General features: G+C 42.2%; 6 protein-coding genes, 1 long non-coding RNA gene and 3 other non-coding genes across 19 annotated transcripts; 5 read left to right on the top strand and 5 right to left on the bottom strand.

The window, feature by feature from the left end:
* Nucleotides 1-63,258: 63,258 nt before the first annotated feature.
* On the bottom strand, nucleotides 63,259-80,557 carry GDF6 (growth differentiation factor 6). Its single transcript, NM_001001140.1, has 2 exons — nucleotides 80,134-80,557; nucleotides 63,259-64,527 (listed from the first exon to the last, which is right to left on the bottom strand). The coding sequence occupies exons 1-2, from the start codon at nucleotides 80,555-80,557 to the stop codon at nucleotides 63,539-63,541; spliced, it is 1,413 nt and encodes a 470-aa protein (NP_001001140.1). The 3' UTR covers nucleotides 63,259-63,538.
* A 67,065-nt stretch (nucleotides 80,558-147,622) lies between these two features.
* Nucleotides 147,623-152,340, bottom strand: UQCRB (ubiquinol-cytochrome c reductase binding protein). Of its 3 annotated transcripts, XM_059874279.1 has the most exons (6): nucleotides 152,309-152,340; nucleotides 151,709-151,904; nucleotides 151,043-151,235; nucleotides 149,493-149,564; nucleotides 148,489-148,655; nucleotides 147,623-147,834 (listed from the first exon to the last, which is right to left on the bottom strand). In XM_059874279.1, exons 5-6 carry the CDS (start codon nucleotides 148,648-148,650, stop codon nucleotides 147,757-147,759), a joined length of 240 nt encoding a protein of 79 aa, XP_059730262.1. In that variant the 5' UTR covers nucleotides 148,651-148,655; nucleotides 149,493-149,564; nucleotides 151,043-151,235; nucleotides 151,709-151,904; nucleotides 152,309-152,340; the 3' UTR covers nucleotides 147,623-147,756. The 3 variants fall into 3 exon arrangements, with proteins under 3 accessions (XP_059730262.1, XP_005215734.1, NP_001029969.1); XM_005215677.5 differs by lacking the exon at nucleotides 151,043-151,235; NM_001034797.2 differs by lacking the exons at nucleotides 151,043-151,235; nucleotides 151,709-151,904 and having other exon boundaries at nucleotides 152,309-152,336.
* A 4,941-nt stretch (nucleotides 152,341-157,281) lies between these two features.
* On the bottom strand, nucleotides 157,282-177,890 carry MTERF3 (mitochondrial transcription termination factor 3). Of its 5 annotated transcripts, none has more exons than XM_059893276.1 (9): nucleotides 177,817-177,890; nucleotides 176,707-176,785; nucleotides 174,463-174,811; nucleotides 172,800-172,952; nucleotides 168,151-168,340; nucleotides 163,711-163,858; nucleotides 163,259-163,330; nucleotides 161,727-161,888; nucleotides 157,282-157,546 (listed from the first exon to the last, which is right to left on the bottom strand). In XM_059893276.1, the coding sequence occupies exons 3-9, from the start codon at nucleotides 174,794-174,796 to the stop codon at nucleotides 157,352-157,354; spliced, it is 1,254 nt and encodes a 417-aa protein (XP_059749259.1). In that variant the 5' UTR covers nucleotides 174,797-174,811; nucleotides 176,707-176,785; nucleotides 177,817-177,890; the 3' UTR covers nucleotides 157,282-157,351.
* A 431-nt stretch (nucleotides 177,891-178,321) lies between these two features.
* Nucleotides 178,322-245,680, top strand: PTDSS1 (phosphatidylserine synthase 1). Its single transcript, NM_001046040.1, has 13 exons — nucleotides 178,322-178,510; nucleotides 192,372-192,463; nucleotides 203,343-203,387; nucleotides 206,063-206,187; nucleotides 213,247-213,405; nucleotides 216,964-217,115; nucleotides 219,132-219,273; nucleotides 221,761-221,873; nucleotides 224,535-224,600; nucleotides 233,096-233,195; nucleotides 241,489-241,557; nucleotides 242,549-242,618; nucleotides 244,578-245,680. Exons 1-13 carry the CDS (start codon nucleotides 178,332-178,334, stop codon nucleotides 244,685-244,687), a joined length of 1,422 nt encoding a protein of 473 aa, NP_001039505.1. The 5' UTR covers nucleotides 178,322-178,331; the 3' UTR covers nucleotides 244,688-245,680.
* Nucleotides 245,681-318,316: 72,636 nt separating this feature from the next.
* MIR2285DC (microRNA mir-2285dc) lies at nucleotides 318,317-318,377 on the top strand. The gene has a single exon (NR_162379.1). It is a non-coding gene; the product is annotated as a microRNA mir-2285dc (primary transcript).
* Nucleotides 318,378-431,095: 112,718 nt separating this feature from the next.
* On the top strand, nucleotides 431,096-552,919 carry SDC2 (syndecan 2). Of its 2 annotated transcripts, none has more exon segments than NM_001034788.2 (5): nucleotides 431,096-431,606; nucleotides 533,474-533,585; nucleotides 541,436-541,572; nucleotides 549,254-549,389; nucleotides 550,502-550,739. In NM_001034788.2, coding segments are annotated over 5 exon segments (609 nt in total). In that variant the 5' UTR covers nucleotides 431,096-431,546; the 3' UTR covers nucleotides 550,666-550,739.
* A 35,618-nt stretch (nucleotides 552,920-588,537) lies between these two features.
* CPQ (carboxypeptidase Q) lies at nucleotides 588,538-1,149,008 on the top strand. Of its 3 annotated transcripts, XM_015474539.3 has the most exons (9): nucleotides 659,277-659,480; nucleotides 720,231-720,696; nucleotides 782,724-782,931; nucleotides 854,125-854,332; nucleotides 962,179-962,290; nucleotides 1,022,967-1,023,058; nucleotides 1,062,662-1,062,863; nucleotides 1,105,040-1,105,153; nucleotides 1,148,474-1,148,560. In XM_015474539.3, exons 1-8 carry the CDS (start codon nucleotides 659,436-659,438, stop codon nucleotides 1,105,108-1,105,110), a joined length of 1,404 nt encoding a protein of 467 aa, XP_015330025.1. In that variant the 5' UTR covers nucleotides 659,277-659,435; the 3' UTR covers nucleotides 1,105,111-1,105,153; nucleotides 1,148,474-1,148,560. The 3 variants fall into 3 exon arrangements, with proteins under 3 accessions (NP_001069716.1, XP_015330025.1, XP_005215732.1); NM_001076248.1 differs by lacking the exons at nucleotides 659,277-659,480; nucleotides 1,105,040-1,105,153 and adding an exon at nucleotides 588,538-588,675 and having other exon boundaries at nucleotides 1,148,474-1,149,008; XM_005215675.3 differs by lacking the exon at nucleotides 1,105,040-1,105,153 and having other exon boundaries at nucleotides 1,148,474-1,149,008.
* LOC107133133 (uncharacterized) lies at nucleotides 784,301-800,156 on the bottom strand. The gene is made up of 3 exons (XR_001501869.3): nucleotides 799,792-800,156; nucleotides 788,064-788,145; nucleotides 784,301-787,063 (listed from the first exon to the last, which is right to left on the bottom strand). It is a non-coding gene; the product is annotated as an uncharacterized lncRNA (long non-coding RNA).
* On the top strand, nucleotides 1,105,783-1,105,854 carry TRNAC-ACA (transfer RNA cysteine (anticodon ACA)). The gene has a single exon. It is a non-coding gene; the product is annotated as a tRNA-Cys (tRNA).
* On the bottom strand, nucleotides 1,119,206-1,119,281 carry MIR584-1 (microRNA mir-584-1). The gene has a single exon (NR_031340.1). It is a non-coding gene; the product is annotated as a microRNA mir-584-1 (primary transcript).
* Nucleotides 1,149,009-1,153,433: the final 4,425 nt, after the last annotated feature.

Here is a 1,153,433-nt window from a genome sequence, read left to right as displayed (position 1 = left end):
GTTATTTCTACAGAAATCTGTTACCAGTACATTATTTTTCTATAAGTCCTCTGGTTCTACTACATAATCCAACCTGAGATACGTTAGTCAGTTTTTGTATGAAGAATTGTTATTGATAGTCTTTCCAAAATATCCGTTTGTCGCCTTTTATAAATAAAGAATGCTGGACATAATTTAGCTTTTGATACTTAGATCTAATGGTCTGAAATATTTCTTTTCACAGTCAAGAGATTTTTGATAACAATTAAAGTTAATGCAGAATTTACCGTGGGCTGAACACTATGTTAAGCCCCTCCATGTGTTATCTTAGTTCTCAAAATATCATTGCTACCTCCAGTTCACAGCTGAGAACACCAAGGCTTAGACAGGCAAAATAATTTGTCCAATATCTCAAAAATAATAAATAGAAGCACCAGAACTTAAACCTAAGTCTCCTTAACTCCAACCCCAAGCTTCTCAACCTCTACATATGAGAGGTGGAGAAGTGTGAGCTGAACTCTGGACTACATCTAACCTAGTTCAGCAAGTCATTTCTGAGTGGTACCCTTTGAGCTTTGTTTCCTCATTGCGGTTTTACTGTTCAGTTTGTTTGCTTATTTATTTTCCTGAAAGTTTCATTGTGGTTTGTGCCCTTTAAAGTTTACCTTTTACTTTGGAAAGTATTCAAGGGTTCAGAGGGGCTGGAGTTCTGATTTAACTGAGGTTTAACTGAACGGATTCAGAACACCGCTGCAAACAATAGCAAAAGCTTGCACATGGAGCGTGAGGCAGGCTGAGCCCTGAGACCAGTATCGCCAGGACAGTGGCTGCACCTTCAGGAGGAGCACAGGTCTTGCAGGAGGCAGAAAGGCAAGCCACTCACCCTAACTCCACGCTTTGATGGCTTTCGTGGGTCATCTGACTGGTCTGCTGAACGAAGGGAAGATGGTTTCCTCAAGAATCTGCCAACCTCTATTACCTACACTGGCAACCAGTGGTCTTTGAGGGTCACTGAGTATGTGAGCTGGGCCCAGCCTCTGAGATCCCACCCATCTGGCTTGAAAGGGTGGAAGACCATACATCACCCAGTCAGCCCCATCCTCCCCTCTTTGACTATGATTCTCAGTACTCAGTCACAACATGTCCTTCCCATGATGGGTCCATTGGACTTTAATTGATAAGCTTCTTCCGGCAGTTGTGGGATAAAGCACCTTATCCACATGCTTGCAATCCCCACAGACATTCTGCAAGGAAAATACTATTGTCCCCACTTTGCTGAGGAGGAAGCTGAGGCCCGAAAACCAAATAGCTTTCATTAAGTCAGCCCACAAATATGTGTTGAGTACTTAGGCCCTAGGGAAGCAGAGATAAAATGTCACCACTCTCAAGGTGTTCAAAATCGAATAGGACTTATGATCACAGAAACAGATAGTTATAATATATTGCAGGAAGCCAAAAGACAGACTCACAAGCAGGGTACTATGGGAGCAGAGGGGAAGTTCACGGGGTGGAGAGGAGACAAAGCTTCAGGAAAGGCTTCCTGGAGGAGGTGGTACGTGAGTTGAGTCTTCACATTTGCATAGGAATCTCCTAGATGAAGAGGTTGAGGGAAGGAAAAGAGATTGCGGGGAGCAAGCAGGGTTAGTAGAGGCAAAGTGCGGGCAGCAACTTGTATGTGGGAACCTGACCTCTGCAGAGTTCAGTGAAGCCAGAGCAGAAAGAGAAGGAAGACAAAGGTGGGAAATGCGGCTGGAGGCACAGACAGAGCCAGGTCTTGGTGGACTTCATATCCTGTTTACCAGGTGGGCTTCCCAGGTGGCACTAGTGTTAAAGAACCTGCCTGCCAATGCAGGAGACATAAGAGATGCAGGTTCGATCTCTGGGTTGGGAAGATCCCCTGGAAAAAGGAATGGCAACCCCTCCGGTATTTTTGCCTGGAGAATCCTATGGACAGGGTATCCTGGTGGGCTACGGTCCATGGGGTCTCAAAGAGTCAGACACGACCAAAGTAAACTTAGCATGTATGCATATCCTGTGTTAGAGACTCTTCTATTTTTCTTGTGGGATTTTAAAGAATTGTAAGCTAGCTGATGATGAGAATGCAACCTACCAGATTTAAAAAAAAAAAAAAAAGCCTTATCCTGTAGATGCTAAAGTTTCATGTAAAAATTAGAATGTGTAAACAATCTAAACAGCATTCACAAAGAAAATGTGCTGTATATCCACAAAGGAATATTTTTTAGCATTAAGGAAATTCTGAGATTTGCAACAACAAGGGTCAACCTTGAGGGCATTATGGTAAGTGAAATAAGCTAGTCACAGAAGGACAAGTACCACGTGGCCCCACTGATCCACTGATATGAAGTATCTAAAATAGTCAAACTCATAGAGGTAGAAATGAGAATAGCAATTGGCAGGGACTGGGCGAGGGCAAGACTGGGAGGTGCTGTTTCACAGGGATACAGATTCAGTTGTGCAGGATGAGTAAATTCTGGACAGCACCGTGCCTATGGTCAGCAATACTGTATCGTGCACTTACAGATCTGATAAGAGGGTGGGCGTCACATTAAATATTCTTACCAGATGAAAAAATTAGATAGAGCTTAGGAATAGATCCTTTGTACTTTCTGGCACTTTTCAATTTGCAGGGAACCTCAGAGAGACCTTGACTTGGTGTCTATTGACAGGGCAGCATGCCCCTTTTCTGATGTAATTGAAATATTATTCACTCTGGATCTTTGTGTTTGCCACAATCCAAAAGCTTACCTGAAAGGTAGTTCTAAGTCTTAGAAGCACTTCTTCTAGTCTTGCTTTCGTTTGCTACAAACTCTGCCTCTGTGCAACCCACAAGACCTTAACAGGCACCCCGACAGTACAGGAATCCCAGGAAAAGTACCTAATGTGATATCTACATGTTTCAAAGAGAAAGTCATTAGAAATAAACAGGTCAGAAAAGGCAGGGCCCCATCAACATGTTTTTCCAAATCACCTTAGCAGAACAATGGCAAAAAGTGATGTTGCTCAGTGGCCAATTGATGTCTGACTCTTTACAACCCCATGGACTGCAACACGCTAGGCTTCCCTGTCCTTCACTATCTCCCAGAGTTCACTCAAACTCATGTCCATTGAGTGAGTGATGCTATCTAACCATCTTATCCTTTGCCATCCCCTTCTCCTTTTTTTCAATCTTTCCCAGCATCACGGTCTTTTTCAGTAAGTGGGCTCTTCACATCAGGTGGCCAAAGTATTGGACCTTCAACTTCAGCATCAGTCTTTCAATGAATATTCAGGGTTGATTTCCTTTAGGATTGACTGGTTGGATCTCCTTGCTGTCTAAGGGTCTCTCAAGAAGTAGCACCACAATTCAAAAACATCAATTCCTCAGCACTCAGCGTTCTTTATGGTCCAACTCTCATATCCATACATGACTACTGGAAAAATTACAGCTTTGACTATACAGACCTTTGTCAGTGAAGTGATGTTTCTGCTTTTTAATATACTGTCTAGGTTTTTTTGGGGGGGTGGGGTGGGGGGGTGTTAGTTCTAGAAGGTCTTGTAGGTCTTCATAGAACTGTTCAATTTCAGCTTCTTCAGCGTTACCAGTCAGGGCATAGACTTGGATTACCATGATATTGAATGGTTTGCCTTGGAAACAAACAGAGATCATTCTGTCGTTTTTGAGATTGCATCCAAGTACTGCATTTTGAACTCTTTTGTTGACTATGATGGCTACTCCATTTCTTCTAAGGGATTCCTGCCCACAGTAGTAGATATAATGGTCATCTGAGTTAAATTCACCCGTTCCAGTCCATCTTAGTTCACTGATTCCTAGAATGTCAATGTTCACTCTTGCCATCTCCTGTCTGACCACTTCCAATTTGCCTTGATTCATGGACCTGACAGTCCAGGTTCCTATGCAATATTTCTCTTTACAACATCAAATCTTGCTTCTATCACCAGTCATCCCTTCATTCTTCCTGGAGTTATTTCTCTACTGATCTCTAGTAGCATATTGGGCACCTACTGACCTGGGGAGTTCATCTTTCAGTGTCCTATCTTTTTGCCTTTTCATACTGTTCATGTGGTTCTCGATGCAAGAATACTGAAGTGGTTTGCCATTCCCTTCTCCAGTGGACCACATTCTGTCAGACGTCTCCACCTTGACCCGTCCATGTTTGGTGGCCTCACACCACATGGCTTAGTTTCATTAGTTAGACAAGGCTGTCGTCCATGTGATCAGATTGGCTAGTTGTCTGTGATTGTGGTTTCAGTCTGTCTGCCTTCTGATGCCCTCTCTCAGCGCCTACCGTCTTACTTGGATTTCTCTTACCTTGGACATGGGGTCTCTCTTCATGGCCACTCCAGCAAAGTGCAGCCGCTGCTCCTTATGGGGAAACAATGGAAACAGTGGCTGACTTTATTTTTCTGGGCTCCAAAATCACCTCAGACAGTGATTGCAGCCATGAAATTAAAAGACGCTTACTCCTTGGAAGGAAAGTTATGACCAACCTAGACAGCACATTAAAAAGCAGAGACATTACTTTGCCAACAAAGGTCCGTCTAGTCAAAGCTATCATTTTTCCAGTAGTCATGTATGGATGTGAGAGTTGGACTATAAAGAAAACTCAGCACCAAAGAATTGGTGCTTTTGAACTGTGGTGTTGGAGAAGACTCTTGAGAGTCCCTTGGACTGCAAGGAGATCCAACCAGTCCATTCTAAAAGAGATAAGTCCTGGGTATTTATTGGAGAGACTAATGTTGAAGCTGAAACTCCAATGCGGAGAGCTGACTCATTTGAAAAGACCCTGATACTGGGGAAGATTGAGGGCAGGAGGAGAAGGGGACGACAGAGGATGAGATGGCTGGATGGCATCACCGACACAATGGACATGGGTTTGGGTGGACTCTGGGAGTTGGTGATGGACAGGGAGGCCTGGAGTGCTGCGGTTCATGGGGTCACAAAGAGTCGGACACGACTGAGTAACTGAACTGAACTAGGTTTGTTAAAGCATTTCTATCAAGGAGCAAGTCTTTTAATTTCATGGCTGCAGTCACCATCTGCAGTGATTTTGGAGCCCAAGAAAATAAAATCTGTCACTATTTCCATTTTTTCCCCATCTATTTGCAATGAAGTAATGGGATCAGATGCCATGATCTTAGTTTTTTAATACTGAGTTTCAAGCCAGCTTTTTCACTCTCCTCTTTCACCCTCATCAAGAGGCTCTTTAGTTCCTCTTCACTTTCAGCCAATAGAGTGATGACCCCGGGGAAAATACTTGTGGTATAAGAAAGCTGGTGTTCAATCTATCAGTGGTTTGAAATAACTCATAGTAACATCATCCAGATGCATGGCTGTCCTTTAAGAGACACAGGCACTATTTCCTGAGTATCTTGTGTGCAGAATATGCTCTGAAAGGGCAAGGTACATATGTTAGCGCTTTCGTCTTCCAGAATCCAGAACATGTCTGCAAAATGAAACAAAAACACTGAAGCAAGTGAATGAATGAGTGAATGTTCCAAAGGATATGGATGCAACAAGGATAACAACAACAACAAAAAAAAAACTGTGTGGAACCCAAAGGGATAAACTTGTGCTCTGACCCCTCTTCCAGCTTAGGAAATAGACGTCATTAAAGAGTTTTATTATTCTTATCTGTAAACCATCCCAGGGCCCACAGAAGTCAGCTGAACTAGAGAAAGTGACCTTGCCAAGCCTCAAAAGAAAAGAGCTCTATGAGCAAAGTGAGTCATAACAATCCTTTCTAATTGTGGGAACCAAACAGTGGCAGGTTGTAAAAGGAAAATGCAGGTTGTTCCCATAAACCATGGGGTGAGTTCCGGAGACAGTGTGTAACAGGGTCCCTGTCTTATCAACCACAGTACCTCTCCTCCAGGAGGTGGTAGTCTAGTTAATAAAACATTCCTCACAATGACTTTAAATCACTCAGAGAGCTACTGTCAGTCAAGAGTAGGTTAATGCCAGCTATGGGAAGGGAGGCTTCCAGGAATTAAAGGACGTTGTGGTACCTTTGACAGAGACACTGTCGCTCACCAACAGGCTGGACATCTCTGGCTGCCCATCTATTAAAAACTCACTTTGGCTTATTTTCCCAGGTGATTGGTGATGGGCTACACCAAACCATCCCTGGTCTCTATCTCTGCCTTGTGAATACTGGTTTAAACATTTTCTATTTTTTAATTGAAGTATAATTGATTTACAATATATTGGTTTCAGGTATACAGCAAAGTGATTCAATTATATATATATATATATATATATATATATATATATATATATATAAATCCTAAAAGATAATGCTGTTAAAGTGTTGCACTGAACATGCCAGCAATTTTGAAAAACTCAGCAAACTCAGCAGTGGCCACAGAACTGGAAAAGGTCAATTTTCATTCCAATCCCAAAGAAAGGCAATGGCAAAGAATGTTCGACTACCATACAATTGCACTCATTTCACATGCTAGCAAGGTAATACTCAAACTCCTTCAAGCCAGGCTTCAGCAGTATGTGAACCAAGAACTTCCAGATGTGCAAGCTGAGTTTAGGAAAGGCAGAGGAACCAGAGATCAAACTGCCAACAACCATCAGATCATAGAGAAAGCAAGGAAGTTTCAGAAAAATATCTACTTCTGCTTTATTGACTACAATAAAGCCTTTGACTGTGTGGATCACAACAAACTGTGGAAAATTCTTAGAGGCAGGAATACTAGACCACCTTGCCTGGCTCCTGAGAAAACTGTATGCAGGTCAAGAAACAACAGATAGAACTGGACATGGAACAATGGACTGGTTCAAAATTGGGAGAAGAGTATGTCAAGGTTGTATATTGTCACCCTGCTAACTTAACTTATATGCAGAGTACATCATGTAAAATGCCAGGCTGGGTGAATCACAAGTTGGAATCAAGATTTCTGGGAGAAATACCAACAACCACAGATATGTAGATGATACAACCCTAATGGCAGAAAGAAAAGAGGAACTAAAGAGCCTCTTGATGATGATGAAACAGGAGAATGAAAAAGCTGGCTTAAAACTCAACATTCAAAAGACAAAGATCATGGCATCTGGTCCCATCACTTCATGGCAAATAGATGGGGAAACAATGGAAACTGTGACAGATTTTCTTTTCTTGGGCTCCAAAATCACTGTGGGTGGTGACTATAGTCATGAAATTAAAAGATGCTTGCTCCTTGGAAGTAAAGCTGTAACAAACCTGGATAGTGTATTAAAAAGCAGAGACATCACTTTGCCAACAAAGATCCATATACTCAAAGCTATGATTTTTCCAGTAGTCATGTATGGATGTGAGAGTTGGAACAAAAAGAAGGCTGAGCACCAAATAATTGATGCTTTTGAATTTGGTGCTAGAGAAGACTCTTGAGAGTCCCTTGGACAGCAGGGAGATCAAACCAGTTAATCCTAAAGGAAATCAACTCAGAATATTCATTGGAAGGACTGATGCTGAAGCTGAAGCTCCAATACTTTGGCCACCTGATGGAAAGAGCCTCTTGATGAAGGTGAAACTCATTGGAAAAGACCCTGATGCTGGGGAAGATTGAGGACAGGAGGAGAAGGGAGTGACAGAGGATGTGATGTTTGGATGGCATCATTGACACAAAGGACATGAGTTTGAGCAAATTCTGGGAGATAGTGAAGGACAGGGAAGCCTGGCGTGCTGCAGTTCATGCAGCTGCAAAGAGACAGACATAGCAACTAAACAACAACAAGTACCTGTGTGTGCATGTATGTGTGTGTATATATATATATATATATATATTCTTTTTCAGATTCTTTTCCCTTATAGATTATTACAAAATATTAAGTAGAGTTCCCTGTGCTATATAGTAAGTCCTTGTTGCCTATCTATTTTATATATGAGTGTGTATAGGTTAATCCCAAACTTTTAATTTATCCCTCCCCCTGCCCTTTCCCCTTTGGCAACCGTAAGTTTGTTTTCTATGTCTGTGGGTCTAGTTCTCTCTTGTAAATAAGTTCATTTGCACACATTTTTTAATGGGTCTTTGACCATTGCTAGAGGCCCAGTCTAGAACCAACCACACTGGTCTTTCTTCAAATCTATCTATTCTTTTGAGAGATCAAACATAGCTGTGGCCAAAACACCACACTCCCTCAACTAGCCCCCCGAAGCTAAATTAGAGGATGAACATAGAGTCAAGCCAACAGGATCTCTCCTTGCCACGACTGTTCCCAGAACATCAGGGTTCTAGTAACTGTCAGAAGAGTAGTTCCAGAGAATCATTTCTCACTTCATTGGTGGATACACAGAGTGGTCTGTCTGTACTCACTCGTGCAACCTGGGTACAGGGCTCTTTGTTGTACCCTGCCATGAACAAGAAAGGCTGGGTTGCTTTCTAGAATGATCCATCATAGGTGTGGGCTTGGGGACTCAGCAGAAGCAGCATGCTGGGGTCCCCACTTCCCTCTGCCCATGGGATTAGGTTCTCAAAAGAGAAGTGCCACAGGCCTAGGATGCTATAATTATCTCAGCCATTTAAGGATTATGCTCCTGGGAGACTATAATTATCCAAATATTGTTGCATTCAGGGATATTTTACTTACAAGGGAGTGCCTTCATTTTTACAGGATCTTTCAAGGGGACTCAACGGGTGTGTCCTCTCTAATGTGGTTCCTAAAAGAGGCTGGAAATAAACAACTGCAACTGGCACGAGGGTGGGGCCCAACTGAATCCAACCCAACCAAGGACTTCTGGTGGGGGCAGCAGCAGCCAGCTTCCTGTGTTGCCTTAAAAAGTAGTTATCAGTCACTCTAGGCCAAAACCTGGGGACTTTATTCTTTCTTAGTCCCACCCTTCTCCTCCTTCCCACTCACCCACAAATATTTCTTCAGTCTAAAGTCCATCTATTTTGAGAAATTGTTAACATCCTGGGCATTTAAGATACGACTTCTTTCTGAGGTCTGTGCATCATATTATTCACATCATAATATCCTCCTGGCCTGAGGGTTGACCCTTTACTTCTTTCTCTAAATCCAATAAAGCGCTATTTACTATAGAAAATTGTACAGTGTACAATGGAACCAGAGGGTGGGAGAGAAAGCGGGCACTCAGTGTGGAAAGAAGCTTAATTCAATTCGACAAACTTCCTTGATTAAAAGAGCTACATCCAGTTTTTACTATGTTGTTCAATTACTCAGTCATGTCGGACTCTTGGCAACCCCATGGACTGTAACATGCCAAGCTCCTCTTTCCTCCACTATCTCGCGGAGCTTGCTCCAGTTCTTGTTTGTTGAATTTTTGCTATATGGTAAGCATTATTCCAGAGCATGATTATACTCAGCAACTAAACAAAAACTACAAGCGTTATTCCAAGCTTTGTGTCAAATTAATTCTAACAGGATCCTGTAAGGTAGGTCCTGCTAACCATCCCCATTGTGCAGAGGATTAAATCAGCAAACAGAGAGGTTGGGGGGCTTTCTCAGTATCATCCAGGTAGGTGATGGGTGGAGGACCCACACCTAGCAATCTGACTCCAGACTGACTCTTTGCCACCTCGCCATTGTGCCAGGCTCCTTCCCATGCTCCAGTGCCTATCCCATGATGGACATCTTCAGCAATGTGATGGGAGGATCAGAACAATGAAAGGACGTGGTTCCTGCTCTCCAGGGCCTTAGGAACTCTGGGGAAAGTGTAAAAATCGTTACTGCTGCAGCAGCACAGAAAGGCTGGAGGAATGGCTGTAGAGTGGGGGTGGCGTCTGATATGTGAATACCCACAGAGAGAGCACGGGTGTCGGCATTCCAGACAGAGGGCGAAAGCAACATCAGATGCCCCGAGAAGTTGGGGATAGGCTAAGATAGTGCATGCATGGGCAGCAGCTGTGAGAAGTGCCCTTAGCAGAGCCTGCTGGGGTGCGAAGAGCCAGGAGACAGCTGAGTTTGGGCAGGAAACAGTCCTCTGCAGCTTAGGATGGAGACGAAGATGAAGACGGCCTTTGATTTTAGGGTTCGTTTTGATTCACTGTGATCTAGGAGAGGATCTTAAAGGAATGCTTTACTGTTGTATACCTTCTGACCTCTTTTCTCACATGACTTCTGTCCAAGGTTCGATCTAGTCTAGTTCAATAAACAGCTGTTGAGCACCTCTTTAGGGTATTGAGTACGAACCACCCTAAAACGTAGTGGCTTGAAACAGCACTCCTCGACAGGCTCCCAGTTCTGCCATCGAGGCAGGTCTCAGTAAGATGTAAGATCAGTTATCTCTAGAGCATCAGCTGGGGCAACCCCACTGGGGCTGGGAGAGCCACTGCCAAGGTGGCCTCATGCACACAGATGGGCAAACAAGGCTTCCCGGCTGCTGGGAGCTCAGCTGGGACCCCATTTCTCTTCCGCTGGCCTCTCCATGTGACTAAGTTGGGCTTCTGACAACACAGCGATCTAGCTGTCAGACTGATTTATGGGGCCTGGCTTCCCCTAACAAGTAAACCTGGAAGCTGCCAGGCCTTCTGAAGGCTTGGTCTCAGAAGCTCCAGAATCCATTCTGTTGGTCAAAGCAGCTGGAGAGCCAACCCAGATTCTAGGAGAGGAGTCTACCCAAGGGCAGCTCCAAAAGCAGTAATTTGTCATTATACCTGTTAATGGTCAGATTCACGACTGGAGATAAAAGGGCTAAGATAGGATCCTTGCCTGGAGGGAGGGATAATTCAGGAGCTTTGCGATGAATATTCACTACTATACATAAGACAGATAACCAACAAGGACCTACTGTATAGCACAGGGAACTCTACTCAATATTCTGTGATAAACTGTATGAGAAAATAATCTAAAATACAGAATGAATATATATAGAATGTGTGTGTGCAACTGAATCACTTTGATGTACACCTGAAACGAATAAAGCATTATAAATAAATTATACTCCAATAAGTTAAATTTTTTTAAAAAAAGAAAGATATGATCCTTGCTTCAAAAAACTCTCGACCAGTATCATGGGGGGATGTATTAGATTAAAAGAGAATGAATAGGCACAACAACTGAAAATAATGCATAGACTTTAATTGGATCCTGATTTTTTTTAAATCCAGCTAAAAAGACATTTTAGGGACAGTGGAGATTTAAATATAAATTTGATATTTGATGAAATCAGAAATTATTGTTAATTTTCTTAGGCTAATAGTAGCATTGTGGTTTTGTAGGAAATTGTCCTCATTTTTGAGAAATGAATTATGAAGTATTTTCAGAATGAGATACCATGTCTGCAATTTACTTTTAAATAATTCAGAAAAAAGAAGTATCAACTGATAAAGCAAATATTGGCCAAATGTTAAGAACTGTTGAGTCTACATGGTAAAAATATGGTTGATTATTATAATATCTTTTCATGTTTTCTGAAAGGTTTTGGAATAAAAAGTTGGAGATGAAAAAAGCATGACTTAGTTCTTACTTCTCCATGGAAGCGGTTTTCCCAAGAGAAATCAACAAGAAATACATGAAAAGAAATCACAATTAAATGAGTCAGCACCCTCATTGCATACCCTCACAGGCTCCTATCAGTACTGCCTTCCTACTTGAAACACTATTCAGAACCCTCAGGGTGGTTAAAGCCTGAAGCAAGACCCTCCAGAAGGGGAAGCTGCATGAAGCATGGCTACCACCGTGCTGGCTATCCTGTGCTTCATTTCCTGGCACCTGGCACCAGAGAATGAAATGCTTGTCCTTCATTCTTTTCTTCAGCTGAAAGAAACTACTGCTGTCAAAAGAGACATTTCTTTATGACAAGAGAAAAACACACAGAGCTCATAAGAGACATACAAGCAGGGAAACAACACAGGCTATTGATCCAAACATAGCTTGTCCCCAAGCCTGATGTTTGGCCCATATGAAAACTCCATTTTGATGTCAACCATGGTAGCTCCCTTGGGATGGCTTGAGTTTGTGAACATCAAGGGATGCTGAATCCCTCTCTTTCCAACCTACAGTCCCACATCTGGGCTCTGGTTTGGGGTCTGAGGACATGCCTCTTTTCCAGACAGCGGTACACCAAATGATCACACCCAACCTGTGGGACACTATGCTTGAAGTCAAAGTTAAAAAGTAATATGATTTCAGAGGTTTTTCCAGTAGTCATGTATGGAAGTGAGAGTTGGACCGTAAAGAAGGCTGAGTGCCAAAGAATTGATGCTTTTAAACTGTGGTGTTGGAGAAGACTCTTGAGAGTCCCATTGGACTGCAAGGAGATCCAACCAGTCCATCCTAAAGGAAATCAACCCTGAATATTCATTGGAAGGACTGATGCTGGAGCTGAAGCTCCAATACTTTGGCCACCTGATGCAAAGAGCCACTCATTGGAAAAGACCCTGATGCTGGGAAAGATTGAAGGCAGGAGGAGAAGGGGACAACAGAGGACAAGATGGTTGGATGGCATCACCGACTCGATGGACATAAATTTGAGCAAGCTCTGGGAGATGGTGAAGGACAGGGAAGCCTGGCGTGCTGCAGTCCATGGGGTCGCAAAGGGTCAGACACAACTGAGTGAACAAACAACAAACTACGATTTCAAGAGCCACTGTATTCCTACTAAAATAGGATATGTATCTTTTCCGAAGATTTCTCCTTGCCACCTCTCCTCTGCCTTCATCTCCCCAATAAACACCACACTGATGCCTTTCTTTCCTCCACAACTCCCTACTTATGTTGGTTATAAGCCTGAATCCACCCTCTAAACACACACACACACACACACACACACACACACACACACGATGTTGCTGAAATTTGCTCTTCCCCTGGATTCCATGGCATTATCCTCTTTTGAATCACTTTCATTTTGCTGATTCCTTTTGCCCTATATCTTTCTCTAGCCTTTCTTCCCTCTTAAATGAGCAGTTCACCTAGGATGTGGGGGGTTTTCTACTCCATTGGTAGTTTTCAGCCTTGGCAAATGTCAGAATCCCATGTGGAGCTTTAAAAGAACTGTTCTGGAGTTACTGATTCATTGTGTCTGGGGTGGAAAGTAGCCATTCAATATTTTTAAGCTCCCAAGTGATTCTGATAAACACTTAAGATAGAAACCATTGTTCTGCTCTTTTTCTTCCCAAGAAATCTCATCAAGTACATGAATGAATAAATGATTGAATGAGGGAATGAATGGCTCCAAATAGTAAAACTAGGCTGACAACATCAGGTCAAATAAACTACCATTTTCCCCTGGATATAATTTAGCATTTTAAGAAAATATTTGGTAATTTTCTCGTGCCACAAGGCTGAGACTTTGTTCCAGCTTTAAGCAATTTACTGGTTTCCAAAAAATAGTTATTGAATGACTAGTGGAGTCTTATGATTTCTAGCCCTGACATCTCTTATAAGCTCTGACCCAACAGGTCCAACTGCCTGCTAGACTATCCACATAATTCTCAAACTCTGGATGTGTGATCATGTGCAGCTCAAAATAAATCTGTCTAGACTGAAATCATTATCTTTCATGAAAAAATTGAGCTTCTAGCATCACCATTATCTCGATGTCTCCTGAAACGTCGGCGTCACGTTTGTCTCCATGTTTATGCAAAGAATAGATCTGACCGGTTGCCAAATCCTTTCAGTCCTTTTCAGCAGCGTCTTGTACATCCTGGGAATAGAATGCCTGGGTGTGAAATATGCTCCCTTCAAATGCTGGCTGCATTAAGTTGCCTCTGTTTTGAAGAGGATATCTTGGCGTGTTCTAGACCACTGGGCCACTAGGCCTTGAATCTCCCAAGGTTTACCTCTTGTCCTCCGGAGTCCGCATATTTTATCAGTACTCTGATATAATTGACGCTTTTAGTCATTTGGTCTGATTAACATGTTGTCATCACTAGAGTAGATTAATGATATGTTCTAACACTCAAGTGGCCCAGGTTTCTTTGACCTATATGAAGACAGAGGACAGGAGGCTTACTATGTGCTGGCACAAGACTATAAATGTGTCTTGTTGTCCATTCCAAGTGAATACCAACTGTTTCTGCCCCTCCCTTCTGATATGCATGGGGGAAAAAATATGCCCCAGCTCAGTAGATCAGTGGCCGCACACCACATACCTGAGGCCAGGTCAATCTGCTTGATTTGAGCAAAGAAAGCACATCTGGAAGAACAGGAGTTTCTATTGGTTGAGGGTGTACTGTGACCTCCCACAATCATCTGATCTTTGTCAGGGTCAAACTGATTGAATTAAACATAGATATAATGAAGCCCACCGCCCTTGCATGTGTCAGACCCAGAAAAGTGACAATAATCTCTCTCAGTCCCCTGGCAATTTTGGTTGTTTTGATTTGCTATCTTGGCTAGAGGGAGTGAACAGCCAAAGTTTGGTGACCAACCAAACCTTCATTTGACTTTCTCCACTAAAAGAGCTCTTACCCCAGAAGCCAAAGAACCAATGTGCAAATTGCACCAACTACTAAATTTGTCCAGGGGGTGTTCCTGGTCCCCTTAGAGCCGTTGTGAGTCAGATCTGGGCTGGGACTCCACTTAGTACTGAGCCCCTGTGTGTCCTTACTCTAAGAGCAGGCTATAATGCTGCTTGTAATCCTCAAGAATAAAATCAGTCAGGACTTGAAATGTTTGGCAATTTCCCTTTTCTAAGTACATAGTTACAGCATCCATGACAGAGGGAAAGCTCTCTGTGGAAGATTTTCAGCTAATAAAGCAGAAAGAATGAAACATCATTTTACAGTCTCTAGTGAAAGGATGCGTGCCAGCAACAATCATCAATGGATACCAGAACAATCAATTAAATGGATGAGAGTGAAGTTCATAATGAATGGATAAGACTAAGAGCTCCCAAACCCATGGCTCAACCTTAGCACCACTAAAAAGAAATACCTACACATTAGGTGCCTGCCGACAGAAGAGAAGAGGAAGTGCCCTGCCCTTCAAACAGCCTTGCCTAAATTAAATGAACGTGAACTGAATTCATCCGAGACCTAACTACCTGTTTATAGGAAAATAAAAGAAATGAAATAATAAATTATAGGATACTAAAAGGAAGCAATCAGTCAAATTTAGAAAGTGAAACGCTCTACAGAACAAACAGTCCAGTCCCTTTAACCAATAAAGAGCATAGGGTGGGATCAGGGAGTGGGGTGAGAGTGAACCGATATGAATGAAAGAAGACGAGAGATAAAACAACAAAATGCAATGTATGGATCTTGTTTGGATCTGTATTGAATGAACCAAATGTAAAATGACATTTTGAGACAAGGAAATTTTAAAAGCAATGGTGTATCCACGCTATTTAGGGAACATTCTTAATTGTGGTAGATGTGATGGTGATATGGTGATGAAATTTTTTAAAAAAATGGCATCTTGGTAAAATGATATGGAACTAGTTTTAAAATATCCAAGCAAATTAGTGCTAGGGTGTGTTTTTTTTTTATTCATCTTCTATATTTTCCTACATCTCACTTCCTCCCTTTATCAACCAACATGGCAAAATGTAACATATGATAAAACATAGCCAGAAAAACTCCTGTAGAATATAATAGGAGGCACCAATGAACACTTCAGGAGGAATTACATTGTATTTGGATGAGATACAGAATACATGTAAGCAACAGATATCCAGCCCAAATTCGTGGTCTGGTTCAACAAGCCAAAGGTGCCCAGAAAGCAGATCAGTTCCACGGCAGTATCTGTGCACTGGCCATGAGCTCAAATACCTCCCAAGCTTTGAATGATGTTCATGTGAGCAGATCTTCCTGCCCGTCATTTAGATTTTTTTTTTAATGTGGTGGCTGTGAGCCGATTTGGGGCAGTATGACAGGTCTCCCCTGAAGAGAGTTTCATGCATGCATGTTGCAAACAAACACAGGATATTGGAACCAAAATTCCCAGAAACAGAATATTTTTGGATATCACTCAAAATATCTGAATTTCCTCCAAATGATAATGTAAAACTTTCATATGATATGCTCTACTGAAAACCAAGACCTCAAGAGTGAAACCAATGTGCAAGTATCGGGAACAGTCACTAAATAAATGTCTCTGTGCATAGCTGTATGATTAATCTAAGCTTGGTGATCCATAGATCGTCACAGATTGGGAGTCTTCCTGGGTTAAACCACTGCACAGAAAGGACCTTTTAAAGATCCAGACAACTATGGGTCATGATCACCCATTTCATATAAATCTATTTCTGTTTATACACCCATTTAATCCCAGGCATATTGCTATGCTTTAAGCATTGGCCCAGCAATAAGTACTTGTTGAGTAAATGAATGAATGTTTAGAGTGTTATATTAGCTCAGACTTTCTCAATATCTGATGATTTATAAAGAAAAACTCAAACTGGCTTGTGAGTTTAAAAGATGGAGATGGGATTTATTTCCTTGTATAATTAAAATACTTGAGGGTTGTCCTGGTTTCAGGGCCCCATGAATCAAGCAACACAAACAGTATCATCCACGTGGTTTCTCCCCATCTCCCAGGGTGGTTTTCCTCTGAGTGTCTCTATTGTCCGGCGTCCTTCGTCCGTGGTTAAGAACAGTCCAGGACTACATACTCTCCTCTACAATTGCAGCTAGAGAAAGGATTACACCAAAGTTCACTCCGATTAAGCAGACCCACAACCTGCCTTTTATCCCTTCACCTATCATGGGGACGAAGAGAATGTGGGCCTCTGGTTTACTCACCCAAGGAGTGAGTGGCATCTTAACCCTAACAGACCTGCCAGCAGAAATCCCTTTTGAAATCACCTTCAGAGTCTGTTTGCAGAATCTCGTGGAGTCCAGGGAACTGGTCCATCTCATTGACTATAGAAGCTCCAGAAATGGACACAAAGCCTGGTATAGATTAGGTGCTCAAACTTTTGAATGGATACATTAAAATTTTTTAAACTTCTTAGACTGACTTTTAATTTTGACACCATCCTTCCTGAAAAAGGATGCAGTTTTAACTAGCTTTTGTCTTTCGGCAGGAGAGTAAAGAGGAGAAAACATCCTGAATTTGAAGTTTCTAGCGCATTATAACATCTATTCTCATTCCAATTACTCTGAGCTGAGGACAGGGCATTCCTGTTATTATAGTGTGGACAATAGCCAGGGCCCCTAGAAGTTAGGCGCTAAGGTCACCTGGTTACTTAAGTGGCCCAGCCAAAATAAGTAGCTCATTCCTGCTCCATAGCACACCATCCAATTCACACATTGCTGTGATCTGTCTGTGGGACCAGCAACAAATCTCTAAAAGGGGGTTCATCTCCAAAGCAGTTGAACTCGATACAGTGATTTTCAAATATTTTGTAGCAACAGAACCTATTTTAGAAACAAAATATTAACCAGAACCCCAAATTAACATGCTGCTGCTGCTGCTACTAAATCGCTTCAATCGTGTCGGACTCTGTGTGACCCCATAGACAGCAGCCCCCAGGCTCCTCCATCTCTGGGATTCTGAAGGCAAGAATACTGGAATGGGTTGCCATTTCCTTCTCCAATGCATGCATGCATGCTAAGTCTCTTCAGTCATGTCTGACTGTGTGACTCCATGGACGGCAGCCCACCAGGCTCCTCTATCCACAGGATTCTCCAGGCAAGAATACTGGAGTGGGCTGCCATTTCCTTCTCCACCAAATTAACATACATACATACAAAAATGTAAGACCTCTCTGGTTGAAAGAGGTGGGGATACCTGGGGAGTCCTGAAGTACATTTGCTAAACCCTAAACCTACTGAGATAACAGAGTTCTGCCAAGAGAATGCACTGGTCATAGCAAACACCCTCTTCCAACAACACAAGAGAAGACTCTACACATGGACATCACCAGATGGTTGACACCTAAATCAAAATGATTATTTCTTTGCAGCCAAAAATGGAGAAGCTCTATACAGTCAGCAAAAACAAGACCAGGAACTGACTGTGGCTCAGATCATGAACTCCTTATTGCCAAATTTAGATTTAAATTGAAGAAAGTAGGGAAAACCACTAGACCATTCAGGTATGACCTAAATCAAATCCCTTATGATGATACAGTGGAAGTGAGAAATAGATTTAAGGGACTAGATCTGATAGACAGAGTGCCTGATGAACTATGAATGGAGGTTGGTGACATTGTAGAGGAGACAGGAATCAAGACCATCCCCAAGAAAAAGAAATGCAAAAAAGCAAAATGGCTGCCTGAGGAGGCCTTACAAATAGCTGTGAAAAGACAGGAAGCAAAAAGCAAAGGAGAAAAGGAAAGATATACCCATTTGAATGCAGAGTTCCAAAGAATAGCAAGGAGAGATAAGAAAGCCTTCCTCAACAATCAATGCAAAGAAATAGAGGAAAACAATAGAACGGAAAAGCCTAGAGATCTCTTCAAGAAAATCAGATACCAAGGGAACATTTCATGCAAAGATGGGCTCAATAAAGGACAGAAATGGTAGGGACCTAACAGAAGCAGAAGATATTAAGATGAGGTGGAAAGAATACACAGAAGAACTGTACAAAAAAGATCTTCATGACCCAGAAGATGTGATCACTCACCTAGAGCCAAACATCCTGGAATGTGAAGTCAAGTGGACCTTAGAAAGCATCACTACGAAAATGGCTCCTTTCTCCCTCCCTCTGTTGGAAGCCTCTGGAGATTTTTAGTTTAGGAATCTAGTCAAGCTCCTGGAGATAAATCTCACAACATTGTTGGGGCCACCTTGTGACTGGTTCCCAAAAAAAAAAAAAGAAAGCATCACTACGAACAAATCTAGTGGAGGTGATGGAATTCCAGTTGAGCTATTTCAAATCCTGAAAGATGACACTGTGAAAGTGCTGCACTCAATATCCCAGCAAAATTGGAAAACTCAGCAGTGGCCACAGGACTGGAAAAGGTCAGTTTTCATTCCAATCCCAAAGAAAGGCAATGCCAAAGAATGCTCAAACTACCGCACAATTGCACTCATCTCACATGCTAGTAAAGTAATGCTTAAAATTCTCCAAGCCAGGCTTCAGCAATACATGAACCATGAAATTCCAGATGTTCAAGCTGGTTTTAGAAAAGGCAGAGGAATCAGAGATCAAATTGCCAACATCCGCTGGGTCATCGAAAAAGCAAGAGAGTTCCAGAAAAACATCTATTTCTGCTTTATTGACTATGCCAAAGCCTTTGACTGTGTGGATCACAACAAACTGTGGAAAATTCTTCAAGAGATGGGAGTACCAGACCACCTGACCTGCCTCTTGAGAAACCTATATGCGGGTCAGGAAACAACAGTTAGAACTGGACATGGAACAACAGACTGGTTCCAAATAGGAAAAGGAGTACATCAAAGCTGTCTATTGTCACCCTGTTTATTTAACTTCTATGCAGAGTACCTCATAAGAAACGCTGGGCTGGAAGAAGCACAAGCTGAAATCAAGATTGCCAGGAGAAATATCAATCACCTCAGATATGCAGATGACACCACCCTTATGGCAGAAAGTGAAGAAGAACAAAAGAGCCTCTTGATGGAAATGAGAGAGGAGAGTGAAAATTTGGCTTAAAACTCAACATACAGAAAACTAAGATTATGGCATCCAGTTCTGTCACTTCATAGCAGATAGATGGAGAAACAGAGGAAACAGTGGCTAACTTTATTTTTCTGGGCTCCAAAATCACTGCAGACGGTGATTGCAGCCATGAAATTAAAAGATGCTTACTCCTTGGAAGGAAAGTTATGACCAACCTAGATAGCATATTCAAAAGCAGAGACATTACTTGGCCAACAAAGGTCCGTCTAGTCAAGGCTATGGTTTTTCCAGTGGTCATGTATGGATGTGAGAGTTGGACTATAAAGAAAGCTGAGTGCCGAAGAATTGATGCTTTTGAACTGTGGTGTTGGAGAAGACTCTTGAGAGTCCCTTGGACTGCAAGGAGATCCAACCAGTCCATCCTAAAGGAGATCAGTCCTGGGTGTTCATTGGAAGGATTGATGTTGGAGCTGAAACTCCAATACTTTGGCCACGTGATGCGAAGAGCTGACTCATTGAAAAAGACCCTGATGTTGGGAAAGATTGAGGGCAGGAGGAGAAGGGGACGACAGAGGATGAGATGCATGGAATCATCGACTCGATGGATATGTGTTTGGGTGGACTCCGGGAGCTGGTGATGGACAGGGAGGCCTGGTGTGCTGTGGTTCATGGTGTCGCTCAGACACGACTGAGCGACTGAACTGAACTGAAACCTACTGAACAAAATTTGATGATCCTTAAGTTTCTTTCCAGTTCCTTGTGCAAAAGAAGGAGGAAGAAGAGAGAGTATTACAATGGAAAATGTTAATGACTATTAGGAGACAATACGAATGACCATCTCCACTGGGTTTTAGATAGAGTCCCACGAATTCTAAAGGTTCTGCAAACCAATGTGTTTATCAAATCAGCCTGCAGAGCAGAATCTCTGGGGGAGCGTTTACATTGATGCCTGTGTCCCACACTGGGCACAGATCAGAATCTCCAGGGGGGTGGTGGAGCTATTGTGTGTATAGGTGTATATTTCATGTCCCAGGTGATGTTATTCTGCCTCAAAGATTGAGACTCTCGGCCCATAGGCCTGATGATCAAATCCTTGCTACCTTCTCTCTTTCTCAACCTGATTTCTCAAGACTCTCTGGGCTCTCCAGCTAAGGACATCTGCTTGCCAACCACTTCAAATGACTCGTATAATTACAGTGATGAGTGGCACTTCCCCAGTGTGTCTAACAAAATCTGATGATGCCTCTGGCTTCTAGGAGCAGAAGAGTTGGGGGTTTTTTAGGGGGGGATGGGGCTGCACCACATGGCTTGCAAGATCTTAGTTCCCCTACCTATACCCCAGCAGTGAAAGCACCAAGTCCTAATCACTGGATGGCCAGGAAATTCCCAAAAGAGTATTGAATTAAGGTTTGAAGGACAGAAGTGGGCATAAAAGGGTGGATTTTCCATACACAGAGCTCAGTTAGGATGCTGGTTGCGAGTATGCCCTAAATAACATGTGGAAGCATCAATTAACTGGAGGAAAGAAGACAGCCATAAATGTGAAAAACAATGAAGCACAATGTTTGGAAAACATTTCCAATCTTTGGAAAACATGATGCAGTGGGCCCTGAAAATCAATGAGGTTAAAAACACCTAGACTACCACAGAAAATGAATGAAGTGAAAATAGACTAGCCTCTAAATTATATTCCCTCCTGTATTTGCACCTGTTTCTAATAGCCAGTGTCTGTTTCATCCCCACCACTGCCTACACTAAACCAAAAATGCAAACTCCCCCAGTTCCTTGACCCTCAGCCAACCCCCATCATTTCTCACCAACCCAGGTCCCCAGAATCCTTACAAGTCTTAGATTAAATTCATCTCATTACTTTGAATGTGTTTAGAGTCAGTGTGTGTATTTAACTTAAATGCAGTCACCCAATAAATATATCCCATTCATTTTTACCACCAAGGACCTTGTCTGTTGAGAAGATGGGGAAAATACCAGTGAGTTAATCAGAGAATAATACAAGCCAATATACAGCTAGAGTAGACTCAGACAGATAGGTTGTCATATGAGGAGTAGTCTGGAAGGCTTCACGGAATAGGTAACCTCTGTACAAGCCTCACAGACTATCCCGTAGAACTTGAAGAGGTCACAGAGGTCACTGGGCGAGTGGTTGAAAGGAACATCACAAATATGCCAGCTTTCATTGGGAAATGCTTGGCTTCTCATGGTGCAGGAATCTATAAAAGGATGGTGATAGCTCAAGTTCCATCTGATTGTTTTTCCAAGTGAGGAAGATCGAGCCTGGTTTGTTTTTTTAACAAACCATATTTTTAGTGGAGTCCATTATGAATCTACATTTTTCAAGCTGTCTCAAAGCTTATTTTATGTTGACATATTTCAAAGCTTGCAAAATTCTTGCTCCAGCCGAGATGGGGAGTTCACAATAAAAGGAAAGTGCATAGACAAGAGCATGACTTCATAACCCATTTAAGAAGAGAGAACTTGAGAGAGAAAAGATCATTTGTGGAATCCCTCACATTATCATCCTGCTATTTTAAAACACGGCTGTTTATAGTAGGCCCTGCTTGGTGAGAATTCATTGCAGCCCAGGTGGCCACCTCCTCCTCAGTCCCCTCCTCCCAGTCTACTTCATGACAAGTCACCCACTCTGACTGTTGTTAACAGATTGGAAACCACGAAACAAAGGGAGCCTTATGATTCTTGTATCTTGGTGTCTTGTGGCCTCAGGTACCACAAGGCAAAAATGCATACCCCTAGCCTTGACACAAGACTTGCCTCTTCCCATATATTTTGGCCCCTAATACCTGTTCCTAATTGATTTGTTTGATGATCCCTTCAACAAATGTTCAGGGATGAACTGCCATATACAAAGCATGCTGCTAAGTGCCCAGGGAGGGATGAAGATGTGGCTTTTATCTCCAAAGAACCCAGGATCCTCTCTTCCCTTGGCTTTGAGGTTAGGTCCAGAGGCTGGTCCAGATCACTGCTCAGATACATTGGAGTTTCCCTTGTTAGCATGAGAAATCAAACTACATACTCTGATTTTGGAACTAAGCCCTTCTTGGGCAAAAGCCAAGTGAAAGTGTTGGCCACAGCCAAAGTTGTGCCCTTTCCTCCAGCCAGTTGTGGGACCTCCCAGAGACCCAGAGACTGCTCTGAACATCCAACTGTCTCACTGGGCTGTGAAGCCCATTTGGTCACCCCTGATTTTCACACGAAAGTAACTCAAGAGAGCTGTTCTCCGCTGCTGGTCTATTGGATGGAGTTTTAACTCAACCATCAACCCAGTCAGTTGTCAAAACTCACAGCTAGGCTTGGCAGCCTGAACAGAGCTTACCCAAACAGAGCTCTGTGGTATCCAGAGGAAAGAAAACGTTCCTCCTAAAATCTGATAAGTGACAGCCTTAATTTAATAATCAGAAACAGAGAGAGCGATAGCTCGTTTCGAGTCCTCTGCTCGGCTTCCAAATACACCTGGCTCTGATATTAACGGGAAAAGAGAGTGAGGCTGGGCCCAGTAGAAGAAACATGCCATTTTAAGGCATCAGCTAAGCAAGCCAAAATACTAGCAATAATCATATCACATAAAAGAATGTGGGCTTTTATTTTCATCTATTACTTTCTTGAGTCCAAAACTGCATACATTATTTTTAATATAATGGTAAAATGCATAAATGTCACAGAAAGACTAAAATAAGCAATCACAGCTAAGGGAATAATGGGTGATTAGTGAGGCCCTTATTCAGAGCCTTCTCTTGGGACTTTTCTGATCATTTTAGCTTGTGGCTGGCATGTTTCATGTAGTGTCCAATTTATTTGCAGGTGTTGTTTTCAAGACTGAAAAACATTTATTTTGTTTTGTTTGTGAAAGAATTGCCTCCCAAAACACACTGCTGTTCTGGGACATTTAATTGAGCTGGCATCATCCTGTTTTAAAACATCACAGTGTTAAGTAAACTTGACCTGCAGTACCAAAGTGCTCGCTCCTCCCCAGCTGTGCCATGTCACCAAAATGCATGCACACATGTGTCATACGGTGGCTTCTCCAGCTGAACAAGAATAAATCTCCCTCTAAAAAATAATTAGGACTTTCTCCCCACCTACAGAACTCTGAGACTTGCACCCTTTTTTTGGTGCAAAATCCTTGCACCAGAAGTAGAGCATTCTTACTCACTACTCCCCAGGGAAAGTATTTTCCCTGGAATTACTTACCTCAGCTGCCTGGAGTTAAGTTTCCACCGATAGAACTGGGCTCCTCTAATGTGCTGTGGGCTTGTCTTAAAAACGGAGCAAAGTCTTCGAGAATCCTAAGAATCAGGCCAGGGTTTACACACAGACACGTTCACTGCGGTTTTTCATAAAAGGAAAAGAAAACAAAATACTCCATATTGAAAGATGGGTGAGTAAATGATGGCATAATTCCTATGATGGATTATGCAACCTTTAAAATGATGCTAATGGAAAATGTAGGTGGCATGTGGACATGAGCATTATATAACAAGCTTTAAAGAAACAGAATGCAAAGTATGAGTCAAAATAGAGGGGGAAAACTGCTGCAAGTAATAAGCTAAAGTGTTGTCTCTGTCCTTGTGGTGAAATGGGGAGGTGGGAGTGGAGACTGGGATTGGAAGGTGACTGTCTTATTCTGTATTCTTTATTTTTTCCAAAGTTTCCACAATCAGAAATTACCTTCATGTTAGGTTGTTACTGTTTTTGTGTTTATTAAGGCAAAAAAAAAAAAAGAAAAAAAAAAAAACAGGATCTGACATCCCTGGAACACAACCTAATTAGCACCATGACCAACTTCTAACTTCATGTTAAGATGGTTTTGTGATCCTAGAATTGTACAGTAGCATATGCATTAGGGAGATGATCGAATTGCAGGAGAATTTAGGGACCCAAAGTATATTTTAACTTTCAGTTTAAAATACATAGGGAGTCGAGGGAGAAAGATCTAGATGGGAAACGTCACTAAGAGGAAAAAGGCATCGAAGCTCTGAAGGACACCAAAACACACTCTCATGTGAGGGCAGGACTACCGTGGCAGGTTTTGAATTCACAACTATAACACTTGTGTCTCCTGGTGGAAAAAAAACACACGAAATGCACAGGCTTCACACATACTCACCCAGGAGGAAAGACCTTTTTTTCCTTTCAGGGACCTAATGCCACGATTTCCAAATGCTGCTCCCCCTTCCTCAATACTTAAAAAGCCATCAAATAAAGCTTGACAAACTCTCACACTATAAATAACCTCTCTGCCCCTCCCTGATTTAGACAGGCAAATAGACACCACCTAGCAGAGAAAATGAGCTTTGCCAGGCCTCTTTAAGGCAATGAGAAAGCTGGGAATAAGATGGAGCAACTGAGTCCCAACGCTTGTTCCAAATACACCAAGATCCGTGAGAATTTTAATAAGCACAAAAACAATGAATGAAGACGAGTAGATAACGATTTGAAAAGAAGTGCTCTGTTCTTTAAATCTGGAGCACCTCTAGGTTGTTAGGTTACTTCTTTTTTAAGGAAAGAAAAAGAAAGAAAAACTCAGAAAAGAGCCCCTTGTGGTTACAAAAATCACATAGCTATGTTATGAGGACCAATAAAACTATTAGCTATTGGCCCAAAGCCAAGAATCCATTAATGACAGACTGGTATCTATCCAGGAATGTAAAATGTTTTACTAGATAAACACTAGAGCAGGAAACAGTCAACTTCTGTCATTATGTAAAACTTAAGTGTGATTCTGTCCTGAAGTGGGACAGCGAACAGGCCCGTTCAAAAAGAAAAAGGCAGAGGCAGCTCTCTCGCACCAGGAGGAACCAACAAAACTGAAAAATATTCTACAGAGGAACTTACAAAGCCTGCTATAGAAAGGATAACACTATTGTTAGAGAATGCCCGTAGCAGCATTTAAAAACAAAATGAAAGAAGGAACTTGTTTAGAAGGAAGTGGAGTTAGCCACCCAGGATAATGGTTAGTAATTAAACTATAATGACTGATTTTTACAGCTTTTCAAGGCTATACAAACAAAAGATTAAGGCTAATTGAAATATAAGATTAAAATAATGATTACTATTTGTTACTTGAGGCTAACTACTGCTTTCTCACACATATTTACATGTGTCTTCAGTGTTAGGAAACCTTGTGAAAAATTACCGATAGATATACAGCAAATTCCCTAAAAGGATGGAGCATCCAAGGATAACTTGAAGCAGACAAGTGCCTCCCCACTCCTAAAACACATAGGATTTTGTATGTATCTCGTGACATTTAGGATTTCTCATATGAACTTCATCTGTATTCTCGTAGACTACAGAGAAAGGACCTCGATCTGATTATGAATCAGCATTAACTTTCATCAAGATTTAACATGTTATCTAACTGAAGAATCTGTTAAGATCTATAAACGCTATACAAAATTGTGTCATTCATATATTGGAAGACATGCAAAGGTAGCACCAAACAAGTCATTTTGACTAAAACCATCACATTTAATTACAGAATACTAAGCTTGTTATTTCCTGTTAATATACTATCCCTTTTCCCTTCCCCCTGCTTCCTAACCCCCATCTCCACCCTCCACTCAGCAACACGCAGCTTGTAGAATCCGAGTTCCCCAACCAGGGGTTGGACCCATCCCCTTCCCAGTCAAAGTGTGAAGTCCTAATCACTGGACTGCCAGGGAATTACACTCTTCCCTTCTTCTGACATAAATCTGTTGTGTAGCTTCTATACCCGCTGGATGTCTTTTATGCTAGAGAAGCCAAAAATAAATGTTTTAAAGAAAATGACAAAACCCAAATTATGTTCTTGAAAGCGACTCAGTCAGTGATAAACCAGCTCAGATTTCTCTATTTATAAGAAAGGACCGTTTGCAGGATATAGTTTTTCATCCTCAGCTGTTAGATGAAAGCTCAGTCATATATGGTAGAGCTCAGGGGAAAAAGAATGTGAATTTAGGTACAGCTTCAAACCTAGGATATGAAAATAGAATCAGAACCTAGAACCAGCTACTGCTACAACTTGACAGGCAAGCACGAGCTCCATTAAAGAGCTAGGAATTTAAGGGTAGCTCTACAGAATGCCAGGGTCAAGTTAGTAAAGTTAGACCCTTGATCTTTCAAATATTGTTACCACCTGTTGATAACACAGAGGTAGAAAAATCCCTGCCTGAGGACCAGTGAGGGTTGCCATGGCAACAGCAGTCCCCCATCCCCTTCTCCAACACTGTCTGTATTTCCATTAGTAGTCCAGTTTTAATGTTGTTTTTTAAACAAAATGCAAACGAAATAGTGCAGAAAAGCACACTTTTGAAATCTACTTACCAAGAGTGCTTTCCTAGTACATCAATAATTTAGAGGCAACCACTTTGACTGGAAGAATAAATTCTGAATTCATGAAAAGTCTGAAATGATAGAATTTTAAAATAAAGTTGGCCTATTTCAAACACATGGACTACTTCTTATAATAAATAATCTGTGTAAAATTTGAGAATCTCTGCAATCTTATTGAATCACAGTGAAAATTTGATTTCTCTAGATCCTGTTGAGTTTTTTGCTGCAGCCCACTATTAAAAGAATGCACCAGCTCACAACCCCATACACCTGCATCAGAAAATGTCCTTTTAAACTTCTATAGACTCAATATTCTAAATATCAACAGCTAATTACAAATGTAGGTTTGTGACTATTGTTCAGAATAATATTCCTGAGAAAATACAATATCCATAAACTGACTTCAATTACCATATTAACCAAAAGGGGATATATTTTTACAATGTTTAACCAAAAAGATACAAAAAATTCAATAACCCTATCAAGATTTCATTATACTAAGCTAATGTTCTCAAAAGAGTTTGCTCTCCACAATCTGGTTTAGAGCATTATTTGCTTACCAAACCCCTCATTCTACAGCAAGGCTATATTTAAGCCCAGTTCAGGATGAATTATTACAAAGTCTAAATTAGGGAGCTCTAAATTAATGTGTTGTTTTTTTTTTTTAACCATTCTAGGATATCTCTACCCACAACCTGTTTTACCAAAACCTATTGCTGGTAACAATCATATCTGATTTGACCCTAAAGTTGAGAAAAACATTTTACCAAGCCCTGTAACATCAGTGTAACAATAAGTAAAGATATTCCCATAGCTTGAATCAGTAAGAATGATTTAAAAAAAATAAACTCAAGAGTGAAGGAAATTTTTTGACATGCTACAATAGTACAGAACTGACAGTAATTAGTAAAAGAGGAAAGATTAGGCTAAATCTGGAAAACCTCAGAACAAAAGTATCCAAGATTAGGAGTGGAAGCAGCTTTGCTATTTGAAAAAACAAAAAGAAATAAAATAATGGGCTGCATGTTATAGATAAAGCTTGGTAAGTCAGATACATTGAATTTTTTACATTCTCTAAACTTTGTGATCTAATTATTGGATAAAAAACAAAATGTGAACTAATTAAGCAATTATTTGTAATATGCACCAAGAAAGCACTGAAATAATATTAAATTTGAATGGATTGCAATACACAGGCTTGGTTCTTTTTATTATTATACATACTAAAATACACATGAAGTATTTACATATACAAGTGCCAGAACATAGCAACATCTTTCTTGGGTCCTGGTATTAATAGGTATATGGTGCACACACACATGGATGTGGGGTGTGTGTGTGCACATGTGCACACCAACAACCGGCAACAGTATTCCACAAAGAGATAAATGCTAAGGGTAGGAAACGTGAAGGTGGAAAAGTGATAAAGTCCTAATGACTGTCTTAAATGAAGTGAAGACCTATTAGGTCAAACCCTGCTGGGTAAATAAACTCGTCCCTGGTGTAAATTAGAAACTTTTGGAGATGCATTAACTTTTTCAGGCCCCTAAGGTACTGTTTAGTAAATTACCGTTCCAGTGAACTAAACGATACCCTGGGGGCCTGCAAGACTTAAGCATCTTCAAAAATGAAGGACTGACTCTCTTCTCACCAGTAGGATATCACACACCTGTGCACCATGCCTCACCAGCTAAGTACTACAGATACAAGAAATTCATTCATTCATTCATTCACTTACTCACTCACTGTCTACTGAGATTCAGCTCTGAGCGAGGCCATGTTCTAAGCACTAGAAACACAGCAATGAAAGGACAGACAGGAAGACAAGCTTCCACAAAGTTGACATTGGGATGAGGAAAGACAAACTTTAAACAAGACACATCAGGAAAGACAATAAAACAATGTGACGTGCTAGAAATACACAGGAGAGCCACTCTGTCCCAGGTGTTCAAAATCTTGAGAGCCAGCACCCAAATGTGGAGAAGGAAACAGAAGGGACCATCTTGAGTATTATTGTTACAGGCACCACAGGCTTCACACACAGAACCCAAAAGGAACCTCATCAAAGAACAAAAAGAAAGTCAGTGCAGCTTCAGTGAGTGTTGATAGCAAGAGGAGGGGTGCCCTCCATGGAGCAGAAACTCCTGGCTCTGTCCAGTTCACACTTAGAAAACAGCTGAGGTGGATAAGGGAAGTGGGGGAATACAATTTTTAAAAATTAGAAAAGAAGCATGTCTTTGGGATTCTTGAACAGAGCTTTCCTGGAGGAAATAATATGCTGCTGCTGCTGCTAAGTCACTTCAGTCGTGTCCGACTCTGTGCAACCCCATAGACGGCAGCCCACCAGGCTCCCCCGTCCCTGGGATTCTTCAGGCAAGAACACTGGAGTAGGTTGCCATTTCCGTCTCCAATGCATGAAAGTGAAAAGTGAAAGTGAAGTCGCTCAGTCGTGTCCAACTCTTAGTGACCCCATGGACTGTAGCCTAACAGGCTCCTCTGTCCATGGGATTTTCCAGGCAAGAGTACTGGAGTGGGGTGCCATCGCCTTCTCCAAATAATAAGCTGCAGGAGATCCTAAAGGAAAAGTTCGGTGATCCATTAACAATTTTAAAGAAATCCTGTTCTAAATGGGACAGGGTCTGTACTAGTTAGCATTCTCCAGAAAAACAGAAACACCAAGAGATATCACACACACACACACACATATATATACAGATACATATGCACACACATATATATCCACACATCTATATATATCCACACATATGTATCTATACACACATATATTTACATATATATCAGATCAGATCAGTTGCTCAGTCGTGTCCGACTCTTTGCGACCCCAGGAATCGCAGCACGCCAGGCCTCCCTATCCATCACCAACTTCCGGAGTTCACTGAAACTCACGTCCATCGAGTCAGTGATGCCATCCAGCCATCTCATCCTCTGTCGTCCCTTTCTCCTCTTGCCCCCAATCCCTCCCAGCATCAGAGTCTTTTCCAGTGAGTCAACTCTTCGCATGAGGTGGCCAAAGTACTGGAGTTTCAGCTTTAGCATCATTCCTTCCAAAGAAATCCCAGGGCTGATCTCCTTCAGAATGGACTGGTTGGATCTCCTTGCAGTCCAAGGGGCTCTCAGGAGCCTTCTCCAGCACCACAGGTCAAAAGCATCCATTCTTCGGCACTCAGCCTTCTTTACAGTCCAACTCTCACATCCATACATGACCACAGGAAAAACCATAGCTTTGACTAGACAGACCTTTGTTGGCAAAGTAATGTCTCTGCTTTTCAATATGCTATCTAGGTTGGTCATAACTTTCCTTCCAAGGAGTAAGTGTCTTTTAATTTCATGGCTGCAGTCACCATCTGTAGTGATTTTGGAGCCCAGAAAAATAAAGTCTGACACTGTTTCCACTGTTTCCCCATCTATTTCCCATGAAGTGATGGGACCGATGCCATGATCTTCGGTTTCTGAATGTTGAGCTTTAAGCCAACTTTTTCACTCTCCACTTTCACTTTCATCAAGAGGCTTTTGAGTTCCTCTTCACTTTCTGCCATAAGGGTGGTGTCATCTGCATATCTGAGGTGATTGATATTTCTCCTGGCAATCTTGATTCCAGCTTGTGTTTCTTCTATTCCAGCGTTTCTCATGATGTACTCTGCATATAAGTTAAAGAAGCAGGGTGACAATATACAGCCTTGACGTACTCCTTTTCCTATTTGGAACCAGTCAGTTGTTCCATGTCCAGTTCTAACTGTTGCTTCCTGACCTGCATATAGGTTTCTCAAGAGGCAGGTCAGGTGGTCTGGTATTCCCATCTCTTGAAGAATTTTCCACAGTTTGTTGTGATCCACAACAAAGGCTTTGGCATAGTCAATAAAGCAGAAATAGATGTTTTTCTGCAACTCTCTTGCTTTTTCCATGATCCACTGGATGTTGACAATTTGATCTCTGGTTCCTCTGCCTTTTCTAAAACAGCTTGAACATCAGGAAGTTCACGGTTCACATATTGCTGAAGCCTGGCTTGGAGAATTTTGAGCATTACTTTACTAGCGTGTGAGATGAGTGCAATTGTGCGGTAGTTTGAGCATTCTTTGGCATTGCCTTTCTTTGGGATTGGAATGAAAACTGACCTTTTCCAGTCCTGTGGCCACTGCTGAGTTTTCTAAATTTGCTAGCATATTGAGTGCAGCACTTTCACAGCATCATCTTTCAGGATTTGGAATATGTAGATAGATAGATAAATGGGAAGATGAAAAGATTATTTTAACAAACTGGCTCATGCTATGATGAAGGCTTGATGCTTTTGAACTGTGGTGTTGGAGAAGACTCTTGAGAGTCCCTTGAACTGCAAGGAGATCCAACCAGTACATTCTGAAGAAAATCAGCCTTGGGATTTATTTGGAAGGAATGATGCTAAAGCTGAAACTCCAATACTTTGGCCACCTCATGCAAAGAGTTGACTCATTGGAAAAGACTCTGATGCTGGGAGGGATTGGGGGCAGGAGGAGAAGGGGACGACAGAGGATGAGATGGCTGGATGGCATCACTGACTCGATGGACGTGAGTCTGAGTGAACTCCGGGAGTTGTTGATGGACAGGAAGGTCTGGCATGCTGTGATTCATGGGGTTGCAAAGAGTTGGACACGACTGAGCGACTGAACTGAACTGAACTGATGATGAAGGCTTGGTGGGTCCAAAATCCCCAGGGTAGGCCAGCAAGCTAGAGGTCCAGGGAAGAGTTGCAATTGAGTCCAAAGGTAATCAGCTGCCAGAGTTCCTTCTTGCTCAGGGGAAGTCAGTCTTAGTGCTATGCAGAACTTCAACTGATTGGGTAAGGCCCACCCATGTTTTGGTGGGCAATCTGCTTCGCTCAAAGTCTACTGATTTAAATGGTATTGAAGCTCCTTCAGACAACACCCTCACAGAAGCAATCAGAATAATGTTTGAAAACATATCTGTGTCCTTTTAGTCCAGCCAAATTGACACATAAAACTAACCGTTACAGGTTCACAAGAAGAAATGAACACAGATGTCTCATGTCGGGGGTATAAACCCAGCTCAGCATTTCCAGGGCTTTGAGCACCCACTTCTTGTCTTCACAGACCCCACACTGAGTGAGAAACTAAAGGTCCTGAAGTAATTCTGCCATTCCTCATGGTTAGAACTCTAAGAAGCCTAGAGCCCCAGTCCTTAGCATTCTGAGGAGAATCTGACTTCAGAGTCAGTCAGAGCTGGGCCTGAGTTCAGGCTCTGTCACAGAACAGCTGTAGGAGCATGAGCAAGTTCTACAACCTACCTGAGCCCCACATTGCTCACTTTTAGAAGGGGGCAACAATTGCAACCACTTCAGATGAGAGTTTCTTGGTGATGATAAAATGAAATACAAAATGAGATCATACAAACTGTGCCCAGTTCATAGTAAGCGGTCAATAAACACAAGTTCTAACTGTTCACTGAAGAGTCTGTTATCCAAAATCCATGAGTCCTTGTGTATGTGCATGGAGCCTTTGATTGTGTGCATGAATGTGTGTGTGCACATGCATTTATACACATAGATGACAAGGATGTGTCCACAGTAAAATTCCCCTGAGCATGTAAGGAAACTACAGTTCTCCCAGTGACTCAACATATTTCAACAATCAAAGAGAGAGGAAGAAACTTCTTTAGGGGACATACCACATGCCTCAGGGAGCAAAGTAATTTTTATCACCCTCTCCTCCTCTCTCCCACCTCTTCTTCCTCTGAATGTTCTCAAAGACCCTTTTTTTCTAAGGTTTCAGGAAATTCTAAAGGCCCAAACCTTTGTCTTTGCATACAGGAAGCTAAAGTAAAGCGGACTAAATTAATTTTCTCAGGGCTGCTGAAGGAACTGGTGGCAGAGAGTCTTCTTAACTCATCTTTAAAGAAATTGGGGGACAAAATAATATTTTCTAAATGATTTCAAAAGAGTATTTACTAAGTAATAATTCAGTCGCTGTTAAATGTCCACATGAATCGGGTGTTTTATAAGTAGCATAATAACAAATCCTAAAAATAATGTGCCTATAAAATCAACATCTCGCTGCTAAAATACCACCAATAAACACGATGGGCTAAACCCCTACTGTGACCTGAGATGTGTCTGAAGAGGGATGGAGTCTTGAGTCTCTATCGCTCACATACAGTGGTCAGTGCCTTACAATAGAGGATGTCTTTGCATGAGGAGAGCAAATGCACCATGCAAGTTATGTCACGTCAAAGTCAGACAGCTCACACTGCATGGCACAAGCCTCGCAGCCAAAAGCACCCACTTGTTGCAAGGCAAATGCTGGCTGGATTTTGTCATGATCACTTTGCTGAATGTAGAAGCTGCTCCACTTAATAGGACAGCTTTTTAAATAGACAACCCCCATGCAAAAGTGAGAGGAAGAGATGATTATGGCCAAGAACTCAGTAGTTAGCAATCGCCTGTGTGTGGTGAGCCATTGAAGAAAGTCATGGACAACCAACTTGCAACTGGGCAGAAGATAACCTGATAAGATTAAAAAGAAGAAAAATCTGTTCTGGTCCAGTCCTTAAAAAAGGAAAAAAAGATTGGGATCTAGGATCCAGTGGCCCTTTAATAGTAGTAATCCTACGGCTCACAAGCACTTTGTTACAATTGCTGGAAAGAGAGAAGCCCTGGGATGCCAACCAGAAGTAAGATTTTGGGCTCTGGTCTCGGCTAACTCACTGGGTTCTGTGTACTTCAAATATAAAGTTTAACAGAGAATATGATATCCCAGCCAATGATACGTCTTATGACATTTTCCTGTCTTTTCCTATTCATACTTGCAACAAACCCTTAAGACAATGGTAGGCTAAGGGTGGTGATGCTCACTGAGTCTTGTAGTCTCATGACTAGTAAGCAACACAACCAAATGAAGCCCTTATTTTCAATGTCAGTGCTCATTCACTAAACTGCACAGAAAATAATCTTACTCTTTGAGGGTCAGAATCTATGTGAAATAGGTGCGTGCACGTTTGTATCCTTTTATTATCATTCCAACATGTCAACAGCAGGCTATCACTGACTGTTTTGTATCTAAGACAGGTTTAAAACATTAATAATTGTGTAAATGACTTTGATAAGAACATTTTATGATTTTAAAAAATGTTCATGGAATTTTTAAATAAAAAATTTACATAATGCTATATATAATGATTCCAGTTCTGTAAGAAGCCAGATATAGGCACATGTGGTTGTATGTGTGAATAGACACACAAATTAATAGAAAGCAAGCCTGGGATGTGGATGTCAGCTAGTGAATAGAGGCTGTCTTCCAATAATGGGGTTTTAGGTGGTTTTTAGTTAGCTCTTGTACTTTTCTACACTTTTGAAATGTTCTAAAATGAACATATTTTGCTTTTTCAATCAGAGAAAAAAGAACATATTTGTAAACTAGTGGAATCTTTTCTTCAACTATAACACAGCAAAGTCATTTGATGCTAAAATAATGTTTAATTCTAACAGTGAGCTCTTGTCAATGGCTCAGGAAAGTACACATTCCTGCCAAGCATTTGGAAGGGAATTTGGCATATGCATTATGGGAATTAAAATTGTTCATACCTTCTGAGCAATAACTCACTTCTGTAACTGATTTTAAACCATTCATCCTCAATGTTTGTGCCTAGGGATACATACAGCAATAATTATAACAGCACAAAATGGGAAAAACAAAATGTTTAACAATAATTGTTAAGAAAATTGACATCCACTCAATGAAATAGTAAGCCAGCATTAAAAATAATGTTAAGACAGAAACATTTAAGATATTGGGAAAAATCAGGTGATGAAATAAATTTGTAGAATTTGGCACAGATTGTAGTCCACAAACTCAAGGGTGAAAATAGTATTTTTCTATAACAATTCAACTTCCTTTTTTACATAAATCCTTCAGAGTGGTAGAAACTTAACCTCAGAATTCCTTTCTCCTGGAAGCTCCTCAGTTTGGGCATCTATGGAGAAATCTATCCTCCAGACTGGATACGGTCCTCATTTCCAGCCAAAGTCATCTTCCAATCTTGGGTCACTCTTTTGCTTCCTGACCACAGCACAGGATTGGACGTTTCATGAGGCTGGTTTAAGCGTTCTGGCCTGGACACATCTACAGCCATTTCTTCCCTATAATTTTATCACTTCCTTACTTTTCACCTGGAAAAATGGAAACAACCTCCTCTGTTCCCGCATAAGACTATCTGTCTTGAGTTGTTGCCATTTTCCCCGGAGAACAGAGCCTGAGGCTCTTCTGAATCCTCTGAACCTCTCCTGTTTCCTTTCTCCCCAGGAGGAAGTGCGTGTGTGTGTGTGTGTGTGTGTGTGTGTGTGTGTGTGTGTGTGTGTAGAGGAGGTGAAAGGAAGGGAAAGATCCCGTACTACTCCAACATGCTCTCAAAACACCACTCTGTGATGTCTACACACCCAGGCATATGGGCATTTCAAACCCTGACGCCAGGGAGAGATTTTTTTTCCTTTGCTCCTTACTCAGTCACATATTTCTCCAGAAGCAAGGAACCCAGAATAGTCCAGCTGGTTAAAAAGTATTAATAACCTAAAATGTTATATTTATGTAATCATGAATAACTTTAAAGGAATTAAGTCTAGGGAGGAAATTCACTAGAAGTAAACACGTTAAAATATTAGTACTGGCTATTGATTCTGGAGAAGAACTTTATTTTTGTGGGTGATTTGGCTTTTTAATTTCTTCCCTTTACCAAGTTTTCCTGAAAGTCTAAGACTATGAGGGGTAAGATATGGAACAGCCAGTCATCAGGGAAAGAAGAAAACAAAAAAAAGATACACATACTACAGGAAAAAATAATATTGAGATGCTACTGAAAAAGCAATGTCTATTTTTTTGAATCTTTGTCAAAGACAGATGAGGCCAAGGTAAAACACACAATACAGAAAAGAATGCCATTGAAATGATATTGCAAGAAAAACTTACACTGCACTGACTGTCTCAAAATATATATTTCACCTCTCTTCAGTCTTTATTTTACAGATAACATCTGGTTGAAAAACACTGTTAATTCCACCTGGTGGACTTTGAGAATTTCTACAACATGAGTGTCCAAAACACTTCCAGGTATTCTGATGGTTCTGGTCATTTGAAAGGGTTTGGAGAAAATGAGGTTTTTCATCGGGTTGAGCAGAGAATGTTTAAGAAGAAGCAGATGTGAAAGTTAAATTTATAATTGTGCCAGTACTACTAGCATATCAACTGCTCAACCCCATGAAGACACCAAGATCTACGGTCCACTTTTCTTTCCTTTGGCTTTGCTTATCGTTATTGTCAGTTTTATAGCATTTGTAATGTACTGTCTAATTACACAGCGGGTCCAGATGAGCCTCAAAGAACTTTCTTCCTTTACGAATGTTTGGTCCCCGCCGCGTTAAAATTAGGTGCTCTGTTTCTGGCTCCTGGATAGGCAAGTTCCTGTGAGAAGCACTTCCTTTGCGATGGTCACTGACGAGCAACGCGACTTGAGTACATCACCTCTCTCTTCTGGGACGCGATTTTTCCTTATCTTCAAAATGCAGTGTGCTCCACTCCGGAGCTTCTCTGCAGACTGTGGGCTCCACGCATAACTTCTGCCCGCTTCTCAGGCTCCTGTCCTGGTCGCTCCTATGCTTGGGACCTACTGACATCAGGTCACCGTGGGTGCCTTTGGGGCTTCTTCTCTCTCTAGATTCACCCTGAAGGCGACTCCTCCTGACTCACCGCTTTCAACCTCTACCTTTTACAGCTTGCTGGCTTCCCAGGCAGAGTCTCCAGAGGGGAGGTCCCTTCTGAAATCCAGGCCTGAACATCCACTGAGGTTCTTGTGGTAAGAGGTGATTATTGCCTCGGACGCAACATATCCAAACGTAACACCGATTCCTCCCTGCAAAACCTGCTCCGTTTGCCCTTCACCCCGTTTCAGTTAACTCATGACTCCTCCACTCTTCCTATGGCACAGGACAAAAGTTTTGGGGTCTTTCTGGATTCATTCGTTTTTCTTACACACACGCTTTCCAACTCATCAGAAAAATCAGCTGGCTTTCCCTTCAAATTTCCCCTCAGCGTGTCCACTGCTCCCACTTGGATCCCACCGCGGTTCTGTCACTCAGGAGGATGTCCTCCTGGTCTCCTGTCGGGCCCCCTACAGCCCTTTCTCAGCACAGCGGAGAGAACGACCACACTGAAACGCCTGCCAGCCTACGGCTCTTTTCCATTCCAAGTTCTTTGGTGGCTTTGCCCTCACTCAGGATAAAGTCAGATTTTGCAGTGGCTCCCAAGGCCCAGAACCATCTGCCCCTTCTCCCCGCCTTGCTCACTTGGCTCAATGCTCCCTGAGCTCCTGTCCCTCGAACATGCCAGGCCGCCAAAAGATTTGTCCCACCTGCACCCTCTGCCTGGACCGCTCTTCGTCTAGATTCACGTGGCTCAACCCCCACCATATACAAGTCTTTGTTCAAACGTCACTGTCAGTGAGACTTAAAGATGTCAGCTTTTAAATTGCAACACCAAATCCATCCTGCACACCCCTTCCCATCACGTGGCTTTATTTTTACTTCATGACACTCGTCACCTTCTAACAAAATTATCATTTACTTATACTTTTAATTGTGGTAAAATACACATAACACAAAGTTTACCATCACAATCATTTTTTAGCGTATAGTTCAGTAGTATTAAGTACATTCACATTGTTATGCAATCAATCTCCAGAATTCTCACAAACCCCAAACTCTCTACCTCTTAAACAACTAACTCTCCACCCCAACTTCCCTCAGTCTCTAGTACCCACCATTCTACTTTCTGTCTCTGAATTTGATAACTCTAGGTACCTCATATAAGTGGAATAATACAATATCTGTCTTTTTGTGACTTAATTTTATCACTTAGCATTATGTCCCCAAGCTTTATCCATGTCCTAGTATATGTCAGAATTCCCTTTATTTTTAAGCCTGAATGATGCCTCATTGCATGTATATATCATGTATATAATACTTTGGCCACCTGATGCGAAGAACTGATTCATTTGAAAAGACCCTGATGCTGGGAAAGATTAAAGGCAGGAGGAGAAGGGGACGGCAGAGGATGAGATGGTTGGATGGCATCACCGACTCAATGGACATGAGTTTGGGTAAACTCCAGGAGCTGGTGGTGGACAGGGAGGCTTGAGGTGCTGTAGTCCATGGGCTCGCAAAGAGTCAGACACAACTGAGCGACTGAACTGAACTGAACTGATCACATTTTGCTTATTCATTCATCCATCGATGGATACTGGGGTTGCTTCCACCTTTTAGCTGCTATGAATAGTGGTGCTGGGGACATAAATATCTGAGATCCTGCTTTCAATTCTTTTGAATATATTGGGTTGGCCAATAAGTTTGTTTGGAGTTTCTTCATAAGCTGTTATAGAAAACCCCAAGTTTTTTGGCCAACCCAGTGTTACATACCCAGAAGTGGAATTTATAAATCATACGATAATTTTGTTTTTACTTTTTTGAGGAACCACAGTACTGTTTCCAAAGCACTGCACCATTTTACATTCATACCAACAAATGCACAAGGGTTCCAGTTTCTACACATTCTCACCAATATCTGTTATCTTTTTACAGAAGCGCTCTTAGTGAGTGTGAAGGAGAATCTCACCGTGGTTTTGATTTGCATTTCCTCAATGGCTAGCGCCACTGTACCTCTTTTCACGCGCTCGTTGACCATTTGTTTATCTTCTTTTCCCCATTTTTAATCTGGCTGAGTTTTTTTTTTTTTTTTTTGTCGTTGAGCTGTAGGAGTTCTTTACATATACTAGATATTAACCACTTGTCAGTTGTATGATTTGCACATTTTTTTCCTCCCATTCCATCGGTTGCCTTTTCATTCTTTTCATTGGGTCCTTTGATGCACTGCTGCTGCTAAGTCGCTTCAGTCATGTCCGACTCTGTGCGACCCCATAGACGGCAGCCCACCAGGCTTCCCCGTCCCTGGGATTCTCCAGGCAAGAACACTGGAGTGGGTTGCCATTTCCTTCTCCAATGCATGAAAGTGAAAAGTGAAAGTGAAGTCACTCAGTCACGTCTGACTCTTAGCGACCCCATGGACTGCAGCCTACAGGCTCCTCCACCCATTGGATTTTCCAGGCAAGAGTACTGGATTGGGGTGCCACTGCCTTCTCTGCCTTTGATGCACAGACATAAGTTATTTATTTATTATTTTATTTTACTTACTGTTTTTTCCTCCTGTCTCCTCTCTGGTGTATGAGCTCCACAAGGGCAAGGCCACGCCTATTCTGTCTGCAGCTGTATCCCTAATGCTGAGAACAGTGCTTAGCACTTGGTGGGATCTCAACAAATATTTGCAGAATAAGAGGACAAGGGAGTGGACAGCTCAGAGATGTGGTCCAGCCTTTCCCTAAAAACCTTCATGGGTTGAGAAAAAATCTGAAGCATAATTAATACATATCAAAAAGAAGAATGCTCTAAAACAATTACTAACAAATAGATTTCTTGAATAAAGGGCTTTTTAAAAATTCTTCTCTCATGGGAAGCTGGTTTCCCAGGCTACCTGGAAAGCAGGCCTGCCTCCTCCTGCAGAATCCATTAAAGTGACAACTCTGGATGTGTCTGAACACAAACCTGCTCCATCGTTGGCTCTCTCCGCCCCCGCCCCACCCCTTCAGACCTGACCTCTCTCCCGCTTCCTCTTCCCTTTCCTGCCCTGTGCCCTATGGCCCTCTCTCACACTGCAGGGCCCGGGCTGAGCCCCGTATCTGCTTTATGTCCAAGGTCCCAGCCTGCTCTGTCAGGGATTCCTTTGCCTCCATTGTTCCACTGAGGACCACACACAGGGGCAGGGCTCAGGTACCCTTCAGTCTAAGGAGGCCTGTGGGAATCTGGGAGAAAAGCATGAAAAGGGGCAATGATTGAACAGTACTTAGGAAGGGGTTGTTCATGTCAAGCCCGATTAATGATAATGGTAATTTAGGATCTGCTTATGCTTTTCCATTGTTAGGCTTTGCCAAGAAGTTTCCAAGTGGTATTCCAAAAGCTTCTGGGTCTGGCTCATGCTGCAGGGATACCCGCGAAGCAGGGTGACCACACCTGTCCCGTCGTGAACACCGGGCCTATCTGTGTCTTCCTTCTTATTCACCAGTATCCACCCACCCCAGGGCAGTCTTTAGAGACTGGAAACCTCAGTGATTTCCATTATAAAGACAAGCTGTTGAGATCTTCTCTTCACTCTGTCTTCTTGAGAACAAAGGACTTTAGCATGCTTTGTCATGGGAGGAAAGGTAGACCGAAGTGGTTAAGTTGAGGCTCAGATCCTGATCCAGCTGCTTTCTAAACATGGGATTTTCAGCACACCACTTAACCTCTCCAGGATTCACTCTTCTCATCAAAAAAAAAAAAAAAAAAAGTGATGATTATAAAACCTACCTTGTAATCTGTTATGAGAAATAAATGAGAGGCCACGTGTAAAATCCTAAGAAGAGTGTCTGACACCAGGCAAAGGGTTGACAAATGTTAGTTATTAGTATCGCTGCACAATTAGTGAGGCAAGGGATCTCCTTCAGAACAGGGTTTCTCAGCCTCAGCACCACTGACATTGGGGCCTGATAATTCTCTGTTGTGGGAGGTTGTGTATTGATGGATATTCAGCTGCATCCCTGATCTCTATCTACTAGAAGTTGGTAACTATCACCTCTCCTTCCCCCTTCCACCTACCCACCCAGTCTTGACAACCAAAATAAAGGACTCCAGATATTATTAAATGTGCCTGAAAAGGGAGAGTGTGACTTCCTTTGGTTGAGAACCGCTACTTTAGAATGTATATGCGTTAGTCTTTCAGTTGTGTCTGACTTGCGACCCCGTGGACTAAAGCCTGCTGAGCGCCTCTGTCCATGGGATTCTTCAGGCAAGAATACTGGAGTGGGTTACCATTTCCATCTCCAGGAGAACTTCCCAACCCAGGGATCGAACCCAGGTCTCCTGCACTGCAGGCAGATTTTTTAACCATCTGAACCACCAGTGAAGCCCCACGACTTTAGAATAAGCATCAGTAATTATATAAATGTGTGACTATCCATGGCTATGACCCACTGGGGAAAGTATGTGTGTGTGCATGCTAGTTTTCCTTAAACTGGGAATTTCAACCCCCCCGCCCCCAGAGGGGCTTTGATGAGTCACGAGGTCACAGGAAATAATCCCAGTTCACTTCTTATTCTGTCTTGGTTGGCCACTTTTAACACCTTCATCCAGCCCTAACCCCTGCCTTCCACAGGGTGGCCTGTTCCTTAGCTTCCACTTGGCTCAACTCCCTCTGCAGGAGGTGCAGTTACATGAAAGAGGGAGACGGAGGAGAGAAGGAATAAAAGGGACAGTGAGGGAGGGAGGGAAAGAGGGAGAGAAAGGAAGTTCTCTTATTTCTCTTCCTATAAGGGCACTAACCCCGTCATGAAGGCATATATACCTCCCTGCAAGATGCCTGGCACACACTAGATGCTTAAGGGAAGTTTACTGAATGGAAGCAAGAGGTGAGTCTAAGTGGTTTAGCTCAGATTCTTTTCTTTTTCCATTTTCTGTTTGGTTTTGCACCGCAGCAAAACATCATCTTTCCCAAAAGCAGCAAATTTCACACAAAATAGAATCTGAGTGGCAGAATAGGAAAACAGGAGGCAGAGAAAGTCCCCCAGGAATAAAAGAAAAAGAGAAAGTGGCAAAGAGATAACAGTGGGGTGTCCTGGGATCCCCACACCCAGCTCCTCCTGGGAATATTTTACTTTCTTCCTAGCTGTCAGTGCAGTCCCTGCCTTATATTCGATTGTGATGAGGAGATGCAATGAACAAGGGATGTAATGAGCAAGGGGACGTGAGGAAGGGCTCCTTTCTAGAGGCTGAGAGGTCAAGGCGGTTTTCTCTCCTGCCCCCAATCCTGGCTGTCCCAAGCAAAAGTAAAGTAGGGATATCACTTTGACAGCATGAGTCTCCTCCAGAGGAAAACTAGAGCTCAGAGCAGAACTCAGAGGCGAACTCAACACGGAAATAACATCAACACCCAGTCCTGAAGCTGAGTGGAGAGAATGAGAAGGGAACACAGGGAAACCAGGAAACCACCTGGAGATAGTACATGAAGGGGAAAGTCAGGATTAACCCTGAGCTTCTACTGGCTGAGAGTCAGTCATCTTGGTTCTCTTTTTCTCTTGGCCATAACCTGGGCTAGATCAGGTCCTCTGAATTGTGGGCACTTGATAGCAGACCCATGGGTGGGAGAAAGCCCCAGACAGAGATATTTTATTGAAATTTAATGGAGATCCCGTCAATTTAGTTTCCAAAGAGAAGAAAGAGACAGGTTCCCCTCCCTCAAATTCCCCCAGTATAACCAAGAAAGGCCAGGACAGAAAATGCTAATTCTGGAGGGGAAATGGGCCCATGTTGAAAGCTGGGTGAACTGAGATCCTGCTCCTTTGCTGAAGTACCCTTATTCTTTCTTGTGACATCCTGATTCTCTTGATTTTCTGAGACAGTGGTTCTTACTGCGCTCATCCTCCAGGAATTCCATGTCAGCCATCCCTTTTCCTGTACTCACAGAGAAAGCTTTCAGACAGGATTTGACACTAAGCTGCTTAGATTGGGAGATTCCCTTGAAGAGCTCCTAGATAGTGGATTTTGCTGATGGCTGCCTTGAACCCTTGGGCAAAATGTTGTAGATAGTTGTCTTGACATTGTTGGGGATCTATTCTTTGCAGTAGCTGCTGCTCTTGTTCTTCAGTTGAGCATCTGTTTATCTACTTCCTTCATAGAATTCTGCTCCCAGAAAATGATGGCAATGGGTCTCATGCTGACATCCTGCACTGGCATCGAGGGTTTTCTGGGTGAGCTTTGGTTCAGTTGGAACTCAATATTACCAGTTGGCTAGACTGGTGGTGAGGTGAAACCTAGCATAAAGAAATGAGTTGAGAAATAGGGACCACACAGACTATCTGCTATGGAAGTTAGTATTGAACTCCCCAGGGAAATAGAGACAGGCAGACCAACTCACGTGTCTTTGTTTGAGCTGCTATAACAAAAATGCCATAGATTGGGCCATGCCATGGCTTGGGCAATGAACATTTATCCCTGACAATTCTGAAGGCTGAAAAGTCCAAGATCAATGTAACTTGCTGGCCAGTTCAGTTCTGGTGAAAGCCCACTTCCTTGCTTGCAGATAGATGCCTTCTTGCTGGATCCTTACATGAAAGAGGGAGATGGAGGAGAGAAGGAATAAAAGGGACAGTGAGGGAGGGAGGGAAAGAGGGAGAGAAAGGAAGTTCTCTTATTTCTCTTCCTATAAGGGCACTAACCCCATCATGAAGGCTCCATCCTCATGACCTAATAACCTCCTGAAAGCCCCATCTCTGAATACCATCACATTAGGAATTAGGTCTTCAACATATGGATTTAAGGGAGATGGAAATATGCAGTCTATAATACTTAGGTCACATCTTGAAGTTTCAAGAGCAAATGAGAACACTCCACCAACCACCAATCAGTGGACAGAGCAGCTGGTATTTGGTCAAGGTGTCTCGGACTTTGGGTAAGGCTACCATGAGGTGGTGAGGTCCCAGTCAAGGCCTTGCAAGTGGTGGTGGTGCTACTGGTAAAGAACGTGCCTGCCAGTGCAGGAGATGTAAGAGACATGGGTTTGATCCCTGGTTCAGGAAGATTCCCCTGGAGGAGGGTATGGCAACCCACTCCAGTATTCTTGCCTGGAGAATCCCAAGGTCAGAGGAGCCTGGTGGGCTACAGTCCATAGGGTCTTAAAGAGTCAGACAAGACTGAAGCAATTTAGCGTGCGCACATGCATCGTGAGGTGGTCAGGTCCCAGCCAAGGTCTTGCAAGTGAGTGAGGTGTCCATGCCAGAGCCCTCGTCCCCCACCCAGAGTCAGTATAAAACCCCAAAGCCTGTAACAGCTCTAAATGCCCTGGATACCGTCTCATGGTGGAGTCGCTCATCCTTGCTTCCTCCTTCTATGGCCCTGGCCCACTCCAGACTAAAGACAAGGTTGTCTAATCTGGAGATCCAGTTAAAAGGACTTGAGCAAATATATTTTATAGGCGTTGGTTTTAATCATTCTAGATGGCAAGAAGAACACATCAACTACCTGAGCTTTATGGCAACACATGGAGCTCTGAACTAGCTACAGATCAGTGTTCACTGTAAGTGCTGGAGGCACATCACTGAACACCAGCCAGACCTTGGCACCACCTGATTGCCACACAGGACAGTTTGGGTAGGCTAGGCTTCCCTCAAGGGTAGAATTTATTTTTATTTTTCACTCACCTCAAAGTATGTGAAGAATGAGGCAATGGTACATTTTTTCTTCTTATCACACACTGTCAAAATGGCACATGGCCCAGGAAGCTGCAGCCACTGCATCTGAGTCCAGGGGTTCTGAAACTGCTGCAGCTTTTTACATTTATTTTCCTAACCGTTTTTTACCATTTTAAGTTAGAAGCTTCTGAAAAAGAGGATGTCTTCTCCCTTCTATTAGCTGTCACCATACTTAGAAGAGTGTTCAAGGCTGGCCAATGATTAAATAATCGCTGACTATTTAAAAGAAAAACCCTTTTGCAGACTGTCGACTTAACAGATGTCTCTCGTGCTTTTCATTTCTCAAACATGACACGTGGGTGGATTTGGCTTGAAAGAAGGAGAAATTTCAGTGGTATCAGTACAGCAATTTTTCAGGGCTCCATTATTTTCTGATGCTCACTTTTCTTGTTGTCAGAACTGAAGAAGCACCAGCTACACATACATCAAGATAAGAGCTGTGTTTCCATTAATGAAAAGGGGAGGCTTCGCTGGGAATAAAGGAGGTTTTTTTTTTCATTACAAATGGTAAAAGAGAATTTGTTTCAGGGTCTTATCTGGCTTATGATCATCTGGACAGGCTTACAGAGGGAGAAATGTTAGGGTTTCTTTTCAAGACAAAAATTGCTTTTTCATTGCATCAAATATGTGTTGCAGCTGCTTAGACACACTGTTCTGAAAAGCAAATAGAGTGAGCCTGCCATTGGACCTAGATATACAAAATAGTATCATTATTTGTTTTTTAAAAAAAGACCTGTACTTAGTGCAACCAATTGGTGAAAGTCAAGAGGACTTTCAAAATCTACATGTGATTGCCTGAACGAACAGCATCCTACAATAACCAGAGGTTAGCGCAGTTAATAAGTCAGTGTCCATTCTCATTAAGAGAAACAGAACAGGAAAACAGAGAGAACCACATTCCTCTTTTCTAATGTGGGACCAAGACTCCAAGAGAGAACAAAGTTCACCTAGACTGCCAGTGCCAAAACCAGCAGTTAACTGAGGCATCTGACAGATGCACAACTTGCATGAACTTACGGCCACGTAGACTCCTCCCTCTGGCTCCCTCTGAGCTCAAACTCATGGACTTTTATCCAGTCTGCAGACCACCCAGAACTATGATGACATCTGACTGCTGCCCTGTCTCAAGGAAGCACTTCGAGGGAGAAGACTATGCCTTTTCTACCTTCTGATTCTCAGCATAGTGTTTTGCACATGCTAACAAACTTTTACTGAGCAAATGAATGAATGAGAGAATGGGCTTCTATCAGTATTCCAGAGTGTGGTGATCATCACTGCAGGTTGTTCTCTTTGTGTTCATGAAAGAAATATCTTTGAATCCCCAGAGCAACTTCTATTCCCAGACTGATGTCCATCCATGAAATATACTATATTCCAAAGGTGCCCTCTGCATATTAAATGTCTGGTCAGGTCATCCTCTCCTTTCAATCCCTATCCATTTGATAAACTCCAGCAATCTCTTTGCTTGTGCCTCTCTCCCACTCCTACATTCAACTATCTTCCTTCTTCAGTCACCTTTTTGTGTTTCCATAACATTCCCTCTATATCCTTTTATCCATTGCAACTCTCTATTGCAAGTCAGAAAACCCAAACCAAAGGCCATCCAGAGCTAGGGCTCTCTTCAAGCTTAGGCTCAGATGATACCATGGGGCTTGGTTTCTCTCTCCATCTGCCAACACTCATTCCACCATGTTGTCCATAGACTCGGATGGGCTCTTCCCTCAAAGTTGTAATGTATCTGTAGCAACTCCAGTTTATATTCTTCAAGGTTCAAGTCCAGGGTTAAACAAAGTGTCTTCTCCCCCAGTGGCACCATAATGAATCCCAGAATGGAGCCTCCCTTGCTCTGACTGAGCCATGTCATACACATGTACCAATCACCGATCTCAGAGGGTAGAATACACCGTTAGGACTAGACTCAGTCTCGCATTGCCATGCTGGGGTTCAGTGCAGTCAACCAAACTCTAATCATGTGAGTTAAACGTTGACTAAGGGTGGTTTCTCCAAAACAAACCCCGGGGCATTCTTACCTCAAGAAGTAGGTATGGATGTCAGGTGACAAAAACAATCGACACCCACTGTCATCTTCAACTTGCTTTCTGGTTTTCTTATCTTTTCCTGTGTCATCAGCACCCACAGGATCCCACACCCTCCCTCTCTTTCTCATTCCTTCTCTATTGACATATCAATCCCTACTAAACACACATCAGTTCCATTTTTGTCCTTGGCTGCTCTCTGCCTCTTCAGCAACATTTCTTTTTCTGCCTTCCTTTCCCAATCTTCACCTGGATTTTAACTCGCCAGCATCATCTTCAAGAATTAGAATACCTGCTGGTACTAAGCTTCTTACCAGAACTGCAACAGCTGCTGGAGCTGTTTGCTTTCTCGGGTGACCACAGAATCTCCCTCATTTTTCATCAGCTTTTTCCTTCTGTTTCTATAACCCCATCAAAACCAAATATACCCAGGCTTTCCCATCCATCTTAGAAAACAAGACAAAACCACTTTCTCGCGGCCTTGGCAGCGAGCCCACCTCCACCCTTCTCCTTCCTGTTCTCTGTCTCCTCCCCCCATCACACTCTCACCCCATCTCAACCCCTCCAGGCTTAAGCTCTCTCAACCTGTCTCTGCTTTCTTTCACCAAACTCATTTCTTACATCTCTGAAGTTCTGTTTCTGGGGCTGTCTCCTTTCACCACCCTCCCCAAATTTCCTCATAGTCAAAATATTTGAGTCCTCTCTCTCCCTTATCTTCCACATGCAAACTGCCCTTGGAACGTTTCGAGTAGACCCTGCAAGAGTCCCCAGCGCCATCCCGTCCTCTGTTTCTTCTGCTATATCAAGATCTCTCTCTCAGCTCACCTGTCTCCCTCGTTCCAGTCTCTCCATCCTTCAATTTGTCCTTCCATCCAACGCACAGAACTGATTTGTGAAATACTCCCTTGCTTTAACAACTTACAGTGAGCCACAGGATGAAATGTACGTGCCTTGGCTTTGAATTCAAGGCCATTCACCCTGTGCCCCCACCTGCTGTCTAGTCCTAGAGATACTCTGAATGTCCATTGCAGCTCTCTGCAAAACTGATCCCTCCACAATGTTCTCATCCTCCCTCCTCCGCCTCTGCCTCTGGAGAAGCCCTATTCCTTCTCCAAGATTGAGCCTCTCCCCTGCAGGATTCTCTCCTCACCTTCCTGGCTGCCCTCCTCTAACATTATCACTCTGATTTATTGCTGTTTGTCATTGTCTTTAAGTGCCAGACCAGGATCACGGTGAGGGCCGCCCCTGTGCACCACTCCCTGCTGTTTCACACCTGGCGCGGTTGCTGGCACACACTAGACGTGAGGTCTTCACCACCTCTCCAGCCCCGAAGCTTCGCCTGCTCTATGTCTCCTTCATGCCCCCAAAACATGGCCTCTGTATTTCTCATCTGTTCACTGAGGCCAACCCACTCGGAGCGAGATTCCACAGAGCCCTCCACGCTTCTTCCTAGAAATTCAACCCAGCAGGTCGCTCTCAACCCAAATGGTTGCTCTCAGGCTCTGGTCTCACCCTTTCTTCACATCGAGCTCTGCTCCCTCCACCTGCACACAATTTCATTCATCTAACAAGTGTGGATTTTTTGTTCAACATTCTTTTATTCAATAAATATCAGTTGTCCCTGGGGTTCTGCTATCAAACGGAGTGACTCACCTTCATGGTCCCCACACTATGTCCCCTTGTGACAAGGAATCAAGTTAGGTGACTTTTCACTGTTCCCACTACCTGGTAGGGTTATTCGCATATGTGTGTATGCATGTGTGTGTGTGTGTGTGTGTGTGTGTGACAATCTCTCCAGAATATATTCCTCTCCCTCCATATGCATAGCTAAGTAGGTGCTTTACTCCGTGACCATAAACCCTGTATAAACCAAGGCTAGCGTGACTTTGCCATTTACCAGCCAAACCGGGACTCTAGGACAGTCAACAAAGGAGCTATTAAAAGTTTCCCCTGGCAGCAGGTATACCCTGGGACCTTGCCTGGCTAATGAGTACATCTGACCTCCCTAATATCTTTGGCTTTATTTCTTGAATTTTTCCCCACCGGGACCCACTGCTTTAAATGCCTCCCCATTATCTGAGGTTGCCAGCATCTCCTTACTCTTCACGGAAGCCTCAGTCATTCCCACTGCTTCCATCCTCAAATTCATGCTCCTCTTCCCCCGACAGTCTGCCCAATTCTTTATTCCTTCTGCTGTCAAGCAGACACTGGTGACTGATCTTTTTTTACAACTCTTCTTCCATCCCATCCTCACCTATAGGAATCACTTCCCCTTTTTCAATGGACTTTTCTCCTCCTAATTTAAAACTCAGCCTGAAGTCTTCACCTTTACCAGGAATCTTGCCATGACTGTGAAGAATCCGGGGAGAAAACATTCTCATCCAAAGCCAAACATTAACCTCCCCCATTTACTTGCATCCTATATTATTGGCAAGAAAGGAACCCAGAGAAATTAAGGAGGGGTGGAAATTAAGGCATTTATCCACATAATCTCTTTTACATTTTTATCTTATAAGTACTTTGCACAGAAGACTCGTGCCTTCTGTTTCAGACACCAGCACGTGGGTATCTTGACAATAATGATATCAAGGATGTGGAGGCTCTTCTCAAATAATTAATGCACATTTATGGACAGCTTCTTACCTTTCTAAATCAAGTTGCCCCAAATGGTACCCAGGGGCTCAGAACTATCGGAAAATATTGATAGTTTTCTGTCCTCGGGAGCATTTTTTCACAATTATTTTTTTTTTAAGTCCGAGCCTTTGGGGAGATGGGTGGCCTTTCCGACGGGTGTCTGTCTACGCCTCACCTTCAAGCGGAAGCTGCTCCCTCTTCTGGTCAACAGCGAGGGAATGTGCCGGGGAAGGACAGACCTCTCCGGTTCCCCGGAGGGCGCTGAGATGGGGTGTGAGAAAGACGGTTCATTGTACTCTGGCAAGAGGAACGGCACAGATGTGCGATAGGCTCAACTCAATTATCGCATTTGGTTTAATCAGCTTTCTGAGGCTTGCAGTCTCATCAGAGACGCAGCGATCGCCCACCATCCTTCTCAGCAACCCCAGAGAGCCGAGCACAACCCCGTCCTTCCCCCAGAAGATCCTGGAGTCTGCCAGCGCGCTGCACCGCTGGAGTTCGGGCCCACCCCGAGCTCCGCACCGGGGAGACCTGCCAAGCCCCAGAGGAAGGAGACGGCAGTTCGGGTCATCAGAAAGACTTGCCAAAAAGTGCTCAGAAAATGAACAATTAATTTCGGCTGTCAAAACAGATACTAGAGGAGCCCAGTTAGATTTCAAGCATTTTTCTCTCCACCAGCAAATCCAAGGCTTTGTCGGTGATAAGAGATGGAGCAGATTTTAGGGATGTTTGTGAGACAATATTACATAGTGGTTCAGACTGCTGTGGGCTGTGGGATCAAATTGCCTGGTGTGGATCCCAGCTTTGCTTCCCCCACCCCACCCCCTCACCCCCTGCCCTGTCTCCTCAGGCATTTAATTTAACCTCTCTGAACCTCGGTTTGCTTATCTGTAAATTGGGGATGGTGGAAGTAGACAGCAGAAAATGGGAGGAGGGGAGGATTCAAGGAAGACACTTGGCTTGGCTTCTGCATGCAGTCAATAAATGGTTGCTGTTTTGTTGTGTGCGTGTGTGTTTTTTTTAATCACTATTGGTGGTGGTGATGTTATCACACAAAAACTCCTGCTTCTCTTGGAAGTTAACGGGCTCACGTTGTTTGTTCCCTCTTCCTGAAATGATTAGTACTTTGCCCAAACTTCAGAACATTTTCTGAAAATCAGTTCCTTTGGGGAACCCTCACTGGTAAGCAGCAATTTATTGACTCAGTAAAAATGTTCCCCATGAATATAAAACCTCAAAGAAAAGAGAAGTATTTTTGTTGTCGTTCTCCCCCTGTGAGGCTGCAGCCTCGATGACACATACATAAGTAAAATGGAATTTGAAAAGCAAGAGGCAGAGTATTTTGAAAAATTAAAAGTTTCTTATAAATCCTTACAAAAATGCATCTGTGTCAACACAATAAAAGTAATATCCCAGCCTACTGGTTTTCATCTTCTAGTCCTGGGTAAGCCCTAGCTGGTTAACCCTTCCAGTGCTGTTCAAAGGATAGGAAACCCAGCTGCTACTGCTCTTTAGGGCAAGTAAGTGAGCACTCACCCTTATCTTCTGTAACATGAGCTTTCTCCTCTCATGGGGTCACAGTTTTTTCCAGATATTTGAAGAAAGCAGTATCTGATAGTACATTGTACAATAACAGTAAGCAATATTAAAAATAAATCATCTTTGTAATTGAGAAAATAGGCAATTTTTTTTTTTAATCTGGAACATAGAGAATAGATTTGTGATTGCCAAGGAGGAGGGATGTGGGAGAGGGATGGATGGCGTTTGGATTAGCAGATGCAAACTGGTATACTAGAATGGATAAACAACAAGGCCCTACTCAATAGCACAGAGAACTATATTTAGTATCCTATGATAAACCATGGCACCCCACTCCAGTACTCTTGCTTGGAAAATCCTATGGATGGAGAAGTCTGTTAGGCTGCAATCCATGGGGTTGCTAAGAGTCGGACACGACTGAGTGATTTCACTTTCACTTTTCACTTTCATGCATTGGAGAAGGAAATGGCAGCCCACTCCAGTGTTCTTGCCTGGAGAATCCCAGGGACGGGGGAGCCTGGTGGGCTGCCGTCTCTGGGGTCGCACAGAGTCAGACACGACTGAAGTGACTTAGCATAGCATAGCATGATAAGCCATAAGGAAAAAGAACATGAAAAAGAATGCATGTATGTGTGTGTGTAACTGAGTCTCGTTTCTGTACAGCGGTAACACAACATTGTAATTCAACTATATATTTCAATTTTAGAAAAAAAATGTTTAAAGCTAACCCTACATTCCTGGCTACTCTTTCTCTATTTCCAGTGGTAAGTCCCATACTCCTGGGGAGAATTTGTACTGATATTCTTCCTAAAAACCAGTATCTTCCCAATATCCATGTGCTACCTCCTTCCATGACCACAGAAACTGTTTTATTCCCAGCAATTACGTGCCCATGTAAAAGACTACATTTTCCACCCTCCTTTGTAGCCAGGTAAGATCACACAGCTAAGTTCTAGTCAGTGAGATGTAAGTCAAAGCCTTATGTGAAACTTCAGAAAGGCTCTGTAAAGGTAGCTGACACTGCTGGGATTGGGGTGCCTTCTTTTTGCATGTCTTTCCCTTTCTTGCCTACTAGAACATGGATGTGATGACTGGAACTCCAGCAGCTATCTTGAACTATGTGGCAAACTTGAGGATGGAAACCACATTTAAATGATGAAAAAAAATTCCTAATGACTAAGAAATCACTATATCAACCCCGGAATGTCAAATTCCAATTTTTTTTTTTTTCAAAATTGAGACAAACTATCTGCTTTGAGTCACTGTTACTTGGGGCTTTCTGTTCAAGTAGATGAACCTGATCCTAACTGACACATATTTTTGGCACCAGGATGAATTCTCTGCATTGACTTATCTAATGATGCTTACTGCACTGTGCTCCAGTGACTTTAGCAAGTCTTCTCTTCTACAGAGATCCTCCTATTGAGTCATCCCCAACAGTTAGAACTGGACATGGACAACAGACTGGTTCCAAATAGGAAAAGGAGTACGTCAAGGCTGTATATTGTCACCCTGCTTATTTAACTTCTATGCAGAGTACATCATGAGAAACGCTGGACTGGAAGAAACACAAGCTGGAATCAAGATTGCTGGGAGAAATATCAATCACCTCAGATATGCAGATGACACCACCTTTATGGCAGAAAGTGAAGAGGAATTAAAAAGCCTCTTGATGAAAGTGAAAATGGAGAGTGAAAAAGCTGGCTTAAAGCTCAGCATTCAGAAAACGAAGATCATGGCATCCAGTCCCACCACTTTATGGGAAATAGATGGGGAAACAGTGGAAACAGTGTCAGACTTTATTTTTCTGGGCTCCAAAATCACTACAGATGGTGACTGCAGCCATGAAATTAAAAGACGCTTACTCCTTGGAAGGAAAGTTATGACCAACCTAGATAGCATATTTAAAAGCAGAGACATTACTTTGCCAACAAAGGTTCGTCTAATCAAGGCTATGGTTTTTCCTGTGGTCATGTATGTATATGAGAGTTGGACTATGAAGAAGGCTGAGTGCCAAAGAATTGATGCTTTTGAACTGTGGTGTTGGAGAAGACTCTTGAGAGTCCCTTGGACTGCAAGGAGATCCAACCAGTCCATTCGGAAGGAGATCAGCCCTGGGATTTCTTTGGAAGGAATGATGCTAAAGCTGAAACTCCAGTACTTTGGCCACCTCATGCGAAGAGTTGACTCATTGGAAAAGACTCTGATGCTGGGAGGGATTGGGGGCAGGAGGAGAAGGGGACGACAGAGGATGAGATGGCTGGATGGCATCACTGACTCGATGGATGTGAGTCTGAGTGAACTCCGGGAGTTGGTGATGGACAGGGAGGCCTGGCGTGCTGCGATTCATGGGGTCTCAAAGAGTTGGACACAACTGAGCAACTGATCTGATCTGATCTGATCTGATGCATCTGGCATATGATAGAAGTCAAAAAAGTACTCACAACTCTTTCACAAATAAATGATTTTTCCTTAGGACCAGCTCGTTTGAACTGTCCTTTCTATCACCAGTCAAAAATGAATACAGCTTTCAAAAATATACCCCAAAGCAATAGAATAATGATGATGATAATCATTAATAATTGCTGAGTATTTTCTACATACTAGGTCATTTGTTAAACTTGAAAAAACCCTGTAAGCGAGTTAAACATAGGTGTGTGCACATTTCTATGTTATAGCTCTATGGCCCACACGTGCAGATGACACACACTATCAGGAAGCCACGCCATTTGATGCCATGGTCACTGAAAGCCCCTCCTCTTCATCCCCACAGCCACACCAACCCGAACTGGCTTCTGAACATCTCGCTGAGCATACTTTTGGGGAGAAATATTTGTTCTCTAGTCTACATTTGAGCAAAATAACATATGAAGCTACTGAGCCCTCAAGGCTTGGTTCTTGAATGAAACTCAGCTGTGAACAATCATTAAAATTCATCATTTTGCCCATTTGTAAAGGCCAACATGTTAAATAATGAATAAGGTAGAATGTTTGAGATGTGCAGCAAAAGATGCCATTTGAATGCTGATGCATTATTCACAGAACTTCACAGAAACCCTACTGGAAACATCCAAGTAGTGGAATACTGCTTTTGGTTTTGTTTTTTATTATACATGGTGTGTATACATAACTATTACACAGTTATCAGTGACACTATAATTTCTTTGAGTTACCTGGTCTCTTCATTTATCTTATTAAAGTTCTTTGGTCCAGAGGCTAAGGAGCTTTTGGTTCTTAATTATGGTTAGCCTGACTAGTTCTTACTTCTATGCGCTGACCCCTGATCAATAGCCCAGGTTAGCACTGCATTTCAATCAAGTATGGCTTGGCACCTACAACTAACTTGAGTTTTTACTTATTTCCCAGCATGGATAAATGACACTTAAAAGTGGTATTCCCATGGTATATACCATGACACTGTCTAAAACAAACTAATTTTTAGCAGTGCCTGCCAGCATTTTTTTGAGTCAGAGTGTACATTGCCGCTGGTAATGTCTGTAGAACACGATGGAACAAACAGAGAGTCTGCCCTTGGGTCGAGGTAATCTGCTAAAACTTTGGTTGCCCCAGACCTGGTATCTCAGCACAACTGTAATCCTTCCAGGCCCATTGATTGCAAAGCTCAGGGTTATAACATTATGCATGGTGATACATATGGTACATGAAACAGATAAAGATAGAGAATATATCCATATGCATATAATAATAGGCTTATTTATACATCTGTAACTATGTATGGCTAGTTACACATTCAGCATAATATGAACACCTATAGTAAGACAGCTAATGTTGAGATAGGATCCTCCACATATGCTGTTTCCCTTATCAGCACTTTCTCACAGGAGGAGGAATTCCTAATCTGATCTGTCAAAGTCAACCGTTTGCCTTCCCAGTGGACATTTTCCTTAATAAGTGCTTGCTCTTGTCTTTCAGTTTAACTGTCATTTTTTCTGCAGTTAAATAGCTAAATCAGGGTGGTGTGCATTTTCAGCTCTGGAGGAAGGAAGTAAAGGGCTTTAGTCTTCCCAGCCTTAGTCTTGTTCTCTAGTCGGGCTTTTATTGTAGAGCCTGCACTTCTCAACTGTCACTTTAGGGACACTTGGTTTCCACTGTGGTTTTAACTCTACTCTACGTGAGGAGTACTCAGGGCTAGGAAAGCTCCAGGGAATAGGAGGCATAAGTGATGGGGTTGGATCTATGCTTGTAATATCATTCCGTTCTCTGGAAGATCTTCCGACCCAGAGATCAAACTCAGATCTCCTGCATTGCAGGCAGATTCTTTATCATCTGAGCCACCAAGGAAGCCCCTCCTATCACAAGGCTGTGCTGTGCTGTGCTTAGTCACTCAGTAGTGTCCAACTCTTTGTGACCCCATGGACTGCCACCTGCCAGGCTCCTCTGTCCATGGGGATTCTCCAGGCAAGAACGCTACTTGCTGCCTAACCAAAGGATGCCCACATGCTATATAGAGTAAGGCTACATTCCCTAGTCTCCCTCAAAGCCAGCTGTTGGTAGGTTCTGGTCAATGAAAATTAAAGAGAAATGTTGTTTGGAACCTCTGGGAAGGCTGCTTAAAGGGAGCTGAACCAGCTGGGAAAGTCCTTTTTTTCCCTTCTGGCTGTTTTCTTTATCTTTTGACTTCTAGTTGGGGTGTGACTGCTGGACTCCAGCTGCCATCTTGGGCCATGAGGTAAATTTGAATATGAAAGAACTGAGCTAAAATGATGGAGCAAACAGACGGGATTCTCAGACTCTGAAGACACTGTGGAATCCTCATTAAACCCTGGACTATAATTAAACTTTTCTCTTTTTATGTGAGAACTAACTTTTCTTATTTAAGTTATTCTTAACCAAAGAGTTTTCTATTAAATAAAACTGAATAGGCCTAACTGATTCTATTATTATCATATATTTATCTCTAATTTCTTTTTCATCCTATGTTTTGGCCGTGTGTGGCATTCATGATCTTAGTTCTCTGCCAAGGGAACTCATGCACCTGCAGTGGAAATGTGGTTTCTTAATCACTGGACCACCAGGGAAGTCCCTATCTCTAATTTCTAATGGTTAAACAGACTGACACTGTAACTACCATTACCACCACCATTGTCTATACATTATATAAATAGCAGAGAGTCGAAGCTCACCACAAACCACAAAACCCACCAACATGCCAACAGGAGGAGCAAAGTTCTTGCCCTTATAACCTCTCCTTCACCCTCTTGACTTGCTAGGGAAGATACAAATTTTCCTGGCTAATTCCCTGCTAAGGAACATGGGTGGACCTAATAAGGACCCAGGAAACCTGATTACAGAGTGACCACCTGCAGCCTAGGTGACACCAAGAGATTGGAAGACACTATTGCAGCCATGAAATTAAAAGATGCTTACTCCTTGGAAGGAAAGTTATGACCAGCCTGGACAGCATATTAAAAAGCAGAGACATTACTTTGCCAACAAAGGTCCGTCTAGTCAAGGCTATGGTTTTTCCAGTGGTCATGTATGGATGTGAGAGTTGGACTATAAAGAAAGCTGAGCACCGAAGAATTGATGCTTTTGAACTGTGGTGCTGGAGAAGACTCTGAGAGTCCCTTGGACTGCAAGGAGATCCAACCAGTCCATCCTAAAGGAGATTAGTCCTGGGTGTTCATTGGAAGGACTGATGTTGAAGCTGAAACTCCAGTACTTTGGCCACCTCATGCAAAGAGTTGACTCATTGGAAAAGACTCTGATGCTGGGAGGGACTGGGGGCAGGAAGAGAAGGGGACAACAGAGGATGACATGGCTGATGGCGTCACTGACTCGATGGACGTGAGTTTGAGTGAACTCCGGGAGTTGATGATGGACAGGGAGGCCTGGCGTGCTGCAGTTCATGGGGTGGCAAAGAGTCGGATACGACTGAGCAACTGAACTGAACTGAATTTGAAACTAGATCTACCTGTACCTGCAGTCCACCTCTGGACAAATAACCCAAATTCAAAGATTTGGGATAACTTGGAGGAGTTCTAAGATACAGTGTCTGTTCAGAGCATGGTACTCTTCAACCACTCTGCTGTCCTCCTGTTCAACCCAAGACACTTTCACTGCCAGCCAGGCAACACCTACCAATGTGTTGGCTGAGACGTCACTTTCCAATTAGTATAAGCAAATGTTAGAAAACAGAAAATTGTTTTTTTAGTGAAACAATCATCTGTTTATTTGGAAAAACCATTTGTTCCCTGCAGTGGCAGAGGTTCTGTCTCACTGGAAGCTCACTCCCAAGAAGCTTTAGCAGTCAGGTTTTAGTAAAAGTTAAAATCTGGAATGAATACATACAAAATTGTTTAAGCCTAAACCAAACATTCGTATAAGGTGGATTTTGTCCATTTGTTCTGGACAGCAATTTTAAAATAAGCCACATTAAAAATTCTTTCTGATGAGAATAAACTATGAACTGAGCTCTCCACCAAGGGCCTTGAATACATTTCAATCTTCTACCACGACATGAATGCTATTGGTATCCCACAGCATTAACCACTAGTAAGGACAAAAATATAACTCGGAAGTTAATTATCTCCATGGTTTGCTCAACTTATTGAAGATTTTAGATATAAAACTGGAGATAAAGGGAAGTTTCAAGATTAAAACAGAAACCCTGAGTTTTTAAGACTGTCTCAACATAGGTAAGTATTCCTCCATGTAAATGATTGCATTAGTTTCAAAGGCAAAGAGGGTAGATATTTGGCAATCCAAGTGTCCCTTCCTTCTGACAAATTGGAGAAGATAATTTCCCTAGAAATTACAAGTGAATTCTAACAAAGTAGAAATCAAATCAAGAAATTAAAAAAAAAAAAAAAAAAAACTGGCTGGTGTAAGTCAGTTGGCAATCCCAAGTAAACCATTCAGTGCAGACAGAAGATTCCCGCTGTTGCAAACGCAACCAAACTTGGAAGCATGGACTGCCGAATCCCTGAATCAGGGAGGTATCCCAGTTGGTCATTGCCTAGGTCAAAAGTAAATAATCCTGTTAAACTAGGGATGTATCCCAGTTGGTCATTGCCTAGGTCAAAAGTAAATAATCCTGTTAAACTTGTTTTAAAATTCCCGATGCACACACTGTTGATTCCCTAGCTGTTTTGAGAAGAAAAGGCATATTAACTAGTTTTCACATTCCTACTTCTGAATAATTATCATGCTTAAGAACTCCCAGTAGAGGTAAAGGAATCATCACTGGAAAGAGGAATTTTCAAAAACAAAGTTGCCTCAAGAGGCTCTAATTTCAACTCATGTGATCATCCTCAGTTACATCTGGTGAATTCTGCCCCTAGTCACAGATGACACTAATATATAATAAGTATTTATTAAATTCTTTCTTTTTAAATCAAACACATTTTATTACTAATAAGTTTGGACTTTCTTGGAAGGGTTAGCGTTACACCCTTTGTAATTCTGAACATCTGAATGGTACAGAGAACCCATGGCTGCAAATATTGCCCTTTTCCTCATTTCTCAACTCCTGATCCTACTCTGCCTGCTTCTTCAACATTTCTGGAGGAGGGAGGATAAAGCTTTCAGAGAATTTGTGTGTTGGAAAGGAAATAAGCCATTAAAAGCAGAACTTAGGTAGAGAGAGCAGTCTGCCTTTAGGAGTCTGCAAAGTCTTGGAAAGTTCAGCTCAATTCTGGAACTTCCTTTACCTCTAGCTCTATTTGTAATTTCTCTGAGCCTCAAACAGAGCCTCCCACACTATGGGAACTTAATAAATAACCGCCGAAAGACTGAGCAGATGCAAATATACTCTGGAGTCTATCAGATTAAATCTTAGCTCTCCCCAGCAATTGCTTGAACCTCTCTAAGCCTCAGTTTTCTCATCTGTAAAGCAGAACAATCATAATTAGAGTTCCTGTAATGATTAACCAAGGAGATAATAGTAAACATAACAATAATAATATTCCTGTGAACTCCTCAAGTGCAGGAACTGTGTTCTCATTCCCACAATTTTGTATGGTGAACCACAGAATCAGGCAAGGAACAAGCATGTGCAGTTTCCATTAGATGTCATTCTCATAACTGTAAGAGTTGCAGATTTTCCAGACAGGACAAATACAGAAAAAGATTACAGAATTCTGATTACCAGAGTTTGATGATAAAGTTGGAAGAGCTGGTGGAAAAGTTATGGAAGGGCAGAAGAATTCAATAGAGTGGCAGTAATTTTAAAGCCAAAGGTGAAAACAAGAAAATGTCCTAAAGTTATTAAATAAATGTGAAATCCAGCTCATTAATGAAAAAAAGCCTCAATCTTAATGGGGAGCATGGAATTCAGTTTACTCAAATCAGAAGGAAAGATGGGTTAACAGCCTCTCTTGAACCCAGGAGAGACCAACTTGTAAAAGATGTGGCTTTGGAGTTCCTGTTGGTGGGTGACTATTAAGGAGGAGTTGGCATTCTGGCCTCTCAGAAGAATCCATCTGCTTCTTCCTCAACTGAACCTCTGGTAGATTAGAAACCACACAGTCTGTTGACATGGTCTTTTCACTTGCTTGTGAAACTATAGTAGAGGGTTAGTGGTTTTAACCCAAAGAAACTTTGGAATAAGTACAAAGATTAGTTGGAACCTAAATTAATCTAAATTAATACTTATATTAAGTTCTAAAATAATGTTTTATAATCATTGAGACAACCTATATTTATTTGATATTTTAAATGTTTGCACGTTTGAAGAAAACGTGGCTTAGTAAGGTATCTAACAGCCTTCTGATGTCGGTTTAAATGGTCACCTGGGCAATTAACTTTAGATTCCCACCCAGTGTTAAATCAAATGGTGTAAGCGGTATTGAAATACTTAGAAGAATTTAAGTATGTGGGAAGATTTTTTTTTTCCTGTTAGGGAACTGTAAAGGGCTTGAGGGGAAAATGAATATATTAAATTGACAAAAGCAATGTACGATATTTAAAAGAAGTTTATTAACTAGGTTTGTAACCAGAATTGGTTGATTAAGGGAGATTGGTCCACTCAACTTGAGTTGAGAAGACAAAAATCAAAGGCTCCCTTGAAAACGCTTGCTAAAATTACTAGATTTATAAGTAAAATTGGATTTGTAAATGTTCATTCAACATATTTATTGAGTGCATGCCATATGTTGGGCACTATTCTGTATGCTAAGAATATAGAAATAAACAAGCCCCCCAAAAAAGCTTCATGGGGCCTACATTCATTAAATTAACGATCTTTGGAAACAATTAAATTATTAACTGCTTGCTTTAATACATTGGATATTAATTTTTAAATGTTAGCTGTAAATAGTCTCTTTATTGCACAAAATGTCCCCCAATGGACACCAAAAAGTTTCACATTGCTAAGTGTCTTCATTCATCCCTTTGTCCCTAGTGCCTAGCTCAAAATTGTGTTGAGTCCTCCCATATTGACTTCACATCGCTCACAAGAGATCTGAGTTAAGCAAGATTTTTTTCCTTAAACTGCAAATGTCTCCAAGCTTAGGAAGCTTGGAGATGTTAACATCTTCATCTAATTCAATCGATTGTTTCTTCTAACATCTGAGTTGAGAAATAAATTTTCTGATAGAGGAAAGAGAAGAAAATTACTTTGGGGATGGAAATATCTGTGCAGAGAAAGGAAATCTCTGGATTGGGAGCAGAGTAGGGGGAGGGCTGGAAGTCCTGGGGCAGTTGTGAGGTTGAGGGACTTGAGTGAAGGGTACAGAACAAGTAGTGGGAAAATGCAAAGAATGTTCAACTATTTCAAAAAGAGACTCCACCCAGGAAAGACAAGGAGCTTCTCTTTTGCTTTCTCAGGTGATTGTGCCCAAAACCCATTGGTCAAAATTGCTTTGTTAAAAACTTCCGTGGGGTGGCGGGGCAGAATTTCCATCAGGGTAAATAAAGCTTTTGCAAGATGACCTGGCAACTCAAACAACATTGCTTCCAAAGGAAAATGTTTCTCAATTCTTAACAGTCCTCTTAAAACCAGTCTATTGAAACATAACCTATCTGTAAATTAATCAGTATTTTGATAACCAAAATTCACAAAAACCACACCCAAGGCAGTTCCAGAAAATTGCAGAGACGCTACAGAAGCCCAGCAATGACCTAAACCATGCATTTGCAGAAGTGAGCCCTAAGCTGAGAACTCCCAGGATTTTGCAATCCGTACCCATTTTTCAGATTCCTTATTCCAGCAGTCATAATTCACATATTCCAAAACTTCAGACAATGCTGGTGGCCCCTGGAGCAGCAGCTCCTCCTCCAATTGGTCATTCCTGACAATAGTGGCTAACAGCAAATCCCCGCTTTTCAGGACCAATTAGAGAGCAGATAGATATCTCAGGGTAGAAGTGTCTAGCGGTTAATTCTTCAGGTTCTAGAATCTGAAAGAACTAAGTTTAAATCCTAACTACCACAGCCAGGTTACTTAAACTTGCCACACCTTAGTTTCCTCATCTGCAAAATGAGGGTTATAATAAGTTTTCATGGAGTTTCTGAGGGGTTTAAATGAGATAATCCATGGACAGCATCATGCCTTACAAAGTGAACACACAGAGTTACACTTATACACAGGCTCCCTAATTTATAGCAAGGAGCATTTCATATCTTCTGCTCCCCCTATGCCATAATGTAAGCGGTAATTATGGACATCTTGGCTGGCCTAGCTAACTTACAATTTTTTTCAACATTAAAGAAACTAAGAAGCAATCCAGTTCCTATCTGGGCTTTGGAGATGTTGGAACGAGTTACAGGCTCATAAACGCTGTTCTAACAGTTGACAAGGATTTGGCTTTAATCTAGTGAATGAAAATTTTATGAAAAGAGAGTTATGGAAGAGTTGTGAGGAGAAACTGCAATGCTCTGAATGATGGATTTCAAAATCATCAACACCTTTTCAGACATTCAGTCTCATACTGGACCAAAATACCATTGACAGTAATTCCTTGAGAACATGATTTTTCTAAATAGATCCATATAAAACAGGCAGATTTATTAAGGGGAAAAATGAGTTTAATAATACAGTATTAGATTGAGTATCATCCAGGAAAAGTGTACTGTAAAAAATGTTTTGAATATTAATTGACCTCTGGTAACTTTTGTGTCGTAAATACTTGTATTATAGTGAGGTAGACAGTTTTAAAAAAACTCTCCATTAGACAGACTTAAAATTTTGTAATAATATTTAAGAAAATGATAACATTATGAAAGAATGAAATATCTGATGAATGCTTAACTTTGTACAACTCGAATATAAACTTTAAAAATATTAGAAATTATAACATTTGAGTGCATATAACGTTTTGTACATTAAGATGAATTGCATGCTGTCCATTTCCTCTTTGCACTTTCAGTCACCTTAAATAAACAAATATATACAGCCTTAACAGAACAACAGTGCATCCAAAGCAAATGTGCATTTAAATTATTTCTCCTGGCCAAGTCTTTTTTTTTTCTTTTTTACTTAGCATTTTATATTAGCATTTATTATCAGTCTCACCCTTTCTTGGATAGTTTGTAGTTCTCTGAACCAAACAAGCGACAGGTTTAGATTCAGAGAGAGCAACACCACTTAGGAAGAACAAAAAGGTCTTGTAACGGTTGGTACAAGTTCCCTTGTTTAAACCATTTCATGGTCAAAGACAAGAAGGAAGCTAACTCTTCAAAGGGCCTACTTATGGACGATGTTTGAAAATAACACTGGTGCAGACTGGGGAAAGTTCATGCTTTTGGCAACCTGAGGATGGGTATTTAACTTGCACCCGGCTCTCTCTTGCTTCCGGAAGATGAATTCCACCCTTGCCTTCTTTCTCAACACACCGTTCCCCATCTCCCACCCCAAGCTCAATGTAACACTTTGCTCTTTTCACAGTTCCTCATTACTAAGTTTTAAAAACACTGCCTAACTGGTAATTACAATCTGAAACAATTCTTTTGGGGGAGCCCTGGGCTATTGCTGGCTGGTAATCTTGCAGGAATGTCAGAGAGAGGGGAGGGAAGAGAGATTCCAAAGAAACTTCGAAGACAAGGACGTGTGCCTCCTTTCATCCCTCTCCTCCCAGCTCCTGGGCCTGACCCTCCATCCGCATCCTTGGGGAGGAAGGTGGGCAATCACCTCCCCTCCGACTTCACCCTTCCTCTTCTTGGGTCACTTTCCTATCCTCTGCATCTCTTACTTTAGTTCTAAGTTCCCCAGTTCTGCCCATTTTTTTTGTTGTTTGTTTGTTTAAATGGGAAATCACCTTCCCCTTCAAAGGGGATGTCTGAATTTTGGCAAATTCTGCCTAAAGAAATCAGTGAGAAACAGATATGGGGAAGGGCTTTTCCATAGGTTACCTCCAGCCTGGGCGAAGGCACCTCGGTGTCAGCCCGTCAGAGGCTGGTCTTGTGGTTTCTCATTATCCTTCAGGGGGTTCCATTTGGACTCATTCTTGTCATTCCATCCATACCAGCTCCCCTTTCCCCCAGAAAAAGCCAGTGAAGGCGGTGACCTGAGCCCCCTGGAGTGAGATGCAGGTTGCCACTTCTCTATACCCGAAGAGGCCGGGGCAGAGCTGGGTATACAAGCAAGCGGCAAAGGCCCGCTTGGATCCGCCTCTTGTCTTGCAAAGCTCTTCCAAAGGCAGGACCCCTTTTGACTTTGTAATATCTCTACCTTAACACTTTCTGCAGGGGCGCGGGGTGGGGGTCACAGAACAGGGCCAGAAAGACCCACCTCCTTTGCACAAGTAGAAAACAATCCGACCGAGATGTGGTAGAAGGTGAGTCTTCCTTCCACAGGTTCCCTTCTTAAACTAACTATTCATTCTTTTCCCCCCAATCCTTGGAGCAGTTGAGAAATAGGTATGCGTCTCCCCTGCCCCCCACCTCCCATGGAAATCTGTTGAAACACATGAGGAAACCCAAACCCACACTAATAACGACCGAAAAAAACAAACAAAAAAAAAAAAACTGAAGAAATCTTCCTTGGCTGGTTTTTCCAGGATGGCCCCCCCCCGGGGAAGGTGTGAAATTCCGTCTCTCCCTCTGGGCAGGCAGGTGGAAGGTTCTGGGAAGGCAGAACTCCCTGGTCTCCCACCGGCCGAAAAAAGTCCAGGCTGCGGCCCCGCTCTCCGCCTCGTCGGGGGCCAGCTCCCCTCCGCCTCTCCGCGGTCGGACCTCCCCCCGGGCCATCCCGGGCCGAGGCGGCAGGAAGGCGCCGCTACCTGCAGCCGCACGACTCCACCACCATCTCCTCGTACTGCTTGTAGACCACGTTATTGCCCGCGTCGATGTACAAGATGCTGATGGGAGTCAATTTGGTGGGCACGCAGCAGCTGGGCGGGGTGGAGCCGGGGTCCATGGAGTTCATCAGCGTCTGGATGATGGCGTGGTTGGTGGGCTCCAGGTGCGAGCGTAGCGGGAAGTCGCACACGCCCTCGCAGTGGTAGGCCTCGTACTCCAGGGGCGCGATAATCCAGTCGTCCCAGCCCAGCTCCTTGAAGTTCACGTGCAGGGGCTTCTTGCTGCAGCGCAGCCTCGACTTCTTGCCGTGCCGCTTGCCGTGGCGGCTGGCGAAGGCCGTGCGCCGCCGCCGGCGGCCAGGCGAGGGCGACCAGAGCCCAGCGTCCGGGGTGCCCGACGGCGGCGGCGGCGGCGGCGGCGGCGGCGGCCCCGACCCCTCGGCCCCAGCACCGGGGCCGACCACCTCGGTCGCCGAGCCCAGCTGCTCGCGCATCTCGGCGAACAGGGTCTTGCGCTGGGACCTGGAGAACACGACGAGCAAGGCGCGCTCCTGGGGGGTCCGCACCCTCCGGCCGAAGCCCAGACTCCGCAGGTCCGGGGGCGGCGGCTGCTGGGGCCCAGGCGCGCGCGCCTCGTCCTCCGCGGCGCCCGGCTCGCCGCCCCACGCGGCCCGAAGCTCCAAGCACAGCTGCTTCCAGGGCTGGGGGCGCAGGCCCCGCCACACGTCGAAGACTTCCCAGCCGGGCCGGGGCGCCCCCTGCGGGTCCAGGCTCCGCGCTTCCAGCAGCAGGGGCGACTGGCAGGCGAAGAGCTGCAAGCGGAGCGGGCCGGCCGGCGGCCCCCAGGGCGCAGCGGGCGCCTGGCGAAACAGCCGCAGCTCCGCGCCCACCAGCTCTTCTTTGTCTGAGAGCGTGGACACATCAAACAAATACTTCTGTCTCCGGAGAGGAGTGTGCGAGAGATCGTCTGCGAGATAAAAAAAATAATAATAATAATTACAGTCAGTTTCACTTAAGAGGGAGATCAGCCCGGAGCTCTGCGGCCGCCCCTGGGAGGGAGCTGGGCCAGGTCGGTAGGGGTCCCGGGGCGCCTGCCCGGAGGGCTGACAACCCCGGCTCCCCGCCCTGGCGGAGCGCGGCTAAAAGGAAGGAGCACCAGGGCGGCCCCCTCGTCCCCATCAGCGCGGGACACCCTGCGCGGAAGTCAGTGGAGAAGGCGGCCGCAGCGGCCTACCGGTTTTCCCACCCACTCCCAGGAGCCTGAGTAACCACTAATGCGCCCTTTGTGGCCGCAATACCTCCACACCTCCTGACTGGCTCGTTCTCATCATTCCCGTCTCAGTTCAAATGTCACCTCTTCCGAAAGGGCCATCTTTGACCACCCTGATCTAAAGCAGACTCCCTCGGTCACTATCGGGGGACCCTGGTGTATTACCTTCTCGGCACTGAGCACGATCTACAAGGACCTCGTTTGTATTCGTCTCCTCATGATCTGCCTTTCCCAGCAACAGCCATGCCCCATCTCCAGCAGCCCGTAGGAGCTAGCCCCCTGTACTGGCCAATCTTGCTCACCTCAGCGTCTACAGGCCTGTCTGACCCAGGGTACAGGCCAGTCAGTAAGTGGGGAACTTCTTGGCTGCCCTTTATAACTATCTAGAGAGTTTAAAAATGACAGCACCAGGGTGTGCTTCAGTCAACTGGATCAATATCTGAGGACGGGGCCTGGGTATTGGAGTTTTGTTGGGGTTTCTTAGCTTTGCTTTAAAAAAAAAAAAAGCTCCAAGCTTATTTGAAGGGACAGCCCAAATTGAAACCCAGGTGTCTGGTGGAACGGTGGAAGGTGCTGCCCAGCAGACAGGTTTGCTGAAACCTTTAGGCCCAGTAGGAAGTTCACAGAATGTGGAGCTGCAAGGCAATTTCTTTCTTTTTTAAATTCATTAGTCACTTAAGAAACATAAGAGCAAGAAGGGTTTCCAAAGTCTGCAAGGGTGCAAATGAATCAACACTAACACCAGGCATCTATCCATTGAGAAGATCCTGCAGCCAATGAGAAATAAATACATCAGCAAGGAGAAGAACCTAAGCAATGCATACACACACAGATTGACGTTCTCCCCTCCTCCACCTACCCAATCTGAAATCGTCTTGCTTTGCAACCAATCCTGAAGATAAAATTTTTGGTTACCACTGAGAAAAAAATGGGGGCACCTAGAGGAGGGACAATAACAAGCTTTTAAAAACTCAAGGTGAATTCCTGGGGACCCAGGCAAAACTGGACTTCTTTTTTTGACACATCTGTGCATGAAGCCAATCCCACTTCAGTGTGCAAGGCAGAAAGCTAACCAGATTTTCCTGGGCTGCCTTCTCATAAAATATTTACAACCCAGCAAATACAAAAATCCCCAAAGCCCCCAGCTTGCCCCAGAAGCTAGTAAAGTTGGGGTAGACTTCAATAGTAAAAGTGTCACCGGGTCCTGGGGTCCGGCCCTCGATGCCTGTCCAGATGTAGCCCCGGGGCACTAGATCTGGAGCCTCTGCCACACCTAGTCCCCACTCCAGGCTGACCGCTGGGCAGCCGGCCGCCTCACTCAGTCGTGCAAGTCCGGACCTGAGATGGAGCTGTGGGAAGGGTTAGAGAGGTGAAAAGGGAAAAGCCGCTTTAGGCACTTGATTTATGGAAGCCGAGACCTTCAAACCGACCAGGGTCACATTAAAATCAGTGGGAATTCAGCACACTTTCTTCTCCTTTAAAGAAACCTGTGTCTGACAACATTCAACCACCACCCAGATCTCTGGGCCTATTATTGCCTGAGGCTTCCCCTTCCTGTCTCTCAAATTTCTCTCTCCCCAAACTAAGGAGGTGATAAGAGGGACAAACCTAAGGTTCTTGCTGCACCAGCTCGATGTCTTGAGGGCTGACATATTTTTCATCCTTACTTTATCCACGAGCACAGATCGGTCCTGCAAGGTAAATACTCATATTGTTCCCATTTTACAGATGGGAAAACCAAGGCTTGGAAAAACTAATTACCCGAGTCTGAAAACTAATAAGTGGTGGTGAAAGTGAAGTCACTCAGTTGTGTCCAACTCTTTGTGACCCCATGGACTGTAGCCTACCAGGCTCCTCCCTCCATGGGATTCTCCAGGCAAGAGTACTTGAGTGGGTTGCCGTTTTCTTCTCCAGGGGATCTTTCCTTCTCCAGGGGATCTTCCCGACCCAGGGATTAAACCCGGGTCTCCCACATTCCAGACAGACACTTTAACCTCTGAGCCACCAGGGAAGCCCAATAAGTGGTGGTATTCAGACTCAAACCTAGGTCTCTTTAATTCCAGAGTTGGAGCATTTAGCCGGTAAGCCCCATGGCTCCCTGGAGAAGGAAATGGCAACCAACTCCAGTATTCTTGCCCAGAGAATCCCGTGGATGGTGGAGCCTGGTGGGCTGCTGTCCATACGGTCGCAGAGTCGGACACGACTGAAATGACTTAGCATGCATGCATGCATGCATTGGAGAAGGAAATGGCATCCCACTCCAGTATTCTTGCCTGGAGAATCCCAGGGACAGAGGAGCCTAGTGGGCTGATGTCTTTGGGGTCACACAGAGTCGGACACGACTGAAGCGACTTAGCAGCAGGAGCCCATGGCTCTCATTGCCTATCCATTAGAGTCCAGGTCCTGGAGCCAAGGCAACTGGGAGTGGCCAGGGTATAAATGATGAAGCATACAGTCCAAACTGTATTTTCAGGGCTTGGTAGGAATCAAACCTGGGATCCTTTAGGAAATCATTTCCATCTCTGCTTACATAACTTTTGAGACAATTTGTCACTGGTTGGAGAGGTATAGGGAAAGAAGAGGGAGGTGTAAAAGATGATTTATTTAGTTTTCTCTCATGCAACACAGAGAAATCAGCCTGCTTTTGTCTTCATTCCTTTTTTTAAAAGCATGGACTGCCATACAACAATGCAAATCAGCCATAATTACACTTAATCCCCTCCCTACCTGCATTGTTGTATGGCAGAAATCAACACAATATTGTAAAAAAAAAAAAAAGTTTTTTAATTTAAATTTTAAAAAGTAAAAGTGTGAACTAATAAATGCTTAGTCTACACAGCTGAGCCATGTTTTTGTAGTCCTCAAGAGGGGTCAAAACAGAGAAAACCTCTGTAAAAAGAGGTTTCCACTGGTTCTGCAGACTTGGGATTCACTTGATTTTTCTAGCAAGATCAGCCTGCTTCCCCACCCATTCCAGAGCTAGGAGAAAGAATACAAATGGGGGCTTCCACCTGTATCCTGCTGTCTTTTCTTCCCATACTGGCTCCATCCCACAGTTTGGGGGGCCTCACCTGCATGGACACATGTGCCACAGGTGCGCACTTCCCCAGCTACAGGTGCACACACTGGGCAGTTGACACACCCTTAGGAGCACAGACCCAGAGAAGAAGCTGACCAGGGCCTGGAAGTGGGCTCAGGGCCATGTGCGTGAGCATGCGGTGACTCGGGTACCAGAGTAGAGCAGTGTGAATAGCTCTCCAAGCCACTGAAACTGCAGTGGTCCCTAAAAACGCATCATCAGCTTTCCCCAGGAATCTGTCAGAAATGTATACTCTCTTGGGCCCCAGAGGTTTGAGGTGGGACCCAGAATTTGCATTTTCCTCAGTTCCCAGGTGATGCTGGTTGAGTTACCACTGTAGGAACCACACAGACATCTAGATGAGCCCACCCCCTGGGCTCTTTCAGATGCCCCACCAGGTGGGGAGGGTAAAACTCAGGGCCAGGGCAAGAGCTAAGGCAGCACTCACCAGAACCAAGTTCCTATCGCTCCCTGCTCCTCCTGCCCCCTGCCACAGACACCCCCACTTTAAAAAAAAAAAAACTCTTACAGCCACGTGTGTCCAGAACCTCTAATCCACCATCCGTGGTGGCTCTGTGAAGCTCCCCATCAGAACACATTCTCCACCTGTCTGGACCTGCTCTGGAGGCATGCATTACAGAAATAGCCCCAGAGGAGGCTTCCAGCTTGGGGAGTGCACACACCATCCACTGTGACCCTGCAGATACTTTGCCTGACGATCCTGGCATCACAAGGCCTGGCTCCTGCTGTCCTGGCCATCTGTGGGTAGAAAACCAGCCCTTCACACTCCCTCCCACAAGCCTCCTCTCCCATCATTGGAGTGCTAGTTGCTCAGTCGTGTCCTACTCTTTGCGACCCCATGGACTGTAGTCTGGCCAGGCTCCTCTGTCCATGGGATTCTCCAGGCAAGAATACCGGAGTGGGTCGCCCTTCCCTTCTCTAGAGGATCTTCTTGACCCAGGGATAGAACTCGGGTCTCCTGCATTGCAGAAAGATTCTTTACCATCTGAGCCACCAGGGACGCCCAAGAAGCAAATATCAGTGCGTAAAGAAAAAGGATACCCGAAGGCGCCTTAAGTCAGGATACCAGGAGAGCGGTAAGGCAGCCTACCCCGCCCACCCGCACTAATCGAGCTGCGGACGGCTCCCTCGCGCGCCATCCTGCAGACAGCCTCCTAAAACCCCAAACATCCTTTGGTTTGGGGCGGAAAGGGCCCGGCCCGCAATGCGTTTCCCCAGGACATCTTGCCCTATGTCCGAAACTTGAAGTCCCTCTTGAGAGTCCTGGTTGCATCGTGCGTCACTCTGCGGGGCCCGGAGGGCGCCCCGCAGCTCCAGCTCGCCCCGCAAGGCCCTTCGCGCCCAGACCCTGGGCTCCAGGACGCTGCCAATTAGTGCGTGTCCCGCTCGCGTCCTCTAAATCCGCCGTGACCTAAGCGGCCACTGGCAGGCCCCACCCGCCTCCACCGGCCGCCCACCGCTCGTCCGGCCGCGTGTCCTCCGGCGATGGGCTGCGACCCAGAAAGCTCCGATGACAGCGGGGTCTCCCACCCCTAGTCCGCTAGGTGGGGACGGAGCGGGGAGGATAATCGCCCGTCTTCACAAAGGAGACTCCGGAGGTCTTAGCTGCTCAGCCTTTCCCTCCTCCGCCCCCCACCCCACACCCCCCCACCACCACCTTCAAAAACATCCCTGAATGCTCCCGGGAGCGCTTCTGTGCCGGGCACGTGCTCAGGGTTTGGTGGCCTCGGTCCCGTGCGTGAATCCTCAGCGACAGCGTGGGAGGCCCGTTCTAACTGTTACGCACTCATTCTTTTATAGGTGACAGAGGGGGCTCCACGAGGAGTCATCCCTCGCCCAGGGTCTTGCAACTCGGAAGGGGGACACGATCTGAAGGTCTTGATTCGGACGGAAGCCCTGGGACCGGAGCCACGCCCCTCTTCCAGGGTTCTGATTGGGCAGCGGGGCAAACAGGGAGGACATGAGACCCACATCCATCACAGAGCCGCCAACACAAAGGGCGCTGGGTTCTACCAGGAATTCCTTTTTTGTTTTTTCCCTTTACTGGAAATGAGAAGACCTTGAAGCAGGGAACTCAGAGCTGGCTTGGAGCCTCTTCTTCCCAGGTCACTCAGCCCTGACGATGCCCTGAGGTTGCCCAAGTCCACAAGTTGGAAATAGAGCCAGGTGTACTGGGTGAGTGAAAAGGAGTCTTCCGTCCTTTCTCCGATGGGGTATGAAGGTCTCTGAATAATTTCTTCTCCAACTATTACCCTCTTCTGGGACAGTGATCTCCAGGTCATTTTGTCCTGAGCCCCACCTCCACCAAGATCTGAGCCTTGCAAACTGCTGACCTTGCTGAGCCGTCCCACTGATTCATGAGGCCACCCACACAATTCACCCTGTCTGGGATGCTTTTGCTCAACTCCAGCATAATCCTAACAGTGAACTCTGTTTTATGCACTCACTATGTGCGTACTAAGTCACCTCAGTCGTGTCTGACTCTTTGCTACCCTACAAACTAGCCTGCCAGGCCCCTCTGTCCATGGGATTCTCCAGGCAAGAATACTGGAGTAGGTTGCCATTCCCTTCTCCAAGGGATCTATCTTCCTGACCCAGGGATCGAACACATGTCTCATGTCTCCTGCATTGGCAGACAGGTTCTTTACTACTAGCACCATCTGAGAAGCCCACTGTGTGCTGGGCATGATCTAAATTCTAAACTTATAATAAGTCATTTAAGTTTCAAAACTATCTAAGTCATTTTCTTCAAAAAAAAAAGAAAAAATACCATTGTTATGTCATGATTCACAAAACTAAAACACAGAGGGCTCAAATGTCACTTGTCCAAGATAGAGGTAGATGTGGCAGTCTGGCTCCAGTATCGGTGCCATCACTCTGGACTTCCCAGCCGCTGAGCTGTGTGTCTGGTAGAGACCCTGAGAACTCTCCAGCTCTTTTGCGTTGCCGGTGACTGTGGGGAGGACATCCATCCCTGATCTCCAAGTGTCAATCAGTTCCTAATCAGCAGAACCGAGGGAATGCCAACAACTGGACTTTTGAAATAGAACTTAGATGGAAACAACTTTCGCTAAATGAGAACGTCATGCCAGCTCACAGTCACTGAGGGAAGGCTGGCAAATGAGATAGAGTAAGAAAGACATCCGAGGATATGTGTACCTGTTAGTTACTACTGATGACATGGAAAGAGGATAGGAATCTAGAGTCTGAGCCGTGATTGGGATCCTGAAGGGAAAGGGAAAGGGAAGTCACTCAGTTGTGTCCGACTCTTCGCAACCCCATGGACTGCAGTCCACCAGGCTCTTCCGTCCATGGGACTTTCCAGGCAAGAGTACTGGAGTGGGGTGCCATTGCCTTCTCCGATTGGGATTATGACCTGTAACTTATTGGTTGGATGATCTTGGATGGACTAAATCACATAAGCTCTCCCAGCATCATATGCCTCATCTGTAAAGCAGGAAAATGACACCACCACCCCTCCACTTTGCAGAGTCATTGTAAAGGTCAGAGTGGAGGCAACCAGAGCCGGCTGTGCATGACAGACAGAAGCACCCAACCAATGCAGCCAATATTACTATAACTACCTATGGCCAGGTAAGGGGTCCTGGGGGGAAGACGCACCTGTCCTCCTCTTGGTCTTCTTTGAGATGCAGTCCAGTTCTCTCCACAAGATTTTCAGAAGTGAGTGGAGGGGAGGTGCTGGGCAGAGGGGTCAAGAAAGAAACAAGGGCTCCCAGTGAAGGGCCAGGCCCATAAGGGTTTCAGCTTCACTCCCATCACCTTGCTCCATCTCAGTCCCTAGGCTTTATCCACTGCTCTGGGTCCCTCCCACAATGCCAAGTGAACTACCAACCTCCAGCCAGAACCTCATCAAGGACAGGGCCCTCCTCTGCAGGTAGCAGGTAGGCAGTATGCAAATCTACCTCACCCCTGAGAGCCCTAGTGGCTGGTCTCCTTGCTCCTCGCCTCCCACTCTCCCGCTGGCACGTTTGTGGGGCACAAACTGTCCACAGAGCCAATCTAGGGTACAGAAGAGGTGTTCCCTAGCTTCATCAGGCAGCTGGGAAGAGAAGGAGTTGTAGCCATGAATGACGCCTTGGGCCTCAGTGCGAGGAGGCTGTGGCATCACAGTCCCACAGACCTCCCCTGGGCCAGCACCTCCTCACCACACATTCACCCAATGAGCCTTCGCTCTGGTCTGTTGGCTTCCCCAGTGTTTTCCCCAATAGCTTGCCCTGAATTTCTCAGCTTCTTTCCACCTTTTAAAGATCAGAAAGGCCCCAGGAAAGCCTCCACAGAGGACTTTTCCACCCTCTTCCCAAAGCCCCAGCACGTCCCTGCCCCCTCTGCCTGGCTCTAGCCGGGGCCTTGGGAACCACAAAGAATGAGTCTGGTGGCCAGCCTCTATCCGGAAGAGAAACCTCAATGTTCCCACAGCAAGTTTTCACTCAGCCTGAGGCAAACCAGTGAGGTTGGGTGGGGAGAGCGAAGGGGAACCCCGATTTCCACCCGGCTGGGAACAACTTCGCTGTTCCAGGGAGCTTTCAGCAAGTTTCTGGAAGGAGACATGCCAGCCCTTTTCCTGATCTCTGGGCACTGGGCACCCCTAGCAGGAGTCCAGAGTACTTGGAAGAGACTCCTTTTGTCTCTCAGGATGAAACAGATTCATTTATAAAGCAGTTTCCACGCACATGGTGCAACTCTCCTGGCCACAGGGGCTCATGAGCCAGAGATGCAAAGCCCAGATGAAGGACACTTCATCAGGCTTCTCTCTTCACTGATATCCTATCCTGGGCTCTGGACCACATTGGCTCAGATCTTAATTTGACAGCACCGCAGTTGAAATCCAAACAGAAGCTCGGAAGCACCCACGAGTCGACCTTCTCTCGTACCTTTCCTCTGCAGCTAAGCAGCCTGTGCCCCGTTGTCCTCGGCCGCAGCATCGCCTGCAGGTCACTGCTGTCTCCTGGACCCTCGGAGCAGGGTCCACACCTGGTTGATTTGCCCAAGGTCGCCCCACCTGCTATGTCGACTTGTATAGGGTCACCTGAGAGCCCAGGGGAGTTGCATCTCAGCCCTGAAACTGCCCTTTGGGCTGAACATGATCTCGGCCTTTGGACTTGAGAGCTTGGAGATTCAAAGTAGAAGAAAAGCTTCCCATTTTACGTTGTTTCCCCTCCATGACCAGTCCTGAAGTTGCAGGTGGAAGGACTGGCTCAAACTGGCGTGTGGTTATGTGCGGGGATATGGGACGGTCAGCGCCGGGGCGGGGGACGGGATGGGGCGGGGGGGGTGGGGGGGTGGGGGGGGGCTTCCTGCTCAGGAGAAACCTCAGTGATTCGTGTTTCTTCAGGTGCTGACCCGGACACTCCTCCTGAGGCCGGCATCATGGCAACTCCGCTGCACTGTGTTCACCTCGGGCTGAGTCCCGAAATAACGCGCTAGCATAAACGAGATTCCTGGTGGCAGTTATGACCCATAGTCTAGCATCCTTCAGTTCCTCCCCGCCCCCCGCCCACCTTACTGGGCATGGGAGCGGCGGTCGGCTGAGAAGTGGGATCGCGACTGGACCAAGTTGCCCGGATGCCAGATTTATAAAACAGGCTCACGGATTCTCTTCGGGTCAGAGGTTATTTAGGGGGAGAAGGGGTATGGGTAAACCATCCCCGATTGACCCCAAAATTAATCCTCCGCGCTGCCACCGCTCCTGCTTTCCCCTCCGCTCCAGCCGTCAGACCCGCCCTCTCCTCCCCTGCACGCACGCCCACTACCGGGTCCCTAAACCCTGCCGGGTCCCCAGGCGCCCCGGCCACGGGCCGCGCAGCGCGCGCCTCCCGGCTCCCAGAGCCTGAAGCAGCTCACCCCCAGCAGACCCAACCCTGGGCCCCCAGCAGCGCTAATGGACTGTCCTGGAGGGAGGCAGCAGCCTCCCTGGAACCCATTATGCCGACGAGGACCTATTTGATCCCTGTAAACAGGAGACTGGAGAAGGACATGGCCACCCACTCCAGTATTCTTGCTTGGAGAATCCCATGGACAGAAAGCCGGTCGCAAGAGTCGGACACGACTTAGCTACTAAACCACCACCACTACAACCACCACCAAACAAGAGACACCATTTAACCGACACTGAGCTTAAAAATAAACAGCCAGGCTTTAAGGGCGCGGGGGTTGGGGTGGGGGTGATGGGAACGGGGTTGAGGGAGGTGGTATGTACCAAGCAAGGAAATGGCGCTGTGAACCCACATTCCTGCTCACCACCCCTCGCGGCCTCAACTCGGACCTCTTCCCAGGTCCAGAGAGCATCGCTTAACCAGGGGGTATTCCATACCCGCAGAGTTCTAGAACCAGAACTCTCCTCTGCACTTAAAGGCTCCCAGGGATTCTTTGTTGATTTGCTCTGGGTCGTTGGATGCAAGCAGAAGTCCTGGCAGGAAACAAAAGTTTTCTTTCCGCCCTCCTGCTACATATTTCCCCCACCTGTCTGCTCAGTTGCCTTCTCCCTGTCTGACCACGCCACCCCCAGGAAGAAGTCACCAGCTTCCCCGAGGTGTGCGGCCAGAACCCCAGAGCTCCAGCTGAGAGAAAAAAACGGGGTGCACTAGAGAGCCCATCAGTCCAACGCTCTGCATTCCCCGAGGTCACTCTGGTCAGAAGGGGGAGCTTTCATGTCTTGATTCAGTTTGCCCGGGAAGGGATTCCCAAGGCCTATCGTGGGTTGTGGCTTAGGGAATGTTTTTTTTTTTTTTCATGTGCAGAAACGACAAGGACGTTGGTGCACGTTTTTCGATCCCCTCCCCCCCAGCAACTCGCAAACTCCCAGAGCCCCAGAACCTCCCGCGCCAGGAAAAAGCACAGTGTCCTTTTCTGATTAGTCTCTCCTGCTGAGGAAGCCCGGCCCAGAATTCTGGCGATACTTGCCCTCTCGCTGTAGAAGACACTAGGCGTTGTTAGCCTCTTGCTAAAGCGGCATTTGTAAGGCGGCCCTTAAGGCCTTAGGGATGGGAGTGACAGTAACTGCCATTTAACAACGAGCCCGTGGCCAAGGGTTAGGTTTATGGCCTGAAAAATGTTTTAGTCATCCCATCCAGAAGGGCAGAACAAACTTCTGGTTTCAGGCTTCCTTCCCTTACCCCGGGGGTTAGTTCCAGGACCTGCCCGTTCACTGGACTTGACCGGGATCCTGAACCTGGAGGGCTTCGCAAACCCTGCGCGGGGCTCAGGGGGGCGCGTCCTCACCCGCACGCACTTGAACGCTCAGCAGTCCTTTCCCAAGGCTGTTCCCTCTTTCCGGGGAAATAAAGCCTAGATTGGAACCTTCTGCCGGCTTCCTCACTTGGCCGTCTGGTCTGCATTAGTGTTTTTATAAGGGACTCAAACAAATCGAATACAAGGTCACCAAATAATTAACAGTTGTGAATTCCCTCCATCCCCATTAAAATACTTCCCTGCTTATATTTCATTTTCCGTTTGCCAACGACAACAGGGTTCGGGCAAAAGCCCGGCTGCGTTGATTGCACCACTCTTTGCCCAGGTCCACCCAGAAACTCGCTGTTTTGCATAAACATACCGCGCCAGACGCACTTCAATTAGGAGGGAACGACGCCGCTCTTAGAAGTGCTTCCCGCCGCCAGACTATCCCCACAACTGTCCTGCCCTGCCCCCTGGCAATCGCGACCCAGAAGGTAAACCTAGAAGCCAGCGATCCCGGGCAAACTCTCCTGAGGTTCATTTCCAGGGTGTCAAGTTCTTCAAGGATGTTCAGATCTAGGTTTTAGTGGGTTTTTTTTTTTTTTTTGGGTTTGTTTGGTTGGTTGGTTTTTATCTGTTCCCTACTGCCTCCTTTCTGAGAGTGCTATTGTAACAACAACCAAAAAAAAAAAAAAAAAAAAAACGTAAAGAGTATTCTTATTTCAAAATTATCTAGAAACCTAACTCACAGCAGTGTTCTTAGGTTCATTTTGTTTTCTTCATCCTTAAGAGGCTTTTTTTTTTTTTTTTTTTTTTTGGTCCCTTGTTGGAATTAACAGTGGTGCTTCTCACTACCTAAATTAAAGTCCGAGTTTGGCCTCACTCTCCCTCACCCTCTATCTTACAGCCACACTGAATTCACAGTTCTCACTGTCTGCCTTTCCCAGGCTCCGGGGCTGGGGATCCAAGCCCCCTGTACTTGTGGTCTTTTAATAAGCTCTATCATGGGCTAACTGCAATGTCTGTATATCCAACCTGGTCCATCCTGATCCTATCACTGTGCCAACACACACATGCACACACTTTCCCATCTCTGTGGATCCAAAATCATCTTGAAAGCACGATTTGGAGGCATTCTTAAAGGTCAGGGCTTCCCTGGTGGCTCAGCTGGTAAAGAATCTGCCCACAATGCAGGAGACCTGGGTTCAATCCCTGGATTGGGAAGATTCCCTGGAGAAGGGCATGGCTCCCCACTCCAGTATTCTGGCCTGGAGAAGTCCGTGGACTGTATAGTCCATGGGATCGCAAAGAGTCGGACACCGCTGAGTGACTTTCACTCACATACATGCTATGTGAAAACTACCTTTAAAAATTGAAGGTCAGGGATAAAGCGGTTTGTGCCTTTTACAGGGAGATCAAAGAGGAAGCAAGGTGCATCTCAGTTTTAGACCTGTGAATTCAACATTTCACTCCAACTCCTAAGTCTTGAGAGATTACAGAGGTAGGGAGTCTGTCCATTTTTTCTACTTCTGTTTCCTGCCACCATGCTTTAGAAATTTCCTCTTGCCTTGCTCTATCCATGTAGCGCCAGAGGTAAGCCTGCAGAACTGGCTATATGCTTCAGGTCTCATTAGCTGTGTGACCTTGAACAACTTGCTTAATCTCTCTGCCTTCTTTAAAATCATCTGTAAAACAGGGATTGTAGCACTTTCTTCCTGGGGGAGGGAGGTGTTGTTAGAACTAAATGAAATAATTCATGTAACAGATGTTAGCCCAGCATTCGGTACACAGTAAATGCTCAATATGTCAACATATCCCAGTTATATCGGAGAGCAAACTGAAAGGGTGGACATATTTTTAAAAGCTTGCAATCAAGTCTCCTGGGTGGGGGGAGGGGGGCGGTGAGAGAAGGAGGGCAGGGAGTGAGGCAGTACTGAACATGCAGTCGTCACAGATCTAAAGCGCTCTGAATCCATCCACGCTGGGCAAAGTTCATCCGCACGCTCCCATTCTTGAAATGCAAGCTTTAGGTGTAACTTTTGGGGTTCCGGGGGCCCTCAGGTGAGGAAGACTATTTTTTTTTTTTGGAATACTGTATGTTAAGTAGTTCAGACCTCAACAGCGGGCTTCAGGATTCCTTACGTGGTCTTTGCTTGTGCCCCCGAGGGACCCGCTGCTTCTCAAAGCCAAGCCTGCCACACTCGACGGCGATTTAAACATCCCCGAGGCAAGGCGCCAAGTCAGCGCGGCCGGCGCGGCTCTCGGTTGGCCGCTTCTCTTTGCTCCTTGTCCTGCCATCCCCAGCTGGGGGAGGGGAGGCCCGAGGGTTTGGCGCGGTTTGAGAGTCCCCACGTGAGAGGGGCGGAAGTCCTCGCCAGGAACCCGGGATGCGCGGCTGGCGGGTCCCTTCCATCACGGGAGACTAGACACCGTTTGATGTGTTATGACATGAACCCTCAATTAGATCGCTGAGTTGAAACACTCCAATCAGGGGCCCGATGCTAAGCAAGCCCCGGAAGGTCCAGCCCGAGGTCACCGCCGGTGACACATCAAATCAAAATCAGTGAGAGGGAAAGTGAGGCTTTCCCTTTATCAAGCTGGGGCTGTGGTCCGCAAAGCACCCCCTCCCCTGCGCGCCCCCTCCTCCGCGCGCCCCCTGCAGCCGGCGGCTTCGCACTCCTTCGCCCCCGCGCGGCGTGCTACCCGCCGCACAACCTTCCGGCTCAACGAACTGCCTTTTCTTCCCGTTTTCTGGGAACCTGAGGGTTCGGGGAAGACCGCGCCTTGGACGCGGAGGGCCAGGTGGTCACGCCGCGTCTCCTCCGGCTGGGGACCGCGTTCGGGAGTGGAAGCCGAACGTCTGTATCTCGGTCCGGCTAGCCTGGAGAGCTTGGCTCAGGAACAGAGCCCCCCGCCCCCCACCCCTGCCTCCCCCAGGCTGGGCGCGCAGCCAGTCTCCTCCCTACCTCTGGCGCCCAGGGGCGCCCAGCGCGATGCCCGGGGAGAGGCAGCCGCACAAGCCAGGGTGAAGCGAGCCCGCGTCTGCGCCCGACCTGGAGTCCCCAGAGACCTCCCACACTTGCCCCGACGCCGCAGGCTTCGGTAGACGCCTCCCAGCAGCCCGCAGGGTCCCCTGGTCCTCTGCCAAACTCTTGGGGCGCAGCTTGCGAGTTAGGGGGCGTCTGTCTGGGGGAGGGGCAGAGGTTCTGGCAACTTCCCGTGCGGAGAAGAAAAGGCGCGCCCAACCGCTGGCCACCCTGGGCCTCCGGGACTTCTTTCCCTGGGGAAAGGCCTTTAGAATAATCCCCTCTGTTCTTCCTTAGTCTCTCGACTGGGGAAGTCTGGGGTAAGTCTTCGATTAGGGAGTTAGAGAGGATGAAGGATACACAGAGGATCTGGAGGCAGAGAAACAACAGAGGTAGGGCGAGGGTTGGAAGTGGGGTCAGGGCGAGCTGTGCCGGCAGCAGGGAGGCCGGGGACCCTGATGCAAAGCTGCGAAGAAGCCACTTGTATTTGCCAAGGTGGCTTTACTAGTCCTGAAATCACCATAAAATACCTGGCGTTAATTTGCCGCCCAGACCTTTCGGCAGCTCGTGAACCTCGCTGACCTCTTGCTGCAGCCGCGAACGCCTCGTGGGCTGGATCCATGCGGGTCAGGAAGGCGGCGGCAAGGAAGGGGGCTTGGGGCCTGAAGCCTGGAAAGAGCCGGGGGCTCGGGGCCTGTTCTGTAAATTTCAAGGGCGTGCCAGTCCCCAGGTCAGCCGGGTGGTCGTCTCGGTCCGAACCCCGGTGCTGGCCAGTTCCTGGGAGACCTCACTTACACTGACCTGGAAGTGGCGGGGCTGGGAAGGTATATCGAAGCCGAGGAGCTACGTCTGGGCGGGTGGCGGAGTGGACCGATGCCTCCTTCCTTTCTCCTCGCCCCCTACCTCCCCTTTGCCCTCCCTTTGCTTTATTCCCCTTCATCCCATCTCCTTCCACGTTATTGTCTCTTTAGGAGCTGAGTGCCCGGCGCCGGCGGATCCCTCCCCAATTTCTGGGACCAGGGTAGCGTGAGGTTCTCTCCAAGGCACTCGCCACGCTGCAGACCCGCGCGGGTGGCAGGGAGGGGGCGCAGGGGTTTCCGCAGACACCCACACATGCACCAGAGCCCACGGAGGGGCCCAAAGACGGGGCCCCTGGGTCGATGCGCAGAGAGAGGCGAGTTGCCTGGCTGAGAAAGGTGGGTGAGCACAGTCAGGCACCCACGTGGATTAAGAACCAACAAAACACCCAAACTGAGCCCACTTGCCTCTGCTCCCGGCTCTCCCAGCCAGTTGTTGCCGCTGCCTCTGCAGAAATGACTCGGTTGCGACCCCGAGGGCGCGGGGCTCCTATGCGACTGACCATGCCCACACCCAGCGCCAGGAGCGGTCGGGTACCAGCGGAACGGCTGGGCCAGGGCACTGCCACCCGCCGCTCGAGAACTCGCTGCTCTGGACCGCAGCATTCGCTTCTGACGGCTTTTCCCGGAGCCGATGGGAGCTCGGGGCTTCCCAGGGCTTGCTCGGGTCCCAGGGCCGCTCGGTCCGCAACGCGCAGCTCGGGGCCTTGGACCGTACACCCGGTACCATCCGGGAAACCTCGCCGCGGGTTTCATCCGTGCCCGCCGCGACTCCTCTCCAGCCCGGGTCATCTACCCGCCACCTCCCGCCTTCCACGCTTCCTCCAGCAGCCACCAGACATGCGGCCCCCACGCTGCTTTCTGCAAAAGGCGAGAGAAAGAGGGAAGGAATGGAGAAAGAAAGAAACAGACGAAAGAGAGGCAGGGAGAATTGCACACTGGAATAAAATCTGCAGCCGCGTTCGGAAACGTATTGGGCTTGAGAAAAAGCAATTTAAGAAAAGAAAAGGGGGAGGTATCCAGAGCGGAAAGGCGAATTCACAGATGCAGCCTCCTGCCAGCGCCGGAGCTGAGCCCTGGCGGCTGACCTCCAGGGAGAAAGCAGTCGGGTGTCCTCTTTGCCACTTACCTAGTCCCCTGTCTACAAAGCTAGTGATCGTATTAGCCGACTTGGAAGACTGGAAAAAGCTAGCATTGATGCCCAGCTTCTCGGCGATGGAGTAAGTCCTGTAGATTGACAGCATGTACTCGTGGGGCACCACGCGCGGGCCCCTGCCGGGAGGCTCCCGAGCTTCAGGCTGCTGTGGCGGCCGCCGCTGGGGCTCCTCCTGCGGCCTCGGCGGGGGCTCCTGGCGATCCAGGGGCTCCCGGGCCGTGGCATTCTCTCTCGGCGCCCGCGGCATCCTTCCTTCCTTGCGGCTTCGCATTCCCTTGGCGGAGCCCAGCTCGGCGGACGACGAGGAGGAAGAGATGGAAGCTTGCTGGAAACCCGGCAGATCCCACAGGAAACTGATGAGGAAGACGGCCGAGAGCAGGACCCTGGAGGTATCCATGGCGAGCGTCTCCCCGAGAGGCGGCGGCACCGGGCGAGAGGGGCGGCACGGAGCGGCTGGACAGCGGCCGGGGCCCGGCTCCTCCGGCGGACTCGGAGTGCGAGGAGCCGGGTCCCAGCCACACAAATCCCGGCCCTGCCACGCCCCCTCCCGCCCCTCGTCGGGAGGGGAGGGGAGAGGACGGAGGGAAGGGGAGGAGAGGGTGGGAGGAGAGGCTGGGTGGTGTGGGCAGGAGGTGTAGGGGAGAGGGGGCCGCTGTGGGCCGGGTGGCCGGGGAAGGGGCACGCAGCGCCCCCGCGGGACGTGCGCGGGGTTGCCGGGCGGTGCGCGCGGAGCGGGGCCCGGCGCGGCGGGCAGGAGTAGGCTCGCGAGGCCGCTCGGCGGCAAGGAAGCCAGGGTCCTCCGCAGCGCCAGAGCCCCTCCAGCTCTGTTCGAAGCTCGGTCCCGCCGCAGCACCGCGCTTCGCGGGCTCCCGGTCTTCCCCCGCCCCCACCACCAGCACCACCACCTCGGTCGCCTCCACTTGGCTGGAAACGTGCAGCCCCGGGAGGAGGCAAGCGGCGGCGGCGCCCCCCAGGGACAGCTCCGAGCAGGCGTCTCTGCAACCGACTGCGCGTCGACTCCGGGCAGTGGTACCTTCCTTTCCCGGCTCCGGCCTCCCGGGCCAGTCGATCGCTCCCCCTCAATGGCCAGCCCAGGAGCCAGGGAAGCCTCTCGCCGCGCACGCCAGGCGTAGGGCTCAGCCCAGAACAGCCCCTTTCTCTCACTGGGGTTACCGCTTTCCACAAAGACCAGGCGTCTGTTCCCGACCCTCGAGGTCACCCAAAGGCCACGAGTCTTTAGAGTCTGGATGGATGCTGAAAGCTGCAGCGCTCTCGTGCAGGCCCCAGCCTCTCTCCTCGCAGTCCCCAGCCTCTTCGGAAGCTGCGTTTAGGCGACTCTTTTCTCCTCCAGCTGTCACCCCGGTCCTCTCCCTTCTGAAGGCCTGGCCCCCGCCTCCAGTGCGTCCCCATTTTCCCCTCTCTTCTTTCCCTTCCGCCTTCCATACTTCCTCCTTCCCCAAGTTCCTTCTGCATTCCAACCCTCTTTCCCCAGCCTGCTTTTCTTCTCAAACCGCCCTCCCATCTCTCTCTGCCTTCCCTCCTCGGACCCCCCCCCCTTCCCTTTCGGTGGACCCCTCCCTTTGCAACTCTTCCCCAATCTGTTTCTCTTCAGCTCAGCCTCGCCCCGTCACGAGTTTCCTTTATCTGTCCCCAGATTCCCCGTGCCTGTCTTCTCCACCCACTGCCTCACTCATTCCCGGGCCTGACGGCTGAAATCGAGGCGGAGGGGCTGCCTCTCACTCGCTGGTCTCCGTGCCCCTGGAGCGCTGTGGACGTCGAGTTTCTCCGTGCGTTTACTGGGTGCTCCCGGCACCAACCATAACATGCTCTTCAATCGCCCCAGCCTCTATGGGAGGTTGGCCTTCCAGTTTTCCACATTCACAGATTTAAACGATGAGACTGAGAGGGGATAAATGACTTTTCCAAGGACGCTCTGCCAACAGGATGTGCGGCCAGAAACAGAATCTGAGGGCTCAGGCTCCAGACCCAGTGCTGGTCCCATTCCTGGGCCGATGTCTTCCTGGGCCGATGTCTCTACTTCCTTCTTGCTTTTTTCTTTTCTTTATGGTTTTACTTGCTGTCAGATGATTTCCTCGCCTACACCGCATTGTACGTGTGTGTGTGCGCGCGGGCGCGCACGTGTTCCCAGTCTTCTTACTCCTCACCCTCTCAATTTCTTCCCCCTTCTCCCTTTTGCTATTTCATTCCTTCTTCTGTCCCTGCAGAGACCAGTCACCTGACTGCGTAAAGAGGGAGTTTTGCTTCCGTGCTCCCTTCGTTCCCAAACTTCCTTAAGGTCTGGACACTGGCCTCCCTAGGTAATGGCAAACACCCAAGAGAACCTGTTTCCTTTCATCTTCAATACGATCTTATGAGGTCAGGATTGTATTATCCCCATTTTACAGCTAATGGAACTGAGGGCCAAGTTCACACTGCTCCAGAACCTGAGCTCTTAACCACTGGGCCATGGAACTGGCCAGTCTCCTCTCTATCTGTTGTGGATGTCCCTTCTGGCTCTATCACAGGCCTACTTATGACCCAGTTTTTATTTCAAGATTATCAAGTTCTGAGACTTTAGACTCCAAGATGCCTTACCATAACCTTTTCTTCCTTCCTTTCTCTGTGCTTCCAAATAGTTTATTTTTTTTTTTCAAACTTAACAACATAAAAGGAAGTGGAACTGAACAAAACAAATTGTTTTTCAGATTTTTGCCACTACAACAGACTTTGAAAATGTGCTTGCCATTATGGGTCCTCTTGTAATCTGTCTCTGTCTTTTATGTACTTATGATTGCCGCACAGGGATAGATGTTATGTCATTTCCGCCCCTTGTCACTTAACATTATGTCCCAAGCATGTCTGCTGGTCCCTATACGTTTTTTGGTTTGATTTTGTTTCACTGCCAAGGCCATTTCCTTGGACGTCTCTCTTCCGTGTCCTTTCTGTCCCCTCTGCAGGTCTTCACCAGCCCTTCCCCTCCCTGCACATGCCGCCTCTCCCAAACCACAGACTAAAACCCCTTGTTTCCCACTTGTAGAGGAAGCATTTCCCCTTCCGCCTGCTGCTTGTATTCTCTCCCGTGTCAACCCAGAGAGGCCTCCTCCTTGCGGTCTCTCTCCATCCCTTCCCTCAGGGAAACAAACACTTGTGGTTTGGGTTATCAGTATTTTAATTTCTATCAGTATGGAGTCTGATTAGTGGTGATTCATGGTTTCAGATCCCCCCAGTCAGTAAGAAGGCTTCCTGCCTGCAGCTGCTGTCCTGTATGTCCACTCTTCTTTTTGCTCATGGCAATTATTATCTGCCACAAGTTATCAGTAAACAGGAACCAAAGTCATCAGCCTATTGTACCTTAGGAGCACTGGAAGGAGTCATGGGTAAGAGGATATGACACCAGAACAGGGACCACAGAGGATGTGGTCTGTTCTCCTAGCAGGATTCCACTGGTGCAGATATTATCCTCCTACATTGCTCCCAGACTCAGGTCCAAGCAAAGGAGGTGATGGCTCTCCTTTGCCTGAAACCACTTCTAATGACACTGATGAGCAGATGGACAAACTCAGTGAATGGGGCCCAAGGTCACAAGCCAGTCAGGGATCTGCACAACTAGGAGGGAGGCAAGTCTTTCTGACTCTTAAGCCAGTGCTTTCCCTATACTAAAAAACATTTCACATCTCAGGTATTATGACAATGATCCTCAGTAAGGGATAAAGCTGTACCTCTTCCTCCCTAGTGGATATGTTTCAAATAAGAATTTCAATATTAACAAGACCACACAGAGGCCTTTGCTCCGTGTGTGTGTGTGTGTTTATGTGTTGTAAAAAATAAAGATATGAGAACAAACTACGAAGATCTGCCTCTAGACCTTCTCAGAACATTTTAAGAATTTGAAACAATGTTGTAGAATTTTTCAGTCCAGTCTTAGATTCTCTTGTAATTTCTTCAGCTGTTTCTTGTCCAGTCTTAGATTCTCTTGTAATTTCTTTAGCTGTTTCTTCTATGAGGAACAGCAAAAAGGGGGAGAGGTTCTTGAGCTGAAATGAGAAGGTCTGGTATAGGCACCTTTCACAGTTTAGTATTGTTTTCATGGTTACATTTTTTCCCCCCCAAAGAGAAGGGAATACCGACAGCTGTGCAGTATGGTGTGTCCTGCCCTCTTGTGGACACTGAGAGAGTTACCGGTGGTGAATCCAAACAGCGCTGGACCTGGTGAAGTTTTCAGGGGCTTGCAAGATAAGCAAGGGATAGTGACATCTACATTAACACTAGTTTGAGAAATTAGAGGGTCCTCTATTAGGTGTGTGAAGCATTTGGCAACAAAACATCCATTAAAAAAGATGTACCTGCCCAAAGATACAGAATCAAAGCAAACAGAATTGCCCTGTTACTATCTGAAATCGGTGCTGTTGTTGTCTTTAAAGCATTATTTCATACTGACCCAGAGAGAGAAGATTCTCTTAAGTAAATAGTTTATCTTAGGGTAGGGGAAGGATGGAGTGGGAATCTGGAGTTAGCAGATACAAACTAGGGACATATACAGAGAGAATGAATAAACAACAAGCTCCTACTATACAACACAGCAATATCCTGTGGTAAACCATAATGGAAAAGAATACAGAAAAGAATGTGTATAACTGAATCACTTTACTGTATAGCAGAGATTAACACAACATTGTAAGTCAACGATATTCAATTAAAATAAATAATACATTAATTTAAAAGAGCTCATCTCTTGCATTATGCCATTTTTTTTCATTAGACTGTCACTTGAAAAGCAGCTTTTATGACAGAAGTGACAGAGGAGATTAACTTTTTAGTATGGGCCCTGCGTGCTTAGCCGCTCAGTCATGTCTGACTCTGCGACCCTATGGACTGCAGCCCACCAGGTTCCTCTGTCCATGGGGATTCTCCAGGCTAGAATACTCAAGTGAGTTACCAGCTCCTCCTCCAGGGGATCAAACCCACGTCTTCTGTGTCTCCTGCATTGCAGGTGGATTCTTTACCCATTGAGCCTTTGGGGAAGGGGGCCTACCCACAGGGGAAGCAGACATTCTGTAAAGTCTCCTGAAATATATTCTAGGAGGATAGTCTAACACTTGAAATTTGCACAAATGAAATAATTTCTTTAGTTTGTGGTACTGTTTTCATAGTGTCCCAGTTAAACAAATGGGGATCAGGTATGATCCCCATTCATGTGTTTCTACCACCATTATACTATTCCAAGTAAACTGACACGGATAATCTGAGAACAGTAACTAGTTGATACCTGTATGGTCCAAGAGAAACAAGACTTAAGACTGGCAGGTTTTTGATTGAAAGAAGGCTAAGGACGAAAAGAACCGGGACAGTGGGTTTAGAATTCTCTTCCTTTGAGCTCCTAGAGCTTTCAGCAAGAGGCGTGAGGAGGAAACCTACTACTGAGGCCCTGGCGCCCCACATTTCTACAAGCTGAGCATCGCTGCTCTGTGTTTCTGACCTTTCCTGACTTCATCTTCAGGCCACAGTCCCTCAGAAAAGAAAAAAGAAAATACTTAAGAGTACTGAGCAATCTTCCTCAAAGGAGGTCAAGGGTGAATAGTCAACGGAATCCTGAGCAACAGGAAGAAAGACGAAAAGTGGTGGAGAAGGCAAGAGGGAAAAAAAAAGCCCCGTAGGAAATGGTGCACATGAAGATAAAACTCTTGCACAATTCAGCCTTAGAGGCACCAGCCCCCTATCCCCCCTGCTCTCCCCAGTGTGATGTGGAGACCTATTGTGCCATGAGGTCTGTCTGCTTTGGCAATCGTCTGTCACTTCAGATGGAGGTAAAAATAAACCCCTCTGGGGTTTTTATGTAGATTGCATACAGCAAATTATGCAAATTCTTATTAAAGATGCATGTATGTATATGCTGTGATCAGTCACTACAATTGTGTCCAATTCTTTGCAACCCCATGGACCATAGCCCACCAGGCTCTTCTGTTCATGGGATTTGCCAGGCAAGAATCCTGGAGTGGGTTGCCGTTCCCTTCTCTAGGGGATCTTCCTGACCCAGGGATCGAACCTGAGTCTCCTGAGTCTCCTGCATTGAAGGTAGGTTCTTTTACCTGCTGAGCCATTGGGGAAACCCGTATGTAAATATGGTGACCATTAATTACTCAGCCATTTGGATTTTTTAAATGTAAAATAATTCGCTGGTAATTTTATTATTTCTCAGTTTTTATACTTTTGCTCTGGAATTATATTTTAAAACGTCAATCTAACCAGCTCTCATATTCTCTTAAGAATTTCTTTTGTTAAGTTGCTTCTCTAAAAAAGCTTAATTTGTTTGACATAGTGATCTTTTACTGTATTTCACTGTGAATTTGTGGCAACACTTTTCTTCTATAATGATTCAACATGTTTTATGTTTGTCCAAATCGTCTAGATTAAAAACACATTGCAGTTCGCTAATAAGTATTGGGATACTTAAATTGAGCAGACAAAATGCCTTCTCAAATGAGCATCTAGTATGCTTATGAGAGTAAAGATGATTAAACTCTAGAAATGATTTGATCTTTGCCAAATCTTGCATAGAAAACTGCAATTACATAGGAAATTGTCTTTCCTATTTAGGATCAGACTTGGTTTTAAAAATCACTACCAACTTTGTCAACATTAAAATAGAAGCAATAAAGATGTGAAATTTCACACAGGGGATCTACAATATTTGGATAATTATAAGCATATGGCTACTTTACATGAGATCTCTGTTAAAAGTGTATTTACTAGCACTCTGGGAAAACAGAGGTTCTCAAATTCAGGTTTATTTACATGTGCTGAGAATGTCATGTTTACTATCAATGTATCATAATCTATTCTTGCTTCAGAACTCTAAGTAGAATTAGCTAAATGATCAGAGTATCTGTTGTTTATTGCTCTCTTGTCTATTTGTTAATATCCCAGGCTTTACCTGTAAAAGAAATGGCAAGTAACAATTAACTTGGTGAATGTTTTCTCAATCATTATAGAAACAATTCCATATATTTTGTTAGAATTTAGGGCAGGAGCCTATACTGACTAGTTTCAGTAGATTCTAGTCAAATAGAATGGTTTGGTGGAACAACAATTTGATTTCTTGTTCTTTTTGAAGAGACTTCAATGTATCCATTCCTAGGAATCACTAAAAACAAAGATAAATTTGTTGTCTACTCATTTAGAATTAATTAAATGAACACTTTAAATGTGAAAAATGGTTGAAACTTTATTTGGAAATAGATAAATATGAGATTTACGAGTTTGAAATGTCACCATAAGCCCTACTTTTCCTTGAAAAGCTTTCCTTCCATGACTTTGCTTCTCAAATGCTAAGATGATGAAATGCCACAGCTACAACTTATAATGAATTGGTCTTTAAAAACAGAGTCAGAAAGTAGAATAGTGGTTGCCAGAGGCTGGGGGGAGGGGGAATGGAGAGTTAGTGTTTAATGGGTACAAAGTTTCAATTTGAGAAGATGAAAAAGTTCTGGAGTTGGATAATCATAGCGTTGCACAAGAACGTGAATATCCTAAATGCCACTGGATTGTACACTGTAAAATGGTCCCTTTTAAAGTGCAGTTTACCACAATAAAAAATACAAAGATTTAATAAAACACAATTCAAACAATGCCCATTTGTAAAATCATATGCTTAAGGGCAGAACTTTCTAGACAGCTTTGTAGACAAGCTTGGCTTTTAACACCTTTACACAGAACCTGTCAGTAGGCATAACCAGGAGTGGATTTATGCCTAACTACACAAATGTCAATGGAAAACTGCTTTAGTCTTCTGGGGCTTCCCAGGTGGCACTAGTGGTAAAGAACCCGCCTGCTAATGCAAGAGACGAAACAGCACGCGGGATCCATCCCTGGGTCGGGGAGGGCATGGCAAGCCACTCCAGTGTTCTTGCCTGGAGAATTCAAAGGACAGAGGAGCCTGGTAGGCTACAGTCCACGGGGTTGCAAAAGAGTCAGACAGGACTCAGCAACCAAACAACATTAGTCCTCTTAGGATTAAAATCCATCCCTTCTTCACCTCTCCAAAATACATGGCAACTGTGCTAAATCCCTTTTCTTCATATGATTACTTTTTCCCTTAAATAAGACCATTTCACTTTGCCTTCAGTTATTTCCACTCCCGCCTCCTTCAGACTTTTGACCACTGTCCCTTTCACCCTGAGCTCTTGCTACTCAGCTCAGCACCCGGCTGTCACCTGTCCCTGCTCCTGGGTCCCGAGTCTCTCTTTACACCCCCACCCCCCCACCTCCTCTTTCTCCCTGCCATGTGTTTCATTCTTGTTCATTTCATCACTGTTTCTAGTCTCCTTTAACTAGCTGCCATTGGGAACTGCAGCCCATCTAAAAACTTTCCTTTCACATTAATCCTAATTAAAGCACCAATTAGGATATTTGGTGCTTATATTTTCCTCTTGTAGAGGGAATTTATATTTTCCTCTTTAAGAAAATTTTCCTCTTTAAGAAAAACCAAAAAAAAAACCTACCCCTTGAGACGAATCTGTTTACTTTCCTATTTATTTACATGTGTGTCCCTTAAGAGATTTTTTTCCCCACAGTGGTCCTAAAAGGGTGGGAGGCGGGAACCCTGTCTCCTCCATGAGGATTTTATTATTTGATATTTGTTAAAATGGAGCATCAAGTAAATACGGACTGCTTCCTTGTGAAGTACATTTTTACAATTGGGTGGAACCAACATGACAATTCCCTTCCTGCATTTTTCTTTTTCAAGGTCCAAATGGCTGCTGAGGATTGTCTGACCCTCTGTTAGAAGTCAGTTAATATTTTAGCAACATTAGACAGTGCCCGACTGGCCAAGAATATCAGCGTAGAAGTGTAACACAGTAATACCTGACATTATGATTTTCATTGCTAAAGGTCTCTTACAAGCATCTTTGATTCTCCTGGCATTCAGGCCTCCTACTGCAAGCTAGCCCTAACCTCTCTCCCGTTACTCCCGGCAGTTCCATTAACACCTGGTGTCCTGGAACCGTTGACCCCGCCTGTGTACCCTCACCACTGACTTCCTGCACAGGCAGGGGTCTCACCTGGAAGGCTGGCCTGTCTGCATCCTCTCCTCATCAGCTCTTAGCAGTAACAGTTACAGTCCCACGGTGCCCACTCCCACCCAGCACCTGATGTGGCCTGATGTGGACTGCGGGGGGCGTGGATGCGAAGGGCAAAGAAAGAGACGTGCTTGGATGATTTTTTCAGCTTCCCTGCCTTCCGTGTTCCTTGACCACCTACACATACACATGCACACACACACTCACACCTCTTCTGAGAGTAAGAAACATTGGTTGGGGTTCATCTTATAGAGGTGATAATATTCTAGGGCCATATATCACAAACATTTTCCCAAAAAACCACAAGGAGGATAGTTTGAGTCTTTGAGAAACTCCCAAGCACATGACAAGGAGAAACACAGAAAGTCAGATTTGAGGAAAACCTGAGAGGTCACTTATTTCAACGGGCCCCACATAGAGGCAGGCTTCCCAGGCAGTGCTAGTGGTAAAGAACCTGCCTGCCAGTGCAGGAGACTTAAGAGACATGGGTTCCATCCCTGGGTTGGGAAGATCCCCTGGAGAAGGGCATGGCAACCCATTCCAGTATTCTTGCCTGGAGAATCCCACGGACAGAGGAGCCTGGCAGGCTATGGTCCATAGGGTTGCAAAGAGTTGGACACGACAGAAGCGACTTAGCATGCATGCAAATGGGTGGTGTATAATAATGGTACAGCTTGCCCAGTCACAGATCCTGGCTGTCCTCAGGTCTACAGCCTTAGCATGTAGACTACCTTAGCAAAACCTCTCCTGGGCTCGCCTTCCACAGCTGTGACATGGGGGCCAACATAGCATCTCACTGGCAGATCTGCAGTGAATTGTGCATGTAAAATACTTGGAACAGAGATTAGCACATAGAAACATCTTAACTGTTAGCAACATTATTATTTTACAGACTAGAAAAAGAGGCTGAGGTGTATCCTGAACAGGGTCTCACAGTTGGTGGCAGAGCTGGAATAAGAGCTGGGTTGCAAAACCACGTCCTCCCAACTCCTGTTCAGCCAGGTAAGAGAAAGAGGGCTGCCCCTTCATCAGATTCAACATGATTCGAAAGGCTGATTTGTTTAGATCAGAAAGAGGACTGATCAGAGTGTAGAGAGCCTTATTAATGCCTTCTAATCACTTTCCAGGCATGCTGGATTAAAAACAAATGGGATTTTAATATTGTGACCCAATTTCAAATGCTCCAGATTACAATGTTTTACAAACTGTGGGTTGTAACACATTAGTGGGTTATCACATCAGAGTCATGAGTCATGGCCCGCAGCTTTTTTTCACTGAAAGAACAGAATGGAATGAGATAGAATAAAATACAATAGGATAGGAAATACCAGCATGTCTTATGCTACATAGTACAAATATTCTCTTGGAAAACCGTTGTGTGTGTGTGTGTGTGTGTGTGTGTGTGTTGTGGGTTGCCCCTGTAAAAACTTGGAGGAGCTGCTGGGTCTTTGTTGCTGTGCAAGGGTTTTACCTAGTTGCCGCAGGCGATGGGGGACCGGGTGGGGGGCTACTCTTCATCATGTGCTTGGACTTCTCATTGAAGTGGCTTCTCTTTTGGAGCACAGGCTCTAGGCGCGCAGGCTTCAGTCTTTGCAGCACATGGGCTCAGGACTTTTGGCTCGAGGGCCTTAGAGTGCACCAGCTTCAGGAGTTGTGGCCCACGGGCTTAGTTGCTCCACGGCATGTGGAATCTTCCTGGACCAGGGATCGAACCCGTGTCTCCTGCACTGGCAGGCAGATCCTTATCTACTGCTCCACCAGGAAAGTCCAACACTCTTAAAAGTACTTCTTTTAGAAAGGATTCCATAATACTTTTTAGCAAGGCATACAGCTATTCCTTTGGAATAAATGCCCTATTCTACTAATTTCTTTGCCTGGGTGCTCACCTACTTCAACAGTGTCATTCATTCCAGGCAAAAGAAGAGGAGAACAGAGGAGTCACGTATTAAGGGGGCGGGGGGCAGGGGGCAGTTTCCAGGGAAGGGGAGGGGCTGCTCACGGTGGCCATTCTCCAGAAAACCATCTGGGACCAGCCCTGACCATAGCCTCCAAGTTTCCAGCAAGACGGGGTGCATTGGCCATGTGATTAATGGCCGAAAAAAAACATTAGAGGCCATCAGTTCGAATGCAAGGAGGATTAAAAGCTGGAGTCAGTGTCTCCCAGGACAGAGCTCACCCAAGGAAGCCCATTAAACAAGCAGATGTTTCCTTAAAGGTTGTCTGCAAAATGTGCAAACTGACAAAATGTTTACAGAATCCCTAGGACTCCACCAGCTAGGCTTACCTTTTAACAAATTGTTCTGATGGCTCTACAATTAGCACAGTCCTGGGGTTATCTTTCTTACGTGGCTGCAGATGAAAGCAAACCAATAACTGAGGCCAATTAATTCAAGCTGCCATTTTCCCCCACCCCCAACACACACACACACAAACTGGAAGAGATCTTCACAGCAACTGTCCAAAGTGATTATTTCATTCGAGACTCTTTTATAAAATTCAAATACATAGGCAGCAAACTTAACCTGGTTGTTCCTGGCCCTTTCCCTGCATGTGTGTGTGCTAAGTGCTTGCTAAGTCGTTTGGTCATGTCCAACCCTTTGTGACTCCATGGACTGTTAACCTACCAGGCTCCTCTGTCCATGGGATTCTCCAGGCAAGAACACTGGAGTGGGTTGTATGCCCTCCTCCAGGGGATCTTCCCGACCCAGGGATCAAACCCACGTCTCTTACATCTCTTGCATTGGCAGGCAGGTTCTTTACCATTGGCACCACCTGGGAAACCCAGCTCTCTCTCTGGCTCCCATCAAATCCCTGTTTCTGAAATTCATTCACTTAGAAAAACTCAATCCATGCTGGATATCTTCCAGGTGTACTAACATGCTTTAGACCTAGATAGTCAAATGTCTCTAAGGAAATTAATGAAGAAACCCATGAGAAATCCCTAGCAGAGAGCCTGAGGGAAGGGCCAACCATCTGGATGCCTGCAAATCTCGCTGTCCTTATGGGAGCATCCTTTTGTTAATAATTCCCCTTAAAACATCTGAAACCTGCATCTCAGATTAATGCTGAGAAAACCAGCATTTTCCTGCTCCCGATATTTCTGGGGAATCATGGAGCAGTAGGTTTCCCCAGTTCCCTCTTGTTCCAGGATCCTCTTCAGGCGGAATACTCACTTCCCTATCCTTCTCAGTTTCTTCTTGCCATCTTGTCTTCAACGTGATTATCATCCTTGATCCCTGGCTCCCCACAGCCCTCAGGATGCCACGTATGCTAGGCACACTACACTGCAGGTGTAGAGAAGTTACACGGCCACAGGCCCGGGAGGTGACTGATAAAGTCACTTTAGAGGCCTTTGTCCTCGAGCGGTCTCCCTGGAGCCCACCTCTGAGACCTTTTCACTGGTCCTGTCTCTTCTCCATCCTCCTAGCTTCTGCCCTGTTTCCTCACCACCACCACCACCACCACCCCTTTCTCTTGTAGCTTTTCCTGGGAATCTCAAAATCCCACTTCCTTATTATATAAATCAGATCTGCTCCTGTCTCCTCCCTCACTGCTGCTCAAAAGAAACGAGGCCTTTCTTTTGAGCCTCAGGAAAACGCCTCGCAAAGCAACAGTCAACCAGGAGAGCCTGCCTCCACCTGTTACATAGCAGAGCCTGCAAAAAGGTTGACATTTACAGCTTCATTTTCTTTTGTTTTCTAGCTTTTTGTTTTGAGTCGGGCTACATTCTTGGAGAAGGCATCCTTACCTTGCCCGGAAATATGTAATCTTCAAATGCAGAAGTGGTACCCATTTTGTAAAAAATTTGTTTCTAATATCTAATAGCATTTTCCCTCTTCTCGCTATTATAGACATTTCAAAAACTTTCTTGACTCAGAAACTGATTTTTAAAACCTGTGACAGTCTTCCCGACCCAGGAGTCAAACCTGGGTCTCCCGCATGGCAGGCGGATCCTTTACCAACTGAGCTATCAGGTAAGCCCTGTAAATCTGAGGTGGATGATAAATCTCTATTTTACCATGTTTTAATATTTTTACTATTTCACTATTTTTAGTATGACCTGCCTGATGTTCCAATAAGGTCTCATCTCTTTTTAATATTCAAGTAGTCATTTGCTGTTAACAGAGCCCCAGTTGCTCCTGTTCTCTCCTCTTACTTTCTTGCCACCTCCAGTTGAATGGTTTGAGAACCTCAGAGACTTAACTGAGTCCAAAGGAGCCAGCCTTTCCCTCTTTCTCCAAAATTTAGCTCTTAAACGTTTGGGTTCTCTGGCTAAAGCTTTGATGTTTGTGCTCCAGCTCTGTTCTCAACTCTGCCTTTCTAACAAGATGTCAAAGTCAAGAGTGACTCCCAGACTCAAATATACACTGACCCTCCCTCTCTCCTTCCTGTGCCTTCTCTTCAAGGATCTTTGGGATCCTTTCCGTCATGGACTTTAGTTGGGACCACCTCAATCCATCAGAAAGATTCTAATCAGAAAGGAAGTGCTCTGAAGTCTTGATTTCTTCTCCTCCAACTGTAACTCTTGCATATTCCCCATCCTGCTCCCAAATCACCAGATCTACTAAGGAGCATTGGGGAAAGCATCTCTGCTTGGCCACAAAAAATCCGATTTCACTTGCCCCTCTGCCCAAGACCAAGGAGCACTCACATATCTGAGGACTGTCCATGTGACTTTACGCCGAAAAATAAGATATGCTCCACAGCGACAGACTCAAGAAGTAATAAACAAGTTCTCTTGCTGGACAAAGCAGTCATTATAAAAGTTATAATTTAAATTCCCTCTCATCATACTATGTTTTAAAAAATCATGTATTTGTAAATAGGTCTCCCCATTAAAGTCTTTATTGTTGTTCTTCCTACAGGGCCGGCTATAGCTCACATGAGAGTTTTGGGGAGAAATTTGTAATAAAAGTAATTTGAGGTTCAAATGCCAATGTTGACATCTGTGAGATATAATGCATGTGTCTGACACTTAATAAAACTCTGTAAATCTTGTAAATTGCCTTCCCAAACCATTCCTTTAGTTGCTGTTAACATCTTTGGAATTTTGGTGATCATATGCTGAATCTCATTATGTTTAAAACCTAGTTCAAATGATAAACCTGAAAGAAAGTAGAGTTGATATGAATCACGAGTAAAAATAGTTGTTTTGGTAATATGCCAGAGGACACATTGATTCTTTCAAAATTTAAAACAAGGACATTAAAATCTGGAGATGTCTGTGCTAATGCCCTTAAGGAATCATAGCTTCCTGCTTCTGGGATAACTTGAATTTTAAACCCCTCTCTTGGGGATAAGCTACTCACAGTCTGATGACTATCATGGAGATCACCAAAAGCAGCTATTATAATTACAAGATAGAGGAACCGTACCCACAGGAGGCCTGGTCAGGTTATCAGTACGGACCCAACACCATGTGCGTGCTAAGTCACTTCAGTCGTGTCCAACTCTGTGTGACTCCATGGACTATATAGCCCGCCAGGCTCCTCTGTCTATGGGATTCTCCAGGCAAGAATTCTGGAGTGGGTTGCCATGCCCTCCTCCAGGGGATCTTCCCAACCCAGGGATCGAACCCATGTCTCTTACATCTCCTGCATTGGCAGGTGGGTTCTTTACCACTAGCGCCACCTGGAAAGCCCCTCTACACCACACAGAATGGCAATACAATTTTCAAAGTGCTTTCTGAGCCTCTGCTCCCAAGCACGCTCACCCCAGACATAGGGAGAGGTGTAGGACCGAGGTTGGGCCAGCCTTGGTACGCGACCCCTTCCCCCCTCACCTCTGTGATTGGTCTGCAGTTGAAGAAAGATGAGTGCTGAGCCAATCAGGATCTACACCCAGATTTCTCTAAGAGAAGTTAGGAAGGAGGACTGCTTTACGCTACACAGGCAAAGCTGAAAAGATGTCAGCAAAGAACTGCCAGCAACTTTGGTTCTCGTCCTCCAGAGAAAACTAGCTCTCTGGAGTAGAGAATGGAGCCCACATCCCAGAGAGGTGAAGATGAGAGGAGAGCTTTGAGAAAGGGAGTCTCTAGAGCCACCATCTGTAGTTCACCTCTGCCCTCTTCAGCTGAAGCTAGTTTCAGTCAGGTGTCCGTCACTTGCAATCAAAAGAGTTTTGAGTAACTCGAAAGTTGCTTCCAGCTACTGAGGTCCCCAGACGCAAGCCCAAGGCTAACATGGTCAGATGTTCTTTCACTGCTATGAGTCATAGCAAGAGTGCATTCTGATGGATCCTAATTGCAGTGTATGCTTGCTCAGGCTGGGTTTCTGACACTTGCATTTGACTTTTCTGGATTCATTTTCTCTTTCCTCAATTTCTCCATGAGTCGGTGGCCCTCGGGAGAAACGCTGTTTCTGCTCCTCCTCTAGAAAAGTACAACCCATTTCCTTCTATGCATATGATCAAAAAGAGAAAAAGAAACACTTCTCAGGTCAAAAGGAAAGACCGGAGTGCCAGCTCCTTGTGAACAGGAGGAGTCTGCCAGAGGTTCCTCCTCAGGGAGGGACTTGTCCTACCCAGGTGCGTCGGCTGGTTAGTTTTGAGAGCTTGTTGTTGTTCAATCACTAAGTCATGTCTGACTCTTTATGATCCATGGACTGCAGCCCGCCAGGCCTCCCTGTCCTTTGCCATCTCCCAGAGTCGGCTCAAACTCACGTCCATTGAGTTGGTGATGCCATCCAACCATCTCATCCTCTGTCATCCCCTTCAGTTCAGTTCAGTTCAGTCGCTCAGTCATGTCCGACTCTTTGCGACCCCATGAATCGCAGCACACCAGGCCTCCCTGTCCATCACCAACTCCAGGCCTCCCTGTCCATCACCAACTCCAGGAGTTCACTCAGACTCACATCCATCGAGTCAGTGATGCCATCCAGCCATCTCATCCTCTGTCATCCCCTTCTCCTCCTGCCCTCAATCCCGCCCAGCATCAGAGTCTTTTCTCTTCGCATGAGGTGGCCAAAGTACTGGAGTTTCAGCTTTAGCATCATTCCTTCCAAAGAAATCCCAGGGCTGATCTTCTTCAGAATGGACTGGTTGGATCTCCTTGCAGTCCAAGGGACTCTCAAGAGTCTTCTCCAACACCACAGTTCAAAAGCATCAATTCTTCGGCGCTCAGCTTTCTTCACAGTCCAACTCTCACATCCATACATGACCACAGGAAAAACCATAGCCTTGACTAGACGAACCTTTGTTGGCAAAGTAATGTCTCTGCTTTTGAATATCCTATCTAGGTTGGTCATAACTTTCCTTCCAAGGAGTAAGCGTCTTTTAATTTCATGATAGGGCCCCAATTTATGCAGACCTTGTCATGGATGCCTATGTACTCGCACACCTGCTACCTGGATGCCATGCAATGAATATGTGCAGAATGAATGAGAGCACGATCAGGTAGAGAATGATGGAAGGAGAAAGGCGTCTTTCACCCTTCAGACCGCGTTGTTCTCTTCCTCTCTTCCAGGAGCACTGTTTACATTCCAGTCATCCTCACCCTACTGCACAGCAGTTCCCTTTTGTATATATTTATCCCCCATAAGACAATGAAGAGCCCAGGGCAAAGGGGCGTCTATGCAACACAGTGGAAAGTAGTGTTTCAAGAGTTATTAATTGAATGGTGGGTGAATGAACAGAGAGTCTGAGTTACGGATTTTCTAAATGTATTTTTATTATTTTCTAAACCATAACAGCTACCAGCGTTTCCAAGTGAAGGCTACCAGCATTTCCAAGTTGGCCCTGAGACCAACTCTTCTGGCCCTGTTGAGACTCACTTTTGAATTCAGTCTGTTTACACACAATGAAAAGTTGTGGACCAAAAGCTTTGGATCACACACCCTAGCAATCTTTGCAGTGTTCATTTGCTTAACAAGTGCCTTCTCCATAAACCTACTGTGGGTCAGCTAGATTCAAAAGTATGCCCAACAGAAGAGTCCTGATGGCTGTGTTGATCCCCATGGGGACTCACCTGAAGAGAGAGGCTCTGGAGACAGTGCTGGACGCCAGAGGCCTGATGGAGTGCTGGCTCTTCAGGGCCAGGGAAAGGATGAATCTTTCGAGGTGAATGAAGAGGCAGATCTCAGAAGTGCTTCTCCCTGAAATTATTTCAAAGCCTTCCTCAACTTCCATAGAAAGCCACGTGCTTCTCATGCCCAGAATCACTATTTGTCCTTTTACGCCTGGAATTATCAGTGCCTTCTTGTTGTCATTTAGTCCCTAAGTCGTGTCTGACTCTTTGTGACCCCATGGACTGTAGCCCGCCAGGCTTCTCTGTCCATGGGACTCTCCAGGCAAGAATACTGGAGCGGGTTGCCATTTCCTTCTCCGGGGTGGGGGGCGGGCATCTTCCTGACCCACTTCTCTTGCATTGGCAGGTGGATCCTTTACCACTGAGCCACCAGTTAGTTCCCTGAAAACCATTTAAACCAGCCTCCTGGTTTCTTGTTCATCTTGAGATCAGGCCGGAAGGAATCAAGGAAATCCTGCCTTATTTAACTGTTAGTGGCCTTACTTCAAAGCAATGAGCCAATTATCGACTCTAAAATGGGTCTAAAATACTTAGTTTTATTTCACGGGGTCATACCTGTTAAGTTCTCTCTGATCAGAGCAGCAGCGACACCAGAAACCAGGCTGATGGTGCCCTCTGGTGATCAAACAGCGACATGAGCCTTTGAAATTCTGGAAGCTGGGGCAGGGGGAGGAAATTAATTAATGCCCCCAGGAGAGGAACCGTCTTTGATACACCCTGATAATCCTGTTCTTGTCTGAGACGCGGAGAGTCCAGCACCACTGCCCTGGAAACGTGGCCTGGTAGCCCAGCATCATCTTGGGGGTTTGTGGGCCGGGAGGTCAAACCCAGCCTCTTGTTACATTAATTAGTTACATTAATATAGAATGTCACTCTACTCCCCTGCGCCGGAGAGAACAATGCCCCACGGACCCACACTCAGCATGCCCTTTATATCCCGGCTGAGACGAGGCTAAGGAGACTGTGTAGTGTAGATGCATTGGGTATTGGGTATAAAGTGATTAAAGAGGCAAGCACTGAGCCTGGGGTGGGGAGGGGTTGGGGAGGAAACAACCCCAGAGAGGCCAAAGCCTGTGCTCTGGCCTCCATGCGTCTGCACGATGGGGAGTCCAGTGCCCAGCCTGACTTCCTCCCAATCAGCAGGGATGCAACCCATCAAAAGGTACCTACAATCCTCCTGCCTCCTCCTTGGAATGGCCCAGCCAGCAGCAAACGCAGCATGTGAACTTGGCCCAGAGGAAGTGGGTGCCCTCTAGAATGGGCCTCCATTCTGGCAGTGGGCATCTCCATGGCAACCACCAGAGGATGGATCCTGCCCATCCAATTGTTCCAAAAATCATGACAATGGGCTCTAATGGTCCAAGGGATGAGGAAGTAGTTTTTCTTCTGATCGTGTAGCTTCTGCAATGCTTAGAAAAATGAAGGAATCATGTGACTCTATAGGCATTTTTCACCAAAGATGTATTTTTATGAAACTTGAATGGGACATAGGTTGAAGTTGTCTATGATCAAAGCCTAGAGAATTCTGGATTGTTAGAAACAAAACAACAGTCAACCTGACTGTTCTTTCCTGGAAATGAAATTAATGATGATAATAATAATATCATTGAGTTTTGACTGAAAATATAAGTGCTTTTAATACATTATTCATTCATTGAATGTGCCAAGCATGGGATATACCACAGTGGACATGTCTTTGTGAAACTTACGTGCTAGTCAGGGGAGGCAGACAACAACCAAGTACGTAAGGAAAGGCCGTTTCAAATCGTGATGAGAGTTACGTAAACAATAAAGCATAGTAGTGTGACAACGGTGTTCAGGAATGGCCATTTTTGATGGGGTGGTCAGAAACGAGCTCTTTGTGGAGAGGATATTTTCTCTGAGGCCTAAATGAGGAAAAGAAACTCGCCACACAAATCTGATGGGAGAGCCCTCTGGGCCAAGGAAACAGCACGTGCAAAGGCCCGGAGGTGGGAAGAAGTTTGGCATGTCTGGGAAACAGAAAGACAGAATCCTTCTAACTGCCCATGACATATTCTTGTTTTGTTGTTGTTCTCATTTTGCAGATGAGAAAAAGCTAGAGAGGTAAGTAGCTCCAGACCCTGTAGCTCAAGAGACGGAGCTGGGACCCCAGTTGGACTTCCCCGCAAGAGACCAGCCCTCTCGAGGGAGGGCATGCTGTCCTTCATGGGAGAGGACCAGGGGCTGAAGCCCTTGGATGGCAGTGATGTCCCAATTCCCCCAGCTTCCCATGTACCTGGTGACCTCGCTGGTTTTTTGTGAAATGTTCACCTTCTCTTCTCCTTGAGGCTCCTTCCCTATGGCTCTTCTCTCTCTCCCAACTCAGGGGCAGCTCCAGGAAAGAAGGGATCCTGCATTCATTTTTCAAAACCAGTGAGATGAACGGGCTGAGAGGTGCAGAGAGATGTGTGAGACAGCAGAGGAAATCTGACCTGTCGCATCCCTTTCAGGAGAAGAAACTTTAGGGTGAGAGGAGGTCATTTAGTTCATCCTTCTGCCACAGAGCAGGCGGACGTTGCGGGAGTGGGGGGACTCAAACAGCTTCAGGTAGATAAAAATCTCGTCCTACTGTAAGGAGCAGGGGCTAAATATCTCTTCATAGATGGAACTTGCTGATTGTATAGGAGAAAATCTATAAATGCAAAAAAATGATTGACAAATAAATACACCCAACTAAATTTAGAGTAGAAATACAGCAAAGCCAATCCTGTGTTCAAATGTATTGACCGGAATGGAAAATATCCTTCCCTGCATACTTTTAACTCACCCTCTGGGTTTTCCCCTGAGCTTGGGGCATCCCTTGGAATAGTAATAAGTGCAGTCGCTCAACTGAGTCTGACTCTTTGCGACCCCATGGACTGCAGCACGCCAGGCCTCCCTGTCCATCACCAACTCCCGGAGTTTACTCAAACTCATGTCCATTGAGTCGGTGATGCCATCCAACCATCTCATCCTCTGTCGTCCCCTTCTCCTCCCACCTTCAATCTTTCCTAGCATCAGCGCCTTTTCCAATGAGTCAGTTCTTTGCATCAGGTGGCCAAAGTATTGGAGTTTCAGCTTCAGCATCAGTCCTTCCAATGAATATTCAGGACTGATTTCCTTTAGGATTGACTTCATTGGAATTGTAACAGTAGTAGCTAACTTAACTGAGGGCTATGAAATGTCAGACTTTGGCCCCAAATACTTCATGATAAATTTTGAAGCAAGTCCAGTTATTATCATTCTACATATTTTAATGAGCAAAGTCTTACTTAGCTCTTACTCTGCTTCAGGTACCATTGTAGTCCTTTCCACATATTAATTCACTTAATCCTCATTGCGCTCTTATGTGGTAGGTATTACTAACTCCATTTTATGGATGTGAAAACTGAGGCTAAAGGCAATTAGGATGAGCCTCATTTAACTTCTATGCAGAGTACATCATGAGAAATGCTGGGCTGGAAGAAGCACAAGCTGGAATCAAGATTGCCGGGAGAAATATCAATCACCTCAGATATGCAGATGACACCACCCTTATGGCAGAAAGTGAAGACGAACTAAAAAGCCTCTTGATGAAAATGAAAGAGGAGAGTGAAAAAGTTGGCTTAAAGCTCAACATTCAGAAAACTAAGATTATGGCACCTGGTCCTATCACTTCATGGGAAATAGATGGGGAAACAGTGGAAACAGTGTCAGACTTTATTTTGGGGGGCTCCAAAATCACTACAGATGGTGACTGCAGCCATGAAATTAAAAGACGCTTACTCCTTGGAAGGAAGGTTATGACCAACCTAGATAGCATATTGAAAAGCAGAGACATTATTTTGCCAACAAAGGTCTGTCTAGTCAAGACTATGGTTTTTCCAGTGGTCATGTATGGATGTGAGAGTTGGACTGTGAAGAAAGCTGAGCACTGAAGAATTGGTGCTTTTGAACTGTGGTGTTGGAGAAGACTCTTGAGAGTCCCTTGCACTGCAAGGAGATCCAACCAGTCCATCCTAAAGGAGATCAGTCCTGGGTGTTCATTCGAAGGACTGATGTTGAAGCTGAAACTCCAATACTTTGGCCACCTCATGCGAAGAGTTGACTCATCGGAAAAGACTCTGATGCTGGGAGGGATTGGGGGAAGGAGGAGAAGGGGACGACAGAGGATGAGATGGCTGGATGGCATTACCAGCTCGATGGACATGAGTTTGAGTAAACTCCAGGAATTGGTGATGGACAGGGAGGCCTGGCGTGCTGCGATTCATGAGGTCGCAAAGAGTCGGACACGACTGAGCGACTGAACTGAACTGAACTAAGTAATTTGCCTGGGTCATAGACCTAGCAACTGAAGAAGCAGGTTCAAGTTCAAGCTGCCTTCAGAGACTTCATCCTGAGTCTATTTACAGCTGTTAAGGGGAGTTTTTCATCTAAGAGACTGATAGGGTAGGAGGGCAGATTCTCACTCAACATCCCGTGGCCTGCAGCCGCCTGCCACCAGCTCCACCCGGCAGAGGGTAGTAGGAGCCTGACCCCAACCCTGCCTCCCCCCAGGCCAGGAAAACATTTCTTGCCAGAAGGTTCTCCCAGGTAGGGAGGCTCCCGGCCCCGCCCTGGTCTCTCCACACCTCTCAAATTCACCTATGCACCTTCAAATGAGCGTTTTTCACATCTGATCTTCCCATATCTCTGTCACAGTCTCCCGCCTCAGCCCAGCTACCCCAGAGCTGCCAGAGACTTCCTCCTGGAACCCTCCAACCCTCCCACTGCTATGAAAGGCTCCCCTGACTCTGCAGAGAGAGACCTGCAGGGCCCGCCTAGGTCCGGCCCCCACTTGCCTCTGCAGGCCGGTCTCACCCTCCCGGGGGGAGCCTCGGCTCCTCTTGTGCCCAAGTACTTCATTCCCTTTTGTTTTTCTGCCTTTCCTTTTCTTACATCTAGCATGCTTGGCCCCAGTCTCTTTTCTCCCTTCTGTATTGTTTGAGTGAGAGTGAAGTCGCTCAGTTGTGTCCTACTCTTTGCGACCCCATGGACTGTAGCCTATCAAGCTTCTCAGTCCATGGGATTTTCCAGACAAGAGTACTGGAGTGGGTTGCCATTTCCTTCTCCAGGGGATCTTCCCGACCCAGGGATCAAACCCAGGTCTCCCATGTAGGCAGACGCTTTACCTCTGAGCCACCAGGGAAGCATTGTTTACTCAACAATAAATGATAAGGAATTCCTGGGTGGTTCAGTGGTTAGGACTCCACGCTTTCACTGCCCAGGGCCAGCATTCAGTCCCTGGTTGGGGAACTAAGACCCCCCAAGCCGGGTGGGGCGGCCTATACCTGTGTGCTTATGTGTGGCAGTGGTGGTGGTTTGGTTGCTAAGTCGTGTCCAACTCTTGCAACCCTGTGGACTATAGCCCTTCTGGCTGCTCTGTCCATGGGATTTCTCAGACAAGAATACTGGAGTGGGTTGATATATATGGGTGTATATATATACATATATACACACCAGTGAAGCCCATATATACGAGCTTCCCCCGTGGCTCAGCGGTAAAGAATCTGCCTGCAATGCAGGAGATGCGGGTTTGATCCCTGAGTCAGGAAGATGCCCTAGAGGAAGGCATGGCAATCCACTCCAGTATTCTTCCCTAGAGAATCCCATGGACAGAGGAGCCTGGCAGCCTTCAGTCCACGGGGCTGCAAAGAGTTGGAGACAACTGAAATGACAGCGTGTGTGTGTGTGTGTGTGTATACAGTGATAAATGATAAAGGCGTTTCCTAGGTACTAGCCACCACTTTTTAGGGGGTTTTAAGTATTTATTTTTATTATTTATTTGTTTGATTGCACCACATCTTAGCATGCGGGATCTAGTTCCCTGACTAGGGATCGAACCCTGGTCCCCTGCATTGGGAGCCCAGAGTGTTAGCCACTGGACCACCTGGCAAGTCCACTAAGCGTCATTCTGACTTGTATCATCTTACTTCTCACCTATAGGATGTATACGACTATCATCCCCATTTTTCAGATAACATTCCCAACAGTAGTGGCAGAACCTGGATTACAGCTTGCTCTAGGACACCAGTGTCGTAGCTCCTAACCCTCACACAGTCCCCAGGGCTGCTTCCAGCATGAAGTGCTCCGAGGTTCTCCTCTGTGACGACGTACCCAGCGCCCCTGCAGAGTTAATACATTTCTTCCACTTCCCTTACATGCACGTCTAGAAAAGCGTTGTCCTGGGAGCACTCTCTCCCTCGGTAACTGCTGCTCGCTTTGACCCCCAAGTTTAACTGGAACTTAATGGTCATTCAATGATGCTGGCCAAGCTCATTGGTCAAATGAAGACGCAGGACTCCGGAAGGCTGGGTCCATTGCCGGTCACACTGCCGGTGCCAAGTTGCACTCAGGCACAGGTTTCTGGTTCTCGGTGGTGGCTCCTCCTTGCTGGGTCACCACCTCACCTGCCCAGACCTCTCTGCAGACATGCATATGGCAGCTACATTCAGACAGTTCTTGTCTCTGAATGTAAAATGTAGAATGTAGCCATGAGAATTTTTTTTATTAATTCTCAAAAAATTCTCCTTTCTTCCAAAAGTCTCCATCATCTGTCACTGGTGTGATGACAGGCATCTGCAATTCTATTTAAAACATCTCCACCTTAATGTCTTTCTCTCTATAAAGGCAAATACCTTACAGGAAAGGGTAACAGACTAAGCTTTTCCAAGCTGGTCACAGGGTGAATTTTTGTGCTGGACACAGCTGCCTAATGACCAGGGCACAGAGCAGAGACAAAGGTCCCATGTCATGGGGGCAAGGGCAGGAGTGGTTCCTAACAGGAAGGAACACCCGGAAGGGAGAAAAGCAGGTTGACTTGAGAAATGATAACTAAAGTGAGGATTCCAGAAGCACCCAGCATACTAGGTATGTAGACAGTTATAATTGTGCACTGCACTCTGGTCTCTGCTTCCCTAAAAAAGAAGGTGCCTCAGTACATTTCCCCAGAATTGCTCCAAGACCCCTTCTGTCTCTCCCGCTCCTATGATCCTCGCCCCACTGCCTTGCTGATATCACAACATCTCTTTTGGACTCCACAGCTTGGTTCCTGCTCCAGAACCCTGGCTTTTGGATTTGCTACCCCAGCTTCTCCTCCTGGCTCCTTCTTGAGGATGTAATTCTGAGTCTCTGTTCTCCAATTGGATACATCCCAGTTTCGACATTGGCTCAGCTTTGCAAGATCTGCTCGAGCCAGGCAGGCCCCGGCTCCCATCACTCACCCCTGGGCAAAGTGGGATTACGTCCTGACGGATGACGACCGTGAATCATGAAGGGGACTTGACCAACACTCTGAAACAGAAGGCGGTAAGCTAGATGGGCAACGTGGTGCCAGCCGGTGACTTGGAGCAGCCTCAAGGTTCTTTCAAGATCAGGGGCCCCGTAGCATAAATAAGTAGAAATAATTTGGCTGTTTTATATTTTATATTCTGGTTGAATATAGGGGAATCTGAAATGATTGATTACAGTGATTTTATTTACACACCCATGCATGCACACATGCCCCCACATACACGCATACACAGGCATTTTGAGACTTTCATGGCAATCTCTAAGATAATATGCTTTTAAACATGTGTGGGCCCTCATGCGGATGCATTGTCTTCTGATGTAGCCTTTGACAGCTGGGTGCAGGGAGAGACGCCCACAGAGAATACAGGGTTGTTTGCTCCCAGGTGGGGAGGTAGCGAGCTGCTGTGGGTCCCCTGGCTTGCCTCCCAGCACTGAGCTTCTGTCCTCTCTGTCTTGTAGCAGCTGGGAATTGGGCACCAGGGAATAAAACTCCTCTGTTGGTCTTCCTCGATGGGGGCATCAGAGCCTGATCTTGGCTTAGAATTACTGGGGGAATATATTAAAAATCCCATCACCCAGGCTGTACTCCAAACCATTAATATAAGAATCTTCAGTGATGAAATTCAGTCATCAGTATTTGGAAACCACCCAGATGATTCCAGTAGGTAACCAAGGATGAGGACCACTACAAGAAAACTATGTTTCAGGTTATCATCATCATTACTAACATCATCTCCATCCTCATTTATTTAACTTCTTGCCACATCTTCCCTGGCGACTCAGTAAAGGATCTGTCTACAATGCAGGAGGCGCAGGTTCAATCTCTGGGTCAGGAAGGTCCCCTGGAAGAGGGCATGGCACCCCACTCCACTATTCTTGCCTGAAGAATCCCCATGGACAGAGGAGCCTGGCGAGTGGTCCGTGGGGTCACAATGAGTCAGATATGACTGAATCAACTGAACATGCACACACGCACACACATCTCCCAAGGCTACACATTTTGAATAGAAAAATCACTTGGCCAAGAATAATGCATCTAAGGATTTTTTCAATTCCATCACTAATTAGCTGTGTAATCTTAACTAACACCACAGCTACTAATGGTATGGATGCTGCTGATGATAACAGCTTACATGGATTGAGTCCTTACTGTGTGCTAGAAACTGTGCTAAGAACTTTATATACTTTAGTTCACTTAACTCTCACCCAGGAAAGTATTAGTTTATAGAAGAAGAAACTGAGGCTCAGAGAGGTAAAATCAATTGCCCAAGGTCATAGAATGCTGGAGACGTGGGTTTGATCCCTGGGTCGGGAAGATCCCTTGGAGAAGGAAACAGCAGCCCACTCCAGTATTCTTGCCTAGGAAACCCCATGGAGAGAGGAGCCTGTGCAGTCCATGGGGTTGCAAGAGCTGGACACAACTTAGGGACTAAACACCGCATAGAGTAAGTAGCAGAACCAAGATTCAAATTCAAGTTGTCATACTTAGGAGCTCGCATTCTTAACTGCTTTTCAATACCACCTCCCTCAATAACTTGCCCTGATAACAGAGCTGGTAAAGTTGAGAATACAAGATTCTCTTCCACGTCTGCCCAACTTCAAAGCTCACCCTTTAACTAGGACACTGTCCTACGTGTGTCATTGACACAAAAGTTAAGTCAGGTTGGTGTCTCTCCTCCTGACCTACTCTCTTTCCTGAAAGAAATATGGATGAAAAGAAAAAACATTTTCATGGCTAGAGAGAGTTAAATGATCTAATTCAGTGAAAAGGGTCTCTGCATTGAACTACAATTCAGGGGACAAGCAAGTGAATCTCCATCTAAATGTTCAGGGATTTCCATATATAAGAAGAAAAACACATGTCATAGGTAAGATTTAAGACCAGAAATTGTAGGTTTGCAGGCTGGTAAATTTTACTCACACTATATTCCATATGGCAATAGCAAGCCAAGTCTCTGATTTCTTTCATTTCTTTAGAGGCTATAAAAAGGGTATATACATTTGCAAAAATTTCACGTGATAGACAAACACAACCCCTGTCCCATAGTAGAAATTAGGTTGTGTTTTCAGATCTCCCCAGAAATAGGTACATAGGAATGTCTAAACTCATCAGGCAGTTTCATTTCAAGATGTTTTGGTGTCCTGGGTCAGAATCTCATGGGAATGTACATTCAGATGGTTCCTGGGAAGCTTCGAGGACCTCTAAGGCAAGGTCTGAAATTGATTAGAGCAATATATTCCAGGGACATGTTTTGTATGGCCTTCCTGGAGGAGACTGTCATCACTCTTGGCTGAGACCTGGGAGGTCACAGTAATTCACACTTGACAACAGGACCTGTTGGTAGGACTGGGCGAGAGTCCCACGGTCATCCCAGTGGTATGTGACCAAGGGATGGGTGTCTCTCCCTTTGCAACCAGGTGAAGAAAGTGCTTTCAAAACCTGCTCGCCCAAGACATTTCCTTACGGACTTATTCTAAGCAGGGCAGAGCGCAGAGGAGGAGGTAGGAGAGAGTCCACTGGAAGTTTATTCCTGCAGGTCTCAGACCACATCAGCTGCCTGTAATGTGAAAAGTGATGGAGAGAGATTTTTTTTAAAAAAAGGAGGGATGTACAAGAGAGAAAAAGATGTCTGTTTCATTCAGGAGTTTCGCTACTACAATCAGAAGGAGAGGTTGCCAAAACTAGGGGTCCCCAACCCCAAGAGCGTGGACCATGCAGGAGGAGGTGAGCAGCGGGCAAGAGAGCAAAGCTTCATCTGTATTTATAGCTGCTCCCCACTGCTCACAATACCACCTGGGCTCTGCCTCCCACTCCGTGAACTCAATAAATGTAACATGCTTGAATCATCCTGAAACCATCTTCCATGAAACCGGTCCTGGGTGCCAAAAAGGTTGGGGACCCGTGGCCTAAAGTAATGAAAAAGAAACATTCAAGCTGTACTCCATTTAAGCCAAAAATCAGATTGGTCTCTCTTGTTCATTCATGGGTTCATTGACACATTCAACCAATACTGAGCCACCAAGTTGGAGGTACAGTAGCAAACAAAAGTCCCGTCCTATGACTCATTTGAAAAGACCCTGATGCTGGGAAAGATTGAGGGCAGGAGGAGAAGGGGACGACAGAGGATGAGATGGTTGGATGGCATCACCAACTCAACGGACATGAGTTTAAGTAGACTCAGGGAGTTGGTGATGGACAGGGAGGCCTTGCGTGCTGCAGTTCATGGGGTTGCAAAGAGTGGGACACGACTGAGTGACTGAACTGATTAACTGATGAGGATTACAGTCTAATGGGGGAGATGGACAATAAACAAAATAACCAAATAGACACATGCTATGATGTCAGGTGAGGATAGGAATCATAAGTTCAGTTCAGTCGCTCAGTCGTGTCCAACTCTTTGTGACCCCATGAACCTCAGCACACCAGGCCTCCCTGTCCATCACCGACTCCAGGAGTTTACCCAAACTCATGTCCATTGAGTCGGTGATACCATCCAACCATCTCATCCTCTGTCGTCCCCTTCTTCTCCTGCCTTCAATCCTTCCCAGCATGAGGGTCTTTTCCAATGAGTCAACTCTTTGCACCAGGTATCATAAGTTTATAATAAGTTTATGATAGGTATCATAAGTTTAAAAAAACAGAACAGAATAAAGCATTGGGAGGGGGGTCCAGCAGGATGATCTGAGGACATGAATTTTGAGCAGAGCCCTGAGCTGGTGAGTAGCCCTGCTCTGCCAGAAACAGCTCTTCAGGCAGAAGGAAATGTGAAGGCAAAGGCTGGGAGGCGTGAAAGCCTTGGCTCATTGGAAGCAAGTCATCACAGTCAGGACCTGCTGGACCAGCTCAGGGAAGCGGGCCACCTGTATCTGAAACCCGGGCTTCTCTGAGTTCTTCCTGCACTGTCCATATCTAGAGCCCTTTCATACATCGCTGCATATAATGATGACTTGATATCCCCAAGACACGATTGACTTGCAGCTAGGTAGTGCTGACCGACCTGTGGATGGGCCCCATCATCACGTGATAGATTAACACCACAGATTAACATGTTTTTATAAGCTGCACATATATTTGTACATGTGCCTTATTTTTGTGGTATATTTTCCAAGAAATATGCCATAGATTTTTAACGTACTGGGAAATGGTCACTTTATTTTACTCCAGACATCTCAGTATAGTACAAATGATGACAGAAAGATTCATTTGTTCAGGCTTGTTTTTTGTCTTGATACTAGGGGATAACCAAAAAAACATATTTTTTATCATTTGTATCTCTCCTTCATTTCACTGGAGGGCAACCCCCAGGGCCTTGTAATAATCTGGTGGACCTGCCTATCTCCTACTGAGCTTAGCTCAGATAATGCCTGGTAAACCCAACACAAAAGTGAAAGTGTTAGTTACTCAGTCATATCCAACTCTTTGGGGCCCCATGGACTCTAGCCCTCCAGGCTCTTCTGTCCATGGGATTCTCCAGGCAAGAGTACTGCAGTGGGTTGCTGTGTTCTCCTCCAGGGGATCTTCCCAACCCAGGGATCGAACCCACATCTCTTGTGTCTCCTGCACTGGCAGGCGGGTTCTTTACCACTAGTGCCTCCTGGGAAGCAGCGTGATTCCTGGGAAACAGCCCAACAATGCCCTTCAGGGCTCCCTCGTACCATCTTCATTCCTCTTGATAACATGGTGGCTTTTTCCTGAAAGGACAGCTTGTCTTCCTTTTCTTTTGCATAATTATAAACTGCCACAACCTTTTCCAAGAGCCCAAGGCAGGTCCTCTTCAGCATAAGGATCTCTATGCTCGGCCACCGCCACTGTTTCCTGCTGTAACATTCTGGGAGAGGAAGTGGAGGGGGCGTTTCGGATATGTTGTACGTGTGTTTGTACACAGCAGATATTTGCACATGTTTGTGCTGTGTGTGGGCTTCCCAGTTGGTGGTTGTGGTAAAGAACTCACCTACCAATGCAGGAGACCTGGGTTCAATCCCTGGGTCGAGAAGACCCCCATGGAGGAGGGCATGGCAAGCCACTCCAGTATTCTTGCCTGGAGAATCCCATGGACAGCAGAGCCTGATGGGCTACAGTCCGTGGGAATGCAAAGAGTCGGACACAACGAAAGCGACTTACCATCCACGCAGGTGCTATGTAGAAAAATACATACAGTATATACAGTGTCTAATGCTGTGTGTACATTTTAAAAATATGAGGCTCACTTTTTATTCAATGCAATATTAAGATTAAATCAAATGTTGAATTTTTTAAATTAAAATTTTAAATATATTAATATCTTTATAATTTATAATATCTGTAACTCCTCTTGCTGAGTGACTTTTAATGACTTTTACATAAATTGTAATATATTAAATTACCAATGAAAATCAACTGATATAAATATTGAATAATAATATCAATGTGATCAAATTTTTCAAAACATCATTCAGTTATTCTGCCAACAAAAATATAACAATTGGAAAGTAACTTCTTAAAATTATTTGTAGTGAATTTAACTTTTTATTTTAACTCAATATGAGAAAGTAGCTTTAGCTGCTAGATATTCATTTGATACTGCATTAATAGACTTTTTTCCAGCACTTGACTTAATTACTGGTGGAATAATTTTTGTAAAGAGATTTATAAACAATAAACAGATTTTTATTCAGTTAACTCTTTGTATTTAATTCTCAAAGACAAAGGCTCTAAGGGGCAAACGCAAACGGTATTCACAAGGCAGCTAATCTCAGCCAACAAGCACAGATAGGCCACCTCTCCAAATGCAATTCCCAGATGGTGCAGTCAATCGAGAGGAAGATCTCCAGTCACAGCCGTCTCATCACCATAGTTTTGTAGCACTAATCTTCCATACATTTTGTGCATTTTCTGTGAAGTCAATGTCAAAGGTGCTGGTATCCAAGAAAACCCATAGAGAGAAATTAAATAGGATTAAGATTTTGTCAAATAGAGTTGACCTTTGGAGGGCCACAAAGGATTGTATTATTTTTTTTTTTGACATCCAAGAACCAGTGTTCACCTTCTGAGGTGCCCCATTGCCCTAAATTGTGAGTTCCTCAGTCATAAGGTCTGGGTCCTTTTCATCCCTGTATTCCATCCTCAGCAGAGAGAACTTCATAGAGTTGATACTCTTTAAATATTTGATGAGTGAGAGAAGGAGAGAGGAAGGTAATGACTGAGTTAGTGAAACAACCTGTGCTCAGATGCTCAGTCCTAGCCCACTGTTTGCAACCCCACTAACTGTAGCCCATCAGACTCCTCTGTTCATGGATTCTCCAGGCGAGAATACTGGAGTGAGCTGTCATTTCCTTCTCCAGGGGACCTTCCCAACCCAGGGGTCAAACCCCGTCTCCTGCATTGGCAGGTGGATTCTTTACCACTAGTGCCACCTGGGAAGCCTAGAGAAACAATAAATATTGTTAATCTGAGAGACTGTTGTACACTGGAGTCCTCAGTGGAAGAATGATGAAGGCAAAGGAAGAAAGAGAGGACATTCTTGGAAGGAGAAGCAGGGAAGGAGGGGCAAGGAGTGGTTTTCAAGTAAGTGAGAAGAGATCTGGGCCCGAGGGTGATAAAGTTCTGTGTTGGAGAGGCAGCGTGGCCTGGCAAGAAAAGCAAGCGTCTCAAAATGAAAGCTCTTTGCTTCACTTCCAAATCTAACATTGATTGGCTAAGATTTTAAGCAATTTAGTAACTTCTATCTCAGTTTTCCAACTTTTAAAATGGTGAAGATAAATGTGTTTCTTATAGAAATGATCAGAAGTAAATAAGATGTCAAAAGCTCTGCAAAGGAAAAGTAAGTATAAAATGTATTTATTGAGCCTGACGTGTGGAGAGATATGGAGGGGCCAGGCTATGACAAGCCTCAAATGCCACGTGGAGATGCAGAATGGACTCAAGGGGAGCACCACTGTTACAGTTATTGGAAAGAACAAGGAGACTAATGTTTATTGAGTGGCTGCTCTGTGTTAAGCACGTATCTCTTACCTTATGTAATCTCCTGAGCCAATCTGTAAAGTAGATCCTGATATTGTCATTTTGCAGCTGAGAACATGAAGGCTCAGGAATATTAAAGCTGTTAGACTATTAAAGCTGATAGAATTGTTGACGGATTGGGTAATGGCTGCCAGGGGAAAGGAAGGAACGATGAATGATTCCTAGGTTTTTGCTTTATCACCAGAAGAATAATATTGCTACTTACTGAAACTGGGAACACTTGGCAGGAAGAGGTAGGGGCACAAGTTTAGAACTTGGTGTGGACATGTTGAGTTAGACATGGCTCGGAGACATTCAGATGGAGGAGAGTAGGACATTGGAGAGATTAGAGTTGGAGCTGGGGACTCATCAGTATAAATGTTGTGTTTCTTTCTTTAAAACCATGTTACTGAGAATACTGAAGGAGTTATGGGTAGAGAGGGAGAGAGGAGTGATTTTAGGAGAATGCCACATGTGGAGATTGGGAAGAAAGAACAAGTGGAAGCACGTGGTGCCCTGGCAACCAAGTGAGTCGAGTATTTTGAGAAGGAAGGGGTCACCAACTGTAGGGATTGGTGTCACAGATGCTGCAGACAGGGAGAAGATGAAGACTAGGGTGGACCTTGGTGGCAGCACGGAGGTGACTGGCAACTTCGTCGAGAGGGATCTCAGGGGAGTGATGGCAATACTGTGCTGTGCTCAGTCGCTCAGTCATGTCCGATTATTTGCGACCCCATGGACTGTAGCCCACCGGGCTCCTCTGTCCTTGGGGACTCTCCAGGGAAGAATATTGGAGTGGGTTTCTATGCCCTCCTCCAGGGGAATCTTCCCAGCCCAGGAATTGAACCGGGGTCTCCTGCTTTGCAGGCAGATTCTTTACCAGCTGACCTACCAGGGAAGCCCAGTGATGGTAATAGACCCCCTGAAATTAGAGAGAATTGAGGAAAGTGTGAGATGAGCAAGAGGCAGTGAGTGTAAACATTCCTTTGCAAATTCTTGCCAGAGAAGGAAAAGGGGCTGTATCCAGAAGGGAAGGTTGGGTCAACAGAGTTTTTTAAAATGTGGAAGATGTTACAGAATGTTGATATGCAAAAGGAAATGATGAACTAGAGAAAGGTTGATGAACCAGGAAACGGAGGGGAGACGTAGATGAGTGGAGGGGTTCCGCATGAGACTAGAAACAAAAAACCAACAAAATTTATCTTTCATAATGAGAGGGAAGGCAGGACATGTGGGTCGATGTACAGACAGGTTGTTCCAGTGGCAGACAGAGGAAGCAGCTCTCTTCTGACTGCTTCTATTTTCACTTCTCGGTGTTGTGAGAGTAGAGGTCCTAATGAAGAGTGAGGAAGGGGAAGGGGGGACAGTTGTTTAAGGAAAGAAGGAAAGTATGAAATAGTTGTCTTGGGGAAAAAAGAATGAATTGACAAGAGAAAGAAGGTAAGCGCACCAGCTGGTGCAGAGGGCCTACTTGAGATTTAAGTGTCATGAGTTTAAAGAAGGAAAAATCAGCTTGTGCCTCTTCCCCATGTTGAGTTAATTGCTGGGGTGCATGCATGGCAGAGTTGTCAGAGAGCTGGATTCAATTAGAGCTGAGATGTTTCCAGTGTCATGGAGTAACTGAAAGAACAAGAATTTGAGGGCACATGTAAGAGACTGGGGCTTCCCTGGTGGTGCTAGAGGTAAAGAACCTGCCTGCCAATGCAGTAGACAGAAGAGACTTGGGTTCTATCCCTGGGCTGGGAAGATTCCCCTGGAGGATAGAGCATGGCAACCCACTCCAGTATTCTTGCCTGGAGAATCCCACGGACAGAGGAGCCTGGTAGGCTACAGTCCATGGGGTTGCAAAGAGTCAGATACAACTGAAGTGACTTAGAACGCAAGTAAACTGGTTCCAACTAGGAAAAGGAGTACGTCAAGGCTGTATATTGTCACCCTGCTTATTTAACTTATATGCAGAGTATATCATGAGAAACGCTGGGCTGGAAGAAGCACAAGCTGGAATCAAGATTGCCAGGAGAAATATCAATCACCTCAGATATGCAGATGACACCACCCTTATGGCAGAAGGTGAAGAGGAACTCAAAAGCCTCTTGATGAAAGTGAAAGTGGAGAGTGAAAAAGTTGGCTTAAAGCTCAACATTCAGAAAATGAAGATCATGGCATCTGGTCCCATCACTTCATGGGAAATAGGTGGGGAAACAGTGGAAACAGTATCAGACTTTATTTTTGGGGGCTCCAAAATAACTGCAGATGGTGACTGCAGCCATGAAATTAAAGGATGCTTACTCCTTGGAAGAAAAGTTATGACCAACCTAGATAGCATATTGAAAAGTAGAGACATTACTTTGCCAACAAAGCTTCGTCTAGTCAAGGCTATGGTTTTTCCTGTGGTCATGTATGGATGTGAGAGTTGGACTGTGAAGAAAGCTGAGCACCAAAGAATTGATGCTTTTGAACTGTGGTGTTGGAGAAGACTCTTGAGAGTCCCTTGGACTGCAAGGAGATCCAACCAGTCCATTCTGAAGGAGATCAGCCCTGGGATTTCTTTGGAAGGAATGATGCTAAAGCTGAAACTCCAGTACTTTGGCCAGCTCATGCGAAGAGTTGACTCATTGGAAAAGACTCTGATGTGGGAGGGATTGGGGGCAGGAGGAGAAGGGGACGACAGAGGATGAGATGGCTGGATGGCATCACTGACTCGATGGATGTGAGTCTGAGTGAACTCTGGGTGTCGGTGATGGACAGAGAGGCCTGGTGTGCTGTGATTCGTGGGGTCACAAAGAGTCGGACACGACTGAGCGACTGAACTGAACTGAACTGAAGAGAGTGACTACCATCACAGACTACAGAATCCATGCTGGGTAAAGAGAGAAACAAGGAGGTTGGGAGGGAAAAGAGGCAGTGGTGAGGGACAGTGAAAAAGTGGTAAAGTCAGTGGGTTTGAGATGCTGATAAGAATAAAGAAATGTTGGTGTGGGAGTACTAATCAAAGGGATGAATGTGGGATGCTGAAAAATCACAATTTTGAAGGCGGTGCAGTTACTGAGAATAGCAAGTTTTCGGATAAGACCATGGGGGGTAGGTGGATTAATAGGGGCTGCAAGAAAAGGCATGGGAAGTGACAAGGTCAGGGGACTGAGGCCAGGATGTTGAGTGGATTATCTCTGTGGATGCTGAGGCCATCAAATGTGATGACAGTGGGGAAGACTCAGAAATGCAGCTTCAGGGATCCTGTCACAGTGTTTTGTGATCCCCATGATGTTCATTCTTTATGTAGGAATCCCCATCTCTGCAGCTGTGCTGAGTTTCCATTCCTCGCAACCATAAAGCCATAACGAGTTCACCAGGAGCTCCTCCTATTTTCCATTAAAAAAATAAAATAAAATTGACTTTCTATTTTATCTCCCCTGAATTATGCTGACTAGAGCTATCAGGAGAGATGAGATGAGGTTGGGTCCTAAAGTAGACAAGCAAAGGAGGAGACTGAACACATTCCTATTTATTTTTTGACAGTAGACTGGACCAGGTTGCTCTAGAATTACCCTGAACTTTGAGAGTACAAAATACCTTGAACTTTGAGAGTTTTAAGATACTTGAAATCTCCTTTATTACATACTCTAACCATGGTGGGTACAGACTGTGCTTGACACATGCAGGTCAACCACATTGTGCTTTTTAAATTCTACTTTTAAACTTTGCTCTTTGTCTTAGATCCCTAAATATCATCCTTTTTTGCCAAAGAACTACAAAAAGTTTCCAGTCAGCTCATACTGGGTTCTATTGATTCTGGGACAAGATTTATGATGAGTTACAACTCAATTGAATCACTTAGAAAAAAATCATTTTCAAAAAAAAAAAAAAGAAACAAAGGAATAAATGAAAAAATATACACAATGATGTCATTTGCCAGATTTTGTTTCACTGAGACTCATTGGCACATCATTGGATGGGATTGAAATTTTCAACAACCCCTGTGTTTGGGCTGCCTTTGATAGAATGAAACCTTCAGGGAAATGTAGCTGTAGCTGTCCTTCCAAAATGAAAAGAGGTCATTCTCAGAAATGAATCCCTAAAATGGTTGCTTAATGTGTGGCAGATGTGCCTCACAAGCTGGAATAACATCCAAATGCTGGTCTTTCCCCTGTTTCTCTGCAGGAAAACCATGTAACAGAAATGGATTTATCTGGTGTATTATCACAAATGTTCTCTGGATGCTTAAGTGTCCCTGTGGGTTGGCCCAGATAACTTAGAAACAGCTGCTGCCCGACAGAACACATGGAAGAGACAAACAAGTGTAGCACATCCCAAGACAGAAACAAAATCCTAAAGGAAGTCCCCAAGCCCATCATGTCATCCAAAGGCATTTGGCATATGGAATTCTTGCTTTCCCGCCCAGTGATAGCACCAGCAGTTTGGGAGAGGTATTAGAACCCACGGCTCCTGTGATTCTCTGCCTTTTCTTCACCAAGGAGTCATAAAGGGATTCTGGACATAAGCCAGAAAACTTGCCTACACATTTCTATGTCCTAGAACTAACCACTCTAAAACCTACAGCTCTATGAGCCAAAGCACTAGCAGCCCCGGCCCAAAACAAATCCTGGCATGAAGAAGCTTTGTTTGTTTGGTGAGTTATTTTCAGAATGTGTGCTTAATGCCGCACTGTGCACGTGCATGCGTGTGTGTGTGTGTGTGTGTGTGTGTGTGCGTGTGTGCACGTGTGCATGTTTAAGCTCTTTTAGGTCCTGAGGCTTTCTATGAAGGAGGGGAGGGAGGCAGGAAGACTAACCTCAGTTCCTGGGTGAGAAACTGAGATGTGAAAAATAGAAGTTAATATCTGTATTAATTAGAAGAAAACTAACACATGATGGAGAGTTCCTTAAAGGTGCAAACTATATCCTATTTATCTTTGAGGTGTTTTGAGGATTAAGAACTAGTATATGACTTGAACGCAAATTGCACGTTGGAGGAATTTTGGTTGAAATTAAATGTGTTATACCTACAATGCTGCAGGTACATATATTGTCTCATATGATCCTGGAAACTATTCTATCAGATAGATGTCATCACCCCCATTTTATAGATAGGAAAGCAAACTCAGAGACGTTCAATAACTTTTTTGAGGTCACGCACAACTGGTAGAGTACACTCTGTAAATATCAAGTCTTGACTTCTCTCCTGATCATTCTTGTAAATTAGCAATTTTACTAAACTCTGCTCAAGGCAAGCGTTGACCACAGCACTGAAACTGTGTTTGTCTGCCTGTCTTTGCACCCAGAACATGAATTTCATGAAGGCAGGAGCTTTTCTTAGGTGGTACCTTTAAAGGAGAACACTGTACCCCGGGGCTGTTGTCTTATTTCCCTTTGTATCCTTAGTGTCTGGCTCAAGTCTTGGCCTGTGGTAGATAATTATATAAACAGGTGGGAGGGAAGATTCAAGAGGGAGGGGACATATGTATACCTATGGTTGATTCATGCTGATGTTTGGCAGAAACCAACAAAATTCTGTAAAGCATTTATCCTTCAATTAAAAAACAAATTTAAAATTAAAAAATAAATAGACATGTAAAAATAAATAAAATTAAAACATAATGTGAGTAATAAAAACTTGAGTAAATCAATAAGCAAATTGATTGTGAGTCTAAACTAATCTACACAGGAACAAAACTCTGGATATGATCTGCATTCAGAAATATCATACATATTGTTTAATGACTCTATGAGTCTCACCGTGAAAACGATTTCTCAGTGATTACTTCTTCCATCCCTTTGACCATGTATTGTTGTGGAGACATGACTGGAAAGAAGCAGGCTCTTTTGGGAACAGAACTCTCAAAGCTTTAGCACAAAAGAACTCTCAAAGGAGACCTCCAAGTATGACTAGGTCTGGTGATGGGGTCTTGTCAACCTCTCCAGTTTTCTCTCTCCAACTGTCTGCCACCTACTTTGCCATCACGGGTGTCCCAGACGACCTGTGGTCCTCCACCCCTGACTCCACATCAGCATCATCCAAACTCTGGCCTTTTTTTCTTTGTTCACATGGACCCCTTAGCACTGGATTCTTTTTTTCCTGCTCCATCGTCTGCCTGCTGCTGCTGCTGCTGCTGCTAAGTCGCTTCAGTCGTGTCCGACTCTGTGTGACCCCATAGACGGCAGCCCACTAGGCTCCTCTGTCCCTGGGATTCTCCAGGCAAGAATACTGGAGTGGGTTGCCGTTGCCTTCTCCACCATCCTCTGCGTGCTGCTGCTGCTGCTGCTAAGTCACTTCAGTCGTGTCCGACTCTGTGTGACCCAATAGACGGCAGCCCACCAGGCTCCCCTGTCCCTGGGATTCTCCAGGCAAGAACACTGGAGTGGGTTGCCATTTTCTTCTCCAATGCATGAAAGTAAAAAGTGAAAGTGAAGTCGCTCAGCAGTGTCCAACCCTCAGCAACCCCGTGGACTGCAGCCTTCCACGCTCTTCTGTCCCTGGGATTCTCCAGGCAAGAGGACTGGAGTGGGGTGCCACTGCCATCTCCACCATCCTCCGCCTACCCATCCCCAACTCCTATTTAATGCTTATGACTCAGTTTAGATGCTACCTCTTTTCAGAGGCTTTCCTGGATTTCTTTCCGGGCTGGCAAATACAGCTCCACTTGGTGTTCCCATGTATTCTCCTGATCACATTTCTGCCTTCCACTACGCTATGAGTTTCTCAGGGGCAAAAACTGTGACTTACTTATCTTTGTCTCACCATATCAATGGGAGCTTAGAAAAGAAAAAAAAAAAAAGGGAGAGAGAGGGAGAGAGAGGTTTTCCATAGATGATGAATTTGGGACAGTGAAACATCAGGAAAGAGGGTAGCAGTTTCCTAAAGTGGAAGACTACTTAAGGAAAGACTAAGCTGGCTGGAACATTTCAAAATATCAGAGGAAAGAATGTAATTACCATAGGACCAACAGAACGACAGAGACAGGAGGGAACAGAACGAACTTTCTTGGTATTTGCTGCCTGTAGCAAGGGAACAGGCAATAGTAGAAGCAATATGATTCTCCAGGTATAGACATCACTGGGGTTTTTATTTTCGTTACTTAAGTGATTCTTACAGCATGTGCTGGACTTTTTATAAGTTTAAATGGCTGAGCCAACTTTGCATAGTGCACATATTCTGTAGAAATGAATATTTATGCTGAGTTAGCTGGACAAATACACAACTCATTGGAGTTTCTTTCCCCAAAGCTATCAAAGTGAAAGAAAAGTCAAATCCATGTATAATGGGATTTGCTGAACCTTCATCCCAGGACCGTGCCAACGTGGGACTGGGAGAAAAGTGATTCTCTGTCTGTTAGGTGGTTAAAAAGTAGTTGCATAAAATCATCACTGAGTATCATTTTCATAGGGCCCCAATTCACTCACACCAAGTAATTCTAGAGTTAGGAACCTTTCCAGAGAATTCCTGAGGAGCTATACCGGGATAAAAGCTGGCCCATTGTGAATATAAAATGGCAATTTTATTTAAACAGTTGTAGCTCCTTGGGTCTCTTCTGGCTGACTCTAATATTGCTCCTTGTCTATATACTTTGGACACATTTTCACTTTCCTCTAGAAAGAGTTTTACTGCTTAATCATCTTCCTCTTGCCGCCTCTCCCTTCTCTCCGAGTTCTGTGTTGGAACAAGGGAATAATATTGGCTTGGGGGCCTGTTGATGAATTTCATAGCAAAGCCATCACTAATAATCCCTAATGTATGTTCCTACCTTTGGCACAATGACCAAGCCACTTAACCTTCCTACACCATCATATTTCCAGCTGTAAAGTTCAGTTGATAAGTCTTAATGCCTCAAGTTTCTCAAATGCTACATAGCCTCCCTACCATTTCTTTGCCCAGAGTGAGTAATGACTTTCAACAGCCAAATCTAAAAGGCTGACTTCAATTACTGTCCCACCTGTGACACTTCTCTGGCAAACATGGGCTTATAAAATGCACGTGACCTGGAAAATCTGTAGTACTGTTTTTGCAAGGTATTTCTAGTTTATGACCATGAATTGAGCTGATTACTCATTGGCCAAATAATCTCATCATCAGATTTAGCCATCAGGAGGAATGTGAACCTCATCCAATAATAGGTTATAACTTAGTTTTTGATTAGAGAGAAAAAATAGGTTGATTTATGCAGCCAGGAAACAGTTGTTGGGTATGTGTGATGTGCCAGGCATGGTGAAGGGTAGTAAAGGTATTGGTTGGTTATATTTTCCCTAATTGGTGAGAATGAGCTAGCCAAAAAGTAAAAGTCTCTTAGAGTTAGAGGTAAAGCGGTTCCCATGACAACGGGTGTTGACAAGGATGCTTACTGGAGCCCAGTGGGTAGTGTCTGAGCAAGGACTCCATCCTGGTTCCATTCTTCTGGTACCAGCTCCGGATGGCCATGACCTTATCCTTTTTCTCTACTGATCCCTTGGCCAGAGTAAAGGACAAAACCCACCTCTTTGGACACAAATGGTGTCCATGGTAGGGATGGCACAGCTGCTGAGCCTAGATTTGGAAACTTCCTTTACAGTCTGTCCTAAGAATTCCCCTCAAGTAATCATTTAGTCTTTGCAACCAACTGTCTTGAAACAGAAGCCAGTGTTTACTGCCTTGGTTGTTATCCCATTCTGTCCCTTCCTCAGCTCATCTTCAATGCCACTCACCATGAGATCTAATCATATCACTTTATGGCTTAGAGAGTTTTTTTTTTTTTTGGCTCCTGTGGATCCACCATGTCAAGTGCAAACAATTCAAACTGTTCATGTGAACTGAGGTCATTTCTACCTCTTTAATGAAATATATTACAGGGAGAAACCATAGCTAACCTTTACTGACAGCCTCATATGCGCCTGACATGATGCTAAATGCTTAATTCATTTTGTCCCCATAACAAGAGTATGAAATTTATATAGCTATTAGCCCAGTTTACAGATGAGCAAAATAAAGCCCAAAGAGGGGTAGTTACTGGCCCACAGTCAGCTGTCTCGGGGCAGAATTGGAAGTCAGACCTAGACCTGCCTGCTTGACCTCAAGCCTTCTCTGCCTGCCGCCTCTTGGCAGACGGACTAACAGTGACCCCCTTCCTCCTCATCCCCATCTTAAGAAGGTGGCCCAGGGCAAGAGGACAGGTGGGCATCCCCTGAAACCGTGTCCCTTTCCTCACGGTTCTTGACGTAGACAGAGACCTGCAGACCAGCTTGCCAGCTGAAGGCCAGAGTCCTGAGGGACTGCTGTGTGAAAGAGCAGGCCCCTTGGTTCTGAGAGACACTGACAGCTATGCTCGCCCACCACCCCGAGACAAGATAGGGTGTCATAGACGTGTGGTGTCATGCTGGCAGACACCTCCTTTGGACAAAGTAGAGGAGGCGTCCTGTGTGTCTTCGAGTTCATTTCTGCAAAGGTCTAATTTTCTTCCCCTACTATGCCCCCTTCTTCAGTGCCACTCACTGTGGGATCCGGTCACATTACAGCTCAAAGGGCTTCTCTGGCCACCATAGGTGCCCAAGCATGGCAATCCACATCACATGCCATGACCTCTTCCACTGTGGGGTCCATGGCACCCCCCTTGGGTTCTGTCGGGTCGAGGATTTTGTTTCATAATCCTGACTGCCACTAAACCCCTTGAGGACCCACGCAGCGTCCTATTGTCTTTGGCCCCGGGAGCCCGACCATGCGGTGAAGGGTTGAGCTCCATCCTCGGCTTTCTGAGCGGCCTTGCCTTGCACCAACCCACAGGTCACACCTCAGCCCAAAGCAGAGTGAACAAAGCCCCCCATCTGTGTCCCCAAAGCACCAGGTTTGCACCAGCAGAGCATTCGTGTTACAGATGACTGAGTGCCTCTCTGGCCCCTGCTATCTGACCCCTGGCTCTCCTCCCAGCCGCACCTTCTGGTTTGATCCACTCCAGCCTCACCAACCTCCCACCTCTTTTCCAAACCAAGCCCATTCCCACCTCAGCACTTGGTACACTCTGGAGAGTCTCTTCCCCCACTTTCTTCAGGCCACGTCTCAAGGGTCCCCTCCTCAGACAGGCTGCCCCCAGGCACCCTACCAAAATCACAACCCCGACCACCATTCTCCGGTCCCAGTTCTTCACAGCACTGACCCCTACGTACCAAATCATTACTTACTTCTTCATCAGTGGGATTGCTGTCACCTCCAGTAAAACATAGGTTCCTTGAGGATGGGAATTTTGTCTCTCCCCTCTCAGAACAGTGCCTGACACACAATAAGCACTTAATGAATATCTGTTGAATGAATGCACTTCCCTAAGGGACTGTGAGAGCCTCAAGAGCCAGCAGTGTGTCTTACTCACTCTTTAACCTCCAGCACCTAGTTACGGTGGGCCTAGGACAGATCGTGAGCCCGTCACTTGATTTATGATGTAGATTAGAGGTACACGGTGCAAAAAGGCACCGGGCCTTTCCTGAGTGCCCCGTGACAGGCCCCTGCTGTGTGCCTTGGGTGCAGGGCTTTGTTTCATGCTCACAACATCCTAAGGCAGTGGCTACACCTCCACTTGATGGGGCAGGAGACTCAGTGTCAGAGCAGAGGCCGTGTGTCCCCAAGTCACAGCTAGTGAGGAGCAGAGCTGGGATTCGAACTCAGCTCTCACACCAATGCCTCTATTTCTTCCTTCGCCTTGCCTCTCCTGAGACCCTGGCTACATTCAAACACATGGACATTTGATTCATATATAGTCCTGTAATTAATGAAGTAAATCAGAGTGAAAAATTCAAAAAACTTTTTTCTAAGGAAGTTATTTTACCGTCTCTGACTTTGAAATTTATTTTTCCCATAGGTCGGTGATATTTACAGCTTTCCTTTCAAGAGGAAATAGAATGTAAGTGATTATGATAATAAACAACAGTCATTGAAACTGATTGTGAATATAAAGTGCTGGATAAAGCATAGCAATTGTGAGGCATAAGTCGTTGTTATTGCCTTCAAATTAGCCACATCTTTCTCAGAAAAATTAATTAACTTGCTCTTGTGGCTCCTCTGCCTCAAACTCAGCATAAATTTATTGCTCAAAAAAAAAAAAACACCCAAGGGATTTTCAAATACACTCCACTCCCCAGGTCTCAATGGAAGACTTCCTTTTCTTATAGGTGAGCTTGGGTGTTTGGGCTGTGCCTTCCTGGAGTGTGAGCAAGGATGCAATACTAGACAGAACTCTTGCTTGAACTCTGTTCCGGGAGGACCATTTGGAGACTGGGGGCGTATTTTGCAAGAGGAGTGAAGCTTGGACTGATTTTATAAAATTACTGATTTTTAAATGTTTTGCATTTTCCTAGGTCTGAAGTCAGTAGCATTGCCAGATGACGCCGTTATCCCGGCGGTTGTCGTCCGTGTGCTCAGAGTCAGTTAAGGACATGTCAGGAGCCAACCAATCTGACTGTAGACATCTAGAGGCACTTGCTTGCGCTGCTTTGACTCAATAAAGGTTTTGCAGCGTGGTCACCCTGTCAATTAAAATGAAACAGCACAAAATGTAACAAAGGCTGCCCCTCTTGCTTAAGAGCTAACTTGTCTTGGTGTTAAATACAACCCGTGTACTGTTGACTTGTCAGTTAACATTGCCAGCCCCAAACCCTCACGTGGACTCCAGATCCATATGTCAGTATCTCCATTTAGATGTCTAATAGGCGTCTCAGAAGTCACACATCTCTGCACTTAACTGGCCCTTCATCTCACCCATCAAAACTAGTTTCTACCACTATTTGCCTCATCTCAGCAGGGGCAACCCTATGTTCCCACTGGCTCAAAACAAAAATCCTAGAGTCATCCTTGACCCCTCCCTTCTCTCACACAAGGCACCTGGTCTACCAGAGAGCCTACTGACTTTACCTTTGAAGTATACCCAGTCTGGTCCCTTCTCACCACCTTCACTCTGCCACTCTGGCCCTACCCATCATCACAGTTCATGTAAACCTCAACAGTTGTCTCTTACCTGATGCCCCTGTTTCTGCCCCTTGTACCCCACACCGCAGCATAGTCTCCAAAGTGATCTTTTAAACAAATGTCAGATCATGTTGTTCGACTACTCAAAACTCTCCAGTGGTCCCCCCATCACTCAGAAGATAAGTCAAATTCCTAATATGACTCTGGTGCCTTTATTACTTACCTAGGTCTTCTGTAATAAATTGCCACAAACTGATCACTTAAAAAAAAAAAAAAAAACAGAAATTTGTCCTTACAGTTCTATAGGCCATATGTTGAAGTCAAGGTGTTGGCAGGGCTGTGTTGCCTCTGGAAGCTCTAGGGGATAATACACTCCTTGCCTCATCCAGCTTTCAGTGCCTGCCAGCGGTCCTTGGCTTGTGACTCCACCTGTCACTGCTATGTCTTTCCATCACCTTGTCCTTGGTATATCTATCTTATAAGGATAGTGTGATTGCATACAAAGCCCACGTGGATAGTCCAAGATAACACTGCGGCTCCAAAATCACTGTGGATGGTGACTGCAGCCATGAAATTAAAAGTTGCTCGCTCCTTGGAAGAAAAGCTATCACAAACCTAGACAGCATATTAAGAAGCAGAGGCATCACTCTGCTGACAAAAGGTCCATATAGTCAAAGCTATGGTTTTTCCAGTAGTCAGGTGTGGATGTGAGGGTTGGACAATAAAGAAGCTGAGCACCAAAATTGATGCTTTCAAACTGTGATGCTGGAGAAGACTCTTGAGATTCCCTTGGAAAGCAAGGAGATAAAACCAGTCAATCCTAAAGGAAATCATCCCTGATTATTCATTAGAAGGACTGATGCTCAAGCTGAAGCTCCAATACTTTGGCCACCTGATGTGAAGAGTCAACTCACTGGAAAAGACCCTGATGCTGGGAAAGATTAAAGGTAAAAGGAGAAACGGGTGGCAGAGGATGAGATGGTTAGATAGCATCACTGACTCAATGGATATGAATCTGAGCAGACAGAGAAGGCCTACATGCTCCAGTCCCTGGAGCCACAAAGAGTCAGACACAACTGAGTGACTGAACAACAAGTCAAGATCCGTAGTCATATTTTTGTCATACAAGGCACTATTCACTCTTTTGACAATAAGAGAATATTCACAGGACCCAGGGGTTAGGACATAGTCGTATATTCTGGTGGCCATCATTCAATCACTATGGGTCCTGCATAGCCTGCCCTTGACTCCTCCCTGGCCTCATCTCCTGCTCCTACATACTTCCTGGCCTCCTTGCTGTGCCTTATGTGTTGCTGTTGTTGTTCAGTCACTAAGTCGTGTCTGATTCTTTTGCAACCCCATGGACTGTAGCCCGCCAGGCTCCTCTGTCCATGGGATTTCCCAGGCAAGAATAGTGGATTGGTTTGCCATTTACTTCTCCAGGGGAATCTTCCTGACTCAGGGATAGATCCCACATCTCCTATATTGGCAGGCAGATTCTTTACCACTGAATCACCAGGGAAGCTCAAGTTAATTTCTGCCACAGTTCCTTTGCATTTGCTCTTTCCTCTGCTGGAATGCTGGCTCTCCCACTTCAGGTTTTAACTCAACATTTATCTTCTCAGTAAGGTCTTCCCTGGACACCTAGGTAAAATTCAAATACCTCCTAGCATTTTGTTTACCCCTTCCCTGCTTTACTTTTTCTCCTTGGCACTTATATTGCAGATTTTCCCATTTTACCTAACTTATTATCAGTTTCACATAACTGTTTATTGTCTGTCTTCCCCCATCAGGATGGAAATGACCCAAGGGCAGGGGCTTCCGTCTACCTCATTCACTGACACGTCCCCAGCACCTAGAACAGTGCCTCGCTTAGAGTCTTTCAGTGAACATTTGTTGAAGGAATAAACGACTGAGCACTTAACTACTCTCTACACACTCTGCAAAGGGGCATCACCTCATTCTAATCCTCACAACAATACAAGATACAAACTGCTATTCCCACTTGCAGAGGGAGAAACTGAAGCTTCCAAATTTAGTAAGTCACCCAAGACCACACAGCCATTCGAAACCTAGCCTGAATTCAAACCTGCCTGTCTGACCCTAAGCCTGTGTGCACAGTGACTACAAGTACCACTGAACTAGTTTGCTAGGGCTGCCATAACAAAGCACCACAGACCGTGTGGCTTAAAACACAGAAACATATTCTCTCACAGTTCTGGAGGCTGGAAGTCTGAAAGCAAGATATTGGCGGTGTTGGTTTCTTCTGAGATCGCTCTCCTGGGCATGTAGATGGCTCTCCCTTTGCTGTGTCTCCATATAATCTTCCTGGTGTGCATGTCTGTGTCCTGATTTCCTTTTCTTATAGGGACACTCAGTCAAATGATAGATGACACCACTCTAATGGCAGAAAGTGAAGAGGAACTAAAAAGCCTCTTGATGAGGGTGAAGGAGGAGAGTGAGAAAGCTGGCTTAAAACTCGACCTTCAAAAAACTAAGATCATGGCATCTGGTCCATCACTTCATGGGGAACAGATGGGGAAAAAGTGGAAACAGTGACAGATTTTATTGTCTTGGGCTCCAAAATAACTGCAGATTGTGACTGCAGCCATGAAATTAAAAGATACTTGCTCCTTGGAAGAAAAGCTATGACCAACCTAGACAGCATATTAAAAAGCAGAGATGTCATTTTGCCGACAGATGTCAAAGCTGTGGTTTTTCCAGTATTAATGTATGCATGTAACAGCTGGACCATAAAGAAGGCTGAGCGCTGAAGAACTGATGCTTTCAAATTGTGGTGCTGAAGAAAACTCTTGAGAGTCCCTTGGACAGCAAGGAGATCAAACCAGTTAATCCTAAAGGAAATCAACCCTGAATATTCATTAGAAAGACTCATGCTGAAGATGAAGCTCCAATACTCTGGCCACCTGATGCAAAGAGCCAACTAACTGGAAAAGACCCTGATGCTGGGAAAGATTGAAGGCAAAAGGAGAAAGGGGTGGCAGAGGATGAGATGGTTAGATAGCATCACTGATGCAATGGACATGAATCTGAGCAAACTCTGGGAAATAGTAGAGGACAGAAGGGGCTGGCATTCTGCAGTCCATGGAGTTGCGAAGAGAGTTGGACACGACTTAGTGACTGAACAACAGTCAAATTGGACTAGGGCACTTTCTTAGGACCTCATTTTGGAGACCCTGTCTGCAAATAAAGTTTCATGCTCAGGTGCTCGGGATGAAGACTGCAATGTGTGAATTTAGGGCACACAATTCAGGCCGTAACACCACTTTTCCATCAGACAGTCACAAAAGAAAGGGCTCCCCTATTCTTAAATCTTTGATCCATACTTCATTTCTCTCTGACATCTTTAATCTTCTGATCTTTAGTGGCTCCTTCCGTTTCACCCACAAAAACATATAAATCCATTTAATTTTTTAAAAATCCTGAGGTTTTTCCATCCCCTTCAAGTTCGTATCCGCTCTCCACTGCCAAACCTCAAAAAAAATTCTCTTTTTTCATCACTTAAAATCATTCTCCTCTCACCACCTTTGGTACTGCTTTTGCTGAAGTCACAGAGCCAAGGCCAGTGGCTTCTTTCAAGCTTCCTACCCCTTCACCTACCTTTGCACAGTGCCCGGTGGCCACTGGCTCTCACCTCACGCCACGTGTTCGTCTCTGACAAGAGGATGCTCCTCAGCTGCAAAAGGGAAAAGCAACTTGGGGGCAATTTCTGGTTGTTGGAATAAGAGGTGATGTTTTCCGGGTTTAGTATTTAGGGTTACTACTTAGAACTAGGGCTTCCCCGATAGCTCAGATGGTAAAGAAACCGTCTACAATGCAGGAGACCTGGGTTCTATTCCTGGGTCAGGGAGACCCCCTGGAGAAGAGAATGGCAACCCACTCCAGTATTCTTGCCTGGAGAATCCCATGGACAGAGGAGCCTGGTGGGCTACAGTCCATGGGGCCGTAAAGAGTCGGACAGGACTGAGTGACTAACACGATCATTTAGGACTAACCCTAAATATAGGTTACCATGTCATAGTGGGGACACATTTATACTAAAAAATTGCTCACTGTTTATCTGAAACTCAAATTTGTTTGTCATGTGGCAGTTCCATAAATATTGAATTTAGGTGAATGGCCTCTCCTGACTTTGCACCTTCAGCAACGTCTACTAGTCACAGTGGTGATTTGGGGACTGAGGATAGCAAGGTGGTGCCCAAAATGGGCAGGGATTTGAGAAAGGGAGAACACACACAAGATACTGTAAGTTCAGAGAGAACAGCTGACTAGGAGAGACATAAGCCCACCCAGCAAATTCCCAGAGATCTGGGAAAAAGATGCACCAAGGTATCTACCTTATGAAAAAGAAGTTCAAGCCAGTTGATTGCAATATGAAAGAAGAGATCATTCATATCATTTGTAACATAATTTAGAATACTTCAGCCGAGACAGAGTGATATATATGTACCCAACACGACTTTGGCGACTGAATAACAACAAAGCATTCTGGGAATACCCAACCAGGAATACAGTTAGCCTTTGGAAGATCCTGTGAAAGATCTGGCAGGTATCCACACGCTATAGAACTGTCTCTAAACAGTGCTACATCCACATTAGTAGAAAGAGCTACTGCAGAAGCTTCAACGCTACCATCAGGTTTGTAAACTAGCAAATATGGAGAGAGTAACATGGAAACTGATATTACCATATGTAAAATAGATAGCCAATGGGAATTTGCTGTATGGCTCAGGGAACTCAAACAGGGGCTCTGTGACCATCTAGAGGGGTGGCATGGGGAGGGAGATAGGAGGGAGGTTCAAGAGGGAGAGGACATATGTATGCCTATGGCTGATTCATGATGATGTTTGACAGAAAACTCAAAATTATTAAAGCAATTATCCTTCAATTAAAAAATAAACTTAAAAAAAAATAAAATGTATGGGAAAAAATATTTTACTACAGATGTGAGTGGTGCTAAAGATAAGGGAATTGGCTTGAAATGCTGTACAGGCACCCTGTATTGAGTGGGATATCAGATCCGGGATCCAGCATATGCTTGGAAGGGCCTGTTTCAATCACCCCCTACTGACCCCACTGGTTATAGAGATTGCCAAACAGGTGACACTTGGCACTGGACAGGTAAGATGGACAGCAGTTTATTAATCATGTATACTCACAGCCTGGGAGGAGGACCCTGAATGCCACATGAAGTCATGTGGGCACTGTACTCAGGAACTGAGTGAATAACCGGGGACTGTGGGAGGCAGGCTTTGCAGTATCAAGGTGGTGGGGGGTGGGGGGCGGTCCCTGGCTCCCTCTGGAGATGCAGCTGGCCTGTTTGAATAATTCTGTGGGCTTGCAGGGAACTGGAGCCTTCTGTTCAGGGATGAGCAGGGACTGTGCTGGTTCCTGTGATGAGGAGGTTTGTTTGGCCAGTGGATCTTACCTCCAGGAGCCATGTGTGAAGGGGAACCTACAGTTAGGCCATTCAAAGCCCTCCTGATTTTACAAGAGCTGTCAAAGCAGCACAAAATATGGGGCCTGGGTTCCCCTTGGTCCCACATGTTCCTTCTTCAAGGAGGATTCATCCCTTTAGCCTAAAGCTGGTCCCACCACCACTGTCATGTCTCCCCGAGACGAACATGACATGCAGAGTATTGCTGGACACCTAGGACGCCACCAAACTTGAAAGACGAGGTTGAATGCGTGACTTTTGCTGGCTAATAAACGCGTGTGGTATCTTCTGAGAATTGCTGTTTCCATTGTACCGTACCTCCTGAGGAAGACAGTTTGCGGGAGAGACTATAATACTTCTCATGTACCTCTCGTCTTCAGACTTCTATTCAAATTGTGAAAGGTCAGTTGTGGCCCTAGTGGTCTAGAAGGCTTGGAAATGCCCAGGGGGCTGACCCTAGGGAAGCACAAGCAGCCCCCTCACGTCTATTCTCAGCGCCCTTCTCCCCTCACTCACACTCACTCTCCCATGTATCTGTCCCTAGGGCTCCAAGTATAAGCTCTCGTGGATTTTCTCAGGAGCACTAGAGCCTGGTCTACTCTGGAGCATCAGATTTACTTTCCTACCTGTGTGGTGAACATGTCCACGTGACATCATTAATTAATTAATCCAACCATTTATCAGACATTTAATGGGTAATAAGTGTTCTAGATACAAACATACCCGAGGCATCTTGCTGTCTCCATGGAGTCTACGTTTGGGTGGGGGTGTCGTCCAGGCACATAAGCTCAACAGTTCCAGTATATTATTACCATCTATCCCCAAACTGATTCTTCCTTTTCCAACCAAAGACATCACCATCCCACTGCCTGCTAAACCTTACTGCTCCAAAGTCATATCTGTTTCCTCTCTTCACCATCCTCACAAGTCCCACTGAGCCAGCAGCATAGCAATATAATCTCAATAAATAAACGACTTTGTTACAGCCCCTTAACCTCCATCTCCAAGCTTACTACTCTAATATTTTAAGTTATCGCTCTTAAGGTCCCTTTTAAGCATAGATTATTGTCTGCAAAGAGTTGTACTTTCTGCTTTATGCATATTGGCTATCTATCTTTAAAAGATCTTTTAATCAAGGTTCTCCTGATGTATAAGGTGAAATGTCTAAAACTTCAAAGAGTCTGAAAACTCTTTTGTCTAAAAGACCAAAACAAGCCAACAAATACGGTCTGGTTTTTTAAGGCCAGATCTGAAGTGGGGAAAGAAACATCTCCGCTGCTGAGAAAGATGCTGATAGTGCTATTCAGAAAGGGACCCAGAGGACTCCAGTTTTAAACAAACTGTAATAACAAGACACTGTCAGCCAAAAGAGAAAGCTGATCCCCCGACATGAAGGGTGCCAGCAATATACCACCTTCCTCCGCTCAGCGAGGCTGCTGACGCCCGATGACGCACCTCCCACCCGCTTTGTGGCAGAGCCGATCAGTTCCCTTTGAATGAAATCTTTATTCAGTTCAACCACTTCAACACTCCTGGGGGAAGGGAGAGAGGACAAGAGAAGGATTCCAGAAACAATGGAGCCCCAAACGCCAAGTTTCTGTTCTTGTTACTGTTCAGGTTTTGGCCCCAGGAAGACGGTCTCAATTCCATGTTTTTCGTTAAGCTGGTTTGTTTGGCAAAATCCACTGATAAATACAAAACTCTGAGGTCAGTCTCACCTTACTCAGAAAAGAGGGGAGCTGGGAAGAAGGTCAGCTTTCTGTGGTCGGGGAGACTCTGGAAGCCACTGAGCTGCTGTTGACAACGGGAGGCAAAGATATGGGCCAGATAATTTTTTCTTTACAAATGTGTGAATCTAGGACTTTTTTTTACCCCCCTTTACAAACCCAACATACAAACGATCCTTTGTTGAAGGCTTCATACCAGGGCCCGGGTGGGGGAGGGGAAGGCAGGGCGGATGTGTGGGTAGAGTGAACAGGGTGGAATCCATAGATATAGGTCAAGATGTGTTTTTTTAGTGAATAAACACCCAGACTGATCTCTGCCTCTTCTCCCTGATATTCTTATCCTCAGCTACTCATAGGCAGTCATGTCTTGCCCCATAAAAAGGCAAGATGGTGAGGGAAGTGGGAGAGGGCAAGGGCCTGGGTACCCACAGGGCAGGTGGTCAGTCTGGGAGAGTCAGTAGCGGCTTCTTGGGATCCAGACTTGTTTCCCTGGTGTTGTGCCCACCTCCGCCCCTCCCCTGGGCCCCTGCAGCCACTTCACTCCAGGTCAATAATATTAGCCATTTTTCTCTTCCTGGTATTGTCAGCTGCTTTCGCATGAAAACAAGAGTCTAAATGTGAAGAGGAATCTGTTTCAATGCTGGAAATTGAAAGGCCAAGGTAAATAATTTTGTGTCAACACTTGTGAAATCATAATGAGTGCCATGCTTTAAGTGCTTCCTAAGTGCTAAGCACGACTCATTGGAAAAGACCATGATGCTGGGAAAGATTGAAGGCAGGAGAAGGGGACGACAGAGGATGAGATGATTGGATGGCATCACTGACGCAATGGACATGAGTCTGAGTAAGCTCTGGGAGTTGGTGATGGACAGGGAAGCCTGGCATGCTGTAGTCCATGGGGTCGGCAAGATTCAGACGCGACTGAGCAACTGAACTGAAGTGCCAAGTGCCGTTCTGCATGTTTACCTACTTATCACACAATCTTATGAGATGGGTAATATTATCATCATCCCATATTATATAGGTGGGGAGACAGGCTCAGAGAGGCTTAGCAACTGGTCTGAGGTCACACAGCTGGAATCTGAACCCAGGCAGTCTGACTTCAGAGCCTATGCTCTTTAGCTGCCCCCACACAGACCTGTCCTGTCTCCAGTATGTGACTAGTGGCAACACTCCCCCCTGCCCCCCACCACACACACACACTCACTTATTTCCATGGATGAAGGGCAGCAAAGTAGGGTTGTCCAGAAGGACAAAGATAATCACAGCAGGAGAGGGTAGCAGCCGCACTGATTCCTTGGACCGGCCAAGATTACAGGTCTCACTGTGCTGGGCCAGGCGCACACTCCTCCATGCCAGGATGCCAACCAAGCACTGAGAGAGGGCTGCACAGGGCCTCACCACTGTGTTGCTGGAGATGGGTGCTCACCCTGGTGGGAGGGAAGGCAAAGCCAGTAAACTGCCCTCCACTGTGAAGGAGACTGATGTGCTAATACTGGCATTTATGTATCTATGAAGTAGACATGTTGCGTGTCATCCAGTGACCCTCCAAAGATATGTAGCTTGGATTCAGTCTGTGGACTAGAAAATAAACATCTTGATGGTCATAGTACAGCCAAAGGTCTCCTGGTTGGTGTCTTCATCAGTTCAGGCTGCTCTAATAGAATACCCCGGTACAGACAGAGAGGCCTAGGCAACAAGCATTTAGCTCTCACATACAGGATGTCCAAGATCAAAGTACCAGCAGGACAGCGTCTGGTGAGAAATCACTTCCTGGTTTGTAGACAGCTGTTTTCTCATATCCTCACAGGGCAGAGAGCCGAAAAAAAAGGAAGCTCTCTTGTATGTTTTCTATAAAGGCACTAATTGCATCATGGTGGCTCCACCCTCATGACCTGATTACCTTCCAAAGGCTCTGTCCAAATACCATCACATTGCGGATTAGTGTTTCAACATATAGATTTGGGGGGGGGGGGCGGGGACATGGACATATGGTCCCTAACAGATGCCATTCTATAAGTCTACATCAGCATCGTTAAAAATTACATGCGCACACACAATGCAGTCCTGAATTGATTCAGAGAGACCTCTGGCTCACTGATGAGCACCTCTACCCAAGCCTCATGCAGCCAGAAAGTTTAATTAATTGTCTCACTGTATTCAATGTGGCACTCTACTGTCTCCCCACTATTCCACTGCCCGGAATATAGAAGTACTCAATTTGTTGCTGTAGTTCAATCACCCAGTCGTGTCCAACTCTTTGTGACCCCATGGTCTGCAGCACCAGGCCTCTCTGTCCTTCATCTTCTCCCGGAGTTTGCCCAAATTCAGGTACGTTGCATTAGTGATACCATCTAGCCATCTCATCCTCTGATGCCCTCTTCTCCCCTCAGTCTTTCCCAGCATCATGGTCTTTTCCAATGAGTCAGCTCTTGGCATCAGATGACCAAAATGCTGGAGCTTTAGCTTCTGCATCAGTCTTTCCAATGAGTATTCAGGGTTGATTTCCTTTAAGATTGACTGGTTCGATCTCCTCACTGTCCAAGGGACTCTCAGGAGTCTTCTCCAGCACCACAGTTTGGAAGCATCAATTCTTTGGTGCTCTGCCTTCTGTATGGTCCAGATCTCACAACTGTTCATGACCACCAGGAAGATCACAGCCTTGACTATACGGACCTTTGTCAGCAGAGTAATGTCTCTGCTTCTCAGCACACTGTCTAGGTTCGTCATGGCTTTCCTGCCAAGAAGCAATTGTCTTCTGATTTCATGGCTGCAGTCACCAACTGCAGTAAATTTAGAGCCCAAGAAGAGGAAATCTGTCACTACTTCCACCTTTTCCCCTTCTGTTTGCCATGAAGTAATGGGGCCGGATATCAAGATCTTAGTTTTTTCATATTTAGTTTTAAACCAGTTTTTTTCACTCAGCTAGAACTGTTAAATTCAGTTACTCAGACTGTCCTGTTTCTCCATGTAATTAAGGTCCATCTATACCTTCTTCCCAAAACTTCCAGTGTGTTCATACCTCACGCAGTGGTCTCTAGATTCTGACCACACTAAACCACCTCTATTGACTCACAGCAGAGATGGCTACAACTTGCAGTTATTGCCAGTATTTTCATAATTGAAAGGAAGCAAAAGTTCCAGAGTAAAGATCATACTGGGTCAAGAAGAATGTAAAGATTTTCCAGACTATCAGAGAGAAATCTAAAAATACTAATATCTCTATATTTTGTTTAACTCAGTCAGAACTCCTCCATTTAAAAAACAAATATGTCCAGTGAAAGAATCTCTTAAAATATTTAAACAGCTGCCTTCATCCATCTCTCTACTCTCAAGCCCCTATCTTAAATCTCTGGACCAAAGTCCATAGATCCTTTCCTCCTAGGAATGATGAAGCTATGGAATTAAGGTTATAAATTCAGTCAAGCTCCGGGACCAAGTTCCAAGTTGAAGTGTTAAGGTCTAATGTTGATATTTTGCTTTTTAAGTCAACCAAGTCATAATTTGAAACAGTTGTTCATCGGCAAATCAATTTTCTTACTTTTTTCCTGATCTTCAGATAAGAGTCTCAACAATTAAAAGTTTAAAATGGGGGTCAGTGAGCTAAGCTATGTTTTTAGGTCTCAATACTCAAGTTCGTTAACTCACAAAATCTTATACCAAAATTTCAATGTGAATTGGAAAGAAAAGCGACTGGGAGTCAAAAAAGAATAATGAACCATTGCCCAAAAATGTCTGTTCCTTCTTTTGGCTCACCCATTTGTGCTGTAAATATTTGAGTAAGGTAAAGACATAAGGTACTCTCTCTAACCCCGGAGACCAGTTCCAGCCAGTGAGTCAGCATGTTCTTTGTCTTCTCAATCAATTTCCAGTAGGAAGCTCTCCCTCTGAGAAAAAGCATCTGATCATGTTGCTTTTATGCCAAGTTCTGCTCACCAAGTTAAGTCACTGAGTCTTGCAGTTTTCCAGTTAAGGGTGTTAAGGTTTGACCCTTGCTTTGGAGGGCGATTTAGGACTTATTCTTTCTGTTGTCGGCAAACTTCCAAGGAGGTACTACAAAAGCAACTTTTTCCTAGTTGGGTATTGAACATCATTCAAATGGTGGCCAAAAAAAAGCCAATGGCTTATATTCTGAGAGCTCTGCCAGCAAGTGAGATCCAAAATACTTTATAGATGCTAACAGTGACACAAGACATATTGAAGGATGAGAGAGTTCCAAGATTTAAGTTAGAATAGTGCTTTCTGGTGAGATGCATGCTATTAAGAACTAAAAGAGAGGTGAAGAAATGAAGTTAAGGATTGGAGAATCATAAATATCTTACTTATGAAGAATGAAGAGCGAGAAGGCATTACTGTCAGGGGAGGTTTGGCATTTTGCTTTTTTGTATGGGAAATACATACATGTTTGAAATTGGTGATCCTTAAGCAGAGGTGCGCAGATGATTCTGAGGATTTTTTTTTGACATATTAAATCAGACTCTCTGCAGCAGTGATGGGGTGGGGGTTAGATACGGATTGTGGAAAAAGCACTTCAGGTAGTTCTGACATACACTTCTAGTTAAGAAAACTTGTGCTGCATACATATTTTTCTTCCTTTATTCCTAAACTACAGCTTAATTTTTCCAGTGCCATTATATTAAAAAAAAAGCTCAGATTATAAAAGCAATTCATTGAAAATTTGGAAAACATGGAAAAGTGCATATAGAAAGTCTAAAATCTCCACTAAACCTTTTAGCCAAAGATATCCTTTTTAGTCCAGGGAATCTATGTAGAACCTGTGGATAAATTTCAGAGGGTCCATGGCCTGCTGCTGCTGCTAAGTCACTTCAGTTGTGTCCGACTCTGTGTGATCCCCATAGACAGCAGCCCACCAGGCTCTGCCGTCCCTGGGATTCTCCAGGCAAGAACACTGGAGTGGGTTGCCATTTCCTTCTCCAATGCATGAAAGTGAAAAGTGAAAGTGAAGTTGCTCAGTTGTGTCTCTTAGCGACCCCACAGACGGCAGCTCACTAGGCTCCTCCGTCCATGGGATTTTCCAGGCAAGAGTACTGGAGTGGGTTGCCATTGCCTTTTCCGGGTCCATGGCCTACACCTCTGCAAATGTATGGAAAATCACTGTGCTTTTCCCCCCACCCCAAACATATATATGGCTTTTAAAATATTGGTAGTATATTTTGTTTTGAAATTGCTTTTTTTTTCAGTCAGTAAGACATATTCCTTTTTGGGCTTCACTGCAGTGCTTGGGCTTTTCACTGCAGTAGCCTCTCTTGTTGCAGAGCACAGGCTCTAGGCATGTGGGCTCAGTAGTTGTGGCTCACAGACTTAGTTGCTCCATGGGGTGTGGAATCTTCTGGGACCAGGGTTCAAATCTGTGTCCCTTGCATTGGCAGGTGGATTTTTATCCACTGCACCACCAGGGAAGTCTTGGCATATTCTCAATATCCCATGTACTTAAGTTACCTTTGAGAATATCACTGAATCAGTAAAACTCCAACAGCCATTCCCTACATTGTTGGACAGCGATGCTATCCCTATTTGCTACTATAAACAAGCCTGGAATTAACATCCATGTATATAAATCTCTACATTTTTGTCTATTTCCTTCCCCCCACTCCCCATTCTGAGATGTACCTGAGATGACCCAGAATCACTGCAGCAAATGGTTTGTCCTTCGAAAGGAATCTTGGAATCTTTGTCTTGGAATCTATTGACTTTGGGAAAGATCTTATCCAATCTGCACACCCACCAGGAGTATATTGAAGTGAGAGTGACTCTGGTTTTTGGTTTGTACACTTTTAAAACAGATTGTGTGACTTCGATTTCAGGTTTTTTGTAATAATAAAGTTCTTTTGGAAAATGGCAGCCTGATAAAGGCCCCCAGTGTACTTAAATGAGCTGCCTGAAGAAGAAATACCGAAGAACTTACTGAGTTAGTATTACACCCCCCTCAGGCCTCCAGCCCAGGCTCTTCTTCCTCCAGGATGATGCCCCTGGTGACTGGTTCATTCCTGCAGTGTACATGTGGTGGCGTGTCCACATCAGGGCCCCCAGCATCCGAGCATGCTCTTGGCGAGTCTCAGGAGGTAATCCTCAAGTGTGAGTCCTGGTGGAAGGCAAAGCCCTGCCTCTTGTCACCAGAGCTTTAGGAGCAACACACCCTCTTCTAGCAGTTGGCATGGGGTGTCTGACCCAGGTTCCACCAACTGGATGTTCCACCTCAAGATTTTGTCTTTTGGGGACAACACAGGCACAGAGCCAGAAATTAACCAGGCCAGCAGCGGGGTCCAGCAGCTGCAGTGGCCAGTGCAGGGCTTCAGCTTCATCCTAGGGCAGGACGGGGGGCTGTGTATCCTTGAGTTCATCCATCCTTTTCTGGAGGCTTCTCTCTTGCCTTCTGTGGTAGGCTGAATAACAGCCTGCCTCCCTAGAAATATCCTGTAAATCCTTGACACCTGTGAATATGTTACTTTCCATGACTAAAGGGACTTTGCCGATGTGACTCAGTTAAGAATCTTGAGATGGGGAGATTGTTCTGGACTATCTGGGTGGGCCCAGTATAATCAATAAAGATTCTTTATAAGAAAAGGTGAGGTATAGGGCATTCGTGATGGGAGAAGGCCATGAGCTGACGGCAGCAGGGATTGGAGGGATGTAGCCACAAGCCAGGCAATGCTGGCAGCCTTGACAAGCTGCAAGAATAAATGAACAGATTCTTCCACAGAATCTGCAGAAGGAATCAGCCTTGCTGACCCCTTGATTTTAGCTCGCTCAGACTTATGGGCTTCTGACCTCCAGAATGGTAAAACAATAGATTTGGCTTGTTTTAAGCTAAGTTTGCCCTGATTTGTTACAGCAGCAGTAGGAAACTCATACAACTTCCATTCATTTCACGATATCCTCCAGATGAGATGTCTCCTTAATTCAGCCACAATCCATTCCAGTTGCTTATCACCCACCTCCAGCCCTCAGTGTGGGGTTGGATCCACGCTCCGTGCTCCCGCGTCATCCCCGGCTTTCCTTGAGGAAGCCCTGCTCACTCCGAGTGGTGACACTCTACCAGCTGGGCTACCTCCCTCTCCCGACTGCAGACTCAACAAGCAGGGAAGTTGAGTGTGCTCCGTCTTTGGACCCCAGCATCTGGGACAACCTATGAATAAATGTTAGTAAAATGAACAGATCAGAACTTATTTGAATGTACACATGTGCCAAAAAGATGAAAGCAGCTTGTTGTTGTTTAGTCACTCAGTCGTGTCCAACTCTTTTGTGACCCCATGGACTGTAGCCTGCCAGGCTCCTCTATCCATGGGATTATCCCAGGCAAGAATACTGCAGTGGGCTGCCATTTCCTTCTCCAGAGAATTGTCCCCACCCGGCGATGGAAACTGTGTCTCCTGCATTGGCAGGTGGATTCTTTACCACTGAGCCATCAGGGAAGCCCTGAGAAGTTAACAAAAAAGTTATTTGAATAGATGGAGAAACATGTTATATTAAGTTCCTTTTCTATATGTATGCGCTCGGTCGTGTCCAGCTGTTTGTGATCCCATGGTCTGTAGCCTCCCAGGCTCCTCTGTCCATGGGATTCTTCAGGCAGGAATACTGGAGCAGGTTGTCATTTCCTCCTCCAGAGGATCTTCCCGACCCAGGGATCGAACCCATGTATCTTATGTCTCCTGCACTGGTAGGCAGACTCTTTCCCACTGTGCCACCTGGGAAGCCCTCCTTTTCTATAGACAATGGAAATTATTTAAAAACGGTATACTTATCTCAAAGTGAAATTCTGCTCTGATTTATGACAAGAGTTTTAAAAAGCTGATTTTCAAGTGAACATGAAATACTAAACATACAATATGTTAGCGAAATTTCTTGGATAGAACTGAAAGCAGAGCAAATGTAATCAATTTATGATATTATTAAAACCTAAGGGGAAATGAAATGTCCGTTTCAGGAACACCGGGCGTGTCCATGTTTCTCACACTTCAGTATTATTGCAGGACACTCCAGCGGCTGTTCGCAAGATCTTGATGGTCTGCTAAACCTGGCTTTATCCAGGCTGGTGTGGAACACACATTTAAGACACTTGGGCTTAAGAGAGCTCTCTCCCTCGCATGACAGGGAGTTTTAAAGGATTTTCTCCCCTCCCCACCCCCACTGTGTTCCCTAAATTTTTTAAGCCCTTGGACTCTATCCTACAAAAATGTAAAAGCACAGTGCACACAGATATTCGCTGCAGCTCTATTTGTAATTGCATTCCCTTGGAAGCAACCCAAATGTCAATCACCTGGAAAGTGGCTGAATAAATTACGGGACATCCATAATCTGGAGGGCTATGCATTCCTTAAAAAGAATGAGGTAGTTTTATACACAGAGTACCTGCTTTAAAATCATAGTTCACTGCTCTGCTCAAAACCCTCTGGGCCTTCCAGTTGTATTTACGTAAAATCCAAACTTCTTCCCCGGGAAGGCGCTAGTGGTAACAAACCTGCCTCCCAATGCAGGAGACGTGAGATGTAGGTTTGATGCCTGGGTCAGGGAGATCTCCTGGAGAAGGGTATGTGATCTGTTCCAGAATTCTTGCCTGGAGAATCCCACAGACAGAGGAGCCTGGAGGGCGACAGTCCATGGGGTCGCACAGAGTCAGACATGACTGAAGAGACTTAGCACGCACCCAGGGATAAAACAGCCAATGTGGGTGCTGTGCCTGCCTCTCTGACCTCGGGGTTTCCTCTCCCTTCTCCACCAGAATTCAGTGTGATGGGCTGCTCCAGCAGAGTCCCCTTACTGACTCCCTGCCGCCACAGGTCCTTAGCACTTGATGTTTTCTCAGCTAGGACCGTTTTGCACTTGACCTATGTCTCTCAGCTTAGTTACACAGTAAAACCATCTGCATTCCAGGCCACATCCCAAACCGATCAATTCAGATTCTCAGGAGTGGTACCCAGGCAACAAAGTGGTTTCGGTTTGGGTTGCTTATTTGTTTTTAAGCTTCCCAGGTGGTCTCCTGCACAGAGAACCAGGGGGCTTCCCCTGGTGGCTCCTCTCCAACATTCAGGGCACAGTTTAAATGTCACTTCCTTGGAGAAAAGATGATTGCACTACTTTTAAAGCTAGATAACTGGTAGAGTTTAAAAAGAAAAATAAAAGCAAAAGCAAAAGACAAGTACAAAATGACATCAAATTTGTAATCACAAAGATGGTAAGTATGAGATACCATACACCAAAAAGACAGCTGCTGCTGCTGCTGCTAAGTCACTTCAGTCGTGTCTGACTCTGTGTGACCCCATAGACGGCAGCCCACCGGGATCCCCCACCCCTGGGATTCTCCAGGCAAGAACACTGGAGTGGGTTGCCATTCAGACAGCAGAGCAATATAAAAGCAGATGGAATTTAAATTTCATTTTGCCCACTGGCTAACTGTGATCCTATAGCCGTTACTGGCTCTCTATGAGCCTGTATGAAAAGCAGATAATCATACCCACCTAGAAGAGTTTTTTTAAGGAATAACAAGACCACAGCTGGCACATAATGAACACTAGGTAAATAGTATTAGCCATGATTAAGTAACAAATGGTTTGTTGAAGCAGTAATGTCTCAGAACTTAAAAAATATAGAAAATGTCAAATATCTGGGGATCAGAGAGGGCTTCTCCAAGTAAGTGGAATTTTACTTTTGTCTTAAAGTAAAGCTAGAATTTGGCAAGCAGAGAGAATGGTGAGGGTTTCAAGCGGCAGGCGCCCCCAGAAGCGACAAAGGTTAGAAGCAGAATTTTGCAGAGTGCGTTTGGTGAAGAGGGAGTTAAACAAGAAGAGCGAGCTTGCCCAGAAAGACAGTGCAGCCCCATGTCAGGGTGGGCGAACCTTCTGTTTTCTGTCATACAGCATCTTTTTAGCACTGGCGTTTCCCTGAATTAAATTGTGTGGAAGAGTAAGTCTCTGATTGGAAGCAGATCCATCAGGCATAGAGGCAGAGAGGAGAGGGTGGTAGGAGACATTGCCTTCGACAGGAGCTTATGTGATCTCTTGGAGGCTGACTCTGGGCCATGAATTGGCCAATGTCAAGGAAGCAGGCTTTTCCCAGGGACAGACCACAGACTAGGTCTGCTGCCCGTGGTGCTCCCAAGCGAAACCTCAACTACCCTCAGGGCTGGGAGACCAGCTCTGTGTGAGCCAAGGTTCTCAGCTGCAGGTCAGGCTCCTGCAACCAAGGGATATTCAACGAAAGATCTACTGAAAAAGGACAGGCAAGGTTAAGGGACCAGCAAGAGATGGATGTGGGGAGGAAGAGAGCTGCAGGAGTCCTCAGAGGGATGGCCAACCCGCAGCCCAGCAGGAGTGAGCTGGGGGAACAGACACCCCAGTCCCTCTGCTCGTCTGTCCTCTTCTGCAGGTAACTTCCCATTGGCCGAGCCCAAGTGAGAAGCCGGAGGACAAGGCGTCCGTAGATGCAGTCCATACACATCAGTCTCTGGGGCACAGAGTGGGATGGAGATGTGTAGAGAGTGGATCTGGAATATCCAGCACGGGGAAAAATCTTACAGAAAACAAGCCCACAGAAGGGGCTGATTACCAGCTCACATCCGATGCTGGCAAAGATTGAAGACAAAGGAAGGGAGCGGCAGAGGATGAAATGGTTATAGCATCACTGACTCAATGGGTATGAATTTGAGCAAACTCCGAGAGATGCTGAAAGACAGGGAAGCCTGGTGTGCTGCAGTCCATGGGGGTCGCAGAGAGTGGACACGACTTAGTGACTGAACAAGAACAATCCTCAAGGGATCCCCCTTAGTGGGTCTCCTCTTCCTGTCTCTCTACCTCCCACCTTCACCCCTGCACATGACCTTGATCATCCAGCCTTACCAACTGGACCCCCTGCTGCTGCTGCTGCTGTTGCTTCAGTCGTGTCCGACTCTGTGCGACCCCATAGACGGCGGCAGCCCACCAGGCTCCCCTGTCCCTGGGATTCTCCAGGCAAGAACACTGGAGTGGGTTGCCATTTCTTTCTCCAACGCGTGAAAGTGAAAAGTGAAAGCGAAGTCACTAAGTCATGTCAGACTCTTCGCGACCCCATGGACCACAGCCTACCAGGCTCCTCCATCCATGGGATTTTCCAGGCAAGAGTACTGGAGTGGGTTGCCACTGACCTCCTAGTATCTCTCAAAAATGTACTCAGCTCACATCATATACCTAATTCCATAAGGATTAAAGATTTATGGTTTTACTTCTTACAGCTAATAGTACTAGATGAAAAACCTCACTGGATATTTATATAACCATGGAGTAAAGAGAGGACTTCTCAAACATGGCCTTAAAGACAAAACCACAGAGAAGACTGATAGACTGAACTACATAAAAATTAGAAACTTCCATTCGACAAAACCCACTGTAAACGAAGTTGAAAAGGCATCCAAAATATAACCAGAACAACATTCAAACAACAGAATAAGAAAGTATCTTTTTAGCAAATTTGAATAAAAGGAGTACTGTCTAAATATATAAAGGTCTCATACAAATAGATAAGAACTGACCCAAATTGGGGGGTGGGGAGCAGGGGAGCTAAGAAGAAAACTAAACAAATAAAGAAAATGCTGTGAAAATAAAAATAGATGCATAGGCAAAGGACACAGACATGATAAAGGAGGAAAAACAACTTGATAACAGCATATGGCAGCATGTTTACTCAATCCAAGAAACACACATTTAAACAAGAAACCCTTTCTCCAATCAAACTCACCAAGATTGTTCTTAATGAAATACTTGGTCCAGGCAGGTGTGCACTGAGAACTCTCATGCTTGCTTGCTTGTTGTTGTTGTTTAGTCGATAAGTTGTGTCCAACTTTTGTGACCCCATGGGCTGTAGCCTCTGTCCTTGGGATTTCCCAGGCAAGAATACCGGGGTGGGTTGCCATTTCCTTCTTCAGGGGATCTTCCCAACCCAGGGATTGAACTCACAACTCCTGCATTGCCAGGCTCATTCTTTGTCACCGAGCCACCAGAGAAAAGTACAAATTATTACAGTCTTAAAAAGCAAATTGGCAGTTCAGTATCGAGAAACGTTTAACATTCATCCCCCTTAACCTCACTTGAAAATTCTGGGGATTTTTACTTGCTAGAATCTTCTCAAACGCTCTCCTGCTCATAAAGTGCAAGCACCTCAATACAGCGTGCACCTTCCAGGCTCCATCAGCCTCACCTCCCAGACACTTGCCACTCCACCAGCGTGAAGTCTCTTTCCTTGGCACACGCCCTGCTTTGCACTTTCCTGTTTACCTTCCTCCACTTAGCTTGGCTGGCTCTGCTTACCATTTTGGAATCCGCTAAGTTGTCAGTGGGTGTTCTGTGATCACCTGCCAAATTGATTTATTTTCCCTTTTCCATGTATCCGTAACACCCAGTGTATACAGTTTTACAAATTTACACACTTGTTTACATATATTACATATTTATACATCTATTTACATGTCAATCTCCACCATCTTGGTTTCTCCCTTTGTATCCCCTGTACTGGTTATTTTCAAGTAGAGGCAATTCTGTCACCCAGAGGAACATTTAGCAAATGCCTAGAGACGTTTTGGGTGGCCAGAACTGGAGGAAATGGACGATGCTACTGAACACCCTACACTGTACAGGAAAGTCCCACAATAAACAATTATCCAGCCCAAAATGTCAACAGCGCCAATGTTCAAAAAGTCTATCCTACACCTAGCTTCTTCCTAGCATGAGACACAGAAAGCACACACCAAATATATATATATATATATATATATATATATATATATATATTGCTGTTTACTTGCCCAGTCGTGTCCGACTCTGTGATCCCATGGACTGCAGCACGCCAGGCCTCTCTGTCCCTCACCATCTTCCAAAGTTTGCCCAAGTTCATGTCCACTGCATCAGTGATGCCTTGCAGCCATCTCATCCTCTAACACCCTCTTCTCCTTCTGCCCTCAATCTTTACCAGCTTCAGGGACTTTTCAAATGAGCCAGCTGTTTGCATCATGTGACCAAAATACTGGAGCTTCAACTTCTCTGTCAGTCCTACCAAAGAATATTCAGGGTTGATTTCCCTTAGGACTGACTGGTTTGATCTCCTTGCTGTCCAAGGGACTCTCAGGAGTCTTCTCCAGCACCACAGTTTGGAAGCATCAATTCCCTCATGCTCTGCCTTCTTTATGGTCCAGCTCTCACAACTACACGAGACCACCAGGAAGACCATAGCCTTACTATACGGACCTTAGTTGGCAGAGTAACGTCTGCTTTTCAGCACACTGTTCAGGTTTGTCATAGCTTTCCTGCTAAGAAGTAATCGTCTTCTGATTTCATGGCTGCAGTTACCATCTGCAGTGACTTTAGAGCCCAAGAGGAAATCTGTCACTACTTCCACTGTTTCCCCTTCTATTTGCCATGAAGTAATGGGGCTGGATGCCATGATCTTAGTTTTTTTAATATTTAGTTTTAAGCAGGCTCTTTCACTCTCTTCCTTCACCACCATCAAGAGGCTCTTTAGTTCCTCTTCACTTTCTGCCATTAGAGTGGTATCATCTGCTAGTCTGAGGTTATTGATGTTCTTCCTGCCTATCTTGATTCCAGCTCATCCAGCCCGGCATTTCTCATGTGCTCAGTGTATAGGTTAAACAAACAGGGCGACAGCAGACAGCCCAGTGGTACTCCTTTCAATTCCAATCAGTTGTTTCGTACAGGGTTCTAATTGTTATTTCTTTATTATATATATATATATATATATTTTATGTATATATGTATGTGTATGTATATAATGAACAAGCCCAATTTCTTCTTCCATACAATGGTTGTAATCATGTCAGAAGGTTGCAGGGAGGATTAAGAGACAACATAAGAACAGTGTCTGCTACAAGATTGATACTCCATCAATTGATATTAGTTCATCCTAATAATAAGTGCATAAATTAAAAATACAGACACAGGATGTTTTGTTCCTAAAATAATGACTCATTTCATAAACTGCTTCATTTTATAGCTGAAATGTCCATCTTTAAAGGATAATGATCGCCTAAATAGTTGGCATCTAGTTTCTAGTTTACTGGCACACCATGTTTTAAATGTATGCATAAGGAATTAGAAGCTGAGTCTTGTAAAACAAATAATTATCTTTCTTGACTTATAGATACAATTTCATAGGCATGTATAAAAATTTTATTCAAAATAGTTAGAATACTAATAGAACAATGATTCAATTGAATGTTAGCAGAAATTTCACAGGGATTTATTTTGAAATTACATTTTTGGCATTTATGCCAAAATAGGCAAATATATTAAAATACAAAGTCAAGCAAATAATAATTTTTTTTCAACTGTAGGTGAGATATAGTCAGAATCCAGAATAACACTTTAAATACTTTGTCATAATACATAACCCACTCAAATACTAACAAGCTTTCTGTAATCTATGCTAAAAATTAACAAACTTTTAACAATTCAGTTCTTCGTCCTTGCTCAGTTGTTAATAAATACAAAGAAATTTCTTAGCAAAATAGTTGAGAGGCACCATTTGACCTGAGATCTCAGCTTATAACATGTTGTGGCTTTTAATATGAACACCAGTATAACCAGAATTTAAACAAATTATGGCAAATAAATTAAAATATATGTATTTTAACATCTTTAGACTTTATTAGGTGTTCCTTATACAGTCATCTGGTATGTTTAAAGAGTGAGCAATCATATAAAAGGAAATATGGTCAAAACTGATTGAAGTAATAAAATCCTGAAACTAAATAACATCCCATAATTCATTACTCTCGTATATTAAATTTCATTACATCAGTATATAGCTTAGTAGTAAATTCTCCTGATGGCCATAAACCTCATAAGGTGTTGTCATCCTGAAAAATGAAGGGGAGGGAGTGGGGCGTACAGAACGGACAAATCTTCGGCAGCGGTGGTGCTGTGCCCCTTTTAATAGTCAAGCTGCAGTGCATCACCACCTAGTGGCTGAATCTAGTACCTCACGCTAATGAAGGAATCTTTTGCCCATTTAAAGTGAAACATGATTGTCATAATTTTCTCTCACTCTGTGATAAAAATATATGTCAAATGTACACACCCACTTCTGATTGTTTCAGAAATTTTAACTACAGGCATACCTCCATTAGGCTTCACATGTATTGATTTTCTTTACAAATGGGAGGTTTGTGGCAACCCTGTGTCCAGCACATTTATTGGCGCCAATTCCCAACAGCATTTGGAACACGTCTTTGTGACATTCTGACAATTCTTGAAACATTTCAAACTTATTATATTTGTTATGGTGATCAGTGATTTCGATCTTATAACTTGCTGAAGGCTTAGATGATGGTTAGGATTTTTTAGCAAGAATCTTTTAGCTAAGGTACATACATTGGTTTTTTAAAGCACAGTGCTACTACACACTTAATTGTACAGTTGTAATTTTTACAACTGAGCACCGAAGAATTGATGCTTTTGAACTGTGGTGTTGGAGAAGACTCTTCAGAGTCCAACCAGTCCATTCTGAAGGAGATCAGCCCTGGGATTTCTTAGGAAGGAATGATGCTAAAGCTGAAACTCCAGTACTTTGGCCACCTCATGGGAAGAGCTGACTCATTGGAAAAGACTCTGATGCTGGGAGGGATTGAGGGCAGGAGGAGAAGGGGACGACAGAGGATAGGATGGCTGGATGGCATCACTGACTCGATGGACATGGGTCTGAGTGAACTCCTGGAGTTGGTGATGGACAGGGAGGCCTGGCGTGCCGCGATTCATGGAGTCACAGTTGGACACGACTGAGCGACTGAATTTTTACATGCACTGGGAAACCAAAAACTGTGTGACTCGTTTTGTTATAGTATTTGCTTTATTGTGGTGGTCTGGACTTGAACTCACTGTATCTCTGAGGCATGCCTCTAAATACAAAAATTGTCTTTCACACTTTTTCAAGGGACAATCCCAATTAGAGATGGTGTACCACACACTAGCTTATGGAACACTGTAGACTGCAGGTTCCACAATTCCTTCCCCTACTTGCTGTGGTTCTGTGTTCTCTCTTTCACCAAAATAAGCATTTTAGAATTTAGGGGTGGGAATGATGACATTATAGGATGGTTCTAACATGTAACTGGACTATAGCTTTACTTTTAAATATCATTACTATCTAACGCTTACAACAGATTTTTTTTTTTTGGCTGCACCGCTACGCATGTAGAATCTTAGGTTCCCTGACCAAGAATTGAACCTGTGCCCCCTGCAATGGAAGTGTGGCATCTTAACCACCGGACTGCCAGGGGAGTCCCAAAATAGACTTTAATGATCATTTCCTAAGTGGAAAAGTCACTGGGAGCTGGACAAAATGTCTTGCCTATTGTCTACTTTTTATTTTCTGAAATACATATTAGCACAGGAGCACATATATATAACTTATACAGACCCATATTGGGATTAAATACATAATTTTTTTAAAAAGATAGGATGCAAAATTTATTTGGACAACAGTGGTTGATAATGGCTCTTTCCCAATCCTGGCAAACTAGGGGCTGAATCTTCTCTCCTTTCATTCAGTAACTTTCAAAGTGTGAGAGCCAGTCTGCTGCGCTGTTTATATATGTTATGCTAAGTCGCTTCAGTCGTGTCTGACTGTGATCTTATGGACGGTAGCCTGCCAGGATCCTCTGTCCATGGGGATTCTCCAGGCAAGAAGACTGGATGGAGTGGGTTGCCATTTCCTTCTCCAGGGGACCTTCCCAAGCCAGGGACTGAACCTGCACCTCTTATGTCTCCTGCACTGGACAGAGGATTCTTTACGACTAGTGCCACGTGGGAAGCCCCGTGCTACTTACTTCAGATAAAACAAAGTCCCTGGTGTTTGTTTCTTGCCCCATTCCATCCTTGCAAGGAAGGCCCTGCTGGGGCTTCGAGATATCTTGCTTATCTACAGTAGCAACATAAATTCAGTAGTTATTCAGAATAAGGTTTAGAACTCCAAAACTCTAACAATAGTTATAATATTTATTTAAAGTAATACATTTACAGCCCAAATAGTTCTACATTGTACACTTCAGGTTTAACCAACTTCATAAAAATACTTGAGAACAGCTGTATCCACAGATTTAGATTACTGAATTATTTCTTTGCCCATTCTTCTCTCTCTTTTCTTTCCCGAATAACCTCTTTCAGATACGGTTCAAGGTAGGATTTATCCTAAAAAATGAACAAAAGAAAAATAGTATATGCCATCATCACATATTGATATATCCCAAATATTCAACAGGTTAATATTAAACAAAAAAAGAAATCTACAAAACTTATTTCCAACTTAAGAAAATATATTCTCAAGCAGACTGAAAACTGTCTGCTTTTCACTTATGTAAAATGCCACAAAAATATTGTTAATAAGCTGTTCTGATAGGTTATCAGAGTCTGTCAAAGAGAAAGAAATGAGAGTCTACAAGGTTTGGCCTAGTTTCAATGCAGTCCCAGGGGTGAGGGATTGCTTCAGCCTTTCTAGGAGCCAGAAAGCCACTAAAGGGGCCGATCACATCAACACCACCCTTTCTTCATTCAAGCAGAGTGCAGAGGGAGAACATGGCCTGGGAGGGAGACCTGGATTCTACTCCTGGATCTCTATCTCAGGGATGTGTTTAGTGATCTGGAAAGTCACTTCATCACTAGACCTCAATGTGTTTATCTCTAAAACAGAGCTAACATTTGCTCTAACCTCACAAGACTATCATAAGGATATTGATCTGACACAACTTTAAGAACTCTAAAGCACTATACAAATCAATGTCTTCTTTGTTTCTAATATTCAACTCTTAATGGCCAACATTATTAAATACACAAAAACTGTCCTACCTCCTCATATTTTGTCCACTGCTCTTTAGGCAGGATCTGCTGCCTCATGCTGAGGTCCAGTGCTCTCTTAATGCGAAACACTCTGTCATTATAAAGGTTCTCAGGAAGCCTTCTTATGGCTTCTTTTACATCATCATTCTCATGTATTGTGTCATCTCGCATTAAGCCTATGGTAAAAAAACAAAGTTAGAATGAATATGCACCTTGAAAATAACTTCTTAAAAAATAAGTAAAATTTTGACTTATAACTTAAGTCATTAACTTGGGTGATATATCCAGAAATAGTTATGATGGAAACTCAATGCCATTTCACATACAATAATGGGTTATTTAATGGATTATTTCTTAAATGGTACTGTGGAAACAATGAGTCTTTTAAAATACATTTCCACAAAGTTCACATTTTATCTACAGTAATTTAAAAAACATTTAAAATTCTACTGTGTTTTTAAACACATATCAATAAACCACATCTCTACCTTAGTATAGTTTGTAATTCTGAGCTCGAGGAATTAAAGAACCTTAAAATGACAGTGTACTAAGGAACCATTAACATTTAACGATGCTTCCATCAGGCTTCAGTTACAAAAGATGAAGTTCACCACAAAGTATAAAGTTCCAAAAAAAAGTTCAGAAATCAACTAACTGTAAAGACAGCAGACAATTTTCACATTTGAAAAATCTCTACTTTCAAAGTTCACATAACTTAAATTTTAAAATGCTAAGGAGAGGAGCTGAGAGAGGGAACATATAATAGGGAAAATGTTCTACTCTCATATTTCAAGAATATAAATCATGTCCACCTCATACATTTGGGACAATTCCATCCCTCTCTTCTCAATAAGAAAAAGGAAACGGATTTAACAATAAAATGTGACTTAATTTTAAAATTTAAGGTACACAGGTACAAACAGTTCATGTATTCTGAGGATCCATAATAACTCCTACAAAAGCACTATACTCAGAAAAAGAAGAAAACAAAATAAAAAAGCACAAATACTCACCCAGTTTATTGAACCCGGCAGCGTTGTAATACCATTTTCGAATACCTTCCAGCCACCTGCTTGATGCTGAAACTGATATTGTCACACTATTAATTGCTAATAATCCCACTTAAAAGAATGCAAACACAGGAAGGAATTTCTTCTAAAAGCATATACTCTATATATTGTAGGTAAAAACTGCTTACTTGGTCTATCAGCAAGTGATTGCAGGTAAAAACTGGACAGTAAGGAAAAAGGATAAACTCAAACACCTGAAAGACCTATAGGTATGACTACAGTCCCTCACTATCTGCAAGGGACTGATTTCAGGACCCCCCTCAGATATCAAACTCCAAGAGGCTCAAGTCCTCTATATAAAATGGTACAGTGTTTGCATATAATCCAAGCACGTCTTCCTACCTTAAATCTTCTCTGGGCTGTGCTTAGTCACTCAGTCATGTATGACTCTTTGCAACCCTATATGGATTGTAGCCCACCAGGATCCTCTGTCCCTCAGATTTGCCAGGAAAGAATACTGGAGTGAGTTGCCATTTCCTCCTCCAGGCAAAATTCCCAACCTAGGGATCAAACCTGCCTCTCTTGAGTCTCCTGAGGGATTCTTTACTACCACTGCCACCTTAATACAATGTAAGAGCGATGTAAATACAAAATAAATGCTATGTAAATAGATGGCTGAGAGCAGCAAGTTCAAGTTTTGTTTTTTTGAACTTTGTGAAATTTTTTTTTCAAACTATTTGCCATCAGGAGGTTGGCTGAATCCTCCAGTGTGGAACCAGCGGATACGGAGGGGCAACTGTACTGCCACTCCAGCTTTTCAAAGTCAAGCATCCCATTCCTTTATGTCCCCTTGCTGCTGTTAGAATTAAAGGAGTGGGAGACGGAAAAGAAACTGGGAACTTTTCCATCATTTGCAATTTCAGAAACAGGTTACAGGAAATAACTCTAAACTTTTCAAGGGAGTTGGAGTTGTATGAAAATATGAGCTTTCACGATACACTAGCAGATCTAAATGACCCCCATCTTCCAAAACTTTTATTTGACATTACTTTTATTTCACTTGGCTACTCTCTTTAAAAATATATGTATTTCTGGCAGGGTTCTGATCCCATATGGACTAGCCCTCTTCCCCAGCAGCTAACTTTCCATGGAGGGAATGAATTATTTCAAAGTGTATGAGGAGAAACAGGTAACGTTAAAACTCTTTCCGAAACAGAACTGAGCTTGATGGGCTACCCAGTAGGAGCTAAAGGCAACATGACAGTGTCTGATGTTTACCGGAGAGACGTGGTACAGAAGGGGAGGTACGGAAAGTTTAAATTTTCTTTTAAAGTTTTGTCTTAGGGATAGTCCCTAACCAAGGAAGGAAAACAAACTCTCTTTTGATTCAACCTCTTAGACATCACAGCTCTGGTAACTCTCTTTGGAAATTAATGCTTCTAAAGTAACAATTAACAAAGCGTCAACAATCTACACACACTTGTAGGAGAGAATTACTTGAAAACATAGTTACCAGTGATCGTAATAATGTTTAATATTCACTGAACACTTACCCTGTGCCAGGCACTCTTCTATTTGTTTTACTCCCTTGCCTGAGTTACTTACAACCCGCCCATCCTTGCAAAAGAGCAGTAAGTATTACATAAATTATCCCATCCAAGATCAGAGGCAGCCAGTGATGGAGCTGAGGCCAGGTCTATGTAGTTTCCAAACACAGCACTGAAGCACAATGTCTTCAGTAGTTGTCTAGTTAAGGAAATAATGAATTTTTAAATGTCTCCGCCACTCCCCCAAAGCTCAAGGTCATGGGTAACGAATTTTTCTGGCAATCTGGTGTTTCCTAATAGCTTAACAACTGCTGGAGGTACAGAAATAGGGACCAACTTTTTAAAAAAAAGCTAGGAGGTGTGTGTGTGTTCAGTCGCCTGCGACTCTCTGCGACCCCATGGTCGCAAAGTGGACCCATGGAGCCCACCAGCCTCCACAGTCTATGGAATTTTCCAGGCAATACTGGAGCGGGTTGCCATTTCCTACTCCACAGGATCTTCCCCACCCGGGGTTCCAACCCGCGTCTCCTGCACTGGCAGGCGGGTTAGGGACCGACAAAAAGCGGGGCGCGGGGAGTGGGGGGCGGGGAAGGGACTGTATTTTTTCACGCTGTTTAACTATTCCAGTAATATCTGCGTCCTATTCCATAATAAACACATCTGTTCCAATACCTAGAATAGATGCAAATGTCTCCAAATCCAAAGACCAAGTGGATGTTCCAGATAAGCCAAGGTTATTAAACTGAAGCTTCGTCGTAACCCTCACTCACTCAGCTGCCTCTAAATTCCGTTTGAGAAGCGCGAGAGAGGTGCGGCGAGGCTTCCAATCCTGATTCCTCCGGCCACTCGCCTCAGTTATTTTACCAGCCTACAAGGAAAACGGACACTGTCCTTGCGCTGACAGAAGGGACCTAGCTAATGCACACGCCAGCGCCTGGCTCACAGTAAACGCTCGGTTCATTTGGGTTGAGAGCCTCTAATTATCTCCTGGTGCCCTTGAACTTCTTCTAAGGTCGAGAGGAGAAGGGCTCAGAGCTTGAGCATCCGGAGCGCCAGGGCTATGGGGGCCACCGCGGGCACCTTCACCAACAGCCGGCCCCGGAGACTGAAAGGGAGTGGGCCCAAGGCGTCTCTGAGGTGGGCTGGAGCCGCCTCCTTCCCTCCCGCCATAAACCTGGCCTTTTAGACCGAGCACAGGGAGAGCAGCAAGTTGCTGCGAGTATAAAAGGTTCAGGGCGGCGATGCCCGCCAGGCAGGCCGCCCCTCACTTACCAGCTGGCCGGCCCGCCATATTGACCTTACACAGAGCGTTGCCTCCTGGGTAAGTCCTAGAGGTCGAGCGGGCCCAGGGCGCAGGCGCGTTGCGTCACGTCGGAGGCGCGTAGGGGGCGGGGAGACGCTCGCGCAGGCGCAGTTCTGGCGACCAGCCTTTGGGCTCTTCAGAGGTCCTGTACCTGTCGGTCACGATTATGCTAATCTCGTAGGCGTGGAACCGCGATAGGTTCCCTGCGACAAGGTGGGGAAAAACACTAGGCGAGGAATTAGAACTGGAGAAGGAAATGCCAACCCGCTCCAGTATTCCCGCCTGGAGAATCCCACGGACAGAGGACCCGACGGTCCATAGGGTCGCAAAGAGTCGGACAAGACTGAAGCAACTTAGCACTCACGCAGGCAAGGAATTAGACCACCAGATCTTTAGCTTGGCTTCTGTTACTGACGAGCTCTGAGAGGTTGGGCAATAATAACTGCGCCCTTTGTGTCAAGCAACACGCTAAAAGTTTTATGGACTTAGTTTCATTTCGTTGGAAACCTGTAAGATAAATACTGTGATTGTACCCATTTTAGAGAAGAGGAAACTGAAACTCTGAAATGTTGCATAAATTGTCCAAGGGCACTTAAACTAGGAGGAATCCAGATTCACCTTACAGAATCTGACTCTAGATAAAATGTTGTTGTTCATTTGCTAAATCCTGACTGACTCCTTTGCAACCCCATGGGCTAAAGCCCAGTCAGGCTCCTCTCTGCCTGGAAGTTCCCAGGCAAGAATACTGGAATGGGTTGCCATTTCCTTTGCCACAGGATTTTCTTGACCCAGGGATCGAACCTGTGTCTCCTGCATTGGCAGCCAGATTCTCTACCACTAAGCCACCAGGGAAGCCCCAAAGATACAACTTTGGCACTCCTTGATTCTAGGGCCATATGCTACACCACTGATCCAGGGGAAACTAACCCTCTCCCACCTTCAGTTTCTCCAGCTGAAGTTGTACATCAAGCCATTTCAGTGATAGTTTTGTTGAGAAGAACAATTTAATACTAAATTTGAACTGCAGCAGAATTTTAATGCAATTTTAAGGTAAAAGTACATTTTAAAGGTTTTAGTCCAACTTAAGTCTAAAGTGTAAAAAACTAGAGACAGCAGGATCACAAATTGTTGAGGTAAGAATTTTACTAAAGGTTGCAGAACAGAATAATTGGTTAATTTGTGGGTGAGGCAGGCCTAGGGGACAGACAAGTCAGACCATCTCTTTACACCTTTTATCAAAATAAACTCCAGGTGTATTAAAGAGATTTAAAAGTATTTAAAAAACAACAAAATACCCTAGAGACAAAACAGTCGGGTTTGGTTACGATGTTTGATGCTTACGGAGTTGCTGATGAACTTCTGCACCACTACTGTCTTGGGCCGCTCAGTCTATGGTAACAAAATACCATAGACTGGGTAGCTTAAAAAAACAAATTTACTTTCTCACAGTTCTCTCCAGTTAGAAGCAGAAGAGCAAGGTGCCAGCATGGTCAGTTTCAGTTGAGAGCTCTTTTCCAGGGGCTTGTATAGGGTGCCCTTCTTACTGTGCCCTCACATGGCAGAGAGAGCAAGCTCTTTTGTATCCCTTACAAGGACACTGATACCATCATGAAGGTCCCATGTTTATAGCTTCGTCTAAACATACATTATCTCCCAAAGTTTTGCAGTTTGGGCAGGGGGAGTGGTGGTGGGAGGACACAATTCGGTTCATAGCAACTACCCACCAGAAACCGCTTGTTTTCTTATGTCCTAAGCTGAGATTTGGGGCAGTATAGAATGCCATCTAATTGTAAATTTGAAAGGTTTAATGGTCTTAGTCACAATCCAGATCTAAAATCTTGTTGGCTTCTACCTTTTTTTTTTTCCTCTGTGACACCACAATTTCTTGTATTACTCAGCACTATATGCCGTACTAAAAAGGTAATGAATGCCTGCTCCCAGACTACATTAGCCAAAGTGAAGTTGGAAGATAGGAAGAAATGCAATACATTTGTAAGCTGGCAAATTGCCTTACAAGAACTCATTAAATTGTTCTCCCTTCTTCCCTACACTTCAAGTTTGTTTGCTGGTTCCAGGGTGAAGGTGACAGGAGAAGGAAAACCTTTTCAAGGGGTTATACCCAGGACTGTCACAAAATCCAGCCCCTAAAGGTATTAGGATGAATCACAAGCTGGAATCAAGATTTCCTGGAGAAATGTCAACAACCTGAGATACGCAGATGATACTATAATGACAGAAAGTGAAGAGGAACTAAAGAATCTCTTGATGGGGGTCAAAGAGGAGTGTGAAAAAGTTGGCTTAAAACTCAACATTCAGAAAACTAAGATCATGGCATCTGGTCCCATTACTTCATGGCAAATAGAAGAGGAAAAAGTGGAAGCAGTGGCAGATTTTATTTTCTTGGGCTTCAAAATCACTGTGGATGGTGACTGCAGCCATGAAATTAAAAGATGTCTGCTCCTTGTCAGCAAAGTTATGACAAATCTAGACAGCATATTTAAAAGCATCCCTTTGCTGATAAAAGTCCATATAGTCAAAGTTTTGGGTTTTCCAGTAGTCGTGCGGATAACAAGAGCTGGACCATAAAGAACACTGAGCGCTGAAAAACTGATGCTTTCAAACTGTGGTGCTGGAGAAGACTCGAGAGTCCCTTGGACAGCAAGGAGATCAAATCCTAAAGGAAATCAATCTTGAATATTCATTGGAAGGATTGTTGCTGAAGCTGAAGCCCCAATACTTTGACCACCTGATGGGAAGAGCGGACTCAGTGGAAAAGGCTCTGATGCTGGGAAAGATTGAAGGCAAAAGGAAAAGGGGGCAACAGAGGACTCTGCTTAGATAGCGTCCAACTCTGGTTAGATAGCATCAGCAACTCAATGGACATGAATTTGAGCGAACTCTGGGAGACACTGGAGGACAGAGGAGCCTGGTGCACTGCAGTCCATGGGGTTGCCAAGTTGGACATGACTTAGTGACTGAACAATAGGTATTAAGCCTAGAGAGCCTGGACATTTGCTGATAGCCATTAGAATTGATTAAAAAATCATTTTTTATTTTCCTTCTGGCATATGGCAGGATTGCACTTCTCCATGCCTAAAGATAGGCATGCCTATGTGATGCTTTGACAAAGAAAAATGTGAGAAATTTTTAACAGCAATTTTTCACATTCCTTTCCCCTTCCATAGATGGGTTACATTCCAGACATGGTTGAAACTCCACCAACCTCCGTCACTCAGATAATGTGGAACAGAAACTATCTGGCCCCAAGTTGGACATGTGTGAGATTAAAAACGTCTCTGATTAAAAACGTCCACATTCTAAATCATATGCGGTTTTAGGGTTGTTCATTACAGTAACATAGCTAGCCTGTTCTGAGTCGGTAGTTAACTAAGGCAAAATGAAGTTCTGAGCCTTAGAAAGACCAAGCAGTTTGGTTCCATGCTATGCCTCCTGGCTGAACCTTCTTCCACGTTCCCTATTTTTTTTTTTTTTTAGTAATTTATTGTTGGTTGCACTGGGTCTTCATTTCTACAAGTGGGCAGCAATGCTCTAGTTATGGAGAGCATGGGCTTCTCATTGTGTGGGCTTCTTTTGTTACAGAGCACAGGTTCTACAGCTCCTGGGCTGGACAGTGGGCTTAGTAGTTGTGGCGCATGGGCTTAATTGCTCCACCGCATATCTCTTCCCAGACCAGGGATTGAACCTGTGTCCGCTGCATTAGCTTTAGCAGGCAGACTCATCCACTGTACCACCACAGAAGTCCCTGTGTTCCGTTTATTGAGCTCATCTGTTAGAGAACTCCATGAAGACATGTATCTATGCCACACTCACCACTGTATTCTACTCTGTTGAGGGAATGAGTAAAATACATTCATAGGAAGACCCCAACCAGTTACGAGTTAGTTTAGTTTCTCAGTTTCAGGACATCCAGCACATAGAACCCCAATGCACAACTAACTATCCCTAAAGTTAGTTGTTTTAAAACACCGGTGCTCCTAGTTCTGCTCCATGTGGACCTTGCTGAGATTGCAATACCCAAGATGGCCTCTTCACTCCCTTCTGTGGTGCTCAGGGGTTAGAGCTGGGACAACTGAGGTGTGGTCAGGGATCTTATTCCACCTCATTTCTCCACTAGAATCATCAGACTTTTTCCATCCTGGCTCAGGGTTCCACGTGGACAAGCACAGATGTACACATGTTCCATGAACCAGAGAGACCAGAACGCGCTGCCTGAGTCAGTGTGGGAGCGGACTACAATGGGAGCGCAAATACCAGTGTGGCTTCCTGGGGGCACCAGCGTCAACAGTCTCGTGATCCTAAGGCAGATACCTGAAGCCATGATGCCTCATCTCACAAATAATCAGATCCTGTGCCCAGGATCACATGTCTAGATGGGAAACAGGAAAAAAAAGCATCATTTCATGCTAAATCTTTATACCCCGGCCACAAGACAAAGGTTTGTTATGTGGCCTTGTACTACATCTCATTGCTGTCCTTGAGATGACTTTCCTATCCCTTTTTCTTTCCAGATTCTCAGTAGCCAACTGTGGGCAACTTTCAATATCTTTCTTTGCTCAGGAACGTAACGGTGCAGATAAACCAAAATCGAATCTGTTCTGTAGCAAAATCTAAGAGACTAGTAGATACTAGATGGATAATATGGCATGCTCTGAACTCCTAACAGGTCAAAGAAAATAGAGCTGTCTTGTGATGAAATGATTTTAAAAGACCTTGAAAACAAGAAGGAAAATCCTCCACTGTTCCCGCCTTCACCAGGACAGCACACCAGCCTGGTAAACAGCCTCCCTTTCTCTAAGCTTGCATTTTAGTTCTCTTTCCCAAGAAGGAAGGAAATGGTTGAGTCAAATGTGAGTTAAGTCACCAGAAACTTGGAAGAAGCATCTATCAGAAGTGTCCCCAAATTTATAAGAGGTCTGAAGCATTTATTTAAAAATATATTTATTCATATATACATTCACTTTACATTATTACATTTTAACATTCATCAAAAACTAAAGAGTTTTTAAGAATTTCTCGAAGTCTTGTATTGATGCCTTGGCCATCCCTTCACAAAATATTCCATCAGGCACAGATACCAATTTGTCTAAAGAGATGTAGTTAGGTTCTGTCGGGTCATACTGTGCTCTTCCTAAATAGGCAAGAAACAAATGTCTTTCTTTGACTTTAAACAACCTTGTATTAAATACCTAGAAAAGAAAAAAAGAGTTAAAAAAAAACACTGCATACTAAAATATGAACTATTAAAATGTTTATCTGGCTAAACAGTTTAATAGATGAACAAATATAAAGAATTAACCACATGTTCAACAAATACGGTAAATGCTAGAGGGTTTAAACACTTTGGCTTCTACTAAGAAATTATGATTAAAAATTAGGAACTCAAAACTAATATTCAGAACAATTCTAAAATAATAAAGCGCTGCACTGTAGGCAAAGACCAGACTTATTTGGAGAGACTAGAGGAGCTGTTTAAAAAGCAAACCCGAAGGTCCCACCCCAAATCTACTAAATCAGAAACTTTGAGAGTGGGGCCCACAAGTCCTCCAAGTGATTCTGATGCTTGCCAAGCTGAAGAACCAAAGAAAGAGATGGTGCTTTATGGCATGAAAAATTGGGTAAGATTTCACAATCTGGGAAGCTTCCCTATTTCCCTTTCTTTCCTTTTAAATTCCTGTTGCTCCCTCTGGTATTAAAATGAAATGAACCTGGACTTCAGGGGAGTAACTTAACTGCTTTGGAGTTAAAACTCCTGAGGAATGGGGTAAATACAGTAGTTTTAAAAAGAGTTAGAAGCAGGCTAAATCTGTAAAGCCAGCTGCAAGGAAGATGGGAGAATTGCAAGATCTGGCCAGACCTGAATGGAGCCCTGAGCTAAAGAGACATCTGTGAGGCTCCCTGGCAAGGCCCAGTGAACTACATTTCCTACTAGGCCTCAGGTCCTTCCCGTGACTGTATTTCAGATGCACTGGGGACACTCCACATAGCACATAAACTCCAAGAGTCTGTTTATATTCAAGTGGAAACGAAATAATAGTAGATCACTTGGCAAGGACATCGTGAAAAATGAGTGTTGAAAACTAAAGAACTTTGAGAACAGTGGCCAAAAAAAGTACAGTGTGCTAACTCAACATGAGATTGGCTTGCTTTTGGAACATCTTTTTCTCTCTCTGCAGAAACAAATTATGCGCTACTCTGCCTTCACTGTGGCAACTGCATTCTGATTATCGTGTTATTATTGCTCAATAGACACAAGAAGCGTTTAGATGTTTCTTAAATATGACTCTTGCAGTCACTCTCAGCTTACACAACATACAGACAAGACCACACATGACTCTGAAGCTCCCAAACTATTATTCATTTCCTAAATACAGTAACGCTTTGAGGCAATTATACAGCTTATGACTAGATAACTATATTAGTTTCCCGGTGGTTCAAAGTGAATTCATTATGATCGATTTAGATTTGTAGGCTCTTTCAAGTTCAAAAGTCACTGCTGAAGTTTTTTTCTCTCTCTCGATCCCCTTCTGCCCCAACATGGACTTCAGCTCTGCCTTCACAGAAACCCATAAGGAAAGAGGAGAAACAAGGGATAAGCTTAGTTCCTAAAAGTTATTTCTTCCTTGTTATTACTCTCACTGCTTTTGTTACCTTTTACCTTCCATGGTCACTGCTCTGAAATGACTATATTAACCGTAGTTTTAAAGTTAGAAGTGCTTCTCCATTTTCAATTAATCATAAAATTATGTACCAACCAGCACTGTCATTTGCATGAGAAAACTGTTTCCTACCACTAAGTTTTTAAAGCACCAGCCAAAAATTTTAAGTCTACATCAGTTCCCTCATAGTACTGGCTGTCAGTCAGCCTATGTTTCCATTAATGAAGCTTTTTTTTTAAAGGAAAAAAAAAAAAAAAAAAAATCCTATGTAGGAGTCTGAGAATCCTCCCAATGTGAAAGCCACACATCTATAACCGGGCTTCTCAGAAGCTAGGATCTGGGGTACCTAAAAAAAAATCTTTGTTTTTAAACAACAGATTTTGATGTATCTAGTCAAGCTAATATTTTTCTCTACTTGCAAGGTTTCTGTCCATTGTTAAACCCAACTCATTCTACTGACAACTCAAATGTCACTCCTTAGAGCAGCAGATCTCAGGTGAGAGCACGGGTTTTCAAACTGACTGCCAGGGTTCTAATCCAAGCTCTGGCCCCTGTTACCTGGGTAACCCTGGACAAGCTACTGAATCTCCGTATGCTTAATTTCTTCATTCGGGAAGTAGGGACAATAATACTACCTACCTCATATGGGCTGCTGTGAAGATTAAATGAATACATACAAGTAAAGCAGTAGAGACAGAGCTGGCACATAGTAAATAAGCAATCAATAGCTGTTATTATTTCTAAGATCTTCCTGCCTCTCCTGAATTAAATCAATAGCTGTATATGGTATCTAGCTAAGACTCTAACATAATGTAAAGCAATTTACATTCTAAAAACCTGTCTTCCACACTAGATTACAAGTTCCATGAGAATACAGACCATGACTGATTTTTACATCCTCAAATCACATTCTCTTATCATGTTCTACTGTCACAGAATTATTTATCAACCAAGTGGAAAACTGTTATTGCTTTTTAGTTGAAGATTACTTACATTATGATGGTTCCATAAAGCCAAATTTGCACCCCTGCAGGCTTCTAACACTTTTTATAATGAATACTCATGCATTTGATGAAACAAAAATTCTCTATTAAGGGCCCATTCACAGTGAAATATGATAGGTAAATAAATGTTGTTTGTGAGGAAACTGTACCTAATGCAGGCTAGTTCTGAGAGTTGTATTAAAGTCATGTTTCATTTCCCACCTTTTCATTGAGAACACATGTAGCAAATGGAGGAATCACTTTAATGCAATTCAATCTTTCATTTATCCAATGAATACTCACTGAGTGTCTGTTCACATGCCAAATAGGAAAGAAGGATGACTTTCATTAGATTCATTCATTTGTTCAACAGATATCTATCCAGTACCTACTAATTGGTCCCTTCTAATTCCAGGTGCAGGGAATTTAGCAGTGTATAAATCAGACAAGACCTGCTTTCAAAGAAACATTCTTCTGAACAAGCAGATAATGTCACTCACCAGCTAAAGAACAGGAAAGTCTGATCAGCTTAGAAAACATAATTATGGTGTTGGCATGATGACTAACTGGAGCTAAGAACTACATGCTTTGATAGGAGATCATTACAACATGGCTTGTTAACTAATGGATTTAGGCAGACTGTGAATACATTTAGAATGGAAAAAAATCTTTAAGGGAAGTGATCTATTTCCATGTGAATAGAGAAGCGCACAGGAGAGAACACGTTAGATTCCAACAGGCCGAATGAAGACTAGGTGCAAACCACAGAGAAACAGATTCATCGCTTATTTTTCCTCCAGAGATGTATATGGGTGCCCTTCTCTCTCACAAGTAATCCCGTTATTACATTTACTAGATTCTGGTCTTGATACAAAGATGGGCAAAAAGAAATATGGCCTTATACGACCCAGCAATCCCACTGCTGGGCATACACATCGAGGAAATCACAATTGAGACACGTGTACCCCAATGTTCATCACAGCACTGTTTACAATAGCTTGGACATAGAAGCAACCTAGATGCTCATCGGCAGACGAATGGATAAGAAAGCTGTGGTATATATACACAATTGAATATTATTCAGCTATTAAAAAGAATGCATTCGAATAAGTTCTAATGAGGTGGATGAAACTGCAGCCTATTATACAGAAAGAAGTAAGTCAGAAAGAAAAACACCAATACAGTATATTAATGCATATATATGGCATTTAGAAAGATGGTAATGATGACCCTATATGCAAGACAGCAAAAGAGACACAGATGTAAAGAACAGACTTTTGGACTCTGTGGGAGAAGGCAAGGGTGGGATGATTTGAGAGAATAGCACTGAAACATGTGTATTACCATATGTGCAATAGGTCGCCAGTCCAGGTTCGATGCATGAGACAGGGTGCTCAGGGCTGGTGCACTGGGATGTGCCTGAGGGATGGGATGGGGAGGGAGGTGGGAGGGAGGTTCAGGATGGGGAACACATTTACACCCGTGGCTGATTCATGTCAATGTATGGCAAAAACCACTACAATATTGTAAAGTAATTAGCCTCCAATTAAAATAAATTAAAAAAAAAATATGGCCTTAATACAGCTCTCAGAACTCAACTGTGTTTGGTCTGATTCCTTCACAAACAGCATGGGCGGCTTTTCTCAAGCCGAGAGCATGGTGTGCTTGTGCAAGTTCTGGACGAGGGGTGGCGGCAGCTCTTCAGGGCAGAGCTGTGAGCGCCTCACCTGCGGGAACCTGACGATGACGTGGTGGGGCACGCGCATCACGTTGTGCACATAGTCGAAAGTCTCGGTAAGTTTCCTTTTATTTGCAGTCAGCATCTTCGGGATCTTGGTGATCATGTGTTGAATTTCATTCTGCTGAAAACCTAGTTCAAGCTGAAAAACCTAAAAGAAAGTAGAGTTGTGATGAAGCACAAAAGTCATTGTTTGTTTTTGTTCCGTCCCTAAGTTGAGTTCAACTCTTTACAGACCCCGTGGACTGTAGCCCTCCAGGCTTCTCTGTCCATACGATTTCCCAGGCAAGAATACTGGAGATCTTCCCGACCCAGAGATCAAACTTGTGTCTCTTGCATTGGCAGGTGGATTCTTTACCACTGAGCTACCAGAGAAGCCCATGAATCACCAACACAAATAGTTATTTTGGTAACATGCCAGAAGACACATTAATTCTTTCAAAATTAAAGGACATTAAAATCTGGAGATGGCTATGCCAACGCCCGTAACGGTTCATGACTACTTGCTTCTGGGGTAACCTGAATTTTAAACCTCTCTCTTGAAGAGGAGCTACTCACAGCCCTGATGACCATCATGAAGCTCACCAAAGCAGCTATCATAATTACAAGACAGAGGAACAGTGCCCACCGGAGGCCTGGTCAGGTTATCTGTATGGACCCTACACCACATAGACTGGCAGGAAGATTATCAAAGTGCTTTCTGAGCCTCTGCTCCCAAGCACACTCCTAATCATGTCATCTGGAAATGTTACATGTCAAAATTCCAGAGATGATTCAAAAAAATAAAAAAATACTCCAATGTGGGATAGGTCCTTTGTGTGCGTTCAGAGTATCCTACGCTTCCCCACCATCCATTGCTCTCATCACTTTGCAGGCGACCCCCCTCCACTGGACTGTGAACTCCACAACGGCAGGGACTGTCTCCCCGAAAAAGAACATGGGCAGAAGCTCAATACAAATTTCTTCAACAGCTGAGTACTGAACACTTTAGGCACCTCAGCAAATAGGCCTTATATAATAATTTCAAATCCCATGACCGCTGTGGGACACTAACAAGTCAGCTGCCCCTGGTTCTACACAGCAGTAGAGTGTCTGGTGTGTTCTCTGATGGAACTAGAGCTGGGTCCTGGCACAGCCACGTGCGGGCACTACCCTCTGCAAAGAAGCTCCAGATGCCGCCGCTCGCCTCCCACCCAGGGGACAACAACACAGACCCTCATCCTGGGCAAAGGAAGTGGCTTCCAGGTCCCACCCAGATGCCTAACCTGCTCTTCTAGGACTACGGTACCAGTGTCTGCAATGCAACTTACTCATGTAACACCTGCTCAATATGTGAAAAAATTATAAACTAAAATAAACCGCCTGCAGTATATTTATCATACTATTTCCTAGGTCCACCTTCTTAGAAATAGCTTCTTTTACAGTCTGGTTTTCTTTAAGATGATGAGAGCAAAACCCATTCCCTTCAGAGGACTCACACACTTCAGAAGCAGGTTTCTCCAAACCTTGTTATTGTCCTACCTTCATGTTTTCCTTCACGGGCTCCAGACTTCCAGTTAGTAGCCTTGGGAGACGAATTACCAGATCTCTAGTCTACAGTTAGAAAATAACCTATTATTAATATACATGCACATTCAACTAGTTTGGAAAAAATAAGGCATAACTAAGATGTAAAAGTAAAATTTAAGATATGACCCAGGAAAGAAATGCTAAGGAGCCCAGAAATACAAACACTTATTACTGTTTGAGGAAAAAAACAAACGCTCAAAATAATAGTTAAGGAAGAAACTTGATGGAATTATCATAAGATGATATAGCAATATCATTAACCTAGTAAGGTAATCCATTCTTGTACAGAAAATACCAGGCATTGATAGAATTCATAGGGGCCAGGCATCAGTTAGAAACATGAGCTTTAACAGTTACTAAATGTAGCTGACATGGAAACATACAATTCTTCAGTTCTCTTTTACCTTCTTCACACTAAGTTTAAGTTCTTTCTGAAAAAATCCCAGTCTGTTATCCAATCTCTCCGCTGAAAAACTCAGAAGGAATGGTGCATTTCTGACCATCTGTGCAATATCCGCCTTACTGAAATTTTTTGACTGTAGATAAGCCACCCTAGAGAAACAAAATACATGCACATATCGTAAATATTTACTAGCGTCTTGCTACCTTCGAAAGTAACAACTGTTTTTAAAGCATTCACAAACCAAAAAAAAAGTTTAAGCAAAAACATTCTATAATAATGACTCAAATATGGTTAAACTAAATGGCTTTCCAGGTGGCACACTGGTAAAAAAAATCTTCCTGCCAATGCAGGAGGTGTTAGAAATGCGGGTTCAATCCCTGGGTCAGAAAGACCCTCCAGAGAAGGAAATGGCAACCCAGTTCAGTATTCTTGCCTGGAGAATTTCATGGACAGAGGAGTCTGGCGGACTATGGTCCATGGGGTTGCAAAGAGTCGGACATAAGTGAGCAAGCACGCACACATTAAAACAAAACAAGTACCCATCCAGCTTTTCCATTTATAATTTGAAACAGAAAATATTTCTGAAATCCACTAAAAAACAGATTCGCTTTTCAGTTAATCTGACTTGTTTTACTGGTTGGTTAAAAAAAAAAAGAGAGATAGCTTCTGTTTTAGAATTTTTTTTGCTAAGAATAGAAAACAGAAATTAAGAAGAGATTTAGAACTCTTTTTACAAAGAAAAATCATCAAGCATGTGGCTAAGACTGGAAAGAGGAATTTTTTTTTTTTTGGCTGTCTCATTGTCTCATGGCGTTAGGGTCGTTAGGGTCTTAGTTCCCTGAAGGGAGCTAAGCAGTGGAAGCACGGAGTCCTAAACTGCCAGAGAATTCTTAGAATGTATTTCCATAAATAATTTTCACTATAGTCTTTAGTATGTAATTTGTTAACAACTGAGAAATTTCCTGCTGTTTCTGGGAACCAAAATAAGGCAGTAAAGTCCAGAAAGTACGACTATAAAGTAACATTATTGATTTTTAAAATCTATAAACATAGTGAAAACCAGTTTAAATGCCTCAAATATTCTAGGACATTATTTTGTTAGATTCTCATCAGAAAAACAAACAAACCCCTGTAAGCCAGATAAACTTCCCACAGTGCATTTGAAGAAACACAGAATAAGAGAAGTTAAATAACTTGTTTTAGGCTGCTAGCTAATTAATGACAGAGCTGAAATTTGAACCCAGGCATGCCTAACCCTAATGACTATGATATTTTTATACCATGTATCAGAACTTATATTTTACACTAAATGACTATTATTCCTTTAAACCAGTCCCTTAGAGGAGATGAGAGGAAAAAAATTGATAAAACTACACAAAACTTTAAATGCAAAGCAAAAAAAAAAAAATTCACCAACCAAGTCAGACAAGTGACAGTTCGGGAAAAATATTTACAACATGTCATAAAGAACTAATTTTGTTAATGCATTAAAAAATGCTTACCAAAAAAAAAGAAAAAGGCCCAATTAAAAATGGTAAAGGACACATATAATTTATAGAAAAGGAAATGTAAACAGACATTCAACATATGAAAAGATCCTTCAAACATCTGATGGTCTAAACATCATTCCCAAAACTACAAGGTAATGTTTTTATCAATACAATGAACTGAAATTATAAAGCTCAATGACACTATATTATGAGGATAATAAGGAAGCTGGCACACATGTACACTGTTGGTGGGAGTGTAAACGGGAAAGCCTACATGAAGGGCAATCTGTCTATTAAAATTATAAATGCATATACCCTTTGACCTAGCAGTTCTACAGATATATACCGATATGTGTGAAATGATTTCTATAAAAGGGGAGTCGCTGCAGCTTCTCTGTGACAGTAAAGACTAGAAAATAACCACTGTGTTTACCAAAACGGGACTAGACAGATCTGTAGCATGAACCGAAAAAGGGTTAAAAAGAATAGGAAGAGCCAATAAAAAACTATCTCTGAAATAGAGTTAAGAATCTGAGGTGCAGCATAGTTGTATAAATGCTACCATCTGTGTGTGTGTGCGCTCTTGTATATGAGTGCATACAGACACACATACATGCTGGTGTATGATAAAATATTCTTAGCTAATTGAACAAAAACCCTGATAATAGTACCTGCCTATCTAGACAGGTCTTGCAAGGCTGATGAGGAATAGAAATAAGTAGGCTGGAAAGGACAATTACAATTTTTTTCTTTTTTTGGTCACAGGAGAGACCAACATCTGATTAAAAAACATTATTGAAACTGTTATCTACTGGGATAACTTTTCCAATAAAAAATTAAGATACAAGGCCCAGCCAAAAAAAAAAAAAAAAATTCTACTAACTTAAATGCACACCATTCATTTGAAAATTCTTAAAAACAATCAACCAACTCTTTAGTATGTTTCAAATTCTCTTCATTGAAAAGCAAACAAATGTATGTAGTCAGTGCAATCACAGAAATTCTAGAAAATAAATCTGTACATACCAGAGCCAGAAGCTAAGTTCAAAAAAAGATTATACCTTTGCCTCTTCTAGGAGAAGCTTACTTTTCATTGTATCGCCTTTAAGTGGTAATTTATGTGGTAAATAACCTATTAAAAAATTCCAAGTAATTCTTTAAAAAATGTTCCAGTTTGACAGCCAGGTTTAGGAACTGTATAATTAGACTATACTCTGTATATGAAAATAATCTTTGTTATTCTCATGTGTGTATGTATGATCTTGAGCAAGTTAACTCAACCTCCTTTTAAATGTATGCTTCTTTCATAGAATTAAAAGTAGGGAGGCAGTACAGTACAGTAGCGAGGACTCTGTAGTTAGACTAAGTGGATCTGAATCTCAGCTTTGCCACTTGGACTGGCTGGAGCATCTAGGGCAGATTATTTAACCTCTCTCTGCCTCTCCCAAGGATATAAATAATAAAGGTGCATTGGGCAGCCTCTGAAATGGTTCCCAGTGATCTCCACCTCTTGGGATGTACTCTTCCTTGGACTACATCCTGAGCGAAAGGGCAAGCTGGTTTTTACACGGGGAGAGGAGGAGTGTTCCAGACAGTCAGGAGCAGAGCTGGCCCCGTCAGACTGAGTCCCTGAGAAACATTTCCATTCCTTCTGACTTCTGAACTGTAACAGCCTGTCTGCGTTACACAGACTCTAAGTCACATGAAGGGAGAGAGGACATCTCTAAATGCCTTGCTTATATAGTAAGGGCTCAAATTATTAAAGAATAATTATGTAAGAAATATGTTTCTTTGTTGTTGTTCTGTTTTTTCCTAACTCAGAGACCTTCAAGGAACTATGGAGCTCTCTGAAACCGGTGTGAGAACGGTCTGGGTGAGAAGATGAGAGGCAGATTAGTTAGGAGAAGGTTGTGGCATTCTTCATGTGAGATAACGGGGACACGAGGTCAAGTATTCAAAGGGAAGATTAAGATTTGAGAGCGATACAAACAGAACCAACAGACCTTGGTTATTTCTTAGATGTGGATGATAAAAGACGAGAAGTCCAAGTTAATACCAGTATTTCCAATTTGGGCAGCTTAGTGAACAGTGCTCTCACGCAGTGAGTCTGGGAAAACCTGATGAGGTCGGAGTGATGAAAAATCCAAGATGTGAACTTAAAAGACCCAGACTCTGTCTTACTCTCTGTGACGTTGCCAATGCCCAGCAGGATTCTCACCTCACCGGTCAATAGTACCTGACTGTATCAATTCTCACAAATTCAATAAATTCCTTGAATATTGAGTGAAGTACACAGATATTTATAAGAGCGCTATTAAAAAAAAAAAAAAGGAAAAACCAAAATAGCCAACTGACAGAAGCAACTAAGCAAATTATACAGTATTTGCCAAAAGAAGGTTAAATATCTACCATCCAACATTGGCCAGAAAGAACAATAGAAGAGATGAGGCTTTCACATCTTAAGTGTGCTCTCAGATAATTCAGCCATTTGTTAATGGATTAAAAAAAAACTTATCCCAGTTTCCAGAGAGAAACAGCAAAGTAGTGGCTTAGCAAAAAATTGAAAGCATAAAAATAATAATGGGTAGCTGAACAAAAGAAGTAATTTGGATACTTAATTTTTTTTTAAGTATTTATTTATTTGGCTGCGCCAGGTCTTAATTGAGGCACATGGGATCTCTGACCTTCACTGCAGCATGCGGGATCTTTAGTTGCATCACTTGGGGTCCAGCTCCCTGACCAGGGATTGAATCCGGGTCCCTTGCATTGGGAGCACACAGAAGTCCCTAGATACTTAATTCTGATCAAAGAAGGTCCGTAACAGAAAGTCACATTCACATTCATTATGTCAGCAGATCCTTATGCTGCTGAGACTTAAAAAAATAACTTACGCATGTTATTTCTTCACAGCCCCTTCTTGAGTTATGTGAAAATCAGTCTAACAGCCCTACCTGGTCTTCAGATTTTCAAGGTCTTCAGAGAAAATAGCGTAGTTTTTTGTCAGGAATGGTCCCAGTTGGGTATCCTCTATGCCCAAATCTTTAAGTAACAGGAGCATTTGCTTAATGTCTTTTTCAAAATCCAGTCGCAGGAGGAGGTTGGCTGCATCGGGATGTTTTTCTATCTTGGATAAATCCACTCCTGGAATAAATGACAAACCCTGTGTGAAGATACCTGTGTGGCTGAGTCATTAAACGTCATGTATAGAAACACAGAAATTACTGATGAAGGTAAACGACCTGCCCAAAGGAGACCTGAGTCAGGCCAACAGAAACTTCTAATTTGGTTGCAGAAATAAAAATACATTAAAAGCTAGTATTTCTTTCAAAGTCATGTATAAAGGAAAACAGTGCATTTGGGGCTAAATTTCTATCCATCATCATCGACATCTAAAGGTTCTTGGATACTATTTGCAGGGTGCTTATGAGCCCTTACTGATCTCCATGGTAACTGCTTCACTGATCATTCTGCAGGCTAACAAGCCCCATGAACTGCTACTTTCTTTGAAGTTTATCATTTTAGTTATAAGCATTATTTTAAAAATTGGTTTATTAATCCCTCCACAGGAGGAACAAAAGCAAACCCTATGTCTTACTCACTTTACTCATATTTTTTTATTCATATTGTCTTTAGCATAAAGACAAGAGCCTCGAAGGAGCTCATCAAACAGCTCATGAAATATACAGTTCTCAAGTAACAGCGAAGCAGAAAGTACACAACCTTCCACCTTCACAAGGTCTCAGAATCTGAGGTAGTCTAAGCAAATGAGACAAGGGACAGGAGAGGAAGTCAGAAGAGGGAGAAAGCAAGTTATTGGACTTTGGTTATGGATATAATTAGATGTCCACCTCAATTAAGCAGGGAATCAAAGTAACTTTTGATTCAAAATTCTCATTAAAACTGAGTATTTTATTCTCTGATTTTCCTTTTTATCTGATTAAAAAAAAATCAAACATGAATAAGAAAGGCCTATTCCTTATCGTTGGAGAAGGAAATGGCAACCCACTCCAGTGTTCTTGCCTGGAGAATCCCAAGGACAGGGGAGCCTGGTGGGCTGCTGTCTATGGGGTCGCACAGAGTTGGACACGACTGAAGAAACTTAGCAGCATTCCTTATCGTAAACATGAGATAATAAGGTATAATTTTATTTAGATATTCTTTTTCTTTTTTAAACTTTATATTCTTAAAAATATTTCTTCAGGTTAAAAAGTAGCTCTCAAACTGTTTTCTAGATGTAACTTTACAGTCTTAAATATAAATGCAATGAAATAAAAGCACTTTTAAAAATGGTGTCTATAATTCCATGTATTAGATCCAAATGTCATTCTAAACCCAAACTTCTTGACATTAAACAGGCATTGATATGATGATAATTAACAGAAAAATAGATTACACAAACACACATACACGCAGAATGAAGACTAAAAACAGATCCAAGATGAACTAAAAATCGAGTGTTCAAATAATAACATTTAAAATCAGTGGGGGAAAAGATGGACTGTTCATTAAAACACAATATGACATCTAGCTATATATTTGAAAAATAATTATTAATTCCTTCTATAGCTGATACAAAAATTAATTTCAGATAGATTAAGACTCTAAATATATACTAACTCTAAAATTATTAGAAGAAAACACAGACTTAAAAAAAAATAATAGTAAGTTTGACTACATGAGGACATGAGACCTACTGCACGGCTTTCTGTAATATATGCATTTGCTTAGAAAACGATGAAGAAGCTACTCAACAAACTGGTGATGGTGGTTACCTTCATAAAGTGAGACTGGAGATGGAGAGGAGGTTAGGTTTTTTCTCCTTAATAGCTGCAGTTTTAATAACTAGATGTAATTTTTCTATAGTATAATTTTAAAAATTGTACTAACAGAAAAAGATTTTAAATTACTGGGTGGGTGGATAAATAAGATAGAAACTATCTTATTTATTTACCACTAAACTATCTTATTTAAACACAGTTCCAAAAATTTGTGATAAATGTGGGAAGGTACGCTTTAAAAATCACATCAAGGGTCTGGACTTCAGTTTAACTCAGTATTGCAGCTGACGTGTGCTCCAGTGCCTCGCTCAGCATGAGCTGTCAGGCCCTGACTGTGCTGAAACCAAATTCCTCAAAAGCTGCTTCTTAACAGCAAAAGGAGGGCAGAGTCTCACCAGGAGGGCACACCGCTGTCAGCACAAATCACGTGGGCTGACTCAACGATTTCATTAACTTGAAAAAAAATAGTCACTGATGCCTCTTATGGACCAGGCAACTTCTGCGGATATAAAGAATGAATAATACATGATGCTAACTTCTAGGTGACCACAGCCCTAAGTTGGCTTTGACCCATCAGTTCAGTTTGGTTACACACACTCTGTGTATCAGCCAGCGTCTGGCAGGCAACAGAGGTTGCCCGAGCATGTTCAAATGAAAAAACTTTAATGAAGGGACTCTGTACAGTGATGTGAGCAGAGTTACGGGAATAAACAAGGGCATCCTTAGTGCTAGAGAGACAGGGAGGCGGGAGTCTCCTGTGAACCCAGAGGGAGCTGCAAGCTATTAGGCAAGGGCTGCTCTCAGTAGGAGCTGTTGCCATGGAGCAAGGCAGTTACATGACCCAAGATAGGGAAGGGACAGAGAAAAAATGCTCCCACCTGCCGTCCCCCTCCTCTTGCATGTGCCTCCCACGACTAAAGCTGCTCAGAAGCCAGCTGACGAAGGAGTCTGAGCACAGAGGTGAGCCTCCTGGGATACAGAACAAGCAGAGAAAGGCGGGAAACAGATCTGAGATGCAGAGGAAGAACCAGGACACTTGGGTCCTCAAAAACACGACTGGGGCTTCCTGGGTGGCTCAGTGGTAAAGAATCTGTCTGCAAAGGCAGGAGACATGGGTTGGATCCCTGAGTCGGGAAGATGCCCTGGAAAAGGAAATGGCAACCCACTTCAATTAAAAAAAAAAAAAAATACTATGTAACAATGGGATCGTGGATCCTTCTAGGGCACTGTCATTTAAGTTACTGCCAGGATGTGCTGTTGAAGGATCAGCATACAGATGAAGGAATGGCTGAAACATATTTCAAAACTCTAAGTATACTGAAGATTACTCAAAGGTAGGGGCCACATGCCCTTCCCGTGGGACCTCTCCCAAGGCCGAGGACGTCCTGGGCTTCCCTGCTTGCAGATGTCATCTTTCTCTCTCCTTTGAACCCACAGAAGACTTTATTTGTATCTTTTATGTGGAATTTATCACTGTACCTTTCGTTTTTGGATTTCCATTATTATTTAGATGCTTCTGAAGACCTGAAGCTTCTTGAGAACAAAAGCCATTCCCTATACATCTGAGTAACTTCTACAGGGACAGATGTGTAAACAATTATAAAGGTGTTCTTAGTGTCCAGACTGAGGTAAGCGGGGGGGGACGCCTAGAGGAGAGTCACTCTGTCTGAAGGGTCAGAGAAGACATTTGGGAAGTCACTTGAACTTGAGTTAAGTTCTCCAGTTGTCAGACCTGGCCAAACAAAAAGGAGGGGAGTGGTGGGCAAGTGGAGCTGAAGGGGTGAGCAAGGGCCAGACCAGGAAGAGCTCAGAAGGATTTCAAGTAGGTCACTGACACAGCCAGATCCGCATTTTAGAAAGAGCACTAATATTAGAGTACCAGGGAAAACTGCTCAAAGGAGGACTATCAAGTTAGGTAGCTCCTTTTTCTGGAAAACTAAGGCAGTAACCAAGACATGAGAGAAACAGATGGGACTGTGATAATCCTGCCTATCCTGTTCCTCTCAATCCCTCAGTTCATTATCTGGGAATGTAGAATAAGAGAAACACCAGATGCAGAGATAACAGGAAAAGCAGAAAGTTGCAATAAGGTGCTAGATTGAAAAATAAAAGAGGACTCATCAAAGTTTGCAGGGAGAGCTCTTGGCTGCCTTTAATCCTTACTAGTAGTCCAAGAGCACTCCTAGAGATGCCATCCAAAGCAGAACAGTGGGCTCCAGAGAAAGGTCAGGGCAGTAGGAAAATGGAAGGAAAATCATCTGAGAGGGTTAGGAAAAACTGTCCTGAGCGGCCACTGGAAGGTGTGCGAAAGTTCAAAGAAAACTAAAGAATTCAAAGAAGGGAATCAAACAAAAAACAAAGTAATTACTAACTCCAAGAAAATGAAAGGTTGTACAAGAAGAAAAATAATCATAGCACACTTCCTAGAGAGCAGTGAGCAATATTTAGAATTATAATGGGATCAGTGACTAATGATTTATTTCCAAAATTGTTAATATAGCCTATTGGGAGAATTGAAGAGAATGAAGGGGAAAAGTACATGTGTGCAAGAGATTAACTGATATCTAAAACTGATGAAACAAGCAACAGCACTACAAGCGATTACATGGGCATTTAGAGATTAAATACCAATAGAAAGAGCTGTAAAAGCAGAGAGTCCAGGATGCAGGTCAGGAGGCATGAAGCTGGGAGTACAGTTTTTCACTGGACGCCTTTTCACACTATTTGACTTTTAGGCATGTACATGTACTTTGATAAAGATAGAAATGCTAATTTTAAAAGTAAGGCAAAACAAAAAAAATGTGTGGGTTACTTAGACTTACCTAGAAGCACTAACTTCCTCAGAGTCTCGGAATGATCCACATAGTCTCGAAGTGTGACTGAAGACGGGGGCAATGGAGGGCCTGCGATAATCTGAACAGCCTCCTCGTCAGAAATCGGCTGCAACGGGGACAATGGAGGCACATCATCCAGTCCTTTGCGGCCAGGATGTAGGAAAGAAGCAAGTTAGCTTTCTTATCTGTATACTTACATGTTCTTTCTACAAAGGCAGTCTCTTGCCTAGTTTGCTTCTTTTTAAATCTTGGCATCGTTTCTGAGTTAAACATCTAAAAATTCCATATATTTTCTACCTTCTAAGAGATAAGCTTAAGACTATTTAGATAACCACTACTATTCCTCCAAAGTAAGAAATTCGTTGGTGAAGTCCTGTACAAAATTCCTTTCCTTTCCTTCACTTGTCAACAGGTATGAATGCTTAATGACCTATAGTACATTCTGAGAAAGACTGAGTCTACTACCATAGCTTGTTAACTCGGGCAAAAGTACAACATACTCTACCAGCCTGCACTGTATGGATTAAAGTCATCATATCCTGAAATGTCATTTTGATCTGATCTTTTCTCCTCCAAATTATTCTCAAATATATCTTTAAGAGGATTTCTATGATTCTGTTTTCATCACCCCCAATCATTTGCCACAAAGTGACCCTCTCTAGTACAGCCTTGAGTCTGAGGTTTTGTTATGGCCCTAGAGGTAAAGAACCCGCATGCCAATGCAGAAGACACAAGAGACACAGGTTTGATCCCTGGGTTGGGAAGATCTCCTGGAGGAGGGCATGGCAGCCCACTCCAGTATTCTTGCCTGGAGAATCCTATGGACAGAGGAGCCTGGTGGGCTACAGCCCATAGGGTCGCCAAGAGCTGGTCATGCTGAAGTGACTTAGCACGCAGGCATCCAAGTCCAACACACTGTAAAAGACCCTGGGAACTGTAACCCGCCTGAGGCTGAGGAATCAGAGCCTTGACTTTATGTTCTACTTTTCTGTCTCTAATCTCTACCCTTTCTCGTTTCTCACAGCCAGTCTCCCCTCACGGCCCTCACCGCCCAGCTCACTTGTGTTTATCATCTACTTAACCTAACACTATCTCATCTGTAGTGAAGTATTCCTTGCATAGGAATATTCCTAGAATGGGAAGCACAGGCAGGAGAAGAGTGACTTAAAAAATTTACCCGAGGGAGCTTTTTGGGGTGTTCTAGTTGTTCTTTTTGTTCTATTTGTTGACTGTGGTGGCTGCTACAGAACTGAAAGCATGATGTCAAGATTCATAAAACTGTATACTCACAAAGGATGACTTTTACTTGAGTAAAATTATACCCTAATTAGGTGTATAGAATAGGGTAAATTAGATCCTAATAAACCTTTTAAAAATATCTAAATAAAGAACATAAAAAGCAAGTGCTATTGGCATAGCTATAAAACTATCTTAAACATATTAATCTAAAAACTTTTTTCTTAGTAAGTCAGAGGCCTAATAAAAGCAAGCAGATTATTACGTAACAGAAGCAAATGAATAGAAGTGGATTGTTCCTTTTCTTTCCTGACACCAAGTATGACTTGAAATTGGCTAACGAAATATAAACAGGTAGCTTGTTCAAACTACCAGGGTGAGGCAAAGGGGAGTTTTCTGAAAGTTGAAAAAGTACCTTCTAGGGACAGCTCAGAATCAAGGCCGGGCATCTTTTGTGTCTTCTGTGGCGGCTCATTCACGGAAGGAAGCAAAGTGCTTTGGGCACAATTAATCTCTCGCCTACTTGAGTTGGCAGACTGGGAACTATTCCACATGGAGGAAGTCCTGTAAGTCCTAAAACCCCACTGGAGAAAGCAATCCTCAGAGGACGCATGGGGCTGAGCAAAAACGCCACACAACAATGTTTTTCCTGGTCTCTGAAAACCTTTTCTGAGTTGGAGAGCAGTCATGAAGCTGCTCAACTTAACTGAGTTGAGCCATCTGGGTATCTGTTGGGCTGACAGGGCCATTTTTCTTAAAGTTGCCTATAAAAGAAATACATAACCATCAAAAAAGAGAAACTTATTTCACTTAAACGTTTAAAACAGTATTCAAACCACAAAAAGATAAAACTGGAAATTACTTTTGCTGCTTAAAAGGTGTTTATTACTTTAGATGACTAAAGCGGTCAGATGTTTTTAAGCATGGGAAAAGCAAAAAACAAGGCAGTTTCAGTTACAAACCAAAAGACAGGAACTTCTGAACTGGAAAGATAAAGATATGCTTTACAATTTAAAAACAGAAAGCAAAATCAGTGGCATGAGAAAAACATTTAAAACAAACATCTGTAAATATTAAAATTACAGCTGAATCTGTTAATAATTAAAGAAAACAAGGCGATGCAGTTAAGTGCTCTTGAAATTTGATTTGAAGGACATTTGAGAAGCAGATTGCTGATCAAAATAACACTGAATTATTCAGATGCATTTTATGTATGTACATTAGTCACAAAAACAAGAAGAATTCTACTTAGTCTTAAATGAATCATCAAAATATTATCATTGTAGAAGGTCATTTCTTGCTTTATTCTCAGGTTTGAACACTATTGATTATTTCACAGGTAAAGCTGCTCCTCAAAAGAGAACTGAACAAAACCAAATTCTGTTTGACTGCAGGAACAAAGAAAAAGACTTTCAAAATGGACGGGTGGGGTGGGGTTCAAAACTAATAAGCAAAATGTATTACAGACAGAAATGTATTACAAGCAACCAGAAATGGATATATGTATATTTTGACTGAAAAAGTGGTTGTTTATAAAGAGATTTTTTAATCAGGAAATAACTTTTATATTTAGCCAGCTTAATTAAAGGGTAAACGATGCATTTTTTATATAATAAGACAATCCATTAAAATATAGCAGAGTCCAGCATGTGGAAAATGCCCAACACGTTAGCCATATAATAATCATCATATTCACTGATTACACAACCAAACATAAATGAGTTTGGACTTAATTGTTGCATACAACTTTTTGATTTGTTTCTCTCCATACTGAATTTCAGGAGAAGGCACTGGCAACTCACTCCAGTACTCTTGCCTGGAAAATCCCATGGACGGAGGAGCCTGGTAGGCTGCAGTCCATGGGGTCGCTGAGGGTCGGACACGACTGAGCAACTTCCCTTTCACTTTTCACTTTCATGCATTGGAGAAGGAAATGGCAACCCACTCCAGTGTTCTTGCCTGGAGAATCCCAGGGACGGCGGAGCCTGGTGGGCTGCCGTCTATGGGGTCGCACAGAGTTGGACACGACTGAAGCGGCTTAGCAGCAGCAGCATACTGAATTTCAGCTTGTTTTATGTTTGGCATTAGACCAAATAAATGCTTCAGGGTCTAAGCTCTTCTTGGAGATCTGCGGTTTAGGGAAGTCTCCTGAAAGTAATATATAAAAGTGAAACGTCTCCCTGTCATTCTGAAATGATTTTAGAAAGGAAAAATGTAATTACGCAGCCTTATGAGTGATTTTTGTTAAACTCTGGTGGGAAATGAGCCTCCAAATCTGCCGTGTTTTTCCTCAGAGCTACAACATTCATTCCCTGTACAGCAGTCTCATAAGGGCATTCAGTTGGAAGCCAGAAGACCACAATTCTGCTACTTGAGGATAAAAGTTTCTCAGGGTGGTTCAGCACGACTGGCCCCTGATGGGGGATTCAATAACCATTCTTTAAAAGACAAGTTTTTAAAAGCTTATGGGTACAATAAGACGATTCTTCAGCTCTAAAATGTTCTGACTTCTCAGTTTGTCCAAGCATTCTGTCCTCCATCAAACTTCTGAAATCCCCGATTCACTTCAAAGTCTCTAGAGCCAGGCTCAAGTCAAAGCTCTACCCAAAAGAAGGGAGGAGAGGGTGAGATGTATGGAAAGAGCAACATGGCAACTTACATTACCATTTGTAAAATAGATAGCCAACAGGGAATTTGCTGTATGGCTCAGGAAACTCAAACAGGGGCTCTGTATCAACCTGGAGGGGTGGGATGGGGCGGGAGACAGGAGGGAGGTTCAGGAGGGAGGAAATGTATGTATACTTACGGCTGATTCATGTTGAGGTTTGAAAGAAAAAAACAAAATTCTGTAAAGCAATTATCCTTCAAAAAAACCCCCCAAAACAAAACTCTCCCCACATCAGAAAGATCAACTTTTGCATTCTATCCATATTCATTAAACGGTCTTTACACAAACAAATAATGTTTATCCTTCTGTTTTTCTTGACCAGCGCACTGTCTTTGCTACATCATCATTTCATCGCCGTGTATACTTCTAACAATCGATTATTGTTAGTTCACGACAGCAGGGCTCTGTCTGTCTTTATCCCTGCATGCACCGTCTCAAACTCTGTATCCCCCAGGCCCAGAGTCTCGCACTGCTCCCACGTTTTCTGGGCAGAAATGAATCGGTTGCAACTACGGTGAACTCATTTGCTTACAAAATACTTAAAATCTGGTAAAGGCGTCTGCGTCAAAAGCCAAAAGCCTTAAGTAAAATTTGAAGTCCACTAACACATATAGACTAGTTCTCCACTGTACGCCTTAGTAGTTTCATTGGCGCTTAAATACATTCGCCGAGGGTGCAAGATTTCGACCTCTGGGAGGCTTAGATCGGGAGACTGAAAGATGGGGAGGAGGACGGTTTGGGAATCAGGGGCCTCGGGAACACGGCCTGACCTCCCAACCCCTCCCCGCCCCGGCCATTCTACCAGGTCCGGTTTTAGGTTCCCCCAAAACCAACTTCCGGAGGAAGTCCCCCTCACCATCTAGACCTCCTTCCGCGTTTCCCCCACGCCCCCACCGCCCGGGCAAAGCGCGCTAAACACACCAGCGTCGCGGCGCGCCCTTCTCACCCGCCAAGGGGAAAAAACAACATCGCTGACCCTCAGCGGGGCCGCGAGGGCCTACGGAGCCACGCCGTTCAGGGGCGCGGCCTAGAGCCGAGGAGGAGGAGGGTGGTGGTGGGCCGAACCGGGAGCCCCCCGGGCAGGGAGCGCTCCCCCTTTACCTGTGGCCAGGCCTTCGCCGTCCGCCCGCCCAGCCGGACCCCGCTGGCCGCCCCTCGGCGCCGCTCTGCCCGCCGGCGCTCGCTCTCCCGCCGGCCCACGTGGGCTGCGGCCGGAGCGGGCTAGACCATCGGCGCGGCTGCGCGGGTGGGGAGCGGGCGGCGCGCGGCGAAGTAGAGCCGGCCGCAGGGGGCACACGGTCTCCTTCCACCGTGAGCGCCGCAGACCCTTCCGATGGGCTTGGGAACGTGCCGCGCGTCCCTGCGGACGCCCCTCCCGGGGGCCCGGGCCGGGCGAGCTGCGTCCACCCTCCGCCCGAGGCCGCGTGGACCGCGCCGGCCCCGCCCCCCGCGCCGGCCCCGCCCGCGGCTCGCCCCGCCCGAGCTGCTCACCAACCCGGCCCCGGCGTCGGCCCGGCCGCCAGCCCTCCCGCTGCGGCTCGTCCGCCCCCCGCTCCCCCACCCCAGGCTCCCAGCCTCCGCGGGCCGGGGCGCGCCGCGGGACCGGGAGGCGGGCCATGGCGTCCTGCGTGGGGAGCCGGACCCTGAGTAAAGATGATGTGAACTACAAGATGCATTTCCGGATGATCAACGAGCAGCAAGTGGAGGACATCACCATCGACTTCTTCTACCGGCCGCACACCATCACTCTGCTCAGCTTCACCATCGTCAGCCTCATGTACTTCGCCTTCACCAGGTGCGGGGCGGCCCTGGCGCGCCCGAGGGCGAAGGGGAAGGGGCTGGCTGGGGACGCGGCGGGGCGGGGGGTGGGGAGAGCCATGGCCGGGAGAGGAAGCGGGCTCGTTCTCTCCCAGCGCGGGCTCGCCCGCCGACGCCTCTGTCCCCGAGCACACCCAGCTTCGCTCCCCTACCGCTCCTCGGGGACCGGCTCTTGTCCCTTCCCTGCGACCCACGTCCATCCTCCACCCACCCTCACGCCTGTCCCCATACCGCCTCTCCCCATGCAGCGCCTCGGGCCACCCCGGGAACACGCGTGGCTCCGCTGGCGCGATCGCCCTCCCTCCCCCCTCCCCGGCTCCCAGCATCGTTCCCCTCTCCACGCATCACGACACCGGCCCCCTCCTCTCCGGCCTCCGTCCCCGCCTAGCACACCGCATGAATCATCTGGTATGCACCACTTGCAGCACACATGTCCCCGCTGCAAACACCCCACTCTACGGGCGTCTTTCACGTGCCATGCCCAGGCCCAGGACGTAATCCAGACCCCTTCCCCGCCGAGCTCCTCCAGGGTTCAGCACTACCTGCCCACAAAAATGTACTCCACTGTGCGTTGTACGGCAGTCGTCTCGCATAACCCTTCCCGCAGCCCCAGACATGACCGCTTGTACCACAACACAAACTGCCAGCCATGCGCACACACATCACAGCCAACATTCCAGTACTGCCACACAGACCCCCCAGCCCATCACACAACACAAGGTGCCCGCTCTGTTCTCTTATCCCGGCATACATGCTGAAATGAGACATTGTCAGGCCACTGTAGCAATGCCTGGTGCGTTGTAGATGCTATGGAAAGGGTTAAATAAAACACGCACACCACACACACTATAGCACAACTCTCTTACTGCCTGAAAACATACATGCACACTCACTCACAGCACTTCTTATGTTCACTTGTGCCTAGGAGCTACCCCGTCCAACTCTTGTTGGCCCACAGCTTATAGCTACCTCACTGAGTATTAGGTCCCTCAGCCCCAAGCCAAGGAACTGATTCATGCCTAAAGGACAGGTATACCCTGGGTCCTACTTATAAGGGTTTATATTTTCTGAATGAATCTCTTTAACGAAAAAAATGTGTGTTTATACCAACCATGCTTAAGCACTAACCTAGAGATGTGGAGTTTTGGAGCCAGACTACTGGTTGCAAGACTATTTGTGTGACCTTGGTTAAGTGGTTTAGCCTTTCTCTGAGCCTCAGGATTCTTCTCTGTAGAATGGGGATAAAATAGGTCCTTACCTAATATGGAGTTATAAGGATTAAATGAACATGTGTGAATGTATTTAACAGAGTACCTGGCACATGATGCATAATTAATGTCAGTGCAGTTCAGTTCAGTCGTGTCTGACTCTGTGACCCTATGGACTGCAGCACTCCAGGCCTCCCTGTCTGTTACCAACTCCCGGAATTTACTCAGACTCCTGCCTATTGAGTCAGTGATGCCATCCAACCATCTCATCCTCTGTCATCCCCTTCTCTTCCTGCCTTCAATCATTCCCAGCATCAGGGTCTTTTCCAGTGAGTCAGTTCTTTGCATCAGGTGGCCAAAATATTGGAGTTTCAGCTTCAGCATCAGTCCTTCCAATGAATATTCAGGACTGATCTCCTTTAGGATGGACTGGTTGGATCTCTTTGCAGTCCAAGGGACTCTCAAGAGTCTTCTCCAACACCACAGTTCAAAAGCATCAGTTCTTCGGTGCTCAGCTTCCTTTATAGTTCAACTCTCACATCCATACATGACTACTGGAAACACCAAAGCTTTGACTAGACGGACCTTTCTTCTCTCCTAATATATTTATCCAACAATCAGTGGTTCTCATCCCTCACAGAAACTGTACAGGAGTATATTTGGTGACCTCAGCATTGGGGGAACTTCTGATATGTAGCAGGTGGGGGTTAAGGATCCTAAATGTGTAAACGCCAGGGATAGCGTTTAAGATAAAGAATTGTCCCTGACTCACAGGCGCACGTGTGCAGCTACACACTTGTATACATGCAAGTGCCAATGGTATCTCCCTTGAGAATCAATGCAACTTTTTCAGATTTTCATAAAACTGATAATGTCCTCCTACAATACACTTGTTCCTTTCCTCCACAATCCATTTAACTCTTGGTTCTTATTTTGTAAGTGTTTATCTATTTGTGTGAATCTATCTAAAGGCATAAAGCATATGGAACAATTAATGATTGAGGCAAACAGCTACTTTTATGGTAAAATATTCTGCTAATTCTCTGTGGAGTAAGGACAGATATTTTCAGAGTATCCAACCAAGAATAAGCTTTGGAGAGAAGTCTTGTCCCTAATTATGGTTATCTTCAAATACTTATCATGTCATTTGACTTTACCACCTAGTATCTGTGTCTGTGTGGCCACTTAATATTGCTTAGCCCCTGATTGCTTATCAGTACATAAAGTGAAATATTTAGTAATACCTGATAGGATTTCATTTTAAGTGTTCAATTCATCTTTTTAGATAACCTGTATTTAGCTTGTGCATGGTAAGTTGCTTCTGTCCTGTCTGGCTTTGGTGACTCTATGGACTGTAGCCCGCCAGTCTTCTCTGTCCATGGGATTCTCCAGGCAAGAATACTGGAGTGGATTGCTACTGCCTGCTCCAGGGGATCTTCTCGACTCAGGGACTGAACCCATGACTCAGGTCTCCTGCTTTGTAGGCGGGTTCTTGACTCAATGCATAATGAATAGTAATTGCTCAGTAAACGTTAACTATTATTATTACATCATTTCATTGTGTGCTGCTGCCTCCTAAATTAGATTTTTCATTGAGTGAGGGTGTGGTGTGCTCTATAATTAAGAAAAAGAATAAAAACTTTGGAAAAATGGACAATGCTTTGCCTGGAGAACATATATTCCTGTTTTATATTAACTTCAGTTTTACTTTGTCTCATGTGGGTTGGCAAGGATAGAGTTAGTACAGGAGTTTCTTTGGAAATTAGAAAAGTAATTGTGCTATTTTACTTTAAATAATAAGAAGCAAGAATGAGCAGTGTGTTTCAACCTTTTACCTTATTATTCTAGGCCCTTTCAGAACAGATTTCTCTTCCTCTTTTCTAATATGGAAAGTCACATTCTTCTGGAAGTTCCCTTTTACAGCATGTCCTGCCAAAGCATTCAATAAATTACAGCAGTGAAAGTATAAGAAATGAGTGTGAATTTTAACAGCTTGTCAAAAGTAATAGAAAAGGCATAATCTGAACTGTAGGCTATGGTCTTTTCCAAAATTGATTATGATTTTACTTCTCCCCCTCATTTCACAGAGACAGAAATCATACATTAAAGAACTACTTCAGAACAAGTTTCATGTTATATAAAATCATAAGCACCATTAGTACAATTAGTACTTACTGTCTTACTCATTTTTTGTAGTGATTTGTGACCCTTTAAACTGAGATATTACTGTGATCGCTCTGTCTTCTTCCATAAAGATTGAAAGTAATGACTTCTTAAATGAAGATTAATCATTTTGTACTCTTTTGCAGTAAGAACCTTATTTTATAACAGGGTTTGAGTTGGTGACTGTTCAGTGCAGTTCTTTCAGTAAAACTTTAAAAATATGTCTTAAAGTTTGTTTTTCAAAAACCAGTAGTTGAAGAGAGCCAGGGGTAGAATACTTTCCCGGTGTCAGATTACCAGTATGCATGAAACACTACCTGGGTCATGACACGTGGTGCAGAGACACAGCAAGAATTTAGGATTGCAAGGATTAGGTGCCTTACACAGGAGTCCAAGACAAGTTTGTATTCGTCCAGTGGTGCTTTTGTTAAATGGCAGCTAGGCCAACTCACTGTTGAATCATAGCGTTTCAGTCTCCAGCCCCTATCAGTGTCAACACAGTAAAGCCAGATGCTATCGAATCCTGCCGCCTAAGATTGGAAAAAGCGCACTTTGCCACATTTTAGGGTAACCAGTTTTAGAAGTCAAATGCCTCTGCATATGTCTTATAAAAGTGTATTCAGCCAACGTGGGGAGAGGAGAACCTTTGTCTGAAGCTCTGAGCTCGCCTTTCATAGGTTGGTAAACTTGGACATGTTGAATAGCCTTAGTTTCAGACACTCGGGCTTTAGATTTGAAAATGCCAAAATCTACTAGATCCCATTGGTAACAGGTCACTGTCTCCTCAAGAGGCTCCTGGCAGTAAAATAGTGAAACAGTCTCTCCAGTGACACTTGTCCAGCAAAAGTCATCACTTGCCCAGAAGAGATTGCCTTCCTGCAGCTTCCTGTTCAGAAGGGGTCATCCACTCACCTGGGCTAATTTTTCTCCTTAATGTGGGACTGAGGAGGCGGATGTGGGCAGGCACATGGTCAGACTTTTGACTGATTGATTTCTACTTGTTCGTGATAGTGGTTTTCGCTCATTTCCCTTAGCGGCTCCGAAGCTCCAGCTTTTCTTGATCTTACTGTGCAGGCATAGTTCCACCTTCTGTGTCTCTTCCCTCCTGGAGACCTGCCAGCCTTCCCTGTTTTTCCCCTTTAGACCATATCAATTCCCATTAGAAACTGTCTCCTGATACTGCTGATTCAGTTGTCTGGAGCCTATTTCCTTTAGGTACAGCGTGTTCTTTCTTCCCCACTAACAGAAGGCCTTGGGTGTCCTTGTTCCCGGATACCAGCAACATTAAATGACTGTCCACGGCAGCTGTGTGCTGGGCGACAGCAGCCCTGGAGGTAGAGGGGTGCCTGTGTTAGGCCCTCTCGAAAGAAGTCCAGTTAACCCTCTTAACATTTCTCTTCCTCACTTCCTATGTAAATCATGGCTTTTTTAATTGGATTAAAATAAGCACCTCTTTATATCCTTTCTTGTCCTTATTTCTGGTGTTTTATGTTCTTAATTGGAGAAGGAAATGGCACCCCACTCCAGTATTCTTGCCTAGAGAATCCCGTAGACAGAGGAGCCTGGTGGGCTGCTGTCCATAGGGTCACACAGTCGGACACAGCTGAAGCGACTTAGCATGCATGCATGCGTGCATGTCCTTAATAAGATTATTCATTTCTCGAAAGGGAAAATGTGTCATATTTCTTTGGGGTCTTTGTGTATACCCCAAAGATATACATATATATATATATATATATATATTTCATGTCATATTTCTTTGGGGTAATGTATATAACGGGGTAAAGTATATAATGTATATTTCTTTGGGGTAAATAAGCACTGGGTGACACACAGAACTATTTGGTTTAGCTGATGCTGACCTTGGAGAGTTGCTTGCCTAGTACTGCGGCCTAGTGTCTAGCACGTTATATATCGTTCTATTACCAATGACAATGCAGTTTGTCTTGTGATAGAATCCCTCTCGCCCCAGATTTCTGTAGGGATGTTCACAAGCTTTTTAGGGTCAACAAATTTGAAAGCCCAGGACTCGTTCAGGCAGCAAGGACTGCTTCCTGAGCCCTCGGTTGTACTCAGTGTACTTCAGCAGTCCGTGTTCCACCCAGCCCAGGTCTCCGGCATCCTGGAGTTCATCTAGTTTATCTTCACCAGGTCCAGCTGGGCCTCAGTAGCATTCCGAGTTGTCCTCCTCTGCCCGTGCCCAGGCTTTAGCTCACAAACCCCAGCTCTTTGGCATAAGACACGCCCAGGCTTTGACCGCCCTTCCCTTCAGACCATCCTCCACCCTGCTTTCCTCACAACCTTTTGAAGTCAGGATCTTGATCCAGTCCATCTGTGTACAGTCGTTCCCTAGATCTCTGTCACCTGTCGGGAGTGCCTGCTGGCCCCTGAGGGCCTTTGTTATAGAACCTTATACCTGCCTCCACTGTACAAGGTACACGCTGCCGGCCCGGGCAGCCCCACACCTGGTGCCAGGCTGGTACCTCCCTCTGACTTGAGAGCGCCTTCTGCCTACCCACGAGCCCATGGCATCCCTGGCAACCGTCCTGATGGTCCCCTCCCAGACCCCTTTCTTGGTGGTTCCTGGAAGCTCAGAGGAAGAAGTGTTTATGTACAGTTAAGTCTCCTACATATGAACAGGTTCCTCCAAGGGTGCATTCATAAGTCCAGTTTGTTCGGAAGTCCAGAATTCGCCAAGATACACAATTGGAGGGCAGGCTGCAGTTTCACTCAGGCCTGATGTTGATGGAATGCACATTTCACACCTCTGGACGTTCAAAACTTGAAGGTTCGTAGGTATGGGACTTACTATATACTTCGAAATGTCTTTTATTAGTATTTCTCTCTCCTATTGTAATATTTGTTTTTATATCAATTTATTGAGGGCAGATATCTTAGTCATCGCAGAATACACACCCAGTAAAATGCTAAATGAGTCAAATATGAAAAATCATTTATACAGTATGAACTTTCAAAAAATATCACTCTTCTCTGTCAGTTGCTATTTCAGCTCTAATTCTTGAAAAGAATCTAACATTTTATGAAATGAAATGAATGTGGTCTTCAAAGCTAATATCAAAGTTAGTTAACATTAGTCCACTTTGTAACTTGAGACTGAGTTTTCCATTGGGAGAGAGGCTCCTTAACGGTGTGTAGCCTCCTGAACATGACCCTATCTTTGTGTCTCAGTTTCAGAGATTCCTATTAAAGAGATGGAAAGGCGAAGATGACAGGGGGAGAGGGGACAACCAACTCTGCGTTTAAGAGTCAAGGTTAAGGATTCCTTACCTTCTTGGCCCCAGGGAGACAGCCGTGGTTAAAGATAGTCTAGAGTGGACGGTTTGCTTGTTGTCCCTGGTCTTTTTGCTCACTGCCTGCAACCTGTTCAAGTTTAAAAATCCTAGGCCAAAGCTTTTTGTGTTCAAACCTTTGTTAAAAAAATATTAGGGCTTTCCTTTCACTTGTCCTGCTTTTCGGGTTCTGTCTTGGGTAGTTGTTGTTTAATCACTAAGTCGTGCCCGACTCTTTAGCGACCCCATGGACCGTAGCCCGCCAGGCTCCTCTGTCCATGGGATTGCCCAGGCAAGAATGCTGGAGTGGGTTTCCATTTCCTCCTCCAGGGGATCTTCCCGACCCAGGGATCGAATCCATGTGTCCTGCATTGCAGACAGATTTTTACCGCTGAGTTGCTGGGGGTGTTTCAGCCCCTGGCTGGTCAGCGCCAAGGCAGGAGAATCACCTGCAGGGGGCCTCTGGGCCTGGGCCGTGGTTCCTCCTCACGCTTCTTGGGTCACGCATCTGCTCTGCCCTGGCCTCTTCCCGTCTCTGGCACCCACCATGTTGAGAAGGCCTGCTCTGTGCCAGGCCTTGTGCTGGGTGCTGGAGCTGCTGCAGGTGAATGAGAAGGGATCTTAAATGACAATTTTCCTGTAATCTGTCCATTTGGTGTTTTAGCTGTGTATGGTCAGGGCTACCCCAGCGTGCTGCTGGAACACCTCCTAAATTTAGCAGAGCAAGGGGAAAAGAACTTTGGCCTCCCTGAGCTCATCTGTATCATATGGGTCAGTGTAGCAATCTTGACCTCCAGCCAGCATTCCAGAAGCCCTGGCACCTACTTCATTTTGCCTCTGTTTGTTATAACTGTGGGCAAGATAAAGCAAGAGCTTTATTTTCCTCATCCTCCAAGTAATGATAATACTACCCCGGAGAACTGTGGAGCAATTCAACCAAATGGCAGCTGGGAAAGGCCTTTGGAAAGTTCAGCAGCTCCAAGACCGAGGTGCCTGTTGTTAGGAGCCTCAGAGGACCTAGCAAAGAGGTCAGGGCGCTGCTACTGCCTCACAGTTCTAAGTCTGAAGTCCTCTTATTTTTTGTTGCCGTAAAGCAAGAATCCTGAGACCAGGGAAAGTCAAGATGGGGCTCTGGCAGCCCTGACTGCAGATTACAAGCCTCCCTGGGAAGTGGGAACCATATTGCCCCTGGCAAAGCCGGAGGAGATGGTACCGACTCCACAAACTGGTCAATCTTGTGTGAACGATCGGGGGTTTTTTTTTGGGTTTAGGGGGTTTTGTTGGGTTAATCAGAGGCTGTTCCAGCAAATTAAAAACTTCTCTCAGGCCAAAGTTATACTAAGATAATTATTTAATTTTTGTGTCTTACTGTGCTTTTCATCATGATTCTCTCAAAGAGTCAGGACTATGTCTGTTCATCTTTGTCCACAACGATAGGTGTTGGCTAGCTGAGGGAATGAGTGGGTAGAAATTACAAATTACTAACTGACAGGCCGTCTGTGCCAGGCAGTGCTCTAAGTCCCTCACATTTTATCCTCACAGCAACCCAGTGAGGTGGAACTGTTACTCTCCTGTGATAAACCAGGGCACAGAGAGGCTGCATAATTTGCCTGAGGTCACACAGGCTGATAGTGTGAATTCAGAATTCAGGCCCAGGCAGTCTGGCCACAAACCTGTCCTCCTTGTCACTGCACCAAACAGCCTCCTAAAGGGGAAAACACTTAGCCTTTGGGGTCAGTAAAATGTAGATTGTGATCATTTCCCCCTTCAAGGGTGTTAGGAAGATTAAGAGAACTAATGCAGAGCAGCTGTAGCCAGCCTTCTGAGAGGCACAGACCTAGTGGATGTCAGGAGATAAATGCTTCTCGTCCTCTGATGGAAGGTTTCTGGAATCCATAGTGTGGTCTTTGTAGCCTTTGCCGCCAAGTTGCTTTTCATGATTAACTATGGAAAATGTCCATATTCTTTGGCATGTGGTTAAGTCTCTGGATGATGGGGAGCTGAGGGTCTCACAGAGTGGCCCCGGTCAGCTAGTGGGGAGGCCGGTGGGCGGGGGGCAGCCTCCTCAGTCACCCATTCCGTTCTTTCTACGCGCCCACCTTTTGTAGGTACTGTGCGGGTGCCCTCTCTGCTCTCAGGAAACTCAGAAGGCCTAGTGGGAACCCCTGGTCTGATCTGACTCAGATTTCTTCTTTCGCTCACTGGCCTACCCTTCGGTCTTTGATCACAGGAGTGTGATCTTCCTGTACTGCATGTTTTCACTTTTACCAAAGAGCTTGCTGTCCGTCTTTGATACTTTTTTTTTTTCTAATTAGGCAAATATAAAATGGCCAACTTTTCAGACTTACTGCTATTTTATTCAGATTTAATCGGCCTTTTTTTTTTTTCTTTCCTTTTTTTAACTCCCAAAACTAGGCCATTCTTTGATCCCATCTTTCTAGTAAGATTGCTCAGAATTTACAAAATTGCAGCTTCATTGTTTATCGCCGATCTCAAGTTCTTAACAAATTTAATGTTGATGTATAATCCACTTTTTGGAAAGTAATATATCTACATTGCTTAAAATCCAAGATATTCCACTGGGTGTATGGTGAGAAGTCTCCCCCAACTCTTCATTTACTCTCTTTGGATAAAACAGAGTGATCATTTCTTGGGTGGATTTCCAGACACCCTGTGGAGCTCAGAGCACAAGTTACAAGTTACGTATACCTATGCATGCTCTTCTTCTTGCACAAAAAGTTGCTTACTATACTCCCGTTCTGCAAATTGCTTTGTTTACTTCATGATCTCTTAAATTACTCTGTACTAGTTAATTAAAAGCATCTTCATTGTTTTGATGGCTGCCTACTTTGCTGACAAAGGTCCATTTAGTCAGAGCTATGGTTTTTCCAGTAGTCATGTATGGATGTGAGAGTTGGACTATAAAGAAAGCTGAGCACCAAAGAATTGATGCTTTTGAACTGTGGTATTGGAGAAGACTCTTGAGAGTTCCTTGGACTGCAAGGAGATCCAACCAGTCCATCCTAAAGCAGATCAGCCCTGAATATTCATTGGAAGGACTAATACTGAAGCTCCAATACTTTGGCTACCGGATACGAAGAGCAGACTCATTGGAAAAGACCCTGATTCTGGGAAAGATTGAAGGCAGGAGAATGGGATGACAGAGGGTGAGATGGTTGGATGGCATCACCAACTCTATGGACATGAGTTTGAGCAAGCTCCGGGAGTTGGTGATGGACAGGGAAGCCTGATGTGCTGCAGTCCACAGGGTCGCAAAGAGTCAGACACGACTGAGCGACTGAACAGCAACAAGTACTTGCTTGTGAGCCAGAGCCGTAATTTTTTAACGTCTCTTTTAGTTGTTTCCTTGTTTTGCTAAAACATACAATGCTATGGTGAGCGGCCTTGTACATATGTCATTTTTGCATAGATGAGGGTATTATCTGTGAGATACATTCTTGTACATGGAGTTGCTGAGTCACAGAATATATGCATTTATAAATTAATGTGTTGTCAAATGCCCCCCCATAAAGGTAGTGTGTGAGAATACCTGTTTATCAATTTCTTTCCTTTTTCCATAAGGTAAGGAAGAGTCATGTTAGTTGCTCAGTCGTGTTCGACTCTTTGCGTCCCCGTGGACTGAAAGCCCACCAGGCTCCTCTGTCCATGGGATTCTCCAGGCAAGAATACTGGAATGGGTTGCGCTTCCCTTCTCCAGGGGATCTCCCTGACTCAGGGATTGACCCTGGGTCTCCTGCACTGCAGGCAGGTTCTTTACCATCTGAGCCATCAGGGATAAAGTAGATAAAAGTGGTCTCTCTGTATTGCTCCAGTGTGTCCATATAGTACCATGAACACAATTGAGCATCTTTTTTTTTACTTGCCTGAGAGCTGCTGGATTTTTCTGCCCAGTGAAGTGTCTCTTCACATCCTTTGTCCACTTTTCTATTTGTTTTTCTCTGTCCATTTGTTGTTCTTTCTGTTAATTGATTTGATGGGGAGAGCTTTGTAATTAGGCGAGTCAACCCTTTGCCTTCGTATGAGTTGCAAATATTTTTTCCAAGTTTACCCATCACTTTTCCTTGGACTTTGTTACTGATTTCTTTGTCATGCAAATTTGTCAGCTTTCTCCGTTTTGACCTCGAGGGTTTGTATCATGCTTTAGAAAGGCCTTCCCCACTCTGAGGTTGTGGTGTCTTTGTGGGGGGGTGTATAGGTGTTTTTTTTTTTAGTTCTCCCATCATTTTTTTTTTCTAGAATTTTGTTTCGTTTTTAGTTTTAGTTGTTTGAATCATCTAGAATGTATTTTGGTATAAGGCATGAGTTATGAGGCTCTATCTTCTTTTCCTCGGCCACAGGTACTCATTTTAGCCTTGCTTTTATTTTGTGACTTACCGATTGCATGCCCAGTCCACCTCTCGTATGCCATCCCTGTGCATCTCCGATGAGTCAGGTGGGATTCAGGGTCACAGGTAAGTTTTCTTAAGGCAGTTTGGCAAAGGGGAAAGATCACTATCTTCAGAGTCTAGCAGGCCTGGTTTGAAGCTGGCTCTGCAACTTGTCAGCTCCACAGTCTTGAGAAAGTTACTAAACCTGTGTGACCTCTGTTACCTCATCTGTAAGATGTGGTTGATAACGGCCCACTTTGCAGATGGGTTGTGACAATTAGAGATAATGTTTAGAAACTGCCTGACACGCAGTAGATCCTTGACAGACAGGACCTGTTACCCTGACTGTCATCATTAGCAGTATCAGTAGTGTGCCTTGGTCTGAATGAGGACCTTGTGTCCCTACCCTTGCTGAGTGTAGCCATTCTTCAGTAAAAGCTAATGTTCCTGGGAGTTGGGTACGGGGCTTCCCTACATAAGCCAAAGGGCATGGCAAGTGCCCTAGGATGATCAGCCTGGCATTTAAAAGTTGTGTTTATAACCTCTGGGCAAATGTGTAATTGTTAGGATGACCATTAAAATAAGATTGCACTTTGCCAGGAGAAGAAGTCTATCCGACTGTAAAGAATGGTTTTGTAATCAGGTTTCTGAATTTAACCACCAAGTGTTGTTTGTCCAGGATTAGTTCAGTGCTGTTTGGCTGTGTGATGGTCTAGGAAACGTTTAAGACCTGTATGACGTCTTATTTCAGAACCTTACGTTCAGTCTTGTCGTAAGTCTGGAAATAGTTTCATTGGGTACAGAAACTTAGCGGCCTAAACAGGAGTTGGTATCTAAGTTAACTCTTTTAAACCACCACCCAGGACTCAGTCCTTAATGAGGTAATAATTGCTTCATTCCATACCTTTTCATGTGTGTATTTAATACTCAAGATCTTTTTTATGCAAACTTGGTTTTCTTCTAGATTCTTTTTGACCTGTCTCTTGTCCTTTAGTAACATTCAATCTTAATTTAACTTTGTCTTTTGAAAACTTTCACTGTAGACAGTCCTCCTCCAGATAAACCCAGTTTCTTTGATCATTTTTAAATGTATTGCTACCAGTTTCATCATCTCTAAACTATGTCCTTCCATTGTGTTTCTTCTCATATTTTCTCTTACTTATCCTACTTCTTTCTAAACTGGAACACTGAACTTCCCTCTCCCAAGCTTCTTGAAAATTGTCAATACTTCAGAAAATCTTCCAGTTGTTTTTCTGTTTTCCTACTTTTGTTTGCTTCTCTGAGCCCCAGATATGTTACTAGAATCTTCTTTATTAATGTAAACTGTTAAAACCTAAAATTTTCACCATCAATGGTAAGAAAATTTGCATTCCAGGGATTTTTGTTGTTTAGTTGCTAAATCATGTCAGACTCTTTTGCAACCCCGTACTGTACCCACCAGGCTCTTCTGTCCATGGGATTTCCCAGGCAGGAATACTGGAGTGGGTTGTCATTTCCTTCTCCAGGGATCTTTCCAACCCAGGAATCGGACCTGTATCTCCTATGTTGGCAGGTGGATTCTTTACAACTGAGCCACCAGGGAAGCCCTTGGGGAATTTTGCTTCATTGTAAAACAGTAAATTTTCTTCCATAATAGTCAGTCCAGAAATATATTGAGGGCCTACTGTGTCCCCAGGCTCTGTGGATACAGGTGTAAATAATTCCCTGCCTTTAGGAGTTTACTTTCTGCAGAGAAGACAGATAACATATAAACCAACAGATGTAATCATTTCAGTTTACTGGGGTTATGGAGGAGTTCAACACAGTAACACATGAGGAATGACCAGGCTGGAGCAGGGTGGAGAAGCTTGTCTCCTTCTTTACAGTTCTTATATTTAGAATTTAAATACAAGTTTAAATCTGGTCTTTTGTTTTCTCTTCACTTTTCCTTTAACATTTTTTACTAGTGCTTTCTGGTGGCGTTACACTGCCCCGTTTTGTTCATCCCTTGGGGAGCCAACTGCCCATATTTGACAAGTGACTGCATAATCTCATTGCCTCATGTCCTTCCTCCTTATTTTTTGAAGTAATTTTTATTTTTGGCTGTGCTGGGTCTCCGTTGTGGGCTTTCTCTGGTTGTGACAAATGAGGGCCACTCTCTAGCTGTGGTGCTTGGGTTTCCCCATTGCAGTGGCTTCTCTTGTGGAACATGGGCTCTGGGGCGTGCAGGTTTCATAACCTTATGCTTCCTTTCTGATTCCTGCACAGTTTTCCGCCACAGTCTCTGTAGTGAAGGTCATCTTTGTGTGTGTGTGTGCGCTCAGTCATGTCCGACTCTCTGAGACCCCATGCACTGTAACCCACCAGGCTTCTCTGTCCGTGGGATTTCCCAGGCAAGAATACTGGTGCAAGTTGCCATTTCCTTCTCCAGGGGATCTTCCTGATCCAGGGATTGAACACGTGTCTCCTGCGTCTCCTGCATTGGCAGGTGGATTCTTTATCACTGAACCACTTGGGAAGCCCCTTTGTAAAAGAATGATGATTCTCAAATGCTTGTCTGAGTAGAACATGTGTTGGGGTGTAAGGTTGACGATGCCTTTATCATAAGAACTGGACTTTACTATAAGGGCTGTATTATTTTAGGAGATACCATAGTGAATAGTAACTAGTGAATGTAATGACTTAGCTCCGCAAAATAAAGTTAGCGATTTAGATTAAAAAACCCAGTTTTTTAGAACATGGAGCTCGTACTCCTTCTAGACTGACTGTAGATTCAAAAATAACACTCAGTGTTCCTTTTCTGTTTTCAGGGATGACTCTGTCCCAGAAGACAACATCTGGAGGGGCATCCTGTCTGTAATTTTCTTCTTTCTTATCATCAGTGTATTAGCTTTCCCCAATGGTAAGTGATGTAATGCTTTATCACATTTCTCCTGTGCATTGTGTCCTTGTTGGTATTTTTGAGATGCATGTCAAATAGAAAATGAAACTGGAGGGTGGAATAAAAAAAAGAATCTGAATGTTGCGTGGTGACTAGGGGAACAGGCTCTGGAGGCAGACTGCCCATTCTGCCATTCCTAGCTCTGTCTCCTCTGTCCCTCTTTAAAACATTTCTGTCTGAAGCAGAGAGAAGTACAGCAGTAAGAGTAAACTGAATTAATACCGTAAAATACTCTGAACAGTGGCTGACAAACATAAGCACTCAGTGAATGTCAACTGTTGTTCTTGTTACTATTTTTGGTATTATCAGCCAAGTTGTAAAATACACAGTTACTGCTCATTTACTCCTTTTTGCTAAGGCTGGGGTCAGTGCTTTAATGAATATTGCTTAAATAACTTGCTGTCTTTAACTGGAAACTTTGCTGGGATATGAATTTTCATTATCAGGTTAAATGATTACTGTGAAATTTTCCCCTTTCAGTGTTATGGCGTGAGGCAAAAGCCTTGGTTGAAAAACTAATTTGGTATTCTGCCACACTTAAGATTCACCCCTTTCCTCTGAATGGTCCCTAACAAGTTATATTATTTTTTCTCATTCTGCTTTAGTGGAGAAGGCAATGGCACCCCCCTCCAGTACTCTTGCCTGGAAAATCCCATGGATGGCGGAGCCTGGTAGGCTGCAGTCCATGGGGTCGCTAAGAGTCGGACACGACTGAGCAACTTCACTTTCACTTTTCACTTTCATGCCTTGGAGAAGGAAATGGCAACCCACTCCAGTGTTCTTGCCTGGAGAATCCCAGGGACGGGGGAGCCTGGTGAGCTGCCGTCTATGGGGTCGCACAGAGTTGGACACGACTGAAGCGACTTAGCAGCAGCAGCATTCTGCTCTAGTACTTTCTCCCTGGAATATTCTTTACTTATTCTCTGCAGGTGATTTTTAAAATATTCACTTTTTGTATCTTGTTTCTTAAACATTTAGGGTATTTTGTAACTGTTGCAGTCTTTTTTTGCAAGTTGTGCTCCATGGGCCCTGCTCAGGTTTTAAATATGATGATTAAAGATGTGCTTCTTCTCCATCCTCCCATCTATTCAGTAGAGTATAATCTGTAATATACAGAGCTCATTATGAACATTACTGATGCTACCTGGAGCTGCACCCTGGTGATAGGATTCCAGTACCAGTTCCATCGCGTGTGTGGGCATGGAGGGGTGGTGGCGGACTGAGCATTGCTGAACACCAGCTGGGCGTCGTGCAGCTCTGCTCAGTGCGACACTGTCTGCCTGGGGATAGATTGGATTCCACAGGTTAAGTCTCACCAGGCTGCTCCTGCCCCCACTGAGATGCCAGGCACAAGTCCAGGGTATCCCCTGTGCTTCTGACCAAATGGCTGTAGATCAGAGGTTCCCGTGACCTCCTCTTTGGGTTTGATTAATTTGCTAGAACAGCTCAGGAGACCAGTTTACTCACTAGATGACTGAGAATATTAACCGACAGCTAGATGCAGAGGTGCTCCTTGGGAAGGGAGGAGCCCCTTCCATGCTTTCTCGGGGCACCATTTGCACCAGATCTCCACTAGATCTCCACGTGCTCACCAACCCAGAAGCTTTCTGAGCTCTATGCTTTTAGGTTTCTATGGAAGTTCCATCACGTTGGTAATGACTGATTAAATCTTTGGCCATTGGCGATTGATTTGCCCGTCAGCCCTTCCCCCATCCCCAGAGGTCAGGGCGGGTGGGACTGAGGGTTCCTATCTCTAATCACCTTGTTGGCTCCACTGGCCTCCTTCCTGAGCCACTTCATTAACGTAACAAAAGACTCTTATCACTTAGGAAATTCCAGGAGTTTAGAACTGGGTTCCAGAAAGGGGACAAAGATCAAATACTTGCTTCTTATGGATCACAGTACTCAGGAAAGTCCCCTGCACACTAACGAGTTCTGTTCCAGAGTGCATTCGTAGTCCAGTTTGTTCATAAATTCAACGTTAGGTACCAACTAATACATTCGGCTACATAGTACATTGCTATAATAGATTTATAATCCTTCTCAAATAATATATTTAAAAAAGCAAACCCAAAAGATAAAGCATTGTTAGTCTCAGAATACAGTACTTTGAAAAGTACAGTGTTAGTCACTCAGTCGTGTCTACCCTTTTCGATCCCATGGACTATAGCTCTCCAGGCTCCTCTGTCCATGGAATTCTCTGGGCAGGAATTCTGGAGTGCGCTGCCACACCCTTCTCCAGGGCATCTTTCTGACCCAGGGATTGAACCTGGTTTTCCCGCATTATAGGTAAATTCTTTACCATCTGAGCCACCAAGGAAGCCTGAGAAGCACAGTCGCACCAGCTATCCCATGGCTGCTTGCACACTTGCTTCTGGACACCTTGGGCTTGAAATAAGGACACTGTACCACTGTACTCTATACAGTGAAAGTGAAAGAAAAGAGAAAGTGAAAATTGCTCAGTTGTGTCTGACTCTTTGCGAGAAGATGCTCAAGATACAGAGGGGTCATGGAATGAAAGGGAATTGGCCCAGCTATGACATTTACATTCTAGGAAACATCCCCAGTGTTGAACTCAAATTTGATCCCTGGGTCAGGAAGATCCCCTGGAGGAGGTCATGGCAACCCACATCAATATTCTTGCCCAGAGAATCCCCATGGACAGAGGAGCCTGGTGGGCTGCAGTCCAAAGGGTCACAAAGAGTCAGACACGACTGAAGCGACTTAGCACGCATGCAAGCCCCAGCACACAACATCTCAAGATTTTAGGTTTAGGGACAGCTTGGACTTCACGGAGCCCATCCTCTCTTTCAAGGGCGCTGTGCTGTCATGCAGCTTAAGTGGCCACTTGGGGCATCGAGCATTTTCTACACAGTGGTGGTCCCCCTGAGCTCTGGAACCTGGTCTTAACACAGGTGGCCTAAGAATGTAGCCCAGAGTAGATGGTAAACTGCATCTTGGGTTTGCTACCAACACAAGGCCTGTGGGTGCCTGAGCCCCAAGGGAAGATGAATAGGTGACAGTTCAGCTGGTGGCTCCTGACACTCCCTCAGCCCTTGCCTGCCGTGTCGTGTGTGGGTCAGTGGCTTACTTCCCAGCCATCGCTTGATGCCAGGACCATTGTTGGTCTGTGCCCTCTCTTCCTGTTTCTTGTCTCATTTGTCCCCGACCATCTTTTTTTTTTTTTTCTTCTAATTTTTATTTTAAATCAGTCAATGAGAACCCAGTATGTGCTTAGGAAACTAATCAATCCAGAGATGTGTCTGTTCTTCCAGCCTCCTGTTTTCCTTGGCTGGGTGTTAATTCTTGCCTGTTTTTTCGCAGCTTCGCAGGTTTCTGTTCTGCTTTTTTTTTTTTTTTAATTTAGGCTTGCTAATTCTAAGAGCCGTACTGGAAGTTTAGGGATTCCCAGACTCAGCCCTCCATAGCTGAGATTTTACAGCCTTTCCTGCTGGGGCACTCCAGCAGGCACTGGGGCTGTGGTGCTTTTTTTAAGGTCTCCAAAGCCCTGAACGGTGGGGATTGCATCTGTCGGATGTGACATTTCGCATGATTTCTGCTGATTTCTCCTCTTTTCCCTGGTGAAGACTTGTCATCTTCAATGTCCACATAACTGGCTCAGTCTCTCCTGGTGGGACTGGGCTTTTGTTTTCCCTTTTGGAAAGATAAAGGCTGTTTGTTTTCATGCTTTCCCTGGCTCCCCTGACTTTGTGATAACATGAAAAGCAGGGAGGACCCGCAGAGTCCTGCTTGGTTTATGCCTGATCCCAAGGCCTGCCAGTCACTCCTGGACCACCCTCAGCCGCTGCCGCCTGCCTGGGGTTAGGGCCCAGCCCTGCACGGTCCTGTGCTCAGCAGAGCCCTGGTCTTGTCTCATGCGAGGCCCATCGTGAGGTGCCTCGTCTCTGTCTCCTGTGTGTGTCTCTCTCTCTGTTTCTCCTTCTCTCTGCCAGTCTCTGGCTCTTCTTTCTCCCAGGAGTGCAGTCTCAGGACCTCTGTTGGCCTGTGTCTGGGATGCCTGGACTCCACATCCGCAGTGGGGAGGCTGTGCCTTTCCTCCTCTGGTGATCAGACCCTTCGCCCACAAAAAGGACAGAGACCTTCAGCATTCTGTGCAGGAAGGGTTAGGATGTCGGGAAAGCTGTGCTTGGAGGGACTGTCTCGCAGCCGCGTGTACTGAGCGAGCCCACTATTGTCTGCCTTGTTCTCTAAAGAGCCAGTTACTCTACATCAGATCAGTAGTAAAACCATAAGTTTCCACATTAAAGAATGCTGTCCTTGAATATTTTTTTTTTTGAATCAGGGGGTGGCATGGAGTTGATGGGGCTGGGGCCTGGCCGGCCCCCTGGAAAGGGTTCCCTGGGTATGTGACTATCCCTCTCCCCCAGCTGGCATTCAGACGCCAGCCTTTGCAGGAGCCATTCTGCTGGGCGGATGGTTCTCTGAGTGGGATGGACACGCCTCTTCCCATTCCAGTCTTGCCACCTTGTCTTCCACTTTCCCCACACTTGATGCAAATTCTCGAATTAAGTATTGGAATGAATGGGAGGAACAGAGCCCAGCGTCTGCCTTCTCCTTGAAAGGCAGTTTTGGGGAAGTGCCCACAGTGGATGGCATTCCCAGAATGGCTCTGTTTTGGCAGATTCGCGTGCATTTCTCCTTGACCTAGTAAAGGTTGCCCTAAATGTTTACACATCAGCCTGCCTTTGCTCGTCTCCTTATGTCTTGTGTGTGTGATCACGTTCACGTACGCTCTCTGTGTACTAGGACTGGTCCGCTCCTACAGGAGGGGGCCCTGTGGTTCTTCTGGAACAGAGTCCAGATGACAAAGACCCTTGACTTTCTCCATAAGGTCTATAACAGCTGGTATGCTTTTGGCCACAAATAATAGGAGATCTCTTTCAAAGTGGCTTAAAGAATAAATAAAACGTTTGCTTTCTCACATCCACGAGAGGTTCCGAGAGAGAGTGGTTCAGGGTTGTCTAATTGAGCAGCTCGGTGGCATGTGAAGACCCAGGTTCTCTACCTGTCTCGTGGCCTTGGGACAGCTGCGGCCCTGCTGGCGTGCAGCCGTGGGCGGTGTCCAGCCACAGAGGGGCCCTGTCTTCCCCTGCATCTTAGAGTGAAGAGGCCTTTTCTAGAAAGCCTGCAGTGCACGTGCCCCGCCCCCCACCCCCACTTCAGTTAGGCTTAGGCCCCACGCCACCTCTGCTCCAGGCCGACCTGAGGACAGGCATTTACCATGGTTGGAGGACCTCCCAGGCACATTCATAGATCTCCCGTAGATCTCCAATGACTGGAAGAGTGGAAGAGAACCAGGATTGCCTCCATCAGCTTAGAATTTACCGCTGGGTTACATGGAGGAGGCGTGGAGGAGACTCAAGCAGACTTTTTCATTTGACAGTCAACAGAGTGAGTGACGGGGTAGCTTCCAGAGTTCCTTCCTTGCATCCGATAAACGCACAAGGAGAGAGAGCCCGGGGCGGGGGTGGGGAGTGGGGGGAGACCCGGAAAGAAGAGGGTCTGTTACCTATACCCGCTTCTTTCCTGAAACCTTCTCTCCCATTCTCTCTCTTCCGGTTCCCTTGAAGAAAATATTTTAAATGCCACCTCCACCTCCTTAGCACAACTGGCCCTCCTGTGTAAGTGTAATTTTAACTATGCCACTGTGTCATTGGAGTGTAATTATAACTGCGTCACGGTCACCGGAGTGAAATTTAGAAACCCGCTGCATCTCCATCTGGCTGCGAGATTTCTTTCAGCAGGCGACTCCCGTGTGCCTTTCCAGCTTCGGAGGGCCTCCTTCACGCTTCCTCCCCTTCTACCCCACCCAACCCCAGCCACCCCAGCCTTACCCTGGGCCCCCGTTGCCCAGCCCACTGTGGTCTTCTCAACAGATACCTGGTGAATGAAGTAGTGAATCTGTCCAGAAAGAAGTTCACAGAATCAGCCCTGTCTTGTCCTCTGCTCATCTGCAAGAGGAGCACTGTTCAGCTCTTCTTCAGGGTATTTTGAAGAGGGTGAGATCTGTAGGGTGTCTTGATTTTTCCAAGTTTACCCTTCTATTTGTCCTCACCTGATTTCTCTGAGCATAGATAGTGCGAATCACATCTCCTTGAGGCATGAAGGCAATCCAGAAGATTCATTGTCTCCTAAATTAAAAGAAGGAAAAAATGGTGTAATTTCCCCCCATTCTCTGTCTCCTGCCCCATGCCTTTTTTTTTTTTTTTTTGATAGAAAAATTCTTTCTTAGGTTTGAAATTTGCTGAGAGATCTTTTTTTTTCGCCTTTTCTGGGTTTTTCCTGGAGGAATTTAAACTTTCAACTAGTACTAATCAAATATCTTGCAATTTCCTTTGTCAATTACACCCGATAAAGCTGAAAACGAGATAATAAAGAGAAGAGGCAGACTGTGAGGTTCCCAGGCACAGTCCTCCCGCTGCTGGAGAGGCAGCTTCTGACTTGGGTTAAAAGGATTCTCTCTCCCTCGGGTTGGTTCGTGGAGCTCAGATGTTCGCGGATGTGACCATAGGTTGCTGGCAATTCAGGCTGTGATCTTATGTTTTGATTTCCGAGGAAGTGTTTTAAATGCGTGCTCTCCGGTGGCAAAGACATTTGGTTTCTGTTTTCTTTTGAAATCAAACTGGCTCTTAATATCTGATTAAAAAGGAGGTATTCCAGTCATAGGGACTGATAAGAAAGTAAAACATGTAGTTTTTCATAATGTGTCTTGTGCGAAAACCACCTTCGTAAATCAAACCAGCACTGGTTTCTCCATCACCACCCTGAGATGCCTGCCCCGTCTCTCCTGCATAATTGAACTGAGGACCCAGACTTTTCCAGGCAGCTTTTACGAAATCAGAAATAAAGTATAGACAAGAAGTCCTGCCTCGACCACCCCCCCCCCGCCCCGCCCCCCGCCATGAGATGGACCACCCCTCCTGCATGTCCTGGCTGTAATACTGGGCAGAGGAAGCCCACCAAGAAAATAGTTTGCAGGGGAGTGAGATCTGTGGGCAGGCATTGGGATGAGGTAAATGGTCCAGGATGGCTCTGCCCACCTGGGCAGGTGGATGCTGTAGGAGGTGTGGTTTTAGAGGTGACTTGATTGGCAGAGCCAAATGTGTGTGAACACCAATGAGTGTAAGTATCAAGGCTCATCCTATAGGAAACCGCCAGTCTCATCCTCCATCTTTTAAAAGGCAAAATAGTATTTTTAGCAATATTATTGTCTCTGATAGTGAAGAGACTACTGTGTGAGTAAATCTGCTCGCATCTACTTCTGAAAATACTACACAAAAGCATTCAGAGTTTCTTCTTAGAAAGAAGAGGGGGTAAGGGGGTATGGGACAACTGAAATAAGGCCTGGATTGGGTTTAAAGTTAGCTCCTGAAAGGTTACCTAACATTCCAGGCTGGCCTTATATCTCACCTTTTGTAGGTAAAAGGCCCTGGTGGTCTGTTCCCACCCACCCAGTTCAGGACAGAGCTCCTTGGGGCTCCACTGTCTCTTCTGAAACCCCCCACATTAGATTTCTGAAGTCTTCCTTAGATCAAATGCAAGGCAGAAAGGGCAGTTTTAGAAATCGTATTTTATGAGAAACATTTATGATGTAATACTATGGTATATAGGTGGGATATTGGAGAAAAGAGGGAAAAATTCCATAGCCGTAAATCAAGATAAGGCTTTAAAGAACCAAACTGCAGTGCAGTAAGATGGATATTCTCTTTCCAGGCCCTGGGACATGTCTGTATCAGGAATGACAGCCAGACAGAGAGACATAAGTCTTGACCTGAAGCACTTGCACGTTGGGTTGGAGAGAACTTAAGGCCCCATCAACCCCACATTGCTCAACCACCCTATCCTCTTATTTACTCTGAAATTGTCCTGCTTAGGGTTAGCTAGAAGAAAGGGCTGAGTTCTGCTTTCAGAAGGCCACTCTTAGAGTAACCACAGGCTGACGATGACTTTGGAGGCCTTTCTACTGGTCAGTGTGCGGGGTCTTGTATCAGTTCCCTGCCCTCTCATCCTTCCCATCTTTCCAGATCTTATTGGTTCCACATCGTAGTAGCGCTAAGCTCCATTCACTAGCTTGTTTCTCTCTGCCCCTTTCCTGGCCCCGAGACAGTCCTGGCTCAGACCCTTCACTCTGTGCCCCCTTCCCGGCCCCGGTCTCCCGAGCTTTCCCAGTTCTGACAGTTGATGGAACAGTGCCGTGGGTTCTCCAGACCTGAAGGTGGAGTCCTGGAGAGGTGTGGCCGTAAGTGAGTTCCTTATGCCCCGATGCCTTTATCTGTAGAAAGGGAACGATGGTGGTCCTCGCCTCATCTGCCAGGAGGACTAAAGGGTGGTGTGTCTCACCCTCCGGCCTGCTACCCAGTAAGGGTTAAGGAAAGCACCGCTGACTGAGTCAGGAGTGCTCTTGAGAATAACACTCTGTGGTTTCAAAGTGTCGATTGGGCATGGAATTCTGTTGCAAGCCAAATAATAGATTCAGAGTTTCACCTTGTAAAAGGAAGTCATAGAGAAAGCTGGAGTCCCCTGTTCTGTCTGAAAGGTTAATTCAGTAGTTTGGATGGAGTAACACTTGCAAGCCAGACTGCTACTGAAGGACAAGTCATTCCTGGTGACAAGTGAAGCTATTACCCAGCATCCGTGAAGAGCATTTGAAGGAGAAAATTAACTTAAAAGATGACAAATGGAACTATCAATTTTCCAATAATTGGCAAAGAAAGTTAACCAGGTTGTGTTACCTGGAAGGGGATTCTGGTTTCTGTGTTTCACTTTGCCTTTTTTGAGAAAAAAAGCAGCTGATTAAAAAGAATACAGGTATCCCTTGCAATCCGAATCTTTGCTGTCAGAACTCAGAAATCAAACAGAGTTATTAACCTATTATTAAATTGCTCAGTATCTGAGCTCTCACTGCTTGCCATCCAAAACTCAGACACCATATTCACTGGGATGAAGCAGAGTCCCTCACAAACTTAATTTCGGAACTCTCAACATGTAAACCCAGAATCTGAGTCAGTATTCCTCATATGAATTTGGTTCATCCAAAGAAAGCAGGTAGAATGTGTTTCAGTGTAGCCTTTTTAAGAAGAAATAGGCCATTTGGAATGAGTTACAGAATAAAAATTACAATGTAGTGTTTGCTTCAGGGAGGATTCCAGGTCACAAGCAACAGAAGCTGACTCTGCTGATGCAAGCGCATGTTCTCGGATGTTAACTAGCTGGAGGAATCCTGGGAGGGCCAGGAAGCCAGGCCCCCCCTCCTAGCTAACTTCTGAGCTGCCCCATCACCCAGACCTGGTCCATGAGTGAGCCTTGACCACAGTCTGTGTTACTGTCACGTCTGCAGTGCGTACTAAATGGAACTGCCTCTGCTGTGGTGTCCCCAGCGCCAGCTTCACCAGCGTGAGGGATGCCGCCTCCCACCACTGTCCCTGGCGGCCAGGACCACAGGGATGGAGCGGGGAGAGGAGCGCTCTGCATACCTCCCTCCACTGTCCCCAGCCTCTGACGTTCCCTGGCACAGGTGCAGCTATAGGATCGAGACCCGGTTATAGAGAAGGCTGGGCCGCAAGTTCTGGCCTCTCTCCTGGAGATAAGGGATCACACCGCTGGAAATCCTCCAAGTGCAGGGAGGCCTGGGCAGCCCCAAACTAGGTCAGGGGCCCTCTAGAACAGTGGTCAGTATTTGCCAGCTGTAACCCTTCAGTTAGTGGTAAATCAGTTTAGTGGATCAAGGCCCAGATTACTTGCATTCATCTTCTATTACTTTTTTTTTTTTTCTTTTTAATGAGATAAAATAGAAGGCAACGTATCGTTATATCACGTGTAGTAAGTTTCATCCTGTGAAATTTTGGCTTCTGTTTTGTGAAATGTGTATCTGTGTATCTGAACTGGTGAGAGGTGTTTTGTTACCAGAAGTCATGATCAAAGGCCCGCGTGTTCCCGGCTCCAAGCGTTTGCTCTGTGTCACTCCGCATCTCACTTGTTTTCCAAGCACGGTGTTTCTCTCTTTTACTGTTGGTCCGTCACAGTCTTGTGTGTGTCTGTGTGTGTGTGTGTGTGTGTCTCCCTCTCTCTCTCACACACACACACACACACACACACCCTCCAAACACAGTGTTTCTCTCTTTTACTGTTGGTCCGTCACAGTCTTGTCTGTGTGTGTGTGTGTGTGTGTGTGTGTGTGTGTGTGTCTCTCCCTCTCTCTCTCACACACACACACCCTCCAAGCACGATGTTTCTCTCTTCTACTGTTGGTCCATCACAGTCTTGTCTGTCTGTCTGTCTGTCTCTCTCTCTCTCTCACACACACACACACACACACTCCAAGCACAGTGTTTCTCTCTTTTATTGTTCGTCCATCACAGTCTTGTCTGTCTGTCTCACACACACACACACACACACACACACACGATTCCGTCTGTCTCTCTCTCTCACACACACACACAGGATGTCCAGAACAAAGCTGTGAGATCTCTTGTTCAGATCTAGTAAGTATTGCATGCAGTGAAAGGCTGGTCTGGTGACCTACTCACTGTCATTGTGTCTATGGGAAATTATCATCTGATTCTGAAGACAAAGCTTTAAGGAAAAAAAAAAAAAAGCCTCTGTTGTAATTCATGCCTGTTACAATTGTGGGGACAGTTGTTACAATGTAGATAAAACCTTTCAACCTAGACTTTGACCTCCCAGAGTTTTCCTAGAAAAAAGTTTTGACAGTAGAGAGGATTTTTTAACCCCTTATCTCTGTGGAAATCAGCAGCACTATCTTTATTTTGGTCTTGGTTTGAAAGTAGTCTGTTCTGACCTTGTAATGTTATCTCCGCAGGTCCCTTTACCCGGCCTCATCCGGCCTTGTGGCGAATGGTCTTTGGTGAGTTGCACATTAGTCAGTTTCAAAATCCATTCTACTCTCAACAGATCTTTTTTCCTTGTATGTTAGAACAGTTTTTCTTACCGCTCTACTGTAAAACTTAATAGTTTTTTACTTTTTGGTGTTGCTGGTATCAGTTTCTTATTAAAATGCTTTGCTACAAAATAAAGTGCTGGTGACAGCGGAAATTCTTATACACGTGAACTGTTTCAATCCCTCCCCGCCTGGCCTCCCCCGCCCCAGCCTCCCAACACTGCTGTCCATTAATGCACGGGATCTGATGTGAGGGCGTGTGGCTTGTTCTTCCTGACGGGGCTCATCGCTAGTGAAGCTCAGGTGCATCATATGAGCGTGTTTGCCTTGTCAGCATCCAGGAGGGACCGAAACCCCAGCAATCTCCCTGGTGTCGCAAGTGGGAAAGAACTCAGAAAAGGAGAGGTCTTAGCAAAGAGCCCTGATTTGAACTACAGTTTAGTGATGAGCGTTGCATATACATGTTGGGTCTCTTATGACATTTACTTGATTTCTAATCCAAAGAGTAAAACCACCCAAGTGGATTTAAATCTAATCTTCAAAACTTTGGGGCTTGGCTTCATTTTACCTAAGTAATCATCCAAAAAAGTTATTCAAGGTTCAGATAGGGCAACCTTATGTGAAGGGACCCTTAAAATGGAGATTATGCTCAAGTCTGTTTATTTTTCACCTTCAGAGATCATAAGTAAGTCTCTGAATTCAGTGGTGAGTCTCGGTCGTGTGCTCAGCAGGTGTTCACCGAGTCCCGAGTGGGTGGCTCCTGTGGCCCTGAGCCTGCAGGCGAAGAGGCCGGGTGCAGGGAGGGCGGCTGTAGCGAGCACACTGGGAAACAAATCAGTAATCTGAGCAAAGCAGATGTCTCCAAGTGGCAGGAAGTTTTATTAAAACCACAAGAAGCGACACTGACTAGTAGCTGCTTTCACTTGGAGGTGATGGGAGGCGCGAAGGAAGTGTGCTTAAGCAGAAACCTGCCTGCAGAGAAGGATCCAGGAAGATACTAGAGGCAGGCCAGACCAGGAGAGGCAGAGCTGGGTGTAGGTGGGACTACGGGGCTTGGGAAGGGCCGGGGGATGCCACGGGAGGGTTTTTTTTTTGCAGGTAAGTATGTGACTCATTTCCATTTCTTACTATATAGTTCTGGTTGTATTATACTTATAGCTCATGGACTTAATATGGCCACTTAAAAGTTGTGAGTCATTTTCAGCTAGATGGCTACATCTAGTTTTTCTAATTTCATATGGTCCATTCTAGGTAATGAACAATTTTATTGCTTCCCTGGAGTCCTGGAACCCTTTGATAACCTGATGAGAACTATAGACCCTTTCCCAGTGTACACACACACACACACACACAGGCACACACACAGTTTTACATATGATATTCAGGCCTTCGGGGATGTTGAAGCCCAACTGTGAACTCTCGTTCACACAGGGCCTCCTGGTCCACACTTTCTTTGTATCCCAAAATAATTATTTCAAAAGGGTCATAATGAGAAGGTGTCGTGGGAGGTATTTGCAGTCAAAAGTACCAGTAAAAGTAGCTAGTACATAATAATACATAAGAAGGCTATCCTATAGACTTGTCTAAAAACACATGCGCCCTGGGCCCTGGGATACACGACCAAGTCAGCTGTGTCCTCTGAGCCAACCCCCCCGCCCCGAGGACCAGGAGAGGCCCTGTCTACCAGCCTGCGCTGTAGCTGTCTCGGAGGATTCCATTCCAGCCACAGACACTCTCTCCTCTGGAGCGGCTCCCTGGGGACCAGTGCCAGCCCACTTTGGATGGGGTGCTGTGGTCCAAGGTCGTTTGTATCACAGCGTCTAGATGTCCTCCACAAGCATTTTCATCCCAGCAGATTCGAAAAGAAGAGGGAAAGTAACAAAGCCATTGGTGGCTGGTTCTCAAGTCTTTCTAAAATATCTTTGCAGGCTTTTGCCTTCTTATGGTAGACTATTGACTTTCTTTTTTAAATGACGTGGGCGATTATTAGGCTACCACTTACGATGTGGTGTGACCATATCATGGTGCCCACAGGGGTTAATGTGGGGTGTAAGTGGGGGGATGAGTGACCCTGGGCCACCTCTCACCCCTCAAACCCCAAACCGGGCCATCTGCCAGGCCTTCCTTGCCCGCCTCCAGTCCAGTCTCCATGCAAGTGGCCAGAGGCCATCTCCTGAAATGTTCCCCAGGTCACCTCATTTTCCTATTTGGATCCCGTCAGGGGCTCCTCCTTTGACTTCAGGTCAAGTCTGTGGTCTTCACAGTAGCCCTGAGCCCTGGCCGTCCCTTCCTAGCGGCCTCACTCCCTTCCCGTCTCCGCCAGCTCCTAGCCACATGCGGGCTATGGACCCTCTTTCCAGGAACCCACCTGATCGCCTCTGCCTGCCGTCCTGGCCCGAGTCCCGGGTCTTCTTATCCACCCCCTCGCCGGTCATCTGCCACCCCTCCAGCTCCCAGTGTCAGCATCTCTTTCTAGATGAGGACCGAGTGTCAAATTCTCATCAAAGGAAAGGCCAGCTTGTCACGTGAGGGGTCCCCACAGCCCACATTTCAGCACCAGTGTCTGCTTGGGGCCACTAAGCATCATGCCGTCTGACACCGGCTTCCTTCCTGGACCTGAGGGTGTTTCTTGTTTCCTGCAGGGCTCAGCGTGCTCTACTTCCTGTTCCTGGTATTCCTCCTCTTCCTGAACTTCGAGCAGGTTAAATCCTTGATGTACTGGCTAGACCCAAACCTTCGCTATGCCACAAGGGAAGCAGACGTCATGGTACGTACTTGTCCGCTGTGAGTTAGAGAAGCTGGTTGACCCCTTGGGTGTAGGAGGTAATGTTGGCTTCATATCTTAAATTGGTCCTACATAGAAATTTTCCCTACATTTCCTACGTAGATAACCTCGGCACCAGTCTCTGGGTGGGCTGGTGTGGTGCCTGTTTCCACGATGAGTGATCCAATCCAGGAATGTGAATCCTTTCTTGGCCCAAAGTGGGTGGTAGGAAGAGATGAGCGTTACCATCAGCCATAGGTGGGAACTCTGCCCCTGACACTTGTAAGCTGTGGGGCCTTGGGCTGTGGACCTGCAGCCTGTTCCCTCTTTTGTAAAGTGACATAATGCTTACCTTGGACGTTTGCTGTGGCCTAGACGAAGGCCCAGCATGGTGCTTCACGCACCAGTCCTCCAGTGGTGGCAGCCCAGCCCGTCAGTGTCTCCCGCAGCCCCTCCGCTCCCCGACTCCAGCCCTGATGCCCCGATCCTTCCCCCCTGCTTGCCACGAAGGGGCCAAGTTGTAATGAGGGAAGCCATTTCATTCATTACTTTTATGAAGCCACAATAAATAACTTTGTTCTTGTCTAAAATGACTAATGGCTTCGGCTTTTAGTGAAGAGATTATTTTATACTGTAATACTGTTCCTTTTTCAATTTTTAAAAAGGCCTGATGTTTAGTACAGGTTGAAGAACTACCTAGCAACAGTCAGAAAAGAAGAACAGACATTTAGGCCATAGGTGGGTCCTTGTTTAACAAGCAGGAACGCGGTACAGAGGGAGTTAGCTAAAAGTTGAAAAAGTGATCATTCTAGCGTAGTCGAGATTGGTCAGACCCTTCTTGGAATGGTATTTCCAGATTTTATCTTTAACTTTTATAAAAGGATGTGTTAAAGACAAAAATAAGAAGGCCAAAAATTATTTGAAAGTCTCAAGGAGCAAAGTCTGTCTTGAGATTCTTCCTCTAAGGGAAGAGAAAGGTACAGGGTGACTTCCAGTTTCTAATGATGCTGATTGTAACAGTTAGGGTGAGGTTGACAACAGTTGTTGATTGTGGATTGTCTGCTCGGCCAGGCCGAGCTGGGTGCTTTATATATAGTGCCTTACATATGGTGTATATGTTCATATCCTCATTTTACCAAGGAGGAAATAGAAGCTTAAACTAAGATCCATCTGGGTCTAAAACCTACACTTGCCCTTAAGACAGTGCCTTAAACATACAGTTACGATAACGAGTGTTTGATGCCCCCAGGTGTCTTATGAAACAGAGACTAGGGGAAGGATATGCCAGGTTATAGTTATTACCTGCCACGAGTTTCCTGAGTCAGAATGGTCATACGATAAACTAACTTCCAGGTAGATTTGCTGGTGTGTCACACTTGTTCTCTGGAGAAGGCAATGGCACCCACTCCAGCACTCTTGGCCTGGAGAATCCCATGGACGGAGGAGCCTGGTAGGCTACAGTCTATGGGGTCACTAAGAGTTGGACATGACTAAGCGACTTCACTTTCACTTTTCACTTTCGTGCATTGGAGTAGGAAATGGCAACCCACTCCAGTGTTCTTGCCTGGAGAATCCCAGGTACAGAGGAGCCTGGTGGGCTGCCGTCTATGGGGTCGCACAGAGTCGGACACGACTGATGCGACTTAGCAGCAGCAGCAGCAGCAGGCTTGTTCTCACAGTGGATGGGGGAGAGGAAATCTCATAACACTTTGACATCCACCTTCCTTAGGAACTTAACATCACTGCTGCTACTGCTGCTAAGTCGCTTCAGTCATGTCTGACTCTGTTCAACCCCATAGATGGCAGCCCACCAGGCTCCCCCATCCCTGGGATTCTCCAGGCAAGAATACTGGAGTGGGTTGCCATTTCCTTCTCCAATGCATGAAAGTGAAAAGTGAAAGTGAAGTTGCTCAGTCATGTCCGACTCTTCTCGACCCCATGGACTGCAGCCCACCAGGCTCCTCCGCCCATGGGATTTTCCAGGCAGGAGTACTAGAGTGGGGTGCCATTGCCTTCTCCGACTTAACATCACAGGGATATCCTATTGTTATGTCAATAATTACAGTCCCCCAAAGAGCTGACACTGGCATTTAAAATCTGGTTTCCAAGGACCGGCTAATTCTTTCTCAGCAAACAAAGCAAAGCCAGAGGCAGTTTTCAGCTTCTGGAATTCCAGCTGGTGCTGGCCTGGTCTTAGTCTTCTCCATCTCTAATTCCTCGTCACTTTTTACTTCCTTAAAGTAAGCTTGTACAGTTCTGAGGACTTGTTCCTTATGGCTCTAGAGACACGCATTCCTTTTTTAGGACTTGTGGTGAGAAGTGTCTTTATGTAAGACAGAAGCCTCTAGTCCCTGGTTCCCTGGGCCTTCTGCCCTCCCCATTCCTTCAGCCACCACTGGTTCCTACTCCTGATACCTGGCTCTCATCCATGGCAGGTGCCACACGTTGAAATGCAGACACCCCTTCCCCCTGAAAATTAATATTATAACTTGGGGTTGGGAGGGCAGTCACTGAAATCCTATGAGAGACAGTCTTTTATGTAATTTTCTGAAAAGTTTGCTATGTTTCTAAATATTTATTCTGTTCAAAAATATATGGTATAAGGTTCAGACAAGCTTTCAAGTGCATCAGCTTTATAGACTGGGTCGTCTGGAGCAGCAGGGGAAAGACCCCCCTGCTCCCAATTCCATGTCCTCTCGGGGCCTAGAATCTACAGAAAGGCAAATTAAACAAATTAATTGCTGGCTGTTTTTCTTAGAGAATTGTTTAAGATAACTTTGATAAGTTTTAAAAATTTTATCAGCACATGCCTAATCTTATTTCATCCCACCCTCTCGCTTCCCCTAACACACACACATCTTATTATCAGACATCAGTATTTAAATATATAAATTTTTAAAAACGTAACCACAATGCCATTTTTAGTTGCTTAAAGTTAACAGTATGCAGTGTTCGCATCTCTTCCCCAGTTGTCTCATAAAGGTTTCTCTCTTCTTTTGTTTTTAATGGTTGACTTGTTTGAATTAGGATCTAGACAAGGTCCGCATGTCGCCTTTGTTGCAGCTCTCGTATCTCTTAGTCTGCAGTCCCTCCATGCTTTGGTTTAACATCAGTGTTTATTTGTCAAAGAAACTATATTGTTTATTCCATGGAGCTTCTCACTTCTGGATTTTGCAGCTTGCATTCCCAGGGTATCATTAATGCATCCCTCTGTCTCCCTGTATTTCCTCTAAACTGGAAGTTAGATGTAGAGGCTGGATGGGATCCAGACTCCAGGCAGGTTTCCATGGCAGGGCTGCTCGTAGGCAGTGCCGTGTACCACACTGGGCCTCACAGTGTCTAGGGGTCTCTCTTTTATGATGTTCAGCTTGATCATAGGGTCAGCATCAATTGTATGATGCCCTATCAATCACTTGTATGACTTGGAAGGAGAAAAGTGAAATAGGCACCAAACATTGTAATACATTGAAAGTGAAAGTCCCTCAGTCACATCCAACTCTTTGCAACCCCATGGACTATATAGTCCATGTAATTCTCCAGGCCAAAATACTGGAGTGGGTAGCTGTTCCCTTCTAGGGGATCTTCCCAACCTAAGAATCGAACCCAGGTCTCCTGCATTGCAGGCAGATTCTTTACCAGCTCAGCCACCAGGGAAGCCCAAGAATACTGGAGTGGGTAGCCTATCCCTTCTCCGGGGATCTTCCTGACCCAGGAATCGAACCAGTGTCTCCTGCATTGCAGGTGGATTCTTTACCAGCTGAGCTACCAGGGAAGCTCAGTACATTGAAATATTCACCCAATTCTCAGAATGCTAAATGTGAAAAAGATGTGTCATAGAATCAAGAAAGTGTAATGATTTCAGTACACAGTGCAGTGGGATAAAGAAAAAGATATGGGTGCTATTAGAACTTGTCTACTCTGAGAGGTCAAGGAACGCCTCTGTAAGAGCTGATGTTTATTCTTGTTGTTCAGTCATTAAGTTGTGTCCTACTCTTGCGACCCCCTGGAATGCAGCACACCAGGCTCCTCTGTCCTGCACTATCTCCCAGAATTTGCTCAAATTCTTGTCCATTGAGTTGGTGACGCTGTCTAAGCTGACAACTAGAAAGTGAGTGGGAATTAGCCAAGCAAAGTGGGAGAATAGGGGCCTGAGGCCATTATTCAGGAAGAAGGATCAGTCTTCATGGAGTCTCCAACTGGGGACCTGGGATGAGTTAAGAGTAAAGGAAAGAAGGAATGAGAGGCAGAGGAGGGCCGTTCCTGAGGCTGGGAGGTGTGGACAGGAGGTAGGAGTACTTTGTGAATGTAGTTAAGAGACCCTGAAGGTTTATAAGCAGAGGAACTACCTGATCTCAACTGATACTTTAGTGGGTCAGTGAACATCATGCCCCATCTCCAGTCTGGTTTTGAAAATGCGGGAAAGAAGAGTGTACAACATCAGCTGACTTCTTCCTGGTTCAAGCTCAGTGGAGCAGATGGCTTTAGACCCGGGCCACGTGGCAGTGCTAATCCCTTGTCCCGAATTAGGTTCTGCTCCGCTGTCCCATCAGACATCCACGGGCTTCCTCCCACAGGGCAGAACCCAACTCACAAAAATTCCTCCAAGGGTGAGGGGGCTGACAGGAGCCTGTGCTGTCTGTATGTGAATAATTTCCCAAGAGGGGACCCTAAAGAGGGTGGGTACACGTGTTCTTTCTGCTTCCGTGGTCACCAGCTTCCCTAGGGAGGAGTGAGCAACAGAGCAGGGTAGGAGGCCCAAGATCCTTCCACACTGGGAAGGCTGCCCTTCCAAACACACACACACACACACACACACACACGCACACACCCAATCACGCACACACCCCCAAACACACACCCTCAAACACCCCCAAGCACACACTCCCATACACTCACACACCCCCAAACATGCTCAACCCCCAAACATGCACACACCCCCAAACACACACACACACCCAAAGCCACACACCCGAACACACACACATTCCCAAACATGCACACGCTCCCAGACACACACATGCCCCCAAGCACACACACACCCAAAACTGTCTGATTTATGATCTGCAAAATCATTTCATTTATAGAGAACTGATTTCAGAGAGACCTGTTAAAACCTTTGCAGTCTTAAGCTGGAGGTGGGTGGTCAGGGTATCAGCTATACATTTTATAGTTTTAGAAAGCTATCGCAGGTGTCTAAGCAAGAAAGAACGGTGGCACTGAGTTGGAAGAAGAAACACATTGGGATGTAAAGTGAACAGGACTTGGTGTTTGGTCTAGCGTTGGGCAAACAGCGGAGAGGTGGAGCCGTCCAGGCCAGCGGTGGGTCGGCTGGGAGGGCGGGCTCTGTGCTCCCCCCTGCTCCCTCCTCCCTGTACGGCCCTCGGAGTCCTCACTGCACGCTTCTTCCTCCCGCTTCCAGGGCTGTGCCTGTGGGTGCTCCCTAGCTGCCTTAAACAGTGGCGTCTTGTGTCCCTCTCACGACCGGGACCTCGACCTCAGGATCTTCCAGATGTGACCGCTGGCAAATTTGTTCCTAACTACTATTTGATAATATAATAGTTATATGCCAGCAGACACACTTAGCTCTTTGTGGTGCCTTCAGAGTACCTTCCCTTTTGTTGAAGCACAGAAATATTCTCCTGGAGAGTAGAAAGGCCTCTGAAGTGGTCTGCAACCCATGATTGCCCTCAGAGCAGCCTTCTGAAGATGGGACTCAGCCCTCTCTTATCTAACCCTCCGCAGCGCGCTGCAGCGTAAAGAGGAGGATACGGCGTCTGTGGAAACGGGAGTTGACCGGGCCTTGAACCCTCCTTAACCTAACGAGTAACTGTGTTAGGCCCAGGGTGTCTCTGTCCTTCTGTGATTCCTGTGACAGGCACGTGCTCCAGAGCCTGGAAGGAGAATTGTCATCTCATGGCAGTGCTGTGGCTTTTTTTAAGCCTTATCTTGACTTACCCCTATTGATTTTTTTCCCTCTTTTTTTCTAGATTTTCCACTTACCATCATCATCCCATATCAGAAAAAAAATACAGTTTTTAAAAATGTCCTTTCAGCTTTGCAAGTTAGAGTGCATTTGTTCTGAGAAAGCTTCAGAAATCTGAGGCAGTGGATTTCAGAAGAGAGAGAGGGGAACCCCAGTGCTGTTTTTGCTCCTTCAGAGAGTATTGTTTCTAGAATTTGAAAATGTTATACTTTACAGGAACTCTGCCAGCTGACTGAAATCTTACTCCTTCCTATCTGATTAATTTGGGAAAAGCAAATGGGAAATGTAGAACTCTCTGAGAATTGTTGTCATATGATAACTGCTTTCATAATAAATACAGAAATAAAAGGAAATTGATTTGAAAGTTTTTAAAAACATATTAAAAAGAAAAAGGTATTAGAGATGGAACCTAAATTCTTGAAAGCTTTATAGTGTTTAAATATTTAGATTATGCAATATTATACATTGTTGGGTAGAGGAGTAATTCTGCTTTCTTCTAATTTCTGAAGTTGGATATTTCAGCTCTTCTTCTTTTCTAATAAAAACATTTAAGAGTGTGTATTTTCCTCTAACTTCTGCTTACTTGTATCTCATCATTTTGATGTGTAATATTTTCATTATCATTTAATACTGAGTATATTTTAAATTTCTATTATGAGTTCTTTTTAACTCCATGATATTTAGAGGTGTGTTTTTAAATTTCCAAACCAGTTGGGTTTCTATTTATTCTTTATTTATTAGGATTCTGTGTTTTTGTTACTGATTTTAACACAGTTGCCCTGTGGGCAAGTGACATGGGCTCTTTGATGCCATTTCTTTAGGATGGGTTAAGCTTTTGTAAAATGATTTTGTTTCCCACTTTATTTAAGCTTTTGCAGTTCGGAACAAAGCAATTCTAGTGTATAAACTCTAATACTTGTCCATTTTTCCTCAAACAACTTCAATTACTAAAACTTTTTATTGGGCAGGACACACATTAGTTGTCAAGATCACATCAGTTGTTTTCATTTTATTGTCCAGACCCTGAAGCAAGTAGATTTCTAGAGCATTACTAATTATTTCCGTTTTATCTTAAACAGGAGTATGCTGTGAACTGTCATGTCATCACCTGGGAGAGGATTATCAGCCACTTTGATATATTTGCCTTTGGACATTTTTGGGGCTGGGCCATGAAGGCCCTGCTGATCCGAAGTTATGGTCTCTGCTGGACAATCAGTATCACCTGGGAGCTGACCGAGGTAAGAAGGGGGCGTGGGCCGCTGTCTAGATGCTATAGCGTGGGCAGTTTGTACGTAGGAGGAAGACAGTCCGTCAGTCAGCAGTCACGTAATCCGTTCTCCAGCTCCTGTGGCATGAAACTATTTAAATCCCAAGGGATATTTTAAGCCTTTGTCAAACACACAGAGAAGCTCCTTGTCAGCTTCAGGCCTGCTCTATCTCACAAGTCTTAAAGAGAAACAACTGGAATCAAGATAAAGAATGGAGTTAAAATCCCAAACAACACAATTCAGTGGTAATGAGGACTTCCGCTGAGAAGTTAACAGGCGCTCCACCCACTAACTAGTTTCCAGTTTGAGATAAATAGAATTGTGGTGTTCGGGACTGTATGAGTGTATCCAGGCCGCTTTGTAGCCGAAACTGAATTCCCATTAGAGCTCAGCTATCTCAGTAATCAAAAGTTTGTCTCATTTACTGAATTTAAGAGATATATTCTTGAAAAACTATTAGTGAAGTGACATTCGGAGAACTGGTTCATTTATTGCTCAGTTATTGTATTATTCTTAATCATTCCCAGGGAACAGAATTTGGCTGTGTGCACAGTTATTTCTTGATTATGATTATTCTTCAGTGATGGTGCACAGGCCCATCTTTGCCCTGATCGTAACTTAGCAAGTGTACTGGTTAGACAGTCACTTCTATTAACATGCCTTTCACGGCCCCGGAGGCTGGAAGCCTCAGTTCAGGGTATCTGCCTGGTTCACCGCTTCCCGGGCTTCTCCTCGCTGCTTGTGGTTTGCTGGCTGCCTCTGGTGTTCCTTGGCTTGTAGATCACCTCAATCTGCACCTTTGTCCCCACATGGCCTTCTCCCCGTGTGCCTTCATGCGGCGTTCCTTCTATGAGGACACTAGTCATACTGGGTTAGGGGCCCGCCCTCCTCCAGGATGACCCCACCTTTCTAATTACAGCTGCAGTGACTGCATTTACAAATAAGCTCACCCTTATGAGGCCCTGGAGGTCAGGACCTCCACCGTATGGGCTTTAAGGGGGCCACGATTCAGTGCGTAACAGTGCCTGCCACTGTTTGTAGTCATCGAGAATCTTCCCTGTGACCTGGAAGGGTGGCGTGTATCCCAGTGTAACAGTGGAAACTGGAGCTCCGAGCCAAGAGTGGATCCAGGGGTGCTTTCCTGTGAGCACGCCCGTGTCCCCGCCCCTGTACCTCACACTCACTCTCCGACTTGCAGGCGTCCTCAGGACCTCATCCCCGTGTGACCTGTGCGAGGCGCTCGGCCTTCCTCACCTCCCTGGCCTCTTGCCCTTCCCTTTCTTTGTTCCCCGGCATCCTTTCATCCCCAAGTCCTGACGCCTCTTTTCTAGACACCTCTCCAGGTCATCCCTCTGCTCCCACTTGTATCTAATCTACTCTCTTCTTAGCTGAATTTCCTGTCTGCTCCTGCAACACTGTCTATTTCAAAGTGATCCTTACAGACCTCAACCCCATCACATGCTTCTACTACAAACTCTTCCCTGTTTGTCCATTGCTCTTAAAGCAAAATCAGGATGGGGGCGGGACTCAACAGCCTACGAAGGCCGGTGTTAGGGTGTTAGCTGGCTCAGCCTCCCCAAGACCTCTCACCTGCCCTCTGCTACCTGCCCTGCACAGTTGCTGTGTCCTTACCTCCCAGGAAGCCATCCTCTGAGTTCTTCCCTCCCTGCCCTGCGTCTTCCCACTGGCTGGGCTCACATTGGTGCCCCTGCAAGTAGAGCATCCGGCCCTTCTCCCCTGAAACACTTGGTCCACGTTAGATACGTGACAGGTGTCTCTTTTCTGCTAAACCTCTTGCCTCCAGAGGGCAGGGCCCATGTCTGCCCAGACCCAGACCCCAGGGCTCTGTCTCACACGGGCAGACGCCCCCAGATCTATAGTGAGTGAGTGAAGGTGACTCCAGCTCCCCCGACTCCTCTCTTTCTGGGCTGTCTCACCCCCGAACCCGGTACTCTCTAGAAAGGCTCTGCAGGTGGATGTCAGTGCTCCACATCCACTCCCTGGCAGAGTCCTGTTTCAACAGGTCTGTGTCATCGGCTTCTGCAGAATTTTCTCTCTGCCTCATGTGAGTTAATGCTCCATGTCATGGCTCGGACCTCGGAGTCAGTCCCAGGCGGTGCGCCGCCTGCCAGGGGTCAGCCCCTGGCCCCTCACCCTCACACACAGTAGCTGTTCTGTATCTTCTCAGCAGCAGGCACATCAGGAAGACAGAATCCTTGTATTTGTGTGGTTTTGCAGTCTGTGAAAGGGCTTTCTACATGGCTCTAGTGGTAAAGGTCCCACCTGCCAATGCAGGATATGTAAGAGATGTGGGTTCGATCCCTGGGTCGGGAAGATCCCCTGGAGGAGAACAGGACAACCCACTCCAGTGTTCTTGCCTAGAGTCCCACGTACAGAAGAGCCTGGTGGGCTGCAGTCCTTAGGGTCGCCCAGAGTGGGATAAGACTGAAGTGACTTAGCACACCTGTGTGCACAGTCTATGAAATGCTTTCGTGAATAGTTCTAATTTGTAGCATTTATTTGATTACTTCAGAGGTTTACAGTTATGGGTTGCCTCTTTCCAGATAGCTGTCAGGCATTGTCTTTATAATTTCAGACTCTCTTAAAAGTGAGCCTTCATGCAGTGCACTGTGCTGCTCTGGACACAGCGAACAGGTCCTTTGTTTTGGACAGAAATATTTCTGTAAAAGACTTCTGTTCCACCCTTGATCTCACTGTGCCTCTTTTCTGGAATATCTTCACTTTCATCTCCATCTCTTGAAACCAGTCACTCCTGTCCTTAACCACCCTGCTCCAGCCTGTCTCCCTTCCAGAAATCTGCCACAATTGCCATCTCTCAGAATGAATCTCTTCCGTGTCTCTGCGGTTCCCATTTATGTCACCGTTGTAGCACTTGCCACAGCTTACCTGATTCTGGGGTTCTGAATAAGTGTCTGGTTCTGAATAAGTCCGGCTTGAGATCAAGGACCTCAGTCCATTTTGTCTCACCACCTTGTATTGCTACACCGTAGGCACTTAATAAAAGATCATCACTGCAAGTCGGTTAGTGTGAGATTTCCTGTTAAGCTAATTTACAGCTTACTATTTTATTCAAATATCTGTAGACCGTTTCTAAAATACACAGCTTAATTTCTCAAGCTGCTGGTTTCGAGGATTCTGCCAGTGCCCTGTAGGCAGTTGAGAAAACTTTGCTCCCTTCCTTCTCTGGGGTCCATGTCACATTGTCATGAGCCAAGGTGATTTATTGGTAGTATTTTTCAAGATGGGTCATCATTTCTTTAAAACCTTGTATTAATAAATTTTAAAAAGGCGCTGTTTGGATTAGCAGTATTTGCAAACTGTCATGAAATAAAAAATAAGAACCTGGTTACAGAACTTGGTTTTATTTTTTTTTTCAATACGTCAGTGAAACCTAAAATGTCAACAAGTTTGAACGAAAGAGCATACTGTTAAAAGGAACATTATCTTTCAGGATGGCACCCCAGGTTTGTTTTATTTTTCACAACCGTCCTCTCTCGTGTTTCCCAGCTTTTCTTCATGCATCTTCTACCCAATTTTGCCGAGTGCTGGTGGGACCAAGTCATCCTGGACATCCTGCTGTGCAACGGGGGCGGCATCTGGCTGGGCATGGTCGTCTGCCGGTTTTTAGAGATGCGGACTTACCACTGGGCAAGTTTCAAGTGAGTCGTCCTCCTCCGGGCCCCGCGTCACCGTTTCTCATGATGTGAACTTAACTGCTCAGTATCCCACAGCATGAGTGCGTTCTCTGATGACGAGGAGTAAATTATACATTGGTCACTGGAGCTCAAAAATGGTTCTAAACCCAGTTTCGGGCAGTGATCCGGAAAATGCTGAATCATTTACGAGTTTCTCAAATCCATCCCCTCTTTTTTAATCCTTATTCCCCAGCCTGCATTCCCACTCCCACGGCTGGATTGATGACTGCCTTGTCCCCAGGTTAACCCCTCTAAGCCTTCCGCCAGCACTGCCCGAGAGGTGGTCTCAGGACCGTCAGAGCCATCATGTCATTCCCCTGTGATGGTCTCTCATGGGCCTGAGGACAACGCCCATGGGCTTGGCGATTATAAGTAACCTGTTTATTCCGTGTCAAATTACTCTTGGCATGTGGTATGAGGGGGAGATTCCACAGTGTGCTGCATCTGATTAACCAGTTTATTCCATCCCTTTCGTGAGTAATCCTTTCGTTGGCCACTGACTTGAAAGGACTTTTCAATATATTTTGAGCAGTATATAATGTAACAAAATCTGTAGCAGCGCTGGGTTTTGCTCTCAGCAACCTTCATACACAGTATCTCATTTGAGCCTTACATCAACCCTAGGGGTAGACACACCACCGTTCTCTTCATTTTAGGGATGACGGTACTGTGGTTTCGGTTTGGTAATTTGCCTGAGGACATTCAGCTAGCAAGCTGAGTCTGAATTTGCATCAGGCTGCCTGGCTCCTTAAACACTCCATTATGCTTCCCTAATTTCGTACATTTATGCTCAAATTCAGCTTGAGAATCATTCTGTCAAGTTCCCAAGACATAAACACAACAAATGAACAAAAAAGTCCCCCTGGTTTCAAGTTACATTAAACATGAAGGAATATAGATCAGGTTGGATTAACCTTTTCACTCCATTAAATGTCCAGATCCCCATCACATCGTATCTTTATCCCAGTCTTTCTCTACCTCTTTCCATGAAGTTCCACCATTTTTTAGTACAGGCCCTTCCTCGTTCTTGTTGATTTTTGGAATAGACTCTCTTTCTTTGTTGGCCTTGTGCCGCAAGCCTTCTTGCAGGAGGTTTTCTCACTGCAGGCTTGTTGATGGGCGGGTGAGTGGGTGAAGAAACAAACCTGGGTTCTCTTACTACCCCTCCTGTCCCCCTCCCCACACCAAGAATGAAAGGCTGGCCTGTTTGTCCTTGTGCCTTCAGCATCTGAAACAGTGTCTAAGACCTGAAGGTCCTCCACATAATGTTCTTGTTGAATTGAAAAACCTTTACCATTAATTAAATACTGCGACCTTGGATTTCAGCTCCCCTGGTCTCCCACGCGGGGACCAGAATCTGTCCCCAGCTCTGAGGCTTAGGAGGTGTGCCGGCATCAGCCAGTCTGTGTCTTCGAGCCTCAGTGGTCTCGTTTATGACCTGTGGGACTGTTTGTTTCTATCACAGGAATATAAAATTTTTAATTGAGTGATTTCTAGGATGAAACCCAAGAAAGGTCAAAAAAAGTCGCAATTCATCACCTGAAACTTAACCGAAGCAGCTATAGGGCCAGGAACCACATGGGTCACCTCCCATACCTTGCGCCCCCAGGTTGGGGTGGGGGGTGGTGAGCCACGGGTGGGAGTTGTGTCGCTGCCGCGTCCTCACCCTTCCTGGCCTAGCTCCAAGTCGCTGTCTTCAGTGTCCCTCGGCGTCTCACGTCACCAGCTCACAGACCGTGCCCTGTGATGGCCCTGCAGTGGCCTGGCCTTTGCGTCGTACCTGTCCCTGCCAAGGCTCCCCGCCAGGTGTGACGCTCTCAGCGCCTCACCTGTGAACAGAGGCCGCTGTTGGAGAGATGCTCAAACAGGAAGGGATCTTTTGTTCTGGGTACTGGTTGTAAAATAGTCAGTGCAGTTTTTTTTCTTTTTTGTCCTTTCTTACCTCTCTGAATTTTCAGCGAACTGTTTCTCTCTTTTCAGGGACATCCACACCACCACCGGGAAGATCAAAAGAGCCGTGCTCCAGTTTACTCCTGCCAGCTGGACCTACGTGCGGTGGTTTGACCCCAAGTCTTCATTTCAGAGAGTGGCTGGAATATACCTTTTCATGATCATCTGGCAGGTAATTTTTTTTCAGATGCTCAGAAGTAGGAAAAAAACAAAACCAACATAAAAACCCTCCATTGATTTAGGGTTCATGCTAGTTGACACTGCTTATCAGCTCCATGCGTCAAAAGATGTACTGTTCTACAGCTGACATGCAGAACAATTTAACAGTAATGCTGTTACACTTAAGGTCTTGCTTCATTGTGAAGATGTTTTAAAATATGGATCATTGAATTGCAAATTGGAAACAGATTAAAATTCCCTGTAAAAACCTTGTGCTCAGCATCTATCACCCAGTGAATTAGGCATTGGATTGCTTTCTATCCATAGAATGGTCTTTTCAGGACCAAAGTAACAAATGTAAGGCTTTTTTTTTTTTTTTTATAGTCCAGACTCAGTGTTTGAGTGTTAAGATGGTACCTCAGCTGTTACCACTTTAGGTAATTGGTGAAGCGCTAAATAAAGAAGCTCCCTGAGGGGACTGGAGCCCCCTGGGGACCTGGGTCCTCTGGAGTGGTATCAGCAGTGGGGAGAGGCCCTCCTTCCAAGCAGACAGCCTAGGGTCTCGGAAAGAGATTACCAAACAACTCTTTCCTGGAGGCAGGCTTTTTTATGGACCCTCCTGTTCACAGGTTAATTGTTCCACAGCTTTGGGAGAGTAGCTAAGGAAAACTAGTTTTCACCTGAGTTGTCTTCCAGAATCTTCAGACGTTATATTTTGAACACATGAACAACATACTCCCAACACAAGGAGAAAATTGGCGTGTGTCACTTGAAAGACAGTCTTTGTCCACAGAAGGAGAATGATAATATGGATCTCAGTAAATGAGGTCTATGGCTGTGGAAGTCTATGTGGATGAACAGGTATATAGTCACCATGGTTTGGGGAAGTCAGTGGATAAAATGGGCACATAGGGACTTCCCTGGCAGTCCACTGGTCGGGACTTCACCTTCCAACCAAGGGGGCTGCAGGTTCAATCCCCAGCCAGGGAGTGAAGATCCCTTATACCTCAAGGCCAAAAAACTAAAACACAAAAAAACAGTAGCAATATTGTAACGAATTTAATAAAGACTTTAGAAATGGTTCCCATCAAAAAAACTTTTTAAAAAGGAGGGGGGTTACATAAGTAGATGATGGTCAAGTTTTCCTTTCTGGGGCAGTGCCAGGGCAGGGAGAGGTTCCCTTTGATTGTGAGGACCTTGGAAGGATTTGGATTTTCCTAGGATGGCAGAATTCCACGGCCCACTGTCCCCTGGATGGTGAGCGCTATGCAGGGATCAGTTTCCTATACGTGGTGATGATGAGTGAACCGTTCTTATTTTATATCCTTAAAATCAGCACTATGATCCTCCAATTAAAAATAAATTAAAACCCGCCCTGTGGGGAAAGACGCACATTTTAGGTCACTGAAATGAACCTGCTGGTCCATGTGATGCTCGTTTTTCTTTTTTTTTTTAATTGTGTTTATTTTTGGCCGTCCTGGGTCTCTGTTGCTGCACAGGCTCTCTAGTTGCGGTGAGGGGTCTGCTCTCCACTTTGGTGCTTGGGCTTTTTGTTGCGGGGCCTTTCTAGTTGGGGAGCACAGGCTCTAGGTGCACAGACTTCAGTCATTGCAGCACGCGGGCTGAGTGGTTGTGGTGCTCAGGCTCCGTTGCCCCGTGGCATGCCGGATCTTCCTGAACTAGGGATCGAACCCGTGTCTCCAGCATTGGCAGGCAGATTCCTATCCACTGTACCACCATGGAAGTCCTCATGTGCTCCTAAAGCGGTGACCTTTCCTAATCTGTGCTGCTCACTTAATCTGGAGGGGACAGGAGGGGCCTCTGGGCACGGAGCACGCATTTCCTGACAGACACGTTTTGTGCCGCCAGGACGGGTCGCGTGATGGTGGCACTGGCTGCCGCCCCTGAGGGAGCAGTCTCACTGCCGGGTGAAGCCTGGACCAGCCCCCACACACACTTTTAGGAGCTTTCAGCCTTTCGTCTGAGATCTGCTTGGTCCCCGGCACGAGCTGAATGAGCCCGTAGTCATCTCTCAGTCACGCACAGCATCTCAAGCTTCTTTTGGCTATTAAAGAGCCTGCTTCCCTACTGTCAGATGTCTTTTCGACCTGGCCTGATTTCTGTCCAGCTGTGAAGGTGTTGCTCAGCAGAGATTTGTTTTCCTGATTTTGCTCTTGAAGCATCTCCCTCCCGACTGTCCCAGCAGCTCATGCCTGTGAGCCAGGTCACAATCACGTGAACCTGGAAACAGGCTGAATGGCCGATGCCCCCTGTGCCCCTCTCAGCACCCAGCACCTCCTCTGGACCCCTGCTCGGTTGGTGCCCATGTTGTCCTGGCTGTACCTGGGCTTAAACACCATACTCTTAAGAGACCCAATATATTTTCTGGAAATGCTTTGAACATACCAATTAGTTTTAGCTATAGAGTGTCCATTGAAGGACTAGAGGCTCATGACTTAGCTCAAAGCACCAGGTTGACTCACGCCTCCTTCTTTTGCAGCTGACCGAGTTGAATACCTTCTTCCTGAAACATATCTTTGTGTTCCAAGCCAGTCATCCATTAAGCTGGTGTCGAATTCTCTTTATTGGTGGCATCACAGCTCCCACAGTAAGGTAATTCTGTGTTAGCCTGACGGTCATTTGAACATGTTAACCTGCTTTGCAGGTCATTTTGCCCATCATTTCTCCTGTGTAGCATAAAGGAGGTCATATAAACTAGCAGATTTTCCGTGAGAATGTCATTCTAGACAATTATACTTCCAAGGGAACAGAAAGACTTATATATCCAGAACATGAAGAAAACATTTTGCTTTTCCAACCTCAGTAACATGAAGACCGACACCACCCCATTACATTCAAACCCCTTTATGCTTTATGATCTTCACTGCTGTTCTTTCCCCTGTGCTCAGTCACTAAGCTGTGTCTTTATGACTCCATGGACTATCGCCTGCCAGGCTCCTCCGTCCATGGGGATTCTCTGGGCAAGAGTACGGGAGTGGGTTGCCATTTCCTTCTCCAGGGGATCTTCCTGACCCAGGGATCCAACCTGTATCTCCTGCATTGGCAGGCAGATTCTTTACCGCTGAGCCACCTGGGAAGCCCTTTTTTCCCCTGTAGCATCCTATTTAAAACAAAATGAGGGAGAGACATACTGAGGTTTTCTTCATGAGATTATCAAAAAATACAAACATTTTTACGGTGGATTGAAGTCATAAATGTTGTTATTTTTAGAATGAAACTTTATTAGTTCCTTTAGAGCCAGTTAATTTCCTTTTTCAAATGTCCTTCCTGTGGTCCTCCAGGACAGCAGGGACAAGCTTGGGTGTTCATCCTCCAGGGAAGCTGTCCTTGCCCTGGAGTCATGATTCAGGTAGGACCCTAGAGATGAGGTGCTGTTAGAGACTGGAGTCCCCCACACTGACCAGTGAACTTCAGAGTGAAACGCTTTCATTTGTTCTGTTGTTCCTGTTTGGAAAGAGCGATTAGGGTTTTATAACTAGTGTGGAGTCTCGGCATTGAAGAGTAGAACAGTTGTTCTTCATTGTTTCAGTGGAAACACCCAAAGTCTCTACACTGCTGATTCAAAGTAAACTTCTTTGGAAACTGTGGGATAATTTAATTATTTTTAATGTGTGAGCAATCTACGCAAATAGAGGGTCCTGTTTGCCAAGGAGAGTGGGTGTTTTCCTTGGTCAGACATAGCCCTCACCCCCAGCTAGCACTTCTTATTGTTCTCATTCATTATTGCAAATATATATTAATATATACAGGAAGGTAACAGTTGGTACACCGAGCCCTTTGGCACTTTATGGACTGGTGATCTGCTGAAATAGTTATCTCATGAATGCAATTTTCCTTTTTGTGGGTTGGCACCTCCTTATCATATTTAAAATTTGATGTAATTTGAGGCTTACTGTTATTTCAGGAAAGATTAGCAGCAGTTCCTTCATAAAATTAGGAGCAATCAACAAATAAGTGGGAAAAGAAATCTCTTAGAAAACAGAAGAGCAAATCACATGTGATTTATCATGAAATTTCCTTATTGTTAAATATTTCACAGCAAAAACTAGAGACTCAACCAGAAACTAAAAATCCAGTGTTTGGACTTTTTTGAGACCTCCTTAAAATTTTTGCCAAACTCTATGGGTTTTCAAACGATTCTTTTTTTGTTTAAAAATTAGCCACTTCCTTTGTTCCTACATCACTTGAGGCTAAGGAGATGGTTGACAAGCCTCTTGGAAAGATGGAAATGCTAATGGATTTTAGGTTCCGATGAGTCAATGGCAGGCCCAGAAAGAAGCGAAAACTCAGGCTTCAGTATAAATCATATATACTTACCAGGTCTCTCTTTTCCTCTTTTTTGGTTAGACTTTCATATGACTCTGCTTTGAGAAGACATTTGAGTGAATATTCTTTTAGTCTAATATAATGTGCAGTATAAGGGCATGGATGCAATTAGTAAAGTAGCTGAACTGGTAAAAGGAAATTAGGTAATGAAAATGTGAAGTTAGAGGAAAACCTGAATTCTTTACAGCTAGAATTCTTCACTTTGGGGTACAGAGCCGATAGTTCATGGATGAGCTTTAGGCATTCGTGAACCCTCTGAAGTTTAATGCAGAATTTTGTGTGCATGTTTTATGTGCCTTTTTCATAGCTTTCCTCAAACCCTCAAAGGGGAGTCTTTAACCCCAGCCCTTAACCCACTGGTTCAGATGTCACCTCCCCAGGGATGGGTCGAGTTTCAGGGGCAGCTTTAAGACTCCCACCCTGTGTTGTCCTATAGGCCGCCTCTCCCACGTGTGGCTATGAGTACTGGGCGTGTAGCCAGTCACCTTGAAATATTTCTGAGAGCCAAAATGTATAGCTTTCCTGCCTGGTTACAGTCAGCAGCCTTTGTCCTGGAGAGAGCCAGAGGAGACAGAGACAGTGTAGGTGAGCTTCTGGAACTGCCTCCAAGGAGAGAGACTGAAGCACCCACCTGGGGTGACTTTGGCTCAGGAGTGTGGGAGTCTGCCTCTGAATCAAGACTGCCTCTGCCAATAATCTGGCTCTTTAAACCACCTCCCTCCATCCCAGTCCAAATTCTTAGCCTCTTACAGGAAGGTTTCAGCAGGCACTGGCTTCCTATTCCTTTGAATAGAACTAGACCAGGCAGCTTGAGTATGTGGAACAAGGCAGACAATTTTTATATTCACACTGTCAGAGTGATTTAGTTCTGTATTGGCTTGCTGGTTTTCCAGAGGCTCTCAGTGAATTCTACCTTTGTTCTTTCAGACAGTACTACGCTTACCTCACCGACACGCAGTGCAAACGCGTGGGAACACAGTGCTGGGTGTTTGGGTGAGTAATCTCTTATCATTTGAAACCACTTATGTCTGTAGATTTCTTGAGTTCTTTCTTGACCCTGCATTAACTGCCTTTCAGTGCAATTATTGTGTATCTTTCACTTTTAATGTTCCTTTTCTGATTTAAATTTAGACTAGTTAACTGGCAAGTTACAGAAAGAGGAGGTAGAAATTATTTTTTTAAAAGACAGTAGGAAATCAAAAGATATTTTCCACATAGAATTGGAGGCCTTGTTTCCTGAAATAGGAAATGAATTGTTTGACTTCCCTCTGAAATCGATGGTAAGTTTGGGACAACGACTTGTGATGGGCTTGACCATGCTTCATGTTACTTACACACCAGAAAGGGTCTGGTTTTATTGTCCCAAAGAAAACTAACACGTAGCCACATGGTCACAATTTATCATCTTATTATAGATACAAATGCTGTATCTGAATTTATAATTACTTAAATGATTTGAAAGCATAGATTATCCAGTTTCACCCCCAGTATTAAACGTGAAATGCTGTTCAGTATCTCAGGTAATCGCTTCCTCAGTATAACACCATCTACATCTCACCAAGCCATCTAGCAACAGAAGTTCCAAAGACGTCCAGCACATCTGTGTGTGAAGTTCAGTCACTCAAGGAGCTTAAATTCAGGACCTAATCTAGATTTTAAACCGAGCATAAAGAAAATCCGATGAAAACCACAACAGATTTTTAAACATAATTTTTTTTCCATGTAATGCATATTGATAATGTAGAAAAGAATAAACTAAAGATCATCCAAAGACATCAACTGTTTAGAGATACTTGCTGCATACATTACATTGTCATTCCTTCCAAACTTGTGTGTGTGTGTGTGTATCCAGCTCTCACCCAGATTCTGGAAGGGTTGCTCAAGTTTCCCACCGCCTTCTTCCCAACAGACAAAAGGCCTTTGTCACTGTTTCTGGCAGGCTCTATGATGTAAGCTGATTTTCCTACCCAAAGTAGCTTAAAGGGTAATAGGATGGATTCAGTTTCCATTGTTGACTGCTCTCGTGGGAGAGAGAATCTACATTTACCAGACTCCTTACATACTTTTGTCACGGGAAGGCAGGTTGCCTTCTTACTGTCTTGTCCAAGGACTGGGGATCTTTTTTTCCTTTGAGCTTTTCCTCTGTCCCATGCATCTTCTTTCCGTGTGCATTTTTCTTTTCACATTTATAAGTCCTTGCCACAGTCTTATTCTGCTGCGACTGGAGAACTCTGTCTAGTCACCTGTTGAGGAAAAAGGAGATGGTGGATCAGAGAGACAGGTAGTTCTCCTTAATCTGGTATCTTGAAAGTTTAATCCCTGTGGTGGGAGAAATAGCCTAGAGGAACTAGGCGAAAGGGTGGAAGCAAACGCAGAAAAGCTGCCCCTTACTGGAAAATGGTGAAAGAAGGTCAAATGCAAATGAGCTGAAATAAATGCGAGGTCATTTGGCTGATTTAGGATGCTCTGTTGAGAATCAAGGACTCCCAGAATGATGATGTCAAGGTCAGTGGACCTTGAGATTAGTGGGCTGTGCTGAAAAACAGCAAGTCCCTGTTCATAAATCATGCAGGGTGGACCCACCTGGTGTGTGAACAGGCAGGAGCAGCCTCTGTCTGGTCGGCATGGTGGGCCTGTGATGGTGCTGCAGGAGGCCTGGCCTCCAGTCTCTTCTCTGGTGTTTGCCTCTCGGGGGCCACCACCTCCCATCTTCTTTTCCTTCCTTCCTCCGGCTTCCCTGTCACCTTCGGTTTTTTTTTTTTGGTTTCTTTCATCTTCTATCAAAACAGCACACACTGAAATGTCTGACTTCCTTTAACAACTTTGTTTTTATCACTAAGTCATGTCTGACTCTTGAGTGACCCCATGGACTGTATAGCCCACCAAGCTCTTCTGTCCGTGGGATTCTCCAGGAAAGAATACTGGAATAGGTCACCATTTCCTTCTCCAGGGGATTTTCCTGACCCAGGAACTGAACCTGTGTCTCCTGCATTGGCAGGTGGATTCTTTACCACTGAGCCACCAGAGAAACCCCTTCTTTAACAGCTAGTTCATGCTTTATAGTTTTCTTTTCACTAACTTTGGGATGACTTTGGCTCTATCACAGTATGGACATGCAAGGGAACAGAGGTGAAGCCCATGTAGTAGGTACTTTTCTCCTTTGTAAATGTTAACACCCTCAAAAAGCTGGCATTAATTGCTGCTATATGTAATGAAATACAGACTTTAAATGTGGGCTCCGCAATTGTGCCATGGAGCTGAACTTACAGCCTTTTGTCCCTAAACATCCTGGGCCCAACTGAGACAGGACTCCATCCATCTGGAGAATGGGAACCCATGGGGAGAAGTCGGAGTGGGGGAACCTCTTCCAGTTACTACGTCTTCGTGGGTGTCAGGGCCAGATCGAGGTGGACAGATTGCCCAGATGGGCATGTGAAACTGTCTTCATCTTCACCTTTCTCCCCCTCCCCTCCCCATTATAATTGAGTTTCTGTGCCTCCAAAGGAGAGCATTGGGCTGGTTGATGAAGAAAAGATGTTGGATCCCTTGGCCCGGAAGGGATCCAAGCTTTGGCTGTAACAGAAGTGAGCAGCCACTTTTCCTCCTCTGGCAAGTTCTTGGGTTGGGTCTCCAGGGGTTGGGTCAGAGCTGATGGTCCCCAGGGTCGAGGCCTGGAGCCCGGTTGCTGTCCGAACTGCCTCTCACCACACTGGCTTCCTCTCCCGAGTTGTCCCAGCCCTGCTGGTGACCCAAGACAGTAAGCTTCTGCCTCCGCTCCTCTGCACATCACGCTGTCCAAGGGCAGCTCCACATCGGCACGTCCTTCTCCACCCTCGTCTCTCCCGTCTTCTCCGCAGCATCTGCCATCTCCAGACTGTTTTCTTCCTCCTGCAGCAGCTGCCCTGCAGGTTTTCTTCCTCCGTTTCTGCTGCGTCTGATTCCTTTGCTGGCTTCCCCGCCACCCCTCTCCCCTCCACAACTTCTTGTAATTATGCTGCTGTTCTTCCAGGCTCCTTAAGGGTAGACACAGCATGCAGCTCAGTGTCCTTACAGGAGGAGGGAGTGTTTGGAGAGAACGCACAACTGGAGGAGACCTTCCCCGCCTCCTCCACCTTCCCCAGCACTCCCAGGCCACCATCATCTGCCTGCTGACCTTTGCTCACAGCCTCTCATACTGCCTTCCCTCTGGTCCACATGCATCTCTGTTTCCCACCCTCAGCGCTTACATTGCAATCCTTGCCACGTTCGCATTTCCTGTTTCTAGTGTCTTCTCCTCCATCCCATCCTCCTCCAGACTGACCACCCTTTTTCCTGCTGCTCCCTGCTCCTTTTCTCAGGAACACCTACTGACAGGCCCCAGTCCTCTGCAATAGTCGCAAATTTTTTTTTCAGCAACTGCATCCCTTTTCTCCAATGATATCTTGCTCCAAACCCTGATATACAGCAAAACAACTGGGCAGGATCGTTCTGGGCGTGCCACCCAGGACCCTCTGCCCCCTTCTCCCCCTCTCCATCCTGCCCCGGGGCTTCATAGGAAGTCCACATGTTCCATGGAGCACAACTGAAAGAGTTCTCTACCTCCTTAAGGCCCAGCTCAGTGTTCACTTCCTCCCCAAAGGTGTGTTTGCTCATCCTAACCGGAACCGGAACTCATCCGAACAGGAACCGGAACCGCCTCCTGAAGTTCCGCGGTGACTCCTGGCTCCCTGACTCCTGGCTCCCTGTGGGATTGTATCATAGTTGCGTCACTTGTATACACGGCTTGTTTCCACTGGTGGAGAGTCAGCTCCTGGCCGCCGGAGAGTGACTGACCCTCGCCCCAAGCCCTCGTGGCAGAGCGTTTTGTGCAGCTGCAGGGCTGCGTCTATAGTATGCACACAGGCTGTGGCATCTTGAGAATCCAGGTGCAACCAGGTGCTACAGACAGAATGGTCTCTGCTCGAGGTTGACTTGTCTACCCAGCTCACACACACCAGGCCGAGAGCTTTTGTGCCCCAGTTTCAATAAGACTGTGATACATTCTTGTTCCATCCGCGGAGGATTTTCTGATGCCGGGTTCTGCATTAAGGTCGTTTTTATTTATGAGAGGCCAGCCTCACTCCAGGCAGAAGCACCTCAGGCAGCCCAAAGTTGATTTGCCTCCTGCCCATGAGAACCCACTAGTCATAGCAAACACCCTCTTCCAACAGCTCAAGAGAAGACACTACACGTGGACATCACCAGATGGTCAGTACTAAAATCAGACTGATTATATTCTTTGTAGCCAAAGATGGAGAAGCTCTGTACAGTCAGCAAAAACAAGACCGGGAGCTGATTGTGGCTCAGATCAGGAAGTCCTTATTGCCAAATACAGATTTAAATGGAAGAAAGTAGGGAAAAACCAGTAGACCATTCAGGTGTGACCTAAATCAAATCCCTTATGATTATACAGTGGAAGTGACAAATGGATTCAAGGGATTGGATCTGATATACAGAGTGCCTGAAGAACTATGGACGGAGGTTTGTGATGCTGTAGGAGACAGTGATCAAGACCATCCCAGAGAAAAAGAAAGGCAAAATGGTTGTCTGAGGAGGCCTTACAAATAGCTGAGAAGAGGAGAGAGGCTAAAGGCAAAGGAGAAAAGGAAGGCTACACCCATCTGAATGCAGAGTTCCAAAGACTACCAAGGAGAGATAAGGAAGCCTTCCTCAGTGATCAATGCAAAGAAATAGAGGAAAACAAAAGAATGGGAAAGACTAGCGATCTCTTCAAGAAAATTAGAGATACCAAGGGAACATTTCATGCAAGGATGGGCACAATAAAGGAGAGAAACAGTATGGACCTAACAGAAGCAGAAGATATTAAGAAGAGGTGGCAAATAGATGGGGAAACAATGGAAACTGCGAGACTTTATTTTAGGGGGCTCCAAAATCACTAGTGACTGCATGAAATAAAAGACATTTGCTCCTTGGAAGAAAAGCTGACCAACCTAGACAGCATATTAAAAAGCAGAGACATTACTTTGCCAACAAAGGTCTGTCTAGTCAAAGCTATGGTTTTTCCAGTAATCATGTATGGATGTGAGAGTTGGACTATAAAGAAAGCTGAGCACCAAAGAATTGATGCTTTTGAACTGTGGTGTTGGAGAAGACTCTTGAGAGTCCCTTGGACTGCCAGGAGATCCAACCAATCCATCCTAAAGGAAATCAGACCTGAATATTCACAGGAAGGACTGATGCTGAAGCTGAAACCCCAATATTTTGGCCTCCTGATGTGAAGAAGTGACTCATTGGAAAAGACCCTGATGCTGAGAAAGACTGAAGGCAGGAAAAGGGGACAACAGAGAATGAGATGGTTGGATGACCTGACTGACTCTATGGACTTGAGTTTGAGCGAGTTCTGGTCATTGGTGATGGACAGGGAAGCCTGGCGTGCTGCAGTCATGGAGTCACAAAGAGTCAGACACGACTGAGTGACTGAACTGAACTGAACATGCTCCTTCATGATAAGGACGGCAACAAACATGAAGGGGAGGGAGTCCTGGGTTCCATCCAGCCACAGATTGGCCACCTTGCTCAGCCTGGTCAAGATCTGAGATTGAAATTGGCTCTAAGTTGAGGGCAATACCATGGAGGGGCTGCCCAGGGTGAGGTGGTTGGTGTTGCCTCAGCTGCCAGGCTTCATAGAGGCTCCCATAGTACCCAGGCCTTTGGCCTCAAGCCCCAGGCCAACAGCAATTGGAGTCCCATAAGGAAGTGATGTTGACCTCCCAGGAGGATGTTACGTTTCAGGACTCCCTCTAAGGGCTAGCGTTGCTGGATAAGGGGTCCGTGGATAGCTGACGTGATGCATCCCCATTCCCGCTGCTCCCCACATCCCATATCTCCTCCAGGTCTTCACCCTGCTCCCTGGTCTCCTCACAGCAGTTCTCTTCCAAAATGAGTCTCCACAAAATCAATCCAGTTCAGCCCTCTGCTGCAACACCCCCAGGATTCTCAGGTCCCTCAGACTGAAAGCCAAGCTCTGGGGTGGCCTTCAAGACCCGTGTCACCTCGTGACCTCACGCTGCCCCTTCCTCCATCCTGACCCCTCCCCCACCCAGTCTCTACTCAAGGGCACCTCCATGGACAACAGGTCAGCTAAGATTCCTCAGCATGTGGGAACAAGTCATCCTGAAGTTCCTGATTGAAAAGCACTGGTCTTTAGAGCAAATTTCAGGTTGTTATGAAGTCAACTGAGTGAGTCATGACCAGCATTTTTCTGACAGTGAAATAGGATAGGAAAATGTCAGAGCAAGGGGACAGTTGTTTTGTGTGTTTTGGGGCAGGTTGTGTGTGTGGGAGAGGGGACAAGATGAAAATTGTGTTTCCTGCCATGCGACTCAGGTCACAGAAGTCTGAGAAACACAGCTCTAATCAGCTGGTCACCGAGCTCTCCAAGGGTGCCTCGGTCAGTTGACTGTTTAGAAGCCTGTCACAGTAAAGCCCGCTGTTCTGTCCGCTCAGGGCAGGTGGGCAGACTTTCTTCTGGTTGCAGTCCCTCAGGCCGGCCCAGCCCGGGCTGCGTTGCTTTCTGTGTCCGCCCACAGGAGCCCTTCCCGAAGCTGCTTTGCTGCCCTCTAGTGTCGAATGGTGGTCTCGACCTCAGGGCGACAGCGGACCTCAGCCCTGCTCCCTCTGGCCTCCCACGATGCTGGGCTGAAATGCGGCCTTCTCACAAGGGCTGTGCTTTATTGGGCCGGGGTGTGTGTGTAAGGGTGGTCTTTAAAGATTCAGGCAACCACTCCTAAACCTTGTTTGGTTTGCCCCGGGGTACAAGACCACCCCAGACTCTCTAGAGATCCATACTGGAGACTTTCTGCTTTGGTGGTTCTGGCTCCAGGTCTTCAGCTGTTTAGAGCTGTCCATCCATTTGACCATGGCAGTGACCTCTGTGTCTGCAGTGGGGAGGGGGCCTGGGGTCTTCCGGGCCCTTTCCTGCCTTTTCAGAGATTATGCCTGCAACAGGACCAGTCCCTGATTGTCTCGCTTCCCTCCTGAGCAAGGAATACCTAGCGTGGCCTTGTCAGAAGTCGCTATTTCTGGGCAGTCATTGGGATGAAGGGGTGAGCTGTGTTACCCCACCTCCTCAGTTCTTACCTTCAATTTCTGAACCGTAATAAAGATCTGATTTTAATATTCATAAATGAAGTTCTATAATACAAGATTGGCTTTTTTCTTTGATGTTTTAATTCAAGAGTAAAACATGAAAGTTTTTTTTTTAAACATTTTTTTATGTAGCAAAATTACTACTGATGTAGAGGATAAAGGGTTTTTATTGTCAGCAGAACTGGACATATTAAATCTGGAAATTCCTAGATGGCTGGGAGGAAATGTGATCGCTGCCTTCAAGTTACTGAAAGCCTTACCTGGAAGCTCACGCTCCCCTGTATGACTGTGGAGGGCAGAGTTAGGACTGGGGCAGGAGGAGGCAGGCACCCACTGGAGATAAGGAACAACTTCCCCAAAGCTAAAGAGACTGAAAGAGCAGAAGCAGCTGCCCACAGAGGTGGTGGGTTTCCTGTCCCTGCCAGGGTCTCAACCAAGGGGGTGTCTGTCCACCTGTCATTATGGCTCTGACCAAGATGACATCAAGTGGTCTGTAGCTATGAAAATATACACACTGAGATTGTGGTCTGTGAGGAAGGAAGATATGAAAAATAACTTACTCCTGGAGAGGAATAAAGGGATGAATAGGCAGAGCACAGAGGGCTTTTAGGGCAGTGAAACTATTCCGTCTGACCCTGTAATGGTAGATGCATGTACACTAAGTCACTTCCGTTGTGCCAGCTCTTTGCAACTGTAGTCCATGGGATTCTCCAGGCAAAAATACTGGAGTGGGTTGCCATGCCCTTCTCCAGGGGGTCTTCCCAACCCAAGGACTGAACTTGCATCTCTCACATCTCCTGCCTTGGCAAGCAGGCTCTTTACCACTAGCACCACCTGGGAACCCCAGTGGTGGGTATGTTACACTTTGAACATCTATCCAAACCCCCAGAATGTACACCACCATCAGAGTGAGCCCTGAGGTAACCTGTGGACTCTGGCTGACTGTGTTCATCATTTGTGACAGATGCGCTGCTCCGGTGGGGGATATTCCTAGTGGGGAAGGCTGTGCATGTGTGAGGGCAGAGAATGGTCGGAAATCTGTACCTTTCCCTCAAGTTTACTATGAGCCTGAAAAACTGCTCTAAAAAGATAATCTGAAGAAAAAGAAGAGAGGAATAACAGTAAAATAGCCTTTTTAATTAAATTTATCTATCTATCTATATATATATAATGCATGTAATATGTATTGTCTCTAAAGAAAGCACAGTAGACTAGAGCACTGTCATTTTGTAGGGGACTTGCTTCGTGTTTGGAGCAGAAATCTTTTGACCTGCTGAACTTTCTGATGGAATTATGCATGTTTCTGTTAATGCGTTATATTCTAATGAGTTTGTTATTTAACCTCTTGTTCTGTGTCACAGGGTCATTGGTTTCCTGGAAGCTATTGTCTGCATAAAATTTGGACAAGATCTCTTCTCTAAGACCCAAATACTCTATGTTGTGCTTTGGCTTCTTTGCGTGGTAAGTCATTACTTTTCTACCTTGAAGTGTTAAACTCCCCATGGTCTCTTCTAGAAAAAAAAACAAGACCGTCTTGTGCACCAAGGTTTCTTAGACATTTATAGAAGGCAAGACATAATACTTGTAATAGCCCAAGATTGGCCATGGGATGAAGTTCAAGAACAAATACACAGGACCACGTGGCACCCCAAATTGGTCCCCTTTGTAGGTCTGATCACATGCCCCCAGCAGGTGCATAATTATACTCCCATTTGTTTCACTCGTGAGCATTCGCCTACATTTGCTGAGAATGTCAGGTCTGCCTTGAAGGGACAGTTCCCGAGCCCTGTAATGTGTATATTACCAAGTGTTCATGTACAAAACGACAGACTCTGGTTTACAGGCCATGTAAGGGGAGGGGGTTTGGAGGCAATCAGGCCACGCTATTTCTTCTCCCCTGGCCAATGTTATATATAGGCCACGCTTGTGTTGGGTGTGTTTTCCTCTCTGAAGGGAAGAGTCCTGGGGGCCTCCAGCTTCATTGTCCTGGGACATTTCCCTCATCTCTCAAATGAAACAGGATCTTACCTAAAAAAATTTTTTAAATTTAAAATTCTGTTATTGTCCTTTTAATTTGTTTTGTTACTTTGGAGAAAAGTCTTATTTTACATTTAAGATTCTTCGCTTTTACTTAGTCTAGAAAATTAACTCGGGCTTTTAAAAAATTTTTATTATTACCACATAAACTTCAAACATGGAAGTACATAAGGTCGCTCCCCCTTCACGTAACGCATCACCCAGATTCAGCAGTTACCCACCAGTGGCCGGTCTCATGTCCTTTTGTTCCACACACACCGTCCCTACCCCAGCTTACTCGGAAGCAGGCCCACTTTTCCTATTTCAGGATGTCTTTCTAAAAAAAGACAGGAAGGCTTTTCTGTTTAGTGCAACCGCCATGATATTATCACACTGGAAACAGAATTCAGCCCTTCATACTGTTCAGTGTTTCCTTCAAGTTTGTATTTTCTAACAGTTTATTTGAATCAGCATCTACTCATTGCAATTGGTTTGCATGCCTCTTTTAATCTACATGTTTCCCTCCATCTCTAGCACTTTCTCCTTTGCAGTTTATTTGTTGAAGAAACAGACTGTTTTGTCCTGTAGGTTTTCCCCTTGTCTGGTTTTACTGATGCCATCCTTACTGTCATTTACCAGATTTCTTTGTCTTCTGTTATTTTCTATAAATTGGTAGCTGGATCTAGAGGGTTAATCAGATTCAAGTCTTTTTTTGTTTGTTTGTGTTTTCCTTTGGCAGGACTGAACTTTGTATTTTTAAAGTGTTTTTATTGTCTTTCACGGTGTCTATTTTTAGGATTACTTGTTAGAAATCCTAACTATGCCAGGGCACCTTGAGCCTGTGCTGTTTTATCTTGAATAGTGAAAGGGGAGAAGGATCTCGTTTGTCCTCAAACTCCAGAATTCAAGCTCAGATGTATTTTTTCCATCACAGTGAGACAAGATGTAAGGATTGGTTGCGGGGGAAGCGTGTCAGACGGGCCAGGAACTGTTACTCTTTGCTCCTCACGTTTCTCTCTGGCATGGGCACTCCGGCTCTGTGAATTGTAGCGGGTACACATGGTAGGCAGGTGCAGCCCTCACCTGATGCCAAGGGGACCACAGGCAGGTTAAGGCCGGCGGGACTCCTGAGATGTGGGCAGAAGGTGCTTTTCATCACAGCCTATTGCAGGCCTCCTCCGGGGGCATCAGTAGCCAGAAGAGTCTCCTCACGGCTGGCCGTGTCCAGGGAGCTGTCTCTGGTCACCCAGTTGGCCGGGCCCCTCCAGTCTCTGTTTTAGAGACTTTCACTCTGTTTTACTGATTAGACACTTAGCATCTGCCTCCTTAGGTTGGTGAATTTTGATGCACCTTGGTGTCTATGCGAGGGTAACTTTATCGAGGACACGACCAGTTTCTCAATCTCTCCATCCCTTAGCGTGGTCCCTTGTAAGTCTGTCATGTGGCCGAGTGCTCATCAGAGCTGCCCTGATGTGGAGCCACACAGGTAGGTGACTGGCAAAGATGAGATTTATTCATACTTACCGTGCGCCAGGCGCTGCTCGAAGCACTTTTCACACATTGCATATTTGAGCTTTACACTTTGAGGGGATACTTTGTTATCCCCTCTTTCCCAGATAAAGACACAGAGAGGTCCCCCTAACTTACCTAAGGTCACACAGGTCATCCATGGCAGAGCCAGGGCTCAAACCCAGAGAGTCTGGCTAGAGATTTCCGCTCCCCTCTCCACGGGGGTTCCCCTCGGAGGCCCTCCAAGGGCACGTGGGCATTACCTCTGCCGACTACTGATGCTCAGACATCGTCTCGGTGTGTGTGCACAGAGCCCAAGGAGCTCCGGAGAGAGCAGCCGACAAGCTGGGTGCAGCTCAGGCGACCACGTGTGCTCGGGGTCACCCGGGATCACAGTGCACGGTCCTCCCATCCTGTGGGCACCCAGCCTAAGCCCCGAGGCGAGGCGGCCGCCGCCTCCCGACGTCACCCCTCAAGTCAGCCATCGGGCTCCCCGCCATGTGACCCAGCTTCACCTCGTCCTCTCCCATCTTCTCCATCCTGCCCTTCAGATCCGTTCTCCACTCTGGTGCCAAAGCAGTCTTCCAGAATTCAGGTCGGAATCCCTTCCTCCCCGCTTAGAATCAGTCTCGATTGCTGGGGCTTGAGAGGGCCCAAGAGAACGGTATCTCCCCCCCACCACCAGGTTCAGAGCAGTTAGGAGACAGGCAGGAAGAAGGAAGGCTGTGGAGGTCAGCAGCAGCCGCTGTATGACCGGGAGCCCACATTCTCAGTGTCCGCGTCTGATGCCAACGAGAGCCTTCCAATCACGAGCCCAGGAGCAGACACACTTTCCTCTCCAGCCTCAGAAAGGCTGGCCTCCCCTCGCTGAGAAAGGAAGTGGCCCGCTTGCTCATCCCTGTTCCCCAGTCAGTTAAGACACACTGCCCCCTGGGGAAGGGGTGAGGGAAAGCCGCAGGGTTACCCTGGGAAGCTCCCTCTGGGGGGCAGAAACGGCGGGAAGGAAGATGGGTCCCCAGCGCACACCCAGCAGCAGGAATACGAAGGGCCCGCGTGTTCGGGGCCGTTACTGCCTGGGTGGTTCTCACACCCAGCCTTGCAGTCCCCTGTCCTCAGACTCCACCAGACTGTTCCTGGTTACTGAACACCTCAGCGCGTCGTCCTTCCAGACCTGTCCTGCCTGCACCCGAGAGGTTTCCTTTGCCCACGCTGAGTGCTTTACCCTGCTTTTTCCTCCACCTGGTGAACCTTAATGCCAAGACCAACCTTCCATCTGCGCCCCGCGTACAGTACACTCCGGCCTGCAAGGCAGACGAGAGGACTCCCTCCTGCGCGGCCCAGTCCCATTCTGTTCATACCTCCTCAAGCTCTGGCCCCAGCGTGACATTTTCTGTGGTGTTTATGTCGGTCTCCTCAACCTGGCACTTCCTGCTGCTCACGGAGAATAAGTCTCCATCGTCCTTTTGTGCCAGGGACGCTAGCACAGCGTCTGATGCATGGGAAACACTCATCAAATGCAGGGAGACAAGGAGGGTGAGGTCCAGAGACGGAGACCAGGAGACCTAGACACGTATGACGAGACAGGCAGGCGTGAAGACCGAAGCGCCCCCGCGCCGGAGTCACAGGAAGATGGCGGCCTGTTTGGGGAGCGAGGGCGAGAGCAAGGCGGAGGAGGCGGGGTCGGACGTGTCTGCCTGGGACCAGCTCTGTATGTCGGTGGGAATTCAGGGTTTTTTTTTTTTTCAGTGGAAAGACTGCCTCGCGGAGCAGCTGGAGGCCGGGAGAGCGTGGAAGGGACGGGATGGAGGAGGGCTGAGCCTGAGGGTGTCGCTGGGAGCTCAGGGAGGGCCTGTCCCAGGCAGTGGCATTGAAGGTGCAGAGAAAGGGCGGCAGGAACCCGGCCCAGCAGGCGTCCCCTCGTCAGAGGTGGGGAGGGCGGCTCCAGCTTTCCTGTTTGGGCCACTGGTGGCTTCCGGTACTAGTGACTGGTTGAGGGGTATCCGAGAAGCTCGTTGAAAGGAGGTGTGTTAAGGTGTGAGGGACCATTAGATTTACAGGTGAGGGTGTCTTGTGTCATTGGAAGTTCTGGTCTGTCCAGGAGCTCTGGAAAGACTTGGTCAGCAGTGGAGACACAGAGTCAGGAGGTGTCCATGCTTGGGGTAAATGGTAGGAGCCATCAGCTTGGTAAGAGTCGGGGGCCATAGTGAGGGGAGAGGCTGGCTGAGGATGGGGACCAGGGAGCAGCCACATTTTAGAGGCTGGGCCGGGGACGAGAAACAGCCACGGGGAAGAGGACTTTGCAGATAAGCAGAATCCCCCAGTTAGTGTTGTCATGAGTGCCATGGAAGGGGAGCTGGCCTGAAGAGAAGCCTTTGGCTGGGATGATTAGGGGCCCCCACGGCCTTGCACATGTTTCAGTTAGAGAAAAAGAGTGGAAATAAAGTGTGGGTTTAATAAATATTAAAAGATGTGTGTGCCCGGCACATTTTATAATCACGGTTTTTAATTAAAGATCAAGATTGGTCTCAGTCTTAGGAGGGAGGCAAACATTTTTCAGTAAGAGAACAAGTTTACGCCATGTCTCCACGCTAAGAGAAACAAAGCCCCCAGTTATTCGCCTTGATTGGGAAGAGAGTATACACAGAATTTGTGATTAATATAGAAATAAAGGCCCCGTATGCTGGTTGATAAGCTGCCACAGCACCAGTTGTCTAATGAGTCTGGGTGGATTTGAATGCTGGTAACCATAATATGGAAGCCACACCTGGGCCTGTGTGCTGCCTTGGTTCTCAGCCCTCACGTTTTTTCTTTCCTTTTTTTTTTTTCTTCTCTTTCTTTAAACAAAATCTGCACAATTGCTATTTAAATGCCAGGCCTTGACATTTTAAGTAGGTACTTGCCTAGATTTCCAGAGGTGTGATTGCAAACCCATAAATTACAAGCTTTTGTCTCCTGGGACAAGTGTGAAAAGGGCCTCTTTTACCCAGGTGAAGTGGTAAATTTGGCCACCACAGCAGGTCCTTTGCATGGCGGTTGTGATGATAAGCATCTGCCACGCAGCACCTGCCAGTGTTTGCCTGCCCCCCCACCCCCCCGCCCCCCTGCAAAGCAAGGTCTGCCCAGCTGTCTGCTCCTGGAGCAGCCCTAAGCTGCCAGTCTGCCCTCCCAGGGCAGGAGAGAAAGCTGGGGGAAGAAAGCCCTGCACGTCTGCCCTCTGGTGGGCGAGAAGCGCAATGACGACCCCCGCAGCACAGTCACGGACTGGTCCCTGGAGGTGGAACCCCGCCTCCCTCCCCTCCTTTGCAACCTAGGCTGTCCTGCTCTCTCCCTGAGGAGCTGACACACGTAGTTTTACGTGCTACAGATCCCCTAGTCTTCCCACTCTTGCCATGCCGTGAAAACAGTACATTTAATATATGATGCCGTATATTAGAAATCTGAATAAGTACTGGACTGTGTTAAAGATTAGAAGTCGTGTTTCATTTTATAATTTTAGTATATTCATTCATGGCTTAGTATTTTGATGGGGAGATACGAGCTTTCTTAAATAAAAAAAACACCCGAATATACACGAGTTTCAATAAGGATTTAATTTTTTTTTTTAATGAACTAGTGGGTCTTCTTATATTTCATGTTCTCTCCCCGCCATTCCGCTATTCCCACTTCACTGGCATGGAAGGACCAGGGGAGCACTCAGATTCCTTTCTTTTTTGACCCGTAAGGTGACTCCGTGCACCCAGCAGACACTCCATGAATGTCGCTGACCCGGAGGAACTGGACCCGGACTATGCTATAGGCCGCCCGTGACGAGAAGGCGCAGCGCCTCGTCCCCTTCAGTCCGGGCTCCGCCCTCCGGACTGCGGGCTGGGCACACTGGCTCCTCCCATGATGCCTTTCTTCCCCCGGGAATGGATGAATGGACAGATAAATAATGGATAGCGCTCTAAAGACATGTAGACCTGAAATTAGCATTTATTTTGATAGACACCCCTAAAATTTGATCCAGGTATGTAAAGAAACCTGTGTTCTGGTTTCAGTCTTGCCACCCTCTAACTGTGCATCTTTAAGAAGGTCATTTGCCTCTCTGAGCTTTATTCCTCTGCTGTGAGATGAGGATTGAGATTAACACCTCTAGATTTAAAGTTATGACTCTTAGAAAGAACTGAAATTATTCAAGAAGAGAAGATTACAGCATAATTTCACAACTATTCCCATGGCTGAGTCAAGGGGACAGGTCCCCAGTAGGAAACGCAGTGGAAGAGATGGAGGTTAGACCTTGAGGACCATGTTCTGTCATTGGGTTCCCAAAGTAAGGACTTCTGAAGAAACAGAACAGTAGAAGCGCTTAGGAATTGATGCTTTCAAACTGCGGTGCTAGACAAGACTCTTGAGAGTCCCCTGGACAGCAAGAGATCCAACCAGTCCATCCGAAAGGAAATCAGTCCTGAATGTTCATTGGAAGGACTGCTGCTGAAGCTGAAGCTCCAATATTTTGGCCACCTGATGTGAAGAGCTGACTCGTTGGAAAAGACCCTGATGCTGGAAATGCTTGAAGGCAGGAGGAGAAGGGGATGACAGAGGATGAGATGGTTGGATGGCATCACCGACTCAATGGACATGAGCTTGAGTAAGCTCCAGAAGATGGTGAAGGACAGGGAAGCCTGGCGTGCTGCAGCCTGTGGGGTCGCAAAGAGTCAGACACGACTGAGCGACTGAATGACACCACGTAACAGCAGAACGGGCAGTTTGCTTGGTTTTGGCGACTCCCTCACGGTCACAAGGGGACGCTGAGGCCCGGCTGGGGGCCTTTCCTGTCCTGTCACATGGTGTAGTCCAGGCAGCCAGGAACTTCCCCCAGCTTTCAGTTTTTTGACACATTTTTAAACTCTGGATTTCTAGGTGCTATTTTTTCCTTAAATTAGAGCATAATTTAGGGTGTAGGGGGGCTGGTGAGGTACACCAGGGGGGAGTGGAGGTGATCCCAGCCTCTGGGTAACCATGGACCATGCCTGTGTGTTTTCACACAGTCTCACAAGACAACTTGACCTTGTCTTTATTTTCCGATCTACCTAACAGAAAAACAGAAGCAGCCAGAACTGGGATCGCAGTGGGGCCACTGAGACTAAACAGTGCCGCGCCCAGGGCAGCGGTGTCCTGCTGGGCCCCGCCACCTCCACATGGACATGTGTCCTGCTGGGCCCCCAGGCACCACTGTGACCCTACACGGAAGGAAAGCTGCTTTTTCATTCAGAAACCCTCTTCCTGGGCTTCCCTGGTGTTCCAGTGGTTAAGAATCCACCTGGCAATGCAGGGGACGCTGGTTCGATCCTGGTCGAGGGAAGATCCCACCTGCAGTGGGGCAGTCAGCCCCTGCTCCCCAACTCCGAGCCCACGTGCCATAGAGCTCATGCTGTACCGCAAGAGAAGCCACCATAGTGAGAAGCCTGCACACCGCAACGGAGAGCTTGGCACAACTAGAGAAAGTCTGCATGCAGTAAGGAAGGCCCGGCGGAACCAAAATATAAATATTAAAAAAAAAAATACTGTTTCCCTCAGAAGCTGACCGGCTGAGTCCTCCTAATTGACTTTAGTGATGGGGGGCAGGGTGCAGAGGATGGACTGTGAGACTCAGACCCCAAAAAGAGGTACAAGATAGAGGCCAATACGTGCTCTTAGCCAGAAGCCACAGAGCTGCTCAGAAAATGCACCTACCTGATCCCACACCTGGAAGAGATCGTCATTCTGACGGCAGAGTCACAGTGATATCCACATGAAGTGAAGTGAATGTCTCTCAGTCGTGTCCGACTCTTTGTGACCCCATGGACTATACAGTCCATGGAATTCTCCAGGCCAGAATACTGGAGTGGGTAGCCCTTCCCTTCTCTAGGGGATCTTCCCAACCCAGGGATCGAACCTAGGTCTCCCACATTGCAGGCCGATTCTTCACTTTACTAGCTGAGCTATCAGGGAAGCCCAGCCAACCACGGAGACACTGGTAACCGAGGTCTCCCAGCTCCTCTCTCAGAAAGCCCTCGCGGTCTTCCTCGCTGCCTCCCGGGGTCATCGCTGCGGCACCCAGCTGTGCTGTAACCGGCGTCCTGGGGCAGGAGGCAGAAACTCCTGGAGACGCCATGTGTGAATTCCCATCGAAATCCTAAAGTTCGGGAAAATGGAATTTATGGTTGCACCCTCATTCTAAAACTGTTTTGTGCTTGTTTTTCTCTTCCAGGCTTTCACCACCTTCCTGTGCTTGTACGGCATGGTTTGGTATGCAGAGCACTACGGTCACCGAGAAAAGGTATACAAGGGAATGCAGAGATGGCTTTTTGTGTCTGATCACACCCTGCTTGGCACTGTAGCTGGGAGCACAGTCACGGAGGATGGGGCATGGCCGGCAGCGCGTGGGCAGGGTGTCAGCGCCCTCTGCCCCGCCCCCCCGCCGCCCCAAACACAGCCGGTTCAGAATTCACTTCCTATAATTGCCATTCTTGCTTGGGACTGCCCTGTTCAATAGCTCCCGTACTTTTATCCTCATTTCTTACGAGGGCTAAAACTTTTAAAATTATTTGCGAATTCTTTTTGTTTGTTTTTAATTGCGGGGCAAGCCCGGGACCAGTTTTTGCAAAGCTGGGTCTTTCACCCTGTGCAGGCCTCCTCCTGCGTCCCAGCCTGGGGCTCCCTTGCAGAAACTCTCGCCCTGCTTACTTCGTTGTGTGTGCATGTGTGCGGGCGTGCTCAGCCACTCGGTCGTGTCCTACTCTCTGAGACCCCATGGACTGTAGATCGCCAGGCTCCTCTGTGGGATTTCCCAGGCAAGACTGATGGAGGGGGTTGCCATTTTAGTCCTCCAGGGGATCTTCCTGAGCCAGGGATTGAACCGGAGTCTCCAGTGCTTCCCGCGTTAGCAGGCGGATTCTTTACCACTGAGCTACCTGGGAAGCCCTCCTTTCCTAGTAGAGGAGGATTAAGGTAGAGGATTGATGTGAGGGGGCTTAAAACGCTATAGCAGTCTCGTCAACTGGGATTTTTTTTAAGTGAAAATAGCAGCTTTCATCCTCTATTTATCCTTTTAGTCTAAGGAGCTAAAGGCACTTTCTAGAAGATCTGTTCCACATCACTTGGGAGTAGCCTTGCTCTTAGAGCTAAGAGCCTGAGCACCAGGCGGTCCTGCCCTTGCTGGTGGGGGTCCCTAGCCCGGGAGAGGCCTGGGTGGAGCACCCTTCCTTGTTTGCTGGCACCCTCCCCTTGGGAGCACTCCATCCCACCACTAAGCCTGCCTCTCTCCCTAGACCTACTCAGAGTGTGAAGATGGCACCTACAGTCCGGACATCTCCTGGCCTCACGGGAAAGGTTCAAAAGGTATTTTTCTCTCTCTTTTTCCTGCTTATTGCTCAAGGCCCCCAAAGCCCAGTAAAGGGATTTCTAATCAGAATTTATCCTTATCCTCTGAATATTGATAAATATCTGGAGCCCTAAATGGTCTCCAACCTACTCACTTGCATGTCTCCTGTTACTTATTAAGAAACAAGCAAAAAAAAAAGAAACAAGCAAAGTGCTCATAGGTTCTGCCCAAGAAACTTGGCTTCATAAGAAGAGGCGCTGTGTGGTTCTGCCTCCTCTGAGATAGAAGGGCAGAGTGAGACCCCACTGTCTCAGCCATCCTGATGGGGATGTTCCTCCTCTTGGCTTTCATTGTGAGTTGAGAGGGGTTAGGAAGAGTTGTGCGCCAGGAGAGAAGCCTTTCAAAAAAGAGGCGGATCTGCTTGATTGCGTTGATTCAAGAGACAGACCATCGTCAGAGGGATTTCAGCAGTGTAGTCAGGGATCTCCCACTGGCCTCTCCCCAAGGAGCATTCTGGAAAGATTTGGGGCCACCTGGTTATTTTTAAAGAATTTGGCTTGTAGAAAAATGACCCCGAGGACGCTCCACTAGACAGTGCTTTGTCAGTTATGAACTGATCATGGGACTTGACTAAAAGGAGAGACGTGAACACCAGAGACCTTGAATGTCAACCCTAAGACTGGCTCAGCAAAGCGGGGGTGAGGGAGGGACAGCTCTGCTGAGTTGCTCTCCTGATTCTTCGGGGTGAAGCTCAGCACAGCTCTCCCTGGGAAAACGCTGCAGAGTGCTGGTCACCCTGCTGGAGGTGGTTTCTCCTGAATCCACCAACTACTGTGGACTGCGGATGGAGGTGGGCACAGGGTTTCTCCCCTGGGGGCTCCCTTATTCAGAACCACTCCCCCGCCCCTGCCGCCCCAGCTCAGGGATCAGTCCGTGGCACTTCCAGGTTCTCCAGTGACAAGACTACAAGATATAAGCAATGGTAGAGATACGTTGAAATGGAAGGTAGGCCGACGGTTTAAAAAACAAACAGAACCTGAGCCCTGGAGCAGAGAATCTTGGCTCTGCTGCTAGGCCAGAGGTTGTCCACGTGCCCAACTCTGGGGCAGAGCCAGCCTCCTGCCAGGAAGTTCCGATGACCTTCCAGACCTTACACACCCCCTGCCGGAATGCCCACCCCCACCCCAGCTCCACTGCCCCGGCCCCACCGTCCAGCTGGCTGGGGACCTGCTGATTGCTCAGCTCTCAGCCCATGTAGACGCCTTTCTCTGAGCTCCCACACGACGGAGCGTGACAAAGGATGCCGGCCCTGTAGACCTTGAGCCTCTCGCGGGCCCTCGGCATCTTCCCAGGTGACTCCTGGCTGCCTGTCCTGAGTAGTGGGAGGCCTCTAGGTCAGACCCCCAAAGTCGTGTAATAGCTTTCATATCTGTCAAGTCAAGAATTCGTTCCAGTTTAGAGATTTAGAAACTACGGTTTGCAGCCGACCAAGGTGGGGAAAACGTCCCTGGTGTGTCCTTCGGTTGCGAAGGTAGACTCGACACCCACGTGGTGTAAGTTTTCACGGGCTCTCCTCTGTGCTCTGATGTGATCTATGCTCTCACTTCTGGCCCCCAACGCCATGGACCACAGTCCACCCTGCGGGGAGTGTAAAACATCCTCAGGACACCCAGGCCCTAGCTGTGCTAGTTAGCCGAGGGCCTGGGCTTCTATCAGTCAAGTCAGTCAGTTCAGTGGCTCAGTCATGTCCGACTCGCTGCGACCCCATGGACTGCAGCACACCAGGCCTCCCTGTTCAAACTCATGTCCACTGGGGCGTGTATGCGTTGGTTTATTAGCAAGGTCACTAGATGGCGCCCGAGGATCAGTGGAAGAGCAGCGGGCAGCCCGGGCAGGGAGAGCAGGGGCAGAAGGCCAGAGCCTGGGCCCGCAGCCCGCAACGATGCTGACGGCGTGTCCCGATTCCTCTTGACCAGGTTCTGAAGACGGCCCCCACAAGCATCCAGGCAACAGCGAGAGCCATTCTTCCAGAAGAAGGAATCGACATTCCAAGTCAAAAGTCACCAACGGAGTGGGAAAGAAATGAAAAGACCCTGGTTCATAATAATACACGATGTGTCCAGGGAGTGCCTAGAACTGGGAGGGGACGGAATCGGCTGGACTTGCCGGGAGGAGGGAGGTCGAAAGGCACAGTGTGATCGGGAAGGAACGGGGCTGGAGAGGGGGTCGTTATTTGAGAGCGTGGGTCTTGTTTCCCACAGCCCAGCCCCACAGGGCAGATGATTGCAGGAGGGGCTCGGGCCTTTGGGGGTCCCTGGTAACTTCAGCACTTGGCCACCGGTAGCAGGACGGTGCTCGGAGGAGGAGATGGTAGCTCTTTACTCAGTTGCCGGAGCAGCTTTGTGCTTCCTGTGTGGTGGGTGCCGTTTAAACATCTTCACTGAGACAGGGCATCCCACCGGGACAGCTGATGGACAGGTCGCCACCATTTTCTTTCTCTGAATCTGCCCTTCCACTTGACTGACTGGTTTTAAGCCCAGCCCACTTGACTATGTTTTATTTCCTTACTGCTTGTTTTTTAAGTTGGGATGCTTATATAAGCCTTCAGAAGCCACTGCTGACGTTGAATTTGAGGAGGGCTCCCCTCTCTCCTGGAGGAAAAAAAGTGGGGAGCTTTGGTGTTACATTTAGTAACCTCCTCCCCCCTTTAGGACCTGAAACCACATGTGGCAGGTAGACACCAGGCTGCGGGAAGGTTAGCTCCCCACACAGGATCCTGGGCGTTAGACCAGAACGTTCCCGTTCCCTCGCCAGTGTCCCTGGTCAGACTTAGCCACAGCGCAGAGGCGGGAACCTCCCCGGAGGCAGTGCTCGTGACCCCGCCCCCAGCCAGGTGCCTTTTCCATTTTATTAGTTTTCTTTCATGGTGTGTTGCTGACGTTGTCTTTTAGTCCCACGTGAGGTGCTGGTGAGTATTCCCTTTCATCCGTGCCATGCTCTAGACCACTGACCCTGATAGTTCACCACCTCTGATGGATCCCTGTTTTAAATAAAATGGTTCGCGTTAAAACCCATCAAATTTGGCCTCCGTTAAGTGCTCATTTCTTTGTATCTTATTGGTGCTTTTCACTGTTTGTAAGCAATCGCTGTGTTTTTCAAGTGGCTTTAGGATACTGTGAATATGTTTGTGTTTTATGTAGTGAGAAGAAAAGAGAAAAAATATATATGTATTTTAGAGGGCTTGCAGACACATATGTTCCTTTTCCTAAACTTCCCAAGTGATCAATAGGAAGTGAACAAGATAGTCATTGTTGTCTTTTGCGTGTGTGCGCTAAGGGAATGGTTACATCAGCCAAGTTGGATTGATTTTTCTAACAAGTGACCAGTACCCAGTTGATTTTCTCATAAACTCGCTGAAACCAATCGCTTTGTTCCCTCCTTTCAGAGCGCAAAGGTTTCGATGCCTTTTCCCCCTTTAAGGAAATCTTTAACCACAGCCGTCATGTTTTTCTTTTTCTGCAAAGAATTCCGGGGTGGAGGGGTTAAATGAATCATGGAACGCTCAGGTCACTTCCTGTGCCCTGGGCCTCTGGCAGCCACTCGGTTGAGAGCCCACTCAGACATGCTCCAGAGAAGTGTTGCCAGCCCAGTGGCTGGGGGCTGTGGGGGTTGCTGTGCCAGCCGCAGCTCTGAGCGTGCACATGCTCTCTGAACAACAGTCGCATCCTTCCAATTAAAGTCCCAAAGAGAAGCCAAGAGGCACCCGCTCTGTAGACCTGATTGCACTTCCATCACTGTCTTAAACAGGCACTGTGTAACACTTGTCTTACTTCGGAAGTTAGGTGAGTGTGTTTTGTTTGGCTTCTCTGAGAGCTTGAAGGTACAGAATGTGTATCCCGGACATAGTGTTCAATTCCACTTCCTCGTGCTGGGCCACGTCCCTGAGCATCTCCAGGTTCATTTTCTGACCAGTAGCTGGTCCAGCTAAGGAAGGGGTTGCTTCTCCAAGGCTGCTCTCAAGGAGGCCCTGCCCAGCGTGGGTGACCTGGAAGCGCGGAGCACACATGAGACATTGTTCCTCCATGGCCTTGTACAGAATGGCCAGGAAAGTTCCCAGATGCTTTCCATGCCCTTTCTTTGCCATGAAACTGCCCTTTCCCCTTTCAGTAAGAGCTCTTACTACAGTGGTTCCAAAACCAGCGCTTCCCTGGACCGGCCGGAACCACAACTGCCGCTCCTCCTAGAGGCCATGACTCTGGCCTTGCTCTACTTTTTCCACGCATTTCTAGGAAATTAGGCTTCACTTTGATGGAAGGAGAGCCGAGTTGTCATATAATATCAGAAACGATTCGGTTGCAAGTGATCTCACCTTTGTCGTTTACAAAATGCCCTGTTATAAGACGCCATTGTTCTGAAGGTGATCCTCATAGAATGCTGTATGTATATTTCTCTGTAAGTAGCATTGCATCAAATGTTTCATTGTTCTTGTTCAGTCTCTTAAGTCATGTCCGACTCTTTGAGATTCCATGAAGTGTAGCCTGCCAGGCTCCTCTGTCCATGGAATTCTCCAGGCAAGAATACTGGAATGTGTGTGGCTATTTCCTCCTCTGGGGGATCTTGCCGACCCGGGGGATTGAATGCGTGTTCCTTGCATCTCAGGCAGATTCTTTACCACTGAGCCACCAGGGAAGTGCCAAGTGTTTAGTACTTTTTCCTCTTTGTCATTCTTAAAGGTCTTTCTGTGACCTGTCCCTGCTTTTCCTGTGTCTATTTTCACCATTTGTAAAAGCCTTGGGCAAATCGCTCCCACAGCAGTGCTAAGACACTTCATTGACCCGTTTTACGCATTTTGATGATAAAAGACGAAACGCCAGTCTTATTTTCACCATGATCACTTCTGTAGTGAGTTCATGAGAAAAGTACTCACCTAGGGGAAATAAAGTTCTTTACCAAAGACGACAGACTCAGCTCTCCTGGTCCCCCTCTGAAGCCACTCTGCATCATCTTTAAGTGCTATCTCCCTTTGTCAGGGATCTCTCTTTGGAATCGGACCCTTGGGTTTTCTTATTTGTTGGTAATAGTGCACTTGGTCAGGCCTTTACAGGAGAAAGCTAAATGCAGGCTGGAAAATAAATATTTAACCACTAGAAACCAGAGGAATTGCACACTCTAAACAGGGGCATTAACTCTGGTGCTCTGTGCTGTTTGAATTATGGTCAGTGACCACAGCAGCCCACCGCGTGTCCACCAGGTGGGCTTCATGTACAGAGTTCTTACTGCTGTGAGAACCAGGGATGCCCCAGCTAGGTGATTGCAGTCCTTAATGTAGTGCCCACTTTTATGATGGAAATCAACATATGAGGAGAGCTGAGACTTCTGTTCTTTAGTGTTTTATTCCAAGGGCATCTCTTGCCTTCATTGTGTGTGTAGGTTCCGAGGGTTGTATTACTGGGTTCTTTGCAAGTTTCAACATTAGTAATGGCTGAGACTGAAGGGCTGCAGACTCTCATGGCTTGGCCACAGTAAGTTTTTACAGCATTTCACTTTATCAGTTCATTCTAAACCTGATACCAGGACTACCACAGGTGACGGTTACCAGATTTTTTATTGAACTCTGATATTATCTTTGATGCAGGAAATACAGCTTTTTTATTTTGCTATCTTCTGTGAATTTGAAGGACTCATTAATGTCTACCAAAGAAGAGGGTAATCGTTGGGGGTGTGTGTGTTTGTTTATTCAGTGTGTGGGAATGCTGAAATGTAAAACTCTTCCTTGTCTCCTCTATTTACTGAAGACTGCCTTTAATCCCTTTCAGAAATTCATCTGCGGTTCTGTCCACCTTGACTTTCCCTTTCTTCCATCCCCTTCTCATAAACCTGGAGAGGACAGGAACATCATTCAGAAAATAGAATTTGCCTCAGAGTTTTGCTTTTCCAGCTGATGCAACCCACCAGCCAACCTCCTTAGCCATTCTGGGCTCAGGCTTGAACCTCTTGGGCCCCAGGTATTAATTTTGTTTGTTTTGTTATCCGAATGCTCTGAAAACATTGCCTGCAAGTTGTGGGCATTGATAATGCCCCAAATGGCAAAAGGTTTTCTTCCATGTGCCTGGCCTCCTGCCCTCCCTGCCCCCGCCCCCCGCCCTACACACAATCTCCCCAGGCCCTCAGATACCAGTGTCCCTGTGTGGGACATACTTTTGTGGATGCTGAGGCAAGGGGCCTCATGTGTAGCTTTGCAACCACAGGAAATAAGGTTTATTTGCCTTTCAAAGAGGAAAGGTAGATGAACCTGAGACCAGGACCTAAAATATTGCATCCTCATGTCTGAAGTCTACCTACAGTAGCCTTAACTACAGTTGTTGAACTGCAAGTGGGGTTTGTGTAATAGTCCATCCTGGAAAATCTGGACCATAAACCTTGCTGTTCCCACCCGCCTGACTCCTCAGTCTCATCAATCCAACTACATCCATCACAAGGCGATTAGAGATATTATGGATGCAACCCGGGAAAATCTTAAAGATTCCCAGGTTTCAGAAGAATCCTCTTAGAATTCTTAGAATCCTCTCCCTTCTCTTAGTCTGGAGGAAATCCAGGCCAGGAGCTGGGGTGGGGGGGGTGAGTTCACTAGGGCCGCTGCTCACAAATCTTCCACACACAGGCATGCAGGGGACTGGGATCCTTCCAAAGACCTCCCGACGGGGGCTCTGGGAACCTCTCCTTCTTCCCATGTGTCTCCTGAGTGGCCACTGCAGCACTCAGCTGGCTTTCTAGAGAGCTGAGTACCAGCGCGGCCCTTGCAGTTACAAGAGAAAGGGGCGCCTGAGACACCTGCCCCTCCCACTCCCCTGCTCGTGCCCCTGTGATGTGTGTTCCTCCATCCTCTGAGTTTGCTGTTATTCCTGTTTTCCGGAGTCATGGGGCTTAAGGACTTGACCAAGAGCACACTCGTGGGTGTCAGATCAGCCCAGAGCCTAATGCTGTCTCTCCCACTCCAGGCTCCTTAGTCTTGTGTGCATGTCTTAAGCCCTATTACTGGCCCTGAGCCTGCACCCATGCCCCTCACCACCTCCCTCCCAGCCGGCCTCAACAAAAGGATGATGAGAAACCCTAGGCAGCGCCCACGGCCTTGCCTCTCCTGCTCCGGGACTCGCTGCGTAGCAGTGGTCAAACCTCCCAGCCACCGCAGACGCTGACCCTCCGAGTGGTTTCAGCTGGTTGCGTGCTTGGTGGAAGGGATGACCGGAGTCACGTGCTCCTTGAAGCAGGATCCTCGCTCCATGTGGGTTCTTTCGCTGATGTTTTGATGCATTCTGCAAACCGCCGGAAAGCAATTCTTTCTGCGTGTAGCGGCTTCCTCTGCCCTCAGGAAACTGATTTATGACTTGGCCAGGCCATAAACCTCGGCTCTTCTGAAAAACGGCAAAGTATGGGAAAGAATGTAAATTATAAATACTGAATTCCTATGGTCAGCAATAATGTAATGGCCTGGCTTGTTGTGTTTTGTGTTTTTTTCTTTAAATATGGCATCTATATGGCTTTCATTTCTAAGGGGCTAGATTTGCCACCACCACCACCCACCCCCCCATCACCACCATCACCATATTTTCTAGGGAGCAAAGATAACCGTGAAATGTCCCACTGGGATAGGGTGTTTTTTCCACAATGAGAAGAAGCACTTTCCCATGTGATGACTCACTGGTCCAAGGTGGACATGCCGCTCTTCACCAAGAGGGACGGGACCCTAGGTCACAGTGACATGACCACAGTCTGGTTGCTCTGCTCCAAACCAGCCGTGGTGCTGTCACTTAGCAAACCCCACCCCCAGTTTTGACTTACTAGGAGGAGGTTTTCCTGTAAGATTGTTGGAGTCCTCTCCCTGTCCCTCTTATCAGTCTAGGTCAGCTCCCTTGCTGGAAACATACTTCTCACTTCCACTTGCACCACTGCTGGTACCATCATCAAAGACAGCTTCAAACTCATCCCGAAGACCAGCTGGTGGCTGGGTTTGAATTTTCATTCCAGCAGTGGGTCAGCTTCTGGCTTAAATTTCACATGAAGGGCAGAAGCAGCTCCTTGCTCTGCTGAGGCAGGATGGAGCCGCTGGTCACTGCATAAATTCCTGCTGCCCTCCTCTGCAGAATCCAGTGCCTCAGAGGGCTCTGCTGGTCCTCAGCATTTCTGCCCTTAAACCCAACCATGTCCCCAGTACAAAATGATGGGTGAAAGCTGCGAAAACACCCAGGGTCCCGAGCTACTGCTAGAACAGCCCTAGTCTTCATAGCATCTATTAAAGTCAGTGGGATTGTGTTTTCTTTGGTCAGGAAGTGTGCTAATAGCAGAGGAGGGTGCCTGAGAAAATGATGCTCGAGCTCACAGGGGTGTCTACCCACAGAAATATATAGGCTCGCAGGCACCTTTTCACTCCCACGCTCGCCTTCGTGCCCTCTCTTCATTTTCTTTGGATCATATTTGATCCACAAAATGCCAAGCCCAAATCTAGCATGGGACCTGCCAGACCACACATAGGGTGTGAAATAGAGGGCCAGAGTTCTCAGAAATGTCCAAGGGGAGGTTGTATGCATTCTGACCACCGGGGTAGCTCAGTTGCAGTTCTATTCCTCAAAATTGTGTCTCTGCCAGAAGGTACTACGTATGTACCTCTAAGTAATTTCAACAGAAATCAAAGATAAGCCCAGCAGTGATGACCATAGAACATGTACATGTCAGCTGATGGTTAATTTTGTGTGTCAACATGACTGGGCTAAGGGATGCCCAGACAGCTAGTAAAATGTTATTTGGGGATGTTGTTGGTGAGGGTGTCTCTGAAAGAGACCGGCATTTGAATCAGACAGAGTAAAGCAGATTGTTCTACCTGATGTGGGTGGGTGGGCCTCACCCAATCTATTGAGGGCCTGAATACAACAGAAATACAGAGAAAGGGTGAATTTGCTCTCTGTCCTCTTGATGTGAGACACCCTTCTTCTTCCCTTGGACCTTGCTGCTCCTAGTTTTCAGCTTTCAAGCTCAGACTAGAATTTATACTCCCCTGCCTCATGCACAATGAGCCTTTGAACTTGAACTGAATCACAGCACCAGATTTCCTGGTTCTCCAGCTTGCAGACAGCAGGTTGTGGGACTTGTAGGCCTCCACAGCTGTGATAGCCAGTTCCTATAATAGCTCTCCTCATATATAGAGACATATATATATATATATATATATATATATATATCCTGTTGGTTCTGTTTCTCTGGAGAACCTAATACCACCAGCCTATATTTGGACTAGGATTTGTAAGTTAAACTTATAAAGAGAAATGAGATAGTTGGAGTTGTAAAGAATGCTCCAAAATGTGAATGCTGACATGTAAATCAACTTGTATTGTCAAGTGGTTTTCCAGAGAACATTGCTGTGAGCAGCAGAATTGCCTTTTAAGTTTAGACTAGTGGTGTACACACAACTTCTTGTATGCTGCTGCGAAGATGGCCAGGGTTGTGAAACTTCCCCAAAGGGGTGTAATAGGGTTGGCCAAAGGAAAAAAAAACAAAAAGTTGGCATCATACACTGGACTCATTGCCTCAACCTTTCCCACTTGTCCTAATCCAGTCCTTGACTGTTAAAACATCTTTGCCACTACGGCCATACCACCATGAACATACCTGATGTCGTCTGAAAAATCATTGCCAACAGTTGTATCTCATTTGAGAAAATCCTCTACTGAGCAGCTGCTCAGGCTGGGAGAGGGAAAAAGAACCTTCAGTTTTTCCAAGTAAATTTCTTCATATTTAGCGTGTTGACATCACCCAACTGCTCTGTTGTTGAGATGCTAATGTGACTGGCAGATAGTGGTTTTGTCCTACATGACAAAATAATTAATAGTAAAAACGAATGCTAACTATTTGCTGAACACCATGCTTGGTGTTTGCCATGGCTCATCCACCCCTCCAAGCTTATGGGACAAGAGACAGGAGAGACCTTCCAGAGAGAAGCAGTGGGGCCAGTACCCAATGAGCAAGGAGTCTGGGATGGAGCCCACACTCCTTGGCATCTCAGGGATCAGGATGGGGCAACCCAGCCATGTGTCGAGCATCAGCTCTTACTCAACCCCTGCACCCGGGGTGCCCCATCCCCCCACTGACAGCACCGTGGGATCCCCGCCATTCCCAATGCCCACCAAGCACACTGTGCTTTCAGGCTGTGCAGCAGCTGTGACGCACCTGGAGCATCTGCCTCTGGCACTCTGCCTGATCGGTTTCATGGTCCTGCAAAGCTCAGCTCAGATGCTCTGTGCTCTGTGCAACTCCCCCAATCCCCGATGTGCGTGGCCACACTCCTTCCCCGTGTGCTGTGTCCACCTTGGAGTAGGGGGCTCTCTCCGGTCTCCTGGACTCAGTCCAGGCTCCCAACGGTGTTCACTGCCAACGCCTGACCCACAGCAGGTGCTCAGTAAACGCTGTAGATGAGCCTGTGTGTGAGCAGGTTTGTGGGCCAGGGGCCACAGACCACCCCTTCCAGGATGGACCCGCAGTGTGTGACTGTTCCGTTTCTGGTTTCATGGGAATCCTGTACGGGGTCCTCTGGTCCAGGTGCATCTTAGCCTGCCTTTGGGTCTGCAGTTAAGTTCTGCTGCCTCCGCTGTAATTTTTCTTCAAGAGGACTTTTTGGCTCACTGAAAAATTGAGCAGAAGATAGAGTTCCCAGGTACCCCCTGCCCCTCCTTATGCATAGCCTTCCCTGTTCTCAGCATCCCCCACCAGAGTGGGACGTTTGTTACAGCTGATGACCTGCACTGACCCGTCAGGATCACCCAGAGTCCGGTTTACCTTACCGTTCACTCTCGGTGGTATACACTGTGTGGGTTTAGACAGGCGTGTAATTGACAGATTCCCACCATGTTAGTACACAGAGTATTTCCACTGCCCTTGGTGGTGTGGATCCAGGTAGAATCTGGCCAGCATTCTGAATCTGCCTTGCATCCTGCTGGGATGCTCAGTTTAGACAACATATAAAGTTTCCTGGATACAGGACAAACCCAGGCCTATGGAAAGAGCAGGAAGGTTAAAGTGTGTAGTACTTTGAGCAGTGACGTAGGCGTAACCAGGGAGCTGACGTGTTTGCTCCAACGCCAAGAATTCCAGGACAATTACTTATTCAACTGAAGCCAGTATAGTTGCTACAAAAAACAAGCCTGGGAACATACCTTTTCCTTGTTTTTGTCTTCTTACATACACATTCTATTCTCTAGTGCTGTGGTGAAGATTGCTGACATCAAAAACAATAGCTGATGCTGTTTGCTATTCTCTCTCTTGCAAGAGAATAAGAGGCAGGGCTCTGGTCAAATGTGCTAAAGGTATCAGCTTCCTGAAAGGGCTTGACAAATGCTAACATACTCTTAAGAAACCATGGTTGGACGGGCTTAGGAAAACCCTAGGTTTTATCAGGAATTATTTTTGCCAGATTAAGCCTAGCCTGAAGACATCAATTACCTTCTTTCTTTTTCTTAAAGTTTCATTAAATAGAAGGGAAATAAAAACTTGGCTTATCTGATCTGCCAAAACCCAAGTAGTTATCGGACTAGTAGCCCAGAACCTCACAGGCAGCTGTGTGAATGGGCTAAAAATTGCTCGTCAGCTTGTTTCAGCAGTGGTAGTATTCTTCAGAAGAAAATGTGTATACATGTGGTGGATTCAGTTTGATATTTGGCAAAACTAATACAATTATGTAAAGTTTAAAAATTAAATAAAATTAAAAAAAAAAAAAGAAGAAAATGGCAACTCAGTCTAGGATTTTTGCCTGGAGAATTCCATGGACAGAGAGCCTGGCAGGCTACAGTCTATAGGGTTGCAAGAGTTGCACACGACTGAGTGACTTAAGTACACACAAAAAAATCCTCTGTGCTCTGACCATTCATTTCTCCCTCCAGGATTTCAGGCAACAACGGACCTTTTTTTTATTGTCTCCATAGTTTTTGCCTTTTCCAGAATGTTGTATAGTTGGACTCATTCAGTATATAGCCTTCTCAGATTGACTCCTTTCATTTGTCCTGAAGATTCCTTCATGGCTTGATCGCTCATTTGTTTTTTAGGGCCAACTACCATTCTGTCATCTGGATGGGCCACAGTTTGCTTATCCACTTACCTACTTGAAGACATCTTGGTTGCTTCAGTTTGGGTAATGATGAGTAAAGCTGCTATGAACATTTGTCTGTGGTTTTTTTGTACAGACATACATTTTCAGCTCCTGTGGGTAAATCCCAGCAGGGCAATTGCTAGATCATATGGTAAAAATGTATTTAATGTTATGAGAAGCCACCAAACTGTCTCCCAAGGTGGCTGTACCATTTTGCATTTCCACCAAAAATGAATGAACGTTCCTGTTGGCATCCTTGCCAGCATTTGGTGGTGTCTGTGTTCTGGATTTTGGCCATTCTGATGTAGGGATATGTAGTGACATCTTGTTTAAATTTTCATTTCCCTCAAGACGTGATAGACCTGCCTCCACTTCTTCAGTTAGTGTTTTTATCTTTGTGCCAACACCCTGGGTTTTGGAGGGCTGCCTTGCTTCCTTTTTTGTTTTTTTTTCTCTTTAAACTTCCACCAACAGTGGAAATTGGTAGAGCCCCTTTGGAGTGTTAATCAGAAAATACCTTATTTTCAAGTTTCTTAGAACATCTTTCCTTTGAAGGTGATGACTAGGGACCACTTCTTGATTCTCAACACGCAGATGAGGGGTGCAGAGTACAGGTACCAAAGGCATCCACTCTCCTGCTTAGGACTTGTTTTGATATTGTAAACTCCAGAAAAATGGTCTGATTCTCTCCCTTGGATCCTAGTTCATCCATATAACTTAAAGCTCAGAAAGTTTTGTGGGGCACTCCATTTGGGGATTCAGAATTGTAGAGCTCCTTTAGAAAAAAACTAATATATAAAGCTCTTACTCCCGATATCTGATTTTTTAAAAAGCAAATGCCATATGGCCCCAGCTCTAGGTTACCTCCTGGGGCAGGGGGCTTGGAAGAGGCCAGCTGAAAGAGGGCTGGAAAGTGGAAGCATCACCAACTTTGGAGTAAACCTACCTCCACTGGAACCAGTACGACTTGTGCTTCACCTGCTGGGGGAAATAAACCACATCTTGGATTCTTCCAGTTAACTGCTCAAACTGCGTTATCAGCAGGAAACCTAGCCTTTCCCGCTGCGGCTTTTTCCCATCCCACTTAAGCACTCTAAGAACATTCGGGAATTTGTTCCATGCTGTGAGTCAGAGAACTGAGCGATTCCATCAGTCGTGGAGCACTCTGATTCAGGTGCCCTGCCGCACACAACAAGTGTCCACTGGGCCAGGATCCCTTGTCAGTCCCCATCCCATAGTCGCAGTGTTCCCATGTGGGCAGCCAGCTGGCACCACCATACCATCCCCGGAGCAGGAGACTGGGCCAGCGCCAGGGAGTCTGTTGAATGTTCGAGCCTCAGATCAGCCTTCCTCTAGACCCAGCTCTTGTTCCTGGGGGGCCCAGTTCACCAGCCAGGCCCCTCCTGTTCTCTCATGGATGAGCTTCTGTTGGGGTCTCAGCATCCATCACCACCAGGGGCAACCTAATCCATCCAGAGATTCCCCCAAAGCCAAGAGTGGAGCTCCCAGGCCACTCTCCTGCCCACTCTGCAGCCCTGGCCCCTCCTGCTGGCAACAACTCACCAATAGAGGGTGTTGCAAATGGGTGCCTTGCCAGGTCACAGAAGCGGGACCCCGGTTTTCCAGTCCTGTGGTTCTCTCCCCATAAGGAGCTGCCTGGATCTGACACAGAGGCGTTCCTGCTCCCGTGTAAGCTGCTTCCTTCCTGATGGAGCCGCAGCACCTCTGGTTTTCAGATGGTGACCGCGGTGTTTGTGGGGGTTCTTTCCGGAGCCATGGAGTCTGGGCTGCCAGCAACTGCGTCTGCTGTGTGTCTAGAAAAGATGTCCCTCCTTCCATATCTTGCCGTGCCTGGTAACCGCTTTAATGAGGAAGGAGCTGCAGCGAGAAGGCACTTCTGTTGGTGACTCTCCCCCAAGTTGAAATAATTATCTTTCATCCTGCTAACTTTAGCCTCCTGGGACCAGTTTAGTTTGGGGAACTGTTTTTGCTTTTGAACGCAAATGTTCTTCCCCCTCGCATCTGCTCCCCACAAGCTTTCCAAACACGCAATGGCAGACCATTGAGTTAGAATGTTTTATCCCCTGAAGAACGCGCTTAGGTGGTTTTCAAATATACGTTTCCTCAAGAAAACTGCCCCCATGTGGAGTATCTGCCTTTTGTGAGCAGGCGTCTAGGTGAACCTCACTTCCCTCCAGGCTTAACTGGGCCAAAAATGAATCACTCACTTGGCTGCAGGGAGAGGGCAATCTCTGTTCTGAAAGGTTACCATCCCCATAACCAGTCAGCCAAGCCCTTCTGCTGGTTGAAGCCAGTGGACAGGTTTTATTAAAAGATGATGAGGAAATGACCCAGAAGAATGCGTTTTCACCTCTTCTCCAGTCCAAAGAGAGTTGCTCCCAGATGCTGTTTCTGCAGTCCAGCTTCTGACTTGCAAACTGTTCAAGAAGGAGGTGGTGGGCTGGATGGCCCAGAGCCCACATGATGTAAATTTCATGTTGTAACACACACATGTGCAGACAGAGGAATCAGACATAGGGAGGAAGGGCTCAGGGTCAGCCAATGGTTGTACCCCTATGGTTCATATGTCAAGGCACCAAGGTCCCCCTCATATCCATCAGGGTGCCTACTATCCAAAAAACAAAGCAAAACAAAATTAGTGTTGGTGAGGAATGTGGAAACCATTTTTGTGCACTGTTGGTGGGAATATAAAATGGTGTAACTGCTGGAAAACAGTATGGTGGATCCTCCAAAAAGTGAAAATAGAATTACCATATGATCCAGTTAATTACATTTCTGGGTATATATCCAAAAACTGAAAGCAGACTCATTGAGATACTTGTACATCCATGTTTACAGAAGCACTATTCACAATGGCTAAGACACAAAGGTAACCCAAGAGTCCATTAACAGATGAATGGGTAAGCAAAATCTTGGTATGTACATACAGTGAAATATTCAGTTCAGTTCAGTCACTCAGTCGTGTCCAACTCTTTGTGACCCCATGAACTGCAGCATGCCAGGACTCCCTGTCCATCACCAACTCCAGGAGTTTACTCAAACTCATGTCCATTGAGTTGGTGATGCCATCCAGCCATCTCATCCTCTGTCGTCCCCTTCTCCTCCCACCTTCAATCTTTCCCAGCTTCAGGGTCTTTTCAAATGAGTCAGTTCTTCGCATCAGGTGGCCAAAGTATTAGAGTTTCAGCTTCAGCATTAATCCTTCCAATGAATATTCAGGACTGATTTCCTTTAGGATGGATTGGTTGAATCTCCTTGCAGTCCAAGGGACTCTCAAGAGTCTTCTCCAACACCACAGTTCAAAAGCATCAATTCTTCAGCGCTCAGCTTTCTTTATAGTCCAACTTTCACATCCATACATGACTACTGGAAAAACCATAGCCTTAACTAAAAGGAAGGAATCCTGGACTTCCCTGGTGGCACAGTAGATAAAAATCTGCCTGCCAATGCAGGGGACAAAGTTTCAATCCCTGAACCAGGAAGATTCCACTTTAGAGCCCAGGAGTCACAACTATCGAGCCCACCTGCTGCAATTACTGAAGCCTGCGTACCTGGAGTCCGTGCTTTGCAACAAGAGAAGTCACTGCAATGAGATGCTTTCGCACCACAACAAATAGTAGCCCCTGCTGGCTGCAACTAGAGAAAGCTTACATACAGCAATGAAGACCCAGTGCAGCCAAAAATAAAATAAATAAATAAGCATTTTTTTTTAAAAGGAAGGGATCCTGCAATATGCTGGGACATGGGTGAATCTTGAGGACATTATGCTGAGTGCAGTAAGGCCGTCACTAAGGGTGAATGTTCTGTACGAGTCCACTTACCTGAGGTACTTAGAGGAGACAAAACCATAGGGACAGACAGTAGAAAGGTGGTTGCCAGGGACTTGGGGGAAGAGAAGATGGAGAATCATTGTTTAATGGGAGCAGAATTTCAGTTTTACAAGATGAAGGGTTGTGGGGGTACATGAATGACCAGTGATGTTAACATTATGAGTGTGTTTTAAACCGCTAATCTGTACACTTAATGACTAAGATGGTAAATGTTATGTATATTTTACCACAATTTAGAAAAACAATTGGATTTTTAAAAAAAGACACCTAGGCCCAGGGTAGTGAAGCCACTTGCCAGGGTCACACAGCTGGCTGCACCAGGGCCAGGCTTCAGGCTGCCTCCAGAGCCCTGCTGCAACTTTCCTGCCAGCACACCTCATCCTCCCACAAGTCACCGAAGAAGAAGACGGACCGTGTGTGGCTTGTGCAGCTGCCCAGGCTCGTGCATTTAGGGGACTTATCCTTTCTACCAAACTTCTTTTCCCCCCGCCCCATCACTTCTGTCACCTTCAGAATTTCTCACCTTCAGAATCCGACTCCACTCTCTGAAGCCTTCTATCACTGACTAACAGGTTTAGAATGTTAAAGCACATGTACAAAAATAGAGTGCACATATGTGCACTGAGGGGGCTGATGAAAAGGTGGCCAAACTCCCATAAAATTAGAGTATTCAGAGTGGCCAAAGCCTGGGGTGATCTGAGGAGCTTGGGAAGTGCTGAGAACAACTTTTCAAATGAAGGTGGGGAGAGCTTTTGAAAGTCACATTCGTAAGACAAAGAGGGAAAGCAAAAGAACGTGTCCCCTGTTTGGAAAAAGAGTTCCATCTGATGATGTCCTTCTCTGCTGCAGGTCCTTTTGTGACATCTATTAACTCTTCATTATGTCAAATTAAGTTTATCTAAGTCAAGTTCAGGCCCTCCTGCACACATCCCCACCCCATCTCTATACTTCAGCCATTCTGACCTATTTTCGTTACTTGAATATTCATCAAGGGTCTTCCCCATCACATCCTGTTCCCCACTATTTCTCTAGCAAATTCACCCACATCCTTATATTCTCAGACAACACTTGGGCAGGAAGACCTTTGTTGACACTCAGCCTAGATTATCTGCTCCATTGCACCATCCATCTCCTTTTGTAATTCTTAGTTCTTGTTTAACAGCTGTCTTCCCTGCCAAAGGTATTAACTTCCAGATTATTTTTGGTTTGTCCACTCTCAGATACCCAACACTTACCACAACAGTACTCAGAAAATATGTTTTGGATGAAGGAATTCTTCAACGAGTAGATGATATAGAAAACAGGACAAGTCAATACAGGCATGACAAAGAAATGAAGAGAGGGAGAGATGTGGTTAGCCAGGAAAGAACTGAATGAAGTGAGGGATGCTCCAGCTAGGTTTAAAAGGAAATGTTATGAATTAGAGGAGATCCAGGAAGTCAATGAGAAACATGCAAGTCTGAGGCAGGGTAGTTAGGAATCTGCCTTGACTAAGAGGCTGAGTGATTTATGTTTCATTTATATAGTCTCCATCAACAGAATGATATTCAGCCTGGAAAAGACAGAGTATGCATTAGTAGGAGGGAACGGAAGCCCGTGATGGCACCTAACTGTGTTAAAAATGTCATCTCTAGGTAAATGTCATGTAAATATCATGGTGCTGAATTTCAGAGCTGTTGTGGGTTAAATCTGGAGAAAAAAAGAAAGTGTCCTTTAAGAGAGAGGAGGAAAGAGACTTTTGAAAACTGTCGATGCACAAGCTTGGTATGAAAGCACAGTAAAGTTCTAGAGCAGGTTATTAAAGATGGCCTGTGTCCATACTTTCTGAAGAACGCATTAATCACTGGGTATTAACAGAAGTTCAATAAACAAGCCATGCAAGGCTAACGTGTCCTTTTTCCACAGGATTACAAGATTGGGAGATCAAGGGAATATCACAAATGAGCAAAAAACACAGCATTAAACCCCACCTAAGATTAAAAAAAAAAGACAGATTTAAAAAAAATTTAAAAAACCACCTCACCTTTGAGAAACCAGGGTGCTAGTAGAGTTCCTTTTTGAGAGTCACCATGCACGTTAGCTCATTAAAGACTCTGAGAAGGTCTGCAGCAAAGAACGTATTTAATATTATCCGCTGGAGCAAACAGTCAACAGAACACACTTAGAGAAGGATGTTTTGGACAAATTTCAGCAAAATAATTTGTTAAGGTTTTTTTTTTTTTTTTATATCAACTCTGAAGGAGGTGGAGAAATGTGGATTTAAAAACACCTGTTGGGATCAGCAGAGAAGGCAATGGCACCCCAATCCAGTACTCTTGCCTGGAGAATCCCATGGATGGAGGAGCCTGGAAGGCTGCAGTCCATGGGGTCACTGGGGGTTGGACACGACTGAGTGACTTCACTCTCACTTTTCATTTTCATGCATTGGAGAAGGAAATGGCAACCCACTCCAGTGTTCTTGCCTGGAGAATCCCTGCTGTCTATGGGGTTGCACAGAGTCGGACACAATTGAAGTGACTTAGCAGCAGCAGCAGTTGGGATCAGAGCCAGGTAGACACCTGTACCTGAAGAGCATTAATAGTCACCTGCGAGGGGTTTCAAATGAAATGTCTCAAGACTCTGCCCTGTCTCCTGGAATGTTCAGCATTTTATCAAAACATGGAAAATCTACTTCTAAATTTTTATTTATTTATTTATTATTTTTGGCTAAGCTATACAGTCCCTGGAATTCTCCAGGCCAGAATACTGGAGTGGGTAGCCCTTCCCTTCTCCAAGGGATCTTCCCAACCTAGGGATCAAACCCAGGTCTCCCACACTGCAGGTGGATTCTCTACCAGCTGAGCCGCCAGGGAAGCCCAAGAATACTGGAATAGGTAGCCTATCCCTTATCCAGGGGATCTTCCTAACCCAGGAATCAAACTGGGCTGTGTAACCTTGGACAAATTTCTCAAGATCTCTTAGCCTCAAAGCCCTTCAATAAGAAATCATCTTCCCCATTTGGTGGGGTTATTTTGCTGGCCCTGGAGCAGGGTGGGTGGTCAACGTATGCTTCTCTTCTCTTTCTCCCATGTGAAGAAGGGCAGTTGGAGAAACTAGAAAAGTGACTTATTGCATATAGATCCAACAGAAAGAATGAACCAGTGGGAAAATCCCCCCAAAGGAGATAGATTTGGCTGATGAAAAGTAAGAACTCCGTAATAACCAAAGCTGGAAAACAAAATATGGGCTTGGCTAGCTTTAGGTTGGCCATGGCACTACCACAGATTCTGTGTAAGAGATCTCTGCTTTGGGTGGGTGATAGGATTAGGTGACTCCCAAGATACCTTCCAGCTCTAGAGTCCATGATTCAGTCTCAGCTAGACTGTTTATTGTTCTCTTCTATATGTAGTCAGTTCATAGATATTCAGCTTCCACTCATATATATACTTATTTAAAGTATATATCTAGAGTACCATATATAGATATTTATTTAAAATCATTCTTTGGCCATTCCCTATGGATGAGCTCTTTCTTGTTTTAGGGCCTCTTTAAAGCCTAGTTTAGACATTTGTCCTTATTGAGAATTTAATAAATGGTGAACGACTATTAAGAGAGATCAGTGGTGGTCTGATGACCACACATTCACACTTCAGACTCACACAGGCATGTTTTCAAATCTTGGCTCTATTTCTTGGCCGTGTGACCTTGAGCAAGTTTCTCTCTGGGCCCCCATTTCCTCATCTATAAAATAGAGATAGTAACAATAGCTGTAAGATCAAATGAATAGGATATTCTAATTTCTTAGGAGAACAGTAGTCTTCCATTTTTGGAGTCGCTGTCAGAGTGAACTTAAACCTTTTCGTTGCTGTTGTTCACTTGCTCCGTCATGTCTGACCTTGTGACCCCATGAACTGCAGGACGCCTGGCTTCCCTGTCCTTCACCATCGCCCAGAGCTTGCTCAAACTCATGTCCATTGAGTCGATGATGCCATCCAACCATCTCGTCCACCTACATAGCACTAATAGAGGGATTTTCCAGCTACACAGTAAGCAACTTATGGATGAATTGGTTCCTTCCTTTGCGTATTTATTTAAAAATATTTTCTCCTAAACAATGTTCTTGGCTATCATGCCCCAAAGCCTACTTAAGTCTATGGCCCTAGGTTTTTGCAGTATTCATTACAGAGAAAAAGAGGAATCAACTGGGAAAAAAAGTTAAAGTGAAAACATAGAAATGGAGGCAATTTACCCTCGGCTCAAAAAATCTGCGACAACATCAGAGCTGGCCTGAGACATCTTCATGGGGACCCCCTGGCAGTCAGCCCACACTGGAGACCTAGCGAGCCTCCGGCTGTGGCCACTGAGAAATGGCCCTGCCCCTTGTTGTGCTCTACAGAACATGGGCAGGCACATCCAGCAGGCACACCCAGCAGGCACATCCTGGGACCTGGGAGCGTCCTCCTCCAACCAGGCTTGAATCTGGTTAGCGCCTCGCCTAGTCTGGGCTGTGGCCTAGACTAGAGATATTCAACCTGGAAGGGAAGGAAAGAAAGAAGGAAGGAAGAGAGGGAAGGGTTGGAGAATGAAGTAAAGATGTTTTGTACATTTTTTTCAAGAATTGTGGTTATTCATGTTGATGTATGGCAAAACCAATACAATATTGTAATTAGCCTCCAATTAAAATAAATAAATTTATATTAAAAAAAAAGAATTGTGGTTAAAAAAATACCTAATGTAAAAATTACCATCTTAACCATTTTAAGTGTACACTTTTTAATGTTCAGTATATTCACGATTTTGTGCAACAGATGCTTTTCGTCCTGCAAAACTAAAACTCTCACTGAACAAGTCCCCACTTCCCCCTCCCTCCAGCTCCTGGCAACCATTGTTCTACTTTGTGTTTCTGTGAATTTCACTATTTTTAGATGCCTCACATAAATGGAATCATGTGTGACTGACTTATTTCAACAAGCATAATATGCCCAGGGCTCAGCCATGTTGCAGCATAGTACAAGATTTCCTTCCTTTTTTAAGGATGAATAATATCCAAGTGTGTGTGCATGTATATGTGTATAAAATAGTTCCATTCATTAATATATTCATCCATCAATGGACATTTAGGTTGCTTCCACTCCTTGGCTACTGTGAATAAAGCTATGAACACGGGTATACAAACACAGAAATGCTTTTAATGGGATACAGAAGTTAAAAGTTTGGAAAGGCTTGTTGGGGGGATTGGGGAAATATATGAGTGGAACAAAGAAGCAAGTCATGCCTAACAATGACAGAAAAAGTCATCAGTCATGGATTGTTGAGGTGTTAGGAACAGAAGTCACTTAAACTAGCTCAAAAAGAGGAGCTTATAATGAGAACACGGGGGTGTCTCCTGGTATGTGAGATGGGCCCTCAGGGAAAACTGGATCCAAAAACTGAAGTTAACCAGTGTTCCTCTCTTTATCTCCACAGAACCCATATTTATTCTGTCAACCTGTTGTTCTAGGTCTTAAGGATACAATTGTAAATAAAATAGGCTTCGCACTGGGGAAGATGCGTGATAAACAAATAAACAAGGAATTCCAAATTCTGTATATCATATCAAGTGAAGTCGCTCAGTCGTGTCCAACTCTTAGCAACCCCATGGGCTGCAGCCTACCAGGCTCTTCCGTCCATGGGATTTTCCAGGCAAGAGTATGGGAGTGGGGTGCCATTGAAGGAAAAAGGAAATGCTTTGAAAAAGAGTATTAATGGAGGGGTTGTTAGGGGGTGCCTAGCTTTACCTTAGTTGATCATTGATTGCTTCTCTGAGAAGACAACATTGAAGCCACAACTTGAGGGATAAGGAAGTATCGGCCATGTGGAATTCCAGGATGAGGGAAGGTTGTGTTAAGCAAGTAAGAGAAGGCCATGAGCCTGGAGAAGGTGAGTGAGGTGGAGGTATAACTGGAGAGAAGGAGTATGATGGTGGGTTTGACCTCACAGAACCTTGTTGATCACAGAATGAATCCTGGATTTCTTCTCTAACATAATAGGAATCCATTGAGGAGTTTTACACTAGGGAGTGACATCAGCTGATTTGTATATCTAGAAGATCATTCTGGAGGTCAGGTGGAAAGTGGATTGGAGAGGGCAAAGGGTGGAGTGGTGAGATGAGATGGGATTCTTGCAGATGATGCTTTAGACCAAAGTAGAGACAGGAGAGATGGAGAGAAAGCAAGGTCAGACATACTTGGGACACATGAAGGTTCATAACAACACTATTCACAATGACCAACAGGTGGAAATGGACCAAATGCCTAGAAACTGTTGGATGGATAAACAAATATGGTATGTCCACATGGTCCTGCACGCAGGAGCTGTAGAAGACATGGGTTAGATCCCTGGGTGAGTAAGATCCCCTGGAGGAGGGCATGGCAACCCACTCCAGTATTCTGGCCTGGATAATTCCATGGACAGAGGAGACTGGTGGGCAACAGCCCATAGAGTCGCAAAGAATTGGACACGACTGAAGGAAATGGCAACCCACTCCAGTGTTCTTGCCTGGAGAACCCCAGGGACAGGGGAGCCCTGTGGGCTGCCGTCTATGGGGTCGCACAGAGTCAGACACGACTGAAGTGACTTAGCAGCAGCAGAAGCAACTTAACACACACACACACACGTCCATATGGTAGAATATTATTCAGCTATAAAAAGGTTGAAGTTCTGATACAATGTGGATAAACCTAGAAAACATTATGTTGAATATAAGAAGCTGGTCACAAAAGACCCCATATCATATGATTCTATTCATATGAAAGTCCAGAACAGGAAAATTTATAGAAGTAGATTGGTGGTTGCCTAGGGCTAGGGGGAGAGGGTGATAGAAGAGAGGAGAAATGGGGAGGGTCTTTTTGAGATGGTGAAAATATTCTAAAATTGATTGTGATGATGATTACACATATCTGGGAACATACAAAAAGCCATTGAGTTGCATACTTTAAATGCATGAGTTATACGGCACCTGAATCATATCTTAATAAAGATGTTTGCTATAAAAGACCCCCCACTTGGGAGGATGAGATACTGGTTTGGAAAAGGAGGAGCAGCCTCTTGTCTCTACTTGCTCTGCTTCATTTGCCTTCCTCTCTGTGCACAAGGACCTTTGCCAACAAAGGTCCATCTAGTCAAGGCTATGGTTTTTCCAGTAGTCATGTATGGATGTGAGAGTTGAACTATGAAGAAAGCTGAGCGCAGAAGAACTGATGCTTTTGAACTGTGGTGTTAGAGAAGACTCTTGAGAGTCCCTTGGACTGCAAGGAGATCCAACCAGTCCATCCTAAAGGAAATCAGTTCTGAATATTCATTGGAAGGACTGATGTTGAAGCTGAAGCTCCAGTACTTTGGCCACCTGCTGTGAAGAGCTGACTCATTGGAAAAGACCCTGATGCTGGGAAAGATTGAAGGTAAGAGGAGAAGGGGACGACAGAGGATAAGATGGTTGGATGGCATCGCTGACTCAATGGACATGAGTTTGAGTAAACTCCAGGAGTTGGTGATGGACAGGGAGGCCTGGAGTGCTGGAGTCCATAGGGTTGCAAAGAGTGGGACGCGGCTGAGTGACTGAACTGAACTGAACTGTGCTCAAGGAAAAGGGGGCTGACCTAGGGCTTACTCTATGTTCCACCCAGCCCAGTGACTGGACAATAGAAATCTCTGTAGCCCCAGATAAGATCCTCTGATGGAGACTCATTGTCTAGTGTGGGTCAGTGGCAGGGAAGCAGAGTTCCCCAGTACTTACATGCAGGCCCGCCCCTTAGCAGGGCCACATGGGATGAGTAGCTCCCATCCTCGGAGGTCACAGGAGACGATTCTCAGATTCTTCAGACAGAACTAGCATGCAATGCTCACCTTCCATGTGCCACATTCAGTGTTAACTGCTGTCATATCCCTAATGCTACTTAATCCCTTATCCATACTGTGAAAAAGTTTCTGCTGACTAAAAGAAAGCATTCTCCATTGGGCTCAACTTGTGGTTCATGCACAAGGTCACGTCAAGGCCACCACTGGTAAAAATCATCTCCCCAAGGGTAGGAAGGGGCCTCCTTGAAATGCAACTGCCAGCCACAAAGTCTGGTTTACAGAAGGCGGTGTCTTGCAGTCACTGAAACACAGGGCTTGGAGTCCCTTCTGGTTAGTGAGCTGCACTGGCCAACAAAGAGGTATTTCTGAAAAACACTTTAGAACCCATCTGATGGAAGAGAATCTGTTACAAATAATATTTGGTTCTTAAATAGTGTGAATTGCCTGTTTAAAAGTCCTTCTTGGCCTTTATTATATCTGATGTTACTCTTTAGAAAGAATGATTGGTAATGTCTGAGGCTGAAGGTGGGGAGCAAGACACAGGGAAAAATTTGTCTTCTTTAACTTCAGCAATGTTTATGGAATAGGCAGAATCCAAATCCAAACCATATTTTCCAAAAATATTTTTCCTCTTAATTCTTAAATCCATGTGTACTATATGAGAAATCTAATCCGTATGTTTCTTACTCATTTACACTTTACTCATCAAAGCGTTTCCTCTGAAGAATTATTTGATGTCCAAGGAGACTTTAGAGACATTTTTCTTTTCAACAAGGCTTTGTTCTTAGAAATAAAGAAGTTGCTGCATTCGTGCATGCAAAGAATAAATGAACTTGAACCCTAGAAAGGTTAAACTTTGTTTCAAGTAGCTTCTATATTCAGAAGAAACAATTTGAGAAATGAGCTTTCTCTTTTAAAGTTTTTAAGGGCAGGGGTTGGGGAGAGCCTCCAAACAGATGCTTGGGATTTCATGCCAGTTTCCTCTTCAGCTGTTGGTAGGTGCCCTTAGATAAAGTCCACCTTTATCTCTGAGGTGGTCTTTGACTTTTTTGTTAGAAAAGGCTGCGTCTAATTTGATCTCTGTCTCAATCTGTGACAGAATCTGCCCAGAGGAATACAGAGGTATGCTGAAATTCCGAGTATGTGTTTGAAAGAACAAAGCTCTTGATGAAAAAGGTGCCATGGAACCACGAGGCGGGACCACCACCTAACCCTTCTGTTAGGGCGAGGAGCAACGCTGGAGGGAGACGAAAAGAAGTTTCTGGTCCCAAGAAAGCATGGGCGACCCTGAAACCTGGATGTCAAGGCAGGGCATGGTTTTGAAGGGAAGGATCTGAGTCTGTTGTTTCTGAGGTTCTGGAAGAACTGCCATCTAGGCTCCTGGTGCTCTCTGGAGAGTGGTCAGTGCTGAATCAGAGGACTAACCTCATGGTGAGGAACTGAAAGCCATGAATGGACCTCCAGACAAGGAAGCAGGGCAGCCCACTGAACGCTGTACCTTTGGGACCACCGCCTTGCGTTTCTCACAATACGACATGGCTGCGTCTCAGCGGGGACTCTGCAGCCTCTGAAGTAGAGTGTGGGAAGAGAGAAGGGAGGCTTTGGGCTGTCCCAGTGGTTGGAGGAGGCCACCCACCTTCCACAGGCATACAGGGTGTACAGGGATACGAGATGTCCTACCATGCAGTAGACAGCTCTGCTCAATGTATATGAACTTGTAGATAGATTTTTCACTTAAATGAATGTCCAATGGGATATTTAGAAGTCAAGAGGAACCCAGAGTAATTTTCCGGTCTCTGAGCTTAGAATCTAACTACAGTTTCCATATATGCATATACATTTTGCTCCATTTAAATTGATGCTCAGCTTCACAAAAATGGAATCATGTAGATAAAACATTGTACTTTGTTTTGCTGCAACTGAACAGTTGTTGCATTTCAGAAAATCACATCTCTGATGGCAATAATTTGCTAGAATTTGAGTTAGTTCTCTGCATTAATAGCAATTCCATTAAAAGTGATTCTGCATATGTATTCAAGCACCTGATTACTTTGTCTTCAAGTACTCATGTCCAGCCATAAATTGAAATACATTTTTCCCCCCAAACAGATTCTTTTCTCTTATCCTTCACATTAGAGTTAGGCCATTGTATTGATTTTTTTAAATTATGCCTATAGATACAGTTGTATTATCTATAACTTTCATTTCAGGAGAGTAAAGGAGGTGTACACTTAAAAACAGTTAAGATGATAAATGTGTATTATGTTTTATGTATTCTTTACCAAAATTTAAAATAAGAACATGAAATGAATGTTTATACTATTCATTTAGCCCAGTTCAGTTCAGTTTAGTCGCTCAGTCATGTCCAACTCTTTGCAACCCCATGGACTGCAGCAAGCCAGGACTCCCTGTCCATCACCAACTCCTGGAGTTTACTCAAACTCATGTCCTTTGAGTTGGTGATGCCATCCAACCATCTCATCCTCTGTCGTCCCCTTCTCCTCTCACCTTCAGTCATTCCCAGCATCAGGGTCTTCTCCAATGAGTCAGTTCTTTGCAGCAGGTGGCCAAAGTACTGGAGCTTCAACTTCAACATCAGTCCTTCCAGTGAATATTCAGGACTGATTTCCTTTAGGATGGACTGGTTGGATCTCCTTGCAATCCAAGGGACTCTCAAGAGTCTTCTCAAACACCATAGTTCAAAAGCATCAGTTCTTTGGCACTCAGCTTTCTTCACAGTCCAACTCTCACATCCATACATGACTACTGGGAAAACCATAGCCTTGACTAGATGGACCTTTGTTGGCAAAGTAATGTCTCTGCTTTTTAAAAAGCTGTCTAGGTAGGTCATAGCTTTTCTTCCAAGGAGCAAGCGTCTTTTAATTTCATGCCTGCAGTCACCATCTGCAGTGATTTTGGAGGCTCAAAAAATAAAGTCTGTCACTGTTTCCACTGTTTCCCCATCTATTTCCCATGAAGTGATGGGACTAGATGCCATGATCTTAGTTTTCTGAATGTTGAGTATATCCCAGTATAGTATCCCAGTTGAGTATTTAACCCAGTATATCCCCAAATGCTATCATTTCAACATATAATTGAAATATCAACTTAAGTTAATCAATAGAACAACTGTCAATTAGATATTTTATATATCCTTTCTTATACAAAGTTTTTGAAATCTGTGTATATTTTATTCCTACAGCAACTATCAAGCCAGACTGGCCACACTTCTGGTACTCAATGGCCGCATGTGGTTAGTGGTTACCATACCGGACCGTGAAGTCCTAGATAACAGCTAACACTTGTTGAGCAGACTCTAAGCGCCAGGCACTGCTGTGAACACTTCAGATGGAGTGACTCATTTAATCCTTATAACGGCTCTATGAGACAGACACAATGACTGTCCTCGTTGCGTGTGAGCAAACTGAAGCTCAGAAAGCTTGAGTCACTGGCCCGAGGTCACACACCTTTATGACCCCGAGCAGAAAGCTGAATGCAGGCACTCTGGCTCCCGAGCCCTGCCTTAACCAGTGCTGTGGGCACCGCTTTAGGACTTTCCCTTCAGACTCCTTTTCTGACCTGGGGGCATCTGCACTGCCCTGGCAACCTTGGGGCAGCAGGAACCTGGCTGGCCCACCAGGCAGGCTCATCTTCCTGGCCACTCCTGACAAGCATGGCAGAGGCATGGGCCAGCCCTTCTGAGAAGCAGTTTCCCCTGCAACCTTCTCATTCTTATCTGGATTTCCATGCAGAGAAATGGTGGGTCTGGTAAAGATAGACAAATATCATACGATATCACTTATACATGGAGTCTAAAATATGATACAAATGAACTTATTTACAAAACAGAAATAGACTCAGGCATAGAAAACAGACTTACGGCTACCAGAGGGAGAGGGCGGAAGGGATAAATTAGGGGTTTGGGATTAACAGACACACACTGCTGTATATAAAACAGAAAAAAAAGTAGATAAACGACAAAGGTCCTACTATATAGTACAGGGAACTATATTCAATATCTTGTAACAAATTACAGTGGAAAAGAATATGAAAAAATATATCTATGTGAAACTAAATCCGTTTGTACAGCAGCAGCTGTACACCAGAAATTGACACAACATTGTAAATCAACTATTCTTCAATTTAGAGAAACAACAAAAAAAGTAGTGGGTCTGGGCAAATAGGGTCTGAACAAAGCACAGATGGGGCAGAAGACTGTCCCAACTCATGCATCTAATAAAGACTTGCTCCCAAGACCTTGCTGGTGAATTGTCTGCATTCCAATAACTTTTTCTCCTGGGTTTTCGTTAATAAGGACAGATTTCTTCATTTCCTGGGACTCCCTCAAGATTACACTGACAACTTCCCCATTAATTATCGAATTATGCCCCATCACAAAATGATTACATTTGCTTCCTACCTAAACACCTCCTCTCATTGATGAAAAGTCTCCTTTAAACTAATATGCCTTTAACTTGCTTCATTTCAACACCTCGGTAGAGGCTACTAAGGAGCTGACTCCTTGCCCAGCTGGTCCCTCCGCCCTTCCTTCTGTTCTCTGTTCCAAGACCAATTTAGATCTGGCGGAACAGGAAAGGGGAGGACTCACCCTCTGAATGGGAGGCTTGGCTGGAGCCTTCTTGAGGGATGAGGACACTTAGCACACGACCTTGAGCCTTCACCCCCCTCAAGAGGGAGACTCCACTCGCTGCTTCCAGAAACAGGAAAATTGCCTGAGAGTGCAGCCACTGGGGTAAAACGGCCTCCCAGTTTTGACTGAGCAGCTTAATGAGTCAGGTAATTATACCCAGATTCCCTTTACAGGGGCCTCTTAGTATTTATTTAATAAAGAGATGATTCCAGGCTGTGACCTGTGAGGCTGGCGGCTTGATAACCATCTTGCTGGAGGAGTGCCTCCCCTCAGACGTTGTCCTTCTCTGGCAGGGAGATGGGGTGCTTTCAAAGGACCCCTCAGTCCTGCTTTTGAGAAAATCACGTGCCAAGAAACTCCCCTTCTTGGCACTGTCTTCTCTGGGGTGTCAGATGGGCCCCTTCCCTGGAGTTCTCTGAATCAGGTCAGTCTGTTCCTCTGAGTAACCCTGATCTCATTCTGTTGGCAGCAGGCAGCAGCCCAAGGCCCTGCTGCTCACTCATGCCAGAGCCACCGGAAGCAGGAAGAGCTCCCTGAGCTCAGGCTGTGAGCCAGGCTCCATCCTAAGTGCTCCTGACGCCTGCTCATACGTCTCTCCCCATTTTACAGATCAGGAAACTGAGACTCACTGGGGTTATGCACACTGCCCAAGGCCATACAACAAATGGAACTGGGAAAGCAAGGATTTGAACCCACATCTCTATGGCTCCAGAGCAGAAGGGCTTAATTCCTGTACCATACCACTTAGTGTTAGCTGGCCAGAGAGAAAATTATCTGGATCATGTTTTTCATGGCCAGAACTTTGGTAGAGTATCTAAGGACATCCATTTTCATCACTGTTGATGGTGCATCATGCTCTTGCTCCCCGACCAGGGACCTGTACTGTAATCATGGTTTCCCTGCCCCATCTCAGTATATGAGACCACGGATGATGGGCTTCTCATCCTGGCCAGACCCGCAGGATGTCTTCCCTGGAAATTTACAAACTGGAATTGAAGACAAGAGGTGCTTTATCCACTCTGGTGGCACCAGCAACTAGGTAGAAGTGAGCTCCAAGTGCCCAGGGGTCATGGTCCAGGCTTGTGTAAAAAGGCAAAGACAATGTTGACAACACATAAAGAGAAAAAATTCCAGTTATATTCAAGCCCCTGATTCAAATTCCTGGGACACAACCCATGTATTTCCTGCAATTCAGCTCTGTAAATCATTAAAGTTCCATCGAAGTTTCTATCACTTGTAATAAAACGTTCTAACAGATCATGCTCTGGTATTTGGTCTACTGTGGACAACAGGGAGCTTCTTAAGGGTTTTCACGTGTGCAGCAGAGAGGCAGCTGTGGCCTGGCAGAGAGGCAGGCGTGGGGAGGGCCACATGGTGAGCAGGAAGACACATGGAACTTCTTGCAACGCAGGCAGCAACTGAGAGATGACTGAGGCAGAATCAAGGTGACCGGGGATGAGGTCAAGAGATACTTAGCTGGGAGAAGTTTTTAGATTTGATGATCGATTAAAATTGAGGAGATGATTTTGGAGATGCCCAAGATGATTCTGAAATGGATGGTGATGCCACTAGCTGAAAGGGAAACACAGGAGGCAGAGTGCACCTGGGGAGGTGAGTGGTGACGTCAGAGGTAACAGGCTTAGCGGTGGAGAGTTGACTGGTGTCCAGATGCCTGTGGCTCTGTTACGCTGCGTGATATGTTCTGGCACCGAGACAAAGGTGTGCTCTGGCAATCACCTGCTGGTCACAGCCTCAGTCCTGACTCACCCATCCTGACCCGGGCAACACACCCCTTTCCATCCGTCTCTCAGTTCCCAGTCATCAAGCGGTTCTGTTTTTGTCCTCACATTACCCTGCAGACTTGTCAGAACTGGTATTGTCTTCCAGAGAACTTGGGCTTTTTTCCGTGGAATTCTGTTCCTCCTGCTGCTCTGTTGAATTGAGCCACCTTGGATAACTCCCTGCCTAGAGTGGTGGAGAAAGATGGCTAGCACTGTTAAAAACAGACAAAGGAATCATGCTGTAGGAAACTGACTCCAGCCAATTTGACTGCTTATAATTATTTGGTGTGTGTGTGTGTGTGTAGGGTATCTATAGCTTACCACAGTTAAAGGGAGCTGAGGGTTATATTGATAAATCTCCTCTACGAGGACTGCCCGGCTAAGGGGTTGATTGCATTGGGTAGGTTGTACTGAAAGCAAGACTCAGACCAAATTCTTCTATACATACAAATATTTACCATTCATAAAACAGGCACTACAAACATGCACAATCTTTTTTCCTAAATTCAATGAAATTTTTGCTCTCTGTCTGACACACACCTTGTACAATGAGACAATATTCTAGTGACAGAATTCATCTGGGCTTCTAGTCAGAATCAGGCAACAGCCTTATCTGTTAAGTGTGGCTCACGGATTAGGTGGAGTCTTATGCTTGGTGAGCCAGTATGACGGTTGTAAGCCCTTGAATTTGCAAAATTCTTCACCCTGCTCATGTAAGCATAGGGTGCCCATATTGTATTTCTAAATATCCACCATATCTTCTTCAACATTCATGTAATGAATGAAAATTATTTCTAAGTGAACAAACTCTCTACTGAGAATGGAAGATAAAGATTGCTGAGACTCTACCCAGAAATAAACGCATGCATATATGGCCATCTAGTATTTAACAAGGAAGCTAAGAAGACTCAGAGGAGAAAGGAGAGTTGCTCCAGTAAATGATGATGGGAAAACTGGATCTTCACGTGCTGAAGGATAGAACTGAATCCCTATCTTACACCACTCACAGAAGTGAACTCAAAATGGATTAAAGACTTGAATATAAGACATGAAACTATGAAACTGATAGAATAAAACACAAGGAGAAAGCTCCTGACGTTGGTCTTGGCAAAGGTTTTTTTGGTTATGACACTAAAAGCACAAATAATCAAAGCAAAAACAACCAAGTGAGACGCCATCAAACTAAAAACTTCATTCACAAAAAAAGGGAAGAATCATCAAGATAAAAAGGAGAGCAGGAGAAAACACTTGCAAACCAAATATGGAACAGGAGAAAATATTTGCAAGCCATCTCTCTGATAAGGTGTTACTATACAAAATATAGAAGGAATTCATACAACTCAATAGCAAAAAAACCAAACACTCCAATTTAAAAATGGGGAAAGGACTTGAATAGACATTTTTCCAAAGAAGATATACAAATGGTCAACAGGTACATGAAAAAATGCTCAGCATCACTAATCACCAGAGAAATGGAAATCAAACCATAACAAGATATCATCTCACACCTATTAGAACGGCTATCATTAAAAGACAGTAGATAACTTTTGGCAAGGGTGTGAAAAAAAAGGGAACCCTTGTACACTGTTGATGGGAATGGAAATTTGTACAGCCACTATGGAAAACAGTACAGGGATACCTCAAAAAATTAAAAATACGACTACCATATGATCTAGCAATCTCCTTTCTGAGTATAAATCCAAAGAAAATGAAAACACCATCTCTAAGAGACATTTGTGCACCCACGGTTATTGCAACATCATTCACAGTAGTCAATACTTGGAAACAACCTAAGTGACCGTATGAAGAAAATGTTATATATATAACATGACATATTATATTGACTATGCTAAAGCCTTTGACTGTGTGGATCTTGACAAACTGTGGAAAAATCTTTAAAAATGGTAATACCAGACCAGCTTACCTGCCTCCTGAGAAACCTGTATGCAGGTCAAGAAGCAACAGTTAGAACCGGACATGAAACAGCGGAGTGGTTCAGAATTGGGAAAGGAGTGCGTCAAGGCTGTATATCATCACCCTGCTTATTTAACTTATATCCAGAACACCATGTGAAATGCCAGGCTGGGTGAAGCACAAGCTGGAATCAAGATTGCCAGGAGAAATATCAGTAACCTTGGATATACAGATGACACCACCCTAATGGCAGAAAGTGAAGAGGAACTAAAGAGCCTCTTGAAGGTGAAAAAGAAGAGTGAAAAAGCTGGCTTAAAACTCAACGTTCAAAAAACTAAGATCATGGCACCTGGTCCCATTACTTCATGGCAAATAGATGGGGAAATTCGCAACATCACTAATCACCAGAGAAATGGAAATCAAACCAGAACAAGATATCAGGAAATAGTTGCTGTGGATCGTGACTACAGTCATGAAAGTAAAAGACACTTGCTCTTTGGAAGAAAAGCTATGACAAACCTAGACAGTGTATTAAAAAGCAGACACATCACTTTGCTGACAAAAGTCCATATACTCATACTCATATGCTATGGTTTTTCCAGCAGTCATGTACAGGTGTGAAAGTTGGACCATTAAGAAGGCTGAACACTGAAGAATTGATGCTTTCAAACTGTTGTATTGGAAAAGACTCTTGAGAGTCCTTTGGACAGCAATGAGCTCAAACCTGTCAGTCCTAAAGAAAATCAACCCTAGATATTCATTAGAAGGACTGATGCTGGAGCTAAAGCTCCAATAATTTGGCCACCTTATGCAAAGACCCAACTCACTGGAAAAGACCCTGATGCTGGGAAAGATTGAGGGGAGGAGGAGAAGGGGGCGACAGAGGATGAGATGGTTGGATGGCATCACAGACTCGATGGACATAAGTTTGAGTGAGCTCTGGCAGATAGTGAAGGACAGGGAAATCTGGCGTGCTACAGTCCATGAGGTCACAGAGAGTCGGACGCATCTAAGAGACTGAACAACAATATATAATATAATGTGTTATAGTAATATCATATAACATTATGTCTTATATACACACAAACATAGATGTATTATATATACACACAAACATACACACACACACACACACACACACATTATTTACCCATTAAAAGGGAAGGAAATCTTGCCTTTGCAACAACATGAATAGATCTTGAGGACATTATGCTAAGTGAAGTAAGTCACATACAGAAAGACATATTTTATGTTTTCAGTTATATTGGGAATCTAAAAAAGCCAAACTCATAGAAGTAGAGAATAGAATGGTGGTTGCCAGGGGCTGGGGGTGAGGGACGTAAGAGATGTTGGTCAAAGGTACAAAACTCTCAGCAATAAGATGAATAAATTCGGAGGATACAATGCACAGTAGGGTGCCTATAATTAATGACATTGTATTAAATATTTGAAAGTTAATAGAGTAGATTTAAAAGTTTATCACCACAAAAAATGGTAATTATATGAGGTGATGAAAGTGTTAACTACCTTTATTGTAGTAATCATTTTGTAATATATACATGTTATCAAATCATCCCACTGCACACCTTATACTTACACATATTATAAATATTTCAATAAAGCTGGAAGGGAAAAAAAGATGGCTGAAGCTCTGGTAGAAGGTACCTCTGGAGTGTGACATCCAATTAGCATCTATAAAAACTTATAAAAACTCTGGAATGTGTAGTCCTGAGCAGGGTACTTCGAATGTTAACAAATTGCTCCTAGAATGTAGATTAAAAATAACACATACATCTCTCTGTCTAGGCTGAAGTATTTGAAATTAAATTGTATGGAATATAAATCATGCCATATACTCACCTCAGAACCTTTGCAGAAGTATCCACTGTGTACAATGACTTCATCACCTTCTCACTGATTTGCCTGGGTAACTCTTACTCAATCTCCAAGATTTAGAATAGCTGTCACCTCCTCCACAAAGCCCTCCCTGATCCTCCCTATCCCTACCAAGGCAGAACTGAATGACTCCCATGTCTCCCATAGCATCTGGGCTAACTTTTCATCACTGAGAATCAACTGGTCTTTCCCTGTCACTTGATGATAATCCGCAGTCCTTTTATCCCTAGTACCAAGCAGAATGCCTGGCCATTAGCACAGGCCCAATTTATTTGTAAAATTGAATTTAGCTCACACAAGAAACCAATTTTCTTCTTCTGTTTCATTGCTTCCCATCCATGCATTTGGAAAAGGAATTACCGGTGATGATTTGTTGGCCAAAGATACATAACTGATGAGAAGGAAATAAATGAGACGCAGTCCTAGATAGACCGTAAGTACGAGAATAATTTGGAAGTGACCAGACATAGAACCATTTTTAGTTTGTTTTACTTTAAACGCTCTGAGTCTTCACAGCGTTTGCGCTTAAGGTGGGCTCTGCAGCTTCTGCTGGCTGATCTCTGATATTTATCCTGAAGAGAGAAAGCAATCAGAAGTCTTATTCACTGAATGCTTTCCTAAAAGTCCTAGTGGAGAGAAGGTCGGTAAGGTGTTCTCTGCAAGACAGAAAGCCTGTCAGGAGACTGCTGACCCTGTTTTATCCAAATACTCAGACTTGGACTTGACATTTGCCCAAGTGCAGCTACACAAATGGTGGTAAAAGGATGCCCCACCTATTCAACCCACGTCAAAGTGGCTAAATGGGGTTTTCAATGGTAGAAAATAGACTTGGCAGAATACATAGATACAGCCCTTTATTCCCAGGGACTCTTTCCCTTTGCAGCTATAGATCTGTAATTTTAAATAAGACCAAGCCTGTATCTCATTGGACATTTTATCTCATTTAAATAGTGAAGAAGGAGAAAGGATGATGTGGAATTTGTACATTCAAAATATGTCAAGTTTACACTCTTGGATATTAAGGAAAATATTGTGAGCAAATGACTGTTGCCCCCAGAGGCTCCTGGAAAGGAAATGGAGGCTGGGGAGGGGCGCAACTCCTGTTTCTCTTGCGCATCCCTATCCACAGCTCCGACCTTCTCCCCACCTCAACTCCCTTTCCCAAGTCACCACGGAGTCACCCCAGAATCAGCAATCTGGGCAGGAAAACGACGCAGGACAGTTCTAACACAGAGTGGAAAAACTGAGGTTCTGGGAAGGAGATTGGGCAGCAGCCATTGAGGAATCTGGCTGGCCTTCAGGTGGAGGACTGGTCAGGGATGCGTGGCCTGGGGCTCATTATCCTTCCTTGTGGGGAGCAAGGGCTTCTCTGAAGAGCACTTGGATACAAGTTCTTTTAATGCAGGTCATTCTGTGAATAAAATCTGGTGTATCTGTGTTCTTGGCTCTAAAAATTTGTCACTCAGTTGTGTCTCTTTGCAACCCCACAGACGGTAGCCCGTCAGGCTCCTCTGTCCATGGGGATTCTCCAGGCAAGAATACCAGAGGGGGTTGCCATGCCTTCCTCCAGGGGAATCTTCCCAATCCAGGGATCAAACCCAGGTCTCCCGCATTGCAGGTGGATTCTTTACTGTCTGAGCCACCAGGGAAGGAGGCCGGTTTAAACCTGACCTGTGGCCCCCTTCGGCTGTTTGTTGGATACTAGGAGGCTGCCTGACCTCTGTGAACCTCACCTTATCCAGCTACAAACCCTCTTGCAGAACTCTAATAAGAATGAAATGAGGCTTTAAAATTGCTGATATTTATGGAATGCTTACTCTGTACAAAGCACGTGTTGAGATCTACATGAAGGGTGATTCTATAAAACAGATATCATCCTTGTTTCATAGAAGAGGAAACTGAGCTGAGAAAGCTTGACTAACTGGAGCCATACTGCTATCAAACAGAGAAGCTGGCATTCAACGCTGAGTCGTCTAACCCCTGTTACTCTCAACCACTCTGCTCTAAGGGTTCATTGGATGGTTGGCCAAATGTTTTGCACAGTTTGAAACAGAGTGAACTCTCAGAGTAGGATAGCTATGATGTCATAGTGATGATGTTAAAAGAGAGCTGATTTCAAACTGAACTGAGTCTGGAGGCAGACTGTGGAGTGACTTGGTCATTGTTGTGATTCCGCATGTGATGGTCCTGACTTGACAGCCTAGGGATAACCACCCCCTGCCCCTCCGCAGCTCGGTCAGCATTCTTTTAAAGTAGAATCTCACGTATAGCTGGCTCAGGGTTTTTTAAATGTTATCAATCTGTCTTCCATGTCTTCTAGTTCAGTGATAAAGCAGCACCTACTGTCTTAGGTCAGGTTCCTTGGGGGAAAAAAAAAAACTCATAGGCAGAAAATTGATAGGCAAGTGCTCTAGGGATCATCAACTATGGGGAATGAAGGCTGAAGGACTGAGCAGAGAAGAGAATTGCACTGCAATGAAGTCCCAACAAAGACCTCAGCCTATCCCACTGGGACCACTGGGGCTAAGATGGCCTGTGGTGGGCAGAAGTCTAGGCTAGTACAAATGTTACTGCCTGGCGGTATACATGTGGCTTCCCAGGGGGCGCTAGTGGTAAAGAACCTGCCAGCCAGTGCAGGAGACACAAGAGACACGGGTTCGATCCCTGGGGCGGGAAGATCCCTGGAGGCAACCCACTCCAGATTCTTCCTGCCTGGAGAATCCCATGGACAGAGGAGCCTGGAGGGCTACAGAGCATGGGGTCACAAAGAGTTGGACACAACTGAAGTGACTTAGCACACAGCACACAATGTACATGCTTTGTGCAATTCCTTCACCTTGAGTACAAGCAGGAGATGTGAATATGGTGGACTGTCACACCCATGGTTAGGCTACTAATCAGTTGACTTGGAGTTATTATAAAGGAAGAGTATCTGGGTGGGCCCTGACCTAATCAAGTGAGGCCCTAAATGGATCTGAGCCCTTCCAGAAGTGGGATTCCAAGCATGAGAGGGAATAAAGGAAGGGTTACATAGCAAGAAGCAGCAGGAAGGCCCTAGAAAGCTGAGAGAATTGTCCCTGGTCAGCCCAGGAAATGGGAGGGCCATCTTAGAGTCACAAGGAACTAGTTCTGCCAACTCCTGATGGAACTTCGAAGAAGACAGTGAAACCTCAGATGAGACCAGAGCCCCGGCTGGCCCCTTGGGTTCAGCCTGGTGAGACCTGAGCAGAAGATCCGGTTGTGCTGTGCTTGAACTTCTGACCTACGAGATGACAAAGGGGTGTGGTTTTTGCTTTATTATTTTAATTAAATTTTTTCTTTTGAGATAATTGTAAATTCATGTTGTAAGAAACAATACAGAGAGATCCTGTGTGTTATTTATCCAGTTTCTCCCAAGGGTAACATCTTGAAAACTTATAGTACAAAATCACAACCAGAATACAGACAATGAGACAGTCAAGACACAGCAACACCATCACCGCAAAGATGTCTCCTGTAGTCCTCTTACAGCCAGTCCCCCTTGCCTCCTGCATCCCCTTCTTCGGTTTATCTTTAACTCTCTGCAGTCAGTAGTCCATTCTCTATTTCTATAATTTTGTCATTTCAAGAATGTTGTATGAATGTAGTAATACAATGTGCAACATTTTGGAATTGGATTTTTTCACTTAGCATCATTCCTTGGAGATTCATCCAAGCTGTTGTGTTTACCAATTTCATTCCTTTTTACTGCAAAGTATTCTATGAATGTACGATAGTGTGTTTAGCCATTTATCCGTTAAAGAATATTTTGGTGGTTTACAGTTTGGGGCTGCTACCAGAAAACCTGCTTTGAGCATTCATGTACAGCTTTTTGTTTGAACATGTTTCCATTTCTCTGTGATAAATACCTAGGATTGAAACTCTGGGTTGTACGGTTACTGTATTTTTATTCCCCAACCTTTTTGGCACCAGGGACCAGTTTCCTGGAAGACAATTTTTCCCCAGACTGAGTGAAGGGGATGGTTCAAGCGGTAATGCCGGTGATGTGGAGTGGTAGATGAAGCTGTGTGGCCTGGTTCCTAACAGGCCTCGGACCACTGTGCTTCCATGGACCATGGTGGGTTGGGAACTCCTGATTTAAGGAACAGCCAAATTTTTCTAAAGTAGCTAAACCATTTTGCCTTTCCACTAGCAATGTATGAGTGATCAAGTTTAATGCCATCACAACTGTTGAGATTTTCTGATAGATGGATGGTGATAACTCATTGTGCTTTTAATTTACATTTCCCTAATGGCTAGTGATGTTGAGGCTCTTTTCACAGGGTTATTTACTATCTCTATATCCTCTTCAGTTGGAGAAGGGAAAGGCCACCCACTCCAGTATTCTGGCCTGGAGAATTCCATGGACTGTACAGTCCATGGGGTCGCAAAGGGTTGGACACGACTGAGTGACTTTAAATGTAAATGTAAATGTATCCTCTTCAGTAAAATGTCTCTTCATGCCTTTCCCCTCAAATCTAATTGGATTGTTTTTCTTTTATTATTTAGTTTTGAATTTTGAGAGATCTTTATGTATTTTAGATACTAGTCCTTTGTTAGAAAAATGATTTGCAAAAATTTTCTCACTGTCTGAAAATTATCTTTTCATTCTCTAACAGAATATTTGCAAAGCAAATTTTAAAATTTTGATGAAACAATTTTTTTCTTTTATTGGCCATGTTATTGGTGGCAAGTCTAAGAATTCTTTGTTTAGCCTTGGATCCCCCAAATTTTTTCTGAGGTTTTCTTTTCTGAAGTTTCATAGTTTTACATTTTGCATTTAAGGTCATGATCCTTTTAAGTTAATTTTTAAATAAGATGTGAGATTTAGGTTGAGGTTCATTTAAAAAAACAGCCTTCCTCCATTGAACTATTTTTGTAATTTTGTAAAAAAACTAGTTGGGCCTATTTGTGTGAATCTGTTTCTGGATTCTCTATTCTATTCCATTGATTTACGTGTCTATCTCTCTGTAAATATCACAGCTCTGTCTTGAAATCAAGTGGGCTGATTCCTTCCATTGTATTCTTTTACAGTACAATTTTAGCTATTTTAGTTCATCTGCATTTCCAAATAAATTTTAGAATAATTTTATCTATATCTGGTCCCATCACTTCATGGGAAATAGATGGGGAAACAGTGGAAACAGTATCAGACTTTATTTTTGGGGCTCCAAAATCACTGCAGATGGTGACTGCAGCCATGAAATTAAAAGACGCTTACTCCTTGGAAGAAAAGTTATGACCAACCTAGATAGCATATTCAAAAGCAGAGACATTACTTTGCCAACAAACGTCTGTTTAGTCAAGGCTCTGGTTTTTCCAGTGGTCATGTATGGATGTGAGAGTTGTACTGTGAAGAAAGCTGAGTGCTGAAGAATTGATGCTTTTGAACTGTGGTGTTGGAGAAGACTCTTGAGAGTCCCTTGGACTGCAAGGAGATCCAACCAGTCCATTCTAAAGGAGATCGGCCCTGGGATTTCTTTGGAAGGAATGATGCTAAAGCTGAAACTCCAGTACTTTGGCCACCTCATGTGAAGAGTTGACTCATTAGAAAAGACTCTGATGCTGGGAGGGATTGGGGGCAGGAGGAAAAGGGGATGACAAAGGATGAGATGGTTGGATGGCATCACTGACTCGATGGACATGAGTTTGAGTGAACGACTGAGTGACTGGTCTGATCTGATCTGATCTGATAAAAAATCTTACTGGGATTTTGATAAGAATTGCATTAAACCTTCATAGAAATTTGGGAGAATTGACCTCTTAATTATGCTGAACCTTCAAATCCATGAACACACTATGTCTCCATCTATTTAGATCTTTGATTTCTTTCAACATTGTTTTGTTGTTTTTAGCATAGAAGTTCTGTAAATGTTTTGTTAGGTTTACACTTAAGTATTTCCCTTTTTTTTCTTTTTTTTTTGAGTAATTGTAAGTGGCATTGTATTTTGAGCTTTGATGCGCACCTATTCATTGATATATAGAGATACAATTACCTTATTATATACAATTGTGCATATAGAAAACAAATGTATACAATTTTTGTATGTTTGTCTTATATCTTGCAACTTTGCTGGACTCACTCATTTGCTCTAGGAGTCGGGTTGTTTTTGTTTGTTTATTTATAGATTCCATGGAATTTACTACACAGTCAACCATGTCATTTGCAAATAGGGACAGTTTTATATCCTCCTTTCTGATCTGTATGCATTTTAATTCCTTTTTGTGCTATTCATTTGGTTAGGACTTCCAATACTATACTGAGTAAGAGTAGTGAGAACGAACATCCCTTACCTTGTTCTTAATCTTGAGAAAGCGTTCAGCCTTTCACCATTAGGTGTAATATTAGCTGTAGGCTAGATACTTTTCAACAAGCTGAGAAAGTTGCCCTCTATTCTTATCTTCTTCTGAGAGTTTTATCATGAACACATGCTCAGTTTTGTTAAAAAATTTTTGCATCAACTGATAAGACCATGTGGTTTATCTTCTTTAGCTATTAATGTGGTGGATCACAATGATTGATTTTCAAGATTGAACAGCCATGCATTCTTTGAATAAACCTCCTCTGGGAGGGTGAGGAAGACCACTGGGAATGCTTTGTTGAATTTTAAGCTTCTTGAGAACAAATGGTGAGGCGTTCACCAGGCAATTAGGGAGGGAAAGAACTTCCAAGGCGAGGTATTACAGTCACAAAGGCACTGAGGCATGAAACTGGCTTCTTAAAAAAAATGCAAATATTTCAGAATGTCTGGAGTGTTGAGACCCAGAGGAAGAATGGCAGGAATGAGGCTAAGCTGTAAGCAGAGCACAGTTCCAAGGCTTTGTAGGCTGTGCTGTGCACAGTGGCCTTTCACTGAAGGTGACAGAAATCACTATGAGGCTGGACGTAGGGAATGGTCCTGTAAAGTTTGCCTTTTGGAAACCCCATGAAAAAGGAACTGGAAGACTGAGCCTGGAGAAGGTGAATCAATAGGAAGAATCCTGGAAAGGAAGGAGGGAGTCTTGCAGCACCACTAACACTGAATGTACCATCTTCCGTCTTCAAATGCTTCTCCTCAGAGCCCCTGACTCTCCTTAGCCACTTGCCCAAGGTCATCTCAGACTCCTTTCTCTCATCTTCTACAACTGATCGGTTGACAGAGCCTCTGTGTCCTCATTTCTTCTGTCCCTTTGCTCTACTCACTGCCACCAATTCAGTAAACCTGTAGTATTCCTTTATGGCTCACTGGCCTCCTATGTCTGCATTTTCTCCATCTCCAATTCATTCTCCTGAGGTAGGAAATGGCAACCCACTCCAGTGTTCTTGCCTGGAAAATCGTATGGACAGAGGAGCCTGGCGGGCTACAGTCCATGGGGTTGCAAAGAGTAGGACATGACTGAGCACACACACACACAATTCATTCTCTGTCCTTGCCCCTGCTTTCATCTTTGAAATTCTATAGTCAGATCACTTCTTTTTCTCTATAAAAACTTCAGAAAGGCGTTGCTTGGTTTGGATCAAATGGAACAGACTCCTGGCTGCCTGGGGGCATGGACTGGGGTCTTAGGGGAACTGCTTTGGAAGGTATTTAAGAGAAATCTCATGTGAGTTGTCAGGGGCCGCCAGTGCCAAGGGCAGCCTCTACAGGACAGAGCACTGATGCCTGAAAAGATGCCCTCTCTTTAGCATGCCTGACCCCCACCAAACTGCTCATTTTCTTCTTGTAGCCTCCCTCTCAAGCAAGCTGGTTCATGAGAGGCACACAGAGACACTCAACAGGTACTTAGTGAACTGAACTGAATTGAACATAGTTCAGCCAGCTTCCACTGTTTCCCCATCTATTTCCCATGAAGTGAAGGGATCAGATGCCATGATCTTAGTTTTCTGAATGTTGAGCTTTAAGCCAACTTTTTCACTCTGCTCTTTGATTTTCATCAAGAGGCTTTCTAGTTCCTCTTCACTTTCTGCCACAAGGGTGGTGTCATCTGCATATCTGAGGTTATTGATATTTCTCCTGGCAGTCTTGATTCCAGCTTGTGTTTCTTCCAGCCCAGCGTTTCTCATGATGTATTCTGCATAGCAGTTAAATAAGCAGGGTGACAATATACAGCCTTGACGTACTCCTTTTCCTATTTGGAACCAGTCTGTTGTTCCATGTTCAGTTCTAACTGTTGCTTCCTGACCTGCATACAGATTTCTCAAGAGGCAGGTCAGGTGGTCTGATATTCCCATCTCTTTCAGAATTTTCCACAGTTTATTGTGATCCACACAGTCAAAGGCTTTGGCATAGTCAATAAAGCAGAAATAGAATAGAATGTTTTTCTGGAACTCTCTTGCTTTTTCGATGATCCAACAGATGTTGGCAATTTGATCTCTGGTTCCTCTGCCTTTTCTAAAACCAGCTTGAACATCTGGAAGTTTACGGTTCACATATTGCTGAAGCCTGGCTTGGAGAATTTTGAGCATTAATTTACTAGTGTGTGAGATGAGTGCAATTGTGCAGTAGTTTGAGCATTCTTTTATTTTTGGGGGTGCCAAAATCACTGCAGATGATGACTGCAGCCATGAAATTAAAAGACGCTTACTCCTTGGAAGAAAAGTTATGACCAACCTAGATAGCATATTCAAAAGCAGAAACATTACTTTGCCAACAAAGATCTGTCTAGTCAAGGCTATGGTTTTTCCAATGGTCATGTATGGATGTGAGAGTTGTACTGTGAAGAAAACTGAGTGCCGAAGAATTGATGCTTTTGAACTGTGGTGTTGGAGAAGACTCTTGAGAGTCCCTTGGACTGCAAGGAGATCCAAACAGTCCATCCTAAAGGAGATCAGTCCTGGGTGTTCATTGGAAGGACTGATGCTAAAGCTGAAACTCCAATACTTTGGCCACCTCATGCAATGAGTTGACTCATTGGAAAAGACTCTGATGCTGGGAGGGATTGGGGGCAGGAGGAGAAAGGGACGACAGAGGATGAGATGGCTGGATGGCATCACTGACTCGATGGTCATGAGTCTGGGTGAATTCTGGGAGTTGGTGATGGACAGGGAGGCCTGGCGTGCTGCAGTTCATGGGGTCGCAAAGAGTCGGACACAACTGAGAGACTGAACTGTACTGAACTTGGGGGCAGAGATTGAGCTGTCTTTGTGATAAGGGTAGGGGCATGACACTCCAGTCCCTGCCAGTCCAAGGATAGAGAGTATTTGCTTAGTAAATGAATGCTAATATTTGGTTACATGCAAAGCCCCCGGGGAGTCATTCCAAGAACATAAACGGACATCCCAGGCTTCAAGTTCCCAGATCCAGTCTATCACCATCCCCAGTCCCCACCACACTCCTGAATGCTCAAGAGGGAATTCTTGGCCTTCCTTCATTATCTTCCTTTCTGATTTGCTCCCTGAGTCCTCTCTGAGCCTCTTTTATGGCCCTACTCTGCCCAGGCATCCATTCTTGGCATTGTTGCTGACTGACGCCTCCCTCTTCCTGTCCCAGTCATTTGTTCAAGCTTGTGGTATCTCCACTTATAATAGCTATTAAGGAATTCCTCCCCCGTCCCAACCCTCTCTGCTCTTGAGTACTATCCACTCACCTCTTGACCATGATGACTTTCTGGTCTTGGGTCATCTTATCTTCTATGTCAGGAACAATGGTGGTGGTGTCAACAGTGAGAAGAGTGGCCTCAGGGTGGTCTGAGTGGTTGCAAGGATGTGCTGGAAGCTTGGCTGAAGGACAGGAGGCCTGCACAGTGGAGAATTCTAAGAATTATCTCTGGGAAGGAATACAAAGACACAATGACAGCTTTTCATGACATCCTATAAAAATCAAGCCTCTGTTAATATTACACCCAGTCTTGTAAGACTGGTGATAGTAAAAGAAGCTTTATGTGGATAAGGTGGCTGGATCTCACAGCCACAACTCCTAGGGCACAGCTGCCTCTTTAATTTCCTGCCCAAGCCCTGCCCACAGTGTGACTCTCTATTCAGTCCATCCAATTAGACCATATTGGAAAACAGACACCCCTTAACCAGCACATTTAGACTTCAGAGGACCCGGGCTCCCTGGCTGTGTGGTCCCGTAGCACCAGCAATTCCCATCCTCAAATATTGTAAATGATCACTTGGAGCATTAATAAGCATGAATGGCTGTCACTAGTCTGCCTTCCCTGGTCTGTCTGTATGTCACCGTCCCCATAACCTACATCGTAGCTCAGTGACTGCCACAGATTGATGCTCCACAAACATCTGTTAAATGAATGAAAGAATGGGTAGATGAATGACTAAATGAATGAATGAATGAATTTGGCTTACAGTTCAAGGATAGCAAAAGAGATAACAGACCCAGAAAGCTAGTTTCAACTAAGGAATCTGGCTTACACAGTGTAACTTACCCATCTCCAGCTTGTGTTCCTCTCTGGGATTTCCCTGCTTAGCTTCTGGCATATCCCCACACCTTTCCCTTCCCACCTAGTGCACTCCAGCCCAGCTAGACCTCAAGACAGATGTACTGGGCAAGGGGAACAGGAACTCCTCCATGGTGGATAAGTTGAGTCTGAATCCACCCTCTAAGATTCCAGATTCCTGTATGAAGGCCTACATCTTCTCAGGATGACATGTCTACTCCTTTAGGGGCTGTGTACTTCCTCTAGGTCAGAAGGGTAAAGAGCTTTCCCCTCCCTTGGCAATGTTTATCAGTTTCTCCTAAAGTACTCTATTAAGAATTAGCAAGAAAGCGCAGGTGGTCCATTAACAGTGTCTGCCATGGGTGTGGCCAGGAGGAGAGAGAGTTTTCTATGGTACATATTTGCCTATGGCCTCAGCAGGACAACTTGCCTTATACAGCAAAGAAATCTAAGAGCCACATTTAGGGGGATCGTTTCATATGTATCCTTTAAGGAGTTAAGATTTCCCTTTTCAGCCTTCATAGGTACCATTCCCCTACAGAAATTTGTGCTAAGTCGCTTCAGTCACGTCCAACTCTTTGGGACCCCATGGACTGTAGCCCGCCAGGCTCCTCTCTCCGTGGGATTCTCAAGGCAAGAATACTGGAGTGGATTGCCATGCCTTCCTCCAGGGGAATCTTCCCAGGCCAGCGATCAAACCCGAGTCTGTCTCCTGTACTGGCAGGCAGGGTCTTTGCCACTAGCGCCACCTGGGAAGCTTGGTGAAGGGCATTTTGTGTGTCCTTTTCTGTTGTGATTTTTTTTTTCTTCTGAGATGTATCAGAAGCTGAAGGAAGCAACTGCAACAGGATAATATTTCTTAAACCCAGTTCTGTCATTATTATTTTTGTAAATTTTATCATTTTATTGTGAGCCTTTAATGGGATGCTACTGGGCTTCCCTGATAGATCAGTTGGTAAAGAATCCGCCTGCAGTGCAGGAGACCCCAGTTTGATTCCTGAGTCGGGAAGATCCACTGGAGAAGGGAAAGTCTACCCACTCCAGTATTTCTGGGCTTCCCTTGTGGCTCAGCTGGTAAAGAATCTGCCTGCAATGCAGGAGACCTGGGTTCGATCCCTGGGTTGGGAAGATCCTCTGGAGAAGGGAAAGGCTACCCACTGCAGTATTCTGGCCTAGAGAATTCCATGGACTGTATAGTCCATGTGGTCGCAAAGAGTCCGACATGACTGAGCGACTCTCACTTTCATCCTCTTTGGCAAGCATCATCCCTGAGCTCTGTCAATGGTGATGGCTAAACCAGGGACAGGGTACCCATGGGGCCTCTTGTCCTCCTTGGGTCCTCTTGTCCTCCTTGGGTCTGAACCATACCTTCCGATGGGCCCCAAAGGGAGTCTGGCTCAGCATCTACACCAGTACTCCCAAGACTGAAGCTCTTGTTGGGAAACCAAGAAGCAAGGGCAATTGCTGGGCTCCTTGTTTTGTAAGAATTATCTTCAGAGCACATACCCACTAAGCCTGTGAGTGATGGCAGCCAGGGAAGGGCCTGAGTGGGTTTAGGTGGGTTCTTGGATTGAAGCAACACAAATTTATTGAGCAGAGGAGGAGGAGGACAGTCTTTGTTTCACAAGCCCCTGGCAGTGAGCTACAGAGCCAGAGCAAAAACAACAAAATGTCATGAAGAGCAGAAACCAAAGGTGGGGAGACAAACAGCTGTGCAGATGAGGGGAAGGAGCCGGCAGGAACACGATGGAGAGGTGGCCGAGACTGAGGGTATGTGTCCAGTGAAGTCGAACATTTTCTTTGCAGATTCAAATACCCTGTGAATTTTTTTCTAGTACTTTCTCATATCTCTGGGACCAATATGTGCATGGGGCATGTCTAAAATGGGTGTATTTAAAGCAGTTTTTGAAGAAGCAGGTAGAGATAAGCTTCTAACTTTTAAACAGGGGAAGGGAGGGTTTTTTCCCTGACTCAGTAATGTGTCAAAGCAAGCAGCAACACATCCCTTCACTCAGAATATCTCAGCTTACCTTCCTACATTGTCTCCAGCTGTTTCTCAGACTCAGGACTTTTTTTTTTTAATTTCATTTTTATTTTATATTAGAGTGTCTCAGTGGAAACTTTCCTATTTCTTCCCGTGGGGCTTCCCTGGTGGCTCAGATGGTAAAGAATCCTCCTGCAATTCAGGAGACCCGGGTTCAATCCCTGGGTCAGGAAGATCCCCTGGAGAAGGGAATGACAACCCACTCCAGGATTCTTGCCTGGAGCATTCCAGGGACAGAGAAGCCTGACGGGCTGCAGTCCATGGTGTCACAAAGGGTCAGACACGACTGAGCAACTAACACACACACACAATATAGCTGATTTCCAATGTTATACTGATTTCAGGTGTACAGCAAAGTTTATAAATACACAAATATTCTTTTTTTCAGGTTCTTTTCCCATATAGGTTATTGCAGAATACTGAGCAGAGTTCCCTGTGCTGTATATTAAGTCCTTGTTGCTTAGGAGTGTTTAATCTTTCCCTTTCTCAGTGGGCAACATATCTGACTTCAAAGTAAAGGACAGCATCCTGTATAATGGGTAACGATTGAATATCTACAAGTGTTTACTTTCCTATTGTTTAAAAAATCCTTTTACTAAGAAGTTTAAGAGACATAAAACTCTGTGGATGATTTAAAAAGCACACTGATAATGAATAGAGAAGAGAAAGCTCATTGTGCCTCTTCAGTCATCCCACTAGTGTCTGGCACAGAAGGAGATTGTTTTTTTTCACTTTCACTCTTGATATTTCCATTAAATAATGAAATTTATTAATTAATAATTTAATAAACCATGATAACAATAGCAGTATATAATATTTGTAGTGATCATGTAATTTATTATCCAAACTGGGGCTTTTGAGAGTGAAAGGGAGTGCTAATGATCTTTAATCCAGGATAAGATGCTGGGAAAGATTGAGGGCAGGAGGAGAAGGGGACAACAGAGGATGAGATGGTTGGATGGCATCACTGACCCAATGGACATGAGTTTGGGTAAATTCTGGGAGTTGGTGATGGACAGGGAGGCCTGGCGTGCTGCGGTTCATGGGGTCGCAAAGAGTTGGACACGACTGAGTGACTGAACTGAACTGAAGACACTTAATCTTATATCCTGACATCTGTTCACCCTAATAACAGAAATAGCATGGATTCTAGAGTTAGACCCAGACTTCAGTTCCAATTCCCCACGTACTTGCCTGTTACGTGAGTGCAGACATGCTTTTCACCTCAAAAGCCCCTCTTTGTTCATTTGATATTAATCCTTACCTTGCAAGAGTGTTCCAAGGGTTAAGTGGGATAGTATATGTGAAATCAGCTAGCCTGGCACAGGGCTGGCATCCCAAATACAGACATGTTCTTTGCTTCCTAGCAGTATTCCAGGGTTAGTGAGTTTGTCCCTTTCCTCATTTAGTCATGCACTCCTGAGTGAATTGGATAAATGTGTTTTTTTTTTTGTTTGTTTTTTGGCCATGCCACACAGCATGTGGAATGTGGGATCTTAGTTCCCTTACCTGGGGTTGAACCCACACCCCCTGCATTGGAAGCATGGAATCTTAACTATTGGATCAACAGGGATATCCCAGACAAGCATGTACTGAACAAAAGGCAACACATCTCCACAGGGGATGTTATGGAAACTTGTGGAGGTAGTATATTTGGTTGTCACTATGACTTTTGGGGCCACTGTTGGCATTAAGCAGGAGGTGTCAAAGACACTAGACATCATGAGATATGCAGAAAACCCTGGACAACAAAGGCTTGTCCTTCAAACTCTCTGGACCTCTTAGTGTCCCAGTGGACATTCGTTTTGGTAAAAAAAAAAAAATCTTTATAAATTTGAGCTTAAGACCCATTTTATTTTATACATAAACACACAGCATTTGTCACAGAGTTTCAATATGCATTAGATTTTCCAGGAACGTATCAACAGTGTAAATTAAGGGAAGGCCTGAAAGATGATGCTGTGAAAGTGCTGCACTCAATATGCCAGCTAATTTGGAAAACTCAGAAGTGCCACAGGACTGGAAAAGGTCAGTTTTCATTCCAATCCCAAAGAAAGGCAATGTCAAAGAATGCTCAAAAACTACCACACAATTGCACTCATCTCACACGCTAGTAAAGTAATGCTCAAAATTCTCCAAGCCAGGCTTCAGCAGTACATGAACTGAGAACTTCCAGATGTTCAAGCTGGTTTTAGAAAAGGCAGAGGAACCAGAGATCTAATTGCCATCATCCGTTGGATCATTGAAAAAGCAAGAGAGTTCCAGAAAAACATTCTATTCTATTTCTGCTTTATTGACTATGCCAAAGCCTTTGACTGTGTGGATCACAATAAACTGTGGAAAATTCTGAAAGAGATGGGAATATCAGACCACCTGACCTGCCTCTTGAGAAACCTGTATGCAGGTCAGGAAACAACAGTTAGACCTGGACATGGAACAACAGACTGGTTCCAAATAGGAAAAGGAGTACGTCAAGGCTGTATATTGTCACCCTGCTTATTTAACTTATATGCAGAGTACATCATGAGAAACACTGGGCTGGTGGAAGCACAAGCTGGAATCAAGATTGCTGGAAGAAATATCAATAACCTCAGATATGCAGATGACACCACCCATATGGCAGAAAGTGAAGAGGAACTCAAAAGTCTCTTGATGAAAGTGAAAGAGGAGAGTGAAAAAGTTGGCTTAAAGCTCAACATTCAGAAAACTAAGATCATGGCATCTGGTCCCATCACTTCATGAGAAATAGATGGGAAAACAGTGGAAACAGTGTCAGACTTTATTTTTGGGGGCTCCAAAGTCACTGCAGATGGTGATTGCAGCCATGAAATTAAAAGACACTTACTCCTTGGAAGGAAAGTTATGACCAACCTAGATAGCATATTCAAAAGCAGAGACATTACTTTGCCAACAAAGGTCCGTCTAGTCAAGGCTATGGTTTTTCCTGTGGTCATGTATGGATGTGAGAGTTGGACTGTGAAGAAAGCTGAGCACTGCAGAATTGATGCTTTTGACCTGTGGTGTTGGAGAAGACTCTTGAGAGTCCCTTGGACTGCAAGGAGATCCAACCAGTCCATCCTAAAGGAGATCAGTCCTGGGTGTTCATTGGAAGGACTGATGCTAAAGCTGAAACTCCAATACTTTGGCCACCTCATGCGAAGAGTTGACTCATTGGAAAAGACCCTGATGCTGGGAGGGATTGGGGACAGGAGGAGAAGGGGACGACAGAGGATGAAATGGCTGGATGGCATCACTGACTCGATGGACATGAGTTTGGGTAAACTCCGGGAGTTGGTGATGGACAGAGAGGCCTGGTGTGCTGCGGTTCATGGGGTTGCAAAGAGTTGGATACAACTGAGCGACCTAGCTAAACACTTTGTTCAGAATTTTACCAAGAGTTGCTCACCATTTCAGGAACTCCTGTTACTAGTAGCAATACATCTCCAATGGACTGCAGTGGTAAAACGGTGAAGGTTATGTCAGTCACTAATACAACTGTCTTCAGCTGCAGGGGATTCCCCATAGAGGAATCAGTATCTGACCTCATGTCTGCTAGCATGGCCAAGCTTGAGGATTTACATAATGAAAATCACATTTTTTCTTATAAGTTATGTTCCTTTTCACTTTTTTTCATTTGTCTTTTATTTCTTTTTAATAACAGGATATTGTATTCACCAGGGCTTCTCTGGTAGCTCAGTGGTAAAGAATCTGTGAGCAGTAAAAAATCTGCCTGCAATGCAGGAGATGTGGGTTCGAGCACTGGGTGGGGAAGATCCCCTGAAGGAGGGCATGGCAACCCACTCCAGTATTCTTGCCTGGGAAATCGCATGGACAGAGGAGCCTAGCGGGGTATAGTCAGTGGGGTCGCAGAAGAGTCGGACGTGACTTAGTGACTAAACAGCAACACTTGCATTCACATCAGAAACTGGTAGACGCCCACCAAAAGGCAAATTCTCCTCTGCTCCTGGGCCCCCAGCCAGGCTTGATTTCCCAGCCACCCTTGCAGTTAGTTGTGGTCATGTGACTGAGTTCCAGCCAAAGGCATCTGAGAAACGATGCACAACGCTTCCAGGCCTGGCCCATGAAAACCTCGTGCACTCTCCCCTCCATGTCTGCTTCTGCTCACCACCAACTGTTTACCTGCCCAGTCCTATGATAGGAGCTAGAAATAGATTTCTGTTGTATTAAAGCCATTAAATATTGGGTCTATTTGTTTTAGCAGTTGGCAAACCTTAACTAAGGCAATGTGGTTTTCTTTTTTTTTTTAAACTTATACATGGATTTCATTTTAAGATAGTAAAGAGGACATTATAAAATATTAGCTATAAAAGGGGCCTTAGGTTTAATAGAGTTGAGAGCCACTAGCCTAGATTGTGGAAGGTTTTCTAAGAACTGTAAAATGAAGAACACATGGACTGAATTCATCAAGTTCATCACAGAGTGTGTACAACTGCAGACACACACGTGTGCAGAGTTAATCACTAATTCGAGGCAGTGTATAATGAGAACAACTGAATTATACAGATTGGTAACCTCCAACTTTTTTCATTTTGCAGCTTCATTAGCTAAAAACTTTGTGAGCAAGCACACTCTCTATATATGTACATTTTTCATAGAATTCAAGACACTCTCAATTGTATATCACATTTTACATCCCATGAAGAGAGAAAAATATTTTTGCAAATTAAATTGGGACATAAGGCTTTCTTTAGGCATCAGTTGTAAAATACATCCTAATATGAGGATGTTAAAATGTGAACCAATGAGGATCTTAGAATTGCTGAAAATTGGTCATGTACTTCTAAATGAATATATTAAGTCCATTTAAAAATATTCACAAAAATTGGTATTTATAAGGCTGAAATTTATAAGCAAAATTTTCACTACTTTCTTGTTTTACCCCAAAGGATTGCCATAGGCACCCCACTTTGAAAACCACAGACATAGGTCCTTTGTGGGTTCAGAAGAGAGAGGGTTCCTATTGACCATGCCCATGAGGCTCTGGAAAAGTGGAACAGAGTCTAGATGGAAGATGCTTCCAAGTACAGAACAGAGATGTTTGGGGGACCGAGAATGGACCTCAGGTCTGGAAGTGACTGAGATTCTGAGCTTCCGTGTTAGGGCTAATGACAGAAATATAGTAGCCAGGAGAGGAACCTAGTCTTGGGAGAAATGATAAATAAACTCAAGGGGAAAAGAGGCTGTCCAAGGAGAGCCCATCTTGAACAGAGTGAGCAAAGGATAGCTGGGCTCTGGATTTCATGTCCGAGTGGGAGAAGAATTTCAGTAGGTGCCATGTAAGTTGGATCTGGTAAGCCAGATGTGGATTTCCTGCGCCAAAATCTCCTCACTACTGACTGTCACAGCGCCTGAAATTTCTCCTTTGAAAATTAATCTTTGTCAGGTACAGGACTGGAGGCCCCAATTAAAATATAATTCCCCTAACAAAAATAAGGTCTTTATTTCTTGTGAGTTAATATTTCAAAGGGAACAGTTTGCGGAGAGGAAAACGGTTTAGAAATACAGTGGGAAAGCTGGAGGTGAGAGAGAGTAGTAACCCAAAGAGGAGAAAATGGTGTACTAACAGGAGAGATGGGAGGCCATGGGACCTACTGAAGGAAATTTTATGTTCACAATCTGCTTATGGAGTCTTGGATTCTGCACTGAATTTTATATATATATAAATTACAAAACATATAATTAACATAAACAATTATATATATTAATCACCTTATGAGAAAATGCACATACATATATACTTCAATCATATAACACACACACACATACAATGTATAATATAATTATATATAATATATGTCTTTATGAATATTTTTATCATATACATATTCCTGAATTTTTTTTCTTCCATGAAAACATACATATATATATTTGATACATAATAATTATTATATATAATTATATTCAATTGAAGTAATAAAAGAATAACATCATTATTATATTAGAGTAATAATTATGTGTCATGTGCATATGTTTTCTTACAAGGTGGTTTCTAGTAAGAGAAAAATGATAAGAAAACTCAGAAATAACCATTTTTAACATTTTCTCAGCCTAAAAGCAAGAAATCATAAGTGAAAAGGCCCATTAGGTTTGAATAGATAATTTCAAAATTCTGTAACAAAGGGAAAGTACCACCAAAACCAAGATTAAAAGGCAAACAGAATACATTTCCAGTAAATACAACAAAGGGTTGCTCTCTTTGCTGTATAAAGGGCTCAAGCAATTCAATGAGGAAAATGCAAAAAACCTAAACATAAGCAAGGATGCATACAGACAGTTTTAAAAAGAAGAACTCTCATTAGTCAGTGGATACAAGGTCCGTGAGGAAGGGACCGTGTCTTGTGTGTTCACCATTGGAGCCCCAGGACCTGGTCAGTGCTGCGTCACCTGTTAAGTAAATATTTGTTGAATGGTTGATTTAATGAATGAACTCATTAATATAAGAAAAAGTCAATCTCACACTAATCAAAAGCATGTAAATTAAATTTTTTGTCCATCACTAGAGCAAATATTTTTTAAGTGGAAGAATATCCAAAGAATATCTAAAGGAATATCCAAAGTAATTAATATCAGTTGGATCATTGAAAAAGCAAGAGAGTTCCATAAAAACATCTGTTTCTGCTCTATTGACTATGCCAAAGCCTTTGATCATGTGGACCACAACAAACTGTGGAAAATTTTTAAAGAGATGGGAACACCAGACCACCTGACCTGCCTCTTGAGAAATCTGTATGCAGGTCAGGAAGCAACAGTTAGAACTGGACATGGAACAACAAACTGGTTCCAAATCGGGAAAGGAATACGTCAAGGCTGTATATTGTCATCCTGCTTATTTAACTTCTATGCAGAGTACAACATGAGAAATGCTGGGCTGAATGAAGCACAAGCTGGAATCTCAAGATTACGGGGAGAAAATCAATAACCTCAGATATGCAGATGACGCCACCCTTATGGCAGAAAGCAAAGAAGAACTAAAGAGCCTCTTGAAGAAAGTAAAAGAGGAGAGTGAAAAAGTTGGCTTAAAGCTCAACATTCAGAAAACAAAGATCATGGCATCTGGCCCCATTACTTCATGGCACATAGATGGGGAAACAATGGAAACTGTGAGAAACTTTATTCTCTTGGGCTCCAAAATCACTGTAGATGGTGACTGCAGCCATGAAATTAAAAGACGCTTGCTCTTTGGAAGAAAAGTTGTGACCAACCTAGGCAGCATATTGAAAAGCAGAGACATTACTTTGCCAATAAAGGTCCGTCTAGTCAAAGCTATGGTTTTTCCAGTAGTCATGTATGGATGTGAGAGTTGGACTATAAAGAAAGCTGAGCACCAAAGAATTGATGCTTTTGAACTGTGGTGTTGGAGAAGACTCTTCAGAGTCCCTTGGACTGCAGGGAGATCCAACCAGTCCATTCTGAAGGAGATCAGTCCTGGGTGCTCTTTGGAAGGAATGATGCTGAAGCTGAAACTCCAGTACTTTGGCCACCTCATGCGAAGAGTTTATTCATTGGAAAAGACTCTGATGCTGGGAGGGACTGGGGGCAGGAGGAGAAGGGGATGACAGAGGATGAGATGGTTGGATGGCATCACCAACTCGATGGACATGAGTTTGGGTGAACTCCGGAAGTTGGTGATGGACAGGGACGCCTGGTGGGCTGCAGTCTATGGGGTCACAAAGAGTTAAGACAGGACTGAGCGATTGAACTGAACTGAACTGAAATTAATTAAGTATAATGAAAAGGACTTTCTCATGGGAATCGATCGTATGACTCAAAAGGAAAGCAGTTTGTCAATAACATTAACCTTAATGTGTCAGAACTTTTCACTGATCACCTCCTTCTTTTTTAAAAATTCTTCTTTTACTTAATTAATTAATTTATTTAGGTTGCATGGGGTCTTTATTGCTGTGCACAGGCTTTCTCTGATTGAGGCGAGCGAGTCTATGCTCTATTGCCATGAGTGGGCTTCTCCTTGCTGTGGCATTTCTTGTTATAGTACACAGGCTCTAGGCATGTGGGCCTCAGTAGTTGCAGCACATGGCCAGCAATGGTGGCTCTTGGGCTCAAAAGTGTGGCACATGAGCTTAGCTGCTTCGCAGCATAGAGAATCTTCCCAGACCAGAGATTCAACTCCAGTCCCCTGCATTGGCAGGCGGATTCTTTACCATTGAGCCATCAGGGAAGTCTTCACCTACTTCTTATGCATGGCAAGAATACACCTCCTCACGCTGCTTCCCCTCCTTGGAGTCAGAACTTGCTGTGTACCTAGTTCTGCCCATTGGGTTATGGGCAGAGGTGATGATGTATGTCACTTGGGACAGAAGCATTTAGCAACACGCCTCTGAATATGTGATCATGGAAGAGGCCCCCGCTGAGAAGGTGGAGCCGAAAGACTGAACAGCCTGGACTGCAGAAGGAAGACAGCAGCTTCAGAAAGTAACCTGAACTGAAAGATGATATTGTGGATCTAGGAACTAAATTCTTCATCACATTTTGTTAGGTCATCGAGACATGAGGGCTGCTTTTCCTGTGGCACACCTAGCTTATTTGATTAATATGTTCATTTCATTCTGTTCATGTGAATATTTATTGAGCTAAGCACCTACTATAAGACAGACCCAGAAATTCCATTTATGAGGAAAGAGAAAATCATCCTAAATAAGGAAAAAGATATTTATATATGAAGATGCTCATTGTAAGGTTATTTTAAAACCAACATTCCCATAATAGAATAGTAACTCTCAAAAGAAAAATGTATCACATGCACTTAGTAGATATTTATAAAGAAGTAATAACATGGGAAAATATTTGTGGCTGTCATTCTCTTAAATTTCCTATGCATATTGAAAAGCCAGATTGAAAGAAAAAACACGAAAAATGTTGAAGTGTGGTTTTGTTGAGTAGTGAAAATTAAGATCATTTTTCTTCTTTATTTCTTTCTACTGTTTAAAATTTTCAAAGTGTTTAAAAATAAAATGGTATTAATTTTCATAATGAAAAGCAGTCATCCTCTCCTAATGTTTAGATTTATAACAAATCGGTATTTTTGTTATATCTTATTGGTAAGATTTAAAAAAAAAAAAAACTTTGGAAACAAACCTTTCCCAAGTTACTCTAAAATGCAAATGATGGGTGATCTTTATATTTTTTGCTACTTTTTTTTTTTGTGTAGAAATGCAGACATTGCAAATTTTAAGGAAAAATTTTCTATCTATTTATCTTTTTAAAAGACATTGCAAATTGCTTATTGATGTTTTTAAGATAGAATCTGATCTTGAGCAAGACCCTCTTCCTCTCTGGAACCCATTGTCTTTGTCTGAACAGCAGAAGGCTGGGTTTAATAATCTCTTAGACTCCTGCCAACTCTAGCAGCCTAAGATTTTATATTCAAGTGAAATAAGAAGTTAATAATTTCATATGGCAGAGGTGTCATTCAAGCAGGTTTTGGAAAACATTTGCCTCATCAGTTTTGTGAACAGGTATCTATGGAAACAACTTATATTTGCATGCAAGGGAGATAATCATTTATGAATTTATCTCCATATTATCTTCACAAAGATAAGCCGTGCTGGGGCTAAGCTTCTAATAGTATGTACTAGTAGATACGGTTTTACACTTTTTTGGTTGAATCAAGTAAAAATCAGGATCAGATACCATCAGAGTTTCAAAGACTGGAAAGTTTCACTTGAAAATAAGCTATAGGGATCCAAAAAGTCACAGTATTCAGTAGACATGATTTTTTAAAGCTTGAGAAAAACACTCTTGGAAGATGGCAGAATTAACCAAGTAAACATGGAAAGCAGAAGAGAAAAACTAGAAGCAAGCAGTATCATTTTTCCTTCAACCTGAGTCATTTTTTTAAAATTATTTATTCTTGATTGAAGGATAATTGCTTTATAGTACTGCATTGGTTAACTGGGTCATTTTTAACCAATGATTAGCTGCTCATCTCTGGGCCTGAGCTGCTTCTGCATGCAGAAAAGGAGAAACCTTAATCAGATGATGTCTAAGATTCCTTGCAGCTCTAATATTAACACAGTGACTGAGCTAGCATTTAGTATTTTTGTTATCATGTGATGTCTTTCAGCACCAGGTGAAGAACCCAAAACCCAGGTTATGTGCAAAGAGGTGTTCTATGCTTTGATATTGTCTAATGAGGAGCACTGGTATCTCCCAGTTAACAGTTCTTGACTCCTCTAGCTGTATTGTTCAGGACTCTGGACACCAGTGATAAAAGCTGAACATGGTTTAGCTTAACTGGAAAGGGGGAGCCTTGGCTTGTGTAAACACACCACTGAAAGAATGTGGGTCAGGTGACAAAGTTCAGTGGATTCAGAAACGCAAACTCTCCCAGACTCTCCCAGCCCTTTGGGTGTCAAGGGCTATGTGTGTCGTGTCCCCTTTATCATGAGGGACATGACTATGGGCAGCTCTGGGTCCTAAGCTTAGGACCAGAAAGAAAAACTAGCTCTCCAAGTAAATCAGGTAGAGACACTGATCACATAGCTTGGGTTACTGCCCAACACCTGAGTTTATTATCATGCCCAGAGGTGGGAAATATGATGATCTGGCTCAGCATTTGCCCAGTCTTTGTTGTCAAGAAGATTTGAGTCTGTTATTAGGAGTTCAAGGAAAAGATGCTGAACAGAAAAATCTAGCTGGTGTACTTGTTTTCTGCTTCTTGTATGTAGCAAGTTATCACAAACATAACGGCTTAAAACAGCTCCATCTGTGAGTTCACAGAGCTGTAAGTCAGAGGGCTGTGCTTGGCATGACTGGATTCTCTACTCAGGATTTCACAAAGCTAGAAGGTGTTCACAAGGTTTTGTTCCCCTTGGAAGCACGAGGTCATCTTCTGAAGTCATGTGGTTTTAGCAGTATTCAGTTCCTTGTGGGTGTGTGACTGAGGTCCTCATTTCCTTGCTGGCTGCTCTCAGCTCCTAAAGGCTGCTCACCTCCCTTGCCACATGGCCCCCTCCATCCTCAAAGCCAGCCAGAGCTGAATCTGTCTCACTCTCCCAGTCTTTTTCACCAGAAAGAGCCCAATCTTTTTTAAGAGTTAATTTGGTTAGTTCAGCCTTGCCCCAGGATCATCTCCCTATTTTGAAGTCAACTGATTTAACACCTTAATTATATCTGCAAAATCCCTTTGCTGGAGTACCTACCTTAGTGTCTGAGTAGAAGAAGGTAACTATTGGGTAAGAAGACGGTGGGAATTGGGGACCATCTTAGAATTGTCCCGACTACCACTGCTACATGAGCTTAGGAATTTTAAATCAATCTTGAGCAGACCTATTCCAAAAGGCCAATCATTCCAAGACTTGAGTTTACTCGAGCAAGCAATTAGTCTGATAAATGAATTAGTTGCCCAAGAGTTAGGTAAACTCAAGCCTTGAACTCTTAGGCAACTGATTCATTTATCAGGCTAGTTGCTTGACTTATATATAATGAAATGATTGAATATGTTTGTTATTATTAATCTGATTCTAAAGTTTAGGAAGATGGAGTGTAAACTAAAAGCAGAGCTTGCTTAGTTAAAAGCACATTTTAAACACTTTCTGCATGCTCTTGCCCTGTGATCCCCTAAGCTCAATTCAGTTCCCCTGTTGTACATTCTTATGGAGCCCTATTCTTTTCACTTGCGATGCTCTTCATTGCTTATTCAACACCAGCCCTCTAGACTACATATTGATGATGCAGAATCTGTATTTCCTGGTTAATGCATAACATAGCATAGTGCCTGGCACACACAATAAATATTTCTAAAACAAAAAGGACAGGTGTCATGTCATACCTCAGTGTGGGCTTGTGGGCTTGGCAGTGCCAGCACACATGGTAAGGGTTCCATCAAAATGGAAGGACTGAGGACTTCCTTGGTGGGCCAGTGGTTAAGAATCCGCCTTGCAATGCAGGGGGGGATGCTGGTTCAATCCCTGGTTGGGGAACTAAGATCCCACGTGCCGCAGAGCGACTAAGCCTGTGTGTCACAACTACTAAGCCCAAGCACCACACTGATGAGTTTGGACTTGAACAATGGGAACCGATGAGAGTTTTTGAATGGGGAGTGGTGTTAGCTGTGTGCATACATGTGAAGTCGCTTCAGTCATGTCTGACTCATTGGTTAGCTGTGCAATCTCAAGCAAATATTTTGTCATTTGGAACCTCAGGTTTCTGGTAAGAGGAGTTAGGTTGCCCAAGGACAAAGAGATGTGCACGTCCTCTGAACGCCATAATTCATTGCATAAAAGTATGAAAGTCACTGCATTTCACCTTCACCTTTTTGCACTCCTCACAAGGCAAGACAGTCTGCTAAGAGACCAACTCTGTGAAGCTCATTTCACTTCTGTTTATTTAAGCGGGACTACCCTTGTGACTGAGTAGTTCTTTCTAAGCCTGTGCTGTTGCTGCCTGGGCAGAGGACGCATCCAAATGTGGAGGGGATTTGAAATCCTTTATTATGGGGAAAGTCTCCCATCTGCTTTGCAACTTTACTTCTAGGCAATAAGCGGAGATTCCTTTCTAGCTTGTTAATATTCATTCCAAAAACTACTGAAGGAGATGAAAGCTTGAGTTTAAATTTGTCAAATATGTTTTAGCAGAAAAAAAAAAAAAAGAAAAGACAACTGAAACACAGACACACACAGACACACAATCAGGCAGGCTTGCTGCTGCTGTTGTTGTCATTCCATCCTGAGGATTACTTGGTTTAGAAAGCCGATAATGCACTAAACACTTCCTATAAAATGTCCTAGCCAGGGAGTGAGCTATGTGATAAGGATCCCATATATGGGAGTGTGACTAAGCTCTGAGAGAAAATATGGCAGAGATGGCTGGCTACAAATCTGGGATAATTCCTTGAGAAGGAAAAAAAAGAAGGAAGGATAACAAAACCCGCGGTGTACAGGAAATGCCTGGCTCGTAGAGGGCGAGCACGTTTGTGTGGGAAAAACACACAGCTTGACCAGCGCCAGCTCCCAGCAGAAAGATGTTTTCAAAATACTGTCTCCCCAACTTTCAGATGTCTAAGAGGTTCTTCGGGGACTTTTGAAAAAGACCTTGACCCTTTAGGTCGGGACATTTTTGAACAGCTTTTCTCACAGGCTTAGCTCTGTGTTCCTTGCAAACTGCTAAATCCCTCAACCTCTAGATTTTGTTTTGAAGTTATAAATTTCTCTCCAGGCATCTTGGTTTTCAGAAACCAGCACAGCGTGTTTCATTTGTGAACAACTGGAAGAAAGCAACTTTACTGCCAACATTTTTTTTTTAAGATTTTTTTAAAACTTCCATTGCCTTTTAATTTTACGTAAAGGTATGCCCTGTCTGCCAGATGTTGGAAAGTGCAATGGAATTAATGTAGCTTAATCCTCAGAATCACACTGGTTTGCTAGTCTAAAAATATCTCAACCGGCTAAAATGTTGGGCTGAATTTGCAAAATATAAATAAGAAGAGATAGACGTAATGCCTCTCATTTAGCTTCAAAAATTCAGCTGCACGAGTGCATTTAGGAAGTTATTTACCTGTAAGTCCACTCATCTTAGCCCCATTTCCCAGCAGACCAGACCATTGGAGGTGGGTTCAGTGGGGCTTGGATTATAGCCCCAGCCCTGACCCTTGCACATGTGTATGTTTGGGACAAGCCACTTCACTGAACCTCAGGGTTCTCACCTGAAAAATGAAAAAAAAATAAAAAATCTTTTCCCAGAGATGGGTAAACATGAAATGAGATCACAGATTAAAGCATTGACCACTAAGTTCTCACCAAATAAATGCATGTTGTTATTAGATCGTCAGTCTCACCCTGTAGCTCAAACAGTAAAAAATCTGCCTGCGATGCAGGAGACCAGGGTTCGATCCCTGGGTTGGGAGGATCCTCTGGATAAGGGAATGGCAATCCACTCTAGTATTCTTGCCTGGAGAATTCCATGGACAGCAAAGCCTGGAAGGCTACAGTCCATGGGGTTGCCAAGAGTTGGACACGACTGAGTGACTAACACACACACACACACACACACACACACACACACTCTACATGGGAACCACTTTGGAGGACACCAATCAGTGGGCCCCACTCAGCTTTTGGTGTTTCTGCTATAAGCCACATCTGTAAGGGTCAATACATTGAAAATGTTAAAGCTAAAGCAGAATAGCTTAATACACACAATCTGCTACCCACTCCAGTATCCTGGCCTGGAGAATTCCATGGACTGTAGAGTCCACGGGGTTGCAAAGAGTCAGAGATGACTGAGCAACTTTCATTTTCACTTTCACAATCTGAAGAACATTATTTCTTCAATAAAGTTCATTACCATTTCAATAATTATTTCATTATTATTTCAATAATTGACTGTATATTTTTTTTCCTTAGTGAAGCAAGTAAGGATTTATTAGGAAGGAAAAAGAGTACAGTACATGTGGATAGACACATGGGTGGGCTCAGACAGAGTCATTGAGTGGAACCCTCATGGCAATTTGAATCACTTATGTGGGGCCTTTTTTCTGGGCGTCCTTTGGCCAGTCATTTTGATTTGCCTGGATCTATCCATATTTGGTACATCTCAGGATCCTGCCATGTGCACACACACCCCTCTCTCTTTTTTAACCTTGAGCTTTTTCTTTTGTCTTGGGATATAGCTGGTTAGCAATGTTGTAGTAGTTTCAGGCAAGCAGTGAAGGGACTCGGCCATACGTATACAGGTATCTATCCTGCCCCAAACCCCTTTCCCATCCAGGCTGCCACATAACCTGGAGCAGAGTTCCATGTGCTACATAATAGGTCTTTGTTGGTTATCCATTTTAAATATAGCAGTGTGTCCATGACCTTCCCAAAGTCAAGTTCATTTTCTAAGTCTGTGGTGTGCACACATCTCTTAGCCAAGATGGATCCCCCCGCAAAGGTCTGTGGGTTGATTATACATGTTTTTCACTGTTTCAGTCGACATCTCTCTATCAATCTTTCTTGTAAGTCCCAGGTTGAATGCCAAGATCATTGCCCTCTTCCCTCACCTCGTTGGGAGGCTGGTGGCTAGAAGCAGCTCATGACCCAGGTAGAGTTGCCATCAATCCTCTTCATGTCTGCTTTCTTATTCCTGCTCACATTAATGTGCTAACTTTCATCTCTTTCCTTTTCTCCTGGGCTCGCTCACTCCCTCTCCCTCTCTGATACTTAGAGACAGAAAAGTTTTCAGACGAATGTTACTGCTACTGCTTTGCCTCTTTATAGTGACTGTTTCAGGGTTCAAATCCTCTGTTACTTAAATCTTTTGACGTCTCTGTGCCTCCATTTCCCTACCAGTAAAATGACTTGGAGCATGAAAAGACCTGCTTCTGACAGTATTAGGGAGATCCATCTGTGCTGTTTTCGAGGCCACGAGGCTCAATGAAAGGAGTGAGAGCTTTAGACCTGGAGGCGCCTGCCTTCAAATCTCAGTTCAACCCTTTTTCAGTTGTGTGGATGTGAACAGTTACTTCATGTCTCTTGGCCTGAATTCTCATTTGGAACATAAAGCAGCAGACTGTTGTTGCTTGCCCCATATCCATTTCCCATTTTCTTTAACCAATAAAAGCCTGATTGTGTTTGGGGCTGAAATATGCTCAGATAAAATTTTTCATTTCCACTCTCCCATCTGATACTGGCCATGAACTGGAAGTAAAACCAGCAAGGACAGTGGATGGAAGGTTATTCCAAAAGGCTAGCCTGGGCTGCAGTGAACTTCTCCCTTTGCCTTTTCTCTTCTTCTCGTCCCCCTAGAATCTGGACACAATGCCTGGAGGGACAGCAAGTGGCCCTATAACCCCAACGAGCTAAACTTGAGGATGAAGACTATATACTAAGGAGGGCTGAACAGATAGAGGGAGAACGCTTCTCTGATCGCCTCACAGGGCTCCCAGCAAGTGCTGGGCTGCCTACCCCCAGGCTTGCAAAACACGTTACCACTCAAATTGATTCCTATCTTTTAAGTTTTTGTTGGTCAGTTTGTCTGTTATTTGGAGTCAGACTCTTCTCAAAATGGACATCCACAAGGACTAAAGTGATACTTGCTTCCCAGGATCCTTGTGAGAATAAAATAGGTTCAGTGTACAAAGCGTCTAGCACTTTGGCGTCTTGGCACATGGAAGACTTCTAATAACTGCCCATTCCCTTCCTCTGTTTCCCATCATCACATTTTGCATCCTCCTTGGTACAAGTAATTATCAGAGCTATTTGGGGACCATCTCGGATGTTTTGCTCTTAATGTGCCCCTAAGTATGAGTTGCCCAACTGAACGTGATCCCACAGGTCACTTCCTAAAGCACAGATGTTTCTAGGCTACCTTCCTAGAACAGAGTCCCAGGAGAAGGGATGCTAATGGTCAGGTGTTCTCTGCACTAATGCAGGGCATTTATGATAAAGTCCACCCCCCACATTTCAGTACTGACATCTTTACTAAGAAAAGGGCCTGGAAACCACTGTCCTATTGGGTACCTTTATACAGCTGGAAGAAGCACAAGCTGGAATCAAGATTGCCGGGAGAAATATCAATAACCTCAGATATGCAGATGACACCACCCTTATGGCAGAAAGTGAAGAGGAACTCAAAAGCTTCTTGATGAAAGTGAAAGAGGAGAGTGAAAAAGTTGGCTTAAAGCTCAACATTCAGAAAACGAAGATCATGGCATCCGGTCCCATCACTTCATGGGAAATAGATGGGGAAACAGTGGAAACAGTGTCAGACTTTGTTTTTGGGGGCTCCAAAATCACTGCAGATGGTGATTGCAGCCATGAAATTAAAAGACACTTGCTCCTTGGAAGGAAAGTTATGACCAACCTAGATAGCATATTCAAAAGCAGAGACATTACTTTGCCAACAAAGGTCCTGTATGGATGTGAGAGTTGGACTGTGAAGAAAGCTGAGTGCTGAAGAATTGATGCTTTTGACCTGTGGTGTTGGAGAAGACTCTTGAGAGTCCCTTGGACTGCAAGGAGATCCAACCAGTCCATCCTAAAGGAGATCAGTCCTGAGTGTTCTTTGGAAGGAATGATGCTAAAGCTGAAACTCCAATACTTTGGCCACCTCATGCAAAGAGTTGACTCATTGGAAAAGACTCTGATGCTGGGAGGGATTGGGGACAGGAGGAGAAGGGGATGACAGAGGATGAGATGGCTGGATGGCATCACCGACTTGATGGATGTGAGTCTGAGTGAACTCTGGGGGTTGGTGATGGACAGGGAGGCCTGGCATGCTTCGATTCATGGGGTCGCAAAGAGTCGGACATGACTGAGTGACTGAACTGAACTGAACTGACAGGGCTTCCCTGGTGGCTCAGTGGTAAAGAACCTGCCTGCCAATGCAGGAGACATAAGAGATGTGGGTTCAGTCCCTGGGTTGGAAAGATCCCCTGGAGGACCCAGTCTAGTATTCTTGACTGGAGAATCCCATGGACAAAGAAGCCTGGTGGGCTACAGTTCCTGGAATCACAAAGACTCAAACACAACTGAAATGACTCAGTATGTATACATATGTTTAGCTTTAAAAAGAAAGCGTATGAGCGACAACATATGGCAGCTTTCTTCAAATATCACTTGGGTCATATGGAGACTCTGCCAAGTATTTAGCTGTGTGGACTTGAAAATAGCAGCTTCTGGAAACCCTTCCAGTTCTAGGTAAGATGCATTGTGGGTCCCGGGCTTTGAAAGGATGAGCAAGGTATATCTCAGCAAGTGTTTAGTGAATTGATTAATTAATTAAAGAGCTAAGTGTTTAGCCCTGATGTTTTTATGAGTAAATGCAGCCTAACTCCCAATATCCAATTCACTGGTGAGAATATGCCTTTGCATGCAATGGGGGTCACTTGGCTTTGGGGTCATTTGAAATCCAGCCTCTCTCTAATGAGCCCCTCTCTAAGAATGTCCAGAGAAACTATCTTGAAGGGGCAAGACCTACAGCTATCCCCATCCCAATTGCAAAGGCAGTGGCTATACAACTGAAATTAATAAGGGCAGAAAAGTGATTTATGCAAAAATCATTTTTTTCTTAGCCAACTGTTTTATTTCAACTGAGTTAGCATCACACATTCTTGGCATCCCCTCCAAGGAGTCTCCTCCAAAAGTCAGCTCATTGGAAAAGACCCTGATGCTGGGAAAGATTGAAGGCTTTCAAAAGGGGAAGGGAGCAGCAGAAAATGAGATGGTTGGATAGCATCACCAGCTCAATGGACAAGAATCTGAGCACACTCAGGGACATAGTGGAGGACAGAGGAGCCTAGTGTGCTGCAGTCCATGGGGTCCCAAAGAGTCGGACATGACTTAGCAGCTCAACAACCAAAACACCACCAACAACAGACAAAGAAGTCTGCTCAATAAGCCAGAAACATGAAATGCAGCCTTTGCTCTCAGAAATGTTATATTGACGGTACTTAAAGTTATTAAATCTTGAATGTATGGGAGAGAAAATGTCATAATGACACCAGTGGAGAAGAGAAAGCACACACGAAATCTCCTAATGTGAAGACAGCATGTTGAGAATTGAAGCAAAAGGGAATTTTTCATTACTTGTATCTGGGTTTTATGTTATAGTGAAAAGCACTTGGCTACTACAGTTGGTTTTATGTACACCTCCTCTATAACTACCTAAGCACTCCATTGGGCAAAAATTTAATCAAATATCTTGGTTTCTAGTAAGTACATTTGAGGCAAGCATCAGTGACCAAAACAAGAAAATCTGAAGTATTTCTACCTACTTGGACACAGTAAATGTTCACTTCTCAAATTCAGGTTGAAAAAGAAGGAATTCTCTCATGGAAACAAGGGAATGAGTTCTCTCACTTTTTATATTTTGGCTTAACACATTCATTTTACCAAGGACTCAGCATTGAGTTTGAAGTTCCAAAGCACCAGGTGATATTGGAAAGCAGCATCACATTTTTTTTTAATGCTCTTTCCCCACTATCCATAAAAGTGAGTTGAAACTTTCCCCATCGCTCTGCACTTCTACAGCCTGCCTTAAATTTACCTTTCTATTCAAATTTGGTCAAATTTCAAGTAAAATCCTCTTTTACAAATTATGAGAAATTTTGAAAAATGAAATTAAGCTACATGACTCTGGCAATGAGGGAAATGATGAGGTTCAACTATATGTTTTCATTATGACTTATTTGGATCCTCTAAAAAACCCTGCCTTTCCCCCTCTTTTTAAATTTTTTTAAAAATTAAAAGAAATGTATACAATTTTTAAAAGTTACACTCTATTTATAGTTACTGCAAGACTTTGGTTATGTTCCCCAGGTTTTACAATACATCCTTGTAGCCTGTCTTACACCCAGTAGGTTGTACCTCCCACTGCCCACCCCTATATTTCTCCTTCCCCATGGTAACCATGAGTTTGTTCACTGGATCTGTGGGTCTGCTTCTTTTTATTTTATTCACTGCAAAGTGAAAGAGAAGTCACTCAATCGTGTCGGACTCCTTGTGACCCCATGGACTGTAACCTACTAGGCTCCTCTGTCCATGGGATTCTCCAGGCAAGAATACTGGAGTGGGTTGCCATTTCCTCCTCCAGGTAGCTTGTTGTATTTTTTAGGTTTCACATATAAGTGATATCATACAGTATTTGTCTTTCACTATTTTTCTGGGCTCCAAAATCACTACAGATGGTGACTGCAGTCATGAAATTAAAAGATGCTTACTCCCTGGAAGGAAAGTTATGACCAACCTAGATAGCATATTCAAAAGCAGAGACATTACTTTGTCAACAAAGGTTCGTCTAGTCAAGGCTATGGTTTTTCCTGTGGTCATGTATGGATGTGAGAGTTGGACTGTGAAGAAGGCTGAGTGCCGAAGAATTGATGCTTTTGAACTGTGGTGTTGGAGAAGACTCTTGAGAGTCCCTTGGACTGCAAGGAGATCCAACCAGTCCATTCTGAAGGAGATCAGCCCTGGGATTTCTTTGGAAGGAATGATGCTAAAGCTGAAACTCCAGTACTTTGGCCACCTCATGTGAAGAGTTGACTCATTGGAAAAGACTCTGATGCTGGGAGGGATTGGGGGCAGGAAGAGAAGGGGCGACAGAGGATGAGATGGCTGGATAGCATCACTGACTTGATGGACATGAGTCTGGGTGAACTCCAGGAGATGGTGATGGACAGGGAGGCCTGGCGTGCTGCAATTCATGGGGTCGCAAAGAGTCGGACACGACTGAGTGACTGATCTGATCTGATACACACATTTCACTTAGAATCATGCCCTCCAAGCCCTCCATGTTGCTGCAAATAGCAAAATTTCGTTTTTAATGGTTCAATAGCATTTCACTGTGTGTGTATACATGTGTGTATATATTATATGTAATACACACATAACATATACATTAATGTATAATGTATATATTATATGTCATCCATCCCATTACTTCATGGCAAATAGATGGGGAAATAGTGGAAACAGCGGCAGATTTTGTTTTTCGGGGTTCCAAATCACAGCAGATAGTGGCTGCAGCCATGAAATTAACAGACACTTACTCCTTGGAAATAAAGTTATGATCACCCTAGACAGTATATTAAAAAGCAGAGACATTACTTTGCCAACAAAGGTCCATCTAGTCAAGGCTATGGTTTTTCCAGTAGTCATGTATGGATGTGAGAGTTGGACTACAAAGAAAGCTGAGGGCCAAAGAATTGATGCTTTTGAACTGTGGTGTTGGAGAAGACTCTTGAGAGTCCCTTGGACTGCAAGGAGATCCAACCAGTCCATCCTAAAGGAGATCAGTCCTGGGTGTTCATTTGGAAGGACTGATGTTGAAGCTGAATACTTTGGCCACCTCATGTGAAGAGTTGACTCACTGGAAAAGACCCTGATGCTGGGAGGGACTGGGGACAGGAGGAGAAGGGGACGACAGAGGATGAGGTGGTTGGATGGCATCACTGACTCAATGGACATGAGTTTGGGTAAGGTCCGGGAGTTGGTGATGGACAGGGAGGCCTGGCGTGCTGCAGTCCCTGGGGTCGCAGAGAGTTGGACAGGCCTGAGTAACTGAACTGAACTGATGTGTATATACATGCACCTATGTATTTATGTATAGGCTTCCCAGGTGGCTCAGTGGTAAAGAATCTGCCTGTCAATGCAGGAGCTGCAGGGGATGTGAGTTTGATTTCTGAATTGGGAAGATTCCCCTGGAGGAGGAAATGGCAACCTGCTTCAGCATTCTTGCCAGTTATGGGCAGAGGAGCCTGGTGGTCTAGAGGAGCCTGGAGGGCTAAAGTCCATGAGGTCGCAAAGGTCAGATACAGGTTGTTTCCATACTTGGCAATTGTAAATAATGCTGCTCTGAACACTGGGGTGCATGCATCTTTTCAAATTAGTTTTTTCATTTTTTTCAGGCTACACCCAAGAGTGAAATTACTGGGTCTATGACTTAAAAATCGGCAGTTCTATTTTTAGTTTTTTGAGAAACCTCCATATTGTTCTCTACTGTGACTGCACCAATTTACATTCCAACCAACAGAGTACAAGAGTTCCCTTTTTGCCACATCCTTGCCAATGTTTGTTATTTGTGTTCTTTTTGATGAAAGGCATTCTGACAGGTGTGAGATGATACCTCATTGTGATTTCAATTTGCATTTCCCTGAAGATTAGTGATGTTGAGAATTTATTCATGTGATTATTGGCCATCTGCATTTTCTCTTGGAAAAATGTCTATTCAGTTCTTCTGCCCATTTTTTAAATTGCGTTATTTGGCTTTTTTGATGCTGAGTTCTATGAGCTGTTTATATATGTTGGATCCCTTTGCAAATATGTTCTCCCATTCATTAGGTTGTCTTTTCACTTTGTTACTGGTTTCATTGCTGTATAAAAGCTTTTAAGTTTAACTAGGTCACTTTTTAAATTTTTGCTTTTATTTCTTATTCCTTAGGAGATATATCCAAAAGATATTGTTGTAATTATGTCAAAGAGTGTTCTGCCTATGTTTTCCTTTAGGAATTTTAATGGTATCCAGTCTTACATTTAGGTCTTTAATTCCCTTTGAGTTTATTTTGGTATCTGGTGTTAGACTATGTTCTAATATTCCAATTTTATTCTTTTACATGGGGCTGTTCAGTTTCCCCAGCACTACCTGTTGAAGAGATTGTCTTTTCTCCATTGTATATTCCTGCCTTCTTTGTTGTAGATTAACTGACCGTAAGTGCATGGGTTTATTTCTGTACTCTATCCTGTTCCACCCATGTGTCTGTTTTTGTTGCAGTACCATACTCTTTTGATTACTATATCATTGTAGTATAGTCTAAAGCCAGGAAGCATGATTCCTCCAGCTCTGTTCTTCTTTCTGTTCTTTTTGTGTTTTTCTCTTTCTATTTGTGTTTTCATACAAACTGTGAAATGTTTTGTTCTAGTTCTATGAAAAATGCCACTGGTTATTGTGATAGAGATTGCATTGAATCTGTAGATTGCCTTGGGTAGTATGGTCATTTTAACAATACTGATTCTTCCGATCCAAGAACACAGTGTATCTTTCCATCTGATTGCAACATCATCAGTTTCTTTCATGAGCATCATACATTTTTTGGAGCACAGGTCTTTTGCCTCCTTAGTTAGGTTTATTCCTAGATATTTCATTCTTTTTGATGTGATGGTAAATGTGACTGTCTCCTTAATACCTCTTTGTGATATTTCATTGTCAGTGTATAGAAATGCAACAGATTCCTTTTTTTTTTAAATTGGAGGATAGTTGCTTTACAATGTTGTGGTGGTCTCTGCTGCACATCAGTGTGAGTCAGTTATAATCATATATGTATGTGTTACATCCCGCTTGCACCTCCCACCCCTCACCATTCCACCCCTCTGGGTCATCACAGAGCGCCAGGCTGCACTCCCTGTGTTATACAGCAGCTGCCCACTGGTGATTCGGTTTATAATGATAGTGCACGTATGTCAAAGCAACTTTATTGGCTTGTCCTACCCTCTCCTTCCCACGCTGTGTCCACCAGTCCATTCTCTACATCTGCATCTCCATTTCTTCTCTGTAAATAGGTTCATCAGGACTATTAATATTTTTCTAGATCCCATACATATGCATTAATAAATGTTATTTGTTTTCGTCTTTCTGACTTACTTAACTTTGTATAACAAACTGTAGGTTCATTCAAAAAAAAAACACCCCACATCCAAGGACAAAGAGTATGGTAGTGCAACAAAAACAGACACATGGGTGGAACAGGATAGAGTACAGAAATAAACCCATGCACTTATGGTCAGTTAATCTACAACAAATAAGGCAGGAATATACAATGGAGAAAAGACAGTCTCTTCAACAGGTAGTGCTGGGGAAACTGAACAGCCCCATGTAAAAGAATAAAATTGGAATATTAGAACATAGTCTAACACCAGATACCAAAATAAACTCAAAGAGAATTAAAGACCTAAATGTAAGACTGGATACCATTAAAACTCTCACATGGTGATGGTAGGAGGGGCACAATCAAGATAAAATCAAATCCCATACCCACCTGGTGGGAGAACAATAATGTCAAAGAAGTTCTCTCACTGTTGCAAAGGCTCTAGGCCCCACATCAGACTTCCCAACCCAAGGATCCAGCAAAGGGTTGGAAATCCCCAGGGGGGCAGTAGGATTTGATTACAGAACTTCCACAGGACTGGGGGAAACAGAGACCCTTGGAGGGCATAAACAAAGCCTCATGCCCACCAGGACCCAGAGGAAAGCAGTCACCCCACAAAAGACTGAGCCAGACCTGCCTATGAGTGTTTGAGGGTCTCTTGCAGAGGTGTGGATCAGCAGTGGCCTGATGCAGGGATGGGGCACCGGCAGCAGCAGTTCTGGGAGGTGCGTATTATTGGCATAAGTCCTTTTGGAGGTCACCAATAGCCTTACCATAGAGCCTGTAGACTCCAGGACTGGGTCACCTTATGGTCACCTGTCCAGGCCAAACAACTAACAGGGAGGGAGCACAGCAAGCAAATGGATTAAAGATTTACTGAGCATGGCCTTGCTCACCAGAGAGCAAGTCCCTCCTATCCACAGCCAGTCCCTCCTATCAGGAAGCTTGCACAAGCCTCTTATCCTCATCCATCAGAATGCAGACAGAAGAAGCAAGAACTGTAATCCCACAGCATCCAGAACTAAACCCCAATCACATGAAACTAATCAAAATGATCACATGGATCAGAGCCTTGTGTAGCTCAGTGAAGCTATGAGCCATGCCGTGCAGGACCACCCAAGATAGATGAGTCATGGTGCAGAGTTCTGACAAAGCATGGTCTACTGGAAAAAGGAATAGTAAACCACTTTGGTATTCTTGCCTTGAGAACCTGATGAACAGTATGAAAAGGCAAAAAGATATGACTCTGGAAGATGAGTCCCCCAGGTCAGTAAGTGTCCAATATGCTACTGGGGTAGAGTTGAGAAATAACTCTAGAAAGAATGAAGAGGCTGAGGCAAAGCAGAATGAACAGTTGTGGATATGTCTGGAGGTGAACGTAAAGTCCAGTGTTATAAAGAACAATACAACAATATCACATAGGAACCTGGAATGTTAGGTCCATGAATCAAGGTAAATTGGACATGATCAAGCAGGGAAAGAGTGAACATCAACATCTTAGGAATCAGTGACCTAAAATGGGTAGGAACGGGTGAATTTATTCAGAAGACCATTATATCTACTACTGTAGACAAAATTCCCTTAGAAGAAATGGAGTAGCACTTATAGTCAAAAAAGAGTTCTAAATGCAGTAGTTGGGTACAGTCTCAAAAATGACAGAATGGTCTTGGTTCATTTCCAAGGCAAACCATTCAACATCACAGTAATCCAGGTCTATGCCCCAACTACTGATACTGAAGAAGCTGAAGTTGACTGTTTCTATGAAGATTTCCAAGACATTCCAGAACTAACACCAAAAAAAGATGTCATTTTCATCATAAGGGATTGGAATGTAAAAGTATGAAATCAAGAGATACCTGGAGTAACAGGCAAGCTTGACCTTGGAATATAAAATGAACCAGGGCAAAGGCTAACAGAGTTTGGCCAAGAAAACACACTGGTCATAGCAAACAGCCTCTTCCAATAACACAAAGACAATTTTACACGTGGACATCAGATGGTCAATACTGAAATCAGATTGGTTGTATTCTTTGCAGCCAAAGGTGGAGAAGCTCTATACAATCAGCAAAACAAGACCTGGAGCTGAATGTGGCTCAGATCATGAGCTCCTTATTGCAAAATCCAGGCTAAATTGACGAAAGTAGGGAAAACCACTAGACCATTCAGGTATGACCTAAATCAAATCCCTTATGATTATACAGTGGAGGTGACATATAGATTCAAGGGCTTAGATCTGATAGACAGAGTGCTTGAAGACCTATGGACAGAGGTTTGTAACATTGTACAGGAGGCAGTGATCAAAAAAATCCCCAAGGAAAAGAAATGCAAGAAGGCAAAATGGTTGTCTGAGAGGGCCTTACTTACAAATAGCTGAGAAAAGAGAAGTGAAAGGCAGAGAAGAAAGGGAAAGATATACCCAACTGGGGGGATCCCACTTGCCAAGGAGACATAAGAGATGCAGGTTCTTTCCCTTGGGGAGGGCATGGCAATCCACTCCAGTATTTTTGCTTGAAGATCCTATGGACAGGAGAGCCTGGTGGGCTACAGTCCATAGGGTCACAAAGGGTCAGACACAACTGAAGTGACTTAGTGTGTACACACACATACCCAACTGAATGAAGGGTTCCAGAGAATAGCAAGGAGAGATAAGAAAGCCTTCTTAAGTGAACAATGCAAAGAAATAGAGGAAAGCTATAGAATGGGAAAGACTAGAGATCTTTTCAAGAAAATTAGAGATACCCAGGGAGCATTTCATGCAAAGATGGGCTCAATAAAGGACAGAGATGGAAGAGACCTAACAGAGGCAGAGGAGGTTCAGAAGAGGTGGCAAGAATACACAGAATAACTATACAAAAAAGTCATAATGACCTGAGTAAACATGATGGTGTGGTCACTCACCTAGAACCATCCTGGAATGTGAAGTCAAATGGGCCTGAGGAAGCATTACTACAAACAAAGCTACTGGAAGTGATGGAATTCCAGCTGAGCTACTTTAAACCCTGAAAGATGATGCTGTTAAAATGCTACATTCAATATGCCAACAAATTTGGAAAACTCAGCAGTGGCCACAGGGCTGGAAAAGGTCAGTTTTCATCCCAATCTCAAAAAATGCAATGGCAAAGAATGTTAAAACTACAGCACAATTGCACTCATTTTATATGCTAGCAAGGTCATGCTTAAAATCCTTCAAGCTATGCTTCAACAGTACATGAATTTCCAGATGTACAAAGAAGATTTAGAAAAGGTAAAGGAACCAGAGATTAAATTGTCAACATTTATTGGATCATAGGGAAAGCAAGGGAATTCCAAGAAACCTCTACTTATGCTTCATTGACTATGCTAAAGCATTTGATTGTGTGGATCACAAAAAATCTTGGAAAACTCTTAAAGAGATGGGAATACCAGACTACATTACCTGTCTCCTGAGAAACCTATGCAGGTCAAGAAACAAGACTTAGAACTAGGCATGGAACAACTGACTGGTTCAAAATTGGGAAAAGAATCTGTCAAGACTGTATATTATCATCCTGCTTATTTAACTTATATGCAGAGTACATCATGTGAAATGCTGGGCTGGATGACTCACAAGCTGGAATCAAGATTGTTGGGAGAAATATCAATAACCTCAGATATGCAGATGATACCACCCCCATGGCAGAAAGTAAAGAATTAAAGAACCTCTTGATACAGGTGAAAGAGGAGAGTGAAAAAACTGGCTTAAAACTTGACTTTCAAAAAACTAAGATCATGGCATCTGGTCCCATCACTTCAAGGCAAATAGATGGTGAAAAAGTAGAAACAGTGACAGATTTTCTTTTCTTGGGCTCCAAAATCACTGTGGATGTTGACTGCAGCCATGAAATTAAAAGACACTTTCTTCTTGGAAGAAAAGCTATGACAAATCTAGACTGCATATTAAAAAGCAGAGACATCCCTTTGCTGACAAATGTTCATAGCTAAGGTTTTTCCAGTATGCATATATGGACTTGAGAGTTCAACCATAAAAAAGGCTGAGTGTTGAAGAACTGATGCTTTTGAACTGTGGTGCTGGAGAAGACTCTTGAGAGTCTCTTGGACTGCAAGGAGATTAACCAGTCAATCCTAAAGGAAATCAACCCTGAGTATTCATTGGAAGGAATGATGCTGAAGCTGAAGCTCCAATACTTTGGCCACCTGATGTGAAGAGCCAACTCATTGGAAAATACCCTGATGCTGGGAAAGATTGAGGACAGAAGGAGAAGGAGGCTATACAAGATGAGATGGTTGGATGGCATCACCAACTTAATGGACGTGACTTTGAGCACATCCTGACATGGGGTAGCAAAGAGTCAGGCAAGACTTATTGACTGAACAGCAACAACAAAGTTTCATCCACATCACTACAACTGACTTAAATTTGTTAATTTTTACAGCTGAGTAATATTCCATAGTATATATGCATCACATCTTCCTTATCCATTCTTCTGTTGATGGGCATCTAGGTTGCTTTCATGTCTTGGCTATTGCAAACAAACCATGCTGCAATGAACATTGGGGTACATGTATCTTTTTGAATTTCTTTTTTTCAGGGTATATGCCCAGTAGTGGGATTGCTGGGTCACACGGTAGTTTTACTGCAACTTAAGCAATCTCCATATTACTCCCCATAATGGCTGTACCAATTTACATTCCCACCAACAACGCAGTAGAGTTCCCTTTTCTCCATATCCTCTCCAGCATTTACTGTTTATAGTTTTTTTGATGATGGCCATTCTGATTGGTGTGAGATGATATCTCACTGTAGTTGTGCTTTGCCTTTCTTTAATAATGAGCAATGTTGAGCATCTTTTCATGTGTTTATTTGCCATCTGTATGTATTCTTTGGATAGATGTATGTTTAGGTCTTCTGCCCATTTTTGGATTGGGCTATTTGTTTTTCTGATATTGAGCTATATGAGCTGCTTATACATTTTGAAGATTAATCCTTTGTCAGTTGCTCCTTTGGCAATTATTTTCTCCCATTCTGAGGGTTGTCCTTTAACCTTATTTACTTTGCTGTTGCAAAAGCTTTTAAGTTTAATTAGGTCCCATTTGTTTATTTTTATTTCCATTACTCTAGGAGGTGAGTCAAAGATCTTGCTGTGACTTACGTCAAAGAGTGTTTTGCCTATGCTTTGGCTAAAGGCTTTATAGTTTCTGGCCTTACATTTAAATCTTTAATCCATTTTGAACTTATTTTTGTATATAGTGTTAGGAAGTGCCCTAATTTCATCCTTTTACACAGGACTGTCCAGTTATCCAGCACTACTTAATGAAGAGACTGTATTTTCTCCATTTTACATTGTTTCCTCCTTTGTCAAATATAAGTTGCCCATAGGTGTGTGGGTTTATCTCTGGGCTGTCTTGTTCATTGGTCTATATTTCTATTTTTGTGCTGATACTATCCTGTCTGGATGACTGTAGCTTTGTAGTATAGTTTGAGGTCAGGAAGGTTGATTCCTCCAGTTTCATTTTTCTTTCTCATGCTTGCTTTAGCTATGTGAGGTCTTTTGTGTTTCCATACAAATTGTGAATTTTTTGTTCTAGTACTGTGAAAAATACCATTGGTCGTTTGATAGGAATTTCATTGAATCAGTGGATTGCTTTGGGTAGTATACTCATTTTTACAATATTAATTCTTCCAATCCAAAAACATGGTATATCTCTCCATCAGTTTGTGTCATCTTTGATTTCTTTCATCAGTGTCTTATAGTTTTTTGCATACAGGTCAAATTTATGTTGGAGAAGGCAATGGCAAGCCACTTCAGTACTCTTACCTAGAAAATCTCATGGATGGAGAAGCCTGGTAGGCTGTAGTCCATGGGGTGGCTACGAGTTGGATGTGACTGAGTGACTTCACTTTCACTTTTCACTTTCACACAATGGAGAAGAAAATGGCAACCCACTCCAGTGTTCTTGCCTGGAGAATCCCAGGGATGGGGGAGCCTGGTGGGCTGCCATCTATGGGGTTGCACAGAGTCGGACATGACTGAAGTGACTTAGCAGCAGCAGCAGCAGCAAATTTCTGTATATGAATTTTGTATCGTGCTATTTTACCACATTCATTGATGAGCTCTAGTAGTTTTTTGGTGGCATCTTTAGGATTTTCTATCGAGTTGGCCAAAAAGTTAGTTTAGGTTTTTCCATAAGATGTTACAGGAAAACTTGAACAAACTTTTTGGCCAAACCAATGTACATATTTCAGCCATGAAATTAAAAGACACTTACTCCTTGGAAGGAAAGTTATGACCAACCTAGATAGCATATTCAAAAGCAAAGACATTACTTTGGCAACAAAGGTCCGACTAGTCAAGGCTATGGTTTTTCCAGTGGTCATATATGGATGTGAAAGTTGGACTGTGAAGAAAGCTGAGAGCCAAGGAATTGATGCTTTTGCACTGTGGTGTTGGAGAAGACTCCTGAGAGTCCCTTGGACTGCAAGGAGATCCAACCAGTCCATTCTAAAGGAGATCAGCCCTGGGTGTTCTTTGGAAGGAATGATGCTAAAGCTGAAACTCCAGTACTTTGGCCACCTCATGCAATGAGTTGACTCAACGGAAAACACTGATGCTGGGAGGGGTTGGGGGCAGGAGGAGAAGGGGACAACAGAGGATGAGATGGCTGGATGGCATCATCAACTCGATGGACATGAATTTGGGTGAACTCCAGGAGTTGGTGATGGACAGGGAGGCCTGGCGTGCTGCAGTTCATGGGGTCGCAAATAGTCGGACATGACTGAACGACTGAACTGAACTGAATATATATATATAGTATCATGTCATCTGAAAACAGTGACAATTTTACTTCTTTATTTTTTTCTTCTAATTTGGATTCCTTTTATTTCTTTTTCTTGTCTGATTGCTTTGGCTAGGACTTCCAAAATGATGTTGAATAAAGTTGGTGAGATGGGCGTCCTTGTCTTATTCCTAATCTTAGGGAAAATGCTTTCAGCTTTTCATCGTTATCTTGTTAGCAGTAGGTTTGTCATATATGGCCTTTATTATGTTGAGGTATGTTTCCTCTGTGCTACTTTCTGGAGAGTTTTTTTTTTTTTTTTAATCGTACATGGATGTTGAATTTTATCAAAAGCTTTTTCTGCATCTATTGAGAGGACCATATGGTTTTTATTCTTTAGTTTGTTAATGTGGTATATCACCTTGATTGATTTGTGAGTTTTGAAAAACCCTTGCCTCCCCAGGATAAATCCCACTAGATCATGGTATATGATCCTTTTAATATATTGCTGGACTCTGTTTGCTAGTATTTTGTTGAGGACTTTTGCATCTATGTTTATTAGTGATATTGGTCTGTAATCTTTTTTTGTGATATCTTTGTCTAGTTTTGGTATCAGGGTGATGGTGGCTTCACAGAATGAGTTCAGAGGGGTTCACTCCCCTGCAATGTTTTGAAACATTTTCAGAAAGATAGGTGTTAACTCTTCTCTAAATGTTTAATAGAATTCACTTGTGAAGTCATCCAGTCCTGGCTTTAAAAGCCCTGTTGGAGAAGACTCCTGAGAGTCCCTTTGACTGCAAGAAGATCCAACTAGTCCATCCTAAAGAAGATTAGTCCTGGGTCTTCAATGGAAGGACTGATGTTGAAGCCGAAACTCCAATACTTTGGCCACCTCATGCAAAGAGCTGACTCATTGGAAAAGACTCTGATCTGGGAGGGATTGGGGGCAGGAGGAGAAGGGGATGACAGAGGATGAGATGGCTGGATGTCATCACCGACTCAGTGGACATGGGTTTGGGTAGACTCCGGGAGTTGGTGATGGACAGGGAGGCCTGGCATGCTGTGATTCATGGGGTCACAAAGAGTCGGACAAGACTGAGCAACTGAACTTAACTTATAGTTTATATATTTAATTTTCTTTAAATCGTATAAGAATGGGTAGCAAGCCTCCTTTGGGAGAAGGCAGGAGGAAGTCATATGAAAATGAGTTGGTTCCCCAATACATGTCAGAGCCCTCTCCCAGTCTGGCAGTGTGTGACTTGGACATTGTGAGGGAAGCAGTGGAGAGTGGGGACTAAGGAGGAGCCATGTCCACCATACTTAGGGTTTGTCAGACAGCAGCAGGGGTCTTGTGTTCAGCTCTGAAGGCCACATTTTAATCCAGGCACTTAAAAACCAGAGAGCCTCCAGAGAGACCCAAGGGCAGAATCCTGAAGTGCTGAGGTATAAGATCTATTCATCCTACAGCTGCTTAAAAGAGCACCTGATGTCCAGTGTGAAGAGATTCCCCAGCGAGGGCAGAGTGGCTGCCTCAGTGCTTGAAGCCTTGTCACTCATGAGGGGCAGCAGGGTCAGGTTTAGCATCCAACAGCAGCTCCATCAGAGTAGAAGATACAGAAAATTGGTCTCAGATGGCTGGAGGAGGTCATGGAGAGGATGTAACCACTGGTTGACCCCCAAGCTGCACCCAAGAAATAGAGGCTCCTCACTCCCTCACCTGTCCTTGGAATGTATGTTCCCACAGTGGGAGCTCTCCCAGGGACCTGACTTTGAGGGAGTAAGGTGTTGCTGAAGCCATCTGGATGGGATAAGTGACTGAGCCAAGTAAGTGCTCCATATAAACTTTAAGATTCTAGTGGGCAAGTGCTGAGATCTATTCATCTTATAGCTGCCCCAGTAGTTAGAAGCCAACAAGCTTCCTAAGCTCCCTTGTTTATTAAACCTACTACCCAGCAGTCTGAAGTAATCTGCTTGGTCTTTCCTCTCTCCTCCTTATATGTATGCAGGGGCCAGTTTGTGAACTAACACACATCAAAGTGAAGAAGCCTTTTCTGACATGGAGAACTGCCCCCAGATGAGAGGACTGGCCTCATCTGAGGGTCTGGAGGTCATCCTAATAATGACTGATGGCTGTAAATCTCTTTAAAATCTACAACAAACTCATATGTATCATCTCAGTTGAGAGGTATAATCCTTGTTTACTAAGGAGAAAATAAGAGATGCTGAGAGACCAAATGACTTCTAAAAAGTCGTAGAATCATCTTTGAGCCTTTGAGTTAGAAAAGACAAAGAATGTTATTCAGACAGAAAAGGTATTTGAGATGCAAAGACCAATTTGAATGAGACTCAAATCAGTTCTCCTAGCCTCCTGGTCCATGCCCGCAGATTATATCCCATTTCCTTTCAGCTTGTTTTTTTGTTCGTTTATTTTCTGGGAATTTTCAAATTCTGTCTGGGGGGCTTGCTGTGTCCTTTGCCACCCCTGTTTTCTCCACCCTCAACCATAGTTTAACAAGATGTTTAAACTCGAGTGAATTTCTTAAACTCTCCAAGCCTCAGCTTAATCATTTACCCACTGGAGGTGATGGTGGGATTCATCTCATAGGCCTCATGCTGTGAGCTAAATGAGACAATGCATGTACATCTCTGGACACAGAATTAACACCCAGTGGGTTTTCAGCTTGACTTTTACCTTTGCCACATCTAGCCTCTGGAGAAGGAAATGACAGCCCACTCCAGTATTCTTGCCTGGAAATCCCCATGGATAGAGGAGCCTGGAGAGCTACAGTCCATGGGGGTCACAAAGAGTCTGACACAGTGATACAGAATTAGCACCCAGGGGGTTTTCAAGTTGATTTTACCTCTGCCACCATCCAGTCCAGGCCTTTGTAATTACTCACTGGGAACCATTTATAATTGCCTCCTAACCGGCTTTCCCACACCCATTTGTGCCCTGTCCAGTTGATTCTCCATACTGTAGATGAGGGGCCTTCCTAAAATTCAAATCTAATCATGTCACTTCCTGGCTTAAAACTTGCAGTGGCTTCCGCTGAGTTTTAGATAAAGGCCAAGACCTGCAACAAGGCCCACAACCCCAAGTGTGGTCTGGGCCCTGTGTGCCTCACTGGCTTCACCTCATGGCAACCTCCTCTCATTCAACACTGAGCACACCAGGCTCCTTCTCTCACCATCTAGGCTCTTTCTCACCTCAGGGCCTAGAATGTTCTTCCACACCTTCAGGAAGCCCGATAGCCTCCTGCCACCCTACACACTCTCAGAGCCCCTTTTCCATCCCTTGGTGGCGCTATGCCCACCACAGCTGTGTATTTGTGAGTATTTCACTACAGTCTGTCACAGTGTCTTGAGGGTCTTGCTCACCCGTGTTTCTCAACATCCAGTATGGGGCCTGTCATTTAGCAGATGCCCAAAGAACATTGAGCATGTACAGTTGTGAGAGCTGGACCGTAAAGGAGGAAGACTGCCAAAGAATTGATGCATTCGAACCATGATCTGGAGGAGACTCTTGAAAGTCCCTTGGACTGTAAGGAGATCAGACCAGTTAATCTTAAAGGAAATCAACCCTGAATACTCATTGGAAGGACTGATGCTGAAGCTGAAGCTCCAATATTTTGGTCATCTGATGCAAACTGCTGAGTCATTGGAAAAGACCCTGATGCTGGGAAAGACTGAGGGCAGAAGAGGATGAGACAGCTGGATGGCATCACTGATGCAATGGGCATGAACTTGGGCAAACTCTGGAAGATGGGGAGGGAGAAGGAGACTGGTGTGCCACAGTCCATGGGGCTGCGAAGAATGGGGCATGACTGGGTGACTGAACAGCAACACAAAGAACATGAACTGACTGGAGAAAGGCTTTGTAGGGGGCCCTTCCATATAGATTTCTGTGAGGCTTAAACTAGAAGGTAGGACTCGATTTACTCCAAGAGCCCTTCCTTCCCTGGAATTGGATGATTCCACGCTACCCTGTACATTTCCCTCCCTCCCCTCTCCAGACATTGTCACCTTTAGATGAGCTCACAGGAGTCTGTCAATAAATCCTTGCAAACTTACAAACAAATGACTCAGAGCAGTAGAAAACAAGCCTTGAACTGTATTCTGTGCAAATTCTCATCTTGACATTATTTTTCCTCCCCCACAGAATGTGAAAAATATCAACTCTTGTCATTGTTGGTGAGAGTGCCCATTGGTACCAACCATTTCTACAGTCCCTCTGGCAGTATCTTATGAAACTCAAGATGGTCAAACTTGATAACTCAGAAATTCTATTCCTTAGTTGACATCTGAGAGACTCCTGCAGTTCTGCCCAGCACAAAGAATGACTGGCATAGCAAATAAACAAGCATAATCATCTAATTTACATCAACAGAAAGATGAACAAATAAACTGTAGTATAGTCATACAGTGGGATACACTAGACCAATAAAAGAAATAAGTAAACCAGAACTTCGTGTTAGCATGGTATCTTTTTAAAAAGTTTAATAATGAAAGCAAATCTCAGAAGAATATACACCAAACAATTCCATTTAAGGAAATTTAAATTTAAGTAAGGAGATCCAACCAGTCCATTCTAAAAGATATCAGCCCTGGGTATTCTTTGGAAGGAATGATGCTAAAGCTGAAACTTTAGTACTTTGGCCACCTCATGCGAAGAGTTGACTCATTGGAAAAGATTCTGATGCTAGGAGGGATTGGGGGCAGGAGGAAAAGGGGACGACAGAGGATGAGATGGCTGGATGGCATCCGACTCGATGGATGTGAGTTTGAGTGAACTCCGGGAGATGGTGATGGACAGGGAGGCCTGGCGTGCTGCAATTCATGGGTTCCAAAGAGTCGGACACGACTGAACGACTGAACTGAACTGAAGTGAAACCACAAAATGTGTTGTGGAAACGGCAACCCACTCCAGTACTCTTGCCTGGAGAATCCCACGGATGGAGGAGCCTGGTAGGCTATAGTCCATGGGGTCACAAAGAGTCAGACACAACTGAGCGACTTCACTTTCACTTCACTTTTCAGGGATTCTTACTGATGTAATAAAAATATAAGGACCTCAGACAGAATGGTAAACAGTAGCGCCCATGTAGGGCTGCCTCCAGAATGGAGAGAGTTGAGGGTGATATGAACACGGGTACCCAGGGGCTTCAACCAGCCTGCTACTATCTTATTTCTTAAGAGGGATACTTGGTAAACTGCACATCATTATAATAGTATCTCTGCCGTTTTGTATATCTAAACTATTTTATAATAAAAAACACTTTAAATATATTTGGAGTTACTGATTCAACTTAAAACAAGAGCAGCCACTCTGGGTTTTATTGGGCTCCTATGCATGTGTCTGGCTGGTGGTAGAGGGTTCCTTCTTCCCTTCCTGAGATGAGAGATGCCAGGTGAATTCTAAGCTTTCTTGCTGTGACCCTAGGACCCCCTCTGCCTGGGCATATTCTCAGAGGACCCTAGTGAGTATTTGGGCCAAAAATTTGAAAGAAGATGTTTGCCTTTAGCCTGGGGACCAGGTACAAGATCCTTTCTGCTCATTTCGGGATATAGCAAGAGAAAGAGCTGAAAAGAAAGAATGGGGCAAATAGATCAGAATTTAGCTCTAAAGTAGGTATTATTATGGACTTTCCCAGTGACTCAGTGTTAAACAATCTGCCAGCAATGGAGGAGATGCAGGAGACGTGGGTACTATCCCTGGGTCGGGAATATACCTTGGAGGAGGGCATGGCTACCCATTCCAGTAATCTTGCACGGAGAATCCCAAGGACAGAGGAGCCGGGTGGGCTACAGTCCATAGGGTTGCAAAGAGTGGGACATGACTAAAGAGACAGCTCAGGTATTTTTATAGATGAATCTTTACTCTTCTGGCCAGAAGGAAGGCCAAGCCTTTAGGTATTTACACCAGGTATGCAGATAAAAACAATTTATTCCACCCAAGAAAGCCCATGGCAAAAGCTACATGGCCTCCTGTTCCCCTCCACACCACATACTACACACCTGTCTTTCAGCGTTGCTCAGAGGTAGGGGTAAGGGGGATGTCATCCTACATTAACAGGGCATTTTATTTGTCTCCTGCTGATAAACTCTATGAAATGATGTCAACGCAATATCTGCTTCTGAATCTACCATCTCACTGGCTCTTTGCTCCTTCTACTAAAGAGCATAGGGAGATTATAGAGTCACCAGGGAAAGCCAGATAGGGCCAGTGATGAGAGCAGAAGGATCCTGAGCTAGGACACTGGCCCTGGAAGGGTGCTTCTGTCCTCTTGAACTCCAGATCAAACCAACATTTCTTACCAAAAAAACCTTAGACACACCTCTCTGTTTTCCCTACTATTCTAACTCAACACCTAAAACAGGTCAAATCCACTACATTTTGTGCAAACACATCATAATTAACTGAACCCAAGGCTTGGGAAAGATGCTCTTAGTGTGTCTGGTTTATCCTCAGGGCTAAGACTGCAGGAACCCCTTCTTTGACCTGCCTTCCTGCCTTGGATAACCTCGGTGGTTGTGGGATCCATTTCAAGGCCTGCCTTCCACCCTGAGGTTATTGTAGCCTCTGAAAAATAGTATCTCACAGTGAAAATCACTGCAAGTTTGTGTTGCTATAAGCTTTTATCTTACTTTCTGTCTCAGGGCAGCCCTAATTCAAAGGCAGGTGGGTAGCAAAGGGTGAAGACTGGCCAGGGATAGAGAAAGAGTTTGGGGGTTGCAGGGAGTTTGGGGATCACGTTTTCTGCATCTTGCTCAGGACCACTGAGGAGGAGGGGACGTGTGGCAGCCCTTGATTGTTGGTGGTGCCTCTGGTTCTGCCTGCCTTTGAGTGATGCTGGTTAGACACCATCCTGCTCTCCCTCTCTGCTGTTAGGTGGGGATTATAAAAATGGCAGTCTCTCACACTCTTCCTTTTTCTGCCCTGCAGCCCTGATCAGGTCTCTTGCCACATGTGCCTGGAAATACTGTTTGTGAAATGATTAACATGTGCCTGGTTGTGGGCTAAATAGGGCTTTCCAGGTGGCGCTAGTGGTAAAGAACCCACTTACCAATGCAGGAGACATAAGAGAGGTGGGTTTGATCCCTGGGTCTGAAAGATCCCCTGGAGCAGGGCATGGCAATCCACTCTGGCATTCTTGCCTGGAATCCCATGGACAGGGGAGCCTGGAGGGCTATAGTCCATGGGGTCAAACCGAGTTGACACAACTGAATCGACTTAGCATGCACACACATGGGCTAAATGCTAAACTTTAATCCTCCCAAGAACCCCTCAAGGCGGGTACTACTACCAAATTCATTTTCCAAGGAAGGTCAAACACAGGTCAGGGAGTTTAAGTGACGTGACCAGGTCTCACCTTCCCTTAGAAGCTTCATATTCAGCCTGGAACTGGCTTGACTCTTGCACCTTATCCGTTCAGGGGCCTCATAGATGTTGAGGGAGGGTGTGGCTCTGGTCCTCTTCTCTTCCATCTGGGTTTCCTGAAAGCACATAAAGTGTCTAACTCAGGGCTGAGTATCGAGTAAGCTGTTAACGAAAGGTAGCTATTATTATTACATAATATTTATTGAATTTGCTGTATTAGGCCCTGGAAGTGGGCCAAGAAAATAGGACACAATTCCTGTCCTCCAAGTGCTTACGTTCTAGCGTGGGGTGGGTGAGTTGGGGGAAACACACTGGCACCAGAGTAAATTGCAGATGCTTTCGGTAACTGCTGAGAGGCAGCCTGGACTGAGGTCATTCGGGAGACGTCTTGGAGGAGGAGGAAGGATGGAGAAGATTTCAGAAAGAATAGAGGTTTTCTAGGACAGGATGGAGAGACTCCATTCTCAGAACCTCGGCAAGACAAGGGTCAGCGTCAGCAGGGTCTCACAGGTTTGGAACTCACTCCTGTGATCAGAATCACTGGGTGTCTGGGCCAGCCGATCACAGGACGCAACGTGTGGCTGTGCCAGGAGCAGGACTGGAAGTCTGCCTGCGCAGTGGGGTCTAATGGCTGCATTTCATCATGTAGAAGTCTCAGAGTTTATTTAACCATTCATTCTTTGTTAGGTTTTTAGATTGTTTATCAATGTCCCACTATTATAAATAAGGCAGAGAGGCAAGATGGTAATAGACACGGAACTGATCATCAAAGAGGCCTGTGTTTGAATTCTTTCTCTGCCTCTTATAAGCAATGTGACCACAGGCAAGTTACCTAATCTCTTGAAGCCTCAGTGTCATTATCTATAACATTAAAATGATAATGCTACCTAACTCACTGCGTTGCTATGAATCCAAGGAAACCACATTTAAGTGACAGATACTATCTCTATATATTTGACTGCTTATCATATGATTATTAGGTGTCTGACTCTGTTCTTAACAAGGCAGTTGTGAGGATCCTATGCCTTTTTAAGAAGGCCTTGTCACTAACATCCTGGTGCTCAATATAAGTGAAACCAGCAGGGGCTTGTCCAAGGTCACGAGGCAGAAGGAGGATGGTACTCAATGTTGATAATCATGCGCCAGGGGCTTTCCGGGGGCACTGGTGGTAAAGAACCTTCCTGTCAATTCAGGAGACATGAGATACAGGTTCGATCCTTGGCTTGGGAAGATCCCCTAGAGGAGGGCACGGCAACCCACTCCAGTATTCTTGCCTGGCGGGCTCCTGTCCGTGGTGTTCCAAAGAGTCGGACAGAACTGAAGTGACTTAGCACGCATGCACACATGCACTCATGTGGCAGAGCCCACTTCTTCACCACCCCTCTGCTCTCCTGCTCAGTAAGTGCGAGCTGGTACTGCATTTATCATCATCATGCTGCTGTTGGCATTGTGACAGATTTGGGAGAGGCTGAGAGCAGCTCTCAGTCACTTTCAGATTTTTAAGCTCCTGGTAGAAATGAGAAAATGCCCAAACAGGGCTTTTTAACATGTGCTGTATTTTAGGTGTTTGTTTCACACATTCACAGTAGTAAATGTTTATTTAAAAAATGTAAAAATGCAACAATAGACCTAAGAGATAAGCCCTGGACTGAGTTTCCCTCCAAGGATGCACCGAAGCTTCAGCGTCCCTGACACCCACCCCAGAATCTCCCCCAGAGAAGCAGTGTTGTGGTCAGGAGCTGGTTGGACGGGGTTGCTTACCTTCGATCTATGGGAGATGACCCCCACCATCGCTGCCGCTGAAGTCTTCTGCAAGGCTGGTTTGTGGTGAAGATGAACAGGAGGGTGACTGGAGGGGGCTTGGCAAGCAAAGTAAATGCTAAACGTTTGTTGTGTAAATGTTAACATTTTAGGATCCTGGAAATAATGCCCTCCATTTATTTACAAATACCCACTTTCGTAGCAGGCAGTTATGTCAGAGTCCAAGCAGCTTTTCTAAATTTTTGTGAGCAGTTGCCATCCTGTTTGTTCTTAGGGACCAATGCTGAAACCAGTGCCACCGTCCCCCTCCTTCCCTCCAAATGAGAGTAGAGACCAGAACTCAGTATTTATTAAACAAATGCTATTTGCAAAGTCCTGTGCTTGGAGTTGTAACAACAGCAGTGACATTAACCGCGGCATTTACTGAGCACATAGTCGGCTGGGGCCCAGGCTCAGCTTCCCACGCATGGTTTTTACTTAATCCTCAGGACAGCCTTATGAGGTCAGTGTGTTGTTATCATCATTATTTTTCAGATGAGGAAAAGGAGCCTCACAGAGGAGGTCTATCAGATTCTACGTCTGTTGGCTTTTTGTTGGGACTCTGCTCTCACTGAAAGGCCCAAGTGACAGGTCAGACTGTCCCTTTGCAATTAAGTTTTGACATCTGTAAAATTGGACTAGATTATTTCTAAGATCACTTCAAAATTCTAGCTTTCTGTCAGATAGTATACATTTTATATAATCTGGACATTTTTCTTTCAAATTGTACTTTTCTGTGGATTTTTTCTTATTTTTCTAACTTTTTTTTTAAGCTTGTAAGCTACAGAGAGAAAAATGTATACATCTTGATGAATGAATGGAATGAACACCCACTTGTAACCAGCACCTAGAAAAGAATCATAGGCTTCTATTTCAATTTCAGAGATCTTATGTCATTAATTCGCTCATCTAGTTAATATTCACTGAGCACCTACACTGTGCTAAAAGGTGATGCAGAGTCAAGAGAAGGAGAAGACATGCCACAAACTGGGGGAAAATATTTGCAAAAGATACATCTGATCAAGCACTGGTGTCCAAAATATAAAAAGAACTCCTAGAATTCAATAAGAAAACAAACAACTCGACTAAGAGATGATTCAAAAGCCTTAAGAGCTACCTCATCAACATATATATATATATATATCAAGTGAGCATGTGAAAAGATGCCCCACAGCCTATGTCATCAGGGAAATAGAAATGAACACAGCGAGATATCACTACACACCTATTAGAATGGAGAAAATCCAGAACACTATCAGTACCAGATGCTGGTGGGGCTGTGGAATAATAGGAATTCTCATCCACTGCTGGTGGAAATGCAAAAAGGTACAGTCACTGTGTAAGACAATTTGGCAGTTTCTCACAAAACTAAGCATACGCTCTTACCATATAAGCCAGCACCACATTCCCAGGCATTTACCCAAAGGAGCTGAAAACTTGGTCTACATGAAAGCTTCCACACAGATATTTATAGCAGCTTTATTCATCATTTTCAAAACATGGAAGAAACCAAGATGTCCTTCAGTAGGTGAATGGATAAACTGAATTCAGACAATTCAGTGCTAAAAAGAAAGGAACAATAAAGCCATGAATAGACATGGAGGAACTTTAAATGCATATTACTAAGTGAAAGAAGCTCATCTGAAAAGCTACATACTGTTTGATTTCAATTATATGACATTCTGAAAAAAGGCAAAACTATGGAGACAGTAAAAAAAAAAATCAGTGGTTGTCAGGGAGGTGGATAAACAGGTGGAACACAAAGGTTTGGGGGGCAATGAAACTATTCAGCGTGATGCTGTAATGGAGAATGCATGTCACTATATTTTCCTTACAACACACAGAATCAACATCACCAAGACTGAATCTGAATATAAACTGTGGACTTTGGCTCCCAGTGATGTGTCAGGGTGGGTTCACGGATGGTAATGAATGTACCGCTCTGCTGCTGGATGTTGATAATAACGGGGGATTGAGGCCAGGGCATATGGAACTCTCCATTCCTGGCTCTGTTTTGCTGTGAACCTGAAACTGCTCTACAAAATAAAGTCTATTTTAAAAAATTATGCAGAGTGGAAATTGTCATGAGGTGTCCCTAGTTTTAGCCTTGCCACTATAAAACCTGGGACAGACTACTCAATCCTTTCTGGAAAATAAAGAAACAAGACTTGATCAGATCAATGCCCCCATTTAACTCTAGATCTTATATCAGAAAAATTATATTTAGGAACTTAAATCATTCCACAAAGCACTTTGGTTTCGCTTGAACTGAATCCCTCTTCATATTTAATTTTCTCCTGTGACTCTATCAAGAACAATTAATCAGAGTATGCTGTGTGCTGTGCTTAGTCACTCAGTCATGTCCAACTCTTTGTGACCCCATGGACTATAGTCCTCCAGACTCCTCCGTCCATGGGGATTCTCTGGGCAAGAATACTGGAGTGGGTTGCCATGCCCTCCTCCAGGGGATCTTCCCAACCCAGGGATCGAACCCAGGTCTCCCACATTGCAGGTGGATTCTTTACCGTCTGAGCCACCAGGGAAGCCCAAGAATACTGGAATGGGTTGCCATGCCCTCATCCAAGGGATCTTCTCAACACAGGGATTGAACCCAGGTCTCCCGCATTTCGGGCAGATTCTTTGCCAGCTGAGCCACCAGGGAAGACCAAGAATACTGGAATGGGTAGTCTATCCCTTCTCCAGGGGATCTTCCCAACCCAGGAATCCAAAGAGGGCTTCCTGCATTGCTGGCGGATTCTTTACCAGCTGAGATACCAGGGAAGGTGAAAGTGAAAGTGAAAGTGAAGTCGATCAGTCGTGTCCGACTCTTTTCGACCCCATAGACTATAGCCTACCAGGCTTCTCTGTCCATGGGATTTTCCAGGCAATAGTACTGGAGTGGGTTGCCATTTCCTTCTCCAGGGGATCTTCCCAACCCAGGGTTTGAACCCAGGTCTCCCACATTGTAGACAGATGCTTTACCGTCTGAGCCACCAGGGAAGGTAATCATATCTAAAACCTTCCTACTGCTAAGTCACTGCAGTCGTGTCCGACCCTGTGTGACCCATAGATGGCAGCCCACTAGGCTGCCCCATCCCTGGGATTCTCAAGGCAAGAACACTGGAGTGGGTTGCCATTTCCTTCTCGAATGCATGAAAGTGAAAAGTGAAAGTGAAGTCGCTCAGTCGTGTCCGACTCTTAGCGACCCCATGGACTGCAGCCTACCAGGCTCCTCCATCCATGGGATTTTCCAGGCAAGAGTACTGGAGTGGGGTGCCATTGCCTTCTCCTACATTTGTTAATAGTACACAGAGCACAGACTCCAAACAGAACTGAGAAGAAAGCAAGCCTCCTGTTGCTGCCCCTTAGCTCCCCTTCCCCTCTCTTCCATCTCCCTGGAGCCTAGGTTCCTTGGGCTCTTCTTCCCACTTTAGAGACTTGCTGTCAGGAAGGGCCCTCTGTAGTTCTGTAGTTCTCCCTGACATGCTTGCTTCTCCTGGTTCATGAGGAATCACCATGGCTCCCTCAGTTGTGCCCTGAGGCCTCAGACCCAGATCTGTGATAGCCTCAGAGGTGCAGGCCTCTGTTTCCACACCCAGCTCCCTGACAGGACTCTAAGCCTCGTGACGATAAGAACCATCTCTTCCTCAGAGCACAGGCTCAGTTTATATGTGTGAATAAAGTCCCTTCCCATCAAACTTTACATTGGTGAGAAAGTCTACTTTGTCCACCTACAATGGGGATACATTTTCTCCTCACGATTCGCGGATCCTGTGTTTTCAAATTGTCCCACTCACTGAAATGTGTTTGTAACCTCACTTGTGTTTCTGCGGTCATTCAAGGACATGTGCAGAACAAAGATGCACACCTGTGTCAGATGCTCTTCATTCAGGCGTGAGTTTTAGTACTGTTGGCTGTGAGTTCAATGTTAATGAAGCAACGCTATATGCTCAGTAAGGTGTCAACAGTATATATCTATAAGGTTATGTATTGTCAGTTGACGAAAAAGTGACCAGAGCCCGCAGGAACCTAACCCTCCTTTTCCCCTAGGAGCTCATATCAGTATTTGCTAATTCAGCACTTATGGTGACTTTATAGAATTACTTTATAGAACTACTATGAATAATGACAATCAAATGTATTTGCCTTTTTTTTACAGGGAGGAAAGGATTGACTCTCTTTATAGGAATCCTCTGACCATCACAAACAAGTGAGTTTATTTGGCCAAGAAACAAGGTGGAAGGCATGACGAGTCCCCAGGTCCCTGAACTCATGGTCCTCCACTGAGTACACATGGTTTACAACTTTCTGTCCAGTTGTCCCTAGAACATTTTCCAGAGAAGTAAAAAGAGCAACCAAATGTCTTGCTGCTCCCTTTCCAGCATGTGATTTCACTGTGGGAAATCTAGACTTTGCAGTAAAGGAAAGGCCAATTGTTTTCAACACTTAACTCTATTAGAAACATCATTAATAAATAATCAGCTTTTTAAACAACTTACCATGAGAGAAACAAAATATAAATTCTTACCCAGTCCTCAGATCTGCAATGCTCTAAATTCAGATTCTTTCTTAAAGATTAAAAGACAATTTAAGTATTAAAATATGAATTGTACTGAAGCTCTGCACTGAAGATTAATATTGAGCAAAACAACTTTTTACTGCTCAGTAAATGTGAAGAAAAAAGTATCAAAATTTGCCACTTAGAACTTGAATCTTGGCTCCACTAATTTCAAAAACTTTTTTTTTCCCCTCAAAAGGCATAATGAATGAAGGCAATAACTTTAAAAAACAAATAGGAAAAATAAAAATTATAAACACAGATATTATAATAATTCAACCAAATATTTAAGTTTCCAGGGGCTGCTTAAACACAACTTGGTGGCTTAAAATAACTTGGTAGAGAGAAATTTATTCTCCCCCAGTTCCAGATGCCAGAAATCCCAAGCAGACTTCCTGGGCTGAAATCAGTGTGTCGGCAGGACCTCACTCCCTCTAGATGAGAAATTGTTCTTTGTCTTTTCAGCTTCCGATGACCAATGCATTCCTTGGCTTTCGACCTCATCACTCTGTGATCACCTTGTTTTCTTCTTTTATGTGTGTGTCAAATCTCATCCTATCTCTTTCTTATCAGAATTTATTGCATATTGGTCCACCCAGATAATCCAAAATTTTATCCCCATCTCAAATTCTTTAACTTAATCAAAACTGCTAAGTTGTTGTTGTTGTTGTTTTTCTGTATAAAATGACATCTACAGGTTCCAGGGATTAGGAGATTAGGACATATGTATCTCTTGGGATGGGACATTACTTAGCTTGCCACAAGCAGTAAACCTAATAATCTTATCTATGTACTTGTGACGTAACCTAATGAGAAAGAGAGGTGCCTGTGAGAATAACCCCTCTGTTCCCGAGACCCCCATACTTCATACTTGGTTGAGATTTTTTTTGTGATAACAATGATGATAACTTTATCAAGCACCAGCCATGTGTCTACTCCGTTCTAAGTATCCAAGCCTTGCCCCACAGAATCCTCACAATGATCCTACATGGTAGGACAGCCATGCTTTCACATTTTGCAGGTGTGGAAATGGATGAGGCTAAATCCATCAAAACAAGACCCAGTTTCCCCCACATTCAGTCTCTCCCATTAGGAAGCTTCCATAAGCCTCTTATCCTTATCAGAGGGCAGACAGAATGAAAACCACAGTCACAGAAAACTAATCAAACTGATCACATGGACCACAGCCTTGTCTAACTCAACTGGGTGTTGTTTTTGCTTTGGCTCTGTCTCTTTATTGTTTTTAGAGTTATTTCTCCACTGATCTCCAGTAGCACATTGGGTACCTACCGACCTGGGGAATTAATCTTTCAGTGTCCTATCTTTTTGCCTTTTCATACTGTTCATGGGATTCTCAGGCAAGAATACTGAAGTGGTTTGCCATTCCCTTCTCCAGCGGACCACATTTTATCAGAACTCTCCACCATGACCCGTCCGTCTTGGGTGGCCCTACACCCGTGTAGCAAAAACAACATCCAGTTGTGGATATGACTGGTGATAGAAGCAAGGTCCGATGCTATAAACAGCAGTATTGCATAGGAACCCAGAATGTCAGGTCCATGAATCAAGGCAAATTGGAAATGGTCAAACAGGAGATGACAAGAGTGAATGTCGACATTTTAGGAATCAGCGAACTAAAATGGACTGGAATGGGTGAATTTAACTCAGATGACCATTATATCTACTACTGTGGGCAGGAATCCCTCAGAAGGAATGGAGTAGCCATCATGATCAACAAAAGAGTCCGAAATGCAGTACTTGGATGCAATCTCAAAAATGACAGAAAGATCTCTGTTCATTTCCAAGGCAAACCATTCAATATCACAGTAATCCAAGTCTATGCCCCAACCAGTAATGCTGATGAAGCTGAAGTTGAAAGGTTCTATGAAGACCTACAAGACCTTTTAGAACTAACACCCAAAAAAGATGTCCTTTTCATTATAGGGGAATGGAATGCAAAAGTAGGAAGTCAAGAAACACCCAGTCAGATCAGATCAGATCAGATCAGATCAGATTAGTCGCTCAGTCATGTCCGACTCTTCACGACCCCATGAATCGCAGCACGCCAGGCTTCCCTGTCCATCACCAATTCCCGGAGTTCACTGAGACTCACGTCCATCGAGTCAGTGATGCCATTCAGCCATCTCATCCTCTGTCGTCCCCTTCTCCTCTTGCCCCCAATCCCTCCCAGTATCAAAGTCTTTTCCAATAAGTCAACTCTTCGCATGAGTAACAGGCAAATTTGGTCTTGGAGTACAGAATAAAGCAGGGCAAAGGCTAATAGAGTTTTGCCAAAAGAATGCATTGGTCATAGCAAACACCCTCTTCCAACAACACAAGAGAAGCCTCTACACATGGACATTCCCAGATGGTCAACACTGAAATAAGATTGATTATATTCTTTGCAGCCAAAGATGGAGAAGCTCTATAAAGTTAGCAAAAACAAGACTGGGAGCTGACTGTGGCTCAGATCATGAACTCCCTATTGCCAAATTCAGACTTAAATTGGAGAAAGTAGGGAAAATCACTAGACCATTCAGGTATGACCTAAATCAAATCCCTTATGATTATACAATGGAAGTGAGAAATCAATTTAAGGGACTAGATCTGATGGACAGAGTGCCTGATAAACTATGAATGGAGGTTCGTGACATTATATAGGAGACAGGGATCAAGACCATCCCCAAGAAAAAGAAATGCAAAAAAGCAAAATGGCTGTCTGAAGAGGCCTTACAAATAGCTGTGAAAAGAAGAGAAGCAAAAAGCAAAGGAGAAAAGGAAAGATATACCCATTTGAATGCAGAGTTCCACAGAATAGCAAGGAGAGATAAGAAAGCCTTCCTCAGTGATCAATGCAAAGAAATAGAGGAAAACAATAGAATAGGAAAGACTAGAGATCTCTTCAAGAAAATTAGAGATATCAAAGGAACACTTCATGCAAAGATGGGCTTAATGAAGGACAGAAATGGTATGGACCTAACAGAAGCAGAAGATATTAAGAAGAGGTGGCAAGAAAACACAGAATAACTGTACAAAAAAGAACTTCACTACCCAGATAATCATGATGGTGTGATCACTCACCTGGAGCCAGACATCCTGGAATACGAAGTCAACTGGGCCTTAGGAAACATCACTACAAACAAAGCTAGTGGAGGTGATGGAATTCCAGTTGAGCTATTTGAAATCCTAAAAGGTGATGCTGTGAAAGTGCTGTGCTCAATATGCTAACAAATTTGGAAAACTCAGCAGTGGCCACAGGACTGGAAAGATCAGTTTTCATTCCAATACCTAAGAAAGGCAAAGCCAAAGAATGCTCAAACTACCGCACAATTGCACTCATCTTACTCCCCCTCATAGCTCAGTTGGTAAATCATCTGCCTGCAATGCAGGAGACCCAGGTTCTATTCCTGGGTCAGGAAGATTCCCTGGAGAAGGAAACGGCAACCCACTCTAGTATTCTTGCCTGGAGAATCCTATGGGCAGAGAAGCCTGACAGGCTACAGTCCACGGGTTCTCAAGAGTCGGACACAACTTAGCCACTAAACCACCACCACCACCACCACACGCTAGTAAATGCTCAAAATTCTCCAAGCCAGGCTTTAACAAATATATGAACCGTGAGCTTCCGGATGTTCAAGCTGGTTTTAGAAAAGGCAGAGGAACCAGAGATCAAATTGCCAACATCCGCTGGATCATTGAAAAGCAAGAGAGTTCCAGAAAAACATCTATTTCTGCTTTATTGACTATGCCAAAGCCTTTGACTGTGTGAATCACAATAAACTGTGGAAAATTCTGAAAGAGATAGAAATACCAGATCACCTGACCTGCCTCTTGAGAAATCTGTATGCAGGTCAGGAAGCAACAGTTAGAACTGGACATGGAACAGACTGGTTCCAAATAGGAAAAGGAGTACGTCGAGGCTGTATATTGTCACCCGGCTTATTTAACTTATATGCAGAGTACATCATGAGAAATGCGGGACTGGATGAAGCACAAGCTGGAATCAAGATTGCTGGAAGAAATATCAATAACCTCAGATATGCAGATGACACCACCCTTATGGCAGAATGTGAAGGAGAACTAAAGAATCTCTTGATGAAAGTGAAAGAGAAGAGTGAAAAGGTTGGCTTAAAGCTCAACATTCAGAAAACGAAGATCATGGCATCTGGTCCCATCACTTCATGGGAAATAGATGGGGAAACAGTGGAAACAGTGGCAGACTTTATTTTGGGGGGCTCCAGAATCACTGCAGCTGGTGACTGCAGCCATGAAATTAAAAGACGCTTACTCCTTGGAAGGAAAGTTATGACCAACCTGCTGCTGCTAAGTCACTCCAGTCATGTCCAACTCTGTGTGACCCCATGGACAGCAGCCCATCAGCCTCCCCCATCCCTGGCATTCTCCAGGCAAGAATACTGGAATGAGTTGCCATTTCCTTCTCCAATGCATGAAAGTGAAAAGTGAAAGTGAAGTCACTCAATCGTGTCCAACCCTCAGCGATCCCATCGACTGCAGCCTTCCAGGCTCCTCCATCCATGGGATTTTCCAGGCAAGGGTACTGGAGTGGGTTACCATTGCCTTCTCCATGACCAACCTAGTCAGCATATTAAAAAACAGAGACATTACTTTACCAACCAAGGTCCATCTAGTCAAGGCTATTGTTTCTCCAGTAGTCATGTATGGATGTGAGAGTTGGATTATAAAGAAAGCTGAGCACCAAGGAATTGATGTTTTTGAATTATGGTTTGAAGAAGGCTTTTGAGAGTCCCTTGGACTGCAAGGAGATCCAACCAGTCCATCCTAAAGGAAATCAGTCCTGAATATTCATTGGAAGGACTGATGCTAAAGCTGAAACTCCAATACTTTAGCTACCTGATGCAAAGAGCTGACTCATTAAAAAAGACCCTGATGCTGGGAAAGATTAAAGGTGGGAGGATAAGGGGATGACAGAGGATGAGATGGTTGGATGGCATCACTGACTTAATGGACATGAGTTTGAGTAAACTCAAGGAGTTGGTGATGGACAGGGAGGCCTGGTGTGCTGCAGTCCACGGGATCACAAAGAGTTGGACACGACTGAGCAACTGGATTAAACTGAACTGAAATCCATGTTAACTGACAGGCACAACCAGGCTTCAAAATTGAGAGTGTCCACCTCCCACAATGGTGTCTCTGGTTGATTGGGAGTGCACCACACCTAACTAACTCTCGGGCAGGAGCATGGGCTGCTGCTGCAGGTGTTCCAAGACTGCTTGGTGTTCCAAAACTGGCTTGTGGACTGTGGCTCCATGACCTCCACATTACCCTAAAACACTGTACTTGGAGAATAAGAATATCCCTTTGTGTCATAATGATAACATAGCTATTCAGATCATTTTAAGTTTACATGAGCATGCAGGCAAATCTTACTTTCCTAAAAATGGAGCTGATCTAACACATTCTCTCCCTTTGATTTTGGATCCTGTGCTGTGCTTTGCTTAGTTGCTTAGTCATGTCCGACTCTTAGCGATGCTGTGGAGTGTAGTCTTTCCCTTCTCCAGGGGATCTTCCCCACCCAGGGATTGAACCCAGGTCTCCCGCATTGCAAGCAGATTCTTTGCCACCTGAGTTACTTGTCCTGGAGCATGCTGTCTCCTAGCTTGTGCTCACGCTGCTCTTCTCTGCTCAGTTCCCATCTCCTTTCTGGTCATCTGGCATCACACAGGGAGCACCTAGTATATGCAGGGTATCGGGCTAGGTGCTGCCCATATAAAGGCAATTAAACAGGAATCCTCCCAACAGCGGAATCTAGAGTCAAATATTTGTTGGGCATCTTCTTTGTGCCAGGCATGAAGGGAGTAAAAAATAAAAAAGGTATCTAACAAGCCTTAGAGAGGGTAATTAATGCTTCCAGGAGGAATTACGAAGCTTAAAGATGGATAGGAATCGTCTAGATTCATTTCCAGGGAGTAGAGTAACTCTGCAAGGCTGGGTGTGAGGGGACCAAGGAAAAAGTGGCAACGGATAAGGGTGAGGGGTTAGGGTCAGAACTTGGAGGGGCTTGAAAGCTATGTCAAGATTTCTAGACTTTATCCCAAGGGGTAAAAAGAGCTCTTGAAGATGTTTTATTTTTTAATACATAAAAAGTTTATTTACATTATGAGAAGCACACAGACTCTGTACAATACATGCCGACAGAAGTAAAAAGAGTACATTGTGTGTCTTCCACTACAAGTTCCTGACACAAGAGTTAGTGCCCTTAAGTATATGATGCATATAAAAAGAAGGAAAACAATAAAAACTTAAAAAATATTGGCACAGATTATATCAACGTCAGTCTCTTGGTTGTGATACTATACAAAAATCACCTACAATATTACCATTGGAAGACATTAAGTGAAGGGTATTATTATCACTATTATTTCTCACAACAGTATGTGGATCTACAAAGATCTCAGAACAAAAGTTTGTTTAAAGGCACATGCATACAAAAATAAAGTCAAAGAGATCTTCTTGGGAAGGAAAATACTGATATAGTAAAACAGCGCAATAGAACCGCTGGTAGCTTCTGAACACCAGTGAGAGCAACCCGTCCAGTGGAGCTTCGGATGTGACTAAAGGTTCAGCTGTGGGTCTGTAACCCACATTTTCACTGCAAAAAACAAACCCTGAGAATGCTTAGAACATTGATACATGAAAGAAAAATGGAATGACTCAGATGGCAATGAAATTCTAAGAAAAGTAAGATTGTGTGGTTAGGGAAAGAGGTGGCTGCTGTGCTATGATTCATAAGTGGGTTTAGATGTCCCTAACACCCACCTTATGCTATGCTATGCTATGCTAAGCCGCTTCAGTCGTGTCTGACTCTGTGCGACCCCATAGATGGCAGCCCACCAGGCTCCGTTGTCCCTGGGATTCTCTAGGCAAGAATAGTGGAGTGGGTTGCCATTTCCTTCTCCAGTGCATGAAAAGAGAAAGTGAAAGTGAAGTTGCTCAGTCGTGTCCGACTCTTAGCGACCCCATGGACTGCAGCCTACAAGGCTCCTCCATCCATGGGATTTTCCAGGCAAATGTACTGGAGTGGGGTGCCATTGCCTTCTCCAACACCCACCTTACCAGCAAATAAGTTTATGTTCTTCCATTGGCTATTGTAGGATACAGTGCTTCCCAGTGGCTTCCTTGCCTGCAGGAGCTTCCAGTGATATTTCTAGCAATGTTCCTTGGATTCTAATGAATACGTGATATAAACCGCATAGCGAAATTAAACCCAAATATGGAGTAGGACATGCTCAGGTCCTGATACTCAACTCATAAGACGAAACATGCCATCACAAACACGTTAGAACTTACCAGCCTCTTGAAAGGTTTTTAACAATAGGAGTAATGTAATCAAATGTGTCACCTAGAAGATCTCTTTGGCAGCAGGATAGACAATTTATTTGAGAAAGGGGTGAAAGTTCAAAGGAGAAACAGTAAGGACTTCCACTAAAGGGGCAGTGGCAATAGACAGGAGACAGATTCCAGAATTATTTAGGAAGCAAAAAAAAATCGTTATCTTAATCATAAGAAATTCCCATTAGAGGTTGGCCTGAATCTGCTGGGATCAAATTTGGCTGTAAAGCAGAATGTTCAATAGTAGTGGTTTAAACAGGATAGATATTTATTTCTCTCATAAAAAGAAGTCCGGAGACTTCAATTCAGATGTGATCTGGTGGCTCCAGAGTCATCAGGGTGTCAAGGTCCTCCTGTTCTGATCTACATTGCTAGTACATAGCTTCTGTCTTTAAAGTTACATTTTGGTCCAAGATGGCTGCCAGAGCCCATCTAACTGGTCCACATCACTGCTGGTGGAAAGGAAAAAGGGAGAAAACTGAACCATCAACTTCCACAGAGGCTTCCCAGGACTTCCACATACATCAGTGTTTACATCTCATTGGCCAAAACCAATGGCTACACCTACGAAAGAGGATGATAGGGAAATAATATATTCTAGCCCTGCTATCATTACCAGTATATATGGAGTGGATGTTTGATGAATGCTTAGCAATCTCTGTCACAGCCATCAATTAAATGAGACACAGAGAAGGCAAGAATATCCTAGTCCTCCAGGGGATGAGTCACAGAATTTGGTGGACACTGTGTTATGTCTTCCAGGTCTCCTTCCAAGAAGGACTTTTTGTCTCAACTTCAGGGAGCGTTTTCGACAGAGAGCTTTCATCTCTCAGACTCTTTTGAGAGCCTTTGCACCCAAGGAGCCTAGACAGCCTACACATAATGACCACTGATACAGAAATATAAAGGGACGTCCACTTTCATCCAACTGAGGACAACTCAGAAGGACTATGCTAGCTCCACATCCTTCCTTGGAGTTGGCCAAGGCTATCATTGAGTTACATGGTACCGTGAATTTTCAAGCTAGAAACTAAACTCCCCAAAGAAATGACTAAGTTCCTATTTCTTGCCACAAATTTATCTCCTTTTTTCCTCCCAGAAGGGACTCCTACTTTCTTGCCCTTCCTTCCACAGCATGGAGGCCATGTTCACTCTTTAATAAACATCCTGTGTGCCAAGCGCTATATCCGAGTCTGCTTCCCAGGCAAGTCAATATGGCAAGGAGGGAGGGTATATCTCCTGAAGGTGTCAGAAACTCTAGAAGGAGGTGAAACGTTCACATTTATTGAAAGCAGAATGGGCTAGAAAGATGGAGATACGCTGCTGTGCGCACATCCCTTTGTTCTATTTCCTACGTGCCTCTCATGGCTGTCAATGCGCATGTCAATAGCATCTTCTACATCCTTTCCAATGTGTAACTATCCGTCTAGGTTTGGATAACCAGATCCTCAAACTTGTTAAAACTGTGCGTGAAGAAAGGAAAATGGCCGTTGGGTGAGAGCTGAGTCTCTCTGGAAAGGAAGTGTCTGAGCGGGCTCGTGGTGGCACTTCCACCATCATTAATTAGCCTTACAGCCTTTTTTTTTTTTTTCTTTCTTGGATCTTGGCTCGGCTCCAGAAAAGTGAGATGGGACTCAAAACGCAATAAACAAGAGAGGGAAAAATTACTCTAATTTGGAGGCATTTTTCTAACTCAGAAGCCAACTTTCCTTGCTCTAACTGGGGGTTTACAGAATCTGGCCTAAAACAGTCTGTCATTATAGACACCCCTTCCTTCCTCTGGCTTCCCTGGTGACTGACATGGTAAAGAATCCACTTGCAAAGCAGGAGACCCGGGTTTGATCCCTGGGTCAAAAAGATCCCTTGGAGAAGGGAAAGGCTACTCACTCCAGTATTCTGGCCTGGAGAATTCCATGGACAGAGGAGTCTGGTTGTGGGGTCGCAGAGTCGGACACAACTGAGTGACCAACACTTTCACTTTCCTCACTTCCTCTGGGGTTCCGTCTGCCTGTTTGTGAAAGCTGGTCTGCACAAATGTTCACTTAGGATAGGAAGACCACCTGAGCACCCAGTCGTGTGTGTGTGGGGGGGGGGGGGTGCTCAGGACACGTGGAGAAAAATCACAGAGGGGCCAGAACCACGTCATCACCCAGCTCTCAGGCAGGTGGCCCTTTCCGCAAAGCCCCGCCTCCTCACCGGTGCGGATGAGGACCTGCAAACATTACACATGCACCCAGAACTCCGTGGTCAGAAATGCTTTCCCATTTTCATGACTCGGAGCAAACATTATTCACATCGTGCCTCTGAATACACCCACTTCTGGAAAAAAAGAGAAACTTGCGGCAAGAAAGGGAAACTCTGCCATCGTTTCTTCCTGGACTTTAGATTCCGGGTTAGAAGTAGCAGCCGCTAGCAGCACACGCCTGCGCACTATGTGGCTTTTGAGGTTTGCACACGCACAGATCTCTCTGTCTCTTCCCATTTGTCTCTGTCAACAACTGACACTGCAGTCTTTATTCAAAAATTGAATTTGAGATGGCACCTTTTCTCACAGAAGCACTTCTCAGGACAGGGTGAGCAGGCAGTCCACAGCCGTTTTCTCCTGGTTTTTTATTTTATTTTTAAATTTTTAAAAAACATTGGGCTTTTTTGTTGTATTAATTTATTTATGGCTGCATTGGGTCTTAGTTGTGGCATGCAGGCTTACTCGCCCCACATCATAAGGAATCTTTGTTCCCAGACCAGGGATCGAACCCACGTCCCCTGCATCTGGAAGGCAGATTTTTAACCACTGGACCACCAGGGAAGTCCCTCTCTGGGTTTTTTTTTAGTGAAAAGTACAAGGAAAAGATCCTATCTATTTGAGAAACCCTAACTAAGCTCACACAAATATGTAAATAAAATTTCTTAGAAACTTTTATTCATTGAAAAATCTTCCAGGGCCTGCCACTTGGAGTATGGTAGACATTAACGTTTGTTGCATGAATACATGAAAGAGTGAATGAAAGAAGTAAGGAAATGAATGACAGTTACTGAGGGAATAAATGGAAGTGAGCTCAAGAAGCCTACTGGTAGGAGGATAAATTCAGTTCATAAAAGGTGTAACACAGGAAAGACTGAATGCTGGGAGGAGGTGGAGGGAGCAATCACATTGGGTGAGATCCGTGATGCTCAAACTGGCTGTATCTGGCAGAGTCGCCAGGAGGGTTCACAAATCCCAGAGCCCAACCTGTTAAATCAGTCTTTGGGGGTGGACTCCGGCAATGGTGTTTTTAAAAGCTCCTTAGGAGATGCCAATGTTCAGCCAGAATTGAGAACACTGGGACAGAAGGACCAGAAAGGGATTCACCAAGGAAATGGTTTTTGAAAACAACCTTTAAGAATGGAGAGTTTCTTTTAACATTTAAGGCGATGGCACCCCACTCCAGTACTTTTGCCTGGAAAATCCCATGGATGGGGGAGCCTGGTGGGCTGCAGTCCATGGGGTCGCTGGGAGTCGGACGCGACTGAACGACTTTGCTTTCACTTTTCACTTTCATGCGTTGGAGAAGGAAATGGCAACCCACTCCAGTGTTCTTGCCTGGAGAATCCCAGGGACGGGGGAGCCTGGTGGCTGCTGTCTATGGGGTCACACAGAGTCGGACATGACTGAAGTGACTTAGCATAGCATAGCATAGCCAGTGAACGATGTTGTGATAGTTTCAGGTGAACAGCGAAAGGACTCAGCCATACATATGTATCCACAAGATACATGTACCCCAACCCCAGCCATACATGTATCCATTCTCCCCCAAACACCCCTCCCATCCAGGCTGCCACATAACATTGAGCAGAGTTCCACGTGCTATACATTAGGTCCTTGATGGTCATCCATTTAAAATACAGTGTTGTATACATGTCCATATCAAACTCCCTAGCTGTCACTTCCCCAAGGATGGATGGAGTTTTGACTTGTGAAAATGAGCAGGAACTGGGGAAGATGTCCTGACCTCCTTTCCCTCCCAACTGCAGTTTCAGACAGTCTAATTGAATCGGCTAATCCAGACAGATGTTGGCAACTGGTAATGGTGCATCTAGGCAGTGAAATGGCTTTCTCCCCCCTGCACCATCTAAGGGCCTGGAACTAGGGTCTGAGGGACTCAGGGGAGGGGCTGAACACTGAGTATCCTGGCCTGAGGGATCGCCCATCCCAGGGAATGTCTGTATCCACTGGTATATCCCAACTCAAGAGCTGTATAGGGAGGTTGAGACCATTTCATCCTTGAGGCTGGGGGCTCATGAAAAGATAGGAAATGCAAAGTCTTCCTTCCTGAGGTGCCTTCACAAGGATGGGACAACCCATTATTGGTTCCACTGCCAGCTCCTGTGGCAGGGACCCAGAATGCCTGCCACTGCTAGCGAAAGTGATGCTACAGAAGGTTCTTAGCAGCTATACCCAAGCCCCAAGGGGTAAACAAAGAAAAAACAATACATTAAGGCTAACAGCTAGGGAGAGAGAAAGAACAAACAAAGCAGTCAGAACATAAAAAATAAAGACATAAAATGTTGGAGCTACTGGAGGAGATAGTCTACAAACTATACACAAATATAATAATAATAAGAGAAGCTGTGGAGACTTAAGAAAAACCTTCAGAAGACAGCCTGGCATGCAAACAGACAAATGTGATTTTTCAGATTGAAACAAACTGAATTAAGAAAAGAGTAGTTGAGATTCACCTCAGGGCCTGGAGGATCAAGTAGAAGAAACAACCCAAACCACAGAAATGATGGCTTCTGTCAGGGAAAACAGCAACTCCAGCTGGAGAAGGAGGAACAGCTGGAGAAGAGGCAACAATTAAACAATGATGCAAGACAATTTCCTACAGATGAAGAAAGATCCATACCTGTCTTGCAAGTTTTCACCAGATTCTACAGCCACGTATATCTTGGTCAATTTCCAAATTCCAAAGGTAAAGCAATCAATCTTTCAGTTCACAGGTAAAAAGAATAAGAAAGGAAAATCACATTGGTGCTCAACTCTGCTGCACTAAAAACTAGAAGAACATTTACAGACTTTGGAGGAAAAAAGGATTGCCACCTAGGATTCCTATGCTGGCCAAGTTAGTCTTTATCGATCATCAAGAAAGAAAGATATTTGGGGTGTGCAAGAATTCAGAGAACATATTATTCCCATAGCCTTTCTGGAGGAAATACTAAAGAAAGGGCTCTAATTAAAAAACAAATGAATCATAACAGAGAACTCAAGATCAGGAAAAAAGAGTGAGTAAAAGGAAAGAGTAGTGAGCTACGATGCTTGCTACTTATATAAATATATCAATCTATCACTGTAGGTTGCCTGAGGATGTGTAATATAAATTCCAAATAAGGACTCTTGAAATAGGCAACGAATGTTCCCAGGAAATTCTAATAATAATAATAATCTTATTGGAGAGTTCTTCTGTATCTTAGCAAAACCTAGAAGTGGGAGAAGGATGAGGCAGCAAAGCAAAAGCACTTATTATATCTCCTTTGGAGAGGGAAGAGGAGGGCGAGAGGAAGATTAAAGCCTTCTAAAGGAGAACCAGTAAACATGAAAGATGAGTGAACTAAATAGGAAAGAAAATCACATAAGATACTATTGATTAAATCCAAAGGCTTGTTCATACAAAGTTCAGTGGAACTGATAAACCCTTCCCTAGTCTCTTTAAGGAAAGACAGAACAAAGAAATAAACAAGAACACCTGAAATTCACATAATGGTATGTCAATTATACCTCAATAAAAAAACAGACAAAATTGAGAGTGAAAAAAAGTCATCATTACAGATACAGAAGAGATTAAAATAATTTTAAGAATGTATTACATGCTATTCTATGACAATAAATTGGAAGATCTAGAAGAAATTACCAAAATTAATCCAAGTAAAAACTTGAATAACAATTTTAGTGGGAGAGAAGAGAAAGGTTGTTAAAGATCAGCCATTAACAAGGGTATCAGGACAGATGGTTTAACAGCTCAGTTTTCTAATCTTCAAAGAATAGATAATATCAGTATTAATTAATTTATTCTAGACCATGGAAAAATTGAAAGCTTCTCAATTTATTTTATGAAGCAAACATGATTTTAATGCTAAACTCTGATAAAGATAGTTCAAAAAAGGAAACTGTAGGCCAATCTTATTTCTAAATAAATATTAACAAATAGAATTTAGCAATCTGGCAAAAAATAGCACACTATAACCGAGTAGATTTATTCTAGGATTGCAAAGCACATCAAGAAATCTATCAACATGAATATTTTTATCAATAAATTAAAAATGAAAAACCATATCCTATCAATAGAAGCATTCAATAAAATTGAGCAGCCATCCTTATTAAAACTTTAAGGAAAATAAGAATTAAATGGTAGTTGTTGGATATAATTGTCTCTTTATCAAAAATCAGTGGTCCATATCATTCTTATTGGCCAAATATCAGAAGCATTTCAAAAAATTAAAACCAGACAAAAATGCCCACTATTGCCAATTGTAACTCAACATTTTCTTTGAGATTCAGAGATTCAAACAAAGTGTGGTAAGGGAAGAAAATGAAGGACTGATGCTGAAGCTCCAATATTTTGGCCACCTGATGCAAAGATCCAACTCATTGGAAAAGACTCTGATGCTGGGAAAGATTGAGGGCAGTAGGAGAAGGGCACGACAAAGGCTGAGATGGTTGCATGGCATCACCAACTCAATGGACATGCGTTGAGCAAACTCTGGGAGCTGGTGAAGGAATGGGAAACCTGGCAAGCTGCAGTTCACAGGGGCACAAAGAGTCGGACATGACTTAGCGACTGAACAACAACAAAGAAAATGAAGAGATTAGCACAAGCATGTAAAGGAGGAAATAAAGTATTGGAATGTTTCTTTTTGCTCACAATTCTGTCTCTTCATTTCAGATTTATGCCTGCTATTAGGGTTCCTGTTTAACATTGCCTTGTAGGTTTTTAAAACTAAAATAAGAACATAAAATAAATATAACAACCAGCACCCCACAAGCCCCCCATCCTCCCCACTCCTAGTCTCCTCCAACACAAAGGTGGAAAACATCTATTATCTTGACTAATACCGTACTTTGCCTTCAACAGGTTTGGTTTTTAGTTGAGTAAAATGTGCTTAGAACTGACATGGACAATAAATGTCCAGAAGGTAAGAAAAATAGGGGGAAAAGTAGCAATAAGAGACATCTAACCTTATGGGATATCAGAGCACTCCAAAAAGCCATTGTAATCAAACCACTGTCTGCAGGAAGGGACCAACAATGAGAGGAGCAGAATTTGGAAGAAAAACTCAATCCTGGTGCATGTGAGCATCTAATACACGACAAAGTTGGCAAGTCAGTAGGGAAAGAATAGACTACCTAATACATGATACTAGTCCAGCTTGCTAGAACAAGTTAAATCCCATCTTATGCCATATCCATAAACAAATTGTAGACGTACACAAGACTTATTATATTTATATGAAACAAAACAATAAATGCTTAGAAGAAAATCTAGGTAAATGCGTGGGTTGGGGAATCTTCTTATCAGGACAGGAAACTCAGAACCTCTGAAAGAAAGACATATTTGACTTATTTAATTGAAAATGCTGCTAAGATAATAGATTTGGAGGGGGGAAAGTTTTACAGATAACTTGATAAATGATAAATAATGATAAATGATAAATAAAGACACTATAAAAAGAGCTCCTACAAATTACCCAATTAAATAGGCAAAGAATGTGATAGATAATTCACAGAAAAGCAAATCCAAATTCTCAATAAACTTGAAAAGATGCTTAAGCTCACCAGTAGTCCACAACTGCAAATTAAGTTTACAGCGAAATATCACTTTACAACGATCTGAATGGAAAACCCTTATGGCAGAAAGTGAAGAGGAACTAAAAAGCCTCTTGATGAAGGTGAAACTGGAGAGTGAAAAAGTTGGCTTAAAGCTCAACATTCAGAAAACGAAGATCATGGCATCTGGTCCCATCACTTCATGGGAAATAGATGGGGAAACAGTGTCAGACTATTTTTCTGGGCTCTAAAATCACTACAGATGGTGACTGCAGCCATGAAATTAAAAGACGCTTACTCCTTGGAAGGAAAGTTATGACCAACCTAGATAGCATATTCAAAAGCAGAGACATTACTTTGCCAACAAAGGTCCGTCTAGTCAAGGCTATGGTTTTTCCTCTGGTCATGTATGGATGTGAGAGTTGGACTTGAAGAAGGCTGAGTGCTGAAGAATTGATGCTTTTGGACTGTGGTGTTGGAGAAGACTCTTGAGAGTCCCTTGGACTGCAAGGAGATCCAACCAGTCCATTCTAAAGGAGATCAGCCCTGGGATTTCTTTGGAAGGAATGATGCTAAAGCTGAAACTCCAGTACTTTGGCCACCTCATGTGAAGAGTTGACTCATTGGAAAAGACTCTGATGCTGGGAGGGATTGGGGGCAGGCAGAATAGGGGACGACAGGGGATGAGATGGCTGGATGGCATCACTGACTCGATGGACATGAGTCTGGGTGAACTCCGGGAGTTGGTGATGGACAGGGAGGCCTGGTGTGCTGCGATTCATGGGGTCGCAAAGAGTCGGACACGACTGAGTGACTGATCTGATCTGATCTGAATGGAAAACATTAAAACAAGAATGATAGAGACTGTTGCTAGTAGGGGTGTGGGTATTCGCCATACTTTACTGTTGAAAATATGATGGGCCATTTGAAAGCAATCTGGAAATACATGATAAATTTTAAAATACACATGCTTTTCAAACCTGGAATCTATCCTGTAGAAGCAAGAACATCAGCACATAAAGATACATGCATAATAATATTTATTGCTTCACTGTTTGTAGGGACAGAAACTTAAAACAAAAATATCTTATCAAGAGAAAGATAAATAATGGATAAATTATGAAAGAGTGTCATCAAGGATTATCATGTAGCCAATACAAAAAGTGAATTAGAACCAGAGGACAGAGGGATGTCCACAAGGTATTTTTGAATGAGAATTGGAACATGTACAAAATCCATGACCTAATTTTTCCAGAGAAAGCAATGAACTACCCAAAACCCTACATAGAGATTCTATCCATTTCTCATCCATCTGTCTGTCTATCTATCTATCTAATCTATCTATGTATTGTGTATATATTATCTTATATCATTACACGGCAATGTAGAAAGTTAAAAGGTTATTAGCACCTGGTCACCTGGGGGTGGGGGACTGGGGCACAGAGCTGGTGGGGTGAATACTTGAGGGGACTAAGAAGCAGGCCATTGCAGGGAAACTATGGATGGGAGTGAAGAGTTGCACTCATCATCTCTCAAGGGGATTTCGAGGGTTCTGGGTATACCCAAAGCTCAAACTCCAAGAATGCTGGTGGGGGCTCTCTTGGGGGATACTACGGCCAGACTCTCCTCGGAGCATGTGGGTGCAGGAGGTATCACAGAGCCAGTCTCCTGTCCCTCCCAGCGCCTGACCTGGTGAGATCACAGCACGATGAACACCAGGCACACCCTGGGGCACCCCTGGTCTGGGATGTGCCAGACCTCATGCTGTGTTCAGGGTGAATGCTCCTGCAGGTCTCCGGCCCAGGGGCACCCTGGTAACCATGGGATCACTGTGTGGATGGAACCCAATAATCCCGGGGCCCTTAGGACCCAGTCTGGTTAGGTCAAAATCCTATCGAAGTCCACAACTACTTATTAAAAATAAACCCTATTTTTCACTTACATCTCATAAAAAACATTCAGGGATCCAATTCTTATTCCATATCAACCATCTCAAACTACCCTATCTTGGGGTTTTACTTTGAGATGATAAAAATGTTGCAGAGCTAGGTAGGGTGGTGGTTCCACCGCAGGGTGAATGTAACTAAATGCCACTTAATTTTTCACTTTAAAAGCGTTAATTTTATGTTATGCAAATTTCACCTCAATAAATTACTTAAGGGGAAAAAAAATGCCCTTTCTCTCCCAGCCGAAAATTGCTTTTGTTATCTTACTCTCAGCTCTACCAAAAACATTCCTCAAAACCCAGTCCACAAACCCGTCCAATTTATTCCCTTCTCTCTTCCCTCCTGTTTCTAGTTCTGTTTGCATTCATCCCCCACCCTCTGTCTCAAAATCCCAAGAGACAGGCTGGAAAACATGAACTTCTGCACGTTGTTGAGAAAAGAGGGGAGCTGAGGGGGGAAAAGACACATTTTCTTTTAACAGGTGGTGGGAATGGGCGAGGCAGGGCTGGTATTACTCAGTAAGTATTCCTCTTTCACATATGGGGGCTTAAGGTAATTTGGGTAGCAGCCACCATCAGCAGCTTGTCTTCCCCACACCCTGAGTCACTGCCCCTGCCTGTCACGACAGCTGTGCTCAGCCCCCTCTGTAACTGGGTGCCCCCATCTAAAAGTTACTTTTGGAAGGGGATAAGGAACCTCCCTTGTTTGGTGGGAGGGAGTCAGGTTGGGAGAGTTCAGCTGGGCAGCACGCAGTCTTGCAAAACAGGTAGCTTTGTTTACTTTTCTCCATTTGCAAAATTGTGGCCTTTACTAAAACAGCCTTGGGACTCAAACACAACAAGGACAGGCACAGTAAGACGGCATTTCATTAAAATACAGAAATACAAGCCGTCAACATCATGATGGAGCAGCAGAAATCGCCGCAAAGCAAACATCCAAGCAGCCACTGCCATTTGGCTGCTCAGCCACTGAGAGGGCAGGAGACGGGCGTGTCCGGCTCAGCCCTTCACTCTGCTCATCCTGGGCAGGGCGGAAAGGCAGGAGCAGGCCAGTCTGCAGGGTCTGAGCCTCCAAGGCTCCAAAGGCACCCTCCAGCCCCTGCCTCAAATGAAGGTGGGCCTCCTGTGCTTTTATGGGTTAACTGTGGTTTTGGGGAATCAATCTGTTCATATTACTAATACCAAAAAACACTTTGAAAGTCATTATGGTACAGCAGAAAGAGCTTTCTACTCCCACGCCACCCTCCCCACACTATTTTTTTTTTTATTTTATTTTTAAACTTTACATAATTGTATTAGTTTTGCAAAATATCAAAATGAATCCACCACAGGTATACATGTGTTCCCCATCCTGAACCCTCCTCCCTCCTCCCTCCCCATACCATCCCTCTGGGTCGTCCCAGTGCACTAGCCCCAAGCATCCAGTATCGTGCATCGAACCTGGACTGGCATCTCGTTTCATACATGATATTTTACATGTTTCAATGCCATTCTCCCAAATCTTCCCACCCTCTTCCTCTCCCACAGAGTCCATAAGACTGTTCTATACATCACTGTCTCTTTTGCTGTCTCGTACACAGGGTTATTGTTACCATCTTTCTAAATTCCATATATATGCGTTAGTATACTGTATTGGTGTTTTTCCTTCTGGCTTACTTCACTCTGTATAATAGGTTCCAGTTTCATCCACCTCATTAGAACTGATTCAAATGTATTCTTTTTAATGGCTGAGTAATACTCTATTGTGTATATGTACCACAGCTTTCTTATCCATTCATCTGCTGATGGACATCTAGGTTGCTTCCATGTCCTGGCTATTATAAACAGTGCTGTGATGAACATTGGGGTACACGTGTCTCTTTCCCTTCTGGTTTCCTCAGTGTGTATGCCCAGCAGTGGGATTGCTGGATCATAAGGCAGTTCTATTTCCAGTTTTTTAAGGAATCTCCACACTGTTCTCCATAGTGGCTGTACTAGTTTGCATTCCCACCAACAGTGTAAGAGGGTTCCCTTTTCTCCACACCCTCTCCAGCATTTATTATTTGTAGACTTTTCGATCGCAGCCATTCTGACTGGCGTGAAATGGTACCTCATAGTGGTTTTGATTTGCATTTCTCTGATAATGAGTGATGTTGAGCATCTTTTCATGTGTTTGTTAGCCATCTGTATGTCTTCTTTGGAGAAATGTCTATTTAGTTCTTTGGCCCATTTTTTGATTGGGTCATTTATTTTTCTGGAGTTGAGCTGTAGGAGTTGCTTGTATATTTTTGAGATTAGTTGTTTGTCAGTTGCTTCATTTGCTATTATTTTCTCCCATTCTGAAGGCTGTCTTTTCACCTTGCTTATAGTTTCCTTTGATGTGCAGAAGCTTTTAAGGTTAATTAGGTCCCATTTGTTTATTTTTGCTTTTATTTCCAATATTCTGGGAGGTGGGTCATAGAGGATCCTGCTGTGATGTATGTCGGAGAGTGTTTTGCCTATGTTCTCCTCTAGGAGTTTTATAGTTTCTGGTCTTATGTTTAGATCTTTAATCCATTTTGAGTTTATTTTTGTGTATGGTGTTAGAAAGTGTTCTAGTTTCATTCTTTTACAAGTGGTTGACCAGATTTCCCAGCACCACTTGTTAAAGAGATTGTCTTTAATCCATTGTATATTCTTGCCTCCTTTGTCAAAGATAAGGTGTCCATATGTGCGTGGATTTATCTCTGGGCTTTCTATTTTGTTCCATTGATCTATATTTCTGTCTTTGTGCCAGTACCATACTGTCTTGATAACTGTGGCTTTGTAGTAGAGCCTGAAGTCAGGTAGGTTGATTCCTCCAGTTCCATTCTTCTTTCTCAGGATCGCTTTGGCTTTCGAGGTTTTTTGTATTTCCATACAAATTGTGAAATTATTTGTTCTAGCTCTGTGAAGAATACTGTTGGTAGCTTGATAGGGATTGCATTGAATCTATAAATTGCTTTGGGTAGTATACTCATTTTCACTATATTGATTCTTCCAATCCATGAACATGGTATATTTCTCCATCTATTAGTGTCCTCTTTGATTTCTTTCACCAGTGTTTTATAGTTTTCTATATATAGGTCTTTAGTTTCTTTAGGTAGATATATTCCTAAGTATTTTATTCTTTCCGTTGCAATGGTGAATGGAATTGTTTCCTTAATTTCTCTTTCTGTTTTCTCATTATTAGTGTATAGGAATGCAAGGGATTTCTGTGTGTTGATTTTATATCCTGCAACTTTACTATAGTCATTGATTAGTTCTAGTAATTTTCTGGTGGAGTCTTTAGGGTTTTCTATGTAGAGGATCATGTCATCTGCAAATAGTGAGAGTTTTACTTCTTCTTTTCCAATTTGGATTCCTTTTATTTCTTTTTCTGCTCTGATTGCTGTGGCCAAAACTTCCAAAACTATGTTGAATAGTAATGGTGAAAGTGGGCACCCTTGTCTTGTTCCTGACTTTAGAGGAAATGCTTTCAATTTTTCACCATTGAGGATAATGTTTGCTGTGGGTTTGTCATATATAGCTTTTATTATGTTGAGGTATGTTCCTTCTATTCCTGCTTTCTGGAGAGTTTTTATCATAAATGGGTGTTGAATTTTGTCAAAGGCTTTCTCTGCATCTATTGAGATAATCATATGGTTTTTATTTTTCAATTTGTTAATGTGATGTATTACATTGATTGATTTGCGGATATTGAAAAATCCTTGCATCCCTAGGATAAAGCCCACTTGGTCATGGTGTATGATCTTTTTAATGTGTTGTTGGATTCTGATTGCTAGAATTTTGTTAAGGATTTTTGCATCTATGTTCATCAGTGATATTGGCCTGTAGTTTTCTTTTTTGTGTGGGATCTTTGTCAGGTTTTGGTATTAGGGTGATGGTGGCCTCATAGAATGAGTTTGGAAGTTTACCTTCCTCTGAAATTTTCTGGAAGAGTTTGAGCAGGATAGGTGTTAGCTCTTCTCTAAATTTTTGGTAGAATTCAGCTGTGAAGCCATCTGGACCTGGGCTTTTGTTTGCTGGAAGATTTTTGATTACAGTTTCAATTTCCGTGCTTGTGATGGGTCTGTTAAGATTTTCTATTTCTTCCTGGTCCAGTTTTGGAAAGTTGTACTTTTCTAAGAATTTGTCCATTTCTTCCACGTTGTCCATTTTATTGGCATATAATTGTTGATAGTAGTCTCTTATGATCCTTTGTATTTCTGTGTTGTCTGTTGTGATCTCTCCATTTTCATTTCTAATTTTATTGATTTGATTTTTCTCCCTTTGTTTCTTGATGAGTCTGGCTAATGGTTTGTCAATTTTATTTATCCTTTCAAAGAACCAGCTTTTGGTTTTGTTGATTTTTGCTATGGTCTCTTTTGTTTCTTTTGCATTTATTTCTGCTCTAATTTTTAAGATTTCTTTCCTTCTACTACCCTGCATCCAAGCAGCCACTGCCATTTGGCTGCTCAGCCACTGAGAGGGCAGGAGACGGGCGTGTCCAGCTCAGCCCTTCACCCTGCTCATCCCGAGCAGCGCGGAAAGGCAGAAGCAGGCCAGTCTGCAGGGTCTGAGCCTCCAAGGCTCCAAAAGGCACCCTCCAGCCCCTGCCTCAAATGAAGGTTGGCCTCCTGTGCTTTTATGGGTTAACTGTGGTTTTGGGGAATCAATCTGTTCATATTACTAATACCAAAAAACACTTTGAAAGTCATTATGGTACAGCAGAAAGAGCTTTCTATTCCCACGCCACCCTCCCCACACTATTTTATTTTTTTTAAGTCAAACTAAGTGTGAAGTGAAAGTCACTCAGTCATATCTGACCCCATGGTGGATACAGTCCATGGAATTCTCCAGGCCAGATTACTGGAGTGGGTAGCCATTCCCTTCTCCAGGGGATCTTCCCAACCAAGGGATTTCAAATCCTGGCTCTGTCCCTTACCAGCTGTGTTGAACTTGTACAAATCACGTCAATTCTGGAGGCTTCTGTTTGCTCATCTCTGGGGCAAGGTCAGAGTGATATCATTGGTTTACTAGGAATCTCAGTTCATTGGGGACATAAACATGAAACGGTTTATTTTTCCTGAAATTGATTCCAAACTCTCCACGCCACCCCCAACCCCCATGCCCCGCCGACATTTCTCGCTGGGTAGCAGCTCCTCTGAATGACGAGTCAGCCCAATTCCATGTATTTCAGTCGCTTTTTATTATTAAGGGGTTATATTCAGTCCTTAAGATTCTGCTTTGTTTGTTTTAAAATTTCAGTCTTCTATCCATTTCAAATACTTTCTCTTCCCTCTTAAAATTGCCAGACGAAATGCAGAATGCCCGTGAAATTAAGAGTTTTAGATAAATAAGTTTTTAATATACGTACTTTTCATTTTGCTTGTTAAATCGGGGAACCCTCCCTCAAGCACAGGCTTTAGGGAGGTGGTTCCCAACTCAGGCCATTCATTAAAAATTTCAATGCCTGTGTTCCATTCCAGATCAGTTAAGTTGGCATATCTGGGCATACCAAGAGGTGTTTTTTTTTTTTTTTTTAAGTTTCCCCAGCGTTGAGACTATTCCACGGTTTTGCAGGGTGGTCTGGCTTCCTCTGGCTCTACAAACATCTCCCACTTCCCAGCATGCTTTGCTTTGGTTTTTGGGTGTAGAGAAAGCTGAGGTCAGTCTCATTTTATTAGACTACTGATTGTAAACTAGTAACCCTCTCCACTGGTCACCACAGTACTTCCATTTGACACCAACAGGCTATTTGTTCCCAGTGTGTGGCGGCAGTCCAAATATGGGCTCTCCTGTGAAGCGCATTTTGTCAGTTCTCTGGAGGGCCTGTGAGTGTGTGTGTGTGTGTGAAGGGTCTTCCTTCTGTGTGCCCCCTGGTGTAGTGGTGGAGGTGGTTTAGTGTCTAAGTCATGCCGACTCTTCTGGGAGCCCGTGGGCTGTAGCCCACCAGGCTCCTCTCTCCATGGGATTTCCTAGGCAAGAATACTGGAGTGGGTTGCCATTTCCTTTTCTGCTCCCTGGTGTAGAGATTTGCCTCCCCAAATCAGCTGTCTGCCGGAAGTAACTTCCACCCCCAACAATTTCTTGCTGCTTGCTGCCCAGCACCATGTTACACTCATAATAACTCAGGCTTTTTGAGGTTTTCTATGTGCCCAGCCCTGTGCTCAGCTATTGCAAACGTTATCTTGCTTTAATCCTAGAAACAGGGTGGATTCCCCACTTTTCAGATAAGTAAATATTAACTAGGAGACTTTAAGTAATTTGCTGAAGGTCATACAGCTAATAAAAATCAGAGCTCAAACTTGGCTCCAATATCTTGCCTTTACCACTATAATTTATAAATACTCCTAATGTAATGCGATTTATTAAACTTATCTTGCTGTCTACTACACAGCAGGCACTTAGTAGATATTAGTTCTCTTCCTAGATAACCTCATACTCGAAATCTATCATCATTGAGTACAATTTTATACCTTTCAGTCCAAGTTCCTTGGAAACAATTTAAAGCTTTGTTTCATCATCCCTATATAGTAATCTATTAACCAATTTACTCTTTTAAAACATGTAGTATATGTCAGGTTCTGTGCTAGCACCAAGATAGAGAGTAAGAAAACTTTAGCATTCATTTCTTGTGGCTGCTGCTACAAATTACCACAAACTTGGTCACTTAACAGAAATTTATTCTCTCACAGTTCTGGAAGCTGGGAGACTGAAATCAAGGTGTCAGCAGGACCACATTCCCTCTGAAGATTCTAGGGGACCATCTCCTTGTCTATTGCAGTTTATGGTGAATCAAGGTATTCCTTGGATTGTGGCGGCATCACCCAATCTCTGCCTTGGTCTTCACATGACCTTCTCCCTGTGTTTATGTCCATACTTATCATTGATTCTAGGACCTACCCGTACAATCCAGGATGAATTCACATACCCTAATGGCAGAAAGTGAAGAGGAATTAAAGTCCCTCTTAATGAAGATGAAAGAGGACAGTAAAAAAAAATGGTTTAAAACTCAATGTTCAAAAACTAAGATTCATGGCATCTGGTTCCATCCCCTACTGGCAAATAGATGGGGAAAAAATGGAAACAGTAGCAGATTTTATTTTCTTGAGCTCCAAAATCACTGCAGATGGTGACTGCAGCCATGAAATTAAAAGACTCTTGCTCCTTAGAAGGAAAGCTATGACAAATCTAGATAGCATATTAAAAAGCAGAGACATCACTTTGCCAACAAATGTCCATATAGTCAAAGCTATGGTTTTTCCAGTAGTCATGTACTGATGTGAGAGTTGGGCCATAAAGAAGGCTGAGTGCCAAATAATTGATGCTTTTGAACTGTGGTGTTGGAGAAGACTCTTGACAGTCCCTTGGACTGCAAGGAGATCCAACCAGTCCATCCTAAAGGAAATCAGTCCTGAATATTCACTGGAAGGACTGATGCTGAAGCTGAAGCTCCAATACTTTGACCACCTGATGACAAGAGCAGACTCCTTGGAAAAGTCCCTGATGCTGAGAAAGATTGAGGGCAGGAAGAGAAGGGGGATGACAGAGGGTGAGATGGTTGGATGGCATCACCAACTCAATGGACATGAGTTCGAGCAAGCTCCGGGAGATGGTGAAGGACAGGGAAACCTGTTGTGCTGCAGTTCATGGGGTTGCAAAGAGTCAGACAAGATTTAGTGACTGACCAACAATGACTCATCTCAAGGTCCTTAATTTCATTACATCTGCAAAGACTCTTTTTACAAAAAAGGTCACATTCACAGCTTCCATGAGTTAGGATATAGCCATATTTTTTGGGGGTAGAGGGTACTATTTAACAATACAAAATTATAATGGAGCTTCCCAAGTGGCGCTAGTGATAAAGAACCTGCCTGCCAATGGAGGAGACTTAAGAGATGTGGGTTTGATCCCTGGTTCGGGACGATCCCCTGAGTGGGGCATGGCAATCCACTCCAGTATTCTTGCCTGGAGACTCCCACAGACAGAGGAGCTTGAAGGGCTAAGTCCATTGGGTTGCAAAGAGTTGGACATGACTAAAGTGACTTAGCACACACAGCACAAAATTATAATGTGGTGTGTTGGAAAGAACTTGAGTTTGGTCTTTGGAGTGAAAAAATACATATATCAAATTCCACCCAAGGCATTAACTCAGGAAAATTATTCATATTTTCTAACATGCCAGTTCAGGTCTTCTGAGAAACAGTTGGAATTAGATGTGCAAGGGGTTTATTGGAGGACATCCTTGTGGGATTCCTCAGGGATCCTTACTTGTAGTTTCACCAGATGGACTGTTCTGCATGATTATATCTAGCTGCAAGGGAGTCTAGGAAGAATATATTAACTTCCCCATCTTTATTGTACAGATAGGCAAGAGGGAGAGGGGATTTTGAGTATCTGATACATAATGTCTAGATAACACAATGCCTGGACCATACAATATCGGTGTCCACAGTGCCTGTGGCATGGCATTTGGAAGCTTCAGTTCCTATCATAGAAGCAAAGTGCCTAAATTGGCCGAAATCTTTGTTTGAGGAGGAGGGAAGGGTCATCATGGTGATGTTTGGAAGTGTACTGCTTTGTCAGATGAACAAGGACATTTCAGGCAGAAGATGTGCATATGCGAAGATGCAGATCTGTGGGTCAGAAAGGCCTGCTGAAGAAATGGTCAGCAGTTTGGAGAAGTTAGACCATAGATAATGAAGTAGAGAGTGTTGAAACCTGATGAAAAGCACATCTCACATCAAGAAATTTGGATTTTATCCTGTAATATAGGATCTCCAGCATTTTGATTGTGTCATTAAAAATCTTTTTGGCGTGTACACACCTTGTGTACATTTATTTATTTACCTGTAATTGCTATATTGGAGAAGGCAATGGCACCCCACTCCAATACTCTTGCCTGGAAAATCCCATGGACAGAGGAGCCTGGTGGGCTGCAGTCCTTGGGGTAGCTAAGAGTAGGACATGACTGAGTGACTTCACTTTCACTTTTCATTTTCATGCATTGGAGAAGGAAATGGCAACCCACTCCAGTGTTCTTGCCTGGAAAATCCCAGGGACAAGGGAGCCTGGTGGGCTGCCATCTGTGGGGTCGCACAGAGTTGGACATGACTGAAGTGACTTAGCAGACTTAACAGTAATTGCTATATACCTATACTATGCTAATATGCTGGGTGGGATATAACTGTATACTAGCGTATAATCTCCCTGAGGGTGGGGATTTATTTTATTCACCACCTATCCCCAGAGCCTAGATGGCCCCTGGCATGGAAAGATACCTAATCAATACTTGTTAATAATGGAATGAAAATGTAAAAGAACTGTAATTCTAGATTTCTTCTTACACCCCATGGATCATCTTGCTACACTTGGCATGCATGCAATCCTCCCCTGGATTTCACCAGCGTGGGTAATAAGAGTTTCTGAAGGGTTTGAAACATCTTATCATGTTATCATGACAAGATCTCAGAAATACCATTCTGAGTGTATGGAAGAGACAGAGAGAAAGTTAGCAGGTGAACTAGAACAGTAGTTCTTGAGCTTGTAGGAGTTCATGGGCCAAAATAAAATTTACTGTCTTAACCATTTTTAAGTTTAGAGTTCTGTGGCCTTAAGTATATTCACATTGTTCTGTGACAGCACCACCACCCATCTCCAGAACTTTGTCATCTTCCCCAACTGAAAATCTATGCTTTAAACACTGACTCTTCATTCTCCCAACCCTTTAGCTCCTGGTGACAACCCCTCTATTTTCTGTCTCTATGTCTGACTCTCCTAAGTACCTCATCCAAATGGAATCATATAACATTTGTCCTGTAGAGACTGGTTTACTTCATTCAGCACATAATGTCCTCAAAGTTCATCTATATTGTAGATCAGAATTTTCACCTTTTGTAAGGCCGAATAATATTCCATTTGGGCATACTCCACATTTTATTTATCCATTTTTCTGCCAATGGACAGGTCTTTCCCACTTTTGACTATTGTTAATAATGCTGCTATGAACATGAATTTACCAATGTCTGCTTGAATCCTTGCATTCAGTTCTTTGAGGTATATGCTTAGAAGTGCAATTGCTGGATCCTATGATAATCATGCGTTTAATTTGTTGAGGAACTGCTCTCCACAGTGGCTGCACAGTCTCACATTCCTACCAGCAGTGCACAAGGATACTTTCCTCATACCAGCACTTGATATTTTCTGTTTTTTTTTTTCTTTCTATATAATTGCCATTTGAATGAGTATGAAGTGATATCTCATTGTGGTTTTAATTTGAATTTCTCTCATGATTAGTGATGCTGAGAATCTTCTTATGCATTTATTGGCCACTTGTACATTTTCTTTAGAAAACTGTCTGTTCAAGTCCTTGCCCATTTTTTAATCTACTTGTTTTGTTGTTGGATTGCAAGATTTCTTTATATATTCTGTATCTTGATCTCTTATCAGGTTGATAATTTGCAAATTTTTTTTTCCATTCCATGGATTATCTTTTACTCTGCTGATATTGTTTTTTGATGCAAAAAAGTTTTATATTATGATGAAGTCCAATTTTTAATTGCTTTTTCCCCTTGTTGCCTAGGTGCTTAGCATCATGCCCAAGAAATCATCACTAAATCTAATGTCATGAAACCCAAATCCCTATGTTTTCTTCAAAGAATTTTCTAGCTTTAGTTCTTATACTTAGGACCTTGATCCATTTTGAATTAATTTTTATATATGTTGTAAGATAAGAGCCCAACTTAATATTTTAAGAGTGGGCTATCCAGTTTTGAGTACTTTATTTTAAATAAATTTAGATATATGGAGAAATTCACTGCAATGTCTTTAATTTTCCTTTTCCCTGAAGATAAGTGCAAACTTCATCAGAGTCTGTGGGATGACATTTGGAAACCATAGTCTAAAGGAGAGACAGTGATGGCCTGAACCGGAGCTGCAGAGTGGTGTTGATGGAGGGGCCCAGTGTGGGAGATGTAGAATCAACAGAGTATCATGCTCTTTGTTGATAATGTTTGGGCATTTTTCAAACATCCTAATTTCCAAGTATAAACTTCAATATATTTGTGGAAACAAGGTATAGTTGTTCAAATTCCAGCTCTGCCCTTACTATATGGCTTCTCATCCATAAAATGACATTAACAGTAATACCTCTTTATAAAATTGGCAGGAGGATTAAGTCACTGAATATTTGTAAAACCCTTAGAAGAGTGCCTGACACATGGTAAGTGCTGCTTAAATAAAAAACTACAAACTAGAAGTTTCTGGGGTCCCTGATGGACCACTAAAATTTATCCCCTTTCCAGACACACATCTGCCTCCTTCCTCTCCTGACCCATGGCAGAGTCTGCTGGGAAGGCAGTCAGTTCACTCTCCCTAACTTCTACAACATAGACTCATCTCTGGGGACCAAGAATAAATAGTTGGCCTGTTATTGATTAGACCTTGAGGTCACTCTTTCCAGTGACTATTGATCTATTTAGAACACTATGCAGTCACTGATTTACAGAACAGCCTCCTGAGCACGCAGAGGAAGACACCCCACCTAGAATGGCAAAGTTAATGGAACATTGCTCTGGCTGGGCAGAATCCTTCAGGTGATGCCAGCATTTAAAATCAAAGAAGGATCTATCTTAAATACTTGGTCATTGTCTTTTTCTTAATCATGCACTCAGACAACGATTCAATGTATCGTGTTGTTTATTACATTGTAATTTATAGCAATGAAAAATTGGAAATGGCTTATATGTCCAACACCAGGGGACCGGTAAATAAATTAAAGGCACCCACGTGACAAATCTCAACAGATAAGATCCACGTTCCCACCAGTAGGATCCCTGGGCCACCCTGGATTCTGTACACACTGCATCCTGGTTATCAAACTCTCCTTCAGTTTTGTGTGATCACCTTGTTTCTATCCAGTAATTTCCCCCCTTTGCTTAAGAAAGAAGAGCTAGTTTCTGTTGCCTGTAAATAAAAGAACTTTAATTAATACCATACCCTAATTGCTTTAGGGACATACATCTTATATCCTCAAGTGAACCTTAGCTCTTCGATGCTAAGGACTCTCTTAGTTTTCTCTGTACCTCTCAGAGTTCTAGGAATAACAGGAACGCAAACACTGTGGATTTCCCTCAAGTAGGTGGGAGGCCTGAGGGGGAACCTAACAAAGCACTCCTGGATGGTTGGCTCGGTCACTGGGAGGCTTAAGGTGTGGGGAAGATGACAGGAAATAAGGGCCACCTCCCGTCTAATCAGTATCGGACGAGGGCGTTTCAAAAACAGAGCTAGCTTTTAAGAGGAGAAAAAGTCTGTTATATAAAAACATTCTCTTCATTGCTAGTCTTTAACCCGAAGGCCCAGCTCACAGAGTAGGTGATCAGATCCTCGGGCCCTGAGCTGAATCCCACGCCATCTAATTAGAAAGGGTCCTGGGGACATTTCAAGGGGCCTTTCTGAAGTCAGGCTTATACCTGCTTCCAAACTGAACCCTCCCAATCAGGTTTTCCTTTTGTTTTGTTTTTTTTTTTTTAATTTTTTGATGTGGACCATTTTCAAATACTTTACTGAATTTGTTACGATACTGTTTCTGTTTTATGTTTTGTTTTTTTGGCCTTGAGGCATGTAGGCTCTTAGCTCCCCAACCAGGGATCCCTAACCACAGCCCCTGCATTGGAAGGCGAAGTCTTAACCATTGGACCACCAGGGAAGTCCCTTTTATCTTTCTTTTTTTGGAAGAAAACAATTTCATAGATGATGTCTAACTGTGCAATGAAGTTTTTGTACAGTATCTATCCCTCCTCAAAAGAAGTACGTTTATTTTTTTTTTATTATTTTTTCCAAAGCCTTACATTTTTATTTTACCCTCCACCACGTTTTATGTTTTCAATATTGTATTTTACATCTTTTAAAGTTTATGTATCCCTTAGTTAATTATTACGGTTTTAATTAATTTTATTGTTTTGTCTTTTAATCTTCATACTAGCTTTAAAAGTGATTAATTTGCTACCTTTACCTTATAATTACCTTTGCCAGTAAGATTTGGGGTAAGTCTCATAGCCGCTAGCCTGAGCTAGGCAGCCTGCCCCTCCTGTGTGCCTGTCTCTGTCTCTTTCGGTCCCTGATTTCTTCTTGGGTCTCAACTCTGCTCCCTTCGGCAGGAATGACAGTGCTCAAATTCCTTCCTGGCAGCACCAGCCTAACACTCACCTGTTCTGCTTAGATGCATATCCCCCAGAAAGCCTTCTCGGATCCCACTCCAACCCCCACCTGCCTTCTCCCCTCCCCCATCTCTAAGCCCACCTCCCCCGCCCCCGACCCCCCCACCGCCACCCCGGATAACACACTGCCCCTGTTCACACTCTTTCCAGCACTTTCACACTGAAGAGCAGCAGTCTGCTTGTCTGTCTCCCTGCTAAACTGCATGAAAACTGTATGAGGCCAGGGACTGGGTCTTACCCCCACTGCAGTCTCCGCATTGGCTCTTGGTATAGACGTCACTCATCCACTCAGCGATGAATACTACATCCTGTGTGCCAAGCACTGGGAGCAAATGATGAACTGAAACACAATGCCTGTGCTTACAGAACTGCCCTTCTAGCTCAGAAGACAGAGGTGAATCAAAGAGACACAAGTAAATACTATGAAACATCTCTGAGGTGCTAAGCTCTGTGCTAGATACCAGGACACAACTCTACACTGTGATCAGAGTGGAAAAATACATTTGTGATACAACGGAGAAATGCACAGGGCCATGAGGCTCATGACAGGGGACTTTACCTTGTTGAGGTGGGTGGTCAGGGAGGGATCTCCTGAGGAAATGACCCTCTTAACTTCTTAGGCCTGTGCTTGGGACACAGTAAGAGGGATGTGTGTGTGTCTAGATCTACATGTCCATCTAGATATAAAACTAGAGCTAGAACTGGAGATGATAGAGAGATATCCCGGGTGAGCAGCAGGTAGCTAGGCAAAGAGGAAGGCGCCTTCGTGGAGCGTGAACAGCAGGTTCAAAGGCTCCGAGGCGGAAGGGATTGTGGGGTGTCCAAGGCCCTGGCCGGCATGTAGCCCACAACACAGACATGGAAGCAGATGGGCTGCAGAGACCGGAAGTCAGTACGTCTGCACCGGACGGCTCTGCAGGCGCAGCGCATCTGCTGCTGGAACTCGGCCTCCACGTCCACCGGCCACACTGGCTGGGGCGGTTCCTCTTTCAGGTGTACACCTGCCTGCTCTCAGCCTTTGCTTCCCCTTCCCGCTTGCTGATTAGCTGTTGATTTATTCCAGTTGGTTCGTGGATGTGGCCTCTCAGGGTTCAGGCCCACCTGTATGGTCTCATTGGTGCTTCCTATGCACACAGCTCTCTCCTCACACCCTGCTCTCTACTGCCTCCTGAGTCCCCTTGTCACACAATCTGCTATGCAGAGTGACATCAGGGAGCCAGACTCTGTTATAAAGGTACTGTGAAAAGGCATGCAGGTGGCTTAAGCCACACTCCTTAAACAGCAAAAAAAAAAAAAAAAAAAGATTCAGCAAAAAACAGCTGAATCATTTTCTAATTTTGCTCTTAAAATTTTCTGTCCTACCTTATGTAAAGCTGAAGAAATCTTTAAGATGATAACTTGAATTTCCTTTAAGGAGTTAATGTAAGGCTTCTAAACCTATCTGTGCTGTTGAAACAAACCAGGGAGATTCCCTTTAGTTTGTTTTTCTCTTTTTACATGTGTCTTTGACAGATCAAATAATATCCGATGTTGGAGCATGCTAAGTTGCTTCAGTTGTGTCCGACTCTTTGTGACTTGATGTACATAGCCCGCCAGGCTCCTCTGTCCATGGGGATTCTCCAGGCAAGAATACTGGAGTGGGTTGCCGTGCCCTCCTCCAGGGGATCTTCCCAACCCAAAGGTGGAATCCATGTCTCTTATGTCTCCTGCATTGGCCGGCAGATTCTTTCCCGCTGCTACTGCTGCTAAGTTGCTTCAGTCGTGTCCGACTCTGTGCGACCCCATAGACAGCAGCCCACCAGGCTCCCCCATTCCTGGGATTCTCCAGGCAAGAACACTGGAGTGGGTTGCCATTTCCTTCTCCAATACATGAAAGTGAAAAGTAAAAGTGAAGTTGCTCAGTCGCATCTGACTCTTTGAGACCCCATGGACTGCTAGCGCCACCTAATTGGCTCTAATTACTTTTTGCTTTTCCTTTGCAACTCATGGGCTCCTGGGACAATTCATTAAGATTTTGTGTATGACCCCACTCCCCACCCACCACTTCCTGAGTAGGAAGCTCAGGAAGAGACAGCACAAGAGAGGAAAGACAACAAAATCAAAGAGTGAGAGACCTCCATGACAGAAGTTGTTCATCAAAGGAAACTGGACAGTGAGAAAAGCACCTGGGCCACTCGCCTTGGGGTGTCGGAAGGCTTACTTCCACTATAGGGCCCCCCCGGGGAGAGTGATCAAGTGACGGCTGGGCAAAGATGAGATGGCTTCAATCTAGGATGCGTCTGCAAGCAGAGAGAGGGAACTCATGGCCATCTTCAATCGAGGAATGAAGACATGGAATGCTGACAGAGACAATGGAACTTCTCCAAGCCAGAGACATCACTAAGCAGTTGGCCACCTAAGGATTTCTTGTGAGGTATCTTGGATCTTTAAGAAGATATTTTGTAATTAGAGGCCAGGCTAAAACGACACCACTGAATAGACTGGTATCTTCATTTTTCTTGTAGATGTATTTTTCTGTCATAAAAAGTGGCATATACAGAGGAAAAGCATAGACACAAACAATGTGACTCCATCACGCATAGCCTGTGGATATTTCCCTAAAGTCTGTGTTAATCTGTGCATGTAAAAGTACCCTCAAACTTTCCCCCAAATTAGGAAATCTCACGGCATATTCTATGTTCTAACTTGCTTTTCCTTGCTTAAAAATGTATAACGATGTTGTTCCATATCAATATATATATAGATTTGTATGACTTTTTATGATAAAATAGTACTCAATTATATAAATTTTGAGCAATTTCATTCCCTCCAGCTTATAAATTTGTCTTCTCGCATTTTTTAATCATTATAAACAATGTTACAATGAAGTCTTTGCCAGTGAAACCCAGTACATAGCCATGATGATTATCTCAGGGTAAATTCCTGCAAGTAGAATTGCTGGAACAAATGGCATATTTTTAAAGACTTTGAATAGGATTACAGAGTACCCTTATAAAGATCATGCCAATTTATATTCCTGGGTCCTACTGGCAATGTAAAAGCATTCCCATTTTCTCCCATTCTCAGTAAAGTGTATCTTACAAGATGTTAATTCAGGAGAATGCTGGCAATACTAATTAGGCAGACTTGAAGAGGAGTAAGCATCAAAACTTTGTCATCCCAGTCTCCTTCCATCGTGAGCTTCCTCACACTCCTCTATTTTGTCTCCTTGTTTTCTCCTTGGCATGATTTGGGTACCCATCTCTCTCCTGCATTAAGTCTTAACAGGTTTGAAGGTACGGAACATGTCTGATTCAATTTATATTTTTCTGTACTCTTAGGGCCTAGCACAGAGTTTTGTTGGTAATAGATTTGCTAAATATTTGTTTAATAAGGTAGGTTAATTGAATTAAAATGTATGATTTCGATCCAAAATAGCTCAAGAGACAAAGTGACACAGTTAGAAAAATAGCATTCAGTAAAATCTTGAAAAGATTGAAGATGAGTGTTTTATCTTGACATCCGAAAGCTGCTCAGCAAGAATCTGTACTCTTGGCTTCCTAAAAGAATCCTTGCCAATGTCGCCCACAGTCAACAGGCTCATTTAGTTATTCATTCATTTATTCAGACAGTTACTAGGGACCTGCCAAGCACCCAGCACATCAGTGAAATGAACCCAGTGGCTGCACTCAGGGATTTTGCTGTGGAGCTGGAGAGCTGAAACATACACATTGATTCCACGAGAGATGCTGAGTACCCATGATGTGCCAGGCCCCAGGGATACAGAAATAAATAATATCTCAACCATGACCTCTAAGAGCTTATGATCCCGCGGAGCAGAGAAACTGGAGAGAAATAATTTCAGCATGGTGTGATGAGGGCTCTGCATGTCGTAGCACTGCACCAGCGTGTGGAAGGAAAAGAATGAGCTTCAGGATCAGGCAGACCTACATTTGAATGTATAATCTGCTTTCCAGTTCTGGGACCGCGGGCAAGCCACTTCCAGCTTCAGTTTCCTTATACCAGGTTTTCTAGGAAATAATCTATGTGAAAGGCCTTCAGTATGTGTAGGTGGTCAGTGATTGTGGTTAGCAGGAAGAGGGCAGGGATTCACAGAGGAGCAGGTGCTAGGATTGGACCAGGGGGGGAAAAAGGGACATTACTGGGCGCAAAACGTGGAGAAGAACCTTTCAAGGAAAGGGAACAGCATGTGCAAAGTGGTAGCATAAAAACCACTTGTCCCTTTGGAAAATCACGGTTGTTAAGTGATGTTGTACCAAACAATACAGAACAGGGAAGGGTGGGGAGTAAGGAGCAGTCACTGAGCGAAAGACAGATCACCGCATGGCTCCGTATGTCATAGTGAGAAGCATGGATGGTATCGTCTATGGTCGATATGTCCAGTACAGCAGCCACTAGCCCCGTGTGACCGTGTAACTGTACGTGAATGACAGACATCGGAAGCAGACTTACAGTTACCAGAGGGAAAAGTGGGGGGAAGGATAAATTAGCAGTTTGGGATTAGCAGATACAAACTACTACATATAAAATAGATAACCAACAAGGCCATACTATATACCGTTCAGTCGTGTCCGACTCTTTGCAACCCCATGGACTGTAGCCTACCAGGCTCCTCTGTCTATGGGATTTTCCAGGCAATAGTACTGGAGTGGGTTGCCATTTCCTTCTCCAGGAGATCTTCCCGACCCAGGGATCGAACCCGGGTCTCCTGCATTGTAGACAGATGCTTTACTGTCTGAGCCACCAGGGAAGTCTACCATATACCACAGGGAACTATACTAAATAACTTGTAGAGCCTTATATGAAAGTATAGGTAGTACCTTATATGAAAAAGAATATAGTTTGTCCCAGAACACACACTGAAGCTCCCAGCTGGAGGTCTGAAACAAGCTAGGCAGCCACCACAAATGGGCTGGTGTTGGCAGACAAGATCACAACGGCCCTGCAATAGCACGCGGGAAAAATAACAGTCTGGAAGAACATACGATCCACCCTGTGCAAGGACTCAAGATCCCAGAAGTTCTGTTCCTGAAAGTGTTTTCTGCACAGAATGGGCAAATTGCAATCACTGTTGATGAATAATTGAAGAAATAAAGCTTTTGACAGAGGGTGAGATGGTTGGATGGCATCACCAACTCGGTGGACGTGAGTCTGAGCAAACTCTGGGAGATGGTGAAGGACAGGGAAGCCTGGGATGCTGCAGTCCATGGGGTCACAAAGAGTCAGACATGACTGAGCGTCTGAACAATAACAAAGCTTTTGACATTCAGAGTTTTTACAGAAGTGCCAATATCTGAGATGCAGAATTTTATATCTTTGGCTTCTTTAAAGTTAGCAATACAGACAAAATAGAACTCTATATTTTTTTTGGTCTGTATTTTGTCAGGCAATATAGACAAAAAACAAAAAAGAACTCTAATCTTCCAATTTAAAAGATTTCACATTGGGCTTCCCTGGTGGCTCAGTGATTAAAAAAAGATTTGTCTGCCAATGCAGGAGACATGGGTTTGATCCCTGATCCTGAAAGATCCCACATGCTGCGGAGCAACTGAGCCCATGGGCCGCAACTACTGAACCTATGCTCTAGTGCCCAGGAGCCTCAACCACTGAGCCCATGTGCCACGACTACTGAGGCCCACGTGCCCTAGAGCCCATGCCCCACAACCAGAGAAGCCCCCGCAGTAAGCCTGGGCACCACAGCTAGAGAGTGGCCCTGCTCTGCAGCCAGAGAGAGCCCGCACAGCAGCAAAGACCTGGCATGGCAAAAAATAAATAAATAATTATTAAAAATATATATATATATTATATATGTGTGTGTAACTGAATTCCTTTGCTGCGTACCAGAAACTAATACAACACTGTAAATCAACTATACTTCAGTCAGACTGTGAATCAACTATTCAGTTCAGTTCAGTTCAGTTGCTCAGTTGTATCCGACTCTTTGTGACCCCATGGACTGCAGCATGCCTGGCCTCCGTGTCCATCACCAACTCCTGGAGCTTACTCAAACTCATGTCCATTGAGTCAGTGATGCCATCCAGCCATCTCATCCTCTGTTGTCCCCTTCTCCTCGCACCTTCAATCTTTCCCAGCATCAGGGTCTTTTCTAATGAGTGAGTTCTTTGCATCAGGTGGCCAAAGTATTGGGGTTTCAGCTTCAACATCAGTCCTTCCAATGAACACCCAGGATTGATCTCCTTTAGGATGGACTGGTTGGATCTCCTTGCAGTCTAAGCAACTCTCAAGAGTCTTCTCCAACACCACAGTTCAAAAGCATCAATTCTTTGGTGCTCAGCTTTCTTTATAGTCCAACTCTCACATCCATAAATTTAAAAAATGAACTGAAATACATAAATGTAACTGATTAAGAATGAAATAAAATGTAAAATTCAGTTCCTCAGTCACACAAGGCATCTTTCAATATTCACACATCATCCCAACATTCACATGAAGCTGGTGGCTACCACATTAGACAGTTCAGATAGAGAACATTTCCATCATCATAGACATTCATATTGGGCAGTGTTTCTCTAGAAGTCAGCAGACCAGAAGCGTTGGTCTCATCTGGGAGCTTGTTAGAAATGCAGACTCACAGATCCCCACACCAAGTGAAGTGGAATCTGCATTTAACAAGATGCACCCCATCCCCCACCCCACCCCAGGTGATTCATATTGCACATAGAAGTTTAAGACACACTGCTCTCTAGAACGCAGAGCCACTGAATGGGTTAGGGAGAGACAACATGGTCAAACTCACAATGTTTTCCTTTACACTTTCTATTCAACATTCCCCCATTTCCCCCACCCCCACCCCTCCAGCAACCACCATTCTACTCTCTGCATCTATGAGTAGAGACAGAATTGCCCTTCTGTGCCCATCACATAGCAGGTTCATCCATGGTGTAGCAAAGTCAGGATTTTCTTTTTTAAGGCTGAATATCATACATATCGCTCACATTTTCTTTATCCACTCACCCATGGAGGGACGCCTGAGTTGTTTCCATTCTTGGCTGTCGTGAACAGTGATACAGTGAACACGGAAGTGCAGGTGCCTCTTGGTGGTGGTTTAGTTGCTCAGCTGTGTCCAGCTTTTGCGACCCCATGGACTGTAGCCTGCCAGACTCCTCTGCTCATTGGATTCTCCAGGCAGGAGTACTGGAGTGGGTTGCCATTTCCTTCTCCAGCAGGTACCTCTTGGAGATATTCATTTTATTCCCTTTGGATATACAATACTCAGAAGGGAGTTGCTGGATCATACAGTAGCTATATTTTTAATTCTTTGAGGTACCTCCATTCCACTTTCCATAATGGTGAACCAATGTACATTCCCACACTCTGTACAGATGTTCTTGTTTCTCCACATCCTGTCCAGTATTTATCTTTGGTGTTTTGATAACAGCCGTCCTAACAGGTCTGTATGTCATTCTGGTCTGAATTTGCATTTCCTTGATAACTAGTGATATTGAGCATCTTTTCATATATCTGTTGGCCATTGGTATGTCACTCTGGAAAAATGTCTAGTTGGCTCCTTTGCTCATTTTTTTAATTGGGTTATGTGTTTTCTTGCTATCAGTTATTCCTTGTATATTTTGGATATTAACCTTTTATCAGATATATGGTTGGCAAATATTTTTCCTATTTCCATAGGTTGTCTCTTCGTTCTATTCATTGTTCCCTTTGCTATGCAGAAGCTTTCTGGCTTGATGAAATCCCACTTGTCTATTTTTGCTTTTGTTTTCTATGCTTTTGGGGTCGTCTAAAAAAAAAAATTATTGTCCAGACCAATGTTTCCCCTACGTTTTCTTCTAGCAGTTTTACAGTTTCAGGACTTAGGTTTTTAACTCATTCTTGAGTTGACTTTTGTATATGGAGAGATAAGAGAGTCCAATTTCATTTTTATACATATTGATATCTGGTTTCCCCAGGACCATTTACTGAAGAGACTGTCCTTTCCACATTGTGTATCCATGGCACCATCATTGAAGATTGTCTGGTCATTATATGGAGGGTTATTTCTAGGTTCTCTTTTTCTGTTCCATGGGTCTATATGTTTTTTTTTTTTAATGTCAGAAACCATACTGTTTTGATTACTGTAGGTTTGTAAAATAATGTTAAACCAGAAGGTGTGATGCCTCAGCTTTGTTCTTCCCTCTCAAAACTGCTTCAGCTATTCAGGGTCTTTTGTGATTCTCTGTGAATTTTATAATTTTTTTTTTTTCTATTTCTGTGAAAAATAACACTGGAGTTTTGATAGGAATTGCACTGAATCTGTAGATTACTTTGGGTAGTATGGGCAGTTTAACAGTATTAATTCTTCCAGTTCATTAACACAGAATATCTTTCCAATGATGTGTGTCTTCAGTTACTTTCATCAGTGTTTCCAAACCTCCATTTTAGAAGTTTATTCTTGAATGAGGATAATGAAAAGAAGGCAAGACCAGCGGAAGAGAGACTGGTTAGGAGACACTAGCAATAGAGCTGCTGTTGCTGCTTTCGAGTAAATTTTTAAAAGGCAATTTTTCTTCATCGAAGCAGCCTAGACAGGCCTGGGGAGCAGAGCACAGGCTACATTTCAGCCTTGCTTCGGCCCAGGCATCCTTGTGCAAAGAGCCAAGTGCATGACCACATGAGGAAGCGTCTTGGCAGTTGTCCAGGTGAGGGATGCGGGCAGCCTGAAGTGCATAGCTGTAGGATATTGATCAACAGCAACAAGCACCACTATAGGTAGCACTGCTCTGTAACGAGCCGTGTGTGTTTTACACATACAAAGCAAAGGCAGTGGCAGTTGTGAGAAAGGAAGAATCTGCACCACAAGGACCAGTAAGGAGGGCTGGCCTCTTCACATCATGTGCTAACGGGCAGTCCTGCCCTGTAGAGTACCTGTTTAATTTCACATCAGGAAAGTGATTAATTTCCTTAGACCAATGCCAGTATTTCATGTGTATAATACCCATAATTTGAGGTTTGAACACAATTGCAGTAAATTATACTAATCACAGAAAAACTTCATTAAACTAATATAGGTTTATTCAAAAGAGTGTCGTGTTAAGCAATCAGTATCCTCAAGTTGAAATGTGCCTGCTTGTTTTATAATAAAGGAGATTGTATAGTTCAAAACTTTGTTCATTGGAAGACTGGTTTTTCTAAAATAATTGGAGTTTTTAGAAAATGTTAACTCATTTGGAGAATGGTCACCTTTTATGTGGGACATAATGCTGAAAAAGATTAAAACAAACAAACCAACCAACCAACCTACAAGTAGCCTTAAGTGGGAAAAATCTTTAAAACTCAGTTCTCCCTAGTCTGAATACTTCTGGATTTCTCAGACAAGGCAAAGTTTTCTTTGTGCACTTTTCAGTGGCTTTATATAACATGAGTTGAGGCAGAAAAAAGGTTTATCATTTGCTACACAGTGTTGTACACACACACAAATATGCATAATTATATTGGTCAGAGTTCCTGCAGGCATTTGATTGGCATACTCAGCCAGGTTATCGGAGGATTGTTGAATAAAAGGATCATTCACAGCTGTGCAGGTGGGCTGAAGGGAATCAATGGGGACTGTAGCAGCATGCTGGGTCTAGCAACAGCTGAGAGCTGTTACCAACCTAGGCTGGAAGGGGGAAAGGGAGAAGGTATTTTTTGAAACTCTGCCAGTGAAGGCTGACTATAAGGAGCCCTGGCCTTTGATAGAAAGATACAACTAACTTACTCAACCTGGAAGGAAGGAAAATGTGGGAATAAATGTCCCAGCCTCACACATCTCTCTCCCTCCCTTCTCCAGGCACTTCCTGTTGGCCAAACCTAAGAGGAAGCCAAATGGTAAGAGAGTCTAATGCTGCAGTCCCTTCAGGAAAGCCTCCCCAAACAAACAGCAACGTGGAGAAGGGTGAAGAGTGAATACCTGGCACTCACTTCAAAAACACAGACACAGTTAAACACTTATTTTACATGTTCATAATACCTTATGGTTAGCAAGGAATTTCAAATATCCTTCAAATATGCACCTCAGAGCAAATACTCCATATATATTTATTAAGTCAATGAGATATATTATTTTCAATTGATCTAATTTTTTTCTTATTCCCAAAAATTAGGTTTCTTTACATATTTTTTATTATGGAAAAATATTCATAATTTACCATTTTAGCTATTTTAAGTGGCCTTATGTACATTCATGATGTTGTACAACCACCATTATTATCCAGTGCCCAAAGTTTTTCATTACCCCAAATGGAAACCCCACGCTACGAGTTTATTTTTAAAGTGACAGAGTTCTGTGTGAAAATTTGTGGAAGATAATTTGTATATAAGAGCTATTGAATGGTGTGACAATTTTCCTGTTAGGAAAGGATAAAGGATGAAAAAATAACCCAAGTTTCAATATGACTCTGTCTATAGATACATAGTGAAATACATGGAGTTTCTATGTTGGTACAGGTGTAATTGCAGTTTTGGCCCATGAATTTTAAATCATTATAACTCGACTCAAATATATCTTTATTAATCAAAATAGTAACCATTAGCAATAACACATTTTTGCCAATGAGAAATAAGTTTATCCCTGTAGCATGAAAATCCATCCTTTGGGATTCAACAACTCTTTGCATTTTCTGCCTTCTGCTGATTGTGGAAGCGTTTTCCCTACAGAAAGGTATCGAGATGCTTGAGGAAGCGGTAGTCGTTTGGTGAGAGGTCAGGTGAGTATGGCGGATGAGGCAAAACTTCGTAGCCTGATCTGTTCAACTTTCAAAGTGTTGGTTGTGTGATGTGCAGTAGGGTGTTGTCATGGAGAAGAATCGGGCCCTTTCTGTTGACGAATGCTGGCTGCAGGCATTGCAGTTTACGGGGCATCTCATTGACTTGCTGAGCATACTTTTCAGATGGAATAGTTTCACCGGAATTCAGATAGCTGTAGTCGATCAGACTGGAAGCAGACCAATGACCGCTGACCTTTTCTTGGTGCAAGATTGGCTTTGCGAAGTGCTTTGGAGCTTTTTCTCAGTCCAACAAACGAGCTGGTTGTTGCCGGTTGTTGTATAAAATCCACTTTTTGTTGCATATCACAACCCAATCGAGAAATGGTTCTTTGTTGTTGCACAGAATAAGAGAAAACGACTCGCCAAAATGATGTTTTTTTCTGATTTTGTCGGCTCATAAGGCACCCACTTATTGAGCTTTTTTCACCTTTCCAACTTGCTTCAAATGCTGAATGACCATAGAAAGATCAACGCCGAGTTCTTCGGTAATCTCTTGTGTCGTTGTAAGAGGATCTGTCTCGATGATCCTCTCAGTTGGTTGTTGTCAACTTCTGACGGCTGGCGACTGTGCTCCTTACCTTCAAGGCTCTCGTCTCCTTTGCAAAACTTCTTGACCCACCACTGCACAGTTTGTTCTTTAGCAGCTTCTGAGCCAAATGTGTTGTTGATGTTGCAAGTTGCCTCCACTGTTTCACAACCCCTTTTGAACTCAAATAAGAAAATCACTCAAATTTGCTTTTTGTCTAACATTTCCCTAGTCTAAAATAAGTACAAAATTAATAGCAAGTAATAAGTCATTAGCAAAAAAAAAAAGCGAGAAACACACATTAAAATAATGTATAACATAACCACATTTATTTAAAAAATGTATTCAATGTCAAAGGCAAATTAAAACAATGCAAAAACCGTGATTACTTTTGCACCAACCTAATACACAGAAATATTGGGCTTCTCTCATAGATGCAGGAGATCTGGGTTTGATTCCTGGGTCGGGAAGATCCCCTGGAGAAGGACATGGCAACCCACTCCAGTATTTTTGCCTGGAGAATCCATGGACAGAGGAACCTGGCAGGCTACAGTCCATGAAGTTGCAAGAGTCAGACACGACTGAGTGACTAAACCACCATTGATACACAAAATTGACACATCGACTGTAGTTAATTCAAATATAGGACCTGGATATTTAAGGAAATAACTTCCTGTTGACCACCTTTATGACCAAATTGGCCAGAAAGTCGATCATTGTGACTGTTCAGATGTTAATGCCTTCTGAGACCACTGCCTTCTTCCTTTTCCAATGAGGAAATAGCCATTTTTGATTCTCAAAACTTGCCAATGAGGCCAAAACAAATTCCCGAAGGAGTTTTGAGCAAGCGTAATTTCACAGTCAGAGTCTGATGCTGGGAGGGATTGGGGGCAGGAGGAGAAGGGGATGACAGAGGATGAGATGGCTGGATGGCATCACCGACTCGATGGACGTGAGTCTGAGTGAACTCCAGGAGTTGGTGATGGACAGGAAGACCTGGCGTGCTGCGATTCATGGGGTCGCAAAGAGTCGGATATGACTGAGTGACTGAACTGAACTGGACTGAGTTTCACAGTTACAGCTGGCCTGTTAGTGGCAGGTACTAGGTCCAGTCCTGCATCGGCCGTTGACTAGCTGCACATTGCAGAGCTCGCCCACCTTGCCTCCCTTATCTGTAAAACAGCGGGTCTGAACTTTGAGCCCTAAAGCACCTTGTGACTCTAGCCTCTGTCCAAAAACTTCTGAAGCTTTCACTGAAAAAGTCTCACAGTCTAAAGGCAGCAAATATCTAAACACACGGTACTTACCCTTGTGATGAAATAGCCAATGTGGAATTTGACACTTTCGACAAAACACAGAGGTGAAAGTCAACATTCTGTGCATGTAAAGCCAGTGGAGAAACAAGTAAGCCAGATTCACTGACTAATGTACTTTTTAATGGGTATTTTAATGACAAGGAGAAGTTAGTTCTGACCTTTTATCTGCAGCACAGTTCTCCCAATGGTGCTGGCAGACTGGCACTGATCCATCCCCACCTGGTCTCCTTGGTAACCAAGGGCCTAGATCTGTGAGATGCTTACAGGACATCTAGCCAGGATTAAGGTGCAGACAACCATGATAAGAGATCAAGCCCTTTGAAGGGCTTGAAGATCCCTTGCTAATTAGGGCTGGGATGTGGAGCACTGCTGGCAGTCAGGTTGGTACATTGGTTGAGAAGGTAGGAATCAGACTGCTCGGGACTAAATACCAACCTGTCTCTCACTAATGGTGGAACCTTGGGCTAGTTTTAATTTGCCTCTCTGGACCTCCATTTTCTCACTTGTAAAAGGAGTTTACTAAAAGTACCTTCTTCGTGTGGTTGTCAGTATTAAATGCATTTAAATACTGAAAGTTCCTAAGCAAGGGCTCAACATGAATTAGCCAGCAGCAGTAACAGTGAGGAGCTTCCCTGGCGGCTCAGATGGTAACGACTCTGCCTGCAGTGCGAGAAGTCTGTGTTCGATCCCCAGGTTGGGAAGAGCCCCTGGAGATGGCATCCCGCTCCAGTATTCATGCCTGGAGAATCCCATGGACAGAGAAGCCTAGCAAGCTACAGTCCATGGGGTTGCAAAGAGTCAGATGTGACTGAGAAACTAACACACACACAGTAACAATGAGATGATTATACAACACCGATAAGAAAAACAGCTTTTTTGAGATGACCACATCCAGTATTGTTTTAGGGAGATCCTAGAAAAGGTGGTAGGGCTATAAAAAGATAGCCGGAAAAGCCTCTGGTCTGTTCCTTAACAAGTTAGATTGGGCTTCCCTGGTGGCTCAGTGGTAAAGAATCCACCTGCCAAAGCAGGAGACATGAGTTCGATCCCTGGGTTGGGAAGATTCCTTGAAGGAGGAAATAGCAACCCACTCCAGTATTCTTGTCTGGGAAATCCCTTGGACAGAGGAGCCTGGCGGGCTACAGTTCATGGGGTCTCAAAGAATCAGATAGGACTGAGTAGGCACACACACACACACACATACACACACACACACACACACACATGCACACAAGGTTAGACTATCAGGGCAGGGTTATTAGAACATCAGGAGGAGATTGTGAAGGTTGAAATCAATGGCTTTGGCAACAGACAGATCTGAGTTAGGATCCTAGCTCTGCAGATTACTAGCTGTGTAAATTTAACTTAATCTGACCCTTACTCTCCTCAAACATACAACGGGCAGAACCTACCTCAGAGGGTGTGTTGATGAAGCAATGGATAAAGTACGAAAAGTGCTCAGCACCCTTCCTGGGACATAGCAAGTGGTCAATAAGTATTAATGGCGGTTTTACTAGGTCCCATCCTGCTCCATCTGGTCCAGTGGTCTCCCATATCACTAAGGTCATACACTTATTCATTCATTTCATCTGTCAAACATTTCCTAACACTAGCTTTGTGTCTATTACGAAACCTGACCCCAGGAATTCAAAAATGATTCTGGGATGAGGTTCATGCTTCTGAATATCTAAACAGCATAAATATCCTCCTAAATACCCTAATGTCCCAATCTCATCTGGAAATGAATCACAGATCCGCCCAGTCACAGGAGAGCCACCTCAGAATGCCTCATGCACTGGTGTGAGATTATAGAGGAGGAGCAGTGAGGAGAGGGGTGAGGGGGTCAGGACTAAAGGAGGCATCTGGAAGGTCTTGATGGCTGAGGAGAGGTAGTGTGGTCTTGGGGTGAGGAGTGCAGTCCCGTTTCAGAGGCTGCCTTCAGCATCCCAGATCTCCTCTCATGAGCTCCTCCCATGGATACACAACATAGGTAAAGTTGCTTCATCCCTCCCTGGCTCAGCATCCTGGGCTATAAAATGGTGAAATGAAGCTTCCTCGGCTGTAAAATGGTGAAGTGATAATACTTAAGAATAGTGGCTCAGACGGTAAAGAATCTGCCTGCAATGCAGGAGACACAGGTTCAATCCCTGGATCGGAAAGATCCCTTGGAGAAGGAAATGGCTACCCACTCCAGCATTCTTGCCTGGAGAATTCCTTGGACAGAGGAACCTGGTGAGAGGAACCAGGAACTGTGGGGTCTCAAAGAGTTGGACTAGCACTTTCACTTCCAAGAATGAAATGAGTTGAAACCCGATGAAGCATGCAGCTTGTATTAAAAATTATTGTTATGGTGTGGGTGAGAGAAAGGGAGAGTTTTTCATGCACACAAGATATCAGAAGCTTTTCTTTGTTTTTTTTTTTTAAACTGGACATTGTCCACATGATGCTGCCACTGCACCCCTTGAAGTTGAGAAAGGTGGATCCTCTTAGTTTATCCCCAAAGAACCCAGTCTTACTTGTGGCTTTTCAAAAATAATGGGGCTCCCAAAGGCCTGGGTGCATGTGTGAGTGCTAAGTTGCTTTAGTCGTGTCCAACTCTGTGCAACCCTGTAGACTTTATAGTCTGCCAGGCTCCTCTGTCCATGGAATTTTCCAGGCAGTTTGTCATACCCTCCTCTAGGGGATCTTCCGGACCTAGGGATCAAACCTGCATCTCCCGCGGTTCCTTCATTGGCAGGTGAGTTCTTTACCACTAGCGCCACCTGGGAAGCCCAAAGGCCTGGGGTAGGTACTTATTTACCTGCACTGGGAGCCACTGTGCAGTAAGAGCTGGCTCGTTATTATGTGGGAACCTGGAAACCCCTTCTCTTTGGTCACCTACCCTCCCACATCACTATCATCTCCCTAGGATCCCAGCTCCATCCTGTCATTGGCCCTGGGTGGGAGCTAGTGAATGGCATCTCTCAGGGCTCCCCTCAGGTCCGTGACTGAGGTCCCTGTTTGCCCATGTTTTAAAATTCTTCAGGAAGGGCACCCACTACATAAGTCAGACTCTTTCTTTTTAAAAAATATTCACATGTGTTATTTCTTTGGCTGCACCATGTCTCAGTGGCAGCACACAGCGTATTTGATCTTCATTGAGGCAGGCAGGGTCTTTAGTTGTGGCAGGCAGGATCTATCTAGTTCCTTGACCAGGGACCGAACCCTAGACCCCCTGCATTGGGAGCGTGGAGTCTTAGCCAATGAACCACCAGGGAAGTACAAGTCAGGCTCTTTCAAGCTAAAACCAATCTCTTCCCAGAAGATAATTTGTATTTTATACTAAAGACCACTTCCCTGCTAAGGAAGAACAAGGAGGGACAATGGGGGTGAAAGCATTGACCCTACATAAAATATTAACATCCCTACTCAATCCTCCACACTGAAGTCTGGCAGAGAGACTGTTTCGTGGCTTGCTTTAATTATAAGTTCACCCAATGCCAAGCTTAAGCCCCCAAGGTCTACTTTAGGAGGGTTAAGGGTTTAGTGGAGGCTTTGCGTTGCTGAAGAGCAGCTGGAGAGGAGCATTGCCTTGTGCCCCAAGTAGGATTCTGATTTCCAGCAGCATCCAAAGAAAGTCCCATCGTCCCAGAGACGCAGTGGTAGCGCGGGCACGGTGGGTCACCACAAAGCTCATCACCGGATGCGTTTGGCTTCTCCACCCAATTTCGGAAGAGCTCTCTTATCGTTTGATGGTCTGGAGACAACTAAGGCTGTCTTCACCTTCTGTGCTGCTGGCTCATTTCTGTTTGGGAAAAGCAGACGCTGCTAGGGCTTCCCTTTGCCCTTGACAGCGGTGAAGGAGCCCTGCGGACTGATCCTTCCCATCACAGACAGGTAAGGACCAGTAGTTTAGAAGCATTTAAACAGCACGCAGCATTTCTTGAACAACTAACGCACACACTGCAAATGGCTTGGTCCAGTGAGGGGAGAGAGATGAGGAGAACGCCAATCACAGTAAAAGGAGAAAAGACCGGAGGGAAAAGGTATGTGAGAGGCCCTGGAGCTGAGAGGGCCAGAAACAGCTTCCTCAAAACAGGCGCAAATTGTCTCAGAAGTAAGGTATAATTCATAGAGCATCTGTTTTGGATATTGTACTTATTTCAATTAATTCTCTCACCAGAGTCACAGAGCTAGTAAGTACCGAAACCAGGGTTTGAATCTAGGTTGGTTTGAACCCAAACCCATTTCACTGCATCCTGTGTTAAGGAACCAGGGAGGCCTGGGCAGGTGGCTTGGGCAATGGGACCTCAGGCCAAGAGAATCACCTCCCCAGCAGAGGGATCGAAGTCAGACTGAAAAGGCCTGTGTAGAAATCCCTTCCTAGGTCTGAGGCAGGCACATATTGCTTGTTGCTGGGCCCTGCAGGGGCCTTAGAATTGTTCTCAGCATAGCAGGACCACTGTGGGTCAGATTTGAAACATATTTGCCATATCCATTCTCAGAAGAGAATGGATCTGGAGGAGACAGAGAAGTCCTAAAGGAACCTCACACAGCCAGAGGCTCAGGAAGGAGGACTTGAATTTTCTCAAGTTTCCAGTTGCCTTAGGGGGGAAAAGTTAATAAAATTCCACTGCTAAAAAGTTGAGGCTAAAGCTTACCCAAGGAGAAGGAAGCGATGTCAGGATGACTTCTTTTTTTGTTCTCTAGTCTCATGCTAAAATTTTACCAATACTGCTGGTAAACACTTGTTGACTACCCCCAAATTCAGACTCCAGAATGGTACTGAAAGCTTAGGAAGGAGTGCCCCAAATTGGGCCTGGGCATAGAAAACTTAACAGCAGAACAGATTCATACCAGCTGCTTGCTTTGCTTTCTCTAATTAAAGCACTCTCCAGTTAAGGAGAAATGTTAAAGGCTACCCAGCTTTGGTTGAAACATGTATGTTGGAATGAACTAACCTGAGACATTACTCTGACTCAGCCAAACTTTGATTAAAAACCTGCATCATTTTTGCCTCAAGTTTTTGAGCACTAGGTTGATGTCTGAAACCCAAAAAAGATTAATCTCCACACTCCATTAAGAGGAACAATGATTTCTCAGGTAGGTTTTTGTTTTGTTTTTTTTCTGCCTGCAATATCTTTGTAATATTCTTCCAAGGGCTCCTGTGGGCTTAATATATACGACATTCAAAAAATAACAGTAAATGATTTCTATCCATTTCACCGAGGGAGTTTTTCCCTCCATTTGTAATCTTTTTTTTTTTTTTTTTATGATTATCTTTCCCTTGCAGGAAACAGAAGTAGCGGTGATTTGGGGCCATCTGTGTAATTCTGGGATCAGCTCTCTGTGATCAAAATGGAAACAAATCCCAGATGAGAGCCCCACCTGTTTCAGAAGAACATAGCAAAGCCCAGTGTTCCTGACCAAGTTGTCACACACAGAGCAGAACTATGGATGAGAGCTGTACAACATCTGTTGCCTGGGTAACCATCCATCCACTGAGCCAGCCCTGAGTCATAAGTGGTGTGGGGAGGAGGTTTGCCTGGATAGAGAGCAGTGCAAACTCTTCTCTTCCTTCCCCACCTCCATACATGGCCTAAGCATGCCATACAAGGTTAATAGGAACCTGTGTGTGTGTATGCTCAGTCGCTAAGTCCTGTCTGACTCTGTGATCCCATGGACTGTAGCCTGCCAAGCTCCTCTGTCCGTGGGATTTCCCAGGCAAGAATACCAGAATGGGTTGCCATTCCCTTCTCCAGAGGATCTTCCTGATGTATCTCCAGCGTTTCCTGCATTGGCAGGCAGATTCTTTACCACTGAGCCACCTGGGAAGACCCAGTAGAAACGTACTAGATCTATATCCCTAAAGACCTAAAGACCCATCCTTCCCTAACCCTCATTCAAAGATTCATGGACCTCCATTAGTCTCACCACAAAAGCTCTCCAGATTCTTTTTTTATAATATATATTTTTTTAACTTTATTTTTAACAGCAAAACATTTTGTATTGGGGTATAGTCAGTTTCAGGTGAACAGTAAAGGGACTCAGCCATACATATGCATATACCCTTTTCCCCCCAACCCCTCTTCCATCCAGGCTGGCGTATGACATTGAAAAGCTCCCCAGACTCTTATCAGTGCTAGTGCATTATCAATGCTAAGCAACACTGCTCAACACACTGGTCCTTGGCTGGTGCCACATCGTCCACCCACCAGCACCTGGCTGTCAGGCTGCACTTTGAGTAGCGCTAGAGCACTGACGCCTTACGACCACTATGGCCACCCACCAGAGCTCACACACGTACCTGCAGGGACGGGAAAACCTACCGTGTGGGTTTCCTTTCATGCATTTCACCACATCCTTGATACTACACACAAATTAAGAGAGAAAAATTAATAAATATGCCTTTGCTGAGTAATTAGTTCCAGTTCTCTAAAAACACCCTTAAGTATATTCCCCAAAGAATTGAAAATAGGTATTCAAACAAGAACTTGCACACAAATGTTCATAGCAGCACTATTCGCCACAGCCAAAAGTTGGAAACAACTTAAATATCCATTAACAGCTGAATGGATAAACAAATTGTGGTATATCTACGCAGTGGAATATTACTCAGCCATAAAAAGGAATGAAGTACTGATATATATTATGACATGGATGAACCTTGAAAGGGTTTCCCTGGTGGCTCAGTGGTAAAGAATCCACTAGCCAACACAGGAGCTGGAGGAGACATGCGTTTGATCCCTGGGTCAAGAAGATCCCCTTGAGGAGGAAACGGAAACCCACTCCACTATTCTTGTTGAGAAAATCCAAAGGACAGAGGAACCAGGCAGGCTTCATGGGGTTGCAAAGAGTCATACAGGACTTAATGACTAAGCACACATGTACAAACCTTGACAATATTATACTAAGTGAAAAACTAGGCACAAAAGGTCACATATTGTATGATTTCATTTATATGAAATGTCCAGAGAGGTAAATACATAGAGATAGAAAATAGGTCAGTGGTTGCCAGAGACTGAGATGTCATGTGAATTTTACCTCAGTTAAAAAGGAATATGTATAAAAGAAAGGTGGAAAGAAAATATATAAAAAAGAAAAACAAAGAAAAAGCATTCCCCAGAGTTACACCACCCAAAATCAAACATTCTTCTCACTTTGTTCCAGTTTATGTTCCACAGAATTCATATTGCATTTATAATTTACATTTTGTTTTCAAATTTAATGTTATTTTCAAAGTATTACCTATGGTCTATATAGGCAATTCAGTTCAGTTCAGTCCAGTCGCTCAGTCGTGTCCGACTCTTTGCGACCCCATGAATCGCAGCACGCCAGGCCTCCCTGTCCATCACCATCTCCTGGAGTTCACCCAAACTCACGTCCATTGAGTCGGTGATGCCATCCAGCCATCTCATCCTCTATCATCCCCTTCTCTTCCTGCCCCCAATCCCTCCCAGCATCAGGGTCTTTTCCAATGAGTCAACTCTTTGCATGAGGTGGCCAAAGTACTGGAGTTCAGCTTTAGCATCATTCCTTCCAAAGAACACCCAGGACTGATCTCCTTCAGAATGGACTGGTTGGATCTCCTTGCAGTCCAAGGGACTCTCAAGAGTCTTTTCCAACACCGTAGTTCAAAAGCATCAATTCTTCGGCACTCAGTTTAAATACTGGGTAAAGTTCTTTGATACTTATTTTTAAATTGCTTCTTAATATTATTGTTTTAATTTATATACAGATATCTGCAGTATATGAAAATATATATTTATACACATCATTGCCAGCACTGACTAGTCTCCTAAAAGATAAAAAAAGGGAGTAGTGTATGGTTGTTTTAATACTATTTCATTTGCTTGTTAGTAAGGTTGTCATCCTACATTTTTCTTTTTCAAATAATAAATGTTTAGTAGACACTTCTTTGTTTTGTCTTTGTCAGAGTAGGGAATAGCTAATTATTATTGTTTAGGGGAGAAGTTTATAGTAAAGACTTTAGAAGACTGGAGAAGACTAAAGGCTAAATTAGACCCAGTTGTCCTTAAAGAAGGAACTAAAGAACTGAAAGATTGATATGATCAAATAACCTGGAATGCAAGACTTAATAGAGAGAAAATATGCAAGATAAGAGCATATAAGATAAAAGTTTACAATCCTGGTGAAAATCAAATAGGTTAGATCTGTGAAGGATCTGACCTTGCATGATCGAGGAAGGTGGTTAAACACTCTGCAAGAATATTGTCTTCCAGAATGATGCTGGAAGAGCTACGTTCCAGCCCTGAGAGATGCTGACAGAGAATCACAGAAAGAACACAGATGAGCATCAGGACAGATCCTGAGATGTAGGCTGTTCAGTTTTACACGTGCTTACCTGGTTATACCTCAAGGTGTGGAGTGGGGGATAGTGCCATCAAGAGCTGTGACTGTGGAGGCCACATAGTCTGTCTTTTCCAGGAATCAATAGATACTAAATTCCAGGCCTGAAACTAAGAAATAACAGCAATATAAAATTTTTAATTTAATCTGGAGCTTTATAGTATTGAGATGCTACTCACACGGAAGTGTGGCAAAAAGCCACCAGGGTCACACTAAATTACCGAGCCTTGTTAACAAGTAGCTGAGGATGGGACATAGGCCCACCATGTCACTGACTGGCTTTGGACCCTTGCCCAGAGCCTTGCTGATCCTTAGCTTTGTCTCCCTCCTAAGCCTCAGCTTGGTCTCCTTGCTAAGCATCCCTTTTCAGGAATGCAAAGAATAGCTGAAAAGAACAGAAATTTTAGCATTACAATGAACATTGCCTAACATTAGTCTTGTCTCTGTTATTCTTATTAAATCCAGGGGAGAATCTTACAAATTAACAAGGACTACTGAGGGTGGTGGTCTGTCAAGATGCAGAAAAGATGACCCTCTCTTTTCCATTTTTGAGTAAAAATAACAGGAAAAATGGGTTCAACTTTAGTGTGCCCAAGGAGAAACTGTGACTGAACGTGACAAAATTTGTTGAAATAATGAATGCATGACAGAGGAATTTCACCTTTGGTGAGAAGAAGCTATATTCTCAGCGGTCATGTCTCAGTCCTTTGAAGCTGAATTGTGATTTACAGCAGTGGTTTCTCACTTTCTGTCACTCAGAGCATAATATCCTGCAAGCTAATCCTGCCTTTCAACCAGAGCAACTCTGCTCACAATCATTTATATATTGGAGTTGTATTAAGATACCGTTTGAAAACACAGTCCTACTTAAACTCAAAATCTTTTGCACAGCAAAGGAAACAATAAACAAAACAAAAAGACAAGCCACAGATTGGGAGAACATATCTGCAAATTATGTGACCAATAAGGGATTAGTCTCCAAAATTTACGAACAGCTTAGGCCAATAACAGCATCAAACAACCCACTCGAAAAATGGGCAGAAGACCTGAACAGACATTTTTCCAAAGAAGACATACATATGGCCAAGAGACACATGAAAAGATGTTCAACATCAGTAGTTATTAGAGAAATGCACATCAGATCTACAATGAGATATCACCTCACACCAGTCAGAAAGGCTATCATCAAAAAATCCACAAACAACAAATAGTGGAGAGTGTGAGGAGAGTGTAAATTGTACAGCCACTGTGGAGAACGCTATGGAAGTTCCTTAAAAAAACTAAAAATAGAGCCACCATATGACCCTGCAATCCCACTCCTGGGCATTTATCCAGAGAAAAACATGATCTGAAAGGATGCACGCACCCCCGTGTTCACTGCAGCACCATCCATAATAACCAAGACATGGAAGCCACCTAAATGTCTATCGACAGAGGAATGGATACAGAGGATGTGGTACGTATAGACGATGGCATATTACTCAGCCACTAAAAAGAATGAAATAATGCCATTCGCAGCAACGTGGATGGACTTAGAGAGTGTCATAGTGAAGGCAGATAGAGGAGAAATACCACATGACATTCCTTATAGGTGGAATCTAAAAGGAAAGACACAGATGAACTTACTTAGAAAATAGAAAGAGACTAACAGAAAACAAATTTATGGTTGCTGGGGGTGGGGAAGGGAGAGTTAGGGACTTTGGGAAGATCATGGACACGCTGCTATATTTAAAACGGATAACCATCAAGGACCTATTGTATAGCACATAGGTGAAACTCTACTCAACGTTATGTGCCAGCCTTGACGGGAGGGAGATTTGGGAGAGAATGGATAGGTGTATATGTATGGCTGAGACCCTTTGTTGTTTATCTGAAACTACCATAACATTGTTAACTGGCTATACCCCAGTACAAAATAAAAAGTTTAAGGTTTGGAAAATAAGCGATTCAATTAGAAAATTTAGGTAAGTAAATCTTGGGGAAGAAATAAACACAATGGTACAGGTAAGTTAAAAATAAAAAGATGGGCAAGGTAGACCATGCAAACACTAATGCAAAGAGAGCTAGAATGGCTACGTTAATAACAGACAAAGTAAATTTCGGAGCAATGAAAGTTACCGGGATAGAGACAGACACTACACCACAGTAAAAGTGTCACCTCACAAGGTAGACTCAAGCCTAAATGTGCACGCAACTAGCAAGTTTCAAAACACACGAAACAAAAGCATATAGCACTAAAAGGAGAAATGGAAAAATCCACAGTTACAGCCTTAATATTCTTCTCTCAGGACTTGATAGAATAAATAGACAGAAAATCCATAAGGATATATGAATTGAACATAAAATCAACCAACTACATCAAATTGGTATAACATCAATTTGATATAGTTGGCTTCCAACCACAAAAGCATGCAAATGGCTTTCAAGGAATTGAATATTCATCAAAACAGACCATATTCTGGCTTCTAATGCAAACCTTAACCCACTCCAGTGTTCTTGCCTGGAGAATCCCAGGGACAGGGGAGCCTGGTGGGCTACCATCTCTGGGGTTGCACAGAGTTGGACACGACTGAAGCGACTTAGCAGCAGCAGCAGCAACACATTTAAAAGAATTAAAATCATATAAGTTCTCTGGCCACAATGGAATTATATTATATATCAATAACAAAGATATAACTGAAAATATTCAAATAGTTGGAAATTCAATAATATTCTACTAAATAATCCATGGATCAAAGAGCAAGTCTCAATAGAAATTAGAAAATATTCTGAACTGAATGAAAATAAATCTACATTTCAAAATTCGTGAGATAAAAATACTAAATTGTGTCAATAAATCATGATTCTCAATTTTGATTCACATTTGAACCACCTGGAGAGCTCTAAAAAATACTGATCCCTGGGCCCTACCCCAGACCAATGACATCAAAATCTCTAGAGGGTGAAGTCCATGCAAGGGTATTTTTGCAAAGCAACCTCAGTGCTTTTGCTGTACAGCCACCATTGAGAACTACTCTTTGAAGTACTGAAAAAGTGATAGAAAATTATCTGGGGGCACAGATGAATTGCCAGGGCCCTGGCTTCAAGGCGGGTGTTACTGGGTTTGAAGAATATGCTTGAATTTATCTCGTGGGAAAGGATTAGGAGGAAAGGCCTTCAGGCATGGGAACAACATGCACCAAGCCACAGACATATGAAAGGGTATTTAGGGAATGAAGTACAAAGTATATCTATTGTATATCTATTACACACACACACACACACACACACACACACACACATGCTTGTACATGTACATACGTGTATACTGTAATTCAAATGCTTATTTCCTACTGTTAGGGTGAAACTTACAAATGACCTAAACTTTCACAAAGCTCTACATGGAGAAGGGAGAGAAAATATTTGAAGATAGGTTCTCACTGCATAGGAGAAATCTGGGGAGTGAAAATTACTAAGAAACATTTGTTTGTATCTCAATTTACATACAAGGATTTAAATATTGTATGAAATTGTGGTAGACTAAAACACTCAATCCATACAGTCACGTCCAACTCTTTGCAACCCTGTGGACAGTCGACTGTCAGGAGCCTCTGTCCATGGAATTCTCCAGGCCAGAATACTGGAGCGGGTAGCCGTTCCCTTCTTCAGGGGATCTTCCCAACCCAGGGGTGGAACCCAGGTCTCCTGCATTGCAGGCGGATTCTTTACCCTCTGAGCCACCAGGGAAGCCCTAAATCCATAAAGCCCACCGGAATAGAATGTTTTTGTGTTCAGCCTGGGCGGGTTTGGCTTTTCCTTTTGTTCCCTCCGTAGCTCTCTAGTCTCACTTCTGGCTAGTCTCCCTCTGCCCCCCATACCACCTTGTAGTTTATTCTCTAACAGCAGAAAGAACACTGGACAGAGTCACCTCCATACTTCTTGCTTCTGTGCCTTTGCTTACGTCATGCTCCTTGCCAGGATGGTCTCACTCTCTGCCCCCCAGCCTACCCTGGTTAATCCTCTACTCTTCAATTCAGGTATCACCTCTTCCAGGAAGACTTCCCTGAATGGAAGTGCTTTGGTTGGGTCTTAAAGATCCTTTAAGATCCTTATTTGTAAATTCAGATTACTTTGCAATTTTTCTGCATTGTCTTTGGATATGCAGTAAAGTTTTATAATTTTATTCCTTAATTTTGAAGCACAGATCTGAAGGAGGTTCAAAAAGCTTATGTCATTTCTGAGTCTCCGGGGAGCAGCTGGAATCCTCTATTGTGGTTATTTTGCAAGAAGCAGATTTGAAAGATTGTAGCAAACAGACATTTGTTTGTCTTGGGTATTCCAGAAAACATTGAGGAGGGCCTTAGAAAACAAAACTCTAAGCTGTGGCAGGTGGTGTTATTTCAGAGAAGAAATTAGGTATTAATAAGGTTGGTAACACTAGACCCTGATGACTATCTCCTCTACGTGTTGGGAAGTTGCTGGAAGGATGCCAGAGTGCTCCATGGACACATTCTAGGCTTTCTAAGAAACAGAGAATTGAATCCCCAGAGGCCCTTTAATGTAGGGTGAGGTTTGTCAGCTGTAAAGTTTTTTAACCAGAAGTGAAAACCCCAGGTAAACATTCATTCTCCTTCTCCCTGTGGCAGGGGACAGAAAGAGAGAGCACAGTCTTAACAGAGTAAGGAAATTAACCTGGCATGGTGATGGTGATGAGAGTTTTCATGATGGGACATCATAACTGTCATTTGGGACAGAATCACCTACTGCCCTGCTTAAATGATGTGACTGTGTAAGAACAAGACTATGTTTGATAAGATGTTATGTGAAAATAAAAGTAAGCTACAGAATACTACTCGAAGAGCTGACTCATTGGAAAAGACCCTAATGCTGAGAAAAGACTGAAGGCAGGAGGAGAAAGGGATGACAGAGGATGAGATGGTTAATTGGGATTTCCCTTGTAGCTCAGTTGGTAAAGAATCTGCCTGCAATGCAGGATACCGAGGTTCAATCCCTGGGTCGGGAAGATCCCCGGGAGAAGGAAATGGCAATCCACTGCAGTATCCTTGTCTGGAAAATCTCATGGACAGAGAAGCCTGGTGGGCTGCAGTGCATGGGGTCACAGAGTCGGCCACGACTGAACGACTAACACACACACAAATCAACGGACGTGAGATTGAGCAAGCTCCTGGAGATGGTGAAGGACAGGGAAGTCTGGCTTTCTGCAGTCCATGGCGTCACAAAGAGTTGAACATGACTTAGCAAGCGAACAACAGACTACTAAGGTCTTCCTAGGTGACTCAGTGGTAAAGAATCCACCTGCCAGAGCAGGAGATGCAGGTTAAATTCCTGGGTTGGGAAGATCCCCTGGAGAAGAAAATGGCAACCCATTCCGGTATTCTTGCCTGGGAGATCCCACGGACAGAGGAGCCTAGTGGGCTACAGTCCACGGGGTCGAAAAAGAGTCGGATAAGAATGAGTGACTAAACAACAGCAACAGATTATTATACTTGATGTTGTCCTAACTCTATTTAAAAACAGGAACACAGGTGCTTTACAAAAAGACTTGTGGGGAATGTCATCAACTTTTCAACAGTGATCATCTATGGCTCTTGAGACTACAGGTATTTTTAAAAGATTCTTTTCCATTATGGTTTATTATAAGATAGTGAATACAGTTCTCTATACTATGCAGTGGGACTTTGCTGTGTGTCCCTTCTTTATATAACAGCTCACATCTGCCAGCCCCATCTTCCCACTCCATCCCTCCTCCAGCCCCCTCCCCCTGGGGAACTGCAAATCTGTTCTCTACAGGTAATTGTTTTTGCTTGCTTGCAGTTTTTGGTATTTTATCTATTTTTTTGTACTGAGCACATATTGCATTTATAGTAAGAAGCAGTGAGCTTTATTCAATAATAGTAAATAAATAATAGTAAATTAAAAGATGAGACTATGTGCAGGAAGAGGGCATGAGCTGGACCTAAGAATCAGATCAATCAAGCCGTGAACTTGCAGAGTGAAGATGTGGACATGGTCGTTCCTTATTCTTTGCCAATTTGACAAATGGAAAAGGTAATAACTCAGTGTTTTTAATTTTTCTTATTTTAATACCAGTATTATTGAAGCCTTCTCTTTTGGAAAAAAACACTGAGAAAGCACCGTGAGAGTCTGGCACACAGTATGATACCGTCACGGGGCACCCACAGTATTCTCTGTATACACAAAATTCACATTTCTACCATCAGGGAGTTTTCCTCTAAAACTGGCTGAGCTTCCAACGAGTGCATAAATAAGGTTTGTAGAATTCTATGTTCCACCAGGGAATCTGTTAGCCTCGTGTAGAAAATCCAAACTCAGAGTGGGCCCGTGGGTGGTAGGTGAGGTGGGTGGGCTTTGGAGAAAAACTGACAATACAAAGAGAAGGCAATCCCGTGGCTACACTTTTCATACGCACCTGGTACCCAGGTACCTCCATGCCAGCCTTTATGTTCCACCAATGGGCTGGGGCCAACCCTCTGCCATCTGGAGGAAGCTGGTAGCAACCCTGTCCACCTATCAGAGGCGGGGTCAGTCACTGACAAAGAGTCAGGGCTTGATTAGAAAGTGACAAGTGAAAAGGAGGTGACTCAGACCTCACAGGGATTTCTGTGGCTCCTACTCTCTGGTGCAGACCCATGGAGAGTTTGTCCAGGAAGCCGAAAGAATCATTCGGTTTCTCAGAATCACAGTGAGGTGTCCCTCCGGGGATTCCCCTGAAAGTCCTCACCCCATTTTGAGCCATGACTTGTTGATGTTCATGCCTATGGAAAGAGTGAATGTTAATATCTGTTAGGATCTCTCTACATATACGAGCCACTAAGAAAATGTTCCTGAGCTTCGGGATGCTGTTATCATACCTGGTATCATCATTACCGTCATTACTGACTTTCACTAAATCGATTGTGTAATCTTCATAGCATTTGATGACTATCCTTTGCTGAATCAATTTTCTAAACAAAATCTTCCTAGTCTGACTGTGGAACTGAATGAGGTTTTAGAACACAGCAAGCATGAGCTTGACGGCAGGTTCAGCAGAGTGTAGGAAATGAAAAACAGGAATACTTACAATTAGACAATGACCAGTGACAACTATTTTTTACATAACAAACACTCGGTGATACCAATAGCATTAATGACTAATATTTGAATTAATTCTATATTTTAAATTCTCATGTAGTGAAATCAACTCTGTGTGTGTGTGTACACAGCGCAATGAATTTTAATATTTGTAGGGATTCTCCTATCCACCAGCACATCAGGGTACAAAACAAATCCATCACCTCAGAAAAGTCCCTCATGTTGCTCCTCTGCAGTCACACTCTCCCCATTCTTACCCCTGGATACCGATCTGTTCTGTATAACTACAGTATTGTCCTTTGCACTAAGTTGCTTCAGTCGTGTCTGACTCTGCGATGTGATGGACTGTAGCCTGCTGGGCTCCTCTGTCCATGGGATTTTCCAGGCAAGACTGCTGTGTGCTATGTCGCTCGGTTGTGTCTGATTCTTGTGACCCCATGGAATGTAGCCTGCCAGGCTCCTCTGTTCATGGGATTCTCCAAGCAAGAATACTGGAGTAAGTTGCCATTTCCTTCTCCAAGAATACTGTAGGGGGTTGCCATTTGCTCCTCCAGGGGATCTTCTGGACCCAGGGATGGAACCCACATCTCTTATGTCTCTTGCGTTGGCAAGGGAGTTCTTTACCAGTAGCACCACCTGGGAAGGTCTTAAGGTCTTTTAGAGACTGTCATAAAAGTGGAATCATACAGTATATAACCTTTTGAGATTTTCTTTCATTCAGACTAATGCTTTTGAGCTCCATGCAAGTCATTGCACGTATTAGCAGCTGGCTCGTTTCTGTTGCTAAGCAGTACTCCACCGCACGCCTGTATCACAGTTGATGCATCATTTGTGGAAGGACATTTCGGCTGTTTCCAGTTTGGGGAAATTAAGAATAGGGCTTCTCTAAATATTTGTGTGCAGAGTTTTGTATGAACACAAGTTTTTATTTCTCTAAGGTAAATGCCCAGGAGTGAGATTGCTGGGTCATACGGTCTATATTTAAAATTACGGGAAAGTTTCAGAGTAGTACTATTTTGCATTTCCATCAACTATGAATGAGAGTTCCAGCTGTTCTGCATCCTTGGCAGCACTCTGAGTTGTCAGTAATTCACCGTTCTACTAGGCATCTACTGATATCTCATTGTGACCTCAATTTGCATTTCCGTGATGGAGTAATAGTGAACATCTTTCCTCATGCTTCCTTGCCATCCTTGCATCCTCTTTAGTGAAGTATCTGTTCATCTTTTATCTGTATTTTAGTTGGTTTATTTTCTTACTGTTGAGTTTTGAGGGTTTTTTAAATATATTCTGGATATAAATCATTTGTAGAAAATTTAATTAGCCAATATTTACTCCCCATTTGTTAGCTCCTCTTTTCATCCTCTTAACAAACAGTATATCTCACAGACAAAACGGTTTTAATTTTGATGAACTTTAACTTATGGTTGTATTCTTTTATGAATCATGCTTTTGTGTCATCTCTAAGAACTAACCCCAAGTTAAACAAATATTTTCTCCTATGTTTTCTTCTAAAAGTTTTATAGTCTTAGATCTATGATCTATTTTGAGTTAAGTTTTGTATAAGGTATGATGTTAGGTCAAGTTTCTCTTTTTTTTGCCTATGGATGTCCAAATGTTCCAACATATTTGTTGAAAAGACCATCCTTTCTCCATTGAACAGCTTTTGGGCCTTTGTCAAAAATCAATTGACTATATTTGTGTGGGTCTATTTCTGGGTTCTTTATTCTCTTCCATTGACCTAAGTGTCTATATCCCTTTACCAATACCTCCACTGTCTTGATATCTATAGCTTGATGTAAGTCTTAAAATCAAGTAGTGTGATTCCTCCAACTTCATTCTTCTTTCTCAAAATTTCATCAGCCAGTTTTCAATGAGATTTGCTATGAATCCAACACCGTGCCAAGCACCTTATATGAATGATCTCATTTCAGCTTCACAAAAAACCTTTGAGGAACTGCGTCGGTTCAAGTCTGCCAAGAAGCAGATGTCGAGGTGGATTTAAAAGTTCAAAAGACTTATTGGGGGCAATTTCTATAGAGGATGAAGGGGTGAGGGAGCAGGGGTAACAGGGAAAGATTTCAGGTCATGATGCTGTGAAAGGCCTGACACTGTGAAAGGAACAGATCAGGAAGGAGGCTGAAGCAGGAGGAGATGCAGACTGTAGCACAGCCTGGAGGAAATCTCAGCCAAGCTTACAAGTGAGAACAAAACTTTCCCGCTAGAGGAGCCCCATGTTGAGCAGCAATCTCCAGGTTCTTGTACCGGCCCCTACCCCACGTGCTAAGCTGTCGGTTGGAAGCAGCCTGAGGAATGTCTGGCCTCTCTATAAATGCTGCAGAGGAGTTAAAACTCAGAGAGATCTGATTCTAACTCTTATTATTTCCCCAAATGCAAATTTCATCTCACGATTAAATTTAATTGTAGTATTACAAACAAAATAATTTGAATCCCGCCCCCCTTATTCAAAAATGAAGATCTCACTGTTAAAAGAGTTAGAAATTCTATGACATTTTTCTACTCTGGCAAGATCCAAATATTAGTAGAACTCAATATAGTGCACTTCTAATGGCTTTTAGATCCATTTCCCTGGCCACAGAACAGAACTGGACCTGGAATCTATTTCTTGACCTAGTTCCTCATTAATTGATCTTTTTTTTTCCCTTAATAACATTACCCCTTCCTCTTCTTCCTTTCTTATCTCTCCGTGTAAATTTCTTCAAAGATCAATGTCAACATCCACTCATATCCTCCTATCTCATCAACAGAAGCCAGCTGTCTTCTGTTTTATTAAAAACCACATTCAGAATCTCTTTAATCAATGTGCTCATTTAACATTTGTAATAAAATGCTAAAAAATGAAAAAGCTTCTGTACAATGTTTATCATTGACTGGCAAAACTTTCACTGCACTTTGATACTTTAGGGTACCCTGTTAAAGCATTCAAGATATTTCCATTTGTACCAGACATTTTTAGTGAGATTTAAACATGTATACTGACCAGCAGCTGGAAAATCAAGACTTTTTCTCCACCGATTTTTCACCAATCTTTCTATTCCTTAGGAAAAGAAACAGAAATGTAAAAGGTGTTTTTAGTAATAGCAATGATAACATCAATGTAACTCCCACTTTACAGATGAGCAAAGTGTGGACCAGAAAGTTAAAGTGACATCTAAAGCAGAGATTGTGATGAAAATCCAAGTTTCATGACTCAAAACATGTGCTCTCTTCTCAATACATGAACGTCTGTAAATAGCATCATAATTTGTAAACAGAGAAGACAAACAAACCTTTAAAAAGTAAATAGTTGACAGAAGGTTTGGAGTGTTTGTGAGCATGGAACATGCTAGGCATCGCATGTTTATGTAGGCGCTCAACCACTCACGCTAATGACAGAATAACCTCAAGAAGTTTCAGAAACAGTTGGATGAATGAACGAATGAATGAGGGCCGGCCCCAAACCCAAGCAAAGCCGCCACTGCCAGCATCAGGGTCCAGAGGGTGACCACGGAGTCCCACCCATTTCAGATCATCTCTTCTGTTCACGATGTCACATTTTCCTCCTATTTGCCTTAAAATAGGTAAGCCTCTGCTAAGAGGCAGTGAATGGAGAGGGTTTTCTCCCAGCCCTGGACAAAATGCACTTTCCCTCTCTGGGAAGGCGTGGAAATGGGGGGTGGACCTTTCCAGAGAGCATATCTAGGTGAATTAAGTGCACGCAGAGCATCCTCCTTCTACCCTGCTCCCTGTGACCACCACCCCATCACTCAGCTCACCACATTGTCTGCACGTTTGTCTCCGTCATCACTGAGTGAGCAATGTGATTTCAGAAGCACACTCAACCATCTTTATACCCTACAGTACCCATCACAATGGGCTTCTCTGGTAGCTCAGCCAGTAAAGAGTCCGCCTGCAATGCAAGGACAACCCGGTTCTATCCCTGGGTGGGGAAGATTCCCCTGGAGAAGGGATAGGCTACCCACTCCAGTATTCTTGCCTAGAGAATCCTCATGGACAGAGGAGCCTGGCAGGCTACAGTCTATAGGGTTGCAAAGAGTTGGACATGACTAAGCAACTCAGCACAGCACACAGCACCCATCACAGCTCCTGATATAGTTGACACTCCTTAAGCAATGGTCCAAATGAAGGAATGAGAAATAAATGATCAGTATCAGGGCTGGGTTTTCTAGTACTCTGATGAGGAAGAGGAGGAAGATAAAATGATGATGATGACAATAATGATATCAGTTAACATTTATCAGCACTTATTATACACCAGGCAGTCTGCCACATGTTTCACACACACAATCTAATCGAATTCTCACATCAACTGTTACAAGGTAGCAATTTCCACTGATCACATACACATCCTAGGAAGCTGGGGCTTATTAGGGTTGAATAATCTGCTCAGGACCACACAATGAGTATATGGCAGAATTATGTCTGTTGGACTCCAGGGAGAGTAGCCTTAACTTTTATGTTATTCTGCTGGTCATACTGTCCAATCCAGAAAATGAATGCATGGTCCCAACCATGGTCTTTCAAAGAGGACAGGAAAGATTCCCTGAAGATCTGGGAACCAAGTCACCTTAGCAAAGGGGAAAAAAAATAATTTAGTGGAAGTTAGGGCTCCATCTTCAAGGAGCTTACAGCCATAATGAGATGAGCTCAACATACATATTATATTAATGAGATGACCCAGACACGTGAAACTGACTGTCTTGATATCCACCCATTTATCTAGACAGCCATACCTCTACCAGTTGGTACGTACATCCTATATGCCCCACACTATGCTAAATGCTTTATGTGCGTGCTTAGTCGCTTCAGTCGTGTCTGACTCTTTGTGACCCCATGGACCATGGCCTGCCAGGATCCTCTGTCCATGGGATTCTCCAGGCAAGAACACTGTAGCGGGTTGCCATTTCCTTCTCCAAATCTTTACATCTACTTTTAAAACAATCCTTCCAACAACTTTTAGAAAGTAGATATTATCTTCAATTATAGATGAAAACATGCTGGTTAGGAAAAGTAAGCAATTTGTGCTAGACCACAGAACTAAGAACAGGTGGTGTTTTGAGTTTCCGAGCCAGGTCACAGGACTGCAGACCCAACATGACAAACTGCATCCTCCAAGTACTCTGAACCAGGAATGGTAGGGATCTGGCAGTTACGCCATTAAAGGAGAATGTGTTTCCAAAATGCAGACATCTTGATGAAAAATGAGGATTCTTAGCAAAGACTTGTAGATCGTGTATAAACAGTTATTTTCCAGATTGGCTAATAATTCAGCCAGGATCTTATGTACATAGGGAGCAGATAGATATTTTATCTTCTGCCCAAAGGTGATAGGTCTGTATAAGGGCCACATGAGGCATCCTGAGTAATGGGGTGATGGAACATGATGGGGATAGAAGTCCTATAGCCCAAGGACTCTGGAAGCCTGAAGAGCAGCAGGTCTGCAGTTAATGAGGGAATGATGAAGGCCAAGGGCACAATTTCAGCCGGAACTGGCTCTGTTTAAGGATGTGGAAGAATCATGTCTTGGAGACTTATTCTTGGAGGTTATTCTGCTTATTTTGTTATTCTGCTTGCTGCTGCTGCTGCTTACATAAGCAGAATGTTGTCTAGTAAAAGAACTAACATTTTGGAGCACTTAATATATGTGCCAGTGTTCTAAGCAAGTTTTACATGGTTTCTAATTAAGTTTTGCATGAATTATACCTCATTAAATTCTCACAACTAGCTATTAGGCAGTTGGCTCTCAAGAAAATAAAAAAGGATTGAAATAATGAATACTCTATGTATTAATCTGTGCCTTGGGTTAATTTAACTTAACAATTTGTTTGGAGCTATTTCCAGATGAGCATATAGTGATCTACTACATTCTTTTAAATGGATACATATTATTCTATAGTATTGATGTACCGTGATTTATAGAACTATTCTCTTGTCGTTCGATGTTTACGACATTTCTGTTCTCTTTATACAGGCAACAATCCAATGAATGTTTTTGTTCGTACAACCTTGTACACATTGCCAACATTTCTATGGGATAGACACCATCGTAGAGTGTCACTGTTCTTTTTTAAAAACGAAATACCCAAACTTTATTCGTTGTTGAGTTCAAGAAACAACTCTAACTTCTGACCTAAGTTGGCTTTTGAAAGATTCTTTTTCTGTTTTAATGTAAAGTTGAAAAACATTTTTTTCAAGATAGGAGGCATAAATTATAGGCCTCCTATTTGGATAATAGACCAAAAAGCTACGCATAATCATAAAAGAGCTCTAAAATTCTATTCTGTGCTTCAGCATGAGGCAAATAGAAATTTTCAGAATAATGAATATAATTTGGGGTGTTTTGATGTCAAGTTTAGGCTTTACATTTTATAGTAATGCTTTCCATTACTCCTATTTTCAAACTTTTTTGTGTGTGTGTGTAGATTTGTTCTCTTATACACAGAATAACAAAATGTGGGGAGAAATTTACTAGTGACTCCTCACGTATTTTTTCAAAATACCTATTTTGCCTCTGTACCTACTTTGATTCAGCTACCATTCCTAAACCCCCGAATTTGTCATTTCGGAATTAGAATGCAGTAGTAGCGGTAGTGGAGTGCGAGGTGTAAACTATTGGGAGTAAGACAGGTTCAAAGATGTATTGTATGCAACAGGGAATACAACCGCTATTTTGTAATAACTGTAACTGGAAAGTAACCTTTAAAAATTGTATACAAATAAAAAAATTAAATAAAGATGAGGAAAAGAAAAAGAAATGCAGTTGGTGGCTAGAATCTGTAGGAGGTGAAGATTTAAGCCAAACTATAATGTTGCCTGCGGGGTCCACCTCCTGTAAAGATGGCTCCTACACCCTGAAAGCATTACAGATAAGCTACTCAAATGTGCATCAATAGATGAATGGATAAACAAAATGGAATATATACTTACAGTGGAATATTATTCAGTCTTAAAAAGGAAGGAGAGTCTGACACATGCTGCAACTTGAAGGAACCTGTAGGACATTTTGTTAATTAAAATAAACCAGTCACAAAAATATACATTTGCTATGATTCCACTTACATGAGGCATCTAGAGTAGTTAAACTCAGAATGTAGAACGGAGGCTGCCAGTGGCAGAGTGTGCAGGAAATGGAGAGTTATTGTTTAATGGGTGTAGATTTCAGTTTTGTGAGATGAAAAAGTTCTGGAGATCTCTTTCACAATATGAATATACTAACACTACTGAACTGTATGCACACTTAAAAATGATGAAGATGGTAAATTTTATGAGTATTTTATCACAATTTTAAAAATTATAGATGGGCACTTCCCTGGTGGTCCAGTGGTTGGGAACCTGCCTTGCAGGGCAGGGGGTGCAGGTCTGAACCCTGGTCGGAAAACTAAGATCCTACATGCTGCGGAGCAACTAAACTTGAGTGCTGCAACTGGAGACTTTGTGCGCTGCAAGGAAAGATCCTGCCTGACCCAGCAAAGATCCTCTGTGCCACAACTAAGATACAAGACAGCCAAATAAATAAATATTTAAAATTTAAAAAATAAGACATTTTAAAAAACTACAATGATTTAATCCAAATAACAAGGCATCTGCTAGACTCTGAGGCACCTACTCTCTAGTGCTCACATTTAAAGTTGCACTAGTCAATCTAATCACACGGACCACAGCCTTGTCTACCTCAATGAAACTAAGCCATTAGGCAACCCAAGATGGGCGGGTCATGGCGGAGAGATCTGACACAATGTGGTCCACTGGAGAAGGGAATGGCAAACCACTTCAGTATTCTTGCCTTGAGAACCCCATGAACAGTATGAAAAAGCAAAATGATAGGACTGAAAGAGGAACTCCCCAGGTCAGTAGGTGCCCAAAATGCTACTGGAGATCAGTGGAGAAATAACTCCAGAAAGAATGAAGGGATGGAGCCAAAGCAAAAAGAATACCCAGCTGTGGGTGTGACTGGTGATAGAAGCAAGGTCCGATGCTGTAAAGAGCAATATTGCATAGGAACCTGGAATGTCAGGTCCATGAATCAAGGCAAATTGGAAGTGGTCAAACAAGAGATGGCAAGAGTGAACGTTGACATTCTAGGAATCAGTGAACTGAAATGGACTGGAATGGGTGAATTTAACTCAGATGACCATTATATCTACTACTGCGGGCAGGAATCCCTCAGAAGAAATGGAGTAGCCATCATGATCAACAAAAGAGTCCGAAATGCAGTACTTGGATGCAATCTCAAAAACGACAGAATGATCTCTGTTCGTTTCCAAAGCAAACCATTCAATATCACAGTAATCCAAGTCTATGCCCCAACCAGTAACGCAGAAGAAGCTGAAGTTGAAAGGTTCTATGAAGACCTACAAGACCTTTTAGAACTAACACTCAAAAAAGATGTCCTTTTCATTATAGGGGACTGGAATGCAAAAGTAGGAAGTCAAGAAACACCTGGAGTAACAGGCAAATTTGGCCTTGGAATACGGAATGAAGCAGGGCAAAGACTGATAGAGTTTTGCCAAGAAAATGCACTGGTCATAACAAACACCCTCTTCCAACAACACAAGAGAAGACTCTACACATGGACATCACCAGATGGGCAATACCAAAATCAGATTAATTATATTCTTTGCAGCCAAAGATGGAGAAGCTCTATACAGTCAGCAAAAACAAGACCAGGATCTGACTGCGGCTCAGACCATGAACTCCTTATTGCCAAATTCAGACTGAAATTGAAGAAAGTAGGGAAAACCGCTAGACCATTCAGGTATGACCTAAATCAAATCCCTTATGATTATACAGTGGAAGTGAGAAATAGCTTTAAGGGCCTAGATCTGATAGAGTGCCTGAGGAACTATGGAATGAGGTTCGTGACATTGTACAGGAGACAGGGATCAAGACCATCCCCATGGAAAAGAAACTCAAAAAAGCAAAATGGCTGTCTGGGAAGGCCTTACAAATAGCTGTAAAAAGAAGAGAAGTGAAAAGCAAAGGAGAAAAGGAAAGATATACGCATCTGGATGCAGAGTTCCAAAGAATAGCAAGAAGAGATAAGAAACCTTTCTTCAGCAATCAATGCAAAGAAATAGAGGAAAACAACAGAATGGGAAAGACTAGGGATCTCTTCAAGAAAATTAGAGATACCAAGGGAACATTTCATGCAACGATGGGCTCGATAAAGGACAGAAATGGTACGGACCTAACAAAAGCAGAAGACACTAAGAAGAGATGGCAAGAATACACAGAAGAACTGTACAAAAAAGATCTTCACGACCCAGATAATCACGATGGTGTGACCACTGACCTAGACTCAGACATTCTGGAATGTGAAGTCAAGTGGGCCTTAGAAAGCATCACTATGAACAAAGCTAGTGGAGGTGATGGAATTCCAGTTGAGCTATTTCAAATCCTGAAAGATGATGCTGTGAAAGTGCTGCACTCAATACGCCAGCAAATTTGGAAAACTCAGCAGTGGCCACAGGACTGGAAAAGGTCAGTTTTCATTCCAATCCCAAAGAAAGGCAATGCCAAAGAATGCTCAAACTACTGCACAATTGTACTCATCTCACACGCTAGTAAAGCAGTGCTCAAAATTCTCCAAGCCAGGCTTCAGCAATATGTGAACCATGAACTTCCTGATGTTCAAGCTGGTTTTAGAAAAGGCAGAGGAACGAGAGATCAAATTGCCAACATCCGCTGGATCATGGAAAAAGTAAGAGAGTTCCAGAAAAACATCTATTTCTGCTTTATTGACTATGCCAAATCCTTTGACTGTGTGGATCACAATAAACTGTGGAAAATTCTGAAAGAGATGGGAATACCAGACCACCTGACCTGCCTCTTGAGAAATTTGTTTGCAGGTCAGGAAGCAAGAGTTAGAACTGGACATGGAACAACAGACTGGTTCCAAATAGGAAAAGGAGTACATCAAGGCTGTATATTGTCCCCCTGCTTATTTAACTTATATGCAGAGTACATCATGAGAAACGCTGGACTGGAAAAAGCACAAGCTGGAATCAAGATTGCCAGGAGAAATATCAATAACCTCAGATATGCAAATGATACCACCCTTATGGCAGAAAGTGAAGAGGAACTAAAAAGCCTCTTGATGAAAGTGAAAGTGGAGAGTGAAAAAGTTGGCTTAAAGCTCAACATTCAGAAAATGAAGATCAAGGCATCTGGTCCCATCACTTCACAGGAAATAGATGGGGAAATAGTGGAAACAGTGTCAGACTTTACTTTTTTGGGCTCCAAAATCACTCCAGATGGTGATTGCAGCCATGAAATTAAAAGATGCTTACTCCTTGGAAGGAAAGTTATGACCAACCTAGATAGCATATTCAAAAGCAGAGACATTACTTTGCCAACAAAGTTTCGTCTAGTCAAGGCTATGGTTTTTCCTGTGGTCATGTATGGATGTGAGAGTTGGACTGTGAAGAAGGCTGAGCACCGAAGAATTGATGCTTTTGGACTGTGGTGTTGGAGAAGACTCTTGGGAGTCCCTTGGACTGCAAGGAGATCCAACCAGTCCATTCTAAAGGAGATCAGCCCTGGGATTTCTTTGGAAGAAATGATGCTAAAGCTGAAACCCCAGTACTTTGGCCACCTCATGCGAAGAGTTGACTCATTGGAAAAGACTCTGATGCTGGGAGGGATTGGGGGCAGGAGGAGAAGGGGACAACAGAAGATGAGATGGCTGGATGGCATCACTGACTCGATGGACATGAATCTGGGTGAACTCTGGGAGTAGGTGAAGGACAGGGAGACCTGGCGTGCTGTAGTTCATGGGGTTGCAAAGAGTCGGACATGACTGAGTGACTGAACTGAACTGAACTGACAGTAGTTAGTGTAGCCTAGACCCCAACAAGTTGACCTCAAAAATGTCAAGTGGCTAAAACATACTAAAAGATCATTTGTCTCACATAACAGTCACTGGCAGGTGGTAAGTAAATGTTAGTTAAATGAATGAATGAGTGGAAGTGGCTTATAAGATGTGTATGAAAGTGAAAGTGGCTCAGTTGTGTCTGACTCTTTTTGACCCCATGGACTATACCGTCCATGGAATTCTCCAGGAAAGAATACTGGAATGGGTAGCTTATCCCTTCTCCAGGGGATTTTCCCAACCCAGGAATCAAACCAGGGTCTCCTGCATTGCAGGCGGATTCTTTACCAGCTCAGCTACCAGGGATAAGATGTGTCTACAAGCCCCAATACCAAGTATGAATCTCAGTTTATTAACTCAGATGTGAAAGAAATGAGAGTTTCTTCTTCCAGAGTTAAAATTGCTTGCATGCTTAATCAGTTGTGTCCGACTCTTCATGACCCTGTGACTGCAACCTGCCAAGCTGCTCTGTCCATAAGATTTCCCAGGCAAGATTATTAGAGTGGGCTGCCATTTCCTCCTCCAGGGGATCCTCCTGACCCAGAGATAGAACTCGCGTCTCCTGCGTTGGTAGACGAATTCTTTACCACTGAGCCACCTATAATTAAAATTAAAATATATTAAATCTTCCTTCTGCCAGGCTAGGTGGTCAAAAATAAAGCTGAGGCTGCTCTTTGCCTCACTGTGGCAGTATGCTTGTGCTCAGTCGCTCAGTCGTGTTCGACAGTTTTGTGACCTCATGGACTGCAGCCCCCCAGGCCCTTCTGTACAGGGCTTCTCCAGGCAAGAATATTGGAGTAGGTTGCCAGTTCCTTCTCCAGGGGTAGGCAGAATAATGACCTTCAAAGATGTCCACACCCTAATCCCCAGGACATATGAATATACTACTTCAGCAAAAAGTACTTTGCAGATATGATGAAATAAGGGAAGATTATCCTGGATTATCTGGGTGGCCAAATGTAGTCACTAAGGGTTCTTATAATTGAAAGAGGGAGGCTGGAGAGTCAGAGTGAGAGAGAGATGCACCGATGCTACTCTGATGGCTTTGAAGAAAGAGGGAGGGGCCACAAACCAGGGAGCCTTCTAGAAGCTGGAAAAGGCCAGGAACCAGATTCTCCCCAGGTCCTCCAGGAGGAACTCGGGCCAGCTGATACCTTGATTTTAGCCCCATGAAACCCATTTCAAACTTCTGATCTCCCGACTGTAAAATCATAAATGTGCATTGTTTTAAGCCACCAAGTTTGTGAGAATTTGTTTCAGCAGCAATATGAAACTCATACACATCATCCTCACTTTGCTGGCATGGTAGCTAAATTCTGGAAAGGGGAGGCAATATGCAGAAAGGTCGTATAGAGCACAAGGACTCAGAGTAGAAACTATCTGGATTCAAAACTCAGGTCAGTCACCTGTTTGGTTTATAACCTGAGTGAAGTTACATAACTTCTCCAAGAACGGCTACTTCCTCACCTATAAATTAATATTCTCCTCTGTAAACTGGGAATAAGATCAGTACCTACTTCTTTGGGCTATTGCAAAGAATGAATGTGTTCATTTAGGTAGAGGACTTAGCATAGGGTCTGGCATGCAGTAAACACTATATCACTATCAGCTGTTATTGATTACTCTTACTATTATCATTTGGTCTTGGGTCTTGATTGGTCCATGCTGGTTCCTGCCAAGTGAACCCTAGGCCCAGGTCTGTCTGTGTTTCAGTTAATTCTCTTCCAGAAATGTTCTGCCCACTCTGGAAACATGATGCTGATTCCCATGCCAATTTGACACAGGTATGGGACCCTCACCCAGATCCCTTGGAATCCTTTTTATCTGCTGGTTGGTGTGCTTGTCCCCCTTGCTTCTGCTTGGGCTCCAACTAAACCCTCTCCCTGCAACCTTGTCCAGAGGATTGCCCTTGGGCAATGGAAGCCACTTTGCCCAGAGCGAAGATGCCCTCATCCAAGGTCAGAGCTCAGGGGAAGGGTATACAAGTTTTGCTCACCTGTTTGAAGGCAGGACAGACTCTGCAATACACTTTATGCTCCAAAGCTTGAAGAGGACTGGATGGAACACACCTCCTTCCCCTTCGGATCCCGCTGCACTCCCCACCCTACAGACACCTCCCACGAGAACTCCTTCAGTCTATCGCTTACACGTGAAGTGCATCTTTGGCTCTGTTTCTAGGAAACTTCATCTGAATTGTGGCCTAAGTTCTTGAGACACTTTATAGGGGCTGTTTAGGGCACATGATAGGTGACCTGAGTGAGAGATGATAATAAGAGGCTGTGGGACTGCAGAGGAAGGAAAGATTTGGGCTGGAGGAGCAAGGAAGGAGACCCAACCAGTCCATCCGAAAGGAAATCAGTCCTGAATATTCATTGGAAGGACTGATGCTGAAGCTGAAGCTCCAGTACTTTGGCCACCTGATGCGAAGAGCTGACTCATTGGCAAAGACCCTGCTGCTGGGAAAGATTGAAGGCAGGAGGAGAAGGGGACGACAAAGGATGAGATGGCTGGATGGCATCACTGACTCAGTGGACATGAGTTTGAACAAGCTCCGGGAGTTGGTGATGGACAGGGAGGCCTGGCGTGCTCCAGTCCATGAGGTCACAAAGAGTCGGACACGACTGAGAGACTGAACTGAACTGAACTGAGCAAGGAAGGTGGCGCAGGTGGCCTGGGCTGACATTCCAGCTGTACTTGCTGCTGCTGCTGCTAAGTCGCTTCAGTTGTGTCCGACTCTGTGTGACCCCAGAGAAGGCAGCCCACCAGGCTCCCCCATCCCTGGGATTCTCCAGGCAAGAACACTGGAGTGGGTTGCCATTTCCTTCTCCACCTCATCAAAAAAAGCATTTTTAGACCCGGCTTTGCTGTTGGCCACCTTCAGATGTCATTGTGTCCTGTGCACACAGAATGTGTGATGCTATTTTCAACTCAACCTTAGTTGTCACAAAGCCATTTTTTTTTCCTCAAAAGTAATGATGCTTCTACCCCTTAAGTTTCTCCTTTGGTCCTCTATGTTAAAGGTAAGACTTAAAAGGTCAAATATTTTTTGTACCTGGAAACCAAATACAAAGTTTCCAAGACAAGTAAAATTATGTCTGTAATTTTTCCTAAATAGATTTTTAAAAAAACCAAACAAACCATTAAAATTTGAAACATTTCACCAATTCATACTGTGATCTTGTTATTGTCCCTCTAGGTGACATACTTCTTAATATGTAAGCGTTTATTGCCATTGTGTCTCAGAACGTCAGGATTTTACTTTGATACATTTCCTGGGGTTTGCTTGTTTCTGCTCCTTCCTGACATTCCCCACTACCCAAGACAACTCCTGCCCCCATTTCAACTCTTCTCTCTCACACTTGCCATACAAATGCTTCTCACGTGCATGCTAAGTCACTTCAGTTGTGTTCAACTCTTTGCGAGCCTATGAACTGTAACCTGCCAGGCTCCTCTGTCCAAGGGATTTTCCAGGCAAAAATATTGCAGTGGTTTGCCATGCAATCTTCCAGACCCAGGGACTGAATGCACGTCTCTTGTGTCTCCTGCATTGGCAGGTGGGTTCTTTACCACTAGTGCCATCTGGGAAGCCCCTTACATAAGCCTTTAAAAATTTTAAACAAAAGAACCATGGCCAATGGCAAGCCATTCTGGGAGTGATAAGAATATCCTATGAATTCCCTGAGAAAGACACTGACTATATGTTCCATTGGAGCCACAGATAACAAACCTAAAGGACAGTGAGCAACAAGGTCTTACTATAGCACAGAGAACTATATTCAGTATTTCATGATAAACCATAATGGAAAAAAATTATTTTAAAAAACAAAGTATATACATATACATGTATAACTGAATCATTTTGCTGAGCAACAGAAATGAACACAACATTGTAAACCAACCTCACTCAATAAAAAAATCTAAATTAAAAAGTCTGAAGGACAGCATCTTTCCCAACACATAAAAGTGTTCAATGAAAGGAAAAATCAACAATGGCCAATCATCCACCAGTGAACAGGGCAAGAAATATGGTAAAGAGTGACCCTCCACCACCCATCTGCTTCTTTGTCCCCTTCTTTCTTAGGCATCGGCACCTTATCTTTTCTGGACTGTTGCCAGGAACCAAACATGAACCAAACTGAATGGTGGGAACCGGCTCTGAGCTGATTCAGTTTGGGAACACAGCCCCTCCTCCAGTCCTGCTGGGGACCCCCTGGAGAGCCCTGCCAGGGCGACGGAAAGGCCACATGTCCTCCCCTGGACCAGACGTGTTGTTGGCCCACGAGAGGGGGACTCAGAAGGGCCTCCTTACCTGCCCTTCTCTGTCTATGTCTGACTCAGAAACACACTCACAGGTATGCTTGGACCCTTTCACATGGACAGTCTCCAATGTAATTCTTTGATCTTTGCTTGAATGACAAAAATGATGCTTTTACTTCTTCCCATTTCTTTCTTTAAAATATATATTAACATATGCTTTGGGGCTTTTGTATGGTCTTTTTTTCAGTAGGTCTTTGCTTTCCTGTTTTTAGTTCTAAACCAAGAATGGAGATAGACCAGGATCCAGATGCCTTCTGAATCACTTCGAGGGCAAATAAGGAATTGCACTCGTAAACATAGCGTGTAGTAGGTAATCATACTGAAGTACTTTTATTTCTAACAAAAGCCTTGTAAACTATCATCTCCATTTAATATAGTAACAAAAGCAGATGAAACATAGAGTGATTCGGTCAAAAGTCATCAGATTATGGCAGAGGCAAAGCCAGAAACCAAGAACTCTTTGATCCGAACCCAAAGAGCTTGTGTGACTTCCAGTTTAATGGGGCAAAAGTTGTGAGTACACGTCTTTGAACATAAAACAAAACCAGAAATATAACTTCTAGCTCATTTACTAATTCTCAGAGAATGTAGCCTCCAGTTTAGTTTTAAAGTCTATTTCAGCATTTGAATGGTTTTAGCACCAACCTCAATTAGGGCTTTCTTTAGATTGCTATTATCGGCATTCCTTTATAAGATACTTTTCTAAATAAAAGGAAATTAATGTTAACATATCATCCCCCTAGCCCCATCCCTAAATGTGTATTGCTGTTTGCTATTGTCCATAAAAGCAATAAAGCTATCATCAACTTCCACCTTTATGACTCACTCCTTGGGTACCTGTCTTGAGAACACTAAAGCTGTGTGGAAGAACCGTAACTCAAACGGTCCCTTAGAAAGAAGTACTAAATTTCAGTCTATGACAAAGAATGTGCAGTGAGAATGTCAAACGCAAGCAAACTGAGAGGTGTTTAGAAGAAAACGTCACCAGGGAAGAACACGAGAAAATAGCAGAAAGAGATGAAATAATTTATGGCCTTTCTCAAAATTATCAAGTTGGAGTAAGTTTTCTGGATTTTATCCATTTCTTTACAAATATGAAGATCCTTATGACTTTTATTACTAGGTAAAATATCTATCCAAGAATATCATCTTGTATTTGAATTGTAAGAAGGGCTTTCCCACTCTATTTTCTGCACATGATTGGCCAAAATGGAACTAGTATCTACTTAATTATTTATGTCCCTTGTTTCCCTGTTATTTAAAGAAGTTCCAAGATTTGAGAATTAGCTTTAAACTCATAGTTTGCAAATCATTTTTTGGCATTTGCTGGTGCTTTTATTGTGTAAAACAATTATTATTTCTAACTCTATACATGTATTTATTCCCTCCCTTTGAAAGGCAAAAATAAATTGACTAGACTTAAATAAAATTAAATGGATGTAATAATTTTCAGGGCTTCCCTAGTGGCTCAGACAGTAAAGAATCTGCCTGTAATGCAGGAGACCTGGGTTCGGTCCATGCGTTGGCAAGATCCCCTGGAGAAGGGAATGGCAACCCACTCCAGTATTCTTGCCTGGAGAATCCCATGGACAGAGCTGGACTGTAGGGCTATAGTTCATGGGGTCACAAAGAGTTGGACATGACTGAGTAACTAACACTTTCGCTACTTCTCAATATTTTTCAATTAAAAAAAGATAAATATTCTCTATGCTATTAATGATCCCTGCCATCACTGCATCAGTGCTCTGACTCTTTTATTGTCCAAAAGGGAAGTAAATGTTTTGTAGATCAGTGAAAGTTTTAATGGACAAGTATTCAAAACCTTTATCTATAATTCTAATTTAAACTAATTTGAGTTTATGATCTTTAGGGAGATTTGTGATCCATGTGCAGATTATTATTACAATAAATTATTTTCCAGTAGGGTTCAATATAAAGGAAATGAGCATGATTCTATGACTAGGCAGAGGAGAAATTTTCTAAGAAAAACAACCAAGGGTTGGAATGAGAAATTTTTTCCCAGTGATATCTTAAAATGTGAGTCAGATACTAATTTGTCCTGGGCGATTTAGCTGAAGTATCTCTGGGGGCTGAGTGATGAATTATATGACTCTGAAGGCTCTTTCCATTCCTGCAATGTGATGATAAATTTGGGCATCGCATTAGATTTGTGTTCTTTCAAATGGGTGGCATGGCTTTCTTTTCTTTGACTCCAATGAGAAAAATATCTGCTGTGAGATTTTTCTTCTTAGGCTTTCTGTCACTTTTCCTATTTGAAAACAATGAAGACAGATACAATTATCTATAAAAGGAAACAAAGTGAAATTGAATCCCTACCTCATACCAAATACAAAAATCAGTTATACATGGATTAAAGATCATTTGTCAAGTGCAAAACTTTAAAACATTTTGAGTTTTCTAGGTGACTGACCATAGATCTTTTAAATACATTAACCTGTAATGGCTGTCAAATAAAAGCTTGAGCTATTCAACTACAGTAAAACAAAGAACTTTGGCTCATCAAAAAGACTTTTCAAAAGTGAAAAGATAAGACTAGGGAAGGTATCTGAAACATATATAAAAGATAATACTGTTATTAAGGTATACACAGAACTCCTTCAAGTTAATAAGAAAACAACAAATAATCCAATAGAAAAGCAGGAAAAAGAAAGGAAGAGTCACTTCACAGAAGAAGTAACATTCATGGCCAATGTGAATCAAGACTATGAGACAGCATTTTATACCCATTTAATTGGCAAACGTTTAGAAATCTGATGATGCCAAATATTGGAAAGGATATGAATCAACAGAATCACCTCTATATTGCAAACAGAAGTGTAAATCACTACATCCATTCTGGAAAACAGTTTGGCATCATCTGGTAAAGTCATGTCTCATGATGTTGCAATTCTACTCCTAGGCAAATACTTGTGCAACTACCCAAACACTCATATTTTGGGGAATTAAAAAAAGGATAGTCACAGTAGCCAAATAGATAAATTATTCTGTGACAGTCACCCAATAGAATGAATGAGCTACACCCATGACAACATGGGTGAATTTTAGTTACATAATATTGAGAAAAGTAAGTCTGAAATATTAAAAAAACAAAGCAAAATGAAACAACATATTGTTTAAAAATAACATTAAAAGTAATAAAGAAAATTTAGGATAATTGTTTCTGGAGTTGAGGAAGATAGCACATAGGTAGGTTTAACTTAGGGATCACTATAGATCTTACATTGAATGGCAGGTTCTTAGATTTTCATTAAATAATTGTTAATAAAAAATAACTGAAAAGAAAAGATAGTTATGCTCAAAGAGGATAGTGTGAACCAAGTATTATGATTAACTAGGTTTTATATACATATATATATAAAATTTATACTTTTATATTAAAAATATATAAAAATTTATATATAAAATATATAAATATAAATATATATATATATATAGTCTCCCTATGGCACCCCAGTCCAGTACTCTTGCTTGGAGAAGCCCATGGAGGAGCCTGGTAGGCAGCAGTCCATGAGGTCGCTAAGAGTTGGACACAACTGAGGCGACTTAGCGGCAGCAGCAGCAGCAAGCTTCCAAAAGAAATAAAAATAAGACTAATGTTTTCACAATGGGATTATTTGTGCTTTTTTTTGTATTTCAAGTCTTATAAAATATCTGTGAACCTCCATTCATAGATTCTATACTACTTAACCATATGTACATCCACCTTCTCCCACTTTATCTCTTCTTAGTGTTTCCTTTTTGGGTTGCAGTTGAAAAAATGGGCAAAAAAAAAAAATGCTTTAATGTTTTTCTCAAAAATCGGTGAGCCTAGAAAAATGACTTTCTAGACTTTCATCTTTACACCCAACAGCACACGAGTGCACATCTCCCCTAATTAACAGCAGTGACTTCATAGTTCTCTGAGTTTTTCACTTTTGCCTACAGGGCCACTTTTTCCCTAATCAGTCTTGCTAGGGGGTAATACTTTTATCAATCTTTTCAAAGAACTGACTTTTTATTTTCTTTACGGTTTGTCTACTTTCTATGTTGTTAATCCTGACTTTACTATTTTCCTTCTTTCTACCCATTTGAGTTTATTCTGCTTTTCAAATTGAAAATTTAGGGAGCTGATTTGAAACCTTTGTTTCTAGTATAAGTATTTATTTATTTTTTAATATAAATTTATTTTAATTGGAGGCTAATTACTTTACAATATTGTATTGGTTTTGCCATACATCAACATGAATCTGCCACGGGTGTACACGTGCTCCCCATCCTGAACCCCCCTCCCACTGCCTCCCCATACCATCCCTCTGGGTCATCCCAGTGCACCAGCCCTGAGCATCCTGTATCATGCATCGAACCTGGACTGGTGATTTGTTTCATATATGATATTATACATGTTTCAATGCATTCTCCCAACTTATCCCACCCTCTCCCTCTCCCCCAGAGTCCAAAAGACTGTTCTATACATCTGTGTCTCTTTTGCTTTCTTGGGACTTCCCTGGTGGTCCAGTGGTTATGAAACCACACTTCCACTGTAAAGGTCATGGGTTCAATTCTTGGCATGGGAACTAAGATCTCTGCCTGCCGCATGGCCCAGCCAAATAATAGGAAAAAAAAAATTAAGTTATGTATTTCTCTCTAAATGCTGTTTGGTTATATTTTACAAACTTTAATATTTTCTTTTTTTTTTTTCAGGTCTCCATTTTCTTTTATTTTTTAAAGTAATTTCTGTTCTTTACAATGTGTGATCACACGCACACAGGCACGCACACACGCACACGTTAAAGTTTCAAACTTTAATATTTTCATTCACTCAAAAAATCTTTCTGCTGTTATCGTATGATTTCTTCTTTGACCTATCGGTTATTTAAAATTACAGTTTAATTTCCAAATGTTTGGGCCATTTCTAAGTATCTTATTGTTATTCCTTTTGTTATTAGCTTCTAATTAGTTTCTACTGTGGCCAAAGTACATATTCTGCATGATTTAAATTGCTTCTGAAACTTAGATGCTTATTTGTGTGACAGATTATGGTGTACCTTGGCGGATATAGCTTGAGAAGAATGTACGTTCTGCAGGGGTTGGGTATGGTGTTCTGTAAATGTTAATAAGGTTAAGGTGAGAGAGGCTTGTTCATATCTTCCTTGTCCTTATTGATTTTTAAAATCTGTTTATCCTGTCAATTACTGAGAGCATTAAAATACCCAGCTATGACTGTCTTCCTTCGTTCTGCCAGTTTCACTTCCTGCCTTTTGAAGCTCTGGTACTGGTTACATACATATTCAGGAGTATATGTTTTCCTGACGAATTGACACTTGAACACTATGAAAAGTCTTTTAAAATCCTTTGTAATATTTTTTGTTTTGACGTCTATTTTGTCAGGTACTAATACTGCTACGTTTGATTTCTTAGGCTTACTGTTCACCAGGAATGTTTTTTCCATTTTTAAAATTACAACCTGCTGCTGCTGCTGCTAAGTCGCTTCAGTTGTGTCCAACTCTGTGCGACCCCATAGACTGCAGCCCACCAGGCTCCCCCGTCCCTGGGATTCTCCAGGCAAGAACACTGGAGTGGGTTGCCATTTCCTTCTCCAAAAATTACAACCTATTTGGGGCTATATATCTATAAATGCATTCCTTATTAACTTCCCATAGTTGAGCCTTATTTTTCATAAAGCAGTCTACTTTATTTATTCATGGCCATGTCATGGGGCATGCGAGATCTTACTTCCCGGACCAGGTATCAAACCCATGCCATCTGCAGTGGAAGCAAGGAGCCTTAACCACTGCACCACTAGGAAAGCCCCAAGTCTTACTTTTCCATCCAGGCTGATGTCTGCTTTTAAGTCATATGCGTAGTCAATCTGCACTTAATGCAGGTATCGCTTCAACTGGGTTTAAATGTACCATCTTGCCCATTTTATTTCATTTGCCTCAAATGTGAGATAAGGTGACTAAACATTCTGGAAAACAACTCAGTTCCGGGCATATCATAAAAGTTTGGTTACCCTCAGGTCACAATATGGATCCTCACCTTATCAACATCTAATTCTGATTAATATTCTACCACTTCATATAAAGTCAGAGCCTTAGCACCCATACCATTCTTTTTGCTATTTCTCTCATGGATTTTGTTAACACTAAGAACACATTATAAATTCTAGACTAGAATTGTAATTTTTTTTTTTATGGTAAATAATCAAATGTTTTTTTTAAAAATTAAGAGAAAAAAAGGTTTAAAAATGTATACAGTTGACCCTTGAGCAACATGGATTTGAACAGCATGGGTCCATGTATGCACAGAGTTTGTTTTCCCCTAGTAACTATTATAGTCACACGATCTGTGGTTGGTTGAATCTGTGGATGCAGAACTACAGATATGGAGTGTTGAGTATGGGGCTTGAGCATCCACAGTATTTAGTATATTTTGGTGGTGGTTTAGTCACTAAATTGTGTCCAACTCTTGTGACCCCATGGACTCTAGCCTGCCAGGCTCCTCTGTCCATGGAATTTTCCAGGCAAGAATACTGGAGTGGGTTTCCAATTCCTTCTTCAAGGGACTTCCAGACCCAGGAATCGAACCCGGGTCTCCTGCCTTGCAGATTTTTTACCGAGTGAACTATGAGGGATGATCCTTGGTGTATTTTGGTGGGTCCTAAAACCAGCTCCCCCGTAGATGCCGCGAGATGACTGTATGTATACTTACCATTGCTGGTGTTCTTTCATTCCCACCTGTAGGCTTAGCTTCCACTCGGCACCACTTCCTTTTCACATGAAGAATTTCCTTTAGTATTTCTTACAGTGCATATCTTCTGGCAATAAGTCCTCTCAGCTTCTGCTTATTTGATCATTTCTATTTCATCTTCATTTTTCAAAGATACTTTTACTAGATAAAGAATTCTGGGTTGACAGTTATTTTTTCCCCCTTCTAGCACTTTAAAGATAATTTTTCACTGTCTTCTGGCCACCAGAGTTGCAAAAAACTTAGTCAGTAATTTCTGTTGTTATTCCCCTGAGCCTAATGTGTCTCTTAATCTTGACTTCTTAAAGATTTTATCTTTATCATGGTTTTCCATCAACTTCACTAGAACGTGCCAAGGTGTGGTTTGTTTTGTATTTATCTCACACTCTATTTGTTGAGCTTCTTGACTCTAACTTTGGAAAGATCTCAGCCACTGTTTCTTCAAATACTTTTTCTGGCCCGTTCTGTCTCTCTCTTGCTTTCTCTTTTTTTCCCCTCTTCACTCCCCTCCCCTCCTGCTTCCTGTCTTCTGTCCTTTTCTCTTTTCAGATACTATATACATTAGAGTACTTGTCCCACAAGTTAAAGAGACTGCTCATTTTATTTTTACTTTTCTGATATTTAGTTTTCTGTTCTAGAATCTTCATCTAACTCTTCTTTTATAATTTCCATTTGCATGCTAATATTCCTTATTTGTTTAATCCTTTTCTTAATGTATTTATTTTTAAATGGAGGATACTTGCTTTACAATATTGTGTTGCTGCTGCTGCTAAGTCGCTTCAGTCATGTCTGACTCTGTGTGACCCCATAGATGGCAGCCCACCAGGCTCCTCCATCCATGGGGTTTTTCAGGCGAGAGTACTGGAGTGGGTTGCCATTGCCTTCTCCACAATATTGTGTTGCTTTCTACCAAACATCAACATGAATCAGTCATAGTTTTATCCATGTCCCCTCCCACTGAACATCCCTCCCCTGTTTAATTTTTACATCCATCTTTTCCTTCAAGCCATTGACATATTTATAGTAGTTATTTGAAAGTCTTTATTGGCTAAATATAACATCTTGGCCACCTCAGGGTTAATTTTTATTGAGCACCTTCCCCCCTCCCCCCATATTGGTCATATTTTTCTGTTTCTTTGCATGTCAAGTAATTATCAAAGGTATTCTGGATATTGTGAGGAACACCTTGTCGGAGTCTGGATTATTTTGCCTTCCATCAAAGAGTATTGAGTTTTGTTCTGGCAGGCAGTTACAGTAGCGGTAGATTTTCATGCCAGGCTTGGTTTTATGCTCTTTGCTGCTAAGTCGCTTCAGTCGTGTCTGACTCTGTGCGACCCCATAGACGGCAGCCCACCAGGCTCCCCTGTCCCTGGGATTCTCCAGGCAAGAACACTGGAGTGGGTTGCCATTTCCTTCTCCAATGAATGAGAGTGAAAAGTGAAAGTGAAGTCGCTTAGCCGTGTCCGACCCTCAGCGACACCATGGACTGCAGCCCACCAGGCTCCTCCGTCCATGGGATTTTCCAGGCAAGAATACTGGAGTGGGGTGCCATTGCCTTCTCCGTTATGCTCTTTAGGGTAGGTCTATTTTATCTTTAGTCCAAAGGAATGGCTAGAACTTACTCTTAATATATGGTCTTACTCTGATTTTCAACTGAATGCAGTGATGTTTGTCTACTCTGGCTGGTCCAGGCATCCATATCAGCCAGCCCATGCAATCTCCCTTATCTCTATTCTGCTCTTAGCTTCACAATAGCCGTCTCCTACTAGGCTGCTAGCCCTCTCCAAGCACCTATGATGCATCCCCACCAGAGCTCTGGGGTCACCTTTGCCTAGCTACTCCTTTCCAGGACTCTGGTCACAAATTCAGCCTTCCACAGCCCCAGTCTTTCACCCCTGCCCCTCAACTCAGCCAGACTGCTATTGGGCTTTCCCCTCCTGAACTACAGGCCAAAAATTTTCCCCAGGAAGAAAATTAGGGTAGCCATAGCATCCTTTGTGTATTTCCCTTCTCTCAAGAACCACAGTCCCGCACCTCCTGTTAGGCAATGCTTTGAAACAGCAACCTCATTTGTTTTGCTCAAATTTATAGTTGTTTATGATGGAGGGGGGAGGCAAACCCAGTAGCAGTGACTCCATTCTGGTCAGAAGGAGAGGTGACATTACTTGATTCTTATAAGCTTTCATTCTGTTTTTATAAAACTTTGAATTTTTTATAGTGTTGCAAAGGAAATTGAATTATGACTTATAGTCACAGCTCAGAGATCTAATTTCTCATGCTTTTGCAAAGCTGTCACATCCCAACTGTTCTAAGTTTTTTTTTCCCTCTAAGTTGTCAGGATATTTTTCTGGGACACTTGTGACCTTTCCTTCTACCCGATGTTTTCCTTCTCATGTCAAACTTAGGCTCACTACCCATAAAGTTTCTTATTTACAATATCTTCTGGAATATCCACCTCAAAATTTAAATTCTAAAAATCCTAAACCCTTTAAAAAAATCCAGCATTCAGTCATTATTTGTGCATTATAAAAATGATTCCAGAATCTGTTTCTATTTTCAGTCTAAGCCATATTTGGGCAAAAGATCTCTAATATCTGATTTTTCTTACTTTTATGTATGTTGAAATTTTGTATAATAAAATGTTATAGCAAAAACAAAAAGAAAATTCCAAAAGTTCATAATTAGTTCTCTCTCATCTGTCCTAAAACTATTTCCTTCAAAACTAAGTGATGCTCTTAGTTCCAAGTTTAGGATTTGATGGGTGAGTATCTCTCCAAGATAATTCTCATTACTCTATAAGCATCAATCACTTTCCTGTTATCCTTAATCTTGTCTGAGCTTGACTATTTCATTTAATCTCTCCTAATTAGATAGCTCCTAAATCTGCAGGCATTTTTGCTGCTTTTCTCTAGAACCTTCAAATGTCCTTTTATGTCTCTTTTTAAAGCACAGGAACCTGAGCTGCATCTGGCTCTCCAGGAGAGCACCCATGATGCACCTAGACAAGAAGGTAAACATCGCCTGGTAAGAAGGGGCTGAGTCCACACCTTGAGTCCTCTTGAGCTTGATACACATAACAATCTTCAAATTGTGTTCTCTAATGACAATACAAGTCATTTGACACTCAGTATTAAAAAACAGTTTACAAAATCTGCAAATAAGAAAACTAAAAAGTACAATAGAAAACAAAACTGGGAACTTCCTCAGTGAAATATTTATAAATTTTTGCTTAAGCCTTTAAACAGCTAGCAATAACTAGTGCTTCCAACTCCTGACTAAGAAGAATTTATGGAAGAAATTTCAGAAGATTTAAAAAAAGGTTCTAGACATGCTGATCTGGGAATCCTGCCTCTAAAACTTAAAAGCTGAGTCAATTTGAGCAAATGAGGGAAACTCTCAGAGTCACAGTTTTTAGTCTGTTATATGAAGACATTTCGTGGTTTGCATGAAGTTTTCCCTGAGACGTTCACCTTGCAAAGAACACTTGCTCTTTAAACCTTCTCTGTTCTCACTAAATGGGTTTCAAATCCTAGATCTGTCTCACTCCATAGCCCATTCTAGCTACCCTTGTCATAATTTCAGTAGTGTATTTCATTTTGGAAAATATAAAAGATAGGGCTTCCCAGGTGGCTCAGTGGTAAAATAATCCTCTTGCCAATGCAGGAGGTGCAGTAGACGCAGGTTTGATCCCTGGGTGGGGAAGATCCCCTGGAGTAGGAAATGGTAACCCACACCAGTATTTTGCCTGGAAAATCCATGGACAGAGGAGTCTGGCGGACTATAGCCCAGGGGTTGCAGAGTCAGACACGCCTGAGCCACTGTGCATGTACACAGAAATAAAGAAAGAGGGACTCCCCTGGTGCTCCAGTGGTTAAAAATTCACCTTGCAATGCAGGAGACACAGGTCCTATCCCTAGTGAGGGAATTAAAACCCTACATGTGGTGGAGCAACTAAGCCCACACACCACAACTAGATAATCTGTGCACTGCAACAGAAGATCCCTCATGACACGGCAAAATCCTGTGTACCACAACTGAGACCCAAGGGCGGACACATAAATAAACAGATGAGTAAATATTAAAAATAACATACAAGATAGCTTAGGAGGGTCCATCCACAGTGATTCTGGAGCCCAAGAAAATAAAATCTTGGGCTTTTCTTTCCCCCTTCCATTTTTTCCCCTCCTATATGCCGTGAAGGGATGGGATAGGATGCCAGTGTCTTAGTTTTTTGGATGTTAGGTTTTAAGCTGGCTTTTTCACTCTCCTCTTTCACCTTCATCTAGCAGCTCTTTAGTTTTTCTTCACTTTCTGCCATTAGTGTGGTATCATCTGCATACCTGAGGTTGTTGATATTTCTCCCAGCAGTCTTGATTCCAGCCTGTGATTCATCCACCCTGGCATTTCACATGATTCTCTGCAGAGAAGTTAAATAAGCAGGGTGACAGCATACAGCCTTGCTGTACTCTTTCCCCAATTTTGAATAAGTCTCTCATTTCACGTCTGGTTCTAACCATCGCTTCCTGATCTGCATACAGATTTCTCAGGAGACAGGTCAGGTGGTCTGATATTCCTATCTCTTTAAGAATTTTCCAGAGTTTGTTGTGGCCCACACAGTCAAAGGCTTTAGCATAGTCAATGAAGCAGAAGTAGATGTTTTTCTGGAATTCCCTTACTTTCTCCATGATCCAAAAAATTTTAACAATTTGATCTTTGGTTCTTCTGCCTTTTCTAAATCCAGCTTGTACATCTGAAAGTTCTCAGTTCACATACTGTTGAAGCCTAGTTTGAAGGATTTTGAGCATTACTTTGCTAGCATGTGAAATGAGCACAATTGTACGGTAGTTTCAGCATTCTTTGACATTGCCTTTCTTTGGGATTGGAATGAAAACTGACATTTTTCAGTCCTGTGGCCACTGCTGAATTTTCCAAATTTGCTGACACACTGAGTGCAGCACTTTAATAGCATCATCTTTAGGATTTGACATAGCTCAGCTGGGATTCCAGCACCTCTACTAGCTCCGTCTGTAGTAATGCTTCCTAAGGCCCACTTGACTGCACACTCTTGGATGTCTGGTTCTAGGTGAGTGATCACACCATCATGGTTGTCTGGGTCATTAAAGACCTTTTTGTAGCCTGAGTGAGGAAAATACATTAGATCTCACACTTGAAAATAAAACTGAGAAGAAAATTCACCTGAGAAGACAGATGAAAACACAAGTTTAAAAAAAATAAGTGCACTTAAAGAGCTCAAATGCATCTGCAAATAAATAATAAAAATTAATACTAAAAATATGATTTCTTAATAAAAATCAGAAGGTGAAAAATGATCACTGCTAAGATCTAAAATGTATTTATTTATTACAAAATAGGCTTTGTGTTTAGATGATTTTTCCCAACTGTAGGCTAATGTAAGTGTTTGAGCACACTTAAGGTAAACAAAGCTAAACTTCTATATTCAGTAAGCTAAGTGTATTAAATACATTTTTGACTTATGACATTTTCAAATTACAATGGTTTTATCAGCACATAGCCCTATCATACGCTGAGGAAGATCTGTATTAGCAAATATTAGCAAGTTCTCAAAAAATGATAGACTAAGATCAAGTAAGTTTTGTTAAAGGAATGTGGAAGTGGCTTGCTATTAAAAAAAAAAAATCACTCTCAGGGAACATCAGCACAATTTATTACATCAACCAGCTAAAGGACAGAACCCATGGAATCTTAGCAATAAATCTTGGAACATAGAGGGCTTTCATCAAATTCAAGAACTGTTCCTAATAAAAACTCATAATAAGTAATGAAACATTTCATCTGCTAAAAACTACCTGCAAACCAACCACAAGTATTATTCTAAATGCTAAGATACACTAAATTATTTTCCTTAAAATCAGGAGCTAGATTGGAATGTCTTATTATCACCCTCATTCTTTATAACTTATGTTGTTAAATAACTGGCATAAATACTAGAAAAGATAATAAAACCACACTTTTTGCTGATGATATAATTGTATGCCTAGAAAGCCAAGAGACTCTATTAAAAAATATATGAGTAACTAAGACTGAACTGAACTGAAAGAATTTTAAAAGATGGTAGTATACAAAATGTGAGATAAAGCAGTTTTCCTCTAGCAATAACTTCCTAGATGAAATAGGAGAAACACTATAACAGTGCTAAAATGTATATTAATATGGGATTATCTATAAAAAGAAGCTCACATGATCTATAAGGATCTATATTGCTATTGCTATTGCTAAGTCACTTCAGTCGTGTCCGACTCTGTGTGACCCCACAGACGGCAGCCCACCAGGCTCCCCAATCCCTGGGATTCTCCAGGCAAGAACACTGGAGTGGGTTGCCATTTCCTTCTCCAATGTGTGAAAGTGAAAAGTGAAAGTGAAGTCGCTCAGTCGTGTCCGACCCTCAGCGACCCCATGGACTGCAGACTTCCAGGCTCCTCCATCCATGGGATTTTCCAGGCAAGAGTACTGGAGTGGGGTGCCATTGCCTTCTCCATAAGGATCTATAGGAAACTATAAAATCTTATAAAAAATGGAAAGATCTTAACAAAGTTGAATATAATATTTTCTGGTTTGAAATAACTCAATATCATAAAAACATTAATTGTCTCAAAGCCAATAATAAATTTAGTTCAACCCCAAATGGAATTCTAAAATGATTTAATTGTCTAAAATATTCTTAGAATTTATATGGATGAAAAAACACCCAAAGATATCGGAGAAAAGTATGGAAAAAAAGAAAACAATGTGTAGTTAGAGAGTAGGAGGATTGGTTTTGGAAATATCAGAAGGCACTGTATTATCAAGGTAGTCAAATCATTATGGTATGACATGGAAACATACAAATAAATCAGTTGTTAGGATAGTTAATTGGAAATAGATTATAGTATATGTAAAAATATATGTAAGATGGATTAATACCACAGTTGTAGATTGATGTATTTAGAGCAATTATACAAGAGGTCATATAAGAAAAATGGGAAAAGGATACAAACAGATAATACACATAAGACCAACTCCAAATATAACCAATATAAACAATGCTTTAGCGACTTCCCCGGCGGTCAGTGGTTAAGACTTTGCCTTCCAATGGAGGGGGTGCAAGTTTGATCCCTGGTCAGGGAGCTAAATGGAGAAGGCAATGGCACCGCACTCCAGTCCTCTTGCCTGGAAAATCCCATGGACGGAGGAGCCTGGTAGGCTGCAGTCCATGAGGTCGCAGAGTCAGACACGACTGAGCGACTTCACTTTCACTTTTCACTTTCATGTATTGAAGAAGGAAATGGCAACCCACTCCAGTGTTCTTGCTTGGAGAATCCCAGGGACAGAGGAACCTAGTGGGCTGCCGTCTATGGGGTCACACAGAGTTGGACATGACTGAAGCGACTTAGCAGCAGCAGCAGCAGCAGCAGGGAGCTAAAATCCCATATGACTTGAGGACAAAAAAAGAAACAATATTGTAACAAGTTTAACAAAGACTTTTAAAATGGTCAACATCAAAATAAATAAATAAAAACACACAAAAAACCAAAACCTTAAAAAAAAAAGATGCCCTAAAGTACCAGTACTCAGGAGAATGCACATAACACTAGCAATGAACTGCCATTTCACACTTATTAAATGGCCAAGAAGAAAGTTAACATCTATTGCTGGCTGCAACGTGGAGAAAGAAGAATGCTCTCAAACATCCCTGGCGGAAATGTGAAAGCTTTCTGTTGTGAAACTGTCAAACACCATCTCATAAAATTAAAAATATTTATACTTTCCAACCCAACAGTCCCACTCTTAGGAATCTAGCCTCCAGAAAGAAAATCATCATGAATTAAGGAAATATATAAATGGTATTTCCTGTAAGATTGTTTTTAGGAAACCACTGGAAACAGATTGAATGCCTTATTGCGGGGAAATGACTACATCAAGTGTGAAGTACCCATACCAAAGGAAATATGCAGCCATTTAAAAAAATGAGTGAAAGTTCTGTCAAGTGACTTGGAGGAATTTCTACAAGATAAATGAGGTGTTTAATGTGATCTTTTTTGCAAAACAAGTAAGAACAAAATTAACCGAAAAACTCACGTGTGTGTGATGCATTTGTGTCTGTTTCTATATAGTGTTACACGAGTTGGGAGGGAAAGGAAGACATTCAGACTGGGCTGTTCACATAAGTCACCTTGGGCTGTTGGTGTTGGGGTGTGGTGAGTGAGCAGGTGGGAAGAGCTGCTTTCACAGTGCACCACTGGAGTGAAATCTGCAGATATCTTCTCTTCCTTTGTGATGGGGGCATTGCTAACAGCTACAAAAAAAAAAAAAAGAGCAAACATTAGACATAATGAATTTTGACGTTATTATACAGTGTATTTCTTCCTTCCCAGAAACATTTTCCTTATTTCTATCTGAATTCAAAAGAGTGACAGTTCCAAAGAATAGCAAGAAGAGATAAGAAAGCCTTCTTCAGTGATCAATGCAAAGAAATAGAGGAAAACAACAGAATGGGAAAAACTAGGGATCTCTTCAAGAAAATCAGAGATACCAAAGGAACATTTCATGCAAAGATGAGCTCGATAAAGGACAGAAATGGTATGGACCTAACAGAAGCAGAAGATATTAAGAAGAGATGGCAAGAATACACAGAAGAACTGTACAAAAGAGATCTTCATGACCCAGATAATCACGATGGTGTGATCACTCACATAGAGCCAGACATTCTGGAATGTGAAGTCAAGTGGGCCTTAGAAAGCATCACTACGAACAAAGCTAGTGGAGGTGATGGAATTCCAGTTGAGCTATTCCAAATCCTGAAAGATGATGCTGTGAAAGTGCTGCACTCAATACGCCAGCAAATTTGGAAAACTCAGCAGTGGCCACAGGACTGGAAAAGGTCAGTTTTCATTCCAATCCCAAAGAAAGGCAATGCCAAAGAATGCTTAAACTGCCGCACAATTGTACTCATCTCACACGCTAGTAAAGTAATGCTCAAAATTCTCCAGGCCAGGCTTCAGCAATATGTGAACCATGAACTTCCTGATGTGCAAGCTGGTTTTAGAAAAGGCAGAGGAACCAGAGATCAAATTTCCAACATCTGCTGGTTCATGGAAAAAGCAAGAGAGTTCCAGAAAAACATCTATTTCTGCTTTATTGACTATGCCAAAGCCTTTGACTGTGTGGATCACAATAAACTGTGGAAAATTCTGAAAGAGATGGGAATACCAGACCACCTGATCTGCCTCTTGAGAAATCTGTATGCAGGTCAGGAAGCAAGAGTTAGAACTGGACATGGAACAACAGACTGGTTCCAAATAGGAAAAGGAGCTCGTCAAGGCTGTATATTGCCATCCTGTTTATTTAACTTATATGCAGAGTACATCATGAGAAACGCTGGACTGGAAGAAACACAAGCTGGAATCAAGATTGCCGGGAGAAATATCAATAACCTCAGATATGCAGATGACACCACCCTTATGGCAGAAACTGAAGAGGAACTAGAAAGCCTCTTGATGAAAGTGAAAGTGGAGAGTGAAAAAGTTGGCTTAAAGCTCAATATTCAGAAAACGAAGATCATGGCATCCGGTCCCATCACTTCCACTTTGTGGAAACAGTGTCAGACTTTATTTTTCTGGGCTCCAAAATCACTACAGATGGTGACTGCAGCCATGAAATTAAAAGACGCTTACTCCTTGGAAGGAAAGTTATGACCAACCTAGATAGCATATTCAAAAGCAGAGACATTACTTTGCCAACAAAGGTTCGTCTAGTCAAGGCTATGGTTTTTCCTGTGGTCATGTATGGATGTGAAAGTTGGACTGTGAAGAAGGCTGAGCGCCAAAGAACTGATGCTTTTGCACTGTGGTGTTGGAGAAGACTCTTGAGAGTCCCTTAGACTGCAAGGAGATCCAACCAGTCCATTCTGAAGGAGATAAGCCCTGGGATTTGTTGGAAGGAATGATGCTAAAGCTGAAACTCCAGTACTTTGGCCACCTCATGCGAAGAGTTGACTCATTGGAAAAGACTCTGATGCTGGGAGAGATTGGGGGCAGGAGGAGAAGGGGATGACAGAGGATGAGATGGCTAGATGGCATCACTGACTCGATGGACGTGAGTCTGAGTGAACTCCAGGAATTGGTGATGGACCGGGAGGCCTGGCGTGCTTTGATTCATGGGGTTGCAAAGAGTTGGACACGACTGAGCGACTGATTTGATCTCTGATCTGATCTGAGGGTTTTTTGTTTAACAATTCAGTTCTCTTTACTTCTCCTTTAGAATTTACAATTTTAGACTTTTACACTCCCTCTCTAGGTTTTTATGTAGATTTAAATTTGTTATGGTGCACATTTTTCTAAAGGTAGAATGCTGGGTTCTCTTGTTTACTATGCCCTTACTGATGCTATTTTTTTTTTTTTTTTTGTACTTTTAGACACAACAGAACATATTTATATGAGCAAATTTTATTAATATCCAAATATTTTATCCTAGGTTATAATTAATAGGTGAGAATTAACTGTCTTAAAGGTCTCTTTATTCAGTTGAGGGGGATCAGGGAAGGCTACCTGGAGGAGGTGTTGTGACACACAGTAGGCCTTCAAATGTTTGCCAGTGAGGACACTTCTAAACTGACACTGAACGGTCAAGTAGGGATTAGCCAGAGAACTGAGAGAACAGATAGGTTACTTCAGACAGAGGAAACACTAATAATGACAAGGGCATTTATTGGAAATTGACTATGTACAAAATAACTCAATAACTGCTCTGATGCATGAGCTCACAGATTGCACACATTAACCTTACTATTTCCAATCTATAGATGAGGAAACTGAGACTTAGGGTCAATGGGCTGTTGGGTGCCAAGCCCTCTTAAAGCACAATAAAGGGTGGAATTATGAGTCAAACTCCAGTCTCTGTGTTGCCAAACCCTGAGCTATTATCCACTGAAGTGCACTAACAGCAGGTATAAAATGCAAGATTCTGTCACCTGAGTGTATTGAGTGAGTTACCAGCTCACCCAGGCGTGACCATACTGCCTGTTTCACATTTCACTACCTGAAAGAATTTGGTAACGTTTCACACCTGGATGTTTGTGCACTCTGCCATCTAGACCTTTTAGAAATATGTTCAATGAAGCAATTGCCAGTATTAGCCTGCAGGTGGTCCCAATATTAATACTATTCTATTCAAATAAATATATATGTATTCTATTCTTTTAGAATATTTAAGATACCTAACTCTACTGAGTTGGGGAAAATATTTTCCTCAACATAATTCAATGATGTAAATACCTTTTACCTAATTTTTTTTCTGGAAATCTAAATAACTTTTATGGTAGGCTGTCTTCACGGAAGCTGTTCTTTACTCATATGTGTATAAAGCAGTAAATGGCAAGGATTCTATTCTATTCCAAGTGAAGGAAACATAGTCAAAACTCTACCTCATTTTCAGCTCTGTCTTGGTCTGAGATCATTTGTTTACCAGGAACAGAAAACCTCTAAAACTAGCTAAGGAAAAATGAGGACTTTACCTTAAAGACTTGACTTTACCAGAGTATTTTGTAGATCCCAAAGGAATCGAGTTGGTTTGGATCTCAAAAAGAGGCTAGAAAAGGAACTGGAAAAAAATCAGGAATCTTGCATTATTCTGGAGTCGTATGTTCTCTGATTCTCTCCTCTCTGTTCACCTGCTTTATTCTTTCTACTGCAGATCAGCCCCTTCTGTTTCAGGACACAAGAACCCTTACCGGTTCTGGATAACTCCCAGGTCACTGTACAATTGAGTTCCCTAGTTTAAATGATTTGAAGGGTGAATCTGGCCCACTAATAAATTGCCTCCCCTAACATCCAGCCGTGGTCTGCGTAATTGTGAGCAAGGGGATGTGGGCTTTTTAGTATACAGTATGTAGGGTTCCCCTCCAGGGTCTTGGAGAAGATGGATCTCTAAGAATAGTGGGGGCAGTGGGGTGGTAGGGCTTGCTGCCATTAAAGTAATAGTCTATGCAGACAGTAGTAACAAGAGGAATACCATTTCACATCAGATCAACTAAGATTAGATATTCCTGTCCAACTGGAATACAAGTGCAGTGCAAATAATTTGAAGATACCTTTATGGAAACTTTCTAATTTCACATATATAGCTCTTAGGAAAATGTTGCTTGATGCCCAAGAATGATATATTCTATAAATAATGTTTTCTTTAAATTTTCATATCTGATTTTAGGGTGAAATTTGACATGGACCTTAGTCATAGACTTGTGACTTTAGGACAACTTTCAGTTTAAAATGTGTTACTGTAACATATTTTGAGAAAACTCATGTGCCTACCCCACAAGGACCGGGCGTGTGCAGGTGGTGACCCACGTATATTCGTCAAATGAAAGGATGCCAAGTTTTGCCAGTCTTTCAAGAACCATGCCATTCTGTTCAGTTCAGTTCAGTTCAGTCGCTCAGTCGTGTCCGACTCTTTGCAACCCCACGAACCACAGCACGCCAGGCCTCCCTGTCCATCACCAACTCCCGGAGTTCACTCAGACTCACGTCCATCGAGTCCGTGATGCCATCCAGCCATCTCATCCTCTGTCGTCCCCTTCTCCTCCTGCCCCCAATCCCTCCCAGCATCAAAGTCTTTTCCAATGAGTCAACTCTTTGCATGAGGTGGCCAAAGTATTGGAGTTTCAGCTTTAGCATCATTCCTTCCAAAGAAATCCCAGGGCTGATCTCCTTTAGAATGGACTGGTTGGATCTCCTTGCAGTCCAAGGGACCCTCAAGAGTCTTCTCCAACACCACAAAAGCATCAATTCTTCTGCGCTCAGCTTTCTTCACAGTCCAACTCTCACATCCATACATGACCACTGGAAAAACCATAGCCTTGGCTAGACGGACCTTTGTCGGCAAAGTAATGTCTCTGTTTTTCAATATGCTATCTAGATTGGTCATAACTTTCCTTCCAAGGTTAGGGACGCCAAAAAGAGTGTTTTGTCTTCTGTGTTATTCAGGGGATAATTTATGTACTCTACGATTTTGACTTTCCTGCCTGTGTCCTGGTGCCCAAAATGAGACCATCTTGTTCAACATTAGCACAGACTCAAATTATGAAACTCAAATCAGTCAACATCCCTGGCAAAGGCTTGACAGAGGTGAACAGGGAGAACAGTGTGAAGACTGAGGCTAAGAATAGATTGTTTTGAATGGCCTGTGGATATTCATCATGGCCTCCACTCACTTGCCATTATTAGCACTGAAAATGTCTGGCTGGATGGCTGCTGCTGCTGCTGCTGCTGCTAAGTCGCTTCAGTCATGTCCGACTCTGTGCGACCCCGTAGACAACAGCCCACCAGGCTCCCCCGTCCCTGGGATTCTCCAGGCAAGAACACTGGAGTGGGTTGTTATTTCCTTCTCCAATGCATGAAAGTGAAAAGTGAAAGTGAAGTCGTTCAGTCCTGTCTGACTCTTAGTGACCCCATGGACTGCAGCCCACCAGGCTCCTCCATCCATGAGATTTTCCAGGCAAGAGTACTGGAGTGGGGTGCCATTGCCTTCTCTGATCTGGCTGGCTAGATTTCATCATAGTCTCAGGTTCTATTTTCTTCTGAGTGAATTTAGTCAGAGCTGATGCTACTAAATGGATTTCTAACCCAGAGTCTTGGGAACATTCCAGGGGATGCTGAGTGGAAGAACAACCAGGTAGCATTTTTTTTCCTCTGCAGTTTCCTGCTCTGACAGTTCCCCCTGGAACATAACACCTGCCCTTCCACAGTAATCATAGGATACATAGATACAAAATAGGTTCTTATTTTTATTTTTTATGTTTCTGAACCTTAGTCTCTACATTCTGTTCATTTGCTATATTTTCTTTCGAGATTCTTGAGAAAGGGCATTTATTTTTAGCAATCAGTGAAGCTGTTCGAAAAGTGATTGGTTCTGCTATTGTATTTGCTGTGCCCCTCAAAGCACAGTCCTGAAATAAGGACTTGAAAACATAGGTTAGAGAGGAGCCTCTGGCTCTAGTCGCAAGCTAGACGTACTGTATTTGATACAGTCCACCAGATTCTACTGAATTTTAGTCCGTTATCAGTTTAAAAATATTTCAAATAGGTAAAAGCACAGATAGGTGACTATCTGTAGCGATAGTCAAACTCATAGATTGAGTGAGCGTGTCCCACATGTGGTTCCCCGACGGCTCAGACGGCAAAGAATTTGCCTGCAATGCAAGAGACCCGTGTTCAATCCTTGGGTCGGGAAAATCCCCTGGAGAAGGGAATGGCTACCCACTCCAGTATTCTTGCCTGGAAAATTCCATGGACTGAGATGCCCGGAAGCTACAGTCCATGGGGTCGCAAAGAGTTGGACTGAGCAAATTTCACTTTCCAAGAAATCCTTATCTCCAAGGTGATGGTACTAGGTAGTGGGGCTTTTGGGGAGGTGCTTGGGTAATGAGAGCATAGCTCACATGGATAGGACTTGCACCCTTAGAGGCTCTAGAGAATCTTGCACCTCTGCTACTACATGAGGACGCAGTGAAAAGACAACTGTCTCTAAACCAGGAAGCCTCTTCTCACCAGACACTGCAGCTGCCAGCACCTTGATTGTGGACTTCCAGCCTGCAGAACTGTGAGAAATAAATTTTTGTTGTTTATAAGCCTCCTAGTCTATGACATTTTTCTTAAAGCAGCTCAAATAAACTAAGACACATGTCTCCACCATTTTCAAGTTTAGACATGTGTCTAACAATGGGGACAACCCCACTCCCACTCAGCAGGGCTAATTTTTTTGTAGCCAGCTCTTGTGTAAGTGTTTTCACAGTCTGTGATTTTCCCACGGTCAGATTATCCTTTTGGCCACCCCTGTTCATGCACCTAAGCACCAAGTCTTGAATATTTGTTATCATACACCTGGTATTATGTGACTCTCAAAATAGTTGTTACCATTCAGTCACTACGTTGTGTCCAACTCTTTGCAACTCCATGGACTGCAGCATGCCAGGCTTCCCTGTCCTGCACTATCTTCTGGAGTTTACTCAAATTCATGTCCATTGTGTCGGTGATGCCATCCAACCATCTCATCCTCTGCTGCCCCCTTCTCCTTTTGCCCTCAATCTTTCCCAGCATCAGGATCTTTTCTAATAAGTCAGTTCTTTGCATCAGGGAGCCAAAGTATTGGAGCTTCAGCATTAGTCCTTCCAATGAATGTTCAGGGTTGACTTCCTTTAGGATTGACTGGTTTGATCTCCTTGCAGTCCAAGGGACTCTCAAGAGTCTTCTCCAGCACCACAATTTGAAGGCCTCAATTCTTCGGTGCTCAGCCTTCTTTATGGTCCAACTCTCACATCCATACATGACTACTGGAAAAACCATAAAACAGTACCATCTCCTTATTACATAAATTCTCCTACAGACGATTTATTAAAAAAATACCAAGTCACTGAGAGTCTCAAAAATACCAAGAGATTTGGGGTATGTCATCAGTTGCATAGATGCATTCCTTTCACAGATGCATCTGCTAATTCATTTCTACCAGTCTGCCTAAGCTGAAACAGAGAGCAGTCTCCATGCTCATTAGGTGGATGACCCAATAAACATCAATAGCTGTGACAGCCAGTCGAGAAGTGCTTTTTTCCCTTTCACTAAAATTCTAGTTTATTTGATGGGTTCTTAACTGTTGGTGGTTCAGATGGTAAAAGCATCTGTCTACAATGCGGGAGACCTGGGTTCAATCCCTGGGTCGGGAGGATCCCCTGGAGAAGGAAATGGCACTCCACTCCAGGACTATTGACTGGAAAGTCCCATGGACAGAGGAGCCTAGTAGGCTACAGTCCATGGGGTCGCAAAGAGTCGGACACGATTGAGCAACTTCACTTAACTGTTGGGGAGATGGGGGGAGTGGCCTTGCCCAAAGTCTGGAGAGCAGACTGGGTCTCTTTTGGGAATAGAGATGACATTTCTTTTGTATTGTTCATTGTCCTTTGGAAACTCATTTCAGAAGTCTCTCCATCTCAAGAAATTCTTCAACCCATGGATGAATTCTACGGAACCCACAGGTTCTGAAACCCAGAGACTGGGGTTTGAGTCTCCCTACTTGGAAGCTGCTGACTCTGCATGTTTAGCCAGACCCTTTTCTGTGGGGAGTGGTGGGAGTGGGGGTGGGAGGGGATGGGATACAGGGTATTGGTGAGGGGAGCTAAGAATATTTTCATCCAGGTTATAGGATGACAGTGGCCCGTGGACTGGCAGCCCTGCATTAGTAGGAATGGCCACGTTCATCCGTGTTCAAACCACAAAGAATCCATCTTAAAAACACCGTCATAGTTCATTCTCCCCAGAACCAAGCAAGACCCAGACCCACATCGATCTACAGGTACCAGCTCAGTTTCTGTGGAATCAGAAACATCTGATGTTACAACTCCCAGTCTCCTGATATTTTTCTTTTCTGTCTACTCTTCCATTTTTCCAAATTACCTCTTGGCTGCCAACACCTTAGATTTGCCTGTTGGGAGCCTGGTAGTTGGGACTTTTAAACCAAAGAAGTGGACATCTCAGACTCAGTTCTCTTAACGTTTCCTCTGGCTCTCTGAATTTCTTTCTCTGAGATTTCTTCCTGAAAGGTTACTAAGACATTGTAATTTCTCACTTAGAGTATGAGTCTAATTTATCCCAAGTTCAAAATTTTTCACGGTCTAGTATCTGTGCGTGCTCAGCGGTGTCTGACTCTTTGTGACCCTTTGGACTGTAGCCGCCAGGCTCCTCTGTCCATGGGATGTTTCAGGCAAGAATATTGGAGTGGGTTGCCATTTCCTCTTCCAAGGGATCTTCTCCTGCATTTCTTGTGTCTCCTGCACTGCAGGCAGATACTTTCACAGTTTTAGATCAAAGTTTATCCAAGAAATATATATTGTGTATTTTATGAAGTAGGAATGAGAATACAGTAGTGAACAAGACAGAAAGTTCCCTGGTTTCCTAGAGCAGGCATTCTAGGAGCAGAATGGCTCCATAATTCATTCACTTCAGAAGTCAGAGGGAAACATAATGCTAGAAATAGGAAGGAACTATGCATTTGCCATGTTGTATAGTGTACTATAGACCCAGAATTGAAAAAAAAAAAAAAAGACTTCACAACAAAATATTTCAGATCGATTACTTCCATTCAGGAAATAACACTTTTTTTTTTTGCAAACTAGAAATTACTTTCTCTCTTTTCTTTAAAGTTCTCTTAAATCGGTAATTATTCAAGGTCTCCATCCAACTCTCATCAAATTGCCCTATTTGTAGCTTCCTATTTCTGTGCTGAAATGGAACCTATAAAATACCTTAGGGGCTTAAACTCTGTGAGGCAAAATGGTATTTAAGTCTTTAGTTGAAATTATAAGCTTTGAAAGTGTTGCATTTTTAATTTATGGGAGTATTCCTCCACTTCCTTTTTGGGGGGAGGGTGGTTAGGGAGAATGGGAAATACTCAATATACGTTTACTACATTGACTGTCTTCTCTTTTAAATACAATTTTCATTAACTGGAGACTTAGAAACACTTCACACTGCTTGCAGGCATCTGTAAACTTCGTGGTTCCCATCCCCCCCCACTCCCGCCCCCAAAGCAGTTTCTTACCGATAGTCCAATTCTCGCAGGCAGAAAAGCTATTAATAAATACATATCTCGTTTTTCACCGATCTTTCTTCCAGAAAAGTGCAAGTGAAAAGGAAATAGAGAAGAAGGAATACGCAGGAGGAGAGAGGAAAAGGGGGGAGAGACTAGGGGAGAAAGAAGCCAGAGAATGAAGGCGTAGCAGAGCGCTGAAGCTTGGACTGAGGACGAGCGGACCCAGCGCAGCCGCGGCGCGGAGCCGCCTGTGGCCACTGGTCCCCGGAGCTGCCAATCCGGGCGTAATCCTGGAGGAATTTCTCCCGGGTTTCGCTGGGAGTCACACTGCCGCCTCCTCTCCTCGGGCGGCCCGGAGGAGTCCGGAGAAGCCGGCTGGGGAGGGAAGAGGGAGGGAGAGGGAGGAGGAGGGAGGGAGCGGAGGAGGAGGAGGACCCGGGGAGGGAGGCGGCGGCGCGGGAGGAGGAGGAGGCGGAGGAGGGGCGCCGCGGCGGAGCCACTAGCCCGGCTCGGACGCGCTACTCTCCAGATACTCCGGGAGCTCCAGCCGCGCGGATCGCGCGCCCCCGCCGCTCTGCCCCCAAACTTCAGCTGCAGCTACATTCGAAGCCATCTAATTTATTCCTCAAAAAAATCAGAAACGGAGCAGCGACACAGGGAAGGAGTCCGCGGAGGAGTAAAACCACAGCAGAGCAACAAGATCCTCCGAGCCGCCTCCCCCGCCCGGAGCCACAATCCGGCCTCGGGAGTGGAGGAGCCAACAAGTGAGAAGGCGCCGCGGTCCCGGGGCGCAGCCGGAGGAAGCGGGCGCTCCGGAGCCCGGAGCCCCCCGAGTCCCCTCGAGCCCCCCGAACAGCGATCGCTGCGGCAGCTCTGCTCCGGATCGTTCTGCGCGAGCAGCGCCGGGCGCTGGGCGAGAAGCTTCGTGTTCTCCCTTGTTGCAAGCGGGCGGCTGGGAGCCACCGGTCCCGGAGGAATATGCGGCGCGCTTGGATCCTGCTCACCTGGGTCTTGGTGGCCTGCGTGTCCGCCGAGTCGGTGAGTTGGGTCGGGCGGGGGACGCGCGCGCCTTTTAGGGTGCGGAAGCCAAGCCGAGTCCGCAGACCCCGCGGGGAATTGGGGAGCGCCCCCTGGGGGATGCCCCTCTAGCCCCCCGCTGCCAGACGTATCGCTGGGGATCCCCCGGGGATCTAAGGGACAAATGCGCTCCACGCCTTCTCCCCTTTCCCTTCCCACAGAAAAGCGCCTCTCGCCGAAGTTACCCTGAGGTCCCCCGGGATGAGAGCGAAGGTATTGCCGTTTTGTCGAACCGCGGAGGCCGCTGAAGAGGTTCCCAACTTATTCACCCTCCCGCGGGTCTTGCTGCGTGGCCGAGAAGGACCGATGGGGAAGGGGGACGAGAGGAAGCATGCATAGGGCTTCGAAGGAACTGGTCCCCCCCGCGCGCTCCCCGAGACTAAGGGACGGCCTGGAAACTTTGGGGGTCCCTTCCTCCGTGCACCCTCCCCCCGCGCCCCCCCCCCCCCCACTCCCGCCCCCCGCGCCAGCTTCCCTACTGGATTGAATGCAGGTTCTGGGAAGATGAGGCTAAGCTTTTTAAGAAACCCACAAAGTGTCCGGAGAGGAAAGTTTGCAAAAAAGTTCTTTTGTTTGATGTTCCCAGTGGCTGCGGCGAGAGAGCAGACACTACGGGGTAACGCGACCCGCGGAGGCGCGCAATCCTGGGTCCTGCTGGGGAGGGGCGGGGGGAGTGCGTGGAAAATGCACCTGAAAATGCCGGGGTGCGGACCCTAGACTCGCAGTCCCGGCGACCCGTCCTGCTTGAGGGTCCAGGGGACTCGCGGGCCATCAGGGGCGGGAGGGCATCTCTTAGGGATCGCGTTCGAGCGCGGCAGCTGGGCGAGACGGCGGTGCGGGTGGCACTGCGCTCGGCCTCGGGTCGCCTGGCCGCTCGCAGCCTGAAGCTTCCAGCCTGCCGCGCTGGCTCTCGCGGACCCCGGCCGGGGTGCCCTCAGGCCCGGGGGAATCTCTTCTCCGGCCCCGGCTGCGGGCAACCCAGCCTCCCTCCCCGGCCTTGGTGTTGGGAACTGGGTTTCCTCTCCTCTGGCTCGAGGGTTGGAGCTGGTTTCCCTATGACGCCCAGTGAGCGCCCTCTACAGGGAAATGCCTCCTGGGCTTGCCCTTGTGCCTGGCGGCCCCTACCTGGGCGCCCCGAGCTTTGTCCGGCTGGGTGGAACCCCGAAAAACCCGCGAGCCCGTCTGCAGCCTCAGCGCGGTCCGGGGCCTCGGGTAGGGAGGACAGCTGTTTCTACCCTCCTCTTGCTCCGCATACCTCCTCCCTTGGCTACTTAGCAACGTGTCCATTTCTAATAAACCGGACCGTCCCTTCCAAGACAAATCATGTCATCTTTAGGGGTGGTTTTGTGAGGTTCCCCACCCCCTCCCCTCGCCTTTGGCGTGTTATTCTTCCCTTCTCTCCCGGCCCCCTCCTTTTTTTTCCTTTTAAATTGATACGATTTAGGATTGGGAAACCTCTTTGGCACCTAGCAGCCGATGTGGCATTTATCATCAGTGCGGAGGGGCTCTGGGTGTGCTAGCAGGTCGCCAAACGTTACGCGAGATTGGAGAGCGTAAACTGAACACATGAAAATTTGGGTGCTCCTGCTGGCTGTAGAGCTCCGAGCCTTAACGGCATTTCTCTTTGGCATACGATCGTTTTTATCCGTTGGGATTGGTAATCTCCCAGCCAGTTATGAACTTTGGCTCTTTGCACACCAAAAGAGACATTCTCTGTTTCTTTCAGAAAATCATTATTGCTCATCTTGTTGCAAAACAGGGCAAAGGGAGAACTCTATCTAAAGGTTTTCTGGCGAAGCCTTCGTAAAAAGCTGTGCTGGGCTAAGGAGGTCCCTTTTTGCTGAGTCCTGTTTGGAGATTTGCTAGAAAGTGTTACTATTTGAGGATTCTACAGGAAGAATATCTCCCTGGGTTTTTTCTTAAATCCAGCAGTGATTCATAAGGAAGCTTTTTGGCTGAACTATACCTGTCTTCTCCCGTGACACCCTCCCCCCTTCCCCAACTCTGTATCTTTGGGTTTCTAGTATTTCTCATTTCCAGCCAGAATTGGATGTGTTCCAAATAAGGTGTTTCACTGTGGTAGATACCATTTTCAGGAATTGGAATATCATTCAAAAGGGTGATTAGAGATTTTTAAAATGTCAACTGTAGCATGAATGAAGACTGTAGCAGAGAGTCTTTGTGAGGGAGGCAATTTTTCTCAAAAGCAGCTGTTTCAAGGCCCAGGAAGGCCAGTAGTTCATTTAAATAACTTTTCAGTCTCTATTTGTTTCAAGTGTAGCCGCATAAATGAAAGACTTCATTTTTCAACATTTTAGCCATTCTAGTACATTATTTCCAGTACTTTGCATTTTAATGGGAAAACTGCAACTGTTTTCCGGGGAGTCAGAAATAGTGATTGTCTGAACTCAGAGCCTCTCTTTTATTGGAAGGAAAAGTATCTGCAGTTAGTGCATTCTTGAGTTTTATACCACGTTCAAGGGGAAAAGAAAAGGAGATTCTCAGCAACTAAGGCTCAAGGCTATCTGTCTGTGGAAAGGAACCAGCGGCCCTTGGTTTCTGCATGCTGGAGACAGCAGGGAGAGCTTGGTCATGACCGTGCATTTATACTTCCCACTGACCATGCGAGGGGAAAGACTGACGGAGTGTGGCAGTAGTGATATGCTGCTGTTTTTCTATTAATTTTTTACATGATTGTTTAGAAATAATACATTGCAGACTGCTATAAACATGTAATTTGAACTGGAGATATATTTAAGAAAAGGAAGTGTTTTGAACTAGTGGAATTTTATACCCATGCTTAGATGTGTGTGAATTAAAAGAAACTGTCAAATCATTTGGACCCATGCATTACCTCTCATGTATTATGAAAGGCAGGCATTGGAAAGTTTGCATTTGAAGGAAAAATTAAATTGGAACCATATAACCTTTTGCAGTTCCTTGAAAAAATAAATTTTGGCTGCTCTAGTAATGTAGCTAATTATACTTGCTAGGGAATCTTAGAGGAACAAGGGCTCTTTCTCTGTTAGTTGGATTTTAGCAGTAGGTAGATGTCTCTTAGGAAGGAAAGATCTTATTAAGATCAGGCCTGTGGAAGAATGGGTGTCCATAGGAATTTGAGTACACCCTCCAACTCCTACTTCTGGCACCTGGAACGTGTAATTTTGATGGTGGTTGCCGTTTGAGGGACTGAGTAACGTGATTACACACGTGGCATCTTGAATAATCACTAGTTTGAAAAGGATATCAAAATATCATCTAGTTTTTTTTTTTTTTTTTCCTGGGCAGAACTAGTCCTCAAGTCTCCAGAAGCCCCCCAGTGACCTCAGTAGCCAACTTGGGGCCAGGAGTCTACTCAAGTTGGCAAAGCCCAAGGTTGACCTAACCACACAGAGCCTGGCCAGCTGTGCCATTAAGGTTTATAGGGAGTCCGGTTAAGTCACTGTGCTATCGGCCTGTCTGCTGGCAGGAATCTTGGGTCACAAGAGGAATGCCATCTGAGTTTAGATTCTCACGAGATTGTCTCTCCTCCATTGCCAAAAATCAAACCAGAAGATCTTGCCCATCGTTTTCTTCTTCCTAAGACAGAAGACCTGCTGTTCATGCCACTGTCGAAGGTACATTCCTGTATTTCAGAACCACCTGATTCTTTCATGCACCAGAAGCCAAATAAAGTCTTAGAGAAAAGCAAGAAGTAATGAAGAACTGGCTTGTTTTTGCAGAAAACAAGCTACTCTTTTTTAGTCGCCTCTGCCAGTACCCTCATCTTAATTCTAGACTTCCAGATTTGAATCTTGAAGTCAGGTCCCTGATGTATTCATAGTTGTTGATTTTGTGACCAGTTGACCACTGAATGCACCGACATGTTGTTCATTCCGTGATATTTATTCAGCATCTACCAAGTGTTTGGCGTAAAGGCATGAGCAAACTGGGCAGCCCCTCTGTCTTCTTGGAGCTCATATGTTGGTGATCCAGGTAGCATTCCTTTTCACGTTTTTCTTTGTTGGGGCCTTGCCAACATGTAAAGCTGACCTGGTGGCTCAGGGGTAAAGAATCCACCTGCCAGTGCAAGAGACTCTAGTTCAATCCCTGGGTCAGGAAGATCCCCTGGAGGAGGAAATGGCAACCCACTTCAGCATTCTTGCCTGGAGAATCCCATGGACAGAGGGGCCTGGCAGGCTACAGCCAGGGTCGCAAAGAGTCAGACACGACTTAGCAACTGAACAAGCCAGCATGTTTCCCATGTTAGCAGCCATGTCAGCGCCCTTCCTGACCCAAACATTTATCCTGTTGGATTTATTTAAAGGATAAATCAAATAACACCTGCTCTTTGATTTATCCTGTGCCACTTTGTGTTCCCCTTGTTACCCTGGTATGGAGTCTAAGTACCTCTGCCTTTCCAGGTGGCACTAGTGGTAAAGAACCCGCCTGCCAATGCAGGAGACATAAGAGACCTGGGTTCGATCCCTGGGTTGGAAAGATCCCCTGGAAGAGGGCATGGCAACCTACTGTAGTATTCTTGCCTGGGAAATCCCATGGACAGAAGAGCCTGGTGGGCTACAGTCCATAGGGTCGCAAAGAATCGGACGTGACTGAAACCAGTTAGCACAGCGCTCAGCACAGTTAGCCACCACCCCGGCCCCCATCACTCTCCATCACGTCTCCCCACCCTCGCCACTGGCCTCACCTTCATGAATGCTCCCTGGACATGGCTACCTCTTCAGTGTTTCTCCTTTTGAATTCTGTTGATTCATATCCATGCTCCCAGGGAGCCTTTTATGATTGATCTAGCCATATTTTTTCCTCTTTCTGTAAATAGTAAGGCAGACTGATAATCCGAATCACTGAACGTATGTAAAAAATAAAGATTTCAGGGCCTTCTAACAATTAGAAGCCTAAAAGGGGGTGGGTAATCTGTATTTTTATGAAGCATCTCAGATGATGCTAATAAAGTAGCCACAGTTGGTAACCACAGGTCCAGTCACACACTTTACCCCTTCTTACAAGCTATTTTGTATTAGTTCTGAAGCTCCCCCTGAGTAAGAACCTGTGACCCTGAGGGCCAAGATAGAGACAAAGGACTTGGGATGGGGAGATGCTGGTACTTTGTTGCTTACTTCCTGTTAGGACTTGGACAAGATACTAAATATTTGAGTCACTAAAAAAAAAAAAATACATATGTGTGCATATAAATTGCACTTGAGAATGCCTTTATCACAGGACTGGTGTGAGGGTAAAATGAGGGAGCATGGGAATGGTACCTAAGGTACAGAAAATAATAGTATTTTTTCTTTCTTGGGTTCTGTTTTCTTGGCTATGAAATGAGAGATCCATATTTGATGTTCTTGAAGCCCCTGAGCCCTCTGAGGGCATGGAGATTGGCCCCATCTGAGGAGAGGGCCCTTGTTTCCATAACTTTGACCCCTGCAGTAAACACCTGTTGATGCTCCATATTTAAGCGCAGGTGCCCACGGCCTGGGAAGTTGGAGTCTGTTAGACTTGCTGACGCTCAGCTTTGCTGTGGCCCCTGAAGATGGTGTGGTCTGGAATCAGCTGAATCCACCAGCCCCGGGGGAGGACCTGGGCTAGTTTGCTGCAAGTTTTGACTCTCTCAACCTCAGTTTCATCAACATTGTAGTGTTGATGTGAAGAATAAGTGAGTCCAGTGCTTCCCATCCGTGTACATTCCCGCTTCCTTCCGTGTCTGAGTCAGTGTCCTTCAGTTGGATCAAGTTCCTAGCAGGGAGAGAGTTACGGTGGCATCATGTGCTTGAGTGCCCTTGGGCATCTAGAATGAGATGGCATGGGAGGTGAGGCGTGTTGGGGAGCTGTGAGTAGAGATAAGAAGCATTTTGATTCTTTAAGAGTAGAAATGCATGGAAGAATTTCTGGGGTGATTGCCTAGAGGGGTGATTGGCTCTGAGTAAGAAAGGATTCTTGAAATAGATGATGTATGTCTGTTTTTCTCTGGTGTCTCAAAGAGTTGATGGGACTGGAAGAAAGCCTTAAAATCATTGGAGAATACTCCATTTGAATCAGCAGAGTGAGGCCAACTGGTATACCTGTTAGTGCTATGTGAGCCAGGTCACAGTCTTAGACTCCAAGCTATAGAAAAATGTTATTAAAAATGAGATATGTTTTCACATTTCTCTCCTCTGCTGTTGAATCTGTTCTGTGAGAAATGTCACAAAGATGCAGTAGTTGTGTCCTTTATAAAGCGTTGTGACGTTTATTGTTTCTTCTTATGATTATACAGGTATATTAAATATGAATAGTACAGATGTTTAAGGAGAATGTACAATGAATAGAGTTTAGTCTTATGGTAAGAATGACACATAGAACAAGATACCCAGCGAAAGGAAAATTATTTTTTAAAAGTTCTTGTCAAAAAAGAGTAAGTTAAAAATGTATTTTTGTACAATTTATTAAGTATAAAGGCAATAAAAGTAAACGTATAATGTTGAAGGCAAAAGTGATGTTTTGTACACACGTAATTAGCAATCATAATCCCTGTGGGACCTCAGCTTTCCCATCTGTAAAATGATGAAGTGAACTAGAAGAACTTTCTGTCTTTAATATTTATCTTTTTCTATATGCTTCAGGGTATAATTGGAGCAATGTTAAGATTAACCTAATCAATAAGTAATTATTAAGCTCCTGCCAAATACTTACTATTCTATTACTGGAGCAAGGAATTTATTCATGTTACAGAAAAGCAAGTCATTTCTGCTAGCTGGTGGTAATCAGTTAACTTGAGCTAGGTATTCATCATGTACTAGGATTACATACATCACTCTAAATATTCAGGATCTAATTCCCATGTATGTTCTCGTATAAGCCAGTGTATTATAGCCTCAAGAGCAGTTAATGTGATAGAACTCACTTTCATTCTAGAGGGAAGACAGCATGACTTGTTGATGTAATTTGGAAGGCTTTTTGAAGCGTAAACCACCGAGGGGATCTCAGGCTACTCTTTTGGTTTCTGGCCTTGGCCTTCGTTTGCAGAGACAGGCCTTTAACTTCCTTCCCTATGGGTTCTTTCTATAGCACCGGAGCCCAGCATCAGTGCTGTGAAGACAAGAATCTAAATGAGCAGATAGTAGAGTGGCTCAGGGCCTGGGCATTGGAGTTAGACGTGCCTGGGTTAGAATCCACTTACTGTGTCACCTTGGGCAGGTTTCTTAACCTCTCTGTGTTTAGTTTCCCCATCTGTAAAGTGGAATATCCAAAGATAGGGTCTTAGGACTATGTAAGACAGAATACACTGGAGCTTTTAGCACAGTAGCGTGTCTACACTCTATGTCAGATGTTAGTCACTAGTATTCTAATTCCTGGTTTTCCGCCTCTAAAGTGTGGGGATTTGACACACTATATGGGCTCATCTGATAAGTTCTAGTCCAGAGAGCGGCCCAGAATATGCATGATAGAATGGTTTTTCATAGCTGGGTTCTTTCTCTGATTTGGGGAGGCCTAGCTCTACCCTGCGGAGAAGGCAATGGCACCCCGCTCCAGTACTCTTGCCTGGAGAATCCCATGGACGGAGGAGCCTGGTAGGCTGCAGTCCATGGGTTGATAACAGTCAGACAAGACTGAGTGACTTCACTTTCACTTTTCACTTTCATGCATTGGAGAAGGAAATGGCAACCCACTCCAGTGTTCTTGACTGGAAAATCCCAGGGACAGGGGAGCCTGGGGGGCTGCCGTCTATGGGGTCGCACAGAGTTGGACAGGACTGACGCGACTTAGCAGCAGCAGCAGCTCTACCCTGAGATATTGGGGCCATTTTTGTATTGATATACTCAAGATGCTGTGGATTTGGTTCCAGGCCACCACAATAAAGCAAGTATTGCAATAAAGCAAATATCACAATAAAGCAAACCACATGAGTTCTTTGGTTTCCCAGTGCATATAAAAGTATGTTTATACTATACTGTATTTTGTTATGTTAAAAAAAAAGGCAATGTGCATTATCTTAATCAAAAATACTGCTAAAAATGCTAACCATCATCTAAGGCTTCAGCAAACTCTAATCTTTTTGCTGGTGGAGGGTTGCTCGATGTTGATGGCTGCTGACTGATCAGGGTGGTGGTTACCAAGGGCTGGGGTGGCTGTGGCAGTTTCTTAAATTAGACAACAGTCAAGTTTGCCACATAGGTGAACTCTTCCCCTCATGATTTCTGTGTAGAATTTGGTGCTGTATAATCATTTTACTCACAGTAGCACTTCTTTCAAAACTGAAATCAGTCCTCTCATACTCTGGTGCTGCTTTATCAACTTAGTTTATGTCATATCCTAATCTTTTGTTTTCATTTCAAAAAGCTCTTTGAAAGATCAAAAAGATCTATGAAGATATTCATAGCATCTTCAGGAGTAGATTCCATCTCAAGAAACCACTTTCTTTGCTTATCCATGAGAAGCAACTCCTCATCCATTGAAGTTTTATCATGAGATTGCAGCGGTTCATTTACATCGTCAGGCTGTGCTTCTAATTCTAGTTCTCTTGCTATTTTCATCACATCTGCAGTTACTTCCTCCACTGAAGTCTTGAACCCCTCAAAGTCATCCCCTTAAAGGGTTGGAGTCAGTTTCTTCCAAATGCCTGTGAATGTTTATATTTTAATTCTTCCCATGAATCACAAATGTTTTTAATGGCATCTAGAATGGTTAATCCGTTCCAGAAGGTTTTCAGTTTACTTTGCCCAGATACATCAGAAGAATCACTATCGATAGCCTTACAAAATGTATTTCTTAAATAGTAAAAGTTGAAATGATCCATGGGCTGCAAAATGAATGTTGTGTTTGCAGGCGTGAAAACAGCCTTCATCTCTTCTCTCAGCAATCACCAGGTAAATTGTCAATGAACAGTAATATTTTGAAAGGAATCTTTTTTTTCCTGAGCAGTACATCTCAACAGTGAGCTTAAGATATTAAGTAAACCATGTTGTAAACAGATGTGCTGATCATCCAGGCTTTGTTGTTCCTTTGACAGAGCACAGGCAGAGTAAATTTAGCATAATTCTTAAAGGTCCTAGGATTTTTGGAATGATAAATGAACACTGGCTTCAACTTCAAGTCACAAGCTTTATTAGCCCCTAACAAGAGAGTCCTTTGAACTTTGAAGTTAGGCACTGACTTCTCCTCTGTAGCTATGAAAGTTCTAGATGACATCTTCTTCCAATAGAAGGCTGTTTCATCTATACTGAAAATCCATTTAGTGTAGCCACTTTCATGAATTACCTTACCTAGATATTCTGAATGGCTTGCCAGAGCTTCTACATCAGCACTTGCTTCTCACCTTGTACTTCGTGTTACAGAGATGGTTTCTTTCCTTAAACCTTAAGAACCAACCTCTGCTAGCCACAACCTTTTCTTCCACAGCTTCCTCACTTCTCTCAATCTTTGCAGCATTGAAGAGAGTTAGGGCCTTGCTCTGGAATAAGCTTTGGCTTAAGGGAATGTTGGGTCTTCCCTGATGGCTCAGTTGGTAAAGAATTCACCTGCAATGCTGGAGACCTGGGTTTGATCCCTGGGTTCGGAAGATCCCCTGGAAAAGGTAAAGGCTACCCACTCCAGTATCCTGGCCTGGAGAATTCCATGGACTGTATAGTCCACAGGGTCGCAAAGGCAAAGAGTCAGACACGACTGAGCAACTTTCACTAAGGGAATGTTATGTCTGGCTTGATCATTAAACTTTTTCTATATCAGTGATGAGGCTGTTTTACTTTGTTCAAATTTGTGTGTTCACCTGAGTAGCACTTCCAGTTCCTTCAAGAACTTTTCCTTTGCATTCATAACTGCAAATGTTGGGCACAAGAGGCCTGGCTTTTGGCTTCTCTCAGCTCTAGACATGCCTTCCTCACTAAGCTTACTCATGTCTAGCTTTTGATTTAAAGTGAGAGACTCTTCCTTTTACTTGAACATGTAGAGGCTACTGTAGGGTTATTAATTGGCCTAATTTCAATATCATGTGTCTCAGGGAGCACGGAGGCCAAAGGAGAGGGAGAGAGACAGGGAACCGCTGGCCAGTGGAGTGGTTAGAATACATACAGCATTTGTTACGTTTGTTGTCTTCTATGGGCAAAGTTCATCCCCAAAACAATTATAATAGTAACATCAAAGATCACTGATCACCATAATAAATACAGTAATAATGAAAAAGTTTTCAAAATGTGAAACAAAGACACAAAGTGAGCAAATGCTGGTTGGAAAATGGCATAGATATACTTGCGAGATGCAGGGTTGCCTCAAACCCTTAATTTCTAAAAAATGCGGTATCTCTGAAGCACCATGAAATGAAGTATGCCTGTACTCAGCCTTTTCTCTAAATGTGGGCAATATCAGAGAATGTGTCATTGATTATTTCTGGCCCATGATAAGTTTCTCCAGTAATTTCATCTCTACAACTCTCTCCAAAGGAAATAATTGTAGCTGGGAAAATGTGTTTATTGAAGCTTTACTTATGATAGTTAAAAAACTAGAAACAACCTCAGTGTATAATACTAGCTGCTGCTGCGTCGCTTCAGTCGTGTCCGACTCTGTGCGACCCCAGAGACGGCAACCCACCAGGCTCTGCTGTCCCTGGGATTCTCCAGGCAAGAACACTGGAGTGGGTTGCCATTTCCTTCTCCAATGCATGAAAGTGAAAAGTGAAAGTGAAGTAGTTCAGTCGTGTCCGACTCTTCTCGACCCCATGGACTGCAGCCTACCAGGCTCCTCCGTCCATGGGATTTTATAGGCAAAAGTACTGGAGTGGGGTGCCATTACCTTCTCTGGTATAATACTAGAGGAATGGTTAAACAAAAGATTCTGAGTTACACATTAAATATCATACAGCCATTACAAATGAATTTGAAGAATGTTTATAACTTGGAAACTGTTAATAATAGAAAAAACTCTGTATATAGATGACTGTGTAAATCAACTTCAATTTTAAAAAAAGCTATACAGTAAAACCCTGATTATCTTGAATAAATTTGTATATATCTATACATATATGTTGGAGAAGGTGATGGCACCCCACTCCAGTACTCTTGTCTGGAAAATCCCATGGACGGAGGAGCCTGGTAGGCTGCAGTGCATGGGGTCGAGAAGAGTCGGACACGACTGAACTACTTCACTTTCCCTTTTCACTTTCCTGCATTGGAAAAGGCAATGGCAACCCACTCCAGTGTTCTTGCCTGAAGAATCCCAGAGATGGGGGAGCCTGGTGGGCTGCCGTCTCTGGGGTCGCACAGAGTCGGACACGACTGAAGCGACTTAGCAGCAGCAGCAGCAGGGTTTATCCAAGGAATGCATCAACATCAGAAGAGCAGTGCAGTCATTGACAGTTTAAGGGAGATAACGATATGATCATCTCAACAAAGGCAAAAAAAGCATCTGATAAAAGCTTACAAAAATGTTAATGTAAGGGTCTAGTATCTGGTTAAGTGAAGACTTACTGTAGAAGGCTTGATACATCTGTGCTGAAGGCTCAGTTCATTTGACATGTTTAGGAACCAGAAGGGCCACTGTTTACTGAGTTGTTAGGCAACAGTCTCCACTTGCATGGCTGACAGGTGTGTGACATCGCAGTAAGTATGGGTCATAACATACATAGATCTAACTCACGTGCTGTCATACTTCTGGTGCTGCCACATTTCCCATGTGTGCCCACCCAAATGAAGATAACACAGGAGATGATATTGCAGGTTTTGGAATCAAGTATACTGTGGTTCAGTTTCTGGTATTACCACCTGAAAGCCATATGACCTTGGGGCGCAATTGCTTATCATCTCTGAGCTCGTGGGTTTTTTTTTTTTTTTTCAGTGTAAAATCGGGAATTATAATATTTTGCTTTTGGGTTAATTTTCAAGACTCGCCTCTATAATGACTGAACACTTGTAACAAAAAAACTAACCCACAGTAGATGTTTTAAATGCATTTGGTTCTCTTTCATTTCAGCGTTGTTTTGTGATTCTGGAATGTATCACATATGCATCAATATGTATGCATGTGTCTTGTTTCTCGCTTGCATTCTGACCCTTGGCACCAAGGGACATACATTTTCACACAATTTATGAGCAGTTTGGTTTTCACTAAGCAGGGTGTGATGCTGCATTGTTTGTTTTTTTGTATTTCCTGCATCATCCGTTTCCTGGATTATATTCAGGTGAAGCTCAAAATAGACTCGCATACAGGTTGGAAATTTAGTTAATACTTGAAATATCTGACCTAGTACCTGGGATTGTAACTGTAAAATGCTTCAAGGTGGTCAACATTGGAATCCTATTGTAAACACTGATTCATCTGTTAGGTGTACTAATGAATTAAAATCTTAACTTCATTTATGTCTCACCTCTGAACTCATTTAGCAACTTAGCAGCAGCAGCAGGGAATATTTTTAAAATTTTAATTTCATGGCTGCAATCACCATCTGCAGTGATTTTGGAGCCCAGAAAAATAAAGTCAGCCATTATTTCCACAGTTTCCCCATCTATTTGCCATGAAATTAAGAGATGCTTACTCCTTGGAAGGAAAGTTATGACCAACCTAGATAGCATATTGAAAAGCAGAGACATTACTTTGTCAACAAAGGTCCATCTAGTCAAAGCTATTGTTTTTCCACTAGTCATGTATGGATGTGAGAGTTGGACTATAAAGAAAGCTAAGCACTGAAGAATTGATGCCTTTGAACTGTGGTGTTGGAGAAGACGCTTGAGAGTCCCTTGGACTGCAAGGAGATCCAACCAGTCCATCCTAGAGGAAATCAGTCCTGAATATTCATTGGAAGGACGGATGCTGAAGCTGAAACTCCAATACTTTGGCCCCTGATGCGAAGAACTGACTCATTTGAAAAGACCCTGATGCTGGAAAAGATTGAAGGCAGGAGGAGAAGGGGACGACAGGGGATGAGATAGTTGGATGGCATCACTGACTCAATGGACATGGGTTTGGGTGGACTCCGGGAGTTGGTGATAGACAGCGAGGCCTGGTGTGCTGCGGTTAATGGGGTTGCAAAGAGCCGGACACGACTGAGCGGCTGAACTGAACTGAAGGGAGTATTTTAATTGTATTTGAGTTGATTAGATTTTGTAATTGTCCTGATTAGTTATTGGATGAAGATTTATATTTGGTAAGGCAGTTGTTATTGTTGTTTAGTCATTTGACTCTTTTGTGACCCCATGGACTGTAGCCCACCAAGCTCCTCTGTCCATGGGATTTTCGAGGCAAGAATACTGGAGTGGGTTGCCATTTCCTTCTGCAGGGTCTTCCCAACCGAGGGATTGAATCTGTGGCTTCTGTCCTGTCTGCTACATTGTAGGCGGATTTTTTTACTGCTGAACCACTGGGGAAGCTGTGGTAAGTTAATTCATGTTACTGCCTATCAACCAGGTGCAAAGCTCTTACTTGTCTCGTGAGTTATAAAGAAATGACATGATACCTACCTTCAAGCCACTATTATGTATCTTTTGATTATTCAGTGTAATTACAGATGGGTTGGGCCCATATTTAACATATGCATTCTCTGTAAACTGTGGATCACTTTGTTTTTGTCTGAATCTAGTTTGGCATACCTAGCAATCACAATTGCCTGAGAACTACAGTTGAGAAGGATAAGAAGAACCGCTTGTAGAAGAGAAGTCACTGCTTTCCCAGGCAAACAAAAAGTCTTCCCTGAAGTGGGACCATGTCTTAGAGAGAAACCAGAATTAGACGTTGGGTTTTGATGCTTTTTTCTTTTCCTCCATCTGCTCTGCAAGAAAAGACTTCCGAATGTTAAAATGTACAAAAGGCACAAAGAGCAAGAAATTGTTTAGAACCTGAGGAGTCTATTGATATTTATATCAGGGGAGAAAGAAATCTTACCTTTCATCCGATTTAATTCTCCACACTCTGTAAGCTTTGGAATCTTAAAGATTAGAGCTAGATCTTATATTATGTTTGAACAGTTGATCAAAAGGTCTTAGTTGATGAAAGAAAGAGGTATAAAAGTGTTGGGATGATTTTCATTGTGTTCTTTTGGATTCTGCCTTTTCAGGGTGTAACAGTGGATTTTGGGGCTGGAATGGACTTGTCCAAGATCACATAGTTAGCTAGTGGTAGATGTATAAATTGGGCACAGGCTATCTGATTTATTGCTGTTTGTTTTCTTACCATAACACATTTCCTGTTTGGCTCCTTCTTCCTCATTCCCTACACTGATGACTAGCACTTAATACACTTACTTCTGGCCATGTTTGATGAATAAATGAAGTTCCAAGTGGAATGCACATTATTTGTTATATACTGTGCATCGACGTGGTTCATGTGTTTTTGTGCAAAATGAATATTTAAAGTGATGTTTAGATAGTTTCTGAGTTTCCAGCCAGAAATGACTCCTTTATTGTCTGTGAACCTTTTGGCTTATTCGGGGAGGAGGGCTGAGAGCACTGAGATCTGGGAGACCCATAGAGATCAGGGACTGAAATCAAGTTGATTTGTAAATCTTGGAAAGATCGTAGGCAGAGATAAAAGCTTCTTGGAGATTAGAATCAAAACTAGAAGCAAAATCCTCATGAATTAATACCACATTTTATGTGAATAGCAAACTGCTGTTGCAGGTTGAGGGGGAACATTCTTTGGATTTTTAGACTAAAATTATGTCAGTGCCTTCAGGGAAAAGAGTCTGTGGAACTGAGGGCCCAAGTAGAAGTGCTTTTTCCAGTGGTGGGTGAAGGTTTGTCTTCTGACATCTTTTCTCTTGAATACTAATGTTGTAAATGTTAGTGTAGTAATGTAAATACGTTTGAGCCCTAGTTTTTCAGAAAATAAGTCTGTGGGATGATATTTTGAAGAAATGAGTTTTGTTAAAAGACAATAACACAAGACATTACCACCCCGATGTACTCTGTGCTCAGAACTCTGATAGGCACTTCCCATTTATTGCCTATAATTGGTGGTATTACTTGACACAGCTATATTTTAGGTGACTGAGCAGAAGTCAGATCCTCAGTTTTTCTACCTTTAGACAGACCTGGTTTGATACTATACTCTTCAAGAGAGCAGTGAGGGTTGAATCACTTTTTAATGCAGTCTCTGATGGGTGCAGACCCCATTAGTGATGGGTCAGACCCTTCATTTGCATTGTTGAGCTAATAGTCTAGGTCACCCATTTCCTAATTTCTTTACCAACATTCAGCATCTTACCTTGAAAGCTTTTCTCCACAAGCTTCAGTCTGGTAATGGGAGAACTGAGTGTAGAATTAACAGGAAACTCTTTAAATGCCAGATCTGCTGGTACCTGGCTACAGGGCTTTCAGCAGGTTACTTAGTTTTCTCATCTATGGAAAGGAGATGAGTCACAGTAGCCGTTCATCGAGATCCTGTGAGGATTAATGATCACTTAGGAGAGGGCCTGGCGTAAACTTGGCGCTGGTCCCCGGCTGACGCACATTGAAATGGATGGCCAATAAGATATGTTGATCAAAGAACCTTTTTTGAGGTTTTAAACCTGAGGCTGAGAAGACCGATGGTGCTGCTGACCAGATAGGAAAGACAAAAGGAGAGGCTGACTTTTTTTCCTTTCTTTCTTTTTTTGTGGCTGTTGTGTTTTGGTGAAAAGAAGAGGTGTCTTTCCTCTTCAGCTCCTAGTCTTCTGTGAAGAACAAGTTCAGAATCAGTGATTCTCAGTCTTTCCTGGACATTAAACTCACCTAGGGAGCTTTTCAAAGCTTTCTGTGCCTGGGCCCCACTCAGGACCAATTAAACCAGAATCCCAGCCAGCTGGGAAAGCTCCCCAGGTGATTCTCACTTCTAGAAGATTTGAGAACTACTGTTCTGGATACTTGTTTGATCTTCCCCCAGCTTCTAGGAAAGACCGAGGGCAAGAGGAGAAGGGGGCGACAGAGGATGAGATGGTTGGATAGCGTCACTGACTCAGTGGACGTGAGTTTGAGCAAACTCAGGGAGATAGTGAAGGACAGGGAAGCCTGGTGTGCTGCAGTCCATAGAGTTGCAAAGAGTCGGACACGACTTAGCGTCTGAACAACAATAACAGCTTTGAAGGAAGTCTGGCACGCAAGATTTTGTCCTCTTAAACCCACTGTCCACTGCACGTGACCAGCCACGTGGAGTGCAGTGGCTTCCCAGGACAGATCTGCTGCTGGGCACAGTCTAAGCTGCATACAATTGGGAAATACTCGCACCTTCCCAGGGCTTCCCTTGTGGCTCAGCTGATAAAGAATCTGCCTGCAATGTGGGAATCCTGGGTTCGATCCCAGGGTTGGGAGGATTCCCCTGGAGAAGGGAAAGGTTACCCACTCCAGTATTCTGGCCTGGAGAACTCCAAAGAGTCGGATACCACTGAACAACTTTCACTTTTCATGCCCTCCCAGCCTTTTCCTTTTCTACCCTGCTCTTCAACATCTCTTTCTGCTGGTTCACACTCTTCTGATAATTATGTTGGTGGATTAGGATACATGTGAGAACTCTTTAGACAAAAGATTATACATGTATAAATTAAATTTTTCCGAGGACGTCTTTAAAAATTTGAAATATATCCCTCGCCTTTTGAGAACTCTCCTCAGTGGAATGAAGGGTGCCTGTCTCTCTGGTCTGGTTGCAGCAAAGCATGTTTGGTCAGCTTGTTAGATTTGCCTGAGTTCAGGCTTTGAGCAGAGAGATGGTGTGTTTGATTGGAAATGCATTCTAGGGCTTGTCTGAATGTACCGCTCATGTGTAAGCCGTCTACACGTGTCTTAATGATGGCCCTCTTATTGTAACTGCACTTCAGTTCAGCTTTTTGGACCTGGTTCAAGTCGAATTAATTCCATGGAACTAGAATGTTTCCGGTTGGAGCTGGGAAGAGAGACTGCTTTAGGCTGTCCTGTGAATAAGACATCCGAGTTGTCTTTAGTTCTTGCTTGAGTAAAAAAGCAGCAGCCCATTATCCACTCTATTCATAGTTTACTTTGTTCAGATAGCTAATTCGGGAGCATGTTTGCCCTCGCTCAACTCTAAAACACAGTTTTCCATCCCTTGAATAAAAGGGGATATCTTTAATTGACTCAGGGGGAAAAAAAAAAAAACCTTGTTTAAGAATTCTGGAGTTCTCAAAGCTTTTAAAAACGGCTCCGCAGGATAACATTAAAATGCTGACCCTTTAGAAACTGCCATTCAACATGGATCTGTCCTACAATACAGTTGGAAAGAAGTATTATTCTGAGCAAGCTGTTAAAGTGAGCTGTTTGCTGTGATTCATAGGCTTTTAAACCTGATGAGTCTGTAATAGCCAGAATAAAATTCAGCATTATTACTGTTTATTATTTTGGTGAGAACAGGGTTAAGTGTGTCCTTAGGAAAATATTAAGCCTTCACAGAGACTAGTCTTAGCAATTTAGGAAGCAGACATGTGAGTTCTTCTCCCCTCCCCCAGTGGAGGGCACGGCAACCCACTCTAGGATTCTTGCCTGGAGAAACCCGTGGACAGAGGAGCCTGGCGGGCTACAGTCCATAGGATCACACAGAGTCAGACATGACTTAAGCGACTTCGCACACACACATGCACACACCCCCAGTGTATCCTGATAGATGTTCCAGAGCACTGATAGAATACAACTGACAGATAAAGGCATTTGCTCTTAGTGGAAATTTTGGTCTGTTGGAGGCATTATTAACTCTAGCATTTGCTCAGGGGTTCTCAAAGTGGACAGATCAGAGTTTCTGTATCACCAAGGAACGTGTTAGACATGCGGGTTCTGGGCCTAACTCCAGGCCAACCAAATCGAATCTGTGGGTGGGATCCAGCAATCTGAGTTTTTAAAAGCCCCTCGGTTGATGTCTGTGGCTCAGTAGACTTTGAGAACTCCTGAGAAATGATTCTCATCCCTAACAGTCCAGGCGCCACTAAAGGAGGGCTCCTGGGGGAGCCCACATGTCCATGGGCTTTTGCTTTGTTTCGCTGTTTGTTTCCAGCTGCCTTTGGTGATTCCGCTGTGCAGGCAGGCTTGTAGACCACTGCTTTAGGGCGTCACTACCAAAAATGGGGGCCCTGTTCTGGCAGCCTGAGCATCACCTGGGAGCTCATTAGAAATCCAGAACCCCAAGCCCCACCTGAGACTGCTGACTTCTAATTTGCATTTTAACAAGACTCCCAGTGACTCATAGGCACATTATAGTTGGTGAAACACTACTTTATAGAAATAGTGAGTTCCCTTTACAGAAGCCAGCCCCTAGAATGCCCTTAATTTACAGTTCTGTTGAGGAGACAGAATAGCTGCTTCAGCTTCTGTGTGATGTTGACTCAGGGAAGCAGGCAGTGGTTGGGAAGAAAGGGATGGCTTGGGAGATCCTCCTGGGACTGTTAGGCTTAACGGTAGCCCACAGCCATCGTCATTTAAGCAGTGAAGACACGGTCAGATGCAAGTAACAAAAATCCTAGCTTGGATCGGCATGAGCAATAAAAAGGAACTCTTGGCCGAGATAATGCAGAAGCCCAGGAGTCGTTTTGCCTTCAGTCTGGGCTGCATCCAGAAGCTAAAGTATCAGGTCTCAGGTTTTACATGTCTCTCAGTACAACTTTCCTTTCTTAGGTTTAACTCCCAGGACTTATACTGATTAAGGTAACAGCTCAGCTGTTGTTAAAAAGAGATCCCCAAATACAGTGTCTTAAAATAGCTGTTTTATTTCCTTTTGACATAACAGTCCAAAGACAGGGCTGCTGGGATGGTTCTGCTGTTTTTACATGCAGCTCTCATCTGTGGCCCCAAGGTGGCTGCTTCATCTTTATTGTCTCCCAGCCAGGAGAGAGGGTCAAGGAGAAGATGGGCCCATTCCTTTTATTTTTTGGCCATACCCTACAGCATGTGGGACCTTAATTCCCCAACCAGGGATTGAACCAGTGCCCCCTGCGTTGGAAGGTGGAGTCAGTCTTAACCATTGGACTGCCAGGGAAGTCCCTGTCCATTATTCTTAAGGCCATAGCCTGGAAGTGTATGCATCACTTCCACCTATTAATACACCCCTTTGGTCAGAGTGTACAAGATGCAATGCAGGTTGGGAAATGTAGTTTATCCACGGGCAGCCACATGCCTGGTAAAAATCTGGGGAGGTTGTATTACTAAAGACAGGAAGATTTTAGATATCGATGACAACTAGAAGAGACCACTCCCCTTGCGGTGGCAAGATGGGTCTGGCAACTCCAGGTTAGCAAGCAGCCCATCCTCTCAGCAGATGTGGTAGAAAGAGCTTCTCTTTGCCAATCATTCTACTAAGAATCCGAGAAGAGCATGTCATTGACTCTTGATTGGCTTGACCTGACTGTGTCTGGCCTGGGCCACGAGCATCATCGCTGGAACTATAAGTGGAGGAAGAGGCTGAATCCCTTAGACGGTGCTGGGAAAGGCTTGGCTCCCCAGGTAAAAATGGGGGGACTGTTAACCTGAGGGGGGAGAATGAACACTGTCAGAGTGGGACACCTCGTCTTCCCTTCCCTGTGCTCTGGCTCTTACTATAATCCCTTTTCTTTCCTCTTTCAAGCCTGCTGCTGCTGCTACTGCTGCTAAGTCGCTTCAGTCGTGTCCGACTCTGTGCGACCCTATAGACAACAGCCCAGCAGGCTCCCCCGTCCCTGGGATTCTCCAGGCAAGAACACTGGAGTGGGTTGCCATTTCCTTCTCCAATGCATGAAAGTGAAAAGTGAAAGTGAAGTCGCTCAGTCATGTCCGACTCTTAGCGACCCCATGGACTGCAGCCCACCAGGCTCCTCCATCCATGGGATTTTCCAGGCAAGAGTACTGGAGTGGGGTGCCATTCACCTTACTTGATTTTTCCAGAGTAAGATGTTTGGCACATGCAACATTTGGCCTTGGGGCTTACACTCCTGAGGACCATGTCTTGGAAGTGGGCTCATATCTTGCAGGGGGAGAGGGGGTCATAACTGGGAAGGGGTCCTAACTGGGAAGCAGAGGTTGTAACTTGGATGTAGGTTCAAGCATTGCCCTTTATTCATGTGAAAACTCCTGCATCCATCTATTTAGTGACCAGTTAAATAGCAGATGTAGTACACAGTAAACTTACACTTTTAACTGGCATTTGGACCTAGACAGGCGAGGGAAGTGGAGAACTTGGGGGTGCTAAAGCCAGGGGTAGGGAGTGCTTACTGTCAACTTAGTTGTGTATGGAATATTTGAAGATTATTGGCACATTAGATAAAAAACATTTTAAGAGCAAATGTATTTGATGAGTTTACTAAACAGGAGAGTGCAGCAATGTACTTTTGATGTCTTATTTTAGTGATTGGTAAATATTAATAAAGGAAAAGATAAATTTGTTTATCTTTGACTGGTAAATGCTTTTTTAAAAACATTCTAAATAGTTTGCATCTTTAACAGCAAAAGATTTTGTAAATAGAGGTCTTTAGTACATCAAACAGTGATGAATGTTATAAAAATGATGAATTGTGCTGTTTACCTCTCATTCTCAAGGTTTTGTTTCCTTTAATATGTATATTTTAGTAACTTATTCATTGCACAAAAGATCTGAGGTGGTTTCCAAGACTGCAAACTTTTCCACAAACTTTAAAAGAAATGGTATAAGTGGTTGAATTATATGCAACAGGAGCATTTTTAAAGCATACTATGTTTAAAAACAGTTGTAACAGTTAAATGATAGAAAAATAATGCATAATATTCAAAATTACATGCAGTTTCCAAGCCTCTCAATGCTTATTGTCCTTTTTAATAAAAATATGGATTGCAGGCATATCTGATATAAATGAGTTAAAATTTCATTTGCCCAGAACTTGGTGTATTACGTTAATAAGATTTACCCAAAACGCTATTGTTGGTTTTAAATATTAAGAGATGCCTCCTAGTGTTGCTGTTTTTCTCCCTGGGCATTCACTGCTCTTGTGAGCCTTTACCAGGCTGCTTTTGTAGTTTTGTGCCTTGAGGTATAAATAGAGACAGAAAACCCAGAAGATTCAAACTAGTTCCACATCAAAAATTATTTGCAGATGTGTTTAGTATTCATTCAGAAAAGCCTTTTAGTTAATTTCATATAAAACTACTCTCCTTTAGCATCTCCATGTGCGAGAGCTTGTATTTATTTTACAGGAAAATTTAAAAACAAAAGTATTTTTCTGGAAAGCATCATCATCTTACAAGCACCAGGAAGACATGATTTGATGGCTTACATCTGACCCTTTGCCTTCTTAGATCTTTCATTGTTTTGGACAGTTAGGAATATAAAGGGTGGTAGCTTCCGAGGAGACAGATTTTGATTGAATAAAAGAAAGCCCTTTCTGAAAGGCAAGCAGGGATGGAATAGGCCACTTCAGAAGTAGTGAGGCCCCAGCCTAGAAGTAAGTGAGCATGTGCTTGGATGGCCATTTGTTTGAGATCTTTAGAAGAGATTCAGAGCATCAGCTGGCTAGGAGGTTAGTTGACCTTTATTGCTTCCTTCTAACCTTAGATTCTATTGTTCTTATAATATTTTGAAGTTAGACACTGAGCAACTTAAAATAGATTTCCTTTCCTTTCCTAAGAACTTGGTTTTAGACTACACATTGTTTCCTTAGTCGAAGGACCAATTTGCTGTCCAACTGAAAATTGGACAGATTTCGATTGGCCAACTTTTAGGGAACAGGGAAACTATTGAAATGTGCTGCTGCTGCTAAGTCGCTTCAGTCGCATCCGACTCTGTGTGACCCCATAGACGGCAGCCCACCAGACCCCCGCCGTCCCTGGGATTCTCCAAGCAAGAACACTGGAGTGGGTTGCCATTTCCTTCTCCAGTGCATGAAAGTGAAAAGTGAAAGTGAAGTCGCTCAGTCGTGTCCGACCCTCAGCGACCCCATGGACTGCAGCCTACCAGGCTCCTCTGTCCATGGGATTCTCCAGGCAAGAGTACTGGAGTGGGGTGCCATTGCCCTCTGACATTGCCTCAAACTTCAAGGGATCTTTACAGGTGCTTAAAACAGGCAGAATGGCCAGCTTGATTGCCTAATGTGAGCCAGAGAGGTGTGTACCTGGGGGATGAGCAAACTCAAGCCACAGCGAGGGGCCAGGACTTGAGGGCAAAGCAAGAGTTTCCAAAGGATGAGAAGCAGCTGGTCTCCAAGCCAGCATGAAGGGTGGTAGGGAAAGGAGCCACCGTCCCAGTGTGTCCCAGCGGTGGGAGGTCGGCTGAGCTGCCCAACCATTCACTCCTCCGTTACTTTGTGACACACAACCCAGGTTCTTTGCTTAGACTGGATGAGGCAGTCATGCTGTGTCATGATCACCAATGACCCGTGGGCTGTGAAAGTCGATCAGTCATGTCCGACTCTTTGTGACCCCATGGGCTGTAGATCATGGAATTACCCAGGCCAGAATACTGGAGTGGGTAGCCTCTTCCTTCTCTGGGGCGGGGGGTGGGGGGGTCATCCCAACCCAGGGATCAAACCCAGGTCTCCTGCATTGCAGGCGGATTCTTTACCCGCTGAGCCACCAGGGAGGCCCTTATGGCTTTCCTTATGAGGCTTAAGCTACTATTGTGAAAAACACCCCCGAAACAAATGATGGGCTGCAGGTTAGGAACTAACAGGAGGACGGTAGGTTGGGAACCGTTTCTGTACCTCTTCACTGTTGTCCACAGAGCACCTGCTTCATGTTTTCTTGTTTATTCTGCATGAAGCAAGAGACTGGTGGCCAGGTAGCCACAAGACTTGGGTTCCTATAAGCTGGCCTTTCTCTGCCAATAACCAGCAGTGACCTCTGGCACATCTCTCAGCCTCTTCTGTCTCATTTTCCCTATTTCTAAAATCCATGATCTCTGCCACGGAACGTGCTATAGCTCTATAATGGCTGAACTTTCTTTTTTAAAGGAAATAATTTTTTTTTCTCCTTTCTACCTACTGCCTCGGAATAAAGTTTTCAAAATTCCAGTCCACATTGCAACATGGTACTCTGTTCTCTTCTCCTTTGTCAGCTGAGTACATTGGTTCCAGTTGTCATTTAGAATGCTATAATCTTCATGACTAACCATTTCCTCTCTCGGAGACGCCACTCCATCTAGCTGCTGTCGCTCAGATTTCTTCCTCCCAAATAGGAGGATGGAGATTGCTTCTGAATATGGGAAATTGAAATTTTTTGGAGTAGGAGGTGAAATTCTCACAGTAGGGAGAATGTGGTCCACCTGCTGGAGGCAGGAAACAGCTGCAGGGTGAAGGCCAGCTGTCCTTCTTCTGTGGATTAGAGTTCCCAGCAGATTTCTTTCCTCATTTTTAGTCTCTGAGTATTACACACTACATGTACAGTTTCGTTGTCCTGGAATCTAATAGTTCTGTTGAAAACTGGCAAGCAAATGCACTCTGGGAAGTTCCTGAGGCTTCGAGTAGCTTAAGTATGGTATTCTGGGGGGTGGGGGGGTGGGGGCGGGTCCCAAGGACTGACTGAATTTCCTCTTCCAAAGGTGGTGGACATTTCACCCAGTACGATTCAGCCACAGATTTTCAAATTTGAATATCTCCCAAATGCCTGTGAAGTTGATGGCCAGAATTATTATGAAAAATGCTGCCTAACTGTGATCACGACACACCCACTGATTTACAGCTCATTAGCCCCTGGACTGCCCAGAGATGCCTTTCCAGGTGGATGGGTCTCCTTGCTCAAGTACTGTCCTCACGCTGCCTGGATTAGAATCATCTTGGGGGAGGGAAGGGGTAGTTTGTTGAAAGTGCACATTCTTGGCTCCCACCCTCGACTCTGCATTTTAACGTCCAAATACTGAAGTTATAGAATAACTGCTCTAGGCTGGAGAACTAGAAAGCTTGGAAGGACTTTCTATGGACTCCACCTCTCTGCTAATAACCTTTTGGTGTTTTTATTTCTGGTCTGAGTGGTTTAGTCATTAAGTCGTGTCTGACTCTTGTGATCCCATGGACTTTAGGCTGCCAGGCTCCTCTGTCCGTAGGATTTTCCAGGCAAGAATACTGTAATGGGTTGCCATTTCCTTCTCCGGCGGATCTTCCTCACCCAGGGATCGAACCCAGGTTCCCTGCACTGCAGGCAGATTCTTTACTGATTGAGCTCCCAGGGAAGCCCTGGTCTGAGGTCCTCTATTAAATACGAAATTTGACACTGAACTCAGGATCAAAACATGCCTTGGATTATCTGAAAACAGTTTATTGTTAAAAAAATTGTTTGCTTGGCCATGCATCACTGGCAAACAGTCTTGTCTTTTTGCTCTTTGTAGCTGATGTACATATATTTGTGTGTGTGTGTGTGTGTGTATAATTTAATAGCTTTCTTAAGATAGAATTCATATACCACAAAGTCACCCATTTAATGTGTACAGTCTAGTGATTTTGGTATTTTCACAGTTGTGCAACATTTGCCACAATTTGATTTTAGAACATTTTTCATCACCCTAAAAGGAAACCCTCTCATTCCATCAACAGTCAGCTCTCATTCTGCCCCCACTAAGTCCTAGGGAACCACTAATCTGCCTTCTATCTTTGTAGATTGTCTCTATAGTTTTGTCTGTTCTGAACGTTTTGTGTAAGTGAAGTCGTATAATATGTGGTCTTTGTGACCAGTTTCTTTCACTTAGCATATTTTCAAGGTTCATCCATGTTGGTACACAGATGAGTACTGAATTTCTCTTTATTGCCAAATAATATCTTGTTATATGGATGTACCAAATTTTGTTTACCCATTCATCAGTTGATGGACATTTGGATTATTTCAACTTTTGAGCAATTATGAACAATACTACGGGGCTTTCCTAGTGGCTCAGATGGTAAAGAATCGGCCTGCAATGTGGGAGACCTGGGTTTGATCCCTGGGTCAGGAAGATCCCCTGGAGAAGGAAATGGCAACCCACTCCAGTATTCTTGCCTGGAGAATCCCATGGACAGAGGGGCTGGGTGGTCTACAGTCCATAGAGTCGCACAGAGTCGGACATGACTGAAGTGACTGAGCAGGATGAACAATACTGTCCTGAAAATTCATGTACAGGTTTGTGTGTGGACATATGGTATTGTCTCTCTTGGCTGTATACATAGGAGTGGAATTGCTGGGTCATATGGTAACTCTATGTTTAACATTTTGAGAAACTGTCAAACTGTTTTCCAAAGTAGTTGGAATATTTTATATTTCCACCAGCAGTGCACGAGGGTTCTCTGCATCCTTGCTAACACTTCTTATTATCTGGCCTTTGATCATAGTCCTTCTAGTGAGGGTGTCATGGTACCTCATTGTGGTTTTTTGTTTACCTAATGACTAATGACGTTGAGCATCTTTTTGTGTTCCTATTAACCACTTGTATTTCCCTTTGGAATATGTCTGTTTAAATCTTTGCCCACTTTAAAATTGGGTTATTTTTCTTATTACTGAAATTTGAGTGTTCTTTATATGTTCTAACTGCAGGTCGCTTATCAGATATTTAGTTTGTAAATCTTTTCTCCTATTCTGTGCATTGTCTTTTCATTCTCTTGGTAGTGTACTTCAAAGCACAGAAGTTATAATTTTTATTAAGTCATGTTTATTTTTCTTTTGTTGCCATATGTGAGGAACCCTTTCCTCACTTTATTCCTATGTGTTTTAAGAATTTTCTGTTTTTAGGTCTTACATTTACATTTGTAATCCATTTTAAGTTAATTATTAATTTTTGCATGTGTTATGAAGTAGAGGTACAGCTTTTTTTTTTTTTTTTGCATGTGTCCCAACATATTTTGTTAAAAAGAATATTCTTTCTTTCATTGCATTTTCTTGGCACCCTTGTCAAAAATTACCATAATGACCAATAGACCATAAATGTAAGGATTTATTTCCAAACTCTTGATTTTACTCCATTTATCTGTATGGTCTATATGCAGTATTATATGGACAAATTTATCTATATAAATTTATATATATATATCTGTTAAATATATTTAATATCCATTAAATAAATCTATTGAGTTGAGTCGCTCAATCATGTCCGACTCTTTGCGACCCCATGGACGGTAGCCTGCCAGGCTTCTCTGTCCATGGAATTCTCTAGGCAAGAGTACTGGAATGGGTTGCCATTTCCTTCTCCAGGGGATCTTCCCGACTGGGGGATCAAATTTGGGTCTCCTGCATTGCAGAAGGATTCTTTATTCTCTGAGCCTCTTACCTGGTGGCTCCCTGTGTGTGCTCGGCCACCCCTTTAACAATGGTATGTTTTATCATTGTTGCCTACACGTGTAACTATAAGAATAAAGGTATATCCTACTACTGCAGATGGTGATTGTAGCCATGAAATTAAAAGACGCTTACTCCTTGGAAGGAAAGTTATGACCAACCTAGATAGCATATTCAAAAGCAGAGACATTACTTTGCCAACAAAGGTCCGTCTAGTCAAGGCTATGGTTTTTCCTGTGGTCATGTATGGATGTGAGAGTTGGATTGTGAAGAAGGCTGAGCGCCGAAGAATTGATGCTTTTGAACTGTGGTGTTGGAGAAAACACTTGAGAGTCCCTTGGACTGCAAGGAGATCCAACCAGTCCATCCTGAAGGAGATCAGCCCTGGGTGTTCTTTGGAAGGAATGATGCTGAAGCTGAAACTCCAGTACTTTGGCCACCTCATGCGAAGAGTTGACTCATTGGAAAAGACTCTGATGCTGGGAGGGATTGGGGGCAGGAGGAGAAGGGGACGACAGAGGATGAGATGACTGGATGGCATCACCGACTCGATGGACATGAGTTTGAGTGAACTCTGGGAGTTGGTGATGGACAGGGAGGCCTGGCGTGCTGCGATTCATGGGGTCGCAAAGAGTCAGAAATGACTGAGTGACTGAACTGAACTGATCTCATATTTTATTGGTAATTCTGGTGAGAAGAGGCTAGGAAGCACAGAAGAAGGGGGATTGAAGAGACCAGTGCTCTTCGTTTAATGGTATGAAAACCCTAGGCACGTGCTCTCAGGATATTTCTTGGTTATTTTAATGTTTAACGATAAAATATGTGGCATAGAAAGAGTAAGAAACAAAACTTTGCTGTGACACCGTGGGCTTCTGCCTTGTGGTAATAGTTAGGAAGGTGGCCTTACCTTGAGAGCAGTTATCTTGCAGATAAATAGCTGAAACTTCTTTCAGAAATGTCTAACTTTTGTTCTTGGGTTCATGGGAATTTTAGAGACACAGGCTTTTAATTGTTCACAGCTGGTGCGTGAATATAGTGGTAATAATAATTAGGAACAATACGGTTCACCTCTCAAGTTGTTAGTTTTAATCCATTAAAGTTTTTTGATCTGAAGTCTGGCAGCGTCTTCCAGTGGGAACGTTTGGAGGGGTTCCATCCTAGTTTTCAGTCAGGAAGTATGCGTGTCTGCCTTGTCTCGCTAATTTGTTACAATGATTTCCATGGTTTGATTTTCATATCTTCCACCTAAAAGTACACACGCAAAACCAGCCCACACTCCAGACATCCTTACTACTTGAGCAGGTGCAGCAGGCACCATGAGCCTGGATCAAGCATATCTGGGGAGCTTGCGGCTTCGGGTGTGGCCCCCCATGGCCACTTGATGGAGATGGGAGCCTTGTTAGGAGAGGAAAAAGTGAGTTTGAATTACGTGCTTGTGAAAGGAGGCCAAACGTCAGTGTGGTTGCCACTCATTACTTCCTTGGGATGAAAAGAATGCTTCCAATTCCCTAGATAGTAGAAGCAATCATAAAGCTGACTTTATAAGTTATTTATTCCTCCCACCTTGCTTTTTGTCAAGTCTTCAAATTCCAGAGTATTAAGACAAGTTTCTGGAGGCATTCACTCTCCATGACTCCATCTTAGGGAAATTTTTCTAAGTGATAAATATTTATTAGCGAGTAAGTATGGATTTCCCTGGCTGTCCAGTGGTCAATTCTGCATTTCCACTGCAGAGAATGTGGGTTCAATCCCTGGTCAGGGAACTAAGATCCCACATACTGCATGGCACAGCAAAAAAAAGAGGGGGGAAAGAGAAAGAGAAAAAGTATTAGAAAAACGTGTATTCTTGAACAGTGATTCAATGAAAGCAGTATTCAGAGAAATTTTAAAGCAACAACAAAACAGTTTTCGTATGAGAATGTGTAATTATATCAGATTGTTAAAAGATACCTCTTTCACCTTGGATACCTCAGGGTGAAAAAAATCTTAAATTGACATTGCATATGTGAAAGAAATGTAAATCCTAATTTTGGTTATTTTTAGAAGTTAGTAGTAGAACATTAATTACATGAACAAATTTATAGCTTCTCATAATTCACGCTGACCCCTGGTTTGGCTGAGGCAGCCCACTCTTGTATTCTGGAACTAAGTGATTTCTCCTAGCACATCCTCTTTTCTTTTCCCACAAGACTTCCTGGAATAAGACGGCGTTTGCCAGGTAGAGTTGATACAAGAATCTTGCCAAGATAACTTTGTGACGACAACCTTTTTTGCTTTTAAAAGTACACATAGTAAAAAAGCCCCCTTGAATCTACAAATAAAACCCATTTTATGAAGCTAGGTTGTTATTCACATTGTACTTCCAGGAAAGCAAATTGGAATTAGTTTTCATTTCAGAAGGCCGTGAAAGTGAAGTGGAACAAGTCAGAGAGCCGTGGGAGAGGTTGTGACCTTGTGGAAACACCAGGTCAGTACTGGGAATTAGTGTGAGATCCCCAAAAGCAGCAATTTCTAAGTGGGTGATTTTTGTCATTTTATTCACTTTTGCTAGCTCATGAAAAATTGTCAGAGTGAACAGAGGGACAACATTAATCCCCTGAATAAGGAGCCTTTGCATCCCTACCCCTCGAAGACTCTTTTTTTTCATCCCAACCTATTTGTAGGTGATCAGCGTGCGGACACTGTATGTGCTTATGTCTTCTAAGTATTTGCTTCTGGAGAGCCAGCTTGAAAAAGCAAAACAGAAAAATCCATTGGCATTTTGAGAGTTGAATCCACAGAAGATGTTGTTTGCAATGTGCTGAAAACATAAGGTTCAAACAGCCGGAACAGGCCTGGTGCCAGGCAGTTTTACTGGGAGAGAAAGAGGAGGTCTGAAGCAGTCCTTTTAGGATTATCTCCAACTCAGCAGCTGCTGTCTGAGTTTGATTATGCACATCCTGCTCCGGGAGACCTGCCTTAACCCTCGGGCCCCTGGGGAATCTCAGGCCTCTCTTTAAACAAAAGCCTCTTCCCCTGGACACCCAAGGGCAAAAGCCAAAACAATATGGAGGTTAAAAGAAAGTGGAGCTTTTGAAGACTGGATTTGAGAGAACAGTCTAGGAAGGAAACTTGAGTGCAGAAGTTTGGAACTTGCAAGTGCCTTTTAAGACCCTCTGATTTTACAGATAAAGGAGCAGAGGCTTGGGGAAGTTAAGTGACTTAACCAGGGAGAACTAGTCAGAACTGAAATTCAGGTCTCCTCGCCGCCCTCCTACCCCCCAACCCTCACCACCGTACCCCTCCAGCCCCGCTTTGTATAGGATCACATGCTTTAAAGATGGGGTTCTCACTCCCACATAAATAACGCATTGTATATTTTTGAAAATTGAGCCAAAAGAGAAGAAACGTTGAAAGAGCATTTGGAGTTAGGAGCTGACCAGGCGTATTCAGATTTTTTTTTTTTCAAGCAGCAGTTTCCTCAGTGTGTAAATAAGTGGACCAGTAAATAGATTATTCCAGTAAATTCTTCGTAAGATTTTTAAAGGTCAGTTCAGTTCAGTTCAGTTGCTCAGTTGTGTCCAACTCCTTGCAACCCCGTGAACTGCAGCATGCCAGGCCTCCTTGTCCATCACCTGCTCTCGGAGTTTACCCAAACTCATGTCCACTGAGTCGGTGATGCCATCCAACCATCTCATCCTCTGTCATCCTCTTCTCCTCCTGCCTTCAATCTTTCCCAGCATCAAGGTCTTTTCAAATGAGTCGGTTTTTAAAGGTAGAACCAGGCATATTGGAGAGGTGTTGGGAGGGAAAAGTTGAATCTAGGAAGATGGTTCTGAAAACTAGGAAGGATGTTTGTGTAAGGAACTCTTTTATTCAATGATTGTGGTATCTGGAGCTGGGCTACAGCCTCTGAGGATTTATGACCTCCAGTCTGGAGAAGGTAGGTGGGCTTCCACTATCTGTGTTGAAGAATGCATGTGGAATCCTTGAGCCTAAGGCTGACCAGGTAACGAAAGACTTTGTCAGAGAAGATAGCTGCCTAGAGTTCTTGGAGAGGAATGTGTGGTTGGTTGTTTTACATTTGTGTTGGGAAGTGAGAATTTTCCCTGCTCTGTGGTTGAAATAAGATGAAGTTTGGGAAGCTAATTTCTTACAGAAAATAATACTGAAATCCAGGGATATTACTAAAATGTGGATCCTTTCTCTTCTTGCCCGGTTAAAGGACTGAGCTGGTAGAGTTTTGTTTGGTATAACGGCACCAGGTAACATTGTTGACCTAAAAGGGTTTTGATTAAACGAGAGAGAAAAATCAGAACGATCTTATTCACTAACATGCCAAGTGGATTTGCAGCCTATTTTTATACTTTTTAATAGTGGAATTTTTATTCTCCTTTTAAGGTTATATTGAATATGAGCTGAGTATCCTTTTCTACACCCCACCATCCTTTCTGTGAAACCTAAGAGAAAAAGACTTATATTTAGGATACCCTGAGATACCCTGGGATGTGTTTCTTTGCACTTAATTATCTTTCTAGGATTTTGGTGACATCTGTAGCTGAAAATAAAAGGAGCGATGGGTGATCTGGAGCATATCTCAAACGGGCGAATGTGAGAGTCTTCTTTTAGAGCTATGCCTTAGGAATACCTTTTATTTAGTGGCCTAATTAGGACAGGCCTGTGTCGGTTTATTGATTGACAAGCTTTTGAAGTACCTGTTGCCTGCAAGTGTGAATTTTTAAAGCAGTTACCTGATTTTTTTTTTTTTCCCTCTGACTTGGAGAAAAGTTAGGGCACAAGAAGACACTATATATTATTTTCCTTGTTCTTCACCAAAGACAGAGTTTTGGGTTCTTTGGAAAAAGAAGTTTATCTGAAGGTCAGGAGCCCTTTCCTCCTTTGTTTCCCTTAATTGATAGCAGCAGCTCTTTGTCCCATTGGGATACATTGTCTTAATGCTATTCTTATGCTGTAATGATATCAAAGGAGGCAACTAAAGTGATTTTCTCTGTAGGCAATTATTCAGTTTATGATATATTATAAAACTTTTTGAAGAGCTATTTATACTCATAAGAGAGGGGAAGTAGCTTAAGGATCTATGATCTTTATTTGAGATAGTTACTAATCTATCTAATTGGATCTTTAGAGCAAAATGGGCAGTTTGTGGATGTGTAGTGTAAGATGATGGCAGCCCACTCCAGTGTTCTTGCCTGGAGAATCCCAGGGACGGGGGAGCCTGGTGGGCTGCCATCTATGGGGTCGCACAGAGTCGAACACGACTGACGTGACTTAGCAGCAGCAGCAGCAGCAGTGTAAGATGAATTCTGTGGAAGTACCACCTCGGAACTGTCAGCTCGCCCGGAAGTGACATTCCTCAGCTGGGAACTTTCTCTGGGTTGTTGTTATTCAGTCACTAAGTCATGTCCTATGATTTGTGACCCCACGCCAGCCTTCCTTGTCCTTTACTATCCCCCAGAGTTTGCTCAAACCCATGTCCAGTGAGTTTGTGATGCCATCCAACCATCTCATCCTCTGTCGCCCTCTTCGCCTCCTTTCTCTGGGAAGGGTGTATTTATATATATATGTCTATTTCTGGATTAGTTTCACACAAGTGAAGTGTCTTTCCCACCTGCTGCTCTTTGCCTGGGGTTGGAATTTTTCCCTTTTAGTGCTTGTCACTTGGCCTTTGAATGGAAATGTGTCCTCCCTTTCAGAATCAGAAGATTGTGTAATTCATCAGGAAAAATTTCTCCGAAGACTTATTAATTCAGTTCCTCCATGGCAAACTCCCCACACTACAATGATAAACCTCTGAATTTGAAATCCCTTAAAATTTTTTTTCTTCCCAAAATGTGTACAATGAATTTCTGAGCTGCTAAAAATCCCACATTGTATCTCACTGTCATTCTCTGTAATCTCTTTTTAGAGGATTTGGCGTTGTTTGGCTGCTCCAGCTAAACCACATTAACACGAAATTCAGGCTTTTGAAGTGTAGAAGCAGTGTGGGAAGAATAACGGGAGATCCTAGGTTTCCTTGAAGAAGAAAGAGGGATATATGGTGAATACACATGAATGTCCCTTCCCCGGGGGGCCTCTGATGGTAAAGAATCCGCCAGCAATGTGGGAGACCTGGGTTTGATCCCTGGGTTGGGAAGATCCTCTGAGGAAGGAACTGGCTACCCACTCCAGTATTCTTGCCTGGGAAGTCCCATGAACAGAGGAGCCTGGTGGGCTAGAGTCCATGGGGTCACAAAGAGTTGGACACGACCAAGTGACTAACACACACACACACTCAACCATGTTTGAAAATGTGACTTAGTAATTTTGGTTGAGAGTTAAGCTTGTTCCAGGTGCCTTGGGCCTCTTCCAGGAGTGGCGCTCGGAGTGCTAGGTACTGTTGGAGAGGAGCCTTTCATTCTTGGCGTTCTGGGGGAGATTTACGTCTGTAAGTCGGATAAAAATACGTGGCAAGGTGATTAGTTTAATTGGCCCACTAGTATAATTATTCAGTAGGAGGTGACTGTGGGATGGCTACTGTAGCCCAAAATGCCTGGTAGGAAGGGGGAGGAGACTCACTGAAAACAGCAGCAACGTTATAAAACGTTGGTTTAAATGTGCATTTAATAGCAAATTATCCTGTCACTTTACGAAGGATGGAGGGATTCTTAACTAAGTGGGATTAGAATCCAACCCCCACCCCCCCCCCCACCCCGCGCACCCTCCAAAAAAAAAAGAGGTGGGCTTTTTTTGGCAAGGATAATTGTGGGGAATTCTGTGAACGATGTCTCTCCCCTTAAGTAGTACTGGGGGTAACAGGATTTAGTGGATGTAAACTCACCCCAACCCTCAGCTAGTCACCCTTCCCCCAGGTGTTGCGACAGGCAGGGTGGCTGCAAGCTGGTGTGGCCCCAAGAGTGGGGGTGTCCTGGCTTCTTTCAGAAAAAGCCCAGTGGAAGGGAATGTGGTCAAGCGGCGGATTTTTCTTTCACATCAAAGGGCAGGGAATGTTGTGCAGACAGTGAGCTAAGGAGGAGGGAGCAGCCCTTTCGGTGCGCTTTGGGAAAGTATGTGTGGAACGCGGTGGTTCGGGGACCAGCCCCCCCCCCTCCAACCCCCCAGAGGGTCCAGGTGCCTGCCTGGTTGCTGTGTTCCTGGAGCCCAGTGACCGGAGGCTGAAATTGCAGCCAGATGAACCGAAAATAAAATTGATGGCTTTATTGGACATTCTTTTCATGAAATTTAACTTTCTAATGTGCACATTTATCACTGTGGGGATGGCATTATCCGTGGCTGACCTTTCGTTTGGGGGAGCTGCCACTTGCTGACTGCTGCTCCCTTCAGCTCTGCTTTGATTCCTCTCCACATCTGCTGAACATGTGAGATAAATATATATATATATATATATACACACATACACATATATATATGTGTATGCATGTATATACTTTTTCCTCTGAAGCACACTGACAACTGGCTAGAAAGATTTAATGAAAATCAGTCAGAACTAATTTTAGCTAGCTATTCCAGTTTAGGGTCCGGGCTCTCCGGGTTTCTTTTCAGATGTAGACATTCTGGCTTCCTACAAGTTGCTGGGGGGAGCATGGGGCAGCATGGACAAGGCTCTTTGTGCAGGAGGCTGGGGGTCTTTAGCTTATTTCCACCCCTCTCCACACTGCCCCCCCGTTAATGATTTGGGGGTGGCTGGGAATCATAAGCCCGCAAGGCTTGTTATCAACGTGCTCAGTAATATTTAACAATCTTCCTTCCTTCCTTCCCTTCCTCCTTTCCAGTAGGCATCAGAGCACGGCTGTGGTTACACCTAATAAACCTCAAAGACTTCCCTGGACTGTTTAATGGGACCTCATGGAATGACAACCCACTCCAGTGTTCTTGCCTGGAGAATCCCCATGGACAGGGGAGCCTGGTGGGCTGCAGTCCATGGGGTCACAGAGAGTGGGACACGACTGAGCGACTGGGCACGCACGCGGTGGAGTGTCATGCGCCCTTCAGTGGGTGGTGGGTGGTTCTTATTTTGAAAAGATGTGATGGCTGAGGACTTTCCAATTATTACAGTCTTTCATGGGATCAGAATTTGAGGGAGACAAGACTTAGGCTGTAATTTAACAGGTCATTGGAGCTTCGACACGAGTGTTGGGGGTGCTGGAGGCGTTGGGTCACAAACATAAAATTGCACTCTGTGTTTCTGCTTGCTCCAGAGAAGTGGCTGGAACACCTGCTCTCGCTTCTTCAGGAGAATCCCAGTCAGGATGTCACTGTCTCCCCAAGTGCTCCCAAATGTTTGTGGCTGCCCACTCCCTCTCCCTACGACACCCTCTGTCTCATCTTTGGCCAATCTGGAGGCAGGAAGTAGTGGGACTTCCGGTTTGGGTGTGAGGTCACTAGGGCAGGAGGTGGCTTTGTCTTGGACGTGGTCATCTCTCACCTTGGGGTTGATGCAGCCTCCCCATGCTCAGCCTCCCACCTGTGCTTGGTGAATACTGCTCGGCCTTATTGCTGCAGCACTGGACGGTTGACTTAGGTCCCTGGACAGATTCCTTGTCAGAACACCCTTCCCAGTAGAGGGAGGCTGCACCCTCCTGCCCCTGTGTCCTGGTGGGACTGCATTACCTCTGAGCCGCTTAGGAGGTAGGGACAAGGTTCTTGCCCTAGGAGCTAAAAGTCAGGCCCTGTTGCTCTAGTCTTTTCCTCCTCCTTAAACCTTCCTTATGATAAAATCTTCCTCTGCTGGTCAACCCTCCAGGCAGGTTTGCTGAACTCAAACAGAAGGTAGTGCTTAGAAGCGTTGAGACTCTCCTCCTCCAAGATCATGCCTTACGACAAACTGGATTCCCAGGTCTTTATTGATTTCTGGGGGTTTCCCTTGATAGTTGCATTCCCCCCGTCTCCTCTGGAAAAAAGCATTATTTGGCCTTACTTTGGCCATAAATAGAATCAGAATGAGACAAGGAACTCATGTAACTGAAAGGGTGGTCATCACAGTGCTTCCAGAGGGGAGGACTCAGGATGTTTGCATATCTCTTATCAATGTACAGAGCTTTTTTAAGTTTTACAAACTTATCAAGATCACTTATCACAGTAACTCTGTGGGGTGGGCGTCATTGACCTTGTTTCACAGGGGAGGAAAGTAGTCACCCCTTGAGGTTGGAGGAGAGGCTGAGCAAAACTAAGCATTTGATCCAAAGTAAAGCATCCAGTGGTAGAGCCAAGCCAATGGTCTTGGCTCTTCAACTTGACTGGTAGTGGTTTGCCTTGGAGTTTTTCTCTGTGATTTGGGCCTGGGCCAAAGTGGCTTTGTACCGATTTCTGTAATAGGTCTAAATCGATTAGATTTCAGTAAATACGTACTGATCATCTGTGATTCAAGATTTAAACATAGGAATCTTTAAAGAGATGGCAGACTTGAAGTTTTGTAGAGAATGAAGCATCAAAAATCATTTTACAGAGACAAAAGAAAAAAGTTACAAGTTTACATGCTTGATGTACAGACTGAAACCACCCTGCTATTACATAACAATATGTGTTTCTCGTTTTGCCTCGTGTGGCCAATAAATGCAGAAATTTCTTCACTCTCTTCTTTGCGTTAAAAAGGTGAAGCAAATGTCTCTAGCCTGTTTTCAGTGCTATGAGGGAGAGAGAAGAACTTCTTTCTAGATTATAGGAGTGCAAAGGGAATGGTCTCCTATTAACAGTGGATAGATTGTACCTGGAGACCAGTGGAAATGCCATCCCCATTGAGGGGAGGAGAGCAAACAGTTGAGCAAAAAGTGAGGAAAGGTCTTTCCCATTTCTTTTTGAGTATGAAGGGCCTTTGTAAGAACTTGGGGGACATCACAAAGACAAAATGGTCAAGCCAGGGAATCCGGAATTGGATTCTATATTGATTCCCCTGCATGCCACTGTGGGTTTCACTTGGCTCTGTTGACCCATCCGTAAAACCGGGATGGTGATACAGCTTTGAGGAAGGCTTGAAAGGTACTCACAAGGTCCAGGATCTGCAGGGGGTGGAGGTTGGGAGCTGGCCACCAGCCTGGAGGAGAAAGGCGGGTGTCCTCTGGAAGGTGATGGCTCCATGCAACTGTCTTTCTGATGTCTGCTTGGCTCTAGTTCCTAATACTTGGCTCTGTGTTCGCGTGTCAGAGTCACACTCTTCATTTTCCATGACTCCTGTTGATTTTTGGCATGGACGCACCCAGGATTTATTTCTACAGCTAGCACTGTGATTGACCCATAATGGGTGCTCAGTAAGTACTGGTTAAGTGAATGTACCCCAAGGGGAAGAGGGACAGTGTGCCTATTCACAGGTGGGGAGAGACCATGCCTGGGGACAAGTTTCGAGCTTCTTTATTTCTGCCTCTGGAGTGTTTGAATGCACGCTTCATAGCAATGGAGGCAGTGCCACCATGCCATAAACAACACCACGATCGGTCTTTGTTTCCCACTGCGTTGCCCAGGTCACTGCTTATCAGGAACAGTGCGGAGGGAGGAACCGCCCTTCTCCCGCCTCTGCTGGGTGCTTTCTGCCTAAGCTAGCCACCAAATTCTCAGGGCTATGTTTGTCCTTCTCACAGAGAAATCTGATCATGGCATTCTCCTTCCTAGTAAGTGCCCTCAGTGGTTCCCTGTCGCCCCAGTAAAGTCCATACTCCTTGCTCCTGGGGCGCAGGGCCCTCTGACCTGGTCCTTCTACTGTGTTGGATATCAGGACCCCCTTGGGCAGCCCTGCAGGCTGTTTGGGGGTGAAAGGCAGTGGTGGGGGGTGGCGTTGATCTACCAGATGGAGTTAGATCTGCTGGGTTTAACTGGGGAATTTTAAAACCTGCTCTGAGTTGGTCTCCAAATGAGCCGAAAATCAGCATATTTGGGACACATCAATACGGTACACTAAGAAAAAGGCATTGGATGTTTGCAATAGGAGTGCAATAGTTCATGTTAAGGGACGGAGAAAATCGCGATGCTAAAGGATCTTTGCATATAGTCTTCAAACACCTACTCGATAAAAAGTGTTTTCAACTGACCCTGTAGTTTATTTGGAAGAATATATATATGTTTGTATAGGAGCACATGTATCTACACTTGCATGTATCTTTTTAATTTGGAAAATAAATGAGACAGAGACTTGTATTACTGGAGATTGAAAATTGCTGTAAAGCTATAATAATAAAAGAGGATGACGTGAGTGTAAAAATGTACAAACAACCAAACAAAATAGCACTTCTCAGAAATTTTCAGTGTGTGGAACAACAATTATATGGTAAGTCCTTGGGAGAAGGTACTGGTTATCCTGTGAAGGTTATCCAGTGAAGGAGGTTGTGAAATTGGATACTTAAAAAAAAAACCCACACAACCTATTTAGATCTTTGCCTCAGGTCCTCACCAAAATACCATTCTTGTGCATTGGGTTATGTATTTTTAAAACCCTAAACCAAAAAAATATTGAAGGATATTTGATCTCTGAGTAAGGGTGTCTTTTTAAGGCTGAAAGCAAGAAGCAGTGGTTGCTCAACTTGAGTCATAAAATTATTACTTTTACCAAGGAATTAACAAATGACCAATAATGATCACTAGTACCAAAAAATGCAAGCCCAAACAAGTATTCATTCTTCTAACATCATATTAGGCAAGATTTAGAAAATGCGAATACTCAGTACTCATTAGGATATGCTTAGACATCCTTTCAGGAAAGAAATGTAGTTTTAAAAAGTCTAGATATTTTTAAGTGGTTTGGATTTTATATATACTGGGGGAGTATTTCTATTTAAAGACTAATGTAAATTATTTAAACGTGAAAACCTCTAGTTTTATATCCTTGGTTTTTCATCTTAGTTTTGTGGTTGCTTTTTAAATAACAAAGGCCCTTTGGCCTTTGAGTTGTCCAAAAGAGAGATACCTACAATTTAATGCTTTTAAGCATATACTATTCCATATAAAATAGGGCAAAGAGATAAACCTTCAGGGAAAGCATGACTTATACAGGGGTTTTGTGACTCTTAATATTCTAGAAGACCATAATGAGGCATTATATGTAAAAGACAAGTCAGCCTAGACTCCAGTTTCAGGACTGTTCACATTGTAAGTCACAGGGTGACTTGGAGCACACTGCTTTAGCTCTCTGGGTCTTAACATCCTCATCTGTAAAATGGGAGAGTTGAGTTAACTCACAGTTTCCCAGCTAGGATGCTGTGGCACAGCTGTGCTGAGATTCTGATGGGTCTGAGACCTCGGGGCCACTGAACAGAGCCTGTGGTGGAGGCCACAGGTCCGTCACCTCCAGCCAAGAATAGCCACTTCTTTCTCCCAGTGGGTTGTGCAAACACTACCCCAAATCACACTTAACGGCATCAAACCTGGATGAAGCAAGTTGTTCCACTTTTAGATTCAAGAGGTGAAAGCTAGGTGGGGAAGGAGGTAATTTCAGATATCACGGTGAACCACTCATCCTTTTGACTCTATTCGGTGGTGTGTTTAAAAATGAACAGAGGAAAATACATCAGAATGTTATCAGTGATTGTTTTTGGTGGTGGGCTTACGGATAATTTTTTTCTCTTATTTATAATATTCTATGTCTTTCAAATTTGCTGTGTTAGGAATGGGTTAAGTTTAAAATGAGAATAGTCAACTAAAAACAAATTCTCCCTGTAGCCATCGTCATATTCCAAAACTCCGTGAGTAGGTGGCCGCTGTGGCCGTCAGTGGTATGATTCTGACAAAAATTAAGTGCCAAACCCAGGACCCATTTCTCTTTATGTAAATGTCATGGGGGATTTTCATCCCAGGGTTTTTGCTTGGGCTGGTTTATGTTGTGAAGAATAACCTTTGAGCAGAGGCCTGCTGTTGAGGGAGTTAGAAGCCTTCTCTTTATTCAAGGGGCACCTACCCCAAAAGTCATCTTCTTCCCCAAATGCTTCCTGCCCTTTCCCCTTCCCTGAGATCCCTGGAATTACTGAGTAACTCTTCTTTCTTCTTGATCCCAGTGTGTATATAGTTAGATGTCCCTTGTGCCCGCTCAGCTAAGCAATGGAGATTCTGTTTTTAACTTGTCCTCTCTAAGGCAGCCCTTCTAGGTCCTTTGTCATTATTATTTTTTTTCCTCTCCCAGCTCCCTCCCACTTATTTACATCTTTCTGATGATGAGTTGCCTGGAACTTTCTGACCTAATAGTTTAAACCACACCAGACACCAGAGATGGTGGGCTTTTTTTTTTTTCGCCTCTTGTTGGTTTTGCTTTACTTTGAGGAAAAAACAGTATAGACATTAAAGGTGTTTAAACCCTATTTTCTCTGGCTTCTTAAAAAAGCATTTTTGATGGACTCCAAACATTTTAGTTCTCTGAAAAGTGTGATTGTTTTGTCTAAATGTTGGAGGTGGCAGGCCCAAGGGTCATGAAAAGTGCCATTATAATTCTTCATCAAAATTTTAGAATGATTAATAGGGAGGCTACTGGGGCATGTAGTAATGACTCATAAAAGTCAGAATATGCTATAATACTGTATGTATTAAAACTGTGCTAAATATTGATTCCTTCTTTTTATATAACACTTTAGTGTCTTACAAGGTGCCTTGACCTTCTAAACAGAGATAATAAACTAAGGTATTCAGTAATAGAAATTTCCAATTGGTGGAACGCTAGTAAAGGACGTTGTAATTATATATTTGATTTTTATATTAATGTTGTTTTCTTTGAGTGATGCCACTGCAGTCTGAGCCATTGTAACAAACGTGTTGAGTGTTCCTGATTATACAGCACCACGCTCTGCATTGCAACTGACAGCATCACTTAGTCGTTGGCCATGGGCCGTAGCTCAGACTTACAAGATGTTAGAGTTAGTGGAGACCTTGAGGTCATCCACTCCAGTGCTTCCCAGTCATTTTCACTTCATAGAACACTTTGAAAAGGTTTATACACTCACTGCAAGGAGACAAATGGCTGCTTTTGGCTGGAGGTGTGGTTCTGGGGCCTCCAGTGTGGGCTCTGTACAGATGCCCTGAGGGCCCGGGAGCATCAGAAGCCTGGCACAGCTGGGCCAGCACATGCCAGTTGGGGAACTGCGATCTAATCCAACCCTCCCATTTTACAAATGAGACATCTGTGTTTACACATCGGGACCTAGAGAGGTAAAACAGCTTGTTCAAGGTCACACAGTGAATTAGTGATGTTATAGTAGATAGAATTGGAGCATTTCCGAGTCTGAAATGGCTTCTCTTTTACATAGAGTGATCTTTTTCAGGATCGTTAAGGACTATAAAGACCTTTTACAGGGCATGTTTTCCCAAAAGGTTTATTATCTCTTTGCCCTATTATATAAAAGAGAAGTATATGCTTAAGAGTAGTAAATCATATGTATATTTCTTTTCAACAATCCAAAGAATAAAAGGTTGTTTTAAAAAAACCAGTAAAATGAAAGTTACGAAACTGGAAATGGCACAGTATATATAAAAACCACTTTAAAATATTTTATTTACACAAATCAAAAATGTACTCAGTGTTTAAAAGCTGTAAGTTTGGGAGTTGTCTTGCTTTTGAAATTCAAGAGATAAAAATACGATGGAAAAGGAGATGGAAAATGTTAATAAACACAATGAACTGCCGTCACCTCCATCCTTACATTTAAGCCCTTTAAGAATACTAAGTAGCTGTGGTTCTCTGGGGTAGTCTTATGATTCAGTTCTGGTAACTTCTGACTTCTCCTTCTACCCCATGGTATGACTCACTGATTCTAGTATCATCATGGCTTAATCCAGACTTACATACGTCAATGTGTGTGCCAGTGAGGATGGTATTGGAACAAGGCATCTAGTTTTCGGTTCCATGACTGAACTACAAACTCTGTGTGCCAGTTTAGGACAGTTCATGGCATGCTAGAGTTGTGACATCAGATGGATCTGTTCCATCATTACCTCAAGATGTGTAAGTCTAAACCAGCATCACCTACCATTTACAGCTCTATCTTAATCTCTGTCTCCTTTTTCTCATTTATACAGTGGGGAAATCACAGTACCTGTCTGCTAAACTTTTGGCACAGGTTAAATACTTTTTATAAACGCAAAGACTCAAGAATAACATCCGGCACATAGTAAGCCCACAATAAATGTTAGCTACTGTTATTATTTGCCACAATGATTGTCTTGGAGTAAGGGGCAGGTGAGGCCTTCAGATGTGGGTAAGAGCTATTCTACTTTGTCAGTTTCAGACTAACACCTTTTATAAAGATAGCAGTCACCTAACTGAGTTCTTGCAGCACCAGGGAGTGTGAATCTTGCCAGGTACCTCCAACAGGCTCCTTTTGAGGGAGGTTTTTGTTGGACTTTCTTCTTTGAAAGAAAGATAAAGAAAGCCTGCCTTCTGGGACGTGGAGAAAATATATTTCCCCCCATATTTAACATTAAATTCTGGTCATTATTTTGCAGACTGTCGTGGAATAAGAAGGAGAGATAAAGATTCCAGCTTTTGACTTTCCTAAGACTTGCAGCTAACCAGTATCTTCAGCGTGGTACTTTCTGAGTCATGCGCTCCTCCAGACGGTGTCGGGGGAAGGGCTGGAGCTTAGAATTCAGACAAGCTGGCTTTGGCTTCTGGCCACATGTGACTGAGCACATCCCGGCTGTGCCTTCACCTTCTCTGGTAGTCCTCCAGGTGGAAGCCAACTGCTACAGGTGTACGAGCTATCAGGGATGCAGAGGAAGAGGCTAGCGAGGTGCCTGGAACGTAGCCCGTTTGCCATGAATGTGCCTTGTCTTTTCTGCGTTCATTGTTGCCAGAATTGTGGTTTCATTTTTAAATTTTTTTACCTGCATCTTTGGGCAGTCTTGTGTGGTAGCCCAAGGCTGTTTCTCCCCAGTAGTCTTTCCATGATGACTTTCAGCTAATGGTTCTCAAGCTCCTCGTCCTCTGCCTTCTTCCCCCACCAACTTTTAAGCATCATACTGAGTTTCTTCAACCCCTGTAGTTTTTCCACCCAAGTTGTCAGTCCCTTCATCACAGTCTCTGGCCTCACTGTGCCTCTTGCTGTCTCACTGTCCTATCCCCTCACCCACAGGATTGCCAGATAAAATACAGGATGCTCAGTTAAAATACAATTTCGGATAAACACCTAATTTTTTTAACGTGAGTATGCCCCTTGCACTATGTGGGACATATTTATACTAAAAAATATTCATTATGTGAAATTCAAATTTGACTGAGCATCTCTTATTTATGACTCTGACAACCCTATGAATATCTGTTACCAGTTACACGGCTGTGGCATATTTTGGCTTTAAGAATACCAACAGGAAAAAGAGAGGCTTCCCAGGTACCTCCCGAGGCCGCAATTTGACTGCCTTGAAAAGAAAATGCCTGACAGTTAAGAGGAGAATCTGACAGTTGGTAGGAAGCTCTGTGATGTCAGGGCAGGAGATACATATCCGCTTTGATTCAGGAGATTGACATGATATTAAAAAAAATGGTCATTTAGCAGTTCAGCGTTACATTAGGCAGTTTTATGAAACGTAGAAATGGCTTTTTCATGCAGCTCAAAGGCATGATGTTGAAATGGAAAACCCAAACAGGAATGATTTGTGTTCATCAACTGTGAACACTTAAGGAAATCTCCACGGGGAATACCGAGTCATCAGATAACATGGACTTACTCTACAAAGAATCTAATTTATGGGTGAGAAAGTTGAAAACAGAATGGCTTGCGCCAACTTTTCTTTTTCTTCTTTTTGTTTCTTCCCTTTACTTCTCTCCTGAAAGACAGAACTAGAGTTGCCGCAGCTATGGATAAGAAAATCATGTGAAGGTTGGTTATGGCCTGAATGCTCCAAGGTAGGGGTTTCACTGGTAGCTCTGTGATACGTTGAGTATCCTCTGGGTGTGGGTGGTCATCATATTTCCTGTGTGTGCCTGGCGGGGCTGTAGGTGCCAGGGCTGCAGCAGCAAGTGACCTAGGCCCAGTTCCAGCTTCATGGAGCTTGTGCTCCGTCAGTGGGCGCACCTTGAGAAACACAAAGATGTGCCAGGTCGGGAGGAAATCCTGGTCTCCGGGAGCCGATTAGGATTGGTTCCTGTGTGCTTTTCCTCTGTTCAGTTAGAGACAGGGTGCGTCGTTGGCCAGAGCACTGGAAACCTGTCTGGGCATTGTTGTTCGGAAAGCTCATCAAGCCTCAGGTCCCTCATTGGGGAATTTTACACCAGAATCTTCAGTCCAACCTGACAGTGGCAGACTGTAATAAAATAGCTAGTCAACCAGCCAGTCAGTCTGTCTTCACAAAATAACAAAGGTATCGTCCATGTTATGTCAGATAGCATGCCTGCTAACATTGGCGCATTAGCGGCACCTTCATAGACGTCTACTGTTATGAAAAATGGCGGAACTTGGTTCATTCTAATGACATTATGATAAATTTGAGGGGACTGAAAAGATCGTACTGTGATAGTTAGGTGTTTCTTCCTTACCAGGAGAGTTTAGAAATGGTGCAGAGTAAGAGAGAAGACTGGTGGTTCTGGAAGTTCTCAATTTTTTTTTTTAAGATAAGAGAAAAAGCCTGATTTTAAATCCCTTGGGGTCTGAACTCTTGCCTGTATTCTAGAAGCTTCTTGGGCTGCTTGAGATCCCCAGCCTGAAGTTTTTACAGGACCTCACAGTGTCCAGATATTTCAGAGTTGTCACAAAGTTCTCCATAAATTCTGGAAGCAATATACTTAAGGAATAAACGCATGCAGTGGAGTACTCTAAGGCTCCTTTCTCTGTGACAGTAATGAGGTGGTTATCAAAAAGACTGCCTAGAAATCAGTGGTTTTAGGTGTTCAGGGAAGTCAATCTAATAACTTTTCTTCTGAAAGATTTTTGCTTTGGGATATTTTGTTTATTTTGTACTGGTTTCAAATGCTATTTTAATGAGCCTAGTATTTTGTAGTGGGCCTATAACCTAGCCATGAATTTTAAGGATAATTTAGAGGGAAAAAGTTCATTCTTCTATTCCTTAAGGGCTAATATACTTAAAAATATCTGTCAGCTTTGTCTTTAAAATCTTTTTATTTACAGTGACCCCTGACTTCAAGCCTAATTGGTTTCCGAACGTTTAGTCTTGAGGCCTGGCCATAACACAAACTCTAGTTTCCTGTAGGCTGTGTTGAATGTAAAGTTTATGTGATATATTGGGCTTCCCTTTCTGGAAATCTGCTTTATAGTGTTAAAAATAACAAAATGGATATGAAAATATATCAGAAAACATTGTCCTTTTTAAGAGACAAATGTTTATTAAATATTTTAGATGAAAGATAGTAAAAAAAAAAAAAAGCTTTGCTGCAAATAAATGTTACTGCTTAGGTTGGATTGATTGAAGTTGTTCGTTCAGTTTCCCTTAAGCAAATATAGGTATTTTTGCCACTGCTTTTAGTCCCTTAAAATTGTGTTATATAATGGAATGGTCTGCCTCAGATTCTCTTCTGCATGAAGATTGATAGCAATGCCACTAAGTTTCTTAATTGCTGAAAACTGAAGGAGGGGCAGTTGCCACAGCAACTTCTGTAGCCACCCATGCCCTGATATTTCAGAAGGATCTTCTTTGCTGAGCTGTGAATGAAATATTAAGAATTCATTCAAGTCTTCAGAATGAGCAATTGCTGGAGAAGAAATTCATTTGCCCTAAGTACAGTCAGAGTAGACAGCTAGCTGGATGTGTGCTGTCCCCAGGAGCATCAGCCATGCCAGTTCACTGACCGAGGTGTTGACTTGCGGGGGTCTGATTGCCATCAGTTTTGTTATCCCTGTGAGGATCTTATAAGAGGAGAGGTAGTTGCAAATTGAGCTGTCTTTGGGGTTTGTTGCCTGGCCATTATTAGGATGTTCTCCTTTAATCTATGTGTGTTTGTGTCTCAAAAAAGTGAGCAAAACCAAAGGTTTGGCTAAGAGAACAAATTTATGCTGTAATCATTTGTTGGTTTTTCTTTTCAATAAGAAAACAAAGCAGGGCTTGGCATTCCTTGTAAATAACCAGCACTGACCATAGAATTTCATGTTGGAGTTCTTTCAGAAGTGACATTAAAGGAAGATCTTTTATCTCCCATGTTTCAAAGATGAAACACATCTAAGTGTGAATGAGATGATATTAAAGTATTTTCTTCAAACATCTTGGGTACTTCTTGCTTTCTTACAGATCATCTCATTTGGTTTTGTGCTTTGTAGAGTTGCATACATGGTAAATTACTTAAGAATGTGTGGATGTGTTGACTCTCACTTTCTGGTTGAATTTTTGTTTTTAAAAAATTACTGAATTATGTTAAGAAAGGAAGAAAACCAATCATCTTGCATGATGCTCATGGTCAAGGAAACATCAATCTATAAATCAACATGTATTAAGTGTGGTAGTTATTTGCTTAGCACCAGACCACAGGGATTAAAGGAAAACATGAGGAATGACCTCCACTCTCCTTAAAGTCTCTTGATCACTTATTAGTGATTAAAAAGCAATAAGACATGAGTTTAATGAGTTTTTCACTACCAGTGCATTCTACTCTCATATTTTTCGTTCATCCTGTTTGCTTGTGTTAGATAACATTTCTGGTCTTCTTAGTCTTGTGGGTTACTCTCCTCCTCAGGTTTTCCAGTTTTCTAAGGTGTCCTTTTTGGATCAAGGTCTATTTTAACAGTTTCCTATCCTTTGGGAGGGCTTCCCGGGTAGCTTAACTGGTAAAGAATCCACCTGCAATGCTGGAGACCTCAGTTCAATTGCTGTGTCAGGAAGTTCCCCTGGAGAAGGGGTAGGCTACCCACTCCAGTATTCTTGGGCTTCCCTGGTAGCTCAACAGGTAATGAATCCACCTGCAATGCGGGAGACCTGGGTTCAGTCCCTGGGTGGGGAAGATTCCCTGGAGGAGAGCATGGCAACCTATTCCGGTATTCGTACCTGGAGAATCCCCATGGACAGAGGAGCCTGGTGGGCTACAGTTCATGGGGTGGCAAAGTTCCAGACACGACTGATTGACTGAGCACAGCGGCATAGCACCCTCTGGGACGTCATATGAGAGGAACAAACAAAAGCAGTTAGGACTAATTAACATGGTTGGGAAAATAGGGCCATATTGACAGGAAGAGTTCCAGAAGAAATGCTTCTAAAACAAGTCATTATATTTAGCTTCATGCAGATAATTCGATCAGGCTTCCAGGAAGTGCCAAGGAGTAGGAAGAAAAGTGTCATGTTCGTTATGAACAGCATCTCTATCTACGTGTGTCTGATGTCTGTTTAGAATCTCAAGATGGTGGAGGAAGGAAACGGGAAGCCCCTCCAGATGCAGCGGTGAGTGCCTTGACGACTCAGAAGTCTGTCGCTCTCGGCAGGTCCCCGGTGCTCCTGCCTGCCTTGGAGGTCACCCTTGTGGAGACAGTGGCTGCCCAGAACACCCCCCCAGCCACACACACACACACACACACACACAGCTTTATTTAAACTTCTGTGGTTTGTGGAAGTCAGGATTTGAAAAGCTTTATCAATTGTTTATTCATTCTGTAGTGGCTTTCTCTTTGCAGATGAAGAGGCTACCCTCTTGGCCTTTGTGAAAATAGGTTTTCCTCTTGTCCTGAAACAGAAGCTTTAAAATATAAACTGATAAAGGCAAGGCGTTTTACCAGGAAAATCTCAGTTCACACAGGCCCAGTGAGTTATTAAGTCCCGTACTCTCCTTGAGTGTAGGGCATAGAAGAGAGCCTTGGGAAGCATTTTCTTACATTTTTGTTAATTGCAAGTTCATCTCTGTTTCTCTGAAAAGTGAAAGTGAAAGTTGCTCAGTCATGTCCAATTCTTTGTGACCCCATGGGCTATACAGTCCATGGAATTCTCCAGCAGAATACCAGATTGGGTAGCCTTTCCCTTCTCTGGGGGATCTTCCCAACCCAGGGGTTGAACCCAGGTCTCCCACATTGCAGGCAGATTCTTTACCAGCTAAGCCACCTGGGAAGCCCTTAAGAAAGAAACTTAAAACTCACACTTGAGGAGACTGTGTTCCAGTCTCTGAGGTACTTTGATTCAAAACGTATTTATTATAGAAAAAAAGCACATATGTACATTGGGTTATTACTCAGTTTTAAATAGAGGAAATTCTGAGACCTGGTCCATGGATGAACTTTGACGAGATTATGCTGAGTGAAATAAGCCAGTCGCGAAAGACAAGTGTTAAGTGTTGTAGGATTCCACTTTCATTTATGCGTGGCACCTAGAGCAGCCAGATTCCTGGACACAGAAAGAAGATAGAAGGGTGGTGGCCCAGCGACTGAGGGCAGGAGGAATGGGGCTTAGTTTAATGGGTACAGAGTTTCAGTTTTGCAAGATGAAGAGCGTGGATGGTCGTGATGGGTGTAGAACGTAGTGAATGTAAACACTCCCGAACTGTACAGTTGAGAATGGCTAACGCGGTATATTTTATGTTCCGCATATTTTCCTATGATTTTTAAAGATATTTATTGAACATCTGGTTTTTGGGTGCCCATTATACTCCAGTGACTGCACAAGTGTCCCCAGGTTTAGGGGAGCTTTACAGGTCAATGGGAGGTGAGGGTGTGATTGATGGCTGCTGGACTGGGCGGTGCACTTACATCACGGTAAAGGATGCTTTGGCCCTAAACTCAGGTGAACCTGCACCGAGCCATGAGAAAGGACCATGTGAAACGGGCTTCACACGGACAAGGGCTTCACGAGGACATCACAGAGAAGCCTGTTTCTGCCTGGCTTCGCCTCCCAACACGTGGTGTGGCTTGTCGCTGTGTCCCCAGAGCCCATGCCTTAAGGATCACCAGTTTTCCCCTTTAACTGGTTTGCTTTCTGCTCCATTCCGAAATCCAGCTCTGCCCTTCCTCCTTGGCCTCCGTTTTTGAATCACCTGTTTGGTGTGTGAGGATCTCCAATTTTACAGCCCATATCATTTTCCTCCTTTGGACTGTCCATTCAGGGAGGACATGGGCTCTGTAGCCCTCTGACCTTGGTAGCACCCAGTGCAGTAAAATGCACTTAATGAGTGTTTTGGATGAGGATGAGCCTCTGAAGTTGGAAGCTGACGTTGTTGATGCCTATTTAATTGAGGGTTATTAATGCCTCTTTAACAGTGAGGGATGGTTTTTCTTCCATTTCTACCAGAGATCAACAAGCTGTCAGGTTTTTCCAGTGGTCCCATAGGGTTGCAGAGTCGGACACCATGGAAACGACTTAGCACGCATGTGGGCTGAGCATATGTCCTGGGTTTTCATACCTGATTTTCTGGCTTAATTATTAATAGCTCCCCTCTTTCCCTCTCCAAAGTGTCCTGGTTGAACGATAAATTTTATTGCTACTGTGGTTAAAAGGGAGGAACTTGTGGAGAAAATCAGTTATTAAGGAAAAATGGGGAGCGGAGGAAGGCAACTTGAAGCTGCTACATATTCAGGAGGTGAGGAATTTGAGAAATAGCTGCAGAGTCTGGCGTGTTAGGGGTTCTTTGGATGGAAAAAATGTATTTGACTCTTAAATTATAAGCATGCTAGTTAAATTATAAAGCATATGCTAGTCTGATATGTTAGAATTTGAAAGTCTTGAGGGCTGTATGGGATCAAAGGAGGATTTATTTTAATTAGTCACATTATAGAATCCTTTAGTGCAGGTTAACAGGCTAATATGTTTACTTAGAGCTTCAAACATTTTTATGGCTAATGGCAAAAGAGTTCAATATAAGGTACAGATGTGTGTATGTGTCTTGTGTTTGTTTCTTTAACTATGAAAATTACTTTCAGTTTGGTAAAATTCTGTTTTTTATGTGCGTATGTATTTAACTTAGATAATTGTATACTGAATATTCGTTATTGATTGACCCTCAGTTCAGTTCAGTCGCTCAGTCGTGTCTGACTCTTTGCGACCCCATGAATCACAGCACGCCAGGCCTCCCTGTCCATCACCAACTCCCAGAGTTCACTCAAACTCATATCCATCGAGTTGGTGATGCCATCCAGCCATCTCATCCTCTGTCGTCCCCTTCTCCTCCTGCCCCCAATCCTTCCCAGCATCAGAGTCTTTTCCAATGAGTCAACTCTTCGCATGAGGTGGCCAAAGTACTGGAGTTTCAGTTTTAGCATCATTCCTTCCAAAGAAATCCCAGGGCTGATCTCCTTCAGAATGGACTGGTTGGATCTCCTTGCAGTCCAAGGGACTCTCAAGAGTCTTCTCCAACACCACAGTGCAAAAGCATCGATTCTTTAGCGCTCAGCTTTCTTCACAGTCCAGCTCTCACATCCATACATGACCACAGGAAAAACCATAGCCTTGACTAGACGAACCTTTGTTGGCAAAGTAATGTCTCAGCTTTTGAATATGCTATTTAGGTTGGTCATAACTTTTCTTCCAAGGAGTAAGGGTTTTTTAATTTCATGGCTGCAATCACCATCTACAGTGATTTTGGAGCCCCCAAAAATAAAGTCTGACACTGTTTCCACTGTTTCCCCATCTATTTCCCATAAAGTGATGGGAACCAGATGCCATGATGTTAGTTTTCTGAATGTTGAGCTTTAAGCCAACTTTTTCACTCTCCTCTTTCACTTTCATCAAGAGGCTTTTGAGTTCCTCTTCACTTTCTGCCATAAGGGTGGTGTCATCTGCATATCTGAGGTTATTGATATTTCTCCCGGCAATCTTGATTGACCCTAGCTATTTAAAAAAGCCAAGATGATAAAGAAGGAAACTAGGTAGGACCATAGTAATATCTTTATAATTATTGAGGGAGCATCATGTAATCTCAAGAAAATAAGTGTTTTTTTTTAATCGAATATCATTTAGGACTTTTTTATGTTGCAGTTTTTAATTTAAACAAATTTGAGCTGACTTTCTGTTAAGGAGGTGTCTTTGTTTATTAAACAGAAAGACTAACTGTAAGGTGCTTTCAGGATTGGTTTTCTAGTAGCCCAACAATCTTAGCATCATCTTGTTTATTTCCGTTTTTCCACTCTGGCATCTACTTCTGCTTGAGCCTAGAGCTCCCCTTGCTGTGGACAGTCATATTATTTGAGGTTTTTTTTTTTTATTGAGACAATGTATACTTTAAAATATATTTTAAAACTTTTCAAAACCTACCCAGTAATATTGCCTTACATTTTGAAAAGCTTTATAATTTTACAAAGGACGTTCACATCCATGTGTTGGAATGGCACTTTTACTGGGTGGGAAAATTATCATTTGCATTATATTTTGCATATGATGAAACAGAGTGTGAGTGACTTACTCAAGGTGTTCTAGCTAAAGAAATGAACTTGAACCCAGGTTTCCTGACTTTGTGTCCTTTGCTCTGCCAGAAGGCTCCCTCTCATTTCTTCTTGTCTAGTGTATTGCCAAACATAGTTTTCCCCCAAATTTCTTTGGGGACTTACTTTGAGGTTGGGCCACACTATTGTTAGGAAAGAAAGAACCTGCGGGCCTTTGGACTGATGGGACATGGTTTACCTATCAGCAAAGTGACTTGACGGATGTAGTCATCCCTGTCCTACGGGTGTACCCAGGAGAAGTCAAGGAACGTCAGTTCAATTATCCTTTCAACAACTCTGCCTTAATTGCCCGTCCCTTCCGATCATAAGGATTTTTGCTGACTGTCCTCTCAATCCTAACCTCAAAACCTGAGTGAACTGCTGCTGCTGTTTTCTCTATTTATTCTGGTCATCGCTGCCTCTCTCCTGAGCCCCTCTAGTACCTTGACTTTCTGTCATAGCACTTACCACACACTGCTTTGTGCTCTAGCTATTTGTCTTTATTATATCCCTTCCTACAAGACTGTGCTGAGTCCTCAAGGCAATAACCATTTCTCGTTCATCTTGGTGTCCCCTCCACCCTTAGCACGATGTCACATATCTGGGAAGCTTTGCAGTTAATTTTTTTGAATAAATGAGTGGATTTAGGAATGGTTATTCCCACTCATGGGCTTCCCCAGTGGCTCAGCGATAAAGAATCTTCCTGTAATGCAGGATACACAGGTTCCGTCCCTGGGTCAGGAAGATCCCCTGGAGGAGGGCATAGCAACCCACTCCTGTATTGTTGCCTGGAGTATCCCATGGACAGAGGAGCCTGGCAGGCTACAGTCCATGGGGTCGCAGAGAGTCAGACACAACTGAAATGACTTAGCACGCTTGCACACATGCCTACTCATAAGATTTGAGGATTGAAGCTTTTTGAAACACATGCATATTCTAGGGCAGTTTATTATTGGTATAATTATCACCCGAATTGTGCATAACTTAAAAAAGTAATTGTATATTTTTATACAACAGGTTATCATGTGGAGTTTTAAGCCTGCACTACTTTTTATGGGCCTGTTTAATTAAATGGCACAGGGGTTTTTGAGACGCTGCTGGGAGGAGGGGGAGGGGCAGAGTTGAGGTCTTTTCCAGAAGCTCAGTGAGCTGGCTCTTCGCACTGTCGGTATATCCTGTTAGGCTAAGCCCTGGCACAGCTGTCTCCACCTGACTAGCTTTGCTCTAGTAGCTGGCATCCATTGCATTAGCTGAGAGAGCAGGTTTAAAGACTTTAACTCTTCTCTGCCTGGGCTGTGTTTCAGAAATATTTTGGAGGCATTTCAGAAAGTAGAAACTCAACAGACAGGATTTTAGTGGTTTTGAGAGTTCTTTTAATGTTTACATATTTACATTCATTCCATGTTCTTCCAATTCTGTAGAACCAGGACTGGGCTAATCACTAGTATCTTAAGGACTAAGTGTTAGTCGCTCAGTTGTGTCCGACTCTTTGCGACCCCATGCACTGTAGCCCACCAGGCTCCTCTGTCCATTGGATTCTCCGGGCAAGAATCCTGGAGCGGGTTGCTATTTCCTCCTTCAGGGGATCTTCCTGATCCAGGGGTGAAACCGAGGTCTCCACATTGCAGGCAGATTCTTTACTGTCTGAGCCACCAGGGAAGCCCATTTTAAGGACTAGGTAGTTCAGATGTGTGAAGTTAGAAAAATTCACTTTGAGAGAGATCAGAATAGATCAGTCCATGTTGGGGAAGGAAGGGCTTTGAGGTAGACCTCTTGACATAGGTAACATTTAAGTAGGTAGAGAATATTCTCATGTAGAGATAAGAAACAGAACAGTCTTAGGTGAGAATGAACACGTAAATTAATATTAGGAAGGAGACAGGCAAGGGGAATCTCACCCAGGCTTCAGTGAAAGATGATTTGTGAGCAACGGTTCACGAACTGCAGGTGCATGAGAAATGTCCACGAGCTCTGTAAGCACGCACATTCCTGCACCGTACTCTGAAATTCGGTCAGTTCACGCACATTCCTGCACCGTACTCTGAAATTCGGTCAGTTCACGCACATTCCTGCACCGTACTCTGAAATTCGGTCAGTTCACGCACATTCCTGCACCGTACTCTGAAATTCGGTCAGTTCAGCGTGTTCTGAGGTTTGGGGTGTGGCCTGGGCATCTGCATTTCTGACAAACATCCTGCTGACCATGAACTCCCCAGAGTGCTGGGACCCCCTGTTTTGTGGAGTAAACAGGATACCCTGACAGGGTAGCAGGGATGACATTTTGGCATCCCTTCCGTTTTTGGATGGGGTTTTGTGACTTAAGGTGGGGAGACCAGAGCTCTGGCTGGAGGAGCAGTTCTGGGGCTGCTGAGTTATCCTGGTGAGGTGGTACAAGCTGTGAGGGGACAGGGAGAGGGGAAGATCAGCAATTAAAGGGCAGAACTTTTCCTACAAAGAAAGTATTAGCTGAAGAAGGAGTTTGCCCTTCTGTAGACTGCTCAGAAATTGCAGAGGAATTTTCCACTTACGTGATCTATTGCGTTTTTTAGAAAGGGAACCCTTTACATCTACCCCTGGAAGGGCCCAACCGTGGTCCCTCACAGCATCCAAAATAGCCTGAGGTCAGAGACTTTTCCAGTTTGACTAGGAGTCCATGAATCCTGGATGGAACCTAAGGATTTCATGAATCAACTGCCAGAAACTGTAGAATTTTGTGTGGACACACCAGTTTCAGAGTGTGGTGAGAGTCCACAGTCTTTCTTACGTTCTCAGAGGAGCCCTTACTAGCATTTCAGTTCAGTTCAGTCGCTCAGTCGTGTCCGACCCTTTGCGACCCCATGAATCGCAGCACGCCAGGCCTCCCTGTCCATCACCAACTCCCGGAGTCCACCCAAACTCCTGTCCATTGAGTCGGTGATGCCATCCAGCCATCTCATCCTCTGTCGTCCCCTTCTCCTCCTGCCCCCAATCCCTCCCAGCATCAGGGTCTTTTCCAATAAGTCAACTCTTCACAGAGGTGGCCAAAGTATTGGAGTTTCAGCTTCAGCATCAGTCCTTCCAATGAACACCCAGGACTGATCTCCTTTAGGATGGACTGGTTGGATCTCCTTGCAGTGCAAGGGACTCTCAAGAGTCTTCTCCAACACCACAGTTCAAAAGCATCAATTCTTTGGTGCTCAGCTTTCTTCACAGTCCAACTCTCACATCCATACATGAGCACTGGAGAAACCATAGCCTTGACTAGATGGACCTTTGCTGGCAAAGTAATGTCTCTGCTTTTGAATATGCTATCTAGGTTGGTCATAACTTCCCTTCCAAGGAGTAAGCATCTTTTAATTTCATGGCTGCAGTCACCATCTGCAGTGATTTTGGAGCCCAGAAAAATAAAATCAGCCACTGTTTCCACTGTTTCCCCATCTATTTCCCATGAAGTGATGGGAGCAGATGCCATGATCTTAGGTTCATTTAGGGTAAGCTAATTTGGTAGAAGGAAATGGCAACCCACTCCAGTATTCTTGCCTGGAGAATCCTATGGACAGAGGAGCCTGGCAGGCTACAGTCCACGGGGTCACAAAGAGTTGGACATGACTGAGCAACACACGCGATGACATGAATTTAGTCTTTGGGCTTCCCAGGTGGCACTAGTGGTAAAGAACCTGCCTGCCAAAGCAAGAGACATTAGAGACATGGCTTTGATCCCTGCATCAGGAAGATCCCCTAGAGGAAGGCATGGCAAGCCACTCCAGTATTCTTGCCTGGGGAATTCCTTGGATAAAGGAGCCTGTGGGGCTACGGTTCATAGGATTGCAAAGAGTTGGCCACAACTGAAGCAACTTAGCATAGCATAGCATAGCACAGCAATTTAGCACTTGACTGATTGGCTGGCCTGCTGTCTCTCTCTTCTCTGTTTTAAAAACCTGAAACAAATTCCTGTTAGTGAAAAAATTAGCCAATTAAAGAACACAGAAGGCTCCAGTTCGTAGAATGCAGTGATGGAGGAGACATGGACTTCCCTACAGAAGACCCTCTCTTTCTTTTGTGTGATGGGAATGCCATCCTCATAGTAAACTGGAGGAAAAACGAAATGCGGAAAATTTTGTAGAACGTACGATGGAGTTTTCTGTTCCTCAGTGGTCTCAGCTAAAAGTACAAAGAAAGGGAGGTGAGTTATTAGTTATTGCTATCAAGTTTGGAGCTGAGGAAAAAGGCTGGTGTGTGAAACAGGACTATGTGTGAATGGATTTCTCAAGTGTTTCATTAAAGATTTGTCAGAATGGTTAGTCCTCTAACTATCTAGAGTCCCTCACCTCTGATTCCTTATGTGGAATTACAAAATGCTTTTGGGAAGAGGGCTTGCACACGCCTTTTGTTTGAATTTCCATATATTGATTAATGGGCCCAGCCGTGCATCCTGCCGTGAATTCCCTCTGTTGATGGGAGCCCTCACAAAGAGCAGAGCTCTTCTGAACCAGCACTTTCCACGCAGACCACAGGCTGCTATATTGGGTGTGACCATTTTTTAAAAAGCCGCTGTGCTAGAATGAAAACGGACCATTTCTAAATGGCCTATTGATTCACAAAACCTTTTTGTGTGAGGTTGAATGGTCTCATATCCGAGTTGAGTGGAAAGTGCGGGCTATTTTCAATTTATTATTGTGTCTCAAAGGTTTGAGTTGATGGCGTTTAGGCAGTGATGTACCGTCCCCCGCCCCCCGCCAACCCCCTCTTGAAAGTTCCACTCACATCTGATACCTCGGACGTACATATGAAAATCTGGTTCAGTGGCTTATCCTGTAAGAGTCTCCCACAGCCACACTTACAGTGTGAGTCACAGTTGGTAAATATGGATCCAGGAGGCCTAATTATGACTCAGGCTCACTCATAAACTTGGGGACCACCTCCCCACCAACGCTTTCCACCATTATTTAGAGAAGAAGCTGCCGGCAGTTGTTAGGGTCTGCCTTCATTTGCTGCATCCCAGTATTTAATCGTGAGGTTAGTCTGAACTCTTCATAAAATAATGGTAATAAATAATAAGTGGTATCAGGGTGTACCTAGATAGAGGGTTTTTTTTTTCCCCTGCTGATATAGGCTATCGAGTGGCTCTTATGTAAAACTATGGAGTCTGAATTTAAAGGATACTTTGTCTTGATGGCTGACCTGACTTGGGTGGTTCCTGGTTTGGCTTTTTATGCAAAGTTTTAGGCAGGTTTCATAGATGTTTGTCACAATAGCAGCAACAACAATAATAAAGGTAGTTGAGATGCCCACGCTTTATCTTTCCCCAAACATGAAAGGTCAAGGAGGAAGAGAGTTCTAAGGATCACAGGTGCTTTTTGCTGCAGACTGCAGTGTGATCCATCTTGATAGAAGGATTCTGCTCGCCTTCAGGCAATCTTCCCTGCAGGGAGCGAGCTGCCATCCTTTCTCTGTTCTTAACCTATATTTTACCCCATCATCTCAATGCTTCCTTTTTCTTCTTGAAGTGACAGGAATATTCAGGAAAGGTGAGGAACTGCTGAAAGTAGCCATGACCTAAATGGACCAATGAAATTGCTGGGCTGAGCCCTCTGTTTACACTGTGTTTTAATGGGTGAGAATCTGCTTTGCAGTGAACGCAAAACAGGAAATTTTCAGCTTTGAGGGCATGCACTTCACTCATCTTCATGTTGATTTTGGTGGTGAGTAGGACCACAGCAACAAAAAAGCTCTGACCCCCAACTTTAGAGCCTCCTAGACGAGAGTGTGCGCATAGAGTAGACATCATGTCATGCGTTTTTGCAGCATATTATGTGTTGGGTGAAATTTCTTCTTATCACTGTTCTAGCAAATTGAACTCAAATGTGTCTGTGTACCTTTTATCTCTATCTGTCAGAAGCATTTCTTGGGTAGTCTGAGTGGAGGCATCTAAAAATGGAGTGTTGAAAGAACACTCTATACTGAAATCGAGATCCTTAGTTCTTCATGTAAACTTAGGGAAGAGTGTTGTAGGAAAACAGTTTGGTATAGCAGTGTTTCGTGTTCTCCTTTTTCTCCTTTTCATTCATTTTCCTCCCAAGCGGAGGTATTGATACGGGGGGAAAAGCAAACAAATTTACCCCCCAAGTGTTTACATATGTTTCCTGCTCTTGAATCACAATCCCCCTAAACAGCTGGGAGGCTTGAGGGTCTCCTGCCAATGTGGGATACCCGAATAACAAAAGTCTTATCTGTTAGTCTTATCTAACTCAGAAAATGGAGGTAAAGTCTATTTGAGAGCTGTCCAGCAACTGCTGTGAACTGAGCGGCCTTTTTAGAAATGAGTGGCTTATGAGATGTTGTGAAAGGGGGTTTCAACCCTAATAACAGTAACTCTAGGAAGCTTTAATACAGCTTGTAGATAGAACCACTTGTCTTCATAAGTAGGCCCGTTGGAACCAGTAATTCGGGGAATGTTTATTAATTGGCCCTTTGTTTCTCCTTAGTTGGCCTGTCTTCAGGGACAATATGGTTTTAAAAGACCTTAAATCAGTTTTTCTTCTGAGGGCTATAGTGAGAACTTCTGTATGTTTGCATACCCTGAAATGCCTTAATATAGAAATTCGATAAGTACTGAATATTACTCAAGTAAGTATTCAAAAAATTATTGAACTTTATATTTTTAAATTTAATGAACATGGTTTAAAACAAAACTTATTTCTTTAGGTTGAACCAGAGCCTAAAAACTGTGGTAGTGATTAACTGTCCTAGTCTTTTAGCTCAAAGAATAGAGTTAGAAGAACTTTTCTGATTCGTCGGTTTTGAAATCCAGCTCCCTTCCGACGAGACTTCTCTCTCGCATTTTGGTTTGAAATTTTACACTTGGGCCTTTGGGGTTTCTGTAGCAGTGTATAGTCCCTCCAAATATGGGCAGCTTAGATAGGCTGGGACCTCTTGGCTCACATGAACATTTGAACCCCCAGCGCTTGTCAGTGATCTCATATGTACAAGTGTGTATAATGTAAAATGTAAGAATTAAAATCAAAGTGGAAGATGGGATAGTTGCCCCAGTCTAAGTGTAGGATTTTTGATAGAATCTAGTGATAATTCAGTTCAAGCAGTTGATGGAGAATGCTAACAGTCATTCCCAGAGAGAGAAAAATTCTACTGAAGAAGAAAGCTTAATGGCCATTGATACTGTCATTATTGGCACACTTGTGTCAGCTGTGCAGTGAGGAGGGAGTTTTGATACACGCCCCCCCTCATTGTGCACGTGTAGCACCTCCATTGACTTGGGCTGATTCCCAACCAACAAACAGACCCCTAGAACCCTGGAGAAGTAACTTAGCCCCAAAGAAGACCCCTAACCTCCCTTCTCCAGGCATGTCTCATTAAAAACTAAAGTGCTCCACTGAAGTATATTACAGTGATTCTTATTTAAACTGGCCAGTCATAACAATTCCAGTAGTCATGTATGGATGTGAGAGTTGGACTATAAAGAAAGCTGAGCACTGAAGAATTGATGCTTTTGAACTGTGGTGTTGGAGAAGACTTGAGAGTCCCTTGGACTCCAAGAAGATCCAACCAGTCCATCCTGAAGGAGATCAGTCCTGAATGTTCATTGGAAGGACTGATGCTGAAGCTGAAACTCCAATACTTTGGCCACCTGATGCGAAGAACTGACTCATTTGAAAAGACCCTGATGCTGGGAAAGATTGAAGGCAGAAAGGGAAGGAGACGACAGAGGATGAGATGGTTGGATGGCATCACTGACTTGATGGACATGAATTTGAGTAAGCTCCGGGAGTTGGAGATGGATAGGGAAGCCTGGCATGCTGCAGTCCATGGGGTCACAAAGAGTTGGACACGACTGAGTGACTGAACTAAACTGAATTGAACTGAATCATAACAATCCAAGTCCCACCTGAGCAGGGCTGCTGGCAATAGGAGGTGACTGTCCCCGGGGAGCTCCAACTTGCTTCTAGCCCTTTGGCCCGTTAACTCGTCCCCTGGGGGAGGTATTCTTCGGCCCATGCCTCGCCCAGGCAGGTGATGTAGGTGCGTAGAAGACCCTTTCACATGCTTGCTCTCGGTTCCTACAAACCCCCAGAAATTCACCTCTCAGCCACTAAATGGGATTAAGGGAGAATCTGCTTAAGAGATAAGAATCTTATTTCTTGATAAGAATAATTTTTCTTCTCAAACCCATCTCTACTTAGGACATTAGAAAAGTCACTTCATCAGTAAAAAATTACTAGTAACTAATGCTATGCACTGCTTATTTGGGTGCCAAGCAACTGTCCTAAGCGCTCTGTGTTCAGTCGTGGAATCCTCCCTGCCTTCGTGTGAGGCGGGTATACTGTTACCCAGCCCAAGTCACAGATGAGTTAACCAGAGAGACTCGGGGCAGGTAAGTCACTTGCCCAGAGTCAGCAGGAAGGAACCAGGAAGTAGCCTAACCTATCCAGCCCCAAGGCTTTGTACTTAAGCTCTTGTACGGCTCATCACCAGTGCAAGCTAGTTTCAGGATGGGTCACTTTGGATTCTAATGGGCTTTTCAAGCGGTTGACTCTGCTTATTTATGAGAGCAGGCAGATCGTTTTGAGACTCTATGGAGGGAGAGATACCAAGGAAGAAACCAGTTATAGAAAAAGTTCTTAACTAGCTCAGCGAGCTTGCCAGGCCCTCTGCTCTGAGACTTCAATCTCTCCACTCTGATTCCACCCCTGCCCCTACCGTGAACTCAGGTGCCAGAGTCTCTTGTGCCCACTTCCTTTTTCTTAGAATAGGTTTTCTCAGATAGCTCCATTTCCGTCAGTTCCCCTCTTCCTCCTTCCTCTTCCTTGAACAAGATCAGCCTGTGTTCACTCTTGGGGGGGCAGGGTGAGTGCCCCATGAATCAGGGACTTGATCGGCAGTGTGAGGAATCAGTTCTTGCTGCTTTCTTGGAGGACTTGTTGGGTCCTAATTTGGGGAAAGGAACAAACTTAAGCATTCTTCAGCAGAAGCCTTGAAACATTGGTGTGTATTTGACTTGCCCCTGATTTGATGGTGTTCTTCTCCAGCTGGGCTTGGCTTAAAGCCTTACTTTACCCAGACTTTGTTCAAGCTGATGTCTCAGTCTACACATGAAATAAGGAATCAAATACAGATTCTAGTGTCTAATATTAAACTCTAACTTGTTTTTACTCATGAGTTTCATCTTGAGACTGTTCTACCCAGAGGTCCCGAAGACCTTCTTTCCCTCTTTTGTTTTGATATATTAAAGTTCTTAGATTATATTCCATGTTATTGATCTTGGCACATATGGGTTTCAAAACTGAAAGGGAAGTAAATGGTGCGGTGTTGTTGCCATGCATTTGTTTGAATTCTGTCCAGCATCTAAAAGGAAGGCATTCTATCCAGCCACTGTTTTTTGACTTAAAATCAGTTTGCACTTTGCCTTTTAAAAAATGCATTGTTTCACTCAATACATTTGGTGTTTATGTACCTAGGCATTTATTCTGACTCAATATCGTTGTCAAGTCCTAACTTTTACTTAGGACAACATTTTCTAATATTCTTACTTATAGGCACTCTTTCTCTGCTTTCAATGCTAAAAGGGACAAAGGTTTTAGGTTTTTGTTCCTAACTTTTAACATACAATTAAAAGTATTTTTATGCTGTTTTTTTGAAGGCTGCCTATTTTGTTCTGCGGTTCTGTTGTTCTGTAGAAGGGATACTTTACAATCCTTCAGTGTGCACTTACTTAGCTTTTCCTAGCGTGGTCTCCCCTCCCCCCTCCCACGTTGGAAGATGGAATGATGAAATTCCTGTGGCTTCTTGAAGCTTCTTGCCTTTGTTAGCCGGTAATGCTTCTCCAATTCGTTAAGCTTATAAGAGTTTTCTGGTATTGAATGAAACAATCTTGTAGATATTTCAGTAATTTCAGAATGGCTATTTTATAATCAGACTGATGAAGAGAAAACAGCAATTTTAGGCTTGAAGTTAACATGTAATGAAAATTTCACATTTTAAAAATGATGTGAAAATCTGACACCTTTATTTTACAAAATTTTACACCTTTATTTTACATTGAGGGAGACATTGCTAAAAGTTTCATTTGATAAATATTTGTAAGAAAAAAAATGTGTTTTACGAGGCATACTTTTTAAATAGACTCAATCCCTATAAAACCAGTATTAATTTCAGAAAATATTACAGGCATTCAGTTTTGATAACAAATCTGTAAGTATGCTATACTCATGGGTTGTTTTAGAATTTTTATAAAATTTTACACTGTTTTATTATTTTGATTTTTAAAAAATATTTTTTGAAGATTCCTGTAGCAGTTTTAGCTGCAAATGACCTAGGAGTTACACTGTATAATATGAAAATAGCCTAAACTGTGTGTGTGTGTGTGTGTGTACTGAGTCATTCCTCTTGCTAAATTTGATTGCTTTAATATCTTCCTTTTAGGAAGAGATAAGGGTCATGGGAAGTTGTAGAGATAAGCAAACCTTACACCAACATCAGTTTTAGAGCACCCTGCTTTTTTTTTTCTTGCTTGCTATTTTCTGGCAGCAAGAACTGCACACACCAAGAACGAAGTAGATGATACAATCATTTATCCATCGTAAAGAACCACAAATGTATTTTTTTCTTTATGCTTTATTGCTCTACTTTAGAATATTGCCTTCAAACCATGAAAGCCACTTGTACTTACTTATGTCTAATTATATACAAGGATTGGTAAGCTTTCTGTCTAGTTTGGCACCAAGCTCTCTGTGTAATAAGATTTTTGATTGATGACATACAGTTCTGGATTAATACCAGAGATATTTTTTCTGAGGAAGTTTACATGGTGATCATTTAAGATTCTAGTATATTGAAATATAATATATGGTGTATTGAAATATATGAGTAGCTGAAGAGCAGGCCATCCATCCATAAAAGGTCATAGTGTAGGTTAACATCTGAATTTTAATTAGGTCTTAAGTTTTGTAAACATCATTTCCTTCAGTGAAGCACAAGTGTGAGAATATTACCCTTAAAGTATGTTATATCCACCTGGGAAGCCTCCCACCTTTGGGCACATGTTTCCTAATTTGATGTTAAAAGGAGAAAATAGAATTTATGCAAATCATGGTTTATGTTCCGACATTTAATTTAAAATAACCTGTAATCTTATAATGCCAATGATTTGCTAAACACTTTACAAAGCGACTTCACATGCTTTACCTAATGCACTCCTCACCGGGTGCTGGGAGATAGGTCTTGGTACCTTCGTCTGACACACTGACTGAGGCAGAGGTTGGCACCCACTTGCTTTTGATCTGGAACTTGGGACTAGGAAGCGCTCGTCTGATTTGGGATCCAGTCCACTTTCTATCGTTGCTACATGAAGCTTTCTGGGTTTTGTTATTTCCTCTTGTTTAATGTTAAGGTATGGACACACCCTTGCCTACCTGCTGCATGTCTGGCCTCTGCCTGCTTCTCCGCCCCGTCTCCTCGTGTTGCCTGCTCTCCTGTCACCCAGTAGCGTGGGCAGATTTCAGCTTCTCCTGTGGGCCACTTCCTTGCTCTGGGACTTTTGCATAAACTGCTCTTTCTTTTATTCTTTTTACGTTTTGGCCACACTGAGCAGCATATGGGATTTTAGTTCCCCGACCAGGGACTGAACCCTTGCCCCCAGCCCCCCTGCAGTGGAAGCACAGAGTCTTTAACTGCTGGACCACTAGGGTTGTTTGTTCTTGTTCAGTTGCTCAGTCGTGTCTGACTCTTTGCGACCCCGTGGACTGCAGCACGCCAGGCTTCCCTGTCCATCACCAACTCCCGGAGTTTGCTCAAACTTGTGTCCATTGAGTCGGTGATGCCATCCAACCAACTCATCCTCTGTCGTCCCCTTCTCCTGCCCTCAATCTTCCCCGGCCTCAGGGTCTTTTCCAATGAGTCAGTTCTTCGCATCAGGTGGCCAAAGTATTGGATGGCCAAGGAAGTCCCAGAAACTATTGTTTCTGTGTGAAACATTCTTCCTCTCTGTTTCTCTTTTCTTTTCTTTCTTCCTTTAGTTAAGGCCTATCCACCTTCAGCTCTCAGAGCAGTCTCCTTTGACCACTCCTCCCCCACCCCCAACACACACACAGGCACACACTCTCTCGTGGCTCTGCTCACCTCTCCTGGGAACACATTTCTCCAATCTGTTTTCATGGCAGTTGATTGACTCTCATTAGACCAAGCTCCAGAGGGATGGGGACTTTGTTCAGTTCCGTATGTTGTGTTATAAAGGGGGGCGTACGACCTCCATGTAGGGTCTTTAGGGATCATCACAAATGGCCGCAGGGGAGCCTGATGGGCTGCTGTCTATGGGGTCGCACAGAGTCGGACACGACTGACGCAACTTAGCAGCAGCAGCAGCAGCTCACAATTGGGGGAGGGCAGGAAGGGGGACGTGTGGTAGGGCCAGCTTTATTGCACTGGGGCAACTGGTCATCTGCACGAGGTGTTGACAGCCTATTTGTGGAGATGTTGAGGCAAAGGAAAATAAGAAGTTGGAAAAATTTACACACATTATATTCTCAGCCTTTAGTATGGTGCCTAGCACTTTAGAGGTTTCATATTCTTGGATGGGTAGGTGGATGGATGGTTAATACAGACTTTGTTTTGTCTCCTTTCTTAGGCCACCAGAATCATGGGGCACACATGGGATTCAGTTAGCGTTCATTAATAGTAGCTGGTGTGGGAATTCCCTGGCAATCCAGTGATTAGGACTCGGCCCTTCCACTGTGGTGGCCAAGGTTCAATCCCTGTTCAAGGAACTAAGATTCCGCAAGCTACAAATCAGGCCAAAAAAAAAAAAAAGAGTATCTGTTATGGTACTCAGCTAGCTTTGAATAACTTAGAAATGTTTTGTTTAGTTCAAAGCCCGATCAGTTAACCAATGTCTATTGAGTATGAGCCAGGATGTGAAGTAGCTTTCTGGTCTTCTTTATGTCTCCATTGTAGCATTTACTCATAGTTTATAGAGCAATGAGAATGATTCAGGTAGTTGAAAGAAGCCACCAGGCAAACGTGCACGGCTAATAAATACCAATATTTATTTAAGGGAGCTGCGTAAACATTCAAACGCAAAATGTATGTCACTGGAGGAATTTAATAAAGTCAGCTAGATTAAAATTTTTTCCCTCTGGTGTATAATACTTCACGGTCTTGAAAGACTTCAGAAAAGGTGGCTACTTCTCAGTTACTCCTGACAACACTTACTCTTCAGATTTAATAGCATTTTCTGCCCCAATGTCCTTCCTTTGTTCATCTCTCAAACTCCCTTTATTGACCCTGCAAGTTGAGGCATCCATACAAATCCACAGGCTTAACTTATTTGCCTGCTGTAGAGAAGGTTTGAGTTAGTATAAATTTTCTCTTGGTCTAAGAATAGTATATTTCCAGCTTGAACTGTAATAAATTGTTAAACTTTTAGTGAAAGCTGGACCGCTCAGCTTCCTCTTGAGCTTGGTTGTTAAAACATGGTTTGTTTGCAGTGAATTCTCGGAATATCACACAAACACGTATGTTCAAATATGATTAAGTGACATACTTGGGAGTCCAAGTATGAATTAGAAAATTTATGGTTTGGATTATTTTTGTAATGTGAGTTCAGATTTTTCATCATTATATTTCCCTCTTTGGGGATGATCATTTGAGAAGTTAACTACATACAAGCCAGCTTTAAGAAATTTTATTATGTTTAAAAGAGAAAAAGCTAAACATGGAAATGATTCTTCCTCTTTGGCCACACTACTGCTCTCATGCTGTGGATTTTAACTTTGAAGCAGTTTTAAGATTGGATCAATTGAACATTTTGTCCTATGCGTGGTCCCTCCATACCTTTATATAAGGATGGTGTTTCTTGCTAAACAGTATTTCTATCTCTTTGATACTTGCCCCAAGCCCAAGAACACAATACCTCTGTTGTAGAAGAGGAAGGTCCTAGAATGCCAGGCTGGGATTTTTTTTTTTGGCGGTGGGCGGGGGGGGGGGGGGGGGGGGATGTTTTTTTTAAATAAGATACACAAGTGCAAGAGGAAGGTAAGTATGTTAAACTGATCCTGAGGATAGATGTCAGGGCGTGTCTGAACCGTGTCTACACTCAGTGTACTTTGTAAATAAAGCCCATAATTGGTACGCATGAGTAGTTAGCAGTTCTAATTGCATGAAACCCATCTGAGAAGGATCCATTCTGTTCTTGGCGGTTGAGGAGATTGTAAGTGTAGGGTAGAGCTCTGTGTCATTTAGAAATGGTTTGCTCGGGTTCAGACATGCTGCTTTTCTGGTGGGTGGAGATGGGGAGAGAGGAAAATAGCTAGATTTGTCTTGATTCTTGGGAAAGAAGAGGATTTATGATTCAGGCTCAAGGCTTTGGTAACTAAGAACAATGCCCAAGCAAAAGATATAGCCAACGGTGGCTTCATGGCAAGAAGCTGAAAGACCTTCACTGATACGGATGTTGCCTGTTTAGGCGCCTGTGTTGGTTGTTGTCTTCAGTTGATACCTTGATGTGTATGGAGGAGATCTTTTCAACGTGAACCCAATGACAACGTATTTCTGAATGTTACCTTTTAAAATAGGCGTTGAGTTCTGATGACTAAATTCCTGACACCTAGTGGGTGCTATTATTGAATGGAAGAATGAATGTGATTTTTAAATGGAGTAAGTCCATGTACAGCATATTAAAAAGCAGAGACCTTACTTTACCCACAAATGTCCATCTAGTCAAGGCTATGGTTTTTCCAGTAGCCATGTATGGATGTGAAAGTTGGACTATAAAGAAAGCTGAACGCCGAAGAATTGATGCTTCTGAACTGTGGTGTTGGAGAAAACTCTTGAGAGTCCCTTGGACTCCAAGAAGATCCAACCAGTTTATCCTAAAGGAAATCAGTCCTGAATGTTCATTGGAAAGATTGATGCTGAAGCTGAAACTCCAATTCTTTGGCTATATGATGCGAAGAACTGACTCACTAGAAAAGACCCTGATGGTGGGAAAGATTGAAGGCGAGAGGAGAAGGGGACGACAGAGGATGAGATGATTGGATGGCATCACTGACTCGATGGACATGAGTTTGAGCAAGCTCCGGGAGTTGATGATGGACAGGGAGGCCTGGCGTGCTGCGGTCCCTGGGGTTGCAAACTGTCGAACATGACTGAGCGACTGAATTGAATTGAACTGAACTGAAGTCCATATAAATCAAATATCCATTTTTGAAGCATTTCCATAAATCATGTGAAATTTTTTATTATTATTGTGTAATAAACTAAGTGATACATATTAGTTAAGCACCTCAATAGAAAACTCTAAAATGATACATTGTCTTAAATCTCACCTATAAAGATAATTTCCAGATTATTTCATGGGTTGCTAGTGAATGAACTAGTTTATTTTGACTGTTTTGCATGACTTATTGGAGTTGGGAAGTAAGTCTACTCATGGTAGTTTAACAACTAAGTTATCTCCTTTATACACAGTTCTGATCTATGTGCCTGTCACATGGGGTCTCCTCCCCAAAGAATGATGATGGAAGCAAGTTTACTGTATTTGGTACAAGGTTCAGTGGTGACTAGATGGGATGTAATGTGAAAGAAGAGAGTGAAGGCTGAATGGTCAAGAAGGATGTGAGACTTGAGGTAGGCTTAAAAGATACCGGATTTTGAAGGCTAGTGAAAGTGAGTCGCTCAGTCGTGTCCGACTCTTTGAGACCCCACAGCCCATGGAATTCTCCAAGCCAGAACACTGGAGTGGGTAGCCTTTCCCTTCTCCAGGGGATCATCCCGACCCAAGGATTGAATCCAGGTTTCCTGCATTGCAGGCGGATTCTTTACCAGCTTAGCCATGGGAGAAGAAGGGAAAGGACTGCTGGAGAATCCCCCCTAACTTGAAGACGGAATTGAGTGTGAAACCGTGAGGAGGGCGACTGACTTGAGGCTTTTATAACAGATGTGAGATGAGGGTGGGGGTGGGGGTGTGGTGCCAGGCAGAGAATTTGGAATTTTATAAGATAAATAATAAGGGACCATTGAACATTTCTGAAAAGGGAAGTGGAGGAATGAAACTGTGGTTTTAAAGACAAGCTTGGCTTGCTGTGTGTATGAGTACTTCTCATGACATTAGTATAACTTGCTATTTCCATAGCCCTAATGACCAGTAGTAATTTATTGATTAAACCTTTCTGAGTATTAGGTTTTTGTCTCCATTTTTATGTCTCTTTAAGTCAGAATACAGATAAGTAAGTTCAGTCCCGACCCTGCAGGAGGAGAGGTAGAGGAAACTCAAGAGGTCTTCAGCCAGATTCTAGCCAAGCTGGAATTAATCCAGGAATAGTAAGTCAACTTTTCTCTTCTAGCTACCACTGACCGTCCTAATGTGAAATGAATTGTAAATACTTGGGGAAACAAAAGCACCTAAGTCATGAGTTTTTGAATTATATTCATCTTGATCTTTAAGATGACAAAATATTGAAAATGGTACTCTCCTTTAGTGTTCATTTGATGTTGTAACAGCTTTATTGAGATATAATTCACATGCTGTACAGTTCATCCATCTAAAAAGTACACAACTCAGGGGTTTTTAGTGTGTTCAGAGTTGTGCAGCCATCACCACACTCTAGTGTTAGAACTTTTTCATCAAGCCCCTGAATGAAGACCAGTATCCATTAGCAGTCACTTCCTCGCTGCTCCTCGGCCCCACACCGTTCTCAGCTCATCTCTCATGCCTCCCAGCTCTAGGCAACCACTAACCAACCTTCTGTCTCTATAGTCCAGTTAATATTTATTTAAATTAGTAGTTTACAGAATGTTACCACAGATTTTGGCATCAGAAGACCTGGGTTCAAACCCCAGCTTCCTAGTACAGTGACCTTCAAAAAAAAATTAGCTTTGTAAGTCTGTTTTCATACTTTTAAAACATGAAAGCTACTTCACAGCTTTTTGTGAAGATTAAAGGATGTTTATATAAAAGTATTAAGCGAGGTATGCCTTCCACAGGAGGTATGTAACTGAATTATTAAAGGGTTTCAAATATTGATCCTTTAAAGTAGTTGGTGAAGCATAATACAATGCGTAACATTGTCTAGATACAAAAGGACAGAGTTTATGTTTTTAAGGCTATAGTTTTATTGTCGGTGTGACTTTAGGGTTTGACTTTTAAGATGGAAGAGTGCTTCTGGATTTCCCTGGAGAACCAAGTATAGTGCTACTTAAAGCTATTTTGGGATCACAGACTCCTTGGAGACTTTGATGAAGGCTATACACATACACTTGGTTTCATTTCTCTTAAAAATCAGGAGGCTGATGGATCCTTTAAAACTATCCATGTACTCCCTACATAGTATATTAAGAGACCTTAGTCTTTTAAAAAAGAGAGAAAATAGCTCTTCAAAGCTAGAGTGAACAGTCCCACACACTGGCAGGAAAACACACCCTTAACTTGAAGGGTATTTGTTGATCTTCTAGTTTTTAATGTCCAGGTCAAAGTGTGCCCAGTAAGTGTTTGGCCCAGCAAAGGGGACTTTCTTCTAGGCACAGAAATGTACACACATCTCACGTAGAGAAGAAATGGAGGGTAGTGTCCCTGAAAGTCATTGCTGGGGAGAGGAAGAAAAAACAACCAGAGCATCTGTCATATTGTAAGCAGTGCCTGCTCACCCACCCCCTGGGCCTGCCCGTTTTAGAACCCTTGGATAAACAAGCACTGGATTCCCACTGGTCCGCGGGGAAGTGGGAATTCACAACAGCCTTACTGTATGAGAGCGGGATGGCCTTGATTGAGTTTATACTCCAGATAGCTGCTGCTTGATACCGCTCCACTCTTGTTTATTTCATCGCGGTTCTGTGGCCCCATGGTGTGGCATCCCTCAGTAGATTTAACGAAGTTCTTATCATATCAAAACAGCACATTTCTTCCTTATCGTATCTATTTTCCCAGTTCCTTCCCTTAGCTGGAAATGTTTATTATTGTGGGAAAATATGTGGGTACCAGCAGTGAAAGGATCTGATGAAGAACAAAATCCAGAAGGTTGTGATGTGGAGAAAAGATGAGCTGAAAGCGAAATGAATACTGGTGAACACAGAATGGCCAGGTGGCCCTGACAAATAGGAAGACCACTTGCTGTCCAACCTTTGGATCATAGTCCTTTATCAGATATGTTTTCTATAAATCTTTTCTCCAGTCTGTGGCTTCTCTTCTCATTTTCTTGACCGTGTAGTTTGCAGGGTAGAAGTTTTCAATTTTAATGAATTATTATCAATTATGTCTTCCATGGATAATGCTTTTGGTATTGTCTCTAAATAGTCGTTCTCATACCCAAAGTCATTTAGCTTTTCTCCTATGTTATCTTCCAGGAGTTTTGTGTTTGACATTTAAGTCTATAATCCATTCTGGGTTAATTTCTCTGAAGGATGTAAGGTCTGTGTCTAGACTTTTTTTCTGGCATGTGGATCTTCCCCGGTGGCGCTAGCGGTAAAGAACCCACCTGATAATGCAGGAGACCTAAGAGACGCGGGTTTGATCCCTGGGTCAGGAAGATCCCTTGGAGGAGGTTATGGCAGCCCACTCCAGTTTTCTTGCCTGGAGAATTCCATGGACAGAGGAGCCTGGTGGGCTACAGCCCGAAGGGTCGTAAAGAGTTGGATACAAGTGAAGTGACTTAGCACGCATCCAGCACCACTTGTCAAAAAGGCTGCTTTTTCTCCATTGTACTGCCTTTGCTCTTTGTTAAAAATCAGTTGACTACATAGTTAACCCTTGAATTATGCCGGTTCACCTATATGTGGGTTCGTTGGTTTTTTTTTTGTTTGTTTGTTTTTGTTTTTAATAGTAAGTATAATGGCACCCTACTCCAGTACTCTTGCCTGGAAAATCCCATGCATGGAGGATCCTGGTAGGCTGCAGTCCATGGGGTCGCTAAGAGTCGGACACGACTGAGCGACTTCACTTTCACTTTTCACTTTCATTGGAGAAGGAAATGGCAACCCACTCCAGTATTCTTGCCTGGAGAGTCCCGGGGACGGGGAGCCTGGTGGGCTGCCGTCTATGGGGTCGCACAGAGTCAGACACGACTGAAGCGACTTAAGCAGCAGCAGCATTACAGTCCTACACGATCCATGGTAGGTTGAATGGCTGGCATGATAGACAGACGGGGAGGATACAGGCAGCAGTGGACACAGAGAACAAACTATAAGTTACGTGTGGAGTTTCAACTGCAAGGAAGGTTGTCACCCCTAAACCCCTGCGCTGTTCAAGGGTCAGCTGTACTTCTGCGTCTGTTTCTGGGCCATAACCTGTTAGTGACTTAAAGTTGCAGAGGTGGTACGGTTACTGAACTGCCCTGCCTCCCTTGCTTGCTCTGGCAGGACTTCTGCAGGCGATGGTCAGCCAGGGGAGCCAGAGGGTAGGGGGCTGACATGGCACCCCGCCCCCGACCCCCGACCCCCGTGATCTTAGGAGCTCTGGGAGTTTCCGAGGAAAAAACTCATTGTTGCCGGGGTAAAAGGGAAAGGTTCTGTAATAGAATAACAATGAGTCTAACACTTGTTTCCTGATGTTCATCACGTTGCCATTCATAACACTCTCATTCTTACTGATAAGATAATTAGAGCAAAATTCTGTGTAACTACTAGAACCAGGGATTCTTTTGAAACAAATATAATTGGTAATCCTCACCTTCAATTCTTCATTCTAGGCCAACCTAAAATACAATTAGGGCTGTTTTCAAGCAGAGCTTTTGTGTTTAAATTACCCCACTTCTCTCACTCTGTGTATCTACAGGCTGATCTCAATTCCAGATTTCCCACTTGGGGACTTGGATGGTTCTGCTATTTGGTGATAGGTTAGTAAATGTAAGAAAGAAATTCACTATGGAATTCCATTCTTTTTTTTTCTTTTTATTTGCCCCGCCAGTATCAGTAAACTCTGTGGCTTCAGACCATCATTTTCACATGCCCGCATCATTTCTAATCTCCTTTTCTGGCTCTGTGCTCTTTTCTTTTTCACTGTTCTGATCACCTGGTAGACGTTTTCCTTGGATGCTCTGTTGGTATCCCAAACACCAAAAACAACATTGGCTGGTCTTCTCCCACATGTACCTTTTTCATTGCTTTTTCTATAAATGGTGTCAGCAGGATGTCTCTGCTGCCAAACCTTAATGAAATTTCCAATCTTGAGACCTTATAAACCCCTCCTTTGTCCCTATTTCATTATCTTGCTCTAGGGTAGCCTTCCTGATAGCTTTCCGTCAAGGCTTCCCAGCTCTTCCTAATCCACCCTTCTAAGAATCTCACTTCCTGCTCCCAAACTTTCAAGTATGCCAGCATTTTGGTTGTTCTTTTACAATTTCCATTTCAGAGTTTGGGCATCCTGGGCTGGCACTCAATATCTTCAGTTTCCTGGTTTTTAAACCTAGCTTTCCTCTTATTTCTACTACATTTCCTCATGCTCTTTTCTACCTGAGTGTTCTTTCTGTGTCCCACCCCATTTCATATAAATGTCTTGTACTTTTTTCCTTTGTGTCTTCATTCTCTTCTAAGCTAGTGGGCCTCAGACTTCAGTGGGCATTAGAGCCACCTGGTAGTCTGGTTGCAGCACAAATCACCGAGTCCCACCCCCAGAGTTTCTGTTTCAATAGGTCTGGGGTGCAGTCTAAGAATTTATGGTTTTAAAACATAACATCATGCTAAATGCTGGGCTGGATGAAGCACAAGCTGGCATCAAGATTGCCGGGAGAAATATCAACAACCTCAGACATGCGGATGACACCACCCTTATGGCAGAAAGTGAAGAAGGACTAAAGAGCCTCTTGATGAAAGTGAAAGAGGAGAGTGAAAAAGTTGGCTTAAAGCTCAACATTCAGAAAACTAAGATCATGGCATCTGGTCCCATCACTTCATGGGAAATAGAAAGGGGAAACAATGGAAACAGTGAAAGACTTTATATTTTTGGGCTCCAAAATCACTGCAGATGGTGATTGCAGCCATGAAATTAAAAGATGTTTGCTCCTTGGAAGAAAAGCTATGACAAACTTAGACAGCATATTAAAAAACAGAGACATTGCCAACAAAGGTCTGTCTAGTCAAAGCTATGGTTTTTCCAGAAGTCATGTATGGATGTGAGAGTTGGACTGTAAAGAAGGTTGAGCGCCAAAAGAGTTGATGCTTTTGAACTGTGGTTGGAGAAGACTCTTGAGAGTCCTTGGACTGCAAGGAGATCCAACCAGCCAATCCTAAAGGAAATCAGTCCTGAATATTCATTGGAAGGACTGATGCTGAAGCTGAAACTCCAATACTTTGGCCACCTGATGCGAAGAACTGACTCATCTGAAAAGACCCTCATGCTGGGAAAGTTTGAAGGCGGGAGGAGAAGGGGATGACAGAGGATGAGATGGCTGGATGGCATCACCGACTCGATGGACATAAGTTTGAGTAAGCTCCAGGAGTTGGTGTTGGACAGGGAGGCCTGGCATGCTGCAGTCAATGAGGTCACAAAGAGTTGGACATGACTGAGCGACTGAACTGATGAACTGAACAAATAACTGGGTGATGTTGATGGTACAGAACTCCACCTTGTACCTTGAGTACTGCTCTTCAAAGCAATTTTCAAAGCTGACATGGAAGTATTACAGTCCATATTTAATACATTTGGGTTAAATTTAGCTCATAAGAAGGTTGTCCGTTACCCACATCTATGCACTGGAGTTTGTGTACAGCAGTGCTAAAATGGAGTTTTGAACTTAAAAATGTGTATAATTTAAGCTCGTACTCTGTGCCAGCTGACAGGCCCTTTGCCTGTAAAAGCACTGTTGAATTAAGGGTTATACTTCTGTTTCCTCTCTACTTGCTACATGAGGATACTTGTCATCTTGACTCGTGGGCCACAGATGGCCTTGCTCTGTCATTACAGACCAGCAGGCTCTACAGCCAGTCAACTGCCAATTACCAAACTACAGGGCTGTACACTGAAAGTAATGCCAGCATCTCGGTTGTTTTCTGTTCCCAGGCCTAGGTACAGCCTTGTAGCTTGGTGGCTTGGTAATTACACCCTTTTAAAGACTCAGGTGTCCCCATGTGTCCTGATGAGAAGGCTTTACGTTTTAGTCTTATTTTTAAATGTGGGGATCTATCCTTGTCCCATTGAAAAATGGATGTGTAGGCTGCCTGTACCATCAGCAGGGGGTAGGAAAGAACAGGTAGGAAGGTGGTGTGGCCTCCAGCTTGTTAGAGCCACTTCTGTGCTTTTCTCTTTGCAAGGGCAAGTCCAAGGGTACATGAGTGTGAGGAGGGTGTCTGGAAGATAACCAGAACCCAAAAGAAGACTTTTCACTCGTCTTCTCATTACAGTGACGTTCTCTGGGTCTAGCCTGCAGTCCTTTAAACTTGCAGCCTGTGGCCTGGCCTCACACAGGGAGGTAAAGGACCTCTCATTTCATGGGGCTTCTTTTGTAAGGTATTCTGAAGGGAAAGTCTGAAGAGTGCTTGCTGCTGAGTAAATGTGCCTAAGATGTACTTACCTCTGGACTTGTAATATCTAACCCCAAACAAAACATTCTGAGGAAATGTCTTCTGATTCTAGATATCTTTTCCTGTGGTTCGTCTTAGAAATTTTCTCATTTCTGTGTAGTTAAGTGATGAGGTTGACCTTGCTGGTGCTTTGCAAAGTTCCTTGTCCATTGCTTTGGGAGTTGAACTTTGTGATCCTTTAGAAAACTGACTTCATGCCTTCTGTTCCATTTTAGTCATTCTGTGTCCATTCTTTACTTCACAAACTTTGATAAATTAGCAAGCAATGGGATAGGTATCTTTTTTTGCCGAGGTATATTTATTTATTTTTTAAAGTTGTATGTTGAGGAAAGGAAAGTAGTTTTTAGGAAAATTGTAATGCATTAAAGATGTACAATAAAGGCATAATGCATATCAAGTATTTTAATTACAGTTTTTTAAAAATGAGTATTGTATGACTGAATTTTTGTATGAATGAATAGTGTACATTAATACACTGAGGTCTTATTTCTGAAGTTTGTTTTTAGAAATAAGATTACTGTTCAATAATAGTCTGGTTAAGTGTATACATTAGCTGTCTATAAGTTCAATTTTTCAAAAATTCTCAGAATTTTTTTTTCTAGAGGTGAAAGTTTTATTAGAGATGCCCAATCTCTTATTTTATAGCTAAGTACAGTGAGGTCCTTTGTTTCTTGTTAGATAAGAAATAGAATCTCTTTGGGCTTCCCCAATGGCTTGGCAGTAAAGAATCTTGCCTACGATGCAGGAGATGTGGGTTCGATCCCTGGGTTGGGAAGGTCCCCTGGAGGAGGGCTTGGCAACCCACTCTAGTATTCTTGCCTGGAGAATCCCATGGACAGGGAGGCATGGCCGGCTGCAGTCCATGGGGTTGCAAAGAGTTGGACACGACTTAGCATGCACGTACACACACGTAGTGAGGCCCTGATAAATCACACTGATTTCTGAAACCATCCTGAGTCTGACTTTTATCTTTTATTCAGATGATATCTCAGGGTCCTGTGGGGTTGTCATACTGAAAAGAATCTTCTGTGTTTCTCTGTGTGGAAGAAATAAATTTAGGTTGAGTCTTAGTTTAATGGCGTTTTGGATAAACAGAGCATAGCACACAGGAGCCCTGGCACTGTCCTTGCGGGGTCTTGCCAGTTGCAGCAGGGACAGGGCAGGCAGTGGTCTGTGATGCCAGCACCAGCAGCACTGCTGTCACTGCAGTGTTGAGAGGGTCGCCTTCTGGCTGTGTCTCAGCCTTCCCTGAGTCCCACTGTGCCCCCAGCACACATCCCACATAGATTGGGAAAAGCCACCTTTGCTTCCACCAGCCCTGCCCTAGGTGTGTCTGATCAGAAAGGCCTCATAGAAATGGTCATGAAGAAACTGAAGACATTTGGAATGAAATGGTGTTTCCCTTGGGGGTGGGAAGGGAAGGGCCCAGGGGTGGAAGACTGGGGGATCAATGACCCAGAGTGTTGTGGAGTTGAAGTTCTGCAGCCAGTTGAAATACCTGAGTTGTCACTCCCTGGATGACTCGTACTGTGAGTGAAGAATGCCATATGCATGATGCTCTGCAGATCTGGGCTTGAGTCTGCCTTCTCTTCTGCCTCTTACGTCACTTATTAGCTGTGTGATCTTGAGTAGGATTCTAGACTCACATTTTTTTATATACTTTTTAAAGACATTTATATTTTATATTATAGTTGATTAACAATATTGTGATAGTTTTAGGTGGACAGCAAAGTGGTTCAGTTGTATATACACATGCATCTGTTCTTTTTCAAATTCTTTTCCCATTTAGATTGTTACATAAGATTGAGCAAGTTCCCTGTGCTATATAGTAGGATATTGGACCTCTTTTTAAAAATTTTTTTAATTTATGTAATTTTAATTGAAAGATAATTGCTTTACAGTGTTGTGTTGGTTTCTGCCAAACATCAGCATCAATCAGCCATAGGTATACATATGTCCCCTCCCGCTTGAACCTCCCTTCCCATCCCACCCCTTGAGGTTGTTACAGAGCCCGGGTTTGAGTTCCCTGTAGAGTCACTTTTCTTTTTTTTCAAACAAAAGATCTTATGTATTTATCACCAAGCCAGCTCACTAATACAGAAACACTGAAACAAAGAGACAAATCATTTTCCCAGTAACGCACATTTGGCTGTCCAGACAGTAGTGATGTTTTCACAGCGATATGGTAAGATGCGGGTGACCTTGATACAGCATCTATATGTGTGCCAGCTCAGATGTGCGACACCTTACAGACCCAGCTCGGTTCTTCTCCGGTGTCTCCTTTTGGAGTTGTACCTGATTTTGTTACGCGTTTTCATCCAATCCGTTGGGGCGTTGGGACAGTTCTGCTTTTGTTTCCTGGGCATGAATCGCTTGATCCTGAAAGTCTTGTGAGAAGACTTGGTGAGAACAGAGAGAAGTGAGAGCATCTCATGACGGAGAAAAAGAGAGAGCACCCCTTTTGCTGTTGATGGTACCCACTGCCTGGTCTCCCTCATCTGGGTGCCAGAAGCATTAGCTGCCTTACCTTGGCTGTGGGAAGCCGTCATCGGATGATGTGGAGGTGTGGCATAAAGCGGTGAAAGGAAATGTCTAGTGTTTTATCATGAGAGTTATCCTGGTTATAGTGTTTATTATATTGGTTGACTTTATTGTGGGTTTCTTAGATGCCTTCTCTTAAAGAAATCGGGAATTTTAATTTCAAAGCACAGTTCACATACAAGCATTAGAGTTGACTTTGGTAAATTCATGAACTTAAACACTTAAACTCTCTCTCAGCCTTTAATTATTTCTTGATTGTTTAAGAGCATTTAATTTGTCCTAATGCTATGGTGTTATAAAACCATTAATAGTGTTATGGCTTTGGAAGCAAAGGCTGCAGCTAATTCCTTAGAATGATAAGAAATATTGTGAAAGGGTTTTGAGTTATTCTACTCACAATATTTCTGGGAAAATAATGAAGTATGAACCATTACAGATTTTATTTGGGCATGTTTTACAATAACCATTGTAGTTATTTGGTTCATGTGAAAGACAGCTGATAAGCATATGTAACATAACAGAAAATATTTTTGCTGATCTTAGTTTTCCTAAGATGTTAGTTGTCTTTTGTTTTAAGTCCTTCTGACCTTGCAGTTTGAGAAGCTTGGGCATTATTCTCATACGTTAATTCCATGGTAAGCGTTTATATTTAAGGAGGAGTGTGTGTACGTGTGTGTGTATGTGTGCTCAAGTATATCTTTATTTCTGTCTACACAGTGAAAATTTTATAGTAAGCTATCATGGCTATAACAGTTTCTATCAAATGTCATCAAAGTCTGACTTCAGGAATTCTGGGAGCAAAAAGATAAGGAGAATTCTCACTTCTCAGTTGCAGTTTGAAGAGAAAATGGTTTCATAATGACTGCTTTCGAAAGTCTTAAGTTTTGGCATGTTCTGCCAGCTTTATTTTTTGGTCAAGTGTTCACAAGGGTAATTTAGTAGTCATAGATATTTTTTTCCTAAACTTATTTTTTCCATAAAAGCCTCATTACCCAACTATATTCTGAGAAGTGGAGCGAGAGTAACATCTCTTGAGTACTGACTGTGTGCCAGGCACTGTTACTGCGGGTGGCATTATACCATTGCAGAGGTATACTCTTCACTTTTCAGGAGGGGAAACGCCTGTGAACTCTTGCTCTGCTCCAAACCTAGGTCTGCACGTCTGTATTTTTCCCACTGCTTCCTTTTGTGCACGCTCAGTTGCTCAGTCGTGTCCAACTTTTCACCATCCGTGGACTGCAAAGGCTGCCAGGCTCCTCTGTCCATGGAGTTTTCCTGGCAAGGTTAATGGAGTGGGTTGCTATTTCCTACTCCAGGGGATCTTCCTGACTCAGGGATCCGACCTACGTCTCTTGCGTTTCCTGCATTGGCAGGCAGATTCTTTACCACTGCACCGCTATTGCCCGCTCTTTATCTAATACTCCAGTAAAGGTGATTCTAAACTTGAAGGAGTTTTCTTTGTCAACTTTTCCTTGAAGGAGCTTTCTGACCATAGCTCAGCTGCCATTCTGGAAAAGTGGGTCTCTTCTGAGTTTTCTCAGTTTGCTTTGCTTTGTCTTAAAAGTTATATGAGGTAGGGGCTAGGCAAACCCGATCTGCAGCAAACCCTGTGGGTTTTTTATCTCTTACTCAGAAGTACTTAATTACTCTTGGCACATCCAATAGTGAAAGAATACATCTCGTGGGGGTGGAAAATGAAATGGTAACTATAATGAATAAAATTGTTGGCCAGTCACAAGTTGGTTTAAACAAAAATGGGGAGGAAGCAGCTCAAAAGAATTTGCTCTTCATAACGTACCTTTAAAACATGATCAGAATTTGTTGAAGATACTAAACAATCGTCCAGTTGCTAAAATGGTTGGATGAGGACTTAGTGATAAAGCCCTGAAGCTCTGTCTGTATTAGCTAGACAGGCAAGGTGGCTGGAGAGGTGATGTATGTGGGTCAGACAGGCTCAGTGACTTGCCTGAGGGAAAACCTGGAGGTGGAGCTCTCACTTGGTGTTCTTGATTCGTAGGTGGGAAATAAACACCACAGAGATGGAGTCAGAGGCATCTTTTCTTGTATCTGCAGGTTTGAAGAATGTGAACTGGTTTGGTACTGTAAATTGAGCACGAGTCTGTTGGAGCCAGGAGCTGGTTGGTGTAGCCCGGGTGGAGAGCCATGGCTCAGGCGGCCAGTTTGAAAAAGTGGGAAAAATAAGGGGGAAAGTTAATTCATTCAATGAACATGTCCTAAATGTTTTCTGTGCTTAGCAGGGAAGCAGGTGATGAGGTAAAGTCTTCGTCTGTGGGGATAGGAAGACATAAGTCAGAGAATAATACAAACGAGAGTCACGAGGAGTAATGCAAAGTCATTATGTGATCAGGGAAAGGCGAGGAGTTACGCGTGGCTGTTGCTTAGGTGGAATGCTCTTTCATATTCACTCTCTCTTCTTCCTTCTTATTAACTAAGCCTAGAGATCCTTTCCTCCATGGAGGTCTTTCCTGACCCCCTATCCCAAGACTGGGTTAGATTTCCTTGTTGTGGGGACCTAAAGTTCAGTATACCACCCCTAGCCCACATCTGCCCCCTGGATGATAGCTTACTCTTACCTGACTTTAAGCTCCTGTGATAGAAACAGCCATGTAGACACAGTACCCTTCAGTAGGTTCTTAAGTATTTGCTAAATGAAGCTATAAATGTTGGAATATAGTTGGGGAGGGCCCTGTAATAGCAATAGATATTTGTTGAATGCTCATTATGTGCCAGGCAAGGCTGAGTCCAGGCTCTTAACCAGCGTCCCATGCTGCCCTGAGCCTTTTTGTGAAAGGGAACATCTGATTACTGGTGGTCTTCAGGGATGTTGCCATTCTAGATAATAGAGGATCTCAGTGATATCTTGGAGATGGAGTCTTCCATTTGTAAAATCATCTGCTCTAAAGACATCTATCGAGAAATATTTAAATGATTCTGTTCTACTTAATATATGCTTGGCTTAGAGCAGAAAACAAAACAAACAAAGAACAGAAGACACAGGCCCTACCTTGAGGAGCTTATATTCTGCTGAGCATAGACATAAAAGTTAAAATAATTTTGGCTAGAGAAAAGTAAGTGACGAAACTTAAAAAGGTGATGTGGTAGACCTATGCTCTCCACCGTGGCGGCTACGTACCACATGAACGTGGAGTAAGTGAATCACGGCCACTCCCACTGTGAAGAGCTGTAAGTGTAAGATGCACACTGCAGTTTAGAGACTTGGGATGAAAAGAAAATTATCAATATCCCATTTTTTACACTGATTACATCTTAAAATAAATTGTTTATGTTTTTAGTTGCTAAGTCGTGTCCAGCTCTTCTGTGGCCCCATGGACTGTAGCCTGCCAGGTGCCTCTGTCCATGGGATTCTCCAGGCAAGAATACTGGAGTGGGTTGCCATTTCCTTCTCCAGGGGATCTTCCCGACCTGGGGATTGAACCTGCGTCTCCTGAATTGCAAGCAGATTCTTTACCAATGAGCTACCAGGGAAGCCAATTGTTCATGTACTGGGGCAAATAAAACATAATAAATAAATGACAGGTGAAATATGCTAAATACCAAAGGACAAATATTGTATATTCCATGTATCATATGAGGAATAATCAGATTCCAAAGACAGAAAGTAGAATGGTGTTACCAGGGGCTGGAGGGGCACGAAATGGGGAATTATTGTTTGAGGGCTACAGAATTTCAGTTTGGGATGATGAAAAGGGTCTGGAGATGGAAGGTAGGCATAGTTACTTGACAGTGTGAATGTACTTAATGCAACTGAACTATACACTCCCCACGTGGTTAGAATGGTGAAATTTATGTCCGTTTTAACCAGTTTTTAAAAAGCCAAACAGATGAATTTAATCGGAAAAATTTCACTGCTAAAAATTTAAAATTACACATGTGGTTTGCATTATAGTCTTTTCGGAGTGTGTTGGGATAGAGAGTGGTGGGTAAGAGGGTCATGAAAAGCCTTTTTGAAAAGATTTTCTAAAAGAAAGGTGAGTCCTCTGAAATGAGAAGGAATTGACCACACAGAAGCCTGAGGGAGAGTTTCGGGCAGACAAAGAGCTAGTGCAAAGATCCTGTGGTGGAAACAAGTGGGAATGCTTGTTGTCGGGGCGGGGTGTGGTGCGGCAAGTGAGATGAGGATGGGAGCAGATCCTGCAGTCTTACAGGCCATGGTGAAGAGTCCAGATACTACTTCTGCTCAACTTGAGAACAGAAACAAAGCAATTAAAAATGCACATTCTGTATAGATGAAACCATGCAAAGTTGCTGATGTTTCTGACCTACGAAATGGTAATTTCCTCTGATCAGACCTCATAGTGGGATTCGTTTCACCCGTGATCTGCCCTTTCTGCAAGCAAAGAATGCACTTTGATTGTTTCTAATTACTCATTCTTTGGTGGCTCCCTCGGAGGACAGCACCCCGTCCCGTTGGCTTGCAGAGTACAGTGCCTGACAGCTCTGTGTGGAAACGGAAGAAAACCTAGATGATCACAAGCTGACGCTGTCACAAGGAATGAAAAAAAAATCCTGAAGGCAGTTCTCTGGAATGTTTCCTATTTTATAAACCTTTCTCTTGGTCAGCTTGGTGATTTTTGGAACCTGAAAGAAGAGATAATAGTGTCATCAGTACCTTTGAATCTCTTGTCTCTATCAAGTCACCGGGGGCATTTATTATTATTGCACAGGGGGACTTTTCCTTCTGGAAAGGCCTTGGCTCAGGACAGGCAAATTGAAGGGTTGGCCTTCCCCGCAGTTGGGGACGGTTGTTGGAAAGGCAAGTTGGGGTGCTTTAACCTTGTATTAAAGGCCATCAGTGCCGGCCCAGGTCGTATCTCAGCCGTCCTCTGCTTCCCGAGGCCACCAAGGTGGTCTTGAGGTGTGTTATTACCACCTCTCCTGGAGCAGGGACCCGAGGACAAGGAGAGGTGAGCCCACTGGAGGTGCTGCAGGCCAAATCTTTTTCTTAATCGTCTTTGGTTCCAGAGCCCCTGGTGGAAAATGTTTGTTCATATTAAAGAAGAATGTGGTTAATACCTAAAATCTTTCATTTTGTGAAAACAGTCTCTGTCCTTGGAAACCTCTCTGGCCACCTGCTAGGGACCACTGAGTCCAGCCAGGGATAAAGATTACTGCCTTGGGCCTTGGGGCATCTCAGGTGGTAGAGAGGGAAGAGGTGAGTGCAGATTCCTCAGGCTGTGTGGGGCGTTAAAAGTTGTCTGTACTTTGCCTTCTGAGCCCCTGCTTTTGCACAGCTCTTTGAGGTTCCGCAACTCCCCCTTGGTCCTGCCTGTGAGGGGGACTTCCTCTTGTGTGAAAACTTTGCCTCCTTCAGGACTCCCTCCCTCCCTTGGGGCAGAAGCTCAAGGCCCAGGGAGCAGAAGGAGGGGGTTAGGTGAATGGAGAGGATAGCATGGAAGCATATACACTAACACATGTTAAATAGATAGCCATTGGAAATTGGCTGCATGACTCAGGGAACTCAAGCTGGGGCTCTGTAACAACCTAGAGGGGTGGGAGAGAGGTTCAAGAGGAAGGAGACATTTGTACCCTTATGTCTGATTCATGTTGATATATGGCAGAAATCAACCAATGTTGTAAAGCAATCCTCAATCAATTAAAAATAAATAAATATAATTTTTTTTTTAAAGTTGGCTGATGCGTTGTGCTCTCCTGGGATGACTGGACATCTTTTCCTGGTAGCCTAGGTGCTGTGGAAGCTAATTTTCTAAACACAGTAGAGGTGTGTGATGTAATTTTTGATGTCTGAGCCACAAAGCAGGAATCTGTCCCGTAATTTCCAGAAGATCTCTCAGCTCTGCATATTGTGATCTGTTTCTGTGGGTCACTGTTGTGTCATCTTCATTTACCATTAAATGGTCACCTAATAGAAGTCCTGAGCTGCGTTCATTCCCTACTTTCTAACCATACGAGGAACTCCATATTCAGGTAGCTCATGTGAAGGTGGAGTTGGGTTTAGGGTAGTTACAGAGCCTTCCTTTCCTTTGTTTTTCAGTCCTGGTAAGCTTGTTTGGTTTGTTTTATATAAAGGTTAGCCAGATCATTGTGATCCCCTCGTGTCATTATGACACAGACTAAGAAAGTTGTGTGACTCCCCAGAGTGGCCTGAGTTTGAATAACAGTCATTTTTTTTTTAATCAATAAAATGGTAGCTGATCTGCCTAAAAGAGCAAATCTACACAATTATAAATAATCATCCATTGGGTTTTTATTTTCCAGTTTACAGTGCTGGTTCACAAGTTGTCTGTCTCTAATTTTCCCATGAAATCTGGGAGACAGGCATTGTTATTTTCTCATCTTACCCCAAAGGAGATGGACTAAGCCTCTGAGTTTCTGTCTGGGTGCACTGATTTCAGGTTGGAGTCCCTTAAGCCCTTTCTAACTCCCGTGTTGCTAACTGTCTGGAGTGTGGCCCAATGAACTATAAAAATCCATTCATTCAATATAAGGGGAGGAATCTGTCACCCATCAAGTTTCATTTCTGATTCTCTCCCTAGAAGTGTCACTGGCACGCCCTGCTCGCTCGGTCTCCAAGCTCATCAAATCTCAAACCAGTGCTGTGGGAACCCCATGCCTGCTTCTTCGTGTATTTCTGAGTCCGTGAAGGAGTCTACCCCTCATTCCAATCCTGGGTGTTAGGGTTGTATGTGAGTGATGGGGGACTCACCGTGTGATCACTAAAGCTCAGGATTCTCCAGCTATAACATGGGGCTAATTAATACCTGCCCTATGTTGTGAATATTTTGGGGTCTCATCCATTTAAATTTGGTACACAAATGCACTGTAAGGATAGCAACCACTCTTGTCATTTAAAAAAGTCATTATATCCTCTTACCCCTCATGTGATCAGTTGTCAGGTCCTATAGATTCTACCCACATTAATGCCATCCAGTCTGTCTGCCTGAGACTTCTTACATAATTGCTGCCATAATTTGACTCATCAACCATGGCTCCAGTCCAGCCCCTCTAATCCATCATCTGCACTATATCCAACCTGATATTTCCCAAAGCACAAATTTGAACTTCTCCTTTAAGCCCCTCATTTACTTACAGAATAAAAATTCTTTAGTTTCTCCCCAAAGGCCCTTCATGACCTGCCCCTTTACACAGCCTCCTCTCACTATCATTCCTGTTCCTGGACACACACACTGCCCTCCACAGTGTAGAACTGAGGCTCCTCTGAATAACCTCCCATCCAATCTTGGTCCCCTAAAAGCTGGCATTCTCTGCCTCCAGGTTCCCTTCTTCCCTCCCACCCCTCAAACCTCCCCCCACCCCCTCCCCATGCCTAGCTGGTATCATCTCACCTTCAGCTTCATGGTCTCAGTACTTCCCATGGCATCCTGCATACAGTAGGTGCTCAAGAAGTGAACAAATTAACTCTTGGTTTCAGTGGATACAGGGTGGCCAGGCACCTTTAGCCCTGGCTCTTCTCAACTTTGCGGCATCTCTGAGGAGTTGGCAAGGCTGCACCACAGACTGGATCTTCAGGAAAGACCCTGGATGGGTAGCTGAGCCACGGGGAGACCTGGAGTCTGCCCTTGGGAACTTGGGGTGAAGAGAGATGAGGTCACTGTCACCACAATTCATCCACTTTATCACTGTACGAAAGCCTATGTATGATTCACATATATATAGCAGTGGACTGCCCTGATAGCTCAGCTGGTAAAGAATCCACCTGCAATTCAGGAGACCCTGGTTCAATTCCTGGGTCAGGAAGATCCCCTGGAGAAGGGAATGGCTATCCACTCCAGTGTCCTTGGGCGTCCCTGGTGGCTCAAATGGTAAAGAATCTGCCTGCAATGCAGAAGACCTGGGTTCAGTCCCTGGGTTGGGAAGATTCCCCTGGAGGAGGGCATGGAAACCTGCTCCAGTATTCTTGCCTGGACAATCCCCATGGACAGAGGAGTCTGGCGGGCTGCAGTCCACGGGGCTGCAAAGAGTCAGACACCACTGAGCGACCAAGCACAGCATAGCACGTATACAGCAGCAGCCGTCTCACCAGGCATTTATCCAGAGTTGTCACTTGACTACTCAGAATTTACTCCAGAATTGTCCCTAAATATTCCTGGCAGAAGCAGCCGTCCACATCCTCCCCCTACCCTCAACAACAACCAGCTGGGAGCAATCAGCCATGGTTAGTGTGTCCATTAGCCGAAAAGTAACAAAGCCAGGCCTCCTGGCCCTGCAGGCTGTAGGCTCTTACCCTGTTGTGACCGAGATGACACCTGTCCAGAGTCATCTGACAGCTTTCCACAGAAGATTGTGAGGTGTTAGTCTTATTGTTTTGTGAGAAAGACATTGAACACTTCTGTCCGTATGTTATGGTCTGGAAAACTCAAGAACCACCTAGAACTTACTGCGTTACGTGTTATGTTTGAAACCTCTAGAAATCCAAGCCTCTCTCCCACTGTGGGGATTCGCTTTGTCCCTTCCTAAAAAAGATGCTGCTGCTGCTGCTGCTAAGTCGCTTCAGTCGTGTCCAACTCTGTGCAACCCCATAGACGGCAGCCCACCAGGCTCCCCCGTCCCTGGGATTCTCCAGGCAAGAACACTGGAGTGGGTTGCCATTTCCTTCTCCAATGCATGAAAATGAAAAGTGAAAGTGAAGTCGCTCAGTCGTGTCCGACTCTTAGTGACCCCGTGGACTGCAGCCTACCAGGCTCCTCCATCCATGGGATTTTCCAGGCAAGAGTACTGGAGTGGGGTGCCATTGCCTTCTCCAAGGGATGCAAAGCCTGCTAATGTGTTCCTGAGCAGGTTTTGACATCTCTGAGTTTCATTGTTGTTCAGTTGCTCAGTCGTGTCTGGTTCTTTGCGACCCTGTGGACTGCAGCATGCCAGGTTTCCCTAACTTCACTATCTCCCAGAGTTTGCATGCTCAGATATATAAAAATGCCTGAAAAAGGACCCCACAATCTACCTGCTGTGAGTCTTAGAAATGCAAACCTGTCTTGAGAGAGAAGGCTATGACCAGGGGAAAGGATTTATTCTCTAAGACTCCGGTTGCTCTCTGAACTTTATTCTCTAAGACTGGTTGGTCTGTTTTAGCCAACTTTTTACTGAAGCCCAGTGCCTTCAGGAAAGGACACAAACCAGAAGTGTACAGCTTGAATTTGCAAATCACCTTTTTCATATATTAATATATAATAATTTCTAGGACTCAGTGCCACCGCCAATTTCTTGTTGAATTAAATGGAGGGAAGGTGAGGATCGCAATGGGAAGTTCTGAATCCTTTTCCCTTGACACAGCTGTTTGCTAACTTTCCCGTCACTTGTGCTCAAGGAGGTAGTTTTGTTTTCCTGGTGCTAATATTTGAGCCACTCACAGCCTGGAATTTTTGCTTCCAATTTGGTTTCTTTTGCCTTTTAAATGATGAATCCCATGAAGCCCCCCACCCCGTGTGTGAAAATGGCCTGCTCCTGTTTATGTGTCTCGAATACTTGTTTGTCCAAAGAAAGGACACCTAAGAGTTTATCTGCACACTTGGTTCTGATAAGGGATTTCCTATCTAAGGTGAATTTCCCCCCCTTATTCTGAAGATGCCTCTCTTATCCCCGTATCTTTCCCTTTTCTGTCTTCAGAGATGGAAATTCTTTAGGGCTGTAGTTTATCTCTCAAATTCACGACCTTCTTTCCTTCTGGAAGATTTGTCTGATCACCTCCCCTCTTCCCATGTGGTCCTTTGTGGGTCCAGTTGTACAACAGGCTGTTGTACTTTTCAGTGAAGTTCAATCCACTCTTCCTCCCAGTTAGGAAAACACCACTTTCTTGACCCATTAGGGATGAACTGTTTACCTTATGATCAGCCTCGGTGTCATATGAAATGTTTTCAGCTGAAATTGTCTCCCCCATTACCCTGAAACTTTTTAGAAAATTCTTAAATATACATAAAAGTTGAAAGACTGTCCTCCACCTGAATTCAGTAATTAGAAGTCATATTTGCTTGATTTATGTGTAGATTTTGGAGGGTTGTGCTATTGATAGTAAAATTCATCCATCAGGATATTTCATCCCTGAGTACTTCAGTACGCACCCACTGTGAGTAAGGACAGTATTTTATATGAAAACAGTCTTACCCAAGAGAGTTAATTCTAGGTCCATACTATCTTATAATATCCAGTCCACATTCAGATTTCCCCAGTTGTCCTAAGAATGTCTTTTATAATTTTTTTCACAACCAGGCTATACTAGAGTTTTTATTTCCTGTGGTTTATTAGTGCATCAGAGACCATCTGGGTGATTGTGATGGCTCGGGGGACAGAACACTGGTGCAGTCGTGCAGACATTCCCCAGGAGAAGATTGCATTTACCTGTCTGTTGTTGCCAGTTTCCTTACTTGTTTGATGCAGCAGTGGAGGCAACAGTGAATTAATAAGCATGAATGCAGACACCCATCACTGCTGTGAAAGGACCACTTATCACTCCCAGAAGTCCAGAAGGTCTCATTTATTTCATGCAGCTAATTGTATCTGCCATTGCTTTGATCCAGCCATGTACACACATTTTTCGCACCTAGGAACCATCTCATGTGTGCTGGTTTGCCAAAAACGTGTGTTGTTGTTCTGGAAGGGAGCATAGCTCAGGAGAGATATATGGGCAAGAATTCTCCAGAGATTTGGATTTCATGATAATTAATAGAGTTTATTTTGAGGGAGTACATGTTAAGATGTACAGAATAATTGACCAGATAGTATGTAGGTTCATGTATCTCCCAGCACCCCATCATTTCCCTTATTGTTGCACCCATTGGTTGTAATTAATGAATGAATATTGATACATTATCATTACCTATAGTCCACAGTTTGCATTCAGGTTCACACTTAGTGTTGTATATTTCTATGGGTTTTCAAAAAATGCTTATTTATTTACTTGGCTGTGCCGGGTCTTAGTTGCAGTACTCAGGCTCTTTAGTTAGTTCTCTGACCAGGGATTGAACCCAGGTCCCTTGCCTTGGGAGTGTTGTCTTAGCCACTGGACCACCGGGGAAGTCCTCATTCTGTGGGTTTTGACAGATGCATCATATCAAGTATTAACTACTACAGTTTTCCACAGGATAGTTTCACTGCCCTAAAAATTCCCTGCGTTCCACCTGTTCATCCGTTCCTCCTTCTCCCTGAACATCTGACCTTTTTACTGTCTCCAGTTTTGCCTCTTCCAGAATGTCATAGTTGAAATCATGTACTGTTTAGCCTTTCAGACTGACTTTTGCCACTTCGTAATATGCACATATGTTTCCTCCAGGTCTTTTAGTGGCTTGCTAGCTCATTTTAGCTTATCCCTGAATAGTATTCAATTGTTTGGCTGTATCACACGTTGTTTATCCATTCACTTTGTTTATTCATTACTGTTATTTTTAAACAGATGATAGAACTTTTCGGCACATAGTAGGGATTTGGTTAATCAGTAGTTATTAAATGGCTTAGATTGAATCCTTACTTTTTTTCTGACAGGTGTGTAGTGCAAAGGGAGTGTTGTGATGGAAAAGGCAATTCTGTGTTAGGAACTGATTTCTGCTAATGAGCACTTATCATTTAAGGAGAGAGCATTTAACCCCACAGCCGCTTAGCCCAGCAGCTGCAGACAACTTTGCTACGCCCAGGCTTCTAACAACAGTTTAAACATTCTCCCTAGCATTGCAGTGTCCAATACAGTAGCCACTAGCCTCGTGTGGCTATTTCCATTTAAATTGATTAAAAATAAAATAAAAAATTCAGTGCCTCTGTCGCACCAGCCATATTTCAACCACTTGATAACTATATGTGTCTAGCGGCTTCCACATTGGACAAAGCACATCTAGAGCATTGTCATCATCACAGATAGTTTTGTCCAACAGCCCTGATCTAGAGCATTCAAATAGAAGGATGGGATTGAAGTGAGTTGACCAGGCCAATTCTGGTTTCTCTTTAAGGCTTAGCTGTTTTGTGCTGCAGCAGTTTTACAATGGAAGAGAGGAAGGCCAGAGATTTGTCTGCTGTAGCAAAGTTGCTTAAAATAACTTACTAGGGATAAAAAGGCTGCCCAGGGCAGTGAAGCTGTGAAATCCTCCTTGTGTGACAACCCCAGGAGGCCCAGCTTGTCAAAGGGTTAGGCCCTTGATCAGCTAGTGTTAAGGACTTTTACAGAATTCTGAGTTCTTGCTTATTTAGTTTGGTGAAAAAGCAGGGGCCTTCTCTAATTTGAGGGGTTGGGGTGGGTGTGGAAAGGGAGTTAAACTTCTCAACTAATAAGTTTGCAAATTGTACACGCATCCCTGGGTAAAATCCTGTGGTCTGTGGATTCCAGGAATGTGAATCTTGACCGAATATCACATATTTGCCACAGAAATTGTAGCTCTCTCCCTTGAAATTGAAATTACTCTTATTTGGGAGCAAAAGCAAATGGCAGTTAAGTTTTCCTGTGTGGTTTTTTTTCCTTCTTTTTTGCTAGCTCTTGGATTTGATCAGATCTAATTTCATTCACATGGTAAGTGCCATGCTGACACAAAGTATTATGGGTTGTCAGTCTGCTTAGATCTCAGTTCTGTATTCATTTTATGTATGCATTTTACTGAAGTCTTCAGGTTTTTTTCTTCTACATTGAAGTCCAGATAACAGACATTATATGAAATTGTGCTTTCCCTTAATGCCTAATCCCGAAAATTGGCTGTTGATGCTGGTGAGGGTTTTTAATATAATTTTCAACTGAAAGCACCAAATTGCTCTGTTTGCACACTGCAGCTTTAAATATTGACTTTTCACCTTTTGGCATGCTGAGGCTTCTAAGGGGCCTCATGTGGAAAGGCAAATTTGACAGAATAATATATCAACCAGAATTCCTGTGAAAAGGCTTAAAATATTCTGGTATTTGGACGTCCAGTCAGGATGTGACCACTTGGAATCATGACTGTCTATAAACACAGGCTTAGAATTGATAGTTTCTCTAAGAATAGGCACAGAGAAAATAGTATATTATCTTGCAAATGAAGAACTGGAAATGCCAGACCTCAAATGAAGACGGATTTCCCTTTAATCTTTCAGCTAGTGTCACCTGCTAAACAACTCTCAGAAGAGTTGCTGAGATTTAATCAGTATTTAATAATTATTGCATTTGTTCAATTGACTTTGCTTTAAAAACTAACACGTCAGTCCTCAAATAAAAGGCAGGATAATGGATGGATTTCTTATATTTACTATGGTTTTCATTTAATTTTAAAAAGTATATTTTAATTTAGACACTGTTTCATGTTAGCAAAGTCTCGAGAAATTGATTATGGTTTCTTCACATGGGGTTGTTTTCTTAAAAGCCATGCAAGGGGAAAGAATCAATATTAGAGCTTTCCGAGTGGCAGCTTTATACAGAGCCCCCCAGCACGATTGATTACAGCTGTTTTTGTAAAGGATTTAAAAAGAACAATCTGTATTAAAAACCTCCTTCTTTGCTATGAGCTTGAACAGTTCCAAGCGGGTTTCCATGGGGGCTGCGCTGCAGTGTGACCACTTGAAGGGCTTGTGGCCGCAACGGCGGGCCAGGGCAGTCGGATGAGAAAAGGCTATTAGGTGAGGGGGTGTCGGAGTGCATGCCAAAGAGGTTACCGTGGCAGCTGCAATCATTCAGCCGAATTCCTCAGCCTCCAAAGCAAGAGAGGCAAGAAGCAAGTGACTTTTCTACCAGTGGTGTGTAAAGCAGCCGGAAAAGAGAGATGAAAGTCAGTCTCTGTTCCAAAGCATTGGCTAAAGGCAGGGATGTTCAGGCCAAGTAAGGAGGCATAGAAATGGATAGCCCCCAGTTTCCACACCCCCAACTGCTGCCTGGAGGCTGGTGAGGAGTGGACACGTCTTTACACCGAGCACAAGGAGCGAGCTCTAATCATGCTGCCCGCTGGTGTCGTCCCAGTTAAATAATAAACTCCACTCTGTGGGCAGAGGCGCTGTGTGGTGGCAGGGTGCCTGGAGCAGTCACATCTATCCGAAACTGGTCCCATCTTGAACGGCTGTGACAGGACCAAAGTGAGAGACCGTGAATGTGGGCTGGGCTCCCCGGTCTTTACCTCTCAGTAAGACCTGTGCTCTTTCAGAAATGAAGATGTAACAAGCAGCCCTGGGTGGCTGTCATCTGAAAAGGTGGGGCGTTTTACATAGACCTGGCCATGGGTTGCTTTGCAGAAGGCATTTGCAGGCCTAGGGTGGCCCATTAATTTGGGAAGAAGTCAAAATCCCAGGGAATGTGGGAATTTTTAGAAAATATTGTTACATTTAGTACCCATGAGTGCTAAATCACCCCATAGGCCTTTGGTATGTCTTGCTTTAGAACTGATTGAATCAGTTGGTAAGCAGCCTTTGTTACTGGATTTACTTGGGGGAAAAAAATTCCTTGAGATGATCTGATATGTTTTTGACTCCCAACGATTAATATTTGCTTTTCTTTATCTCTTGTATTTTTAGAAAATGAAGTGCTATTTCTCTTATGAAATGTGCTTATGAATGTGTGTTCCAGCTGAGACTTTTAATTATCACTAGGAAATTACCATGAATTGGCCTCACTTGGATGCAAAAAATAATAATGATAGGCTCTTTTCAAAAAAATATATTCTCGAAAGCATTTCTTAAATACTATTTTTTAATTGAGCATGTAATTTGCCCATCTTGCAGGCTCCCCTTTTCCCTTCATCTTCCATTCCCTTGTATTGTAAGAGTATAACATCCCATCAGCAGGATGTTGGAATGTCTCCATAGATGCTGATCAGAAAGACAGAAGGCAGTGCTGGGTGGTGGGGATTAGGTTACCTTTTGGATTTTTGAAGTTTTTTCCCCACATGTTAGTTTGAATAGCCAATGAAGTGTTTATCATTGTTGGGAAAAAATATGACTGTCCACACAGCTTCTTTCCTTTTCCTTTGGTAAGATCGTACATGTTATCTTCAGATAAATAACACAAACAACACTCGACAACACCAACGTGAGTGCTTTCTCAAATGCATTCGCGTAAGAGATGGCACAGGTCACGTGACCATAAACGTACTCCCTGTGAAACAGGTGCTTTTGTCTGGGAGCTCAGGTTTCATTTCTTGTGGAATTTTATACAGGATCCACAGTAGATTTCGTAATCAGTCTCTAATACCTTTAAATCTTTGCCTGCTTCCTTAGTTAAGGAAATCATTTCTTTAAAGGCTGCTTGGCCTTCCTTGTTAATTGGTTGAAAGGGTTTGGTCAGGAACAATTCCTTTCTACAACAAAAAGAAATACAGGGCCAGGGGCTATGAGTCTTGGGCAGAATCAGGATGCTTTTCTGGGAGATAATCAAGAGTGTGATTACCTTCAGCTCCCAATACAGCCACCACTGTGACTTGGCACTTGGTATTAATCCACCCTTCAGAACAATTTGACTTCAGTTTTGAAATCTGTGGTCTCATCACCTTTGGAGGTATCTCCTTCTGTCTAGCTTTGTTCCTTTTATTTAGATAAGTGCCATCACATTTTCAGTCTTCTGGGGTAAGGAAGTAGTCACATGTCATTTTCTTCATTGAAAAAGTCTCCTAGATCAGGTAGTCACCTTGGCAACCCAAGGCTTTCTAGAATCAGCAAAAGGAGAGATAGAACAAGAGGCTCTCCTTACAGACAGACAACATCGATGTAATAGAGTGAAGTGAAGTGAAACTCGCTCCGTTGTTTCCGACTCTTTGCAACCCCATGGACCGTGCAGTCCATGGAATTCTCCAGGCCAGAACACTGGAGTGGGTAGCCTTCCCCTTCTCCAGGAGATCTTCCCAACCCAGGGATCGAACCCAGGTCTCCTGCATTGCAGGCGGAATCTTTACCAGCTGAGCCGCCAGGGTAGCCCAAGGATAGTGAAGTGGATAGCCTGTCTCTTCTCCAGTGGATCTTCTTGACCCAGGAATTGAACCGGGGTCTCCTGCATTGCAGGCAAATTCTTTACCAACTGAGCTATCAGAGAATGTAACAGAATGGGCCCTGAAAACCAGGAGCAACTCAAAACATCTTCAGGGCTCACTGGCACGTCAGCCCTGGAGTGTGTCCCGGGCACAGTGCTTCCAGGTCAGACAGTGGCCACTGCAGGTGGGGAGTAGACAGGACGGGAGATTGTTGACTGGGGCACCGACAGCCACACCTTGACGTGGAGTATCTTCCCTGCTTTAAATAACCCAGAAGCAAAGGAAAACTAATGAGATGGGTAAGGAGACCCATTCTCCATTCCTGGAGAAGGAAATGGCAGCCCACTCCAGTATTCTTGCCTGGAGAATCCCATGGACAGAGGAGCCTGACAGGCTACAGTCCATGGGGTCATAAGAGTCGGACGTGACTTAGCGACTAATGAGACCCAGGGCATTTTAGAACCTAGAATCTTGTGATTAAATATCCATTTTACTAGACCTTTTGCCTTTGTGGCTTTAGATAAACTGGATCAGGAGTGACCAAAGCACTGTGGTGTGATTCTGTGGCACTTTCCTGAAGTGTGCAGTTTTTTTTTTTTTTTAATATTTGTCACTTACATACCTGTATACTTCCATGATGCTTTCTTTAGGCTCTTTCTACATGTATGTACCTGTCTGTTTAAATATATTAGCTGTTAAAAGTACTGTTGATGTTTGGAAGCTGGTTCCTGGCCATTTCCATTGTTTGTGTCTTTAGCAGCATATATATGTTGGGAAAATATAACAGTAATTAGGAACAAGATCATTCACAAGCCACCAGCCTCACCAATTAACTCTTCATTTTTCTATTGATTTGAAATTTTTAGAGTTGTAATATTAGAAAATAATAAAGCAGTATATACTTTTTAAATACAGTGTGTTGTCCAAACATTTTTCCTCATTGTTCTGTGGGATATAATATTTAATGGCTATGTTGAGAAAATTAATGTATGATACATAATTGACATAGCTATCCTTCTGTAGTTACATTTACATTGTCTCAATGGTTTTGCCTTAATTCAGTAGGAAACATTCCACCTCGCCTTCTTTTTAGACTATTTCCTTAGGATAATTCCTGAGAGTAGAAATATCTGATCGGATGGCAGAAAAGATTTTGTATCTTCTTAAAACACATTGCCAGTGTGCTTCCCAAAGGGCTCGTGCCCATTTCTGTAAGTTGGCATCTCTCACACAGAGTTCCTCTTTACAGGCCTGTAGGAAAGTGTCCGTATCAACGTTCAATCTCAGTGCTAGCTTAGACCTGAAATAGGCTGAGTTGGAAATTCCATTCACCGACTGCCCCTCATCTCTTGAGAGCAGGTTTATTCTCCTGCATTAGTTGGAGCCTGGCAGGGTGTGGTCTGCCCTTTGGACCTGAGGTCTTTCCTATTTTCCTGTCCCATAGGCATCCTGGGGCACTCCGTCAGCTCCCGTATAGTGTAGAGAATATATGTGGCTGTGCCTCAGGGCTTAAAATTGTAGCAGTTGAAAAGCCTTTAGAGTGAATTATTAAATCTAAACCAGAGCCTCTTGGCTTCCTGTGCTTGACTTGGAGTCTGTTCCATTATGGTAGTTTTTACAAAACACTTCTGAATGAGAAATACATTCCAAATCTCTTTTCTCCCCTCCTCCCCTGCCAAACGCCACCAGGAAACAGAATCTGGTTATTTCAGTTAGAATATATTAATCCTGACCCTCTCCAGCCCTTGGGACTTTTCAGGTTAGGCCCACACGGCTTCTATTTTTACTCTAGTCTAAACTGTGGTCATATGGATGGCAAAATAAATACTAGAATATTTTAGTTCGGGAGGGAGAGAGGCAGCAGTGCTTATAATAACATGGCAGCAAACCTCTCTCTTCCCTCTGTTTGATATTCCAAAAAAGGAAGAAAGCGCCACTCAGAGCACATCTGTAAGTCATGAACATTTTCCTTCTGTGTGTCATGCATATTCAACATAACCCCCCTCCCTGTGCGGCCCAGGCGTTGCTTTAATATCCATTGCTCCATAAGAGCCCTAGTTTTGGTGCCGACAGATTTAATTCAAGACCCAGGTAACTTCCCTTCTCTCTTTGGACCAAGAATCCAAACCCTTTATCACAAAGAGAAGTGCAAAGTTGTGATGTGTTCTGTTCTTGTTCCCCACTCCCCACCCCTCACCCCCTACCTCCTTTTTGACGTCCATGTCCCCGAAGAGGAAGACTGGTTTTGTTTACATTTGGAAAGACCCTGATGCTGGGAAAGATTGAAGGCGAGAGGAGAAGGGGACGACAGGATGAGATGGTTAGATGGCATCACTGACTCGATGGACATGAGTTTGAGTAAACTCCGGGAGTTGGTAATGGACAGGGAGGCCTGGCATGCTGCAGTCCATGGGGTCTCAAAGAGTCGGACACGACTGAGCAACTGAACTGAACTGAACTGAATCCTAGGAAGAAAATTAAGGGAAAAAAAATGGATTGAATTTCACAATATAGATGTTTCGAAACTCAAAAGTTACAAAAGGACATAAAGTGAAAACTCTCTCTAGGTGAGAGATTTTGCATTTTATTAGTTGACCCTGTAATTTTCTCTAGGTGACAAAGCATAAAGTATGTCAAGAATTTAGGTGCAAGGTTTAGCTTTCTTTCTGCTCAGTTTAGTTGGTGGCTTTTCTTCGTGAAACGGTGGCCTATAGAGACTGAGGGCTGTGGAACAGGGGGCTTTGTAGAGTGATATGGATGTGATACGATTACTGGCAAGGGAGCATATTCTTGTGTATTGGCAAGGAAGTGTCCGTAATCAGGGCCATTTGTGTTACCAAGGCCTAGTTTAAAGAGAAATGGGACCGAGGCCCTGAATCCTGCCTGCTTGGGGGTCGGGGCGGGGGTGAAGAGGAGAATTGCACCCTTCAGTTAAATAAGCATACAGGGGCTTCTGGGTCCTCCTATTTGAGATATTGGTTTAAATTTACCCACCAAACCATTTACTGAGCCAGGACCATACTGTAGACTCAATAGACAAACCCTGTAGGAAGAAAAATAATGTTGAAGCAGTACACTAACATACCTATGGTGAGACATCTTCTGTGACAATGATATGGATTCTATTGAATCATAAATGTACATTGAGATGAGCCAAGTAATCCTTTGGTCAGATTTTTTTGCTATTGTTTTTCTTAACATGCTGATTGTTGGGCTGAGCATTTTATTAGAGAAAGATTTTGTTTGTGCTTTGTTGGCTAGAAAATCGAAGTGCTTTGACCCACATTCTGTTCTTTTTTTAAACAAAGAAGAAAATTTCTACTGTGAAGTACTCTAACTCAGTGTTCCTTTTTGAAACACTTTTCAGCCATTCCGATGTACTCCAGAGACTAGTGTTGTGCCCGGCTCATTGGAGGCATTCTTAATGAGTTGGCGAATTCTTCTAAAGTCATCCTTATCTTTCTGTTAGTCCTCCTCACAATATGAGGCTAAATTCCAGATTCCCCTTTTCATAAGGAGACCTTGTAAGAGTTCATGGATTGAGTTTTCCCCGATGTGTTTTAACCAGGTAACTTGTTTCAAATATGTGGTTATTTTCTTCCACCCAGTGGCTTTAAGCTTGCTTTCAGCCTTTCAGAAAAATGTGACCTCTCCTATTTGTTGAACCTTTACCCACATGCTGGCTCTGAAGCAGCAGGAGATACAGACAACACGAGACCTGGTCCTGGTTCCTCAGCCTCTTCAAGGAATGTACATTCTAAGGGGTGAGGTAAGATTACCACATCCAACGGGAAAATCTGCCATGACCAGTAAATTCTGAATGAGTGGTTCAGACCTGCAGGGTTGTAAGTAGTTACCTGTAGGAATTCTCTCATCTCCCATGCTTTGGTTTGTTTCAAAAGGTTCATGGAACTAGTTGAATTTTTTCACAGTTGCTGATGATTTGACTCTCTTAGAGTTTATTTTTTAATGTGACATTTTTATGAGCAGCCCAGTCATCTTTTTGCTTCATACTTCACACCCAAATATGATTCTGCCTTCATAAACCTGATTTTTTTTCTTTCCAGAATTGGTATATTTTCCTAATAGACACAAGTAAATAATTTAAACTAAATTCATACTTAATGGAAGGCATGCTGAAGTGTTTCTTAAAGTTAGAGACTAGCTTTGTATGTAATTAAGGACCAGTGTAGGTGTTTGAAGCAGGTCTGAGCTTAAAGATCTTTCTTAAGGATTTCTTAAGTAGGAATTTAAGAATCTGCTTTCATGGGTGACCTCAGCTTTTGTATGAGTTACACACAGGATGGCAGAATAAGTCTAGGCCATTGTTAGATAGCAGAGCATTTTCTGTAAACAAGTCCTTAGAATAAGTGCTTGGTAAATACAGTAGTACTTGCCTGTAAGTATATAATGCAGTCATATCTCACACATGTTCAGGGACCACAGTATGCTTCCCAACAGTAAACATAAGTTTCTTTCCTTCCATTACATCTTTGATTTGGATGGGACACCTAATAGAGATGAAGGTGTTACTAAAAATGAATGAGTGACAGTTGGCAGCCTTCACAGGGGCAGTGTACAGGATGTTAGGCAGAGAAGAAATTGTTAAGCTAGAATTCTAACTCTTCACACAGATTTTTCCCCATCTATAATGCCAAAAACACTAGTTCTAAAAGATGTTAAATAGATTTTCAGGGCATGTGGGGAGAATTTCCATGGCCAAAGTTTGAAAGTGTTGGATCAAGCAGAGTTCAACAGGACTCGTGTATTACAATTCTTCTCAGGGCCTTCATTATGATTACGTGTGAATTACAAGGCAGGGTGGAGGGGTGGGTAGTGGGCAGGCCCAGCAAGGCCAGCACTCTCAATGAGCACACACTCTGAAGCCCTGACTTGGACATGAATCCCTCTTCCCGTCTTCTGAGCTGTCTGTCTTTGGACAAGCCTCAGTTCCTTGGTCTGCAGTGGAGATTGTTGAGATGATTAAATGTGCCAGTGCTTATAAAACACTTAGCACAGAATGCCTGGCACATGATAAACACTTAGCAGTTAGCTACAGTTAATCCTTTTGAACCCCAGGCTGACTAGCTCTGATAGCTTCGTGTCGTGGGGCATTACAGTTCAATAGCAAGAGCCCAGAATTTAGGTGGCAAATGTTTTGGGCTCCAGTTTGACCACCAACTAGACTGGATGATTTTTAAGTGACTTTATCACTGTGGTGTTCTGTGTCTTCACTTTTGGAAATAAATAGGTCATCCGGATGCCTATAATGTCCAGTCAAGCTCTAAGATTATATGTTCCCATGGGCTCTACCTAAGCCAGAGTTGGCAAGTTCATCTTAAGGGCAAGTATATCATCCCTGTGGGACTATGTAGGAGAAAATTTTAATTATCATTTCATTTACAGTGTGTGTTAACTGGTAATAAAATAGGTTATTAAGTCATCTCTGGAAAAATAAGCTAGAGTTACAGCCAGTTTCATGCTTTGTAATCACCATGAAAGTAAATAAGCATTTGAGTCTTTGAGGCCAAGTCAGGACTGAATGTGCCTTTATGCTAAAACTAAGAAACATCATCCAGGTACTTATTTCCTATGAGGTGATTCAGAGTGTCATAACAAGCCACACAAATATTTAACTTTTACGTCTGAAGGCTAATTTTCTGAAGGTTGGGTTTGGGGTGGTGGTATCCATAAAAGGCTTTCTACTTTCTGACTTTGCTATCAAGCCTAAGTTTCCACCATGTGTGCGTGCAAGCTAAATCACTGCAGTTTTGTCCAACTCTTTGCAACCCTATACACTGTAACCCGCCTGGCTCCTCTGTCCATGGGGTTCTCCAGGCAAGAATACTGGAGTGGGTTGCCATGCCCTCCTCCAGGGGATCTTCTGGAACCAGGGATCCAACCCACATCTCCTGCAGCTCCTGCATTGCAGGTGGATTCTTTACCACTGAGCCACCAGGGAAGCCCCAGTTTCTACCATAAGGTGAATTTAACACCTACTGCTTTGAGCTTTAATTATCTCGACCACTGTTTATCGGTTGCACTAGTTTAAGGCATTTAGAGGACATCCATCTAGTAGATAAAACAGTGTATCTTTTAAGGAAGACCTCAGATTTCTAAATAACAGATTTCCACCCTGGCAGTTTGAAACATGAGATTTGCCGGATGTAAGCTTTACCTAATAATTAAAAAAACCAGCAAGTAGATTTATTCAGTTGCCATCTCACAAATTTTCTTTGCTGAGACAATGGGAAGATTTGTGATATTTTTCATTTTGAGATTAGTGCACTTGCGGTCTTCTATGCACCAAATCAGCATTTTCTCCGTTCATTTTTATTACAAACATCATATATGTTTGGGCTGAACTATTTTGTCAGAATATTGATTTTTATCATCCTCAAGTACACGAGCCCCTCAATTTTCTGTCCTTGGAGGAGTTTATTTCCTCTTCGGGGTTTTGTATAAAGTAAATTGATGTCACCAGGTCTGAGTGGAGATTTTTTGTTACTTTTTATTTTTGTGTGTGTGTGTCATGGAACCTGGGGTTTGGGTGGAGGAAGTGGCAGTAACTGACTAGAAATGCAGGTGAGGTCGAGTAGTGGAAGAATGTCTTTCAAGGCCAAGGAGTTTTAATTTTATCCAGTGGAAGATAGGGAGCCAAGAAAGGGTTTTTTATATTAGCAGGGGAGCAATGTGGTCATGTTTAAGAATGGTCCCTCGGCAGATGATGGATTCAGAGACAAAGCCCTGAGGGGTGGCCAAGGAAGGAAGCCTTTGTAATGTTCCAGGCCCAGCATGGCATGGTTGCTGCAGTTTGAAGGGTAGGGAGGAAGCGATAGAGTTGGGAGACAATGGCAGATTTTACCAGCCTTCAGGCATTACCTCCTCTGTGGAGATAACTCAGGGCTCGGTTTCCGTGGCTGAACCTCCGTTTTGTCCTGGGGTTGCTTTTCCTCCTCATTGTACCTCGTTGCTTTCCACATCTTCCCTCTGCTCTCCCACAGCATGTCTCGCATCAGCTGAGGGGAGAAAGGTCTGGAAGACCAGCTTTGTTTTTCTTCCAGCTTGTACTCTGAGCTCTGTTAACCAACAGTATTGACGCTGCCCCTTGGTCACGGCCAGTCCCGAATGAAACAAATTCGGTAGGAAATCCTGCCGTCGAGCTGGGCCTCTCACGTTTCCTCCCCATTGGTTTCTTTCATCCAGGGGCTCTGTCTCATCCAACGCGAGTGTTCCGTGTGTCTTGGGGTTTTCTGCTTAGCGAGGCAAATCACAGTTGGCTGGTGTAGAAGCCGTAGTCTTGAGTGACCCCTTTCTTGGCTTTTGAAAGATGCGTGTCTTGCCCCCAGGGAGTGTGAGTGCAGAATTCATTTCCCTTTCTGGGCATGTTAACTGTAGCAATCCTTTCTTCACAGAGTGTGGAGTCTTCACCAAAGGAATTGTCATGTTTGCAAAGATTTTGTTTGTTTGTTTTGAAGAAAAGACAGTGGAGGTTTTCTCTGAGCGTTATCTGCTACCGTGGGAAAAGAAGCCTGCTTATATGAGATCAGACTATGGAAGGTTGTGTGTGTGTGTGTGTGTGTGTGTGTGTGTGTGTGTGCGTGCACGCATGTGCTAAGCTGCTTCAGTTGTATCTGACTCTTTGCAACCCTATGGACTGTACCCCCCAGGCTTCTCTGTCCATGGGATTCTCCAGGCAAGAATACTGGAGTGGGTTGCCATGCCCTCCTCCAAGGGATCTTCCCAACCCAGGGATCAAATGTGCAGCTCCTGCGACTCCTTCACCGGATTTTTTTTACTGCCGAGCCACCAGTGAAGCTCTCTATGGAAGGATAGATATTGGCAATTCCTCTTAGATGCTTGGTGCCCCTGACGTCAGAGGAGGAGATAAATTTTAGTGTGATGACATAATTATTTGTACCACATCAGACAGTGGAGGAACAAATCCTTTTAGCTGCCCTCAAGCACATTAAACATCCCATCAGCCCCAGGACTGCCCTGGAGCCTCGCAGAGCCTGAGGGGCTAAGGGAGTGCCAGCTTCTTTAGATGCGTCCTGAGCCCAAGTCTTGTAGCAATTCAGGTCCCACAGCCTCCTCCTAAGGAGCTGGTTGTCATAGAGAAGTGAGTTGCTTGTCAAGCCAGCCTGCGTGGTTGAGTCGTGAGGTGGCCACAGTCCTCTGGGAGACGTGTTTTGGCCCATCTGCCTGTGCGTGTGACAGACGTGCCCATCTAGCAACTGGGTCACCTAATGAATAGACTTTCAGTTTACAAGTGGGGATTAAATATTTCGTGTGGCCCATGTCACCTCCAACTTCTTTGACAGAGCCAAGAGGAAAAAATCATTCAGTGTTGAGAAAAGGCAAACAGGTTTCTGCTTTTAAGTTCAAGGTTGCGCAAATAGGTCCCTGTCCACGTGTACAGTTTGGGACTGATGATCTCCGAGGCTTCAGATGGAAAGATATCAACTGTAGGAGTCCCCCAGGACTCGTGACATGTGTTAACTCTGAAGCCTGAGTCAAAGGCCAGTTTGTTTTAGGTAATCTCAATAAATTTAGGTAATTTCAATAAATATTTGCAGTCAGCAAATATTTATTGAATCCCCATGCCTTCCAAAAGGGCCAGAGAACTCAGGTCATTGAGGCCCTGCCTTCTCCAAGTGTGCTCTGCTGAGGGGCCACAGAAAAATGCACACCAGACAATTAACAATAACACCGAGCCTTTGTCTTCAGTTGTTCACAGGCTACAAAATCCAAAATAGTAGTTCCTAACAAGGGGACATGGAAGGTCTGAAAAAACAGAGCCTGTTTTGTAGACTGGACTTGAGAGAAAGAATGAGAGGGTTCTGCCGGTGGAGTTCATAGGACAAAGTTTAGTGCACGCAGGACAGCAAACGGCCCAAGCGGGGTTTGGTGAGCACCTGCTGCCCACCAGATGGTGTGATTGTGGGGAGTTGGGTGAACAGAGGGTGTATGAAGCACAATCCTTGCTCTCGTAGAAGCTAAGAGACTGCCAGGGTCAGTGACGCTGATGGTGGGGCTGTGGAACCCACAGCTCCTGATACTGTAGGTTCACGAGCTTTGGGAAACCTGGCCCAGACTGGAGAAAGCCTTGGAGACTACTATCATGCAGCATGGCCTCAGAGGGCAGAGTTAAGCTCTGACTGTTCTAGGAAAATTCCAGCACACTCTTGTCTCAGGGTGGTCATTCAGTGCCTGCCGGCCAGGCCACTGGGAAACCAGTGTCTAATTAAGGTCTCAGTTCTCAGAACGTGCCGATGTGGCCGCTTAAGCAAAGCGGGCGGCCATACCTTCACGGTAGTTGTCACTGAGGCCTGGAGGACACTGGCTTGGCTTTAGGACACTACGGTCTCTCCAATCAGCTGTCGAAACCCTAGAGAAGAAAGTGGTGCCATGATGGGGTGGCCCCGGTGTCCTCCTTGGAAGGTTCCAGTCCAGTGACAGCTGGAGCAGAAGAAGGTGTTATTTTATCAATAAAAGGAAATCTAATGAAAGCCACTGTAATGAGGGAAACATTTTTTTGTCATTCCTGTTAAAAACAAACATTCCATTTGATTTTTAAAAAAATAGGACAATAATGAGTGCTGCCTTTTTCCAAACACAAGTGTTTTTAGAGGCTTACAGGCTGCTGTATTTGTTTCTGGGCTTTCATGAGATACTGGTGGTAAAATATCAATTTACTGAAACCATTTAAGAAAAATTATACATCTACTCAGCCTCCACTTCATGCGAATGACTCTCTTGGCAGGATTAAGTTGAATTTTAATACTAAAATTCTTACTGAAGAGCTAAGAAGCTGTGGAACTGGTCGACTTAGTGAATGATCCCTTTCCCTATTCAGTGTGTGATTTGCTGTTACCCAGTGCCAGGAATATAAAAAGAATGCGCTCGTGTGGGTTTATCTGCATTTGTCATTAAGGCTCCACTAAGCCTGTGGGCCCCAGATGCGGCTCGCGGTGGGCTGTTGCCCCAGTCCACAGGCTCGCGGGCCCTGCTCCTGGCGGGTGTGGTGCTGGCCTCTCCGTGGCCCCTGAGAGCTCCTGGCCATGATGGTGCCTCTCTCAGTGTGGCCGGGTCTGTAATTGTCCAAGGGACCTTGACGCATCCCTGGGAGGTGATTTTGCCCAAGCACCCTAATACATCCCCAAGAAAGTCTTAAATGAGTTGACTGTCTTGCAGCTTTTCCAGTCAAGGAGCCTCACAGTGACTTTGGGAAAGCAAATGGCTCGAGCTAGCACTGGGGCCACTGGAACTCAGACAGCTTTAGTGGGAAGTGAGGAAATAAGCCCGTGATAGGTGCTTCTGAGGCATCTTCTGAGGATCCACTGGGTTAGGTTTCCCTCAGGAGCATTGTCTGCGGTCAGCCCTTGACGTCATGCGACTTGTCAGGGTGTGCTGAGGAAAGGTAGGGACAAAAATCGGCTTAAAGGAACAGGAAAGAGGGTAGGTAGTCACTGAGGTATAAGCCTGAACAAACTCATTTCCTAATTTCTCACCATCCTCGCCTGTCTTTGCTCTCTCAGCGGGCAGAGCTGACATCTGATAAAGACATGTACCTTGACAACAACTCCATTGAAGAAGCTTCAGGAGTGTATCCTATTGACGATGACGACTACGCGTCTGCATCAGGCTCGGGTAAGGCTAGCTGCATCCACACTCATCTCTGTTCTCTGTGTTTGTGTATGCACGTGCACACACACCCTGTCTTACACACGCATACACTCACACTCTATTGGAATGTGCTTCAGGGAAGCAAGCAGGAGGCATAACTGTTAAGGGCACGCTCTGTGGAGTCACAGTGCCTGGGTGTGAATTCTAGCTCTCAGCTACTTGAGCTGTGAGATCTTGGGAATATATTTAATTTGGCTGAACCTCAGTTTCCTCATTTATAGACTGGAAGATAATAATCAGCCCTCCCACATAGGGTTGTCATGCATCTTAAGGGGTTGATACATCTGTAACTCTTAGAGCTTGCTGCTTGGCGTGTGGTCAGTGTTCTGTCAACATTATCAGAGTGATGTCCTGAAAACCACCCTCAAATACTAGTTTCATAAAACTGCCAGCCCTACCTTAAAGCTTATAAATGAGACCAAGAAGAGTTATACTTTCTTACTGCTAGTGTATTGCTCAGAAGTAGGAGGGAGAATGTAGCAGCCAAGTAAAATGATTGTACACTAATATCTTCAACTCCTATGGTGTATCAGTTATCTATTACTTCAGTAATGCCTCGTAACAAACCATCCCAAAGTGTAGTGGCTAAAAACAACAGTCATTTTGTTTAGCTCCTTATTCTTCAGGGTGGCAATTTAGGTGGCCTGACTGGGCTCTTTCCCATGTCAGTGGTCAGCTGCAGGTTGAGTTTGCTGATCTTGCTGGGCTCTGTCATATCTGTGGGGTAGCCGGGCAGACGTGGCTCTGGTCACTGTGGGCTCTCATTCTCCAGAAGTCCAGCCATTTGTCCACAGAGAGGAGACAGAGATCCCAAGATAGCAAGTAGGAGTGTGCAAAGGCTCTTGAAGCCTTCGAATGGGCACAATTTCACTACCATGTTTAATAGGTCAAAGCCAGTCGTAGGCCCAGCCCAGACTCTGCCTCCTAGTGAAGGGAGCTGTAGGGTTGTCACAGTGCAGAGGAAAACACTACAAGGAAGAGAAAGGATTTGATCATTTTGCAATCAATTTCCCATACCTGGGACATATTTCACCTGTGCCAGGAGGCTCCCAGGAAACTGAGAAAGAGGAGGAGTTAGTGCATGTATTAATGATCAGATCAGGAAGGTGAGGTCAGCAGCATGCTAGGCAAGTCTTATCCAGGATCTTCCTTGATTTGAGTTTCATTTTACATTCAACATTTGGTAAAAGTCTGTGTAGTCAAAGCTATGGTTTTTCCAATAGTCATGTACAGATGTGAGACTTGGACCATAAAGAAGGTTGAGTGTCAAAGAACTGCTACTTTCAAACCATGGTGCTGAAGACTCTTGGGAGTCCCTTGAATAGCAAGGAGATCAAACAAGTCAATCGTAAAGAAAATCAACCCTGAATTTGATGCTGAAGCTGAAGCCACCTGATGTGAAGAGCTGATTCATTGGAAAAGACCCTGATGCTGGGGAAGATTGAGGGCAGGAGGAGAAGGGGATGACAGAGGATGAGATGGTTGGGTCAGTCCATTGGACCAACTCAATGGACATGAGTTTGAGCAAACTCTGGGAGATAGTGAAGGACAGGGAAGCCTGGTGTGCTGCTGTGCATGGGATTGCAAAGAGTCAGACATGAGTTAGCAACTGAACAAATGCTGAATGTAGATGTCTCACAATCAGATCAGCGTGGGCTTCAGAATACCCAGAGCAAATTAAAATCGTGTCTTTGGGAGAGATTTGGCTACATAAGAATGAGTATCTTAGGTTGGAAAATGGCGAGTCTGAGAAAGACAAGAAGGGTTGTGGCCGACCTAGTTAACAGTGAGCTTACAATGCAGTGCTCATGTAAAAATAGCCCTAGTTATTCTGGGGAGAGTGATACATATCACACACGCAGGATGAGTGTGAAAAGTTGTTCTCTGTAGCCCACAACTCTATTAATACTGTTCACTCATGGCACCTCTTTTTTTTGTTAACACCTCAAAAGTGCTTTGTAACTGTCTTCTTCAAAATGTCTCAGGAAATATACCTCTACATACATTTTGGTCCTCATTTCACAGACCTTAGAATCTGAGAGCTGTTAGAGACTTGTAGAGGTTGTCCAAGTCATTTTTCTGATTTCTGCTAAGATTGTCCTTAAATTTAATATAAAGAATGCAGATTCAGTCCTGCTCCTCTGGAAGGCCCCCCATGTCCCCCATCCAGGTGGAAGGGGATTGAAGTGGTCGTTTGAAATCCTGAACCACTCATCAGACAGATCGAGCTCAGACTTAAATGTGGGCCTACATTGCTTCTGCCTTGGCTGCAACCTTGGGCATATCATTGCTGCAAAGAAGTGTATCGTTCTGGATTTTGGAAACCTCCTTGCACTATACTGGGGATGTTGATTTTCAGCTTAAAGGTAGCAGAAGTTATAACTAAAACTTGTAAAGCTCTTTACTTATTACTTATTTATTGCATGTCAGACACCATTCCTAGTCTTAATAACATCTCTATAAAGACAGATTCTGTTACCTCTGTTTTTCATATGAAAAAAATCTAAGGCCTGAGGAGATTGAATAGCTTGCCTCAGATCACACACACTGTTGGAAGTGGAGCTGGGATAGGGGCCAGGGAGCTGGGCTTCAGAGTGTGTTCTCTTCGCTCCTTTGCTCTACTGCCTCCTGTGTCCTGAAGCCCCACTCTAGAATGAGGAGACCCTGCCTCGGCGATGCACCATCCCTGGTGGAAACTGGGGTCTCCTTGGCCAATGTTCCCTCTGTTCTCAGTGCTGTCACACTGTTCAGTAGAGGAGCACAGAGCCTGTAGGAATGTCCCGAGACCCAGAGGGCACCTCCCAGGGGAGAAGATGTATCATCCTCTTACTATATATGTGGGCTCAGGGGTGGGCATTGACAGACATGGAAACTTCAACCATCCACTTAAATGTTCCATGGACGTTCACTGTGGGCCAGATGCTTGACCATATTCTTTGGACACACAGAGATGAATAACTAGGTTTCTGTGCTCAAGGAACCAAGAGTCAGATGAGAAAAATGTAGACATGAGAAAAAAAATAATTGTTACACCATGTCATGGATGATATAGCCTAAGAAGGTGCTGTACAACAAAAGTGTTTAAGAGTTAAATGCAGAGTTCTGGATAAAGGTAGCAGATTGAAGGTATATACCTTCCAATACCCAGCTAAACTGCCCAAAACAAACTGGGCCTAAACTAATGAGGACAAATGGAACAGTATAGGAGCCAAAGGCCACAGTGTTTTGAAAGCTGGGAGGCAGATGGGCTTGTAGTAACAGACTTGGCAGACATGAGAAAGCTGAGTTAGCCAGCTATGGGGTGAGGATGGGGGCGGGGGTGGGGAGAGCAAAGAAGCAAGCTAATTTACACGGCAGAGTCCCCACAGGGCCCTGGAATTCACGCCACTAGATGGAGGGTGAAGATGGTACTAAACTCAGGATGACTGACTGAAAGTTTATGAACTAAGTAGGTTTTCCACCTGAAACTATCACAACATTGTTAATCAACTATACTTCAATACACAATAAAAAGTTAAAAAAAAAAAAGTAAGTGGATTCCCTAATTCCTTCCCATCAGAATGCAGCAAAGGGGTTGATGCTCCTGACCTGAGAAGAAAACTGGAGGTTTGTTATCTGGAGAGAAAAAACAGAGGGTCTTTGGACTGGAAATGTACCAGGCACATTTGGGGATGGGGGGCCCACATTGAAAACAGGGAGAACAAGTTCTTAGATTAATGCTTAGGTTAATGCAGAGATTTTCACAGTTGTCTTTTCCCAGTCAGTTCCCAGAACTTGGCCTTCACTCTCTCTAGGGACCTGAACCAACTCAAAGGAAATAACTCTAAGATACTGACATTGGCATTTGACAGACTTCTCCTGTGTGCTCAGAGCTTCTAGTCAGCTGCTCAACCTTTCCCTCTTAAATACGAGAAGACAACCAAGGCTCCCTGGACATTTACAGGAGGACTTCTGAAAGATCCAGACCTTCCTATACCCCCAAATGGGAAGAGAACAGAAACTAACAGTGAGAACTTAGAGAAAAACGTACTAAATTTGGAGAGATAAGGTGCTTTAATGTTGAAACAAGAAGAGAATACTATAAAAAAGGAACATTGTGAGAGTGCAAGAGTCCTTGGAGAGTGAAACTGACATGTCAGAAATGAACAGCTCACTAGGAGATGAGATGATATGCAGATGCTTATTCAATTCATTCAACAAATATTTAATAATGACCCATAACATGGGGAAATAGACACCATTCTAGGTGCTAGGGACACTTTAGTAAATAAAATCTAATGATGCTTTCTCTGATGGTGGAATAATCTTATTTATTCCTTCCTATATTCCCTATTTCCCAATTTCATCTGTGAAAAAAAAATGCCTTATTTTTTAAAAGATGTATTTCTTTAGGAAGTAGAAAAAAATGTTTTGTTTTTTTTTTTAAAGAAGAGACTCAGTGAACAGTGGAAGCAGATAAAAATAGTTCCATGATAGAGAAAGAGGGGATGACACTGATTTTAGGAATGAGAGTTTAAGCAGGAAAGTTTCCAGGGTAGAAACAGGCTTTGGCTCAAGGCTAAGCTGTTTCAGGCACAGAGGACAGTGAGAGCTGAAAGTCAGGGGTGAAGGGCATGTGATCAATGGGGTCCCCAGATTTCTGGTTTGGGCAAGAGGGTCAATCTTTTTAATAAAGATGATAAATGCAGTGGAAGAGCCACCTGAGGTGGGTCACTCATCTAATTTAAGAAGTGCTAACTTGAGAGAATTTTCTACTTTACAAAATCTCTTCTTTCACAACAAATTATCCAAACTCCTAATTTGGTGATTCGTATTTGTAGCTGTTGTAAGCCAAGAGTCTCGAAAACCCTTAATTGAAAATTTTTCATTTCTCATTGAATTTTTTTCCTAAGAAGCAAATCAGTCATATTATGTATAAAATTTATATGGAAAATCAGGGAAGCTGATATGAGAGAGCAGAGTATTTGGACCCATCATTATTAATGACTTACATTTATGTAACATTTTATGTACACAGAATGCTTTCAAATATATATATATATATAATTCAAAAAAATATATATATAATGTTTGCACCTCTGAGAATTAGTGGTTGTTATCCCCATTTTACTGATGAAGAAACTACCTCAAGCATTATTTGTCCAAGGTCACAGAGATAATAAATGCCAGAACAAGTACTAAGTTTGTTTAATGCCAAATCCCATATTTATTTCAATATACTCTTCACCATTTTTTTTTCCTAAATAATGAGTGTACATGCTGGAGGAAATCAATATATTAACATATTTAAAATGAGTCATATTCATAGTTTTGCACTTTTCCTAGTATCTTACCTCATATTTTTTGAACTGCTTGTTATTTTAACATGATTCCATGTGGAGTCTGGGGCTATTCATCATTTTTTCCTGTCTGAGGAAGCAGGTTAGTTTGAGTTACAGACTTTGGATTTTTTGAGTTGTTACAAGTTTGACAAATGATCAACTTAAAAAGAATGTTGTATTTGAATGTGAACAATTCTCAAATGTTATTTTTGTAAAAAGGCAAAATGAACAAACAAAAAGACATAGTGTCCAGTTGGAAGTCAGTGGTCAGTCCTTACCGCACAGATACTGGGTCAGCGCCTGGAGGTGCTGGGATTTTGTTAGACACTCTTTTGGGGAGCCAATCAAATGCAATCCTCAGCCATAGGAAGCTTGTGATAAATGCAGTCTTAGGGTAAGAAAGGTGGTGCTAAATAAGCAGGTGATGAAGACTCTAATGTGGAAGGAAGGCCTTCTCCAAGGAATGACATTTGTGCTAAAAGTCTAGAGGTGAGGTTTAGAAATTAACTAGGCAAAGACTTCTGGCCGAAGATCAGACTCCACAGCTGGAGTCTAGGGGATAACAGGATAAATGATGCTGAAGGAAACTGAAAGGTAGGCCAGGACCGACTACACAAGAAGAGGCGGCGGCGTTTTCTATTCACCTTGAGAGCAGTGGAGTGCCACTGGTACGGTGTTAAACAGGAGAGTGATGGGTTGCAGCCCGTCTGTGCACAGAGGACTAGAGGGAAACGAGGAAGAAGGGAGGTACAGTGGCGGTGGGAAGACTGGACGGGGTGGAAGCCCGGGAACTCCAGAAAGGTGTTAAGAGTGGAGACATAAAAAGAAGGTGAAATCCATAGAACCGGTGATGGATTCAATGTGGTGGTGAGGAAGAGGGGAGGGAGCCAGAGCTGTGATTTACAGGAACAAAGGGTTCCACTCACTGCCAGATAACGTGAGGAGAAAAGACTGTGTTTGTAGAGGGACAGGCAGGGAAATCATGAGTTCTAGTTTTTTAAAATTTTATGGACAGATAGTTGATTTACAATATTGTGTTCATTTCTGCTGTACGACAGTGATTCAGTTGTGTATATTTTTCCATATTCTTTTCCATTATGGTTTATCACAGGATATTGAATATAGCTCCCTGTGCTATAGAATATGACTTTGTTGTTTATCCATTCTATGTATCATAATTTGCATCTGTTAATCCCAAACTTCCAATCCTTCCCTCCTTACCTCCTCTCCCCTGGCAACCACAGGTCTGTTTCATGAGTTCTATTTTGAACATGACCAAGATGTATTTACTACCTTTGAGTCATTCAAGTGAAAATGCCAAGTAGGCTGGTGGATATGTAGGTCTAAATTTCGGAGGAGTGGTAGAAGGGAACCACTTGGGTTAGCTTGGGTTTCATTTGTATTTAGATGTAACAGAAGCCATGGGTGAGAGAGAAAGTGTAGAGTAAGGTGCCGCCTAGGGCTCAACCTTAAGGAACTTTTCATATTTTGTGTCCAGGTAGAAGACAGTGAATCTGCAAAGGAGACTTAGAAATAGCCAGAGAGGTGAGGGGAAAGCCAGGAAGTCAAAGTCATAGAAACCCAAAGGCAGTGTATCAGAAAGGAGGTGAGAGTTGACAAGCGACCAGTGATACTAGGAGGTTCAATTAGATGAGGACCACTCTGGAAAATGCCACTGGATATGGTATGTGAAGGGGAATGGTGACCTTAAGAAAACATGCCAGCAGTGTGGTGACAGGGAACATTCGACTAGGGCGAATAGAGCAGAAAGTGGAATAGATGGTGTGGGAAGGAGCCAGTGAGTCTGCACCCACTGAGAAAGTCTGACTATAAACAGGGGAGGAAGTGCAGCAGCTCACTCAGATAAAGGGTCAGTGTTCCCTTTTCATTGTTGTTGTGATGGAAAATGGAAAATATAGCATGTTTCAGCATAGAAGGGAAGCAGTCTCTTGAGGAGGAGAAACTGAACACACAAGTAAAAGAAGGGCTACTTGAGGGTCTTCCCTGGTGGTCCAGCAGTTAAGAATCTACCTTGCAATGCAAGGGACATTGGTTCGATCCCTGATCGGGGAACTAAGACCCCATATACCATGGGGCTGCTAAACCCATGCACTGCAACCAGAGAGCCCGGGTGCAGCAATTATTGAGCCTACAGGCCACTGCTGGAGAGTCTGTGTGCCACAATGAAACATTCCCTCATGCTACAACTAAGCCCTGATGCAGCCAAATAAATTATTTTTAAAAGGGCTACTTGAGAACTTTCGGAATAATAATAATAATATAGAAAAAAATGCCAGACTCCCCACAGATCCACTTTGAAGTCATTTCTTTATTGCTCTGAAGACTGCAGGAAGGTTTATGCTGAGTTCCTAAGGAGCAGGTATTGTGAAAAAACATAACTCTGTCATCATCAACTTTAGACCAAGTAGCCTGATACTGTAGAATTCTGTGTCGTGACTCGTGTGCTTAGCTCGTCTTTGCTTATTCTTCCAGGAGCTGGTGAGGATGGAGAGAGTCCAGAGCTGACCACGTCTCGGCCCATTCCAAAGATACCATTCACTAGTACTGCTCCAAGAGTGGAAACCACAACGCTGAGCAAGATACAGGACAAGATCCCTGCTCAGACAAAGGTGTGTTTTATTTCGCATCGCGTCATCAGGTTATTGTCAATGTGCCTTTAAAAAAAATTGTACAGAATGTTCCTTTTAAGAGGCACCTTTTAAAACTGTAAGGTCAACTGGTCTTTTCATTATATTGTAAATGGCTCCTCCTTACTCTTCAAGATTGTTTTGACATTTGCCACCTACTGCTTTTTTTGTTGTTGTTGTTAAACAGGCTTTGTTTTTCAAAGCAGTTATAGGTTCACAGCAGAACTGAGTGGGAAGCACAGAGAGTTCCCGTATACCACCCGCCCCCATAATGTTCAACTGCCCCCCACTATCAACGTCCTGTGACAGAGAGGTACACTTGTTACAACTGGTGAATCCACATTCAGTTCAGTTCAGTGGCTCAGTTGTTTCCAACTCTTTGTGACCCCATGGACTGCAGCACGCCAGGCTTCCCTGTCCATCACCAACTCCTGGAGTTCACTCAAACTCATGTCCGTCACGTCAGTGATGCCATCCAACCATCTCATCTTCTGTCGTCCCCTTCTCCTCCCACCTTCAATCTTTCCTGGCATCAGGGTCTTTTCAAGTGAGTGGGTTCTTCACATCAAAGGTGGCCAAAGTATTGGAGTTTCAGCTTCAGCATCATTCCTTCCAATGAATATTCAGGACTGATTTCCTTTAGGGTGGACTGGTTGGATCTCCTTGCAGTCCAAGGGACTCTCAAGAGGCTTCTCCAACACCACAGCTCAAAAGCATCAATTCTTCAGTGCTCAGCTTTCTTTACAGTCCAACTCTCACATCCATACATGACTACTGGAAAAACCACAGCTTTAACTAGATGGACCTTTGTTGGTAAAATAATGTCTCTGCTTTTTAATATGCTGTCTAGGTTTGTCATAGCTTTTCTTCAAGGAGCAAGAATCTACATTGGCTGGTCATAATCTCCTAGAGTCCAGAGTTTAATTTAGGGTTTGCTCACCGTGATGTATTACATTGTATGGGTTCTGACACATTTCTAATGGGCGTGTATCCACCATTAGTAGCCTGCAGAATAACTTCACTGTCCTAAAAGTCCTCTATCCCCTACATGTTTGTTCCTCCTGCCCTCCCAGCTCCTGGAAACCACTGATTTCTTTTTAGTATCTCCGTAGTTTGTGCCTTTCCAAAATGTTGCATAGTTAGAATCATGTAGTATGTGGTCTTTTCAGACTGGCTTCTTTCACTTAGTAATATGCATTTACAGTTCCGCCATGTCTTTTCATAGCCTAATGGCTAATTCTACCTATTATTTTTATCACCCGGGCCTAGCTTATAAACAAATCTTTTTTACAGGGTTCTTCTTCTTAAGGAACTCACAGCCCAGTTAAGCAAAACCTTTTCAGTTTATGTGACGTACATTAAGAAAATTTGTTTTTATTTCATAAAGAATTGGTTGTGAGTTAAAACCATTGTAAACTTTACATCTGCTGAAATAGGTTATGGACTAAGAAGACCCCAGGTACTAATCTCAATGAGTATTTTCCCAAAGTCTTTTCAGGCGCACCACCAGTGGTATGTAAACTTCAGCTCTTCCAATGGTAACGATGAGTGTGGGTACATCTCTATATTCATTCTGAGAACTGTCTTATAAGAAACAAAATCTTTGGCCTTAAAACAGAGCAAAGGTTTCTAATGGAAACTAGGGGACTGGTGATTTATTTATTAGCATGGTATTGCAATTAGCTGACCAGCTACGACTAGGTAAGCTTCTTAAGTTGGAAAATGCATGCTACAGTCTGAAGAAGGCTGAAGTTTCAAATCCTGTTGTTGTTCAGTGGCTCAGTCATGTCTGACTCTTTGCGACCCCATGGACTGCAGCACACCAGGCCTCCCTGTCCCTTCACCATCTCCCAGAGCTTGCTCAAACTCATGTCCATTGAATCAGCAATGCTGTCCAACCATCTCGTCCTCTGTTGTCCCCTTCTTTTCCTGCCTTCAATCTTTCCCAGCATCAGGCTCTTTTCTAATGAGTCTGCTCTTTGCATCAGGTGGCCAAAGTATTGGAGTTTCAGCTTCAGCATCAGTCCTTCGAATGAGTATCCAGGATTTATTTCCTTTAGGCTTGACTGGCTTGATCTCCTTGAAGTCCAAGGGACTCTCAAGAATCTCCAACACCACAGTTCGAAAGTATCAATTCTTCGGCCCTCAGCTTTCTTTATGGTCCAACTCTCACATCCATGCGTGACTACTGGAAAAACCATAGCTTTGACTAGACAAAGACATAGACACAAACTAGACATAACTAGACATAGCTTTGACTAGACTTTTTCGGCAAAGTAATGTCTCAAGTCCTAGATCTGGTCAAGTGTCTTAGCTTCTCTGACCCATTTCTCTTGGATCCTTGGGAAGATTAAATATGAGGGCATGCAGCATGGCACCTGAGACCCAGCAAGCACTCTGTAAGCCTTCATGGAAGTCGGTTAGAGCAGTAGAGACTGGGGCAGTTCACCAAGGGAAAGTGTGGAGTAACAGCGGCAGGAGACTGCAGACAGTGGAGGACAGCATGCTGCTTAGGAGAGCTTGGAGTCACAAGAGTCCCTGTTTGGTGCTCACCCGTCTGTTGGTTAGAAATGAGATGCTGCCAAGGTCTAACAGCAGACAGGATGTGGAAGATTGTGTCATGAAGGTAGGGACAGGCTGTCTCTGGAGTGAGAAGTGCCTCCTCTGCAGGCAGGGCTGCACATGGGCTTCCAGCCGGATGACGCCCCTCCCTCTCCCACAGTGCACTTGTTCTTCCCTTCCCCTTCCCACAGTGCACTTGTTCTTCCCCTCCCCTTCCCACAGTGCACTTGTTCTTCCCCTCCCCTTCCCACAGTGCACTTGTTCTTCCCCTCCCCTTCCCACAGTGCACTTGTTCTTCCCTTCCCCTTCCCACAGTGCACTTGTTCTTCCCCTCCCCTTCCCACAGTGCACTTGTTCTTCCCTTCCCCTTCCCACAGTGCATTTGTTCTTCCCCTCCCTTTCCCACAGTGCACTTGTTTTTCGCTTCCCCGCTAACTTCCTACCCACCGCACTCCCCACGTAAGCACATAGGGTGGTGAGGAACAGGGCTGGCTAGGTTTCTTCAGATGTGGAGCAGCCAGGAGAGTCCTCTCCAGACTGGAGTGCTCTCTGTTGGATGGAGAAGGGCCTGTTACCGTTAGCGGTAGACCAACTTCACAGGCCAGGCGCTAGGAGAAGGAGGAGCTGTGAGCCCTGAGGCAGACCCATTTGGCTCCCTGCATGGTAGCTGCTCCAGAAATGGATTCTGTTGAATGAATGAAAAGAAAAAGAGAGAAGATAAGTGAAAAGCAACAGGTGCAGCTGAGGGTAGGTCATCCGGGGTGGCTGCTGAAAGATGCATCTGACTCTACTGCACGTATATGTGACCACTGGTCGTGACTGAATCCCCTGAGGTCAGGAACCATAACCATTAGGACTCACTAGTTTGAGACACGGAGAAGGCAATGGCAACCCCCACTCCAGTACTCTTGCCTGGAAAATCCCATGGATGGAGGAGCCTGGTAGGCTGCAGTCCATGGGGTCACTAAGAGTCAGACAGGACTGAGCGACTTCACTTTCACTTTTCACTTTCATGCATTGGAGAAGGAAATGGCAACCCACTCCAGTGTTCTTGCCTGGAAAATCTCAGGGACGGCGGAGCCTGGTGGGCTGCCGTCTGTGGGGTCGCAGAGTCGGACACGACTCAAGTGACTTAGCAGCAGCAGCAGCAGCTTAAGACAAGAAACTCAGTTTTGGCTTTTTGTGGTAGAGTTTTTATCCTCAGGAAAACCTAAGTTGACATAGAGCTGTCTGGTCAGTTGACAACAATAGGTTGAAAATTGATGCAAGTTTTAAAAAATTGACTTTAAGGGAGTAATTGTGTCAGATTGAAATAAAGAAGGTAGATGTTTGGCAGATGAGCTCAGAAAGGAAGGACCCCAAAACATTTTAACGTATTCTTGGTAGCGTTTGTTTTTGATGTAGTAATAGTAAAAGTTCATCCATTTGTGGGAGATATTATTGAGTGCTACTCATTGTGTTGAACACTTTTTTCAGTACTTATCATAATATTAATATTAGTGATTAAATTTTCTATATTGTAATTACATGGCACAGCTAAATTAAACATTGCTTTTCGGATACCATTAATACAGACTGCTTCTGAGTGGGCATCACAGTGGCATTGATGTCACTGTTATAGATATTCTGTCCAGTTTGTTGTAAATGTATGTGACTAAAATAAAAGAATACAGGTATCTGTTCAAGCAGAGCATTGCTCGTAACCTTTTACTCAGTTACATTTTCATGGTATCCAAAGAACCAGACATGGATATGACAGATCTTTAATTGACTTCATCTAATCATCTATGCTGCCTTTTCATAATTTCACTTTGCACACATATATGAGAGTCCAGGCATTTCAAATTAGTTCTGTACTATAGAAAGTATTCTTATTAGTCAAACTCTTCCTTTCATACAATAAAACTTGTAAATTTAAAGCGTAACTGTTCCATCCAGAGCACTTAGAAGCTTGTGCACTCATTCCTGTGAGTATGTGGGAACCTCAGTTCTGTGGAGACCTCCTATCCCCAACCCAAAGACCCCCTGAAATGTAAGCTCATTCCTGGCTGTTGGATCAGAAGCTGAGTAAAATGGAAATGTTAACTCTCTCAAAGGATTTTAGGGACTGAAAAGACCTGAGGGGAACTCATGTGATCTGTCATATAAATGAGACAGAGATGACATGGATGAATTAAATCCATCTCTAATGTCACAGTAGCTACTTACTTTCCCCTCATTCACCACCAGAACTCACTTCCTCTTTCCCTCATCACAAACCTGGGTATCAACCTACTTGAGTTTTCTCTTCCCTTTCCTAACTCTCCCTTAACTGCTAATGAGCAGTGAAAAGTCTCCTAAGTTAGAATCCAGATAATTCATTTCCTCATCTATTGACTTGTCTGTCCTTCTACAAAGCATCCAATTAACAATGGGCTTTCCTTGAGAAGAATGGAGGAATTGAGGCAGAATACTGTCAATGAGCTTTTCTCTTTGCTTTCCCTTGGTACAGGAAAGCCAGGGGAGACCTTTATTTTCTTCTCTCACAATAATGTAGCTGCTGCTGCTGCTAAGTTGCTTCAGTTGTGTCCGACTCTGTGCGACCCCATAGATGGAAGCCCACCAGGCTTCCCCGTCCCTAGGATTCTCCAGGCAAGAAAACTGGAGTGGGTTGCCATTTCCTTCTCCAATGCATGAAAGTGAAAAGTGAAAGTGAAGTTGCTCAGTCATGTCTGACTCTTCGCGACCACATGGACTGCAGCCTACCAGGCTCCTCCATCCATGGGATTTTCCAGGCAAGAGTACTGGAGTGGGGTGCCATTGCCTTCTCTGCACAATAATGTAGAGAATAATGAAATTTGGAGTGCATTTGTATGGAAGTGAAATCATTTTCCTGTAGCCTCTGCTTTTTGTAAGTCATGGCGGATTGAGGGTTAAGTCAGTACAAGGTTTTTGTGTGGCTTAGGAAAATAAGACAGGCATTCTTTATCATGCTTTATTATGCATCATCTTCAGTGGAAACCAGTCTAGTGCTCTGTCCACTGAGGCAAGGCCCACTGACCTGGAACTCAGATGGATTCACCTAGTGATCCTTCTTGGAAACATTGATGACCTTAAGGCACCCCAGAAAGGTGAGGTCTCCATGCTTTTTAACCCTCTAGGCTAAGTAGCTAGTGGCCATATTGGATGAATGCTGGCCTTCAAAAAGCCATCAGGCATTCAACTGGGCCACAGCTTAGAATCCTAATGAAGGTGGTTGGCTGCTCTTAGGAAGAGTAATAAAGCTAAACAATATTTTCGTCTACAGGAAGAGACTAGTAGAATTGATGGTGTTTTTTGTCAGTAGTGTTGGCCAACAAGAACTTGAGCCAGATAGAGAAGAACCATCTCATTTGAACTGAGCTTATCTAATTCAGTGGTTCTCAAACTGTAGAATTATCTGGAGAGCTTTAAATAAGTACCAACAATAAGCAGTGCCAGTTTTACTCAGTCCAGAACAATGAAACAGTCTCTAGTGGTGGTCTTATATATATATTTAACTTTTCAGGTGATTTCAGATTTCAGTGTAATCTTAGGTCATTTGTACATGATAGCCAACATTGGTACTGAAGGTTAGAAAGCCAACAGATGATTTATGTGATGGTATAATGGGCTATCAAGTGTTCTGGGGTTTTTGAGAGGTGGAACATCAGGACTTCGTGAACGACAAATGGACAATGAAGGAAGTGAAAATTTTGCATTGGAGTTAGAAGAACTGTATGAACCGAGGCACAGATGTTAGGAATCAGTTTTGGTAAGTAAGTGGTGGTAGAGATGGCTTTTCAGGGCTTCCTACTGGAGATTAGGCAGTGGCCTTGGGAGATGGATTGGAAGCCATCCAACACATGCAGTTGAGTATGATGTGGTAAAGACCTAGATAAGGCCTCAGGAATGAGAATCCATGGAAGACACTGAATTTGAAGGAATGGTGAAACGCAAATTGAAAGGGCTATATATATGTGTGTGTGTATATATATATATATGATATATGAGGTATCACTTAGTCATATCCATCTCTTTGCGACCCTGTGGACTGTAGCCAGGAAGGCTCCTCTGTCCATGGAATTCTTCAGGCAGGAATACTGGAGTGTGTTGCTATGCCCTCTTTCAGGAGATCTTCCCAACCCAGGGATTGAACCCACGTCTCCCACATGGCAGGCAGATTTTTTACCATCTGAGCCACCACCAGGCAAGCCCTTTGAAAGGACGGTGACATACCAAAACATATAACTTGAAATGTGCCAAAATAACTTCGGGGGCCCAAGAGAATAGTAGTTACTATTGATGAAAATAGGGAGAGGGTCGATCTGTTATGATGGTACAGCCAAGGATGAGGGTCCTGTAGGGTGCTGGTAGGTAGGAATAATGCTGCCTGGAGGGGAGATGGTGAGAGTTGTAGAATACTCAAGAAACTGAGAGTGCCCTTCACTGGACAGATAGAAAAAGTGAGGTCTAGAAAAATAGTGGATCAGGGCCACACAGGAGCTCCTTACAGAACCCTCGACCCCCTGAAGTCTAGATTCTAATCCAGGGTGTGGTGAAGGTGTAAGAGTCAATAAATAGAGGGCATCATTACAGATGAAGCCTGTTGGCTGTGCCCCACAGAGTGGTAGCAGGCAGAGCCCTGGGAGAACACTCAGAGAGAATGCCTGCAGGGAAGCTGCCATCACAGTACCCCATGTAGCAGAAAGGTGATGGAGTGAGTTGAATTGGGTAATGTTGTTGGGTTGGAGCAGCTAGAAGGGGATGGTGGCCTGAAGACTGAAGAGTGGTAAGAAAGCTAGAGATCCTTGTGAAATGTCAACTTAGAGAACCTAACCATGCCATTAGGATTATTGCGAACTCAATAAATTGTCCATCTTGCCTGTACATGTGGTGGGTGTTAAAACCGTGAACAATGCGGGTCCACCATAGGACTCACCCATTGGTATACACATCACACAAAGGGATTCTTTCATTTATTTTCTAAACCCAGTGTTTGAAAAAAAACAAACTTGGAAAAGTACTTACTATTTCTTTCTTCCAGCACATTAAAAGAAGATTTTTATAATCTTTCTTCTTTTTTTTTTTTTGCCTATACCAGTCACCTGAAGAAATTGATAAGGAAAAAGTTCACCTCCCTGACTCAGAAAGGAAAACGGACCCAGCTGAAGAGGACACAAACGTATATACTGAGAAGCACTCAGACAATCTGTTTAAACGAACAGAAGTCCTGGCAGGTCAGTAGCCTGGTGGAGGGTCCTTAAATAGGCTTCTGGTTGTCTGAGTGATGTTTAGAAGTATCAGCAGGGTTTGCCGGATGTTACCTTACTACTGAAAACCATCTTGAGCACCTGTTTCCTTTCAGAGCGAGTGAGGCAAGGGTTAGGCAAAGGATGTCGCTGTTTTCTGTCAGCTCTCTCAGCCTACCCCTTGGCCCGCCATTTGGGTTGGGGTGGGGAGAGGCAAGAAGAAAGTTAAGGCCTAAATTGGTCTAGAACAACTGGGTGTCAGGTATGGCAGAATGTGAAGCTCAGTCAGGCTTGATTCAAGACCTCCTGATCTCAAGATAAACTTAAGAGAAGGTTCTTTATGGAGAGGGCCGTTGATACAGTGCCTACGGCACAGAAGGATGTTGTCTCTAATCATAAATCAAAGTATTAACCTTTGATTTTAAAGGGGAAGATTTGCAAGATTTTAGAACACAGTCCTTTTAAAAATTTTTTATTTTATTGAAGTATATTTGATTTACAACGTTGTGTTAGTTTCTAATGTACAGCAAAGTGATTCAGTTATACATATAATAGTTTACATCTGCTAATCCCAAGCTCCCAATCTAGCCCTCCCCCACCCCCCACCCCTCCCTTAGCAACCACAGATCTGACCTCTACCTTTGTAGAACACTTGATCCTTGAGAGGAAAGCCCCAAATCCAAGATGACAAAGGAAATTTGCATGCTTTTTGCACAGTTCCCTTTGCAAAATTTAAGTCAGTTATATCATGTTTTGTGTTTTCATTGAAAAAGCAATTAGAAGATTAGATTACAAAAAGTGAATGCTGAAAAGGCTTAAGAGTTTTAATGTATGGAACTAGTTGAGGTCACAGCCAGATTTTTTTCTTATTGAGGCTTTTGGGTGATATTATTAATACTAATCAAAGGAAGTATTATACCTCTTGAAGAATGTCAGCTTTGCTTAATTACCTGGTTGCTTCATTGAATCCAGTTTTTTTTTAGTTTTGGGGTTTTCAAATTAAGCTTTTTATGAAAGTGTCGATAAATTGGCCTTAACAAAGCTGATTTCTGCCATCCTTGAATCTCTTCTAAAAGTAATCTTCCTTTGGTGTGTTTCAGCTGTCATTGCTGGCGGAGTTATTGGCTTTCTCTTTGCAATTTTCCTCATCCTGCTGTTGGTGTATCGCATGAGAAAGAAGGATGAAGGAAGTTATGACCTTGGAGAACGCAAACCATCCAGTGCTGCTTATCAGAAGGCACCTACTAAGGAGTTTTATGCGTGAAAACTCCCATTTAGTGTCTCTATTTATGAGATCACTGAACTTTTAAAAATAAAGCTTTTGCATAGAATAATGAAGATCTTTGTTTTTTGTTTTTTGTTTTTTTTTCATTAAAGAGCCATTCTGGCACTTTAATGATAAAAATCCCATTGTATTTAAATCTTTTCATGTATTTCTTTAGAACAACATAAAATTCAAACTTAACATTGCAGTGTTCTGTGAATAGCAGTGGCAAAATATTATGTTATAAAAACGCTCAATGTATATGGAATCGGTTTAAATTTCTATGCGCAAATATGAAAAGAGTGTTTTTATCCGATGGTTCGAAGATGAAAGCTATTTCATTTGTGTCAGCATGTCTCAGAGTGACCTTATCAAGTTGGTCTTACTTTGTTAATTTATCTGTTGTTCCCCTCTCCTCTGCTCGCCCTTGGAAACAAAACAAAACTCTATGCCTTTTGTAGCTGTTACGGTGCAATTTGTCTTTGGGTAATTCAGATAATGGTAATTTAGTGTATATGTGATTTTCAAATATGTAAACTTTAACCTTCACTTTGTATAAATTTTTAAGTGTCAGACTATCCATTTTACACTTGCTTTATTTTTCATTACCTGTAGCTTCAGGCAGATTTGCAACAGCAAATTAATGTGTAAAATTGGATTATCACCACAAAACTGTTTAGTCATGTCTATCCATTCAGATCTTCTTTTGAGAGGATTTGATGTGAGTTTTTGACAAGCCTCAGCAAACCCAAAGATGCTAACAGTATTTTGAGAAGTTGCTGCAGATTCCTTTGGCCACTGTATTTGCTAATTTCTTGCAATTTGAAGGTACGAGTAGGGACTTAAGAAAAAATCAGTTTTTGTTCTTACAAATGCATTTAAGTTGTAAACGTCTTTTTAAGCCTTTGAAGTGCCTATGATTCTATGTAACTCGTTGCAGACTGGTGTTAATGAGTATATATAACAGTTAAAAAAAAAGTTGGTATTTTATAAGCACAGACAATTCTAATGGTAACTTTTGTAGTCTTACGAATAGACGTAAATTGTAATTTGGGAATATAAAAACTACTGAATAAATCATGTGGCCTAATATTGAAAATGTCACTGTTATAAATTTTGTACATTTTCGATCAAATGTACACCTCCCCTTTGCTAACAACCGTCTGCTCTCAAGGATGTTGTGGGTTTGATTTCTGAGTGTTCCACGGTGTCTGTAAATCAAAACCAAAGAGCTCATTTGATGAAGCTGTTTATTATCAGATTCGCTTCTGAATTGGCCAGAGGAAATCTGAATGTATCATCCTGTGTGTGTTTGGATATAGATATTGGAAGGCTCCCAGGGAGGGAATTGTGAGTTTCACAACCTTTATAAAGATAGCTCAATATTGATGGCAATATTGAGATGGATACCTGCTCTGACAAATAACTTTTAGGACTATGATTTCCAAAGAACTAAAGAGGGCTTTCCTGATGTCGGTATCTATGGTTTAGTCCTCTGGATTGTTTTACCTTTGAAACTGTGCTCCAAATCTCTCCTGAAGTTTAACTGAAGAAGTAATAGATGGAATACCATAGTTCACACTATGGGGAAGAAGAGTCCCTCAGGGAGGTTCTAGGCGTTAAAAGGAGGGCTTCACTGCTTAGGAATGAGGTTGCCAGAGAGCAGTGATGCCTGAGGAAGAGATGGAAATGTGAGGGTACCCTGGCGCCCTGGCTGGGGACTTCCTTCTAACTGAACATTTCCTTTTTCTGTTTTACCACCAATTTTGTTTTAAAGTGTGAACGGCCAAAGTAGGAAGAAGACAGGAAAAACAGCAACCTTTCCAACATATAATTTGCTTTTAACGAAGTATGAATACTTGCTTCATTTAGAGGACATTCCCTGGAATTGCCACAGATTTCAAAAAAAAAAATTGATGCAGCACTCAGAACAGTGTTTACTTAAATTCTTAATGGCCTTAATTCTCAAAGTCCTGTCCCATCACTTACAGAATCAGTCTACTGCAGAGTGATTGAAAGAAGTGCAAGCACTTTCTAAAGCTGCACAATGTCCCTCGGTTATGGAGGTTATGAGTGTAGTGGGTATACCTCTAACTGTGCAAAGCATAGCAAAGTTCAGTTCGTAGAATATTAACTGCTTGGAATATTCATGCCAGGAAAAGGAAATTTCTGGCAAATATTTTGTCACTGCTGTAAAGCAAAATATTTGTTAAAGTGCCAAAATAAAGTCTGTCATGCTGAAAGTAAAAAATCATTGTATAGACTGACATCCAGTTTTCTTCAACTCTACGTTTTCTGCTCAGTTTTTTTTTGTTTGTTTGTTTTTAAAGATTCAGTAAATACTACTATGAAAAGTGTTAGTAATGATTACCAAGTTCAGGAAAATTTTGGTAAAATATAAATATTAAAGCCAATGTGAAAATTTCCTGTTTCCTTAACCACATCTAAATGATTTCCTATGTGTGAATACGGCTTTCTTTGAGAAGCGTGCAGTATTCAAACTGTCCCATTTTGAGCACATGTGGGTAATGGTATGAGCTCATTTTTTAAAAAGTTTCACCTGCAAGTGCCTAGTACCTGAACTTCAGGATTAGGACATGGTTAGTAAAGTTGAATTTAGGTTAGACAAGATTGCAGAAATTACCATCTATCGACATTAAAACTTAATACTTTCAGATCAGATGTTTAAGAAATTATATTTTGGTATTTTTTTTTTTTTGCAAGTTAAAGACAATATACACTTGCTTATTACGGATATAGCCTGTTTGTCTAGGGTCTAGGAGACATTTAAATAAGGAGAACAAAATTAATTTACCTTGGTTGCCCTAAAAAACAAAAGGGTACAGTAACTTTGTAGTTTTTAAGAAGTTATTTCTTCAATATCTCAGACATTTTGAAACCATAAGGGAAATTTTGAAGTGAGGAGAAAAAATATAAAACAAAAAATATTGCAGGATTAATTCTATAATCCTACACACTTGCTCAGTTGTTTCTGACTCAGTGACCCTTTGGATCATAGCCTGCCAGGCTCCTCTGTCCATGGGGATTTTTCAGGCAAGAATACCGGAGTGGGTTGCCATTTCCTTCTCCAGGGGATCTTCCCGACCCAGGGATGGAACCCACATCTCCTGCATTGTAGGCAGATTCTTTACTGTTGGGCCATCAGGGAAGCCCTAATTTTATAATAAGGATATTCTTTACAGCTTTATTATAACTACATAATGAAATGCTTGAAAAAGTGTATTAAAATGTATTTGGTCTGAAAAGGTAATGACTAAGCAAAACGACCTCTAACTTGAGTTTTTTAAGTTCTAAACCTCTGGCAGACAACAGTGAGACCCTCCGAGGTTTCCAATTAAATCAAGCCAGCTGATAAATAGATTTATCTAAATTAACTAATCACTAAGGTTTTCTTCAATGCCAATATTTTATGACCATAGTGAAATCAGAGGTTTGTCTCATTTCTGGGGAATTAGATTTAGTTGGCATTGAAAAACTTGAAAAAGGGTAAAATAGCTATCTGCCATTATCAGTTCAGACACTTAGTCGTGTCCGACTCTTTGCGACCCATGGACTGCAGCACGCCAGGCTTCTCTGTCTTCTACCAACTTCCAGAGCTTGCTCAAATTCATGTCCATTGAGTCAGTGATGACATCCAACCATCTCAACCTCTATCGACCCCTTCTCCTCCTGTCCTCAATGTTTCCCAGCATCAGAGTCTTTTCCAATGAGTCAGTTCTTCGCATAAGATGGCCAAAGAATTGAAGTTTCAGCTTTAGCGTTAGTCCTTCCAAGGAATATTCAGGATTGATTTCCTTAAGGATTGACTGGTTTGATCTCTTTGCAGTCCATGGGACTTTCAAGAGTCTTCTCCAACACCACAATTCAAAAGCATCAATTCTTCAGTGTTCAACTTTCTTTATAGTCAAACTCTCACATCCATACATGACTCCTGGAAAAACCATAGTTTGACTAGATGGACCTTTGTTGGCAAAGTAATGTTTCTGCCATATAGAATTGATAAAACAGTATCAAAATGGATTTTGTTCCATTCTGTCTCCTAACTCTGGGCAACTTCACTCTTATGATTTATGGTTCTAGAATTTGATTCCTTTTTGTTTATCTGCTGCATATGGTCTTTAGCAGAGCTTTTTCTGACCAAGAAATCGTGGTGACTTTGGGGAAATTGGTTTCCTGTGAATTAGCTGGAAGGGTGTAACCTGAGCAACTGTCCTAACCCATAAATAGCAGAGTGAAGCTTTAGGCTTTGATGCTTCAGATGTGCTGAGTGCAAGACTCATTCATTCCAACTGCCTCAACAAAATAGCACACATAAGCCACAAATGCTATGTGCAAGGCATTGGAGGTTTAATCAACAGATATTTGCCTGGTGACTTGTCCTGGGCTCCTTCCTAGAAGCTGGGGGTATAGTGGTGAACTAGGTAAACAGAACTCCTTCTCTCATGGAGTTTGGAGAGGGCTGCATAAGAGAAACAAAATTCATGGGTAAAATCACCGAGTAGAAATTATCACTTGGTGGTAGTATTTCCACAATGGACCTGGCACAGGCTGATGTAAGGGACTGAGGGCTTATTTCAGTCCAGGTGGACTAGGCGTGCTGTGGTCACCATCTCAAAGTCTCAGCAGCTTAAAACAGGAAACATGGTGCTCATGCCAGGAGTCCATGCGTTGGCAGAGAGCAACTCTGAACAATCGTCATCTTCACTCCAGGTCTCGGGCCAGTGGAGGAGCCATGATTTGGAACACTGCCAGTCTCGTGGCAGGAGGAAAATCATGGGGAAACGCACAGTGGCTCTTAGGCACCCCCTCAGTGGCAATGTGTATCGCTTCACCCATGTTTCATTGGGCAAAGCAAGTCGCACAGCCACGACCAACTGCCCAGGTGCAGAGAAGTACAGTCTCACTCTGTGCCCCTAAGGACAGAGGTGGGCTATTTGTGAGCAGCTGTAATTACTACCACCTGGTCAGGAAAGCTCTCCAGGAGAGTAGGGCCTGAATGATGTGGAGCCAGACGTGCTCACATTAGGATGGACTTCCAGGCTGTGGGATGCCTTTCAGAGGGAAGGGGCTTGGCATGTTGGAGGCACAGTGAGAAGGCCAGTGGTGGCTGAGCAAGTGCACAGGTGTAGAAGAGGTGGGATAAGAGTGCTGAGATGCATAACTACCTCCTGATCAGTCTTCTTTCTTCCACCTTTGATCCCTTCTTTTTAGTTCCCATGAAGAATCTAGGCTGGTCTCTTTACCACATAAATTATTTATGTCACTTCCTTCAGTGGCTCCTGTGTTACTGAGAATAACATCCTGACTCCTTATACTTGCCCTCCAGATCTTTAGGAACTGAACTCTGGACAATGGATGTAAGGAGACGGGGCGGAGGCTGGGTGGGTGGGTAACCATGGCCAGTTCAGAGGTCATGATCGTTACCCAGCAGAGAAAGGATGATGGCTTGGCCTAAGGAGGTAATAGTGGAGACTCAGAAGCCTGGAGAGGGACTGTTGGGGAGGTGGAATCAATGGCTCTTGCTAAAAGATTGGAAGGAACAGAGAGGAAAGAAAGGAATAAGAGGTCATGCATATTTTTGACTGAGTTGGGTGATCAACATTTTGAGAAGGAGAGACTATCAGGGGGAGTTAGCTGTTAAGATCTCTTTGGACCATGTTAAGTTAGAACTGTTAGACACCCACGTGGAAGTGTCTGGTGAACAACTGAATGTAAGAATCTGGAGCCCAAAGAAGGGGTCTGAGCTGGAGATGTAAATTTAGCAGCAGTGTCCATTACTGCCTGTTTGCACTCTCACTCACTTCCTTCTCTTCCCTGCTCTGCTCTGCATGGAAATTGGGGTGGGGCTGACCCATGCAAGCTATGTTCCCCAAATTTCCCTGCCAGCTGACTTCTGAGAAAGTCTGACCAGTGCTGGCAGAAGGCTGAAGATCAAGAGGAAGGGGAAAGCCAGAGTACTTTCCCCTCTCCCTGCTTTGAGCAGCATCTCCAGCTTTAATGCATCTCCTCTATTGTTTGGATCCCACTGCTCGGACTCTCCTCCAAGTCCCCCTCCCCCCACCCCCACACTGTTCCCAAACTCTCGAAAACCCCACTTTGCCCTCCTGGTCTCTCCAGCCCCAGAGAGGGTCACAGCTTCCTGCTGTTGCTCTCCTCTGGGTTATCTGACTCTCCCCGGTTTGCCCGCACAGCTTTTCCAATGTCTTTGTCAGTAATTCCCTGGATTAAATTCCCTCTGTTTTGTTACCCCGCGGGGGTTCTATTTTCCTTCCTGGCCCCCGACTGATGACACAGGAGTGAACAGCATGCAGACGGTACTAAAGCCCTGGGACTAGATGAGATCACTGGAGAGGTGGACAGTGGAGCGGGAGGAAGGCCCTAGGCCTGCCTCCTCACACAGTCCTTTGCAGATGAACCACTACCAGATTCGCTCTTTAGCCCTGGCCACAGGACTGGATTTTCATTCTGGCAGATGCTTAGCAGGAAACAATTTTTAATTGCCGGAGGGGAAGAAATCCCCATAATGCTTGATAGGGTGTTCATTTTTGAGCACATTAATAAGCATGTTAAAGTATCTACTTCTACCAGGTCATTAATAACATACACGATGGACTGTTGTTAAAACTGAAAAAAGTCATTGGGAGATAGTAAGAACTATCTGAATATTCAGGAAATATCTCTGTCTTCTGTGTTTACAATAGGAAAATACCAGTACACTAAACAGTAATTCTCCTACTTGTAACCTTGTCCTGGGATCATTGAAAGCAGAGCTTTATTTGTTCCTTAATTACATTCTGCTCAGGTAAATACCAGAGTAATCTGGCATTTCCTCTGCCCAGACCAATTGCAACAAAAACTGGTAAAGATGGTACAAAATGTAGATGGATTTGGCTCCCTGTCAGACCCAGAACTTGGAGATTAGGGAAGATTTCCTTTTCTGACCACCCCATATCTCCATCCTCTCCTTTTTTTTTTTTTTTTTTTAAGCATCTACTACTCTTCTTTTTCTCATTCAGTTCACTTTTTCACATGTAAAATAAAGATGATAACATACACTGCATGGCCTGTTGTGGGAATTCAGTGAGGCACAGTTGGTGAGGTAATGCAGTTAATACACATTCTGCTATGGTTCTGGTAGAACCTTATTTCAGGATCATTTATTCATCCCTTCACCAACTGCTTCCTGGGCACCCACTATGTACCAGGTACACAGGTCCAGCCTTGGGAATACAGGAGCCAATGAAACAAAGTTCCTGTTCTCAAGTAACTTACATTCTAGTGGGAAGGGATAGACCATAAATATGTAATGTGTCAAAAAGAAAGTGACATTTGAGCAGAGAAGAAGGTGGGGAGGGACTGAGCTATGGTGGATGTGGTAGGAGGCCTGGAGTGCTGGGGAACATTCTAGGCAGCTGCTGCTGCTAAGTCACTTCAGTTGTGTCTGACTCTGTGCGACCCCATAGACAGCAGCCCACCAGGCTCCCCCATCCCTGGGATTCTCCAGGCAAGAACACCGGAGTGGGTTGCCATTCCTTCTCCAACGCATGAAAGTAAAAAGTGAAAGTGAAGTCGCTCAGTCGTGTCCGACTCTTAGCGACCTCATGGACTGCAGCCTATCAGGCTCCTCTGTCCATGGGATTTTCCAGGCAAGAGTACTGGAGTGGGATGCCATTGCCTTCTTCTAGGCAGAAGGTGCAGTAAATGTCAAGACCTAGTGTATAGCCAAGGAGCAAGTGGGTTAGAGACAAGTGATGGGCTGTAAGAGAAGGGTCCACATGCCAGATGATATGTGGATGGCCTTGTAGCTGAACCAAGGAGCGACATTACCTCTCCTATGCTTACAATTCATTCTCAAAACTTAGGAGGCATCAGAATCAGCAGGAGGGCTTGTTGAAACAGATTTCTGGACCCTGCCTCCAGAACTTCTAATTCTATAGCTGAGGAGAACTCAAGAACTCTCATTCCCAACAACTTCCCAGCTGCAGCTACTGCTGCTATTCCCAAGGACCCCACTTTGAGAACTACTGCTTCAAACGGATTGCTTTGATTATGGTGTTGAGAACAGATTGGTTGTGGATGATGGATGTGGGCAAAAACACAAGCAGGAAGACTAGTGAGGCCGTTTCAGTTCTCAAGAAGAAGACACGACCATCACAGATGGCAGTGGCGAGAAGTGGATTTTGGAGAGCCAAAAAAAATGTTTTGGTCCGTCTGACTCTTCTGTGACCTCATGGACTGTAGCCCACCAGGCTCCTCTATCTACGGAGTTCTCCAGGCAAGAATACTGGAGTGGGTTGTCATTCCCTTCTCCAGGGGATCTTTCCAACCCAGGGATTGAACCCACGTTTCCCACATTGCAGGCAGAGTCTTTACCATCTGAGCCACAGGCTGTTGGAGTCCTCGACAACCATAGAGAGACAACCATACTGGAAGGCAGTGGTGAGAAGTGATGGCCACATGTTACATGCCTGCTTTGGCTTCAGTTTTCATTGTCTTGGGGGACTAGATCAGGTGGGATTCATTTTGCAGCTTCCCAGCCTGAGCACACCTAGGCCAGTTCTGCAGAGCCACGGTGGCCAAGTCTGAAAATCCAGATGAATACATAATAAGTGGCTTATTGACATTATATTTTAATACCTGATTACATTCTACAATTCACATTTCCATACTTTATGGTCACCCCGTATTTTGAAAGCATGCTGCTGCTAAGTCGTTTCAGTTGTGTCCAACTCTGTGCGACCCCACAGACGGCCAGCCCACCAGGCTCCTCTGTCCCTGGGATTCTCCAGGCAAGAACACTGGAGTGGGTTGCCATTTCCTTCTCCGATGCATGAAAGTGAAAAGTGAAAGTGAAGTCGCTCAGTCGTGTCCGACTCATAGCGATGCCATGGACTGCAGCCTACCAGGCTCCTCCGTCCATGGGATTTTCCAGGCAAGAGTACTGGAGTGGGCTAACAAGCCCTGGGTGACACTCTTCTCCCAGATGGCTGCAAGCTCCTGACTTTTCCCTTTTTCTTAAGATATCAGGAACCATGATATCTTAAGATGTCATGATCCAGTCCCGTCAACCACTCCTCCCCTTTACTCCTACAACTTTCAACGTGTACCTTTGTCAAGCCTCATGTTACATACCTGCTTTTGCTTCAGTTCTCAGTGTATTGAGGGACTAGATCAGGTTCGATTCATTTTGCTGCTTCCCACCCTGAGTACCTAGGCCAGTTCCTAGCCTTGGATAATGAACACATGCCCATATCATCAGCTCTCTTACTAGCTCTTACAAAATTCCTCCCTGAAATGTAGTAAGGCACCATATGTCTGGGACATTCAGCCAAGCCAAACCAAACCAAACAATCTATATCACGTCAAAAATCTAAACAGAATCCAAGCAAGTAGGTGTTCACAGATATTTGTTAAGACCTTGGGCTTGAACATCCCCCACTTAAAACAGGGAATGTGCTCTTGATGGGTTAATGGTATTCTTGCAGATACACTTTATCATTTTGTAGATAAATATTTAGCATTTATACAGGGAGCTGATTTGTGTTTTCTTCCTTTGTTCTCTCAATATTTCCGTTATGGTGCCACATAATCACCAAGCTGGATCCATGCTGTCCTGAGATCAAAAACTACCCTTTTTATGACCTCCCCTCCCATTTATGTGAAGGAGGCTGGGCTGTAAGCATGGTATGAAAAAAATTCTTATATGCCATCTTGATTGCTAACATCTGTTCAAATTTCCATTCATAAATTTAAAATTCAGGCTTCTGCAGCCATCTGTTTTCTTGCAACAATCTGAAAAGAAGAAAAGCCCAAGGCAGATGTGCAGGTGGGAGAGAAGCTTTCGCCTGGCTTGGCCAGCTTCGCCGAGTTTCAGCTTTGCTTTCTTTCACCTCCTCAGCAGAGGAAAGTGTGACTGTCATTTCTGCTGGAGGCATTTCAGCCCCTGTGTCACAGTCTCCTGTCGTACCGGGACAAGGGATTAGGAAATGAGCAAGGTGTTCTTTTTCTCCACATTTCTCTTTTTAGTTCACTTAATCATGTTAACCCCATATCTGGACAACTTGTAAAAAAAAATGCATTATTTATTTATTTTGGCCTCAAGGTTTGTGGGATCTTAGTTACCTAACCAGGACTCAGTTGAACCTGTGCCCTTGGTAGTGAAATCCCAGAGCCCAACCACTGGACCCCATCCCCTAAAAGAATGTTTTTTGTTCATTTTGTCATTGCTTTCTGGTGCCCTCTCTGTCACTCCTTGTCTCTTTCTGTCTTACACACACACACACAAACACTATGGGTGGAGTGCCCATTTTATGAACAAGAGGATAGCTACTGAACGCTTCCTACTGATCTGCTCTGATCAAGTCTGCCTGGCAGAAGCTGGAAGACTGGAACCCATTGCTTGCCTGGATCCTGGGCGATTTTGTAGCTTGCTGGGCCACTGAGCCTCTCATGAGGAATTTCTCCGAGGATGACTTTGGCATGGCTAATGGATATGATTTGGCAGCTGTAGGACCCAGATGTCAAGCTAGGCAATGGTCCTTTCTGATTTTGCTCTTGGCATTGTTATCGACGTCTAGGGGACTGGGCTGCTTCTAACGCCGCTTGGCTTTATTCCATCAGTGCTGTTGCAGCAATTGTGAAATGCCTTTGAAAGCTGACATGACATTTTGGAGGCCTGCTGGGCTACAGTACTCTTTTAAATGCAACCTAGCCTGGGACTCACTTTTAGCTTTATCTAATTTTTTTTTTTCTAGTTTATCTTGAGAAATAAGCCGTCAGCAAACCACATGCAAAGTCTATTTCACATTCTTCTATGCCTCTCTGAAAACCTCAGCAGTATGAGCAAGGATCCACCCATCCCAAACCCTAGTTTAACAGTCCTGTACGTAAGCTGGTGGTTTGTGGGATCTTCTTGCTGGGCTCTATATACTTATTTTCATTCTACTCTGACATTGCTTTTATATATAACTCATGACTGATCTCACTGTGTGACCTGGGATGAATCATTTAACCATTGTGACAACTTCTTGAAATAAATGCCATGAGAGTAGACAGAAACTCGCCTCCCTTAGGCTTGCTGGTGGAGATCGTTGGGGAGATGTTTGCAAGTGTGGGGAAGGGCTAGGCCAGGATGACTGACACATAGATTCTCAACTTGCAAGTTACCAGTGATTCTGAACAGCTGTTGTCACCCCATCAGAGTAGTCCTGGCTGCTAATCTCACCCTCCAGCCCTGCTGTCAGTGGCAGGCTCGAGCAGTTTCTGCCTCCCCCTTTGGTTCTCAGAATCCCTGCCATGTCCCTTTCTTCCACTCCCTGGACTCCTCAGGACTCAACAGTGAGACTCATCCAGAGACAGGGTTGCAAGCCTCAGTTTACAGCTTCGTGTCACAGTGAAACGACTCCAGAGCAGAAACAGCAAACGCCCACCTTCAGCGCCTCTCTTCCTACATCTCTGTTCATGGAAGACATTATTAACTGATCCTGGTCTGCTAAAGACAACCTCAGAGTTCTTCTCTAGACAGCACTCACTGCCCTGTGCAGCAGCTAGTCATTGATTAGAATCGAGTTGGGAGATAAAACCTCTTCACCATCCTTTGCCCAGAGGGACACTGGTCTTGAGGCCATAGTTGTTATGAATCAGCTGTGTCGTTAAATAAGTTTGAAATATTTAAAAAGGTTGGCCTAGGACCAAACAATTTGCAGTACTGTTTTGGTGGGAAATATATTAGAACCTAAAATATCAGCTTGCAGGTGAATTTTTGGAAAGCAACTGGCACATACATGTGCTTCCCTGGTGACTCAGTGGTAAAGAATCCACCTGCAGTGTTCGAGATGCGGGCTCCAACCCCGGGTCAGGAAGAACCCCTGGAGAAGGAAACGGCAACTCACTCCAGTATTCATGCCTGGGAAAACCAATGGACAGAGGAGCTTGGTGGGCTACAGTCCATGGGGTCACAAAGAGCTGGACACAGCTTAGCGACTAAACCACCACCACCACATAAATGTACCAGCACAACTCCTGTGCTCTGGTTATGTGGTGGTGAGAGCGGCTGCATGTGGTGGTAAGAGCAGCCGCGTGGGTTGAGGCTAAGAACTTGGACTGCCTGGTTCTAATCCTATCCCCGCCTCTCACTGGCTGTGTGACTTTATACAGCTTAACCTCTTTGGGGCTCAATTCTTTCAACTATAAAATGGGGAAGGTAATAGAATTACCCTTCTCATAGGAATATTATGATGATGAAAAATGTTTTATCTGGGACTTCCTTGGTGGTACAATGGATAAGAATCTTCCTATCAGTGCAAGGGACACAGGTTCAATCCCTGGTCCAGGAAAATTCCACACGGGCAACTAAACCCATGCATCATAACTACTGAAGCCCGAGCGCCTAGAGCCTGTGCTCTGCAACATGGGAAGCCGCCACAGTGATAAACCACACTGCAATCAGGAGAAAGCCCACGTGCAGCAACAAAGACCCCCAGAGAGCCCCCAACAAAGACCCAGTGCAACCAAAAATAAATAACTAAACCATTTTTTAATGTATTAAAAATGCATTATTTGTAAAGCCCTTTGAATAGTGCCTAGCATACAGAAGGTGCAATAGAAGTGTTCATGAGTTAAAATAAATGCCACATTCCAATCTAAACTGGGAGGCTCTGTTTCTTTTCTGTTTTTTCTTTTCTGCCTAGGGATTTTCTGGCTATATTAGTCCATTTTAATACCATATAGAAGCATTTCAGTTACCTCACCTGTAAAATTGGAATTAACACCCAGCTGCAGAAGGATATTGGGAGTACTAAGTAAGTCAATATATTTGTAAAGTGTTAAATGGGCTTTTGAGGTGGCTCAGTGGTAAAGAATCCAAGGGCCAAGCAGAAGACTCCAAGAACTTGGGTTTTATTCTCTTTAGGAAACGAAAAATGAGATGATTGCAAATTTTGTAGTTGTATAAATGAGGTGCTATATGTACCTATTAATAATTTATTTAGCACTCTGTTTTTGATGTTTAGTTGCCAAGTAGTGCTCAATCCTTTGCAACCCCACAGCTATAGCCCACCAGGCTCCTCTGTCTATGGGATTTCCCAGACAAGAGTACTGGAGTGAGTTGCCACTTCCTTCTCCAGGGGATCTTCCTGACCCAGGGATCTAACCTGACTCTTCTGCTTGGCAGGTGGGTTCTTTACCGCTGAGCCAACTGGGAAGCCCACTTAACACTTTGCAAATGTATTAACTTATTTAGTACACTCAACATCGTCCTGCAGCTGGACATTAGTTCTGATTTTACAGGTGATTTAAGTGAAATGCTTCTAAATAGTGTTAAAATGGACGGATACAGCCAGATACACCCTTAAGCACCTCTCAGATTCATGGAACAGAAGTGATCTCCCCATTCCAGAGACAAGTAGATGCCTCGAGGACTTTGCCCAATGTCTTCTGTAACATCAACACATCCCAGCTGATGAAAATGTGAGTTATTCAAGGTTGTGTATGATCCCATTGATTCTTTCCAGCTAATTCTTTTATTTAAATTTTACTTAAAAATTATCTTTTACTATCACAGAAAGAGGGCATGGACATTGTTATATATTAAAAAATAAAGACAAACAAAAATAGACTAAAATGCGACTCGAGTACCAATACTAAGGTTAGTATTTATCTTTCTAGAACTTTCCTTGTATTTCTTTTTGTGTGTGTGAAATGAGATCACGTGATGCATACTACTTATTCTATGCTGCTGCTGATGCTAAGTCACTTCAGTTGTGTCCGGCCCTGTGCGACCCCATAGATGGCAGCCCACCAGGCTCCCCCGTCCCTGGGATTCTCCAGGCAAGAACACTGGAGTGGGTTGCCATTTCCTTCTCCTATGCATGAAAGTAAAAAGTGAAAGTGAAGTTGCTCAGTCGTGTCTGATTCTTCGTGACCGCATGGACCGCAGCCCACCAGGCTCCTCCGTCCATGGGATCTTCCAGGCAAGAGTACTGGAGTGCGGTGCCATCGCCTTCTCCACTTGTTCTATGTAACCTGCTTTTTTTCCCCTGGTGAACGGTGTCCATTTTTCCATTTCAGCACGTTTCATCTCATCTAATAAAAAACCATATTTACATTACCCAGTCATCTCCAAAGTGTGCTTTGTTGCTGTTTGTCCAAATTTGAATCCCATCCAAGACCATGTTTGCATCTGCTTGTCATATCCCATAAGACTCTTTCAATCCATCCCTGTTTTCATGACACAGAGTCTTTGAAGAGACGCCCAGTTGTGCTGCATCCTTGACCTTTGCTTTCTTAAATTTGGGAATGATCCTAAATTTACAGAAACATTACAGTACAAATAATTTTTTTTTCTGAAGCATGTATGAGTGAGTTGCTAACATGATGCCCCATCACATCCAGACATTTAAGTGTGTATTTCCTATATATATATTAAAAAAAAAGACATTCCCCTACATGACCACAATGCCACTAGCAAATCAGGAAATCAACACTAATACATCACTACTAGCTAATCTTCAGATCCTCTTCAAGTTTCTTTAATTATCTCAGTAAAGCCCTTCAGATGAGGGATTCAGTCTGGAATAACATGTGGAGTTTTGGTGTCATTTTAGTCTCCTTTGATACAGAACATTTTTCCATCGTTCCTTGACTTTCATGACCTTGACATTTGCAGAGATTTGAGGCTTTTGTAGAGCATCCCTCCACACAGATGTGCCTGATGTGTCTTCCTGATTAAATTCAGGCTGTGTGTCTTTGACAGAAATATCATAGAACTGATGCTGCCTCCCATCAGGTGTCAAAAGACTTAGATTTGCCCCATTACTGATGATGTTAGGGCTCAGTAGTAAAGAATCCGCCTGCAATGCAGGAGATGCAAGAGACATGGTTTCGATCCCTGGATCGGGAAGATCCCCTACAGAAGGAAATGGCAACCCACTCCAGTTTTCCTGCCTGGAGAATCCCATGGACAGAGGAGCATGGTGGGCTGTAGTCCTTGGGGTTGCAAAGAGTCAGACGTGACTGAGTGATGAAGCACGATGCAGCATGATGATGAGGCTGCTGCTGCTGCCGCTAAGTCGCTTCAGTCGTGTCCAACTCTATTCAAGCCCATAGACGGCAGCCCACAAGGCTCTGCCGTCCCTGGGATTCTCCAGGCCAGAACACTGGAATGAGTTGCCAATTCCTTCTCCAAGGCATGAAAGTGAAAGTGAAGTCACTCAGTCATGTCCGAGTCTTCTCAACCCCATGGACTGCAGCCTACCAGGCTCCTCCGCCCATGGGATTTTCCAGGCAAGAGTACTGGAGTGGGGTGCCATTGCCTTCCCATTAAGCTGGTATCTGCCTCCCAGGCATCTTTCCTTTTGTAATTTGTCAGTGCCTTACGGGGATTTATTTTGAGACTAGAGAAATATCCCATTATGCTATTTCTTTTTAAAAATATTTGTTTATTTGACTGCACCAGGTCTTAGCTGCGGCATATGGAATCTAGTTCTTCAAGCAGGGATCAAACCCGGGCCCCCTGCATTGAGAGCACAAACCTTGTTGAGAACACTGGGCCACCAGGGAAGTCCTTATACTATTTCTTATCATACCTTAAAATTTTTTATTTATTTATATCAGTATTGATTCATGAATTCCTACTTTAATGGGTCATAATCTGCAACTACCTTTATTTATTTTCATGTTTAGTATTATTCCATATTTGGCTAGTGGGAGCCCCTTTAAACTGGCTTCTGTGTCTTTTTGATGTGACATGTGTCTAAAATCTTTGATCAGTTTTTAACTTTCTGGAATAAAAAGAGGTTTCAGGGTGATCTTGTACTTTTTGTAGCCAAGTTCTGGAATCAGCCATTTATCCAAGGATCCCTGATGTTTTTTAAGTGCAGAATAGTGTTTAGAAATCACAATCTAGACACTTAGGATATTCACTGATATTGGGGTATCACTATTCCCACATGCTCTCATCCTCTCAGCACACAGAAATAAGGGATATGTATTTGTGTGTGTATATGTTTACATTTTTAAAATCTATTTATCATCTCTCTGTTTATTCTCTATATATCTGTATTGAAAACTGTTCACATCATCATCTTCAACTCTAATCCAACACACAGGGTTCATACTAGTTTTCCTTTTTCTGTATTTGCGATTTCCTTTTCCAACCGTGAGACATCTAGCTTTCCTTGTCCTTAATATGTCTTCTTATTTAATCAACCCACTTCTATGTAACCAATCTTTCATTTGTCCTCTTTATACCACTTAGGCTCCAGTACCCCATGCTGGGCTGACCTACCACATGGATACCCTATTCACCCAGCTCAAGCCCTGTCACTTCATACCGCCCCCCCAGCTTCTGTCTGGGCATCCTCCTCACCCCACTGGACTCCCACTCCACACCAGCACCTCCCCCAACACGCCCGCTTCTCTCTGGGCATCCTCCTCACCCCACTGGGCTCCCACTCCACACCAGCACCTCTCCCAACACCCCGTGTGGACGTCTTCCTCACTCTGCTCGGGCTTTGCTGTCTTTCACTGAGTAGCACCCCTGTGAGGAAGAGACACCCTCCTCACTTTGTCTGGCCATGACACCCCACACGGGGTCACGCTCCCACACAGAGCCTCGCCTCTCCCCACTCAGCCTTCAACTCCTCACTCAGGCAGCTCAACCACATAAACGCCCTCCTCACCCTTCTCAGGCCAAGCTACCTCGTGCCAGGCTTAGCCCTGTGTGGTTACCCTTCTCCTGCCACGCAGACACTAGCGTCCTCCTCTGGGCACCGCAGCTCACCAACCCCCTAGGCCCCCAATGCACATGCATACACACTTTACTTGCTCAGCTCCATCTAATGGATTTTGCACAAGTTGTTCAGGAAGAAGAAAGGAAGGGAAAGAAGAGGAGGAAAAGAGGCCACAGTTGACTCTGGTGGATGAGACTGCTATTATCCTCTCCCACCAGTGATCAAGGCCCTGGATCCACACCTACTGGCTGGATAAGAAAACATTTAGTAGTAATTCCACAAATACCATGAATTTCTTTTCTGTGTGTGTTTTTTTTTTTTTTTCTTGAGAGTGAGAGAGAGACATAGAGAGAACGAGAGGAACCGAGCCAGGAAGAGATTTCTATTGTTCTTTCCCAATGGATTTGGTGAAGAGAAATGTCAATTTGTTAATAATTAGTAGGGAACTGATTAGTTTGCTAAGGAAACCATAACAAAGTACCTCAGACTGAGTGACTTAACAGACATTTTCTCACTGTTCTGAAGACTAGGAGTTCAAGATCAGTGTGTCCACCAGGTTGGTTTCTTCCAAAGCCTCTTTCTTTGGCTGAGAGATGGCCGTGTCCTAATCACTTCTTCCAATAAAGACACCAATCCTATTGGATTAGGGCCCACCCTAATGACTGCCTTTTAACTTAATTACCTCTTTGAAGATTCTATCTCCAAATACAGTTACACTCTGAGGCACTGGAGATTAGGACTTCAATAAGAATTTTGAGGAGACACAATTGAGTCCACAATAAGGACATACTCTAATAAGGCTAAAAGTCTTACATAAGGCTAAAAGTGACCAAAGTGCCTTATGCAATATAGATTTTAAAGACTTCCAAATGCTTATTATTAAACATTTAATTTTGTATTGGGCCATAGCCGTTAACAATGTTGTCATAGTTTCAGCTGTACAGCAAAGGGACTCAGCCATACATATACATGTATCTATCCTCCCCCATACTTCCTCCCGTTGAGGCTTCCACATAACATTGAGCAGAGTTCCCTATGCTATGCAGTAGGTCTTTGTTGGTTATGCATTTTAAATATAACAGTGTACACGTCCATCCCAAACTCCTTAACTATCCCTTCCCCATCCTTCCCTCTAGCAACCATTATTTTGTTCTCTAGGTCTGTGAGTCTGTTTCTATTTTGTAAATAATTTCATTCGTGTCATGTCTTTTTAGATTTGGATGTAAAGGATGTCATTCTACATTTCTGTTTCTCTGTCTGACTTACTTCACTCATATGACATTCTCTAGGTCCATTCATGTTGCTGCAAATAACATTATTTCATTCTTTTACATGGCTGTGTCATATTCCATTGTGTATAAGTATCACATCTTCTTTATCCATTCTTCTGTAGATGGACATTTAGGTTGCTTCTATAAGACTTCCTTATTTGAATGACTAACCTCTTTATAAAAGTTTACTCTTTCTTCTACTTTCCCATCAAAAATTCCTATTAACAAATCTGGGGAAAATAGTCTGAAAAACTTCAGTGGATGACATAGGAAGCTTTTGTTGTTGTTGTTGTTGTTTGGATTTTGGCAGGAGTTGAGGCACATAGCTTTGTGGGGTCTTATAAGCCCTGACAGGGATCAAACCCATGCCTCCTGCTGTGGAAGCTCAGAGTCTTAACCACTGGACCACCCTAGAGAAAATTTTGACCTTTGGGTTTCCTGAATAGCATAAATTAAAGCCAAGGGCAACAACATGAAAAGAAGGGGAATATATATTAAGGGCACCTGCAAGGTTTGCTCCAGGGCCCATGGAAAAAAACAAAGTGACAACGTGGTTCTTGCTTATGGAGAGATGTCAGGCCCAGGGGTCCTGGGCCAGGCACAGAGGCTGGAGATACGGGTCCACAGGATACAAAGGCCGCAGCCCAGGGTTTTTGGAGGAACTAAGTTCACGGTGAGATTGAAATAGAAGACAAGGCTCAGTGGACCATGAAGTGTCAATCCAAAGAGATCTAGGTACCAGACCACAGGACACAAATAGAGATAAGCAACCAGGGAAGAGGTTTAGAATGGAGGGTACACAGTGGAACCTGGAGCAATTTTCTGAACCTCTGGGACATAACTAGGAACTGTCTGTAGCTCCCCAGCAGTCTTAGTCGTGGTGAGCTTAGCCCTTGCAACCAAATCATGTACTCTATGAATTAGGACTCTCCGGGAAGCAAAGAGCAGAAACACTAAGTAAAATAAGCTTAAATATTAATAAAAAAGGGAATTATTTGTGTGTGTAGCTGAAAGGGGCAAATCTACTTTCAGAAACAACTACATCTTGGGGTTCATGTGGTATCAGTACTTTCCACCTGGCTTCTGCTCAACTCTGCTTCCCTCTTTGGTTTGACTGCATTTTTTTAACCACATGAAAAGGGCTAGGAAAGATGTTTTCAAATAGATCATCTTCCACTTTCCTTTATCTGTCCCGAAGAATCAACCCTCTTTCTTCCAGTGTCTGCAGTACGTTTTAAGGAAGACTCTAGTTCCATTTGAGTCATATGTCCATGAACAAACCAGTCACATGGTCAGGAAGATGGCGTACTCTGAGTTCACTCTGGGTGTGGTGGGAGCGGGCACAACTGTACCAGAATCACGTGGAAGGAGAGAGCAGTGAATCTCTAGAAGGGTAGCAAAGCGCTGTTACCAGAGGAATAGACTATAGACGCATGGAGAGGGGTGGGGCGAACCATACAACCATTCCAGGCAGCTCTACCCAAACCAGGGGTGATAGATTTTACAAGTTCCAGTCATCTCCTGTCCTGAAGCATTCTGTGTGCTAGAATTATCTCTATCATGTCCAGGAATGACCTCAGAAGACTAGGTTTGAGGACTCTTAATGTTCTTGCTATGGCACTGGCTTCCTTCTGAGTCAGGCCCTTTCTCTACGTGCTAAACTAGTGTCTACTCTCATCCACTTTTTAAAAATTAATTAGTTAATTGGCTGCCCTGGGTCTTCATTTCCAATCTCACCCACTTTTGTTTGTCATTTTAGTGTCCACAAGGAGATTGGTAAGAGTTACAGGGACTCGAGCACATGTAGTGGGCATAGTGCGTCTGGGCTTGGCCAAGCAGAGAAATGAAGCTTCAGGTGTCTGGTGAGATAGTCCTTGCCAGAGATAGTCCTTACCTAGCAGCAGTTTCTGCCTCTAGTAGAAAATGTTATAATATACTCACAGATAAGGCAGAGAGCATTGCCCTGCTTCTCCTTGCACTTTCTTCATTCTGTCTGTCTCTCGGTTATCTTCTGTCACCTATTACCTTTGTATACACTCACCATGTGCCAGCTGTCATTTTAAGTGCTTTTTACAAACACCAGCTTCTTTATTCCACATAATCTTCATATCCTAACATTTTGTGTCAGAGTTGAGGAAAGAATTTTTCTTCTGCAGGTTTATGAAAATCCTCAAATTGATCCTAAACATTTGAAAGTAATCAATAATTAAAATGAACAATGAGAAACTTGTTCAGTCACTAAGCCATGTCTGATTCTTTGCAATCCCATGGACTGCAGCATGCCAAGCTTCCCTGTACTTCACCGTCTCCCAGAGTTTGCTCAAACTCATGTCCATTGAGTTAGTGATGTCATCCAACCATCTCATCCTCTGTTGCCCCCTTCTATTCCTGCCCTCAATCTTTCCCAGCATCAGAAACTTAACTCAGAGAAGATCAAGGTTACCTCCCTCCTCCACAGACGGAGGAGCCTGGTAGGCTGCAGTCCATGGGGTCGCTAAGAGTCGGGCATGACTGAGTGACTTCACTTTCACTGTTCACTTTCATGCATTGTAGAAGGAAATGGCAACCCACTCCAGTGTTCTTGCCTGGAGAATCCCAGGGACAGGGGAGCTTGGTGGGCTGCTGTCTATGGGGTCGCACAGAGTCGGACACTACTGAAGCGACGTAGCAGCAGCAGCAGCCACCAAAAAAAAAAAAAAAGAAGAAGAAAATGTTAAATAAGTAAAGAAGAAACAGAACTGGACACGGAACAATAGACTGGTTCCAAATGGGGAAAGGAGTACATCAAGGCTGTGTATTGTCACCCCACAGAGTACATCATGCGAAATGCTGGGTTGGATGAAGCACAAGCTGGAATCAAGATTGCCGGAAGTAATATCAATAACCTCAGATATGCAGATGACACCACCATTACGGCAGAAAGTGAAGAGGAACTAAATAGCCTCTTGATGAAAGTGAAAGAGGAGAGTGAAAAAGTTGGCTTAAAACTCAACATTCAGAAAACTAAGATCATGGCACCTGGTTCCATCACTTCATAGCAAATTGACGGGGAAACAATGCAAGCAGTGAGAGACTTTATTTTGGGGGCTACAAAATCACTGCAGATGGTGACTGCAGCCATGAAATTAAAAGATGCTTCTTCCTTGGAAGAAAAGCTATGACCAACCTAGATAGTATATCGAAAAGCAGAGACATTACTTTACCAACAAACGTCCATCTAGTCAAAGCTATGTTTTTTCCAGTCATCATGTATAGATGTGAGAGTTGGACTATAAAGAAAGCTGAGTGCCGAAAAATTGATGCTTTTGAATTGTGGTGTTGGAGAAGACTCTTGAGAGCCCCTTGGACTGCAAGGAGATCAAACCAGCCGATCCTAAAGGAAATCAGTCCTGAATATTCATTGGAAGGACTGATACTGAAGCTGAAGCTCCAATACTTTGGCCCCCTGATGCAAAGAACTGACTCATTGGAAAAGACCCTGATGCTGGGAAAGATTGAAAGCAGGAGGAGAAGGGGACAACAGAGGATGAGATGGTTGGATGGCATCACTGACTCAATGGACGTGAGTCTGAGTAAACTCTGGGTGTTGGTGATGGACAGAGAAGCCTGGTGTGCTGCAGTCCACGAGGTCACAAAGAGTTGGACATGACTGAGTGACTGAACTGGACTGAAATATTTAGTCCTGGGTCTTCTGAAAATTATAATTTCAGACAGTCCTCTGAACTATCTTAATGTGATATAAATAAATGGAATTCAATCTTCTAGGTACTAGATACTATGGTAAAAAATGACAAAAAAAGCCTGTGTGCTTCATTGCTTGCTGGTGTCTGACTCTTCGTGACCCCAGGGACTGTACCCTGCCAGGCTCCTCTGTCCATGGGATTCTCCAGGTAAGAATACTGGAGCGGGTTGCCAGGCCCTCCTCCAGGAGATCCTCCCAACCCAGGGATCATTCGAACCCAGGTCTCCTGCACTGGATTCTTTACTGTCTCAGCCCCCAGGGAAGTCCTTGTAAAAAAAATATACTTACTTATTTGTTCTTAGCGAATGAGTCACAGTTCCTGCTCTCATGAAACTTACTCTCTAGTGAATAATAGTGAAATGTGGGAGACTGATAACTGTCTCCCTGTTTATTTCATCCTTCTTCATATTAGTGACAGAATCCCCAGAAGTCTTAGCTGTGCTAATGGTGGGCAAGTGAGAAACTACTTTCCCTAGCACCTGTGTAACTAAATGAGGCTATGAAATTATATTTTGGGTATTAGATGTGAGCAGAAGTAATGTGTGCAACTCGCAAGTCAGTTGATTGAAGAATCTCCTTTCTCTCAGGTCTATTGTCTCCGTTCCCATGGAGGGAAATGTGCAGATATGGTACCTTCAACCGTGGGTAAGAACCACACTCAAGCAGCCTATCTCAAAATCAGATCCCTGTAAGAGAAGTAAATCTTAGAGAAAATGACTTAAGTAACTCTGATCTCCATTATTTCAAGGACGGTACAAAGCTATACTATTCTAGATACATAAGAGAAAGGTTAATTCATTACCACCATGGATACTTTATAGCACTGAACCTTAATTCTCTTGATTGGGAAGGGTTGCTTGAGGATGTTGAAGAAAAAATTAAAAGAAACCTGCATTCCTGGATGTCCACATGGACCTCAGCCTCCAAACCATTTTGACTGCGTGCTCATTTTGAACAATATGAGAGAGAACTGAATATCATTATTATTTGAGTTTCTATGTTTTGTGCTGTCTCACATTCAGCAGCTTAGCCTTTTGCCTATCTAATTTATGCCAACAGGAGAATGAGCATTACCATGGGACTCAAGAGAGCTGGGTTCAAAGAGGTTTTTGATGTTGGGCCAATTGGTCTCAATCTGAGAAGATAAATAAGAATAGCTTGGGGGTTGTCCTTGTCACAATGCTTTGACCAAGGGAGCCCATCTGGACAGAACAGTGGTTACACACTCAGGGAGAACGTCTGTAAACCAATGCCAGGAGGTGTTTTTCCCACCTGCCTCCTGCCCTGCTTTGTCCTAGATCCTTGTGGGGCAAATACCCCTCTTATTTATGAACCAAAAATTCAAACTGCCAAGGAGTAAAGTGAATATGTAAAAGAGCTGTCAGACCAAACATATATCATTCAGCTGACTTTCTCTGGAAGACACATCTTTCCTCAAAGACAGAAAGTTGTTGCCGGCAGAGACGGTATTAGTGGTCATCTTAGGGGAATGCTGTATTCTGGGTTCTACTCAATTTTTGTTTCTCTCCAATATGTTGACTTGGCAGCAGCAAAGTCAAACCACTGATCTCCCTTCTCATACTTCTTATCAATAGCCATGGCACATTGTAGATAGTTAGCATTGGTGCCCAAAACGCAAAGCCCATGGAGAATATCACATGCAAGTCTTGCAATCACAAGGTGGGGGAGATATCAATCTATATTTTACAGATGAGAAAGCTGATGTCTAGAGAATTTTAAGTAACTTAAAAAAGGCCACAAAGATATTAAGTGATTGGCTCCACAACTGCAGTTCTTTCTCTAGACCATGTAGTCTCTAAATATTGGTAAAAATGTCCTCTATGCTATATTAGGAATGATGCTAAAGTTGAAACTCCAGTACTTTGGCCACCTCATGCGAAGAGTTGACTCATTGGAAAAGACTCTGATGCTGGGAGGGATTGGGGGCAGGAGGAGAAGGGGCTGACAGAGGATGAGATGGCTGGATGGCATCACTGACTCGATGGATGTGAGTTTGAGTGAACTCTGGGAGATGGTGATGGATAGGGAGGCCTGGTGTGCTGCGATTCATGGGGTCACAGAGAGTCCGACACAACTGAGCGACTGAACTGAACTGAAGTGAACTGAATGGCATATTGAACCGTTTTTTTAAAATGCTTTGAGACTATGCCAATACCATACTTTTAAATTTAGTTTATTTACTTGGTTGTGCCAGGTGTTAGCGGTGGCATGTGGGAGTCCAGTTTCCTGACCAGGAATCGAACCTGGACTCCAGGCATTGGGAGCATGGAGTCGTAGCCTCTGGACCAGCAGGGAAGTCCCCTGGATTGAACTATTGACCCCAGTTTTCACTTCTCCTTGTATCTACATTCTTTACAAGTGAGTTGATTGTTTCTCTCACTAGAGACACAGGGTACTGCCCTGCCTCTTTACTTTGGACTCAGCTGTACGACTTGCTCTGGCCAATGGAATGTGGGTGGACATCACTATGCTCCTGTTCAGAGCCTCGGCCTTCACAGACATCACAGTTTCTGCCTTCCCTCTGGGACTTCTGTCATTGCCATGGAAAGAAGATGCCCTGGATGGTCAACTACACCAAGGAGGATAAGAAGGCCCCATAGGCAGTGCTTTCCCAGGGCCCAGAATTAACACACCTGGATCAGATGTGGAGGCCAACCTACAGCAAAGGACTGAGCCCGATGGACTTGCAGAGCAGAGCAGCCAGCTGAGCCCAGCCTAGAATGGGCCTGGCCAGCCTGAAGACATGAACAAAAATAAATGAGTTGTTTTAGACACTGAGATGATTTGTTATGCATCAATAGCTGGCTGAGACAATCTCTTAGAACACTTTTTATCCACTGTAGAAATTTTTGCACTGTCCTGAAATTGGGATGAGAGAGGTAATTATTCTGCTTGTAAAAGTTCCCTGTAGCTTCTAGGATAAAGTCCCCACTCTAACTGATCTCCAGTCTTGGTTCTTATCCTTGCCTAACTGTCCACTTTATCACCTCTACACACTCGCCATGTTGGGTCCCCACGCTGATCATTATGTTTCACACCTTCATGTCTTCGTGTATTCAGCAGCCTCTCCCTAGAATGTCCTGACTCCTCTGCCTAATTAATTCCAATCGTTTTTTCAAGATGAAGCAAAACATCACTTCTTTCAGGAAGCTTTTCTGGCCCTCCAGTATGATTTAGATGCCTCCTTAGGTGTGTTCACCTTTAGTCCAGCCCTTGTCACACCGTCTCGAAACCATCTTTTCACATGCTTGCCTCTTCCACCTGCCTCTAATCTCCTTGAGAGCAGAGGAAGTGTTTCATTTGTCTTTGATTCCTGGAATCCATCACAATGCTAGGCTGAGGACAACCCCCACAGGGAATGAATACTAAGAAAAAACATAAATATCAAGCAATCACTTAAAACATTCCCAAACTAAGAAATCCTTCTGTATTTAAGAGGAAGCTCTTTTTCCTCAACAGGAGAAGGATTTTAACTGTACATGATCCCCTAGGCCCCACCAAGTACTTAAGGGCTGCCATTATACTTTTTAAAAAAATTTAATCGTCAGGAAATGCACATAACACAAAATTTGCCATCTTAATCATTTTTAGGTGTACAGTTCAGTTAGCACTAAACACATTCACATTATTTTGCTATTATCATTATTTATCTACAGAACTCTCTTCTTCTTATAAATCTGAAATTCTCTACCCCATAAACAATAACTCCTCATTCTCCCTTAACTCTAGTCCCTAGCAACTACCATCTACTTTCTGTCTCTATGAGTCTGACTACTCCAGATACTTCTTATAAATGGAATTATCAGTCATTGTCCTTTTATGACTAGTTTACTCAGCATAATGTCCTTGAAGTTTATCCTTAGAGCATACATCAAATTTTCCTCATTTTTGAGCCTGAATAATATTTAAGATTTAGCTTTTTTTTTGCTAATATTTTAGAAAATCCTAATCTACCACTATGTTTTAAAGGTAAAGTGACATCTCATGAATAATGAGATCAAGGGAAAAAACCCAACTGGATTTGGTCCTGCAATTCTGGGAAAACTAAACTGTTAATCAGATAATTGCAGAATAGCACATTCAAAATAAATATCAAGCAATTCCTTTGAAATTCTGGTGTTGGAAAACAGGGCCACCACCTGGTATATTCTATATTTATCTGGTTTTGGGGAGTGCAATTTGGCTGCAGTCACTATAATAAAGAACAGTATTATAATGGAGGTTAGCTCAACGCATGTATTGGCTTTGACTTATGTGACACATGTTATCATTTGGATTTGTTATGTGAGCCAAAAGCTTTATTTCAAACATGGTTTCTACCATAGTGCTGTTCTCTGCTGGGAATGGAGGAATGGTTTTGAAGTATAACCCATTCTCTTGTATTTAATTTCTTTCTTTTTCTGGCAATGCCACACAATATGCGGGATATTAGTTCTTGACTAAGGATTGAACCTGTGTCCCCTGCAGGGGAAGCATGGAGTCTTAACCACTGGACTGCCAGGGAAGTTCCTATACTTAATTTTACCTGTCTGTTCTTACATGGCTCTGCAAATCAATTTACTTTACCCTCATGGTTATCCTGCCAGCTCAGTCTTAACTATTACTAGGACTTACAACATGAATATTGAGTGCTTACTATATGTCAGACAGTGTTCTTGATGCTGGAAATACAGTAGGTAAAAAGGAAAACTATCTGCCCTTGAGGAATTTTCAGACATCATATAATAAACATGATAAATAAATACTATTACATAGTATGTCAGAAAATGTCATACATGGGGAAAAATTGCAGAGCAGGTTAAGGGTGGTTGGGGCTGGTTACAGTACTAAACAGGTGAAAGTGAAGTGAAAGTGAAAGACGCTCAGTCGTGTCAGACTATTTGCTACCCCATGGGCTGTAGTCCATGGAATTCTCCAGGCCAGAATATTGGAATGGGTAGCCCTTCTTTTCTCCAGGGGATCTTCCCAACCCAGGTCTCCCACGTTGCAGGCGGATTCTTTACCAGCGGACCATGCAAGGGAAGCCCAAGAATACTGGAGAGGGTAGCCTATCCCTTCTCCCGGGGATCTTCCTGACCCAGGAATCGAACCAGGGTCTCCTGCTTTGCAGGTGGATTCTTTACCAACTGAGCTATCAGGGAATCCCATACAGTAGGTAGTCAGGGTTAACCTATATAGAAGATGAGAAATGACCCAATACCTGAAGGACACGGCTGACGAAGAGTTGGCTAAGTCTAGGAAGAGGAGCAGCTAGTGCAAAGTTTCTAATGTGGGAGTGTTTAAGGAGTGGCAACAAAGAAAGCAGTCTAGTTGGAGAAGACTAACCTTGGGGAGAAGAAGTGAGGATGGAGGCTACACCACGCAGCATCTTGTAGGCTGTTATTAGCACCTTGACTCTCTGGATACAATGGGAAGTTACTGGAGAGTTTTGAACAGGATGACATTATCTGACTTTCATTGTTAAAAGTTCTATTCCAATGTTTAAATTTAAAATGCTTTAATTATGGTAAAAAAAAACATGGAACATAAAATATATGACATATACACTTTAAGCATACAGTTCAGTAGTGTTGGGTGCATTTCCAATGTCGTGCAAATCTCCAGACCTTTTGCATACTGCAAAACTGAAAACTATACCCATTAAACAACTCTCCATTTCCCCTTTCTGCTAGGCCCAGGAAACCATCATTCTACTTTCTGCTTCTGTGAATTTGACTACTTTAGTTACTTCATATAAGTGGAATCTTATGAATATTTGTCTTCTTGTGAGTGGCTTGGGCTTCCCTGGTGGCTCAGTGGTAAAGGATCTGCCTGCCAATGCAGGAGATGTGGGTTCAATCCCTGGGCCAAGAAGATCCCCTAAAGGAAGAAATGGCAACCCATTCCAGTATTCTTGCCTGGAAAATTTCATGGACCGAGAAGCCCGGTGAGCTGCAGTCCATGGGGCTGCAAACTTAGCATAATGTCCTCAAGATTCATCCACATTGTAACATTTAATAGGATTTCTTTCCTTTTTAAGACTGAATAATACCCACTGGATCTATATGCTGAATTTTGTTTATTCATTCATCCACTGATGAAAATTTGGATTGCTTCCACTTCTTGGCTCTTGTGAAAAACACTGCTATGAACATGGATGAGCAAATATCTCTTTGAGACTCTACTTTCAGTTCTTTTGGATATATACACAGAAGTAGGATACCTGGAACCTATGATAATCCTATTTTTATAATTTTGAGCATTTTTCTTTTTTTTTCAATTTAATTTTTTGCCACTTTAAAAATTTTTTAATTGAAGGGTAATTGCTTTACAGAATTTTGTGGTTTTCTGTCAAAGATTGACAAGCATCAGCCATAGGTACACCCATGTCCCCTCCCTCCTATCCCCCTCCCCATCCCACCCTTCTAGATTATCACAGAGCCCTTCTATAGTGACTGCACCATTTTACATTCCAACTAACAGGGTGCTACTGTTCCAATTTCTTCATAACCTTGCCAACACTTGTTATTTTCTATTTTTGGTTTTGTTGTTGGCTGCACTTATGGCACCCCACTCCAGTACTCTTGCCTGGAAAATCCATGGGCGGAGGAGCCTGGTGGGCTGCAGTCCATGGGGTCGCTAAGAGTCAGACATGACTGAGCGACTTCAGTTTCACTTTCATGCATTGGAGAAGGAAATGGCAACCCACTCCAGTGTTCTTGCCTGGAAAATCCATGGGCGGAGGAGCCTGGTGGGCTGCAGTCCATGGGGTCGCACAGAGTCGGACACGACTGAAGTGACTCAGCAGCAGCAGCACTTTGTGGCATTTGGGATCTTAGTTCTCTGAGGGATCAAATCCATGACCCTGCAGTGGGAGCTTGGAGTTTTAACCACTGAACCTCCTTGAAGTTCCTGTTTTTTTTTTTAAACAGTAGCCATCCTAATGGGTATGAGGTGGTATCTCATTGTGGTTTTGATTTGTATTTCTCTAATGATTAATGAGCATCTTTTTATATGCTTATTGACTATTGTATATTATCTTTGAAGATATGTCTATTCAAATTCTTTGCCCATTTTAAATTCAGCTATCTGGGGGTTTTTTGTTGTTGAGCTATAGGAGTTCTTTAGATATTTTGAGTATGAGCCTGTTTTCAGATACATGATTTGCAAATATTTTCTCCTGTTTTTAGGGGGAAATTTTCACTCGGTTGATTGTGTCCTTCAAAACACAGAAGTTTTAAATTTTGGTGAAGTCCATTTAATACATTTTTACTGCTGTTGCCTGTGCTTTTGGTGGCATATCCAAGAAGTCATTGCCAAAGCCAATGTCATGGAATTTCTTTCCAAGGTTGTCTTCTAAGAGTTTCATAGTTTTAGGTCTTATGTTTTAGGTGTTCCACCCATTTTGAGTTAATTTTTGTATATGGTATAAGGTAAGAGTGAAATTTTATTCATTTGCATGTGGATATTCAGGTTCCCAGAACCATTTATTGAAGAGACTATCCTTTCTTTATTGAGTAGTCTTGGCATCCTTGGCAAAGAAAATTTGATCATATAGCTGAGGATTTATTTCTGGGCTCTCTGTTCTAGGCCATTGGTCTATATATCTGTGTCTGTGCCATCAAATGTAAAGGAGTCAGATAGGAAATAATATAAATTTATGATTCCATTTCTATAAAATTCCAAAATGATTTAATCTATGGTGTTAGAAGTAAGGGGGTATCCTTGTGGGCGGGTAACAACTGTAAGGGGTATGAAGGGGTTTTGGTGGTACTGGTAATAGTATTTATTGATCTTTATGTTGATTATACAGGTATGTTCACATGAAAAGTGACTGAGTTATAAACAGGTATTTGGCATTCATAATTATCAGACTCTTTATACTATTTAATATAATCTTAATTAGAAGTGGTTGCCTAGAAACAGAGACATATGATCAAAATCCATTGATTCTATACAGCTTTTAATTATAATGACACTCATTTTCCCCCAATGGATTTACAGTAGACAAGTTAAAGGAATAGATATAAGTTTCAGCCTTTCATATTCAGGGAGACCTCTTTTTCACATACCTGGGAGAGTAGTAAGAAGTGAGTGATGAAAGGGAATAAGTAATGCTTCTTATTGCATTCTTTGAAGAATCAACATAACATTGACTTTTGTTACCTGACAGATAGCATTTGATTATAATACCTTCTCTAATTGCAATATTCTGATGATGCCAACTTTGACAAAAAACACCTTTTTTTTTTCATAATGCCAAGTTGGTCAGGACCCACCAAAATAAGGACCCACAGTTATTCCTGCAAACCCACGTCAAGGGAAAAAGAAGGTGTAGACTTCTCTTCAGTAGTATGCATATTAGAGCTTCCCAATCTGTGTGCCTTGGTACACTGTGTCCTGGGAATGAATTACATGTGTATGGAGGCCGGATTCTACTCAACCTTCAAGAGTGGTTAAGCCAGGCCTGAAGAGGAAAAAATTACTGGGCTGGTCATTCCTACAATGAGATACCTCGTTCTTCAAATCCATTGTTTCCTATAGATATTTTCCCTGTGTGCAGTAATGTACAAAGGGTTGGAAAGTCAGTAATGAGAAAAATAATAAGAGACTCCTAGCACAGTGAGGCAATGGCAACCGACTCCAGTACTCTTGCCTGGAAAATCCCATGGACATGGATGGAGGAGCCTGGTAGGCTACAGACCCTGGGATCGTAAGAGTTGACTGAGCAACTTCACTTTCAGTTTTCACTTTCCTGCATTGGGGAAGGAAATGGCAACCCACTCCAGTATTCTTGCCTGGAGAATCCCAGGTATGGGGGGGGCCTGGTGGGCTGACGTCTATGGGATCGCACAGAGTTGGACACGACAGACGTGACTTAGCAGCAGCAGCAGCAGCAGCAGCAGCACAGTGAAGAGTTCCACTTATAAGCAGATAATTATTTCTAAATTCTGATAGTAACTGAGCTTTCTGGATGGGCCAGAGGAGTCTCTAGGGAAGAAAAACAAGATACAGTGGTTTCCAGGGAAAGTTCTAGAGTCCAAGTACTTGTTTTTGAATTATGGCTCTATCATTAACCAATTGCTTTGAAAAGTACTTGAAAAACAAAATGACGCTGCCCTGTGCCTCATTTTCTTCATCTATGATTCAAAGAAACCTACTTCAGGGAGTCATATGAAAATTAAATTCCATTAGCTCAGTGCTTAGCATATAGTAAGTGATCAAGAAATATTAGCTATTGCTAACACTGACTACCATTTTGTACCATTTATTGAGTACTAGGCTTGAATGCCAGACTTGCAAGGAATTTTTATAAAGTTTATTCAATATAATCCTCAAAGTATGTTTATTATTTCCTATTTATAGATAAGAAAACTAATGCAGAGAGAGGCTAAATGACTTGTCCATGGCCTCTCTCTGCATTAGTTCTAGGTCACATAAACTCACAGTCTTTCAATGTTTTTGCTAATATATTCTCTGGGACATTAAAAAAATTACTTCTATAATTTTCATTATAATTATAATAGTTACAAAGAATACAATTTCCAGCATTGTGAATACTGACATTTCACAATAAAAGTGTTATATCACTCTTCGTATCCAATGGCATTTAAATTTCACAGTGATTGGCTACTCACAATAGTCCATTTAAAAATACTTGAAAAAACTTATAATAGTTATAAATTTTACACAGTTCCTTTCCTTCCATGAACTTATTTTTCCATCTCAATGCCCTTATTCCAGGACTTTATCCCCTAGTTTTTATGATTCAAAGTATTTTTTGGCTTCCCTATCTGTCAGAATTCTTTACATTAATGCTGCTGCTGCTGCTGCTGCTAAATCACTTCAGTCGTGTCCGACTCTGTGCGACCCCATAGACGGCAGCCCACCAAGCTTCCCCGTCCCTGGGATTCTCCAGGCAAGAACACTGGAGTGGGTTGCCATTTCATTCTCCAATGCATGAAAGTGAAAAGTGAAAGGGAAGTCGCTCAGTCGTGTCCGACTCTTAGCGACCCCATGGACTATAGCCTACCAGGCTCCTCCATCCATGGGATTTTCCAGGCAAGAGTACTTTACATTAATAAATACACATAAATTTCCTGTGACCATAAGGTCTTGTGTTAAAATGTTTTTCTGAATTGAATTATCATTATATTTACCAGTAGTTCAAAATTCATTAAAATATATTATGAATTCACTAACTATTGAATATGGGCTTCCCTGATGGCTCAGTTGGTAAAGAATCCGTCTGCAATGAAGGTGGCCCTGGTTCAATTCTTTGGTCGGAAAGATCCACTGGAGAAGGGATAGGTTACCTGCTCCAGTATTCTTGTGCTTCCCTTGTGACTCAGCTGGTAAAGAATCCGCCTGCAATGCGGGAGACCTGCGTTTGATCCCTGGGTTGGGAAGATCCCCTGGAGAAGGGAGTCTATCCACTCCAGTATGCTGGCCTGGAGAATTCCATGAACTGTATAGTCCATGGGGTCGCCAAGAGTCGGACACCACTGAGCAACTTTCACTTCACAACTATTGAATATAAATGTAAGATACTGGAATGAGATAGATGGGCGTCATGTAGATCTGTATAACTCTGATTAAGGGCATTATCAAAATGTCCCTTAGCTGGCTCAGGGACATCTCTTCCCTCAGGACAATGCATTTTTAGGGAGATGAGGGATATGTGAGAGGAATTCTTTCTTGAGCTTCTGGATCTTAAGCCTTTCATGCCTGTCTGCCTCTTGGAAAGTCCTTCATCACTAAGATGACTACACATTCCAGTTTATGCCTGTTGTTCTGGCGTAAGTATTAACAGAACCCCTGTCACTCTCTTAAGTATCTCCGATTGGAGGATAATATTCATCGCCCCATCAAGTACCCCTTGTGGTTCCCCAAGTGAACATTATTCAGATCTGAAGACCACTCTTATAAACCAAGATGCCTGACTTTCTTTTCTCCTGTTAAATTATAAAAATATTCATTGTACACTTATGTTCCATGTACTATATTACTCTGACATATCTTGTCATCAGAATATACCCCTTTTTTCTACTCCTCTTTTTTAACAGATAAGAAAACTGTAAATCCAGAGAGCTTAAATGACCTGTCACAGGTAGTAAGTGACTAAATCAAACTCAAGCCTTGCATCCTGTTTCTAAATCCGCGCTTATAATCAGGTGTAATCTATGGGTCTCTAGCCTTACATTGATTCCCATCCCTCAGGCACTGGGGTTCCACCTTGTTGAAACTTGTGATGTAGTTTAGGTCTGCCAAACTGCCCTTTTGTCCAAATCTCCACATCAAACACTTCCTACCAGGCTCCCTTTTACAGTTCTCAGCACTTTCTCTTCAACCCTATCCTGGTTCTGTTCACCAGGATTTCTTCTCTAGGTGACCGCACTGTGTCCAATCCATTTAGCAAAGGCATACAGAGCAATCTCTCCAAATGTTAGCCTTCTGCTCACCTTCCTAAGCCAATGTGTTGCTTCCCATAAAGATGAAGTTTGAACCTCTTAAGATTTACCAGGCCTTTTTTCTCAAATGTACATGTCCGCCCTACTGAACTTTCTCCTCACCCACTTTGCCTGTATTTGTCCCACACATATACCCATTTCCCAAACCCATCTTCTATTCATACTTGGGACTTCCCTGGTGGCTTAGATGGTAAAGAATCTGCCTGCAATGCAGGAGACCTGAGTTCAATCTCTTGGTGGGGAAGATCTCCTGAAGAAGGGAATGGCAACCCACTCCAGTATTCTTGCCTGGGAAATCCCATGGACAGAGGAGCCTGGTGGGCTATATAGTTCATGGAGTCACAGAGAGTCAGACCTGACTGAGCAACTAACATTCATACTTGAGATCGTAGTTAGATCTCCAGGCAGCTTGGTTGGACTTTGTGAGCCACTCTCTGTCCCACTAACTTGGTGTCCTTCCAGTGGTGTGTTGGAGCCAACTGGAACAGTCTTAAAGCCGATTATTCACATCATTTCCCAAGTTCAGCGTTGCATGACATCAGGTTGGCATCTTGAAACTGGCCACAGCGGAAGTATTCACACAAGGGAAATTGACAAATGGTGCAAATCAGGGTCTTTTTTTTTTTTCAACTGATTAGTCAACATTTATCAGAACAACACTGTGCCCCTCCTGTATTTTCATAATGCTTAGAAGACCATTTACTTTATTCATTCAGTGAATGTTTACCTACTTCCTACTACATGTCAGATACTGTTCTTATTGATGAGGCTATAAAGGTGGGCAAATAAGATAATCCTTGCCTTTATGGAGCTGACAATGCTGAAAGGGGGAGATTGACCTTAGTCAGATATCCACATAAATTAAATTAAAAATGATATTTATGTTAAGACCAAAAAATGCTTTAAAAATCTACAATAGGTGGGGCTTCCCTGGTGGTCCAGTGGTTAAGAATCCGCCTCCCAATGCAGGGGACATGAGTTCTATTGCTGGTTGGGGAACGGAGATCCTACATGCCCTAGGGCAACTAAGCCTGCATGTGACTAGAGAGTCCATGTGTCACAACAAGAGAGAAGCCCGTGCACTGCAATGAAGACCTGGCATAGCCAAAACATAAATAAGTAAAATAAAATGGAAAGCACATACATGAAAAAAAAAATCTGTAATAGGATATTTGACCTAGTCTAAGAAGGTTTTCCTGAGCTAAAATCAGATGAAGGATAAGTGTAGGTTTAGGAAGGAGCAAGATGAAGGAGCATTCCAGGTCCAGGAAACAACATGTGCTACGGTTGGAGGGAGCATGACCCGATCAAGGGAAAGAGGACAAGTGTGGCAAGTGGGAGCTTGGTGGGAGGTGCAGCTGCAGAGTTAAGGTTACACAGGGCTTTACAAGCCTCACCAAAGAGTGTTGTCTTTATCCTAAGAGCGATGGAAAGTCACTGAAGTGTTTCGAGCAGGTAAAGCACATCGAACAAGTGGAAAATCAGCACAGCGTGGCACTTCAGAAATCAACTCTGCAGCCAGGTTGCTTAGCTCGGAAGGCTGACTCTGTGACTTACTAGGAGTTTACTAGTAACTTCTATGTGCCTCGGTTTCCTCATGGGTTAAATGGTGATAAAACCTACTCTGCAGGCTGTTTATCAGGTTGTAAAGCTCTTAGAACAGTACATAGCTCATCATAAATGCTAATGAAAGTGCTTGTTCAATTAAATAAACAAAAATATCTTTGGTAAGACAACTGAATGTTGTGGGAGGGCTGTGGTCTAACAGGGGATGCAGATAAAAACAAATCATTATAAAATAGCATGGAGTAAGCACAAAAGATAGTGGTAACACAAAGATGAACTTGGTTTCCAGTTATTAGGAGCAGAGTCAAGAGCGTAAAGGATGTTCCAGTTGGAGAGAGCAGCACTAAGAGGGGTGGAAATTCACAAATGTCACTGACTCTGATGCGATGCTTAAAGCTTAAAGCCAGACATCAATAAAAACCAATGAGGGGGATGGGGGTGCAACGGTGGGGGTTGAAATTCCTGGTGGTCCAATGGTTAGCAATCTAATGGTGGGGCCAGGTTCCATCCCTGGCCAAGGAACTAAGATCCTGCAAGCTGCCTATACACAACAACAATAAAAACACCCCCTCCCTAAACAACGAGGGGAGAAATGTTGTGGTAGAGGGACTAAAGTGAAAGTGAAGTCGTTCAGTTGTGTCCGACTTTTTGGGACCCCATGGGCAGTAGCCTGCACCAGGCTCCTCCATCCATGGGATTTTCTAGGCAAGAGTACTGGAGTGGGTTGCCATTTCCTTCTTCAGGGAATCTTCCTGACCCAGGGATTGAACCCAGGTGTCCTGCATTGTAGACAGACGCTTTACCATCTGAGCCACCAGGGAAGTCCTAAGGTGTGATTAATTTCAACTCCAAAGCAAATGCAGAGGCTTTATGGAGGAGGGCTCCCATTAAGGTTGACTGCATAGGCCTGAACAGGTCATAGTGCTAACTCTGCAGCTCACTAGTTTGTGATTTGACTTCTCTAATTCTTAATGTCCTCATATGTAAAGTGGGAATGATAATTACAATAATAATAATATAATAACTCATAGAGTTGTTAAGTCACAGTTAATGCATTAAAGTCTTAGCATAAAGTACCCAATAAATGTGAAGCTATTATTATTATATAATGAGTTGAAACTTATACCTGCATCTGGTCCCATTACTTCATGGCAAATAGATGGGGAAAGAGTGGAAATAGTGGCTGACTTTATTTTTCTAGGCTCTAAAATCACTGCAGATGGTGATTACAGCCATGAAATTAAAAGACGCTCACTCCTTGGAAGAAAAGTTATGACCAACCTAGACAGCATATTAAAAAGCAGAGACACTACTTTGCCAACAAAGGTCCGTCTAGTTAAGGCTATGGTTTTTCCAGTGGTCATGTATGGATGTGACAGTTGGACTATAAAGAAAGCAGAGTGCAAAAGAATTGATGCTTTTGAACTGTGGTGTTGGAGAAGACTCTTGAGAGTCCCTTGGACTGCAAGGAGATCAAACCAGTCCATCCTAAAGGAGATCAGTCCCGGGTGTTCATTTGAAGGACAGATGTGGAAGCTGAAACTCCAATACTTTGGCTAGCTGATGAGAAGAGCTGACTCATTGGAAAAGACCCTGATGCTGGGAAAGATTGAGGGCAGGAGGAGAAGGGGACGACAGAGGATGAGATGGTTGGCAGATGAGTCGGGATGGCATCACCGACTCAGTGGACATGGGTTTGGGTGGACTCTGGGAGTTGGTGATGGACAGGGAGGCCTGGTGTGCTGCGGTTCATGGGATCACAAAGAGTTGGACATGACTGAGTGACTGAACTGAACTGAACTGAAAATACCTGTAATGAAAATTAGGACTTGTAGTTTTTATTTTTTTCACTTTTCTAGCAAGTTTTAAGTTGTATTTTACAAAAATGACAGTTCATGACTTATTGGAAATAATAAATAAATAATAATAAATAATAAACTATTCTTACCTCAGATAATTTGAGAAAAAGTAATACTGCAGAGCTGGAGATAGCAACATAGAGATGATCCTGGTGGGCCAGGGTCATCTTTGAGGAACTATTTTGAATGTCTGAGTTCACACTTTATTCAGTGGGCAATGGGGTTACTAAAAGTTTAGACAGATTGTTAACTGAGGATTAAGTGTATGGAGGTAAATGGACATTGCAAATTTTGTACTTTTTTAAAGTTCCCAGGGAGCATGTGGGGTTTTTTTTGTTGTTGATGTTGTTGTTAAAGAGGAGACCTGAATTGCTCCGTGTCTCACAAATATACGTGTTTGTATTTGATAAGAGTGTGGTTATACAAAGGAATTCAAATTTATCAAAACAGAAAATGTTGAAAATACGTAAGCACACATTGTGTGACCAGTGATGCGAGTGACTCGTTCATACAAAAAGCTACGCCAGGTAATCAGGTGAATCTCCTTTCTCCGGCACCCTTATATAATTAACACATCAACCAAAGAGGCAGGACTCTGCCCGATCTCGCCCAGCTCGGGTCTTCTCGTCCATCTTCATCACCGTCTGCTCTCCAACAACCCTGTCGGGCAGGATGGGACAATAACGCTCTAATCACCCCGGTAGCCGTGGGAGGCGCTGGGCAGCTCACCTATCCCGGGGTTTCCAGACTCTGCCCTCATCCAGGTGCTGAGACAGCAAAACCTTGAACATTTTCCTTTCAGCTCCTCAACCCCTTTCTTCGCTACCTGCCCGGCCACTCCTGCAAGCATACGACACCTCGGGTGAGCCCTTTGGCCACCTGAAGTCACATCTCAGGTAGGCCCTTTGGTCACTTGAGCTCTTGAAACTCCCTCGTGGCTCCGAGGTCCAAGGCCGTGGGCACCCGCGAGGCCTGAGAGCGACGTTCTGGCCGAAAGACTCCAAATAAAGACGCAAGACTGCGGGGGCCCAGGACACTGTGGAGCAGATCCAGAAGGTGAGGTGACAGCCGGTAGCCCGCGGCCCTCAGGTCGCTTGAGTCGCAGCGAGGCCGTCGTCGGGTGTCGTGGAGGCGGCGCTTGGCCCCCCGCCCGCCCGCGGGCGCCCGGAGTCCCTGGCCGCTGCGCCCCGCCTTCTCGCCGCAGGAAACCCGGCAGCTGCCAGACCAGGTGGGGGGGCCGCGTCGCGGGTGTGGCCGCCGCCACTTGAAGGCTGGGCTCTGAACCTGGCCCTGAGCACGGCCGCCGCCGCCGCCGCCGCCATCGCCGCCATAGCTCCAGCGGCCGACCAGGTGCGTGCGCCGCCCGCCAGCCCCCGTCAGCCAACGGCTGGGCCTGGCTCCTCCGGGCGGGCGAGCCGAGGCGGGTGGCCGACCCCAGAGTGAGGGGAACTTTCCGAGTAGCTCGTTCTTGGGAGCGACTGACATACGGGGTGGGGAAGCCGCCGGGAGACCGGTCTGGTCTGTGGCTTCCGCAGCAAAGGCCCAGAAATGAGGAAATCGAATGAGAGCGCCGGGATGGAGGAGGATGCTGGGCGCAGAGAGCAGGAGCCAGGCATCATGGGTCCTTTCCCCTCTCGTCCTGGGACGCGGGAGGGGGTGCTCCGGACCCAAGCTGCCAAGATGCTTCCCTCGCCCGCATCTGGAAGCAATTCCTAGTTAACCCTTTATCGGGAGGTCCTTTGTGGTTCTTTTCACCTTTTATCTTGTACTTTCATTTTTGGTGTGCAATTCTAGGCTCCACGCCGGCTCTTAAGTTCCACGGGACAGAGCCCCTGTTGAACTTGTCAGGTCCTCAGTGTGGTTCAGACGGTAAAGCATCTGCCCGCAATGCGGGAGACCCAGGTTCGATTCCTGGGTTGGGAAGATCCCCCGGAGAAGGAAATGGCACCCCACTCCAGTACTCTTGCCTGGAAAATCCCATGGATGGAGGAGCCTGGTAGGCTGCAGACCATGGGGTCACAAAGAATGGGACACGACTAAGCGACTTCACTTTCTTTTTCTTTCAGTAGTACTCAGTGAGGAATTGAGCAAAAAAGTGAGTTCCTATGGAGGAGAACTGGTGAATTAACGTCAGTGAATGAATACACTTGAAATACAGCTGAATGAAGGAATACATGAATGGATATAAATACACACAACGTGGAGGCAGTGGAGACAGAGGCTTACAACTCTTATCTTCTGGTAGTTTTCCAGAAGCTGTATAGATGTTGCACTCATAAATGCAGTCATTCTGACTGTGGCTGTTTAAAAGTTCTATGCTGTATTAAAATAATCCACAGAAGCACCCCTTCATTTTCCATTTTAGGGAGATTTTCCTTTATGTGTTGCTTAAAGTGAAGTACATCTAGGCTTCTTCTGTTTTTTTTTTGTTTTTTTTTTTGCTTGTATTTTATTTTCTGACTTTGCAGAATCAGTGTCACTATAATACATATTTTTTTTACATTTATTGTGTACTTTATAATATTTTTTAATGTATTTATGAAAGGTAAGAGTGAATCTGAAGGCAGTACCACGTGACTCTGCTTTTAGTAATTTGTAAAACCAGACATTTCTTTGAATTCAGGATTGTGGAGGATCTTGTTTGCTTTCCCAAGACAGGTGCTGGCTGGTTTGTGGGTGACTGAAGAAGGCTGACTATAGTTCAGAGAGGAAAAGAGAGACATTTATCTGTGTGCAGATACTTGGGAAGTGACACAGGTGGAGACTGCTTTAATTCAATTGGTCACTGCTTCAGTTCCAGGTTTCCAGGCCTGGGTTTCAGAAAACCTGGATGACTTTAGACTTGTTCCGTTATCTCTTTAGGTCTGTTTCTTAATCTTTGAAATGCAGGAGGTTCGGTAGGGCCCCTTCCTGAGGTAGACTTCAGGATTCTCTTTTAGTAGGTAAAAGGTGAAATTGCAGATGATTTTATGAAAGCTTAACTCACTTCAACTGCTCTGCTTGGGATTCTGTAGCATCTTGGCCCCACTGTCTTATCTGCAAATTATAACTCATTCCTCATCTTCTTCACATCTGCTGGGATGTGGGAAGGACCTGGGAGTTTCAGATGAGAATTATAGACTCTGGGCAGGAGGGGGGGAAGGAGGGCAAAACTGTCTTGAGCATTGCCACAGGCTCCCCATCCTGGGTCTAACTTGTTTTCAATGCACCCAGCCCGACAATGCCATGTATTTTCAGTATATCTAGGGAATTATCACTATTAATTTGCCTGCATTTGAGATTAGTTATCATAGATTACAACATTTTGGAAATGGAAGGACCTTAGAGATTTTTAAAAGGCACTTAAAAAGTCATTTTTCATACATATTAAAATATTTCTTGCATGCTACATTTCACAAAGTCCCAAACGTGTTAAGTAAAATAAAATTAATGTTACCTACTTCTGTTCTTTCAAGTCTCTTGGGAGAAGTGAAGTCAGATGTGGTGCTTGGTAGGAAAAAAAAACAACAACTTTTTGTGACTCTGTTCTCAAAGATCCAGTTGTTGGGTCACATGTGATTCCGACATGGAATGTAACAGAGATGATATTTATGGGGCAATGACCACTCACCAAGCACTGTTACATTTAACCTTTTTACTTGTTTTGTCCCATTTCAGCCTTGCTGTAACCTTAAGTGCTGCATACCTTGTAATCCCTATTCCACCTTCCAAAAATAGAAACAGCACTTTGAAAATGGGAAGGTCAGGTATTCAAAACACAGACAGATGGAGGCAGGGTTTCTCACAGAAATGTAGACAATCCCTGCTAGGAAAATCTGTGTAACATTGGAGAATGTGGTCTCTGTGTGTGTTCCAGGATATATATTAAACTTTGGGGCATTGTGGATAAGCGTGTTTAGAATGGGAGCTCAGGAGGGGGATAACTGAGACTGAATTACAGAGAATTGGTATAGCATTTTGAAAATTATTGAGTTCCATTGCTACTCTGGAAGACTCACATTTTTACATAGGTGCACATACCTCCTAATGTTAAATGTGCTCAGATTTAATAATCCAGGGAGTATAAAAAGGATCAATCACGTCAAGAGATATATGGGTGAGGGGCACCTACAGACATCGAACTGAATACAATGTTGTTTCTTGGGCTAGCTTCCGATCCTTGATAAGTTGCTACCTCCCAACCTCCTTCTTTATAAGAGTGACAACTCCTAATGCAAAGTACAATGCCTACCTTGCTGTAATCTAGGGGCAGGAATGCAGGATGAGTTTCCAGAACTCTTATAATTAATTGACAGGAGGAAAAGAGAGGCCCATAAAGTAAGTGGTAAATTATTTTGTTTCTTCTTTGTCAGTCGAGTTTCATAGAAGGCAGAGACCAGTTGCAGCTGCTTGAAAAACTAAGAGTGATGCCAGTTTGATTTAGCTCAGGAGGCCGAAACTTTCTGCCCTGAAGGCTGGTGTGATGGAATAGACCTTCCCATTGCTCACAATATTATGAAAAAACCATTAAAGCAACAATTTTTATTACTTGCCCTGGAGCTAGAGCTTTAAAATGTACTTTCTTCTCCCCCTGCCCTCCCTAAACCACTTAGGTTTTTTAAAACAAACAACCCATTCCTGTGTTTGCTACATCAGATTATTAGTCCTTTCCTTTATTCTTGGGCCCTGTTTATTTATTGCAGCTAAGATGAAGGACTGGTGTGCTTCTGTGGAATTTTTCTTTAGTTATTATTTTATTCTGTGTGTGTTAATTTCAGTAACCATTTATTGAGTGTGTACTGTGTGCCAGATAAAGATGAATGAGATACCAAGTTTATGGAGGGAAGTGAGCCATCCACAGATAACTGCAGCACAGGGTAATGTGGGAGTAGTGGCCACTCATTCTCCCAGGAGAGAGGTTTGGTCAGAATTTAGGAAGACTTCACAGAGCAGGTGAATTTTGAACTGGATTTTGAAGCCTAAAGGCCAAAAGAAGGGATAAAAGTGTTCTGAGAACAGAGAACAGGATGGGCAAAGAAAAGGAGGCAGTTTGAGCATGGCACTGCCAGGGAGAGACATGGATTGGGTGGGTCTTGTGAGGTTGGGGCCAGAGAAAGAAGGTCCTTGAATGTCATGTTATTTTAACTTTATCACAGCCTAGAAAATTTTATTTAAGAGTTTTAAAGCTAATTTTTAATAGGAGGAGTGCTATAATTGGACTTTCTCTAGAAAATAACTCCAGCAATAATATTTTGGGGAAACTAGAGATGGAAAGCTGGGAGGCCAGAGGAAAATGAGGATGCTGGTACTATAGTCCAAAGGAAATATGATAAGAGTCTAAACTAGCATAGGTTTGAGAGATAATCAGCAGATAGGGAGAACAGGGTTTAATGACTCGCTGGATATGGGAAGTAAGGTTGACAATAATTCTGAGGTTTTGGTATTGCTTACATAGGTGGATGCAGATGCCCCTAAGGAGGGTAATAAACATCAGATGAGGAAGAGGTCTGGGGAGGAAGACAGTGAGTAGATACAACTCACGGATGTGAGAACATGTAGGAGTATCCATGGGAGATCCTTGATGTATACTCTTGACTAGTGACTATAGTTGTACTGTGACATCATATAGCCACGACCGGTCAAATTTTATGACAGATCCGCAGTCTAAATAGACAAATCAATTCAATAAATCATGTAAAAAGAAGGAAAAAACACACTAGACTTTACTAATGATGCTTATATTTCAGGTGAGTTTCTTAGAACTCTAATTCTTATGTAAGTTCTACTGAAAAAAAAAAGATACACAAACAATCAGAGGTTATTAAAAATTATCATCTCACACGCTAGTAAAGTAATGCTCAAAATTCTCCAAGCCAGGCTTTAGCAATATGTGAACCATGAACTTCCTGATGTGCAAGCTGGTTTTAGAAAAGGCAGAGGAATCAGAGATCAAATTGCCAACATCCACTGGATCATCAAAAAAGCAAGAGAGTTCCAGAAAAACATCTATTTCTGCTTTACTGACTATGCCAAAGCCTTTGACTGTGTGGCTCACAATAAACTGTGGAAAATTCTTCAAGAGATGGGAATACCAGACCACCTGATCTGCCTCTTGAGAAATTTGTATGCAGGTCAGGAAGCAGCAGTTAGAACTGGACATGGAACAACAGACTGGTTCCAAATAGGAAAAGGAGTATGTCAAGGCTGTATATTGTCACCCTGTTTATTTAACTTATATGCAGAGTACATCATGAGAAACGCTGGACTGGAAGAAACAAGCTGGAATCAAGATTGCCAGGAGAAATATCAATCACCTCAGATATGCAGATGACACCACCCTTATGGCAGAAAGTGAAGAGGAACTAGAAAGCCTCTTGATGAAAGTGAAAGTGGAGAGTGAAAAAGTTGGCTTAAAGCTCAACATTCAGAAAACGAAGATCATGGCGTCCGGTCCCATCACTTCATGGGAAATAGATGGGGAAACAGTGGAAACAGTGTCAGACTTTATTTTTCTGGGCTCCAAAATCACTGCAGATGGTGACTGCAGCCATGAAATTAAAAGACGCTTACTCCTTGGAAGAAAAGTTATGACCAACCTAGATAGCATATTGAAAAGCAGAGACATTACTTTGCCAACAAAGGTTCGTCTAGTCAAGGCTATGGTTTTTCCTGTGGTCATATATGGATGTGAGAGTTGGACTGTGAAGAAGGCTGAGCGCCGAAGAATTGATGCTTTTGCACTGTGGTGTTGGAGAAGACTCTTGAGAGTCCCTTGAACTGCAAGGAGATCCAACCAGTCCATTCTGAAGGAGATCAGCCCTGGGATGTCTTTGGAAGGACTGATGCTGAAGCTGAAACTCCAGTACTTTGGCCACCTCATGCGAAGAGTTGACTCATTGGAAAAGACTCTGATGCTGGGAGGGATTGGGGGCAAGAGAAGGGGATGACAGAGGATGAGATGGCTGGATGGCATCACCGACTCGATGGATGTGAGTCTGAGTGAACTCTGGGAGTTGGTGATGGACAGGGAGGCCTGGCGTGCTGCGATTCATGGGGTTGCAAAGAGTCGGACATGACTGAGCAACTGATCTGATCTGATCTGATTAAAAATTATCAAGAAAACCAAACTAGAGTGACACAGAGGGTAGTGGTTGAAATGAACAAAGATAAGCAAATGGTTGGAGTGTAGCAGAGAGGACTGATTGCTCAAGTCACAGGTATAGGCAGATTTGGAATACAGAGATGATATTGAGCTGGCTCTTCCAAATAATGTATTTCTTTAATGGTAAGAATATCACAAGCTTTGGTTTCTCATCTAATTCAACTTGTTCAGTTCAGTTCATTCACTCAGTCCTGTCTGACTCTTTGCAACCCCATGGACTGCAGCATACCAGGCTTCGCTGTCCTTCACCAACTCCCAGAGCTTGCTCAAACTCATGTCCATTGAGTTGGTGACGCCATCCAACCATCTCATCCTCTGTCGTCCCCTTCTCCTCCTGCCTTCAATATTTCTCAGCATCAGGGTCTGTTCCAAGGAGTCAGTTCTTTGCACCAGGTGGCCAAAGTATTGGAATTTCAACTTCAGCATCAATCCTGACAATGAATATTCAGGACTGATTTCCTTTAGAATGGACTGGTTGGATCTCTTTGCAGTCCAAGGGGCTCTCAAGAGTCTTCTCCAACACCACAGTTCAAAAGCATCAGTTCTTTGGTGCTCAGCTTTCTTTATAGTCCAACTCTCACATCCATACATGACCACTGGAAAAACCATAGTTTTGACTAGACGGACCTTTGTTGACAAAGTAATGTCTCTGCTTTTTAATATGCTCTCTAGGTTGGTCATAGCTTTTCTTCCAAGGAGCAAGTGTCTCTTAATTCAACTTATTAGGAAGAGACAAACAGGTGATTGTTTAGAGGTACTGTGTAGAGGGTTTGTTCTTATTCTGCAGATAAAGTGTTGGAAGACTTTGAACTAAGAGAAGAATAACAGAGTAAGATAAAATGAGAAGGGTAATAATTAGAAGGAATTTTCAGAACATTTAATGAATTCTATGAGATATAGTTGCTAACAAAGAAAAAGATTGATGTAGTGTTCTCTTAGGGTCATGGCATTAGACTTGATTGGAAAAAAGGATATATTAGCATAGAACCTTATATATTAGAAAGAATTTTTACATTTGATAGTTACATGAACCCTCAGAAGCATGTGCAGCCAGGCACTATTATCTTTCTTTTATAAACTAAAAATCTTGATAAGAAAGAGGCTGTAGTTTGTCTCAGATCCTGTAACTGGCAAGCACTCCAGGCCTTCTGAAATTCAGCCCACGGCTCTATCCATTGTTTTGGAATCTTGCTTGCCTGGGAACCTTGATGTGTTACAGTATGTTCCCTCCACTCCCACCATGTTCATCTTGTAAAAATAAGAATAAAGCAGATGATATTTGAAGGTCAAGAAAACCAAGATCGGGAGAGAGGCAGTGATGAAAAGGCTCCTTACTGCCAGCTGTGCTACCATCCCTACTGCATCCCTACCATGCAGTAGGGATGGTCATGAAGTCTCTAGAGAATATCTGTGGAACTCAAACAACACTTAAAATGTAATAGGAGAGTCTACAATATAAAACAATTTTATGATTAAATCTTCCAGGAGGCAAATAACCCTTTAATTAAGTGGCATGTTAATGGCCACTAGGATCTGGTAAAGGCAAAGATCCTTCCCTAGAGCCTCCAGAAGAAATGCAGCCCTGCCAACACACTGATTTTAGCTGGTAAGTCCAGTTTTGGATTTCTGACCTACAGAACTATAAGCATTTGTTTTGTTTAAGCCACCAAGTTTTGTGGTCATTTGTTATAGCCAGCAATAGAAAACCAATGCATTATCCTATAGATTTGCTGTAGGGTTAAGAAATGTAAGCATTTAGGAAAGGCCTTCTCAGTCAGTACTAGCTACTGTCATTATTATTTTTTTCACTGGTACTTTCTCTTCTGTCTTTGCCTTTTTGTAATAGCTGTCCTGTGGTTACCCCAGACTGTTGGAAATCACTCCCCTCCTTCCCTGAGACTGTGACCTTAGGAGTTCCTCACTCCCAGGGTGGCCAGTATTCAGTCTCCAGCATTGTTAGAATTACCATTTAGGTATTCCTATATTTTATGGGTTCAGTGGCTTCTGCTCCAGATAAGCCAGATCTGGGCTGTGACTCTCTGGATTTGCCTGTCTCTGTAGATTTTAGGGTGGTGGTTTGCTTTTTACCCTTGCTTCTCTGCGCTAAGGGGAGTGGTTGTCAGTTTGTTCAGTTTTATTTCTTTCTATAAGGACAGGAGTAATGACAGAGGTGAAAACAGCACTCCCAGTACCCTGTAGCTATAATGAGCTCCTCTGTTCTTAAGAGAATTCCATCTCTATACTGGATCCCTTTCTGTTCTTTGGTTTTCAACTCAGTTTCATTCCAAAGAATGCTTTCTGGATTTTCTCATAGATTGAGATGCCATTAACCAAAATAGAAAACCCAGAAAGGATTCTGTGATGTATCTGAAATACAGGGTACAAACAGGCTCAAAACCTGGGGAGGTTAGCCTTAACTCTTTCCTATTCCTCATCCTCCCAGATTTTAAGTCACCAAATGCTGTTGTGTCTACCTTTGATAGCACCTGAAATTTTCTGTTTTTTAATTGTCCCTGTCCTTTCTATCCCCTTCATGGATCACAGCCTTGTCAGGGCAAAGGGAATTAACTCAATGAAGCTATATGCCATGCCATGCAGGGCTACCCAGGACAGATGGGGTCATAGTGAAGAGTTCTGACAAAACATGGTCCACTGGAGAAGGAAATGGCAGCCTACTCCAGTATTCTTGCTTGGAGAACCCCGTGAACAGTATGAAAAGGCAAAAAGATATGACACTGGAAGATGAGCCCACCAGGTCAGAAGGTATCCAGTGTGCTGCTGGGGAAGAGCAGAGGGCAATTACTAATAGCTCCAGAAAGAATAAATGGCTGAACCAAAGCAGAAATGATGGTTAGCTGTGGATGTGTCTGGTGGTGAAAGTAAGGTCCGATGCTCTAAAGAACAACATTGCATAGGAACCTGGAATGTTAGGTCCATGAATTAAGGTAAATTGGATGTGGTCAAGCAGGAGATGGCAAGATTGAATATTGACATCTAAGGAATCAGTGAACTAAAGTGGACAGAATAGGAAAATTTAATTCAGATGGTCCTTATATCTACTCTGTGGACAAGAATCCCTTAGAAGAAATGGAATATCCCTCATAGTCAACAGAAGAATCTGAAAGGCAGTACTTGGGTGCAACCTCAAAAATGGCAGAATAATCTTGGTTTGTTTCCAGGGCAAACCATTCAGTATCACAGTAATCCAAGTCTATATCCCAATCACTGATGCTGAAGAAGCTGGAGTTGACCGGTTCTGTGAAGACCTACAATACCTTCTGGAACTAATATCAAAAATAAAAGAGTTTCTTGATGCTTTTGAATTGTGGTCCCAGAGAAGACTTTTGAGAGACCCTTGGACTTCAAGGAGATAAACCAGTCCATCCTAAAGGAAATCAACCCTGAGTATTCATTGGAAGGACTGATGCTGAAGCTGAACTATCAATACTTTGGCCACCTGATGCTAAGAACTGACTCATTGGAAAAGACACTGATGCTGGGAAAGATTGAGGGCAGGAGGATAAGAGGGCAACAGAAGATGAGATGGTTAGATAGCATCATCAACTCAGTGGACATGAATTTGAGCAAATTCTGGGAGATAGTAGATGACAGAGGAATCTGATGTGGTGCAGTTCATGGAGTTGCAAATGTTTGAATGTGACTTAGTGACTGACCAAGAACAGTAATCCTTTCTATCATGGCTCTAGTGATATCCTTTATTGTTTCTTGCCTTGGACAGGCAAAGTCTTTTAATCTTCCACACTGCTTCAAGAGTTGGATCATAGGCCAGATCATATGATTTTCCTTCTTAGAAGACCTACACTTTGAGAAATTACCTGTGAAATAAAGTAGAAACTCCTACTGTGACATTTAAAGTTCTTAAAGATTTGGCATTAAAATGTATTTCTCAGTGCATTCCTAGTGCCTTCTTACTGTATTAGTTCTCTAGGCCTGTCATAACAAAATACCACTGACTGTGTAGCTTAAGCAGTAGAAATTTATTTTCTCATATTTATAGAAGTTGAAAGTCCAAGCTCAACGTGTCAACAGGTTTGGTTTCTTCTGAAGCTTCTCTCCTTGGCTTGCAGATGTTCATCTTCTTGCTGTTTCCTCATATGGTCACTTTTTTTCTGTTCATGTGCGCCCCGGTGTCTCTATATGTCCAAATTTCCTCTTCAATCAGGTTATATTAGCCCACCTCCCCCACTGCCCTCATTTTAACTTAATTACCTCTTTAAAGTCCCCATCTCCAAATATCATCTCATTCTGAGGCCCTGGGTTGTAGGGCTTAAGCATATGAACTGGGGTGTGGGAGAGTTCAGCCCGTAACACCTGGAAGACCCCTCCATGTCTTATTCTTTATGTGTATATTGGATTGCATCATGGGTGCACATCTTGACATGGGAAGATGGGAAAGATACTGATTCCTGGTCCCACCTAACTGTGGGTTCTGAACCATATGTCTGAAATGGGACTGGGAATACATTTGTTGTATGCATGTGTATGTTTCAGTTTCCCCCTAGTGCTTTATAGTACTGCAGCTTTTTATACCCCAGACTTTTTAAAATAAGTAAGTTCTAGAGAACATGTTATAAATGTTCACGTCTTTGCTCACGGTTGTTCTTTAACTAGAAAGACCCTTCCTACTATACAACTGTGAAAATTCATCTATCCTGCTAGGCTGAGCTGAAATACCATCTTCTCTGTTATTACTTCCTTGTTCTCTCCTGTGATAATCCTGCACAACTTTATTATTACAGTTGACCCTTGAACAACTTGGGGATTAAGGGGCACCAACCCCATAGCAGTCAGAAATCTGAGAATAACTTTACAGTTAGCCCCACCTATCTGTAGTCCTCAGATTCAACCAACATTTGATCCTGTAGTACTGCGGTATTTATTGAAAAAAATCCAGATGTGAGTGCACACACACTGTTCAAACCCATGTTGTTCAAGGGTCAACTGTACTTTATTGTTAATACTTGAGAATCAGTTTCCTATTTTGTGTGTGTCCTAGTCATTTGCCTTCATCTTTCACCAGCTTCCTAAGGCCTAGGCCTAGGATGACATATTCTTTATTTCTGTATATCTGAAACAGTTGTAGCTGCTCTGAGCATAGGTAACCAGTCACTGTCTGTAGTATGAATAAATTAACTCATTAATAAATGCTAATAATTTCTTTTTCTTTAAGTGGGTTTTTAAAAACTGGGCTATTATTGCTTTACAATTTGATAAGCTTATTTGTTTTATCCAATGCTCTCCACTGGATAAAAAGTCATAAGAAAATTATTAGCTTTACAATGTAAAACTAATGGCAGATTTTACTCCTGAATTGGGTATCCTTAACATGATACAAGAGCAATATTCTTCATGTGTATTTACCACTTAGAACTTTAAACATGTAAAAAAGTTTCCTGTAGAAGGTGTTTGATAATAGGAAGAGAATATAGTGAAGGCATCATAACAATTTGTGATAATGACAAATTTTTCTTTTTGCATTGTATTTTCAAGGCAGAGTGTGGATGGTTCAATTCTTAAAGATGAATGGATTTCCCAGCGTCCACTTGTATATCCTTGTTTATCCTCCCAATCAAGAACTGATTCCTTTTAGGGGGGATATGTTAAGATGGAAATCTATTAGCTGAGCTAATACTAAGCTGTGTTTTTCTGGGTCAGTGAGTAACAGAAACAGTTCTTGAAATAATTACATCAGCTAAGATCCAGTTTCTGAGTAGGGATCAAGAGTCCGACTTACCCTTTGTCAGTCTTCACAAAACTACTAAAACTTGTAGAGATGGAGTAATCGCCTCTTAAATAATAGCTCCAAAGCCTTTTCTGAACCCGAGCAGGCAGTAACAGGGATTGGCGGGGGGAGGACTGATGTCTACGCATGAGGGGAAAAATGACTCTGCCTTGAAAAACCAGATGAGCCTTTGGATGTGGAAATTTACAAGACTCGGAGAGCCCTGAAACATCTTTAGAAGCTGAGCCCAGCTAAATAATGGGAGGCTATGTGCTGGCTTGGCATGGGAGCCTGTCTGGCACAAACCACACTGTAAACAACTCTTCAAACATTTGCATCTGCATACATGACATTAGATTCTGAAAATGTCCAATTAAACACTTTTCAATAAAAGAAACGTTTGCTTCCTCAGTTGACCTGGTGTCAGCCTGGCCTTTCTGGTGGGGAAGGAGTTGCGTGCCGATACTGTTGAATGCCCTTCATTTCTGGACCCAGTCATGTCCTTCTGGTGGTTAGGACTCAATGCTTTCATTGCCATGGCCTGGGTTCTATCCCTGATCAGGGAACTAAGATGCACAGGCCGAGTGGTGCAGCCAAAAAAAAGAAAGAAAGGGTCTTCTTGAAAGCTGTGGAAACTGCGCCAACCTGTGGGCCATGGGATTAGGTTAGGTAACTAGAGGGAAACTCTGAGGCAGTGAGTGCTTTTCAAACTCAAGAAAACCTACTTGGTGCTTTAGTCGTTTTGTTCTTTGAGCTTGAAAAGTTATAAAAGTGATAATAGTAGCTGAGAAAGTGAAAAAGGGCAGTGCTGATTTATTTTAAAAATATTATTCTCTTGAGAACTATAAGAGAACTATATATAATTCAGTTTTTCCACATTTCAGCAAATATATATTGAATAAGTGTTAATGGTGTGTAAGTATTATGTGTGTCTGTGTGTATGCATTTCCCCGTCTGTGCCGACAGACACAGAACTGCTCAAATTGTGATTGGTATAGCAATGAAGCTTTTGGACACACAACGTAGATGCACACACGGAGAGAGGAAGAGAATAAGAGAGAAGAATCAAATTTAGATTATGCTTTAGAAAAGTGGGCATGTATAAGGAAGTGAAAAGCAAGTGACCTTGAGTACATTTTTCAATGCTACTAGCTTTAGTTTCCTAGTCTGTAAAATAGGGAATATAGTATCAAGAACATCGAAGTTTATTGTCAGAATTAATTAAAATGATCTATATAAACTGCTTACAGGCTTCCCAGGTGGCCCATTGATAAAGAACCCTTCTACAAATGCAGGAGACGTGGGTTCAATCCCTGAGTCAGGAGGATCCCCTGGAGGAGGAAATGGCAACCCACTCCAGTATTCTTGGCTGGAATATTCCATGGACAGAGGAGCCTGGTGGTTTATAGGCCATGGAGTTGCAAAGAGCTGGACACACTGAAGCAATTGAGCACGTATGCAAACTGCTCACAGTGGCACTTGCCATATTGTGAATGCTCAGTCAATGTTAGCTAATGATGAAATATTAATAACTTTTGGGACAGAGAAGATTTAAGCATTCCTATATGATAAAGAGAAGGAGCCAAGAAGAAGGAAAAAACTGGATAGTTGGTGTATGGCTGTACCACACTGAGTCCATTTTGTCAGCTCTATTTTAGGTCCACAGTTCTAACCCCTACCCCACTTTCTGTGAGGCTGAGATTTAGCTTAATTGACAAGAATTCGCCCAAGCCAGATATGTTCCCCATCAATGTTTACCCATGTCTTCTGGTATGAAAACTGGAAGCCTGCCTTATGCTTACACAGATGGTTACTGGTCATGAGATCCCTGGGGAGGGGAAAAATCCCCCATCCCCATCGGTGTGGTCGTGCTTCTTAGTCGATAGTTGGATTCTGTTTTTAGCTTTGGCTCCTTTAGATCCCCCGTACCCCTTTCCGTGGTGCAAAGTGCAACTGCAAATGCCTCCAGATCATTCCATCTGCCTGATCCTTCCTGCCTATGTGTAGGTTACCCACAGTAAACTTCATAATTGCACTTAATGGAATTGCCTGCTTTGTTTTCAGGTCTCAAAGTTCCTGGTCAGTTTGGAGGATATTCTTCAGTAATTGCTACATTATGGATAGAGAATTTGTCTTTGGAAAGGAGGGTGCACAGTTCTTTCACTGAGATGGGAGCTGAGAAGAATTGTGTAGATAAAGGGATAGAAAAGTTTTGGGTTGAGGATGAAGAAAGCCAAGTCATCTCATGGTCATAATATCATATTCTCAGTTATGTAGAAGAGGAGAGCTTTTGGTGAGTATGAGGGGAGTAGAGGTTGAATCTGGGGCTTAAGGAGAGTGGAAAAACTTTGTAGCAGCTGCTGTAGGGAATTTGATAGGAGTCAGTTGAAGATAAATATAAGGGTTGCTGAGCAATGCAAGGGACCCAGCTGAGATCAGACAGCCTTAGTTCATAGTGGAGATATTTGCCATGGTTAAGAAAATGTTGATGATAATATCATGGAGCACATGCAATTTTGAAGAATTGGCAGCTTAGATGAAGAGGAAAGGCAAAGGTATTCTAAGGTGCTAATGAAAGCATTCTTGGAATCGTTAACCACCAGGTGATGTTGTGAGCCAAGATTAATCTGAAATGGTTAGTTGGGTAGACAGAAATACAGTCAGACTGGAGGCAAGGAAGTGTCTTAGTTAGCTCCAGCTGCTGTAACAAAGTGCCATAGAGAGGGTGGCTTATGCACGGCAGAAATTTACTTCTTGCAGTCTGGAAGCTAGAAGTCTGAGATCAAGGTGCCAACATAGTCAGGTTCTGCTGAGGACCCTCTTCTGGGTGGTAGACTGCCACTTTCTCATAGTAGCCTCACATGGCAAAAATAGAAGGTGCCCCTCTTACAAGGGAACAAATCCCATTCATGAGGACTATATCCTCATGCAGAGAAGGCAATGGCACCCCACTCCAGTACTCTTGCTTGGAAAATCCCATGGACGGAGGAGCCTGTTAGGCTGCAATCCATGGGGTCGCTAAGAGTCGGACACGACTGAGTGACTTCACTTTCACTTTTCACTTTCATGCATTGGAGAAGGAAATGGCAACCCACTCCAGTGTTCTTGCCTGGAGAATCCCAGGGACAGAAGCCTGGTGGGCTGCCGTCTATGGGGTCGCACAGAGTCAGACACGACTGAAGTGACTTAGCATAGCATAGCATATCCTCATGACCTAATTAACTATCAAAGGCCCCACCTGCTGATACTGTCACATTATTATGGTGGTATTATATGCATTTTATGGTAACACATTCAGTCTGTTGCTGGAGGCTCTTCACTTAGCTGGCATCAATCTAACTGCTACTCTGCCACACATGTGCTGAGTGGCGGGGATACAAGGATGAAGAAAACACAATTCACTTTAAAAGCTCAAAAGCGTTTATTGAGCTTCTGCTGTATACTAGGCAGATCATATGTAGGACAGTGATTTTTACCTTGAAAAGCTTTAAGACTGGTGACATAATCCAGATAATTTTGATTCAGAATTTTGATTCAGAAACGGTAAACTTTAAAGGAGTTAAGCAGAGGGTGCTAGAAAATTGTAGAAGAATACATGCAACACATTCTGTGAGAAGAGGAACCAGGTCAGGAAGAGCACCCAGGAAAAACTGTGCCTGAGTTGACTCAAAAAGATGGAACGAGAGTGGAAGTGGAGAAAAAGCAGAGCGAGGGGATTGCAGTTAAGAAAAGGTTTCAAGAGAAGGTGATCTTTGAGATGTGTGATATATGATACTACTGCTAAGGTAGAAAAATAAAAGACCAGAATTACAGTGGTGACATTTTTGTTGGCAGGGAGAAAAGGAAGGGATGTCAGAGGATAGAATGATAAGATTTAGTGACATTGCATATGTGGGAGAATGAATAGATGAGACTGAATGATATAGGACAGTTATGTTTACATTAACAGAAAGAGGCAAATCCTCTTTCTGGGTTAGAGAAGATTCTGGGGAAGGTGATTAGTTTGGAGATTTTGAATCAGAACATCTGGTTAGAAGTGAAAGCAGTCTAACTAAAATATACTAAACCAAAAGGAGAGATCTGTAACTTTTGCAACTGGAAAGTTCAGAGATACTTTTGGTATCTCATGATACATGGTGTTAGGCATGGCAGGATTCAGGTTACAAATGATGTGATATGGACCGATCTCTAGCCCTGTTGTCTCTATCTCTTGGCTTGCTGCTAAGTCACTTCAGTCATGTCCGACTCTGTGCGACCCCATAGACGGCAGCCCACCAGGCTCCCCCGTCGCTGGGATTCTCCAGGCAAAAACACTGGAGTGGGTTGCCATTTCCTTCTCCAATGCATGAAAGTGAAAAGTGAAAGGGAAGTCGCTCAGTCGTGTCCGACCCTCAGCGACCCCATGAACTGCAGCCTTCCAGGCTCCTCCATCCATGGGATTTTCCAAGCAAGAGTACTGGAGTGGGGTGCCATTGCCTTCTCCCATCTCTTGGCTTAGCTTGTCCTGTTTAGCTTCATTTTGTAGACGGGTTCTCAGTATACAATAGGCAAAATGGGTACCTATAGCTATAGATTCCCATCCTGGCATTTCCAGTGGACACAATGTTTCCTTTTTCTCAGTTTTATACATGAAGACTTTATTTTACCTTTTCCCAATTATAATTTAAAAAATGTAAATTATTTCAAATGTTCAGTATTCAGTGTAGTCTGATTGAGGGACAACTATAATTGTCTTCCAATCATTTGAAGTTAAAGACATTTGTATTTTCCAAATTTATTTTATTTCCATCAATCTAGGAAACTTTTAAATAACTTTCTACCAAGTTTCTTGAATTTTTACCCCTTTATTTATGCTGTTCTAATCACACCTCACATCAGATTTTTCTGTTAATTTTCCCTAATCAGAAGACTCAAGAAAATCCTCTTTAAAATAATTGCATTTACATTGTCATTGCATTTATTGCAATCAATGAAATTAAAAGGTAATTCAACCAATATTATTTGAGCATCTTTTTGATTTTAGACTGAAATATGGAGGAAATCAAAATACATAGTTACATAAAACAAAGCTGTCTGTTTTCAAGACAGTCACGGTCTAGCGTCAGAGACAAACTGCGAACATAACACTCAGATGATCAGCAGTGATCCTTGGGAGGAATATGAGCAGAGGGCTCTGACGCCCACAGAGCAGAGAGGCTCACTTCTGGCCCAAGAGCGAGGCCCCAAGGGCTGCTCAAAGATAGGGCAGAGGCAAGGCAGGGGCCAGTCGGTGTGCAGGATTTGGGGGAGAAGGAAGAAGGGAAGGCTGCCCACCAAGTTCTGAGAATTTATAGTGTGTTCTATCATGAATGGGAATCTAGAAAGATGTTAAGGAGAAGGGGTTGTGAATTTAGTCAGGCTTTGAAGATATCCACAAGTTGAGATGCCTCCCAGGTGCGTTTGAGAATGTAGGTCTGGTCCAAGAAAACAAACACAGGGTTTGGGATTAGGTGCAAAGAGACACTGAATATGGTTAAGTTGGGTGAGAAAAGCATTTGGTAGGAGAATAATAGCAGCAAACTCAGTAGATCTTAGAGGGATCTAATGTCAGCACAAAAAGAACATTTAGAAAACAAATTCCAATGATAGATGCGTGTCTGAGTTCCCATCTTTTAATTGCAAGGAGAGGCTCTTCTTCTTCCCTCCCTTCCTTTCTTCCTTTCTTTTTACACTTAAAAAAATAAATTGTTCACCCATTTCTCCCAGTCTTAAACCCTTGTGTGTGGCAGCCACCAGTTTGTTCTCTATATCTATGAGCCTGTTTTCATTTTAGTTTGTCTGACTTATTTCACTTGGCATAATGCCCTCATTTTTGTCTAAATTTCTAATTGTATTTTTCTGTTATGTTTCTCACCGTGGAGAAGTGGCTGTCTGTAGGGATGTCCTATGTGTTCCACCAGTATACTCCTCTCTCAATCCAAAGGCCAGGGACCAGCTGGTCCCAGGGTAGGTTCTGCTCTGTGTTTGTGAACTCGGTTCTCCAGTGTGCTGAATTGTAGCTTACTTGCTTCTGGTGTCTGGCTTCCCGGTGGGAGGGGCCAGTCCTTGCCCACTAGTGGGCAGACCTGGGCCTGGGTGCTCTGGTGGACAGGGCCACACCAAGGAGTGTGTCTAGAGGTGACTGTGAGTTCAGAAAGTCTTTTGGTAGCTTGTCTGCTGATGAGTCTGTGTTCTAGCTCTGTCGGTTGTTTGGCCTGAGGCATCCCAGCACTGGAACCTACAGCTGTTCACTGGGGCCAGGTCTTGGTGCCAAAATGCTGGCCTCCTGATACCTCCACCACCAGTGTTCTTGTCAATAAGTGAGTCATAGCCATTCCCTGCCTCCCCAGGAGACTGCTAAGACCAGTAAGTAGGTTTGGCCTAGGCTTATATGAAATTCTGGGTCCTGGTGCCCATGAGACCTTGTGTGCGCCCTCCAAGAGTACAGTCTCTGTTTCTCCTAGTCCTGTGGATCTCCTGCACTCATGCCCTGCTGGCTTTCAATGCCAAATGCTTTGGGGGCTCCTCCTTCTGATGACAGACCCCCTGACAGGGGAGCCTGTCATGGGACTCAGAGCTCTCACTCCTATGGAAGAACTTCTGTGATATAATTATTCTCCAGTTTATAGGTCTGCCTTAGGGGGATGGGGAGATGGAATTTGATTATATCACTAGTGCATTGCACTATGGAGAAGGAAATGGCACCCCACTCCAGTACTCTGGCCTGGAAAATCCCATGGACGGAGCAGCCTGGTAGGCTGCAGTCCATGGGGTCATGAACAGTCAGACATGACTGAGCAACTTCACTTTCACTTTTCACTCTCATGCATTGGAGAAGGAAATGGCAACCCACTCCAGTGTTCATGCCTGGAGAATCCCAGGAACAGAGGAGCCTGGTGGGCTGCTGTCTGTGGAGTTGCACGGGGTTGGACAACAAGCAGCAGCATTGCTCTAATCCTCTTGTTGTGTTCCTTCTTATGTCCTTAGATATATAATATCCTTTTTGGCAGGTTTCAGTCTTTTTTGTCAGTGGTTGTTCAGCTGTTAGTTGTGATTTGGTGTGCTCAAGAGTGAAAGTGAGCTCCAAGTCCTACTCCACCATTTTGTCCCTCTGTCAATATGGTGTAATGCTCTTGAAATCCATGCATTTTGTTAAAAATGCTAAGATTTCATTCTTTTTTTTTTTTTATGGCTGAAGAGTATTCTGAGTATTCCATTGCATAGATATTGCGGTTTCTTTATCCATTTACCCATGGATGGACAGTTGTTGCCAGTGTATTGGCTAATATAAATAATGCTGCAATGAATGCATATATTAAGTGTTTTGTTTTCTTCAAATAAATACTCAGAAGTGGAATTTCTGGATCATATGATTAGTTTTATTTTTAATTTTTTGAGGAACCTGCTTTCCAGCAATGGAATGCAGCAATGTGCATTCCTCTCAGCAGTGCACACAGGTTTCCTTTTCTCCAAATCCTTGCTAACACTTGTCATTCTAGTTGTTTTGATAGCAGCCATTCTAACAGGCATGAGGTGGTGTTACGGCTTTGATTTGCATTTCCCTGATGATTAGTATAAAAACAAAAACAACACCCTGTTGTGGATGTGACTGGTGTTGGAAGTAAAGTCTGATGCTGTAAAGAGCAATATTGCATAGGAACCTGGAATGTTAGGTCAAAGAATCAAGGCAAGTTGGAAGTGGTCAAACAGGAGATGGCGAGAGTGAATATCAACATTTTAGGAATCTGTGAACTAAAATGGGCCAGAATGGGTGAATTTAACTCAGATCCATTATATCTACTACTGTGGGCAAGAATCCCGTAGAAGAAATGGCGTAGCCCTTATATTCAACAAAACAGTTCAAAATGCAGTACTTGCATGCAATCTCAAAAATGACAGAGAGATCTCTGTTCGTTTCCAAGGCAAATGATTCAATATCACAGTAATCCAAGTCTATGCCCCAACCAGTAATGCTGAAGAAGCTGAAGTTGAATGGTTCTATGAAGACCTACAAGACCTTCTAGAATTAACACACAAAAAAGATGTCCTTTTCATTACAGAGGACTCGAATGCAAAAGTAGGAAGTCAAGAGATATCTGGAGTAACAGGCAAGTTTGGCCTTGGAGTATAAAGCGAAGCAGGCTAACAGAGTTTTGCCAAGAGAATGCACTGATCATAGCAAACACCCCCTTCCAACAACACAAGAAAAGACTCTACACATAGACATCACCAGATGGTTAATACCAAAATCAGATTGATTATATTCTTTGCAGCCAAAGATGGAGAAGCTTTATACAGTCAGCAAAAACAAGACTGACTGTGGCTCAGATTATGAACTCCTTATTGCCAAATTCACTTAAATTGAAGAAAGTAGGGAAAACCAATAGACCATTCAGGTATGACCTAAATCAAATCCCTTATACTTATACAGTGGAAGTAACAAGTAGATTCAAGGGATTAGATTTGATAGACAGAGTGCCTGAAGAACTATGGACGGAGGTTTGTGACATTGTACAGGAGGCAGGAATCAAGACCATCTGCAAGAAAAAGAAATGCAAAAAGGCAAACTGGTTGTATGAGGAGGCCTTACAAATAGCTGAGAAAAGAAGAGAAGCAAAAGACAAAGGAAAAAAAGAAAGATATATCTATTTGAATGCAGAGTTCCAAAGAATATCAAGGAGAGATACGTAAGCCTGCCTCAGTGATCATTGCAAAGAAATAGAAGAAAACAATAGTATGGGAAAGACTAGAGACCTCTTCAAGAAAATTAGAGATACCAATGGAATATTTCCTGCAAAGATGGGCTCAATAAAGGACAGAAGTGGTATGGACCTAAAAGAAGCAGAAGATATTAAGAAGAGGTGGCAAGAATAGATAGACAAACTATACAGAAAAAATCTTCATGACCCAGATAACCACAATGGTGTGTTCACTCACCTAGAGCCAGACATCCAGGAATGCGAAGTCAAGTGGGCCTTAGGAAGCATCACTATGAATAAAGCTAGTGGAGGTGATGGAATTCCAGTTGATCTATTTCGAATCCTAAAAGATGATGCTGTGAAAGTGCTGCGCTCAATATGCCAGCAAATTTGGAAAACTCAGCAGTGGCCACAGGCCTGGAAAGGGTCAGTTTTCCTTCCAATCCCAAAGAAAGGCAATGCCAAAGAATATTCAAACTACTGCACAATTGCACTCATCTCACACGCTACCAAAGTAATGCTCAAAATTCTCCAAGCCAGGCTTCAATAGTATGTGGAACGTGAACTTCCAGATATTCAAGCTGGTTTTAGAAAAGGCAGAGGAACCAGAGATCAAATTGCCAACATCCACTGGATCATCGAAAAAGCAAGAGAGTTCCAGAAAAACATCTATTTCTGCTTTATTGACTACGCCAAAGCCTTTGACTGTGTGGATCACAATAAACTGTGGAAAATTCTGAAGGAGATGGGAATACCAAACCACCTGACCTGTCTCCTGAGAAATCTGTATGCAGATTAAGAAGCAAGAGTTAGAACTGGACATGGAAAAACAGACTGGTTCCAAATCAGGAAAGGAGTATGTCAAGGCTGTATATTGTCACCCTTCTTATTTAACTTCTATGCAGAGTACATCATGTGAAATGCCCGGCTGGATGAAGCAGAAGCTAGAATCAAGATTGCCCGGAAGAAATATCAGTAACCTCAGATATGCAGATGACACCACCCTTATGGTAGAAAGCAAAGAGAAACTTAAGAACCTCTTGATGAAAGTGAAAGAGGAGAGTGAAAAAGCTGGCTTAAAACTCAACACTCAGAAAACTAAGATCATGGCATCCAGTCTCATCACTTTATGGCAAATAGATGGGGAAACAATGGAAACAGTGAGAGACTATTTTGGGGGCTCCAAAATTACTGCAGGTTGTGACTGCAGCCGTGAAATTAAAAGACATTTGTTCCTTGGAAGAAAATCTATGACCAACCTAGACAGCATATTCAAAAGCAGAGACATTACTTTGCCAACAAAGGTCTGTCTAGTCAAGGCTATGGTTTTTCCAGTGGTCATGTATGGATGTGAGAGTTGGACTATAAAGAAAGCTGAGTGCTGAAGGATTGATGCTTTTGAACTGTGATATTGGAGAAGACTCTTGAGAGTCCCTTGGACTGGAAGGAGATCCAACCAGTCTATCCTAAAGGAAATCAGTCCTGAATATTCATTGGAAGGACTGATGCTGAAGCTGAAGCTATCCAGTACTTTGGCCACCTGATGCGATGAACTGACTCATTGGAAAAATGCTGATGCTGGGAAGGATAGAAGGCAGGAGAAGAAGGGGATGACAGAGGATGAGATGGTTGGATGGCATCACTGACTCAGTGGATATGAGTTTGAGTAAGCTCCAGGAGTTGGTGACGGATAGGGCAGCCTGGCGTGCTGCAGAACATGGGGTCGCAAAGTGTTGGACACGACTGAGTGACTGAACTGATGATTGATAATGTAGAACATCTTTTTGTGTACCTATAGGCTTCCTGCATGTCTTATTTGGAAAATATTTATTCAGATCTTATACCAATTTTTTAATTGGAATCTTTTTTTTGTTATTAGGTTGAAGTGAAGTGAAGTTGCTCAGTTGTGTCCAACTCTTTGCAACCCCATGGACAGTAGCCTCCCAGGCTCCTCGGTCCATGGAATTTTCCAGGCAAGAGTACTGGAGTGGGTTGCCATTTAGTTATTTATATATTTTGGATATTTAGCCCTATGATTTGCAAATATTTTCTCCTATTCAGTAAGTAGCCTTTTCATTTTGTTGATGGAAGCTCTAGTTTTAATTTTTTGAGGAGACTGTTTTCCATAGTGGGTGCACCAGTGTGCATGTGTACTTTGCTGTATAGAAGCTTTCAGTTTGATATAGTCCTACTTGTTTATTTTTGCTTTGGTGTCAGATTCAAAAAATCATTGCTAAGACTTAGGCCTAGGAGCTTGCTGTCTATGTTTTCCTTTAGGATTTTATGGTTTCAAGTATTACATACAAGTTTTTAATTTATTTTGGGTTATTTATTGTGTGTGGTGAAGATAGTGGTTCAGTTTCATTCTTTTGCAACACCATTTATTAAAGAGACTGTCCTTTCCTCATTGTATATTTTTGACTCTTTTGTTATAAATTAATGATCATGTATGTCTGGGTTGATTTCTGAGCTCTCTATTCTGTTCCATTGATCTATGTGTCTGTTTTTATGCAAATGCCACACTGTTTTAATTACTATAGTTTTATAGTATGGTTTGAAATCAAGGAGCATGATGCCAGCTTTGTTCTTCAGTCTCAAGATTTCTGTGGCTATTTGGCATCTTTTGTGGTTTTGTACAAATTTTAGGATCATTTGTTCTATTTCTGTGAAAGATACCACTGAAATTTTGGTAGGGATTGCATTGAATCTGTTTACTGCTCTCAGTAGCATGAACATTCTAATAGAATTAATTCTTTGATTGCATGAATACAGAATATCTTTCTATTTATTTGTATCTTTCTTAGTTTCTTTCATTAATGTCTTATATTTTCAGTGCACATGTCTTTCATCTCCTTGGTTAGATTTGTTCCTAGGCATTTTATTCTTTTTGATGCAGTTGTAAGTGGGATATCTTTCTGATATTTCATTATTAGTGTATAGAAATGCAGTAGATTTGTGTGTGTTGATTTTATATTTTGCAAATTTACTGTGTTTGTTTATTCTAGCAGTTGGTTTGATGGAATCTTTACGGTTTTCTATATATCTACAAAGAGTGACAGTTTTACCACTTTTTTTTCTAATTTGAATGCTTTTTATTTCTTTTTCTTGCCTAATTTCTGAGAGTAGGACCACCAGTAATAATTTTTATTTGCAACATCTGTATGTTTTAAAATCTGTTTTATTATTATTCAGGTATGGTGAGGCCAACAGATCAGGAAATGATTGCCAGTGAATCATGTTGCTCACAGTTCCCAGGAGGGAATGTGCCAATGCTGCTCACGGTTCCCAGGAGGAAGGGCATGCTGTGCCATGCAGGGTCACATAGGCAAGCATCAGGATTGGTTAAGAGGTAAAAGGAATGAGGGGGAAACATGGGCAAAAGACTTGATTGTGGTTTTGGCAGGAAAGAATGGGTTAGACTGGGTGAGCAGTCTTAGTGTTGGCTAATATGAATAATTTCAATGGACTCTCAGGTATTGGAACTGTCCCAAGTTGTTTGGTACCTGGCCCTGGGTTGATCAGGGCTGAGAAAAATTGGTTTGGCCTGTGAGAGTTAGATAAAGGAAGTGATTGAACAGTAAGGGTTTTAGATTGGTTGATTGTATATGAAAGGGATGTTCATTAAGAATTCACTAACCCTGGGAGGGGTAGTTCTCCCAGTCTGTGAGGTCCAAGATGCCAGAGCTTCAAGAATATAGACAATAAGAAAATATAGTTGTTATTTTTCAATATCAATATCAGTGAAGGTTCTGATTGGCCTTGCTTGGGTCATCCTATCTCTATAGTTTGGATATGGAGTGTGGATAGGAATGGTACTGTGATTGACAGCCAGTCTAGACCAGAGGATAAACTTAAGCAAAAGAAAATAGAAAGGAGGAAGCTCTATTGGGAAGCCAAAAACTATAGTTACTATAGTACCCTACAAGGTGCCTGTAGCCATTGTGGTTGAGCTGAGCAGGTTGCAGTTCAAATATGGCTCTGGGCTTCCAGACTTCAGACAGGTTAGGGGTTTGTCTTTGTCTTAGCAGCTCTCATTGCACACCATGCACTGTTCCCTGGCTTGAGGCTTTTGCTTTATCTTGTGCTTCTTTAGGTCTGTAGAGGTCCTGAAACTCAGTGAGTATATGTATGTTTTCCAGTCCCTTTGACTAGGTACCAGTGTTCTCCTCAATGCTTACAACAGAAATCTTAGCTTTTTCTTCTTGACACCTTTTCCTTTCCCCTCTCTCAAGTCATCTGTCTCCTTCTAAATCTCTTCTAGATTTATCCCTTTCTTATGCATATTTTGCTGCCGACTTTCTAGTTAGGGTCTTCATCAGTTTTCTAGTCTCTTCTTTTTAATCCATCTTTCTTCATATTGTCAGATTTATCTCACTGGGGGAAAATCAGCTCCTACCCCTGAGGATAAACCACCCCCCTACAACAAGTTACTTGAACATTATATAGAGAGAATGGTGTGAACACAGCACAAGGGTGAATGTCTGAAGACTGAAACTCAATTCACTTTCTCTGCATTTCATCAAAGATATTTTATGGCTTAAATGAGAAAATGCTTGCTTGAAAAATCTTTATAAACTGTAATGTTCAGATGATAGTGGTTTCTTTCTTTCTCTTTCTGTGCTGTATGAATTCTAAGTCTTTTCCAAACTCTAATTTTCAGCCTTTTCACCTCTTTTTAAGTGAATTCCTCTCTGTCTCCACATTTAGCCCACATTTGGTTCTATCTTTCTATACTGTTGCTAAACCTGAAATGCTCTTCTCTTTGCTCTTCTGACAACTAAATCTTAACCATTTTCTTTTTTAAAGACCTGACTAAAGTCCTGCCTCTTTTATGAAGTCCCTTTTAATATTCAGGTCACCCATATTCTCTTTTTTTCCCCTTATACTTCATTTTTCACTATTGATCATTTACTATTTAATTTTTGCTTATCTTTTAATCTATATAATGTGTTTTATACTTCTGAGGGCAGGAATCCTAATTTTACTTTTGTACTATGCATAGTTCTGGTCATATAGTTTTAAGTAAATGACTGATAATTAATTGTTAATTGGGAGAAAGTGCTAATCTGCAATAATTGCACTTTGGATATGCTTAGTGAGCTTCCCTTTTCCTCATAGGAAGAAATAATTGTGGATTGATTAGACTGACAGATGCAGAAACAGCTTAGTCCAACTTAACAAACCCTTATTGAGTTCTGGAACATATGGCAAGTGCTGAATAAATGTTCATTTGTTCACTTATTCAATCAACAAATATTTGTTGAGTATCTAGTATTTCCCCATGCTGTGTGAGTTATTGTAATACATGTATACTATTAGACATTCAGACATTGAGAATCCAAGCATGAATCTGACATGGTCCTCATTGTCAGTTTGCTTTACTTCAGTGACCAATGATGACACTGTTAGATGATTGTAAGTCATTTTAGAAAAGTAAATAATACGCTGTGGACACAAAAAGAAGGGAGCAATTCATTCTGACTTGAATAGTTCAGGAAAGGATTCACAGAGGAGAAAACATTCAGGAAAAAAATGAAGTGGGCAGGGAGGTTGCTTTGACACTCATGTTTGCTTTGTGACAGTTTTGTACTTTACACAGCGTGTTGTTAAAAATTAGCATGCTGGGAGTTTCCACTTCCGGGAAGATGGAGTAGATGTACTTTTTTCTATTTATCCCACTAACTACCACTAAAAAACGTATCTGTTTGTCTGTCTATCTACCTACCTACCTACCTAGTCCAACATAATAAGACTCTGAAAGGTGGACAGAAGGCAGGCCAGCTGCACACGTTGGGACCTGAGCTCCTTGGGTTTTCTTTTTGTGTCATGTATCTCAGACTTAGAGCTGAAAGAGCTGGCGACTTGGAAATGCCAGTGAGTACAGAAAACAAACTAACTAACCAACAGAACCACCCCCCACCACAAAAGTCTGTTCTCTCTAATTGAAGAATCAGGAAAGAGAGAATCTAATAAGAGATAAAACTTTTAGAAAGTAATCACTCTGTTCTAGTCAAACATTACAGAAAAAAATGTAGCCCACTGTGACCCATGCCAACAAAGACTGAGTAGATACCTTAGACTTCTGCCCTCCTAAGACTGTTATGGGATATCCCAACATGTCTAGCAGGTGGTGTCATGGAAGACCAAACAGGGAACCAGGGCTTTCATGCCCACCAGCCACTAAGGAGCCTCCCCACCCTCAACTCCATCTGTAGAGTACGTAGAGACCATGTGGGGAGCCGGGGCTGTGACCCATTTGGCAATAATGTACTCCTCCCCTTCTCTGCTGGCATGGTGTCAGAGGAGATATTCTGAAGGTCAGTGCTTTCACCACTGCCAGCAGTAATGAGACCATCTCACTATGTGGTGAAGACTATGTGGAAAATCTGAAACTCCCATCCTCATTCAGAATTTATAAGGAGACCCCTCTCTGAGTGTCAGTGGAGGCCAAGTGGGAAACCTGGACTGCTATCCCCAATGGCAGTTTTGGGCTGCAGCATCTCCAATCCCCTTCTACTGCTGTGGTATCAGAAAAAGAAAAAAAAAAAACCAAAAACTAACAGTTAAAACAGAAGGTTTAAAAAAGATCCAGCCCTGGTGGCTCAAATGGTAAAGAATCTGCCTGTAATGCAGGAGACCTGTGTTCGATCACTAAGTCAGGAAGATCCCCCGGAGAAGGAAAAGGTAGCCCACTCCAGTATTCTTGCCTGAAGAATTCCATGGGCAGAGGAGCCTGGCAGGCTACAGTCCACGAGATTGCAAAGAGTCAGACATGCCTGAGCGACAGACTTTGACTTTGAAGGAATAACCACAGTCTTGACAGCCACCTGACCCCTAAAGGGAGATTATTATTATTATTATTTTTGTCACTTGGATGATATGGGATGGAAAATAAAACAATATTTCAGGAGCTTCCAGGGTAAGGAGATGCCAGGGGAAAAAAAACAAACGGCACATGTGGGAGGACCCACCAAAACTGTAGAGACGGGATGACCCAAGTAAAGCCAGTCAGACATAATATTACTGTGATGTGCTGTGCTGTGTGTTTAGTCGCTCAGGACCAAATGGCAAAAACAGTCTAAAAAAAAAGAGAACTACATACAAATGTCCCTCCTTTACATATAGACACAAAATCCTTAACACAATGTTAGCAAATAGAATTCAGCAACACAGAAAAAGAACTTTATTCCAAGGATTTCAAGACTGATTCAGTATTTGAAAATCAATCAGCATGGTGATGGCTGGAACTATCAGGAATACAATTATAGAAGCATACAGTTTACAGCACGTGCAAACCCAAAGTGTGAGTGTGTTCGTGAAAAGCGTGTGCAAGAATGCCTTAGTGGAGGAGACATGATTCTTCTTTTTCAGTATTTCTAATGTTTCGTTGTAAATTGTGAGAGCTATACAGTAGTGTAACGTGGCATTAGTAATATTTAGCCCTTAACTTGCCAAGAAGAACATACTCTCTTGGGATATATAGCTTCACTATACTACTAAGCACTGTTTTGTCATATCCATGTGAATTATGCAAAACAAAAGATAAACAAATGGTCTAGCTAAGGTTTGGCAGCTGCGGCAAGGAACCTATCAATTTGAAGTTTGTTGTAATGGATTGCATTTAAAAGTAATTCTCAGTGCTCGAAATGAATAAAAAATCTACAACTCATTTCCAAAAATTGGAAGAATAAAGAAAATAAAGGTCTTGCCAACTTTTCCTTGATTTGTCTTTATGAAGTATATGGAAGTTTAGCATTTTAGATTCTTTCCTAATTATCAGTTAATTTTTCTGATCTAGTTAAAACAACTAAGTTTTAACTAAAGTGGTAATTCACTACTATGATATTTAGGAATCTGGCAGAAAAATAGATTCAATCACATCTTATGGTTTAAAGGAATTCTTACAGATTTAGGTCTAATAGATTTTTGCTTTAATACAACCAGATAATTGTCTTTCTATTCAATGTCCAGTTGTTGTTGATCAGTTGCTAAGTTGTGTCCAACTCTTTGCGACCTTGTGGACTGTAGCACGCCAACCTCCTCTGTCCTCCACTGTCTCCCAGGGTTTGCTCAGTATCTAATATCAGCTTCAGTTCAGTTCAGTTGCTCAGTCGTGTCCAACTCTTTGTGAACCCAGGAACTGCAGCACGCCAGGCCTCCCTGTCCATCACTAACTCCCGGAGTTCACCCAAACCCATGTCCATCCAGTCCGTGATGCCATCCAAACATCTCATCCTCTGTCGTCCCCTTCTCCTCCTGCCCTCAATCTTTCCCAGCATTAGGGCCTTTTCCAATGAGTCAGCTCTTCACATCAGGTGGCCAAAATATTGGAGTTTCAGCTTCAACATCAGTCTTTCCAATGAACACCCAGGACTGATCTTCAGAATGGACTGGTTGGATCTCCTTGCAGTCCAAGGGACTCTCAAGAGTCTTCTCCAACACCACAGTTCAAAAGCATCAATCCTTCGGTGCTCAGCTTTCTTCATAGTCCAACTCTCACATCCATACATGACCACTGGAAAAACCATAGCCTTGACTAGACGGACCTTTGTTGGCAAAGTAATGTCTCTGCTTTTGAATATGCTATCTAGGTTGGTCATAACTTTCCTTCCAAGGAGTAAGTGTCTTTTAATTTCATGGCTGCAATCACCATCTGCACCATCTGCAGTGATTTTGGAGCCCAGAAAAATAAAGTCAGCCACTGTTTCCACTGTTTCCCCATCTATTTGCCATGAAGTGATGAGACTGGATGCCATGGTCTTAGTTTTCTGAATGTTGAGGTTTAAGCCAACTTTTTCACTCTCCTCTTTCACGTTCATCAAGAGGCTTTTGAGTTCCTCTTCACTTTCTGCCATAAGGGTGGTGTCATCTGCATATCTGAGGTTATTGATATTTCTCCCGGCAATCTTGATTCCAGCTTGTGCTTCCTCCAGCCCAGCATTTCTCCTGATGTACTCTGCATATAAGTTAAATAAGCAGGGTGACAATATACAGCCTTGATGTACTCCTTTTCCTATTTGGAACCAGTCTGCTGTTCCACGTCCAGTTCTAACTGTTGCTTCCTGATCTGCATACAGCTTTCTCAAGAGGCAGGTCAGGTGGTCTGGTATTCCCATCTCTTTCTATGTAATAAAAATGAAACCAAGAGTCAAAAAGGAGGCAAAATAAAGCTTCATGGACACCTGAAACCATTTGTGAAATCTGCTATATTAAACATCACAAAGCAGCTGGTTAACAAACTCCAGATGCCTCGTCAGGACTGCACCAGTGTGTCACTCCTAGACCTTGTGATGATGTCCTCTGGGGTCACATGGTACACAGTCAGCTCAGTTCTGTGCAGCAGCCCTAACACCTACCCCATGCCTGATACTCTCCTAGGTACTGGGGATACGTCAGTGAACTAAACAGGTGAACTCTCTGCCCTCAAAGAGTTTCCATTCTAGACTGGGAATAAGGACCATAAGCTAAATGGATAAGTTAATGTTATACTATGTTTAGAAGTGACATGTTCTATGCAGAAAATAAATTGAAGGAGGAAGAGAAGGGCTGGTAGTGTCAGGGAGGCCCTGGAATCTTGAATCTGGTGGTCAAGGAAAAAGTGAATTTTGAGCACAACCTTGAAGGTACTGTGTTCTTCTGGTTAAGAGTATTTCAAACAGTGAGAACAGTTAGTAGAAGTTCTGAGGTGTGGACTTTGTACTTTAGCAAGGAGACCAGAGTGATGGAGCTGGGGGAGAGAGTGGGAGTGAGGAGGTCTGAAAGTAGCAGGGGCCTGCGGGTATCTGAGCGAGATGGGGAGCAATTTGAGGGCTTTAAGCAGGGAACATCCTGTTTGACAGCTAACCGTGGCTTGAGTACCATATTGCCGTGCTAGTAAGGAAGCGGCTCAAATACCACAGTGAAGCAACTCAGCCATAAAATGCTGTTAGGGCTGCAACTGGGGAAACGGGTGGTTAGACTGAAAAAAGGAAAACCCCCCAAACCACACACACACAATACCTGATGAGACTTTTCTATTACTTTTAAGATAGTGGAGGTGGAGGAATTGGAGATAGTCCTATAATAAAAACAATCTTGTATCTCAAATAATTGTTGGATTAGAAACAATGAAACTGATCACAGATCTATTTTAGTAGGTAGTGCAATAGTATGCCAACCATTACCACGGTGTCTTAAAATTTTCAACATTGCAAAATACCCCAAATACCTGTTACAGCTTGGATTCCTACCATTGGAAAAACCTGTTGAAAGCCGAAAAGGTTTTGAAGAGGAAGGAGCCTGAGAAGTAGAAGGGGCCGAAATGCATGAATTTTCTGAACTTTTTGTCCTTTCTTAATGATCCCACCTACCACAACCAAGACATGGCGCAGCCACATTAAAAATAAAAAAGGTCTACGTGGCTGAATAGTATTGTTTTGTAGTCTGTAATGTGTAAGACTTCATGACCTGAGTAAATTTTTATATTACCCTAAATTAGTGGTACTAAGGCTGTAAGTTTCCTGAAGAAATGTTTGTGGAGACTAAGATAATGAAAAACTAACTGTCTTACTTGGCTAAGAATTATTGCACTGGATTCACATTTCTCCAGATAAAAATCTGTCAGCATGTCCATGACAGGCACATATTTTCGGGTTGAAACTTGGCATGGCAGTTCTAAAGAAGAAAGAGATTCAAACAAAACGCAAAGAAAATCTTACTTTTGTTTGAAGAAGGAGACATTCCCTTTGTACCCTGATACAGCTACATCCCACAGAAGTGGGAATGTTGATATTTATTTTGTTTCTAGTAAAATAAGGAGTGCCTTTGAAAACAGTTTATCTTCAGATGTAAAGGTGGAAAAACACCTTTTGATGTTTGACAACAGATTTGCTTAAGAACAGAAATGGTTTAGAGGGCTTTTTCAAAAGAAGTAGTATTGTCTACTTTTTTTTTCCATCCTGGTTATCGTAATCAGATTGAAAATTGAAACACTGATACCCTTAAGGGTGCAATTTATCTGGCCTGTCCCTGGAACAAAACAAGAATACCCACAAAGGTGACACCCGCTTTAGAAGAATAGATAGACACTACGTGCATATTGTTGAGAATTTGAGAAGATACATGACAGATAAAGCATATAAAAAAGGCTTTGAATTTTTATAGTTTTTGAGGCAGTATGTGCAAGCGGAACACCACTCAAAAAGAGTATGTAGTGAAATCTCAGTTTCCCTCTTCCTTCTGCCCTGAGCTACTGGGTTGCTCTTCACAGAGGCAACCCCTGCTCGAAGAGGAACCCCTTGTTATCAGGTCTTGTGTATTCTGCAGGAGACAGTTCTTTTTTTTTTTTTTGGTAGTTAAATGGTAGTTTATTATGCATTTTATTCTGTGCCTCATTTTGTTTTTCTGACATTTCATCTTCAGGCTGATCAGTGTTTGTTCAGAGACAGCACTTCATTCTTTTTAATAGTTTCATGTTTTACCTGAACAGATGTACCATAATGTACTTAGTCTCCTATATACAGGCATTTAGGCTTTGCTACACTTTTACTGTTACAAACTATATAACAGTAAATATCCTTGTGGACTTCCCTGGTGGCACAGATGGTAAAGAATCTCCTTCAATGCAGGAGACCCAAGTTTGATCCCTGGGTCTGGAAGATTCCCTGGAGAAGGAAATGGCAACCCACTCCAGTATTCTTGCCGGGAGAACTCTATGGACATAGGAGCCTGGCTGTAGGGTCACAAAGAGTCGGACACGAATGAGTCACACACACACACACACACACACACACACACACACACCCTTGTGTGTAGGTCTTTTTGCTTGAGTATATCTGTAGGATAATTTGTAGAAGAGGAATTCTTATGTTAAAAAGTGCATGCTCTCTATAGAAATTGTACACTCCCAGCAGCAATAGGTAACTGTGCCTATTTCCCTATTTCCTTGTCACCACCATGTATAAACCTTAAGATATTTGGCAGTCTGATGGAGGGAAATTGTACACTGTTTTGGTTTTTATCTCATTGTGAATGATGTTGAACATTTTTTCCAAAATTTAAAAGTGATTTGTATTTTCTGTGACCTATCCATTCATGTCTTTTAATTCTTTTTAAAAGCATTATTATAAGCAAAATGAAAGGACAGTCCACAGAATGGGAGACAATATTTGCAAATAGTGTGACTGTCAAAGGATGAATCTCCAAAATATTCAAACAGCTCATACAACTCAGTGTCAAAAAGAGCAAACAATCCAATAAAAAAAAACAGGCAGAAGATCTGAATAGACATTTCTCCAAAGACACGTACATGGCCAAAAGCACATGAAAAAGTACTCAGCATCACTGTGTATTAGAGAAATGCAGGTCAGAATGACAGAGGGGTATCGCCTCACACTGGCTGGAATGGCCGTCGTCAGAACGTCTACAAACAGTAAATGCTGGAGAGGCTGTGGAGAAAGGGGAACCCTCCTTTATTGTTAGAAGGAATGAAAATTGGTACAATCGTTGTGGAGAACAGAATGGTTCCTTAAAAAGGAACAGAGATTCCTTAAAAAACTAAAAACAGAACTACCATATGATCAGCAATCCTATTCCTGGGCATTTATCTGGAGAAAGCCATGATCCAAAAGAATACATGAACTCCAGTGTTTACTGCGGCACTATTTCCAATAGCCAAGACCTGGGAGCAGTCTAAATGTCTGTCATCAGAGGAATAAATAAAAAAGATGTGCTACATTTATACAATAAACTATTTCTCAGCCATAAAAAAAAAGAAATAATGCCATTTATAGCAACATGGATGGACCTAAAGATTATCATACTAAATGAAGTAAGTCAGACAAATACCATATGATATCACTCATATGTGGAATTTAATTCAAGAAAAAAGATAGAAATGAACTTATTTACAAAACAGAAACAGACTTATAGACACTGAAAATAAACTTATGGTTATCAAAGGGGAGAGGTGAAGGGGAATCAGGAGCTTGGGACGAGCACACACATACTACTGTATATGAGATAAATAACCAGCAGATCAGATCAGATCAGATCAGTCACTCAGTCATGTCCGACTCTTTGCGACCCCATGAATCGCAGCACGCCAGGCCTCCCTGTCCCTCACCAACTCCCGGAGTTCACTCAGACTCAAGGACCTGCTAAATAGTGCAGAACTCTACTCAGTATTCTGTATATGAGAAAAGAATCTAAAAAAGAATGAATGTATGTATATCTATAACTGAATCACTTTGCTGCACACCTGAAACTAACACAACATTGCAAATTAACTGTACGCCAATAAAATTAAATATTTTAAAAAAGCTTTATTGTACTTATTGACTTGTGAGAATCCTTAATGAATTTATGACTATGTTTTCTCTAAGAGTTTTGTAGTTTCTGGTCTTACATTTAGGTCTTTAATCCATTTTGAGTTTATCTTTGTGTATGGTGTTAGAAAGTGTTCTAATTTCGTTCTTTTACATGTAGCTGTCCACTTTTCCCAGCACCACTTACTGAAGAGACTGTCTTTTCTCCATTGTATATTATTTCCTCCTTTGTCAAAGATAAGGTGCCCATAGGTGCGTGGGTTTAACTCCAGGCTTTCTATCTTGTTCTATCACTTGTCTGAAAAGCTTTTGATTTCTCAATCAATTTTGAATGAGATCCTTGCCAGGTAGAGTAATCTTGGTTTTATATTTTTCCCTTTCAGAACTTTAAATATGTCCTACCATTCCATTTTGGCCTGCAGAGTTTCTGCCAAAAGATCAGCTATTAATCCTATGGGGTTTCCCTTGTATGTTGCATTTTCCTTGCTGCTTTTAATATTCTTTCTTGGGTTTAATCTTTGTTACTATGTGTCCAGCATGTTTCTTCTAGGATTTATCCTGTATGGGACTCTCTGCACTTCTTGAACTTGATTGACTATTTCCTTTCCCTTATGGGGAAGTTTTCAACTATAATTTCTTAAAAAAAATTTCTCAAACCCTTTCTTTTTCTCTTCTTCTGGGGTTCAAATGTTGGTGAGTTTAATATTGTCCAGAGGTCTCTGAAAATATCCTGCGTTCTTCTCATTCTTTTTCCTTTATTCTGCTCTTCAGCTATTATTTCCACCATTCTATCTTTCAGCGGGTTTACCATTCTTCTGCCTCAGTTATTCTGCTATTGATTCCTTCTAGAGTATTTTTAATTCCAGTAATTATGTTGTTCGTCTCAGTTTGTTTATTTCTTCTAGGTCCATGTTAAATGTGTTAATTGATTCTTCTGTTTTCTCCATTCTGTTTTTGAGGTTTTAGATCATCTTTACTCTCATTGCTCTGAATGATTTTCAGACACTTTTGCCTATTTCCTCTTCATTTATTTGGTCTTGTAAGTTTTTACCTAGTTCCTTCATTTGTTCAGTATTTCTCTGTCTTGTCAATTTTTTCTGTGTTTGTGGTCTCCTTTTCTCAGGCTGTAGTGTTGTATTCCTTCTTCTTTTTGGTTTCTGCCCTCAGTGGATGAGATTGTTCTAGGGATTTGTGTAAGCTTCGTGTGGGGAGGGACTTGTGCCTGTGTTCCTGGTGGGTGGAGGTAAGGTTTTTTTTTCCCTCCAATGGACAGTGCTGTTTCAGTTGGTATGTTTTGGGGTGTCTGTGGGAAGCCTGTCTGCTGATGACTGGGTTTCTGTCTTTGTCTTGCTTGTTGTTTGGTTGAGGAATTCTGCAGTTGGGTGATGCCTGGTCTTGGGTACAGGTGGAGGCCTTCGTGGGAGTTCTCACTAATTAATACTCCCTGGGGTCAGGCGTTCTCTGGCCACCTGGTGTCCTAGACTCAGCATTTCCACTCCAAAGGCTCAGCCCAGTCTGTGGCAGGGGAACCAAGATTCCACAAGCTGTTTGTTATGGCAATAAAGGGGTTTAAAGCAAATACACAAAAGTAAAAAATAAAACAACAAGAAAGAAAAAACGAACCCCAGACAAATGATAAATACAAAATCAGACAAATAATAACAAAAACAAAGGAACACACACACACAGAGAAACAAAACCAAAATAGTCCAAAGAAAAGAAAATACAAGAGAGTGACCTGGTGAGCAAAGGAAAGCAAAAATTTTATCAACCAATTAAAAACGAAACCAACTAAAACACAAACCAGAAAATAAGACCAAAGCAGAGTGCCAACTGGGGAATAAAGCAAGGAAAACAAAGCAAACTAACAAACATGATGAGATAAAGACAGAAAAGGAAGAAAAAAATAGAAAAGCAAAGTTAAGTAGAAGTATATAAAAAAGATGTATATATATTAAAGAATACCTACAGCAGGAAAAGAACAACAGGGGAAAACAAGCAAAACTAATAAAAAAGATAAAAAACAGCACAGAAGTTCAAAAAGCCAACTTAGAGGTAGAAGTATATAAAGGAAATAAAAACTGTGATTTAATAAAAAGTTCTCAAAAGCTTAAATAAAGTTAAGAAGAATAATAAAATCAACAACTACAGCAACAGAAGAAAAAAAAAAAGAAGAACAAAAATCCAGAAACTACTACAGAATAAATCTAAAGACAAGAATAATAATAAATGTGCTTTGCGGATCTCAGCTGTCAGCTTCCTTTCCCTCAATGCTGAGTCACAGCCTACCTTCACCTCCCTAGATTGCCCTCCAGGACTGGGCTGGTCTCTATACCTGCTGCGGGGACAGCTCAGACTCTAGTCCGGCCCTTCCCCTGCATGTTCTTGCCTCCAGTGTCCACTGCTGCCAGAGCTAGGATGTTTTCTTTTGTGGTCACTCTCATTGTCCTTTTATATGTTCCATAGACACAGAGTCTGCCTAGTTGATTGTGTGGATTTAATCTGCCGCTCGTACAGCTGGTGAAATGGTTTTCAATCCTCTTCCTTAACCTCCCTGACCCTGGAGTTCAATTGTGGTTTTATCCCCACCTCTGAGGTAAAGAACCTGCCTGCAATGCAGGAGACTGGGGTTTGATCCCTCGGTTGGGAAGATCCCCTGGAGGAGGAAATGGTAACCTGCCCCAGTATTCTTACCTGGAGAATCCCATGGACAGAGGAGCCTGGTGGGTTGCGGTCCATGGGGTCACAAAGAGTCGGACACGACTGAAACGACGTCACATGCAGGCATGCATTGGAGAAGGAAATGGCAACCCACTCCAGTGATCTTGCCTGGAGAATCCTGTGGACAGAGGAGCTTGGTGGGCTGCTATCCATAGGGTCGCACAGAGTCGGACACGACTGAAGCGACTTAGCATGCATGCATGCAAGCGACCAGCACTGTCACTTTCGAGTGTGTTCCCGAGGCTGCCCTGGAGGGCTTGGGTCTGTCTCAGTGGGGACCAGGTGTGGACGTGGTGCAGCTTCTTGGATCATAGGGACCCTGGCACTGCCGGGTACGCAGGGGTACTGGTAGCCACGGGCACAGGAGATTTGGCCCTCCAGCCTCTGGCACCTCTGCCCCAGGGAGACATGAGAGTATGACCCATGAAAGTGTGGAGGTGACAGCTGCTTGGATAGTGGGGGCTCTGGCGGCTCCAAGTGTGCAGGGCCACCAGCAGCCTCAGGGGCAGGAGCTATGGTGCCCTTAGAGTCTTTTCCTAGCTTCTGGCAGCTGGTGTTACAGGGCCGCCTTGGTTCAATAGCCCTCCAAACTGGTGAGAAAACCGTGATCTCAAAAGAGTTCTCAGTGTACCATTCCTGTGTTTCTTATTGTCCTGAATGCCACCAATTGGAGGAGGAAATGGCACCCCACTCCAGTTTTCTTGTCTGGAGAATTCCATGGACAGAGGAGCCTGGTGGGCTACAGTCCAAGGGGTCCCAAAGAGTCAGACATGACTGAGTGATTAACACACACACTGCCACCAATTCTGATTGACTCGTCTTGGAGTTCCTGCCAAGGATCTGGCTATAGCCATTCTGCCTTTGTGCCCCCATTTGAATGAACATCAGCCCCTAAGTAAAAGCTTTTTGTAGTCTATAGAGGTGGTCATTTAATTTTCTTTATTATATTATTAATATGCAAAATTATTTAATCAATTTTATTATAAAATTACTCTTTTATTTTGGGAATAAACTCTCCTTGGTAATGGCATAATATATTTTAATGTGATCCTGGATTCTGTTTGCATATTTGTCTAATGTTTTCACCAATATTCATAAAATGAATTTGAACTGTAGTTTTGTTTTTTCTACACTATCTTTATTGGAGGTTTATATCTTCATAAATATAATTTTGACACTTTTCTTCTTTTTCTATGCTCTGAAACAGTTTAAATAGCATTGGGCTTATCTGCTTCTTAAGGATTTGGCAGAATTTCTCTTGTGAAACAAACTGTGTTGAACTACTTTTGTAGGAGTAAATGTTTGACAATTTATCCTGCTTTTTCTATGGACATTAGTCTGTTAAATTTTCATTCCTATCTGGGGTAGATTTCCTAGTAAATAATCTGTTTCATTTTAGTTCTCAAATTTACTCACATTGAGTGACCAAAATGGTGTTTTAGGATTTTAATTTCTTATGCTTTGTTATTTTCTCATCATTATTTCTTTCCTTTTAACTAAAAAAAAAAAAAAAAAGGAGACAAATTAAAGGTTTTCTTTTGTATTCGCTACTCCCAAGAAACAGTTCTTGGATTTACTTATTAATTCTATCATGTTCTCTTTTTCTAATTTATTAATTTCAACATTTATTTTTATTAATTTCTTCCTGCTGTTTTATCTTTCTTTTATTTTGCCTTCTTGAGTGCTTAAATCATCTTTTTCATTCATCCTTGTTTCTTAATATTTTGGCTGTATCAACTAGATAATCTAGTTACCCTGTTTTTCTAAACAGTGTTTTCAATCCATATCAATTCAGTTCAGTTCAGTCGCTCAGTCGTGTCCGACTCTTTGCGACCGCATGAATCACAGCATGCCAGGCCTCCCTGTCCATCACCAACTCCTGGAGTTTACTCAAACTCATGTCCATGGAGTCGGTGATGCCGTCCAGCCATCTCATCCTCTGTCATCCCCTTCTCCTCCTGCCCTCAATCCCTCCCAGCATCAGAGTCTTTTCCAATGAGTCAACTCTTCGCATGAGGTGGCCAAAGTATTGGATTTCAGCTTTAGCATCATTCCTTCCAATGAACACCCAGGACTGATCTCCTTCAGAATGGACTGGTTGGATCTCCTTGCAGTCCAAGGGACTCTCAAGAGTCTTCTCCAGCACCACAGTTCAAAAGCATCAATTCTTCAGTGCTCAGCTTTCTTCACAGTCCAACTCTCACATCCATACATGACCACTGGGAAAACATTGACTAGACGGACCTTTGTTGGCCAAGTAACGTCTCTGCTTTTGAATATGCTATCTAGGTTGGTCATAACTTTCCTTCCAAGGAGTAAGCGTCTTTTAATTTCATGGCTGCAGTCACCATCTGCAGTGATTTTGGAGCCCAGAAAAATAAAATCAGCCACTGTTTCCACTGTTTCCCCATCTATTTGCCATGAAGTGATGGGACCAGATGCCATGATCTTCGTTTTCTGAATGTTGAGCTTTAAGCCAACTTTTTCACTCTCCTCTTTCACGTTCATCAAGAGGCTTTTGAGTTCCTCTTCACTTTCTGCCATAAGGGTGGTGTTATCTGCGTATCTGAGGTTATTGATATTTCTCCTGGCAATCTTGATTCCAGCTTGTGCTTCTTCCAGCCCAGCGTTTCTCATGATGTACTCTGCATGTAAGTTAAATAAGCAGGGTGGCAATATACAGCCTTGACGTACTCCTTTTCCTATTTGGAACCAGTCTGTTGTTCCATGTCCAGTTCTAACTCTTGCTTCCTGACCTGCATACAGGTTTCTCAAGAGGCAGGTCAGGTGGTCTGGTATTCCCATCTCTTGAAGAATTTTCCACAGTTTATTGTGATCCACACAGTCAAAGGCTTTGGCATAGTCAGTAAAGCAGAAATAGATGTTTTTCTGGAACTCTCTTGCTTCAATCCACATAGTCCTTTTTTTTAATCATTATTTTCTAGATATCCTACATCTCTGTTTTTAAATTTTAATTTCTGTACTTGTTTGGCTGTATCAGGCCTTAGTTGCAGCATGTGGGCATCTTCCTTGAGTCATACAGTATCTTGCGCTGCAGTGTGTGGACTCCAGTTGTGTCGCGTGGGCTCAGTGGTTGTGGCTCCCTGGCTCCAGAACACACAGGCTTCGGTAGTTGTGGTGCCAGGCTTAGTTGCTCTGCAGCACTGGGATTGTAATTCCTCAACCACTTGCATCCCCTGCATTGCAAGGAGGATTCTTAACCACTGGACCACCAGGGAAGTCCCTCTACAGCTTCAATTTTGGTATCATCTTTGAAGCATGATATCAGTTACATCATATTTGGAAGCAAAGGAAACTTTAGCAATAAAATTTTATTTATTTCTATTGAAGTATAATTGACTTACAATGTTGTACCAATATCTGCTGTACAGCAAAATGACTCATTTATACACATATATACACTTTTTAATATTTTTTTCCATTATGATTCATCACAGGATGTTGAATGTAGTTCCCTGTGCTATACATTAGAACCTTGCTGCTTACCCATTCTGACTGTAATAGTTTGCATCTACAGCCCCAGACTCCCAATCCATCCCCCTCCCTTTCCTCCCCCTTGGCACCACAAGTCTGTTCTCAATGAGTCTATTTCTCTGTAAGTCTATTTGTAGATAGATTCACTCATACCATATTTTAGATTCCACATATAACTGATATCATATGATATTTGTCTTTTTCTGACTTCACTTCGTATGGTAATCTCTAGTTTCATCCATGATGCTGCAGACGGTTTTTTTTTTTCTTTTTTCTGGCTGAGTAGTATTCCGTTGAATATATGCACCACAGCTTCTTTATCTGTTTGTCTGGAGATGGACATTTAGGTTGCTTCCATATTTGTGAACAGCGCTGCTATGAACATAGGGGTGCATGTATCTTTTTGAACTATAGTTTATCTAAGTATATTCCCAGTAGTTGACTTGCTGAATCATATGGTAATTCTATTTTTATTTTTCTGAGAAACTTTCATTCTGTTTTCCATAGTGGCTATACCAGCTTAGATTCCCATGTACAGTGTAAGAGGGCTCTAAAAGTTAACAGAATTTTAAGATATCTCATGGTAGAATATTTTTCATGTTCTAGTTTTGTTATTTTAAAGTTTTATTGCATTGTGTCACAGATATCTATACTGTTTCTACTTTTTTGGAACTTGATAAAGTTTTCTTTGTTTCCAGATAGTTTTGTAAATGTATCTCGGGAACTTGAAAGAAGGTGTGTTCTCTATTTTCTGAGCATATCACTTAGCGGTACATTGTTTTATTTATGTTTTCTAAATTCTGAGATATATTTTGTCTGTTCTGTCATGTACTGAAAGAAAAGAATCAAAGTTTCCTGTTGCTGAGATTATATTTTCTAGTTTAAAACTTATTGTTTTAAAATAGATTTTTCTTTATGGATAGCAATGCTATATTGATGGATACTTAGATATTTGTAGCAATTAATCTCCATATTGGATTGTACTATTTAACATTATAAAGATTTTTTTTTTCAGTTAATGTATTTTACTTTACATTCAAACTCATCTGTTACTAATATCATGAACCTTATTTTCTTTTTATTTGCTATTGCTTTTTAGAGCCTTTGCGCTTCCTTTTATCTTCAACCTTTTTTTTTTTTTTTTTACCAAATCTAAAACTCTCCTCTTATATGCAGCAGATAGTTGGATTTTGCTTTGAGATTCAGTCTAACAGTCTCTTTTTTCTTTTAATAGTTATGTTTAAGTTATATGTATTTATGGAAATAAATGTTTGCTTTCCGTTCTGTCATCTTTTTGTTTGTTTTTAAGTTTACAATATGAATTAAATACAGTTTAGTTGGGTGGTCTGCTTTGTTGGGTTGTGTGTGTACTTGACGATAATTTGGAAGATTTGTATTTTTGTTCTAGTAGTTACCCTTATGATCATCTTTACATACTTCTCTCTCTTCTCCCTATGAACATTGGTGAACTTGGCTATTTCCACTTCTTTCCACTACCTTCACTGCCAAACTCATAGTGTTATATTTCTTTATGTCTCTTTAAATATAATTCTACATTTAAATATGTTATATACATTTAAAACATTTAATTCTAAAGCTTGATTTGTCAGTTTTAAAAGATATCTTTTGACCTCTAGTATTTCAGAATATTTTCATCAATGAATAACTGAAAACTGTAAGCAAATCTAATGATTGCTTAATCAATAAAGACATGTTATCTCAATAACAAATGTCCAGATATAGGATAGTTCTAGTATCTCAGTAGTGTCTTTAGGACCTTGGGTTTTTGCATCTTTCCACTTTGCATTCCTTAACATATAGGCTTTATCTTCATGGTTATCTCTTTTTGGTTCCGTTACAGGGATGGAGTAGCTATGCAGCTGAGGCAAGAGACAGAAAAATAGTGCTGTTTTGCCTTCTCACATTGCTTCACAAGAGCAAAGAAACAAATGTTTCCTCATTCCTCATGGGCTAGAACTGAACCACATGTTTATGCTAAGGCATTACTGTTAAGGCAAACAGACTTACAAAGCCTGGCTTAGACCATTCCTCAAAACTGAGAGCCCCGCCCAGCTCTGCTGAAGAAGCAGCTGGGGAGAATAGATTTGTGCAGGTGGGACCTAAGCATTGGTGTCAGCTATCCCTGCTTCCTTACCATGGGAAACCAGCAGAAGTAGATTATCACTAACTTTCTTGTTGCTTTGCTGCTTTACTTGTTAATATACTTTTCTACATGTTATGGCTTATAACACATTAATTCTATCCTATAATCACAATCTATTTGTTTTGTTCTTAGTTATAGTGAATTCAGTACTGCTGTTAGTCATTTTGGTTGGAATTTTTTTCATTTATTTCTTGATTAGCTGAAGTTAATATACTAGCAGTTTCTTCTAGGGATGGTGAAGAGGAGAGAGAGAATCAATTTGGGTCCTTCCATGCTCAAAAAATGTTTGTCAGCTGTCAGTATACTTCAGCAACAGTTCTTTTGGATACAAACTACTTGGTTTTGGTGTATTTTTTTGAGATTTTTTTTCTCCAGACTGGGAAATAAATATGGATTGAATCCTATCTGTTTCATTGTTTTGATTATGTGCTTTGGAGACACTGTCTATGCAAATGTTTGATTCCATTTTCTGAATTCCATATATTTCATTTTTGCTGTAATTGTTTGAAAATTATAATTTTGTTGTAAATATTTTTAACTTGCATTTGCATTTCATTCTGATCACTGTTCTCATTTATATCCTTCCTGATCCTTACTTTTTTTAGCGGTCTCTTTGGGCTGTCTCTAAAATGATTTTCATTTCTCTGATGATTTTATTTTTCTCTTCTGTTTATGAATTCCATCAATACATAATTAATCTCTTTCTATTGACTTAGTTTATTTAACTTAAGCTCTTGTATATTTACATTGAGTTTTTGTTTTATAGAGACATTTGCTTATTTTTGATTTTGTGAAGTTATATCTAGCCACAATTTTTATCTGTTCTGTCCCAATATTTTTTTAAGTCACTTTTTTTCTCCTTTGTGACTTTTATGTAATTTTTAAATTTTATGTGGCTATGCTGCATGGCTTGCTGGATCTTAAGTTTTCTGACCATGATTGAACCTCCCTGGCAGTGAAAGCTCTGAGTCCTAACCACTGGACCACGAGAGGTTTCCCTTCCCTCATTTTTTATACTCCTCTTTAAATGAGGCATGTTCTTTCCATATCATTTATTTGTGTAAGGTTTGTAAGGGAGAGGGACTACTGCTGTGTTCCAGGCTAACAGTGGATGTCCCTGAGACATGGGGTTTTATTGTAGAGTAAGGTCTTTTAGCTTTTACTTTCTTCCTCAATGCTTCATTATCAGTTTTCTGAAAATATGGCTTGTACGTTTGATTTGTTGTCTATTCCCAGCTACCTGCTTTCTTCTGTGCTAACTCTGGTCCAGAAAATCTGCTGCTACTTCATGTCGCTACCATCATCATTCCAAACAAGGGGTTGTTGCTTCTTTCCATCAGGTTGGGCAGCTTGGAAAACTGTCCTCGGCTGGTTTTGTCTCAGATCAGTAGCCACTGGTACTCTCTTCTGACATCTTCGTGCAGCCCTGTTTGAGCTGTGACACAGGTTTATATATCTAACGCAAGGGAAATGAGATATGCCCGCTTCTTTTGAATGCTATAGTTGTTGACTTGTTCAGACTCTCACGGTCTCTCCTGATAGTGGCAGGGATTAGGAAAAGCTGACCTAGGGTTCCAAAATCACTGCAGATGGTGACTTACAGCCATGAAATTAAAAGACGCTTGCATGCTCCTTGGAAGAAAACCTATGACCAACCTAGACAGCATATTCAAAAGCAGAGACATTACTTTGCCAACAAAGGTCCATCTAGTCAAAGCTATGGTTTTTCCAGTAGTCATGTATAGATGTGAGAGTTGGACTATAAAGAAAGCTGAGTGCCAAAGAATTGATGCTTTTGAACTATGGTGTAGGAGAAGACTCTTGAGAGTCTCTTGGACAGCAAGGACATCAAACCAGTCAATCCTAAAGGAAATCAGTCCTGAATATTCATTGGAAGGACTGAGGCTAAAGCTGAAACTCCAATACTTTGGCCACATGATGTGAAGAACTAACTCATTGGAAAAGACCCTGATATTGGGAAAGATTGAAGGCAGGAGAAGAAGGGGACGACAGAGGATGAGATGGTTGGATGGCATCACCGACTCAATGGACATGAGTTTGAGTAAACTGGGAGTTGGTGATGGACAGGGAGGCCTGGCATGCTGCAGTCCATGGGGTCGCAAAGAGTCAGACATGACTGAGCAACTGAACTGAATTGAACTGAACTAGCCTTGATACACAAACTGGGACATTAGTCAACTCTCTGCAGATTTTGGACTTGCTACACACTCCAGTGTTCTTGCCTGGAGAATCCCAGAGACAGAGGAGCCTGGTGGGCTTCCGTCTATGGGGTCACACAGAGTCAGACATGACTGAAGTGACTTAGCAGCAGCAGCAGCAGTCCCAAAATGGTGTGAACCAATATCTTATAATAAATCTTTGTTTTTCTGGAGAACCCTGGCTAATACACACAGGATATGGAGACTGACTAAATATAGGAGCCACAGATGAGTTAAAGATGACTTCAAATTTGGGATTAAGAATTGTGGAGAATAATAACTGTAGTAATAGAAATAGGGAAATTGAAAATAGGAAGTCAGTTTTGAGGAAGAATTTGTTTGGTTTTGGTTTAGTTGCCTCTGAAGTGAAATTGGAGATTCAAGTGAAGTTATTTTGAGTGGCTGCAGTAAGGTAGGCAGCTGTGTTGGTTAGTCTGGGTGTGGCATCTTAGAATCATCTGCAAGTGCGAGAACAGAAGTCACTTGAGAGAGCAAAGTCCACAGGGCAGTGAGATAGAGGAGCCTGGTGGGCTGCAGTCCATAGGGTCACAAAGAGTTGGGCACAACTGAGCGACTTACACTTACTTACTACTAGTTACCAGTATTCCTCAAAATGTTTATAATTTGAGGACTTAAGAACTACATTTGAACAATAATACAAGTTTTAAAAGTTAGTTTAAAAAGTGGAACATTTTGGTAACTAGTATAAGAATTACTTTACTTGGAGAAATGCCTTTTTTGAGATGATGGTTTGATAAGTTTGGGCAAGAGTTAGGCTCCAAGGCCTGGCAGGTCCTCAAGTTTCTGCAAGAACGAATTTAAAAGGCAAGAGGATCAAGAGGGTCATTGATGGTGGTATGAAAGATTGCTTTAGGGAGAGGAAAGCCAAAAGAGGATTTTTTTCATGTGAAATTCTCTGTTTTCTGAAATGTGACCCTTTCTTATTCTCTGTATACATCAGTGCTGCTGCTGCTGCTGCTAAGTCACTTCAGTCGTGTTCAACTCTGTGCGACCCCACAGACGGCAACCCACCAGGCTCCCCTGTCCCTGGGATTCTCCAGGCAAGAACACTGGGGTGGGTTGCCATTTCCTTCTCCAATGCATGAAAGTGAAAAGTGAAAGGGAAGTCGCTCAGTTGTGTCTGACTCCTAGCGACCCCATGGACTGCAACCCACCAGGTTCCTCCATTCATGGGGTTTTCCAGGCAAAAGTACTGGAGTGGGTTGCCATTGCCTTCTCCGATATACATCAGTAATAACCATAAAAATCACAATAAAAGTTCGTTGAGCAGAGTTCCTTTGGAAACCAGTAAAGGAGCTGGGATTTATAAAAACACACACTTGCATATGATTAAATTCAAGACAGTGATGCTCTTAATAAGTCCTGTAGTTTTGGAGAAGGGCAAGGACTGTGGTTTGAGTTGTCTCTGGGAAATAGATCTTGAGGTGAATCTGAAAGGCTGGATGCAATATGACCGACAAGGAGAGCATTCCATCAGTGACTGTGACATTGGTAAAGGCAGGAATGTGCCTAAGACAGGCTTGAAACAACACATGAATGGTCTGGTCTGGCTGGATTCCTTCAGGCTTTCAGTGGGTGTGCAAATGAATATAAGGACTGTCCTGAATAAAGTTGTTGTTGGTTTTTTTTGCCTCTCTATGTCTTGTGGGATCCCAGTTCCTCCACCAGTGATCAAACCCATACCTCCTGCAGTGGAAACATGGAGTCCTAACCACTGGGCCACCAGGGAAGTGCTAAAGCTGTAGTTCTTAGTAAAGGGTGAGCCTTCCATAGCCTGTGAGATTTTTTTTTTTTTTTAACTCTACTTCACAATGAGAGCCACCATTCATTTTGTTGTGAGACTTAACAGGGTTCAAAAGGGTGGACTGAGGGAAGGAAGGAGACAGAGAGAGGAGTCTGTCAAAAATACAGAGAGGGAGCTGCTAGAGATGGGAAAACCAGGATAGATTGGTGTCACTGGGGCTCAAGTAGGGGAAAATTTTGAGAAGCATGACTTGACCTATAAAATCCCAAAGCTGAGAGAGGTCAAGGAGAAGAGCTGTTTGGCAGTTTGGAGTTCCTGATGTGTAATAACACATCTCAGCAGCGTGGGCGTGTGGCAGGATGGAGGGCAGTGACAGGCGTGTGGCAGAGAGTCAGGAGGAGGGGGATGGTGAGGAAATGGAGCCATACTGGTAATGAGTGGGAGGAACAGAACGAGGGGCTGTCTAAGCAGGTGGTCCAGTCAGATAACTCTGTGACCAGGCAGAGAGAACTTTAGCACCAGGTAAGAGATTGGAAGGAAAGAGCTTAGAGACAGGGACTAGAAATGTAAGAGTGAGCGGACCCATGAAATTGGCCAAGGTGGACAGGATCTGGACAAGTAGGGCTAAGTGTAATTGACAGGAAGAGGGACATTCTCCCTCTGTGTGTCTCCTTCAGGGGGTGCATCTGTTAGTGAGAATTCCAGAGAAGGGGAGAGCAGAGCTCTGACCCCCACAGTCAGTGAAGTATGGGGTCAGGGTCTTCTGGGCTCCACTGTATGGAAGGGGTTTAATCTTTTGTGAGCGTGGTTCTGGTAGAGAATAGAAGCCAAGGAAGAGACTAAGGGAAAATATGGAGTGAATTTATTTGATTACTAAAGTTTTGATGCAAGATTAATTGCGTTAAAAAAAAAAAAGCATTTGCAGAGGGAGCAGGCAGAAGAGGCGGGCCATGACGTATAAACAAGCATCTCTGGGGGCCAGGATGGCACAAGTGACTGAAGGGGGCAGGTCATGGCCTCTGGGAGGGGGACCACTACCCAGCCTCTGCAGCTGTTACTGTGTGGGGGTGCATGGCTGGTATGGCCCATCCTGGGAGATCTGGGGTTTACATGAGCCCTCTGGATGAATTGGCACTTGTTTCCAGTTTTTTAAAAAAAATGCTGTGTGACTCAAACCAAAATGCCCGTTGGCAGTTTTGGGTCCCTGGCCACCAGTTTGTCAGCCCTGTTAAATGAGGGCCGAGGAAGCCCTTGGTGTGGGACTTTTGGTTTTTTAGTGGCTGGCTTTTATTTGGGACCACCACTTAACGATGGAGAGCAGGGACATGTTTCTTCATCAGTTTCAATTGAGTGGCATTCCTTTGACTCCACTGACAGATGGACAACATTTAAAATCAGTTTTCACTGAGGCACTAGACTTTCAACATCCTTTGAAAGAATCTATAACCACAGCTTCATATTTGTACTCCACAAATAGCTGTGAAAAGAAGAGAAGCGAAAAGCAAAGGAGAAAAGGAAAGATATAAACATCTGAATGCAGAGTTCCAAAGAATAGCAAGAAGAGATAAGAAAGCCTTCTTCAGCGATCAGTGCAAAGAAACAGAGGAAAACAACAGAATGGAAAAGACTAGGGATCTCTTCAAGAAAATCAGAGATACCAAAGGAACATTTCATGCAAAGATGAGCTTGATAAAGGACAGAAATGGTATGGACCTAACAGAAGCAGAAGATATTAAGACGAGATGGCAAGAATACACAAAAGAACTGTACAAAAAAGATCTTCATGACCCAGATAATCACGATGGTGAGATCACTGACCTAGAGCCAGACATCCTGGAATGTGAAGTTAAGTGGGCCTTAGAAAGCATCACTACGAACAAAGCTAGTGGAGGTGATGGAATTCCAGTTGAGCTATTCCAAATCCTGAAAGATGATGCTGTGAAAGTGCTGCACTCAATATGCCAGCAAATTTTGAAAACTCAGCAGTGGCCACAGGACTGGAAAAGGTCAGTTTTCATTCCAATCCCAAAGAAAAGCAATGCCAAAGAATGCTCAAACTACCACACAATTGCACTCATCTCACACGCTAGTAAAGTAATGCTCAAAATTCTCCAAGCCAGGCTTCAGCATTAGGTGAACTGTGAACTTCCTGATGTTCAAGCTGGTTTTACAAAAGGCAGAGGAACCAGAGATCAAATTGCCAACATCCGCTGGATCATGGAGAAAGCAAGAGAGTTCCAGAAAAACATCTATTTCTGCTTTATTGACTATGCCAAAGCCTTTGACTGTGTGGATCACAATAAACTGTGGAAAATTCTTCAAGAGATGGGAATACCAGACCACCTGATCTGCCTCTTGAGAAATTTGTATGCAGGTCAGGAAGCAGCAGTTAGAACTGGACATGGAACAACAGACTGGTTCCAAATAGGAAAAGGAGTTCGTCAAGGCTGTATATTGTCACCCTGTTTATTTAACTTATATGCAGAGTACATCATGAGAAACGCTGGACTGGAAGAAACACAAGCTGGAATCAAGATTGCTGGGAGAAATATCAATCACCTCAGATATGCAGATGACACCACCCTTATGGCAGAAAGTGAAGAGGAACTCAAAAGCCTCTTGATGAAAGTGAAAGTGGAGAGTGAAAAAGTTGGCTTAAAGCTCAACATTCAGAAAACGAAGATCATGGCATCTGGTCCCAACACTTCATGGGAAATAGATGGGGAAACAGTGGAAACAGTGTCAGACTTTATTTTTCTGGGCTCCAAAATCACTACAGATGGTGATTGCAGCCATGAAATTAAAAGACGCTTATTCCTTGGAAGGAAAGTTATGACCAACCTAGATAGCATATTCAAAAGCAGAGACATTACTTTGCCAACAAAGGTTCGTCTAGTCAAGGCTATGGTTTTTCCTGTGGTCATATATGGATGTGAGAGTTGGACTGTGAAGAAGGCTGAGCTCCGAAGAATTGATGCTTTTGAACTATGGTGTTGGAGAAGACTCTTGAGAGTCCCTTGGACTGCAAGGAGATCCAACCAGTCCATTCTGAAGGAGATCAGCCCTGGGATTTCTTTGGAAGGAATGATGCTAAAGCTGAAACTCCAGTACTTTGGCCACCTCATGTGAAGAGTTGACTCATTGGAAAAGACTCTGATGCTGGGAGGGATTGGGGGCAGGAGGAGAAGGGTATGACAGAGGATGAGATGGCTGGATGGCATCACTGACCCGATGGATGTGAGTCTGAGTGAACTCTGGGAGTTGGTGATGGACAGGGAGGCCTGGCATGCTGCGATTCATGGGGTCACAGAGAGTCGGACACGACTGAGCGACTGATCTCATCTGATCTGAAGTTCAGTTAAAATTTGAAAGGCATGGTACCAAATTCAAAGGCAGAACTTCTGTTGCATTGCATTGAGTGGAATGCAATGTCACTTTTCCTGTCGCTTGGAATTGGTAACAAGGGCCCATGTATCAAGCACCCCTTATTGTAAAGTGAGATGCAAATAAGTGGAGTCAGACATTTCTCCCAGAACTCAGTAAGAGGTGGCCAGCCTGTTCTCATTCTGAACTGTCACCTCATACCTCCCCCATCCTTTCTCAGCTGATGAAAGAAGGCGTGGGATAGAGAGGAGAAAGAAGGCATTGTTACTGCTGAGCAAAGGTCCAAGCGTGGCGGTGTTCCCCCCCTTCCCCACGGGGCCTTCCTGAGGACCTCCAAGCGCTGTGACGGGGGCCTGCCGGATGAGAGCCTGGGGGTGTCCCGGGAGCCTGGCTTCTCTTGCTGCCTTTTAGATGGTGGATGACATGGGGCAACAGAGGCCACTCTTGATGCTGCCATTAGCATGGAGTGGAGCTAAGCATGGGGAAGGAAAGCAAGAGACCGACACGGCTCTCTGACATATAGGGCTATATGTGAATTTGGAAATTGGTGGCTGCTTCTTGCCTGGTCCAGGAGTCTGCCAAAGCTGATAAAGAAGGCACCACAGGGTAAGGGGTCTAAGAAGGCAGAGGGGATCTCCCGCCCCACCTGGAAGGCCCTGAAGGGGATTTCCATGGTTCCTGTGGCTCCACAGAGGAAGCAGAGAATGCAGGCTGGGAGGCCTGGGTTTTGGGATGATCAGGTGCTGGGGCAGATCCTGGGGGGTGTGGACTGATGGCTGAGACAACACGGAGACCCGCCACCCAGCTCTCTGAGAGCACTCTCTGTCACAGACGGAGATGGAGCAGCGTGTCTCCCCAAGTAAACCACACGCAACTTCTGGGTAAAGACTGCCAAATCCGTGATGACCTCCAGTGGCTGAGAGAACCGGAATCGGCCAGAGTGGACACGCGATCACACTCGCATGACCGCCCGCCTCTCACCGGCAGCTGGCCTGAGATCTCGGGCCCTGTCATCTCACAGATCTCACTCTCTGCTCCAAAGCACTGGCCAACTGAAGCCTGGAAGGTGGGGAAGGGAGGAGGTGCCCTGGGCACTGAGCAGGTCTCTCCACCTGGAGGGTGAGGAGGGGAGAGGAGCAGACCAGGACCCCTGCTCCTCCAAGTCCAGACCTGCCCTGAAGCAGGGCTGCCCCCGGGAGATGGAAGGAGGGGAGCTTGAAACTGGGTGAGAAACAGGAGTCCAGGAAACAAATGGCTTTGTGTCTTAAAAACTGCACCGAGACTCTTCTAATAACTGAAAATGATCCGAAAATTCTGGAGTCTGTCCAGATGTTACTAAGGGACGATAAGGTATATGGTGCTTTGCAGCACACCTCACAGGAAGGACTGGGGAAAAATAAAACCGTTTCAAGTTCGTGTTTCGTTGAAAGCAGACCATACAATTACCTGGTTATATGCAATAGAGTAGAAAGGATACAGATATTAAACTCAGGCTGACTTGGGTTTGAGTCCTTGCTCAGCCACTTACTTTCCACATGATTTCTGGCAAATTACTTTCTGCACAGTTTCCTTAACTGTGAAAAGTGGATGGGTTGTAGCAAACACCTCCCAGGGATTTGAGGGAAGATTAAATGAAATAAGTTCTAGGAAGTGTCTAGTGTGATGGCTATAGCATGGATCCTTGAAAAGGGGAGTGATCATTACTGTAACTTGAGACAGAGGTGATAAGTCAAGGACTAATGGCCACTGTAGCTGTCACCTGTCATTCACCGCAGTTAGACGTGTCAAATCTGCCAAGTATTTGATGTTTTGTAAATCCCAAACTTTCTTTTTCAATGAAAGCAGTAACACTTTCAAAGCATTTTTCTGCTCGATTTGCAAGTTTAAACATCTAACTGGAATCTAATTCTATGAAAACCATGAAAAAAGGGTCTCTTGTCCTGATCAGAAACACGAGGAAGCTCCAAAAAAGAGACCCGAGGCAGGGCTTCTGTCAGCCTCCAAATGTGCCACACACGTTTCACTGGGAAAACGCTCTGAATGACATGCTCTCAGCCTTGGGAGTGCGTTCCTCAGCAACCTTGGCAGAGGGGATTTTTATGCTGCCAGCCAAAGCCCTGCCACTTGGGGCTGGCTTGAGTGCCTTTGCTCCTGACCAATTCCTTTCCCCCCATCCGAGGAACTTTTGTTCGAGTGATGGTCACTGTATCTCTTTCCTTGTACTCTCTGGCCCTGACCCAGGCTTCCTCCCCTCTTCTCCCAGCTCGGCAGTGCAGCGGGAGGTTTGCTTTGAGAAGGCCCCCACTTTGGCACTGCCATCCCACCTGGCTCCTCATCTCTCTCTTGACTTTGCCTGGAGCCTAGATTCCTTGTGACCCACTGAAAACTGATGGAGAGGCTCTAGTCCCTTGCTGCCAGGGGGAGGGCAAGTTGCAGAGCTGCCCAGTTAACAAGAAGACTCCTTCTGCCTGCAAATGGTCGATTCTTTCCCTTCCCCTCCCTTTCCTTCTCTCCTCACTCATACGGTAAACAAGTGTCTTTTTTGTGATCTCTTTTGTGCCTCTTTTTTTTTTTCTTCACATTTTTGTGCTTTTTTGGGGGGTGATTACAGTGTATAAATTGGCTCTCAAATGTAGTGGTGAAGTGCTGTCCAGCGTTCCAAGTACAAGAAGGCTGTGATGTGCCTTACATGGAAGGCAAGGATAGATAAGCTTTGTTAGATAAGCTTTGTTCAGGCATGAGTTATAGTGCTATTGGCTGTACGTTTGATGTTAATGCATCACTAGGTGTTACGCACCTAACACCTGGTAGCTCAGACGGTAAAGCATCTGCCTGCAATGTGGGAGACCTGGGTTCGATCCCCGGGTTGGGAAGATCCCCTGGAGAAGGAAATGGCAACCCACTCCAGTACTCTTGCCTGGAAAATTCCATGGATGGAGGAGCCTGGTAGGCTCCAGTCCATGGACTGCCAAGAGTATGACACAACCAAGCAACTTCACTGACTGACTGAGGTGTCATATATGGTGTCTTTAAAAGAAACACACATGAAACAAAGTTACGTATTGATAAGTTGCCCAAACCCTTGTAACCAGAGGACAAGGAACCTAATCCTGTATTTCCCTAGGAGCCTCAGTTTAGTATTCTATAGTTCAGTGCTTCTGGTGACTTTATAGAGTATAACTACCATGAATAATGCGACTTGATTATATATATATTTCTGGCAAAGACGATAGAAAATATCTCCTTGCCATCTAAGTTTGGCTAGACATACAGCCATCTTTCGAAGCCGTGTTGTCAGTTTGCCGAACGCTGCCCCTAATGCTGTACAGGCTTTGTTTCCTCATGTCATAAAATCCCATACCCAACATCTTACGTAGTTCCTGACGTGGCTGATGCTCAGTAAATGCTGAGTGAATGAATGAGTTAACAAATGAGTAAGTGAATGCTTCATATCCATAAGATAAACTAGTTTATTATTCCACATCTTAAGAAACACAAGAATGGATGTGGGAATCAATATTTTCTTTAAGTAAGCCATAAAACTTGCCTTCTAGTTGATTATATACTATTTGTTAAGCACTGGCTGTTGGGATTTTCTGAATGGTATTTTACGGTTTGTTATATAGATTGTTTATTTCCCTTAGCCCTATCTGATAAGATTAAGGTCCATCTGTCTTGGGTAAGAGTGCAGTGTTGACTTCCTAAGAGCACTTTAGTAAACAGAGAGGTTATCAGCCGCCAGTGTCACTTCCTTGTCATCTGTTTGACAGTTGTTGGGTTCAGAGGTCAAGAATCACCAGCTTAGAGAGGTAGATTATGTAAGGGATTCTGGTCCATGGAGAGCCTTATAAATGCCTGGAGACCTAGAAACATGGATGTTTTTGTTTCATTTATTTATCTATTCAACAAGGATTTTGAACAAGTATTTTGGTGATGTAATTTGTAGTGTAAAAATGTGACTTCCCGAGATTGCAGCTATTCTGTGGCATATTGGAAAATAGTCCTATTTAGAAAGCAATATATTTCATAATTTATTCCTTAAATATTCATTGAGCATCTGTTATGTCCAGACACATGGGTTATAGCAGCAGACAAAACCTCTGTCATTTGAAGTTTCCATTCTTCCAGGAAAAGCAGACAGTGAACAATAGATCAGTGCTTTCTCCTTTGGCCTTGTTCCTAACCCAGCCACTCTCTCACACCATGAGTTTTATTGCCCCCATATTATTATCTGAAATTATCTTGCTTTGTGGCGGTCTATTTGTTCATTGTCTGTCTCTCTTCAGAGGTATATAGCTCTAAAAGAGTGCACACCTTGCTTGTCTTTCCTGTTAACTAAATCTTCATCACCTAGAATAGTGCTTGGTCTAATAGTAGGTACTTAATAAATGTTTCTCTGTACTACATGACGGCTCAGATGGCAAAGAGTCTGCCTGCAATGAAGGAGACCTAGATTCAATCCCTGGACCAGGAAGATCCCGTGGAGAAGGGAACGGCAAGCCACTCCAGTATTCTTGTCTGGAGAATCCTGTGGACAGAGGAGCCTGCCGGGCTACAGTCCATAGTCTCAGAGTTGGACACAACTGAGCAACTAACAGTAATAAATGTTTGGTCTTATTTATTTGTAATTGTGGTAATGTTATGAAGTGTATTCTCTGAGATTTTAACTTAGGGCAAGGAATCAGGAATGTCTTTAAGAAAATACTGATTGAATTGAAGAAGTAAGAATTAACCAAAGGGGACAAGGAGGGTGTATTTTCCAGGCAGAGGAATCGGGACAAAGCATGGCATGATGGAGTGTGTGAGATTAAGTCAACATATCTAGAGTTCAAGGGTAGGAGAATGCATAAGAAGAGTCTAGGAGAGGGCAGGACATCAGGGATTTCAGGCTGTGTGAAGAGATTTAAAGTTTTATCCTACAAGCAGTGGGAAGCAACTGAAGAACTGTAAACAGGAAATCAATCTTGTTGCTCTATAGATTGGAGGGAGACAAATCAGTGTGACCTTTTGTGGTTTTGAAGATGAGCCATTCAGTTTTGGAAATCTTGAAGTCGAAGTTCCTGTAAAACATCTCCAGTTGGATATGTCAAATAGACAGTTGTGTATACATATTATTGGGTTTAGAGAAGAGGTCTGAGATGATTATACACATTTGAGTAAAAACACACTGGTGGCTCAGTGGTAAAGAATCCGCCTGCAACGCAGGGGATGTGAACTTCATTTCTGGGTTGGGACGATCCCCTAGAGAAGGAAATGGCAACCCACTCCAGTATTAGAGAATTCCATGGACAGAGAAGCCTGGCGTGCAGTCCACGGGGTCACAAGAGTCAGACACGACTCAGTGACTAACAAACAAACAAAAAACTGTAGATGATATTTGAAGTCGAGGATATTGATGAATGGCTAGGGAGAGAGTATAGACTTAAAAAAAAAGAGAGAGAGAGCTTTATTTAACTAGTCTTGAGGAACTTCACCTTTAAAAAAATTTATTTATTTTATTTGGCTGAGCCAGTTCTTAGTTGCCCCATGTGGGTTCTTAAATTGACGCATTCAAATTTTCAGCTGTGGTATGTGGGATCTAGTCCCCTGACCAGGGATCGAACCTGGGCCCCCTGTGTTGGGAGTTCAGAGTCTTAGCCACTTGACCACCAAGGAAGTCCCAAGGAACTTCAACTTTTAAAGACTTGACCAAAAGGATGAATGGAGAAGAATCTTAAAAGCAGAGGGGCTGAAATATTACATTTACATCAATTTCTATATCCTCTGTTAGCAGTTTTGTTGTCAGTTGGCCAAAGATAGTTACATCCACCTTGAGCCTAATTTCTCTACTGAAATTCAACTTATTATATTCTAATTATTCACTTTCTTCTCCATTCCTTCTATTTTACTGGAGAACTGGGACTTTGTCTTTTAAAACCATGCTTGAAACCCTAGCATCCAGCACACCGACAACCCAGTAGGCAAGCTTTGTGTTTGTCGCAAAACAGATGTCTGTGTTGGAGTGGGAATAAGGATCCTCCTTAGGAAAGATGAGTGAGGACAGAAAGCAGAGCTTTTCTCATACAGCTTCTCTGGGTGGCAACCATAGGCAATTTTAAGAATTTTGTCTAAAACTGAAATGTTGACCTTCAGGTATCAGGAAGTATATGGGACCATTTCTAGGGGTAGAGGAGTTTAAATTCTTCATCTATGATGTCTTTGCATGGATTTGTTCCTATCCCAAGGCCTGCGGCTGCTAGAAGCTGCTGCATCACAGGTTGGTATCCAACAACAGGCCTCTCTTCACTTTTCTATTGCTTTCTTTTTTTTGGTCATGTCCTGCTGCTTGTGGGATCTTAGTTCCCCCTCCAAGGATCAAACCCATGTCCTCTGCTGTGGAAGCGTGGAGTCCTAACTGACAGGGAATTCCTCCATCTCCTTCTTAATTGTGTACTGCCACTTCCCATAACTTTTTATGAATCCTTCTTTTTCCTTTGCTGGAAGAATCCAGGAACATGTTTCACAATTATAGGCATTATTTTTATTGTTCAGTTGCTCAGTCATGTCCAATTCTTTATAACCCCATGGACTGCAGCACGCCAGGCTTCCCTGTCCATCACCAACTCCTGGAGTTGACTCAAATGCGTGTCCATAGAGTTGGTGATTCCATCCAACCATCTCATCCTCTGTCATCCCCTTCTCCTCCTGCCTTCAATCTTCCCCAGCATCAGGGTCTTTCCTGATGAGTCAGTTCTTTGCTTTAGGTGGCCAAAATATTGGAACTTCAGCATCAGTCCTCCCAATGAATATTCAGGACTGATTTCCTTTAGGATGGACTGGTTTGATCTCCTAGCAGTCCAAAGGGACTCTCAAGAGTCTGCTCCAACACCACAGTTGGAAGGCATCAGTTCTTCGGCCCTCAGCCTTCTTTATAGTCCAGCTCTCACATCCATACATGACTACTGGAAAAACCATAGCTTTGACTATATGGACCTTTGTTGGCAAAGTAATGTCTCTGCTTTTTAATATGCTGTCTATGTTGGTCATAGCTTTTCTTCCAAGGAGCAAGCTTCTTTTTATTTTGTGGCTGCAGTCACTGTCTGCAGTAATTTTGGATCCAAGAAAATAGTCTTTCACTGTTTCCAGTGTTTCCCCATCTATATGCCATGATGTGGTGGGACCAGATGCCATATCTTAGTTTTCTGAATGTTGAGTTTTAAGCCAGCTTTTCCACTCTCCTATTTCACCTTTATCAAGAGGCTCTTTAGTTCCTCTTTACTTTCTGCCATTAGAGTGGTATCATCTGCATATCTGAGGTTGTTGATATTTCTCCCTGCAATCTTAATTCCAGCTTGTGATTGATCTAGCCCACATTTCAGATGATGTACTCTGCATATAAGTTAAATAAACAGGGTGACAATATACAGCCCTGACACATTCCTTTCCCAATTTTGAACCAGTCTGTTGTTCCATGTTTGGTTCTAATTGTTGCTTCTTGACCTGCATACAGGTTTCTTAGGAGGCAGATAAGGTGGTCTGGTATTCTCATCTCTTTAAGAATTGTCCACAGTTTGTTGTGATCCACACAGTTGAAGGCTTTAGTGTAGTCAGTAAAGCAGAAGTAGATGTTTTTCTGGAACTCTCTTGCGTTTTCTGTGATTCAGTGGATGTTGGCAATTTGATCTCTGGTTCCTCTGCTTTTTCTTAATCCAGCTTCTTGTACATCTGGAAGTTCTCAGTCCACATGCTCATGAAGCCTAGCTTGGAGGATTTTGAGCATGACATTGCTAGCATGTGAAATGAGTGCAGTTGTGCAGTAGTTTGAATATTCTTCAGCATTGGCCTTCTTTGGTATTGGAATGAAAGCTGACCTTTTCCAGGCCTTATTTTTACTAAAGATTTAATATTTTTGTATGGTTAGTGACCCTTGTCTCCATTTTTTATTCTGAAATGCATTACTTCATTTCATATAATTTTTACTTTTGGTAATGGGGTTTATGTTTTCTCTTTGATAATGGATCTGATAATGGTAGTATGATCGGTGTGTGAAGGTCAGTGGTCCATCCCGTCCTCGCATTATTCCTCATTCCTGTGGGGCTGTCTGTGCTGGCATAGCCTCTCATGCCCATGTCTGGGAACTGGTTCTTTTTCCTGGGCTGAAGCAACAGCTGTAATATTGAAACCTTGCTGTCAGCTAGTGATCTGGCCCTTGATGCCTGGACTCTGCTTTAATTCATGATCTTTGCTACCTGAGTTTTCTTTTCTCAAGATTTAAACTGTTTGTTCTTGACCTGTGGAATTTTATGCTTACTTGATCTGTGGAATTTTTCTTAAGTCCCTAGTTTTGAACCAATGACTCTGTTCTTTTAAGCCAGTGATGTGTTTTTCAGCTTCTGCCTGTTATCTTTTCTGCTGCCTGTTATATTTCTTGTCTCCAGGATGACTTGGATGACTGGGCATTTTGTTAGCTTTGGGCAAAGACATCAGCATGACCTGCGTGTGACTGGAGAAGAGTGGTGCTTAGCTTTGGAGGGTTGGGGTGAGTGCATGGAGGGCATCAGGGCAGAGAGTCTTGGGGAAGCAGGGACTGCTTTGGTGAGGGACTTTCAGCAAAATAAATTTCACTGATTCAAATCAAGGTTAATATGAAATTCTGTCTACTGAGTGAAGACCAATTTTTTTTTTAAACATTTGAAGGCATACATTTAAGATGACTGTAGTGTTAAAAATGGGAAGTTATGATTTATAAGCAGTAGTATAATTTTGAATAGCATGACCTTTTTCATTGACACTAACTTGCTTTGCATCTTCAGGTTTTATTATATTAATACTGTGAGTAAAACCCAGAAAACTTATAGAGGAAGAAATGATTTTTTTAATTGATTTTTTAAAATTCAGTAGTCATTACTTATATCCCTTTTACATGATTGCAAATTTTAAATTGCAGTAATGATCTTGCTACTCAATTAGCCTATTTCTTACAATTGTAACCTTATGGAGTAGCCACAAATATTGGAGAAAACCAATAATAAAAACCTTTGAGTTCAACAAAAACATGTTCCACACAGTCCATGAGTTCACCCTGTAAAACTAGAATGGCATTTCCTTTTTTTGTAATAGGCCTGCAACTTATCTGATTTAGTTATGTCTATGGCATTTTATTTATTTTTTTCCTGGAAATACATAGTTTTTACTTTTGACCTAGGAAACAAAACAAAAGATGATGGCCTTAAAAATATCCTTGTTCAAAGTTACTGGCCTGAAAGCGTAATTGAGAGAGACACTCAGGAGATCAGTGCTGTTCAGAAGGAATTTCTGTGATAACAGACATGATTGTCTGTACTGTTCCATACAGTAGCCACTGGCCATGTGGCTATTATGACTGAGGAACTGAATTTAAATTTTTATTTCATTTTAACTTACATAATCACATGTGGATAGTGGCTCCTATCTTAGATGACACAGTTCTAGGTCATTGTATTGGTTTCCTATTGCTGCAGTTAAAAAAATTATTATAAAGTTAGTGGGGTAAACACATGATTTTATTTTCTTATGGTTCTGTGGGTTAGAAGTCTGCAAAGGTCACAGTGACCTAAAATCAAGGTGCTTGCAAGGCTACTTTCTTTTCTGGAGACTCTAGAGTAGAGTCCATTTCCTTGCTCTTTCTGTTTTTCAGCAGTAGCTCATAATTCCTTGGTTCATGGTCCCTTTCCTTCATTTTAATGCAGTGTTACTTATCTCTGTCCCTTTCTTCCCTGGTCACATCTCTCTCGGACTCTCCTGTCTCTCTCTTCCACTTTTAAAGACCCTTGTGATTACACTGGGTTCACCTGGATAATCCAGCCTCTCCCTGTTTTAAAGTCAGATGGTTAGCAACCCTAATTCCCCGTTTCCATGTAACCTAACATATTCATAGGTTTAGAGATTAAGAATTGGACATCTTTAGAGGGACTTTATTCTGCATACCACATCATCTTGTAAATATGGAGCCATTTAGTGAAAGGGCAGGCTAAGCCCTGTACATCTTTTATTTGTTGAGCCTATGCCTGTTTTTCATTCACTGCTGTTTGGAGTTCTCATAATGATTTGAAAACAGTAGAAATTTAACTTTAAAAGGAAGCTTATACCTGGGTATAAGGTTATTGGACTAAGGATACCTAGTCCAATCTTCTATCCCATACTGTATTATCCTCTTCTATAGAATCTGTGGTTCATTTGAAGGTGAAAGTGAAAGTTGCTCAGTTGTGTCTTGACTCTTTGCGACCCCATGGACTATACAGTCCATGGAATTCTCCAGACCAGAATACTGGAGTGGGTAGCCTTTCCCTTTTCCAGGGGATCTTCCCAACCCAGAAATCAAACCCTGGTCTCCCGCATTGCAAGTGGATTCTTTACCAGCTGAGCCACAAGGGAAGCCAAAGAATACTGGAGTGGGTAGCCTGTCCCTTCTCCAGCGGATCTTAGCTTCTGTCATTAGTTTCCTATGAAGAGTACTCCACACTTAGGAACAAAATCAGTCTCGGTGTTGTCTATCTTTAATTGTTTTGTCATCCTATCAGCTGGTCCTTTATTGTCTCCACACAGTAGCACTCTGGTTTTGACTGTAGGAACAGTGTTGATACACTTTTCCTTTGGTGTTACTATCTCAAGAAATGGTGCTACCCCTCAACAGATGTCTGAGCAGAAATTTTCAGAGTTCTCTCTGTTTACCACCACTAAAGATCCTAAAATGTATAGCTCTGAAAATACTTCTGATATATTCCACTTTCTTCGTTGTAGTAACTATACTTTTCAGTCCTGGAAATTAAAGTTTTTAATAGTTTTCATTTCTCTGCTTAGAGTCTCATTTATTAATTAAGAGTACTTTTTCTTGAATTCTCTGAGCGTCTATATTTTCTTGAACATGTTTATAATAATTATTTAAGAGTTTTGATAAATTCAGCACCTGGGCCATGTTGGAGTCAGTTCCTATTGATTACTCATTTCTTAACTGTAGACCACCTTTTTCTTTGCAGATCTAGCAATTTTTGATTGCATACTAGATATTGCAGGTGATACATTTTAGATATTATGTGATCTGTTATTGTCCTCTGAAGAGTATTTTTTCTTTTTAGAAGGCATTTGCATTTTTTTTTAGAAGACATGTGATCACCTTGAGCTTGGATAAGCTTGGGTTATGCTTTGTTAGAATGGCCCTATGGAAAGCTTTTGGTGTTCCCAAAGCCTAACTTACTGAGACTCATATAAATACTCAGTTTCCTATGAAGATCTTGTTTAGGCTTCAGTTCAGTTCAGTTCAGTCACTCAGTCGTGTCCAAATCTGCGACCCCATGAATCGCAGCACGCCAGGCCTCCCTGTCCATCACCAACTCCCAGAGTTCACTCAAACTCATGTGCATCGAGTCGGTGATGCCATCCAGCCATCTCGTCCTCTGTCATCCGCTTCTCCTCCTGCCCCCAATCTCTCCCAGCATCAGAGTCTTTTCCAATGAGTCAACTCTTTGCGTGAGGTGGCCAAAGTATTGGAGTTTCAGCTTTAGAATCAGTCCTTCCAATGAACAACCAGGACTAATCTCCTTTAGAATGGACTGGTTGGATCTCCTTGCAGTCCAAGGGACTCTCAAGAGTCTTCTCCAGTGCCACAGTTCAAAAGCATCAATTCTTCAGTGCTCAGCTTTCTTCACAGTCCAACTCTCACATCCATACATGACTACTAGAAAAACCATAGCCTTGACTAGATGGACCTTTTCTGCTTTGTTGACTTTGCCAAAGCCTTTGACTGTGTGGATCACAATAAACTGTGGAAAATTCTGAAAGAGATGGGAATACCAGACCACCTGACGTGCCTCTTGAGAAATCTGTATACAGGTCAGGAAGCAACAGTTAGAACTGGACATGAAACAACAGACTGGTTCCAAATAGGAAAAGGAGTACGTCAAGGCTGTATATTGTCACCCTGCTTATTTAACTTCTATGCAGAGTACATTATGAGAAACCCTCGGCTGGAAGAAGCACAAGCTGGAATCAAGATTGCTGAGAGAAATATCAATAACCTCAGATATGCAGATGACACCACCCTTATGGCAGAAAGTGAAGAGGAACTAAAGAGCCTCTTGATGAAAGTGAAAGAGGAGAGTGAAAAAGTTGGTTTAAAGCTCAACATTCAGAAAATGAAGATCATGGCATCTGGTCCCATCACTTCATGGGAAATAGATGGGGAAACAGTGGAAACAGTGTCAGACTTTATCTTTTTGGGCTCTAAAATCACTGCAGATGGTGATTGCAGCCATGAAATTAAAAGGTGCTTACTCCTTGGAAGAAAGTTATGTTTAGGCTTAGTTTTAGGCTTTTCTTGATAAGGTCTGTAGTAGTCTGTACTCTAGGGCATTGTTTGTCAATATTTTAAAAATGATTACCCACCAAGGAGATGTTTTAGACATTTTCACTCCCTCCCCCATCTTTTGACCCTGCTCCCACCTCCCTACTCCTCTTGTGAAGTTTTAACAATGTATCTGTTTATGAGCTGTGTAATACCCAAGCTATTTTTCACTTTCCTTCTCTCCCGGGAATTAATTTTCACCCTTCTGATGCTCTCACTCTTGTTGAGCATACAGGTTCTAGGGTGTGGTCCCTATTCATGAAATGAAACCTTTTTGGTCTTTCTCCTGGGTGCCAAGAGGTTTCATGAGGTGATAATGAGATTTTTTCCTCTTTGGCTGTGCCAGAACACCAGGATTTTCCACCAAGCCTCAAGCTCTGGTTTTTCTGTTTCTTTTTCAACTCTCCAGCAGCCACTCTCTGGGAAGCTCTCCGTAGTCTCAGCCCTCAGTGGAGGACTTGCAGGGACATCCACAGTGACTTCCCAGGCTCCTCGTTGTACGACTTGCTCCTCTCCATTGCCCTGCCTGGTGGATTCCAGCTCTTCAAACTCGGAGCTCAGCTTTCCCAGTTCAGAGAGCCTGCTGTGCTCAGCGTGTATTCTAGCTGCCCTTGATGCTTTTGATAAATGTTCCTAGGCAAAGAGCTGGGCAGTTGGGGTCACCTTGTGAGTTTTTTTCTCTCAGAGATTACAGTCTTGCACTGAAAGATATTTTCAATGTCTGAAAGTCATTGCCCTCATTCAGTTTTATGGTTCTGTGGGAATGGTGGATGTGTTAGTCCTATATGAGTAACTCCAGTCTCTTGGACTCCTATTGGAAGCAGAAATCCTTTCTCTGCTTCTTTTAGAACCCATCCATCACTAGTACAGGTGATAATCACCCAAGATTGAAACAGCAGCATTTTAACTGGTCTCCTGGTCCCCTTACCTTCAATCTCCATATAATCTCCAGAGGGAACTTTGTAAAACACCAATCTGCTCTGTAATTTCACTGTTAGAAATCCTCCTTAGGAATTCTATTACCCTTAGGATAAAATTCAGACTCTCTAAAGTGACTCATAGTCCTCTCTCTTTGATTCATCCCCCATCTTCCTCTCCAGCCTTGGGTTTTGTTGCTCTGTCTTGAACCCTTGTGTGGGTCACGCTGATCTCCTCCAGTTGTCAGATGTGCAGTGCTGTTACTTCCCTTTGCACATTTATTTTTCTGTGTCTGGAATCCCCACATCTTGACTTCCCACCTTACTTGGCTAACTCCTGCTCTTCCTTTAAGTTGCAACACAGACATTTTTCCTGGAAGGCCTATATAAGCTTCCCACCATATGAAAGTAGAGCATTCCTATGAAACCTATGAAGCCAAAATGACGTTAAGTGCAAAGCATATCTTGGTAATGCATCTACAGAGTAAACTGAGATACAAGTAGAAAGTCAAGAGCTACCTGGAGTAACAGGCAAGTTTGGCCTTGGAGTACAAAATGATGCATGCCAAAGGCTAACAGAGCTTTGCCAGAGAGTGCACTGGTCATAGCAAATGCCCTCTTCCAACAACACAAGAGATGACTCTACACATGGACATCACCAGATGGTCAATACCAAAATCAGACTGATTTTGCAGTTCTGATTGCAAAATCAGATTCTTTGCAGTTGAGATGGAGAAGCTCTATACAGTCAGCAAAAACAGGACCAGGAGCTGACTGTGGCTCAGATCATGAACTCCTTATTGCCAAATTCAGACTTAAATTGAAGAAAGTAGGGAAAATCACTAGACTATTCAGATATGACCTAAATCAAAGCCCTTATGATTATACAGTGGAAGTGACAAATAGATTAAAGGGATTAGATTTGATAGAGTGCCTGATGAACTATGGATGGAGGTTCGTGACATTGTATAGGAGGCAGTGATTAAAATCATCCCCAAGAAAAAGAAATGCAAAATGATTGTCTGAGAAGGCCTTATGAATAGCTGAGAAAAGAAGAGAAGTTAAAGGCAAAGGAGAAAGGAAAGATATGCCCATTTGAATGCAGAGTTCCAAAGAATGGCAAGGAGAGATAAGAAAACCTTCTAACTGATCAGTGCAAAGAAATAGAGGAAAACAATAGAATGGGAAAGACTAGAGATCTCTTCAAGAAAATTTGAGATACCAAGGGACTGTTTCATGCAGAGATGGGCACAATAAAGGACAGAAATGGTATAGACCTAACAGAAGCAGAAGATATTAAGAAGAGGTGGCAAGAATACAGAACTATACAAAAAAGATCTTCATGCCCCAGAATACCATGGTGGTGTGATCACTCACCTAGAGTCAGACATCTTGGAATGCGAAGTCAAGTGGGCCTTAGGAAGCATCACTATGAACAAAGTTAGTGGAGGTGATGGAATTCCAGTTGAGCTATTTCAAATCCTAAAAGATGCTGCACTCATTATGCCAGCAAATTTGGAAAACTCAGCAGTGGCCACAGGCCTGGAAAAGGTCAGTTTCATTCCAATCCCAAAGAAAGGCAATGCCAAAGAATGTTCATACTACCACACAATTGCACTCATCTCACACGCTAGCAAAGTAATTCTCAAAATTCTCCAAGTGAGACTTCAATAGTATGTGAACTGAGAATTTCCAGATGTTCAAGCTGGACTAAGAAAAGGCAGAGGAACCAGAGATAAATTGCCAACATCCCCTGGATCATCGAAAAAGCAAGAGAATTCCAGAAAAATATCTATTTCTGCTTTATTGACTATGCCAAAGCCTTTGACTGTGTGGATCACAATAAACTGTGGAAAATTCTGAAAGAGATGGGAATGCCAGACCACCTTAATTGCCTCCTGAGAAATCTGTATGCAGGTCAAGAAGCAACAGTTAGAACTGGACATGGAACAACAGACTGGTTCAAAATTGGGAAAGGAGTACGTCAAGGCTGTATATTGTCACCCTGCTTATTTAACTTCTATGCAGAGTACATCATGGCAAAATGCTGGGCTGGAATAAGCACAAGCTGGAATCAAGATTGCCGGGAGAAATATCAATAACCTCAGATATGCAGATAACACCACCCTATGGCAGAAAGTGAAGAAGAACTAAAGAGTCTCTTAATGAAGGTAAAAGAGGAGTTAAAACTGGCTTAAAACTCAACATTCAAAAAATGAAGATCACAGCATCTAGTCCCACCCCTTTATGGCATATCGTTGCGGAAACAATGGAAACAGTGAAAGACTTTATTTTCTTGGGCTCCAAAATCATTGCAGATGGTGACTGCAGCCATGAAATTAAAAGACGCTTGTTCTTTGGAAGAAAAGCTATTGACAAACCTAGACAGCATATTAAAAAGCAGAGGCATCGCTTTGCCAACAAAGGCTTGTCTAGTCAAACTACTGGTTTTTCCCGTAGTCATGTATGGATGTGAAAGTTGGATCATAAAAAAAGCTGAATGCCAAAGAATTGATGCTTTTGCACTGTGGTATTGGAGAAGACTCTTGAGAGTCTCTTGGACTGCAAGGATATTAAACCAGTCAATCCTAAGGGAAATCAGTCCTGAATAATCATTGGAAGGACTGATGCTGAAACTGAAGCTCCAATACTTTGGCCGACTCATTGGAAGAGACCATGATGCTGGGAAAGACTGAGGGCAAGAGAAGGGGGTGACAGAGGCTGAGATGGTTGGATGGCATCACTGAGTCAATGGGCATGAGTTTGAGCCAACTCCAGGAGATCGTGAAGGACAGGGAAGCCTGGTGTGCTGCAGGTCATGGGGTTGCAGAGTCGGACATGACTTAGAGACTGAGCAGCAACATGTGCATGTACCCTGAGGCAACGCTTTGCTTACCCAGGGTGAAAAGAGTCATTTTGGGCCTAGGATTGGAGACACTTGTCTTATTGCTGCATTATGCATCCTGAATATTTGTATATCCTGGTTTCACATTTCCTGCACGTTTTCCTATGAAAATTTTCATTATAGGTAGGACAGTATTTTCTAGCTGTGCCTATTTTTCAAGGATGAGAATTCTAAAAACAATTTTTTATTATGAAAAATTTCAAAATAGCATATAATAATATCCATATACACATCATCTGAATTTAATAATTGTCAACATTTTACCGCATTTGCTGTATCATTTTTGTTTTATTGCTAGTGTTTATCATCCCTACATATTTCTCTAAAAGTATGGCTCTTTCTTGCAGTGCCATATACTATTATTGCTTTCATTAAAATGGGCTAAAATTCCTTAATATCATATAATACGTTGTCCATATTCAAATTTCTCACTTGTCTTCAAAGTATCTTTTGTAGCTGGTTTGCTCAGTTCAGGATCTAATCAGGGCCAATGCATTTCATTTCATTCTTATGTCTCTTAAGCCTCTTTGAGCTTAGAACAGTTCTTCTTTATCCTTACTTTTGTATGTGTGTTGTGTGTGTGTGTGTCTTTGTGTGAACACATGACATTGACTTGTTAAAGAGACAAGCCAGTTGGCTTACACCCTGTCTCATTTCCTGAATTTGTCTGCTTTTTCAGGATGGGTTTTGATGCTTTATTTGATGTTGAACGTCTCCTTGGGTCTGAAGATTGGCAGCAGTTGGGAGACCCTGTACACAGAGGGCCCAGATAATAAGGAGGATAGACTAAAAAGGCAGTAGGGTATATCATGTTTCTGTGTTTTGCTTCCTGCCAGAGCTGATAGACTCATATGAACACACAGCACCATAGTCCTTTCAGAAAGAACCAGCAAGATTTTTCTTTTTGCTAGGTCATTAGCACAGAGCTTGAGGATATAATGATCCTATTGGACATATATTTTGAATAGCATATCTTGAGTAGAACAAGTTAAAGAGACAGGAAGATGAAACTAAAGCTATGAGAAGGCCATAGGAAATTATCAGTAGCCTGACAGCTTGAGTTTGTTCTCCTCTCCTGAAGTCTGCTCATCTCTCTTGGTTGTAGCAGGGAACCAAATTTGGAATAGACAACTGCAGAGGATGAAGTGTCTTGGTAGAAGCTGATGACAGACCTGAGGAGATTAGACTTGGGACGTAGAACACAGCCAAAGAAGGAAGTGTAGTATAGGGAGGCAAACGATGAGAGGGTCCAGCTCGCCTCTTTTCTCCTTCCCCCCAAAGACTGGTGCTAGGAGAAAGGCTGTAAAATCTTTCTGATCTTAAAGGTGTTTTGGAAAACTACTCAGTCCTTATTAGCATTCTTAACTTACGCAGGGGAGCTGAAACTTGAATGGTAACGTGTGGGAAGATTTAAAAACAACAAACGCCTAGGTCCCACCCTCAGAAATTCTGATGTAAGGGGCCTCAGATTTGGCCATGACAACAGGATTTTTAAAGACTCCCCAGGTGATTCTAATGTGCATCTATGTGTGAGACTTACTGACCTAGAGCAATAGACCATATATACATTATCTTTTTTTTTTTTTAAGACATTCAAACATCTTTCCCACATCCATTAAGCTGTATGGAATTCTAATGCATAAAAAAGATAATAGTGGATTTTCTTTACTTAAGGTGTTTGTGAGATCTTGCTCATCAGACACCATTTGCCATCTGCATTACTAACTTTTTCCAAGCTCTCATTTCCTCCCTATAGCAGCATCTTCATAGAACTAAGTGCAAAGAGGAAGACTATTCAAAAACATCACCGATACAGAGTTTACTTGATTTTAGCCATCTAGATCTGGATTTGAACACTACTTGTTAACTGTGTGACTTTGGACAACTACACCTAAACTCTCTGACCCTCAGTTCCTTTACCTCTTAATTAGAGATGATACCTATCTCACACGTTGTTAATGAAAAAGAAAGTTGGATATAAGCTAGTGTACTCTCAATGGAGGTTAGCTCCTTGGATACTTCACGCTTTCCTTGAGGCCACCGTAAACTTTCAGGTCTGTTCTGGCATGGAACTGATGGTTTGGCTTAATCCAGGAAACTTCAGTTGCCTTCGTATTGTACTTGCATTGTTGGGTGAACACAGATTCGCTCTATCCATTATAGGTTCAAAGTTCTTGATTGACTTGTAGCCTCATGGGAACAGATGGAGTGGGGGTGTAGTTGTTCCTGTTGAATGATGAAGGAGAAGCCAGGAGCTTCCATGAAATGTCTCAGGAAATACTCTGCAACTTCGTAAGTGAATGAACCGAGATAATCATGGGAGAGGGAAGCAGGCACAAGCCGATTTTCATGAGAATGAAAGCAGTATGAGGGTCTAGAAATGGTGGTGATGGATGGGCCAGGAGTTTGATGTGGGAAGGAATTATCTGTGGGCCAGACAGAGATATAGGTCATAGATGAGGGAGGAATTTTTTGATTCAAGAAACTTTTTTTTTAAATGACAATGGAATTTTAAGCAAGTATGTAAAAACATGAACATATTCTTTCCCATTTTGCTATTCCAATATGGTTAACCAAAACTCCCAGGTAATACAGACACCTCAATGTTTTTCATTGTGCATATGCTGAGAAGTGTAACTGAGTGATATGAATTTAACTTGCTCCTCCTTCTTCTTCCTACCCAGACTTTTGTTAAGTTGTGAAATGGCTGGAGGTGTTCAGGAAGATGACAAAGGAGAAGTCAGAGGCTGGGAGAATTACAAAACTAGATGGTCTGTAATTGAATAATGTTGAGTAGAATACACAAATCAAAAGTGTCTAAAATCTGTTTAAAGAAAACTCATTTGGGTTTGGCCCTATCTCAATGACATTGAACTAATGTTTCAAGTTTCAGCATGGCTAAATGTGGTATTTCCTGTTTATCTTTCACAAGCTGGCATTGATTTCCACATCGTGTTTCCTGCACACCCCCGACCTCTGCAGAATGAAAAGTGCTTTCCTAGTTTCCTCAGCACTCACAATGAAGAACCTTCAGAGTTCTTTTATTTCTGGCGTCTGACTAAGTGGAGGAATAGCATCCTGTTACAATAGGTGTTCTGGAAAATCCCATGGACAGAGGAGCCTGGTGGGCTGCAGTCCATGGGGTCGCTAAGAGTCGGACACAACTGAGCGACTTCACTTTCACTTTTCACTTTCATGCATTGGAGAAGGAAATGGCAACCCAGTCCAGTGTTCTTGCCTGGAGAATCCCAGGGATGGGGGAGCTTGGTGGGCTGCTGCTGAAGCAACTTAGCAGCAGCAGCAGCCCAATAGGTGTTTGAGCCAATTAGGATGTTTGGTGGGCTCACCGTGGATAGTCCATTAAAAAAATTTTTTTTTAAATTATTAACAGGTTATTATCCAAAATAGGTGAGTTTGGTTGCTAACCCATTTTAATGTAGTATTGTATTTTTTATTTCCATTCTTAACAGACAGGTGAGGGGGAAAAAAAAAAAAAACACTTCTAAGAAGTGAGAAGTAGAAAATGTTCATTTGGAATGATAAAACCTTTTGGTAATTTGAAATGGAAACCAAGGCAGTTTCTGGCACACTGTGAGCTGTGGCCTCATCTCCGGGGCCCCGTCTCCCGCTATCCCCTGTCTCCTCCTGCCGTCTGGCACACCTCCGCTCCCATCCAGGCGCTGCGTAGGGCCCATGTGGCTCTGTGATCACAGTTTACTTGCCCACAGTGTCCTGTAAGAGCACCCCCTGCAAGGCTAAGATCTTATTTATTTTTTTTAGCATTTCTCCTTCCCAAGAAAATTATTATTTTTTTAATGTCTCAGTGTTAACGAGCTATCTGAGGAATGAATTTGATAAGGATAGCTCAGTTTAAGTTCTGTGTGACATCAGTGGTAGGACTCAGTGTTTTAGCCTGCTGTGACTGTATACATTTCAAGAGAAGTTCCCTATAAACCCCAACTAATGCATCCATCTGTCAACAAAAGCATTTCCAGGATTTAATGTATAGATTTTAATGACTGGGGCAGAATGGTGTATAGTCATTTATACAGACTTCCTCAAATCTCAATGCAAGATTTATGTTTCAAACCTATTTTAAAGATAGGGCTTACTTAAATTTTAGCTTAATGTCACTAAATTCCCTTTTAGTTACACCTCCCCACTGCCAGGACATTTAAAAGTCCCCTCCCTTCCTACCAAAGGTAAGAAGTTGGTGACCTCTCAATTTCCACCCACTTTTACTCTTCTCAGTACTGGTGAAGAGGCGAAGCTTGTAGAGTATAGGGATTTCAATTCCTCCCTTTGCATTCAATTAACAATTGACTCCCTTGATTATGATCCTGACTTTTCAGTGTGAGGCACATCTTTATTTCCCTTTCACTAGTTTTAATAATAAACGTTTTCACTTCGTTGTTACTTAATGAAGACATGGATAATAGTGAATACATGATTCAGATAGTTCTTAGAACAGCCCTGGTCAATAGAAATAGCATGTAAGCTCCATACTTAATTTTGAATTTTGTATTAGCCACATTAAAAAATAAAAATAAACAGGTGAAATACATTTTTAGAAATATATTTTATTTAATCCAATGTAAAATATTATTTCACTGTGCAATCCACATAGAAAGTGAAGTATCTCATATTCGTTTTTGTCCACCCCCCCACTCTGTACATAGTCTTTGAAATCTAGGATGTAGTTTTATATTTTGTAGCACATCTCAATTTGCAATAGCCACATTTCAAGTGCTCAGTGGCTAAATGTAGCTAGTGACTATATTATTTTTAGACTTGGAAAGTTTCTGAGTAAGAAGACGACTGAATTGTGAGTTTAGGTTTAGATTTAACTAGACTGTATTCTTTGTGAAAAACGTTTGTCTAAACTGATGATTTTTATTCCTAAATCTTCCCTGATGTTCTCCACTTCAGTAATTGTCACTGACAGGTTTGCTCTGTATGTTTTTATAGGTAGGGCAGTGTTCACCTCCAAGACTACTCATTACAATGCACACGGCTGTTTGCAGTTGTACTGTTTCAGTAACACTGCCTAATTGTCCATGCCAGAAAGGGCGTTCTTTGTAATACTTTGTCTCCTCCACCCCCTTGCTCATCTTCTCCAGTCTCTCTGTCACTGTCACCGAGTGATGTTGGTTCTGCCTCCAAAATATATCTAGAATCAGACTTCAGCTCTCAGTCTCTGCTACCACCTCTTTAGAGAGACTGCTACCAACTGGACTAACGCAGTGGCTGCTAACTGGTTCCCCACGTCCACTTTGGATGTTCTCCGGTCCTTTCTCCATGTTGCAACCTGTGTTGGAAAAGGCAAGTCTGAGCAGGCCTCTCTCCCTCTGAAAATCTTCTAACAACCTCCCATGCTTTTAGGATAGAGGCCAAAATCCTTTGGTGGCCCACAGGGCTCTCTGAGGCTCCTACCCATCTACTATTCCTTCCTTCTTTATTTTGCATTGCTTCTCTCTTTCTTACTAGGACTTTCACACACTTTTCAACTTTTACTTCCAGGGCTTGTTGCCTCTCTCTTTGCCTGGCTAACATATTCTTGCCGTTCCAAGTCAAATAGGACTTCCTTGGGTTGCCTTCTTTTCTTCCTTGACTCTTGGGTTCCCATTCTATATGTAATATATGTTTTCATAGTACCACTATGTCTTCTTCAACATTTATAAGAGTTTTATGATTATTTGTGTAATTTTAGTGTATTATCTGGGTTGACCAGTGTAAGAGTCATGATAAAAGAGCGCACTCTCTCGCTTGTTCATGACCTTTGTATCTTTAGTACCAGCTCTGGGCCCAGCATATTGCAAGCCTTCAATAAATTCCAGCTGAACCTGTAAATGGCTCAGCCTGTTGTTTCTAGCAGTTTGGTAGCTTTAGGAGGCTTCTTGAGGTTGCAAAACCTCATGTTGATATGACTACGGTGTTCTACCTTCTGTTTTCCTGTGAACATCTTAGAGTATATCCTTTATGAAGCTACTTCTTTGGCAAATTGCTGATAGATTTGGGAAGATTCCACTGGGCATTGAGATGATGACTGCAATATCAGCAAATTTGCTTTGTAGAATAAATATACTTTTACCACCAACCTCCCCTGTCCTCACGCCAGCTCACGTGGTTGTGGACTCACTAGGTCACAGGCATGTGCATGTTCAAGTTGACCATGTAATTCCAAATTGTTTTCCAGAGTGTAGGAATTCTTTGTTTGCTCTATGTTATCTGCCATCCTTATCAGACTTTTGTGTTTTTGCCAGTATTGTGGTGTAAATGATATTTTATGATTTAAATTTATAATTTCCTGATTTCTAATGAAAATCTAATGAACTTTTAATTTTTTAAAATTCACCATTCCTGTTTTCCTTTCTCTAAAATGACTTTTGCCTTTTTTTCCGTTTGATTGTTCATCTTTTCCTCATTGGTTTTTTGAGATTTTTCTATATTCTAGGTCCTAATGCTTGATGGTATTCGTATTGCTAGTATTTTCTCCCAGTTTGTTCCTTTTTACCTCCTAAGTCATTCTATGGTCTTTTTATGAACCAAGATTATTAATTTTAATATAGTAAATTAGCCAATCTTTTCCTTTATGGTTCTGCTTTCTAAAATCTCATTTAAGTACACTCCACATCATTCCAAAGTTATGAATCTGTCTTTAGCTTCATTTCATTTATTTTGATCAATAGTATTTTTGTTATTTTTCAGTTCTATATATTTTCTAATTTTAATTCTTCTGTAACCTCTGGGTAATTTAGAAGTGTGTTTCTGAATTTCAAGTATATAATTTCCTTTTATAGTTCTTGCTACTGATAGTTAATTTAACTATTTACTTTCAGATAACATTGTGAGCTAAGAGAATATTTGTTGAGATCTATTTTATGGTCTGGAATGTGGTTAATTTTTATAAGCCATGTGTGCTTAAGAAGAATGTATATTCTCAGGTTATTGATGAGTTGTATCATAGGTACTCAGTAGCTCACGTTGGTTGTGTAGTTCAGATTTTGGTGTCCTTATTGATTTTGTTGTTGTTGTTTTGTATGTCAGTTGCTGAGAGACTGTATTAAAATCCTCCATTATTATGTGGATTTACACTTTCTTTTTAGTTCAGACTCTTTTTTCTCTATATACCTTTGAATCTATGTGATTAAGTGCATATACACGTAAAATTATTACATATTCCTGTTGAACTGAACATTTTTATTAATGATTATTTTTATATCAGTAATCCTTTTGCCTTTAAATCTGTTTTGTCTGACACTGATATAGCTTTACCAGTTTTTTCTTGATTATTGTGTTTGATGTAGTTTTTCATAAACTTTACATTAAATTTTTGTTAAGCCTTATATATGGCCCTTGCAAATAACTTAAAGTTGTATTTTATTTTTCAGTCCAGTCTGACAATATCTGTCTTTTAACCAAACAGTCAGGTTCATTTACACTGATTGTGATTAATGTTATACAGGCATACCTTGGAGATATTTTGGGTTTGATTCCAGACCACTCAATAAAGCAAATATCCCAATAAAATGGGTCATATGAAGTTTTTGGCCTTCCAGTGTATATAAAAGTTAGGTTTACACCATACTGTGGTCTGTTAAATATGTGATACTAGCGTTATATCTCCAAAAACAGTGAAAAAAAGAAAGCAAAACCTAAAAAATAACAATGACAAAAAACAATGTACCTATCTTAGTTAAAAATTACTTTATTGCTAAAGGATGCTAACCATCTTCTGAGCCTTCATCAGATTGTAATCCTTTTTTTCCCTTTGAATATTATTTATGTATCTGCTGGGCCAGGTTTTAGTTGTAGCGTGCTGGGTCTTTGCTGCAGCATGAGAACTCTTGGTTGAGGCACGTGGGGTCTAGTTCTCCTGACTAGGATAGAACCTGGGCCCCCTCCACTGGGAGCTTGGAGTCTTAGCCACTGAACCACCAGGGAAGTCCCATCATTAGGTAACCTTTCTGCAGGTGGAGGGTCTTGCCTCAATGTTGATGGCAACTGACTGATCAGGTTGGTGTTGGTGGTTGCTTGAAGCCTAGGGTGGCTGTAGCGATTTCTTAAAACAAGGCAATAATTGACGCTTTCTTTTAGGAATGATTTCTCTGCAGCATACAATGCTGTTTGATAGAATTTTACCGACAGTAGAACTTCTTTCAAAATTGCAGTCAATCCTCTCAAATCCTGCCACTGCTTTATCAACCTGGTTGATTTAATATTCTAAAGTCTTTGTTATCATTTCAACAGTCTTCACAGTATCTTCACCAAGAATAGATGCCATCTCAAGAAACTCCTTTGCCCACCCATAAGAAGCAGCTTCTCACCTGTGATACTTTTATCATGAGACTGCCAACAATTTATCCACATCTTCAGGCTCCACTTCTAATTCTAATTCTGTTTCTCTTGCTATTTCCACCACATCTGCAGTTACTTCCTCCACTAAAGTCTTGGGCCCCTCAAAGTCATTCCATGAGCACTGTAATCAACTTCTTCCAAATTCTTTGAATGTTGATATTTTGACCTCTTCCCATGAATCATGAATGTTCTTAATGGCATCTAGAGTGGTAATCCTTTCCAGAAGGTTTTCAGTTTACTTTGCTTAGATCCACCAGAGGAATATCCATGGAAGCTATAACATTACAAAATATATTTCTTAGATAGTAAGACTTGAAAGTGGAAATGACTCCTTGATCCATGGGCTGGAGAATGGTTGTTGTGTTAGCAGAAATGAAAACAACGTTAATCTCATTGTACACCTCCATCAGAACTCTTGGATGACCAGGTGCATTGTCAATGAGCAGTAATATTTTGAAAGGGATCTTTTTTTTTTTTTTTTCTGAGCATTAGGTCTCAACAGTGGGCTTAAAATGTTCAGTAAGCCACATTGTGAACAGATGTGCTGTCATCCAGGCTGTATTTTTCCATTTATATAGCACAGGCAGAGTAAATTAAGCATAATTCTCAAGGGCCCTGGAAATTTTGAAATGGTCATTTAAACTTCATTCAGCTTCAAGTCATCAGCTTCATTAGCCCCTAACAAGAGAGTCAGACTGTCCTTTGAAGCTTTTAAGTGAGGCACTGGCTTCTCTTCTCTAGCTATGCAAGTCCCAGGTGGCATCTTCTTCTTACAGAAGGCTATTTCATCTACATGGAAATCTGTTGTTTAGTGTCGCCACTTTCATTAATTACCTCAACCAGAACTTCTGGATAACTCCTGTAGCTTCTATGACAGTATTTGCTGCTTCACCTGGTGCTTTTATGTTACAGAAATGGCTTCTTTCCATAAAGCTCGAGAACCAACCTCTGCTAGCTTCACACTTTTCTTCTGCAGCTTCGTCACCTCTGTCAGTCTTCAAAGAATTCAAGAGAGTTAGAGTCTTGTTCCAGATTAATTTTTGGCTTAAGGAAATGTGGCCGATCTATCCAGATCACTCAAATTTTGTTCTTTCTTCACTAAGGCTATTTCACTTTCCTATCATTGGTATGTTCACTGGAGTAGCACTTTTATTTCTTTCGAGAACTTTTCCTTTGCACTCGTTCACAACTCGGCTGACTGTGTGGTTCAGGAGGCTAGCTTTTGGCCTCTCTTGGCTTTTGATGTGCCTTCCTCACAAAGTGTGATAACCATTTCTAGCTTTTGATTTACAGTGAGAGATGTGCAGCTCTTTCTCTTACTCGAACAAATGCTTAGAGGCCATTGTAAGGCTACTAATTTGCCTAATTTCAATATTGCGGTGTCTTAGGCCCAAGGAAAGGGAGAGAGTCTGGAGTGGTCAGAACACACACAACATGTATTAAGTTTGTCACTTTATGTAGGTGCAGTTTGTGGTGTCCCAAAACAATTATAACAGTGACCTCAAAGGTCACTACCAGGTCCCTATAACAAATAATAATGAAAAAATCTGAAGTGTTATGAGAATTACCAAAACGTGGCACAGAGGTTTGAAGTAAATGTTGTTGGAAAAAAATGGTACTGATAGTTTACTTAATATGGGGTTCCCAGAGACCTTTGATTTTTAAAAATGCAGTATCTGCGAGGTACAGAAAAATGAAGCACAGTAAAATGAGGTGTGCCTGTATTTGAATTTATTCCCTCCATCTTGTAATTATTTGAACTGAAGTGTTGATCTGTACTGTGTCACAGTCTTTGGCTGAAAGATGTTCCATATCACTGAATAACTCAATCACCTATGTTGGATTGTCCCTATGACCCCAACACGGTAGTGACTTGGGATGAAATGGCAACAGAACACAATGCAGGAACTGGAGACAGTTAAAGACCAGTGTTAGGAAAGGAGGAGTTCACCTTCATCATGTTTGAACAACTCTCATATGCATACAAAAGAGGAATTAAAACATTAGCAGCAAATGACAGAGCTAGAACAAATGCATGGAATAATATTATACTTTGTTCATTGAACAGCTGTTAAGTTCCATATACATTGCTAAGCACTTTTCACATATAATTTACTTCACACAACAAACCACTAAGGTAGGGAGTTACTGTTTTCATTTTACAGGTGGGGAAACTGAGGATCAGAGAGCTTAGAGAAGATGCCCAAGGTCAAACAACTGGTAAATGGCAGAACTGGGAATTGTATTCAATCCTGTATGGCTCTACAACTCTTGTTTTTTTCATTAAGTTATATCACAGGGAGTTGAAGAGGTAAATAGCAAATAAAAGACCTGTCTTTTAACTAAACTTGATCAAGAGCTTAAGGACCTGTCATTTGGGGGAAGTGAGCATCCCATCTCTGGACATTTCCAAGCAGAGAGAAGGTGGTCATATATCAAGGTTGTGGCGGTGGGAGTTTTACTTTGAGTGGGAAGTTGATTGAACAGATGCTTGGATTAGATGACCAGCAAGGTCTATGAAGCTCAGTTTCCATCATCTTACTGAAACTGTGCCAAAGCTTAACAAGTGTATGCCTCTCAAAACTTTCCCTCCCTTTTGAGAGGAGCTGCAATGTGAACCTGTCCTTTCTTCACTCAGGCTGCTCACTCGCCGCAGCGTTACATGATGTGCACAGGTGGTGGCTTAATAAAATGTTATTTGATGATGACTTGATGAAAGTCGACTTGGCCTGTTTAGATGGGAGAAGAGCAAGTCATGTGTATTTTATGGGGTGAAAACACAAGTGTGGCATAAGGTTCATTAGTTTGGCATGCTGGAGCCGAGAGATGCAAGAGCCGAGAGACTGCGTTTAACATCAGCCTCCTCACTTGAAAAACTGTTAACAGTCAAGCAGTACCTTATTTTTAAATTCAGTGTTTTAAAAATGAAATATTATTTTATAGATAAGTTTTTGGTAAGTAGCCAGAATTGGGGGAAAAAAGGTCTGTCCTCTGTTTCTTACTTTCTTGGTACATTCTGCCTTGTGAAGGCCAAGAGCCCATTAAAAAAATAAAAAATTAGTCGATTTCTGTCAGCAGTTTTATCAGGATGCCTGTCCTGTAGTCTCTTCTGTACACCTAATTTTCTTTATCCTCACTGTCACTCCATCAGTAACCACTTCTTCTTTGAAAGCCTTGCCAAAAGCAAATTTCTTCCAGATGCTTCTATTGACCTATGCCTCTGCTGATACCTGTACCTCTCAAAGCGTCCAATAGGGGCAGCTGAAGTAGATGAGAAGGATTTTGTTTGTTCGATCGTCCTTTTAAAATACGTAAAAGTAGTGCCACAGCTACTTGCGCCTATACCAGGTCTGTGAGGGGTGTGGGAAAAGTCCCACTGTGGTCTTTTGTGAAGACACTGAGGCCTAAGGAGGTTTATGAATTGTAAATAGTTAGCAGCAGTGTTAGCATCTTTTAGCCCCTTGACTCTTACAGTCAAATGCTGCGTTCCAAACTATTTCCCACCAGTTTCTGACGCTTGGTGTTTAAGTCATATGACATGGCTGATACCTGGGGTTTGAGGTATTTACAGTTTGCTGAGCTACTTGTTGCAAAGGGCCAACCAAGTGCTACCCAAGGCATGGAAAGAGGCATGGCTGTGAAAGCCTACTAGCATGCGAACACACTTTGAGGAGGGCCTCGCACTGGGGTGAAGATACTCTCACCTGCATGTGTGAGACTAAAGCCACCCCCCAAGATTCTTACTTTCAGAATTTGGCCCTGTGACTCTTAGGTATGGATCATTCTGGTTTCATCTAGTTGCCCACACTGACTTTGGATTGTTTGTGGGCAGCCAGAGATGGGTAGTATAAAGATTCCTGGGAATTGGGAACCTAGGGCTTGGATTCTGAAACTTCCTGAGATTAGATTCATGACTTTTGTTGCCCTGGCCTCAGCCTTCTCATCTGACACTTGTGCCAGGTCAGTGATTCTCTGAAGATGGTCCTCGGATCACATGTCTCAGAACTTCTAGGGGGGGAGCTTGTTAAAAGTCAAGATTCCTGAACTCCATCTAGGCCAACAGGATTGGAGCCTCTGGGGGAAGTGATGCAGGTGGCTTCCTTTTAACTCCTTTTAATAAGCTGAGCAAGTATGTGCGCTGAGGTTCGGTCACCTGAGACATCCTATGATTTTCTGGGTGAGATGACAAAGAAGGATAACAATTGTAGATTTAATTTTGGCAGAGATTTCTTTACTTTTTGGTGCATAAAACTTTTTTGACATACAAAAGCTGAACATATTTAATGTACTCAATTTGGTGGGTTTGGAGATAAGCACACACTTGTGAGACCATCAGTGCAGTCAGTGCCATAAACACATCTGTCACCTACAAATTTTCCACTTCCTCCTTCCTTTCCCTCTTCGTTCTTCCCTCCCTTCCTTGTGGTAAGAACACAACATTAGATCTACTCCTCAACAAATTTTTAAGTATGTAATACAGTGCTGTTAACTGTGGGCACTAAGTTGTACTTGTACAGTAGATCTCTAGGACTTACTCACCTTGCATAACTGAAACTTTGTCTCCTTGAACCAACATTGCCCTATTTCTCCCTCCTCCCAGCCCCTGGTAACCACTGTTCTACACTCTGCTTCTATGAGTTTGACTATTTTAGAGTCCTCATATAAGTAGGATCATGCAGTATTTATTCTTCTGTGTCTAGCTTATTTCACTTAGTAGAATGTCTTTCAGGTTTATTTATATTGTTGCAGATGGCAGGATTTTCTTTTTTATAAGGCTGAATAATACTATATTGACTGTAAATACTGCATTTTATTTGTTCATGGACGTTTAGTTTGTTTCCATAACTTGGCTATTGTGAAAAATGCTGCAGTGAACCTGAGAATGCAAATATCCTTTGAGATTCTGATTTCAGTTCTTTCAGATAAATACCCAGAAGTGGAATTGTTGAATCATGTGGTAGTTCTATTTTTAGTTTTTTGAGGAAACTCCGTACTATTTTCCATGGTGGCTGCACCAATTTACTTTCCCACCAATAGTATATCAAGGCTCTCTTTTCTACACATCCTTGATAACATTTTTTATCTTTGTCTTTTTGATGATAGCCATCCAACATTCAGAAAACTAAGATCGTGGCATCCAGTCCCATCACTTCATGGCAAATAGATGGGAAAACAGTGGAAACAGTGGCAGACTTTATTGTTTTGGGGTTCCAAAATCACTGCAGATGGTGACTTGCAGCCATGAAATTAAAAGATGCTTGCTTGCTCCTTTGGAGAAGGCAATGGCACCCCATTCCAGTACTCTTGCCTGGGAAATCCCATGGATGGAGGAGCCTGGTAAGCTATAGTCCATGGGGTTGCTAAGAGTTGGACACGACTTCACTTTCACTTTCACTTTTCACTTTCATGCATTGGAAAAGGAAATGGCAACCCACTCCAGTGTTCTTGCCTGGTGAATCCCAGGGACAGAGGAGCCTGTTGGGCTGCCATCTATGGGGTTGCACAGAGTTGGACACGACTGATGCGACTTAGCAGAAACATCAGCAGCTTGCTCCTTGGAAGAAAAGCTGTGACCAACCTAGACAGCAGAGTAAAAAGCAGAGACATTACTTTGCCAACAAAGGTCCATCTAGTCAAAGCTATGGTTTTTCCAGTAGTCATGTATGGATGTGAGAGTCGGACTATAAAGAAAGCTGAGCACCAAAGAATTGATGCTTTTGAACTGTGGTGTTGGAGAAGACTCTTGAGAGTCTCTTGGACAGCAAGGACATCAAACCAGTCAATCCTAAAGGAAATCAGTCCTGAATATTCATTGGAAGGACTGAGGCTGAAGCTGAAATTCCAATACTTTGGCCACATGATGTGAAGAACTAACTCATTGGAAAAGACCCTGATATTGGGAAAGATTGAAGGCAGGAGGAGAAGGGGACAACAGAGGATGAGATGGCTGGATGGCATCACTGACTCAATGGACATAAGTTTGAGTAAACCCTGGGAGTTGGTTATGGACAGGGAAGCCTGGTGTGCTGCAGTCTATGGGGTTGCACAGAGCTGGACACAACTGAGCCACTGAACTGAACTGAATCCTAACAGGTGTGAGGTGACATCTCATTTTGGGTTTGACTTATATTTCCCTGATGATTAGTGATGTTCAGCACTTTTTCATGTACCTGTTGGTCATAACTGAATGCTCTTCTTTCATGTCAAAGATTCTAGTTGTTTTAAATTTGCCAGAAATCAACTAATTAGTATGTGATGACAATATATTATTTTCATTATTTGTGTCTGTGTTTCCTAACTTACAGTCTGCTTTGGTCCTGTTTCTTTCCTGCATAACTGCAGTAACCTTCAATCTCTTCCTAAGGATGGATTTGTCTGAGGATATTTTGATCTGTAAAATAACAAACTCAAAGAAGTCCCTCACACAATTGATATGTTATTTCTTTGTGTTATAAAACACTTAATTTCTCAACATGTTTTCCTAGAGCTTTTCAAGTACTGCATCTTACCATATCTTTGTAGTTTTATCTACCAATTTTTCACCCTCATCCATCCATCCATCTAGTGATCTATCCATGCATGCATGCATCCATCCAGGAATCCTTTTGTTCTCAAAGTAGCATAGGTAACTGATTACCTAGAGTTAGTCATCCTGTTAATTTTTTTTAATATGAAGTAGTTTTACTCCATCGTTGGAGTATTTTACTCCATCATTGGATATAGGGACAATCTTATTCATATAAAATAAGCTAAATCATTAAATCAAAAGTGTTTATTAGTAAAAAAGCAAGCACTGGATTTAGTTTGGCTTTTTGAGTTTTTTATTTCATATTTTTTATATTTATTTTTACTGTTTGCTACTTATTGCTATTAGAAAATTGAAAAAAGTACAAAAGAAAAGATGAAGAAAATGATTTTCCACAGATGACCTCTAATAGCCAAAGCAATCTTGAGAAAGAAAAACGGAGTTGGAGGACTTCAAACTGTAGAATAAAGTTATAGTAATCAAGACAGTATAGTATGGTACTGGTACAAAGACAGACTCATAGATCAATGGAATAGGACAGAAAGTCCAGAAATAAACTCCTGCATCTACGGTCAATTAATTGATGACAAAGGAGGCTAGAACGGAAAAAAGAGAGTCTCTTTAATAAATGGTGCTGGGAAGACTAGACAGCTATATCTAAAAGAATGAAATTAGAACATTCTTTAATGCCATATACAAAAATAGGCTCAAACGGATTGAAGACTTAAAGGTAAAATTCTTAGAGGAAAACATAGACAGAATGCTCTTTGACATAAATTGCAGCAGTATCTTTTTGGATGCAATTCCCAGAGTAATGAAAATAAAAACAAAAATAAACAAATGGAACCTAGTGGAACTTACTCAAAAGCTTTTGTGTAGCAAAGGAAACTTAAAAAATATACACAGAAAGCCAACACCCAAAATGGGAGAAAATATTTGCAAACAATGCAACCGACAAAGGCTTTATCTCCAAAATGTACAAACAGTTCATTCAGCTCAAAGTCAAAAAAAGCAAACAACCCAATCAAAAAATGGGCAGAAGATATAAATGGACATTTCTCCAAAGAAGACATATAGATGACCAAAAGGCATAAGAAAAGATAATCAACATCATTAATTATTAGAAAAATACAAATCAAAACTACAATTAGGTATCACCTCACACCAGTCAGAATAGCCATCATCAAAAAGTCTACAAACAATAAATGCTGGAGAGGGTGTGGAGAAAAGGGAGTCCTTCTACACTGTTGATGGGAATGTAAATTGGTACAACTATTATGGGGAACAATAAGGAGTTTCCTTAAAAAACTAAAATAGAGCTACCACATGATCCAGAATAAGCCATAATTTGAAAAACACATGCACCCCTATGTCCATAACGGCACTACTTATAATAGCCAGGACATAGAGGCAACCCAAATGTCTACTGACATGAATGGATAAAGAAGATGTGGTACCTATTTACCACGGAATATTTGTTGTTATTCTTTAGTTGCTAAGTCGTGTCCAACTCTCTTGTGACCCCACTGACTGTAGCCTGCAAGGCTCCTCTGTCCACAGGATTTCCCAGACAAGGATACTGGAATGGGTTGCCATTTCCTTCTCCAGGGGAATCTTCCTGGCCCAGGGATAAAACCCCATCTCCTGCATTGGCAGGCAGATTCCTTACCACTGAGTTACCAGGGAAGCCCCACAGAATTACTTAGCCATAAAAAAGAATGAAATAATGCCATTTGTATCAACATGGATAGACCTAGAAATTACCATACTATATGAAAAAAGTCAAACCAAGACAGACAGATATCATATGATTATTTATATGTGGGATCTAAAAAAATGATACAAATGAACTGATTTACAGACTTAGAAAACAAACTTATGGTTATCAAAGGGAAAAGGTCGGGTAGGGGGAGGGATAAATTAGGAAGTTGGGATATAACATATATACACTACTATATATTAAAAAAAATATATCCTAAAAGATGATGCTGTGAAAGAATGGCACTCAATATGCCAGCAAATTTTGAAAACTCAGCAGTGGCCACAGGACTGGAAAAGGTCAGTTTTCATTCCAATCCCAAAGAAAGGCAATGCCAAAGAATATTCAAACTACCGCACAATTGCACTCATCTCACACACTAGCAAAGTAATGCTCAAAATTCTCCAAACCAGGCTTTAATAGTATGTGAACCTAGAACTTCCAGATGTTCAAGCTGGTTTTACAAAAGGCAGAGGAACCGGAGATCAAATTGTCAACATCCTTTGGATCACAGAAAAAGCAAGAGATTTCCAGAAAAATATCTACTTCTGCTTTATTGATTATTCCAAAGCCTTTGACTGTGTAGATCACAACAGACTGTGGATGATTCTTCAAGATATGGGAATACCAGACCCCCTTAACTGCCTCCTGAGAAATCTGTATGCAGGTCAGGAAGCAACAGTTAGAACCGGACATGGAACAATGGACTGGTTCAAAATTGGGAAAGAAGTACATCAAGGCTGTGTATTGTCACTCTGCTTATTTAACTTATATGCAGAGTACATCATGTGAAATGTTGGACTGGATGAAGCACAAGCTGAAATCAAGATTGCTGGGAGAAATGTCAATAACCTCAGATATGCAAATGACACCACCCTTATGGCAGAAAGTGAAGAGGAACTAAAGAGCCTCTTGATGAAAGTGAAAGAGGAGAATGAAAAAGCTGGCTTAAAACTTAACATTCAAAAAATGAAGATCATGGAATCCGGTCCCATCACTTCATGGCAAATAGATGGGGAAACAATGAAAACAGTGACAGACTATTTCCTTGGGCTCCAAAATCACTGCAGATGGTGACTGCAGCCATGAAATTAAAAGATACTTGTTCCTTGGAAGAAATCTATGACCAACCTAGACAGATATTAAAAAGCAGAGACATTACTTTGCCGACAAAGGTCCATGTAGTAAAAACTATGGTTTTTCCATTAGTCATGTATAAATGTGAGAGTTGGACCAAAATGAAAGCCTGAGTTCAGTCCAGTCACTCAGTCGTGTCCGACTCTTTGCGACCCCATGAATCGCAGCACATGAAAGCCTAGCACCAAAGAATTGATGCCTTTGAACTGTGGTGTTGGAGAAGACTCTTGAGAGTCCCTTGGATTGCAAGGAGATCCATCCAGTCCATCCTGAAGGAAATCATTCCTGACTATTCATTGGAAAGATTGATGCTGAAGCTGAAGCTCCAGTACTTTGGCTACCTGATGCGAATAAACTGACTCATTGGAAAAGACCCTGATGTTGGGAAAGACTGAAGGCAGGAGGAGAAGGGGACGACAGAGGATGGGATGGTGGATGTCATCACCGACTCGATGGACATGAGTTTGAGTGAGCTCCGGGAGTTGGAGATGGATGGGGAGGCCTGGCGTGCTGCGGTCCATGAGGTTGCAAAGAGTCAGACACGAGTGAGCGACTGAACTGAACTGATATATAAAATAGATAATCAGCAAGGACCTATTGCATAGCAGAAGGCAATCTTTTAGATAGGCTTCAAAAAAAAATTTTTTTTTGCTTTATAGTTTTTACAATGTTGTTTTTGTTTCTGCCATACAACAATGTGTATCAGTCATAATTATACATATATCCCCTTTCTTTAGAGCCTCCCTCCCCTCCCCCATCCCACTCCTCTAGGTCATCACAGAGTGCCAGCCTGGGCTCCCCGTGTTATAAAGCAGCCTCTCACCAGCCGTCCACTTTACACATGATACTGTATGTATATTGATACTACCTTCTCCATTCGTTTCACTCTCTCCCTCAGCCACTGTGTCACAAGTCCATCCTCTACATCTGCATCTCCATTCCTTCACTGCAAATAGGTTCATCAGTACCATTTTCTAGGTTGCATGTGCGTCCATGCTAAGTTGCTTCAGTCGTGTCTGACTCTTTACAACCCTATGGACTGTAGCTGCCAGGCTCCTCTGTCCATGCGATACTCCAAGCAAGAATATTGGAGTGGATTGCCATGCTCCTCCAGGGGATCTTCCCCACCCAGTGATGGAACCCAGGTCTCCTGCATCTCCTGCATTGGCAGGTGGGGTCTTTACCACTAGAATCATGTGGGAAGCCCCTAGATTCCATATATATGCATTAATATATGATGTTTTGGAGGAGGGAATGGCAACCCACTCCAGTATTCTTGCCAGGAAAATTCCATGGACAGAGGAGCCTGGCAGGCTACAGTCCGTGGTGTCACAAAGAGTCGGACAGGACTAAGCAACTTTCACTCACTTACTCATGCGATGTTTTTCTCTGTTTTACATCACTCTGCGTAACAGGCTCTATCTGAAGAAGAATATATGTATATGTATATGTAAATCACTTTGCTGTATACCTGAAACTAACACAACACTGTAAATCAACTGTATTCCAACATAAAATAAAAATTAAAAAACCTTCCAGGGCTTCCCTGGTGGTCCAGTGATTTAAGAATGCACCTTGCAATGCAGGGTATATAGGTTCCATCCCTGATCCAGGGAAATCCCACCTGCTGAGGAACAGCTAAACCCATGTGCCACAGCTACTGAGAAGACCACTGTAAAGACCACAAGCTGCAGCTACTGCAGCCCACGTTCCTAGAGCCCACACTCTGCAACAGGAAGCCAGCACCTGAGAAGCCCACACCCCGCAGCTGGAGAGTGGCCCCTGCTCTCAGCAACTAGAGAGAGTCCAGGCGCAACAAAGAGGACCCAGCACAGTCAAAAAAACTGAAAATAAATAAATTAAAAAAAAAACCCTTCCAGTTACAAAATACTTGAGTCATGGTCATGAGATGTACTGCATGAGGAGTATAGTTAATAACTATGTAATATCTTTATATGGTGACAGATGGTTACTAGACTTACCATGGTGATCGTTCTGAAATGTATAGAGAAATTGAATCACTATATTGGGCACCAGAAACTCACATAGTGTTGAGGTATGTATTATACTTCATCAAATAAATAAGCTCATATAAACAGAAATCATATCTGTGACTACCAGAGAGTAGGAGGAGAAGGAACTGGATAAAGGCAGGGAAAAGGTGCAGATGTCCAGGTATAAGATAAATAAGTACTATGGATGTAATATACATCATCAGCATAAGTAACACTGCTGTATCTGTATTTGAAAGTGATGGGTAAATCCTAAGAGTTCTCATCACGAAGAAAGATATATTTTCTTCTTATTTGTATCTATATTAGATGATAGGTTTTCACTAAACTTCTTGTGATAATCATTTCATGGTGTGTATGGTGTCAAATCATTATGCTTAAACTTATTACAGTGCTTTATGTCAATTATATTTCAGTAAAACTGGACGAGAAAAAGCTCCAAAGATATTTTTATCCAATAATAACATAAAATTTAGGATTCCCTATATGTTACTTTAGAAATAAAGGGTTTGTTGCAGCAGATTGCCATTCTATAAACTACCTTGATTCTGTTTGTGGAGCACCAGGGTTCTCCGTGAAGTAGCGGAGCCTGTGTTACTATGGTTTCTTTCTTTCTGGATTGCCTTTCTGAAGCTTCTCTGTTTGAAGAATTCTTACTCATTGTTCAAGACTCAGTGGATCTGTCACCTCTGTGAAGCTGTCTCTGACACATATGGATCCAGTGAAGTACTATTTCCTATGTATTTTCCATGTTATTTGGGATATTTGTCTATACTTTTTAATAATTCATATTCAACATAATAATAAACACTGGGTTGGAAATATCCCTGGAGGAGGGCATGGCAACCCACTCTGGTATTCTGACCTGGAGAATCCCCATGGATAGAGGAGCCTGGTAGGCTACAGTCCATGGGTTCAGAGTCGGACATGCTTGAGAGACTAAACATATTATTATGTTTCTGTCTCCCTTACTAGGTTATGTTTCGTTCTACTTTATATCTAAGTGCTTCTATAGCACAAAGTGATGTTCAATAACATCAATAATTGATGTTAAATGAAAACTTTCTTTTGGCCAAGATATTTGTTCTTCAAGAAATGTATCCTTCTTACCTTATTCTGTAATACCTGGATCACGGGATCTTATGCGTACTGACTTAGCCATAACAGACTGGCTAAATGATCTGACTTCTTTCTTTGGTCTGGGAAATAGCTCCTCCTGTCAAAGAACAGTCAAGAAAAATTCGTTTATGTGATGTGACGATGGCTATTTGAAAAGCTTGGAACTACCTTTTTAGTTTAATAGACTTGTGTCTGTCTCAAGTTTAGATTAGGGCCAGTGTTTGGTTATCTCAGTGAGTAAGGATCAGAACTCAGAAATTCATAATCTTTCATTCTGACCTGAAAATTGCTGAGATGATTTGTCAGTAAACAACGCAGACCTTCTAGGATTAGAAGGAAGAGGCAAGAAGGCCACAGTTTGAAAGGGGTGCTCTGCTGCTAGCGTGGAATTCAGGAAGGAGCCTTAGTTCAGGTCTGATGAAGAGCTTGAGAATGAAGGAAATGCAAGGGCATGGCAGTCAAGAAAGTATCTTAGTGGCGGTTGACTCTGGTGTGAGAGAACGGGGGCTTTACACTGTTGGTGAGTACAGAAGTGTAAACTGGTACAGCCTTTCTAGAGTGTGGTTTTACAGTGCATGTTCAACATTTTAAGGGTGTTTACATTTACTTTTCTTACAAATTATACTTCTAAGGATTTTTCTTAGTGGAATCATATGAGAAGAGTACCAAGATGTTTGTATAAAGATACTTATTTGGAATCAGCCTAAAGGTCCAAAAATAGGGAACTGGTCGAACATATTGATTCATCTATGCAGGGGAATGTTACACAGGCACTTAAATAATGATGTAGGCTTATATTTACTAAAAAGGAAAGAGGTACATGATATATTAAAAGAAAGCTGTCCAAGAAACCATAGGTGACTATGATTATTCTTTATAAAACATATATACTCGGGAGACGTGTATATCTGTGGCAGATTCATTTTGATATTTGGCAAAACTAATACAATTATGTAAAGTTTAAAAATAAAATAAAATAAAAAAAAAACATATATACTCGTGTATATATGGACCAAGCAATGGGGCTTCCCTAGTAGCTCAGACGGTAAAGCATCTGCCTGCAATGCAGGAGACCTGGGTTCGATCCCTGGGTCGGGAAGATCCCCTGGAGAAGGAAATGGCAACCCACTCCAGTATTCTTGCCTGGAGAATTCCATGGACTGTAGCCTAGCCTACCAGGCTCCAGGCTACAGTCCATGGGATCACAAAGAGTTGGACACCACTGAGCAACTTCACTTCACTTATACACTAAAACATTTTTTAATTTTGATTTAGTGTTATAATTTTCTACAGAGAGCATATAATGCTTGACTTATAAAGAGAACAATTTGAAAAATATTGTTACCTATAGAAGGATAGTTCATTCAAATGTATATTTTCTGGATTAAATGAATAGTACTTGGAATAGAATAAATGTATCACTGTGTTTAGCCCTCTTTGCGGCCCCAGGGACTATAGCTGCCAGGCTCCTCTGTCCATGGGATTCTTCAGGCAAGAATACTAGAATGGTTTGCCATTTCTTCCTCCAGGCGATCTTTCTGACCCAGGGATCAAATTCGGGTCTCCAGCATCTCCTACATTGCAGGCAGATTCTTTACCCCTTGTGCCACCTGGTTTATTAAATGAGTGCATGAATAGGCAAACAACTGTACTCCCAGCTTGGCAATGGTAGGTAATAATGGGGAGATTTTTCTAAATTTTATTCTTTCATCTTCTTCCACTGAAACTGTTTCTGAGGGACAGCTGCGTTTAGTTTTTCTTGAGGTCTTTTCTCCTCCAATGGATTTTGCTTCTCAGACACTCATTTATGAGGTTACATACCTTCCTTGGTATGAGGTTGTGCCCCTTTCTTTTTCTGAATGTTGCTGGTGTATTATATTTCTGGCTGGTCATTCATTATTTTTGTTCATTTCATTAAAGGTTTTGAGAGTCAGGTTTCATGGTCCCGTGTCATTTCATTATTTTAACCTGCAGTTCCTTCCAGAAGCTATTAGCTCTAGCAAATTCTTCCTCTCTAAAATTTGGCAAGTATTTATTTATTCTGCTTCAAAAATATGTTTTAAGTTAATTCTAAAATCTATTTGAAATCTATTGTTGTATGGTTTGAGATGAGACCATGCATTATTTTTTTTTTCTTCCAAAACACTTGTCCAGTTTTACAGAAATTATAGAGCAACCCATTTTATTCCATATAGACTTGTGATATGTACTTTGTCATATATTAAGTTATAATACATATAAGTATTTCAGGCCTTTTTGTTGTTGTTGCATTGTTTTGTCTGTTGATTCTGACACTATTATTATACTGTTCTAATTTTAAAATACAATTTAATATCTAGTTTGGGTACATTTCCACTGATGTTACTGTTTTCATGCATACTACTCGATGCTTGGCATTATGCCAAAAATATAAATTTATTTGGAAATAATTGACATTTTCCATTATTTAGTGTGCCCTCTTGAACATGTTGGTTTAATTTTCTCCTCTGTTTCATCTCTTAGTGTTTTCCTTAAGTAATTTGCAGTTTGCAGCTATTGTGAATTAGACCTTCCCCTCATTACATTTTCTAACTGGTTATTGTTACTATATAGGAAGCTGAATCTCGAATATATATTTTATAATTAACCAATTTGTTGAGTGTTAGTTGTTATCATTTTGCTTTTTGATTCTCTTATTTTTCTAGGAAAACAATCATGCAGAAAATCATAACTTCTATCCTATTTTCAAATATTTATGTATCTTTCTTTTTGAATGTTAGTAGTGATCCTGGCGAGAAGGCGATGGCACCCCACTCCAGTACTCTTGCCTGGAAAATCCCATGGACAGAGGAGCCTGGCGGGCTGCAGTCCATGGGGTCGCCAAGAGTCGGACACGACTGAGCAACTTCACTTTCACTTTTCACTTTCATGCATTGGAGAAGGAAATGGCAACCCACTCCAGTGTTCTTGCCTGGAGGATCCCAGGGACGGGGAAGCCTGGTGGGCTGCTGTCTATGGGGTCACACAGAGTCGGACGTGACTGAAGCGACTTAGCAGCAGCAGCAGCAGTGATCCTGGACATCCTTTACCTTCTTCCGTTTTTTAATGAGAGCAATTTTAGTAATTTGCTGCTAAAAGGGATTGACAATTGGTCTAGGAGAGATTAAGAAATATACTTTGCTTCCTAGCTTACTAGGAGGCTTAAAAAAAAAGTTGAATTTTATCAAATGATCTTTTGTCCTTTTTTATAATCTTGGGTTCTTTCTCATTTGACCTAGTAATGTAATGTGTTATATTAATAAACTTTCTAATATTAAATCATACTTATATTCCTGAGGTAATCCCTACTTGATTATGCTGGCTTATTGTTTTAATATACTTTACTTAAATTCACTGGTCTCTCATTTAGGATTTTCACAACTGTATCTGTAAATGAATTGTTTCTAGAGTATCATTAGTTGAAGTATTTTCTAGAAGGAATATTACGAGGGGAAAAAAAAGTTTCCATGGTCAAACACATTTAGGAAAGACAGATTAAAACATTTAAAGAACTTTCTTTGCTTCTGGCCTCTCAGAGACTTTAATATGCTAATTAATATGTGCTGTAAATTTCTGAGAGAGTGTTTTCCAAACTAATGCACAATAGACTTTTCCCCTTAGAAACTTAGACACTAATATCCACAGAACCCTCTTTAGAATATACTACTCATTTCCAGATTTTAGCGTTAGAGTTATGTTAACCTCACAAAGTGAATTGGGATAGCCTTTCATAATTTTATATGCTCTGGAATAGATTATACAATATAGATATTAATTAGTTTCTTGAAAACTTTCAAAGCCTTGCCCATAGCAGTGTCTTGGCCTGGAACCAGTTTCGCAAATTATCTCTTGATAACATTAGCAATGTCTTCCATGAATATTCAACTTTCTTATTCCACTGAATCAATTTTATTAATTCATATTTCTATAAAATGGTTCATATTATTGAGATTTCTAAACTGGTTAAAATGTAAATGTGTAGAATTTTTGTTAATTTGTAAGACATGTTCTTATTCGTTGGTAAACACAATGGAAAGAAATGATCTATGCCAAATATTTGAAATATAGTATATAGCACTTTGTAAATGGTGAATTCTTTTTTTTCCCTACTTTCCTTCTAATTTTGTTTCTTTCTTTTTTATTTAGTTTGTCATAACTTCCTCAATTTAGAAACTTTCCCTGCCCAGATAATCACTCCTTCTACTTATCTATTTGTCCACCTATCCATCTATTTATTTTATTGGTTTTCTGCTTAGATTGTTATTTTATTCTTCCTATGTTTCTTGCAGTTGTTTTGTTTTTTCTTTTTGTCTAGTTTCTTAAGTTGACTGAAAAGTTTATTTAAACAAAATCTTGACTAGTGATAAAAATAAGTCTATTAATTTAATTTTAAAATAGTTGTGTATTTTTGGTCTTTTATGCACATAGTGCAATATTCAAAGTTTATAAAAAGACTTGCAAAGAAAATTGAGTCTCCTTCCTTCCCCTGGCTGAGTCATCTACTCATCAATCCCCAACTACAGTTCCCAATTCCTTGTGTTTGTTCCAGAGCTACTCTTAAGTGGCTTTGTCAGGAATGAATGCCTTTATGCTTAGTTTTTATTTTTGTTAGGTTTAAAAAAGACCTGCTTTTTAAAGGAAAATTTTATTGGCGTATAGTAAATTTAAATTAAAAGATGCCTGCTTCTTAGAAGGAAAGCTATGACAAACCTAGACATAGTGTATTAAAAAGCAGAGACATCACTTTGCCAACAGATCCTTGCAGTCAGAGCTTTAGTTTTTCTAGTAGTCATGTATGGATGTGAGAGTTAGACCATAAAGAAGGCTGAATGCCGAAGAATTGATGCTTTCAAACTGTGGTGCTGGAGAAAACTCTTGAGAGTCCCTTGGACTGCAAGGAGATCAACCAGGCAATCCGAAAGGAAATCAATCTTGAATATTCATTGGAAAGACTGATGTTGACGCTTCAATACTTTGGCCACCTGATGTGAAGAGACAACTCTTTGGAAAAGACCCTGATGCTGGGAAAGAAGGCAAAAGGAGAAGGGGGCAGCAGGGAATGAGATGGTTAGATAGCTTCACTGATTCAATGGACATGAATTTGAGCAAACTCCAGGAGATAATGAACAGGGAAGCCTGGCATGCTGCAGTCCATGGGGTCGCAAAGAGTCGGACACAACTTAGTGACTGAACAACAAAAACAAATATTTGATTTACGATGTTGTGTTAGTTTCAGGTGTACAGCAAAATGAATCAGTTATACATATACATATATCCACTCTTTTTTAGATGCTTTTACTACGTAGGCCACCACAGAGTATTTTTTATCTTATTTTTTTAACTTTTTATTTTATATTGGAGTATAGCTGATTAACAGTGTTGTGATAATTTTAGATGGACATCAAAGGGACTCCACCATCTATATACACATATCAGTTCTCTTCCAAAACCCCCCTCCCATCTGGGCTACCATATAACATTGAACAGAATTCCCTACAGTAGGTCCTTATTAGTTATCTGTTTTATGTATAGTAGTGTGTATATGATCTTCTAGTTTGTCCCTTCCCCGCTTACCATCTGATAACCATAAGTTTGTTTTCTACATCTGTAACTCTATTTCTATTTTGTAGAGGACCTACTTTTAATTTAATTTCTCATTTGATACAATAATAGGACTGTGGCTTTAAAACTTTTTCACAAGATGTTAAATTATTTTATTCATTTCTATTTTTATTGCATTGTGATTAATGTAGTTTATACTCTGTACTGTTTGGAAAGTTGTGACATACGTCATGTGATCAATTACATGGTCAATTTTTATAAATATTTCATGGATATTTTGCATTGTATTGTCTTAGAGGCCCAAAGTATATAATTATTATTCAAAACATTTTTTGTTTGTTGTTATTTAGTTGACCTATTATTATAGAGAGTAGTAAATTGCTTTCTTTTTAAAATTTAACTTTTGTCAATTTTTATTTTTATTCCTGATAATTTTTGTGTTTTATATTTTATGCACATAAAGCTTAATTATTCTTATATATTTATTTAGGAGTCTAACTTTTACTTCTTTAAAAAAATTCTAAAAGTAATACCTGAAAGAGTCATTTCCTAGGCAGGCTGATAAGAAGTCTAGGGGTCACCAAGGAGAACAGGGGTCTGGAATTCTCAAGGAGGAAGAAAGGACAAACTTTTTTCCCTCTACATTCCTTCAGTTCAGTTCAGTTCATTCGCTCAGTCATGTCCAACTCTTTGCGACCCTATGAATCACAGCATGCCAGGCCTCCCTGTCCGTCACCAACTCCCAGAGTTCACTCAGACTCACATCCATCGAGTCAGTGATGCCATCCAGCCATCTCATCCTCTGTCGTCCCCTTCTCCTCCTGCCCCCAATCCCTTCCAGCATCAGAGTCTTTTCCAATGAGTCAATTCTTCACATGAGGTGGCCAAAGTACTGGAGTTTCAGCTTTAGCATCATTCCTTCCAAAGAAATCCCAGGGCTGATCTCCTTCAGAATGGACTGGTTGGATCTCCTTGCAGTCCAAGGGACTCTCAAGAGTCTTCTCCAACACCACAGTTCAAAAGCATCAATTCTTTGGTGCTCAGGTTTCTTCACAGTCCAACTCTCACATCCATACATGACCACTGGAAAAACCATAGCCTTGACTAGACAGACCTTTCTTGGCAAAGTAAAGTCTCTGCTTTTCGATATGCTGTCTAGGTTGGTCATAACTTTCCTTCCGAGGAGTAAACGTCTTTCAATTTCATGGCTTCAGTCACCATCTGCAGTGATTTTGTAGCCCCCCAAAATAAAGTCTGACCCTGTTTCCACTGTTTCGGATTATATAACAATAATGTATCCTGCTTGAGGACAGTCTCTGGAAAAGACCTTCTGGCTAATCCTGTTATCTTAAAATGTAAATTATGGGAGTAGGTCTAGTGAGGTCTTTACAACCTCCAGACATTCTTTTGATTCATTGTAATAGCTAATTAGAGAGTATATAACTCCATTGCTGACACTAGCAAGGGGGGTACTCTTTCTGCCCCCTTCTGATGTTTATGTCAGTAGCTTTCTCTATCCCTTTTACTCTTTAATAAAACTCTATTGCACAAAAGCTCTGAGTGATCAAGCCTCGTCTTTGGCCCTGGATTGAATTCTTCTCCTCTGGAGGCCAAGAATCCCGGCATCTTTTCATGGTTCAGCAACAACCTTTCATACCTATACCTGGAAATAAGAATTCAAGTAATAGAGAAGGACATCAGATGGAAAGTAAAATATTTTTTCAAATTCCCCACCTACAATGTCACACTTAAATTGTAATTATTTTTATTTTTCTAAGTGGTTACTTCCATAAGTTTTAATAATGGATTTATATCTTTCATTCTTAATTTATTAACTTCATATTACATATTAACTTTTCAATATGAAAGATTAAGATTTAAGTTATTTATACAAACTTTACCTCTCCTCAAATTCCTCCTAATTTTAATGTTTTATTAACCTTTATAATTTAAAAAAGCAGTTAAACTGTAACTTCTTGATTCATACATTTTAAACATTTTTTAATGCTGTTGTTTAACATTTGGAAATTAATTTCCCAATTTAACATCTTTTGTACCTCTCTTTTTCTGCCATCCAATTATGTTATTACTTTTGTTTGGAGAAAGCTTAGAGCATTTTGTTCTCTAGTTATAATAACCCTTCCATACTTTGTCTATAGATTGAAAGTTAAAAGTTGATAGATGGCATTTTAATATAATAAGTCATATAAATATTCACTGTATATTTGGTAGGAATATTGAATATGTAGAGAAGATAGTGCAGTTCTACATGTATGCCCCTTGAAGGTGAATGTTCCAAAGTCAAGGCTAAATGGATTCTTTCTCTTTTAATATTTCATCTATTACTCAGACTCATTCAATGATTTAACTTGTTTCATATGTGGACAATTCTTAGAAAACGATTTCGTTTTTTCTTTTTTGGAATTTCTGATTGTGTTTTTTCTTAACAAAAGAAGCACATGCCACTCTAACCATATACCAATATTTGGCAACTGATAGTCATGGTATTTTTGAATACTGTAGTTTATATTGACATAATTTTTAGGTCTGTCTATAGCTAGCATCCTAGAATTTTTCTTAATTTCACTTCTGGATTTGTTCCACTTATTCCTTACATCCTATATTTTATTTTGTAGTTATTTTATTACATCCTTATTTTTATTCCATTTTTCCTCCCTTGCAGTTCATACTCAAGTGATTTGTTTTTTTCAGTAAAGGTATATCAAAGATAAACTTTCTAGGTCCAAGTTTTTCTGAAAATATCTTTGTTTTGACCTAATGTTTGACTGATATTTTGCTAGGTATAGAATTCTAGATTTAAAATAGCTTCTTAGCAATTTGAAAGTATTGCTCCTTTGCTTTTTCATTTGTCTTTTAGCATGTACCATTCCTGATAAAACTGTGAGGCCAAGTGGATTCTCTCTACTTTCTAGGTGATCTGAGTTATTCCTTCTGGAAGCTCTAAGATTTTCTTTATAACTTCAGTATTGTGCTTTTGTCAAAAGTGACTAAGAATTGTTTTTCTACTTATCCTAGTGAACATTCCTGGATTCTTTTAACCTAAAGACAGATATCTTCAAGTTTGAAAGTTTTTTATTCTATTCTTTTTTCAGATATTTTCTGCTTTTATTTTCTTTTGTATTTTTTTGAAACTGGCATTTCAGAGGGCTTATGGGTCTGCTTCCTGATATGGAGATAAAGCTCATTGTAATTTTTTTTTTCAATGTTAAATGTGCTTTCTTCTAGTTAATAGTTTTTGTCTTGAATGCCTTTATGTTTTGTATGTACAGTACCATTTCCCTTTCATTTTTTCTACTTTTGGCTGATAAAGCTTTATTCAGCCTATTAGTTTATACCTCATTTTCTTTTAATTTGTTGATTGTAAGCAGTGTTGAGTTGGATTAATACTCACTAATAGTATTTTAAAATGGTGACGTTCCTATTAATCAGTTCTTAATTTTGATTAGACCCTACAGGCAGAATATGTGTAAGTAGTATTTTCAGCAAGTGAGTGTATGTCATATTTGCTGAACATATTCACATGTGAAAATGCTGTTCAACTGCTTTGGGACGAGCACAGTAATTTGACCTGGTGTATATTCTTTGGGCACAGCTTTTTTTCTGTAAAATCTGTGTGTAAATGTGTACCCCTCTTTTCCTATGTTTTGGGTGGGAAAGTCTGAGACGAACCTTTTGCTTCTTTCCATCCTTTTCCCTCTCTATTTCCCTTTGTGGCAATTGTTTTGTTGCCTGGATCTGGGATGTGTGCATGTGTGTGTGTGTGTGCGCACGTGTGTGTGTGCGCACGTGTGTGTGTGTGTTTTCAGGGTGAAATTCAGAAAATTTTCTAGATATGATTTTTCTCAATTATTTTGAACAGTGTCTTTTTCTTTCATTAACCCCTCTAAAGTTGAGACAAAGTTTGTTTGTTGGTTTTAATCTTATTTTTTTTCCATTTAGCAAACCTATAGGTGGTGTTGAATATATATTCTGTGTTCATCCTACTTGTCATCTTGCTTTGTGTAGTTTTTTGTTCCTCTGTATTCTGGCAGAATTTTTCAAACTTTTTCTCTGTATTTTTGTTGTGTACATAGTCTAAGAAGCAGCAGTTTCAACATCTCCCAGGAGCTTGTTAGGGGTGCAGAATTTAGGTCCCCCTCTAGAACTGCTGAGTCAGAATTTATATTTAAGAAGGGCCTTGAGGGATTCATGTGCACTTGAAAGTTTGAAAAGCGCTACTCTATCGCAAATTCCATTTTATGCAATGTCATTCTATTCTTCATTGTTGTTAATATGTTTTAAAATCCCCAGTTGCATTTTGGGTTTCTAATATCTTCGTATTTTAGCCAAGTCTTTTGGCAGTTTATTCTCTGATTATTGTGTTCTGATCTTGCTTCATAGAGATGGTGACCTTTTACATCTTTATGAAGAGGACAAAATAAGATTTAATTTTTCACGTGTAGAAAACCTTTTTTAGTTTCTCTTTCTTTTTGGTTTTAGGACATTATTTATTTTTTCTTTTGCTGGAGGCTTTTTGTTTTTCATAAGCCCATTATTGGCTTTTTTCCTACTTTTTTAATTCCTGAATTATATGAAATCTAGCCAGGATTTGTTCTTATTAATAAAAAGAATAGGTGAATTATTTTTCACTCTACTTATTGTTCACATTGTTCAGCTCAGATTTAATGTAAAAATTTAATTTCATGTTTTCTTTATTTCTTATTTTTATATCTAGCAGGCATTCATCTATCAAGGATTTAGATGGATTACAGTTAATATCCTCTTAATACAGCTCTTGCAATTTTTAAACTATAAGGTTACATGCTATTTGCAGTTTTTAAAATAGTATAAAACATTAAATACTCTTAATGTGTCATCCCAGAATGTGAACTCTTCCTGTCTTTGTTCCTATTTGTGATACTTTTTCTAAAAGAACTGCACTTCCACTTGTATTCATTATGTTGCTAAGTTAGGAGAGCTGAGGTCTCTCAGCAAAGTCGTCTAGACAGAACCAATAGACAGGAAGCTGTCCTATGAGAACTGACCACTGCAGCTGTTGTATTCTGAAATTTGGTGCTGACTTTTGAGATGATAGAGATCTTTTCCTTTGTTCTTTGGACCATCCTTTGTCTGGATTTAAAGATGAAGCCTGTGATGCATAGTCTAAGGATGCTTTTCCTAACCCATTCCTACTGAGGCTGCATTCAATGGAATTTTGATACCCATAGTGATTGATTATCCCTTCTGATCTTTGGTTTCTGTACTTTACCAGCTATTACATGTGTTTGTGTTTGGGTTTACCAGCTATTATACGTGATTTTTGTAATAAGAAGTGAGGAGAAGCCCTGTTATGTAAATCTAGCCTACTACCATGCTAAGAAGACCAGTCATTAGCCTGTTACTGAATTTTGATGAGCTAGGGATCTCAGGTGGCTTTTGGTTTTCTCTTTAGTTATTATTTTATTATTAAGTTGTCATGTTTTATGTTTATTTTTGTGTTTTTAATTCGTCCTCAGAGGCTGGATTCTCTTTCACTTAACTCATCTTGGGTGATCTCCCAATTTTTTCCCTTTAACCTTTTTTTGAGTCTTCTTATTGCTTCCACATCCTGGTTTATCACTTGCATGGATGAGTATCTTAGGTACTGAATCACCAATTAGACCATGAGCTACTTTCTTGAAGATCAAAGTTGTCTTGAAAGTGAAAGTCACTCAGTTGTGTCCAACTCCTTGTGACTCCATGGACTATACACTCTGTGGAATTCTCCAGGTCAGAATACTGGAATGGGTAGCCTTTCCCTTCTCTAGGGGATCTTCCCAACCCAGGGATCAAACCCAGGTCTCCCGCGTTGCAGGTGGATGCTTTACCAGCTGAGCCACCAGTTTAAGTTTTTTAAGTTAAGACATAAAAAAAGTCTTAACTGTATTTCCCATTCAGCGGATGTTCAATATTTATTTACTGATAAACTTCATGAAGGACCGATAGCTCCTACTCCTCTTTCTTCCAGCAAAGCTTGAAAAAGGACAAGGTGGGATTATGTTTTCTAGGGAGAATCTGGAACCTAGACACCTACTGTGCAGGCCTCAGCCCCTTGCTTTCTGATCTCCTGGTGGGGAAGCATGTGCTGCCTCGCCTGTCTCCTGGGACCAAGCCAGTAAGCATGCTGCTCCGGGGCTGTGGGGGATGGCCTGCCTCCCCCTGCTCTGTCCCTGTCCTGCCTTTAATCTGCCTTCACGGAGCTCAGCTTATTCTCTTGTTTCCTTTCTTTTCTTTCCCCTGAACCTCCAGTGAGAGAAGAGATTTTAGTATTAGAAAAATGGGCTGTTGAATTCCAAAGTCAGAAATAGACCACATAAATATGTATGAAGCATTAAAACCCTTCTTTGAAGTGTGATTTCCTGACTAATGGATGCTTCTGGCTTGATTTTTTTTTTTTTTTTTGCACTCGGTTAAGCCCTATTCAAACCAACTTTTTTTTGGATGAACTTAAGAACCTTATGATTAATATCCATTAGCATTTCTATAACATTTTGTATTATAATAATCATAACTTCTGAAATTTCTGTATCACATTTTTTGTGGTGATTTATGGTCATTATTTTATTTGATACTCTCAACAATGCTGTGAAGGATGTAGGGAGTCTGTCCTCATTCCTGTTCTATAGATGAGAAGACTGAGGTACAGAAGGTTTAAGTGACTTGTCCAGAGTCCTGCAGTGAGTAAGGTGGCAGCATGCAGACCAGGAGCTAGGTCTCTGGCGAGGATGACAAGGGTGTGCTTCCTATCACTGTTAGTAAAGGAAGCGATCACCAACACTGAGTATTTACAGCAGACCAGTCACTGTGTTGGCTTCCCTGATGGCTCAGCCAGTAAAGAATCCACCTGCAATGCAGGAATCTCGGGTTCGATCCCTGGGTCGGGAAGACCACCTGGAGAAGGAAATGGCAACCCACTCCACTATTCTTGCCTGGGAAACCCCATGGACAGAGGAGCCTGGTGGGCTACATCCATGGGGTCACTGGAGTCAGACACGACTTCACGACTGAATCACCACCACCACCAACCACTGTGTTAGAGCTTTTATATTCATGATGTCATTTTTTTACCTTTGGTGTGGACCACTTTTAAAGTCTTTATTGAATTTGTTACAGTATTGATTCTGTTTTATGGTTTAATTTTTTTGGCCCCGAGGCATGTGGGATCTTAGCTACCCAACCAGAGATTGAACCCGCATCCCTTGCATTGGAAGGTGAAGACCTAACCACTAGACCACCAGGGAAGTCCTTTCATGGTGCCACTTAACACTCTTCCTAGCACAGCAGAGCCAGCCATGTTATCCCCCCAGTTGCACACAAGGGAACCACAGCTTAGACAGGTTAGGCAACTTGATCAAGGTCACACAGCTAGCACTGATAGGGCTGCACTTTGAACCCAGGTTTCTCTGATTTCATAACCCAAGCTCTTAGCTACTTGGCTCCCTCTTAGCTTTATACTGGACACAGCCAGTGAGGATGTTCAACACAGCCTAGCTTTTAAAAGGCTGCGCCGTTTCTAATGATTTCCTGAGCTATGATTACAAACTTTATTCTCCTCCCTATGACTCTTACAAATCTGGGATTTATTGTTGGAGTAGAATTGGGAGAGCTGAGTGTATAAGAGGGGCAGAGAAAGTGATAGGAACTAGCATGTACTAGACACTGATTTTATGCCCAGAGGCTGTTGGCAACCTGTGTCACTTTTGAGAACTCTAGAAATCTGATGTTACCATTCCCACACTGTGAAGGAGGAAACACAGGTTCGGAGAGGTGAAAGAAGTTTCTGCAAGCTTATGAGTGGAGAAGTCAGGATTTTTTCCCCAGGTCTGTCAATGGCTATGCCCTCATGGCTAATGGGAGGGAGCAATATTTCTAAGGGCCCAAAGGAGGAGTTTAACCAACAGAGAGGAATTTAGCCCCTGCTGGTTATAAGCATTTTAATCAATATTCTGGAGCCCCATAAAGTATGCTCTGAAGGAACTCAGAGAAGCCAAAGAGAAGAAAAACTGGCGAGTTTTAGGCTACATTGCTTAGCTTCTATCATGATGCCAGCGGGTCTTTGACTGAAATACATAAAAACTGGGACTTAAGCTGCAAAAACACATCGGTAAACATCATAATGACACACACATTCAGGAAAATGATGTTTTTAATTTTAAATGCTATGCAGCCTTGCCTTATATAGTCAGTGCTGGGAAGTTGTGGTGTACCAGGAAATGATTTACATTTTAGCCTTAGGGCAAAAATATGGAACTTGTAATTATGTCAGAGAGAGGCACAGTCTTCTAACAAGAAAAACTAAAGCTATAAAAGTCTCAGGATGTGTGTTGATTAAACTGTTGTGTGGCTGAGCATTTTGCCTGAGACGTCTTAGGAAATACGTAGCTGTTTCAGGTAAAAACCTCCCTTCTGCATCTCTAATGCTGTAGTGACAAAGTGAGGAGGTTGTAGGTGACAAGCGTCTTCCTGTTATTTCTAAGGACTTTTGGTGTGAGGTGGTTTTGAGCGAGGAGGCCTGGCCAGGCTGGGTTTTTGGCTCATGGAAGAAGGCTGCATGTCTGCTTGACATGCCTGAAGCCTGTGATGCCATCACATGCAGATAAACTGCCTTGCAGACACGTCGCCCTCCAATGGCGACTTCACCGCCTCCAGGGGTCAGAGCTCTCTGCACCATCCACCCCTCTCAGCACCCCACATATTCCTCTCGCAGAAGCCTTACATTGACTTCCCCAATGGGATCCCCTTCTGTAGGGTCTGTAGGGTGACCAGGGATGTGACTGCCCTACCCTAGGGAACTAGAGTGAAGGGACAAAGAGGTAAGAGAAGTCACTCAGGGTGGAGAAGTTTTCTGTTTTCTGTGCTCTTACTCTCCGTGAGAGAGGTACACTGCAGCAGGGGCTCAGAGAATCAGCTCTGCAGTCGCAAATTTGGGTGCAGATTGCGACTCTGTCCCTCATTCACTGTGTGACCCCACCATTTATCCTTTCTAAGCCTCTTTCATCTATAACACTATGTTATTGATACCTAGCTTCCAGAGTTGTGAGAATTAAATGAGATAATGTGATATTAAGTCCCTATGACTTGATAAGGAGTAGATATTATTTGGGTTTTCCCTGGTGGCTCAGCTGGTAAAGAATCCACGTGCAATGTGGGAGACCTGGTTTGAACCCTGGGTTGGGAAGATCCCCTGGAGAAGGGAACGGCTAGCACCCATGCCCGTATTCTGGCCTGGAGAATTCCATGGACTGTATAGTCCATGAGGTAGCAAACAGTTGGACATGGCTGAACAACTTTCACTTTCAGATATTATTTTAACTGTTACCTCTACTAGTAGCATCAAATCTTATCAGGGCTCCGTCTATTTACTCTTTGTATGATATTAATATATTCATCACCACTACTATCCTAACCCTCTTCGGTATAGAGCACAGTAGACTAGCTTGCTGCTGCTGCTGCTAAGTCGCTTCAGTTGTGTCCGACTCTGTACAACCCCATAGATGGCAGCCCACCAGGCTCCCCCATCCCTGGGATTCTCCAGGCAAGAACACTGGAGTGGGTTGCCATTTCCTTCTCCAATGCATGAAAGTGAAAAGTGAAAGTGAAGTCGCTCAGTCGTGTCCGACTCTTAGCGACCCCATGGACTGCAGCCTACCAGGCCCCTCTCTCCATGGGATTTCCCAGGCAAGAGTACTGGAGTGGGGTGCCATCGCCTTCTCCAGCTTAGCTAGGCCTTTTGTTGTTTAGTTGCTGAGTCATGTCCTTCTCTTTTGCAACTCCATGGACTGTAGCCTGACAGGCTCTTCTGTCCATGGAATTTCCCAGGCAAGAATACTGGGGTGGGTTGCCATTTCCTTCTCCAGGGGATCTTCCTGAGCCAGGGATCAGGGATTAAATCCTGCATTGGCAGGCAGATTCTTTACCGCTGAGCCACCAGGGAAGCCCCTATCGAGGCTTTTAAACAAATGGAATTTATCAGCTGCAACCCGGCCATGCGCCACGTGCTTAATAGTAGTGAAGGTGTGGGTGTGTGTGTGTCTGGGAGAGGGGCTTGCCAAAAAACCTGGCCCTAGAGCACAATATCACATGCTGGTGTGGCTTTATTGGAAGTATATCAGGATGTTTATAATACATTATTTTTATTTTATTTTATTATTATTTTTTTTATGATTTAAATACTGTTATTTTCATTTCTATTCAGGAGGATGATAAAACAATGCCTTTTGAGAAGCTGTAGAGAACAATACAATCTTCTGTGCTTATTTCATAGTCTCTTTTTGTCCTAACAGGATAATAAATTATTGAGACATTTCACACTTTTGTTTATAAAATATCTGGCTCATTAATTCTTGAGAACTTACAACATGTAATATGATTCCATCTCACTATGGGATGGGCATTTACACATACATTTCCTTTTCTGTTATCCACTAATTTATTTCCACTGTGAATCCTTCCTCTTTTTACTTTTATTTTTATTTTTCTGGGGAAATAATTTCATGTTTTAGAATTGACAGTTATTTTGTACAACTGGTTTATGGCCACAAAAGTCTAGGTTCTTATCTTTAATGTTTGGTTTCAAGATACTGTGAGGTGTCCCTGAAAGTTTATGGACGTGGGGGTTCAGATTTCACCTGTGAAATGTACCAGCTATGAGAGCCTTAATTTTCCTCATGTGTGAATATAAATAACATCTACGTCATGGGATTAAAAGAAAAAAAGCAAATAATAAATTATCTATCACATTACATTACACCTAAATAGCCTCTCAATAAAAGCTGCTGCTGCTGCTAAGTCGCTTCAATTGTGTCCAGCTCTGTGCGACCCCACAGACAGCAGCCCACCAGGCTCCCCCGTGCCTGGGATTCTCCAGGCAAGAACACTGGAGTGGGTTGCCATTTCCTTCTCCAATGCATGAAAGTGAAAAGTGAAAGTGAAGTCGCTCAGTCGTGTCCGACCCTTAGTGACCGCATGGACTGCAGCCCACCAGGCTCCTCCATCCATAGGATTTTCCAGGCAAGAGTACTGGAGTGGGGTGCCACTTCCCTCTCCGCAATAAAAGCTAGTGGTTATTATTTCGGGCAGATCCAAACATCCTGTTAATAAAATCTAATGGCTTCTACTTTTTATTCTTTGAGCTCTGTGTTCTGCAGAGATGTCTCAGAGACATCTTCCTCACATAAAGGAAGGTGACGGAAGGACTAAGGAAACTATCCAGGATCCTTGCCTCTTCAAAAGAAGCTCTGTTTATATCTGTTCTATATATAGGGGCTCTGCATAAGATTTTTTTTAAGGAAAAATGCTTAAAAAGTGAGCCCAAGTTATTAGTTTTTTCTTTATGAATTCTATTTTGTGTTGTATCTTAGAAATCTTTGTGTAACCCGAGGTCACAAATATTTTTTATGTAGAAGTTATTATAGTTTTAAGTTTTAAATTTAGATCTGTGATCCATCTTGAGTCAATTTTTATATATGGTGAGAGTTTTGGGTGTTTGTTAGGGCTGTTATAACAAAGCACTGCAGACTGAGTGGCTTAAACAATTCATTTATTTTCTCACAATTTTGGAGGCCAGAAGCCAAAGGTTGGAGTATCAACAGGGTTACTTTTCCTGAGGCCTTTCCCCTTGGGTTCTGGGTGGCTGTTTTCGCTTTCACATGGTCCTTCCCCTATGCATATCTGAGTTCTGACTTCTTCTAATAAGGACACGAGTCATGCTGTATTAAGGGCCACCCATATGACCGAATTTTAAATTAATTACCCCTCTAAAGACCCTCTCTCTAGGTAACAGTCACATTCTGAAGTACTGCGAGTTAGGACTTGAACATTTTTTTTTTAATATTTATTTGCTGTGCTGGGTCTTCGTTGTGTCCTGTGAGATCCTTTGTTGTGGCACACAATCTCCATGTGTGGCATGTGGGCTCAGTAATTGTAGTATGTGGGCTTCATTGCCCCTCAGCATGTGGAATTTTAGTTCCTTGACCAGGTATCGAACCCATGTCCCCTGCATTGCATGGTTCATTGCACTGGACCACCAGGGAAGTCCCCAACACATGAATTGAGAGGGGAACATAATTGAACCCATGATATATGTATTGAAGTGAGATTTTTCTTTTGTTTTGTGTATAGATATTTAATTGTTTTAGCAACGTTTTTTGAAAAGAACCTCCTCTCTTTCCTGAAGTGCCTCTGGGCCTTGGTTGAAAAGCAGTTGTTCATATAAATGTGAGTTGATCTCTGTAGTCTTTGTTCTGCTCTATTGATCTATTTGTACTCCAATACCATGCTATCTTGATTACGTTAGCTTTATAATAAGTTTTGGGGAAAAATTGATTAATTGGGCTTTTTCAAAATTGAAAACTTCTGTTCTGCAAAAGACACTGTTAAGAAAACGAAAAGACAAATCACAGATGGGGAAAAAATATATATTTGGAAGTCATAGATCTGATACAAAACTTATATCCAGAATATACAAAGAACTATGAGATCTGACTAATAAGAAAATAACCCAATAAAAAATAGGCAAAGGATTTGAATGTGGTTGGCAAATAAGCACATGAAAATATACTCACCATTGTTAGTCACTAGAGAAATATAAAATAAAACTACAAAGCCACCATTAGGAAAATAAGAAAAGACTGACCATGCCAAGTGTGGCAAAGATATGAAAGAACTGGAGCTCTCATATCCTATTAGTGGGAATGTAAAATGGCACAATCACTTTGAAAAACAATTTGGCATTTTTAAAAAAAGTTGAACACACATTCATGGTCCAGTCATTCCATTACTAGGGTGTATATTCATACAAAGAGTTTGCACAAATATTTATACTAGTTCTATTTGTCATTGCCCCAAATTGGAGACCACCGAAATATCTATCAACAGTTGAATGGATACATTAACTGCAGTATATCCATAATGATGAAATTTTACTCAGCAAAAAAAAATATATATATATATATAATGAATTTATATGTTACAATGTTGCTGGATCTCAAAATAGCTATGATGGGTCGTAGAAGCCAGCCATAAGAAGAATACATACTATGTACTTCGATTTATATAAAATTCTACTAAATGCAAACTAATGTTTATTAATGGAAAGCAGATCAGTGGTTTCCTTGGGCCAGGAGTAAAAAGGTTCAAGGTGGAGTAGAAGGGAGGGATTGTCAAGCAGAGGGCGTGAAGAAACTTTTGGGAATTTGACAGAATATGTTCATTATCTTAATTGTGATGGTCCCATGAGTTTAAACATATGTCAGAACTCATCAAATTGTGTATTTTAAATATACAATGTTACTGTATGTTAATTATACTTCAGTAAAGCTGCTTTAAAAAGTGGCTGAAAACATGTGGACTAATGGTATGAAGACTCAAAAAATAAGGTGGAAAATACAAGAATATTAGCCATCAGCTTTCAAGCCTATTAGAATTTCCACTATCCCAGCAGCATTTGGGCAACTCTTCTTGTATGCTTTCGGAAATATCCAGTCCAGTCAGTTAGGAGATCAAGAGGAGATTCCTTACAGTGTTGGCAGACCTGATATTTCAGCATGGAACCACAAAATACCACGACAAATTGAGAAAGGTTGAGCTTTTTTTCACAGAGTTCAGTACCTTTGAATTAAATGCACGTTCAAGTCTGGTTCTAGTAGCTAGAGGCTAATTTTTTTAAATCCACAATTTGCTATCCCCACTGGGTGTGGAATTCAGTAAAACCAGCCTTTGCACATGCCTTTATGAAAGTCTGTACTTAGATGTGTTTGGAACAAGAGAGAAAAGTAACTAGAGGCAGATTTGCTTCAGTCTGGACATAGTTGTTTGGCTGACCTTTTTTCGCTGGTTTTCTGGATTGATTAGACTTTACTAACTGATGGGGTTTCAGGGGTGATAACTCAGACATAGTCATTGTGCCCTGGGCTTGAACTTAGTACACACATTCCTGGTGGTCAAGTCACATATTTTTTGCTTTGGAGTCAGGCATTGGAATATAATTGCTGAAATAGTTGCGTGGGTTCTATGGTGCAGAAACCAGAATGTCTCCTGAAAACATGGGCTAAAAGGTATTGATAATTTGTGTCTCTTCTTGTTGCCATCTCTAAAAGAAAGAATCCACCGAAGTTCAGAGCACCTTAAACATTTTGAAGTTGTGATATTGCATATGAATGACTGGTGTCTGTGGGACTCCAAGAGTGAAGACTGAACTTACAGTGTTCTCATTACTCTATGGAATAGAACCTGGAAAAAAAACCTACTGTCAGACACAAACATTTCCACCTAACATTCATTTCCAACCAGGGAATAGCAAGTACCACGGCATTGTATAGTCACTTGCATTTAAACACCCTGTTTCTTTCGCAAGTCCATAAACATGCTCCACATAATAGCATTAGTACCATTGAGACTATACAGTAGGAGCTTGGAAGTAGGACACATTTAATCTTTGCAGCTTCTCTTTTTCAGTTTGCTAAGCACTTGGTTAAATTAAAATTCCGACCAGTACTATTCAGAGACAGCATGGGGTGGGACTCTCATTTCTAGCCAGCGTTCCTCAAGCACATAGAGCCCAGGCATTGTATTTAGCACTAAGGGACACTGAACCACAGCTGTTGCCTTCAGTGAGCCTTCAGCCTAGAGATAGAGGTTGAGAAACAGGCGATTTATGATGCAGAAATGGAGAAAGTACTCGGAACAGAGTAGCACTGGGACCTATAGGAGGGTCATCCAACCCAAACTTATCAAGTCAGGCAAGGCTTTTCAAAAGTTGAGTCAAAGTTACCCCTTCAGAGAAGCAGTGGAAAAGCTTCTGCAGTTTAGTACTCAAGTGACAATGAGCAAATCACTCAGATCGCATAAGCACATCACATGATGTTCTCTGAACCCCTGTTTTGGAAGTAATTATTATTATTTCCTTCTGTGATTGATGGAGAGGATTAAATCAGATGATATACATGAAAGCACGTAGCCCGGTCACTTGCTGAGATAAGGTCAATGCTGGTTTTCTTCCTTCCTTTATCTCCCGCTCCCGCTGCGTCCAGTGAGGAGCTTGGTCACAGAGTGGTCAGTTCTGGAGGATTTTCAGCCGGCATCTCTGTCACGGTCGTTTACCTTCCTGCTGCCAATTCACCAGGGGCTTTTCCTCCTGATGCTGGTCTGGACCATCTCGTGGATGGCACGAGGTCTCTCCTGTCCTGCCGGTGACACGTCATGAGGGGAAGCGGTTGGCCTCTGAGCAAGTGGTGACGGCAGAGGGAAGACGAGAGATAAATAGATGAAGCACCGTGAGCTGCGCGGAACAGAACACCGGCGGGGGCGGGGGGGTGGCCGGCAGCCCTCACCTGTGCGGAGCCTGAGAGATGGCCTTCGTGACTGGCTGGAGGGAACAGAGGCCTGGATGCTGGTCTCCGGGGAGGAAAAGCAGGAAGTAAAATCATCTTCGAGTATATCTCAAGTTTACTCTGCATCTATGCATCTTGCAAGTAGTACATTATTCCAGCTCTTGGTTAGGCTTTAACGGCCGTAAAGGCGAACTGTACAACTGTGTTGGGTGGGCGTTCTCATCGATGAGCAGGTCTTCCTGACACAGAAACGATGCCAAGAAGTCTGCACCGCTGGCTCCTCTACTTCCGCCGCACTGCGTTTTTCTCTTGTTCATCTCTCTGTGTACTCCTCATCCGAAGACATCTTTGCTTTTTCCAAACCCAAACCACTGTCTCCTGTTGCAGATCCACCTAACCTAACCTTCAGGCCTGTTTTTCTGCCCAGCTGTCACAACAAACTTCCCCTCATCTGCTACTAAACGTATCCGACACTGCTGTGCAGGCTAAGCTGCCGACTCATTACCTGGGGGCTTTCCAGTCGAAGCTGATGTTATCCAAAACTTCTCATCTGTTTCAAAGGGTACAATTTCCTGCATCCTCTGGAGGGAAATCACACGCACTGCATTTAGGAAACAGGCCGATCCTTCACAGATTGAGCAGACCTCTAGGCAATTATGGGCGATTATTCCCGACTCCGTGTTTCCTCACCTCATTTCCCATAACAATGATTTGAGTGACCTGACTATTTAGGCTTTTCATCTTTTGAGTCAGATATGGGGAATAAATCACCAAAACCCAGACGAGCTGTGGTACCTTTTATTTCTCCGTCCTCCCAAGCCTTTTTTTTTTTTTTTTTTTGTCTTTCCCCAGAGGTAACCATTCTCGTTTCCTTTTTTTCTTCTGCAGTTTCTATCTGGGATCCGAGAATCTTTTCTTTAAGTCTGTGTTCATTATCCTTTAAATCATACAGTTTCCTGATAAGTGTGATTGTCTTTTAATAAGTTCCTTTTTGGATTTAGAAATTTCCAGTTAAGAAAAGTTACTTTCAGCCGGTGCTCCATGCCTCTTTAAGGTTTTTTTTCTCCTCCCTTCTCACCTCTGGGCCGAGATATATTTTCCCCACTGTTGTCGTTCCACACTCCAAACTCATCTCTCTCTAAGTGTCTCCCTAATTCCTTTTTTTATTTTTTAAAATTGGCTTTTTAATTTCCTGCTGTCAAACATCTGCTGTATCACCTTGCTTTCTCCACTTTGTAGAAAACTTGTTTTATGAGTGTTCTTTCTCTCCAGGATAATTTGGCTGGATGTGCTCTGATGGAGTGCTACCAGGGTTTTATTTTACATTGACTGATTAAGCACTTTGAGTAATTGTTTTAGCTCCATTACTGTGAATCCGTTTGGCTTAACTCTTTTATTTTGCCACCTCTGATTAATGTGTGACCACTGGGATAGGGAGGGCTCAGCGCGTTCATCTCTCCTTGACACCACTGAGAGGTGTAGGAGCCTGAAGCAACAGGTGCTGAGTGCTCCCACTGCAAGAGGAGGGAGCACGAACTGTTGTCAAGTGAGCGTGTGTGTGTGTGTGTGTGTGTGTGTGTATGTGTGTGTGTGTGCTGTCTCAGCTCATGTTTGCTGATGGTGCTGTGTGGCAGCTATCTCATGCTGCTGCTGCTGCTAAGTCACTTCAGTCATGTCCAACTCTGTGCAACCCCATAGACTGCAGCCTTCCAGGGTCCTCCGTCCATGGGATTTTCCAGGCAAGAATACTGGAGGGGGGTGCCATTGCGTTCTCCGAGCCATTTCATAGCAGAGAGCAAATGTTAGGATTTGGGGAAAAGAGTATCGGCAGATCAGGTTTTAAAACTGAATGGTGAGTTTCTGTTAATAGTGCATAGCTAGATGATATTTTCTTTTTAAGCTCATGAAACTTAACAGCTGTTTAGTGAAGCCCACAGTTTCATCCAGGTCTGTCTGACAGGTTTAATAGCAAATTTTGCAGTTAGTGACTTGCTGAACAGGCCTCCCTGGCTTGGGCTGTAATAAGAACTGTGTTTGCAGCACGATTCAGTGAGTTTTTCTGCTTTTGTGTTTATAGAATGGGGTGTGGGGGGCTGGCTAAAGCGAGGGAAACAAAAAGGCATGTTCCAAAGGAAATTACTAATATCTCTACCAGAGTGCTCCTTGGAACTTATTATTAACCAGTTCAGGGGAAGAGAGATGGGGGAAAACATGCTGTTTAGCAGTAAAAACCCATTAGTACAGTCAGCTTACTGTAACCCTGTATTGGCAAGTCGTAATTAAATCTATATATCTCTAGCTTTATAGTTTTCTGCAGCAGAGTCTCTGGAAGCCTTTTGCATTTTGTCTTATTCAAGAAGGGCCATATTCTCTGCCTTTCCTCTGGAAGAGACTGCTGTGCCTTGTAGTAGTTTTTTTTTTTTTTTTTTAACATCACCAGATCAAAGACAAATGCTTCACTGGTTTTATTGACAGAAATGAAACATTTCCTATTATTACTCTTACTTTGGGGGTCCAAGTTCTAGAAAACTAGGACTTTATGAGACTAAAATCCCATGGCATTTTGTCCCTTTCTTCACTTCTCTCAGATCATGGGACCTCAGAAATACTTATGTCTATGATTACCTGCTTTGTATTTGGCTCCCCAAAGGGTATGGGCTGCATTCTTCATGACTTGTTCTGTGTTTTTGTTAACTGTATGTGCTTGGCATGGCTGCTGATTGCAGATGTGTGCACGTGTGGCAGAGTCACTGATCACAGACCTCTGTTCTCAAAGGGATCCACCCTCATTGTCAGTCCAGCATCCTTCACTAACAAAGGGACCAAGAACTGTCTCATTATCCATTTGAAGTTTCCGTACAGATTTTGCAAGCCAAGAAGATGGAGTTTGTCCTAGAGTTCATGGTAGATTTAATTTATTGGCATTTTAATCATATTGTTTCACTGAAGCAACATGTAAGGAAGGTTCATATTTATTGCTCTTAGTCTCAGCATGATGTAGGTCAAAAGTCAGTAACATTCAGTTATATGACAAATATGCCTGTTTTTGAACAGTAGGAATTAAGGCTTTGTTATCTTATATAGTCAAGAAAGAGATAAAGAAATCTGGAAAAAAAATTGGTAAAGTGAGCCCAAACAATTTTCTTAAAATTTCTCAAAACGGCTCACTGGTAAGCAATAAAATGTCAAGGGACAAAAAGGAGTTAGCCCTGTATCTCATCCTGATGGGCTATGAAGGGATAAGAGAGAGAAGGTCACTTGACATTTGTAGAGTGGGGCCCTGGGTGTTCAGTGTGGCCAGTGGAAGGAGAGAGGTCTGGTGGTAGATGTCTTAGCAGGTTGTCACCCCCACACCTCCCAACCCAGAGCTCCTGGGATTGCCTCTGCGAATGGGACTGCCACTCAGTGTACCCTTAGCCCAGCTTTCATTACTTCACTAACCCACAGTTACTGTACTATCTTCCAAAAGAAAGAGGAATGTCATACACCGGGTTCTTTGCATGGCTGTTAGAATTTGTTTCTCTTCCTTAAGTTCTCCTCCCTTGTTTCTTCAATGCCCATACCTTATTCATGTTCAGGGTGATATGTTCTGTGGCAGAGACATTTAATGAAGCCTTCTTATGGTAGGTTATGGAGAAATCCCTGCTGCTGCTGCTGCTGCTGCTAAGTCACTTCAGTCGTGTCCGACTCTGTGCAACCATATAGACAGCAGCCCACTAGGCTCCTCTGTCCCTGGGATTCTCCAGGCAAGAATACTGGAGTGGGTTGCCATTGCCTTCTCCAATGCATGAAAGTGAAAAGTGAAAGTGAAGTCACTCAGTTGTTGCCGACTCTTAGCGACCCCATGGACTGGAGCCTACCAGGCTGCTCCATCCATAGGATTTTCCAGGCAAGAAAATCCCACTGGAGTGGGATGCCATTGTCTTCTCCAGGAGAAATCCCTAGGAAACAATAAACTTTATTTTTTATTTATTTATTTTTTTAAATTTTATTTTATTTTTAAACTTTACAAGGATATATGGAGAAAAGAGACCCTACAAGAAAGATTGAGAAGGAGAGTAGAAATATAGAAAGAAGAGTATTTGAAGAAGGTGAGGTTATCCATGATGGTCAATGATTTAGGTGTTACATATGATAGGAATTGAAATGTTATTATTGGACTTAGCAACAAGGGCATCCTTAATGACCTTGTGAGTTCAAATTCAGTTGGCTGGTTCAGTTCAGTTCAGTCACTCAGTTGTGTCCAACTCTTTGTGACCCCATGAATTGCAGCATGCCAGGCCTCCCTGTCCACCACCAACTCCCGGAGTTTACCCAAACTCATGTCCATTGAGTCGATGATGCCATCTAACCATCTCATACTCTGTCGTCCCCTTCGCCTCCTGCCTTCAATCTTTCCCAACGTCAGGGTCTTTTCAAATGAGACAGCTCTTCGCATCAGGTGGCCAAAATATTGGAGTTACAGCTTCAACGTCTGTCCTTCCAATGAACACCCAGGACTGATTTCCTTTAGAATGGGCTGGTTGGATCTCCTTGCAGTCCAAGGGACTCTCAAGAGTCTTCTCCAACACCACAGTTCAAAAGCATCAATATTCAGCACTCAGCCTTCTTCACAGTCCAACTCTCACACCCATACAAGACCACTGGAAAAACCATAGCCTTGACTAGACGAACCTTTGTTGGCAAAGTAATGTCTCTGCTTTCGAATATGCTATCTAGGTTGGTCATAACTTTCCTTCCTTCAGCAATATGTGAACTGTGAACTTCCTGATGTTCAAGCTGGTTTTAGAAAAGGCAGAGGAACCAGAGATCAAATTGCAAACATCCACTGGATCATGGAAAAAGCAAGAGAGTTCCAGAAAACATCTATTTCTGCTTTATTGACTATGCCAAAGCCTTTGACTGTGTGGATCACAATAAATTGTGGGAAATTCTGAAAGAGATGGGAATACCAGACCACCTGACCTGCCTCTTGAGAAATTTGTATGCAGGTCAGGAAGCAACAGTTAGAACTGGACATGGAACAACAGACTGGTTCCAAAATAGGAAAAGGAGTACATCAAGGCTGTATATTGCACCCTGCTTATTTAACTTATATGCAGAGTACATCATGAGAAATGCTGGGCTGAAGGAAGCACAAGCTGGAATGAAGATTGCCGGGAGAAATATCAATAACCTCAGATATGTAGATGACATCACCGTTATGGCAGAAAGTGAAGAGGAACTAAAGAGCCTCTTGATGAAAGTGAAAGAAGAGAGTGAAAAAGTTGGCTTAAAGCTCAACATTCAGAAAACGAAGATCATGGCATCTGGTCCCATCACTTCATGGGAAATAGATGGGGAAACAGTGGAAACAGTGGCTGACTTTATTTTTTTGGGCTCCAAAATCACTGAAGATGGTGACTGCAGCCATGAAATTAAAAGACGCTTACTCCTTGGAAGGAAAGTTATGACCAACCTAGACAGCATATTCAAAAGCAGAGACATTACTTTGCCATAAAAGGTCCATCTAGTCAAGGCTATGGTTTTTCCAGTAGTCATGTATGGATGTGAGAGTTGGACTATAAAGAAAGCTGAGGGCCAAAGAATTGATGCTTTTGAACTGTGGTGTTGGAGAAGCCTCTTGAGAGTCCCTTGGACTGCAAGGAGATTCAACCAGTCCATTCTAAAGGAGATCAGTCCTGAGTATTCATTGGAAGGACTGATGTTGAAGCTGAAACTCCAATACTTTGGCCACCTGATGCGAAGAGCTGTCTCATTTGAAAAGACCCTGATGCTGGGAAAGACTGAGGGCAGGAGGAGAAGGAGACAACAGAGGATGAGAGGTTGGATGGCATTACCGACTCAATGGACATGGGTTTGGGTGGACTCCAGGAGTTGGTGATGGACAGGGAGGCCTGGCATGCCGCAATTCATGGGGTCGCAAAGAGTCAGACACGACTGAGGGACTGAACTGAACTGACTGCACTTATGGTGTTAATTAGTATGAATAATGTATTTAATTGTGGATCCCCAAGAAGGCCTGAAAGTATTATAGCAATTAGAAATATAAGGTGAAAGTGAAAGTCGCTCAGTCGTGTCTCTTTGCAACCCCATGGACTATAGAGTCCATGGAATTCTCCAGGCCAGGATACTAGAGTGGGTAGCCTTTCTGTTTGCCAGGGAATCTTCCCAACACAGGGATGGAACCCAGATCTCCCACATAGCAGCTGAGCCACAAGGGAAGCCCAAGAATACTGGAGTGGGTAGCCTATTCCTTCTCCAGCGGATCTTCCCAACCCAGGAATTGACCCGTGGTCTCTTGTGTTGCAGCGGACTCTTTACCAACTGTTGACATCTGTAAATAACAGAAAATCCAGTTAACAGTGGCTGTAACAAATGTAGTTTATTTTTCTCACATAACAGACAGATTGGTGGTGCTGATGTTGGTTTAACTGCTCAGTGATCTCAGGACCAGTACTCTTGGAGTTACCCTTATGGTTACAAAGTAGCTGATGCAGCTCTATTATTATGGCCATTTTTTGTCAACTGCTTCTGTTTGGGTTATCTTTGAGTAGAATTGGATCACAGGGTCTTCTCTGGTTAAAAAGTAAGCAGGATGAGTGTGGAAGAGAATTGTTGAGTTCACTTAAATCACTAGTTCTCTATCCTATTAGATGCAGTGCCTCTTAAAAAAAAAAAAAAGCAAAACAAGTAATTTATAATGCCTGCTTTATTATCCTGAGTAAAGCATCACAAATCATATGCTTTTGCATCAGATCAGATCAGTCGCTCAGTCGTGTCCGACTCTTTGCGACCCCATGAATCGCAGCGCACCAGGCCTCCCTGTCCATCACCAACTCCCGGAGTTCACTCAGACTCACGTCCATCGAGTCAGTGATGCCATCCAGCCATCTCATCCTCTGTCGTCCCGTTCTCCTCTTGCCCCCAATCCCTCCCAGCATCAGAGTCTTTTCCAATGAGTCAACTCTTCGCATGAGGTGGCCAAAGTACTGGAGTTTCAGCTTTAGCATCATTCCTTCCAAAGAAATCCCAGGGCTGATCTCCTTCAGAATGGACTGGTTGGATCTCCTTGCAGTCCAAGGGACTCTCAAGAGTCTTCTCCAACACCACAGTTCAAAAGCATCAATTCTTCAGCACTCAGCCTTCTTCACAGTCCAACTCTCACATCCATACACGACCACAGGAAAAACCATAACCTTGACTAGACAAACCTTTGTTGGCAAAGTAATGTCTCTGCTTTTGAATATGCTATCTAGGTTGGTCATAACTTTCCTTCCAAGGAGTAAGCATCTTTCAATTTCATGGTTGCAGTCACCATCTGCAGTGATTTTGGAGCCCAGAAAAATAAAGTCTGACACTGTTTCCACTGTTTCCCCATCTATTTCCCATGAAGTGATGGGACCAGATGCCATGATTTTCGTTTTCTGAATGTTGAGCTTTAAGCCAACTTTTTCACTCTCTTCTTTCACCTTCATCAAGAGGCTTTTTAGTTCCTCCTCACTTTCTGCCATAAGGGTGGTTTTGCATATTTTCAGGTAAATCACTGTGCTATCCTAACTGTAATATAAAGAAGCCATTAAATAAAGGTAATTGATAATAAAGCACTTCAAAACATACATGCCCAGGCATGACTGCACTAGGTGACATAATGACATATTCAGATGCTTACATAGTGAACATGGCCGCAGTGAATGCAGATGGGCCCAGGGTTGATGGTGTTTCCAATACCAGGAGTAGTGTTGTCACTGGGGTTTCACCGAAATGATGAACTGCTCTCAGTAAAATCCTGAAAAAAGCACAGTATAGTCCTCCCTTGATATACATGGTGGTTGCTTCTTGAAAAAGTCAGCTTGCATTAAAACTGCACAAAATCCAGTTTTGCATGTATTTGTATGTACAATAGAGTTAGGGTCAAGGTTCAAATAATAGGTTTTCACATTAAAATAAAAATCTGTGTAGAATATAGGAGAGTTCTTAGTAGACAGGATTTCCCTCCACATTGCTGTATGTCTAGTATCCCTGGCCTCTGCCAACTCATTACTAGTAGGACCCCTACATCTTTATGACAACCAAATACTCTCTCCCCTACCCACCACATTTACAAAACATCTTATAAGACTGGTGCCATCCATATTAAGAGCAAAAGGCTTAGATTAATGGGGCTGGACACTTTGCACCCCAAATAAAATCCAGTTTTGTTTAGAAAGAAAAGGGAGGGATGTATATTAAATTAGTAATTAACAGTGTCTACTAACAGTAGGAACTGAGTCTTGCTAATTTTTTTATCTTTTCCAAATTCTTGCACAGCTCCTGGTAGATAGTAAGTTCTCAATGAGTTTTCTTGAAGAACTGAATGAATGATTGGATATAAGCTATGGAAAGCAGTTCAGTTCAGTTCAGTTCAGTCGCTCAGTCGTGTCCGACTCTTTGCAACCCCATGAACCATAGCACACCAGGCCTTCCTGTCCATCACCAACTCCTGGAGTTCACCCAAACCCATGTCCATTGAGTTGGTGATGCCATCCAACCATCTAATACTCTGTCATCCCCTTTTCCTCCTGCCCCCAATCCCTCCCAGCATCAGAGTCTTTTCAAATGAGTCAGTTCTTTGCATCAGGTGGCCAAAGTATTGGAGTTTCAGCTTCAGCATCAGTCCTTCCAATGAACACCCAGGACTGATCTCCTTTAAGATGGACTGGTTGGATCTCCTTGCAGTCCTTGGGACTCTCAGGAGTCTTCTCCAACACCACAGTTCAAAAGCATCAATTCTTTGGCGCTCAGCTTTCTTTATAGTCCAACTCTCACACCCATACAAGACCACTGGAAAAACCATAGCCTTGACTAGATGGACCTTTGTTGGCAAAGTAATGTCTCTGCTTTTGAATATGCTGTCTAGGTTGGTCTTGTTTGAGCTTTGAATTGAATAAAGGAGAGAATCTTCCTTAAGATGGTTAAAAGGCTAATTATTATAAATCTAGGAGCATTAGTGGGAGTCAGAAAGTGAATTTTGATGTGCCAGTTTCTAAACTAGTATTTAGCAATTATGGACATTGTATCTGCTACACATGCTAGGCTGAAGACAAAGAGTTAAATTTATGTCAGTGAATCCTGTTCAGCAATGTAAGTTTAAGGAACATATTTAAGTCTTTATATAAGTAGTATATGCAGTCCTTAGCAGAAAAAGTGACACAATAAAAAAATCAATAAAAATCTCAGTCTCTAAATCTTACTTTTTCTGTCTTTCAGCACATTCTCTTTTCATTGTGTCCTTTTCCACTTCACTTAGTCTATTCATTGTGGCATTTCTAGCATAGCCTGAGACATTTTCAAACAATAATATTTCAGGGAAAAGATTTAGAAATAGAAGCAAGGATTTTGTTTTGTTTCCTCAAAATATAAACCTATTATTAGAGAGAATATAATTCACAGCAGAAGCAAAGTTGGTTTTGTTTAAGTTTCCTTCCAAATTTAAGTAGAAAAGAATGAAAATGACATTTCAATTTTATCTCTTTTTGTGAAAAAGATAATCTGTAACTATGGCTCATGAAGGCAATATATGAAAAGAAAGTCTTTTTTCAAACAGTGCTCCAAAGGTTCCTTTGAATATGTAACTTTCTGAATTCAAAGACATGATACAGCATGAGTGTTTTAAAATAGTTGCTTAAGATTTTGAAGAGTATAGCATTTAATATTTCTACAGTTGGAATTCAAGTAAAGGAACAATGACTTCAAACTTTTGTGTACAAAAATAATATTTTAAAAGTGTGTGTTTTTTCAAGTGTCCTATAATTTGCTCAAGAGTGTGCTAGATTTTTTTTTTCAATCGGGTTATTAGTATTTTAGGGATATTAAATAAAATCTTGAATGTCTTTGTAAATGAATTATTTGACAAACACATGTTTTGTAAGCATGGGTTATTTTTCCCTCTGTGAAAATTCCAAGGAATAACCCACATAAGTAATAACTAGTGGCTTGATTGGGGATTTTGAGGAACTACATGCTGTCCTTGTCCTGATGTGGAATCTGTGTGGATTCTTTGTGCTAAGGAGCAGGTCGTACTGAAGATCAAAAAGAAAACTATCCTTCCTTCCTTCTTCCATCCCTCCCTCCCTCCACCCCTCCCTCCATCCCTGCCTCCATTCCTTTTCCTACACATGTGGTGGGAACTGTTTATTAAGTCCCCTGTTACAGTGCCTTTTTCACCAGGAAACTCCTCCTAACCGCCCCTCCACTTTGTTTTCACAGAACCTTGTAACCATCTCAGTTATCTGGTTTTCACGTTATCTGTCTCTTTACTATACTTGACGGCTGTTTGAGGGTATGAGTATTATCTTAAACATTTGTGTCTTTGGTGCTTAGTAGGTAAGGTGCTCAGTACATTCCTGTTAAATGGCTGGAGAAATGAAGCTCCGTTTACAATTATAATGGGGAAATGTTTGAGATGAGTAATTCTCAAACATTTGTTTGAGAATTTGTTCCTAAATCTGCGAATTAGGAACAAATTTCTTCAAGTTGTTTTTGATTATTGGCTTTTATTTAGTCTTACTCTGTTTGTATATTTCACTATTTTAATCCTTTATTTCTTGCTAGGAATGTACAAATGTATCAGATTTGTACAAATTGTATATCAGATTTGTACAAATTTTATATAGTCCTTGTGTTTTTAAATTATATATGATATTTTTGTTTTTTTCTTGAGTGGAATGTGATATAGAAATATCTTGGTCCATTTTTCTTACCTCCCCAAATATAGACTGTTAGTTGTTATAATTATTTATGCTAGTTATTAGTGAGGACATATCTTAGTTGGGCTAATGTACCTTTCTAAAAACAATAATAATAAAATAAACTATAATATTCTTGTAGTGCTCCATTGGAGAGATATATAATTACGCATTCTAGCCAAGTATTACATTGGTAATTTTCTGATTATGTTACAGAGGAGAACTAGGTTTAGAATCAACTAACATGTATTTAGTGTTTACTTATGTCAAATATTCTAGGTGATTTCTTGTGTAATGCATTGTTTTGTGCCTTAGATCTTAGAAAATTTTATACTCAGGGAAAAACTGATCCATTGGGAAAAAAAATTTAAATTCCTTTTAAAAATAAGTATTTATTGCATTTGTGGGATTTAAAGAAACAGTGAAGTTAAGGTACTCAGAACAATACTCAAAGATACTGAATTATGTTTTAAAGTAATTATATCATTTTCAATGTCAAAATTTATTTAACTGACCATGTTAAGAAGCATTAAGAATTATTATCAAAATGATGTGTTACCTATTAATTCAGTTGACATATATGCAAAAAGATGTAAAGATGATAGACTCAGGCCCCATTATTTTCTGGACAACCAGGATTGACGAACAGATGATGTTCTGGTGGCCCTCTGATAGGGATGCCATTCATTTTTTTCTGCTTCTGTAGCCATTTCTTGGGGAGAAGGAAATGGCAGCCCACTCCAGTATTCTTGCCTAGAGAATCCTGTGGACAGAGGAGCCTGCTGGGCTGCTGTCTATGGGGTCGCACAGAGTCGGATACAGCTGAAGCGATTTAGCATGCATGCATGCATTGCAGAAGGAAATGGCGACCCACTCCAGAATTCTTGCCTGGAGAATCCCAGGGACAGAGGAGCCTGGTGGGCTGCTGTCTATGGGGTCGCACAGAGTCGGACACTACTGAAGTGACTTAGCAGCAGCAGCCATTTCTTGAGCCTGTCTTCAGATATTATGTCTTTTCTGTAGCTTTTCATGATCCCCTTTGTTCTCTTTGTTCTGGTGCTACTCTATATACATATATTTTATTATGTGTATTTGCTTCTCAGACTGCCTTTAGGTATCCTTCACTGAACTTCTATTATATGTTAATGCATATAATTCCCTATAAGAAAGTGAAAGTGGCTCAGTCTTGTCTGACTCTGTGACTGCACGGACTATACCAGTAGAATTCTCCAGGCCAGAATACTGAAGTGAGTAGCCTTTCCTTTCTCCAGGGGATCTTCCCAACACAGGGATCAAACCCAGGTCTCCCTCATTGCAGGTGGATTCTTTACCAGCTGAGCCACAAGGGAAGCTCAAGAATACTGGAGTGGGTAGCCTATCCCTTCTGCAGCAGACCTTCTGACCCAAGAATCTAACCAGGGTCTCCTGCAATGCAGGCAGATTCTTTACCAACTGAGCTATCAGGGAAGCCCTTCCTATAAGAAAATCATTCTTAATCCTTTAGGAAGTATGTGCTAGTTGGACCACTTACCTGGTTGATTGTAGTTGCTGGCTTGTCAGCTGCCTGGGAATTATATCACAGGCCTTGATTAACGTTCTATAAAAGGAGGGTATGGACTAGGGATCCCTAAGTTCACTGGTATCTCTACAGTGTTGTCATAATATGATTCTAATCCATCACTAGAAATGTATTATGAAATCATTAATTAATGTTTGCAGAAGGCTTAGAGAATTTTTTTAATAAGAAGTAGATACTTGTGGTTAGTGCTAATTAATAGATAACTTATGAACCTCTTTTTTTCTTTTCTTATAAATTTCAATCTGGTGAAATGTTTTGATGGTTTAATGAAATTTAACTTTTAACACAAGCATCAGTACAGTACCTGTAGAAATGAAAAAAACCTATGTGTTGACCTTTGAACAAGGAGAGGTATTGGTTCTAGGACCCATGGTGGACCCTGAAATCCCACAGTCAGCCCTCTGGATCCATGGTTCTGCATACACAGATTCAATCAACCCTGGATCTTGTACTACTGTAGTATTTATCAGAAAAAAATCTGCCTATTAGTGGACCTGGGAAGCTCACACCAGATCAACTGTAGTTCAGGGGTCAACTGTAGTTATAATGAAAGAGAAGCAGCAGCAATGTATAGTTTTATAATTTTTCAAAATAATTTTAAATATGATATCAAGTTTTTAATTCCTATAGCTTCTTTGCGAAGGAGGCAAAGACAAGTACTCTCGTACTCTAGGGAGGCTGAGACCTAGGGAGATTAAAGTATTATTAACTCCTTCATAAAAAGTATTGAGTGCTTATGTATGGATATAATGATGAAATGATGAGTAATTTACCCTGCTTGACTTTGAGAGCAGGAGAGACAGATTTATAAATAAATATATTAGTTAATAATACAGTTAATTATGGGCTTTCCTGATGTCTCAGATGGTAAACAATCTGCCTGCAGTGCAGCAAACCCAGATTCAAACCCTGGGTCGGGAAGATCCACTGGAGATGGGAATGGCAACCCACTCCAGTATTCTAGACTGGAGAAATCCATGGACAGAGGAGCCTGGCACGCTACAGTCCATGGAGTCATATCCAAAGAGTTGGATATGCCTGAGCAACTAACACACACACACATACACACAGAGTTAGTTATGGTAGACACACAGAAATGATGCATGTACCTCTGGGGTATTGTTTGGCAAGGCCCCATAGAAGAGGTGATTTTTAATGTATTCTGATTGAAGAGTGAATATAAATATGTGACAGAAAGGGAGCAGGGTGAAGAGAAGGAAGGTGGGGGAGGAGCCAAGATGGCGGAGGAGTAGGACGGTGAGAACACTTTCTCCCCCACAAATTCATCAAAAGAGCATTTAAACGTCGAGTAAATTCCACAAAACAACTTCTGAATGCCGGCAGAGGACATCAGGCACCCAGAAAAGCAACCCAACTCTTCGAAATGAGGTAGGAAAAAATATAAAAGACAAAAAAAGAGACAAAAGAGGGAGGGACGGAGTTCCGTCTCGGGAAGGGAGTCTTAAAAAGAGAGAAGTTTCCAAACACCAGGAAACCTTCTCAATGCCGAATCTGTGCCGAGCTTTGGAAGCACAGAGGGCAACATAACAGGGAGAAAAAATAAACAATTAAAACTCGCAGATTGCGAGCCCTACGGTAACTCCCCCAGCGGAGAAGCAGCACAGACGCCTGCACACGCCATTAGCAAGCGGGGGCTGGGCAGGGAGGCGCGGCGCCGGCTGCATCGCTGAGAGTAAGAATCTGGCCTGAATACCCTGAGCGCTATCTGAGCGAAATAATATGGGTTAGCAAACCAGACTGTGGGATATCTACCACGCGAAAAGCCAGCCCCAACCTAAGACACCGCCAGGCCCGCGCACGGAACAAAGGACTGAACAGAGATAGCCGGCTGCAGACCTTCCCCCTCCGGTTACAGGCAGCCAGAGCCGGAAGGGGGAAATCGCAGCCCCAGAGAGACATTATCTATAAAACTGTAAGCAGGCTTCTTTGCTAACTAAAACTTCTTGGGGGTCTGGACGGTCAACATCTGCCTGAGAAGGTGCGCCGGTTTTACACCCAGATAACGGAGTGGCGGGGAGGCGATAAGTCGCAGCATTGGCGTTCGCCAAACACCTCATCACCTGAGCTGCTCGAACCTGGGAAGAGCACAAAACGCAGGCCCAACTGAGTCTGCGCCTCTGAGGACTACCCGAGTGCCTGAACCTGAGCGGCTTGGACCTGGGAGGTACATGCAGCCCAGGGCCGGCCTCGGATTGTTCTCGGCGGAACAACCTAGAGCCCGAGCAGTGTGGGCAGGGAGGCTACACGCGCCGTGAGCGGGGGCAGACCCAGTGTGGCTGAGGCACTGCGAGCGCACGCCAGTGTTAATTGTTTGCAGCATCCCTCCCTCCCTCCCCATAGCGTGACTGAACAAATGAGCCTAAAAAAAAAAAAAAAAAAGTTTCCCCCACCGTCCCCTTTGTGTCAGGGCAGAAGCCAGACACTGAAGAGACCAGCAAACAGAAGAAGTTATAACAGAGGGAAACGCCTTGGAAGCTACGGGCAATAGATTAAAACCCCGTGGTTACTATGGACTACATAGGAAGGGGCCTATAGATCTTGAGAAATATAAGTCGGACCAAGGAACTAGCCAAAAATGAACTGAACCCACCATACAACAAAACCAGAGAAAGTCCTAGATATATTTTTACTATTTTTACGATCATTCTTTCTTTCTTTTTTTTTTAATTAAAAAAAATTTTTAAGTCCTCTATTGTTCCTTTAATTTTCACTTTTATAACCTATTACTTTGCAAAAAAAAAAAAGACCCTATTTTTTTCTTCTTCAGCAAACTTCATATATATATATTTTATAATTTTTTGACCTTGTTTTTGTTTTTTTCTTCTTCTTTTCTTTAACATTGTATTTTTGAAATTCCAAACTCTACTCTAGTTTTTTAATTTTAGCTTTTTGGTATATGTTATCAATTTTGTACCTACAGTTTTTTTTTTTTAATAATTTCTATGACTTTTTTTTTCTGTTTCATTCTCTTCTTCTTTTATATAACATTGTATATCTGAAATTCCAAACTCTACTCTAGATTTTTAATTTATGCTTTTTTGTATTGATATCAAATTGGTACCTGTATTTTCTTTATAATTTTTGCGACATTGTTTTTGTTTGTTTGCTTTCTTTATGTTTCTTCTTCCTTTCTTTTAACATGGTATTTTTGAAATTCCAAACTCTACTCTAGATTTTTAATTTTTGCTTTTTGGTATTAGTTATCAATTTTGTACCTGTATTTTCTTTATAATTTTTGCGACCTTGATTGTTTTTCTTTGTTCGTTTTTTCTCTCTTTCTTTTCCTTCTTCTTTTCTTTAACATCATATTTTTGAAATTCCAAACTCTACTCTAGATTTTTAATTTTTGCTTTTATGTATTTGTTACCAATTTTGTACCTTTAAGAACCCAATCTTCAGGACCCATTTTTCACTAGGGAGCGAGATTACTGGCTTGACTGCTCTCTCTCCCTTTGGACTCTCCTTTTTCTCCACCAGGTTGCCTGTGTCTCCTCCCTAACCCCTCTCTACTCCACCCAACTCTGTGAGTTTATGTGTGTTCCAGATGGTGGAGAACACTTAGGGAACTGATTACTGGCTGGATCTGTCTCCCTCCTTTTCATTCCCCCCTTTTATCCCTCTGGCCACCTCTGTCTCCTTCCTCCTCCTTCTCTTCTCTGTATAACTCCGTGAACATCTCTGAGTGGTCCAGTTGTGGAGTGCACATAAGGAAGTGACTACTGGCTACCCCACTCTCTCCACTATTGATTCCACCTCATCTCATTTGGGTCACCTCTAACTCCCTCCTCCCTCTTCTCTTCTCCATGTAACGCTGTGAACCTCTCTGAGTGACCCTCACAGTAGAGAAATTTTTCATCTTTAACGTAGATGTTTCATCAATGGTGCTGTATAGAAGGAGAAGTTTGGAAACTACTGTAAAAATAAGACCGATAACTAGAAGCAGGAGCCTTAAGTCCAAACCCTGACTCCAGGGAACTCCTGACCGCAAGGAACATTAATTGACAGGAGCTCATCAAACGCCTCCATACCGACACTGAAACCAAGCACCACACAAGGGCCAACAAGTTCCAGGGCAAGACATACCAAGCAAATTCTCCAGCAACAAAGGAGCACAGCCCTGAGCCTCAAGATACAAGCTGCCCAAAGTCACCCCAAAACCACAGACATCTCATAACTCATTACTGGACATTTCATTGCACTCCAGAGAGAAGAAATACAGCTCCACCCACCAGAACACCGACACAAGCTTCCCTAACCAGGAAACCTTGACAAGCCACCTGTACAAACCCACACACAGCGAGGAAGAGCCACAATAAAGAGAACTCCACAAACTGCCAGAATATAGAAAGGACACCCCAAAATCAGCAATTTAAACAAGATGAAGAGACAGAGGAATACCCAGCAGATAAAGGAACAGGATAAATGCCCACCAAACCAAACAAAAGAGGAAGAGATAGGGAATCTACCTGATAAAGAATTCCGAATAATGATATTGAAATTGATCCAAAATCTTGAAATTAAAATGGAATCACAGATAAATAGCCTGGAGACAAGGATTGAGAAGATGCAAGAAAGGTTTAACAAGGACCTAGAAGAAATAAAAAAGAGTCAATATATAATGAATAATGCAATAAATGAAATTAAAAACACTCTGGAGGCAACAAATAGTAGAATAACAGAGGCAGAAGATAGGATTAGTGAATTAGAAGATAGAATGGTAGAAATAAATGAATCAGAGAGGATAAAAGAAAAATGAATTAAAAGAAATGAGGACAATCTCAGAGACCTCCAGGACAATATTAAATGCTACAACATTCGAATCATAGGGGTTCCAAAAGAAGAAGACAAAAAGAAAGACCATGAGAGAATACTTGAGGAGATAATAGTTGAAAACTTCCCTAAAATGGGGAAGGAAATAATCACCCAAGTCCAAGAAACCCAGAGAGTCCCAAACAGGATAAACCCAAGGCGAAACACCCCAAGACACATATTAATCAAATTAACAAAGATCAAACACAAAGAACAAATATTAAAAGCAGCAAGGGAAAAACAACAAATAACACACAAGGGAATTCCCATAAGGATAACAGCTGATCTTTCAATAGAAACTCTTCAAGCCAGGAGGGAATGGCAAGACATACTTAAAATGATGAAAGAAAATAACCTACAGCCCAGATTATTGTACCCAGCAAGGATCTCATTCAAGTATGAAGGAGAAATCAAAAGCTTTTCAGACAAGCAAAAGCTGAGAGAATTCTGCACCACCAAACCAGCTCTCCAACAAATACTAAAGGATATTCTCTAGACAGGAAACACAAAAACAGTGTATAAGTTCGAACCCAAAACAATAAAGTAAATGTCAACGGGATCATACTTATCAGTAATTACCTTAAACGTAAATGGGTTGAATACCCCAACCAAAAGACAAAGACTGGCTGAATGGATACAAAAACAAGACCCCTACATATGTTGTCTACAAGAGACCCACCTCAAAACAGGGGACACATACAGACTGAAAGTGAAGGGCTGGAAAAAGATTTTCCATGCAAATAGGGACCCAAAGAAAGCAGGAGTAGCAATACTCATATCAGATAAAATAGACTTTAAAACAAAGGCTGTGAAAAGAGACAAAGAAGGTCACTACATAATGATCAAAGGATCAATCCAAGAAGAAGATATAACAATTATAAACATATATGCACCCAACACGGGAGCACCGCAGTATGTAAGACAAATGCTAACAAGTATGAAAGGAGAAATTAACAATAACACAGTAATAGTGGGAGACTTTAATACCCCACTCACACCTATGGATAGATCAACTAAACAGAAAATTAACAAGGAAACACAAACTTTAAATGATACAATAGACCAGTTAGACCTAATTGATATCTATAGGACATTTCATCCCAAAACAATGAATTTCACCTTTTTCTCAAGTGCACACAGAACCTTCTCCAGGATAGATCACATCCTGGGCCATAAAGCTAGCCTTGGTAAATTCAAAAAAATAGAAATCATTCCAAGCATCTTTTCTGACCACAATGCAGTAAGATTAGATCTCAATTACAGGAGAAAAACAATTAAAAATTCCAACATATGGAGGCTGAACAACACGCTGCTGAATAACCAACAAATCACAGAAGAAATCAAAAAAGAAATCAAAATTTGCATAGAAACGAATGAAAATGAAAACACAACAACCCAAAACATGTGGGACACGGTAAAAGCAGTCCTAAGGGGAAAGTTCATAGCAATACAGGCACACCTCAAGAAACAAGAAAAGAGTCAAATAAATAACCTAACTCTACATCTAAAGCAACTAGAAAAGGAAGAAATGAAGAACCCCAGGGTTAGTAGAAGGAAAGAAATCTTAAAAATTAGAGCAGAAATAAATGCAAAAGAAACAAAAGAGACCATAGCAAAAATCAACAAAACCAAAAGCTGGTTCTTTGAAAGGATAAATAAAATTGACAAACCATTAGCCAGATTCATCAAGAAACAAAGGGAGAAAAATCAAATCAATAAAATTAGAAATGAAAATGGAGAGATCACAACAGACAACACAGAAATACAAAGGATCATAAGAGACTACTATCAACAATTATATGCCAATAAAATGGACAACGTGGAAGAAATGGACAAATTCTTAGAAAAGTACAACTTTCCAAAACTGGACCAGGAAGAAATAGAAAATCTTAACAGACCCATCACAAGCACGGAAATTGAAACTGTAATCAAAAATCTTCCAGCAAACAAAAGCCCCGGTCCAGACGGCTTCACAGCTGAATTCTACCAAAAATTTAGAGAAGAGCTAACACCTATCCTGCTCAAACTCTTCCAGAAAATTTCAGAGGAAGGTAAACTTCCAAACTCATTCTATGAGGCCACCATCACCCTAATACCAAAATCTGACAAAGATCCCCCCAAAAAAGAAAACTACAGGCCAATATCACTGATGAACATAGATGCAAAAATCCTTAACAAAATTCTAGCAATCAGAATCCAACAACACATCAAAAAGATCATACACCATGACCAAGTGGGCTTTATCCCAGGGATGCAAGGATTCTTCAATATCCGCAAATCAATCAATGTAATACACCACATTAACAAATTGAAAAATAAAAACCATATGATTATCTCAATAGATGCAGAGAAAGCCTTTGACAAAATTCAACACCCATTTATGATAAAAACTCTCCAGAAAGCAGGAATAGAAGGAACATACCTCAACATAATAAAAGCTATATATGACAAACCCACAGCAAACATTATCCTCAATGGTGAAAAATTGAAAACATTTCCTCTAAAGTCAGGAACAAGACAAGGGTGCCCACTTTCACCATTACTATTCAACATAGTTTTGGAAGTTTTGGCCACAGCAATCAGAGCAGAAAAAGAAATAAAAGGAATCCAAATTGGAAAAGAAGAAGTAAAACTCTCACTATTTGCAGATGACATGATCCTCTACATAGAAAACCCTAAAGACTCCACCAGAAAATTACTAGAACTAATCAATGACTATAGTAAAGTTGCAGGATATAAAATCAACACACAGAAATCCCTTGCATTCCTATACACTAATAATGAGAAAACAGAGAAATTAAGGAAACAATTCCATTCACCATTGCAACGGAAAGAATAAAATACTTAGGAATATATCTACCTAAAGAAACTAAAGACCTATATATAGAAAACTATAAAACACTGGTGAAAGAAATCAAAGAGGACACTAATAGATGGAGAAATATACCATGTTCGTGGATTGGAAGAATCAATATAGTGAAAATGAGTATACTACCCGAAGCAATTTATAGATTCAATGCAATCCCTATCAAGCTACCAACAGTATTCTTCACAGAGCTAGAACAAATAATTTCACAATTTGTATGGAAATACAAAAAACCTTGAATAGCCAAAGCGATCTTGAGAAAGAAGAATGGAACTGGAGGAATCAACCTACCTGACTTCAGGCTCTACTACAAAGCCACAGTTATCAAGACAGTATGGTACTGGCACAAAGACAGAAATATAGATCAATGGAACAAACTAGAAAGCCCAGAGATAAATCCACGCACATATGGACACCTTATCTTTGACAAAGGAGGCAAGAATATACAATGGATTAAAGACAATCTCTTTAACAAGTGGTGCTGGGAAAACTGGTCAACCACTTGTAAAAGAATGAAACTAGAACACTTTCTAACACCATACACAAAAATAAACTCAAAATGGATTAAAGATCTAAACATAAGACCAGAAACTATAAAACTCCTAGAGGAGAACATAGGCAAAACACTCTCTGACATACATCACAGCAGGATCCTCTATGACCCACCTCCCAGAATATCGGAAATAAAAGCAAAAATAAACAAATGGGACCTAATTGATCTTAAAAGCTTCTGCACATCAAAGGAAACTATCAGCAAGGTGAAAAGACAGCCTTCAGAATGGGAGAAAATAATAGCAAATGAAGCAACTGACAAACAACTAATCTCAAAAATATACAAGCAACTCCTCCAGCTCAACTCCAGAAAAATAAATGACCCAATCAAAAAATGGGCCAAAGAACTAAATAGACATTTCTCCAAAGAAGACATACAGATGGCTAACAAACACATGAAAAGATGCTCAACATCACTCATTATCAGAGAAATGCAAATCAAGACCACTATGAGGTACCATTTCACACCAGTCAGAATGGCTGCGATCCAAAAGTCTACAAATAATAAATGTTGGAGAGGGTGTGGAGAAAAGGGAACCCTCTTACACTGTTGGTGGGAATGCAAACTAGTACAGCCACTATGGAGAACAGTGTGGAGATTCCTTAAAAAACTGGAAATAGAACTGCCTTATGATCCAGCAATCCCACTGCTGGGCATACACACTGAGGAAACCAGAAGGGAAAGAGACACGTGTACCCCAATGTTCATCGCAGCACTGTTTATAATAGCCAGAACATGGAAGCAACCCAGATGTCCATCAGCAGATGAATGGATAAGAAAGCAGTGGTACATATACACAATGGAGTATTACTCAGCCATTAAAAAGAATTCATTTGAATCAGTTCTAATGAGGTGGATGAAACTGGAGCCTATTATACAGAGTGAAGTAAGCCAGAAGGAAAAACACCAATACAGTATACTAACGCATATATATGGAATTTAGAAAGATGATAACAATAACCCTGTGTATGAGACAGCAAAAGAGACACTGATGTATGGAACAGTCTTATGGACTCTGTGGGAGAGGGAGAGGGTGGGAAGATTTGGGAGAATCGCATTGAAACATGTAAAATATCATGTATGAAACGAGATGCCACTCCAGGTTTGATACACAATACTTGATGCATGGGGCTAGTGCACTGGGATGACCCAGAGGGATGGTATGGGGAGGGAGGAGGGAGGAGGGTACAGGATGGGGAGCATATGTATACCTGTGATGGATTCATTTTGATATTTGGCAAAACTAATACAATTATGTAAAGTTTAAAAATAAAATTAAAAAAAAAAAAAAGAGAGAAGGAAGGTCCTTGCAATAAAAGGGAATAAACGTAAGTAGAGTCCCAGAGTTATGAAAGGACCTGGGTATTTGAAGAACAGGGTCCACTTCAGTGTAGGTAGAATATTGCTAATTATAAATATAAATGTTATATAAGGTAAAAATTTCTAATAGCCATATTAAAAAGTAAAAAGAAATAGGTGAGATTAGTAATAATATATTTAATCCAGTATATCTGAAATATTTATGTTGTTTGCTCATACTTAAGTATGAAGTAGTTGATTTTAAAGATCAAATCAGGTATATGTTTTACATGTACAAAACATCTCAGTTTGGACTAGCCACACTTTAGGTGCTCAATTTCTCAAAGCTTAGGGGTGTACATGTGTCGGTGCATGTGAGAGAGAGAGAGGGAGAGAGAAGAAATGAGAATGAGAGTGAAACGTGTGCACTCTAGAGGGGCAGGTGGAGAGATGAGCTTGAGGTGGTTGTTGGAACCATATTTTGAGAGGCCTTGTATGCTGTCTGTCTGAATTTGGAATTTATTCTTATAGTAGTTTATGACTATGCTTCTCAAAATATCTGTCATGAAGGACCAGATTCTTAAATTTAGAATTTGTTTCAGACTGATACTTTTGCAAAATATAATAGTGAATTAGAAAAATAAAATGAGTTATACAAAGGAAAGTACGATTTTTTAGTTACTAGATTTGACAAATACACCGTTGTTCTGTCAATTGTCTATAAAGGTGTCTGGGCTAGTGCTATTCAGTGGAACTTCCTATGATGATAGAATGTTCTTGCTGTGCTGCCCAATGCAACATCCACTAGTCACATGTGGGTACTGAGCATTTGAAATGCAGCTAGTGTGACTGAGAAGCTGATTATTTAATTTAATTTAAATTGTAATCACCTCATTAGACTATTAGCTACTGTGTTGCACAGCACTAAGTGTGTTTACTCTATTTTCGGTTGCGCTCGGTCTTTGTTGCCGCTCTCTGACTTTCTCTAGCGGTGCCCAGGCTTCTCACTGGGGTGGCTTCTCTTGTTGAGGAGCACAGGGTTGAGGGTGCTTGGGCCTTAGTAGTTTCAGCATGTGGGCTCAGTACTTGCAGCTGGCGGCTCCAGAGCACGGGCTTAGTAGTTGTGGAGTAGTCGTGGTTCATGGGCTTAGTTCCCCTGCAGCACATGGGATGTGCCCCGACCAGGGATAGAACCCGTGCCCCCTGCATTTCAAGGTGGATCCTTCATCACTGGACCACCAGGGAAGCCCTGAATATGTTTATTCTTAATCTTTGTATTTATATTTTGTGGAAAAACAGCTGTGGACTGGCATTGGTCCACAAACCATACTTTGAGTAGCACTGTTTACATCATGGTCTCTAGAGCTAGAAAGTCTTTGTGTGTCTTTGGAAAGTTACTTAATCTCTCACTATCTCAGAATCCTCAATTCTAATATGAAGGTAATAATAAGAAACTGTCTTATAGAGTTGTGAGGATTAAAGGATGTGGAGGGGATAGGGTTAGGGAGAGGATCAAGAAAAGGTAACATGTGAAAGGGCCTCAAAGGATGAGTTCCAATAGGCCTTTCAGGCAGAGGGAACTCTGAAATGGATTTGGGTCATATTCTGTTTAGAAGAAGGGCTTTCCAGGTGGCATTAGTGGTAAAGAATCTGCCTGCCAATGCAGGAGATGCAAGAGATGTGGGTTCGATCCCTGGGTCAGAAAGATCCCCCGGAGAAGCCAATGGCAACCCACTCCAATCCCATAGACAGAGGAGCCTTGGGGGGCTACAGTCCATGGGGTTGCAAAGAGCTGGACACAACTGAGCACTACTACTGTTCAGAAAAAGGGGTAGCAGATAACACTGCCCTAGCCCTATCACTGGGCTTCCCTGGTGGCTCAGTCGGTAAAGAATTTGCCTGCGATGCAGGAGACCTGGGTTGGGAAGATCCCCTGGAGGAGGGCGTGGCAACCAACTCCAGTATTCTTGCCTGGAGAATCCCATGGACAGAGGAGCCTGCCAAGCTGCAGTTCATGGGGTCACAAAGAGTCGGACATGATTAAGCACAGCACAGCACATTCCTATCACTGTTACCACTATTTCTTCCTCTCTTTCCTAGTTATCTTCCTATTATCATTTTTTGGCAGATTTTAAACTGATTTCTAGGTAATATGTGATTTGTGGTTTTAATAAATGCTAAGCTATCAATAAGGACAACTGCTGTCTCTTTCCTTCATTCCTGGGAGTTATGAATTTGATGGAAACTGGGTACCAGTTGATAAGGGTACCAGTTTTTCCTATTTGAAAAGCAGTCCCTGGGTTATGGGCAGGTAGTTGTGAGATTCTTTTCTCCTAACACACATTTCTTCCTTACACAGATGATTTTAGGAAGAAAACTGACTGGAAAAACAATGAAGTTCCTTCTCTTCATGTTTGTCGGTGTTGTTCACCTTTTACCCCTGGCCTCTGGGAAAGCTATATATGGGAATGGCCCCTCTCAGAGGACTTTTCAAGAAATCAAAGAAGAAATAGCCCACTATGGAGATGTTGCTAAATCAATCATCAACCTTACTGTTTATGGTAAAGCCCAGAACAGATCCTATGAGCGGCTGGCACTTCTGGTTGATACTGTTGGGCCCAGACTAAGTGGCTCCAAGAACCTAGAAAGAGCCATCGAGATCATGCAGCAAAACCTGAAGGGAGATGGCTTGGAGAACGTCCACCTGGAGCCTGTCAAAATACCCCACTGGGAGAGGGGAGAGGAATCTGCTGTGATGCTGGAGCCGAGGATTCACAAGATGGCTATTTTGGGTCTTGGCAGCAGCATTGGAACGCCCCCAGAAGGTATGGTTTGCTTTTTCAAGTCAATTTGCTGTGTTCATTATAAAACTAATGCCATGTGACATAACTGATTATAGTGTGCATGGTTCACATTATAATTGGGTGATAAAAAGAAAGAATCATTTTCCATTTCATTGGCTTCATGAGTGCTTTACTCATACTCTTTTTTCTCCCCTTCCCTTTTCTCCCTCTCTTTTCTGAAAGTGTCACTTTTTAAAATGAAGCATCTACTATTGGTCCATGATACTTATGAACTGAATCACTTAATAATTTCTATCTAGTATAACATTAGTATCATTTTGTAGAGAATGCAATATATATAAATAGGTCACAAAGTTATGATTTCTTTCAAGTGGCCTCAATGAACAGAACTTCTTAAAATTAATGAAATAGGGGACAGAGTCTTGCACATTGAATTGATTTCAAGTAGTTATTTTAACAGAACCCAAGGCCTCTAATGTAAAGAGTTGTCTAGGATGGAGTTCTGTCTTTACTCAGCAGCACTCTGGCTCAGCTTCATCAGACAATATAAATGCTTAGATCAGGAATGTATAAGCAGCCAACAGTGAGCCACTGATCAGTAATGGATTGTTCATGGACTATGCATATATTCATGGACAGTTTTCCTATGGCAAAGTAACTATAGTAGAGTTGGTGCACCAACCCTCCACACAGTTAAAAATCTGCATAGAACTTATAGTCATCCCTCCATATATGCTTTGGTTCTTCTGTATCCATGAGTTTCTGCATCTGCATATTCAACCAACTACAGATCATGTAGTACTGTTGTATTTACTATTGAAAAAAAAATCTATGTGTAAGTGGACCTGTGCAGTTAAAACCTGTGTTGTTCAAGGGTTAACTGTAGTTGATAAAAAAAAAAAAAGTTGAGCTTTTCTAAAAACTTTTGACCTTCTCTAATGCCAAGAGAAACATCCAGTAGAGAAGCAGATGGTCAGCTTTTAAAAAGCATCTTCATGGTAACGATAACCCTGTATGCAAGACAGCAAAAGAGACACAGATGTATAGAACAGTCTTTTGGACTCTGTGGGAGAGGGCGAGGTGGGATGATTTCGGAGAATGGCATTGAAACATGTATAATATCATATGTGAAACAAATTGCCAGTCCAGGTATGCATGATACAGGATGCTCAGGGCTGGTGTACTGGGATGACCCAGAGGGATGGTACGGGGAGGGAGGAGGGAGGGGGGGGTCAGGATGGGGAACATGTGTACACCCGTGGCAGATTCATGTTGATATATGGCAAAACCAATACAATATTGTAAAGTAATTAGCCTCCAATTAAAATAAATAAAATAAATTAAAAAAAAAAAAGCATCTTCATTGAGGTATCAGGACTTCCCTGGTGGTTCAGTGGTTAAGACCCCCCATTTCTACTGCAGAGAGCACAGGTTTGATCCCTGGATGGGAAGTTAAGGTTCTGCATGCCACTGGGCACAGCCAAAAAAAAAAAATCTTTATTGAGATATAATTCCCATATCATAATGACTCACCCATTTACACTTTAGTGGTTTTTAATGTATTCACAGAACTAGCACAATCTTAACTGAAGAACATTTCATCACCCCGTGAAGAAACTTTATACTCATCAGCAGTCATGCTTCATCCCTTTCCTACCTAAGCCCCAGGCAACCACTAATTTATTTCCTGTCTTTATGGATTTGCCTTTTTTGGATAATTCACATGAATGAAGTAATACACTAGTATTTTCTTTTGTGACTGAATTTTTTCACATAGCATGTATTTTAGGTTCATCCACGTTGTAGCATGTTCAATACTTAATTCATTTTTATTATTGAAAAATTTTCCATTTTATAGATATACTGTATTTTATTTATCCATAGATCAACTGATGAACATTTTTTCCCACCTTTCAGCTATTAAGAATAATGCTATAAACATTCATGTGTAAGTTTTTTGTATGTACTTTATTTCTCTTGAGTATATACCAAAGAGTGAAATTGCTTGTGTATGTGATAACTCTTTGTTTAACTTTCAGAGGAATTGCCAAGCTGTTTTCCAAATTGACCACACCATTTTACATTTTCACTCATGTGTTCTAATTTTTATACATATGTGTCAGAACTTGTTTTCTGCCTTTTTGGTTACAGCTGTTCTAGTGGGTATGAAGTGATGTTCATTGTGGTTTCCGTTTGCACTTCTCTAATGGCTAATGATTTTGGGCACCTTTCCATGTTCTTGTTTGCCATTTGTGCATCTTTTTCAGAGAAATATTTATTTGAAACCTTTGTCCAGTTTTTTTAAGTTGTTTATTTATTATTGACTGTACTGGGTTTTGTACTGTGTGTGGGCTTTCTTTAGTTGCAGCGAGTGGGAGCTACTCTCTGGTTGCAGAGCATCGGCATCTCGTTGCAGTGGCTTCTCTTATTACACAGCATGGGCTCTAGGCACGTGGGCTCAGTAGTTGTGGCCACGGGCTTAGTTGCTGTTTGGCGTGTGGAATCTTCCTGGACCAGGGATTGAACCTGTGTCCCCTGCATTGGCAGGTGTATTCTCAACCCCTGGGCCACCAGGGGAATCACTTTGCCCAGTTTTTAATTGTGCTAGTTGAATTTTTATTATTGAATTGCATAAGCTCTTCATGTATTCTGGATGCAAGTCTCTTATCAGTGTGATTTACTAATGTTCTTTCTCATTCTATGGATTGTTTTTGTGTGTTTTTTTTTTTTAAACTTTCTTGATGGTAGTATTTCCTGCAGAAATGTCTTTAATTCTGAATTAGCACAGTTCCTCTAATTGTTTTCTGTTGATTGTACTTTTACTGTTATATTTAAGAAACCATTGCCGAAACCAGGTCACAAAGATTTATTCCTGTTTTATTCTTATTTTTATTTATTCTTCTAAGAGTTCTATAACTTTTGCTTTTACATTTAGGTTTGTGAGTTAATTTTAGATGTGAGGTAGGAATCCAACTTTGTTCTTTTGCTGTGGTTATTCATTTGTCTTAGCATTACCTGTTGAAAAGACTACTTTTTCCCCATTGAATTGGATACATTTCATTTATTGATTTTCAGATGTTAAACCAACCTTACATTCCTGGGATAAATCCCACTTGGTGATGGTGTAGGAGGCCTGGTGTGCCGCAGTCCATGGGGTCTCAAAGAGTCGGACGTGACTGAGCGACTAAACAACAGTTCATTACCCTGCTGTGTCCAAAGTCTGTTCTCTAGGTCTGTGTCTCTATTCCTGCCCTGAAAATTCATTGGATCCTTTTTTTAGTTTATTTATTTTTAATTGAAGGATAATTCCAGCACGAGCTGGAATCAAGATTGCCAGGAGAAACATCAATGACCTCAGATATGCAGATGACACCACCCTTATGGCAGAAGCCTCTTGATGAAAGTGAAAGAGGAGAGTGAAAAAGTTGGCTTAAAGCTCAACATTCAGAAAATGAAGATCATGGCATCTGGCCCCATCACTTCATGGGAAATAGATGGGAAAACAGTGGAAACAGTGTCAGACTTTATTTTTTTAGGCTCCAAAATCACTGCAGATGGTGATTGCAGCCATGAAATTAAAAGACGCTTACTCCTTGGAAGGAAAGTTATGACCAACTTAGACAGCATATTCAAAAGCAGAGACATTACTTTGCCAACAAAGGTCCATCTAGTCAAGGCTATGGTTTTTCCAGTGGTCATGTATGGATGTGAGAGTTGGACTGTGAAGAAGGCTGAGCGCCAAAGAATTGATGCTTTTGAACTGTGGTGTTGGAGAAGACTCTTGAGAGTCCCTTGGACTGCAAGGAGATCCAACCAGTCCATTCTAAAGGAGATTAGTCCTGGATGTTCTTTGGAAGGACTGATGCTAAAGCTGAAACTCCAATACTTTGGCCACCTGATGCTAAGAGTTGACTCATTGGAAAAGACTCTGATGCTGGGAGGGACTGGAGGCAGGAGGAGAAGGGGACGACAGAGGATGAGATGGCTGGATGGCATCACTGACTCGATGGACGTGAGTCTGAGTGAACTCCAGGAGTTGGTGATGGACAGGGAGGCCTGGCGTGCTGCGATTCATGGGGTCGCAAAAAGTCGGACCCGACTGAGTGACTGATCTGATCTGATCTGATAGTCCATTAAGTGGGTAGTATCAGTATGTCTAAAAAATGTGCATGCCTTAATTAAAAAATAATGCTGTTGGAAATGGCACCAGTGGACTTGCTCAACACAGGATTGCCATAAGCCTTCAGTTTGTTAAAAAGAAAAATGCAGTATATGAGAAGGACAGTAAAATGAGCTATGCTTCTACGTGACAAGTCATTTTGCTCTTACTGATTTCAAGATTTTTATCTTTGTTTCCAGTTTTCAGTGTTTTGATTTTGATGTATCTAGGTGGGAAACTCTTTCCTTTTATCTTGATTAGAGGTTGTGGAACTTCATTTATAGATTAATATTTTCCATCAATTTGGGTAATTTTCAACTTTTTTTTCCTATACATATATTTTCTACCCTCTCTTTGCTCTTTTCTCCTTCTGGTACTTCAGTTATGAGTATGTTGGTGCACTTAATGATGTCCCACACTTCTCTGAGGCTCTGCCTATTTTCTTCCTCTCTTTCCCCCCTCTCTCCTTTCTTCAGATTGCATAATCTGTATCAATCTATCATTAAATTCATTAGTTCTTTCTTCTGATAGCTTAAATATACTACTGAGTCCCTCTACTGAATTTTTCTTTTCAGTTATTTTACTTTTTTCTCCTCTTTTTTAAAAAATTTATTTATTTTAATTAGAGACTAATTACTTTACAATATTGTACTGGTTTTGCCATTCAACTCCACAATTAACTTTTGGCCTTTTTTCTCATTTTCGTCTTTTGATTGGTATTCTCCATTTGATGAAACATTGTCGTCATACCTTCTTTTAATTCTTTAGTTCCTTGAGCATGTTTATAATAGCTGCTTCGAAGTCTATGTCCGTGACAACTAACCCCCTCCAGGCAGTTTCTCTTGCCTGCTTTTTTGTGTGTGTATTGGTCACACTTGCCTACTTCTTTTCATGTCCCATTTATTTTTGTTGTTGTTTAAAACTGATTTTAAATAATGTATTTTAGCAATTCTGAATACTGATTCTTGCTCCTTCTCCACTGCCCACTGGAGGTTGATGTTGTTTTTATTGTTTTGTCCTTCATTTGCTTAATGAGTTAGTTTTACTAACTTTGTGAAGTCTCTTTCTCCCGAAGTGTACAGATTCAGATGTCCCTATTCACACTGCTTTTATTTCCCTTTAGTCTGGCTCTCTAGGTGTCATCCTGAGGTCTGTACAAGCCACTTACTGGTCAAAGGTTGTGCTTAGGTCCCCTTAGCCAGTTATATTTTTACCCCTTATTGTTGGATATTTATGTTGTTTAAGGGCTGTTATTAAAACTAATGAATTATGTTTTTGCCCCGGGTTCAGTCAGGGCCTAGTAGCTTGAACATCTCTTCTCCAATCAGTCTTGAGAGGTCACAGCCTTGGACATGCACATAGCGTTCCAGCTTGTGAGGATGCATATGATTTTAATATTAAGCCCAGTTTAATAGTATTTTCCACTGTGTCAGAATAGCTTATTTTACAGCCAGTATTTGGTTAGAGGTTGCACTTAAGCCTCTTGTGCCAGTAGGGCCTCTGCCCTTTGTTGAGGGATCTGTGTGCAGCTTGGAAAATGTTTTCAATCTGACCCATGTCCAGTTTCAATTGTTTCTAAGTAGGAACATGTGCATATAGCCTTCCCAAACCCAGGGTTTGTTGTGATCCAGGGAGGGCTTTTCTTGGTTGTTATTTCTCCTTCTGTTTTTTGTTGTTGTTGTTGTTGTTGCTGTTTTTTCTGATTGTTCTTCCATTTAGCTTATTGCTAGCAGTATCATGAAACTCCCAGTATCATGAAGTATCAGTATCTCCCAAGCTCTCCATCATTTGCAACAACATCCTCAGGTATGGAATTCTCTGTTTTCTGTTCCAAATAAAATCACCACCCTGGTTAAGAACCTTGTTCCTGGTTAAGAAGTTCATCCACCTGGCTTACCTCTTCCCTGGGAGTTCCCAGGAGCTCAGCACAGTGATAGTGGCCTGCTTCCCTAGAGTGACATCCCTGGCAGGTGCTAGAAGGGAAGAGTGGTAGCTACTGGTCTTTTCAGCTTGCCTGTCCCACCGTGGGACCTCTGCCTATGAACTAGCTAAGATGTTCAGGTCAGGTTCCAGTCCTCTCATGGCTATACTTGGTGTAGTGTTTCTATCAGACAAGTAGAGGCTGGGTAGAGAAATGGTTGAAGTGACCATAATAGAGTTTCTATAACATGGAACTGGGGATGGGAGAAGGAATCAGATCATTGCCAAAAGCTACAGACTCATAATTCTAACTTAGATTTATTAATAGAGTGTTTTCTTGAATGAGTGTTGCTCTACTTGCTATATGCCCTTAGGACAATGTTGAGAGACTTTAAGTGATTTTTTAAAAATATTTTTTCCCAGTTAAATGTTTCATAGGGAAGAAGATCTGCCAAGTTTCTCACTCCAGCATTCTGGATATACCACTGGGATGGCTAGTTGTGATCTCTCTGAGGCTGTATGAATAATTGGAAGAGTCCTCTAAGGTTTTAGAGAGCCCTCCACTTGGGTTCTATATTGTAAACTAGGAGTTTGCCTAATTGCCTTCTGTTACTGCTCATCTGTGTTAGATACTGGGGTGTGTGTGTGTGTGTGTGTGTGTGTGTGTACTTATATATTTCCTTTTTAACCCTCTTAACTGTCTTTAAAGGTCTACAGGTTTTTGTTTGTTTTGTTTTCAACAAATGAGAAAAGCAGACTGCAGAAGATTAGACAATTTGCCCAGGGTTACACAACTAGTGAGAGGCCAAGTTCAGGCGTGAACAAGTGTCAAATTCCAGAGTTTGTGCTTTTAGTCATTAGACTATATTGCCTCACATACAAATAACTTAATGTTATTTTCACTTCTAAGATTTCCTTTTTTATCCATTTGACTGAAGCTGATCTGTCTCAAGAGTTGCTGGTACCTGTACTGTGATGATACCCGTGTCTGTACCTTATTTTGAACATTTTTTCTCATTTCCCTTTCTTTTTTATCCTTATTTCTTCTATTTGTAGATGGGCCTGCTCTTCCCTGGCTCCCTGCCTGGGAAAACTAAGCCAAGTTACTGATTTCCACTGGGGCCTTAAAAACCCAAGGGGAAGTGAATTTTACTCATTGGAGTCTACTGTGGTGTTCTAAGACTCACTTTCACCCCATTCCCTCTTCCATGGAGCTCAAGGTACATAAGCAATTCTCTGGCAACTGGGCTATTTTAAGCTCTGAGAAGACTGGAGAGTTAGGCTGGATCAGGTGTAATTCCCCCAGGAGATAGGGTAAGGTCTGCATAAAAGGACCTCTAGGTACAGGTATTATGGTGCAGAGCTCATCTCCCTGGAAACCCATGCTGTATCCTTGGTTTAGCCACCTAGTTTTGTGACCTTGGCCCAGTCATTTAATCTCTATGGCCTTAATTTTGTCACTTATAAAATGAAAAATGGCTGACATATAATTCTATAACATCTCTCTAGATTAGAAAGGCTGTTGTTTTTCTGAGAATCCACAAGGGATGGGTGAAGATGATCAAAATATTAAAAGAGAAGTATTCTAGGCACATGCTATGGAGCAGATTCCTTATGTAACTGGAGCTAATGTTTTTAAGCTTTCCATTTCTAGACTTGAGTATTATAGTGTATATTAATTTGTGTGTCCGGGTTAAGACTGAGAGCTACCTGGGGAAAACTGGAGGAAGACTTTCTACGTGCATTTCTGAGAACTACTGGTTGTCTTGCAAACCCACAAATTGAGCATCCTGTCTCTCCAGTGTTTCTCATCTTCATTAATATCATTGCCAACCACCCAGGTGCTCAGGCTCAGAGCCTCAAAATTTTGCTAATATTGGATTTGGTATCTTACCTTCATGTTTTTGTCACCTGCCAGTTTAGTTCAGTTCAGTCGCTTAGTTGTGTCCAACTCTTTGAGACCCCATGAACTGCAGCACGCCAGGCCTCCCTGTCCATCACTAACTTCCAGAGTTTATGCAAACTCAAGTCCATCAAGTTGGTGATGCCATCTAACCATCTCATCCTCTGTTGTCCCCTTCTCCTCCCGCCTTCAATCTTTCCCAGCATCAGGGTCTTTTCAAATGAGTCAGTTCTTCGCAGCAGGTGGCCAAAGTATTGGAGTTTCAGCTTCAGCATCAGTCCTTCCAATGAATATTCAGGACTGATTTCCTTTAGGACAGACTGGTTAGATCTCCTTGCAGTCCAAGGGACTCTCAAGAGTCTTTTCTAACACTGTAGTCCAAAAGCATCAGTTCTTTGGCACTCAGCCTTCTTTATAGTCCAACTCTCATATCCATACATGGCTAATGGAAAAACCATAGCCTTGATTAGATGGACCTTGGTCGGCAAAGTAGTGTCTCTGCTTTTTAATATGCTGTCTAGGTTGGTCATAACTTTTCTTCCGAGGACCAAGTGTCTTTTAATTTCATGGCTGCAGTCACCATCTGCAGTGATTTTGGAGCCAAGAAAAATAAAGTCTGACACTGTTTCCACTGTTTACCCATCTATTTGCCATGAAGTGATGGGACCAGATGCCATGATCTGAGTTTTCTGAATGTTGAGCTTTAAGCCAACTTTTTCACTTTCCTCTTTCACTTTCATCAAGAGGCTTTTGAGTTCCTCTTCACTTTCTGCCATAAGGGTGGTGTCATCTGCATATCTGAGGTTGTTAATATTTCTCCTGGCAATCTTGATTCCAGCTTGTGCTTCATCCAGCCCAGCGTTTCTCATGATGTACTCTGCATAGAAGTTAAATAAGCAGGGTGACAAGGTGACACTATACAGCCTTGACGTACTCCTTTTCCTATTTGGAACCAGTCTGTTTTTCCATGCCAGGAATGCCCTTATTTAAGGATTCAGCTTTAATGTCTCCTTTTCTATGGAGATTTTTTCTGTGCTTACTCATCCCCAAAGAAGTATTGACAACTTCCTTTTTTCTCCCTTTTTTGTACCCTATACTTGTGTATGTCATAAGCATTTCTCTAAATGTAATAAGCCTCTTAGAATTAGAGATCCCAGTTTCAGTGGTTCTCAACTGGGGATAATTTGCTCCTTAGGGGAAATTTGGCAATGTCTGGACACATTTTCGATGGTCGTGACTGAGAGGCAGTGCCTTTAATGGGTAGAGGTCAGGAATACTGCTAAACATCTCACAGTGTACAGAACAAGCCTCCCTTTACCCCACATCAAATAATCATCCATTCTAAAATGCCAGTTGTGCCAAAGTTGATAAACTCTGTCTTAGCTCTTAACATAGTATCTCATATACAGAAAAGATTTAAGAAATATTTGTTGAATGAATCTTTCCATTTATCTCACTCCAGCATTCAGTTGGTCACCAAGACTTAAATGTCACATGACTCCACTTCTCTATTCTCAGGGTTCTCCTGCCTACAGTGTTATAATTGCTTCCTAACTGATTTTCCTGACTCCTGACTCCGGTCTCATTTTAATCAGTTTCCATACTGCTGATTCAGTTGTCTTTGTGAAATAGAGATCTCACTGTGTAACTCCCTTACCTAAATGCTTTTCATTTTTCAGAGTATAGTTCAGATCCTTATGACCTTTTAAAAAGTGACCCCAGGCTGTGTTTCTAGGCTTGTGTCTAGTTTCTCCCAAGCCATCCACCTTGAACTTCAGCCACATGATCCTAACTGCTCTTGCCTGGACATATTCATTCCTCCTTGACTTACAAACTGCTGCCTGGATCTCTGCTAACCCAACCCTAATCCTAACCCAACCCAACCCTTCTCTGTTTAGAGAATTCCTACCCATTTTAAAGACTCTTTTAAGGTGGCTCTCTTCTCTCAGCCTTTCTTGAACACAAACCTAAATAAATGTAATTGTTCTTTCATCTTCATTCTCATAGCACGTTGTTTGCTTGTATTATACAGTGATCACAGGTTACTATAGTTAGTTGTTTACATGATTATCTCTTGAGAAATTGTGACCTACTCCAGGGAAAAGCACATCTTCATTATCTTTGTATCTCCTTCAGCATGGCACCTAGTAATGTAAAACTAATGCATATTAATTAGATATTGATTTGATGAGTAGATTGTGATAAATATTACAGATTTTAAAAAGATATTTAAAGTTTGCTTTGCATCTGAGGTAAAGGCATGAAAGAAAGAGGAGGATAAATGAACATCAATCAAATCACGGTGAGGTTGTTTACCAGTGTATTCTTTTTGAAAATTTTAGCAACATGGATCAGAAAGCCTGGAAAGCTACAGCATAATCTTGTACCAAATTCTTACCATATTAATCTTATGGGAATTTAAAATAGCCCTCCTGCATACTCCCAGCACATCCATCAAATGAAGGCCTTCTACATTTGATCCATTTCTTAGCGAGGTGCTAACTAATTTATGCCCAAGATCTTATCATCAGATAATTATTTGTTTGCACCTGTCCACTTTTCTTCCTTTGGCATCATCAGGAAAAGAGCATTTTCACTTTGTTTTTTATTGGTTTGTTTTTTTGTTTTGTCAGGACTTAATCTTTGTCTGATACCTAATGCAATATGGGCAGAAGTGCTCTCAAGAGCCTATGTCCACCGATGGTACTTGGAATTTGGAGGTGTGGGGTCAGCTGAAGGATCTGATTCTAAAGTGTCCCAAGTTGCAAATTCGTTCTTCAGCATCACATCAGGATTGGGAATGAGAAGAAAGGGGATAAAGGAACTCACATTTACTGAGAGTGCATCTATTATACATGAGTCATTGGCAGATTCTGTAACTTATGTTGTCTTTTGGGATAGGTGTTGTTCACTCTTTACACATTGCAGGCTCTGGGAGGTTCAGCACTTTGTCCAAAGTAACACAGCACGTAATATGTGGCAGAGTCATGTCTCAAGTCATAGCTTCTCAATGACCTTCCCTCTTCACCTTGCCTCTTGGTGGATCTTTCTGCCAATACTTTGCAGGTGTATCTGTTTTCCTCTTGGTTGTTTCCTCAAGAAGAGGGACACTATATCTGTCTCCTATGTGCCTTAACACTCTCACACAAACATAACTTAAAAAGCACAAACCACAAGATGAAAACATCCCTGAATTTGATTGCATCAGAATTAAAAGTTACTATTCAATGAAAGATACCATCAACAAAGCTGTTAGGCAGATGGAGAAATGGGAGAAGATATTAACACTGTCTAAAATTGTTATTAGATTAACATGTAGGCTATGAAGTACTGGAAATCAACAAGAAAAAGGCAGTAACCCTATTAGAAAAATGGACTAAGGCTCTGAATAAGCAGTTTAAAGAAGAGGAAGCCTGAAAGTTGACAAGTGTATAAAGAGATCTTAACTTAATGGTAATCAGATCAATGCAAGTTTTAAAAATAATGAGATAATTTTACAGCTGAGATGTAAAAATGTATTGGTAGTGCTGTGGTGACATAGGGACCCTTATACATTGATTGGTGGGCATGAAGCATGGTGCCACCATTCTGGAGAGCAAACTGGTAATATTTAGTCCACTTAAATATATTTTCATACTCAGTGAGCAAGTAGTTCACTTCCTTAGTGTATTTCCCAAAGAAATTTTCACACAGGTACACATATGTACTACCTAAGGGCATGAATGCAGGATGATTATTGTAGCCTTATTTGTGGGGGTAAGGTTCATCTGGAGGTCCATCACTGGGAGAGGAGACATGTGAAATGTGGTAGATGCCCCCCAGGGTATGCTATACAGAAGCTGGAAGCAACCAACTGGACTATATATAAATATATATATATATATATATATATATATATATATCTCAACATAAATGTATTATATTGTTATATCTTACATGTATAAAGCTGTGTAATAAAATAAAAATAGAATGGCATACATAATATAGTTGCATACATAAAAATATAGTTTTTCATGTATGCAGAATTATAGTTCATATTTTACAAGAAGACATATATGCAAAAAACATCTTTAGAATAGTTACCTACCCAGGACATGGGTTGGAAGTAGGAATGAAGAATGGGGGTAAAATAGAGTTGGTTCAGTTCAGTTCAGTTCAGTCACTAACTTGTGTCTGACTTTTGTGATCTCATGGACTGCAGCACACCAGGCTTCCCTGTCTATCACCATCTCCCATACCTTGCTCAAACTAATGTCTACTGAGTCAGTGATGCCATCCAACCATCTCATCCTCTGTCGTCCCCTTCTCCTGCTGCCTTCAGTCTTTCCCAGCATCAGGGTCTTTTCCAATGAGTCAGTTCTTTGCATTGTGGCCAAAGTGGTTGGAATTTCAACTTCAGTATCAGTCCTTCCAATGAATATTCAGGACTAATTTCCTTAAGGATTGACTGGTTTGATCTCCTTGTTGTCCAAGGGACTCTCAAGAATCTTCTCCAACACCACAGTTCAGAAGCGTCAATTCTTTGGCACTCAACTTTTTTTCTGGTCCATCTCTCACATCCATACATGACTACTGGAAAAGCCATAGCTTTGATTTGATGGACCTTTGTTAGCAAAATAATGTGTCTGCTTTTTAATATGCTGTCTAGGTTAGTCATAGCTTTCCTTCTAAGGAGCAAGCATCTTTAAATTTCACGACTGCAGTCACCATCTGCAGTGATTTTGGAGCCCAAGAAAATAGTTTCTCACTGTTTCCATTGTTTCCCCTTCTATTTGCCATGAAGTGATGGGACCAGATGCCATGATCTGAGTTTTCTGAATGTTGAGTTTTAAGCCAGCTTTTTCACTCTCCTCTTTCACTTTCATCAAGAGGTTCTTTAGTTCCTCTTCACTTTCTGCCATAAGGGTGGTGTCATCTGCATATCTGAGGTTATTGATATTTCTCCCAGCAATCTTGATTCCAGCTGTGCTTCATCCAGCCCTGCATTTCACATGATGTACTCCACATATAAGTTAAATAAGCAGGGTGACAATATACATCCTTGATGTACTCCTTTCCTAATTTGGAACCAGAAATAGCTCCAAAAAGAATGAAGAGATGAAACCAAAGTGAAAACAACACCCAGTTGTGGATGTGACTGGTGATGGAAGTAAAGTCTGATGCTGTAAAGAACAATATTGCATAGAAACCTGGAATGTTAGGTCCATGAATCCAGGTAAATTGGAAGTGGTCAAACAGGAGATGGCAAGAGTGAACATTGATATTTTGGAGTCAGTGAACTAAAATGGACTGGAATCGGTGAATTTAATTCAGATGACCATTATATCTACTACTGTGGGCAAGAATCCCATAGAAGAAATGGAGTAGCCCTCATAGTCAACAAAAGAGTCCAAATTGAAGTACTTGGGTACAATTACTTTTTGCCTTTTCATACTGTTCATGGAGTTCTCAAGGCAAGAATATTGAAGTGGTTTGCCATTCCCTTCTCCAGTGGACCTCGTTTTGTCTAAACGGATGGCTCATAGCCGTCCGTCTTGGGTGGCCTTACAGGGCATGGCTCATAGTTTCATTGAGTTAGGCTGTGGTCCATGTGATCAGTTTGCTTAGTTTTCTGTGATTGTGGTTTTCTTTCTGTCTTCCCTCTGATGGATGCGTGGGGCCATGCTCAGTAAATCTTTAATCCAATTTTCTGTTGATTGGTGGGGCTGTGTTCCCTTACTGTTGTTTGGCCTGAGGCCAAATTATAGTAGGGGTAATGAGGCTAATGGTGACCTCCTTTAAAGGGACTTGTGCACGTGCTGTTGTATTTAGTGCCCCTGACCCTGCAGCAGGCCACTGCCAACGCATGCCTCCGTCAGAGACTCCTGGACACTCACAGGCAAGTCTGGCTCAGTCTCTTCTGTGGACACTGTTCCTTTCTCCTGTGTCCTGGTGAACACAAGCTTTTGTTTGTGCCCTCCAAGAGTGTGTTTTCCCAGTCCTGTGGAAGTTCTGTAACCAAATCCCACTGGCCTCCAAAGTCAAATTACCTGGGGGTTCTCAGTCTCTTTGCCAGATCCCCAGGTGGGGAAATAGAATAAATAAATTAAAAACAAGCAAATAAGACATTTGCCTTGAAGAGGCCAATGAGGATGGTATACTATAAACTAAGGAGTATAATTAGCCCAGCACTTTGATCCACCTGCCTGTCCATGAGCCATGAGGTTAAGGTAGACATCTGGGTAATTTGTCATTTGCTCCAAGAGGAAAGGAAACCATTTATCTTATACTTTTTAAACATTATCCAGTTATCTCTTCATCCCTAATCTTATGGTAATCACTTAGATTTATGTTTACACAATGTAAAGTCTTTACTTTTTACTTATATGTTTTTAGTTTGAATATAATATACAATATTTGTCATTTTTATCTTTTAACTTTCAAAACTTCTGAAAGCAGGGATGATGTCTCTTCTTTTTCATTTGCTTTGTGTAGCCTTTAGCATAGTCAGACCCTTAAGTCCCATTAGTTTAATTTTTTTTGAAAATCTTCTAGGAAGAAGTTTTCTTTTTAAACCTGAATGTATGGATGGTGTTCCCTAGAGACTTGATGATGAAATAATGTAGGTTGATAATTCCCAGGTATCCTTTCTAAAAAACGCCCTCTTCCAGCTCACATTCCATCCTGTCCTTTCCTTTAACAAATCTCTGACTCCGTTTTACTAGTGGACAATATCACTGGTTAATAACTATAGGTTTGTGATAATTGGTGTTGTGGATGAACCCAAGGAACATCTTCAGTAATCAAAAGACTACAGTTAGTATTGAATTACATCATGAAGCACTAGGAAATTTAGGTGTTTCTTCTCAACAGTTGTGAATCTTTTTTTTTTTTAATTTTATTTTATTTTTAAACTGTACATAATTGTATTAGTTTTGCCAAATATCAAAATGAATCCACCACAGGTTCCTCTTTCTCTTTGTATCCCTGTTGTTTGTGCTCTGTCTCTCTCTTTGTAGTTTCTTTCTCTGTACCTCTCTGCACTAACCATCTCTGCCCTTCTCTCTGATTATTCTCTTTATTTCTTGCTTTCTTTCTTTTTATTTTTTGCTTTGGATTCTGTCTTTTGTCTTTTTTCGTTTCCTGCTTCCTAGTTTCTGGTTCATTGCCTCACCAACAGGGTGGTCCAAGGCTTATGTCTTTGCGGCTCTGTCAAGTTATTGCTTTAGATACAACTGGAACGTCTATATTTTTCTTAGTCTGTAACGGTCCTCTTTGACAGCCTCGTTGTGTTCTTAAAATTATAGTCACTTGAAGCAAGTTGGTGAGCACATGTTTTGTACTCTTACAGCAGTAAAGGGAAAATTTGTGATGTGTTTCACATTGAAAGGCTTCCCTGGTGGCTCAGATGGTAAAGAATCCACCTGCAGTGCAGGAAACCCAGGTTCAATCCCTGGGCCGGGAAGATCCTCTGGAGAAGGGAATGGCTACCCAGTATTCTTGCCTGGAGAATTCCATGGACAGAGGAACCTGGTGGGCTACAGTCCATGGAGTCTCAAAGAATTGGACATGACTGAGCAACTGACACTTTCATTTTCACGTTGAAAATGGTTTCCTCAGAATCAGTGTCATTTTGATGGCTATTGGGAAAACACATCAGTGATATCGATTAGCTGAAGGTACTTTGATTTCTCCAGGGTCACTTAATAGGTCAAGGCTTGTGGGACTCCTCACATTCTTGATTTTCGTTGTTGAAAAAAACTTGCATGTACATTTTCCAAGAAGTTTTAGAATTTTATATCATCAAATTGAAACATTATTCTGAGGAAACATTAAGATTTTTCTTCTGTAGAAATAGATGGCTTAGAGGTTTTAGATAGACTACTGGTAAATATATTGGCGCCTCAATGCCTGATTGACAAAGTGGGTGATCAATAAACCTGTGGGACCAGATGACATCCACCTAGTGTTTTCAAAGAAAGTTTGAAAGGGTAAAAACTGTCAAAACTTGTTTAAATTATATTTAATCCTTGTAGTTGCCATTGAGCCCAAGAATTATCAGAATTGTGACCATCCTCCATAGGAATTCTTCTAAGAAGACTTTGAGAAGTACATTTTGTTGGTGATCATAAATTTTTATTTCACCCTATATATGACAAGGTAATATGTAGGACACTTATGAAAGGTGCATATAAATGACAGAAGATGATGTCTAAATAATGGTGAAAACCTAAGATAGGGCCAGATCAGATTTATAACTGGTGGGAACTGCTGTGAACTTATAAATAGGGAAATTTTTGGATAAACATTTTTCAGAAAACATTCTCTTGGCTCTGTGACAAATAGATGAGAAAGGAGAAAGATCACAGGGAGTTCAGATTTGAGGGACTAACAGTTTGGATAATGACTTCATAAATGGAAACATGTATATATATTGGTCAGCCTGTGTGGCTTGTGGGATCTTAGTTCCCCAACCAGGGATTGAACCTGGGCCCCTGTAGTGAAAGTGCCAAGTCCTAACCACTGGACTGCCAGGGGATTCCTCCATGAATATTATTAAATAACGATCTATAAATACGTTTTGGATATGAGAGATCAGGAATGGAAGGAATTAAAGATTACAGAGCTTTCAAGTCTGAGTTAATAGAAAAATGATAACTACAGAGAAAGAAGAGAATTAGGGAAGGAAGTAGACTGAAGACAGTCGAAACTGGGTTAGTTTTTAATACACTGACCTTTTGAGGGTGATTCCATAGAAAACTTTCATGTTCTCTTATAGAACACTCCCAAATGCCACAAAATGTTAGCAGTGGGCCAGTGTGGTCACTAATCTCACCTATGTGACATTTCTTATTTTCTTTAGTTAAATTCTACAAACAGTTGAATTCTCTACTGATACTGCCATAACAGTGATTCATGTTTACTTATCTGTCAAGTCAGTGTACTGTGAGCTTGATTCAGACAAGAGCTGTGTATAATCTCTTCCTCTCCAGGCCCCAAGGTGGCATCTTTCACTGGGAGGTGCACACTACCTGGTTGTTGTGTTGGCACCCTCTGTATGCCCAGCACAGCATTAGGTGGCAGTGATACCCAGATGAGTCAAACGAGGAGACAATGCTGGTGTGAATAAGATGGCAACATAGAGAAGCTGCATGTGTGGATTAAACAACCTTGTAGACGGACATGACATTGAGGGATGAAGGATTCCCTGGGGCGAAGAAGGAAAAAGAGATATTCCTAAGACAGGAGAGAAGACAAGCAAAGCCATGAGGGTGTGCAAGCGTCTGATGAATTTGCCTGATGACTGGAGGAGCATGTTTATAGAGAGAAGAAGGGGATATGATAGGGCTGGGAAGGTACATAGGTAGACTGCAAAAACCTTGCTAAGGTCATCTTGTGCATTCTTACCTTTCTTAGGACAGAAATTATTTCTAGGGTAAGGAAATAAGGGAAGGGGAGATTAGATGGTAACTGAATTGGTATCTCCTAGTCAAGCATAAAGAACTAGCTATAAAGAGTTTTGAGTTTTAATCATTGGTACTATATCATGTGACCAGGACAGTTAAAAAATTGTCCGAATGATTTGGGGTCAATTTCTTTAGTATTTATAATTATTACTAGTAATTGTGTAATTTGTATTTGATATGAAAATTCTTGAGCGTTTTTAAAGTAAGATGCCTAGGTTTTTGGTTTTAAAAAATCTAATGCACCAAACAGTAGCTCATAGTTTCTTGATCATACCAGATTAACGAAATAATTTTCAGTCTTGCCTTCACAGGCAACTGCTAACCTCGTTGACTACTATAAATAAAGTTCACCTCCTTCTTTATCTGCCATTTTGTAATCTATCTCTGTCAGTTTTACTATGATCCAAATGACTTTAAAGCTAATGCCTGGAGAATCCCATGGATGGAGGAGCCTGGTAGGCTGAAGTCCATGGGGTCGCAAAGAGTTGGACACAACTGAGCGACATCACTTTTCGCTTTCATGCATTGGAGAAGGAAATGGCAACCCACTCCAGTGTTCTTGCCTGGAGAATCCCAGGGACGGAGGAGCCTGGTGGGCTGCCGTCTATGGGGTCGCACAGAGTCGGACACGACTGAAGCGACTTAGCAACAGCAGTAGCAGCTTTTAGTGAAAGAACGCTTTGCAAAGTGTGTGTTTTTTTAAAGTTCAGACTTCCATATTGTGCTGCCCCTGAACCTTACTCTTCAAGTGGATTTTCTCTACTTAATTTGGTGAAATTACCACAAAACATCCAGGACTTTGCTGAGAAGGCTCTTGGCTGTCTCTCTCAGTTCATGAAACAGGACGTTTGTTCTCGGACTGTATTTAATGCATTATTTTCATCCCAAAGAGCATTTATTCAGCACTCATCTTTGGGTAAAGTAGTGGTATACCTGGTCTAAACAAAAACTAAACAGCTGATGATGTGCCAGCAGGAAGTACCAGTGTCATACAGTTCTTTAAAACAATATTTTCCCGATTTTACAAAGTAATGCATTTCTTTTCAAATGTAGAAATTAAAAAACTAAAGAAAAGCACAGTAGGAATACAAAATAACATGAAATCGTATTGCCCAAAGGTAAGAACTGAGAACATTTTTGATCTATATACATCTTCTATTTTTTTCTTCATTTGAATGTTTATATGCATTTACAATACATTGTGAACATTTCTACACTTTTTAATGACTGTGCAGTATAATTGCTCAGAACATGACTTTGAGGTTGTCTCCTGATTTGATTGCTAATTGGCAATGTGACCTTTATCAAATGATTTAACCTTCAAAAGACTCTGTTGTATTTTCTGCAGAAACGTGGTAATAATAGTGTTTACCTCATAGGATTAGAATCAGGGCAAAGTGAGATAATACACATAAAGCATTCAGTGCCTGGCACATAGAGTTTTATTATCTGAGTCCTTTATTACTGATATTTCAGTTGTTTGTAGGGTTTTTTTGTTTTCTGCATGTGATATTTGCTAAGCTACATGACACAGTTGGTGTCATCAGATTTCTAACTGTGCGGTTATTGATTTGTGTGTCTAGTTCAATTATAAAGAAAAACTGCTGAGCCAGACTCTCACCCCATTGCAGGTTGTCCCCTGTGGGAGTTTTTCCATGGATTTCTGACACTTTGGACTTCTCTCAGTTGTCTTCATATGGCATTGGTCATACCACACGGGCTTCCCTGGTAGCACAGCTGGTAAAGAATCCACCTTCAATGCAGGAGAGCTTAGTTCGATTCCAGGGTCAGGGAGATCCATAGGAGAAGGGATAGGCTACGCACTCCAGTATTCTTGGGCTTCCCTGGTGGCTTAGCTGGTAAAGAATTTGCCTGCAGTGTGGGAGACCTGGGTTCAATCCTTGGGTTGGGAAGATCCCCTGGAGAAGGGAACAGCTACCCATTCCAGTATTCTGGCCTGGAAAATTCCATGGACTGCATAGTCCATGGTATTGCAGAGTTGGACATGACTGAGCGGCTTTCATTTTTCACTTTCTTTTCATACCACATGACCTCACTTGGTTGGCATGAGATTTATTTATGCAGTGGTGATGCTCTCACATGCCCTCCACAGTAGAACTTGATAGGAGTGAAATCTGGGAAGATGGGGCTGGGAGCAGAGGTGTGGTTGGCCTTCCACATGGGTCTCAAGGCTGGATCTGAGTCATGCTGTCATAGGATTTTATGAGTGGCCGCCAGAGCCCCTGTGTGCAGGGTACTGAAGTCTAGGGATGAAACCAAGTTGGAATTTCGGGAGCAGAGTCAGGTATCACCAGCACAAGGTAGGATGAACAAGGGAATGAAGCTCACATAACGTTAATGAATTTGGTGCTACTTTGGCTGGAGATACTAATTCAGTGGTGTGTTTGTCTGCTTGTATCTTGGTGATGTCTTGGAGCCTCACGCTGCTCCTCCTCCACTCCAATTTATATATTTATTGAAAGTATAATACAAATGAGGTAATATTAAAGTTTAAAAAATTTTAGAAATTTGACTCTAGCAAAATGCTCTGGGATAGCAGAAATTCCAAGTGCTCCTAGAGTATGAGTTACTGCTTTTTGAGAGGTGTTATGCAAATGAGCAAATCCTATATGAAGTTAAAGAACATTCAAATAATGCCATGTTTATACATTTATATAGAGTAAAGGTTTAAACACATGTGTAATCTGAACATCACATTTAGATAATAAGCATTATCTCTGGAGAAAAAAGAGAATGAGATGGGGGAGGTAAAACATCACAGATTTGTGCTCTATGGATAATTATTTAAGGAAAAAAAAGAACTGAAGCAGAGATGACAAAATATTAAGATGTGAAGAGGGTGAAGTATGTCTATACTATGTCTATTTTTCATATGATTAACATACTTCATGATTTACTAGAATGGGGAAGAGGAACTTAATACCTGGTCACAAAAAAAGAAATTCCAGCAACACAAATAAAATTAAGCCTTTCCTGAGCCATGATCTCTGTTCCCTTTATTAGAGAAAACCACTTAGCTGTTGACTGTCTGTGATACAGAAATATATTGTGTGTTCATTCCCTGTCTACCTGCACACTTAATGCTCTTGCTCTGAACTAAACATATCTTGGAATAATTTATCCTATAATTTCTGACAGTTTCTTTTCAAGAAACTTTTGCTTCATGAAGGTAGGAGCAACCATAGTTTCTTCTTTCTTATGGAGGCCTCGTTGACGTTCAACTATGGATGATGGATGGTGACTGCTGTCATGAAATTAAAAGACACTTGCTTCTTAGAAGAAAAGCAATGGCAAACCTAGATAGTCTATTAAAAAGCGGAGACATTACTTTGCCAACAAAGGTCCATATAGTCAAAGCTATGGTTTTTCCAGTAGTCATGTATGGATGTGAGAGTTGGGCCATAAGGAAAGGTTGAGCACTGAAAAACTGATGCTTTCAAATTGTGGTGCTGGAGAGAAGACTCTTGAAAATCCCTTGGATCGCAAGGAGATCAAATCAGTCAATCCTAAAGGAAATCAACCCTGAATATTCACTGGAAGGACTTATGCTGAAGCTCTAATACTTTGGCCACCTGATGCAAAGAGCTGACTCATTGGAAAGGACCCTGATACTGGGAAAGACTGAAGGAAGACAAGAAGGGGACAACAGAGGATGAGACTGTTGGATGGCATCACTGACTCAATGGACATGAGTTTGAGCAACCTCTGGGAGATGGTAAAGGACAGAAAAGCCTGGCTTACTGAAGTCCATGAGGTTGCAAAAAGTCAGACACAACTAAGCGACTGAATAACAGAAAAGCTGATATACAATATTATATGTTACAAGTGTACAGTACAGTGAATCACAGATTTTAAAGTTTATATTCCATTTATATTATAAAATATAGGCTATATTTCCCATGTTGTACTATATATTCTTTTAGTTTATTTTATATCTAATAGTTTGTACATCCTACTCCCCTACCCCTATATTTCCCCTCCTCCCTTCCCTCTCCCCACTGGTAACCATTAGTTTGTTCTCTGTAGCTGTGAGTCTGCTTTTTTTTTTAATCTTCACTAGTTTGTTGTGTTTTTTAGTTTCCACATGTAAGTAATACCATACAATATTTGTCTTTCTCTCTCTGACTTATTTCATTTAGTATGTGTGTGCTGTGTGCTTAGTCATTCAGTCATGTCCAACTCTTTGGGACCCCATGATCTATAGTCTGCCAGGCTCCTCTGTCCATGGGGATTCTCCAGGCAAGAGTACTGGAGTGGGTTGCCACGCCCTCCTCCAGGGGAATCTTCCCAACCCAGGGGTCGAACCCACGTCTGCTGCATTGCAGGTGTATTCTTTACTATCTGAGCCACCATAGAAGCCCAAGAATACTGGAGTGGGTAGCCTATCCCTTCTCCAGGGGAACTTCCCAACCCAGCAATCAAACCAGGGTCTTCTGCATTGCAGGTGGATTATTTACCAGCTGAGCTACCAGGGAAGCCCTCATTTAGTGTAATAGTCTTCAAATCCATCCATGTTACCACAAATGCAAAAATTTCATTCTTTGTTATACTTGAGTAGTATATATATATATACCACGCACACACACAAATATACACCACAACCATAGTTTTTATTGTTGTTGTTGTTTTTTTTAATTCAACTTTAGAATCACTGATCTAGAATACATGGGATCAGTTTTAGATGCTAAATTGTAAAGATAGATTGTGCTCAGACCCAGAGCAACCGTGAAATCAAAGTATATTTATATGCAGATTTGAAAGTTTCTTTTTCCATTTTATTTTGTCAGAGAGTTGAATGTATTAAGCTGGAGACAAGAGACACTGTCAAGGTAAACATATGTGAGGGGGTTCACACTCCTCAAGGAAAAGTGTGCTTTTTATGGCCTTGGGCAAAGTTGGGGTTTGGTACTGTTGTTAATTTTACAGATCACTCTGTTGAGACCGTGACTGCATCTTGGGGTTGCTCTTGAATCCAGACAATGTTAATTTTGTCCTCATTTGTGTTCTATTCAGTTTTACCAAACTAAATGTTTGTCAGTTAGTGATTTTTAGGAAGGTTGTTAAGATTGTAACAATATAGTTTTATTTTAAGAAAATGGGGGGAAAATAACATGTTTTAAATTACTGTGTCTTTTTATGAGCTAAAGAAAAATAAAACTATGAAGTGGTCTTGGTAGCTGAGCGGTAGCCACTAGGTGTCTGGGCTGGCTTTGGGAGAATTTGTTGGGGGATCACACTGAGCTTGGATACACAGAGCATGGAAAGCCTTGTCATCACAAAATTTGGCGTACAGTTCTCTCCTCTCACGGATGGAGGCTTCTAGCATCTCTGATACTGTTTTCTATTCCTGGCCCCTCGTAGAGAAATCCAATGTATTTTTGCTAAAATTCTCTAGAATTTTAGTTGGGAACTTCAGAGGACAGACTTCTCATGCAAAGCCTGTGGAAGGAAAGGTGCACTTTTGATCTAATTATAGTCCAAACATCCCCTAAACTCACCAGGTTACTCCTTTGTGGTGCCTATAAGATACGGAAAGGACAGGAGCTTAGAAGATCTAAATGGGAGTGTGTTGTCCTTGTGCTTTTCCGGGGTCTCATGGTGGCCAAGATTCTTAACTTTGAGCCTTGGTTTCCTCATCATCAAATGGGGCCCACTGGACCTACTTCAGAAGTGTTGTTTAAAATACCTGACTGCCAGTGTGTTCTGGCTGTTGATCTATCAGGCATTGGGGAAGGTTGTCTCTGATACTTAGCAGCTGACCATCAAAAAGGACTGTTTTATGGAGTTGCTGTAAGGGTAAAATAAGATCACCCATGTGCATGTGCTTAGAAAATGTAATTAATAAATCTGTGCTGTTAATGCAAAATGAATGCATTAGGCAGAACATTTGAGAAGTGCTTTGAGCAGCAGTTCGACCAAACAGTTCTTCAATGAGAATAAATAATTATTGCCCCACCATTTCACTTATTTGAAAAGTAGTTTCCTACATAGCTAAACATATGCTTATTATTTGATGTTGTTGTTTAGTCATGAATTCCTCTCTGACTCTTTGCGACCCTATGAACTATAACTCAATAGGCTCCTCTGTCCATGGGATTTCCCAGGCAAGAAAAGTGGAGTGGGTTGCCATTTCCTTCTCCAATGCTTATTATACAACCCAGCAATTCCATTCCTGGGTATTTACCTAAGAGAAATGGAAAATGATGCCCATACAAAGGCTTTTCTGTGAATATTCATCTTAATTGTATCCATAACAGCTGAAAACTTGCAGTGGCTCACATGTTCAGCACCAGGAGAACTGGATAAACATACGTAGTGCATCCTTGCAATGGACTACTACTCAGCAATACGAAGGGAGGATGCCAGGTGGATACCACAACACAGATGAATCTCAAAGCTGTATGCTGAGCGAGAAAAGACAATACAAAGCATTTCATACTCTGTGATTCCATTTATATACAATCCTGTAAAGGCAAAAGGTTAGTGGCAGAAAGATTAGTGATGGCCAGGGGTCCAGAATAGGAGAAGGGATTGACTGAAGAAGGCATGAGGGAGCTTTTTGTAGTGATGAAAATAGTTTATATCTTGATTGTGGTAATGGTTCCATAATTATATATGTTTGTTAAAACACACTAGATTGTATATACTGAAAATGGGCCCCTTTTGTTTTATATAAATTATGCCTCGTAACAAGTTGATTAAAAAATTAGTTAAAAATACTTTTCTCATGAAAAATAGAAAACATAGTGTTGAAATAGAAAGGAGGAACATTCTATTACAATCAAGATAGACCCCTTTTACAGTTTATATATTTCAGTTTCTGCCTTTAAGTAATACGTTTCGCAGCCTCACTTTTCTTGCATTGAGCATTAGTCTCCAGTAATATGAAACTTGCTGAGAAGTCCTCCATATACACTGGACTGTTTCGCTCTCTGCTATCATTTGCTTATGCTGAACATTTGGGTGGACTTGCTCCTTCTCTGTCCTCGCCTGGGGCTCCCACTTCCTCTCTCCTTCACCTGGCTGACTCCCACCTACCACTGAAGATCTGATTTGGAATTCACTTTCTCCAGCAGGATTTCTATGATTTTTCCCTCACCTCTAAATATGGGACACCCTTGAGTATCCTCATATATTAGCTGTATAACAACATTTTCCAGAGTACATTATAATTAGCTCTTTATGGACTTGACTTCCCTACAAGATGATAATCTTTTAGAGGTTGGGTACTGTAGCTTAAATGCTTTTTATCCCCAGAGCCCAGGGTGTTGCTGATGTCTCTAAAGGAAAATGAATGAATGAATGGGAGTATGTCAGGGAATTGTGGTGAGGCAGAGTGAGATTGTGAAAAGTTTGGAAAAGAAGGAAGATCTAATTGAAACCCAATCTCTCAGTGGTTAGAATAACTTTGGACAAGTTGTTTAATGTATCAGCTTTAGCTTTCTCATATAAGAAATGAGGGAAATAGTCCTATCTACCGAATAGGCTTCCTGAGAGACGTGAATAAGATGTATGTGAAAGTACTCTACAGAGTGACACAGTTTGCACACATGAGTTATTTTGTATCATTGGAAGGATGTAATTTCTCAGCTCTGGGATATAGTGATGCAAAATCAAATCAAATAGGTAAAGTCTGTTCACCGTCAATGATTTAAGATTGAGTTCAGTCAGCATTACATTGATTTGTTTACCCGACTCCCTGTGGCATTAGTTAGAACTTCCTCTGCTTGTGAGAGACATCTATAGTCTTGTCAAATCCATTCACTCTGTTATTTCACACTGAAGCAATTGCAAACCAGTGTGTAAAATTTTTGAAGGCAGGGCTCTTGTCTTATTTATCTCTGGGTCCTTGTTAGTGCTTAACAGAAAGCAGTGCACCCAGACATGTGAAAAAGATAAACCAAGTAGTGTTTACCATAGAATATAGAAGTCTAGAGAAATGTTAGCCAGTTTTCTTTAAGAAGGCTAAATTTAAAAATCAAGTTGTAATTGCATCTCCTTTTCAGAGTCTGTTCATGAGTCAGATAATTTTGGGTAACCACAAAAACTCTCCAAGTTGCTGCCAAGTTGAAGCTAATAAAAATCTCCTAGATCTTTGGATATTTACCGATGTCTTCAGTTGGAACTTCATAAGACGAATGATGGAGAAGGAAATGGCAACCCACTGCAGTGTTCTGGCCTGGAGAATTCCATGGACAGAGGAGCTTGGTGGACTACAAAGAGTCCATGGGGTCACAGAGGGTCAGATATGACTGCACTGAATGACTAAGACTAACACTAATGAATTCATTGTATTTAAGACCCATTTCCTGTAATTTTAAAAATCTACCATACAATATCTGTGCGGCATTCCTGTCAGCATTCCATAGAGATTTTCATTTTAAAAATAATATTTTACCTTGGTTGTAGAAATAATGGGAACTAGGTCTGATTTGTAGGTAATAGATCAAGCACTAGGCACTTAACCTGCTCTAATTGGATAGATACATCATTAATTTTACTTTCTATTAACCTAATTGATATTGCTTGGAAAAAATGGGGGGAAAAGTAATTAGATGTATAAATTTTGAGGTACATTAAGAATTTAACCCCCTTCACAGATTGTAGCCTTGTTGTGGCAAAGGAGCTTTCATAACTTAATGAAGCTATAAGCCATGCTGTGCAGGGCCACCCAAGACAGATGGGTCATAGTGAAGAAGTTTGACAAAATGTGGTCCACCAGAGATCATAGTGAAATGGCAAACCACTCCAGTATTCTTGCCGTGAGAATCCCATGAACAGTATGAAAAGGCAAAAAGATATGACAGAGGATGAACTGCCCAGATTAGAAGGTGTCCAATATGCTACTAGGGAAGAGTGGAGGGCAAATTACTAATATTCACAGAAAGAATGAAGTGGCTGGGCCAAAGCAGAAATGACCCTCAGTTGTGGATGTGTCTGGTGGTGAAAAGAAAGTCCAGTGCTGTAAAGGACAATGTTTCATAGGAACCTGGAATGTTAGGTCCATGAATCAAGGTAAATTGGACGTGATCAAGCAACAGATGGCAAGACTGAAGATCAAAATCTCAAAAATCAGTGAACTAAAATGAATGGGAATGGGTAAATTTAATTCAGATGACCATTGTATCTAGTGCTGTAGGCAAGAATTCCTTAGAAGAAATGAAGTAGCCCTCATAGTCAACAAAAGAGCAGAGATGCAGTACTTGGGTGCAACCTCAAAAATGACAGAATGATTTTGGTTTGTTTCCAAGACAAACCATTCAATATCACAGTAATCCAAGTCTATTCCCCAACCACTGATGCTGAAGAAGCTGAAGTGTACTGGTTCTATGAAGACCTACAAGACCTTCTAGAACTAACACCAAGAAAAGGTGTCCTTTTCATCATAGAGGATTAGAATGCAAAAGTGTGAAGTCAAGAGATACCTTGTATAACACCAAGTTTGACTTTGGAGTACAAAATGAAGCAGGGCAAAGACTAACAGAGTTTTGTCAAGAGAACATGCTGGTCATAGCAAACGCCCTTTTCCAACAACCCAAAGGACCACTCTACACGTGGACATGACCAGATGGTCAATATAAAAATCTGAATGATTACATTCTTTGCAGCTGAAGAAGAAGAGGCTCTATACAGTCAGCAAAAAGAAGACTGGAAGCTGACTGTGGCTCAGATCATGAGCTCCTTATTGCCAAATTCAGACTTAAATTGAAGAAAGTAGGGAAAACTACTAGGCCATTCAGGTATGACCTAAATCACATCCCTTATGATTACACAGTGGAAGTGACAAATAGATTCAAGGGATTAGATCTGGTAGACAGAGTACCTAAAAAACTATGGATGGAATTTGTAACATTGTATAGGATACAGTGACCTAAACAATCACTAAGAAAAAGAAATACAAGAAGGCAAAGTGGTTGTCTGAAGAGGTTTTACAAATAGCTGAGGAAAGAAGAGAAGTGAAAGGCAAGGGAGAAATGGAAAGATATACCCAACTGAATGCAGAGTTCCAGAGAATAGCACGGAGAGATAAGAAGGCCTTCTTAAATAAACAATGCAAAGAAATAGAGAAGAAGAATAGAATGAGAAAGACTAAAGATCTCTTCAAGAAAATTGAAGATATTAAGGGAACATTTCATGCAAGGATGGGCATGATAAAGATAGTAATGGTAAGGACCTAACAGAGCAGAAGAGATTAAGAAAAGGTGGCAAGAATACACAAAAGGTCTTAATGACCCAAATAACCACAGTGGTGTGGTCACTCACCTAGAGCTGGACATCCTGGAGCGTGAAGTCAAGTGGACCTTAGGAAGCATTACTACGAACAAAGCTAGTGGAGGTGAAGGAATTTAAGCTGAGCTATTTAAACCAAAAGGATGATGCCATTCAAGTGCTGCACTCAATATATTAACAAGATTCTTGAGAGTCCCTTGGACAGCAAGGAGATGAAATCAGTCAACCCTAAAGGAAATCAACCCAGAATATTTATTGGAAGGCCTGATGCTGAGGCTCCAATACTTTGGCCACCTGATGCGAAGAGTTGACTCATTAGAAAAGACCCTGATGCTGGGAAAGATTGAGGGCAAGAGGAGGAGGGGGTGGCAGAGGATGAGATGGTTAGATAGCATCACTGACTCAATGGACATAAGTTTGTCCAAATGCCAGGAGATAGTGGAGGAGAGAGGAGCCTGGTGTGCTGCAGTTCATGGGGTCGCATAGAGTTGAACACAACTTACTGACTGAGCAACAACAACAGTTCATCAAAATAATATTGTAGATGATGTGACTATTTTCAGACACAGATGGAAATAAGTGAAGTTGACAAGAATATGTGAGAGATTCTGGGATATTTTACTGGTAAAGTAAGTTCTACAAATATTAAATTTATGAGATAACATAGTAGAAAGCAAAAAATTATCTATATTATTGACATTTTTAATAAGTGAATTTCTATTTCAAGGTGATTTAAACCTATGTTCTATTTTGGTAGGCAATTTAAAATAATTTAATGATTTGTTAGCTTAACTTTTCAAATATGCCAAGGGGCACTAACTTCTTGAGGCATTTATAGATATTTATCCAAATGTGTTCTTGGTCAGGATATGAAAATATTTGGGGAATAAATCCAGTACTTGTTCGTATTTACTTTACACAAATCAGAATTTCCCATGAGTGACTGTATAAATTGGGGGAAGTGGAAAGAAAGAGGAACTTGAATATAAACCAAATATTGGTTTATAGTCTTTATTTAGAAATCTGCCTTAGTGACTCTGATAGTTGGGATATTAACCCAATAATTCCTTTTCTTTGTAGATTATTATTTTCATATAAAACTATATATGCTTATAAGGCAATTCTCTTTGGCGTGCTCAAAGAGAAATACTACATTTTTACCAAGTGGGTTATCTTCAGTATTCTAATATAGCAGAAAGTTGTCCCTTGGTACCTGTGAAGTATTGTTTCCACGACTCCCAGTGGATATAAAAATCTGGGATGCCCAAGTCCCTTCTATAAAATGGCATGGTATTTGCATATACCATGATGCTTGCTCCTTGGAAGAAAAGCTAAGACAAACCTAGACAGCATGTTAAAAAGCAGAGACATTACTTTGCCAACAAAGGTCTGTCTAGTCAAAGCTATGGTTTTTCCAGTAGTCATGTATGGATGTGAGAGTTGGACCGTAAAGAAGGCCGAGCACCAAAGAACTGATGCTTTTGAACTGTGATGTTTGAGAAGATTCTTGAGAGTCCCTTGAACAGCAGGGAAATCAAACCAGTCAATCCTAAAGGAAATCAGTCCTGAATATTGGTTGGAAAGACTGATGCTGAAGCTGAAGCTCCAATTCTTTGGCCACTTGATGCGAGGAGCCAACTCATTAGAAAAGGCCCTTATGCTGGGAAAGATTGAAGGCAGGAGAAGGGGATGACAGAGGAAGAGATAGTTGGATGGCATCACCGACTCAATGGACATGAGTTTGCGAAAGCTCCGGGCGATGGTGAAGGACAGGGAAGCCTGTCGTGCTGCATCAGTGGGGTCGCAAAGAGTCCGATACAACTGAGTGACTGAACAACAGCAACAACAATTTGCATATAACCTACCCACATCCTCCCATATACTTTACATTATCTCTAGATTATTTATAATACCCAATACAATGTAAGTGCTATGTAAATAGTTGCCAGCACATGGCAAATTCATGTTTTGCATTTTGGATCTTCATTGCTTTTTTTAAAAAAGATTTTTTGTCTGTGGTTGGTTAAGTCCATGGACCCAGAGGAATGGTATGGGGAGGGAGGAGGGAGGAGGGTTCAGGATGGGGAACACATGTATACCTGTGGCAGATTCATTTTGATATATGGCAAAACCAATACAATATTGTAAAGTTAAAAAATAAAATAAAAAAAAATTTTTTTTGGCTGTGGTTGGTTGAGTCCATAGATGCAGAACCCGCAAATACAGAGGGCTTTATTTTAGCGTAGCTTTTTGGCACAGATATTTTCCTGTTCATACCCTCCCCCACCTCCAGGGGTTGGGGGGAAAAGGCAGCATTATAACTTCTCAGAAGTTTGCAAGCTTTCAAGATGGTTGGCATCCTTACTGTGTTATATGCCATAGGAAAAGTGTTTCTCAGCCATTCATCTTTAATTATATTTAAATTTACATTAATTTTTAAAAGGATTAAAAGCACCTTCCAAAATGATGTGCCTATTTACTAAACAGCATGTATTAATTTATAGCTGTTTATTGAAAAAAGCATGGTTGGTCTAGGTCTCTTGCCTCATGCATAATAAAGAACTTCTCTTTTTGAAAGTAATTGCTATAAAATATTGCTGGAGGGATCGAAATGTTAGTGTGATTGGGAAGTAGTATCTTTACTCGTAGGCAGACTGTTTTGAATATCTCAGATGCAAACATAAAACTGGAATAGTATTGTCAAGGTCAAGGAACGAGTGGAACGGTCAGAAGAGATGCTTAGATAACGGAGTCTTTGAGAACAGAAATGGGTTTCCTGGATCTTCCTTGATCCTCTGTCAAGTGCTTCAGTGTTGGTGCAGCACCAGTCACATTAGAGGAAGGGACGCCGTTGCTGCTAGACCAGACAAAAGAGAAAAAGAGGTGATCTTAGAAAATACTGAGTCCCCACCAAGGTTGTCCTCTCAAGCTGAGCAGATGTCTGGTTTTCTGGCCATATGTTATTGCTTCTCTTTATCAAAACAGGAACAACACATCCATTTTTAAGAAAGTCAAAATGTTTGTCATCTAGGTTGACAGTGATTTGGGCCCTCACTCAGAGTGAGAGGCCTCTTCCTGGGGTTTTGGTCCTGTGTTTGATACTGTAGATTAGTGCAGAAGGATGCATTTATGAAATAAATGGTGATTTCGTTTTGTTCTTCCTCCACAGGAAAGACAGGGAAAAGTCCAAACACTTAAGCGTTGGTGGCACGTGGAGGCCTTCTAGAATTTGGCTCCAACCTAAGCATAACTTTTACTGCTTTGCAACTTGAACCTCAATTTTCCATTCATGTATTTAGTTGAGATATTCTAGGCATCTCTGGTGGGAAGGAGAGAACAAGCTAAATCTGGAAGGGGGCAAGGCCTGGGAGCTGTTGCAGAGGTTGACACTCAGATCACTGAGTTCAGAGTGGCATGGAGACTTCGGGTGCTGCCCACTCCTGATAGTCTTTCTAAGATGAGGGAACAGTGCTTGTCCAGGTGACTGTGTTTGGATAATGAGATATTTCTCGATGCTGGGGTGTCATTATACTCTTAGGTCAGGCCATGTTCATGTTCTTATTCATTTCCAGAAGGAGGAGCCAATCTGAAAAGACAGGTAGGAATTAGGTGAGGAACTCAGGCTACCAGACTGTCACAGAAATGTCTTCTATTTATTTATTTTTTCTTTTAAGTACTTCTTGAATCATTTTGGTCATTATTCTGTCTACTTACCTAAATCAAGGATGAGACCATGAATAAACTCAATTTCACTTAAATTAGCCTCTACATTTTTTTTCTAAATGTACAGAAAATCAATCTGTTTCCTTAAGGCTTCCCCCAAACCCCTTCAATGGGATACAGGGACTCTATCAATTAGATTAGGGGTTATGAGTCCTGCAAAGGCAACACAGCACCTTTTTGGAAACAACATATTTTTCACTAGGAAGACTAGAAGTTGGAAAGTCAAAGGCTTTGACACAATACTGTGAAGGGACTCTGGATGGATAAATGCTCCTGGGGTGTTTTTATTCCAAGTTAAGAAAATTTGGCTCCATTGAAGGAAGCAGTCTATTTGCTTTCGTAAGATTAGTTTTTAGGGTTATCTAAGGGCTGCTGCTGCTGCTGCTAAGTCACTTCAGTCGTGTCCAACTCTGTGTGGCCCCATAGACGGCAGCCCACCAGGCTCCCTTGTCCCTGAGATTCTCCAGTCAAAAACACTGGAGTGGGTTGCCATTTCCTTCTCCAATGCATGAAAGTGAAAAGTGAAAGTGAAGTTGCTCAGTCGTGTCCAACTCTTAGCGACCCCATGGACCGCAGCCTACCAGGCTCCTCTGTCCATGGGGTTTTCCAGGCAAGAGTACTGGAGTGGGGTGCCCTTGCCTTGCCTTCTCCATATCCAAGGGCTAATGAATAAATAAATGAATCTAAATCTAGATATTTGTATTTTTCTAAATTTTGCTCTCAATATATAACTTCTCTCAATAAATGATTTTGAAACCCTATTATTATTTTATTCGTTAAGTAAACTTTTATTGAACACCTACTATATGCCAGTCAGGTGTTGGTGGTGGTGTTATAGAAATGAGTAATATACAGTTGGTGGCATCAGTTCTGGGGTAACAGTGCTCACTGGCTTAAAACATACTCTTGCCATCTGGTCCATCATCGTACCTGTTGACATATACGCAAAGGATCTGAAAAGATGACCACATAAAAATCTTCACAGAGATGTTTATAGCAGCTTCATTTAAGATTGTAAAATTCAAAATCAACCAAGATTTTCTTCAATATACAAGTAGATAAATAAACTGTGTTACTTATAGACAAATATTCAGGCTTAAAAAGGAAAGAGCTATCAAGCCACGAGAAAACATGGAGGACGTTTAAATGAATATTATTAAATGAAGCCAATCTAAAAAGGCTAAACTTTGTATTATTCCAACTATATGACATTCTGGATGAATAGGCAGAGCACATTTAGGGCAGTGAGATGATTCTGTACAATACTATAAATGGTGATACATGTCATTATACATTCATCCAAACTCATAGAATATATATGACCAAGAATGAACCCCAATGTAAACCATGGGTTTGGATAATGATGTATCAATGTAGATTCATCACTTGTAGCAAATGTAACACTGTGGTGTGGGATGTTGATAGTGCGGGAGGTTATCTGTATGTAGGGGGGAGTGAGTATATGGGAATTCTCTGTATTTTACCCTCAATTTTTCTGTGAACCTAAAACTTGTCTAAAAATAAATTTTATTAATTAGAAATATATATTCAAAAGAAAGAGGCCATTAAAGTCTATAATCAGGAATGTCCCAATGGGGAAGCTCTCCTATGTGTGGGAAACACAGAGCCTAGTGTAGGGTTGAGCTCACATATTCAATCAACATATAGAGAGCTTAACTATGGAGGAATGGTCCTAGAAGACCCAACAGTAAATGAAGAATATTGTCCCTTCTCTCAGGACATTTCGATAAACACTTGTCATTTGAGTTGCAGCCATCCTGCATCTTTTTTCTATTTGTTGAGGTCAAAGAATGTGTGGATTCACATACTTGCAAGTGATAGAAAATCCCGTTTGGCTTAAGGAGATTTCCAATTGGCTTAAGTAAGTGTATCAGCTCAAGTAACCAATAGTAGGGCTGACCTCACATAGCTTCTGGATTCTGGCACTGCCCTCCTTCATCTTCAGCATCTGTGAGGTGCTCTGCTCCTCCACAGCTCCAGGTTCTCTTAGACCCCACAACTTACTATACTGGCCAGGGAAAGGGAAAGCGTCTCTTCAGTGGTTCCCGTGGGAAAGACAGACACCCTAGGGAACAAGTCAGTTTTAAGAGTCATGGGTTACATTCCTCTCTGAATCCAGTGCTATGGTCTTGATGATGGGATATGCTGACTACTTTAGGCCAAGCAAACCCACCTTTAGACTTCAATGAGGGACCCATCCCACCTAAATCATACGGCTGGGACTGGGCGGTCTTCACCTACTCCCAAATAGAGGAGAGATTGTTGGTTGCTGGGTAGCCAACAACAGATGGCCACCACAGAGGATATCTCTTGATACCGCCCAAGTATGTGACGATGTTTTTTTCCCATATTCTGAATTCAGTACATGTTTGCTGGATTGAATTAAATTGACCATATTTTTCATGATCCATTTTAGCAGAATAAAAAGGCTCTCAAGTCATTCATCCCCAACAACTTGAATTCAACAAAATGATTGGGAAGGTTTTGATGAGTTTCTGAAGAGCTACCAATTAATGAAAACCAGACATCCATTTAACACCATTAATAGTTTATTAATTGATACCAGAGACTTAAGCAGAAATGCTATGGTAATAGAAACATTAATGCAACAGAAACCCATGGCTTATTTGGTTCCCAAGAATTCATGTGACCCATTTATAATCCTCAAACCGTTTTTAAGAAGCTACTATTCTAGACAACCTCATGATGAAAAAGTCAAAATTTAAGACTTTCCATTAGATTTTAGGGCAGACGTTTTAAAGAAAAGAAAACAGCAGATACTGTCTGCATTCAATATAATAAACCTTAGAGATGAAAGGTAATAATTCTTCAGTTTAAAAGATTTATAAGAAACTAATAACAGGAAAAACTTGTTGGCTGGATTTACCCTGGCTGAATTTAATATATACATACTCTGGCTGGATTTCATACAGAACGCTTCAACTTGCTTTATTTCAGATAAGTCTTATGTTCATATCTGTAACTATCACTGTCCCTGTTTACTGAGGTGATAACTGAAACTTCACCTAGGCCCCAGAGTTTGGTATATTGTAGATGAAAGATTCCAGACATATCCGACGGAGCGCTACTAACATCAAAAAAGGTAGATTAGAGCAACTATCTTTCTGGTGATTGAATCCTCATCCAGCTAATAAGCAACATGCATTTATAAGATGCCTAACTACTGGACACATGAAATGTCTTAGAGGCCATATCTGTTAAGACTTTAAGCATATTATCTTATATAACACATATACTTTCTAGCTGCTACAGAGATTATAATCCACAGACATAGAATAATCATTGATGAGTGGCCCTTAAATATATAACTTAATCTTTAACCTCTTCATTTAACCTATTTCTAGTGTTCATAAGACTATCTCTTGAAATAGGCTTACCTGATGATTACTTCAGTAAAGATTCAATTTTAATAAAAATACTGAATAAACATTTACGTAGCTCTTACAATGTGCCAGCTACTGTTTTAAATGTTTTGCTTTAACTCTTGATTCTCTCAGAAGCTTTATGAATAAATACTTTTAATATCCTCATTAAGTATACAGTATTAGATTTACTTATTTATATTTGTATTTTATTTGCTTTCTACGTTATTACCAAAAGACTTTGAGGGGACTTCAAAACTACACTGAAAATAAATGAAGAAAGTAAACAGGTGCAATCAAATAAAATAATGCCAGGATTAATATTATAGAAAAAATACTATCATAAAGTTTGTGCAGTTGCTAGGGATCACCATAAGTTTAGCTACAAAGTGCCTGGCTAACAAAGCAAAGAGTGAAACATAATCAGACACAAGATTCACAGTGTCCATAGTAGGAAACAAGCCAGTGTCCATAGTAGGAAAATAAGCCAGGAAGTACAAATTCCTACAAGAAAGTTATTTTGAGGTCCATCATAAAGAAAATGCCAAGTGATATAGTGATATAGACCCCAGTCTCTGGGGTCGCACAGAGTCGGACATGACTGAAGTGACTTAGCAGCAGCAGAGTCCATTTTACTACAACTATGACTGTGGGGACCTTGTTTCTTTTCCCATATCCATCTCACTCTCTGCTTTTAATATTCTCACCTTCTGCCTCTTCCTCCCCTCTTTTCTTTTCTCCTCCTCCTCTCTGTGTCCTTTTTAATAACAGCTTTTTTTGAGATTATTAATAAAATCACTTAACATTCAATTTGGCTCAGTCTCTGTGGGGTCTCTGGGTCCTGGTGCACACAAGGTTCGTTTGAGCCCTCTGAGTGTCTCTGGTGGGTATGGGGTTTGATTCTAAACGTGATTTTGCCCCTCCTACTGTCTTGCTGGGGCTTCTCCTTTGCCTTTGGAAGTGGGGTATCTTTTTCTTTTTTTGGTGTGATCCAACATTCTCCTGTCGATGGTTGTTCAGCAGCAAGTTGTAATTTTGGAGTTCTTGCAAGAGAAGATGAGTGCATATCCTTTTACTCTACCATCTTAGTCTGGAGTGTCACCTGTGGAGGTATGGGCCAGCAGTGGCCTGCTGCAGGGGCAGGGGCTCTGGGTGTAGCAGGCCTGGGTATGGCATAAGCCCTTTTGGAGGAGGTAGCTATTAACCCCCCCATAGAGCCGCCAGAACTTACCTAAAACTGGGGAATCAGACTCTTGGAGGGCACAAACAAAACCTTGTGTGCACCAGGACTCAGAAGAAAGGAGCAGTGACCCCACAAGAGACTGCCCCAGACTTGCCCGTAAGTGTCCAGGAGTCTTTGGTGGAGGCATGGGTTGGTGGTGGCCTGGTGCATGGTCAGGGACACTGAGTGCAGCAGTGCATGCATGGGACCTTTTGAAGGAGACCGCCATTATCTTCATTACCTCCACCATAGTTTGGCCTCAGATCAAACAACAGGGAGGGAACACAACCCATAGAGAAAATTAGATTAAACATTTACTGAGCATGGCCCCACCCATCAGAACAAGACTCCCCACCACCCCCCACCTCCTCCACCCCAGTCAGTTTCTCCCATCAGGAAACTTCCATAAGCCTCTTAGCCTTATCCATCAGAGGGCAGACAGAATGAAAACCACAATCACAGAAAACTAACCAAACTGATCACATGGACCACAGCCTTGTCTAACTCAATGAAACTATGAGCCATGCCACGTAGGGCCACCCAAGATGGACGGGTAATGGTGGAGAGTTCTGACAAAACGTGGTCCAGTGGAGAAGGGAATGGCAAACCACTTCAGTATTCTTGCCTTGAGAACCCCATGAACAGTATGAAAAGGCAAAAAGATAGGACACTGAAAGATGAATTCCCCAGGTTGGTAGGTGCCCGATATGCTACTGGAGATCAGTGGAGAAATAACTCCAGAAAGAAGAAAGAGATGGACCAAAGCAAAACCAGCACCAGTTGTAGATGTGACTGGTGATGGAAATAAAGTCCAATGCTGTAAAGAGAAATATTGTATAGGAACCTGGAATGTTAGGTCCATGAATCAAGGTAAATTGGAAGTGATCAAACAGGAGATATGAGTGAACATTGACACTTTAGAAATCAGTGAACTAAAATTCACTGGAATGGGTGAATTTAACTCAGATGACCGTTATATCTACTATTGTGAGCAAGAATCCCTTAGAAGAATAGGGTAGCCATCATAGTCAACAAAAGAGTCCAAAATACAGTACTTGGATGCAACCTCAAAAACAACAGAATGATCTCTGTTCATTTCCAAGGCAAACCATTCAATATCATGGTAATCCAAGTCTGTGTCCTGACCAGTAATGCTTAAGAAGCTGAAGTTGAATGGTTCATGAAGTCCTACACGACCTTCTAGAACTAACACCCCCAAAAGGTGTCCTTTTCATTATAGGGGACTGAAATTCAAAAGTACGAAGTCAGGAGATACCTGGAGTAACAGGCAAATTTGGCCTTAGAGTACAAAACGAAGTAGGGCAAAGGCTAACACAGTTTTTCCAAGAGAATGCACTGGTCATAGCAAACATCCTCTTCCAACAACACAAGAGAAGACTCTACAGATGGACATCACCATATGGTTAATATAAAAATCAGATTGATTATATTCTTTGCAGCCAAACATGGAGAAACTCTATACTGTCAGCAAAAACAAGACCAGGAGCTGACTGTGGCTCAGATCATGATCTCCTTATTGCCAAATTCAGACTTAAATTGAAGAAAGTAGGGAAAACCACTAGACCATTCAAGTATGACATAAGTCACATCCCTTATGATTACACAGTGGAGGTGACAAGTAGATTCAAGCGATTAGATCTGATAGAGTGCCTGAAGAACTATGGACCGAGGTTCATGACATTGTACAGGAAGCAGTGATCAAGACCATCCCCAAGAAAAAGAAATGCAAAGAGGCAAAATGGTTATCTGAGGAGGCCTTACAAATAGCTGAGAAAAGAAGAGAAGCTAAAGGCAAAGGAGAAAAGGAAAAATATACCCATTTGAATGCAGAGTTCCAAAGAACAGCAAGGAGAGATAAGAAAGCCTTCCTCAGTGATCCATGCAAAAAAAATAGAGGAAAACAATAGAATGGGAAGTACTAGAGATCTGTTCAAGAAAATTAGAGATGCCAAGGGAACATTTCATGCAAAGACAGGCACAATAAATTAGGACAGAAATGGTATGAGTCCATACCAACAGAAGCAGAAGATATTAAAAGAGGAGGCAGAAATACACAGAAAAACTATACAAAGAAGCTCTTCATGATCCAAATAACCACGATGGTGTGATCACTCACCTAGAGCTAGACATCCTGGAATGTGAAATCAAGTGGGCCTTAGGAAGCATCACTACAAACAAAGCTAGCGGACGTGATGGAATTCCAGTTGAGCTATTTCAAATCCTAAAAGATGATGCTGTGAAACTGCTGCACTCAATATGCCAGCAAATTTGGAAAACTCAGCAGTGGCCACAGGAATGGAAAAGGTCAGTTTTCCTTCCAATCCCAAAGAAAGGCAATACCAATGAGTGATCAAACTACTGCACTATTGCACTCATCTCACACACTAACAAAGTAATGCTCAAAATTATCCAAGCCAGGCTTCAACAGTACATGGACCATGACCTTCCGGATGTTCAAGCTGGTTTTAGAAAAGGCAGAGGAACCAGAGATTAAATTGCCAACATCTGTTGGATCTTTGAAAAAGCAAGAGTTCCAGAAAAACATCTCCTTCTGCTTTAGTGACTGTGCCAAAGTCTTTGACTGTTTGGATCATAACAAACTGTGGAAAATTCTTAAAGAGTTGGGAATACCAGACCACCTGACCTGTCTCCTGAGAAATCTGTATTCACGTCAAGAAGCAACAGTTAGAACTGGACATGGAACAACAGACTGGTTCCAGATTGGGAAAGGAGTATGTGAAGGCTGTATATTGTCACCCTGCTTTTTTTTTTTTTAATTTTATTTTATTTTTAAACTTTACATAATTGTATTAGTTTTGCCAAATATCAAAATGAATCCACCACAGGTATACACGTGCTCCCCATCCTGAACCCTCCTCCCTCCTCCCTCCCCACACCATCCCTCTGGGTCGTCCCATTGCACCAGCCCCAAGCATCCAGTATCATGCATCGAACCTGGACTGGCATCTCGTTTCATACATGATATTTTACATGTTTCAATGCCATTCTCCCAAATCTTCCCACCCTCTCCCTCTCCCACAGAGTCCATAAGACTGTTCTATACATCAGTGTCTCTTTTGCTGTCTTGTACACAGGGTTATTGTTACCATCTTTCTAAATTCCATATATATGCGTTAGTATACTGTATTGGTGTTTTTCTTTCTGGCTTACTTCACTCTGTATAATAGGCTCCAGTTTCATCCACCTCATTAGAACTGATTCAAATGTATTCTTTTTAATGGCTGAGTAATACTCCATTGTGTATATGTACCACTGCTTTCTTATCCATTCATCTGCTGATGGGCATCTAGGTTGCTTCCATGTCCTGGCTATTATAAACAGTGCTGCGATGAACATTGGGGTACACGTGTCTCTTTCCCTTCTGGTTTCCTCAGTGTGTATGCCCAGCAGTGGGATTGCTGGATCATAAGGCAGTTCTATTTCCAGTTTTTTAAGGAATCTCCACACTGTTCTCCATAGTGGCTGTACTAGTTTGCATTCCCACCAACAGTGTAAGAGGGTTCCCTTTTCTCCACACCCTCTCCAACATTTATTGCTTGTAGACTTTTCGATCGCAGCCATTCTGACTGGCGTGAAATGGTACCTCATAGTGGTTTTGATTTGCATTTCTCTGATAATGAGTGATGTTGAGCATCTTTTCATGTGTTTGTTAGCCATCTGTATGTCTTCTTTGGAGAAATGTCTATTTAGTTCTTTGGCCCATTTTTTGATTGGGTCATTTATTTTTCTGGAGTTGAGCTGGAGGAGTTGCTTGTATATTTTTGAGATTAGTTGTTTGTCAGTTGCTTCATTTGCTATTATTTTCTCCCATTCTGAAGGCTGTCTTTTCACCTTGCTAATAGTTTCCTTTGATGTGCAGAAGCTTTTAAGGTTAATTAGGTCCCATTTGTTTATTTTTGCTTTTATTTCCAATATTCTGGGAGGTGGGTCATAGAGGATCCTGCTGTGATGTATGTCGGAGAGTGTTTTGCCTATGTTCTCCTCTAGGAGTTTTATAGTTTCTGGTCTTACATTTAGATCTTAATCCATTTTGAGTTTATTTTTGTGTATGGTGTTAGAAAGTGTTCTAGTTTCATTCTTTTACAAGTGGTTGACCAGATTTCCCAGCACCACTTGTTAAAGAGATTGTCTTTAATCTATTGTATATTCTTGCCTCCTTTGTCAAAGATAAGGTGTCCATATGTGCGTGGATTTATCTCTGGGCTTTCTATTTTGTTCCATTGATCTATATTTCTGTCTTTGTGCCAGTACCATACTGTCTTGATAACTGTGGCTTTGTAGATTATTTAACTTATATGCAGAGTATGTCATGTGAAATGTGGGGCTGGATCACGCAAAAATGAAATCAAGATTGTCAGGAGAAATATCAATAACCTCAGATATAAAGATGACACCACCCTTATGGCAGAAAGTGAGGAAAAACTAAAGAGCCTCTTGATGAAAGTGAAAGGGGAGAGTGAAAAAGTTGGCTTAAAGCTCAACATTCAGAAAACTAAGATCATGGCATCTGGTCCCATCACTTCATGGCAAATAGGTGGGGGAAACAATGGAAACAGTGAGAACTTTTATTTTGGGGGGGCTCCAAAATCACTGCAGATGGTGACTGCAGCCATGAAATTAAAAGATGCTTGCTCCTTGGAGGAAAACCTATGATCAACCTACACAGCATATTAAAAAGTAGAGACATTGCTTTATCAACCAAGATCCATCTAGTCAAAGCTATGGTTTTTCAATAGTCACGTATGGGTGTGAGAGTTGGACTATAAAGAAAGCTGAGTGTCAAAGAATTGAATCTTTTTGCACTGGGGTGTTGGAGAATCTCTTGAGAGTTGCTTAGACTGCAAGGAGATCCAACCAGTCAGTCCTGAATATTCATTGGAAGGACTGATGCTGAAGCTGAAACCCCAATACTTTGGCCACCTGATGTGAAGAACTAACTCACTAGAAAAGACTCTGATGCTGGGAAAAATTGAAGGTGGGAGGAGAAGGGGATTACAGAAGATAAGATGGTTGAATGGCATCACTGACTTGATGCACATGAGTTTGAGCAAGCTCCGGGAGTTGGCGATAGATAGGGAAGTCTGGCATGCTGCAGTCCATGGCGTCACAAAAGAGTTGCACACGACTGAGTGACTGAACTGAACTAACATTCAGTTTACCCATACAAAGTATACCATTCAGTGAATTTTATTATATTTGGAGTTATGTGATCATCACCACAATATATTTTAGAATGTTTCATTGGCTTCAGGACAGGCACTCCCATTAGCAGTCATTCCTCATTGACAGCCCCTAGAAACCACTAATCTGCTTTCTCTATGGATTAGCCTATTCTAGATATTTTATATGAATGGAATCATACAAAGTGAGGTATTTGTTACTGGGTTTTTCTATGTATTCTAATGCTTTTGAGGTTCATCCATGTTTTGGCATGCATCAGTACTTCATTCCTTTTTATTGCCAAATTATATTTTGTTGTATCAATATACTGTGTGCTGTGCTGTGCTGAGTCGTTCAGTCATGTCCAACTCTCTGCGACCCCATGGACTGTAGCTCTCCATGCTTCTCTCTCCATGGGGATTCTGCAGGCAAGAATACTGGAGTAGATTGCCATGCCCTCCTCCAGGGGATCTTCCTGACCCAGGAATCGAACAGGGATCTCCTGCATTGGAAGTGGATTCTTTACCAGCTGAGCTACCAGGGAAGCCCTACTACCATTACTGTCAATGTGCTACTTTTTAAGAAATCCATGTATCAGTTGCTTAACTGTGGTATAGCCTTCCAAAGGCTATACCATTTTTCATCCACATCAGCAGTGAATGAGCTTCTGTTCTTCCATATCCTCACCAGCACTGGTATTGTAAATGTTTTTGGATTTTGTCCATTTTAGTAGGTGTGCAGTGTTATCTCATTGTTTTAGCTTATAATCCCCTAATGATACATGATACTGAACATCTTTTCAGTATGCTTACTACTTCCATCTATATGTCTTCTTTGGTAAGATGTCTCTTCAGATCGATTGCCCATTTTGCAATTGGGTTGTTGAACAACCTATATATTTTTAGAGTTGCAAACTAAGTGTATATGCTTATAGTGGCATTACTCTGTACCTTATTCACAGGAGAACAAGACATAGGATATATGAAAAGAATAGCATTTCCATTCTGCACTTCCCTCAACTGGGATGAATTTTTTAAATATTTCAAACTTGTAGAAAACTGTTCCTTGGTAAGATTTAATAATTATAAAGTTTGGGGCATATCTGCTTCATACTCACAGTCACAAACACATTCATATATACTTTTTAAAATAAAGAATAAATAATTTTTTATACAGTTGAAGCTCCTTTTGTACTTCTCAACAATTCCTTTCTCTTTTCTTTCTTCCCCCAAGTATAATAACTATTCTGAAGTTTATGTTTATTTCTCCCCTACATGCATTTATTCTTTTGCTTTATATGTACGTGTCATAGACTACACATGCGATTTTATTCTATGTGTTTTTAAATGACACATTAATGGAACAAGTTCGTCTGAAAATGCTGCTTTTAAAAAACTTTCTTTTTATGATTTATCTATGTTGATATGGGCTTCTCTGGTAGCTCAGACAGTAAAGAAGCTGCTTGCAATTCAGGAGACCTGGTTTTGATCCCTGGATCAAGACGATCCTCCCAGAGAAGGAAATGGCTACCCACACCGGTGTTCTTGCATGAAGAATTTCATGGGCAGAGGAGCCTGGTGGGCTACAGTCCATGGGGTTGCAAAGAGTCGAACACGACTGTGCAACTAATGCTTTGATTTTCATGTTGATGCATGTGGATCTAGTTCATCTAGTTCAACAATTGTGTATTCTTTTGAATGAATATATAAGACTTTATATATTTTTCCTACTTATGGACACTTTTGTTCATTATTTATACTTTTATTATGTTATTTATGCTTTTATGCAGTTAAAAATAATGCTACAATACCTTTGTACAGTATTTGCACAATACACATGTGTGAGAGTTTCTTTAATTTCTTTGAAGTCAATGTTAATACTTCAGTGTGAAATTGTTGGGGCAACCCACTCCAGTGTTCTTGCCTGGAGAATCCCAGGGATGGGGGAGCCTGGTGGGCTGCAGTCTATGGGGTCGCACAGAGTCAGACACGACTGAAGCAACTTAGCAGCAGCAGCAAGACTTCTTGAACTTTACTTGAAATTGCTAAATTTCTCTACAGCATGTTTATGTAAACTTACACTACCATTAGCAATGTACGGAGGTTGCATTGTCCTCAAATCCTTGCCAACCCACGGTACTGCCAGACTTTTCAACTTTTCCTTTAATGGATGTGAAATATTATTTCACTGTAGAATAATTAGAAGCTAAATGCCTTTTGGTTTATTGGTCTCTTGCATTTCTACTTTATACACGTTGCTTATTTATATTTGTTGACCATTTTTATATTGTTTATTTTTTCTTATAGATTTTCCTGAGTTCTTTATATAGTTTGGAAACTAATCCTCTGTAGTTGTATGAAGAGCAAATATCTTCTCCAAGTCTGTGGCACTTTAGCTTTGTTCACTAAGTGTTTTTCAAACATAAGTTTTTATATTATTCTATTTCACTGTAGTCAAATTTAATGAACATTTCATTGCAGTTTGCGCTTTGTGTCTTTTAAAAATCCTTTCCCAAGACGTCCTTGGTGGTCCAATGGCTAAGACTCTGTGCTCCCAGTGCAGGGGGCCTGGGTTTGACTCATGGTCAGGGAACTAGATCCCACATGCTGCAACTAAGGGTTGGCGTGCCACAACTAAGACTCGGTGCAGCAAAACAGATAAACAAATAAAGTATCAAAAATTCCTTTCCTACTCTGATGTCATAAATATTAGTATAATTTCTTCAAACGTTTAAATTGTGGTGAAAAACACATAATGTACAACTTCGTACCTTAGCCATTTTTAAGTGTACAGTTCAGTAGTGGTAGTATATTTACATTATTGTGAGACAGATATTCAGAACTTTTTTATCTTGCAAATCTGAAAAACTATACCCATTAAACAGTAATTCCCTTTTTTCTCCTCTTGTAGCCCCTGATAACCACCATTCTACCTTCAGTTTCTATGAAGTTGATCATTGTCATATAAATGCAATTATATACTACTCTAAGTGTGTGTGATGGTTTTATTTCACTTAGCATACCAAGTACCAAGGTAAGCCATGTAGCATGAGATAAGATTTCCTTCCTTTTTGAGGCTGAATAATATTCTATTATGGGGCTTCCCTAGTGGCTCAGAGGTTAAAGCATCTGCCTGCAATGCGGGAGACCTGGGTTTGATTCCTGGGCCGATATTCTATTACATGTATATACCACATTTGTTCATCTGTTCATCTCTTGATGGATATTCATCTGTTCCACCTCTTGACTATTGTGACTAGTACTGGTATGAACATGAGTGTTCAAATATCTCTTAGAGACAATGCTTTCAATCCTTTGAATATATTCCCACATGTGGAATTTCTGGATCATATGATAGCTCTGTTTTTAATTTTTTGAGGAATGGTGATGTGTTTGCAAAGAGCTGACTCATTTGAAAAGACCCTGATGCTGGGAAAGATTGAGGGCAGGAGGAGAAGGGGACGACAGAGGATGAGATGGTTGGATGGGATCACCAACTCAATGGACATAGGTTTGGGTGGACTCTGGGAGTTGGTGATGGACAGGGATGCCTGGTGTGCTGCAGTTCATGGGGTCGCAAAGAGTCGGACATGACTGAGCGACTGAACTGAACTGAACTGAAGAGTGCACAAGAGTTCCAGTTTCTCCATATCCTATGAACACTTGTTATCTTTTGTTATTGTGATAGTAGCCATCTTAAGGGATGTGAGGTAATATCTCATTGTGTTTTTGTGTTTTCATGTCTTTCCCCATTTTTTAATCAGTTAATCAGGTTAACTTTGTGTTTTGTTGTTGTTGTTGAGTTACGGGATACTTTTATGTATTCTGGATATTACCCAATTATGGGGCTTCCCTGGTGGCTCAGAGGTTAAAGCATGTGTCTCCAATGCGGGAGACCTGGGTTCGATCCTTGGGTCGGGAAGATTCCCTGGAGAAGGAAATGGTAACCCACTCCAGTATTCTTGCCTGGAGAATCCCATGGACGGAAAAGCCTGGTAGGCTACAGTCCACAGGGTCGCAAAGAGTCGGACACGACTGAGCAACTTCACTTTCACCCAATTATGAATTGCAAATATTTTCTCCCATTCTATAGGTTGCCTTTCACTCTGTTGATTGTGTCCTCTGATACACAGAAATTGTAAAAGTTTGATGTAGTCCCAGTTGTCTGTTTTTGTTTTTGTTGCCTGGCCTTTTGGTAACATACCCTAGAAATCATTGCCCAGTCTAATGTAATCAAGCTTTCCCCCTGTTTCCTTTTAGGAGTTTTATAGCTTCAAGTCTATGTTTAGGTCTTTAATCCATTTTGAGTTAAATTTTGTATAAGGTGTAAGGTAAACTTTCAATTTCTCTTTTACATGTGGCTATCTAGTTTTCCCAACATCAGCTGTTCAAGTTGTCTTGACATCCTTGTCAAAGATCAGTTAACTATATCTGCGAGGGTTTTATCCTTGGGCTTTCTATTCTATTTCATTGGCTTATTTATCTAGCTCTATGCTAGTATCAAATTGTTTTTTTTATAGTAGCTTTGTAATATGGTTTTGAAATCTGGCCATATGAATTCTCCAACTTTGTTTTTCTTTCATATATTGTTTTGGCTGTTTGAAGTCCCTTGAGAATGAATTGTGAATTTTTGAATGAATTTTTCTATTTCTGCAAAACATTTTGTTGGGATTTTGAGAGAGACTGTGTTAAATTTACAGGCCACAGGACTGGAAAAGGTCCGTTTTCATTCCAGTCCCAAAGAAAGGCAATGCCAAAGAACGCTCAAAACTACCACACAATTGCACTCATCTCACATGCTAGTAAAGTAATGCTCAAAATTCTCCAAGCCAGGCTTCAGCAATACATGAACTGTGAACTTCCAGATGTTCAAGCTTGTTTTAGAAAAGGCAGAGGAACCAGAGATCAAATTGCCAACATCCTCTGGATCATGGAAAAAGCAAGAGAGTTCCAGAAAAACATCTATTTCTGCTTTATTGACTATGCCAAAGCTTTTGACTGTGTGGATCACAATAAACTGTGGAAAATTCTGAATGAAATGGGAATACCAGACCATCTGACCTTCCTCTTGAGAAACCTACATGCAGGTCAGGAAGCAATAATTAGAACTGGACATGGAACAACAGACTGGTTCCAAATAGGAAAAGGAGTTCGTCAAGGCTGTATATTGTCACCCTACTTATTTAACTTCTATGCAGAGAAACGCTGGGCTGGATGAAGCACAAGCTGGAATCTAGATTGCCAGGAGAAATATCAATAACCTCAGATATGCAGATGACATCACCCTTATGGCAGAAAGTGAAGAGGACCTAAAGAGCCTCTTGATGAAAGTGAAAGAGGAGACTGAAAAAGTTGGCTTAAAGCTCAACTTTCAGAAAACGAAGATCATGGCATCCGGTCCCATCACTTCATGGGAAATAGATGGGGAAACATTGGAAACTGTGTCAGACTTTATTTTTCCGGGCTCCAAAATCACTGCAGATGGTGATTGCAGCCATGAAATTAAAAGACACTTACTCCTTGGAAGGAAAGTTATGACCAATCTAGATAGCATATTCAAAAGCAGAGACTTTGCCAACACAGGTCCATCTAGTCAAGGCTATGGTTTTTCCAGTAGTCATGTATGGATGTGAGAGTTGGACGGTGAAGAAAGCTGAGCACTGAAGAATTGATGCTTTTGAACTGTGGTGTTGGAGAAGACTCTTGAGAGTCCCTTGGACTGCAGGGAGATCCAACCAGTCCATTCTAAGCATCCTGGGTGTTCTTTGGAAGGAATGATGCTAAAGCTGAAACTCCAGTACTTTGGCCACCTCATGTGAAGAGTTGACTCATTGGAAAAGACTCTGATATTGGGAGGGATTGGGGGCAGGAAGAGAAGGGGACGACAGAGGATGAGATGGTGGATGGCATCACTGACTCGATGGATGTGAGTTTGAGTCAACTCTGGGAGTTGGTGATGGACAGGGAGGCCTGGTGTGCTGCAATTCATGGGGTTGCAAAGTGTCGGACATGACTGAGCGACTGAACTGAACTGAACTGAGGATCTTTCATAGAATGAGTTATCATTTCCCAACTGATTTGGAATGTATTCTTTGTCGTCTTGTATCATATACCAAACTTTCATTGCTGGGTGGGTCCATCTCTGGACTCTATTCTTTTCTGTTAGGTTCTTTCCATGTAGTACTAGTATATTTTTTCATTATGTAAGCTCTATAATAAGTCGTACTATCTAGCAATACCCTCTCTGTGTTTTGTTGTTATTGTGATGTTCCAGGATATTTTTGGCCTCCATTTTTAATATGGGCACAAGAATGGATTTTTTTCTGTAATATATTCACAATTTTTAAGGTTAATTTCTGTTGCCATTAATAATAACATAATTTTCTCCTTTACATTTTAAAAATCCTTGGTATATAGGATGTTTTGATTTGTGTATATTGATTGTGTAAACAGTGCAATTATTTTCTCTATAGATTTTTCTCAGATTATCTACAGATGATTATGTCATTCTCAAATAAAGATATCTTGTTCATTCCTTTTCAATACTTAAGTATTTGATATATTTTCTTGTCTTGCTTCACTGGTTAAGATGTCTAGTATATTGCTGAATAGAAGTTGTGATAGCAACCTTGTTTTATTTTTATTTAATGCTTGAAACATGAACTTACAAGGTCATAAACACCTTGGATACAGTCCAATATGATACTGAAAAATAGAAGATGGATTATCACTGTTCATACTTAAAACCTCTCAATTATTTCCAACTAATTAATAAATACCCAAATTCCTTAAAGTTGCCTTCAAGATTCTGCCTAAATTTGTTCCTTCTACCCATCCAGCTTCATTTTGTATCACTCTACCACTCTACCTGGTCTTCTTTCAGTTCCTTGGATGTCATCTCACTTCAGAGCTTTTGCATATGTTATTTGGTCAACTTGGACTATTTTATTTCTCCCTTTCCACTCCTGCTCTACCTGCTTAATGTCTATTCATCTCACAGTTTCTTAACTAAATGTTTCCTTTTCTTAAGGAGGAGGGTTCAGGATGGGGAACACAGGTATACCTGTGGTGGATTCATTTCGACATTTGGCAAAACTAATACAATATTGTAAAGTTTAAAAAATAAAATTAAATTTAAAAAATTATAAAAAAAAAAAAAGATTTTCAAGATCCTTTCAGACCAGATCAAGTCCCAAGGACTCCAATTTCAGAGCATCATGTATTAAGTTGTAATTATATTATAATATGTTTGCTGGTTTTGATGGTTACTGATCCTACCCACTAGAATGTAATCTTCATATAGTGAAATCACTATATCATTGATTAGCACTTTGGAATGGCCTAGCATATTGGAAGGGCTCAAATACATTTATTGAATAAACAAATTATTGTAGGTGAAAATCTCCTTTAAAATGGAAATATAGGGACTTCACTAGTGGTCCAGTGGTTAAGACTCCATGCTTCTGCTGCAGGGAGTGTGGGTTCAATTCTTGGAGAACTAAGATCCCACATGACATGGGATGATACAAAAAAAAAAAAAATATATATATATATATATATACACCTCTCCTACTCTAACATCACTTATTTAACTTGAGTCTAGTTTGATTCAATTATGTGCTGAATCAGATAGATATTTGGCCAAGCCTACAAAGTTGGGTTATTTGTAAAACAGGAAGGAATAGGGTAGAGGATATAGGGAATAAGTGAATTTGGGTATCCCGAAGGCAACATAAGATCTTTGAATATTTGAAATGTTAATGGTACTTATTCATTTGTGAGACTTTGAAACATTTTTGCTTTTCTTTTCCACTTTCTAAGTCCAGGGATTTGTGGAGTAGGATCAGTTGTTGGGAACCTTCAAAGATTATTGGCCATCTGAGGAGAGAGTCCTAGAAAGCTTATCAGTACATGCTTACTTAAGTTCACTGGGAGGGAAGCTATGTGGGATGGGGTGAGAAGAGCATGGGTTCAGAATCAGTCTGACCTAAATTCATATTCAAATTCTGCCACTTTCTAGTTTGATAAGATCTTTAAACTTTCCTGTACCTTCCTGAAACTTCATATTTTCTCACCTATTAAATGTGGTTAATTGCCTTATGGCAGAAAGTGAAGAGGAACTAAAAAGCCTCTTGATGAAAGTGAAAGTGGAGACTGAAAAAGTTGGCTTAAAGCTCAACATTCAGAAAATGAAGATCATGGCATCCCATCCCATCACTTCATGGCAAATAGATGGGGAAACAGTGGAAACAGTGTCAGACTTTCTTTTTCCGGGCTCCAAAATCACTGCAGATGGTGATTGCAGCCATGAAACTAAAAGACACTTACTCATTGGAAGGAAAGTTATGACCAACCTAGATAGCATGTTCAAAAGCATATTCAAAAGACATTCCAAAAGACATTACTTTGCCAACAAAGGTCCATCTAGTCAAGGCTATGGTTTTTCCAGTGGTAATGTATGGATGTGAGAGTTGGACTGTGAAGAAGGTTGAGCGCCAAAGAATTGATGCTTTTCAACTGTGGTGTTGGAGAAGACTCTTGAGAGTCCCTTGGACTGCAAGGAGATCCAACCAGTCCATTCTGAAGGAGATCAGCCCTGGGATTTCTTTGGAAGGAATGATGCTAAAGCTGAAACTCCAGTACTTTGGCCACCTCATGCGAAGAGTTGACTCATTGGAAAAGACTCTGATGCTGGGAGGGATTGGGGGCAGGAGGAGAAGGGGACGACAGAGGATGAAATGGCTGGATGGCATCACTGACTCGATGGATGTGAGTCTGAGTGAACTCTGGGAGTTGGTGATGGACAGGGAGGCCTGGCGTGCTGCGATTCATGGGGTTGCAAAGAGTCGGACACGACTGAGCGACTGAACTGAACTGAACTGAATGCCTTTCTGCTTAAATCACTCCTGCTTAAACTGTATGGTGATAGCTTTTAATTATAATTGTAATGGGATTTACATTGATAGCTGAGTTTATGTCCTTCCAGTCAATGGACTTTAATAAACAACATCCTGGAAATTTTCTCATGTAGTGCATATGATTCTGATATTTCAATCATGTCTCTAGAACTTTCTTTTAGAGGTAAATTGCTGTATCAAACTAATCATGAACCTGAGCCAGGTTTCTTATTGTTGAGAGCAGAAATTCTGTTTGGTTACAGTATTTTTTCCCCAACTTTTACTTCTCTAAGAAGCGCATAGGACAGTTAACATTTCAAAACATAGCTTTACAAAAATCCCATTTTGGAATGCCAGATTGTCACAGAGTTGTTTTCTCTCTCTGATATAACACTACAATAACATTATTTTATACTTGGTACAAACACAACCACACCAGTTTCTATCGTTTTTGCCCTCGATTTTTGAAGATGGAATTTAGAAAATGCATTTAGCTATGAAATATTGAAATCTCCTGAAAGTATATAGAATTATTTAACTGCACAACAGGGCTTCTTGTTTCATTAGAAGTAACATTCATTAGAAGTAACATTGTTTCATTAGAAGTAACATTCATTAGAAGTAACATTAGATGGGTTAGCTAACTGAGCTGCCGAGACTGTATTTTAATAATCTCTAGGGCTTATCTCCTGCTTAAAATTCTTTGTCATTTAGTCTATGTGTGTTAAATCACTGACGCTTACTAATTCTTCTTCAGATTTGTTTTCTTTCTACTGTTTGGTGTTTGATCACTTTGATGTTTGATGGGAGGAAGACAGTAGTTATCTAATTTTCACTGAACGGTCTTCCCTAAGGCATTAAATATATTTATCCTATATCTTATCTGTCATCAGCTGCGGATTGTAAAATACCGATAGAAACTTGGAATTCAAGGCTCCTACATCACTCAGCTCTTCCTCAGTAATGCACAACCCCCAAATCTCTGTGGCTTGCAACCACCAAGTTTCATGTCATATGCATGCATGCGTGCTAAGTTGCTTCAGTCATGTCCAACTCTTTGTGACCCTATGGACTATAGCCCATCAGGTTCCTCTGTCCATGGGATTCTCCAGGCAAGAATCCTGGAGTGGGTTGCCATGCCCTCCTCCAGGGATCTTCCTGACCCAGGGATCGAACCCACCTCTTGAACCCGCATCTGTTATGTCTTCTGCTTTGGCAGGTGGGTTCTTTACCACAAGCAGCACCTGGGAAGTTCCAAGGTTTATGTCATATATATAACATAAATTTATAAACAAACTTTTTAAATAATATATTTAAAATATATTTATATATGTATTATAATATATATATATTATATATGTATGTAAAGTTGGTAATGCCCTTGTTTCTACCTCAGATATCTTTTTTAACCCCAGGATTCAGGCTGAAGGAAAAACCCATCTGGGACACTCCATTCTTGTGGCTGAAAGTAAAGGGTTCTTCAAAGGCAGTCAAAACTTAACAATGGCTCTTACATTTCCCACCCAGCTGTGACCACACACCCTGGCCTCTCACATTCCATTGGCCAGAACAAGTCTCATGGCCAAACCCAGTGTTCCAAGAGATACCCTGCAGTTTACAAGGCAATTGATGAGAGGGTGGTCATTTTTTTTTTTTTTTAATAAAGAAACGTAGAGGAAATCATCAAATATAGCACAGATGTAATTTTAGATAGGGCTACTGGCATCTTTTTCTGTTTTGGCCTGTTCTTCTGATGCTACTTAAAAATGTCCCTTCCCTCCTCCTCTCTCCCATCACTCCTTCTGTACCCATTGCTGCCAAGCAGACCCATGAGACCTACTCAGTTTCTTTGCCCAGCCTGACTTGAGTTCTTTATGATATGCTGCCTAAGTTATCAATTTAGTCTAAATTGACAAGAAGTCACACAGCCTCTGGAGCTGTCTGACCTGATAAAGACTAGCTTTGCTCTGAGCCAAGAGGCTCCCTCTTTGTTGAAGTCATACCTACTATTTTTGTTTTACTTCTGGTAATCGTTTGAGATGAAATTTTAAATAAATCATATATTTATTGCTTATACTTATTCTGTGTATGTCCAGACCCCTTGCATACGTATTCTTGTTTTATAATGCTTTGTAATATACAGAGTAATTTTTACCTCTATCATCTTAAACAGTGCTCCCACGAATCCTGGTGGTATCAATATTATTGTGATTCTCATGTTATAGGCTGGGGAAAGTTGGGCAACTTGTTCCAGATCAAAGGCTAGTGAGCCTTGTAGCCAATATATAATGATGGAGACTTCTTATTACTGATAAAGAAATACCCCATTTAAAGTATATAGTGAAGAATAATATATATATAATGCAACATATAAACACTTTGTTAAAAAGTTTTAGCGTAAGATGCTTGTTTTACAAATAGGATTCACATTATTCAGATGGAGAAAGAAAAATATCATAGGGTATCACTTACATGTGGAATTTTTATCTACAAAAGAGAAATAGAAAACAATTTTATGGTTAACAAGGGGTAATGGGAGAGGGATAAATCGAGAGATTGGGATTGACATATACACATATACACACTGCTGCTGCTGCTAAGTCGCTTCAGTCGTGTCCGACTCTGTGCGACCCCATAGACAGCAGACCACTAGGCTCCTCTGTCCCTGGGATTCTCCAGGCAAGAATACTAGAGTGGGTTGCCATTTCCTTCTCCAATGCATGAAAGTGAAAAGTGAAAGTGAAATCGCTCAGTCGTGCCTGACTCTTAGCGACCCCATGGACTGCAGCCCACCAGGCTCCTCTGTCCATGGGATTTTCCAGGCAAGAGTAGTGGAGTGGGTCGCCGTTGCCTTCTCCATACTAGTATAGTATATGTAAAATAGATAACTAGTAAGGACCTACTGCATAGCACAGGAAACTGCTCAGTACTCTGTAATGACCTATATGGGGAAAGAATCTAAAAAAGTGAGATGTGTATAACTGATTCATTTTGCTGTTCACCTGAAACTAGCACACTATTGTAAGTCAACTATACTTCAATAGAAATGAAGCAAACAAAAATTTTCAAAATTGTCTTCATTTTGAATGATTTGATCACTAAATTTCAGTTGATATACACCTTTCCCCAGGAAAATCGTTACGTAGATTGGACAGCACAGATAGTGGAGTGCAGAACTCCAAGTCAGTCTCCCCATCACAGTGAAAGATGCCCTTCCACACTCTTGCCCAAAGTGGGTTCACTGTTCTTTTTCTCTACTGCCCTGCGCTACTCCAAGCCACTGTCACCTCTCAGGCAGAATGTGGTGATGGTCCCCTAAACAGCTGTCCTGCAAGCCCGCCTCCTTTCCTTACCTCCTCCAATGCTTCATCACCCTGAGCCCAGTGATGTTTTCTAAATGTAAATCTGAATTTGCCTGACTTCTCGATCCCCACCCAAATTCCCTCCATAGTACAGCTACAGGGCTCCCGTGTGATGTTGCCTACATACCACCTGTCTCCTCTCATGCCATCCTTTCCCTTACTGTCTACATACTGGAATCTCAGTACTCTCCTCCCTTCCACCTCTCCCCAGCCTCCCTGCCAATGTCCTGTAGTCCCTCAACACTCATTCCTGAGATCGAAAGGACTTCCCTGGTGGCTCAGATGGTAGAGAATCTGTCTGCAATGCAGAAGACCCAGGTTTGATCTCATGAAGATTCCCTGGAGAGGGAAATGGCAACCCACTCCAGTATTCTTGCCTGGGAAATACCATGGACAGAGTAGCCTGGCGGTCTATGGGGTCACAAAGAGTCAGACACGACTGAGCAACTAACAAGACACCTTCTCAGCAAAGCTAAAACAAATCCTGTTTTAGTCTATAGAAACTCACCTCTCTATCTCCACTGTCACTGAGGCCTGTGGATTTTATTCCTTACATACCACTGGAAACTGACCAAGGTGCACAGTATCTTGCAGCTGCTCACTTTTCCAGATGTATTAGATAACTGGTTTTGGCGAAAGCCCTTGCTCACCCACACCAATCCCCATTACAAGGAAATACCAGGGGCTGGGGAGAAGGCTACCATTTCAGACATGTTTCAGACCAACCATGTTTCAAAGCAACTGTGATTCAGACACAGTGCACCTCATGTTCTAGGCTATGAATGCTCCCTTTGATAATCACTAAGCTTGATCAAGGTGCCTAATTGTGTGACTGCCTTGCCTGCTGTGGAAGCAGTTTGGATTCTAAGTGATCAGATTGCTAAGGACCGGTCTGTGCTGTATGCTGTGGCTAAGGGTGTTGCTGAGTTGGGTCTCTGGACGACCTGAGTGGCCTACATTACATGTTGATTAAAAATAATGGTCCTGGAGTAGCCTCTCCAGCAAAAGACAAAACGTGCAAACTCTGTATTTTAGAGGTCAAGGTAGACAAGCTGCTTTGCTTGCGGCCCGTCCTCAAGTGTTAGTGTGGAAAGACAGCTTGCGGCATGCTGCGATGTTGAACAAACGAAATGGTGAGAATTTATTGTCTCCTTGGATTGTGATGAAGTCAGGTCCGGGCTCACTTGCAAGGCAGACGGACAAGGTTTGATTGGAGCTGGCTCTCGGAGACCAGTGTGGATAGGGCAATTCAGTCACTGGAGCAGTGTTTTGCCTCTTGCTCTTCTAACTTTCACGCAGATAATAGCTTCAGTTCAGTTCAGTCGCTCAATCATGTCCAACTCTTTGCAACCCCACGGACTGCAGCACGCCAGACCTCCCTGTCTATCACCAACTCCCAGAGTTTACTCAAACTCATGTCCATTGAGTCAGTGATGCCATCCACCATCTCATCCTCTGTCATTCCCCTTCTCCTCCCACCTTCAATCTTTCCCAGCATCAGTGTCTTTTCCAATGAGTCAGTTCTTCGCATCAGGTGGCCAAAGTATTGGAGTTTCAGCTTCAGCATCAGTCCTTCCAATGAATATTCAGGACTGATTTCATTTAGGATGGCCTGGTTGGATCTCCTTGCAGTCCAAGGGACTCTCAAGAGTCTTCTCCAACACCACAGTTCAAAAGCATCAATTCTTTCATGCTCGGCTTTATCTATAGTCCAACTCTCACATCCATACATGACTACTGGAAAAGTCATAGCTTTGACTAGACGGACCTTTGTTGGCAAAGTAATGTCTCTGCTTTTTAATATGCTGTCTAGGTTGGTCATAACTTTCCTTCCAAGGAGTAAGCATCTTTTAATTTCATGGCTGCAGTCACCATCTGCAGTGATTTTGGAACCCCAAAAAATAAAGTCTGCCACTGTTTCCACTGTTTCCCCATCTGTTTGCCATGAAGTAATGGGACCGGATGCCATGATCTTAGTTTTCTGAATGTTGAGCTTTAAGCCAACTTTTTCATAAGATAATAGCTTCGTTTAACCGTATTTTCCTGAAAATTATTTCAAGGAGACTCTTCTACTTGTCTTCTTAGAATTCATAGAATGATAGGGGTCCATAAATATCTTGGTTAACAATTAGAAGATTTTAGAGTGTCGCACTGTCTGTTTTTGGGACCTGGCAGGAAATCTCCTATTCACTGAATTTGAATAGATGTTTCACCTGTTTTGGGGTTCCCTTCTTTGTTCTTTACCTGGGAATGCCCTTTTCTTTATTTTCAGCCTACTGAAATCTTTTAAGTCCCACTTAAAGTTTATCTTATTGGGAAACTTGCAAGATTTCCCCCTATCAGAATTGATATTGATTTATGTTACTTTTTTCATGAAATTTTACTCTGTACTTTAAGCACTTGTGACATCCTGTGCTTTTTAAAGTTATTATTTACCTATTTTTCTTCCCCAGATTATACAATTTTTGAGGACAGAAATGGAACTTAAAGTTCCTATTATCCCCAATGCTCAACACAAATTCCACCCAGCAGGAGGGCTGTAAATTTTTTCAATGACTTTGAATCTTTAACGCTTGTTCTTCCATGAAAAGGTTGGTGCACAATCATTATCTTCTCCCCCAAAAGATGGATGCTCAGAAAGGACTGTTCTGAAGTTCTTTTTATTTGCCGTGCCATGAATTTGCAATTTCCTTACCACTTCAGGCCAAAACATCAAATTTCCAAGAACAGCTTTTATCCTTTTTTCTGTAATTGAATTCAGGAAAACTAACCACTCCACTGGACCTAGTAGCCTTGTATAGCACACTTGGAATAAGATTACATGGTGAAGAGTGAGACACTAGGCTTTCTTTTAGGTAGGGCTGGAGTAATTCCTGTTTGGGGTTAAGTCTTCTGAAATCAGAATCCATTTCCTGAGACTTCCCACTTTGAATTGAGCCCCAGAGACATGTTTTTCTGTCTGTAATCTTTTCCTTTTAATAATAGAAAAGATTATGAAATTCTCACATCACTATCTTCCTACTCTTAACTGTTCTTGGAAGGAATCAGGGCAGAAGAGACTGAGATTTGAGTCTCTGTATCAAATTTTCCATAGAATAAATGATCCCAGCCAACACCACAGCAGTCAGCGTCTGTTGTCTCTGCAAGAAAACTGCAGCACTAACTATGCACAGGGTGAGGCATGTAAAAAAATAAGTGAATCAATTTTGAAAATTAGAAATGGAGAATTAGAAGTGGAGAATAGAAGGGAGCCTGAGGCTTTTTATACTATTTTTATAATAATAACTACCACCATTCTTTTCATTGCTCTAACAGTTTGATGACTCTTGTCCTAGAGTGAAACATCCCTCATAGCTCCCCTGTGAGAAGACTGGAACCTAGTGTGATAACAGTGCTCTGATGTATGAGCAAGATGAAGGAAAAATAAAGGATAACTTTAGGCAGCTTTTTATATACTTACTTATGTTTCTTATTCCTGTTCAGATGAAAATCCAGAGCTTTTCTTTTGATATGTTTTACATTTCAAAAGAAGATAGCAATGATGTTAATAGGAAGAGCATGACCCTTGGATTCAGATGACCAATAATTCAACTTTCAGTTTCAGCACCTTGTAGTCGTGTAAATTTATTTCTATGCACTTCCGTGTTCCTAATGACTACTTTGCAGAGTTGCTATGAACACTGGTTTAAACAATAGATACTCACTATTATTATTTTATCAATTATACTCACTTACAGAAATGTGTAAGTTTCTTGGATGTATACATTTTAGGGGAGTGATCATGGATGGGATATTATTACACTTATTTTTTGGTTTCTCTTTATTTCATTCTGTATATGCATGTGTACATGTGTGCATTTGTGCCTATGAGTGTGTATGAGTAAATTTCACATATTACATGTCAGGTACCACTTAAGGCATTTTGATAATATTAATGAATAAGGCAGATAAGAATTTCTACCCTGCTGCCCCCCCTCCACCCCATGGGGCTTACATTACTGTAGTAGAAGCAGCTGGAAGCAGACAACTGCTATTGAAAAATTAAGCTAGAAAAGAGAGATGGGGGTTGGGAGTGGGTTACAATTATTAATAAGGAGTTCAGGACATCTGATAATGGTTTTATGTTTGAGGTTTTCATATACTAGTTTTAAGAACGAGGGCATGAAAAGAAGGGAGCAGAGAGGAGAGAAAAGAATAGCAGCCTGCTGTGTAGGAGAGCAGAAGGCTTTCCTTTGCGTACCATGTCAAAACACAATTAATATGGAAGAGTGAGGTTTTCTGGATGGCCTGGTTTTATTTTATTCATTTTGAGCAAAAATCTTGCTTAAGTATTTTTGTACATACCCTGACTTCCCAAACAGTGGGTACTGAATACAGGCTGCTGTAGGAGGCCCTGCCGTGATGGCCACGTCTGTTCCTGCCTGTCCTGAAGCAAGCCCCCCCGGGGCCAGCAGAGGCGCTTTTGGCCATCTGCCTACGTAATAGCTGAGCCTGCGGTGATTACGCATTCTACACAGTAGCCATTATTTACATGTGGCTATCTAAATTTGAGTATAAGTTGATTAAAAGAAATGGCATTAAAAATTCAGTTTCTGAGTCACATTAGTCACATTTAAGGCATTCAGGGGGACCCCGCTGGTAGTCCAGTGGCTAAGACTCCCCAGTCCCAATGCAGAGGGCCTGGGTTTGATCCCTGGTCGGGGAACTAGATCCCACATGCCACAGCTAAGAGTTCCTATGCTGCATCCAAGAGCCTGCCTGTCAAAATGTAGATCGGAAATCCTGCATGCCACAGCTAAGACCTGGTGCAGCCAAGTAAGTACAAAAATAACGTGCTGGTAGCCACATGTGTCTAGTGGCCGCCATGTTAGCCCAGACACAGAGCATTTCTGATACTGCAAAAACGTCAGTAAGTGCGTATTTGTTATGTTTCATGTTCCTGTCTCTGACATTGCTTTTTTTCCCCCTGTGGTACTGCTATCAGCTTCCAAACCTATCTCTTCTTTCTGATTTATTGTTTCTCATAGTTCATAGGTTTAAGCACTAGATTTAGAATTTTATAGAAATAAGGGTAACTAGGCTTTAAGAGCAGAAGAGCTTCCTTATGTTCAAGTGCCTGAGTTTTTATACTTGGGATTTATATTTCTGTTCTGACTGCCCCGAGGCCTTTTTTGCTTGGTTGTTCTTGTGCAGCTGTGCTCTGGGTGGTCAGAGAGTCAGACTGCTGAATTATTGTGGGAGAAGTGCTCTCAAACTTTAAAGATGAAATTGCACTTCTATGGAAATGCTTTAGATCCAGTCAATAGCCCCTTATGTGGAGCAGTGCCATTTGAGGAAAGCTTATTGACTGGCTGCCTACACACACACTGAGCACTATGTTAGGCCCAGGAGATATGAACCAAAGCAAAAGCCCCAGACCCCGAAGAGTTCCCGGCTTAGGTGGTATTGTCAATCATAAATGAGCAAAGTTGCCTTGTCTCTTAGGCATTCCTGGTGGCTCAATGGTAAAAAAATCTGCCTGATAATGCAGGAGACCTGGGTTTGATCCCTAAGCTGAGAAGATTCCCTGGAGAAGGAAATGGCAACCCACTCCAGTATTCTTGCCAGGGAAATCCCATGGACAGAGGAGCCTGGAGGGCTACAGTCCCTGGGGTTGTGAAGTCAGGCACGACTGAGCGACTAAACAACAACATTGTCTAGTGCCTGGGTATGCCCAGGAGACTCTGAAAGTCAAGAGTTGAGTGGTGCACTAACCAGCCTTCCTGGAGGCAGGGGGAGAGGGGTGAGGCAAAGAGGCCAGAGGCCTTGAGAATGCTCCCTAAAGTAATGATTCTTTTTTTTTTTTTTCTATTTCTTATTTAAATTTTATTTTTATTGGAGTATAGTTGACAGAGGATGAGATGGCTGGATGGCATCACTGACTTGATGGACATGAGTTTGAGTAGACTCCGGCAGTTGGTGACAGACAGGGAGGCCTGGCGAGCTACAGTCCGTGGGGTCACAGAGTTGGACACAATTGAGCAACTGAACTGACCTGAACTGAATAGCTGGTTTACAGTGTTGTGCTAGTTTCAGATGTACAGTAAAGTGAATCAGTCATACATATTCATATATCTGCTCTTTCTTAGATTCTTTCCCGATATCGGCTGTTGCATAATATTGTGTAGAGTTTGAGGGAGTGATTCTTAAACAGCATCTGAGGGATAAATAGGTGTTAGTCACATGACAAAGTTGGGAGAGTGGGGTCAACAAGACATATCTACCGTAGTGTGAACGAAGACACTGAGAAGTGAACTGCTGTGGTGAGAGTGGGAACTTTAACTTTAGTATTGACTGAATTTAAAATAAAAGGGAGCCCGTGTCTATACAGACAGACAGGCTTTGACTGTTACTGTGAGGTGACGGGTAATGGGCAGAGGGGGTGGGGGGGGTGGGCAGGGAGATGGTGGCACAGGCTGCTCTGACTTTTCCGCAGTTTGAGTCCTTCACCCTGGTGGCTCTGTGGAAGTTAAATTTGAGGGAGCTGGGCTGGAGGCTGGGACACTAGTGGTGGTGAGGTGAAAGAGGAGCAACTCATGGTCCAAACAGAAGGGCACCAGAGTCTGATGTGAGAGGTGTAATGTGGCAGAGCAGAGGCCTGCTTTCAGGTAGTACTAAGGAGTAAGAGTCTCAGTATTTGAGGACTGATGGGACCTGGAGGATGAAGGAGACAGAGGAATCAGAGATGACCCTAAGCTTTCAGGAAAACAGATTAATTTGAAGACTTCTTGCAAGTTCTTGGTGATAGATTTTGACCTATAGCTGCTTCTAGTGTTCTGCATTGGCGACTGATGTCTAGGTTAGGTTTTGGCTCATTAGGACTCTGTCACTCACATTTGTTAAAAGAACTTGAACCGTAGACCCTAGTGAAGCACTCCCCTTGTATGATTTTAATTTTGCAGTGGCCAATGAAAATTTATAGAAACTTGGCTTCATTTCTAGTGGCTCCAATCCAGATGCCAAAATTACCCCATTGCTGGGACACCCCTTGGGTGGACCATCGAATCTGTTATTCATTAGAAACAGCTGAAAAGCATCAACAAAATTCCTGTGACATGCCAACAATAACGCCAGTCAAATTTCAAGGTAACTCCAGGTTTCAAAAAGTTATGAATCTCAAAGTCCGTCTAGCCAAGCCTTTATTTGTATTCTTACACATATTTATCATGTGAAAAAGCTGGTGGCTTCCTTACTTTTCATAATTGTCCATTGCTTTCCTTAGATTATGAATTAAGTTCTGAGTTCTGAATGTTGGTGGAGACATACTTGTAGATCTGTAGTCAATCACTTTAAAGCGATGGTACAGATTCAGTCTGGATGGTGGAACCAGAAGCGGAGAGCAGCCAGCTCAAAGGGTCCATTGTGTGGGGCCCATGTTGAAAGCAAGAATTCTCTCATAACTGCAGTGCATTTAAAAAGGATTTTCCAAGTAACAGTTACTATTTTAATGACATGTTAAGCTTCCAGAAGAACTTGATTCTCTAGTTTGCAGGACTAAAGAAATGTGCCAAATAATCCATGTTGATACTTGGGTTTTTACTGCCATATTTCATGACTGCCTGGCTGAAGCTATAAAGCAGTAGGTGCCTGCCTCCTTACTTTAGATAGTTATATTTAGCTACTGCATCTGGCCTTTGTTGCTAAATATTTTTTTTTTCTTGTCCCTGTAACTGTGCCATCAAATTGAATCCTCAGTGGTCTGGCAGTTTTTGAATGACTTCTCAGAAGCTGTGAAACCCTGTCATAATCAGGAAGATTTGGGCAAGACTTGTGGTGTGAAAAAAGATGTCACATCTTTCTAAATGAGACAAGAGGATTATAGAACAGTTACATAGCATCTTCAGAATTTTTAGGTGAAGAATAGTGAAATGTTTGGTAATGAACAAGTCCTATAAATCGAGACATGGGCAGTTTTCACATTCTTTAAAAGGATTCAGTACAAAGAAGGAAAGAAAACAAGCTGACTTTTTGTGGCTCTTGGGAGAAGTTACATTAACTATTTGTTAAAAATTGGAAGTATGAAAATCATTGGCTCCTAAGAATTTTTTTAATAAATTGCCATCCTTTGTATAATGTCAATGAATGTTGTTTAGCCACATATCAAAATAGTTTTATGAAAAGATAAATATGTGTTTCATTAATCCCAAGGGAAGCTTTCTAAAATGCGTTTTTTAAATAAATAATTAGTGTCATTTTGTGAAACTCATGACCTGTTAGGGTGGGAAAGAGACAAAAAAAAAAAAAGACATCTTTGCAAGCAATTTGTGATTTAATAGCAGCTGGTCAAGCGAGTTGAAAAACCTAATGAGTCGTATATTAAATGTTTTGAATGCCTTTTCTCTTTCTTGGGAAACTGGCTAACCCCTATAGTCTTTCTCCCATAGCAAATGGCTCTGAAACTTTGATCTTTGCAAACCAGTTTGCCAGATGTAGTGGATAGAGCGTGTGTGACCTTTTGTGTGCCAATTCAACCTGGCTGATCGGAAACCACGTGTTAATCTTGCATGACTTTTATTTGTAGGCATTACTGCGGAAGTTCTGGTGGTGACCTCTTTCGATGAACTGCAGAGAAGGGGGCCAGACGCAGAAGGGAAGATCGTCGTTTACAATCAACCTTATACCAACTACTCCGCAGCAGTGCAGTACCGCATGGAGGGGGCGGTGGAAGCTGCCAAAGTGGGGGCTTTGGCATCCCTCATTCGCTCCGTGGCTTCCTTCTCCATCTACAGGTTGGTCATTGAGTTCATTTGAAACGCTTTAAAAAACCAGGGTTTTCCATCAAAGAGAAGCCCTTCCAGAATAAAAACAAACTAGTCAAGTGACAATACTGATTGTTCATGGAATTTCCCCCCATTCCACATTTGGTCATTTGTTTGTAATAACTTCTTTGGCCTTTTCAGGATTCCAAGCATCATTTGTGCATTCCTTTAAAAAGTTTTCCACATCCACGATGATCCCATAACATTTCTTATATAACCAGTATGTTTTATGTATTTTCATTGGAGGGAGAGCTGAATTCACGTCTGCATTTCATCAAAGATTCCTAATGACTTCAGAGGAAGCTAGACTTTTTTCCATTGTTGCTGCTGCTAAGCTGCTTCAGTCGTGTCCGACTCTTTTGTGACCCCAGAGACGGCAGCCCACCAGGCTTCTCCGTCCCTGGGATTCTCCAGCCAAGAACACTGGAGTGGGTTGCCATTTCCTTCTCCAATGCATGCAAGTGAAAAGTGAAAGTGAAGTCACTCAGTCATGTCTGACTCCTAGCGACCCCATGGACTGAAGCCTACCAGGCTCCTCCATCCACGGGATTTACCAGGCAAGAGTACTGGAGTGGGGTGCCATTGCTTTCTCCGTCCATTGTTGCTAGAGAAGTGAAATACAAATAAAGTGGGTAACTTGATGGGGGCCATCTATGGTGTAGTGGAAAGAGTTGAGGCAGCAGAGGACCTTGGATATAAATCTGTTTCTAAAGAACTAAGAGGTCTTGGGAATGTTCTTTTTTTAATTGAAGTATAGTTGACTTACAGTATTGTATTAGTTTCAGACATACAGCAAAATGAGTCAGTGTTTTTGCAGCTCATACTCCATAAGTTATTACAAGATAATGCCTATAATTCCCTGTGCTATACAATATATTCTTGTTCCTTCTTTATTTTATACATAGTAGTTTATACCTATTAATCTCATACCACCTTGGAATATTCTTAAAACTCTTTGGGCCTCAGGATTCTACTCTATTAATTGTTGAAATTAATGACAATACTTTCACAAAATTATTTTGAGATTGAGGTAAACTTATGAAAGATATTCAGTTTTCTATAAAGGTCTATTTTGAGGGCAATGGAAACTTTGTCTTTTTCTTTGTATTTCTGATTGAGGTATTTGCAAAGCGCTTTATTGACCCTCAGCCCTGGGAGGAAATTTGGCATTGCAGTGGGTAAAAGTTCTAAAAACTGACCTGGAGACATTGGGTCAGTTTAATAGCTACATATAATAGTGTCACGTATCAAGGATAAAATATTTGAGAAACATGGATAAAAGAAACACCATTTCAGTCTTGTAGCTCGGTCTGTTTAAGATAAAAGAAACATGCAAAAGTAACTGCAAACAGGGTTTATTTGGATCTCAAGACTAGATCCTTAGTATCTTTTGTAAAGGAAGACTTTTGTATTCTGTACAATTGTTCTTTGGCACTGGAGTCACAGCTGCTTGACCTCAATTAGCACCCTGTGTCCTTGAAAATAACTGAGGAGGCATCAGAGCCCAGTCAGAGTTGTTCAAAAGTGCGCGGAAAAGGAAAGGGACATTTTCTTTTACAGGGATAAGATATCTTCCCAGGGGAGGAAGTTGGGGCATGCTGAAACCACTTGTTTTCAAGTTTTAAGAGAGAAAACCTAGTTACAGTGATGGCATAGTGCTTAAAATAATGCTCTTTGTAGAGTCCTTAAAAGTTTGGTGACTAGTGAAATAATGATTGGGCCATATTCTTTCAGATGGTTAGTCTTCCCAGGGGGGAAATCCTGAGATGGATAACTCACTTCCCAGAATACTTCAGTCACTCCTTAGAATAACATGCTCAGCAGCTTGTGGCCATTCACCATGGTTTCGCTGGTCGTGAGACCTAAATTATGGGGCTAGTCTGTTGCTTTGCGAAACTGGGTAAATGCCAGAAACATTTATTTAAAAACTACTACTCATAAGACTAAAAAATTCCCAGATGATTTAATGCACACCAATTTTCCCGAGTTCACTGGCCTTTTTTTTCTTTCCTGGTATAACAAAGACATCTGGAAACTCAGGCTGTAACCTAGATGCACCAGAAGAAATTTGTCCAGCAAAATTAGCCTGTGTCATTAGCCTCTAAGATTTGGGGTTGCCAACATGTAGTGTGTGTTCAAAAGGCATTTGCTTAATATTTCTAGATCTAGACTGATTATAATTTTTTATTAATTTTATAGCCAGCCATATTTCAATGGCCTCTTAACTTTTATAACTCTATATATTCAACATTTATAAATACAAAATAACATTGCTATTTATGTAGAACTTTAGACTCTTTCACATATGTCGTCTTTCATCTTATTTGTTCTGACAACAATCCAATGGACCAAGAAGAGGCCTTATTATCCCTATTTTACAGAGAAATAAAAGTTCAGAGAATTCAACATTTTAACATGTTTAAGTCTTGCTTCTTGAAAAATGAAAATCAAAGTGAAACAAACTCTCTCTTTCTCTCTCCACTTTGGGCTAATTGTTAAACAATTAGATTTTTTAGATTTTTTTTTAAAGAGTATTCTGTATTCCAGTCTGTAATTCTTTATCCCTCATTCACTCTCCAGACCATCTTAACTTAGCTCTTCCTGATACTGAAATGGAACTTGCTAAGGTCACAAATAGCTGCCTAATTGAATATAGTGGACATTTTTCAGGCTGTCCTCTTATTTCACCACTCTGAAGCGTTTCTTACTATGGACTGCTTTTTTCACAGTCTTTGGCATCTGTGACTTCTTTCTCATATTCTTTTTCTTGCTCCTCCCCTCTTTCCCACTTACCTTTTTCCTTCCCTGTTTCTCTGGCTTCTCTCTATGAGTATTCTACCAGAGCCATCCAACCCTGCTTCTGGCCTCAGCCAGCACCTGTGCCGTGGCCCTTCCCAGACTCACCTCTCCTGTCCATACCACTGCCTGAACTCTAGGTCCACATGTTCAACTACCTGCTGATTCATCTTTTGGGTGTTCCATAGCTATCTCAATTTCTTTCTTTTTCAAAATTGAACTCATTCTTTCACATTTTTCTGCTGCATTTTCTATCTCAATGCCATCTCTTCTGCCTTCTAAAGTTCGATGGTTCTTTATTATTTTTTACTCTTCCCCTATCCATCATTTCTAGTAGCTACTACATCTCCTAGGTTCTGCTTTTTGTCTGTCATTTTAGCAAATACATACTGTCAGGAATCACTAAGGCTTCCCCAATGCAGCCCATTTCCTCAAGGTTTCATGACTTTGCAAATGCTTTCTCCTCTGCATCCTTCTATTCCCTTTCTCACTGTCTCACACTGTCCTTTAAGATTCGTTTTAAGCACTTCTTCTGAGGAGCCCTTCCCAATATCCAGCTTCGGCTCAGGTAGGCTGCCTCTTTTGGGTATCCCATGTCATGCTGTGCATACTCTGTATCATGTTGTCTTGGAGGTGGTTTGAGTTCATGCTTTAGTGTGGTAGATCAAGTGTTGTAAGGCTCCCCTGATAGTTCAGTTGGTAAAGAATCCGCCTGCAATCCAGGAGACCCCAGGTCTATTCCTGGGTTGGAAAGACCCCCTGAAGAAGGGACAGGCTACCCACTCCAGTATTCTTGGGCTTCCCTTGTGGCTCAGCTGGTAAAGGATCCACCTGCAATGCAGGAGACCTGGGTTTGATCCCTGGGTCGGGAAAATCCCCTGGAAAAGGGAAAGGCTACCCACTCCAGTATTCTGGCCTGGAGAATTCCATGGACTGTATAGTCCACAGGGTGGCAAAGAGTCGGACACAACTGAGCAACTTTTACTTTCACTTCAAGTATTGTTGTAACAAACAATTTAGCCACTTGACACTATAGGAATTTCTTTCTTGTTCACGTAATAGTTCCAAGAGAGTGTTCAGCAGGTGGCCTTTTCTCCCATCTTGTTGCTCCATCACCTCTACGAAATCAGAGTCCTCGGCAGGGTCCCTTGCATCCAACTGGCAACTAAGAAGATGGAGAGAGAAAGTCAATAATCACAGGCGAGGCTTTCTGTGGTCATGCCTGGGTATGACATACCTCATTGCTCACATTCTATGTCCTCAATGCTATATGGAGGCTGGGAAATTTGGTCTGTCTTCATGCTCACTGTGAAAGGAAGACGAGTTTGGTAAACAACTGTACAGTCTTCAACTGTCTGACTCTACACTAGACTGTAAGTTCCAGGATAACATGGATTAAACACTTTACCTCGGTATCCCGATCATCTTGTATAATATTTGATACATAGTAGCCACTCAGGAAATGACTATTGGAGGAATCAACTTGTCTGAGTTTATGTGATCAGTGATGGCAGATTGCTCTTACAACAAACCAGGTGACCCAATCTCTAGGGCTCTCTGATCAAACTGTATAGCCTCTGTATAGTGAATTTACAATAACTTGAACTTTTAGGGCACTTTGCTCTGTATTTGGAGGAAAATATCCAGATGCCAATATACCAGGTTATATCTTTTTTTTTTTCTGTTACCCTTGGCTCTATGCCAGTGGGTTATACTGGATTCTGTTTAGGAATAGTGTAGAAATTAGTAACTTTGGAGAAGAGAATAGAAGCTATAATTTGTTTCTGCTTGATTTGAAAATTAGAGAATTTCCTAAAGGACAGACAATGTGTTTTACCAACATCTTGCCTTAACATCTGTCAGTAGAGTTAGCAATATGTGTCAGCCGTTTTGGAAGTACAACAGCCACGTGGTTACATGAAAGAGGTCCTCAAAAGGCAGCCATTACTTGCTGCAGCATTATCTCTGGGCTTTTTGTCATTATTTCTCTGTGTTCCCGTTATCAGTGTTTTTGTGTTCAAACTGACTTCAAAGAGAAGATCTTTCCGTCATTGATGCTTTTATAATGACTTTTCTCTTGTTCAGTATTAAGTATCAAGTGGGGACTATCTAATAGGGATTCTCATTAGATCTATTTTAGTTTTCCTGTGTGTAAAATACAGTTTGCCTTGTCATAGGAAGACATTTTACAATAAAAGTAATTGTAAGAGAAGCTCTGCAGAGAAGAGCTGCTCTATGGAACCACTTGCCTTACGTTATTTCTCAAATTAATCATATTTTTTAGTAAATGTTTATTGAGAGCTTACCTGTTACTCAGAAGTTGTCAGGCACTACGGTTGCTAAGATGAATTAGACATGTTTTTGGTTCCTCAGAAATATTCTATCTGGCTAAAAGAGAGGAGAGTAAGCTTAAAATATGTATGATTAATGTAATATATTTTATATTTAGTGCTAAATGCATGATTGGGAGAAGGGACCAAGATAAGAAATTGACATTTATTAGGCATACTTTGTTTATACTTCTTAGAAGACTTAAAAATTTTGTTTTGATTAATTCTTTATACAACCTGTGGAAATAGGTATTATTATTGCTCTTTTTTGGAGGGAGAAACAGGTTCAGAAGGGCTATGTAACTAGTCAAATTACACAGCTAATGAAAGAAGCAGGAGTCATACTCAGAGAGGCTCTGGCTCTGAAGTCCATGCACTTTGGATTCAACCAGCAACTTGGAGAGTTAACGCTCTAGAAGTCTAGAAGAGGCAGCAGCGGTCTGATGGGGGCTGGTTACATGGAGAATGTGGGTTCTGGGTACTCAGTGAAAAGGTTGAACTTGAACAAGAGATCGGAGCTGGAAAGACTTTCTATACATGATCAAGGCAGGAAAGTGGGAGTGCTTGATGCATTGGGTAATATTTAAGTAGACCAGCTGGCCTGGAACAGGGTTTCATGGGAGATCAGAGAAATGTTATTTTGAGGTGAGAGGAAGAGACCAGCTTTATGAAGAATCCAAAGTACCAGGTTAAGGAGTTTAAGTTTAATGTGGAGGAAATGGGGAATCATTGATTGTGTTAGAGTTGGAGGTGACATTTTAGAGCATTGTTTCTCTAAGTGTGGTCCCTGGAACCTCATCAACCTCAGTTCAGTTGCTCAGTCATGTCCGACTCTTTGCGACCATGGACTGCAGCACGCCAGGCCTCCCTATCCATCACCAACTCCAAGAGTTTACTCAAACTCATGTCTATCGCGACGGTGATGCCATCCAACCATCTCATCCTCTGTCGTCCCCTTCTCCTCATCAGCCTCACCTAGGAATTATTGATATGCAAATTGTTAGGCTCCACTTGAGACCCATTAAATTAAAACATGCTTGGGGGTGCGGTATGTGGTTTAAACAGCCCTCCAGGTGATTCTGAGGTATGTTAAAGTTTGGGAACTACTATTTTAGATCAATGTGCTGAGCGTAGATGATGTGCTTTACGAACGTAAGGACACTGATCTCCGAATGCAGATGTGAAATAATGAGGACATGGCTGGTGGGAGTGGAGAGGAAGAGACAGCAGAAGGGTGTTGGGCTGTACCCGGCAGGCTGTGTAACTGCCCAACCGTGAGACTGAAGCAAGAGCCCCGAGAGAGCAGCAGCCATCAGCAGTTTATTGGATAGAAGATTTTACAACTCGGAAGCGGAGTCCTGGAGTGACACCCCACTGCGTATGGCAGATAGCAGGCAGGGTATGGCAGCAGTTTTTGCTTCTTGGGATAGAGGAGAGTAGGGGGAAGGGACGTCAGGTTGGCTGATCGGAGAAACCATCAGTGGGGCAGGAGGCAAACGTAGGCAAGCATGACTCCAATTAAGCTTTATGATTAAGAGAATTAGATAGTCATGAGGGTGCATGTTGGTGAAGCAGGGACTGGTTGAGCAGGGGATGTACAGAGAGCAAGAGAACAACCATCTTGAGTGGCCTGATCATACATAAGGGTAATGAAAAAAATATCAAAACTTAAGGACAGGTTGCATTTGAAGGGAGGAAAGATGAGGAGTCAAAGTCAACAGTAAGTCAAGGATTGAAAACCAAGGGTTGAATCTGCATTCAGTCCAGCCCAATATTTTAAAGTCATGAGCTTTATGTTAAAATAGGGTTTTGTGGAGGTGACATCTTGTATTTCTGTAAGGTAAACTGCAGCCTCGTGGGTCAGCATCAAGTCCTTTTGGCTGATGGCCTGTGCCTTCTCCGGTCTACCTCAGTTTCCATTTCCCTTCGCCCAGCTTGGGGACTGAAGAATGATGAGAGACACTGAGGGGGAGAGGGAGCCCATAGAGAGGCAACAGAACCAGTTTGGTTCCTAGAGCTTTTGAACTTGAGGTGGCTGTGAGATTGTCCCAATAATCTGGTTTTTATATTTTGTAAGAAAAACAGTTAAGCATTTCCATTTCTCTATTATCTACTTTTTGGATCACCCAAGGCAGTTTAAAATTCTAGGCTGGTTTCCTTGCAGTGCGGTATACCTTGAGACTTCTGCCTCCTGCTCTCTCAACGTGTGAGCTCAAGAATGCAAAATAATTTTTATATTAGACCAAGCAAAATATAATTGAGAAAGAAACTCTACTGAGGCCAAATCATCTATTGTACTCCCATTGCCAAATATACATTTTTTTTCCTAGTTATTTTCTCCATTGCCCAAGATAATTGAACACAGACTGTAAGTTTTAATCAGCTAAGGAAGCAAAAAGGCTCTCCTTTCACTCTATTGTGAGAAGTGTATCATCATACTGGGGAAGAATTCATTGAGGTGGGAATGAGCTGATGATAGAACTTGGCTTTGTAACTACCACTGGTTTATGTTTTATATCACTTGGCGTTTGTGTGCGGTATTGATAGAGTATAGAGAAGAGGAGGAAGAGAAGCAATCCAATTTGAAGATGACTGAGAGCTGATTAAACATTCGGCTGGAGAGAAATATGAGTGAATCCAGGTGATGTTTATGGAATGTCAGAGAGGGAGAATGTTGGACCATCTGGAGAGAGAGCTGTGAGGAAGTATATAAATCAGTGCCTATAATGATACTTAATTAATACAGAGTCGATAAGTGGCATAATTGAAGCAATGGTTGGGCTACACTGTAGCATTTAATAGCTTCAAAGAGGGTTCTGATTAAAACCATTACAATTTATAAAACATTCTTCATCTTAAGAAAGCATCTTGATGAAATTTAACATGAACATTTTTGTAATCAGAGGACCAGTCTCAAACATTCATAGCAGAGGTGAAATGTCTTAAGAGGTCTATTTCCGAAGATTATTAAAAGCCAGTTTATCCTCAAGAAAGTAAAAAGCTCGTCTCCCTCCCTTTGTTTTTTAGTGGGAGAAAAATTAATGCTGCTACTTTACACTTAGACTGTCTTGGATTTTTGATGTCCTGGTGGTTTGCTTCTTTGGCATGACCTTAGCATAATTGGATATCAAGCTTGATTTAAGTTGTTTTGAAATATTTTTGCAACCTAGGGGGCATAGGTGCCACTGGTGATTACAAAATAAAGAGAGTATCACCATGACTCAAATGGTGCAACTGGACCAACCTCAATTAGTAGGCGCTTTTTCTTCCTGCTTTTGTTGTTCAGTTCACTCTGAGGCCCCTAACAGATGCACAGTAATCAAGCAGAATGCCAGTTCTCATCATTTATGCAGGTGGAGGGCCGCAGTGCTCCCGAGGGGGGAAGCCCACACTGAACACTGCATTTTTTCCTCATCATCCTTTTTTTTTTCATGTCTCTCCGATTTTTGAAAGGCAGATCCTTTGTTTAGAAAGACTTTGTTAGAAATTCCAAAATGTCCTTTAATCACTGAGTCCTTATTACTGCCTCAGGTAGTGTGACAGGCAGGCATATTGTCTGGTAACGGGTAGACTCAGACGATGTACTCTCTAGAGTACTCCAGCCCCAGTTCTGGAGTCACAGTGGGTCTGGGTCTTTATTCAGTCTCTTGACAGGGTGTGACCTTGGCATACTGGGTAACTCTCTGAACTTCAGTTTCATCTGTATAATGGGGAAAATTGTACCTTCTTCTGAGCATTTTGTGAGGTTTAAATGAAATTCTATAATTGCCTGACACAAGGTAAGTTTTGCATACAAAGGCAATGGCACCCCACTCCAGTACTCTTGCCTGGAAAATCCCATGGACAGAGGAGCCTCGTAGGCTGCAGTCCATGGGGTCGCTAGGAGTCGGACACGACTGAGCGACTTCACTTTCTCTTTTCATTTTCATGTATTGGAGAAGGAAATGGCAACCCACTCCAGTGTTCTTGCCTGGAGAATCCCAGGGACGGGGGAGCCTGGTGGGCTGCCGTCTTTGGGGTCGCACAGAGTTGGACACGACTGAAGCGACTTAGCAGCAGAATGTACTATTATTATATAATTTTGCTAAGTAATGAATGGATATACTCACTGAATAAAAAAGGAAGGGAGGGAAACATGAAGAGAGGGAGGGAAGGAAGAAGAAAGAGAAGAGAAGGAAGGAAGGAAGACAGGTAGGAAAGAGGGAGGGGAGAGAGAGAAAGAAGAGCTTAATTTACTCAATATCGCTGTTGTGATTGCTGCTGTCTGATTGGGAGACGCCTAACATTGCATTGCCATTTTGATCTCCATCTGTTTAGTTTGTTCAAACTCTGTTAGGGTTGTGTGTTTACTAGTCTGTTTCTCTTTCTGGATTGGAAGTTCCCTTGGGGATATACTCTGTGTCTTCTTCATCTCAGTGTCTCTGGGGTTGGGCACAAGGCCTGGCACACAGTATTGCTGGAATGAATGAGTAAAACGTGTTAGAGGGAGCCTGTTAGGTTTGCTAACGTGTAAATTCAAGGTGTCACCATTTCATATTCATAAAAGTGGAATAATAATAGAGATGAGGTAACTAAGCTTCTGAGTTGCTACTTATCAAAAATAGAATCTCTAGAATCTGAAAGGAGACTATACAGTTATGTAAATTTTGGTAAAGAATTGCAAACTGCTATTACTTGGGTGCTTTGTGAGGCTGCTATAATTAATGGTCTGTTTGCGTTCCCAGTATGGACTGTCATTTTTCATCTGGTTGTAACCTTGATATAAAGATTTATTCTTGGCTGATATTTTGCATTCATAATTTTAAAATATTTGTGAATGTTCATCTTCTATTTTCCAGCTTTCTGATTACTGAAAGCATAAGCTTAAGAACCATATCACTATGGCATGTTTCTCTGAATCCCTAGTGGTAAAAAGAAATTAATGCATTTTGAATTCAGGTTTCAGGATTATGACAATGTTGTTTGCTTATACAGTGCCCTTTGAAAAATGTCTAGTGTAGCATATGAACCGAAATAATCCCCAGTAGCCTCAAGTCTGCTTTTTACTATTGCCTGCACTTTTGTTCTCTTTCTCACATCAAAGCTGAAGACCGTTCCAAAAGTCACCTTGAGTCCAAAGGACCCTTTGGCATCTCTGGCCCCCTGGAGAAAGTACTGATCAGAAGGTACTACCAAGAGGACTGGGTGTGTGTGTGTTAAATCACTTCAGTCATGTCTGACTTTTTGCAACTTGATGAACTATATAGCCCACCAGGCTCCTCTGTCCATGGGATTTCCCAGGCAAGAATACTGGAGTGGGTTGCCATCCCCTCCTCCAGGGGATCTTCCCAACCCAGGTATTGAACCCACGTCTCTTATGTCTCCTGCATTGGTAGATGGGGTTCTTTACCACTTGTGCCACCAGAGAAGCCCACCACGAGGATTGAAGATGAACAGAGTAACAATATAGAGAGTGGGATTTGGAATCAGACAGACCTAGATTCAAATGCAGGTTTAGCCACTTAGAGGTTGTGTGAATTTACATACATGGTTTAATGTGAGAACCTCTTTGCTCATCTGTAACATGGCGAGAATACTCTTTATCCCATAGAGTTGTTGAGAGAACTGTATGGGATCAAGCATTCAGTGTAGAGACCCTGACACGTGAGAAGCAGTGAATTTTGTAGCTGATATCTTATCTTTATCATGGTTGCTACCATCATCACTGTCTTCCTTGGATAATGACAGCACTAAGCAGGCGGGTGGACATGAACTGGAACATCTTAAGAAGCAGCAACTCCAGAACTCTCCTCGGTGTGGGCACCAAAGACCTTGGTTCTGTTTACCTCCTGATTTCAGGAGCCCACTCTTGCAGTCTCCCTCAGTCTTTGGCTTAAAACTCTGTTCTCTTTCTACCCCCTTTGACCTCACTTTCAGTGCTCCGCACCATTCTTGCACATAGTGCCAAAGCCACAGTGACTCAGACCAGTGATCAGTGGCCAGACCAAAGATAAAGCAACTCGTATCAGTGCCAGGGATCAGACCCCTGATCAACTTGGTAACTGCTTTCTGTCTCTCTCTCTCTGCTTGTTCAGTATGTGTTTCTCCATGAGAACATAAATTCCACAAGGACAGGACTACATCTTTCTTGTATATCATTATACTTTCAATACACATGACAGTTACTCAAGAACTGTTTACTGATTCAAGTTGTGGTTAGCACATCTGCTTTTTACACAGAAGGTCCTGGGATCCATCCCCAGTGGAACCAACTCCTGGAAGTATGTCTTTTGGACTTCTCTGGTGGCTCAGATGATAAAGAATCTGCCTGCAATGTGGGAGACTCGGGTTCGATCCCTGAGTCGGGAAGATCCCCTGAGAAGGGAATGGCAACCCACTCCAGTATTCTTGCCTGGAGAATCCCATGGACGGAGGAGCCTGGTGGGCTATAGTCCATAAGTTTGCAAAGAGTTGGACATGACTACGTGACTTTCACTTTTTCACAGTTACTATTAAAAAATTATCTAAGATAAAAAGGATGGAGAACCAACTGTAAATGGATATATACTGACTCATGTCTATTTTCTGAAGCCACATTCTAAAGCATCACAGATGTTTTCCCCCAATTTTGTGTTTTGGTAAAATAGCAGTCTGTGGTAAAATTGAAAGACTATTAGATGACTCATATACTGTTTGTCAGAAATTGCTGAACTTTTTCCTGAAGAGATGGTACCTTTCACATTGCCACCTGCCATGTGTAAGAGTTCAGCTTGCTCCACTTTCTCACTGAAAAATGGTGTTTTCAGTCTGTTTAGTTTTAGCCATTTTCCTGATGACTAATGATGTTGAACACACATTCACATGTTGGTTGGCCATTTCCAAATCTTCCTTTGTGAATAGTCTGCTCAAGTCTTTTCTCTATTTTATAATTGGGTTGTTTTAAAATTATTCAGTAATAGGAATTCTCTATATATTCTAGAAGAAAGTCCACTATTAGATATATGTTTTGCAAATATTTTCTCTCAGGTGGTGTATCACTTATAGTTTTGCTTTTATCTTAAACAGTGCCTTTTGATGAGACGTTTTAAATGTTGATAGATTTTAACTTATCAAGTTTTTTAGTTGCTTTCTGTGTGCACTCATACACCCTTCACCTACATTCATTATTTAATTTTTACCACATTTGTTCTCTTTCACCTTTTAATCAATTTAAAATGAGGTAGGTACAGCCACAGAGCGTTTAAATCATAAATATATGAGCGTGTACTTCATAAGAACAAGGACCTTCTCTAACATAAGGTAGTATCGTTGTCATACTTAGGAAATTTAACATAGTTGTATAAATGTTATATAATGTAAATTTCATTGACATTCAGATCTCCATTATCCCCAACTCTCAACAATTAATGTCCCTGCTTTCTAAAAAGTTCTAGAACCCAATCAAGGGTATGACATTACATTTAGGGTTCATGTATCTTTAGTCTCCTTAAATCTGGAATTATCCCCTAGTCTTTTTAATATTTTATCACTTTGACATATTTGAGGATAAGGGTAGTTGTTTTGCAAAGTGTCCCTCAGTTTGGAGTTAGTTATTTCCCCATTATTAAATTCAAATTAAATATTTTTGGCAAGAATTCTAAATGGATATGTAGTGTCCCCCCTATTGCATTATATAAGGAAATGAGTAATACCAGTTTTCCTTAATAGTGAGGCTAAGTTTGATCACTTGTCTAAGGCAGTATCTCTGGATTTCTTCGTTAGAGAAGTTCTCCTTTGTAGGGTAAATAAATACATTGTAATTATGGGGAGATGCTTTGAGACTTTGTGAATTTTATATTCTCCATTAGACAGCAAAAGAGACACCGATGTATAGGTCAGTCTTATGAACTCTGTGGGAGAGGGAGAGGGTGGGGAGATTTGGGAGAATAGCATTGAAACATGTATAATATCATGTATGAAACGAGTCGCCAGTCCAGGTTCGATGCACGGTAATGGATGCTTGGGGCTGGTGCACTGGGACGACCCAGAGGGAGGGTAGGGGAGGGAGGAGGGAGGAGGGTTCAGGATGGGGAACGCGGGTATACCTGTGGCGGATTCATTTCGATATTTGGCAAAACTAATACAATATTGTAAAGTTTAAAAATAAAATAAAATTTAAAAAAAAAATTTCATCCAATGAAAATTTAGCATGTGTTGATGATCCTTGCCTGCATCAGATAGTACATTGCCAGTTACAAATGTATTCCTAATTCAGTGATTCCTATTATATACATTTTTTAACTGGCACTTTTTTGTAAAGAAGAGCTTTCACTCTTTTTATTGTTTCTGATTATCACTTCATGGATTTTTTAAAAGGAATGTATTAAAATTTATAGCTGTCATTCTTGTTGATAAAGCATCAACAATTTCAAAGCCCTTAAGTGTCAAAGCTAATATTTTATGATAAGCTCGAATATTGGAAACATTGACAGGAATTCACTTTTTTTTTTTTTAATCCAAAGGAACCCAAACTATCCTAGGTAGTCAGCTAATTAGCAGGGTGTAATCAATACCATCCATTTCCTCTGAACTTTGTCATTAACAGCATGCACTCTGGAGTAATGACTCTGGAAATATTTTTAGAGTTTATCATTACCAGTGTGTACCACATGTGAATGAAGATCCTCACCCCATCCATAATTGCTGTTAATTATTAAAATAGGCAAAGATCTCAGATCCAGAGTCTGGAGAAGGCAATGGCACCCCACTCCAAAATCCCATGGACAGAGGAGCCTGGTGGGCTGCAGTCCCTGGGCTTTCGAAGAGTCTGACATGACTGAGTGACTTCACTTTCACTTTTCAGGTTTATGCATTGCAGAAGGAAATGGCAACCCACTCCAGTGTTCTTGCCTGGAGAATGCCAGGGACGGGGGAGCCTGGTGGGCTGCCGTCTATGGGGTCACACAGAGTCGGACACGACTGAAGCAACTTTGCAGCAGCAGCAGCAGATCCAGAGATTGCTTCTCCAGAGTTTTGTTTTTAACCTTTTTCTTTTCACTTTTTTGCTGTGTCATGCTGATGTTGAGGAGTGTGTTCCCACAGAGTTCTCTCCAGGAGAAGTGTGTCTCTGTGGGTTTGCAGGGCCTGCGCGGACGCCTGTTTGGGAGGAGTTTACATAGTGTCTGTGGTGGGTGGGCTACAGAAAACTGCAAGTTACGCGCCCACTGCATCTTGCCCACGTCATCAGTGCTTGCGAAGGGGCGACCAGCCTTGGCCAGTCAGTCAGCGGGTAATAGTTTCATAGCTCAATGAACATCTGTTTCTGCACTGGTTGCTCCTCTAAAAATTAAATATTTGACATCTAGGAGAAAAAAATTTAATTTTTGACATTTACCAAGTTGATTCATTCAATAAACATTCATCAGGTGTCTTTTATATTCCAGGCCAGGAAGGACCCAAGTTTTGTAGGGCCAGGCACTTATATAATTTAAGGGTTTCTTTAAGAAAAAGAATATGAAATTGCAGAAACAAATTTAGTTTTAAAATCAATATTTACTTAGTTAGAATAGCAAATTGTAACAAGTTACAAATTTAAGAAATCTGCCAAATACTATAAACATTACAAAATTTTAAAAAAATCATATTTTTAAAAAATAACTACCTGTCAAGCTTCTATATTTTTCCTCGTTTTTTTCTTGCATAGTCTGATTGGTGTTTATATTTTCTATATAGAGAATAAAAAGAAAATTCAGTTTTTCCTTTACCGTGGTTGAAATTTAGATTTTATTAGTGATAGTCTGGGAAAGTTTATTTCAGCTTGACAGATTTTTGTTTGCAATATCATATGCGTTCTTAAGGCTGTCAGATTTCAGAAAGTTGCTATCAAGTTATTTTCACATATGAGCTTAAGGACATTACAGACGCTCTTGTATACAGTGACAATGGATTGACAGCAGTCTTTGGATACATGTTATGACTTTCTGTTACCTTTATATTTGTCACTATTTTGTGTCAGATCAAGAAATGTCAGTGTTTTTCTAAGGTGATTTGTCCTTCATTATTTGTATTATTAAATAATCTAAGAGACTATTCATCATGAATACTTGAAGCACATCTCTTTCTCTCAGTAAACGTGGCTTTTGTATGTCTTTTTTTCCTGGTATTTATTGCCAGACAGGTTAGAACAGATATGTTATATATGCTAACATGCTATTTGATCTGTTGACTCAAATAAAACATGTGACTTCATACATCAACGCACACACTGTTTGCAGTACAACCATAGGCTTGTGCCCTGTGAACATAGGGTTTCTGACAAATTGCATTTTGTATGACTTGCTCAAAAAAGAAAATTAAAATATAAAATTATGTATCAGTGTCTCTTTATAGAACAGTCTTTTGGACTCTGTGGGAGAGGGAGAGGGTGGGATGAGTTGGGAGAATGGCATTGAAATACGTATAATATCATATATGGAACGAGTCGCCAGTCCAGATTTGATGCACGATACTGGATGCTTGGGACTGGTGCACTGGGATGACCCAGAGGGATGGTATGGGGAGGGAGGAGGGTTCAGGATGGGGAACACATGTATACCTGTGGCGGATTCATTTCGATATTTGGCAAAACCAAAACAATATTGTAAAGTTTAAAAATAAAATAAAATTTAAAAAAAGAAGATATACAAATGACAAACACACAAAAAGGTAAAAAATAAATAAATAAAATAAAATAAAATTAGGAGGTGTCTTCATAATAGCATACCCTGAATTACAGAATCTGTTCTTGACAAGTTCTTTCCATTTTAAGTAGGTGCCCATGGGAATGGAATCATTCAGTTGCGGTTTTGCACACCTGATAACTGGAAGGAATTTTGAGTGACCAGCTTCTGAACCTCTCCCACTCACTCCTCCTTTCATCGCCAGGTGTTGCAGGATCCCTTCTCAGCACCATGTGACCCCTGGCCCCGCCCCTTTGTAGTAGTCCCAGGAGCCTCTCTCATACCAGGCGCAGATTATGACTGTGAATCCTGTAAATGCATCCCCAATCAACTTCCTCAGAATATCTAGATTCATTCTGTTGTTGTCTAATATGATGGGAGGTATGACAGAAGTAGAGTCAGAGTGTATTAGGAGAGTTAATACTGTGACGTGCGTGGACCTGAGCTGGGCTTCTGGTGAGGCCTCCACAGATGGAGCCGGTAATGCCATGCTCACCTTACTCCTCCTCCTCCTCATTTCTGTACGTGTTTTAGTGGTCTTTTCAGTTTTTGGTGGTTTGGCACTTGCAATTCTTTATAAGCAGCTTCTTCCTATTTCTACTCCATTTTCCTTTTAGGACCTAGATTTCAAAATGGTAAAGCTGGATGAGCCCTGAGAGAACGTCTACTCCACCCCTTCATTTTAGAGATGAGCAGTAGTGACCTTGGGGCTGAAGGTAACTCAGCTATGGTAGAGCAGGGACAACGTGTCTTTTAGCTCGTGATCACGTGTTTCCTTTCTCTCATGTCTCCATGGGTAGATCTCTATGAGCTATACGCAGCCTCCCAGGATTGAGTCAATTAACTTAGACATGCATTGATTTAATCTCTGTGGGATTCCTCCCCCCACCCCAGTGGATATTTTTAAGAGTTAGGATGCACAGTGTGCTTCTAAAATGTCACCTAATAGGGTTGCCTTGCTCATTTTGATAGGACTTTCAGCAAAGTGCACTGTATCAGGAACACTCTCACAGAAAATGGAAACTCACCTGGTGAAGAAGTAAGCTTTCCACCGACTTTGTGTTTTCTTCCCTCCGCAGGGGAAGAGACTTTATGTCAGCTACCTGGTCTTCCTCTGGGGTTTGGTTTTTAATCTCCAGGGAGGTGAGGCTGACAAAATCTCATCTGTTCTCTTGCTAAGGAAAGAAGCTGTGAAATAGATCTTCATTGCTTACACGCCTTATGTTGCTTAGCACCAGCTGTATCCATAACACCACGGTGAATTTAAAATACTGCTCCTTTGGAATAATTGTTACAAGGGACTCTGAGGCTCATAAATAGCCCAAATAGGCTTTGTGAAAGTATACCAGTTTTTAATTGGATTTATTCCTCTGAGAAAAAACTTAAGTTCATGAATGTATATCCAAATACTGCTTGTTACTGATGTGGATTTTTCTGCTATAAGTTCTAGGAATCTCTTAATTCCAAGTGGGGAAAGAAAATGAGCTAACGTATATTCAACAGCTTTTAATCATTGAGTACTTTATATTAGATCTCAGCTGAACCCTTGGATTGCAGGGAACTTTAGATCCGTTTTACATTTGAGTAACTTGGTGGAGATTGTATCCTAGGACATTTTGAAGAAAATTTCTTTCATCATCTGTTTGCCAGCTTAGGAACTGACAGTGTTGATGTAACTGAACTGGAAATAGAGAAAGTAATGTATTGATAAGAGTTTTTGTAAGATCACTGTGGTAAAAGTGGAAAAGAGACCAAGTGATGTGTTCCAGTTGAGAAGATCGGGTCGAGAGAATGAAAGAAGGAAAATTGCCAACAAATGTCCGAACACCAGCATTAACAATAGTGAAGAGGCTTTTGCAGTCCTGGGCCCTTTTCCTTTGGAAGGCAGATTTTGAAAGACATCCTTGATCATATTCTGTGAGGCTCTTCCTTTTGCCCCTCCTGCTTCTCTTTATTTAGTACCTTCTTGTGGCTCCTAAATGAGATTCCCTGTTACCTGCCAGACTAAACGGCAGAGGCACAAGCTGTACCCTCCTGGCAACTGGTTATATCTCTGCTTCCAGAGCTTGCCCTGTGGCAGCTTCAGTCCATTACCATCATCCCTTTTGCACATATTGCAGCTCCCAAGACCTGGGGGGGAGAAAAAAAAGCAGATCTGTAGATATGCAAAGCTCAAAATCAAGAGTTAGGTAATGAATCACTCCTCCCCTTGCCCTTGCCTGTTACTGAATCCTGTTCCAGCTGGGTTGGAAAAGAGCATTGGCCATGCTGTCCCAAGCAGATAAGATTTCTCCAATGCCATCTCTTCCTTTCTTAACTAAAAACAAAACACCACACAACAATCAGACCCCAAAAGAAAAATGACAGTAGATGAGTGTGATGGTGGTTTGTACTGTTTTCCTATTTTGTGTGTTCAATCATATTTGCCTTAACAAGTACGATTGGAAGTGGTCCTTTTTCTTCTTTTCCTACCTTCTGGCATGAGATTTATAGGTGAAGATAAAAATGCTCTGGCTCTTCAAGGAAGAGCTCCCTTTCTGGTCTCCTGCTCTGCTCGTATCCCATCTCCTTGCCCTCTTCGCGCTCCTGCTGACTTGCTTACTCTCTCTCTACCTCCCTCTCTCCTTCCATCAGGGCTTAGAGAAGTCTTGCACTCTTCTTTTGACAAGCGTCACATAGACAGCATGAGCTCATTTAAGCTGAACTGTCTGGGGGACGCTAAATTTGTTGAGGAGAACAATAATTTGGATGACAAGTGCCAGGACACACCAGATGGCTCAACAGGAGAAACTCTTATCAGACTCCCAGCTCACGTTCCAGGTGGCCTGTCTGTCTCTCCCTCCCCTATTTGTATTTGTTCACGGCTGACCCAAACGGAAACCTTGAAATACAAATGCAGTTCTCCTTGGAAGTTGCAAAGAAAAAGACGTGATAGTGACTCAGCCTAGCAACCCTACAACTCCCTCCCCTTATATGTGCTTGTCACTGCTGATGCTCCGCAGAACCCTTTGGGCACGTATTTGAAGAAGCCTCAATTGTGAGCCCTGCAAGTTGTTTAATAAACAGGTCTATTATCCAAGCTGAAAAAACCTTGACATTTTGGACAATCACCCACCCTGGCTACATTTAACTCTTCTCAATATAGGGTCTTCCCTATAGCTCAAACAGTAAAGAATCTGCCTGCAATGCAGGAGACCCAGGTTCGATCCCTGGGTCAGGAAGATCCTCTGGAGAAGGGAATGGCAGTCCACTCCAGTATTCTTGCCTGGAGAATCTCATGGACAGAGGAGCCTGGCAGGCTACAGTCTGTGGGATTGCAAAGAGTTGGACACGACTGAGTGACTAACACTACTACTCTTAAATATTCTTCCCCATTTGCCTCCCAGTTGGACTGATTTTTTTCAGGCGGAGGCGGGTGGAGGGCGACTCTCACTTGCCAGACAGAGAACCTATAGACATAATTGTCATTGGAAGTTATTTAGTGGAAGGTAAGATTTTTTTTTTTTTTGGTCCATGTAAAACCTCCTAAAATTCAAGGCCAGGGCACCATGCAGGCTGTAATCTATGAATCATTAAATTCTTAACATACCCTGAGAACAGAAAGAAAGAGATCAACCTTTATAGACACAAGTGGAATTCCTCCTCTGAACACTGGTAATTCATGTGACATTTGCTGTTTGCTTATGTTTGCAGTGAAATTCTTTCCCTCAACCTTGCCCTCTGCTGTTACTGGTCGCTTAGGAGGCCTTCTGAGAGAGCAACACAATTTATGTTCCAAGTACACAAACAAAGCAAGTGTTTTTAATGCTGGGCATCAATATTTTTTTGGTCAATACTTGGTTCACATGAGAACCTTTATTTTTTCCAGCCTGTAAGCTTTGGCTCTGGATTTACATGTTTTGGAGGTTTGATGTTGTTGCTAATTCAGTGATGAAATTTATTCATAGAAAAGGATTATTGTGAGTGAAGAAATAAAGTATCAAATAGTGTAGACAACCCAGGATACATGTACTTGGTATTAGGAATCGCATAGTTGGGCAAAGCCAATTGATGGCAATGGCATATTTATTTGGAGGTTGGAGTTTCATTAATAACTTAAAATGGGAATCAGAGAAAAAGACCTCTGAGCAGCCTCATCTAGCTGTTACAACCCCCACATGGCAAGATAGCATGTTGTACTTCTGCTCTTCTCTCCAAGAACTCTTGGGACTTTAGCTCATGAATATTATTGAAGACTATTTTTCAAGAGGAATTTTAGGTTTACAACAAGACTGAGAGGGGGATACAGAGATTTTACATGTACTCACTGCCCCCATACATACATAACAAACAACATCACTCCCAAGAATGGCAAAAACTTTCACCAAGGATTAGACTACAGTGACACATCATTATTACCCAAAGTCCAGAATTTACCTTAGGGTTCACTCCTTTTTTTTGGCTGTTCTGTCTTTGTAGTGGTGTGGGCTTCTCTCCAGCGGCAGCGCATGGGCTTCTCTTGTTGTGGAGCATGGGCTTAGTTGCCCTGTGGCGTGTGGGATCTTAGTTCCCCAAGCGGAGACTGAACCCATGTCCCCTGCATTGAAAGGTAGATTCTTAACCACTGGACCATCGGGGAATTCCCTAGGGTTCACTCTTCATATTGTACATTCTATGGGTTTGAACAAGTGCATAGTGACAGATATCCATCATTATAGTAGTATACAGAATATCTTCACTGCTCTAAAAATCCTCTGTGCTCTGCCTGTTCATCTCTCTTTGCCCCTGCCTCTGGCAACCATGATCTTTTTAGTATCTCCATAGTTTTGCCTCTTCCAGAATGTCATATCGTTGGAATCATACAGCATATAGCATTTTCAGATTGGCTTCTTTAATAATATGCACTTAAGTTTTCCCCATGTCTTTTCATGGCTCAGTAGCTTATCCCTTTTTAGTGTTAAATATTATTTCATTGTCTGAATGTTTCACAGTTTGTTTATCCATTCACCTATTGACAGAGATCTTGGTTGCTTCCAAGTTTGGGCAGTTATGAATAAAGCTGCTATAAACATCTGTGTGCAAGTTTCTGTATGAATATATATTTTTAACTCTTTTGGGTAAATACCTAGGAGTGTGATTTGTGGATTGTGTATTAAGAGTATATTTAGTTTTGTAAAGAAAGAAAGAAAATGAAGTTGGTCAGTTCCGTCCAACTCTTTGTGACCCCATGGACTGTAGCCTGCCAGGCTCCTCTGTCCATGGAATTTTCCAGGCAAAAATATTGGAGTGGGTTGCCATTTCTATTTCAATCATTTGTGCATTTCTACCAGCAGTGAATGAAGGTTCTTGTTGTTCCACATCCTTGCCAGACTTGGTGGTGTCAGTATTTTAGATTTTGGCCATTCTAATAGGCTTCTACTGGGCTTCCTGGTGGCTCAGTGGTAAAGAATCCACCTGCCAATGCAGGAGGTGCAGGTTCGATCCCTGGGTCAGGAAGACCCCCTGCAGAAGGAAATGGCAACCCATTGCAGTATTCTTGCCTGGGAAATCCCAAGGATAGAAGGAGCTAGATGGGGTATAGTCCATAGGGTTACAAAAGAGTTGGACAAGACTTAGGGACTAAGCAATAACAAACAGGCTTATCGTGGTATCTCACTGTTTTAATTTGCATTTCTGTGATGAGTATAATGAGTAGAATCTTTTCATATTTGTATATCCTATCTGTATATCTGAGGTGTCCATTAAGGTCTTTGGTTCATTTTTAAATTGAGTTGTTCATTTTATTTAATTGTTGAGTGTTAGGAATTCTTTGTATGTTTTGGATAATAATCCTTCATCAGATGTGTCTTATTTTCCCAATCTATGTCTTATCTTCTCATTCTCTTAGTATTATCTTTCATAGAGCAGAATATTTAATTTTAATGAATCAAGTTTAGCAATTATTTCTTTCATGTATCATATCTTTAATGTTGTATCTAAAAAACATCAGTATAACCAAAGTCATGTAGGTTTTCTCCTATGTTATCTTCTAGGACTTTTAGAATTTTGCATTTTGTGTTTAAGATCCGTTTTGGGTTAACTTTTGTGAAGGGTGTAAGATGTGTGTCTAGATGCTTTTCGTCTGTTTGTTTTTTGCATGTGGATGTGTTCAAGCTCCTTTTGTTGAGGAGACTATCTGTTCCATTGCATTGCCTTTGCTTCTGTGTCAAAGATCAGTTACCTGTATTTATGAGACTGTTTCTGGGCTTCTGACTTATTCCATTGGTCTGTTTGTCTGCTCTTTCACTAACACCACAGGGTTTGATTACTGTAACTTTGCAGTAAGTCTTGAAATTGAGTAGTGTCAGTCTTTCAACTCAGAGAAGGCAATGGCACCCCACTCCAGTACTCTTGCCTGGAAAATCCCATGGACGGAGGAGCCTGGTGGGCTGCAGTCCATGGGGTCGCTAAGAGTCGGACATGACTGAGCGACTTCACTTTCACTTTTCACTTTCATGCATTGGAGAAGGAAATGGCAACCCACTCCAGTGTTCTTGCCTGGAGAATCCCAGGGACGGGGGAGCCTGGTGGGCTGCTGTCTATGGGGTCGCACAGAGTCGGACACGACTGAAGTGATTTAGCAAGCAAGCAAGTCTTTCAACTTTGTTCTCCTTTAATGTTGTGTTAGCTATTCTTGAAACTTGATTTTTGACAAATGTAGATTTCTGGGTTTTAAGGACATGCCAGATTAGCAGAAGTAGGACTGCTGGAGGATATTTTGGACACTAAGGGAAGAGACCAAAACTAAAGTGTAGCCACAAAGTTGGATTTCCGTACCCACAATGGTAGAAATTTACAAGGATAGCATTGAGGCACCCAGAAAAATTATGTTGTGACTTTTTTTGAAGTAACAGATTAGGGGAACTAACCTTTATTTAGTATAAGAAATTGGCTCACACAGTTATGGAGGCTGATAAGTCCCAAGACCTGCAAGCTGGAGATCTAAGGTTGCTGATGGCATAATCCCAGTCCACGTCCGAGGGGCCGAGACCCAGAAGGGCCAGTAATGCAATTCCAACTCAGACTGCAGGCCTGAGACACAGGAGGAGCCATTGTTTCAGTCTGAGATGAAGGCAGGAGAAAACTGATGTCTCAGTTTGAAGGCAATCAGGTAGGAAGATCACTTGCAGAAAGCCATCATTTTATTTCATTCAGACCTTCAACTGATTGGGTGGGACCCCTTCATATTAATCTTATCCAGAAACACCCTCACAGAAATACCCAGAATAATCTTTGATCAAATATCTGGCACTTTGTGGTTCAGGCAAGTTAACACATAAAATTAACCACCTCAGCCATTTCCCATCAGTTACATTAAGATGTCTTCCTATCTCTAGACAACAAGTGAATGCTGAGAAAAGGAAACTGATGGCATCATGTCATGAGCCCGAGGATCCAAGGCAAAGATGGTAAATTCAGTCCTGATAGGAGAATTCTTGGTTCTGGGAAATAGTTAGACAAGCTTCTAAATTATGTAATTCATTCATTCTGTCTTTTTTTTTTTTTTTTTTCCATTGCAGCCTCAATTCATATACTGCTTCCTCAGGGGGCTGTCCCTAGACACTGCCCAAAGTAGTCCTTCTAGCTGCTCTCGTTTATTCATTCACAAAAGTTTTTTGAGAGCCTATCCCATGAAAGGCATTGGGAATTCAACAATGACTGTAGTTAAGAGACAAGGTCCCCACCCTTGTTCATCTTACCCACTAATGGACCCAAATGGAAACAAAGGAACAAATAAAGAATGTAATTTCTGATAGTATTAAATGCAATAACAAATACAATAGATTAATGCAGTAGAGTGTAGACTTGGCCACAGTGGTGGTTACAGTAGCTCCACTGGTCAGGGAAGACATTTCTAGAAGATCACATTCAACTTGTATTTGAGTGATGACAAGAAGCTGTCCATTCAGAGACCTGGAGGAAGAGACTCTTGGTCAGAGGTAACATTTAGTTAGATAGCACAACAAGGAGAATCATTTGATGTGTTCTAGGTACCTAACAGAAACTAATGTGCCTAGAATAGAGGGAGCAAGAGGTAGGAAGTAGCTGGCAGAGAGATCAGCAGGGCTACGTCTTCATAAAAGGGGTCGTATAATCCTTGGTTTGGAGCTTACATTTTACTCTAATTGAAATGGATTTTTAGTAGAAGAGCAGTACAATCTGGGCTTCCCTTGTGGCTCAGCTGGTAAAGAATCTACCTGCAATGTGGGAGACCTGGGTTTGATCCCTGGGTTGGGAAGATCCCCAGAGAAGGAAAAGGCTACCCACTCCAGTATTCTGGCCTGGAGAATTCCATGGACTGTATAGTCCATGGGGTTGCTAAGAGTTGGACATGACTGAGCAACTTTCACTTTCAGTACAATCTGTGCTTTAGGAAATGACTGACCTCAGGGTAGGACACAGATTGTAGGGAAAAGGAATGGAAGTAAGAAGGCCACACATTTAGGAGGCTGTTGCAAGGGATATGTGATACATTGTGATACCTGGATTGTGCTCATAGCAGTAGGGATGGCCAGCCATGGTCAGATTTGGCTGCTGAGTAAGCAGAGTCTTCAGGACTTGCTGATGGATTGGATGCAGGAGGTGAAGAAAATAAAAGATTCAAAGGTGAATGCTAGGTTTTATTTTCTAAGTGGCATTTATCTTTATTTGAAATTATCTTGCTTATTCATTTGTATACTTTGCTGTTTGTCTCCTCCTGCCAGGCTACAGGTACAGTGAGAGAAGCAACCTTGCTTATATTATCAGATGCTAAGGAATTGCTTACCCCACTCCAGTACTCTTGCCTGGAAAATCCCATGGACGGAGGAGCCTGGTAGGTTGCAGTCCATGGGGTCGCTAGAGTTGGACACAACTGAGCGACTTCACTTTCACTTTTCACTTTCATGCATTGGAGAAGGAAATGGCAACCCACTCCAGTGTTCTTGCCTGGAGAATCCCAGGGACGGGGTAGCCTGGTGGGCTGCCGTTTATGGGGTCGCACAGAGTCAGACACAACTGAAGTGACTTAGCAGCAGCAGCAGCAGCAGCAGCAAGGAATTGCTTACCCTCAACATCTAGGACAGTGACATTGCTCGAATGTGTGCATGAATCAATTATCAATGGAATATTTTGTATGAACCAGGCCTGTCCTAAAGCTGAAGTATAGAGGAGAACAAGAAAGAAGGAACCTCTATAGACATGTAGTCTGCATTCTGGTGGAGGAGATAGATAACAAAGTTGTTTCAGGTTTTGGTAAGTGCTATGTTGTTCTGTTGTTATTGTTTTTCAGTTGTTAAGTCCTGTCTGACTGTTTGTGACCCATGAACTGAAGCACACCTGGCTTCCTTGTCCTTCACTATCTCCCGGAATTTGCTCAGACTCATGTCCATTGAGTCATTGATGATGCCATCCAGCCATCTCATCCTCTGTCACTGAGTTGAGAAAATGATAGTTTATGTCTTGTTCTACATGTGTTCACTAGATGGAAATTTCCATGGAAGTAAGGTCTAGGTCTTATATTCTTTGTATAGTGTCAAGCAGATAATATGTCCCTAGGAAATACAAATAGGCTGGTCATACCTGGAAGCCACCCCTGGTTCCTAGTGTGCCTTAGGCACCTGTTTTGTTATCTGTGCAAGTGGACAGCTAACAAAAGTGACCAGGCCTCTCCTTTCTCATGTAGGTCAGCAGTACCTAGACCCATGGGTCTCTGCCTGGACAGGCCTTGTAAATTAACTGATCCCCTGGCTTTGGTTGTCACTAAGCATAGACAGTCCACCTATGGACTCACACAGTCACGCACAGCCTTGCTGCAAATTTAGCTGAAGATTGTGCCTCAGGGTCGGTAGGGAAGAATTAAATCTGTAAGGAAGATACACTCAGGCCAATAAACATGAAGTGCCAGAAATAAGTGCCCAGAGGGATCTAAGAGCATCCACATGTTTATTAAAAAACAAAAAAAAAACACCTCCTCCCCCCCTACTAAAGAAACATATTTAGACCTCCTCTGATCAAATTGTTTCCTCCATCGTATCTGCTTTGAGCAGAAGATTTTCAAAAGAGCTTTGTTTGACCTTAAGCAATCTTTTCCTCAGATAAGGATGCACAATCAGGGGAAATTTTTCACTGGGTTGTTGGTCAGCTATGAAAATGAAAAATGAAAAATCTTTCCTGACTGGAGTAACCTTGAAATGCTTTGGTAGCATGACATTTTTCAGTTGTCCATTTATAAGCAACTGTAAACATTTTAGCCAGAACAGACTTTTTGGTTGTCAGGTAGTCTCTAAATATTTATTCATACTTCCTGTTTACTCATTCTCCACTAGGAACCATTCCTAAGGCTTTGCCTTCTTGTTATTTAATGCTTTTTCTGTCTCTGTGTTCTTCATAACTCAAGATCACTAACCCATTGTATTTTTAGGAGGAAATATTGATCAGAAAGCAGACTGGGAAGAGGTGAGTCATGGCAATTCTTATGCTGTGAAAGTGTGAGCTTAGCATAATGCTAACCAGACAGTAGATGCTCAGTTCATGATTCAGTGGTTTGATGGTTTCAACGAATGGTGCCCAGCAGAGGGAATGTCTGTTTTCTTGCTAAGCACTATGGCCAGAGTGTCCTCATTTGGTTTAGACCGTAGACAAATGTAGAGCACTGACCACATATGGACACTATACTAGAAGTGAGGCAGGATACTGAGATCCACCTGACATGCTGCTGTCCTCTGGGGCCTCAGTTTTGAGTGCAGGAAAGAAGCGTGCATGAGCACTGTCTCTCCAGGAAGCATATACCTATTAATAGGATAATAAGGGAAATATGAAATCTTATGAGAAATAGTATGTGAACAGAGAACTTCCTAATGTTCAAGCTGTATTTAGAAAAGGTGGAGGAATCAGATCAAATTGGCAACACCCACTGGATCATAGAAAAAGCAAGAGAATGCCAGAAAAACATCTACTTCTACTTCATTGACTACACTAAAACCATTGATTATGTGGATCACAAAAAACTGTGGAAAATTCTTAGAGATGGGAATATCAGACCACCTTACCTGCCTCCTGAGAAACCTGTATGCAGGTCAAGAAGCAACGGTTAGAACAGGACATGGAACAACAGACTGGTTGCAAATTGGGAAAGGAGTACATCAAGGCTGTATATTGTCACCCTGCTTATTTAACTTCTATGCAGAGTGCATCATGCAAAATGCCAGGCTGGATGAAGCACAAGCTGGAATCAAGATTGCCAGGAGAAATATCAATAACCTCAGATATGCAGATGACATTGCCCTAATGGCAGAAAGAGAAGAGGAACTAAAGAACCTCTTGATGAAAGTGAAAGAGAAGAGTGAAAAGCTGGCTTAAAACTCAACATTCAAAAAATAAAGATCATGGCATCCGGTCCCATCACTTCATGGCAAATAGATGCGGAAACAATGGAAACAGTGACAGACTATTTTCTTGGGCTCTAAAATCTCTGCAGATGGTGACTGCAGCTATGAAATTAAAAGACGCTTTCTCCTTGAAAGAAAAGCTATGACAAATTTAGACAGCATATTAAAAAGCAGACACTACTTTGCAGACAAAGGTCCATCTAGTCAAAGCTGTGGTTTTTCCAGTATGGATGTGAGAGCTGTAGTGCCAAAGAATTGATGCTTTTGAACTGTGGTGTTGGAGAAGACTCTTGAGAGTCCCTTGGACTGCAAGGAGATCAAACCTGTCCGTCCTAAAGAAAATCAATCCTGAATATTCATTGGAAGGACTGATGCTGAAACTGAAGCTCCATTACTTTGGCCACCTGCTGCCAAGAGCTGACTCATTGGAAAAGACCCTGATGCTGGGAAAGATTGAAAGCAGGAGGAGAAGGGGATGACAGAGGATGAGAGGGTTGGATGGCATCACCGACTCAATGTACATGAGTTTGAGCAAGCTCCGGGAGATGGTGAAGGACAAAGAAGCCTGGCGTGCTGTAGTCTATGGGGCTGTGAAGAGTTGGACATGACTGAGGAACTGAACAACAATGAGAAATAGGGGAGATAGACGATAACACTTTGTAGGGTAATCCAGGCCTTACTAGGGATCCTCCTGTAAATTTTCTGCCAGATTTTAATTTTGAGTATTTTTCTTGGATTGTTAGTTCTAACTTGTGGCAGACCATATCAAGACTGGTATGTATGCCTATGTTCACTTTTATCAGATAATCTTCCATCTGTTTTGAGTTTATGCTTTGTTTCCACTTACTTAATCTTGAGTTATTTACACAATAGTGTTAAATATCCTGAATGTTACTCTTCTTTTTCCCACCCAAATGAAAATTGCTAATGCAAAATTGTATTAACAAAATGACTATAACTGAAATCTCCATTCCTAGGGTAGTTAATGAGATCTCCCACTCTTTCTGTCCTTCCACAGGCTTCTTTCCTTCTATCCTATGAAGGCAAATAGGTTACTGACTCACTAATTTTCTAGCTGTTGTAAATGTTTAGTTTTGTGTTTAGAAATATTTTAAAATAAATTTATGTAAACTACTAAATTGCTTTTATTTTCGTTTTCTCTTAATTGTCATTTATGTTCTTCTAACTCTTTGTATGCCTACTAATTTTTGTGCAAATACCATGCATTAAAAAAAAAAACTATGGAAGCTTCATAGGCTTACCTTTCCTCTACTAGACTAACCAAGTTAAGGAACTGATCTTCTTAATTCAACTGCAGACTATGTTGCATCAGGATAAGTTGCAATTTTGTTACAACTCAGACTCTATGGGTTTCTCCCTGTTCTAAGCATGGCCCCCTAGGGCTTTCTATCCAAAGCCTGGTATATCTCTGAATCCTTAGTCCCAAGAGAATGCAGAATTTCTGACATGCTTTTGAGAAGTTTTGACTTAACTCTCTATTATGCCATGTGCAACTTCATAATCTGCCAACTGGATGGGGAGACCAGCTCTGTGGTCAAGTCCCTCATATGGCCAGTCTTGTTACGGAAGTCCCAGTGGCTGCCAGAGGACCTGCTGCTGTCCCTGTCCCTGTGCTGTCTGCTGCCTGCGTGGACCCTGAGCTTGTCCTCTAGACCCTGTAGCCAGAGCCAGCTCACGAGTGGCAGATGTCCCCCGTGGTTAGCTGCATATACTTAGGTCACCTCTGAAATCTTCCTCTCTTTCTGGAATTTTACTTTTCAGTCCTCTTTGCTTCAGTAATGCTCTCATATCTTAAATATATGATTTTTGTCATTTATTTGATTTTTCTTATTGTTTATAGTGAGAAAGTTGGCCTTCTATGCATAACTCATTATACCCATGGCTTCTATGAATAACTCATTATACCCAGAATTAGAATTTCTCCCTACTTTTTTTTTTAACTCCTACAGATGATTTCGTAGCATGATATACTATCTTCTACAGTTTATTTAGCCCTCTCCCTGTTTATGGACATGCTGATTATTTCCAGGTTTTCATTGTTGCAGTCTTGTAATTGAAATTAAAGTATATGCATTTTTGTGTACTTTAAGGTGTATGGCAATTACTAATATCTGGAACTTCTGGACTGACAAATATGGATTTTTAATTTTGATAGCGATTACCAAATTGTTCTCCACAACTATTTAAATTAGATTCTTGGAGGCTTCCTTTCAACTAGATCAATACTTTTTAGGTCTGCCTTTGACTCTACTAGGAACATGGAGAGGTCTACAGACTGTGTTTCAGAGGCACTGAGCACACCGGGGGCCCAGCCGCTCTGACCCTGATGGTCTCCTGAGGGCACGTTCAGAACTCTTACAATGTGTTAGATGATCATGCAGTGGATTGCAGCACTTCAGCACATTCTCTAAGACACCAGTGGAGTGAAACCAGCACTGAGGAGACAGAAGGAAAAAACAAATCACTGAGAATAGCGTATTTCCAATACAGGCAATTCCCCAGTTGAAAAGCTTAGCTATTACTGCACTGAGAGGATACTGGTGACTGCTTTAAAGTTGTGGGATCTGCTCTTTATTCATATCAGTGGTTTTTTTCATGTGCTTGCTATAAAATCAGTCTTTTGGCTGGTTCACTCAGTGCATATGAATACCTTTTCAGATTCCCTTGCACTCCTTGGCCCAGTAGCGATTCCTTTTCTTGCCAGAGCACAGGGAATAAGAAGGTAGGTTTTCTAAGCATTTATTTGTATTGAGCAGTGGGAAGTGTCAGGGGCGGTAAGTGTGGGGTGCGCAAGTGTGCGTGGTCTGCAGGAGCTCCTCCAGTTCATAGGCTGGGTCTGCTGGGATAGTGACCCTGGGCTTCGTTTCACTCCAGGGCAGAACTAAACTCTTGGCTGAATAGATGGGAGGTAGGGATAAGTCTCAGGGCTCTGGACACTTAACCTAAAATTCTAAAGAGAAATTCCTTATTCTTTTTTCCTTTACTGTAGCTTAGCTTTAGGCAGTATTCATAAGCTCTCTGTTATACTAAAATAAGAAACTGTAGTGCTTATTTTCAAAACTAGTAAATGGATTTTCAGTGTAATAGGAATACATGCTGGTTTCTAGTAATACATGCTGGTTTATTTTGAATTTAAAAATTTTGAATTTTGATTTAGTGGTGTCATTTTAATTCTTTGAATATAGCAGGGGAGGGGTCAGAAATAAAACAGCTTCTTTTCTGGACTCATTCATTTATTCACTCTTCATTAAGCAGTTATTTAACTTCCTCCTAAATATTAGACATTGGGCTTTGCATTAGTGATAGACAAATGAATAAGCCAGTGATACTTTTGTTGGCTGTGTGTCATGAAAATTGTCTAGATTGAATTCTAAGCCAGCATGAGCACTTTAGAATATAGAAAATAGAAATCAAACAGAAATACTCCATTTAGAATAAAAATTATGCAGCCAGTTGTCTAAGAAAGTGCTCTGCTTCTTACCAGTCATTCAGAATCTTATGGCTAACACTGAGTAGAAAATTGGAAAGAACAATGAAAGAGGCAAGAAGTTAATGGAATGGGGACAGAGTTGAGAGGACAGAATTTAAACAGAAGGAGGAAAGGCAACAGGGATTGAAGAAGGTTGTTTAGGTCACTAAGCTTATAAGATCTTCTGTTTCCCAATCAGTACACTGTGACCCTGAAGACATAAGGACATGAATACAGTATACTAATGCATATATATGGAGTTTAGAAAGATGGTAACGATGACCCTATATGTGAGACAGCATATAGAGACACGGTTGTATAGAACAGTCTTTTGGACTCTGTGGGAGAAGGCGAGGGTGGGATGATTTGAGAGAATAGCACTGAAACATGTATATTATCATATGTGAAACAGATCGCCAGTCCAGGTTGGATGCATGAGACAGGGTGCTCAGGGCTGGTGCACTGGGATGACCCAGAGGGATGGGATGGGGAGGGATGTGGGAGGGGGGTTCAGGATGGGGGACACACGTACACCCATGGCTAATTCATGTCAGTGTATGGCAAAAACCACTACAATATTGTAAAGTTAGCCTCCAATTAAAATAAATAAAAAATAATAAAAAAAGGACATGATGAGGATATCACTGGGCTGTGATATATTCTTCACAGTCTCACTTCCCTCAGCTGATTCTGGCATCAGAGTTGACGTAGAGCACATGCTGAGGAGTGTATGGAGATACATCTTAAACAGGTGTGTTTGTTCTTAAGAAAACTTGAGGTTTAAATTCAGACTTATTTACTTTACAAAAATTAGATGATTACCCAGAATGCCTGGCACCCAGTGCTACCAAACTGGAGATGTACAGGACAACACTGGTCCAACCTCTGAGACCAAGAAGCCACGAGAGAGGGCAGGCTGGAATGCAGCCAACCATGATGTAAGATAGGATATGATGAAGACTTTAAAAGAAATACAAACAAACTGTTGTGGGCATTCAGAGGAAAATGTACTTCTGGTTTTTGGATAATTGACTAGAGGGAGAATAAGGAAGGCGAAAAAATCAGAGAAGCCTTCATGAAGGAGAGAGTATTTTAACTTACCATGGAAGATGGCTTGAACGTCAACAAGTGATAGATCTCAACAGGGCGGGAGGATATGGACATTATGGGTGAGATAACAGCAGCTTTGGGTTTAGAACAAAGCTTTAGAAGGAGTATGATGACTATTGTTATATTATTGGGTGGGGGTGGGGATGGAGGATGCAGAGAAACTATGCTTTGGGGTCACACAGATATGTCTTCAGATCTTTTCTGCTCATAAATGTGGGACTATGCCCATGTTACTTAATCTTTCTGAATCTCAGTTCTCTCGTCTTAAAAATAGGGACTGTAATATTTGTTTCTTTTGTGTGTTTGATTTTTCTTTCCTGAAGATTTGTCATAATCTATGTAAACTCTGTGGCTGTCAGGAAATGGTAGCAAATATGGTGGTAAGTAGTTAGCTTGTCTCAGTTTGGGGCCATGGTATTAGATAAGACCAGAAAAGTATTCTGTGATCAAATTTTGGTTGGTCTAAAGGAGCTAGTTTGAGAATACGGGCTTGACTTTACACATAGATATCCGAGAGCCATTGAAAATGTTTGACTAGGAAGTAGTTAAAGTTTAGAATTGGAAATTTTATTCTGACAGCAGTGCTGATGCCAGATGCATTGTGGGGATGAAGTGTGAAAGATTAGAGCAATTAATGGAGAATGATATCAGACCCTACTAGTCACACCTTAATAACTGTTCTTTCCCCTTTCAATTTTTAGCTGTAAAGATGGCAAGGTTTTAGCTGTAAAATGAAGACTCTTTTCCCAGCTTTCCTTGTGGTTATGTGGGGCTGTAAGCTTTCCTTGTGGTTATGTGGGGCTGTAAGATTATGTTCTGGCCAGAAGTATCTATCAGGCAGTAGCATGCCTAACAGATTGCAAGCACGCATCCTTTACTTCCGTTGCTTCTTTGATTCTGCTACTGAGATAATCTGCCTTCTTGGTAGGTCTAGGTGCTCATTTGGATCCTAGGAATAGTGGAAAGGTGAAATAGCAGGAGTCTGAGTCCCAGAAGACTTCATGGACCACAACTGTCCTATCAGTGGCAAACTAAATTCTGCCAGACTTCCACATGAGAGAGGATCAAAGTATCTTATTGACATCATTGAAAATTTGGCATTCTGTTACTTGCAATAGCATGTAATCCTAGCCAACTCAGAGTTGGAGGGGAAAGTGAATAGGAGTTTGCTTTCTAGGAGTCCAAGCCAATGGCAATTGTAGGAATATAGGGGAGCGTGTTTGGAGCCAGGGGAAGGATGAGGCTTTTGGTTTGGGGTTCAGTCCAGATGGAGATGTCAGATGATTACCATATGTAAAATAGATAGCCAATGGGAATTTGCTCTATGACTCAGGGAACTCAAACCCGGGCTCTATTACAACCTAGAGGGGTAGGATGGGAAGGGAGGTGGGAGGGATATATTCAAATGGGAAGGGACATGGGTAACCTATGGCTGACTCATGTTGATGTTTGGTAGAAACCAACATAATACTGTAAAGCAACTATCCTTCAATTAAAGTTAAATAAATTTTTTAAAAAAGGAAAAAAAACAAACAAACAATGTTGGGAGCCTGGAAGAGTGGTCAGAGTTGGAGATATTGACTTGAAGTGGGAAGCAGGCCTCTAAATAGTTCTGATAATTGATTATATGGGAGGGGATGAAATTTCCAAGGGAAAAGAGTGTAGAAAGAGTGTAAAATGAGTGCAAAAAACTGAAGGCTGACACTAGATGAACGCTCTGTTCATAGACGGTGGGGGAAGGGCAATAGAGACAGGTGGGTTAGGCAGAAGCAGCATACTGAGGCTGAAGCTTAAAGGAAGAAGAATCGAGACTAGATTGGTAACGTTTATTTCTTTTGCAAATGGCGAGAAATGTGGGAGAGGAACAGAAAGTCCCAGGTTCCTCATAGTCAAGAATGTACTGATTAGATGTGTTTATTTGTTAAAGAATAAAATGCTATTTTGTTGAATGTTTCAGGGGGGCCTTTCCTTGCAGCCCACCGAGTTATTTTCTGTTTTTAAGACTTGGTTACAACTTTGGTAAGCCCTTCTCAGATGGGCAACTGCATCCCAAAGTGTCTCAGTGACAGAATTGCCAAGGAATTCCATGGAGAATGGATCGTCTTGGTTGGAAAGTTACTTAATGGCTTTTAAAGCAGTGAGCAGATGATCATACTGCGTAAGCAACAAACCATGAACACTGAGTACTCAAGAATATCTTAGTTTTGGCATCAAGTGAAATGAATGACAAATTGTATTTCACACATTGTAATAATATGCATAATTGTTATTGGTCTCCAGGAGAACAGGTCATATAGTAACTGGCTGTAACTGGTGGTAGCCACTATTACTTTTGTCTGGATATACCAGGTGTTTATGGGAATAGCTGTAAGTGGGATAATGTTGAGCAATGTGAGGGACAGGATGGCTTGTGCCAAGAGGAAAGGTTGAGAAGTGGGCACCTTTCCCCTCCTGTTTTTGTAATCAGCTTGTTCTAGAGGTGGGGGCCTAGAGTGTCTTGCCCCTAGTCAAGCCTACCAAAGGGCCTAGTGGGTCTACCTGTACTGGTCTCCATGTGCCAGGACCGGCCATCTTCTCTCGTTGGAGAAGATGGAAGATACTGCCATCTGTGGCTGCATGCTTTCCTGCGAGTTCTTTGAGACTTTATGTATAATCCTACCTGAAGCTTTTCTTCTTTCAGCAGGAGATTTTGGACCATAGAAACTTCAGAAATTATGATTATCTGCACTCATCCAGATACTAAAGGGGAAGGTCTGTGTATGTAAAGGTTACAGGACTCTTTGTGAGACAGAGTTTTGGTTTAAGGAGCAGTATGCTGATGCTAAGTTGCTTCAGTCATGTCTGACTCTGTGCAACCCCATGGACGGCAGCCCCCCAGGCTCCCCCGTCCCTGGGATTCTCCAGGCAAGAACACTGGAGTGGGTTACCATTTCCTTCTCCAATACATGAAAGTGAAAAGTGAAAGTCTCTCAGTCATGTCTGACTCTTGGAAACCCCATGGACTGCAGCCTACCAGGCTCCTCCATCCATGGGATTTTCCAGGCAAGAGTACTGGAATGGGTTGCCATTGCCTTCTCCATACACTGGGTGAATACTATGTAAATCAACATTTTAGTATGATAGACAGAGGCTGGGTTGACTGTCAGTGGTATTTCCCTGCTACTATTCACACCCTGTGTAATATCCTCCCCATGAGTGTGGCCAGGACCTGTGACTTACTTGTGACTGATTGTCATTGTTCAGTCACCCAGTCAAGTCTGATTCTTTGTGATCCCATGGACTGCAGCACGCTAGGCCTCTCTGTCCCTCACCATCTCCTGAAGTCTGCCCAAGTTCATGTCTATTGCATCGGTGATGCCATCCAGCCATCTCATCCTCTGACACGCTCTTCTCCTTCTGCCCTCAATCTTTCCCAGCATCAGGGACTTTCCCAATGAGTCAGCGGTATACATCAGATGACCAAAATACTGGCTTTTGAGCATCAGTGTTAGTCCTTTCAACAAGTAGTCAGGGTTGATTTCCCTTAAGATTGACTGGTTTGATCTTCTTGCTGTCTAAGAGACTCTCAGGAGTCTTCTCCAGCACCAGAGTTTGAAGCCATCAATTTTTCATTGCCCCATCTTCTTCACAGTCCACCTCTCACAACCGTATGCGACCACTGGGAAGACAATAGCCAGCAGCTAGTGTTCTGTGATATGGAAGACAAAAGAGTTGCAGAGTTATGAATAACCATAAGGAACCCCAAAGGGTCACAAACCATGTTAGCAAAATATCACGTTCTCTTGCTATATCATCCAAATCCAGAGTGCCTCAATAAATACTTGTTAAATGAATTCTGGGTAAATATTCTTATTTCAGAATATTTTAAAATTGCATCCTAGATCTATGTGTCCTCTGTGTTTTCACCTATAAGGAAATGAACACCAGTAGCTAATTGGAGTGGTGGGGTGAGGGATGAGGCATAGACCGGCACAGCACTGAGAGGCAGCATGTCTTCCCCGCAGAACAAAGGTATTGGCAAAATTGTGGTTCAAATTTCAGTTCCTTTAATTACTAGTTGTGTGCTATTGAGCCAGAGTTTGACCAGAGTTTCTCTGTTTAATAAAATATAACAATACTGGTTCCAAATCGGGAAAGGAGTACATCAAGGCTGTATATTATCACTCTGCTTATTTAACTTCTATGCAGAGTACATCATGAGAAATGCTGGGCTGGATGAAGCACAAGCTGGAATCAAGATTGCTGGGAGAAATATCAATAACCTCAGATATGCGGATGACACCACGTTTATAGCAGAAAGCGAAGAGAACTAAAGACCCTGTTGATGAAAGTTAAAGAGGAGAGGGAAAAAGTTGGCTTAAAACTCAATATTCAGAAAACCAAGATCATGGCATCCAGCCCCATCGCTTCATGGCAAACAGATGGGGAAACAATGGAAACAGTGACAGACTTTATGTTTTGGGGCTCCAAAATCACTGCGGATGGTGACTGCAGCCATGAAATTAAAAGATGCTTGCTCCTTTGAAAAAAAGCTATGACCAACTTAGACAGCATATTAAAAAGCAGAGACATTACTTTCCCAACAAAACTCCATCTAGTCAAAGCTCTGGTTTTTCCAGTAGTCATGTGTGGATGTGAGAGTTGGACTATAAAGAAAGCTGAGCACCAAAGAATTGATGCTTTTGAAGTGTGGTGATGGAGAAGACTCTTGAGGGTCCCTTGGACTGCAGAGAGATCCAATCAGTCCATCCTAAAGGAACTCAGTCCTGAATGAATATTCAGGTGCTGATTCTGAAGCTGAAACTCCAGTACTTTGGCCACCTGCTGTGAAGAACTGACTCATTTGAAAAGACCCTGATGCTGGGAAAGATTGAAGGCGGGAGGAGAAGGGGACGACAGAGGATAAGATGGTTGGATGGCATCACCGACTCTGTGATATGCATTTGAGTCAACTCCAGGAGTTGGTGATGGACAGGGAAGCCTGGTGTGCTGCAGTCCTTGTGGTCACAAAGAGTCAGACACAACTGAACGACTGAACTGAACTGAACTGAGCAATACGTGCCTTACATGATTGTTGACAGTAAATAAAAGTTATGAGGACCTGCTTAGTAAGTTCCAAGTACAATGCAAATGTCAGATGTTATTACTGATACTAACGACAATGTAATAAACTACTAATAATTGCAGCACTGCCAGGGAGTAGGATCCGTGGAGGAAGGCGTGAGAGCGAAGCTTGGTGGAGTGTGTGGGTTTTGGGCCTCTGGACATGTAGGAAGGCAAGTGGCTCCAAAAAGTAGAATAATAATTATGGTTGCGATTTTAAATTACAGTGGGCTAGAAATTTTGTATAAGCTGTTCTGAAGACTCACCAACACTCTGAGCTAGATAGTACCTGCATTTTACAGATGAGAAATCTGAGGCCGAGCCTGCTTTGAAAGCTGCTCTAAGTTATAGTGTTAGTGTCAGAGGTGGACTGGACCCTGGTCGCTCTGGTTCATACGTTGACCCTGCCTCTCCAGGATTCACCATGGAATCAACAGTTCCCTGAATGATAGCTTAGTTCTGTCTAGCTTGAATGCTTTCAAAGGCTAGCTCTCACTCAGCAAGACTGTGAGTCTGTCTGGAGTAGAGAGGCAGGTATTGAAAGTAAGCCACCAGGGCAAGCTAGGTCTGTCTTTGCAGAAAGGAACAGAGAAAAGGCTCTGCTAGATCTGACTTAGCTTTGAGCAGCACACAGATGATGTGCTGAGATATTCGGGTATCCCTTTCATTAACAAGTGCATGTGAGAGGAGCCCAGCAGGACCCTTCTTAGCATGTGCAGTCAATATGCTGCCCTGTGGAGGGTGGCCAGTTATTGGATTCCTATTCCACTCAACTTCAGTTCATTTAACTTTGGAGGGCTTACAACATGCCTTCGCCTCCTAAACTGAACTTTCTCTAGAGTTGTTGTGTGACGGATGTTTGTCAGACTTAGTTAGAAATTCAGATGATATTGATTTTAAGTATACCCATAGGGTTTGAGAACAGTTAGAGAGAGTACAGATGAGGAGAGGTTAAGTATTTCCTAAACTCAAGTTGTTGATATTAGGCTCATCATCCCCTAGTAAGGGACATAATCATGGATACAGTAATGTGTATTTTTTTTTCATTCATCCATCAAACATTTATTAAAAATGCACTGTGCATTACGGTGCATACTAAATGCTATGCATACAGAGATAAAGATATAAACAATGCTTGTCCTAGAGAGTGAAATAGAGAGATGGAGGGTGGCATTCAGGTTAGTCTCAGAAATAAATGCTCAATAAGCTCTTGCAAAAATGTGGAATTTCTTTTTTCCTTAGAGGACAAGGATTGCATTTGTTTTGTTCAAAGATATAGCCTATCTCCATTGCCTTAGCACAGAATTTGGTTTAGCTGAGTACCCAAGACATTTTGTGAAATGACTTAATATTTTTAATATAGTATTATTATAATTTATTATAATATTAATATTTCTAATTGTATGATCAAGTGGCCAGAATGAGTTAATTTAACCCTTGAGTTCTTTTTACTCCCTTTAGTGAGCTCGAAACTTTTGGTTGCCAAAGTCAACCTGGTAGCCAAATGTTTAAATTCTGGTAATTAATGATTGTACTTAGTCACAGGTTTGGTGAATGATTTATTTTTAATAAAAGCAGAAGACCTATGACAAGCTCAGCAAATCTGTTGGCAGTTTTAAGACATTGCACCAGATTGCTTAAGAAAGTTTCTCAGTAAATGAGACCTATTAGATTATATAATATTCTTGTAAAACAACTAGGAAAATAACAAAATTACATCTATCATGGTATTTAATAGCAGAAATTACATGAAAAGGGGGATGATTATGGGAAATTTATATGTTATTTGATGACTTTTTATGATTTGAAAGAGTAATAGATATTATTATAATTTTTCACAGAAGTTTAATTGTAGTTCTAAAGTAGAAATAATAGTTTCTGTTTGATTACTATTTTTTGGAGTTCAGTTCAGTTCAGTTGAGTCGCTCAGTCGTGTCCGACTCTTTGCGACCCCATGAATCGCAGCACGCCAGGCCTCCCTGTCCATCACCAACTCCCGGAGTTCACCCAGACTCACGTCCATCGAGTCAGTGATGCCATCCAGCCATCTCATCCTCTGTCGTCCCCTTCTCCTCCTGCCCCCAATCCCTCCTAGCATCAGAGTCTTTTCCAGTGAGTCAACTCTTTGCATCAGGTGGCCAAAGTATTGGAGTTTCAGCTTTAGCATCAGTCCTTCCAAAGAACACCCAGGACTGATCTCCTTTAGAATGGACTGGTTGGATCTCCTTGCAGTCCAAGGGACTCTCAAGAATCTTCTCCAACACCACAGTTCAAAAGCATCAATTCTTCAGCCCTCAGCCTTCTTCACAGTCCAACTTTCATATCCATACATGACTACTGGAAAAACCGTAGCCTTGACTAGACAGACCTTTGTTGGCAAAGTAATGTCTCTGCTTTTCAGTATTCTGTCTAGGTTGGTCATAACTTTCCTTCCAAGGAGTAAGTCTTTTAATTTCATGGCTGTAATCATCATCTGCAGTGATTTTGGAGCCCAAAAAATAAAGTCTGACACTGTTTCCAATGTTTCCCCATCTATTTCCCATGAAGTGATGGGACCAGATGCCATGATCTTAGTTTTCTGAATGTTGAGCTTTAAGCCAACTTTTTCACTCTCTTCTTTCACTTTCATCAAGAGGATTTTGAGTTCCTCTTCACTTTCTGCCATAAGGGTGGTGTCATCTGCATATCTGAGGTTATTGATATTTCTCCTGGCAATCTTGATTCCAGCTTGTGCTTCTTCCAGCCCAGCGTTTCTCATGATGTACTCTGCATAGAAGTTAAATAAGCAGGGTGACAATATACAGCCTTAACGAACTCCTTTTCCTATTTGGAACCAGTCTGTTGTTCCATGTCCAGTTCTAACTGTTGCTTCCTGACCTGCATGTAGGTTTCTCAAGAGGCAGGTCAAGTTCCATCTGTTTTTGGATGATTTTAGTTACCCCTGCCTTTAAAATTAAAACTATACATTTAAGGCTAAATACCTCAAAATAGTGCTTATGAAATGGATTAAATCATATGGAATGTTCCAGTGCAATCTGAAACCACAGCAAGAACCAGAGATTTGATGTTTGAAAAGTGTTTCAATCAGTGATGCATTTGTAATTATTGGGGCTGATTCCTGAATCTTTAGTCCTAGGCCTTAGGAATGCATTATCCAGATATTTATAAAATGCCATTTTACTAATGTCCTGTTTATACTTTGAGTTTGTGTTTAAATGTATATAGTTTGCCTACTTCAAAGTGCCAGATGAAACTATTTTACATCAACTGAATATCATACTAGAGTTGCTCTGCACCCCTTCATTCCTCCCTTCCGCCACCTTAAAGGGGCTTATTCCATATCGTCACCTATTTTTTCCATGACATTTGACAAAAATTCAACCTGTTTGGTGGCATTTTGTGTGAATGTTAAGTCCTTGGTAATGCTTCCTGTACCTCCCTTAGTTTTCTTAATTTACTGAAAATATATTCTATGAAAGAAAATTTTAATTTCTAAATTACTTAAGCCAGATTATTAATGAAACTACATAAAATGAATAGAATAACATGTATTCCTTCCTCAAAACTCAGCAGCAGATCCTAATCCTTTGCAAAAGTCTGTCTGCTTAACTCATGATTATTATTAGTCAGTTTATGACAACTGAGAAAGATACATTGGGAGAAAGAAGTAGGAAAGGAGTTCACCTGCCAGTGCAGGAGATGCAGGTTAGATCGCTAGGTTGGGAAGATTCCCTGGAGAAGGAAATGGCAACTCTGTCCAATATTCTTGCCTGTGAAATCCCACAGACAAAGGAGCTTGGTGGGCTATAATCCATGGGGTCGCAAAGAGTCAGAAACGACTTAGTGACTAAACAACAACAACAAGGCCATATTAAAGCTTATATTTTATATTCAGATTCAGAGGATAAAAAAGTTTTATCTTTTCATCTATTTTTGAGTCATATATTGCATAAATTTACATATATACTATTGGGGTTAGAGTATATGCACACTACTGAAATGTGTCTTAACCATTTTCTCGTGTCATTAGAGATTCATCGAAATATGGTGTTTAATGGCTGTATAGCTATTTGTGATGATTTTACCATCCTTTATCTGAATTTCGTGTCTTTTAAGGGGGTTTCCCAGGTGATGCTAGTGGTAAAGAACCCTTTCATGGTGCCAGTCTTAGTCTCCTGGTAATTCATATCTACCTTTTGTCTTCCCTGAGTCCCTCTTAGCTCACTATGGTATTTGTAGAGTTGAAAACAGTGGTCATAAAGGCCCTCATTGAGGTCAGGAGAGAATGTATGAATAAAGTGAGAATGTCTACAGAGATAGAAAATATAAGAAAACACCAAACAGAAATCAGAGCTGAAAATACAATGTGTGCTCAGATGCTTCAGTTATGTCTGACTCTTTGTGACTCTGTGGACTGTAGCCTGCCAGGCTCCTTGGCCCATGGGATTTTTCAAGCAAGAATATTGGTGTAGGTTGCCATGCCCTCCTCCAGGGGATTGTCCTGACCCAGGGATCGAACCTGTGTCTCCTGAATCTTCTGCATTGCAGGTGGATTCTTTACTGCTGAGCCACTGTGGAAGCTGCGAAGAATACAGTAACTGCACTAAAAATTTCTAAGAGGGGTTTAATAGCCAATACCAGATCAAACAGAAAAACAGATCGGTGAACTTGAAGACAGGGCATTGGAATTTATCATCAGAGCAGAAAAAAGAAAAAAAGAATGAAAAAGAGCGAAGACAGCTTAAGGGATTTATGGGACACTATCAGGAGGACTCTTGATGGTGGACCTATGATGCAAATATTGCACCAGAAAGAGAAGGAAGAGCGAAAAGGGCAGAAAGCTTATTCAAACAAATAATGATCAAAACCCTCTCTAGCCTGGAGAAAGATACCGACATCCAGATACGAGAATCCCAGAGACCTGCTCTATAAAAGAATCTAAAAAGACGCACACTGGAACACATTATTATTATTACACTGTCAAAAGTTAACACCAAAGTGAGAACCTTCAAAGCAGCAAGAGAAAAAACAGCTTATTAGGCACAAGGGAAACCCTATAAGAGACTAAAGGCAGATTTTTCAGCAGCAACTTTGCAGACCACAAGGCCTAGCATGATATATTCAATATTTGGGAAGAAAAAGCCTGTTAGTCAAGGTTACACTCCCTGGCAAGGTTGTCCTTCATAACTGAAGCAGAGATAGAGTTTCAAGACAAACAAAAGCTGAAGGATTCATCACCACTAGATCAGTCTTGCTAGAAATATTGAAGAGAATTCTCCAAGATGAAATTAAAGGATGCTAAATAGTGACAGGAAAACATAATAAAATGTAAATCTCACTGGTAAAGGTAAACACACAGTTAAATTCAGAATACTGTAATGTTGTAATGGTGGTAGGCAAATCACTTATAAATACTTTATAAAGGTTCAAATACCGAAGTTGTAAAATAACTACAATTACAGTTGGTTAATATATGTGCATGCTAAGTCACTTCAGTTGTGTCCGGCTCTTTGAGACCCATGTAGCCCTCCAGGCTCCTCTGTGCATGGGATTCTCCAGGCAAGAATGCTGGAGTCGATTGCCATGCCCTCCTCCAGGGGCTCTTCCCGTCTCTTTCATCTCCTGCATTTGTAGGTGGGTTCTTTACCACTAATGCCACCTGTGAAGACCTGGTTAACGTATACACAAGAAAAAGAGGTATAAATTGTGACATAAAACATAAAATGTTAGGGGGAGAGTAAAAATGTAGAACTTTAGTATGTGTTTGAAGTGAAGATTTAAAATAGGCTTTTATAAAGCATATAACATATAAGATACTTTATGTAAGCCTCATGGTAACCGTCAAAGCCGAAACCTATAGTAGATACATAGAAAATAAAGAAAATGATTCTAATAATACTATTAATAAAAATTATCAAATCACAAAGGAAGAGAACAAAAGAAGAAAGAAACAAAAGAATTACTAAACAGCCTGAAAATAACCCACAAAATGACAAATAATAAGCATACTTGTAAATAATTACTTTAAATGTAAATAGACTAAGCTCTCTAATTAAATTAAAATTATTCAGTGACTGAATGGATAAAAAACAAAACAAAGCAAAAAAGATCCGACTATATGCTGCCTAAAAAAGATTCACTTTAACTTTAATAAAGTGAACATGAAGGAGTAGAAAAATATATCCCATGTAAATGTAAACCAAAAGAAAGCAAAGGTAGCAATACAAATATCAGACAATATAGACTTTAAGCCAAGGATTATAATAAGAGACAAATAGACAAAAATCAATTGCATCTCTATATACTAATGAGACACTTTCAGAAAAAGAAAATAAAACAATTCCATTTAAAATTGCATAGAAAATGATAAAATGTCTAGAAATAAATATAACCAAGGAGGTAAATACCTGTTCTTGGAAAACTATAAGACATTGATGAAAGAAATTAAAGACACAAATGAAAAGATATTCTGTACTTTATAGACTAAAGGAATTAATATCGTTAAAATGCTCATTCTTTGCAAAGCAGTCCCTCAAAATTTCAATGGAACTTTTCATGTAAATAGAAAAAAAATAATTCCTTGAATGGAAGCACTAAAAACCCTTAATAACCAAAGCAACCCTGGGAAATAATATAAATATAGATAATAATAGTATACCCTATAATAGGATAATTTAATATACAAAAGGGTAAATTTTTTCAATAAATGATATTGGGAAAACTGGATAGCCAGATGCAAAAGAATGAAGCTGGATCCCTTTCTTACACCACATATATAAAATCAACTAAGATAGACTAAAGGATTGAACACAAGTCCTAAGTCCATAAAATTCTTACTTGGAAACACAGGCAGTAAGCTCCTTGGACTTGGCAATGTTTTTTTTGGATTTGATTTTTAAAAAGCAAAAATAAGTAAGGTGGACTATATCAAACTAAAAATCTTCTACACAGTAAAGGATACCATGAGCAAAATGAAAAGGCAGCTTACTGAATGCGAGAAAATATTTGCAAATTATATATCTGTTAAGGGTTAATACTCAAAGTATATATAGCTGATACAACTCATAGTCAAAAAAATTTGATTAAAAAATGGGCATAGAAACTGAATAGTCATCTTTCTGAAGAAGACATACATATGGTCAACAGGGAAATGCAAATCAAAACCACAATGAGGTATTGGTGGAGTATCATCAAACAGAAAAAAGATGAGTGTTGGTGAATATATGAAGAAAAAGGAGCCCTTATTCACTGTTGGTAGGAATGTAAATTGGTACAACCACTATGGAAAGCAGTATGGATATTCCTTAAAAATTTAAAAATAGAACTACCATATGATCCAGCAAATCCACTTCTAGGTATAAATAAAAACAATATCAAAGAGATATCTGCAACCCCATGTTCAATGCAGTAATATTCACAGTAGACAAAATATATAAGCATTATATGCATCTGTCAACAGATAAATGGATAAAGATGCTGATACATATGTGTGTGTGTGTGTGTGTGTGTGTGTGTGTATGAAAAAAGTTAAAGTCAGTCATGTCCAACTCTTTGCAACTGCATGAACTATACAGTCCATGGAATTCTCCAGGCCAGAATACTGGAGTGGGTAGCCATTCCCTTCTCCAGGGGATCTTCCTAACCCAGGGATCGAACCCGGGTCTCCCCATTGCAGGCAGATTCTTTACCAACTGAGCCACCAGGGAAGCCCAAGAATACTAGAGTGGGTAGCCTATCTTCTTCAGGGGATCTTCCTGATCCAGGAATCAAACCGGGATCTCCTGCATTGCAGGCAGATTCTTTACTAGCTGAACTACCAGGGAAGCCCGTGTATGAATATACATGTGCAATAGAATCCTATCCGGCCATGAAAGAGGAAAATCATGGCATTTGTGACTACACAAATGGATGTTGAGAAAAATACAAATACTGCATGGCATCACTCACATGTGGAATCTTAAGAAAGGTCTAACTGATAGAAACAGAAAGTAGAAAATTGATTACCAGGGCCTGGGTGTGTGGGGGTGAAGGAGGATAGGGAAAGGTTGGGAAAAGTCTTCAGATTTTCAGCTATAAGATGAATAAGGTCTTAGGACCTGATGTAAAACATGGTGACTGTAATTGATAACACGTTACAGTTGACCCTTCAAGAACTCTGGGGTTAGGGCCACCAACTCTATGTGCCATCGAAAATCTGCATATAAGTTTATAGCTGGCCCTCCATATCTGTAGCTCCCCATCTGAGGATTCAACAAACCCCAGATTGTGCAGTATGGTTCAGTTCAGTTCAATCCCTCAGTCGTTTCCGACTCTGCGACCCCATGAATTGCAGCACGCCAGGCCTCCCTGTCCATCACCAACTCCCAGAGTTCACTCAAACTCAAGTCCATCGAGTCAGTGATGCCATCTAGCCATCTCATCCTCTGTCGTCCCCTTCTCCTCCTGCCCCCAATCCCTCCCAGCATCAGAGTCTTTTCCAATGAGTCAACTCTTCGCATGAGGTGGCCAAAGTACTGGAGTTTCAGCTTTAGCATCATTTCTTCCAAGGAACACACAGGACTGATATCCTTTAGGACATATTTATTGAAAAATAATCCATGATATAAGTGGACCTGGACATTCAAACCAATGTTGTTCAAGGGCCAATGATATTATATAGTTGAAATTTGCTAAAAAAGCAGAAATTAAAATGCTCTCACCAAAAAGAAAAAAAAAAAAGATAAATATGTAAGTTGACAGGTGTTTGAGTTAACTCAAGGGGGAAATTCTTTCACAATGTACACATACAAATCAATCATTCTGTACAATTTAAATATCTTACAATTTCAAATGTCAATTGTATCTCAAAGAGGCTGAAATTTTAAATAAAACTGTCATTTTTAAAATTTATTTTTTATTGAAGTATACTGGAATCACAATGTTTTGTTAATTACTGCTCTATGGCAAATGACTCAGTTATACTAAATACACACACATGTATATATATTGTATATATATTCTTTTTCATTATGGCTTATCACAGGATACTGACTATAGTTCCCTGTGCTAAACAGTAAGATGTTGTTTATTCATTCTATATATACCAGTTTGCATCTACTAATCCCAAACTCCAAATTGTACTCTCTCCCACTGCCCTCTTCCTTGGCAACAACCAGTCTATTTTCTATGTCCCTGATTTTAAAAGTTATCATTTTAATTAATGGAATTGTAAGGGCTGTTTGTTTTCATAGTGTAATTTAGCCTACTGTGATTGATACACTTACCGTGTGTATTCAGACTTCGAATCTGGTTTAGACCTTGTGATTATCAAATGGACCCATATTTACCTTCATTTTATTGAATTATGTGCCAGATCACTGTATATACCTTCAGATTCTCAAACAGTTGGGGAATATTTCTCCCTACACTTCTGTTTTTAAAGTGTGCCTTTGACTGACTTCAGGTATATTTAATAACTCATGTCACATACAAATACAAGCATTCATACTTTTTGTTCTCACAATATTTATGTTTAGCTTTGCCCATATTTTTCTGTCACTATGGCAAATACCAATAGCAAATTTAAGATAAAAATTTGTTTTTTAAGTCTTAATTTTGTAGTTGTATAAAAACGAGAAAGTTCACAGGCAAAAAATTTCCTCTGCTATCTAAACTTATTTCTTTTATCTATATTTTCTTCTATTCCTTGGGTATAACTTTTATATTATTATCATAGTTTATATAGGACTTGGCATTTTCTCTATATCAACAATTTTCATGTGGTTTTATATGTTTTGTAATTAACATTTTAATGGCTGCAAAAGACTCCATTGAAATTGAACACCATAATTTATATTGTAATTTCCTTATTACTGAACTTTTAGGTTGCTCTCATTTTAAAAAAGAAATACTATGGCTGATTCATGTCAATGTATGGTAAAAAGCACTACAATATTGTAAATTAATTAGCCTCCAATTGAAATAAATTAATTAAAATAATTTAAAAAATAAAATACAATTCATAATCTTAAAAAAAAGAGAAATACTGTCCGTAAGTCATTTTCTACAAATACACTAGGATATATACATCTAATTAGCATGATTGTGTAAATACCTTTTAAGACTAAACACATATTCTAACATAGTTGCCATTGATGCAAATATTTCTGATACCTATCTTGAAATTCTTTAGAGCCAGTTAGTTAGCCATGCATTAACGGTATTTTAATTATTTTGTAACATTCATCTTGTTCATAATATTGTTTCGTAATATTTTGACTATTTCAAAAAATAAAAATCTTAAATATCAAAACTTTGCTTCCATTTTTAGACCATTTGGAAGACTGCCAAATTTTCTGAAGGTGATTTTGGAAGAAAAAGTTCCAAAAATGTTTATAGCAATGGGCGATCACTGATTCATTCTGCAGCCAGCCTCCATAGTGACAGCGTTTAACAGTCCTTTTGGCACATGAGTCTCAGTAAGTTTGTCACCATATCAGATTCATAGTGCTATAGTCACACTCTGTAGAAAACTGACGTTGTTACAAATGTCAGATCATTGAGGGTAAGGACTGAGTTTTTCACAGCACTTCTGTTACTTTATACGACCTGAAGAGAAAGAGAAGGCAATGGCACCCCACTCCAGTACTCTTGCCTGGAAAATCCCAAGGACAGAGGAGCCTAGTAAGCTGCAGTCCATGGGGTCAGGCAGAGTCAGACAGGACTGAGTGACTTCACTTTCACTTTCTGTTACTCTCTTGTATATACACCTGTGTATATTTGGGACAGATTCTCTGGACATGAATACTCTGTTAAAAAGTTAGTTTTTCAATTGATAGGTGCTGTCTTTGAATAAGTTCTTTCTGCTAGTGAAGTCTCAAACTCTTCAACACTCTCCACATCACCTAGGAATTTGTTAGAAATGCATGTGCCACTGCCTCACTCTGGACCTATTAGAAATTCTGGTTCTTGGGTCCAACAGTTTGTGTTTCAGCAAGTCCTCTGTCTGATTCTGACGCAGATTCATGATAAATAAATAGTAAAGTTGCCTGGGGAAAACTGAAAATAAAGTTCAAGAATATGATACTATGACAAGAGAAAGTTGGTGTCAGAGGCCATAAGTTAATAAAATTCAATAAATGTTTTCTGAGCATGTATTATAGACTGAAATTTGAAAATTGTGCTGTAACATCAAGTGAAAGTGAAATGTTAATCGTTCCATCAGGTCTGCCTCTTTGTAACTCCATGGACTGTAGCTCACCAGGCTTCTCTGTCCATGAAATTCTCCAGGCAAGAATTCTGGAGTGGGTAGCCATTCCCTTCTCCAGGGGTCTTCCTGACCCAGGGATCGAACCTGGGTCTCCCGCATTCCAGGCAGATTCTTAACTGTCTACGCCACCAGGGAAGCCCCAATATTGAGTATGTTGCAGAGAAGAAGCCAGTTCTGATTCCATGTTGGAAGCTATTTCTTTGACTTTTGTTGCTTTTGTTACTACAGTCATACATAAGGTCCTGGCTCTAAGGACCCTGTACCTCTGCCTGACCATAAAGGGCCTTTGTTCAGCTCATAGAGAGATAATCTGACCCTGCCCACCTGTGAATAGCTACAACAAAAAGAAGAGATTAATATACCCCTTCTAAAGGCTGGCCATTTGTGGAGGAGATATTTTGCAAGACAGAAAACACTTTCCCTTTACTCCCCTCTCCCTCTCTCTTTTGTCTTTTGACTTTAGTTCCTCATTGCTTCTTTCTCCCTGACTCTAGGAAAGAAACTGGTATCCAGACCCTAACAATATAGTTACTGTGAGACATTAGTCTGCCATCTTCTCGGTAAGCTGGCTTTCTGAATAAAGTCATATTCCTTGCCTCAACACCTAGTCTCTCTGATTCATTGGCCTGTCATGGTGAGCAGAGTGATCTTGGACTTGGTAACAAGTACCCAAAAGCAAAACTGATCTTGTCTTTGTTTTCATGGAGCTGATGGCCTAAAAGAGATAAAATGTATAATGGATATAAAATGTGTAAATAAATGCAATGATCTCTGATACTTTAATGTAGAAATATATGCAGTATATGAGTGGTGATGATAAGTACTGTTTATAAGCTACATATTACCAGCGAGGCCCAGTGCAAGTGTATAATCACAATGTATAATCTCTTTTGGTCTTCCCATCAGAAGGACTATAAAAGCTTAAAAGGTGCTGTATGGCTTGAATAGGTTCCCTTGAATCTGGAAAACATAAATTTTTTGTCTCAAAGTGTACTGTTTCTTATCCAGAGAACTTGAGCTATTCATGAAATCTGTATTTGTCAATTCATTTAAGAAATGGGTATATGGGCACCTATCTCAGAACTGAGATTAAAATAAGGTGATATGGTGATACGGTGAGGATCGCTCAGTCGTGTCCGACTCTTTGCGACCCCATGGGTTGTAGCCTACCAGGCTCCTCTGTCCATGGGATTTTCCAGACAATAGTACTGGAGTGGACTGCCATTTCCTTCTCCAGGGAACTTCCCGACCCAGGGATCGAACCTGGGTCTCCCACATTGTAGACAGATGCTTAACCGTCTGAGCCACCAGGGAAGTCAAAAACAAGGTAATGCATGACATTGTTTAGCTCAGTACATGTCTTACTATACAATAGGTAGTAATTATTGTTGTTAACTAATAAACATCATCATCATCATTGTTACTAGTGTGGTGTATGCCTATATAATACAGATTATTTACAGTTAAAGAGGATGGACTTGAGACAGAATTGCCAGGGTTCAATTCTAGCTTTGTCAACTTCTAACTGTGAGACTGTGGGCTTTGCCTCTCTGTGCTTCAATTTTGTCATCTGTAAAGTGGGGGCAATACAAGTCCTTACTTCATAGGGTTGTGGTGGTGGTGTGGTTTAGTCACTAAGTTGTGCCTGACTCCTGCAACCCTGTGGACTGTATCTGCCAGGCTCCTCTGTTCATGAGATTTCCCAGGTAAGAATACTAGAGTGGGTTGCCATTTCCTTCTCCAGAGGATCTTCCCAACCCAGGGATCGAACCCACATCTCTTGCATTACAGGCAAATTCTTTACTGACTGAGCTACCAGGGAAGCCCTCATAGGGTTGTAGTGACTGGTAAATGAATTAATGCATATAAAACACTCAGCACACAGCCTACCCCATAGCAAGTGCTTAGTAAGTGCTATTATCATCATTAACATCTTTGGAACATTCTATGAACCACTCTGTTGGAGAATTTGACTTCTGTTCATGGGTATTTGTGATTTTGATAGAAGGATTTATGTTTTAGGGGTCCATGGAACAGAAAGATCACCTTTCCTTAAATCTGTAGGGTTCATAGCTCCACTGCTTATTTGAGTAAAGGTCTTTTCATGGTGCCTAAAATAGGGGGGAAAATGTTGATACCAAAGTAAAGCTTTAAAAAAGGCCAAGAGAAGGAAAACTTTAAATCCAAGGGCAAGACATCCATTTTTATTTCATGGAAATGTATTACTTAAGCGCACTTACTGATAATGATGCACAGATGATGTTTGTAGACATAATTTTCCTCTTTTGAAATGACTAAGTGCTGACTTTCTGTCTGTGCCAGAATCCTTTTCAGAATTAATTCTATGCCCCTCCGTATCGTTGTGGGATGGAGACCTCGTGAATGACTTTCCTAAAGGTAGAAGACTAAAAACATGTACCCGTTGACTCAGAGGCTGAGAAGATGTACAAAGCAGGAATAAACAGTTGAAACACTACCAGATGTACAGGAAGAGCCCTTGAACGCAAGTGTGATTGACATCAAGAAAATAGTATCTTTGTAGTTCTGCCTAGATGACATGTCAATGGACTGGCACTGCAGCAGCATTCAGCTGCAAGAATTCCATGTAATTGATGGTGGAAGAAAAAATTTCAACATATATTTTTCTATTAATTTGCCACAGGTGCTGAAATGCCCATGACCTAGAATTTCAAGGATTCAAATTGCTACTGTGATAGCTTCAGATTTTGCTTCCAGGTGTTTTTCTTTAACAGACTGTGACACAGACTTCTAAGGATTTAATTCTGTTTATTGGTAATACTGCAGTTCACTTGATTTCAGTCTAACAAGATGACTAATTTCTCAAAGAATCAAGTGACTATTAACTCAATTGACTTCAATCCAAATTCATATTCAATCTTTATCATACTTTTATTTAACATTATTTTATCTACATGTTTCCATGTGTAGCTTTTGGCCATTTATTTGCAGTGTAGCTCATTCATTTTCTTGCCACCTCTCCCGAAATTCCTCTGCTGGACTGTTTCTAGATTTTCACATTTATACACAGAGACATAGAGAACATCTTATTATAATTTTTTTATTTTATAATATTTCCATGGAGTTTGTTCTCCATAGCAGAAAAACTGAAAAAAATAAGAATTTTTAATGTTATTGTTACATATTGGGATATCACACTATATAAATATCAAACTAATTTGCAGTACCATCAGCGTGGGATATATGCATACTTTCCATCCTGTTTATACAATACTGGATTTTATTTTAATTTATGTATGCAGTGTCTTTAAAAATAGAAGTAACAAAATTTACCATCTTAACCATTTTAAGCATACAATTCAATGGTATTAAATACATTCATAATGTTCTGCAGCCATCAATCACTCATCTCTAAAACTCTTCTAATCTTGTAAAACTGAAACTCAGTACCAATTAAACAATAGCTCCCCATCGTACCCCTCTCCCACCCACTGGAAACCACCATTCTACTTTCTGTCTCTGATTTTGACTACTTTCAGTACCTCATAGAAGTGGATTTGCATGGTATTTGACTGCCTTACTTCATTTAGCATAATGCTCTCAATATTCATCCACATTGTAGCATATGTTAGAATCAACCTTCCTTTTTAAGGCAGAATAATATTTCATTGTATGTAAATACCACGTCTTGTTTATCCATTCAGTTGAGCTGGTAACACGTTTTAGCTGCTGAGATAATGCTGCTGTGAACATGGGTGTACAAATATCTATCTGAGGCCCTGCTTTTAATTATCTGGGGAATATGGCCAGAAGTGGAATTGCCAGTGATATGCTAACTCTATTTTTAACTTTTCAAGGAACAATCGTACGGTTTTTCAAGGAGTCTGTACCCTTGGACATTCCCACCAATGGTACACAAGCGTTCCAATTTCTGCACATCCTCACCAATACCCGCTATTATCTGCTTTTTGATAGGAGATATTCTAACGGGTGTGAGGAGGCATCTCACTGTAGTTTTGATTTGCCTTTCCCTAGTGATTACTGTTAAGCATCATTTCTTTTTTATGTTGGAATATAGCTGATTAATGGGCGTCCCTGGTGTCCCAAACAGTAAAGAATCCACCTACAATGCAGGAGGCCTGGGTTCGATCCATGGGTCGGAAAATCCCATGGAGTAGGAAATGGCAACCCAAGCCAGTATTCTTGCCTGGAGAATCCCACAGATAGAGGAGCCTGGTGTGCTACGTTGCATGGGATTGCAAAGAGTCGGGCCGACTGAGCTCATCAGCTAACACACATGGCTGATTATTTCAGGTGTAAAGCAGGGTGACTCAGCCATATATATATATATCCATTCTTCCTCAAACTCCCCTCCCACCCAAGTTGCCACATAACATTGGGCAGGGCTCCCTGTGCTGTACAGTAGGTCCTTGTTGGTTATCCATTTTAAATACAGTAGTGTATACATGTTGTTCTCAAACTCCGTAACTATCCCTCCCTTTCCTCTTCCCCCTGGTAATGATAAGTCCTTCTCTAAGTCTGTTAGCCTGTTTCTGTTTTGTAAATAAGCTCATTTGTATCATTTCTTTTTAGATTCCACATATAAGACATACTATATGATATTTCTCTTTCTCTGCCTTACTTCACATTCAGTGTGACCATCTCTAGGTCCATTCATATTGCTGCAAATTGTCTTATTTCATTCTTTTTAATGGCCGAGTAATATTTCATTGTATGTATGTACCACATCTTCCTTATCCATTCCTCTGTTGATGGACGTTTAGGTTTCTTCCCTGTCCTAGCTATTGTAAACTATACTGCAAAGAACATTGGGGTACATGCATCCTTTTGGACCATGTTTTTTTCAGGATATTTTCTCAGAAGTGGGATTGCACGGTCATATGATAGTTCTATTTTTAGTTTTCTAAGAAACCCCCATACTGTTCTCCATAGTGGCCATACCAATTTACATTCCCACCAACAGTGTAGGAGGGTTCTGTCCTCTCCACACCCTCTCCAGAATTTATTGTTTGTGGATTTTTTTGATGATAGACATTTTGGTTGGTATGTGATGATATTTCGTTGTAGTTTTGATACTTGCATTTCTCTAATGATTAGTGATATTGAACATCTTTTTATGTACCTCTTGGCCATCTGTGTGTCTTCTTTGGAGAAATGTCTATTTAGGTCTTCTTCCTAAGTTTTTAGTTGGATTGTTTGTTTTGATGATATTAACCTCATGAGCTGTTTATACAGACTAGTCCCCTGTCAGTCCCATCATCTGCAAATATTTTCTCCCTATCTGTGGGTTGTCTTTTGTATGTTTATGGCTTCCTTTGCTGTGCCAAAGCTTTTGAGTTTAATTAGGTCCCATTTCTTTATTTCTTATTTCCATTTTTTTCTGGGAGATGGATCAAAAAAGATATTGGTGTGATTTATGTCAGAGAGTGTTCTGCCTATGTTTTCCTGTAGGAGTTGTAGAGTGTCCAGTCTCACATTTAGGCCTTTAATCTACTTGGAGCTTATTTTTGTATATGGTGTTAAAGAATGATCTAGTTTCATATCTTTACATGTAGCTGTCCAGTTTTTCCAGCACCATTTGTCGAAGAGACGAACTTTTCACCATTGTGTAGTCATGCCACCTCTATCATAGATTAATTGACCATAGGTGTGTGAGTGTATTTCTGGGTTTTCTGACCTGTTTCATTGATCTATATTTCTATTTTTGTACCAGTGCCATAGTGTTTTGACTACTGTAACTTTGTAGTGTAGTCTGAAGTCAGGGAGCCTGGTTCCTCCAGCTCTGTTTTTCTTCCTCAAGATTGCTTTGGCTATTTGGGTGTTTTTGTGTTTCCATAGAAATGTTAAGATTTTTTTTTCTAGTTCTATGAAAAATGCTTTTGATTATTTGATAGGGAATGCATTGAATCTGTAGAAGGATATATAATTTTTATGCTTATTGACCATTTATATATCTTTGCTGAAATATGTGTTCAAATCCTTAGCCCATTTTGGAATTATGTCATTTGTTTTTTTGTGTTTGAGTTTTCAGAGTCGTCTATTTATTCTAGATATTAATCTGTCAGAGATATGATTTGTAAACATTTTCTCTCATTCTGTAGATTATCTTTTTAACCTGTTGATACTGTCTTCTGATGCAAAATTTTATAATATGCATGAAGTCTAATTTGTCTATTTTTGTTGTTGTTTTTTGTACCTTCAGTGTCATACTCAAGAAATCATTGCCAAATCCAGGGTCAAGAAGCTTTTGCCATGTTTTCTCCTTAGAGTTTTATAGCTTTAGGCATTACATTTAAATTTTGGATTCATTTTGAGTTAGTTTCTGTGTGTGATATTAAGTAAGAGTCTAACTTCATTCCTTTGCAAGTGGATATCCGGTTTTCCCAGCACCATTTATTGTAAAGTCTGCCCTTTCTCCATTGAATGGTCTTTGCACACTTGTCCAAAACCCCATATATTCTAAGGTTTATTGCTGGGCTCTCTATTCTGTTTCATTGGTCTACATGCCTGTCTTTATGCAAGCGTAACACTGTTTTGATTATGTTGATTTTGAAGTAAGTTTTAAAATCAGGAAACATGAGCCCTTCAGCTTTGATCTTATTATTCAGGATTATTTTAGCTATTAAGGCTCACTGAGATGCCATATAAACTTTTGGATGAATTTTTCTATTTCTTCTCAAAACATCCTTGGAATTTGGATAGGGATTGCATTGAATCTGCTGATGACTTTTGGTAGTATTGACATATTAACAATCTTAAGTCTTCTAACTCATGAAGAGGATTTCCCTGGTGGCTCAGTGGTAAATAATCCACCTGCCAGTGCAAGAGATGCAGGCTCAGTCCCTGGATTGTGAAGGTCTCCTGGAGAAGGAAATGACAACCCACTCCAGTATTCTTGCTGGGGAAATCCTGGAACAAAGGAGCCTGGCAGGCTACAGTCCATGGAGTCCCTAAAGAGTTGGATACGACTTAAGGACTAAACAGTTCATAAACATACAATGTGTTTTCATTTATTTATGTGTTCTTTAATTGCTTTCAGCATTGTTTTCATTGTATAAGTCTTTCTCCTCCTTGGTTAGTTAATTCCTAAGTATTTGATTTTTTTATGTTACTGTAAATGCGATTGCTTTTAAATTTCTTTTTCATCTTGCTCATTGTTCATGTATAGAAATGCAACAGATTTTTGCATATTGGCTTTGTATTGTGCTACTTTTCTGAATTCATTATTACTTCTAATAGTTCTGTGTGTATGTGTGTGTGGGGGGATCTTTAGGGTTTTCTACATACAATATTATCTGTGGACAGAAATAATTTTACTTCTTTCTTTCTAACTTAGATGCCTTTTATTTATTTATTTTTTCTTGCCTGGTTGCTTTCACCATTGCACATGTTCTTTTGCCTTGTTCCTGATCTTAGTGAAAAAACTTTCTTTGACCATTGAGTATGATGTTTGCTGTGGGTTTTTCGTACATGGCTTTAGTTATGCTGAAATTGTTTCCTTCTATTCTAATTTACTAAGTGTTTTTATCATCAAAGGGTTTTGACATTTCTTACATGTTTTTTTCTTTATCAAATGAGGTGATCATGTCAGTTTTTTCTTTCATTCTGTTAATGTGATATATTACACTGATCAAATTTGTTTGCCATACCATCCTTGCATTCTAGAAATAAATTGCACTTGGTCATGGTGTATATTCCTTTTATTATGCTGCCAAATTTTGTTTACTAGTATTTTGTTGAGGATTTTTGCATCAAATATTAAGGGATATTTGTGGTAGCTTTCTTTCCTTGTAGTGTCTTTACCTGGCTTTGGTATCAGGGTAATGCTGGCTTCATAGAATGAACTAGGAAGCATTCTCTCTTCTTAAATTGTATTGGAAATAGTTTGAGAAGTATTGGTATTAGTTCTTTAAATGGTTGGTAGAATCCACTATTGAAGCCATCAGTCAGAAGATATTTTTGATTACTGATTTAATTTCCTTACTAGTTATAGATTTATTCAAACTTTCTATTTTTTCATGATTCAGTCTTGGTTAGTTTCGTGTTTGTAGCAATTTGTCAATTTCACCTAGGTTACCCAATTTGTTAACGTATAACTCTCTTAAAATTCTTTTTATTTTTGTGCAATTGATAGGAATGTCCTGACTTTCATTTTGTGTGTTGTATTTATTTTTTCACTCATCTCTAAATATTTTATAGGTTCTCTTGTGAGTTCTTTGAGCCAATGGTTGGTTAAGAGTCTGCCATGTACTATTCAGAAATATGTAAATTTTCAAGTTTTCTGTCTGATATTTGTTTCTAACTTTATTTTGTTGTGGTCAGGGAACATACTTTGCATATGTATCTTTTTAGATATATTGAGAATTAGATTTTGGCCTAACATTTGGTCTATCCTGGAAAACATTTCATGTAGATTTGAGAAGAAAGTGAATGCTGTTTTTGTTAGGAAGAGTAGTCTATATATGTCTGTTAGATCTGGTTGGTTTATCACATTGTTTAAGTCCTTTATTTTCTTACTCATTTTCTGACTGGTCACCATTACTGAGAGTTGAGTATTGAAGTCTACAACTATTATTTTAGAGCCATCTATTTCTACTTTCCAATTCTAATTATGTCAGTGTTTGTTTCATATACATTTATAGTCTGTTATTAGATGCATAAATGTTTATAATTCTTATGTCTTCTTCCTGTATCAAACCTTTTATTAATAAACAATATCCTTTTTTTTTCCTCTTGTAAAGTCTTTTGATTCAAAGTCTATTTTGTGTGATGTTAGTATAGCCACTACTGTTCCCTTCTGGTTACTATTTGTGTGGAATATCTTTGTCCATTCTTTCGCTTTCAATATGTTTGCATCTTTGACTTCAAAGCAAGTCTCATGCAGATAGCAGATGGTTGGATCACTTAAAACAATCAGTTTTGCCAATATTTGTCTTTTGATTAGAAAGTTTAATCCATTTACATTTAAAGTAATTATTGATAATTAGTGACTTCTGTCATTTTGCTACTTGCTTTCTTTTTACCTTTTAGCATTTTTGTTTCCCATTTCCTGTATTACTATCTTCTTTTGTGTTTAGTTGATTATTTTCTAGTGGAATGTTTACATTTCTTTCTCATTTCCTTTTGTTTATATTCTAGAGCTATTTTCTTTGTGGTTACCATGGGGATTACATTTAACATCCTAAAGTTATAACACTCTAATTTGAATTTAGATTAGCTTAACTTTAGTAACATACAAAAACTCTGTTCCTTTATAGCTCCTTCCCCAACCCTTTTGGTTGCTGATGTTACAGGATTACATCTCCATATATTATGTGCCCCAATACATAAACTAATTATTTTCGATGAATTACTCTCTTAAATCATGTAGAAAACGAAAAGTGGAGCTACAATCTGTGTTTACAATAAAAAATGGCTCTTATAATTGGCCATTCATCTTTACTGAGATCTTTATCTCTTTCTGTAGCTTCACGTTATCGTGTCCTTTCATTTTAACCTGTGGGATGCTTTTGATCCGTTCTCAAAGAGCAGGTTTATTCTATTATCTTCCAAGAATCTTCTGCAATGGCTTATTTCAGTAATTTTAATTTGAACTTATTTATTTGATATGGAGCTTATGTTTTTAAAAGGGAAGCTTTAATACTTATAATTTTAAAATATTCAATGTACTGATTTTTCTACCTTGGTTGTTGCAAGTTTTGGGAATATCAGTTCCATTCAGTTGCTCAGTCATGTCTGAATCTTCGTGACCCCATGAACCGCAGCATGCCAGGCTTCTCTGGCCATCCCCAACTTCTGGAGTCCACCCAAACCCATGTCCATTGAGTCAGTGATGCCATCCAACCATCTCATCCTCTGTCATCCCCTTCTCCTCCTGCCCTCGATCTTTCCTAGCATCAGGGTCTTTTCCAATGAGCCAGTTCTTCACATCAGGTGGCCAAAGTATTGGAGTTTCAGCTTCAACATCATTCCTTCCAATGAACACCTAGGACTGGTCTCCTTTAGGATGGACTGACTGGTTGGATCACCTTGAGTCTTCTCAAGTCTTCTCAAGCCTTCTCAAGTCTTCTCAAGATCACCAAGAGTCTTCTCCAACACCACAGTTCAAAAGCATCAATTCTTCGGGGCTCAGCTTTCTTTATAGTTCAACTCTCTGTATAGTTCATACATGACCACTGGAAAAACCATAGCCTTGACTAGATGGACCTTTGTTGACAAAGTAATGTCTCTGCGTTTTAATATGCTGTCTAGGTTGGTCATAACTTTCCTTCCAAGGGGTAAATGTCTTTTAATTTCATGGCTGCAATCACCATCTTCAGTGATTTTTGAGCCCCAAAAAATAAAGTCAGGCACTGTTTCCACTGTTTCCCCATCTAGTTACCATGAAGTGATGGGACCAGATGCCATGATCTTCGTTTTCTGAATGTTGAGCTTTAAGCCAACATTTTCACTCTCCTCTTTCACTTTCATCAAGGTCTTTAGTTCTTCACTTTCTGCCATAAGGTGGTGTCATCTGCATATCTGAGGTTATTGATATTTCTCCCAGCAATCTTGATTTCAGCGTGTGCTTCTTCCAGCCCAGCGTTTCTCATGATGTACTCTGCATATAAGTTAAATAAGCAGGGTGACAATATACAGCCTTGACGAACTCCTTTTCCTATTTGGAACCAGTCTGTTGTTCCATGTCCAGTTCTAACTGTTGCTTCCTGACCTGCATACAGATTTCTCAAGAGGCACGTCAGGTGGTCTGGTATTCCCATCTCTTTCAGAATTTTCCACAATTTATTGTGATCCACACAGTCAAAGGCTTTGGCATAGTCAATAAAGCAGAAATAGATGTTTTTCTGCAACTCTCTTGCTTTTTCAATGATACAGCAAATGTTAGTAATTTGATCTCTGGTTCCTCTGCCTTTTCCAAAACCAGCTTGAACATCTGAAAGTTCACAGTTCACGTATTGCTGAAACCTAGCTTGGAGAAATTTAAGCATTACTTTACTAGCGTGTGAGATGAGTGCAATTGTGTGGTAGTTTGAGCATTCTTTGGCATTGCCTTTCTTTGGGATTGGAATGAAAACTGACTTTTTCCAGTCCTGTGGCCACTGCTGAGTTTTCCAAATTTTCTGGCATTTGAGTGTAGCACTTTCACAGCATCATCTTTCAGGATTTGAATATATTTGGCTGCAAATAAAGATAAATCTGACTTTTAGTCAGGATTCTTTGGAAAAAGAGACCCAATAAGATATATATAAACTGTTCAACAGATATATAGAGCACATATGTATTTGTTGAGCACTTTAAAATATGGTAGGAAATATAAATACTTAAAATACAGTAGAAGCTACAAGTTCTTGCTGTATAAAGAATCATTCCACATGGTCTAGACTCTTGAGTAGCTCATTTCTACTATGGGATGTTTAGGTGCGTGAATATAACAGTATCATAAGGGCTACAAACAGAAATATTGAGGGAGAAGCAGGAGTACATAGGGGAATGAGTCTGGAACTCTGCCTTGGTGGTATTCAGACACCTTTACAGAAAAAGGGCCAGCTGAATTGATCACTGAAGGAAAATGCCCAGGCATTTTCTTGGTCCTCCTTTAAGGAGAGTGAATCAACTTTTTTGCTCAGATAAGACTATGAGATAATACAAGTGTTACACCAAAAAGGGTCCTTATGTCAGTTAAGCTTGGGAATGCTTAGTCAAACATGTTTCTTAGCTATGTTGCTTCTCAGAGCTATCAATAAACTAATGCGCTTTGTGATTCCTCAAAGCAGGGACATAGTGCTCAATGTTTCATGACTGTATTTGCCCATGGGATCTTTTGCCCCTTACAAGGTTTCTTCGGCCTGGTATTCTGTAGAAAACACCCTGAGAACATGGCTCTAGTGTTTCCTTTGGTGCTTAGCTGATACTTTGTTGGTTTTTTTTTTAACTTTTAAATTTAAAAATTGGTTTACTTACAATATAGTGTTAGTTTCAGATGTACAGCAAAGTAATTCAGATTAATAGTAATTCAGATTTTTTTGTTGTTCGTTTTGCAGATTCTATTCTATGTTACTTCAAGATACTGGATATAATTCCCTGTGCTATATAATAAATTACTTGGTGCATATCTATTTTAAATGTAGTAGTTTGTATCTGTTAATCTCATATCCCTAATTTGTCCCTCCCTCCCTCTATTTTGGTATCCATCAGCTTGTTTTCTATGTCTGTGAATCTGTTTCTGTTTTGTATATGTATATTCAGTTTTGTATTACTTTTTACATTCCATACAGGAATGATATCATACAGTATGTGTCTTTCTCTGTTTATTTTGCTGCGTGTAATAGTCTCTAGGTCCACCTGTGTTGGTACAGATGGCAGTATTTCAGTCTTTTTTATGAGTGAGTGATATTCCACTGCACACACACCCCACATTTTCTTAAGCCAGCGGTCTGTTGGTGAGCACCTGGGTTGCTTCCATATGTTAGTTACTGTAAATAGTGCTGCTGTGAACACTGGCATGTATCTTTTCAGATTAGTGCTTTTGTTTTCTCTGGATATATACTTAGGAGTGGTGTTGCTGAATCATATGGTAGTTCTATCTTTAGTTTTTTAGATAACCTCCATGCTGTTTTCCATGGTGGGTACAGCAATTTTACATTTCCACCAACAGTGTATGATAATTTCCCTTTCTCCACATCCTCCCCAATATTTGTTATTTGTAAACTTTTTGATAACAGCTATTCTGACCTGTGTGTGACTTTGATTTGCATTTCTCTAATAATTAGTGATTCCTTTCCTCTTTTCTTCTTGCTGAGCCTGGCTAAAGATTTATTCATTTTATTTATTTATAAAAAACAAAACAAAATAACAGCTCTCTGTTAATTTAGGAGAACTATTGTGGTCTTGAAGGGGTATTTTTATGTGGGAGTGTCCCTGTGTAGACTGTGTTTGATCCAGTGTCTTTGGCATGAGGGCTGATTTTGATGTAGACACCAGCCACATCTTTCCTCAGGGTGTGCTGGCCCCTGTCACCTTGATAGGGAGCGTGGTTGGTGCTGGAGGGTGTAAAACCTGTGCCATGTGTGAGGTGGAACTTTCTCTGCCCTGTAGCTATCCCTGGCCTGTCAGGGGTGGGGTGTGCTCCCCATTTGCTATGGCAGAAGTCCCAAGGTCTGGGCTTAAGTGGTCTGTTCCCTTTCAGTGTGTGTTTTGCCCAAAGGACAGGAATACTGAGGCTTCTGTGCTTACAGAGATCTGATGTACCGCCTGTGTAGGCGTGTGCAGCACCACTCAGACACAACCCAAGTTGCATTCCTCCCCTTGTTGCAATCTCTAGTGTAAGGGCGTCTAGTGCTCTGTGATCTAGGGTGAGGCTGTGGTGTGGTGTGGGCAGGGGTGGAGCAGTCACTAGGCTGGAGCTGGGGTTTGGGGCACCTTGGCTGGAGGAACTGAAGGGGCTGTACTGCTGTCAGCGATCTGGGCTGCCTCTGTAGTGCAGACTGAGTTAGCACCTACACTGGAGCTGCTGCCCCACACCTACCCCAGACCCCACGCCCCAGAGCCTCCTGTGTGTCCCTGGACTGAGTCTTCTCCCAGGGCCTGTCTGCTCCAGATCCAATGCCAAGATGTGGTGTGGAGTGGGCAGAGCTGGGGTGTTGCCCCACTTGGATTCTGCAGCATGGTGAGGTGGCAGCCACAGTGCAGGGCTCTCTCTACCCTGTTCGTTGGTAAGCCAGCACCTGCACACTCTTTGTGAGTGGAGTCAAGACTTCTCCAGCCCTTCTCCAGTTCCTGCGGTTCTCCCTGAAGCCAAGAGGGCTTGTCTCCTCCATGTAGGACTCTAAGACTGAGCTGCTCAGCTGTGGCTCAACCTAATCCAGCCCCAGGTCAAGGATCTGCCTGTGCAGACCCTTCTTTCTTTCAGATCCTAAGGGTGGAAGTCCTGACCCTATGTCCTTTTTCCATCCTACCCAGGTACGTGGAAGTCTTCCCTACAGCTTCTGCTGTAGAGTTCTGCCAGTCTCCAGTTAGTTTTCCGTGAGAACTGTTCCACATGTAGATGTGTTTGTGGGGGAGGTGAGCTCCACGTCCTTCTATTCTGTCATCTTGCTCTGACCTTGTATGACTATCTGATGCTTTGTTTTAAAAATATTTTCTTCATGTCACGAAAGAAATCAACCATTCCTTACCCCCTGGCCCCAGAGTTTTAATCAAGAATGGATAATAAATAATTCAAATGTCTTTATCTTATTTCCCTTATGACAAAATGTGCTGTCTAGCTTGTTTGGCTTTTATAACAAAAATACCATAGACTGGGTGGCTTATACACAACCAACAGTTATTTCTTACGGTTTTGCGGGCTGGAAAGTCCAAGATCATGGTGCTGGCATATTCAGTGTCTGGTGAGCACCCACTTCCTAGACATTGTTTTTTCACTATAACCTCATGTGATGGAAGGAGTGACGGATCTTTCTGGAGCCTCTTTTCTAAGTGTACTAATCCCTCTAAGGTGGGCTATATCCTCATGACCCAATCACTTGCCAAAGGCCCCACTTCCTAAAACCACCACCATGCAGGTTAGAATTCCAACATATAAATTTTGCAGGGACACAAGCATTCAGTCTATAGCATGTGCTATGAGTTATGTCTTCAGTTCTATTCTAATAGGAGGATGTTTGGGCTCTGCGAGTGATGAGAGATTGGCATAGTTTAACAGAGTTAATAATAGAAACGGCATATTTCTTACTGAGAAGACAGCGATCTTGGGTTAGATGATCTTTAAATACTTTCCAGTCCAGTTAATCAAAACTGTTTCCCATTTAGACCTAAACTAAAAACAACATTTAATTAGTAAAATGGACAGAACATTTCATTGGTTAAGGTTTCCATCTTCATTTATAAAATGATTTTTATGTTACTTCATATCTTTATCATTATTATTTTTATTAAATGAATTATCTATTGTAACTTTTTTGTTATTCCAAGGTAGGTTTTCATCTTACTTAATCAGAAGTATGTCTTTCTTATAGAGATTGTAAAGATTCAAGGAGAAAATAAGAAGACAAATTAAGATGATGAAATGACTAAACATTAGCAGAAAATTGTAACTTACATAGAAGCACAAGATCAGAAAGGAAAAAAGGGAACAAGTACATGTTTTTATGTTTAGGTTACAAAATATCTAAAAATAACAAAACTAGTATTTATACAATACTTCTAGATGACAAAATCTTGTGTAAAAATTTTTAGATATCTTGAGTTCTCTTTTATATTCATTTTACAGGCAGTACCTCCTTATATCTTTAATTTCCTTTATATTTTTTTGTCTTAGAAATAAGCCAAAACCTTCATATATGCTGTGGATGTTACAAAAAAAAAAATCACTCGGTTTTGTTCCACTAAGCACTTTGACCATCTTCTTTCTGTCTCACACTTGTGGAGCTGGCTGGGTCCTCTGTTTTGGAAGAAGGCACAGCTCTCTGATGCTGTGTTACAGCATCTCTGATGATGTCTTTTACAGTCTCCTTACTAAGATCTTTCAGTTAATAGGTTGGTTGAGTTTTGCTCATGTGGAGTCTGTCATCAATATGGACTAGAATTCAAGAATTTGATTTTTCCTTCTCTTTTTTTCTGCCATTTCAACTGAATTATGAAAATTAGAAATGAAATTTAGCCCTACTTTCTCTCTCTTGATCAAGATTTTCTTTTGCTTTCCTTTTTTAACCTGTGGGAGTTGGAACTATTTCAGTGTTTCCTTTTTGTGAAATTATGGTGTAAATGAATCCTTTTGCTTTTATATTCTTAATGGCAGTATAAATGCCTGAGATCAATTTACTCTTGTTGTTAGTGACAGTAGAAAAGTCTGAGATGAATTTACTGTTCAAGTGCTAAATCTAAAAAAAAAAAAATTAATAAAGTCATTGTAATTTTTGTAAGAAAGTTATTTCAAACTGATTTTTGAAACAAACAAACAGAATGTGTTGTTTAATCACTAAGTCATGTTTGATTATGTGACCCCATGGACTGTAGCTTGCCAGGCTTCTCTGTCCATGGGATTTTCCAGGCAAGGATACTGGATTGGGTTGCTGTTTCCTCCAGGGGATCTTTCTGACTCAGGGATTGAACCTGCATCTCTGGCATTAACAACCGAATTCTTTACTACTGATCCACCAGGGAAGCAAATAAACAGAATAGATGCTCTTTTAACCTTCCTAATAAGGAAGTTTAAAAAAACACTCTCATAAAAACAAAAAGACAATAGCTTCAAAAGCTCCCAGTCCTCATAATCATTTCCACCTATTTTTTCAGGAAACATTCCAAGACTTCACTGTGTTGTGAATAATTTTTACTTTAGTCAATGTCTCCATGACCCTGTGGAAATCTACCTGTTCCTCAGTAAGGATACATAATTTTCCTTTTGTAGGATATTTAACATCACAAGGTGACATCCACTTTCAACGGTTGATTTGAACTTTGCAAATTTTGAAGTACTTGGAAACAAAGTGTACCTTGTATCTTCTATAAAGAGCTAGTCAAAAGTGACTAGCGTAAGGGAGTTTGACTGACGTATGGCAATCAGGTAGGAAATATCAAACCTACTTGTTTAAACCTTGCACTTATTTTATGTAGATAAAAGACAATATTCAACCTACTTCAAATCATATCACTTCACACCACATACACAAGAAATTTAGTAGAATTTGAAAAGCTGATTTGAAACTTAGTTTCCATATTCATTTTATATTTTGGGATTACTCTCTTGCAAGCATAGAGAGCAGCAGGCTTTGTTTTCATACATCTCATAAACCAGAGTCATGAAAGCATGGTTTTTGAATGAACTTTTTCCCTTGAAGAGAAATCTGGAAGCTTAGGTTTTTATTTTGATATTTTATATTAAAAGTTTTATTAGGATACATTCACAAACCATATAATTTACTTTTTAACACATACAGTTTTTTTTTTAGTATATTCAAAGATTTTGCAAGCACCATCACTGTCTAATTTTAGAACATATTTATCATCCTGATAAGAAATCCCCAAATCAGCATTCACTCCCCATTTCCCTCTCCTTTCCAACGGCACAAGACAACTTAAAATTTACTTCCTACCTCTATGAATTTGCCTTTTCTGAACATTTCTTGCAAATGGAATTTTATGATACAGTAAGTCTCCTACATGTAAACAAGTTTCGTCCTGAGAGCACATTTATAAGTCTAACTTGTTTATAAGTCCAACAAAGTTAGTCTAGGTACCCAACTAAATAAGTTGATAAACAGTATGTAATAGATTTTATAACACTTTTCACACAGATAACACATAAAAAACAAATACAAAAAATAAAGAAAGCATTTTTAATCTTACAGTATAGTACCTTGAAAATTACAGTAGCATGGTATAGCAGCTGGCATACAGAGGCTGGCATCCAGGGAACAGTTACTGACCAGAGGAGGAAGAAGAGGTGGAAGATGGTGGAGCTGAAAGAATCATCAGCAATAGGAGACAGGGCAAGCTGCAAGTTCACTCACATCCTGGCTTGAAATAAAGACTCTGTACTACACAGTAAAGTACTCAAAAGCACACCACTTACAGAGAACGCAGGCAGGTGACAATGTACGCCAGACACGTGAACTAACTTACATGACTAGACGTGCAAACTTGTGTTCGCGTCTTTGAAAGTTCGCCACTTGAAGGTTCGTACGTAGGGGACTAACTGTGGTGTGGTGTGATTGGCTTTTTTCACTTAGGATAGTGTTTTCAAGGTTCATTCGTGTTGTAGCACACTTTAGAACAATTGTTTTTTATTGCTGAATAGTATTTCATGGTATAGATATAGTGTATTGGAATATCCCCTCATCAGCTGATGGACGTTAGGTTTGTTTCCGTCTTTGGCCTCTTCTGAATAATACTGTAAACATTTGTGTGCTCATTTTTGTGTGAACACATATTTTCATTTCTTTTGAGTTTATACCTAGTAGTAGAACTGAGGGTGGTATGGTAACTAAATGTTTAACTTTTTGAGGAACTGTCAAATTGACTATGCCATTTTATATTCATACCAGCTATGTACAAGGGCTCAGAGTCTTCCGCATTATTGCCAGTGTTTCTTTTTACCTTTCTTTTTGTTCATAGCATCCTATGCAGAGTGGCACCTCGTTGTAGTTCTGACCTGCATTTCCCTTATACCTAGTGCTGCGCTGTCTTTTCACATGCTTTTTATACATTTGTGTATCTTATTTGTTGAAGTGTCTATTCAAATTCTTCATGCACTTTTAAATTGGGTAGTCTTTTATTATTGAGCTTTAAAGAGTGATTAATATATTTTAGACACAAGTGCCTTCTCAGATATTTGATTCATAAAAGTTTTTCTCCCATTCTGTGGTTTGTTTTCTTCACTTTTTGGTGGTGCCATTTGAAGTACAAAAGTTTAATGTTTTGATGATTCAATTTATCTCTTTTTTCTTTTGTTGCTTATGACTTCAATGTTGTATCTAAGAAATGATTTCCTTACCTGAGATTGTGAAGTTTTATAGTTTTAGCTCTTACATTTGGGTCTATGATCCCTTCATATTTTGTGTGATATAGGGGTGCAATTTCATTATTTTTCACGCAGGTATCGGTTGGCCCAGCACCATTTGTGGAAATACTTTTCATCCCCACTGAATTATTTCAACCCTCTTGTTGAAAATGAATTGATCACTCTTATAAAGTTTATTTCTCAATTCTCAATTCTATTTTATGGTTCACCATCTCTATCTTTATACCAGTACTATCCTTTTAATTACTATAGATTTGTAGTGTGTTTTTAAATGTGGAAGTGTGAATCCACCAATTTTGTTCTACTTTTTCAACTTGTGCTTGTTATTTTGAGTCCCTCGTTTTTCCATATGAATTTTGGAATCAACTTGTAAATTTCGTCAAAAAAGGCAGCTAGAATTTTGATAGGGATTGCACTGAATCTGTAAATAAACTGGGGGACTATTGGCATCTTAAGAGGGCTTCCCTGGTGGCTCGGTCAGTAAAGACTCTGCCTGCAGTGCAGGAGATGCAGATTCAATCCCTGCTTCAGGAAGGTCCCCTGGAGGAGGCCATGGCAAACCACTCCAGTATTCCTGCCTGGAGAATCCCAGGGACTGAGGAGCCTGACAGGCTACATTCCGTAGGGTCGAAAAGATTTGTACACAACTGAAGCGACTGAGCACAACACGCACAAACCATCTTAAGAATGTGAAGCCTTCCAATCCATAAACATAGGGCACTTTTCATTTGGATCTTCTTTATCTCAGCGTTTTGCAGTTTTCATTGTGCAAATCTCACACATCTTTTGTTAAATTTATTTGTAGTATTTTGTTCCTTTTGTTGCTAATGAAAAAGCGATTGTTCATTTTCAGATTGCTCATTGCTGTGCTGTGCTGTGCTTAGTCACACAGTCATGTCCAACTCTTTTCGACCCCATGGACTGTAGCACGCCAGGCTCCTCTGTCCATGGGATTCTCCAGGCAAGAATACTGGGGTGGGTTGCCATGCCTTCCTCCAGGGGATCTTCCCAACCCAGGGATCGAACTCAGGTGTCCCTCATTTCTACTGTATTGCTACTATATTGTATTGTTTATCACTACTGGACAATTGATTTTTGTATATTGATCCTGCAACCTTGCTGTACTTGCTCATTAGTTCTAGTAGTTTTTGTGTGTGTGATTCCTTATGATTTTCTATATATTTGACCATCTGTGAACAGTTTTACTTCTTTTTTCCAATCTAGATTTCTTTTATTTCTTTTTCTTGTCTGATTTTTCTAGCTAGAACCTCTAGTCCAATGTTGAATAGAAGTGGTCAGAGCAGACATCTTAGTCTTGTTTTTTGATCTCAGGGGGAAAGTATTTCCTTCTCTACACTAACTAAGATGTTTGCTATGGGTGGTAGCTCAGATGGTAAAGCATCTGCCTACAATGTGGGAGACCTGGGTTCAATCCCTGGGTCAGGAATATCTCCTGGAGAAGGAAATGGCAACCCACTCCAGTATTCTTGCCTGGAAAATCCCATGGACTGAGGAACCTGGTAGGCTACAGTCCATGGGGTCGCAAAGAGTCGGACATGACTGAGCGACTTCACTTTAATAGATAGCTTTTATTGAGTTGAGGAAGTTCCCTTCCATTTTTAGTTTGTTGAGTGTTTTTATTATGAAAGAGGATTAGATTTTGTCCAAGGCTTAGTCAGCATCTATTGAGATGATCATGTGATTTTTATCTTTTATTACATTATTATAATGTGCTACATTGATTGACTTTTTGATATTGCATTCCTGAATAAATTCCTCTTGGTCATGGTGTTTTCATATGTTGCTGTATCAGTTTATTTTAGTTTCTTTTTTTTTTTTTGCATTTATACTTATCTAAGCGATTTTGGATTGTAGTTTCTTTCCTAGCGGTGTCTATGTCTGGTTTTGTTAGTAGTAGTAGTGGCCTTGTAGAATGAGTTGGGAAGCGTTCCCTTCCCTTGTATTTTTTGAAGACTTGACGAGGGATTGGTGTTAATCTTTAAATGTTCTTATTTTGATTTTTTTTTACAGCTTCCTTTGTCATTTGCGTTTTGTTATTGTTAAATTGCACACGGGGTTTGTAAACGGGGTCAGGAAGCTGATGTTTATGCTGATCCTCTCCTGTAGGACAATTGACAGTGACAATGCAGAACTTCAACTAAACTGTTGAGTCTTCTGTCTCCTTCTACTGAACAGTGCTGAATACTCCACCACCAGAGCACATGTTTAATTACAGAAATAAATTGAAGCATTTTATATCTTGAATTCAGTACCACAGTTGGAAAATGCCATTTTCCTCAGTAGAGCTATGGGTGTATGCCCAGTTCACTGTACCTGGATTAAGAACTCTTACCTGCAACTTATTAGTGCCAATTTGTTTGGAAACATTATTTAAAAGAGCCTATTAAGAAGTGTTACACTGACCTCCTTTCGAGTCAGAGAGCCTGAGAACAAGGAGAGTTTGTTGGATCCTAGACATCACGTAAGGTACTATGAATAATAAATATTTAGATTGTCTTTCTACATGTTTCAAAATACTTTCGGTCATTAATCACTCTACCAAGTCAGTGGGGAAAATTAACACTGAAGAAATAATAATAATAACAACTAATGTTTACTAAGTAATTCCTATGTGCCAAGCACTTGTAAATCCTTTACATATGCTATCACTTTTATTCCTCATAGCAATCTTATGAGGTCAGTGCTAATATTATTCTCCACGTTTCAGATGTGGAAGCTCAGGAACAGAGAGATGATCCAAGTTGCTTGGTGTCAGGCAGGCAGAGAGTTGGCAGAACCAGGATCTGACCTGAGTTATGTAACTTCATGCTGCTGCTGCTAAGTCCCTTCAGTCGTGTCCGACTCTGTGCAACCCCATAGACGGCAGCTCACCAGGCTCCGCCGTCCCTGGGATTCTCCAGGCAAGAACACTGGAGTCAGAGTGGGTCAGGCATATTCTGAAACAGGGATTCAGATTCAGGCTTTGTTTTATAAGTTTTAGATTTAAAAGTCATTTGTCTCTCTCTTATGAAGGATAAAATTTCCAGCCAACACTTAAGAAATGTCTATAAAGAATGTGCTTAGATTGTCCTAAGGACTTGAGCTCACACAGTCTCTCTCTGCAAGATTAATGTAATAGATAAATTAGTATGGTAAATATTTAACATTTATCAAGTGCTTACTATATTCTAGGGTAAGTAATATGTTTGTATAAATTAAGTAAATTTGCAAAATAACTGTGAAGTGGATATTATAATTACCATCTTCAATTACAGATGAAGCCACTGAAGCAAAGATGTATAACTTGGGTGGGTGCATACTCAGTTGCTTCAGTCATGTCTGACTCTTTGTGACCCTAGGGACCATCACCCACCAAGCTCTTCTATCCTTGGGATTCTCCAAGTGAGAATCCTGGAGTGGGTTGCCATGCCCTCCTCCAGGGGATCTACCTGACCCAGGAATCCAACCTGGGTCTCCTGCATTTCAGGCAGATTCTTTACCCACTGAGCCACCAGGGACGTCTGGTGTGTAACTTGCCCAAGGCCAATTAGTAATAAGTGGCACAGTCCAGATTTGAATCCAGAATCTGGATTCTTAATCACTTTGCCATGCAGTTTCTCTAAGTCAGTAAGTCATCACCTAATACATGGTCACAAGAATATAGCCACGCCAAGAAAGCGGTGGTAAGACTGCATCACCGTGTTTGTGCACGTGAAGACTGAAGTCACTTCTCCAGGAGAGAAGTGTGTTTTGGCTAAAAGGAGGAGAAACACTTTTCTCTGAATATAAGACCACCTGAAGCAAGTATGGAAATATTAAAAAAAATTTTAATTTGGATAAGAAGGCTCTTAGCTTGTGCTTCCACAGAAGACAGGAATAGACTGACGGGATACGGGGAGCACTCAGGAGCCTTTTCCTTGTAGTGGTGACATCACCGGACCTGGGTTTATTTGGCACTTTTCCTTATGGAAACACAAACATTTCTTCTGACATTGTTCTGTGGGTTTCCTGCAGAGCGTTCTACCCTTACGCAGGGCATTCTACCCTTATGCAGGGCTACACTGCAGACCTCTGTGTTCGGGTGGGAAGACGGCAGCACTTGAGCCAGACCAGAGAGCCAGGTGCATCTACGCCAGTTTGTGGGTCCTCTGGTCTGTAGCTGTGATAGAGTTTTATCTCCTTGAACACATGTCTTCACCTCTTGGTCTTGAAGACACTGAGTTTGAAGCAATTTGCAACTTTTTAAAGGATTATTCAAATTATCAAAATACATTTTATAGAATGTTTTCAATGAAATTATTATTAAACTGAATTCTCTAAGTTATTTTTATAAAAAAAAATTACCTTCACATCAAAAGCAAGTAAACCAATATTGCCCACCCTTTCCGTTCCTCACATGCAAACAAAGACCAGTGAAAATCAAATGTCAAATACAGGGGCTTTTAAAAAATACGTTTGGTCCATTTCCACTATCAAGGTAACCTGGTGACTTCTTTTCTCAAGTCCTCACACAGGTATTCAGGAATACCAGAAGGGTGTGCCAAAGATCCCAACAGCTTGTATTACGGTGGAGGACGCAGAGATGATGTCAAGAATGGCTTCTCGCGGGAACAGAATTGTCGTTCAGCTGAAGATGGGGGCAAAGAGCTATCCAGATGCTGATTCCTTCAACACAGTGGCAGAGATCACTGGGAGCAAGTATCCGGAGCAGGTGAGTGAAGACAAAGGAAAGGGATGGACTGTCTGGGAACAGGATGTTGCAGTCAAGTTTCAGTTTTTAGAAACAGTTTAGGAAAGAGAGCACGAATCTGCAGAGCTGATCCTCATAGACTCATTAAAGGCAGACACTTCATACACACACATGCACACACACACTCTCACACACACACACACACACACACACTCACACACAAGGCTTCCCTGGTGGTTCAAATGGTAAAGAATCTATCTGCAATGCAAGAGACCCAGGTTCAATCCCTGGGTGGGGAAGATCTCCTGGAGAAGGAAATGGCAACCCACTCCAGTATTCTTGCCTGGGAAATCCCACGCACCAAGGAGCCTGGAGGGCTACAGTCCATGGGGTTGCAAAGAACAACTGAGCAACTAACACACACACACACACACACACACACACATACACACACATATTTTCCCTATTAAAAGTTTACTACATTGAATGAACAAGGGCAGGACTAACCAAAGGCCAAAACATGACCCGCTGTGTGGAAGTTCACCTCTGAATAGCTGAGGGCAGTAATTGTCTATTTGTGTCGAATTTCTTCCATTTGGAACCAGCTTGGCATTTGAGATCATGCCAATGGTTGATAGTAGGCTTATTGTGTGACTTGTCTTCATCTTTTCAAAGCTCCGTGAAGTAGGTCTATTTTCTCCATTTTACAGTTGAGGAAAAATAATCTGGAAGGAAACTCACTTGCCTAAGGTCCATACAGCTAGTAAATGGCTGAGAAGGGACTCAAACCAGGACCTTGTGAATATTAAACCAAACTGTAGACCACAGTTTACATGAACTCTTTAGAGGTTTTTTTTAAATCAAATAGTCCTAGATACATATTCAAACTCTATACTAGCTGAAGATTAAATAACTTCAGCGAGTTACTTATCCTCTAAGTCTAAGAGAATTTATCTACAAAGAAGGGGAAGAACAGGATCAGTGTGAGGACTAGATTAGATAATGCACATCCGATAGCCTCCTGATTCAGTGTTTGTCGTGTCACAGGCACCCACTGAATGTCATGTTTTCTTCCTATGACATTAAATGTACAAAAAAATGGCTTTTATAAGGTTTCTGGTATGAATCTTATTTATTAGTAGGTATTGGAATTCTGAAAATAGCCCCTAAAATAAAGCTGTTCGGGAAGTTTAGACTTGTATTTCGTTTAAGGAGATCAGCGGGATGAGAGAACAAGTGCACAGTGATAGAGAAACTTCTGCGTGCGTCCTAGCTTGGGGCCTCTCTCAGACTTAAGGGCTGTGCTGCAGTACAGATGCGGTTTAAGTCCAGAACCCTTTTCTCTCTTCCTAAATGAACTGCTCCCAGGGCTGGGGCATGCATCAACCCTGGGGTTATAAGCCACAGATATAGTGGAAAAGCAAGGTCTCAGTAGGACCAGGGGAGTCAGATAGCCTTAGCGAAATTATAGTTTTAAGTGTTGAGAAAAGAAACAAGTCCCTTGTCTCTTCAGGAAACAGAGGCAATAGAAGAGCCAAGAGTCCAGGTTCCAGGAACTGAGTAGTCAAGACCCCTTGGAGTGTAATCCTTACTGTCAGTACTTCCAGGACGAAATGTTGCTTTGTTAAGGTTGTTAGTCCAGGTGGGAGGGGTTTAGGATTATATTTTTATCAGCTGTCCAGATGCGCACACTGGTAGCCTAAGAACGGGGGGCAAGGTGAGAGTGAGTTATCGGAACCGTAGTCTGAAATGGCCAGTGGGTGTCAGGGTCTGTGGCTAAAACATTAAAACAGAGGCATTCTCGGGCAGCAGCAGCTGGAAGGTTGAGTTGGTGCTGGCTCAGAGCTTCCCAGGAGCCAAGGCACCTTCCCGCTGCGCACGGTCAGTCTACTCCTCAGCCCTGCAGGATTGTTTTTTCAATCAGTTTTACTGAGGTATAGTTCACATAAAATAAGCTTACCAAATTAAAGTGTACAATTCCATGAGTGTTGAAAAATGCACCCAGTAATATAACCCCAAGCATAATAGAGAATATTTTCCTCACCCTGAATGTTCCCTTGGGCCCCTCACAGTCCATCTCCTCCTCAACTCCCCTGTCCCCGAGGGACCATGATCTGCTTCCTGAAACTATAGCTCTTTCTTCTCTAGAAATTCATGGAGATAGCATCATGCACGTGGAGTCTTTCGCACTGGCTTCTTTCACTCAGCATAATGCTTTTGAGACTTATCCATGTTGTATCGCTGCTCACTCCTTTATTCTGCTGAGTAATATTTCACTGTGAGGCTAGACCTCAATGTATTTATCCATTCACCGAGGGTGATGGACATTCTGGTGGTTTCTGGGTTTTGACTGTTATGAATAAAGCTTTTGTGAACATTCTTGCATAAATCTTCTCCTGGCCATGTGTTTTCCTTCTTTATAAACAACAACAAGTGCCTAGGAGTGGAATTGCAAGGCTTGCCTGAATCATAGCATCCTAATCTCTGTAAAGATGCTTCAGTCTGTATTCTATGGGGTAGCACCTTCTCCAGGTGTGTGATGGACAATTGCAGAGAGGTCCTAGGAATCAGGATTTCACCTCAATCGTAGTGTTGCATCGCATTCCAAGAGTCAGTTGTAAATATTTTGTTACCTAGATGTAAAGGATGGAAGATTAGCAAAAGGTCTCCCACAGAGAAGTCACAGTATTACCTTCCCAGAAGGAATGTGGGCGAGTGCTGTGCAGTGACGTCCACTTGGCTGTGTGTGGGGGGAGTCTGCCTTACAGTCTGCCTGGAACCACAGAGGGGTCTAGGCTGTGAAGGGAAGCCGGAAGCGTGTGTTTCCCCCCTAGGGGTTAGGCAACTTAATGCACATAAGCACAGTACATCCCTTACAAAGCCTCCTCGGGGAACCCTCCCCTCATTCCACCACTTGATGCCATTGTTAGACTATCATCTCCCACCAGAGCTTGTCGCAGATGCCATGAGCCTTCTGTTTACTTTCTTTTCTTCCCTAACGCCTATCCCAGAATTTGGCAGGCAGTGGCTTCTCCACACATATTTTATTTCAGTGAAATGAGGAGAGAGATAATAAAAAGAGAAGAAAATGAATGGACGATTTTCTTAATCTCTATTCTCTTTAAATCCAGAAGTTTTCCTGCCTATTTAGAACATTGGTTGTCCATGGGCATATTGGACATCACCCCTAAATGCATTTCTATGTGGCTAAACTCGAGTTCAGCAACTCCCTCACACCTGACACCTCATCTTAATTTCTTGTCTCTATTAAAGGAACCCTAGTTACTTATGAGCACAGTTCAGAGACTTCAAGTTATTTTTCCTTCTTCCTCTCTATCACTGTCCTACAGTTAAGAGCCATATCCCATTCAGTCTGCTTTCAACCTATTTTTTTTTTAATCTATTCCTGCTTTGTCTTTATGTTGTTATTGTTCTAATTCAGGCCCTTGAAATTTCCCTCCTGACTTTCTTTTCTTCTGTTTGTGCATTTTTTCTGCTTCTGCATTTTTGCAATGCAGTTCAGTTATCTTTTAAAATGCCAGTCTCAAAGTGGAGTTTCCAAGCTGTCAGGGGTCCTGTCCCCTAAAAGATAAAAGTTATGATAAAGGTAAATGCTGGGACTTTGATGGCACTCCACTGGTTAAGACTGCAGCTTCCCATGCAGGAGGAGCAGGTACTATCCCTGGTTGGGGAGGGATGGTGCACTGGGACGACCCAGAGGGATGGTGTGGAGAGGGAGGAGGGAGGAGGGTTCAGGATGGGGAACACATGTATACTAATTAAATAATTTTCTATTAAAGAAAAAAAAAGAAAAAAATAAAATAAAATAAAACAGAAGCAATATTGTCATAAATTCAATACAGATTTGGAATTGAACTGGGGTCTCCTGCATTGCAGGTGGATTCTTTACCAACTGAGCTATCAGGGAAGCTCCCCCCAAACAAATAAAAGTAAAATAAAGGTAAATGCTGGAGTGAGTGATTGGAGGTGAGGAAGACAGAGGAAAAGAGAACACGTTGGGAAAAGTTTAGGGGAGTTAAGTAGGAGGCAGTTATGGTTAAATTAAATTAAACTATTCATAAATGAGTGAAAAATTAGAATGAAGAAAGGGGAAAAAGAGATGCATGGTAGAGATCCCGTACCACCTAGACCCATTCTTTCCCTGGCTAGTGAGGGAGTTCAGCTCTCCTAAACTCTGGCAAACTTTTCTAACATCATTTAACTTTATTTTTTATTTTAATTTTAATAAAATTTTTATTTAAATTAGTATGTTGACAATGACATAAATATTGGTCTTGATAGTTTATGTTGACCTACTTATCCCTGACATATGCCTGATACCTTGCTTCTTATTAACGACCGGGAAGCAATGCTAAATAGTGCTGAGCAAACCAGTTGCAGTGGGTATTACTGCTAAAAATGAAGAGGATGTGTTTTGAAACTGCCATTATTCTGCCTGCAGCCAAGCATCGTGGGTGACCTGAAAGTGGTCTAACACCCAGGCAGTGGCCGATACTCTTCGGCGCTGACACCCACCTTATATCTCATACATGCACAGCACCTTGATGAAAGGAAAGCATTTAACACATAAAGAATCCTTCTGATTTGGCCCAAGATCTATGGACAACATGTTGTGAATTTTGGCTCTGGAAAAGTGTATATGTGATTAATGAAGCATTAGTTTCAAAACCCTGTTACATAGTTCAGACATAAGCCTTGACTGAATTAACCACAGGCTTTAAAAAATGCCAATTATACACATACTTTATTGGGTTCCAATATATGAAAAGGCAGAATAAGGGTATTATAGACGCAAATCCTACCTGCTTCCTAAAAACCCCGCAAGACGGCTCCTCCAGGCCTGAAATCCTCTCTCCACTCTTCCCTCTTCTGAAACTGCTCCTCTGTGATTTGGGCGAGTTGTGCAGGGTTCAGCAGACCTGAACACTTTGAGGGGGTGCATTTCACTGGCGAAAAGCAGGTTGGCTGGAAGCTCTGACATTAGGCCATTTTTTTAAATATTACTTTTTATTGAAATATAGTTGTTTTACAGTGTTGTGTTAGTTTCCACTGTACAACAAAGTATATCATTATATATATAATTTCTTTTTATGAATTTCCTTTCCATTTCAGTTCAATTCAGTCACTCAGTCGTCTCTGACTCTTTGTGACCCCATGGACTGCAGCACACCAGGCTTCCCTGTCCATCACCAACTCCCAGAGCTTGCTCAAACTCATGTCCATTGAGTCAGTGATGCCATCAAACTGTCTCATCCTCTGTCGTCCCCTTTTCCTCCCACTTTCAATCTTTCCCAGCATCAGGCTCTTTTCCAATGAGTAACTTCTTCGCATCAGATAGCCACAGTATTGGAGTTTCAGCTTCAGCATCAGTCCTTCCAATGAGTATTCAGGGTTGATTTCCTTTAGGATTGACTAGTTGGATCTCCTTGCAGTGCAAGGGACTCTCAAGAGTCTTCTCCAATACCACAGTTCAAAACCATCAATTCTTCAGCTCTCAGCTTTCTTTATAGCCATATATCCATACATGACTACGGGAAAAACCATAGCTTTGACTAGACGGACCTTTGTTGGTAAAGTAATGTCTCTGCTTTTTAATATGCTGTCTAGTTTGGTCATAGCTTTCTTCCCAAGGAGCAAGCGTCTTTTAATTTCATGGCTGCAGTCACCATCTGCAGTAATTTTGGAGTCCCTCCCCCAAAATAAAGTGTCTTTATTTTTTGGAACTCAAAAAAAATAAGGTCTCTCACTGTTTCCATTGTTTCCCCATCTATTTGCCATGAAGTTTCCCCATTTACATGCCATAAATGAAAATGCCTTTCCATTAATTGAGTAGAATTTCCTGTGCTACACAGTAGGTTCCTCATGAGTTATCTATTTTAAATATAGTAGTATATACATGTCAATCCCAATCTCCTAATTCATCCCACCCTCCCCCAACTTGGCATTTACAAGTCTGTGTCCATTTCTGCTCTTCAAATAAGCCTATCTGTATCATCCTTCTAAATTCTGCATATACATGGTATTATCTGATATTTGTTTTTCTCTTTCTGACTTACTTCAGTCTGTATGAAGTCTCTAGGTCCATCTGTGTCTCTGCGACTGGCACAATTTTATTGCTTTTTATGGCTGAGTCCATTGTATATTTGTACCACATCTTCTTTACCTATTCTTCTATTGATAGACACTTATGTTGCTTCCATATCATAGCTATTGTATTAATAAATAGTGCTGCAGTGAACATTGGGGTGCATGGATATTTTGGAATTGTGATTTTCTCCCAGTGTATGCCCAGGAGTGGGATTGCTAGATCATATGGTAGTTCTATTTATAGTTTTTTTTTAAAGAATCTCAATACTGTTCTCCATAGTGGCTGTACCAATTTACATTCCCACCAACCATGTAGGAGGGTTCCCCTTTATCCACATCTTCTCCAGCATAAATTTTTTGGAAATTTTTTGATGATGGCCATTCTGACTGGTGTGAGATGATACCTCATGGTAGTTTTGTTTTGCATTTCTCTAATAATTAGTGATGTTGAACATTTCTTTCATATGTTTTTTGGCCATCTGTGTGACATTAGGCCTTCGAACTCCTTTCTGTCAGACAGCTTTACCCCCGGGAAATCATTGTGTTTGTGGGGCCCATCCGTGGTTGAAAATGAATCTGAAAGGGTGGGAATGAGAGCTCCTTGACTTCTGAGCTGATGCTCCCTGGTCCTAAAATAGCCATGTTATTCTACTCCCATTTATTAAAGAGCAAATGTGCATTGGAAAATTCGTAAGAAACTTATTGCCATCCATGAATACGTTTTATTTTTCAGTAAGTAGAGGGTATCACACCTATTAGAAGAGTCTTACACAAGTGAGACAGACAGGTAAGGCTCCTAGCAGTCAGCATCCATTCCCTGATCTGCAGATGGGGAAACTGAATCTGAGGGACTTTGTCCACGGAGACACAACAAACGTGTGATAGGTCACATCTGGAAGGTGACCACAGGTTTCCCGACTCCCATTCCTTTCTACCTCAAAGATACTCCATTGTGCTGGGGTGCATTGTAGCTGGACAGATAGTGTGTGAATCTGTGGGATTTTGTTGATTCATGATTCAAGTCATGCTATGCCTGCTAAGTCATTATTGGTGTCTTTTTCTCATGCTTTTTCTTCTGATATCACTCTCCTGGGCATGAACAACTCTCAGATATACTGTCCCCTGTTGTTCTGCAGTTTCCTTAGAGCACCCATGAGGAACCCACCTGTGCTTGGTCCATTCTTGCTACTCATCGTCTCTCCACTGAGTCTGATTTGGGTCTCAGTCTCTTTAGCTCCCTGTCCCTGATGGATGCAGCACTTCTCTGGTGTCAGTGACACTTTCTGATGCCTCTTCCCCTGTGCCCGTATTCATACACCTTTACCCTCACCAGTCCGGTAATCAAGTGTTTCTGTTTTAGCAAAAGACCAGAGACAAAGACTAAATAGATCTACTACCAATCTCATCACCTAAAAAGCACTTTTTATTTGGAAATAATTTTAAGCTCCCAAGAAGTTGCAAAAATAGTGCAGAAAGCTTGGGTGAGGTGTATCCTTTGTTCAGCTTCCCCAGTGATGACATCTTAGAGAACGGTGGAACAGAAACCCAATAAGGAAACGCTCTGAAGACACTCCCAAGAGTGAGCCTCTTTCCTGGAAAGCAGCGGCTGCCTGTGAGCAACCTCTGTGGAGCCCCTGGTGTAGGTGGGACCCCATGCTAGCATCTCCCCACACAGTCCTTTCCCAGGATTCGTTTATGATCCTTCCAGGGTCTCCCACTCAAACAAACAAACACAGAAGGAGGGTTGTGCTCAAACTGACATGATTGGGACCTGGGACTAGGGCCACGGGCAGCTATGGGGGAGACTCTATGGGAGACCAAGAGCAGAGTCTCTTGGGCTGGCCTAAGGCTGGCTGGTTGCTATTGTTCCTGAGTGATCTCCTAGGCTTTATTCTGAGGTCTTGCTTAGTAAATACAGTATTTTTCAAAAGTTAATACATTCAAGAATTCTTCTGAGGGAACTGTATGTAAAGAAGTGTGTTTGGGTTTTTTTTTTTTTGGTTAATAATATCCAAACCCATTTCAGTGAAGCCTTGATGGGGGTGGGGGGGTGGTTAATCTAAGCCTTTTTCCAACAGCAGTTATTTTCAGGGATTCAAAGGACAATTTCATTTTCATATGCCGGTATTATTTTGAATATAATGCAGCACTATGCAGGCTAGCGGGAAATGTTGAAATGAAAGCTCTAGTCTGTTCACTGGACAGTTTGCTTTTTCTTTTGTTTAGTGTGGGACAGAGTTTCTCAGCGTCATCACTATTGATATTTGAGGCCAGATAGTTCTTTGTTGTGGGAGGCCGTGGTTTACATTGTGGAATATTTAGCAGCGTTCCCCGTCTGTCCCCTACTCCCCAGCCGAGACCATCAAAGATGTCTCTAGGCGCTGCTAGATGTCCCCTGAGGGACAGAGGTCACTGCACGTGGAGAGTCACTGGTGTGGACTGATGCAGAGGACCCACTGGGTGGGAGATGCCAGGCCTTGTTTCTAGTTTTATTTCTGCCACAAATAACCTGAGTGACTTTGGGCCACTTAATCCTTCAAAGACAGAATGGGGGACTTTGTCTGGAAAAGCTCAAAGGTCATTTCCAGCCTTAAAATTCCATTCTTAAAAAAAAAAAAAAAAACCTGGAGATTATCAGGAGCTTGACAGTGCAGAGTGTATGCTCTCAGATGCTCAGACGCAGTGGGAGCCCTTTCAGTCTTTCACAGAGTAGGGGTATTGGTAGGTGTTCTTTTCTTATTTTAAAGAACACATTCTGTGTTCAAATACAGTTAGGAACTCTTCTATTGAGAAAAGTTAAACAAACACCCCACTTTTTTTTCTGAAGAACTTCTTAAGCCTTTAATGTGCTGATGTGCCCTGGAAATCTCTAACAGGTCGTTTTGCAATAATCCCCAAACTTTCTGAGAAACAGGAGAAAAGAGGACTAAGATCTATCGGATAGTTTATATTTTGGTGTTTTTTATATTCTTCCCACTTTCAACTCTTCATTCATTCATTCAACACACATTTATGAAATATGCGGTGTGTGTCAGGCAATAGGGTTACAGCAGTAGCATTGGGTGGGCAGCATAGCACTGTGGTTGTAGCATAGTACTGTAGCTCGTAGAATTCACATCCTGCCTCTGACATTTTGTTGGTAGGTTATTATGCCTCTCTGACCCTCAGTGAATGTTAGCCTTCTTTGGAGAGGGCAGAGATTATGCAGAAGTAAGGAACTGAGAATCAAGAGGGGTACATCAGGAGGGACTAACCACAGAAGCCTGGCGTGCCCCTCAAAGGGCTGGGCTTTGTCCTGTTAATAGCAAGAAGGGACTTAAAGGTGTGGTTAGCAGTAGATTTTTCATTTTGACTCACTCTACCCACTGTATGTGTTTGAGGGACAAAGACTGAAATTCAGCCAGGAGATTAGCTGGATTTGAACAGAGACAGTTGAAATAGTGTTGGAAAAGAGGAGATGGATTCAGGAAATATTTAAGAAATAAAATTGGCAAGAGTTGTTAAAGTTTGGAGAGAAGAAAAAGTGCAGTGTGGGTGACTTGGAGAATTTATTCATTAATTCTGCAGGAATTTACTGAGCTCCTACTCTATGTTGATATATTAATTAGCCCTTACTAATTTGTGAGGTTTCATGGTAGAGACAGGGAGTTAAACAAGTAACTGCAGTAACAGGTGCTAAGTGCTATAATATGGTAGCCAAGTGGTATGATGGGGAGAACCATCCTGGTCAAGGAGGCCAAGGAAGGCTTTCTGGTGAGATCCAACTTATTCCTACAGCAGAATAGTTAATCACGAAGGGTTAACCATGCAAAAGGTTATGGGGATGCAGTTGGGATGGGGGATATTCCAAGAAGGAATAGCGTATGTGAAAGTCCAAAGCATAATGTTATTCTTTTTTAAGGAGTGTAACACAACCTCCTGTAATTTCCCAATCAATTTGATAATGAACTTTATATTCATGGAACTAAGGCATAAAATAACCTAAAGAAAAAGGCTTGGCCTATTTCCTGTATGTGTGTTTTAAAAATACATGATGGAAAAGCTTAGCAATCCCTTTGGAAACTGCCTTAACACTGATGCTGTCAAGACCCCTGCTGAAGGAATAAACAAAACCTGATTGACCTGATGGACAAACCCATTCCATACATAATTGAAATTTAGAGGCTGTGCTGCAAAAGCAGCTCTCCTTTCATCTGAATACACAGTCTGGTGATTTGTAAAACCTTCTTAATGGGTACAGCAAGTTATTCTGCCTGGGTGGGAGCCTTTTTACTCACTTAAGCAGCTGTTTAAACTTTCATAAGCAAAGTAATTATTAAATCTTTCATGAACATATTGGTTGGAACATTTGTTCGCATCTTAACCTTGAGTTGGAAAGTTTTGAGGGCTGGGGTTAAAGAGTTTTAAACTGGGAAATTTCATTCTTTTTTTCTTTCTTATTATAAACTTTTTATGGCTTAGAACCAGCCAACCTAAATCATGGTAGGAAAAAATGCATGTGTGGCAAGCGTAAGACATTTCATTGTTTATTTTTCAAATTTCTGAAATGTGCTCATAGCTGTGCATGCCTCCGGGCTCATAAAGACAGCAAATGGAAATAGCTCAAGCCAGACAGGCTGTTTTAGATAGATAGCCACCCAGGTAGACAAGGTAAGCCTGGAAGAGCTCTTTTTCCTGGACTCAGTAAGTCATCCTGGAGTGCAAAATGGGACTCGAAAGCAGGAAGGTGCCATCTGTCATGGGTCTGAATGCCTTTCCCTTGTTAATAATGGAGCCATTTCATAATAATCATATGATGAATAATAATACACATTAATGGACTACTGAAAATGTGACGGGCAGTATTCTAGGTGCTTCTCATGTATTATGTCCTTGATCTTCATTATGACCTTGTCAAATAATCAGTGCTGTTATCCCCAAGTTACATATGAAGAAACTGAGGAGGCTTAGGGAGTTGACAGAGTTCAGAAGCTTCTGAGTGGCAGACATGAGTTTAACCCAAGTCTGTCCCAAGTCTGTTCCCAGAACCTGTGCTCTGAGCAATTCATGGCCTATACTTCATAATAACTTTCTGTTCTAGTTTGTGCAATATAGCTGTTTAAAAAGTTTCCTCCGTTTAACCTGAAATGAAAAGAAAATCAGGAGAACTGTCAGTATCATAGTGAACAACAGCAAATGTTTATGGATTACCTTCTATGTACAAAACTCTGTGTTACAAGCTTGGAGATCGTCTGAGGCCGAGAGGAGAGGAGAGGTGATAAAGGGGCTCATGTGTGGTGACCGATAAGTAAACAAGGCAGTAAATTCTGGAAGCCAGACTATGCTCACACAGGGCTTGCAGCACTGACTGAATCCTGCCTGGTTCAGTAATCCCACAGTACCTCACAGTTTGCAGGGGACTCTCACCTGCATTTTTCCACTTCATCCTCCGACAGGACTGGTGGTTACAACTCCCACTTTAAAGATCAGGAAGCTGAGATTCAGAGTAACTAACTTGACTAAAGTCAGACACATGTCTACTTAAGTGGGAGATGAGATTCCTCTATAACTTAATTTAAAGTTTGATTCCTCTGTAACTTAACTATAGTCAGTGCCCAGATCTTTAGTTTTATACAGGGTAAAATAAATGCCTTAAGAATGTCCTCAAAAGCAACCTAAAAATGAAAGTGTTTAAATAAATAATTAGAATGCAGTAAGAGCAGTCTTGGTGGCTTTAAAATATGCCCACACATTCTTTGATCTCCTTTTAAAAGATGGAGCTGGACTCTCTTCCCCTACATGTAGGCTAAACTCAGTGTCTTACTTTGTTTTAAACTGGAGGATAACTGCTTTCCAGTGTTGTGTTGGTTTCTGCTGTACGCCGGTGTGAACCAGTCATCATGATATATATGTCCCGTCCCTCTTAAGCCTCCTTCCCCTCTCCCATCCCACCCCTCTAAGCTGTCAAAGAGCGCCAGGCCGGGCTCCCTGTTTTGCATGGCAACCTCCCACTCATTATCTGTTTGAGAGCCAGGCCGGGCTCCCTGTTTTGCATGGTGACCTCCCACTCGCTATCTGTTCTATGCATGGCAGTGCATATATGTCAGTGCTACTTTCCTCATTCATCCTGCCCTCTGCTTCTCCCACTGGCTCCACAGTCTGTTCTCTGCATCTGCTTCCTCACTCCTTCCCCACAGATAGTTTCTTCAGTACTGCTTTTCTAGATTCCACATATATGATATTTGCTTTTCTTTTTCTGATTTCACTCTATGTTACAGGCTCTAGGCTCATGCACCTCACTACCACTGACTCAAATACATTCCTTTTATGGCTCAGTAATATTCCTTTGTATATATGTACCACATCTTCTTTATCCGTTCATCTGTTGATGGACATCTAGGTTGCTTCCATGTCCTAGCTATTGCAAATAGTGCTGCAGTGAGCATTAGTGTACAGGTATCTTTTAGAACTGTGGTTTTCTCAGGGTATATGGACCTAATAGAAACAGAAGAGATTAAGAAGATGTGGCAAGAATACACAGAAGAAGTATACAAAAAAGTCTTTATGCCAGATAACCAGGATGGTATGGTCACTCACCAGAGCCAGATATCCTGGAGTATTAAGTGAAGTAGGCCTTAGGAAGCATCACTGTGAACAAAGCTTGTGGAGATGAAGGAATTCCAGCTGAGTTATTTAAAATCCTAAAAGATCATACTGTTAAAGAACTGCGCTCAATATGTCAGCAAATTTGGAAAACTCAGCAATGGCCACAGGACTGAAAAAGGTTAGTTTTCATTCCAGTCCCAAAGAAGGACAGTGCCAAGAATGTTCAAACTACCATATGATTATACTCGTTTCAAATGCTAGCAAGTTTACACTAAAAGTCCTTCAAGCTAGACTTCAGCAGTACATGTACTGAGAACATCCAGATGTTCAAGATGGGTTTCAAAGAGGCAACTAGAAATCAAGTTGCCAACAGTCACCAGATCATGGAGCTAGCAAGGGAATACCAGAAAAACACCTGCTTATGCTTCATTGACTGTGCTAAAGCCTTTAATCGTGTGGATCATAAAAATCTGTGGAAAATTCTTAAAGAGATTGGAGCGCCAGACTGTGTTACCTGCCTCCTGAGAAACCTATATGTGGGTCAAGAAGCAGCAGTTAGAACTGGACGTGGAACAATGGACTTGTTCAAAATTGGGAGAGTAGTATGACAAGGCTGTATAATGTCACCCTGTTTATTTAACTTCTATGCAGAGTACATCATGCAAAATGCCAGGCTGGATGAATCACAGGCTGGAATCAAGTTTTCCAGGATAAATGTCAACAATATCAGATATGCAGGTGATACCACACTAATGGCAGAAAGTGAAGAGGAACTGAGAGCCTCTTGATGAAGGTGCAAGAGAAGAATGAAAAAGCTGGCTTGAAATTTAATATTCAGAAAACTAAGATCCTGGCATCCAGTCTCATCGCTTCATGGCAAATAGAAGGGGAAAACATGAAAGCAGTAACAGATTTTGTTTTCTTGGGCTCCAAAATCACTGCAAACAGTGACTGCAGCCATGAAATCGAAAGAATCCTGCTCCTCAGAAAGAAAGCTATGACATACCGGGACAGCATTTTAAAAAGCAGAGACATCACTTTGCCAGCCGAGGTCCATAGAATCAGAATTATGGTTTTTCCAGTAGTCATGTTTGGATGTGAGAATTGGATCATAAAGAAGGCTGAGCACCAAAGAATTGATGCTTCTGAACTGGTGGTGCTAGAGAAGACTCTTGAGAGTTCCTTGGACTGCAAGGAGATCAAACCAGTCAATCCTAAAGGAAATCAACCCTGAATACTGATTGGAAAAACCGATGCTGAAGCTGAAGCTCCAGTTCTTGAGCCACCTGATGTAAAGAGCCAACTCATTGGAAAAGACCCTGATGCTGGAAAAGATTGAAGGCAACAAGAAATGGGCATGACAGGATGAGATGGTTAGATAGCATCACTGACTCGGTGGACATGAATTTGAATGAGCTCCGTCCGGGTGAAAGTGGAAGACAGAGAAACCTGCGTGCCGCAGTTCATGGGGTTGCAAAGAGTCAGACACCACTTAGAGACTGGAAAACAACAATGGTCGTTTTATTCCTAGAATCTCCATGCTGTCTCCCTAATGGTTGTATCAATGTACATTCCTACCAACAATGCAAGAACTTTCCCTCTTCTCCACATCCTCTTCAGCATTTATTGTTTGTAGATTTTTTGATGATGGTCATTCCGACTGGTGTGAGGTGATACTTCATTGTAGTTTTCATTTGCATGTCTCCAATAATGAGCAATGTTGAACATCTTTTCATGTGTTTATTAGACATCTTTCTTTGCAGAAATGTCTGGTTTTTTGTTTTTTGTTTTTTTTGATTGGGCTATTTGTTTTTCTGATATTGAGCTGTATGAGCTGCATATATTTTTTTGGAGATTAATCCTTTGTCAGTTGCTTCTTTTGCAGTGATTTTCTCCATTCTGAGGACCGTCTTTTCATCTTGTTTACTGTTGTTTCTGTTGCTGTGCAAAAGCTTTTAAGTTTAATTCAGTCCACTTTGTTTATTTTTGTTTTTATTTCCATTACTCTAGGAGGTGGGTCAAAGAAGATCTTGCTGTGATTTATAAAATGTCAGAGTGTACTACTTATGTTTTCCTTCAAGAGCTTTATAGTTTCTGGCCTTACATTTATGTCTTCAATCCATTTAGAGTTTATGTTTGTATATGTTGTTAGGAAGTGTTCTAATTTCATTATTTTACATGTAGCTGTACAGTTTTCCCAGCACCACTTACTGAAGAGGTTATCTTTTCTCCATTGTGTATTCTTGCCTCCTTTGTCAAAGATAAGTTGTCCATAGGTGCTTGGATTTATCTCTGGGTTTTCTATCTTGTTCTTTTGGTCTATATTTCTGTTTTTGTGCCAGTACCACACTGTCTTGATGACTTCAGTTTTGTAGTATAGTCTGAGGTCAGGAAGGTTGATTCCTCCAGCTCTATTTTTCTTTCTCAAGATTGTCTTGGCTTTTGGGGATCTTTTGTGTTTCCATACAAATTATGAAATTTTTTTTCTAGTTCTATGGGAAAATGCCATTGGTAGTTTAATAGGGATTGCATTGAACCTGTAGATTGTTTTTGGTAGTAGAGTCATTTTCAAAATATTGATTCTTCCAATCGAAGAGCATGGTATATCTCTCCCTCTGTTTATGTGATCTTTGATTTATTTCATCAGTGTCTTGTAGTTTTCTGCATACAGGTCTTTTGTCTCTTTAGGTAGGTTTATTCCTTGGTATTTTATTCTTTTTGTTGCTATAGTGAGTGGGATTTTTTTTTCCCTTAATTTCTCTCTCTGGTTTTTCATTGTTAGTGTATAAGAATGCAAGAAATTTATGTATATTGATTTTATATCCTTCGACTTTACTACCTTTATTGAATAGCTCTACTAATTTTCTGGTAACATCTTTAGGGTTTTCTATGCAACAGACTGGGTCCAAATAGGAAAAGGAGTACGTCAAGGCTGTATATTGTCACCCTGTTTATTTAGCTTATATGCAGAGTACGTCATGAGAAACGCTGGACTGGAAGAAACACAAGCTGGAATCAAGATTGCCGGGAGAAATATCAATAACCTCAGATATGCAGATGACATCACCCTTATGGCAGAAAGTGAAGAGGAACTCAAAATCCTCTTGATGAAAGTGAAAGTGGAGAGTGAAAAAGTTGGCTTAAAGCTCAACATTCAGAAAACGAAGATCATGGCATCTGGTCCCACTACTTCATGGGAAATAGATGGGGAAACAGTGGAAACAGTGTCAGACTTTATTTTTCTGGGCTCCAAAATCACTACAGATGGTGACTGCAGACATGAAATTAAAAGACGCTTACTCCTTGGAAGGAAAGTTATGACCAACCTAGATAGTATATTGAAAAGCAGAGACATTACTTTGCCAACAAAGGTTCGTCTAGTCAAGGCTATGGTTTTTCCTGTGGTCATGTATGGATGTGAGAGTTGGACTGTGAAGAAGGCTGAGCGCCGAAGAATTGATGCTTTTGAACTGTGGTGTTGGAGAAGACTCTTGAGAGTCCCTTGGACTGCAAGGAGATCCAACCAGTCCATTCTGAAGGAGCCCTGGGATTTCTTTGGAAGGAATGATGCTAAAGCTGAAACTTCAGTACTTTGGCCACCTCATGCGAAGAGTTGATTCATTGGAAAAGACCCTGATGCTGGGAGGGGTTGGGGGCAGGAGGAGAAGGGGACGACAGAGGATGAGATGGCTGGATGGCATCACTGACTTGATGGATGTGAGTCTCAGTGAACTCCGGGAGTTGGTGATGGACAGGGAGGCCTGGCGTGCTGTGATTCATGGGGTCGCAAAGAGTCAGACACGACTGAGCGACTGATCTGATCTGATCTGATCTGATGCATAGTATCATATCATCTGCAAACAGTGAGGATTTTACTTCTTCTTTTCCAATCTGGATTCCTTTTATTTGTTTTTCTTCTCTGATTGCTGTAGCTAAAACTTCCAAAACTATGTTGAATAATAGTGTTAAGGGTGGGCACCCTTGTCTTGTTCCTGATCTTAGAGGAAACACTTTGAGTTTTTCACCTTTGAGAATAATGTTTTCTGTACGTTTTTTATATATGGCCTTTATTATGGTGAGATAGGTTCCTTCTATTTTGATTTTTCCGGAGAGTTTTCATCATAAATGGGTGTTGAATTTTGTCGAAAGCTTTCTCTGCATCTATTGAGATAGATTTTATCTTTCGGTTTGTTAATATGGTATATCTATTGACTGATACGTATATATTCAAGAATCTTTGCATTCTTGGGATAAACCCTACTTGAATGGTATATGATCCTTTTAATGTGTGTTTGGATTCTCTTTGCTAGAATTTTGTTGAGGATTTTTGTGTCTATGTTCATCATTGATATTGGCCTGTAATTTTCTTTTTTTGTGCTATCTTTGTTTTTCGTATTAGGAATGAACTTGTAATGAATAGAGTGTTGCAGAAATGATTGGTGTGATGTCTTCGATTAGGACATAGAAAGCAATGTGGCTTTCTCCTTGTTATTTCTCATGTCACTCACTCTAGGAGAAGCCAGCTGCCATGTTGTAAGGATACTCAAGCAGCCCTGGGGATAGATCCACTTAGTGAAGAAGTGTAGCTTTCTGTACCAGCCAACACAAATTACCTAGCAAGTAGATCCAGCAGCTCTAGTCAAGCTATCAGATGACCACAACCCTGGCCAACATCTTGATCGCAATGTTATAAGAGACTCTGAGCCAGAACCACCCACTAAGTCACTTCCAAATTTTTGACCCACAAAAATTGTATGATATAATAAATATCAATTGCTTTAAGCCTTTAGGTTTTGGAGGAAGTTAATATAGCAATCAAAGAATATAAGAAACACAGAGAACAGTAACTCAGTCTGAGCTATCAGCAAAACTGACTACTGAAAGCTGAGAGTGATGAGTAGGAATTTAATAGGTGGAGCAAGAATGTATTGGGAGGCATTCTGTGCAAAGAGAAAATGTGTGTAAAAAAGTTTAAACACAGCAAGGCACATTTTAGAAATTGCAAGTGAAGAACAAAACAAAACTCACAACTCAAAAATCATAGCATTTGGAGTATAAGAATCTCACTAAGAACTTATTATAGTGTATGATAATTCAGTAACTAATGTTCCTGAAAGTGACTTGAGTCTACAAGAAAGTATCATATGAAATATTTAAGAAGATAGGAAAGTAATTAAAACATTGAAGTATTTACTTCAAAAAATTAAAAAGTACTGTATAAATCCTAAGTGAAGGGGATAGTTTAGGCTATCCAAAATAGCCACCTCCCTATGTTGTAGCTTCACTAGGGTCTGGGTCTGTGTTTTGAAAACTTTAGGCTTAAATGTAGGGCCAAGAAATAGCTAATGAAGAACACCTGGATTTTCCCCAGGATTTCACTCTACCAGTTCTGCTACAACAATCAGGTAGAAATTAACATTTTATAACCAATTACGTGTTTTGCTTGGCATCATGCTAACGAACTGAAATTTTATAAAAGGGAATAGCTCAAATTGACTTGTTATTCTATGCTTATCTTATTCATTGACTATTTATTGAGTGCTATTCACGTGTTACCCACTCTGACAGGCTCATAAAGCAAACCTTTATGTTTGTGTTGCACAAATCTCTTTGAATCCCAGGTCCAGCTCCACTGTTTTCTAGAGTTAATAGCAGCTCCTGGTAGAAAGACTCCGTTTATAGTTTAAGTTGGACTTTAATATAAAATCAATACCTACTTATTTGAAAAATAGAGAAAAATGAGAAGAATTTCACTCAGAAGCACATTAACTCAGAAAATTGCTCTCAACATCTTGCTGCTTTTCATTCCCTGTATTTCCTTCTCTGAACATCTTTATAGTTATATTTTATAAATGTTATCAGATCAAATTTTTGTTTGACATCAGGCAAAATATCCCTTGAAATAGAAATGTTAGTATCCCAGTTATTCAAACAAATGGTACTTTATAATTAACCTGTTATTAAATGTTTTGGTTATACATGAATCTTTCAGTGAGAATGATGTTATAGCTAAATAAGGATTCAGCTAGGGAATACTGAAGTTGTCTTTTGAACTGTTCATGGGCTTTGCTAAAATGCAGTAATTTTAAATAATAACCAATGGGAATCTTAGCAACGGGTTAACAGGATTTCTGTCTCTGCCATAAGAACTGCCTTTGGAAAGTTCTAAGATGACTACACAGCCATGTGCCGAAAGTGCCATCATAGTTATACCATTAGTTAAATTAAACGCGGATGATTGGAGGAAGAATGCTATTATTCTGTGCACATTCTTGACTCTTAATTTAAGGTTAAAGTAACTTAATTTAATGTCATGTGAATTTTTAGCAGCAATTATGGCCAGTTAATGCATGTTCTTCCTTAGTCATGCTTCATCTCTTAGCAAAATTACAATATTTCATTCCAGAGTTATTCTGACCAGATTTGTAAGTAGCAATCTCTCCCATTTTCCCTCAGTGTTTATATCAGAAGACTTTTGAGTTTATACTATAAACCACCATTTGTGTATTTTCATAATAAGCCTCCAAGAAGTGGGATTGGATTTGAGAGCACAAGACACAATGCAAAACAGGGTCCTGGGCCCAGTCTTTCTTTTTTTATCCTTCAGGGGATATTGGGTAGACAATAGTGATGCCATCTTAACATGTTTGTTCTGGTCTTTCTCATCTCCATCTGTCTGGTATACCACCACCCAACCAATATACCTTTATGCTTATTCCTTAAGTATGCCTCTGTGTATCATCAATTTTAAAAAGTCAATGAGTCCCTACTTCCTGTAAGATAATAGCCAACACTTCTTAAACCTTTCACGTAAAGCTTAGTATCTACAAGCTGTTATACTGGTCGTACCTTTTCTCTCAGGTGATCTGTGTTCTGGAAGTCCAGAAGATTCTCTGTTCCATGTGTTCTGTGTCACTTCCAAGTCTCTGCCTTCCCCATACCAACCTCCTTTTCTGTATCCACCTGCTGAAATCTTACCGGCTTATTCTAATTCAATATTTAATTGAGTGATTGAATAACATTAATTTATTTAATAAATATTTACAGAACACCAGTTGCATGCCAAACACTGTTCAAGGATCAGCTCAAGTGCCAAAATGCCTTTCTAATTAGGATGTGCTATGTGCTGTGCTCAGTTGCTTCAGTCATGTCTGACTCTTTGCAACCCCATGGACTGCAGCCCAACAGGCTGCTCTGTCCATGGAATTCTTCAGGCAAGAGTATTGGAATGGGTTGCCGTGCCCTCCTCCAGGGAATCTTCCCAGCCCAGAAATCAAATCCATGTCTCTGGAGTCTCCTGCATTGCAGACAGTTTCTTTACCCACTGAGCCACTTGGGAAGCCCTTCTAATTAGGATCAGTTCAGTTCAGTTCAGTTGCTCAGTTGCGTCTGACTCTTGAGACCCCATAGACTGCAGCACGCCAGGCCTCCCTGTCCAACAGCAACTCCCAGAGTTTACTCAAACTCGCATCCATTGAGTCGGTGATGCCATCCAACCATCTCATCCTCTGTCTCCCCTTCTGCTCCTGCCTTTAATCTTTCCCAGCACCAGGGTCTTTTCAAATGAGTCAGTTCTTCGCATCAGGTGGCCAAAGTATGGGAATTTCAGCTTCAGCATCAGTCCTTCCAATGAATATTCAGGACTGATTTCCTTTAGGATGGACTGGTTGGATCTCCTTGCAGTCCAAGGGACTCTCAAGAGTCTTCTCCAACATCACAGTTCGAAAGAATCAATTCTTCAGTGCTCAGCTTTCTTTATAGTCCTCTCACATCCATACATGACTACTGGATAAACCATAGCCTTGACTAGACGGACCTGTATCAGCAAAGGAATGTCTCTGCCTTTTAATACGCTGTCTGCTGCTGCTGCTGCTGCTGCTGCTGCTAAGTCGCTTCAGTCATGTCCAACTCTGTGCGACCCCATAGACAGCAGCCCACCAAGCTCCTCTGTCCCTGGGATTCTCCAGGCAAGAATACTGGAGTGGGTTGCCATTTCTTTCTCCAAATATGCTGTCTAGATTGGTCATAACTTTTCTTCCAATTAACAAGCGTCTTTTAATTTCATGATTGTAGTCACCATCTACAGTGATTTTGGAGCCCCCAAAATAAAGTCTGTCACTGTTTCCATTGTTTCCCCATCTATTTGCCATGAAGTGATAGGACCAGATGCCATGATCTTAGTTTTCTGAATGTTGAGTTGTAAGCCGACTTTTTCACTTTCCTCTTTCACTTTCATCAAGAAGCTCTTTAGTTTTTCTTTGCTTTCTGCCATAAGTGTGGTGTCATCTGCATATCTGAGGTTATTAATATTTCTCCCGGCAATCTTGATTCCAGCTTGTGCTTCATCCAGCCTGGCATTTTGCATGATGTACTCTGCATAGAAGTTAAATAAGCAGGGTGACAATATACAGCCTTGATGTACTCCTTTCCCTATTTTGAACCAGTCTGTTGTTCCGTGTCCAGTTCTAACTGTTGCTTCTTGACCTGCAAACAGATTTTTCAGGAGGCAGATCAGGTGGACTGGTATTCCCATCTCTTGAAGAATTTTCCACAGTTTGTGGTGATTCACACAGTCAAAGACTTTGGCATAGTCAATAAAGCAGAGGTAGATATTTTTCTAGAACTTTTTCTTTCTCAATGATCTAGCAGAAGTTGGCAATTTGATCTCTGGTTCCTCTGGCTTTTCTAAATCCAGCTTGAACATCTGGAAGCTCATGGTTCACATACTGTTGAAGCCTGGCTTGGAGAATTTTGAGCATTACTTTGCTAGCTAATTAGGATAGTTACTCTCAGAAAAGCCCAAGGAAGCCTTTCCAGTGAGGATAGTTATTCTCAGCCATAAACAGCGTTTCTCTCTTCTGAACTTTTATTGGTTTTTTTATGCTTCTTTTTTGTCACAAATCTGTATCTCATTCCTATGTATACAGTAGACTCTCAAAAATTCTTTTTGAATTAAAAAAAAATGAATGGGTAGATGAATTAATGAACAAAGAAAAGTTTTGACTTCTTTAGTAGGAGAAGCTAACGACTAAAATAAAATGATTAAACTAGGATAGAAATTTAAGATTGTGAGGGGTTTCAAGTCTATGAAACACTCCTATGTGGTTTCCACGTTGGATCATTTCAACAGAGAAAGGAATGCCTGGAATCCTTATCTTCTGGTTTCTAGATCAATCGTTTCTTTCCAGCATGTTACCACATTCTGCACTATATTCTAGAAGTCAAAAGCAGCCTTATAGTTTGTCATTGGTTTTCATTATAAGACATAGTGTTTTAGGAACATCACTAAATAGGAAGGGGGCTTCCCTGATAGCCCAGTTGATTAAGAATCCACCTGCAATGCAGGAGACCCCAGTTGGATTCCTGGGTCAGGAAGATCCATTGGAGAAGGGATAGGCTACCCACTCCAGTATTCTTGGGCTTCCCTCATGACTCAGCTGGTAAAGAATCTGCCTGCAATGCCAGAGACCTGGGTTCGATCCCTGGATTGGGAAGATCCCCTGGAGAAGGGAAAGGTTACCCACTCCAGGATTCTGGCCTGGAGAATTCCATGGACTGTATAGTCATGGGGGTCGTAAAGAGTCAGACATGACTGAGCCACTTTCACTTTCACTAAATAGGAAAATTCTACTTTCAGCGGGCTGATAACCTATTTTAACTTTAAAAAAGGCAATATGTTAACCTGAGTCCTAAGAAAAACATAGAAGATTAAATAATTTGGAAAAACCATTTATTTTGAGCAATGAGTAAGAACTAGGTGGCTTGGTTAGTTCCTAATAGAAGTGAGACATCAAGAGAGGCATCATAACAATCAGCTGGTGTTCACCGTGCATCAGGCTTCTCATTACCTGTCCAGGTTTCCATTTCTCCCCTAAAGAGGTCTATGAATCAGGTACTTTTCTCCTCTGATCTTTGTTCTAGTCTTTCTCCTCTCCATTTGTCCGTTATACCACCACTCAACCAATTTTCCTCAAGTATGCCTTTAGGCTTTAAAGAGATTCGGCAACTTGTCCATGCCCACTAGATTAGTAACTATTATGGGGAGGCAGATTAAACCTTAGCTCTATGCATGATGGATGAGACTGTGGGCCTGATTTTTTTTTTTTTTTTTTCAGGAAGCTATTGAAATCACAGAAAGGCGAAATCTTGAACAGCTGAACTGTTCCTAGTAGTTGGTGGTTTCATTTTACTCTGCACACCACACCAAAGCAGAGTAGGCGAGACTCTCCTTAAGATGATCATTCTGTCATAATCTACAGTTACTCTGAATTCTGTTTTCTTATATTTCAGTTAAAGAAACAAAAAATAAGCAGTGGGCTTCCAATTAAGGAACTAGAACTTGAGAAAGGTGTGTCTGCCCAGGATCCCTCCCTTTGGGAATGTTCCCTCTCCCAAAATTTGTGCTTCCAGTAGACCACCAGCTTCTACTATGATACAAAGAACTGCAAACCTGAGCAGAGACACAGAGGGATCGAGGAGGCTGGGGCTGAATCATCCGTGACTTGCCCTACACAGTTCAGGATCTCTGGGCCTGAGGTTTTCCTTCTGCAAAATGGGGTTCATATGCCTCACTGAGTTGTTTGAATATTCAGTGAGATACTGTCCATGAAAGCTTTGGCACAGAGTTGTTATTCAATGAATGCTGTTTACCGGACTTTGAGTTTAGTAGTCTTAGGCATAATTCTTTTTCCCTCAAAGGAAGAAAAGCAAAAGTAGATTCTTTCTCCTGAGGAGACAGCATACACAGAATTATTAATGGTGCTTGAGAAGAACATCCAACCATTCCCATGATGAGTTAGCAAATGATGCTGAGGGTGATTGTGAACTGTGGGTTGACACACTGCTGCTTTGTTAGAGTACTGCTGTTAAAACTCACAGTGCTCTGCTGTCACAAAATCAGTGGTCTCTTGGGAGGTGGAGGTTTGGTGGGGGACATGGAGGGAGTAAGAAGGATGATAGTCTGTAAAGAAGTAGCCATCTAGGGATCCAGTTGCCAAGCCTCACCATTTTAATGAATGAGGAGGCTCCAGCATATTAATCAACGTTCAGCTATGGGTGGTAAGAACTTCAAAAGTGAAACAGTGCAGATTGGATTTGATAATAAGAATATAGAGAATTATAAATGAGATGTCCAGGAGGCATCTGTGTTAAGGAAACCTAGGATCAAGACTTTGTTATTTCAGCCGATGAAAGGTTCTGGGCAATTTTAGGGTCCTGCTTGCTGGTGGAACACTGATGTGAAATGTTGGTGGAGTTTTGATCAAATGTGTGCCTTTGATCTTTAGTATAGGGGCCTGGAGAGAGTATTAGAAGCCATAGGTGCAGCTACATGGCTATTTAAAGTGACCTTTTGTTGTATTATTTAAGTTTGAACAGTTGCCAATTTTCCAGCCATTGTACAAAAAGTAGGTCACTTGGAATTTTGAGCATATTTCCAATAGATATGAGGCTGAAAATGATTGTTTAATTTGTATTCTAGCATTTAGATGTACCAGAACAAGGTTCTAGGGTAACAGAAAGTGTGAGCGAACAGGGTGATGGAGAAGGAGAATTTCCTCTCTCATCTAGAAACTTTGGGCCAATTCTTGGCCAAAATAAAGATGAAAAATTAAAAAAAAAGTCATCTTTGATAGACCCTCTTTTTTGTCCTCTTCTTCCAGTTCCTGTTAACTTTTCTCCCACATAGTGTCCCCTTGTTGCAAGACAACCCAATGAAATAGGTATTATCCCAATGATGTAACTAAGAAATATGAGACTCAGAAGAGTTTATGTAACTTGCTGATGTCCATATAATAATGGGAAAAGTCAGTTTCATAATCAAGTTTATCTGGCTCTGAAACTCACTAACTCTAACATTTTGGGCTTGGAATGTTTGAGCTAATAGACCACCATTAACAAAATAAAGGATTATAGAAGAAATATGAGATGGAGCATGGTATGGACAAAGGAAAGGTGAGCTTGGTTTTAGATATGTAGATTCTGAGCTGCCCTAGGATAGCTATGTCCTGCTGTCTGGTCCCAAGAGAAGTCTTGGTTTGTTGCCCAGTGGTGGCGATGGGTATACTTGGAGTGATTCATTTGCTGCAGAAGAGCACAGGATAAATAGGTGGATATATTGACAGAGACAGCTAGGTAGATATGTAGGTAGATGAACAGATGTTTATTGGTGAGGTGAGTGTTTGGAAGTTGGGAAGTGTTTGCAGTCACTAGTCAGTATTCCTATTGCTTAGCAACTTTATTTCCTCATGGAGCTATGACAAATAGAACTTTCATATTTATTTTTTGTGCCTAAGGGCTGATAGTGCTGCCTATGAATGATGCATAAGTGACAGTTTTGTATTATGAACATTGCTCTGACTCTTGGAATAGAGAATTTCAAGGCTGGAAAGAAACTTGATATTGTCTCTCGGGTTTGCTCCATATGCAGACTTTGTTTTACATCTGCGTGAAATCCTTACTGACACATCCCAGTTCTTTCGATAGCTCTCCCTACACCTCACTGTTGAGGTGAAATCTTCCCACCCATGAGCAGATATTCACCAGTTGTTTCTAGTTTTATCCACAGAAGACAGATCCCAGTATCTCTTCCACATGCGAGCTCATCACATATCTGGAAGCAGCCTCCCTGCCTCTCCTGATTTTCTCTTTGCTGGGCTGAGTTTCTCCTCCAGCTCTTCAGTGGTTCTTTGGGGGACATGTTCCTTCAGGGAAGATGTTGGCCCAGGATCTGGGCATGCACTGCACAGATGGCCTCCAGTATCACCCCATTCAGGGATTGTTTCATGGGCAGAGAGCCATTCATCCAGTGTCACCCCCCTGTCCTGGAGTGGTTTATATCCAACGACTGATTCATACAAAGATATGAAAGCCCAGTTATTTCAGTCCAATACGTGACAATTCTGGCAAGCCAGTTTAGTCTTGGGGCTTCCAGTGGGGTCAGGTGAGGCCATTGTTGGGCTGCATTACGACTTGACTTCTCCACCCATTCCTTCCTGTATCCTTCCTCTCTTGTCCTCAGGTGTGCCTCCCAGGGATGTAAACAGTCTGCAGGCCAAAGTGTGCTGCAGTATGCCTTCTGGGACACCCCATCTGTGATGGGTGGTTTCATGAACCATGGTTCTCATGGTTCTCACTTTGTTTACAGACCTAGATACTTTGGTAGGGCTTCCAGAATGGATGAGTACCTAGGATAGTCTCCTATATGACCATTATGCTTTTGACTCTGAAGAATATTTTAAATTAAGTTTCATTGCTATGAATCCAATGTGTAGAGCTGATATAGTAGAAAAAATTTTTTCAGCCGAGGTACCCCGCTCAAACGTAGGGCTGGAGACAGGGCTGACTTGTGAGTAGTTAGAAATTATCTCAAGGAATAGAAGTGGAAGACTGGAAACAGCAAAGGAGGGAAAGCCTGTCCAGTGGTCATCAATGAGCTACTCACCACCATGGACACCGGGGGTACTCGCTCTCTGTGACCCTCGGAGATGCAGGGCAGAGTTTTCTGCCAGAAGATGAAAGGAGAGCATTTCTCCACCCACTCCTGATCCCCATCGGTGAAGACTTTCCCTGTAATGTGTGCACTCCCTTGCTGGTCCAGGCTTGTGCACGCCCGGGGACTGCTGGGAGAGGGCCTGTGACTTTCCCAGGAGGTACGCGCTGAAGGCCCTGGGAAGAAAGTGAGAGATGCCCAGTGCAGCTGAGGCAAAATTCTCCAGTTATGCCTGCACGGAACTGGCCACTGCAGCAATCATGGGTCTGAAAAGTTAGGCCGAGATGTGAGATGAGGCTCAGGAGGGGACCGATCTACGGTGGTAGTCACAAACATGGTGTGGTCCCGGAGTTTTCTTTGTGTGTGGGTTTTATGAAGGACCGAGTGCACTGGACTGGGTTTACTACTAACAAGTTCATAGAACAGTTGTCAAGCCTTTTTTTCTCTGATCATAAGAGGTAGAGAGACTTTCTAATGAATTGGAAGTAGTGAAGTGGTTGCTGATTCATGAGTAGAATACTGAACTTGGCTAGATGTGTCGATAGCAAACTATCACAAATAGAAGTTACAGAAACCCCTGTTTAAAGGCCCATATACTTGGCATGCATGTTTACCAATAGCAGACGTGCATTGCTAAGTATTTTGACAGTGGTTTTCTAAGAGTTCCTTTGATGTCTTTGATTTAACTGCCCTGTGTCCACTACATTTTGAATGTTGCAGAGTTTTGACTCCGATGATGTTAAGCCAGGTAGCGGTTTATTATTAAATCGGGGTGAGGAGTGAGGGTTTGGGGAGGTGGCTCCGTGTGACCTGAGGCCCTGTTTCAGCATCACTTCCTGTGGAGGAGCTGCCACCCCTTATGAGTGACTCAGCTCTAAACGGGTTAGTCACAGTGATGGCCGTCATTTCGTCGCTGCAGTTCTTCATCAGCAGCTTCCTAATGAGCTCATCTTTGGGGTGTCAAGTGGCAGAGCTATGGGCTTTTTTCAGGAGATTTGAGAGATGTAGTCAGACAGCCAATTAGCATTTTTATTTACTCTGGGAGAGCTGTGAGTCCCAAGACCTGCATAAGATTGTCCTGGTAATACTTGCACTGTCTGAAAAAGCATGTCAAAAATTTCATACTTGTCATCCCAGGAACCTGGCAGTAACAGGACTGAGCAGGCCAGGACTGAGAGCCTGGTGACAAAGGAGAGGCTGATGAGAGCTACACATCCACAACATGAGGTATCCAGGAGTGGGGAAGATCAGCAGAGGTGAAGAGACACAGCCTGGGTTAAGTTCACGAAGCTCATCTCAGAACCGAGAAGCTAGTCAGGACTCTGAGTGGAAAGAGAGAGACGGGGCCCCAAGCCAGAGCACCTAGGAAATCAGATGTCAGATTGTGGAACAGATGTCCAGCGTGGTGAATATTTTTTCTGTGTCCCTTATTACATACATGTCAGGTGCTGTTCGCTCATTTCGTGCGTGTATGTGATTTCATTCCTGAAATAAGTCTATGAGGTAGGTGTGTGTATTATGGTATAAGGAAAGGATGATCATTCAAACCTATTTAGCAGATGAGACAACTGAGGCACCAAGTGGTCCGAAAGTTTCTCCAGGGTCACATAGCTCTTAAGTAGCTGAGCCTGGCTTCAGACCCAGGTTTCCCCCCAAATTTAGTCTCTTCTGAGTATTGCTCATTGCTTACATAGCTGCTTCTGAGGCAGAGCGTCTTGTATATTACAACTTTCCTTGATGAAAAGCCAAGAGGGAGTATGTGGGAGGGGAGGAGATGGGCATACCAGACATGCATTATCTATGCCTTTTCAGACCCATCTGGCCCAACCACATCATGCACTCACAGCCCAGGGAATCATCCAGCCATCCGCTCTGGGAGAACTGGGTTCTTGCCCTTGCTTGTCTCTGTGCTGCTGGCCAGCTAGTCTCAGAGTTTCTGGCTCTTTCTTGCTGCCACTTCAGAACCTGGATGAGATACCGAACCACAGGCCCTGGTATGCAGCTCTAAGAGCATCAGAAGAACCTAGGAGTTATAATCCAGACATTCAGGAGGGTTAGCTCCCTGTGGGGTGAGACTTGACCAGAGGAATGCAAGGATCGGGGGCAAGTGGCCTGGTATATCCATCACCTGCTGTCCCATCAATGAGGCATAGGTTTTTCCTGCTAGAACATCCAGAGAAGTCCCTTGTGTCAAGTGGATTCACCTGCCCGAGGACTTGGGTCTCTCTGTGGCTTATCTTGAGGCAACAGTCTGACTTTACTTGGCATTGCTTGGCATCCTTCCTGGTCCCCCTTTCCTTCTTTATAACTCTTGCTCTTCTGGATTTACTGCCTTCCCAGCCCCCTGCCCGCCCACTCCAGCCCCACCCCACCCCCCACCCCCACCGTAGTTATTAAGGCCAATCTAAGAAAGTAGGCCTGGGCTAAAAAGTGGAAACAGAGAAGTGGGCAACGTCTCAGCAATACTTCACTGTTCAGTGGCAAAGAGGACATTGATTCTTTGCAAAACACATTTAGAATAAAGTGCAAGTTGATATTACAACTAGGAAGTATCAGTACTTAGCAAGTTAATTTCACCAAATGTGAACAAGTACAAAGGAGGAGGGACGCTTAGGAGTGAAGAACATCTCGGGTATGCTCTCTCTGATTAGGCTAATTGGAGATCACACTTGTTTTTCCGCCTCTTATACCTGTCTCCTGCTCCTCTTCATGTTGCCAACAGTAGAAACAGCCACCATTTTCTAAACTCTTGTGTGTATGTGCTGTGTCATGTCTGACTCTCTGTGGCTCCATGCACTGTAGCCTGCCAGGCTCCTCTGTCCATGGAATTTTCCAGGCAAGAATAGTGGAGTGGATTGCCATTTCCTTCTCCAGGGGATCTTTCTGACCCAGGAACTGAACTTGAGTCTCTTGTGTCTCCTGCATTATCAGTGGATTTTTTTACCAATCTAAACTCCTGACACCGTGCAAAATGGTGAAGAATGTTTCATTTATTCCTTTGAGATAGAAAAGTGAGACAGAGAAGTGACTATGGAGCAGCTAATGAATGCTGAAGTCCCTAGGGCTGCCAGACTCTGAAGTCTGTACTCAAAACTGATACCTTCCACTGCCTTCTGCAAAGTTCCTTATCAAAGCAAGTTCTCTGGAGCAGGGAAGAGCCACATGGAGAGAAAATATGGCATGAGAGCATCTTATTCCCTTTGTTCTAATTTGCTCCAGAAGCAACTTCTGATGGAGCCAGCTGCTTGTGTTTGGAGTGTCCTTGCCTCCCAGGAAGAAGTGCCTGTTCCTGGGTAGCAGACTGTTGATACATCTCAAGCCAAGAAGAGATACCATTGTAAAATAGTAAATGGGCCCTCTGGCTCCTGGACCATGCATTTAAGATTTGGATTGGCATGAACCTGACCTCTAAGTCTGCCTGGCAGAGCCAAACCCTGAATGTGGTGATCTTTTGAAGGTCACCCAGCCCAGAGCAGCCAGCAGAATTCTTCCTTAATAAATTTCTTGATAGGTGTCCTTAGGGGAGCCAAGTTTTATTTAAACTTATTCCTTTGACTTGAAAGTTCTTACCGCCCAGCTTTCCCTCCTTGCTACATCCCCAGTTTTGTGTTTGTGCACAAATAGGACCACATTTGCCATGGAAGCAAGTCATGGTACAGGCGATCCATCCAAACGGAAACACAAATCGTGTTTCATGTTTGACTTTGAGATGTCTCGCCACTTTTTACCCTTCTAGTAATGTTTCTATTGTTGTTGTTTTGTTTAGTTTTCCTTTTTTTGTGTCATTTATTCTTGTTTAAATAATGGAGACAAAGGCCCTTGTTGAAAGTCTTGAGATCTGGGACCTGATTGCAGTTCTGCCTTACCAGATGGGTGTGACTCTCATCTAGTCCTTAAGGGACTCAGTTTATTCACCTGCAGAATGGGAGAGTTGGGTAGAGTATTTATTCCCAAACCATGCTGATCATAGACTCACCAATGATACTTTTTAAAAAGGACCCCATCTCAGGACTATTCACAATTCCGGTAGAGGGAAGAGAAAGCAGAGTGAAGAAGGAGCAGAGGCCCAGAATCCATAATTACAACAAGCTCCCGAGGCCATTCAGATGCACAGTTTAGGAGCCACTTTATGCAGCACTGCCAGTAGCACAGCTCCAGGGCTGCCATCTGCCTGTGTGAGCTCCATGGGCCTTGTTCCCAGGGAGTAGAATGTGCAACACAGCAACACTATGGGAGCGGATGACTGCAGACGGTCATTTCCAAGCGTGGATATTCTCTGATTTTATATTATCGGAGTGGAATGAGGTGTTGAATAGACAGTGACTCAGAAGCATATTGTTAAGCACAGAGGCACAGTAGCTATGATGCTAGCATAGGAAAGTGGAAGGCAGCTTAAGAACAGCTAATGAACATTGCCTCGCAGGAAACTGGTTATCAGATTATCGCCCACATTACACCTGGCACCCATCTGAGATGAGGAACAGATCTGTGAAGAAAGCAGGGCATTGAAGGCAGCCTGGCTCAGGGATCGTCAGACAGAGTTGAGTTGAGGAAGAGAAGTAAGACTTTCTCCCAGCTAAGACAAGCTTGTCATTGCCAATTTCTCCTCTTTATGGGTTATTTGGTTTTGTTTTGCCTTTCAGTTCAGTCACTCAGTCGTGTGCGACTAACTGCATGCCAGGCTTCCCTGTCCATCACCCACTCCCGGAGCTTGCTCAAATTCATGTCCATCAAGTTGGTAATGCCATCTATCCATCTTATCCTCTGTCATCCCCTTCTCCTCCTGCCTTCAATCTTTCCCCACATCAGGGTCTTTTCCAATGAGTCAGTTCTTCGCATTAAGGTGGCCAAAATATTGGAGTTTCAGCTTCAGCATCAGTCCTTCCAATGAATATTCAGGACTGATTTCCTTCAGGATTGACTGGTTGGATCTCCTTGCAGTCTAAGGGACTCTCAAGAATCTTCTCCAGGATCACAGTTGAAAAGCATCAATTCTTTGGTGCTCAGCCTTCTTTATGATCCAGCTCTCATATCCATACATGACTACTGGAAAAACCATAGCTTTTACTAGATGGACCTTTGTCGGCAAAGTGATGTCTCTGCTTTTTAATATGCTGTCTAGGTTGGTCATAGCTTTTCTTCCAAAGAGCAAGCGTCTTTTAATTTCATGGCTATGGTCACCATCTGCAGTGATTTTGGAGTCCAAGAAAATAAAGTCTGTCACTGTTTCCATTGTTTCCCCATCTATTTACCATGAAGTGATAGGACCGGATGCCATGATCTTAGTTTTTTGAATGTTCAGTTTTAAGCCAGCTTTTTCACTCTCCTCTTTCATTTTCATCAAGAGGCTCTTTAGTTCCTCTTCACTTTCTGCCATTAGGGTGGTATCATCTGCAAATCTGAGGTTATTTATATTTCTCCCTTTAATCCTGATTCCAGCTTGTGCTTAATCCAGCCCAATATTTGCATTATGTACTCTGCATATAAGTTAAATAAGCAGGGTGACAATATACAGTCTTGATGTACTCCTTTCCCAATTTGGAACCAGACTGAGGTTCCATGTCTGGTTCTAACTATTGCTTCTTGACCTGCATACAGATTTCTTAGGAGGCAGGTAAAGTGGTCTGATATTCCCATCTCTTGAAGAATTTTCCAGTTTGTTGTGACCACACATTCAAAGGCTTTGGCCTAGTCAATAAAGCAGAAGTAGATGTTTTTCTGGAACTCTCTTGCTGTTTTGATGATCCAGTGGATGTTGGCAATTTGATCTCTGATTCCTCTGGCTTTTCTAAATCCAGTTTGAACATCTGGAAGTTCATGGTTCATATACTGTTGAAGCCTGCCTTGGAGAATTTTGAGCATTACTTTGCTAGCGTGTGAGATGAGTGCAATTGTGTGGTAGTTTGAACATTCTTTGGCATTGCCTTTCTTTGGAACTGGAATGAAAACTGACCTTTTCCAGTCCTGTGGCCACTGCTGAGTTTTCCAAATTTGCTGGCATATTGAGTTCAGAACTTTCACAGCATCATCTTTTAGGATTTGAAATAGCTCAACTGGAATTCTATCACTTCTACTAGCTTTGTTGGTAGTGAGACTTCCTAGCCCCACTTGACTTTGCATTCCAGGATGTCTGGCTCTAGGTGAGTGATCACACCATCATGGTTATCTGGGTCATGAAGATCTTTTTTGTATAGTTCTTCTGTGTATTCTTGCCACCTCTTCTTAATATCTTCTGCTTCTGTTAGGTCCATACTGTTTCTGTTCTTTATTGTGCCCATCTTTGTATGAAATGTTCCCTTGGTATCTCTAACTTTCTCGAAGAGATCTCTAGTCTTTCCCACTCTATTGTTTCCTCTATTTCTTTGCATTGCTTTCCCTTTGCATATTTTAAAGTCCCTTTTGAAAAAATGATCCAGCCGTTTCTTAGCCAAGTTAAAAAAAAGAGATTTGTTCACACTTAAGCCTGTATAAAGATACCACAGTAGCTGCCAGAAGTCAGGTTATATTGGTAAATAATAGAGTACTGTAGTTTAAGGTTAAAATTCTGGGAGAAAAATGTTGGGATTCAGTTTTGATTAGAATAAATGTTATAAATGATTTTTCCCCCTCACAAACCAGTAAAATGTTTCTGAGATGGCTTGAGTTATGTCCATTGTCTAGAAGAGTATTTTGCTTAATTTGCATGAGGCACTTGACAGCAATGCTGATTTCTGCCACATCTCCAGCCAATTCTGATTCAGTGGATATGAGGAGACATCTGGGATCTGCATTTATCATGAACCTCCAGGAAGCATATTTTGAGATTGCTCTCCTGACAATGAGAGGAAGGATGATGACCTCTGTCTCAGAACAGAGCCTCCTTGCATTTCTGGGGAATTATACTAACTCCTTGGCGCCTCAGTTTTCTTTCATGGAATATAAATAGATACTTTCTCCTACTAAAATCACAGGTCTCAGAAAAATATTTCAAAATAAACTATGTAGATAAAAGAGATGATGGTGCTAATTACTTAGAAAGGAAATCTACATGAGTAAAACTCACCCCCTACATCCACCATTGGGCACAGGAATACGTGTGGTACGGAAGGTACCCAGAAAGCCTGGTGTTTCATGCGGATGTCCAGATTTCACAGGCTCTTGTTGGTAAAGGAACACTGTTCTGCCAAGGAAGGAAGCATGTGCACAGCAGAGTAGATGACTTAAGGGTCTCCAGTATGATTTGCACCAGAGAGCATGTTATTTCTCTTGTGCTTGGAAACCTCTTCTCCTTCCTGATATTATCACCTCTGATGGCTTAAGAATGTAGGCAGGTGTAATGATCCTGCTTTTCACCAAAATCTGCACACACAGGTGAACAGGTGTTCACCTCGTTTGTTTCGGTTTGTTTTACTTTCAGTTCTACGTGAATTAGCTTTTTCTCGGATGTTAAAACTTCAAATGTCCTCTTATGATTTTGTTTACATTGCAGTAGTGTTTATTTTTTTAGTGATGAGAACTGTACGTCATGTTAGCAAATGCAGCTCCAACTTGCGTAAAACAGACTTACTGCAGCTTCTTTTGACCCATGTGCAAGGGATGTGCATGCCGGTGGGACTCACGCACTTTTTCCTCTAAGTAAAATAATTTTTGATGAGGCTCTGAAATTGTACATATAATTAGAATTTGGCTTTGGGAGAAGAAATGCTGTTATTCAACCCCTTGGTGCTAAAAATGAGAATCCTCAACTATCTATGCTAAGGGCTGGAAACAAATGGATGTTATATTTGCTATTTTGAGAATTAAAAGGCTATGATGGCCTGGCAACATAATATAATGAAGAAGGTTGAGTCCTAGATGGTGGTAATGGACTTTATTTTGCAAAATGAGCAGCTCAAGTATTTACAAAGTGGGCGGTGAAGGGTAAGGACCCGGTGTGTTTATTCTGATCATGGTACATTTATCACTGAATTAAGCCATCAGGGAAAAAAACAAAACAAAACAAGAACACCTCTGACTTTTATTTTTCTGTATATACTCATGTCCTCAAAGTCCAACATTTTTCACTGAAAGGGGGCATGTATGCAAACCTCATCTTTTTCTTTCATTAATGATGATCTTCAGACTAAACCCTTTGGTGCTAGGAGCTGACATTTTCCAAAGAAGCCTATGAAGTCCAGGGGGCAGGGGGCCCTTGTTGCAGTAAGCTGGAGTCCTTCCGACTCCATGGAGTCATCGTGGAGATGTATTTTAGTTAAACTATCTGACAGCTCCCAAATGGAAGACTACAGCATGCTGTAGTGTTATGATTTCATTGTATGAAAAAGCAAGTGACTTTCTAAGTCATGAATAGGATGAATCATATTCATATGCAGATGTATTAGCCTCTTGACGCTGGAAGTGTGGGTTTATAGACAGGAAACCACTGCTGGCAGTGGGTGGACCACTGGGGCTGAGAGGAGGTTAAAGGTCATTTAACTAAGGCAGCTAAGACATATTCAGACATAGATTTTTCCTAATTTTTCATATCTCTATCTGAGTGAAATTCATCCTTAGTACTGAGTAGGAAGTTACAGTCAATGGTAGTTCATTCTTACACATATAGCTCAACTTTTTTTTTTGTAATTATGTTGAATGTTTCCCTTTGACAAGGAAGTAGACTAGAAGGTATGTTCTATAAGTTGTCTTGCATCCGTTATATAAAAAAGAAACAGGAATGAGGAAGAGAGGAAAGCTGAGACTGGCTGGCATTCAGAGCATTCATTTCTTCAGAGGGAACGTATAATACCATACACTAAGCACACAGATAATTTCGGGTTTTGGTTTTGATTGTTTGTTTTGTCCCCACCCCCCCCCCTCCAAATCTTAAGGTAATTTCTATGACCTTGGCCAAGGACATGTCCTCTGGATTAATGACAGCATTGACTGTGCCCCAGGATGGCCACTCTGCACAGCCGGCTCTCCGTCCCCAGATTGTGCCTAGGGCTTAGTCTCACATCTCCTCTGAGATTCCGTTAGTGTCACACAAGGTGTTTTCTTGGCTTTGATTTTGAGAATCCCTTACTTTCATTCCCTTATCTCAGTCAGCCGGCATGGAAAAGCAAGACACAAATAGAAACTGCGTATAGAAGGAGATTCTAAAACTTCCCGCGTGTCTGCTCACAGCTGAAGTTTTGGCTTCTGGCGGATGGAAAGGCCTGAACCAAGAGTCACTCTGTTCAGGAGCGACTGAAGTTCAGGCTTCATAGCAGGAGTTCAGGCTTGCAGACTCATTCCCGTACCGACTTTCACGAAGTCTGCCTCTTGGCCGTAATGCAGCCATCCTGGAGGAAGTTGGCCGTTTCTGCGTGGATTTCTGGCAGGGCTGCTCAGAGCTTTGCTTTCCACACCAACTCCATTGCGTTATTCCAGTGTTTCCCATTTCCCATACCTGGTCTCCAGCTTCTCAAAGCTGGCTGTTCTCGCAGGGGCCACTTGCTTCTCTTAGAGTCCATAGTAAGGGCCTTCCTTACTAACTGCAGGGTCTTTCTATTACACGTCAGTGTACACACTTTGCTGCTATTGTTTGTACTGTCTACAGTAGAATTCCCTTATCTTGCTCCTGGTAGTGCATTACAGGCAAGCACGAAATGTAAAGTGTTTATTTAAATAAAAAGAAAAACCTCAAATTGGGAATTGAACTACCTCCCTGTAGTTTTATAGTTTGTGACGTTTCTGGACCTTGCTAGTTCTTTCATTAGATCCACACAAGATCTAGTCATCTGGTTAAGGATTTGTATTTACTCTTACTGCTGGTCATACTAAAACTGTTTCTTTCCTTAAGTATATGACCCACAAGGGTGTGAAATAACTACAAGAAACTGTTTTGTACACTCTACATCCTTAGTATTTTTACACATATATGATAGGGATGTACATTATTTTTCTTCATACAGACAGGTTAAATAAAGCACTATGTCAATCCGCTAAAAAAAAAGAAAGAAATCTACATGAGTAAAAGTCTATTTCATGGGCTTCTGTAAACTGACCCCCTACATCCACCATTGGGCACAGGTATATGTGTACAGAAGGTACCCTAATCTGACCTAGTTTGCTTCGAAGCCTTTGAAAAATTTCTAGAATATCAAGTTGGCAAAATTGCTGTTAGTTATGCATGTGTACTCAGTCACATTCAACTCTTTACAACCCTATGGGCAGTAGCCTGCCAGGCTTCTCTGTCCCAGCAAATTCCCCCAGCAAGAATACTGAAGTGGGTTGCCATTTCCTACTCCAAGGGATCTTCCTGTCCCAGGGATCAAACCCATGTCTCTTGTGTCTCCTGCACTGGCAGGCAGATTCTTTACCATGGCACCACCTGGCTATTAGTTATATCTCTATGCTATTAGACATTAGGATCTGCCAAACTAATGTAGAAGAATTTGCCAAGGCAGATTGATAGAAGGAGCTCAATAGATGAAAACAAATATGGACCAAAGAATTTTATATATATATCGGAGAAGGCAATGGCACCCCACTCCAGTACTCTTGCCTGGAAAATCCCATGGACGGAGGAGCCTGGTGGGCTGCAGTCCATGGGGTCGCGAAGAGTCAGACACGACTGAGCGACTTCACTTTCACTTTTCACTTTCATGCATTGGAGAAGGAAATGGCAACCCACTCCAGTGTTCTTGCCTAGAGAATCCCAGGGACGGTGGAGCCTGGTGGGCTGCCGTCTCTGGGGTCGCACAGAGTCGGACACGACTGAAGCAACTTAGCAGCATATATATATATATATATATATATATATATATATAATTCTATATTTTATATAGAACTATATGTAGTTCTATATATAGAACTATATATATAGTATATGGCCTCTATACACACATATATATACTATATGGCCAATATACACACTATATTTTATACTTTTGATATATTTTGATCCTATTCAGGTAATGTATTAGTCAAAGTCTAGCTGCTGTAACAAACTCCACAATATAGCGACTCAAATATCAAAAAGATTTATTTATCACTCATGCGGCAGGCCTGTTATGAGTGGGCCATGTCTCCTGAGTCCCTCTGCTTCCTGTGGTCATTCAGGCCACAGTTTCCTTCCATTTTGTTGCTCTTTCATAACCCAGGGCAGTTGTCATCATCTTTATTGCAGCAGCTGACTTATCAGCTGGAAAAAGATCAGAGAATTTGGAATATCTTAAGGTTCAGGCCTGAAAGTGGCCCATGTCACTTCCATTCACAAGCCATTGACACGCTTTGAAGCAGCACCATGCTTAAGTGAAAGGGAGGCTGGGAAGTGCAGGTTCACTGAGTAGCAACACCCCCAGCTATGCCTCTATTATCGATGCTCTAGAAGTAGGGGAGAATAGCGTTGGTGACTATCTAGCAGTATCTGCCAGAGAAAAGGTATATGGGACTTTGAAAGTGGGGCCAGTCGCTGCACTTCCTGGCTTCACTCATTGGCTGCTGTGCTGGAGTATTCTCTTTCCTTGGGTGTGCTGTTCCCAACCTGTCTAAAACCTCACTCCCAGCATCCGGCCGCACCTGTTTGCTCTTCTGGGCCATGTGGATGCTGGCATTCCTTTTTCTCGGCCTTAGGGTTCTTCTCCTATATCCTGTGCACCTCAGGAGAAAAGACTTGTTGAGTGATGTCGAACAGTCAGTAAATGTGCTGTTAGTTGGAAAATGTGGGTGAAAACACTGGTCTGAATTGTCTTTCATTTGCTTTTCTGACAGTTTTGACACAGTGAATCTCAAGTGTGACTTTGGTCACGTAATCAGAGGCTCTGAAACATTACGGACATTTTCTTAAGGATCAGTTCAGTCGCTCAGTCATTTCCGACTCTTTGTGACCCCATGAATCGCAGCAGGACAGGCCTCCCTGTCCATCACCATCTCCCGGAGTTCACTCAGCTCATCATCCAAGCAGAAAAGGAGTTCAAAAATTTTCAACATTTTTCCCAATGGTTCCCAAGACTCCACCTGCCCCTGCGCTCTCTTTGTTCTGTACTAGCTCTTTATTGAATTTCTCTCTCTCTCTCTCTCTCTTTCTCTCTCTCACCCCCTCTCTGTTGAGGGTGGGGACAAAATTCGGGGAGAGAATGTTCCAACCTGACAGTGTATTTCAGAATTCTTAGAGTTGGTTCCTCGTTATTTCGTGATGTATAGCACTATTCATAGTGGGCAGGTCTTATAATTAGAGGCCTCGGGATGTTCTACAGGTGAAACTACTCTGCAGCTTGCGTGATTAGTGACTTAGACCGGAGGCTGACAGGTGACAGGCACCGCTAAGGATGATGGAAGCAGACCGATGTGAGCGCGAGCTGCTGCCAGGACGGGTACCTTGGTTCAGCAAGTGACCTGCCCCCGCCATGGGAACCGGATCCCTGTGAGAGCGTGGTGTGACTCCAATGAGATGAGATTAGTTCAAAGAGGAATCTGAAGGCAGGTTGAGCTGAGAAACTGTTCAGGAAGCTCAGATTACTAAAGGCAAAAACACTCATGTGTATCAGTGGAGAATGGGAGATAGATTATTTTCCCAACAGCTAGCTGATATGGTCACTAAAGATTGTCTTACTGGAAAAAATTATACAGCCATTCTCCTTTCAGTTTTTACACACACACGTACACACACATATACACACTGCATAAACACATATATTTCGTGAGAGGGGCAGTTTGTTTCACTTTTGTAGCAGAATTTAATAGCCTCTTACGTGCTCCGGGAGACCCAGGCTGCCGGCCATGTTCCCACAGCGTTCTGGAATTTTCCCTCTGTCAGCCTGCCCTGACCCCCACGTGCCTTTAGTGGTTCTCTCGGGCCTCACCAACTGCGTTTCCATGACTCGGTGCGCGCTCCAGCTTGGACTTTGTGTTTTGCCCCTTGTGTTGGCCATCTATAGTATGTGACGTGACCCATTTTGTGTCCAGCAGCGAATGTGGCTAGGAGGCCGCCTGTGATGTGCAGTGTGCCTTCAGTGAGGGGACAGCTGTGATGGGAATGGATTTGTGATGGAGAAAGAGGCCTTCATCTCTCAGCCTCTTTTCCCATGGATATAAAACTTTGTTATGGTAAACTGAACCTCTGATATCATATACAACTGCTGGCATTCTAGATTGTTTTAATGGCCACTCCTTAGTGCTTAATACTAAGCATTACCATCTGTTTCTTTCTTAATTATAAATGCAGCAGGAATTCACAATTACATCAGTGACCGTGGACATAAAATGGAGTTAGAGGCCTTGTACTTAACACAAGGCAGCCTTCCTCCTAACGCTTTTCTTCTATGGCAGGCACTGGTCAGAGAGGAGAATTCCTGCGTGGTTTCTCTGTTTCCTTCTCAATGCGGGTATCATGAGCATATTATGCTTTAAATTCTGCCATTTTCTTTTAGTGAGAGAAAGAGATGTTTATTTTGTCCATGGGGCTGGGGATGTGTGGGCAGATCTTTCTCACAGTATTGGAAGCCAGGGCTTTGCTTGTCTTGCTGTTATTGGCCTGTGTTTTTGTGAGAAGAGAGATGAGTTGTATTAGCCCAATGCCATGAGTCACAGCCATCCCCCAGAGAAGCGATGGGAGTGGACATCTGAGGAACTTTGATCAGCCCACTAGTAGCCAGTTTGCCTGACCCTGAAAAAACAAGGGAACATTTGTGGAGGGAGCTCACTTAGAAACTGGAGAGATTTTGCTCTGCATGACTCAGGCTTTTATTTTTAATTAAATGGAAAAATCACCAAGTTTTAGACTCATGATATTTTAGAAATAAAAGAAATCCTTAGACGCCACCTCGGTCAAAGTCCTGGCCACTCTGCCTTTTCCTTGTGGTTCCCGACCAGGTTGAGCTTCCACCTTGGAGTCGGAAGAGCAGGGTTTGAACCCAGAGCCACCAGGCTGTGCTCTGTGTTCTCTTCACTAAGTTCTCAGGGTCTCTGGGCTCTTCACCTGCACCAGTGGCTACGTGATGCTTCTCATGAAGCCTGCCGTTTGGGTTATATGAGAGAAGATGTGCACATCCTAGCCCACGGTTTCCTTCCCTTATTTCCATTCATATTTATGACAGATGCAGTACTGGTACAAAGAAGCTAAGTGCCTTGTCCAGTTGTACATTTAGGTAAAGGCAGACCTAGAGCTGGGAGTAATGCTTCTAAGGCTTTTTCTCACTAGGTCACATCTAGACCTCTGGCTGCCTTTCCCTTCCTTGTCACCCACTCTACTTGTATACAATGATGACCTTAATCACGATCACTTGTGTGATACTTTTAAAATTTATAAAGTCCTTTTTAAAATGAACGTGTGTGCATGTGTACTAAGTCACTTCAATTGTGTCCAACTCTTTGTGACCTCATGGACAATAGCCCACCAGGCTCCTCTGTCCATGGGATTCTCCAGGCAAGAATCCTGGAGTGGGTTGCCATGCCCTCCTCCAGGGGATCTTCCCAACCCAGGGGTCAAACCCATGTCTCTAATGTTTCCTGCTTTGGCAGGTGTGTTTTTTAACCACTAGCGCCACCTGGGAATCCCTTTAAAATGAATATTCCTATTTAAAGACCCTGATGCTGGGAAAGATTGAAGGTGGAAAGAGAAGGGGGCGACAGGGGATGAGATGGTTGGATGGCATCACCAACTCAATGGACATGAGTTTGAGTAAACTCTGGGAGTTGGTGATGGACATGGAGGCCTGGCGTGCTGCAGTCCATAGGGTCACAAAGAGTCAGACACAACTGAGCAACTGAACTGAACTGAACTGATTTAATTTGCAATTGGTGAAGTATTGTTACAATCATGTCATTGCTTTTTACTTTACAGTTGGGGAAAGTGATACTCTTTCCCCAAAAGACCAAGCATTTTGTTGGGGTCTCACTGAGGACCGACTGAGGGCTTGAGCCCAGGTCTGAGCAGCTTCATTGTGTGGGCCTCGCTCTGTGCTCAGTGGTCGCTCGCTGCCATGCCAGCAGCTGGAGGAGAGGACTGAGAGACGGAACAAACAGGAATCCATGGCATTAGCTCTAACTGAGTGACCACAGTCGGGATTTTTTTAGGATGAGGGTGCTGCAAGAAGACCAAAGCGATTTTTTGGAGTTATATTAATATTTTAGTGACCCATGTGCTTTCGAGCCATCAGACCCCAGTGGTACATGCAGAGATCAAGCTTAAGACAGCAGGCTTCCACTGGGAGTAATTATAAAACCAAACCGAATGTACCAGACAACAGCCAGGAAGGGCCCTTGCTCCAACATGTGAATGAGCTGTCTGCGCCTCCAAAAATGCAGCTCGTAAATGAGGAGATGGTCTGAGCCATTTGTTCCTGCCAAGTGCAGGTTCAGGCCAGCAAGGGCAAGGCTGGTGCATGTTCTCCAAAGGGCACATGGAAGCTCAGCAGGAGCGGCGTCTGTGGGCCTTGGCTTGCCCCCTTGTCGCGGTGCCTGATCCATGTGAGGAGCCCCTCTGCACTCCCCCAGGGCCCTGCGACACATGTTCTGTCTGTCCCCCACACTGCGGTCAGGGTTAGGGATCCTTGGTGAGAGGGGCACACAGTGAGTGGCACTTCCATCCGGCCTCTCGCATTTAAGGCTCATGCCCCACCACCCCCATCCTGCTGCCACTGAGCCATCCAGGCCCACCATATAGTAATCAGGCTTACCTAAAAGCAGTTCTTTCCGGCAATACAATGAAATCTTTAAATCTCAGAAACCCTTCTAATGGCCATATGTAGAAAACCATGCACATTTAAAAAATGTAAATATTGACATTCTGAGGTTTTCCTGTGAAACCTAATGTAGTCTGATTTTCTCATTATTTCTGCTCTTTCTGTGGGCATTTTCCCGAATGGAGGTTAACAGAGCAGCACAGGGGCAGCGTTATTTAAAAGGGCACAGCAGGGACTGGCCGAGTCAGCCAGGCCCGGGGCGACGCTTGGCTCTGCTGCCTAACTGCGCCGTCCTAGGGGTTTTCTGAGCCTCACTTTCCCCACCTGTAAGGTGACAGTGATGCTCCCTCCTCCTGCTGTTGCTGTTAGGATCAAAGGAGCTGCCCCATGCAAAGTGCTATAATTCAAGAACAGCATTTTGCTTGATCTTGCTCCCCAGAACCAGGTGAGTGACTCACTTGTGATGTTTTTTCCTCATTAGCAATCTTTAGCTAGACAAAGGTCATTCGGGATTCTTTTTAACATTTGAAATGCATTCATTGTATGGGGAAGATTAAAAAATATTCTTTTTAAAGCTTTGTACCTCACTTTAGAAGTCAAGTCTTATAACATCAGTAAGTTTTCACTCCAGGTTACTTTCATTCCTTATCCTTTCACTGGGAGGAAGGCAGCTAGGAAGGCATTCTTTCTGTTAGCTTGCAAATTAATGTGAAAATACCCTGTATGTGCCAGGTTCATCTCTGGGAGCATATTGTTTGTTTTAATCTAGCCTTTTAATGTCAGAAAAATCTCAAATTTTCAATATAATAATAATAACTAAAAATGCTTATTGAAAAGTACATTAAATGATAAGGATATTTTTGAGGACTTGGGGACATATAAAGAGGTTACTATTTTTTCATAAATGTATGACATCAGGCATGCACCAAATTCATGACTTTATGTAGGATTTTCTTTAGGGTTTTATAGAAATAATGCTAAAATAAAGGAATTAAGTGAATTCGTCAGCCAGCTCTTTGAAGGAAATAGCAGAATCTGACCTACCTCGAAGGAGCACTAAGAGAAACAATCAGTTATATTGCTGGAAACTTAGAATCTTTAGTCTCAGAAATCAAATCTGCCTCAGCTACACAGAATGATTCCATATGCTCTCCTCTGACACCTCCTCTCTGTCTGTAAAAGGCGCTGTTCTTAAGGCCCAGGTGCTGGTAAAGGATCTGCCTGCAATGCAGGAGACCCCGGTTCGACTCCTGAGTCAAGAAGATCCCCTGGAGGAGGGCATGGCAACCCACTCCAGTATTCTTGCCTGGAGAAGCCCCATGGACAGAGGAGCCTGGCAGGCTACAGTCCGTGGGGTTGCAAAGAGTCAGGCATACCTGAGCGACCAAGCACAGAATGAGGCCCACGTGAGTAAGACGTGGTGAGACAGGAGTGCTCTGATGAGGAGTGCGTGCAAGCCATGCCCTGTACAGATGGTTCATCTGATCGTGACATTCTGACCGTGTGAGGCCAGGACCCACTGACTCCTCCTCCGCTTTCCTCTTGCTCCTCTCCTCCAGCCATACACACACAAGTTACCATTGCTTTCCCGTATGAAGTGGACTCTGTATTAAAGCCTCCTATTCTACTAAGCATGCAGAAGCACTGAGCAAGGCAATCAGGCAACCGCACGTAGCTCCAGATGTACCTTGCATATGGGGCCATTGTCCACGCTGCTTGCAGGCCTGGCAGCATTTGAAAGAATGGTTACAACGCATATGGTCCCTTGTTTTCACCCTGGCTTTCCAAGTCTTGCTGAGCCAACCACATCATCCTTATGATGTGTCCAGGAGAGCAAATATCCCTCTGCTCTCGAGTTGTGAACGCCTGTGCTCCTCTAGCACAAAGTGATGGATAAGTTAATTCCAGATCAGAGGGAGGGGCAGCGGGCTTTGCCCTACCCATACAAGGGAAGGCGGCCCTGCCCATGTGCGGGTGGGGGTCAGAAGAGGAAATTAAATGGGTAAGACTCTCTTAACTCAGGACTCTAGACTCTCACCTATTCCATGCTTTCAGGCTTTATGGGACAACACTTTGCCTTTCCTTTTCTAGTCAAGACTCTAGTTGTGATTTCAGGTTGGAGTGTAAACTGTCTATATTCTGTAAATGTACTGTTTTCCACCTCTCAGGAAAAAAAATTCCTCACCAACTAAAATTCCAAAGAGGCAATTCAAGGGATGTTGTTTTGGTTGTCTAACTATTTATAAATTATTATTATTCAGTCTAAAGTCTTGCTGATTGCTGAAAACTTTACCAAAACAACAACAACAGTATTATGATCATTGAGATCTAAGTCATTAAGTCATTACTTTGCTGTTTACACTATCGACATGCTTCCCTTGAACACCACTTAAAAGAACTTGTGAAATAATGCTTCCTAAATACCTGTTAGATTTACAAAGGGATTATGAATGGCTTTTCAAGAAAATGATTTTTATTCCTTTCATTGTATTCAAGCTTCTCTACATAATTGTGCCATGCATGTGTTGGGGGATTGTGGTGGTAAGTTTGGGTACATAGTCAAAACAAATTTAGTTGTTTTTCAATAAACAAATTATATTAGTGCTACTTTCATTTGGGCTTCCCAGGTGGCATTAGTGGTAAAGAACCTGCCTGCCAGGGCAGGAGATTGGTTCAATCCCTGGGTCAGGAGGATCCCCTGGAGGAGGGCATGGCAACCCACTCCAGTATTCTTGCCTGGAGAATCCCGTGGACAGAGGAGCCTCCGGCTACATCCCAAAGGGTCAAACACGGCTGAAGCGACTGAGCATGCACTCATGCTTCCATCTTTAATTTTGATAAACATTTATTGAATACCTTCGGTGTATCATAAGGAAACTTCTCCTCTCTCTGGGTTTGAGGTTTTGATTTTGATTAGCTTTGTGAAAGGAGATACCATTCCAAGGACTGCATAGCTTTGAAAAGGCAGCCATGGTTACTCACTACAACCTAGACAAGAAGGAAAAAACATTTTGGGTTTATTCCTTGAATGCCCACATCACAGAGCAGTCTATAGCAACGGTTGTGAGACGGAGAAGCCACTAGAGTAGGGCCCAAAGCGGAACTCTGGAATCATCTTGTGGTGCTTTCAGCAGGTATTGCTGGTAGGAAATTAATAGACACACACACTGCGAGGTTAGCTGGCATTTTATCTATACTCTGAACAGCTTTAGGAAATATAATTGACTGGTGCTCAGAAATCTGAAATACAATTTCTGCAATAGTAATTTTCCCTGCAGCTTTGGCATTTTATTTTCCATTAAACTCCTTCGTTTTCAGTGAGGGGAACAAAGCCCTGGTTCTGCTTTGTCATTTTGGTATGATTTATTTTTAAATTATAGTAAGGGATTTTGGGGTTAGAATTCCACCAGGCTACTTTCAAGCTGAGTTTGCTGACTCCAGCCAGCCATAAACGAGCCCCATGTCCAGCATACAAAACAGGAAGTGGCATGATGGGTGCCAGGAATAAGGCGATTGCTCAGATGGAATAACACTTGGCAGATTGGAGGAATTTGTTGATGTAAGCCTGAATCGTGGGTTAGAGACTGACTTCTGGGATGCATTTCTGCCAATTATGGTCCATTGTGCAGTCAGAAATGGGGAAAAATTACTTACTGCAGCTGGCTCTTTGGCACTGAAATCACGGATGGAATAATCTGAGGGATATCTTCTAAACTATCAGAAAAGATGGATTGTGACACGGGAGGCTGGTGTCCTGGGTTACCTGCTCTACCTGCCTTACGTAACGCACGAGAGAACTAAAGAGCCAGAAACAGTTGAGTGGGCCTCAGCACTGATTTGCCCAATGAGCAGTGAAACAAGCAAAGATCTTTCCTTCTTGCCATTGCAGGAGCCTCTGTTTTCTAAGAGTCAGGGTTTAAGAAGGTTCTTTTCCGGTATCCCTCCTGTGTGCAAGGCTCTTTGCGCATCGGGGAGGTGGAGACAAGCCCACCGAAGTGTCGATAGCATCCTGTTCTAGGAGCATGCGACCTGTGTACCTAGAAGTCCACTGCTGATAGCCTGAACACTAAAATAGCTAAAGTTGATCACTGGAAGCATCCCTGTGACTGAATATACGCTTTCTTTTTCATTCATGGATTTGTGAATATTCTAAAAAAAAAAAGCATATTGATTTGCAAAAGAAGAAATAAGAGAAAACACACCACCCACCCATGTAGACAAAATGCGTTACTCTCATCACTGGTGAATTTTAAGTCACTCACTTGAGTTTTCTGTACTTGTTTCTCACTGAATGCTCCCTTCCCAGAAAACATTAGTTTGACTCTGATGTCTTCAATCTCTGTGCTGCCAGTGTTGAGGAGGGATCTTGAAAATTCCTCTCTCGAGGGTCCCACCTCTCAGCTTTATAACTTGCCAACTCTGTTCTGTATCTCAGGATGCTTGAGTCCAAATGTCCTATTGGCCTCAACCTTCCCTTTGGATTTTAAGGAACAACTGTGGTTGGACGGCTGGTATTTTGGCCCACTGAGCATCTGCTTCCTCTTCTTCTGGAAATGCTTTAGTTACTTGGGAGAACTTACTCTCCCACTTTGCATACAGGCTAAGTAACATTGCAAATAAGCTTCTCTGCTCTACTCTGCCTAGAGGTGGTCACATGATTCAAATGAGAAGAAATCAGCAGATCCTGCTGCCTGTCTGGGAGCTGCCTGCTTCCTGTCCTTTGCGAAGCCCAGCTGGGTAGCTAGCTATACCTAAGATTCTGTGAGCTGCCCCGTATCTTTCCAATAAATCCCTTTATTTTGTCCCAATTGGCCAAAGTCAGCTATTGTTTGCTGACAAAATATACATATTGACCTTCAGTGCAATTAATGTCACAGTAGTGTACAGCATGTTGAAAACATAATGTACATTGTTGCCTACAGTTCAGAACATTTTAGAGTTCAATGGGATCTTGGATATGAATTTAAATAATGTTTCCTCTTATGCTGTTTTATTTCTCCAAAGAGTTTTAGAAACTTGTGGGTTTAACATGGAGAATTAGAGCAGAAATTATGGAAATTTGTGACCATTATCTTCTTTTTAAGTAAAATTTTTATTTCAGAACAGTTTTAAATTTACAGGATGATTGTGAAAATAGTACAGAATTCCCATATAGCCCACACCCCCAGTTTCCCATTTTTAACATCTAATGTTAGTATGGTACATTTGTCATAATTTGTGAATCAATATTGACGTTGATCCATGCTTTATTCATGTTTTTTTCTTACTCCCTGATGTCCTTCTTCTGTTCTATGATCTTATCCAGAAATCCTACTACGCTTAGACGTCTCACCTCTCACACTCCTCTTGGTTTGATCGTTTCTCATGTTTTCCTTGTTTTTGATGTCCCTTACAGTTTTGAAGAGTGCTGATCAGATATTTTATAGAATGTCCCTCAATTGAAATTTGTCTAATATTTGCTAATGATTAGATCGGAGTGATACATTTTGGGGAGGAAGACCACAGAGGTATAAAGTGCCATTCTCATCACATGATATCAAGGGTACTCATCAACAATATGAAATTACCATTGAAGGTGACTTCATTTGACAGTTTACTTCACCTTAAAGTTTTCCCTTTACATGTTGTATTCTTTGGAAGGAAATAATATGTGCATCCCACACGTACAGAGTTGAAGAGTCATGCTGTACCTCTTAAAGGGTGGAACACCTATATAAATTATTTGTACTTTTTCTGCACAGATTTGACTATTTTTATTTGTCTATTTACTTGTTTATTCAATTGTTTATGTTACAATGGTTACATAGATATTTAGTCTACACTTCAGGTTATAATTTAGTGAAAAATGAAAGTGTTAGTCGCTTGGTCACGTCTACCTTTGTGACTCCGTGGACTGTAGCTGCCAGACTCCTCTGTCCATGGGGATTCTCCAGGCAAGAATACTGGAGTTGGTTACCATGCCCTTCTCCAGGGGATCTTCCCAACCCAGGGACTGAACCCAGGTCTCCCACATTGTAGGCAGATTCTTTACTGTTTGAGCCACGAATTCAATACTAGTTTATTTTTTTGCTCATATTGTTGCAGCTGTGGCCACTGGGAGCTTTTTCATTTGGCTCCTGTATCCTTTTGACATACTCCCGTTATTGTTGCATGGGTTGTTGTTTTCTTGTTTTTATGCACTTCCTTGCTTTCTGATACTACAAGATGCTCTAGGCTAATTTTGCATGTTTCTGCCCCAGTTTGAAAATCAGCCATTTCTCCAAGGAACCTTAGTTCTTTTTCTAGGAGACTGTCATGATAAACAAAGGTCTGGCCCTGGGTATGCCTGCTACTCTATAGTAATAAGTAAATGTCATTGGTTCTAGGTCCTCTCAGCTGACAGAGCAAAGAGATATGTTTATAATACCAACCCATCTGTATATACATATCTGTAAATATTTCTGTATATAACCATCTGTATCTATTGCTATGGACTTACTTGGTGACTCAGTGGTAAAGAATTTGCCTGCCTGTGCAGGAGACACAGGTTCAATACTTGGGTTGGGAAGATCCCCTGGAGAAGAAAATGGCAACCCACGGCAGTACTCATGGCTGGGAAACACCATGGACAGAGGAGCCTGGTGGGCTGCAACATGGGGTCACAAAAGAGTTGGACATGACTTAGCAACTAAACAACATCCACTGATACATTAAACTAAACTTGACTTCATCCTGACGTCTCTAGCTCTAATCCTTTACCTCATGATAGCCTTATCCTCTTGCTTTTCTGTAACCTCTCACCCAACAATGAGAAAACTGGCTCCCATCACCCACCTTCCATTGAATTCCAGTGTACACATGTTATTGCTTCAGATTGTTAACTCATACTCCTGTAGGAAACAATTTTATCAACTAGTGTACACTGCTTACAGTTTCCTTTTTTGTCATGTAGCTGCTCTGTTTTCCCAACATCATTTCTTAAAGAAGCTATCTTTTCCCCATTATATATTTTTGTCACCTTTGTTTTTGATTAATTTTCCCAGCCCCTAATCATGCCATATCTTTCCATTGCTTGTGTTGTCTTCAGTTTCTGTCATCAGTTCTTATAGTTTTCAGAGTACAGGTCTTGCACCTCCTTTATTTCTAGGTATTTTATGCTCTTTGATGCAATTGTGAAGGGAGTTACTTTCTTAATTTTTCTTTTTGATAGTCTGTTGTTAAAATATAGAAACAACAAATTTCTGTATATTAGTTTTGTATCCTGCAACTTTACTGAATTCATTATTAGCTCTAATAGATTTTATTGAAGTTTTTAGGCTGTTTTATATATAGTATTATGTCATCGGCGAGCAGTGACGGTTTTATTATTTCTTTCTTATCAGTTTGGATTCCTTTTATTTCTTTTATTGTCTGATTGCTGTGGCTACGACATCCAGTGCCATTTTTGAATAAAAGTGGCAAGAGTGGACATCCTTATCTTATTTCTTATCTTAGAGGAACTGGTTTTAGCTTTATACCATTGACTATGATATTGGCTATACATTTGTCACATATTGCTTTTCTTACGTTGAGCTATGTTCCCTCTCTACCCACTTTGTTAAGAATTTTTATCATAAATGGAAGCTGAATTTTGTCCAAAGCTTTTTATGCATCTATTGAGATGAACAGATGGCTTTTACCCTTTATTTTGTTAATGTAGTGTGTAACTGATTTCAGGATATTCAGTTATCCTTGCATCTCTGGGATAAACCTCACTTGATCATGGCATATGATCCTTTTAATGTATTGTTGAATTCAGTTTGCTGATATTTTGTTGAGGATTTTTGTATCCATATTTATCTATGATATTGATCTGCAAGTTTTTTTTTTTTTTTTTTTCCTTTGAGTGTGTCTGGTTTTGGAATGAAGATGATGCTGGCCTAGTAGAATGAGTTCAGAGCATTCCTTCCGCATCAGTTTTTTGGAGTAGTTTGAGAAGCACAAGTATTAATCCTTAAATGCTTGGTAGAATTCTCCTGTGAAGATGATTCTGAACTTCAGTTTGTTGGGAGTTTTTTGATTACTGATTCAATTTAATTACTGTAGTTGATCTATTCAGATTTTCTGTTTCTTTATGATTCAGTATTGGAAAATTGTATGTTTCTAGGAATTTATCCATTTCTTTTAGGTTCTCCTTTGTTACTGTATAACTATCTTAATAATAGGATCCTCTATATTTCTGTGGTTTCAGTTTGAACCTCTCTTCTTTCATTTCTGGTTTATATATTTGGGCCTTTTTTCCCCCCTTTATCCATTTTGTTTATATTTTCATCTTCCATTGATCTTTAAAATTATTTTATTTGACTCTATTTCATTTATTTTTGCTTTGATCTTTATTACTTCTTTCCTTATACTAACTTTGGGCTTTGTTCTTCTTTTTCTGGTTCCTTTAGAAAAAGATTGGATTGCTTATTCTACCTGTTCCTTGAGGTAGGTCTCAGTTCAGTTCAGTTCAGTTCAGTCACTCAGTCGTGTCTGACTCTTTGTGACCCCATGAATCGCAACACACCAGGCCTCCCTGTCCATCACCATCTCCTGGAGTTCACTCAAACTCATGTCCATCGAGTCGGTGATGCCATTCAGCCATCTCATCCTCTGTCGTCCCCTTCTCCCCCTGACCCCAATCCCTCCCAGCATCAGAGTCTTTTCCAATGAGTCAACTCTTCGCATGAGGTGGCCAAAGTACTGGAGTTTCAGCTTTAGTATCATTCCTTCCAATGAATACCCAAGACTGATCTCCTTTAGAATAAACTTGTTAGATCTCCTTGCAGTCCAAGGGACTCTCAAGAGTCTTCTCCAACACCATGGTTCAAAAGCGTCAATTCTTCGGTGCTCAGCTTTCTTCACAGTCCAACACTCACATCCATACATGACCACTGGAAAAACCATAGCCTTGACTAGATGGACCTTTGTTGGCAAAGTAATGTCTCTGCTTTTGAATATGCTATCTAGGTTGGTCATAACTTTCCTTCCAAGGAGTAAGTGTCTTTTAATTTCATGGCTGCAGTCACCATCTGCAGTGATTTTGGAGCCCCAAAAAACTGCCACTGTTCCCACTGTTTCCCCATCTATTTTCCATGAAGTGATGGGACCAGATGCCATGATCTTCGTTTTCTGAATGTTGAGCTTTAAGCCAACTTTTTCACTCTCCTCTTTCACTTTCATCAAGAGGCTTTTTAGTTCCTCTTCACTTTCTGCCATAAGGGTGGTGTCATCTGCATATCTGAGGTTATTGATATTTCTCCCGGCAATCTTGACTCCAGCTTGTGCTTCCTCCAGCCCAGCATTTCTCATGATGTACTCTGCAGGTCTAGATCACTATAAACTTCCCTCTTAGAATTGCTTTTCCTATGCCCAGTAGATTTTGGTACATTATGTTTCCATTTTCATTTGTCTCCAGGTATTTTTTTTTATTTCTTTGATTTCCTCTATAATTTCTTTAATAGCCAATTATTTTTCTTTGTAGCATATTACTTACCTTCCATTTGGCTATTTATTTTTTAAGTTTCCCTTGTAGTTAATTTCTAGTCTCATATTGTTCTCATTAGAAAGGGTGCTTGGCATGATTTCAGTCTTGTTATGTTTACTGAGACTTGTTTTGTGGCTTAGCATGTAATGTAGCCTGGAGAATGTTCCAAATGCACCTGAAAAAAAAGATGTTTATTTTACAGTTTTTTGCATGGATTGTTATATATGTACATATATATATATATATATATGTATATATACACACACACACATATATATATATAATAAATCCTTATGCTGTAATGTATAGTTTAAGGTCAGCATTTCCTTACCATTTTCCTCCTGAATAATCTGATCAATGATGTAAGTAGGGTGTTAAAGTCTCCTACTATTTATCCCTTTATGTCTGTTAATATTTGTTTTATGTATTTTGGTGAACCATGTATGTTGGATGCTTATATATTTTCAAGTGTTATATCTTGTTGGACTGATCCTTTTATCAGTATGTAATGAGTATGTAATGCCCTTCTTTATCTCTTTTACAGTCTTTGTTTTAAAGTTTATTTTTTCTGATCAGCTCCAGCTTTCTTTTCATTTGCATGAAATACCATTTTCCATCTCCTAACTTTTAGTCTGTGTATGTATTTAAATGTGAAGTCAGTCTCTTGGAAGCAGCATATATGTGAGTCTTATTTTGTCTCCACTCACTTACTCTTCGTCTTTTGATTGGAACATTTAGTCCATTTACATTTCCAGTAATTTGTTATAAGTATGTAATTATTGCCACTTTGTTCATTGTTTTCTAATTGTTTTTGTAGTTCCCTGCTGTATTTTTTTCTTCTCTTGCTCTCTTCCCTTGTTATTTAATAACTAGATTTAGTGTTACATTTGGATTTCTTTCTCTTTACTTTTGCATATCTATTATAGATTTTTGGTTTACAGCAAACATGAAAGGTCTGACTAGTCAAGGCTATGGTTTTTCCAGTGGTCATGTACGGACATGCGAGTTGGACTATAAAGAAAACTGAGTGCCAAAGAATTGATGCTTTTGAACTGTGGTGTTGGAGAAGACTCTTGAGAGTCCTTTGGACTGCAAGGAGCTCCAACCAGTCTATCCTAGAGGAGATCAGTCCTGGGTGTTCATTGGAAGGACTGATATTGAAGCTGAAACTCCAATACTGTGGCCACCTGATGCAAAGAGCTGACTCATTTGAAAAGACCCTGATGCTGGGAAAGAGTGAGGACATGAGGAGAAGGAGACGACAGAGGATTGAAATGGTTGGATGGCATCACTGACTCAATGGACATGGGTTTGGGTGGACTCCAGGAGTTGGTGATGGACAGGGAGGCCTGGCGTGCTGCAGTTCATGGGGTCACAAAGAGTCGGACATGACTGAGCGACTGAACTAAAACATGAGAAATGTGTGTACTTTTTAAGTTTATGATCTCTAAAGCTTGAGTATATTTTAAGAGACCTACACTTTCATTGCCCCCTATGTTTTATGTTTTTTGACATCATATGTTATATCTTTTAATTTTATGTTAACTATTAGTTGTAGAGATACAGTTGACCCTTGAACAAAGTGAAGGTTAGGGTTGCCAACTCTGCATGCAGTAGAAAATCTGCATTTTCCTTTATAGTTGGCCCTATATATCCACAGATTCAGTCAACCATGAAACTGGTAAAACTGTACATTTTCTATTGAAAAAACCCACATATAAGTGGACCTGTATAGTTCAAACCCATGTTGTTCAAGGGTGAAATGTAGGTATTTTACTGTTTTGATTTTTTTTAACCTATCTACTAACTTTATGATTGGTTGATCCACTGCCCTTACTATATGTTTCCCTTTACCAGTGAGATTTTTACTTTTATGATTTTCTTATTTCTAAATGTTGCCTATTCCTTTCCACTTAGAAAAGTCACTTTTACATGTTTTTAAGGCTGGTTTAGTGGTGATAAATTCTTTTAACTTTTGCTAGTTTGTAAAACTTTATCTCTTTCAATTCTGAATGATAACCTTGCTGGGTAGAATATTCTTGGTTATAAGTTTTGCCTTTCATAATTTTAAATATATTATGCATCTCCCTTCTGGCCTGCAAGGTTTCTATTGAAAAGTCAACCAATTGTCTTATGGGAGTTACCTTATATGTAACTAGTCACTTTTCTCTTGATGCTTTTAAGATTCTCTCTTTCTCATTAATTTTTAGCATTTAAATTACTGTGTGTGTTGGTGTGTACCTCTTTGAGATCTTCTTGTTTGGGCCTCTCTGTGCTTTCTGAACCTGGAAGTTTTCAGCTCTTATTGCTTTAAATAATTTGTCTGTACCTTTCTCTCTTTCCTTTTCTTCTCAGACCCCTATAATGTGAATAGCAGTCTCAGAGGACCCTTAAATGATCCTCATGCAAAATATATATATATATTTTTTTCTCTTCCACTTGAGTGATTTTCACTACCCTGTCTTCCAGATTGCTGATCTACTCTTCTTTATCATCTAATCTACTGTTGATTCCTTCTAGTATATTCTTCATTTCAGTTATTATATTTTCAGCTCTGACTGACAGTTATTATATTCTTCAGTTTTTTTTTTTTTTTAATAGTTCCTAGTCTGTTGTAGTTCTCCCTGTACTCATCCATTTTTCTCCCAAGATCAGTGAGCATCTTTATGATCATTACCTTCAACTCTTTATTGGGTAGATTGTCTTTGTTGCATTTGGTTCTTTTTTCTGAGGTTTTTCTCTTGTTCCTTTGTTTGGAACATATTTCTCTGTTTTGCCTAATTGTGTATGTTTATTTCTATGTACTAGGTAAGTCTGTTATGTTTCCTGATCTTGGAGAAATGATCTTGTTTTGCCTAATTCTATGTGTTTATGTCTTTGTATTAGGTAAATCTATTACATTTCCTGATCCTGGAGAAATAATCTTATGTAGGAGACATCCTCTGGGACCCAGCATCATACTTCCTTCTGGTCATCAGAATAGATCCTCCTGGGATGTTTCTTATGTGGCTGCATGGGTCCTTCTCTTGTGGTGGGGCCGGATACCATAGGCATGCTGGTACTGAGGCTATGAGGCTCTTACGTAGCTGCTGCAGGTCTGCTGTTGGGCAGGGCCAGCTCCTAGCATGACTGGCCACGTGGCCCAGCCGTGTGTGGTTGCTGTGAGTTTGCTGGTGAGTAGGGAAGGCCCCCTCAATATTAGAGTGGAAGGAGCATTTCAAAATGATACTCACCAGTGCCAGTATCAGCACAGTAGAATGAGATCCAAGAAAAAAGTCTTCTGCCAGGGTCTCAGTGCCCAGAGGGAGTCTCAGTTGCCTCTCACCTCTCCAGAAGAGTCTCCATGATCAACGCAGGTGCCTTTCGGGTTACTTCCTCTGTACTGGGACTTGGAGTGTATAAGCTTTTTCACATGTCCTTTAAGAGGAGAGTTTCTGTTTCCTATACAACCCCAGCTCGCCTGAAGATAAGCCCTGCTGGTTTTCAAAGCCGGATGTTCTGGGACTTCATTTTTCTTGGTACAAAACCCTGGGTTGGGGAGTCCAAAGCGAGGCTCAGACTTTTGCTCCTTAGGGAATGCTGCTTGTCCTACCCACCTCATTGTGTTTCCTTCCTTATATCTTTAGTCTTAGGAAATCCTTCCTGCCAGCCTTATGGTTGTTCTCATGAAAAGCTGCTCTGTGAGGAGTTGTCATTTTGGTGTGCCCAAGGAAGGTGATTCAGGGTATTCCCACTCTGCCATCTTGATTCCTGCCCAGTCATACAATTTTAAAACATAATCTTTTTAAAATCATGTTTTATATTTATCCAAAGAATAAACATATAGTTAAAAATGTCAAATAATACTGAAAAGCTTGTAATACAAAAGGCTTAAAATACTGAAAAAAAAAAAGCAGTCCCTTCATCCAATTCCATCTTGACCTGTTTCCCAAGAGCAGCACAGTCACTGCTCAGCTATTTGTATCCATAATTCTGAATAATGTGCTTACAACTTCTACTGAGATATCAACTTTAAACATTATCCATTGATTTCCTAATATTTTAGATGAGGATTTAACTTTTATTTCACCTCCGTCCTGTTACCAGTTTCTTTATAACATAGTAACTTCACAACTTTCTAATATTAAATCAATATTTAGTTTTGGATTATTTAATTTCTTATTAATTAAAAAATCCTGGAATTGATAATTTTTGTATCTATCACTGTCTTCTGGTCTAAATTTTTTTCCCACATGATCAAACTTATTAATAATTTTCAGTCTCTTACCACTCATCCTAACCTCCCAGTATCCTCTCTTTTCTGAAATACTTCCTTGAGAATAATTATGTAAGTGCCAGGAATAAGGACATTGGTACTTGGAAACTGGATGAAAAAGGAAAGTGAGGGTTCTGTTGTTTTATATGAGGCTCTCAATTAATCTCCCTGTTCTCAGATTGGTGACTCATCCTGCATTGGTCACTGAGTTTCAAGCCTTTGCCTCTGTGAGGCTTATACTTCTGTTTGCTGGCATTGGGAGAATGCATGTAAAAATCTGTCACAGTTTTATGCCCCCAAACTATGCTGCCTCTAAGAGGTATTCTTGGGTGACCTGGAAGAATTGTGGGAAATTGAGGATACAAGAACTGTGGAAATTTCCAAAAGAGCTAGACTTTTCTAATTAGATAGAGGCATCACTCATATTTTAATATAATTTCCTGCAGATTTGCTGTGATGTAAATGTGTGTGTGCTCAGTTGCTTCAGTCGTGTCTGACTCTGTGATGCTATGGACTGTAGCCTGCCAGGCTCCTCTGTCCATGGGGTTCTCCAAGGCAAGAACACTGGAGTGGGTTGCCATTTCCTTCTCCAATGCATGAAAGTGAAAAGTGAAAGTGCAGTCGCTCAGTCATGTCTGACTCTTAGCGACCTCATGGACTGCAGCCTATCAGGCTCCTCCGTCCATGTGATTTTCCAGGCAAGAGTACTGGAGTGGGGTGCCATTTTTTCTAATTAGATAGAGGCACTGCTCATATTTTAATATAATTTCCTGCAGATTTGCTGTGATGTACATGTGTGTGTGCTCAGTTGCTTCAGTCATGTCTGACTCTGTGATGCTATGGACTATAGCCTGCCAGGCTCCTCTGTCGATGAGATTCTCCAAGGCAAGAATACTGGAGTGGATTACCATCCATCCCCTCCTCCGGGGGGGTCTTCCTGACCCAGGGATCTGGTGATGTCTCCTGTGTCTTCTGCATCGCAGGTGGATTCTTTGCTGCTGATCCACCTGGGTAGCCCTTGCTATGACGTAGTTGCAGCCTAATCTTTAGAAAGAGTCATTTCATCAATGACTGCCAAGTCCAGTTAGGATTAAGACAAGAGAGCCACATGAGGTAATTGAGAATATGGGTTCTGGAGTTAGACACAACCAAGTTTGAATCTTAGCTCCTTCACTGACCAAATGGGTAAGTCATTAACTTCTCTGAGCCTCAGTATCTCCACATTAAAGCTGAGATAAAAAGAATACTCATGGTTGTTGTATGAGGGCTATGTGAGGATAAAACAAGATAATGCATATAAAACACAGCATAATACCTGACGTTTGGTAAGCTTTCAATAAGTATTACCTATACTTGTTGTCAGCTGTCATGACAACTAATAGAATATCAATCAAGTATTAGATAGTTCTCTAAAATTACTTGGTAATGTTTAGGGAAAAAAATTGGGGGTGGAGGAATAAAAAATTTACCAGTCTAAATAAGCAGCGTACTTTCTTCACTGAGCCCCGTTAAATTGAAAGATTGTGTTCCAGCAGCCAAGGAAAAGACCAGCTACACGAATCATTTCTTATGATCTAAAGTCCATTAGCTACTCCATTTAGCTGTTAATGTTGTGAGGCCATTGGTAAATAAATGTGTTATTTGGTAATGGACTTGTTTTCTTAACAATTATAATATATTGTTCTCTCCAAATGCTATCATTTAACTCTGGTATTCTGCTAATTAGTCAGCAGATCAGCCTTCAGTGTTGTTACAGTATCTCATCCCCTCCCCACACTTTTATATTAAAACATATTTGGTTGGTATTATGGGCTAAATTCTGTCCCCGCCACCCCGACCAAAGACAATGAAGCCCTGACATCTAGTACTTCGGAAAGTGACCGTATTTAGAGATTGGGTCTTTAAAGAGGTGATTAAGCTAAAATGAGGCCTTTAGGGTGAGCCCTAATCTAATTGATGTCCTTCTAAGAAGAAATTGGGGCACAGAGAGACCAGGGGTGTGTGATCACAGAGGAACAGTCATGTGAAGAGATAAAAGGAGACCATCTTGCAAGCCAAGGAGACTGGCCTCAGGAGGAATCCAACCTGTTGGCACCCTGATTTTACACTCGCAGCCTGTGAGAAAACGTGAGAAAAAAAAATTTCCGTTAAGCCACCTACTCTGGTATTGTGTTATGGCAGCCCTAGCTGACTTACACAGCTGGCATTGAGGAGAAAAATTCACTCTGGAATTTCTGATTTTATTTTATTCCTTGTAGTTTATAAAGCACTTGTCACACACATCATTTGAATATTGCCCAGCCCTTAAAATAAGTGTTATTATTTACTCCGTTTTACAGATGAAGTGCTTGGGCCTTCAGAGAATCTATGCAGACACAGAGCTGTTGAGGGGGCAGGCGGAAGTGAGGCTTTTCATCTCAAGTCTCCTTCTCTTCTCCCCATCACCACGAGTGTGCAGTGTGCGCCTGTCTCTTCCCAGTGTGGTTTATATACTGGATTTGTTATTAGAGAGTTTTGACAGGTTAACTATGGCGGGTTATCCCTGGTGACTGCAGATTTCTGCCTAATGCTGGGATGAAGAAAATTTGGCAAACTTGCCAAATCTGAAAAGAATATTTTTATTTATTACTCATCTTCCAGAATCCAGTACCTTACAATTTTCTATCATTGTTCCCCTGAAAGTGAAGAGTGGAATATTGACATACCTTTTTCTAAATCTATTTTTTAATTGGTGGAAAATTGATTTACAATTTTGTGTTAGTTGTTCTTGTACACAAATAAGGCATAAATATATATATATATATATCTTCTCTCCTAAGCCTCCCTCCTGCCCCTCCATCCGAGCGCCTCTAGGTTATCACAGAGCGCCAGGCTAGATGCCCTGTGTTATGTAGCGACTTCCCACCAACTGTTTTACACATGAAAGTGTCTATATGTCAGTGCTGCTTTCTCAGTTCACCCCACCCTCACTTTCTCCCAACCGTGTCCACAAATCTGTTCTCCACTAGTTCATCAATACCATTTTTCTAGATGCTGTATATATACACATTAATATACAGTGCTTGTTTTTCTCTTTCTGACTTATTTCATTCTGTATAAGAGGCTCTGCATTCATCCATCTCGCTACAAATGATGTAAATGTGTTCTTTTTTTATGGCTGAGTAATGGGCTCCAAAATCACTACAGATGGTGACTGCAGCCATGAAATTAAAAGACGCTTGCTCTTTGGAAGGAAAGTTATGACCAACCTGGATAGCATATTCAAAAGCAGAGACATTACTTTGCCAACAAAGGTTCATCTAGTCAAGGCTATGGTTTTTCCTGTGGTCATGTATGGATGTGAGAGTTAGACTGTGAAGAAGGCTGAGCTCCGAAGAATTGATGCTTTTGAACTGTGGTGTTGGAGAAGGCTCCTGAGAGCCCCTTGGACTGCAAGGAGATCCAACCAGTCCATTCTGAAAGAGATCAGCCCTGGGATTTCTTTGGAAGGAATGATGCTAAAGCTGAAACTCCAGTACTTTGGCCACCTCATGCGAAGAGTTGACTCATTGGAAAAGACTCTGATGCTGGGAGGGATTGCGGGCAGGAGGAGAAGGGGACGACAGAGGATGAGATGGCTGGATGACATCACTGACTTGATGGACGTGAGTCTGAGTGAACTCCGGGAGTTGGTGACAGACAGGGAGGCCTGGTGTGCTGTGATTCATGGGGAGTTGGACATGACTGAGCGACTGAACTGAACTGAACTGATAACGTCTTCTTTGGAGAAATGTCTATATAGGTCTTCTGCCCATTTTTTGATTGGGTTGTTTGTTTTTCTGATATTGAGCTGTATGAGCCACTTATATATTTTGGAGATTAATCCTTTGTCAGTTGCTTCTTTTGCAATTATTTTTTCCCATTCTTAGTTGTCTTTTCATTGTTCTGCTTCTGTTTTGATTTGAAGCCCTTCTGTGTGTAGATCCGCGCTTAGTTGTTCATTCATTCCACAGCTATGTGTTGAGCACCTGTTGGGAGGCCCGAGTTTGGACATCAGCTTTTGAAGTAGGACGTCATGTGTGCGGATGGAGGGGTGTGGCTGGATAGAAGACTGTGGCCCTTGAGTCAGGGAGGTTTCTCCTTTCTGTGAGATTGCACAGTCACTTCTTTGCTGTGTTGAAAGTATACCTCCCCCCACCCCAAAATTAAACTTCCAACATTCTCCTTCGTTCTCAGAAAGATTTCTACAGCAATTAGAAGAAGTGTGCCTCAAAATAATATAGTAAATAATCTGATATTTTTGGTCTTATACAATTTTAGTTTGCTGTCATAATCATTCATAATTAAAGTTATTATAACTGTTTGCTCACGTGTGGAAGTATCTTGTGGGAGAAGGTGAATAGATAGGACATTCAAGTAACAACTTTGATTTGAGATTTCTTCTCTATTATTTTTATACAACAATTTAAAAGAAGCTTGTGCGTATTATTTATTTTTTTTAACTAAAAATCTTACTTCAAGAAATGGAGACTGCTTCTATTTACTCCCTAATAGTAGCAGTTATTTTTTTCAAGCATATTTTAAAAATCAAACTAAAATTTTAAATTTCAGAGACCTTTGTTTTTCTTGTGAGACAACAATTAAAGTATGTAACTTGAGTTCTCTGGCCATCTAATTAGAAAGATGTTTCCTAACTGCCATCAGTATTGGAATTGGTCCAGAGCCCATATTTATAAAACAGTAACTATGACAACCCATTTTCCTAAGCAGGATCAACCCTTAATACTTTCCCAACTGTCTGTTTTACAAGATGACATAAGTAGTGAGTTTGGTGGGAAAAAAACAACAACTTTGGATGATAATCAAAATGCTTTTGCAAACAGAGGCTTTAAATCTGTTTGTTCAGCAGCATGTGATTCGGACAGTGGGAGTTCATCAGACAGCAAGGATTAACCCCCTAATTTGTTTCTCTTTTTCCTTTTGGAAAGGGCTAGACTGCTCTGAATTCCATGTACTCAACCTGAGTTGCCAAACAGGATTGGAGACTGACTAGTGGCTGTAACAGGAGGAAGGGATAATTTTATTGTTTTCCTGTTCTTCATGGGTCTTTGCAACAGGGATTTGTTTTAAAAGAATTAAAAATTTATTACAACTTTTGATTCAATGTCTCTCTGAACCTGAAAGGCTTTGAGATATTGCATGCTTTTCTGATTAAATAAGACAATATGGAACCTCCCTGGTGGTCCAATGGTTAAGACTCCAGGCTTCTAATGCTGGGAGCCTGGGTTCGATCCCTGGTCAGGGTACTAGATCCACATGGTACAACTAAAGATCCTGCATGCTGCAATGAAGACCAAAGATCCTGCATGCTGCAACTATGACCTGGCACACCCAAATAAATAAATAGATAAAATTTTAAAAATAAGACAGTGTTACTTATCTATCATAATTTCCTCCAAATTCCTTATTGTTCCCTCCAGTGCAGAGACTCCTTTTAAAAAGTGAATACTTAGTGTTGTGTTAGTCACTCAGTCCTGTCCAACAATGCGACCCCATGAATTGTAGCCTGCCAGGATCCTCTGTCCATCGAATTCTCCAGGCAAGAATACTAGAGTGGGTTGCCATTCCCTTCTCCAGGGGATCTTCCCAACCTAGGAATTGAACCCGTGTCTCCTGCATTTCACATGGATTCTTTACCATCTAAGCCACCAGGGAAGCCTGTGAATACTTACCAAGACCATAATGTGCTTGAAAAGCCAATGTCTTTGAATGAATGCATTCATGGGTGGTGTTGATTAGATTACCTCATAGTATGCAGAGGGCGCAGAGTGCCCTAGGCAGGGTCAGAAAAGTCCTTTGGTGCTTGATTAGATGATTCATCCCATAGGATTAGCTGACCTCCAAAATCAAGGTAGTGGCAGGGCTGTGCAGTTGAGACCACTCCTTAACATTGACCCTCCCCTCAGTCCATTCCCATGTCTCAGTGAGAATAAACTCCCTGTAGGGATAGGGCCTGCCTCTACCACAGCGGCTCCATGTTTCCTTGGGCCAGAACTAGACCTGGAAAATCCCATGGATGGAGGAGCCTGGTAGGCTGCAGTCCATGGGGTCGCTAAGAGTCGGACACAACTGAGCAACTTCACTTTCACTTTTCACTTTCATGCATTGGAGAAGGAAATGGCAACCCACTCCAGTATTCTTGCCTGGAGAATCCCAGGGACGGGGGAGCCTGGTGGGCTGCCATCTACGGGGTCGCACAGAGTTGGACACAACTGAAGCGACGACGTAGCAGCAGCAGCAGCAGGCTACAAACTGTTCGTCAATATCTCCATGAGCCATTGCCACTGAATGCTGACGTCATCTTAGCCAAGACTCAGCTACAGGGATAAGAACTTCTCAGTCAGATCATAGCAGCCCTCTTAGTGGCACAAGGCACACTTAACCCGATTGACATTCTGATAGTCTTTCTCTTGGCCTCTATGTTATCCTCACTTGATTTATTTAAAATATCATCTCTCTGGAATCAGAATTCTAATATGGAGGTTAAAAGAAATGAATTAAATATTAAATTGACACTATTAAGATTATGAAGCAATGAAGTGTAAGAAAATGGTATAAAATATGAACTTGAATCATCAGTGGCTATATAGTTAAGCACATGGTGGTCTAGGCATCCAGAGAGAGTGCCTTTTTAACGTCCCTGAGTTAACTATCAACCAAAGAGGACAAGAGTCCATGGATAAACCTCTCAGCTGTGCCCATGAAGTGCTTCCTTCTCCTCTTACACTGGCACTGCTCTTCCATCAGAATCATGCACCTGGATCCTGGAACCCGGCCAGTGGGAATAATACAGTCTCCTTCTTCAACTTCTGTTTCTCTTTCCTTCACATGTTATTTTCCATGGCTCCAGTATTTATTTTTTTTCTGTTGTCCCCAGTAACATACTTTGGTTGGTCCATTCATCCATCTGTGATCTGTTCCTGCATCTAATCATCCACCCCTCCATCCTTTGTCAAGTAACTACTATGTGCATGCAAGGCATATTCTCAAAGCGTTATTTCTCTGGGCAGCCTAGGAAGCCAGTGAAAGGTTAGATGCTCTACTTGTAGTTTGATTCTTCAAAAGCAGAACCTATAATAAAGAATTGGAGGGTGCTTGCAGTTTATTTGATAGGTGACTCAAGGAAGCCAAAGTGAAGTAAAGGAGAAAGAAAGAGGAAAAAACAGTAAAGGACGCATTAAGACATGGGTAACTGAGATGCAGGCAATTGCTATGGCAAATGGGTTCAGTCCTGCTGAGATTTTTTTAAGCAACTTTGTAGAGCACACTTCAGAATTGTCCCATTGAAAGATGGGAAAGCTGAGAGACTTATCCATTGACTCTTGCCCTCATTGGTTGAGAATCACCTTGGGGGCATTAAATCCCTGACATGTTTCAGGACTCCCTCCTAGTAGACTTTTAATGCCAGACAAAGTCCTTGGGTATAAAAGCAGAGAAGAGAGGTATGAAGAGGTTCTGTTCACCAAGGCTGCAGGTGAGCCCAGAGGTGGGCCCAGAGGCCGTGGGGTGAGGTCGCCATAGCATCTGCGTCCACCCTAACTGCCTGAAATAGAAATGCATGAGACTTTTCCATTTTCCACTTAAAGTTTACCAGAGTGGGCATTTACTCTACTTCGTGTACAGAAACACAGCCCTATGTTTAGAACTGGACTTACTCATTTCCTGAATATATATAGCTTCCCTTTTCTTTACAACCTCTTTTCAGCAGATTTATGCAGACAAGAAAAATATTGCAACTGAAAGCACCACTGCAAATTTCCCTGTGCTGATATTAATCATGCCCATTTGATTTATTATCTATCATTTGGAAAGAATATTTCACAACTATCATGCAATGATTTTTTTTTACAAAGAATGATTATATCTATGTAGCATAACTCTTTTAATGGCTAATGCAGTTTGTTTTATTACCCATTCACTCTCCAATTATTGTGTGTTAGTACACAGACACTATACATGGAAAGTTGGGAGAGAAATATCTGATTCAGCCCACCTTTCAGAGAAGAAGAGATGGATATAAAACCAGACTAGATACAATGACTGATTGCTATATGCTCAGTTTGGTCGGCTTAATTTACCAGGTACCATTGAATTAATTAAATTATAAAGAAACTTCTGTGGTTATTAATACTTTGAAGTATCAGAGAAAAGACTTTTACTAATCTTTTATAATTGAATTGTCCTTGTTATTTTTTAAAAATGCAGCCTCCCCTTTTGTTTAATCTTTTCTACACTACACATCACTGGGCTGAGGACAAACATAATTGTAACTAATATAGGGGAAATATTATTGAATGCTTGAAAGAAATTCATTTGGAATTAATATCTCAGAACAAATGCCCATAAACTCTGACAAAAATTAGTAAATTAACCTTCTTTTGGTATTCGTTTATGGTTGCTGTCTGGATCATAAACACATGTTTTATATAACATGTTTATCAAACACATGTCAAGATATATCAGAAATTTCTCTCTCTTTCCCTCCGCTTATTCAAATCTTGTCCAGTATTTAAGGCCCAAATATAATTTCTCTTTCTATAAAGACTTTTCTTCCATCTCTTCTAATTCAGTGCTTCTTATATTTGGATGCAGTTGGGGAGCTGTTAAAATTTCCCCCTGCCCCAGGGTACTCTCAAGATTATTTAAATCAGAGCTGCTAGGGGTGGGATTCAGGCTTCTAGATATTTAAAAGCTCAGGTGGTTACAATGTGCAGCCAAGATGGAGAAGCACATCCTACCTGCATGGCTTTGCTCCTTTCTCTGAAGACCCAGAAAACCTTGACTATAACTCTTAGAGTCAGCTGTAATTGCTCCTTGTTGTCTGGATCAAAGTACTTTGAGGATGAACTAACCCAGCCACTCTTTCAGTTCCCAGATACCTCTGACAGCATTCTGGTTGTCCAGCTTGGATACCCCCAGTGGCAGGGAACTTAATCCCCACTGCTGACTAATCCATCTTTGGACAGTTTCGGTTCAGTTGCTCAGTTGTGTTTGACTCTGCGACCCCAATGGACTGCAGCACGCCAGGCCTCCCTGTCCATCACCAACTCCCGAGGCTTGCTCAAACTCATGTCCATCAAGTCGGTGATGCCATCAAGCCATCTCATCCTCTGTCGTCCCCTCCTCCTCCTGTGTCTTTGGACGGCTCTAAACAGTTGAGATCCAAGTCCATCTCTTTGTAGCTTCACACTGTTTTTCCTCTTTCTACCACTTAAGGGGAAAAAAAAAAATCTTCCCCCAGTTTTTTTTTTTTTTTTAATGTTTAAATAATACATTCAAAAAATTTTAAGGAATGCCTACTATGTATGGGACACTGAGTTACCTCATTGGAAATAAAAGTACAGATTCCTAGAAAGATTTGAAAGTCAGTTTTCATTTCTATAAATGAATTGTTTTGTTTTAATATGCCACATTTCTTATATAAAAAACTATCTAGGCTAGAACACTAAGAGACCACATGGGCTTAAGCTACAACATGAGAAATTTATATTATGACTGTAAAACTTTGGGAACAGTTTACCGTGTGAAGCTGTGGAATCTTTTCTTGAAACTTTAAATAGGACATACTTTCATGTACTCCGTTTATATACTGCCTTGAGGGCCGAGGGAAGTGTCTTGGGTCGTTTCTCAGAGTTCCTTCTGGGTCATTCTATGTCTCTAAATGAAACCAGGCTAAATGATTAAGATAGCTGACTTTTGAGACTTTGGGGAGAGGGAAAGATGGTCAAGATTGCCTCCCCTTTGATTATGCCCCGTGATGCCAGCACCCAGCTGGGGTCTCCCAGGAGAACCTTGCTCCAGAAGTGCTTGATCATGCCAGTTCCCTAACACTGAAGGTTCTTCTGGGAAACAAAGCACATTAAAGGCTGGTCTGGGTCACACTAGCCTTAAATGGGTTCCCAAGGCTTTTTCAAGGAGAGGAAGGCCGGCTGCTGAGACTTGGAGTTCTAGAGGCTCCATTCCTGTTGTTGTGGATTCCAAGGATTTGTGTTGGAAGATGTCAGGAGAATGGTACCCAGGGAAGTGTCATGAGGTGGCATTGGCACCAGGGCACAGTGGATATGAGCGGCCATGAAAGAACCAGTGCTGGAGAAGTGTTGAAACTCTATGCTGTCCCATCAGAGGGAAAGTCAGGGGTCCCAGGGACGTTTTCGTGGGTATCAGAACAAGGTTCCACTTCCCCCAAGTTAGAAACACGTCAGAGAGGCATTTTATACTCCAGACACCAACCTAGCTAAGATGTTTCCACCATCATCTTCTTTTTGACCTCAGGTTCTTGTTTGCTTCAAATAAACCCAGCCCCATGATGATCTGAATTCCTTCTAACTGAGTTTCTCAGTGCAATGAAATTTGCACTCTGGTGATGAATTCTGGCTTATTCTTCCACCCTGCTCTGCCCTATCCCATGGTATACATCATGCCAGGACATAGCTGCGCCCTCTGCAACCGCATCGACCTTAGAGCAGACACAGGCACTGAAAACATGCAGGGCCGGTCCAGCAAGTGCTGTACGGCTCAAGTTCATCACGACGTTTTACAACCAGCTCATTACTCAGTTCCTTCTGTGGGTTGACCGTACCCACCTCTTATCCTCAGGAAGCATTTTCTAACATCCTAAGACAGGGAGTGAGGGGAAAGTGCTCTTTGAGTTCCAAACCCTGGGGCACTTATGCACTGATAACCTTCCCTCCTTCGTGCTTTTGAAAAGAACGTAAACCAAAGCAATTAAATTAAATGGAGGTACCATTGGCACGGGAGCATAAATCAGTTGTCAGGAAATTCAATGTTCAGGGGTAAGCGTTCCTTTCGTATGCGCTGTCTGGTGCCTGCCTACTTTGAATTAAGAATCAGCCAAAAATTAGGTCTTGGTTTAAGATAGGATTGCATGAGAGAGAAAGAGAGGTGCTGGCCTGTGTGGAGCAGCAGAGACACAGCCTGGTGATTTGTGGGGGAAGCGTGTTTATCAGATGTTGACCTTATGGCCGGCTACAGGCCTCTTAATCAGGTTCTCCTGACATCGGTATTCTGAACAGGCAGGCACGGTTAAGCAGTTTCCCTCTGTGCTCCATGTTTCCTGAGCAGAAAGCACACAGCCCCGTGTTTAGACTGCAGCCACCCGGGCTGTGCTCTGAAGAGCCACCAGGCCCTCCACACCAGTGACTCTCCCACTGAAAAGCAGAAGTCTCTTCACCTGGTTTGTGGGCTGAAAACTGCTTGCAAGATGGGCTCCTGAAGTTCAGACCCGGATGAAGGCAGATGATACTCCATATCTGAGGGCAGCAAGTCAGAAGAAGCAATTTGCTTGGACTGGTGTCTGATTTTTAATTTGAGGAGTCCAGGGCCTGAAGGCTTTCTGCTCAGTCTGAAAATAAACAAAACCCAAACTCTTCAGTCCAGGTCACTTTCAAGGAATTGTGAAAGATTTCAAAACCTGTATTTTTCCTATACTCTATTCCCAGTGAGAGGATGCTCTCCCCTTCCACCCTCATTCTGGGGCATGACTTTTTCTTTCTTTCTTTCTTTTTTTAAGATCCAACTGTATTTTTTTAAATTTATTTATTTTAATTGGAGGCCAATTACTCCACAATACTGTAATGGTTTCTGCCACACACCAACACGAACCAGCCACGAGTGTACATGTGTCCCCCATCCTGAACCCCGCTCCCACCTGCCTCCCCATCCCATCCCCCAGGGCCGTCCCAGTGCCCCGGCCTTGAGTGCCCTGCTTCATGCACCGAACCTGGACTGGTGATCTGTTTCACATATGGTAATATGCATGTTTCAATGTTATTCTCTCAAATCATCCCACCCTCACCTTCTCCCACAGATGGGGCATGACTTTCTAAGCAACTGTTAACAAGCATTTGTCTTAGAGCATGAGCAGACTTTTGAATGGTGGAAGATCATTCTGACAAGTGAGTGATAGCTCAAAATCCCAGGTGCTTGCTTTCTTTGTTAATTGGAGAAGGATAGGGGAATAAGACTTCCTAAGGAGAACCTTTCCAAGGCAAAGAAATAAAATGTGCAACATTCATTGTGTTCCCACGAGGAAGGCCTTACTGAAGCAACCTATTGTGTTGGGTGGAAGGAATGCGGCAGGTAGGATTTTTTTTTTTCCATAGAAGTTGTTTAATTATAATATATCCTTATTAAGGAACGCTCTGATGGGATTGAGAAAAGTGGAACTGTACGTACTGACATAGAAAGCTCACCAAATACATGGGTCTGGGAAAACTATTCTGTTTTGAATCCTACTCCCAGTTAACTTGTGTTTTACACAGTATTTTTAAAATTTATTTTAATTGGAGGAGTATTACTTTACAACATTGTGATGGTCTTTGCCATACATCAGTATGCATCAGCCATAGGTATTCATGTGTCCCCTCCATCCTGAACCCCCTCCCAGCACCCCCACCGCCCTACCCCCCAGGCTGTCACAGACGACCGGCTTTGGGTTCCCTGCTTCATATACCAAATTTGCAGTGGTTGTAGGATGTTTGCTTTCTCTGAACATGGCATGTCATGCTGTAAAGAGGTTGTGCCCGGGGGCTATTTTGACCTGCTTAACAGGAGGAAACAAAAACGCTCTTCTCTCTAGGCTTCCTTGTATGCTTCCTCGAGTGTCAGTTTCTCAGTTCAGATCCTAGAGAACTGGAATGCAGTCCCTTCTCAGGTTTTCTTGCTGTGGCTTACTTCAGAAATCCAAGTGGATATTCCTGCTGTTTTCTTCAGCCTGGTTCAGAGCGTGGCTTCTCTCCCGTTCGGACTCGCTGAAACATGCTTAATTTTTTCTTACATCTGCCTTTACCCCCCAGGGTTTGGGTTGAAAATGTGCTTTCACTCTATTCTTTTATTTTAAGGCATGTGTATATAAACACACAAGTGGATTGTACTCAAATATTATCACTTGTTCTTGCTCCCAGCTGAAAGCATCCACTGAAAATGTAGGTAGAGAATTCACTTTAGGTCTGTGTCTCAGAGACAAAAGTTTCTTCACAAATTGCTTTGAAAACAGCCTTTTCTGTGTGCTGAGAACTCCAGGGGCGCTGTGTTCAGGTCAGGAGGTAAATCAAGAAACATCCCCAGCTAGAGCACTCCAAAACCAAGAGGAGGGCACTGATCCTTCCCAAACTTCACTGCTACGAGATCAAGAGGGAGACACAGGTTTCCTGAAACGTATTCAAAAACTGTAGAGGTTTCTATGACAACAGAAATGAACAAGGAAAATACAGTGTTATCTTTTCTCCTTAAGATCCCTCAGCTTCACATGAGCCTAAGATCAAGAAATGGAATTCATCGAGTCACAGAGCAAAGAGGGACACGTACTTCTTGTAGCCCAGCAGATGTCTAGCAACTGGAACTCCTTAGATCTTCACTGGATGAGGACTTAAGAGAACTGTTACATTTTTAAAATACACGTAGTGATTTTCTTTTTGGACATACTGAAATGGTAATCCTGTTCACTTGTGCAGAGTTTGTTCGGAATAGAGAATCTCTCTCGCCTCCTGGTCCCCCATTGAAGTCTATAGAATTGCTGTTTCAGAGATTGGATTCTTTGCCTAGCTGTTTCTAAAGTGTAAGTCGGACCCTCACAAACACAATTACCAAAAAGTTCTCTCTCTGGCAGTAAACGATGGTGTTCTTTGGGGACTTTTAGTTTCACTGGAGGCATAACTTGCATGCAGCCATTTCCCAGTGGTTAGAGGCAAAGCCGTCACTGCCCTCCTGGTTCCCAGTGATGACTTTTCAGGTGTGCAGAGTGCAGGGGACCGTGCCAGCTCCCTTCACAGGACCGTAGCGGATGTGTCGTCCGACCGCCTGGCCAAAGGGTAGGAATGGAGATCGGTATAGCTGGCTGCATCCCAAGATAAGAAAAGAATTCTGCTGGGCAGTTAGAATGTCAGACAGATTTATTTCTCCTTGGGCTTGTGTCCGTCAGCCCCGAGGGAGGAGGGAGATGTTTGTCCCCTAGAAAGACGTTCACATGGCAGGATCGATGTCACGGTGCTGAGGCTCATGGCCTGGCGGTGCTGAGGCTCATGGCCTGCTTTGCGTCAGCTCCCTGAGTGTGGTCCCCAAGCAGTAATGAGCATCCAGGGCAGAGGGACAAGAGGAAAACCAGGAGCGCACTTCCCCCTTTTCTCTCAGTGGCTGTGTGCTCACCAAAGGTCACAGACACAGTCTCTCCCCCTCTTTCCTGCAAACAACTCATCGAAGCAGTGATCACGGTGCTGGCTAGGAGGTGACCGACTTTCACTTATAGAGCATTCCAGGGATCAAGGCTATTCACTGACGTTCAGCAGTTGCTGATCTGACCTTTTTGCCTTATCACCATGCTGGCTTCAAACACAAAATAGGTAAAAATGACTTCATTGTCAGCTTCTTTTCTTTTTACTTCTCTTTAGCTTCTCTGTTGTGCCACAGAGAACACATGCATCCCCTGCTTATCTGAAGATGTTTTGGCAAAAGCGAAGTTTTGGTCCTAGAGTTTTATGGTAACGCCAGAGAAATTGCCATGCAGTTTCCACAAAACTGTTGTGTCTTTTTTTGTTCATTTTTATTATAGTCCCACTTTTTCCTTTGCTCCTGTTTTATCTCCCAACTTGTGATCACCTTCCCTGGTGGCTCGGATGGTAAAGAAAGTGCCTGCTGTGCGGGAGACCCAGGTTCGATCCCTGGGTCAGGAAGATCCCCTGGAGGAGGAAATGGCAACCCACTCCAGTATTCTTGCCTGGAGATTCCCATAGACAGAGGAGCCTGGGGGGCTACAGTCCATGGGATCGCAAAGAGTCGGACACAACTGAAAAAGTAACACTTCACTTCTGTGATCGCCTAGACTGGGTGACGCTCAGCCTTCAAGGAGTAGGAACGTCAGGAAAAATGCAGAGGAGGCTGCTGCAGGCTTAGCCTGCTTCGGTTGGTCCTCCCTTTCTTCGGCTGGGGTCCCTGTCTCAAGCTCAGATAGCTGGTCCAGAGCTTTGGGTCACTGAGCCCTGGGATTAACCTTAGAACTACTGCTCTTCCCTCTCCTTGACCCCACATCCTATTCTCCTAGCTCCAAAAAGAGTCCTGTGAGCAAAACCGCTCCAAATAGAAGTGCCTCATTTTCTAGAGCTGAGAGGAGAAGAGGGACCAGGCTGCATCTTGGTATGACGAAAGATCTTAGACCTTGGTTTCATACATCAAGGTCTTCTTGGTGTTAGTTCAACCCCCTTGCCTTGAAATGATATTTATGGATCTCTGTGGACTCTTTCCCTCCAGCCAAACAGTAACTTCCCTCGAGAGGAAACTTGAGATTTTTTATTATTATTATTCTGTATTTCTTTTAATGTCCCACTCCCTAATTGGTCTCAATGTTTCTTTTTTTAAAGCTTATTTTGAATTCTAAAAATATTTGAACATTTTAGAAAACCACACACACACACACACACACACACACACACACACACACAAACAGAAAAAGACAAGCCCCTGTGGATACAGAGGGGTGACTGCACTGTCTTGGTCCAGCTCCTCCTTGGTCCTGCTTTTCCAAAGAACCATTCACCTACTTGATAAAGTAATTGCCTGTGCCTTGATTCCAGTGGGTACAAACGGCCTGATGAGCAGCCTCTCCATGGTAAGGGCTCATCTGTGATGCCAGGTTTCATCTGTTCACCTCATCTCTGCAGCACCTAGGAGGGAGCTTATTTCTAAATAGGTCTTCAGCGAGTGCTGCTTTGGTGTCTGTCTGCTTGCGGCGAAAGGAGGTGTCCGTAGAATAAGGGTTTAATGCTGTGACTCTGAATGCCTGGGAGAGGGTGTTATGGCCTTTTCTGAAAATCTTCTCACCCCTCTCCAGCAACCACTGATTTCTCGCTGATTGCTGATTGATTTATTCTTTACAAATTGCCACAAGAGATAAAAGAGATGATTTCTGCCCACTCGTTCAGGTTGTAAAGGCCTTCCGCATGGCTCAGTGAGGACCACTGGATGTTTGCAGAGAGCCACCAAAACACTCTTGCCACAGGGAATCGGCGATTTGGAAGGTGTGGTGGGTGTCATGCTCTTCTGCCGTCTGTCTCTGGGAAGTAGCTTGGATCTGGCTTTGCCGAGGCCCCAGCAAAGTCACGAATACCAGACTGGGTGAGAAAACGCCAAGCGTCACTGGGAGGTGCCGTCCCCCCGATGCTGCTGTGCTGGGCAGCCAGGGCCACCTGTTCTTGCTCTGCCTGCAAGTGAACGCACTCTCCTGGAAGGAGTGAGGGGCCAGGGCAAAACGGAAAGTGTGCTGTGCCATCGGCAGAGGCTTCTTGTGAACGTCTGTCAACTTATTTATTCAAGTGTCATTTACTGAATAAGCAGACCTTCCTGAGTGGGGTCAGCGGTAAAGAAGCCGCCGAACAATGCAGGACACACAAGAAACACGGGTTCAATCCCTGGGTCAGGAAGACCCCCTGGAGAAGGGAATGGAAACCCACTCCAGTCTTCTTGCTTGGAGAATCCCATGAACAGAGGAGCCTGGCGGGCTACAGTCCATGGAGTCACACAGAGTCAGACACAACTCAGCGACTAACACTTTGAAGCCGCTGACAAGACGTTGTCCTCCAAGTTGCTTTTAAGTCACTGAAGGAGACAGAAAGCTGGTCTTCTCAAGGCAGTAGCTAAATGCTAAAAGTAGAGGAAGCGTGGTGGCAGGGAAGACATAGGAGGGACACTAAACTCAGCTTGGGGTGGCGGTCAGCCACGGCTTCGGGAGGCGGTAACCTCATCTGGTTAAGATGAATATCTACGTGGCAAGGTGGGGAGGATTTAAAGTAGTATCTTTAAATCGCTGCTCTTTGCTAAGAACCAGTGATGATGATGTGGTGTTGGTGGTGTTGATGACGATAGAGGGGCGGGGAAACGGCCTTACAACTAGAGTCCTGATTTCAAATCCTAGCCCTTCTGTTCTTAGCTCTGCGATCTCAGACAAGTCATCCAGCCTTACTGTGCCTCATCTGTGAAATGAGACTGCTGATGTGTACTTCCAGGAGAGTTGGGATGATTACAGAAGTGTTTTCAAGCAGCCTAAGGCGGTGCCTCGTACACAGAAGGTTCAGGAAGACGTTTCAGTGGCAAGGAGGTTGAAATGAGCATTCAGTAAAAAGGCAGCAAGCATAGGAGAAGCTAGCAGTAGGTGTGGTTGCTGGATGTGGAGGGAAGAGCCCTGAATCTGGGGGCTGGGAACCTAAGTTCTCACCCAGCGTCTGTCAGTGGGGACCGAGATGCCCTTGGGGGTGTCTTCTCTGGCACCCTCTGGGGTCTCCCATCATTGCTGAGAGGCCCATCCACAATCAGAAATTTTTAAGTGAGGGGAACATAAACCAAGGGACCTAGGATGAAGGACCACAGAGAGACCACTGGTGGTGTGATGATGCCGGAGGCTTTGTGGAGGAGAAGAGCCTTGAGCTGGGTGCTGAAGGTCGGGTGGGCTTTAGACAGGAAGGGCTCGTTGAGGAGGGCACTCCAGGCAGGGGCTCACTGGAGCAGAAAGGGCCCAGTCACACATCGATGCGGCAGTTGCGTCCTTCATCTCCTCATCTCTAGGGCAGCCTTACTCCTGGAGCAGAATGGTGCATACAGGTCTCGACTTTGACTCAGAAGTGTCTTTCTTTGATAATCAGGGCTGATCTGGCAAAATTATTAAGTTATTGAAGTTCATCTGCATGATCATTAATTTTCCTGTCAGCAATGGGAAATGGACCCAACCTGTGGGTCCCTGTCAGCTCAGCTCAACAAGCGTCCTTTGCAAACCTGCAAAGTATGCCTTTCTTTGGTTCTCTCCACTCTCAGAAGTATGTCTGTAATCTTAGCATGTCAAAGCTTAAAGGGAGCTTAGAGTGCATTATCATCTACCCCCTGTTGTTTTTATGAAGGGATGTGGCCCAATGTTAAGTATTTAGGGACAGAGCCAGATCTTTGTGATCTCCAGTTCTGTTTTTTTCCTTCCAATCTGTAGCCTGTGTTTTCTCCACCATGCATTCTGATTAGGGCCTCAGCACCCATGTATGAATCAGAACTTTTGGAGTTTCAAGTTTCAGAAACTTGGAGAGACTGGTTTAATGAGGGGACAATGTCTTGGCTCTTGTAACTAAAGCACTTTTGTGGGGCTGAATCCAGGTTTCTAGCATGTGTCCAGTGTTACCCTCCCCTTCACAAGACTCTACTTTTTTCAGTATGCTTCTTTCCTGGGCAAACTGAGAAATGGTGTCCTGAAGGCCTTAATAGCATCCAGGCTTGTGTTCTATCATTTTAGCACCCTAAGAGAATTGTGGTGCTGGAGAAGATTCTTGAGTCCCTCGGACTGCAAGGAGATCAAGCCAGTCAATCCTAAAGGAAATCAACCCTGACTATTCATTGGAAGGACTGATGCAGAAGCTGAAGCTCCAATACTTTGACCACCTGATGCAAAGAGCCAACTCATTGGAAAAGACCCTGATGCTGGGAAAGATTGAAGACAAGAGGAGAAAGGAGCATCAGTGGATGACATGGTTAGATAGCATCACTCAATGAATTTGAGCAAACTCCAGGAGATAGTAAAGGTCAGGGAAGCCTGGTGTACTGTAGCACATGGGGTTGCAATGAGTTGGACATGACTTAGCAACTGAACAACAGCAAAGAGAAATGGAGAAAACTCTTTTTTCTGGCAGAAGTCCTGGAGAAAGCTTTCATCAGTTTGACTGGAGTCATTTGCCTCCTTTCATTGTGTTGAGGAGCTGCAGACCTGTTCTTGTCAGCACTAGCTAGGGTGCTCACAACTAGAACTAGGGTTCATGGTCTGTTTCACCCAAACTGTGGACTGAGTGTGGAGAAGAGATGGTTCCCAGGACAAATCCAGGTTTCTGTTTTCAAAAGAAAGGGAAATGGATGTTGCGCCAGTGTGTGTGAACTGACTCAGGTGTCACCCACACAACCTACCACAGGGTGATAACACTTTAAGCTTTGTATCCTTGGTAGAGTTTGCCTTCTCGCGAAGGACTGTCAGTGGCTTAGCCTGTATAACATGGGAATTTTGTGTCCCGTGGAAAGGCCCAGGGAAAGGGGTTGGAGCAGATGAAGAGTTTGGATTTCAGGATCTCCTGAAATCATAGCACAAAGAAACTGTCTACTCTGTCCACTTAAAAATCTTATCTTGATGGTAGCCCAGTAAACCAGAGGTTTCCTGAGATTAAAAGGTCCGCACTAGTTAACCACATGTGGGTGACTGAAAGCTGGCTGATCGTCACCATCTCTTCTATCATGTATCGCTTACCTTTTTTATGAGCATGGCCAGTGTCTGGTGAGCCCAAGTCAAGCAGTGAAAACCAGATAGAAAGTTGTAGTTTTATGTGTTGGTTTTATTCTTTGTCTCCTTTTTGAGGTCTTTTGGTGTACTTCTCACGTGCTTGGAGAAACCCTGAGCCTTGTTAAGAAGGAAGGATTTGCATTCTCTCATCCTAACGCCTTGTGCCAGGGGGTACACATTAGAGGAAGGTAGGGGTGATGAGCAGCCAGAGGGTAGCATTGTTCAGCCTGGTGGGATGGACGAGTGCAGTATTTCTAGGCAGAATTGAATAGAATTTTGCCCAAGATCTTTTAGAAATTATTTTCAAGTTTGTTTTAATTCCTAGTGTTCTCTTATATGATTTCTGACTCATTTGCCTAATGGTATCATTTGTGTTTAAAAAAGGAACACTAAGCCTTCATTATTTACTTTTTCTGATGCTTTTCAAATACCACAGAATTCTGTAAAGCCATCAGAAAGACAGAGGGGGTCAAAATTAAACATTCGTCTTCATTGCTTTGGCAAAGGATTCTTGAGATAATTCAGCACAGAGGAGCCAGTGCAGGTCTCTGATAGCTGTATCTGATACTAATTAACTCATGTAATCTCTTGCCTGACAACAATTAGTAGAGATATGCTATATATCTAAATACTCCAAAGATCTCGAGAGAGCTTTGGAAAATATTTCAAAACATTTAGAAACAGCAGAAGTTTGAAAAGCAAAATACCCCTAAATATATGCAGTAGGGCACTATGGTCTGTATTCTTTCTCATGATTATATCAGTGGCCCCTAGCAAAGAGATTTGTGAAAGGGAAGTTCCCAGTAAGTATGTGATAAATCAACAACTTCATCTTTACATTGGATATTCATCTTGAATATCCATTGCTTCAAGTCATTAGTCACTCAGTTATGTCTGAATCTTTGCAGCCCCACGGACTGTAGTCCTCTTGGTTCCTCTGTCCATGGAATTCTCCAGGCAAGAATACTAGCGTGAGTTGCCATTTCCTTCTCCTGGGTATCTTCCCGACCCAGGGATCGAATCCCAGTCTCCTGCATTGCAAGCAGATTCTGTACGGTCTGAGCCACCAGGGTAAAGTAAAACAGGGTATCTATTTTGTATTGTCACATCTATGGATGCAGCGATGTGTGGTCTCTTTTTGCTTCTTCCTTCTTTCCTTCCTTCCTTGGTTCCCTCGTTCCCTCTCCTTTCCCTTTTCTTTCTCCCTTCCAGTATTTGATGAATCCCTTCTCTGTGTCCTTGTCCCTTCAGATACGGAGGTGAATAAGACTCAGTCCCTGTCCTCAGAGCCTGTACTTCAGTGACAGATGCTCACGAGTAACTTCACGGGAAACTTCAGTAGAGCATAAAACTATTATGATGAAGGGAGTACAGTGTCTGTGGGCCATTAAAGAAGAGGAGCACTTAACCCAAGCTCAGGGAATCAGGAAAAGCTTCTCAGAGGAAGTGAGTTGGGAAGGACAACTTGAGTTAACCAGACCTGGTCTTCCATGGCTGAGTGGGCCAACCTGAGGGGAGCCTGGCCCTGGGTTTAATCTCCCTCCTGGGCTCAGACAGGTGTTGGGGGTCACCCCCAGTCTCAGCTGCCCAGATGGCATTCAGTCTAGACATCATCATCTGAGAGCCAAAGGGTTTAACCACAGAATTCATAGTGCAGAGAAGCATCCAGACCCTGGGTACCAAGAGGGGAGACAGTCGTGCTCAGTCTCTCAGGCCTTGGAGAGACCAGTGCGCATACATGAGAGTGGCTAGGTGCCGTTCTCATGCCCAGAGGCCATGTCAGCTCAGCCTGCAGCGGGCCTCAGCCATGGGCACTGCCCAGGCTCACCCAGTTGCTGCCTGCCCCTGTAGTCCCTGGGCCACTGTCGCCCACACCTCCAGGAAGCCCCTGTGGAGTTACGCTAGCAGGGGTTTGCTCTTTCCCTTTTATTACTTAACTCTGTAGAATCTAGCTTTGCTTCTGAGAAATCCTTTCTGTCTAAGGTTCACTGGATTAGAGTGTCAGCATTTCTTATCAGTGCCTACCGTGTAGCTGGCACTGTGCTGGGGACCAGGGATACAGACCTGAAAGGACCTGATGTGGTCCTTTAGCTCTACATTTAAACCATTATTTTTTCTGGTACTTATAAAATTCGTTTTGCTCAAATGCATGCATACTTGCCTCTTACAAATAAGTAACACAATACAAAAATATAGAGGCCGAAACCTTCGTGTTTCCTTCTTCCTCTAATTCTAGCTTCTTTCACCTGTGTTAACCACTGATAACCTTTCTTGGGTGTATTTCTAGTCCTTTTTCTAGGCACGTATGCATGCATGCTAAGTTGGCTCCAGTCGTTTCCAGCTCTTTGCCACGCTATGGACTATAGTCCCCCCGGGCTCCTCTGTCCCTGGGATTCTCTGGACAAAAATACTGTCCATACATAATTGTATCAGTTGGGCTCACGGCAGGAAACAGATGGAGCCATCAAATTAGGATCCTTTGAGTTTAATAAAGGGGCAATTTACAAAGTGTGAGGAGGATGGGGGGAAGCCACAGGAGACAGTATTTACTAGTTCGAGCCTGAAAGGGCACAGAGAGGGAGTGTCAGGGACACCTGAACAATGGGGATGTGCAGCAGACAGGACCCTCTGACTGTGCCGAGACCTTTGGTGGAAAGATGTGGCCGCACGTCCAGCGAGGCACGTGTCTGGGAAGAAGCTCATGGACTGCCCTCTTTTCGCTCCCTCCACTCTCCTGCTAAATCTCCCCACCACCCCTGCCGTCGACTGAACCCTATGGGAAGCCTGGGGCACGGGGCAGGAAAATGGATCGATGCATCCATCTAGGTCAGCCTCCTTGGCCAGAGAACAGGATGGAGCATGGGTTAGAGGGCCAAACAGAAGTGATTCAATACAAATATATACTTATCACATAGTTATATGAGCTTTTAGCATCTTTGCTAACTTGTTCCAGAAATGGGAGTGTCCCATGGTGTTCTTCTGACTTGTTCTTTTGTTAACCTAAACAATTTGTCTTGATCTTTTCCTATCAGAAGATATAGATCTAATTAACTTATTTTAATGGCTGTGTAGCATTTCATGAGGTGCTGTATCAGATTTTTTTAACATTTTATATATGTCATAGGTGATGTGTATAACAGAATATGTACCACCTATGTACATTAGGGAGCCTAACAATGGAACGATTATAATGAAACGAGTATGTATAATGAAACGATCTCAATCTAAGATCTCATATAAGGAAGCCTAACGATGAAACGATCATCTGTTCAATGAAACAATCTCAGCCTAGGGTCACTAGTCCCATTGACTCTACCTTGGGCTTTACTCCTGGACTCTCTGTGTCCCCTCACCCTGCAAATGCTAGTCTGGACTTTCTGTGTTAATCCTTTTATGTTTTTTCTTAAATTATTTTCCCATATATGTATCTCTACACAGTATATTCTATAATATTGCTTTTTAAAAAGCTTTACAAAACTATTTTAATTGTATGTAGTCTTCCATAATTTGTTTTTTTTAAAAAATAGCATGTGTTTTGCCATGTGCAGCTGTGCTTCATTTATTTTCACGTTTTATAATGCTCCATTGTGTGACTGCCACAACTTACCTTCCCATTTGACTGTTGATGGACTTTTGGGTTGATTCCAGTTTTTACTGTTTCAAGCAGTGTGGCTTATGAACATTTTTTTGCCCGTGTCTCCTGGTACGTACATGCAAAAGTTGCTCCAGGGCATATACCTAGGACTGGAATTTCTGGATCAAGGGGTTTACACGTATTCAGCTCTGCTAGGTGATGCCAAATTGTTTTCAGTGGGACTGGGCCAATTTACATTCCCACCAGAAGTACGTAAGGGTCTGGTTGTTCCCTGTCCTCCCCATTGCTTGATGATTTCAGATGTCTTAATTTTTTCAGGGATGCCAAATGAAAGTTTAATGAGAGCCTGACTCTGTTATCATAATAAATATTTTTAACTGGATATCCTAAAACATGAATTCTACTTTTCTCAGTAAAAATTGTTTCCCTTTCCTTCCCTATGTGATTTGCCTCATTGTTCCCTGACTGTTACCCAGTTTGATATTGATGCATTGAAAACGAATATGCCAAATCAGTTTTAAGTTCTTCTCAACTCTAAAAATTGGAGAAGGTAATGGCAACCCACTCCAGTGTTCTTGCCTGGAGAATCCCACAGACAGAGAAGCCTGGCGGGCTACGGCTCATGGGTTGCAAAGAGTCCAACACAACTGAGTGACTGAGCATGCGCACAACTCTAAAATGAGTGTGACCTGATAGGGCTCCGCATAAAATTATGGTTCACGAGCCGAAGGTCAGGGTTTGTCCCATGTGAAGGACTTAGCTCACGAAGAGGGAAGAAAGCCAGCAGTTCTCCATGGTCCCCTTTGACCAACCTCCAGACCACCTTGATTTTCACAGCAAACTAGAGGATGTGCTCTTTGAAACGAACTGTGTCTCCCTCCATCTTTCTCTCTCCCTCTCTTCTATTTTTCCTTTCTCATGGATTCATTAACTGATCAGCTAAAATCCTAGTGGAAAAGACAAACTAAATCCCTGAGTAACTTCTAGATCGGGTGATGTGGAGGGGCTAGATGGCTTCCGGAGCACCAGGAGGAAATTGAACGACTCCTGTGTTCTTGAGGTCACGTCAGTTCCTGGAATGAGGTAGGCTGTACTGAGCGTTTGCTGAATGAATGAATGAATCCTACAAAGAGTTTTCAGTTCTTCATTCATTGTCACTTAGGGCTTCCCAGGTGGCTCTAGTGGTAAAGACTCCACCTGCCAGTGCAGGAGACATAAGAGATGTGGGTTCAATCCCTGGGTCGGGAACATTCCTTGAAGGATGAAATGGCAACCGGCTCCAGTATTCTTGCCTGGAGAATGCCATGAACAGAAGAGCTTGGTGAGCTACAGTCCATGGGGTCACAAAGAGTTGGACACCACTGAGTGACTAAGCACACTGTCATTTAGGAAGAACTACATGAAGTTGAATTCCTTATCAACTAGGCCACCTTGAATTGCTGGAGTTAGTCTTTTGTAATTTAATATTCAGAACACCTTGCATTATCTCTTGTTTATTATCTCTTGTTCTTTTCAGAGATGATAACGATTCTATCAATTTATTTTGCTTAAACTTTTGCATTCTTTCAAGCACTCTGTCCTCTTTCCCCAAATCTTGGGAACTGACATTAGCTCCTTATAATGCACCAGCCTGCTTTTTCCCCTTTTCATACAAGTAAGAGTTTGTAATCACCCAGCGTTTCTCTGACCTAGAAAGGCTGAGAAATTCACATTAATGAAAACACAGGGACTTTACCAAATTGCTGTCAGCCCTCTCGCATAGAAGTCCGTCTGGTGCTTGGTAATTAGCTGGATGGAATGTGGGTAATGGATGGAGTGCGGAGCTGCCACTGCTGCAGACGGGCTCATGGAACTTTGCAATCAGGAAGCGCATTTGTGGGCCAGGGGAGAACTGCTTTTAACAAGCTGCTGGGATTGGCTGAACTCCTGCTGGCCTTGCACTCTCACTATTATAACCTTGATACCTTTCTCGTGTGTACGCTTTATTTGCATTCCAGACCCAGCTGAATTTGCCAGGGTCCCTAGTTTCTTTAACCATTTGTCTTGGCTGGCTTGCATGCAAATCAGACCTCTTCAGACTTTGAGCTGCCTATATACTCCCCCAGTTTACGCTCTGTAATGATTTCGTTCTCTTTAGGCTTTTGTCCATAGCGTGGCAGTGCACCTGAATGCTGGACAATATGGTTGCTATGAGTATTAGTAGTAATACTAATTAATATATTAATTATATTAATATTAATATAATGCTGATTGAGCATCAAGTTTGAGAGGATGGGGTGATCGAGATGCTTGCAGCTGAGAGTTTCCTGGCCAGCCCACTGTGGGACTCTGGAGAATTTGCCAAGCCACTTCAGGTTCCCCACCTCACTCCTGCCAGAGGTGACATTTTCCTTTCCCTGCTAGGAACATAACTGAGATCCATGGTTCTACTGGAGCAAAAGTGTGCAGTACTCCTCCATGCCCTCACGGGAGTAGGGCAAGCACAATTTCACACCTGTGTACGTCCTGTTCATTGGGATGTCGAACTCTCATGCCTATGGATCACATGTGAGCATTTTAATATTTTAAAATATGCAAATATAAGAAAACTGAACTGATGAAAAGAGAGAATAAGGCAGCTCACTTTTAAAGATGAAGATGCTTATCCATTCAAGCTTCTGTCGAAATATTGGTTTTCTTTGATGGTGATGTATACTTTATTATCCTTATCCTTTCTCCTTTCCTTTTCTCTAGAGAATACAGCTCATTTTGCAATGTCTAAAAAACATACAGGTTCCTGTTGATTTATAATTTAGAGAGAGAATCTGGCTATTTTTGTTAGGAGAACCTGATAAGGACTTTTCAAAAACTGCCTAACTTATTTCACAAGTAAATCAGAAAAAGCAATTATTTGGTATATTTTCTTCTCTCTCTCTCTTTTTAGTTTGGTACATTTTCTATATTTCATTCTCTTCTTTCATCCCTTCAAGGAAGGAGCCGAGTGGTTTCTTTCTCTCTCTTTCTTTTTCTTTCTCCCACCTCTAGGTTTCTCCCCCTCTCTCCTTTCTTTGTTTCCTTCCTTCCTCATCAAGCCTTACTGTCTTAGGCTGAACTTCAGTAGTTTTTTTTTTTTTTTTTTTTAATAGAAATCGCTTCCCTCATGGCTCAAACGGTAAAAAGTCTGCCTGCAATGCTGGAGACCTGGGTTTGATCCCTGGGCTTGGGAAGATCCTCTTGAGAGGGGCATGGCAACCCACTCCAGTATTCTTGCCTGGAGAGTCCCATGGATTGAGGACCCTGGCGGGCTACAGTCCATAGGGTCACAAAGAGTCAGACACAACCGAGCGACTTAACACTTGCCGAAGTGTTAAGTCTTGTCAAAAGCCATGTTTAGGAAGGAATACTACCAAGTCAGCATTGTTGGAGCCAAGTTCTCAGGATGGCAAGCCCTGCCCATTTGCCTCCTTTGGTCCCAGTACGATTTGTAGAGTTAGGTTCTCTGTTTGAGGCTGGGATAAGGTGCAAGGATGAAGCAAATCAAAGGGGCATTTGGAGTGTAGGAGAGATAAGCCAGAGCCCAGCCAATTCACAGTTCGTCTAGTGACACAGAAGATTCATCACCAACAGCACAGGTTCATGACTTAGTCCCATAGCCTGAGTCGAATATCTTGCGCTGGTCTACAAACTTTAGCATGCACAGGAATCACCTGGGCAACTAATAAAAATGTAGACTTCTCAAACCCATGCTCAGATTCAATAGGTCCAGGATGGGACCCAGGAATCTGCATTTGTACAGATGGCACAGATGATTCTGATGCTAGTGGTCTGAGGACCATACTTAGAGAAACACCAACTTGGTGCCTCTTATCTCTTCCCTTCTGCTCTTTCTCTGCTTCAGGAAATGACTTTGAATATGATTATTTTAGTGCCACCACTTGAAACACAAGAAATTCCTGTGACGTACCTTTATCTATCCTGGTTGAACTCTATCTGTGAGGGTGTGAAGTGTATTTACTGGAGATCTACTTTCTGGAAGACTCTCACCAGATCCTGGTAGCTCAGCTGGTAAAGAATCCGCCTCCAATGCAGGAGACCTCGCTTCAATTCCTGGGTTGGAAAGATCCCCTGGAAAAGGGATAAGCAACCCACTCCAGTATTCTTGGGTTTGCCTGGTGGCTTAGTCAGTAAAGAATCTGCCTGCAATGTGAGAGACCTTGGTTCAATCCCTGGGTTGGAAAGATCCCCTGCAGAAAAGAACGGCTACAAACTCCGGTATTCTGGCCTGGAAAATTCCATGGACAGAGGAGCCTTGCGGGCTACAGTCCATGGGGTTGCAAAGAGTTGGACACGACTAACTTTCACTTTTGCCAGACCCATGTACTGTCCTCTGGTTCGAGTGGACTGAAAGCTGCTGTCTTCAATTGAAAGATGCTAGCCTTCCAGACCTACCCAAATTCTGTTCCTTTGGAAAACCCTCTAGTACTCCAGTGTAGAATAAGAGATACTCATAGAATGGAATTTTAAATACAAGAGCTGAACAACCTGAAAGTAAATTATCAAAAATTTGAGGGCTTCCCTCGTGGTCCAGTGGTTAAGAATCCACCTGCCAATGCAGGGAACACAGATTGGGTCCCTGATCCAGGAAGATTCCACACGCCACAGAGCAGTTAAGCCCCGGTGACACAACCGCTGAGCCTGCGTGCCGTAGAGCCTACACTCTATAACAGGGGAAGCCAGCACCCCAAACAAAGAGTAGCCCCCGCTCTCCACAGCTAAAGAAAACCCATGCGTGCAGCCATGAAGACTCAGCACAGCCAGAAATAAATAAATAAATGGCTATATATAAGTTTATATTTTTTTTTAAATTGGAAGTTTGCCCATATCATGGTTTGACCTATTTTCATGAATCTATAAAACACTGAAATAATACAAATAATTGATAATTGACTACCGTGAGCCAGGCTTTGTCTTAAATGATTCGCATGTTCAGCAAATCCTCATAATAACCACTACTTTAAGTATTATTATCGTTATTCTTCTTTTATAGATAAAAAACCAAAGCACAAGGAAGTTAGGGAACTCGTACAATTAGAGAATAGCAGTTCCGGTCCTCTTGGTTTGTGTAAGTTAAAATGAAACTGTTATGGAAACTCTAGGAATCTGAAGAAGCCTTCTTTATCAAACGAGAAAGAAAGCAAACATACAGAGGGCATTAAAGACCTACAGCGCAACCACTAGTGAGAAGTATTGTAGCCCTTTTTTTTATAAGGTTTTTCAGAAATGTGTCTAGGCTGCAGATGCAGTAGCTGCAGCCTTTAATGCACATTGGGGTTAATTCCAGGATTTTTATTGTCACTCAGGATTTGACAGTGTAATAGCTATTTGTGCCACTAGGCCTTTTAGGCTGGAAAGTTCTGTACATTAGTAACTGGTAAAGATCTTATTGCAGAAATTACTGTCATGATCTTGGAAACTCTAATTTAACCCACATCGATCACAATATGTTTCTGGCATGGTCAAGAATTTTCTTCTGATTCAAGTAGCTTTATAAAGCATATTTAAGGGCTGGCTCCTATCTCTCTGTAGTTACACAGCCCTTCTGTTAGTTCTGCCAAAATCCCTTTGAAGTTGTGTGTGTGTGTGTGTGTGTGTGTGTGTGTGTGTTCTGGAAAGAAGAGCTAGGAAGACAATTGGCTTTGAATTCCAGAGTCCTCTGTATGATCAAAATGCCCCCCTGGCCCCACCAGTCAAGTGCTGAGGGTGGGATCGTTAACATTCATGCCCAGTTTTGCATTCTATGACCCTTGCTCTAGAAGCCCAGGTCTCCAGGCCCCCCTTCAAAGTCCCTTCAGGCAGTTCTAGGAGTTCCCCTTGGTACCTGCCTTGTTCTCAGTCCCGCTTGTTCATGACCACCTGTTTCTGTTTCCTTGTTAGTGTATCTGTAGGTGAAGAAGTTTGAATATATAATCTGTGATAGAGAGGAACAGAATTCTATTTCTTTCTAAAGAGAGGCTTTATACAAAGAGGACTGGTACAAAAATTGCTTCTTCTAGAGGTGTAGAGTTTTTCATATGTCAACCAGCTGTAACCTTTTGAAGGTTTAATGAAATCAGCAAATATAATCCAACGTACAAGAGTGGATATGAATCAAGTCTATTATTGTTGAACAAATGGCATTAATTTTCAGTGCACATGTGGACCTGAGTTTTAAAATATTTGTTTGAAAAATGTCAAGCTGCTCATTGTTTTAGAATATTTGAGCAGCTTGCCAGTATGCTCTTTTTAAACAGTTGTACTTCTGAAAGGTTACAGTGTTCCCATATTTATTCTTCAACTTTAAAAATTCTTCCAGTGGCAGAGGGTAGTGGGGGAAATACCTCAAATTCCTATTTTTAATGGTTTAATGGATTGCATTTCCTAGAGGGTATAAAAATTCTCCTTCACTTTCAGCAGTAGCCTCAGGCTATGGGACTCACTTTATACCCCGTGCTTGTCATTCTGTCACTGTGTGGAGAAGTTCTCTTTAGTGCCCCCCAGACCCAGAGGTTATAGAATTAGATTGCTTAAAGCTAATGTCTAGTCAAGGCTATGGTTTTTCCAGTGGTCATCTATGGATGTGAGAGTTGGGCTATAGAAAGCTGAGCACCGAAGAATTGATGCTTTTGAACCGCGGTGTTGGAGAAGACTCTTGAGGGTCCCTTGGACTGCAAGGATATCCAACCAGTCCATTCTAAAGGAGATCAGTCCTGGGTGTTCATTGGAAGGACTGATGTTGAAGCTGAAACTCCAATACTTTGGCCACCTGATGCAAAGAGCTGACTCATTGTAAAAGACCCTGGTGCTGGGAAAGATTGAGGGCAGGAGGAGAAGGGGACGACAGAGGATGAAATGGTTGGATGGCATCACTGACTTGGTGGACATGGGTTTAGGTGGACTCTGGGAGTTGGTGATGGACAGGGAGGCCTGCGTGCTGCGGTTCATGGGGTGGCAAAGAGTCGGACACGACTGAGTGACTCAACCGAACTGAAAGCTAATGGAGAGCTAGTATCACCTGTGTCTAGTGTCAGCGCCCCCAGAAGGAAAGGGCTCAAGGGAGATCTGATACTCACTGAGTACTCTAAGGATACTGGGGATTAGAGAGTAATCAGGAGAAGGCAGTGGCACCCCACTCCAGTGCTCTTGCCTGGAAAATCCCATGGATGGAGGAGCCTGGTAGGCTGCAGTCCATGGGGTCGCCAAGAGTCGGACACGACTGAACGACTTCACTTTCACTTTACACTTTCATGCATTGGAGAAGGAAATGGCAACCCACTCCAGTATTCTTGCCTGGAGAATCCCAGGGACAGCCTGGTGGGTTGCTGTCTATGGGGTCGCAGAGAGTCGGACACGACTGAAGTGACTTAGCAGCAGCAGAGAATAAACAAGGCAGCCATGGTCCCCACCCTCCTAGAGGTCATGATGGTAATTTAGCAGAGGTCAGTGTGGGTAGAGAACACAGACATCTCTGAGAGGGTACAAGGAGGCCCTTGAGGATGTTGCGGGAAAATGTAAAACTTGGGTTTATCTCATTTCAAGTTTCTATTGCTCTGGGTGTTTCATAATGCACATAGTGTGCTGGTGTTGTGAGCCATTTTTTATAATACGCTTAATTATTTCATATACACATACAGATCTGCTTCAGGACTGCTTCTCTTCTGTTCCACTGATCTCAGCTGATATCTTTAAGAAAGATTGACAACTGTATTTTAAAAATCTATCTAGTCAGGAAATCGATTTAATCAGAACGCTCCATCCCACAAATGATTTGATTGAGCTTGCTTTTTCTTTTTCCCTCAAGATGAAAGAGGCCCCAGCAGCATGGTTATCTTTTGCACTTAAATCCAGTTTAGCATCCCTTTCAAGTTAGATTTGAAATTGGAGGAACTTACATTTCTCAAAGGTAATCTGTTGTAATGGTGCGATAGTCCATAAAACCCAGAACACAAGCCTCCTCGCTAACTTGTTCACTTGTCCCCGTTTCATCCAATTTGCACCGCATGAATTCTTCCTTAACTGATTGACCCCGTGTTCCGAAACTGCAGCCTCTTCTTGGGGAAGTTCTCCACGCCACTAGTTTGCTTTCACATTCCCCCGAGTTTGCTCTCTGCCCATCTCTTGTGACACTGAACTGCAGTCAGCCCAGGTGACGCCCAGGTGACGTGCCTTGAGCGGTGGCCGCTCGCTGGATGCACTGCAGCATCCCAGGGGCATGCTGGGATGCCACAGACCACGGGCCCCAAGGCTGCTTTCAATGATGTCGCCTTTCTCACTTACTGTGAAGTGGCCTGTGTCTGCTTTGATCTTCTGTTTATCCAGCTCCTCTTCCATTTAATTCTGTCTTCAGGGCCCATCCTTTCCCCAGTTTTCCCTTGTAGATTGACTTTTTTCCCCCTAAAAAAAAAATCCTTCCCTATTGGTTCCCTTCCACAAGACTTCTGTGACAAGTAGGCATTTGCATTACTTTGATTTCCAAAACAAAATTATTTGATGAATGTCTCTGATTAGAAAAATAATCCTAGAAAATCTCACTTCAATTTGCTATATCACACCTTTCCTGTGACTTCTAGATCTAATATGTTGCATTTCCCTACTTGAAAGAGAATTATTAGCATTTCCAGATGGATCTGTTTATGAGCATTTAAGTAATTTCTATAGTTCCTAAATCAGCATGTCCATTCATAATTCCCAAATCCAAATTAAACCAGTGTTTCTGGTACTTCAAATATTTCGTAAATGTGGTTCCCTGATTCACTGTTCTGCTAAATGGTGACAAGTTGTTGTGAAGAAAGACTTAACCACTCAAATTCATTCCAACCCCTGGATCTTTGCACCAGCTGTTCCCTTTGGCTGGAGTTTTCTTTCCCAGATCTTCATGAGGCCAGCCCTTACCATTCAGTTTTCAATCAAACTCTGCTTCCTTGGAGAGGTATTTTTCTGGCCAATGAGCCCCTCACCATTCTTTGACACATCATGAAATTTTACTATTTCACAGCATGTGTCACTGCCTGGGGTTATCTTTGTGCATTTGGTCATCACCTGTCCTTCAACTGGAATGTGATTTCAGAAGGCCAGAGGTCTTATCCGTCCAGCTCATTGCTCTATCCTCACCACATATGCAGTATGACGTCTAATAGTGGATTGATAAATGCTTGCAGAGTACATGGATAAAACATTTTGGAAATGGAGGGTAAAGCTAAACAGGTTTCTCTAGAGTGGTATAGCATTTTCTAACTATATTTAGATAGATGGGACAGATAATTGTGGGAACATAGAAGGGATGGGATATGCCCAGATTAACCTGGGGGGCGATGAGGACATATGGATGGCGGGTATGTAGTTTGCTTTTTCGCTTTACAGAGATTTCTAGCCCCTGTACTTTTAAGATTGTGTTATAGGACAGATTTAAGGATAAACCAAGATGAACCCCATAGGGTGTAGGGACCCCTCCGTCCCATCTCCCTCTCTCTGTGCCCCCATCATGTATCACCATCCAGTGCAACTCACCTTCTTGAAAAGGTTTTTGAGCCAAGCCAGGTCAAAGGTAAACTTCTCTCATGTCTGATTTACCCATGTTGCTTTGATTTAGAAGCTGATTTTGAGATAATTATTTGTAGCCCTGGACGCAGAGCTGGTTCCTCTTGACACATGGCATGAGCTCCAGCAGCTCTGTCCATAGGGAATTCCCAGGGTTGCTCTCCTAAGGAGAAGCCTGCGGGCCGGGCAGGCACTTGGTGCTTCAGGGCTCCTGTCTGGCACAGAAGACAACTGGGCGCCCACAGTCCTACGTTTCTGTCTTATTGTTTTGTTTTCTTTTTAAATTATTGAATATTTCATGGATACTGTGATAGTGTAAATATAAAACAAAAATAAATAAACTATGGCGCTAGGGTCCCATGCTATTCGGCTTTCTGTACGTGGGTAGTGGAGCAGGAGTAAATGAAGTAGCATGCTCATTTTCTGCTCGAATTAATCTTTGGGTAACAACCTGGAATTTATCATTCCAAATGCCATTGTCTGTGTACACAGATCTACTGACCCCTCCATGTCTATAATCAGAAGTATATGGATTTCATTTTTTTCATAGAGAATCACTAATTTATATTTCACATTTTGTACCGAAGCTTTTTTGTCTGTTGCTTTCTAATTTTATCAGTTAAAATTGGAGGAAGTTGTACATCATGTTTAATTATTTAATAATTTTGCATCCTATTCAGAAATGAGGTTGGTCTATAATTTACTTTATTATACTGTCCCTGTCTTTTTTTGGTTTCAATGTAACACCTTGGTAAATGAGTTGGCTAAGTTTGAGGATATTCTATTTCTTTTAATTGGGTGAAGCTCACCTGTAAAACCTCTTGAGTCTGCTGGCTTAATTTGTGTGTGTGTGGGACGGAGGGTACTTTCTGATTCTTGATTGACTTTCTTAATGTTTATTGATATTTCCAGGTTTTCTATTTCTTCTTAGGTCAATTTTGGTGATTTTTTCTTTTTCTAGAAAATTAATCCTTTGATCACCCTAAGCATAATTTTTAAAAAATCGTTATACAGTCTTTCCACAAATTAATCTGGAGTGGAGGTTTTATTTTCAGTTGTTGATTTTGTTGACATTTTTAGCACTCTGTTCCTTCGTGTGTTTTGAAATTTGGGTTTGCTAGCTCTTTTTGAGTAGGATGTTTTAAAATTCAGTTTGTATAGTTGTTTGCACTGTGTTCTCTCCCTCTGGGTTCAGTTCTGTCTCTCTCAAGGTTTTGCAGTTGCTTTCACCTGGCTGAGGACATTGCCAGTCGAGAACCAGGCTTTATTATGTTGTATCATCCGCTCTTGCCAATGGTGATAACGAGGATCACACATCCTGTTATAAGGCCAGCCAATGGCTTGATTCAGTGCCTGGTTCTGAATCATATCTTTGTTCATTTCTCCTTCGTAGGCGCAACTGTTTCATAAAGCTTCACATCTTGGCAGGCTTCTTTTGTTTTCAGCCTCCTCTCTTGAACTCAACCCTCTTGCTTGCTTTCACACAGTTAGCCTGGCTTAGGTTCCCCTTTCTCCAGTGAAGGGATTTTAGATTTTTGTCTGCCTACGGGAACAGAAAGCCCAGCAGTCATGGCTGGCTTCTACGTCTGGAGCCTTGCAGGTCCCCTGGCTTCAAACTCACTCACTGCCTTGTGATTCTAATCCGTTTCTAGTCCACAGAGATGTTTATCTGGTTTTCGGAGGCAAATTATAACCTTTTGGTTTTCTCTTTTTATAATTTCATTTCTAATTGCCACATGTTTGGAACAAAGGTTCATGAAGATGTGAACTTGCTGACCAGAAGTCTTATAGTTAATTTTTAAGCATGACTTTAATTCTGGTCCTAATTTCTTGTCCATAGCTCTACATGGTTCTGACCTTCGAAGAATGCGTTGAAGGTTAGTTTTTTTTTAATGTGCTCATTGTTTATACTCATCATTGAGAGGAAGACAGTTACATTATCCATTATACATAGTTGAAAGTAAACGTCTTTAATAGGTTTATGTGATTAAATTGTATAAGTCAAAGTAATCAATTGGAAATTTGTTTTAATTGTGTATTGATCACAACAATTAATATCTTTCTCTGTAAGGGACTGAACTATTTTGATTCTGAATCACATTCTATTACTAAATAGAAGCAAATCAACCACTGATGTGTTGATTCTCTACCATATTTCAAGTCTTTTGAGAAACATACACAAAGGACGTACCGGCTACTAGAAGAGCTGAGGGATGGGGCTGTGGGCGCACCCTCCCCTCTCCCGGGAGAGGTGCCCCAGATCAGGGGTGGGAGCCTTTTTATTTTTGAAGTCTGCACTCTCTTCCCCCTTCCCAGGCCCCTACCACCAGAGGAGGGAAGTTTATTCTTTGCCCTCCAGTTGCTTGAGAATACCATCAAGAGATCCATTTGTACTGAAGACAGACAGCATTTCATCAGGACATCCTGCTAACAACTAAACATGTAATGAACACTAGGATGAATGATTGGGAAACTAGGTGGATGGAGCCTGCACTGGGTGCCTGGCATGAGTCCTTTCCTCATGCTTGCGAGTACATCAATGCTGAGGACATTTGTTAATGTTCACTTTTAGATCCATGGAAATGGGAGCCCAGAGAGCCCAAGCAGCTTACTGAAAGCTCCTTGTAAATGACAGTGTGACATGTGTGCATGCTAAGTCGCTTCAGTCATGTCCGACTCTTTGCAACCCTATGGACTGTAGCCCACCAGGCTCCTCTGTCCATGAGATTCTCCAGGCAAGAATACTGGAGTGGGTTGCCATGCCCTTCTCCAGGGATCGTCCTGACCCAGGGTTCAAGCCCACGTCTCCTATATCTCCTGCACTGACGGGTGGCTTCTTTACCGCTAGCACCACCTGGGAAGCTGGTGGGCGACAGAGGTGCACTTTACATCCTGCCCGTCTGCCTCTAGAGCCCGTGGGCTTAACTACTCTGTTGAAAGAAGAGGGGCAAAGACAGTGTTGAAACATGCTGTACCTCATCGCAGTTTACTGGAGGAACATATGGACGTTGAAATTCATAAATTGTTAGGGTACAGAGTTGAATGAACTAAAACAATGCTCCTTTGACAAGCCATTTAGTTATTTCTTTGATCTTCAGACAATGCTACCCCTAAATTTGTCTACAATGCATAAACTATTGCTATCTGCCCTTTGTCATCCCCTCCCCATTCTTGGTGATTTTTTTTTTACCTTCTCTACAGAGATTATGCTCAAATGTGATGTCAGGATATGCTTTTTGTTCCCAGCATAAGCTTCTTACTTTTACATGAAATATGCCAGGCTTTTGATGCTTCCTCCAAGGCTCTATTCTAGACCCTCCTGAGAAGAGGGCTATTGTGTGGCCAGTCTTACTAGTCCTGTAAATGCAATTGACAGTGGAATCATTCACTCAGTTAGCCATTGCCAGGGCAAAACTCACCTCTGGTACATGGGCAGCAGCAGTTCAAACACCTGAAGTTATTTTCACCCAGTGCTACCTGGTTACCTAGTAACTGCAGAGTTATTTAGAGAAGCCTGTGTGTTTGTGATCACTTGAGCTCTAACTCCTCCCCCCCACCCCCCACCGCCTTTGCAACCTACTGTTGAAATGAAAATGTAACTTAGCTACTTCATGGCATATGGATGTTTTCAGATGGAAGAAGTTCATGCTGTTTTAAATTAAGCTCACCAAACAACATTTTTAGAATATTTGTCATATTTCTAAATAACATGTGCTTGTGATTGATACTCCCTCTAATTCAAACTGGCAGCACATAGTACCCAAAACCTGTGCCTGTGGCAGCGGGCTCTGTGAAACCCACTTATGTGCTCCAGGCCCCCGAGTGAGGCTTTCCTCGAGAGAATTGTTTGCAGCATTTGAGGTCATCTTAAAATAATTATGGTGTAATCAATAATGGCAACCATTTAGGTGTTCTTGCTCCGTGCCAGGGACCATGACAGTTGTGAACATGCTATTTCATCTCATTTAATTCTCACAATACACTTTAAAGGTTTGTATTATTCCTACTTTACAGCTAGGGAAGCAAGGTTTAGAGAGGTTAAAAACTCAGCCATGTCATGCGAATAGGGATAAATTGTTTAAAAAATTCTTTAGATTATGTATTAAAGCTAAACATAGCAGATTAATTTTAGCATAGTCAAGTAAAAGGTAATGTGTTAAAGAAAAGCAATCAAAAGTAGGCTATGTACCATTTATATGAAGCAGGCAAAGGGATGTGATGGAAATAACCCTTGGCTGTGGGTCAGAAGTTCTGGGTTCTATTTGCAGGCCCTGCCACTTGGGCAAATTACTTCCCTGTGTAAAAGCAGGGTGTTGGCCCTGATCTCCCAAAGTTATTTTCACTCTAGTAGAGTGTGAATGTAGGAGCCTGACAAGGAGTCCAGAGACAGATAGGTTTCTTAATCTGTGTAATTCTAAGCAATTAAAGAGACCAAGTAAATTCTGGGAACTATCAGGAAGGTTACCGCAGTTTCTTTACAATACACACAAAAACTTATGTCATCTATACATTACAAGTTTGATTGCCACGTCTCCAAAATCCAGTGGAATTGGAGGAGGTTCAGAACGAACCATCAAAATGATATAATGAGACCCTAATAATGAGTACAGCAATCTTTATACCCTGCAAAGAAAAAAATAATAATTCATTTAGAAATGTCTGCAAAGTCATAATTTTTATGTACTATGTACTTGAGAAAATAATCTTAGGGCAGATAAAGGGAAATACCACGTGGGGTTGATAGACTCATGGGATTTTTTACCCATGGATGCAAAACATGAAAATGACTTTGGTAACATTTAATTGAATGAAGAGGTGATGGTCCGTCATGAATTAGTAATTAGAATTAGTATGAGAATTCTTCCAAAGAAATCCCAGGGCTGATCTCCTTCAGAATGGACTGGTTGGATCTCCTTGCAGTCCAAGGGACTCTCAAGAGTCTTCTCCAACACCACAGTTCAAAAGCATCAATTCTTCGGCACTCAGCTTTCTTCACAGTCCAACTCTCGCATCCATACATGATCACAGGAAAAACCATAGCCTTGACTAGATGGACCTTTGTTGGCAAAGTAATGTCTCTGCTTTTGAATATGCTATCTAGGTTGGTCATAACTTTCCTTCCAAGGAGTAAGCGTCTTTTAATTTCATGGTTGTAATCACCATCTGTAGTGATTTTGGAGCCCAAAAAAATAAAGTCTGACACTGTTTCCACTGTTTCCCCATCTATTTCCCATGAAGTGATGGGACCAGATGCCATAATCTTCGTTTTCCGAATGTTGAGCTTTAAGCCAACTTTTTCACTCTCCACTTTCACTTTCATCAATAGGCTTTTGAGTTCCTCTTCACTTTCTGCCATAAGGGTGGTGTCATCTGCATATCTGAGGTTATTGATATTTCTCCCGGCAATCTTGATTCCAGCTTGTGCTTCTTCCAGCCCAGTGTTTCTCATGATGTACTCTGCATAGAAGTTAAATAAGCAGGGTGACAATATACAGCCTTGACGTACTCCTTTTCCTATTTGGAACCAGTCTGTTGTTCCATGTCCAGTTCTAACTGTTGCTTCCTGACCTGCATACAGATTTCTCAAGAGGCAGATCAAGTGGTCTGGTATTCCCATCTCTTTCAGAATTTTCCACAGTTTATTGTGATCCACACAGTCAAAGGCTTTGGCATAGTCAATAAAGCAGAAATAGATGTTTTTCTGGCACTCTCTTTTTCCATGATCCAGTGGATGTTGGAAATTTGATCTCTGGTTCCTCTGCCTTTTCTAAAACCAGCTTGAACATCAGGAAGTTCATGGTTCACATATTGCTGAAGCCTGGCTTGGAGAATTTTGAGCATTACTTTACTAGCGTGTGAGATGAGTGCAATTGTGCAGTAGTTTGAGCGTTCTTTGGCATTACCTTTCTTTGACCTTTTCCAGTCTTGTGGCCACTGCTGAGTTCCCACATGAATGTTCTGCTGCTGCTTCTGCTGCTAAGTCGCTTTAGTCATGTCCAACTCTGTGCGACCCCATAGACGGCAGCTCACCAGGCTCCCCCATCTCTAGGATTCTCCAGGCAAGAACACTGGAGTGGGTTGCCGTTTTCCTTCTCCAGAACATGAATGTTCTGGTTGTCCCCAAATGAACTGCGATCAACCCACCATCAAAAAGTGCAAGGCACACCTTCATATTCATCCTGTGGAATTATCTTGTTGGCTATAAGCTATCATTTCTGTCTCAGGGTATTTTTGGATCTTGATTTGTTCCCACATATTAATGATTCATCTTATACTTCTATCTTCCTTAAATTCATAAGCATATCTTTAAGATATTGATGAAAATGTTGAACCTGATTATACTGGTTAAGCAGGTGCTGACATTAAGAATTTGGTGCAAATTATGTGACTTGTATTGATGCTTATATTTCTCTTTATCTTGCTCTAGTTCTGTATTTTATTAAAATACACTGATTGTGCTACCAAATACAAGTTAAATTAATAAATACTTGTCTTCTTAGCATTTTGATTTTTCAGGAGAAAGAGTCCATCTCCCTCCCTCCCTCCTTCCTTTCTTTCCCCAAAGTATATGATTAACTATTCAAACCACATGGCTATAATCAACATTTAACTGATGAGAATATAACCTCATGACAAGTCAAAATACTTAGGGGATCATGGATGGCCTCATAAGAGTTGACATTAAGACATCTAGGCCTACAATGTTATAATAATGTCCCAATATCCATTTATGGAGAAACTGAACATTCTTTTATCACAATGTTACTTTAGTCTAATTAATTGCATTTTGGAGAGACAAAAGCTAAACTATTCATTATTTTTTTGTGGCCTCTGATAAGTTTTGAAAACTATCTTGTATTCCCATTAGTTTCTTTTCTCGATAGGCACTCCTCACGGGCTCTTGGTCCCTCGGGCCCATTTTTATTCCTTTCTGTCTAGCAGATCTGCCTTTCCCAAACATTATGACATTCAAGCTGCTCCTACTTCTTATCCTTGAAGGTCACTTTAAAAAGGACAGAGGACAAGTTTTTGGGTTGTGCAAAGCACAGCCATGCTTCAGGTTAACTTTGGACTTAGAAGAAATCACTTCCTGGCAATTCCTTTTGAGTTGTGATGCACAAACATACGGTTAACCCACTTTTTAGCTGTTAGTGACTTTTGATTCTTGTGAGACTAAAATTGTCACTTCTCTTCTTCATGTAGATGTGTAATTTGCCGGTGAATATTGAAGTTGAGCTTCAATTTATTGTATTTTGAATGGAAAGAGAGAGTTTTTCAGTTTGGGTAAATATATGTAGTGTATACTTTTCCCTGGATCTCATAGCGTATATATTAGGTACAACGCTAGATAAGAGGTCTGCCTCTGCTGAGTCACTTCAGTCGTGTCCGACTCTGTGCGACCCCATAGACGGCAGCCCACCAGGCTCCCCCGTCCCTGGGATTCTCCAGGCAAGAACACTGGAGTGGGTTGCCATTTCCTTCTCCAATGCATGAAAGTGCAAAGTGAAAGGGAAGTCTCTCAGTCGTGTCTGACCCTCAGCAACCCCATGGACTGCAGCCTTCCAGGCTCCTCCGTCCATGGGATTTTCCAGGCAAGATTACTGGAGTGGGGTGCCATTGCCTTCTCCAGATAAGAGGTCTATTCTGGGTTTTTTCCCTAGGACATGTAAACTGAAATTAAAAATAAGACAGAATCAGGATTAATGGGCAAAGTAATATTCTTTTGCCCAAGGATGCAAGAATATAAAATGCTTAATATTTTCAACGTCTTTCTCCTAAAACAAAATCTACCAATGGAAATCTGGCTTCTTTCTGGAGTCTTAATACAGAGATTATTAACTCTATGACCTGGCTGATAGAATGTGAGGTCAAGTATGATGAGAGGACTAAAAGACCAGGAAGGGCTACCCTTGAGCAGCAAGCCTATGGCTTGACTCCTTGACACTCTGTCCTGAAGTTTAAAACTAGGTCATCAAAATGTTCTGAAAGGTCCTCTATTGGGTATTCCCTCGCAGTCTATTGGTTAGGACTCTGTGCCTCCACTGCAGGGGTCACAGGTTTAATCCCTGGTCAGGGAACTAAGATCCCACAGGCTGCATGATACAGCTAAAAAAAAAAAAAAAACAACGATGTCCTCTATCTGGGTAGCTATAACATGATTTGATGGTCTTTTGTTTAAGCTATACTTCATGAACCAAAATTAAGCTTGTCTTAAGTGCTGATGTCATAGGAAGCCGTGGAGCTACCCCTGAGTTCAATACCAAGTTTTAGGACTTGGCATGGTTGACTTCTGATTCTTTCTTACCACTGTGGTCCAAAGATACAGCAGGCAGGAGCCAACAGAATTACTTAGATGTTTGAGGCAGAACTATTTTAGGTAACTTTTCTTTGAATTACACAGGCTATCATGGCTGGGTAGTATTTCCAATGCCTCCTTCCCGCTTCTGAGCTTGCCTAGTCTCAGCACCGTCTGCGAGGACATCTAGCTTGTGCTCATCACAACATGGAGAAACGTCTTCTCTTGACTTCTGTCAGGTGAACCTCAGCAACCCGACACAGCCGGATTCACATCTTGATCTGGTTTACATCTCTTCTTCCTCTGCCTTTCTCCACGTTTCTTTGCCAACCTCTTCCCTTCTGATTGGGCTTCTCTGGTGGCTCAGCTGGTAAAGAATCTACCCGCAGTGTGGGAGACCTGGGTTTGACCCCTGGGTTGAGAAAATCCTCTGGAGAAGGCAATGGCTACCCACTCCAGTATTCTGGCCTGGAGACTTCCATGGACTGTATAGTCCATGGGGTTGCAAGGAGTCGGACACGACTGAGCGACTTTCACTTTTACACTCTCCCTTCTAATCTGTTCTCTGCTTCATCTTCTGCTTTGTGCTAGTTATTCCTTTCCTCTCCCCCTCTCCTTCCTTCCTTAATTCTTTCCTTCCTTTCCCAGTCAGCACAATTAAAGCAAGTAAAAATCCCTCATCCTCAGACTAAATTCCTTTCTGTTAAGGAAAAAGTACACAGAAGTAAATGTGCATACTAATCCATGCTAACTGGTGGTAGAGAAGGAATTATTGTATAACCTTTCAGGGACTGTGCTTTGCAAAATGACAGTACTCATTTGAATAGGTAAATCTTGGCCTGTTATTTAGTTTTGTCTCATGGCTCAGAACTGGAAGTTTTATAGACTGAGCCTTTCAGCTGATCTTGCAGACCAGCTTCTGTAGGGATTGTTCAGAATATCAGAGAAGGTTCAGTAATTGAGAAAGTTTCCACAGTCAATAGACAAACAAGCATCAAAAACAGTACTCTAAGCTGCAAAGGCTTCTGGGATTTTAGAAACCATTAGGGGACAAGAAGAATCTTTTAGCTTATAAATCTAAATGGCAAAAAAAAAAAAAAGTTTCTTTAGGTAGGAAGCACCTTAGCCTCCGTTTTCTATAATGAAAGCAATGCTACCGCTATTAGCTTGTCTAAATCAAACCATGAACGCATCTGTAGGATATCAAAGTACCATGGGCCTCTGTTCTTTCTATTTCTAGTCCTATATACCATGCCTAACAAAATTCTGGAACACAGTGGTCAGTGAATGGTTGTAAGAAGAGTGAAGTTTTGTCTGGGCACAGTAATAATATCATAGTTGGATTCAATCACAGGAAAGATGGTCATCGAGGTATAAGTTGCCTAAAGTCTCTGTCTCCCACTCCTCCCCTGAGAAGGTTCAAGTGCAATGTTGTAAGTCAACTTTTCTACGCCTCCCATCCTCTGAAGTGAGGCAGCTTATTCTGTAGTTGCTTAGACCAAGGGAGAAGGCGTGCAGGAGCATAGTTCTTTCATTTAAAAGAATATCGTCTCCAATTGCAACCAGTCCTCACTTCTGGATAAAACTCAATCACCTCCGTTTAATCAGAATGATTTCCTTCCGTAGATAGTCTCTGCTGTGCCCCATCCACAAATCAATGTTTAATCAATTTCAGCCATTTCTTCCAAATACACTGCAACCACATTTTCTAAATCTACTGGAGACTTGGTTTTTGTGAATCACAGATAAATTAGGCCCATCTTGGTTTTCCTCCAACATCAGCTCACAGAATTCAACTAGGAATAGGTATGATCTTCCTTTTCTGAGGCCACTGTGAGGGCCCTGCATGAGTAAGGGGGTCCAGTAGGGTGGAAAGAGCCCCTTTCAGAAGCAGCTCTGTGATGTGTGAGCATTTGGACAGACGGACCATTTTATTGTAAAAGAAGCATGTAACCCACAAGCTGTCAGCACCCAAAAGCTTTACTAAACAAGGTTTGATGATAAGAAACCAAGTCAAGAGGAGATAAAATGTTTGCTGGGTTATTTCTGAACACCCAACATGTCAGGAGCCCCATTCTATTCTGCAAACCACCTGGTCTGTTCATTGGGGAGGATAATATCTGTTCAAACGTTGTCCCCTTTGTCTGTTCTAGGCAATAGCATGAAACATTCAGCAACTGCCCTCTGAAAGCCAAGTCTTTGTCTCTGATGGGAATTATGAAACAGGTTTCTTGAGAGGTGCCTACCCACCTGTGTTTAGATTCTAAATTTTGGGAAGATTGTGGCAGCCAGAGTAGCTGGGAGATGCTGAGGGAAAAGTCTTTTGAGGTTATGGAGACTTTTCAAAGCACAGTTTCCCACTTTAAAGTGGTTTGAATAAAACAAGAACTCTTGAAAACTGTCACAGACTTTGGACAAGATGGGACCTTGAAAGATTTTATTTCTTCCTTCTCTGTTAGCTTTACTACTATGACCTAAGAATGTGTCCTATTTTAGAAACCTTCCAAGGAATGGAGTTTTCCATAACCTTTTCCCTGTTAGCTATTTTTTTTAACTTCTACAAAATCCTTCCATCAGAAAATTCTTGATCGTTTCTATGACCCTAAATGCTCACTGCTGCAGCCCAAATCTGTTCCTTTGCTCCATCTTCTGCTGCTCATATCTGCCACAGAGGGGCCTATCACAGCTGAAGCCCATTATTAGATCACTTCTTGGCTTCTCCTTTAAGGCTAAGTAATGAGAAGGTTTTCCTTCTCTTTTTGTAGGTCATATTTTTCAACTGTTTAATGAATTTTGTTGTTGAAAATTTGATCGGGGATTTCCTATGTCTGGAAATGCATTAGTCCTTGAACTCTGTAGCCCTAATGTTCCTCCCTGCTAGCTCTTTAAATACACCAAATAAAATGAGACGAAGAGAATGAAGCAGCTGCAAACAAAACAAAACATCGCAAAACCAGAAAATAAAACCACCAGGTTTGTCATTCTGGCTTTTGATTGAGCAAAACATTTATAAAATGAAGCATGCTTCGGAGAGGTTAGCATCTCATTTATTGAAGATTGATCAACAAGAACTTGGTCAGGTTTAGATAAATGCTTATACAACTCTCAGTTTAAAATGCAGACTGTGAAAATCTAGGCACGCCAAAATGGCAAGGATGAGACAGTACTGGCCCCCCTTTTTTTAAAGGTAATTACATGGTTATTATTGTATAGGAATATAAATACATATTTTAGCTTTTATTATAATTTTAAAAAAATATAAATTTATTTATTTTAATTGGAGGTTAATTACTTTACAATATTGTATTGGTTTTGTCATACATCAACATGAATCTGCCACAGGTGTACACGTGTTCCCCATCCTGAACCCCCCTCCCACCTCCCTCCCCGTACCATCCCTCTGGGTCATCCCAGTGCACCAGCCCCAATCATCCTGTATCATGCATCGAACCTGGACTGGTGATTCGTTTCATATTTGAAATTATACATGTTTCAATGCCATTCTCCCAAATCATCCCACCCTCTCCCTCTCCCACAGAGTCCAAACTGTGTCTCTTTTGCTGTCTCGCATACAGGGTTATCGTTACCATCTTTCTAACTTCCATATATATGTGTTAGTACACTGTATTGGTGTTTTTCTTTCTGGCTTACTTCACTCTGTATAATAGTACTGGCCCTTTACTCATACAATTGGCTCTCTGGGTCTGCAGGTTCCACATTCACAGAAATTAACCAACTGCAGATCAAAACTATTTGGGGAAAAAAATTCTAAAAAGCCAAGCTTGAATTTACTGCAAGTCGGCAACTATTGGTATTTGCATAGCATTTATGTTGTGCTAGGCATTATAAGTCGGAGAAGGCAATGGCACCCCACTCCAGCACTCTTGCCTGGAAAATCCCATGGACAGAGGAGCCTGGTGGGCTGCAGTCCATGGGGTCGCGAAGAGTCAGACACGACTAAGTGACTTCCCTTTCACTTTTCACTTTCCTACATTGGAGAAGGAAATGGCAACCCACTCCAGTGTTCTTGCCTGGAGAATCCCAGGGGCGGTGGAGCCTGGTGGGCTGCCATCTATGGGGTCACACAGAGTCGGACACGACTGAAGCAACTTAGCAGCAGCAGCAGCAGCAGCAGCAGGCATTATAAGTAATCTAGAGATGATTTTAATGTATATGAGAGGTTGTGCATAAGTTATCTGCATGTACTATACCATTTTATATAAGAGACTTGAGCATCCATGGATTTTGGTATTTGCTGGGGGCCCTGAAACCAAAAGGAAAATGTTAGTAGCTCAGTCATGTGCAACTCATTGCAATCCCGTGGACTGTAGCTCCTCTGTCTGTAGAATTCTCCAGGCAAGAATAATGGAGAATAATAATAATAATAATAATTCCCTTCTCCAGGAGGTCTTCCCGACCCAGGGATCAAACTCAGGTCTCCTGAATTGCAAGTAGATTCTTTACCATCTGAGCCACCAGGAAGCCCAACAAGCTGAATTTAGAAAAAGCAGAGGAACCAGAGATCAAACTTCAAACATCTGCTGGATCATGGAAAAAGCAAGGCAATTCCAGAAAAAAATATCTACTTCTGCTTCATTGGCTATGCTAAAGCCTTTGACTGTGTGGATCACAACAAATTGTGGAAAATTCTTAAAGAGATGGGAATACCAGACCATCTTCCCTGCCTCCTCAGAAATCTATATGCAGGTCAAGAAGCAACAATTAGAACCGGACATGGAAAAACAGACTGGTTCAAAATTAGGAAAAGAGTATGTAAAGGATGTATATTGTCATCCTGCTTATTTAACTTATATGCAGAGTACATCCTGTGAAATGCTAAGCTGGATTAAGCACAAACTGGAATCAAGATTGCCAGGAGAAATATCAATCACCTCAGATACGCAGGTGACACCACCCTAATGGCAGAAAGCAAAGAGGAACTAAGGAGCCTCTTGATGAAGGTGAAAGAGGAGAGTGAAAAAGCTGGCTTAAAACTCAACATTCAAAAAACTAAGACCATGGCATCCCATCCCTCCACTTCTTGATAAATAGATGGGAAAACAATGGAAACAGGACACTCTATTTTCTTGGGCTCCAAAATCACTGCAGATGGTGACAGAGCCATGAAATTAAAAGACACTTGCTCCTTGGAAAACAGGCTATGATAAAATTAGACAGGGTATTAAAAAACAGAGACATCACTTTGCCAACAAAGGTTCTTATAGTCAAAGCTATGGTTTTTCCAGTAGTCATGTATGAATGTGAGAGTTGGACCATAGTGAAGACTGAGCACTGAAGAACTGATGCTTTTGAATCAATTCAGAAGCTGGAGAAGACTCTTGAGAGTCCCTTGGACTGCAAAGAGATCAAACCAGTCAATCCTAAAGGAAATCAACACTGAATATTCATTGGAAGGGCTGATGCTAAAGCTGAAGCTCCAATATTTTGGCCACTTGATGGGAAGAGCAACTCATTGGAAAAGACCCTCATGCTGGGAAAGATTGAAGGTCTAAGGAGAAGGGGATGACAGAGGATGAGATGGTTGGATGCCATCACTGACTCAGTGAACGTGAGTTTGAGTAAACTCTGGGCGATAGTGAAGGACAGGGAAGCCTGGGTTGCTGCAGTCCATGGGGTTGCAAAGAGTTGGACACAGCTGGGCAAATGGACAACAGCTGGAACCAACACTCTGAATATGCTGAGGGAGAGATGACTGTTATCTGCTGCATATCTGTAACTTTGGAGATCATTGAGTCATTATATTTCAATAGCTTTCAATATGCTACTAGATACAATAATCTTAGGTTTTACAATTGCAGTTGATCTCTAGTTGACTTTTAGAAAGTAATGCAACCTTTTTTCATGCTTTAGTGACAAAATTATGATTGTAAGTAAATATAGACAATTTCCATATCTTTCTCTGCAACAGCTGAAATGGAATGAGATAAATCTGACCTTTAATGTTTGTTTCAACTCACTTTAAAAACCATCTTTGATAACTCTTGCTATGGTTTAATATAGCACACATTCCAAAGAACATGTATATGTAATCTAAAGGAGAATGAGAGTGTTACATGTCTTCTCAGTTTCAGAGATAGAACGCTACTAATGCCTTCGAAGTCCACTGTCTGCCCTCTCTGATGGTCTCTTCCTCTCTGCCTGAACCTCATCTGATATAAACACTCTCCTAAGTTTCATTCATTATGACTTTGCTTTTTCTTCACAATTTTATCATATTTTTTTACGCACTGCAAAAGATTACTTAGAGACTTCCCTGGTGACTTAGATGGTAAAGCGTCTGCCTGCAATGCTGGAGACCCGGGTTTGATCTCTGGGTCGGGAAGATCTCCTGGAGAAGGAAATGGCACCCCACTCCAGTATTCTTGCCTGGAGAATCCCACAGACAGAGGAGCCTTGTAGGGTACAGTCCATGGGGTCACAACGAGTCAGACATGACTGAGTGATTACTTAGCTCACTGAATTTTGCAATTTGTGTTAGGGAATCATACTCTTCTATTTTTTCTGCAATTTATTTTGTTCTTTCTTTTCCTTTCATATTTCTGTTCTTGTGTTCATTTATAAATGAGCTATAGGTAATTTTAGCTACTTTATAATATTCCACTGTATGACTGTACCATAGTTTATTCATTTCACTGCCGTTGGACATTAGACTTGGCTCCAGTTTGAGAGAAGGGTCCTGGAAGCAGGCGTGTTTGCTACCTGCTTCCCAGCAGCACCAGTCGTCTTCTGCACCCCTGCGTCACGAGGTGGGCTCTCAGGGCTTCTGCCCTGCTCTCAGTTTTTCCTATCAGCACCTAAATGAATCTTGTGGAAAAGATCTGGAAAATGGGTACCTAGAGCCCTTATGTAGGAGGTTCCCAGGGGTTCTAAAGTCTCATGTTAACTCACACTCACCCTTGAAGAATCTGTCAACATTTCATTGTCTTCATTCCTGCTCTTCTGCGTGTTACCTCTCCCTCTACTCTCTGCTAAAGGAAGACTGTATTCCACCACTCCTTGGATGAGCTCCTTATCCTCTGGAATTCAGTTCCTCTGACTGAATGACAATCTGAGACCTCTGATGGGCTTTAAAAAAGTTACAATTTTCGAGATTATCCAGATTTCTCATTATGGTGGGGGTAGAATTCTCCGAGGCTATCTATGATTTAGGAGGAAGCAGACTGATTTTTCTTCCTCTTCTTGCTACCACCATTCTCTATACCCTTTCTCTGCCTGATTTTTCTTGGTAGTACTTGAAACTATCATTATGTATTGCCCATCTCTCTCATGAGCATGTAAATTCCATTAAGGCAGAATATTTGTTTTATCCATGTCTATGTACAAGGAGATGCAACCAGTCCATTCTGAAGGAGATCAGCCCTGGGATTTCTTTGGAAGGAATGATGCTAACGCTGAAACTCCAGTACTTTGGCCACCTCATGCGAAGAGTTGACTCATTGGAAAAGACTCTGATGCTGGGAGGGATTGGGGGCAGGAGGAGAAGGGGACGACAGAGGATGAGATGGCTGGATGGCATCACTGACTCGATGGATGTGAGTCTGAGTGAACTCCAGGAGTTGGTGATGGACAGGGAGGCCTGGCGTGCTGCGATTCATGGGGTCGCAAAGAGTCGGACACGACTGAGCGACTGATCTGATGTGATCTGATGTCTCTGGCTCTTAATAGACACTCAATTAAAACTGTTGAATAAGTGCAGGCAGGAAAGCCCAAAAAGCAGGACATTTTCTCCAGTATTTTGCATCTACCTGTTTTCATAAGAATATACTTCCTCTGAAGTTGCTCTCTCCCTTGTTCTGCCATGTTTTTCGTATGTTCCATTCCAACTATATTCTTATTCATCTTTTAATCAAGCAAATCTGTTTGCCTTCAGTATCTCCATATGCCCTAATAACAGAGAAGTGGGGACCTGTCCCTGGGCTGCTATCTGTCTACTCCTGATTTACTGTGTCTTTGCTCCGAGACCCACAGCTGGCCTGCAAGTGTTTCTGCGCCACTGCCAGTCTAATTCTTCATCCTGGCAGGCTGTCATCCAGGGTATCTCTGCCCTGCTGCAGAAGGCCCTCCCCTCTCCCACCCTAAGGCCGATTCTTTGGTGGTCAGGACTAATGTGTGCCTCACAAATAGCAAACTCTGTATTTCAAAGCATTGCGGTTCCTATCCTGCCCTCATGTTTGTTTTGTTGTGGCTGCTCTTGGCTCCTGCTGATGGTTTTAATCATTTTTACTCATCACTGCATTTAGAAGAGATGGCGGTGAGAAGGAAGTTGGAGGGCGGGGAATTGGTCGGTACTCTGCTTGCCTCGGTGAGCAGCACACAAGAGGGGTAGATGGGCGGGCGCCCCACTTCTCTGTTGGTTCTAGGCCATGTTAGTGCTTGAGGGGCTCCACTTCTGGCAACAGAACCAGTGCATTCTCCCATCTTTTACAAAGTGATCCTTTTTCATAAATCTGGAGTTTACTGTGTCTCAGAGTTGTGTGTTTTTGTTTTGTTTGCTTAAATCAGATCCAAATATGTTACAGCTGATATTCATTTCTGCCTGACCCTGGCACAAGATGTAGTGGCTTTGTTATATTTTACTGGGCTATCCTTTGTGAGACTGCATTATGGAATGCTAAACAGACAGCGCGTTGAGACCTCCTGCATTATTTACCAGGTGTAAGTCGAAGCTTTTATGATTAGGAAAATTCAAGTTTATTAAACGTGTCACTGAATTTGAAGTAGTTTTTTGTCATCACCTAGTTTTTGAACCAGTTAATATTAAAATTACTGTCTCTTGATGATCCCCAGTATATTCTTTTCTGTAAGAAAAAAAAAAGTAAAACAAACTCTCGTAATCCAAATGGTTTGTAATCATTCTTCCATATCACTATGCCAAAGTCCTTATCCTGTGAGATAACATTTACTTCCCTATCATTTAAAACCACTTCCATCTTTGAACTATTAGTTTAAGTAATAATTCTGGATTAGAGAACAGAGATAGTTCAGAAAACAGAAAGAAGTACGATTGTAAAAACAACCTCAGTTATTCCAAAATCTGAAGGTTAAAACAATAGCTGCCTTGATTTACTGACTCATGTATTATCTGAGAAAAAGTTGATTAAAACAGATTTTGACACTTTTTATCCACTGGAACTTGAACTTCATTGGGAAATGGTTCTGAGGGGGTAAATATGTTGACTAATTGGCTTGTTCATCCCACATGGGATTATACCACTTTCTGAACCAGAATGTCCTGCTATTGCAACATGTTTTTTCTTTATTCTTTTTTTTTTTTCCTTAAAGTAATCCATTTGAGTTCATTACATGGCCATTTGTTAGGCTGGAGCATTGTACTTGTTTGTGACTACAGTGGAGTCATAGTAAGTCAGGACTGTCTGTATACACAGAGTTAATGGGAGATCCTGCAGCTGCTCAGGGAAGACGGCCGTGCTATGGGTCACTCTGACATTTGAAACCCCAAATCGTGCTTTCCCAAAGTCCTGGGGCACTTTCATGTTGATTGTCATGAAGATTTGTTCAAGTTTGGTTTGCTTATTTACTGTATGCTATTCATAGGATCAGACTGTTGAACTTGGTTTTTTAAGCTTTTTATTGAAGTGTAATATTCTCAGTATTGAAGTGTAAAATTCTCAAGCTGGAATTAAGATTGCTGGGAAAAATGTCCACAGCCTCAGATATGTAGATGATACCACTCTAATGGCAAAAAGCAAAGAGGAACTGAAGAGCCTCTTGATGAGGGTGAAAGAGGAGAATGAAAAACTGACTTAAAACTCAGCATTCAAAAAACTAAGATCATGGCATCCAGTCCCATCACTTCATGGCAAACAGAAGGGGGAAAATGTGAAAACAGTGACAGATTTTATTTTATTACGCTCCACAATCACCAGAAACAGTGACTGCAGTCATGAAATTAAAGGTTCTTGCTCCTTGGAAGAAAAGCTATGACAAACCTAGACAGTGTATTAAAAAGCAGAGACATCATTTTGTTGACAAAGGTCCATATGGTCAAAGCTATGGTTTTTCCAAAGCTATGGTGTTTGTTTGTTTATTTGTTTTTTTCTGGTGGTTTTTCCACTGAAGCATCAATTCTTCAGTGCTCAGCTTTCTTTACAGTCCAACTCTCACATCCATACATGACTACTGGAAAAACCATAGCCTTGTCTTGGCGGATTTGACTAGATATGGTTGACTAGACTAGTGAACCACAGACTTGACTAGTATTTATACTCACACTCAATGTATGAGAGTTCCAGTTATTCTATCTCCTCACTAATATTTTCTATCTTTTTCATTTTAGCTATTCCAGTGGATATGTATTGTGGTTTACCATGTATTTCCTCGTTGATAATGAACCTGAGTGACTTTCATTAGTGATTTGTGTATCTGTCTTTGAGAATTGTCTGTTCAAGTTTTTTTCCCCATTTTTCTGTCATTTCACTCTCCTTTTTGTTACTGTTTCATAGGGGTTATTTATATAATCAGAATATGGGACTTTGTTGAAAATATGTTTTATAAATATTTTCTCCTCTGTGGGTTGCCTTTTCACTCTTGTAATAGGATCTTTTGATGAACAAATATTCCTAATATTTTTAAAGTCCAGTTTATTATTTTTTCATTTTATAGTTTGCACTTTTCTTATCCAGTTTAAGAAATCTTTGCATACTCTAACTTGACAAAACTATTCTCTGCTTTCCTCCAACATTTTTATTTAAATTTGTAATTCATCTGACTTGATATTCATATATTGTATAATCCAGAGAGCAATATATAATTTCCATGTAGATATCCTATTAGCCCAGCATCATTTTACTTGGTTTTTAACTTGTTTAAAATTTATCTATGAAATTTAGTTTTACTGAGATATTTTTATATTTTCCTAGAGATAATTATTAATGATACTCAAAAAATAATTTAAGTCTATGATGGTGTAAAATTTATAATATAATCTATACATTTATTTAGCATGTAAATTGAGATATTTCTTAAAAGTTATTCTGTTTAATTAGACTCTCGTTTGTAATACCAGCATATTTATTCAACACTAGAGTGATTTATAATGCACAAACACAATAATTAAAAACAAATTAATTGTTCTCGCTTTTTCATTTAAATTCAATTCAACACATGTTTATTATTTGTCTGCTAGAATTTGGGACAGCTGAGAATATGGTTGAGGTTGTGAGCTCTATCTGCATGTCATTTAGGTTTCAAGCCATGTAATAAAGTTGTCAAACATCTGTCAATAATAAATAATTCTTCTTTAGTATTCAATATTATATTAATAGAGGTACAAGATGAGAAGTTTTATTCCTATTAAGATGACCTCATACCCCTTATGTAATGCCTCTATACCGAGTTTTCCATTAGCAATGACACAGTTCTTTTAAGAAGTAAAAATAGAAAAGAAAATACAAAACTTCTTTTCTGTATTTGGAACGCCTGTGAATGCTTCTTCTTTGATGTCATTTCTGCTTGGCTTTTATTTTTTTCTCTTTTTATTATTTGTTCTAGGTTGTACTGGTCAGTGGACATCTGGACAGCTGGGATGTCGGGCAGGGTGCCATGGATGATGGTGGTGGAGCCTTTATATCATGGGAAGCCCTCTCGCTTATTAAAGATCTTGGTAAATATTTAGAAAGTAGTTAACCAATGTGTGAGGTTGTCAGTGGTGATGTTTAACTCAACACACAAAATGCTCAGCAGATTAGCTGCTGTGGAATGTTCAAAGATTCTCCTGAGGTCTGTATGTTTTTTGTCAGTTGATTCCCAGAAAAGAACTAATTTGTCCCCATAAAGAAAGCAATTTTTATTCAAGTGTCCACCAGACAGCCAAAGTATCAAATATAATCAGCCACTGGGGAAAATGAACAAGCTAATAAAACTGCAGCAAATGCAACCGCATCAGCTAGAGACCGTGTAAGGAAACCATAAACAAGTGGAAAGAAAAATCAGTAGCTCCCCCACTTCCTTTCCCTTGTTTAGACATCACCAAGCTGCTCGGATAGCTTTGCTGCACGCATCTTTCCACATCCGGAGTCAAGGAGAGCAAAGTAGGCCTGGAGGAATGATTCTTTTCGCCACAGTCAGGAATCCAGAATGAAAAACTGGACCTTGCAGGTTAACCTAGACATGGGGGAAGATGGATAGGCATACAAAGCAAGAACTAATTGTGAAAACAGTTTATCTTGATGACCCTATTTGCAAACAGAAAACATACATTTCCTCTTTGTGGGCTGGTCAAGAGGTGGATTTTGAGTGAGGTTAGAAATAATCAAACAATCTGAAATGAGAGTTCTATATCTGAATCAGACCAGTGGCGGTTTGGAAAATGCTTCATCAACAGAATTCCATTGTGACTGTGGAGTTTCAAATGTCATAGAGATCAGAGCACTCCTTTTGGTGAAGGCATTCCATTGCTTACTTAAATACCCATGTGTTTAAACCTAAGCTTTGCCTCTGACTTTTAATGAACCCTTCTAACCCTAAATCAGCTCTTTAAATGATTTTTTATCTTTTATTTTTTGGACTGGAGCTCTGTTGTTTTTTTTTTTTATTAACTGATTTATTCTAATTGGAAGATAATTATCTTATACCATTGTGATGGTTTTTGCCATACATCAACATGAATTGGCCACAGGTATTCAATTGTTCATCTTAACAATAGACTACTGAAATTGTCTTGATTGGGGCAAATCTTTAGTGTATACTTTTAATTTATATCTTACTTGTGTTTTAAAAATGGAAAAATGGAAAAGTGTGCAATTTCTTTACTTCTAAATAGACCAGTGTCTCGCAACCCTGGCATTATTGCTATTTGGGGCCAGATAATTACTTTTTCAAAAAATTTAAATACAGTTTATTTACAATGTTGTGCCCATCTCTGGTGTACAGCAAAGTGACTCAGTTATACATATATATGCATTCTTCTTTTGTACTCTTTTCCAATATGGTTTAATCACAGGTTTATAGGACCTTGTTTTTTATGCATTCTGAATTCAGTAGTTTGCTCTGCTGTGAGGTCTGTCCCGTGCATTTTAGGATGTTTAGCCTCATCCCTACTAGATGCCAGTAGCACAACTCCCCCTGTCCGCAAGTTGTGAAGTGAAAAATGTCTCCAGACATTGCCGAATGTCCCCTGGTGGGTTGTGGGGGGAGAGGGTGGCATGTAAAATTGCTCCACTAAAATAGGCTAATTAAAGAACTGTAGGACACCTGAACACAAGGTCATTTTTTTAAAAAATGAACTAATTAGTAACTTTATATTATTTATACTTTAAACATCATTACCATATTGAGCACCTACTATGTGAAACCATTCTATGAAAGCTGAGCATACTACATACTCTGTTCTTAAGACCCTTAGAATATAATTGAAGACATTCATATGCACCAACACACATAGTTATAAAGATATAATATCAAGTCTGCTTTTAGAATTGGGTAATGTTTGAAAGATAAAGTGTCCAGCAAATAAAAACAGAAACACTCATTCCTTCAGAGGAGATCTGGGAAACTCCACATGTGAATTCATTCCTCTTCTTCCTTTAAAAAAATATACCCTTGGCCATCTGCCCTTAATTTTATTCTAGAATGAAGTGGGTTCGAGAGATGAGGCAGGCAACTATCAAAAATTTTCCTCTCCATGGGGCACAGATATTTATTTTGGAAGTTAATTTTAATTCAGTGTGTTCCAACCAGCTTGACTGGAGGCACAATGGCAGTGTAAAAAGAGAACTAGACCCATCTCAATTAGATTTTTAGGTCACCTCTGTGCCACAAACTACTTTTTTGGCCAGGGGCAGGTCATTTGAACTCTCCGGATTTGTTTTCTTCATCTCTCTTCAACTGTCAGCTTCCAGAGTATCTCACTTGCTCTTGTTGTGCAGTCACTCAGTCATGTCATACTCTTTGTGACTCCATGGACTGCAGCACGCCAGCCTTTCCTTGTCCTTCACAATCTCCCGGAGTTTGCTCAGATTCATGTCCATTGAGTCAGTGATGCCATCCAACCCCACCTTATCCTCTGTCTCTCCCTTCCCCTTCTTCCCTCAATCTTTCCCAGCATCAGGATCTTTTCCAGTGAATCGACTTTTCCCATCAGGTGGCCAAAGTACGGGAGCTTCAGCATTTGTCCTCACAATGAATATTCAGGGTTGATTTCCGATAGGATTGACTGGTTTAATCTTGCTGTCCAAGGGACTCTCAAGAGTCTTCTCCAGCACCACATTTCAAAATCATCAGTTCTTCAGCACTCAGCCTTCTTTATGGTCCAATTCTTACATTCGTACATGACTACTGGAAATGTATAGCTTTGACTATATGGACCTTCATCAGCAAAGTGATGTCTCTGCTTTTTAATATGCTGTCTAGGTTTGTCATAGCTTTTCTTCCAAAGAGCAAGCATCTTTTAATTTCATGGCCACATCACCATCATCACCATCAACAGTGATTTTGGAGCCCAAGAAAATAAAGGCTGCAACTGTTTCCATTTTTCCCCATCTATTTGCCATGAAGTGATGGGGCCAGATGCTATGATATTAATTTTTTTTAATGTTTAGTTTTAAGCCAGCTTTTTCACTCTCCTTTTTCACCTTCATCAAGAGGCTTGTCAGTTCCTTTTCACTTTCTGCCATTAGACTGTTATTATCTGCATATCTGAGATTTTGATATTTCTCCCTGCATTCTTGATTCCAGCTTGTGATTCATCCAGCCCAGCATTTTGCATGATGTACTCTGCATATAAATTAAATAAGCAAGGTGACAATATATAGCCTTGATGTACCCCTTTCCTAATTTTAAACCAGTCCATTGTTTCATGGTGGATTCTAACAGTTGCTTCTTGACCTGCATACAGATTCCTCAGGAGGCAGATAAGGTCGTCTGGTTTCTCTTCTGTTTAAGAATTTTGCACAGTTTGTTGTGAGCCACACAGTCAAAGGCTTTAGCATAGTCAGTGAAGCAGAATTAGATGTTCTTCTGGAATTCTCTTGTTTCTTCTATGATCCAGCGGATGTTGCAATTTGAACTCTGGTTCCTCTGTCTTTTCTAAATCCAGCTTGTACATATGCAAGTTCTCAGTTCACGTACTGTTAAAGCCTAGCTTGAAGGATTTTGAGCATTACCTTGCTAGCATGTGAAATTAGCACAATTTTATGGTAGTTTGGACATTCTTTGGCATTGCCCTTTTGGGATTGGAATGAAAACTGACCTTTTCCTATGATCACTGCTGAGTTTTCCAAATTTCCTGGCATAGTGAGTGAAGCCTTTTCAGAGCAGCAGCATCTTTTAGGATTTGAAATAGTCCAGCTGGAATTCCATCACCTCCACCAGCTTTGTTTGTAGTAATACTTTCTAATGCTCACTTGACCTCACATACCAGGATGTCTGACTAGGTGAGTGACCACACCATCATGGTTATCTGGGTCATTAAGACCTTTTTTGTATAGTTCTTCTGTGTATTCTTGCCACCTCTTCTTAATCTCTTCTGCTTCTGTTAGGTCCATACCATTCCTGTCCTTTATTGTGCCCATCTTTGCGTGAAATATTTCCTTGGTATGTCTAATTTTCTTGAAGAGATCTCTAGTCTTTCCCATTCTGTTGTTTTCCTCTATCTCTTTGCATTGTTCACTTAAAAGGCTTTCTTCTCTCTCCTTGCTATTCTTTGGAACTCTGAATTCAGTTGGATATATCTTTCTCTTTCTCCTTTGCCTTTTGCTTCCCTCCTTTTCTCAGCTATTTGTAAGGCCGCCTCAGACAACAATTTTGCCTTCTTGCTTTTCTCTTTCTTTGAAATGATTTTGGTCGCTGCCCCTGTACAATGTTATGAACCTCCATCCATGGTTCTTCAGGCACTCCATCAGATCTAATTTTTTGAACCTGTCACTTCCACTGTATAATTATAAGGGATTTTATTTTGGTCATACCTGAATGGCCTAGTGATTTTCCCTACTTTCTTTAGTTTAAGTCTGAATTTTACAGTGAGGAGCACATGCTCTGAGCCACAGTCAGCTCCAGGTTTTGTTTTTGCTGACTGTGTAGAGCTTCTCCATCTTCAGCTGCAAAGAATATAATCAATCTGATTTTGGTGTTGACCATCTTATAATGTTCATGTGTAGAATCATCCCTTGTGTACTTGGAAGATGGTGTTTGCTACAACAGTGTGTTTTTTTGGCAAAACTCTGTTAGCCTTTGTCCTACTTCATTTTGTACTCCAAAACCAAACTTGGTTGCTACTCCAGGTATCTCATGACTTCCTACTTTTGCATTGCTGTCCACTATGATGAAAAGGACATCTTTTTTTTGGTGTTAGCTGTAGAAGGTCTTGTAGGTCTTCATAGAACTGTTCAACTTCAGCTTCTTTGGAATCAGTGGTCGGGGCATAGACTTGGATTATTGTATATTGAATAGTTTGCCTTGGAAGTGAACTCAGATCATACTATTGTTTTTGAGATTGCACCCAAGTACTGCATTTCAGACTCTTTTGTTGAGTCTGAGGGCTATTCCATTTCTTCTAAGGGATTCTTGCCCACAGTAGTAGACATAATGGTCATCTGAATTAAATTTGCCCATTCCTATGCATTTTAGTTCACTGGTTACTAAAATGTCGATGTTCACTCTTGCCATCTCCTATTAGTATCTTTTATGGGCTTTGAATCTTACTTCTTTCATCATGGGACCCTGAATCACTGTTAACTGAGTTGAATTCAGTTGCATGAATAAATGTATGCAATGGTGAATTGAGTTATCTTTCTCCAGCTTTGAAACTACACTGACTTTATTTGCTTTTGAAAGTAGTAGTAAGTCTCCTTCAATTCAGGACTTAACTCTCCTATAGATTTCTGAAAACCTATGTAAACATATGAATACAACTCTTAAAGAGTAACATTTCTTTTGAGTAGGTGTTAAGAGACAGCATGCTATACTGTTAAAACAGCACTGTGGAGCCAGACTGCCTGGGTTCAAATCCCATTTCAGCAACTCACTAACATGTGGCCTTCAGTAAGTTACTTTCCCTTTCTGTGGTTATTTTCTTATCTGTGAAATGGAAATAATAATAGTTCCTGTCTCACAAGGTTGCTCTGAAAATTAAATAATCTATGTATATAATGCACTTAAAACAGAGCCTAACCCATCCCCCAAACTCAATAAATTAACTTTTATTATTTAATAAGCATGATCTAATAGTACTGTATTTTTTACTTAAGGGATTTTTTTTTTTTTTTTTTTGTCTTTAACCTCTCATCTGCTTAGTGGTTTCTTTGCCTCCTAACTTATTATGTTAATTGTAACTCTAGGGCCAGATGCTATGATATCCCTAAATATCCTTTTCGTTTACTGTTCAAGTCACCATCCATTATATTATGGAAATCCATTGACCCCTGCACTATTTCCCACTTTCATACTAAATTTTCAAGAGTCTAAATTTCTCCTGGTCATTTCCTGCTTCCACTTTCTGCTTAAGTAGAATGCCCAGAATCCACAGTACATCTCATATTCTGCAATTGCATCTACTGAGTCTTACTCTTTAATTTTAAAACTAAAATTAGACTGTGGATTTCTGCTTGTAGATTACCTATGTGTTTTAATATGAAGAACTAGGTCTAACATGTGACTGATGCCTTCTAGATGAAAATTACTGATTTACTTGAACAAGAGCTAGCACTTTGGGCTAGAGGCCAAGAAATGGGCTCATAATTATGTTACTTAATTACATTGAGTCCAGGCTGTTTAGTTGGTGAAATATGAAAGCTCTATGGCAATCTGTTTTTCCAAGAAAAGTGAGACTTCTTTTGGCTGCTGTCCCTTGGACAATATGTCATGCAGAATGCATGTCAGAGTCCCTCAGTGGGGCTTGTTAATTTGAAGTGTTGGTCTAGTGGGACTTTCTGATATTTAGGCATATTGTTCTAAGATTCATTCTTCATGTCTCTTCTTTATTCTCTTCTCTCACTACTTTTATAGATTCACTCTTTTGCCCAAGCCATCAGCTAAAACCAGATTCAATTAATCTAACAGAAGAGATATTTGTACTTTGCAAATGTAATCAGTCATTTCTGAGTAACTGTCAACAGAAGGCTATTTGCTGTGAAATGCTATTGAATACTTTTTTGTGTTTGTGGTTTACTGGACTTGAAACTCAATGTTTATTTGAAATGTCATTTCCTGGAATGTTCTGGTGTTAGTGGACAAAGCCTATGGCCAAAGAAGTTATGCTTCAAAATGCTCATTTGGCACTTGAATAATAGACCACCATCCATCCCCAAATTCTTCCAACTTTACCATTTTCCATTAAGTTAGAATTTTTAATTTTCAGGCCTAAACAAAGGGAAAAAATAGTTTACAGTACTACCTGGTTGTTGAAATGTTGAATATATGTGAAACATCTTTTTAGAGAAATTTTAACGTGAGCATCTTGACTGTAATTTTTATAGACTTTGAAGTCTGTGTGTTAGAAAATATTTTATTCATATTTCATTGAGTCAGCAAATATTTACTATACTGATTGAATGTCAGTGTGCCAGATACCTTACAACAAAGAGGAATGAGACACAATCCTTGAAGTCTTTGAAGTAAGAGAGACATTTAGTTTAAAAATTGCAATGAAATTGTTATAAACCCTTTAATTGAAATATGTGTGAATTACTTCAGGCAGCTGGTAAAGAGAGGGACCAGCATGGCTTGTCTGGGTCAAGGCATCTTCACAAAGGTGATATTTGAGCTTTCTTTTATAAAGATAAATACAAATTCTTGAAGCAAAGTGGGCCCAGTGAAGGATTCCCAGCAGATTATAGAGCTTCCAGTGCTGTGCATCATTAAAAATGAGAAGAAAACTGTTGACAGTTAACAGTCATGGGACTGTGGGGAGAAGGGAGGATTTGAGAATTGCAAGAGGTGCTCTTTTTACCTCCTATACATATATACCATTAGATTTTTTAGTAGTAAAGTTGTGTTACTTTATTAAGGCAAAAACCCTCAAAATTAAAAAAAAAAATTATTGGTATTGCCATCACTATAAATAGTCTGCTAACAGGAACTACAGAGCAGAGGTAGGAAGTAGGAAGAATCTCACGTGAGTCACCAAGCCTTCCAGGCCCAGAAGTATACACAGCCAAATGCGTGCCAAGGCTGTGGTGTAGTTAGAGCTTTATGGAATCATTTCTAATGCAGCGGGTTGCCTCTTAGAGGTGGGGACCCATCCAGGAAAAGGGTTTTCTTCTCCCAGGCCCTGGTCAAGCCTCCCTTGGAAAAGCCTCAGGAAGTTCAATCCAGAATATCTGAGTTAGGGATATGAAAAACTTCCAAGAGAGGGACACCTGAAGGGTAGAGCCAGTGACAGAGAAAGCCTGAAGCCAGCTCCTTGGAGAGAGAAGAGCCCATTGGAAAGAATCTTCTCTATGGTCAAATAAGTTTGGGAAACTCCCTCTTGGTAATTTCATTATTCTTTAAAACACATTTGTTGGCAGAGTCTCCCACGACTCCAGTGTGCTTTGGAAGCGTTGCTCTGGGCCATTACCAGTGTTGGCAGAAGTGAGGAAGAGTCCATGAACGCTTGCTGAGGCACCGTGCATGGAACTGAGTACAGATGGCTGTGGATTTATCTTCATTCTCAATTTTGTGGGTTGTCTTTGGGCTCTTGCGTTTGCCAGAATATTGACAAGATATAACCATGTAATGGTTCCTGAACTGGCATGGGAGAGATTATTCTTTTATTATGTCTTGAAGAGCATTTGTACCCACCCAAGTGCAAATTTAACCCAATACATAACTTTATTTCTGTACTATCTGAGCCTGTTTTATTAAGATGAATGTAGTATTATTGGGAATGCTTGACATATGCTGAAGGCTCTCTCTGCCAGGTTTTTCTATGGCCCTGAGTACATTAGAATTTGGTAGGATTTATTTTTTCTAGGAGGAATTTTTATCTTAAAACATTCCACAAACTTCCCTCCTCCCATTTTAGATGCTGTTCCTCTGCAGTTATTTTGTGAACACAATTATTTAGGAAACTTACAGCCCTGGGAAAGATTTCCTATTATACCTCAATCCCTTTAGGAAATAATATCTCTGCTTCTGAAACTCTCCAAGAAATTAACTTGGAAAAAATTAACTTAGAAAAAATGTTTTCCCCAACATCACACTTTATTAATTTTAATTTTAATGTATAGATGGTTGTTTGCCTTTTTTTTCTGAAAAAATTTTGGTCTTCATATTTTATGATTCTATTTAGAGATGCAAATACCTAGAACAATGGAAGAAGTAAAAACTGTGATTTGCTTGCTTTTTCTCTTTTTTCTAAAATCTAAAAGTAGATTTATAGTAAGTGGACATTTATGGCTCATTCTCATGATCTTTAGAGGATGGTACTCTCATTTTCACTCAGCTGGTTATTTCCTCTAGTGGCAGGTTATGTAATGTCTGGCTTTACCTTAACACTTGTGGCAGATACATATTTTTGCAGCTGGGAATTGCTGAGAATTTTTCTTAAGGTTTGAACGCACTGATAAGTCTCAGTAAAACACTTTGCATATTTATATCTCATTCAGATAACATAGACATTTCCACTGGTGTGTGTAGAGAGACATAAACTGTGTAGATTGATCTTCCAAATGTGTCATGAGATAAAGTAAGATTTATTAAAAATGAATCACTTAGAAGGTGTCCTACCTTTTAGTTTGGATGTGATAGGAGAGACTCTGTAGTTCTTTTCAAGCCTTAGACTACATTAATATTGCTGTTATTATTTTATCAGTTAGCTAAAATATACCATTTCTTTGTGAAAATAGACAAGACCTTGGCCCAGTGGCATTCAGCACCATGACTAATTCCTCACTGTCTGACAGAATCTGGAAGGGTGGCAGATGAATGCTGTGAGAGGAAGGGTCTCGGGGGGCCCCTCTGTCTGGAACATACTCAGCTTCTTCTCCCACATCTAATTTGATTTGGCCTGTATGCCTTAGAAAGCTAAGAAATGTGGTGTTGGTAAAGGAAATGGAAGCTTTAAAAGTTGCTGCATTTATCCTGGAGAAGAACAGCTATGGAAAAACTTAATAATGGTATCCTTATGGATACCATTTCTTCCCACTCAAGAATGGGATCCATATAAGCCCAGGGCAGGGCTGTCTCAAAAAGGGAGGCTACCTCATTAAAACAGTATCATCACAGTGTTGCACAACTTGGCTCACAAGGAGATCTCCTCCTTCGGTGATAAATGTTGAACACCCACTTCACGGTCAACAAATAAAAGGGCAAGGCACAGATCCTTCCAGCAAAGAGATCACAGTCAGGAACTGGTAGCTTCACATGGACAGAGATTTGAGCCAAGCTCTGAGCGCGTGGGAGACAGGAGAAGAAAAGACAAAATTAGAGCTCAGGGGAGTCCATGGTTTTGAGGAGTGGAGGGCGCTTTTGTAAATCTAGAGCAAAGGTGAGTGAGGAGTGGTGGGAAATTAGGGTCGGTTTGTAAAAAGGCATTGGACACAAAGCTCAACTTCGGAGTTGGTGTTCTAGGCGGTAGGAGCTGTGGAAGGTTTTAAGCATGGGATTGACTTCTTCTAAAGATACTGGATAGGCTGTCCTTTTAACTTATAGGGAAGTGGGATGAATAGAATGGAGACAGGAAAGTGGAGGGGGGAAGACTCCAGCTATATAGAGCCTGGAAAACCAGAGTTTGGGAGTTACTAAGCAAATTGTATTTGCCATGTAGCTGACAAGCCAGCTTCTACCTGTCTATGCTAAATATACCGAAGAGGAAGTGCTGGGGTTTCCAAGGATGCTGTGTTCTTTGCCTACACACTTCTCTGCATCATGCTTAATGCTGTGTTTTGCGAAGCTGAGGTCTACTGAGCTTAGAATGAATTCCATTCCAGTAAGTGTGCCTACCTAGCATATTAAAATGCAGAGACATTACTTTGCCAACAAAGGTTCGTCTAGTCAAGGCTATGGTTTTTCCTGTGGTCATGTATGGATGTGAGAGTTGGACTGTGAAGAAAGCTGAGCGCCGAAGAATTGATGCTTTTGAACTGTGGTGTTGGAGAAGACTCTTGAGAGTCCCTTGGACTGCAAGGACATCCAACCAGTCCATTCTGAAGGAGATCAGCCCTGGGATTTCTTTGGAAGGAATGATGCTAAAGCTGAAACTCCAGTCTTCGGCCACCTCATGCAAAGAGTTGACTCATTGGAAAAGACTCTGATGCTGGGAGGGATTGGGGGCAGGAGGAGAAGGGAACGACAGAGGATGAGATGTCTGGATGGCATCACTGACTCGATGGACGTGAGTCTGGGTGAACTCTGGGAGTTGGTGATGGACAGGGAGGCCTGGCATGCTGCGATTCATGGGGTCGCAAAGAGTCGGACATGACTGAGTGACTGAACTGAACTGAACTGAAGCGTGCCTAAAAACAGAAGTCTGCAGACCAAGAAACAAGGAAATATATTATGAACATCTGCTTGGACCTTTATGATTAACTGGGTTTTTTCAATGGTCTTGGGAGATAAGGATTTAGTTTAGTTCATTTTTAGGCACCACCAACCCTGTGAACATCCTCAAAATCCAGCTCTAGGGATGGAGAGTTTCTACTGGGTGTGTGCCAGAAATGATAAGTATTAAATGAAGTTGACTATTATAAGATTACTTGCTTGTGATCCTGCTAATGCCATCCTCATATTAGATAAATAACTGCTGACGAACTGATGCCCAGTCCATGTTCTTGTTTGAAGAACAAGAACAACCCCGTATGCTGTGCATGTTACTTTAATTCTGTGTCACATTTTTGAAGCATCTATTTAGTGCCCTTCTCTACAACAATGAGGAGAGAATCAGCCTTATAGATGAACAAGAACAGCCCAACCCCAGACTGTACCATGTGACCCAGATTTCATGGACTTTTTAGCCCATGAAATCCTCCTTTCTTAACCCAAAAATAACTCAGAATCTGTAGGCAAATGAGAGGCAGCATGGAGAGTAGAGTACATATACCCTCCTTGTTAGAGTATTGAGGGTTCAAATCCTTCTATGCTACTTAGTAGCTGTATTATCTTGGACAAATTTATTTAACCTTTAAATCTTCATTTCCTCTTCCTTACCATAGTAACAGCTTATCTTGAATTGTTAGAGGATAATTTGAAATAATTTGGATAGTATCTGCCCCCCCAACTAGATCATCAGTAATAACTATGATTATTAGATGCTAATTGCCAAAGCAAGGGTGGATATTCTAGCAGAGGGTATAATCTCAGGATTGACTTTGTCTCTTAAGGCTTGATGTCTCTATTCTTTGCACAGTTGGAGTTGACTGGGGTCATCCCTAAAGCAGAGAAGCCTCGTAATGAAAGAACAGTAGCTGGCTCCAGTGAGCCCAACTCACCTACCATCACCCCAGGATAGCCTCCATCCACGAGCATATATAAGGCTAATCTATAAGGCTGATTCTCTCCTCATTGCTGTAGAGAAGGGCACTAAATAGATGCTTCAAAAATGTGACACAGGATTAAAGTAACATGCACAGCATATGGAGATGGAAAGAGCTCCATCTTTTCCTGTGTCCTTTTAGCTTTCTGCCAATATCCTTAAGCTAGTAATACCGTATTTACAAAGACTTATAATAACTACCAGGGAAGCCCTGTATAATATCTCTGAAGAAAAAAAAAATCAGGAAATAGCTGTTGAGAACAACATAATTTACTACAAATAAATTGAAATATAGAAAAAACTGAAAGCGGAGAAAACAAAGAATCAAATCTAGTTCTTACTTTTACATTTTACTCTTATAACCAAGTTCTCAAGAAATCTTTCTGCTTTTTAATATAATCAAAAAATCCTGCAGTTTCTGGTCATTCTCAGAAGATCATCCTGCGTAGAAAACTGAGGACAATGACCACTAATGCTTGTATTATTGTTCTTTCTCTGCAATAATGGCATCTTTTAAAAGAAATATATTTAAAGTGTAATTGAAAGTATTGCAAGTTATGGCTTTGATTAATGTGTATAGGAAAACATGTCAGGAGCTGATTCAAAGCCGTATTTTTGTTCTCATCACCGTAGACCATATATCCACTTCAGATCAGATCAGATCAGTCGCTCACTCATGTCCGATTCTTTGCGACCCCATGAATCACAGCACGCCAGGCCTCCCTGTCCATCACCAACTCCCAGAGTTCACTCAGACTCATGTCCATCGAGTCAGTGATGCCATCCAGACATCTCATCCTCTGTCGTCCCCTTCTCTTCCTGCCCCCAATCCCTCCCAGCATCAGAGTCTTTTCCAATGAGTCAACTCTTCGCATGAGGTGGCCAAAGTACTGGAGTTTCAGCTTTAGCATCATTCCTTCCAAAGAAATCCCAGGCTGATCTCCTTTAGAATGGACTGGCTGGATCTCCTTGCAGTCCAAGGGACTCTCAAGAGTCTTCTCCAACGCCACAGTTCAAAAGCATCAATTCTTCGGCGCTCAGGCTTCTTCACAGTCCAACTCTCACATCCATACATGACCACAGGAAAAACCATAGCCTTGACTAGATGGACCTTTGTTGACAAAGTAATGTCTCTGCTTTTGAATATGCTATCTAGGTTGGTCATAACTTTCCTTCCAAGGAGTAAGCGTCTTTTAATTTCATGGCTGCAGTCACCATCTGTAGTGATTTTGGAGCCCAGAAAAATAAAGTCTGACACTGTTTCCACTGTTTACACTTAGCCATCCCATATTCAGTTGTTTCAGGCAGCACTTTAGGACAAGGGAAGATTTTATGAAGTGACTCACACTAGAATTACTCTTTTTTATGAAAGATATGTGTGAATTAATCCTTTATAGTTGAATAATTTTAGATGGAATCATTTGAATATTATTTTAGCCACAAATAAAGAGCGGAATTTTTGAACTTTATATGTTGCAAAAGAAACCAGTGGTTAAATTAATAAGACATGGGTTTTTGGTAAAAATGGAAGACATATATCAAAAGAGACCCATGTGTTTTCACTTAATATTAATATAATACAGACATAAATTAAACAATGTATCAGCAAACATTAATTGAACATCTAGGAGAAAAGAGGAGAGAATTAATACATGAGGAATATTTCCTGTGCACCAGTTACATCACATGACTTTTTTAATCCTCAAAAGAGCCCTTTGACGTATATATCATTATGCCTGGAAGGCACACTGGACCTATCTAGCCTTTAGTTCCTTAGCGGTAAAATAGATGACGATATGCTTGCAGGACTGTTACATGAATCAAACACAGAGTAAGCAAATGCATATCTGTCAGACTTGTAAAGATGAAAACTCCATGCCACAGACGTTGGAGAACACTGCAGTGGCGATGCTGCCACCGATGGTGGCCGTCTCACCGACTTGGAATTCAAACGGAGCACTTCGGTGGAGAAGTGCTTTGGGAGGTAGGGAGACAAGGCAACCTTAAAGCGGTGGTAGTAAGAAAAAGCTTCAGTGATGTCCTACAGCGTTTTATAATGGTAGCATCATTTTACTGATTACTAATGTATAACATTCCTCTTTCTAAGAGTCAACAGTAGCAGTGAATATTCTTGCTTTAGGAACTTAAATGAAGGAGAATCAAGTGAGATTTCTCATCCAGGTCTCCTTAGATTGATGTGAAGAAGAGAGGAGATGCTCCTTGACTTCAGGATGAAGTAATAATGGCATTTAGCTTGCTAGAGCACAGTGTCCCAAGCTCTGAGCGACGTGCAGTTCTCACTGAGTCTGGAAGGTGGAAATTACTATTATTCCTTTTACAGATGAGGGGCCTAAAGCTGAAGCTGGTTACAATTTCTGAAAAAGTAGAAAATCTCTTATTTCTTTTTCTTAACATTTTTCTTTTTTTATTTGCCCCCTCATTTTTAAACAAGTAATTCAAATATTTGGAAACCGACATAGGATAATAAACACCAACAATCCTCCACCCGGATCTCATAAACGTTAACAATTTCAAATATTTGTTTCCGGACCTTAGTTTAAAAGAAGTTAAGCATTACCAGAATAGTTGAAACCTGTTTTGCACCTCTCCACAATCCATCCCTTCTCCCCTTGCAGTTGTCATCATGCTCTGATTGTTATAACATTATTCTGTAAGTGTGTTTATCCAAAATCAGTATCATATAGTTCTTGTGATTTTGAATTTACATAAATGGTATTATTCTCTTCTGTATGTGGATTTATTGTGTTTTATTTTTTATTCTGTCTTCTTCAGTGACTGTTTAGTCCACTAATATTCAGTCTTTCTTATAATATTTACATTTAAGGCCATGCATCTCTTGCTAAGCTCTGGTTTAGCTACTTTCCACAAGTTTTGAAATAGTGTCTTAATGGCCATGAAATCTAAACATGTTAGAAAAATTTTCATTATGATTTCTTCTTTGACTACTTAATCATTACAGCTCTAAGTTTCTAAAAATATTAGTTATAGAGTTCTAATTATGTTAGAAAATGGTTGTTAAACATGCATTATGTAATACTGATTCTTTGGTATTTTTTGAGACAAAATATTGGTTTATTACTTGGTCAAATTTTAAAACCTGTGTTCTTTTGACTTACAAGGAATATGTGTCCTCATTTTTATGAGGATAGCATTCTACATATGCATTCGTTAGAGAAAATATATTGTGCTCTTTATTTTTACTAGTTTTTCATCTGAATGCACTATCAGTTTTTGAGAGCAGTATATTAAAATCTCCCACTAAGACTGTGATTTTATAAATTTCTCCTTTAATTTCTATCAGCTTAATTAGCTTTGTGTAGTTTGAAGCTTTGTTGCTGTGTCTGGTTGAGTCTAAAGATCTCCTCATCCTTAATAATGTTTTTTCCCTGTAAGTCTGTTTTATATTAGTATGTATCATGACTACCTCTCTTTTGCTTACTCTTTCTTTTTCTATTTTTAATTTTGATTAATCTAGGTCATTGTTTTTCAGTTGATTCTGTTGTGACGAGCATATAGTTAGATTTTTAAATATTCAGTCTCACAATCCCTGTCAGTTAGCGGGGATGTTTATTCTGCTTATCTTTATTGCGGTTACCTATGGTGACTACAGCCATGAAATTAAAAGACGCTTACTCCTTGAGGAAAGTTATGACCAACCTAGATAGCATATTCAAAAGCAGAGACATTACTTTGCCAACAAAGTTTCGTCTAGTCAAGGCTATGGTTTTTCCTGTGGTCATGTATGGATGCGAGAGTTGGACTGTGAAGAAGCCTGAGCACCGAAGAATTGATGCTTTTGAACTGTGGTGTTGGAGAAGACTCTTGAGAGTCCCTTGGACTGCAAGGAGATCCAGCCAGTCCATTCTAAAGGAGATCAGCCCTGGGATTTCTTTGGAAGGAATGATGCTAAAGCTGAAACTCCAGTACTTTGGCCACCTCATGCGAAGAGTTGACTCATTGGAAAAGACTCTGATGCTGGGAGGGATTGGGGGCAGGAAGAGAAGGGGATGACAGAGGATGAGATGTCTGGATGGCATCACTGACTCGATGGACATGAGTCTGAGTGAACTCTGGGAGTTGGTGATGGACAGGGAGGCCTGGCGTGCTGCAATTCATGGGGTCGCAAAGAGTCGGACATGACTGAACGACTGATCTGATCTGATTTTGTTGTTGTTGCTCAGTTGCTAAGTCATGTCAACTTTATAATTTTCAATTCTTCCTCCATTTCTCTTTTTATGAGTTAATGCTATGAATTAAAAATGGTTTTTAAAATGCATAGTTTCTAAGCATTTATGCATATTAATTGAAAGTTATGACCAACCTAGACAGCATATTAAAAAGCAGAGACATTACTTTGTCAACAAAGATCTGTCTAGTCAAGGCTATGTTTTCCAATAGTCATGTATGGATGTGAGAGTTGGACTATAAAGAAAGCTGAGCACCGAAGAATTGATGCTTTTGAACTGTGGTGTTGGAGAAGACTCTTGAGAGTCCCTTGGACTGCAAGGAGATCAGTCCTGGGTGTTCATTGGAAGGACTGATGTTGAAACTGAAACTCCCATACTTTGGCCACCTGATGTAAAGTGCTGACTCATTGGAAAAGACCCTAATGCTGGGAAAGATTGAAGGCAGGAGGAGAAGGGGACAACAGAGGATGAGATGGTTGGATGGCATCACCGACTCAATGAACATGAGTTTGAGTGAACTCCGGGAGTTGGTGATGAACACGGAGGCTTGGGGTGCTGTGGTTCATGGGGTCGCGAACAGTCAGACATGACTGAGCGACTGAACTGAACTGATAAATATTTATATGAGAAAGGGTCCTTTTGGCATCACCTTGAGCAGCCAGAAGTTCTCTAGTCCTTTTCAAAGAAAGCAGAACACTTTTCATTCATCCTAATGCTTGGCATCTGGAAAAGAGAAGAACTGGAAAACCGGGATGGTGAGCTGTCCATGGCATTTACTGTCATGGGATAATGAGAAAGGGACAAGGACAAAAGCATGGAGGGCCAAGGCCAAAGTCCCCTGTCATTTTACCATCCAGCTTCCTTTGTGTTTTCATCTTTATTTGCATGCTTTGCAAGATCTTGAAAACAAACTTCTTAACTAATGATGATTTACTTTCAAATTTTGTTTTTCATTAAATTTTTTAACAACCACACTTTTATCATGGGCTGGCCAGTGTTACTCTCATTGATATGATTTTCTTCCAACCAAGAGCAAAAAAATTAAACTGTCAATTTAATTTACACAGGGAACCATTTCACTTATAAAGGTGCAATTTTTTGTTCTGTGTTTTTAGAAATTGGTTTATAGACCCTCTCATGGAAACACTGACATAAAGGCACTGATAGAGCCCTAGAAAGAGAACAGTCATTCTTGCTTACCTCCTTGTCTCCCGCGGTCTGGCTATTGCTGGCTGGTCCAGAAACTGCATCTGAAGTCATTGTTAACCCTCTTCTCAGCATTTACAGAGGTTGGAGATACAGCTCCTAAATGGTCTGAGCACAAGCGTTTATTAGTTTTCAGAGGATGCTATTTCAACTAGCAGGAAGACTATCATGCAAAATCCTCTCATTGCCACCCTTGATAAATGACCCCAATTTTCATATCAGATTATAAAGTCCTGGGCTATCCAAGCAAATGTGTTATCAGTGATTCTGCCAGCTTTTATAAATGCAACTTACATAATCACCCTCACTTAAAGATTTTCACTGTGGGTTTTTGTTTATTTTTTCAGAATAGTACCTTAGAAAAATCTATTTGATTTTTCTTGACAATTATTAAGCAGTCTCCCCCATCTTGCAGCCCCCAACACCCATCAATGAAGAAGAAACAAATCCCTCATCCAAATCTAAGCCATGCATGACACTCATACCTGAGCTTACTCAGAAGCTGCCCTGTTACTGAAGGACAGTGGGCAAAGCCCTAGTCACTGGAGAGCCTGAGGCGATAGTGGGAGGGTGAATCAGGAAGCCACCAGGAGGAGCAGCCATTTCTTTGTTGCTTTATGTAGTTAGAGAGCATCATTTTGGAATGGACTTGCTAGAGGGATAAACGATACAGCTCTATTATCCAAACTGGTGAATCACGCCTCTAGCCTCGGAATTTGCCTGATTTACTTCTATGTACTGTTCTTTATTTTCATAACGAAGAAAGGTCATTAAGTGAAGGATGGGTACACTAGTGAGGACAAAAGCATCCGCCAGCAACGCGGGAGACCTGGGTTCAGTCCCTGGGTTGGGAATATCCCCAGGAGAAGGAAACGGCTACCCACTCCAGTATTCTGGCCTGGAGAATTCCATGGACTATATAGTCCATGGGGTCACAAACAGTCAGACACAACTGAGCAACTTTCACTTTGTGTGTGTGCTTAGTCACTCAGTCAAGTCCAGCTCTTTGTGACCCCAAGGACTATGGGCCACCAGGCTCCTCTGTCCATGGGGATTCTCCAGGCAAGAATACTAGAGTGGGCTGCCAGGCCCTCCTCCAGATGATCTTCCCAACCCAGGGATTGAACCCAGGTTTCCCACATTGCAGGTGGACTCTTTATCATCTGAGCCTCCAGGGAAGCCCATTGAGGACACTTAGGAGGACATATTTAAATCTAGGGAACATGAATAAAGAGAATAGAATAGAAAGTGATGTTGGTCACTGTTGGTCAATGGCCTGGAAAGAGTGGGCGTAGGTCTCAGAGTGGGCACAGAAGGGAGTCACATGGGAAGTGAGTACATTTTCATCCTTCAAGCCCTTCCATGGGGGCTGCCACCTGCTGTGTGTCTTCAAGAGTATGTTCTGTGACATCTACGGCAGGTCCCTACGTCTGCCATGCTCTTTCATCTCTTCTCCTTCACCTCATCTCCAATACATTACATGTGCCTGCTGTTTCCATAGTCAGGTTTGAGCTCCTTAAGCATGACTTTTAATCTTTGCATGTTCAGCCCCCAACACAAGATAATATCAATACTAGTGTTTGTCAGATTCAGCAGAACTGATCCACTGAAATATTTTGGGCCAGGAAAGTGAGGAGGGAAGCTTGATTTGGTGGGTGTAGGAGTCAATCTGCAGAGGCCCTGGGTCTCTTACAGGAACACAGGGCAGGTAAGTAAGCCAGCTGTGACTAAAAGGATAAAAAAGGAGAGAATATGTAGAGGCACAACCCGATAGAAGCATACCCTGGTTGAGGGAGGCAGCGCAGATTGAAGGAATGATGTTTGGGTGCATATTGTAAAGTCAGATGGGAAGTCTGCATCTAAGTCTGGTTGATCTGGGTGCCATCATTACACTGTCTCTGGATTTTAGCCTTTTGGTAATCACTTGGCCTTTATTTAATCATTTAGTCATTTTTTTCTTTTGTCCTTCCTAAGCTACATCTTAACCGTCACATTGGTATTAACTCAGAACACTTCTTCTAACCTCGGCAGTCTCCCAGGTGAGCCACAGTCAGTCCTTTTGCTGTACACATCAGGGTGATGGTTACTGGAGGCTGAGGTGGCTCTGGCAATTTCTTAAAATAACAATCAAATTTGCCTCATTGATCAACTCATTCTTTCCCTTTCATGAATGATTCCTCTGAAAGTCGCTCAGTCGTGTCTGACTCTTTGCAACCTTATGGACTTATACAACCCATGGAATTCTCTAGGACAAAACACTGGAGTAGGTCGCCTTTCCGTTCTCCAGGGGATCTTCCCAACCCAGGGATCGAACCCAGGTGTCCCACAGTGCAGGCGTATTCTTTACAGGCTGAGCCACAAAGGAAGCCCTGGAGCATGCCATATTATTTGATAGGATTTTACTCACAGTAGAACTTCTTTCAAAATTGGAATCAGTCTCTCAAACCCTGCCACTGCTTTATCAACTCAGTTTATGTCATATTCTAAATCGTTTGTTGTCATTGCAACAGTCTTCCCAGCATCTTTGTCAGGAGTTGATTTCATCTCAAGAAAGCTATTCACTACTTTCTTTGCCCATTCATAAGAAGCAACTCTTCATCTGTTCAAGTTTTATCATGAGATTATAGCAATTCAGTCATATCTTCAGGCTCCACTTCTAATTCCAATGATCAAGTTGATATTCTACAACCAAGAGCAAGACTCTCACCAGCAAAAATATTATGGCTCATTGAAGGTCTAGACCATGGTTAGCGTTTTTGGCAATAAAGTATTTTTTTTTATATATCTGAATATCTATTAAATAGATTTTCTCTTGTAGATACTCTTTTTACAAACACTTTTAAGTATAGTTAGTAAAGTAGTATGGCCAATAAAGTTTGTAGATATTTTTTAAAAGAGTTTGGGATAAAATATACACACTGAAAAAATTTTAAATATGGCAGCATTTTTTAATAAAAAAATAAAGTGACAGTATTTCCTCTTATGGAAAAAGATAGACTTTATTGAATAATTTTTTCAAGTGGGGAGATTAGTTGTGGTCACAGTGGCAAATTCTTCACAATTCTCCAAATACTATAAAAAGTAACTTCATGGCATGAAGTGAATTCCCGTGAGGGGAGTTGTCCTGTCATTGTGAATTGCAGTGATCATCTTTGAAGTCATTTTTCTTTCCACACTGTCTGTCAGCAACTATGTAGAGTTTGTTTTAGACTCAAAAATGTGTGAGATGAATTGATCTACATCCAAGCAATTCAAGCATTTTGGGTTGTTGTTTTTGGATCTGGTTGCTGTTCACTAGCTCAGTTGTGGGGTAGTTTTGTTGTGTTTAGCTGCCCTGAAATTTTATGTTAATGTGCAGTTTTTACATGCTCTTCCCCCTCCCCGACTTCATTTACTGAAAGATGCCTAGAGAAGAGAGGGAATCTTTTATCTTTCCTCAGTGATACTAACTTCATTACATTCACTTTTTCAAATAATTCATATACCTACTATTCCACACGTCTTATTTCTAAAACGCTGTTATATGTATTATTTAAGACTGATTAGCATTTGCTCCTGTCTGCTGCATACACCTCCAGGGTTTCTGTTTTCTTTTCCAATCTTTGAGACTGGGAAAAAAATATGCTGTTTGTGAGCAGATGATTTAATTTCAATAAATGCCTTTTTATTTCTCTCTCCCCACGATTTGTTGCTTGAAACCGTGAGAAACATGCGAGTACAGATGCTGTTTCCCAGTTCTGACCAAACCTTGGTTGTTGACCTGACAAACTTGGGGAGATTTGTCTCTTGTCACTCGGTGGAGGAAGCAGTCATATTCACAGTTAAACTCTTATGAGACATCATCAAGAAAAGGAAACTTTGGTCATTCTGCTTCTTGTTAAGAACAGCCGGCAATTTAAAAAAGCAATTCCTCGCTAAGAAGGAGGAGATAAAAATGATCAAACAGAAAGGCCTCCTCCTTCAGTTAAGTATGAACTGAGGATACTGCGTAGTAGTAATAAAATCAAAGTCTTAGAGGCTTTCCCTTGATGAGTGTGTGTATATTTGTATTTGGTGCTTATTTTTATTTGGTCTTCAAAAATGTATTTTTCTCATGTATTTATCCTCTTTAAGATAAACACATCTAGATCAAACTGGTTTTCTTGTAAAATGCTCGTTTTATATAAGAGCCTACTTAAGATGTCCTGTTTGCCCCGGCTGTGTTGAGACGAAGACAAGATTTTTATCCGCTGTGTGAATTCCCCCTGCTACAGATAGGGCCCGGCTGTGCCTCTCCCATGGCCATCTGCTCAGGCCCCTGTGCTGCCAGGCAGCAGAGGTGACTCCCATCACGGTGACACCGCACAGGGGAGCCGGCTCTCTGCAGGCCCCAGTTCTGAGGCACCAAATGAAAACTGCCGCAGTGGCCATTGAACATGTTGTTTGTGAGGAAGCATCTTCTTCAAGGGGAAACGATTCTGAAGAAAGCGGTGGGCATGGCCAGTTTTACAGGGTGTGACTGGTGAAGCATGTCTTCCTGTCAAAAGTGAGCTGCTGCAGAAAAGCAAAGAAAGCAACATGTGAGCTGGATTTCCTCAAACCCCAGCAATCGTGGGCAGTGGGTCCTGGGAGGAGAGGAACAGGGAGCCTCAGCACCTCTGTGTGAAACCACCCCAACTTCTTCCTTCTGTTAAAGAGGTTCCAGCAGTCTCAACTGTGCTAAGCCATAATCGGACATTTTCCTACCTGTGGGTCTTGGCTCTCTGTTTCCCCCTGGACCTTTTAGCCAGAAGTGGAGCCCCCGTATCTTTGAGAATCACAGAATCATAGTTGCTAGAGCTGGAAGCGGATCTCAGAGACTATCCAGTGGAACAATGCGTTCATGGGGATAAAGCAGAGCCCAGAGAGAATGTGGCTTGTGCAGGGATACAGAGCACAGCGCGTGTCGCAGGCCAGGTTTTCTGACTTGGGGCCCTGGGCAGGCTGTCGCACACCCACCAGCTGAATCTCCTTGCTCTCCAGGACACATGTTCTACTTCTTGGAATGGGCTGCTGTGGCCCCCAGGAGCCCTCCTCACTCCCACCTGGGCACCTCTGCTGACGTCGTGTGTCCTTTCCTCCAGCTCCTCTAGTCAAACTCACCACCTCCCGAAGCACACAGTCTACCCCATTTCCAAAGGGAAGGCTCTACAGCTCTTCCCATCTAAACGAACCTCTCCTCTCCTTGGACTGCTTCAGCCCATTTTTATCCTGTTTCGTGTTTGCTCTCAGAGAAGGGAATGGCACCCCACTCCAGTGTTCTTGCCTGGAGAATCCCAGGGACGGGGCAGCCTGGTGGGCTGCAGTCCATGGGGTCCCAAAGAGTCGGACACGACTGAGCGACTTCACTTTCACTTTTCACTTTCATGCGTTGGAGAAGGCAATGGCACCCCACTCCAGTGCTCTTGCCTGGAGAATCCCAGTGACAGGGCAGCCTGGTGGGCTGCCGTCTGTGGGGTCGCAGAGTCGGACACAACTAAAGCGACTTAGCAGCAGCAGCAGAAGCGTGTTTGCTCTCTGCTTCCTAATCAGACCACACTCTCCGACGTCTAAGGTTTTGTCTTCTGCACTGGAGCCCTCCCACTCCTCCCACTATGCTGAGAACACAGCGGACTCGCTGCTGTTGGTGGGTGGATTGAACAGTCCCCTGTCAGGCAGGCAGAGGCAGGGAGAAACACAGCCACACAGACGTCACTTGCACTCAAGTTCAGGTCCTCTTCAGAATCAGTCTCCACTGGTCAGACATTGCCAGCATCTGTATCAGCAGCCATTATTTATTTATTCATTTTAATTGGAAGATAATTGCTGTATAATATTATGATTTCTGCCATGCATCAGCATGAATTGGCCATAGGTATACATGTGTCCCCCCATCCTGAACACCCCTCCCACCTCCCCCCGACCCTATCCGTCTAGGTTGTCCTGGAGCACTGGCTTTGGGTGCCCTGCTTCATGTGTCAAACTTGCTCTGGTCATCTATTTTATATATGGTAAATGTCTATGTTTCAGTGCTATTCTGTCAAATCATCCCACCCTCTCCTTCTCCCACTGAGTCTGAAAGTCTGTTCTTTACATCTGTATCTCCTTTGCTGCTCTGCATGTAGGATCGCCAATACAATCTTTCTAAATTCCATATATATATGTGTTACTATACAGTATTTGTCTTCTCTTTCTGACTTACTTCACTCTGTATAATAGGCTCTAGGTTCATCCACCTCATTAGAACTGACTCAGACACGTTCCTTTTTATAGCTGAGTAATATCCCGTTGTATATTTGTACCACAACTTCCTTATCCATTCATCTGCCGGTGGACATCTGGGTTGCTTCCATGTCCTAGCTATTGTAACTAGTGCATCAGCAGTGATTTTTATGTATCCCTTCCCTCCAGAGACAGTTCCAAAAAGAGCTAGTTCCTGTTATAGTTGAGATGGAAGTCTCCCAACAGCCTTGCCAATAGTATAGTCATGCAGCCCATAGTTTCATCTAAAGCTCTTCTTTGAGAAGGGGTGGAAACCTCAGGAGGGCTATCATGGTAGATGCTCAACACAGGTATCTACTGACTGCTGACTGGTGAGCCCTAGGAAAGCTGCAGGATCCTGACGATAGAAAGATTTTGCATGGAAACTAATAAAGACCATAGTTATCCTAAGCAAAAGTCCTGTGAATCATAGTGCAATTCAGAGACATGCTTTCTACCTCCTTTTTAAAATCCCTTTGAAAACAAGAGCCCTGCTGTTTAAAGCCAAGAAAAGGGAAGGACACAAGGTCAGCTCCAGGATCTCCTGTCATCTGTTTACTCTTTTCTCATTCAAGTCTGGATTCACCATGTTCAGCTTTCGGTAGACTCAAAGCATGGGGCCTTGATAGAAAGGGGTCCTCAGAGGCAGGCAGCCAGATATGTAGCAACATGGAAGGAGCCCTGGATGACAAATACAAAGACCCACGTTTGAGGCCTGACTGTACCACTTACTGGTTTAAAAAAACCATACTCAAAAAAAGCCTCTTACCAATCCCAGCTTCAGTCTTGCCTCTTAAATATGAGTGAGAATCCCTGCCCTACATCTAGATATTCTCCACACATGGAATTTCCTGACGTTTCCTTCACTGCCAGATTATCAACTACACGAGGGCAGGGTCTGTATGTGTCTTGTTTACCGCTGTACCTCCAGAACTTGGTCCACAGTGGGGTGTGTGCCACAGTCAGTGGTCGGTTGATGCAGTGACAGGGAAGAGGTAAAAGCAATTACGAGCTGTTATATGATTCCTGTTATGTCTTCCCTGGTGGCTCAGGCGCTAAAGCTTCTGCCTGCAATACGGGAGACCCAGGTTCGATTCCTGGGTTGGGAAGATCCCCTGGAGAAGGAAATGGCAACCCACTCCCCAGTACTCTTGCCTGGAAAATTCCATGGACTGAGAAGCCTGGTAGGCCACAGTCCATGGGGTTGCAAAGAGTCAGGCACGACTGAGTGACTTCACTTCACTTCACTTCTTCATGACTTTCCTGTCCTGGCTCTGTAGAGAATGGTAGTTTTTTAGTTTGGGTTCCCATTTTCCACTCTCCATGACTGAGAAGGCAAAGACTCAGAAAATCCGCCGACCCACACTGACCCTCGGCTGTAAGCGAGGCCCATCAAAAGTTCATGATATTTCTTTGTAGAGTCTTCCCTGGTCTCACAGTACCTGGCACACAAAGTGGAGGCATTTGACCTTCTCTCAGGTCTGTTCTGCGTCCCGTGATGCATGGGTGCCATTGATCATCGACAGCGGGGTGACCTTCTCTGCTTATCAGCACTGACCAGCTCTCCTGCAGTTCTCTTCTTTGGTCTTTGATGTATGAGTTTTTTTAGCGGCGGAGATAAGCTTCTCATAGTGCTGCACTAAATGCAGTTCCTGCCTGAGGGTGCACACGTGTCTGAGGAGGCTCTAGCTTATCCAAGCGAGCTCTTATTTTAAAGCCTCCCTACAGGTGGGCCCTGATGGCCTCTGGCACCAGACAGGTCTGCATGTGAACATTTCATGTAGCTGATAGTCTGGTAAAGAAGGGAAATGTTAAAGAAACAATTCCATGTGTAAAGAACACCTAGTTGTAGGGTAGGTATTAACAGGTGGGAAAACTGAGGCTGAGAGAGACAGGAAGCTTGGCTCAAAGTTTTTGAGACAGTAAATAACACAGTCAGGCCTCCTTACTATAAAATAACAGTCATGCCTTGAACAAGAGATGTTGTGATGACTCAGTAAGGAAATATGTCTGAAATTAGTGAGCCCAGAATCTGGTCCAGAGTAAATATTTAGTGAAGGTGAGTTTCCACTCACTTCCTTTTCCTTCATTTTCTTTTCTATAAATTAACCTGAATGAAAAGGGGCAGAATTAGACTTCATCCCAGAGTGGCTCACCTAGAGCACTTACTCTCAACTCATATTTATCTTTCAGATTGCTTGGGAACCCATGTTTCCTGTTAACACAAATTGCAGGGAGTAACCTGACCTTCATTTGCTGACAGAGACACAAACAGGCAGAACACAGCGATGACTATCTCGCTTCGGGCAGGAATTGAGTGCTGCCTGTGGGGCGGGCTGGCTCTGGCACCCACACTGACGGTACATCATCCCTGGAAATTAACCGTCTTCAGCACAGTCACTGAGTGGAAACAAGGGCCTGTCCACTGAGTGTCACCTTCAGATGGGAAGGACAAATAGCTAGCACAGTATATATATGATGCATCTGCATCTGCAATCACACCAACACAAACGTTTTAAGAGATTCTGTTGCATGAGTGGGTTTGTATATGTATTATTGTGTTTCTTGATAAGAGTTGAATGGAAGCTAATAGTTTTCTCTGAACATATAGTGATTACTAAGTTCAGGAGTCAATGTCCTGTTTCATATCCACTCTTGCTCACTTTATTACAACCTTACGCATCATCAGGCATGTTGGTATAAAAAGATAATGATACGGACCCTGGTCTTTGCAGGTACAACAGATGCAGTCCTTTATAAATTTCAAAAGCATTATTAATCACAAAAAAATAGACGATTTTAATTCAAAGGAATGGTAGCTACATGTAGAAATAGGTTACATATAGACAAAGTTTTGTTCTCTTTATTTAAGGCAATAATACCTTAAACAGTAAAGACAGTTTAGTCTTTACTGTTGAATCTATTAATTCAAACAATATCTATCAGTAGGTATATGAGCTAAGCTATAGCATGTATGTAAAATTTTATGTAAGATAATATATTTGTATATATAACAAAACTAATAATTACACATTTGTGTGTGGAAACATGATAAATGACTCTTCATAAAGTTAATATATTTAGTTTCTACGATTATGTATTATTTCATAGCATATCCAGGAGAAGAGCAGAAACTACCTCAGATATTTCAAGTAGGAAGGAATTCAATTTAGGAAATTTGAGCCTATGACAGAAAGTTAATGTTTCCCAAACTTTGAGGTGTTCCCTCATCCTCTTTTGCTGTGAGGTTGGGAACTTATGATGGTCAAAGGACTATGGAGCAGAGTGAATTAATTTCCCAGGGCAAAAATGGTTAAGAGCTTGTATGCCTTTTCCAACACTTACTGCCCCTGGAAGCAGCCCTGGAAGCTATATAAAAAGATGGAAGAATCGTGGTTGTCTGAGTCTCCAGATGGAAGAGAGCTCTTATCAACCTGCGTTTGGACTTTGCATGAGCATAAGTCAACTTTTACCAGACTAACACGAAGAGATTTGAGAGTGTTGTCTGTGAGGTATCTACCATGATTGCCTTACAAATAAAGGGACTTTCCCTCTCTCCCAGGGCAGCCTGCTGCTGCTGTGCTGCTGCTGCTAAGTCGCTTCAGTCGTGTCCGACTCTGTGCGACCCCATAGACGGCAGCCCACCAGGCTCCCCGCTCCCTAGGATTCTCCACACAAGAACACTGGAGTGGGTTGCCATTTCCTTCCCCATGCATGAAAGTGAAAAGTGAAAGTGAAGTCGCTCAGTTGTGTCCGACTCTTAGCGACCTCATGGACTGCAGCCCACCAGGCTCCTCCATGCATTGGATTTTCCAGGCAAAAGTACTGGAGTGGGGTGCCATTGCTTCTCCACAGGGCAGCCTAGGAGAGGGAATATCAGGGATGCGGCTACTGATATTCAGAAAATCTTGAAGCACAGGAACTATTGGAAACTTTCACCAATGATTTCAGTTGTCCCCAGCCCCAAAGTGAGTGGTTTTTAGGAAGATACCATGAAGCTGTTGGCAAAAGCTCGCATATTCTATCTATCAAGGGCTAAGTAACTATGCAGCTCAAGAGAATAATAGTGGTTTCTATTTCTCTTTTGTCTTTGAAATCTCACGTGAATGAAGCTCACTGTTTTCATCTCACCTCATAACGCTGGTGGCATGGATTCCTGGAATTGTAGCTTCTGGGTTTCCCATCCCTCTAATACCAAGGAGAGTAGTGAAGGAGAAAATGGTGTTGAGTTGCAGGAAACAATTCGGCATACACAGGTAACCCAGTTATCAGGGCGATGATAGGTCTCAGTTTGTCTGGAACAGCCCCAACCTGTTCCTGTTGATGCAGAGTGACTATTGATAGTGCCCTGCTTCAGTCACAAAACTTTCCCAGTTTGGACACTAAAGTACACAGCTCGTGGTGGCTTAGTCACTAAGTCATGTCTGACTCTTGCCACCCCGTGGACTGGAGCCTCCTAGGCTCCTCTGTCCTTGGGATTCTCCAGACAAGAATACTGGAGTGGGTTGCCATTTCCTTCTCCAGGGGATCTTTCTGACCCAGGAATCAAACCTGGGTCTCTTGCATCATAGATTCTTTACCTACTGAACTACGAGGGTACATGGCTATCTTCCTGTTATTAACATGGTGAAAATATTTGGTATCCTCTGCAGACGCTTATTGAAGATCTACTAAGGGCTAATCATTGTACTAAGCACTGGGGACATGGATAAACAAAGGCACACATGATTCTGATCTTCACGGAATTAGAATCTGATTTGGTGAATGATACAGGTGTAAACAGGGCAATACTATAAGGATGGAGCAGAGTAGATATATTTGAAAGAGGCTGAGAAATTAAACTCAGCAGTCTTGATAACTAACCTGCATAGGCTCTTGAGTCAGACTGTCTGTATTTGAAAACCAACTCCACCACTTATTAGCTATTTTAACTTGGGAAGTTAACCAACTAATCTTGGCTTCAATTGGCTAATCTGTAAAATGGGATTAATAATAAATTGTTGTGAAAACTAAATGAGATAACTTATAAAGCTTAGGAGTGTTTATCATACAATAAACACTCCATAAATATTTGTTATGATCACAATAATAGAGAAGAAGGAGGAGGAGGGGGCAGAGAAGGAGTAGGTTCTTCTGTAATGAGTGAATATGACAGAAGAATCTGAGAAACTCACAGGTTTTTGACTTTGGAGTCTTGATACATGGTTGCATAAAACAGAAAATGTGAAGAACCTGTTCCTAGTTTCCTTGATCTTTTCTCATGTCTTTTAAATCTCTATTTCATTTATTTCTAATCTAATATTTGTTGTTTCCTTCTTTATATTAACTTTGGGGTTCATTTGTTCTTTTTATAGCTCTGTAAGGTATAAAGTTAGGTAGTTTGAGACTTCTCTTGTTTCTTGAGGTAAGCATTTATTGCTGTGAACTTCTCCCTTATAATGACTTTTGTTGCATTCCATAAATTTGGTATGTTGCATTTTTATTTTTATTTGACAAACCTTTAGCTAGATTCATCAAGAAAAAAGAGAAGACTCAAATAAAATCAGAAATGAAAGAGGAGATGTTACAACTAATACTCCAGAAATACAAAGGATCATTATAGACTAATATGAACAATTATTCACCAACAAATTGGAAACACAGAAGAAGTGGATAAAAATCTAGATGCATACAATCTACCAAGACTGAATCATGATGAAAAAGAAAATCTAAACATACCAATTACTAAAAATGAGATTGAATCAGTAATTAAAAACCTTCCAAGAAACAAAATTCCAAGATCAACTGCCTTCACTAGTGAATTCTACCGAACATTCAAAGAAGAATTTAATACCAATCCTTCTAAAAATCTTCCAAAAACAGAACAAAAGGGAACTCTTCCAAATGCATTTTATGAGGTCAACATTACCATGGTAACAAAAATTAGCACACATGCATTCTTGATATACACAGATGCAAAAATCTTCAACAAAATATTAACAAACAGAATTCAACAATACACTAAAAGAATTATACACTGTGATCAAATGGGATTTATTTTAGGGATGTAAGGATGGGTCAATATCCAGAAATCAGTCAATGTGATAGACCACATTAATAAAATGAGGATAAACATTATATGATCAACTCAATAGGTGCATAAAAAATATTTAACAAAATTCAACATCTATTTGTGATAAAAACTCTCTCACAAAGGGAGTACAGAGGGAAAAACTTCAACATAATGAAGGCCATATATTACAAGCCCACAACTATCACTGAACAGCTGAACACTTTCCTTCTAAGATCAGGAAAAAAATAAGGATGTTCACTCTTCTCACTTCTATTGAATATTTAGTTTTTTATTGGAATTCCCATTCACAGCATTCAGACTGAAAAGGAAGAAATAAAACTGTCACTATTTGCAGATGACATGATATTATATATGGAGACCCTAAAGACCATCAAATAAAAACAAAAGTGTTAAAACTAACAAACAAATTCAACAAGTTGTGAAATACAATATCAATACTCAAAAATATGTTTAATTTTTATACACTAATAATTAACTATCAAGAAAAGCTAAGATTTATAATTTATAAATTTATAATTACATCAAGAAGAATAAAGTACCTCGGAATAAATTTAACCAAGGAAATGAAAGACCTGTATATCAAAAGTTACAAGACGTTAATGAAAGATATTGAAGAAGACACAAATAAATGGAAAGATATTCCATACTTAAGTGATGGAAGAATTAAAATTGTTAAAATATCCATACTACCTAAAGCCATCTACAGATTCAGTGCAATCCCTATTAAAATTCCAATGGCAGTTTTCACAAAAATAGAACAAGCAATTCTAAAATTTGTATGAAATCACAAAAAGACCCCAAATAGCCAAAGCAATCTTAAGAAAGAAGAACAAAGCTGGTGACATCATGCTTCCTGGTTTAAAACAATATTACAAAGCTATAGTAATCAAAATAGAATGGTTTTGGCATAAAAGCAGGTACATAGATCAATGGTACAGAATAGAGAGCCTAGAAATAAACCCACATACATATGATCAATTAAATTATGACATAGGTGCCAAGAATATACAATGGAGAAAGGACAATTCCTTGTTAGGAAAACTGGACAGTCAAATGAAAAAGAATAAAACTGATCACTATCTTACACTTACATATGCAAAATTTAGGTTGAAATGGACTAAAGACTTGAATAAAAGCCCTGAAACCATAAAATACCTAGGAGAAAACATCAATAGTAAGCTGCTTGACACAGGTCTTGGCAATGATTTTTGGACTCTGATACCAAAGCAAAAGAACAAAAGCAAAAATACACAAGTGGGACTATATCAACCAGGAAAGCTTCTGCACAGTAGAGGAAACCATCATCAAAATGAAAAAGCTGCCTACTTAAAGAGAGAAAATATTTTTAAATCCTTGCTCTGATTGTTGTTCAGTCGCTCAGTCATGTCCAACTCTGTGACCCCATGGGCTGCAGCACACCAGGCTTCCCTGTCCTTCACCATCTCCTGGAGTTTGCTCAAACTCATGTCCATTGTGTCAGTAATGCCATCCAACCATCTGGTCCTCTGTCGTCCCTTTCTCGTCCTCCCTTCAATCTTTCCCAGCATCAGGGTCCTTGCTAATGAACTGGCTTTTCGCATCAGGTGGCCAAAGTATTGGAGCTTCAAATTAAGCATCAGTCCTTCCAATGAATATTCAGGATTGATTTCCTTTAAGATTGATTGGTTTGATCTCCCTGCAGTCCAAGGGACTCTCATATTGTAAAGTTTAAAAAAAAAAAAAAAAAAAAGAGCCATTTCCAACACCACAGTTTAAAAGCATCGATTCTCAGTGCTCAGCCTTCTTTATGGTCCAACTCTCACATCTATTCATGACTACTGGAAACACCACAGGACAATATGGAAACATAAAGGACGATATAGACCTTTGTCGGCAAAGTAGTGTGTGCTTTTTAATACACTGTCTAGGTTTGTCATAGCTTTTTTCCCAAGGAGCAAGCATCTTTTAATTCCATGGCTGCAGTCACCATCTGCAGTGATTTTGGAGCCCAAGAAAATAAAAGTCTGTCACTGTTTCCATTGTTTCCCCATCTATTTGCTATGAAGTGATGGGACCAGATGCCATGACCTTCATTTTTTGAATGTTGAGTTTTAAGCCAGCTTTTTCACTCTCCTCTTTCACCTTCATCAAGAGGCTCTTTAGTTCCTCTTCGCTTTCTGCCATAAGGGTGGTGTCATCTGCATATCTGAGGTTATTGATAGTTCTCCTGGCAATCTATCTGTTGGGGGCTAATATTTAAAATAGATAAAACATTTATACAACTAAATAGCTAAAAAAGAAAAAAAAAAAAAGCACCCAAACAACCTAATTAAAAATGGGCGGAAGATCCAAATAGGCTTTTTTTCTGAAGAAGACAATAGATTGCCAACAGGTACATGATCCTCAGGGAGATACAAATCAGTACCCCAAAGATATCACCCCACAACTGTTAGAATCGCTCTTCTCAAAAAGACTAGAAATAATAAATGTTGGCAATGATGTAGAGAAAAGGGAACTCTCATGCATACTGGTGGGAATGTAAGTTGATACAAGTCACTGTGGAAAATGGGATGGAGGTTCTGCCAAAAAATTAAAACTGGAAATCCCATATGATCCAGCAATTACACTTCTGAGTATTTGTCCAAAGACAATGGAAACACTAACTTGAAAATATATATGCATCCCCATGTTCATTGCAGCATTACTTACAATAGTCAAGACATGGAGACAGCCTAAATGTTCACTTCCCTGATGGATGGATGAGAAAAGAGACTGTTACATATGTGTGTGTGTGTGTGTGTATGTATATATGACACATATACATACACTTCCTTGGTGGCTCAAAGGTAAAGAATCCGTCTGAAATTCAGGAGATATGGATTCTATTCCTTGGTTAGGAAGATCCCCTGGAGGAGGAAATGCAAACCCACTCCAGTATTCTTTCCTGGGAAATCCCATGGATGGAAGGAGCCTTGCGGGCTACAGTCCATGGGGTTGCCAAGAGTCAGACATGACCTAGTGACTAAACAACAACAAAGTCTATCTATCTATACACACTAAACAATAACAACAAAATCTGCTACGTATATATATGCACATATGTGTGTGTGTGTATCACACACACAGTGAAATATTATCCAACTATAAAATAGAGAAGAAGGGAGAAGGGCATGGCAACCCACTCCAGTATTCTTACCTGGAGAATCCCACGGACAGAGGAGCCTTGTGGGCTACAGTCCATGGGGTCACAAAGAGTCAGACATGACTGAGTGAATAACACACACATAAAATAGAATGAAATCTTGCCATTTGCAATGGCATGGATGGACCTTGAGGGCATTATGCTAAGTGAAAACAGTCAGACAAGAAAGATAAATGCCGTATGACCTTTCTATATGTAGAATATAAAAGCAAATAAATAAATGAAAGAAAACAAGCTCTTAAAAATAGTAAATGCAGGGGAAACATTTATGTGGGGGAAATAATGCATACAGTTTGGATATATTACTAAAAGAGTTGATACAGGAAAAGCCAATTTAAGTGGGGGGAAATAAAAGTTTGTGTTGAGTTTGAGGGACCTGTTGGGTATCCAAATGACAGTGTCTGATAAGAAGCTCAATATCTAAATCTGGGCTTAGATAGAGTTCTGAGTTGGAACCTAGATTTGTGAAATTTTTAGGATCTTAGATCATGGTTGGAACCAAGGAAATATGGGAGATCAAACAATGTATTCAGAGTGAGACAAGAAAGAGCCATTACTTGATATCTGGGATAAGCCAATATTTGAAGGTCAGAGGATAAAAGACCCTTGAAAAAGACAAGAAGGAATACAGCCAGATAGGTAGAAGAGAATCAACGATAGGTGTGGAGGAAGAGCAAGGTGGATGACAGTGTTGAGTGCCAAACACGACCCGAGAGGATAAGAACAGAAATGAGTTCTATGGATACAAAAAGAAGGGTCTATTTGAGATTTTAGAAAAAAGTAAGTTCAACGGAGTAGGGAAAGTAGAAGTCTGATCACAAAGAGTAGCGGTGAGGATGAGAAGAGAGAATGTGGAGATAATGAAACATTCTTTTCCTCAGGACACTTGACTGTGAAGGAGAAAAAAGTGTTAGGAGGTGGCTGGAGCCTCTTTAAAATAAACAGAGCTTATGGGATCATTTGGCCCCCGGGTTGCAAAAGAATTTGCAGAACAGGAAAGGTTTTAAATTACATGACCTTCAAAGTTCTTTCCACCTCAATGTTTATTATTCCATGATTCTCTACTTAATAATTTCCATGGTTCAGCTTTTATTTTCACAGGGTGATACCTGTACACAAATCATAAAATCTGTCTTATCCTAACAAATTTAAGTTAGAATTCAATTTGATCTTATGAGTCTTTTGGGATATATATCTTCAAACATAAATCCATACCTAGTATATTTATTAATAGGGCTCTCAAATTTTTAGCATCACATCATTTAATTCCTTTACAACCTACCTCTTTAATTGGTTACTTTTTTCAACCAGTTGCTTATGCTTATTTGCAGTTTTTATTTTTTTGACTATTATTTTTTCATGCGTATGTTTCCAGCTTGAATCATTAGATCATAACATTGGATGAGGTTTACTGAATGATAGTTCTTTTCAAAGACTTTAACATTTTCCCCCAGAGCTCTAGTTGGATTATTGACTAGAATAAAGCAGTTAGTTTGCTACTAGTGGGATAAGGTAAGACTAAGTAAGCATCTGGAAATGTTCTACCAGGAGGAGCCAATGGCCTTGTTTTCAAAACGTCCCAGATCTCCCATCACTCACCTCCAGTCTTGCTAGGGCATAAGAGAATCAGAATTTATGACTGCATCGTTATTCAGGACTGCTGCCTTTTATCTGAGATATTCTGTTTGGAAAGTCTCTTCAAATGTTTTCTTAGCCTCAGGGGAAAAATTTCTCCCAGAGATACCTCAGTTTTGATCAAGAGCATTCAGAAATAACCTCTTAGTTTTTTCTCTACCAATTAAGTTCCTCTTAAACTCATAAACACGGTTCCACTGGTTTATTAGAAAGATCATGTTAGTTTGAAGAGTCAAAGTTACTCGTATGGACAGACCCTAGGGAGCTAGGGAAAGATTATTTTCCTCTGAAGAGTTCAAGACATATAATTTAATTTTCCTCTGGTTTTGACCAAGCTCATATTTTTGCCGACTTCATATGTAACAATGTCACAAATCTCCATCCATAGCTCTTCAGGCACTCTTTTTTTTTTTTTGTAGAATATAACCCTTTGGTCATATTCATCATATTCTCTGATGAGAAGTCACTGCTATGATTATGTTCTGTTACGTTTTGTTTTGTTTTGTTTTCTTTTTTAGGCACTCTATTAATTCCATGGCTGCAGTCACCATCTGCAGTGATTTTGGAGCCCAAAAAATAAAGTCTATCACTGTTTCCATTGTTGCCCCATCTATTTGCCGTAAAGTGATAGGACCAGATGCAATGATTTTAGTTTTCTGAATGTTGAGTTTTAAGCCAACTTTTTCACTCTCCTCTTTCACTTTCATCAAGAGGTTCTTTAGTTCTTCGCTTTCTACCACAAGGGTGGTGTCATCTGCATATCTGAAGTTATTGATATTTCTCCTGGCAATCTTGATTCCAGTTTGTGCTTCATCAAGCCTGACATTTTTTATGATGTACTCTGCATATAAGTTAAATAAGCAGGGTGACAATATACAGCCTTGATGTACTCATTTCCCAATTTGGAACCAGTCTGTTGTTCCATGTCCAGTTCTAATGGTTGCTTCCTGACCTGCATACAGATTTCTCAGGAGGCAGGTCAACTGGTCTGGTATTCCCATCTCTTTCAGAATTTTCCAGTTTGTTGTGATCCACACAGTCAAAGGCTTTGGCATAGTCAATAAGGCAGAAGGACATATTTATCTGGAACTCTCTTGCTTTTTTGATGATCCAGCTGATGTTGGCAATTTGATCTCTCATTCCTCTGCCTTTTCTAAATCCATCTTGAACATCTGGAAATTCACGGTTCACATATTGTCAAAGAGTGGCTTGGAGAATTTTGAGCATTACTTTGCTAGCATGTGAGATGAGTGCAATTGTGCAGTAGTTTGAACATTCTTTGGCGTTGCCCTTCTTTGGGATTGGAATGAAAACTGACCTTTTCCAGTCCTGTGGCCACTGCTGAGTTTCCCAGATTTGCTGGTATATTTTAGCACTTCCACGGCATCATCTTTTGAGATTTGAAATATCTCAGCTGGAATTCCATCACCTCCACTAGCTTTGTTTGTAGTGACGCTTCCTAAGGCCCACTTGACTTTGCATTCCAGGATGTCTGACTATAAAGAAAGCTGAGTGCTGAAGAACTGATGTTTTTGAACTATGGGGTTAGAGAAGACTCTTGAGAGTCCCTTGGACAGCAAGGAGATCATCCAGTGAATCCTAAAGAAAATCAGCCCTGAATATTCATTGGAAGGACTGATGCTGAAGCTGAAACACCGATACTTTGGCCATCCGATGTGAAGAACTGACTCATTGGGAAAGACCCTGATGCTGGGAAAGATTGAAGGTGGGAGGGAAAGGGAGTGACAGAGGATGAGATGGTTGGATGGCATCACCGACTTAATGGTCATTAGTTTGAGCAAGCTCCGTGAGTTGGTGATGGACAGGGATGCCTGGCATGTTGCAGTCCGTGGGGTCGCAAAGAGTCAGACAAACTGAGCAACTGAACTGAACTGACATGTATAATGCAGCCTATCCATTTCAGTTAAGGACTGGTCTCTGTTGTTCCCATTTAATTAGAAACTTCCAAATTATTTTAATCATTTTGTTTTTCATGCAGGTGTGTAATGCCTTTTCATAATTATGGTATTAAAATATTCTATTTCTTAACTCCAAATAGCATTAGTTGAAAGACACATCTTTGCAGTAAGAAATTTTCATGAGAAAAAAAAAAAAACTCTTTTTGAATGTGTATGTTGATCATAATTCTGTTTTAAAAACATTAAATGTTGAAAAATATGCTCTTGTAATTGAAAAGTTCTGGTGTTAATGATCATTTCACTTGACTGAGACTTTGCATCTGAGGGACTCATCTTTGAATTCATCCATCTATTCTTCATGCACCCATTCAACCTGCAGTTATTGAGAGCATTTGGGTCTTAAGCTCTGGCTAGGCAATGGATGATGAATGCTACCTGGGGATAATAAGAGTTTTGAATTTGTAAAGTCAAGTCATTTACTATAGGTCTTAAGCTATTATATTTCTTAAAAGTGTATTCAACACCTTTGTCTCAATATTTTAAAATCCAAATTGAGAAGAGTAGGAATTCTACGGTGGCTTTCTCACGTTATCTCCATCACCTCCATTCTTCTGTTTATACCTTTCCTTATATTGTCTTTTATTGTCTAGCAACCTGGGTTTATATCCATTTGCAGCATGCCATGCTACCCTAGTCATCACAGGGTGGTAACGGTATGGTGGAAAAGATTTGAAAGTAAGAAACAAGTATGTTTAAAATCCTCAAAAAATAAAAGAATAAATAGCATCCATTAAAAAAAGGACAAATAGTTTATGAAATAATAACTAAATAGTAGAAACTAGAGTGAAACTAAATGTCCAGATACAAAACAGAACCAATTAGAATTATTGGAAATTAAATGTATAGTCATTCAGATTTTTTTTTTTAAATCTCAACAGAAGGAATAGTCAAAGAGAGACTATAGTTTGGAACAAGTAAATTAGAAAATAATCAAATTGCATAAAAGAGAAAATTGAAAATACTGAAGATTTTAAAATATAACAAATTCTAGTGTACATTAGTAAATAGTCCCAATAGGAGAAAACAGATAGCAAATGGCTGAATATTTTCTGAAATTAAGGCAAGACATGAGTATTTGTAGTCACAAAATTTCAAAGACTGCCAAGCAATATTACATTTTTAAAACTTCTTGTGTTTATGTTATAGCGAAGCTAAAGAACGTCATGGACAAAATGTTCACTTTTCTGAATGGGGAGATGTGAACTAATCCTGAGCTCTCCTGGTCACTGGCGGTTTCTTCTGGCATTCTGTGATGAAACTTTCTTTTGTATTAGTTGTTTGCTTCCTGTCACGTGGTCATTGTGCTCGCCTCCAGCTGTTTTAGATTGCTGCTGTTCTTTGCTATTTGTTAGACAATCCAAAAACTGTTTTCATTAAGAAACTTTCTATAGTTAATAAATAAGAGTAGTCCACGGAACAAAGGATAGGCTTAAAGCAGGACATAATCATACTAGAGTAACGATAGCTTCTATTTATAGAATGTTTACTATTTATGAGACACTTTTACAAGACCTTTCTCATATAATCTCCATTCATGATATCCACGTGAAGCTAGCACTTCTGTATCATCCTCATTCTCCAGATGAGAGCCCTGGGTTTTAGTTACAAAAGCTGAGTCACTTGTCCAAGGTCGTGTAGCTTTGACTAGTACGGTCAGTGATATATCCTAGATTTTAACAGAGTCAGTCTAATACTAAGCCCCTTTTTTAATGAAAAAGAGAAGCCTTTAGGAAAACTACTGGCTGTCTGACTCAGCAGCCTTTCTCCTGTGGGGGTTGTATTCTAGAACATTGACATTGATGACTTCTGATCTCCAGACAAGTGATTGGTTGGTTTATAGATGGTTCACTTTTTCAGATCCACATATGGCCAAGATCATCCAGGCTACATAATCATAAGTACTCTCTCAGCCAGTCTAGTTATCCCTGTGACATATATTTCTGGGGAACCCTTTAGTTTCATGAGGCATAGCACTTACTTACCTTTTGTAGATTCTAACAAAAGGGCATTTCCTCTCTACTCTTTTGTATTTCTCTTGAAAGCAGGCACTGGTTCTACTTCTGAGTTTTATAAAGTTTAGGTGAGAGGACAAGTTGAGCTTTCTATTCGGGTAGGAGGAGAGGTATCCACAGAAGACCAGCAAGGCTAGGAATCATTAATAAGTCAAAGAGTTGCCTGGTCTTGTAGTTTGTTTAATAGGTCTGTCTTTGATTCTCAGCTCTGCAAGCTGAAAGCTCTATGATTGTGGACACCTCAATGAAATTCTCTTATCTTAGCTATTGTATCAGTAAAATTAATATAATCATTTAGGCACTGACTTTTTGGAGGGATCAACTGAGAAATTAATGTTAAAACCATTTGAGCCACCTCAGAGCACTGTATACAGTTTAGCTGTTATTAACCTGAAGGTTTTGTTTTAGGTGAATATATTTGTCTGCAATCCTTTGACTTTACTTCCTATGACTCTACCCACTCTATAGACTTGTACACTCCAGGTGTACTCCTTGAAGCCTGAGAGCCCTGGCCTTTTCTTCAGTGGTAACCAGCTTTGCTGTACTTTGAGACCCCAGCACTAGATTCCCACCTATGGCTTACCTCTCTCATTTCCCAGGTGGCCTCGTGCTCTATAACTTGGTCTGAAGCTATCTGTGCGCTTTGTCAAGTGAATTTGGTAACTAAAGTATTTGGTAAGGACCTGGGTGCATATTGATAACTTCTGCTTGGTAGGGGCCTTTAAAATTACACTCTTCCTCATGATGCCAAACCAAGTAGGGGGGAAAGAATTCTAGTTGTTACCAGGGCCATACATGGAGTATTTACCTTAAACCTTATCACTCGGTGAGATATGTTATTTTGTTGATGATCATCATCACTGTGATCTAGGATATGTGCGCCTGTCTCTATCACTCAGACTTAGGAAGGAATTTTGGCATGTTGAGCAACATTGAATTTGTAATATTAGAGAGAGAATTACATTTTGGATTTAACTATTCTGACATCTTTTTTTTAAGTCTCCTAATTCATTTTTATTATGTGATATCCCAAACCATCCTTTGAAAGGTTAACAGGAAGACTGAGGATGAAGAAGGACAGATAGTAAAATCACAGAATTGAATTCACAATATTTGAAAGAATTCCAATAAAATTATAGCCAATAATATCCCTAATATAAATATCCCTAATATAAAGTGTTCACAATAAATAAATGAGCCAAGAACCATAATATATAATTCACAAAAAGGTAGTAGCAATCAAATACATGTAATTCAAACCAGTGAAATAACATTTTTGCCTTTTAAATTAGTTATTTAAAAAAAAAAAAAAAAGAATACTGGGGCTTCTCTGTTGGCTCAGCGGTAAGAATCCAGACACCAATGCAGGAAACATGGGTTCGATCCCTGGTTTGGGAAGATCCCACATGCCGCAAAGCAACTAAGCCCGTGTGCTGCGGCTACTCAGCCCGTGTAACCTGGAGCCCCTCCTCCTCAACCAGAGAAGCCACCGCCATGAGAAGCCTGCACACGGCAACTAGAGCGTAGTCCCCCGTCTCTGCACCTAGAGAAGCCCTCACTGCAACAAAGACCCAGCACAACCAAAAATAAATAAGATTATATTTTAAAAAAGAGTACTGGTAAGAACATAACAAAAAGACATTTTTATACACTGTGTGCTGCTGCTGCTAAGTCACTTCAGTCGTGTCCGACTCTGTGTGACCCCACAGACGGCAGCCCACCAGGCTCCCCCGTCCATGGGATCCTCCAGGCAAGAACACTGGAGTGGGTTGCCATTTCCTTCTCCAATGCAGGAAAGTGAAAAGTGAAAGTGAAGTCGCTCAGTCGTGTCCAACTCCTAGCGAGCCCATGGACTACAGCCTACCAGGCTCCTCTGTCCATGGGATTTTCCAGGCAAGAGTACTGGAGTGGGTTGCCATTGCCTTCTCCGATACACTGTGTATAGGAGTATAATTTGATACTAACTGGTTGGAAAGCAATTTGGCAATATATCTCAAGAGGTAAAATTACCCTTTGACTAATTCTGCTTCTCATAATCTATCCTCAAAAAATTCAAATATCTGAAAAAGCTTTATGTTGAAACTAGTCATTACAATATTATGTTTAATATTAAAAGTTGAAAATAAATGAAAAGTATAACAAGTGAAGAACAGTTAACTTATGCTTACCTTACAATGAAATATTTTGAAATAGAAATTTACAGAGATAACACAGATTAACATCCAGGTTGTAATGTAAAGTGAATAATCTACATGTGTAATGGATCAACTTAAAGCAATTTAAAAGCATGGAAGGGACTTCCCTAAGGTCCAGTGGCTAAGACTCTAGGTTCTCAATGCAGAGGGCCCAGGTTTGATCCCTGGTCAGGGAACTAGATCCCATATGGCACAGGTAAGAGTTCTCATGCCACAACTCAAAGATCCCCCATGCAGCAACAAAGACTGAAGATCCTGCGTCATGCAACTAAGACCCAGCACAGCCAAATAAATATATAAAAGTGTTATTGTTGTGGTTGTTCAGTTGCTGTTGTGTCTGACTCTTTGTGACCCCATGGACTGCAGCATGCCAGGCATCCCTGTCCTTCACTATCTCTCGGAGTTTGCTCAAACTCATGCCCATTGAGTCAGTGATGCTATCTAATCATCTCATCTTCTGCTGCCCTCTTTTCCTTTTGCCTTCAATCTTTACCAGCATCAAGGTATTTTCCAGTTAGTCAACTCTTTGCATCAGATGGCCAAAATATTGGAGCTTTAGCTTCAGCGTCAGTATTCTCAATGAATACTCAGGGTTGAATACTTCTTGCAGTCCAAGGGACTTCTCAAGAGTCTTCTCAAGCACCACAATTTGAAAGCATGAATTCTTTGGTGCTCAGCCTTCTTTATGGACCAACTCTCACATCTACACATGACTACCAGAAAAGCCATAGCTTTGCCTATAAAGACTTTTGTCAGCAAAGTGATGTCTTTGCTATATAACTGTCTATCACTACATATAAATGGTACTGATTACAAGTGAACCTTATCTATTCATTGAAGAGGTTATCAGTTTAATAGGGTGAAAACTAAATGTCTACTTAAATAGAGTTGTGGTTTCTTTGTTTGCTTGTTCTGAATATAAAGTCTCAGTTTTTAGTCCTTCGAGGCTAATTTTCCCACCCTGGAAATATTGATCTCCATGGGCATACAGTGTTGCACTGAATAATGGGGACCTTAAAATTTTTTAAATTGCCCATTTCATATGCTCCATAAATTACCACCAATATCCCAAGTACCCTCCTCAGTTTAGAATCCTGAAAAAGTCCTCAAAAGTATATGATGAGGGAAGTAGAGTCTAAACAAGCCCAGTAGTGCCCTAACAGAGGCCTTCAGTTTCAGGCAGCTGAGTCTGTCACCTGGTCTGAAATCCTTGTACCTGTGGGGTTTTGAGGGATTATTCATAATTATCAGAAGGTGGCTCTCAGAATTTGAATAAAAATGAGGAAGCAATTTTGAAACCAAGAAAACCGTTACAGTTTGCAGAAGGGATAGAAGTAAGATTGAATAGGAGTGAAAGATTCTAAAAGTCGAGCTGCCTCTTCTGCATCTCTTCTGTGTACCTGTCTTGCTGTCCCTTAGATTTATTCAAATCTGACCCAGAAAAAGGTGTCAGGAGCTGGACTCCTGCAGTCTTGTAGGCTCTGTTACTCCCACACCTGTTACCGTCCGTGACAAGGGCGGCAGGGAATTGCTCTGCAAGGGACATGAAAGGACTTTATGCAATGTACATTTGTTGCCTTCTAAACATTTGTCCTGTTGGGAAAAAATTCCAGCTCAGATTTCTTAGACCAAATGGCAGTTCAGCCCAATGTAGCTGCTTCTACCCTACATGTGTCGATTATAACTGTGTTTTTCCCTTTCTTAGAACCCCTGGGAACAAACAAGAAAAAGCAATAACAACAAAATATTTATTAAAATGCAAATATCATGACGGGTTCCTTGATGCGAGGCAGCCGGGGAGGACCCAGGTGCACAGTGAACCAACTTATCTGGTCGCAGAGCAGCAGCACCTGGAAACTGACAGGCTCTGAAGGGAGCCTTTTGTTACCTGACCTTGGCAGCAGGTTGCCAGCTCATTCTCCTGCATGGAATAGTTGAAACTTGCCTTTCAACTAACCAAGAGATAGAATCTTTTTCCCTTTGGCAACCTAAGTAAATTAGGAAAAAAAAAAAAAGCCACTGCAAAATAGCAGGAAAGCATGAAAAGTGCTTTATGGAGAAACATAAAAGAAAACCAGAGGAAAGCTTATTCAGCCTTGGTCATTGAAAAGCACACTCCTGCGCCCAACCCTGTCTCCCTGCGTCCACCGCCCCCCTGCACCAAAGTTGGTTTGAAGAGTTTCTTCTATAGAAGAACAGATGCACCCCAAGTACCCCGATGTCTGTAACAGCTGGTTCTGGAATGAGACGGGCTTCTCTCAAGAGAGGCAGATCTTCTGTTTCATTTGGAGTTTGGACACAACGGTTTTCTGTGTGGCTTCATTTTTGGCATCTGACTGTTTTGACAGAAGCTGTGGGGTGTTTTTCCAGCCAGATCTTTGAGAGCTAGTGTCTTCCCACGATGCCCTGGCAGCTGATGAAAGCAGGCCCACCCTGCAGAAATGCCACAGGTATTGCCTAGGATAAAATGACACACAAAGGCTACTGAGAACTCGTTTGCCTCCTGACTCATGTGTTATTTTCCTTACAGGGGCCGTTTTCAAAGCCTACTGTGTCTGCAGCCAGGTCATGGCAGATAACAATTAGCATACCAAACTGGGAGTCACCGTGAGGCTGTCTGACATTGTCCTTAGAAAAATCCTTCTCTTGCTCAACAGCCAAGGCAAAGAACTATTTCTAAATGACAAGTGTGTATACATTTTCAAAAGGGATTGTGATTTCTCAGGCAGCCAGAACACAGTTATGCTTTACAGTCTAAGGTGATCTAATTCTTGAAATAAGCTTCATTCTGGGCAATGACATGCATTTTCTAGATGGGAGGAAAAAATGTTACTGCTTATAATAAAGAACAGGCTGTTTTTCTTATTTGGGAACCTCAGGGGGATGAAGCAAGTTTTAATACCATAAAGAAGTGGGCTGTGAAACACTGGGATAAGTCTTGTTTATTTAACATTTAATGCCCGTGGTCTGTTAGGTGCTGGAGAGAGTCACTGAGGTGCCATTATTTAATGCTGAAACAGTTAAACAGTCTGACTTAGATTAGGCAGTTGACTGAAAGTAATCCAGGTCCAGGGCTCAAAGATGAATACATCAACATGGTTAGCACACAGAGCATTTGAACCAACGTGTGGCTGGGTGATGGGGCGGTGAGTCATACTCCCTCTCTAGGTCCTTGTGAAGTCCGGGCCTTGAGGAAGTGGTCTAGCATCTCTATGTTTTAAAAAAATCCCTCATTGCCAGTTTTCATTTGAAGAATTTAAAGACAAAATTATGTGCCCAGAGCAAATTGATGCCTTGTGCCACTGATTCCCCAGCACAGAGAAATAGATTTAAGCAAGTAGTGAGTCAGGCCGAGGAGAACTGGGAAGCTGGATCAATAGCCCAGCAGACTCTGTAATGATGTGTTGGTTTGTACTTGGGCATTTTAGACTGTCTGCTTACACAAACTGGTATACGTGTACCTTCAGCTTGCAGCAGCATGGACCTAGTGCCAAGAGATTAGCTCTTGGCCTTGACTGGGTTCCTCGCTTCAGTGTGGTGACTGGATGAGAGCGTAGTTTTCTTATTGGAGTCTTGAGTGTGTATCAATGATATCATGTTATCCTCTTCATCAGATGTCTATGCCCCTTCCCTTAGGACTAATCCCCATGTGAGTCAGCCCTGGCCCACCAGGCTCATTGAGGGCAGGCTAAATCCACAGGCTCTGGGGTCAGAAGGGCCTGGGTTCAAGTGCTGCTTCTGCCCATATTATACATATGACCACGAGTGAGTTGCTTCATTCATCCTCCTAAGCCTCAGTTTCCTAGTCTGTAAACTAGGAAAAATGATAATACCTGTGTCCTTGTTTTACTGAGGATCAGTTGAGAAAAATTAAAGGAACACATCCAGTGCTTAACAGACTGGAAAACTGCCTTAGCACCTCGCAAGTACTCAGTAAATGGTAGCTTTCTTTTGACCTTACTTCATTAGTAAACATCTCTACCCTCTAGTTAGTCTTCTCCTGGCCACATCAGGGTGAACGTGACACCATGGAAGTCTGCCTGCTTTGTATTTCAGGTGTACAAACGTAGTAATTTGAAATTTTTATAGAATACACTCCAAAAAAGTTACTATAAAACATTGACGATACTCCCTGTGCTGTACAGTATGTGTGTGTGTGTGCGCGCACGTGTGTGCATGCGCACATGTATGCACTCAGTCGCTCAGTCGTGTCTGACTCTTTGCAACCCCCTGGACTGCAGCCCACCAGCCTCATTGGTCCATTATAGCCTCGTAACTTATTTACTTCTTCACATGCTGATTTGGTGGCTCCAACGTCCGGGCTGTGGCCCTGGCTTGGGGTGCAGCCAGTCCTGTGCACAAGGTCTCTTGACTGTCCAGGGTGCTAGCCTCTGTCAGCCAGCTGCTCGGGCCCCCACTGATCAGCCCCGGGGCACTTGTTCACCATCTGTAAGGCTCCGTGCTGGCGTGCAGCAGCCACGGCACACCTTCCAGGCCTCAGAGAGCCAGGCCAGATGGCACCTGCATGCGGGGACTCTTGGAGTCTCTGTTTGACGAATTCCAGCATTCTTTCTACCCGGTCCCAACACTTTCCGCCCCATCTCCTCCATGTCACATCTGATTTTTCCTTATCTTAGAGGATGGATGCAGAGTCTCAGGAGTGACTGTGGCTTGCTAACAGCTGCTCCAGCCAGGGTGGTGTTGGCAGGAGGGGCTGGGAGGGATGGAGGAAGGCATCCACATCTTGAGTTTGTGACAGTGTTGTTTATGGTCAGCAGTTTTAATTTAAGGAATTATTTATCTACTGGGGGGAATAAAAGATGTTCTTTATTCTGTATAAAAAGAAACACAGGTTACCATTTGATTTTCATCTCTTGAAACGGGACTTGAGAATGAGTGTCTGTATCATATCTATATCACTATATTCTAGTCGTTTGCTTTCTTGATTTTCTTAAATCTCGATTAGTTTTCTTCCTTCTTTTCTTTTATTCTTTTGTTTGTTCATTCATTCATCTGCTCATCCATCCATTAAACCGGGTGAGAGATCTGGCCCCGCTAAATGACAACAGAAGGTGACGACTTTTCTCAGAGCGCCGTGTACAGTGTATAGTGGAGAACAGCGATGTGATGGCTCAGAGCCTACAGGTCACAACGTGATCTGTCTGTATCATTTCTGATTTCTGCAGGCAGCAGGTTGGTGGTGTTTAATCGGCTGTTATGCTTTGTGTCTGTCTTTGTACCACTTCTTTCCTTTCCTACACTTTTCATTTATCTCAATCTTTGTTTTTCTGAGGAAGGTTGCTCTGGAAACTTGAGGGATTTGAAGGTAGGGACCTAATAGAAATGAATGAAGTGAAGTGTTAATCACTCAGTCATGTCCGACTCTTTGTGACCCCATGGGCTATAGCCTGCCAGGCTCCTCTGTCCATGGGATTGTCCAGGCAAGAATACTGGAGTGGGTTGCCATTCTCTTCTCCAGGGGATCTTCCTGACCCAGGGGTTGAACCCAGGTCTTCTGCATTGCAGGCAGATTCTTTACCATCTGAGCCACCAGAAGACATGTAAGCAGGCCCTGTTCTCCACAATGGTGATGCCGGTAACCTAACACTGATGACTCCATACTCGGTGGACTCAGGGAAACATAACACTAGGGAGCAGTTCGGTTATCTCCACATCGTACTGAAGTTCAGTTCCCTGTGGTTTCCCTATGGCTTCGATATTTGTCCTAAGTTATTTTTGTCTTGTTTGTCAGAGAATATTCCTACTGTAAGAGAGCCTGAGTCAGGGTGGTCTAGTAGGTGAGGTGCGGACACTGGGTTCATATCTAGCCTCTAGCTCTTACCTGCCCTGTGACATAGTGCAAGTCATTTGTGTTCTTTTAGCCTTTATTTCTTATCTGTTACTTGGGGATAACAGCCCCAGGTATCATCATACTCCCAGGTACTGTAGGATTGCTTTGAAAATGAAGTGAGATCCTGTCTGGAAAGAAGTTAGCACAATGTCCAGCTCAGTGGCTAACATCCAGTCTGCCCTGCTCGCCTCTCCTCACCTCCCCGTTTCACCGCCCCACAGCTAGTCAGCTGTTTCTAAGAGAGGAGCAGTGGGGCTGTAAATACTTTCACTCTGATAAAATCACTCCCACTACTCCACTCTTTGATCACCTTCTGCCTCCCTTCCAAGTGGTCCTAAACTCAAGGACCAGGTCCCAAACTCAAGGGAAGGCAGTAGCATGATGTGGTTAAGAGCATGGAATGGGCACCAGACAGCCCCACACTGGAATCCCAGCTCGGCGAGTTACCGGCCATAGTAAATACACACCGTGACTCTCCCTCTAATGAAATCTCCTTCACAAAGACAGTGAAATCCTGATGTTTAAAGAAATCGTTTTTCTTGCAAAGAACTTAAAGCTCCTAAAACACCGTGTGAGTGTTTCTTTTCCAATAGGTTTTATTACTGACAGTAAAAATATATTTACATTTGGAGTTTATTTTTCACAATATTCTTGACAGTACTATTTTCTGATTTTTGCAGAGCCCTCTGATTTTTGTGTGCAGAGAAAGGATCTTATCTAACTTATCTAAGCTAGGCTTCTAATTTTTTAGATTTCATTTGAATATTTCAGGAGCTCAGGTCCCCAGAATGCAAGAAACTCTTCAGCGCCCCACACAGAAGTTAAAGTATGCTCTTTGTCACCTATTTATTTTGAGTCGGTGATGGTTTTTGGACCCAACACTTTATAAAGTGTTGCCGTAAATCTCAGTACTCAAGTTTTGTTCAGTTTCTGCATGTCTCAGTGTCTTGCTTATCTCTACTGGCCTATAAAGGGTCCTTCTTTGCACTGGTCCCAGCCCTCACCCTCCTGACCAAACGCATTTACCCAGCCAACTATCTATAGTCATATTCTTGCCACTCTGTCTCTTGAAACTGAATGGTTTTAGATGGAATTTGAAGACCCTTAACATGGACCTCTGAGTAACGGGACAGATACAGTAGCTTTGTTAGAGTATATTATTTTCTGACATGAGAGCTTCAGCTAATGAAGACCAAAGGCAGAGGTTGCACAGGACGGGTCAGCTCTTTCCATGCAGCGAAATGGGAAGACAGTAGCATGATGTGGTTAAGAGCATAGGTTGGGCATCAGACACCCCCATGTTAGAATCCCAGCTCTGCTGGTTACCGACTGTGTAGTACTGGACAAATGACAATTTTTCTATCTCTCGGTTTCATTATTTGTAAAAGAGTAAGGCACTATTACTTGCTTTGCAGAACTAAATGAAATCATGTTTCTGAAATTATGTATGATACAGCATCTGACAACATCTCGGCAGTGCCTGGTAGGGTACTGAGTGCCCATCCATCTTGGCCCGCTCTTCCCGCATCTTGTGCTGAATGTTGGCCATCTCTATAATCACATTAATGATGCTTTCATTGCTTTTACTACTACATCATTGCTCTCCCCCAGTTCTTTTCTTCATTACCTTTCTGCCTTATCTCCCAATTCTACCCTTGAACCTAGTTAAGTCACCATCCAGAGCAATGATAACTTAATTTTTAAAAATCAGTTTTCTTTAAACAGATTGAAAGTACCTACAACAATGATCGATGGTGATGGCAATGATGATAAGAATAAAGTGGGAATTTCTTACTCACTTTGTCTTTTTGATTGTAAGTTTCAAAGAGCATGACTGTCTTTTTCAGTCCTAAACTCCTTGTTCCTGGACCAGGAATAGTTGTTGAATTAAGGAGTCTGATATTTCAGGTAGCTTTGACTATGCCATTTAATCTTCTTGATTTCTGCACAGTTAGTCCAGATGAGTATTTGTTGGTTTGTATGTTCACCTGTTCTAGCACAGAATTAGTTTCCTCTTTTATATCATGGCATTCTTAAGCACATGCTTGTACATCCAAAATGGACCGTGCTGTGTTTTAGTAAGCACTATATGTACACATTAAATATCAATGACAGGAAATAATGTTCTTGAAATGTCAGTGTCTACATAGGGAAAAAGAATTCTAGTAGGTTGATTTTAAGGTTCTGAGGACAAGGGGTCCTGGGAAAAGTTCCGAGATCGGAGGCATCACATTCCTTCCCACACTAAGCACATAACTCTGCATGGGTTTGGTTTCATTTCAGAACCAAAGTGTCCACAGACTCTGAACATGCCCTGGGCGGTTGGCCCTGGGATGGAGCTGCTAAATTTGGAGAGTCTTTCTAAGATGACAATCCCCTGATCTAAAGTACATTTTTACAAGTGCTTATAAATACTTTAACAGAATATATAAAATCTCTCCTTTACCCTAATGGCTTTTATATGTAAGATGTGACATGATGACCTGGAAAAGCAAGAGGCCCATGGGGTCAGATAATCCATTACCTTGGCAACGTGGCATGCATAGATTATGCAGCATTGGTTTCATGGAAACACTCTGAGTTTTCTCTAAGTTTTCTTTCATCTGGAAAATATAAATGGTTTCACACTTTTCATAATTGAGAAATGAAAGTGTTTGAGATAAACAACACATCTTCTGTAAGGCCAAATACTTCTCTTGAGAAAATGTCAGCCTCACATCCCTGTGGGTGGAGCTCAGTATTTGCAAAGTCATCAATCATAATATTCTAGATCTAACAGAGATGGCAAAGATTCCAGTCTGTTTCCATGTTCCAAACCTGTCCAAGCCCAGCCTTTTTTCCAGGCTTTACTCTCCCTTAGGCAAATGTAACTCATGACTGATTTAATGTTTGAAAATGTCTTGTGTCCAAAAGTTCTTTTTGCAGATCTAGTCTGTATCTGTCTTGTTTCAGTTTAAAACAATTTCCATTAGATGTGCTAATCCATTCATCAGAAATACACGTAGGGCTCTTCAGTTGACCAGGGACTGGTTTGTGGAGATTAAGAGCAGGATGTATTAATACATTAGTCATGATTAATTGCCAAATGGGTAAAACAGAAAATAACTGCTTTGAAGCTCAGAGGAAGAAGAGAGTGGAACCAGAGGTCTTAGAAATGAATTTTAAAAGATGGTTGGGATATGGGTAAATCAAGAAGGAAAAGAAAGGGCAAAGGTGATGGGATAAATGGTGTGAGGAAAAGCACAGAAGTAGGAAGAACATGAAGAGACCAGTTTACTGGAAATGAGACTTTGGGATGGGGAGAAGTAGAGGCAAGTCTGGAGGGGCAGATTGGAACCCGTGTGTGTAGGCTCCTGAATGCCATACTAACAGGAGAGGCTGCACTGTAAGCCGGTGGCCATCAGAGCAAGGTGCTGTGTGGGACCATCATTTGGGTACAGGAAAATATTTATTCTCTGTCTAAAACGAGACATTAATTTCTTGCTAAAATTTATTGCACATGTAGACAATATTATATGTGTCATTTATTCATAAATAAACATATGTGGTGATGCATGCTCAAATGTTTTACTGGAAGCGATGCATGTTCAAAAAAGTGTAGAGGCAGACTCCTTCTTTAGATGACGAATGAGTAAAGATTTTCATTTAATAAGTGACACATTCAAAGCAGTATTTTAAGAAGATGAATCTGGCAGCAGTTCTACAGAGAGAAGAAGCAGTTAGTTGGTGACCACAGCAATTCAGAGGACTTAAATAATGGTGGCCATGGTGGGAATGGAAAGAAAGGGCAGAGTTCCAGTGACACGTTGATAATCTTGTTCCTTTCACGGTGAGATTTTCCCTTAGAAAGAGCAGTCAGCAATCACTTTGGGAGCCAAGAATGGAGTAGTGCTAAAGAAGAGGTTTTTTTATTCAAAATGGATTGCAAAATTTATTGATACGGCCAAACATGTTGTGGTCTGAAAACTGAAACTTAAATAGAAACAAGAATAAGAATTATGATTAATTACTGGTCAAAAACAAGTTTAGATAACTTTACAGATCATTTTATACAGAAAGAAAATCTTTAAAAATATATATTTTTATATATATAATATATATGTAAAATATATATATATTATATATATAATATGTATATAAAACATATATATAAAATATATATATAAAAGGTGGAGAGGAATCTGCTCCTCTCCACCATAATCCTAAAAATAAGCATTTGGAAGAGTAAACAGGAGCAGCTTAATGATGGCGCCTTCGTTATATAATAAAGCGTCTGTGCTTTATATCTGCTGCTTGGTGTTGAAAATCCAGAAATCTTCCCTCTCAGTTGTTTGCTGGAGATGCATTATTTGTTGATAATCCTTGATTGAAATACAAATACTCTCATGCTTCCTCACACAGCACCATCTGCACAAGAAATACAATTTAGAAAACCATACTGGCGAATGTAAATTTGTTAAGAGAGGTAGATTTTGGTACTTGTACTTTATTACCATAATTTTTTTTAAATTGCACTATTTATTTAACTTCCCCATTTGATGTTGTTGCAAGGTAGAACTCTTAACAAAAGTGTGATTCAGAGTTCAAATCTATCATTAAGCAGGCTTCTCGATTTCTCCTTGCAGATAAAAACCCTCTGAATAATGGTAGGGAAAAAGAAATTCCATGTTTTAAGATGCCAGCTAGACCAGGCTTGTGATCCCTACAAGACATAATATTATCTTAGAAATATTTTGATGAAAGAGCTGTATGATCAGGCATTTTAAACAAGAAAAACAAATTCATATATTTTAACTCTAGTCAGGCATCAGATATCAACTTAACATTTGTCTCAGTCAAGTTAAACTCCACTACAGATTGTGTATGTGTGTGTGTGTGTATAATTATTTTGGCTGAAAATTAGTAGAATGTAGTATAGAAAATATATATATAACATACTGACAGACATAAAAATTAAAGAGGTAAGATTAAAAGTTCCACATTAAGTAGAAGTGAATATTCTCATACACTGCTGGTGGGAATATATATTGATAAGCTTTCCTTAGGGCATTACAGACGTGTTTCAAGAGCCTTAAAAATTAAAAATATTTATAATATTTAGACTAATTATTTCTACTTTTAAGATCTTGCCCTAAGGAAAAAATCTTAAATATGCAACAGTAAGAGACTAGGTAAAAAGTTTAAGAATTACTTTCTTGAAAATTATTAATTATAATAAAAGCCATATATGTCAAGATTTTTAAGTGGTAAAAGTAGAATAAAATTAAATATAAAAATCACTCTTTGTATATGTATATAAATAACAAGCATACAAAAATTATAAGGAAATACCATATGCTTATAGGTTCTGTTTTCTAATTTTTATTGTTTTTCATATTTTAAGGATATATTGTTTATAATCATAAAGAAATTGAAGTGAAAATTAGAGTTATCAAAGTCTAAAATGTAAATACCTATAATTTAATACAACTAGCTGATAGAATGATTTCTGTGGCCATAATATATTTATTATATATTTAGTGACTTGATCAGCAAGAGCTGTTGATTAATAATTTTGACTATTAATAGATGCACCTGTGGTTCAAAAGTAGGTAAATGCATAGATGCAGAAGTTGAAGCACATATTAACCAGGCTACTGGGGTGGTTTCACCTGTGTTATTTGGACTTTGGTTTCAGTAAAAGTGGAGCTTAACTTTCTGAACTAAGGAGTAGCTGGTATGCTTTAGATTAAATGAAAAGACAGTAGCTATATATATACTTATGTAAATAAATATACTTATGTAAATATATACTTATGTATATACTCATGTAAATATGTTTATTCACTCATTCATTCAGTCAGTCAGTAAACAGTTATTCAGCACTTGTTGCATGTCAGGTACTGGGTCAGGATTATGAAAAAGAGAAACAAGTAAGTCTCAGAAAATTAATGATCTAGTGGGGAGATCAATATGTAAGTGTGGTTGAAAATCGACAGAGAAGTCTGTAGGAAGTTCTAGAAGAACACTGAGAAAGGAACAGCCAGCTTTTCCCTAGAGTTAGGGGCTCCTTCTTAGATAAAGTAAATATTAGCAATGGACTTTGTCAAATGAATAAGAGCTTGCCAGGTGGAAAAGTAGAAGGAGCATTCTAGATAGGAAGAAGAGCATCAATCTACAAAGGACTAGAAATCTGAGATAGCATGGCATCTTGGGTCAGGAACAAGTAGGAAGTATGTGGCTGGAGCTTAGGGTGAGAGGTAAAAGCAGGATGAAAAGAGTGGAAAACTGGATAAGGGCCAGAAACAGCCTTCACACCCTGGTGGTCACAGCGTTTCTACTTCAGCAGTGATTAATCATGATTTTCCTGGCTAATAGAATCCTAATCGTTATAATGAGGTAGGACTGTTCCCTTTGAATTATGGAAATTATAACTATTATGACCTGCTCCACAAACACAGGTTATAAATATGATCACATCCTTCAATCTTCTGTACCATTAATCATCCAAGCCTCCATAGACCTTATTAGCAGGAAGTCTATTATCTCCTAGAGGTTCCTGGAACTTGACTCAAGACAAATGGGTCATTTCTCCTCCAGAAACCTGTGGCTGGATCCACTTGTGACTGCTATTCTTTCTGTCTGCTGCACGGCACTGTTCACAGTCTTAAGTTACAGTGGTACCCATTTTGGGGAACAAGGTTACAACTCCCCTTGCTGATATTCCCATCCTCAGCTGTTGTTCTCTAAATCATAACCTCTACTAGAGTGGCTGGATCTGGAAGAGCTTCTGGACTTGGCCACATGCTAGTCTAAAATTCGCCTTTCCCTTCAATCTTACTCCATTGTGTTGAGCCCAGGACAATAATAACCCAGATTCCTCTCTTTATCAAGGTCATTTTGTTTTAGTGGTTTCCAGGACCTTCCCTGCCCTGGGGCCTTTAGTCATGGTCACCCAGACCAAAGCTATAGTTTTCCCAGTGGTCATGTATGGATGTGAGAGTTGGACCATAAAGAAGGCAGAGGGCCAAAGAATTTATGGTTTCGGACTGTGTTGATGGAGAAGACCCTTGAGAGTCCCTTGGACAACCAGGATGTCAAACCAGTCAATCCAAAAGGAAATCAACCCTGACTGTTCATTAGAAGGATTGATGTTGAAGCTGAAGCTCCAGTACTTTGGTCGCCTGACGCGAAGAGCAGACTCATTGAAAAAGACCTTGATGCTGGAAAAGATTGAGGGCAAGAGGAGAAGGGGATGACAGAGGATGAGATGGTTGGATGGCATCACCAACTCAATGGACATGAGTTTGAGCAAGCTCCAGAAGACAGTGAAGGACAGGCAAGTCCATGGGGTTGCAAGAATTCGGACACGCCTTAGTGACTGAAGAACAACAGCACTCTGCCTCAACAGTTCCCTCATCCCCAGTCCTCCATCTGAGGAAGCAGCAGTCAGAGCACTGACTTTCCTCCCAGAAGGCTCCTTTTACACTCTGATTTATCTCCTGCCTGGTATCCGGGTTGTTTTGTCAGAAAGCTCAAGAGGCAGTAACCAGCAAGATGGAGTTTTACAAGTTTGTTGCCCTGCCCCACTGCCCCCCAAAAGTGCCTAATTGCTTTATATTTACATGACTTTGAAAGATACCAAGTGATTCTTCTGAGAACAAAAGATCTTCTTCCAAGTGATTTTCTGTTCCTGCCTATAAAGAGTAGTCACAATTTACTTGACAAAAATAATGAATCTTTGTGTAACCATGCCCCCTGTTTTAAAAAATCAGTGTAATGTTTTCATATATAATGAGCTAAGTAAGTTGGCCAAAATTGAAATAGGTCTCAACCCCCAAACCTATGTGCTTAACTACTATGCTCACTGCCTCATCTCATTCAGTTTATGCACTAATATAACATTATAGGCTTCCTTGGCGGCTCAGGTGGTAAGAATCCACCTGCAGTGCAGGAAGCCTGGGTTCAACCCCTGGGTTGGGAAAATCCCCTGGAGGAGGGCATGGCAACCCACTCCAGTATTCTTGCCTGGAGAATCCCCATGGACAGAGGAGCCTGGTGGGCTACAGTCCATGGGGTTGCAAAGAGTCAGACACGACTGAGGGACTAAGCACAGCACATATCATTATTTTATACTAGTCAAGTTTATTACAGAACTGCATAATAGATGCAATCATGGCTGACTCTTTGCAACCCCATGGACTGCAGCCTACTAGGCTCTTCCATCCATGGGATTTTCCGGGCAAGAATACTGGAATAGGTTGCCATTTCCTCCTCCAAAGAATCTTCTTGACCCAAGGATCAAACCCGAGTCTCTTGCATTGGCAGACTTATTCTTTACCACTGAGAAGTAGACTTCTCTAAGTGCAGATATTGAATTGTTGATAAAGAGGAGCTGGATAACAAGTGTATTTATGATCTAAAACTGTGAATATGTAGAAATTGAGTATATTTACTGTAAGAGAAAATTGTGTTTTCTCTGCAAAATTTGGGCTTCCCAGGTGCTGTTAGTGGTAAAGGACCTGCCTGCCAGTGCTGAAGACATAAAAGACACAGGTATGATCCCTGGGTTGGGAAGACCCCCTGGAGGAGGGAATGGCAAAGCACTCTAGTATTCAGGCCTGGAGAATCCTATGGACAGGGGAGCCTGGGGGGCTACAGTCCATGGGATCGCAAAGAGCTGGACATGACTGAAGTGACTTAGCATGCATGCATGCTGCAAAATTAGGTCTCAGAACAGAGAAGAGTACTTACATAGTTTTGGTAGGATTGAAGCGGAGTAGTAAACAGGCATTTGGGTTAATACACTTTGTTTATAAATAGTGTTCTTTAGAATTCATAATTTGGAAAATCTCTCTACAGGGGTAGAGTAATCTAATTTGGGCTCAGTCCTCATCCAAGTGTAGGACAGTCAGTTGACCTTTCCAATTTATCAGTTTTATTCTCAGCCTTCTTATCTTTAAATTTGATAACAACAAAAAATAAACTCCTACCAGATTATTTTCACCCTTTCTCATAGACACTGTTTTCCCAATAGCGTTATTATTCTCCTCAATAAAATGAAAGTGAAGAGCGTGTATGTCATATTTCATAAACAAAGGCAAAATTCTGACGTATTATCCATAGTCTACATTCTTTTAATAGAAAACTGGAATGCTATATAATGTTTCTTGTACTCTCTAAAGTTCTAATTAAAAATTCCAGGAGATCAAGAGATCTCTGGGCAGTTTTGTTATATTGATGGGGGAACTATTTGCTTATCTTCTGACAAAACCTCAGTGAGACATGACTCCAAGCCTGCTCAGCCCAGAGTCCTTCCTATCAGCTCAAAGACTTATTTCCTGTTCTTGCCTTAGTCTGGTGCTGTGAACCACTGAGCCAGGGCCAGAGCTGTGAGCTAGGACTCCTACTTTACCCTGGTTTTGCTACAAGATGAGAACCCTGCCTTTGACCTTGAATCATTTTGTTGTGTTGCTGTCAATATTATTGCTTTATTATTGTTGTTGTTATTTTTGTTACTTCATATACTTAAAATCCCCAGCTTTTAAAACCAGTTTGAATTTGAGATACACAATAAATTCTGTTATTTAGAAATGATAAATATAGACATCCCTTATGTCAACTTCACTCAGCTATCAAATTTATTGTGTGTATGTGTGCATGTGTTTTTACTTTATCCAGAAACTAAAAATTCTGATTGTCTTCAGTTTTTAAAGTGAGGAAGCAACTTCTGTTTATTTGGAGGTAGACATGCTCTGTGTTGGAATGAGGGCAAGAGATTATGTGTTTTTCCACAAGCTAGATGAAACTTGTATCTTCCCCTTGGCTGCGAGTGCATTCTGTGTAAACAAAGATGTTCTGCGGCTCCTAGGGAAGAGGAACGAGGAAGATGCCTCTTTCCTGGTTCTCTCACTTCCTAGAAATCGCTGGCACAGGCTGAAGTTCATGGAGTGATGTAGAGAGAAGCTAACACACGATTCTTGAAAGCCTACTGTGTGCCAGGAACTGTGCTTCATATTTACTTAAATGCCTCATCTTATTTAATTTTCTTAACAAAGCCATGAGGCAATTACCCTTTTCCTTACTGTGTAGATGAAGAAACTGAGGCTCAGAGAGATTAGACAACTCGCCCGAAGTCACAGAGCTAGAAGGGGCAGAGCAGGGACACCGAGTTTATTGAGATGCCAGGGCCAACACCTCCCTGTGCCCGCACTGCCCATCTGTGGCCCGGGAGCTCGAACTCCAGGCTAGAGGCAGGGTCGAGGGCTGAGTGAAGGCTTTTTCTCTTAGGCTCTAGGGGCAACCAGAAGGTCAGAGCAGAAAAGAGACCTTGCAGCTCCGTCGGTATCTGCTTAACCGCCCGTTTCCCAACCTCCTCTGTTGGGCCTTCACCTTGATTGTGGAGCGGAATGGGGACTGAACTTCTCCAGGACTGAGCGGGGGTGGGGGTTTCTGTATCCTCAGGGCCAGCTGTGCACTAACTATGCTGTTGTTGTTTGCAGGTTTTAGCAGTCCGTACTTCAAACAGATCACTTTTTTGTTCTCTTAATGGAACATCATTGGCCACCTGGCTGATTTGAAATGTGAGGGAGACTAACCCTGTACAGCAATGGTTTGCAAGTTAGAACACCAAGTCTATGGGGATATTCAGAGCATTTGCTTTGAAAAATTAATTTTTCTCTAATTTGTGCTAAACTGTCACTTGATCCCTATTTAGAGGATGCCATCATTTTAATAATTTGGTACTGTTTTGCTGGTAAAGGCAGAGATATGTAAACAGAAAGATTTTTTTCCCCTTTTATATGGGTTTCAAAAAAAGTTCAGAATTTTCATTTGCAGCACTTTATCCTTTTTCTTTGACTGTTTTCTCTGTTGCAAGCAAAATGCCATTTGGTTCAAGTTGACATTAAGCACATTTCTGTTTGAGGAGCCAATGACTGTGATCTTTAGATAGACTGATTAGGTTTCTTTCTCCAACAACAGTTTGTGCTATGAAAATGAGTAGGCAGTTTGACTCTGTGGAGCAGGCAGTGGGCCTTTCAGGATTCTTTTTCAGCAGGGACTCAAGTGACTTGGGAAGATTGTACTGAGTATTTAGATGCCCCTTCTCTCTATGGGTAAAAGCATATGCTCTGTGCCTGACTATCCATTATGTAGTTTTATAATTCATTCATTGAGCATCTGCCACATGCCAGACAGAGTGTCTTACATACGTCATCACATCTCATTTCATCCTCACAGCCACCCCGGGAAATTGTTATGTTATGAACACGTAATATTCCCTCCACTCTTCAGATAAGGAAGCTGAAGTCCAGGTGGAAACATGTCTCAGCGGTCACACAGTTGGTGCCTGTTGATAGCAGGGCTCAGCAGATCTGTCCACATTTTTCAACTGCAATACTTTGCCTGGAAAATGAACTAGCAGGAAAGTTTAGGAGATGAGGCTGGGATAGCGTTAGAGAGCTTTGAATTTTACCCTAAGACACCACACCTTGGATTTATTTATTAATTTGGTACCTATTTCAGTTCAGTTCAGTCACTCAGTCATGTCTGACTCTTTGTGACCCCATGAACCGCAGCACGCCAGGCCTCCCTGTCCATCACCCAGAGTCCACCCAAACCCATGTCCATCAAATTGGTGATGCCATCCAGCCATCTCCTCCTCTGTTGTCCCCTTCTCCTCCTGCCCTCAATCTTTCCCAGCATCAGGGTCTTTTCAAATGAGTCAGCTCTTCTCATCAGGTGACCAAAGTATTGGAGTTTCAGCTTCAACGTCAGTCCTTCCAATTAACACCCAGGACTGATCTCCTTAAGGATGGACTGGTTGGATCTCCTTGCAGTCCAAGGGACTCTCAAGAGTCTTCTCCAATGCCACAGTTCAAAAGCATCAATTCTTTAGCACTCAGCCTTCTTTATAGTCCAACTTTCACATCCATACATGACTACTGGAAAAACCATAGCCTTGACTAGATGGACCTTTGTTGACAAAGTAATATCTCTGCTTTTTAATATGCTATCTAGGTTGGTCATAACTTTCCTTCCAAGGAGTAAGCGTCTTTTAATTTCATGGCTGCAGTCACCATCTGCAGTGATTTTGGAGCCCAGAAAAATAAAGTCTGACACTGTTTCCACTGTTTCCCCATCTATTTCCCATGAAGTGGTGGGACTGGATGCCATGATCTTAGTTTTCTGAATGTTGAGCTTTAAGCCAACTTTTTCACTCTCCACTTTCACTTTCATCAAGAGGCTTTTGAGTTCCTCTTCACTTTCTGCCATAAGGGTGGTGTCATCTGCATATCTGAGATTATTGATGTTTCTCCCGGCAATCTTGATTCCAGCTTGTGTTTCTTCCAGTCCAGCGTTTCTCATGATGTACTCTGCATATAAGTTAAATAAGCAGGGTGACAATATACAGCCTTGACGTACTCTTTTCCTATTTGGAACCAGTTTGTTGCTCCATGTCCAGTTCTAACTGTTGCTTCCTGACCTGCATACAGGTTTCTCAAGAGGCAGAAACCCATCTCTTTCAGAATCTTCCACAGTTTATTGTGATCCACACAGTCAAAGGCTTTGGTATAGTCAATAAAGCAGAAATAGATGTTTTTCTGGCACTCTCTTGCTTTTTCGATGATCCAGTGGATGTTGGCAATTTGACCTCTGGTTCCTCTGCCTTTTCTAAAACCAGCTTGAATATCTGGAAGTTCACGGTTCACGTATTGCTGAAGCCTGGCTTGGAGAATTTTAAGCATTACTTACTAGCGTGTGAGATGAGTGCAGTTGTGTGGTAATTTGGTACCTATTTATTGGGCACCAAATATGTGTGCCAAACAGTCTAGGCGCTGGGGGCATCACATTGAACCAGAAGCTTGCAGTGTGGCTCTTGGAGGTCTTGAACAGAGAAATGACGTGCTCTGGCATACGGTTTACGAGGGGCCTGCTGACTGCAGTGCAGACCATCACCTGCAGAGGGGCATGGACTGTGGCAGGGTGACCAGCTTGGAGGCGACTGCAACAGTCCACACAAAAATGGGTGGGGCTTGGACCAGCATGGGAGCAGAGGTGAAAAGTTGGATTCTAGATAGACTTAGCAGGAAACACCAATGGGATCTGCTGAACAATTGGATGAGGAAATTGCTTTTCTGAGCTTTAGTTGGAACTCAGGTCAGCCTGCCTCAATTCAACTCAGTTCAACAGTTGGAACTCAACAGCCTGTGCTGTTTGATGTCAAAATTGCTCAAGTGTAAAGTCATTTCACAGTGTTTCATTTAGTGAAAAGCTTAACTCCTTTTCAGTACCTTAGCACTAGACTTATACAAGGAAAGAATACTTGTCGGTGTCCAGAGGAGGAGGAACAGAGCTCCGTTTCCCAGGAGCACTTATCATCCAGGCTGCAGTCAACCAGCCTGCTCCCTTCAAGAAGGCCACGTGCCTGGGTGGCAGCACTGGTCATTATACTCGATGCTTGTTGTATGTCCGTCTCGTAGCCATTCATAGTCCTTCCCTACGGCTTCCCTGCAGTGAGGCAAGAGGAAAGGTCTTCTTAATGAGGTGTAAGCCCCACTTCATGTTTTTCTGCACTTATTATTTCTCAGAAGCAACATCATCAGGTCCAAATCAGAAACAAGTTTCAAGTCTTGATCAAAAAGTGGAACTCCCAGCATACTGTTTGACCCTTGTAGTTAACTTTTATGGAGCTGACACCATCACTCAAAGATGGTTCTAGATATGCCAGATCTGCCAGTAACTTCAATGACTGCAGGATGTACGTTTGTATTTCCCAAGTCAATGAATGCAGCATTGTGTTTTCTTCATGATCATTCATTACTAAGGATAGCATGGGCAGTTGGTTATACTTGTGGATTTAAACTAAGAAGCAACCCCTTACATACCTTATCTTGAAGTAGAGACTAATCACTGGGTTTCAGTTAATCATGGGAAGGAAGGCCTCAGGATCTGCCTAGAGTCTTCCTAACTACATCTTCTGGATGGACTCTAGTAGCCCAGTGAACTTGGCCATCAATTGTGTCCTACTGGGCACTTTGTCCAGTTAAAAATATGAATAGAGGCTCTCACTCCCTGGGCTGAAGACAGCAGTCGCCACAATCCCTTTCATCATTAACCTGCCCTGGAGACTGGCCCTGAGGGTCCTCCTTTGCTGGGTCAGCCACATCGTGAATCAGGCAGCCACACCAGCAAGAGATGAAAGGGCATACCTCTGATTCCCTCCTGCAGAATTCAGATGAGAGGCTCTGCCATTTTTTTTTTCTTTAATTCAAAATCAACTGAAGAATCACTTGTTTTATTGTTATTCCCAGGGCTGCGTCCAAAGAGAACCCTGCGTTTGGTGCTCTGGACTGCGGAGGAGCAAGGTGGAGTTGGTTCCTCCCAGTATTATCAGCTGCACAAGGTAGGAGAGCAGCCGTGGACTGCTGGGCATTTGCACGTGTAATGTCAGTGTCAATGCACCAAGAGCACTGACGCTTCTGGTTTGAAAATTTCCTCTATTGTCCTGAAGACTCAACAGTACTCTGTGGTAGGCTGACCCTGGCAAACACCCCTTGCAGAAATCTTCTTCATTCAGCCCCATAAAGGAGAACACCCTGGTGAGCTGAGGAATTTTCTATGTCTATGTTAATCTGTGGCATTAGAAAGATTCCACTTGGTATTTAGCCATTTTCGTTGACTCTCCAGTTCTGCTGGGCTCATGTATGCCAGAGAAGCAGTAATAGGTTCACAGTCCCTGTTCCTATTGAGCCCACCCCCATGCCCCAAGGTCCCAAGTGCTGGTATTTGAAAGCCACATCCTAAGACCTTGAGTCAGCCAGGAGCGTTGATAATGGCCGTGGGAATGGCAGCAACCAAAGGTCTCAGACCTGGGAATGTGGAGGGCAGTATGGTTTGACACTGACCAAAATAAGGCAAAAGTGAAGCTTGAGGCAAGAAGGTGATAGTGGAAAATCATATATAGAAATACAAGACCGCATTTAAGACAGGGAATAGGGGCTCTCAAGGCAAAAGAAATAAAAGCAAAAATAAACAAATGAGACCTAATCAAGCTTAAAAGCTTTTGCACAGCAAAGGAAACCATAAAGAAAACAAAAAGACAATCAATGGAATGGGAGAAAATGTTTGCAAATGACTTGATCAACAAAGATTTAATATCCAAAATGTACAAACAACCCAATCAAAAATGAGCAGAAGACCTTATAAGACATTTCTCCAAAGAAGACTTATAGATGGCCGAGAGGCACATGAAAAGATGCTCAACATCACTAATTATTAGAGAAATACAGATCAAACCCACAATGAGGTATCACTTTACATCAGTCAGAATGGACATCATCAAAATGGCTGCAAATAGTACATTCTGAAAGAAAAGGGAACCCTCATACCCTGTTGGTGGGAATGTGAATTGGTGCAGCCACTTTGGAAAACAGTAGGGAGGTTCCTTAAAAAATGAAAACTAGAACTACCATATGACCCAGCAATCCCACACCTGGGCATATATCTGGAAAGGATGAAAATCCTTAATCTGAAAAGATACATGCACCCCAGTGTTCATGGCAGCACTAATTTACAATAGCCAAGACATGAAAAGAACCCAACTGCCAGTCAACAGATTTATGATGTGATAAGTCTGTTGACTGGCAGTTGGGTTCTTTTCATGTCTCGGCTATTGTAAATTAGTGCTGCCATGAACACTGGGGTGCAAGTATCTTTTCAGATTAAGGGTTTTCATACATACTGGAGAAGGCAATGGCAACCCACTCCAATACTCTTGCCTGGAAAATCTCATGGATGGGGGAGTCTGGAGGGTCAAACATGACTGAGCGACTTCACTTTCCCTTTTCACTTTCACGCATTGGAGAAGGAAATGGCAACCCACTCCAGTGTTCTTGCCTGGAGAATCCCACGGATGGGGGAGCCTGGTGGGCTGCCGTCTCTGGGGTTGCACAGAGTCGGACACGACCGAAGTGACTTAGCAGCAGCAGTAGCATATATACATACATACATACAGTGGGGTATTATTAGTCATAAAAAATTGACATTTGCAGCAACATGAATGGACCTAGAGAATATCATACTAAGTGAAGTATGTTAGACAGAGAAGGATAAATATTTTATGATATCACTTATATGTGAAACCTGAAATAATACAAATGAATGTATATACAAAACAGAAACACAACCACAGACATAGAAAACAAATTTACGGTTACCAAAGGGGAAAGGGAGTCAGGGTAGCGGGGGATAAATTAGGAGTATGGCATTATCAGATACAAACTACTATATAAAATAGATAAGCAACAAGAATTTACTATATAACAGAAGATATACAGAATCTTGTAATAACCTATAATGGAAAATATTCTGAAAAAAATATGTATACGTAACTGAATCACTTTGCCGTATACCTAAAATTAAAACAATATTATAAAATCAACTAAACTTAATTTTTTTTTTAAAAATGAGGGATAGGGAGATTAATGTCAAGAACAACCTTTGAGAAAGGGGAGAAGGGGCAAGATGTACAAGCGCAAATCAAGTGTTAGTGTAAAGCGGAATTCCCCAGTCAGTGGCCGTGCTCAGCAGTGACGGCTGAGAGGAGGAGCGGAATCTGGTCTGCAGGATTGCTCTCCCTGCATCTCCAGGCTGAAAGGAGCACATCTTGTAAGTTTCAGTTATCTAAATCAGAGAGAGGTCTGTTTTCCAAGTTGTGTTTATATCCTTTTTGATCATTTGACAAAGTCAGTCTCTGTTACCCTATTTCAGTTATGCAGAGCTTAAGAATGAGTTCAGGGTCACAAATTTGGTTCACTAAATATTGTTACTTTCTGTACAAAGGAAGACCATGCCTTTTGCCCAACTCTTTCTCTACTTCAGTTCTTAAGGCCTCAAGTGTTCATGGAAAATAAGATTAATTCAGATTATGTCCTTTGGTTGGTGGGTCAGTAGCATCATCTTCTCTCCATTGTAGTGGACAAGATCAGATAGGAGTCATTCTAAATCCAGCAACATTCAGTTAATATTCTCTGAGAATCTACCGTCTCAGACACCATAGTAGGCATTAGGTTTACTGTCATTAAGAAGCCTCACCCTGACCTTACTGAGACAGCTGTCAAAAGAAGGGCACCGACCACTGAACTTCAATCACAATATAATGTGTTAAGAGTGTTCTGATAAAAAATAAATCAGCGATGGAAGAGAGAGAAAATTCACGTAACCTGGGCTTCGGGAGCAGTCACAATGGACTACATGAGAGAAATGACATCTAAGCAGAGACTGAGGACTAAGCAGAAGCCAGGTAAGGGAAAAGTGTTGGCAAAGAGGAAGTGAGTCCGGAGCAGTGGGACCTCCATGCGCCAAGGCTGGAGGTACAGAGGTCACTGGACACAGTAGAGACTGACAGACTGGCTGCTGCATCGAATGCAAGATGCCATGGGAGAAGCAAAGAAGAGAGAGAAAAAGGAGCCTGGATGAGAAGGTGCAAACCATGCTTAGAAGTTTGCACTTTATCCAGAGGACAAGGGAGTCATTAAATTATTTTTAAGAAGGAGTGTCTAGAATCTATACATATTAAAAACAAAACACCTAAAGGAACTCTTTTAAGCTCTGTCATTCTCTACTTCAAGAAAAAAAAATTATTTAATAATAAAACTGCAATGGCTCCAGCTTGAAATTTCCTCAACCATTGAAATTCCTTAGATCTGAAAAAAAAAATTTTATTTCTCTGAAGATATTGAGTTTTGCTGTAGTTTTGTAGTAGTAACATGGATAAAATTAGAAATTACTGGATTTTAAACTTCTAAGAGGTTGGCAGGTATGAACACACACACACATATATGCATATATACTCAAAGGACATGCAGTGAACCTGTTTTATCTTGAAAACATCCACGTTGCCTTCATACAAATGTGTCTATATACTGGTGGCTGGTCTGAATTGCAATTTCAGGGATCAAAAGAAGAAATTCCAGAAGGAGAAAACATAAGCCTTTTGTTTTAGGATAGCTCTTTATCTCTCCTTTAAAAAGGCATTCTATGTGTTTTACAAGACACAACCAATTCTGAAGGACTTAATTCTATACTCTTATGATTAGCATATGGATCTAAGAATTGTCAAGAGCAAATGATTTCTGGGTGGCTGAGTTTAACTTTGAAGTAACTATAACAAGGACCTCATCCCTGAGGAGTAAGTGAGTTTGAGTGAGTAGTCAGGAGGGAGGAAAAAAGGAAAGCCACCCTCCTTCATACGGATGAGAACTGCCTGACAAATACCCTTGGCATCGGTAGGAGTGATAACAAACAAGAACAGAACTTGAATTTTGTAATTGTAAAAAGAAAAGATTTGAACTTTTAAAATAACTATGCTAGCATTTTTATGATATGGTTATTAATGATCTATATCAAGGATCAGTAAGTTATGGCCTGTGGATTAAATCCATATGTTTATGTACAGACCTCAAGACAAGAATGCTTTTATGTTTTAACTGATTATGTGACTGAGATTGTATGTGGCCTGCAAGTCCCAAAATAATAAGTATCTGGCCCTTTACAGAAACGGTTCATTGATCCTTAATTTATATGATAAAAATCATAAAATATTTTCATGTTGTTTCCATACAATAATTTATTTATAACTTTGTATGACCTAAATGATAATTTTATAGATTTTATTTGGAGCCAGTTAACTGTTTTGCAGACAGATATTATTTCAATATCATAAATTCCATTACCACTCTGTTTTTATGCATTCTTATTTGGTGTAGAGTTTTACCATAAAGTTAGCTAGACTTTCATAGCATTAATTATAGAGAAAACCAGTATGCAAAAAATTTCTTCTTTTTGTATGTTTGTAAAAAATTATTATTTCTTCTTTTTTTGTTGCCCCGAATATATTCTTTTTTCATCATTATAGAATCTTTTCAACATTAAAAGTACTATAAATATTACTTCAGTGGATATGTATATAAGCTAAATTTTCATGGGAATAAAATTAATATTACCATTTATTATCCTTTTCTTAGGAAATATATCTTTGTTTATAATTAATATATTCATAGAAAAATATATAAAATTAAAATGATTTAAAATCATATGCTTAAACTTATTACCTAATTTTCAAAATTGTATTCAGATTGAGAGCTGCCTTTACTTCATAATTATGCTTTCTTATAAAGTATTAGTTCAATTATTTAATAATTGCTAGCCTTACTTAATTGTCATGAAATATGTGAGGCCATTTGTGGTTTGCATATAAATTTTGAAACGAAAATCGAACTTTATTGTGGTATCTAAAACACTTTACAAGGAAGCAAATTCCAACTGAAAAAGGTCTATGAGCATTTTAGCAAGCATTACTAATAAATAATTCAAACAGGAAATACTGAGTTTTTCACTATATTTTGGAGTCAACTTGAATAGAAATCATTCCTGGTGTCCATCCAGCATGCCCGTAACAATTCATAGCATAAAGTCCCATAAGGGCTGTAGGGCTGTGTACATATTATTCTCTTTAAAAAACAAAAATGGCAAAAACACCACAGTATTATAAAGTAATTAGCCTCCAATTAATATAAATAAATTAATTTTAAAAAGCTATTTCACATATTTTGATAAACTGTAAACTTTTCTCTCCTAGTGTGGAAATCCTTCCACAGTCTCCATACATTATCACATGAACTTGAGAATTATTAAAATGTACATTGTTTGTACTCTATTGATTCATTTAAAAGTAACACATTTTTCAGGAGCTTCCCTGGTGGCTCAGTGGTAAAGAATCCGCTGGCTAATCCAAGAAGACTGAAGAGACGTAGGTTCTATCCCTGGTTTGGGAAGATTCCCTGGAGAGGAACATGGAGGTCCGCTCCAGTATGCTTGCCTGGAAAACTCCATAGACAGAGGAGCCTGGTGGGCCACAGTGCATCGGCTCACAAGGAGTTGAACATGGCTGTGACTGAGCAACTCACAGTGTGAGGTGTGCTCATGTGATAGAGTAGTAAAGTCCCATCAGTCGGCCAGTGGGAAATTTTTCCAGGTCCTGTAACTATTTTGGAGTACTGATGGGGGCGTATTAGGGGTGAGGCTGGTGAATTTCTTGGTGGGAGTAGGCGGCCATTGGATGTTTAGGTGAAGGGGCCACTCCTCCTTACCCTCAGCTAACTTCCTGCTTAATGCATGGCTTCACAAGAGAGGCAGACGGGACTTAGCAACTAAACAATAACAATACAATTTTCCTGCTGCTTTATTGAGGAATAATTAGCACTCAGTGATAAAATGTGCAGTTATGCTATCTAACTGTCTCATCCTCTTCTGTACTCTTCTCCTCTTGCCCTCAATCTTTCCCAGAATCAGGGTCTTTTCCAATGAGTCCGCGCTTCATATCAGGTGGCCCAACTATTGGAGCTTCAGGTTCAGTCTGTCCTTCCAATGAATATTCAGGGCTTATTTCCTTTAGGATGGATTGGTTGGATCTCCTTGCAGTCCAAGGGACTCTCAAGAATCTTCTCCAACACCACAGTTCAAAAGCATCAGCTCATCAGTGCTCAGCTTTCTTTATGGTCCAACTCTCATATCCATACATGACTACTAGAAAACCCATAGCTTTTACTACATGGACCTTTGTCAGCAAAATGATGTCTCTCCTTTTTAATATTTTGTCTAGCTTTGTCATAGCTTTTCTTCCAAGGAGCAAGCATCTTTTAGTTTTGTGGCTGCAGTCACTGTCTGCAGTGATTTTGGAGCCCAAGAAAATAAAATCTGTCACTGCTTCCACTTTTTCCCCATCTATTTGCGATGAAATGATGGGACCAGATGCCATAATATTGGTTTTTTTTTAATTTTATTTTATTTTTAAACTTTACATAATTGTATTAGTTTTGCCAAATATCAAAATGAATCCACCACAGGTATACATGTGTGCCCCATCCTGAACCCTCCTCCCTCCTCCCTCCCCATACCATCCCTCTGGGTCGTCCCAGTGCACTAGCCCCAAGCATCCAGTATCATGCATCGAACCTGGACTGGCATCTCGTTTCATACATGACATTTTACATGTTTCAATGCCATTCTCCCAAATCTTCCCACCCTCTCCCTCTCCCACAGAGTCCATAAGACTGTTCTATACATCAGTGTCTCTTTTGCTGTCTCGTACACAGGGTTATTATTACCATCTTTCTAAATTCCATATATATGCATTAGTATACTGTATTGGTGTTTTTCCTTCTGGCTTACTTCACTCTGTATAATAGGCTCCAGTTTCATCCATCTCATTAGAACTGATTCAAATGTATTCTTTTTAATGGCTGAGTAATACTCCATTGTGTATATGTACCACAGCTTTCTTATCCATTCATCTGCTGATGGACATCTAGGTTGCTTCCATGTCCTGGCTATTATAAACAGTGCTGTGATGAACATCGGGGTTCATCGCATAATACTGTTTTTTAAATGTTAAGTATTAAGCCAGCTTTTTCACTTTCCTCTTTCACCTTCATCAAGAAACTCTTTTAGTTCATCTTCACTTTCTGCCATTAAAGTGGTATCATCCACATATCTGAGGTTATTGATATTTCTCCCAGCAGTCTTGATTCCAGCTTGTGCTTCTTCCAGCCCAGGGTTTCTCATGATGTACTCTGCATATAAGTTAAATAAGCAGGGTGACAATAGACAGCCTTGACATACTCCTTTCCCAATTTTGTACCAGTCCTTTGTTCCATGATCGGTTCTAACTGTTGCCCCTTGATCTATATACAGATTTCTCAGGAGGCAGGTAAGGTGCTCTGGTATTCCCATCTCTTTAAGAAGTTTCCACAGTTGTTATGATCCACAAAATCAAAGGCTTTGGTGTAGTCCATGAAGTAGAAGTAGATGTTTTTCTGGAATTCCCTTGCTTATTCTATGATCCAGTGTATGTTGGCAATGTAATCTCTGGTTCCTCTGCCTTTTCTGAATCCAACTTGTACATCTGGAATTTCTCAGTTCACATACTGCTGAAGCCTGGCTTGAAGGATTTTGAGCGTTACCTTGCTCCTAGTCCTATTGCCACTGCTGATTTTTCCAAATTTGCTGACATATTAAGTGTAGCACTTTAACAGCATCATCTTTTAGAATTTGAAATAACTCAGCTGGAATTCCATCACATCCACTAGCTTTGTTCGTAGTAATTCTTCCTAAGGCCCACTTGACTTCACACTCGAAGATGTCGGGCTCTAGGTGAGTGGCCACACCTTCATGGTTTTCTGGGTTATTAAGATCTTTTTGTATAGTTCTTAGGTATATTCTTGCCACCTCTTCTTAATCTTGTCTGCTTCTGTTAGGTCCTTGCTGTTTCTGCCCTTTATTGTGCCCATCTTTGCATGAAATATTCCCTTGGCATCTCCAATTTTCTTGAAATATCTCTAGTCTTTCCCATTCTATTGTTTTCCTCTATTCCTTTGCATTGTTTACTTAAGAAGGCTTTCTTATCTCTCCCTGCTATTTTCTGGAACTCTGCATCCAGTTGTATATATCTTTCCCTTTCTCCTCTGCCTTTTGCTTCCCTTTTTTCTCACCTATTTGTAAGTCCTCCTCAGACAGCCACTTTGCCTTCTTGTATTTCTCTTCCTTGAGGATGGTTTTGTTCACCCCTTCCTGTACAATGTTACGAACCTCCATCCATAGTTCTTCGAACACTCTGTCTGCCAAATCTAATCCCTTGAATCTATTTATCACCTCCACTGTATAATTATGAGGGATTTGATTTAGGTCATATCTGAAAAGTCTAGTGGTTTTCTCTTCTTTCTTCAATTTAAGCCTGAATTTTGCTCATGATCTGAGCCTCAATCAGCTCCAGATCTTGTCTTTGCTGTCTGTATGGAGCTTTTCCATCTTTGTCTGCAAAGAATATAATCAACCTGATTTTGGTATTGACCATTTGGTGATGTTCATGTGTAGAGTTGTCTCTTGTGTTGTTGGAAGAGAGTGTTTGCAATGGCCAGTATGTCCTCTTGGCAAAACTCTGTTAGCCTTTGCCCTGCTTCATTTTGCACGCCAAGGCCAAACTTGCCCATTACTCCAGGTATCTCTTTACTTCCTACTTTTGCATTCTAATCCCCTATGATGAAATGGATATCGATTTTTGGTATTAGTTCTAGAAGATCTTGTAAGTCTTCATAGAACCATTCGACTTCAGCTTCTTCGGCATTAGTGGTTGGGGCATAGACTTGGATTACTGTGATGTTGAATGGTTTGCCTTGGAAATGAACCCAGATCATTCTGTCATTTTTGAGATTGCACCCAAGAACTTCAATTCAGACTCTTTTGTTGACTATGAGGGCTGCTGCATTTCTTCTAAGGAATTCATGCCTACAATAGTAGATATAATGGTCATCTGAATTAAATTCGCCCATTCCCATGCATTTTAGTTCACTGATTACTAAAATGTTGATGTTCACTCTTGCCAACTCCTGCTTGCTCACGCCCAGGTTTCCTATTGTGTGAGTAGTATATAGCACAACTTCTTCATCCATTCTCCTACTTATGGTCATTTGGGTTGCTCCTAGCTTTAGCTGTTGTAAATAAGGCTGATATGAAATTTTTGTACAAATCTTTAGGTGAAGATATGCATTTCTTTTCTCTTCTAGGAGTAGAATTGCTGGCTCATGTGAGAGATGAATGACAACCTTTGTTAGAAACTGTCAAAGTGGCAGGAGGTTATACCATTTGACATTCCCACCAGCAACATACGAGAGTCTTAACTGCCCCCCCATCCTACCCAATATATAGTAGTATTTGTTAGACTTTTTATTTCTGACCATTCTTGTTGTTATTATTATTATTCAGGAATAATAATTTTACGAGATACAGTTCTGAAAAGTCCCCGGGAAAGTTCTGACTCCACTTCTAATGGCCATCATTGTTTCACCCTTTCCTGCTTCCTTGCCTTCATTCTTTGTTCAGTCTTATGATTTACCAAGATCAAAGCCCTTTTTACCCAGCATGAGATTTGTGGAGCTATTCATGGTTGGAGTGACCTTATTTCAATTTGAAGGAACACGGAGAACAGGTTATAGAAATGCCCTCCTCTCATGACCACAGCTGACTCCCTAGAGACAGACCTCACAGCAGGGTGGGGCTACTGGAACTCAGCTGGAGCCAAAGGGGGCCTGAGGCTCCATTGGGTTTTGGGAGGGAGATTTCCCTTATGTCCCCGAAAGAGTTTATTCTAGAAAGTGGGAAAAGGATGTCAGAAAATGTTTTGTGTTATTCTTTATTGATAAAATTATTATTTTTAAAAAATATGACTTTTTTTTGGTTGAATTCAGCTTGCATTCACTGAGAAAGGAATGTCGCCACATGTAGAGGCGATATTATTGTGCTCTAGTGATTTTCAAGAGTTTACTTATCAGAGTGGAATTTAACTTTGGAATTAAAAAACATTGCAGATGATTTTATTGAATTTTCATGTCAATGAGTCAAATGAGTGTTGTCCAGATGCCATTTGCCTAATCTACTTTTCATGGGAACAATGTTACTTTCTTCTCTACTCTTAGAAGGAGAGCAGGATGTCATTTCTCATGTCCTGAAACTTACAAAGGAGGAAAAACACCCTAGACTAGCTTCAACTCTATTGCTGGCATTTTTAAATCTTTTCCATTTTAAACAAAAATATGATCTGGCATAATTATAATGAGTAAGGTAGTCTGGCCTTGAAAAAGCCTCATTACACAAAGTAATCAAATAAAATAGATTGATATGTTCTATTCTGGCATGAAAAATATTTTAACCTTTTCCTGATTTATTGCACAAACTACTGGCAATTGAATTACTGGGATTATGAACACTGCTGTGTTCTGGTAGTCATTAATAAGGGCAATATTTTAAACAGGCTTTATTAAATGAGGGATGGGATGTATGATCATTCTAAATACATTAGTTTATCCTAACTCTAGCCAACTCTAAAACAGAAAAAGTTAAAATGAATATGTATAATATTTTGTCAGAATTTCTGGTGTTGCCACGCTGAGGAACAAAATTTCCTCTTTACTTATGTAAATATATAAAAATGCCAGCTTCTTTTAGTAGTAAAGTTCTTGCCAACTTCCCAACCCACGCTGGGTTCATGTTTCACTCTAAAATAAAAGATACTTGGAAATGCTTTTGAGAATTCTTCAATGTTATTTGGGCAAATGGATTTACTTTGGCATTTTTATTTTACCAACCCTATTGCTTCCATGTAATGTTGATTTAGTTAGGGTGACATTGCTAGAGAGAAAACAGTGTTGTACTCATCTGCAGCTCTGGTTATAAAAATAATAGACCTGATAGGCTCATTCAGCCTGATTGTGTCTGGACTGGGTCTCCAGAATGGCATTTCTTATGTCGTTAATGTTCCGTGCGGTATAGATGTACTAATCAGAGGTTATGGTTTCAGTCATTACTGCTGGGCTTCGATGCATCCATGTTTCTCTTTCAGTGCCTAGGTATTTGCATGAGTCTGTCAAGCACATCACAAAATTAGTTTAAATTTCATTTCTCTCAGTGTCTTTTTGGTCTGGAGCCCCATGTAGTTCCAACATTCACATAATTTCTACAGCACGCCTGGGAGCTCTTTGGGGTCTTATTCGAATTTGTGAATTTTATTTTATATTTTAAGGCAAGTGCTGTCTTTTGCATTTGTTTGCTTTCTCCTGAGAATTCCATTATGACTATGGGACTTTAGAATATTCTGTATTATATTTATATAGATGTTACGTCAGCCTGGACAGAGAGGTCAAAATATTTCCTTTGGTTTTAGGACAATCACAGTACGCCACCTTGTCAAAGAACACGAGTAGGCTTGGACTCACCTCTTTCTTTTAACTCTTTAGAAGGTATACTTCTTGGTGAAGTTTTTATTATTTTTTTCCATATAGGAGAAAAGAAGTCATTTGAAGTAAAAAGACTACCTGTGACAACTAGAAAGGAATCTTTGATCTTGCCTACAGCTGTGGGGCAATATTTATCATATTTATCATATGACCTTAAGTCACAGGTCACAGTGAAGTCTGGCTTGAGTATTGGTTTTAGCCCAAACATGTAAAGAACCACATCCTGACTTCTCTACTATGACTACTAATCCAAATAAGGCAACCACCTTTCAAAGCTGGTTCCAAGAACACTGTGGCAAAGCCACAAGGTTTATTGTGAATTCTTGTGGTTGGCATCTTACCTCATTTGTTCTCCATTTGTAAAACCATGACTGACTTCAGTTTGTACCCAGCCTGTTTTACTAGCTTACTAGAGGCTGCCTAGTAGGCACAAACAGCTTCTGCCTCTATTGCTAACCAGGTCGTGATCTGACCCAGAAGGATCCATAGCATATTTAGTGCATGAAGTTCCTAAGAGACCAGGTTGGCACACAAGGATACACAAATCTGAAGTGAGGTGTCACGCTTAGGCTCCCAAGCGACTTATGCATCACAAGAGCCTTTGGGATTAAATTGTCAGATCCCATGCACAAGTTACAGAGTCAACAAACCACTTTTGAACCACCAGCACTATTTTAATTCACCTAGGAATGTCATCTTCCCTTTGTCTTCTAAAGTGAGGGTTGGTCAGCTTTTCTTAGGGATCAAGTAGTAAATATTTTAGGTTTTCAGGCCATATGACCTCTCTATTCAACTCAGTCTTTATAGGTCCAAAGTAGTCATGGACAATACTAGACAAATGAGCCAGACTTTTCAAATAAAATATAAGAAGGAGAAGGAGAAAAAGGAGAGGAGGAAGAAGAGAGAAGAGGGGAGGAGAAAGGGCAGAAGGAAGGGAGGAGAAGGAGGTGGTCAGATATGACGTGCTGGCCATAGTATGATGATTCCTGTTATTGGGAAGAAGTTTAAAGAACTTTCTTCCAAATCTTTTTTCAATTTCATAATCACACCATTTGGAGAAAGAGGTTTGTAGCACATGATGGTATTCTAACATTTAGAGTGTCTTTAGCTAACATTTAGATTTTAATATGACTGTTATTTGCATGCTCAGCACTCAAGAGGTTTCAGTTTTTTCCCCTTAGATATTTGGCCAACAGAATACACCATTGCCAGGTCAGTCTGTCTCATTAGTCATAGCCCAGTGAGGCACACAACAAGTATAGTAAGCTGATTGGATGACAGGGTTAACATACTTCCTCAGTATTTCCTAAAGAAGAGCAGAAGATTTTATCAAGATAACTAAATATGATAACATTTGAAAATATATTTTAAATGGCATTTTTAAAATGTAGAAGCAACTTTGAAAGAAATGAACACTCTAATGTATAATATCTTGGCAGTTTTCTACTAATCCATAGCAATTGTCATTCACTGTTTAACCACATCCTAGTTTTATCCATAGATTTGCCTACTGTGTCTTTTTAAATCTGAATTATTATGTGAGAGAGAAGCTCTTTCCAGGAAACCCCAAGAACCTCATCTCTTTTGGTAATTAGTAGCCCTTCTAGAGGGAGAAGGAAATAGCAACCCACTCCAGTATTCTTGCCTAGAGAATCCCGTGGACAGAGGAGCCTGGTGGGCTGCTGTCTGTGGGGTCACACAGAGTCAGACACGACTGAAGTGACTTAGCAGCAGCAGCAGCCCTTCTAGAAGCTAGGACAAACGTAGACAGCATATTAAAAATCAGGGACATAACTTTGTTGACAAAGGTCCATATAGTCAAAGCTATGGTTTTTCCAGTAGTCATATACAAATGTGAGAGCTGGACCATACGGAAAGCTGAGCACCAAAGAATTGATGTTTTTGAACTGTGGTGTTGGAGAAGACTCTTAAGAGTGCCTTGGACTGCAAGGAGATCAAACCAGTCAATCCTAAAGGAAATCAACCCTGAATATTCATTAGAAGGACTAATGCTAAAGCTGAAGCTCCAAGAGTTTGGCCACCTGATTTGAAGAGCAGACTCACTGGAAAAGCCCCTGATGCTGGGAAAGATTGAGGGCAGGAGGAGAAGGGAGTGACAGAGGATGAGATGGTTAGATGGCATCACAGACTCAATGGACAGGAGTTGGTGCAAACTCCAAGAGATAGTGAAGGTCAAGGAAGCCTGGCGTGCTGCAGTGCATGGAGTCACAAAGAGATGAACACGACTTAGTGACTGAACAGCACAAGTCTTTCTAGAAGTTTGTCCTCTACTCTGGCTGCTGCAGTTTTTGTATACTTCTGCTAGAATAACACATAACCATTGAAAAATGGTCTGTTGATGATGGTTTGAGGAATGAATAGGCAGAACCAAGCTAGCAGGGCTGCCAGCAAGGTCAGTGCTAGAAAGCAGATACTGGATGGTGAGTTTACTTGGTACTCTGAGAAGGAGTGTGCAGAAGTCACAGTAGGTAGTACTGAAACTGTGTTACTTTCAGGACTAGAGATCAAACAGGGAACTGAGAAGCAGAATCATGGGACACAGCTGAGAGCACAGCCTGAGTATTGCCCGTAGTCCTTTGTCTTTCTCTCTGGAACTCATCCCAGTAGGTCATTCACATAAGTATTAACCCAAGTCCTGTGTTGTCTTAAAGATACCACTTCTCCCCTGATAGAGTAGATTATGGTCTGGCTTTCTAGCTTGCTTATCAGTTAGGATATAGCTATAATTCCTTCTGACTCATCTATTTGTGTTAAAAGCATAAAGATATAATTTTTTCCAAACCAAACGATTAGAACTCTCATTCCTTATTTTCTTTCAGAAGATCTCACTCTTGCATCGTCTTATCAAATGCTTGTACTGCATTTAAAATTATTCATTCTGGAAGCTGAGGTTACCCCTAGCAACCAGCAGTTTGCCTAAACTGCTTTGGTTTCAGAGTTCTCTTAAAGGAGAAGTCTCAGAATCAATTGCTCAAGAGCTTTTATACCCCACACAGCACAATGTATGTAGACAAAAATTCGAATTTTTAAAACTTACCAAAACCTTTCAAAGGAGGTTTAAACTGGTTTCATAACATGAGTTATTTTGAGGCTAGACAGAATATTCATTACTAGTTTAAAAAAGAGTCTAATTTACTTTGAGAAATTTCTATAGTTTCATTTAATGAAACTCATCCTCATGAAAGTACACATGATCCTATCTTCAGTTCAGTTCAGTTCAGTCGCTCAGTCGTGTCCAACTCTTTGCAACCCCATGAATCACAGCACGCTAGGCCTCCCTGTCCATCACCAACTCCCGGAGTTCACTCAGACTCACGTCCATCGAGTCAGTGATGCCATCCAACCATCTCATCCTCTGTCATCCCCTTCTCCTCCTGCCCCCAATCCCTCCCAGCATCAGGGTCTTTTCCAATGAGTCAACTCTGCATGAGGTGGCCAAAGTATTGGAGTTTCAGCTTCAGCATCAGTCCTTCCAATGAACACCCGGGACTGATCTCCTTTAGGATGGACTGCTTGGATCTCCTTAGAGTCCAAGGGACTCTCAAGAGTCTTCTCCAACACCACAGTTCAAAAGCATCAATTCTTCAGTGCTTGGCTTTCTTCACAGTCCAACTCTCACATCCAAACATGACCATTGGAAAAACCATAGCCTTGACTAGACTGATCTTTGTTAGCAAAGTAATATCTCTGCTTTTCAATATGCTATCTAGGTTGGTCATAACTTTCCTTCCCAGGAGTAAGTGTCTTTTAATTTCATGGCTGCAATCACCATCTGCAGTGATTTTGGAGCCCAGAAAAATAAAGTCTGACACTGTTTCCACTGTTTGCCCATCTATTTGCCATGAAGTGATGGGACCAGATGCCATAATCTGAGTTTTCTGAATGGTGAGCTTTAAGCCAACTTTTTCACTCTCCACTTTCACTTTCATCAAGAGGCTTTTGAGTTCCTCTTCACTTTCTCCCATAAGGGTAGTGTCATCTGCATATCTGAGGTTATTGATATTTCTCCTGGCAATCTTGATTCCAGCTGTGTTTCTTCCAGCCCAGCATTTCTCATGATGTACTCTGCATATAAGTTAAATAAGCAGGGTGACAATATACAGCCTTGATGTACTCCTTTCCTCATGAAAGTACAGATGACCCTATGTTAAATACTTGTAAGTTTGCATTTCAGGAGACTCTGCAGGTATTCACTAACACCTGGGGTTGTGTGATGCACCTCCAAGCCCATCCCTGGCATGACTGGATGGTATTTTCCCCTCCAAAGCTCTGGAAGACTTTATTATGCCCCACAGAACTAAATGGGAGACAATAAAACTGTTATATCCTTTGAATTGAATAGGAAAGGTCAAAGGGAAAAGAATGCAATAGTAGAGGAGGAAAGTGCTTTTTGAAAATTGTTCAATTTTTCCATATAAGAGAAAATACTTTGTTCCTTTTAATAGATCTGGAGATGCAACACTAGAGATTTTTTTTGGTTAGACTTACAGAGAGAAAAGAAACAATCAAGAATTTTGAGAGATCCTATTTCCCAAACAAATATGTACTATGTTCTTACTATTTACAAGATGTTATTATAATCACTTGCATCTGTATGATCATTTGTAAGTCTGAATACTTTTTCATAGACACTGGTAATAGTAATGACCCTGGCAGTTGTCAGACCATGTACTGCTTTCCTTATTTGATATTTGAAAAAATAAGGCTCAAGAGAGTAAAAAAAAAACCATGTTACACAGCATGGACATGCGCTCCAGAGCCTGAACCTGAACCTAGCTCTTCTGTCTCCAGACTTGAGCCATAATCATTTCTCTGTGTACTTACATATAGGATTTACATACATTTGTGTGTACATTTATCTGCTTGTCACAGTCTGAAGCATATACATACCAACTTATTAGGCATGCTGGACACAAAAGCTTTAGCATAGTCAGTGAAGCAAAAGTAGATGCTTTTCTGGAATTCCCTTGCTGGCTCTATGATCCAACGAAAGTTGGGAATTTGATCTCTGGAATTTGATCTCCTCTGCCTTTTCTAAACATAGCTTATACATCTGAATGTTCTCAGCTCATGTATTGCTGAAGCTTATCTTGAAGGATTTTGAGCATAACCTTGCTAACATGTGAAATGAGCAAAATTGTACAGTACTTTAAACATTCTTTGGTATTGCCCTTCTTTGGGACTGGAATGAAAACTGACCTTTTCCAGTCCTGTGGCCACTGCTGACTTTTCCAAATTTTCTGACATATTGACTACAGCAATTTAACAGCATCATCTTTTAGGATGTGAAATAGCTCAGCTGGAATTCCATCACATCCACTAGCTTTGTTCGTAATAGTGCTTCAGAAGGCCCACTTGACTTCACACTCCAGGAAGTCTGGCTCTAGGTGAGTGACCACACCGTCATGCTTATCTGGGTCTTTAAGACAGTTTTTGTATAGTTCTGTGTATTCTTGCCATCTCTTCTTAATCTCTTCTGCTTCTGTTGGGTCCTTAACATTTCTGTCCTTTATCATGCCCATTCTTGCATGAAATGTTCCCTTTATAGCTCCAATTTTCTTGAAGAGATCTCTAGTCTTTCCTGTAAGGAGTATGACAAGGCTGTATATTGTCACTCTGTTTATTTAACTTATATGTAGAGTATATTGTATGAAATGCCAGGCTGCTTGAATCACAAGCTAGAAACAAGATTGCCAGGAGAAATATCAGCAACCTCAGATATGCAGGTGATACCACTCTAATAGCAGAAAGCAAAGAGGAACGAAAGAACGTTTTGATGAGTGTGAAAGAGGAGAGTGAAAAAGCTGGCTTACTACTCAACAGTCAAAAAACGAAGAACATAGCATCTGGTCCCATCGCTTCATGGCAAACAGAAGGGGGAGAAGTGGAAGAAGTGACAGATTTTATTTTCTTGGGCTCCAAAATCACTGCTGATGGTAACTGCAACCGTGAAATTAAAAGACATTTGCTCCTTGGAAGAAAGCCATGAGAAAACCTAGACAGCATATTAAAAAGCAGAGACATCACCTTGCCAACAAAGGTCCATACAGTCAAAGCTATTGTTCATTCAGTAGTCATGTACCGATGTGAGAGCTGGACCATAAAGAAGGCTGAGTGCCGAAGAATTGATGCTTTCGAACTGTGGTTCTGAAGAAGACTCTGGAGAGTCCCCTGGACTGCAAGGAGATCAAACCAGGCAATTCTAAAGGAAATCAACCCTGAATATTCATTGGAAAGACTGATGCTGAAGCTGAAGCTCCAGTACTTTGACCACCTGATGCAAGGAGTTGATTCATTGGAAAAGACCCTGATGCTGGGGAAGATTGAAGGCAAATGGAGAAGAGGGCAGCAGAGGATGAGATTGGTTATATAGCATCACTGAGTCAATGAACCTGAATCTGAGCAAACTCCAGGAGATAGTGAAGGACAGGGAAGGCTGGCATGCTACAGTCCTTGGGGTCACAAAGAGTCAGACATGACTTAGAGACTGAACAACAGCAATGCTGGGTGCAATAACACATGAATGGATGAATGGAGAAGTCACGTCTAAATGCTTAGTTTAAAACACATATAGCGCAGAATCATATTTTATTGTATTTTGGAGTATAAAGGTCAAGGGATACTGTATAATCATGCAGACATTAGCTGTCACCAATAACATTAGCTGTCACCAATAGTTCTCAATGTTTTATACTCACCCTTTCTCTGAAGACTGTAAAAATAAATATATTTATTTGTTCCTGAGGTTAATTCTCTAAATCCTGTTACAATGATATAAAAAAATTTTAATATTCACTGTAATTTGCTTTTAGTTTGGGGCATTTTCTAAGTAATGTTTTAGCTAGACAATAGATAGAATAAAAAAAATGCAAAGAGAACTCTTAGTGATACAAAAGTCTTCACACTAATAAAAGTTAAAATCATTTCACTGTTTACTGGATGCTTGGGGCTAGTGCACTGGGACAACCCAGAGGGATGATATGGGGAGGGAGGAGGGAGGAGGGTTCAGGATGGGGAACACATGTATACCTGTGGTGGATTCATTTTGATATTTGACAAAACTAATACAATTTGTAAAGGTTAAAAATAAAATAAAATTTAAAAAAATAAAATAAAATTAGCCAACACACACAAAAAATAAATAAATAAAAGATTGACTTCAGATCAGAGAATGTCCTGGGTACCACCTTAGGACATCTTCCAAACATTTCTCCAAAGAAGACATACAGATGGCCAACAAACACATGAAAAGATGCTTGACATCACTAACTATTATAGAAATGCATATCAAAACTGCGATGAGATATCACCTCATACTGGTCAGAACTCTCATCACCATAAAATCTAAAAACAGTAAAATGCTGGAGAGGATATGGAGAAAAGGGAGCCGGCCTGCACCGTTGGCAGGAATGTAAGTACAGCCACTGTGGAGAACAGTATGGTGTTTCCTTAAAAAACGAAAAATAGAACTACCCTGTGACCCAGAAATCCCACTCCTGAGCATATACCCAAAGAAACCATAATTCAAAATGACTCATGCGCCCCAGTGCTCATCGCAGCGCTGTTTACAATAGCCAGGGCATGGAAGCAGCCTAAATATCCATCACCGGAGGAGTGGTAAGGAAGATGCGGCGCCCTTATACAGTGGAATGTTACTCAGCCATAGAAACAAACAAAACTGGGCCATTGGTAGAGATGTGAATGGACCTAGAATCTGTCATGCAGAGTGAAGTAAGTCCGAAAGAGAAAAATATATTTTAACACGTGTATGTGGAATCTGCCTCTAATCTTGCAAGAAAGGAAAATGAGATGAAAACTCTGATCCTTGAGAGATGGATATAGTATATATATTTATCTGTTTACATCTTTTGTACATGTGTTGAGCTTAGACACCTAGGAAAATATACTGAAACTCTCCACAAATGGAGTTCAGCTTACTTGCTCCAAGATAGCTGTGCCTGGAACACTAAGTCAGGAGGATACACCAGGGTGGATCCCTGCTTATGTTATTTTTACAGATTTCCAAGGGCAGAGATTTCACTCTGTCAGTATTTTTTTAGCATTACCATACAATAAGCATATTGCAGGCCGTGTCCACTTAGCAACGTCTTAGTTTAAGGATATAACTTAGAATAGCAGAGGAGCACTTATAATAGAAGTTAGCCATGAGATCTCCACTAGGTCTCCAAAAGTTAGTGTACCCTAAGCCTTCCCTGCCTTAGTAATCTCTGTGTAAAACACTAAGGAAGGAAAGACAAATTGTGGAGTAGGGGATGAATTGTGCATTGCGAAAGAGGAATTTAAACATTATTTACAAATTAAACTCAAAGAACACATTCTTTAGCACTTGTTCTGTTTGTTCATTTGTTTTGTTTTTAAGTAACGGGGATCTAATTTATTCTTTCCTTGGTGGGGAGATAAAATAATTTATACCTTCATTATGTTCTTTTCTTCATAATTGAGACCTCAGTTTGTTACTGCTTTTGGCAAATTGTACCTGCCAGAATAGATTGGTGTCTGCTCTTCTTCACTGAAAGGTGCCTGACCAAGAGCTGCCTCTCTTGAGTAGTTCAGTCTTCCAAAGTCTAATACAACAGAAGTGGAAAGGAAAGTGAAAGGAAGGATATGTTCAAGAGTGTATCACATCTTTAGAATCTAAAACACTAAGTCTATTGGCTTGCACTAGAGCTTGGCAGAAATACTGGCCACCCGTGTGATTTTTATCTTCACACTCATTTAGGCAATTACCTTGACATGGGACACAGTAGTGATGGTTTCCATTGAAAGGCTCTATTTAAACATCTTTTTTTCTGAATCACTGAGATAAGAATGGAACAAATGAAGATGGAAAAAATAATTGCTGGTATATAAGGTTTCTACTTCCAGTTCTCTTAAACTGTGTTAATGCCTAATTAATTACATTCCTATTGTACAAAAATATTGAGAATGCAAATATAATTTCTCAGCGAATTATTTCATTATATTGAAGTGACACACATGAAGTAATAACTTAATGTGGTTTTCATAAGAACCAGCAGTTGTGGACTTTCACTTAAAATTTTCAAGTGGAATGAAATGCACTTTTCTCATGACTACTGTGATTAAGTAAAAGTGCCTTCTATATTTATGTGTATAGTACTACCTTATTTTAGCAAATATTTATCATTGAAGTAGGGTAGTGAGGTTTATGCGAGTAAATTATTACTGACAGTGAAACCCAAGGAATGTAAAGGGATATGGCTGCCAACAGCTGCAAGAATCTGGACTATTCCTCTTTCTCAAAACACGGCTCCAGCAGTTGATGTACGAATAGTGGTGGAAGAGAGGTCCTTTTACATAAAAAAAAAAACAAAAACCCTCAACCACTCACACCTCTTCAGCTAGAACAGCAGAATATCAAATACTGTAGTCTCAAATTTAAGCTGTAAAATAATGGTGGGGCCTGAGAGAGGGGAGAGAAAACTGGAGAGGGACTTGGTGGGGTTGATTGGAAGAGATTTGATTCTCCATTTATTTGATTTAAGGGTTATCAGTTTTAAGGAGTGCAATTAGAAATAATAAAGCTTTTTCAGGAAAAAAAAATATGTACACGTGTGTGTTCTTGGTCCTTTCCAACTCATTGTCACCCCACGGACTGTAGCCCGCCAGGCTCCTCTGTCCATGGGATTCTGTGGGCAACAACACTGGAGTGCATTGCCATTTGCTTCTCCACGGGATCTTCCTGACCCAGGGATCAAACCCACCTCTTTTGCACTGGCAGGCAGATTCTTTACTGCGCTACCTGGGAAACCCCTCAGGAAAAGTAAAACTACATTAAATGTACAGTTTTTAAAAACTGACAATAGGGTACAGTATCTCACACTTTTGTAGTTCTCGCCAAGTCTAAAGATGGCTCTGGATACACTTTGGCCCTGAGCAGTGAGGCCTCAAGTCTGGTGAGAGGCCATGTGGTGGAACCTGTGCTACTCAGGTTGATGAGGGGCTAACAATGGCCTCTTACAGTTGACAGTTCAATTATGAGGCATATTGAATAAAGGATTTCCTCTGTATTTTCAGTTGGGCTAAGGTTGTTTTTTTCTTCCATTTAAGAATTTTAATATTTCTGAAAGTCATACAATTTCTTTTGAAAGTCTAAGGAAGTTGTCAACAAATTGTTCCATACCTGAGTAGAGGCCTCCATGATGCGTGTTTGGTAACACCCATCTTCGCTAACCCTGAACACTCTAGGATTTAGCCTGCTGCTGCTGCTGCTGCTGCTAGGTCGCTTCAGTCGTGTCCGATTCTGTGTGACCCCGTAGACGGCAGCCCACCAGGCTCCCCCGTCCCTGGGATTCTCCAGGCAAGAACACTGGAGTGGGTTTCCATTTCCTTCTCAAATGCATGAAAGTGAAAAGTGAAAGGGAAGTCACTCAGTCATGTCCGACTCTTAGCGACCCCATGGACTGCAGCCTACCAGGCTCCTCCATCCATGGGATTCTCCAGGCAAGATACTGGAGTGGGGTGCCATGGCCTTCTCCGAGGATTTAGCCTGAACATCTGTCAATTTCTACTGCCTTTCATTGTTTTGCTTCATATATGGAAATCAGTCTTCTGTATACATGAAACAGGAATTTTAGTCAATAATGAGGGGCTAATATTTTAAATTTAGGGATCTGTGTTGATACTAATGCAAATAACCAAAGTGTAAAATGAAATCTCAGAGACCCTTTGTGTGTGATGATGTTTGTTCATAGATAATGACAACTAATAAATGGCATAATTTGTTTATTTGCCTGGAATTTGGCAAGTATCTTATGGAATGTATCAATAACAAACTGTTAGTCACTCAGTAGTGTTCGACTCTTTGTGACCCCACAGACTGTAGCCCGCCAGGCTCCTCTGACCTTGGAATTCTCCAAGCAAGAATACTGGAGTGGGTTGCCATTCCCTTCTCCAGGTTGCCATTCCCTTCTCCAGGGGATCTTCCCAACCCAGGGGTCAAACTAGGTCTCCTGCATGGCAGGCAGATTCTTTGCCATCTGAGCCACAAGGGAAGCCCCAACAATCAATAACAAGGTGCATTCCAATTTCCAAAATGCTAAAATAGGAGAAAAATGTGATTCTTATAATCAAGGAAATTTGGTGTTTATCTGTTGACTTTTACAGTGGTAGAAATCAGATCAGATCAGATCAGTCGCTCAGTCGTGTCCGACTCTTTGCAACCCCGTGAATCGCAGCACGCCAGGCCTCCCTGTCCATCACCAGCTCCCGGAGTTTACTGACACTCACGTCCATCGGGTCAGAGATGCCATCTAGCCATCTCATCCTCTGTCATCCCCTTCTCCTCCTGCCCCCAATCCCTCCCAGCATCAGAGTCTTTTCCAAAGAGTCAGCTCTTCACTTGAGGTGGCCAAAGTACTGGAGTTTCAGCTTTAGCATCATTCCTTCCAAAGAAATCCCAGGGCTGATCTCCTTCAGAATGGACTGGTTGGATCTCCTTAGAGTCCAAGGGACTCTCAAGAGTCTTCTCAAACACCACAGTTCAAAAGCATCAATTCTTTGGCGCTCAGCCTCCTTCACAGTCCAACTCTCACATCCATACATGACCACAGGAAAAACTATAGCCTTGACTAGACGAACCTTTGTTGGCAAAGTAATGTCTCTGCTTTTGAATATGCTATCTAGGTTGGTCATAACTTTCCTTCCCAGGAGTAAGTGTCTTTTAATTTCATGACTGCAGTCACCATCTGCAGTGATTTTGGAGCCCAGAAAAATAAAGTCTGACACTGTTTCCACTGTTTCCCCATCTATTTCCCATGAAGTGGTGGGACCGGATGCCATGATCTTCATTTTCTGAATGTTGAGCTTTAAGCCAACTTTTTCACTCTCCACTTTCACTTTCATCAAGAGGCTTTTGAGTTCCTCTTCACTTTCTGCCATAAGGGTGGTGTCATCTGCATATCTGAGGTTATTGATATTTCTCCCGGTACCAAAAAAAATCAGAAAGCTAGTATTCAAGTAGCTTCTTGGTTCCTAATTTACCTTAGATAGTCCACTTTCCACCCATTGTCCTGCCATAATTATTAACCTTATGCTCTTAAAGGAGTCATTGGTTTGGGTGATCATTTATATAACTGTTCTATGTATTGGACACTTGGTGACACCAACAGTGACAAGTTTCAGGAGAACTGAATAGTTTGATATACAATATATCTATAAATACATATAATAAATTCATATAATCTTCAGGAAAACCTTGTTAAATCAGTCGTTCCTTTGCTGAAGAGGATACAAAGCTCAGTGAGATTAAACGGCCTGCCAAGCTCATTCAACTTTATGTTACGGAACCAAGACTCCCATCCAGATGTCCAGGGCCAGTGAATTCTAGTGATTTTATTAATAATAACAGGAATGATTACCATCATCATCATCACCTTAATTGTAAAGCTATCACTTACCCAGTGGAGGTTGGTGGCTATTGTTTGTTTCATTGACCACTTTGGCAATCTGGTGAAGACTATGGACATCTTTTCAAGAACTATTTTTTAAAGCATAAAATAAAATGCATAGTATTACAAGGATATGAATTTTATTAAAATACAGTTACCAAATTTTTAAACTAAATATGTGATATTTTTATATTTTTAAATGCATAAAATAAGATCTTGAACTGTTATCTATGATTGTAATTTTAAAGAAGTGGTGAGCATAAGAATTATTTTGATATTTCTACAAGTCTAACATGATATGAAAATATCTGTGATGTCTACTTGGTGACAAAGTGGCAGGTTTTGCTAATACTACTGTGATTTGTTACTTTCATTCATAATTGAAGGAAATTCTAAATTTCAGTTAGAGGATATTGAAAATAAAAATATACTTTTTTCCCACTCAAGTGGGACCACCTCCAAATTTATGAACTCCCGAGGGATTCTAGGTTGAGAACTCTTGGTTTGAATAAATTGGCAAAATAACTATTATTATCCCCATGATACAACTGAATAAACTGAGGCCCAGAATATTCAGTAATGTGCCTAATATTTTTCACCCAATAGCCAAGAAGGGTGTCAAGTGATGTTAGCATCTATGCTAATATCCTCTGGCTCCCCAGTGGCAATCACTATTGAGATGGGAACTCAATAGCATCCACCCCTCTTGGAGACAGATGACCCCATCAGGATTAAAATCACTTGCACCTTCTTCAAACACCAATGATATCCTTGGTGAAGATTGCAGATAACCAAAGAGAAATTTGGGGCAAGGTCTCTGTGCCTGTTTTTATTCAACTTTCCTCCAAGCATTTTTAGTGTTCGGTCTCCCCCTGAGTGGTCCTCAGGTGGCTTTTCAGAATGATCATTATTTCCGATGTATTTGATGCTATTTTCTACCATTGCTGTTTTCCTCTCCTACCTTTAGGTGATTACTGCTGTTGCTTATTACTATTCTCGGATGAGGGAAATTGTTTTTCTACACCTCCCCTAGCTCAATATAGATACTTAGTTTGGATTTTTTTCTGTAATTGCTGTAATTCCTTAGCCTCTTTTTATCTAAACTATACCTATTAAATTATCTTAACTCTTCTCAAAGCTAAATTGCCTCATCTGTTTATTATTTTTCCTTCATTTTGTCTGAATACTTTAAAACTTACGAAGTATGAGAGGCAATTGTTAGAGCTCTAAGTAGTCCCAGGATGCATTTATTAGTTTCTGTAATTGAGTCTTACCGATTACACCATGTATTATTGGCTTCACGTTGTACTAACTCTATCATAACAAACCTTAAAATTTCTTTTAAAAATTATTTAATATTTTAAAAATTCTTTGTGCATGCCCCCTTGGCAGTTCAGCTGGTAATTGCTCATTCTTCCTCTTCCTGTTCATGGTGGCCATTTTATTTTGACAAGTCTTGCACATTAGGATTTCTCAACTTTGATGGTGAAATGCCCATGACATAGGGTCTGCTAAGGATGTCTTCTAGCACTGTTTTCACCTGAGAGAGATTACTTTGGCCGTACAGCTTTGTGAATAAAAGTATCTTAGTATTCAATTATTGAAGGAATCTTAGAACTTTCATTTGCAGTTAGGTAATTGAAGAGCATTTTTTATTGCTATTAGTTTATATAGCCTTATAGGAAGGATTTGTTTTTAGCCCTTATAATAGATGTTATAAAACTTTATATATTTGAAAACTTTATAAAATATACCCCTTCATGGATCACAGCCTTGTCATGGTGAAGGGGCTTGCGTAACTCAAGCTATAAGCTATGCTCTGCAGGGCCACCCAAGACAGATGGGTCATAGTGAAGAGTTTTGGCAAAGCGTGGTCCACTGGAGAAAGAAGTGGTAAACAACTCCAGTATTCTTGACTAGAGAACCTCGTGGACAGTATGAAAAGGCAAAGAGATATGACACTGGAAGATGAGCACCCTGGTCGGAAGGTGTCCAATATGCTACTGGAGAAAAGTAGAGGGCAAGTACTAATAGCTTCAGAAAGAATGAAGCATCTGGGCCAACGTGGAAATGATGCCCAGCTATGGATGTGCCCAACACTGTAAAGAACCATGTTGCAAAGAAGCCTCGAATGTTAGGTTTGTGAATCAAGGTAAATTGGATGTGGTCAAGCAGGAGATGGCAAGAGTGAATATCAACATCTTAGGAATCAGTGAACTAAAATGGATAGGAATGGGGGATTTTAGTTCAGGTGACCATTATAACTATTACTGTGGACAAGAATCTCTTAAAAGAAATGGAGTAGCCCTCAGAGTCAACAAAAGAGTCCAAAATGCAATACTTGGGTGTAACATCAAAAACTGTAGAATGATATTGATTCATTTCCAAGGCAAGCCATTCAGCATAACAGTAATCCAGCGCTATGCCCCAACCACCAATGCCTAAGAAGCTGAAATTGACCAGTTCTATGAAGACCTACAACATCTTCTAGAGATAACACCAAAAAAGATGTCCTTTTAATCATAGGGGGTTGGAATGCAAAAGTAGGAAGTCAAGAGGTACCCAGAATCATAGACAAATGAAGCAGGCAAAGTGACCTTCCAATACAAAATGAAGCAGGGAAAGTCTAACAGAATTTTGTCAGGAGAACATGCTGGTCACAGCAAACACCCTTTTCAACAACCCAAGAGATGACTATACACGTGGACATCACCAAATGTCAATGACCAAATTGACCAAATGGTCAATACCAAAATCAGATTGATTGTGTTCCTTGCAGCCAGAGATGGGAAAGGTCTATACAGTCAGTAAAAACAAGACTTAGAACTGACTGTGGCTCAAATCATGAACTCCTTATTGCAAAACTCAAGGTTAAATTAAATAAAGTAGAATCCCCATGGACAGGGGACCCTGGTGGGCTATAATCCATAGGGTCACAAAGAGCCAGACACAACCGAAGCAACTTAGCATGCGCACATACACAGGGAAAACAAGTAGACCATTCAGGTGTGACCTGAATCAAATCCCTTATGATTATACATAAAGATGACAGATAGATTCAAGGGATGAGATCTGGTCGAGAGAGTGCCTGAGGAACTATGGTAGGTTTGTAACACTGTACAGGAGGCAGTCACTAAAACCATCTGAAAGAAAAAGAAATGCAAGAATGCAAAGTGATTGTCTGAGGAAGCTTTACAAATAGCTGAGGAAAGAAAAGAAGTGAAAGGCAAGGGAGAAAGGGAAAGATATAGACAGCTGAATGCAGAGTTCCAGAGAATAGCAAGGGGAGATAAGAAGGCCTGCTTAAATGAACAATGCAAAGAAATAGAGAAAAACAATAGACTGGGGAAGACTAGAGATCTCTTCAAGAAAACGAGATATCTAGGGACCATTTCATGCAAGGATGGACACAATAAAGGACAGAAACGGTAAGGACCTAAGAGAAGCAGAAAAGATTAAGAAGAGGTGGCAAGAATACACAGAAGAACTTTACAAAAAGGATTTTAATGACCCAGATAACCACAATGATGTGATCACTCACCTAGAGCTGGACATCCTGGAGGTGAAGTCAAGTAGGCCTTAGGAAGCATTACTACAAACGAAGCTAGTAGAGGTGACCGAATTCCAGTTGAGCTATTTCAAATCATAAAAGATGATGTTGTTCAAATGCTACACAAATGTCAGCAAATTAGGAAAACTCAGCAGTGGCCACAGGACTGGAAGAAAAAAAAATTCATTCTAATCCCAAAGAAGGGCAAGCCTCCAATTAAAATAAATTAATTTAAAAAAAAAAAAAAAGAAGGGCAATGCCAAAGAATGTTGAGACTACCATCCGTTTGCCCTCATTTCACACGCTAGCAAGGTTGTGCTCAAAATCCTTCAGGCTAGGCTTCAGTGGTACATGAACTGACAAATTCCAGATGTACCTGCTGGGTTTTGAAGAGTCAGAGGAACCAGAGATCAAATTGCCAACACTTATAGGATCCTGGAGAAAGCAAGGGAGTTCCAGAAAAACATCTACTTCTGCTTCATTGACTAAGCTAAAGCCTTTGACTGTGTGGATCACAACTGTGGAAAATTCTTTAAGAAATCAGAGTACCAGACTCCCTCACCTGTCTCCGGAAAAACCTATATGCAAGTCAAGGAACAAACAGTTCCAGACATGGAACAATTGACTGGTTCAAAATTGGGAAAGAAGTATGATTTATATGCAGAGTACATCATGCAAAAGACCAGACTGGATGAATCACAAGCTAGAATCAAGAGTGCCAGGAGTAATATCAACAACCTCAATGATACCACTCCAGTGGTAGAAAGTGAAGAGAAACTAAAGAGCCTCTTGATGAGGGTGAAAGAGAAGAGTGAAAAATCTGGCTTGAAACTCAGCATTCAAAAAACTGAGATCATTGTCTGGTCCCATCACTTCATAGCAAATAGAAGGGGGAAAAGTGGAAGAAGTGACAGATTTTATTTTCTTGGGCTCCAAAATCGTTTCAGATGGTGACTACAGCCGTGAAATTAAGACATTTGTTCCTTGGAAGAAGAACTATGACAAAACCTAGACAGCATATTAAAAAGCAGAGACATCACTTTGCCAACAAAGGTCCATATAGTCATAGCTATGGTTTTTCCAGTAGCCATGTACAGATATGGGAGTTGGACCAGAAAGAAGGTTGAATGCTGAAGAATTGATGCTTTTGAATCGTGGTGTTGGAGAAGACTTCTTGAGAGTCCCTTGGACTGCAAGGAGATCAAACCTGTCAATCCTAAAGGAAATTGATTCTAAATATTCATTGGTAGGACTCATGCTGAAGCTGAAGCTCCAGTACTTTGGCCACCTGATGGGAAGAGAAAACTCACTGGAAAAGACCCTGATGCTGGGAAAGATTGAGGGCAAAAGGAGAAGTGGGCAGCAGAGGATAAGATGGTTAAATAGCATCAGGGACTCAATGGACATGAACTTTACAAACTCGGGAAGATAGTAGAGGACAGAGGAGTCTGGGTCCCTGGGTTCACAAATACTGAAGGCGGACTAGAACTGAACAAGGCTGAATAATCCAGGTGAGAGATTATAATAACATGGACCAGTGGATGGGGTGAGAAGTTGTTAGCCTCCAGGGATATTTTAAGGGAAGAGCCAACAGGATCTGATGGTGAATTGTATATAGAATGTGAGAGAAAGGCGACCAGTGTGACCCCACAGTTGGAAGCCTGAGCAACTCGAATGGGAGGAGTCGGTTAGAAGGGTCTGAGGAGGTGATAAGGAGCTCAGTTTTGGACATGTTAAGTTTGAGCTATCAGACATCCACATGGAGAGGTCAAATACATGGCTCAGTAAAAAAGACTAGAGTTTAGGGGAGAAGTCTAAAGGTAGTCATGGTTATGGAGTTTTCTCCATATGTATCAACAGTACTACTTTCCTTCTTTTGGTACCTCTGCCTCCTGTCCATTGGAAACCCAGCTTCCACGCTTTCAACAGAGGGATGCTATCTTTGCCCTCCAGAGGATTTAAGAGCCTCTAGTCCCCAGGGCTATGGGCTTCCCTGGTGGCTCAGCCATAAAGAATAACCTGCCAATGCAGGAGACATGGGTTCGATCCCTGGGTGAGGAAGTTCCCCTGGAGTAGGAAATGGCAACCCACTCCAGTATTCTTGCCTGGAAAACCCCATAGACAGAGGAGCCTGGTGGGCTACAGTCCATGGGGTCTCAAAGAGTGGGACATGACTGAGTGACTGAACAAGTCTGTTGAGTTAGCATTCTCCATAGGTCTCCTTCATCCCATCCTTATCAAAATCATTGGAAATCACTCTGTCCGGGCTATTCTCTCCCTACTCCTGATTCAGTTTCCATCTCTCTTTTCCTTCCCCCAGGGCCCTCATAGCCACTGGCCCCTTAAGGCATTTGGATGCTCCACCATTCCATTCAACAACTCAGTTGATTTTGTTTGATTGAGATGGTTTTGTTCAGCCTTCTATGAGGTTCAATTCAATCGTCTATGGACAACTTGAGGCTACTTTAATCATAAAACCAAATAACTAGTAACTCTTGCCCCCAGATTCTTACTGGCCAAGATAATTTCTTTCATTCTTTTGGTGAAGAATTCTGGAAATTCAAGTAAGCAAGTAATTGGGCATTTCACCATATCTGAAGGTGCTTTTTGAGAATGTTTTTTAGATTTGCTCCTAAACCCATGTCAGCAGAAGAGGGTTCTAACACATGGGCAAGATTACAACCAGACTTTTTAATTTTTTAATGATAAAAATTCAATACCTTTCCACATATCCAAGTTATATATAAACATATGAATCTTCTTTGAATCAATAATATAGAATATCCACTCATTCAACACATATTTATTGAGAACCTATTACATGTTCTTCGTGTTTCAGGTACCCTGTCATTAAGGAGTTCCCTGTAATTAGGGAGCCTCAGTTCAGTTCAGTTCCGTCACTCAGTTGTGTCCGACTCTTTGTGACCCCATGGACTGTAGCACACCAGGCCTCCATGTCCATCATCATCTCCCAGAGTTTACACAAACTCATGTCCATTGAGTCAAGGATGCCACCCAACCATCTCATCCTCTGTCGTCCCCTTCTCCTCCCACCTTCAATCTTTCACAGCATCATGGTCTTCTCAAATGAGTCAGCTCTTCACAGCAGGTGGCCAAAGGATTGGAGTTTCAGCCTCAGCATCAGTCCTTCCAATGAACACCCAGGACTGGTCTCCTTTAGGATGGACTGGTTGGATCTCCTTGCAGTCCAAGGGACTCTCAAGCATCTTCTCCAACACCACAGTTCAAAAGCATCAGTTCTTCAGCACTCAGCTTTCTTTATAGTCCAACTCTCACATCCATACATGACTACTGGAAAAACCCAGGCTTGACCAGATGGACCTTTGTTGGCAAAGTAATATCTCTGCTTTTTAATATGCTGTCTACGTTGGCCATAACTTCCCTTCCAAGGGGTAAGCGTCTTTTAATTTCATGGCTGCAGGCACCATCTTCAGTGATTTTGGAGCCTAGAAATATAAAGTCTGCCTCTGTTTCCGCTGTTTTCCCATCTATTTGCCTTGAAGTGACGGGACTGGATGCCATGATCTTCGTTTTCTGAATGTTCAGCTTTAAGTCAACTTTTTCACTCTCCTCTTTCACTTTCATCAAAAGGCTCTTATATGCTTCCAAATATCACATAGGATGTTCTTATACTAAAAACTTAAAATTTAACTGAGTATCCTGCATCTTACCTGGTCACTCAGCTTGTAGTCACATGACAGCTTGCCTGGGCTGGGTGATCAAAGATGGTCCAACTTACAGAAGTTGGGACTGGGCTGGCTGTCATCTAGGCTGATCTTCCCACGTGGTACCCCGGGCTTCTTTACATGTCAGTCTTAGGGCAGCAACAGGTCAAGGTGGCAGCTGTAAGCCTTCTTTCGGCCCATGCTCTGAAGTCACAAATGGTCACTTCTGCTAGAGTCTCTTGGTCAAAGAAAGGCACGGGACCAGCCTACATTCAGAGCATGGGGGAAGAGAATTGTACCTCCTGCTGAAAGGAATGTTACATTTACATTGGAAAAGGAAATATATACAGGGAGTGGGAGGGTTTATAACCATCAAATAATCAATCATAAGTACTAAACATAATAGAGAAGTCCCTGCCATCAGGGTCCAAACACTATTCCAAGAAGAGACTAGGAAAACAAGCCCTCTTGTCTGTTTTTGACCACCTCAATATCTAAAGATCAGAAGGATGAGGAAGCCAGCCAAGGAAACTGAGGAGGCACACCCAGTGATGTGTGAGGACAGCAAAGAGTCTAAGGTCCCGGAAGCCAAGGGAAGAAAGTGTTTGCAGGAATCAGCAAGTGACCAGTTCAGCGCCACCAAATATTTGCAATTTAATGCTAAATGATCTCAATCTTGGAATTTTCACTAACTTCTACAAAAATGCTAGGAGGGACAATTGATATTTGAGAGTGAGTTAGAAAAATTAGGCACCATTAATAATCATACCATGACAGACAGACTGCCCAGAGCAAACAGGGAGGTATGGTCATCCAGTTCGGTTTCTGCCTCAGTAACTGTTAAATAAATACAGTTTGCTTCCTAAAGAAACAGCTTTACTGAAGTGTGACTTAATATTTTGCTTTTGGATTTAATTGAGGATCAATATTTAGGAAACAGTGTTATGAAAGGAGTTTCTGCCTCTTTTTAAAAAACTGCTATTGGAGACTCTTTCATAATTTTGTTCAATGTTCCTCATAGAAAGAACCATGTGGCAATTCCTCTCAGAACTGATTGCTGGCAAAACTGTTAAAAACAGGATAATCTGGAGCTGAAATAAGTTTTCCAAGGAGCTGGTGATATCCTTTCTTTTCCTAAGTAATGAGAGCTTCGTAGCACATTGTCTTTTCCTCTTACCTTGGCAGCACTAGCTAAGTTACATCTCCAAAGTTGCTGTTGGGGTATCATGTCAGATTTTCCCAGTTGTGACCTTATTTCTCCTCACATATTTATTGAGCACCCACCATGTACTGAGCTCTGTTATTTAAGCTAGAAGTGTGGTAGAGATCCACACAGATTCAATCCCTGTCTTCAGGGCATTTTTTTGGTTCTCGAGTTTACAGTACTTATAAAATATAGTATTAGTGTCTTATAAGTTCTAAGCTCAGTCGCTCGGTTGTGTCCAACTCTATGCGACCCCATGGACTGTAGCGTGCCTGGCTTCCCTGTCCATCACCAACTCCAGGAGCTTACTCAAATTCATGTCCATAGAGTCAGTGATGCCATCCAACCATCTCATCCTCTGTCATCCCCTTCTCCTCCCGCCTTCAGTCTTTCCCAGCATCAGGGTCTTTTCCAATGAGTCGGTTCTTCGCATCACATGACCAAAATATTAGAGTTTCAGCTTCAGCGTCAGTCATTCCAATGAACATTCAGAACTGATTTCCTTTAGGATGGACTGGTTGGATCTCCCTGAAGTCCAATGGACTCTTAAGAGTCTTCTCCAACACCATAGTCCAAAAGCATCAATTCTGTCAATTAGTGTCTTATAGGAAGACTTGAATTCTTTCAGGAGCAAGGTGGATATAAAAAACAAATTGAATAAAGTGTGACAGCACAGCGCATTAGACAGGGGTCTGGAGTGTTAGAAATGGAAGGCGAGGGGAGAGGCAGAGCGTGAAGTCTTGAGTACAGCCAGAGCCTTGAAGCTCATATTTGGGTACAGTTGTCTTTCATGAGGTTGCAGACCCACCGTTGTGCTTCTGAGAGAAAATAAGTCATGTTTAAAAACATAAAATTACTTTTAAAGCTGTGTTTGGCATCTTTACTAATATTAGTAAAGAATGCTTGATCAAATAAAGCATTTGAGGATGTTATCATAATCCAAACATGCTCTAAGTGCTCATCTACCGGCTGTGGAAAAGGAGAACTCGTGATTAACCGTGCTTTAATGTGATACGCCATTGGATCGCATAAATATCTCAGTTCCAGATTATAAAGTAGCCTATTTTTGCAGGACATAAAAATAAGCACTATTATTTTTAAAAAGAAATAACCTGTCTACACATAAGAAAAGGAACTCCTTATCAGTTGTAACCTTGAATAGGGATTTAAAGAAGCTGCCGTGGGATTTCCAGCCAAGAGAAGAGGACTGGTTTGAAGTCAACTCAAAAGCTCTGTCTTGGCTGATAAGACCCCTCTGTCCAAAACCAGAAACACGTCTCTGTGCCTATTAAGCATGTAACAGTGTCAGAGAAGAAAGGTCAGACGAAGGAAGGGATCCTCTTTTAAACAATTTAGTTCTTACACCTTGATGCAGCATGGCAGATACAAGAGGAGACAGGGAAAATCCACGCGAGGGAGGAGGTTGAGAGAGGGATGGAGAATGAAAGAGGCAGAAGCAGCTGCTTTCACAAAGCCAGCTGTGTTGGAGATTTCTCTTTACAGCTGCTTATTGAAATGTGTATGAAACTAGCAACGCCAAACACTTGGGCAATGTATTATGTTAAAGGAATCAAAATTTAATTGTGGAGATTATGAGTCCCACTGATTTCAGCTACTGATTATATTGCTTCAACATGCAGGAATAAAATTAAAAGCTGAGATAGACAATGAGCTACCATGTAAGCTCTTAAGCCTTTCTACCAAATACTCTGGTTACTGGGTCATTTTTATTCCTCATAGAAATGTGAATACAGTCATAGTTCCACTATAATAGAAATAAAATTCTTATTTCTTTTAGCCTATGTTTATGCCGTATCTTTCAGCCTTCCGAGTCACTGTTGTTACCATAGTGACATTTATAGAGGGATCATGTGTTTTCCATAAGTTTAAGGGCTATACGTGGGCCTTAACCAGCTCAAGAGAATTCACTGAGATCTAGAGTGCTTGGCGCAACACTGTGAAAATTGGATTGCCTGAAAACACAGGTTTGACTCACAAGAGAAACCTTCTGTGCACATATAGAATGATAGGGCTGGAAAGGGGTCTCCGGAAGCCATTTATTCCTTGCCATCTCCAGGCTGCATGGTGGCTAAACCACAGTAGGTGTCTGCGATTTTAGTACCAGTGTAACTTAACCAAGACTGCCCCTTCTCCCAAGCCACAGCCAGTTTAACTGTCAAATACAAATAGCCTATGGTCCTCCACCTTGTCATCCTCTCTTTCCTGACTCTCCCCACTGGGTCCCCAAGGTTGTTCAAAACTGAATGCTGGCGAGCGCCAGAAATAAAAGTCTGAACCTCGGGGTAGACATGACCAGAAAGGAAAACCTCTTCTTGGTTTTGCCCAGCAGGGAGGAACCTCTTTTCCTATCACCTCGTCATGACAGGTGTTTGACCTAAAGCTCCACGAAACACTCCCCTACCCCATTTATATACCCTTTGAAATGGGAATCCCAGAGTCACTGGCTGCGCTGGAGAAGATGACTGTAGCAACTCAGCGCATGGTCTCATAGGATGATTCCTTCTGAGAACTTGTTTTGAGTTTACCACCTGACCAAACAGCGTCACAACCGTCATCTGTAAAATATTAACTTTTACTGGAGAAGCGACGTGGTACCGAGACTGATTGCCCTGTGTTGGGGGCGGCGGGGGAGGGGGGTGTGTTTACTTCTTCGAAGATTGAACTAAGGAGGCTAAATGATTAATTCAAATAATTAGGAGCCTCTTTTTCTCATCGTTTGATTTTGGGGATTACGATTTTCGTTCAAAACTAAAGACAGGTTGCCTAGGTTATGAGAAAATAAAAGCTTTAAAACAAAAAAAATGATGCCAAGTTTGGGAGGAGAGGAGATGTCGAGCTTGAATCTATGTTTCTGAAGAAGAATTATCTGGAGTTTTATAAAAGCAAAGAACACAAACATCACCCTTGTGTTTATGTTAGGAAGTAAGCATTTGAAAATATGCAATATGTATTTTAAACATTGTTCTACTTTCTAATCTTGGGTTGCACCCAAAGAATGCTAATGGTTACCAAATTGTTCTTTGGCAGAGTAAGCTGACCCTTAAGAAAAGAAAAGAAGTGATAGGATGTGATTCTAGCACAAAACAAACGTATGAATCTTCAGCCCTAAGCAGATATTAACTACTCGAGCAGCCCCGATGGTTAGCCAGCAGCTTTTCTCTGCATTGCATGATGTCCATTGGAGGGCAATGAAGGACAGTTTCCATGGCTCTTAAGAAAGAGGTCTTTCTCCTCATTAAGAGAGCAGGACGAGGAGTTTACACGTAGTATCTGAGCTTGTCACTGAGCTTCTCAGCCTCCCCATCTATACGTTTGCCTCAATCGGTGCTGGTTATCTCAGCAATAAAGCGTTCAGTCTCCAGAAGGGAGGTTTCTCCCTACATCCCGTAAGTACGAGGATGGATATTTTGTTTTGTGTGCAGAAGTGGGTCGAGAGAAACCAGCATGGGTCGCTCCACTGTCACTAGCTATAATCAGCTTTCCAAGTCGACACCGAGTGTGTCCCCAGTGGCCCATAGCGTAGTGAGGGACACGGATGTTTGCGACAACACATTCTGAGAAGCAGCAGTTGTAACATCCCTGTGACCCGGCTTACTCATCCCAGTTTCTTTGTGCAGAGATGTTTTGTTTTCCCAGTTTTTTGGCCATGTGCTAACGATTAGACAATGATGCCATCGATGAGGAGGAAAAGCAGTGTCATGGATGGTGGGTGGTTTGTTTTCTTAGTTGCTTGTTGAAACATATGGAAATGTTTATATATAAATAGACAACAATAGACTGCTGCCGTCATGTTAGCAACAGCTAATAAAATCCTACATGAATAGAAATCTAGCACGTCTCTACCTACGACAGAATTCTGATTTACTGAAATCTGCACATCCTGTCTAATTGGGGTTGAAAAAGATATTTTATTATTTTAGGCTTTTTATTCCTAGTTGGTAGGAAATGGTGGAGCAAGGCTTTTGTTTTTGTTTTTGTTTTCAATCTTCTCTTTGCCTAATCAAATTACTTTGTTAGCAGGGACAATAAATTCTGTCCAAACAGATTTTGTATTGTGATCATGCAAGAATATTTTAAACTCTGTACATTTGTTTGACTACAGTCTTTGTATTTTTTAATTAAAAGCAAGGACCTGTGGCCTGACAATTGGAAGTAAGCATGAGCAGACAGAGTATTGAAGGGGCTGAGCCCACAGTCTTGGGGAAGCAGACCTCTGGGCTTGAATTCTGACCACTCCACTCACTAGCTAGGTTTTCTGACCACTCCACTCACTAGCTAGGTAAGCTTGGGGAAGTTAGTTAACCTGACCAGACCTCAGTTGCTTCATCTGTGAAATGAGAAATATAACGGCACTTATAGAATGATGATAAGCATCACCTGGGCTAAGCTATAAGGCATGTCACACAGTGTCTGGCATGTTGGAAGCACTGCAAAAATGATACTGGTTATCATTATATGCAGCTATCAGAATGGTTTATATGGAGTCCTTTCTTGAAAACCTGAGAAGTATGGATCTTTAATGGTAAGACCAGTACTGGGGTGCCATCATTATCCCCATTTCATGGCAGAAGAAACTGAGAAGTCACACAGACTGCCCAGAGTCACAGAGCTCATGACTGGTCAGTCTGAGGATTAAACTCAGACTGAATAGTCCCAGGGCCCATACTTGTTATCCCTGTGCTAAACCTATTGCCACATAGCATCTGACACCTTTGAAAGCGCCCTTATTTAAATTAATCTCAACATTCCTATCAGCATCCTGGCATCGCATGGTACCATTCACACATGGTGGGATACCCAGGCCCTTGTTCATTTGCAGGTGTAGAGGGCCAAGAAGCCCTTCGTGCATATTTTGTAAGGAGCTTGGACAAGTTCAGCTCACACCACCACTTTCACTGTGGTCCACGAAGATCTTTTCTTTGAAGACCCTCAAAGTTCCATGTGCCCGGGCTCACTGTTCAAGCTTGAGTGCATGCTCAGTTGCTTCAGTTGTGTCTGACTCTTTGTGATCCCGTGGACTGTAGCCCACCAGGCTCCTCTGTGCATGGGATTCTCCAAGTAAGAATACTGGAGTGGGTTACTGTGCTCCTCCAGGAGATCTTCTCAACCCCGGCATTGAACCAGCACCTCTTACACCTCCTGCACTGGCAGGCGTGTTCTTTACCACTGTCTAAGCCTGGAAAAAAGCATTTGTTCCAGCCTACAGATGGAGATGCTAAAGGTCAAGGCATCATGACTTGGGGACAGAGAGAGAGGCCAGACACTCCTCTCGGCAGTCCAGCAGGTCGGTTGTTGAGCCAGGAGTAGAGCTGAGTGGGTCCAGGGCTGAGCGCGCCTCACCAGTCTGATGCCCAAATCACTACCTGGCTCTACTTTCAACTAAAACGTATATAGTCAGGAGCAAATTGGGTAATTTTCTTATTGGAAGGATGGGAGTCTGTGAGAAGCATGGGAACCCTCACAGACATTACCTAACTCTGTCTTTATTTGAAGATATATTGTGCTATTTCTTTTCTCATTTTTATAGGGGAGGAAAAGAATTTGGGGTGGGAGCAGTGGGCACATAAGGGGACAGGGTTAACCCTGCCGAATTCATATCAACTTGTTGACCAACACCAGTGTGCTAGCTGGATGAGCCCTGAATGTAATACATTAATGCAAGTATTTCTGCTTGTTCTAAACTCTTAATGATGCTACCTTCTTGCAGTAGCCACAGCTGAAAACAGAGAAAAGTGTTTTGTTTTGTTTTTAATCATAATTGCCTTGGTCTTTCTCTGAAAATCACCATGAAGACAGAAATTCCTTAGACGTGAAAGTGGAAATACCAACAGACTTCTGCTTTGTCAGCCTTCTCATCATCAATGACAACAGAATAGGTATCCAAGGATCACAAAGTTCAGTCCTATAAACACTAGAAATGTCCTTCTTTAGAACCCACCACTGTTCTTGCTGTTGTAACAACAGTGCCCGTCCACGGCAATAGGAAATCATTATAAAAAGTATCTGTTTTACAAAAGAAAAAAATAATTATGCAACCCTGAAATTGTTATGCAAGTGAAAAATCATTCTAATTCAGAGCAGGTGTAACTCCATGCTAGCTATAGCAGTGTGGAGTTTTGGAAAGCACAGTATTTCAGACCCAGCTCTCTCATTTGCCAACTGTGTGACTTTGAGCAAGTCACCTAACCTCTCTGATCCTCAGTCTCTTTTCTATAAACCACTATCAATGGTAAAACTGCCCTGTCTACTTTATGGGTCATGGAAAAAAATCAAAGGAGATTGCAAACATGAAAGCCCTCTGAAAGCAATGTAAAAATGTCATTATTGATTTTTACTAGGTGAGTAATGACGATGCCAGCTTGAGAATAACTTGACCAAGGTAGTATTTGGTCAGTCTTGAAGAAAAGAATGGTTCCTGAGAAATAGATGGCCAGGCCACTTTAAACTTGAAACAACCTTAAACTTGAAAGTCTTTGGGCCGGGTGGCAATTGAGCTGTGCAATCTGATGAGGGCCTCTTCTAGGCTCTTGCTGTGACAATATTGGCTACATGAAATCACTGTGCTTTCTCACCAGACTTTATTTGGAAAAAGTTTACACACTCAGCCGCCTGGCAGAGCTGCTGGGGTTTAGAGTTCTACAGTTGTACCCCAGAGAGAGCATCATTTCACTGGCATTCTATTACCTCCCTCCCTGGGGACTCAACAGATGGCACAACAACAGAATCAGAAACCCGAGACAAACCTGTCGGTTTGATGCTTTTAAGCCTTTGTAGAATCCACAATTAAAATAAGACAGGATGTCCATCAAGAGGAAAGAGGTGCAGCGAAATAGGCCCACAGAGCATACCTTTTTTTGGCCTAAACATGGCTAATGCTATCTGGAGATCCCCACTGTAGAAAAGGAATTGTATCTGGTACAAATTAAGCTGTTAAGAAAATTAATTGAAAGAATATTATTGATAATAGCAATAATTGAGTGATTTTAATATGGAACTTTATATTTATTTTCATTGAATTTAAAGAAAATCTTTCCAAGTCAACTCAAATTTGGCAGATCCCAGGATGAGTAAGCTTGCATCTCAGAACTGTTAGTAATATGCAGAACAGACCCCAAGTCCAGCAGAGCCTCATGTGTTTTGGCAACAACTAGTGAGGAGATAAAGTCTCTGATTGTTGTTTTTTCAGTAACTCCCAAAGAGAAAGCAGAGATGCAGCAGATACGAACCAAACACTTATCTCTTTTGTTTAGGCAAATAGTTCCAACTACAGCCTCGTGATGGAGTCTGACCTGGGAACCTTCTTACCCTCTGGGCTAAAGTTCACTGGCTCTGACAAGGCCAGGGTCATCATGGAGGAGGTCATGAGCTTGCTGCAGCCCATCAACATCACACAGGTCCTGAAGGCTGGAGACGGGACGGACATTAACTTCTGGATCCAAGATGGAGTGCCTGGTAAGAGCAGAAGATGAAATTAGGGTTCTTTACATACTGCCAGCAATTTAAAACAAAGTTTCTGTTCTAACACACCACAACAGATACTGGTAGGTCATTTAATACATGGAAACCCTTAGCTTTTGTCTACAAGATATAATCTGATGATTTCCAATATTGGGATAATAATATTCCTTTATATTTGTTTATCCATCTGTCTTCTCTTTCTAAAGTACAAGTTCCTCTCTCCAATAAATTCTGATTTAATGACTCTGGGATTGGGCCTAGAAACTGGTTTGGTGTTTTTAAAAACAGGTATATGGTGATTGTAACACAAATGATCTCCTGACCAAAATTTATGAAATAGAGTAGAAGATAGTTCAGTTCAGTTCAGTCGCTCAGTCGTGTCTGACTTTTTGTGACCCCATGGACTGCAGCACGCCAGGCCTCCCTATCCACCAACAACTCCTGGAGTTTACTCAAACTCAAGTCCATCGAGTCAGTGATGCCATCCAGCCATCTCATCCTCTGTTGTCTCCTTCTCCTCCTGCCCCTCAATCTTTCCCAGCATCAGGGTCTTTTTAAATGAGTTAGCTCTTCGCATCAGGTAGCCAAAGTATTGGAGTTTCAGCTTCAACAGCAGTCCTTCCAATGAACACCCAGGACTGATCGATCTCCCTTAGGATGGACTGGTTGGATCTCCTTGCAGTCCAAGGGACTCTCAAGAGTCTTCTCCAACACCACAGCTCAAAAGCATCAATTCTTCAGCGCTCAGCTTTCTTCACAGTCTAACTCTCACATCCATACATGACTAATGAAAAAACCATGGCCTTGACTAGATGGACTTTTGTTGGCAAAGTAATATCTCTGCTTTTTAATATGCTGTCTAGGTTGGTCATAACTTTCCTCCCAAGGAGTAAGCGTCTTTTAATTTCATGGCTGCAGTCACCATCTGCAGTGATTTTGGAGCCCAGAAAATAAAGTCAGCCACTGTTGCCACTGTTTCCACATCTATTTGCCGTGAAGTGATGGGACCAGATGCCATGATCTTAGTTTTCTGAATGTAGAGCTTTAAGCCAACTTTTTCACTCTCCTCTTTCACTTTCATCAAGAGGCTCTCTAGTTCTTCTTCACTTTCTGCCATAAGGGTGGTGTCATCTTCATATCTGAGGTTATCGATATTTACTACTACTGATATCTTTCTAGTTGTAGTCCTGTGCTGCCGAAACTTCTCTGACCCAAATAATCCCCTACCCAAAACCAAAGTATCTGGAATTTTACCATTGGAGATTTATTCTTTGAGGCTGGGAACATTTTGTTAATCATTTTTTCCTAATGCAAAGACTGCTTTAAGTGGTTGGACATAAACTAGTTTATCCTGATCAGTGATTCATCAGGCTGATATTTTTAAGACAAGTCCTGGGCAGATATGAAATTATATAGTAGGACTAGGCATGGGACAGTTACAGGACAAGAAAGAAGACAAATGAATTTCCCTCATAAATTTGCTGAGACTGGCCATGGGAGAGGGTTGTTGATGATATTAGACCTCTGATCACAGAGGTTGTTCCCTCAACACCATTATATCCATAATCAAAAACACTGTTAAAAAAATCTATTTGTGTATTATTCTGTACTTGTATTATGCAAACAGGAAGTCTAGCTTTTGAATAGTCTTAAAAATTAGTTTCCAGAACCATTTTTATAGCTACAAAATATTTCACAATTTTTTTAAAGTCACTCTAGATCCACCCCACTCTAGCCTTTTTTTTTTTTCAGCCTGCAAAATAGACTTTATCAGTACCATCAGTTCAATTCAGTTCAATCACTCAGTCATATCCGACTCTTTGCAACCCCATGAATCGCAGCATGCCAGGCCTCCCTGTCCATCACCAACTCCCAGAGTTCACCCAAACTCATGTGCATCGAGTCGGTGATGCCATCCAGCCATCTCATCCTCTGTCGTCCCCTTCTCCTCCTGCCCCTAATCCCTCTCAGCATCAGCGTCTTTTCCAATGAGTCAACTCTTCGCATGAGGTGGCCAAAGTATTGGAGTTTCAGCCTCAGCATCAGTCCTTCCAATGAACACCCAGGACTGGTCTCCTTTAGGATGGACTGGTGGGATCTCCTTACAGTCCAAGGGACTCTCAAGAGTCTTCTCCAGCACCACAGTTCAAAAACATCAATTCTTCGGCACTCAGCTTTCTTCACAGTCCAACTCTCACATCCATACATGACCACTGGAAAAGCCATACTGTATGGATTTAAGGGTTTTGTTTTTAAGTTCATTCTTTAGATATTATAGATTAAAGCACATTTTAGATGTTAAGGTTGTTAATAGTCTTTTATAACTAAAAAGAGAAGGAGTTTTTATTTATTGTAAGACAAGGACCTAAATTCTCTCCAGTGGTTTGTGTATATTTTAACCATATTTTGAAATAACTTACAACAACATTTCCATTTTCAGTGCTGTGGTTCATCTGTACAGAACCAAGACTCTCTACATATATGTGCTTTTAATCATGATCAAGGTCTAGGGGAAGGGCATTTGCCCTTTGAATTGTATAAAATGTTTTTGCTTGAATTTTAGATTTTTCTTGACCTGTGAATTTTCCAGAAAGAATCTTCTTAAAATTTCAGAAAAGCTCCATAAGTTTGCTGGGTGGTAAGAAGTGAGAAAAAACCCTGACAGGTTGTGGGTGAATTAGCGTGAAGACTGGAGGTGGTGAGAGGGGATGGGAGGAGCTGAAACCAAAGACAGAAGGAGAACAAAGATGTGTGTGCTCCCTCGTGCCTGGTAGTTTCTGCCTTTGTTGCACTGCATGATGGAGAATCAGCTCTAGCATTATTCCTTCCTTGTTGATATTCCGTAAGAATGGTTCTATTTGGAATGAACAAGGTGATTTGATTGTCTTCACAAAGGTAAGGTGGGCTTCCCCTCTTGACACAGAGTAGTGGGGAATTTGAACCCCATTGTGATTAGTTAAGAACTCATGTGAGTTATAATTTACTCAACATTTAAAAAACTAAGATCATGGCATCCAGTCCCATCACTTCACAACAAACAGAAAGGGAAAAAGTAGAAGAAGTGACAGATTTTATTATCTTGGGCTCCACAGTCACTGCTGATGGTGACTGCAGACATGAAATTAAGACACTTGCTCCTTGGAAGGAAAGCTATGACTAACCTAAAAAAGAAAGTGAAAGTGTTAATTGCTCAGTTGTGTTCAACTCTTTGAGACCCCATACACTGTAGCCTGCCAGGCTCCTCTGTCCATGGGATTCTCCAGGCAAGAATACTGGAATGGGTATCCACTCCCTTCTCCAGGGGATCTTCCCGAACCGGGGATCAAACTCAGGTTTCCTGCATTACAGGCAGATTCTTTACCATCTGAGCCACCAGGGAAGCCTCTAGACAGCATATTAAAAAGCAGAGACATCACTTTGCCAACAAAGGTCCATATTGTCAAAGCTATGGTTTTTCCAGTAGTCATGTATAGATATGACAGTTGGACCATAAAGAAGGCTGAGCGCCAAAGAATTGATGCTTTCCAACAGCGGTGCTAGAGAAGATTCTTGGGTCCCTTGGACTGCAAGGAGATCAAACCAGTCAGTCCTAAAGGACATCAACCCTGAATATTCATTGAAAGGACAGATGCTGAAGCTGAAACTCCAATACTTTGGCCACCTGATGCGAAGAGCTGACTCATTGGAAAAGACCCTGATGCTGGGAAAAATTGAAGCCAAAAGAAGAAGGCAGCAGAGGATGAAGAAGCACCAATCTATCTAAATGGTTATATAGATTCACAACTCAATGGACATGAATTTGAGCAAACCTAAGGAAATAGTGATAGATAGAGTGCCTGATGAACTATGGAATGAGGTTCGTGATACTGTACAGGAGACAGGGATCAAGACCATCCCCATGGAAAAGAAATGCAAAAAAGCAAAATGGCTGTCTCGGGAGGCCTTACAAATAGCTGTGAAAAGAAGAGAAGCGAAAAGCAAAGGAGAAAAGGAAAGATATAAACATCTGAATGCAGAGTTCCAAAGAATGGCAAGAAGAGATAGGAAAGCCTTCCTCAGTGATCAATGCAAAGAAATAGAGGAAAACAACAGAATGGGAAAGACTAGAGATCTCTTCAAGAAAATCAGAGATACCAAAGGAACATTTCATGCAAAGATGAGCTCGATAAAGGACAGAAACGGTATGGACCTAACAGAAGCAGAAGATATTAAGAAGAGATGGCAAGAATACACAGAAGAACTGTACAAAAAAGATCTTCACGACCCAGATAATCACGATGATGTGATCACTGACCTAGAGCCAGACATCCTGGAATGTGAAGTCAAGTGGGCCTTAGAAATCATCACAACGAACAAAGCTAGTGGAGGTGATGGAATTCCAGTTGAGCTATTCCAAATCCTGAAAGATGATGCTGTGAAAGTGCTGCACTGAATATGCCAGCAAATTTGGAAAACTCAGCAGTGGCCACAGGACTGGAAAAGGTCAGTTTTCATTCCAATCCCAAAGAAAGGCAATGCCAAAGAGTGCTCAAACTACCGCACAATTGCACTCATCTCACATGCTAGTAAAGTAATGCTCAAAATTCTCCAAGCCAGGCTTCAGCAATACGTGAACCATGAACTTCCAGATGTTCAAGCTGGTTTTAGAAAAGGCAGAGGAACCAGAGATCAAATTGCCAACATCCGCTGGATCATGGAGAAAGCAAGAGAGTTCCAGAAAAACATCTATTTCTGCTTTATTGACTATGCCAAAGCCTTTGACTGTGTGGATCACAATAAACTGTGGAAAATTCTTCAAGAGATGGGAATACCAGACCACCTGATCTGCCTCTTGAGAAATTTGTATGCGGGTCAGGAAGCAACAGTTAGAACTGGACATGGAACAACAGACTGGTTCCAAATAGGAAAAGGAGTATGTCAAGGCTGTATATTGTCACCCTGCTTATTTAACTTCTATGCAGAGTACATCATGAGAAACGCTGGACTGGAAGAAACACAAGCTGGAATCAAGATTCCCGGGAGAAATATCAATAACCTCAGATATGCAGATGACACCACCCTTATGGCAGAAAGTGAAGAGGAACTCAAAAGCCTCTTGATGAAAGTGAAAGTGGAGAGTGAAAAAGTTGGCTTAAAGCTCAACATTCAGAAAACGAAGATCATGGCATCCAGTCCCACCACTTCATGGGAAATAGATGGGGAAACAGTGGAAACAGTGTCAGACTTTATTTTGGGGGGCTCCAAAATCACTGCAGATGGTGACTGCAGCCATGAAATTAAAAGATGCTTACTCCTTGGAAGGAAGGTTATGACCAATCTAGATAGCATATTCAAAAGCAGAGACATTACTTTGCCAACAAAGGTTCGTCTAGTCAAGGCTATGGTTTTTCCTGTGGTCATGTATGGATGTGAGAGTTGGACTGTGAAGAAGGCTGAGCACTGAAGAATTGATGCTTTTGAACTGTGGTGTTGGAGAAGACTCTTGAGAGTCCCTTGGACTGCAAGGAGATCCAACCAGTCCATTCTGAAGGAGATCAGCCCTGGGATTTCTTAGGAAGGAATGATGCTAAAGCTGAAACTGCAGTACTTTGGCCACCTCATGCGAAGAGTTGACTCATTGGAAAAAACCCTGATGCTGGGAGGGATTGGCGGCAAGAGGAGAAGGGGACGACAGAGGATGAGATGGCTGGATGGTATCACTGACTTGATAGACGTGAGTCTGAGTGAACTCCAGGAGTTGGTGATGGACAGGGAGGCCTGGCGTGCTGCGATTCATGGGGTTGCAAAGAGTTGAACACGACTGAGCGACTGATCTGATCTGATCTGACCTGAAGGATATAGTGAAGTACAGACAGGCCTGGTATGCTGCAGTACATGGGGTCGCAAAGAATGTGATAGAACTTAGTGACTGAATGACTTAGTGACTGAGAAAAAACAATATAATTTACTCAACTCCTGCTAGCTGTCAGACACCCGGTTAGGCTTTTTGCAGACACTCTTTTTGCTCTAGATAACCATCCTAAGAGTTAGGTACAGTTGTTCCTGTTCTGAAGACGAAGAAGCAGACTCAGAGGGACTGAATGACTTGCCCAAGTCTATCTGGCTCTTAAGTGCGGAAGTCACCCTGAGAACAGGCCTCTTTGGTTTCAAGGCTGGTGGCCCCTTTCCCACAATATGCAACAACACGGGGCGTCTGGAATGCTAAGATGGTCTTCCAAATCTATGACAGTGTCCGAAATGTTTATCTTGCTCGGCTCTTGCTTATGCAAAGGATTTCAGTTCATTCCTGCTCCAGAATAATTTACCCCTGGGGAAAGGAGTTTGTTATTGTAAATAACTACTGATTTCTTCTCACATTCTTTGTTCCACTCCTCTGTCTATCAGGAAGCTTTATGTAAACTTGGTAGCTCATTTAGACTGCAATTTATGTTTCCTGGAATTCTTTTTCATTCCGTTTAGAGTATTGTAAGATGGAAGCAAATTATTGCTGTTTTCCCCTATTATTATTGAGCTGTCTTCTGGTATTTCAAGTTTGAGCTCTTCCTGGAAGAAATAATGGAACTGTTTATAACTCTGGTTACCCATCAAAAATTTTAGGAACTTTAGAAAAAAGATAAAGAACCATAGTTAATCTGAAAAAGAAAATTAAAATATACTAATTGTGTACTCAGAATTCTTGAAGACATGGCAAGTTACAGTGAGTTAAACCTAAAAATAGGACTCAAAATACTAATTTAGTTATGATTTAAATAACTGTTCAGCTCACTTTTGAAAAATTAATGAGAAGTATTTCCAAACTCCATTCATCCTTTCTTCTTTCTCTTTTTCTTCCTTTTCTTCCATTGAACTAATAAATTTATTGAGCCATTTCAAGTCATTGGCCTATCACATTTCTGTAGTGTGATGTCTGAGCCCCATTTTTTTTAATGGTTTTTGTATATTCTGTATCAAAATACTAATTAAGAGCACAGATAGGATTAAAATTCAACATGATTTTCATTAATTATAGAAGTCAAATGGATAAATTTATGAAACGATCATCTTTGGAGAGGAGATAGGATATCCTTCATCCATCTAGGTGATGTCCATGATGAACAGGATAACTATCAACATAAATATAAGGCTTTGGGTGGGAGGAAAGTTTTTTAAAAAATCTCAGATGTATGTCCCACATAAACTCTCTGTTCTAGACATCTTCATACTCCAGCCACCACCCACTTCCACCCTTTTCCATACTTCTTCCTATTTTCTCTCCAAATCCTAAATGCTCTTTAAGGCTCACTCTATATTCATCCGTGTCTGGGAATCCTTCTTTAACACAGCCTGGTGCTCTATTGCTTTTCTGAATTTCTAAAACACTTCTGTAACCCCGAGTATGGCACTCGGGTCACACACTAACATTGTCCTTGGGTTGCTAGGAATTTCCCTCCATCCTGCCTCCTATACTCAATGATCAGTTCTTTGAGGTCAAGGGTTTCTATTTCTTTGCATCCTCTTTAGTTCTTAGTTTAACTCTGGGAAATTTTTTAATTCTTGTAAATATCACAAGAGAAAAAAAAACATAGAAGCAATTGTTTTCTCAACAAGCTTTGGGTCCTTCAGCTTAAAAGTGTGGCTAAATTAAAAGATGCTGAAAAAAAAGACATACAGATGGAAGGAACGACAGATGGAAGGATGACATAAATTAAGGAGGTTAGAGTAATTAGGATTATTTACCTTAAAGGAGTAAAGACTGAGAGAAGATGTTGATTAGTATTTTCTAGTACATTAGTGATTCTTATACCTACAATGGTGAACAGTTTTTCCCTGACTCTCTCTGAAAGATAATATAAGAGCATCAAAAGTGTCCAAGATGCATTTAGGTTAGTCTCTATTGATTCCAGATAGCAGAGAGGCTTTCAATCTTAAATTTTTGCCTGATTTTCCAATTATGAGGTCTGAGTTAGAGTGACAGGAATCTATTTCATTCTGAACATGTCAGTAATAAGATATGATTCATGGTGCTCAGATGTCCATAAATGTGTCCTGCTTGAACACTTTTCTTTAGAAACTCTTCTATAAAATATACATTAATGAAAAAGTTAAATACTCTGTTAAGGTGTCTGAAGGAGTGAGCCCATCATGACTGCACATCTTCCAATAAGAGTTTCTTCCTCTGCTTCAGAATCTGAGAAGCAGTCTTTTGCTGATGATCTGGGCAAGTAGTAGACAGTGTGCTGGGAAGGATTAGAGAGTGTTCTGGGTTCACAACTTTGAACTGCCTGTGCCATCTTGGGCAAATGATGTAAGTTTTCTCAGCCTCGCACAATTATTATTAAGCATTCTTTTTATATAACTTTTTAAATTATTTATTTATTATTATTTTTGGCTGCACTGGGTCTTCATTGCTACGTGCAGGCTTTCGCTAGTTGCGGCAAGTGGGGGCTCCTCTCTATGGCGATGTACTGGCTTCTCAGTGCAGTGGCTTCTCTTGATACAGAGCACAGACTCCAGGGCGCACAGGCTTCAGCAGTTGCAGCCCATCGGCAAAGTCGTCACGGTGTATGGGTTTAGTTGCTCTGCAGCATGTGGAATCTTCCCCGACCAGGGGTTGAGCTGGTGTCCCCTGCACTGTAAGGCAGATTCTTAACCACAGGACCACCAGAGAAACCCAAACTATTCTTATCCTGCTGTATGGCACTTGGGAATCAATAGTAAAGGAGACAGACAAGCTCCACAGTTTAGTGAGTGAGACTTGATTATCTCATATGTAAAATGGGTATGGTCACCACCAAGCCCCCACATATGTTCCTCTTCCTTCTCTGTCCTCTCTCTCATTGACTAGGACCACCTTCCAGAAACCACACAATCACCCAGGACACAGAACCAAATGCTCTCAAGTCCTGTTTACTCCAAATTCCTCTTATTTTTAAAGCCCATTCCCTCCTCTCTACCCCACAAACCTTATCCCAGCAGTACTCACTGATTTTCCTGTAGCAGCCTGCTGCTAGCATCTCAGCCTGCATTCTTTGTTCCCTTCCATCTAATTGGCTCACTTCTTCCAAAGTGAACTTTCTAGATTAAAAATCAGACTATCAGTTGGGTTGCCCTTGGCTGCAAAATAACACAGAAGCTGCAACTTAGAACAGTAGTAAGGGGATTTTTTAAATTTACTTTAAAAAAGGGCTCTGGAGTAGGTGGTTACAGAATGCTTAATTTAGTCATCAGTCATACCAAAGACCTTGGTTCTTCACATCTTTCCACTGTGCCATCATCAGCATGAATTCTGTCTTCAGGCTTGTCCCCTCATGGTCCCAAGATGGCTGGCAGTTGTTCCAGACAACAGATTCTAACACACTGTACCGCAATGGATGAGTGAATGTCCACAGTGGCTGGCCCTTATGACAGTGAGGCAGGCTCATCCAGAAGCTTTAGAGCCAAATGTTCCTCAATTTCATTGGCCAAAATTGTAACATGTTTGTGGCAATAAAGTAGAATTACCAAAATTGGATTATATTGATTAAATTTTACTTCCTGGGTCTAGGGTGGAGCCCAGTCTCTCCTGAAAATGTAGTCTCCTGATGCATGAGAATAACTGGGATTCTTTAGGAAGAGGAGGGTTCCCACTTGTGAGCAGCGAAGAGTAGCCGCATATTTAATCATCTCTCCCCCTTGCTTAAAATCCGTCATTGTCGCCCCATTGCTTTCCGAGGCAGGTCTTTGCTTAGCCTGAGATTCAAGGCCCTTCTGCTTTCACCCTGGGCTGCTGTGCAGCCTCCCCTCTCGTGGCCATCCCATTTTTCTGTCCACCTTCATACGCGTCTCATTCACTGAGATTCCGGTGCACCCTGTACTGGGGCCTGCCTCGTTCTGTCTTCTTCACCAGTGAATTCCTACTCGTCCATGATTCAGCACCCTGTTCTCTTCTTTAATCCCTAGCTGGCTGGGTGAGTAAACCTTGGAGGTGTTCTCATAACCCCCTGTTCACCTCTCCTCATGGCAGTTACCCTTTCAGAGCTGTGGTTGTGAATTCCTCATCATTTCCAGTGTCTGAGGAGTGCCTTGCCCTGAACTGATTACATTTTACTTCCTGGGTCTCGGGTGGAGCCCAGACCAAATGGGCCTGAACGGCCTGAATCAAATGCTGAGTCAGTAGCATCTAGGTCTGTAGGAAGAGTGCGATGTTGTACAAGAGGTTTGTAAACTGAAATGCCATAAGTTGTGACTACTGTAGTAATAACTTTGCTTCATCAAGATGTCCTGTTACATATTGTTTTTAAAATCACATTTTCTTTCATTTTTTAAGAATGGTTCAGACTCCATAGTGGAGTACCAAATATTCAGATTACTCAGAATTTCTCATATTTTCCATTTTGTTTCTTTCTGATACCTTATATGGCGTTAAGCAGAACTAAATTAAAATGTTTTATTTCTACATTTCCAAAGGCCTTTCTTCTAAAATTTTCCAAGAAAGGAGAAGATCAGGGCACAAGTAGGAATGTTCAGTAAATTGAAGGTTCAGCCTCTGGACCCAGGGCTCATATGTTTTCCAGTCCCAGATGGAATAGTGCAATATAGTAGTTCTATCTCCCCTGCTGTCCCTAATGAAACGATGCCTCCTTTATGGTAAAAAAAAAAAAAAAAAACGCTAGTGATGTGTGAGAGAGTGATGCTGCATGGTGAGTCGACTTCACACCACTGGGAACATGAAAAGGGCGCTCCCTGGTTTGTTACTATAACCCTTATTTACATAGTCCAGCGGTTTCACTCCATCAGCAAGTCTGTCTTAAGTGCCGACTATAAACCAGGCACTCTGGACACTGAGGCTAGAGCATGAAAAAAGTCCAGCTATCTGCCCTTGTGAAGTTTACATTGTAGTGAGCCATACGGAGAGGGCAGTAGGAAGAGACAAACTGTAAGAAAGAAATCCAGAATGGAAAAAAAAAAAACATTAGGGAGTGATAAGGGTAATACAGAGAATTATAGCAGGGTATCACAAGAGAAGTGACAATTCCCCTGATTTTCCAGGAAGAATAGAATTCTGTGGGATGGAGAGGGAGTGCATTCCACATGAAAAGGTGAGGAGACACATGACTGTAGAGGTGAAAAAGTTCAGCAGGTTCTTGAGATGATGAGTAGTCGGATTTGGCCACCCCTTCAGGAATCACAGGCTTCCCTGGTGGCTCAGATGGTAACAAATCTGCCTGCAATGTGGGAGACCTGGGTTCGATCCCTAGGTCAGGAAGATCCCCTGGAGAAGGAAATGGCCACCCACTCCAGTATTCTTGCCTGGAGAATTCCATGACAGAAGAGCCTGGTGGGCTACAGTCCATGGGGTGGCAAAGAGTCAGACATGACCGATCAGCTAACACTACTAGTACTCAGGGATCAGAGCCTTGTCACCGCGAAGGGTCTTGCATAACTCAATGAAGCTATGAGCCATACCGTGCAGGGCCCACCCAGGACAGACGGGTCATAGTGAAGAGTTCTGACAAAACGTGCTTCACTGGGGAAGGAAATGGCAGTCCATTCCAGTATTCTTGCCTGGAGAGCCCCATGGATAATATAAAAAGGCAAAAAGATATGACACTGGAAAATGAGCCCCCCAGGTAGGAATGTGTCCAAGATGCTACTGGGGAAGAGCAGAGGGCAATTACTAGCAGCTCTAGTAAGAATGAAGGGACTGGTTGAAAGAAGAAACAGTACTCAGTTGTGGATGTGTCTGGTGGTGAAAGCAAAATCTGATGCTCTAAAGAGCAATATTGCATAGCAATCTAGAATGTTAGGTAAACTGAATCAAGGTAAACTGGATATGGTCAAGCAGGAGATGGCAAGAGTGAACACTGATACTTAAATGGATGGGAATCAGAGAATTTAATTCAAATGACTATTGTAACTACTATTGTGGGCAAGAATTCCTTAGAAGAAATGGAGTAGCCCTCACAGTCAACAGCAGAGTCCAAAATACAATACAAATTTTGAAATCTCAAAAATGACGGAATAGTTTCAGTTCGTTTCAAAGGCAAGCCGTTCAACATCACAGTAATCCAGGTCTATGCCCCAATCACTAACGCTGAAGAAGCTAAAGTTGACCAGTTCTATGAAGACCTACAAAACCTTCGAGAACTAACACCAGAAAAAGATGTCCTTTTCATCATAGGGAATTGGAATGCAAAAGTAGGTAATCAAGAGGAACACGGAATCACAGGCAAGTTTGGCCTTCCAATAGAAAATGAAGCAGGGCAAAGTCTAACAGAGTTTTGTCAAGAGAACGTGCTGGTCACAACAAACACCCTTTTTCAACAACACAAAAGATGACTCTACACAGGGACATCAACAAATGGTCAATACCAAAATCAGATTGATATGTTCTTTGCAGCCAAAGATGGAGAAGCTCTATACAGTCAGTAAAAACAAGACTTGGAGCTGACTGGCTCAGATCATCAGCTCCTTATTGCAAAACTCAGGCTTAAACTGAAGAAAGTAGAGAAAACCACTAGACCATCCAGTGAAAGTAAAAGTGAAATTCTCTCAGTCGTGTCTAACTCTTTGTGACCACAGGGACTATACAGTCCATGGAATTCTCTAGTCCAGAATACTGGAGTGGGTAGTCTTTCCCTTCTCTAGGGGATCTTCCCAACCCAGGGATCGAACCCAGGTCTCCCACATTGCAGGTGAATTCTTTACCAGCTGAGCCATAAAGGAAGTCCTGACCATCCAGGTAATGACCTAAATCAAATTCTTTATGATTATACAGTGGAGGTGATGAATAGACTCAATGGATTAGACCTGGTAGAAAGAGTACCTGAAGAACTATGAGCAGAGATTTGTAGCATTGTACAGGAGGCAGTGACCAAAATCATCCCAAAGAAAAAGAAATGCAGGAAGATAAAGTGGTTGCCTGAGGAGGCCTTACAAATAGCTGAGAAAAAAAGAGAAGCAAAAGGCAAGGGAGAAAGGGGAAAATATACCCAACTGAATGCAGAGTTCCAGAGAATGGCAAGGGGAGATAAGAAGGCCATCTTAAATAAATAATGAAAAGAAATAGATGAAAACAATAGACTAGGGAAGACTAGAGATCTCTTCAAGAAAATTAAAGATATCAAGGAAACATTTCATGGAAAAATAGGCATGATAAAGGACAGAAATGGTAATGACCTAATAGAAGCAAACAAAGATTAAGAAGAGGTGGCAAGAATACACGAAATAACTGTACAAAAAAGGTCGTAATGATCCAAATAACCATGATGGTGTGGTCACTCACCTTGAACTAGACATCCTGGAGTGTGAAGTTAAGTGGGCCTTAGGAAGCAATACTATGACCAAAACTAGTGGAGGTGATGGAAATCCAGCTGAGTTATTTAAAATCCTAAAAGATGATGCTGTTCAAGTGCTGTGCTCACTATGTCAGCAAATTAGGAATTCTCAGCAGTGGCCACAGGACTGGGAAAGATCAGTTGTCATTTCAATCCCAAAGAAAGGCAATGCCAAACAAAGTTCAAAGTACTCTACAAGTGCACTCACTTCGCATGCTAGCAAAGTTATACTCAAAATCCTTCAAGCCAGGTTTCAGCAGTTTGTGAACCAAGAACTTCCAGAGATACAAACTAGATTTTGAAGAGGAACCAGAGATAAAGCTGTCAACGTTTGTTGAGTAATAGAAAAAGCAAGGGAATTCCAGAAAAACATATAGTTCAGCTTCAGTGACTATGCTAAAGCCTTAGACTGTGTGGATCACAAGAAACTATGGAAAATTCTTTTAAGAGTTGGGAATACCAGACCACCTTACCTGTGTCCCTTGAGAAACCTGTATACAGGTCAAGAAGCAACAGTTAGAACCAGACATGGAACAACTAGTTCAAAACTGGGAAAGGAGTATGTCATGGCTGTATGTTGTCACCTTGCCTATTCAACTTATATTCAGAGTACATCATGTAAAATGCTGGGCTGGATGAATCACAAGCTGGAATCGAGATTGTTTGGAGAAATATCAACAACCTCAGATATGCAGATGATAACACTCTAATAGCAGAAATTGAAAAGGAACTAAAGAACCTCTTGATGAGGGTGAAAGAGAAGAGTAAAAAAGCTGGCTTGAAACTCAGTATTCAAAAAACTAAGATCATGGCATCTGGTCTCATCACTTCATGGCATATAGATGGGGAAACAGTGGAAATAGTGACAGATTTTATTTTCTTCCGCTGCAAAATCACCACAAATGGTGACTGCAGCAATGAAATTAGAAGATGCTTGCTCCTTGAAAGAAAAGCTATTGACAAATCTACACAGTGTATCAAAAACCAGAGATACCACTTTGCTAACAAAGGTCCATATAGTCAAAGCAATGGTTTTTCCAGTGACATTTATGGATATGAGAGTTGGACCATAAAGAAGGCTGAGCCCCTAAGAACTGATGTTTTTGGACTGTGGTGCTGGAGAAGACTCCTGAGAGTCTGTTGGATAGCAAGAAGGTCAAACCAGTCAATTCTAAAGGAAATCAACCCTGAATATTCATTGAAAGGACTGATGCTAAAGCTGAAGCTCCAGTACTTTTGCTACCTGCTGCAAAGAGCCAATTCATTGCAAAAGAACCTGATGCTGGGAAAGACTGAAGGCAAAAGGAGAAGGGGCCAGTGGTAGATGAGATGGTTAGATAGCATTACTGACACAATGGACATGAATTTGTACAAACCTCGGGAGATAGTGGATGACAGGTAGCCTGGCATGCTGCAGTCCAAGGGGTTGTAAAGAGTCGGACGTGACTTAGCGACTAACAGCAACAACTGATTTGTCAGAGTTTAGTTTAATATAGGGAAATAGAGCTAAAACTAAAAAGGCCTCTTGGGACCCCAGTTTGACCCTGTCTGTCATTTAGGAATTGGGACAGCCAGAAAGCTTTGAAAGTTTAGAAGAGGAGGGAGACGAGATAGTGCTCAATTCCAGTCCCTGAGAAGGCACCATCTAACCCACAGCATCGTCCTTGAGAGACTCAGAACAAATACCAGCACATCTCATGGGTTGGTCTGCATGTCCTCTAGCAATTTCTTGCTAAAATTGCACTGTTTTGGATGTTTTGCTACTTGATGGACTATCCTATTGGAAAGACATAGAGAGTAGTCCCATAAAACATTGCACCATGATTGGCTGTGGTAGCTGGAGTTCTTAGATGTTAACAATGAAATCTGACTATAATTGGACATAATCTACCTGTTGAATCTCCTTTGAGTCAAACAAATCTTCGAGTACAGTGACAGCTCACCGATTTCCTTTGAGCTCTACTAAAAATATGCTTATCAATTTAATTACTTTAATAAGCATAGGATTATGGAAACAACAGAAAAACATCACAAAGCAAGAGATATTGGTAAAATTGAGTTTCTGATTGAGTAGTCTTCTGACTATAGAAGTGAATTCTATCTCAGTTATGTATGATAGATTCCTTAGATTATGTAATTTCATTGGCTTAAGATTCTTCCTTTTTTTTTTTTTTTTTTGCTCAATATTAAAGTTCAAAAATGACTGCTTAACCTGATATTTTTGTACATTCCCCTCATGGGGATTTCTAACAGTGAATTAAGTCTCTCTGTTAGTTCATTTTTATAAGAAAGTGTGAGATTGCATAGTTCTAGGTAACTAAGCTTTATTTTCCAATATGACACTTGCTATCTTAATTGTCCTTCCAGTTCCTACTGCATAAGTCAAACATGGGTGAGCTCTGTGAAATCTATTAGTTGTGGTGAAATCTATCTTTGTGATGTGATGAGCTATTGCCTGTAATAGGATTAGTTTTGAAGTACATCCTCAGTATTCTTTCTTTTCTTCCTTTCTTCCTCCTTCCTTCCTCTTTTCTCTTCCCTTCCCTTCTCTTCCCCTCCTTCCTCTCTTCCTCTGTCCCTTCTTCTCTCTTTTACTTCTTCCCCACCCTCTTCATTCCTCCTTCTCCCCCTTCCTTCTTTCTCCCTTCTCTCTCTCTCTCTCTCTCTCTCTCTCTCTCTCTCTTTCTTATTGCAATGGCTGCAATAACCTCCTGACAATTGTGAGAACAGAATTGTATGTAAAGATGGGCATGGCTTTCATCAGGGCTTTCATCACCCAAAACTATCCAGTTATGAACAATTTAAACCTACCTGAAAATGTTTGCTGGACACATATTTACAAAAACCCACATTTTTGGCAGAAATGTTTTATTAAGTATTATTGTTACCATATTTAAATCATGAAGGTACCCATAGATATCATTTTAATATCTTTAGTCAATGCTATACTGCAAAGCACAAATGGAAGGGTCAGTAATTCCACACTCACTATTCCTGATAGAGGATTTTACCTGAGATATCCAATTATCTGACATAATTGTAGTCACTTGGCATGTTAACTTCAGGTGCTTTAATTTTTCATTTTGTGTTGGTATAGATCCAGATATGTGTTCAGGTTATAGTTGTGGTTCACAACCCCAACTGATCTTTAAAATCACCTGGAGGCTTTTTAAAACATATCAGCACTTGGGCCCTACCCCGAAAGACTGAGATTTTATTGGTCTGGCTGCGGGGCCACAACAGTTGCACAAGTTCAGGGAAAACCATTGACCAAGAACACCATCGTGTTCCACATTGAAAGGTGCCTGCTCTACTTGTGCAGACTTGGGGCCTAGAGAGAGGGCTGGAGACCACTGGTTCCAGAAGCCACCCAGGAGGTTCCAATATGCAGCCCAACTTGAGAACCATTTTGAGGTAAAGCATAGGCTAGGCCTTAAGAGCATGGGTTTCGAAGCCATGTAGAAATGGATTCAAAATCTTGCTTTGCTCTCTAGCTGTGTAACCTTAAGAAAGTCATTTCACCTCTTGAAACTTCAATTTCTTCATAAATAAAATGGTGATAATGATACCGTCTCATGAGATTATATTGAAAAAAATAAAGACAATCCAAAAGCAATCCTTGGCACAAAGTTAACTCTCAAGAAGCCAATGTTATTATTTCAGTTATTAAAGCATAATTTCTGTATTAGTCCAGACTCCTTCAGTACTAAGTGACAGAAGTCCAACTCCAAAGACCTGAGGCAGAAATGGAGACTCCGAGCACACCACAGGAAGAGGAGGGCTGGATCCGGTCTCACGGACTCAGGCCTTCCGATGCTCTTAGCGCATGTACCCTCTCTCTCTCTGGTGCTTATTCCACCTTCTTTCATGCTGCCTTTATTCTCTCAAGCCAGCTGTCTCCTTAGGGGCTGACCTTAGGCAGCTTAAAGCTCAAAGCCTTAGATCTTTACAGCCTCTTTAGCACAGAAGAGTCGAGTAACTCATCACCTCCAACTCAGCTGGGAAAATCACAGTGGCCCAGCCTGGCTCCTTTGCTCATCCCTGTGGTCAAGATTTGCCGCTCTTAAAGTGGGGAGAACCAGTGATGTGCAGGTAGACAAACACAAAAACCACATTTATTTTCACTGTTAAGACCTGATTCAAAATATGTAAAACACATAAAATCTCTGCTATCTAATATCTATTAGCAGATAGAAGGACAACAATGAGGTCCCAGAAGCAATTAAAAAGAAAAAAATACCCTGAATTTATAACACCTAATCTCTCAACTCTTCATGACTGAAGATGAGTTTCGGGCAAAAAAGAAAAAGCATTCCTTCGCCTTTTCTGGCTCAGCTTACCTGAGACACTCAGGTAACCAGGTAGATGCAAAGCTGGATAAATTGATGCCACACTCGCAGCAACCCATGTGATCTAACACCGGAAGTGCTCTCTGCTGCCACTTCCACCCCAAGGTCTCTCCTTCCTTCTGCAAATGGGAAAACTTAGCAGACTTGTTCATAGGAACACACTCTACAAATGCTCTATTTATCCGAGAAGAAGTCAATGAGGAAGAATGTCCCAAAAGATGCAGCCACACTCTCTAACGTTTGCGTTGTTCTAACCACTTACCTAACATTTGTGTTAGAGAGGCAGCAAGTGTCTAGAGCAACAGGCTTTGTAGCTTTTCGTCTCTGTGCCTTTGACAAGTCATTTAACTTCTGTAAGCTTCAGATTCCTGATCTGCGAGGTGAGGGCAATAATACTACACAGGACTATTGTTAGAATGAAGTGCATTTGGATAAGTGATAGTGTATTTGAAAGTCAATTACACTCTACACAGTTGATCTTCAATAAGTGGTTTCAGTGTTTGGGGGCTAGTTTTATACTTTAAAGAATTACTGAAGAGACCTTGCTATGAACATGCTCTTATGTGTTTAGACCCAGTAGAGAGGATGACCTGAATATTCCAGGAAATATTGCAGAAGATGCATGAGTATTATTGGTATTCACTGACCTTGGAGTCTTAGCATGCTTACTTTGTGGTTGCGCAAATGAGGGATGAAAACTGCTGACATTCACCACAAGCGACCCTGATACTTGACTGGTTCAACAGCATTATCTAGGAAAGCACCTGACTCACCTCATTACAACATGGTGAACGCTGCAGAGAAGGAAGCAAAGAAGGAAAAAGCCACATGTTAATACCGTTAGTAGCTCTTCTATGTCAAATGATACTTCGGGGATTTTGAGGCCTCTTTACCATTTCTATTCAGCCAAAGTAAATTGATTATGGGTTGATAAAAGTTGGTGGGAGGATTATATAAGTGAATGTGTAAAAGCCAACTGGCTCATGGCCAAGGACACAGATGGCACTCTCACTGACTCTCTTGGGCAACATCAAGTTCTAGATTCTGTACTGTGAACCGAGTAGGTATCCTCTGTTGGCAAGGAGCCTCATCACAGACAATTGATATTCAGATAGTATGCAGCAAAAAATATATACAGTGTGCATCTTCTCTGACCTAAAAAATGAGAGAATTACATTTCTAAGCTTCTTCTAGTGTTGACTTCTTAACCTAAAGCCCATATTTTTCCAGAAGTGAAAATTGCTTTTGATAATAAAACAGAGGTGTTTTAAATGAAAGAGAACTGAGATTACATCTACCTTTTAGGAGCAAGAGATTAAACAGCACAGAATTGCCTATATCAAACAAACATGAATAAAGGTCAGCTAAGGATTTTAAATCGTTCAGAAGAATGGTGCTTCAACATCACTAAAACGCAGGGAGCAAATTGATGAGGATATCTCGGCAGTGAAGAGATGTATTTTCTTAATATTTTTTACCGTCTGGTCTTGGTACAATTTTATCTCAATTTCTGCTAATACAACCATATAAATGCCTGATTTATACAGCTTAGGTATCCCATGGCAACATGAGCTTGTGCTTCTGTCTTTCATTTCCTTCCTATCCCTTCCCTTCTTTTCTTCTTGAGAGTAGCCAGAAGAGGGTTCCTATTTTCAACTGTTGAATCTGTTTATGAAAATTGGAACTAAACAGTTTAGCACAATTAAGCAGGGTGCCTCATTCATCAAACCTTCATTTTTCTAAGACTTTCAGCCTATCAGTCACCAAAAAAGCATTTGTTAAGTTGAAGCTGTATTTCTAGTCTGCTGGCATGCCACATCTGTTGACGATTACCGGGGCACATACGGTGCCATTCATGTCACGGCATGTGCTTCCCTGTGCCTCGGGTCACAAGCCCTTAGAGACGTTTACAAGTGTGTGCTTTTTAACTGTCCTGGAACTAAAGGGTTTAATTTTGCCTGATAACGTGTTTATGTATCTTGTAAAGGAACTAATCATTCCCTTTTGCTTTCCCTTATGGTGTGCATGTGTGTGTGTGCGTGTGTGTGTGTGTGTGTGTGTGTTTCTGCACCAAAAAAGAACCATGCCATATAATAAGTATAAAGACCTTTTTCTACATAACCACCCACTTTTCTTGTATACTGCTTCTTTAATTTTTATTCATTCTTTTGTTAAATAGCACATTTTCTGGCTTTTCTTGGATTTTATCTGTTCTTTGAATACTACTTAATTCTGATTTCATTTATATTCTTAGTCAAGATTTGGGTCAGATTTTTCAAAATATGATCCACATGTTTATAAATCACTGGGATTCCCTCTGGAGATATGCTTTCTTTAGGACCTCTAATTGACCTGAGAGCATATAGCCTTTTTCATTCTATAAACTGTATTATTCAAGAAGTATCTAGAACCTAGAAAAGTGGAGCTGAATTGACAAGTCATCTATCTAGGTATCTCATCTCTCTAAGCCTAGCACCTGGAATATTTGGCCATGTCCAAAGTATTGACCTTTTTTCCTGCTTTCACTCAACTGTTTAGCATTGGGTATGTATGACTATAGGAATACTAATTTTGTTTTCATTTAAGACATAGTATTTTGGACATTGTACCTCTTATTAATATTAGGAACAATAAAATGAATTCTAGTAGAAGAGGTACCTCAAAGAGGTATTTAATGGCTGAAAGAGAATTAGAAGAGAAAGAAGTTCAGACTGAGATGAAAGCCATGGTAGTTTCCTCCATGCTGGATAACAGTGTTTTTTAATGTTTAAATATCAAGCATGTTGTAATGCTTAACTATCGCTGTTATCTAAATGAATTACCCCCGTATTGGAGAAGGCTGGAAGTGACCCACAGATTCTTTAGTGCTTATTGAAGAGGAGCAGCTCAAGGAGTTTTGAGAGTTCTACAGAAGAGAGAAAGCTCTTACATCCAAGGAACCACATCCTTCAAGTGGGGAAAGCAGGATGCAAGAGCATGCCTCTTCTCCAGCATTAAATTTTGCACCGGTTTGCTATTAAACACAAGGATTTGTGAAGGAAGTGATTCTAATTGCTTGGCACTTCAAAAACTTGCTCTGCTGTTCAGTGGGTTAGAAATAGTTTGAAAATTTGATTGCATTATAAGTCATGCAAATTTACCTGTAATAAATTTTTGCTGTACACCTAAATAATGTATTATTCAAGTGCAACAACAGAATTCTCAAAGGGGAAAAGGAAGCTAGTATTTATTGAAGATCTGCAAGATATTACATTCATTGTTTTATCTTCTCCTCTTAATATCCATGAGAAGATCAGATGAGGAAACAAGCCAGGACTGCCTAGGAGCATTCTCCTAACTGGTTTGAGGTGTAGCACAATCTGACATCAGCTCTGCATGACTGCAAAGCCTGTTTCCTTCTCTGCTATTTTTACATCCCAGGGATTTTGTTGAAAACAGCAAAGAGTGGCAGCTTCTTAGTTCACTTAGGCTTTGCAATCAGTGCAGCCTGACTTGCCAAAGACACACACCCAACTTAAAAACCTACAAATCAACTTGAGGTTTGACTGATCTGGATTTGAGTCTAAATTATCCTGTAGATCAAATAATGCTGTATCCAGTCTCTAGTTTCTACTTTGTAGCCAGCTTAAAATGTTTCAAGACTCATATTGTCCCAGGGAACAGGAAGACTGTCATCTTATATTAAGTATATGCTGTGCTGTTTCATCGGACAAGGCAATGGCACCCCACTCCAGTACTCCTGCTTGGAAAATCCCATGGGCGGAGGAGCCTGGTGGGCTGCAGTCCATGGGGTTGCTAAGAGTCGGACATGACTGAGCAACTTCACTTTCACTTTTCACTTTCATGCATTGGAGAAGGAAATGGCAACCCACTCCAGTGTTCTTGCCTGGAGAATCCCAGGGACAGGGGAGCCTGGTGGGCTGCTGTCTATGGGGTCGCACAGAGTCGGACACGACTGAAGCGACTTAGCAGCAGCAGCAGCAGTGCTGTTTCATATTCATTAAATGTATGGCACCTAAATTAAGAATCCTTCAGGTTGGCTCTTGAACTGATGTGGGAAGAGCCCATTTTGAGATGTTTCTACACAAAAAGGAAGCTACCACTGTGTACTGTTTCCAGCCCTCTTAACTGTTATCCCCAAACATAAGAGGAACCTAGTTTCTATGGAAGTTTTTAATAAACCTCATTGCTTGACAATTAGTCAAACGTCTGAAATACGACATTCCTTCCTTCTTTATTTTTCCGCTTATGTTTATATGCTAAAGCTCTTTGGCTGGCGTTGGCCCCCCAGGTGGTGGTAAATGACCGTTACTGCTAACAGGCACAGGCGCGTGCTAACAACTGCCTCATACATATTCAACAGGGGCACTCTGTGCGAAGGGCTGGGAAATTAGGTAACTTGCCAAGTCTTTCCACATCTAATATCTATGATAATGGCTGCAAATTACATGGGACAGAAGGAATGGCCTTGCACTGTGAAAAAATGAGAGGGAATCAAGATAGCCTCTGGCCCCTGGCTTGGGCAGGCAGCTGCCTCTGGAGTCCACTTCTCCTGGCCCAGAGAGCTGAGGTCACCCTCAGCCTAACGAGCTTTCAGCCCTGCCTAACGAACAGTCCTTTCTCAGCAAGTCCTCACCACCCTGCAAAGTAGCAGGCTCTTCTCTTTATTTTAATCTTTTGTTATAATGGTAATTAGCATTACATCTTGAATAGTAAATTAAGAAATCCAAAACAGAATTTTAAATTTTAAAAGCTTTTCCTCTAGGAATCCAGTTGCATTAATTTTGTGGACGGGAGGTAAGCTAAATTGGCCAAGTTTGTGCATTCATTACCTCATTCTAATCCTCCGCATCACAAATGCAAAAGGCTGTCATTAAATTTGAGAATTGACAAGAACTGGGATTTCTCAATATCAGTGTTGAAAGATTAATTTGAAAAGATCTCACTAAAAAACACAAAAGGTTATTGCTAGCATGGGATATTTTATATTCATAGTCTGTAACTAGTTTTAAAAATACCTATTTGCAGTACCCAATTGAGAAAGAAGTTATACATTTAGAGCACTTTATCAAATTTTAAATTGAAATAGTTATTATTTTGTTCTGGTGAGATGCAATCACAGTTTATAAGATAATATCAGAAGTTTCTTTTCTCATCAAAGGATATTTGACTTCCAGTTATTAAACATTTTACATCCAAGCAGAAGTTAAAGAGAAAAAAAGGAAGAAAATTACCTTTTTTCACCTATTTTCTTCATAATATGATTTTAAAAGAGAAAGTACTTACTTCTTTAACAATATTTCATACTTTGTGTTTGCCCTAAAATTACTGATGGCAAAAAGGGAATGGTAGTGATGAAAGGAGTGGTAATAAATTTCAGGTAAGTATAGTTAATTTTCACCCAACTATTTGCCAAGCTGAGATTAGGGTAAAAAAAAATGTAAATATTTCACCTTTGATCAATGGAATTTTAATTTTATAAATGGCCATATACCTTGATGTATACATCTGTAGCACATTTTAAACATCTGTGTTCAAGATGACCATTTGGGAAAAGGAAGCTAAAAGGTTCATTGACTTCACTTAATACCGGTTTTCTGGTTCTGTATATTGTATTCAGATCCCAAATGAAACTTTTGTAAAGAGAAATTTTATACAAGTTGATTACCTTAGTTTAAACTCTATTACCTAGAATGGCATTTTAAAAACCAGAATGTGATTTTGCTGTGAGTTTTTAAATGTTATACAATTGTTGAAGAACTGAAACTTAACTGGTTTCAGCCATGAAAATGAGAATAATTGAGACTGAAATGCTAGACAGGCTGATGATGGTCTCAGCTCTGTTAACACAGGCCCCTCACTCCCTTGTGTTGCTTTTATTAGTCAGAAGAGATCTCTGCACTCAGACCTAGGGCTTGGTTTCAAAAATGCTGCTTTAGGGTAACAGAGTGGTTTGTTGCATAATTTTCATCCCACTTGATTAGTTTTAGCCATAGATAGCTTAAAAAGCTTGATTAAAACTGTAACTACATATACAGGAAGAAAATAAATAGGTTGCCTAAAGCATAGCTATAAAAAATATAAAGTCCAAGCTATGCTTGAAATAACTTTTATAGGTGAGCCTTCTATTAAAAAATATAATAATCTACAATGTTACACTCCTAAGATTCCTAGGCAGCCATTGCTAATAAGAAAATTACATTGCTTCTGCATCCCCTTGCTGTATATTTGCTTCTTTCCTAAAAGCACAGTCCTAGAAGTGATTTTAATGATCCAGAATATATCCTAAGGCCCCATTTCAATCAAGACCAGACCTAAAGCCACAGATTCTGCTAACATCAAAATAGTCGCTAGTTCTTGCTATTAATACAGGGATTACCTGCCTGCCCCATGAGCATAAGAACAGCAGTTTGTTGTAAGAGGATCTGAAAACCCTCTGGATCCCTTTATGCTGGAGATCTCTTTATTTTGTAGTCAATAAAAACTAAGAGGGACCCTTCTGACATTTTTGTTTGGTGACTCCTGAATTAAACATTGGCCACTTTTTCCTTTTCAGCACTATTCCTAACAAGTAGAGGATAGGGGTTCGGGGTATTGATCCTTTCTTTGACTTTGAGTGGTTTTTGATCCTTTCTTTGAGTGCTTACCCTGGGCCAGTAGTATTCAAACAATGCAATTAGGAAGCTCTCGGAAAGCTTATTAAAATTGCAGATTCCTGAGTCTTATATCTGAAACAGTATTGCAGTAAGTCTGTGGTGGCACCTGGAATCTTCATTTTTTTTAAGTTCTCCTGATGATTAATAAGTAGAACATAGGCTGTCTGGGCACCATCCTTTGATGAAGAAGATGGTTTCTGACTTTTTATCCACACGTCCAAAACAGCAAGTATCTACTGTAGCCACCTGAGAATTAGATGACCTAGGCAGTGTTTTCCTAGGTTTATTGATGTTATCAGGTTCAGAACCAAAGGCTACTTTGCCTGAAAGCAATTTAGTGGCTACTGAGAGTGCCCTGGGGTGGGAAGACCTGGGTGAGTTCCAGGGCCCTGTTGATGAAGCTTCGGCAGCACTGAGCGACTTATTATCGTGACTCAGTTTTCTAGTAGGTGAGTGGAGATAATTAGCCTTGCCTTCTACCCACCTAATACCAAGGCTCTGACAAGCATTGAGGCACAACTTGTGAAAAGAAGTTAATCCCTGTGTGGTAGTGTAGTTACATAAGTAACAGATTTCCAGAAACCAAACACCTGTGGAAAACTTTTCCTTAAGTTTTATAATATTTTCCTTCAGTTTTAGATGATGGTTTGTAAAACTATTTCCTCAGAGACTTTGCCCATAACTTTCAACTGTACCTTTGTCCTGTCTCAGTTCGTTTCTATGAAGGTATTGAGATGCCAGGTTATGTACCACTTTCCTAAACCACCCTCTGACTGGGGCCCTTGGAAATCTTACATTTCCCATGCTCAGAAGCTAGGAGGTCAACCGTATTTGACTCACCAAAAATAACAAACAGCTGCTGAGCTAGCCTGAGACCGTATATGATAAAAAGTCAGGTTAAACCACAAAGCCCTCCCAATCACGAGTCAGTGTATGGGTGCCTGTTTAGAGGACTTCATGCAGAAGAGAAGGGGCTGACTGGGGGAAAGCTCACAAGTGGTTCTCTGGAATTGGAATTTTGGCAAGGAAGCCTCCTTGCTTCCTCACTAGAGGAGCCTCTCTCGTTTTACCCACTTCATCCTTTCCGGACACTGTGTGAACTTCACTTCAGAGGAGTGTGCTGCAAGAGTTCTGTCGCCTCTGCTTTGTCGACCCAGGGAGATGCCTGTGATGGAACCAGGCGAGTTTATCACTCATTGCAATGAGGGAGGGCACATCCCATGAGGAACCTTGAGGCATCTCAGTCAAAGGATGTTAGAAAGGACTTGGGAGATTCAGGGTTTGGTGAGAAGAGGGTTTGGGAAGGTCCAAGGAAGTTTGAGTAAACTCTGGGGGTTGGGGCTGGACAGGGAAGCCTGGCATGCCACAGTCCATGGGGCTGTAAAGAGTCAGACACGACTGAGCCACTGAAATGAAGGAAGCAGAGCTTTCCTCTAACTTGCTTGCCTTCTGGAAGAGGGACAGTTCAGTGACTGGGTATCTTCAGTCTCATGTGTTGGAAGCAGACCAAATGCAGACTAACACAATGAGTAAAGAAGGCACAGTCTCTCATATTACTCAGAAAAGGGGATGTTTAGTATTTTGTGGTTTGCAGAGTAACTTTGTTTTGGTCTGGCCTTACACAGAACAATGAAGTGGCTTGTTTTTGACTCACTTTGTCAGTCACAGAATGCCCCTGTCTGACGCTGGTGTTCTGCAAGGTTCTGGATGTGTCCAGCAGGAGAACGAGATGGCCTGGCTTCTTTAACAGCCCTGCCACCTACCTGTGTCACATCAGTTTCTGAATGTCAGGGGCTGCTTTCTCCTTATTCTGATTAAGTGTCCTTGTATAAAAATTGATTTTAGAGCAGCATGATTTATTTTGTTGTGAATGTTTCAAGTTCTCTTTGTAGATACTGGGTTGTTTGGGGGTTTTTTTGTTTTGTTTTGTTTTTAATTAATCTTCAGCTTTGCCATTGTTTATAACTGGTTTATCTGATCTCAAGTTGCCTGCCCCTACCATTTAGGAACTTAGGTATTAGGGACATTTAGGGACTGAGGAACAGTAAGTAGAGTGAGGAGAGGTTCCTCGCCATGAAGCTGTGGATCAGTAGGAAAATGATAAGGAGGAGCAAGGAGAGATACAATTGAGGCTAAAGTCTACTCAATTTTGGGACAGATGAATGGACAGAAGGGTGGGTGGATATAAAATACCAAGCCCATCTGAACTCCTTGCCACCCAGACACGTTGCAGTTATCCTAAATACCTCTAGAACCAATAACCAACAAGGCGTATGATTCCTCCCATTTTACTATTTGTGTATATGTATGTATACATATCCATCCATACATATTCCACATGGTATTGACACATAATACTGATGGGCTACTAAAATTATGGGGAAAAGCAACTAATGTTTCACGAGATTTTCTTAACTAAGGGGAATATAAGTAGGATGAAGACTCAGTACAAAAAATTATTTGCAATGTCTCTTGCATTGCAGGCGGATTCTTTACCAGCTGAGCCAGAAGGGAAGCCCAAGAATACTGGAGTGGGTAGCCTATCCCTTCTCCAGGGGATCTTCCTGACCCAGGAATTGAACCAGGGTCTTCTGCATTGCAGGTGGATTCTTTACCAACTGAGCTGTCAGAGAAGCACATTTTAATCCCCGTTACCTTTGAAGTCTGTCAGAAGTCTCTTGCTGGCTGTGGTTATCCTCAGCATCATACAGTTTGAAGCCTATGAAATGTTCATTTTCATACAAACATAGAAGAGAGTCAGGGTTTGAGGGCATTCCTTTCCAAAAGACACTCCTGTGGAAACACTTGGTGGAGAGGCAGTCTTCCATTAGAGATGTGGGAAAGAGCCCAGTGGTGCCTCGTGAGTGCTATAGATGACTATAGAGGCTGGGCTCTCACTCAGCGTTTAGGACCCTGGGCACAGGTCAGTGGTCCCTCTTCTTTTCCGGATTCTTTGGAAGGACTAACCTACTGAGAGGTTAAACCACCAATCAGAATTTGAAATCTCTAAGGGAAACAAATGGCATGTGATTTCTTTTCCTTCTACTTTAAAGCCTTGTCATAGCCAGTATCTAGAGCCTGTGGCACTGTAAGGGCTGAGCTGAGGCGTTATAAATAAAGGTAGGGAGTGCCCTTAGTTAGCTCCTCCTTCTACTCTTGGAGTATGTGAAAATCTCCTGGCTATTCTTTTTTTTTTTTTTTTTTTTTTTTCTCGTTTCAAATTAAGCATTCCACAAAGAACAAAATTCTTCTCTGATAACTCTTATAAAACATTTTGTGCTTGGCTCTCCAAGGATTAAGAATTGGACACATGATTCTCTGTTCATTTCTCAAGTGTCAAGAGAGAATGGAATTTAAAGGCTCCAGTTCCCTCGCAGGTTACCCTGTCTATCTAGATGAATTAGTATTCAGCACAGCTTTGGGAAAATCTCAGATGATTTGCAGGTTTGCAAATTGTTCTGACTCATAATGAAATCTCAGGCTGAGGAAATTACTAAACAGTTCATGGGCATGAGCTTTTCTCCGAATGTCTGGACACCTTGGATCAATTCCTTCGTGTGCCTTCTTGGCCTCTGAACAACCAAGGGCTGCTTGAGAAAGTCACGCACACACTAACTTGGTACCCCTGCAGACTCAAGACCTCCGACCTTAGCTGAACCCTTGATGAGGCCTCATACTTCGGCAACGTGTCCTCAGTCACTTCCTCTCCCAAACCGTCTCCACTGACATTCTCCTGCGCTCCATTTGCTCCCTCGCTCAGCAAAGAGCCATCCAATATCCATCCTTTCTAGTTCTCCCTTTTGGATACAGTAGGATATGTGTCTTCTTATCTCAGGCTACATTCTGGGTCCTATATCCTTGTATCCCCTCAAGCACCTCAAACTGAAAATTAGAGTTTCTATTCAATAGCTTTGGCTTCCCAGGTGGCTCAGTGGTAAAGAATTCTCCTACCAAGCTGGAGTCACAGGTTCGATCCCTGGGTCAGGAAGATCCTCTGGAGGGTGGCATGGCAACCCACTCCAGTATTCTTGCCTGGAGAAGCCCATGGACAGAGGAGCCAGGTGGGCTGCAGTCCATGGGGTCTCAAAGAGTCGGACATGATTAGCAATTAAACAACAGCAGCAAATTCTAGGGCCTCAGTCCTCTTTCTTCCCTGAAAGGTTTCCCTTCAGAATATAAAATATCCTCAAGTCTTTAGCATTAAGAAAAAATCATAAACACGTTTCCATGACTCCATGACCTACCAGCTCTTTCTTTTCTTTGCATCCCAGCTCATGTCCTCCCATTCATTCCTTTTCACACTACGGACTGAGTTCCACCTGAAGCAGTCCACCAAGACTGCCCTTCCCAGGACTCAAAGGTCTTCCTTTTGCCCAAATCAAATGGGCCCATTTTAGCCCTTTTTTTTTTTTAACTTTTTTTTTATATTATTTTATTTTTTAACTTTACAATATTGTATTGGTTTTGCCATATATCAAAATGAATCCGCCACAGGTATACATGTGTTTCCCATCCTGAACCCTCCTCCCTCCTCCCTCCCCATACCATCCCTCTGGGTCGTCCCAGTGCACCAGCCCCAAGCATCCAGTATCATGCATCGAACCTGGACTGGCGACTCATTTCATATATGATATTATACATGTTTCAATGCCATTCTCCAGCATTGGCACTGTCAAACACTGTCCACATCTTGCAGCTCTTTACTTCTTAACTTCTTTGCACTTCTCTTCCCCAGTTTTGCACCTCCTTTTCTCTCTTCTTTTTCAAGTTTCTCTCCTTGCACTGGCTTCTTCAGTGTTAGTTTCTATAAGGTATCATCCTTAAACTCTTTTTCAACTCACTGTTCCTAGAAGATAACTCTGTAGATCCCCAAATCTGTATCTCCAGGTGCTGAAATCCATGTAGCCACTGTTACCACTTGGGTGCCCCTGTGCTTAGTCGCTCAGTCATGTCCAACTCTTTGTGACCCCATGGGGTGTAGCCCACCAAGCTCCTCTGTCCATGGGGATTCTCCAGCCAAGAATACTGGAGTGGGTTGCCATGCCCTCCTCCAGGGGATCTTCTCAAACCAGGGATCGGACCCAGGTCTCCTGCATTGCAGGTGGATTCTTTACCAGCTAAGCCACCGGGGAAGGTTTTCAGTGCCCTGTAGGTTCTTAACTCCACGTGTCTGAAGCTGAACTTTTCTCACTCTCACCACAGCCCATCTCTAGGAAGAGCAGAGAGTCATCCTAGTCACTCAGACCTGCAGGCTTTGTACTGACGTGGCCGTCTCTTCCTCAGTCAACCGTATCCATTCAATCAGACCCTGAGATACACCAGTTCCACCTTCTAAATGTAGCCTCCTCTCTGTTTATTGTGCTTTAAGTTACAGTACTCAAATTCCTTATTACTACATTGTTTCTACCCATTTTCCTAAAATGTCACTTCCCATTGCTTTCTAGGCAAACTCTAGAGCAAGACATATAAGGTCTTTCATGACCTGACACTGGTCAAATTCTCTAGCCTGGGCTCTTACCAGTTTTCCCTGTGGACCTCCACTCTGGCCGTAATATCCTACTCAAAGTTCCTTAAGTGAAAGTGAAGTCGCTCAGTCGTGTCTGACTCTTTGTGACCCCATGGACTGTAGCCTACCAGGCTCCTCCATCTGTGGAATTTTGCAGGCAAGAGTACTAGAGTGGGTTGCCATTTCCTTCTCCAGGGAATCTTCCCAACCCAGGGATTGAACGCAGGTGTTCCGCATTTCAGGCAGATACTTTACCATCTGAGCAACCTGGGAAACCCACAAAGTTCCTTAAAAACACTAAATTATTTCACAATTCCTCCTTTTATATACTGTTTCTTCTGCTTCTAACTGTCTTTCTTTTTAATCCTCCCAGCTAATTTCTAATTTTAGGCTCAGCTCAGATGGCTTCTTTACATGCTCATTCAGGAAATGTTGGCAATTGTTACAGTTGCTGCTTTTGTCGTTATATCTCCATTTAGTATGTAAGGCTGTTTGGTGCCCCTCCTGTTGATTCTTTTCATAGTAAACCTGTAACACAGCATTATTCATACTATTATATGTACGTTGTAATCAGCTACTTGTTTCCCTCACCACCTACTTCTGAACATCAAGCATCTCACTTAACTCGTCCATTCTTTCTTCCACTCACTCACACTACCTACCTGGACCCTAAAGCATTTGAGTTTGCTATCCCTGTGTAAAATAACAAAGACATCCATAGTTTTCTAGTGAAATCTTGTGATGCTCATAATGATTACATTTATTGAGTTCTTACTATATGCTAGGGCCTTTCTTTTTATATATATTGTTAATTTCATTTTATGGGTGAAGGAACTAGAGATGAGAAGAAAGTACCTTAGCCAAATGATACACCTTATAAATAGTGAAGTTGGGATTTGAAAGCATGGAAGAGTAGTCCAGAGCACAAAAAGAAAGGAGAAATATTTTCCATGTCCTGATACTAACCTTAGTCCATCCTATTACTCTGTGAGAGAGAAGGCCTGGAAACTCAACCCAAGTGTTCATTACATATCTAATTTCTAATTGAATTATTAGGTTGGTGCAAAAGTAATTGCAGTTTTGCATTGTTGAAGTTAGCTGTTTGATATCAGGATCCATTCTTAAATAAATGTGGTTATGTTATACATCATTTTAATGTGCATTTCTCACCTTATGTTTTTTGCTAATGGCTTCTTACTTGCTGTTTATTTTATATTTATTTTAGTCTAGGGAGATGATGTTAGACAAAAAGCAGATTCAAGAGATTTTCTTACTCAAAATCAAAATGGGTGGTAAAGCAGTAGAGACAACTCTCAACATCAACAATGCATTTGGCCCAGGAACTGCTAACAAACGTACAGTGCAGTGGTGGTTCAGGAAGCTTTGCAAAGGAGATGGGAGCCTTGAAGATGAGGAACACAGTGGCTGGCTGTCAGGAGCTGACAATGACCAGCTGAGAGCAATCATCTTGATCTTGACATTGATCTTCTTACAACTACACAAGAAGTTGCTGAGGAACTCAGTGTTGACCATTCTACAGGAATTAGGCATTTGAAGCAAATAGGAAGAGTGAAAATCTCGGTTCGTGGGTGTCTCATGAATTGACTGCAAATCAAAAAAGAAAAATCGTCGTTTTGAAGTGTTGTCTTCTCTTATTCTACACGACAACAACGAACAATTTCTTGATCAGATTCTGACACGCGACCAAAAGTGGGTTTTACACAGCAGCCAGTGATGACCAGCTTAGTGGTTGGACTGAGAAGAAGCTCCAAAGCACTTCCCAAAGCCAAACTTGCACCAAAAAGAGGGTCATAGTCACTGTTTGGTGGTCTGCTGCTGGTCTGATCCGCTACAGCGTTCTGAATCCTGGGGAAGCCATTACATCTGAGAGGTACACTCAACAAATGGATGAGACGCCCCGAAAACTGCAACACCTGCAGCCAGACTCGGTCAACAGAAAAGGCCCAGCTTTTCTCCGTGACTGTGCTGGACTGCACACCACCCCACCAGTGCTTCCAGCGCTGAACGAATGGGCACCAAGCTTTGCCTCATCAGCCGTGTTCACCTGACCTCTTGCCAACCGACTACCACCTCTTGAAGCACCTCAACAACGTTTTGCCAGGAAAATGCTTCCACAACCAGAAGGAGGTAGAAATGCTTTCCAGGAGTTCACTGAGTCTTGACGCACGGATTTTTACATTACAGGAACACACAAGCTTATTTCTCATTGGCAAAAATGCATTGAGTGTAATGGTTCCTATTTTGATTAATAAAGGTGTGTTTGAGTCTAGTTATAATGATTTAAAATGCACTGCAATCCAAAACTGCAATTACTGTTGCACCAACCCAATAGGTCTGTGAATAAAATATACTTCTCTCAAGTTTATCACCTAGACATGTAAATAATATACAGACATACCACAACAACTGGGAAAAATACTATAAATGGTAGAACTTACAAATGATATGAAAATTAAGTAATGAGAAAGTTTAAGCCTGGTTGAGAAAAACTCAGGAAAGCCTTTTTTTAGAAGAGGTGGCATCTCATGCTCCTGAAAAGTTGGATCCTAGTGGGTGAAGATGACCAGGGGTAAAGAGTGTATGGCATTTAAAGAGTGGTTGCAGGGAAAAGAACAACCACCTCTTATTACTTGACTTTATGACAGAGGAGTGAAACAAAAGCAGGAGGCTTCAGCAGTCTTTCTCCCTCCAGAGAAAGGAGGGGTTGAGGTAGAAGACAGTCACTCCTGGTTCAGAACCCATTGGTCGCTGCCATGCAGGGGTCTCTGGAAGCAAGGAAGTATGCCCCAAAGCTTTAAACTGATGCATGCTTCCTTCCCAGAGCTCATGCATTTGCACATTAGTTGGTCTAAGTGTACCTACTTCCCTGGACAATAAGGTGAGCTTATGTTTTTAATGGTATCTTAACATCCCAGGAGAAAATTGAGCTATCCTGAGGCCTTGAAACTGAACCTTGTGCTTCTGGTCTTGAAAAGTTGTTGGTTCCTAGAAAGCAGCACAGTGAGCCTGGCTTTTCTACTCTGGATTTCTCAGGAGATCCTTGCAAGGATTTTTGCTCAGTGAGTCTGATCCCTTGTCTGTTTAACACAGAATTATTTTTTTGGATGCATTTTCTTAGGGAAAATAGGTAACAGTCATAGGAAACCTGAGGCTTTTGTTATTCAGTCACTAAATCATGTCTGACTCTGTGACATCATGGACTGCACCACACCAGGCTTCCCTGTCCATCACCAATTCCCAGAGCTTGCTCAAACTCATGTCCATCGAGTCAGTGATGCCATCCAACCATCTAATCCTCTGCCATCCCCTTCTCCTCCCACCTTCAATCTTTCCCAGCATCAGGGTCTTTTCCAAGGGCTCAGTTTTTCGCATCAGGTGGCCAAAGTATTGGAGCTTCAGCATCAGCATCAGTCCTTCTGATTATTCTGAATATTCAGGGTTGATGTCCTGAAGCCGGTAGCAGCCAGCTCTGACATTACTTGGTGAATATGTCAGCCTTAGACTCGCTTCTTTTAATGTATGAGTACACAAAGAGTCATTTTGAAATCCTTGCTTGCTATCTGATGCCTTGCAGATGGAAAATGCTAAAGAAGTTGCATCTGTGATTCAGTGTACACATAAGCACATGACTGTAATCCCCATTTTCTAGTCCTGCCCGCAGTCAGGAACCAGTGGATGCCAGGTCCCTATAACTGACACAGAATCTGGTGGCCTTTTATCCGTCAGAGCTGTAATGCTGGCAGCTACGATGATCAGCCCCAGCTCAGGGACTTAACAAATAAATGCTTTGTTCTTACCCAGGTCACAGTCCAGTGGGGTGAGTGTTTGGGAGGAGACGCTGTGCCCCATGCAGTCTTCAGGTTCTTGGACTCCTCCCCTCTACTGGCCTCGCTGTGCCCCCAAACGTTCTAAGTCCTCCACTGAAACCTCTGCGTCCATTCAGGGAGAGGGGTATGAGGAGGGGAGAGAAGGGGAGAGGGGAGGAAGGAAGGAAGGACTTGGAAGATGGCAGGAGAGGAGTTTGGAGCCGGGCCCTGGAAGTAATACAGGTTTTGTTGTTGTTGTTGTTGTTTTGGTTTTCTTTTTGGCCACACTGCAAGGCTTGTGGGATCTTAGTTCTCCAATCAGGGATCGAACCCATGCCCTCTGCAGTGGCAGCACAGCGTCTTAACCACTGGACCGCTAGAAAAGTCCTGGAAGTAGCATATATCACTTCTGCCCTACATCCCATTGCCCAGAGCATGTTACATAGCCCTGTCTAGATACAAGGAACCTGGGAAATGTAGCCTTCCTGTGTTCAGGAAAGAAATAAAGTGGCTTCGTGAACACCTAGTATTATCTCTATCACAGTCATCCTCTTCATTATCCTAGTTATTATGCATATTTTGAAAGTTTCAAAGTCGCCTTCCCCACTCTCAGATATCCATAGGTTGGTGGAGAACATAGGGAATACACAAATAATACAGTCCTCTCAACTTTGACCTCCCTGCTTTTTCCCTGATCATAGCTTTCTGCAGCTGCTTCTGATTTAGTTCAGTTCAAACACACTGAGGTCCTACCGTGAGTCGGCCCCTGTCCTAGGTCATAGTGAGTCCCTCACGAGCAAGACAGTGTCTGCTCTTAAGATGCTCAGTCTGTTGGGGGCCAGCCTTACCATGTCATGTTCTAACATCAACTCCAACTGGCTTTCTCCAGAGATCTTCTCCTTCTCAGACTGCTTCTAGGTCCTTCAGAGAGAAGGCATAGTCCCCTCTCCACATCAGCTCTAGACAGCAACTCTTTACAGAAAGCCTACTTGTTCTTCCAGAGATTCTCTGTTTCCAAAGGTTCAAAACCTTCTACAAACATCCCTAGGATCAATTTTGAGAGATAAGTGTAGCAGCATAAGCCAGTGTCATACCCCTGCTTATGGCTAAGATTCTGTTTCAACAACTGTGTCCTGAGGCATGACACAAATCCACTGTGTTCACAGGTACCAGGTGAGCTCTCACACTTCCCTGTGTGGCTCTGGATGTCCCAGGCTGGCATCACAGGCCTCTGGAGGTAGCTTGCCAGGAGGTACACAGAAGAGTTGGCAGGAGTCCCAAGTTCCCCTTCTCGTGTCCTCCCATAAGGAAAAAGGGGACTTTATGCAAATCAGTTCCCACAGACAGCTACTGAAATCTCATGATTCCTCAAGGAAGACATGGGTGTGGGTGTGTGTGGGTGTGGGTGTGTGTGTGTCTACAAAATTCAGAGGGAAATTTTGTGGAGGAGACTGCCTTAGGCTGTTAAATATAAGTTTAATTTAACACAGCAAGCAAGTATCTTTTTAAATCAAGTCTTAAAACCATTCTAGATGCCAGATTTCCTAAGACGAATTCTCTGGAAGAAGTCCTAAAACAACTTCTTGATCACTTCCTATCATACTTGAGAGAGGAAAGTGGTGTTTTTGTTGTTTATTTGGTTGGTGGGGTCAATTCCACCCTTGTTCATTTTGGTTATAATAAATCTTAAAATATGGTTTTGGGTTTTTTCCTGAGCAAGTATTCTCATAGTGTTAAGTTTTCACCACCCCTGAAATGTTGTATGAGTAATTCTAGTTACCCTCAAGGAAAAGATCAAAGGAGGGAAGAACATGTCAATGAGGCATAATGGTTCAAAACCTCTTCAACTGCTGTTCCCAAGTTTGGTGGAACTTCCCAGACATATCTCTAAGGAATGAATATTTTGGATTTTGCTTTAGCATGGACAAGGAAGCATCTCCAGGCAATATCCTCCTCAAGATTTTCTAAAGTCACTTATCCAACAGTATTGTGAATTCCCCAGAGTTAGAAAATTGTTAGAGAATGGAGTGAGCTTGTATCTCAAGTAAGGTTGCTTGTTCAGTCCTCTGACATTAGCTGGCTATATACTCACACAACCAGGACAACACTTTATTAGTGATAAGCGGTACAGCAGTGAAGTTACATTGCTCTTTCATAGGCATAGAGAAGACACAAGCATGGTTACTGTTGTAAAGAAGCTTAAAACCCAGAGGTGGACCCTAGAAGCAGGAACCCCGATCGGAACTCCATGAGAAGCAGCCTTATTCACTGCTGAATCCCTAGTGCCTAAGTAGGACTTGGCATGTAGTGGCTCCTTTAGGCATATTTGTTAAATGAATGGAGATGAGACAACATACAGGGAGTTGAAGGAGCTCAGCACGAATAGCAGCAATCCATGAAGATGGTAGAGTTGAGCAGAGCCATGAAGAGTAATAGGCTTCAAGTGGATAGAGAGAGTCAGACGGGCAGACTGAGCCAGGAGACGAGAAAAGAGAAGCAGAGAAGAGGGAATGATCGCAGTGCAGTGGGGAAATGGGCTTAACTCAGGTCAGAGAATCACACGGTGACGTGATAGAAACCAGGCAGACCAGGCATGCAAGTATGGACTTTGTCACACCATTTGGGTTTCTATCTAGTTCTTCAAGAAAATTAGAGATACCAAGGGAACATTTCATGCAAAGATGGGCTCAATAAAGGACACAAATATTTTGGACCTAACAGAAGCAGAAGATATTAAGAAGAGGTGGAAAGAATACACAGAACAATTGTACAAAGAAGATCTTCACGACAAAGATAATCACAATGGTGTGATCACTTACCTAGAGCCAGACATCCTGGAATATAAAGTCAAGTGGGCCTTGGAAAGCATCACTGTGAACAAAGCTAGTGGAGGTAATGGAATTCCACTTGAGTTATTTCAAATCCTGAAAGATGATGCTGTGAAAGTGCTGCACTCAATATGCCAGCAAATTTGGAAAACTCAGCAGTGGCCACAGGACTGGAAAAGGTCAGTTTTCATTCCAATGCCAAAGAATGCTCAAACTACTGCACAATTGCACTCATCTCACACGCTGGTAAAGTAATGCTCAAAATTCTGCAAGCCAGGCTTCAGCAAGACGTGAACCATGAACTTCCAGATGTTCAAGCTGGTTTTAGAAAAGGCAGAGGAACCAGAGATCAAATTGCCAACATCCGCTGGATCATGGAAAAAGCAAGAGAGTTCCAGAAAAATATTTATTTCTGCTTTATTGACTATGCCAAAGCCTTTGACTGTGTGGATCACAATAAACTGTGGAAAATTCTGAAAGAGATGGGAATACCAGAGCACCTGACCTGCCTCTTGAGAAACCTATATGCAGGTCAGGAAGCCACAGTTAGAACATGGAACAACAGACTGGTTCCAAATAGGAAAAGGAGTACATCAAGGCTGTATATTGTCACCCTGCTTATTTAACTTCTATGCAGAGTACATCATGACAAACACTGGGCTAGAAGAAGCACAAGCCGGAATCAAGATTGCCGGGAGAAATATCAATAACCTCAGATATGCAGATGACACCACCCTCATGGCAGAAAATGAAGAGGAACTAAAAAGCCTCTTGATGAAAGTGAAAGAGGAGAGTGAAAAAGTTGGCTTAAAGCTCAACATTCAGAAAACTAAGATTATGGCATCTGGTCCCATTATTTCATGGGAAATAGATGGAGAAACAGTGGAAACAGTGTCAGACTTTTTATTTCTGGGCTCCAAAATCACTGCAGATGGTGACTGCAGCCATGAAATTAAGAGACACTTACTCCTTGGAAGGAAAGTTATGACCAACCTAGATAGCATGTTAAAAAGCAGAGACATTACTTTGCCAACAAAGGTCTGTCTAGTCAAGGCTATGGTTTTTCCACTGGTCATGTATGGATGCGAGAGTTTGACTGTGAAGAAAACTGAGCGCTGAAGAATTGATGCTTTTGAACTGTGGTGTTGGAGAAGACTCTTGAGAGTCCCTTGGACTGCAAGGAGATCCAACCAGTCCATCCTAAAGGAGATCAGTCCTGGGTGTTCATTGGAAGGACTAATGTTGAAACTGAAACTCCAATACTTTGGCCACCTGATGTGAAGAGTTGACTCATTGGAAAAGTCTCTGATGCTGGGAGGGATTGGGGGCAGGAGGAGAAGGGGACAACAGACGATGAGATGGCTGGATGGCATCACCGACTCTATGCACGTGAGTTTGAGTGAACTCCGGGAGTTGGTGATGGACAGGGAGGCCTGGCGTGCTGCGATTCATGGGGTCGCAAAGAGTCGGACATGACTGAGTGACTGAACTGAACTGAACTACCATTTATTCAATAACCTAATTTAAGATCTATAATTTGGGGATACTACTAAAAGATATATTAAATAAAAATCAAGAAGATACAATAGGTGAAAAGTTGTAAACTTGAACTATTTAAGAGATGGCATTCTTTTTGTTACTATTGATGAAAATAATGTTCTGGGTGACCTTTTGATTGTGGAGGTCCTCTTAGAATGGGAAAAATGGTTCATAGAACGGCCTAGGATGTGTTCCTGGGAGAAATAGGTAAAAAGATGAACTCTATTCACTTCTTATTGAATAATTTCAAAATAGGACAAAGTGAGAAAAGTCTTTTAAGATTCCTAAGTAAACTTTAAAACTGGCTGTAAAGTTAAATTTGTGTAATTTAAATTACAATTAATTGGATATATTCATTTCACAGTTATATGTGGGAAGTAAAGATCCATTGATTCACTGAGTCAGTGAAGGAACTTGATTAGAATAATACCCAAACAAAGCTTGATTGTTGCTGATGTTTTGGGGAATATGTAGCATTTCTTATCTTTAGAGAACTTGACAAACATCGATTTAAACTTCTTTTCAAATACATTTTCAAATTAAAGTCATTGTTTCTTAGTATGCCTAGAAGCAAAAAGCAAGATCCAGTGGTTGTGAGTGAAAGAAACTATTGAGGAGGCAGAAGTGAAAACTACATATTCACAGCGTAGAGACAGTTTCAGATGATGGCATTGTCTTGAAACAAATTTGGACAGTAAGCTCTGCCCACAGTTAGTTGTGTGGAAGTTTTCTGCAAATGCACAGCACTCCTCTTATTTTCAGTTCAGAGCAGACATCACTAATCAATCACACATTCTTTCCAGCTGAGTCTTGGTTTGGCCATTAGTTCTTTTTGCCATTTAGGGTTTTAGAAGCCAGTGCTACTTGGAGAAGGAGATGGCAACTTGCTCCAGAATTCTTGCGTGGAGAATCCCATGGACAGAAGAGCCTGGCCAGCCCCAGTCCATTGGGTTGCAGAGAGACAGACATGACTAAGCGGCTAACACACCACTAGGTCAGAGTTGATACAGACAAAAGGAAAACTACTTACTATCCTGGAGTGAGGGATGGCTCCACAAAGTTGCAAATACAGAACCTCCTTATCACTGTTAATGGCCCAGAAGTGTATAAGTGCATATGATTAAAATGCATAGATGCAGGACTGATATGAAAGCCCGCTGTCAACGTCCCTTCTCACATCTTGCTTTCTTCATTTATTTGGCTCTTCTTTATTTACTTATTGGACTAGTGACTCTGCCACCCCCAATCCCCTTGGGTTTACTTATAGCTCACCTTATACTGAGTGCTTAGCAGAGAAAAGGTATAATGAGACCATTTCCTACTCTGGAAGCATATACAGTACTGTATACTTAGACAAGGTCAAGCTATGTGAACCAGGCAAATCCTGCTCCCCTTTTAAAATGTGATCACTTGAGCTTTTTGTTTGTTTTTAAAATGAAAAAGCACTCAAACTAAAAAAAAAAAAAAAAGTAAAAAAGGATGTGTTTCATTCTGGGTTTTCAAAGCTACTCCTGATTTCAAGAAAGCTGCTGGGTAATTTCTTGTTAGCTCAATTCTGATAGAAGCTAGAAGATAAGAATACCTTAGAAACCAAAACACCTGATTACTAAATTACCCTTGTCCAACCAGCAGTATGTTTGGGTTAAGCTGCCCTTTTCCAGAAACATGAAGACGAACAGGAAAGAGGTGGTGTGCTGGGAGAATCGGGTGAGGACCAGAGCGACTGGTGTCCAACAGGAAGGCTGTGTATGTTACTGTTTCTCTTCTGTTCATGCAATGGGAGGCCAAGGCGGCTGCTGTGCAACACTGACAACCAGTGTCCTTACACTCACCTCCTTTTACTCTCAGTGTTGAGGATTCAGATTTTGGAAATGTTATTAGAAATGTGGTTTGGGGTCAGAAAAGCCTGAGTTCAGGTATTAGCTTGTGACTTGAGGCAAGTTCTGAACCTAAGTCTCAGCTTCCTCATCTCTAAAATGAGGAAATTAGAAATAGTTCCTCACTCTTTTTATGAGGACTAGAGGTTTGATGGTCTAATAAAGTTCCCAGAACTATGCCTAGATATGGTCAGGGCTGAATAACATTATCTGTTATTATTTAACTATTATCACTAGGAATAAACATTATCTGGTGGTGGTTTAGTCGCTCAGTTGTGTCCAATTCTCGGAGACCCCATGACTGTAGCCCACCAGGCTCCTCTACCCATGGGATTCTCCACTCAAGAATACTGGAGTGGGCTACCATGCATTCCTCCAGGGGATCTTCCTGGCCCAGGGATCAAACTCACATCTCTTATATTTCCTGAATTGGCAGGTGGGTTCTTTACCACTGAGCCACCAGGGAAGTCCAAATATTACCTATTATTATATTATCATTATCACTGGTAATGTTTAGCTAACTGTGTCAGTTTCCTGTCACCCCTGTAATAGACCACCACAAACTTGGCTTAAAACAACACAAATTTGTTCTCTTAGAGTCTTAGGGGTTGCAAGTCAGAAATTAGTTTCATGGGGCTACAGTTAAGGTGTTAGCAGGGATGGTTCCTTCTAGAGGATGTGAGGGAAAACCCATTTCCTTATCTTTTTGTCTCCCAATATTGATACCTGTGGCCCCTCCCTCCATTCTCAGACTGCATCACTCTGATCTCTGCCTTCCTCACTCCATTATCACCTTCTCTGACTCCTTCTAAGTCCCTCTTATAAGGACCCTGTGATTACATTGTATCTACCCAGATAATCCACAATAATCTTCCCATCTCAAGATTCTTAATTTAGTCACATCTGCAAATTTCCCTTTTGTCATATAGACATTCGGGGACTTCCCTGGTGGTCCAGTAGTTAAGTATCCACCTTCCAATGCAGGGAATGTGGGTTTGATCCCTGGTTGGGAAACTAATATCCCACACGCCATGGGGCAACTCAGCCCACATTCGGCAGCTGCTGAGCCTGCGTGCACTCTGGAGCCTGCATGCCACAGCCAGAGAGCAGCTCGCAGGCCACAGCAAAAATCCCACATACTGCAGCTAAGACCTGACCCAGCTAAACAAATAAAATAAGATAAAATTAACCAGTAAATAAAAGAACATTAACAGGTTTGGGGGTCTGGAATTGTGGACATCTTTGGGAGCCGTTTTTCAACTTCCCACGTGGATCAGATTTGTGAACAGCATTGTGATAATTTGCTTCATGTCTCTATGATGCAAAGTGGTGAGTAGAAACTCGAAAGACATTAGTACTTGAGATACTAACCAAACACATCATTTAGAAATCTCAAGAGCTTTTTCTGAAACATCCATTGTCTCCTTCTATCTTATCTCTACTTACTCAGGCAGGAAGATGTAATTAAATTTGTAGAAGAGCAGCATGATCCTCAAACGTAGATAGACTTGGGTTCACCATCCAACTCTGCAACCTGGTGGCTGGCTGGGTTACCTTGGAAAATTACACAATTGCCCCAAAGCATCCCTGAGGCAGGGATTTGAGGCAGGTAGTTTATTTGAAAGGCTATCCCAGAAGCACTGATGGGGAGTGAGGAAATGAGTCTAAGAATGGAAGAAAGTTAACAAGCAGCACGCTCTTGGGCAGGTTCCTCCTGTGGGCCACTGGATGCACTTCGGGTTCTGGGAGACGGTATAGAACTTACCTCAGAGATACCTAACCTGGGAGGGGGATTCTTCATTGACCAAGTGCTGATCCAGAGGTGTTGTCCCCAGGACTCCCCGCCTGCTCAGGTTGCCCACAACTGGTGAGAAATGCTGTGTGCATTGGGGCTGTGAATGTGGTGCAGACCACATCTGCTGGCATGACCACTCTGAACTTCAGCCCCTCCTCTGAAAACTGAGGACAGTAGTTCACTCTGCAGGGATTTTGTGAAAATTAGCAATCACGTGGTGAACCTCCTAATAGTATGCCCCGCATATGTTAATTCCTCCAAAACCGGTAGCTCTTCTATAATGATGACATCTAATATCTCCCTTATAGTTTCTGCAGATGAAATTCATTCACACTTGGAAAGATCACTCAACACTTAACAAAGATCACTCAACATTTCTGAGCCCCAATTTTTGTCTCTAAAATCAAGGAGGGAAGTAAACTAAGCAACCTATTGTATTTTCCCAGGATTAATAATTCAAGTCTTCACAGATTGGTTTCCTGTGTCCTTTAACACTAGAACTTTCCTCTGGCCTCTGTGTGTGTGACTGTGACCTGACCTGGGCTGATTTGGCCATCTGTGACCCTTAGGTTCTTCTTGGAAAATCATGGTAGCCCCTGAAGAAATTTTGAGGTAAGAGTTTCCTACTTAGCTGACAGCTTCACTACTAGGTCATTCTTATGCCCAGATGGACCAAGTATGGGGGTGGTCTCAAATAATTTCTGCCAGTCCACATCTGAATATAATGTAGTATTTAAATTTCAGTAATAAGAGCACATTTCTAACATTCACCATGCTGCATCACCGACTACTAATTTCATCAATTAAAAGAACCATTTCTGACTTTTGGTATAATTGGCACAGCACTGCTTGTGATTTGAGACACAGGAAACAGACACCTGTGGGAGCTAACGGGAAAGACCAGCCCACGATGTGCTTTCTTTATTAGAATGCAGCACATTCCAGCACCTGGTTATAGCTTAACCTGAGAAATGGCCACACGGGATCACACGGCACATGCTGATAATTTTTGTCTGTCTTTGTTCAGTAGTAAAACATACTTAACAGGAAACTCACCCTTTTAACCAATTTTAAGTGTACTCTTCTGTGGTATTATGTACATTCGCGTTGTTACCCATCACCATGCCTTCCATCTCCGGAACTTTTTCATCTTCTCAAACTAAAACTTAGAGCTCTATACCCAGAAAACAATATTAACAATCATTCCCCTTCCCAAAGTGGAAATAACCATTCCCCTGACTTCCCTGGTGGCTTAGATGGTAAAGCATCTGCCTACAATGCAGGAGACCCAGGTTCAATCCCTGGGTTGGGAAGATCCCCTGGAGAAGGCAATGACAACCCACTCCAGTACTCTTGCCTGGAAAATCCCATGGACAGAGGAGCCTGCAGGCTACAGTCCCTGGGGTCGCAAAGAGTTGGACATGACTGAGTGACTTCACTTCACTTTTTGTCTCTATGAATTTGACCATTCTACATTTCTCATATATGTGGAATCATACAATGTTTTTCCTGCATTATTTTACTTAGCATAATGTCTTCATGTTGTAGCACGTGTCAGAATTTCATTTCTTTTTAAGGCTGAATAATATTCCATTGTATGTATATACCACGTTTTATTTATTTGTTTATCGAAATGTTCACCCAGTGAACATTTGAATTGGTTCCACCTTTTGGCTACTATAAGTGATGCTGCTATGAACATGGGTGTATAAATATCTGCTGAAGTATTTTAAGTAAAAACTAGAGACATAAAAATCTATTGCTTTTAATAGGAACCTAAAGAGCTAGTCAGATAACACAAGGGAAATATTGCCTAATCCTTAATATTATTGGAGCTTAGTAAAGCACTTTTAACTTCTTCACCACCTTAGTAATACTGAGAGCACTGGTCTTACGGGTCTTCAAAATGAGATTTTGGAAGGAAACAGTTTGAAAATCTTGATTTGGTATTGTAAGACTGACTCTCTACTTCATCTCCAAAATAGCTTTTAAAATACCATTCACACAATGGTTATTTAATTTCCTGCATGGTATGTTCATTCTACCAAATTCACATAAATTTCCACAACTCTTCAGGACTTCTGCTCGGTTTCCAAGATGCAATTGCATAAAACCTTGTATTCCCTGACCTCAGCATTTTCATCAGTGATGCTGATACTTGCCTTCATTTTCCTCACTGTTGGGATGGTGCAGTGCTTTACACATTCGTATTAACCTTTCTCTGCAAGACCATGCCTGTGGGGAGCCTCTGCCTTGAATTCTGATGATGGCCACAAATGAGCCGAGTTGGTTACACATTGGTAGAGATTGGAGATTGGATTCTGTGCAGGAGGGACTGTTTGTTGTCCTAATTTATATGTGTGAGGCACTGTGCTTACTTAGAGGGCCTTTGCTTACAGAAAACCCTTGCCTAGACTTTACTTACAGGGCCCTTACTTACAGATAGCCGTTGCCTTGACTTGTGGATCCTTCTTTGATATGCTGGGAAAGTGGGCTTCCTATTGAGTTCCTGATTCTGCCTCTGTCTCTCGTCCAGCGGTAGACTGCCAGGTCTTGAACAAGTTGGCCTTGGACTTGGATCACACATTCATTAGCACATTTTTATTGAGTACCTACTGTGTGTCTTGCACTCTGCTGGGTATTTAGGTGACCTTGGTGAATGAAACAAAGTTCCCTGTCTCATGGTACTCAGATTCTGGAGCTGTTCCTGATGCTAGCCACAAGCCACGTGTGGCTACTTAAACAAAATATAAATTTAAATTAATTAAAATTAAGTAAAATTTAAAATTCAATTCTAAGTACATTTGAAGTGCTCGATAGCCACAGACGGTGGGGGGCTACTGTACTGGACAGTACAGATGTATGACATTTCCATCATGATGTAGGAAAGGGAAATATAGACTGTTAGGCGATGGTAAGTGGTATGGGGTAAAGAAAAGTAAAGGAGAGTGTGGGAATTAGGTGGATGGAGACATATTAAGCAGATAACAGAGGGAAACCTCCCAGCGGACTGAACAGCCAGAGCAACATACCGATTCAGGAATCCACGTGACACATTTCTGGACCTTCACAGAGACCTGAGTGGCTGAGGCTGAATCAGCAAGGGAGGGAGTGCTCCAAAGGTATCAGGGTCTAGGGAACATAGGGCTTTGAAGAATGTTAACGATTTTCACTTTTCCTCAGAGTGAAATGGGGAAACCATTGCAGGATCTTGAGCAAAATGACATGATCTGTCATATTGGGATGATATCACACTGGTGTCTGTATTGAGAATAGACCAAAAGAGAGACCTATGAGAAGGCGATTGCAGTAGTCCAGACAAGAGGTGACTGGAGCTTGGACCAGGGTGTGGCAGCAGAAGTAGTGAGAAATGGCCATATTTTGGATATATTTTAAATGTAAAGCCAGCATGGTTTCCTGACAGATTGCAAGAGTAAAAGGTGATTCCAAAAGGCTGCAAGGTTTTTGGCCTAAGCAGTTGGAAGAGGGGTTGGCATAAAGTGGAATGTGGAAGGCTGTGACTAGAATGGATTTTGGAAAGAAAACAGGAGTATATTTTGGTACATGTGCACATTTGAGATGCCTGTTAGGCATCCAAGTGGAAATGTCAAGTAAAGAGTATAAAACTAAGAAAGAGGTGTGGGCTGGAGAAACCATTTGGGAGTCATCAGCAGTCTAGCCATGGGTTGGGTGGATCAGATGGGAATGAGTGTAGAGAAGAGAAGAGGCTCTGAGACTGAGCCTTGGCAACCCCAGCATATAAGAGGTTGGGATAAGATCAAAGAAGGAATCAGCATATATTTTCAGTATGTAAAATTTCTGTATCAAGCTAACAAACTATTATATAAAATGTTTTTTCCCATGATACTGACAAATACACAGTCCATAAGAACCTGGAAAACTAGGTTCAGGTTTAGAACTCTTGACTCTGGAGTTCTACACTGTAATTTGGTGGCACAGGGAAAGGGCCTGTAGCCCACACACCTTGATTGAGGGCAGAAGCAGAAGAGGGCATCAGAGGATGAGATGGATGGGTGGCATCACCAATGCAATGGACATGGACCTGGGCAAACTTCGGGAGATGATGAGATTCAGGGAGGCCTGGCGTGCTGCTGTCCATGGGGTCGCAAGGAGTCAGACATGATTGGGCAGCTGAAGAGCAACATAAGCCTGAATCGCTCTCCTTTGGTAACAGGCAGGAAGACAGAGCACGTGGGTACTGATGCTGATGGGGAAGTAGCTGTGGGGGTGGGTGTTCTCGTCTTATTAATCAGCACTCATTTCTAGAAGATGCCTGATTAAGAATACCTTGCCAGAATGCTGCTTCAGGTCTAAGTTGACTTTCTTGTTGCTGCTAATTCTATTTAAGGGCTCACTAACGGTTCACTGTTTTCTTAGAGTATTAAAAATCCCAACCTTGTAGAGCTCTTACTTGCATAATTTCCCCATGAGGAACTCCAAGCACAAAGATGCAATATTTTGTCAAGAGATTACACAGTTAATAAGCAGTAGAAACAATTCTGCTGCCTTTTCCTTCTGATTCATGACATACCAAAAAGCCCCCACTGGCCTTTGGAATATATTTCTTTATGTAGGAGTCTGGGAGTTTCTAAATAAGAATTTAGATTTTTAAGGGCTTGAAGGAATTATTCCAATAAGAAAATCAATAAAAGAACTGGAAAGATGAATAAGAACAGAACAACCTATTTCTTCCCATAAATTTTACTTTTGAAGTGTCAAAACACACAGTACAGCTCTTTTCAAACACTGAAACCTATGCCACGTTGTGCCCTTTCTGAAGGGCAGTCCCCTTCTGCGTAGTCCGGTGGTTTCAACAATTACTTTTGTGTACCCACATCCTACCCTGATCAGAAGGAAGGCTGTGGGGAGGAGCCTTGGTGAAGTAAGGCTCCTTTCCTCATTTATAAAAAGAGAATAAAAACCACTTTGTGTTACTCATAGAGACTTGATTACAATCAACTTTAAAATATACCCTGAAGCATTTTCATCTTCATAGAATAGAAAGAGTTAAATATAGCCAATTGCATATTATTTAAAGCAATACTTTGTAATCCAAGCTCAGGTCAACTTCCGCTTCACCTGGGGAGAGAGAGGAACTTGTAACTGGGGACGTGCCACCGCATTTGCTAGGACTTCAGCCTTTGTCTCAGGCTCCCTTTCTATGTGTCTTCTGCCACCGTCCTTGTTGACTCCCAGCTTCCAAGGCTGTGTCATCACCATTCAACCTATCCATCATTCAGAACTGCTGTCCTTCAGACATCGTGGATAGGAAAACCACCTTCACTGATCAACACTGTCTTCTGTGCTTAGTCGCTCAGTCATGTCTGACTCTTTGTGATCCCATGGAATATAGCCCCCCAGGCTCCTCTGTCCATGGGATTCTCCAGGCAAGAATACTGGAGTGGGTTACCATTTCCTCCTCCAGGGGAGCTTCCTGCCTCAGGGATCAAATCTGGGTCTCCTGCATTGCAGGCAGATTCTTTACTGTCTGAGCCACCAGTCAAATGTCTTATGCCTCCTGGACTTGCTCCTCTTCGTCCTGACAGCCAGAACCTTGACCCTTCTGCGATCTCCATTGGCCCTGCACTATCTCATCCCTATCCTCTAGCCATGACCCACTTGGAGTGTGTGAGCACCGTACGCTTTCATCCTCCATGCCCTGCCAGTCCCCAGCCTAGCCAGTGATCTCCATCAGCAAGCCATGATGTGTAACTCTGAAAATGTGTCCATCATCTCAGGAAAAGCCCCTTCCTAATTGTCTGTAGCATCCTGTTCTGAGCTTTGTCTATGCTCCTCAAGCCCCAGCCCTCGCTTTTTGTCCCCTTCACCGAGGGTCTCTCTTCCAGCTGTACTGAGACGTTAGGACATCCACTGGGAGCACTCACGCACCGCGCCCATCACATCTTCGCTCCGTCCTCCATCTTCTCTCTGAAGCTGCTCAAGGCAGCATCTCCATGAAACCATGCTGTCCTTTACCCAGCTCCTTTCTTGTTCTATACCTTTTTTTTTTTTTTTTACTGAAATACAATTGACATACAGTAAAATGCACTCACTTTGATAAGTTTCGATAGTCGTGAATCCCTTGGTAACCACCACCCAAAGTTAAGATGCAACATTTCCAGATAGGTTCTTCATTCTCCTTTCCAGACAACTCCCAACCTCACCCCATCCCCAGAGACAACCACTATTCTGACTTCTATTATCCATGCACAGTTCTGCCTGTGCCTGAACTTTGTGTAAATGGAATAAGTGCAAGGAACTGCATCACACTTAGCACTGTCGTGTATTTAGGTTCATCCATGTTGTTGCATTTGTCAGTGGCTCAGAGATTAAAGCATCTGCCTGGAATTCAGGAGACCCGGGTTCGATCCCTGGGTTGGGAAGATCCCCTGGAGAAGGAAATGGCAACCCATTGCAGTACTCTTGCCTGGAGAATCCCATGGATGGAGGAGCCTGGTAGGCTACAGTCCATGGGATCGCAAAGAGTTGGACACGACTGAGCAACTTCACTTTCACTTTTTACTTTTCATTCTTTTTTACTGATGAGCACTTTCCATCCACAATTTGTTTATCCATTTTCTTGTTAAGTGCACATTTAGCTTTTTTCAGAGCTTATTTTTTTTTTGTATTTATGCATAAAGCTTCTAGGTACATTCTTTTTATTTTATTTTTTATTGGGGTATAGTTTCTTTACAATATATTCTTATACAAATGTTCTATGTGGATACATGTGTTTTCTTCCTTAGGGAAGTATCTAGAAGTGGAGCTATGTTTAACTTTGGAAGAAACCGCCTAACTGTTTTCCTAAGTGGTTTTTACCATTTCCCATTCTTTATATTCGTACCTGATGCGAAGAGCTGACTCGTTGGAAGAGACTCTGATGCTGGGAAAGGTTGAAGGCAGGAGGAGAAGAGGGTGGCAGAGGATGAGATGGTCAGTTGGCATCAGCGACTCAATGTACATGAAATTGAGCAAATTCTGGGAGATAATAAAGGACAGGGGAGCCTGGTGTGCTGCAGTCCATGGGATCGTAAGGAGCCAGACACGGCTTAGTGACTGAACAACATTCCTGCCAGCTGTGGATGATAGTTCCAGTTGCTCCACATCCATCTCTTCTTTTTGTGTCCTCATTCTTGCTTTTCTTTGACACATGGCCCTAACTCATTAGAGCATCTTATCTCTGTTCCACTCGAGCTTCTTAAGGACTGCAGCTGTGCTTCGATGGGCTTTGCACACGCCGGTGTAGCCTTCCTTAGAGCTGGCTCTCTCTAAATCTGCACAAAACAGGAGAAAATGGAACCCAGTGAGCGAGGCAGGGGCTCTGGGGATTCTGTACACACAGCCCAAGAGGCCCAGTAAAATCAGTATGATCCGACTCTCCGGTCCATGTCTTACACTACTGCAGCTTGAATGCAGGGCTCCCGTGGCCATTTGTTACAGTCTTCAGGAAGGGCTTTTTATCAGATTCATAGCGGCAAGTGATACAAATTATTGGATTTCTTTTCCAACATAAAAAATAGCTATTTGCAGCCTTTTGAAGCTGGGTAAATGAGCCATTGATCTTACCTATAGAGCACTGCAGGGTATTTTTGTCCTGTCTTCACTTCCAATATTCTATGACGGGAGCTCGCCTCTCCAGCCAAGCTGTTCTAATCGGTATTCCCTGGGCGTACCCCGCTCATGGCCTGCTCCTTGCCTTTTCCCACATTATGGGGGAAATGCTTCCATGGAATGCCCTGTCTTTTTCCCTCCTAGAAATTACATCTTCAAGGCCTGGCATATGCCAATATCTCTATGATGCTTTCCCCACCACTTTACCCTGCGGTAACTATTCTCTCTTGTGAATTATTATAACCTTCCCAGTGGAGGGTGATAGCCCCCATCCTGGCTTCCAGGGGCTCTAGGTTAATAGGGGCATCCCAGGACCCCTACATGACAAGTGTACTCCAGACTTCTGTGGCCAATGTTCCAGGGGGCCAGCTGCTATGCAGAATCTCTTTTTTTAAATCCTTTGCTCAAAAGGATCCACTCCACTTCTAGCCGGAACTGTCTGCCTCCTGCCATCATCTTGAAACGATGAATTGCTTCAGACCAGGTTTCATCACTCACCAGTCAGTCGAGAGCTTGAGTTGCTTTTCAGAGTGCGTGTCAAAGCAGTCAGTGCTGTGGGCATGCGGAGAGGCAGCAAGTGGCGTAGCTCCCCACCCCATCCACACAGGCTGCTCACTTTCCAAGCGAGACACAGAAACAGTTGGCTGAAACTTGGCAAATATCCTGACCAGGACAAGGAGGGAGGGATGCTTATAAGCTTCCAGGTTTGCTTTGCTCTGTCCCCTCTCACTCTCTCGCAAAACAAACCAGCACCTTGTCTGTCTCCTCGTAGACGCTGGGCCATCTCCCAGACATCTTCCTGAAAGACAGGCTGGACAAAAGAATCTTCTCTTTCAATTCCCTCTGTCTTTATTCGACTCCAGAAAGATCCTTCGTTTTAAATATTGGGCAACGTGAGCAGGAGTACTCAGGAATATTACCTTCCCAAGTTTCCTCAATTCTGCCCTTCTGGTCATCCCTTCACCAGGCTAGGCTGCTTCACTTTCTCTTCACCTCCTAGTTCCTACAAAGCGTGCTTGTTCATTCAAAAATATTTAATGCTACTTTAAATTGTTTAATTTTTTCACTAAACACTATTATTGTTGTTGCTCTGTCACTAAGTTATCACCAACTCTTTGCAACCCCATGAACTGCAGAAGGCCAGGCTTCACTGTCCCCCAGAGTTTGCTCAAACTCATGTCCATTGAGTCAATGATGCCATCCAATCATCTCATCCTCTGTTGCCACCTTCTCGTCCTGCCCTCAATCTTTCCCAGCATCAGGGTCTTTTCCAATGAGTCTGCTCTTCGCACCAATAAACATTATGGTAGGAGTTCAAGTCGAGTGAAAGCCAGGATACAAACAGTGCCTACTTCTGGAGCTTAGGTTTACTAGGAGACATAGATACACAGAGAGACAGCTACAAAAAAGTGTCCTGACTGGCATCCAGGGCACTGGAGGGACACAGGGAAGGAGCACTGGGTCCAGGCTCAGGAGGTCTGGGAAGGCTTTGAAAAAGAGCTGACCTTTAACCGAGTAACACTTACCTAGACGTCAGCTGGAAGACATGAGCGTGGGAGCGGGGTGCTTCGTGTAATAAAGGCCACACATGGGAACAAGTGGAAACTGAGAGTGCGACACAGCAAGGAACCGAGAGAAGTTTGCTGGTTTGGATCACAGGATGCAGGAGAGGTCACGAAAAGTGAAGCCGAAAAGGCAATTGTGGGCGTGATCCTAACACACCTTGCCTGTACATTCTGATGAGTAGGGACATCTCATAGCAAAGGGGAGTCATTCAAAGGCTCGTGGAGGAGACAGAGGTCACCCCTTTAATGGCTGCAAAGGTCACTCTGGCGGAAGCTTTGACAGTGTGGATTGGAGAGGTGAAGCTGGAGCAGCAGGTGGGCCAGAGGAGCAGGACAGGGGCTCAGCCAGAGGAGGGGCGGGCAGACTGGAGAAGGCAGTGGGCTAGTGACGTTGCGAGAGTTGGGGGAGAAGGAAGGGTAAAGGGCGAGGCCAGGAACGGGTTAGAGAGCCCAGCAGAGGGGAGGGCTGAGGACAGCAAGGAGAGCAGAGGAAGAGGAATATACAGAGAAGACCGAAGGGGGCGGCCAGGGAGGGGCAAATGTGCAGACAGATCACCCTAACAGGAGGCAACGGGTGAGTCTTTCAAGAGACGGATGGTCAACCAGGTCCGATGTCCCAGAAGGAAACCCTTAAACCCGCTGGAGTTACCACCCAGACAGGCTGCAATTTCAGGGGAACAGTGGCGGTAATGTAGACTGAGCAGTGAGGCGGAGGTGAGGAAACAGGTGGCAAGACAGGAAACTCTCAAGAGGACTGGCTATAAAGGGAGGAGATAGAGAAAGCAGTAGCTAAAGAGGGGTGTGGGGTAAAAGACTGGGTGGTATTGTACGGCGGGAGAAACAAACGGGACTGGAACGTGCTTTAGAATGAGCAAGGACGGTGAAAACACGGAGTCTGCGCTGAGAAGCGGTTGTAGGATAGAAAGCAAATAACAGATGGGAGAACATAGGCCCTGTGTTCACTCGATAACAACAAAGTTCTGCAAGAGTGGGCTGAGTCCCCAGTTTGCCGAAGGGCTGAAGAATCTGATTCCACACGGCAGCAGGGTGGGCTGGTCCCAGGGCAGACCCTGAGGCTCATTCGAAGCTGAGGCTACCCAATCTCTGTGCCCAAAGTCGGGATAAACATCCCCACCTTGTCAGTGCAAGGAGCTAAGACGCAGAAGTGCTTAAAACAGTGCCTGGCATGCAGGCAAATGCTAATGAAGTGTTAGCTGGAATCATCTAAGGAAGCCGAACTTTCCTGGGAAGGGACTCGCCTAGTGGCTTCTCACCTGGGCTGCTAATGAGTCTGAAAAACACATCCTGTTCTCTAGACTGTAGAAAATCAGACCCGTCCTGAAGAGCTGGGCCCCTCGAGTCTGTGAGGCTCGGCTCCACTCAGAGGGCAGATGTGCCCATTGGGAAGGCAGTGTGAGCATAGCCCAGAAATCTCCTGTAGACCCCACCCCGTTTCTTTCCAAAGCCTTTCCTCTCGTTTTCAGATGAGATTTCCCTGTTCAGGAGGGGTGCCAGTGCTGGGAATCTCATAGTACTCCCAACCCCAGACACCAGGGTTGTGTAATTGCAGTGGCAGAGATTTGAATTGTCTTTTTGAAGAGACCACCTACTGTTTGTCTGTCAAATCATCTGTGTGTGGGTGGAACTGAAATTGTGGGAGATGAAGATGGTGAGAGTGTGTTCCAGAGTAACTGGCATATGGTTGGTGATTCTTAAGTATTGGTTTCCTTTCTAGAAAGTACGGAGACAGTGTTCTTGGAGGGCAGCATGACCAGGTATAAGTCAGATGGGTTCAGTTCAGTCCAGTCGCTCAGTCGTGTTTGACACTTTGTGACCCCATGGACTGCAGCACGCCAGGCCTCCCTGTCCGTCACCAATTGTCGGAGCTTGCTCAAACTCATGTCCATTGAGTCGGAGATGCCATCCAACCATCTTGTCCTCTGTTGTCCCCTTCTGTCCCCTCTGTGGTCCTCCTTAAATCTTCCCCAGCATCAGGGTCTTTTCAAATGAGTCCGTTCTTTGCATCAGGTGGCCAAAGAATTGGAATTTCAGTTTCAGCATCTGTCCTTCCAATGAATATTCAGGACTGATTTCCTTTAGGATTGACTAGTTGGATCTCCTTGCAGTCCAAGGGACTCTCAAGAGTCTTCTCCAACACCACAGTTAAAAAGCATCAGTTCTTCAGTGCTCAGCTTTCTTTATAGTCCAGCTCTCACATCCATACATGACTGCTGGAAAAACCATAGCCTTGACTAGACAGACCTTTGCTGGCAAAGTAATGTCTCTGCTTTCTAATATGCTGTCTAGATTGGTCATAGCTTTTCTTCCAAGGAGCAAGCATCTTTTAATTTCATGGCTGCAGTCACCATCTGCAGTGGGATTTGCCCTCAAATTTTGACTCTACTGTTGAGCAGCTAAATGAACATGGGTTATTTACATCTTCTTGAACTTTTTTGCTCATCTGGGAATAAAGACTGCTAATACCCACTGCATCAGTGTGAGTTTGGGATAGAGACAGAAGAGATGGAAGTACCTGGCACACAGTAAGCTGTGTTTTTTCTTTGCCTTTCCTTGTGTGACTGTTTAAACTGCTGGGTAAACATGTTTACTCTCACAGATCTGATATATTTCCCCACATCTACGCAATATATCAAGTATTTAGTCATTCCGCCTCCTGATGCCTAGATCTCAGGGTGTGGAGTTTGTACCATCACTTGACCCGCCATTGTCTTGTTAGATACAGACAGACCTTTGTGTGACTACAATAGAGACATTATTGCCAGTTGTCAGTATTGAAATGATGCTCTCCTTCACTCTCCAGTGAAATATCTGCAGGCGTTCCTTCCCCCTTATTGAACATTTTGCAATCGCCTTTAAAAACAATGCCCTCGTCTCCCTGACCTGCCTCTCCTCCTCCCTCCCAGCCTCCTAAACCCCACCTCGTTTCCCTGTATTGTTTGCTTAATGGGCACTTTAACGAGTGTAGCATTTCCATTTTGAAACACACAGAACTCAAGACAGAAATTGGATTTCTTCCTGGACAGTTTCCATCCCTTCTCCTCGTTTACAGTTTTCGCCTTTGTTTTTCATTCTGCAACACAGCTCAAATTTGCTGAACCAGAAAGGGGTGGAAGGAGGTGTGAAAGAGAGGCAACCGCCTTCTCCTTGCTGCAGGAAGAGCTTATTAGCGACCTGCTCTCTACAAGAGACCAAGCACTCTAAAGATACTCCAGGCGCCTCTTCTGTTTCCACAAAAGCCCAAGGCCTGAGTACTCCGTGCATGACAGAATCTAATTACAGAGACAATTACGGTTACCTGGACTGCCCAACTGTTGTGTTTCATAATCAAAAGCAATACTGGCAGGTGTGAATCTGAGCCTGCTGAAAACTCAGGGAAACTACGGAACGCTTACCAACCCGAAGCAATTTTATTTTAGCCAGTGGGCCTGTGTTGCTCAGCCTTTATGTTAGCAGAAAGTTAAGGGATCTGGGGAATATACCAGGGCGCTTCTGCCAGCACATAGACATCAGTCCCCCTGTAGGAGTGTCCTCGGCTGAGTCAAGTACTCATGTTTTTGAAACTGGACTTCACAGCAATTTCAGAAAGCTCTGTGCCAGTTTTGAATTTGTTCTCTTTAAATAGTGGATCACTACCTGACTTCGACAGCCTTCATTTGGCATTTGATAAGGAGAAATTGATTTTTCTCCAGGCCCACACAGGCTGTAGATACTCGGTGAGCACAGAGTGTGCTGAGCTGGATGGAGGTGTGTATTCATACCCCTCGCCACCTGCTTCGTATTCATTCTGGCGCAGAGCTACAAATTGGCTCTCTTTCGCATCTTAGCCGGCTCTAGTTAATTTATGTCTCTACCTCTCTGCCACAGCACACTAAGGAAATAGAGTTCCCACTTTCGAAATCAGGTTTACTAAAAATGAAGCAGCACGGCAATAATTGTTCTTTTTTTTTAATAGTTAAAGAAATTCCAAGTGGAAAGCAAGAAACAGGTTCCGCAAGAGGAAGAAAAATCAGGGCGCAGAAATAAGAACAGCTCAAAAGAGAGAGGCAAATAGCAAAGAAAAGTGGGAGAGGTCGACGGGGATGCATCGGAAAGGGAGAAAGCGTCAAGCAAGGAGCAGAAGGGAACGCAGGAGACTGGAAAAGAAATGATGTGGACCTGAGAAGTGGACTCAACAAAGGAATAGAATAAGTGAAGGCCAAAGTAAGGATTAAGGAGGAAAATGTCAGAGCCAGTGAGGGCCCTAGAACTGCAGGTGACTGGGAGGATGTGGGCAGGGCTAGGAGTCCCTAGAGGGTTAGGTGTCTGCATGCCTTAGCACACGTGATGGTCAGGGAGACCGCCCTCCTGCAGATACTAACTCAGACTCAGAAATGAGAGCCAAGCAGACTCATTAACTGTGTTTGGCCAGCCTGTGATGGGCAACAGAATTTACTGATGCATATTTCAACTGAATTTTCTAACCAAGTTCTTAAATAAACAGTCACCAGATGTAACTGAAAAAGCAGAATAAGGCTTTCGATAGTGAGCATTTCTATAGGAAAATCTGAAAATCCTCTGTGTTGCTTTTTCCAAAGTTTTAGTCATTTGTGGTTTTTAACCCTGGCTAGTGTGGTAGCAACTGTTCCAGTGCTGGACTGTGCGGATCCTTCTGGTGTTTACTTTTAACATCCGCCAGGCTAGGGAGAGTGGCCAACACCTGTGGTGGCTAGAGAAGCCCCTTGGCAGGAAAGGTAACCCCACCAGTAACAAAGGGACCTTTGAGAGACTTGGGTTATAATGGGACCACCAGAAACTCCTTTCCCCGAAGTTGGGAAATCCAGAGCAGGTCTTCTCAGCCAGCCCACATTTGCAAAACCAGAATTGTCAGAGGAGGGAGCAATGGCAGGAGGCCTGAGAGAAATCTCAGGAAGGTGTCATTTGGCCGATGGCTTCAGATCCAGGGTCTGGAAACTTGGCATCACCTCCTGGCCTTGCTGTGGATCCCATGTTGGCAACTGGATATTCTGTTGAGTCTAAGAACTGATGCTCTCCTGTAGCCTGTGGATAATTTTCCATGTTGAGCAGACACCTTCTGCTATAGTTGGAGCTAAAAGTCCCCTTTGTTTATGTATTTCTTAGATAAAGTGTCTGATTCCACGATTTTTACCAATGAGTGGGAAGAGTAGCAACAATAATCGAGACTGGTTTATATTTGTCAGTAAGCTAGTCTTTCGATACCCTCTGATATTTTAATATCGTTGGGTTTCTATAGTTAGATTTCTCTACAAATTCATGAAGCCCTGTCATGCTCAAGTGTTGCTGAGAAGCTGTTCTTGTCCTGTTCCTGTCCCCCAGTCCCTTTCCAGAGTAACAGCATTACCGCCAGGCATGCAGAGTTATGGTTAGTGGTCAATTCATTGAACACATATGATTTAGCAGTCAGGGTGACCATTTGCCTGGGACTTTTCTGGCTTGAGCACTGGAAGCCTTGCATTCCAAGAAACCCCTCAGTCCCAGGCAAACCATGACGGTTGATCACCCGATCATCTTCCGTATTCTGACAGAGCCTGAAGAGACCCTAGAAGTCACAGTGATTCCTACTCAATGATTCCTTTTGAAGTGCTGGTTAAAACCGAGTCCTCTTTACCAATTTACTTTCTTTCTGATTCACACATTCCTTGGATCGGAGGAGATAATTAAATACTATGAGCAAAGATGTAATCATCAGCACTCAAGAATAAAATTAAACAAAAATACTGCTGTTTAATTTTATAAAAAGAATTGTTTAATCCTGATTGGGACTTTGAAAACTAGTCAAAGACATAAAGTGAATCACAAATCATTATTCTCCATCTGGATACTGTTTGGTACCTCAAAGAGATCATTTCTAAAATGATATCATTTCAGGAAGTTTAAAGAATGAAATACAATGAACATGCCATCATTCTATCAAGTTACACCTTTTTGAGGGGGCGGGGGAAATGGTCACAATAATGTGAAGGAATAGAAGACCAGCCTGGAAGCCAACAGATGAGGTTCTGATCCTGGCACAAGTCACTAAAGTATCACTGACCCCAGACAAATCATGCCTCCCCTGGTCCAAGCATTTTCACATTTCAAAATGAAAATATGGATAAGAACTCTTTATGGAATAGCTAGCAGAAGAGAAGTATTAGAAGTCAGGAGATTTGTATTGCAGTCTTCACACTGCATTTACAACCATGTGTCCTTTCTTGGAGGCTCAGACCTTAAAGAATTCACCTGCAATGCAGGAGACAGGGTTTGATCCTTGGGTTGGGGAGATCCCCTGGAGGAGGGCATGGAAACCCACTCCAGTCTCCTTGCCTGGAGAATCCCCATGGACAAAGGAGCCTGGTGGGCTACAGTCCACTGGGTTGTAAAGAGTTGGACAGGACTGAGTGACTGAGCACACACACAGCCTTAGACAATGAGCTAGCCTCAGTTTTATCATATGTAAAATGGAAAGTCGTTAATAAACTATATAGCAGGGTCCTTGTGAAGACCAAGTGATAATGCAAAAGCAAGGACAAATGTCACATCCTATTGTCATGTAGTATCCTTTTGATCCTAAGGCAGCATCTAACATGGGTCACAATGTGGTGCAAGTGCTGTTAAACTTTTAAATGTGGGCACAGTGGGGCCCATCACCTGCGTTGTGTGTGTGTGGGTGTGGGTGTGGGGGGGGCGGTGGTGGAGAGAGAGAAAGAGTCAATCATAATAACCAGCCATGGTCATTCATGTACATTTATACTCTGTGGTTGATTTCATGATACAACAGCAGAGTTGAATAGTTGTGTGGCCACAGAAACAGTATCACCCACCCAATCTAAAATATTTAGCCTCTAGCTCTTTACAGACTTGATGGACAAGAGTTTAGGTGAACTCCAGGAGTTGGTGATGGACAGGGAAGCCTGGCATGCTGCGATTCATGTGGTCGCAAAGAGTCGGACACGACTGAGCAACTAAACTGAACTGAACTGAGCTCTTTACAAGAGTACTTGGCTAACCCTGATTTAGCAGAAAGTTTCAAGGTTGGTATTCCAGGGTCCAGGATTCTCTTGGGTTCCATGTCACTGTAGGATATCATGCAAGTGATTTACTCTCTGGTTCTCTGGTTCTCATACTCTTCAAAAGTGCATGTGTGTGTGCTAAGCTGCTTCAGTTGTGTCTTACTCTTTGCAACCCTATGGACTGTAGCCCTCCAAGCTCCTCTGTCCATGGGTTTCTCCAGGCAAGAACACTGGAGTGGAGTGCCATGCCCTCCTCCAGTGGATCTTTCCAGCTCAGGGATCGACCCAGTGTCTCTCTCGTCTCTTATGTCTTCTGCATTGGCAAGCAGGTTCTTTACCACCAACACCACCTGGGAAACCAACTCCTCAAAAGAGGGAAATACAGATCCAACCCCATTTTTCCTCTTAGAAGTGTTGTTAAGGTAGATAAAAGAACAAGTGTGTTGGTATTTTTATGAAGGAAATATGATTTAAATTCAAGTATTATTCATAAGATGGGCTTCCCTTGTAGCTCAGTCGGTAAAGAATCTGCCTGCAGTACAGGAGACCCAGGTTGGATCCCTGGGTAGTGAAGATCCCCTGGAGAAGGAAATGGTAACCCACTCCTACAGTAGCCTTGCCTGGAAAATCTCATGGAAACAGGAGCCTGGTGGCTGCAGTCCATGGGGTCACAAAGAGTTGGGCACGACTGAGCGACTAACACTTACTTACTTACTTACTATTATTCATGGGGCAGATGCTGTTAGATGATTTGGAAGCAATAACTGGTGTGTTATTACTCAGTGATATTAGTTGTCTCATGTACATCGTGGGGGGTTACTTAGATCAGTGATAGCACACAAACCCCTGTACTGTTGTAACTCATCAAAAGCTACAATAACACACCAGAATCTGATTCAATCCACAGTATCCTGTCAAGAGAGGGAGTTTTAATTGCTTCTTTATCCCTTTATTCACTGAAGACTTTCACTAAACATTTACAAGACATGAACTTCAGATCATGCCAGCATCTCTGCTGAGGTCACCTGAGAGCTGGCCATTTTAATCCAGGACCAAGAAAGAAAAAGGACTATTCCCAAAAGAGAACAGTGGTGGTGGGGTAACAGATGGGCTGGTTTGCCAAGCAAATACCAAAGATATTTGTCTATGTTAAAATGTTAATTCATATTTGATTCCTAGACACATGACTAATAACAAGGCTGGTTAAACACATACACAAGTTAGTAACAAGCCTTTGCCTAACACATGTGAATATTAAGACCTCCTCTTTCTCAAGAATCCCCTCAAAGACCCAGAGAGGAGCTCCCTAAAGGAACAACTCTTAATATGTCTCAAAGCAGCCAGCTAAGTCTTAGCTAAGTCACCCCTGCTCTTTGAAAGTACCATTGGCTCAGGAGCAGCCCATTTACACACCCTACATACAAATCTCTAGATTTATGGCAGAGACAAATCAGTGAGCAATCACATGCTGTATAAAAGAAGTCTTCACTTTACCAGCAGATTCACTGCTGTGCTCCTTTAACTGATGTATTGCCAGTGGTGCAGTTCTAATAAAATCTCATTGTTAGAACAGCAGCACACATATGCTTTTTCATTGCCAACCTAGATGGAAATATGGAGAGCAGGGTGCACTTAAGTCCCCTTAGATCTTAATGCAGCTTTTGTCAAGGTCCTTTGTTCTCGGGCTAGGAGCTTACTGTTACTTATTACTTACAATAGGCTGGGAGAGATGGAGGTCCGCGATTCTTTAATACAGCAACAATGAAACAATATCATGTGCTTTCACTGATTAACCTACTCTGATTATCTGCATGAGATTCCAAAAAAGTGAAGGATCAGTCATACAGGAATAAGCTACCTGGCCCTTTGAAGACAAGTCATCATAATATTAGAAATAGCACTAGTATGGAGTATCATCATGTGCCAAGCAGTATTTTAACTCATTCAGTTCAGTTCAGTTCATTCAGTTGTATCCATCTCCCTGTGACTCCATGGACTGCAGCACGCCAGGCCTCCCTGTCTATCACCGACTCCCAGAGCTTACTCAGATTCATGTCCATTGAGTTGATGATGGCATCCAACCATCTCATCCTCTGCCATCCCCTTCTCCTCTCGCTCTCAATCTTTCCTAGCCTCAGGGTCTTCTTCAGTGAGTCAGTTCTTCACATCAGGTGGCCAAAGTATTGGAGTTTCAGCTTCAGCATCAGTCCTTCCAATGAAGACCTAGGACTGATCTCCTTTAGGATGGACTGGTTTGATCTTGCAATCCAAGTGACTCTCAAGAGCCTTCTCCAACACCACAGTTCAAAAGCATCAATTCTTCAGCACTCAGCTTTCTGTATAGTCCAACTCTCACATCCATACATGACTACTGGAAAAACTGTAGCTTTGACTTGATGGACCTTTGTCGGCAAAGTAATGTCTCTGCTTTTTAATATGCTGTCTAGGTCACAGCTTTTCTTCCAAGGAGCAAGCGTCTTTTAATTTCATGGCAGTCACCATCTGCAGTGATTTTGGAGCCCAGAAAAATAAAGTCTGACACTGTTTCCATTGTTTCCCCCACCTATTTGCTATGAAGTGATGGGACCAGATGCCATGATCTTCGTTTTCTGAATGTTGAGTTTTAAGCCAACTTTTTCACTCTCCTCTTTCACTTTCATCAAGAGGCTCTTTAGTTCTTCTTCACTTTCTGCCATAAGGGTGGTGTCATCTGCATATCTAAGGTCATTGATATTTCTCCCAGCAATCTTGATTCCAGCTTGTGCTTCTTCCAGCCCAGCGTTTCTCATGATACACTCTGCATAGAAGTTAAACAAGCAGGGTGACAATAGACAGTCTTGACGTACTCCTTTCCCAATTTGGAACCAGTCTGTTTTTCCATGTCCAGTTCTAACTGTTGCTTCTTCACCTGCATACAGATTTCTCAAGAGGCAGGTAAAGTGGTCTGATATTCCCATCTCTTGAAGAATTTTCCACAGTTTATTGTGATCCACACAGTCAAAGGCTTTGGCATAGTCAATAAAGCAGAAGTAGATATTTTTCTGGAACTCTTGTTTCTTCGATGATCCAACAGATGCTGGCAATTTGATCTCCGGTTCCTCTGCCTTTTCTAAAACCAGCTTAAACATCTGAAAGTTCATGGTTCAGGTACTGTTGAAGCCTGGCTTGGAGAATTTTAAGCATTACTTTACTAGCATATGAGAAGAGTGCAATTGTGTGGTAGTTTGAGCATTCCTGGGCATTGCCTTTCTTTGGGATTGGAATGAAAACTGACCTTTTCCAGTCCTGTGGCCACTGATGAGTTTTCCAAATTTGCTGTCATATTGAGTGCAGCACTTTCACAGCATCATCTTTTAGGATTTGAAATAGCTCACTGGAATTCCATCACCTCTACTAGCTTTGTTTGTACTGATGCTCCTTAAGGCCCATTTGTCTTCACATTCCAGGGTGTCTGACTCTAGGTGAGTGATCACACCATCGTGGTTATCTGGGTCATGATCTTTTTTGTACAGTTCTTCTGTGTATTCTTGCCACCTCTTCTTAATACTTTCTGCCTCTGTTAGACCCATACCATTTATGCCCTTTATTGTGCCCATCTTTGCATGAAATGTTCCCTTGGTATCTCTAATTTTCTTGAAGAGATCTCTAGTTTTTCCCATTCTATTGTTTTCCTCTATTTCTTTGCACTGATCGCTGAGGAAGGCTTTCTTATCTCTCCTTGGTATTCTTTGGAACTCTGCATTCAAATGGGTATATCATTCCTTTTCTCCTTGCCTTTAGCTTCTCTTCTTTTCTCAACTATTTGTAAGACCTCCTCAGACAACCGTCTTGCCTTTTTGCATTTCTTTTTCTTGGGGATGGTCTTGATCACTGCCTCCTGTACAATGTCATGACTCTCTGTCCATAGTTCTTCAGGCACTCTATCAAATCTAATCCCTTGAATCTATTTGTTACTTCCACTGTATAATCTTAAGGGATTTGATTTAGGTCATACCTGAATGGTCTAGTGGTTTTCCCTACTTTCTTCAATTTAAGTTTACATTTCACAATAAGGAGTTTATGATCTGAGCTGCAGTCAGCTCCCAGTCTTGTTTTTGCTGACTGTATAGAGCTTCTCCATCTTGGGCTATAAAGAATATAATGAATCTGATTTCGGTATTGACCATCTGGTGATGTCCATGTGTAGAGTCTTCTAACTCGTTAGCTCACTGAAACTCAAAGAAACCCCAAAGCTAGGTTATTAGCATTCCTATAGTATAGATGGGAAAATTAAGGCACAGAGAAGCAAAATACCCTTCCCCATCTCACAGGCTGATACATGCAGTCAGGGTTCACACTCAGAGAGGCTGGCTTTATAATTTGTGCTATTGACCACTGTGCTATATTGACAAGTAAAGTAACTGTCAGATGCTGGAATGTAGGACCCTATGACATATTTTATACCTTCAAGAAGCTGTAAGTATATCTACTTCAAGCCATAGGAGAGAAACTTAGACTTGCCCTTGCCATAAAAAAAAGAAGAAACTAGAAAACTAGACAAATGTATCGAACAACTTTAAAACAGGGCAGTGAGGACTGTGATCCCTGGATTAAAGAAAGCAAAAGATGACCTCTGTATTGCCCTAGTTTTCTGTCATGAGGCAGGAAGGGAACACCCAAGCACAATCCAGTGAACTCACTGAGTTACAGAGATAGGAGCTCAGGGAGTCTGGAGGAGCTGTGTTTTGTAGGACAGAGTACCAGAGCAAGGAGCTACACAGAAAAGTGGCTCCAGAAATCTGCATAAGGGTCCCCTTGAGTCTTTTGCTGCATACTAAGCTGAGCATGCATAGAATAAAATTCCACAAGAATCAGCAGAGAACAGCTATCAAGAAGCTGAAGGCTGAACAATTCCCAGAGACCACAGGGCTAGGAAAATTTTACATTTTGATCAGCCAAAAACTGGATCAAGCTTGTTGAATATGTGGTACATTCAATGGAAGAACAAAGAAGAAGTGACACAAATGCAAAACAAGATTGTGGACTAAAATTCAAGCATATCAATAATTACATAAACATAAGCAGACCAAACCCTTCAATTAGAAGACAGAGATTGTCAAACTGAACAAAAACTTAGACTTCCATATATGCTATTTGCAGAAAGCACACTTTAAAGACACAAGTAGGTTAAAAGTAAGGGGATGAATAAAAGATATACAACAAATTCTGAACATGTGAAGACCATAATAACTGTACTACCCATAAAAATAACTGTCAAAATAAAGAATGTTATTGTAGAAAAGGGACATCTTGTAATCATAAAATAGTCTGTTCATCAGTAAGGCATACAAGTCTTAAATGTGAATGCACTCAATTACAGAGCTTTGAAAATACATGAAAAAAAAAAAGACAACAGAACTGAAAGAAGAGCCAAATAGATAGTTATGGTTGGAAATGTCAACACTCATTTTTTAATGATGTTAGAAAAATTAGATAGGAAGTCAGTATGGGTAAGGAAGACTCAAACACACTATCAACCCACATGATCAAATTGATATTATGGGATAATGAATTCAGTAATAACAGAATGCACATTCTTATTTTAAATTGCACATGGAGCATATACCATGATAAAGTATATGCTGAGTCATTAAAAGCAATCTCAATGAATTTAAAGGCACTGAAATCATGTTTGCTGACCACCATGGAATTAAATAAGAAGTCAAAAGCAGGAAGGTATTAAGAACATGCCCAAATAAATAAAAATTAAACAGCATTCATGGGTCAAAGAAGAAATCACATGGAAAATTAGAAATTGTTTAGGATCTTCTTGATAATAATACAACATATCAAAATGTGTGGGATGAAGTTAAAGTAGTGCTTTATTGTACAAAATGATAGGCTGACTCTAAAATCTACACAGAAATGCTGTGGACCTAGGCTACCGAACAATTTTGAAAAAGAAGAAAAATGTTGGAGGACTTACTCTACCTGATTTTGAAATTGTCCTGTCTACAACAATTAGAGCAGTGTGGTATATTGGCATAAGAATAGACAGACAAATCAATAGCAGAGAGCAGAGAATCCAAAAATAGGTACATATATACATTATCACATAAATTTTAAAAAGCACTACATTCACAAAGAACATACATAAATGCCCGATAATTCGATCAAAAGGTGCTTGACATTATTAGTTGTCTTAGAAATCTAAATTCAAATGAAGATGAGACTTTCCTACATATTCAATGGCCAATGAAAAAAAAAAGAACAAACTATGCAACAGTATAGGTGAACTCCAAAATCATCATGTTAAACAAAAGAAGCGAAACACTACTGCTAAGTCACTTCAGTCGTGTCCGACTCTGCGCGACCCCATAGACGGCAGCCCACCAGGCTCCCCCGTCCCTGGGATTCTCCAGGCAAGAACACTGGAGTGGGTTGCCATTGCCTTCTCCAATGCATGAAAGTGAAAAGTGAAAGTGAAGTCGCTCAGTCGTGTCCAACCCTCAGCGACCCCATGGACTGCAGCCCACCAGGCTCCTGTCCATGGGATTTTCCAGGCAAGGGTACTGGAGTGGGGTGCCAACTGCAAAATGTATAATTCCATTCATGTGACATTTTAGGAAAGACGTATGCAATCTATACTGCCTGGAAACAGATCAGTGGTTGCCTGATGCTAAAGGTAGAAAGGAATGAACTAAAAGCGGAACTTTTAGTAGCAGTGGAACTGTTCTACAGCTTGATTGCGGCGGGAGTTACACAAGTGTGTACGTTTGTCAGAACCTGAAGAATGAATACTTAACATGGGTATATTTTATAATACACAGATTATATATAAAAGAAGCTAAATATTTGTTGCATAAACAATATTAGCACTTACTATTGTCTAACTCTTTCCCAAAGTTATACAGTACATTGAATTCCTTTAGTTAATCTGAAAAGTCGGAGGTTAGCATGGGTTGTCTTGGTCTGATTGAATATTATAATTGAAGTTGACCTGTTTATCCACTGAGCTCCTTCAGAACTTTGGATCTCATGTTTTAGTTCTTGGTGTGCATGTCTTAGCTCCCTTAGTTGGGCCTCCTAAAGCACAGGGGCTTGGTATAATTGTAACAGTTCTTTGCTTAAAACTTGCCCCGAAGCTCGTTTTATGAATGTAGTTAATGCTAAATGAATGCATTACTGGAGACCAACTGGGTTGGGCCACTTTGGAAGGTCCCAAGTTCCCTGTCGATAGAGCAGTTTAAGAGAAGACTGAGTGACTCTACATTAAAAATGCTGCAAGGTGACTCAAACGTCAGATGGTGGTTGGACTCGAGGAGTTCTCTCCCGTCTCTGACTTATGTAAAAACAACGCTTCCAGGATGAGGTGTTTCCCCACAGAGAGAAGAGATTCTAAAAATTAAGAGGAATAGTACCCATCCTGACAATCCACTGACCACAGGTAGAGAGGGGTTCACCCTGAGACAACAGAGTGGGATCCAGTGTCTGTTACCAAGCAAGTGAGGTTTAATTATAAGCAAGAGAAGGATCTAATTCTGAAATGTACAAACCCGATAGTCTATTATGAAATCTAATGGAAGGAACTTCAAAAAACACAGATTCATGTGAGAAGTTCCCTAGAAAGAAAAGATTGTGCTGATGTGGGCATGGACCACCTGAAGATGGGGAAGATGGCAGATTTATAGAATTGCCCTTTCACCCCACTCTGTGAAGGCAAGACTCCTCACTCCTATGGACCTTCATCCTTAAGATGAAGGAATGGATTCAGCACAACATAAAAAGTTCTGCACATCCTCTCATCAGACTGTTTTGCTTAAAATTGTCATTAAAATCTTTAAGTCTAAGTTTATTCATCTGCAAAATTTCTATAAAAATAATTATAGAATCTTCATGATTTGATAAGATCTTGCATGTTTAGTTAAATCCATTGCACATAGAAAGTACTTAGTAAGTCCTGGCTATGAAAATGATTATGATTTATTATCTTTCTCATCATTAAATAATATGTCATTGTACCCCGCCAATACTCCAAAGACAATAAGTAGAAGTACCATGTCCAGTCTGTACCATGCCCAGAGCAAACCAGCCTGTGCCGCCCTCTAACGTCCTCTAATCCTTCAGTTCAGTTCAGTTCAGTTGCTCAGTCGTGTCTGACTCTTTGTGACCCCATGAATCACAGCACGCCAGGCCTCCCTGTCCATCACCAACTCCCGGAGTTCACTCAGACTCACGTCCATCGAGTTTGGCATCAGTGATGCCATCCAGCCATCTCATCCTCTGTCGTCCCCTTCTGCCCCCAATCCCTCCCAGCATCAGAGTCTTTTCCAATGAGTCAACTCTTCACATGAGGTGGCCAAAGTATTGGAATTTCAGCTTTAGCATCAGTCCTTCCAATGAATTAATTAGTTAGTTAGTTAGTAAAGGACAGCATTCTTTCCTTTCCACCTTTTGTCAAGAATTCTGAAGACTCTAAGAAAAGTGACTTCAGAAGGTGAACCAACTGGACTCCTGGTGTTACTTATAAACTCTGCCCTGGAAATTATTTTCGGGTCTGTAGCAGCAAATCTCAAGTACCATTCACCTTGCCCATAAAGCTGGAGTCTGAGTAGAAAGGATGGGACAGCTAAGAACATGCTGTCTCACAAAGTAGCGTTAGCTTCCTTTTTCATCATCAGCCTTTTTAAAAGAACACACAGAAATGTATAAATTGTGGTTTATCTCACAACAGGAGCATCTAATCAAACGTACTGTAATTATATGTTGGGTGGCTACCGAGAATAATCACTGTTTCTTCATGATAAGGATGGTCCTAAGAATTACATTAATGAGAGTGAACTGTAATAGCATTGGGAATTCAGCTACATTTAAATGTTAAATTTACATCTCGGCCTTGTAGATTCCCCATAAATTGATTACTGTGGGCCAGGATCTTTTCCTGAGCATTGGCATTTAATGGATATTCCTTGAATTGATGCTTTACTTTAAGTGAAACGTGTTTGCATTAAAAGCATATTCATTTCCCAGTCTCCTCCTTACACATTTGTTTCCTTTGTTTTGGAATCCACAAAGCCTTTGATGTTTAGCTCATTTGTCCCGCTCACTGCATAATGATTTTTAGAAGGTTATACTTTAAAAGGTTTTGTGTTTTTTTAAAAATGACATCCCTTTAGCAGATAGTCAATTAATGGGGCTGCGTTTAACTGCCAAATGGGAGCCAGCCAGGTGACCAAGAAAGAAAAAGGCTATTGGTGTAAATAAAAGAGCGCATTAGAGTAACTGAGCCAATATTCACCAAATTTTTCACCAGTGTCCATCTCTAAGTTTGCTTGCTCCGTCTTCAAGGGTTATGGTTTGAGGCAGGACTGTTCACCATGTTTCTATTTTCCTTGTAGTTCTTTCCCCAGAAGCTGGTGTGGAGAAAATTTGACTATATTTTGCAGTTTTATTCAAGTGGTTTGTGATCTTTTTGAAATCAATTGACTTACACAAAAGTGTGGACATACTTATTTTGGATAAATCCATGCTATCTGACATATAAACAAACAATAAAGAATCAAAAGGAGTCTAGAGGTGCTCCCTCCCAGATCAATTTTCCTCATTGGCCTGGGCTGCCTGTAAACTGATTCACAAGGTATCATTCTCACTTTTCTGGATTTTGATTGCATGTTATTCGATAGCGGTGTTGGTGTTTAGTTGCCCAGTCATGTCCTACTCTTTGTGACCCCATGGACTGCAGCATGCCAGGCCTCTCTGTCCTTCACCATCTCTCAAAGTTTGCCCAAGTTTATGTCCATTTCATTGGTGATGCCATCCAGCAATCTCATCCTCTGACACCCTCTTCTCCTTCTGCCCTCAAACTTTCCCAGCATCAGGGACTTTTCCGATGAGTCAGCTGTTTGCATCAGATGACCAAAGTACTGGAGTTTCAGCTTCAGCATCAGTCCCTCCAATGAGTATTCAAGGTTGATTTCCCTTAAGATTGACTGGTTTGATATCCTTGCTGCCCAAGGGACTTTCAGGAGTTTTCTCTAGCACCACAGTTAGTGTTACTTTTTATTATTTTTAATGCTGCTATCTTTTCAGATGAGATTTTTTTTTTAGTAGTAAAGCTTTCTTCTGTATATTTCCTATTTTCTGTTGTACAACTTCCCATGACCTTCACATTATGATATCCAAAAACGAAAAAGCCATCTTGGTACAGACTCTTGGTCCCTCTAGCCCAGAATTCTACTGCTGACAATAGCCCCCAAAGCCATTTTGTGGAGGACTTGGCTGCCCACCTTGCCATGACCCCTAAAATTTGGAGTGCACACTCTAAAATAATGTCATAACTCTTTGTAACCCAACATGGCTCGATCAGCTCTGAATTTAGTTAGATCCCTTTCAGTTCAGTTCAGTTCAGTCACTCAGTCATGTCCGACACTTTGCAACCCCATGAATCGCAGCATGCCAGGCCTCCCTGTCCATCACCAACTCCCGGAGTTCACTCAGACTCACGTCCATCGAGTCGGTGATGCCATCCAGCCATCTCATCCTCTGTCATCCCCTTCTCCTCCTGCCCCCAATCCCTCCCAGCATCAGAGTCTTTTCCAATGAGTCAACTCTTCACATGAGGTGGCCAAAGTACTGGAGTTTCAGCTTTAGCATCATTCCTTCCAAAGAACACCCAGGACTGATCTCCTTTAGAATGGACTGGTTGGATCTCCTTGAAGTCCAAGGGACTCTCAAGAGTCTTCTCCAACACCACAGTTCAAAAGCATCAATTCTTCAGCGCTCAATTTTCTTCACAGTCCAACTCTCACATCCATACATGACCACTGGAAAAACCATAGCCTTGACTAGATGGACCTTTGTTGGCAAAATAATGTCTCTGCTTTTTAATATGCTATCTAGGGTGGCCGTAACTTTCCTTCCAAGGAGTAAGCATATTTTAATTTCATAGCTGCAATCAGCATCTACAGTGATTTTGGAGCCCCCCAAAATAAAGTCTGACTCTGTTTCCACTGTTTCCCCATCTATTTCCCATGAAGTGATGGTACCGGATGCCATGATCTTAGTTTTCTGAATGTTGAGCTTTAAGCCAACTTTTTCACTGTCCTCTTTCACTTTCATCAAGGGACAATTTTAGCCTGGGTGGGGGCAGGCAGGAGAGGGGAAATGGAGATCCACAGTGTAACTTGAAGGGCCAGTGTGGGTTCTCAAAACTGATTCCAATTCCCAAAGGTGATACCAATCCTCAGGTGGGCTGCCTTGAGCAGTGAGAAGTACCCAGCTGCTTCTGTTCTTCGTCTCACAGCCAGTTAGATCCCTGTGCACGGTAACACTTAGATCCCAATGCACGGCAATGCACGGCAGAACGTTCCCTTCAGTCCTGCAGCAAGTGGACCCTTCTGATTGTCGGCATAGTTTTATCAAAGTTTCTTTGAATGGGTGAAATACCCCCTTCTCCTTTTTTGTAACTTTTTAAAAACCTATTTAAAGATTGTAAAAACAATACAACTCTTCCTTTTATGAAAACTATGACCTCTTTTTCCCGATAGACTGTAGGGAAGTGCTTTAGTGCTTTAATATTAATAACAAAGTTTTTTTTAAAGTAAATTTTACAGATCCGCCAAGCTGGCCATGTGGCAGTGAGTATCACTAATCAGAGGTTTGTAGAGTCTCCCTTGCAGCCTCTCTCATGAATGGACATCTTCCTATCGACCTGTTGCCCTCCAGAACAGTAGTCATTTACCGTGGCTCTCTCCAGCTGCCCCAGCATTCCTGCAATACCCCTGCCAGCCAGGCTTCCAGAGTCACTCATACTCAGTACAGGAAGCAGGTCTAGCACATGTCCATGCAAGACTCCCAACTTCTCTCATTCCTTTGTGTCTACTTGCCAAGAGAATGGAGGTGGCAAGCAGAAACAAAGGCCTGTATCTACTAACAGCTGTCTTCCACTGCACATGCAGCTTTGTAACCTTTATATATCTGTATCCAGAAATCAAAATCTTTCCATTAGAACACAACTGTAGAAAACCAGGATGATTTTAAGGCTTTCATTATAAACTCCACCCTGGCACCAATTTTTAGAGTCTTTCCAAGTATGAAGACCCATGTGCATTGAATGTTCTCACAGGGTACTCTGTCAGAGATGGTTTTTACTGATGTTTTCTTAGGAGCATCATTCTCAGGCATGGAGAGAACTGCAGAAAGGCATTTATAAGAGTCACACTGACTCAGATAGGTGGGAGCTTTATTGACATCAGGTCATGAAAGAAGAATGGGCAATCATTTCTATATGAACAAAGGGGGATTGATAAATTAAGACTGACAAGTAAACATGAGTAAGATTCAAAATTACACCTCTCAGAAGAAGTGTCAATATTAGTTTGAGTTGCAAAACAAGGTAGATGGAGAGAGTGGTGTTCTTTATCGCTACATATGGAAGCTATGACTACACATGCACATATATAAAATTACAAACTCCAAGATAAGGAACCAATCATAGATGAATGTGGTTGTACTTTTAAGGTTTCTAGGCAAGTGGTATTAAATTATAATTTTCTGAACAGAAAAATCATGACTCATGGGGAAGGTGCAAGGCAAGTCAGGAGAGAAATCAGGATATTAAGAGGTGGGTGGTAGATGCTGAAGACAAGTCCAATTTTATACACACACACACACGTGTGTTTTTCTATATAGAGAGAGATACACATATTGATATATACACATACATTTACATTAACATGTGTGTGTCTGTGTATAAAATTTGCTTTTCTTTTCCCCCCAACAGTCCTCATAACCGGGGACCATACAGGGAGAAGGCAGAAGACCAGCCTTACGCTGGTGACCACTTTGCCCAGTGCTTTTAGAGTAATCATGGATGAAATCATAGACGGATCCATGAGTCACTGAACTTTGGAGAAGAAACACGAATGTGATTATTTCTTTAAGGCTTAAGGTTGTAGATGGGTGGTATTAAAGTATAACTTTCTAAAAGGTAAAATCATGATTCACATGCAAATCAAAAATGAACGCATGTCACGTCAAAGATTTTATTCAATTCATTCATTAATATGAGAATCAGTAAGATATTCTCACTAATTCAAAGAGCATTTGAGAAACTGTTTGTGATTTAATAAATATTAACCTAAGATTGCCAAGTTAGATAAAAACTTGTTAACTGGTTAATGTTTTAGAGGCCAATAAACTATAAACTTCGGAACTAACTGTTTTATGGGACAGAAATAATTTTCATCTTTGCTAGACTAAATATCCCAGAGAAGGCGATGGCACCCCACTCCAGTACTCTTGCCTGGAAAATCCCAGGGATGGGGGAGCCTGGTGGGCTGCCGTCTATGGGGTCACACAGAGTCCGACATGACTGAGCGACTTCACTTTCACTTTTCACTTTCATGCATTGGAGAAGGAAATGGCAACCCACTCCAATGTTCTTGCCTGGAGAATCCCAGGGACAGGGGAGCCTAGTGGGCTGCCATCTATGGGGTCGCACAGAGTCGGACACGACTGAAGTGACTTAGCAGCAGCAGCAGCAGACTAAATATCTATGAGTTAACATAAAACATCACTAAGTCTGGGGACCTTTAATGAGTAGTAAGCAACGAGTCAAACTAAGTACGTCATCCTAGATAATCTTCACATGGACTTTGCCCCTGAATGACATTGGAAGTATATACTACCCACCTTTTTGCTTTATTTTCAACTTGTGGATAGTTTCCATAACAGTGGTGAAAAGTAAAGGAACATATTGAGTAGTACAGACTAGAGTGTTTAGATCCCAGCTTATACATGAAATATCCCATGTTTTTGGTAACAAGAATCTTCTTGTCTTTCACCAAGGCAGCAAGTGAGAGGAGAATCCCCAGAAAATAGGATTTTCTTAGCAAAATTGCTACAGAGGCAGAGAATGCAGTCAGTATATATCTCTACTTTTGCTCCATTGCTGCTGCTGCTGCTAAGTTGCTTCGAGTCGTGTCCAACTCTGCGACCCCAGAGACGGCAGTCCACCAGGCTCCCTTGTCCCTGGGATTCTCTAGGCAAGAACACTGGAGTGGGTTGCCATTTCCTTCTCCAAAGCGTGAAAGTGAAGTCGCTCAGTCGTGTCCGACTCCTAACGACCCCATGGACTGCAGCCTACCAGGCTCCTCCATCCATGGGATTTTCCAGGCAAGAGTACTGGAGTAGGGTGCCATTGCCCCATTAGATGTTTAATAATTCATTCATTTATCCATTCAGTGATCCAACATAGAGTTACTGAGTGCTTACTACCTGCCAGGCATCGGGGATTAGAGTGAAAAAGACAAAGCCCTTGCTCTTACTTTCTAATGGGAAAACCAGGCAGCAAATAATGAAATCATTATAAGACTAACATAGATTTAGGTAGTAGAAATTGCTATGAAAAGTGAGGGGAAAGAAGCAGGGTAAGGGGATAATGAATGATCAGAGGGGAGGGGTGGGTTTTAGGTGGGATGGGTTTCAGCTCCTGGGAGGACTGGCAGGCCCTGCAGGTGCGGCCCAGCGGGAACAGAGGGCGTGGTGGCAGGAGGGCTTCTGCCTTCATCTCTGACAAGTAGTCCCAGGCCGCCTGGGCCCACTGTCAGGACGTGATTGAGTCTTCACTCTAGTTCATGGCCCAAGATACCTCTAGCTTGAACTTCCATCTCCTTGTCATGAAGCAAAATAGGGATGGGAGACTAGTGCTGAGAGTGGAGCAAACCACACGCACAGTTCTCCACCAGGGAAAACAAAAACTCTTAGCAGGTGTGCTGGGGTAGGGCAGGGGGAGAAGGCGCAGAAAACTGGCTAGGAGCAGAGCTTTCAAGTCAGAGACACCTGGATTTGAATCCCATCTCTATCACTTACTACCATGTGACTCCAGTTATTTAAATCAATTTTCCATGTGTCAATGAGGCATGATGGTCATTCTCTCATGGCGTCACTTGGAAAATTAAATGAAATAAACTCCAAAAAGCCCTAGGCACACTGGAAGTCCTCAACAAATAGTATTGTTCCTGTCATCCCTACAGTTTTGGAGAGCCTGTAGTGCTATCTTCATGAAGCAGTAATTAATTAGTCTTATTACAGCCATACAGTTCTTCAGCTTAATGGGAAGACGAATCATTATCACAGAGTTTAGGTACATGTGAACTGGAGGTCCTCCAGATATGTGGGTGTTGACCTTTGATCTGTGGTCAAAATGATCCCAGCCACCAATCCAAGTTTTCCAAAGAGATGAAACAAGGAAGGTCTTAGTGACACTTGAAACGTTTTAGCACATACTTGGAAATTCCTGGGTGAGAATTTAGAAAGTAAAATTATAATCCTTTTCATGGAGTTTTGATCTGGGATGTTTTTCCAGTTCTGCTCCTGTCCTGTCCTTTCCTTTGTTTTACTGTTCTTTTCTCTTGTAAGTTGCTTCTCTTCTGAAGTGCTAGGGGTTAGGAAGATATTAATTACCTGCACCTCACTCTAATTTTCAATGAAATTTAATATAGTAAGGATAAAACTGCCCCTTTTGAAAAGAGAAATTAAATGTCTGCAAATTTGAAAAAATTGATTTTCTAATTGTTTTGATAATAATGTTTCTTCATCTGATAATGTTGCTGAAAGAAATAATTTTAATTAAACTTTAAATGTAATTTTGCATTTTATACAAGAGACTAACTTTTCTTGCAGGGAATAAGTTAAGGCCATAACATTCTTCTCTAACCCCATAATTATTATGATCAGGAAATGTCTGTAATACATTACACTGTAATTAAATTGCATACTCCAGACTGTTCAAGATCTGTTTATAAAGGAGAAATGGATTTTCCACAGCTGCTTGCCTGTGAGTGCATCCTTCATGAAACATTGCGGCAGTCAATGTATGCCCGGAAATAACAGACTTGAATTGAAACTCTGAAAGCTTTCAAATGTCTTTCAAAAACTTCTCATAACATGAATTGCTTAATTTGTGTACATGAAAACCCACTGATTACATATGAATGAGTCAACCTACGATAAGAGGGGACCATGAGAATCTTTGTGTATTTACCACCCATCTCTTCAGAAATTAACAAGTATTCATTTAATCTTGTTCCAATATCCTGCCTGGACCACGGTCATTAATGGGATGGCTTTGTGAAGACTGGAATCTGCTGTGAGCAATGAGGGGCAGGTCAGGTGTTTCTTACAATGTTCACTGGACCATCTTCACCCAGTCACACAGCTGGAAAATATTTAGTGAGATGAATGTTTACAGAAAGGGATTCAGAGAGGAGAGAGAAGTGGGGAGAGCTGGAGGAGAAGGGAAAATAATCCAAACCCGGGTCAAGGCGGGGTCACATAGAATAGACCTCACGGCCCAACTGGTTCATCTTTAAGAATGATCATCAGGCTTCCCTGATGGCTCTGTTGATAGACTCCTCCTGCCAACGCAGAAGACACAGGTTTGATTCCTGGACCGGGAAGATCCCACATGCCACAAAGCGCCTAAGCCCATGAGCCACAACTGTTGAGTCTGTGCTCTAGAGTCCAGGAGCCAACATTACGAAGCCTGTGCACCCTAGAGCCCGTGCTCTGCAACAAGAGAAGCCACCGCAATGAGGAGCCCGCGCATCGCAACTAGAGAGGAGCACGCAACCCCCAACCCCGCTTTGCTGCAACTAGAGAAAAGCCCACCTGGCAACAAAGACCCAGTGTGGCCAAAACTAAGTAAATAAAAACTTAAAAAAAACACACACATCAGAACCTTGATTTATTAAATGAGAAATTTAAATCCTTCAAGCTGTAATCGGTCATGCTGTTGTGGATATGTTGGGTCGACCTTGTGGATACATAATACCTATAACAAAGTCTTAACCGAGTGCCTAGTCATCCTCACCAGCATCTTGAACTTGGGTGTCGTCAGCCCTGATTCATTCATGAATGAGGAAAACTGAGGCTGGGTGGCCTAGCATGATTTGCCTGAATTCACCCAAGTTTGAATTTGAACCCAGTCATACCTGATGCTAACGCCTGTATTCTCTCAGCTATATCTCCCTGTCTAGGTCCAGTTCCTTGACTGACAAGCTCAAGGACATATCTTCACATCCTTAAATTCCAAACTTCCATTAGAACTAACTTCCTAAAGGTGAACTGCCCTGAGCCTGCTGTAGTTTATTTCCAAGGGGTGAATATTGACCTTCAGAGCAGGCTCCTTCCTACCAGCTTTCTACTTCTAAAAATCACATACAATGGAATATTCCTCAGACTTAAAAAGAAATGCACTTGAGTCATTTCTAGTGAAGTGGATGAACATAGAGCCTTGAGTCAGTTCCAGTGAAGTGGATGAACCTACACAGAGTGAAGTCAGAAAGAGAAAAACAAATATTGTATATTAACTCATAATACATGGAATCTAGAAAGATCGTACTAATGAACCTATTTGGAGGGCAGCAATGGAGACAAAGACATAGAGAACAGACGAAATGGACATGGGGTGGGGGGAGGAGGAAGAGGGTGGGATATATGGAGAGACTAAAATGGAAACATATGTATTACCATATGTAAAATAGATAGCCAATGCGAATTTGCTGTGTGACTCAGGGGATTCAGAGCAGGGCTCTGCAACAACATAGAGGGGTGGGATGGGGAGGGTAGTGGGAGGGAGGTTCAAGAGGGAGGGGACATATGTGTACCTATGGCTGATTCATGTTGATGTTTGGCAGAAACCAACACAATCGTTTGTTCAGTCACTCAGTCGTGTCCAACTCTTTGCGACCCCATAGACTGCAGCACGCCAAGCTTCCCTGTCCATCATGAGCTCTCAAAGCTTGCTCAAACTCATGTCCATCGAGTCAATGATGCCATCCAACCATCTTGTCCTCTGTCGTCCCCTTCTCCTCCTGCCTTCAATCTTTCCCAGCATCAGGGTCTTTTCCAATGAGTCGGCTCCTTGCATCAGGCGGCCAAAGTATTAAAGGTTTGGCTTCAGCATCAGTCCTTCCAGTGAATATTCAGGACTGATTTCCTTTAGGATTGACTGGTTAGATCTCCTTGCAATTCAAGGGACTCTCAAGAGTCTTCTCCAGCACCACAGTTAGAAAGCATCAATTCTTCGGCGCTCAGCCTTCTTTATGGTCCAACTCTCACATCCATACATGACCACAGGAAAAGCCATAGCTTTGACTATATGGACCTTGTTGGCACAGTGATGTCTCTGCTTTTTAATATGCTGTCTAGGTTTATCACAGATTTTCTTCCAAGGAGTAAGCATCTTTCAATTTCATGGCTACAGTCACTGTCCGCAGTGATTTTGGAGCCCAAGAAAATAAAGTCTGTCACTGTTTCCATTGTTTCAATTATCCTTCAGCTAAAAATAAATTTAATTGTAAAAAAAAAAATCATTTGATGATTCCCTGCTCAGAACTCACATACCTGTCAGAGACACTGTGCCATTTCTCCTAAGGATGGTTAAGATTTCCCCCGCTGCCCCCACCCTGTATTGTCAGGTGCTCTCAGAAATTGAAATGCAGGCTGTCCCTCCGTGCTGGTCTTTCCGATCAGTGGCTGTCACTGATAAAACGTCTCCTTGGGACCGCAGAGACAAAGCTGCAAGGCTGCCAGCAGGCCGGCTCTCGTATCTCCTGTGGTTATCAGTGTTCTCATTGGTGGTACCAGATCTTCTGGAACTGTTTCAGTTTTGTAAAATGTTCATGGGAACGTCGATGGTCTCTGAGGAAATGCTTTCCTTAAGTCACCAGTTTCTAAAGGGAGGCAGCCAAGTTCCCAGCCATCTGGCAGTCAGTTTCTTTCGGTCTGAGACAGAAATGGAATTTCAGAGGGCATGCACAAATATTTCTTGCCTCTATTTTTTCTGTAAGGAATTTGGAGCCTTAGTCTGTCAGCCACCATGCCGAGTCTTTAAGAAACTAAATGGGAGCAAACCAGCCCTGAGCGAGCCGTACTCTGCCTGTTGGAGTTAAATGTCCTTTCCTGTTTCTGCAGGTTCACAGTTGTGACTTCTATCTAGCTTCAGTGATTTCCATTCTTTGAAATCCTGATGCCATCCTTAACACATCCATAATAGGACATCCACCCCAAGCTAACTGGGATCCAGAGAGCACATGCTTCTCACCAGCTTTAACTAGATCCAAAATGTCATGATTTATGTTAAGCTGCTTCTTTTTCCTACCAGAGTAAACACGCTGATTTGTCTCTCCTGGGTTTTGCTGTGAGTTCATGGCGTAAGGTGTCTTCTAGTTTAAAAATGGACTGCTGCCCTTTCCACTGTTTGGGGGTTTAGCTATCTTTGTCCACACGCTGTTCAGAGAATTTCAGAGGCTGGGATATCATCGTCTCGCCCTGATCTTTGTCACTTGTCCCCCAAACTGTACCTCCTCCCCAGCCGTGTCCTCACCACCACAGTTGTTTACGGAGTTCCAGCTCCACATTTTTCTGGGATATCTCCCTAAGGTGCAGCTCCAGTCTCCCCATCTTCTTGCCCATTGGCCCCCCCAGTGGCTCCCCATTTAAGGACTACATTCAGTCTATTTTCAGCCTTATTTAGGACTTTTTCATGGATAAATCAGTTGCCAATTTTATCTGCCTGAAATTAAGCCACATCACCCAAACTGGAATGCTCACACGTTCTGTTCACTTGTCTGTTGACATCCTAAGTACTTGTGCTAGATACTCTCTTTCACTACTCCATATCAATCCTCACCTTTCTCTCCCCTATACTGTGCCCTGGGAGGCAAACTCTTATGGACTACCCTCTGGCTTATGATTGGGTTTGGCCAAGGGAGCCCGGTGAGATATGACAGGCACCAGCGGGGACTAATTCGCTGGCTTCTACAGACACGCGCAGCTCCTCTGGTGACCCTCTCCAGTATTGCTGCCTTCTTCTGTGCCTCTGAGGCTGAGAGCGGGTGATGGCCTTCCTTGCAGCTCCTTTAGCATCCCTTACTAGTTTTATTTAACCATGACCACTCTTTGTAAATAATCCTTTCATTAAATTTTCCCAGTTTTCTCCTTGGAGTGTCCCATCTGTTTCCTACAAAGGCTCTAACTGACACAGCACCGTCAAGCCTCAGTTCACGTATAAAATTTGCTGATTTTATTCATTCACTTTGAAAATATACATTCATCATCTATTTCTGTTACATTTTATGTTTTTTTGTGGTTGTTCAGTTGCTAAGTCATGTCTAACTCTTTACAAGCCCAGGGACTGAAGCCTGCCAGGCCTGCCTGTCCCTCACTATCTCCCGAAGTCTGCCCAAGTTCATGTCCATTGAGTCGGTGATGCCATCCAACCATCTCACCTTCTGCTGACCCCTTCTCCTATTGCCTTCAATCTTTCCCAGCAACAGAGTCTGTTCCAGCGAGTCAGCAGTTCACATCAGGTGGCCAAAGTATTGGAGCTTCAGCTTCAGCTGGTGACAGAGTAGAGAACAAAACAGTGGCCTTGCCTTCAGGGACTTACAATATAGTGGAGAAAACGAACGTGAAACAGGCAATTATAAGACAGAATGGTGAAGATTCCGACAGAAAAAGTATGGCGAGCATGCAGCAAGGGTACCTAACATAGGGCTCAGAAAAGGTCATTCAACTACTCGAAGTATCCACTGTGTTTTGTCCTTTCCCCACAGCATTCAGTACATTCTGATTGTGTTATTATTACTTGTGGACACATTTTTGCTGCCTCTACTGCAGAATAAGCTTTTGAGAGCAGAGACTGTCTTTTTCACCTTTATATCTTAGCCCACTGCTAGAATGTTGTAGGAACTCAAGTACTTGTCCAGTTGAATTGGATAGAACCTTCTGAACACTTATAAACCTCAGCTCCAGCCCACAAACTGAAGGTTGTTCATCATTAGGCTGGATAATGGTGAGACTCCACCCTTTCAGAGCTGTTTGAGAAACAGAAAAGATGTTTTATTAGTTTAGAAAGAAAAAATCACTGAACAGGAAGAAACCTCCTCAACGCAGGTGAAGGGTTTGATAGTTGTTATCAGCTTAATACACCCTGTTTTGGATATTTGCCGACAGGTATTGGAATCTTTAATTGTCAGAGTTGAGAGCTGAGCTTTCTTTTATGTATTTACTTTGCTTCAGTGGCTTGTGTTAGGTTTGATAGCACCATAGTTGAACTCAGTGTGAAATATGAATGAATAGAGAGAAATTCGTATCTTACCCCAGAGCAAGGAGTTTGGGAAGATAAGTACGGGAAAACCTTGGTACAAAGTTTTTAAAACTTGGATTGGTGGAAAGAAAACCTGGATAGCATTCTGAGGCAATAGAGGGCTCAAGAACAATGAGCCTGTTCACTGCACAGACCAGGAAGTAGAGGAATGGGAGAAGAGAACGCTGGCAATGTGGTAGACCAGAAGCTCCTAGACACATCATGCCACACCCGCCCCCCAAAACAAGGACTGTCTTTCTATAATACATGGCTTAGTAAGGCAAAGTAAGGGAATTCCTCAGATGTGAAAGATGATGAAGTGAGAATCTGTAAGAAATGAGTAAACTCCAGAGCCTTTGTCTGAGGGTATCTTTGCCCATCCTTGTTCACCTAGAGCATGGATTTTAGAGAGAAGTGAATGCATCTGGGACAGGAGACAAAACTTAGGATCCTACTGCCCTTTATTGATTAACTTTAGAAAAATATGTAAGCTATTGAGATATCAATCATTTGAGATCTCCAGTGAGAGAACTGATATAAAGTGTGTAACTTCCAAACAAGAAGAGTTGGGGAGGTGGTGGAGGAATAATAGGAGGAAACAAAAATCTACACAAGGAGAGCAAGAAAGAAAAAGAAAAAAACAACAGAAAACAAATAAACATATGAGTTCAGTTCAGTCGCTCAGTCATGTCCAACTCTTTGAGACCCCATGAACGCAGCACGCCAGGCCTCCCTGTCCATCACCAACTCCCAGAGTTCCCTCAAACTCATGTCCATCGAGTTGGTGATGCCATCCAGCCATCTCATCCTCTGTCTTCCCCTTCTCCTCCTGCCTCCAGTCAGAGTCTTTTCCAATGAGTCAACTCTTCTCATGAAGTGGCCAAAGTACTGGAGTTTCAGCTTTAGCATCATTCCTTCCAAAGAAATCCCAGGGCTGATCTCCTTCAGAATGGACTGGTTGGATCTCCTTGCAGTCCAAGGGACTCTCAAGAGTCTTCTCCAACACCACAGTTCAAAAGCATCCATTCTTCAGTGCTCAGCTTTCTTCACAGTCCAACTCTCACATCCATTCATGACCAATGGAAGAACCATCACCTTGACTAGATGGACCTTTGTTGGCAAAGTAATGTCTCTGCTTTTCAATATGCTATCTAAGTTGGTCATAACTTTCCTTCCAAGGAGTAAGCGTCTTTTAATTTCATGGCTGCAGTCACTATCTGCAGTGATTTTGGAGCCCAAAAAATAAAGTCTGACACTGTTTTCACTGTTTGCCCATCTATTTGCCATGAAGTGATGGGACCAGATGCCATGATCTTAGTTTTCTGAATGTTGAGCTTTAAGCCAACTTTTTCACTCTCCTCTTTCACGAAGCAAAAATTGAGATGGTATAAATGAGTCCAATTTAACAATAATCAGAATCTACATTAAATGAATTATAACCTCCAGTTAAAACCCAAAAATTGTTAGATTAGTTTTTAAAATTGAACTTTATTCATAAGAGAATTCCCTAAAAATATAAGGACAGAGGCAGACTGCAAATAAATTGATAGGAAAAGACACATGAAGAATGAGGTAAGGAAAGGAGGTTGTTATTAAATATTAGGAAAACTAGAATTCGAGAAAAAAAGCATTACTACAAATGGCAAGGATGACCACATATTAATAAAGATGTTCAATTTATTAATACCAGAAAGATGTGATTCCAAGTTTGTGTGCTCCTACAAGCATAACCTTTAAATATATATTTTTTTTAATTGTTAGAATTACAAAAAAAAAAGATCCAAAATCATAGGTCATTTTCTCACATTTCTCTCAAAATTGATAAGATAATAAATCAATAATGCGTTAAAAGATTTGAAGAATACAATTAACAAGCTTGTTTCAATGCTTGCATACACAGTACACTGAGAGCACCTTCTTTTCGACACATGCAACATTTATAAAATGGATCATCCAATAAGCCAGGGAGAAAAATCTCAGCAAAACTCGAAGAATTTGTATCATATAGCCCACATTCTCTAACAGTTACAATGGAAGTCAATAATTAAAAAATAACTAAGGAAACCCTGTACCTTTAAAATTAAAAAAACTCATTCTAACTCGTGCATCAAAGAAAAAAATCAAACTAGGAATTAGTAAATATTTAGAACTAAGTGATCATGAAAATACTCATCACAGCTGATGGGATATAGAGAGTTCAAACAGTAGCAGGGGGAAGACTGTAGCGTTACTGCTTATGTAAGGAAAGTGTTGTTTAGTCGCTCAGTCGTGTCCAACTCTTTCATGACCCATGGACTGTAGCCTACCAGGCTCCTCGATCCATGGAATTTTCCAGGCAATAATAATTTCCCAACCGAAATGGGTTGCCATTTCCTTCTGCAGGGGATCTCACCGACCCTGGGATCAAACTTGCATCTCCTTCATTGGCAGACGGGTTTTTACCTGTCAGAGCCTCCAGAAGAAAGTGTACAAAGGAATAAACTGAGCATTCAACACAAAAAGTTAAAAAAAAAAAAAGAATCAACCCAAACAAAGAATAAGAAGGGAAATAGTATGAGTAAAGTCAATGAAAGAAAACTACTACACATTAGAAAATATTATCCCCCCAAAATTATCTCTTTATTTTTTTTAAAAGAATAATACAACCGACAAACTGCTGGCAAGATTTTAATGAACAAAAAGAGGTAAGACTTCAATAACCACTATCAGGAGTGAAAAAGAGCACTCCCTATAGATGCTGCAGACATAAACAGTGGAGAAAAAGGATGTACTAGTCAAATTTTGCTGGAACAACTGAAAAATAAAAATAGAAGCCTACCCTACAGCAAAATCAATTCCGGTTCTAAGTAGATGAAGAATTTTAAAATGAAAAGCAAAACTTTAAAAGTTTTAGACTAAGACCCTAGGAACTATTTTTGTGATATAAAGGTAAGGAAGGATTTCTTAAACAACAGAGAAAAGTAAAAATCAAAAGGAAAGTGTTCATAAATTCAACTACATTAAGAGTAAGAACATCTATTCATCTAAATGCATGCTAAACAGAATGAAAAGAGTCACAAGCTGGGAAATCATTTATATAAACTAACCACCAACAAAAGCTTAGTATCTAAAATATATCAAGAACTCCTACAAATCAATAAGAAAAGGTGAATCGATTGAAAATAGGCAAGGGGCATGAACAGGCATTTCATGGGAAAGAAATGACAAAAAATGCAAAGAAATAACAAAACATAATCTCATTAATAATTTTAAAAATTAAAATCATATGAGATAATATTTCACATCCACTAGATCAGCAAAAACTAGCTTAACAACACTGAGTGCTAAAGAAGATGTGAAGCAAGAGGAAGACTCATATACTAACAATGGGAGGATAAACCGAAAAGGAATACATTTTAGAAATACATGATGAAATTAAACACCAGATCAGATCAGATCAGTCGCTCAGTCGTGTCAGACTCTTTGCGACCCCATGAATCGCAGCACGCCAGGCCTCCCTGTCCATCACCAACTCCCGGAGTTCACTCAGACTCACGTCCATCGAGTCAGTGATGCCATCCAGCCATCTCATCCTCTGTCGTCCCCTTCTCCTCCTGCCCCCAATCCCTCCCAGCATCAGAGTCTTTTCCAATGAGTCAACTCTTTGCATGAGGTGGCCAAAGTACTGGAGTTTCAGCTTCAGCATCAGTCCTTCCAAAGAAATCCCAGGGCTGATCTTCAGAATGGACTGGTTGGATCTCCTTGCAGTCCAAGGGACTCTCAAGAGTCTTCCCCAACACCACAGTTCAAAAGCATCAATTCTTCAGCGCTCAGCTTTCTTCACAGTCCAAGTCTCACATCCATACATGACCACAGGAAAAACCATAGCCTTGACTAGACAGACCTTTGTTGGCAAAGTAATGTCTCTGCTTTTCGATATGCTATCTAGGTTGGTCATAACTTTCCTTCCAAGGAGTAAGCGTCTTTTAACTTCATGGCTGCAGTCACCATCTGCAGTGATTTTGGAGCCCAAAAAAATAAAGTCTGACACTGTTTCCACTGTTTCCCCATCTATTTCCCATGAAGTGATGGGACCGGATGCCATGATCTTCGTTTTCTGAATGTTGAGCTTTAAGCCAACTTTTTCACTCTCCACTTTCACCTTCATCAAGAGTTTTTTTAGTTCCTCTTCACTTTCTGCCATAAGAGTGGTGTCATCTGCATATCTGAGGTTATTGATATTTCTCCTGGAAATCTTGATTCCAGCTTGTGTTTCTTCCAGTCCAGCATTTCTCATGACGTACTCTGCATATAAGTTAAATAAACAGGGTGACAATATACAGCCTTGACGTACTCCTTTTCCTATTTGGAACCAGTCTGTTGTTCCATGTCCAGTTCTAACTGTTGCTTCCTGACCTGCCTACAAATTTCTCAAGAGGCAGATCAGGTGTTCTGGTATTCCCATCTCTTTCAGAATTGTCCACAGTTTATTGTGATCCACACAGTCAAAGGCTTTGGCATAGTCAATAAAGCAGAAATAGATGTTTTTCTGGAACTCTCTTGCTTTTTCCATGATCAAGCAGATGTTCGAAATTTGATCTCTGGTTCCTCTGCCTTTTCTAAAACCAGCTTGAACATCAGGAAGTTCATGGTTCACATATTGCTGAAGCCTGGCTTGGAGAATTTTGAGCATTACTTTACTAGCGTGTGAGATGAGTGCAGTTGTGCAGTAGTTTGAGCATTCTTTGGCATTGCCTTTCTTTGGGATTGGAATGAAAACTGACCTTTTCCAGTCCTGTGGCCACTGCTGAGTTTTCCAAATTTGCTGGCATATTGAGTGCAGCACTTTCACAGCATCATCTTTCAGGATTTGGAATAGCTCAACTCGAATTCCATCACCTCCACTAGCTTTGTTCGTAGTGATGCTTTGTAAGGCCCACTTGACTTCACATTCCAGATGTCTGGCTCTAGGTCAGTGATCACACCATTGTGATTATCTGGGTCGTGAAGATCTTTTTTGTACAGTTCTTCTGTGTATTCTTGCCATCTCTTCTTAATATCTTCTGCTTCTGTTAGGTCCATACCATTTCTGTCCTTTATCGAGCTCATCTTTGCATGAAATGTTCCTTTGGTATCTCTGATTTTCTTGAAGAGATCCCTAGTCTTTCCCATTCTGTTCCAAAGAATAGCAAGAAGAGATAAGAAAGCCTTCTTCAGCAATCAATGCAAAGAAATAGAGGAAAGTAAACATATGCATGCTCCATAGCCCGACTATTCCACTTCTACATTTAGAGCCTGGAGAGTGTTGATTATATTTATTTGGAATAACTATGAAGAAAAGCAAGGAGTGGCTAACACACAAGCAGAACAGGATAATGGGTCCCTCTGGAGGGACCCATGGGGTTGTGAGAAGGAGCTCATAAAATGTTAAAGGTACTGGTGATGCCTTTCTTGCATTGAATCATGGGCATATGTGACCTTTTATATTGTCAGCCTTTATTATATACATTTTTGTTCTCTACAGTGTTATGTATGTATGGTATATATCTTAGTAAAATGGTAAGTAAATAAATAATTAGGCCTGAGGCGAAAGAATCCGCAGAGTGGGCCCAGTAGGTTCTGAAGGATGACTAGGAGGTGTGAAGATTCCCTGAGGTTCTGATCCATAACAAAACAAGATGAAAGCCTCACGAGAGTGAGAAAGTGAAAGTCGCTCAGTCGTGTCCGACTCTTTGTGACCCCACGGACTATACAGTCCATGGAATTCTCCAAGACAGAGTACTGGAGTGGGTAGCCTTTCCCTTCTCCAGGGGATCTTCCCAACCCAGGGATCAAACCCAGGTCTCCCGCATTGTAGGCAGATTCTTTACCAGCTGAGCCACCATTCCCTGAGGCTCTGGTCCATGACCAAACTAGAAAAAGACCTCACTGAAGTAAGAAGAAGTTCTTAAGGGTGGTGGAGACTCCTGTTGGTGGGGCTTGCTGGGAAATTTCATGGGAAGTGACTGAATGACTTGAGAAAAAAAAATCTTGAGCAAAGGAGTACTGACTTTATTTTGTATCCAGGGACGTACATAATTTGCACTCTGCTGATACAAAAAAACAGTACATATATTGTCCTTTTATAAATAGAGGGGACATTTGTATCACTTGCTTTTCAAATAAAGTTTATTTTCCTTCCCATAGCAGGAAGTTCAGTATTAGGCAGTGTAGAGCTTACTCGGTGGGCTTGCAATATTTTCTAAACCCAGTCTCTTTCTGTGTTTCCACCTTGCCATTTTTAGTGTGGAGGCTTTTTGCCCCCTGCAGTTCTAAACCTCTCATCCCTTTTAATTCAGCACGAGGGCATTTCCTGACTCTTGTCAACCAAGTTAAGGCTTTCCTAGAACTCTCCCATGCCTGCCACTCATATCGTAGTCGTCAGAACAATGCCATACGGCCGTTTCCTGCTGCAAGGGAGGCTGGGAATGTCATTATTTTGCCATCACAGCCTGTCCATAGGAGCAAGGAAGAGGGCCAGTGGTATCTGAACAGCTATTCAGCAATGTCTGTCAAAATACTTCATTAAGAGTTCTTCCTCTTTTCTCCCCAGGAGCCAGTCTACTTGATGACCTGTATAAATATTTCTCCTTCCATCACTCCCATGGAGACACCATGACCGTCATGGATCCAAAGCAGATGAATGTTGCTGCCGCTGTTTGGGCCGTTGTCTCTTACGTCGTTGCAGACTTGGAAGAAATGCTGCCCAGGTCTTAGCAAGAACAAGAAAGAGGGCACTTTTGCCCTTTCTGGCCAGGAATCCTGGGTCTGCAGCTTTAGGAAGCCCCTCTTCACCTGACAACTTTATTGATCATTTACAAAGCACATTTTTTCATACTTTCTGACATTATCTTTCTTGATACTTTCCAAATTCTGTTTTCCTAAAGAATAATCCCACATAGAATCAAATCAAATCCCACCCCCACATAGAATCAAAATATGATAGAGATCCAAGTGTGGGCATTTCTTTATGCCACTTACTAAAAATATTGTTTCTACTTCAGAAGGAAGTACTGGATAAAGCTTTGGAAGACCTCTGGCTTTTATGCATGTATGTATGAACATTAAATCAAATATAGTGACACCAATTTTTTGTTCTAAGTTATTCATTGAAAGGTAGAGGAATACACAATTGTAGTACGGTCTTAATTGAACATATGCAAGCATCTGACTTTCTAATTTATACACTTCAATATTTTAGAATTTTTTAATGAGGTATGAAATTTTTTAATTAATAGAAAAAAATGTCACCACTTGAGGAAAAAATCAAGTATGTAAAATCCAATTTCCTTATTAAAGATCTACCATGAGCAAATGATAATACTATTTTACATTTATGTTTTATATATTTCACATAATATATCTATGAAGTTGGGGCTTATTCATATTTTGCTGATAACAAAACTGAGGCTTATGGGGGAAGACTCTGTGCTTCCACTGCAGAGTGTATGGGTTCAACCCCCGGTCAGGGAACTAAGATCCCATATGCATTGCAGCATGGTCAAAAAGAAAAAATATTGAGGCTCATAGAAGCTAAATAATATTCACAGAGCAAAACACTTATCCTCATCTAGTCTGAGAATAATCTCTACTATTCTTTCACACACAATATCCAGTATTCAATTTAAAAAATTACAAGACACACCCCAAAATACGAGAAAAACTCATTGTCAAGAGTTAAAGCAATTAAGAAAACCAGACAAAGCAGCATCATATTTCCAGATGTTGGAAATATCAGAGAGCAACTTTAACATAACTATGGTTAATATGTTAAAATCTAGTAGGAAAATGGGACTATGTACATGAACAGAAGGAGAATTTCAATAGAAAGATGAAAACTATAAAACAGCATCAAATGCAAATACTAAAATAAAATATACAGCATCAGAGATGGGTAATTTCCTTTTTGGGCTCATCAGCAGACTGGATAAGTCTGAGGAAAGAATCAACGACCTTGACAATAGGTCCATAAAAATTATCCAAACTAAAACACGAAGAGAAGGAAAAGTGAAGGGAAACAAACACCAGAATAAATCACCCCAGACTGTGATCTAATATGTATATGGCCTAATATACATGTAATTTGTTACCAAATGGTCTAATATACATATAACTAAATTCTCGGAAGGAAGAAACCAAGTATCAGTTTTATTAATGGTAATAATTAAAAAGATCTTTCATTTCTGGCAAGGTAGCAGACTGGTACACTGATTGACCCTTACACTGAACACAAAATGCTGGATGACGTCTGAGAAACACTGTTTTAAATATATGAATTAACTGATTAAAAGATAAAGACCATGAGACCGAAAATTAAGTGAAGGCATGAACCAAGGTAATATAGAGCACATTGAACTAGCTTTCTTTTGGAGAAAATTAGCAGAATATGGTGAACTTAAATTCTGTTTTCACTTTTAGTGGCTTGGGGACTATCAACAAATTCCATAGCCTGCCATATTAGGGATACTAGACAACCTCAATGAAACTGAGACCTCCAAAGGATTATGCAGATTTGATACCTTATGCAGATAGATCCCACCTTGCCGCACAACTAAGCCCATACGCCACAACTATTGAGCCTGTGCCCTAGAGCCCAGGAGCTACTGAGTCCACGTGCTGCAACTGCTGAAGCCTGAGCCTAGAGCCTGTGTTTCACAAGTCAAGCCACTGCAATGAGAAGCCTGCACATCGCAACAAAGAGTAGCCCCCACTCATCACAAGTAGAGAAAAGCCCAAGCAGCAAAGAATACTCAGAGCAGCCAAAAATAAGTAAATAAAATTATATATTAAAAATAACTCTGAGAACCATAAGAAAAATTACCATTTTAAGTAAGTGCTGAGTGGAGAGTCCAGAGAAATTCCCACAGATTAAGTTACAATAATCTTTTATTGTAACTCCCAGTAAAAAAAAATAAAAATAAGTTTTATTTTTTTACTCCCAGTTAAAAAAAAAACAAAAACCAGGAATCATAGCATTCTGAGCAAGAGCAGTACAAAAAAAGAAAACAGCAAAATTAATTCACAATATCCTTTGATACTGGAATGTTTAAATTGATTTTCAAATCTATGTCTATGATATTTAAGGAAGTAAAGAGAAGGGATTGAAAATAGAGGAGAAAGCAAAGGGGTATAAAAAGTGACCAAGTGTATTGTAAAAAAAAAATACATAGAACTTCTGTTTCTATTGAAAACAAATAGAACTTCTATTCTATAGAAGTGTAAACTATAGTAAATGAAATTTAAAAATTAGAGGACCAGCATAACTGCAAATAAGAGAATTCATGAACTTAAAGAAAACAGTAAAGAAATTAACGATAATTCATCATCAAAAGAAAAAGATATGGAAAATATGAAGGAGGTTAAAAAATATGAAAGCTAGTGTTATATGGTCTAGTTTATGTTTAATCAGGGTTCCAGAAAAGAGGAAGACAGAATCATCTGAATAATAAATGAAAAATTTCCAGAAATAAATACGCCAGTCCACAGAATCTAGAAACCCGATGAATCCTAAAAAGAATAAAGAAATCTGCAATGACATGTTATAGAGACACTACAGACCACAAAAGATACAGGGAAAGGTCATGTAAAATCCCAAATCCATTTAGGATAAAAATTAAAGAGGACATCCTTGCCTGATGAAAAACTCCTACCAAAAAAAGAAAAAGTTAAAATATCACAATTACCAAACACTTTCCTTTAATATAAGGAATAAGACATGAGTGCTTACTGGAGTCATCTGTAGTCAATGCTATCTTAGATGTCCTGGCCACTATAGAAAGGCAGGGAGGGCAAAGTTAAGCAATGGGAAAAAGCAAGAAATTTTTTATCTATAGATAAACATAATTGCCTATGTAGAAAATTCAAAGGAACCTACAAAAAAATCAAAATTAAAAACAAAGTTTAGGAGTTTTATAGAAAAAATTAACATATAATGAGAAACATTTTCATACTTAGAAAATGCAACCAAAACTATATTATTTATATTAGTATCTAATAATATAATATATCTAGAAACAAATTTTACAAAAAGATGTGCAAGTTTCTTTTAGGGAGAAAATGGTAAAACTCCATTCATATATTTTAGTGAAAGTGTTAGTCGTGCCCAATTCTTTGTAGCCCCATGGACTGTAGCCCACCGGGCTCCTTTGTCCATGGAATTCTCCAGGCAAAAATACTGGAGAGGGTTGTCATTCCCGTCTCCAGGGAATCTTCCCAACCCAAGGATCGAACTCCAGTCTCCTGCACTGCAGGCAGATTCTTTACTGTCTGGCCCACCAGGGAAACCCTCATGTATATTAAGACAGAACTAAATAATTGGATAAATATGCCATGTTTAAGTTTTGGAAGACTCAGTAGTAAAGATGTCTATTCTCCCCAAATTTATCTATAGAATCAATGCAATCTCAATCAAAATTCACAATAGGATTTTTTTGGTTTGAGTTCTTAATCTTGGTTTGTTGGTTGGTTTTTTCGTTTACAACCTGATTTTAAAATGTAATTGGATGAAAAAAGACTAACAATAGCCAGCATTCCTGAAAAAGGAAGTAAAAGTAAAGGATCAAAGTAGCCATCAATGTGATTTCCAAACATTTTTCTTTTCTTTCTCAGCAAGATTGTACCCTCCTGACCCCTTGTAATTCAGTACCACCATGTGCTTTTGACCAAGAAATAGCAGGAGTGGTTACCTCTGGGTGAAAATTTTAAGACCCAGTGCATGATTTTGGTACACTCTTTCTTCCCCCATCATAATTAAGGACCATCTTCCCAAGAGTGCCTGTTCCAGGAACCTCTTTCCTGAGTGATGACGAGGCATGACCTAACTTCCAGTCTACCCATGATGACGTGACGTATGCCCAAGAAATAAATCTTTATTATATATAGACACTGATAACTTGGGGGATTTTACTATCAAAGCTTACTCTGATTCTTTTTTTTATTTCACCTCATCAGATAACAAGACTCCTTATCAGATGTGGTATTTAAGATGACATGGCATTGGCACAAGGGTAGAATAATAGACCAATGGAACAGAATAGAGAGTCTAGATCCAAAACTGCACATTCATGAAGACTTGGTTTATGGCCAGGTTGGTAGAGAAGATCAGCAAAAGGTACAAATAAAAGAAAGACTTCTCAGTAAATTCTAGAACAATTGTCTAATAAATCAACAATTATATTCCCACTTCATACCTCCTCTGTAGTGTCTTGTTGAGAATAGATGGAAACAAGTGATTAAATCACTTGCCTGATTTAAAGGCATAATCCCTGAAAAATATCTGAAAGCACCAAAAAGAGCACATAGCACATAGTAGCTTCACAGTAACTATCCTCTGACAGGGGACATCAGCTCCTTCAATCTTCAGTCATTTCTCAGTTTCCATTCCTCTGTTCTTCTCTTCTTCGAGGAAATGATAGAAACAAGATGAAAGTTCCCAACACAGAGCCATATCAAGAGAGAGCTAACCTGAACACCAGCAGGAAAGTCCTGGGATTCTCTTGAGGCTTAAGCAGGAC

Source organism: Bos taurus, chromosome 14 (genome assembly GCF_002263795.3).
Source record: "Bos taurus isolate L1 Dominette 01449 registration number 42190680 breed Hereford chromosome 14, ARS-UCD2.0, whole genome shotgun sequence".
NCBI classification, from domain to species: Eukaryota; Metazoa; Chordata; class Mammalia; order Artiodactyla; family Bovidae; genus Bos; species Bos taurus.
This window is presented reverse-complemented; position numbering and strand designations above follow the sequence as displayed.

What these genes read in the sequence shown, in the direction of transcription:
- CPQ (XM_005215675.3), top strand. Translation starts at nt 659,436, where the DNA reads ATGTTCTCCGGTCCTTTCTCCATGTTGCAACCTGTGTTGGAAAAG. An exon ending in CATTGGAACGCCCCCAGAAG is followed by an intron (nt 720,697 to 782,723) that starts GTATGGTTTGCT and finishes TTTTATTTGTAG; the next exon opens with GCATTACTGCGGAAGTTCTG. An exon ending in CTCGCTTATTAAAGATCTTG is followed by an intron (nt 962,291 to 1,022,966) that starts GTAAATATTTAG and finishes TGTTATTCCCAG; the next exon opens with GGCTGCGTCCAAAGAGAACC.
- GDF6 (NM_001001140.1), bottom strand. Translation starts at nt 80,557, where the DNA reads ATGGATACCTCCAGGGTCCTGCTCTCGGCCGTCTTCCTCATCAGTTTC. An exon ending in CTTTGTAGACAGGGGACTAG is followed by an intron (nt 64,528 to 80,133) that starts GTAAGTGGCAAA and finishes TTTATCTCGCAG; the next exon opens with ACGATCTCTCGCACACTCCT.
- UQCRB (NM_001034797.2), bottom strand. An exon ending in TGCCGGGTTCAATAAACTGG is followed by an intron (nt 148,656 to 149,492) that starts GTGAGTATTTGT and finishes TTTTTACCATAG; the next exon opens with GCTTAATGCGAGATGACACA. An exon ending in AGTGGACAAAATATGAGGAG is followed by an intron (nt 147,835 to 148,488) that starts GTAGGACAGTTT and finishes TTCATTTTTTAG; the next exon opens with GATAAATCCTACCTTGAACC.
- MTERF3 (XM_059893275.1), bottom strand. An exon ending in GAGGAAGTTAGTGCTTCTAG is followed by an intron (nt 168,341 to 172,799) that starts GTAAGTCTAAGT and finishes CATTTATTCCAG; the next exon opens with GAGTGGATTTATCCAAGATA. An exon ending in CCGTGAAGGAAAACATGAAG is followed by an intron (nt 161,889 to 163,258) that starts GTAGGACAATAA and finishes ACTTTCTTTTAG; the next exon opens with GTTTTTCAGCTTGAACTAGG.
- PTDSS1 (NM_001046040.1), top strand. Translation starts at nt 178,332, where the DNA reads ATGGCGTCCTGCGTGGGGAGCCGGACCCTGAGTAAAGATGATGTGAAC. An exon ending in TGTATTAGCTTTCCCCAATG is followed by an intron (nt 192,464 to 203,342) that starts GTAAGTGATGTA and finishes TTATCTCCGCAG; the next exon opens with GTCCCTTTACCCGGCCTCAT. An exon ending in TCACGGGAAAGGTTCAAAAG is followed by an intron (nt 242,619 to 244,577) that starts GTATTTTTCTCT and finishes CCTCTTGACCAG; the next exon opens with GTTCTGAAGACGGCCCCCAC.
- SDC2 (XM_025001742.1), top strand. Translation starts at nt 474,367, where the DNA reads ATGGACTTACTCTACAAAGAATCTAATTTATGG. An exon ending in CGCGTCTGCATCAGGCTCGG is followed by an intron (nt 533,586 to 541,435) that starts GTAAGGCTAGCT and finishes TTATTCTTCCAG; the next exon opens with GAGCTGGTGAGGATGGAGAG. An exon ending in AGATCCCTGCTCAGACAAAG is followed by an intron (nt 541,573 to 549,253) that starts GTGTGTTTTATT and finishes TGCCTATACCAG; the next exon opens with TCACCTGAAGAAATTGATAA.